This window comes from Meles meles, chromosome 5 (genome assembly GCF_922984935.1).
Source record: "Meles meles chromosome 5, mMelMel3.1 paternal haplotype, whole genome shotgun sequence".
NCBI classification, from domain to species: Eukaryota; Metazoa; Chordata; class Mammalia; order Carnivora; family Mustelidae; genus Meles; species Meles meles.
The window spans coordinates 128,334,182-129,487,614 of NC_060070.1; the positions used below are offsets into that span (position 1 = coordinate 128,334,182).

General features: G+C 39.5%; 3 protein-coding genes, 1 non-coding gene and 1 pseudogene across 5 annotated transcripts; 4 read left to right on the forward strand and 1 right to left on the reverse strand.

Moving 5' to 3' along the window:
- Window positions 1-116,171: 116,171 nt before the first annotated feature.
- On the forward strand, window positions 116,172-119,079 carry FOXC1 (forkhead box C1). Its single transcript, XM_046004091.1, has one exon. The coding sequence runs from the start codon at window positions 116,680-116,682 to the stop codon at window positions 118,339-118,341; it is 1,662 nt and encodes a 553-aa protein (XP_045860047.1). The 5' UTR covers window positions 116,172-116,679; the 3' UTR covers window positions 118,342-119,079.
- An 11,163-nt stretch (window positions 119,080-130,242) lies between these two features.
- GMDS (GDP-mannose 4,6-dehydratase) lies at window positions 130,243-778,812 on the reverse strand. 2 transcript variants are annotated; one of them, XM_046005991.1, is made up of 11 exons: window positions 778,469-778,812; window positions 613,705-613,749; window positions 605,246-605,333; window positions 603,590-603,699; window positions 470,645-470,837; window positions 469,710-469,814; window positions 433,905-434,032; window positions 256,619-256,737; window positions 227,173-227,269; window positions 130,977-131,045; window positions 130,243-130,683 (listed from the first exon to the last, which is right to left on the reverse strand). In XM_046005991.1, the coding sequence occupies exons 1-11, from the start codon at window positions 778,568-778,570 to the stop codon at window positions 130,621-130,623; spliced, it is 1,119 nt and encodes a 372-aa protein (XP_045861947.1). In that variant the 5' UTR covers window positions 778,571-778,812; the 3' UTR covers window positions 130,243-130,620. The 2 variants fall into 2 exon arrangements, with proteins under 2 accessions (XP_045861947.1, XP_045861948.1); XM_046005992.1 differs by lacking the exon at window positions 778,469-778,812 and adding an exon at window positions 621,066-621,107.
- On the forward strand, window positions 685,965-686,182 carry LOC123942054 (annotated as a pseudogene).
- Window positions 778,813-815,013: 36,201 nt separating the features above from the next.
- On the forward strand, window positions 815,014-815,152 carry LOC123942817. The gene has a single exon (XR_006818475.1). It is a non-coding gene; the product is annotated as a U4 spliceosomal RNA (small nuclear RNA).
- A 64,485-nt stretch (window positions 815,153-879,637) lies between these two features.
- LOC123942637 (fatty acid-binding protein 5-like) lies at window positions 879,638-880,186 on the forward strand. The gene has a single exon (XM_046006702.1). The coding sequence runs from the start codon at window positions 879,648-879,650 to the stop codon at window positions 880,050-880,052; it is 405 nt and encodes a 134-aa protein (XP_045862658.1). The 5' UTR covers window positions 879,638-879,647; the 3' UTR covers window positions 880,053-880,186.
- Window positions 880,187-1,153,433: the final 273,247 nt, after the last annotated feature.

Consider the following 1,153,433-nt stretch of genomic DNA (forward strand, 5'->3'; position numbering starts at 1 on the left):
TTGCTAAGTTCCTTATAGATTTTGGATACTAGCCCTTTATCTGATATGTCGTTTGCAAATATCTTCTCCCATTCTGTCAGCTGTCTTTTGGTTTTGTTAACTGTTTCCTTTGCTGTGCAAAAGCTTTTGATCTTGATGAAATCCCAATAGTTCATTTTCGCCCTTGCTTCCCTTGCCTTTGCCGTTGTTCCTAGGAAGATGTTGCTGCGGCTGAGGTCGAAGAGGTTGCTGCCTGCATTCTCCTCAAGGATTTTGATGGATTCCTTTCTCACATTGAGGTCCTTCATCCATTTGGAGTCTATTTTCGTGTGTGGTGTAAGGAAGTAGTCCAATTTCATTTTTCTGCATGTGGCTGTACAATTTTCCCAGCACCATTTATTGAAGAGGCTGTCTTTTTTCCATTGGACATTCTTTCCTGCTTTGTCGAAGATTAGTTGACCATAGAGTTGAGGGTCGATTTCTGGGCTCTCTATTCTGTTCCACTGGTCTATGTGTCTGTTTTTGTGCCAGTACCATGCTGTCTTGATGATGACAGCTTTGTAATAGAGCTTGAAGTCCGGAATTGTGATGCCACCAACTTTGACTTTGTTCTTCAATATTCCTTTGGCTATTCGAGGTCTTTTCTGGTTCCATATAAATTTTAGGATTATTTGTTCCATTTCTTTGAAAAAAATGGATGGTATTTTGATAGGGATTGCATTAAATGTGTAGATTGCTTTAGGTAGCATAGACATTTTCACAATATTTATTCTTCCAATCCAGGAGCATGGAACATTTTTCCATTTTTTTGTGTCTTCCTCAATTTCTTTCATGAGTACTTTATAATTTTCTGTGTATAGATTCTTAGTCTCTTTGGTTAGGTTTATTCCTAGGTATCTTATAGTTTTGGGTACAATTGTGAATGGGATTGACTCCTTAATTTCTCTTTCTTCAGTCTTGTTGTTGGTGTACAGAAATGCAACTGATTTCTGTGCATTGATTTTATATCCTGACACTTTACTGAATTCCTGTACAAGTTCTAGCAGTTTTGGAGTGGAATCTTTTGGGTTTTCCACATATAGTATCATATCATCTGCGAAGAGTGATAGTTTGACTTCTTCTTTACCAATTTGGATGCCTTTAATTTCTTTTTGTTGTCTGATTGCTGAGGCTAGGACTTCTAATACTATGTTGAATAGCAGTGGTGATAATGGACATCCCTGCCGTGTTCCTGACCTTAATGGAAAAGCTTTCAGTTTTTCTCCATTGAGAATGATATTTGTGGTGGGTTTTTCATAGATGGCTTTGATAATATTGAGGTATGTGCCCTCTATCCCTACACTTTGAAGAGTTTTGATCAGGAAGGGATGCTGTACTTTGTCAAATGCTTTTTCAGCATCTATTGAGAGTATCATATGGTTCTTGTTCTTTCTTTTATTAATGTGTTCTATCACATTGATTGATTTGCGGATGTTGAACCAACCCTGCAGCCCTGGAATAAATCCCACTTGATCGTGGTGAATAATCCTTTTAATGTACTGTTGAATCCTATTGGCTAGTATTTTGGCGAGAATTTTTGCGTCTGTGTTCATCAAGGATATTGGTCTGTAGTTCTCTTTTTTGGTGGGATCCTTGTCTGGTTTTGGGATCAAGGTGATGCTGGCCTCATAGAATGAGTTTGGAAGTTTTCCTTCCATTTCTATTTTTTGGAACAGTTTCAGGAGAATAGGAATGAGTTCTTCTTTAAATGTTTGGTAGAATTCCCCTGGGAAGCCGTCTGGCCCTGGGCTTTTGTTTGTTTGGAGATTTTTGATGACTGTTTCAATCTCCTTACTGGTTATGGGCCTGTTCAGGTTTTCTATTTCTTCCTGGTTCAGTTGTGGTAGTTTATATGTCTCTAGGAATGCATCCATTTCTTCCAGATTGGCCAATTTGTTGGCGTAGAGTTGCTCATAGTATGTTCTTATAATTGTCTGTATTTCTTTGGTGTTAGTTGTGATCTCTCCTCTTTCATTCATGATTTTATTGATTTGGGTCCTTTCTCTTTTCTTTTTGATGAGTCTGGCCAGGGGTTTATCAATCCTATTGATTCTTTCAAAGAACCAGCTCCTAGTTTCATTGATTTTTTCTATTGTTTTTTTGGTTTCTATTTCATTGATTTCTGCTCTGATCTTTATGATTTCTCTTCTCCTGCTGGGTTTAGGGTTTCTTTCTTGTTCTTTCTCCAGCTCCTTTACACGTAGGGTTAGGTTGTGTACTTGAGACCTTTCTTGTTTCTTAAGAAAGGCTTGTACCGCTATATATTTTCCTCTCAGGACTGCCTTTGCTGTGTCCCACAGATTTTGAACTGTTGTGTTTTCATTATCATTTGTTTCCATGAATTTTTTCAATTCTTCTTTAATTTCCTGGTTGACCCATTCATTCTTTAGAAGGATGCTGTTTAGTCTCCATGTATTTGGGTTCTTTCCAGCTTTCCTCTTGTGATTGAGTTCTAGCTTCAGAGCATTGTGGTCTGAAAATATGCAGGGAATAATCCTAATCTTTTGATACCGGTTGAGACCTGATTTGTGACCCAGGATGTGATCTATTCTGGAGAAGGTTCCATGTGCACTAGAGAAGAATGTGTATTCTGTTGCTTTGGGATGAAATGTTCTGAATATATCTGTGATGTCCATCTGGTCCAGTGTGTCATTTAAGGCCTTTATTTCCTTGTTGATCTTTTGCTTGGATGATCTGTCCATTTCAGTGAGGGGCGTGTTAAAGTCCCCTACTATTATTGTATTATTATTGATGTGTTTCTTTGATTTTGTTATTAATTGGTTGATATAGTTGGCTGCTCCCACGTTAGGGGCATAGATATTTAAAATTGTTAGATCTTCTTGTTGGACAGACCCTTTGAGTAGGATATAGTGTCCTTCCTCATCTCTTATTATAGTCTTTGGCTTAAAATCTAATTGATCTGATATAAGGATTGCCACCCCAGCTTTCTTCTGATGCCCATTAGCATGGTAAATTGTTTTCCACCCCCTCACTTTAAATCTGGAGGTGTCTTCGCGTCTAAAATGAGTTTCTTGTAGGCAACATACTGATGGGTTTTGTTTTTTTATCCATTCTGATACCCTGTGTCTTTTGATTGGGGCATTTAGCCCATTAACATTCAGGGTAACTATTGAGAGATATGAATTTAGTGCCATTAGTAGCCTGTAAGGTGACTGTTACTGTATATTGTCTCTGTACCTTTCTGATCTACTACTTTTAGGCTCTCTCTTTGCTTAGAGGACCCCTTTCAATATTTCCTGGAGAGCTGGTTTGGTGTTTGCAAATTCTTTCAGTTTTTGTTTGTCCTGGAAGCTTTTGATCTCTCCTTCTATTTTCAATGATAGCCTAGCTGGATAGAGTATTCTTGGCTGCATGTTTTTCTCGTTGAGAGCTCTGAATATATCATGCCAGCTCTTTCTGGCCTGCCAGGTCTCTGTGGATAAGTCTGCCGCCAATCTAATATTTTTACCATTGTATGTTACTGATTTCTTTTCTCGGGCTGCTTTCAGGATTTTCTCTTTGTCACTAAGACTTGTAAATTTTACTATTAGGTGACGGGGTGTGGACCTATTCTTGTTGACTTTGAGGGGGGTTCTCTGCATCTCCTGGATTTTAATGCTTGTTCCCTTTGCCATATTAGGGAAATTCTCTCCAATGATTCTCTCCAATAGACCCTCTGCTCCCCTCTCTGTTTCTTCTTCTTCTGGAATCCCAATTATTCTAATGTTGTTTCGTCTTATGGTGTCACTTATCTCTCGAATTCTCCCCTCATGGTCCAGTAGCTGTTTGTCCCTCTTTTGCTCGGCTTCTTTATTCTCTGTCATTTGGTCTTCTATATCACTAATTCTTTCTTCTGCCTCATTGATCCTAGCAGTGAGAGCCTCCATTTTTGATTGCACCTCATTAATAGCTTTTTTGATTTCAACTTGGTTAGACTTTAGTTCTTTAATTTCTCCAGAAAGGGCTTTAATATCTCCAGAGAGGGTTTCTCTAATATCTTCCATGCCTTTTTCGAGCCCGGCTAGAATGTTCAGAATCGTCATTCTGAACTCTTGATCTGACATAGTACCAATGTCTGTGTTGATTAGGTCCCTAGCCTTCGGTACTGTCTCTTGTTCTTTTGTTTGTGGTGATTTTTTCCGCCTTGTCATTTTGTCCAGATAAGAGGATATGAAGGAGCAAATAAACTACTAATAGGGTGGCAAAGACCCCAGAAAAATGCGCTGTAACCAAATCAGAAGAGACCCCAAATTGTGGGGGGGGGGAGGGGATAAAAAACAGGTTCTGAAAAAAAAGAAAAAAAAAAAGAAAAAGAAAAAAATTTAAAAAATAAAACAAATAAAAAAATATAAAAAAGAATGAAAAAATATATATATTTAGATGAACTAGTCAAAAAACGTTAAAAAAGAAAAGGGTAAAAGTTTTTAAAAAAATTTAGCAGAAGAAGAAAAAAGAAAAAAGAAAAAAAAATTGAAAAAAGAAAAAAAAAATAAAAAATTGAAAAAAGAAAAAAAAAAATTGAAGTAGCCGCAAGACTAAAGAATCATGGGGAGAAAGCCATGAGTTCCGTGCTTTGCTTTCTCCTCCTCTGGAATTGCTCTGCTGTCTTAGGAATTGAATCTGCTTTCTCCTTGATAGATGAACTTCGTCCTGGCTGGATATTTTGTTGATCTTCTGGGGGAGGGGCCTGTTGTAGTGACTCTCAAGTGTCTTTGCCCGAGGCGGGATTGCACCGCCCTTACCGGCGGCCGGACTAAGTAATCGGCTCGGGTTCGCTTTTGGGAGCTTCTGTTCCCTGAACGCTTTCCGTAGAGTTCCGGAGGACGGGAATGAAAATGGCGGCCTCCCAGTCTCCGGCCCGGAGGAGCCGAGAGCCTGGGGCCCCACTCCTCAGTGCGCCCCCAGAGGACAGCACCCAATCACTCCCGTATCCCCAGCCTCTAGCCGCGCTCGGAGCTCACCCAGCCCGCGACCAGTTCAAGGTAACCCCGAGCTGAGAGTTCAGTCCTCGGCTCTGTCTTGGCAGCCGGCTTCTCCGTTCTAATAGCTGCGAGCTCTCCGACACTCCGACACCCCCGATCCTTCTGTGACCCTGCGGGGCCTGGAGCCACGCTGGCCCCGCGTGGGCTTCACCCCGGTTTAGCCCCTGGAGCAATGTCCCTCAGTGGAACAGACTTTTAAAAGTCCTGATTTTGTGCTCCGTTCCTCCGCCGCTTGCCGGGAGCCGGCCCCTCCCCCCGCGGTCTATCTTCCCGTCGATTTAGATTCACTTCTCCGCCAGTCCTACCTTTCAGAAAGTGGTTGATTTTCTGTTTCTAGAGTTGCTGTTCTTCTTCTCTTCGCTCTCCCGTTGGATTTGTAGGTGTTTGCAATGTTTAGATAAGCTATCGAGCTGATCTCCTGCTACCTGATGTAGTCTCAGGCTGCTACTTCTCCGCCATCTTGACTCCTCCTCCTAGGCTACCTTTTAAAACATAGATCACATACTCCAATCCCTTATAGCAAGTCTCCATTGCATTTAGGATAAATTCCAGACTCTTTTGGCTGCTGATTACTTCCAAACCATCTCAGACCACTTGCTCGCTGGCTCTCTGAACTAAAACCCAGGGCCTTTTCTTTGTTCTCAAATATACCAAAGTCTTCTCAATGTCTTCCCATTGATCTTCTCATTTAAATTCAGAGAGTCCTTCCATAACTGCCTCACCTGAGATAACTGTTTTGGCTTATTCTCAATGCATCATCTTGTTCATCACAACCTGAAGTTATCTTGCTTACTCATTTTGCTTTTCCATATATCTACTCCTTCAAATAGTTCCCCAATGCAGGGATCTCATCCATGCAGCTTACAGCGTCCTTAACACCTAGACTACAGCCAATACTAAGTATTTGTTAGATAAATAAATTTTCCATTAATCTCTTGCTAGTATTACTCCTATTTCTACTTCAACCATTTTTACCATTTATCAAGAATCTATTAAATGCTAAGCACTGTACTAGGTACTTTAAACATTAAACTCAAAAATCTGAAAATCGGGTATTGCTTATACCCATTGCATAGATGAGAAATCTGTACCTCAAGTTAGTAGGAAATGTGTCCAAGCTTACAAAGTATAAAGTAGTAGAACTGGAACCCACAATGGAGATCTTCACAACTTCAGAGCTCATGACCTTTCCTGATACCACAGCTTAAAATTGCCTTTCTGTTATTCCATGAAAGAACGAGGTAGGAGAAAGGTCACTTTGAAACTGGTTATTTCAAAAAGATCTGAGAAATAAATACTCTTGTCTCTGGAGACAGCTTGGTGCCTCCCTCATGGTTTTCCTCTCCCCGGCTACTCTTCAGATCCTCTCCCTCCGCTCAAACTCTGCTGCCTCCTCCAGGAAGCTCACCTAGTTCATGGACTTTCTCTCAGCCCATGGGGCTTTATCCCTTCTTGGAGCCCCTGAAGGCCTAATGGCCTGTCCAGCATGCCTGGCATCATCTCATCCTGGCTACTTGCCGCATAGGTGAGTTTCATCCCCTTGCCTAGATTATAGTCTTGAAAAGCAGAGAAATGCAAAGCCAAGCAGAGACTAAAAAGCAGAAGTATCAGACAAGATTTGCCTGGCTAACTTCTCTAGCAGACCCACAATATGCTAGAACTTCCTCGGTGATATCTTTACAATGGGAAATTATTCAGCTTTAAAAAGGAAGAAAATTCTGGTGTGTGCTACAACATGAGATGAACCTTGAGGACATTTTGTTCAGTGGAATAAGTCAGTTACAAAAAGTATAAACACTGGATGATTCCAATTATATGAGGCACCCATAGTAATCAAAATCATAGACTTGGAAAATAGAATGGTTCTTGCCGGGGTGGAGGGAATGCAGCATTAATATTTTTTTTTAAATATTTTATTAATTTGACAGAGAGAAATCACAACTAGGCAGAGAGACAGGCAGAGAGAGAGGAGGAAGCAGGCTCCCTGCAGAGCAGAGAGCCCGATGTGGGGCTCGATCCCAGGACCCTGGGATCATGACCTGAGCCGAAGGCAGAGGCTTTAACCCACTGAGCCACCCAGGCGCCCCGCAGCATTAATATTTAATGGGGACAGGGTTTCAGTTTTGCAAGGAAAAATGAGTTCTGAGACAGATGGTAGTGATGGTGCACGAAAATGCAAATGTTTTTAATGCCACTGAACCATACACCTAAAAGTGGTTAAAATGGTAAATTTTATTCTATGCATATTTTACCATGCAAAAGATATATAAAATAAATTAAATTAAATTAAATATAAAATAAAAACATAAAAACTTTCCTCAACTGGCCAAGATATCTTCTTCCCTCCCAGCCTGTCATGATTTCAGAGTCTGAGCCATGAGCAGAACAGGTCACTTCTGTTTGGTCCCTCAAATTTGAGGCCTAAAGGCCCTAACTAACCCCACTGTGGGGGCCTGTCAGAGAGTCCCCTCCCAGGGACGCAGAGATTCAGCTTTGTGTGCTCAGGCTACACTGCATCCCAAAGAAGCATGAACCCCTCAGGAGAGCACTCATACTGCATGCATTTCAAAGCACCAGCTTCCTGCCTGTTCTTCAAGAACAGATGAAATGTGTTCTTTCCCAAGATTATAGGTTCTAGGAAAAGACCTCAACTCCCCCGTATCTTCCATATCAAGCACTGCACCCTTGGGCTTTACCGCTCTGTGAGTGCAGATGGGGAAATAGTTATGGTCATCCTATTTCTCTTGCTTTTGACCTGTCTTGCTCCTAATTTAGGACCGGGAATCATCTTTCCCCCTGCTCCCATCCAGGCCCATTTCTCTGCCAATTTCACTCAGTTATTTCCAGGAATCAGTAGTGGGTGTCTCATGTGAAAAAGAAAAAAGGAATCTTCCGGATGGCCAGGTCAGGGTGCTCCCAAGCCAATGCTAGGAGCTCCAAGCACCACATACACCATCTTTCGGCTGGGTTCTCTGCCATGCCGCCATGCCTGTGCCAGGCTCCTAGCAAAGTCCAGCAGACGGACAAGCATTGTCAAGACCTGGCCTTAAGTGACCATATAAAACTATTTTCTCTAAAATGCTTAATGTTAACTTCTGAAAAACCCAGAATATATGTTCAAAGCCATGTCAGATTTCTAAATCTTAGAGGAGGGTGTGAAAATTCCTATCCCTGGTAGCTTTTTCATTTCTTGCCCTGAGGCCATGTTCTCCTTTCTTTGAGAATACAGTAAAAAGAAAACTGCAAGGGATCTGTGGCTAAACAAGGGAGCCCAGACTGCAGCGAAGAGCAAAGAGATCTAGAAACCCAGTGCCATGCGGTATTCCTCGAGTTGTCAAATAGAAAGTCAAAGTAGAGAGAAAGCAGAAAGGTGGTTTCAGGACCTGAGAGGAGGGGGGTGATGGGGAGCTGTTGTTAAAGAGGTACAGAGCTCCAGTTTTGATGAGAAGAGTTCTGAAGATGAATGGTGTGATGACTCTACATGTCACTGAACCATGTCCTTAAAAATGGTTAAAATGGTAAATTTTATGTTACATGTATTTTACCACAATAACAAAATTTGAAGTTGGCTGATTCCTAATTTCGCTTGCCCCATTTCAGAGATACAGACGGACCAAGACAAGGGAGGGGTAGTTCTCTGTCCTGCCTGGCCCTGCTGCCTTCCAGACCTTGGGCACCAGAACTCTTTCAAGCCAAGTTCATAGCCTCTCTCAGAAACAACCTGGACTGCAATGGGGGAAAGAGGTGTGGGGAGAGCCAGCATGTGGGCAGGAGAACACAGCACACAGCGTGATGACCTGTACTTTCTCCATTTTCCTCCGGTTTATCACCCTTATGTACACTACACAGTGTGTTTGGATGCAGTGTTTAAAGATTTTTTATTTGTTTATTTGACAGACAGAGATCACAAGTAGGCAGAAAGGCAGGCAGAGAGAGAGAGAGAGAGAGGAAGAAGCAGGCTCCTTGCTGAGCAGAGAACCCAATGTGGGGCTCGATCCCGGGACCGTGAGATCATGACCTGAGCTGAAGGCAGAGGCTTTAACCCACTGAGCCACCCTGGCACCTCTGGATGCAGTATTTAATATTCACACTCTATAGAGCACTTCACCCAACTCCTCACTCTTGAGGACAGCCCTGACCTCCATGACTTGAAGGAGTAGAAAGAGCTCCCTGGCCCAGCTCCCAGGTCCCTGTATTGCCTTAGGAAAGTCCCACAACCTCTTTGAACCTCAGTTTCCTCATTGGCAAAATGAGAACGTAGGACAAGACAATCCCCAAGAGCCCTCTAAGAAACCAGCCTTCTGAGAAATGGCTTGGCACAGCATGCCCCTATTAGCATACACGAAACCAGAGAGGAGTCTCCCAGGGAGGAGGAAAGCTGGCCCAGGGCATACTTCTTAGAAAAGAATATAGTCAATGGAAGGGGCCCCATGACCTTCTGAAATGCAAAAAGGGCACAGAGTTCTGCAACTCCTGCTCTCTCATAGAACATCTCACTTGCCCCAGGAGCAGTACTTAGGAAGTAGCTAAATACTCCAGACCCGGCCTGCTTCCTCAGCTCTTGACAGGATTCTAGTAGCTCCCATCGGCTTGGGGATGGTCAATCCCAGCCAGTCCCGCCTGCAGCTTCAGGGATCATCTGGGCCCAACCCTCCCTTCTTTTCCTGGTGGCTTGGTATGTAAAGGAGCAGGCCCATGGGGATTTTGCATGCACTTGCTCTGCCTACCTCCTCAGTTTGACACTCAGTGCCTCCTCAGTTTGACATGTCGAACCATGCAGGCCTCCAGCCCACAGGGCCGCCTGCCCTGGAACTGCTCTGCCTTTAATTAGGCAGTGATTTTATGAGGTGGACGTGAGCCCCAGATTTATAGAGCCCTCCCTCTGACCTAGGCCCAGGTGGCTCTCCCAGGGGTGTCCCCAACCCAGAAGACAGGAGCCCCAAGGCCTTTACTAGCCTGCCCTGCCTCTCTGGCCTGAGACTGGTGTGATGAACACCTGAATTCGCTCACAAGAAGGAGGAGAGAGCAAGAGAGAACAGGAAGCAAGTAAATGGGCACCTGGAAGCCCCAGGACTCTAATTCTCCATGCCATTTTACTCATCATGGAGCAAACCTTTAGAAATGGGAAACCTGTGAGCAGAATAATTCTGTTGGAAACTTTAAGGACTTTGTCATGGCTGGGCCCCAAATTCACTGCGGTTTCTAAATGAATGACAGTGGTCTTCATTTACCAACAGGATAAAAAAGGAAATTTGTTTTCTTAGAAGCATCAAGCCTGTTGCCCTGCTCAGCACCAGTCCAAGTAGCTATTCCAAGTACAGCCTTTAGCCCATGCCAAACTTAGATCAACTGCAGACTCGTAGCTCTCTGAGGAAAGAATGGAAATATGTGTGCCGTGGGTAGCACTACATGTGTACACGTACTTGTACGTAGGTATTTATATACACCCCAAATGGGCATGCACACACGTTTATCTGTGCCACCTGCTAAGGCTCTGGGAAGTGGTAGGCTCTCCCGACTCACAGGATGGAAAAACCATCACATTTATTATCTGCCCTTGTGCGATATTTAAATTACAACTTTGAATGTGTGCAGATTTTTAAATGTTATTGGACCACTTGGGTTTTTTGTTTTTCTTTTTTTAAACCAGGCTGACTCTGAGCCAGAGTGCATCTGTCTACATTGAAAGGGACCATTCTTTCCCTCAAGCTCCCAGTCCTGGACCCCGTCCTCACACACCCTCCTTCCAGTGAAACCTGAGCATTTCCTTTCCCGTAAGGCTCAGCCAGACCGGCTTCTTCTAGAAGTCTATGCTCGGCTCAGAGGCCAAGCCCTGCGGCTCAAGCAGACCCACGTGATTCTTGAACTGTGAACCCAAGTCCCAGAGTGGGATACCGTTTGTCAACAGCCCCCTTATTTACGACCACAAGGCCAGGCCAGTCCCCGGGTGCAAAGCTAGTGCTCAGACCAACCAATCATGTCAAAGTGTTCCTAGATCTGTGGTTTTCCCCTCCAGAAGTCTCTCTTCAGTTTTCAAGAACACGATCTTTCCTCCAGTCATGTTTTAAGTCTAATGATCATTCTGATTTGGGGATTCCAGTAAGGAGAGGGCCACAGCATACATTCTCTTGCTTGAAGAGGCATCCCTGAAAGCACACAGAATTTTTCATGGTTCTCACCACTGTGATCCTAAGCTGGAGATATCCCTCTTGTAGATGGTTTAGTCCTCTATCTTCTCCATGGGCCACATTTCCTAAAAATATACTTTTTCAATCTTTCATTTTAACTGTAAAACAGTTTAGTATCATATATAACCCAAACGACAACTTTGTCAGTGTGATGATTTTCCTGTTTATATACTTTTCAATCCTGACCATATGAATGACTATTTTGTCGCATTTCAAAATCAGACATCCAATGTTTTCACTTAATATAGTTTTTGTTTTATTTTTTCCTTGTTTTTTCTTTTTTTATTATTTAAATTCAATTAGCCAACATATAGTACATCATTAAGTTTAAATATAGTGTTCAATAATCTATCAGTTGCATATAACACCCAGTGCTCATCAAATCACGTGTCCTCCTTAATGCCCATCACCCAATTATCCCATTCCCCAACCACCTCTCCTCCAGCAACCCTCCGTTTGTCCCCTATAGTTAAGAGTCTCATGGTTTTTCTCTCTCTATGATGACTTCCCATTCAATATATTATTTAAAGCCATTTACATTTGTGGTACAGTCTATGCAATTTTAATTTCTCCTGCTTGGATACTTTTCCATTAAGTGAACAGTGGGGTTAAGTCTGCCACCCCCCTATTCCTGGACATGTAAGTGCACAATGGTGTAGACCAGTTGTTTCTTCCATTGAATTATTTCCTTACGATGAATTCACATGAGTGAAACATGAGTGTATTCACTGGTATAATCATTTCCAAGACTCAATGTATTCCAACTTGTTTCCTGAAAAGCTTTTAACACTTAGAATGTCACTTAGAGCAAGTAAAACTTTTTTTAACTGCAACTTTGCCAGGTATTAAATTAGTTTTTGCTAACTTAGCTAAAAATTGATTAGACTCTAAAGGTTATTTTAATTTATACTTCTTTGATGATTAGTGAAGTTGTTTTCCCCCCCTAAGTCCCATGCATTTTTAAAAAAATAGCTTAAAGCCACACATTCATTCTACCTTCTCTAGACTCCCTTCAAATGAAAGGATGCAAATGAGGCCCAGTGGGGGAAAGGAAGCAGAGATCATCAGGATGGCCTATATATTGACTTTCCAATACAAATTACACACTTAGATCTTGCCAGCTAGAAGAGATGGGAGATTGAGCTAGGAGATCAGAATTCAAAGAAAAAATTTCCAGGGAGAGGGGCAGTTCCAGGCCATTACTCTCCCTTTCGTGGGTCATGGTGGGCTTCCTTATTGACACCTGCTGCCTCCCTGAAGCTACTTCCCTTCTTTGGGGCTCTGAAGATGCCCTTAGCTTAGTTACCTTTCTTAACTGCATGACCTAGAACAGAAGCTCACTCTATACAGCTGTTTGGTCCTCAAAGGCAATACTTCTAGAACATACTGTCCAGTGTTTTTCCAGTAGCAGTGATAGGCATACAAGGTCTTCTTTTTTCCAAGGTGTATTGAGATATAATTTACATATGATATTGTGTAAGTTTTAGATGCACAACATGTTGATTTGAAGCTGTTTATGTTGCAGTATGACTGCCACCAGAGCATTAGACAATACCTCCATCACATTACACAATTTTTTGTGTGTGGTGAGAACATTTGAAATCTACTGCCTTAGCAATTTTCAGCTATATTCATAATGCTGTGTATTAGATCCCCAGGATCTATGCATCTGATAACTGGAGGTTTTACTCTTTGACCAATATCTGTTCATTTCCCCCATGTCCCACACCTAGCAACCAACATTCTACTCTCTCTTTCTATAAGTTCGGCTTTTTTAGGTTCCATATATGAGATCATATAGTATTTGTCTTTCTCTGTGATTTATCTCACTTAGGATAATGCCCTCAAGTTCCATCCATGCTGTAATTGGCAAGATTTCCTCCTTTCTCATGGCTGAATACTATTTTACTCTTTTTTTTTAAGATTTTTTAAAATTTTCTTGCTAGACACATCTCCAAAGGCAGGGGAAACAAAAGCAAAAATGAACTATTGGTGCTTCATCAAGAGAAAAACTTTGGCACAGCAAAGGAAACAGTCAACAAAACCAAAAGACAACCTGCAGAATGGGAGAAGATATTTGCAAATGTCTTATCAGATAAAGGGCTAGTATCCAAGATCTATAACGAACTTATCAAGCTCAACACCCAAAAACAAAATAATCCAGATAACAAATACTCCAGTCAAGAAATGGGCAGAAAGACATTTGTATGTCCAAAGAAGACATACAAATGGCCAACAGACACATGAAAAAATGTTCAATATCACTTGGCATCAGGGAAATACAGATCAAAACCACAATGAGCTACCACGTCACACCTATCAGAATATCTAAAATTAACAAGTCAGGAAATGACAAAAGTAGGCAAGATTGCAGAGAAAGAGGAGCCCTCTTACGTTGCAAGCTAGCACAACTGCTCTGGAGAACAGTGTAGAGGTTTCTCAAAAAGTTAAAAATAGAGCTACCCTATGACCCAGCAATTACGCTACTAGGTATTTACCCAAAGGATTCAAATAGAGTGATCTGAAGGGGCAACTGCACCCCAATGTTTATAGCAGCAATGTCCACTATAGTCAAACTATGGAAAGGGCCCAGATGTCCACTGACAGGTGACTGACTTGTACATATATATGTACAATAGAATATTACCCAGCCATCAAAAAACTGGAAACCTTATCATTGCAATGACATGGATGGGACTAGAGGGTATTATGCTAAACAAAATTAGTCAGTCAGAGAAAGAAAAATTACCATACAATTCCACTCATATATGGAATTTAAGAAACAAAACAGAGGATCACAGGAGAAGGGAGGGAAAAATAAAATAAGACAAAATCAGAGAGGGATACAGCCACAAAAGATTCTTAACTATGGAAAAAAAAACTGAGTGCTGCTAGAGGGAAGGTGGGTGGAGGGATGGGGTAACTGAGTGATGGGCATTAAGGAGGACATGTGATGTAATGAGCACTGGGTGTTACACGCAACTGATGGATCACTGAACTCTGTCTCTGAAACAAATACATTATATGTTAATTAATTTAATTTAAAATAAAATAAAATGAAATAGAAAATAAAATAAAATTAAGATTGTAGTTCTTTGAGAGTGAGAAAGAGCATGAGAAGGGCTAGGGGCAGAGGGAGAAACAGACTCCCCACTGAGCAGGGAGTCCAATTTGGGGCTCAATCCCAGGACCCCAGGTTCATGTCCTGAGTGGAAGGCAGCCACTTAACTGCCTGAGCCACCCAGGAGGCCCCTATTTCATTCTTAATGTATATCTTATCCTTATCCATCCATCCATTGGCAAACACTTAGATTGTTTTCATATTTTGGCTATTATGAAAAATCCTGCAATAAACATGGAAGTGCAGATAGTTTCAAGATCCTGTTTTCATTTCCTCTGGATATAGCCTCAGAACTGGGATTGCTGAATCATATGGTAGTTCTATTTTTAATTTTTTGAGGAAACTCCATACTGTTTTCCATAGTGGCTGAATCAATTTACATTCCCAACACCAGGTTACAAGGGCTCCATTTTCTCCATATCCTCACCAGCATTTGTTCTATCTTGTCTTTTTGGTAACAGCTACTCTTACAGGTATGAGGTAATATCTCTTCATGGTTATGATTTGCATTTCCCTGATGATGAGTGACGCTGAGCACATTTTCAGGTGCCTGTTGACGATTTAAATGTCTTCTTCTTTAGAAAGACTTTTTTCCTCAGGACCATGGACTGAAGACTCCCAGGGTTAAGCCAAATTAGTAGCTATGAGCACTGCTTTTTTAAATCCGGGCCACTTTGGAAATCTGACAGAAACGCGGACTACAGACTCACAAATTCATGACACATACCTACCGTATCAGCAGTGTCAGAGCTTCTGCAGCATCCACCAACTCCAGGTTAAGAATTAAGTCCCTCCTAAAAAAAAAAAAAAAAAAAAAAAAAAAATTAAGTCCCTCCTAAGCTCCCAGATACTTCTGCAGGGAAGTTCCATCTTGAGCTGTAGAAGAAATTGGTGTTTGACCATAGGCTCTTCCTCAGGCCATCAGAGAAATACTGTTGTGTTTTGAAGAAGTTAATGGACAGTTTTGGGTGATAAGAAAGAGAAACTTTGGAAGAAATTGAGAGCAAGGTGTCTGCATATTTGCCATGTTTCGCAATGTTGGGCATCTAAGATTTCAACTTGCAAGGATCAGGGCCTTATCTTGATTTAAACTTTCAATACTCTCATTCTGATATTAAACAGCTCTCCCCCCAAAAGCTTTCTCACTGTCCTGGAAAGATATTTCCCTTTATAAACCATGAGATGTGGCTCCTGGGATAATTTCATTCCTGAACTCCTTGAAGTTTATCTGTCTCCCGCATTAGATAGTCCAGGTGTGAAAAACAACAGAATCTCTACTTCCTTTATTCCCAGCATGTGTCACATAGTAAAAATGTTAAATGAATGAATGACTTTGGATAGAATTAACCTAAACCTGACCTTTCTTGGTAAGCAGGAAAGGACCGGGACTTTATTAAAACAAGGTTCTCTGGGCACCTGGGTGACTTAGTTGGTTAAGTGACTGCCTTCTGCTCAGGTCATGATCCTGGGGTCCCAGGATCAAGTTTCACATCAGGCTCCCTGCTCAGTGGGGAGTCTACTTCTCCCTATGACCTTCCCCACCTCGTCCTCTCTTTCATTTCTCTCTCTTTAAATAAATAAATAAGTAAAATCTTAAAAAAAAAAAACAAAAAACAGTTTCTTTGAGGATTTTATCCCAGTCCTTCTATGTGGGTATTGTAGGGGCCATCCAGTTTTATTTGGTTTCAGGATCTGGGTTCTCTCTCTCTCTCTCTCTCTCTCTCTGTCGCTTTTTTTTTTTTTTTTTTTTTTACTATTCCTCCTTCTAATTATGCACATCATTACCTGTACTCTGTGTTTTGCTTCTGCTTTACCCAATTTGTGTAAGAATCTACTCTGTGTTTACAAAACCCTCCACAAAATTACAAGATATTTTGCACATATATAATATAGATGTATATAGTTTTTATTTTTCACATGTGGTAGCACAAAATCACTTGCTTTTTTCACTTAGCATTGTGTGTTTTTTTGTGGTCATATTTTAAAAATTTTATTAAGTTTTTTTTTTTAAGATTTTATTTATTTATTTGTCAGAGAGAGAGACAGCGAGTGCACAAGCAGGCAGAGTGGCAGGCAGAGACAGAGAGAGAAGCAGGCTCCCTGCCGAGCAAGGAGCCTGATGTGTGACTCGATCACAGGACTCTGGGATCATGACCTGAGCCAAAGGCAGTGGCTTAACCAACTGAGCCACCCAGGCATCCCTAAATTTTTATTAAGTTTTTAATTTCAATTCCAGGTATAGTTAACATACAGTGTTATATTTATGTACAATATGGTGATTCAACAATTCTATATATTACTCAGCGCTCATCATAAATGTACTCCTTAATCCCCATCACTTATTTCACCCATCCAACACCGTCCTTGCCTCCTCTGGTAACCACCAGTTTGTTCTCTACAGTTAGGTGTCTAGTTTTTTGTTTCTTTCTCTTTTTCCTTTTGTTCATTTGTTTTTCTCTTAAATTCTACATAAGTGACATCATATGGTATTTGTCTTATTTCACTAGCTCTATCCATGTCAGCACAAATGGCAAGATGTCAATCTTTTTTATGACTGAAAAACATTTATTTTGTATATATATATACACCTCATCTTCTTTATCCATTCTTCTGTTGATGGACATTTCGACTGTTTCCATAAATTGACTATTGTAAATAATTCTGCAATAAACATAATGTGCATGAATTACTTTGAAGTTATTTTGAATTACCTTCTCCCATTCAGTACATTGTCTTTTAGTTTTGTTGATTGTGAAGAAGTTTTTATTTTGATCTCATCCTAATAGTTTATTTTTGCTTTTGTTTCCCTTGTCTCAGAAGGCACATCTAGAAAGAAGTTGCATTAGCCATGTCAGAGAAGTTACTGCTTGTGCTCTCTTCTAGGATTTTGAGTTTGTTTTTTGTGTGTGGAGTAAGAAAGTGGTCCAGATTCATTCTTTTGAATGTTGCTGTCCAGCTTACCAACACTATTTGAAAGCTTATCAACACTATTGAAAGGCTTTTTCCCATTGCATACTCTTTCCTCCTTTGTCAAAGATTAATTGACCATATAATTGCTGGTTTATTTCTGGGTTTTCTGTTCTGTTCTGTTGATCTATGGATCTATCTTTCTGCCATTACCATAGTGTTTTGATTTCTACAGCTTTGTAAGATAACTTGAAGCCTGGAATTGTGGTTTTCTTTTCTTTTTCAAGATTGCCTTGGTTATTTGGGGTCTTCTGTGCTTCCATAAAAAATTTTAAGACTGTTTGTTCTAGTTCTGTGAAAAATGCTGTTGGTATTTTAATAAGAACTGCATCAAATGTGTAAATTGCTTTGGGTAATAAAGACATTTTAAAAATATTAATTCTTCCAATCCATAAGCATGGAATGTCTCCATTTCTTTGTGTCATCTTCAATTTATTTCATCAACATTTTTGTTTTCAGAGTACAGGTCTTTCACCTCCTTGGTTAGGTTTATTCCTAGGTATTTTATTGGTTTTGGTTCAATTGTAAATGGGTTTGTTTGCTTAATTTCTCTTTCTGCTGCTTCATTATCAGTGTATAGAAATGTGACAGATTTCTGTACATCGATTTTGCATCCTTAAGACTTTACTGAATCCATGTATCAGTTCTAATAGTATTTTGGGAGAGTGTTCAGAGTTTTCTGTATAGAGTATCATGTTATCTGCAAATAGATTTAATTTTACTTCTTACTTATCAATTTGGAAACTTGTTTATTTTTGTTGTCTGATTGCTGTGGCTAGGACTTCCGGTACTCTTGAATAAAAGTAGCCAGCGTGTACGTCTTGCTCCTATCCTCAATGGAAAAGCCCTATTTTTCCCCGTTGAGTAGGATGTTAGCTGTGACATTTTCATGTAAGGCCTTTATTCTGCTGAGGTATGTTCCCTCTAAAACGACTTCGTTGAGGGTTTTTATCATGAATAGATATTATACTTTGTCAAATGATTTTTCTGCCCCTATTAAAATGATCATATGGCTCTTTTCCTTTCTCTTGCTGATGTGATGTATGATATTTATTGATTTGTTAATATTGAACCACGCTTGCATCCTGGGAATAAATCCCATTTGCTAGTGGTGAATGATTTTTTTTAATGTATTGTTGGATTTGGTTTGCTAGTATTTTTTTTTTTTTGCCAAATTTTGGCATATGCCATATGATTTATTTGTATGTCAAATTTAGAAAACAAAACAGATGAATAACAAAATGTAGAAGCCAGACTACTAAGTACAGAAAACAAACTAATAGCTGCCTGAGAGGCAGGAGGTGGGGTGATAGGAAAGATGGGTGAGGGGAGAATGGGGTACAGGCTTCTAATTATGGAATAAATAAGCAACAGGGATAAAAGTATAGCCCAGGCAATAAGGTAAACGGTATTACAATAGTTTGCTAGTATTTTGTTGAGAATTTTTTTTTTATCTATGTTCATCAGAGATATTGGCATGGAGTGGAGTCTTTATTTGGTTTTGTATCAGGGTAATGTTAGCCTTTATTTGGTTTTGTATCAGGGTAATAAATAAATAAAATCTTAAAAAAAAAAAGCCACTATTTCCTTGTTGATTTTTCTGTTTGGATTATCTGCCCATTAATGTAAGTGGTGTTTTAAAATCCCCTATTATTATTGTATTTCTATCAATTAGTTCCTTTATATCTGTTATTAACAAAAAGGTACAGGGTAATATTTGAATTTCCTTCCTCTTCTATTTTTCTGAATAAAAATATATTTTTTTAAGATTTTATTTATTTATCTGACAGAGAGAGACACAGCGAGAGAGGGAACACAAGCAGGGGGAGTGGAAGAAGGAGAAGCAGACTTCCCAGTGAGCAGGGAGCCTGATGCAGGGCTTGATCCCAGGACTCTGGGATCATGACCTGAGCTGAAGGCAGACGCTTAATGGCTAAGCCACCCAGGCACCCTGGTATTACCTCTTTAAATGTTTAGTAGATATTCCTGCAAAGCTGTCTGGCCTGGGATTTCTGTTTGTTGGCAGTTTCTGATTACTGATGAAATTTCATTGCTGGTAATTGATCTGTTCAAATTTTTTTACTTCTTCCCATTTGGTGTTTAGTAGGTTATATGTTTCTAGGAATTTATTTATTTTTCTAGGTTGTCCAATTTGTTAGCATATATTTTTATAATATTTTATAATATTCTCTTACTGCTGAAAGTTCCCTTCAGCACTTTGAAGATATCATTCCACTCTTCTCTTACTCTTTCATTTCTAATTTTGTTTATTTGAACCACGCCCCTCTCTTTTTCTTTGTGGGTTTTTTGTTGTTGTTTTTTTTTTTTTTTTTTGAGTCTGACTAGAGGTTTATCAATTTTGTTGATCTTTAAAAAAAAAAAAAACAGTTCCTGGCTTCATTGATCTGTTAGTTTCTATATCATTTACTTCTGCTCTAATCATTATTTTCTTCCTTCTGCTGGTTTTGCACTTTTTCTTTTTCTACATCATTTAGGTGTAAGGTTAGATTGTTTATTTAAGATTTTTCTTGCTTCTTGAGGTAGGCCTATATTGCTATACACTTCTCTCTTAGAACTACTTTTGCTGCATGCTAAAGATTTTGGAGGATTATGTTTTCATTTTCATTTGTCTCCATGTGATTTTTTCTTCTGGTTGATTTCTAGTTACATAGTGTTGTGGTCAGAAAAGATACATGGTATGACTTTGATCTTTTTGAATTTGTTGAGATTTGTTTTGTGATCTAATATGTGAGCAATTCTGAAGAATGTTACATGTACACTTGAATGTGTATTCTGCTGTTTTAGGATTAAATGTTCTGAATGCATCTGTCAAATCCATCTGGTCCAAGGTGTCATTCAAAGCCACTGTTTCTGAGGCACTTGGGTGTCTCAGTTAAGCATCTACCTTTGGCTCAGTCCATGATCTCAGATATGGGGATCAAGCCTCGTGTCAGGCTCCCTGTTCAATGGGGATTCTGCTTGTCCCTCTGCCTCTCCCCTCAGCTTGTGTTCTCCCTCTCACTTCTTAACTCTCTCTTTCAAATAAATAAATAAAATTTAAAAAAAAAAAGCCACTATTTCCTTGTTGATTTTTCTGTTTGGATTATTTGCCCATTAATGTAAGTGGTGTTTTAAAATCCCCTATTATTATTGTATTTCTATCAATTAGTTCCTTTATATCTGTTATTAACTGTTTTACATATTTGGGGGCTTCCATATTGGGTGCCTATTTACAATTTTTGCATCTTCCTGTTGGATTGTCCCTGTTATTATTACAGAGTGTCCTTCATTGTCTCTTGTTACAGTCTTCGTTTTAAGGTCTATTTTGTCTGTTATAAGTATTCCTACCCCAGTTTTCTTTTGACATCCATTTGCATGATAAATATTTTTCCATCCCCATATTTTTAATCTGCAGGTGTCTTTAGGTATGAAATGGGTCTTTTATAGGCAGCATAAAAATGGGTCTTGTTTTTATCAACCCTGTCACATTATCTTTTGATTGGAGCATTTAGTCCACTTACATTCAAAGTAACTATTGATAGATATGTATTTATTGTCATTTTTAAACTTATTTGTGGTTGTTTTTGTAATTTTTTTCATCCTTTCTTCTTTTGCTCTCTTTCACGGTTTACTGACTTTCTTTAGTAATATACTTGGATTTCTTTCTCGTTATTCTTTGCATATCTATTACCATCTCTTAATTTGTGGATATCATTAGGTTTGTATATAACATCTTCTACATATAGCAGTCTATATTAAGTTGTTGGTTGCTTAAGCTTGAACCCATTCTTTACTCCTCTCTTCCCCTATGTTTTAGGTGTATGGTGTCATATTTTACATTCCTTTTTTATTTTTTTAATTTTTAATTTAATTTTAATTTTTTTAATTTTTTAAATTTTACATAATTTTTTAAATTTTGTGAATCCCTTCACTGATTTTTACAGAATACTTATTTTTTACTACTTTTGTGTTTCTTACTTTTGATACCGTTATTTATGCTCTTTCCTTTCTACTCAAAGTGTCCCCTTTAACATTTCTTGTAGAGGTACTTTTGTGGTCTTTACTGCTCAACATCACCATGAACTCCTTTAGTTTTTTTTTGTCTGAGAAAACTTCTCTCCTTCTATTCTGAATGATAGCCTTGCTGGATAGACTATTTTTGGCTACATATTTTTCCTTTCAGCACTTTGAATATATCATTCCACTCTTCTCTGGCCTGCAAAATTTCTGCCGAAAAAATCTGCCAGTTGCCTATGGGCTTTCACTTGTATGTAAGTGTCTTCTTTTTTACTTCCTGCTTTTAAAATTCTTTATTTATCACTACTGTTTGCCATTTTAATTACTATGTATCTTGGGTGGACCTTCTGGGTTAACTTTGTTGGGGAAATCTCTCTGTGCCTCCTGGTTCTGTGCTTTTGTTTCCTTCCCCAGTTTCAGGAAATTTTCAGCTATTATTTCTTCAAATAAATTTTCCACCCCCTTTTCTCTCTCTTCTTTTGGGATCCCCATAATGTGAATGTTATTATGCTTGATGCAGTCAATGAGTTCTCTAAGTCTATCCTCATTTTGCATAATTTTTTTCTCTCACTTGCTCAGCTTGATTATTTTCCATTACTCTCTCTTCCAGATTGTTAGTTTGCTCCTCTGCCTCTTCTAGCCTGCTATTTATTCCATCTAGTGTATTTTAAATTTCATTTATTCAGTTCTTCATCTCTGATGGGTTCTTTTTATTTCTTTTAAGGGTCCCACTGATATCATCACACTTTACTCAAGTCCAGTGAATATATTTATGATCATTGTTTTAAAATTCCCTATCAGGCATATTACTTATTCTTTTTCACTTAGGTCTCTTGCTGTGGTTTTGTTCTGTTCTTTCATTCTGAGACATATTCCTTTGCTTCTTCATTTTGTCTAACTCTGTGTTGGTCTCCATGTGTTAAGAAAGTCAGCAAAGTCTCCTGCTCTTGAAAGTAGTGATGGGGCATACAGTTTTAAAGTGGTGCTCTTCCTCTTGCACGGGGAACACATGGCCACTGCAGAGACTGGGCCAGCTAGAGCCACTCTGCAAAGCATTCATAGGCAGGGGTACAGAATTAAAAAGTTGCATGCATGTGCCTATGGTAGGGGATGAGGACCAGCCACCACTGGGACTGCAGCCTAAGAGATGTGGTGTTGGGAATATGCTGGTGATCTAGGAGAGGGAACTCACAGTGCTGGAACTGAGGCAAGTGACTGGGAAGGCCATATACACTGAAGTGCAGGGAGGCAGGTCTTGGTTTAACCGAGTTAGGTAACAAGTGTCAGGTTTGTGCTGGTTCCCATAGGTGGTTATGTGCTTATGCTGAGAGGTAAGGAAAGTAAATGGCACCTGCCAGTTACTTTGTTCTTGGAGGAGTATCCCTGCGGACACACTCTGAAAGGCATAAATAACTCTTCTTCTTGTACACCCCAGGCATTTTTCAAAGGGCTGCTTCTATACTTAATCTCCATGGCCTGTTTGTTGTACTATCTCTTTAGAAGCAGGAAATTAGCTTCCTAAAGCCCTCCTGGCTCTCTCAGAGCCAAACCTACTGATTATTTTTTAACTCTGGGCTTTAAACCCACAACTATGTGGTCAACTAATCTTTGACAACACAGGAAAGAGTGCCCAATGGAAGAAAGACTGTCTCTTCAACAAATGATGCTAGGAAAACAGGATAGCCATGTGGAGAAAAATAAAACTAGACTGGTTTCTTACACCATACACAAAATAAATTCAAAATGGATGAAAGACCTAAATATGAGATAGGAAAACATCAAAATCCTACAGAAGAACACAAACAGCAACCTCTTTGACCTCAGCCATAGCAACTTCTTGTTAGACACATCTCTAGAGGCAAGGGAAACAAAAGCAAAAATAAGCTATTGAGACTTCATCAAGATAAAAAGCTTTTCTGCAGCAAATCTATCTGTGGTCATTTGAGAATGAATATCACAGACATGTTCTATTATGTTCCACTTTATCTTGTGCGTGTGTGTGTGTGTCTGTGTCTGTGTGTGTCTAGATTAATACAAGTCATGTGATCTATTTGTTATGTAACTTACAGATTTCCACAAAATGTGAAGAGAAGTAAAAGTAAATGTTTTTGGCAAAGCAAGCTAACCTAAATGTAGTAACTTCCATTTATTTTAAGTGTAAATGAAAATGTGTATTCTATAATGAATTGGGGCACATATGATTGCTTATGTGTTCACTTTTAAGCAGATAGAGTGGAAACTCGTTAGGAATATGTGGAAAGGGAGATTGGAATTGGTTTTTACTTTTCTGAAATTAACCAAAAATCCTCTCAATATGCCCTAGTCAGCTATTTTGAAGTACCAATTTTGATAACCTGTCAGGAATGAATGAAGGATTTTTATTTAAAGGTAAAAAAATGAAAAAATGCTCAACCTCACTCATCATCAGGAAAATACAGATCAAAACCACAATGAGATACCACCTTACACCTGTCAGAATGGCTAAAATGAACAACTCAGGAAATAACAGATGTTGGTAAGGATGCAGAGAAAGGGGAAAACTCTTACATTTTTTATGAGAATGCATACTGGTGCAGCCACTCTGGGAAACAACATAGAGTTTCCTCAAAAAAGTTAAAAATAGAACTACCCTAGGACCCAGCAATTGTGCTACTAGGTATTTACACAAAGGGTACAAAAATACTGATTCAAAAGGGCATATGCACCCTAATGTTTATGGCAACATTATCAATAATAGCCAAATTATGGAAAGAGCACAAATGTCCATTGATTAATAAATGGATAAAGAAATTGTAGTATATATATATATATATATATATATATATACAATGGAATTATTCTCAGCCATAAAAAATAATGAAATATTGCCATTTGCAATGATGTGGATAAAGCTAAAGTGTATTATGCTAAGGTTGGTCAGAGAAAGGCAAATACTATGTGATTTCAGTTCTACCTGGAATTTAAGAAACAAAACAGATGAACATGGGGGGAAAAGACAAGGAAACCATAAAACAGTTTCTTAACTATAAGGAAAAAATTGATGGTTGCTGGAGGCGAGGTAGGCAGGGAGGTAGGGTAAATGGGTGATGGGCATTAAGGTGAGCATTTGTTTTGATGAGCACTGGCTGTTGTATGTAAGTGATGAATCATTAAATACTACTCCTGAAAAAAATATTACACTGTATGTTAACTAATTAGAATTTAAGTCCCAACTGGATGAGATCATGCTGAGTGAAATAAGTCAAGCAGAGAGAGTCCATTATTATATGGTTTCACTTACTTGTGGAGCATAGGGAATAACATGGAGGACATTGGAAGAAGGACAGGAGGAGGGAGTTGGGGGAAATCGGAGGGGGAGACAAACCATGAGAAACTGTGGACTGTCAGAACAGTGAGAACAAACTAAGGGATTTGGAGGAGAGAAGGGTGGGTGGTTGGGTGAGCCTGGTGGTAGGTATTAAGGAAGGCACGTATTGCATGGAGCACTGGGTGTGATGCATAAAGAGTAAATCTTGGAACACTGAAAAAATAAAATAAAGTTTAAAAAAAAGACATAGAATGTCAAATAAATAAATAAATAAAATTCCCAGGCTTTAAGTCTTGTAGGTTCTAAAAACTCATGAAATTCAGCCCCTCTCACTTTCAAAGTCAAATATTGTGGGGATTCATCCATCTTCTCCACTTAAGGGCCATAGTGTGATAGTCTGTTTTTCAGCCTTCTCCATGCCCCTAAGTCCCTCCCAACCACAGATGGCCAAGGCCTTTTCAGCTCCTCATTGTGTGCCCTTCCTAACTTCTTCAATGTGGCCTCTTCTCTACCTTCAGTTGTGGAGTTTGTTTTGCCAGGCATTGGGTCATTTTCTGGATTAGTCACAATGATGTGAATGTTGTGTAGTTATATAGTTGTATCCAGGGGACAAGGCAAGCTTGGAGTCCTCCTACTCTGCCATCTTCCTCATGATCTCTTAGCATTATCTTTCTTTTATTGTTAGTCACCATACATCAGAGTTTTTGATGTAGTTCCATGATTCATTGTTTTGTAAATAACACCGAGTGCTCATTACAACATGTGTCCACGTTAATACCCATAACCAGGCTAACCCACTTCCTACACCTTCCGTTCTGAAACCCCAAGATTGTTTCTCAGAGTCAAGAGTCTCTGATGGTTCATCTCCCACTCTGATTCCTCCCCTTCAGTTTTCCTTTCCTTCCCCTAATGTCCACCATGCTATTCCTTACCACACATAAGTGAAACCACATGAAAATTGACTTTCTCTTCCTAACTTACTTCACTCAGCATAATACCCTCCAGTAACATCCATGAATGCAAAGAGTGGGTATTCATCCTTTCTGATGGCTGAGTAATATTCCATTGTATATATGAACCACATCTTTATCCATTCATCTGTTGAAGGGCATCTCGACTCCTTCCAAAGTTTGGCTATTGTGGACATTGCTGCTATGAACACTGGGGTGCATGTGTCCCTCCTTCTCACTACATCTATATCTTTGGGGGAAATACCTAATAGTGCAATTGCTGGGTCATAGAGTAGCTCTATTTTTAATTTTTTGAGGAACATCTACACTGTTTTCAAAGTGACTGCACCAACTTGCATTCCCACCTAGAGTGTAAGAGTGTTCCCCTGTCTCCACATCCTCGCCAACATTTGTTGCTTCCTGCCTTGTTAATTTTTGCCATTCTAACTGGTGTAAGGTGGCATCTCAATGTGGTTTTGATTTGAATTTCCCTGATGGCTAATGATGATGAACATTTTTTCATATATCTGTTAGTATGTCTTCTTAGAAGTGTCTGTTCATGTCTTCTGCCCATTCTTTGACTTGATTATTTGATTTTTGGGTGTTGAATGTGAGAAGTTCTTTACAGATCTTAGATACCAGCCCTTTATCTGTAAAGTCATTTGAAAATATCTTCTCCCATTCCATGGGTTGCCTCTTTGTTTTGTTGACTGTTTCCTTTGCTGTGCAGAAACTTTTTATCCTGATGAAGTCCCAAAAGTTCATTTTTGCTTTTGTTTCCCTTACGTTTGAAGTTGTGTCTTGAAAGAAGTTGCTATGGCCAATGTTGAAGAGGTTACTGGCTATGTTCTCCTCTAGGATTCTGATGGATTCCTCTCTCACATTGATGTCTTTTTATCCATTGCAAGTTTATCTTTGTGTATGGTGTAAGATAAAGGTCGAGTTTCATCCTTCTGTATGTAGCTGTCCAATTTTCCCAGCACCATTTATTGAAGAGACTGTCTTTTATCCTTTGGATATTTTTTCCTGTATTTTTGAAGATTATTTGATCATAGAGTTGAGGGTCAATTTCTGGAGATTATATTCTGTTCCAGTGATCAAGGTGTCTGTTTTTGTGCCAGTACCATGCTGTCTTCGTACTGATGGTTTTGCAATATACCATAAAATCAGGAAATGTTTTCCTTTTTCAACATTTCCTTGGTGATTCTGGGTCTTTTCTGGGTCCATACAAATTTTAGGATTGTTTATTCCAGCGTTTTGAAAAATGCCAATGGTATTTTGATAGAGATGGCATTGAAAGTGTAGATTGCGCTGGACAGTAGAGACATTTTAACAATGTTTATTCTTCCAATCCATGAGTGTGGAATGTTTTTCCATCTTTTTGTGTCTTTTTTAATTTCTTTCATGAGTTTCCTGTAGTTCCTAGAGTATAGATCCTTTATCTCTTTTGCTAGGTTTATTCCTAATTATCTTATGGGTTTGGGTGCTATTGTAAATGGAATTAATTCCCCAATTTCTTTTCTACAGTTACATTGTTAGTGTATAGAAAAGCACTGATTTCTGTGCATTGATTTTGTATCCTGCCATATTACTGAATTGCTGTATGAGTTCTAGTAATTGCGGAATGAAGCTTTTTGGATTTTCCACATAAAGTATTGTGTCATCTGTGAAGAGAGAGAGTTTGACTTCTTTGCCAATTTGAATACCTTTTATTTCTTTTTGTTGTCTGATTGCTTAGTGCTAGGACTTCTAGTACTATGTTGAACAATACTCATGAGAGAGGACATCTTGTCGTACTCCTGGTCTTAAGGAAAATGTTCTCAACTTTTCCCCATTGATAATGATATTTGCTGTAGGCTTTTCATAGATGGATTTCATGAAATTGAGGTACACGCTACACTCTGAAGAGTTTCAATAAGGAAAGGATGCTGTATTTTGTCAAATGCTTTTTCTGCATCCACTGAGAGAACCATGTGGTTCTTCTCTCTTCTTTTACTAATATGTTCTATCACATTGATTGATTTGCAAATGTTGAGCCACCCTTGCATCCCAGGGATAAATTCCACCTGGTCACGTTGGATAATTCTTTTAATGTACTATTCATCAGCAATATTGGCCTGAAATTCTTTTTGATAAGGTCTTTGCCTGCTTCTGGCCTTGTAGAAAGAGTCTAGAAGTTTTCCTTCTGCTTCTATTTTTCAAAACAGCTTCAGGAGAATAGGTATTTTTTCTTTGAATGTTTGGTAGAATTCCCCAGGGAGTCCATCACGTCCTGGACTCTTGTTTTTTGGAAGGTTTTGGATGACTGTTTCAATCTTGTTCCTGATTATTGGTCTACTCAAGTTGTCGATTTCTTCCTGATTCAGTCCTGGGAGTTTCTAGGTTTCCAGGAATGCATCCATTCTTCTAGGTTGCTTAACTTATTGGCATATAGCTATTGATAGTAATTTCTGATTATTGTTTCTCTTTCCTTGGTGTTAGTCGTGATCTCTCCCCTCTCATTTGTAATTTTATTAATTTGAGTCATTTCTCTTTTCTTTTGGCCAGTGGTTTCTCAATCTTATTAATTCTTTCAAAGAACCAGCTTCTAGTTTTGTTGATATGTTCCACTGTATTTCTGGTTTCTAATTCATTGATCTCTGATCTAATCTTTAATTATTTCCCTTCTCGTGACTGGGGTAGGCTTAATTTGTTGTTGATTCTCCAGTTCTTTAAGGTGTAAAGATAAATTGTGTATTTGGGACTTTTCTACCTTTTTGAGTGAGGCTTGGATGGCTATGTATTTCCCCCTTAGGGCTGCCTTTGCCATATCCCATAAGTTTTAGACCCATGTGTTTTCATTCTCATTGGTTTCCATGAATTAAGTTCTTTTATTTTCTGGTTGACCCCAACATTCTTCAGCAGGATGGTCTTTAGCTTCCAAGTGTTTTAATTTCTTTCAAACTTTTTCTTGTGATTAATTTCAGTTTCAAAACACTGTGGTCTGAGAATATCCAGGGAATAATACCAGTTTTTTAGTATCGGTTGAGACCTGATTTGTAACCAAGTATGTGGCCTATTCTGGAGAAAGTTCCATGTCTGCTCAAGAAGAATGAATATTCTATTGTTTTAGGGTGGAATCTTCTGTATAAATCTATAAGGTTTATCTGGTCCAGTGTGTCATTCAAAGCTCTTGTTCCTTTGTTGATTTTCTGCTTAGATGATCTGTGTATTGTTGAGAGTGAACCATGGAGGTCTCCTACAATTAATGTATTAGTATTATCAATATGTCTCTTTATTTTGGTTAACATTTGTCTTATATAGTTTTCTCCTCCCATTTGGGGGCATAGATAGTTACAATTATTAGAACTTCTTGTTAGATAGACCCTTAAGAATGAGAGAGTGTCCCTCTGTATCTCTTACTACAGTCTTTAATGTAAAATCAAATTCATCTGATATGAAAATTGCTACCCCAGCTTTCTTTGAGGTCCAATTGGCATAAAAGATGGTTCTCCATCGCTTCATTTTCAGTCTGGGTGTATTGTTAGGTTCAAAATTAGTTTCTCATAGACAGCAAATGAATGGGTCCTATCTTTTTATCCAATCTGCAATCCTGTGCCATTTTTGGGGAGCATTTAGGTCATTCACATTGAGAGTCATTATTGAAAGATATGATTTTAGTGCCATCATGTTGCCTGTGAGGTCCTTGTTTCTATATTTGTAAATTTCTGTTCTGTATCACTCTTGGGGTCATTCTTCTTTTATAGAAGCCCCTTAATATTTCTTGCAGGGCTGGCTTAGTGGTCACATATTCTTTCATTTTTGCTGGTCTTGGAAGCTCTTTATCTTTCCATTCATTCTCAATGACAATCCTGCTGGATAAATTATTCTTGGCTGCATGTTCTTCTCATTTAGTACTCTGAATATGTCTTGCCAGCCCTTTCTGGTTTTTCAGGTCTCTGTAGACAGGTCTGATATTATTCTGATGTTCCTCCCTCTTTTTGTAAGGAATCTTTTCCCCCTAACTGCCCTTAAGATGGTTTCCTTGGTTTTAAGATTCACAAGTTTTACTATTAAATGCTGGGGTATTGCTTTATTCTCCTTGATCTTGGCAGGTGTTCTCTCTGCATATAGGACATGAATGCTTGTTTTAGTCTCCAGATTAGGAAAGTTCTCAACCAAGATTTGCTCAAATATATCTTCTAGTCTTCTCCCTCTCCCCACCCTCTCAGGGATCCCAATAATTCTGACATTGGAACATCTCATGGCATCATTTATTTCTCTAATTCTGTTTCCATGGATTCTAGACTGTTTGCTCCAGGCCTTCCCCTGATCCTTCTTTTCTTTCAGTTTGCCTTCTAGATCACTAATTCATTCTTCTGCCTTGTTTATCCACCTGTTAGAGTATCTAGATTAGATTGAATTTCATTGATAGCATTTTTAAGTTCCGCCAGATCAGCTCTCACTTCTGCCCTTAGAGAATCTATGTTGCCATTAATGGTTTTCTCCAACCTAGCTTTTGTTTGCATAAACAAAATTACATAAAATGTTACCCTGAAGTCTTTCATCTTGCTTATGTCCATATCCATTAGTTCTGTGGCAAAGGTTAGAGTTTCTGAATTTTTCCTGTGTTGGGTGTTCCTCCTCATAGTCATTCTGTTCAAGGGTGGTTCAGGGAATGTACAGAGTCCAAATTATTGACCACAACCCAAGAAGGAGGCACCTGCTTTATAGGGACCTTCGGGTTGTCAGCCTCTTGTTCTTTCAGCCTGTCTGCTGGACGAGGGGCCAGCTATGCTATTTCTCAGGCAACCCTGTTTGGGTAGAGTTTCCCTGCCCCCTGTTGGGGGGATAGACTCAGTGAAAACCAGCTTTGGGGGGCTTTTATTCTCTGGCGGCTTTCCCTGGCAGCTTTAAGATCTCTTCCAAGTATCAGAGCAGAAGTGACCATATCCAAACCTCTGTCTCAGAACAGAGAGATCACAGTCTGTTCTTCAGTGAGCACTCCAGGCCACACTGTCTCCATTTTTGTTGTGCTGCTAAAAACTGCAGTGTTCTGAGTTATGTATCCCAAAATAGCAATCTCAGCCCTCACTTCCAAGTCCACACACTTCTCTGCCTTTTGTGCTTCTAAAACCACCAACACCTCTGGTTCAAATGCATGTCCCCATGGCTCCAGCTTTCAGTCTGGGGGGCTGCCCTAAAGTCTTTTCCCCACCACTACTGGTTTGTGACTATGTGCTGGCCCCCACCATGGGAGGCTTTTGTACTCCATGGTGCAGGGTCCCAGAGGCTATCTCCCCCTTCCATTTATCTTCTGATATCTGCCCACAGAATCATGGCTCCTCACTTCAATACCTTGAAATCAACCACCAGAGATTTTCTGTTTGTAGGGATCTGGGTATATCTTCTTACACCTCAGGTTGATTTTGTAGGTGTTCAGAGTGGCATGGTAGATATCCAGCTCAATTCAGGGGACTGGTTGAAGTAGGGTCCCCTACTCCTCTGCCATATTACCCCACTTCTCAACAGCCTCTTGGCCTTTCTTCTTTTATAGAACCCCCCTCAATATTCTTGTAGGGCCAGTTCGGTGGTCACATATTCTTTCGTTTCTGCCAGTGCTGGAAGCTCCTTGTCTCTCCATCCATTAATGACATCTTTGACAAATAAAGTGTATTTGGCTGCATGTTCTTCTTATTTAGTACCATGTATATATCTTGCCAGCCCCTTCTGGTTTGCCAGGTGTCTGTGGACAGGTCTGACGTTATTCTGATGTTCCTCCCTCTGTACATAAGAAATCTCTCCCCCCTGGGCGCCTGGTTGGCTCAGTGGTTTAAGCCGCTGCCTTCGGCTCAGGTCATGATCTCAGGGTCCTGGGATCGAGTCCCGCATCAGGCTCTCTGCTCGGCAGGGAGCCTGCTTCCCTCTCACTCTCTCTGCCTGCCTCTCTGCCTACTTGTGATCTCTCTCTGTCAAATAAATAAATAAAATCTTTAAAAAAAAAAAAAGAAAGGAAAAAGAAATCTCTCCCCCCTAGCTGCTTTCAGGATTACTTCCTCAGTTCTAAGATTTGGGCGTTGTACTATTATATGTTGGGGCATTGATCTGTTCTCATTGATCTTGGGAGGGGTTCTCTCTGCCTCTTGGACATGAATTAGCTTTATGTTTTGAGACTTATTCAATATCAGTTTGTTTAGAGTTGCCTTGTTCTTTTTCATAGCCAGATAGTATTCCCTTGTATAAGTTTATCATGATTTGTTTAACCTGTTTCCCACTGATATGAAACCAGCAAGGCTGAATCTCATTAAGCTTCTAGATCTAACTACCAACTTATGGAAATACAGAAGACAGAGGAACAGTCTGCAGTCTGACATAGGGCATCAATCAACAAAATTTAAACTGGGAAACTCTACAGGACTCACAATTCGGGTTCCTCAACCAATAAATTCTAAGTGGGTAGAAAACAGAAAAGGCATTAGGGAGACATGTCTACATTAAACAGATTTAAAAGACAGCAATCAACTCCAACATATGGAATTTTTTGGATCCTGATTCAGACAAACTGCTGTTAAAAAATTATAGCATACATGAGACAATGAGAAATTTGAGCATTCCCTGGATATGTGATGACATTGAGGAAGAATTGTTAATTTGTTTGGTGTGATAATGGCCTTAAGGTTGTTTTTCTAGCCTCCTCTTTAAGAAATATGTAGGAAATTATTAATGGAGGAAATAATATGTCTGAGGTTTGGTTCAAAACTATATAAAAGAAAAGGAAGTAGATGGAGGTACAGATGTAACAAGAGTGGCCATATTTGGTGCGCCTTAAGTATACACAATATTTATTTGTCAATTAGACCTCAATAAGTCTTGAAAGAAAGAAAAGAGTGGCCATAGGTGAAACTATGTTGTGGAAACATAGGGGCGTATTACACTATTCTTGTTTATTTTTGTATTTGTTTGAAATTCTTTTTTATGTGAAGTTTAAAAAAAAGAATCATATTTTTACTAACACCTTCATAGAATCTCTAAGAGGACTAAATTATGTTTCTCTTGTGTTCTGTGAATATGTTGCATATGAGGAATCAATGTCCTTGCATTCCCAGAAAAAAAAATGCCACTTAGTCATTATCCCCTTAATGAGCTTCTAGTTCTCTTTGCTGTAATATTGATGAAAACTTTTAAATCATTATTCTAGAGTAAGATGTTACTTAGTTTCCAAGTAGATCAAAGGATGGGTGCTTGTATAGGAAGACACCTTGAGGTCCTCAAAATAGTAATACGAACAGCAGTAAACATTGATTACCCATCATGGTGCTGAAAACTAGACTTCTTAGCTGGCCTTGCACTTCATCTCACAATTGAGAAGATTGCACCCCAAGAGCACTGGAGGAAGAAGAGAAAGGGCAGCAGTGACACATGACCTACTAAACTACACAGCCTCCAAGTCTGCACCATTCCTGCAGCCACCAAATAGAACTGGCGGATGCCCTGCACATTCTACTAGTCCTAGTGACCCTCCAGTGTTGACATGAGTTCTTTGCCTAAAGAGCAACCTGAATCATGACAGGAATTGCTCCATGATGGTCTTATCCTTGGCCATATCCTGCCTCGCTGTGATCATTTTAGGCAAGTAGGAAATTCCCCATTGGTATATCTTGAGAATCCTTGAACAATGAAATGTGTATGGAAATCAAAGTTCCATTTCCTAGCATATGGTTGCTGCATGGAAAATAGTATCTGATGTTTCCTAGATTCAATTTACCTAAACATAACATACTGACTACAGGGGAAGGATCCTCTTGATTTGACATTGAATGAAAACAAGAAGGTTAAAAATTTTAAAATAACAATATGTGCAATAAAATCTCAATTTTCTAATACATGTGTATATACAAAAAAAGAGAAAACTGGAAGGAAAAAATACCAAAACATTAATAGTTATACCTGGCAGATTATGGATGATTTTTTGTTTTTTGCAAATATTTTCAATAAATATGTCCCAATTTAAAAACTGTTATTTAAAATAATATAGAGAGAGTTAAGAAGGTGGAATAGTAGGGGTACTCTGGGCTTGCCTTATCCCTCGAACACAGCTAGATCAATATCAAATCATTTTGAACACCTAGGAAATCAATCTGTGGATGAAAAGAACAATCTGCACAATTAGAGGGAGAAAACATGTCAGATGTGAGGTATGGAGACATGAATTAGGGGAGACAAATGCCATGGTACCATGGAGATGAGGGGGCCCTTTTCATGAAGAGAGGACAGAGAGACGAAAATAGATGGGGAGACAGAGAAGCAAGTCAGGTTTGCATAAGAAAAACATTCCCCAAAACCATTGACTGGGAATTGAGAGGAACTGACTATTGCAGTGGAGCTCAAACTCTGAGGTTTTAGAAGTCTGTACCATTTGCTGGAGTCAAGCTAGGTGGGCAGAGTGCTCTTGGGGAGGAGGGAAGAGGCCCAGGAACAGTGGGGTGGTATGTTATAGGGGTTCCCTGGGTCTCACTGGGACAGAATACTCCCCTTCCTTGAGTACGTTTGGAAAAATGTGTATTGCCTCTCCAAGGACAAAAGACCCACAGGCGCCACTGAGTGGCCATTCATGAACAAGTGACAGAAGTGCACTCAAAAGGCAGATAACCTTGTTGCAGCTTCTCCCTGTGCTTCACCATAAATCCAACTGCTTTTCTGGGACAAAATGGCACCAGACACAGAGCTGTGAGGTTCCAGAGGAAGAGAACAGGTCCCTTCCTTTCCAGGGCCTTTAAGATTTGGACGTTTGAATCCCAGTCACATGCCAGAGATAAAACACAGGGGAAAGGTGATGCCAGGCATGTGGACTCCCAGGCACAGATAGGTTGAGGGCAAGGAACTGATGGAAGCCTGGGATAAAAGAGAAGAGATGAACACTTTTCTGTGAAGGCTTTCTGTATAGGGACAGGTACAAGCTCACCTCTCTAGGGATGAGAGAGTGGGGTGATGCCATCTTCCCCCACCTCCTTGCTCACTAGCACAGTCTGACTTCAGTGAGCAACATAGTACCCCACTGGAGGCTGGAGTCCCTTACACAAAACCCCTCCCCACCATGCCTGGCAGGAGCATCTTTAATGGGGCAGGCCTGACTGTAAGCCAGTGCAGTGGGCTTCTCCCCCAGAGGACCAGCACAGCACCCCACCCCCAACCCCAACATGTTTTAAGTCTGCTGATCATAGAGTGCTCCAAAGTGCCAGCTTCAGTTCTGGTGGAAATAGGACAAAGCTTTTCCCTTTTTATGTTTGGAATGTAGTTTTTTTCTTTGTCTGTTTCTTTTGGTCCTTTTCTTTTTCTCTTTTTTGCATCAGGCCTTTCTTTATTCCCCAGGAATTTTATTTTATTTATTTTTTTAAGATTTTATTTATTTATTTGACAGACAGAAATCACAAGTAGACAAGTAGACAGAGAGGCAGACGGAGAGAGAGGAGGAAGCAGGCTTCCTGCCGAGCAGAGAGCCCGATGCGGGGCTCGATCCCAGGACCCTGGGATCATGACCTGAGCTGAAGGCAGAGGCTTTAACCCACTGAGCCACCCAGGCGCCCCCCAGGCTTATTTTAACAAACAAATTGAAGAAAATTTAGTAAAGGTCCAAACACCCCCACTGCAACCAAGAAGGAACTCTGCAGAGGACTGACTTACGGGAAAGGAGCTTTCAAAACACAACAGCAGTGCAGATAGCACACACCAGAATTCCTCCTGAAGCACCAGGACCTGGACAGTGTTTGACCCTTTCATAACATAGCATTACTCTGAGAAGCAGAAAACATAACAAGTTTCTTAACACACAAAAGAGAGAAACCCTGACAAAATGACAAGATGGAGGAATTCTACCCAGAAGAAAGATCAAGAAGAAACTACAGCTAAGGATTTGCTCAAAAAAGCTATAAGTAATATATCCAAATAAGAATTTAGGTCAACAGTTATAAGACTATGAGCTTCTTGAAAAAAGCACTGAAGACACCAGAGAAAGTCTTGCTGCAGAGATAAAAGACCTAAAACTATACAGACAAAAATTTTCAAAAATGCTATAACTTAGATGCAAAAGTGACTGGATGTAATCACGACAAGGATGGAAGAAGCAGAGGAACAAATAGGTGAAATAAAAGACAAAATTATAGAAATGAATGAAACTGAAAACAAGAGGGAAAGAAAGCTATTAGATAAAAAATATAAGGAAATCAGCAATTTCATAAAACACAATAATATCCATATCATAGGAGTCCCAGAAGAAGAAGAGGGTGGAGAGGGGGCAGAAGGTATACTTGAATGAATATAGCTGAGAATTTACTAATCTGGGGAGGGAAACAGACATTTAAGCACAAGAAGCACAGAGAAGTCCCCTCAAAATCAATAAAAAAGTCAAAACCATGATATATCATAGTGAAATTTGCAAAATACAAAGATAAATACAGAATTCTGAAACCAGCTTGGGAGAAAAAGTTCTTAACCTACAAGGGTAGATACAGAAGGCTGACAGCAGGCCTGTCCACGGAGACCTGGCAGGGCAGAAAGGACTGGCATGATATATTCAACATGCTAAATGGGGAAAATATTCAGCCAAGAATACTTTCTCCAGCAAGGTTGTCACTCAGAGTTCCCAAGACAAACTGAAACTAACGAAGTTCATGAACAGTAACCCAACCATGCAAGAAAGATTAAAGGGGATCCTTTGAGTGGAAAAGAGACCAAAAGTAACAAAGACTACAAAGGAAAAGAGACAATCTACAGAAACAATGACTTTATGGGTAATATAAAGGCACTAAATTCATATCTTCAATAACTACTCTGAATGTAAGTGGAGTAAATGCTCCAATCAAAAGACATAGGGTATCAGAATGGATTTAAAAAAAAAAAACAACAAGATCTACCTTGCTGTTTACAAGAAACTCATGTTAGACCCAAAGACACCTCCAGATCAAAAGTGAAGCATTGGAGAACCATTTATCATGCTAATGGACATCAAAAAATCTGGAGCAGCCATATTTATATTAAAGTAGATTTTAAAATAAAGACTGTAAGAAAAGATCAAGGAGACCTTATCATAATAAAGCGGTCTATCCAAAAAGAAGATCTAACAATTGTAAATATTTATGCCCCTAACTTGGGAGTAGCCAAACACATAAATCAATTAATAACAAACTTAAAGAAACTCATTGATAAGAATATAATAATTATAGGGGATTTATTATTAATAAATATAGGGGATCATTTAAGCTGAAGATGAATAAGGAAACAGGTGCTTTGCCCCAGACTAGATGACTTAATAGATATATTCAGAGCATTTCATCTGAAACAGCAGAATACATATTCTTTTCAAGTGCACCTGGAACACTCTCCAGGATAGATCACATACTGGGCCACAACTCGGGACTCAACTGGTACAAAAAGATTAAGATCAAACCCACCGCATATTTTCAGACCACAAGGCTATGAAACTTGAAGTCAACCACAAGAAAAAATTTGGAAGAACCACAGATACATGGAGGTTCAAGAACATTCTACTAAAGAATGAATAGGTTAACCAGGAAATTAAAGAAGAATTTAAAGTACATGGAAGCAAATAAAAATGAAAACATAAAAGTCAGAAATTTTGGAATGCAACTAAGGTGGTTGTAAGAGGAAAGCATATATTAATACAGGCCTTCAAGAAGGAGAAGTCTCATATATACAATCTAATCTTACACCTAAAGGACCTGGAAAAATAACAACAAATTAAGTCTAAATTCAGCAGAAGAAGGGGAATAATAAAGACTAGAGGAGAAATAAAAGATATAGAAATTGAAAAAACAGAAACAGATCAAGGAAACTAGGAGATGGTTCTTTGAAAGAATTAACAAGATTGATAAACTTGTAGCCAGACTTATCAAAAAGAAAAGAGAAAGGACTCAAATAAATAAATAAATAAATAAAATCATGAATGAAAGAGGAGAGATCACAACCAACACTGCAAAAATACAAACAATTATAAAGGATATTATGAACAATTACTTGCCAACAAATTAGGCAATCTGGAAGAAATGGATTCTTAGAAACATGTGAACTACCAAAACTGAAACCAGAAGATCTGAATAGATCCATAAACAGCAATGAAATTGAATCTGTAATCAAAAATCTCCCAAAAAAAACAAGAGTCCAGGGTTGGATGGCTTCCCAGAGGAATTCTAATCAATATTTGAAGAAGAATTAATACCTATTCTTCTGAAACTGTTCCAAAAAATCGAAATGGAAGGAAAACTTCCAAACTCTTTCTATGAGGCCAGCATTACCTTGATCCCAATACCAGACCCTGCTAAAAAGGATATCAATATCCCTGATTTGCAACATAGATGCAAAAATTCTGAACAAGATACTAGGTTATTGGATCCAACAGTGCATTAAAAGGATTATTCACCATAAGAAAGTGGGATTTATTCCTGGGCTGAAAAGTTGGTTCCATAACTGCAAGTCAATCAATGTAATACACCACATTATAAAAAGATAAGAACCATATGATCCTCTCAATAGATGCAGAAAAAGCATTGGACAAAAACAGCATTGTTTCTTGATAAAAACCCTCAACAAAGTAGTGATAGAGGTAACATACCTCAACATCATAAAGGCCATATAGGAAAGACCCACAGCTAATCTCATCTACAATGGGGAAAAACTGAGAGCTTTTCCTCTAAGGTAAGGAACATGACAGGGATGTCCACTCTCATGACTGTTTTTCGACATAGTACTGGAAGTCCTAGCCTCAGCAATCAGACAACAGAAAGAAATGAAAGACATCCAAATTGGCAAAGAAGAAGTCAAACTTTCACTCTTCACAGATGATGCGATACTTTACGCAGAAAACCCAAAAACTCCACAAAAAAATTGCTGGAACTGATACATGAATTCAGCAACATGGCAGGATATAAAACCAATGCAGAGAAATCAGTTGCATTTCTATACACTAACAATGAAGTAGAAAAAAGAGAAATCAAGGAATCGATCCCATTTACAATTGCACCAAAAACCATAAGATACCTAGGAATAAACCTAATTAAAAGAGGTGAAAGATCTGTACTCTGAAAACTACAGACCACTTATGAAAGAAATTGAGGGAGGCACAAAGGAATGGAAAAACATCTTATATTCATCAATTGGAATATTGTTAAAATATCTATACTAACCAAAGCAATCTACATTTTCAAAGCAATACCATTAAAATAACAACAGCATTATTCACAGAGCAGGAACAAATGAAGTTAAAATTTGTATGGAACCAGAAAAGACCCTGAATAATGTTGAAAAAGAAAAGCAAAGCCAGAGGCATCACAATTCTGGACTTCAAGCTATACTACAAAGCTGTCATCATCAAGACAGTATGGTACTGGTACAAAAACAGACACGTAGATCAATGGAACAGAACAAAACCCAGAAATGGACCCACTACTATGTGGTCAACTAATCTTCAACAAAGCAGGAAAGAGTATCCAGTGGAAAAAGTCTCTTCAACAAATGGTGTTTGGAAAATTGGACAGCCACATGCAGAAGAATGAAACTGGAACACTTCCTTACACCATACACAAAAATAAACTCAAAATTGATGAAAGACCTAAATGTGAGACAAGAAAACATCAAATCCTACAGGAGAACACAGGCAGCAAGCTCTTTGACCTTGGCTTCAGCGCCTTCTTACTTAAACACGTCTCCAGAGGCAAACGAAACAGAAGCAAAAATGAACTATTGGGATTTCATCAAGATAAAATATTCTGGGGACATCAGGGTGGCTCAGTCAGTTGAGCATCTGCCTTCAGCACAGGTCATAATCCCAGAGTCTAGGGATCAAATCCCACATTTGGGCTTCTTGCTCGTGGGGAGCCTGCTTCTCCCTCTGCTTGCCACTCCTACTATTTTTGCGCTCACTCTCTCTCTCTCTCTCTCACTGACAAATAAATAAAATCTTTTTTAAAAACGGATAAAACCTTCTGCACAAAAAAGGAAACAATCAACAAATTTAAGAGACAACCTACAGAATGGGAGAAGATATTTGCAAATGATGTATCAGATAAAGGGCTGGCATCCAAAATCTATAAGAAGTTTATCAGATTTAACACCTAAAAATATAAATAATCCAGTTATGAAATGGGCAGAAGACATGAAAGACAGTTTTCCAAAGAAGACATAGAGATGTCTGACAGACACCTGAAAAACTGCTCAACATTACTCATCATCAGGGAAATACAGATCAAAATACAGATCAAAGCCATAATGAGATACCACCTCACACCTGTCATGGCTAAAATGAACAACTCAGGAAACAACAGATGTTGGTGAGGATGTGGAGAAAAGAGAATCCTCTTACACTGTTGGTGGAAATGTAAACTGGTGCAGCCACTCTGGAAAACAGTATGGGGATTCATCAAAAATTTAAAAATAAGGATGCCTGGGTGGTTCATTTGGTGAAGTGTCTGCCTTCAGCTCTGGTCATAATCTCAGGGTCCTGGGACCAAGCCCCATGGCAGGCTCTCTGTGTATCTTGCTTCTCCCTCTCCCTCTGCCTGCTGCTCCCCCTGCTTGTGCTCTCAAAAAAAAAAAAAAGTTAAAAATAGAACTACCTTACAACCCAGCAATTGCACTATTAGGTATTTATCCAAAAGATACAAAAATAGAGATTTAAATAGATACAAAAAAGAGAGATTTAAATAGATTCATGTATCCTGATGTTTATAGCAGCATTAAGAACAATACCAATACTATGGAAAGAACCCAAGTGTCTATCGACTGATGAATGGATAAAGCAGATGTGGAGATTATAAACACACACACACATACACACACACTGGAATATTATTCATCCATTAAAAAGAGTGAAATCTTGCCATTTACAACAACGTAGATGGAGCTAGATTGTATTACGGTAAGTGAAGTGAGTCAGTCAGAGACAGAAATACCATATGATTTCACTCTTATGTGGAATTTATGAAACAAAACAGATGAACAAAGAGGAAGGGAACGGAAAATAAGATAAGATAAAGACAAGAGAGGGAGACAAACCATAAAAGACTCTTAACTATAGAGAACAAACTGAAGGTTACCAGAGGGGAGGTGGGTAGGGGAATGGGGTAACTGGGTGATGGGTATTAAGGAAGGTACTTGTGATGAGCACTGGATGTTATATGTAAGTGATGAATTACTAAATTCTACTTCTAAATCCAATGCTACACTTTACGTTAACTAACGTGAATTTAAATAAAAACTTGGGAGGTGCTTGGGAGGCTCAGTCAGTTAAGCATCCAACTCTTGATTTTGGCTCATGTCATGATCTCAGGATCCTGAGATCAAGCCCCATATCAGGCTCTGAGCTGAGCATGGAGCCTTCTTGGGATTCTCTCTCTCCCTCTCTCTCTCTGCTCCTCCCCTTGCTCATGCTTTCTCTTTCTCTCTTTCTCTCCATCTCTCTCAAGAAATATTTAAATAAAAACTTGGAAAAAAGAGTAAAAGAAATTGAAATAAAAATAAATGTATCAGCAATAAATAAATTAATCGATTAACATAGTGGTTTCCCACAGGCAGTTGGAAGACTGTAGCTAATCCTCTTGTATTAGAATGTTATCCTATTTAGTAAAATGCCCAAAAATATAAACAGTTGGCCTTTAATACATCCACATCAGTAAAATGTGTACTGTCATCTCATCGTGTTATTTTTTGAAGTTTTATTCAGTATTAGACCCAGATATTTTCCCACATTACCAGTATTTTCTAGTTTTATTCTTACTGCTTACCCTGTGATCTGGTCATAACTCTTAAAAATAAAAAAACAAAACTATCTAGGAAGCTTGAGATGAGCCAGGATCAGAGACCCCATTAGCTTTCACCATCTCCTCATGTATGACTCATGTCTCCAGAGGCCAGCAACCCAGGACTGTCTCTATGGAAAAATCCGATGTTCCCACGGGATCTCTCCTCAGCACTGCTCACCTCCTGGGGCCCCATCCCTTCTACTTGTTGCTCTAAGTTTCCAAAATACTTCTGTGCTAACACTGTCCACATGCATCCAGAAATATGCACACATACTCTATTACTATGAAAGGTATGAAATAGGCAGGCATAAGAACATTTGACCTTCCCTTGCAGTGCAATTGCAATTGTCATAAATAATTGCCCCAAGAGTTCTCCAACTTTTCAGATGCCTTGCTTTCAGAGAAACCAACTCTCTTTCCACCTTCAACAATCCTAGCACATGCAAGCTGTAAGTAAGGGCTCTTAGATTTATTTCCTGCAGCTGCTTTTATTACATAGTATGGACTCTACTCCCCAAAGACACCTCAAATAGATTGTGTCCGGTTTGTTATAGTAACAGTGGTGTCAAGATCAAGTCCCAGAACTACCTTATGACCTAGAGGGAGCCTGATCCTTCCAGGTAGGGGAAATCAGCCTATATAAGCCACTTACACAACACTTAAAAATAAATAAACCAAGAAATAGTAGATACTGCCAAATAAATAACCCTTTTTTAAAGAATAGCTTTCAGTGGTCTGAAGGGAATGAAATCTTGTCTAAAAAAGAAAGAAATGATATAATTTGGCTCTCCTCTCAGTACCAACTGTGCCATTTGTAAAAACAACAGAGACCTCAAAATTGTTCAGAGTTCATTCCTCTAAGCCACAGAGGCAGGATTCCAGCACTTGGGTGGTCAGAGTCCCATGAAAAGGAGTGAAGGAAACCAAGGGAAATCATGAGAGGAAGTACTTCATCCAGACCAAGGGAGTATTATTTGGGAACATTATTAGGGGTTACATGATGATAATAGGTTACATTTAAACCAAGGCATGTTTCTAGGGGAGTTCAAGTATACTCCGAAGAAGATCATGAGTTTGTATATGAAGCAAGTAAATATTTGGGGGCCCATTTTACAGTAGAAGTAACAAATTTTTCTATTGCCTGCAAAAGCATAGAGTAGGTTTGATAATTATTTGTTTTACTTGATTAGTCTATAGCTGTAAGACTGTTCACTTGAACAAAATCTATCTGTGGTCTAATGGATCAAAATAATGGATCAAAAATGGTGATCTCTTCCAAGTTTTATTTCATTTTCTTTTGGTTTTTACATTATGCTCAGTGATCATGACTTTGGAAAATTGTGTGTGCATGTGTGTGTGTGTCTGCTCCATGATACAGCAAGAGTAATTTTTAAACCTAATAATAATAATAACAGACCTTAGCAATTGCCTTAATTTACAAAAGCAATGAATAAACAAAGACTAAGGTAAGTCAAGGGCCATGATGGGGAATGCACTTTGCACCCTGCCCTCACCTCTGTTGTCTCATCTGCCTTGTCTTTCACGTGCCAATCTGGCCTCCGACTATAAATGCAGTCTTGGTCGCCTGAGGGCAGAGACTGCTGCAGTATGCATGTTGTGTCTGGTACCAGATGGGGCTCTTAGCAGGACCTTAGTAGACATCAGGGGTTAATTTCCTAAGATGAATTTCCCTTTGTTGGTGAAACACTTTGAAGCAAATGCCCAAGACAATCTCCTCAGAGTCTCCATGGGCCGTGTCCACACCCCATGGCATCAACAATCCCACAGGGACACATCATCCAAAGTAATGTGGACTTAAAGCTTCCTTTTCCAAACTTCCTGCATCGCTGGGAATTTAGTTTTTCTGATAGGGATGGCCAATTTCCATGTAATTGGTGCTGTTAGGATCTCTATTGTGGAAAGTGCTTCACTCAGCTATACTCCAATCTAGGAGCACAGACATCTGGGCCAGCGTGGGGAAGTTTTAGTGCTGACAAACTTATTTCTGTCCTCAGTGTTTTAGGGCCTCTGGATAAGATCTTTACTGGAGCCACACACTCAGAACCAAAAAGCTGGAAGATCCAATCATGGTCCTTTTTCCAGAGTGATAACCTGGGCTATAAAGAGGACAAGTAACAAGTCCAGAACAGCCAGCCTGCTATGTCTCAGCTTCCTGGCTTATGTCCATTAAATCAGAAAGATGGCCAAGCAAGAGCTCTGATCAGTCCATGGAGACAGCAAGACTGCTTTGGTTTCTTTCATTCCCCCAATGTTGAAACCACTGGCATTTGAAGGTTTGAAGAGCTTCTGGACACCTAAATAAAAGACACATTCTCATCACTGTATGCATCTATTGATGTGTACATGCACACAGGAGTGATCCCGGGTGGAGACCAACACACAACAGTCACACCAAAAGGTAAGGTTATTTCCCTACTTGTCACACTGGAGTAAGAAATGCTGCTCAGAGTCCTCAAGGCCACATATTGCTCAGAGCTCCCGTACTATTACAGGATCAACCCTAAAGAATTCACTTAACTTCTCTAAAGGTCAGCCTACATAGTGTCAAACTCTCCAGATGTTCCCAAACATAAAGACTTAAACTATGGCAATACAGTATACTCTCCATATCCAGATGACTTATTATATTGAAAATATAACTTCTGGCATACTTTAATGGTTTCAGGTACTATTTGTTGAGGACCTAGTAAATTCTAAGAACTATACTAGGTGGTTGGCTTAAGTATTATTTATTCTAATCTTTACAAAAACAGTGTAAGGCAAACATGATTACCTCCATTTCACTTGTTCTTTCTTTATGCAAGCTTGTGGATTAAAGAGGTCACATACCATTTTATTGAGACAAAACTAAAGTCAAGAGGTTATATTACTGGCCTTGGGTCACACATCTGATAACTGACAGGAGTGGGAATTGGAACAAAAAGTTGGCCCACTCCAAAACCCACTCTGCCTTCCTCTCTCTGAACTTATTTCCTCATCAATAACATGGGACTAATGCTGTATTTGGACAGTTGCTAAGAAAATAAACTAGTATAGATGGGCTAGGAGGCCATAAACATAAGGTCTCTTGGCCAATTTAGCAGGAATGTATTTAACTTGACCAACACAGTGCCTTAAAATTCTTCAATATCAATGAAATGGACAGGGGATGTTCTCTTCAGTTAAGCACAAATCCCTCTATGTCCTGTTATCCCCACCCAGCTGACTCACTAATTGGCTTTCTCCTAGAGGCCACTAAAGTAATTTGAGCTTGTGATACTACTCCAGTTCAGAGGGTAGGGGAGAAGTTGAGAGGTCACGTTCTGTTCCACAGTGATCCAGGCAGAGCAAGAAACACAGGCGGCTGATGGTGACAAGGAAGAAATCCATTTCCAGATTCTCACCCCAAATGGGTGTTTTCCCCAAGAGCATCCAGAGTTGAGAGTTCACAACCACCCTCTTCCAGTTCACAAAAGAGAACATCCTCCTCCAGGAAGACAAAGCACAGGAGCCTTCATTAACAATAAAGCTGGCATAGGACTTTTTATCTTTCCCATGGATTTCCCACCTGATGCTCTATCCGTGAAGGTGAAGCTGGTTTGACAGACGGAGTGGTTGGCCTGTGTAGGAAGGTTCTATATCCAGATACGTGATAAAGAGGGGAGAGAATTTTTGTTTAATAACAACTTCATACATTCTGCAACTAGTGTCTGAGAACGTATCACTGACAAGTAGAAGGGTTCTAGGACCCAATCTTCCAGGATAGGTCAGTCTGAGATGAGAAAGGAGGAGAAAACAGGTGGCAGGAAACCCTACTCCATCTTATGGTGGATTTGGTATATTTTCTTATTTTCTGCATTCTGATGATCTGACGTCTGGGGTTTCACTGAAAGGGAGAGACTGTCCTTCCCAGGGTTAGCCAGTCTTTAGGAGATGACAAAAGATTTACCTGTGAGCATGCCTTGCAATACAAGCCAACTAATCCAGAGCCCTTGGAGGTAGAGCTCTCATATTCCAGCCCTAATCCCCCTACCCTAATCACTTCAAGGCCAGGTACCAAATCTTCAGGGTCAGCCCTTGTGCCCCAGAGCCCACTACATTATTCAAAATAGCCAACCCTAAGCTTTCTTACTCTGCTTTACCTATTCTTTCCGGTTGAAACCACATTAAAGTCCCTGGCCTGTGCCTTCCTCTGACTCCATATGCCTTCTGACCAATATTGGTGTTTCCCTTTATGGCCCTGCACAACCCCCTCCTCTTGGGATTTGTGACTAATTTACTATTTTCTCCGTGGCAATCATCTTCTGATCTGTTGGTTCCACCATACCTAAATAATAATAAAACTTTCATTTTAAAACACATGGGATCCAATCCATCTTTGATTATAAGGCAAAAATTTTCTATTTTCAGGTCCCCAATTAAATGATTATAACCACCCAACTAATTAAGCACCAATTAGCAAATATATTGAGATGCCTTGCAGCATACAAGTAATATTCTAAGCAATATGTAGGGGGGGGGAAAGAAATAGAAAACCTTGTCTCAGCCCTTAGAAGCTTACCATCTCATCATTTCCAATCATGTCATTAGAAGAGGAACATTGAGAAGTACTCCCCAAGGCATTGTACTCTACAAATGCATTTCAGAAAGTGTATTCCATGGGACAGTAATTCCAAAGAAAGTTTGGGAGGTGGGGAGGAAATCTCAGTCATCAAATTATTTGGGGAACCATTCTTTCTGGAGAGTCACCATGCACAATGCACAACCCAGTTTATAATGAACAATTACATAAGAACTGTCCCTTATTTAATTTATATGAGAAATTTCAGAATTTAGAGCCCATAGAAAAATTTATCAACTGATAATTTAGTATGCTTTCCTATTTCTGAATCAATACCTGGTCTCAATAATCATCTATCTCACAAAATGAGACAAAGATGGACAAAAGATGGAAAAGCAAGTGACAGAAGCTATTTGTTGCCTCACAATAGCCCTTCTGCCCTTATTTAGTCACAGAACCATGCTTTTATTTGGGAGTAGCAACATGTCTCCAATTGACAGACTGCATTTCCTAGCCTCCCTCACAATTCGGAATTGCCAAGTAACGACTTCTGTCAATGAGGTCCTAATAGTGAGACTTCTGGAAAGATTACTTAAAGAGAACCAACTTGGGGAGTGACACTAGTTTGCCCTTTCATAGCTCTTTTTCCTCTGCTGGCTGGAATGCAGATGTGATTGCAGGAGCTCTATCAGCCATTTTGGACCATGAATTTACCCTGAAAATGGGAACTAAGCACTGAGGATTTGAATGTGGAAAGGCAAAAGAGGCCTGTGTCCCTGCTGACATTATAAGGCTACCACATCAGCCCCCAAAATGTATTTATCTGGATCTGCTTTACATGATGAAATAAAGACTTATATGTTTAAATCATTGTTATTTGAGGTTTTCTTTTATAAACAATGGAACCAAATCTCAACCAAAGAATAGAGAGTAACTACTTGAAACAGAGAGTTTATTGATACTTCTGGTGCAGGAGTTTATTGGCCAACTTTCCAATAAACTTCACATCCCCAGCTGTTATTCCAAGCAAAGCATGATCTATTACCTGATAACCAATAGCAAAATTCTCCTTCCATCTAGGGATTCCTCCTCACCCCAGAATCTTAGCCTATGGCCCTGTGGCCTTTCTGCAGAATAGGAGTTATATTTTCCTTGCCAGATCCCTTACAGAGTTACACAACATGATTTCTCACTGATGTCTGCTTTTCTCAATGTAAATTTCTCCTGTAAATCTTGTTCTTGTTTTTTTGAGTGCATCTCCCTTTTGGATGGAGCCTCTCACCACAAGGTTGCCATGTCACTTGGCTGTGATATTTTCTCCAGGTTTTTACCCTTTTTCCTCCATCTGTCAGGAATTGAGTTTCCAGTAAGAGGAAGTTTCTTTTTGATTCAGCAAATTGATGTAAAAAGAGGAGCAAACTATTTTGATTAGAGTAGTCTTGCTTAGATACATTTTCCAGCTGTCTAATCCAAATTCAAGTGTTCCTTATTTAATTCTGTGTGCAAAACAAAAATGATGCAAGGCCCTGCAGGGAAAACAATAGCCTTTTCAGAGTAAAAATGTTTTCTTCTTCATCTCAGAAATCATGTCATCTAAGGAAAAGTCAGTGACCAGATTTAAGTTAACTTTTACATAAAATCGTAAGTGGAATGTAAGAGTTGAATTTTGTGAAAATTATCTTAGTTGTTTTGAGCTGCTATAACAAAAAACCACAAACTTGGTGTCTTATAAGCAACAGAAATTTATTTCCCTCTGTTCTGGAGGTTAGAAGTCCCAGACTGGGGTGCCAGCATGCATGGGTGAGAGCCTAATCCCAGGTTGCAGCCTACTGACTTCTTGCTGTGTCTTCACATGGTGGAAGGAATGAAGGACTACTGTGTAGTCTCTTTTATATGAACACTAATCCCATTCATGTAGGCTCCACCTTCATGACCTAATTACCTCCCAAATCATCATTACCATTACCTTGGGCATTAGGTTTTCCAACATAAGAATTTTGGAGGGACATAAATATGCAGAGCAAAAATATCATAGTTTACAAAGTCATTCACTTGAGGCTCTAGAATAAGGATAGATGTATGGGAAGGAGAAAAAGAGAAGGAGACTGAGAGTACAATTACAATCAGAAGATGGACTTAGAGAAAATCTAGTTCAGTTTGCTTTGTCTACTGATGAGGAAATTAAATCCCAGAGAAACTGAACCCATGGTTTCCCCAGTGGTACCTATAATCCAAGACTCCTGACTCCCAGTCTAGAGGTCTATTGTTATTACTTTGCCTCATTAACAGTGGAATTAGTCAGTTTAAATTAGGTTATGCTACAATAAGAAGTAACCCTCTGGGGCGCCTGGGTGGCTCAGTGGATTAAGCCGCTGCCTTCGGCTCAGGTCATGATCTCGGGGTCCTGGGATCGAGCCCCGCATCGGGCTCTCTGTTCCGCGGGGAGCCTGCTTCCTCCTCTCTCTCTGCCTGCCTCTCTGCCTACTTGTGATCTCTCTCTCTGTCAAATAAATAAATAAAATCTTTTTAAAAAAAAAAAAAAAGAAGTAACCTTCAAGGGGTACCTGAGTGACTAGGTGGTTACGCATCTGCCTCGGGCTCAGGTGATGATCCCAGGGTCCTGTGATAGAACCCCGCACCATCAGGCTCCCTGCTTGGTGGGGAGTATGCTTCTTCCTCTCACTCTGCCCCTCTCCCCACCTGCCCATGCTCTCTCTCACTCTCTCTCTCTCTCTCCCTCTCTCAAATAAACCTTTTTTTTTTTTTTTTTTTAAGAAGCAGCCCTCAAATCTCCATAGCTTGAAGCAACAGAGGTTGATTTCTCTCTCATACTGCATGTTGGCAGCTGGTCTGTGTGTGTGTCGGCGGGGCTGCTCATCATTCCACCATCCTAGATCACAGCCATTTTAGCAGTATTTGAGTTCACTGCTTCAAGGAAAGAGAACATGGAGGGTCTCACACCAGCCTTTCCCAACTCCATCTAGAAATGACCTGGGTCACTGTCTCACTCACATTTCATTAGCCAGAACAAGTCTTGTGGAGGTTGGGGAATGATCCATACCTGCCTTGTTGTGTTTTACAAAGGCCAGGCTGGGGGACAGGAGGACAAAGGAAAGGTTAACCCACAGAATCTTTTTCAAGGTGACAGAATTGACCTCTGGTGGCAGTGTGGAAAATTACAATTCGAAGACAGGAGAAATGCTTTGTGTCTCAAATTCTGGCTATCCCCAAATCTGAGAACAGGAAAATGAAGATTTTAAGACCTTAAGCACACCATACAATGATCATGAAGAAAACTGTTTCAAAGCATGCTATTTTGCTAAGTTAGATATTCTTTGGAGAATGTTAGGTCTGGATGGAAATGTTGGCTCCTTTAACTCTCTCCACATTATTATTATTATTACTCTTTTGCAGATGATAAAATTGAGACTCGTGTTGGGGGGGTGCCTGGGTGGCTCAGTCAGTTAAACACCTGCCTTCAGTTTAGCTCATGATCCCAAGGTTCTGGGGTTAAGCCCCGTGACATGCTCCCTGCTCAGCAGGGAGTCTGCTTGTCCCTCTCTCTTTCCCCCTCCCCCTGCTCATGCTCTCTCGCTCTCTCAAATACATAAATTTTTAAAATCTTTTTTAAAAACTGAGATTCAGGATAAAGGAGAGTTGACTGAAAGTCATGGTCACAATGAGCAGGGTTATCCCATGATAACAACATCCTTGAAATCCCACGTGTGTTCTCACTCACAGAATGTGTCCAGATGGGATGTCAGGGGGCTCTGCTCTATAAAATCACTGGAATCAAGGGTAATGGGAGCTCCGCCATCTTGCAGCTGCAGGGCTGGGAGCACACATCCTCTTTAGTCACAATGGCAAGAGAGAGAAAACAAAGACCACAGTGCTTCCACCAGCAACAGACACAAGTCATTCCAACTCACCGCTCACTGGCAGGGCTGGCCACAAAGCCAATATCACCAGCAGTGGCTGGGAAGAATAAACCTATGAGTGTGCAAGACAAGCATGAGGCTGCAATGTTCACCAAACCAAGGTACTCAGCAAAGGAGTTAGGTCCGAAACCAAGTCACGTGAGTTTCCTCACGTGCAGAGAAATATCCCATCACCCTGTAGATCACTGTATATAGATATATTAACATAGATTGATGTAATGATATGTTATTAGTTATTAATTATAATTATACAATATTATGTGCAATATTTCATGAGTATAATTATGAGCATATATAATATATTAATATATTAATTTCATCTTCTTTATCCACTTATCTGTTGATGAACATCTAAGTTGTTCTCATATCTTTACTTGTGAATAGTGCTACAAAAAAGATAACTCATTAAGATCTTGTATTTATTTTCTTTAGATACATACCCAGAAGTGAGATTGCTGGATCAAATGGTAGTTCTAACTTTAATATTTTGAGACTCTCCATACTTGTTTCCCATAATGGTTGAATCAGTTTATACTCCCACCAACAGAGCACAGGGTTCCCTTTTCTCCACATCTTCACCAACATTTATCTCCTGTGTTTTTAATGTTAGCTGTTCTAACAGATGAGGTGATATCCCGTTATGATTTTAATTTGCATTTCCCTGATAATTAGTGATGTTGAGCACCTTTTCTTGTACTCATCAGCCATTTGTATGCCTTTTTTGGAAAAATGTCTACTCAGTTCTTTTTTCCTTTTTTCAATCAGATTGCTTGTTTGTTTGTTTGTTTCGTATTGTTTTGTTTTTGTGTTGGTCCTGGTGGGTTTTCTATTTTCCGTTGACTTGTATGAGTTCTTTATATATTTTGGATATTAACCCCTTATCAGATATATGATTTGCAAATATTTTCTCCCACCCCGTAAGTTGCCTTTTCTTTGTTCAATAGTTTCCTTTGTTGTGCAGAAAATGTTAAGTATCATGTAGTCCCATTTGTCTATTTTGCTTTTGTTGCATTTGCCTTTAGTGTTGAATCCAAAAAAATCATTGCCAAGACCAATGTCAAAAAGTTTACCTATGTTTTCTTCTAGAAGTCTTACTGTTTCAGTTCTTATGTTCAAGTCTTCAATCCATTTTGAGTTGACTTTTGTGTATGGTATAAAAGAAGAGTCAGTTATTTATTTATTTATTTATTTATTTATTTATTTGCATGTGGCTATCCAGTTTTCAGCTATACAAGACTAGTACTTTGTGTTAAATTAATTACCAAAAATGTGTGGGTTTCTACGTTCTCTATTCTCTATTTTATGTGTCTGCTTTTACCAATACCATACTGTTTTGATTAGTAATATAGCATGAAAACAGGAAATGTGATACATCCAGCTTTGTTATTGTTCGTTATTATTGATTTGGCTCTTTGGCATCTTCTGTGGATCCATACAAATTTTAGGACTTTTTTTCCCTTTTGGAAAATGCCATTGGAATTTTGATAGGGGTTGAGTTGAATCTGTAGATCACTTTAGGTAGTTTGGAGGCTTTAATAATATTAATTCTTACAATCCACGAACATGGAATATTTTTTCATTTATTTGTGGCTTCTTCAATTTCTTTCATCAATGTCATAGCTTTTTCTGTATTGATCTTTCATCTCCTTGGTTAAATTTATTCCTAAGTATTTTATTCTTTTTGATGCTAGTACATATAGGACCATTTTACTGTTTTCTGTTTTTTGATAATTTGTCTTTAGTGTATAGAAACAGAACTGATTTTTGTTATTGGTTTTGTATCTTGCAATGTTACTGAATTGGTTTATTAGTTCTAATAGTTTGTTTGCTTGTTGTTTGTTTTGGTGGAATCTTTAGGGAATTATATATATAATATTATGTCATATGAAAATGGAGACAATTTTTCTTCTTTCTTTCTGATTTGGAATTTTGGCCTGCCTGCCTGCCTGCCTTCCTTCCTTCCTCCCTCCCTTCCTTCCTTTCAGCTAATTCTTCTGTCTAGGACTTGAGTGGTGAGAGTGGGCATTTTTGTCTTGCTTCTGTTCTTGGAGGAAGGGCTTTCAATTTTTCACCATTGAGTATGATGCTAGCTAGGGATTTGTCATATACGGCCTTTATTATGTTGAGGTACATTCACTGTATGCCCAGTTTCTTCAGAGTTTTATCATAAAAGATGTTGAATTTTATCAAATGTCTTCCTGCATCGTTTGAAAAAACCATATGATTTTTATTCTTCCTTTTGTTAATGTGGAATATTGCATTGATTTGTAGGTGTTAAACCATCTTTTCATCCCAGGGATAAATCCCATTTGATCATGGTGTATGATCCCTTTAATTTACTGTTGAATTTGCTTTGCTAATATTTTGTTGAGGATATCTACACCTAAGTCCATTTGGGATATTAGCCTGTAATTTTTTTTCCGTTTCTGGTTTTGAAATAAGAGGAATGCTGGCCTCATAAAGTGATTTTGGAAGTGTTCCCTCCTCTAATATTTTTTGAATAGTATGAGAAGTATTAGTATTAATTTTTCTTTAAACATTTGGTAGAATTCACCAGTGAACTCATCAAAAGTCCAGTGGCCCTGGACTTTTGCTTGTTGGGAAATTTCCGATTAATGATTCAACTTTTTACTAGTAATCATTCTTTTCTGTTCAGATGTTCTATTTCTTCATAATTCAGTCTTGATTGGTTGCATGTTTCTAGGAATTTATCCATTTCTTCTGTCATACAACTTGTACGTATATACTTGTTGATAGTAGTGTTTTATGAACTTTGTATTTCTGTGGTATCAATTGTAATAGCTCCTGTTTTTTGTTTATAGTTTTATTTGGATCTTCTTTTTTTTTCTTGGTGAGTCTAACTCAAGGTGTGTCTCTTTTATTTACCCTAATGGGGTGCCTGGGTGGCTCAGTGGGTTAAAGCTTCTGCCTTCAGCTCAGGTCATGATCACAGGGTGGTGGGATTGAGCCCCACATTGGGCTCTCTGCTCAGCAGGGAGTCTGCTTCCTCCTCTCTCTCTGGCTGCCTCTTTGCCTACTTGTGATCTCTGTCAAATAAATAAAATCTTAAAAAAAAACAGCTCATAGTTTCATTGGTCTTTTCTATTGCTTTTTTAGTCTCTATTTCATTTATTTCTGTTTTGATCATTGTTATTTCTGTCTTTCTGCTAAGTTGAGGCTTAGCTGTTCTTCCTTTCCAGATTCTTTGAGGTGTAAAGTTAGGTCATTTATTTGAGGGTTTTTTTTTTTAGTGTATATATTTCTATAAATCTCCCATTTAGATTTTAGGCATAAGGAGAGGAAGATGGCAGTGGAATAGGAGGACCCTAGGCTCACCTCATCCCACAAACGCAACTAGATAACTATCAAGTCATCCTAAATATACCAGAAATAGACCTGAAGACCAGCATAAACTCCACAACTAAAGGGAGAAAAGAAGCCATATTGAAGAAGTTAAGAAGTATGGAGACATGGTTTAGGGGAGAAACAGATTCTGGTTGCAGCAGAGGAGAGGGATCCGTGGTCTTGGAGAAGGGTGAGGGAGAGAGGAGAACACAGAGGACCTGACTTGTCCGCTTCTCACTCTCCTTCTGTCCCTTGCTCCCCACCCCCCACTTGTGTTCTCACTTGCGCTCTCTCTCTCTCTCTCAAATAAATAAATAGAATCCTAAAAAAAAAAAAAAGAAAGAAATCATGCAATTCCCTCTGCTGAAAGAGGCAGAGGAATGAATTACTGACCAAGAAGACAAAATGATGGAAAATAATGAATATGAACAAAAGAGGGAAAGAAGAATGACACAACATGAGGAGATACTTAGGGAAGTCAGTGATTCCATCAACTCTGATAACATTTTTTTTATTTTTTATTTATTTGACAGAGAGAAATCACAACTAGGCAGAGAGGCAAGAAGAGAGAGAGGAGGAAGCAGGCTCCCTGCAGAGCAGAGAGCCCGATGTGGGGCTCGATCCCAGGACCCTGGGATCATGACCTGAGCCAAAGGCAGAGGCTTTAACTCACTGAGCCACCCAGGTGCCCCAACTCTGATAACATTTGTATTATAGGGGTCCTAAAAAAAAGAAGAGACAGAAAAGGGGGCAGAAAAATTCTTTGAAGAACTAACAGCTGAAAACTTCCCTAATCTGGGGAAGGAAGGAGGCACAGAGAACTTCCAACAAAAATCAACAAAAGCAGGCCAACACCAGGACATACTGTAATTAAATTTGCAAAATACAGTGATAAAGAAAAAAAATCATAAAAGCAGCAAGAGAAAAGGAATCCTGAACTTTCAAGGCAAAACCCATAAGGCTAGCTGGAAATTTCTCAACAGAAATTTTGCAAGCCACAAGAAAATGGCATGATATATTCAAAGAGCTGAATAGGGAAAATATGGAGCCAAAAATACTCTATCCAGAAAGGCTACCATTCAGAATAGAAGGAGAGACAGAATTTACCAGACAGAAAAAAAAAAAACTAAAGGAGTTAGTGACCCCTAAACCAACCCAGCAAGATATATTAAAGGGGACTCTTTGAATGGAAAGTATAGACCAAAAGTGATAAAGACAAGAATGGGTCAGAGAAAACCTCCAGAAAAACAATGACAAAGCAACAAATAAAATGGCAATAAATATGTATCTATCAATAATAACTTGGAAAGTGAATGAAATCAATGCTTCAATCAAAAGACATAAGGTGTCAGAACAGATTAAAAAAACAAGACCCGTAGGAGATAGGAGAAGAATAAATGAAACAAGATGGGATTGGGAGGGAGACAAACCATAAATGACTCTTAATCTCACAAAACAAACTGGGGGTTGCTGCGGGGAGGTGGGATTGGGGGAGGGGGAGCGGGCTATGGACATTGGGGAGGGGAAGCGAACCATAAGAGACTATGGACTCTGAAAAACAACCTGAGGGTTTTGAAGGGTCAGGGGTGGGAGGTTGGGGCAACCTGAGGGTTTTGAAGGGTCAGGGGTGGGAGGTTGGGGGAACAGGTGGTGGGTAATGGAGAGGGCACGTTTTGCATGGAGCACTGGGTGTTGTGCAAAAAGAATGAATACTGTTACGCTGAAAAAATAAATAAAATGATAAATAAAGTGAAAAAAAAAAAAAAAAACAAGACCCATCTATATGCTGCCTGCGAGAGACTCATTTTAGACATAAAGAGACCTGCAGATTTAAAGTGAGGGGATGGTGATGCCTGGGTGGCTCACCCACTGGGTGGCTCAGTGAGTTACTGAAGGCAGGTTAAGCCACTCTGCCTTCAGCTCAGGTCATGATCCCAGGGTCTGGGATTGAGCCCCACAACTGCTCCTTGCTCAGCGGGGAGCCTGCTTCTCTTTCTACCTCTACCTGCCACTCTGCCTGTTTGTGTACTTGCTCTCTCTCTCTTTGCCAAAAAACAAAATCTTTAAAAATAAATAAATAAACTGAGGGGATGGAGAAACATTTATCATACAAATGGATGTCAAAAGAAAATGGGAGTAGCAATACTTTTATCAGACAAATTAGACTTTAAAACAAAGATTGTAACAAGAACACAGCAAGAATACAGAGAAAGGGAAAACCTCTTACACTGTTGGTGGGAATAAAAACTTGTATAAATGCTCTAGAAAACAGTATAAAGGTTTCTCAAAAAGTTAAAAATAGAACTTCCTTAAAAAAAAAAAAAAAGAAATAGGGGCGCCTGGGTGGCTCAGTGGGTTAAAGCCTCTGCCTTCAGCTCAGGTCATGATCTCAGGGTCCTGGGATCGAGCCCCGCATCGGGCTCTCTGCTCTGCAGGGAGCCTGCTTCCTCCTCTCTCTCTGCCTGCCTCTCTGCCTGCCTCTCTGCCTGCTTGTGATTTCTGTCTGTCAAATCAATAAAATATTTAAAAAAAAAAAAAAGAAATAAATCTTAACTTCAGATATGTTTCTAAATAAATAATTGTACTCCCTTCTCCTATCTGAATTAAAAAAAAAATAGAACTTCCTTATAACCCAGCAATTACACTACTAAGTATTTACCCAAAGGATACAAAAATACTGGTTCAAAGGGGCACATGCACTCCAATGTTTACAGCTGCATTATCAACAATAGCCAAATTATAGAAAGAACCCAGATGTCCATCAACTGATGAAAGGATAAAGAAGAAGTAGTACACACACACACACCCACGCGTGTACATGAACGTGCAATGGAATATTATTCAGCCATCAAAAAGAATGAAAACTTGCCACTTGCAAAGTTACATGGATGGAGCTAGAGCATATTATGCTAAGAAAGATAAGTAGTCAGAGAAAGATAAATACTATATGATTTCACTCATGCAGATTTTAAGAAACAAAACAGATGAACATAGGGGAAGGACAAAAAAAATAAGAGAGGGAGGCAAGCCATAGAGGACTCTTAACTACAGGAAACAAACTGAAGGTTGTTAGAAGGGAGCTGGGTAGGAGGATAGGCTAAAAGGGTGATGGATATTAAGGAGGGCACTTGTGATGAGCACCGGGTGTTATATATAAGTGATGAATCACCAAATTCTACTACTAAAATCAATGTTATATGCTAACTAACTAGAATTTAAATAAAACCTTGATATAAATAAATAGCCAACCAAGAAGGACACTATATATTGATAAAGGGGACAATCCAAGGGCATTTGGGTGGCTCAGTCAGTTGAGCAACTGTCTTGGTTTCAGCTCAGGTCATAATTCTGGCATCGTGAGCTCAAGCCCCACGTTGGGCTCCATGCTGAGCACAGAGTCTGCTTGTCCCTCCTCCTCCCCCTCTCCCTCTGTCTCACTCTCTCTCTAAAATAAATAAATAACATATTTTTTTAAAAAGCGGGGATGATCTAACAAGAAAATGTAATAATTGTAAATATTTATGCATCAAAAATATGAAAAATACATGAAAAATTAATAACAAACATAAAGAAACTAATTAACAATAATACAACAATAGTAGAGTCTTTAATACCATACTTACACCAATGGACAGATCATCTAAACAGAAACTAAACAAGGAAACAATGGCTTTGAATGACACATTGGACCAGATGGACTTAACAGATATATTCAGAACATTCCATAATAAAAAAAAAAAAAAAGCAGAATACTCCTTCTTTCAAGTGCACATCAGACATTCTCTAGAATAGATCACATATTAGGTCACAAAATAGGCCTCAACAAATGCAAAAAGATTAAAGTCATACCATGCACCTTTACTGACCAGAAGATATTTGCAAATGACATATCTATTAGTCAGTACCCGAAACATATAAAGAACTTACATAACTCAACACCCAGAAAATGAATAATCCGGGGCGCCTGGGTGGCTCAGTGGGTTAAGCCTCTGCCTTCAGCTCAGGTCATGATCTCCAGGTCCTGGGATCAAGCCCCGCATCAGGCTCTCTGCTCAGTGGTGAGTCTGCTTCCCCCCTTCTCTCTGCCTGCCTCTCTGCCTACTTGTGATCTCTGTCAAATAAATAAATAAAATCTTTTAAAAAATGAATAATCCACTTAAAAAATGGACAGAAGACATGACTAGGCATTTTTCCAAAGAAGACATCCAGATGGCCAACAGACACATGAAAAGATGCTCAACATTACTCATCATCAGGGAAATTCAAATCAGAACCACAATGAGATGTCACCTCACATCTGTCAAAAGGTGAAAATCAACAATGCAAGGAACAACAGGTGTTGGTGAGGATGTGGAGAACAAGGAACCCTGGTGCATGGTTGGTGAGAGTGCAAACTGGTGCAGCCACTCTGGAAAGCAGTATGGATGTTCCTCAAAAAGTTAAATATAAAACTACCCACAGTCCAGTAATTACACTAGCAGGTGTTTACCCAAAGAATACAAAAACTCTGATTCAAAGAGACACGTGCACCCTTATAATTACAGGAGCATTATCTACAATAGAGAAATTATATAAATAGGCCAAATGTTCATTGATAAAGAATAAAAGAAGATGTGATACACACACACACACACACACACACACACACACACACACACAGGAATATTACTCAGTCATAAAAAAGAATGAGATCTTGTCATTTGCAAGGACATGGATAGAGCTAGAGAGTATAATGCTAAGTGAAATAAGTCAGTCAGAAAAAAACAAATACCATATGATTTCACTCATATGTGGAATTTTAGAGCCATGTAATCCAGAGATCTTGATGGCAGCAACCAAAGCTGGGGGGCTAATATGTGTTCAACAAGCTCCTTCCAGGAAAATACCAATTATTTGGAATAACTTAGAGGGAAAGATTAAGGAAGTTATCCTTTGGATTTGCTGATCTCTGGGGAAGGTGGCAGGCATCCTGTAGATGTGTGCTAAATTAGAAGCCTAATCCTAAAACAGTATGTTTGTCTTAATGTATGCAAATAGACCCTTTTAGGGGAAGACTGGAAGGTGGGCATTGTGTCTGTTCCTCTCAGACTAAGCCTTGGGGGAAGAGCCATGATGAATTCCTGACAGCCTGTTAAGAAATGTTTGTTTGCTGTACAGTCTTATAGATCTTGTGGATATGAGCCCCACTGGCTTTCAGAGTTAGGTATTTTGGGGGCCCATCTCTTAGATGGAAGTTTTAAAAGTTAGGGTGCTAGATGTTGGGCCCAAATCTTTTGCCCCTCAGGGAGAAGCTAAGAGTTAGCAGTTCAATCCCAATTGTACAGGCCTGTGCCAGGGGTGGGGTTTATAGGAAGAGTATGTCTCAACATTTCCTATTTATTTCAATGTGGGTATTTTCTCATTTTCCCAATTTGTAGGAGTCAACTAGTTTCTGGATTTCTTTCTGGGGAAATTGGTTGGTGAATAGCCACCCATTCAGGATATCCACTGGAATAGGGACTCCAAGTGTCTTCTCTGTCACCACCTTGGTGAACCCAAAATGGGTTCTAACTTTTATTACACAAGGAATTATTGAGGTTTTGAAATTTAAATATGAGGCAAGAGCATGTATGAGAGTTGAGTAACCCAAGGGGAGAACAGTGACATGGATTGTGAATTGACTCAACCAGCATCCATGCCAGTATCCTTCCAGTATACTTTCACGTATTTCAGAAACAAGGAATCTAGAATTTTTTTAAAAGATTTTATTTATTTACTTGACAGACAGAGATCACAAGGAGGCAGAGAGAGAAGGGAGTGGAGGGAAGCAGGCTTCCGATGCAGGGCTTGACCCCAGGACGCTGGGATCATGACCTGAGCCGAAGGCAGAGGCTTCAACCCACTGAGCCACCCAGGCACCCTGGAATCTAGGATTTTACTGCAGTTTCTCAATTCCCTTGCTTCTAGAGCTCTATAATGATTTAGGTTCCACTATTTAGAAATATAAATGCAAGAGTGGAAGGTATCTTTCTAATATTCCTGCTGACAAGGACTATAATGGAGGCATCTGTTCTCTGTTAAACCAGTGTCTGTTTATTGGTTTCATGGGATAATAAAAAACACTGCCCAGAGTAACTATTTTGCTGGTGTGGATTGCACAAGGCTCAGCATGGTTTTGGAGCCAGCTGCTTTCTATGCCAACTACCTGTCAGGATAGCTTTCCTGATCATGGCGGATAGTAGGCTATCGAGCTAGCAGCTGTGGACATCATTTCCCCATGTGGTTGATGTCGGCTTACTTAGAGGACAGGCAATAGCATCTTTAGTTCTGCAGGATGGCTGTAGGCAGTGCTCTTAAAAGACCTATCTGAAAGCTGTTTCTTCAGTCTTCCCAACAAGCATCCTGTAATAAATACCTTCTGCTTAAACTAACTAGATGATCTCTACTGCCTGTAAGCAAACGTGGATAATGGGCTCTCCTTGCTATTCCTCTCCTTATGTATCCTTTTTTTCCCCCAAACCAAGTTACCACACATGGAATTAGAATATATAATTCATTCTTTTTGGCCAAACCACAGGCTTTCCCTTTTTTAAAATGCAACTTGAGATTTGCCCTCCATGAAGCCATTTTAGATGGGTTCAAAAACACATCCCATTTCCTCTGAAACTGTAACTTAGACACTTAGTAATGGCTCTTTGGGGACACTAAGAGCATTAATCAGATTCAGAAACAGAGTCAGAGTACTTCCCCTGGGAAATATTTTTCACATAAAGTAAAAAGTACTTTGACCTAGCAAGGCAGATGAGGACTTAAAAGAAAAGCTCTAGTTTAAGGCTGGGATGGTGAAAGATGTGAAAACTTAACTCCTCTAGTTGTTCAAGATATTTTTTTTCCACTTTCCTTATCTCTCCCCTTCCCATAACCCCTGGCAGCTGGCACCAAAACTACATGGCGGCTAATCATGCCAATGACAACATTCTTTCCAGAAACAGTTCAACTCTGTCAGCAAAATATCTTCACTTTTCAGGAGGCCCATAACCTTGATCCATTCTCCCACGTGCTTGAATCTGGTGAGTAGAGGACACACACCCCCTCCTGGAGACGGCTCCTACTTCCCCACCACATCTCTGTTCCACTTCTCAGCTGTAGACTCTTCATCTGGCCCAGAGAAGTGGCAGAGAAAGACACAGAAATAAACTTACTGTAAGTTTTAAAGACAAACACCAAAGGAAAATTAAATGAGGTCATTTCCACTAATATAATGTGTGATGGCTCAAATATGTAAGAAACCATTAGAAAATGCATAAATCATATTTCTCATTAACTGTGATTCCTGAAGTCACTATTTTTTTTAATCTGTAAGTGCTTCATTCAGAAGTGATATCATGAATCTATAATTACCCATATTATCAGACTTTGGCAATAGCACCAAACAATTTAGAAAATCAAAAGAGATGGCAATTGGCAATTAACAGTGTCATCTACATTTTTATATAGCTTTTGAAACTAAAGAAAAATGCAAGGAAAACTGATTTGTCAATTCTGTGTGTTTATGTGTTATTTCCAAGACTCAATATTCTTTGAATAATGAAGTTAACACTTTCTTTAGCAACTGATGAGGCTAAGGTGTGAAGTGTCACTGAATCAACATTTAGCATTTTTTTAAATATTTTATTTATTTATTTGACAGACAGAGATCACAACTAGGCAGAAAAGCAGGCAGAGAGAGAGGAAGGGAAGCAGGATCCCCACTGAGCAGAGAGTCCTATGTGGGGCTAGATCCCAGGACCCTGGGATCATGACCTGAGCCGAAGGCAGAGGCTTTAACCCACTGAGCCACCCAGGCGCCCCCAAAGGCAGACTCTTAACAGATTGAGCCTTCCGGGCACCCCAACATTTAGCATTTAAAACTAAAACTTAAGTCTAAGAGATTCTTTCATTGGAAAGTTAGCTTCGTTGCTAAAGTTATTGACCCATTCCTATTTTAATTATTTTCCTTTAATAAATGGATTATGTAACATGCCTTTTTGTTTACACATGTATAAAATGCTTGTCTCACCAGAAATCAACCAGTTATTAAAACAATTTAAACATATGGCCATAAGTTTCATTTGGGGACATTCTAAACATTTTTATTATTTGCAACCTGTCATGTTATAAACATTGAAGAATAAAGAGGCTTTAGGGAACCTTGTGAATTCCTAAGTCCCCAACTACTTTGAAAAGCTGATGGGCCTTAAAAAGTTGGATCACAGGAACTGACCATCTGAGGTATCTGTAACTTCATCTTTAAAAAGTTTTCAGTTCCTGAAAACTCTTTAAAAGATATGCATAATTCTATATAAATGTAAATGGGATCACGCAGTAGTGTTCTTGATTATGTTTACTTAAAGGCAAAGACCCAGATATATTTTTTAATTCTCTTAAAAAGCTGAAGTCCTCTTTATTAAAAGTAAAATTTGGTAACAAACACAAGCATGTATTACTAAAAGTGTCTTAACTGCTTCCAAAAATGTGTGAGCATATACATGTTTGAAATCCTTCCTTTTCATCATTGTCAGAGACAAACTTTTAATTTCCTGCTCTGAAACATGTGGAATGTCATTTTAAGCAGAAGTCTGCTTTGATGGGTGTTCAAGTTTGGTGTGGCTGTTCGGTGCTAGAGAACATTCAGGACATGAATTTCTCTCATTGCACGGGAGACCAGACACAGCAGTTCCATGCATAGTAATCACTTGCTTCTCAAGCAGATGATAAACCAGAGGACAGTGGCCCATGTCTTGCAGAGTCTCTGTAACTGTTTCTGGTGCCTGTATTATATTTACTATGCACATAGGAACCGAGGAATAAATTATAAGAGCTAGTATTTGCAGGGCATATTCTATGAGCCAGGCATGCATTATCCCATGGAAATCTCACACCTTCGGGGTGCCTGGGTGGCTCAGTGGGTTAAGCCTCTGCCTCCAGCTCAGGTCATGATCCCAGGGTCCTGGGATCGAGCCCCGCATCGGGCTCTCTGCTCAGCAGGGAGCCTGCTTCCCCCTCTCTCTCAGCCTGCCTCTCTGCCTACTTGTGATCTCTGTCTGTCTGTCAAATAAATAAATAAAATATTTAAAAAAAAAAAGAAATCTCACACCTTCATTCTTTGCCTGAGCATACTGAGATTTAAAGATCATAATTAATGTGCCCAAGGTAAAAGAGCCCAGGGTTCAACTCGGGTCTGTCTGGTGCCAACACCTTGTACTTAACCATCATATTATTACTTTTCATAACTGTTTCTGCTTAATTAATCAGTCACATTATTCTTCCATTAGACTTATATGCAATCAGCATTTGGAAAATGCAGATATATAAGATATATAAATAAGAAGGGTGCTAGAAAGACAAATAATGCCAACATGTTAAAATAAAAAAGTTTTTAACATTTAGTTCATATCCAGGACTTCTATACTGTTTTACCTCTTAAAAGCTCTAAAATTAACTTATGAATTAGGATTATCTATCAACTTAACTAATAATCAAACATTTCAATATTTATTTCAGGTTAAGTTAAGCCTAATGTGTCATGAAATATTTAAGCTTCCACTGCAAATGACAAAAATTGAGGTACTTAATTTTACACTCGAAAGATTTAAGCATATGCCATATAATAAAAAAAATCTCCTAGACCAAGACAATATTGCCAGGAAAATTAGACTTTCCTTTTTCCTCCGTAAGTATTTACTTTAAAAAAAAAAACGCTAAATTCTGAAGAAAAAGATAGTTTTAAAAAAGTGGAAGAATGGATGAGTTCACATTTTTTATGTAACTGACATTACACAAAGAGGTTTCAAGCATCAATGAGAAAATTAGATGAGAGCATCTCTGTTGACTCCCCATTTTTTCTTACTTTTTACTGAAAAGTATTCTAAATAGACACATAAAAGTAGAATATTGTAATTGTAATGACCCTTTCTGTAGCCTTTGGTCAATTTAATAATTATCAATACACATCTTATTTATATATAGGTGTATATTAGGTGTAGCCTAATACCCATTTCCTCCAATTACTTTGAAGTAATACAAGATATATCATTTCATTTAAAAGTATTTCCATGGGCATTTCAAAATAAAATTACACTATAATCATCACACATTTAAAAAAGTATAACAGCAGTTATTTTTAAAACTCTGCAGCCCAAAAGACCTTAGCGGAAGACCCACCACCTACATGTTGTGTGGCCTTGAGCAAGCTTTTTAAACTTTGGCTATTTCATTGTGAAATAAGGACAATACTGACTTCTTAAAAGGCTGTTTTAAAGATTAGAGAGAGCAACCCATATAAAGCATCAAGCACATAGTAAGTTTTTAATCGTAGGTGTTATTACCCTAACAGTCTAAAGGTCTTAAAGATGTCTGCTCTCTGTCAGAAATGTTCTTTCCCACAGTGTCTCCTACCTCAATATTGCTTTTCAACACTCTAATCAGCCATTACCTTTCCAGGAGGTGCTCCCAAACCCCCAGTCTCAGCTATCATCTCCTCCATTTTATCCCCATTGTCTCTTAGGTTATGAGCATTTATCAAACCACTATTAGTTTCTTGTTTTGTTTCTTCACTAACACGTGAGCTACTATAGATAATGCCTCTGTGTGTTTTTTAATTTAAATGTTGTTTTAATTATGTTCATTTGTTTAATTTGTTTACTTAATATTGTATTTAATTATTTAATTAAACATGTCATACCATAAAATACCAAAAAAAAGAACATGTAATTGACACTTACTTACCCTCTACTAAAATTAGGCAATGGTTAATGTTGGGCTTCTTCTATCTCTATTTAAAAAATAATAATGATATTACTAACCCAGATAAAGCCTCACCCTTATAATTTTATTCTTCCCTTCCCTAAGGAAATGCCCATCTGAAGGATATTTTTATACATTTATTTCATATGTACAAGATATTCTATTGCATACATTGGGTCTGTAAGGATTATACAAGTAGTATCAAGCTGTATGTATTATTTTGTTGCTTGCTTTTCACATACTGATTGCTATACTTTTGAGGTTCATCCACAGTATAATATGTACCATCTTTCATTAATTTTAATTATTGTTTGATACACCATTGTATGAATGAATTAAAATTTACTTAACCATTTTCTTACTGAGAAATGGTTGGAGTGGTTCCACCCTTTTGTTATTACAAACAGTGTTCCAATGGACAACCAGAAACCTTTGTCCTTGTGCTCACGTGTGAGTGTTTCTTGGGTGGGGGGAGCACAAGTATGATGTGCCAAATCCTAAAAATAGTGCCTGAAATAGTAAGTGCTCAATCAGTGTCTGTTGAAGAAAGGAATGAAAATATAACATTTTCTCATTCATTCATAAATGAGAAGTTGATAGGCATAAAACAAAGCTATCGCTAGGGCCCAGTTATGAAAGATATGAAATTATCCAGGAGGCTTTATAAATGTGAATGGGCTGCTATTATTTGGCTTAAACCACAGAAATTCCGGTTCAAGTGAATTACATGGGAAATGAAAACATAATGCCAGAGAAAATCAATCATTCCCCAGGTTGACATTAGCTATGTATTCAGTTCAGTTTTAAGGACAGAGCTTCAATGTTTACCATGGACAAAACTGAAAGGCCAAGGCAACCACAGGGTTCTGATTTATGGCACTATGAGTTGCAAAATGATCTAACACCCCACATCACAATGAGGCCTTATGCACTTTCATGGGAATGATCAAATACTGGGTCAGAGTAGAAATAGATACACTCTGCCCCTAAGAGACTACTTGGGACACATTCTATCACATGCTAGAAGACAACATCAAGATCACTGAGCTGTCTAAAGAGCTTGATAACTGATGCTCTTTGAGGGGGAGGAAGACCACTATTCAGCTTCTGATACTACTTTGGAGACTATATTAGAAAACCTTACATAACTCTGTCATTTTCCAAATTTCCCAGCTATTAAACCCCCCACATGCAAAGGCGATGTCAAGGATCCATCTATCCAAACCGTGCAACCACCTGTTTCTTCACTAATCAAATCACTGGCAATAGAGATATGGTTACCTCTAAACCAATTAGATCTACTCCCTGGAGCTGAGGATGGAATTAGTTTCCCTGAAACATGGCTTGCACACAGGAAGGTAGATGCTTGAATGAATTTAAGGTCCTGTTAAGAGGAAAGAAGCAGGAAATAAATCCTGAGTAGACAACCAACAGTGTCAACAACAGTCCACCCCTTTAACTTACCAATATCGACCCACATTCCTCTTGCCATGCAAGACACTGATGCCTACATGAAATATATTCACTCCAACTCTAAATCTATGATACCTAACTGACACACAGTTTTTTACTTCAAACAGCTCCTCGTGTTCAAGCAATGGGCAGGGAAAGATAAAAAAAAAACCAAGAGAGTTGCAATTAAACATAAAAGCCATTGAAATTGGAAGCCATATAAACTGGAAAATCACTAGTCACTGGCTAGTGCTAAGATGATGTAGAGGTTGGGAAACTTGGCCAGAAAGCTAGAGTAAAATTCACCACCACAACCATCCCCACCTGCCTGTCTTACAGTGCTCTGAAGATAGAGTCCAGCTAAGAAGGAGTCTGAAATGAACAGGTTTCCACCTCACAATAGATTTTGCAGCTGCTGTGTAGCAGCTGATTTAAAGAACTTAGCTAACAACTCAGAAAAGCAAAACATCCAATACTGAAGAGACTGAGAATTCAAAGCCAAGAATGTCCACACCATGGGGATAGGAATAAACCAGGGCTGACCCAAATTTCAGAGACACTGGAACCCAGACCCTGTTCAGCTTGATTCTTGCTTTCATTGAAGAAATCATCCCTATATGCTGCTAGTAGAAAATTAAGACCCTTGCTGAGGAAGGATATTATATGGAGCTGCTATAGTTGTTTTTTTTTTAATACAATGTTAGTCAGGCATACAACAACAGAGAAGCAGGAAGATGTGCCCAATAATCAAAACAAAAAAAATAAATAAATAAAAACAGACAGACAGAAAATGCAGATATTGGAAATAGCAGAGAAGAATTAAATTAATTAATTAATGCATTAAAGAAAATAGAGAAAAAGATGGACAAAAATCAATGAAAAAATGGTTAATTCAACATAGAACACAAAGCAATCAGATGGACATTATAAAACTAAAATGCACAATGTATAAAATTAAGACTCCATTGGAGGGGCGCCTGGGTGGCTCAGTCGTTAAGCGTCTGCCTTCAGCCTCAGGTCATGATCCTAGGGTCCTGGGATCGAGCCCTGCATCAGGCTCCCTGCTCAGCAAGGAGTCTGCTTCTCCCTCTCCCACTCCCCCTGCTTGTGTTCCCTCTCTTGCCGTGTGTCTCTCTGTCAAATAAATAAAATCTTAAAAAAAAAAAAAAGAAAGAAAAGACTCCATTGGAGAGATATAAAGGCAGGCTGGAAACAAGGAAAGTGAAATTAAAGACAATTCAGTAGAAGATATATAAATAGAAGCATAGAGAGAAAAAAGAATAATATGAGAGACAGGGCACATAGTCAAAAAACATAGAGTGCTCAAAGTCTTGGAGAAGAGAGACTGGAGCAATATATGGGGCAGAGGAAATCATACCTAGAAATGTTACAAATTCAGTGAAAGACACCAAACCACTGTTTTGAAAATCTCAAGAACCCCAAGCAAGGTAAATCAAAGACAACCACACCTAAGCATATTATAGTCAAAGTACTGAGGAACCAGAGAAAACCTAAAAATCTGAGAAATAGCCATGGGCGGGGGTGGGGGAAAGATACATTTTCTTCCAAGAAGCAACAATAAAAACTAATAGCTGACTTTTCAACAGAAACTTAGGAAACCAGAAAAATTACATCTTTAAAATGCTGAAAACCAATCTAGAATTCTATGCTCAGTAAAACTGTTCTTTGAAAATTAATGAAATAAAAATGCCACAAAAGAAGAAAAGAAGCTGGGGGAATTCATCACCAACATACTGACACTAGTAAGAAATACTAAAGGAAGTTCTCTGGGTTGAAGGAAAATTGTCATAGATGGAAATGTGAAACTGCGGAGTGAGCACTAGGAGATGAGAGCTACCTGCTGGAGGTCAGCTTTGAAGGAAATAAATCTGGGGTACAAGCTATAAGCATGAACATGTACATCACTGCTGATGAACTGAACTAGCCTCTCAGGAAAATGGTGATTGTTTCTTCCCACCCCTCAGCCCCTCCATTCCAGAACCTTGAGCAAAAGCAGAATCAAACCTTCCTTTCCATCACAGGCCTCAGGAACCCCGCCAACATTTACATTCTCCAATGTACCAGATTATTTGGGGGGGGGGAGTTGTTTTAAGATTCCTATGTGTGTGCTCATTTTTTAAGTTTATTTCTTAGAATTTAATATAGTAGCTTCATTGAGATATAATTAAGGTGCCATGCCACATAATTCATTCATTTAAAGTGTACATTTCCAAAGTTTCAGTTTATCAGCAGAGTCCTAAAAACATCACTGAAATAAACATTAGAACATTTCATCACTCCAAAAAGAAACTCGATAGCCAATTAGAAGTCCCTGCTTATTTTCCTGTTGTACTTCCTCTCCCCAGCCTAAGTACCACTAATCTGCTTTCTGTCTCTATAGATTTGCCTCTAATGAACATTTCCTGTAAATGGAATCACACGATAGGTGTTGTTTCATGACTTCTTACATGACTTCTTACATTTAGCGCCATGTTTTCAAGGTACTACTATACTGTATAATGTATTAATAGTACCTTGTTTTTCAATTGTGGTAAAACACATGTTACCTAAAATTTACCATTCTAATCATTTTGAAGTGTACAGTTCAGTAGAGTATTACTTTGGGATCAGTCACCAGAACCTTTTCATTTTACAATACTGGACTCTACATCCATGATACAACATCTCCCCATTGCCCCTTGCTTCCCCTTAGCAATCACCATTCTACTTCCTGTTACTATGAATTTGGCTATTCCGGATAACTCATACAAGTGTCATCACACAGTATTCATTTTTTTATGACTGGTTTATGTCACTTAGTATAATGTCCTCAAGGTCCATGCACATTGCACTATGTGTCCAAATTCTCTTTCTTCTTTTTTTAATGCTGAATAATATTCCACTGAGTATTCATCTATCTGTTAATGGGCTCTTGGGGTATTTTCACATTTTGGTTATTGTGAATAATGCTTTTAGGCACATAGATGTCCTAATATCTCTTTCATACCTGCTTTCAGTTCTTTCAGATGTATATCCAGAATTGGAATTACTGGTATGTAAAAATTTACTTTTTTTTTTTTTTGAAGTACTGCCATACAGTTTTCCATAGTGGCTGCACCCTTTTACATTCCCACCAACAGTGCATAAAGATTCCAGTTTCTCCTCATCCTCACCAACACTTGTCATTTTCTGTTTGATTTTTTTTAAGTAGCCATTTTAATGTGTGTTAGGTGAACAAGGGGCCGAGCTTCATTCTTCTGCATGTGGATACCCAATATTATCCCAGCACCACTTATTCAAAAAACTATTCTTTCCTCCCTTAAATTGTCTTGACACTTGTTGAAAATCAATTCACTGTAAATATGATGGTTTATTTCTGGATTCTCAATCCTATTCTATTGACCTGTAGGCCTAGCTAAAGGCCAAAGCCACACTGTCTCAATTACCATGGTGTTGTAGTAAGTTTTGAAATCAAAAAGTGCGAGCCTTCCAACTTTGCTCTTTCTGAGGAATGCTTTGGTTATTCTGGATCCTTTGAATTTCCATATGAATTTGAGAATCAAATCACCAATTCTTCAAACAAATCAGCTATAAATTGCTATAAATTGCTTTGACTCTGTAGGTCAATTGTTGGGGGAAAGGGTGCTACCATTTGAACAATATTAAGAATATTTAATATTCTGAATAATATTTATAACAATAAATGGAATGTCTTCCCATTTATTCAGGTCTTCTTTACTTTCTTTCTTTTTTTAAAGATTTATTTATTTTTAAAGAGAGAGAGCATGAGCCGGGGGAGGGGAAGAGGGAGATAAATTCAAGCAGACTCCTCTCTGAACGCCAAGTCTAATGGGGCTAGATCTCATGATCCCAAGATCATGACCTGAGCCGAAATCAAGAGTTGGATGTTCAACCAGCTGAGCCACTGAGGTGCCCCTTCTTTAATTTTTAACAGTGTTTTATAGTTTCATCATGTAAGATTTATCCCTAAGTATTTATTCTTTTTGAAGCTATTGTATGTGGAATTTTTTTAAATTTTTATTTAAATTCCAGTTAGTTAACACACAGTATAATATTAATTTCAGCTATACAATATACAGCTGTAATATACAGCTGTAATATACAAAATATACAAAATATAATATACAAATTATAATATACAAAGTATACAAAATATAATATGCAAAATAAAATAAAATATACAAAATATAATATACAAAATGTAATATATAAAGTTATATACAAAATGTAATATACAAAATAATCGATTTTGTATATTGATCTTTCATTGGCAATTTGCTAAACTAATTTATTAGTTCGAGTAGTTTTTTAGTAGAGTCCTTGGGATTTTTTTTATATAAGAGCATGTCACCAGCAAATAGGCATAGTTTCACTTTTTTCTTTTCAAAATGGATGCCTTTTTTTCTTGTTTAAATTTCCAGGTTAGAGGCACCTGGGTGGCTCAGTAGTTAAGTGTCTGCCTTGGGCTCAGGTCATGATCCCAGCATCCCTGGAATAGAGCCCCACAACAGGCTCCCTACTCAGCAGGAAGCCTGCTTCTCCCTCTCCCACTGCCCAGGCTTGTGTTCCCTCTCTTGCTGTCTCTCTCTCTGTCAAACAAATAAATAAAATCTTAAAAAGAAAGAACAAAAATAAATTCCCAGGTTAGACCTTCTAGCATAATTTTGAATAGAAGTGGCAATAACAAACATCTTTGCCTTGTCCTGGTCTTAGAAAAAAAAACACTTGGTCTTTCACCATTAAGCATGATGTGACCTTTGGGCTTTTTATAGCTCTCCTTTATCAAATTGCAGAAGTTCCCTTCCATTCCCAATTTTTTTTTATTTTATTTATTTTTTCAGTGTAACAGTATTCATTCTTTTTGCACAACACCCAGTGCTCCATGCAAAACGTGCCCTCCCCATTACCCACCACCTGTTCCCCCAACCTCCCACCTCTGACCCTTCAAAACCCTCAGGTTGCCCCAACCTCCCACCCCTGACCCTTCAAAACCCTCAGGTTGTTTTTCAGAGTACATAGTCTCTTATGGTTCGCCTCCCCTCCCCAATGCTATGGACATTGGGGAGGGGAGGCGAACCATTCCCAATTTTTGAGTATTTTTATCATGAAGGGGTTTTAGACTTTATCAAATGCTTTTTCTAAATTTATTGAGATGATGATGAGGGTTTTTTTTTCCCACTTGATTTTATTATTTTTTTTCAGTGTTCCAAAATTCATTGTTTATGCATCACACCCTGTGCTCCAATCACTCCATATCACATATTGCTCCATGCAATATGTGCCCTGCTTAATACCCATCACCAGGCTCACCCAATCCCCCTCCCCTCTCCCCTCCAAAACTCTTAGTTTGTTCTCATTGCATTGCTATGGTATACCATATTAATAGATCTTTTTAAAGATTTTATTTATTTATTAAAGAGAGAGAGAATGAAAGGGTCAGAGGGAGGAGCAAGGGTCAGAGGGAGAAGCAGACTCCCTGCTGAGCAGGGAGCCCAATGTGGAACTCGATCCCAGGACTCCAGGATCACTACCTGAGCTGAAGGCAGTTGCCCAACCTGAGCCACACAGGTTCCCCCATATTAATAGATTTTTTGATATTTTTGATATTTTGATATTTTTGATAAATCCAAGTGCCATGGTGTGCAATCTTTTTTTTTTTTGACAGATAGAGATTACAAGTAGGCAGAGAGAGAGAGAGGAGGAAGCAGACTCCCAGCCAAGCAGAGAGCCCAATGCGGGGCTCGATCCCAGGACCCTGGGATCATGACCTGAGCTGAAGGCAGAGGCTTTAACCCGCTGAGCCACCCAGGCACCCCTGCAATCTTTTTATATGTTGCTGAATTCAATTTGCAAGTGTTTTGTTAAGGATTTTCATATCTATATTCTTAAGAGATGTGTGTGTGTGTGTGTGTGTGCGTGTGATGACGGCCAAGTTTTGGTGTCAGGGTAAAAAAGACCTCATACAATAGTTTGGTAACTGTTCCTTCCTTTTTTTTTTTTTTTTTTTTTTTGAAAAAATTTATATTAACTCTACTTTATTTTATTCATTTCAATTCCAGTATCGTTAACATAGAGTGTTATATTAGTTTCAGATGTACAATATAGTGATTCAATAACTCTACACATCACTCAGTGCTCATCGTGATAAATGTCCTCTTAATTCTCTACACCTATTTCAACCATCCCACCCACCCCGTCTCCTCTGGTAGCACCCTCTTTTCTCTATAGTTAAAAGTCTATTTCTTGGTTTGTATCTCTTTTTGTTGTTGTTCATTTGTTTTGTTTCTTAAATTTCACGTATGAGTGAAATCATATGGTATTTGTCTTTCTTTAACTTATTTCACTTAGCATTATATTCTCTAGATCCATGCATGTAAATACCATTACAGTTGACGCTTGAATAATGTGGGTTTGAACTGCACAAGTCCACTTATACATGGATTTTTTTAAATATAGGAAGTACAGTACTGTAAATACTGTATGTTTTCTCTGCAAAGAGCAAAATTTCATTTTTTATACTTGAATAATATTCCTGTGTGTGTGTGTGTGTGTGTGTGTGTGTGTGTGCGTACCACATATTCTTTATCCCATTCATCTGAGGTACACACTTGGGTTGCTTCCATAATTAGGCTACTGTAAATTCTGCAATAAACACAGGAACACATGTATCCCTTCAAATTGGTGTTTTTGTACTTGGGAGATAAAAACCCATCAGTGCAATGACTGGATCATAGGATAGTTCTATTTTTAACTTTTTGAGGAAACTCCGTATTGTTTTCTACAGTGGCTGCACCAGTTTGTATTCCTACCAACAGTGCACAAAGGTTTCTTTTTCTCCATCCTCACCAACACTTGCTTCTTTGTTTTTGATATTAGCCATTATGAGATGAGAGGGGATATCTCATTAGGGTCTTGGTTTGCATTTCCCTGATGAGGAGTGATGTTGAGCATCTTGTCATGTGTCTGTTGGTCATTTGTATGTCTTCTTTGGAGAATTATCTGTAAATGTCTTCTGTCGTTTTTTAATTGGACTATTTGGATTGTTTTGTTAATTTTATAAGTTCTTTATATATTTTGGATACTAACCATCTGTTGGATTTGTCATTTGAAAATACCTTGTCCCATTCAGTAGGTTGTCTTCTAGTTTTCTTGATTGTTTCCTTTTTGTGCAAAAGCTTTTTATTTTGATGTAGTTCCAATAGTTTATTTTTGTTTTTGTTTCCCTTGCCTCAAGAGACATATCTAGAAAAATGTTGCTATGGCTGATGTCAGAGAAATTACTGCCTGTGCTCTTTTCTAGGATTTCTGTGATTTCATGTTGCATATTTACGTTCTTAATACATTTAAGTTTATTTTTGTATGTGGTGTAAGTGGTAAAGTTACATTCTTTTACATGTTACTATCCAATTTTCCCAACTCCATTTGTAGAAGAGACTGTCTATCCCATTATGTATTCTTGCCTCTAATTAAATCTATTTTAAATGTTTAGGCAGTTCAGAAGTAAAGTCTGGACCTGGGCTTTTCTTCATGGGGGAATTTCTAAATTACTAATACAATATTTTTGTTTTCTTTTTAATTTTATTTATTTAATTTAATTTTAGTTTTATTTATTTATTTGACAGAGAGACATTGAGAGAGAGAACACAAACAGGGGGAGTGGGAGAGGGAGAACAGGTTTCCTGCAGAGCAGGGAGCCTGATGCAGGGCTCCATCCCAGAACCCTGGAATCATGACCTGATCCGAAGCCAGACGTTTAATGACTGTGACACCCAGGCGCCCCAATATTTTTGCTTTTTATAGGTCTGTTCAAATTTTCTATTTCTTTTGAATTAGTTTTAGTAGTTTGAGCCTCCTAGAAATTTGTCCATTTCATCTAAGTTAACAAATTTGTTGTTATACAATTGTTCATAGTATTCCCTTATAATTTTTTTCCTGTAATGTTGAGATAGATGATAGAGAGATAGATAGATATCAAACCAAGGAATACATTGTTATAATTTTTAGGTTATATAAATTTATGTCTTTTAAAGAAGTTAAATGGAAAGGAAAGTAATTTTTTATTTGTAGAGTCTGTTATATTACCCTTCTGATTTACCATTTTCATGTGTTCCCTATGGATTCCAATAGCCATCTGGCATAATTTCCTTACACTAGTGTAGCCGTGTTCACAATCACCTCTTTTGTGTGTTCTTGTCAGGTATATCACATTTTTATATGTCATTAGCTCAATAATACCATTACAGTTGACCCTTGAATAATGTGGGTTTGAACTGCACAAGTCCACTCATACATGGATTTTTTTAAATATAGGAAGTACAGTACTGTAAATACTGTATGTTTTCTCTTCTTTATGATTTTTACATACAAAATACGTGTTAATCAACTGTTTGTTATCAGTAAGGCTTCAGGTCAACAGTAAACTATTAGTAAGTTTTAGTGAAGTCAAAAGTTATATGTGAAATTTTTACGGTGTGGGGAGTCAGCAACCCTAGCCTACATGTTGTTCAAGGGTCAACTGTATATACATATTGTTTTATGCAATTTGCTTTTAAATAATAAATAATAAAAAGAAAAATATGCATTGTTAGAGTCTTTTATGATTACTTAATTACTTTTACAAGTGCTCTTTGATTTCTCAGGTGAATTCAAAATCCCATATGTGTCACTTTCTGTCAACCTAAAAAATTTCCTTTTAGTATGTTTTGTGGAGCAGGTCTACAATGAAATCTTCTGGTTTTTGTTTATCTGTATTTTTTTATTAACATATAATGTATTATTTGTTTCAGGGGTACAGGTCTGTGAATCATTATTCCTACACAATTCACAGCACTCACTATATAGCACATTGTTAATCTGTATTTTTATCTTACCTTCTTTGTTGAAAGATAGTTTTGCTGGATGTAAGATTTTTTTTACTTTTTTCTTTTAGCACTGTGAATATGATATCCCACTGCTTTCTGGCCTCCACTGTTACCAATAAGAAGTCAATTATTAATCCTTTTAGGGTTCAGAATTTTTAATAGAATGTATCATGGTGTGAATCTGTATTTGCTCTACTTGGAATTTATCAAAGGCCTTGGACATATAGATTAGTGTTTTCTATCACCTTTGGGGAATTTCAGCCATTATTTATTTGAACATTTTTTCTGCTCCTCCCTCTCTCTGCTCTCCTACTTGTACAATCATTACCTGTGTGTTGGTGCACTCCTGTGTTTCTCTGATGCTCTGTTCATTTTTGTTCATTTTTTGTCTGTTTTTCAGATGCATAATCTTTACTTCAAGATTTCAGATTCTTTTTTTCTGGCAGTTAAATCTACTGTTGAGCCCTTCTAGTGAATTTTTCATTTTAGTTATCATAATTTTCAAATCCAGAATTTCCACTTGGATCTTGTTTACAATTTCATCTCTTTTTTAATATTCTTTATCTGATGAGATTATCATCACATTCTTTTACTCCTTTAGCATGTCTCCTCAAGGTCTATGAATATATTTGCAATAGCTGTGTTGAAGTCTTTATTAAATCTAATGTCTAGACTCTCTTACAAGCAGTTTCTGGTTTTTTCCCTGCTTTTCTCCCATGTGAAGTTCTCACTATTTGGTTTTCTTGTTTTTTTCTTTTTTGATTTTTTTTAATGGCTTGGGCTTTTTCATTAAAAATGGGACATTTAAATAATATAGCAACTCAGCATACTAATTACTCCCTCCCTTTAGGGTATATTGTTGTCATTTGCTTGTGCATTCATTTAGTGATTTGGCTGGTTAAAACAGGAAAGTTCATTTCCCCTGTGCAGTCTGTAATATTGCTCCTCAGAAAGCCCAGCCTTGGGCATTTGAATAGTCACTCCAGGATGTCAGTGGTTTCAGCAGGTGTTTCTTTTACTGTTTCTCTCTCTGATCTAGCCATTAGGCTACCTGTCTCTCTTAATACCACATCCAGCTGTTAGGTTCTACTAATAGCTTGCTGATTGCTCTATTGTTTTAGATAATGCCTTGGTGCAGAAATCGCTCCATAGTTTCAATGAAATACAGAGAGAAGTTTTTGAGTCTAGTCTTTAAGATTTGTTTTACCTCCAGAGGATCTTCTGAGCTATTTCTTTCCCTGGTTCTCTTTGCCAAACTAGCTGTCCCACAATTTAAACTACTCTTATGGAGCTACCAGACTCTGTTCATCACTTACCACCAGAGTTTCTATTGTTTTTGAGAGCTCTCTTAGAATCGAACTTCCCATGCTCTGTTATAAATAAGGCCAGTTCATTTGGGGAGAACATTAGAACTCTGTGTTAAGGCCCACCTCTCCTATCAGCCAAAATCTCTCAAATTGCTCCAGAGCTGGGGCAAGGGTAATGACTTGCTTCTTTCTGAGAAGAATGCAGGGCAGGGACAGTAGCCTTTGGTCTTCTCGCCTTGCCTCTCCCAGCCTGAAACCTCCACCTATGAATAAGCTGAGGTAAGGACGATTGGAGCCCCAGTACTCATGGCCTGCCACTAGAATAGTTTCCATTCTGTGACTAGAGTCTTTTCCCTCAACACTCAACTTCAGTCGTCAATCTCAGTCACACTCATCTGGAATTCAGCCTATTTAACACAGAACAAGGGGAGATGAGAAATGCTGGCAGTCCTTCCCAAACCAGGAACACAAAATAGCACTTACCTGCAAGCTGGTAGGACAGAAAGGCTTATGTTCTTGGGCACACGCACATGAAGTGTAGCTTCCATCATGCTGAGCTAGCTGATAGAGTGTGCAGAAGAATATTGACGAAATTGTGTGTAAAAGGGTAGAGGGAAATATAAAATTACTTTCCTCTAATACCAATCTGTATTGGGATATCTTATTTTTCTTTAAAAATAAATAATAAAAATAAGCAATTTCAAAGCTGGATCACCAAAGACTAAGCACTAAAGTGAACTAAGCACTGTTCACTAAAGACTTGCTCTAGGAGCGCTAGGCCATCTGTGGCCTTAACTATGCCAAGGCCACCATGCTATGAGGAAGCCCAAACTGCAGGGAGAGATGCAAGTGAACTCAGCCATCAAGGTCCAGGCACCAGCTCCAAATATTCATGTCATCCCCCGCTGTTCAAATCTTCCCAACCAAGGCACCTGATATCGTGCAACAAATGCAAACCGTCCTTGCTGTGCTCTGTCCAAAATCCGACATACAGAATCTGACAGCATAATAAAATGACTGCCTTACGCTACTAAGTTGTGGGGTAGATTGTCACACAGTAATAAATAACTGGAACAAAAGAAAATTTCACAATCAGGATATGTTCCAATAATAGTTCTGTGCTTTGGATTTCTTTTTCTTATACATCTCAACCAGCAGGTAGAAATTAACAAGAGCCTTTTAAGATATAGGTAAGACTGGGACCACTTCTTTCCATTGGCCTTAGGCTAGGTCTCTGAATCCCCAGTCACCAGCTCCTAGCGTTGTGGACCCCAAGAAGCAGGGATACAATGAAGTAGAGGGCTGAAGAGTTCCACAAGGTAGAGTTTATCTGGTTGAGTGCTCCACAGTCCAGGAATTCGGAGCCCAGCTCTGCAGTTTCACAAAGCGGGCTCGTCAACACTCACCCAGCCCATAGGAGACAGATAATGCAACATATCACTGTATGCCTTCTTTCATTCTAGGCAGTGCGATGTTGAAGACGAAAAGCAATTAGAAGTTTGTTTGGTAACCAAAGGATCAGAGCAAAGGGTATTGTTAAATGATACAAATATTCAGATCTCCTTCACCCAGAAGTAAAGGAGAATAGAGTAGGGACAGGAATTTCTATGTGCTGCTCCCTTTCTGATGGACACATAATATTTAAACGTGTTAACATCCTTCATTAGGTAACAAGGGCTTCCCATCACTGACTCATTGGAAATGCAGGCACAGTTTTACCAGATCTTCTACCTTTTGGAAAAGAAATCCAGGTTTTAGTTTTTTAATTCATGACTTTTAAAAATAATGACTCAGAATATTTTGAAACACCATATGGGTCCAACAACACATCTGCAGAATGAATCTGACCTGCGGGCTGCCAGGTTACAACCTCCGGTGAAAAGTCAAGTCTCCTTACAGCACGTGGGCATAGCCAGGCCTGCTCACAGAGAGCCTCTGGTAGACATCAAAGGGGAACTCCTTGGCCCAGAAAAAGGGAGACACGCCCAGCATTCCATGCAGACCTCTCAGCGTCCCTCCTACCAGGCTTGGAAGGCCTGCCCACTAAGGATCTAAATTGTTGCCTCCCATGGTCATATCTGCTGTTTCTGGAACTGATGAGACTGGGAATATAAAAGGCAGTGAGCACACAGATCATTGTCTCTCCAAACTGGCACACACCCCACACTGAGCAGTCTGCCAAGGCCAGGGAACTCCATGCTGAGAGATACGCAGGGGCCGGGGAGAGTCACAGCCCCTGCCTGCATCCCAGTCTTGTTTCTATTCTTCCCATTGTTTATTTCCTCCTTCGAGAGGAAACCAGAGTAAAGAAAACTTGGACTCACTAAGTCCTAATCTCAATTCTGGCTTATCCTCAAACCTGAGCCAAATTTCACAGACTGGAACAGAAGAAAGCAATTTGGCATAACCTCATTCTGACTCTTTACCTCCCATCAGAGGCCCATCAAAGACCCACCCCCACCTGGACCCACGGCGGGCCTGGCACACACAGAGGGCCCTCTGCTTCACCTGTAATCATCTGATGACCACAGCCTTGGTATTCTGGAGCAGTCTCAATCATGAATGATGTTTCCTTCATCCAATCGTGATAGATTTCTCTCTTCCAAAAGTTCCATCACTAGCTGCAGAAAGGCAGTTCCTGAGGCAGAAAATGCAGGGTCTTTGATTCTCACAAACCTGGGCCATACCCCAGCCTTTACCAGCTCTGTGTCCTGCACTTCTCCTCTTGGGCCTCGGGTTTCTCGTCTGTGGAAAAGATTGAGTGATCTCTTCCCGGGGTCTTTTAACTGTCCGGACAATGCCAGGAGGGATGACTTAACATTTGAGCTCACTAGCTCTCTTTTCCCTGTACCTTGAAGTGTTAATCATGGTCTCTGGTTAGAAACGCCAATAATGTGAGTTCCCTTCCTCCTAATCCCCTTCACCAGATTTTTGTCTCAACATGAGCCCCACTACTCACTCAGGGCAAAGCTTGTGTTAGGCCCGGAGCTTGCCCTGTGGTTTCAGGTTGACAACAACCCACCCACACCGAGGATCCTGGAGTCCTCTCTGGGGCTGCACGCCCACTCTCTACACCCCCTCCCCTTGTCTGCCCCCTCTCTGTAGGTGTGGGAACCTGGGCCCTTAATAGACCCCGAGGGTTTGGGGGAAGGAGCAGAACTGGGACTATAAAACTCACAACCTCTGAGTTCCCAGGCTCTTTGTCAACCCACCACGCCATGTCACCTCACAGCTAATGCAGACTGTGGCCCAGCATTCCCCAGGGAAATGTTTAAAAGTGCAAGTCTGGTTTTTAGAAAACACAAGAAGCTGACAGTTCCCTCACAGTTTAAAGCTGTGAGCAGCAAAGAGAAAGGAAAAATGGGGAAAGAGCCCCTGGAGTGATATTCCCACAGGAGATATCATTTCTACCTGGGAAACTAGAAGATTCGGGCAATAATTTTGCTCTATCAGGAAGGGAGCCAAAAATCCCCACAGCATCCTGAAGTTGGGACCTCAGCCCAGTCATAACACTGACTCCCCCACAGGCTCTCAGAGGCCACAGTCTCAGGGTTTCAGCCTTCGTGTTCTCGCTTTCAAAAAGAAAGGGATTCCAGGAGCACCAAAAGTTCTCATTCCAAAAATGGCAAACCCGGATACTCTATTTTGAAACCTTTCTTCACACCCAGACCTCAGCCTGTGCTGGAGAAGGCAGCACTGTCCGAGTCCAGCCCATGATTGGGAATAAAATGGTAGCCTTGTTTTGGTGGGAAAGCAGGGCTGTGGCTTCCCACAATTGGAAAATGCAGTTCTGATGATTAACGTGTGCATTTCAACAGGCTTTGTGAAAGACGTTTCTGGGCGAGGTCTGAGAGGAGGCTGCAGTGAACCGTCTGCCAGCTTCATTTTCTCTGAACTTCTGGCCCCAGTGGGAAAGGAAATTAAAACTTCATTTTCAAGTTTTAGTTATTCTGAAGGGTCAGAACCTGAGTTTAGGAACCCTAGCTGTGAAAAAGATCTGAAATGCTATATTCAAAGTCAGTCTACCAGCCTACAATTCCTTCTACAGCAAAAGCACCAAAGGCACAATCTGGGGGTGGCAAAATTATTCTGTATCATAGCAGCATCACACCAGTTAGGAAAATCCTGTTAAACATCCCTAAAGTCTTGCGCTTGTATCAATTACCTAATGATTTCCACACTTTCGCACCTGGACATTTAAGTCCTGACCTGACGAGCTTTATCTCTCAAAGTCTCCCATGTTATTGCCTTAAGAGGAGGTCTGGTGCTTTGCTGTGTATTACTTTGAGGTCAGTTTATGAAACATATGCAGAACAACCAGTCCTGACAATAAGTTAAAAAGGGATAGTTGGATAACCAGATAGCCAGGCTCAGAATCAACCATTGCTCAATGAGTAACTTAACTATGGGTGACTTAACTACCATTAATTTAAGAAAGAAGAAAAAATTCTTCAGGAATAAACATCTACATGTCTCTTTGGCACCATGGAGGGATTCTAGAGAGAACCAGCAAAAAACCAAATAGCTCCCAAATGGTCCTGTTTGACTCTCAGAGCCTTTTTTTCCCCTTTTTTTAAATTTGAGTTACCACCTATATGAGGTAGCCAAATTCATAGTGACAGCAGAGTGGTGGTTTCTAGGTCATAGAAGGAAAGGGGAAATGGGGAGTTGTTTAGTGATACAAAGTTGCAGTTTTCCAAGGTGAAGGGTTCTGGAGATCTGTTGTACAGTGCTGTACACTATGAATACACGTAACACTACTGAACTGTACGCATAAAAATAGTTACGATGGTAGACCTTATATTATGTATATTTTGCCCCAATTTAAAAAAAAGAGAAAAAAATTTTTAAAAGGAGTTGAATTAGTTGCCAACATTCATAAGTCATGACATCACACTTATGAATCTCAACTTCCACTTACTAGAAGATGAAGTTACAGTGGGCCCACCATCCAACAGGGCAGCAGCCTATTAGGCTGAGAGCAGCTGCCTCCTAGGTAAGCTGTATGGTGTCCACAGTAGCTATGCCAGCCCTCCAGAAGCTCTGGGGTTTGGGAATACTGTGCCGGAGACCATGGAATATATGCTACATACTTTTCCAGAGCAATTAAGATGCAAAAGTGTTGGGCACCTGTGTGGCTCAGTCAGTTGAGCCTCTGCCTTGGACTCAGGTCATGATCCCAGGATCCCGGGAACGAGTCCTGCATCAGGCTCCCTCATCAGCAGGGAGCCTGCATCTCCCTCTTCCTCTGGTCCTGCCCTCCGCTCATGCTTCTTCCCTCTCTCTGTCTCCCAAATAAAGAAATAAAATATATTTTTAAAAAGATACAAAAGTGTTGGGGCACCTGGGTGGCTCAATAGGTTAAAGCCTCTACCTTCCGCTCAGGTCATGATCCTAGGGTCCTGGGATGGAGCCCGGCATTGGGCTCTCTGCTCAGCAGGGAGCGGGCTTCCTCCACTCTCTCTCTCTGCCTGCCTCTCTGCCTACTTGTGATCTGTCTGTCAAATAAATAAATAAAATCTTTAAAAAAAAAGATACAAAAGTGTTAAATATACTTGAGAGTTTTTGAGAAAACCCTTTAAAATGCATTTTTAGTCATACTTAACAAACAAATTTGGTAAATGGCAAGCCGAAAAGACAGTCCAGTGGAGGGGATACACTGACCACAACATTCCTTCCAGCACTACTCTGAGCCAGCTGTCCTACCAGCTTCCACCAAGGACTCAGTGCTATGAAACACCTCCTGAAGGGATGAAGGGTCACTTAACCATGCCCAGGGCACCTGCCACCCTGGCAGCCAGGGCCCTGAATGGGGATAGTGTATGAGATCAGAGTGACAACTTGTCCACTCCCTGGACTGCAAGAACCCCTCACTACTGCAGGCCAAATTTGGGTAAGATTTGCGATGTGGAAATTTGTGCTCTGGAAATGAAGCTGAGCCTTTTGGCCGGTTGTGTGCCATTAATCATTGGCTATCAAGCAAATTCAAAGGATGATAGCAATCTGAGGCAGCCAGTGTCCTGCCCCAGATCCCTGCCAGCGGGAGCTGCCACACACTCACCTCCTTATCCTAGGTCTGGAGGCTTACCTATTGCATGCTGTGTTTGCGAGGATCCCCCTGTATCGGGGGGCAAGTGCCACATAAAGAAGAATAGTTTAAAGTGGGTACAAGAGGGAGAGAAGTAAAAGGTTATAAAATCGAGTACAGCTGTCAAAGCACTTGGAAACACCCTAAAATCTAACATTAGTTTTTTTTTCTGGTTTTTTTTTTCAAATTGTGGTCTTTAAAGTTAAGAAACAACTGTACTAGAAAGGACAAAGTGAACCTTTGATACCTCTCGTGTCAAGACGTCCCTGGAGAACAGGGGCAGTGAGTCCCGACGGCAAGTGCAGGAATGAAGAAGACTCGGAGATTCTGGGCCCAGACACCCCACACCCAGCGACGATACCCAGCTTTCAGAAGTGAATCCAGTACTTGCGCACGGAACAGCCAGACTTTAAAAGCCATTGGTGGGATTTATGTTTTACTATTTTACATAGAAAAATCATTGTTTTGAACAATTTGAAGGAACCACAAGGAAAAAACGGCTGGGATGTGAGGAGGGCGGGAGGGATTAAAGCACCATCCAACATTTTCAAGAAGAAAACCTACCATTCTGTTTTCTGCATTTCTTTGCTGGAATTTATTACTCATCCAAGCACAACAGATAATTGAGTGGGGTATTCCATCATCTTTCCAAAAACAATAATGCCACATGTCCAAAATTCCACCATTTCAAAAACCTCATAGCCAGCAAATTGTAGAGTCCCTCTATGGTAACCACCTCGTACCAAATAAATCCTGCCGTTCATGGCCACGGTTCTTTCCATTTCTTACGTGGGCTTTGAACAGACCGTAAATCCATTGATGAATTAGTCAGATTTGACCACAGTTCTTTCCACAAAGGCTAGGCAAGGTATGATGAATTCAAGCCTAGTAGCCATGCACAGGGGAAAAAAAATCACACAAATTCCCTCCCCATAAATTGAGAATGAGATTTGGGGAAAATACCCAGAGAGTTCTTGCTCGCATCCAGACCCATTGACCATTTATTCACTAGTTGGATAAACAGCAAGGAAGTCTCACCCTCCTGGGCTCTGGTCAGTCTACTCATAACTAACCATGATTGTGGTTGAGTTGCAACTCTTCTGGAGCTTAGGTGTCTGCTCCCTAAAATTAGTCTCCATAGGCTTCCTGCTCTAAGACTCCATGATTTTTTTTAAAGATTTTATTTATTTATTTGACAGAGATCACAAGTAGGCAGAGAGGCAGGCAGAGAGAGAGAGGAGGAAGCAGGTTCCCCACTGAGCAGAGAGCCCGATGCGGGGTTTGATCCCAGCACCCTGAGACCATGACCTGAGCCGAAGGCAGAGGCTTTAACCCATTGAGCCACCCAGGTGCCCCAAGACTCCATGATTTTATCTTGTAATCTGCAAGAGGTGGAGGGAGGGGTAGGAAATCAAGTAATATATTGGAAGAAGTGGGCAGAATAGACAGAGGAGGAATTAGTAATAAGGGTAGCAGACAGCCCTATCTCCCAGAACTGGAGCGAAGGGATCCGTCTTTGTTTTTAAATCAGATTTCAGTTTTTCTAATTTCTAGAGCGATGTTGTAGCCTGAATTTAGCAGCCCCTCTAGGCAAAGAGAGCTTGGTCTAAAGTGCATCCATCACCCATGCTGAAAAGAGAGCCCATGTTAGACATGCCTTAGCCTGGGAAGAGTGTGTCTTATCACCACATGAAATGTCCCTGGAAAGAAGAGTGACCACATTATTATTAGCTAATTTCTGCTCTTGTGACAGATACTATAGAGAAACAATAGAAAGATGATATGGCAAAAGCAAAGATTCCAGGAAAGGTCTAGGTGTATCAATGATTAGAGAAGTACTTATAAATATATGATGTAACACAGTCACAAAAAGGACTTTAAAAAAAAAACCTACGATACACTGGGTGTATACAAAGAGGCCAGACGCTATGTGCCTGAGATGTAACAAGACTTTCTTTATTCTGCACATCCCAACCTTAGCTCAGCCTTTAAGAAGACCGCAGACAGCTTGGAGCACCCCAAGTTCAGAAGAGCATTGAGACACTGGAAGTCTTCCAGAAAAGAGCCACAGAGTTGAGTTACAGGCTGCTAAGGGTTGAGCAATGCAGGGAGGGTCAATAGCACACAGCACTGAGTAAGTACATCGGCTGTAAGTCAACCAGGGCAAGAACAACCTAAAAATAATCCTGAGGCCTCCCCCATGAAGAAGGCTTCCATTCTCCCCAGGAGTGGGACCTGGGCAGCTGCAGACCACACCCGGGCTCTTGGCCAAAGAGCCAACAATATATTTATAACCTGCAGCTTCCAGGGACAGTGCTGGCTGGCCTGCTTGTACTGGGATTAGTAAAGTCAGCTGTCAGAGAGATGCCCACAGAGGGTGACAAGCTCAAGCAGAAGTGGCCCCAGAAACAGGGTGCAGGAACTCCCACTAATGTGGGTATGCTCTCTCCATCTCTCCTCTCTCCACCGCTCCTCTCATCTTTCCTCTCTTACTCCCCTTTTCCATCTTCCTTGCACCTTCCTTCCCCCTCTATTCCCCACCGCAGTGATCCTTAGTGACCTTTTGCTAGATTAGCTTCCCCAGTCCAGGAAGAAAATGAGATAGCTGAACAAACCCAATTGAGGTGTGAGTGATTCTGCAGGTTAACCTCCAAGACAAGAGGATCTGCAAAGACGGAGAGTACAGTAGAACGAAAGGGTCATGGATAACACCCTTGGGGGTCCCTGAAGCTCTCCTCTCTCTTGGTGTTGCCCCACTGCAAGCTCCCCATCCAGGCTAAAGCTCTAAGAGCAATCAAGGGCTGTACTCTTCAGGCATGGTATGTCTGTCCTCCTTCTCTATTCAACTAGCCTGAACTTATCCTTCCCTGAAACACATAACCTCTTATTCTAAATTTAAAAAAAAATGCAGGAATATATGGAAACATTACTTGCCATATTCTACTTTTCAAATAAATGATCTGAGGGGGGAAGTGGCTTTTGGGTGCACTAATATGATTTGGAGCAATTTAGAAATGTTTCATGTTTCAGCTGGGAAAAGTTCCCTTGAGTCTCCTTTTTTAAAAAAAAAATAATACTGTACTGACTGAGAACAACAGGCTACAATTTTATATTAGGTGATGAAATCAGTGAAGAGAGAACTCCTTGAGCCAGCATATTTGGAAGAAGAGGTTTTGGTGACATGGGGTTCTGCCTATCTTGATGGGTGTCCTCTAAGCACTGCCATGCTTTACTGATAAAACCAGGGACCATTACAGGAATCTTACACCCTGGTAAGCTAAGATTCTACCAGAATCTTGCTAACTTATGTCCACTTTTCTGCCTTAGAAAGAAATCTTCATAAACATGATAATTGTTCAATAATTCAGATTTGGTTAAGGTTGCATGTCCATCTGTGATCTGTGTTCATCTGTGAGGTAAGGATGAAAGACACAGGATGAAATATCTGCTGACTCACAGTCATGAAATGGAGATAAGCGAACAATCAAGCACGGTTCAATACTTAGATGGGCTGTGTGTGAGTCTGCTTTAGTAAAATTTGAGCTTCCTCAAGTTCTTCGCTTTCTTCTATCTGTCCGGAAGTTCCCCACCACCACCACAAAATCCATAGAGTTCCTGTCCTTTTGTCACCTGAGCCTTTTAGTCTTGTAGGCTCTGGGGCTGTAATGTGAGTCTTCACCAGGGCCTCCCACTCACCCTTGTGTTAAAGGAGCAGCTTGACAGACAATACTGGAGAGGTTTCTGGAGAAACTCAGGCACAGAGTAGATGGGGACTTGTGTCCTATGAAATCATGGAAAGGAGATAAGTGACCTCCAAGAACCTAGAGAGGGTAGTACCTGTCTGGAGGTGCCAGGACACCTGAGGAGGCAAAGCTCAGATAGACCAATGACTCCAAGCAGAAGACTATGGGCAGAAAGCCTCCAGAGTAGTCCCTCAATCAGGGGCTAATCCATTCCTTGATACAGCTACATGGGGCAGGGAGGGTTGGCCAAGCTTGATATGGAAAATGTCAATCTCCATTGACATGGAAAATACTTTAAAACAAAAAAAAAAAAAAAAAACAATAAAGGAAAACAAGCATTACCCCAGCACAACTCAGTCACTAAGCTTACTAAAGGTCTCCACAGGTATTTTTCCGCTCTGGACCTCCAAGACATATCCCTTCTCAGTGACCACATTCTTCAAATGATGCTGCATGCCTTGGCCAATGACTAAAGGGCTGCTGCCCCCTGAGGACATAGCTCTTTGGCTGGTGGAAAGCATGAGGGTGTTTAACACCCCAAACCAGAAGGGGGACAATCCAGAGAGGGAGAAAGGATCCAGGAGATGGGAACTGGGACCCTCATTGAGTCCAGAGAAACAGAGCTGTCACTTGAGAAGAATTTGGGCCATCAGGACTCTGCCACAATGCCAGGGTCATAGGCAACTAGGACTCAATAACTCTGTACCTACAGGTAGCTTAACAGAAATTCACGCACATGACATCAGGATTCACACCCAGGAATTTCATAGAATACTTATCCTAAGATTCACAAAGTGGAAACCATCCAGACATCCATCATTAATGAAATGAATCAATAGTGAGCACAACAGAATATTATGAGCAACGAGAACAACAAAGTACAACACATAACTCACAAACATAATGCTGGAGAAGTATGACCAGAAGAAATGATAATATACCCGCATTTATATAAACACAGGCCAAAAACCACATGCAATCTCTATTGTTTAGGGGTTATATCCAGGAGGTAAAACTATGGAAAGAAAAAAGAAGAATCTCCAGAGAAGTGGGACAAATATATAAGTGGAAGAGCCCATAGGACCCTCTCCCAGGGGGAGGATGAGTTTCTGAGGTGTTGGAATGTTTCATATCTTGATCTTGAGACTGGTTTCACTAACTTATACATACACAAGGAAGGCATTTTCTGAATTTATGTTCTACTTCATCGTAAAAGCAATGGGGAGGAAAGAAAGATTATTGAACTTAGAGACAAATCCATGGATTTTGTTCCACCTCTGTCACTTATTAAACCCTTAAGCTGTACATATAATCTTCCTGAGCCTCAATTTTCTTACCTATACAATATATAAATGGCAAAATATGGGCTATAGTTCTTATCTCAAAGGGCTGTTGTATAGCTAAAATGAGTATTGTTTTAATGCTTTAAATCCTAAAAAGCAACATGCACATGGGAGAAGTAACTTTTATAAATTCCCATTTCATAATTTACCTGTAGCTGGATATTGATCTGCTATCTAGTCACTCAGTAAACATCTATTTTGTGCTTGCGAGGCACTGTTGTGCAAACTGCAGTGAGCGAGAGCAGACATTTCAATGAGGACATTTGCATCAATATTCAAAAGTGAAACTGGGTTCCTTTAAGAATGAACAGATAAAGAAAATGCAGTGTATCCACACAATGAGATATGACTCAGCCTTACAAGGGCGGGAGCTCTGACACATGCTGTGACATGGAGGAACCTTAAGGACATCGCACTAAGTGCATCACACTAAGTGAAATAAGCCAGTCACAAAGGACAAATTCTGGCTGCATGGATCCACTCATATGAGGTTACTAGAGTACACAGATTCAGAGAGACAAAGAGTACAGTGGTGGTTTCCAGGGGCTGGGGGAGAGAGAAAATAAGGAGTTAATATTTAATGGGTACAGAGTTTCAGGTTTGCTAGATGGCGCCTGGGTGGCTCAGTGGTTTAAGCCGCTGCCTTCGGCTCGGGTCGTGATCTCAGGGTCCTGGGATCAAGTCCCACGTCGGGCTTTCTGCTCGGCAGGGAGCTTGCTTCCCTCTCACTCTCTCTGCCTGCCTCTCTGCCTACTTGTGATCTCTCTCTGTCAAATAAATAAATAAAATTTAAAAAAAAAAATGAAAAATTTCCAGAGAGAGATATGGTGGTGATGGTTGTGCCATAATACCTTGTACATTCATGTACTTAATGTTACAAAATTGTACACTTATAAGTGGTTAAAATGGCTGGTGCCTGGGTGGCCCAGTCATTTAAGAGTCTGGCTCTTGGTTTTGGCTCAGGTTCTGATCTCAGGTTCATGAGATCCTGAATTTCACGTGATCTCTGCACTCAGCACAGAGTCTGCTTGAGATTCTCTCTACCTCTCCCACTCATGCTCTCTCTCCCTCTCTCTCTCCCTATCTCTAAAATAAACAAATAAATCTTTTTGAAAATGGTTAAAATGGTCAATCTTGTTATGTGTAGTTTACCATATTTTTTACTTTTATGTAAATTTTACTCAGTTAATATACAGTGCAATATTGGTTTCTGGATATCATCATTTTTTAAATGGTTAAGATAGTTTTTTAAGTTAACCTAGGGAAACACTAGGGGTATTCTTACTAATATCAGTAACAAAACAAAGATGTCCACCATCATCACAACCATGTATACTGGTGATGTTAGCCACAGCAATTAGATATGGAAAATAAATCAGATACATAAAAATTGAGAGGTAAGACTATCACTGTTAATGGACGGTATCACTGCAACCAGGAAATAATGGGAGAATCAACCAAAACTGCTACTACAAACAATAGTTCAGGAAGGTAGAAGCAAGATTGACATTAGACTCTCCCATGCCTTGTTTAGCTAAAGAAAATATGTCCCATCTGGGAAGATGTTTAGAAAAGATACCTCTTTCTGGTTATCAAGACCCCATGAGCATGCTGCCTGACCAGGAAAGGGCAAGCTGTGTTCAACTCTCACTTAACAGATACCAGGGAAAGCAACACCATTTACAGGAGCAATAAAAAAGACAAAGCATCTAGGAAAAACTTAACAAGAAATGTGTAAACCTTCAGAATAAAACTTCAAGATGTTCCTGAAGAATACAAAGGTAGACTTTTTTTTTAATGGAAGGATACACCATGTTCTTCATAGGAAGACTCAACATCAAAAGATGTCAACTCTCTTTAAATTCATTTAATTAAAGATGAATACCGCATCTCAATACCATTTCAACTTAAAAGAGGGGATTTTTCTGGACAAATAATTCTAAAGTCTATGTGAAACATAGGAAAAATAAAGAAATTATGAAAAAAAAAGAAGAATGAGGAAGGGCAAAATTTAAGAGGTACTAAAGACACTCTCAAGAGCCAACACTTAGACATGCAGTAATTAAAACTGAATGGAAGACACACTAGTGTAAAAAGGTTAGAAAATCCAGAAATTGAGTCAAATGTGTATGTGAAATAAGTGTCTAAGGCTACATCTTAAATCTGTGGCAACAAAGATGGACATTATAATAAGGGAGACTAGCGCAACATGGCAGCCAATTGGGAAAAAATAAACTGGATCCATCCCTCACAGAAAATACTAAAATAGCCTCCAAATGTGTTAGAAATTTAAATGTAAGGCAATAAAACCATTAAGAAGTACCAGAAAAATTCAAGTACAGAAAAAATCCAAGACTTTTATAACGTTGAATAGGAAGGTTTTTCTAACTCAAAAGTTTTTTTTTAAGTCTCAAAAATTCAATAGCCATAAAAATTGAGAAATTAGTTAATCTGAAGATATCAAAGTGAAAACATTTATACAGCAAGGATATCATAGGTAATACAGATATTAGATGATATTAGAGAATTATGGTTAATTTTCTTGGGGGTAATAATGGTATACTTGTGTAAGAAAAGTTCTTTTAGGAGGTCTTTGCTGAAGGACTTGGGTTTAAAGAGACCTGCTCTATGCACCTTATGTTTACATGCACAAGCTCACACATTTGTATGCTCATGTCTGTATGTGCCCATACATATGCATTCACATGTTCATACACACAGTCAGACAAAGGTAGCAACTGTTACCAATTGTTGAATTTAGAGGGCAATCAGGTGATTTTTACACTGTTCTTTTAATGATTTATTTATTCATAATAGGAAGTTGAAAAATATACACCATAAACAGTCAAAAGACAAATGACAAGCTATGTAACACACATCACAGAGAAGGGTTAAACTTCCTAATACAGGGGCGTCTGGGTGGCTCAGTGGTTTAAGCCTCTGCCTTCGGCTCAGGCCATGATCTCAGGGTCCTGGGATCGAGCCCCGTATCGGGCTCCCTGCTCAGTGGCGAGCCTGTTTCTCCCTCTCTCTCTGCCTGCCTCTCTGCCTACTTGTGACCTCTCTCTCTGTCAAATAAATAAATAAAAAATATATTTAAAAAACCAACTTCCTAATACATAAAGCAATTCTATAAGTCAAGAAGAAAAAAAATCCAATAACCCAATATAAAAAGAGGTAAAGGAAGAAATACGTCACAGGAAAGGACATACAAAACATGAAAAAATGCTTGATCTCATTCAAAATAAATTCAGATCAAAGGAGATCACATTTCTCACTTTATCAGATTGGCAAAAATTCCAACATTTGACAACATGTAAGGCTGCAAGGAGATGATGCTCTCAGACTTTGCTGGTAGGAGGGCAAAATGCCCAAATGACAGTGGGTAAGGATTTCACATCTATCAAAGTCATGAGTGCATTTTCCTTTCACCCAGCAATCTGACTTCTGGGAATTTCCCTTATGGATACTCCTGCATACATATAAAATGACAGATTTCCAAGCTGACTTTTTGTGTCATTCTTTGTTATAGGAAAAGACTGACACCAATACAAATATCCGTTTCTGTGGGGCTGGGTAAGTAAATGTTGGCACATCCACCCCAAAGAAGATCAGGAGGGTCTAAGAGAACCTTCCTGTGTACTAAGGACAGATCTGCAGTATACAATGTTACTTGGAAAGAGTAAAAAGAAGAAAAATAAGTACTCATATTTTTAATTTATTTATATTTCCACAATGAAATCCTAGAAGGACACAGCATGTATATGCTTCCCCCCCAAACACACACACACACACACACACACACACACACACACACACACACACACACAAAATAAAAGTAGTTACACCAGGGGCTGAGGTTTGGGAACAGAAGGCCAGCCACCTGGATGAAAGAAAGACTTGTCAATGTCTACATTTTTATATCCTTTTTCTGTTTAAACCATGTTCTCGTATTGCCTGTTAACACATTAACACTTTTTAAAAAAGAGGGAAAAGTCCTCAAACACTTGTTCTGATTTTTAAATAAAACTTTCTTGGGGAGGGGAGGTGAACCATAAGAGACTATGGACTCTGAAAAACAACCTGAGGGTTTTGAAGGGTCAGGGGTGGGAGGTTGGGGGAACAGGTGGTGGGTAATAGGGAGGGCACCCAGTGCTCCATGTTTTTGCACACAAAAACAATGAATACTGTTATGCTTAAAAAAATAAATAAAATGGGAAAAAAAAACTTTCTTAAATGTTGGTAATAATTATTTTGAAGACTATTCTGTGAGTTTTCTGGTCAGCAGTTTGATTCCCAACATTCTCTATAACCTCTGTCATCTCTTTTAAATCTTGCAAAATAAAGATCCAACTGCTTACCTGGTGAGTTTGGTTCCTGTAGACAACTAACCTCAACAATTCAGAACAAAAAAATTCCTCTCTTCAGTAATTAGAAGCATGGGATTTGCTCTAAATTACCCCATGAGCTGTCTCACGGGGGTTTGCTTGTGTAGACACAGACTGTCTTCTCCCAGAGGCCTCTAGGTGCTATCCATCTCAATACACTCACACAGTCCTCCTTCCAGATACTTAATAAACAAAGATGGAGGTGAGAAAATCAACAGTGTAAGACAGTTGGCTGCTGCTCAAGGAGGGTGAGGAGAAGTACTGCTCCTCATGGATCTCATCCAAAAAACCAACCCAAAACACATCTCCACCCTTCTGAGCCACCCAGATGCCAAAAAGCCACACGTACTGACTCTTTTCATTCTAGTGTATTCTTAAGACTGAAAAGCCCGAGTGTTTGAAATGCCTGCACTTTGTGCACGGAGATCCAGGATCCACCTGAAACCCACCACCCTCTCCCAGAACCAGTAGCTCAGCAAGAAAGAAGAGTATGTTGCAGAAGGTGGCTTTCTGTTGAGAGGATGTTCCTGGTCTGCCATAGTGCCCAGAGCAGTGATGCCACAGGACAGAGACGTCCCAATCTTGCAAGGATCTCTTAGCCTCCCAACATCCTGACACCCTACTGTGTGCTCTTATGCAGATTAAATCAGCTTGGAAGAGAAAAATGACATTCGCTAAGAGGCATATGCAGCCTGAAATGTGAGTAGAAAGAAGGGGGTACATTTCCTTGGGGGCACAGTGGGTTCACAAGCTTTTTATAGGATTTCATAGCTGCCAAAGCAAAGACAATGAATGACCTTGGGCTGCTGCTCTGTGCCCACAGAAGAGGGCCAGAAGCCTGATTGGCCCTCCCCCTGGGCAGCTTGGGATGAGCCATCCTCTGCAGTCACAGTTCCCAGCGCGGGGCCAGAAAGGCACAGGCTCCTTGAGGGTGAGGGTCTGCTCTTACAGCCATGTGTCCTCTGGAACAATCTTCAACTTCTCTCCTAGATCCTTTAGCATTTTCCCTCCTGCGGCTTTAAGTTTTTGTTTTCCTTTTGCAAAACAAAATTACAGAGGGCCATAAAATATTTAAATACGTAAAGCAGGAGACTCCAGTTTTTCCGAATCAGATAACGTCAAATTGGGATGCCTGGGTGGCTCAATTGTTAGGTGTCTGCCTTCGGCTCAGGTCATGATCCCAAGGTCCTGGGATCGGGCCCTGCGTCGGGCTCCCTGCTCGGCAGGAAGCCTGCTTCTCCCTCTCCCACTGCCCCTGCTTGTGTTCCCTCTCTCACTGTGTCTCTTTCTGGCAAATAAATGAATAAAATCTTAAAAAAAAAAAAGATAACCTTAAATTATCACTCAGATCCATTCTGAAAAGATCTTGAGGTTGTAAAAAGGTTGTTAAAAAAAAAGTTGTTAGTTTTTTTTTTCTTTTAAGATTTTATTTACTTATTTGAGAGTGCACAAGAGAATGAGAGAGAGCACCAGCAGTGGGCGGGGCAGTGGGAGAGGGAGAAGCTCCCCTCTGAGCAGGAAGCCTGATGCAGAACTCCATGCTTAACCAACTGAGCCACCCAGGTGCCCCTTAAAAGTTGTTAGTTCTGATTTTAACTCTCCCGGAACTAGAGATCTCACTGACTGTTGGTCACTTAGTCCATCAAAGCCAGTCATTTTTTTTTTTCCCCAAAAAAAATGGAGATAACAATTAGTACAACTACAGCTGTTGACAAGCAGTGTTAAATCAACAGAATATTTAATGTGTGCAGAAAACTAAGAGCAGTACTCAGGCGGGGTGTCGCTCACTGTTGGGACTTGGTGTGGTCACAGATATCTGCCTCCTTCCTTTTTTCCCCCAGAATGATGGCTTTCCCCCAGTGTGTGTAAACACGGGTTCTTTGTGACTAGAAAGGTCAGAATCAGAAAGACACCCGAAGGACATTAATTCACAAAAGAGCAAATCCTTGTGGGTTATGGGGAACACATTTCTCCCCTCCACTAGCCCATTGTGACAAAAATGCAGCCTTAATAGGATTGAGGAGTTAGATTTCACGGCTGCTGCAATGCCTAATTCATATTCCACGCTCCTAATTTTGAAGCAGCAGGCAAATAAGTGCCCTTGTTTGTACTTGTAAACTACCAAGGTCTGGTAAGTCCTTCTGGGGCTAGGTCTCCCTTCCTTTCCTGTTATATATAACCACCCAGAGAGAGAGTCTTTGTTTTCCCCAAGGGAAGAATGACCCCTTGGTTCAGGGTTTGTGTCAGCTAGACTGAGTATGTGAGATGTGTGTGTGTGCATGCTTGTGTGTATAGTGTGTGTGCATTGGGTGTGTGTGTTGAGTAAGCGTGTGTCGGGTGGGTGAGTGGGCGTGTGAGTCAGTATGTGTGCGTATGTGGTGTGTGGGTGTGAGAGTATGTTGGGTGTGTGTGGGTGTATGGGCCTGAGAAGGAGAGGGAGAACATCTCTTGTGTGACTGGATTAAACTTCGAATTACTGGTGAACTGAAGCCAACCAATTCAAATGAAGAATTTCTTTTTTCATTGACTCAGGAAAGGTTTTATAGCTCTGGCAGAAACTCTCCAAAAAATTTACCTTTGGGCAGACATGGCCCAGCACCAGGCAAAAGGTTTCAGCCCCAAAGAATTTGGCAGAAAGTTATGAGCAAGTGAATAAAGGAGCTGAAAAATGTGACTCCACCCTCCCCATAACCAGCAGGCTCGCTCCTGCTAACCCCGGAAGGCGCTTGAGCAGCCTTTCTCCAGGCCCAGTCCCCGGGGGCAGCCCCGCTTGGCTCACCTGGCTTGGCAGCCGCAGAATTATACCCCATGAAGGTATGTGGGCACTCATGTAAAGCGACCCTATGGAAAGAGCACACACCGTAGACTCCGCAGAAAAATCTGCATATATATCCTAAAGCTATCTCCTTTATATAGAACCTTCCACGTTCAGAATACCATGATAACCCTCCCTATAAAACACCAACACACATATGAGAGAGTTTTTGTCATTAAGTTCATGGTAAGAGTGTGTAATGTTCCAGAACGTCTGCCAATACCAGTGTGAAATGGAGAGGTGAGGCCATTTTTCAGATACTATTTGATCTCAGAACACTTGCTCCTGAATTATCTAGGTAAAGCATAGAAGTACATACCACTGGCTCTTTTAATCTGATGAATCAACTCAATTCTCCATGACAATTTAGTTCTCTGAATGATCAAAAAGGAAAATTCTTCTAAAACTAAACATAAAAAAAGTGACCTCATATCTACCCTGTTTTGCTAAGTAGCCAATTGTCATTTCTTCTGGAAATCATTATCACTATTTGTTTAACAAACATCTAGAGAGCATTAGCTCTGAGCCAGGCACTGAGGAGATGAAGGTGGATAAGAAGAGCTGCCTTCCTGTGTGACAATTACAGTGCACAACAGAGGCAACATTTCCTACACTCCCTGCTCCAGCCAGTGTCCTCAATGCTTTGCCATCGCTTGCAGTTAATCCCCAACAATGATAGTCCAATTGATTTTAAAACTCTCTGTCCCCCAAAAATATCAGAGTTGTTGTTCAGAGCAAACGTGGAGAATTCCAGCATCGGCCACAGGGTGGGGATTTGAGAACTGGTAGCTGTAATTTTTACAATTTAATTATAAAGGCAAGATCTTCTTTCTATAGGAACTAAATCTCATTTATGCTGTTGCTTAGTACCTAGCACAACACCTGGCATGTATTATTCAGTAATAATGCGTTTGTGCTTTTCTTACAGACAGAGATGACCAATATCAAACTTCAAATTGCACTAAAAGAGAACATGGAGAACTCATGTGATGCCTCAATTGACTCTCCCTCAAAAGCCCACTTGGGGACAATTTTTTAAGGTTATTGCCATTATCCAGTTCTGAATGTCACCCTGCCTACATGAGAAATGCAAAAGGAGAAAGAAACCCCACAGTATTTCTTCAATAGCCATTACCAGGCTAGTATCAGTTCCACTGCGTTCAGTGAGGTTCAAAGCGCAGTGAATGCCTAAACATTCTCCTGAAATACTTGTATTTGGTAACTGAGGTTGAGGTCATTATTGACGCAGCATGAAGACAAGATCAAAGGCAAGTCACCATAGTTTCTCTGTCTGGGGCAACTCTATTAACCCATTCGTCTTTGCATTACTCACATTTAGCACAGTGCTCGTTCATAATCAGTGGTCAATAGATGCTTCTTACAAAATCACCTAGAGGGAGGAGTGTATCTACTTAGGTACCTAAAAAACAGTAAACAATCTCCAGGAAACAGTGAAACAAAAAGGAGGGAGAGCATCACTTCATTGACCCAAGACAATGGGAAATCCTTGTTTGCCAAACCCCCCATCTTGATCTGCTTCCCACCTGCTGCCCTCTGTCCACTGGAAATCACACTTGAACCCACACCCCAGAGTCAGCTCTTCCACAGGAGACATGCTCTGTCCGTGTTGTGCATGATCCAGCCTCTACAGTGTTTCCCAAAAAGGAGCCCAGAGAACAATGACCTGGGAGATAATTCCGTGGTCAACGCTGGGTGAGACACACTACGTACCTCTTGGAATTTCAAAATGTACATTAGCAACTAAATGTTCTAAGAAGTCCTGCTGTAGAAAAACAAGTTTGACTTTGCTCAGAATTTCTCAAATTTATCCAATTGCAAAATCCACATTACTAATGCTTTATGGAACTCACTTTAGGGATAGCTTCATAATCTGAAACCATCAGAAAACTGATGAGCCTTCCCTGTCATGAAAATGTGGGAAGGACACCTGAAAGACACCCTTCACTTGAAATATTTTTCCCAGTATAGCCCCAAAAGTCAAAAGCATCATCTCTAAGTGAAAGAATTTACTCCTTCTAGTACACTGGCACACTCTCATACAATATTTCAACAATGATGAAATTCTGGTCTTTTAAGACATCCCCAAATTCTATTATTGATGACTGGCAAATCAGGCTAATAGCAAGGACCAATCATACTCAGAAATGCAGAGGGTGTTTGATGAGCAATTTTTGATGGTGTGAAAAGATGAGGCAGAAGGATTATTGACTCCAAGGGGAGAAAAGGGTAAAGAGTTATTTTCAAAGTCATGTCTTTATTAACAAAACACTGTATAAATGCAGTTAATTTTTAAAATGTGAGTTGTATTTGCTTCAACATTAAATAAGACCAAAAATTAACTTACTAGACAATAATCATTACCCAGAATCAACAGATCTTAAAAATGCATGTTGGTTTTATCAATGTACAGTTGATCCCCATTATTCACAGATTCTGTATTTGCAAATTCTCCTACTCACTAAGATTTACTTGTCACCCCAAAAATCAATGCTCTCGGTGTTTTCATGGCCATTCATGGACATGCCCAGAATACTAAGAAAATTGAGTTGCCCTACACATTCCCAGGTGAGGTCAAACAAGTTGAATCTCCTCCTTGGTTCAGTGCTCACATGGTAAAGAAGTGTTCTTTTCCCAGTCTATTTAGTGCCCCCATTTTTTGCATTTTGGGGGGCTTCACTGGTGATTTTACTGTTTAACACGGTCTCCAAGCAGAATCCCGAAGTGCAGTCCAGTGTCTCCACGGCAAAACAACTGTGCTGTGCCTCAAAGAGAAAGCACCTGTGTTAGATGGGCTTCATTCAGACTTTAGTTACAATGCTGTTGGCCAGAGGTCAGTGGCAATGAATCAAACATATACAGACATTCCTCATATCCCAAGAAACCCATCCTAAGTTGAGAAATATTGTCAAAAAATGCATTTAATACACCTAACCCACTGAACATCACAGCTTAGCCCCGCTTACTGTAAATGTGCTCAGAATGCTTGTGTTAGCTTACCATTGGACAAAATTATCTAACAGAAAGCCTAGTTTATAATAAAGTCTGAATATCTCATGTAATCTATCAAATGCCATACTGAAAGTGGAAACAGAATGGCCGTATAGGTACAGAATGGTCTTAAGCGTGTAGGTTGTTGACCCTCGTGAGTGTGTGGCTGCCCGGGAGCTGAGTCTTGCTGTTGCTGCTGCCTCCACAAAAGAGCACCATCCTCCATATTGCTAGACCAGAAAAAGATCAAAATTCAAAGTACAATTTCTACTGAATCATAAAGTTGAAAAATAAGTAGAACCTTTGTAAGTTGGGGACCATCTGTATGTTCAATAAGATGTCTTCGAGCAGAAGCACACGTAAAACAAGCTTATGTCTTGAGCAGTTGACAGAAGTGCTGTAACCCCATAGGAAGCCAACCCTGTGTTTCCCCCCAGGAGCAATGGTCCAGTATTCGCTAATTCAGAGCACACAGTAACATTACAGAGCTTAACAACTGAGAATCGTGAGAATCGACTGTACAGTATATTTGGGCAGCAATGTGCAGCTTCCTTCAAGAAAAAGTCTTGCAGAAGTGGCTTCAGGAAGGTGAACAAGCTGCCAGTAAGTGTAGATACTGCAGATGTTAAAAGTTTGGATGAAACTAGAACCACTCTATCAGCAACTGGGTGTTTGTGGTCCTTGCTGACAGAGTTAGCAGATGTTGTGCTTTTTAAAATGAAATCTGCAGCCAGTTTGTTCACTCTATCCTAAGTGTTGAATCTCTTCTACTCCAACCTTAAGTAAGCTTTTCTTTCAACTCCTGGTGGAAACTACCGACTGATGCCCTAGAAGGCATAGTTTTCGTTATGTCTCAAATCTGCTGTGCTTATCTGGGCTCATTTTAAGTTGAGATCTTGACGAGGTGCCTAGGTGACTCAGTCAGTTAAGTGTCTTGCCTTCAGCTAAGGTCATGATCCTGAGATCCTGGGCTCAAGTCCCTCATTGGACTCCTTGCTCAGTAGAGAACCTGTTTCTCCCTCTCTCTCTGCCACTCCTCTGTTTGTGCATTCATTCTCTCTCTCTCTTCCTCTCTCTGTCCCCTTCTCTCTCTGTCAAATAAACAAACAAACAAAATTATTTTTAAATTATAAATTATAAATAAATTATAAAATAATAATTTATTATATTATAATAATTATATTATTATAAAATTATAATTAAATTATAAATTTATAAATAAATTATAAATTATAAATTATAAATTATAAATTAAAATTATAAATTATAAATTATAAATTTATAAATAAATTATAAATAAAATTATTTAAGAATTTTTTTAAATTTTAAAAATTAAAAAATAAAGCATCGTGACAATCAAGTAATCTCAAACAATCTCATAAAGATCTGCTGAGCTGACATCATCAAACACTTTTTAGACATTGTAACTTCATCTTTTCTCTAAAGAATCTAGAAGACTATTCCTTTTTTTAATTTAGATTCAATTAGCCAACTTACAGTCCATCATTAGTTTCATCAGTAGTCTTCAGTGATTCATCAGTGGCACATAACACCCAGCGCTCATTAGAAGATCATTCCTTGATGAGGCCACTGTTAACGTAATGTCAGCTCTTGTCCCCAGTGGTAACACCCACAGCCTCATGGCCTGGCCCACAGCTCCCGCCGACTTCAAAGAGAGCTTGTGGGTGTGTTGGAACTGTTTGGTCCATAGGACAAAGCTTACCAACAACATCAGCTCCTGAAGTTGAGCCATGATGGTGTTCCACGGCTGCCAACATGGCTCACGTTCGTTTCTAACTGAAAAAGTTCAGGGACACCTGGGTGGCTGAGTTGCTTAAGCATCTGACCCCTGATTTCGGCTCAGGTCATGATCTCAAGATCCTGAGATCGAGCTCTGCGTGGGGCTCTGCACTGGGCATGGAGCGTGCTTGAGATTCTCTCCCTCTGCCCCTCCCTCACCTCTCTCTCAAAAAAAGAAAATGATAAAGGAAGAAAAGTTCAAAATCCGCATTCCTGCTTCCTTCTAACACACTCTCTGTGCCCCCTCTGCACCAACACACACACACACCCCTCAGCAAGATTAATTTTGTTCTGTCTTTTAAAAAAAATACATGCTTCTAGACTCAGCCTATGAATGGAAGGTTACAGCCAAATAAATCTCGTTTTAAGGTATATTCGGTGGAAAACATGCTGCCAGGAAAAAAGCCCTTAATGACCAGGCACCCCACCCCCGGGGTGCAGGATGTTCCCTCCATGATGCGGTGGTTCTGTAGCTATAAGGAGATAAGCTCATGGACTGAATAGCACATTTTTCCTTTGAACTGATGAAAAGATCTTTGGGCGATTTTGAGAGCGACGCCGAGTGTTCGCGAGCAGCACAGTGATTCACAAGGGCTTTTGCCCAGCTGGGGCAAGCACACGATGGGCTCCAGGGAAACAGGCACACAATCTGTCTCCTCAGCTTCATCAGTCTCAGGAGGAGGCTTTCCTTCTTGGACGCGTTTTCTTGAAGCCTGTTGAGGCTGCTCCTCGCTGATAAACATATCCGATGAACCAGGTACCTGTGGTAAGCTGTTGTGTGTCTATACAGCTTGTCACCAAACCAAAGGAAGCCATCCACTCCTGCTCCATGGGAAGGATGCCCCAGGTAGGTGCATCACCAGTCCCTGTCAACCCTCCCTCTCTGCTCACCCGCTGGCCAGGGATGCTGTCCTGGCTTTTTCTCCAGAGGACAAAAAGGGGACAATGACAAAGAAAATGAAAAATCTTTCCTCGGAGGAAGAAGCAAATAAGGCAGTCACCAGGTGGTTTTCTCTTCCTTTGAAGTTTTAACAAAAGCAGATTCCTGGGTCCTGGGGTACATGGTAAGGGGAAAAGCACCCCCTGAGTTGGCTGGTCTTCATTTTGCCATCACTCGATCCTGCGTAGTAGCTGAGGGCCACAAACTGTGTCTAGCTTCTGTAGGTGAACCCAGTGTGTGTGTGTGTGTGTGTGTGTGTGTGGTGTAATTTTTTTTTTTAAGTTTCGTTTTGCTGTCTTCAAAAAAAAAAAAAAAAAAAGCCAGACAAAGGCACCAAAAAATGACTGTCTGGCCAAGAAAGAAATTGCTGGCAAGTGTAGGTTTACCCAGCTATTAGCTTCCTCGCAGCTGCAGAACACTGAGCTAGTCCACAGGAAGAGCTAATCTTCTTGCCGAGGACTCTCCCCACTAAGATGTCAGCTGACCCTGCAAGTTACAAGTCCGTCAAGGTGAAAGCCCAGAAGACGGAGTTGAGAAAGTGCCCACATTTACGGTCTCTGTTCGAGCATGACTGCACACTTCTGATTTAAAAAATGGATTTTGGGTTTGTATTATGAATTCTATATGATTGGAAATGCCAGGGAAACAAGGAAACTTATCAAGAGTTAATCCTTAAGAAAACTCCTTTTCAAAATCATGGGAAGAAGAGAAAGCCCTATTTTCTCTCTCGCCGCTAAAGGACTAGATTTCTATTTTCTAAAAACTGCCTCACTCACTGAAGACCATGGAAAATTTGCCTGTGGAAATGAGACAAAGTAGTGAGCATTCTTAATAGACAAATTGAGGGGAGCGTAAGCCACAGCCGAAGGAAAACAATGAACTTTATGTTCTTCCAGAACAAATTACACATTTTCCCAGCTCATAAAGCCTTTTTATATAACTTCAGTCAGGCAATACCTGGGCAGGGAGAGTCTGCAGGGAGATAACCATGTCCCTGAGGCGGCAGATGCCCTTGGAGCCAGTTCACACCGCTTCACAATACCCAGGAGTGTCTCAGCCTGACACGGCCACGCCTCAGCAACCGCTTCTCTCGTCCCACAGGCTCCTTCCCACCAGCCTCACCTCCAGCTGCTCTGCCCCAAATGGGAATCAGACCTTAATGCCACTGGGGTCCATCAGGGCCATGAGCGGAGCGAGGGTAGAGGGGCAGCACCTAGATACCTGGGCCGCAATGAAGACCGTCTGCGAGCCCATCAACCCAACAAAAGGCTTCCTCACACAACGCGGTTTAATAACCCAGGAGTGCTTTTGTGACTGGGATAATTCGGTCACTGTGCCAATGGCATAGCCAACTATAAGGGCTGAAGCAAGCTTTGGCACTTAGAAATTAAAATTCAACATGTGTGCCCTGAAAACCTTCCACCGGAAGTCCAACTTTGTCCTAGGGGAGAGAAAGGAGTCACGTTCTGTCCTTGGTCAATGCAGAGATTTTCTTCATTACTACCACCACAGGCGAGCCCTTCCTGCGCACTGGCTGAATCACCAGGCAGAAAGTCTCTCTTCTCTCTCCCCTCCCGTGTTTCTGCATTTGGCAAAACAGGAGAAAAGGCACAATGGTGCCGTGCACAGCGGTGACCCACCAAGCCAGCCCATTAGTGTGGAAACTTGAGAAGCACCATGGGGGTGATGTGGCGCGTGAACCAATGACCAGCTCCCAGATGCGGCTGAGCTTTAGATAATCCCAGGGGGTCATTCAAGACAGTCACAAATGTCCTGTTTTATTATATTTTGTTACTATATTAACATTAATCATTTATTACCAAATATTAGCCATTATATTAAGTAATTAAATCAGCCAACCCAGCCACCTGGGCCCCCTCATGGGAACCAGAGTAAAAGTTTTCCCAAGGACTAGATTTTTAGGTGATGCATCGCTGCCAGGATGGTCAGACAATGTCAGCCAGCTGAGTTGGGGGGATCCCCAAGGAGCACCCATCAGCCTGTGGCACATTCCCAGGAGGGCCTTGGGGCAGCTCTTGCTGGGGTGGTCGGGTCTCAGGCCTGCCCCCTCCACAGTAGAGCCTCCTGCCCCCTCTCAGATACCCTCTCTGACAGCTCTATGTAGTGAGGATTTGTTCTCCAAAGACCTTCCAGCAGGTGCCTCAGGAGAGCTCAGTGAGGACAAAGTTGGACTTCCGGTGGAAGGTTTTCAGGGCACACATGTTGAATTTTAATTTCTAAGTGCCAAAGCTTGCTTCAGCCCTTCTAGTTGGCTATGCCATTGGCACACTCAGGAGAGCTGTAAGAAACACAACATCTGGCTCCTGTACCTCAATCATATTCTTCCCTTAAACTATGGGACCACTCCTCAGAGCCTCAGCTCGCCCTCTCCCTCACCTCCTCTCTGGCCCTGCCTTCCTCCTACACATACAACAGAGGGATAGCCTGGCTTGGGGAATCTTCTTAAGAAGGGGCTGCAATGCGTTCAAAATCAGCTTGGAAAATACTGTGAGCAGGAGGGCAGGAGGCCCTCAGCTCTGTCAGCAGAGCCGTGTGACCAAGCACGCATTTTGAACTTTTCTGGGCTTCAGTTTACCTCTCATGGGTACATCTGGATTTGGAGCGGGATGGACCAAAGTAGAAAGCAAACGAATGCAATTCATTCATGGCCTTTTTGCCCACTGTAGGGAAACAGACACCAAAAAAACAGACCCCAACTTGACACCATGAAATTCAGTCGCTCCTTCTCCTTAATGAGCTGAATGGAGCTTACTTAAAGCGTATGTGAGGTATTGCCATTCTAAATCTATTGTGAAGGCTCTTGACTTATTTATCCATAGACCTCAAGGACTTTACCTAGTAAGCTCATCTAGCCCGCTGGTGTGAAACTTGTATTTTTCAGGGGCCCTGAAGTGCACTTCTCTGACACTGGCACTAGATGGCAGTAGAGCTCCATCACAGTCCCTGCACACCCCAATGTTAAAGGACCCACAGCTTGGATTCCAGGGGAAGAAAGAAAAGGAAAGGGCCTGGGGGTGGGGTGGGAAACTTTTTTTTTTTTTTTTTTTTAGTACATTCTTCTGGAGTCAAGAAATAACTAAAACCATTGGTTCCAGTCTTCAAAACTGAAGTCCCATTCTAATTTATTGACATTCACACATAAGAAAACACTTAACATCAAAACATAAAAACCCATAGCAACTAAATTTGCAACAAATAAGTACAAAACATGGAACCTACCTCTAGTTCTACCTCTCTTCTGTTTAATGCTGACATCACATAAGAACTCGGGCTTTGTCCCCCCTGCTAACAGCACACAGGGTGAAGCTCCAATCCTTGGCTTGCCAAGAGACCGAGTCCTTGTGAAAACTTTTCTCTCACTGGGAAGCTAGAGCCATTTGCCCTAGAGTCTCCCCAGCATGCACACTGGAGCAGCGCATGCAGACACACACACACACACACCACCACCACCACCACCACCCAGAAAAACCAGAAGAACAGCTCGCAAGCCATCATCTCTCTTCCCCCCCCGCAGCCGCAGTCCCCTCAACGTCCACAACACCCAGACTTCTGCCCCTTCCCTGCCCCCCCCAGATAAGATTCGTGCAAAATGAGAGGGAAATCAGTGTTCCCCGATGCTCGCTTGTTCCCCTTGAACTGCCCTGCTCTGTCTTCATGTTAATTTGCAGCACCTTCATTTTGTGAATCAGCAATCCTTATATAAACGATTTACCATTTTAAAGGTGAGATAACATCAGAGTAGAGGAAGATAAAGAGCTTTATGTGAAACTCAATGCCCACAGTCCTGGGAGTAGCTGAGGCTTTACTTCTTTGCCTTCCCAGAGGCTTTAGACCCCTTGTTTATCTCTTCCTCTCACCAAATTACTTCGGGCCATTTACACCTCTTCTTCCCCCACTTGTTTCTCTTCCCACACCTCCCCAGGAGGCCCTCTGCCTGTCCCATACTTGTTCACCGGGAATTTCCAGGCCCAGCCGCCAGCTGGAGGACTTTCCAGAGAAGCTTCTCTTCGTGTGATTGTGTATCTCCAGTCGCAAAAGGTGCTTTTCCAAATCCATTTTCCACTTTGTAATATAAAAACCCATTTAACCATACATTAAAGAAGTGTTTAGGTAGGAGAAAGCATCATCCAATCACCCCACCGGGATCCTTTCACTTGGCATTGTCTTTGATATTCTGTATCCAAAGGAATCTATCCCCAGGTTCACTTTGGCACTTTGCAAGGTCCTCATAATTATGATTGTGCGAGAGCTGACTGAGTTGATGTTCTCATTAACAGACATCTAGTTTGATTCAAAAAATATCTTCAAAAAGGTTTCCCTTCAAAGTTAGCACTATAGAAAACCTCACTGGTGTTTAACCCCCAATTCCGCCTGGAGTAGACTGTGTCATTTACGTGTATTTACAAATGGAAATATCCATTCGGGACCTCCCCCTGGGGCTCACATGCCCCCCTTTGTTTGGCCCTGTAACACACTTTCTTTTGCAGCTCAGCCCGGTGGTTCATACACAAACCATTGCTAGCAATAAAGTCTGGGGAGGGCCTCTGAGGATAAACCCTTGCTTGGGCTCCTCTGAGCCGATCTGCTGTCCCTGAGGCTGTGACTTCCTTAACTGCAGCTTTCCTTCTCAGCGCAGTCAGACTTGAACACACAACTCCCATCAGCATGTACAGATCAGGGTAGAAACGGGAGACTCCAAAAAGTGCACTGGTGCTTCAGAGCACGGGTACATGCTTGCGTTCACTATGTATAATCAGCGTTTTTTAATTTCCTGTATTTGCACAGTTTCTTTTTTTCAAAGGCATTCCAAAGTTTCTCCACCAAGATCATGTCATAAAAATCCCTTTTTTTAACTTTTAAGCTAAAACTTTTTAAGTTAAAACATTTCCGTTAAAAGAGACAGAGATCATGCTCTCCTTTGAAAACAAGGTAAACTGAGGCACCACTCAGCACCTCCCACTAGACACCCCATGCCCACTTGGAGCTGCTGGACCTTGCAGGGTGTAGCCAATTGCTGTGGTCACCGAGCACCTCCCCCCCCTCCACTCTGCGGCTAGTGCCTGGACCTGAGTGGGGCAAGGTTTCACTTCTCTGTCAGATTTTGCTTGCCACGGCCCAACCATTCCGTTCCATTGAAATAATTGGGAGAAGTTATTTTTTTCCACAGGCGTCCTGCCTGCACTTCATCATGTGTATAGTTTTGGATCCGCTTCAAAAAGAAAAATGGCCTTTCATGGTGTCTACCGAATGTGGGCAGAAATTGGACCAGGCAGACAGAACTCCACATAGAGATGGAAAATATTCACGGAGAACACCCACACTTCACGCAGAGAGAGGGCGAGGGCAGCGGGCAGCAGCGCTGGGCCCAGCAAACAGAATGCACAGGAGACCTCTCCTCCTGCTTCTGGCTGCTTCCAGATGGACCCCGCCCCACCAGGGAGGTGAGGGCAAGGCAGGCCAGGCAGGAGGACTCCTGGCCCCACCCAGCTTCTCCCTGTGGGACCCCTGCTTTTCCCCTCCCCTTGGGGGGGCACAATAAGAAGGCCCCCAAAGTTTCCCAACGTTGATACAAATACGGCTTCCTGTCAGGTGTAAGCATTTTCTCTGTGAGCCTGTGTTTGGCAGGGCAGCTAGGGGGGACAGCCCTTCTGCCCCTGTGACCAGAAGCTGCATTCAATTTCTTGAACCGCTTCCAGGGGTGTCCACAGCCAGGACACTGATCTCTCAGTTGCCCCCCCCACCCCCCCCACCGCTGGGAGGAGGGGTCCTGTGACTACAGAGAGGAAAAGGGGGAGGGAGAAGGATCTCTCTAGTACTCTTCCTCTCTCCATCTGAGTTCCTTCTCTTTGCCACCAGTACCCCCCCCCACCCCTGCCATTTCTCTTTCCCTCCCCAGGGATGCAATGGAAGAAAACGGAGATATAGAAGCAGTTTGCCCTGAACTGAGAGTGAGTTCATGTAGCTTAAAAAAAAAAAAAAAAAGGAGCCATGCTTGAAAGAAAATTACCCTCCTCCTGCAAATACTAATACCAGTACTAATAAAATACAAAGCAAAACCCAGTCAACAGACAGGGGGCCCTATGTCTTCCTAGCCTAGGGGCTCCCAGTGGGGTCTTATACCGAATCACCAGCCTGGAGGGCTCCCCTGCAGCACCCACATGACCATTATGAACATGAAAAAGCCCTTCAGCATAGGAAAGAATTCAGAAGCACAGTCATTATGTTTCCTAAGAGAAAGTGGGATCAATAAAAGACCCATCAAATTTGTTCTTCAGAATTTTTCTTCTTGGTTTGATCTCTCCTTCTGACCTCACCTCCACTCTCTCCTCCCATGCCCCCACACCCAGCTGACTTCAAATTTTAAGTGTAATATGAAATGGCCAGAAATGAAGCACAGCGGGAAGGGGAATGAATTGAATTTCTCAAGATATATATTAGAGAGAGCTATTCAAAATTCAAACTCGTCCTAAGAGAAAGAACAAATTATGCATCCATCATTTTCTTTTTCCACCAACTGTACACACTTAAAATATCCGTCTGGTGGATAAAACTGAAAGTTATGCTAATATTGGAAAAGCAGATTGAGGCATATCAGAGACTTTGTTTTTAAAGGGACATTGCCAAGAATTCTGAAGCTAGCACTTGACCTGTATTTAATATTACTCTGATCTGCTAAGGGATGCTTTCTGGGTTCTAAATACCTACTTGGAAAAAGTTTGGCACAGTCAGAGAATAAAATACAACTCTCCTTTTATGAGATTTACAACAGACTGTCAACACCATCTGATAATCGAATCTCCTTGAAATCAGCAAAGCTATATAGATATCATCAGGAACGCTGATGTACAAACCAGCAAGAGAAGGGAAAAAGTAAGACAAACTTGTTTATTTTACTCCATTTAATCCACAATCGAGGGAAATTCAAAATTTGCCAAACTAAGGAGAAATATGAAACACAGATTTTTCAAAATTCATTTGAATATAAAAGGAAATGTTATGGCCATCCATCAGCCCTCTCTTTTTAAAATATCCAAAGACAAACTAAAATGGACAAAGCATCATGATCTGAGTTAAGTCTGAGACTGTTCCAGGAGGAAAAAAAAAACAGTTGACATCAATGATAGTCATGTTTACTAGAAAATTAACCTACTTCCAGCAGACAGTAGACAGTGTGACTGATATTAAACAAAATATGTGACTGTTTGCCTTGATGTGAGGAGGGCGGGGCCCCGTTTGTTTTCCTATTATGTAAAACCCCTGCTCGACTCCTGCCAAAACATTTTCCCAGTGACACGTCTGCCTGCCTTTGGACGTGTTCCTTACTAAAACAAATACACCTAACAAATAATCTTTGATAGCAAATACTCATAAAGGCAAACAATGAAAACTACTATCGGGTGTTTCTTAAGATGGCACTGAGCACTGTGAAGAATTACCACACACAAAAGCAAAACAATTCTGCCTTGCTGACTGGGCCAGTTCCCAGAAGTCCGCATCGGGAGCAACTTGCTCTTTCTTGGCAAGTAGCTAATTTTCCCCCCTTGGGGCAGTGAGTGGTCCTCTCCCTAATAAGTCACAGTGTGTATATACGTTGTCTACTTGGGAAGAGAGATAAGTATGAAAACAAGCTAGTATTATACGTGCACACTCACAAGTAAAAGGAGAATGTCTCCCAAGACCATACTGGCACCTTATAAAAGTGTAATTTAACCTTATCTAATCTGGAGCCTGTTTCATCATAAGGATAGCCCATAATGTAAACCTTTGTGCGAAAGGAAGGAGGAAACGCACATGTGGGGTGGGCGGCGGCCACGTCTCCTGTGACAGCCTGCCGGTGGGGACTCTCTCTGGGCAGCCAGGGCCGACCGCGCGCCCTGGAGACGCTAGGCGAGAAAATGACGGATGGGCAGGGGTACTGTGAAGGCAGAAATGGCTAAGAGAATCGTTTCCTCTTCCCATCTGTTCAGGAAGGACGTCAGCGAGATAGACTAAACACAGGCCCTGGTTCGGGGTTACGTGCGTGCGCCTGTGTGAACACAACAGCCTGGCCTTTAAAAGAACCTTCCTCCACTCACTGCAGGGACAGACAAAGGGAGACCAGACGCCCACACTGGCTGGCCTTGAAGAGAAGCAGGGCAATCCCAGACTGTCGCCGCAGCCAGCGGGGGCTGGGGCGGTCCCAAAGGAGTCTGGCCCTAGTGCCCACCGCCTGCTGCGGCTACCAGCTGATGGGACGCACCCAGCAGTGCTGGGCACACCGGTTGCCAGGGCTGGGCACACCGGTTGCCAGGGCTGGGCATGCTCGGCTCATCCGGGAAAGACATGGGAGATCCTGGTGCAGAGGGGCCCTTCGGCAGGCTAGGTCCAGCACACAGCTCTCCCTCCTTCCCTGGGAGAGAAGAACCCCTCACTTCCAGAAGCTCCAGAGATGGGAGAGGCAATGTTCTCCCCACAGGCCTAGCGGTGGTCTTGAGGCCTCCTTTGGCTCCGCTAGGAGGTGAACCTCTTCCTACTCTGACTATTGTCTTTTGGATCAATCCTCCAGGCCCAGGCCAGGTCCAAGTTGGGCAGGGGAGGGATTCTTTCCCGGAAAGGGGAAAAAGGCCTTCTTGCCTATTCTTCTTTCCCCCCCACCTCTCTGGCCTTCCCTGCTGCTATCCCCACCCTGCCCGCTGAAGCCCCATATGGCCAAAGGCCTCCCCTGGATTAGACTCCATGGTCTGGTGCAACTTAAAGCTGAAAGGCTGGGATGACTGGATGAGGGAAAGCTGCACTGGTCTTTGCAAGTGCTGGATGAGGCCCCTGCCTCACCCGTTTGAGAAGCATCTCTAGAACATCTGTGTGCAGACACGCTAGCTCTGTGCAGGTCAAGTAAGCTTCCACACATACAACAGATTCAAGTGTGGCTGTGGATCAATGTTTCCCCACAGTGATTACTATTTACCTTCACAAAGGTGTCCAGCAAAGGGTATTGTGTTATATATCAGCTGCTAGAATCACGCTGAACACAAAGAAAGCCTCCATGTATTTGCTGACTAAATGGATCAGCCAATATATATTGATCTGAAATGATATATTGATCTGAAATGCACATTTTAACATCCAAAATAGAGGTGAGACTTAATCCACTGGTGATGGACACTGGTTTAATTTTTCTTCCCTTAGTAGCACGTAAATGATGTACTTCATCAGAAATGGCGTGTTAAGGGCCCCTGGGTGGCTCAGTTGGTTAAGTGACTGCCTTCAGCTCAGGTCATGATCCTGGAATCCCAGGATTGAGTCCTGCATCGGGCTCCCTGCTGAGCCTCTGACCCTCTCCCCTCTCATGCTCTCTCTTTCACTCTCTCTCTCTCTTTCTCTCAAGTAAATAAATAATATCTTTTTTTTTAAATGACATGTTAGACTCAGAAAGCACACAAAATAAAATTGTGGGGGCATTGTAATTTCAGCCAAGTAATCTACTCTCTCTGAGACTCGGTTCCCTCCCACAAAGATGCAGATAATAGTGTCCACATCCTTGTGAGGATTAAAGGAAAGGATTACTTGAAGCCCCCAGCAGAATGACAACATAAGAAATGCTCTGTGCATCTTCTTGTCATTGTCTAAGGGTCTGTGGCTGAGACTAGAGAAGTGTCATATCAAACAAATTTACACTTCACTGGTACCCCCCTCTGCCAGGTGTCTAAAGGAGTAAACGATGGAGAAAACAAAGAGCTGTCCCATTTTTTCCCCAACTCTGACAGGGGTTTTTGTGATTCCAAGCCAAAAGGGACCTCAGTAAAAGTAAATTCTGGATTTCTTTTTTTTTGTCACTCCTAACTTAGAGTTTAACCCTACTCAAATATTGGCCTTAAAAAACACTAGGGCAAATTTAGGAGTAGCTAAATACTGCGGGGCAAGTGACTCCTTTCCTTTCATACATTTATTCCTATTTAATATTCTGTGGAAATTTGCCTCTTTATTTGCCATCATTTATCTTTTCTTAGTTCTTTGCTTCCAAACTAAATAGCATTAATCCGAATGCATACCTCTCTGCGTGCCAGCGTCTAGCCTTGTGTCTGTGTCTACTGTGTATGTAAATATTGGCAAGTCTTTCCCTGGGTAAGGCTGCAGTGTGCATGGTCTGTGTTGTCATACAGTGTCTCGGGGGTGTGTAAATGTGTGTGGGGGTGTGAGACCGCACTAGTAGCCACTATCACTGCCACTCACTAGTCCTGTTCTCTAAACAGGTTCTTTGGAGGTTCAGTTTTTTCATAATTAAGACTAAGGTGTGGTTAGAAAACAGAAGTACATTTTCCTGGAAACCAGCAGTCTTCATTTGCAACTTTTATTGGCAAACCTGGCTGCCAGTAAATACATTCCTTGGCATCTCCCAGAATGTAATTCATTTGATGAAGCGGCCTTGCTTTTTTCTGTAACCTGCACATCAGTTAAAAGGGGCCGCATAGAAGGAATGTAGCCGGTGGCTGCAAGCCCCAGGACCAGGTCACCTAGGGCTCCAGGAACAAAAACCGTCCCTGGCCCATGCCTCGGAATCTGAGACGGTCTCCTCATGGGACTTCAGACTACTCTCGTCTGGATCCCAGGTAGGTTTCAGGGTGAGAAAACAAGGAGCCGGACACCCCGCGGTCCCACTCCAGCAGCGTGGCCACCCCCAAGGACCCCTTCCTCAGGAGACCCTTTCCCCGGGAAAGGCTCAGGAAGTGACCGGCCCGAGCAGGGCAGGGGACCTCACGCCGCCGCAGAGGCGCAGCGGAGACAAAGCTGCGGACCGCAGGGGGCGCTCGGAGCACGCGCAGAGCCGGGTGAGGGAGCCGGGAGCGGCCAGAGTCCCCGGCCCCAGGCCGCGGGCCTTGGCTGGGGACTTGCGCCGCCAGCCGGGTAGCCCCAGCCCAGTGCCGCCGAGCGGTCTTGGAACTTCCCACACTTCTTCTTCCCTGTTCTGCGTTCGCGGGGAAAAGGCGGGAAGCCTGTGGAGGGCGGAAGGGGACCCCGACCAGCAGACCACCGCTTCCAGCCGCAGGCGCACGCGAGGACAGCTGCCGGGAGAAGCCTGTTGCACCTAGCCCGGTGTCGGCCGCGTCCTGGCCCTGAGAGGTGCAGACGGCCGGCTCTGGCCAAGGGTTCCGCGGCTGCTCCCCGAATGGTCTGGGGTGCTCAGCTGGCCGCGCTTTTCGCACACCAAGCCCTTGCCTCTGCGCGGTGGGACGCCCTGGGGGAAGGGTGAGGGACGTCGGGAGGGACGTCCCAGAGCAATGGCACGCCAGACAAGCGAAGGCCCCGGAGCGTCGAGGCTCAGGCTCTGCTACGGTCGCTTTCCGGCGAGGGGAAGGGTGGCAACCCGGGCTCGAGGTCCTCCGCGGGGCGGTGCTGGAGACCCGGGAAGTTCCCGCCGTCCGCGGGACAGAGGCCCAGCCACCAGCAAGGTGCAGCCGACCTCACCTGGCCTGAAGCTCTGAACTGTCTGTGGGTCTGTCCGCGGATCCGTAGCCCAGGCGCGTCCGTGCAGGAGACTGCGCTTTTCACTCCAGCCCCCGGAAGGCGCCTTCGCCCCGCGGGTTCTCTGACCGCCTGCGCCCGCCCGTACCCTGCAATCCCAGTGCTGTGCTACCGCCTTTGGGGATGAAGGACCGCAGGGCCCTGCGTTGCGCGCGCCTCAAATGAGCTGGTGTCGGGAAGCGAGGAAGCGGGGCCTCTACCCTTTCAGGACCTGGCTTGCTGCAGCGGTCCTGAGTCTGACGGGGACCAGAATGCGAGGCCAAGCAGGTGCGCGCATGCACACGCATGCACCTAGTCCTTTCCAATCACCCACCCCTTCATGGACTTTATTCCTGTCCTGCATTGTTTTTTTTTAAGATTTTATTTATTTATTTGACAGAGAGATCACAAGTAGACAGAGAGGCAGGCAGAGCGAGAGAGAGAGAGAGAGAGAGAGAGAGAGAGAGAGAGAGAAGCAGGCTCCCCGCTGAGCAGAGAGCCCGATGTGGGACTTGATCCCAGGACCCTGAGATCATGACCTGAGCTGAAGGCAGCAGCTTAACCCACTGAGCCACCCAGGCGCCCCCCTGCCCTGCATTGTTAATGAAAGAAGACAGTTCGGTTGTCTATCTACCTCTGCCTGGACAAAGGCAGCCCTCAGTCTTTCGTAGCCAGGGACTAGAGTTAAAGATTCACTTCCCACATGCCCTGTGCCCCTTTCTTGCTATTCAAATCGGCTCTGAGGTGACAGGTGGGCCGACCCGACGGGGTAACAAAGAGCAGGAGTTGGCACGCATTCTCCTGAGTAAGTAATTAGTGGGACGGCCCATCTTGGGGACTTGGGGTATGACATTAAATTATCCCATCACAGAAACTTCCTGTGGAGATCTGCTCCTATGAGGGAAACTATCCAATTAGTTCAATCATGGAGACAGGCAATGTGGATCACTTTGTCTTTAAACATAATCGAAAAACAAACGCTTTTTTTATTTGTTGTAGGAATTATCTTTCTGCTGAGGGCTGAATTACAGGTACCGCGTTAACAGAACTTCTACTCAGAAACCCCCCAACTAAGAGGGGAGAAGAAAGCAAGCCTCTGAGTCTCGGCCACCCAGATGTTGGGTCCCCGCCTCCTCCCTCTGCTGACAAGTCTCACTGAAGACAAACGCTACCTTCCGGGCTGAGGGTTTGATAACGAATAACGGTTATTGACACCGAAATATCCTCTCCTACCCCCGGATTCCTGGTCTGCGCAAAAGAGGCCATATGTAGAACCATAGGCATTTATCTAAATAGCTCAAAGACACCCCCCACACGGACTTTGATCCGGTTATTTGTGATTTCGGTCTAGTGGGGAGTTTTCAAATCTCATTGGCAGGGTAATTGACTTAATCTTCCAATTTGTCTCCTGGCAGTGGAGTGGGAGATGGTAAGACGGCAGCCGACCTGCAGCCTCCCTCCTGAGTTTGCAGAATCCTCTGGATTCCACTCACCATCTAGAGCAGAACTCCCTTCCCTCATCTTTATGCCTGCTTTTGCAGTTTCCCGCAGCTCCTGGACCAAGTGGGGGTCCCTGGGAATCCGCATGAGGGTGGTCTAGGCCCCCAACGGGCCAGCTTCTTGGGCATCACCGAGAGCCAAAAGCTGGATACGTTGGCACTGCCAACTGGGAGGGGGTCTGAGCAGGTCTAGAGACGATTGGGCTGCTGGGACTGGAAAGTTCCTGAGGGGTCTCTGACTCAGAGGGCAATCTGTGCACCCTGGGCTAGTCTCAGAGGCTCAGGAGTCATTTCTTGAACTCGGGGCTCGCGCGAATTCTTAATCCCTCTACTCGACTTGAATAAAAAGAAAAGAGAAAGAGCTCCTTCTGGCTCCTGGTGACCTGCGCTAGGGCACTATCTCCTCCACCACCACCCCCACTCTCCCCAAAACGCACATTCCTGCGGTGTCACCACGTTCGGAATCCAGGCATTTCCTGGAGTGCTCGCCACATCCCCCTGGTGCTTTTCTACAGTAGGGGCCCTGGGGAGGCCCTGTTTTAAATATCGCTGTGACGTCACGCCCCCTCCTCAGAGCTAAGAACCCCTCAGTGGGTCCCAGGAATTGTAACCCCACCTGGCCGGTCAAGGCGGGGCTGGGGGCTGGCGGGGCGGGTGAAGCAACAGTTCCCCCAAACACCCATTACTGCTGTCGCCCGCAGGACCTTCAGGCTGCAAGCACGGGAGGTGTCAGAAAAGAAGCCCAAGGTTTCCTGCCGGGGCATTTCTGCCAATGGAGTCAAGGATTGTTTGGGAGACTGATGACTGAACTACCCCAGGACCTGGGAAAAGGGGCATCAAAAACTTTAACTGAAAATAAAAAAAATTTAACCCATTCCCCAAAAGACTTCATTTCTGTGCCTTAACGTTAAAATAACACCACTAACAACAATAATAAAATAAGCAAAGTACTTGAAATATAATCAAGCCGTTTACTGGAGGTTTGTTTCCGAGTAAGCTTATAAAACACAAATGCAAATATCTTTTCCTGGCGAATATCCAGAGCTAGACCAGTGGAAAGTTGATCTTTACAAAACTGCATCCCTCCATTTTTTTTTCCGCATGCCAGATACTAATTTCACAACGGTAACTTTTACACCCAGAAGCCCAGAACACCACCTCTGTTCGATTTGCAATTTACATAACAAGCTGTTCACACTTTTTGGGGCTGGCGGAGGAAGACAGCGAGGGGAGGGAAGAAGACGGTGTGCTGGGCAAAGACCGCTAAACACAACCGTCCATTGCAAAACCCGGGGCCGCAGCCGTTTCCCACTTTAGGAACACAAACGAGTTGCTATTGCTGCTTTCCTTTCCATGCACTGCGAGCAGTGGAGATGCAGTTTAAAGTTCAAATTCACCTAATGCTGGGGCGTTTAGGGAGACCAATTAATTGGCTTCCAGGTTGAAGCCAGAGTGCCCCATAGAGCATCAGCCAAGGAGTATAGGGATGGGAGCTGAACATGAATTAATTTTTCAGTTGAAGGGGGGGTCTTCTCCCCCCTTCCTCCCTTTGCACATATTTTTAGGAACCATCAATTACTGAGCCTCCTGCTGATAAATCAAGTGTTTCTTCCAATCCGAGCCCTCCCGGGCGTTGCAAACACCCTGGAAAAGGAGTTCCAAGTGTCCCAAGAGCACAGCAGGCCAAGAGGCAGCTGCCTAGGAATCGGAACTTCCGGGCAACCCCCCACCCCCACGCTAGTTCTAGAAGTAGCAGGTCCTTTTCTCTCCATGTAAAAGTCCATTCTGAAACACGCTATTTTTTAAATTTCAAGTAACACGGAGCTGAGTCTGCTACACAAGTCAGCGCCTTTGATATCTAACAACTAAAGCGACAATGAGAATTTTTGTGCAGTGAGGAAGCCGGGATTCCAGCTGGGAAGCCAAAAGGGGCTCCCAACACGTCCTTGCAGTTAAAGATTGTCAGAAATTGGGGCAGTGGAGGTGTTAAATGCGTCACACTACTCTTCTTCACAGTTTCTTAAGCTTGGCAGTCTCCCCCCCCCTCCCCGCCCCGGCTTCTGGTAAAGGATCTAGTCTTCAGTCTACAGGAGGGTCTTTTCTAGAGTTGCCAAAAGGCAGAATTGTGTTGCAGGCGGAGGGTGGCCAAATTTCTTCCTGCTCCTTCGTTTCTTTCCCTCTCTCCTCTTCTCATCCCTTTCCAGTCCTTCAGAAACTGTACATTTCAGGCGTGCACAAGGATATGCCCTCCGTGCTTCCCCCCACTTCCCCAATCCTTGAGCTGTTCCGCAGGTGCGATTCTGAACGGCGCCCCCACCCCGCCAACACACCCGTTATCTGCAAGTCGGCAGCACCGCGCGTGTGGAGATGGAGGTTGAACTGAAACGCGTTAAGTTCTTGGACGTGTTTATTTGCTTCTTGTCATCACACCTGCTAATGTCGCCGAGCCCGAAGCGTGACCCCTCCTCTAAGCCGAAGCATGCCGGACCAGAGGCAAAGACCCTGCGGCTTGTGGCGAACTTTAGGGATCACGTACGCCCGTCACCCTTCCCGCCACAGGGGAGCGCAGGAAAGCCTCCTGGCCCCTGCTGCCAGAGCCTCTCGCACCCTTGCGGTATCAAATGCCCTGGGGGAGACGAGGAGCAAGGTGGCCTGAAATGAGGCAGGCAGAGCCTACCTGGGCAGCGGTCCCGGCGAGGCCCCATATCCCCTCTCCCTTATTTCTACTGGGTGGAGGTCACGAGGCAGCCGAGGTGGGGCGACAATTCCTGCCCCGCCGGGAAAGCATGGCTATGACTGAGCCTTAAAAGCCTGTCCTTTGCAACCCAGCTCCGGACAAGAGAATCTCCAGGTGAGGGGCAAATGAACATATCTGTGAACCGAGTGAGACTGGCAACGAGAAGGAAGAAGTGGAAAGAGAGGAAAGGTGAGGGTTTAGAAAAGGAGGAGGGGAAGAGAAGCCCAGGAAATCCCGGCACTGGAGTCAAGCAGGTCGACCAGGGAATGGGAGAGAGCCATCCCAAGTTGGGGTTCGAGTACTCGGTGACATCTTGGAGCGGTGGACGGAGGAAGGGTCTGCGTGGGGCCCAGGAGGACCCAGGAAGTCTGTGAGAACAATGGACGCCTGTGCGGAGGTCCGGGAGTGGGAGACAGTGTGGGCGGCGGCAGCGGAAGGCTGGGGCTCGGGGGCCGTTCTTGCTATGGGTGCAGGCCTCGCGCGGGCAAGGGCAGGGGTAGGGGCGCGGGCTCCGAACGGCCGGCGCGCGTGTGGTCAGCCCTGCGGTCCTCCCGCAGCTGGGCGCGGGCCGCCTGGGCTCGGCCTCCGGCTCATTCAGAGGCGGTTCTCACCGACCATTGGCTGCTGCTGCTGTGGTGGGGCGGGGCTCCGCGGCCCGGAAAAAATGTAACTGCGTAAAAAAGTCCTCGCCTGGGTGACGGATGCTCAAAAGTTCAGAAGTTTTCCCAATGCTTCCTTAAGCGGCCGGCGCGCGAGAGACTGAAAAAAAGGTGACGCGGGGCCCGGGAAGGCGGCCGGCGCGCTGCCCCCCGCCCCTGGTATTTGGCCGCCTTCGCCGGCGGCTCAGGGCAGAGTCTCCTGGAAGGCGCAGGCAGTGTGGCGAGAAGGGCGCCTTCTTGTTTTTATAGTTTTGACTCTGTTTTGCCGTTTTCGCCTGGAAGTTGCTCCGCGGGTTCCTCCAAGGCCGTTTGCCTCCTCGTCCGGCCCTCTTCCCTAGCACGGACCCCGAAGTGGCCCGAGGCGCCCCAAGAGCTCGAGCAAGCGCAGGGAGAGGCCGCGCGCGGCCGGCGGCTTCGGGAGGCGGCGGCGGCGGCCGAGCCGGACTCAGCGCGGCGGCCCGGCACCAGCTCTGTGGGGCCCGGACTCGGACTGGGCAGCCGGCGCGGCGTGGCTGGCCTAGGGAGGGTGGGGGGCGGCGGGAGGCGCGGGGCGGCGGCGGCGAGCGGGGGCCATGCAGGCGCGCTACTCCGTGTCCAGCCCCAACTCCCTGGGAGTGGTGCCCTACCTTGGCGGAGAGCAGAGCTACTACCGCGCCGCGGCCGCGGCGGCCGGGGGCGGCTACACAGCCATGCCGGCCCCCATGAGCGTGTACTCGCACCCGGCGCACGCCGAGCAGTACCCGGGTGGCATGGCCCGCGCTTATGGGCCCTACACGCCGCAGCCACAGCCCAAGGACATGGTGAAGCCTCCCTATAGCTACATCGCGCTCATCACCATGGCCATCCAGAACGCCCCGGACAAGAAGATCACCCTCAACGGCATCTACCAGTTCATCATGGACCGCTTCCCTTTCTATCGGGACAATAAACAAGGCTGGCAGAACAGCATTCGTCACAACCTCTCCCTGAACGAGTGCTTCGTCAAGGTGCCCCGCGACGACAAGAAACCCGGCAAAGGCAGCTACTGGACGCTAGACCCGGACTCGTACAATATGTTCGAGAACGGCAGCTTCCTCCGGCGACGGCGGCGCTTCAAGAAGAAGGACGCGGTGAAGGACAAGGAGGAGAAGGACCGGCTGCACCTCAAGGAGCCGCCGCCGCCGCCGCAGCCCGGTCGCCAGCCCCCGCCCGCGCCGCCCGAGCAGGCCGACGGCGCCGCGCCCGGACCTCAGCCGCCACCAGTGCGCATTCAGGACATCAAAACCGAGAACGGTACGTGCCCCTCGCCGCCCCAGCCCCTGTCCCCAGCCGCCGCCCTGGGCAGCGGCAGCGCCGCCGCGGTGCCCAAAATCGAAAGCCCCGACAGCAGTAGCAGCAGCCTGTCGAGTGGGAGCAGCCCCCCGGGCAGTCTGCCTTCCGCGCGGCCACTGAGCCTGGACGGCGCGGAGCCCGCTCAGCCGCCGCCGCCCGCCCAGCCCGCGCCGCCACCGCCGCACCACAGTCAGGGCTTCAGCGTGGACAACATCATGACATCGCTACGGGGGTCGCCGCAGGGCGCGGCCGCGGAGCTCAGCTCAGGCCTCCTGGCCTCGGCGGCCGGGTCCTCGCGCTCGGGCATCGCACCCCCGCTGGCGCTTGGCGCCTACTCGCCTGGCCAGAGCTCTCTCTACAGCTCCCCCTGCAGCCAGAGCTCCAGCGCGGGCAGCTCTGGCGGGGGCAGCGGCGGAGGGGGCGGCGGCGGCGGCGGCGCAGCGGGCGCCGGAACCTACCACTGCAACCTGCAGGCCATGAGCCTGTACGCGGCCGGAGAGCGCGGCGGCCACTTGCAGGGCGCGCCGGGGGGCGCGGGGGGCTCGGCGGTGGATGACCCCCTGCCCGACTACTCTCTGCCCCCAGTCACCAGCAGCAGCTCCTCGTCCCTGAGTCACGGCGGCGGGGGCCAGGAGACCGGCCACCACCCTGCGGCCCACCAAGGTCGCCTCACCTCGTGGTACCTGAACCAGGCGGGCGGAGACCTGGGCCACTTGGCGAGCGCGGCGGCTGCGGCGGCGGCCGCGGGCTATCCGGGCCAGCAGCAGAACTTCCACTCTGTGCGGGAGATGTTCGAGTCACAGAGAATCGGCTTGAACAACTCTCCGGTGAACGGGAATAGTAGCTGTCAGATGGCCTTCCCTTCCAGCCAGTCTCTGTACCGCACGTCCGGGGCTTTCGTCTATGACTGTAGCAAGTTTTGACACCCCCGACCCCCCCCCCTCCAGAGTCGGACTGAATGGAACCCTAAAGCAGGAACAGCCCAAAGAACCATCAATGCAAAATCGAAACCAAAAAAAAAAGAAGAGAAAAAGAAATCCAATTTAAAAAAAAAAAAAAAAACCACCTTGAAAAACATTCACCAAACCAGCGAACAGAATCCCTCCAAAAATTCAATTCACCAGCACAAAGAAAACTATTTTCTTAAAAGATTCAGAGCCACCTTCACTTTGCCTTATCTAAATAAACAAAACGGTAAACTATTTTGTACAGAGACAGCAAAATCATGGTTTATTAAAGGACAGTGTTACTCCAGATAACACGTAAGTTTCTTCTTGCTTTTCAGAGATCACGCTTTTCTCCCTTCTCTCCCATTCCCCTGCCCTTCTCTTTCCCCCACCTCTCACCTGTAAGATATTTTATCCTATGTTGAAAGGAGGGGGAAAGTCCCCGTATATGAAAATCGCTTCTTTTTATTCACGGACTTGTTTTAAAATGTAAATTGCAACATAGTAATTTATTTTTAATTTGTAGTTGGATGTCGTGGACCAAACGCCAGAAAGTGTTTCCAAAACCTGACGTTAAATTGCCTGAAACTTTAAATTGTGCTTTTTTTTTTCATTATAAAAAGGGAAACTGTATTAATCTTATTCTATCATCTTTTTTCTTTTTGTTGAACATATTCATTGTTTGTTTATTAATAAATTACCATTCAGTTTGAATGAGATCTATATGTCTGGATACTTTAATACAGCCGTAATTATTATAAGAAAAAAGATTTCAGATTAAAAGACTAGAAATGACCTATTCTTCTCCTAAATAGCTGAAAAATGGAGAAACCCTCTGACTATTCCTTGTCAAATTTCACATGAAAGTCTCTTTTTGTTTAGATTTTTTTTTTCCTGCAGCATCTTCTGCAAAATATACTATATAGTCAGCTTGCTTTGTGGCTAGTCAAAAGATATTTTCCTAAACAGATCTGAGTTGGCATATACACAAATCTATTTTTTTTCAGTAAGGACAGAACATGATCTGGAAATTCTAAGCCCATGAATCAGCAGTGGTGTTACCACAGTGATACCTGTGTGTAGAGATATCTGAATGTGCCTCTAGATATACACAAATGAATATTTGGCTTGGGTAGTGCATAAAAAATCGTGATGTCTATTATACATCCCCATGAGCCAAATGCTGGATAGATATTTCGCCTATTAATTTCACTACTTTATAAGAGGAAAAATAAACCAGTTTTTAAATGTATATATTTAACTCATTCACATTTACAATCCTTCATGTGTTACATAGAAGGGTTGATTTTTAAAACTATATATATATACATATACATATATACATATATATGTGTGTATATATATATACACTGTGGGTTGGAAAGGGATATTTAATCTTTGGGAAACTATTTTAGAAGATATGTTTGTAGAATAATTATTTTTTGAAAAAGATTTAAAGCAATAAGAAGGAAGGAGAGAAGAGCAGAACATTTTAGTCTAGGGTAGTTTCTTTTCAATCCATTTTCTCTTGTTAATTTACAGTTAAACCTAGGGGGCAACCCAGATTGACCCTCCCCCTTTGTAAATAACCCAGGAAATGTAATAAATTCATTATCTTAGGGTGATCTGCCCTGTCAATCAGACTTTGGAGAGATGGCGATTTGATTAGAGACATTCAGGGCCTTTCAGTTTGTTTTCGAGATAATACAGTTTCCTCCTATCTGCCGCTCCTATCTAGAGGCAACACTTAGCAGTAATTGCTATTGCTTGTTGTCAAAATTTGATCATTGTTAAAGGATTGCTGCAAATAAATACACTCTAATTTCAGTCAAAACCTGCTTTACGTGGCCTCTGATTTGCTGGGTCTCCTCGCTCAGAGTCGTAACCTAATAGCTAGGAAGAGCGCAGCGGCCCAGGGCGCGGGTGTCTCTCCGGGTCAGGCCGGCTGAGGCTCGCCTGACTGCTGCGTTTAAACCTCCACTTGGCTGTCTCAGCCCGTGGCGCTGGAGCTGCGTCGGGTTACTCACTTGGGGTGGGCGGTAAAGGGAAAGAATCCACTGCCAGACCTCGTGGAGTTTGTGCGTTGGTCCACTTTTGGGACCCGACCGTGGAGACAGGATTTGCGGACAAAAGGTCCGGTAGCTGGAGCTGGGTTGTCTAGGCCCAGATGGGAAGCGGCAGCAGGTGACCAACGGAATGACCCCGTCCGCTCGGACGGGTGACCTATCCCAAGGCCGGTCAGCTGCGGCAGCCGAGAACGTGATTTTCTCGACTTGCCTGATGCAACGTTTTGGAATGGGGACTTGGCGAGGGTAGACCTGTGGCCCACCCGGGGCTTTCCTGCTGGGGCGTTTCTCCGCGGCCCTGGTCTTGCCGGGTCGCTTCTGGCCCGACGCCGGCCTCTGGGACGCGGCTCCCGGACGGGAACGCTCTGCAGCTAATTAGTTGTAATTACCCGCCGCGGCCTGGCCCCGGCTTCTGTTTGTGTTTGGAGCTCCTTCCTCTATCCCCCCAGCCCCCAACCCCTGCCCCCCGCCCCCGCCGCCGCCTCCAGTCCCCGGATTCTCGTTCTCCTCCCCGCTGCCTCTCCCCCGGAATCAGTTGTTTGGGGGGGAAAGAGTCCGTGGAGGCCTCTCGTTAGGTGTGATGGATTAATCACAGGTTGGGTCGTGGGTGCCAGGAAAATCGGGCTGAGCAGAAAATGGCAAAGAGCAGGGCCGAGGGTTGCGAAGCCAGGAGGAGCGCTTTCGGGCCCTCGCCGCCCGGGCCCGCGGAGCCGCGGGAAAGCAGCTTGTCCCGCTCATCCCGCACCTACGCCTCGCGCCACCTGGCCCACGGTGCTCCCTTTTTATACTATTCGCTCGCCGCCTTTGTTTTGAAGACACACGTGTGTTTAGGTGCTCAGCCGGGGTGGAAAGGTCACAGACACTCCATTGCTCTCGGGTGACAACGCGACCGGCGCTAGCCCGCAGCCTCGGCAGCCGCACGATTTGAGGGACAACTTCCAACCCGCCCCGCCTGGGCCTGGTCGCGCCGGACCTGCCTGGGCCAGCGCGTGGTCCCCAGGCGGCCTCCCCGGCTGGGCTGCGTCCTCGTGCGGCTTGTGGGGTCGGTTTACAGAGGCCACAAATCATTTGGCGGTGGTGGCGCGGGGAGTCGCTGGGCCTGAGGGACTCAAGAGATCTGCAAAGCGAGCAGCGGGTTCGGAGCGTTCGGTGTCCACGTGCTAGCACCCCTCTGCCGCTCCTTGGGCCTGGGCTTTACAACCCGAGCACGTCGCGGCAGCTGCCAGCCCTGGGCCTACCCCAGCCTGGCTCTTGAGAGCTTGACCTCGGGGCTCCCAGGGGTGGGCTGCGGGACAGTGGGGCAGGCGCTGTGGGCCGGAGGCGCGGCCCCGGGGCAGCCTCTGCCTTCGCGCCCCGAGGAAACGCACACGGCCTGCGCGGGAGCCGCCTTGCCGGGGTGAGCACGGTGTGGCGAGGGGAGGGTGGTTGGCGGGGGCAGAACCCGCTCTCCCGACTGGGGACCCTGCCCCACCATGCCAGAATGCGGAGTGGGCAGCGGCACTTCCCTCGCTCTTCCTTCCTTGGGGCCCGAATTCCTGAGGCTGAAGAAGGTATCCCGCATGAGTGCGGCGCTTGGGCTTCTGTGGCTGCGGCTGCGAAGAGCTCCTCTCCTAAACTCCTGGGAGTGTTTACACACTTGCCCCGGGGACAAGCTTCTTAGCAATCATTCTTGCCCTCTTCTAGTGCAGCGTTTGAAAATTAGACATGGAAGACATATGTGTCTAGGAAGGTGTTTGTGTTATTCACATATAGTTATTTCTACGGGAGTTGCCTAAGTAGTAGTTCAGAAGCTATGTTTGAGTGCAAGGTCAAAAGTTCTGCTAATTATTCTGATTTTTTAAACCATATAGGTAATGTTTTCTGCTCTCAACACATGTGCTTTTGGCTTCTCATCCAATTTAAGAGAAAACAACTATGGCTGACCTTATTGAATCTGGGAGAACTACTTATTCCTTAGTGGTTTGCAGGTTTGATTTGTACTTTTTCAGCAATAAGGATATTTTTTTTCTGTAAAATATTCTAAGAGAAACTTCTTGCTATTTTACCTAACAGACCGTACATTTTGAAATTAGCCTTGGACACAAGGCAGGATCTAGTGGTCGGGACTTGGCGAATTTTGAAGTGAACCTCTGTAGAAAGCTTTGGGATAGTAAGTATTTTGTCCTTTATGTAGCAGTGGGTGCATTTATTTGCTTAGCAATTTATTCAGCGAGCAAGTAAATGCCAGCATGTTACATGCCATATAAAAACTTGCATTTTGGCGTATTGCATATGTGGTAGGAACGTGTACTGTTTTCCAGGGCTATGTAGTTAGCAGAGCTTTTTTGACCAGACTGCATGCAAACAAGCATGCATTTTACAATTTATCATTCTACACAGTTTGTGTCATTAATAATCAATGTTTGCGAGGAATAAGACTCAATTGTGCTGGTGGTCTGTAAGCTCTTGGCTATTTCCTACAGGGGTCAGAAATAAGGGTCAGGAAACAAGAGTGTCTTATAGCCCTCTCAGGCTCCCCTGAACTCAGATAGGTAAAGAAGAGACATAGGACATTTTCTCTCCCATCCTGTTCTCTAGGGAGCGGGTCTCAGTTTTAAGATGGAGGGCCTTTAGTTTTGTTCTTCATGGTGCAAGTTTCCAGAGAGGCCCTGAACCTTCTGCAGGTCCAGGCTGCCTGGCCAGGCTGCCCAAGAGGGACTGGAGGCATCTGTGGAGCCCGGTCTTGGACACCCAGATCTGTGTTCTCCCCAGCTGTTAGTGGTACTGGAAATAAGGTGTTGGAACAACTGTTTCTTTATCCCTCACTCCACATCTTATAGCTCCTGGAGAGAGGCCCCCTTTTCTTCTGAGTCCAGTTCTCCCTACTGGATCCTGCCGGCTATCCCAGGGTCTTCTCTTTAGACTCCTCTCAACTCATTTCAGAGTGGGTTCATGAAACCATTAGCCCTTCCCATCGGGTCATAAACAAATGTCGTGTTAAGTGCAAGATTGATCGTGGCCATGTAATAAAGCTGGCCAGGCAGGTTAGATTCTATGCGGACAGTCATTCTTTAGCTAAGCAGGGAGCTTTGGAGGGAGGCAGGCAGAAAGGGGACCAAGAGACTATGTCATAGTCCTCACTCCACCAAGTTGTGGGGTGTGTGGGAGCAGAGGGTGGAGAAGCCTTAAGCTCAGGAGAGCTCCCCAAAATTAAGACCTGTTTATTCAGACAGTGGTCACAATGGCATTAAAAACAAAACAAAACAAAACAAAACTGTTGAGATTTGCTATGGGGCCCTAAATGTCAGCTTCAGACACTCTACTTTTCTGAAAGCTCCTATTTCAATTTATAAGGAGGCTAAGAGGGTCTTTGAAATGAGCTTTTATTAATGGCATTTTCACTCACACTTAAACAGAAAGTCTTCCTTTACTATTTGTGTTCTACATTCATAACTGGACTTGTGTGACCTGATACCTCCTTTACTCTGTCTCTCCCTTTCTGAGTGTGAATCCAACTTAATCATTAAGTTTTTAATTGAGTTCTATGTGTCTTTGTACCTCTATCTCTCTCTTTGTAACTTTCTCCCATGCCTCCCTCCCAGGCCTTTTTAAAAGGCCTTGGGGACCCCAAAGTTTCTCCCAGATGTCTCCCAGCTTGAGCTACCTACCCAGTGTCATGTATGCTCAGGCTCTGAGCCCTCTGGGTGATGGGCCACATTGGACCCTGACCTGGAGCACACACTCAGGCTGGGACACATGTGAGCAGCACTGGCAGGTTCCAGGTCTGAGTCCCGTTGGAAAAGGAGCAATAGTTGATTAAATGAATTCCAGCTCCAAAATCCATTCAGAAGAATGAAAGCCCCTTCTCGACGACGTTCTCAACGTGATTAGGAGTGGAAAATTGAGCAAAATGTACCATGTCCGCCTTATTGGAAACCAAAATATGGTGCAGAGAGCATAAGGCCTGACTTAAGACCTTTGTCGTGCTCCTTTCCCATCTTACCATGGCTCCAAAGAAAACCTCTGTTTTATATTATTTTTTTATTGTTTACTTGATTTTTTCCCTCACTGATTTTAAATTTGCGGCATATTGAGCATATTATAGGAGATGCAGTAGGAGCTGGAATTTCCTTACATATAGGCCTGAGTCTGTCTTCAGGACAGGAGAGAGTGGTGGAGCTCCCATGGGGACACAGCCTGAGAGGAGAGGCTGGTCTGAGTGGTCCTCAGAGAGGGCCAGACACTGCTTCCTGCTCAGAGTCTACCCACCTGGAGTCTGGAGGCTGACTCTGAAAACCTGAAGGGCGCTTCCATAGGCCTCTTTCCTCTTTCAGACGGCACCTGCCTCTTTTCTCCCAAAGAACATCTTCTCTTTTCACTGGTCTGCCCTTGGGTTCCTCTAAGCCCACTGGTCAGCACTGCTGGTCCTTTGTAGGAAACTGCCTGTCTTTTCCCTTAGCTGTGCCTATTCCCAGGAAGGAGACTGGGTGGGCTGCTCATTTGCCCCCTAAGTCAACACAGCTTGGTGCTACTTGGGTGGGAACGGAAGTGCAATTTGTGAGCCCATGGGGTGAGCAGTGGGCTGGCAGCCAGGGCCAGGTGGTGGGGCCTCTCCATTGACCTGGGGGGTGGAACCCCTGGCAGGGCCTAGGGACAGGGCTTGGAGGGGGTCTCAGAACTTGAGGTTGGGGAATGAAGAGGTCTGAGGTAAGGCTTTGAGGTTGAGTTAGATTGAAAGATGAGAGAGAGAGACAGAGACACACACAAATGGAAGCAGAAGGGAGAGGGAGAGAATAAGAAATGGAAGACAGGCACCCTCCCTCCCCCATTACCTACCCTAGGGAAAAAGCAGGAAAACCAACATATTTAGCACCATTAACTCTTAAGGCCTCCACATTTCCTTCGGTATAAAAGCAGGTCATTGGTCCCGGAGGCTATACCCGGGGTCTTGTTAATGGTAGAGATGTGCAAACAGGTCAGAGTTGAGGAGCAAGTGTTTAGGTGGCAATGGGACTCTTAAAAACCTACCATTGGAGGAAAAATGAAAACTGTTCTCTGAGCTGAGCAAAATCTGCACCCAGGAAGGTGCTCAGGGGTGGCCCCTGTCCTCGGAGCCCTGTGTGCCAGGACCGTGTTGAGGGGCCCCATAGTCCCCAAGTCAGGCTCCTTCTGCAGCGCCAGGGTTCGCGCTCGGGTGGGGCCATGGGCCTCTCTGCAGCACCGTCACCCCAGAAAACAGATGGCCTTCCTTGCCGTTCCAAAGAGGATGTCTACTATCACCCACAGAGGACTCACACGGACAGTGGACGATGGGCTTGGCAGCTGGCCGCTCCGGTGACAACGAGAACAGTGTGGTGGGCTAACCCGGGGTGGAAGGGTGTAAGCGTCCCGAGCCTCTGCCGGAAGTGTCCCGGGAGAGCCCGGAGTGGAACACGGAGACCCTATCGTTGTTCCCAGAGTCGAGGGCTGCCTAGGTGCTAGAAATTCTGAGAGAACTCGAGGAGTGATGTCCTAGGTCACCTGTCCAGGCTTCCTGTGCGCCCACTCCCACTCTTATTCCAGGGACTATCCAAGAGGTGCAGGGCGGTTGTTTACAGTGCATCTGCCCACTAAGAAATGTGCCATTGCTCTGCATTTGCGGGCCCCCTCCGGGACGGGCCTGCTCACCGGCTCAGTCCCCAGGAAAGAGTCCGTGGAGCATGGGGCCCCGGGGTGCCGCCAGGATTGGGCCTCCCTCCCTACCCGGCGCTGCGGGGGGTGGTGTGTGTGTGTGGCGGTGGTGGTGGGGAAGTGGCACAACAGGAAAGCCTGGCCAGAAGGCCCTTCCCAGGCGGCTTCCTCGCCATAAAAAGCCAGACTCCAGCCGAGGTCCTGACCCCTTCCAAATATACATTCCCTTGCCCGCCACTCCGGCCCAGGCCTCAGGCTGCGCGGCTTCCTCAGAGGCTGGCCCGCGCCCAGCGCCTCGCGTCATAGTGGCGGGGGTCAGGGGACCCCCGATTTCAATTGCCTCCTCCAGTTCACCAACCCGCAAGCTCTAGCGCTTTGGGTCTTAGGCTTCCGAATGCCCGTCTCCGCGTGCACACTGGCGCATTAGCGAAGCCAGGGCCGCGACAAGGAGGGTGTTCTTAAGGACGGCTCTCCATCACCTCCTCAGCTCCCACCCGTGTTCGCGGGTTGGGGAGCGCGAGTCCGCGAACCCCCGGACATGTGCGCGGGGCCGAGCCCACTGGGGTCTGGGCGGAGGAAGCTAAGCCGACGCATGCGCGCGTGCGCGCCGCCGTTCGGTCCCGCAGTCCGCCACCCCAGCAACCCACCCTCCCTGTGTCCCGGCGGAAGCTTGGAAGTCCGGAGTTAGAGCCGCGCCGGAGGTTGCAGAGCTAGTGAGCCGGGTACACAGGCCTGAGCGACCGCCGTCTGGACCCTTTAGTACCTTGCATACTGGTTGCGCTCACAGACGGGCACATGGCCCCGAATTCAGAGATCAAAAGGGCAGCTGAGACGGGGCGTCCGCTGTGTGTGATCCCTGACCCTGGAGGAAGGGCGGGAGCTGGGGAGTAGGCGGTGGGGCTGGGGTCAGGCTGCGGTCGTCGCCCTCGCAGCAGAGAGAGACACTCTGGCTGAGGAAACGGGTGAGGGTGGGGATGGGGCCGTGCCGTCGTATTCGTAACGGAGGCCTTGGAAAGGTCTCTGGAGACAGAGCGCACTCCGGGAGGGCCAGGCGCTGGTGAGGGTGAGCCCCAGGCAGCCGGCGGGAAGCACCGCAGGTCGGGCCTGGGGGCGGCAGTGGCAACTTCACAGGCCGGGGAAAGCGACGTGACTAGAGACCCAGTGACAAGTAATAACCCTGATGGCACAACCCCTGAAAATGTGCTCGACGCTCCGGGGTTTTCGCGGGGCAGAGAGCGAGGTTGGGAGGTCGCTGGGAGCCCTGGCCTGGGGCGTGTTTGGGGTAGGGCAGCAGCGCCCCCTGCGTCTCCCTGAAGAAATCTGGCCCAGACCCCGTGAGCTCCAAAAGGACGCAGTGGGTGGTGGGAAAACCCCCGACTGCGGAGGGTGGGCCAGCACCCAGAGCAGCTTTGTGTCGCAGTTGTCCCTTCCGTTTGCGAAGCTTCGCGGCACCACCAGTTATTAAAGCCCATGATTTTTGGAGAGGTGTAGGTGGATGTTGGGACATGTTGATCTGTTTGTAAGATACCCGGGTGGGAGTTCTCCGCACCCCTTTCTCGCATACCATACACAGATCGATCGTGCAAGGCTGCGGCACAGGTTGTGAAAAATAGATGACGTGTGGGCTTGGATTTATGGGGATCCATGCTAAAACTGAGAGTACCCGGTTGAAATTCCCAAATACAAACAAGGTGCCTGGGACGCTCCAGTTCCTGAGGAGCCATCTTGAGGGGAACTTTATCTTCCCTAGCATTTCAGCACTTCCGTTTAAGGTCCCACAGCCGGCACTGCAGGCCTTCACCCCTAAACAGCTGGAGGGGTGTGTCAGGTTTATTTCGCGGGGCCTAGCTGCCTCCTAATTCCTTAAAGACAAAGGGCAGCCGACACAGCCCAGAAGACGTCTGGCAGGCTGGTTTGATGGAAAGGGAGGGAGGTCCTGGGTGGCCCAGGTATCCATGCATCTTGCTGTCATCTGGGGCACAAATGTGGTGTTTGACTGCTTGAGTATTATGTTTGAATGTACAGAAAGTTTGACTTTCTTAGTTTTCACTAAAAGAAAATCACGGTGGAAGATATTTTATCATAATTAAACTGAATAGCCAAACCTGGCAGAGCAGGAAAAAGGGGAGAAAAAGTTGTTCAGTGAAATTGAGTTGAGATTTAAGATGGAAGACACTTTTTAATAATTGTCTTGAAGGATGTCCAAGTGAAATTCAGAGCACAGAAAGAACAGAGATACTCAGGCAAATCTGTTCTCCTGTTCACCCTTTAAACAGTGGGAGACCAGGAAGCCAAATGAGCCAACCCCCTCTCCCTAGTTGAAGATTCCAGAATACAGAGAAGATGCAACCAAAAATACTTTTGCATCCTTCAGAAACTGATGCTCCAGGCCATTTGAGAAGAATAATTTAACATTATAATTCTACATCAGTCCCATTAAACCCCTGCCTAGAATCTCTCATGATCCTTTTTAAGGAGCTTATTACGGTTTGGGGATAACAAGACTCAAAACACTGAAATACATAGGGCCGCTGCAAGCATAGAATGGCCTCTATGCCTGGGTGTGGGATGAGGTGAAGGTTCAGGGGGTCACAGGAGAAGAGGGGAGGTGCCTGTCCATCAGGGTCAAGGCTAAGAGGAGTGTGTGTTAATGTGTTTATTTGTGAGATTTGTAAGGGTATGTGTGTGGCTGTGTGTTGGTGATAGCAGGTTCGTGAATTGTGTTTTCAAGCCTTTGCGAGTGAATGTGTGTTTGTGAGACTGTTTTGTGTGACAGTGCGTGAACTGGCGTGTTGTAGGTGTGTATCTGTATTTGTGTGCATGTGCGTGTTTAGATGTGTATATCTGGATGTGTGGCAATGTGTGTGACTATGTACTTGTGAGTGTGAGTGTGCCCACCAGCCCTCTCAGTCCTGGAGCCCGGCCTTCCAGAGCCATCTGTTTCCAATTAGCAGCATCCCGATTGGGAGAAGGCCTGTCCTGGGGCAACTTCTGAGAACCGGGTGGGCCAGCTCAAGCCGCCCCAGTTCTGCTCCATCGAAGCTGAGGCTGCCCCTGGCCAGCATACTCCTGAAGCAACTCAGGCAGCCACACAAAGAGCCCTCTTTCCTGCCGCCAGCCGTTGGAGCCTGGGTCCTCCCCCAGATCATAAACCTGCCGGTGAAGACATTCACAAATAGTTCACCCGCATTCACACGAGCATGTGCAAAGGCTGGAATTCCATTCGCTATAAAGTTTTATTTTATTTTCCTTGGAGGGGGAGGGAGGAGGAAAAGAAGAGTCCTGACCTAATTTACTCTACGGCAAAATATTGTATTTCACGCAGAAGTACACACCTGTACACAAATCTTTGCTTGCTGCTTGTGGGTTCCATACATTTGTGTGTCCACCTGCCTTAGCCTGCCTTAATACACTTAGTACAGCCATGAGTTTATGGCTCAGGAGCACATGCCTGTGGTGAAAACCAGGCCACCTAAATGATGCACTCAGTGAAAAATGGATCCAGTGATCTGAGGCAGGTTAAACCTCTTTATTATAATTTTTAATTAACACTGATGTAGTTCAACTACACAATGTATGACATATATTAAGCACTTCATATAAATTGGTTAAATGATGAAATCAAAATTAGATTTTTAAAAAAAGTGATCTAGCACTGAGAAGTGGTTGGAAGTAAGTATTGTGTGAAAGATTCTAGACCACAAGGAAAGGCATGGACTCAGAGACCTCTGGGTAACTCAGGGGCTTTGGCATGGAATGTTCCAACAATATTTACTTACCTTCAAGTTTCTTCTTCTGGCCCCCCTCTATTTCTCAAGACTTCTTTTGAGATGGTGGGAGCCCCGTGGGTTCTAATTATAGTCAGCAGAGACCGGAGGGGGTGTGAATGCCTCCTTTCTTCAGGAACTGGGTTTCCAGATCCGCTGGATAGAGTGGCTTATTGTCATCAGAAGGGGGAAAGAAATGTCCTAGGCAGGGACTTAGGAGAAGGCTCAGGAAAAAGGCAGGCTCAGGCGCAGCAGGGGTCTACCCGCAGGGGCTCTCTCAAAAGGGAGGGAGGCCTAAAGGAAGCTATTTCACTCGGAGGCAAAAATTTGGGTATTTTTGTTTGGGGGCTCTTACACCTCAGGAAAAACACCGACATCGACTCTGCTAATGCTAATTCATAGAAAGGCCATTTTTAATAAGAAAAGAGAAAAACAATTTGAAAGCCCCACAATTTCAGTTGTCTAATGACATAATTTCAAGTACAGTGAACATGTGATTAAAACATTTTGTTGATTTCACAAAACCATTCAGGAGAGGCCTCGACAAAAGGAAATTGGGCCGAACCCCGAAGTGCCACGTCCCGGCTGCTACAAACCTCTGCGGCCCCGGATCCTAACGGCGGGGACAAGGCGCAGTGGCCGCGAGGGTTAGCAGGGAACCCGCCGGATTCTCGCGCCCCTCCCGGGTTCACACCTGCGGCCCCGCACCAGCTGATTCCAAGCGGGGACCCACCACAGGCCGGCAGGGGCGGCGCGGGCGTCCGCGGCCGTGCTCAGGCGTTGGGGTTGTTTCTCATGAGCTCCACGTCGGCGTCCACCATCTCCCTCACCAGCTCCTGGGACCCGAGACACAAGGGGTGGGCGGTGAGGGAGGAGTTTCTGCTACTCTCTCCGGGTGACACCCCCACCCCCTGTGGTGCGCCCGGAGAGGCCTCCGCCACCCTCCCTCCACCCTACCCGCCTCCGCCCGCCCCCTTCTAGCCCTCCAGGCCCGGGGCACCTCGGGCGCCAAGCGGGCGCGGAGCTCTGCTGCTCGGGGCGCCTCGCTGCCTTGCCGGGCCGGCCGCCCCTCCCGCTGGGCCCGCGAGCGGGCCAGCGGAGTCCACCACCCGTAAAGAAAGGCACTTACATCAAAAGCGACCCGGGGTTTCCAGCTCAGCTTCTGTTTCGCTTTGGTGCAATCTCCTTGCAGAAAGTCCTGCGGCGGGAGGGAAAGATAAAGCTGACGTGGGTCGGGGGCGGCCGAGGCCGAGTCGCAGGGAGCCCCCCCACCCTCCCGCTGCTGTCAGTGGGCGAACTCTTGAGGCACACGTCTCCCCGTTTCCCTCCTTTTGGTCCCCGCCGGGCACGCTCAGTGCAGCTCCCCAGCCGTAAATCTTGCGAAGGTCGCGTTTAAGAATGCGCCGCACAGACCAGTGAGGACCGTGACAGCGGTGCGGTCCCCAGCTCGCCCAGCCACCTCCTCCTGTCCACCCCTCCCCTCCGCCGCGTCCTATGGACGCTTAATGACTTCTTTTTTTTTTTAAACATTAAGTTGTCAGGGACGCTACTGTGAGAACTGTTTCGAATTACTGCACTTCTCAGGCAAGGAGAGGAGTAAATGAGCAGACGCCCCCGGTCGCCCCCGCGCGCCGCGCGGCCGCTGCTTTCTTCTCCCACTGCAGCGCGGACGGCCGGGGGCCCGACGCCGCCGTGCTCCGACTCTCCCCCGAGGCTCCGCCGCGCGGGGGTGCCCGGCCCGCAGCGGGTAGGCGCGCAGGGCTGCTGACCCGGCCCTACGCGGCGGGGAGCTGGGTGCCCCCTAACGGAGCCCTGGCTCACTCTGGGCCCGCAGAGCGGTTCCTTCCGGGCTTGGCTTCGAGCTTCCCTGACCCGCGGTGAAGACGGGCGGCTCACAACTGCCATCCAGCACACGCACAGGCGCATAAAACGAAACTGAAGTTTCACGAAGGGATCCTCGCCTTACTGTCCAGGGGCACGACACACCGTATTTTCTATTCTGTTCTGTTCTATCCCCTTCCCTAGAAAATAGTGATCTCGGCCCACTTACTTCATTCACCTCCCGATCCACTATCCGTTGCAACTAGCAGTTTGAAAATACAGCTCCAGAGAGCAAGCACCCTGCAGCTGCCTCAGCTCGGTAGCACTCAGTCTTCTGCCTAGTGTTCCCTAACCGCTCTGATGGAAGATCGAGTTAATTTTTAAACGAACCTCCAGCTCCTGTTCAGGAAGCTCAAGCTGTCATTTGTTTGATCCTTGACTTTCTCATCCTATCTGACAGGGCCTTTGTCTATACACACACACACACACACACACACACACACACACACACTCGATATATATATCTATATTCTATATATATATTGAGATATGGATATATATATATATATATATATATATATATATATATATATATCTCCAATGGCTCAGGTAGAGTCATTGGATATACACACACACACACACACTATATCTATATCTATCTATCTATCGATATATATCCAATGACTCAGGTAGAGTCTGCCCTGCTCAGCTTTACCAGTGCAGGCATGGAACCGCTTCTAGGAGAGTTTCCATCCATTCAGAGACTTCCTTAAGAAGGAAACTGTCTAAAAGAAAAGGTACAGGAGAACATTAATCCTGCACCTCAGCCCTCACTCACCCATTTCTTATTACAGGTCGCTGAAGACTGATTTAGAAGAAAATTGGGATGAGAATTTCAGGATGATTTGAAAAAAAGAAAGGGAGGAAGGAAAGGAGGGAGAGAGGGAGGAAGGAAAGAAAGAAGAAAGGAAGGAAGAAAAAGGAAAGACACATACTTTGAAACAGACCATTTTGGGGGGGGTGAGATAAACATTTAGCTTTTCCCTGTACAAATGTATTCATCAAATAGTACACAAGATGAGTCCTTAAAACGGAAGAATGTGAAGGCAGTATGACAGTCACCCCATCGAGAAGCTATTCTAGTTACACACCATATTAAAGAACGACCTAAAACCAGTTACGTCGAGTGAAAGGAACAGATAATGAAACTACGATGAAGCCTGCCCCAGTGATTTTCTTCAGATTCCCTGAAAGGTGGCAGGCTTGCGGCATTCAAGCTGGGAAAGGCCGCCAGGGGCTGGGCAGGACCCGGGGTGCTCACCTTCACTGCTAAGACTTCCATATCAAAGGGTGTCTGGGTGCTACTTCTGAAGGAACAGTTCTCCTGCCTTCTCCTCACTGTCACTTCACAAGGTTCCAGTTACCCACGCTCAGCTCGGTTTGGAGCAGGCAACCAGTCAGAAGGTCAGCCTCATCCTATGCCTGCCTCATGCACCTCCCTCCCTCTCGTCACTAGGCATTTTGTCATCTCACATCATCACAAGAAAAAGGGTAAGTACAGTACAGTAAGATATTTTGAGAGAGTGACACCAATTCACATAACTTTTATTACGGCATACTGTTATAATTGTTCCATTTATTATTAGTCATTGTTGTTCATCTCTTATGTGCCCAATTTATGAATTAAACTTTATCACAGGTATGTAGTATAGGAAAAGACATAGTGTATATAGGGCTGGGTGCTATCCTTAGTTTCAGGCATCCACTGGAGGTGGGGCTTGGGATGCACCCGCCTTGAATGGAGGGGGGCTCCTGTACTGTATGCTTGGAGTCATTTTCTAGGAGAGTACAGTCAACGGCCTTCATTCTCCATCATCCATCATTACTTTTTAGGCTTGAATAAATCAAACTTCCAAAGGCTTTGCATTTCACAATACACCGAAGTACTGATTTTCTCTCCAGGGTGTTAATAATAGTAAAACAAGTTATTTCTGCTGCTTCGAACAGTCCATATACAGGTTCTTCAGGAAAAGTAGGAAACAAAAATTAATAACTAGCAATTCAACTTTGCATGGAGCTGGAAATAGAAGTGGAAAAACAAATTAATTTACTTCTCTTTCTTTTCCATAAATAAACTTGTATATACTTCCACAATACTTCTCTATTTTACTATAAGAGTCACACAAAGATACTCATTCTTTTTCCCCGGAGAGCTGTGCAATGTGGCGTCATGAAGCAACACAGCCCTCCCCCAATTCCATAGCAGTTGCACAGCTCGAAGAAACATGGTTATTGTTTAATCACACAACACTTGCTGTAAATCAACCAGCATTGCATAGGATGCAATTCATGGCTCTGAACTTACAGTTAGCAAAACCCTAAAACCCAGTTGGGCTTAAAGTGATCTCAGTAGGCTTGGGAAAGGGAGCTTTGTATTGTAATTATGTTTCCTGTATTTTTCTACAAGTAGCTCATAATATAAAAACAACTAGGGAACTACAATTAAGGAAAAAGAAAAATGGTTTTCAAAAGCTTCGAAACAGACCTTGCTACCATACACTGTAAAAGTATTTCATTGAAACCAGAGACGCACCCAGTTAAACTTCCCAATTTAGTTTTGAGCCCAACTCCTACATTCCAGTCTAGCAGCTTACTTTAACTTTCTGCCAAGGCTCTGTCTCCCTGAAATTTAATTAGACCAAGAGACCTTGTGAAGGAAAAGGATGAGGTTCCATCAAAACAAAGCAGCAGCTCTCTACGCCAGCTGCTACTGAGCTAACATCTAGACTAGTCCGTGTGCCTGTGCTCCAGTCAACTTCAAGGGAAAGATTCGGGACATCCCTGCTTATTTTACCCTTCGCTTCTCCTGAAGGACTTTCTTACTTCTTTCTGTCGTGTCCTTTCGAGGAAAGAGACAGTAAATTGTTCAGGCTGCAGGGTTTGGGGACACAGGACCGACGAACTTCCAGGGTGGTGTGGGGAGAGTGTGGCACGTGAGTACACAGGACTCTGGAGTGACAGCATGGACATGGGAACACTTCTTTAAATAAAGCTTCCGCCAGCATGAAGAGAAACGGGACTGTGGAAGCTGGATTCTTACAAGGACATCAGGAATTAACTGCTCAGCTCACAGGACTGTGTGGAGCAATGGAGGGGGGCAGATAAGGTCACAATATAGTTTCCTTTTACATTTCACAAACCCTCTCCACTAGGGCGTGATCAGCTCCTGAGGACGAGAGAGAAGAATGATTCATCTATTTTGTTCTTTTCTTCTTTTTTTGACAGTGCAGTTCCTTCTTTATTTATAGGCTCGAAGTCATAGTGTGACAACAGGGGCAAGAACTGATTAAAGAGAAGACTTTATGTAAAGTTTCCAAAATGGACTTTGTGCACTGGGTGGTCTGGAACTTTTCTTTAAAAAAAGAGACAATAAAGCTCTGGGAAAAATTTAAAGCATTTCTATGTGAATATGACATTTCCTGAACTCTGGCTTCTGGTGTCTTCACTGTTTCCATTGCTATTCCTTAGGTGAGTTATACAGTTTCAACATGTGATTTATTATTGTCAAATTCAATTAGGTTTAGCTGAGCATTTTACAGCAGCAAAACAGCATGAGCAAAGAGAACGTGCATGTCCAGATGCCTGGAGCCCCCTTAATTTTTCTCGGACTCCCTGACTACCGTTGACTCGTCAGACCTTTCCGAGCTGTCCTCTGACAGTGGCTCTGTCTAGGCATAAACCCTACAGGCCCAATGCCAATGGCCCGAGTTGCAAACAGCAGCACGGTAGGAGGGCATGTTTTGCTGCAGCAATTTTTCAGGCTTTCCTGGCTTATGTTCTTGTTATAGTGAACTGATAAAGGGCCAGACCAAATCCTGGAAAAGTCATTAAGCCAGTTCCTGAGCCCACAGTAGTTAACATAAAATCCAGAAAAGGAGAGACCATGCTGTGCCATTATCTTCTACTCTAACTATGGTTCCCTTTCCTCAAATCTCCTGGGTGCCTTTTTAAAATCTCGATCAAGATAACAACACATCTTTAAATTACACTGCTTAGTTTTCTTTCCTCCCCCTCCCCGCAATCTTTTTTTAATTTTGATCATTATTTAACACATTAAATGCCTTTAACACCCACCCATCTTCCCTAAAATCACTGTGGGGAATGCTATTAAATAGATTGATTGCACAGGATAATTTTTCAAAGTTCACAGAGTCATGTTCTTTCTCTCCCTTTTTTCACTGTGGTTGCATTGGGAAAATTTTAATATTTATTTCAAATTATGTGTTGGACACCATGTTTCTCAACAGGTCAGCTGTGAGGTTTGCAAAGGACATCTGTTTAGGTGGAGAAACATTTTGAAAGTGTGAGCTCTTTTGGCAGGATGTTATTAAATTTCTAATGTGCATATTGAAATAAACTGACTCTTGAGTGCTATAAATAAGAGGGGATGTTAATACGGAAAACTAAGATGGGTGAAAGCCCTAGTTAGATGTCTTCAAGAATTTAAAATATGGAAATGTGAGTAACACTGGGTATTCATTTCTTTCCTTCCACTTTTCAAAAAAAAAAAAAAAAAGCAAAATTGAGGAATAGCTCAGGTTCCAAGGGAATAAAAGAATGAAACAAATTTGGTTCTTGATCTAACTTTATGCTAATGTGGAGTGAGCAGGAAAACTTTACTCTTGGGGGAAAGGCTTCTTTTTAGAAAGAAATACTAAAAGCAAAACAAAACAAAACAAACTTCAGTAAAATGGAAAAAAATTTAAAGTTACACAGAATATCCCAGTCAAGATTCAAGACGAGCATCTGGGAGTCGGTAAGAATGGGAAAAAAAAAAAAGAAACCAAAGAGTTCCCCAGAAAGTTTGCAATATAGTATGTCTTTTACCAGGCAGTTTAAACTCTTACGTGCTCACAAATATATCATTTGATTGAAACCCTTCCGGACAGGGAATGAATCTCACAGCAGTAAGAAAGGCAGCGGCCTTAATAACGGCAACGAACGTTTCCCCCTCTCTTCCCTTTTACTGCTGTATAACAGCACAAATTGAAGTTGAAGCCAGGCCTCTCCTTTAATGACAAGGGGTGATAAGAGACAAGAAGAAAACAGCAGGCTGTCTCGTCTGCTCAGGAAGCTGGACTCAGTGGGACTGTCCATCAGCAGGGGCTGACAGAATGCCGTCAGACCCCAAACAATGCTCGGGCTCAACCTCAGGGAAATTGAGTCAGTCAGCACCGGCTCCGACAGGCGTACTGACAGTAGAGATAAAGTGGCAAAGGGAGCAAAACAGTGTGAGCAGGCCCTGCATTGTGTCCCTGTCCTCAGTTACCCGGGTGGAGGCTGCCGGGAGGCACTTGGCACAGGGCAACACATATGTACCCTAGACTGAAAGCCTGGCGGAGCCCTCACATCATCACTGCTGTCACCCCCACTGGTGGCCTGGCATGTGAGCCCTGCCTGTTACTTATGGCTCAGACTGTACTTCAGCGACCTCCTGCTTGGTGCCTGAGGGCGTCTCTAGGATCCTGTGACCCCTCATTTATCCCTTTTTTTGGGTTGGGGGCCACTTAGTTTCAACGGATAGCATTTGTCATTCGGAATCAGGAGCTCTCAGGAGCTACTAAACAAGGCAAAGAAATAGATCTGTCTATGGGTATGTCCCAGACATGACTGGAAAAGCCTACCTAGCATGGCAGAGCTCTTGTGCAAAGCAAATGAGAACATTGTCTTCCTTAGGCGTCCCCTTGTATGACAGTAAGGCCTAAGGTGGTAAAAGAAAGTATTCACTGTATTAAGGGAGAACCCAATTAATGGCATTCATAGTGCAGCCGACATATAGACACGTTTTTTCTACGTGTACTCTAAAAATATGGTTAGCATAAAAAGAGAAATGTCATTAGACAAAAAGGGTTCTAGAAGACACACTGACAACACAATCGTGGGGGGGAAATACAGGACTTAAACACACCAATTTCCTTCTAAATAGTTTTTTAAAATGCTGTGGAGGAAGTCCCTTAAGGCAGACATGCTTGAGACATGTAGAGATGAGGGCAGTGGTCCTCTATCCTTCATGGAACGGACACACAGATCCATACAATTCATGCCACGCTGAGGCCCGGCTTCTCCTGCCGCAGGAGGGGAGCAGGGTGCCCTTCCGGCACGGTCCCAACGACTGTCTGGCCATCTGCACCCTCCGGCAACGGGGGGCCTGTGGGGCCTGTCCTGTTCCGTCAGGCTTTGAGTGAGCTGAGCAAAGGAAAGCATTTTTTAGAAGCTGTGCCTTATAGCTGTGGGGGAGCTGTCTACTCATGAGTCGGTTGCTTTAAATAAAACCAGCAGTACAATTTGGGGAATGCAGTCTTGCATCACACACATTGATGAGGCCCTATGGCTTTTTGTATCTGTTCTACACCTATAATTGTAATCTCAGAGTTAATTTTTGCTGTTGCTGTTAGCTTTATGTCTTGATCCCGAGTGCTTACAGGAGTATCAAGCTAGAGAAAGCTAGATTAAGTACTGTAACTGGAGCCCTCTTGGTTCTGATTTCTTCACTGATCTTCACTTTAAGCAGCTGATGGGGGGGGGGGGGGTGACTCACAGTTGTGATGCAGAGCCGCTTAATGAAAGGGAGATAAGATTGTTAGTGACCTCAGCATTCCAGGCTTCAAAGCCAGCACCATCCTTGCTGGAAATTACTGGTTGCTCTTAATAACTGGATCAGGGGTGTGAAGATTTACCCATGCTGGTAGGAGGTGACACAAAGCCCGAGGAAAGGAGATAAAGCACCTTTAAGTGGACCGATTAAAGACTGTTGTGACCTAATTGGCAAGTGGCACTCTGGAGCACGAGAAGCAGGCGGCCCTGCTTTTGCCATTTAGTACTTTTTACCCTCAAAGCACTTTACACGCATCAGCTAATTAAATCTCCAGACAATCACATTCAAAATGCAACTCAGAAGATCTTGTATCTGTTTCAGGTGGCTGTTTGCTAGCGATGAAAGACCATACTAAGTATCTGTGGGGATTAAAGCCCAGCTCCGTCCCACAGCTTATCTTTAGCCTGCCTGTGGCTAGGAGACACCTTGCCACTTGAGGAAGGCGGACTAGGGCCACAGGAGACCCCTGATAACACCAGGGGAAGGTGATTTTCCATCAGCTTGTTGCCTTTCAGTGTAATAGGAAATACGCCCCACCCCACAGAAAGGGCTCTGCCTTCCCTTTGAATAATAGTGCCAAAGAATATCGCCAGTAATACGAATGCCTCCATAATACAGATTTTTTTTTCCTTTGGGGTTTTTCTCAATTTATATTGTACCACACGCCACTCACATTCAAGAAACTCCCTTCAGTAATCTTTCCTTCCTTCTTTCAATTCATCCATCCATCCATCCATTCATCCTTCTCCCAACCAAAATAAAAATTATACGACAGAGTCATTCAAATGTACACTCCTAGATTCCTTCCAACAGTCATTCCCTCAGTAACTTGTTAAGAAACTCCAGGACTAATCAGGCAGCTCACTACATCCAAATTCTTGTTTTTCCGTTGTTTCTCTGAGGACTTTCATATTTGAGGAGAAATTAAGACAACTACGAGGACATTTGTTAGTAAGGGTTTTGAGAGGCATGGGGGAAAAAAGAGTATTAAGACAGATATTTACCTTTCTATGATTTTTATCTATCCATTCACTTGGTTTCCTATTATCATGGTTAATAGAGAGCTTAATAGGCTGCTGCATATGTAACCTGGCAGTCCTTCTTTTGTATTTTTATAACAGGAACAGAATCCCATATCTAAACATGTGTACAGAGACATTTAAACAAATAACTTGATTAATGTCACAAAGCCATCTAGTGGTAGGGCTCTGGACAAAAAGCCAGGATTTCTGATTCTTAGTCCAGCACTCACAATGCTCAGTAGGACAAACTCTCCCTAAAAGTACCATGAGCAATATACTTTATGCTGCATTAATTGAGTGGCACAAAGGTCTCTAAAGAATAAATACTGTATCAACATATGGAAATACCAACCTACACCAGAGCTGGATGAAAGAGATGAATGGAGAAGAGTAGATATAGTATGATTCAATGCGTATGACATTCCAGTATCAGCATTCTAATCGATGGTGATAGGTATTAGATTGTGGCTATAGGGGAAAAGGATCAACAGGGAAGGTGTGAAGAAACTCTTGGTTGATCTTCTCTGTATGATAGGAGCAGAGCAACATGAGTGCATGTATTTGTCAAAGTGGATCAAAATACATAGTGAAGAGCTGTGCATGTCACTGTATATAACTTATGTCTCATGAACAAAGGATTCTTTGGCACCACCACCAACACAGAGATATCAGGGGACAGACCTGGCTTTGTATCATGGCTTAACCACATAGCTGTGTGACCTTGGAGGGCAAGTTTCTCAGTGTTTCTGAGAACCAGGTATAAAATGTTTCTTTTAAACCAGGTGTAAAATGGGGAAAACATCACCTATCTTGAAGGGTTGAGAGAATTCAAGATGACATATGGAATGTAGCTAGTACTATTTCTAATTTATTTAACACTGTTAGGGCTAATATTGTTGCTCTTATCACTAAGGTATCGGGAAAGCTATCCTTTTAATTTCTTATAGTAACATCATGGATGAAAATGTAATCTTTTTAAAAAAGATTTGATTAAGGGCGCCTGGGTGGCTCAGTGGGTTAAAGCCTCTATCTTTGGCTCAGGTCATGATCCTAGAGTCCTGGGATCAGGTCCCGAGTCGGGTTCTCTACTCAGCAGGGAGTCTGCTTCCCTTCCTCTCTCTCCGCCTGCCTCTCTGCCTACTTGTGATCTCTGTCTGTCAAATAAATAAACAAAATCTTTAAAAAAATGTGATTAATCAATGAATTTAGAGCACATTGGGGGAGGGGCAGAGGGAGGAGAGAGAATCTCAAGCAGCGCCTGTGCTGTGTAGAGCCAAAAGCAGCGTTCGATCTCATGACACTGAGCCAAAATCAAGAGTCTGACGTTCAACTGACTGATCTACCCAGGCGCCCCCAAAAATGTAATTTTTTCAAGTGGGTTGTCTTATAGTGTTTCTTTCATGCTTTCATGTTACTTCAACCTTGCATGTAATCTGACTTCTCCTATTTTTAGATCATCATTTTTTGAATAATTGTAACCAGAGTATGCATGATTTTGTATTCTACTTTCCCCTAATTATTATAAATGTTTCATATGCTCTTGATTGTTTGTTGCCAAATGTTTACAGTGTTATCGCTGGGAAGTAGCTGTGGACAAGACAAGGCCCTTGCCATGAGCTTATGTTCCAGTCAGGGTAGACGGTCCAGAGTACAGAAGATGTGAGTAAGACCATTTTCACTACTGAGAGTGCTAGACAAGACTGAAGAGGAAGCCAGCTGGGTAAAGAGTGGGAAGGCTGGTGGGAGAAGTCTTCCCAAACAGGTGACATCTGATCCAAGATTTGAATGACAAGAAAAAGCCAGTCACATTAAGTCCTGAGGTAGGAGGGTCTCTCCTACCTGGGGACACCACAGGTACATGGACCGTAGGGAGCAACACCCCTGGTCTGAGGGGCAGAGAGAAGGCCAGAGTCTGGACAAAATGAACGAAGTGAATCAGAGCCCAAGACCAAGTTGGAGAGGTAAAAAAAGGCTAAAAAAAGGCCAGACCATGCCTGGCCTGCTGGGTAATTCCTCCCATGGGGCCCAGGCCTCTCCCAGCAAAGCCATGTTTTTATAAGAGTTTACTCTCTAGTATCTGCATCTGGTCGGCCACAATCCTATAGCTGGCTAACTCAACTAGTTCAGAAGTCTGGTTTTCAGATGCCAATGTAATTTTTCAAAAATGAGTACGGGAAGTTTAGTTAAATGTTTAAAAGGGTACCTAAGGGACATTTGCCCGGCATGCTCCAACCCCTTTCCCTCCTAACAGAGCCGCCACTCTTTAATGTGTTTGTGCCACCCAGCCTAGAAACATCTGGACACTCTTGAAGGGATTAGGTCCAGGCTACTGCAGGTAGGAGTCAGGACTCTGCCCAGCTGGCCCTGTAGGACAAAGGGTCCAAGGGACCTCCCAGGGCCAGAGGGCAGGAGCCTGGCCTCCTGTGCGGTAGAAGGGCCGGACCTCTTCTGGCCGAAGGAGGACACGTTTAAGCTCCCGAGGGAAGCGGAGATGGTGCCCCACCCTTCACTTCCTCCTGTGTGAGCAGAATCCTGGTCAGACTGAAACTGTCCCTACCAACTCCCCTTGTTGGAAGCCACCTTCTTTTTCTCCACTAGTTCTCGAGAGAATGGGACACAGCACTGAAACATGCTGGAATTTAAAATTTTTTTACCAAAGTCTATGTACATAAAGTTTCACTCATCTACGTAGAAAGAACCTGGCTTTGCTTTAAAATGCATAGTCCTGGGGCACCTGGGTGGCTCAGTCGTTAAGTGCCTGCCTTCGGCTCAAGTCATGATCCCTGGGATCCAGACCTACCTACATAGGACTCCCCGCTTGGTGGGAAGCCTGCTTCTCCCTCTCCCACTCCCGCTGTTTGTGTTCCTTCTCTTGCTGTGTCTCTCTGTGTCAAATAATAAATAAAATCTTAAAAAAATAAAATAAAATGCATAGTCCTTTATCAGCCCGCTACCCACAATAGGATATGGATTGTGTTCTGAGCCACTAGAGGCCTCAGGCCCCAGGGGCACATGCCGTGTGGGGTGTTTTCACGGGCTCCATGCTAGGCAGGAGCAGGGCTGCAGCAGGAGGAGAGGCCATGAGAGAGGGGAGCATGTGAGGCGAGCAGAGAGAAGACTCACCAAAGGACTGGATTTGGAGGAAAGAGGATTCATAGGGAACTCCTAGGATTTTGGCTTGAATGGGGACCTTTCCATTGATTTCAAAGACATTATATGAATTTACAAATGCTACCAGCAAAGTATGAGTGTAACTTTTTATCATGACACCAGCATTAGATTTTATCTCCTTTTGAAGGAAAGCCCTCATTTTCATGATTATGAAACAGAGACTCTTTGAAATGATTACTTTTGTAAAATTACCTGTGTTCTCTTATATCATTCCATGGAACACACTGTCTTGTTTTGGATCTTGATTTGATGCCAAAGCCTCTCAGCTGAGGAAGTCTGGTTAACTCAGAGAAAGGAGCTCGGTTTCCACAGGCCCCAGCTGTGTTCGTGTGAAAGGAAGGAGAGGGGAAGGCAGCTCACCTTCTTCCATGACCCCTAGCTAGTGGACAGCTTCAGCCATGCCTTAGGATGTGCAAGGAAAGGGTTAACCCGCCCTGTGTCCACTAGGCCCTACCGACATGGCCCGCTTTTAATCTATGGCTTGTGGCAGGAGGAAGTCCGAGAGGTGGCCTTTCACATGACATCATAAAAGCCTGATTTATCGCCAGCCACCAAACATCTAGAAAATCATAACATCCTTTCAGGAAAATGCAGTGGAAAATAATCAGGTTGACTTTGATGAAAGCTTTGGTGGGGACTCCAAGTGTGACATTCTGCACAGTAACCCTTGGCAGGTGCCCTGTTTGCAGTCTGAGCGGCCTTCATGACAAAGCCCGGAGTCTGAGCTGCATGGCTGCCCACAGCGGAGCAGGGCTTTCATGTCCGCAGATAAAACAAGAGTTTGGTTCGCACTCTGCCAGCTTGCCTAAAATAGCACTAGAGTGTATGTGAAAATGCTCTGGAAGTAACAGCTCTATCCAGATGTGAGGAATTCTTGATTATGGAAATATCAAGATCCTACTCCTTTACCAAACGATGCTGCTTCCTCGGCTGCTTCTGCTGACTTGCTCTTCTCCCCTTTCCTAGGACCACCTTTAGGACACAACTCTGCAGTCAGAACCTTTTCCTATGTAGTATTTCCAGAGCAGTGTCCCCTGTAGTGTCATTCTTAATATCTAAGGGCGCTAATAAGCGATGACAGAGATGACACACTCAGAAACATCAGAGGAAATCAAGGGGTGAACTCCTCAGACCACAAGGAATTGGTCCCAGGAATGTTTATGTCTCTGTGTTGTTCCTCCTGCTCAGTAAGTTGATAAAAGCACCAAGCAGGAACCTCATTTTCTTTAGTATGCGTGAGGTACTCTGCAAATAAACATAGGAAAGAGGGACAAAGACTCGAGTACTGGATGGTTCTAGAATTCTGGCCACATCAAGTCTACAAAAGCTCACTGGCATAGAAAGTGGGCCTATCTTTGCAGATTGACATCAACACGGAAGGTCCTGGGATTCCTGAGCCTGGGGAAGAGAGGTGTTCTAAAGATTGGGCCAGGACTGACAAGGGCCTAGCCAGGATTGAAAGTCTGGCAGAAATGAAGACTGGGACTCAGTTCAAAGTTATGTTCACTTTGTTTTACTGCGACACCTCAATTGTGTTGTAGGGAGACTTCATAGGATCAAAGACTCAACGTCATTAGACAGAGCCCCGTGAAGGTTCCCAGAAGGTTGGTGCTCGGTGGAGGGAGGAGCCCCCAGTTTGGAGGAGCTCAGAGCCCGGGCCCCGACACTATCAACCTGAGAACGGGCTTCCTACTGCCGCATCAGCCGGCCCTCACCACCACCACCGTCAGTTCCTTCAGAGTTTGATTTCTGAACTGGAAATGCCTGCCCAAACCTGATTGTCCCAGGATTTTGTACGGGAACCAGGATGATGTGGGAGCTGGCACAGGGGTGAGGCCTAGCTCTGGTCCTGCCACTTGAGTTCTGTCACTTGAGCTTTCCTCATCTGTCAAAGAGGGAAGGGAGGGACTGGAAGAATTTTCAAGGTCCCTTCTAAGGCCCTGCTTGCTACTGGGCTAGGAGAGATGGTGCCTGCACAGGGCTGCGTTCCTTGCATCAACCCTTAGGGATCCTGTGTGGCATCTCCTTGCCTAACAATGGCTCATTGTCTTGCAGCGGCCGCGGCAGAAGCAGTGGCTCACAAGTTCTGCTCCAGCGGGCCTTGGTCTGACTTAGCCTCAGCACGGTTCCAGGTATAGCCAGGCGGTGGGGGAGCTGGTGACTCAGTGCACAGTCAGATGGCAGAGGCCTCTGTGGCCCAGCTGCACCTCTGCCCATGGAGACTGTGCCCATGCGCTGGAAGGCTCCATGCAGAGGGTGCTGGTTAGGAGGCAAGTGACCCGAGGGGGGAGGCAGGATTTTGGGTAGTGGTGTGCTTCACGAGGCCCAGAGGGAACTAGGGCTTCAAACACTCCCCAGGTAAGCATTCCTGGACATTTGGGGAGCCTGCCAGACTGAGTGCTTCAGCTCTCTCGTGTCTGTAAAACACATATCTTATTGCCCAGAGCCGTGCATGTCACTGCGGCACTCGCACAGTAAATAAATATGGTGAAAGTGGAGGATATACTTCCCACCAATGCAGCTCATCACCAGATGGTCTGCCGTATGGAGTACCGCTAGGTCAGGAAGCCTCTGCTCAGGGGGCTCTTACGTGAGGTGCCCTCTTCAGTGGGTCGGGCCTGCCCCCGCTCCCCAGTCCTGGCCCTTCGGGACTCAGATGTGGAGGGCCTCTGGCTGCTGTTCACTCACAATGGCTCTGTGCCCATGACTAGCTTTGGGGTGGGGGACTTGGGGAGCCCTCTGAGCCGGCAGTAAGAGCATCTGTTTATTGGGCCCCTTGTCTGAGCTATGCGCTAAGAAGCACTTTACATACCTCGCCCTGTTAAACCTTCTAGCAGTCCTGTGTGCCCCATAAGGGAAGGGAGGCTCTGGCAGGCAAAATGACATGCCCAGTGTCCGTTCATTGTAGAGCCTGAATCCAAAGCCCAGTCTCTCGGACTCCAGCCCAGGTAATTAGGCCATTTCTCTAGACTCCCTCCCTTCTTCTCCATTTAGTAAGTGGGCTGACAGCTGATGTGTACAACAATCTGTCAAGTCATGCGTTCCCATCGAGCAGATGCCCTTGATGGGGACGAAGTCCCACCCTGGAGAACTTGTTGAGGACATAACAGAAGGGGACTATCCTTGCCCTCCATAGAGATCCAGAAACACTGAAACTGCTGGTTAGACTGCCTGCGTAGGTTGTACAAAGAGCAGGTACAGGAGTGGAAACCCGAGTCAGAACAAAAAGGGGGCATACCAGCAGATACCACATTGCCATAAGCACATGGCTCTCAATGGCACCCTGTGAAGGAGTTTAATGCAGTCATGGATTTTACAGCAAAAGTGAATTCATTGTTCTTCTCCAGTGGCGGGGTGGTGGTGGAAGGTTTTATAAGAGGGTTGAAGATAAAGTATTTTGTTTTTGTTCCTTGGTTAATGTCATCTAAAAAACACAACTCTCGGCTCCTCAAGCACCATAAGGAATGGTCATGATCATGGACTTTGTAAGCAGCTGAAACATAGACCAGTGGGCAATTTGCCTGTGGAAGGATTCTTTTCAATCTGTGCCCCCCTGCCCCCCTGCCACTACTAGGCTGTGAGACGCTCATGGACGTTCCCCAGCAGAACCAGGCTTTGGGGTAGAATCTTCTAGGAACTGTTGGTTTTCTAGGACCACAAGCAACTGTTGGCTTTCTAGGACATGGGAGTTCTGTGAGTTTGGGAAACTTCCAGATGGCCTTTGCTCAGATTTGACCCCCTCAGAATAGCCTTTTCTATGAGAAGACTCAACTCACAGAATTCACAAGAGTTGTCTGGTCTTATTTATGCCACCACCATGACCGTGACTAACAGAAATACAACTATTCCTCAGGGTGCCTACCTTTTCTGTTTCAGGGTCTGGGTAGTGAAGGAGATCGCTACTGGAGTGGGTCTGGAGAACACGTGTATCTAAAGACTTTACCCAAATGGACTATGTTCTGGAGTTTGGACAGTGAGAGCTCAGAAAGAGAGGGAGATGTCTAATTATCACCATCACGATGATAGTAACAACAGTAATATTTATCACAAAACAACAGCTGTATAGTGCTTTACTATTTGAAAAGCACATTTTGTCCTATTTTTTTTTTTTTACATAATTCTGGCAACATTCAGCCATCCACACACTTAGTAGCCTTAATCACCTGGCCTTTGAGTGGCTCAAGGTCTGTAGTAGAGACTAGCGAATTCATAGCGTATCATCTGGTTCGTGCCACAGCACAGAGTGAACGACACAGCACGTGAACAGAGAGGGAGGCCACATGAGTGCAGGGAGTAGGGACAGGGCTGAGACCTGAAGAGGGACAAGAAAGAGGAGGAGAATGAGCATTGTGGTGGCCTTAAAAGTGCCCTGGGGTAAGCCTGTCCCTGAGGCACCTGCACAAATCAGTAATGGGAGGACTCGTCTTAACATGGTCCCTCTGGAACCAGGAAGAGCTACCCTCACAGTGGGCCAGAGGAGGGGACCGCAGCCCTTCGGGGACCAAGGCTCTCAGAGACGTTTTCAGAGTAAATGCTCCCTGAGCTGGATCGTGAACTACAAGTGGGACGGAGGACAGCAAAGGGCAAAGGTAAAGACAGTGTAGGTGTCAGATCAGGAGATGAAGCACACGAGGGGTTTACAGAATCTTCTGTGACTTGCAGATTGGGATGGCTGGGGCAGCGTGGTGTGGAATTCCCCTCTCGTGCTGGATGTGGACCCCAGGTTCACAGTCAGGAGGGCTAGTTTAGCATGACATGCGGAGCCAGGCCTCAGCGGAATCCCAGTACTGTCTGTCACTCACTACCCAAGCCTCAGTTTTATAATTTATAAACCTGTTATATTCTATCTGCCTGTAATAAAGATCGGAGATATCGTAAGTGCTTAGAACAGTGCCTGATTCTGGGCGGGCTCTCCACAAATGGCGGCTACTGTCAGTGTGTAACATGACGGCTCCATCGGGGCCTAGGGCGTCTAGCAAGATGCCTCGGAGGCCATTCCAGGCCTTGGGGCTGGTTCTCCAAAGTGTCTGCCTGGCACTCCGCCGCCGACACCTCATCAGACTGTTAGTTCCCCATAGCTTGTCATAGTCTTGCTCGTCCTCTTCGTTTATTTAAACCGTACCCTTGTGGAAACACATGGGACTTGCAGGCAGAGAGACTTAGGCTGACAACCCAGATTCCCCAATCCAAGTCGGGGAGGCAGCTCAGGCGAGGGCCCTGTGGTGGTAGGAGCTGGCTGGTCAGAAACCCCCGAGGTGGGGTGAGGGAAGCTGTTACATGTGGCAATGAATCCAGGATGTAAGGATAGATAGCTTTGTCAAAAAAGATCCCTGGATATATTTCTTCATCTGGGTATTCATCAGACCCTCTGCCTGGGGGTGGCTTCAGGGATCCACTTGGGGAATCTGCTGACCACCTAGGGGCTGGTGACCAGATTGGACCCATTTTAGGGCATCCTGGCAAAGGGCTGGAGGCCAGAGCAGCACACACAGCCTCTGTCAGGAGTTCCGAAGCTCAGAGCCTACGAGGAATCCCTCGCTCACTCGGGTCCTCATCTACATGTAGGCACCCCGGAGTTTCTGGAAGAGGAGAGTGGGACCCAATACTGTAAGTTCCTGTGGGATAACCTAAGTCACGGTCACCAAGTTAGCAAAAATAAATGGAGGCCAATTAATAGCACACAGATGGTGCCGCAGAGTTATGGAACAGAGGAGGTCTTTTAGGAGAGAAGATTTACCTTCTCCCTCTCAGAGGAGGGAGACACTTCCCCCGTGGTCAGGGCACCTCACAGCCCAGTGAGTGCCTGCCTGACTCGAGCCTGTGGCAGAACCTGAAGGGCCACTTTGATCTTTATCGGGTGACTCAGTGCTTCTTGCACCACCATCCCTCTGACTGGAGCCCTGGCAAGGGCGTTGTATCCAAGGAGGCACAGAGGGGAGAGGAGGAAAAGACGCATTAGCCATCCTGGCGGATGAGCTCAGGCCTGAAGACTCAGAGCATCATGCTTCGGGGGCCTAGGGCTCCCCGCTCATTTCTCCCAAACCGTTTCTCTCTCTGCTACACTCTTCTCTCTCCTTTCCTTCTCAAGGAGCCACTTACAGTAAAGGCTTTTAACTATTGGCCAACCTTCGGTTTAATACTTTATATATGTCGTGGGGGCTCCTTGAATTCTCTGGCTTACCCTCATGGAGGGGAACTAGAAAAGCTCCTAGCAACTCAACACATCTTTTTCCCCCAAATGATGCAAAACACATTACAAAGTTCCTTAGCACCCAAAAGAAGGCCCTGACCCCACCTACCCCTTTGGGATTTTCTTTCCTTTCTTGCTTTCTTTTCTTTCCTTACCCGCTAAGAAGGGACGCCCCACATTGCTCTCTCCTTTTGTCCAGTGCTCTCTGCGTGGAGGTCATGTTCTCTAGACAGCGGCAGACAGTGGCAGGCTGCATTTCTCTGAAATCTGGCTCATTTCTGCTTTTTTCCTTGTCATCAATTCTATAACTGTTCTGGCCTGTGTGAAATGGTTGGTTTGGTGGGGGGAGAAAATACATTTCTCCTTTTATACCTTTAAAATACTTCCCTCTCCTCAGGTGAAGGCCAACCTAGCCTCGTGCTCTGGGCTGGAGAACTGGGTTTCCTAGTGACCATAATCTCGAGTTATAAATGAAGTGTGTTTATTCATCCTTCTGAGTAGAAACACAGTGACTTAACAGAACCTGCCTCATGACCTGCAGGTAGTGTCTGTGTGCCAGCTGTGCCAGGCCTGTCAGGAGGTGGAGGAGCTGGGGCCCAGCAGGGGCTGTCCCTTGAGTCCTACAGGAAGTCACGGGGCTCAGTGGTGCTCGGGGCAGGATGACTCTGATCCCAGTGCACAACAGGAGCAGCCAGCCAGGAGCATCCCCTTACCTTTGCTCCTCACGTAACACCCCTCCTCACTCGGAGCTCTTTCTTTTTGTGATTTAATTTTTTTTTCCTGTTTTGGAATAGCTGCTTAGGGGCGGGGGACTCCTCAGGGGCTTTCAACCACCACCTCTGTCCAGCTCTGGACACAGCTACATCCTCGGGGTGTCTTCTGAGGAGGTGGGCATCAGGCAGATCAAGCCGGTACTTCCTTTCCTTTTCTTATCTGGTTACCTTTCTTAATCTCGGTCTCCTCAGTGAAATCAGTGTTCCTCAGCAAATTTGTGGATTTTGTTAAAAGTGGAGTTGGTGGGATCCTTAGCAAGGCTGAATGAATCAGAATTTCCAAGGGGGACGTTCAGAAAAGCTGTCCTAGAATCATTTCCTCAGATCCATACGCATTTTGGGGTCTTACTCAGTTTGGTTCGCTGGGACCCAGCCCACTTATGGGTACACAACAGGTATTATAAGGAAAAATGGACTCTCCTTAAATTGCAGCCTGACTGTCCGCAGTTCAGCTGGACACTTCCTTGTCTGCCCTACCCCGTGAGGTTCTCTTGCTTCAATTACTCCCATCACCAAGCGGCTCCCAAGTTGCTTAAACAAGGCAAGTGGAGTCTGTAAAAGCCCCTTTAAACACTGAAGAGCACAAGGAAGAACACCCTGAAGGAGAGCGATCCCGGGAGACTACATCCGGATTCCGTCTCAGCAGACCCGCTCCCAGGACTCACAGGCCCCTTGAGCCCCCGCCCCTTCCCCGGATGCCTATCCTCCCAGCCCGAGGCCCCGCCCCATGGCAGGCATCCTGCTTGGTCCTGACTCCGTATTTCCTGCCTGCTCCCCTGGAGCTTCTCGCTGGATACCCTCCAGCTTGTGCAGGCCAGGCCTGGCAGGCCCAGGCCCACAGCACCAACACTTAGCCTGTAGCCTCTAGGCTGACGCAACCAATTCCAGGAAGACCCTCCCCTGCCAGTGAGACCCCCCCAGCCCCACTTGAAGGTGTTGAGGAAACATGTGACTTATGGCATGCGTGTGAGTGCCCTTCGGACCTGGGTGCCTGCACTATGGCTGGGACTGGGGGCCTGTCAGCAGCACTGGTGAATAACCATGTGACACTCCCTGCCAGGCTTCCAACTCTGCCAACTCTGCCCTCAACATGGCCCCCAAGGCTTCTGTTTCTCTCAATTTCCAGAAAGGGGCCATAGAGCAGCTAAACTGAACTCCCCGACCAGCTCAAGACCTTTCACGGACTGCCCTTTGCTCCTGTTTTTCTCAGCTCCTTGTACTTGAGCCTCCCGCACTCAGTGTGTTTTCATGGTACCACTGCTGCATCGGTGCAAGCCTCCAGGACCTGCACACACGTGTGGGCACGGCCCCCAGCACCAGCCGGTGCCCCAGTGAGCCTCCGTGCCTTGGGCCACCACTCTTTCCGCGGCCACGACTCCTGCACACTCACTCTGCGGTTTCCATCTATTCCAACACCTCATCCTCCCAGTCACTTTAGGTGCTAGATATCATTTCCAGTTCGCAGATGAGGAAACAGAGTAACCTGCCTGAGATCACAGAGGGGTGGCTGGGGGTGGAGGGTGATGAGCTTCAGCTTCTGGCCTGCTTTCCTCCTCAGCCCTTTGCTTTTAGCCGTTGAGCTTCTTTCCCCCAGTTGAATGAAAGAAAGCTCCACGGGGGCAGAAATTGTTCCTTGCCCATGTGCAGGGACCCACGCAGTATGCAGGATGGCCTCCTGAGCACAGACCCTCCCCTTTGGAAGTTCTTCCCTGCTTCTCTCCATCACAGTATCTCTTAATGTCCCTTCTGGCCCTCTTCACAGTTTGTAATTACTTTGTCAATTAATTTATTGTTCTATTGTCAGCCTCCCTAAAATGTAAGCTCCATGAGGGGCAGAATGTGCCTTTCTCATTTATCTCTATCTTCAGGATCTAGCACTGTGCCTGGCACGCAGGACGACGCATCAGTAGCTGTTGGAGGGATACAGGAATGCTTAAAATGAAGTCAGTGTATTCCCTCCACTAAATACCTTTCGTATTGCATTGTAACCATTACCATCCCCTCCCCCACTGAAAATTCTGGTCAACTTTAGTTCCTTCTTCTCTACTTTGCCTACATCATTTTCAAATATGTTGCTCTTGGATTTTCCTTTCATGGCCTCCAGATCCATGTACTTGGATGATGACAGTCCCCTCCCCCTTCAAAGACCAGTGTCTCCCTGGCTCCTGTGTCCCTTTTCTCCCTGGGATGCTGCCCATTTTTTCAGAAGCTCTTTGTGACATTCCCTCAGTTAGAAAGCTCTATTAGTTGCTAAGTAAAATCCAAGTTCTTCCTCTGACTTCCAATATCTTTGACAGTTTGATCTCAAGCTACTTTTCCAGGTTTACTCCCTGCATTCAGGAAAGGTTGGACACATACTCAGAACTCCCCCACCTTCCCAAATCTAGAAATCCAATGAAGAAGCATTAATCTCATGCTCGCCACATTCCGGGTACTGGAGGCTGAAAGTACACAGCTAAACACCTCGAGGCTGGAGAGGAGAGTTTAATTCACAAGTGAGGACAAAGAGAGCCTGTGGATCTCAATCAGCCTGTCCCCCAATCAGATCTTCTTGATGGCTCCCTTGGACATGGGAGGTCAGGCCTCCTGCTCCTTCCCTGGCCCAACTAGGTGGGAGCTGAGTAGGAAAGGACTTTGCAGGGGCGCCTCGGTGGTTTAGTCAGTTGAACATTCGACTGTTGGTTTCGGCTCAGGTCGTGATTTCCAGGTTGTAGGACTGAGCTCTGAGTCAGGCTCTGCGCTTGGTGCGGGGTCTGCTTCAGATTCTCTCTCCCTCTGCCTCTCACCCACAGTCTCACTCGTTTTCTCCAAATAAATAAATAAAGTCTTTTAAAAAATAGACTTTGCATAAAGGTGACAAGACTTAGTAGCGGAACTGAGCAGGTGCCGAGGGACAGGCTCTTGGCCCCTCTCCTGCCGGCACTGGTGCTCCAGAGGGAACAATGACCGGGGCCTTGGGAGAACCAACCTGTCCAATATATGGTTTTAAACTGTTTTATTCATTAAGACATAGCTTATCTGCCACATCCTTGAAATGACAGAACGTCTTATTTGCTATGTGATGTGGGAAATGGCAGATGCAGGAGATTCAGACAAGGATGGAGAGCCCAGCAGAAGCAGGAGATGCCCTGAAGCCAGGTAATTCACACAACTGCTGGAAGAAGAAACACTGCGTTGCCTTTTGCACACAGGGACAGGAATTTAAGCAGGGTTGGTTTTTTTGTTTTTTGTTTTTTAATTTTAAAGACAGTCCCTAGTAGGCTGAAGGGTCTGGAAGCATCCATGTGGCTGAGCCTCCAGTCACCGAGACTAACACAGTACCTTTAGCTGTGCACAGAATGGTCGGGGAGACAGGCCTCTAAGCCAATCACGGCAGCTCAGGGACTGGGGCTGTTCATGGGCACAGTGGAGGTAAAAAGGGAGGGGTGGTGGGTGCGCATTCTTTCATGGGACAGACAGGTTTTGCAGAGGAGAGGGTGTCTGGGCTGAGTCCTGCGGAGTCATGGAAACCTCAGGCCAGGTGGGAAGGACAAGCCATTCCTTCTTCTTGGGATGTCCTTCTTTCCATCTGGACCTACTCATAGCATACCCATTCCTCAGGAACCAGCTTCGATGCCACCTCTCCCCAGAGCAGCTGATCTTAAGTGACCTGGTCTTCATTCAGTCTCCGGCAGCCCTACGCTCTTTCCACTGACACGGCTCCGTCCCCCACATCCTAGATGTGGGGGGTTTATTGCCACACTGTCCACACTGCAAGCAAATGACACATATTCTGCCTACAGTGAGTGCTCAAGATCTGTTTCCTGAAAGACTAATCAGATTCCTTTTTTTAAGGAAGGAAAGACTGATTTGATGAGAACAGACCTGGGGCCTGGGGCTTGATAATTTGGGCCCTGGTATCTTCTCTTCTCAGGATTTTCCCATTACCATTCTTGCAAAGTGATGATGTAAGTTATTCTGTGTGAAATGCTATCACAAGAAGTCACATCTCTTAACATACCTGCACATTTCAGATCTAGTTTGATCTGAAGAAAACCTTTCTCTCCAATGCCATGCTTTCGGAGTTGCTGACTTATTTGAAACTGCCTATGGAGCTGCATTCAGTAACACGGGAGGCTCTACAGGTTGTCGTGACATCACTGTTGAGGGCTGCTCCATAAGGTATGGCTCAATTTTGTAACTAGCAACACCATGTTACTGAATTTATGTGAGAAAAACATACAAAAAGCATCACTTCTGGTAAACTCTTATTCCTTGCTAATCTGGTTAAGAAAGTTTTGAGTAAATGTTAAAGATACACAGTTAAATTTTCCTCTATACAAGGAAAAATATGGCTCTTATTTCCTCCACACAAATGCAAAGTTGTTTTGCATAGAGAATTGTCAGATCTGTTAGTTTCATAATCCTGTAAATACACACATCGCTTGGCTAATTACCACTCCCAAATACTGAAACACTGCAACTATGAACAATTTTAAATGAAATCACTCTTGTAAAAAAACTGCATTTTATTTGTCTAAGTGTAAAAATACTGTGGTGATCTGTGGCTGCTGCCTCCCTGTTTAATATTTCTGCTGGCTACAGTGGAGACCTTGCTGATAAAGGATCTAAAACATAAACAGTCTTCTTGCTAGAGTTTCTCTTTGAATTTATTGCTTTAAATTTCCAGATATAATGGCTATAAAGGCAACACTGTACAGAATCAGAACTAGAGAGAGCATGAGCCTTTTTAAGGCAAGCTTTTAAAATACACAAATGTAATTACGGTTCTTATTTTTGAACGAAGTGTTAACTTAGAGTATTGCTACAAAATACTATTCACATGTTAGGTTTCAGATGATGCTAAAAATCACTTGCCATAAAACTGGGCTTCACTGGCACAGGTGTGCAATAACCCTTTACGGCCATTAGGGTCCTGTTTTAGAATAATATTGTGATGCAGCTCTCAGCAAATAAACCTGAGAAGAAACGACACTATCGTGCTGTGGGGTTTTTATATAGTCTTGCTATGACTCACCTCAACCCCAACAGATGAGAAAACTCAGTCTTAGAGGTCAGTTTGGAGATTAGACTATTTGATAATTTTTCAATCTCAGTTTAACACAGTCTACTCATGTGTTATGTAGCAACAATATTAAAAATGTTTGTAACACTGTGTACCTAGCCTCTTGTAGAGCACAAGTAATAATACATTTTAATTTTTCTAATAATGCATTCATTAAACTATGATTCCTAGAGGGACTGAAATCCTCTATTATTGCACCTTGTGAGATGAAAGGGTGTTACACAAGGTACAAATGCAATAGATCCAAATGTTCTTGCCCTAATTGCTACATCTTATTTATATGCAGGCCAAAGGGCATTTTTTTTTTCTCTTTTGCTACATTCCAACTCATTCTCAAACAAAAGGTCAGTTACCATAGTAGGTTTTTTCCAAGCCATCTCTTACTTATTCCTAAAGGAAAGTTTATTGCATCCTTTTCTAATAAAGACATTTTTACTGTGTTTCAAAGGCACCCCTTAGATGTTAAGGTCCTAATGCCTCTTTAAGGAAATAGTTCTAGGGGCGCCTGGGTGGTTCAGTGGGTTAAAGCCTCTGCCTTCGGCTCAGGTCATGATCCCAGGGTCCTGGGATCGAGCCCCACGTCAGGTTCTCTGCTCAGCGGGGAGCCTTCTTCCTCCTCTCTCTCTCTGCCTGCCTCTCTGCCTACTTGTGATCTCTCTCTGTCAAATAAACAAGTAAAATCTTTAAAAAAAAAATAGTTCTAACATGTTTTATTTCTTCATGTGGGTGACCAGTTCCTGGCTTCATAGTTCCCCAAATTTATCTTCCAGAGAGCCCTAAAAGGAACACAACGAACTTTCCAGCACGCCTCCTGGCCAGCGAATCTGAACCTCACCTTATGAGAAAGGCCCAGGTAACTAGCCGCCTGGTGGTCTGATGGTGCGAGTAGCCAAGCACTTCTGTGTGGCCTCACGTTCTTCAGCTGTGAAGGGACAGGGCTGGGGTTGACGCCTGAAGCCTCTCTCAGCTCTAAGCCTCTAAGCTCCAGCACCGCAGCCTCTTCCTTCCCTTGCTTCAGTGTGTGGAGACTGAAGTCAATGACTGCACTCGAAGCCCAGAGAGCTGTAACTGTCAGGGCAGCTGTGAGCCCGGCGAAGGCGGGAAGGATTAACTCGCGCACTCGCCTCTAATACCTGTCTTCTGACAGCATTCTTAATGACCAAGCTCTGCGCCAAGAAAACAACTAATAACTCTACATTAATTTCTTTCTTTACAGATGGGAAGAGGCTCCTTGAAGTGTGGCCACACTCCCTCCGAGTGTGCCGTTGATGGCTTGGGACGGTGGCACCTGTTTAAGAATATGTGAAGGATGCGTGGGTGGCTCTGTCAGTTAAGCATTTCCTTCCACTCAGGTTGTGGTCTCAGGGTCCTGGGATCGAATCCCACATGGGGCTCCGTGCTCGGCAGGGAGTCTGCTTCTCCCTTTCCCTCTGCCCCTCCCTCTCCACTTGTGCTTTCTTTCTTTCTCTCTCTCTCTCTCTCAAATAAATAAATAAAATATTTTTAAAAAATACAAAGAATATGTAAGACACACCACAGTCCATTAGTAACCGGGTAGAACCAGAAAGGCTCCAAGAAGGCTGCCAATTATTATTTTATTTTAATCACCCAGTAGGATAAGATACAAGGGGAAACCCCTCTTAACTCACTGTCTGTTGACTAAATGTTTTAGAGAATGATGGCAGTCTCGTTAGATTGGGAAGAATATGAACAAACGAATGAAACAGAAAAATAGCTGGTGACCTTGCCAGGCCCTCTTGGGGAGCCACGGCCAGCTCCACTGCCTGTGACAGAACCAGACTGACCATGAAAATTGGTGAGTGGCTTTCCCGGACTCTTCCTGGGATGAAAACAAGGCTTGGCGTTCAATAGGTACATGTTTCCCTCCGAGCACCTTATCTCAATAATTATGGCCACGCTGGGTCTCACCACCATTTAACAGTGTGCACACTCCCCTTCGATCTAATCAGGCAAGGAGCCACTTTGGGGCTGGCAGACTTGTGCCTGCCGTGGCACGCAGGCAGCGGCCCACACTCACCCCATGGCGTTCTCATCCTGTCCTAGCTCACTCCTGTCATGCAGGTTAGGAGCACTCAGTGACGAGTTCAAAGAGTCAGGCTGATCTAAGTGAGTGCTCTGGAGCAAACTGCTGAGGCCTGGTGCACTTTCCTCATGGGCTGTGCTATGCACGTTCTTCCATCGTGTTTCTGATCTTTCCCGGCAGGGGACAGAGAAGGGAAGATGACATTCTCCTGGAAACAACACCCTTCCAGGATGCTCCCTGAGCCTCAATTTCTGGGGGGGGTCACCAAGGCTCCGACTATGCTGTATGTAGTAGAGCAGCAGTTGGCCATGTCTGTGATGATTAGAACATATGTGGGTCTTTTGCCCAGGAGATCTAAAGCCCTGGTTCGGTGGAAGCCAGACTTGTTAGTCCTCCCGCATTCCTGACTTTGGAATGAGTGGATGTGGATGTGGCCTTTAAGTAGTGATATACAGGTAGTGTTATAGGGGTGTGACTGCTCAGTGTTTCATGTTTCTGGGACGATCTCTCTGCACCTCCCTGTTCATCGTGGGGCTCGATTTCACAACCCTGAGATCATGACCTAAGCCCAAACCAAGAGTCAGACACTTAACTGACTGGGCCCCCAGGTGCCCCAATCCCTGTTTGTCTTTAGACAGAAGCCATGATCTCTGCCCCACAGAGCTGTGAGGAGGACTAGATGAGATAATGGATGAAAATCTGTAGAACATAATCATCAGAATGACGGAATCTTTCCTCCTTCCTGTCCTAAACAAACAACGGCACAGATGCCTTTTTTTCCAAGCATGCATTGGCAAGAAACGCCCTGAACTTCAACATTACATGCTCAGCTGGGTATCCTCTGCACTGTACATGCCTGGAAACAGAAGTTCCTTATTTTATGTTCTCTTTACTGATAGTGACACAGAACTCTGAGAATTAATCTGAGCATATTCTTGGTTGAACCGGTAAATCTGAGATTGGTAGGAGTTTCCTAAGAAACTGTTTTTTTGTTTGTTTGTTTGCCCTCTCAGACACTATCTAAGGTCTCCTTCTGTCTATATTTTGCTGTTTGTCCTTCCCCTGCTTGTCGGATGTGCCAAAGCTGCTACACACACATATACACACGGGGTAATGTCTTGGCTTTCTGCCCAGTCTCTTCCAGGTTATCCATTTCTGCTTAAGATTCCCCTTGACCTCTCAGGCTTGCTTGCCTTTTATTTTAGCTTTCCAGTCCACTTCTGGTCACTCACATCACCAGCCCACTGGGTCTCTGGCTTTACTGCTTCTTTCCTCAGTTCTGCCACTCCTGTCAGTTGCCCAGGAGTCCTAATGCTGGTCAGACAGGATTTCCACCTCTGAGTCTCATGGCGTCACCTTGATGCACTCAACAAATGTCATTTCTCATCTATGTCTTTGGCTTATTCTTTTTAAATAAATTTTATTTTATTTAAATTTAATTAGTTTACAAACAGCACATTATTAATTTCAGAGGTAGTGTCCGTGATTGGTCAGTTGCATATAACCCCCAATGCTGATCAAATCACATGTCCCCTTAATGCCCATCACTGACGTTACCCCATCTCCCCGCCCACCTCCCCTCTAGCAACCTTCAGTTTGTTTTCTATAGTTAAGAGCCTCTTACAGTTTGTTTCCCTCTCTGATTTTGGTGGTCTTGACTTATTCTATAATTTGTCTTACTCAAACTGGATTGTAAGCTGCTCTAGGAAAAATATTAAATTTTTCCTTTTCCCCTGATCAAAGATGGTGCTGGGCTTATAATGGGGCTTCAAAAACAAGTGCAAAAGACACAAGTAAATGGAAAGACATCTTGTGTTCATGGAATGGAAGACTTAATATTGTTAAGATGACAATAGTAGCCAAAGAAATCTGTACATTTAATGCAATCTTTATTAAAATCCGAATGGATCTTTTTTCAGAAATAAAAATCCATACTAAAATTCACACAGAGTCTCAAGGGATTGAGAATAGGTTAAAGAATCTTTAAAAGGAGGAACAAAGTTAGAGGTCTCACACTTACTGACTTCAAAACTTGTTACTAAGCTATGGTAATCAAAGTAGTGTGGTATTGGCATAAAGAAAAATGAACAGACCAAGGGAATGGAATAGAGATTCCAGAAATAAACCCTCACGTACTTTTTGACAAGAGTACCAAGACCATTCAAGAAGGGAAAGGACAGTCTTAAAAAAATGATGCTGGAAAACCTGGATTGAAGTCGGACCCGTACCTTTCACCATGTACAAAAGTTGACACAAAATGTATGCAAGACCTAAACTTAAGAGTAAAATTATAAAACTGTCAGAAGAAAACAAAGGAAAAGTTTTAGACATTGATCTGGTAATAATTTCTTGAATAGGACACCAAAAGTGCAGGCAATAAAAATAAAGAATAGATAAACTGGGCTACATCAGAATTTAAGAATTTTGTGCATCAAAGGACACAATGAACAGAGTGGAAAGGCAACCTACAGAATGGGAGAAAATATTTGTAAATCATCTATCTGATAGGAGGATAATATTCAGAATGTATAAAGAACTCCTATAACTCAACAACAACAAAATAACTGAATTTAAAAAAATGGGCGAGGGGCGCCTGGGTGGCTCAGTGGGTTAAAGCCTCTGCCTTCAGCTCAGGTCATGGTCCCGGGGTCCTGGGATTGAGCTCCGCATCGGGCTCTCTGCTCGGCAGGGAGCCTGCTTCCTCCTCTCTCTCTGCCTGCCTCTCTGCCTACTTGTGATCTTTCTGTCAAATAAATAAATAAACATTAAAAAAAAAATAAGCACCTGAGGAGAAAACAAGGTGGAACAACTTCCCAACACCTAAAAAAAAAAAAAAAAAAAGGGCGAAAGACTTGAATAGACATTTCTTCAACAAAGATAAACAAATAGCCAATAAGCGAATGAAAAAATACTCAACACTGCCAACATAATGGCGACACAAATCAAAACTATAATAAGATACTACCTCACAACCATTAGGATGGCTATTACTTAAAAAGAAAACAAAAATTGAACCTAATTGTTGGTAAGGATGTGGAGAAATTGGAATCCTTGAGCACTATTGGTGGCAATGTAAAATGGTACAGCTGCTATGGAAAACAGTAGAGAGTTTCCTCAAAAATTTAAAATAGAATTAGTAGATGTGTTGCCAAAGCGAGCACTTAAAAAGTAGAATTAATATAAGATTCATCAATTCTGCTTCTAGGTATCTACCCAAAATAATTAAAAGCAGGGTCTCAAAGAGGTATTTGTTTCTGTTTTAAATTTAAATTCAATTAATTAACATATAGGGTATTATTTTATCAGTTTCAGAGGCAGAGTTCAGTGATTCATAAGTTGCATATAACACCCGGTGTTCATAACGTCATATGCCCTCCTTGATGTCCATCACCCAGTTACCCCATCCCTCTACCAACCTCCCCTCCAGCGACCCTCAATTTGGTTCCTATGGTTAAAAGTCTCTCATTTTGACTCCTTGTCTGTTTCCATCTTGTTTTATTTTTTCCCCTTTCTTCCCCTGTGATCCTCTGTTTTGTTTCTTAAATTCCACATATGAGTGAAGTCATATGATAATTGTCTTTCTCTGATTGACTTATTTCACTTAGCGTAATACCCTCTAGTTCCACCTATATTGTTACAAATGGCAAGATCTCATTTTTTTGATGGCTGATTTTTGATTTTTGATGCCATCTTCTCTATCCATTCATCTGTTGATGGACATCTAGGTTCTTTCCATAGTTTGGCTATTGTGGACACTGCTGCTATAAACATTGGGGGGCAGGTGCCCCTTCGGATCACTATTCTTGTACCTTTGGGGTAAATACCTGGTAGTGCAATTCCTGGGTCATATAGTAGCTCTATTTTCAACTTTTTGAGGCGCCTCCATACTGTTTTTCAGAGTGGCTGCACCAGTTTGCATTCCCACTAACAGTGTAAGAGTGTTCCCTGTTCTCTGCATCCTCGCCAATACCTTTCACTTCCTGACTTACTAATTTTAGCCATTCAAAGAGATATTTGTACATCCATGTACATAACAGCATTTAAAAAAAAGATTTTATTTATTTATTTGACAGAGAGAGAGAGAGATCACAAGTGGGCAGAGAGGCAGGCGGAGAGAGACAGGGGGATGCAAGCTCCACGCTGAGCGGAGAGCCCAACGTTGGAGCTCGATCCCAGGACCCTGAGACCATGACCTGAGCCGAAGGCAGAGGCTTAACCCACTGAGCCACCCAGGCCTCACCCCCAGCATTATTCGCAACACCTAAAAAGGTGGATCAACAAAGTGTCCATTAACATATGAATGGATAAACAAAATGTGGTAGATACATACAATGGAACATTACTTAGCTTTAAAAAGAAAGGAAATTCTGACACATGTCCCATGGATGAAACTTGAAGATATTATGCTGAGTGAAATAAACTGGAAACAAAAAGGCAAATATTTTTATAAGATTCCACTTGCTTGAGCTACCCAGAGTAGTAGTAAGATTCCCAGAGACAGAAAGTAGAATGGTGCCTGCCAGGGACTGGAGGGGCTGGGGGGAGGGGTGGGGAGAATGGGGATTAATATTTAATGGGAACAGAGTTTCAGTGCTGAGAAATGAAAGAACTCTGGAGATGGATGGTGGTGATGGTTTCACAATAATGTGAATGTAGGCAATACCACTGAGCTGCATACTGGAAAATGATGAATATATTAAATTGTATGTTATATACCTTTATTATACTCCATTAATACTCACTGAAAAATACTCCATTAATACTCAACTGAAAAATAAATAAATTAGTCATTACTATACCAAATCTCTAACTCTCCTTTATCTTTCAAAAAGTGTCACATTGGAACTACTCCTTTAGGTGGTATCTGAGCTTTGATTTTTGTACCATTGGCACTTAGCACAATGCTACTTCCATCACGGCAACTCAATATACTGGTTTTAAGAAAAGTACAGGGATGAGTACATGGACTCTGATAATTCCTTTCTTAAATTTCTCTTTACAAAATTATTTAGTTATTTTAACATACAGCATTATATTAGTTTCAGGTGTACAATCTAGTGATTCAACAATTCCATGTATCACCCAGCCTTTCTTAAATTTCTAAAGATACTCCAAACTATTCCATGTTCAACTGACATATATATATATATAGATAGATAGATATAGATATAGATCATGTATATTTCCTTTTTTAGGTGAAAAATTTTCCATTTATATAAAATATTTATATTAGTTTTTTTAAGTCAAAACCCTTTACCATTTTTAGTACAAGACTAGAAAGAAGAATATAATGGATGTACTATACATATCACCCAGAATTCACAATTCAGAGCTTTGTTTTTGGCCGTGCTATACGTCACTATGGTAAACAATACTGTCTTCAGAGTCAGGATCACATCATTTTGTCAAGTACATCCCAGTGCCCGGTGCACATGTGGGGAGACGGAGATAAAGAAGCAAAGTGACTGGTCAAGATTATATAGACAGTAAATGGTGGACACAGGACGTCTGTCTCCATAACCCCAGGTATATGACAACATCTGCCAAATCCATTAGGTTGAATCTCTTTATTTTCACTTCTTTATGCTAACTGAATTATCTTAACTTAATAAGATTAATTTTCCAACATGACTTGGCCAATTTTTCAGATATGGTTAATTAAAAATTTCTAAAAAGAAACAAATGCCAGTGTTCTGTCACTGTTATTTGAGTTTTGGAAATGTCCTCACTACTCTCTCTAAGCACTCAGTTTTGCTTCTTGAGCCCTGACTGCTAGAAGCACGTGCTAAGCCCCGTGGGGTCCGATGGCAACAGGGCCTTCCAGCTGCACAATTCAGAAGAGAAAGTTACTACCTCCACAGTCAGTTACTACTTAAGTTGCTAAATTAGACCCAGATTTATCCTTCTTTTGTCAATGAGGAAGCAATTTATTCATTTTAGAAAAATGTTTTTTGTCCTACTCTTCTCCCCGGTTCCCCAGGCAGATTTACCACGGTGAATCGCAAATTTGGGCTCAAATGAGGTAGCATCTGCAAAGAGCTTTGTAAGAGGTGAATCAGCACATGCAGTAGGGTAGACTGACTCGATTGTTAGAAAATGTTAACTTTATATTTTCCAATGTCAGTTTGGCTCCTGGCTGCACACCGTGGCCCTTTCCCTCTGTATAACTGAACCGAGGGAAGGACGGTAAGTCTATAACATACAGTACACTGTGTTGGAGAAGGGCCAAGCATTCCTTCCAGGGGTCCCTCACCAGGGGGAGGTTACCTTCACAATTATGTTCACAATGCCCAAGGAGAGATTGAGGTCTGGCCTCCCAGAAGACCATGTTGGAGGCTTTCTCAAGGGGGAAAAAAGTGCAGGTGTGTGTGGCCAGACACATCTCACCAGGAACCTGTTCCAGCCAGCACCCCATTTCATTGAAGTCAAACTTCCACTCTGCACCAATTTGATCATACAGAAATTTGTTCTGGTGGGGGTATGAAAAGTCCTGATCTACTGTAGTCTGTGGTCGTTCATCATGACATTGCAAGAGATCTGAATGATTAAAAATGCTGAATTAATTTTTCATCCAATGATGTTATGCCACAGTAAGGTGGTGGACACGGCAACATCGCTGTCTCTCTCATGGAGCATCTGAGAAGTGTTTCAGCGGGCAGGGAGCGGCCATTGAGCCCTTCACCTACCCAGATAGGTCCCAGCACTGCAGCTCATGAATGACAATGGGAATCACCAGCCACAGCGCACTCCTTTGGTGAAGAGGACACTTGAGAGGGTTTGCTTTGCCACGGGAGGGGAATCGGGAGCCTGACTCACGGACATCTGACATCCGAGCAGGATTTCATCAGATTCCTGATGAAAGGAAGGGCAGACAACGCAGCCGTGAGCACGTGGGGTCTGTCTCGTGGCTGTTCTCTCAGACAGAGCTGAGAGTGAGGTGTGAAGGGAGAGAGAGCCAGGACAGAGCTCGTCTGGCTCAGGCCCGCAGACAGAGTCCATTAGGCTCCGCGCTGGAAGTGCGCTTATGCAGTCAGGCAGGTGCTGAAACGAGAGAGCCTGAGCCTGGGGATGGTGCTCAAGTCTTGATGTGACAGCTACACCGTGGATCATAAAAACCAGATGATCCAGCAGATAGCTGCTATATGGTAACTTGTGTCACAATAAAAACGTCAGTTTTCTGTATTATTTTACAACATTGACTAGCTTAGGAATGCTTTCAAGCAGGACACTGATACCCTCCATTGTTAAAAACAGACTGAGGCATTTATTAACTGGTATTCACACGGCTCTTTCACTACCTGAGTTTGTGAAGCGAGACCCGATTTCCTTTCTTGAGCAGGAGCAGCAACCATTTGAGTGCTGTAAAATGTTTCCATCAAAAGTGATGGTCAAGGACAGGCACCCTAGGCTCCTCGTTCCTACCCACTCATTTTCTTTCTCCCTTGAGAGTTAAGCAAACTTCTCTTTCATTAATTTTATTCTTTACTCCTTAAAAAGAGTCCTGTAACAAAGAACCGAAGTGGAAAACCTGCATAATAATTATTCTGTCCCCAGCTCCCAAGTATGAGATGTGCTGTGGACAGTGTCATGCTGGCCTGGGAAACTGGGCTCCTTCCTTCAGTCGTGCCTTGCACAGCACTAGGGTCCAATACTTCTGGACTGTTCTCGTGGAACCATTCAAGGCTGGGAGTGGGAAGGGCATGTGTTTGTAAATAGAGAGATATCCAAATGATGACCTAGAAAACATGGCCCTGAATTCTAAACTGGAAGACATTATTTTGAAGGTCATCTTCTCTTCAAATGGGTGCTTCATCATGAACTGACTTTATAAGCATTGCTGTGCTTCATAAATGAAGATCTACGTGATACTATCTCTTTATGGGGATTTAGGGGGAAACATCAGTTATTAGCCAGCAGTTGCTTCTCTAATAAGCACATTTCAGCTTGTTCACTGTTTCAAAGCTGAAGTCACAATTTGTGAAATCTCATTTTATTTAGAGTTTTCCCACCTGGACTGAAGAGCAGAGGTCTGCTGACTGCTGGCCAGGACACCCTCAGCCCCATGGCAGAACCCAGAGATATAATCACCTTGTGTGAAGGTGGCAATCTATCATAGACATCATGGGTCAGATGAGAAGACTTGTTTTCCATTTTTAAAAAATTCTTTATTTAAATTCAATGTAATTAACGAATACTGTATTATTAGTTTCAGGAGTAGAATTTAGCAATTCACTGGTCACATATAACACCCAGTGCTGGTTCCATCAAGTGCCCTCCTTAGTGCCCATCACCCAATTACCCTAACCTCCACCCACTTGCCCTCCAGCGACCCTCAGTTTGTTTCCTAGAGTTCAACATCTCTTACGGTTTGCCTCCTCTCTGTTTTCACCTTATTTTATTTTTCCTTCCCTTCCCCATGTTCGTTTTGTTTCTTAAATTCCACATATGAATGAAATTGTGCAGTATTTGTCTTTCTCTGACTGACTTATTTCACTTATTTTTATGCCATGCTTCATATATTTAATGAAATAATCATATCAAGTCCAGTGATCATGAAGAAAAAAAGTAATTTCTTTGAATGATTAATTTTTTAAAGAATAAAAGAGATTAATTTTTTAAAGAATAAAAGAGCAAGTTTTAAGAATCCAGCATATATGTTCATAATCCTTCATCCCATAACCAAAGAATCGGGAACACTTAAAGGTTACTTTACTCAACTTCCCTCTTATAGAATAGCGACTGAGGCACCATCCCGGGGGAGTCAATGTCTCGACCAAAGTCACCTTGGCAGCATGGTGGCGTTACCCAGCAATGCCTGTTGTTAAAAATGTCCAAGGAATGAGGAAGGTGAGGTGCAATTAGGGTTTGCTTAGAGATGAGAACTTTGGCGAGAGTTGTTCCCTAATATCTGAAAGACTCACATGGGTGAGGAATTGGCATTGTTTGGGGTAGGTAAACATAGAAGTTATACAGAGGCAGGTTTTAATTTAATAGGGAAAACATAGCTTTAATGGAAAAAAAAATACAACAGCTTTCTGAGAGTAGAAGGGGCCACCTCATGAGCTAGTGACCAACTCTTCAGCACTGAGCAAAACAGACCCTGCCTGTCCTCTGTGGTGGTATGTGAGGATTTGTGCATCGGGTGGGAGCTTGGAAAATCCCACTGCTGGGTGGGTAGGGACATGGGAGATTTCATGTTGGGAGTAACTTCGGGGCAGGCTTTTTTTTTTTTTTTTTTAACAACTTAACTGTCACATATTTTACATATCCTATAATTCACCCATTTTAATTGTACAACTTACTGATCTTTAGTTACTCAAACGAATTAAGCAACCATTACCATACATCAGTATTAGAACATCGTCACCCCAATAAGATCTCCCACGGACGCTGTTTTAACTAAAGTGCCATCTCTTGGGGCAAGGCTGTCTAGTGAGGGGCCACCTCATCTACACCGAATCGTGGTGTGTGTCACAATCTGAGCATCTTGCTGTGGGTGGATCAGATGTTGCATCAAAGAACAAAGGCAGGAAGGAAGGGCTGGATGGCGAGGAGGAGATTGGCCGGTAGGTGAGAGCCCTGGTGAGGTCAATGTCAGCCCATGGGTGAACCAAAGGGCGAGAGTTGCGAGGTGGCAATAAGATAAGAGCACGTTCCTTTTCCACTGGTTCTCCTCAACCCCTTCTAAGATTCTCGTTATAATAAATCTGTTTAAAGTAATGGGCACTGTTACTCTGACAGTTTACCATAGCAAACTTTAGAGGGCTTTCAAGCATAATCACTTGAAAAAGACTGTTATTCGGGGAAACTGAAGCTAGCTGCTAGCAAGAAGATGATCATAATCATGATGTCTATTTTTTTTTAAACAGCAACATCTATTTTCAACCCACTTTATATCCCTAGCAAGTTAACATATGTTCACCAGGAAAAAGGAGTCCTCTTTAAACTCAGTCTCCTTGTGGTGCAACCCCCACCCCGCCACCCCCGCCAAGTATCAATGGCTTGAACACAGACATTCTGTGAGAGCAGAGTGTGCTTGGCTCTGCGCCTTAACTGTGTGTCACATTGCTCCTCCATCCCAAAGGACCTGCTTGTGTTCTTAAAGCAGGTACTTAAGTAGCACCTTGAAGAAAATAACATGCATGCTGTTTTATATACATGCTCACGCTTCCTTGCTTAAGCGTGCCTGGAAAGGCCCTGATAATCATATCTGGAGCAATCATGAGAAGGGCAAGGGAAATCCACCAATCCATGAGCCAATTAAAATTCAAGGGGTCTTAATGGGATTGGGTTTTTGGTTTTTTGTTTTTGTTTTTTTTCCTAAGAGAAAGCCTAGGATTTCAGCTTTAGGAGTTTTGAAGATCTGGAGAGTTAATGGTTTACACAAAACTTGGAAAAGTAAGGCTTGCATCCAACATCTATAAAAAGAAAAGAAGAGAAAACAACACCAGCTATCCAGAAAAACCAAGAAAGCCATTTCAGCTCTTGGAAACTTTGAAAATACTGCACACATAGCATGTATTAGTCTGGAAAGGCTGATGAGGAAAAGAATGTAAGGGGTCATGAGTGGTACTTCTAACAGAATAAAATGAAGATGAATGTTAATGAATGAAAAATATGCAGGAATTAATTTTTTATTTAAGTTATCAGGGAGAGTATGATCAAAGCTGTAAGTTGTGGGATATAGTCTGTTCTGTTCACTTCTTCCATCAGATGGGTAAGAGCCACATCTCTAACATGGCTGGGATAGTGTCCTTCTATTCTGATTATTAGCAGCCTAGTACCTGAATTCAACCTACCTAATTCATTTGCGAGATATAAGTAATGGGGCATTACAGAAGATAGTGGCAAATCTGAAATCCAAATCCCACTATAAAATCTTTTAAAAATAGACATGACCACAAAAGAGGGGTTACAAAAAATATTCATGCACAGCACCTGGAATCTTTCAGAGAGCTGCCTGGAAGACAAGTATATTAGGAACTCTCATTCTTTCCAGCACAGTTCCATGGATTTGTAAATAAATCAGTGCTGGCCACACCATATGGCCTCCATTTTCTCCCATCGTGACCTTGAGATATGGCCTAAGGAGACCGCAAGTCCCAGCAAGCAGTTTTCAATCTATATCTGAGCAGCACCACATAAAAGATGAAAGCAATTACAACAAGCACCATTTGCAGCAAATACCACGATGCAGTCCTCTCAGCTTCTGGAAAATTGCTAGGGAGCCCTGTAACTGGCCCAACATTTGGGCACAGGCCTCACTGACATCTTTTTCGAATTATAAATCCATTTTGGCTAAATTCTCATGGGTTGTGCCTTAGATCCCCGAGTGGATTGCACAGCAGGCGCTATTAGAACCTAGTCGTAATCAGTGAGTGATGGTCCAGGAACCTGGGAAGGGTCTAATAATAAGCAAGGACTATCATCAGAATACTTAAACACTTAACCAGCTCTGCATCTTCAAAGCACTTTACAAACATTAATTAATTAATATACACTATCCACCCCTGTGATGTAGTTAAGTATTATTATCTCCATTTGACATATAAGGAAACAGACAGGTTAAGTGGCTTGCTTGAGGCCACACAACAAGCCCAGAGTGGGTCTGGGAACGTAAATTAGAAGCACCTGATCCAAACTCGCACCCAGGTGTGCTAGTGGTGTAGTCAGCTGGCTCACCGCAACGCCTGAGCCCTCACTGCCTGGAGCAAAGAAGTGCCTCTGGCTGAGGGCGGGCGCTTGCGGCAGAGCTGCTGACAAACCTTCAGAGGAGGCCGAGCCCACAGACTGTCTGTTGGACCCTGTCCTACTCCACAAGCTGATGCACTCCTCGATCACTTTCCGACCCTGAAGAGTTTGACCCAGAGCGGGCCAAGGGAGCAAGAGCCACGCTCTGGCTGACCCACTGCTTTGTCCAGGTGCAGCGAGTCGGGGGAAGGACCCAGCCATTGGCTTCTGCATCCCCTCACCATGCGGGAGGCGCCCTATGGGGTCTGGCTGCTGGAGAACGCCCAGGCAGGCTAGCTGGGGAAGGGAGCTGTGCTATCTTCCGGCTGGACGACTGAGGGAGGAAAAATTGGAGGTAAAGAGAAAGCAGGGGCAGCAGGAGCCTATCACCTAAAGGTCACCCAAGACAACAGCAACAACACAAACTGACCCTGGGAACATGGGGGAGGTGATCGTGAACCCAGTGAAATACTACAGAGGGGGGCTCGGAAATTCTGAGTGGCACATGGCTCCGGTAACTGAATGTGCTGGCAGAAGGCGGAAGGCAGAGGAGGAATCGGGTGACTGGGGGCAGAAAGGGGACCCTTGGCAAGGAAGAGAGAGAACCAGCACTTCTGAGTGTCTTCTGCATGCGAGGAACTACATTCACTTACTTAATCCTCAAATCAAGGCCATCAGGTGGAAACAGCGCTTTATTTTTAGCCGCATTTTAGGAGTGGGAAATCGAGGTACTGACAGTCCATTTTCTGGCAGAGTTGGAATTCAAACCGGGTCTAGATAACCGTGATGACCTTGCACCGTGGGAGACAAGGGAGGACTCTGGGCACTTCAATCCATGCAAGGGCCTCCCCCAATAACCAGGAGACGGTGGAGCCTGGGGACGGCTGTAAAGGTGACCATGGCATGGTGCTGGGGGCCCAGACTTTGAATTCTGCAATCCTGCATTAGGGGGTGACTTGAGAAAAGTCTGAGGAAAGTGGGGAGGGCTGCGGTGCACTCCTTCGTGGTAACTCACCACATTATCCAGAAGTCATTCAAGTGGCTGCCATATGGGCTGGCTTATGTTAACTTATATACACTGTCATGAGAGCCAAGGAAAATGTCTTGACTTTTTAATTAAATGAAATCATCCCAATGTTTTTCTGGTTATTTGATGAAAAGGTAAATTTGGGGATTATGCTGGAATAACATTTGTGCTGTCTCCTACCAAGATGCTGAGGGCACTGAGGAACGCTGCTTTGGGGATGAATGGATGTTTGTTGAATGACTGACTGAACGAGGACTCAGAAGTGAAACTTTCCTAGTCCACAAATCCTCACAAGGAGACTATCAGAATGAGGACAGAGGTTTGCATTTATTTATTTTACTAAAAGCTTCCTACTTCCCCCCTTTCTGGATATCGTGAGAAGTCTGGTGCTCTCCTCGCAAATATGACATTTCCTTCTATGAACCCTTTCATGGAGATATAAAATTTCTTATTTTCAGAGAGCTCACTGCTCAAACATGGTACTGAAGACCAGACTGTAGCTTTTCCTAGCATCTTACAGCTTTCCTAGAGCATGCATTGGAAAAGGAAAGAGAGAGAAATTCAATTCGAGATGTGTTTGGAATCTTTATGAGGGCTACTGGGAAATAATGGGAATTGAGGGTGTGGAAACTATGCAGGCAGAACACACCAGAGTTGAGGATGTTAGCTCAGAAAAGCTGGCCACTGCTTCCTTTTATGAACCCAGCTCAAACTGGAACACCCTCCACCAAAGCATCCCCAAATTCCCTCTTGTTCTGACCTATTTAATTGAACCCCAAGTTTCCTAGAATAGTAGAAAACCAAGTCACTTTCCTCCCTGCTTCCACTAGTGCCTCCTACAGAGTTCTTCCCATAGCAACTAGATGTTTTCATGAATGCAAGTTGCACTGAGACATTCCTCCTGCCAAAACAATCCCACTACAAGACACTAGAACCCCAAATGCTAACAATGGCCTGTGTTGCCTTGTGTTGACTGACTCTTGGTTACTTCTCTAACCTCCTCTCCTCCTCCAGCCCTTGCTCATTCTCTCAGGCACATTGGCTCCCCTGCTGTTCCTTCAATTGGCAAAACCCACTTGCCACAGGGCCTTTGCACTCACCGAGCACCCTTCCTCTGAAGATGTGTGGCCTGCTCCCTCACTTCCTTTATGGCGTTGCTCAAATGTCTTATCTTTAGGGAGGCTTCTTTGATTAGCGTTTATCTTGCTTTATTTTCTTCATAGCACATATCTCCCCTGAACATACTCAATGATTTATGGTCTCTGCCCTCCCATTAGTATGTAAACATCCTGTGAGTAGGTACCTTGCACCCCCAGGGCCTATAGCAATGTTTGGCACCCAGTAAGATTTTGTTGGGTAAGTGTTTAATATCTATACGTATCACTGATTATAATTTCTTTCTAGTAATTAGGCTAAAAGTTTCTTACAAAGAAAAAAATAATCCATGAAGGTCTTATTTTTTTTTTTAACCTGGTGACTCTTTTTGTCAAACTAACTCTAAAGTGTTACTCACTCCTATTCCAAAAAACCAATTTTGAATCTTAATAATTGATTTTTAAGACCAAGAATCGGCTCTTTGTTTCCTGAATCTTGTATCCGTCTTTGGTCAAAACTAGTAAAAGTCTGGGTCAGCTCTGACCACAGAAATTTCTGAGCATACAGGCATCTCCTGTTTCCCTCCAACTAGGGCCTCACCTGCCAGCTCCCCCTCAAATCCCATTGTTCCATGTCATCCAGAGGGATACTGAGGGGAGCGCTTATGACTTCACTGTCTGCTTGTATGGAAGACTGAGAGTTTTCTCCCCTGATGGAGAGGAATCATTTCTCCTTAGAGGGGCCTTCAATGAAAGAGGGTCCTCTTCTTAGAATTCTCACTCCACTATGTCTGGGCCCATTTTTGCATTTACAACACAGAAAACCACTTAACCTAGATGTGATGCTCTTCTGAGTGTAAGCCAGATGAATAAAAAGGGATTCAGGGTGTGACTCTGCCAGCATTGACGGGTTTGAGCCTCATGTAAAATCTTCTCTGATTAGCTGCAGTTCTGGTCCAATAATTAAGAGAAAAATGCTAATATTTAATATTTAAACATAATATTTAACTAGGAAAATCCCAGTACAGCAGTAAAAAGGCTGCACACAGGGGTAGAGTTTTCTTTACCTCAATGATATCGAAGGTACAGGACAGTAAAAACATTTTGAAATTGAAGTTAAAATGGTCCTAACTGCAGAATTAACATGTTTTAGTTCAATAGTGTTCATCAAGCTCACTTACACATGACATATGTGCTGTGTAAATATATATGTCCTTCTACATACACATGTAGAACTCCCTTGGACAGAACATGATTCATGGAATTGGCAGTTGGGAGTTTATCTTTTTCCTCTGTATTCAAAGGTGGCTCATGCTTTTAAGGCCCTGAGTGTATAATCACAATTACTTTAAGGGGTTTCAATTCCGTGTGTGAGAGAGGTAATGGGCTGACCTAGGAATTGAAAGTGATAATGAAATATTAATATAAAAGGGAAAGGGAGGTAGACCCTTGGCTTGTTAGTGCAAAGAAGATAGAGACTTATCTCGGGCTCATGCTATACATTACTTTCTCCTATTTTCTAGGAATGAGTATCTGATAGGGATATGCATAGACCAGGGTTTTGATGTTGTCTTTGGTCTGGGTTTTCCTCTTTTCCTGGAACAAGAACAAGCCTCCCTTCCTCTTTGGTGGCCATATAGTCCCGTTCAGCATTTCCTCTGCAGATGCACTTTGTCATTGGTTAGTAAGTTTCAACTGGAATAGAGCAAAATAGAGAAGGCAATGACCGGATGATGGAGAAGGGAGAGAAGAATATACACGTGCCTTGTTTCACACAATGGCTACAGCACTAGAAAAATAGAACTTCTGTACATGTACTCATGTCTTAAATGTAATGAGGAAGGTTGCTCTCTGAAAAAGATTCCACTGAGCTAAAATGATAACTGTTTTCTAAATACCATCCTTAATTTATTTGGTAAGTTTGGATTTGTTATATTGAGTCATGTAATAAGTAGAATATATCCTTCTAGGGACCTTATTTCTAATTTCTAATGTGACCTAGAGGAGTTAAACTTGACCTCTGGTCACATTAACAGGAATCAGCCATTTGGGAGGAATGATAATGACACTTCCATTCAAGTAGACTTGGAGTCCCCAGATGGGCTTTTGTGTATATCACTTTTTATTCTCAAAAAGCCACAGGGGCAAGTATGTGGTAGGTTAAGTAGATTAGGCATCTGTCCCATATTATAGATAAAAAAACCAAGGGCTATGTGAACCCCCTAAGGTCAGACTGCTTTGAGGTCCTAGAAGTGGGAATCACATCCTGGCCAAGGTCTTCTCACCTGCACCACAGGTATGCATCTCCTTTGCTACCCTTTTCATTTCATGCTCTGCGTCTGGGGGGCTAGGTCTCTTCTCCTAGTGGTCCTGAAGATGCACCAACACAAAGAACATTGCACATTTGTGGAGCGCATATGGTAAATGTGAAGCATCAGAGAATGGCTCTTCCCACTCTCACAACCTTATTGTACTACAGAGTTAAATCTCTGCCATCATTTACTTAATTTACATAATTTACTTAATTTTGTCTACCTACTTGTTCATATTTAAAAAATATTCTTGCAAATTTGAAAAGTTACACAGATACTCAATGAGCCAAAGGTATAGTCAAGAAGACTTCAAAAGGCCTTAACCAACATGAACTTATATAATAAGCTTTTATGTTATGGGGTTGTGATTAATAACAGAGTGAATTAGGTATCCATAGAACATACAAGACCCTTTGGGTACTGGGGTGAAATCTGAATCAGTCCCTGGGATATAATTTGAATCAGCCGGAGGACTTATGTAGTAGGCATCACCTATAACATCTATAGCTGATTTGTGACATATTTACATTTTTTGGACCCCAATGTCACGGTGTCTTTGTAAGCTAGGCACAAAGCAGCTAACTGGAACAATGGTGGAGATCTAGAAATAACTTCACCTCTTCTTTAACAACATGAACTCAGCTGGGCACCTTCTGTCTAGCAGTCGAATCTCCCAGCTGGTTAGCAGCCATTTATGGAGCAACGTGTAGGCGGAGGGTGCCATGTTTTCTGTGCAGCACAAGTACCCTTAGAGTCCTCACAGGACAACAAGTCAAAGCCTGGCTAGATGAGCAAGACCGAAGAGTCACCCTTGATCATAGACTATCATGAGCCTATTTGCAGCTGTGCGCACACTGGGCCTCAGCCATTGACTCAGCAAGCCCCCTTACAGGGGGCCAGAGGTGGGGTAGAGATGGAAGAAGCAAAAACTGCTAGATGGCTGGACTCAGATTGATCAAAGTCTGCCATTTTGCCTTGTCCATCTGGAACCATAATTCAAGAATGAAATTGCCCTAGGTTTTCTCCTCCCCACCATTAAATTCCATTCAATCATAGTAGGCAAGACGCAGTCACGCTCAAGCAGCCAGATGTTATCATTACAGACCTTTCTTTATAAACTGATGCTGAAACTTGAGTGGTTGATGAGACCAGCTAAGCAGTTGTACCTTTGACCCTGCTGCATTAAACTTGCCCTATCAATTTAAGCTTAGTATAAACACCATTTCCCAGAGCCCCTCATGAAGTCAGCGGTGAGAAGAAGCTGACTAAGCCTAAACATTTTTTAACAGCAATCTTGTCTTACAACACCAAGGGGATTTGCTGGGTATCTGGGGCTTTATAAAACCATATGAACATGCTGAAAGAATTAAAGTCCTTTAAAAATGAAAAATTGATGGTGACAGTCCTTTCTGAAGACCAGTTGGTATAATGGCAGCATAGGAATGGGTAGAGAGTTGGTCTGAAACGCTTCTGCACTTTTTTAAGTGACATATTTTTATGAGTTTTTCTTCTATCCCAAAGGTTTATTCTACGGTGACCATTCCAATAAAAAATGAAAAAGTGTGTCCCAGTTATCAGTAACCTGGACATTTTAAGAGACACTGAATATACTGATTGTCCTGGTTAAGTTTCTTTCTAATGAAGATTGGGACCCTCTCCCCATGCAAGCATCTTATGTCATGATATCATAATTTTCCCAAATCTGCATGCAGCTGACATTCCAGTCAAGTTGCACCCATATACATGCCCCGGAAGGATGAAGGTAGAGACCACTACATTGTTCTTTATTTATTAACATCTCAAATGAATGAAACTTAGATGTTCTATAAAATATAAGAATATATTTATGATTTGTAAATAAATATACTCAATGTGAGGCTATTTCAAAAAGATCAACCTGGGCAGTGTTTAATTTTTGTTTGTTTGGTATAAAAAGAGTATCTAGTCACTTTGTGGCTTAGTTTCCAAATAAGTAGAATACCATCACTTTCTGTTAAAATGCTAAAATTGTGCACTGATGAACAAATACTTGAATGATTATAAGATTTATTATAAACACTAATGGAAATTACCTTGAAAAATGTTTTATCGATAAGATAAAAAATTTTGGGAGTTATAAATTGTAAGTTTTAAAAAATAGGCAAGAAAGGTAAATATTTTCAAAGACACAGGGGAAAAAAGGAACCTAAACACCAAAACAGGATATTCTCCATTAAGGGGAAAAAATACTATCACCTTAGGAATAAGTGTTTTGGAATATGTGTTGCCTGATTCTTGCTACATCAAACACGCAGCAAGGCATTGGCTCAGGACAACAAAAGCCAGTGAGTTCTCAAAAGGAATTGTCACGTGGACCTCATATACACTGGAATTAGGGAAGAGTCACAGATTTAAAGGGAACATATGTCTAACTCAAATCCACACTATTGAAGAAAGAATGCTCCATAGCCTTCAACTGTAATGCTGAAGTCAAAGGAAACTTTGTAAAATGTCTTGCTAACTTGATTAAAGGAGTCACTATAATTATTTTCTTCAGAAGGAGAAGACAGAAGAGGACTTTATTTCATGGGAGAAAGGGATGAAGCACTGATGTTGGCCTTGGGCGGGTTGGGACCTAGGCTTGGTGCTGTCATAGTCAGTTTTTGGAAATTTCACGAGCCTCTGCTGAGCCTCACCTGCTCATCTGGGACTGTGTACTTCAGAGAAGGTGGTATCTCATCTTTTCCCAGGCTCTTCAATTCTGGTTCTATGCTTCCCAGGTACATGTTTCTCTGGGACATAATTCAGAATTCTGTGATTTTTTTTTAAGATTTTATTTATTTATTTGCCAGAAGGATGAGAGAGAGAGAGAGAGAGAGAAAGCACAAGCAGGGGCAACGGCAGACAGAGGGAGGAAGCAGGCTCCCCGCGGAGCAGAGAGCCCAACATGGGGCTCGATCCCAGGACCCTGGGATCATGATGTGAGCCAAAGGCAGATGCTTTAACCCACTGAGCCACCCAGGCATCCTAGAATACTCTGATCTTTAAGACTGTTCTCATCTTTATGTTTCAGCAAATGTATGAAACATTTGTTTAGAGAGAAAAATGGACTTCGTGAATAACACCTTCCTTTGTCACTTAAATAAAAAGAAACAATATGCATTGTGTGTTTCGCTATTTAAATGGGGGTGTTGAAAAATGATGTCATCACCTTCTAGAGCACTCCACAGTGAATGCATCAAGTTTCCACTTAGATGCAGAGGATTGCCATCAAAAGCTGTCATGACCTGTCCAATGTGGTCAGGTGACGGTAGAGACCAGAGAAGCCCCCTCACGGAAGGCTTGGTGGGCTTCCCAGGAACATCCCCTCAGCCTTACGAAGGAGTGGAAAGATTGAACAGTGTTTTTAGACCCATCAAATCTTCAGGAAGAATCCAGTGCACGATCTCAGCCCCAGCTGAGCTGGGGTGAGAATGAGGGAGCTTTGCGGCTGGGCTGGGCAGCCTTCTGGGATTGCAGGGCAAAAGGGCGGTGCCTTGGAAAGGAGAGGGTGTGAAATGTTTGAAACGAGGACCAGAGGCAGGAGGGGATATCTGTGCCCAAGCGTTGTACACAACTTTCAGACACAAAACTTCTTTTGCTTTGATTTGAAAGGGCTATTGCAGTACTAAGGGTTTCTGTTGGTTTGCCTTTTTCCCCTGCACTAAAAGTGAGATGAGAATGTCTGGGGAAACTATCTGATCATTAGCAAGCCTTTCCCACTTAAGGTATCACTGGCTAGAATGAGGGATTTATAAGCTTCTGAGGCTTCATGACTGGTGATTGATGCTTAGGTTTTCTTAACTAATGAGAAGGTCAGCTATTTAAATGGCATTGGTTTATCCATATGGGGATAAGACAGAGAAAAAGTACATTAACATGAAAAGTTAGAATTTTTAAAAGTTGGTTTGTAATTAAAAAGGACACTTAAAATGAGGAAAATTAAATAGACTTATATTCTCCAAACAAAATTTTCCTAAGGTAAGTGTTCAGTAGTACAAGAGATAGTCATCTCTTGTGTCTTTTGTCTTCAGCTATATTTTTAGTTTTCATTCTGCATTCCATGATTCCAAAAGCTGAAGTCATCTGCAGGTCAAACCATGGCCTGGGGTGAGTACCTAGTACTTCTTTAAAAAAATGCATCTTCATTCTGAAAACATGAAAACTCTTGCTCTGAGGCTGGATTCAATGAACCACGCCTCTTACAAGTTGTTCATCTTTCCTCGCTCAGCCAGGCGCACTTTTGTTCAGTTTTGCTGTCACCACACTGCTGCAGGGCTTTTCGAAATTTGAGGCAGTGAAGCTCATTTCCATGTTGTTCATCTCCCAGCAACCATGAGGGCCTTTGGAAGGCGTGAGTCTAAGGACGGGGGCAAAGATCTAATGGCAGTGTCCTGTAGACCACAGTAACACACAAAGGCCCCCGCACATGAAGCTTGTCCAAGGTGTTAATCACCCTCACTAAACTCGCCCTTTCTAAGCAAACTGTGACCTACAAAGATGCCAGCCTCTTGGAGCCTTGTGGCAAGCTTATCACTCTCATTTATGAGTTTTCAGACACATTCATGTTGGTACATGTGTTTAAAAGGCTGTCTCTCACTCTATGCCCTGTTCGGAGTAAGTAAGCAACTGAAAACAGCTTTTCTGTTAGGCTGCTCTTCTGTGAAGCGCCACAGTGACGAGGCGAATGGCTTCCCACTGGAATTAGGCCAAAAGCAACACCACCAGCACTCCGCACCACCACAAAAGACTACTGATAGAGGGCATTATTATTTTCTAGGCTCATAGTCACCAACGTATAGACATGTAAACCACTGAGTAAACAGAGACACTGAATGAATGACATCATTCTGATGATTTAAGAGGTGAGCATTTTGTACATTCCTGAGGATGCATAAGAAAAATTAAAAAAGGCAAAATCACAGATCCAATACCACCGCATACTTCCTTATTGTATTTCTACAAAGGAATGTTCTGTCCTGGATTAGACAATGCCTAGTAGTCACCTAGTAAATCACACTTGGGGCTGGCTTCACGGATGATGGGTGGGGGTTGAGTGGTCCTGGCAAATTTGAAGCCATTGCTATGTTGTGTTTTCCAAAATGATGAAGGCGGTCTGGTGCCCACATCATGATGAAAGGATGAGAGTAGATGGAATTGTGAGAGAATGGGAGAGCACTGGGGGGCAGGGATGGTGGGTGGTTCAGATAAAAATGGAAGAGAGGGAGAAGTCAGTGGGAATAATAGGATGATGTGCTAGAAAGTGAGCAATTCATTAGGTGGCTTGTGTGTGTGTGTGTGTGTGTGTGCATGTATGCACGTTGGCATGCATAAATATAACTAAACCCAGAGTTTTAATTCCTGCATCAGACTGATAATTCTGAGAAAGAGAAATCTTTCTGGAATTTCCAGTTTTAGGTCAAACATTCTCTGTCATTATTTAAGTCTTTAAGATTAGTGTAAAAAGAGGCATTTCAGAATGCCTGGGCTCCTTAATAAGCAAATCAGATTCTGAGCGGCAGTTCTGAGGTGGCTCAAGAGGATCCCGAGAAATGACAGACTGCAGAGGTTTCCCACACAGTGTAGAGAGAAGACCTATTTTGCCGCTGGACTGAAAATCTTCCAGAAAGTGAAAAGAGTCTCAAGAGGATCCAAACACCTCACAAGGCAATGGGACAGTGGTGAGGCAAATTGCCGGGGGTGGAGGGGGGGGTGGTATTTATTTATGGGTGATGTGGCCTGTCTCATGCTGTATTCTTCCTTCCCTGTCTTAGGAGGTTTTCTGAGCCCTGCTGGTCTGAAGCCAGAGACGTCACCGGGCTGGAGAGAACTCCGTTCCCTAGTGTCCTTTCTGGGTATGTCGGGAAACACAACTTCTTGCTGGCTCTGCACTCCCCACCACGCCCAGCCAGACATTTCAGCAGGGATTCGGAACGTACCACCCAATTCTTAATTCCATATTTTTAAACACAGCATGAAACAAACCATCGATCAGCCAACAGCAGCTGGCAGAGGATCAAGCAGGCCCACCGTGGTTTGAACTTTCGTGAAAACAAATGAGGTTTGGGATTTCAGAGGACCTCTCCAGTTTCAGGCCATCACTAATACCGATTATTTTCTCTCTAACATCACGGGCTGTCCGGTCTGCTCACCCTCAGCAGAATGATGCCTGCGCAAATCCACAGGCTGCCTGGTTGCCAGAAATTATAGGGCCACGTGGTCAGTGCATTGCCATATCCCATCTTCCCTTTCACCATTTTTTTGGCATGATTAGTCTACAAGTTTCTCACTATGACCTCTCTTCAGTTAAGTTGTCAAAAAGGGCTTCCTTCTTTTCTTAATAGTCTGTATTTTTTAGAGCATTTTGAGCTTTACAGAAAAATTACATAGAAAGAATAGAGAGTTCCCATCTATGCTTTCCTCCTCCATTTCCCGCACAATTTCCCCTATTATTAATATACTGCATTAGAGTGGTATATTTATAACAATTGATGAACCAGTATCAGTGCATTGACTCAAGTCCACGGTCTGCACTAGGTTCCCTCTTTGCCTTATACAGTCTCTGGGTGCTGATGAATGTATAATGGCATGTATCTACCTACCATCACAGTGTTGTACAGAAGAATTTCACTGACTTAAAGAATCCCTGTACCCCACTTCTTTTCCCTCTCTCTCTCCCCTTCAGGCTGTGTCTTTTGCCTTTTAGCATATCTTATAGGTAAAAGCCAGATCTGATGTATTGGATAAAAGAAACTAAGGTCAACAAGCTTCTGGTGTGAGGTTTATGTTTATCTGGCTACAAGTTAGGCTGTGTTTATTATTTGCTGTAGCTGTGTCAGAAGCTAAAATTTCTGTTCAACATAGTATTAGAAGTCCTAGCAACGGCAATCAGACAACAAAGAGAAATAAAAGGTATCCAAATTGGCAAGGAAGAAGTCAAACTCTCTCTCTTCGCAGATGACATGATTCTTTATATGGAAAACCCCAAAGACTCCACCCCCAAACTACTAGAACTCATATAGCAATTCAGTAATGTGACAGGATACAAAGTCAATGTACAGAAATCAGTGGCTTTCTTATACACTAACAATGAAAATACAGAAAGGGAAATTAGAGAATCGATTCCATTTACTATAGCACCAAGAACCATAAGATACCTGGGAATAAACCTAACCAAAGAGGTAAAGGACCTGTACTCGAGGAACTACAGAACACTCATGAAAGAAACTGAAGAAGACACAAAAAGATGGAAGACCGTTCCATGCTCTTGGATTGGAAGAATAAACATTGTTAAAATGTCTATACTGCCTAGAGCAATCTATACTTTTAACGCCATTCCAATCAAAATTCCACTGGAATTTTTCAAAGAGCTGGAGCAAATAATCCTAAAATTTGTATGGAATCAGAAGAGACCCCGAATTGCTAAGGAAATGTTGAAAAACAAAAACAAAACTGGCGGCATCACGTTACCCGATTTCAAGCTTTACTACAAAGCTGTGATCACCAAGACAGCATGGTACTGGCATAAAAACAGACACATAGACCAGTGGAACAGAGTGGAGAGCCCAGATATGGACCCTCAACTCTATGGTCAAATAATCTTCGACAAAACAGGAAAAAATATACAATGGAAAAAAGACAGTCTCTTCAATAAATGGTGCTGGGAAAACTGGACAGCGATATGTAGAAGAATGAAACTCGACCATTCTCTTACGCCGTACACAAAAATAAACTCGAAATGGATAAAAGACCTCAACGTGAGACAGGAATCCATCAGAATCCTAGAGGAGAACATAGGCAGTAACCTCTTCGATATCAGCCACAGCAACTTCTTTCAAGATATGTCTCCAAAGGCCAAGGAAACAAAAGCGAAAATGAACTTTTGGGATTTCATCAAGATCAAAAGCTTCTGCACAGCAAAGGAAACAGTCAAAAAAAAACCAAAAAACAAAAGGGCAACCCAAGGAATGGGAGAAGATATTTGCAAATGACAGTACAGACAAAAGGTTGATATCCAGGATCTATAAAGAACTTCTCAAACTCAACACACACAAAACAGATAATCATATCAAAAAATGGGCAGAAGATATGAACAGACACTTCTCCAACGAAGACATACAAATGGCTATCAGACACATGAAAAAATGTTCATCATCACTAGCCATCAGGGAGATTCAAATTAAAACCACATTGAGATACCACCTAACACCAGTTAGAATGGCCAAAATTAGCAAGACAGGAAACAACGTGTGTTGGAGAGGATGTGGAGAAAGGGGAACCCTCTTACACTGTTGGTGGGAATGCAAGTTAGTGCAGCCACTTTGGAGAACAGTGTGGAGATTCCTGAAGAAATTAAGAATAGAGCTTCCCTATGATCCTGCAATTGCACTGCTGGGTATTTACCCCAAAGATACAGATGTAGTGAAAAGAAGGGCCATCTGTACCCCAGTGTTTATTGCAGCAATGGCTACGGTCGCCAAACTGTGGAAAGAACCAAGATGCCCTTCAATGGATGAATGGATAAGGAAGATGTGGTACATATACACAATGGAGTATTATGCCTCCATCAGAAAGGATGAATACCCAACTTTTGTAGCAACATGGATGGGACTGGAAGAGATTATGCTGAGCGAAATAAGTCAAGCAGAGAGAGTCAAGTATCATATGGTCTCACTTATTTGTGGAGCATCACAAATAACATGGAGGACATGGGGAGATGGAGAGGAGAGGGAGTTGAGGGAAACTGGAAGGGGAGATGAACCATGAGAGACTGTGGACTCTGAAAAACAACCGGGGGGATTTTGAAGGGGCGGTGGGGTGGGAGGTTGAGAAACCAGGTGGTGGGTAATAGGGAGGGCACGTACTGCATGGAGCACTGGGTGTGATGCCAAAACAGTGAACACTGTTATGCTGTAAATAAACAAAACAAAACAAACAACAAAAAAAAGAAGCTAAAATTTCCTCTAGCATCCTTGTGTTTGTTTCCCCTTCTGTCTTCAGGTTTCCCTATAGATTCCTTCTTAAATGGAGTCTGATCCTTGCAGTTCTTTCAGTTGTAAGCCCCCATAATTATACAGGAGGCCTGCTGATGCAGTGTTAAAATGTAGTGGAGGAAACAGTCTATAATCCTATGGTTAGTTCTCACTCTATTGCTGGGTCTGTGTCCCTGGCCTGTGACCTTCATAAGCTCTCAGTTTTCCTCCTCTCCATCTTAAGTGATGAAAGAGGCTAGAAGGAACTGGAGATGAGTAACTGCCTTTCCTCACGTCAGATAGGCTAGGATAAAATACTTTTCCTTGAGAGAAAGCCTTTGTTAAGGAGGACCGATCTCTCTGGCCATGTTTTAAAATGGTTACTTTTCTCCTTCTGACAAAAGCATGAGGGATTTTTCCTCATTCCTAATTCTCTGATCTTCACTCTGAGAACCAGTAAAACTCATGAAAGTGTGGGGTCCCCCTAATCCTGGGCCCCCAAGAGTTTTGATCTCTCAAGCTTGTCCACACTCAACCTCCAACAACGAGTTAATCACCACTGATGTGTTCCTTCCTGCTGCTGGCCCAGTGGACGTTTCTGCTCCTGATGAGCTCTGATTCTCTGTATTCACCTCTCTCTACAATCTGGGGCAACAGTTTGCCTGATGACCTCAGTTCTCTGCAGGATCTAAGAAGAGTTGTTGACATTCAGTTTGTTCAGTTTTCTTCTTGTTGTGAGGAATGATAACTTCTCCATTTCTTATATGTTGGAGTGGAAACTAGAAGTGAGTTCAATGGACATTTCTTTTTTCTCGACTAAATGCAACTCAGATTGAATGTGAAAAGGCAACACATAAGGCAGGGGCAGTGGTAAAAATCAGACAGGTAGAACATTTTAACTTAGGACTCAGCTAGAGGTAACAGATTAAAATAGATTTTATAATTATTTTTTAATGTGACATATTTATAAGTTCCTGTAAAGAGGGATTTCTCTGTGCCAAAATATATTTTCAGGCGTTTCTTTTGATTATTTAAAATTATCATAAAAATCACTTTAAGTATTTTCATTTACACAAGCAATGGAACACAGCCCAGTCAGCAGTGTCACTCAACACTCCAGGGATTTCATTCTTTGTTTAAAACAAGCATGCACCCCAGCACATTCTATGACCCAGAATATGATTCTGATAGTAAAGTAACGTATCGTCTAAATGAGTGCTCCCCATACTTGCTGATATTGACCTCGCAGGGAGTTTAAGGTCCATGAATGGCCCATGGAGTAATGACTGAGCACTAAATGGATGTAGAGGAAGCCACACCTTTATTTGCTATGTGCTCCACTCATGCAGAACACCTGCAAGGGGAGTCTGGCCACTGCAAGTTGCTACACTTTGGTGTGCACCATATTTTGATAATGTACAGTGTTTTATTGCAATCAAATAATATCTTCAGCTCTCACAACAGCAAAATGCAGGAACTTCAAAGGGATTCCAGTCCAACTGGAACCATCATTACAAAACAAATTTTAGCTTTATTATTAGATAGACCACAAAAGGGCAGAGACTGTGCCAAAGTAAATGCTCTTGAAATCTCCTCTATATATTACCTTTGAACAATTAATTGGTCTCCTGGAGACAAGGAAAAAAAAAAAAGGAAAGAAAACAAAATAAAAGACTGACAATGGAATATATTGTTCTTGGATGTTGTACTGTGGATAAACTACAGTCATATTGCACAAATACCTGCCAAATTGATCATTAATTTCAACTAGTCTGTAATTTTACACATTAGGTTGGGTGTTGTAAACTGAATTCATACTTGTTTTGTAGATTATATTTTCAGTTAGCCATAGAGAGGAGACTCTACATCTAAGAGAATCAATCATATTTAACATCCAGACGTTCAACAGGGCATCGTCACTGTCACCAAGTCTCAGAGGAAACCTTCACTCACAAAGCCTTTCTCTGTGACTAACTCAAATATTTAAGATGTGGACCCTTCACCAACCTGACTTCTTTCAGAATCCTCCAGAGTGACAAGACATGGTTCTGGGTAGCTGGGTTAGTGAACAGGACAGATAGGAGATGAGTTACAATGAATAAATGGGGGCCTGATCCAAGTAAGGAATGAAACGTTTTGGAGTTCCAATCAGAATCTCTTTGCCTATGATACTGATTTCTTTCTTTCTTTCTTTCTTTTTTTTTTTAAAGATTTTATGTATTTATTTTACAGAGAGAGATCACAAGTAGGCAGAGAGTCAGAGAGAGGTGGGGGGGGCAGGCTCCCCACTGAGCAGAGAGCTTGATGCGGGGCTTGATCCTAGGACCCTGAGATCATGACCTGAGCCGAAGGCAGAGGCTTAACCCACTGAGCCACCCAGGCGTCCCAATACTGATTTCTCTTCTTAAATCTCTGTCCTCTGAAGTATTGTGCAACATAAAGCTTGGGTCAGATTTTAGCTCTAATTCTTTACTGTGGTTCTATCTTTTACATCAGGAATGGTGCTTGTCTTTGACTTTCCTCCCTTGGGAGCTGTATCAGAATGTGTAATGTCACATTGATAATGTTCTTTGAGATCCTCACGTTATAGGGAATTATAAAGGCAAAGTGTCATTGATGGCATATATTCTAGATGCAACATCTAAGCTGTAAGAATCACAGAGCAGCTCCCCCTGTAGTTACCTTTGCTCAGAGTGCTCCCAACCAGGCAAACTACAGACCTAAGTCTGTGAGGACATCTGTTCAGGGTGAGTGCTCAAGAGTGCCTGTCATTTCTCAAACTGATGTAAGTGACCTCAAAGACTGCTTTTCATGGAAAATCACTCTGGAAGGTGTTTCCTAAAGAAGAGGCACAAAAGTGGACCAGAGATAATACTATTTAATTCTTGGTCTTTTCCCTCTGACAGTTCACATGTATTGCTACCTCCCTAGGAGGGTGGCTAAAAAGAAAGAAGCGTACACGTGCGCATGCACACACACACGCCCCAGAGAGGTGATGGGCACAGGGTGTATTTCAGGGCAGGGAGAGGGACGTGTCTCCTCATTTGCCTCTTGGTGGTATCCTGCTACCTGGACATGTTGGCACTTGTCTGAATGTGACAATAGCTTCTGCTTGACAGACATGTATAACATCACATTGCAAATTCTGTCACATTGTTGGAGAAGCCACTTATTTTTCAGTTGGCTGTGTTCTAGCATGCATGGTTCTAAAATGGCATAGAGGAAAGTAGCCCTATAGTGTTCAGAATCTGAAGTTTGGGAAGTTACAAAAGGCTCCTCGCCCAGCATGGAGTGTGGCAGAACTAGGTGCACAGCACGACTGCCTGACAGAAAAGGCTTTCACCAAAGGTGGTTACCGAGGGCTGGGAGGGTCCAGTCAAATCCTACAGACCCTCTGGTCTCCTTGAACACCCTAATAAAGTGCTGGAAGTTGAATAAAAAGAATGCTGTGGACTTGCGTTTAGCATATTCACCTGGAAATTTCTCATTTTTTTTAAGATTTTATTTTTAAGCAATCTCTAAATCCAGTGTGGGACCTGAACCTGCAACCCCAAGATCAGGAGTTGCATGCTCTACTGACAGGAGAGTCAGCCAGGCACCCCACCTCCCTTTTTAAATGGGAAGATTATGGGATTCAGACTTAGAAGATCTGGCTCCAAATTATGGACCCTTCACTTGACAAGTCTTTCAGCCTTCAGTATTTGATCATGTTCTACATTTGTGCAATGCTCTTTTATTCCAAAACTTGGATGCTTTCTGAACACTTACACTCTACTTTTCCAATTGCAGATGTAATTGTGGGTGATTTGAGTGATTTTAAAGTACTTCAGAAATTGTGAGTGAGATTTATTTACTATATTCTACAACTTCTTCTAGGACAAATACAAAGCAAAGAGAAAAAAGAGTCTACACCCCTGCCCCCAAAGTCTTAGCACACTTTATAACATGTCACACTTTTAGATAGGAAAAAGCCAGTATTGTGTTAAGCCCAAACAAGATCTCCTGGGGCTCCCCTCTCCAGCCCTGTACCCCAAACACACTAACAACCAACATCAGGCGAACTGTTAGCATTTCTCATCAGCTTCACAAAGACTCCCCAGTTAAAGGGATGCAGGTTTTTGTTCCGTGACTATGCTGGTACTTTTGCCACCTGTGTGGATCAGGGTCACAACATGCACACTAGGCCCAGGCAGCAGGCAGACAACAGTAGTGTGGGACCATGCACCCAGGGCTCAAGGTTTTCTGATTTCTCAGACAGAGGAATCTGAATTTTCCTGCAAAATCTCTGACATTTAAATTCCAATAAAGAAAGGACCACTATTGGTCCGGTTGTTCCTGAGAGGGTCTCTGCGTGGGCAATGTTGAGTAGGGAAAGAAAACACATGCACAGCGAGTACGTAGAAACCGCACTCTGCTGAATTTGCTAACTTCTTTTCTGTTTGGGATTGGTTTCTATAATATGCATTTTACCCCACTGCTGGCCCTAGTTTTAAAGGTTTTAGGATATCAGCTTTGAGCCCTGTCACAAAGGACAAATTATTTTAACCCCCAAAGCTGGCTGAAAGGCTGATGTTGGAGACCGAGAAAGCCTAGCTTCAGTGCTGGCTTTTCTCTTAATTTCAGCAAATAGGATGTGAGCATTTACCCCCATGGGTTCGAAGGAGCGGATGGATGGGCATCATATAGAAATGACAGGATATGCTGATTTGGGGGAATAAAAGCTTTAGACATGAGAGGTGTTTCCATTTCACTTGTGTTTTCCCTAAATTTGTTTCTCAGTTAGTTTAAAAATTTTCTCGCACACACTCAACTTTGTATTTAGGACTCAAGAGATGAAGTAGTAGGCTCTTAAGTTTTGACACGCAACTAATCATATTTCATCTGTCCTAAAACCCTCTAGATTACCAACAGAAGTTTCTCTGACTTTACGTAAAGTACATTTCGTAATTGAAAGAGAGTTGGTTTTTGGCACCAACAGACCTGGCTTCACACACCCGGGGTCTGCCATCTCTTAGCTATGTATGTACCTTACACAAGTCACCTGGGCTCTTCAGGTATCAGTGTCCTCATTCATAAAATGGGAATAACAACAATAATACTTAACTTCTGCACTGTTCTGGGGAGTAACTGAAATAATCCATAAATACAAGGATGTGGAGCAACTGGAACTCTCAGACATTGCTGGTGGGAAGGCCGAAGGGCAGAGCAACTTTGGAAAACAGTTTGGTAGTATCCCGTAGAGTTAAAAATATACTTCCAACCTGAACCAGCAGTCCCATTCACAAGTATTTACCCAAGGGAAATAAAAACATATGTCCACACGAACCTGGCATGGGGATGTTCTAAGCAGCAGCATTCCTGTCATTCCAAAAGAAGACAACCCAATGGCCCTCAGTGGCTGAGTGGGCAAACTGTAAGCAGCCACACTGTGGGATACTACTCAGCAATATCAAGGAATGAACTACTGACATACTAAGAACATGAGTGAATCTCATAGCCAGTGGATTAGGTGAAAGAAGTCAAAGAAAAAACTCCAAATGAATGGTTCACCTTAAATGACATCCTAAAGAGGAAAAACTATAGTGACAAAAAGTGGAGCAAGGAAATTAGCTGCAAAGGAGCAGGAGAGAACTTTCTGGGGAAACATTCTCTACCTTGGCTGTAATGATGGTTACACAACTGTATATATTGTCACAACTCATCAAATTGTACACTGAAAGAGGGTAATTTTTACTTCAAACAAATTATACCTCATTAAAGCTGGTGCGGGAGAAGGAAAAGCCAAGCCTGGTGCCTGGCACCAAGTAAATACTCCGAGCAAATTGTTAATCCTCTTCCTGTCAGTTGTCATTGAGAATGATAACCCTGTGCCCATCTGCGTTAATGTTGCCTGTCACCCAAGCCCCGCTGATCCTAGGCTTAAGTGTTGCTTTTCCCCTTCAAGTACTTCTGACACAAAACTGCCTTTCCCCTCTCCCTTCCTTTCCCTTTCTTTCTTTCTTAACCTACCTTAAAAAGAAGAAGATAGTGAGGACACCAACCGTGAGGTTTGCAAAGCACCTTGGGACATCTGGATAAAAAGGGGTATCAGAGTGCCAAGTGTTAGTATTACTCCTGTTTTCAACTATACAGACAGTAAAGTTCTTTGATTGCAAAGTGGTTTTATTAATAAACTAAAAACAAACAACCCCCCCCATACACCTGTTAAACCTTAAAAGGTAATTAAGAGGCCAGTTGGTAATCTATTCCTCATCTCCTCCTATGCTGACAGATCACTGACGCTCATGTTGTCAGACTTATGCTGACAGGCTCCTGAATTCTGAGAGCGGGGAAGGCCTTGTAGGGGCCCACTCGTCTTCACCCACAGCACAATCTCCCTGAGGTGTTGGGCTGGGCAGGAACATAGTAAACATTCAACAGGAAGAACAGAGTAAGGAAGGTGAAAAGGGACCAGAGGGGCACAGAAGTGGAAATTTTAGGCTTGGGTTGAAGGAAAAATTTTGGCTGTTTCACTCAACATTTCTTGGCTTTACTAATTAATAATGTTAGGGTTTTGTTTTGTTTTGTTTTAAGATTTTTAATTTATTTATTCAACAGAGAGAGATCACAGGCAGAGAAGCAGGCAGAGAGGAAGGGAAGCAGGCTCCCTGCTGAGCAGAGAGCCTGATGTGGGGCTCGATCCCAGGACCCTGGGATCAGGACCTGAGCCGAAGGCAGAGGCTTTAACCCACTGAGCCACTCAGGCGCCCCAATAATGTTAGGTTTTTAAAAGCTAACAATTTGTGACAACCTTCTTAATCTCAGCAGTAAGTTCTTAAATATCACATATTGAAGCCTTCTTTTGCCACATTCCCGAATCTTATTTCCCCCTGCCCATTCTGGGTAATCAGCCATAAAGAAGAGGAAAAAGACCCATTCTCTGAGACAAATGTCACTCCACACTGGGGACTTCTGGGCTGGTTCTCTATGACTGTGGGTCTCGTCTGGAGGTGGCAGCTATTAGAATAGGAGCCTGCAACTCTAATTACGAGCCCTTTCCTGGCTGGAGGCACAGGGCTGTAAGGGGAGAGCAGAACCAAAGCAGTTTCTCATACTCTGCACTCTGAAACCCGAGATGACGCGGTTCTTTCCTGCACAACAGTGTAGAGCGTTCAGTTGGTGTTATGACTTGTCTGGTTCCCACAGAAGGAGGAATCCTGCCAAATATTTGTAATCTGTGCTGAAGTATGCAATCAGGGAAACCACACCCAGAAGCAAGTGCATGGCTGCGTAATTAAAATGATTTTGCTTGAAGACCAGATGGAAACATTGGTCAGGGGTGGAAGAAGCTGATGAATGAGCATAAACGACATCTCTAACATGTTGACTATGGTTCGGTGCAAAACATTTTCTCCTTGGGCTCTAGAAGACATGTGTCTTTCTCTACGCCCACTGATTCTTCACAGTATCTTCTCTATACATGTCATCATTTAAGACAATACCTGTTTCTATTTAAAAACTCTACATAGATCCCCTGATTGGTTTGTATTTATGTCATAAGACAAAATGGACTGCACTTATGTGCAAATGATCTTCTCTTTTCCTCCAAGTAAGGCATTTTGTCATATTTCTATGACACCACTGAGTAAAAGTGCATGATATATTAATGTAGGGCAACTTTGGGGACTGAACTATTCCATGTGTTGGGGCCAGCTTCACTATATAAAATGGTCACAACTACTTATTATCATGAGATAAAAGACTAAACAAATGAATGTATCATCCCAGGATACAATAAAATTTTTTTTAAAATAAGATTACTTAAAAGTTGAAATCTATTTTTTTATAGGCTGATAATAGCTATCAGCAGCGCCATCTGTTGAAATGTTATAAGATTTCCTTTCCTCTACCCCCAAATAATACTTTAAGCAAAGGAAGACAAAAATATTTGGAATCACAGGTAGAACTGGAACTTTATGGTTTTAGTCCACCCCCAGTTTTAGGCAAAATCACAACTGTGATACTTTCTACAACAAGAGGGAAAGAGCTATTTGCAAAGCCCTTACCTACCTCAGTAACCTCGCCAGAGCTTACTAAACTCCTTGCAGAATTTCTCCCATAACACAAAGCTAAATAGCTCATGCTCTGACTCCCATGCATTTCCCGAGGCATTCCCAACAGGCAAAATGAGAGGATGGGAACAGTTGGGCAGCATACATTACACAGTCTCTTGGACACGTCACTGGATAACTGGGGCTCAGAGCTGCAAGAGGCCCAGGCTTCCATTTTCCTGGGAAGGAGACCAAGCCCTGTGTTCTAGATCTAGGTCTTATCCAAGGTCTGATAGGTGGTGAGTATCAAGGTCAGGACCTGAATTCAGGCCCCAGGTGTTCTGAATTTCAGCTCAGAACTCTTGCTATTGCATTCCTCTATTGGCGTAGGGGTCAGTATTAACTCATCCATGCAACACGTCGTCATGGAGAAGCCGCAGTGTTCCATGCTGTCCGAGGAACTGGGCAGATGGCCGTGAGCACAAGGAGCAGAGTCTCAGTCTCACAGGGCTTACGTTCTAATGGGAGGAGAGATTCGAGAAGGTAGATGGTGGGCTGTGATGGGGGTAGCTGTTTTACAGAGGCTCCTCTGATAGAGTGACATTTCTACAGAGACAGAAGGAAGGAGGGAGCCAGCTGTGCTCTCCAGCTTTCCTGAGGTAGAGAAGGTCTGTGTACCCTGGGGTGAAGGGTCACTGTGATTAAGAAGTGAGTGGTGCTGAGGGGAGGAGCTAAGCCCAGTGAGGTGGGGGGAGGGGTAGACCAGAGAGAGCCTGCTAGGTTGAGGGAGGAGTTAGGACTTCATTTTGAGTGAAAAGGAAAGCCGTAGAAAGGGTTTTGAGGGAAAAATAACAAAATCGCAATTCACTGTAAAAGTGTCCTGGTGGCTGTTGTCCTGAGAATAAACTGTACGGGGACAAGGTGGAAGTTGTGAGGCTGGTGGCTTAGTTGAAGGAGTTGGTGAGATGTGGTGGGTTTTGGATGTGCATTTCCAAAGGAGAGTTCACAGTTTGCTGAAAGATAAGATGGGGGTGGGGGGGATGTAGGAGAAAGACAGGAGTCACAGGTAACTCAGAGGCTTTGGGAATCAGCAAAAATAACCACTATATTTGTTGAGTACCTACTATGCATATGGCGTATCATCTCCACTAGTCTCAGAACTGAAAGATGGGTATTCTCCCCCTAAACAGATGGGGAAAAAAGGCTTATAGAAATTCAGTAGCTTGCTAAGGTCACACAGGTAGGGCGTGCTGAATGGAATATAGGTCTGACTTTTTCTTTCTCCCACTTAAATCCGCCTACAGCAATCAAGCAATTCCAGTTCCCTCTACCTTCTAAAATTATGTGGTTCCACTTTAAATCCTCTCTGTGACTATTTCCTGAAACTAGTCTCCGATCTCATGCACATCTTTAGTTGCTGAATCACAAATCAACCACAGCTCTTATAAGGTCACCATTGTAAACACTATAGCCAAAATGGGAGAATTCATCTGAGGACTTTATACTCCTGTGTAGTTTAGTTTATTTTTAAGATATGGCTGTAATAGTCTTTATTAGGGACATAGTTATCAAATAAAGCAGCAATTCTATAAAGATAGCCAATTAACTTTTTTGCGGTATAGGCAGTTTTTTGGGGGGTAGTGCTTCTTCCAACTTTTGGCATTTATCAAGGAACATGAGTTTATTGGGGGGGGGGTAGAGTCAGCTTTCCATATACACACATGAGCTTTGCAATGGAAATAAATGATAGGACTCTGCACTGGAGATCATCTAAAACCAATGTTAGAAGATATGTATTTGTATTTGGTCATTATTATAAAATTACTTTCTTATAAAATGGTCTCATTATGAGGATTGTATTGAAAAATGATGCTCTGAAACTGTAACTTCTCTGCCATTATCAGCACTAGCAGCCTATTACATAGGCAGACAAGCATTCCATTTTTACTTATTTATATTTATATCCATCCATCCATCCACCCACCCATCCATCCATCCGTTTAACCACTTAAGGATACAGCAGGAATGACTTGTGTGGGAGCCCATATTTCCAGGTAATCACGGAAGGATTCAACTACCACTTCCCTCTTTCTCTTCATTTGACTGCCCCACACCCAAGACGGCAAACATTAGCCAAGAGAGCCCATAAAATTACCTTAAGTGTAGGCTTTTAAAAGTACTTTGCAATGAGTACTTAAAAGCTTTCACTAGCTATTATAAAGTAACTTTTTATTCTCTGAATGAAATGTCTCATGACTAATGTCATCTAGCAATGTAGCAATCTTGGGACACTCCCCCTGAGTCACAACTAGAGTAGAATTGAATAGAGGTATAATTTAACAAACAACACCCACATTTTTGAATCAGATACATTTGTATCTTCTGATATAGATACTGGATATTAGGAGTAAACATGTTCCTGGCAACCCTGCGCAGGTAAACTTGTAACTCTGGTGTAGATTCCATCATCACTGACACAGAAATCTTCCTTTTCTTTTGTGTTCCCAAACGATTTAACATTCCCAGAGATTTTGTCTAAATTGCCTTTCCATTGACTATAAGTCTAATTTGAGGGCTGTCTCAGATTGTAAGCTACTGGAACATATATTTACATAGTATAGTGTCATGCAAATGAGGACTTCCTGATTGCCTTCTGAAAAATTACAATAAAATTCAAGAAGAGCATGATTTCCTTAAGTCAAGTGGACCCTACCTGGCCTAATCTCAAATAAACATTCAAATTGGCTTTCAAACGTATAGAAAGCAAATGGAAATACATGGAATTATATACAAAACATGACCAAGTAATCAGACTGCTTTGTTAAGCAAACTGAAACTGTTGTGTATTTACTATTACAAATGAACTGAGCATTGTTTCTTCTAAGAAGTCATCTTGGACGTCTAATTACTTACAGACTGTCTTGGTTCAAAATATTTCTGGAGCATCTCTTTGGGACCTGCCTTAAAAGTGAGTCTACAAGTCACATCAGAGAACCAGTTTTATATGGTATAGTTTTTTTTTGTTTTGTTTTGCTTTCAAATTTGTTTTGCTTTCACAGCTTTAAGGTTCATAATTAGCATGCACTGAAGAGCTGCCTTCTTCGTCTTTGTTCCCATATGTCTCCTGTGTCCTCTTTTGGACATTTTCTCTTTGTCACTGATTTTGTGCAATTTGATTCTGAGGCACCTCAGTGTCCATTTCTTCCTGTTCCTTGTGCTTCATGTTGGTTGAGTTTCTTGGATCTCTGTGTTTATAGTTTTCGTGAAATTTGGAAAAAATTTAGTCATTATCTCTTCAGATACCTCTTCTGTTCTCCCCTCTTTCTAGGGATTCCAATGACATGTACATGAGGGCATTTGAAGTTGTCCTCTGAAACTGATAGTCTGTTCGTATTCTGGATTTTTTTTTCTGTGTTTCATTTTGGATAGTTTTTAATTGCTATGTCTTTTCTTTTGCAATGTCTAATACATCATTAACTCCATCCAATATAATTTTCATGTCAGACAGTACAGCTTTCATCTCTACAAGTTCAATTTGGGTGTCTTCTTTCTATCTTCTTTCTGCCTAACTTTTTAAACTATATGAATACTATTCTAAACATTGGCTTAATGTCCCTGCCACTAATTTAAACAACTAGGCTGGTTTTGATTGAGTCTTCTTTCTCTGCATTCTGGGACATATTTTCCCACTTCTTTGCAAACTTGGTAATTTTTGATTAGATGCCATACATTGTGAAATTTACCTTGTGGGTGGTAGATGCTTTTGTATTCTTATAAATAATCTTGAACTCTGTTCTGGGACACAATTAACTTACTTGGAAAGAGGGTGGTCCTTCTGGGTCTTCCTTTTAAAATTTGTTAGGCAGTCTGGAATAGTGCCCAATCTAAGGTAATGAATCCCCATTACGGAGGCAAGACCCTTCTTAAACACTTAAACTAATGTTTCCGGATTTTGAACTTTTCCAGTCTGGCCACTGGGAACATGCATTGTTCCCAGCCCTGTGTGAATGCTTGGTACAGTTCCCTGTAATCCTTCCAGGTGGTTCTTCCCCAGATTTAGTTTCCTCATATGCATGTGCTGATCGATACTTTTCTAAATTCTCCAGGGCCCCCTGCACTCTGGAGTAATCTGCAGTTCTCTCCTCTGTGGTACTCTATCCTATGGACTCTCGCCAGTCTGGCCTCTCTGAACTCTCATCTCTGTCATTTCAACTTAGGGACTGTGCTGGGCTCTGGCTAACTTTTGTCCCCAGGCTAGATCTTGGAAACTCTCTCAAGGGCTCATTTCATTTGTTTCCCATTTCTCAGAGATCACTACCCTCTGCTGCCTGATATCCAGAGAACTGAAAATCATTTCCCCATATATTTTGCCATTTTTGCTTTGTCTTGTTCTGGACAGGAAGGTAAATCTGGTTCCAACCATCTTGGTTGGAAGTGGAAGGCCCCCATGCTTAATTTTTGCTGTCACCTAGCATGGCCCTCAACTTGACAAGGGTTGACTTTGTATGACTTTTGCCTACTTTAGAAAAAAATCAAAACTACAAAGGATAAAGGTCTGTCACTAGCAAGCTTGGTTACTAGTTTGTTTTCCCCTTCATCATTCACTGAGCATGTAGTATATACTCCCAAGTATGCTGTGTTTTATGTACATTATCTCTTTTCAGTGTTTAAAACAACTTTATAAAGTAAATACTATTGTTCCCATTTTAAATATGAGGAAACTGAGACTTGGAGAGTAGACAACTTGTCCAAGGTTATAGAGCTAGTAAGTGACGGGCTGAGAGTTGAAACCAAGTTTGTCTGATTCCAAAGTCTGTGCTCTTATTCATAGCACTTCAGAATATAGTAAAGGGAAGATCCCAGGCCACCACAGTGTGGAACAAGGATAGCATTCTTAACATGTGGAAGTGTACAGTACTTCCCTGGTGACTTGAAAAAGCATAATGATAACAATTACTCTGTTTCATTGGCTCTAACATGCAACTGGCTGTAACAGGGCAACATTATTTTATGTACTCCCAAGAAAGGAAAAAATCTGCCCATTAAACCATGACAGTGTTTTAAATGCCATAAATTTTAGGATTCTGAAATGAAAATTAAAAGTTACATTTAAATACAATTTAGACTCAGATTTAATGTTTTTAAGCATCATTTGCACAGTCATATGCATCTCAAACTTGAGAGCTGTTGAACTGGAAAAAAATATGTATGTTAAAATCCATTCAATAGTAATCATTTGCTGGTATCTCCTTTGAACCATTATTGTATTTGATTCATCAACATTAAAAAGTAGACATTACACTCTGCATTTCATAGAAGTAGAAACTGAGGCTCAGAGAAGTCAGTAATATGTCCAAGGTCACATAGCTAGTAAGTGGTGGTGCTGGGCTTTTGCTATTTCTTATATACTTAGTTTTTTGCTTTTGTTTTTTTAAATCAACCTTAATGTACTACATGTTTTATAATGGTATGTTCATCCCGTCTATCTGTGTATACATGTGTCTGCATGCATGTGTGTTCCTGATAGCACCCTGGGAATCAGATCTGCTGTAGCAGATGGTGAGAGGCGGAAATGGGATTGCTGAATGTTGGCAGAATGAAATTTCTCATCTGCCCATAATCTAGTGATTGAAGAGTCATGCCATAAGTGTACATAAACTTAGGAAAAGCTTAAAGATCATTTATGGTGGCAATAAATCAATTTTTAATTAAAATATACATCTGCTCGAATGAAAAATATCAATGCCTTTATAGATGCCTACTCTACAGTGCTACCTTACAGCCTTGAGACAAATTCTACCTAGTGAGTCTGTGTGACGCTCTTAGGTTAAGGACCGCCACTTTGCCATGCCACACAAGGAAGCTTCCTCTCCAAGTAGAACTTCCATTTGTTTCCTTGTTACTCCTGTCCCTGTCTGGTGTTACAGTCAGAGAACAGATTCATTCATCTAAGAACACATTCAAACAAACAAATCAAGCTTTCCTGGAGGTAAGAGTGACCCCTCAGGTGGGTCATTTACTATGACTGACAATCACAGCCCACAATGAAACACTTGAAGACAGTGAATTTCCATGTCATCACTAATACAATATGCAATGTGGAGAATGCTAAAAAGCTAGGCTGCTGTTTAGAATCCTCATTTCTGATTCTGGTTAAAAACCTCCACAGTGAGTTAATATTAGAAATAAAAGGATGTCAGAGCCTTTAGTAAAAATACTGAACCCAGGGGGGCGCCTGGGTGGCTCAGTCAGTTGAGCATCCAACACTTGGTTTCAGGTCAGGTCATGATCTTGGAGTCATGGAATCAAGCCCTGTGAGAAGGAGACAGCGCTCCTCTCCTGACTCAAATTCCACGCTCAGTGGGGAGTCAGCTTGGGATTCTTTCTCTCCCTCTGCCCCTCCCCCAGCTCACACACTTGTGCTCTCTCTCTCTCAAATAAATAAATAAATCTTTTTTAAAAAAATGCTGAATCAATAAATGGGTTTGAAACAATAGAACAAAATATAACTCCCTTTGAGATTTCACATCAGTAATATTTTCTACAAAATTAAAGGTATGTTAATGCAAAGATGGCCACAGTACTGGCCTAGCAAAGCAATACTTTAAATACGAACGATTTAATGATGTTTCCTATTTCAGAAGAGTAAGGGGTGACAGTGATACACAGGAAACAGATGTTCTAAATGTTAGATACTCATAATCACAAAGGGTTCACTCATGAAGTAGCGGACAATGTCTAATATGTCCGTTCTTCCTCAAAGTCTACATCCACACGTGACAGATGGAATGTGGAAGCAGCTCAGCGGCACTCCCAGGATTATGAGCGGTGTGCTTCCCCCTGAAATGTCCCCTGCCAGGGAACCTGCTCTGTCACTCTGAGATTGCTGTGCCTTGTCTCTGGGTCCCATGTGCTCCTCTCCTGGTTCAAAATCAGTACCTGGCACCCAGTGACCCAAAAGTACTGAGGAGAAGCTGATGACTCAGTAGGCAAGCTGAACCTGACCGAGAAACAATCATGCACAGTTTTTTGTTTTTTGGAAAAAAACACCATCACCACCACCACCAATGATGGAGGAAATAAGAGGACATGAGTTAAGCCAGGTATATCAATTCAGATGATGAAGCTATAGGCAGCCACACCTACGCACAGAGAGAAACAGGAAAGAGAACAGAAAAGTGAAGAGGCAGAAACAGACACATTCACAAAAGGATAATCCTATTCCACGATCTTGGTTCAGTGCTCTGGAGTTCTTTATGTTTTAAGCAAAAAAGAAAATAACCACAGTGAAAAGTAATGAGACCCTTTAACCCTGAAGGAGGGACAGCTCCGGGCCTACTTCTGCACATCTGTAATCTGCATCTTCACAAGAATGTTCCACAAAGAGAGCAGTCTGCCCCCCTCACTGTGCCCCTTCTGGAGTTCCCCTACTGGTCAGGGCATCCCCCGCAATGGCTGCTCTGGAATGGAATGCTAATCCTTGTAAAACCAGCTGAAGAACTGTTCCCCCCTGAGAATTTTCTTCTGTTCTTTGCTAATGATGGCTACTTAAATTGCTTTGTTTCTTCTTCACTTAAGTAAATATTCCTCAAGTTCTTGCACTAAATCTTTCTTTAAGAACAGGAGAAGGTTTAAGAAGTATGCACACATTAGTTCAGCACCTGGTCCGGTTACCAACAGCTTCCCAAACAGAATTTCTGTGGCTTTCCAAGGCAAGCTAAGATGGAAGGGAAGGCAGGCATTATTATCCTCATTTCACAGATAAGGAAAGTTGGGCTTAGAGGGACTAAAAAAGGGACATGGTTCAAGTTATACAGCCAGGAGAAGAAGCAGGACAAAAGTCTGGGCATCTTGACACTAAGTCCAACTATAGTCCAACTCTGCCAATAAAGCAAAAGAATGTGAGTGATTAGAAGGACAGCGGTTACTATAAAAAGACTTGGATTTAATGCTCTTTAAGGTCATAAGGTAAAAGAACCAGGGTTTGACCTGTGGTTTGGCCTCTTACAAGATCTGTGACCCTGGGGTAAAAAATGGCCCCTTTAAGTATCTGCTTTTGGAAGACAGAAATAATGATAGTTACCTGCTAGGGCTGCAGTGAGAACGGAACAAGTGGCATGTAGGAGATGCATAGTAGAGTGTCTGTCACATAGTAGGTGCACAGCCAGATAGGTGTTATTCATGGCCATAATGGTGGTTTTGCTATGTGAGCCTATAAGCCACTTTAAAGTGTCCGTGATTCTTGCATATTCCCCATGAGGTTTAATGAACATCACCAAAGAACACTGCTGTGCTTTGATGACAGGTGTCACTCAAGTTCTGGTGTCATTAACTTCTGCCACCTCGCCCATGAGACCCTGGGGTGACACATCACAGTGCTCTCCGTGGGAGGAGGAATTCATTGGAAATGGACCTTTCTGCATTGAGCCATTGGTTACTGAGATGGCCAACCCCTCCCAGTTTGCCCAGAACGCTCCCAGTTTCAGCATTACTAAGTCCTGTGTGATAAGAACTCCCTTAGTCCTGGGCAAACTGGGATAGCTGTCACCTTATCAGTCATGGAGACTGAACCAGTAATAAAATTAAAAAGAAAAGACAAAAAACCCAAAACCTACTTATTTAAGATATTCCTAGACAGAAAAAAAAAAAAAAAAGACATTCCTAAACAGAGAACAGTACAAAAACCATGCACCTCTGTGACCCCATGTTCCAAACCAGTGGTTCCCAAAGTGTGGACCCCAGACCAACATCAGCATCACCCAAGAACATGTTGGAAGAAAAATTTCTGGGGCACCCTGCCAGAGCTAATGTGTCACGAGTTTTGGGGATGAGGCCCAGGACTCTGAGATTTCACATGCCTTCTGGGTGATTCTGATGGTCGCTCAAGTTTGAAAACAACCACTGGCTTAGACCATAAGCAGGAGTGACACTAGATGCTATGAAAAATGGAAACGATGGAAGCTCACGAGAGAAAACTTTCCTCCTTTGCATGTTATCATTACTTCCACCTTGATTATTCAAATTGAACAGGGAAAATACTGGGAAAGCACCTCCCGCTTCCTTGTTCCACAGTAATCTCATGTTACTTGGAGACGATCAAGTGGAAAGTATCTCCAAAAAGTCACACACTGACAAGAAAGGCATCTTTAGGGACAATCACACCTATGACATCATCTGTGGCCACATGTGAACGCTATTTATGTGTTCTAAAAAGAAAAGGGGAGACAAAGAGATACTCCTCCCAGGCCCTGCACACTAGAATCTAGTTTCCTCTCCTCAGCTGGTGCTCCAGGGCCGGACTCCAGTAATAACAGCCTCCTGGGGAGATTAAAGCCCTGGCAGCCACAGCTTATCTTGGTTAATGTATACTTTCACTCTGTGTATATATGTGCAGATACATACGCTGCAGTATTTATAGACGATATACATGAGAAATATTAACGGAGATGAGGCCGGGGATGGGTGGGCGACACCTATGAAGTTAGAACTGAGACCTTCCCCATACAAACTCAGTTTCCCTGAACCTCCGTCTGCTCCTGGGTGGTAAATACACACATGCGTCTGTATCAGGAAGAACATCCTCCTCCCTGCAAACAAGTTCAGAAGAGTCTTTCTTCTGTTTCCAGAAAGAGTTGAGTATTTTGTGGTGGCCTCTTTTATCTCTGGGGATTTTGCTTATTAGAAAAATACATGGAATCACCGATCTCCCAACTAAGGAAATGAGATGGACAGCAGATGAGCCGACTCAGGACTGCTGCTTTAAGTCAGGTCCACAAAGTGCGGTTGAATTGGAAAAGCAATCAGCACAAGAGCGCCTAGCAGGCCTAGCATGGAGAAGGGCAGAATGCTGGTGCCTTCCAGGCCTCCTCTCTCCCTGTGTGCGCGACCTGGGGACACGGGGAAGTGAGATGGTGGAGGTGTGGCCTCTGGGGCAGCCTGGGGCCCGGTTTCCTTTTTTTGTGGTAGGGATGCATATTTCCTCAGGAAGGAGCAGATAAATTACTCCTTAAGATTGTGAATACTTTTTTGTCACCTGGCCAAATGGAAATTCCAAAAGTATTCTGAGTAGACTGCGCCGCTGGGATTCATGGGCATACATTGATAACAGCCTATAATCCCGGAGTCATACAAATGCTCAGTCTCCATTTTTATGCAAAACTAATTGGGAGCTCAGAGCGGGGACCTTCAACCCCATGTGCTCTATAGGCTCTATCTGTTCTGCCTTTATCTCTGCGTATTACTCAAAAGCTCAGATCCAGAGTGCGTTAAATAAAAGAAGTTGCCCTAAGTGTTGGAGAAGTCTGAAATGCTGTGCGGCTCTTCCATTAAGAAACTGCGGAAGAAACAGAAGAGAGAAAACGAAGATTGCACATCAGGCTGGAACGATAAGCCTGGGGTTTATATTTTGAGAACGGAAGACCAGCGAAGAAAATGGGAGCTGGGAAAAGTAAAAGAAGCCAGCAGTGAGGGACTACGGAGAGATTCACAGGGGACAGGGCCCTAAGCAGTGTGTGTGGGGGGTGTATTCAGAAAGGCCCAACCCTGGGAGGTGTGCTGTGGGGGCCAGAAAGGAAATGCTGCAGCCAGGGAAGTGCTGGGAGCTTCCTAGGGGTGCCTAACATATTCCCACAGAGTAGGGGCTTGAAACCACACATCCTCTTCCAGTTCTGGGCGTGGGCAGGGCTGGTTTCTTCTAGAGGTTTCAGGGTAGAATGGGTTCCCCTGGCTCCTCTGGCTCCTGGAGACACCCCGGCATTCCTTAGGCTGCAATCCCTTCCTCACGTCCCTCTGAGGCCTGCTTCTGTTATCGTAGTTCCTTCCCCACTCTGATCCCCCCACTTCCTTGTGATTAGAGTGAGTGCACCTGGATAATCCAGGACACTCTCCCCCGCTCAAACCTGCAATTTGATCACCTCTGCAGGAGCCATGTAAGACGGTGTGGTCATGGGTTCCAGGATGGGGACAGGGAGCTCTCTGGGAGGCATGATTCTGGGAACCACGCAGATCTCGGCCTATGCGCATTAGCTGTGTCTCCTGTCCTCCCTGGTGCAACTGAGGAGAACATACACCTGCTTTCTGCAGAACCAGGCTGGCCTGAGGCAATGAGGCCCAGGTGGAGCCCAGAACAATACAGATATGGTCCTACACATCTGTAAACAACTTCCAAAAGTTAGTCATTTTTGCATTCTTTTCAACAAAGGAGGACCCCAAACGTAAAAACTCCCACAAAAAATGGATCTGCCCCCATTTGTCTATTTTGTCCATCTATTCGAAGACTCTCAGTAGGAAGCTGTTTAATTTGAAATACGGCTGACCCTTGAACCATGCAGGGGTTAGGGGTGCCAACCCCCCATGCAGTGGAAAATCCAAATTTCACTTTTGACTCTCCCGAACTTAACTATCAATAGCCTACTGTTGACTGGGGGTGTTATCAATTATATAAACAGTCGATTAATGCCTATTTTGTATGTTACATGTATTATAGACTGTATTCTTACAATAAAGCAATCTAGACAAAAGAAAATGTTAAGAGAGCCATAAGGAAGAGAAAGTACATTGATAGTACTGTGCTCTATTTATACAAAAAGATTTGCGTGTAAGTGGACCTGTGCAGTTCAAACCCACATTATTCAAGGGTCAATTGTACTGTGTATTTAATAATGTGGCAGAAATTTTAGAATGTATAGAAGTGCAGGAAAAGAAATATTTCTTTAAGGAAAAATCCTCATGTTCCTACTAATTTATCTGGTATAATTTTTTTTTTTTTGAAGATCCATGAGATTATTTGGTATGATTTTTTTATTATTTAAGGAGACTTGTCACTTTTATTCTCAACTACTCTTGGAAAGTTTTTGTTTTTATTTCTGAATTTAATTATTATGCTTGCTGGAAGAACATCAGCAATTCCTTCGTTTCATTTTCATATAGTCACAAGAGTCATCAGAAGAAAATTGAAAACTGAAAATCTGATATTCAGATCAAATGAAATGGAGCTCCCTAGTACTTCTTAAAGCAGGAATGGAAGGGAGCCTGGAGTAAGTTTCATTAACTCTAATTATTAGTTTTTCCCTGGGGGTAGGGGGAGGAAAAAAAAAGCCTGTCTATAGTTTTTTGGGTCCTAGTACTCTGAACGGAGTTGGAAGCTGTACAGGAAAGATTCTACATCACATTTTAAATTTCTATCAGTGGCTGAAAAAGTATGAATTAGAGATTGGATACCAGGGATGTTGATTTGAGGAGAAAGACAGTAACATCATAGGACAACAGTATCTGTTTTAAGTGTTTTGCTGACTTGAGCTCTTTTGTCTGATGCACCTTCTCTACGGCAGACAGAGGTGCGAGCACGGAACTCACTGAGGCCACTCCTCTCCATCTGTGGGCAGCGTCCTGCAGGAGTCACTGTCTGTCACTGGACCCCAGGTGCATATGTGCCCTAGACACAAGCATCCACCCCAGCCCCGTTCTGGAAATCTGAGACTATTACTGTATTTTTAAAAGATAATTGACACACAGCGGCAGGAGTCAAGGAGAGGGGTCAGCTGTAACTTATCCTCTTCATAAATCAGAATAGTAAAGCACAGGGTCCGGGCAGACTCTGGTGACACTGGCAGGGAAACTGAAGGCGGCCCGTGAAAAGGAGGGCACCTGCTGGAGGGTGGGCAGTGAGTGATGTCTGATCCCAATTCTTCACAGAAATTGTATTTTTTTTTAAAGATTTTATTTATTTATTTGACAGAGAGAAATCACAAGAGAGGCAGGCAGAGAGAGAGAAAGGGAAGCAGGCTCTCCGCTGAGCAGAGAGCCCAATGCGGGACTCGATCCCAGGACCCTGAGATCACGACCCGATTGTATTTATTTTTCAAAAACACAGGGAACCCCTTCTGGAATTGTGAATGTTCTAGGTATTTTCTTCCCATGGAAAATGAAATGAAAATGAGAAAGTCCTGTCTTTCAATCCCGACCTCTCAATAAAGCAATCCTTCCCTACTTGATTAAATACTCCCTGCTGGGGGGGTGGGGTTTCAGGTATAAAACCCACGTCTACTTTGACAGTCTTTCCTTCACTGGCAGACCAACTTCCTCCCTCAACTAAGGCAATTTTTGAATGTAAAGACAAGTCTGTACAATTTAAAGGGTATATATTCAAATTTATGAGAAATTAATTTTACTTTCTCTAATGTTTTTGTGATGTCAAAATTAAAAATAAAATAATTTATTCCATTCCATTTTGTTACATGAGGCCATCAAATTTAAGGTCACTGGGGTAGAAGCCTTACTACTTTTACATTATATGTAAATTTATATAAATACTTACAAATGAGTTTGTACTTTTCCACACCTCTATAAATATTTCTATAAGCTTAAAGCAATTCCTTAAAACGAATTACTTTTACTTACCTATGAATAGGACAAATAATTTTATTTGAGCAAAACCTGATTCAAAGAGAAACGGTTTTTCCAAAGTGGCTAAAAGCAGATTCACAATGTAGGAGTTTGACTTTTAAAGGGAAACACGATGTTACGAAATGTCAGATATCCAGGACTTTTGAGATGGGGGTAGAAGAGATTCTTTTTGAATGACAGGTGGCTCTCTGGGGTATTACTGAACTTGAAATTAGACTCTCCCCTTTAAGACCAGATAAATACTGAAGAAAGGGACCATAATGCGACCTTGTCAGTCAGCAACGCCTGACAAAAATCTCAAGTTTTAACAAGAGTAGTGGACCTGACTTTCTGGAAAGGGTTAGGTTAAGGCAGGCACCACTGGAGGATCCTGCGTGGAATCAAAGCCACGTAGGACAGTAGGAACTCTTGGTCTAGCTCCGTGGTTTGACAGAGGACACTGAGGCAGAGGAAACTAGAAAAACACATGATTCGCTGGTCACAGAGCCAGGACAAAAACATTATCTACCCAAGAGCTTGATTAAAAATACCCTTTGTCCACTCAGGAGGTTCACGCACTCCCCTTTCCTAAAAATACTGACCCTGGTTATGTTTTATAATTCTTTGCGGGGGGGTTGGCCGGTCATAAGGAGAACTAGAAAGGGTAACGCAGCACATACTGAATCTTGCTCCCTAGGGAAGAAGATAAAAGTGCCTCTGAGAGAAGCCACAATGAAAACACACACCTGTGTGCTCACTGTCATTCGCTGTTCCCTCTCCTGGTCCCCAAGCCACGGTGTTACTAACAGCACTGTCAGTCAGTGTGGCGTCAGCAGTGGTGTAGGGGGGTGGTGTGGGGAATGACGGCCTTAAGAGCTTCCAGGGGTAAGTTTCTGCAGGTTTCCAGGCTGATGCCTTTAAGCCATAAGCACTTAGGGTCTTAGAGCTCAAGAACACAGAGCTGTAGATAACCATGCAGCCTCCCTGCCCTGCTGGTGACCTTGGAGAAAATCACTTCTCTATGAAAGATAAGTTGTCTGTGACAACACCAGCCCCATCCACACTGAGAAGAGATCAATTGTGTTGACTTATGACTGCTGGTTTTTGTGTTCGAGATCACTATCCACGGAGGATTTCCTAATGCAGTTGGACAGGAGCCCACATATTCGAAGACAAGTTGAGCTAATGAATAAAACGCATGCCCCAAGTTATAGCTGCCGCAGCGTATTTTGGTTGAGAAAGCTGGAATCTTTCCTAAGCACAACAAGGATGATGCCTGTGTCGTGGTTCCTTCTGTGAGAGCTCCTCTTGGGTGACAGAGCTGGCGCATGCGCAGGGCACGGTCAGGGAAAGTGCGAGCAGGCACAGAGTCCTGTTCACTTCTCTCCATCTCCCTCCCTACCTCTTCCGCTCCTTCCCCCTCCCCTCTCCCATGGTCTGTATCTCTCCCACTCCCCTACTCTCCCTCACTCTGCTCTCTCCCTCCCTCCCTCCATCCCTCTCCCTTCCTTGAGAAGAGCAGATGTTTTAACTGAGAATTAGTAAACAGAATAAAGGCAGGCAGTTGCTACCTGAGTTCACCTTTCTTATCTCCAGTTCCACCCTAAAGTGATACCTCAACATATCCAAACACGTCTGGTCATACCAAAACGGAGTCTGCAGCTCAAGTATTTGGAGCTTTCATTCAAAATTTTCCTACAAGTTGTTTTTGTATGTGACTTTTTCTGTACTGGGGAGAAGTCCATTAAAAGCTGTTCAGTTGGCACAACAACCTCTCCCACAACCAGTAGATCAGTGGGCAGCATGCCAGCCAGGCTCCCTGGCTGTGTCTGTCAGCACCTTGGTGGACACTGAAGCCCCTCCTGAGCATGGCACCGCCACCGAGGTGGCCCAAGACACAGCTGCAGTTTTGAGGATCCCGTAACACTCCCTTGGTTCACACTGAGTGCGTGGACGGCTATTTTTCCCTGTGTGGTGGTGTTCCGTTGTGACCCTTCCATAATTTGATATTTAGATCCAGGTTTCAGAATTGAGGTATCACATTTCTCTTCTTTTAAAAAAAATATTTTATTTATTTGAGAGACAGAATGAGCAAGAAAGAGAGAGAGACAGAGCGAGAGCACGCACAAACAGGGGAAGAGGCAGAGGGAGAGGGAGACGCAGACCCCCTGTTGAGCAGGGAGCCCAACATGGGGCTCCATCCCAGGACCCTGGGATAATGACCTGAGTCGAAGGCAGACACTTAACTGACTGAGCCACCCAGGTGCCCCTCTTCTTTTCTTTTCACCTCTGATATAGGCTTCTTGTAAAAAATGAGTTTAAGAACATGGTTCTCAGGACACCTGGGTGGCTCAGTCAGTTAAGCATCTGCCTTTGGCTCAGGTCATGATCTCAGGGTCCTGGGATTGAGCCCCACATATGGCTCCCTGCTCAGTGGGGAGTCTGCCTCTCTCCCACTGCCTCTGCCCCTGTTTGTGCTCTCTCTCTCTCAAATAAATAAATAAAATCTTTAAAAAAAATGGTTCTCCCACGTGAGAGATGTGTTTCTGGATGTTGGTGCACCCCGACTTTCTAGGGCCCATCCCTCACTGTATTAATCATCATCATTTGTCTGTCACAGGGGCAGGTACTGTGGAAGATACAATAGCAAGACAAGACATTGTTCTTGACTCAAACAAGTTAACATTTTTGCTAAGGGGACAAGATCAACACTATGATATAATCAGCCAACAACACAATGTTTTCTGCAAGGATTAAATTCTGTGCCCCCCCCCCCCCCATTGCAGGGGATAGAATAGGATGAGCCTGAGCAAAGGCACAGAAGATTCCAGGAGGGGGGCACGTGTGGGGAGTGAAGGGACCACCCTGCCTGGTACAGAGGATATGAGTGCTAACAGGGAAATCTGACAGCTGGGCAGAGCAGTGCGGGCTCCGTGAGACAGGCTGCTGGGAACCACTGCAGGTGACAGGTGAGAATGCGCTTGTGAAGAAGGAAGGTTGATGTGGTAGTTCTTCTATCAAGATGATGTGCTGAAGGAAGAGGACAAGGCACTGAGACCGGCTAGAAAGAAACTCAGGAAATCACAGGAATACCCCAGAGAGGAAGAGGGCCTGGACAGATGAATAGGGAGGATAAAAATACATGCCTCATGATGCTCATGATGTTATTGAAAAGAGCTGAAGAGAAAACACACTAGGTGTGCTCGGTAGAGTGCCTACTATGTAATGCATGCCCAGCAAATGCTACACTAGAACTGTTGTTTTGTTATTACTGCCACGTGTGAGAAGAGAAACAGACAGAAAGTGACTAAATAAAACCCAGCCCCACCTATAGGCTTCCTGCACTAGTATCAGGGCTATGTGGCTATGAGAACCATTCTTCTATCGTTTGAGAGAGGCTGATACACACATTTGTGTGCCTAAAATTTACCTTTAAAAATGTGTTATTAAGTGGCTCTGGTACTAAAATATTTAATGATAAAACTTATGGTTAAAATGCTGAACAAAGCCCAGGCAGAAGTTTTCGAGAGCAACAGCTCAATGACTTTTGATAATGAGATGCTAATTCCACAATTATCAAACACGACTGAAAGGCAAATTGATGAATATTTAAGTCCATCCGACCAGTAAGTATTGGTAGCTTCTTATGTGTCTGGGAAGGCACTGGGGATACACATGGAACCAAACACGCCCCCTATACTTACAGAGCTTAAAATACTGTGGCAGAAAGAGATGCAGAAACCGGCAATTAGGACGCAGGTGTGCAATCCCTTCAGTGAAGGCCTTGGGGAGCACTGTGGAATTGAGATTTTTCGGCTTTCAGAAAGATGATGTGACAGACTGTAGCACACACAGGTGAATGTCCGCCCTGGTAAGTCTGGGCCAGCCCCATTTATAGCTGTCCTGGTATTAACGTTGGCCAGTGCCCCTTTTGTACTCTCTGAAATTGGATGGCGAATGTGGTTGCCCCAATGCCACCTTTCTGAACGCCCCCCAGCAATGTTTGGGCAGCACCCCATAATCAAATACATTCATGTTTCTTCAGCAAAATTAAAAATTTATTCAGCAAAAAGGTATGAAATTATGAATATTCGCACTAAATGACATAAAGACAGATTTAAATAGTCTGTGTCCACTCAGGCCAGACTGTGCTGCCAGATGAGTTATGAGAAACATCTGATTTTTCCAGAGCTTTCTGGATTTTAAAATCTTGGGTAAGAGGCTGTGGACTGCATAGGGTGGCAGGCAGCACCTGATATGTGTAGGTGTAACAGGAGAATGGAAGAGGGAACACTTTGCTCAGTCTTGGGACCCTATGGGAGCTTCTCGGAAGAATTTCCAATAGACCCAAGAGCTGAGGAAGGAGGAGGGTTAGCTGAAGGAGAGTTTGGGAATTAAGAATAAGAATAAACAAATACATTGGTATGTGGAAAGAACGAATGTCATGTCAGAGTCCTGGGAGGTGGCAAGGCATCCCCAGTCACCCCACAGCTGGAGCCAGACAACAGAAGCATGGGCAGTGAGGCAGGATGGCCACTGTGAGCAAAGGCTGCATCCGGAGGGTCTGAGGTTGGGAGGAACACAGTCGGATCTGTACTTTCAGAAGAAGTTGACGACTCAGAGGAGGGGGCCAGGGAAAGGATGCAAGCGGGAGGTAAGGCTTGCTGCACCAGACAGGGTGACACCCACAGGGGACATTCAGGAAGCAGAATCAAAGGCTTGGGCACCGACTAGGGGTAGGGGCCCATGAAGAAAAGGGTGAACCCCAGAGAAACATCCAGGTTTTTCTACCCACTTGTTCTAAGCCGAGGCCTATGAAAAATACCTGTCTCTTTCCTCATGCTTTTCTTTACATTAAATGACAAGAACAAATCTGAGATCTGTGACTAACATATTTTTTTCCTGTCCATTGTAAGGTAATATATGTTCATCAGCAAATATTTGGAGAATACAGAATATTAGGGGGAAAGCCCCCTTATAGGTCCATCGTCAAAACAAAATTTGTGTTAACACTTGTGCTGGAATGAGGCCTGAACATGAGAGCTGTCTAAAGACTGTGGCTGAATGATCATTTCTTTCTAACTTTTTCTTATGTGTATGCAGGTTTTCTTATATGGCTGTGATCATACTGTTTGTACATGTTTTAATACAGCTTTTCTCACTCAGTGTTTTTTTTTTTTAAATTTTACTTATTTATTTGACAGACAGATCATAAGTAGGCAGAGAGGCAGTTAGAGAGAGGAGGAAGCTGGCTCCCTGCTGAGCAGAGAGCCCGATGCGGGGCTCGATCCCAGGACCCTGGGATCATGACCTGAGCCGAAGGCAGAGGCATTAAGCCACTGAGCCACCCAGGCGCCCCTCTCACTCAATGTCTTATGTCAAACATTTTCCTGAGTTACTCCACAGTCTGAATGAATGCAACTTTTAAAGGCTTTGGTGCGTTCTGTCAATGTGAAGTATCCTGTACAATCATCTTTTATGATCGAACATTATGCTGTCCAACAGATCTCTAAGCTCTAAGGAAATTATTTTAAAGGCAAACTCTCACGACAATATTTTAGGGAAGGCGAGGAAGTGTTTGGCATCTCTTACTAGGTCCTAGCTTCTAACTTTCCAAATTCTCTTGCTGTCAGCTGAACCGGGCATGGAAACATTTATAACTGGTGGTTTGTGGATGACAGAGTAGTATTTTAGCAGTTAAGTGAATCTCAAGTTTCCGTACCTCTCAAATGTTGTTTACCCAAAATTTCAATATTATTATTGGTTGGGAATAGAAAGAATTAAAATTACATCTCCATTGTGCCCACCAGAACCACGTCTCTGCTAACCATACTTTTTATGTGACTTTAAGAAAGCAAAACCAACTCATAAGGTTTCGAGGTCAAAACATGGGCCAAAAGATTGTGATTTTTAAAAATATCTGTCTTTCCATCCATCTCTCTATCTACTGCTAAAAAATATTCTAGGTCTCCTACAAGGGGGAGAAAAGGCTTTAATGATAGACTGAACAGCCATTTAGTTGAGAGAAGTAAGGAGAGGACAACTTTGTCAAAGGCTCGGGTTCCAGAGCACTCTTACCTCTCCAGGAGGGAGGCAATGGATAGAAGTGGCCTCTGTGTCCCCCAGAGCAGCCCTCAAACAGAGTGACAGCACCAAACTCTGGCTAGAGAACCTTTGCTGGGCACCATCCCTCCCCACCTACTGCAGTCTTCCTGAAAGACTTCTGTCATTAGCACCCAGGTTTGGAATTCAGAATCTCTGTCCCCATAGAAGAAACAAGGTTGTATGCGGTAACGAGGCATGATTCAAATATTGTTTTCAGTATTTTAGATACATTATTGGGAAAATAGGTTCCTGTTGGACAGGGGTGGGGCCCTAAGATCATTTAAAATAAACCTTATGGGAGGAAAATGTTTTTGAGGATGAACTCTGTTATTATACTGAAGCTTTCATAAAATAGGCTAAATAGGCTATGCCCTGTGCTCACACGAGTAATTATATTTTCCTAAACATTTTCTGGAATAAGATAAGGTATAAATGAGTGAAATAAGAATAAACAAATATATCATTCATCCCATTCTAATGGCAGAGAGAGGAAACAACAAGGAGCACGAAGTGGGAAAGGTGCCCATCCACACCTTCCTAAGGCTTAAAGGGCCATAAAGAGGGAGCCATTTGATCACCATTCACAGAAAGTGTGTGAAACACAACATGGCATCTTTAGATATCTCACAGGTAGGAAGGAAACAACTAGAAGGCCATAACTCTGTAGATGCTGGAAATGTCACTTTTTTGCATTCCTAGCGAGCTATGAGGCATGTTCAGAGGAGCAGAAAGGTGGAGGAAGGGGGAGGGGGCCTGAAGAGGGGGCTTATGGTTGGAACCCCTCTGGGGGCACTGTCAGTACAGAGACAGTCACAGGACAAACATGCCACATGTGGTGGGTCCAAATCTGGACTGTTTAGGAATAAATCAGTAGTTGTGTAATGAAGTATGATATTCACAATACAGTTCAGATATGAAGAGTGTGTTGGGGAGAGAGTCCCATTGCATCAGATAAATGGTCCATAACATGGTTTGGATAGGGGCGCCTAGGTGGTTCAGTCGGTTAAGGGTCAGCCTTCGGCTCAGGTCATGACCGCAGGATCCTGGGATGTCGTGCATGGGGCTCCCTGCTCAGCAGGAAGCCTGCTTCTGTCTCTACTCCTCCCTCTTGCTCTGCATTCTCTCACACACACACTCTCTCTCTTAAATAAATAAATAAAATCCTTTAAAAAATGGTTTGGATATTGGTGAAAGCAGGTTTGGTTTCCCCCTAACTATGCCTATCATAAATGCTTTGGTAGAATTTTCCTTGTCAGTTAAAATCCGGTAGTCTACTCTAAGAATTCCAAGGATACATGAAAGAAAGAACAGTGACTGCCAGGTAGGCCTTTGGGCCTTACCAGCATTCCCCAGAGCCCCGGGGGAAGAGCACTTGTTACCTGAAAGAACAAAAAGCCACTAGGGTCACATCTTATTATGCTGTACCTCCCTGGCTTTGATTTTTCTTTTAAATGTAAGCCAGAAGCACTCCTCAAAAAGACTTTTCCGTCCTAAGTAAAATGCCAGCCGGTCACACACTAAAAGGACAAAGAGCCATTGTCAGGTGATGCGGTGATGCACTCCAGCTGGGACACAGCCCCTCCCACTTGTCCATGATTCTTCAGGACCACTGGGGGAGAGCAGCCGTGAATCATGTCCTCTGATGGCCCATGAGCCGTTCACAGCGCCTCAACTCTGCAGGGAGACAGGACAGGTTTATGTGCTCTGAACACATCACCAGACTCTGCCTGCTGGGTTTATAGTTTCAGACCATTAAGTAGGTGCAAACACACTCACTGCAACAAAGAAAAGCTGTGCTGAGAAAAGGCCAGGGAAGACCTTCACAGAGTCATGGTGCCAGCCAGCCCTCCTGGTGCCACAGCTGACGGCACCCAGGCTGGAACGGATCGAGAGCAGGTGTCCCTGAAGGCCAAGGGGCAGAAGGCAAAGGTTTTGGGTGACCTGGAACACATGACCCTGGAGGAAAGGGAGGGAGGCTTAATGGAGAACCACAGCTTGGAAACCGGCTGGGGCAATACCACATGGCATGACCTTAGGCAAGTCACTCAGCCTCCTGGTGCCCCAGTTTCCCCATCTGAAATGATGATGAGAAAGATAACGCTTCCCCGGGCACCTGGAGGAAATAACAATGAGGTTCTGTGCTGGAGAAATCACAGAGACGCAAGGCAGCAGAGATCTGTCACACTTTCAAAATGCAGTAAAGGCTAACACCAAGGCAAGGTGATTTGCTGCCTGCGTCCCTGACCGCCACCCGCTTCTCCCCACCCCAGGACCCGGGAGAAGCACCTGAAGTTTTTAGCTGATTTTCACAAGAGCAGACAGAAGTGAATGAGTGATGGACTCCTCTTTGTTTCCTAAGGCGAGAACTTTATTCTCTGAGCTGCCCTTACACGGCTCTGAGAAGAATGGGAAAGAGAGGAATTTATCAGGAATTTATGCTCTAAGTAGGATTTAAATTTGGGACAGAGAGTTATGTTTCAAAACCAGAACTTGAAGTTTTGGGGGAAGGAAAATATCTCTTCTATCAATGAAAAATCGTCTTTTGGTTTGACTGGATCAGAGCACCCAAGAAAGAAGAGTTTGCATCCCAAGCAACAGCTTGCGGCTTAACTGCAGAATTATTTCTGGAAATAGTCAATAAAAATTACATGTATATAAAATGATAAAACCCCAACCCATATAAGCTTACTTAATGTAAATGATTTCAGATCTTAAAAAGTTGTTTTTATATTGCCTAAATCCTTGAAGTCTGAGCCCATGATGTAGCTGGAAGCTTCCCAAGAATCACAGCTTGTCAACACCATTCCTGCAGAAGTCAGGCTGTTTACCCCCACCATGCCTGTCAAACTGACTTTGTTTCTAAATACTCCACCATCCAGGGAGAAGCATCAGTGTATGTGCATACTCCTGAGAAGCTTATCCACATTACGGCAGAGAATACAGTGGATATATTCATCAACTTGGTAAAGAAAATCCATTAAAAAGCCAGTCAGATTCTGTCAGTACAGACCCCTGTGGGCCACATGGGTTGAGCTGGGTAGAGGGACTATTAATCTGGCATGATAAATGCCACCAGGAGCACTCAGGCCTGACGTGATGTGGTAGCCAGCAAGCATCTGACGGGTGGCTAGGCTGGATGGTCACCCTCGGAAGGTGCCTTGCAAACCTCGTCCAGTCCTTCACCTGAGTGTTTACTAATACCTGACACATTTCCTCTGTTTACAGTTCTGTGACCATGACCTATTCTCTAATGCTCTCTTGCACTTAGAAACAGGCTCCAGGATCAAGAGAGAAAACTCCAAGAGATCAGAGGTTTGGGACTTCACAGCAGATACAAAGAATGTTGATTAATTCAGCCAAACTAATCTGGACTCCTTGTTTGAGGAGTGTTCTTTGATAAGAACTGCATCATTTTATCCTAAGATGGTATCTTTGGTCATAAAATCTCAACATGTTTCACAAACATTAATGTAGCCTCCCACTACCTCTGTGCAGGTTAGCACAATCACGCTTCATTTAAGAGACAGGGCAAATGAGACGATGTGTCAAGTAGATGTTGATAGCTAAATGAAAAACCTTCTAATGCCTCATTCTATCTTAACTCCTAATGACCTAACCGAAGTGTTTTTCCTTGTTCTTTCCTTCAGATGAACAAACTAATATCGTTGCCAATGGTCTCCACAAACAATAGTCACTGCAAAAAACACATTCTAACCTATTGTTTATAGTGAAAGTGGAGGCACAGAATGTCACCCACACAGAGAAGATGCAGAAGAAATAATGACTTATCACCTTATGTTTAAAAACAAATACATGCTTTCCTTTAAATCTGTGATACAGATCATAAAGTATAAGGGAATCAGAAATGAAGTTCCACTGCCTGGAAAAGTCATAAAGATGAAGGAGGGAAAAAAGAAAAGAGGATGAATTATTTTAACATCATGAAAATGTAGAAAAGGGGAGGAGAGTATTTCTAGGAAGTGATGGGTTATTTAGTTTGGATTTCAATATTGGTTGGTAGCAGAACAATATAAACATTTACATGGGGGAGAGTAGAGGACAGAATGAATTGAATCTAACAGACTGACAGACATACATCCACATATGGGGACAACAGGGCAGATGTGTAAAGTTCTTTCTGTTGTAGAAAGCTAGAAAGCAATGGCCATGTTGTATCTGTGTTTATCTCCAAAGCAAGGAAACAGTAAATACAAGACTATGTAGAACCAAGTCACAAGTGTAACACTGATAAATAAGCAGACATATGCCCATAGTGAATGCTGTAAATGGATAAGCAGCTAAATTTTGTTTTATATTTTGCCAGAAAACCCCAAATGACAGGAGGTTAAGTGCCAGCCTTTTCATAAATACACTAAAGAAAACCATGATTAAAACCATTCCCTTACCCACCACTATCCTTATGGGATAAGAAATCTCCTGGTTTTCCTAATGGACTCCAGCATTTTATCTTTTCACTTCCTTTCTGGATCAGTTGGTGGTTGCTCAGCACCACATGTGATGATTGGGTACAAGTCCTTGCCGCTCCTGGGCACCCACTACCCGCCCACACGAGGATCAGATGCGTGGGCATTATTTGTTCAGTGTCTCCTCCCTTTGCTGCACTGCCTCCCACTGCCCTCCGTCACCAGCTCAAAGAGGAGACAATGCATTGGTATCAACAGCCATCCCACCTTTAGGACAAGTGGGAGGTGCTGATTCATGAAGAGAGTATTTCATATCACCAATAGAAAAACAGGCTTTAGATCCACGGACTTCCCTTCCCCCCACCCTCACACTACATTTTACAGATGTGCCAAACTGTGTACAAATGACTTCTCTCTCAACTCACTTTGGCAGCACACAAAACAAAGTCCTTTAAAAAAATTAGCAACTGTTTTTTTTAAAATATTTTATTTATTTGACAGAGAGAAATCACAACTAGGCAGAGAGGCAGGCAGAGAGAGAGGAGGAAGCAGGCTCCCTGCGGAGCAGAGAGCCCGATGTGGGGCTCGATCCCAGGACCCTGGGATCATGATCTGAGCCGAAGGCAGAGGCTTTAACCCACTGAGCCACCCAGGCGCCCCTTAGCAACTGTTTTGATCCACATTCTCCCTCTTTTCTTTTTCCTATTCATCTGATCCATGGATCCATTAGAATTATTTCTTCACATCCTCAGTATAAAATAGTATTTTTAGCAAGAGAGCCATATTCCATACTCAATCAGGCACTTCTCTTCATTTGGGAAACATGATATTAAGAAAATTATATGGTGTGTCTGTGTGTGTGTGTTACTTAGCCACCAAAAAGAATGAAATCTTGCCATATGCAGTGGCATGGATGGAGATATAGTGTGTTATGCTAAGCGAAGTAAGTCAGTAAGAGAAAAACAAATACCATATGATTTCACTCATATGTGGAATTGAAGAAACAAAATAGATGAACATATGGGAAGGGGGTCAAAAAGAGAGAAAGAAACAAACTATAAGAGACTCTTAGCAATAGAGAATGAACTGACGGTTGATGGAGGGAGGTGGGTGGGTGATGGGCGTTAAAGAGGGCATTTGTTATGTTGAGCATTGGGTGTTGCATGTAAGTGATGAATCACTGAATTCTACTCCTGAAACCAATATAAGACTTACATTAACTAACTAGTATTTAAATAAAAATTACAAAAAGAAAACTATATTTTATTTTCTTTTCGGTGGGGAGGGGCAGAGGGACAGGGAGAGAGAGAATCTTAAGCAGGTTGCACCCCCAGCATGCAGCCTGACCTGGGGCTGCACCTCACAATCCTGAAATCATGACCTGAGCTGAAATCAAGAGTCGGACACTTAACCAACTGAATCACCCTGGCACCCCCAAAACTGTGTTTTTGAAAGTAGGTCTGAAGCTTATTTCAGTGCTTTTGACTGTATTTTTCACCAAAATGTCTGCACAAAGAGGAAGACATTGCAAATCTTACTGGAAAATCTTCTCTGCAAGTCTAACGCTTATTTCAGAAATTAAAAAAAAATACTGTGCTAGATGACTATTACTTTTATTACATAATTATACATTTACATTTTAGTCTGTACTTAGAAAAAAAAAAAAGAAGAAAAACACTGAAGATTCTAAGTGAGAAAAGGAAGTGATAACATGCCATTGGGCTACTGGTAGACTTTGGCTCCATAGTAAAAAAAGCCAGCCATTGTAGCTATTTTCAGATCTATACTCCTCCCTTTTTTATAGCAGAACATGTGCAATGGACAAAGCCAAAGAAGAATTAAGTGTCTCTTACATTGCATGATACTTCGCTCTACAAATACAGTCTTAGGGCAGGTAAAACAAAGATGGTAGCTGTCGCTGGGGCATTTCTTATCAGCAGCTCAAAGCTGAAAATGCCTCCATTTGGAAGGTGTACTCTTCTTAGATTTTGCATATGTGATGCTAATAGTGCACTCCTTCCAAGACTTCAATGGCAACAGAACGATTCTCACATGGGCTGAGCACAGCAGTGTACCCACAAAATACCATCTGGATGCCAAAGGCACCTTGCTCTAGAGTCGGGCTCTTCCTGTAAGGAGGCACCAGTAAACAACTCTGGTGTGTTGGAATTGATGAAAAGGCTAATTTGAGATGGTCAGACTTGCTTGAGAAAGAAGTTGCATGGAGGGGAATGCAGAAACAAACAGAACCTAGGGAAAAAAGAGTTTCAGAAAAGACAGAGAAAATCAACAAAAACATAAGAAGACAAGAAAGTGACAGAAAATAAAAAAAAAATCACGAAAGGGGGATATACAGAGACAGAGGGATACAAATGGAATACTAATTTTGTTTAAAGGTTGGATGTACAGATGTAAGCTATGAATAAATTCAATACTCATCTTGCAATAGAATTTCAAAAAGAAAGAAAAAGAGAAAAAAATATATATTTTTACTTCTTTGCTATTTGGAAATTAATTACGGTTTATTAGAGTGGATTGAGTAATTTTGCTTATGCCAGAGCTCGCTGGAAAGCACAAGAATGATTCCTTGATGTGGCCTATATGCATTCATTAATTGATCCCCTACTGTATACCAGTACTCTCCAAGGCCATCAAATGTCATTCCTGCCCCCAAGGTCCCAGGTGGAAATGACACATCACAAAACAATGGGACAAGTGCTTCAAAAGAGGTAAGTGCTAACTTTGCCCGAGGGAATAAAGGAAGGCTTCACCAATGAGCTGACAGTTGTTCAGGGCCGTGAAACTAATAATTCATCAGTTTTTCAATATGCCCTTTGAGACTGTGGGAAAATAGTCATTGTTATGTTACAGTGGAAAAAAACAGAAGGAGAAGTTAGAAGCTTTAAGGTTTATAAAAGTCAGAGTTGGGAATAAAAACTTATACTTTTTACATTTATAAAGTTAGTCAGTAGAACATATTCAAATTACCACTACACTTTCTTTTAAATTTTAGAGTATAAATGAGGTAATATAGCACTCTCTGATCTTCCAAAGCTAAAACTAATTCATAAACATGATTTCCCTTCAATATCTTCACCTGGAGAACAGATAACATGTTTCCAAAATTTCACAGGTGATTTTACATGATCATTTAGGTGCATTTTCCCTGCTGACCTTTTTTCCAAAACTAATAAAACAACTTGAATCTAAAATGTAGTGTCTAATACCACTTGCACGTAGAATTAATTTCATTCTTGGGGTGCCTGGGGGGCACAGCTGATTAAGCATCTGTCTTTGGCTCAGGTCATGGTCCAGGGATCCTGGGATCCAGCCCCACATTGGGCTCCCTGCTCAGCAGGGAGTCTCCTTCTCCCTCTTCCTTTGCCCCTCCCCCTGCTTGTGCTCTCTGTGTGTCAGATAAATAAATAAATAAATAAATAAAATCTTAAAAAAAGACATGATAGCAAGGAAAGAGAAAGTGAAGTACAGGAAGAAAAATGCAGTAAGGTAAAAACATAGGAAGAAAAAGACAGTCTGGAGGCCCAGCAGCAGGGAATAGGGGAGCACTGCAGGCCAAGTGGAAGTTGGGAAGGAAAGTCATTATTGCTTTGCTGGACAGGTTCTCTTCATGTGATGGGCTCCTTGCCCTTTGTTTCTGTGGGCCCCACTGGTTCATTCCCAGGACACCTCCTGCCCCAACCTGGAATGCATCCTCTCTCTCTCTCTCTCAAACCACAGAACTTTCCAAAACTATAGTCTAAAGCTCCCATTCCTTTCTTGTTCCTTTGCCTGGTGTTCTCTCAGATTTAAGGATGGTGTATATTCATTTACAGCTGTTCAAGTACATGTTAGTGGGTTTTTTTGAGTATGTACATTTATGAAACTTTAAACTGACAATGAACTATTGTCCTCCATTTCTATTTAAAATTTTTTTTTTATTTTTAAAGATTTTATTTATTCATTTGAGAGAGAGACAGAGAGAGCACAAGCAGGGGGATAGGCAGGGGAAAGGCAGAGGGAGAAGCAGACTCCCCACTAAGCTGGGAGCCCAATGTGGGGCTTGACCTCAGGACCTGAAGATCATGACCTGAGCTGAAGTCAGACACTTAACCAACTGAGCCATCCAGGTGCCCTGAGTCCTTCATTTCTTCTTTCTCCTCAACATGATTAATAATGTGCTTTCTAAACAAGAGAAAGCACTGTGATCCAGCAATGGTTCGGTGTGATTAAATGTTCTCTGCCCATAGAATGCCTCACAGCCTGAGAACACTTGAGCCTCCAGAAGGGACACAGCTCTGTCAAAACCTCGATTTTAACCCAGTGAAACTCAATTGAGACTTCTGATATTGAGAAATATAAGATAATAAATATGTGTAGTTTTAAGCTGCTAAGTTTGTGATAACTTGTTATAGCAGTAATAGGAAACCAACAGAGAGTCTACACAGTAAAAGTAGTATCTAATTTGTTCTAAGAAGCAAGTACAAAGATAGGTTTTTGCAGGAAGATTTCCGAGGGAGGAGTGAAGGGTCTGATTGGCAGGGAAATATGAACATGAATCATGGCTCACTTGTGTTCTCTTTGGTGGCTGCTTTCTAGCCTGTTAGGGACCTCAGGGACTGTCACAGCTTCTAGCAATACACAATTTAGGCAGAGTCGGGAGCAACGGTCGCTAACTCTACTCCCTTACTCTCACCATGATCATCGTTTCTGCCATTGGATCAAGAAGTACAGAGCTGGCAAGTAGCAACAACCTTCTCTGCTTGAAGTTATAGATACAAAACAAAATAAATATTTAAATAAAAGAGAATCTTGGGCGTCAAAGACCTCAAAATGTCCTTTCAGATGTCTCTTGATAACTAATGACTTCACAGCAGTGGAAGATGACCATAATTGATGATGATGACAGTAATAAAACTGGTAATACGCAGCACAAAGGACCTTATACTTACACAAGCTCTTTCATCTTTAAGAATTCTAAAATGCTTTGCAACCTGACTTCTAGAACATATCAATTTGAAATTATATCTGAATTACATCTGCTTACACCTGAAATTCAGTTTTGCCTGAATCGAGATGTAATCATCTGCCAGTTAATATAAACTCATAGGGAGTCTCGAAGGCAGGGGATACTTGTCTAGGGTGGGAGACACATCAGTCTGGCTCTGAGGTTCTTGGATCCACTTGCTTGATTTGTGAATTCTCAACTCATTTTTTCAAAATACGCTTCTGAGGCTTATCTCCTAGAATTCAAACTTGCCTGGCTTTGTGACCAGCTCCCTGTTCATGCTCTTCTCTCCTGCCACCTGCCATGCTCTCTTTCAGGGAGCTCATCTCAGGGATTTAACTCCGACTTTCGCACAGTTTTCTCTAAACCTGACCTCTTTGCTTTACACCAGGCCTTCAGCTCCAGCACCTGCTTGATGCTGCCACAGGGGTATCCCCAAGGCAGCATGAACGTAAGGGAACTGCTCAACTCTTCCCCCTGCACACCGAGTCCTCTGGCTATGTCTCTGATGTGGGTTCTGGCAGCATGATCTCGCACCTGCCTTCACTGTTCAGCCTCCATGCCAGGGAGCCACTGTCAGTTGTTGTCTGTCGTCCACATGTCACCATCCAATCCATACCTAACCCTGTGGTCACCATCTCTGCAATGTCCTGGCATCTGTCACTGTTTGTATCACCTCTGCTGCCCTGGTTCAGTTTGCTCCTTGTTATACCTGCCCTAGGAAGTAGCTTCCTAGCTGCTCCCCTTCATTGGTCTGAGAGTTACCACTGGACAGAAGCCTTATCTCATCCATCTTTTCTCATCCATATTTCTCACAGTGCTGCTAGGACTTATCTCCATGGTAGAAATTCAATAATCATTGCTCTTGAATGGAATCTCTAAGACCTCAGTCCTGTAAGGATATTTTATTTTGTATATAGTGATTTATTTCAGAAATGCTAAAGGTAAATAAGAGTTGTTTTTAAATATACACGATGAGCATACTATTTTTAAAGGATTCCTATAATAAATCCTAAAATTAGGAATCACTTAATACCTAGAAACCTATCTATTTCTAAGTTTAGAGATTCTTACACCAGGTTTTCAGGAAGCAGTGCATCTCTGACTTATCCAGGGAACTAGCAAATTTTTCACGGCAGTACAAAAGGTACAAACTGGATTTTGCTACTAAAGACAGTGCCTATACTGAACAGCAGCCGAATGAATGAGATATCCACCAACAGGCCATCTATATTAAGTATAATTGTCTTGGAGGTAGATCAGAGCTACTGAGTTAGACCATCAGCTGAGGATATCAGCTTGGAGGTTTCTGACCAGAGGAGTCAAATGAGCTCTCAACTTTGCTAACAGATGTGACAGTGAGTGAAGAAACCAGTCTGCCAGGAGCCAAGGGCCTGGGGAATGAGGCAACAGGAGGCCTCTAAGGTAACATAAAGATAGATAGGAGCCCGAAGTAGATGTACATGGACTAAATTTTGGTAGACCTGGAATATTTGGTGTCCTCCAGCAAACAAAGTACTGGTGGGGGGGGGGGATCAAACTTGGTGAAGAATAATTAATTTTAATGGAAGGAAAAAGCAGACTAGGATGGAGGACTGAAGCCATGGCTAGTGTTATCTATGAAATCTCCACGAATAAAGATTTTGAATTATAGTTATTTTAGAAGATAAATAGGAAGAACAGTGTCAATTTGTTTAACAAACAAACAAATGGGGATTTCTAAAATTCCTGAATATAGATCTCACTGGCCAGATGAAAATGAGGAGGGAACAGCTGATCGCATCAGTGATGGATGGGCCTCGCAAAAGTAACTCAATACTCGGAGTGAGCTGCACCAGAGCTACTTGAGGTAGAAGTGGAACGTTAAGTACTAACTGTTCTTCCGAAGAAAAGGAACTGCAGAGGCTAAACCAAATTTCTGAGATTTTGGAATTTCTGTTGTAGATGCCAGGAGATCAACAATGTAGTTATAAGTGGGGGGTAGTCATTACCTGGACAGCTTTTTTGGGAAAAAAAAATACAGATTTTATAGGAATTCCTTATTGGTGCAGAGAATAAAATCAATCTATATAAGGATACGAGAGAGTTTTCGGGACAAATACAAAAAACATACACATGCTTTTAAAGATTTTATTTACTTATCTGACAGAGAGAGAGAGAGAGAGAGAGATCACAAGCAGGGGGAGATGCAGAGGGAGAGCGAGAAGAGAGAGAAGCAGGCTCCCAGCTGAGCAGGGAGCCTGATGTGAGGCTCAATCCCAGGACCCTGGGATTATGACCTGAGCTGAAAGCAGACGCTTAACTGACTGAGTCACCCAGGTGACCCACAAAAAATATTTTTAAACAAGAGAAAGTATATGGTTATGTACATTCATATAGATTTTATGTATCTTTAATTACACTGCTCTAATCAGGATCTAAGCATGAGAAAATGTTTCAAGGAAAAATAGGACGTTGGGGGCATTATAAGTAAGTGCACAATTACTGTTCCATTAGATATGAAATGCTCTTGAAGGGGGTAGCAGCCAAGGAAAGAACACAGGCTTTAGGAGGAATGTTATACACCCCTGGGGGTTCTGTATGGGATCCTATGAAGTATGGAAAACATACAGTGGAATATTTGAAAATCAACTGAGGAGACTGAAACTTAAATCTCCTTTGGTTAAGTCCAAGGAAGGAAAAGGGCAGGAAAGGCCAATGTGATTAAGGAAGGATATAAAGATTAGTATGAGGAACATAAGAGGGAGGCTTAAAATACATAAACAGTGATTTAGAGATATAAACTATTTATAAAATACAAGCAGTAAGAAGTCCAGAGGAAGCATTATGATGGGACATTAGTGCTAGCATCCCACTCCACTGTAATAGCTGTAAAAGCAGAGAATGCTAGGATATGAATATTGGAAGGGATCTTACAGAACAGTCTTTCCTTTTACAGGTCCAGGAATGCAGATAGAAAGGGACTCGCCCTTAATTTGCTCTCACTGCATCTTCTTACCCTGGCTCCCACCAGTCAAAACAAGGAACAAAGAAAAGGAGGGGCAGAGGGGTAGGATTAGAGCTTTGGAGGTCAGGGGATCAGGACAGGGGAAGATCAGCTGGCTCTACCAGCGCTGGAGAAGATGAAGGGTTCGAGTCCGGAGGATCTAATTTCCTGCTCTGGGAGGGGAAGTGTGAGAAGGTGGTGAGAACAGCGATGCGAGAGAAAGGGGACAGTTTCAAGAATCCCAGTACCCAGAGATGGAGCTGAGGGAAGCTCTAACTGGTATTTATATACATCCTCTGGTGACAGATCAGATTCCTGAGGTCTGGAAAGTGTTACATAGCATTATTCTAAACAGGGCTATGAGATAGAGCAAGCAATTATGGGCCATTTAACTTAACATCATTTACAGAAAAATATTAGGGAAAGTTTGCAGAGGGGACAACTCGACAAGCATATGGTAATTTGATTAGAAACAGGCCACATGTTTTTACTGAAGGAGGGTGTTATTTTAACTAGCTTGTTGGACTTCTTTGAAGTTATTGCTTTCTCAAATCTGGATTTTAACTCATGATTTTTCTACTATCTATAAAGAATTGGAATAAACATAAAGTATCTAAGCAAATAGAACAAAAAACAATCACAATTGAGGATACTTGAAATACAATGGTAAGCAAAATGAACGTTAAGACGAATAATATAGCAAGGAAAAACTTTAATTTACATCATCTAGTAGTGTTAAAGTCAAGATATTTTTCATGAAAGATATGTGATTGGAATTTTGGCCTGTGAATGTGTCCCTTAGGCCATTACTGCAGAAAAAAAGGTTTTTGTTAGTTTCACTAAACCAAAAAAACAAAAAACTTAGCTTTTATTTAATCCCCTTAAGTGGATTGACCTTTTGGTGTGGTTAAAAATTTGGCACATTAGCTATGACCCTGCAATTGCACTGCTGGGTATTTACCCCAAAGATACAGATGCAGTGAAAAGAAGGGCCATCTGTACCCCAATGTTTATTGCAGCAATGGCTACGGTCGCCAAACTGTGGAAAGAATCAAGATGCCCTTCAACAGATGAATGGATAAGGAAGATGTGGTCCATATACACAATGGAGTATTATGCCTCCATCAGAAAGGACGAATACCCAACTTTTGTAGCAACATGGACGGGACTGGAAGAAATTATGCTGAGCGAAATAAGTCAAGCAGAGAGAGTCAAATATCATATGGTCTCACTTATTTGTGGAGCATAACAAAGAACATGGAGGACATGGGGAGATGGAGAGGAGAGGGAGTTGAGGGAAACTGGAAGGGGAGATGAACCATGAGAGACTATGGACTCTGAAAAACAACCAGAGGGTTTTGAAGGGGCGGGGGGTGGGGGGAGATGGATGGGAGGTTGAGGAACCAGGTGGTGGGTAATAGGGAGGGCACGTACTGCTTGGAGCACTGGGTGTGATGCCAAAACAATGAACACTGTTATGCTGTAAATAAACAAATAAATGGAAAAAAAAAATTTGGCACATTAGGATGAATTTCTCATTAATCCAACCTTTGCAAATTTTCCAAGTGAAAAATTCTCAAACAAAATGAAGACATCTTCATGGTTAGTTTAAATTAAGTAATAAATCAATATAAATTTTCTCAAATTTGTAAATTTTCATACCAGTGAATAGCTACTGAATCTTCAGAAAGACAATCAGAAAGGACAAAAATTAAGATAAAGCAAGATTAAAAATATCAAAGTACCTATTTATATTTGCCTGAAGTCTTTATAATACATTATCTACTTTTTAGTGGTTAATCTGTAAAATTCACCATGTATCATTCTACTTTTCAAAAGGTACTAGATTTAAGTAACTAATGCATACCTCTATATGTACACTCTCCACGAGGTGGGCAGGGGGACTGCATCTGTTTTGTTCATACTGTATTCCCAGGGCCTCACACAGTGTGTGGTAAATATTTGGTGAATGAATGAATAAATAAATAATAATAACAGCATTGATACTGGGTATTTTACTATGTGCCAGATACTGTTTTAATAAGCATTTTGTATGATTATTAATTCTTCAACCCTTCTATGAGCTTCTTGCTCTTCTATTAATTAAATTAAAGACAAGGAAACAGACGCACTGAGAAGTTGAGTAACCTGCCTAAGGTCACACAGCTAGCTACTCATTGACATTTTTTGGACTCAGGCAGTCTGACCCTTAGGGCCCCAACGTAAGCACAATGCTACTTCTTCTCTGCAAATGAATGCACGTCACAATGAGTCTGTGTATAAATGGTTGCACACATAGGAAATTAGATACAGGACAGGAGTTTTAAGAGGCACAGAACTCAAATATTAATATTGCCATCACCAAATACTGGAATTCAGGGGGCAATGGGAGACTTAAGGTCTAATTTCCAGGATCAAGATCTTCACAGAAGCAAAACTCCCAAACATTTAAAGGAGACACAGAGATTTATAGGTAAAGAACCAAAAGAATGTGACTTCATTCAGCTCTAATGGGATGCTAGAGCCCTTAGCTCAGAACAAAAAGACTTTCCATGTTGGAAACAGAAGCAAGATTTAAGGTTTTGTGGTGGCTAAATCAATGAGGACAGAAATTACTGGTACATGCAAATATGTTCTGTATGGAATCATTGGTGGCCTCTTTTGGGTTAGTGCTGCCCTATGCTGGGTAAAGGGCCTTTTTAAAAACTAGCCTTAATCTTATTAGAAAAAAAAAACCCCATAAAATTCTATGTTCCTTTAAGTGCGTTAGGATATTGATGTTCTGAGACCTGATATGTTCTTATTACATTTTTTTTTCAAATTTTCTTGATAGTATTTTTTCCCCTATCAATCATTCTGGAACCATTTCACTCTAAGAAGATTTAGTTTATGTTTTTGGCTTTGAGTGCCTTGTGTGCTGAAAATCTTGGAGGGTACATGATTCAAGCTGATCAGAGATCAAACTTTTAAAAGAATTCAAGGAAGAAAGAAAAAAAGCCTCTGTCACTTGCAAAATAGATTTAAGACACTGAAATGGGGAGGACCCAATTAAGACATGGGAGAATTCCATGTCCATCCTACACTGAGTGCTGACAGAGCTCAGAGAAGCTCGGCACTTTTCAGGACTCACACTGAATGACTCTACATGTGTTGGCTGCTAGGGCCCCACACCTAAGTGAAAGCTCATTTACAAGTCAGTCTCTAGTTCTGGTCCCCTTTCAACTGGGGGAATACTATCACCCCTAAGGCAATTCAACATGAGTTTGTCAAGCTGGTCCAAGTTTTGGGAAAACTCTGGTTCTGAGGAATGAGGTTAAAAGTTTAGTCTCACTATACAATAAAAGCTTGTCTAACAGAATACTAAGTTGAAGTGGAATGAACCAAATTAACGCAGCCTAAAGGCTTAGAAAGATGAAATGCAGCTAGAAATCCCAAATCAAGTGGGGAATCCCAAATCAAGCGGGATCTGGGGTGAGAGCTCCAGCCGTAAAATTAAAGCAAGTGTACGAAATAAGATGCCACGCTTATGTTCAAACAACATCAGTGTAACCAGAATTGCAGAACAGGTATGATGACGACATTTGAATGAACAAAAGAAAGGACAGGAGGGATGCAGTGTCGGGACAGGAAAGAGGGGTCGATACAGACTCCAAGAATCGTCTTGTTAGTCCGAGGGTCCTTTTCCTGTTCTGCAAATTCTTTTGTTCTCTGTCCTTATCAATCCCACACCTTGCCTGAGTAAGAATGACAGACAAGCCATTCTTAATGACTTCCTAGCTTTTGAAACTATTTTGGTGTCAGAGAGAGAAAGAACTGTGTTTAAACTGTTACAAGGATTGAGGTTTCTGTTGGCTCAGTACATTTTCCACTCTGAGATGACAATGTTTGTCAGTGAGGAGAGAAACAAATTTATCCATTTACGTGATCTGTGCCATGTTCCAGAAAAATGGCACTCCTGTAGCACCTCTTTGGGGTAGGGGAGCAAAAGCAATGTGGCTAGGGGGCTCCACAGACAGGCACTCCTTGCTGTGTCAGCAGGAGTGTGCTGGTATCTTCCTCCCCCAGAGACCGAGCACATCCTCTTCTTGGCACACCCACTTGCCATTAGCACAGGGAACCATTGTTCACTGTGTGTCAAAGACCCAGCCACGCCCTGTGCCAGGACAATGCACTGACTCTATAGCCCTAGTCTCTGAGCACTGCTTATTTCCTTTCCTTTTTATTTCTCCCTGTGTCTAAGAGTCCATGAAATGAAGTTTTTTCTTTTGTTTAAAACAAGACATTTTAAAGGGTGGTTACTGATGACTTACTCACTTTCAGCCTCTCTTCACTGGGTTTTTCCTGATCTCTGAAATGTTGTTCAACAGATAGGAATTTGGTTCAAAGCACATATAAAATGGGTTCTATTTTCACAGCTAATGTATATTTCATTAGATAACATCTGAACATTTCTCTCTGAAGATGCTGCTTTCTATTATCTTTAGATATACTTAACATGTTGGGTTTTGTCAACATGGTGTGAAGGTAGACCACATTGAAGTGATAACACCAAGCTAGAAATTATTATAAATTTGGGAAAGCAGGATGTTACATTCTAACAATTTATAGGTTATTTCTTAATACAGAAGACTTTTGTATTCATCCACTGATCAGTCATTGTTTACGAAGCACCTACTTTTTATAGCCTAAGATATTAAAAGAAAAGTCCTTATTATCAAAGCATTCGCAGTTTGGTAAAGAGAAGGTCATGTAAACAAATGAGTACAATAAATTATAATAGGTGTTGTAGCATAATTATGTACAATGTATAATGTACATACAAATGAAGGAGGAAAATTTTAGTGGTAGCAGTACATTGACCAGAAAAGGATTCATAGACAGGACAGTACGTGAGCAAAATCTTAAAAATTGTACAGGGGGATCCTTTATGGCTTAGTTTGTGTGGGTGTGTGTGGGTGCATGTGAATTGTGTACATGTGTGACTGTGTGTGCCTGTGAGTGTGTGTACATGTGTGAGTGCATATGTGTACGGAAAGACAAGCAGCCCTCCTGATCTCAAGATCCTGCAGGTCATGGAGGGCCTTGTAAGTCTGACATCCCGTGGGTATCAGGGATCAACCATCAAAGTTAATAATGTAAGGAAATCTGCCTTTGATAGAAGTCTCCATTTCTCAAATCAACTATTTCTTTGGCTTAGGAAAGAAGGACATTATGTTCTAATGATCTATATGTCATTTCTTAACACAGAAAACTTTTGTACTCATCCATTCATCAGTCAATATTTGTCTCCCTTTATAAAGCAATGGATTATGTGTTGGGAATAACATCTCAAATTCAATTCACTGTATTCTGGTTTGGGAACTGTTCACTGATGGACGTCAGGGAACCCAGTGGAAAGCTCTGAAGACCAGCTATGGATATTCAGTGAGAATATCTTCCCAGCTAGCCAGCCAGCCAGCCAAATGTGGCCCCGCCCTGGGTGGCCAGGGAGTCCTTACCACTTCGGTTGGTCGGTAGTATTTGAGATCCACAGTCACGTGAACTTTGCCGGTCTCTTTACATCTGCCCACTTCATTTTCATTCTTTCCTTCCCACCTGAAAAGGAGATAAACACTTAATGAGCCTTTAATTGCTTAGGAGCCTTTGCCATGCTGTCGTCCCCCGTCCCCCGGGATGGCTCAGCCTTCTCTCTGCAGGAGTGTATAAGCTCATTAACTACAGGAATACAAGTTGATGTGTAAAGGGTGTTATCAGGGCAACAGTGACTTTCAAAGACATTCCAGATCTGCTTCTAAAGGGCAGGTTTTCTTTTCTTTCTTTTTAAGAAAATCATGATGGTTTCAGAAGGGAGACTTTAGTTAAAAAAAAAAAAAAAAAAAAAAAAGACTTTAGACATGAACAGAGTAGCCAGAATAAGGAATTGGGCAACTTTCAGGGATTTCAAAGATCTTTACTTCTTCAGACTATTCTTGATAACATCCATTACTATGAATTAGTTAATGTCTTCTGTGTGCTCCTTATTTTTTTAAAGATTTTATTTATTTATTTGACAGAGAGAGAGAGATTACAGGTAGGCAGAGAGGAAGGTAAAGAGAGAGGAGGTAGAAGCAGGCTCCCTGCTGAGCAAAGAGCCTGATGTGGGGCTTGATCCCAGGACCCTGAGATTATGACCTGAGCCAAAGGCAGAGGCTTTAACCCACTGAGCCACCCAGGCACCCTGTCCCCCTTATTTAAAAAAAAAAAAACGGTAGTGATATTTTTAGGATATTTATTGTAACTTCAATGCATTCCAGTTTGGAGTAAGTTTCATACACTAAATTAGCCATTAGTCTCATCTTTGTATTATACATAAGTTCCCTTGCTCTACCCAGTCAGCAGTAGGCATCATTAATAAATCTCAGATGATTAAACCTCCAATAAGTACACGAGTGGTTTACTGCCTGCTGAGAGAGTATGCATTAGCATCTCCAATTCAGCTACAACGTTCTTTGGACTTAAGATTTCTTAATTAAACATCCACAGTTGGTAACAGTACCCTGCTCAGGTCTATACGGTGCATTGCACAATATATGCTCATAAGCTTAAGGACCAGCTTGTCAGGATTCCATTGTATGTTTTCATTTTGAAAGAAATGAAGGTACTGGTTTAATGCTAATCTCTGCATTTCTACAATCTAATATCCAAACATCAGATGGCACTATACAATTAAATTATTTTTGCAAATGAAATTTTTCACGAAAAAAAGAAAAGAAATTACAAAGTAATGTTTCACTTCAATTCTTATTTTCAGAACTGGTTTGCTTTATCAGTTGGAGATGAATCCTATGACAACAGGGCAATTTTGTGTGCTTCCTAGATCAGAGCATAGTGGGGATCAAAGGAAAGAACAGAACATTAAATCAGTTACTTGACTATGTCATTCACATGTGTTATTGAGGATGAACATAACTGTTGATCACGGCTTTATTTGGACATAGGTTGGGTATTAGAGATATAAACTACCCTTACAAGATTTATTCCCCAACAGTCATCTGAATGTTCTATCCTCAATTTACTTTTTTACAGCAGAGGGATAATATTTCATTGTTGAAAAAAATCAGTTTAGAAGTACACTGAATTTGCCAATGCACTCAAGGCAAATATGAAGAACACACACATAATTAAAATGTACAACTGGCATTTTCCTATGACTTTTATATTAATTAGTTGCCTCAAAAAGGGACTTGGTTTACTTGGTTTAATTTGTTACTATGAATTGGACTAATTTGTCAGGATCAGAGCTATGTTTTTGGTAAATTGACCTGGAAATGGCATGTGGATGCTTTAGAACATGCAGACTAAAAATAATGTGAAATGAGAAAACCTAAAGTGGTGATAAACCCTGTACATCTCTCTCTCTCTCTTTTTAAAAATATTTTATTTATTTATTTGACAGAGAGAGAGAGAGATCACACGTAGGCAGAGAGGCAGACAGAGAGAGGGGGAAGCAGGTTCTCTGCTGAGCAGAGAGCCCCATGTGGGGCTTGATCCCAGGACCCCGGGATCATGACACGAGTCGAATGCAGAGGCTTTAACCCACTGAGCCACGCAGGTGCCCCTGTACATCTTTTTTTAAAAAAAGATTTAGTTATTCATTTTTAGAGAGAGATAGCAAGAGGCCCATGCACGCAAGAGGAGGGGGAGGGGCAGAGGGAGAGAGAATCTCCAGTCCAGTGGACTCCCAGTTCCACAGCAAGCTCAATCTCATGACCCTGAGATTGTGACCTGAGCAAAAACTAAGAGTCAGGTGCTGAACTGACTAAGCCATCCAGGTGCCCCATCCCTGTACATCTCTTAAGGAAAAGACAAATATCTACAGCAAGGGAAAATAACTAGTAAAATCATTATTTTTTTTAAAAATTCCCTAATTCCGAAGTTAATGTTTAAGTGAAGCCTTCTCTTTGGGTAGGCTTTCAGTAAGTGAAAGGATATTTGTACCTCATAAGCATGTTTTTATTCTGGTTCCCATTTAGTACTCACAAAGAGAAACCAGTTCAGCATGTCTTCCTGACGGTATCTCCCACTAAGCCAAAAGGGTTAACAAAATTCCTGCTCATAGTTTTGCTGTTCGTCCCCAAAGCAGCTAGGTATGTAATCTACCATCTACCACGGGTCATGCTGATCCACGTGCACACATACATATTGGGAACACTGTCCTTCTTATTGATAAATCTGCTCAGATGTCACAAATGTGAGAACTGGACGTTCAAACCTAATTTTATTTATTTCTTTGAAACCACACATGAACACACAAGACCTGGAGAGCATTCTCTGACTGGGGAGGGAACATGTGGGGCAGGAAAGAGATGAGGCAGAGCCAGTTGTGTCCCTAGAGCAGGGGCTGACAGCTTCTGTGAAGAACCAGAAAGTAAAGATTTTAGGTGTTACAGATCACATACAGTCTCTGTTACATATTCCTCCCTTTCCTCCTCCCACTTCTGTTCTCTTCCTCCTCCTTTTCCTCTTCATCATCATCATCATCATTTTTTTTTAAAATTACCCTTTAAAACTATAAAAACATCCGTAGAGGACAGCAGAAAACAGGTGAGGTGTGGCCTGTAGGCCATAGGTTGCTCACCCTGTTTTAGGGGATGAGTTAATGGTATATCCTCATGCTTAACTAAAAGAAAGCATTTAATTCCCATTCATACCAACAGGTTGTATTGCTGGACGAGCTTGAATTTTCCCATTTACTACTGATTCCCTCTGACTACTCTGCAGCCATATGCTAACATCTGAGATTGGTAAAGAGTAGTTGAAATGGAAAAAGACTGATGGAAGGAATCTGCAAGTTAGATTTAAGTTTGGTGTCACTTGGGCACCTGTGGATATGAACTGCAGGCACACAAGCCTTCTTGGCCTCTGTGTGAACACTGTCTTCTGGGCATCTTACAAACGCTGTCTACAGTTCAAACCATCTCTAGGGGCATGGCACTGCCCCTACAATTAATCTAGTTGCACTGAATAATCAGCTGTAACCAGGAAATGGCTCAAAGCAGAACAGAGTTGGCAAAAACCACTTTGCAATTTGCAGTAGGTCTGTATGCGTGCAGTAAGTAAAAGTTTCGGCCAAGGGCCAAAAAACATTCAGTTACAGCAATACACAAAACACTTGTATTAACAAGCAAAAGGTAACAGCTAACTTGTCCTAACAAGCAATGTTGTGACTCAAAGCAGAGCTGGGATGTTAAGAAAAGAAGATGGCTTGACAGGGAATCAAGGATTCAGCTAACTAACAGGAATTGTTACCCACAAATTTAGATCAGCAGCTCTCTGGGCAGAGGCCCTGCATAATTCAATTTTTAAAATACACTGTTGGCTCCTAATAAGCATTAAATCGCAATAGAAAGCATTCAAGAATAACAGAATCAAGCACAATAAGGCAAGATGAGGTGCTATCAAAATCTACTCAACTAGGAATCCTTTAATGAACAACAAAAGCAAAGTCAGCTGTGTTAAGTTTAGGAGACACAGCTAAAGTAAGGGAGGGGATGAGGCACTCCTTTTAGCAACCTGAATATCAACAAAGTGCTCAGGAATTATTTTTAAAACCACTATTTTATTAGGACACATGTATAGAAATAGGAAGTTGCCAGAGGCTATGATTTAGAAAATGACATAAAGTCATCCTAGAACTTTTACTAGGTTCTGGATAAAGGTGGTGGTTTGTACACTTTTGCTCCTTCCCCAGGCCCCTTTCAAAAAAGGAATAAACTCACAAGGGCTAAAAGAACAAGAAAGAGACAAGAGAAACCAAATTCTGGAAGCTGGAAAGCCAGATGGATGAGTGTTAAAGGACTTAGCAGAAGCCCTAGAAAACAGACTCCTAAGCCAGCAGTGGGGAAGCTGAGAATGAACCCAATTTACACTTGCAGAAGCCCTCAGATGTCAGGAAGTGAGGGCGGATTATGACTTTCCCTGAGAAGCAGTGTGCTGCCCAGTCCCCTCCCAAATTCCACATCACTTGGCAACTGCTTCACCCTCCCTGGAGAACAAGGTCCCAGGACTGAAGGTCACTGGGCTTGCGAAGGGTGGGGTCACCATGCTGAAAAGAAGGAAAAATTCGGAGAGGTATGTGTGCTGAATGCTGAGACTCCCCAGGGCTCTGGCAGTCAGGCGTATCTCCTTCCAGGCAGGAAACTAAGACTCTTCTCTGGGCATCAGAGATGCTCCAACTAAATGGTCCTGTCAGGTCTCCCTACAGTGACACAGTCAACAAGCTCTAACCATGTTCTCAAAAACTCCCAATTAGCCTCTTAGGTTCCCATTTAAAAAAAAAAAAAAAAAAGAAATTTTTTTTACTTTTTTAATCTGAAGAGCTAACAAAAATTACTTATTTATCTATTTATTTATTTTAGTTTCAGGAGTAGAATTTAGTGGTTTATTAGTTGCAAATAACACCAGTGCTCATTACATCAAGGGTCCTCCTTAATGCTTATCACCCAATTATCCCAATCTCCGGCCACCTCCCCTCCAGCAACGCTCAGTTTGTTTTCTAGTTAAGAGTCTCTTATGATTTGCTTCCCTCTGTTTTCATCTTGTTTTCTTTTTCCTTCCCTTCCCCTATGTTCATCTGTTTTGTTTCTTAGATTCCACATGAATGAAATCACATGGTATTTGTTTTTCTTGGACTGACTTCTTTTGTGCAGCATAATACCTTCTAGTTCTATCCACATTGTTGCAAATAGTAAGATTTCATTCTTTTTGATGGCTGAGTAGTATTCCATATTGTGTGTGTGTGTGTGTGTGTGTGTGTGTATGACCTCTTCTTTATCCATTCATCAATTGATGGACATCTGGGCTCTTTCCATAGTTTGGCTATTGTGGACATCGTTGCTATAAACATTGGGATGCATGTGTCCCTCTGAATCACTGTTTGTATCCTCTGAATAAATACCTAGCAGTGTAATTGCTGGGTTGTAGGGTAGCTCTATTTCTAACTTTCTGAGAAAGCTTCATACTGTTTGGAGTGACTGCACTCATTTGCATTCCCATCAACAATGTAAAGAGGGTTCCCCTTTCTCTGCATCCTCGCCAACATCTGTTGTTTCCTGTGTTGTCAATTTTAGCCATTCTGACCTGTGTGAGGTGGTATCTCATTGTGGTTTTGATTTATATATCCCTGATGCCAAGTGATGTGGAGCATTTTTTCATGTGTCTGTGGCCATTTGTATGTTGTCTTTGGAGAAATGTCTGTTCATGTTTTCTGTCCGTATTTTGACTGGATTATTCTTCAGGTGTTGAGTTTGATAAGTTCTTTATAGATTTTGGAGACCTGCCCTTTATCTGATAAGACATTTGCATATTTCTTCTCCCATTCCGTAGGCTACCTTTTAGTTTTGTTGGCAGTTTCCTTTGCCATGTGAAAACTTTTTATCTTGATGAAATACCAATAGTTCATTTTTGCTTTTGTTTTTCTTGTCTCTGAAAATGTGTCTAGCAAGAAGTTGCTGTGGCAGAGGAGGTCACAGAGGTTGCTGCCTGTGTTCTCCTCTAGGATTCTGATGGATTCCTATCTCACATTGGGTCTTTCATTGATTCTGTTTATTTTTGTGTATAGTGTAAGAAAGTGGTCCAGCTTCCTTCTGCCTGTGGCTGTCCAATTTTCCCAGCACCATTTGTTGAAGAGTATGTCTTTTTTCCATTGGACATTCTTTCCTACTTTGTTGAAGATTAGATGACTACAGAGTTGAGGGTCCATTTCTGGGCTCTCTATTCTGTTCCATAGGTCTATGTGTATGTTTTTGTGCCAGGACCACACATGATGATTACAGCTTTGTAATAGAGCTTGAAGTCCAGAATTGTGATGTCTCTGGCTTTAGTTTTCTTTTTCATTATTATTTCATTATTTTGGCTATTTGGTGTCTTTTTTGGTTCCATACAAATTTTGGAATTGTTTGCTCTAGCTCTGTGAAAAATGTTGATGGTATTTTGGTAGGGATTGTGCTGACTGTGTAGATTGTTTTGGGTAGCATAGACATTTTTACAGTATTTGTTCTTCCAATCCATGAGCATGGAATGTTTTTCCATTTCTTTGTGTCATCCTGAATTTGTTTCATTAATGCTCTATAATTTTCAGTGTATAGATCTTACACCTCTTTGGATAGGTTTATTCCTAGGTATCTTATGTCTGGATTGATCCCTTGATTTCTTTTTCTTCTGCTTCATTGTTAATATATAGAAATTCAACTGACTTCTATGCATTGATTTTATATCCTGCAACTTTGCTGAATTTCTGTATCAGTTCTAGAAATTTTTCAGTGAAGTCTTTTGGGTTTTCTCCAGAGAGTATCATGTCATCTGCAAAGACTGAAAGTTTGACTTCTTTGGGTGCCTTCTATTTCTTTATATTGTCTGATTGCTGTGGCTGGGACTTCCAGTACCATGTTGAACAACAGTGGTGAGAGTGTAGGCCCCCACTTTTATTTTATTATTTATTTATTTTTAAACTTTATTTTATTTTTTCAGTGTTCCAAGATTCATTATTTATGCATCACACCCAGTGCCCCATGCAATATGTGCCCTCCTTAATACCCACCACCAGGCTCACCCATATCCCCAATCCTCTCCTCTCCAAAACCCTCAGTTTGTTTCTCAGAGTCCACAGTCTCTCATGGTTTGTCTCCTCCTCTGATTTCCCCCAACTCCCTTCTCCTCTTCTTCTCCCAATATCCTCCATGTTATTCCTTATGCTCCACAAGTGAAACCATATGATAACTGACTCTCTCTGCTTGATTTATTTCACTCAGCATAATCTCTTCCAGTCTCATCCATGTTGATACAATAGCTGGGTATTCATCCTTTCTGATGGAGGCATAATACTCCATAGTGTATATGGACCACATCTTCTTTATATATTCATCTGTTGAAGGGCGTCTTGGCTCTTTCCATAGTTTCACTACTGTGGCCATTGCTGCTATGAACACTGGGGTACAGGTGGCCCTTCCTTTCACTACATCTGTGTCTTGGGGGTAAATACCCAGTAGTGTAAATCAGGGTCATAGGGCAGCTCTATTTTTAATTTCTTAAGGAATCTCCACACTGTTTTCCAAAGTGGCTACACCAACTTGCATTCTCACCAACAGTGGAAGAGGGTTCCCCTTTCTCCACATCCTAACACTTGTTGTTTACTGTCTTGTCAATTTTGGTAGGCCCTCACTTTTTTTTTTTAAGATTTTTATTTATTTATTTGACAGACAGAGAGAGAGAGAGAGAGTACAAGTAGGCCGAGTGACAGGCAGAGGGAGAGGGAGAAGCAGGCTTTCTCTGAGTAGGAAGCCCAATGCGGGGCTCGATTCCAGGACCTCAGGATCATGACCTGAGCCAAAGGCAGTCGCTTAACTGACTGAACCATCCAGGTGTCCCAGGCCCCCACTTTTAAACATGAACAGGAAACCAACTACTACCAGACAGATGTATAAGGAAAACCACATTTTTGAAAGAAAAATCACAAATGAATTGAAAAACTGCAACTTGGGGGAAATAGAACAAAGCAGAAAGGTAATTAAAAAATAAAACAAAACAGAGAAAAACTCTCCTATTCCATCTTAATATCTTCAGAGACAAGAAAAGGTACCAAAGAAACAAAAATATGATACTATATAACAAAGGACAATCTGGAAAAAAAAAAAAAAGAAAAGAGATTTGAGAAATTGAAAAGTTAAAATTCAAGAGAAGATTTTAGAGATAAATTGAGGAAATTTCCCAGAAAGGAGAGCAAAAAGATGGGGATATGAAAAACTAGAAAGAAGATAAGAAAATCAGAAGATGGCCTCAAGAGGTCAGTATAATAGGATTTCCGGAAAAAGTACAGAAAAAATGAAGCAGAGCAGTGCAGATAATCAAGTTAAATCAAGATAATTGATCAGAGCAGAAGAGCATGCATTTCCAGACTGAAAGGACCCAATGGAGTTCCCTAAATAATGGACAGGACTCAGGTCACATGAAATTTCAGAAGAACAGGAGAAAGAGAAAGACTGACAGAGAGAGAACACACAGGGACAGGGAGTCAGAATGGCTCTCAGCCTCCCACAGTAACACTATAAATTAAAAGGCAACAGAGCAAGGCCTTCACAATTCTGAGGGGAAAGTATTTCCAACCAACAAATATAGATCAGCTACCTTTTAAATTCTGAGGACAGAATAAAGGTATTTTCAGATATACTTGGTCAAAAATGTTTGCTTTCCATACACTATTCTTAGGAAACTAATTAAGGTTTTGCTCCATCAAACCAAAGAGTCTCTAAAAAGATGCCAGGAAATAGAGAACCCAGGAGAGTGGCTGAGAGAACCCTCCCAGATGAGAATGAAGACAGATCACAGAATGACAACTTTCCACCAGTCTAGATGGGATTAGATGGGAAGGTTCCAGAGGCCCTGCTACAGGCAGACATAACTGAGGGTAATAACCCACAGGCCTGAACGCCTTCAAAGGTGATTTAGACAGCTGGGGCAAGGTCTGGGGTAAATTTAGTTGTAAATACATAGGAAATAATGCAAATGAAGATAAATGAAAATTACTAGCTTTATGGTAAACAAATGACAATTGTATAGAAAAGAAAAAGTAATTGTGGTTTACTGGAAAGAATATCATGGATCAGTCATGAAAATGTAACACTGAATATTAAGCTAGCCTCCAATTAAAATATAATAATAGGATATTCAGAGAATGGAGGGATAGGGCAAGGGGAGGAAAAGAAAACAAAAAGAAAACTAAACACTCATTTCGAAGATAAGGAGGCCAATAGCAACACCTAGAAGAGGATAAAAATCAAGAACCAGAAATAAAAACATTTTACTTTGAAAATTGAAGGTAAATGCCAAAGTAATCAGCTAAAAGAGTATAATAGAGTGCAATAGGATTTCCAGAAAGAGAACAGAAAAACATAGAGCAGGGCAAATATTTTCTTGGGGTAAATCAAGACAATTTACTAGAGCAGAAGAGCATACATTTCCAGACAGAACGCACCCAAAGAATGGCCCAAACAGTGGGTAGCAATAGCTGTGAAAATGGGGAAGCAGGGGTAGAGGGTGGGAGACTACTCAGATTTGTGACAATTCCCATGCAATGACTAAAATTTAAATTATGTGCCTGGGTAACTGGAAAAAAGAAACCCCAACAAGGAAGGAAAAAAAAATCATCCTAAACAAAGTTTAGGTTTACAAACAGCGGACTCTGACAGACCAAGGCCATTCCCATCTACTCCCTCTAAGTGGAGGGAGCTCTAAGTAGAGGCTGAGCTCAGCCCCACCTCCCCCCTGCTGAAGACCCAGTGCTTCCTCCACCTCTCCTCCCTTCTGTCTTCTCAACAACCGGAGGAGCTGATGTTATGACTCCATCGACTCCCCAGCTCCCAACACATCCACAGAGGAAAACACTCATGCGGCAGGTAGATCAAATCTGCAAAGACTGAGGAGGAACCATCGGGAACAAGCCGGCAAACTGTAGAGCGAACTGTAGGCAAACTGTAGAACTGAGGAAAAAGGGGGCACTTGCCAAGGAAAGGAGAGCACATCAACAATGCCAGACAATGGGGAGATGTCCAGAATTGGAGAACTGAAACAGGTCCGTTGGATTTAGTGCAGTGCTAGTCCTTGGGGAGGGTAGAAAGAGCTGCTTTGACCGTATGATGGGGCAAAAGGTAGACTGAGGTGTAGGTGTAGAAGGGAATGGAGGGAAAGAGGTGGCGAGAAGAGGCAACTCTTTGGTACCTTTTGATAGAACAAAGGAAGAGCAGTGTCTGAAGGGAATGCATATTTGCAGGGATGCATTTTTTTAACAATATAAGGCATCAACAATGTCAAGATGTTGATGGGAAGGAGTCATGAAAGACACCTGAAGGGAGAGAAAACTGATAGTTTTTTGAGGAGGCAAGAGGGCTGAAGCCTAAGGCCAGGGGGAGGGACTGTTCCCAGAAAGGAGTAAGGGGCAACCGGTTAGTGGAACAGGAGAGGAAGACAGAGTACAATTTTTATGTTCAGGGGACCTTTGTTATAATCACAAAATATACTCTAATTTCCTTTTTTTTTCCTACTCTAATTTCTAAAAAACAACACTAGTGTAAAGGTTGTAGCATGTGTGTATGAGAACTTAAGTTGTGCACAGAAAGACAACATTGCTATTGAAATGTAGACTCCATTCATGCTCAGTCTTAATCCATTTAATTTACATTAATAATGATAATTGTTACTAAGTAAGGAGGTTTCAGCTATTACATGCCATTAATGAATAACCAACTACACCAAAAAGTGTAAAATTTCAATCCATTACACAGCTCTTCCTGTTACTTGTTAGAGTAACGAATACATTTATTTTGTGCTTTCCATATCATGGGCCTCTTGTTAATGCCAACAGATGAATCTCTACACCAGGAGTCAGGCAGGCAGTATAAGCTGCAACTTAAATGTGGAGAGAAAGGAGTTTAGGGGGCTGAACAATTTCAGGAAGGCCATGAGATGACACCTCTATTTCACACAGTTGGAATAAGCAGAACGGGTGTGGTGTCCTCTTAAAAGGTCACTGTCATTTTCCTGGGGTGCCCCTCCCAGACATTATTACCAGTAAGAGTTCTTGATTGGTCAATGTTTTCCTTGCTTTCTTCTTTTTATCAGTATTACTGTGAAACTTAAATTGTACTTTCAAAGTGTCTTTCCTTATGCTTTATCTTTGAGAAATCACGTTGGTATGATTAACTCAATGAAAAAAAAGTTTTGTGTGGTCATGATGTCTAAGGAGGATAGCTCAAAAGATCAAAAAGGAAAAAGCCCAGAGATGGTTCCTTTCAGATGTAAAAATGGCAGTGAAGGGAAGTTCAAATGGGCCACTAGTTTTTAAGTGAGCCTTGGTGTTTCTATGTTATCCTTGCTTGGATTGCTAACCAGGCTCTAAACTACCTGCTTTATTTTTATTTCTTTTAACTCAGCTGGGGTGTCCTGTCTACCCGCAAAGAATACAGGTGGAGTTTCTTCTGTTTTATAGGAGTAAGAAAAAGGAACGGAGGTCTTACCAAGGGGCTGTGGTGGGAAAGTGCAATTTAAGGACTGTGGCTTGACATCTGTATGAATCCAAGTCATAGCTTAGGGCTTCCGTCATCTGTACCTCCCCTATTCGCCCACCCTTATCTATCCATCTCCTCTCCTCCTACCTCCTATCAATCTTCGCTGAACACCTATTAAGTGCCTATTAAGAGCACCTAGTAAGCTAAGCCAGGTGCAAGACACAGGTATGAATAAGCTAGATGGTCTTTGTCATGAAGTGGCTTAAAGTCTCATGGCCACTACAATAGTGTATGAATGATGAAAGAAGGTGGAGAGTGCTATTAGAGGACTGGGAGAGCACCTAGCAAGACTTGGTTGAGTGTAGGATGCTGGGCTAGGGAGGATGTCTAAGCTAAGACCTAGAAAATGAGTGGGAAGTACAGTGAAGCGGACGGAATAGTAGGTGTGAGTATCTCTCAATATGCCCAATGTGGTCAGGCTGGTCCAACCCAGCTTATCAGCTTCCCCATCGCCCACATACAATTTACTAACTCCTGCCTTCATGCCTTTTCTCATGCCTTTCCACCCACTTGGAATGCTTTCCCTCTTCTTAACTACTGTCCATATCTCCCACTTTGGCCAAGAGCCTGCTTAAATCCATCTTTCTGCAGACATTGCTCCAAATGTGATCATGGTGATACTAGTTCAGTACAGATACTCTAAATTTGCACAATATCTACATCCATTTGTGTATATTTGTAAATAACGTGTTCTTATTGTCAGGCAATTAGAGCCTGTACTACTCAAAGGAAAGGAAATGTCTTCTGATTCTCTGAGATGAGTTTCACTTTGAGAGAAAAAGAAAGTAGAAGAAATGAGTATCTACTTCTTGAGTATCTACTATGTCTTAGGAACTATGCTGGCCACTTAACTAGGTAACTTACTGAGGAAGCAGTGATTTTGAGGAGTGCCTTATGGCAGACGCACCAGTCACAGGGGTACAAGATTCACATCCTAATCTCTGTCCACTGGCCTTCCACTTTTTACAAGCCTCCTCACCCTCATCCTCAAGGCCCAAGAGCCAGAAATCACAACCACCAGGGAGCAATTCCCAGTTAAGGGAAGTATATGCATGAGAACAAAAAGCTTGTTATCTCAGCCAGGACGATTTTGGAAATGGGTTTCTTTTTAAATGTATAGTAATTTTTGCCCCTTGTTGTTCTTACCTAAAATGTAGACAGAGTGCCACAAAGTATGATAAATATTTCCATTGGCCAAAACATCTTTTTTTTCCCCCAGCACAGATGGTGGTGGCTCACAAGTATGCGTGCTATTCTTACGACCCTCTTCTTAAAATTTAATAAGATTAATGACAGAAAATTAGTCAAGACAAGGATTTGCCAGTTTATCTTATGCTCCCGTCACTTTAATTGTAGGAGAAAAGTGCTTCCTTTTCACATTATTTAGTAATAAGTTGATGGGAAAGTATAAGGCAAAACATCACACTAAAAACAAACCCAACAATGCACCCTCTTCCAAATAAACAAAAACCCTTGGAAGAACACATTTGTTGTCATAAGGGTGCCTTGTCAATACAAGTGACCAAATGGGAACTTAATTGTCCAGCATATCACCTTACATGGTATCAGGATCGCACTTGGTACTGATGTGCTCCCAAGTGTCTTCTACTCACCTACACTGAAATGGATGTACTATTTTCTAATAAATTCAAAGCAAAACTCACCCAAATGATATCAAAAACACAAGAGTAAATACTGGTACCGAGTCTAAACATACAGATGGCAACACATTTTCCAAGCTTTTCCAGGGAAAATTACAAGATAATTTCAAAAACAGTAACAGAATTGAAGAGTGATTAACAGATCTTAAAAGAGCTAAAGTGAGAATCCTCCAGATGCTGATCGGTGTGTCTGATATGACACTCATGTAATAATGAGGTTGAAGAAAAAGTTCGGTTTAGAGAAAATATACGTAACTCTCCTTTAAGCACATAAAGCCCGGCAGGCAAACTGCGGGAGGGCAGAAAGTTTTCTGTCTTAATGACGGCACCACTAATCAAGCTCTCCCTAACCTTCTAGAGCCAATTGTTCACCAAATCTGACTGATTCTAAGTTTTTCTCAGGTGAGCCCGTATGCTCCATCGCCACACCCTTGTGTGCAGTAAGGTCCTTATCATCCCTCCTTAGTAGCTCCCAGGGGTAAGAAGCAGAGTGGCTTCTCTGTAGCTGTCACCACCAGGAAAGACTGACCCATGATGAACCTAACTTGGGCAAGTTAGGGCGATAAGGAGCATTCTTGGAAGGCTTTTTTGGACAAGTGGCTTTTGGATATGCGTTTGGGCTCAAGTAAGAAGGTATCATAGGCCAGCTGTTGTAAGCACTGAGGACAACGGCGACTGAGACAGACACCCAGTCTGTCTCATTTGCTTACAATTGCAGATCTCAAAGGACAGGAGGTGCTCAAGGAACCAGAGTGATGCTACAGGTTTAGGGGGGATTTGCTTCTAGTGGAAGAGCTTAGAAACAAAACTGCAGAGAGTGAAGATTATCCTTGGAAGAGCCTTCAAATCTTGCTTTTTCCATCAGAACTTGGGCTTGGGAGGGCTCACAAGCCAAGATTTAACTTCTTTTGCTCTCCTGGCATTCTGGTTGGGGCTTCTCTTTCATAGAGGCATGTAGGCCTGGATCTGGTTTTTCAAGTTGTTTGCCTATGATGTGACTCCACTGTTGGCATGCAACCATCACATTCAGAGTATTTTTTTTTTTTTAAAGATTTTATTTATTTATTTGACAGAGAGACCACAAGTAGGCAGAGAGGCAGGCAGAGAGAGAGGAGGAAGCAGGCTCCCTGCGGAGCAGAGAGCCCGATGCGGGGCTCGATCCCAGGACCCTGAGATCATGACCTGAGCCGAAGGCAGCGGCTTAATCCACTGAGCCACCCAGGCGCCCCACATTCAGAGTATTTTTTTTAAAGGATGGAAACAAGTAGGAGGAAAAGTGCAATATAAAGAAAGGGACTCTTGAGTCAGAAAATGCTCAGTTTACACGCTGGCTCTACCCCTCACTTAGCTGAGTAACCTTCGGAGGATATTTAACTTCATTGTGCCTCAGTTTCCTTCTCAGTGAGAACAGTGCTCCCGGCCCTGGAACTAAACAGAGTCAGTGGTCAGCTCATAGCACGTTTTTGGGCTCATACTAAATGATCATTAAATGCTATGTGAACATTTGTTTTTGTCTGCTGAACACCAGTTTCTGCCTCTCTTCTAGAAATAACAACCCCTGTTGGGGGAAGGACACTGATCCTTTCCCGGGTTAGACCTGTACAGAATTCTCTATCCCTAACAACAGGACGGGAACTAGGAACTGGCCCCAAACTCTGGATTCTGTTAATGGTCTAGAGGTTACCATGGGCCCAATGGGCCCAGTCAGAATCCTTCCTCAGGAGGTTTCCACATGGAACTATCAAAAGGTTCTTTTCTTCGTTCACCATGTTAGTCTATGTCCCCAGAAATGCTATCAGTGATGTCCTCTGCCCTAGGGACATGCTGAGGGAATGAAGACAGCATTCCAAGAAGAAAAGAGAGCCCTGACAGACTACCAAGTCCTGGATCTGACTATCTTCAAGGCTATTTTGAGTTCGGTTTCACTTCCTTAAAAACAAAAAAAAATTCTGACTCCTAAAAATGCTCAATCACTTGTCTCTCCTTCCTACTATAAATACTTTCATTATATTTAAGATTTCATTAGGATGGATATTTCACGCACTAAAAAAAAAAAAAAAGGAATTTATTTTATATCATCCTTCATAACTTTTGGAGCTCAACAGAACACCCCTAAAAATAAAATGTCATGTTTGATTCCTTGAGAAAACATGAACACAGAGCGCACATATTTTTACAGACTAAGATGTTAAGTTGCTTCTGCTGCAGAGTGGAGGATATCGATTTCTTCTAATGTATATATTTTAATAAAGCCTTCAGAGGGTCATTTAAAAGCAACATGAAGGGACACCTGGGTGGCTCAGTTGGTTAAGTGTTTGCCTTTGGCTCAGGTCATGATCTCAGGGTCCTGGGATCAAGCTCTGCATCAGGCTCCTCGCTCAGCAGGGAGCCTGCTTTTCCCTCTGCTTTTGTCCCCTCTCTGACAGTTAAATAAATTAAATCTTAAAAATATTAAAAAAAGAAAAGCAACATGAATTCTATATTTAAAAGGTATAAAAAAACCCCTCAATCCCAATATAAGTAATCCACAATACATTTTTAAATCTGCAAAAGAATATGGAAAATCTTCTTGAAACATGACATATCTTCTGTAAAGTAGGAAATTGAGGGCATAAAGATAATCTAGATGACTAAATTACATTACAAAGGTACACTTTTAATTTTTGTTTAAATTTTCAGACTGCAGCATTATATTTAAAACAAAAAGGACCATACTTTGCCTATACCTTCTTTGATTTCTTTAATTAATGTTAAATTCTCGCAAAATGTTTTTTATGGAACATAAATTTATTAAGTCAGCTAGCTTAAATAAGAAAAAAACATAAATGAATGAAAAATGATTTATACAAAGTAATTAAAATTAAATTTTTTTGCTCTACATATTACAATTCAGAAGCAAAACTACCTTAAGAATACTACAAATAAGGACATTGGTCATGGGTTTATGGACTTTCACAGTTTTAGGATTAAGAATTGTCAAATGTTTCAAAATGTGCAATGTTATAGGAAAGCATGTTACATTTTCCAAAAAGATAAGATCCTGGACATTCTCCAATTTTCAGGTTATTTTTGACAGATTGTTATTACAATGTTTTTGAGGTAAGCAAACTACTTTATAAAGTAAATGATTAGTTCATTTGTAAGAACTTGATTCATCAAGAACTGGTAGGATTGGGTACCTAATGATTAATAAATAAACCAAAGTTCCTTAGGTTCTGACATGACTTGTATTACAAAAGCATAGCATCTCATCTCGTATTAGGGATTGCTTTAGTCAGTAGGACCAGAAGCAATTTGCAGGAACTTTGGCTTTATTCTTTAGAGGTTCCAATCATCTATTGGTCTACCTTTTCCAAGCCATATGAAAGACTTGTATGGTGTATGTATGACTCGTATACTTGTAAGGTGTATGACTTTGGGGTTTTAGATTTCTTCATCTCATCTTAGTGCATTCCTGAATTTATTAATGGTAGAAATGTAAAGTCCAGAGCACTCTTTTTACCTCAATTTATCAGATGATAAATTCAATCCAGTTGCAATTAAATTCAACTGGCACTTAGGCGATATTATGAATACTGGAGATGGAAGGGATAGGATGGAAAAAGAAGAAAAGGAACAAACCAGTTGCAGGTGCTCACTGAACTGTTCTCATGGAAAGCCCTGGAATTTTTAAGTCTTTTCATTTTTAAGCAAGTACTCCTTCGCCCCCTCAAGACAACCCTAAAATCAAATCCCCCAATTTCCAAAAATTATTTTTCCATAAATTAAAATGTTGATTTTTATTTTATTTTACTAAATGTCTGACACTATACTGGGCAGAATGAAAGGAATGGAAGGGAACTAGAATTAAATAATGTTCTGAAGGAGACCACTATCTAGTCTACCAGGGAAGGCAGAATCAGAGATGACTAAAAACAAGGTAGAAAGTTTGGCCTCAATGATTGTCAAGGTTCATGTCAAACCTGAGATTCTATAATTCTCTCAGGCTTTGCTACTCAAAGTGTGTTCTGTGGACTAGCAGCACAGGCATCACTTAGGATCTTGTTAGAGATTCTGAATCTCAGGCCCTGCCCGGACCTACTGATTCCAAATCTGCATTTTAGAAGTTCTTTATAGATCTCAGATATCAGCCCTCTTTCTGTAGTGTCACTTGCAAATATCTTCTCCCATTCCATGAGTTGCTTCTTTGTTTTGTTGACTGTTTCCTTTGCGGTGCAGAGTTTTAATCTTGTTGAAGTCCCAAAAGTTCATTTTTGCTTTTGTTTCCCTTGCCTTTGGAAACAGATCTTGAAAGAAGTGGCTGTGGCCAATGTTGAAGAGGTTACTGCCTGTGTTCTCCTCTAGGATTTTGATGGATTCCTGTCTCACACTGAGGTCTTTCATCCATTTTGAGTTTAACTTTGTGTATGGTGTAAGAGAATGGTCGAGTTTCATTCTTCTGTATATAGCTGTCCAGTTTTCCCAGCACCATTTACTGAAAAGACTGTCCTTTTTCCCTGTGGAAATTTTTTCCTGCTTTGTCAAGATTAGTTGACTATAGAGTTGAGAATCCATTTCTGGGCTCTCTATTATGTTCCATTGGTCTATGTGCCTGTTTTTGTGCCAGTACCATGCTGTCTTGGCGATCATGGCTTTGTAATCTAGCTTGAAATCAGGCAATGTGATGCCTCCAGCTTTGTTTTTCTTTTCCAACATTTCCTTGGCAATTCAGGGTCTTTTCTGGTTCCATACAAATTTTAGAATTGTTTGTTCCAGCACTTTGAAAAATGCCATTGGTATTTTGATCAGGATGGCGTTGAAAGTATAGATTGCTCTAGGCAGTATAGACATTTTAACAATGTTTTTTCTTCCAATCCATGAGCATGGAATGTTTTTCCATCTTTTTGTGCCTTCTTCAATTTCTTTCCTGAGTGTTCTGTAGTTCCTAGAGTATACATCCTTCACCTCTTTGGTTAGGTTTATTCCACGGTATCTTATGATTTTTGGTGTTATTGTAAAAGACATGAACAGAGACTTCCTTCCGAAGAAGACATACAAATGGCCAACAGACACATGAAAAAATGTTCATCATCATTAGTTATCAGGGAAATTCAAATCAAAACCACATTGAGATACCACCTTACACTAGTTAGAATGGCCAAAATTAACAAGACGAGAAACAACAAATGCTGGAGAGGATATGGAGAAAGGGAACCCTCTTACACTGTTGGTGAGAATGCAAGCCACTTTGGAAAATAGTGTGGAGATTCCTCAAAAAATTAAAAATAGAACTACCCTATGACCCAGCAATTGCACTACTGGGTATTTACCCCAAAGATACAGATGTAGTGAAAAGAAGGTCCATATGTACCCCAATGTTCATAGAAGCAATGTCCACAATACCCAAACTGTGGAAAGAGCCAAGATGCCCTTCAATAGATGAATGCATAAAGACGATGTGCCCAATGGACTATTACTCAGCCGTCAGAAAGGATGAATACTCAACTTTTGCATCAACATGGTTGGAACTGGAGGAGATTATGCTGAGTGAAATAAGTCAAGCAGAGAAAGTCAATCATCATATAGTTTCACTTATTTGCAGAACATAAGGATAGCTTAGAGGACATTAGGAGAAGGAAGGGAAAAATGAAGGAGGTAAAATCAGAGAGGGAGGCGAACCATGAGAGATTATGGACTTCAGGAAACAAACTGAGCATTTAGAGGGGTGGGGGATGGGTGAGCCTGATGGTGGGTATTAAGGAAGGCATGGATTACATGGAAAACTGGGTGTTATAGGCAAACAATGAATCATGGAACACGACATCAAAAACTAATGATGTACTGTATGGTGACTAACATAATATAATAAAAAAATCTTCATTTTGAGAGAACTCTAAGCAATTCACAGAATTTCAAAGGAAAGAATTTCAGTAAAAAGGTGTCCTAATTCTGATAAATAGCCCATTACTTCTCAGGAGGGGTCAGGAGTTAGAGACGAAGAGACATCTCATTATGTCCACAACCTCTATCCACCTACAGGTGCACAAGTGTGTTCTTTCCCCCACAGTGGCCTTTCTCTGATGAGTGTCTGCACTCAGTTCTGTGTGGTCACATCAACATAAAACATTTCTCGTCTCCACACATAAAACCAGTTGTCTAATGTTACTGTTCTCACATTTTATTTATCCCTTATTTTAATCAATTACCCATTTATTAATTGCAAACAATTATACAGAGCTTTGAAGCATCAGGCATTGTTTCAGGGGCTTCACATGTATTTAGTCCATTTACTCTTTACCCCATCCCTGTGAAGTCGGTACTCTATTATCCCCATTTTGCAGTTGGGAAAGTGGAGACACAGTGATCATAAATGACTCTCTTTGGTAGCTATGGGGCCGGGATTCAAGCTCAGGGGATGCGGCACGAGGATGGTGCTTTGTAGACAGAAGGATGAATGTCTTCGGAATGAAAGCTAGCAATTCCGAAATAAAGAAATGAATACAGCATCCTTGGGAGAAAGAGGTCTGCCCTCCTGAAGAGTTTAGAAAAGCATATTTCCGCAAATTATAATCTATGAGTTACTGAGGTACAATACTATCCCTGGCCTTCCCAGCTTTGTTTAGATCTCAGTGTGTTTTCTTTGCTCCTTTCTGCCTGCTTTCTGACTGTGTGTGTGGACACTGTTCCCAAGAAGGACTCGCTGGCCTGTCAGAGCTCACAGCTGCTGCAGGGACTCTGAAGCCCAAGGAGCAGGCTTGGCCTTAGCACATGAAATTGCCTGTGGCTTCCCTGCTCTTCTTCCAGCTGAGATCGGTATGCTGATGCATGGGGCCCAAAGAAGATCCAGAGGAAGGAAATTGAAAAAAAACAAACAATAGAACAGAACTTGCAGACAGCATTCACAAAACCATCATGATTTTATTATCTAGCCCTGAGAAGGAATTTGATATTTTCAGACAAACTATGAAGAATATGCACTGTAAGCATTCTGTTCCCACAACTCCAACGGTATGACACAGAAAGACCTGGAGCAGGTCCTGGGCACTGGGCAGGTGAGTGCTGCCAGGGTGATGCTGGGCCACCCAGATGACTCTTATGAAAGTGACAAAGTGATTAGCACCTAATATCAATCTCTCTTTTCTGGAAGTATTTGGAAAAAAACTTTGTATTTTACCAAAATGTTATATACCACTCAGAGACAATTTTAAAAATACCACTAAAAGCTTGATTTGTGGTTAGTGTGCTTTTTGAAACAAAATGAAGTCCGCTGCCTGAAATTTGAAATAGATTTTAGTAAAACCGACTCAACTGCTTTACCGGACCTTCTCGGAGAAACTGCCAACGGCAAGCACTACTTTTGAAGACAGGGAAGGAGTCAGACTTAATAGGTATCTGGTATTCAGGTTTGAACGACAGAAGAACATTTCCCAGTGGGTGATCCACAGAACTCTTGTTTGTGTAAGCTTTTAATATAAACTTAAAAATTAAGCTTGGAAAATGCTGGATTAAACAAAGTTAAACAGTTTCTTTACTGGCAATTCTCCAAGGGGGGTTATAATATTCAGTATTTTCTAAATGAATGAGACATGGAATGCTTTCATCAACATCTCCTGGAATAGCATCCTACTTTGTAGACTGTGCTAGGTCAGAAAATAGGCATTCGGCTCATGGGAGTACAGGTCAGAGAATGGCCTGGTGACTGAAAACATTATCTCCAAGATGGGAGAAAGGCCAAGTCTCATCCACTTTTCCAAAAGAGAGTCTTCTTGGGGTGCCTGGGTGGCTCAGTGGGTTAAGGCCTCAGCCTTCGGCTCAGGTCATGATCTCGGGCTCCTGGGATAGAGCCCTGCTTCGGGCTCTCTGCTCGGTGGGGAGCCTGCTTGTGATCTCTGTCAAATAAATAAATAAAATCTTTAAAAAAAATTTTTTTTTTAAAGATTTTATTCATTTACTTGATAGACAGAGATCACAAGTAGACAGAGAGGCAGGCAGAGAGAGAGAGGGAAGATGGCCCCCTGCTGAGCAGAGAGCCCAATGCGGGACTCGATCCCAGGACCCTGAGATCATGACCCGAGCCAAAGGCAGCGGCTTAACCCACTGAGCCACACAGGCGCCCAAAAAAATTTTTTTTAAAAAAAGAGAGTCTTCTTTGGGGGTTCATTTATAATACCACCTGATATAAAAAAATATGTAACATGAGTTCTCACTAAAAAAGGATACAAGTTCCTCACAGACAGTTTGGATACAGGCAATATATACAGTAGATATAAACATTCACTACAAACACACACACACACACACACACACACACACACTTTCTACATCCCACAATGTACAATGTAGAAAGTGTCATTGTTAAATTTTTGGCATGTTTTCCTCTAATCTTTTGTAGGCATAGTCTTAGAGAGTTTAGATCATACAACAGACCTAAACTTGTATCTTTTTTTTTTTTAGTTTAAGATTGTCATAATCATACTTTATGTTATTCAAAGTCCTCTTAAGCATTATTTTTAATAGTGTGATAACATTTTATTAAATTCACTTAAATATTCCTTGATGATAGGCTCTTAAAGTTCCTTGTTTTCTATTCTTTTTATTAAAAATCAACTATATTGAGGTATAATTTACAAATAATAAAATATCTAACAAGGGTATGGTTTGATGAGTTTTGAAAAATGCATGCATTCATGCAATCACCACTATAGTCAAGATATGAGACATTTCTACCACCTCAAAAGATTTCCCTGTTCTTTTTCCCAGTCACCACCCCAAACTCAGCCCATCTCACTCAAGAAATCACTGATTGGCTTTCGATCAGTCCAAATTATTCTTTCCTAGAATATCATATTGATAAACTTATACAGTATGTACTGTTTTGTGGCTGATCTTCTTTCACTAAGTAATTATGCTTGATTTTAAAATCATTAGATTTTAAGATTCATCCTAGTCCATTCCTTTCTGTAACTAAATAGTATTCCACTGTACAGATACATAACATTTGTTTATTCATTTACTCATTGATTGAATGTTAGGGAAGGCAATGCTTTATTAGGAATAAAGCCATTAAACATATTCATGTGTAAGTCTCTATGTGGATATACGTTTTCATTTTTCTTTGGTAAATGTCTGGGAAAATTGCTGGTCATGTGATATAGATTTGATTTTTTAAGAAAGCCAAACTATTTTTCAAAGTGGTTGTACCATTTATATTTGATCACTAATGTATGAGAACTCTAGCTGTTTCAGCATCCTCAACAATACTTGGGCATGGTGGTCATTCTGATGGGGGTCTATTGGTGTTACATTGAGCTTTTCATGAGCATTTCCCAGTTGACTAGTCTTGTTGAGCATCTTTTCATGTGCTAAATAGCTATTTGTATATTTTCTTGTGTGAGGTTATCTGTTCAGATATTGGACCCATTTTTAAATTGAGTAATTTGTCTTTTTATTTTTGAGTTATAGGTGATCTTTGCATGTCCAGATAGAAGTTTTTTTTCTGATATAAAATTACACTTATTTTCTCCCAGATCATGATTGCCTTTTCATTTTCCTAATGGTCACTTTCAAAAAGCAGAGGCTTTTAGAGGTTTTTAATTGTGATATTCAGTTTGTCATTTTTTTTCCTTTCATGGCTCTTGATTTTGGTGTCCTAAGAAATCCTTGGTTTCACCCCAAATTGATATAAACATTCACTGCAAACACACACAGAAACGAAAAAGCCATAAAGAATAATAATTGCATTACACGAATATGTAAAATTTTTGCTACGTGAAAGGCACTGTTGAGAAACTGAAAAGGCAGTCGTGGACTGAGAGAACATAAAACATAAAAACTCTTATAATTCAACCTAGTATAGAAACAAGGTATCTTTGCCTACTTTAAAGTTGCAAAACCTTTCCTCTATGTTTTCATCTAATGGTTTTTTAGTTTTAACTCTTACGTTTCTATTTATAATCCTTTTTCAATTAATTACTGTATGGTATGATTTATGGATTGAGTTTCACTCCCTACCCCCATATGGTATGGCTATTCATGATTCCAGCACCATATATTAAAAAGACTATCCTTCCCCAATTAATCACCCTGATATCTTTGTAAAAATTTAATTGGTGGTACAAGTAAGAGTCTATTTCTGGACTTTATATTCTGTTCCATTGATCTGTAAATCTATCCTTACGTCAATATCATGCAGATTAAGTGTTAAAGGAAGTTTGATCTTCTTTTTCAAAATGATTCTAGATCCTTTGCAGTTCCATATACAGTTTTTTAAAAGATTTTATTTATTTACTTGACAGGCAGAGATCACAAGTAGGCAGAGAGGCAGGCAGAAAGAGAGAGAGGAGGAAGCAGGCTCCCCGCTGAGCAGAGAGCCCGATGCGGGGCTCGATCCCAGGACCCTGGGATCATGAGCTGAGCCGAAGGCAGAGGCTTTAACCCACTGAGCCACCCAGGTGCCCCTTCATATAAATTTTAGAATCAGCCTGTCAGTTTTTACCAAAAAAGTCTGTGATTTTGATTGGGACTGCACTCAATCTATAGATTGATTTTAAGATTCTAAGAGAATCTACATCTTATCAACATTCAGTCCTCTAATCCAAGAACACAATATATCCCTCTATTTATTTAGGGCTATTTTGGTTTCTCTGATCAGTGTTTTTATATACATATAAGTAAAATTGATTTTATGTACAGATTTTGTATCTTGTGACATTGCTAAATACACCTGTTAGTTTTAGTAGTTACTTCAGTGGTAGAATACTTAAAGTTTTATATGTATTCCATCATGCTATCAGTGGGTAAAGACAGATCTAGTTCTCCCTTTCATTTCTTTTTCTTGTTTTATTTTTGGCTTGGCTCTTCAAGACAGTTTTGAAAAGGAATAATAAAAGGAGACATCCTTGCCTCGATCCTGATTTTTAGGAGAAAAGCCTTCAGTCTGTCAACATTGAGTATGATGTTAATTATGGGATTTTCTCAGAGGCTATTTATCAACTTGAGGAAATTTCCTTCATTTCCTACCTAGTGTGTTGAAAGTTTTTTTCTTTAATGATAAATAGTCATTGAATTTTTTCAAATGCTTTTTCTATAACTATTGAAAACATCACATGGTTTCTCTCTTCTGTTTTTAAAAATATAGTGAATTATGTTGATATTTAAATATTAAACTTATTTTGGATTCCTAGGACAAATCTACTTGGTCATGATATATCAACTTTTTATATACTGATAGATTCAATTTGCTAATATTTTTGTAATGATTTTTTGTTTCTATGTTTATGTGGAATACTAGTCTGCGCACTTCTTTTAAACAGTTTTTGTGTTTAGTATCAGGATAATGTTGACCTCATAAAATGAGTTAGGAAGTATTCTCTTTTCTAAGTGTTTATAGGAAAGGTATTATTTTCTTTCTTAAATACTCAAAATTGAGTTTTCTTTTTTTTTTTCCATTTTATTTATCAAAATTGAGTTTTCTAACAGAGATACAACCAAGACTTCTATTTTTCTCTTCAGTCAGTTTTGGCAATGTTGTATCTTTTACAGAATTTGTCCATTTACTCTAGTTTGAAAAAGTCACTGGAGAAGTTTTTCATAATATATCCTTTTTATCCTGTTAATGTCTGCAGGATCTGTAGTGATGTTCCTTCTTTTATTTCTAATATATATAATATGTCTTCTCTTTTTCCCCTGATCAGTCTGGATGAAAGTTTATCCAGGTTGGGGTTGCACTGATTTTTCTCCACTGTTTTTCTGCTTTCTATTTCATCAATCTCTGTTCTTACATTTATCATTTCTTCTTTCTGTTTGCTTTGGGCTTAGTTTGCTCTTCTTCTGGCTTCTTACAAGGGAAGCTACTTCTTAACTTCTTATAATGGATAACTGGTTCAGGATCTTTTTTTTTTTTTTCCGATATTAGTGCTCAAAGCCACAAACTTCTCTTGAAGCATTGTTTTAGCTAGATTCCACAAATTTTGGCATGCTGTTCCCAGTTCATTTAGTTTAAAACATATTCTAATTTCCTTTGTGGTTTCTTTGTTAGCCTGTGAATTACTTAGAAGTGTGTTGTTTAGTTTCTAAGTGTTTGGGGATCTTAAACATTTTTTTGGTTGTTAATTTCTAATTGAATTTCATTTTGGTCAGAAAACATCTTGTAATTTTAATACTTTAAAATTTATAAACTTCTCTTATGGCACTGAATATGGTCTATATTGGTGAATGTTACAGGTACATTTGCATATATATGTATTCTGCTGCTCTGGGCTAGGTGGGTGGTATGTTCTACGAATGTCAATTTGGTCAAGCAGACTTATTATGTTGTTCCAGTTTTTTCTATCCTCAAAGATTTTCTGTTTACTTGTTCTGTCAATTATGGACAGAAGAGTGTTGAAGTACTCAAATATAAGGTTTGTCTATTTTTCCTCAGTTCTGTTAGTATTTTGAACTAACAGTAATGGTGTATATCCCTTTTAAATTATGAAATGACTCATTCCTTCTAATTAAATGAAGTCTAATTTTTCACATATAAATATAGCCACTCCAGGTCCCTTATGATCAGTGTTTGCATTTTTTCTCTTTTTACTTCTCACCTATATGTTTATATTTAATCTGTGTCTCTTGTAGATGGCATATAGCTTTTTTATCAAGTGCAACAAATTATTTCTTTGTTTTTAGAGAATTTAATGGACCTAATCATCAATATAGTTATTTGTTTTATATTTGTCCCATCTGTTATTTGTTCCCATTGTCTCCTCTTCTTTCTTTTAGATGCAACACTTTTTAGGATTCCATTTTAACTCTACTATTGCCTTATTGCTACTTTTTATTTTGTTTTTAGTAGTTTCCCTGGAGTTTGTAGTATGCACTTCAACTTACTTCAGATTATCTCTGTATAATTTTATATCAATTTGCATCTAGTTTAAGAATCTTACAAACAATAAAATAATGAAATGCTTCTATCCTGCCCCAACTTTAAGCCACTGTTGTCATATACTTTATTTATGCATACTAGAAACTTCATAATATATTATTATGATTTTTACTTCTAACCAATTTCTTTTTAAAGAAATTTTAAAATGAGGGGAAGGAAAAACCTTTTATGTCTTCCAACATATTTATTGTTTCTTTTGATCTTCAGTCCTCCCTAGAAATCCACACCTAGAACTAGTATCATTTTCCGTTTCTCTAAATGTCTGCTATCAATGTTTTATTTCAGCCTTTGTTTGTCTGAAAATAGTCTTTAATTCATCTCCATTTTTGAAACAGTTTCTCTGGGTATAGAATTCTAGGTTGTAGGGTTCTTTCAGCAGTTTAACATTGTTACTCCATTGTCGTTTGTCTTACATAGTTTCTGATAACCAAACTTTCTTTTATCTGTTCCTCTGTAAACAGTTCTCTTTTTTCTCTGGTTGCCTTTAAGAGTTTCTCTTCAGCATTTATTTTTAGTAATTTGACTATGATGGGCCCTGGTGAAATTTTCTTTGTGTTAATCCTATTTGGGATATAGTGTCTCTTAAGGATCTGTGATTTTATTGTTTTCACCAAATTTGGTGAAATTTTGGCCAATATTTAATTCTTCCTCTGTGCTCTACCCCCTTTCCCCCAGGGACTCCAGTTACACATGTTACGTAGCTTGATATTGTTCCACAGGTCACTGAGACTCTGTTTTGTTTTTTTGTTTTGTTTTGTTTTTTTCTTTTTCCAGCCTTTTTTTTTTTCCTTCCATGTTTCATCTTGGATAATTTCTATTATTATACTTATATACTTAGAGTTCAACAATCCTTTCTTCTGCATTATTTAATCTGTTCTTCATGCCTACAGTGAATTTCATTTCAGGTATTTAATTTTCCATCTCTAGAAGCTCCATCTAGCTATGTTTAAATATATATTTTCTTGCTCTTCTCACTAAACCCATGTTTTTCTTAAAATATTTGACTGTAGTTATAATAGCTTTTTAACATCTCTGAGTGCTTATAACATCATCTCTATTATTCCCCAGACTGTTTTTACTGATTGATTTTTCTCTTGGTTATAGGTCATATTTTCCTGCTTCTTGACAGTCCTACTAATTTTTTTTATTGAATGCTGAATGTTAAGAAATTTATGTTGTTGAGTCTAGATTTTACTCTCTTCTTTTGAAGAATGCTGGGCTTTGTTATGGTAGAGGTTTGTTCCTTGTGTCCTTTTGAAGTTTGTATTTAAACTTTGTTAGTCTAAGTCTGGAGTAGCCTTTACTCTCAGGATTAGCCACATTACTGAGACATAGCCCTTTAGAATTGGTATCACTTCTCTGAGTGATGAGAAAGTTCTCTGCACTGAGACTGGCTGAAATACAAATGCTTCCTAGACTTGAGTAAGCTCTGAAGAATGCTCAGTTCCCAGCTCCCAGGTAGTTCTTCATCTAAGTTTACGGAATTTCTTCTAGGACATCTACATCTTATTATTCAATACAAACTGAATGGGGTCCTTATACAGATTTCTGGAGGTTGTTTTTCTTTGTAGAGCCCACTTTTCTACAACTCTGCCCCCTAATGTTAGGTGACTCAGACTCTAAATTCTGACCTCTACCTCCTCAACTCAGCAAAACAGTTTTCTCTGTTGGAGTGCCTCTTTCATGTTCCATGGTTGAGATTGTGCCTCCAGGAAGAGGCCCAGAGTGATTGCAGGGGTCATCTCATTTGTTTCTTTTCTATCAAAGATCACAGACCTGCACTACCTATTGTCCAATGTCTAAAACAACTATTTCGTATATTTTATGTAGTTTCCTTTTTTTTTTTAAGATAGCAGATTTAATCTGATTTCTGTCATTCTATCATAGCTCAAAGTAGAAGTCTTTTCTTATATTTCAAAAATGGATCTTGGAAAACAGTTTGGCAACTTCTCAAAAAGTTAAACATAATCATATGACCCAGGAATTCTACTCCTAACTATATATTCAAAAGAACTGAAAGAAGGAACTCAAATAAATATTTGTATATCCACGTTCACAGCAGCATGATTTGCAATAGCCAAAATCTGGAAGGGACCCAGTGTTCAACAAAAGATGAATGGACGAACAAAATGTAGCATATACATATAATGGAATATTATTCAACCTTAAAAAGGAATTAAATGATGATATAGGCTACAACATGGATCAATCTTGAATATATTGAGTTTTATGAAATAAGCCAAACACTAAGGACTGATACTATATAACTTGATTTATATGAGGTACTAAGAGTAGGCAAATTCTTTGAGATATAAAGTAGAATGGTGGTTGCCAGGAGCTGGGGGGAGGGATGGATGGCAAGTTACTGTTTAATGCGTCCCGAGTTTTAGTTGGGGAAGATTAAAAAGTTCTGGAGATGGATGGTGGTGATGGTTGCATAACATTGTGGATATATTTATTGTCACTGAAATGTATATTTAAAAATGGTTAAAATAACAAATTTTGTGTGTATGTATACATGTTTTAATGCAATAAAAAATTACCAGAAAAAAAATTTTCCATATAGTAAAGGACTTCAGAAAAATCTTGCAAACATTCCAATAAAAATTTGACTCCAAAATCTGTGTAACACAACACATAAATGCAACACATGATTATAAACTAGATCATTTTGGTATAAAGCATATCATTGGCCCAGCTGGCAAAACTCAAATGAGATCTAAGGATTAGAGAATAGTAACTTATCATTGTGAATTTCCTGATTTTGATGATTGTACTGTGTTTATGTAGGAGAATACCACTGTTTACAGGAAGTACACATAAAAGTCCAGGGTGATGGGGCATTAGGTTGGCAACCTACTCTCAATGGTTCAAAGAAAAGAAGACTGCTTGTAATGGATTTGAAATTTCTCTCTCAGTTTTTTTGTAGTTTCAAAATTTTAAAACATAGATGAAAATATTAAAAACAATTGTATAATATCATCACATTGATCTGGTAAGAGGAGAATTACCTACAGTAAAATCACAGTAAACCATGTGTCAGCCATAGTAAAAAGTTTAAAATTAAAAAAATTAAAAACTTTCAAAAATAAAAAAAAAGATAAAATATAACTGGGATTGGAGGTAGTGCAGAACAAAGTCCCTGTTTCATACTGAAACTCCATGTATTGCTCTACAAGAAGACTAAAAGGGGAAAAAGACAAAACCAAGGTGAAAGAGCAAGCTCACATGCAAACCTGCCAGCAAGTGTCTGATAAATGCCCAGAAATCAATTCATACTTACACAATAGTTTTTCCAATGTGCAAAAACGATTTCTCTACAAATTCCCGAACACTATGGACTTCCCCAGTCGCTATGACAAAATCCTCTGGCTCATCATTCTGCAACATCAGCCACATAGCCTAAAAAGAGAGAGAGGCACATCCAAGTAAAAGTTGCATCCAGCTGTCGCTTGAGAAATATAATGGTATCAAAAACATGTAACTAGAGGGGTGTGGCATGGTGGGTTAAGCCATCAACTCTTAGTTTCACCACAGGTCATGATCTTGGGGTCTTGAGATAAAGTCCCACATTGGGCTATGTTCTCAGCATGCAGTCAGCTTAGAATTCTCTCTACCTCTCCCTCTGCGCCCCGCCCCCACCACAAGTGCACTCTCACTCACTCTCGCAAATGAATAAAAAGATCTGTAAAAAAAAATTAGATATGGACATTGCTAAAAGGTAAACTAAGGCACATTATTTTTTTTCCCCCAAGAGTTTATGGGAACATACATCAATTTGAATAAGGCAGCACTAAATCAAAGGTGGTTAAGAGTGCTATACCAACAGGAACTAGGACCAGGGTTTTCATACAGTAGACACTGAAGCAAAATAAAGGAATTAATGATTGACTATAGTTTACATGTTGCCTTATTTGAAAAGCAGAGGTAACTGTTTGTGATTGGTTGTTCCTTAGGTTCCTTTTGTTGGATTTGAGTGCACTCACTCTGGCTTAGGTTTTGGTTCACTTACATAGGCTGTTAAGGAATTAAAAGTCACCTCAGTCTAATGGCCCCCTTGTTTGAATACTTTGACACGCACAACTAGAAAATAACCATGAATTTAAAACAATATTCTCAACATCACAATAGTGGTTCTTCAACTTTAATGTGCATCAGAAGCATCAGGGGAACATTTCAGCATAGATGCCTGGGACACAGAAGTTCCCACCAATAGGCTGGAAGACATGTTTTAGGCACCTCGATTCTCACACAGCAGGTCTTTGGGCTATAATTTAGAGGAACAAGATGTTCAAGAGCATCTCTGGCAATAAACTTTCTATAGTATATTTAAGAAAAGAAGAGCTTACAAAGAATTGCTCAATTTTCCTTTACGGCATGGACAGAAGGTAAGGAAAAGTCATTTGAAGACAGATGATCTTCCTCAAAAGGAGAACCAAATTTCCTAACAATAAAGTTAGAAATTTTCCAGGGTGTTGACATCAAAAAGCAAAGTAAATCAAGAATCATTAAAGGGAAAACAATTATGTAATGAACAGTACTGCCACTTTTAAAAAAGTTATTTGAGTGGTAATAAGAATGCACCAGAGTTCAGGATTCATCAGGCAGCATTTCAAGGTCAAGTGCTCAGTGTGTGCTTCACAGTGGTGCACTTTTTCAACAGGAACAAGAAGTCTAGCTGGGCAATAGTGTGGTTGCGTGTCTCAGACGCAAACTGGTGGCAATGGTCACAACCCTGCTCCACTCGGTTATAACAGCTTTTACCAGCAGCACACAGGCCTATCATTTCCATAGTTTGGAACTGTGCATTAATTTTAGTGATTTTGTTATACAGATTGAAGATGTAGATTAAAACCCACAAAAGTATAGCTTGTATGTGATTGCAGCATGCCTCTTTAAGAAAAACCCAAGCCTCCAACGACAACTGTTTTTTTCATCATTCTCATCCCCTTTTCAAAATAAAATAGGTGAAAATAATAGGCACCTCACTAGAACACAGTCCACAACATTATGTGTATTACACTCTGGTTCTAACATCTAAAGAAAACTGTTCGGATTGGCGTCTCCCTCATTGGTATGGAATCAGATGAAAAACAAGCTGCTGAAGCCAGTGGAGCACCTTCTTTCTCAGAGGATGTAATCCAAAAAGGTTTAATTCCTCTTTACTCACTTGCATTTGTGGCACCCTTCTAAAAAAATTTAAAAAGTAGATATTTATCTTTTACTTGAAGTTATTTCTTGTGAAAATTTTGTATTCTTGGTCTATTATAAGACTTTTCAATATTATCTTTGTTTTATGGAGGATGAGACTTTTGGCAGTTTTATGTGGCTTCGAAGTCCGCACACTGGGTGGGACAATGGCAATAGATTGGGGTCAGCGACATACTGAGAAGTAATTAATGAAAGTGCCTTGGCTAGGAGGGAGTTTTGCTGGCATTCATGAAAATATCTACAGGTGTCATTTTGCATTAAGAGATCACAGCTGATGAACTGAGTCACAACACTTTAAAAATTCACACTAGTGGGGCGCCTGGGTGGCTCAGTGGGTTAAAGCCTCTGCCTTCAGCTCAGGTCATGATCTCAGGGTCCTGGGATCAAGCCCTGCCTGCATCAGGCTCTCTGTTCAGCAGGGACCCTGCTTCCCTTCCTCTCTCTCTGGCTTCCTCTCTGCCTACCTGTGATCTCTGTCTGTCAAATAAATAAATAAAATTTTAAAAAAAAATTCACACTAGTAAGGTTAGTATTAATAATAATACTTGATCCATTTTAAAAGGCAGGAAACACAAGAAGTTCTCTTTATTGGGATAGTCCATGCAGCACAGAGTCTCCAAGATATTTGTACCTCCCTGAACTCAGGGCTTTTGCCCACTATTAAAAATGCTCTGGGCTGAGAGGAGTGGGGTCTGAAATGCAGCTCAGGTTTGCTGGCCAAGCCCTGTGACAGCACCCTCTGTTGTTAAGGTCCTCACAGAGGTGTCTTTCATTGCGGCCCCGAGGCACATGTGCATTAGTAGAAACCTGGTGGGGGGCTAGCTCCTTGTGTCTCCATGTCTTGCATGTGCATTTCCTGCGGCCTAGAATGCCCTCTTCTCTCCTCTGTCTGGAAACTCTGACCACTCCTTCCAGATCCCACACAAGAGCCCCAGGTCTAGTCCTTGGAATGAATTCATATTATCTCACTGAGTTTTCGTGTGACCAATGGCACACAGTATTGTTGGCTTCACTGGGACTGAGCCTGCCCTTTGGCCACCCTTCCCCAGCTAAGCTGACCCTCCCATCTCCCTCGAGTGTACGCACATGCGCATACACCCACACCCACCCACACCCACACATGGATGAATACACACACACACACACATACACACCCACACACACCCACACACACACACACACACTTGTTTTGGCTTTCTTCAAAAAAATACTTTCAAAGTTTTTAGGAAAAACTAAATTATGCTTCTGGCTAGAATTTCTATTTGAACATTTTTCTGAGGGATTAGTGTATACACTTACATATGTTTTACTCAAATTTCCATTCTAAAAATAACATTTAAAATAGGTCTTTCAGGACTGCTCAGCTTATTTTATTTCTTTTGAAACACTATGTTGTGCTAGAATGGTTTTGAAAAAATTATATTTTTAGTCATGTGAAAGAAAGCAAGGGCTTGCTAAAAATAAAAGGAGAAAATATGATTACTGGTTAATGGTAGATTACTTTAAACACTGGGCACAAGTTCCCTGGTACTTGTTTTGTTCCCCAACAGGAATTTGGGGATCCGTAGGAGACTCTCACTTTCACTAAAGTGAGTGCCAAGAATCTGCTCTTTTCTTTTCCATCAGACTATCTGTGGCCTTTGACCTATCAATTTCTAGGCATTTCCTCTAGAGTTCATATTGTACCAGACTCCAGTCTGGGAATGGGAAGGGAAAGGATATACAATTCCAGATTTATTTGTTATTACTGAATAGTTTACTGGTTTTAACAGAGGGAAAGGGCTTTGTTTAAATTTCCACTGAGCATAATTAATGGTTATTGACTGGTAAATGAAGAACAGGTGACATTCTGGATTAGAAGATAAATGATCTTGTGTTCTGGTGTGATAATGGGTTAGTAATTTGCCACAAAGCCGAGGCCCAGTGCATCCCATCATAATGCTAGATCATGTCCAGGACACAAAGGCCCCAGTGTGAGAAGTACTCAGCCATTCACCTCCTTATACAGCTGCACACGTTGATTTGGTCCATTTATTCTCTGATGGATGGCACAACTGAGGCAAAAGCTCACCACTTCTCACCTTCCTGTTCACATGCTGAACATATGACCCATGACACAGCCAGGCCACAATCTGTGATCAAATCGCCACTTGGCTTTGGCTTCTGACTATAGAAACAATTTTGAGGTTACATGTTTTAGATGTCAGTCCTCTCTCTTTGTCTCTCAAGGAATGAAGGAGAAAAAAGAGAGTCTTCCCACATTCTTTCAGTGTCCTTTAAGGATATGACTGACTTATCCACTTCCTCTGATACTTATTTACTTTCTGCCGTGACCTGATCACCAGTGCAAACAAAAAAATCTCCTGCTTTTTAATCCATCCCACAGGGAGGAAAGACAATCAGTTAAGGAATGTACCAAGGCGCCAGATTCTTCAACATAAAAATGTCCCTTAATGGCAAATGAAAAGTGCAGTTTTCAAATCATGTCTCACATTCATTTTGCCTTTTTTTTTTTTTTTTAAAGATTTTATCTATTTATTTGACAGAGAGAAATCACGAGAGAGGCAGGCAGAGAGAGAGGAAGGGCTCTTCATTGAGCAGAGAGCCCGATGCGGGACTCGATCCCAGGACCCTGAGATCATGACCTGAGCCAAAGACAGCAGCTTAACCCACTGTTTTACCCAGGCGCCCTCATTTTGCTTTTAAGGTACATGAAGTAGAGAAGAAATCTGAGGCCATATCATTGACCTCTGAAGGCCGAGTATAGATGGTTGTGTATTAGTTAAATTTGGACATGTGTTCTTTTCTAACTATATAATTATAGATAGAAGCTATCTGTTTTCTAAATCTAATTAAGAGATGTCAAAATAAAACTGTAGAAAATTCGAGTGAAAACACTGCCCCCCCCCCCCAATCTACTCTTTGGCCATTCAAGTCATGAACGCGGAAGTGGGCAGTGAAGGATCATTCCTCTCTCCTTGATTTGATAGCTCTGGAGGCTGTTCACAGCTGGACCAGTGAAGGAGAACACCCAAAGTACATCACCACAGCCGACTAACTACACCTGATTCCATGCATGCCTTTTGGGGTGTGATGTGTGTTTGTCTTAAAAATCTGGATTCTACAATTGCTTCTACCTCGCCATTAACCTCCAGTTCAGTATCCAAGCCACAAACACTTATTAACTGAGCTGTCATCCATGAATAACAAGATTTGTTAATCAAGGTTATGTTTAACTATGTTTATTTGACTGCTGCTTTTTCAGCCCTGTGCTTTGTGCTTTATGTGCTACTGTCATAAAAATCTTAAAATAGATTTTTCATTGTTTTTATTAATTTATTATCTAATGATTCTTTATATAGATTAATTACATGTTAATTAATTACATTAATTAATTAATTACATGTTAACTAATCTATATATTAGGGGAGAAAGTCTATGAAATAGTTCTAATAAAAATCATAGGAATTTGAAAAAATGGATATTAAAATTCCTGATTAAAAAATGCCAACTGGGGTTCCAATCACACACATTTTGTCTTTAAACTTTGTTCAGTAGCTGTTTTCATGATAACAGCCTGGTATGCACAGTTTAGTTCAGGACTTCAAGTAGTCTTGCACTAGGTCAGGTCTTATGCTTTGCAGTACCAACATACGTAGTTCTGAGGGTTAGCAGGGGAGACTCCCCCTTACTATGACATAGTTGGGAAACAGGTACCACATGATTATATAAATAAAACAATATCAAGAAAACCATCTAGCATAAAACCAGGGGCTGGCCTTAAGATTAAGCCTTTAATCTATTAATTTTCTTCATGGCCAAAAATACTGTGGTTTGTGGGTTCATTTGATAAAGAGTCCTTCATCTTCATTTTAAAGATCCTGAGTTACTAAAGAGGAAAAGAATAATTATATAAAAAATTAATAAGAACAACAGAACACAATTTAGAAAGTGACAGAGCTTTTACTTCTTACTTTTGGTGTTAACATATTATTCTAGGTTGATATGCACCAAAAGAAAGAGGCTGTGTCAAAATCTGCCCTGCTCTTTGTGCTTTCCTTCTAGCCACGTACATCAATCTATAAATTCCAAGGCTGAGGTTAGTTTTCCTCATTCTTGGATGAGAACTGAAAACCTAAAAGCTCCTAGTCTTGTGTGAATCATTTGGAAATCAACTTTTCTGGCACACCATATGCAGATTCAAGGTATGTATTTATTTCTTCTATGAATATTTTAGTATATTTCACTCTTTTATTGTTCCATTTCTTTCTGGGTGCACCAATTATGCTCATGTTGTATCTCTTTTCTTCTGCCTTCTATGCCTGTTATACTCCATCTAATCATTTTTACGCTTGGTCTTTTCCATATTATTTTATGTGGTTTCTTCCTGCTTGTTCACCTGATTGTTTTCAGTAACATTTTTTTAAATTTTGTTGCTAAGGTGGCTTCAGTTTCTGGACTGATTTCCTTTTTCTCTTCTATATCTTTCCTGATTACTTCCAGCTTAACTCTTTTATTGATTTTCTTTAAGCCAGAGGTCAGCAAACTTTTTCTTAAAAGGGCAAAGTAGTAAATATTTTAGGCTCCTGAGCCATATGGTACCTAACACAAGTACTCAATTCTGCTATTGTGGCACAAGATGAGCCACAGACAGAACAGAAACAAATGGGCATGGCTTGTTCCAATAAAACATTATTTACAAACACACTCACTGGCCCATGGACTGTAATTTGCCCACCTTTGTGTTTAGCAAACTGAACACAAACATGTTGCCTATAATTTTCTGAAATCTATGGAGGACAATGAACTGAGCTCCAGCCATGTATTTTTCTTTGAATAATACTCCTTAGGATATGGGTTATTCATCTGTTTTGCTCCTTTTCTTCTCCTTGCAATCCTTTCTTCACTTTCACCTCTGGTATAGATCCTGGGGGTAGTACCTTTTCAATTATTAATACTGTTCAAACAAAGTGGGATAATTTGCTGAAGAATCGTATGAGAAGACACAGGAAAGCATACTGAGGGCGGCTAGCTGCTGCATTTCAAACTTCTCTAAACCCTCTCCTCGAACTCATAATATTCTCTGTTCCAGGATGTGGCTGTCCTCCTTTTTCAGCCCTTGGGTGGTTCACGTGGCTCACAGAACAGTCCATCAATTACCATGCTACTATGGTGCTGTCTGGCAGTATTGCCTCCTCTCTGCCCCTCCCCGGATCACAGCCTGCATCGTCTCTCAGCTCGAGGGCTATGGCACCGACAGTAAAACTGGTTCCTCCTTCAGCAGCATCTCCATGCCAATCGGCAGTATTGACACGGGTATCTATAGTCTCCCTTCCTATGTAATATCATTTTGTGGCCGCTTAGAACCGAAAATTAATTTGAGCAAAATCTACAGCTTGTATGTATGTTTAGCATAGCATATTCTGAGTGTGTAAGGAATTATTTAAGTTAATTATATATATATCCCAAAATTATGTGACCATATAAATAATATATGAAAAGTCTTTAATGAAAAATCCACATATAAATAAATCCACTTATCTAGTGCTGCTTAATAAGCCATCCTAAAACTTAGTGGCTTAAACCTTTTTCATGCTCAGGATTCTGTGAGCTAGGAATTTTGGAGGGCTCAGTGCAGATGGCTCATCTCTGCTCCCTGTGGCCGTGGTGATCTGACTGGCCTCCCTCACAGGTCTGGGTCCTTGATGCTAAATGCACGTCAGTTCTCCTTCACATGTCCCCCAACCATGTGGTCCCTCACCATCTAGCTCAAGCTTTTTTACAAAACAGAAGCTGCAAGGCCTCATGAGGCCTTGGCCTAGACCCAGAGTCACTTCCTCTATGTACTCCTGTTTATAGGGTCAGCCCAAATTCCAACAAAAGGGAAACAGATCTCCCGCTTTATCAGAAGAGTAGTAGAGTCACAGAGCAAATGGGCTTGCTGAATGGGAGGGATTATTGCAGCCCTCTCTAGAAAAATCAATTGCAAAGGGCTATCTTGTGATGACTAACATAAGCTGATTGCTTCAATGTAATATCGAAATGACTATGTTTGTCTTTGACATAAGCATTACTGTGTCGGCCTGTAGTTTCTATGTAGAGAGCTCCGTCTATCTTTAACTTCATGCAGTGTTAGGCTTATAAGAGGGCAACAGTAATTCACAGACTAACACCTGGAATATGGAAACTCACGTTCAGGTCTCTGTAATTTAACAAATGCTCTAACTTGGCCCTAACACCATTACTGTCACAACATACTTCCCAGAAGTGGTTGTTTCCTGGAGCGTGCCCAGCCACCTACCTCAACCAGGTGTTTCCAATTACCTGTTCCCACTCGCATACCCAGGTAAGCCATTCTAGAATTAGTTCCTGGCTCAGCAGGAACAATATAAAAGCTGTGGGCATGCAGCAGGAAGTTACTCTATCCTCATGACCACCTGATCGTCCATCTCCCTGCTCGTGATTCCTGGCCTAAACATGTTCTCAGGAAGCCAGCTCTGACTTTTCCGTGACCTTATCCTTCAAACCCATCCTGACCACCTGGTTCTACCTCTCAGTCTGACTCTGACCTTTGGAATCCAACTTCTGGGCTGGTTCTGGGCTCCCTGAATAACAGGTCCTAGCATTGCAATAGCTTTCTCAGTTCCAGGTTTGATGATCGTTGTTACCAATAAATAAAAACTATAGATACACCATATTATGTACATTACAAGAGATATAGATAGGACTTTACAAGCTTAGTCTGAAACAATGCTGCCTAAGAGAAATATAATGCAAGCCACATATTGCATTTAAAAATTTGTTAGTCACATTAAAAAAGTAAATGGGTGAAACTAATTTTTATGTTTTATTTAACCCAATATATACAGTATGGTATCATTTCAAGATAAAATATTATCAGGACATTCTACTTTATTTTTCTGTGTACTAAGTCTTTGAAGTCCAGTGTGTATTTTGCATTCATACCCCATCTCAGTTCAGACTGGGCACCTTGCTCAGTAAGCACAGGCAGCTAGTGAGCCCTGCATGGGCTGGGTCAGAACTGAAGAGTTGGTTGCCCTCTTGTAGGGAAGGAGAGTCCACATACTGTGTGACGTGCTGCCATAATTCTGTTTGCTCAACTTGTCAGATTCAGCTAGGGCTTCTTGGAGGAGACCTCTTCATCTCTGCAGCAGAGCTGGAGGAATAATCCTCTCCTTCCTCCTCTGTGATTGTCTCCACCTCTGGACTCTTCCTGTACTGATTTCATCAGTGATGGCAACTAGGAGACAGAGAGCTTGAAAAGCAGTCTAACTAGCTCCTAACTTATGATCACCTATATTTGAAAATTTGCCTTGTCCATGTACAAATGGGCAACAATATCACATCTCTAGGTATTTACGCCCCAATTAGCATACCTGGGGAGTAAATACCTACAGAACCACTTACGGATATGCTGAAAGCCAGTGTTGAAGAGAAGACACAGGAGCTCTCAAATTTTAGTGTGCATTAGAATCATCTGTAAGATTAAAACAGATTGCTGGCTTCCTCCAGCCCAAGAGTTTCTCATTCAATAGCCCTGGGGTGGGGCCTGAAGATTTATATTTCTAAGAAGATCTAGGGCTAAGCTGAGTTTGCTTGTCTGGGGACCACACCGAGAACTACTGCTTGTTGTGGCTGGAGCTCAAACTTGGATGGACCACCTGTTTAAACTCCAGCTCCAGGACTTACCTGGTAATTTCTGGCAAGTTCCTGAATCTTCCAGTCCCTCAGACAAATGAGAACAATAACAGTACTTACCTCATAGGGTTGTTTTTAGGATTAAATAGGTTAATATAGGTGAAGTGGCTGGAACAGTGCCTGGGATATAGTGAGTGTTTAAAGACTATTATTTATCATGATGATGATGATGACAACGATAATTATGTAGCCTGTGAGGGTTATTGGTACCTGGGAGGATATAGTTTCTCTCCATGATCAAATTCTTGCACCCATATACGGCATGGGGAAGACTGAAAGGGTGGAGTGAATTTAATCCTGATTCTGTTAGTCAGAGCCACAGAATTTTATAGCTGGAAGGGACCGCAGAGATGTTCTCATCCAGTTCAATTCATCTGAGAGGTGAGGCAACTGAAACCAGGGAGAGTATGTGACTTGCTTAAAGCCACATACCTAGTTAGTGCCAGAGCTGTAATAGACCCTCAGTTCCCCCTTTTAGTGTTCTTTTTACTGCATTAGGTGAACATGCATTTTCATGTAAAAATTCTGTTAGAAATGGTTGTTAGAAACAGTTACATGGACTTCCATGGGCTAACCTAGTACTGTTAGTCAATCAATATTCATGAAAAATTTAGGTGCCAGGTGCCAGGCACTCTGTGAGAGTCTGACAGTATATCAGGGAGGGATACACAAGGGAGCTGCGGTGCCTGGCTTATGGACCACCACCATTTATATACGAAAAGTGTTTTGAAAGTTCGACATTTGATTTGAGAAAGAACTTCTGAACCATAAACTCCAGGTCGTAGCCAGAAGACATTAGGCATGGAAGCTTCCTAAAACCTTTTCCCTAAGCAAGACTATCCACACCCACAGCTCTTGCTGAGGGAGTGAAACAGGCAGCCATATTTAAGCCAGGTGACCTGTCTCTATATCTCCTCTTCTTCCCAACTCCCTCATCATGGATGGAGACCTGACATATTCTGGGTCAATCAGTCTCAGAAGTGTCTGTATAAGATACGCAGAGGCTGAATGAGTAGGACAGCACTGAACACTGGGGCTGGATGACTGCCACACAGAGTCAGTAAGCCCTGCTGAAGCCAAGGGGAGGCCGGCAGAAGAAGCAGAGCTGAGCACCGAGACATATTTGGGCAGAGGAGTGGGAAAAGTCAGACTACAAGGCTTGGGGGACAGGGAGAGGAGAGATGCACAAACAGGAAAGCAGATTTCACTTCCCAGTTCCTATAAAGTATCCCAACACTCTTCATGATAAATCCCATTTTACTTGAATTTCTCTGAGTTGGTTTCTACTCCTCATGCCAATAAACTCAGATGATGACAGCTGCAGAAGGAACAAGACTTTCAGAACTTTGCTGAGTCTGAGTGCGTGGGACCAGTCATGTATCAGGCTCTGTACTCAGTGCGGGAAGGCAGTTCCAAAGGCGATAAGGCACCATTAGAGATCTTAGAATCCACACAGAAGACTGCCAAGTGCCCAACAGCAACAAAAATAACATAAGGCCAATGAGATAAATGCTAGCAGGAAAGGAGGTATGGAATAGAAAGGAGGAGACAATTACTGCATAAGAGAGGAGCAGGAGAGTTCCAGAGAATTCTTAGTCTGTTTTTCAATCCCAGTGAGTACTACTGTTCACTGCTCATTTTTGAGCTCCTCTAAAGACTGCAGGCTAGGACACATGTACCATCTTTCTAATTGGGAATCAGTGTCCCACTTAATTTGTTCACTTAAACTCATTTCAAATGTGTTTCTCCACAATGTCCTCATTCACAAAAATCAGGATTTCAAATTAAAAGTCACTCTCCCACTCAATTCTCTTAAAATTATACTTGAATAGATTTAGACTTAATCGTTATGCCTTTAATTTTTGGTTGCTAAATATAAAAATATCCCAACATAAACAGTGTTATTCTTCTGGGAGGTCAAATCGCCCTTATGGACTTGGTCTTATCCATGAGTATAACGTTTCTGTAATCATAATTATTTCCTAGATGCTGACTCTGTAAATGTCCTTGATTGAGAGAGATGAAAAGGGAAGCAGTATATTTAAGACAACATTTACTGTAGCAGCAATATTGGAGCCTAGTGATACAGGAGGAAAGAAATTCTACTATATATAAAAAGCAATAATTTAGGGACAATTTCCCCTTCAATAAGGTCCCCTCCACACTACTGAAAATTGAACAAAAAGCCCCTTTGTGTTCTCCAAATTAAAAAAAAAAAAAATCAAGAGAGCTCCTAAAAGTTCAATTATTTTGAAAGCACATAGATGGTGACAGGAGATTTTTTGGGGAGTATTTATAAATCTAGGTGAAATCTAGAAAAACAAGCCTTTAATATGTTGAATTAACATTTTCAAAATATTTAACTTATCAAGTATTTGGAAATTCCAAACTGTCCAAAAAATATTTTTAAAAATCTTTAGCAAAGCTTACCTCAAACTACCAGACTCTGGAGAATAAACATTTATTTTTGGTGACTAGAATTTCCAGTAGTCTGACCAGTATCAGTGACTGCTTGAGATCCGTTATTGACAATAAAAAATTGTCTATTACTACACAACATCATAAGTCATGTCATTTAGCAAACAGTAAAGGTCAAGAGCTGAGGAGCAATCTTTTCTGTTAATATAACACAACATTTTTCACATTCATTTCATATGAATGAACAATGTCTTCATTGTTTTCCTGAACACTAATTTAGTGTTGTATTTTTTTGCTTGTGTCAATGAGTGTCAAAATATTGTTCTTTAAATACATGAAAGTATTTGCATAGAGCTTTATTACTGATCTTTAGATGTTAGCCAGGGGCAAAATAGAACAGAGAAGCTCCAGTTGAGAAATCTCACTAGCAATGAAAAGCAAGAGTCTTTAACATATTCTGCTTTTCTGCCAATTTTTTTTTTACCAAGTACACAATGGTTTATTTACCCCACAACTGGTGAAATTAAAAGTAATGTTGAACACAATAAAACTATACTTCAACTACAAGACGCGAGGATTCCAGTTCCCTAAAACTGAAACAGAAAGTTTGCAAGAAAGAATACAAAAACCTTAAGAGGAAGTTCTAAGATCCTGACATGAAGTAAAATACAATACCATATAAACCAATTACAGAAAAGCCGAGAGACACAGTGTATTTCAGCAAGGAACTGAGAAATAGATGGATAAGTTTTATTAAGTTATGCCTTTCCGCATCATCTCATCATTAAATGCTCAATTACCTGTAGTGGTTTGCATTTATCTCAGTTATTAAGAAAAATAAAGCCACCGCATTTTCTGTCTCTCCAAAGGTGAAGAATCCACAACCAGGTATCTGATGGGTTTTCGATTCTGTTTTTTTCCCTCCCTAACTAATTACCTTGCCATCATGGTACTGTGCTAAAAGACAAAATGCCCTTTCTCAGAAGTGCAGGCTCCAGCTGATGGGTTACTCACTACGAAACTGAAGGGCTGTACCCTGGTTGCGGTCAGGGAAGAGCAGTCCCAGAACTCGGTGCCAGGACAGGCTAGTAAAGGCCACGCTCGCACGGCGAGAAACCAGACCAGCCTTTCAAGTCAAGTGTTGGCTTGTAGACATATAAGTTAATCAGCTATGAAATAACCACCACAATGTTCTTATTGATCACGAAGGGCTAATGACGCAACTCTTGGCCTGGAGAGGATCTGTACTTCATTCTTTTAGTCTCCAACTTTCAGAGAAAGACAGAGCACTTTGGGAGTGGTGTTTACAAAAGACAGACGCTAACTTCACGATTTGAACCCTCCTAGGAAGATGTGCAACGTACCAGGTCTTCAAAATGGAATGTACCAAGCCCCTCACATCCACATTCCTATGACGCTTTTCCAAAGAACATGATAGTGTTTCCATTTCGTTGCACTTAGGAAGAGTCAAATGGTATTTAGAAAACCTCAAACTGATAACGTTTCAAAACAAAAATTTAAATGTGTTCCCAGAAGTCTTTTTTCTTCACTGTGAGACACTAGGTAATATTGGGAATTTTGTTTTAAAAGCGATGTTACTAATTTAAAGAACAGCTGTTGAGCATTAAGAATCTGGTAATTTTTAAGGACTGAAATGTGTGCAAGCAGAATATTCTACAGTATACTTTGCTCTTGAAAATGAGCAAATCTTCAGTTCCCATTTCTACTAAATTCTTTATAAAATCATAGAGGGAAAAAACTAAAGTGGGTGAGGGTGATTTGTGCCATTAGAGCTTTAGAACATGTTCTAGGATGTTGCAAACTGGGCCATTGGGTCATCCACAGATGTGACAATAAATAAGGAGTCCTTTCCCATTAGGCCAGCTCCATCATTCAGGGGGTATCTTCTGGAATAAATCCCCTTGAAGAAAACTAAAAAAGAACAAACTCAGCACTAAATCTAGTGAGAAGACTATGTAATAAGTGGGCGGAAGAATCAGTGAATTAAGTCTTTAAGAGAGACATTCAGTAAAGCAATTCTCCAAGGGCATGGAGATAAATTCCCAATGTCTCCCCACAAGTAAACCGGCTGCCAAGTGATAAATCCTCTAGTCCCAGTGCACTACCCTCATTATCTGGTTAGACCTCCAGAAGCATGTGTCCATAGACATTAAAGAGCTTGGTCAGTGAGAGAATGAACATGCTTGGCTGTAATGACAGTTACACAATTGTTCCTGCTTTTCTTTTTTCTTTCAAATAGATTGCCTATGTGTGACTGACTCCAGAACAAACAGGAATGGAAAAAAAAAAAAAAAAAATCAACCATTGTATTTCCAACAGTGAAATGGACTGCAGGTTTACCCTAGAGGGAACATCCCAGCCATCCTGCTGGTATGATGACCTACAAAGCAATGAGAACCAGTCTGTCAGTTTGCATGACTCACTGTTGTCTCCAACTCAAAATCACATTGGTTTAAAACTTTGCTAGGACCATTGAGAAAAAAGGAGAAGTACTGGATGTTTGCTAGTAATGGTGAACAGTGCCCCCCATCTGGGGGACACAGATGTCCTGCTCGCTCGGAGGAAACGGCGCCCCCTGCTGAAATTCCAATCTACTTTAGTTGAGACATCCGCTCTTCCCCAGCACCCCACCTGCCAGTCTGGCGGGTCCATAGGAGAAGGGAACCAGGCATCACAGGCCTGCCGGCTTCTCATCTGACTTACCTCTCATAGTGCTACTAGAGGCAGAAGTTAAGACTGAAGGATGAAGAAAAAAAAAAGTCTTTTTTTTTTTTTAAATGATTTTATTCACAGCAGTAAACAGTGCTGCAATCTTAGGCACTTTTTCTATGAGCACCTGTGTACTTTCATACAAGATAGGAGACAATTATTGAAAGCTGGGCCTGTGGTGTGAGACTGAATACAAAAACACACACTCTGAATGCAGCTCTGTAGCTGGATGTGAGAGCTGAGAGAACTGCAGGGGCAAGGGATGAAGGCCTTATATTTACTCATCTTTGCAAATGAAGTGTTTTTTTGTGGTTTTTTTTTTTTTTTTTACAGGAAAATAGGCAGTCATAAAGGACAGTCTTAAATGTTATGTAGTGAAAAGAACTCGGACAGAAGTCCTAAGACTCTGGGCTTGTCACTTTAGGTAAGCCTCTTATTTCACTCTTGATGTTCTTACATAGGTTCCGAGGTTTTAGGTATCCCATTAGATAATCTATTGAAAGCACTTTGTGATCTACTCAATGTTATTGCCATTACAAACGATAATATTATTGGAGAAAATTCCTGGGTTAATGCCTAAGAGATCAGTGTTCCAGAACGATCACTGAGATATGATGTGATAATTCCACAGACTGTTATTATACTTAAAACACGGCATTTTTCAGTGCACTGATTCTTTTAAAAAATGTGTTTTAGAATGGAATCTGGGGTTTCAACATTTCCATTCTTAAGAATTTCTGATTCCTTGCCCAAAATAGGTCAGTTATATTCAAGTTTTGAAAGAGTACAAAAATCCTGGTCACTTACGTATTTGTCTCGTATGTGGGTTTCTGCTATTTCACGAAGTGGATTTGTGTTACACAGGTAGACGTTTCAGAGGGGCTTTAAGTCTTTTTTTTTTTCTCTGAATAGTTAACTTCATTAATTGTTGTTAGATAGTGTTCCTTTGTTTAAGTGTTCCTAAACAGTAAATAGTTCCTAAATAGTAAGAACTTGTTGATTGAAGTTTCTTCAATGAAGAAAGACCAATTAGTAGAGCCTAAACTGAGGAGTGATCAGATTTAAACAAATGAAATCTTTAAAGAAACAAAATAAGACCTTTTGAAAGGGATCAGTTAACTGGAGATTATGCTTTCTGGAACTGGATTCTAACTTAAGCATAATAATAGGTCTAATGCCATCCTCTATTCAACATCATTTCCCTAATTATCTTGGTCTAAGTGTTTCCAAACTTTATTGTTTATTTTGGCATCAAGAGCTCTACCTCCACTGGCTCTCTTCCTACAGTGGGGGATGGTGTCAACATGAAGGTTAGGTGGGAACACAACACATTAATATGCAACAAGAAGGCTGTGGTCTGAAAAATTCCTCCTATTGGATAAAAGGGCACTAGAGAAAAGTGAATTTAAGGATGGATGAAGGCAGAGCCTCCATGAAAAGCTCCCTTTGCCCCTAGTTTCAACAAAAATCATCAGAAGAGCTTCCTAACCTTTCTGACAAAGAACGTTCATGTCATCGTCTTATTTTACAGATGGAGAAACTGAGACATGCTGGGGGGAATGACCTGCAAAGGGGTCACGCAGCGGCAGAATGAGGAACAGAAGGCAGATTTCCTGATCTCTGTGCCAGTTTTCCACCCAATCCACCCCATCTAAATGAAACGGCAGAAGCTTAGTTTTGATAAGCAGTTCCATGAAAACATGTCCTGTGCCAGATCCTCTCCAGTGCCCAAGACACTCCCCGATGGTAGGTTAAGGCTTGAGGTCCTTTAACTCTTTCAGCACACCCTGGCTTAGGAATGGCAAGACTATGACAGGGGTGGGGGAGGCGGTAGGCATTTCCAAAGACCCAACACGGGACCCTCCTCCCTTCCCCACTTTTCAGCCTTAACACCAAGGGATTTTGAGCCTTCAGCTTGGGTTCTTTAAACATCCCCAAATTCCCTTATTAATAACTCTACTTCAGATAACAAGGGCAAGTGTCCTCAGATTGGCCCCACAGACTGACGGACCACACTTTCAGAAAACTAGAGAGGTAAAATGGGAGGGGGATTATTGGAATGATTCTTATCTTTACAAAGGGACTCTCTGCATGGTCTGCTGTACACAATACTCCCTCAGTGCCTCAACATGTTTGAGTCGATGATAAATTATTATTATGATTTTTTTTGACAGAGAAAGTAAGGAAATTAGGAAACCTATGCTAATGTGTGTTGAATCACTGGAAACCAAACAGTGGCAAAGATCACAGAGCCTTGGAGACTTGGCAGGTTCGTTTGGGTATTAGAGATACGAAAACGGGTTAAACAAGGTACTGCAGATGGCTAGAGACAGGCTTAGTTCTGGAGCTGACACCTTCCAGGACAACCCTCTTTTTAGGTCACCATTGTAGAAGATAAAAGCATTTAGAATCATATTGTGAACCAGTGAGGAAATGACTATTTTTCCATATCAGCATTTATCTAAAAATTAGGAATAACTTTCTAAAAATTAGGAATAACTTTCTGGTGAACAAAATATTTTACTTTGAAAATCATTTCTCTTTTTTGACAGGGCACTGGAAAAGGGGTCTAAGACAGGGCCCCCAACTCCAATGCTTTTAAGGCCCCCTAGTTGGGTTCATCCCTGGTATTCTAGACAATATTGCCTTCCTTCCAGAAGAGACAAAACCTCACTCCAGCAGACAGTTCCCATAAAGGGATGTAGAACCAATGTTGCCAGATCTTCTGGTTACATAAAAGAAGTTGCTAATCTGAAATGCTAAAAACTGAGAGTTATGCTAAAAAAAAATAATAAAACCCCTCAAATTCTGTTAGCTTAAAAAATTTAATACATTACCTGGACTAAGCAAGGCATACCAATGAAGCCAGATATGAGGTCTGCCTGTTTAGTAATCTGGCCTAAAGGAGTATCCCAATAAGGTTGTTGAGTTTTTTTTCTTTCTCCCTTTCTCTCTCTCTCTTTCTTGGAATCTGACTTGAGTGTAAAATTGAGCAAAGATCTCCAATCCTTCTTCTAACACCATTACTGCAGGGCACACTGAGCTTTATTAAATTTATTAGAAAATAAAACTATACCAGAAAATAAGCTATAAGATGTAGCTTCTTAGTTTGTTTTTAATATAGATACCACATTTAAGAATACTCTTGTTTTCCTACTTTTCTGAAATACTTCATATAGGAAATATAAACCACAAAGAGAATATAATTTAAAACCGGAAATAAATTTTCCAATCCTCCTTCACCCCAAATGTCATTAAATGCACAAGAGAAAACATCCTTTGTAAAATAGTTAATATAATTACAAAATAATCAGATGCAGAGGTCCTATAAAACAAAAACAACAACAACGCTTAAATTAAACTGCATTCATCAAAAATCAGGGAACTCAGTATTTAAGAAATAAATATACCAGCTTATCTAAAGTAAATTTGGGGTTAAGGAAAAAGAAAAAAAAAAGAGCCAAGCAAAATTCAGCTCTAGTTCCATCCCCTGCTCTGTCCACCTTTTTGAATGTACTTCAGATAACAGCAAATGACAAAGACAGAGAGTACTATTGCTAGACCTCCCTTGAATTCTTCTTGGAGCTGCCACCTCTCCCGGTCCCCAGACTGACCTCTGAGTCAAGCCAGATGGGATTGAGAGAGATGTCAAGTAAGTGCTGAAAAGGTGACTTGAGTATCTGGCAGCTGAGTCTGGAGTGAGTTTCTCTGCAAATTCTCTGGGGGTTGCTGCTTTCCAATTTCTCAGGAATGTTTAATTCTCCTTGTCCTTTCACTGAATCTCTCTCTGGAGAGGTCAGGGAAGCCTGTGACATCCCCGGAGGGCACTGCCTGACTAAATTAGCATGAGATAACTTTGGACTCTCTTCCAAACATGAAAATACAAGGGAGAGAATTTCATTAAAAGCAGAAGACTAGGTGATCCAAGTTAATCCCAGCTCTAAGCTGCTGTAGAAATGCTCAGTGTTTATGTTTGACTCTCTGCTCTGTGACAGAGTTCACCAACTATAATGCCAGCGATGCTAAGTGTCCAACTTGACCTCGGCTGACCAAGGTCTTAGTTTCATAATGAAGGTAAAATGTGGGTTTGCTGGTGTTAAAATGAATATTTAGCCTGTTTACAGGTTACTATATGAAGCAGTAAGATCCCAAGGTCAAAAATAAACATTTCAGTACTTTGGTCTTTAAATATCTTTTGAATTAGGAAACAGGAAACTTTAATAGGTAACATGAGTCATTAACCATATGTAGGTGTGTAAACATGGGAATATCTAATGTCAATTCAGTAAGGCATATAATGTCATGGGACATGTTTTCTATTATATCTACAAATATTTGAAAGATCACATTGTAAATATTTAGAATGATAGTATAATTAATAATATCTGTCCAAAAAGTGCAAGGATAATCATTTTATCATTTGTTTCTAAAAAATTTAATTAAGAGAGTAGCTCTAAAAAGAGGTATCAGTGCAGCTGCCTATGAAATAGGACCAACACACTATTAAAGAATTCAGACTTGGATACATATCTTGGAACTCTTCTGCTTCAACCAAGGAAGTACTAACTTTACTAATTCTTTGATGAATAAACATTTCTTGTTAGCTACTACACCATCATGTTGTTTCACTTTGGTTTAAAAAATCGTGTCTTTTGAATATTCATAATTTATTCATCTATTGACACTTTGCAGGCTAAAAGTGAGGCTGTACGCTTTTCAACCTTTTCTACAAGCACTTTTAGAGATTTTTAACTTTGGATTCCTTTTATTATTCCTTGATCATTATAAGAAATAAAAGGTCTAGAATAATATTGCCCTGGATGAGGGCTTACTCTGCCTGATTATACTCCTTTCTACTACAGACAGGAAAGTACTCAGTGATAAAAAGTATATTGTACTTTACATTAGGTTATCTACTGCTGTAGTTTGTTCCTAGGAAAGTCCTTGTTTTGACCTAGTGATTCTGTGCAACATGCTCCCAATTGTTTCACTAAAGCCTCACAACAAGACTGATGCTAACTGAATACACAGCATATGATGGCCAGGGCATCTTGTATTTATGGAGATAAAGAGGAAATGGACTCTACCCTTAAGAAATACCCATAGTAACAGAAGGTATGTAATGTCTTATGAGTAAATAATGTTTTTGAGTGTCAAAAGTTGGCTTAGGAAACTCTCTCAAAGCAGGAGGGTTTTTTTTTTTTTTCCCCCCAGCTTGTGTTTAGTCACTTCTTAGCTGAAGTACCAAGTTGTATGAATACAGGAAACAGGGATGGAATTGACTGGCATACTCCCTGCCCTGTTTTTAATCCACCATGGGGATTTTCAAGATGGCTGGTGTGACTCAGTAAAATCCGCGGCCATATTAGGAAATAGGAAGACTGAAGCCCAAGCTTAAACCTCACTTGTTTCAGGCTGTAACAAACCAAACTCAATTAGCTCAGACATAAAATGTTGACAGCCTTTAAGTCATACTGAGATTAAATCTAACTTTCTGGTGATTTTGATCTTTTGTTACAAATGCTAAATAAAATCTTAAGATATCTTGTGGCTATCTGTTTAATTTTTTAAAGCAGTAATTATTAACATGACTCATTATTTGGGTCATGAAATCCTTTGAGAATTGAAAAACAAGATGGATTCTTTCTTCACTGAAAAACATGCGGATGTGTGAGCCTATACATGACCATATTTTGCCTAAGCTTTTAAGAGATTCACAGATTTCCCCTAAAGACCATCTCTGGATCCTAAGTTAGAAAACACTACAATTTTCACGTATTGTTCCCTCATTCATGCATCCACCTAGTACACGTTTACTGAAGGTCAGGTTTAAGGCACTGCACTGAAAGCTATGTGGGACACAAAGAAATTTAGCACAAAATTCTTGCAGTGGAAAATAGGACCATGAACAAGATATGGAATGAAACTGTAGACATTGTCAATACAACTGCTCAAAAGCATTCCTAGGATGGCAGTTTCCTCATTTGTGATTTGGAGTCCTATGACAGTGACCCCCAGCACTGGGCGTGAGACAAGAGGAGTGAACAGTGCTTTCTTTGTAAGTGGTAAACCACTGTGCAAATGTTAGTTGTTGGTTTATGAAGTCAAACTTGCCTTCCTGTTCTGAGAGCCAACCACTGAGTAGTAAAGCAAAAACTTATACCAGGAAGTAGAAGTGAAGAGGAGGACAATTCATCAGAAGCATCCATAATGGTCTTCTTAATGAGGGCAGATCATTTAACCAAAAGCATCCAGTCAACCATTTTGAAAGGATTTTTAAAATGACAATTCTTTACAAAATAAAGTTGCCAACATAATCACAAAGCATCTGTTAGAGAGTGTCCAGAAGCAGAGGGCTCAGCCTTACTTCGTGCAGTCTTCATTTGGTTTATAAGATACACAGATTAGATAAGTTAAACCAAAATTAAACAAATATAATAAGTTAAAGGTGCATAAGACATAGTCACTTTTGAAATTCACTGATTTCTCATACTTTATATGCCTAAACACCCTCATCTCCTCTGGCATCCAAATGTATTCTTTTGGAGCTAAGATACCTAAGCTTGAAAATATGATTAACCTGGAGCATGTCAGCTGCAAGACAGTCAAACAAATCAAAATCAGTTTCAACTGTATCCTGCTGAGGATAGCTTTGATGGTGGCTTCTTTTTTCTCGCCTTCCTCCTAACTTAGGGTGCAGAGAGAAATCGTGAGGAAAGCCTGGGCACTGGGCAGGCCCTAGTTAGAACCCCAGCTCTGTTAGTTAATGTCTAGGAGGCTGGGAAATTCACTGCAACTGTAAAATAAGGGTCACAATACCTCTAATGCAGGCTTTAAAAAAGATAAGTCAGAAAATGAGTGTAAGTGCTTATAACAATGGCCGGTACATAGTAGTAGATCAATAAAACGGCCACTATCACTAATTAGCACAGTTATAATCCTATAGTTATACAGCACTACGTGCTGTAGTTTGTAAAACTATAGTTTTAGTTTGTAAAATACCCTCATAATATGCCATTTGATCCTTACCACAAACTTGGAATTAAATAAGGAGGCATTACTGTTTCTCTTTTACCCATGAGAAAACCATGGATAAGAGCTGTTAATTGATTTGCAAAGTCCAATAGTGTAGAAGTAAGAAGTGGCCCAATTGAAAACTGACAGTTTTATAACATCTGATATGTCCAGCCAGGAGAACATTGTAGGTCACCAGCATCTATTGGTATAGTATGATATTTGAGCCGAACTCTATTACTATTATAAATATTCAACAGACAGTAAAAGAGAGGAGCTATCTGGGAAGTGTGAACAAATAATATGGAGACAATCAGTCTCAAGAGAAACTTAAGAGTGAAGGAAAGAAAAGGGAGATCAGCAAAGAGGTTTTTGCTGGCTTCCAAGAGCAACAGAAAGAACAGCCTTGCAAGCAGAAACCTGCACTTACTGAGGTTTACATTTTGATGGACTAGAAGAATGATATTTATGAAAACAGGACAACTATGTGTCGAATACACACTGCCCTTTTGTAATCTCCAGAATCTCATGCTATTTTCAGTTACTGCTACAAGGAAAATAAAGGAGAAGGAGACAATGAATTGAAGACCCAAATCAAAAACCAATGTGCTCTCTCTCTCTCTCTTAAATTCCTGAGGATGGGTCAAGGAAGGAATAGTGTAAGGAAAAAGGGAGACATGTTCCTTATAATTGGGAAGCACCTGTATGGTTCATCCTTGAACAATGCAGGGGTTAGGGGTGCTGACCAACCATGCAGGTGAAAATCTGCATGTTACTTTTGACTCCCCAAAAAGTTAATTATGAATAGCCTATTGTCCAGAAGCCTTACTGATAACATAAACAATTAACATACATTCTCTATGTTATATATATTTACACTGTATTCTTATAATAAAGTAGGCGAAAGAAAATGTTAAGAAAAGCACAAGGAAAATACATTTACAGTATGGTATTGCATTGGAAAAAAGTCCGTGTGTTAGTGGACACACACAGTTCAAATCTGTGTTGCTTTGGGTCAAGTGTACTTATGTGCACTAAGTCATTTCACGAAAGGGTTCTAGGTGTCCCAGGACCACAATAATTAGAGCTGTAGGAATGAGAAAAGAGGGCAGCCACTTGCACAGGCATGTGTGGCATCAGAAGAAAATCTGAATGTCCATGGTATGGTCACTTCACAGCATGGGCAACAGAAGAGAGCAATTCACTTTGAATGAGGTCAGCTAATGGCTAAGAACTCACAGGAAGCAGTTCCAACGGCTGCTGGATGGACTGGCTCAGTTCTCCATTAGTAATGTCTAGCTAACATAGGCGTTCTACAAGGTCAATTCCTCTTGAGAGACTGTGTAGAAGAAACTCTATTGAAGGAGTCATATCTTATTCCAAGAATGAATTAATCAAGACTTAAGTCTCCTTGGAAAGGATGGAAGAGATTTTAACATAAAAGGGTGCAGCTTGTTTTTAAAAAAATATCAAATCCATTAACAGTTTATGAGTATCTTTGAGTTCAAATATTTATTATTGGGGTCAAAAGTTCAAACCACTATACATGATACATTTTTGAAAGATAGATTAGATTGAATTTTTGAATAGTAGCTTAAGCTCAAAGCACAGAAATGACTACAACTATTTAAAATCAACAACAGAATAACATATAAAAGTTAAAGAAAGTCGTGAAAGAGGAAGGCCATGACCATTGTTTTTTCTTGCAAAATTCCCAAAGAGCACTGAATATGCTGGTAAAAAGGCCTTATAAATAAATGAATTAAAAGCATAAGAATTCTATTTCCCTCATCTCTCCTCTTAGCTACATCGTTAATATAAATATAGCTGCAGAATAAAGGACAGTATATTATCTGGTGTGGAGAGATATACTGTCTTCTTAATTCACTTGTGCCTCATCACTCCTGTGTCACAGGGTTTAGCCTCCCCCTCTTGTGGAAATAACATCCTTGTACAGCATCTATCATGTGGCCTTTCTGCATACATGGAGGATATACAGAGTAATGAGTTGATATGAGATATGGAGTAGATCCCACAAGTAAGAGAGGCAGGCTCTCCGATGAATTATGAGGGTTATTCCTTCACAGCTGCAGATAGTTTTCATATTTTCTAAAACAAAACATGATGCAATCTCTCACTAGGCTATTAAAGTGGATTAGGGCCCATCAGCATCCCCAAATGATGACTGTGTGTAAATGTGCAGACACAGACAAACACAGGCATAAACACACACTTTCTGTCCCACCAAAAAATCGAGGAAAGATGTTTTAAGCTATGGCTCACATTGAAAACATATGTGTGCAAGTTATAGTTCAGAAAAGCATGGTGACTCATGTCAAGGTAGAAATTATTCGGTCCAGACAAAAAAAGGAATGGCTTCCAAAGTTTTCTTTTGTGTTTATAAACAAATTTTCATATTTAATTATTGCAGTAATCCTTACCAGCCACTCTGATTGAATCATAGACATATATAACTTAGAGTATCACAAGACCTCTGATGACCTTAGATTAAGAAAAAGAAACTGAGCTTCAGAGTGTTGAAGGTGGAGCCAGGACGGACTAAGGAGAAATTTCTTTTGGACCCTGCATATAATTGCCTATTCCAGGGGCGAGGGTAGGGGAGGTTACTGGGGATTTCCAAGATGAGGCCACTTGATGGCCCCTTGTCTTTGGCTTCCTCCAAAGGAACATCTCTGTTAGAGAAAACCACTTAATCGAAATCCTTAACACCTAATGTGATTATTAAAAATAAATAAATAAAATTCAGGGATCCAGAAATGAGGAGAAATACCAAGTCTTTGAGAGAAGAGCTGAATTCTGCTAGCAAGCTAACGTCCTTGATGAAATTAAGGAGTTTGACAGGCAATCGCACTAAGACCCACTGAGACCCCATGGCTCATCTCTGTGTTTCCATTTTCTTCAGTCACAACAATGGGCTTGTGTCCATTTGTAGAGACTATGGAGCTATCTGAAGGGGAGAGACTACATAGATGTTAATTATGACAATCACTACCACTTCATAGTGTGGCTGCTAGCTCAGAGGACACTTTTGTGTGCATTAGAAAAAGGTGCTTGGTCCTTTTATTCAGTAGACAAATTTTATTAATATGTTGATCATTATAATGCGAGGCTCTACTGCAACCTGCTAGAAAATTATCTTAATGAGTGTGCAGATCAAAGCTGTCTATCAGAATGGCTCTCATACTACACATGATGGACCTGAACCCACTATACTTTGAAGCTTCTCTGATCTTATGTTTAGCAGGGCCAAAACACATCCATCTTTGAAGCCTGCATATGGAGAGAAATTCACTGACCAGACTGATGCTCTGCTCCAGAAATCCAGGGATGGGAGGAGGCAGACTCTTGTCAAATATTCTCTCAATTGCCATGAAGTGAGATGAAGGTGACTGGCCAATTTTTTTTTCCCCTGGAAATCTGCATTGCTTACAACTCAAAAAGTTATTCTCCAGAATACAGAGAAATTATCTTATAATTAAAAAAAAATGAGTGATAGGTGATTGCTTCTAATGTTGGGTGTTTTTTTCCTTAATTTTTCTAAAATGGATGTTTCTTCTTCTTTGTCTTTATAATGAAAAGAAGAGTTTGTTTTTAAGAAATAAAAAATGGGCCCCAGGAGGTGTGTGGGGGGTTATGGCTAGTATTCTACTGAGCAGTCTACTGCACATTTTGTCACCCCCCTTTACTAAGTGTGGATAGGCATTTGCATTGCCACAATCCTGAAATCATATGGGCAGCCAGAGAAGTAAATCGGCTAGGTTCAGAGATTCAGTACCTCCATCAGCCTCTGCACTGAAAACCATGCGTAATCTGGAATTGACAACAATGTGATTAAGAAGACACTCTCTTTTCTGAACCAGTCATGGGAGGACAGTGAATAAATACCATTTCTCTATTTCCTTTGAGTTTGGAGTCATGGGAGAGATATTGTCTTTCTTTTGAACTGATTATGTTATACTACATAGATTTCCATTTAAAATCTAAGATATTTCTGTTGTTACAAAGCGTTACATCCACAGAGCATTGTAGGAATCTTAGATCTTTGATACAGAAAGAATAATTTGTGGCTTAGCAGCAACTGGCCTCACCTGAGAGTCAAATATACGGAACCTCAGTTTCTACCCTGGACTTACTGGATTGAAACCCACATTTAACCAAATTTCCAAAGCATGCTTTAGCTCTTTTCTATCTGAGCACTTAACGTCCTATCCCAGAGAGCCCGTTAACACAGGAACTCATCAAATATAAGGGTGAAGACTGACACTCTTCTCCATCAACATCGGCAAAGTCATGGGGGACGTGGCCCGAGGCTCATCAACCAAGGAAGCAACAACATGGAACATCTGTAGGTGGCCATCGGACAAAGGGTCACAGATGATAGGTGTCAGACAGTCACTCATGTGAAAACAAATGGTGTAGACACAAATTCTAGTCACCTCACTCTGGATAATCAGGCATAATAGTAATAACGCCCACGACTGCCTTCCATGTACCAGGCACCGTATAGGCACTTCATGTATGCCCCAATCCCCGCAGTGCCTTCTAATTAGGGTGTGTTGCCCCTCCTTGGTGGCAGAAGAAATGGAGGTCAGATGTATCATTGTGCTCACCTCACACAACTCCTAATTAGCCTGGGACTTTGTCTACGTCTGCCTGCTTCAAAGGTGATGTTCTTTTTCACTACTCTAAACTGCTTCCTTAAAGTTCAGAGGAAATGTGTGAAACTTAAAAAAAATTTTTTTTGATGTGGCAAGTCTAGTAAGAAAAAGAAGCCTGTTTGCATTTTTATATTTTGATGTAGCTCAAAACAATGTAGTTCAAATGTACTGCTGAAGGCTGAGTCATCTTGTTTTGAGAAATTTAAAAATAGATATAGACACTCATACACATACATACGTGTATGAACTCACACACACCTATGCACACATACATGTTGTGTACCCAAACATGTACACACATATATCTACCTATGAATATACACCTGCACACACACATGTCTGCACCATCTGGGCGAACTGGCTCTGACAGTGGGTGTTACCCCATCAGTCTTATAAGAGTTTGCTAAAATCATAATAACATTGATATTTCTAGGAAAAAGGGGAATGTTGAGCAAGTCTCTGCTCCTGAAATGCAATCGCACGCAGTCTGCAGCCATGTGTAGGGGACAGAACTGGAGTTTAATTAGATGTTTTTTTGGATGAAATTCACATTTGTAGAACACATTTTCTTTGGTGGGTGAGGAAGGGACAACACGAAGGTATAAAATGCCTTCCTCATTTTAAAACACAAACTGTTCTCTTCAGACTACTCACCGTGAATAATGAACCAGGGAATTAAAAGCTTTAAACCTGTTAAAGAAGCAATATTAAGTTTGGTATAAATATAGCTGAAATAATCCAGGCAGTTTTATGACCTTACACCCCAAATAAAGGTGAAATGCTGAATTCTTTCCCTAGAAATAGTGGTAAACACAGCTAACAGATGGAAGAGCTGAATGGAAATTTCAATAAAGAAGGCCACAAAGAAGCATTTGTAAGCTCAGGGGTGCACGCTTTAAAAAAAGAAGCTGAAAAATGGAACTTTGTTTTATTTTGATAGAGTGCCAAAACAGTACTGCATTCCTTAAAGAGCTGAATAAAGGATCGAGTTAGACTGGCCTTCTCAACACCTCTCGAAAAGCCCCCTTGGGTCTCATTTTGCTGGGATGACTATTTATATGACAGGTAAGGGAATAATTTTGCTGGATTCAGTTACACTTGGGCCCCTGTGACCCCTAGGTCAAAAGAGCAAAGGCAAAAGTGACAATGTAGATAATTGCCTGTTTAGGATAATGGAATACTGATTGAAGTCAATGATTATAACACCTGAAAGATAAATGAGCTGATGTGAAAGGTTCAGTGGAGATAGCAGACAAGTGGAACAGCAGGCCCTGCACCAGGACTGGCGGAGGAGCTGTGGAATTCAAGGGGAGGGGCAAGTTTCCTGACCTGGAACTCACTCCAGCCTGCAGTGTTCCAACATCTAAAATGGGTTAGTTTGTAAAATATGCCATAAAACAGAAATTTAGCCCAATGCCCCAAACTGCAGGATTAGAGCAACATTAGTTAACGTGGCCCTCCATTAATTTTCACTGTAACCTCCGAAGGCCTCGATTTGCCCCAAATCCATTATTTTTGTCTGTCACTGGAGGGAACTTTCCCTTCCTGCCAGCCAGGAAAAAGCCTGCTGACGTTTGCAGTTCAGACCTCAAAGTGCGTCGACAGCAGCGGCGGGACCAGTGCGGGCCAGCCCTGTACCAGCTCCACCGTCAGAACTTGGCCCCTTGGAGTTTCTTTCTTTCTTCTTTTTTTTTTTCCTTTAAGGCAGAAGTATGCCTGAAAATGGTTTTCCAACTTCAACACCTCCGCTGCCCTCCCGGTTCAGGTTTCTTGTTGCTGTGGCTGCTCCTTCCAAGGGCTTGTACTGTCACCTTGCAGGAGCTGGCATGCCCTCCCAGGCGGCTCGCTAGATCAGTCTTGGCTAGGGTCTCAGGCAAAAAAAAGAAAAACAACAACAACAACAAAAACCTCCACTCTGTTGACAAGTTAGGCCGGAGGTGGGTTACCATACTCCACAGGCCTCCACTGGGTGTGGGGTGGCCCTTCTCTGGCAGGTCACTCTTGCACTCAATGCTGGGCACTTTTCTGTCCCTGATCCAAGATGCCTCTTGCTGGGAAACTTCAAAGACAGGCCTCTCTCATTCCTCTCAGTGCTGCCCTCAGAACTCTAGGCCCAGGTCTGTCCCTTCTGACACAGGCCCGATGACAGTCTCTTAACCAATGCTTTTGGAGCTGAATATATTCCCTTTGCTTCCAGAGGAATTCACTGAGGCCCAAAGCCATATATCTGGTGAGTTAACAGCCTGGAATTCTACCCAGGCTTTCTTCCTCCAAATCCTCTTCAAAAGCAACCAAAGAACCATGAGTGACTTGAGAAGCTTCTAGAGATTATGACTGTGGAAGGAAACTTTTGACCCAGCCTCTGATTTTCCAGGGAAAGACCGTGCATCTGACCCCTGTGGAGACATCCGTCTTCTTCTTGATGAGTACATGTCTGTGTAAATAGGAATGTCCTTTGACAGGAAATGTCCTGAAAATGCTCTTTTGTTGCTCTCCCCTGCTGCCCTGAAGAACAGTACGTAAGCAGCTGGAAAGCAGAATTCAATATTGTGTACTAATCAGTCCCTCTAATCGATAGAGGTCAAAGAAAAATGCCACTGATCAGTCCAATTTCTTCATTCATTTGTTGAGGGTCACGGATGAATGGAACAAAGCGTCTGTCTCTACTTGCTCGGGACTCTGAGAGGGAACCCGCTCCATAGCTGCAGGATCAGGTACACGATAGTGAACAACAGGCACAAGCAGGCAATTATGGAACCGGTGGCCAGAATCACCAATTCCTCAGTTCTGCCTCCATTGGTGAGTCCAATTCTGAGTTTACTCTTTTGAGGACACTCCCTTCCACAGAGCTTCCTCAGGCCACACACAACTAACCATGCTATCTGAAGAGCTGGTGAGGGACTCCAAGTATAAAAAAAGAAACATATTTAATACAGGCTGTCTACCTGCAACCTATTGCTCACAGATATGAAAAACAAATACATTTTGGTAACTGCATTTGAGGATATAGGCTTACAAGTTTTATTTCTAAATAAAATTTTTCTAAATAAAATATTTTCTAAATAAAATATTTCTCATCTTTTGGGCAAATCACTTACTTCTCTAAGCCCTCTCTGCACAATGATGAAGATAATATTACGCAGTAGCACAGAGGTTTTTATGAGGACTAAATCATAGTACTTAGCATGGTGGGAGACCCATGGAATATATTCCATAAAAGGAAACAATGACTATTGTTTGAATAGCTTGTACTGTGGCTGAGGTGGCCCTGAGGCTTCCTGAGGGTTGTCCCCATTGGCCCGTGAGAGGGGAGGGACAGAAAGGTCTGCACACCTGTGTGTCAAAGCTCTCTGAGTAGTTCCTCCGTGGCACGGGGAGCCTGTGGCCATCTGGCAAATACTACCTTCTTTTCCTCCCTGTTCCCCAGCCTGTGGGACTGGATGTCCTGGTTAGGGGCGGCCTCCCCACTGGCCTGCCGGGCAAGAGCTGGGGATGCCAGGCTGCCAGGCACATGGAGTCAGGAACTTCTCTGCTCTGCCCATTTGCTCTTCCATGAGGAGCAATACTGTCCAGTTCTCTGTCACTTCTCAAGCCACACATCTCACTCCTGTCACAACAGTAGCTCAAGTGTCTTTTGGGATGTGACTTAGAGAAAGATCCTGCTGTCCTGTTTTCCATTATTATACTTGAAGGTGATTTTTCTTTTTAACCAGAGAGACTGAATTGTAACCAGAGATTTACAAGTGCAAAGTCCATGGAGAGCTGTGACCTGCAGTAGGCCTGTGATGCAGCATCATCTCACCACATCCTTTTTTTCACGTATAAATTTAAAACCATCGTGTCAAAGAACCCAACTCTAAATTTTAAAAACTAGAGCCAGATTTTTCTTTTTCCGTCATATCCCATGACACACACATTTTGAGTTTGAAGAATGACCTGCAGGAAGTAAATTTCTTTCTGCAACTGCTGCAACTGTTGAAGTCGGATGAAAACCCATCTGTGCTATATATGATCACCCAGGTCATAGGCACTAACTTACATGGGAAGTCCCTGATCTGTGAAGATGCAGAAATCACTGGAGGCCCACGACAAAAAGCCAGTGAGAGAAAGCTCTTTGCTCACTAAGTAACAGTGAGAAAATGGCATTTGTTTAAGAGATCTGCAGCAAGACCTCCCCAAAGGAAGCCCCTGCCTTCCTGGTCCTCCAGGTGTCCCTGCTGCTGACTTGGGTCCCTGGTGAGGGACAGAAGCCGTGAGGGAGCTCTATTCCTGCTACTGTCTTATTGCTCGTTCTCTCCGGTGTGGGTTTCTGATACTTTTCTCTGAGCTGTGGCATGGGCTCCTAGCCCTTTGCTGCTTGAGCTGACTCTGGAGCCTTCTGACTGCTTCCTTGATGGCCTCACTCCGAATCAGCCTCAGGTGGGCTTTAGTTCCCAAGTGTGGAGGTCAGGCTCTTTGGCCTGGTTCCCTCTGCTGTCCTCTGCCATCTTTATTCCCAGGCTGGGCCACCTCGCATGAAGGACAGTGGCAGCTCTACCATGTGGACTTGAACCTTACTGCACTGTCAGTTTGGAGAATAATGTCCCACTGTGAATATCCTCTGGAATGAACCCTGCTGATCATAACTTCCTTTCCTTTCAACTTGGTACTGAAAGATGAGTCACCAGGTTCCAATATTCTTAATGGTTGTGGAGCCTTTTATAATTTTATAGTATTGTAGGAATAATAAATTAGAAGTAGCACAATCCTCTCAAACCAACCCCCTCCCCCTTTTTGGCAAAAGCTGATATTCAGAGAATCCCAGCTGTACTGAAATATTGAAGAGCAGGGGTAACATGGGCTAACTTCAAACACAAACCGCTGTCCCACCCTCACGGCCAAGTTCAATAGACGGCACAGCAACAGGCTGTTGTGCTTGGATCAAAAGGATCTGAGAGTCTGGAGGCAGGCTTGAAATACAACTGATTTTATTACGAGTAAAATTAATTCAATGGAATTCTATTGAAACTGCATGGGGGGAAGAGAATTTGGCCTGGTTTAGTCCAGACTCACAGAATTTGGTCCAATTCTTTCATTTATTTCTTTACTCCAGCTTAGCCCCAAAGAAATTCCTAGCAAAAGACCTAGTTACATGTACTTAAAAAGCAAGAGGGAAAAACAAAACATCCAAACCAACCCACCCAAATCTAGGTGTGTTCTGAGAGTCACTGTTTCTAGATACACTTAACCAAACACAATAATCTTCAATTCAAACTTTGTGAGCTTTCATTTTTCTTAGTTACCTCGAGTAAGGACAATGAGATAACTTAAAAAAATCTCACCAGAGGCCACAAAATGCTCCAAAACTTATCTTCTAATAATATCTTTATAGTCCAAGCCTTAAGATAACTTTGTTAGGACCAATAAAAACCTGAACTTAGAAAAAAACAAAAACCTGAATTTAGAGCAACTGGGACTATCATCAAATGCACAGAAGGATCAATGCTCTATACTAAGGGCTTTGGATAAAAATGCCTCATAGCTAAATATCTCATTTAAAAAAAAAGATTTTATTTATTTATTTTTTAGAGAGAGAGAGAGAGCACAAGCAAGCAAAGTGGCAGGCAGAGCAGAGAGAGAAGCAGGCTCCCCGCTGAGCAAGGAGCCCAATGCGGGACTCGATCTCAGGACCCCGGGATCATGACCTGAGCCGAAGGCAGCCACTTAACCAACCAACTGAGCCACCCAGGTGTCCCTAAATATCTCATTCTTAAAACTTACTGATTTTAACTCAGTCTTGGCAAAGAGAAATATCAGGAATTGTTAGGAAGGCATGAGTAAGGGCTAAATGGTAATATACCTAAGTGCCTACAATATACCAGGCACCACGTACAGCCATGTTTTAACTTGGCGAATTCTCAGAACAACACTGAGAAGGATGCACAACTATTTCCCAGTCCAGAACCAAGGATCAGAGAGATTCAGAGAGTGGCTTGACTAGAGAAAAACTGGGAACTTGATAACACAACTCAAAGCATGTTATTAGCTCAAACACTCCTGACATCTCTTCTTTTGGAAAGTCCTATTGGATGGGGTGCTGGCACATGGGTATAGTCTTCTTGGACTTTGATATTTTAACTGTGTGCTTGTGTGTTCCCTACAAAATGATACACGTCCCAAGGGTGCTTCTGTCACCACTGTATCCCTGGGACCTGACTTAATAAGTGTCAGACGAATCTTAAATATTGCTCAGAATCCACACATCCAAAGAATCCAATGGAGGGGCATAATTCTCAGTCTTTGGAATATAAATTCTCAATAAACTTGTGAACTGAAATAATGAAATGCATATTACATAAAGTTAACTTTTTTTTTTTTCTCCTTAAGAAAAACTGTGATGTTTTACACAGGTAATGATAATGCTATTGCAGTAAATACAGCTTTGCTATCTTAAGAAGTGGCAATTGAATTGCTATTGCATATACACAAAAGGGAGAAATGTGAAAACATCAGTACCAGCTCTCTGTACTGCAGCTCATTCATTCATATTAATGAACTTTAAATATATACATGACAAAGACAGGAGGCATTCTGGTACTTAGCGACAGAAAAGATGTTAACATGTTAAGGTTAGTGTGGGTGACTAATAAAGCCCCGCCCCTTCACCCTGGGTCTATGGCCAGCTGAGGATGTGTGATAATTGCATAGGTGGTCGGGCTAGATGGGCTGGTCTTAAAAAATAAAAACATAAAAGCTTTTCAATTCTAATTGACACAAGTAAATAATAGGAAATTAAATCTTCTGTAAGGAAAGTTACATTTTGTATGTTACAGGTAGGGTATTTTTGATTGCCAATTAAAAAAAAATTCTAAGAGTCTAATAATATTTAATTCTAAGAGTCTAAGAGTCACAGAAAAGTTCATTTTCAAGTTTTTACAAACCTTTTCCCCCTATTTCCTGCCTGAGGATGTTCAGTGTTTGATCCTAGGACTATCTGGTGCTGGGAGGAATACTGGCAAAAGAGGAAAATAAAGAGGCCAGAGACAGAAGGGAAGAGAAGAGTCAGATTACATGGAATTTTTAGAGAAGAGAGTTTGGTTCAGAGATAGGTTAGAAACGGGGCACATTGGGTGGATGGGTGAAGAGAAACTTCCAATTCACTGCTTTGCAGAAAAGAATAAGATAACTTTTTAATGCTTCTACAAAGTTGGATTTTTGCTTCTTTTGGATGGGACTGACCATACAGAAGCCTATTTTTTTTTGCATTGGATTTATCAGAGATGTGCCTTTGCAGATCTGAATAATCAATCACTGCAACAAGCCAATGCAAATTAAAACTGTCCAAATATTTCAAACATTATAATTCAGAAAGCATGCAGAAAGAAAAAGAGTTTCCCAGAGTAGTTTTGATAGAGAAGTCATCTATGTTATAGCATAAATTTTTCTCTAAAAAAGCACACAAGATGACTTAGTCTGATAGACAAGGATTAAAATAAAAATGTGCCAGATAAAGCTATAGTAATACCTCAAAGTCCTAGGAAGTTGACCCATTATTTTCTAGCGAAACTTGTATTAGCTAAACAGGATTAGGAGTATAATTCATAAAGGTCTTTGGACATAACAAATCCAGATGGCTTATAATTGAAAAACAGGATTAAAAACATGTTTTTATGTGTACTCTTAATAAATTTTGGAATGAAGCATAAAAAAATAAAAACAGAGCTATATTGATGGTGGGTTAAGAAAAAAAATCTAACAATTAGAAAGAAAAAATAGTTTTATCAACTGAAAGTCATAATGTTATATACAATTATAATAGGCTGTATTATTAGGCATCATTTCCCTAAAGATTGCAATTTAACCAGGACTATGGCAACTGAATACCATGACGATATTTTGTAGAACTCTCTTATTTCTAAATGACATAATAGAAAAACTAGATTCTCGGGGCACCTGGGTGGCTCAGTGGGTTAAGCCTCTGCCTTCAGCCCAGGTCATGATCCCAGGGTCCTGGGATCAAGCCCCACATCAGGCTCTCAGCTCAGCAGGGAGCCTGCTTTCTCCTCTCTCTCTGCCTGCCTCTCTGTCTACTTCTGCCTACTTGTGATTTCTATCCATCAAATAAATAAAAAATCTTAAAAAAAGAAAAACTAGATTCTCAAAGTCTTAAGAAGTTAAAAAATGCTTAGTTTTAAGTTTAAAGAATGTGGATAACTTCTCACTCTGGAGAAATCAATTTCTTTCTTTTTTTTTTTTTAAAGATTTATTTATTTACTTGCAAGAGAGAGAGAGAGATAGCACACAGAGGGAGAATGAGAGGGAGCCCACTCCCTGCTGAGCAGAGAGCCCGATATGGGGCTCGATTCCAGGACCTTAATGACCTGAGCTCAAGGTAGATGCTTAACCAACTGAGCCACCCAGGTGCCCCAGAAATCAATTTCTAAGAAAACTGCGTAGTATTATTGTAGGGGACAGGGCTTGCAATTGGTCTGGGAACAGGCAACACTACACTTTTGAATGTCACCATTGTGTTTGCTCAGGTAATTTGTGCTGCTGTAACAGATAAATCCTAGAATCTCAGTGTCTCAATATAGCCTCGTCTACCAGAAATGACACCCACAAAGTCACCCACAAAGGTATCTTAAAATTTTCTAGTGCCCACAATAAGAAAAGGATTTTAATAATAAAATGAATTTTAATATGTTCCTTACTGTAATATACCCAAAATATTGTAATTTCAAATTGTAATTCATATAAAAATTGAGATATTTCACTTTTTTTTTCTACTTTGGAAATCTAGTATCTACTTTACATGTACAACAATCTTAGTTCAGACTAGCCTTGTTTCAAGGGCTTAACAGACACATGTACTAGAAGCTATGGTACTAGATGGCAAAGTTTTAACATAAGAGAATCCCCTCTCCATCCTTGTTGCCTTTGATTCATTTGGGTATTTGATGATAGTCTTCTGTATATTGATTCAGGGGCCAATGTTCTTCCATCTTGTGGATCTTTCCATCTCCTAGGGACTCAGAGAACTTCACTTTTAGTTGGTATCAGGAAAAGAGAAAGCCCATTCGTGACATGTCATTCTGCTCTGAGGGGCCTTAGGAGATGCCATATTGGGCTGAGTGGCTGCTTTCCAGCAATAGCTCAGGAGAGGGAACATGGGTCTACAGAAAACTGGCAGAGTCTAAACTTCCATTTTTATTTTTTATTTATTTATTTTTCTCTCCAGCAGAGCAAACTGCATGCTCATTTTGAAGTTTCTTTATGTTCCTAACACTGAGACTGGCTGGCTTTATCAGAAAGGTGGTGATAAGCACACTCTGGCTCAGTGTTCACATGGCGCAGGGTCAGCAGTCTGCGTGTGGAAGACCTGAGCACTTCTGCTATTGGTGAGGAGCCACGGGGCCATGATGGGATGACTGCGGAGGTGTGCTGAGGTATGAATCTGAACTGTACTCTCGGAGGCTGGTCTGTCTGAACTAGTCCTCTAGTGAAGGCTATGGTCACTATGTCTGAGTAACAAATTTTCCCAAAACGCAGTGTCCTAAAACAATGATTTACTATGTTTATAATTTCTTTGGGTCAGCAATTTGGACAGAGTTATTGTCTGGGGTCTGGGTGGAAGACACCCAGGTTTGAACAATGGTTCACTCCTATGTCTGGAGGTCAGTGCTGACTGTTGGCTGTGAGCCCCAGTTCCTTTCCATGCAGGCTTCTCCATGTGGACTGACTTGGACTTTCTCATAGGGTGATGAATGGATCCCAAGAGCAAGCAGCCCCATAACAGATGTCAGGTAGGACCTGTGCTTCTATTCTATTCACTGAGGCAATCACAAAGGCCCACCCAATTTCCAGGGGAGAAAAAAGAGGTTCCACCTCTTGATAGGGGAGTGGCAAGGTTCTGAAAGAACATGTGAGGCTGCAGATATTGCTATGGCAATTTCTAGACTTATAATTGGCCACAGTGAAAGACCATGCTGAGCAGCTCTGTGAGTTTCAGAAGGCTCTGGCCTCTGCTTACCATGCAATACTGAGTTACTCCCATGAAGAGGTGAAAACTTCCCCTGTGAGATATGTTCTTAGAAATAAAACTAAATGATGGTGCCGGTGAAAGAAATGAAGAGGTCTAGCAGAGATGTTCTCAGCCAGAAAGTTGAAATATTAGATAAAAGAATGAGATGTTAAATACAACAGTGGTTAAGGAAAAAAAAAAAGTCCACCTAAAACATGTGTACTACTATTTCAGAATGAAGTTATATGTTGTCTGAGGATTTGGAGACTGTGAAGGTCTCCAAAAGTCTGTCTAGTGATGTTCAAGGTCAAACTATTTATCCCATACAGAATGATGTTATTTCAATAACTCAACGGAAATGGTAAAACCATGAAGCAATAGTACAGTTAGAGTCTGTTCACCAGATTTCATTAAATCAGCCATCAGTGAGGTTGATAACCAAATTCGGAAAGATGTAAATGACAAATAGCATGCAGTCAGTATAGAACCTCAGCTAAGGGTGAGGAGTATAGGGAGAGGAGTCCACTGGGGGCAGGCACCAATATGAACCCTAGGCCACCAGGCTAAAGAGCAGGGCATTCTACTCATAAAGTAGAATTCTTTACTCATACTCTTTATGAGTAGAATGCCAAGACTCAAGACAGAGGCCTCATCTCACAGCCTGGGCAAGCCCAGCAGAGTTTAGAGGAAGACTGTGAGTTCAAGGGTATGGGGGGAGACCTTAGCATCCTAGACTCATGGTCCATGCACTGGGCTTCAGCAAACCGAGTCCTAGCCTTTGCCTGCTCTTGAGCATGCAAATTGCTTAGGTATTGCTTGGAGTGTGGCTAGGCAGTCCTGTGCCTATGCACTGAGCATACTGAGGCTGAAAGGCACTCAGATCAGTATTACTCACCCTCATGGGAGATGAATTTTTGCTGGGAGCTCAGGAGGTCTGGCATGTCCCAAATAAAACAGTTACATATTTCAACTATTACAATTAAGGAAATGTATCAATAATTTGTGGTATGTTTATCATTCCGAAAATTGTAATTATTTTGGAAAGAATGAAAAACCACTATTGATCACTAAAAAAAAAAAGGTAATAAATTAGGTCAATTGAGTGTCTTATTATGATGTATCAGTTACAGACACATTAAGATGTCTTAAATTATCTCATCTGGTCAAGGACCCACAGTAATATGCCCCCCCCCCCAAATAACAATCCTGCAGTTATTCATGACTCTCCAAATTTATTTGTGTCAAAACAAAACTAAAGTTTCCCACTTAAAGGGCGCCTGGGTGGCTCAGTGGGTTAAGCCTCTGCCTTTGGCTCAGGTCATGATCCCAGGGTCCTGGGATCGAGCCCCGCATCGGGCTCTCTGCTTGGTGGGGAGCCTGCTTCCTCCTCTCTCTCTGCCTGCCTCTCTGCCTACTTGTGATCTCTCTCTCTCTGTCGAATAAATAAATAAAATCTTTAAAAAAAATAAAGTTTCCCACTTAATAAAAATGAAAGGCTAATAGACTTGAACATTTACTGCATGTTTTTTGGGTATGCCTTAATCTCCCCCTTGGCTAAGTTGCCATCATATAAATCAGGCCCTTAAGTTATCATTGTTATAGTAGCAATAAAAATAATAATAAAAGTACTGTGAGGTCAGAAAATGTCAAGAACAGTCAGAAAAATGAGAGTGACATAAAACAAAGTATAAAAGACCAGCTAGGATTGGAAAAATTCAGGTACTGTACCTCCAAGTGTACTCCAGCAGGAGGTAGCTGCCACTGCTGTTTTATTTAATGAGTCTCCACATAAATCCCAGCTGCTAACCATGTGATAAGTCCATCTCTGCAAACAAGAGACCCCATTCTCTATCGGTGTTCAGTCCTGGCTGCCACTAATGGGAATTTCACTTAATAAGGGAAAAAACAGATCTTGAAATGCTCCTTTGGATTTGTGTGGGTGTTTTTTAAAAAAAAAACAAAACCAAAACGTTTAAACATTAATTGGTTTGACACCATTTTTTTTCAACAAAATTAATATGTAAAGTCTCTAGATCCAAACACATGAAAAAAGCAAGAGAGCAGGCTCTGGATATTTTGAAATATTTTTAATGTGAAGAAGGTATAAAGACATTTTCCTGAATTACCAAACAGAGAACTTAGACTGTAAAGTAGAAATAAAGCCTAACTAAATTTCATAAGCTTCCAATAATGACTGGATAGAGAATTTTTGGAATTTTTTGGTAGGACATGCATACTTTTGTCACTTTCTTTAACCCACTGAGCCACCCAGGCGCCCCCTTTTGTCACTTTCTTGACTCTAAGGTTTTGGGGGCTGACCCACCGTTTTCAAAGTGGAGCGCCTGCAAGACTGACATGAAGACATGCACCTAGTAAGGGAGGCTCGGCTGGTGGGGACCAGCATGGAAGAATGGAGAATACAGCCCTCAGGCAGACAGGCTGGGAGCCCAGCCCTGCCACGTGCTCACCGTGCAGCCTTGGCAGGTGACCTACCCTCTCTGTCTCAGTCTCCCAGATGTCAAATTGGAATATTAATACCCAGAGGTTAGACCAGGCAATGAGGAAAGGCTTGGCAAACCAGCCAGAAGCAGGCATGGAAAGGAAACCATGAGTCATGGGGCAGGGACCAGGAGACTACTACCAAGGCACCACAGTTAGGAGGGCGAGCCAGAGTTCAGACCAGGGGGTGAAGGAATGGACAGGGAGAGAAGCAGACTCACAGGATCCAGGGAGAAATCATATAGGAAAAGAATGCCTTTTCACAGTGTACTCCATTGGATGCCTTCATGTCCTCAAAATTAAAAAAAAGAGAGGGGGTGGGGAGGCTAGAGCACACAAATGGATTTCTTTGGGGACTTTTGTGTTGGATGCTAAGAGGCATGGATCAGTTATGTCATGGGCATGGAGTGACTTTGTTGGGGTCTCTAGGCAGAAGTACCTGAGGAGGTTTGATGCAAACAGTAGAGGGAAGAAAGGGGCCATCTGTGATACTTAACCAGCAGCAATGGAGAGGGAATGATAAGGGCTGCAGGTGATGACATCATGACTTAGGGAAGAGAATAAGAGCTTCTGTCAGAATTCCACAGACCTCTCATTTTAGGCCAAACTTCACTTTAGCTAGTTAAGAAATATCAAAGCTCCATTTGGCTCAAATGCTGCTGATGTAACTTAGCACTCTATATTTTAGGTCAAATAATTCTAACTTTTTCAAAAACCATATGTTTGATCTAATTAACTGTCTTGGATTTCTGGATTTTCTTTCATTCTCCCTGTTAGTGCAATATTGCTACACAATGCTGACACCAACCACCCAGAGTCAGACTCCACAGATCAAAGGGCACAGCCCCAACAAGAACGCCCTCACTTCTGAAGACAGCCACAGTTCTGGGGCCCCCAAGCCACTGTACATCTCACCAACTGGCTATAAATTCAAGATGTTTCCATAACTCCCTTTAGGTTCCATACTTTGTTAGAATGACTCAGAGAACTCAGGAAAGTGCTACTCTGATACACTTACGTAAAGGATACAAATCAAAACCAGCCAAATGAAGGGATGCAGAGGATGGTCCCGGAGGGTCCCAAACTTGAAGCTTCTGTATCTTCAGGACATGAAACCCTCCCAGCACACCATCAATCAGGAAACTCCACTGAGCCTTGAGTCCAGAATTTTTATTGGGTGTTCATTATGTACACATGCGTGATCAAGTTACTGTCTATGTGATTGAACTTAATCTCTAGCCCCCTTCTTTCCAGAGGCCAGGAGGCTGGGCTGACCCATCACGTGGTCCAAAGCTTCTACTCTCCAACGATGTGTTTGGCCTTGGTCAGGCCCTGTGCTCAAACTATCTGGGGGCCCACCAGTCATCTTATTAGCATAATCTCAGGATGGTTCAAGGGGCCCATCATGAATAACAAAGAAAGATCTATCACTCCAGAAAGTCCAAGGATTTAGTCTTTCTTCCAGGAATGATGGAGAAAAGGCCAGTCAAATTCTTACATTTATAAGTTAGAACTGAACAACACATCTGATTTTATCTTACTGTTGGCTAAATATTATACTAGCATTCAAAAGAGTGGCATCTAATCTCACTCCTGTTTTAGTAATATAATACTTATATTTAGTAGCTTCTATAATAAAAATCTTTTGTGATCCACTCTGATATGTTTTATTTTTTCCCTTCTTGTATCCACCAAGATACATTTTTTCGTTCTTAAATATATGGTGTTACATTTATTGCTATTGAAGTTCTTATTATTTTCATGAAATGTTTGTCTCATTTTCAAGGTCACCCTGCAAATCTCACACTTTCTGCTAACAAATTTATTAATCCTATTCACTCGTTGTTCAATCCAGACACAAACAGGGTCACTCTAGTATGACAGCTCAGGAATATACTTCCAGGGCTTAATGTTTATTAGTTAGACAAGCCCCTTTTGTGAAGAAGATAAATTAAATTAATAATGAGACTAAACAAGAGCTCACATTTTTTGAAATTAAATGTCTTTAATGTGTTAGGCACAGGACTTTGTCAAAACTCATACAGAAAGTGACAGAGTTGAGTTTAAATTCAGTTATTTGACTCAAGCATCTGACATGTGTCTTGTTTTAGTGGACACAATTGATAATTCCACAAGGCAAATTCCCAAATTTGTCAAAATAGCAAGGTTTTCAATCATTGCAGTTATAACTGAAATTAAATTTGAATTTTCATCTAAACCTTGAATATAAAAAGGAACGTGGCTCTTAACAAATTTCAATTCATTCACAACAATCGTGATTCTTGGGGATTAAGTGTAAAGAAGTTCTGTTTGTTAATACCTGCTGACTCCCTTTACCTCCTGTGTTAGGTTGAATACTAGTTCCCCAAAGATGTCCATATCCAAGTTGCCTAACTTGTGAGTAGGTTACTTGACATGGCAAAAGTGATTTGAATATGTGATTAAGGATCTTGAGTATGGAAGATTATTCTGGTTATCTGGGTGAGCCCAGTAATCACAAGGTCCTTAAAAAGGTAGACAAGAGGATGGGAAAGGCAGAGAGGGTGTTGTGAGCATTAAGCAGAGGATGACATGCTATGAAGACAGAGGAAGGGGCCACAAGCCAAGGAATACAGGCAGCCTGCAGAAGCTCCACGAGGCAAGGAACAGATTCTCCCCAGAGCCTCCAGAAAGCACATAGCTCTGCTGATACCATGATTTTAGTCCATTAGACCCACCCAGACTTCTGACCTTCAGAACAGTGAGATAATAAATGTGTGTTTGTCTTAGTCAGCTCAGGCTGCCCTGACAAAATACCATAGGTTCAGTGGTTTAAATGATAGGCAGTTATTTTTGCCCAAGTCTAGAACTGAGAAGTCTGAGATCAGCTGGAATGTTCAGTTCCTGGTGCAGTTCTCTTCCTGGCTTGTAGCTGGTAGCCTTCTCACTGTGCCTTCACTTGGAGAGAGTGCAAGAACCCTTGTGTCTCTTCCTCTTCTTAATTAACAGGATACTAATCCCATCATGAGGGGCCCACCCTCAGGACCTTATCTAAGTCCAATTATCTCCCAAAGCCCCATCTCCAAATGCCATTACAATGGGGTTAGCTCCTTAGCACATGAATTTTTGGAGGACACATATCAGTCCATAGTAGAGTTGCTCTAAGCTACTAAGTGTGGTAATGTGTAACAATAGCAATAAGACATTAATATATTCCTTTCCCTTCTTCTTTTTTGAGATAAATGAAATGAACATTTTACACTATTAATTATAATTAACTACAGTTAATGGTATATTTGAAAACTGCTTAAAAGTCCTTATTACAAGAAAAAAATTTGTGAGTAATGTGGTGGATATAAATTAGACATACTGTGATCATTTCACAATATATACAAATACTGAATGACTATACCCCTAAAACTAATGTAATGGTATATATCCATTTTATCTCAATTCTTGTTCTTAGAATAGTGTGTATATTTTGGTATATTTAGTAGAGATGGAACATATTCTTTAATTTGAATGTTGTGTATAACATAGGGCCAAACTGTATTTTTTAAATAAATTTTTAAATGAATGAAAATATTATACGTAAACAATATAAAAAATTAAGTAGTGCTAAAAGACTTACATTAAAAGACAGAATTCCCTTATTTCCTGCTCCTCCCAACTTGTCAGACCCTCCACAGTCACTTTCAACACTCATAATAGTTTGCCAATAATGTGGCTGTTCTGTTATTTCCTGATTAATCCATTTAAGGCATTAACTTTTGAATTCCTATTATAGCTGTAGGAAATTTTTTTTTAATATATTTTTACTTTTATTTATTTGACAGACAGAGATCACAAGTAGGCAGACAGGCAGGCAGAGAGAGGGGAGGGGGAGAAGCAGGCTCCCTGCTGAGCAGAGAGCCAGATGCGGGGCTCGATCCCAGTATCCTGGGATCATGGCCTGAGCGGAAGGCAGAGGCTTTAACCCACTGAGCCACCCAGGCGCCCCTAGCTGTAGGAAATTTTTAATATATTCACACACTTTTCCACCCTACTTTCCATCTCTAATTAATTGTCAACTTTTTGTTAAGTCTGTATCCACATAGCCATTATTGATTTCTAAATTAATGTTACTTCTGAATCAACCAGTGAATTATAATTTCAACACCTTTCTTAAAAATCCCCTCCTTCTCTATACCATACTTATAGCTGTTTTTTTTCCTCCCACTTGGTTGGTTTACTTTGATTGCTGAGTTTTCTTTCTTTTTTTTTTTTTTTTTTTTTATCCATTTTATTTATTTTTTCAGCGTAACAGTATTCATTCTTTTTGCACAACACCCAGTGCTCCATGCAAAACGTGCCCTCCCCATTACCCACCACCTGTTCCCCCAACCTCCCACCCCTGATCCTTCAAAACCCTCAGGTTGTTTTTCAGAGTCCATAGTCTCTTATGGTTCGCCTCCCCTCCCCAATGTCCATAGCCCGCTCCCCCTCTCCCAATCCCACCTCCCCCCAGCAACCCCCAGTTTGTTTTGTGAGATTAAGAGTCATTTATGATTGCTGAGTTTTCTCATACCCTTCAACTTTCTATAAAATACATCTCAGTTTAATTTTCCATGTCCTCAAAACCATCAGAGTACTTCTTAATTTTTTTCCTAGAGACATACTTCCTTGAGCCCCCCACCTTCAATTACTAATTGTTTGCTCTAGACCTACTGCTGTTGTCTTCCTCAGACTTCCTTTGTTTTCACCTTGAGAATTCCCTACTCCCTCTTTCTGTTAGATCCCCTACCCTACCTCCTGAATCCTATGCCCTTCTCTCGCTTGGTTTACTTCCTTATTCCAGTGGAGTATCCTCCAGTACTTTTCTCAAAAAAGTATACATAGGATAATTTCTTTAAAAATGCTGCATATTTGAAAACATCTATAATATTTTGACCAGATTTAGAATTTCAGATTAAAAATAATTTCCAAAATTTAAAAGGCTTTGCTTCATTGACTTCTCATTTCAATGTTGGAACATAAATTTGGCACCAGTTTTACTCTTGATTTTACCCTTGATCATTTGTATGTAACCTGTCTGTATTGCTGGAAGCTTTATAGGATCTTCTCTTTGATACCAATGTTGAATGTTCACAGTAATGGTCTTTGGTGTGGGGTCTTTTTTCATTCATTAAGCCAGACATTCCCACAGCTTTTGCAATCTCAAGATTCATTATTCTTCAGTTCTGGGAAATTTTCTTCAAACAGTCATTTGATAATTTCATTCTATTTTTCAACTTTTCTCAGCTTGAATTTTTTTTTTTTTTAAGATTTTATTTGAGAGAAACAGTATAAGCAGGGTAGGGAGAAGGGCAAAGGGAGAGTGAGAAGCAGATTCCCTGCAGGGAGCCTAAACAGGGCTCAATCCAGGACCCTGAGATCATGACCTAAGCTGAAGGCAGGTGCTTAACTCACTGAACCACCCAGGTACCCCTGTCAGCTTAAAATTCTTATTAGATGCTTTCACTTTCAATACATCCTTTAGTTTTCATATGTTTAATCTTCATGTGGGTATGTTCCAGGGCTTGGTTCTTTGTCCCTCTCTCTATATTCACTCTAAATGTGATCTCTTCCAGTCTCAACAAATGACTTTTTAAGGTTTTCTTGGGGCACTATGGGGTATTTTCTTGGGCTATTATGCATTTCTAGATGCCCCATCTTCTTTGGTAGTCTCAGAACCCACGATAAAATGACTATAAATTTGTGATGCACTTCTCAACTCTAGAACAAGTTTAGGAAATCTATGGGGTTGTTGTAAGGATAAACATATGGATTAAGGTAAGCAAGCCCAAGAGCCTCAGCTGCTTTCAGAACAGTTATAAGAAATTCCTATGAATTTTCTCCCACCCTTCAACTCTCTATACAAGAGATCTCAATTTAATGATAAATTCCTATGTTCTTTTAAAGTAGGTCTGCAGTCAGCATGGGAAATCATAAATGACCTCTTTTCAGGAGTTCAAGAAATGAAAGCCTCATTAAGATGTCCATTTACTTAATGAGTCTGTCCTTGTATTAAGTGAATGTAGTCAGCGTCAAGAAACCTGGATGCTTCTAAACCAGCCCAGGTGAAGGCTGAGGGCACTTCACATGCAGAGGTGATAGATATAGTATATTGTGAAGGCCACCAATCTTCCTCTTTTAAAATGCCAAAGGAAGTTAAAAGCCCTTTGGGAATAATTACTATCCTTTCCCTTCTTGCACTGCAATTTTATGGTCACCTGGAATTGTGGGTACTCATTTTGCTTAGTATTCCTAAATGTATGCAAATTCTCTGCCTCAAGGCTGAGAGCTTTTCCCAAATGTTCAAGACTTAACAGAAAGTTTGACAGTTCAGGGTCAAAAATGAAGAGATGTTTGTACTCCGCTTAAAGTACAGTATGCCTGGGTCTTGCAGGATAAGGAATCCACCAGGATGGCAGAAAGAGAAGTGATGAAAAGGGCTTTTTAACATGCTTATGTGGGAATGACTTAAGTTTTAAATGGACAGATGGAGAAAAATACTGCTAAACTAAGAAAGGAAGGGAATATGAACGATGTCCCAGGAAGGCATGTTTTAATGGGAAAGAAAATGAAACAAAACCAACAAAGATGGTGTTAGATCTATGAGAAGTTTCTTCTAATCTTCTGAAGTGAATTTCTAAGCTACTTTCCCAATGTCATAACAAACACCTAGTGGGTTCTTTCTTCTTTTATGATAAATCCATGGAGATTCTCATAGTTAAATAACTACACTCCAAATCCTATTTCTCTGTATCTATTCTACACTATGGGTTTCTCAGTCTAAGCTATTTCTTAAGAAACCAGTTCATTGAGGAAAAAAACCTTGGAAAACTGTAGCTCACTCAGGTAGCACAAACATGTGGATAAACACAGATACATGCATATCAGCAAAAGTCATAGGGCAAGGAAATTGTGACATTTTATGGAGAGCTCTGTGTTTGGTGGTTGAAACCATGGAATCACCAGTTAAGATGGTTTTATACCTTAGGTCAGGGTTAGAGTTAAGTTACTGTTAATATACAAGCCTTGGGAGAGCTTGTCCTCAGCTTGGCTTCATGAAAAAGTAGAGCTATTATTGTCCCAGGATAAAGGAAAGATTATACATCATTTCCAACACTTCCTATCAACTCTGAATATTAACAATAGTTCCCAAATAATTTTGCAGATTGATTATAAGCTATGTGTATTTAGTGAAAGGACTTTCATATGTATATTATATAGGACATACTTGTCATTCTTACCCCTAGGGATATGAAGTCCATTTGGAACCTTTGAAAAGAAGACAGAAATGTCCCATTCCAGACCAAATGTATTTAGATATTAGTAATATCCTAAATGTTCTAAGTGAATGTATTTTTATATAAAGATCTCTGTATGCTGTCAAAGACTCTAAAGTATTGACTTTCTTTTTTAAAAGATTTATTCACTCACTTTAGAGAGAGAGAGAGTGCATACATGGAGGGGAAGAGGGAGAGGGAGAAGGAGAGAAGCATATTCCCCTCTGAGTGTGGCACATTATGCGGAGCTTGATCTCATGATTCATGAGATCATGACCTAAGCAAAAATCAAGAGTTGAACGCCTAACTGACTGAGCCACCCAGATGCCCGATTTTTTTTTTTTTAAGGAACTATCAGTTATACCTAAAACCCACGAGGTATCAAGCTTACACAAATGCATACAATGTCAAACTGCTTAAATGATCATGTGGAATTGAACGACTGATTTTCCTTCCAAATATTCCAATCTCTTTTTCCATATGTATATCTTTTAAATCAGCTATTAGAAAGACAATCTAGGTAATATAGTTCCTCAGAGAGAACAATTAAAAGCTGGAAGAAACTTTCAGATTTAAAACTAATAATCACACAGTGACAAATGAACGAATTAGTAGAAATTATATCCTGAATTCAAATAAAATTTGGAGGTCAGTTACTTCTAAACTTGAAGTCCACATGAAATGCATCAATAGTAGAATGGGCTTTGCAATATAAAAAAATGTGTAAATAGATGTTCTTTTCTGAAAACAGTTCATTCAGGTTAAAACAGTCATTCACATTTTATGATACTCAAGTTAAACAGCTTTGATTTAAAAATATGCAAGAAACATTTGCAACAGGACCCTAAAAAAACACTTGAATGGGTTTTAATCATTTATCACAAGTATGCATAATCTGTATTTACAGTGACCCTCTTTCCAATAGCCAGTGGAGCCAAGGGGTGGGAAGAAGGTAGGGCCTGGCTGGTTCCCTTCTTTCTATGCCACATCAGTAGGATGTCTATCGCTCTAGTAACCAGAGCTGTGACCTCAAGATGAGTTTCCTCTGAGTATATGCACAGGGTTGTGTGTATACCTTTCCATTAATCACCTCAGGTCCCAAGAGGGCTCTCCAGCTATGACCATGGACAAGGCCCTGGGGAGACATCACTGCAATGCTAGGTCCAGACGTCCACCCACCTTCAAATTTTCTCCTTGAGGCTTACAGTGAACTGGGGTCCTTCTATATTAGTTTAGGAAGATATATAGAAAAATATATAAAAATTATTGTTTTCCACTAACAAAAACAAAAACTAAGATGAATGAAAAAACATAGCTGGTTTAAGGGCTCTTACCATGTGTATTTTGAATCAGTTTGGGTGCTTTAAAAAAATTCAAATTCTCAGGCTTCACTCTTGCAGACTGCAATTAGGTAAGCTGGTGAGGGGCCTGGGAATTCTAATCTTATAAAGCTCCCCAAGTGCTCTTAATGATTAAGCCCTGTTTGGAATCTCAGATTTGATGCTGTTTTGGAATTTTTCCTTGGGATATTAACTTCTCAAATCATAACCCTCAAATTTTATGTAGATTTCGAATACTGAACTACTATATATATTTGCTCCCTTAGCAACACAAAAATTCACTGATTTATGTCTCCATTTCAATTGAAAATAACAAAAACAAAATATTAATTTGCTGTATTTTCCATTGTTTTGGTAGCAAGAAACTTGAGGAAGCAGAGAATAAGACTTTCTTTTCCTCAGTATTTACTAAACAGCTCATCCCTCAAACTCTAGTGATTTTTACTCATTTAATATGTTGATAAGGGTTCTTGTCCCATTCACTACTAATCACTCAGAGAAAAGTTATTTTGATTCTGACAAGACATGTTTATTCAAATGGATCAAGAAAGTAAACAGAATTGTGTTATTATACCCACATCACATGACCACTAGATGACAACTTTGCTGTGCTGAGGATAATTTAAATTTTATAGCTGGCATGATAAAGCACAGGTGTACCTGGTAAAAAGAATTCTCTCAATTTTCCTCTTTAGGTAATAAATATATAATAGACTTATTTCTATCTTTTAAAGATGTATTTATTTATTTATTTGAGAGACAGAAAGAGAGAGAGTCTCAAGCAGACTCCCTGCTGAGCATGGAGCCCAACATGGGGCTCAATCTCACAACCCGAGACCACGACCTGAAATGAAATCAAGGGTTGGACACCTAACCGACTGAGCCACCCAGGCACCCCTAGACTTGTTTCTATCTATGCCCACTTTCTATGAGATGGGAAGTTCCTCCTGAAGAAACATTTTGTGATGTTTTGATTTGTGTGATGCAAAACACAGTGGCAAGTGCATGTCACTACCATCATCACTATTAGTATCATAGTTATTAACATTTTAAAAATATTCAGGTTCATGGACTTTACATTGCATTTACTCTCCCACTGAAGTCCTATGAAGGAAGGATTATTATCATGTTCCTTTCACAAATGGAGAAACTGAAGCACAAAGAACTTAAGAGTCCACCCAACATTTCATAGCTAGGCAGTGACAAACCTGGTTCCCAAACCCAGGAGGTCTGGCTCTGAACCGATACCATGGAATTAGGCTCCATGGGACATTGTTCACATAGAATACAAGATAAGTTGTGCACTTGGAGCTCCCAGTGAGTGCTGCCTCCAGGACCAGTCTATAACTATCAGACCCCAGGACTTTGGGGATCTACCAGGACAGGCTTGGGAACATGTCAAAATACATGCTCTTTGATGACAGGCAGGGCACTGCAGTTTTCTGTTTCAGCTTTATCTCTCACTCATTTTGGGGTATTGATGCCAGGAATGTCACATAGTTATTTCCTGGTTTTATACACTCAAAGTACTCCTGGAAAACGCCGTCCTGCAATTCTTTCAAAAAGAAGTCAAAGGACACAAAGTTTTCACATTTTTCTAGTTTTGGTTTCGATCTCAATTTATGCCACATCAGAAAAGCATGTGTTCCATTCCATAGTTCTAGAAATTTCTTCAACTACAATGGCATACTGAAGGAGGCCAATTTTGCCCAAATTCTGATTTAAGAGATATAGCAACGAGACAAACATACATACACATACACATACACACCTTAAGGGAAAATTTTTAAGGATTTTAAAAGCTATTATTGAAAATGCAACTCCATATGACCATTTACAATTTTCAAATAAGTGGCTGTAGTAGATCATTTTGAAAGAAACTGGATTTTAAAGGATGTGTTCACAGTAAGCCTTCCTGTCTTCAGTTCTTTTCAGGTAAGAGCAGAACCTGTAGAACCACGGAGTCTTGTGCAAACCCTTTGTGTGGGAGGCTCTGGAATAGCATCAGGCTTTCTGGAAGCTGGTATGTGAGTGAGGAGCATGTGGCGGGTAGTAGTGAGAGTCTCTTTTTGATCAGAAGGGCTTTATAATTCTCCCTGCAGCCAGCAACCCACTGAATCTTCAAGAGAAAGCATTCCTCCTCTTGGCATATTACGTGTTTGGGAGTCCTCCAAGTGAATGTCCCTTAAATGTCAAACAGAACCAGGCACTATAAAGTTCTGTTTTGCCAGCGCCTTCCTTGCAACCGGATCCCACTTTTTGGTTTTGGCACCGTGTACCTTGGAGAGTAAGAGACAGCTTTGTTGACACCTACACTGGGGGGTGTGAACTGCAGGCTATGACACATCAATGGCAGCACAAACCTGCATTTTGCTTGCTTCAAAACATGCTTCTTACTTATGGGAAGTAGCCAGATAAATTTAGTAAGGCAGGAAACTGGACACAAATAACACAGAAACCCCCAATTTTACTTCTGTCTCATGTATGGTGTTCTAGGCTCAGTCCTCATGAGCCAGTAAGAGGCATTTCAATCACCACTACTTATTTTTAAATACAAACTTTCTAAACCTTTACTCCTAACAATCCCCCGGATATCACTTAGCTCAAAGATGAGTGAGGGAAGGGCCTCAGAGCCAGGGAGCTGGAGCTAAGGAGGAGAATGAATGAGCGCATGGAAACGAGGGAGAGTGGGCTCCTTACATTCAGCGCCGGTCCAGAACTTCCCACTGGCAGAAGAGTCAGCCATCCCCTCCTTCTTGCCCTCAAATTCATATAATAAAAAACAGGTTCTCTTTCAAATGTCAAACTGCTCAGGATTTAATTTCCAGTGGTACAAGTGAGTGACCTTGATGTGTTGGATCAGATGGCATATACTGATATACCACAGCTTTAGCAAGGTGGTGTCTTTTAACAAAGCATGAGGTGCCACACAGTCCAGATGCACTTAATCTAAGTATCTTTGGTCTTGTTTCCATTTTCAAATTGTGATCTCTCTGATGGGTATACATGAGAACTACGATCATGATAACTTTCATTTTAAGTCTGAAGGTCTTCATTATTGTCAAAGGAGGCTGAGGAGAGCAAGAAAACAGAGCTCTGGTTCTCTTTCCATACTTGCTCACATTTTAGAATAACGAGATGTCACATGACCCTAACATGGAAAGGAAAAGGATCACGAAGGAGGAAAGTAAGAGAAATTGGCTTAAGGAGCTGGGAAATGAGGGAGAATTAAAATCAGAGAGAGACTCTGGAGAAGACAATTCATTTATCCAAGCATATGCTCTTCATTACAACTGACTTGAGAGTTACATCCTACCAAACAAGCCCCATGGACTTCATTCCTAGATACAATAGTTGGGGGACTCCCTCTTTGAATAGAGAAGAAAATCCACCCACTCCTTCAAATACCTCCCACACATCGATATCATTTAGAGATTTATTTGAATTAACAAACTCTGCCAGGGTTAAGCTAATAGACCATTCACATGAGTGTCGATTTTTCTTCAATAATTAAAATCACAGTGAGGTAAGATAGTCTCAGTGCTTCAGAGCTTTACTGTGCGGAAGGAGCAGGAGGAGGTCAGAGGAATGCAGCAGAAACGGTCACATATTCACCTGCTCAGAGCTGGCCTTCACCTCCTTCCCCTGGCTGTGTGGCCCTCCCTCCCTTCCATCTTAACGAGGGCTGCTTGATGACACCCATATGGTGGCTGACTTCTGGAAACCATTCCTTCTGAACAACACAGTCTCCTAACTAGGTTTTCAAAGTAAATAAGGTCTAGTTTAAGTAGTATGATATATGGAAATAAAGAGCCTTCTGATTCTGAAAACTCTGGGAGTGAATCTTAGCAACCCCACATACCATTTGTACTGATAATGGTAAAGTTTTGGTTTACTTGTTTGTAAAAAGCGGATAATCTGCCCGGTCTGTCTCAGAGGGGCCACTGTGAGGCAAAATGGCTAAAGTATCTGTAAAGGGTTAGCGCAGCATGCTAATGGCTCCTACTGAAGTTCACTGCTTTCTAGTACTGCACAATAATCATTGACTCCTGGGGACCTGGGTAAAGCACACACAGCCTAGCCACAGAGCTGTCCTAGATGGATGTTACTCTGCATCCGAATGCAGAGACTTGGGCTTGGGCCTCCAAGATCAGAGTCACACCAGAAGATGTTGAAGTCTGGGAGCAAACTTTTGGGGAGAACCTCTGCAGGAGGGAGCTCTGGAGATTGGTCATTCTTGAAAGGATATGTCCTGGTTTACGGCTGTGGATATGACAGATCTGGGCAGCAGGCAGCCATCAACTGATCCCTGATCCTGAAAAGGTATGCTCCGAGGACACAGTCTACATCCAGGCACTCTTGAGAACATAGCCCCGACCACGGGAGCCCACAGTCAGTACAGCCTACCCTAAGTTTATAAACCAAAGTTCTCTGTAAAAGTTTCCCCATTCCTCAAGACCCAGGTTAAAATTACCTGTCAGAAGGAAGAAATATGCTTTCTTTGAAGAAGCTAAGCATGGTGGCCTTTATGGAGGGCACAAGTCTCCCATTTCTCGTTTGTTCTTTTGAGTTTTAAAAATGCAAGCCATGCTATTTATATGAAAGAGAATGTTCCCTTGTTGGGAAAATCCTAAGTACGTAGATTATTGTTGTTGTTCAAGTTGCCAATCCCAGTAGCTATTGAGTAGATAAGTAATTAGTAACAGTTTTGTTGGACCATGAATATCAGAGATTCATACCCTTTGAATAGAACCTTAATACAGCAGTAAAGGTTTATAGCTATATAAAGCTGTCCAGCTGGAGTGGAAGCAACCCACAACATTTTCCATGCAAAACCAACTCACATGATGCATTCCCCACCTCATCTCGCGTCTGCAGGGCAGACGAAGCAGATGTTTGCACAGGAATTTTCCCAGGGCTTAATTCAAGAAGCTAAAACGGTGAACACACCTGAGCAAATGAGGCCTGGATCTGGCAGGTAGCCCTGGGATGTAGCCCCACATTTCTCTAAGACTAAGGTTTTCAAACACAGAGAGCCACAGAGTAGAAGAAAACAAAGGCATTTTCAATGTGTAAGGTTGGAATTCTAGCCGCTTGCTGTAATAATGTTTAATCTTATCAGCCTTCCAGAGGGGATGGTAGAGGGCTATAGCATTTTAGCTTGTTGAATTCTTCAGTGTGTTTAATATGTTTCAGAGAAAACACCTCATCTAATGCTATACCTTGTCCCCATATATAAATGACACTGGATGCTCAGATGCTGAAATAGGCAGTAAGTGACCTTAAAGCGCTGCTGGTAACAAACTTTAGGTATGGACATTTACCCAGTTGTATTAAACAAAAGCCCATATTTGCTTAAATAGAAAACTGAGATGTGAGGAAAGTGAAGAAAAAAAAAAACCCGCAACAATTTTACTTGATCATTCCAAAGCAAAGTAAAATCTACTTCCCAAAATATTGTAACAAAAGTACAAGTTTTCATTTGAGAATCTGAATGGTACATGCATTAATGTCACCTTAATGAATGTGTATCGGAGACACCAGTTAGCTCAGGGCCTCGTATACAGTTGGTACTCAAGAAATGTTACTTAACTTGAACCGAAGGACACGACAGAATTCTGTGCGATTAAAAAGAAAAAAGAAAGTTTCTACAAAGCCAGCATTTTCTATAATAAGCATATCTCAAACTAATAGGCAGGAAGTATATTTAAGAAAATGTTTTTGCTTTAGGTCTAAAAGATTTTCCTTTCCAACTATAAAACAGCTGAAATCATGTATCCTCAGCCCAACGTAATTTCACGCCTAATTTATGGAAACAGAATACCAAAGGGCTCTGAAAGGGAGAGGGCAGGCAGGAGGGAAAGGATAGTGTGACATTGACACAGGGACCTGCTACTCTGTTGTTTGGCAGGGAGAGGCCTGGGCCATTCTACCCTACCGGGCAGCACAGTAAGATTCCAGCAAAAACATGTGTTATGAGGGAAGGAGGGGGGTACTCAGCTGAATGAACTTACTGTTACCTTTTTCCCCCCTAACATAAGTCTTCTTTTTCCTGATACTGTCTGAATTTGAAACATCTAATTTAATCCGTTGGAGGGCCAGTCTTCCTTTTATTTCCTGTCTGTACTGAAGCAGTCGCCTGTTTCAATTACGACTTTCTCCAGCTCCTACATTTCTTGTGCTCCAGCTGGCTCAAAGTGCACTTCCTTGGAAGGTAAAATGCACTAACTGTGCTGATCGGAGACTGATAGCTGGAGAGCCACAATATTTAATAGCGGCACTGATAAGGAGGTTTAAAAAAATCCATTTTTGAGCCTAAACAAAAGGATATTATGTAGCTATATGTTCAATTAAGATCTAGTTAAATTCTTTTTTCCCATTATGTGGAACTTCATGCAGGCAGCCGACATAATTCATAGTGTTATGGCAAATTTCATCGGCACTGTATGTTTGAGAAATGTTTCCCTCCTGCTTTTCAGTTAGTTACTGCTGATTTGGGACCAGCTTGGTGCAATTATTTCAAAGAACAGAACTGTGGGATTGATATGGCATTCTTGCAAAACCTTGGCTGGCTAAAAATAAGACTGTTTTGTAGTCGCAAAGGCAAAACGTCTCTGGGCTGTAAACACCAGTCAATGTATTTCTTTTTTGCTTTATGAAAACCACAGGGTTTTTTTTTTTTTTCTTTTTTCCATGCCTCCTTACTCATAGTACAGTTTAATTATAGTTTAATCTCTTTCAATGAGGCGCTCTGGAGACCCTGTTGTTCTACCACAATATCATCAAGGCTACAGCTACAATTTATGGCAAAAAGTAGAGGCCCCCTTAGAAAATCCAAAATTTACCCCCCCGCCCCCGCCGTAAGTAAGTAAGTAAATAAATAAATAAAATAGTTACTTTATTACTAACTCACACTGCAAATTTTTATGAGGCCCTAGAGATGTCAGCCCAATAATTAAAGAAATACCTGAGAGGTGTTGATCAACACTTACCCTGTTTAACTCTGCTGGGTCAATAAATCTGAAGGAAAACTTTCAAGTTAACAAGATTGTTTGGGCCTCCAGTTGCTGAAAGTATTCAGTTACACTGAGGGGAAATGAGGTGGGAGAGAGTGGAGGAGAGGTTCAGAAGTAAAAAAAAGATGAACTCTCCACACTCAAGGTACAGGAAGTATACAGTAGAGCTTGCTGCAATTGGAGGGGTGAATAAGGTCACTAAATTATTTGTACTCCTTTAAGCTCACAGGTGTAATTTAGTGTCTCATTTTTAGTACGCATTTTTAAAGAGTTGCTACAATCCTAGCGGTTTCAATAAAGAAAAAGGTGTACCTTGGTCTTTCACAGGAACAAAACAGATGACCAGGATAATGCCTCAAGCTCGAGATGAAACCCAAACCACTGTCAGTTGCTTCCTTTACTGTCTTCATGCTTTAAAAGGTCAGTTTGATTAAAAAATTCATTTTCTCTAAAGAAACAGGAACAATAAGAACCTTTTATTCAGTTTACCAGTGTAAGCTTGCTACTCGGAGGCTGACTTTCACACACCAACTTGGTTCTAATAGAAGCCGTTCAAACCACACGGCCTTCCCTTCAGTGGGGCCATGATGTCCACAAGACTTAAGTCAGCTGCACCCAGGGAGGTCCCCGGCTTGGCGCACCTGGGAACACCTTAGCCACCACCAGTAATTGTGGACTGCCACGGCCACTCTGATTTTTTCTGTTACTTTTGGGATTTTGTGCCCAAAGTGATGCTTTTGCTAACTGCCAGTGAGTCAGAACGTCCGAGCTTGCTAGTCCTTTCCATTGATCCATTGATTCCTTTCCCTTGATGCTGACTAGTTCCCTACAACCAGATAACACACATGCCTCCTATTTATGATGAATTGTGCATAATTTCATTTGAAATGATAGAAATTCAGAATATGCTACACTTTGACCCCCAAAAGAAGCCAATAAACTGAAAGTTCTGAAAACCTAACTCTAATCCTTATAAATAGACACTTTCATGTGGCAGAAATGTTTTATTCTATTTTGTGTTTTTCTAAAACACTTCCACATCATATGTTCATTTTCATTGGCAGCTGAAATATATTGCTATTAATATTTTCTAGGCAAAAGTCATCTCTGCCAAACTTTAAGGTATAGAATCTAGGGTATCACTAGAATATTATTCTAAGTGTGCAACAAAATTAAAGCTTTTGTTTCAGAAAAAAAAACTGGCCTCCAGGTATCCTGTATCTGTCCTTCTAAAGAAGTGGTGTGGCTTTCTGTTTCAAAGAGAAATTAAGACAGAATCTGTCTATAAAAGTGTCAGCTTTACTCCCTGTTTTATCTCATTGTTGGAACTGATGGATCTCTTTTCCATCACACAGAACTTGTAGTTCTAGCTTTCTATCCTTCGATTTCTGTAAGGTAAGTTATTTGTATAGTCTTGAATAACAAAGGTCTGAACTATGCAGGTCCACTTATATATGGATTTTTTTTCAATAAATACCATAGTACTGTAAATACATTTTCTCTCTATGATTTTCTTAACAACATTTTCTTTTCTCTGGCTTATTTCATTATAAGAATACTGTATATAATACATATAACATATAAAATAGGTGTTAATTGACTATGTATGTTATTGGTAAGGTTTTCAGTCATCAGTAGTCTATATTAGTTAAGGTTCTGTGTGTTAGGGGTTGGGCCCCTAACCTCTGTGTTGTTCAGGGATCAAATGTGCTGATCCAAGAAGTGGATCACAGATAAAACTGTGATATATTTATATTTATATTTTTATTTTTATCTTTATTTTTCCTGTTGTGTTCTATCTGCATTTAAATATTATAAAATGTATTTTGTTTTTTAAGTGGGGGAGCACATAGTATTAAAATGTATCATTAAAAGCAGATTTAAAGCACTCACATGTATGCCATTTTATAAGGCTGTATGGTAGCCTGTTGTACGTCTCTACTATAGCTGCTTAAACATTCCAATTGCACAGGCCCCGGAGTTCTCAAAGAACGATCTAGGGACCCCTCCAGGTCCCTGGGACCCTTTCATTTGGTCTTAAGGGCAAAATTATTTTTCCAATAATACAAAGACATTTTAATTTTTTATTTCTATTATTTATATTACCATGTTATTCTTTAAGAGAATTAATAAATATCTCTTAACTATCATAATTTTATTTTCTAATATGGTAAATGTTGGTAGATATAACCCACATAAGCAAACATAGCTTGAGGCTGTCAATAATTTTTAAGACTGTAAAGAAGACGGGTGAGTTTCCGAGACAACAAAAGTTTGAGAAACTCTGATGTAAGGTATTTAGATTGTTACCAATTTGGGGCTACTCCATTTTGGAACTTTAATTTATGTGGAAATATGGATATATACATATAATTGTTGGTCTGTAGGTAAAAAATGTGTCTAGATAACCAATCTTACTCCAAGTCCAAATTAGTCCCTTCTTTTGAAAATGTATTTAACTATTCAAAAATCAACTTCAGAAGCTGGAAGAGAGTTATTTCCACTTAGAAAATAGGTCCGGAATTTGTTTATTATGGCTCATGTTGAATACGACTAAAAGTTCATAGAAATTTAGAACCATGTTCTTATAAATTGAGAATTTAGGCTTGGATTTGAGAGGCAGATTCCTTCAGATTAGAGTGTATGTTGTCAATGGAATCCAAGTCAGAAGAAGGCTTTGAATTTGGGCATGGGTGCTCCCTCCATTATTAAAAGAAACTACGCGTGCATATACTATCTTATCGCGATCTGAATCTGGTAGGCCCATCTGTAACAACATATTAAGCCTTTAGAAACACTATTTCTAACCCTATTGATTTTGTTTTTAGGTACTAAAACCTTCTTCTATTATAGCCATTAATTTGTTAGTGATATAGAACAGATTTGAATTTGCCGTGGTGAAAGCATTTTAAAACAGGAAGAGGCTCTGTTGATATTTTCATATACTGATATCTATAATTGAAGCATAGGGTTTTATTTAAGCAATAGTGATCTTTCAAAAATAGAACCATAAATACCACCGAGATTCACAAATCAGCTAATGATTCTCCCTTGGAGTTGACAGCCAATGTTCAGTCTCTACCTATCTGTCATGCTCAGGAAAAAAGATAGCTCAATGTTCAGCCCCTTGAGTTCTGTCAATTACTGATATATTCAGTCATGATGTTTTAACTATAATCTGCATATTTGGTCTTCATTTAAACCAGTCAATTTCAATATTGGGTGAGGGTATTGGAGAGCAGAGGCAATTTGTGTGCTATGGAAAAGTATTTTTGGCATTGTAATTGTTTTGTTTTAGTCACAACGTTTTTAAAATTCAAAGAGCAGATTAGAGGAAATGGAATTTATTGATAAGAATCTTGTACTTACAATGACAGATTTTTAATCTCCTATACAATCCTTTCCTTCTGCAATGTAAATCAAAGGGAAGAACAGTGGACTGCGAACCCTGTGAGAGTAGGAACCATGTCCGTTTTTCACTCCTGTCTCGAAATGACCATAACATGAGTTCATTTAAATTCACTGAAAGAATCTATGGATGAAAGATTTTTTTAAAACTCATTCTAATTTTTAACAAAGATACCATAGCAAATTTTTAGCGAAGGCACCAAAGCAATTCAACGGGAGAAGGGAAGATGTTTTCAATAGAGTTCTAGAGCAACTGGATATCCATTTCTGAAAGGATGTATCTGTACGCCAACCTCACACCATACACAAAATCAGTGGAACATAACCTAAATATAAAAGCTAAAATAGCAAAGCTTCTTGAGGAATCAAAAAAAAAAAAAAAGAATATCTTAATGACCATGGAGAGAAGCAAAGATTTCTGAAGAAAGACACAAAAGCACTATCTATAAAAGGAAAAAAAATGATAAACTGAACTTGATTCAAAAGAAATCACTAAGAAAGTGAAAAGGCAACCCAGAGTGTGAAAAAATATTCATATTGTACATAACTGACAGAGGACTTTATTTCTAGACTATATAAGGAACTCCCACAAATTAATAAAGAAAAGCCAAGAGCCCAATCATTTTCTAAGCAGGATCAAAACAACCAGTAGAGAGGTAACTTGTGTATTCATTCAGGCATGTTGCTGCTACTTGATCCTGTGCTAGAAACTGTGCACATGCACAGTTGATAAAATAAATGGCAAGCTTTCAGTTTAATCAGGGAGGCAGAAAAGTGAATGGGAAATTATAACAGTGTGAAATGGCAGTGAAAACCTAGATGGTGCGTGGTTAAATTCAAGAGCAGCCCTGAAGGTCACACGACTGGTTTCATTTCCTTGTATTCCCATTTTCATTAGTGCCACTTCTACCATACATACTTAAGGCTCTCTCTATTTTATACCAAGATATGAGGCCATGACCATGGTGAGGTTTAATTAATTACTCATAGAATGGAGAGACAGATGCAAAATTTCAAATGGAGGGACATTCTTGGAATTTTCTTGTTGATCACTGTGGGTGTGTGGCTTTAGACCCAACTTCTTGAGAGTGTTTTATGCTGTTAAGTATATAATTGAATCTCTCTAATCCTAGATGTGGTTGGATATACGTGTATAACAATTACACTAAAGGAGTACATTTCCAGCTTAAAAAAAAAAAACCAATAAAAACTAAGTACTGCTGAATGTCACTATTTAGAAAAAGATCAACTTGCTTTGTTGAAGCTTTCAAGGTTATCCTTTACTCAAACATATTTAAAGACAAGGGTGGCAGGAATTAAACTGAAGCCAACATTACAAAATAACTACCAATATGACTGAATAGTTTCAAAAAGCAAATCCTAGCTGTGCTCACAGACACTTGTTTGTACTAGGGCATGTTCTCTCCCTGTCTATGTGTCTCTGCATCTATACACATACATATACATGTTTACCTATCTGTATCTGCGTCTATGTCTCTCCTCCAGGCATAATTAGTTAAGTTTAGGTCCTTGCCTTTTTTTCTTTTTCCAAGATGATTTTGCATCAATAATTTCTATGAACACATCTGGTGTTTCTTTAGAGCCTAAATTTACTAAATGTTATATCTTATGAAGGAAGGATTTATGCTTTTTAAACATAAATTCATTTTATTTTCTCTAGATTCCTCCCTCTCTACTCAAAGCTGATGACTTCTTAAACCAAAATGGTTGGTTAGAATCCAATCACAAATATAACAGCAACTGAGTAAATAAAACCATGAAGTAAGTGTAAAATATTAGTGTCCAGACATCTGAGATGTATGTGGCTACTATGAACCTTACACAGCTGTACCGACCTGGAGCTCACATGGTTCCCCAGATTTAACAGGACCCATTACCAGTAAGAGTTTTATTTGCTTAATAAATTACATTCTAAAGCACAATAGCCTAGGTTCATAGCTGTAAAATTCCCAAATATTGTCAATGACCACTCTCTGGTCATAAATAACAGAATAATCTATGACTCATTGGATTTTTGATTCCCAGGGCAATTCTTTCTCGCCATTACTCAAAAATGTAAAAAAGTGCCTCTGCGTGGCATTTTATGGAGGTTATAAATTACTCAAAGGAGATGACATAGGACAGATTTGTAGGCCGAGTAACAGGAACCAGCCAACCAAATGTGTAAATTAAAGAACTAGTGACAAAGAAGAGGGCTAGTGAAAGAATTCTGAAATCCTAAGAATAGATCAGGATTAACTATGAAAAGAGAAGAAGAGAATGGAAGGAAAGTGATGCAAAACCACTCGTGGAACATTTGTGCTAACAGTCCAGGGCAATGCATTAAAGTAATTGAACTGTCACCTGGTGACTTCACTTGGAATATATTTTATATTTGCAGTCTTATCTGAATATATCAAGGGTAGATACTGATATCGAACAGGTGCCATACAGATCAATCTTGGAAGATTATTTTTAATAACTAATATCAATTTTCAAATGTGGTTAATAGTTCCTTCATTTAGGCATCTACCACGTACTGAAGAGTTGCTGTGTCCTCTCCCCGTGAGGCCAGTAACTCAGGTATTGAAATTAACAAGGCCCAGCCCTGCCGCCCCCTGGAAAACCTTGTGGTCATGGGAAGAGGGAGATGGTTAAATCAGCAACCACACACACACACAAGCCCTCAGCTATCACAGGGGAGGCCCCCGCACCAGATGGTGTAGACTAAAGGCACCTAACCTAACTGGGCTGGAGATGGGGAATGCAGGCTTGGGAGAAGGTTGTTGGACAGTACAGTGTGAGGAAGTTGGGAAGATTAGGACGGAGAAATGGCTTTCTCGGCAGATGGAACAGAGTGAGTTAAAAAGGCATGAAGAGCCTGTTCAGGGAACAGACAGGGAGAAGTGAGGGTGGGGAAGGTAAGGGGGCAATCATGATAGGGTTTCCTCTGCCAAAGAGGAGGGCGGAATTACTCTGCAGGCAAGCAGGACAATGACAAGATCAGATTGGCATCTAGAAAGATTATTCTTTCAGCACCATGGCTAATTTCATTATAACACCATTTCATCAGTCAAGCATTTTTAGCTTTTAAACAGAACAATCTAGGAAACTAAAAATTTATCTTTATGAAAATTAATTATGAAAACCAGAACAAAACAGACTTGTTTATATTCTTCTTATCTGTATAGAACATGTAGGAGGAATCCAATGACTTTCTGTGGAAAAGGAAGGTGTCTCTTTCACAATGATAGCTTGGGCACATGCAGAGATGTGTTGCTTTTTACGTCTTGATTGCTCCCTCTCCTTTCATTATGTTTTTTACTTTTTTTTCCCCTCAGTAAAATTTTAGCTGAGGCCCTGGTAGAATGAAGAAGAGCTCATGAGCCAGAGAGGCTGTGTTGCCCAGCATGGTAAAGGTTACAGCAAAGGTACAAGGGACTGAAAGTGCAGATAAGGGAATGCTCCTTGTGATTCATGTAAAGAGCACATGAAGAGAAAGATTTGAGTCAATAACTTGGGACCAGATGATTATTTACTGAGGACTTTAAACTTTCCAAAGCTAATGGTGAATTGAGAAAAGTAGGGAAAACCAGAGATTCCCAGTGTGAGAAGCTGTAGAATCTTCTAGGAAATTCAGGAGGGGGATATGAGGAAGAAAAAGAGAGGACAGGAAAAGGAAAGGGAAGGGGGCTTGAGGAAGATATGCAGTGAGAGGAGGAACAAAAGGGCAAGCCAGGGGAGGGTAGAAAGGAGAGGAGAAGGGAAGGGAGGGGAGGGAAAGAGAGAGGAGGAGAAGGAAGGAGAGGAGAGGAGAGGAGAGAGGAGAGAGAAGAGAAGAGAAAAGAAGAGGAGAAGAGAAGAGAAGAGTAGAGAAGAGAAGAGAAGAGAAGGAAAGATAGGTCAGAGGGGAGCACAACTAGATTTTCAGTCCCTAAATCCAGGTGGGCTGATCCAGAAGCTTCAAGTGTGGGGCCTGGCCCTGTAGCTCTAATGTGGGTGAGCAGGCAGGTTTGGGATCCTGATGTGAATTCTCAGACTCACTGAGAGGGAGACAGGCTCTATTTTTTGTCTGTTTTTGAAACAAATAAAGTTCCAGTTGGATATAAACTTCTTAGACTCCAGGGCAAAAAGAATGTACCCTGGCAAGGGACTGTTTTTTTTTTTTTTTTTTTTTTTTTTTTTTGCTTAAGTTTTCCTTGCTTTATCTCTTTGATAATTCTCTGTAACTTTGTACTTCTGAAATGAGGTATCAAGTATCACTTTGTTTTCAAGAATCTCAGGAAAGACAGGGCGCCTGGGTGGCTCAGTGGGTTAAAGAATCTCAGGAAAGAATAAAAACAAATAGATACCTAATAAATAATCATTTTATTTTATTTTATTTTATTTTATTTTTTTAAAGATTTTATTTATGTATTTGACAGAGAGAGATCACAAGTAGGCAGAGAGGCAGGCAGAGAGAGTGAGAGGGAAGCAGGCTCCCTGCCGAGCAGAGAGCCCGATGCGGGACTCGATCCCAGGACCCTGAGATCATGACCTGAGCCGAAGGCAGCGGCTTAAACCACTGAGCCACCCAGGCGCCCCTAAATAATCATTTTAAAGGGTTCTTTACATGAAGGTTCATAAGAGAAACCCAGAACTCAACAGCCAAAGTGAAGTTATTTTAGGAACCACTATTCCTAAGTAATTCCTATCATCATCATCTGACTTGAGAAAAAGAAAGAACTCTTATGGGCTTCCTTTTTCATTTGAAAACTTTACATGATGTCCCAGGAGACAGACAGAATCATAAAATCCCTAAAGAGGTGCCTTGGGGGTAATTAGTTCTAGATAGCTAATAATGTATGCTTGAGAAAACAGAGAGAGCTCCAGAGGTTTTAATAAGAGCATCTTTCCAAGGATTACAACATTCCCACAGGACACTTAAGATCCTTAAGTAAGAGAGAAGAAGCAATTCACTGACTTTTCCTTCAGTCATGAAGCTTTACTAACTCATGCTCTTCCTGTATGATTTAAAACAAAGAGTCCTTTTAAAATTTTTCTTAGCGCAGTTCAACTAAATACAGAATTGTTCATCCTATTGTTTGATAATTGGAAACTGAAATATCGGGGGGAAAACATACAATAAATTTCATGCATTGTTCAATACAGATAGTATTAAACTATCTTCAGTAGTTTAAGCTATACTCCAAAAAAGGAATGTAGAGATTGAATAATAAAACACAACTGTTTCATGTGAGCAAATACTGAAAATCTGGCATTAAGTATGCTGTGCTGCACTCCTAAGGGAGCTGGGTGCTCAACTTCAACCTGAAAGCCATTCATTCTTTTTGTGCTTCCATTTTCATTTCAATAGGGTCCCATGTATTGATGAGAAAAACTAATACTGACAACATACTTTTATACCAAATCAGAGTATCAGTCTAGCCTTAGAGTCTGAGTAATTCTACGCTGGCCCAGGAAGATTTTTAGCTAGCATCATGTTTGGGGAAGTTTTCATTATCCTCATTCATAGGACAGTCTGTAGCAGAGACAGGAATTTATTTATTTATTTATTTAAACCAAGAAAAAGCAACCCACTTTCAAAGCACTGAGGCTAGAGTGGCCTTTTCTTTTTTTCCTTTCTAGAAGTGTACATTTTGGGACCAGAAGACTATTGGAGCATTATGCAAAGTATTACAATGTTTTCAACATTAATATCCAAGATAAGGGTACCCAGAGAAAAAAAGTACAGCTGCCTTTGGAACATTCAGGACCACCCAAGCTGTATTCTCGAGGTTTGTTGATGTGCTATATGAGGCGAAAGAGGAATTTAAACATGAGCGATATTATGAAGACTTAAATAATGTAAGATTTAATAATATAAAGCAGCCACTTAATGTCTATTGTTTTAAAGAACTCTCACGTGGAAGAAGAGCAAATTTAAATTGAAGGCATTTTATGTTTTTATAAAAAAAAACACATAAGTGTGTGGTGTGTACGTATATATACACATTCGAAGTTCACTTATATGAAACAACTCTGCTTTCCAATTCAGTCTCTAAACTTGTTTATACAAAACCAATTAAACTACTGGCATTTATTTTATGATTCTGTAAAACTTCCTGATGTTTCAGTTTCCAATTTAAAAATGATAGAGTGAAGAGTTCTATACTTAGTTGAATTTTACTAAGAAAAGATAAGTATTTTAAATCCAACAGGAGAAGGACACAACACATTTGGGGACAAAAGAAGGCATGCAATAAAATATCCTAAGTTCTAAGACAAAACATACATGACTATGTTATGAAACAGCCCTCTGCTGCGGGTCAAATCCCCCATGTACACAGTACATCTCTCACACAGAAAGGCGGAACTTTTCTGTATGTTGAAATACTTTAATTTTTTTTTAAGATTTTATTTATTTATTTGACAGACAGAGATCACAAGTTGGCAGAGAGGCAGGCAGAGAGAGAGGGGGGAAGCAGGCTCCCTGCTGAGCAGAGAACCTGATGCGGGGCTCGATCCCAGGACTCTGGGATCATGACCTGAGCCGAAGGCAGAGGCTTAACCCACTGAACCACCCAGGCACCCTGGAATAATTTAGATAATTTAAGACAAATTTTTTTCCAGTGCATGAGTTGCCTGCAATAAAAAGGCAAGTCGTTTAATAACAAAAAAAATTTTACCAATTTATGTTAGGTTTGAGGCAAGTTTAAAGTGTTAGTCAGTCAGCCCTATAAATACATTTCAACCCAACAAGTTATACATGCAGACAAGCACAGAATAAGTAATATTTTCACAAAGTCAACATTAGATAACTTAATTACTTTTGGTAGAAAATTTCAGTGTCTTGTTTTTCCTATTAAATTCTCAATGCAGGCTACTTGTGGTCTGGGCCTTATTGATCACACATCAGAAGGTGCCTGGATGTTCATTGGGGAGGGTATGTGCTATCGTGAGTGCTGTGAAGTGTGTAAACCTGGTGATTCACAGACCTGTACCCCTGGGGATAAAAAGACATTATATGTTTATATAAAAAAAAAATTGGAGGGGCACCTGGGTGGCTCAGTGGGTTGAGCTCCTGCCTTCGGCTCGGGTCGTGGTCCTGGGGTCCTGAGATGGAGTCCCGCGTCGGCCTCTCTGCTCAGCGGGGAGCCTGCTTCTACCCTGCTCCCTCTCTCTCTCTGCCTGCCTCTCTGCCTGCTTGTGATCTCTGTCTGTCAAATAAATAAATAAAATCTTTAAAAAAAAAAATTGGAAGGGGAGGCGAACCATAAGAGACTATGGACTCTGAAAAACAACCTGAGGGTTTTGAAGGGGCGGGGGTGGGAGGTTGGGGGAACCAGGTGGTGGGTAATAGGGAGGGCACGTATTGCATGGAGCACTGGGAGTTGTGCAAAAACAATGAATACTGTTACGCTGAAAAAAATAAATAAAGTAAAAAAAAAAAAAGGTGCCTGGACATAAGCAACAGCCATATATAGATAGATAGATAGATATAGATACACGTATATGTATGTGTATATATATACATACACTTACATGTATCGGCTTGAAAGGAAACATTAATTCACCTTGGTGAATAAAGCCATGGAATAATCTATTTCCTGGAAAATAGAGAAAATTAGTCTGACCTTTTGTTTTTCTTTTTTTTGATGGCCTACATGCTTTCAAACATCTTTTATTAAAAAGGATCAACAACCTGAGGGTTTTGAAGGGTCAGGGGTGGGAGGTTGGGGCAACCTGAGGGTTTTGAAGGGTCAGGGGTGGGAGGTTGGGGGAACAGGTGGTGGGTAATGGAGAGGGCACGTTTTGCATGGAGCACTGGGTGTTGTGCAAAAAGAATGAATACTGTTACGCTGAAAAAAATAAAATGAGAAAAAAAAAAAAAGGATCAATAAAGACCATTCAAGTGAGATTTAAAAATAAACCCATTCCCATTCATACAAGGCAAGGAATAAGACTTTCAATTCCTCAATCCCTCTCTTATTTTCTTTCCTGCCTTCTTTTTTTTTTTTTTAAATAAGAAGTACATGAGTATTAAAAAGGCCAAGGTAAGTTCTATAGATAACTTACTATTTAGTGAGCGCTACTGTTTTTGATGGCCCTCTGCCTGTTTACACCTTACACTGATGTTCAGCTTTGTTTTTACTCTTCCAGATTTCTTTCACAAAAAAAAAAAACAACAAAAACAAAAACAAAATCAGTCTGACAGAATATTGCATAATAAAGAAGAAATGAAAACTTCAGCTAGGCAGAAAGTCTTTGCTCACAACACCAAATTCATCTCCCATCTCTAATATAGTATACTTGCTAATAATGCCAGCTACTTGCTACTTGAGAAGTAAATGAGAAAGAGTGCTTACTGTCCCACAAATGGGGACACAGACCTAAGAGGGAGGCTTGCACTTCTGGCTTTGATCTGACATTGACTTTGCGGGCAAGAGGAGAGAGAGTGGGTCAAAAAGTAATCATTATTCATTTATCCATTTGTTCAATATTTGTGAGAGCCTGCCATGTGCTTGGTAATGCCCTACATGGCATTAACGGAAGATGTGCTATGGGCTAGCAGTTTTATCTGCATTCATCTGTGTACCATCTTAATAGAAATAATATTTTTAGATTTTACGACTTACTTTAGATGGGGAAACCGAGGCTCAAAGAGCCTATTTAGCTTTCTTAAATCACATCAGCCAAGGACTGAGCTATGACTGTGTCCCAATTTTGTCTCATTGCAAAGCCCAGGAGCTCTTGACCACATTGTGGCAATTCCACAAAACACTATTAGATGTGTTCATGTGCAATAACATCACCCTCTTCTGAAATATGGTATCACCCGGAGAGGTAAACATGCCCACTGCTAGCGACGATTCACAGTAGATTGTAAAATACATTGCCGTGTCTTCCTCTTTTCTATAACTTTAATACAAAAGTAATACATTCTCATTGTAATAAATCAAAGGACACAGAAGTGTCCAAAGAGTTAACAGGCTTTCTCCTCATCTTTCAAACTTCTTTTAACCAGTATTCAAAGTCTGGTATTTTTCTGTTCATACCTTTTTCTCTGCTCATGCTAACTGCAACAAATAAACACAGACATGGTTTTTTATAAAGCAGTAAAAATTTTTCTTTTTCTCATAGATGCTGCTTTAATGGGAATTTCAGTGGAGGGGGGTGATAGAGTTTTGGAAAACCAGGGAAACTGCCAGAGGAAAGTAGGTCTGGGTGGAGTTATCAGAGTTTAACATTTCATCAAGAAAACATATTTTTCCTTTCTTCTCAGGCACTATCTAGAAAATTAGTCATCAGTAAATTAGCAGTGACTATACATAATAGCAGCGTGACTATACATAAGCTGGTGTCTACACACGTATATTTAATAAATTGCTCTCCCTCATATATAAATACACATGATGCTACTGATAGATTGCAATCTAGAACATGCCTTCCTGTTCCAATACAAATGGGTCTGCATTTTCTTTTAACTTGGCAGGGTTAAAAAACAGACTCGTCATAAGTGTGTAATGTCTTGAACTAAAATAGACTTCCTTAATGATTTGTTTTCTCCAATTTCACCACAAAATGTAATGCAGCCAACAAAAGAACTATTCTTCCCCCACGTATAATAACATGTTATTCAACAATCATGTAAGAAAGCCTATACATAAGACTGCCAAGGATCTGAAATTGAGTTTCTAACTGAAATGTTTGGGAAGAAAAAAGTTTTTTTGAAGTTTCACTCCAAGGCTTTGAGTGAAGTGATGTAAATATATAGGAATATACAGTTTGCTTTACTACTGTAACATGCTTACAGAAGTAGTTATGGTTTACTTTATAACATGGGTCACTGAAAACATTAACCATAAAAACATATAAAAATACAAACAAGTTCTCAGTAGCCCATTTACTTTGTAGCAGAACAAACAATTTAATTGCTTCTGTCCCTGTAGGGGCAAACAGCTCCTGATGAAGTTGGGTCAGGAGCACCCTTCGGCTCTTGCGGAGCTCATAACCCGCATGCCATTCACCCCAACTCTCTCAATACATCAAAGGAGCCACACCTCAGCAAGTAGGTAAGAGCCTGGTAAGAGAAGAAAAGGCAACCCTGGCCCAGTGTACCCTAAAGGAAATGGTAATGAATTAAGTATCTTTTTTTAAGGAGAACTGCAAAAGAAAGAAGGATTACAATGCTATAAAAGCTAACAAAAGAGAGAAAACGTGAATCTTCAAGTCTTCTAAAAGACAGACTTAGTCTTATAATTTACCTCATAATCACGAGCCCAATAGAAAATCATAGAACTACAGAATATTGAAGTATATAAACATATCATCTAAATGCATATTAATGCATGTTTATGGTATAACTATGACAATGGATATCAATATTACCAAAAATGTATGTATCTCCTGAATCTGTTATATATCTGGGAAACATAACTAGGTAACATAAAATGTTAAAATGTAACAGTCGAGAACACAGCTAATGAATTTTTTTTTTTAAAGATTTTATGTATTTATTTGACAGAGAGAGATCATAAGTAGGCAGAGAGGCAGGCAGAGAGAGTGAGAGGGAAGCAGGCTCCCTGCCGAGCAGAGAGCCCGATGTGGGACTCAATCCCAGGACCCTGAGATCATGACCTGAGCCGAAGGCAGCGGCTTAAACCACTGAGCCACCCAGGCACCCCACAGCTAATGAATTTTAAACACTGGAGTATCAAAGACAGATTGTTGTAAAGACTGAAAGTCAGTTTTCTCTAAATAAAAGTTTTCTCCCAAGTGGGGGGAAAAATGCTACCTGGTGTGGTAGTGGGGGCAGGGAGACTAGTACAACACACACACACACACACATTTATACATACATATAACATACATATAATGGAGGTAGCACACACATACACACACGCTGGTCTAAAAAATAAGTGAATTTTTGCATTTTGGAGTTAGGTGGGGAGCCTGGGTTTAAATCTCACCCATTATTTGCCACTTACGTGATTTTAGGTAAGTCATTTCACCCTTTGTCTTGTGGAAGATGTCTGCTCCTTGAAAGATATTTCCTTATATTCATTTTAGAGTCTATACTTTGGGTTATATTTCTCATGGAGAGAAGAACATGACAGGTAGAAGCTTTGGGGGTCATGTTAAAGACAATAAAAAAGTATGGTACAAATTAGGAATCCTCATGCTAAGGAAAAACTACTGCTGCAATTTTGAGTATTTATTTTGGCAATGTGCACAATAGTAAATACATCTGTCATACAAAAACTTCTGTCTGGTACTAATATAAAAGCCCTCTGGTAATATAACCATTATTTGGTGAAATTTCCTATTTCTTAATCTGTTATTATAGTTTATTAGCTATGTATATTTGACTCAGCATTAATGAGATGAAATTTAAAAGACTGAAAACATTTAGCATAAATTGTAAATGGGCAAAAAGAACTTGGGGCAGTTATCTACTATCCATGTGTTACTGAAAGAAGAGGCATGAACTTTATTAGGAAAAAAATAAAATGCGGGTAAAGAATCTTTTGTAATAAAAACATACACAACGAAAGTATTGGATTTCACAATCAAAATCCAATGAGAATTCTCCCCCTTTGGCACTCAAACAAAAATTCCAGGAAAATAGTTTAAATTCCCTTCACAAAGTTCAAATGTAGCTATTGGTTATAAAATTGCAAATATAAGAATACTTAGGTATAGATATCTGACCAATTCTCGCTTATGTGCCATATAAAACTCAGAATGCTTTTTGCATTTAATATAGTTAACATGCAATTATGGTTACAGCATCCAACGCCTATTTACTTAATGTAATTTCATACAGATGTATTAAAATCTCCTAGAATTCTATTTAAACTTTAATATAAACAATTCACCTAGAGGGATAAGTGGTATTTGTGATTATTTTTGAGAGAAGAATGTTTGAAAGAAGGGGGATAACTTGATAATGAATTAAGAATAAGTCCATTGAATTTCTAAAATTCTGATAAGCATAACTTACATAATGCTCTGTACTATAAAGGGCGTAGCTTTAAAAAAAATCATGCATACTGTGCTCGCTTCGGCAGCACATATACTAAAAAAAAATCATGCATTCCCTTAAATTCATATTTTAAAAATACAAATGATCAGTTAGGATTTGTCTGCTTGTAAGCCTGAAGAACACTCCGTGGCCGGTCAATAGGTCATTCGGCACATGTAGGTCAGGGCCTCAGCTGGGAACCTGACCCTGGGGTTCTAGCTCAGACCCCCCTGTCATTAACCCGTTTTGTGACTTCACTGGAGTTGCAGAGCCAATATGTTAATATGTCCCACAAGTAAATTTACAAAAACAGTCACACAAAGTACTGAAGAATGTTACTTCATTGCATCTTATATACATGGATTCTATATATGGATGCATATATTACAGCCAATTATAGCCAGCCCAAAGTGGAAGGATCTTTTGAGAGAGGCAATTATTATAGCAAACGAAACAGGAAACATTCTTTTTCATTGCTCAGGGAAACACAGACATTTGTTTCTTGTCTCCTGGTAAAAGCAGAAAAAACTCTCCAGTATTTCAGAAGTTAGTGGGTCTCCCCAGAGGTTCCGAGAAGAGCCTATGCTAAATACTCCTAAGCTGAGGCAACCTTCCTGGTTCCTTCCTGGAGGCTCCATTCACCAGCAGCGACTGCTGGCAGCACACTCGGCTCAAGCTGGACAGTCGATGGTGGACAGCCAGGCGGGTGCGCGCTACGGGGAGTGTGCCTGGCAAGGATGGCTGGGGATGAGGAGGGGGAGGCTGATACTTCTTTGGTAATAAAAATGCAATTTATATAAACTATAGGAGACTTGGTGAGAAAGTAAAAGAGGTAATTGTTCACATTCCAAACGTTTTAATATATAAACTGTGTAACCATCACTCATGAATAGTGCAGCTGCTAACAATTTCTGGTTTTTTTCCCCAGGATAAAAATCATGCTGAAGCCAAGAGATGTTTCTCTAGTGAATGATATTTTGAAACTCTGGTCAAAACATAACTGTGACATAATAAATTTTTAAGAAGTCGGGAAAGCTTGTAGACTGAAATTTGAAAGAAGACCCAGTTTTTACCCCAATTAGGAAGGACCACATTTCAGCTTTCACTACAGTGGCAGACTCAGTCTTTGGAGAGGAAAAAAAGGCCAGTTCTGCATGCACATCTGTTTCCAGTGTGATGCTGGTATGCAAACTATTGTCTATTGGAAGTGTGTTGTGGTAACGTTTGCCAGGGTTAAAGGCTGGGTCAATTTGATCAAGAAGCTAAAATTAGCTTCTGTGTGTTTTCCTGAAAAGAAAAAAAAAATACTGTAAAGCTCTTTGTTTTCCTTCAAGTGCCATTCTCAGATTTCAGTTTCTGGTGTGTAAACTACCAGGAAACAGACGGCTATGACAAGTGACTTCTTGTTCATTGCATTCTGCATAATGAAATGGTGCAACACGTTACCTGAGCTGAAGGACACATGGAAAAAGCAAGCATTCGGACCCAATTCAAATTTTCCCATTTAAAAATATTAACATTATAAAATTATTTAAAGTGAATGCATTTGGAAATTCAAAACCATAGCTATATTTTAAAGTATGTGATGGTTTGGCAAAGCCCAAACACATTAAGAAACTCATCATTCTGAGAAGTATTGGGGTAAGTTTTAGGTCACATATTCCTGGTAGTCTTGACAGTGCTCTGATTATTTTCATAGGAAGTGAGTTTCTTAAGACCAAAAAGAGGGGAAAATTTTCATATAAAAATGCCAAACCAGTAACAATTTGACAAATTCAAAGAGCAAAAAAAGAATCACAGAAAAAAAAATGCAGTCATGAGATGATTTGAGAAAAATATTAATGTACTTCTAGATAAGCAAAATTACTTAGACAATTACTTAATAGTAAATATTCAGATATATGGGACAGAAGAAAAGGAGAAATAAAATGATCTGTTATGGCTGAAGACTGTGTGATGAGTACACAAATAAGCCAACAACAGATGCATGTTTAGGACATTTATACTCTTAGAGTATAAACTTTTTCTTATATTAGATGCTAAGTTAGATTACAGTGATCTACTTTTACTTCAGTAAAATGCCTCTTTAATATTTTAACCACTTAAACATTGTTAATTTTCAAAATGACCTATAACATAATGACAGATAATTAAAAAAATGATCTTTAATATAACAAGTATTTTTAATTTTTCTGTTTTATTATAAATAGTGCTTAATAAAAAGAAGTCTAAGAGAAGAAATAAAAAGCTTTTCCTCAAAATAAAAAAATGTAATAGCAAAGTACTTCAACCTAGTTCCACCAACATGAAAAAATTGTGTATTTGGATCATTTATACTACAGGATTTCCTTTTTTCTAAATATCGTTTCAATTTCAGTGACTTTTTGTACTTTTTAAATTCAGACCTTTAAAATCTTTAAAAAGATTTTGTATGCATACTCGAAATATGTGAAGTATTTGGCAAAATTAATTTACATATAACATCTACTCATTTGTAAGCAATCCATAAAATAACCTAATTTTTACATTTAAATGCCTTCTTGAGCCTAACTCAGAAATGTTAGGTAGTGACTAAGTCTTTGATCATTTTTCTTGGATCAGAAATTACTGAAAATAATACCCATTATATATTTTGACATCAAATTAATAAAATGTTATATTATCTCTCATTTCTCACCACCCACTCTTCAGTTGAAAATGCACCCTCATCTCACAAAGTTGTTGCAAAAAATGGGAATAATACAATAACTGTCTATTCATTAAATCTAAAGTTTTTCAGATATTATTTTCCTATTGTATCTTCAACACAGCTACCATTTTCTCTGAAGAGATTCCCTGGAGTTTTTTTTTTTTTTTTTAAGATTTTATTTATTTATTTGACAGACAGAGATCACAAGTAGGCAGAGAGGCAGGCAGAGAGAGAGAGGAGGAAGCAGGCTGTCCGCAGAGCAGAGAGCCCAATGCGGGGCTCGATCCCAGAACCCTGGGATCATGACCTGAGCCGAAGGCAGAGGCTTTAACCCACTGAGCCACCCAGGCGCCCCTCCCTGGAGTTTTTAAGACACTGTCCTAGCCAAGTGCTCTTCTCTCCCTCTTCTGCACATGGCCTGATGATTCCCTCCCTCCTCCTCCTCTTCCTGACACCCGAATTTAGGCACTTCCTAAAGCTGTGACCTTCTCTTCCTTCCTTTCCTTTAACATACTGTTTTCCAGTAAATTTGCTCACCAATATGGCTTCAAATATCTGTATTGAGCATAAGAATCTTTAACCTAGGTTCAGAAGGTCCATGAATGGACTTCAGGGGGTCTGTTAGACTACTGAAATTATGATAGACTGGATGAGAAAGTATGTGTTTTTTGCTAAAAAATTTCATTGAAAGTTTTTCCTGATTTAAAAACAAGGCAAAACAATGACAAAAAATCCCATTTTACAGACCAGTGTGGCCATTTTTAATAATCCAGCATCACGAATACTTCACATCCAAGTCCGTCTCACCATCTGCCAACTCCTGAGAAAGTTGCTTCTCCGTGTCCCTTATTTGGCTATGGTACTGCTAACCCTCAGACTTCTTTTCTTTCTCCTGAGCCCAACAACATCGATCAGCTACATGTCCACGAGCAGATGCAATGCCCCCATCTGTTTGCATCACCACCCCATCAGTCTGTGACTCTTAAACTATGTGATGATTTTGCCTCCTGTCTCCTGGTCTAGGATGGACAATGTTGCACAAATCCAGGGGCTGCAACTCATGTTATAACCCATGTAAATGCAATACATGCCCATGCAACTTGAAGGGAGCCTCCTGGAGCAGGGCACACAGCCCAAAAAATCCAAGCACGCATTTCTGTGCTCTTTGCGCCATCTTTCTCACATCCCTCTGCAGTCTGATAGTCTACTATATCTGCTCTTCCGTCCACAATTAACTATTCACAGCCTCTGAATATGTCCACATTTTTTTAAAGCCTTTGTGCCACAACCTCTACTAATCCCTCTGTTCTAGAAAAAGAACATAAAATCCTTGCCTCTCAAAATGCCTGGCAACCTTGCTTCTGTGGGTCTGTCCTAGGAGGCTCTCAGGAAAGCATAGTGTTCACAGTAATAAGGGTGTGGGCATCACATCAGCTCCTAAACCCAGCTCCAGCAGGAGCTGTTCAAGTAGCCTTCTATCAACTACCTACACTCTCCACACTCAGAGTCTCATTCTAAAGTGAAGATATTACTTAACACACAGGACGTTGGAATGCAATAATGCATACTATGTGTCTGGTACCTTTTAAGTGCTCAATATTTTGTAGCTATTATTTTAATAGCCTCACTCCCAAGTAGTGATTTTGCTCTCTTTTTGTCTTCTTCCCTGGATTCTAGCACTGCACATTTATTGTTTTCTTATGTCCTAAATATTATTTTAGATGTCGAGTGCATGAATTATCACATTTAAATCACCTTGAGCACCTAGCAAATTGCTTTATGCATCGTAGGTGCTTACTAAATATTTGATCATTTTTCTAAACTTTTTCTTATCCAGAAATTAGAGAAGTGGAGAAGGGAGGGAAAGGAACCACACAAAGTTTTTTTAAAAAACTTTCTTTTTTAACATCTATGTCTTTACTTGCAAATAAATATGGAGTCAATCACCATTTCATAGTTGCATGTGGTGGGGGCACCTGGGCCACTCAGGCAGTTAAGCACCTGACTCCGGATTTTGGCTCAAGTTATGATCTCAGGGTTGTGAGATTGAAGCCAGGGTTGGGCTCCTTGCTGGGCATGGAGCCTGGGGCGCCTGGGTGGCTCAGTGGGTTGGGCCGCTGCCTTCGGCTCGGGTCGTGATCTCGGGGTCCTGGGATCGGGTCCCGCATCGGGCTCTCTGCTCGGCGGGGGCCTGCTTCCCTCTCTCTCTCTCTGCCTGCCTCTCTGTCTACTTGTGATCTCTCTCTGTCAAATAAATAAAATAAAATCTTTAAAAAAAAAAAAGATTTTCTCTCTACCTCTCCTTCCTCCCCTTCCCCATCGCTCTCAAAAAAAAAAAAAGTAGTTGCATATGGGACACAATGCCTGTCATTGACATGTACCAAGCATTAGGTGAGACTATTCCTGATAAAGTTTAACTTGTATACTGTCCTTTAAAATATCTTATTGTTGTGAGAACATAGGACATACAGAAAACTTAACATTTTCATAAAACATACGTTTTTGTAACTTTAAAAAATGTTCTAGACAAAATATATTACATAATTTCAGACTTGCAAAATAACAGAAAAAAAGAAGTTTGATTAATTAAGCTATGTCAAATAAATGAAGCCAGTCTAATTTGAAAAGTTAGTTTGAATAATTGTAATAAGAGGATCATAGAATATTTCTAAGTAGAGAACCTATGAAATCTACATTTATATATAGAGAGAAGATTTATATTAGCAAATTGCTTCCATGCAAATAGAGGCTCCTAAAATTATGTTAAATGCTTGAAACTCTTTTGTTGGTAGGCACCATTTTCACTCTGCTTAAGCTAAGCAAATTCTTTCTACAGATATCATAAAGATATAGTTATAAACTCCATATTAAAAGATTACAAGCCAATTTCTCATCTAAAATCTTGGAGGCCAAAAGGGTCACTGGTTGGTATATTCTAAGTGCTGAGAGAAAAACCTTGCCAACTGAGAATTCTATACCCAGCAAAATTGGCCTTGAACCCTTCAACGTCTTGAACCCTTCAATGTCATCCATGAGGGCTGGAATCAACTTTTTTCAAAGCCCTGTTCATTCCACCACATCCCACCACAGCCTAGGCCCAGTGGAGTAAACACTGTTCGATATTTTGGCCTCTTTCCACAAATGTTCTTAATGGCATCTAGAATGGTGAATCCCTTCCAGAAGGTTTTCAATTTAGTTTTCTTAAATCTCATGAACAAACCTCTGCTAGCTACATACTTTTCTTCTACAGTTTCTTTACCTCTCTCACTCTTCATTGAATTGAAGAGAGTTAGGGTCTTTCTCTGGACTAGGCATTGTCTTAAGGAAATATTGTGGTTTGATCTTCTAGTTGGACCACTAAAACTTTCTAAATATTAATAATCGGGCTGTTTTGCTTTTGTACCATTCACACGTTCACTGGAGTAGCACTTTTAATTTCTTTCAGGAACTTTTTCTTTGGATCACAACCTGACTGTGTGGTACTTTTGGCCTGCTTGGCTTTCAACATGCCTTCCTCACTCAATCATTTCTAGCCCATTTATAGTGAGAGATGTGCGACTCTTTCTTTCACTTTAATACTCAGAAACCTCTGCAGGGTGATTATTTGGCCTGATTTCAATAATGTTGTGTCTCAGGGAACAGGCAGGCCTGAGGAGAGGAGAGAAAGGTGAACAGACAATCAGCGGTGCAGTCAAGTAGATACAATACTAATCAGTTAAGTCTGCTGTCTTATATGGGTGCAGTTTGTGGTGTTTGAGACAATCACAATAGCAACATCAAATATTATTGATCACAGATCACTCTAACAAATATAATAACAATGAAAAATTTGAAATATTATTAGAATTACCAACATATGACCCAGAGTCAGGAAGTGAACAAATGCTATTGAAAAAATGGCACCAGTGGGGCGCCAGGGTGGCTCAGTGGGTTAAAGCCTCTGCCTTTGGCTCAGGTCATGATCCCAGGGTCCTGGGATCGAGCCCCGCATCGGGCTCTCTTCTTCTCGGGGAGCCTGCTTCCTCCTCTCTCTCTGCCTGCCTCTCTGCCTAGTTGTGATTTCTCTCTTGTCAAATAAATAAAATATTTAAAAAAAAATGGCACCAGTAGATTTGCTCAACACAGCGTTGCCACAAACCTCCAATTTGTGGGAGAGAAAGCTGTATCTACAAAGCACAACTAAGTGAAGTGCAATAAGATGATGTCACCCTGTACAGACCCTTAGTGAATCCGCCTGATTTCAGACCCATGAGTGACTTCTGCTCTCTGTGATATGTGTCAACTCCTAATGTAAAGTTTTCTGGGTTTGCTGGGCAGATAGGATCCCTCCCTAAGTCTTGTGGCTCTGGATCCTCCATGTGTAGTCCTCACAATAGCAGCATGTGCGTCACCTGGGAACCTTGTCCGAAATAGAGAATCTCAGCCCCGTCTGAGACCCACTAAAGACAGGCTCAGAGCAATTCACACGCATGTTAAAGTTTGAGAAGTCCTATTCGGAAGAAGCTAATTTCTTCTATTCTGCTTAGCTCATTAATATTCTTCGATCTGCTTTGTGTTCAGAAATTAGATGAGATCCCAACTCTGCTCCTTTTTTGATGCTGTGAGTTCATCATCTTTCATCCTTTTACTATTTTTCTAAGGGGGCCTTTGGCAGTAGAAGAAACAAATGCTTGTGTCAATTTCACTTTCTTGAACTGGGGTCCTACCTCTCACATTATGGGGCTTTCTCTTAATCACTTTATTTGGAGCACCAAGATATTCTTTCAAGAAGATTCAATAGCTTGAAAAGGGCTCACTCCCTGTCACTTCTGAACGCCACTATAGAGGCTGACTGATAGAAACAATAACACAGGAGGCATATTTGATGATGATGGAGTGTGTATTCCTGAAGATACAGCCTCATTATTGCAATGCTGCAAGTTCAAAACAAGCCTTTTAACGATTGGTTTAAAAAGAATTACAGAAGGTAACCTTGGGGATTTCAAGAATATACACATAAAGGATAAAATAATAATTAAAAAAAACAAAACTAACCCAATGTTATGCAAGCAGGTACCTGTAAGAGGAAATAAATTGTCCCAGGGCAGATTTTCAAAGTGCTATACACACAGATTTTATTTATTTGGGGTGTGGGGAGCAAGCAAGTACAAGCAGGAAGGACGTGCAGGGAGAGGGAAAAAGCAGACTCTCTGCTGAGCAGGAAGCCCAATGCGGGGTTTGATTCCAGAATCATGGCCTGAGCTGAAGGCAGACACTTAACCGACTGAGCCACCCAGGTGCCCCTGTACACAGAGATTTTAAAAGTGCTGTATCACAAACAACTTGGATGAAAGTGAGACAGTGTGTTCTGGGACAGTGGGTAGATAATACAGGGGCTCTAGTGATCAGTAGCAACTCTACACCAGAGATGAAACTGAAGAGCTCGAAAAAATATTACTTCAGAAACTGTGAACCAGAAAAAAAAAAATAAACAAAGCATATATACTTTGCAACATACATACATACATATGTATGTATGTATGTATATATATGCAGATATGTATACATATATCTGATTCTAAATATACATATAATGAAATTGAAAAACATTAGATTTTACAAGTAGACATTTTCCCCTAAAAAGTTACTTGTGTCATCTCCCTAACCTGTTTTTTAAGTGAATCTTCTCATTAGGTAAATGGGAATATTACCTTATATTTAGGTCACTTTATATGTGGGCATGTTTTGTACTTTTCAATTCTTCAATATTCAGTTTAAGAGAAAGTGACTCTCGCCCAGGTCTAACTCAGATTTCTTTCTTCTGTGTTCCCATGACACCTCTCAGGAGCCTGGTTTTAAGAGTCATCTCACATGGAGCTGTCATCACTGGTTAACACATTAATCTCTTCTTCTAGACTTTCGCTGTCCAATATAGTAGCCACTGGCCACAAGTAGTTTTTGAATCTAAATTTAAATTAACAAAAATTAAATAAAATTTAAAAACCAGTTCCTCAATCACAGTGGTCACATTTCAAGGGCTCAGAGTCCACATGTGGCTAGTGGCAACCGCACAGGACAGCACAGCTATAGAATAATTTCATTATCAGAGAAAGTTCTGCTGAAGAGCTGCTCTATCTAGTTCAGGGTTTCTGAACCTCAGCACCACTGACATTTTCTGTCAATGCTGCTTTGTCACGGGGGTCTGTCCTACGCATTACAGGGTGTTTAGCAGCTTCTACCCACTAGGTGTCAACAGTATCACCTCAATTGTGACAGTCAAAAAGGTCCCCATACATGGCCCCTGATTTAGAACCAGTATTCTAGACTGTGAACATCTCTACAAGAAGAAATTTGTTTGTTTAGCTTTGTGTTCCATATAACCGAGCACAATGCCTGGTGCACCAGAGGGCCTCAATGTATGTTTAGGCAGAAGAAAGGAAGGGAAACAGAAAAGACCTAAGACATGGGTGTTTTCCACTCTAACAATGGTAAAACTCTTCTCTAGTTTAAAAGAAAAAAAGCCAAAAACAAATACATTTCAATATAGTTATCTTTCTCTCGAAGATAAATGAATGATAAAGTATGCCTGGCATCTGTTCAGAAATCTACACTTCATAATTATTATCGAAAAGATAGTAACGATGCCTGACACTGAAATAAAATTAAATCCCCTACACAACAGCAAGACATCTCAAAGATAAAAAATGGAGATAATTATTAGGGCCTCTTTGAGAATATGCCCCATTTTACACTGGCATGTGAAAATGTATGCAAGCATTACAGAAAATCTAACTCCTTTACTCATATCTAGAAAATTATTTGCCAGAAGTGTACAATTTTTGCATTATTCCTCAACAGCAATTCTACAAACATGAAGGTAGTGATCTTCTTGGCTTTATTTTGCTCATATAGATATGGGTTTCATGTTTCCAAATCAGAAGGAACCAGCAGAATTATTGTGGTAAGAGCTTTTGTAAATTGTTTCCTGACCGACTACAAAGGTACCATCACCACCACAGGAGTAGAGGAAGTCAGATGGCTTTCTCCCCCTGGCCACACTGGCCTCCTCACCATTATGTCAAATCCCTCCCACTCTGAAACCAAAGGAGAAATCAGTGGCCATGTCCTTGCTGCCATTTGTGACAAGCAGTCTGAGCAAAAAGGCCTTCCCTCTAGTCCTTCCACTTAGCTGATGGTGCTTACCAGTTTCTTTAATAAAATGATGAATCACAGTGATCCTGCTTTATGCGGTTGGGGGAAAGGAACTTCTATTAACTGCAAGGCACCAAACAGATGCCAGGTCCACTTTTTTTTAGGTATTTTCGTAAAGGTGATCAAGTTTTTAGCAGAGGGACTAGGGACCTGAAGAGCACTGTGAATCCCAGAAGCAGGTTTTAGGGGAAGCATGATTTAATAAAGTAAAAACAAACACCGTGGAATGCCATGTCACTCAGGGGAAATTCAATCTTTTATTCTACCTTTTGGAGGAATCAGCTGAACAAAGGTGTTCTTACTCTTCTTAAGGTTTTGATGAAATCCTGAAAGCTCTTTGAGCACCTGTAGGGATTATTTGAGGAGTTGAAACTCACTTCTAGAGGTATTCAGCGTACTGAAAAATGAGATGTATTGTAAGTGAAAACCTAGTTCAGGTTCATACCAACTACTGATCACTGGGTCTCTGTGAGGCCAGGGAGCAAGTGCCAGTTAAGATCTGGGGACTTACTCTCACCACGTCTACCTCTATGCATGACAATTTTTATAAATTAATAATTCTAAGGATGAGCTTCTTTATGGTCACAGGTGATCTGTCCTAGAACACATAACCAGAAGATGCTTTTGAAAATAACCTCAGAAATTTCATAAATTTGATTAAAGGTTTCATGATTTGGTTGGAGCTGGACGAAGACTGGGGTACAGAATGGAAAAACTCCTTAGAGGTTCATTTTTACTTGTAGTATTCTGACCCTCGAGTTGAAATGTTGACTTTTTGTTTTGGTCCGGAAGGACATAAAAATGCCAGCACTGCTCACCACGCAGATAACACAAGCAACAAGCTGGCTGCCATGACTGCCTGGACGTTCTGGAAGAAAAAGCGGCAAGTGGGAAAGGCAAGGCAAGGGAAGAGAGAGCCAGACACTTGGGTCTTAAAAATACTCTGCCACATGAATCTTTAGCTTGACTGTAAACATTCAGTAAGAAAGGGAACTAACAGAGCGAGCATTCGCATTTTAGAAAGCACATCTGCAAAAACCCTTTAGCACAAGAGTTAACTTTTCATTTCTCTCTTTTAAGTTAAGCTTCATCTAATGCAGATCCCAAGAGCTCCAGGGAACATGTGATGCCTATAATGAACTTTATCGGGTTCTGTCTCTGTGGCCACTTTCCAAATCACACATTCACCCAGCAAAACGCTCAGGTCATACAAGGAAGGAAGTCTTCGGCTACTGAAGATCATTACTAGCACTGAGCGAAACCACTGTCAATTTCTTGGGGTTGGCCTCTGATCACTCATACAAAGGACGGAAAATTGTTGGCGCCACTGGACCTCTGCCCAGCTCAGCCGTCAGCGGAGCATATGAAAGGCTCCTTCTTTAAAACCAACACGCTGGAAGGGGGCAAAGGGTGGCAGGGACCCTCAGGCACATTAATCAGCAGGGGAATCGGCCCGAAGTCACCTCCTGCTGGGCTTCACTGCCCAAACTACATGTGTCAGTGACTCCCAGAAAAGGGGAGGCCCCAGAATAACACTGGAAGCATCAGATGTCCTCCCTTCTCTTCATATGGAAAGCTCATCTCAGAGGTGTCAGGATAAAACATGAGAACGGCATTTGTCCTCAGAGATAAACACGAGTGATTCACTGTTTCACGACACAATGAGAGGAGGAGGACACTGTAATAAAAACTTTATAAGGTGAAATCTAAATCCTGAATGCAGTACACATTTAAAAAACTTTCTTTTTTTTTTTTTAAAGTTTTCTTCCTTTCCTTTCTCCTCCCCTTCCTGAGGGAACACAACACAATGTAATTAAACGGTAAATTACTTGAGAGAGAAATGTTTAGACTCATGACAAATCTTTGTGCAGAAAACAAAACTTCATACCCCACACATATTTTGGATGACCAGTTCTCCTAGCAAAATAGAAAATGATAGCCAAGCTTGTAGTTTTCAATTTTCAGATGGAAGGGCAGTGAGTTGAAAAATCTTCATTACTTGAAAGTAAGGTACTTTATGGAGGCAGAAATTAACATGAACTCAAGTTGCTCATTAAATAAATAAAGTAAATTAAGAGGTGGCTGGTTAGCTTTTCTCTAATTCTAGTGAAGGTCTAAACGGGAAAATATGCTCTCCTTAAAATCGCAATGTGCAAATGTCCTTCAAATCCTCAGAACAATTCCAGTATTCCTGTTCATTAGAAAATGAACACTTGTTTATACAGACATAACTGAATCATAAAGGCAGAACTTGGGTTTTAGCTAAATTTATTTTAAAAAATTAAAGAAATTATTAAGGGTTAATATTTTAAAATCAAGTAGTTAAAATTGAAAAGGGAAAAGTTACTGATTTGCAGGTTAACATGTTTGGCATGCTTTGAAATTAAACTGGCTGACATTAATTTTATCAAGTATCAAGAAAATGAAAGACACTTTACAAGGTTTCATTAAGGGTCCACCGAAGGTTAAAAAACATTTAAATCTAAGAGAGATTCCATTTAAAATGCTCTCAGTGGTGGGAAAAAAAAAAGTTGGTCTATTTTAAGATACTAATTTCCATCTGGCAGAACAGATCCAGACCTACAATGCTGCATTTCCCTGAGCAATTGCGCTGAGGTCCTGGGGCTCCTGGGGGTTACTGAGTGTCAGAGGCACCATGATACATCTTCCCTCCGTTGTCCCCAGTTGGGATCCATCTTTCTTAGCACATGACATCTGTGTGGAGAGTCAGCAACTCCTTCTTTCATTAAATAATAAAACACAGCAAAACCCTTTATTTACAATGTTTTTGCGAGGTTTGATTTAAGCACCAGCATTTGGTTTTTAATATAGTTTTAATTTGAATACAAGATTATTCTTCTCATATAAAAGGACTGAAAAAGTTTTCTTATTAAGCTATATCATATGTGAGAATTCTAGAAAATCTAAATTTTAAAAAACAGAAATTACATTCATATGGTTAAAATCTCAAAAATTAACAAGGGATATATTGAATTGTCTCCACCCATTCCCTGACCACTACCATGCCCAGTGGCCCTTCCTCTCCTGCCTCCTTCAACCAGGCAACCACAGTAACATTCGGATCTCCCTACCCAACTTTTTAATACTACACTATATACACTATTCTCACCTTACTTTATCATCTTATCCTATCTTAGAGGTGTTCCTGTTTCATGAAGGGTGTTCTTGTTCTTTGCTATGGCTGCAAGCAAATAATATAAAATTATCATAATTTATTTAACTGTTTTAATTTAGGCATTAATTAGTTCTCTATTAATGAACACAGACTCCCCCTCACCCTCACTTAAAAAAAGGGAAAAAGAAAAATTGAGAAAACTATTTTGGACTCTTAAACCTTATCTTGCTTCTATTCTGTGATGCTAAGAAAGAACATCTGATCACTCAGGTTTAATTTTCTGGTCCTTGAGTCTGATCCAAAATTGAAGTCTGTCATCTGTCTGTTGTAAATAATACAGTAATCTACCTTTAATTTTTATATTTTCAAGAAGTATTTACTAAACATCTACTATCATATATCTAGCTCTTGATACCTCAGGTATCAAGCAGAGGTAGAGGTGGCGGTGAGGGCGAGATGATTTTAAAAAGTAACCAGCAGGGCGCCTGGGTGGCTCAGTGGGTTAAAGCCTCTGCCTTCGGCTCAGGTCATGATCTCAGGGTACTGGGATCGAGCCCCACATCGGGCTCTCCGCTCTGCGGGGAGCCTGCTTCCTCCTCTCTCTCTGCCTGCCTCTCTGCCTAGTTGTGATTTCTCTCTGTCAAATAAATAAAATATTAAAAAAAAAAAAAGTAACCAGCATCCACTAGGGGTTTGTAATGTTATTAATGAGACAAGTCATACAGACAACTCAAAAAGCGTCCAAAGCACTACGTGACCAGGTGTCAAAGTAACAGCTGCATGAGTTTAGATGTTCCTAGGTAAGTTACTAAAAAATAATTTTTAGAAATTGTTTCGGATAGCAGGTGTTTTAGTCAGATACCTTTTAATTCAAATGTAGACTCTGCCATTTACATGATCTTGGGCAAGTTCTTTTCAACTTCTCTAAGCCCCAGTTTCTCTGAGTCTGTGAAGGGGATTTTCTTCCTATTTCACAGGTTTCCTAAAGGGAATGAATGAGATCACACATATCAACCCCCCAAAAGATGATGGGCCCCCAATATGTCACAGAGCCTTCCTGATCTCTGACAGATAGATGACCTCTTACACACCAAGGACGACAGTTCGTTTTGGCATGTATCTTTCACTGATTCAGAGAGAAAGAGAGAATTAACAAGTGTTAAGTGCCAAAATGAGATGATATATGACATAGGTGAGAGCAGGAGGGACATGGACCCTCGTTCTCCTCCCTAGGGGGAGACTGTCAGAGAAGCTTTCCTTGAGGACTGGTGTCTAAACCCGCTGAAGGAGACAAGGAGTCAGCCTAGTACCGAGCACACAGGGACACACAGCTGGGGACAGGGTGAAAGTGGCGGATGCTGGATTGGGTTCTGGGTCTGTGCAATATTCTACCGTCTCTGCTCTTACAGAAGTGGAAGTGAAATTTCTAACTGAGAGTACAGTTGCATTCTTTGGGGGAACCTGTTATGTCCAGTTCTGGGCATTTTTATCCTGCTTCTATAGAAAATAATGTGAAACAAAGGTGGAAAAAAAGGGAGCTAGGTCATGATAAAATGATAATAATCACCTCAGTAATATTCACATTTAAATCACTAAATTAAGTTTATGTCTATTTAGGTTTGATGAATCAACTATTTTATAAGTTCTTAGACTTTTTTGTATTTGTAACTCACATGGTAAGTGCAGGTAGGTGCGCAAAAATACCAACTGAATATTTACTGTGCTTTTTGATTATATGTTTTTATCTTATCAATTTATTTTTTTAATTTATTTTTTTATTCCCTAGTGTCTTATCATCTTTAGGAGATACAAGTCTCTGTTCCCAGTGGTTCTGTTGTATCATTAAAGAAAACCACCTAAACATAAACTCAGATTTTGACATATGAAAGCCAGTAGAGACCAAAATAAATGCTCACAAATTGGTGTTTGTATGTTACCACATCACCACCAACTTAATAACTGTTACACCATTTCACTAAACTCAGAAAGGCATCAGCTTGCTTGCTCTAATTTGTGTTTATGGTTAGATGTCTGTCAGTATTTTCTATTACATTGCTAAGTAAAGACATTTTAATGTTTCACTGAATCTGAAAGCATTTGAAGAACACTGCTGTGTATTTTAAGATGAAGTAGCTAATGATCTTGCATTAGTAGAATAAAATCTAGCTATTCCAGTTCGCAGAAAAATATTCTTATTATGCAAATAGCCTATAAAAGAGAGAGTGGGTAAAGTGGTTGATGAACTGGTTATGTTAACATGTGTTTCCTCCCTGAATTCTGTCAGCGTCTCCCTTTCTTTTTATAAAATTCTATGGAGTTTTGCAAATCCCTTTCTTCTGCAGCCAAGCTCTCACTCAGAATAGAGGACACCTGAATTACATAAATCTCTATCACAAAGTTACATTTTCTGTGCAGAGCAAGAGCTTGTCAGGAAAAAGGTAATGAAGAAGAATAGCTTAGACAGAGGGATTTAATGATATCCAGCTGCTACTCTATGTTACTTGCTGATAAGACTTTGTTTTAAGTTTACAATAGAGAAAGTTTGGGAAAAGGCTAAAAATTCATATACAGGAAGTGGAAGTCTTTATATTTCATTTGTTCAATTTCCGCTAACTCTTGCAATTATGTTCATACAAGGTTTAATCTTCAGAATGTTCAAATGTGTGATTATGAGGCTTTAAAAATAAAATTTAAATTGCATCCAAAAGTGTAGAAATATTGCACCTTAGGGAAAAGACACTTAACCTATTCGGGTTCACCACATGTTTAGATGATAAGATAAACCTGAGAAAGCACAGATTGTTCAATGTTTACCATAATTGTATGTCATTATTGTGGTGATGTTTCTGCACTTACAAAACGGCAAGGGGTGGGCGGAGGGCTCAGAAAGAGAGAGAGAGAGAGAGAGAGAGAGAGAGTTTTTCTCTACTGCAGGGGATACAGTCATTGCTTTAAAACTATAGTAAGTTACCATAAAATTAGACAAATGCAACCTCTGAAGAATGGGAAAATCCTAAACAAATTACACTTTACTGAAGATTCAAACCCTAATACAATCAGAATTTTAGATTCCCAATCTGTTACTTGCATACACACCGCTAAAAGGGCCTTGCTCCCAGCGATGACCAGTGTGACAGACCCCACTACCAAAGCCTGAACTTTTCTATGGGCAGGAATGCATTATGATTAACTCCTGTCTGGTAAAGGAAATAACCAGAAAAAAATCTCTGTGGGAGCAAAGCAATTATAATTCTCTCAAGAAAGAACTTCAACATCTACAATGTGAACACTGCCCTCAACAGATTTACTGCCTTAGAACCCAAAGAGTTAAAACGAAGGAGCGATGTTCTTTCAGGCTAATGAAACCTTCCTGTCTGGAGTCCCTTTCCCAGTGAGTGGGAAAGGAACAGTTTGAATAGCTGGTGTTCTGTGCACTTTCCCACAGGTCTGGACAGGATCTCCAGCTCAGCATCTACGGCTCGGAGAGGAAGAGGCTCATGGAGGGCAGCCGCTGGAGACCCAGGCCTCCCAGGGAGGAGGAGACAGGAGGACTGCACAGACACAACTCAGGCGCTCCCATATGGCTCAGCTGCCCACGGTGGCTCTGAGAGGCTTGACAAAGAAAAGCACTGCTTCTTTTTTCTTAAAGGGCAAAAGGTACACATGAAGGTCAGTGACAGGTACCTGTCTGGAGGCATTTTATGCTATTGGTGCAAACCTCCCACAAGCTGAACTTAAAGGAATGTTCCATCCTTGCAGGAAGTCTCCAGATACAGGAAAAGCTAATAAAATGAAAAGGGAGGAGGCTCTGCCTTCCTTCCCAAACTCAGCTCCTACAACATCTCACATTACAAATTTGCAAACTAATTACTTAGAGCCAGACATATTAAAAAATTTCCCCTTACAACTAAGTGAATATAGAGAGATTCAAAATAGAGGACTTGGCTCCAGACTTAGACAGGGCTCTGAATTTAAAAGTCTAATTAAGGCGAATCGTGTTTGCTATGTAGTTCTCGCAAACACTAGCATTATTGAAATTACACCTAACGACTTAATTGATTTAACCAATACCTCAAGTTAAAGATTAGGGAATAATTAGTTCAGCCTGCAGAAGCTGCAATATGAGGAATGACAAGGTTTTCTGTAATGGCTTTGGCTATTTTTTTCTAAAACATCAGCTTATTTCTGTGAAATTTTGCATTAGATAATTCCACTTTAAACAGACATATCAATGGACGTCAATATGTTAAATAGCTGAAATACTAACTTAAATGGGATAATTTCTTGATTGGCTTTAAGCCTAGTATGGGGAGTGGAGGAATTCTTTCTCTTTCTCTTTCCCTGGGAGCTCTCTTTTAAAAGGAGAAAGGGGAAATGGCGGTATTTTGTGACTCATCCTTTGGAGCAGCATTCCAAGTGTGATTTACTTAATATAGCCCTATAAATCACCTAATGCAGAAATAATCTCAAGATCTGCATGTAAACATAGCTATTAAAATATTACAATTACTCTGTTTGCTTAGTGCTCATAAGGTATAGCTCATCTTAAGGTAAACAGCTTTTTCCCGAGGTGGGGCATCTAAAGTAGCGTCCAAATTATATGCCCATCTAAGAATGCTGAATTTAAGTAACATATCTTATCATCTAAGTATAACAACAAGTGTGTTACCAGGAAAGGGACGATTATACCTTTGGTCGACATTTCTTGGCTTTCAATTTGCTATACTGGTTTGGAAATCAAATTTGCTAATTTCATAGATGGCTATTATACTGGCTGGCAATTACTAATCACAGAAAAAAAATTTCAGCTCAGAAAAAGAAAAAAAAAAAAAGTGAGCATGTCTTTTGACTGCATTTGTTTTAGGGATTTGCTCTGAAGCCGCCACAGGGCATTTAGTTTTAAACAAAAAATAAGCCAGGGGACCGAGATCTATCAGTCTTTTGGTAATACTTATTTTTGACTCATAAGACTTAACTTTGTTTAGTGTGATAATCTGTAACTGTAAGCAATCATCCTCCAGATTACTATTGGGTTAAAAACTGTAAACTATCTACAATTACTAGCATGATCCCTAACCTCTATAAGGTGGTAATCCAGTATTGGTTGTTAGCTGTCAAATTTATTTCCCTTTGGTGAAATATACCCTGGATTTAATTAGCAGTCATTCTTAATACTTTATGGAGCTGAGCCCAAGCTCTGTGGCTTTGACATTTAACCTTTGACCCTTAAATATTTACCAGCTTTTAAACTGGTTGTGTACAATTATCCCTTCAAGTATATCTCAGATCCATCATTTTGACCACTCTAGTCAATTCCAAGTCAGATGTACTATTCCAACTGATGTTGTAATTCTCTCCCAGAAACTGGAAATAAAACCTTGTTGTTCCACAATGAGCTCTGTCAGGCAGAGCCAAAAGCACTTGTCACTAGAAGCTACCTGTGGAAAGTGTGGGGTGGGCTACCAGTCATGCTGACAATGCGATGAGGCAGCCACAGGGCTGAGTGGCCATGGGCCCAAGTTTTGGCTCTCGTGAACCGTGAGCCTTTGTAGGGATGTTTTGGAATCAATCGCATCTTTAACTCACAGTCATGAGAGGAATACTTTGGGAACCATTTTCGTTCATTTGTTTGTTTGAAATCAACTTTACTTTGATTTGAAATCAACTTTATTTTGATTTACTTTATGCTTTGGGAACTATTATTTTTTAAACTCCTCCCAAGTTTGCAAGGCAGCAGACACCTAGAGGGAAGCACCCATGAGGAGGGACTGCATTTTTCCTCCCCTCATTTAAAGCCCCCACAGCATCTAATATACAAAACAAGTGCTCTTCAGATGTTCAAATTTTAGGAACATATTTTAATTCAAAAGACTGGAAAACAAAAAGCCCTCATTAGGCAATAGCAAATGTTCAAAGATAAAATGGATGTTGCTCCATGCAGACATTTCAAGACCTCACACCTGGAAGAAGCAGCTAGGCCATCACCTCAGGAATGACAACACGGCTCACATGTTCCACTTGCCTTAGACACACTTCCAGAACACATGCGTCGTGCCTGGCGGGTTCTCAATAGCAGGTTTTCAATAATTGGTTTGGAATGGGTATTAAATAAAGATGGCAGTCACAACAACAGCTTTGCCAAGGCAAAGGTGACAACCAGAAATGCCAAATAGATTTGCACAAGTAGAAAGAAGAAGGTTCCTGGAAGTGAGAGTTCAGGGAGAAAAATAGAAGCACGTATTACTGATCTCCTCTCCCCAACCTGGTGCCCTGTCCAAGCGAGAGAGGAAAGAGAGTGAGAGAAGTATTTGCTGTTGCTGCTAGTGGGGAGCCCATAAGCTGAGTCTAAATTAGGGCCAGATGCTAGTTTTTGGCTACTTTAAGAAACCAAAGTCTGGGTCAGCTGCACTTCCAAGTAGAACACTGAGTAGAGTCTGGGCTCTGGTGTCCAGCTGATCCAGAAGCCTGTTTTCTGTAGGGAGCCAAAACAGGCCAAGTGAACAGGCTAGACTTTTAAAAGGTGTAGAACAGCCGTAATGTGTGGTCTCCATTGTCGTCTCCTAAACAGCATTTGGGTTGGGTAAAATGCCTCAGTGGCAGTTTGGTGCTTACCGGATCTGGCAGCCATTTACTTTGTGTGGGTGGACTGCTGCATAATCAAGGTCCACTGTATGCATAATACAAATTAAAAATAAATAGCACAGACTGAAATTTATGAGTCAAGCTTTCTTCACATTTCCCCGACGTTGACACATGGACCAAGAGTATACAGAATTTAGGTATCAAGAGACAGAGCAAGCTGTACATTTTAAATTCTCTAGAATTTGTTTTCCAGTTTTGTTAACTAATGCTTTAGCAAGGTAAAAAGATCTTAAGCAGTGAAAGAGTACGGCCGATAAGTCTTGGGCATTTATCTTTAGGGAGTGCCAAAGGGCTGGAAGTGCTAAAAATAAAATGGACGCCCTCTCTATAATCCCTTGCTTTCAGAACATCCCCAAATATTTCAAGGCATTCCTTGTTTCCAGTTTGGTCTTTAGTTCAAAGGTGAACTTTATTCAGGGAGGAGGTTGACTAAGCATATTTCAGTCATCTGTAAGAAACACGATACTGTAAAATAGTATGTTTCCTCCCAAGCTCTAACTACAAAATGAAATTTACATGTAACCCAGCAAATTCACAAGTTGATGATAGCCAAATACTGAGGGTTGAAATGACCAATTTTCTCTAAAAATCAGCTAATCAGAAATCACCAAATCTTTCTTAAAGAGTTTTTTTGTTTGTTTGTTTGTTTTGTTTTTTTTTTGGTATCCTCAAACTAGTGAAATCATTCTGTTACAAGTTTTCTAAAAACTGGGAAGGGGAAAGCCATTAATATTACAAAGGGGAAGAGAACAAATAAAAATTAATATTTTGAATGCATGTCCCTACTTCCGCAATGTCACTGGGGTAGAAATTTCTGTGTCTGTGTATGTGTGTGTGTGTGCGTGTGCATGTGGGCAAAGAGACACTACCAGAAATGATGCTAACACAGGTGACTGCAGAGGCTGAAGGAACTGGGACTTGTCAGGTCCACCACTTGGCTCCTTTCTCTTCATTCCTTTATAGCCACTGGCCAGGAAGTCCTGCAACCCTACCTCTGAAGTATTTCTCTAAAGATCACTTCCTCTCTGTTTTCCCAATCTTAGTCTTAATGCAGAATCTTCCCCATATCTAGTCTGCATATTCTATAATTTGGAGTGGCACTGAAGCTTGGCTGTGACATAAAAAGTCCTCTTCCTCAGGCTCATATCTCATTATTGTCATTCTCTATAGTCATGTACTTATGGTTCCCTCCAAAAGGCCATGTTACTTCAGGCATCTGAACTTTCTGTACGTGTTCTTTCCATCTACTTAAAATTTCTTCCTTACCTTCTAACTTAACTTATTTTTCAAAACTCAGCACAAACATTCCCTCCTCCAGGAAGTATTCTGTGGTGGCTTTGTTGTAATGGCTTGAGTGATTTCCTACCTTCTCCCTTCCTAAGAGAACCCCAGTAGTTTGGGTATCTTTGTACCTCAGCGAAGCAGACCACAGCTCTAGAGTAAGATTATCAGAGCAATTCCACTCATTTGAGTAGCAGAGGGCCAGAAATGGTATATGACTCAACATAAGCCAATGAGATAGGAGAGGTCTGCCAGGGAATTCTGGGAAAGCCACGGGACATCATCTCTATTTCTCTAGGTGGGAAGGAATGTGGCCCTCACTGCTATTGGCAGCTGACCTATAGTCATCTTCAGGGGCCAGCCTGGGGATGAAGCTTTTACTACGGACAGCAGAGAGGACACAGCCTGGGTCCTGGGCAACTATGGATCAGCCAACAGTAAAGCCTAGTGTTTTAGGTCATGTGTGACAATATGTAACAGTTAAGACCAATTTAATTTGAGTTTTTCTGCTACTTGTAAAGCTAAAAGTATCCTAATTTGAGAGAAAGGGCTGGGAGAAAGTAGACAAACTGCTTTCAAAGGTTGCAAAGAGATACAGAGGCTTAAATTATTTATTTTTAGTAAAAGAATATCTAACTCTGCGTTATGGTTGGGTTCTGCCTAGGTGGTAGGTAATGGAAGGTATGGATGACGAGTCTCATGCTGATGTGCCAGCGTCACTGCCCACACCCAAGTGGGTGGCCTTCAGAGTGGCAGGCGGTGCCGCCTTGAACAGCAGGCAGATCCACTGATGCACCAAGCAGGCCAAAACCATGTGGATCAAAAGGAGTCATCTGTCAATCCTTTTGGGTCTCCTGACCCCTATTTTAGAAAAGAACCTACATCAATGTACAGTTAAGGTAGAAAAACAACAAAACCACAATGACTGGGGCCCTATTGTGGCTCTCTCCAATGCAAGGCCCATGTTGTTAAAACCTACCCTGGCTGAGCATGGGGCAGCCACTGACACCACCATGCCCTATACTGCTGGGTCCTTCAGAAGAAGAATGGGTGGCAGGATGGGTGCCACCACACCCACACAGCTGTCTGAAATGCTGGTGAGTGATGATGCTGGCCTTCTATTCAGATTTTCACTCTAGAACCTTTTTCCTTACCTTGTTTGCAGGTTTTATTTTCAACATAAATATACAGGTGATCACAACAGCAACAAATACATTTATTGAATATCTACCAAGTGCTGGGCACCATATTAGCAGCTTTAAATATGCCACCAGATGTAATTTTCACAGTGACCCCAATCACATGTCTTATTGCCCCTGTGTTCACAACTGGTTAAGTGGCAGACTTGGGGTTTAAACACAAGATTGCCTCTAAACCTTATATTTTTCAAGTGTAGTATACTGCCTAAATAAAAACATCCTAAAAAAAAAAAAGACTCCAAGTAGAATGAACTTTTTTCTGTTCAAAAGACTAGAGTGAGTCCTTGCTGAATCCCTGCTGAATGGATTATGTGTACTTGAACCATATGATATATGGTCTACTTTGGTCTCTAAAATAGTTAATATCACAGCAAACCTACTTCGAACAGTTTTTACCTATTTCAGGATTAAACTTAAAATTCTTGGCATACCACCCTTTTTGCATTTAACTTGCATCTTGAAACTTAAATGCCTGGCATATTTTTTACATTTAGTTTGAATTTTTCTGAAATCACTAGTCTTCCTTATCATAGAATATTCTTCAAAACTTTATATCAAGAAATATAACAATCTACACCTTTTCTCTGGAGGGATCTAAAAAAAATCGGATATTAGCAATGTCTTTTTTGTTGTTTATAATATTTTGGTTGGAAATTATGGCAAAGATAATGAGTGTACATGCTGCCTGTATTAGCAACTTGTATTACTACATGAAAATACATTTCAAAAGAACTTTTGGCCTAAGTCCAAATTCATCCTTTTTATAAATCGGTTGACTTCTCTCTTAGATAACTTCATTTAAGTAGAAATTAAAAACAGAGAATTGCATCTGTAATCTTAAGATAACATTTCTTAATATGAATGGATAATGACTAAATTAAGTGGCTCTCTCCAAATGAAATGAAAATTTGGCCTTAGAAGAAATCTTTAGGTTTTATTGCACTGCTTCAGTAAATGCTGCTATAGCTCAATGCCTTTAAATCATGTCTTCTTAATATTTTGCTCATGTTCAGACTGATTATGAAATTGACTCTGGTTATTGAGGAAAATGGGACATTTGAAATAATGCAAAGACAAATTGTTTTCACGTTGCTTGGCATTTTACATCTAAGATTGAGATAATTTGTCAATATCATCATGTGACTCCTAATAATTTCTATATTACACATTAAAAGTAAAATAAGTGGCTTACATAAAGTCATAAATGGATTTAATGGCAGAAAGCAGGATGGATCTCATATCCACAGTTTATTATATCATGCTCAAGATTTTGTTTATGCTTTTTGTGGAAGAAAAATATGCCTAAATTCTCTTTACAACATTTATCAATGAACACAGACGTACACACATGTACACATACCACAAAGACATATACAAACAGCTCTCATATAAAATGCACATAGATTATATCAGAATAATATGCTGGCTCATAATTTTGTTTATTAGCTAGCTACTTCATTGCTTACAAATATTAAGTGGGTATCTACCATAATTGAGACCCTCTCAGAGTGCTCTTTATTATTTTGGTCTGTTCGTGGAGTGTCCTTCTAAGTTCTCACAGCAATATTCATGCATGATAACATAGTGGGGCAGATTTGAACCCCAGGCCTACAGTGTGGGTCCCTGGGAAAACCATTCACCCTGAAGCTTCCTTGGCAATGTAAAGTGGGGAACTGAAGGAGGAGGCCAGACAAGATGACTTCTAATGTCTTTTTATCTCTAAAATTATCAAAACCAATAAAAAGAAACAAAAGTACTTCAACACTGGGTTAAAGTGAACCACGGTTTATTAAAAAAAAAAAAAAAAGACTGGATTTCTCTTTAGAGAGAGCAGGAAAGATGGGAAAACTAAGAGTCTGGTTGGAATGGAGAAACCGGGTTTGGAAGGCATAGGGAACACAGAGAGAAGACACTCTCTACATCTTTTGAAATCCTGCATTACAAACTTCTACCTCCTCTACTAGAGACTAACAAATTGCAACCTGTATTCTGGAAAATTAAGGTTGGGCCAGAAGAGCAGGTGATGAGAGTAAGTGAAAGGTAGAGATGTGGCCAGAAGCAGGGTCACATTTACCACCTGACAAAGCCCCAGGAGAGCGTCTGAGCTGATTTTTTTTTTTTTTAACATTTGAAGTTTCACAACCTATATCTTTTAGGATGTAGCAAATTTGTCAGTTTGACTCTACTGATCCAAGAAGGCAAAACAAATGGTTATGGTGGAAATGACTCTATGGGAAAAAGAGCAGCTGACATCATTACTGACCCTTCAGATGTACCAAATAAGCACTACTGTGCCCCCCACACCCCACCAACTTTGGCTCAGCTTCAGTTTCTATTACCCAAGTTTTGTTCATTAGAAACTCCTTGTTACGAACCTAAGTGTCAAAATCTATGTCGTCTTAAGATGTAAATGTTCCTGAAGAATTCTGGAAGATCCCAAGAAAGACAATAGGGCCAGTGGTGAAATTTCCATTCTTAACAATGTTCAAAAGATCAAAATAGCAGAAGCCTATTCAGTCTATCTCGGGTTTTGAAATGCCCCTAATGTAATTCACTTTCACATCTGAACCTGCATGCCCTGTTCTCTTCCACATTTCCCATACCTGCGGAATTTCTCCACACTACCACTGACTCAGCATGCGCAACATGGAAATCAGCTTCTTTTCTGCTGGCTGTGTGTCAACCCATTTGTTTTCTACCCCTATTAATGCACCACATGCTCCCTGGTAGGCAAGCTTAGAACCTTAGAGTCATCCTTGATTCATCCTTCTACTCTACCCCAATATTGATTAGTTGGTAAATTCTCCAGGGTCAGGCCTATGCAACATCTCTGTCAACCAGGGTGAAATTCTGATCTGCGCTGGTCTTAGCATTTGGGTAGACCAAGGCAGACAAAGTCCCTGACTTGAGAGTTTACAGTGTAAGGGGATAATAAGCAGCATAGGAGGAGGAAAGATGGTGACAAGATTTATGCAAGACAAGCAGAAGTTACCATGAGAGTGGGACAGCAAGGGCAGTAAGCCAAGCCTTGGGAGCCGGGGAAGATTCTGAGGAAGTGACACTGAAACTGAGACTTGAAGGATGAGAGGTGAAAAGCAGTGGGTGGTCCAGGCACTGAGATTAGTTTAATCTTCCTGAAATCCACCTTGAATCATGTCTATTTCCTATCCTCATGGCTCCACTGCTTACAGAGTAAAGCAGACTTCTCAGCTTTGCATTTACATTCTCCATGCCCAGGCACCAACTAATTTTTCTGTTTTCATCATCTAGTACTTCCCTTCAGTAGGCAATGCTCTAAACAGAGCATTCCATCACATATTCCATGGTCACAGTCCCACTTTTTAGTCTCTATACCTTTGTTCGTCTATTTCCTCCACCCAGAAACCCAGGCAGCTAAAATGCTATGTATCTTTCAGTGCCCAGCTCAAAAGCCACCTCCCCAGAACAATATCCATAGATCTCGGCTCCTCCAACTCCCCTCCATGTCCTCGCTGCCCTTAAGCATAAAACACTTTATCTGCACTCAGGAACGCCTGCTGATACCTTCTCCTGACACTACTCTCTGCCTTGGGCCACTCTTAACAGCTTGAATTAACATTTTCTTTTTTGAGTGACAACCATGTGCTTAGCAGTGTGCTCTGAGCAAATGTTTGGAGGGAAGATGAATTCTGTCTTAGATGCTCTGTGTGTGAGATACCCTTTGAGACAGTAAGATGGCAAGAGGGCAGGCTATACAGGGCTGGGTGCATGCAGAAATCTGGAGTGGAGACAAAAAATTGGAACTAGAGTGCACATGGGTGTTGACACCCCAGGAATGGAAGAATCACCCAGGGAGGGTGTTTGTGAAGTATGGTGAAGAATGCTGGTAGGTGGGAATGGCTGTGTATAGGTCTTCTCTTCCATCAGAACAGTTTTTCAGCTGGCTTGTTCTTTGCTGGTCAGCTGGCCTGTGCACTGCAGGAGATGCAGCCGCAGCCCTGGCTTCGTCCCACTAGAGGCTAGTAGTACTGCCCCCCCAGTTAAAACAATCAAAACTGTCTCCAGACACTGCCAATGGTCCCCTAGGGACACGATCGCCACTGGTTGAGAAACACTGGCCTAGACCTCTAAGTGTACACTCTAAGGATGTTTCTTTCTTCCTGTGATTCAGTCACTTGATTAAATTGTTAAGCAAATACTGTGTATCTATTATGTATAAGGCATTTGTGATAGCACTGAAAGCCTGTGCTAGAGACTTGATATATATTCAGTAAATAGACCAAAAAAAAAAAATGCTACATTTCAGAAAAAAAATCTAGCGAGGATTTTCATAAAGGAATATGACTACCAGAAGCATGTAGATCAAATGGTTTAGTGTTCATGCATCCATGGGCCACATATTCTAATGAACGGACAGCGCAGGCAGGCAAGCAGGAATATAGTGACTCGGTGTATATGATCTTTCATAAAGCAGATAACATAGGTGAAGAAGCAAGTGATGTTATTTCTTTTAGTCTCCAGATGCAAAAAAGTTTGTCAACTTGTTAATAAGTGTAAAACAAGCACAAAATAAGCACAACAGGAAAGCTCTTATTTGTGAATAACTTGTGAATACCCCATAAATGTTCTCAGGTTATGCCAAGTAAGACAATTTTGTCATTGCAAAAACAAATCCTGGAATTGCTGTAGCTGCAGTTTTTCCCTGAATCAGACTTTCTTAAATCTTTATCATAATCTCCTCATTCTAAAAAGAATATACCATAAGAATTACCCTATTATTTCTAGAGAATCAGAAGTTCAGACTGAAGCTGCCATATTATGTAAAAAAGCAAAACCATCGGTATTATGACAGTTTTGCAATCTCTTCTTTCTATCTAACAAAGAACTTTTCAAAACCTTTTTCGTGGAGCCAGAATTGCTCAGAAAAAGTGAGTGTTCTTTGCAAAATATGAAATTCGTTTTTCATAATAAGGAAGTTAGGTCTTAAAGAGCTTTTGTACCTGAAGACATTTGCCGCATATAAAATACCATTTGTTTCCCTGTAAGTGATCCTTACGTGCTCCGCTGCAGACTATTCAGAGACATCCTATTTTTCCTGGTGTGTTTTCTTCCTAATTCTCCACATTTATTTACAGGCAACTTCCAAATAAAGTACCTCCAAATAAAGGCACAAACTGGCAGCAAACATGTGGCAAACTTCTGAATAGTTTCTTTCTTGTGCCAAGCTGCTATCGGATGTAAATACATTCCCAGACTGTGTTAAAAATGCCCCCCCGCTTTGGTTCAGCTTCAGTTTCTATTACCCAGGTTCTGTTCATTAGAAACTCTTTATGAACCTAAGTGTCAAAATCCGTGTCGTCTTAAGGCTCTTCTGCACGCGCGCACACACACACACACACACACACACACACACACACACACACACACACACGGTAAAACTTTCATCTAGGCCTCTAAATAACGCTTTTTCATCTCTGTCAGTTTTCAATTAATTTACAATGCTGGTTTGTTTATCAAAGTTGGGATTGGGCCAGGCCCTCAGTGTATTTGATGAGTCCTACAATAACCCTGAATGCACCTGTTAATTTTGCCTCTGGGTAAACAGTTGAAAACTCCTCAGCTATTTCCTCAAATTGGGTGGAAACAAAGAAACATGAGATTAAAAAAAATGTCTAGATTAGGGAATTGGAGATGCATTAATTTAAAAAGGGAACAGGGTCAAACTAGGGGCTAGGAGGCTAATAAGCACAGAGCACACAGCAAAAAAGCTCCCAGCAGGGTAAGAGTTCACTTAATTTATCCAGGCGATCTATTCCAGACGCAGTCAATGATACATTATTGGATCCAGACCTGCAACTGCTTCCTAAGACCAACCTCACGTAAGTGTCATTGCCCTCCCTTTTAGAAATATCACTGTTACCCAAACCTGTTCACAGGGAGGGCTTTACTCAGCTGGTAACCCACTAACTTTTTTGTTCTTTATGATGCTCCCCCTAATTCCCTTCTCTGCTGTGGGAATTAGGCATAACAACCACCATGCAAACCGCAGAACACCCAAGTTGATCCTACTCTATGAGATTTTTAGTACTTTATTACACAGAAAGCCAATCCCAGGGATAACAGACTATAAACAACAGCAAATGCTCTATCAAGCAGGCTGCACAAGGTTAAGGACTTTGAGAGATTTACTGGAGGGGTTGTGGAAGGGGATGTTCCATCAATCAAACACTCTTTCTTACATGTTAGATTAAAAAAAGAAGAATGGAACATAAGACAGCCCAGTTAAGACATTTAGAAAACACTTGTTTGTTCCAAACAATGAGGGGAAAGGCTGAGTGATTACTATAATTACAACTGTCTTCTAACCTTTTAATTATTATTAATGTGGGGAACTCTAAGACTGCAAAAATATATTTTATTGCAACAGGAAATAAGTTTTAGGTGTTTGCTGATGTCATTTAAACATTTGAATATTTAAATGCATTTGGTGAACAATAATATAATCCTATACTCATATTAAAGGGGTGTACTGGAAATAATATACTTTATTAAACTTAGGAGCTTCAGGGCAGGAATTCGCTTCTTGCATGTGCTGCTATCTAATTGTTTCAGAACACACATACTGTACTGCAGAGCCCACACTGAATGGCAGAATTTAATATGGGGAGCGTGTTTGTAGGGCTGTAAATGCAGGGCAACTAATAAGGAAGTGATCGCCAATAGTGAAGTGCTAGGGAGCTTACCCTGGTGTTTACCATGAAACACTATATTTTTAAAAAATGATAATTAAAAAAAGTTGAAATTGAGAACTACCCACAGAACAGAACTGCTTTTAATGACAATCTGAGGTGACTTTTCTGTCATTTCTATATAGCAAGGGGATCTCCCTCTCCCAAGTGCCTCTTCTGTTTCATATTCAGAATAAGATTAACCCTTTCAGCAGACACCACTGTGCTATTTCTGTGACAGATCGAACCAACGTCCCCTGCTCTTGCCGACAGCAGATGGGAAAAAGGGAGAGAAACTCTACTGACACTAACTCACACGGACTCTCAGAAAGGAGTTGACAGGACGACGTGGAGTGCACGCTTCTAAACAGAAAGTAAAGTATCTTCTCTTCCCAGACCACAGAGGATGCTCTGAAATACGTCTCTTCCATAACTGTCACTCCAGCCACCAGGATTTTGGAGGCAACTGGAATGCAAGTTACCCTTTGAAGCAGCAGCAGCTGATGGAAATGCAGGGATATTTGCACTCCCTCAAGAGGTCGCAAATGCCCATGAACAAAGGCATGGGCACAAATGTGAGGTATGTGAGCCAAGAACTTAAAAATCAAACAGTACATTAAATTTCTAAGGCTTCTTTTTGGTCAGAATCTTTCAAGTACTTTTTCTATAACAATAAAAGGTTTTTGCCTAATGACAACTCAAAAATGGAAGCCAACACGCATATGTTGAATCTTTAGTACCCTTTCCATTCTAGAAACAGTGATACATTTTCTGCCCTGTGCTGTACGGCAAACCAGTTTAAGAGCATATTTTGTTATGCTCGTAAATATTTCAGTATTTTCCACAAGTTTTCCCCTTCATTAAAAGATGTTTTTCCTCCTAACTCATGTTTTGATAATTTTGCATTTTATCTTTCCCATTCTCACTTCTTTCTCTTGACTTTCATTATTAACTGCCCTCAACTACTTTTTCCATTCCTGAGGATGGTAAAGGACAGTAGGAAGGGGCCATCAGTCATGAAGTTTGTTTATCACTTGGAGAAGGTTCTCGTTTCTGTCCTTGTAGAGAGGAAGAGGAAATGCAGGAGGGCCTTTGGTAGAAGCCCTTCCATTTCTTTTCTTCCCTCCCCACCAAGTGCAAGTAGGAAACTGAAAAGTATCTGGGACCTGCAATATTGCTAACACCAAGCACAAAGTATAGTTGTTTTGTAAAAAGTTGTTTCAAGATTGCACAAGGAAATAACAGGATGGGTGCGTACGTGCATGCGTGTGTGTGTGTGTGTGTGTGTGTGTGTGTGCCTGTGTGCATGCACTTGGGACAGTCATGTGTATGGAACAAGACAAAAAATATTATTTCAAGCTGTCCATATCTGCTAGGTTTAGAGCTACTGAGTCTACCAGGAAATTAAAATATTAAGTTAGACTAAAGAGAAGTGAAGTCTATTAGAGAGGCTGCTTATCATTGGGCAATCATTTTAGCAGGTTTAAGACTCAGTTAAGATAGTCTGAAAGATGGAACCAGAAGCATCATCCTCAGTTTGATATACCACAGGTGGTGAAACATGCAAATCCTATGTGGATCAAGCCTAGTTATTCATTTTAGCAAATCCCCTGAGTTGAATGAATGAGTCATGCACATAAAGTGTATTTTTTATTTTAAATTATTTCCCCCACTCTGATATCAGTGCCAAATCCTTCCCCTCCTCAGTCCTTTAGCACCATTCAGAGGCAGACAATGCCACCACTGTTTTCAGAACACAGACACGGTCAAGAGTGGAATAATATAATGATGCCATTCGAAGCAGGGCAGCTAAGGTTGTGTCAGCATTTCCATTATAAAAATCTCTTTTCAAGGATTAATATCTCAGTTGTAAAAATTCACACCCAGGTAAAATTTGGTAGCAGAAACAATTTCATTTTGTAAAACTGGAAAATACACTTGCTCACAAAGTGATATTTTTAACGCATACCAAATTCTCACATAAGATAATGTGAGCAGAGAACTTAAAGACGAATATATGTCTCTGTGTGTGGTTGAGGCCACTGGCATTGAGGCTGACCCTGGTAGCTTTATTTTACTGAAATTAAGGGCAAAAATACCATGTACTGAATTGGGATTTCAGTTCTAAAAATTTCAGATTTTGTTGTTATATTTTTATTTGAGAGAGCCTGAGTGAGCACATGAGCAAGGGTAGGGGCAGGGGTGGGAGAGAAGCAGACTCTCTGCTGAGCAGGGAAGCCTGACCCAGGGCTCAATTCCAGGACCCTGGGATCATGACCCCAGTCGAAGGCCAATGCTTAACAGACTGAGCCACCCAGGCACCCCTCAGATTTTGTTGTTATAAATACCAAAACACACTAAGTCTGAGGATAGATTTCTAGTATTTTCTGTTAGTGCCATCCTCCAGCACTATTTAACCTCCATCTATCCTTATAGAACAGTGGTTGTTGACTGGGGGAGATTTTGCCCCCCAAGGAAATCTGGCAATGTCAGGAGATACTGGTGGTTATCACAACTGGGATTGCATGTACTACGAATGGGTGGAAGCCAGGGATGTTGCCAGGCACAAAAGACTGCATTACATGGCCCCAAATAACAACAGTGGCAAGGCTGAGAAACTAATCTGGAAGTTATTGCCGAGAACTCTACTGCAGAGCCATCCTCTTTCAGTATATGAGCACATTAGGTGCAAAGCTGTCCACAGCTCTACTCCCTGCTCTTAGGAGGGAGTGAATCCGGTAGGGAAGTGGCCTCATTCACAAATAACCTTATTCCTAGAGTCCTGAAATGCTTGTTTGTGTCTTTTCTTTCTTAAAGATTTATGTATTTATTTGGGAGCAAGAGAGAACATAAGCAGGAGGAGGGGCAGTGGGAGAGAATCCTCCAACAGACTCCTCCCTGAGCATGGACACTGACATGGGGCTTGATCCCAGCACCCCAACCGAGATTATGATCTGAGCCAAAATCAAGAGTCAGACGCTTAACCAACTGAGCCACCCAGGCGCCCCTGTGTGTCTTTTCTTTTTAAGTTGATAGAAGACACTTTAAAATCTCAAATTAATTATGCTAGACTATTGCCTTTAAAATAGAATGACTTTTTCAGGTGCCTGGGTGGCTCAGTGGGTGAAAGCCTCTGCCTTCAGCTCAGGTCATGGTCTCGTGGTCCTGGGATCGACCCACATTGGGTCTTCTGCTCAGCAGGGAACCAGCTTCCCCCTCTCTCTTTGCCTGCCTCTCTGCCTACTTGTGATCTCTGTCTGTCAGGTAAGTGAATGAAATCTTTAAAAAAAAAAAAAATAGAATGACTTTTTCTAAAGCACAGAGATAATTAGAAAATAGAAAGAAAAGGAAGATGAGAAATAGAGACATGTGCTAGGAACTGATACTTATTTTTTACATTTTCATTAGAGAGAGAAGAGAGTATTGTTGGGCCAGAGTACACATGTAGCTCTCTAAACAAACATACAAACAAAAAACCCGAGCGTCTAGTTTATAATAGGTACTCACTTGGCATTTAAAAATCCTTCATAATAAAACAAATGAACAAAGGAAAAAAGAGAGGGGGGGTTAACCAAGACACAGACTCCCACCTCTAGGGAACAAACTGATGGTTACCAGAGAAAAGGTGAGTGAGAGGATGAGGGAAAGAGGCGATGGGGAGTAAGGACACTGGGTGAGGTATGGGAGTGTGGAATCACTGTATTGTACACCTGAAACTAATATAGCATTGGATGTTAAGTAACTGGAAATTAAATAAACACTTAAAAAAACAAAGAGAAGAATCAGATTAAAAATGAAATAAAAATCCTTCATTTGCTTTATTTATCTATGACAAATGCATAGCTAACTCATATTTTATTTATTTATTTTTTCCAATTCCCATATTTTAGCTATCTGTTAACCAGTCACTCAATCTCCCTACTTTGTGTCAGAAAGATATCAGGGGGCTCTCTGTGCCTTGATGGTCTACTAGAGGAACTTTATGGACCAACACATCTGAAGGAGATCCTTAATTCTGTTTTCTGTCCTTGGTGACAGTATCTTCTCCAGTTACCATCGATTTGCTAAAACCATCAATCCAGTAATATATTTTGGTAATTCAGATTTCAATTCTTTTTCTTTCTTATTTCTACCATTGAAAGGACAGCCTGCTTCCTAAAGAATGAGTGAAGAAGCAACAACTAGAGGCTGGGCAGAGTAAGTAGTTAAAACTAAATAGAAAGAGTTCTATTTTTGAATTGAGACAGACCATGGCAGAATCCAGAACTCATGAGTTCAGTGATGGTGGATTCCACTCCCTCAAAACACCACTGGCAGGACTGCATATGATCACTTTCCTCTGTTTTCTTGATGGTTACCATGAGGGAGTGGCAAATGATGTCAAACGGCAGGGGAAAAAGAACTGAAGGGATAATATGTTAAGCAAAATATTCAAGTGGACCAAGCAGTAAAAATATTACCTTTGTTAACCAAAATACAGTGTGCTAGCAGGAGGCCACATAGCAGATTGACAGGAAGCCAATATTTTTCAGGAGAAAATACACACGAATTCACCATTCCAGAATTTGAAACATTTAAAATGGAATTTAAATTTACCTTTCAAACAAATCTTAGGCATGGTACCATACATTCCTCGCCCTTCTCTCTCCTACTATGGTTACTACTTCTGTAATACACACACACACACTCCCCTACATATGCATGTGTGCACACTGTGGGGAGAGCCTGGAGTTGTGAGACTGGATTTACAAACTAATATTCATAGACACTAGGTGTGTCTGAGTATCCAATCTCTCAACTCCAAAATTTCTCCACAACAGTTTCAACATCCCCCAGAATTCTGGACAGCTGAACAATGAACACTTGAACGCTTTCTGGAATCCAAACCTCCCTGTAAGTGCACAGACCGCCGCAGGGGATAAGGCTTGTATTTCGGAGTATGGTTAGTGAGGATCAAACATGCTGGTTGCTGGCGGTAGTGATAATGGTGGTGTATGTGCGTTTAAAATACCTTAACTATTTTCATCCCCTGATTCTAGTGAACAAAGCTGCTGAAAATGGAAACCTTCTTGATAATTCACCTGGGCCTGCTGCCATGTCACAGAAAACTGCCCTCTAACCTACCTGCTAGAGGTTGCCTGTATCTATTCCTACTTACAACTCAGCACTTCCACTCTCTCCCTTTACTTCCATAAATCAGAAAACTCCTCCTGGCCCTAAAAACATTATTAGCTACCATATGGAGTGCCAAACTTTGCCACTGATAGAGCTAGACATTAGCTCTTCAAATGGCTGAGAGCTAACCTATCTGCACAATTTGCATTTTAATAGTCTGCAGCTGCAGCTGACTTGCTTGCTTTATGATGGGGATGCCCCAGCTTTGCTCAAGACAGGCTACACTGGCCTGCTGCCCAGAGCACGACAGCTGTGGCTCATTTGGACTCACGCAACAGGGTAGAGCCTCTTACTTCCAGCAGGGTTCAACATGTAGGGGGCTCCACCCCAACATCTAGCTTAAAAGAGCTTCATCTAGGGGCGCCTGGGTGGCTCAGTGGATTAAGCCGCTGCCTTCGGCTCAGGTCATGATCTCAGGGTCCTGGGATCGAGCCCCGCATCGGGCTCTCTGCTCCGCAGGGAGCCTGCTTCCTCCTCTCTCTGTCTGCCTCTCTGCCTACTTGTGATCTCTCTCTGTCAAATAAATAAATAAAATCTTTAAAAAAAAAAAAAAAAAAGAGCTTCATCTAGAAGAGCTCCTTAATAGGCTCAGTGGTTTGAGAAATGAAATGAAATGAAATGAAATCAGTCCTAGAATGCATATAGTTGTCCCACATGCTAATGAATTTGACACTCTCAAGGGTTCTCAGTGCATTTCAGAGGGAATGAACGTGCCATGCGTACGCACGGCAGCACATGTGCTCAGCACTCATGTCTAGCTTCTTGACTCATGCCTGAGGCTTGTGTCTTCGACAGTACTAACTTCACTACTAAGTTGCAAAGTGGGAAAGGGACCAGGTCTTAGTAGGAGAAAACAGATAAACAGCATTCACAGTAGTGAATGTGACTGTTGCCGTTTTGCATTTCGAGAACTCACTTGACGGTCCTATGGGCTGAGTTTGGTTCCATATATCATTACGGGAAGCACAGAATTACTAACAAGTTTCCAAAGCCCATGGACAATGAATTAGGCCTGGGGCACACACAGTAGCTGACTCTGCCATGTGCTTATGCTGAATCTCGGCTGAGGAGGGACGCCCATTCTAGGATCCCTAGCTCTTCACGCTCCGGGAATTGCGGTTTGGCTCTGGCTGGTAGTTGGTTGTTTAGGCTCACAGGAGGGGCTAATTTGGAAAGTGATCCTAACCTTATTTTTTATCAGGAATGGCCTCTTAAGTTTGAATGCACTGGCTTCCCTTTTGTGAGTATAAGAACTACCCAGCAGAATGCAAATGTCCCAAAGCCTTGAGAAGATGATGTCTCTACTTTTTTTGCATATATATTATCCAGAATATAATATAATGTATTTGTATTATTCATTATGTAACAGGACTGAGCCATGCTCCATGTGCAGAATTCTTGGTTTTGCTTATTACTTAAGTCACAAATATGGCTGCAACCATTCTGACAGTCTAGAAGTTGCCACTATTAGGAGTCATATTTGTGTAATTACCAGCAAAGTACACTGAGGCAGCTGTCTATAAACATCTTGGAAAATTCAAGATCAAGTACTGCCACATCCACCACAAGCTTGGGTTGTATTTATGAACAAATATCACACCATAAAGGCAAAGTGTGTATATTTATTAGAATAAATTATGTATTATATTTATGAAGATCTGTGTCATATACATCAGAGTAAAGTTATAGAACTCAGAGTTGGGAATCCTACATCTAATTAACCTATAACTCCAAATATCTCAGGATGTTGGATAAAACATATAAAAAGAGACAAAAAGGAACCATAATGTAAAATCTTCAAACCATAATGAAACCTAGAGAAAATTGCTTAGACGTTATCCCTCATTTCTTGCAAAGTAAGCTCATATTTAAGTTCAGATGGATTGGGTTAACAATCACTATTTTTACTGTTAAAATGCCCCAGGGAAGTTATAAACGCACCAAATATGCTGTTAACCTTCCTTTATATTGTGTGCAGCTGTATGGCTTTGTACCAGGGACCAAACTTCCTAACTGGGCCAGCAACGTGAAAGAGGCTTTTTTCCAAAACCTTTCAATAACAATGCTTTGCTTGTCACTAGATTTCCATTTCATTTTCTCTACTACTTCATACTAGTATTTGGTTTAGATTTTACTTATTCCAATTACTTTCTTTGGTTGTCATTTTTGCCGAGGAGTGTAATATATATTACCAGACAGGGATGAAAACAGGCAAAGAAACTCAATGCAGAGAAAGAAGAGTAAATTCAAATGCTTATTTCTGACACCCAGAGTCAGTACTTTCTTACCTCACAATCATTGTCACTAACAAGTTTAAAGATACATTTGCAACAACTCTGTTCCTACCTGGCATCATCAATATTAAGAATTATCAATTGATCTTATGAGAATTCAATAAAGATGATGACTTTCATTCTTTTTTTTCTTACTGTCTACATGGGAGGTTAAAATCTACTCAACTTTTTAAAAGAGAATTTTAATAGATTTAGATCATTTACAAGCTTTGGCAGGCTACATTAAAGGAGAAAATGTCAGCCATATTTCAGGGTTTTGTTTTACTTTTTCTTTTTTTCAATATAGGACTAAGATGACATCAGAAGTACTATGGAGAGATTCTCTCGTTTGCGGAGACACATTCTGCCCTACTGGTTTATATTTTACAAACTTTGTACTCAGACCTATATAAAAAATGGTAAATTCAGTTTGAGCTCCGGCAGTGATTAACTGGCTAGGATACTGTTACATGATTTATCTATTTATTTATTTTGACATCCAGACCCAGCACTTACCTAGGAGATGAACAGTAAACACTGATACCTCATCAGAAAACAGAAATGCAACTAGGATCCCTTGTGCCACTTTAGCTCTATTGATGGAAATGCTTTTTTCAAATGCCCTTGCTTATACAAAGGCCATCAACAAACTATTCACCAGAATGAATCTCATGACACAGAACAAATAAAACACAAAAACTTTCTTAGGCAGAAGGTCAAATTGGGCTAGGCTACAATATGTTGGGTGAAAAAAACTAATACAATAAATGAATTTAGTTTGGTTGAAAATCACTTCTTAGCTACAATGGCCACCCAAAGTGCAATGAAATGAGTCTAACTGCCTTAACAACTCCATACCTCTTCATGACACTGAGCTTCAAACTTCTGCATTTTAGGTAAGGAAAAATTATCCTAAAGTTTTTGTTTCTGAATGGTCTGTGTCAAAAGACTACAAGCCTCAGAGAGAGAGTTGGGAGTGTTGGAGTCCACCAATCCAGTCCTCCTACTGAGTGGACCTAGAACTTTCTGAGATTCCCTAGTGCAAAATCAGGGAACCTGTCCAGATGATTTCTACAGCCTTTTTAACAGTCACATTTGAGTTGTGAACCATAACACTTGGTTGTACCCAAAGAACAAACATCATAATTTATTTATTAAATGCCTTCAAATAAATTCAGCCTTTATTTTAAGAAAATACTACTTAAGCACAAATTTTAAGAAATCAGAAAGTTTTGTTTAGAATGAGTGGATGAGAAGCCTAAAACATGGATTGACCTATACTGACCAGAAGACTCTCTTGTTCCCCCCTGGTGTTCTAGACATCATATTCTAGTTAGAAGAGAGACAAAGTAAGCAAATGAAAGTTAAAAACAAAACAACAACACTACCAAAAAACACTGACTGGTAATGGGTTATAAAAGGGCATACATGAATTCAACACAAATCGTTGGCCTCAGACTAGTTACATACACTTAAAAATGTTGGGACTACATGCAATATAAATCTGATACAGAGTTAAAACGCTATCATGGGGACGCCTGGGTGGCTCAGTTGGTTAAGCGGCTGCCTTTGGCTCAGGTCATGATCCCAGTGTCCTGGGATCGAGTCCCACATCGGGCTCCTTGATGGCAAGGAGCCTGCTTATCCCTCTGCCTCTGCCTGCCACTCTGTCTGCCTGTGCTCACTCTCTCATGCACTCTCTCTCTGACAAATAAATAAATAAAATCTTAAAAAAAAAAAAAACGCTATCATGAAGTTCTGTCTTTTTTTTTTTCAGTTTAAAAAAATAGGTGATCCATATAAAGGACTAGTACCCAGCAATATAAAAGGAAAAACTATGGATATAAACAGTAACAGGGATGAATCTCAAATGTATATGCTGAGTACAAGAATTTGGACTGCAAAGGCTACGTGCTGGAGAATGGCATTTATATAGCATTCTGTAAAAGGAGAGACTATGGGGCAGACAACATATCTGTGATTACAAGGGGTTACATGTAGGAGGAAGAGAGGAACAGTTTTTGGGTGATGGACTGTTCTGTATCTTGATAATCTTGATTATGGCACTGGTTACAAGTCTATATGCAGTTTCGAAAGTCACAGAACTATACTGAAGAGGGCATATATAAGTTACACCTCAACAAACTTGATTCAAAAAAAGAGTGTTACTTTTCACTAATATACATATATTGTCCCCCACCAAAAAGGGACAAGAGGAGTCTAAGATGTCATGTTGTAAGCTATACAAAAGAGGTCTTAGTCCACAGGGTTGGATTTTTTAGGAAGGTAAAATCTAACCGTACTTTCAGAAGGTTAAAGTTAAGCTCTTTAATTTGCTGAGTTACACAGCAATGAAACACTGATGGGAAGAAGATAAGAATCTGAATGTTTCTGCTTTTATTATGATTACACCACCTGGGCAAGGTGCTTCTCTCCATCCTGCTGGAGCAGCTGCTGGTCAGTGAGCAGCATGCTGGCATTTATGCGTCTTGGCCCAGAGCCCACTAGCAGGGCAATGAAATCTCATGTCTCTCCATTTAAGAATGTAATTTACAGAAACAAGATCTGTCTTTCTTCTGCCTTCCAGTTAGCACACTGTTAAACTAAATAAGACATCTGCTTTGGAGCTGGATTGCTAGAGGGAAGTTTTATGAATTACCTGCAGGGTAAAATGCACACAAGGTGAAAACACCCGCAGGATGTGAAGGACCATAAAACCAGACTGACATCTCCGAAGTTCTGGGCTCATCATTCATGTGTTAAGTTTATGTTCATTCTAGGAGGATACATACATATAAAAATGGGAAAAGATGATGAAACATATTTAAACTAAAGTTTGTGTATTGAACAAATAGGACTGACAATGCAAGGGTTCTAGAACTGAAAGATTAGCACAAGGCCACTGCTTTCAATGCACCTGAACTAGCCCTCAACATTAGCAACAACTCTGGATGTTAAAAGTTTGCCTTACACACACACACACACACACAATATTATTTTGATCTCTGGAACAATAAAGATGATTTCTATTTTCTCTATTAAATAAGTCTTTCAACTGTGAATATGTAGCTTTCAGTTCCTACTTTTGGCCAAAACATATATTGCAGAAGTTTCCAAGCAATATTTAAAATTAACAAATAAATGATGCTGATTCCTTGACCATAGTCAGAAGTGTCTTTCTGTGTCCATGTCTCCCTGGTGGCCAGCAAGTCAGTCTTGTGTCATTCAAAAACCCTAGGACCTGAAAGGTTGAATCGTCTCAAAAACAGATGCTAGAAGTCTCAGATTGTTATCCCAGACAATGGTATCATCCCATCTCAAGAGATGTGTACTCCTCAGGGAATAAGAACCAGGAAAGATCACTCCAGCTTCATGCACCTGGGGAACCAGGGGGAGATTTAATTTGGTCACTTAGCCAGCGGGTAACCATCTTGGGTCTTGCATTTTAGAGAGAAATCAGGAGACCCTGGTTCCTGTGAAAAAAGCAGCCTACAGGGCTGGGTTGTCAGCCCTAAACAGGCTGATGCAATTCCTCTGATTTCAGGGCATGAAGCAGAAATGTTAGTGGCTAAAGGTCATCATTGGAAACCTCCCCTCCCTGCAAAAAGTGAAAAAATCAAGAGGTACCCACCGGTCACAGGGAAGCTGGCTAATTGGCTGTGAGTGGTCTGGCACTACATTAGCCCTCTGACTGGCTGCCATAGCCTTCCTCTGTGAAAAGATGGTGTGAAAGAATCTGGACAGATGCTGTCGAGTCCCTGATCACGAATAAGTCTAAGGGTTCATAAACACCCTTGGTCGTATTTGACTTTTCTTCTGAAAATGTTAGTCTAGACTACAAAGACAAAATATATTTTCCCTATTCTGCTGAAAATTATTTTTGTAAAAATTTAATAAGTTTAAGAACAGAGAACATAAAAATTACACAAGCCTTAAAATAACAAGAGTTGCAGAGAGAACACTTGCTTCAACCACTTCTCAACAATGCAAATTTTAGTTATACTTTAAACCTTTGAGTATCTTACTGGGACTTACAGAAAATAACTTGAAAGGGAAGGGAGATGATGATGATGAAAGAACAGATATTTCTACACTAGGACTTCTCCTTCTTCATAAACCAGACCAATAAAAATAAGGTTTTATTTGATGAGTTAAACTCATTTATTTATTTTAGAGGCTGTGGGTGAACCACCAGTATTGAAATAGAAGTAAAAAAGTTATTTTGTTTAATATTTCAAACTAAACTAGTGGTTCTCCCTTTACATAAACACACCTTGAGCAGAAGACAATAGAAAAAGACAGAGTCCTGCTCCGAATGGAACAAGACGTGCTATTTGTTAGCAACCCTCACCACTGCTGCCCTAAGTGCTGTCCTAAATGCTGGGTACAACACACCAAGCTATTAAAAGAATTTGCTGACTTAACAAATGTATATCAGAAAAGTTCTTTGCATATCTAGAACAAGGTTAACAAATATTGAAATCTTTCATAAAAAGAGTCTATGATTCAGACATTTCCACAAGTTGCTATAGCTTGTGCTGATTAGTTTCTGCTGAAGAATCTTTTCCAGCTGCACCCAACAAAATCCTCAATTGATGACAATGTCAAATTAACTTGAGAACATCTAATGTTTTATTCATATATATTTTCCTATGTAAGTAATTCTGGATCTATTATTTTGTACCACTGAGCTGTATCTTTCTTTGGTTATAATAATGGGCATAGTATAAAATCTACTGGAGAAGAGAGAGAATTTTTATGCATACAATGTTTAAGACATTGTTAAGAATAAGTCTTTCTAAGGAGCATTCTCCCTTCCAATATAAAGACCTGCATAAACAACTTATACGAAACACTGGGAAGTGGGAACATCTCTAAAATTAGAGAAGTTAAATACTGAATCTATGGGCAATTTATGATAAGTAGTAACTGCATAGATGCTAAACTAATTACATTATTCTAGTTTTTAATATATAAGAAATGATGGTTATATATTGACTTTGCAGAACAGGAAGAAAGTGTTTTAGGGAATCTTACTTTAGACACTAAGTTCCAAAGCTTTTTCCTGTTACCTGTTGCTTGAATGACCTTTATTACCTGTCTGATTGTAAAGGAGGTGGCACAGACCTCAACAATGGGTTGAATATATCAGTGAGCTCTTACGAGGTGTTATAACCACATACAAGCATTAGGTTTTTTTTGTTTGTTTTTTTTTAAGATTTTATTTATTTATTTGACAGACAGAGATCACAGGTAGGCAGAGAGGCAGGCAGAGAGAGAGAGAGGAGGAAGCAGGCTCCCTGCTGAGCAGAGAACCTGATGCGGGGCTCGATCCCAGGACTCTGGGATCATGACCTGAGCCGAAGGCAGAGGCTTTAACCCACTGAGCCACCCAGGTGCTCCAGGTTTTTGTTTTTTTTTACATATTCAGGAAAACTTATCATAAGCAAAGTTCTAGCAAGTCAACTGAAAAATTTTTTTTTTCCATTTTATTTATTTTTTCAGCGTAACAATATTCATTCTTTTTGCACAACACCCAGTGCTCCATGCAAAACGTGCCCTCCCCATTACCCACCACCTGTTTGAAAAATTTTTTTTTAGGATTTTGCCTTAGAAGGAATATTTTTCCTATTTGGTTTAGTAGATTTTTGTGTATAAGGAGAGTAGGCTGGAAACAACCCATAAGCACCTGACTGTACAACTCTAAACTATTATGTAGTGTGTCTACATCTTAATTTCTTACCTAGTACTTCTAGACACATTAGGAAAACATTTTGTGTGAGTGTATGTGCATGCATGTTTTCCAATATAAATAGAGGAGGGAGGGAAAACCTCCTCGTAATTTTACTCAACACCTCTAAATTTACATAAAGCATCTGGATAGCATTTTTAAAAAATTTTTAAACAGCATGAGAATGGCTATTTAATAGTAGTAATTTAAAGATTCTGACACCTCCTAAAATCTACTTTTGAATCTTATAAATTAAATTCACTATAAAGTATTAGACATGTTTACATGTTTTCTTTAGCTTACATAATAATATCTTAATATATATGTTTAAACTGCAGTAGCTTGCTGTTTATACACTTTATCTTTGCCATTATTGCAAAGTATATATTTATCAATAAAATGAAAGCATTTTATAATATTACATTATTACATTAATACATTATTACAAACATCTACATTCCTTCATATCTGCACATTTTAGCAACATCACAAATCACTAACCTTTGAGGTTATCACAGAATTTAAAAATGAGTTTGAGACCTTATTTTCTGGTTGCATCCTTTAAAAAGACATTAACCAATTTCAAACAAACTAGCCAATAAGCCAGCAGAAGAAAAAGGAGTCATTTTCAATTGTTAAAATTAAGTTATCTAAGACGAGTAGATCATTACCTTCTATTTATAAAAATTTTAAGTCACTTTTTTATGAAAATAAGACATGTGATTTTCACTTTATTATCAATTCAAAAACAATCTGAAGATAAGACACATAGAAATCGGAATTATTTATATAAACTTCTCTTATTATTTATTCGTATTATTACATAGGAATGCTACTTTCAGTAATCTTTCAAAGCAGGGATTTCAGAAGCTATTACTAATATCTGTATTAGGAAAAAAAGATAGGGAATTTCAATACCATATAGTTTTACATAATATAATTCCTCACAACACTTTTAAAAATGGAAGTTTAAATTTAAAGAGTTGTGACAGGAAAAATAATAAATTAATGAAATAGCATTCAATTCTTACTTTCAAAGGTTAGAAGTAAATTATTTTTACTATTAATGAGAAGTGTTAACTGAACATTTTAATTCTTAGACTACTTAGTCAAAACGATAAAGCAATGGGTCAATGAACAATGACATGAATTTTTCTTTTTATCTGTTGTATGTTAGCACATAACAGGGGTGGAAACAAATCTGTGATCCCCCTTCCTGGTCTTCATTCATTTAGTAGTGTGTACTAAATGTGGCAAAGTTAGATTCGCTGGTGATGAACTCAGGATAAAATGAAAAAAATGTGAACCTTGACCTTTTTAACACTACTTAAAAATCAGAACCAGACCCATCAGCACACCACCCCATGGCCTTCAGCCTAACAAACTGGAAACCTGATCTCCCCCTCATCCGCTGCAGAAAGTACCCTTGTCAGACTGAAGCTAACAGCAAACTCCTGGTGCTCTCTGTAGCCTGCTCCCTCCAGGCCAAAAGCACAGAAAGATTCTAAGTCAAACTTCACATCGTATCTAGAATTTACAGTAATATTGTATCTAAGACATATTTCTGAACTCACCATTTCCTGTGCCTTGTTTTCAAATTTCATTTGTAAGACAGAAAGAATATAAATTTTGACTGAACAAGAGAGAATGCTTAAGTTTTTATTGCTGGACCACAGAAATGCCATCATCTGTGCTCACCACATCCACACTCTTCAGTACTTCTCTCTTCATAGTATTATCATGTGAAACTGACCAAAACATCCTAACTTAATCAGTCTGCACTTTCATTGACTTAAATTTCTTTCTGTAAGAAATGTTTCTCAATTATTCTCAACTTCAAAATCTTTCTTCCCTGTTTTGTCCTTGATTACTGGACCTTTTATTTTAGATCTCCTTTCTTACTTCTCCAACCTCGTAGATTTGTAGTAATAGAAAAAATAGTAGGACGATGACAACTATTCGGTATAAAGTCTAGTACACAACTGAGTTTGTGTTTATTTCAAGGAGAAACGAAGACGACTGAAAATACCTGTTGTCCTCTATTTTTTTCAAATTGGAAAACATGGAACCAGGCAAAAATGAGGCGAAATTTTACAAATTAAGCGAGGGTGATAAAATCCATGGGGGAAGAGGAGGAGATTAAATGACATTAAAAAATATCCAAGACTTCATTTGATTAACTTTAATCTAATTATAAAAAGTCACTGCTCAGTTCCCAACCAAATAAGGAGACCTCAGAAGGTTTAACTAACAGGGAGGGGTAAAAAAAAGAAGAAAGAAAAAAAGAAAAAAAAAGTTGGTTAGAGGAGTAAAAATAATGCTGAATTAAAGCACTTGGAGGCCAATGGCTTTGAACCTGGGCTTCACCAGTCATTCCAACCAGCGAGGCCGTCTGCAGAGGTTTGGGCTCTTGTTAACAGAGCCCTCATTGTTTCCAAGGCAGTTAGAAAAATGCTGCTTTATATCTCCTCACACCACAGGCTCCGTGCACAGCCCCGAGAAAAGGCGGCTGAGAGTGTACAATCCACAGGAAGAAAAAAAATGCATGGATATATACACAACCCTTAACCTCCTCACCAACCCCCACCCCCCATACAGAAAAACACATTTTTCTGCTATAAACTACCTCAAACTCAATTCCTGGCTCACAAACTGTGGTAAAGGATGTTATGGTGGTGCATAATTTATAACTGGAAATTTCTGATTCATGTGGGATTTGGGGCATTTCTTTGCCCTTTACCCACTGCCTCTCCGTTTCCACCTCAAGCACGGGGAGGTGAAAGTCGTCAGGCAGTGGGGCCAATGCCATCAGGCAGCGAGGAGATAAACACTGCATTTTTGAGAGTGCAGTTATTCCACACCTGTTTAAAATGTTTATACAGTAATTAAAGATTAATGCTTATTCCAGACCAGATAAATATTAGACAGTGCATGTGTGTATATACATATATGAATCTGCAATGCTGCAGAGAACAAAGATTTTATTGTATCAAGCTAACTTAGAGAAGGGTACATGCTTTAGAAAAGCCTGAGCTTCACAGAGTTTACATTACAGAGGGGAAAAAAGGCTTAAAAATGTTAAGTGGTTGGAGCTACTGAGTGCCATACAGAAAGCAGGTAGTTAGTTGTGAGTATGAGCTAATTCTGCTGCTAATCGTTCGGTTTTCTATTTATTGAAGAGTGGGCTCAGTTTATTTCCAACCGGCAGTCAGTTCAATGGGTCAACTCTAACTTGCTTATTAAAATTCAACAATTAAAATCTACTGAGACCGTGACAAGGAAAACATTAAAATTTTTTCTTCTTTAATTACTAACTATATGATAAGTTTTATTCCTAATTTGGAAAGAGCAAAGCAATAAACTGGTTTTGGTTAAGAGCTCTGGGCCACACTACAGCATCTTCATCCTCCGAAAAGAGTGGCAAGCCAAGTGTGAACAGAGCAAAAGCTGTGGTGGTGTCCTTGGCCCAGGTGCCCCAAGGGCGTCCCCAAGTCCTTCTGGACAGTAGTACGTGGTGCATGGTTGGCATGGTTTGCTAATGTCCTTTTCAGGAAGAAAAAAACACCCAGCACACCACCTTATGGAATGATAACACAAATATATTTTTTAGTTTTTAATACATCGATAGTTTTTGTTAACATTTTAACTAACATCAAAAAAAGTTGTAAAAAAAAATCAGTGTTGTCTTTCAGTTTATGCCAAAATATGCTTCTGACAAATTGTATGGATGTATTCAGCCACATTTCCAATTTATTTGCAATAAATTTATAGAGACTATGTCCTTCCTTCTGATGATTTTTAATGCATGGAAAATCACCTTGAACTCAAAAGAGTTGTAATTAGTGACAATTTTTAAAATAAAAATATTCACACATTGCATTTTCTTAAAGTGCACACCAATAGAGTCAAAATAAGGATTGCTTCAAAAAGTGGTTAAATAAGTCTCATAAAATAATCTTAACATGTTTCCCATAAAAGAAAAAGGTTTTCTCCCCTCTGAAGTATTAACAAAGATACATTTTTATTGATACTATTATAGGGTAATACACGCAATTAGGCTAGTTTTAAAGGTAATAATAGGGTTATTTCTGACAGATTCGGTAGAGTTCACAGGCAAATATAGACAGAAATTATTTTGACCAATCTAGAATCCATACATTTGGACTTTACAATACTGTGCACTCAGATCACCAGTACACTATGCATTCTACCACCAGCCAACTTACTGACGCCAACCCTGCTGAAGAATGCAAACCTGAAAGGCTTCTCTAAGCACTGCACAAGAAGGTCCCTACCATAAAGATCCCTAGAAACGTGTGAACACATATCTTGGAGAATAAAGAGATAAGAGAAAATTTCCCTCTACTGCTTGAGTAATTTTGAATTACAGAAAAGTATGGCTTTAAGTTGTTTAATAAAAATAAGTCAGCAAATCAAAGAGAATTCTGAGAAGACAAATCAGAATAAAGGTCAAAATTGGCTTATGAAAATTTGAAGAAAAACACACCTTCAGGAATACTGATAACAGAAGGCAGAATGGAGGTGGGAGAAACAGGCTATCACTAATCCTAAAAGTTCTCAACACACATACACACACGTTTTCTTTTAATAGCTATATGAAATAAAAGATGTTAATTTAATTTCTTGTGGTAATCATTTTGTAATATACTATATATGACTTAAGTCATCATGCTGTACACCTTCAACTTGCACAGTGCCATATGTCAATTATATTTCAATAAACACCCAAAAAAGAAATAAGGAGTAGGATCTTAATATAAATTTTAAGTTTAAAGTGTTCATTTAAAATCAACATCTCACTGATTTTATCTATTTTCCTCCCAAAAATATTTCAGACATCTTATAATGCCTAAATTGAAATAACAACCTGAAAAGAAAATATTAAAATAAGGATCGGAAACCACATTGTGATAGGAGGAAAACACAGGACATCAAGCTTTCCTTAGTCCCTAAGTGGATACGCAACTGAAGCAAGAAGGGAGCCCCACTGGGTTACGTAGTTCATACCCTTTGGATAAAAGGAAAATGCTACTTCTTCAGGAATACTTTTCTCTGGCAAGAGGTGCATGAATTCTTATATACGGATACTGAGTAACACAACTGGGAATATTTTCAAAGGTGTCTTTGGAGATGCTAAATTGTTCCTCTTGTTTTTGACCTTCCTATTTCTAACTAGCACCATTAAATAAAAGGCAAAGACATCCATACATCATAATGTAGGGCAGGCCATTCAGTTGCGGGGAGAGAATGAAAATGTGGTTCAGGTACGTTTCTCTAGGGTGATCTAATTTGAGGCAGATAGAGGGTTTATAAAGTAAAGAAGAGGTTGGCATGGTGTCATGCTTTTAACAGCAATGATTTCGGACTTGCTTTTGGCAGAAGCTGGGGAGGGCTGTCAAGATCTTACTCCCTGGTGAATGTCTGGTATGTGGGTATTCTGAACTGTCGATCTGTGTGAGAGCCGTAGCTTTTAAGATGTTCATGCAGTAACATTTCTGACATGGCTAGGAATGCTGAAAAACCTGGGACCATCTTCCCCCTCGTTTGTTGGCACGGCAGGAAAAGTTGACTGAAATGCTTATAGGCGGAAAATAAATTTTAATGTTGAAAAATAAAAAGCTGAAAATCTGCAGAAAAAGAAATCACAGGACCCAATGTTTGGAACCACACTGTGGGATAGAGACAATCTTCTCTTGGAACATTTAGTGGGCTCTTTATCCTTTCATACTCTGGAGGACACCTGCTAATGACCAGAGAGAGGGGTCTTCCCCAACTACCTCCCTGTGATTTCTCTTGGTGTGCTACCATCATAAGCCCAGGCAGACTGATTTCTTGGGGGTGTTTCCATAAACCCTGGCATAGGGGAGGCAGCCACTGGCACTTGTATGCCCTGGAGGAGATCCTTTTACTACAAACCTGGTGCTGCAGGCTATGATGGTCTCTATGCTTTTCTACCATGAGCTGCCCCCAGAGGAAGTGGTGCCTACTCTCTCTTGCAGGTGGGGAGGAGCATGTCACACCTGGTGCTTGCTTTTCTGGGTAGAAGGGAGAACAAGGCCATGACAAGCAGCTGGACACCCCTGTGCTTTGCCAACATGCTGTTTTTGGCACTTGACTTAATTCAATGGCCACTTTATACTGTTTTTTCTTCAGAAATAAGCAGTAAAATCAATGCTAGTTTCTTTCAGCCCCTCCCCGCTCCTCATTACTGGATGACAACCCTATAACTGGTATGACAGATCTGCATATAAAGCCAGGACATACCTGCCATTGTACATGACTGAGAAGAGCTAAGGAGGAGCATCCAGCTTGTACCTTTAGCAGTGACTGTGCACTCAATTCTTAGAAGCAGAATACATACCGGCGCCAAGCAATCCACAATCTCAATCTCCCCCCTGCCCCAGCATGTGTACACAGCACAGTTGCAAAGCAATCCAAGCCAAATCATCATTGTGGCTCTTTGCTTGTCATAGAGGAAACCTCAGATTGGCTGTATGTGTACAACTTCAGCACATTTTGTCTTTTAAGGAGAGGAAATACAGGGTGCCTGGGTGGCTCAGTGGGTTAAGCCGCTGCCTTCGGCTCAGGTCATGATCTCAGGGTCCTGGGATCGAGTCCCACATCGGGCTCTCTGCTCAGCAGCGAGCCTGCTTCCCTCTCTCTCTGCCTGCCTCTCTGTCTACTTGTGATCTCTCTGTCAAATATTTAAAAAAAAAAAAAAAAAAAGAAGAGGAAATACAGTCCGTTGAAATACAGTCCCATTACCTTGAGATAAATATTTTTAAATACCCCTTTCTTTGCACATATTCCTTTTAACAGAATCATTATTTTTGTTATACCCAAGACATACCTACAAAATTTAAGAGGTCATTTACAAATAGTATTCAAAACAAATGCAAAATATACATGATTAAACTAAGCTATATTAATAGTTCTATTTTCCTATATTTCACATTTCATAGAAGGCACACATGATAAATTTTACCCATAAATTTATGTAAGCAAAAAAAAAAAAAAAAAAAAAAAAAAAAGAATGGGGCCCAGGGAATTGATAATATCACCTATGCCATGTGCTGTAAAAATAAACATCAGGTTCAGCCCCAGACATTTACTATTTTGCATATGAAACAAATCCAGGTTTGGATGGCATCCCCTTATGAGAGTAAATACCTAATCCTCCGAAGGATTATAACCCATTCATAACCCTATCCCCCCGCCCAATACTTAAACCTTTATCTAGTTACACTGTGAATTTCCAGAAGGAGAGTTACCAAGTACCATGGATTAAGAAAGGGCTGGCCAGGAAAGGGGTGGAGGGAAAGGGGAGAACAAACTGGAAACCCTCCAGCTGGGGCCTGTTTGTGACTTCTTGGCCTCACTGTTTGAGAGTTTCTGGCATTTTTGTTGCCTGTTGTCTCAGTGATAATGTGTAAGCATAGAGATATATTAAAACCCTAAGTAAATATATTCAAAGAGGGAAAAAGAATAGGTCATTAGAGAAAAGAGCAGAAAAACGTTCATTTTGAAGTAACACATATAGAGTATGCAATATTTTAATTTTTAAAATTGCCATAAAAGTGTAAGTCAAGGCTATTATTATTTCAATTGAGGGCTTTGGGGAGCACAGGCAAATAAATTATAAATGACATTCCATGAAATGAAACGCTAAAAGAAACCATTGGTAAGCTGGACTTTTCCTATCCTTATTTGCTACAGAATTATTTCTTTATGAAATTGTGAAAGGACCAATCTACCAATTTTATAAAAGAAAAGCATAACTTCCCTCATTTCAGACAGATTTGTTCTAGGTTAAATAGAACAAAATTGCTGTTGTAAGCTGCCGTTGCTAATAATAAGAAAAGCCAATTATGATGTATTCTTGAAAGGATTTTAAAAAAATAGTTACAAAAGAGCTCAATTCTTTTCTTATTAGTCACATAATACTTTCGACAAGAACATAGTCCAGACTAAGATTAACAACATGGCAAGCTGCTTGCCCTTTTTTCCTTTTTTTTCCCCCCAGAACAAATATATGATATTGTTATCACGGCCAGGCAGTCCAGATGTGCTGGCAACTTAGTCTTTCTGTGTGGTGCACTGAGCACTGTTACGTACCAGACTCTTTCCTGGGCAAATGAAGTACTTAATTCTAACTTCTAGGTAGTACAGCATACTCCCACCCCTATGATTGGATAGTTATCTTCCCATATCTCCTTTTACAAAACAATCTTTCCCTTGCCCATCGTTCTCTCTTACCCACTTATTACCCTGTGTCTTCTCACAGTGGACAACAATGCCCTTGGGGTGGCCCACAGCACCCAGCCCAGTGTTTGTCCACAGCATGCAGTGGTGAGCTACTGAGGACATCCACCGGGCTGTTAGCAGGAATATCTTATTTTTCACAAAGGCAACAGATTATATTTTAACTGTAAAAATTCAACCCATGTTAGTGATAATAATTCAATACTTTTATTTATATTCTTTCGCCTATGACTTGCATGATGTGTGATATATATGCCTAATAACCAAGAGAAGTGATGATGAATGCTTTATGGAAAGCTTGAAGATGAAATGAACATATTGGTTTGTAACCAGACTCTTTAAAGAAATTTTTTTTCCCCCAATTGCTCTGCCAGAACATACTCTTTATACAGGGATATGATAGTCCTCTGAATAAAACAGCCTGCATTTGCTAGCTATATGTGACAACATCCAAAAGGGGTACAATATATCACCAAAACAGCTCACAAACTGGCTAGTCACATTATTTATTACGAGCCACACATGTGACAAATTATTTAACTCAGTTGATCCTAATAAGTCAAAGAGCAAGCAATTAGCTAACTCAGTCAGAGGGCTGTTTGTGGCAATTTATAGATGCGCTCAAGCTGTCCCAGCACTTCAAAGACCCATTAAGGGGAAACCTTTTAATGACTCACTTGAGATGACAAGTATTACACAGCACATATGGCAGCCAAGAATTTGGCAGCCTATTCTGTTACACTCCGCCTCCCCGCTGGCCCACCCCTAGCCCCCAACAGCTGTTTACGTGTTTTCAGTCTGTGCTTTGCTGTTGTAAGCAGACACGGCACAGTAGAATCAGGCAACAGTGTTTTCAGGAGCAACAAGTGGCAATGGATTATTGCATCACACAGGTTTCTGGGAACAGCTAAAATCTCCACATTTTTATGGGTCTGGGTTGAGTTATTTCACAGGGGAGGAAGGACAGAGAAACAGGGACAGACAGTGAGGGCCAGCTCTGGTGACTTTAGGCAAGTCACTTATTCCAACCCTGTGTCTCTATATGAAAATTGAAGGTAATAAAACCCTACCTTACAGAGGTGTGGGGAGAAGGAAGTAAGTGAAGGCAAGTATGGTGCTCTGAAGATGGAAAGGGCGGTCGTCAGGATGGTTATTATTTATGGCATCATGAACTATGTGGGTCAGAGGGTGTTCTGCACCCTGACCTTCTCACAGCACTTCTCCTTAAGACAGTGTTCACTTGGGCTAGATCCACATCTGCATCCTTAATTCCATCACTAGGCCCCCTGGTACCCCTTTCAGAAGAAGAGTGCAATGCCACAACTCAGCCGTTCATAAAGGAATGGAATTTTGAGCCACAACTTCTCAGAGGGACGCCTGCATTGGGACCACTTGCTCCCTGCAAACAGGGCCCACAACCAGTTTAGACACTTAGAAATGAAATACCAGCTGACACTCTCAATATTCGGGCAGCACTGAAGAAACAAGCGGGATGGGACCAGGACTGAAATGGCTGAAGATGTTGACTACGTAAGAAGACGAGAGACCTCAACACCAAAGCAGCATGCTTCTTTTTAAGTGATAACGGTCCTACTCCTTTATCTGTGGTTTCAAGGACCTCAGTAAGGCCAGCCTGGTGAAAGACAAGCTGAATGGATACGAGCAGCTGGTGACAGCAGGAAAACACAACACCCGCTCATACCTGTGGAGGGGCCAGAGTGTACGAAGAAAAGGCAAGTGTCAACTTCTTTCGAAGTACGGGCAGCCATGAGAACTCATTAAATCCTTTGACACCATACACTCACTTTACTCCTGTGAAACAATCCATTGATTGTGCTTTCGTGTTCCCCACCAGTCACAGCTGCATCGGAGCATGCTGTAATTATAGCTTGCAGGAGGGGAACGCGCCAACAGGAGGAAGGGGAACCATGTTCTTTCACAGGGCATAGAAGTATGCCACCCCACAGGGGACAGGACAGCCACTTGGCCTGCAGTACTAGGACTCACTCTGTTCTTGACTCTAGCTGTTCACTTCGGCCTGCTGGGATTTCAAATTTGCTATTTTGGTTGCATAGAAAAAGTTCAACAGAAGAAATGTGAAGTTTAAGAGGTGATACGGAAAATACAGTGAAGAGGTGGACATTGCTTTCATAGTTGCAATTTAAATTTCCAAATCTTCCTACTAATATCCCTTAGCAAAATGGGAGTCACCTCAGGGATGCCTGGGTGGCTCAAGTGGGTTAAGCATCCAACTCTTGATTTTGGCTCAGGTCATGATCCAAAGTCATGTGAGAATCGAATCTGCTTGAGGTTCCCTCTCTACCTTTCCCTCTGTCCCTCCCCCTGCTCATGCGCTAAATGAGTTTAAATAAACAAACAAACAAATAAATAAATAAAATCTTCTGGGGTCCCTGGGTGGAGTAGTTAGCTAAGCAACTGATTCTTCTGCTCAGGTCATGATCTCAAGGTCTTGAGATCAAGGGTCCCCCTGCCCCAGTCCACTCTGAGCTCAGGGAGGGTCTGTTGAAGTTTCTCTCTCCTTCTGCCCCTTCCTGCACTTGCTTGCACTCTCTCTAAAATAAATAAATAAATCTTTAAAAACGGGGAAGGGGAATCACCTCATATTTGAGTCCTAACAAAATCCTGCTAATATATTATGGGGCAGCCTCTCAATTATTTATTTTGAAGTGCTATGTTGGGGTGGCTGAGCGAGAAGGAAGAAATGTTAATTAAACATCAATCAATCCTAGTTGCCAGGCTTCAAGAGGGCATGGAACAATCTGTTTTAAAAAAGAGGTTAAAAAAATTGCTGTAATTATTGCAAGTATGACCTCATAATTACAAGAGTTTGATGTCAACAATACTTCAGAAAGCACTTTGAAAAGCAATATATTAGGGATGGGAGGCATGACTATATATATATATCCATGGGATGAATGAAATAGCAGCTGTCCTCGTGTTATGCACTGAAGACTTGTGGCGTGGGACAGACCTTCCAATGGCAGCACCAGCAACGGAGTCAAAAGCCCGGGAAGAACATGATATGCTCTGAAAAACAGATGACTCAGGGAGGTATCAAAAGTGTGTCTAAAGATACTGAATAAAACTGTTTTATAAAATGTGAGTAGAAAGAACCCCCACGATTTCTAAATATCCTAATGTTATTTAAAGTATGTATTTATCCTTAATTTAGTAAATTAAAACTTATAGTCATTTGACCATTTGTCACATTCCTCAATGTTTAATTATTCAGCTGGCTTAGAATATTTTTTGTTTCTTCTCTTTGGAAACTATGTGACTGCTTCATATTTGAGGTTACTTATCCTTGGGCACATACAATCCAAAATAAAAAGAATATAAAACTATAGAATAGTGTAAGAATATACCAAAAAATTGATTGAAAGAGCTGTTTCAAACTAACGAACTTGAAATAATTTCAAAAGAATACCAATTTGATGTCTATGATTCAGATTTTAGTTACAGAAAATATTGGCATATCTTTTAACAAAATATGTTGTTTCTTCTATTTGCAAATGCATATGTAAAGTCTAGAAGGATATGTACCAACCCAATCTCTGAGTGTCAGAATTAAACTGATTTTTAAAGGTATATAAATGCCACAAAATACATTATAAAAAGATTTTAGTCAGTTAACACACACACGTGTGTGCATGCACACGAAATAAAACCCAAGGCCCCTGTGTTACTGACTCAAAACAACTAAAAACCAGAATTATATAAGTAGATTAGAAATCTTATGAAATTTTCAGGGTATAGATTCTTCAAGATTATTCTTAAAGTAAGTGTATTATATCTCAAGATACTCAATGCGTTGTTCCTTGTAGTATCACCAAATATTTTCACAATTTCTATTTGCCAAATATTATGCCAAAGTAAACTTGACAAAGTAAAATTTGCTCCAAATAAGAATAACACATTGCTAATCTTTTAAAATATGTACTCAAAATAACCCTATGTAATCTTTTATTGTATCTTCACTTAAAAAATAAAGATAATGTGGTGTTAGTAAGGCTGAAGATATGGTCTGACTGTGTTTTCTGTTACACTCTGGAGCTGACAGTGATGAGAAAAAAAAGAAGTTTTTTGAAATGAAACATAAGAGATCATTTATTGATTTATATAATCCTTAACCTAAGGATGTAATCCTCAGGATGTAATAAATAGACTCTGGAAATGAGTGTGATAATTTGTTAAAGAAACAAAGCCATGCCCAGGGTATGGGGAGGCTGCCGTGTCAGGCTGGTAGAAAGCAGAGGCGGCTGGGAGTAGAAGACCTATGTTTACACGCCTGGCTTTTGGACAATTCCTGATCTTTTGTGATCTTTCTCTCTCTCACTTAACGTGGGAATAATAGTACTAATGGTGCTATCTTCAGGACTGATTAAATGAGGCTACTCACAGTAGAGCTCTCCAAAAACTCTGACATACAATGGAAACATTAGGTATTTGTACTGTTATTCCTGTTTGTCCAACAAACTTTTACTCAGAATATACCATGAGGTCAAAATTCATCCCTTCCTTATTTTTTTCTGGTGAAAAATAAGATCATTAATTCTCATATGTACTGAGGCTCTCTAATCATCTGTATTGGCCCTTCCCATGGGAACAAGCCAGGACAAATAGACCTTGCAGGAACAAACACCTTGAGGAACATCATAGTTAGAATGCCAGCATAATACAACTTTCTGCTACTCCTCTGCAGTGGAGCCGTGGTCCTCAGAATAACAGCAAAGAGTAGCTAGCCTCAAGCTCTGGTTTCTGACATGCTGATGACCAGCAGGGTGGGTCTTCTCTCTTCCCGTCAGGGTCACCTCAGAGAAGTCCCACTGCTAGAACTGGATGCTGTCCACCCCTGTGGTGGGAGGAACTGTGCTCACATTACTTTCATAAAGTCTCACAGTTAGACCCACAGAAGAGTGGTCTCGGTTTGCAGCATATTCCCAGATGTTCAGCAGAACCGATGGGAAAAACTAAAGGGACTAAAAGAGGGTAAGGATTGAAGGCATACCTTCTTTTTGTCAAGTTGTCCATTATCCTCTTTTGACTTTGGATATCTATAGAAAAGCACATTTTGGAGGGGAAAATGCATTTTAGACACATCCAACATGGGTCATTTGTAATCTACCGAGAGAGACGTTTAAAGACCAAAATGGCTGGCAGGTGCACTGCTTCGTTGGCCACCTGGCCTAACAGATCTTTACCATGTAGATCCTAGGATGTGGATTTTAGAGCAATTTCACATTTTGTGAGTAATGCTTCCCCTAGGGAGTAAAATTATACAAGATATAAGATCTATACCCAAACTCTTTTGCTCTATGAAGCAAATTTTCACCAGTTAGAGGTCAGCCACACCTATCTGCACTCTCAGCTTGCTGGATCAAGTGACTGGCTCACATCCTGTTCCCAGTATCTGTGCTACATAATTGTGTGCAGAATTAACATCTTTTAAAAGAAGTCCTCAGTTAGTCCTTAGTAAAACAATCTACATTAGTTTATTGCTTGGGGATATCCTTCCAGTTTTACAACTGGGTATTCTAAGGGAGGTTGTGATGTGTTAACCCCAAGAACATAACCAGCAACCACGGGGGAATTCTTGGCTCTGCAGAGGTATTCCATTTTGTGTAGATGGGGAAGTGTGACATCTAGTCCTGTGGGGCTGTGCTCTAACATTCCTACTGGCCACACAGAATGTCGTGTGAAAAAAGAAAGTTACATTCACAGGAATGTGAGAAAGCTGAGATGAAAAATGCCAATGTACATGTTAATGCTCTTAACAGATATTATTTAATCCCTAGAAATGGGAATTGAAGTCTAAACAAACCCAGGGCACTTTCCACAGAATCCAGTGGAGAACCAGGTTAAATGATTAGATATGTGGAAAATAGCATTTAAGAATAAAATTTTATAAGACTCTAAGAGAGTGAATATTTTTCCAGTAGATAGGTACACAGGAGTGCAAATGATAGAAAGTAGAGCATGAAACAGTCCTAATTTTTTCTAAATATCCCTGGGGTCAGGGCTGTCATCACACTCACCACCGCTTATTGTAACTGATCTCTCTGAGTATGTATGGTGACCATGCAAGGTCAGAGGCTGCACTGTATTAATTTCATTATCTATACCAAGCAAAACAATTAATTCTCAATAAATGGGTGGTATTCAGTAAATATTTGCTAAATAAATTATTACATAAAGTTGTGAATAAAGAAAAAGGAAAAACAAATTCAAGGTGGGATTTTTTTTTTTTTAAGATTATTTATTTATTTATTTGACAGACAGAGATCACAAGTAGGCAGAGAGGCAGGCAGAGAGAGAGAGAGAGAGGGAGGAGGAAGAAGGCTCCCCACTGAGCAGAGAGCCCGATGCAGGGCTTGATCCCAGAACCCGAGCCGAAGGCAGAGGCTTTAACCCACTGAGCCCCCTAGGTGCCCCAAAGTGTTTTTTAAAAAAGATTTATTTATTCATTTGAGAGAGAGAGAGAGAGAGAGAGAGAGAGAGAGAGCATGAGCAGGAAGGGCTGAGGGAGAGGGAGAGAGAATTCCAAGCCCGATGTGTGACTCGATCCCAGGACCCTGAGGATCACAACCTGAGCCAAAACCAAGAGTCAGATGCTCAACCAACTGTGCCACCCAGGCGCCTCAAAGATTATCTCTAAAATCTAGTTATGGACATGGAAAAGATAAAAATTCACTGAGTATTTTCTATTTGCAAAGGTATTGGGTACAAAATATAGAAAATTATTTAGCTCTAAGTGGGAAGGATGACTTGACTATAAGAGGGTCAAACCACTGAAAAGGTGACTAAGGAAAAATAGAGGTTCTCAGAGTTCTCAGAAATCTTTCAAATGCATTCCTGAAGAGTTTGGATACTGACCTGCTAATAAGGAAACAAGCTGGCTGGGTGAGGAAACTTCAAGTGAACTCAGAATTATGAATCAATATAGGCATTTTTATGTTAAACCAAAAAAAAAAAATTTCTCAAAGACAGAAATTTCTTCTTTCTCATCATGTTACCCAAGTTTTTTATATTGAGATAATATGGAGAAGTTCCATATTAGAGAGATTTTCTCTCATTTCTACTTCTTTGTATTTAAGTAGCAGAAAACTCACTTTATAGTAACTTGCCAGGGCAAGCACGGGACAGATGGGTTTAGGTGGTCACTTTGGAAATGTACTGTATTTCTAAGACATCTCTTAAAAACTTCCTTCATGTAGTTCTGATCTAGATGTTATGCATGAGCCATAGAAGAGTGTTCCAAGAGTTCTATATGCACTGGCAGGATAGCCTTTCTAGGTGGCAGCACTCTTGACCCTAGTTCTGTAATGAAAGGGCCTATTCATTTTGCTTCATGAACATATGACCTCATTCCACATTGGTGATATAGAGAGCTCTTGGATAAACATGAAGAGGGAGATAAAAAATTAGTTATATTATTCAGCAAATACTTGAGTTGCTATGTGGGAAAGTGAATAACAATAAGTGATGATATATTTTCTTCAGTAGAGTTATATTACAGGGGTAGTAAGGCAGAACCTGAAAATGAAAAGGAAGGGAAGGAAAATTTACAGAAATACTTTACTGTTATAAGAAAAAATTTAAAAATTAACTGGGCTAAGTTGGGGCTTACTATTCTTGTTTTACCCAATACTGCTTAGTACCCCCCCTTCTTTTTTTTTTTTTTTTTTAACTAGTATTATAAGCACACTGCTGTGGATTCTAGCTATTTTGGTTAATGTCCAACAGCTGCTATGGTTGGTTAGTTCGGCCAGGGTAACCAGAAAATAGGCACTTACATGGTATCTTTCAAAGCAAAGATCGAAGGCAATATATTTGGTGCAGTATTTTCCCAATGACAACCAAATTCCATTAATATACTCAGACAATCATTAGAAACAAAGATAATTGCAGCAGCATAAACAATGCCCCACATCCAGCTGGAAATCTCGGTCACTGTCTACCCATGACAAGGTCTTTGTCCATATTCTGGAGGACACTGAAATTAAAAAAGTAAGTATATATCCCCACTAGACAGTGATAGTACTTGGGTCTATGGTCATACCACCCTGAACGCGCCCGATCTCGTCTGATCTCGGAAGCTAAGCAGGGTCGGGCCTGGTTAGTACTTGGATGGGAGACAGTGATAGTACTTGGTAGAAAAACTGAACTAGTAAGGAAAGATATAAACTGTTGATGAGATATGACAGTAGAAATCAAAGAGGAACAAAAAAAGAACATCCTATTATCTTGACAATTTTGAACCAAAGGTAAAACAATTCCTGAAGTATATTTCCCAGATGCAAAACGATGAAATTTTGGAAATGGATGTTCCTCTCAGTAAAGAAGGCATTCATCTATTAAAAAAGAAACATGCAAGAGGAAAAGATGGGCACTGAGAAATCAAGTAGACTGAACATATTGGAGAAGCAGCCTTCTTCTATGGAACTAGAACCAGTGATACAGACAATAAACCTGGGACATAGATCCAGAACATGGAAGAAATGAGCAAGGAAATGAAACTCCTCCCCCCAAAGAGAGAAAGAGAGAGAGAGAAGCTATACTATTCTATACTACATTTTAACCGATTTGCAGCCAAGCCCCTGTTTGGAAATTAAACTTGAAAGACCAGAAATTTAAAAAAAAAAATCATTAAGTGATTTAAAAAAACTAAATAACGGAGATTAAAATTAAGATGGCTTACTTTCGGGGCGCCTGGGTGGCTCAGTGGGTTAAAGCCTCTGCCTTTGGCTCGGGTCATAGTCTCGGGATCCTGGGATCAAGCCCCGTGTCGTGCTCTCTGCTTGGGGGGGAGACTGCTTCCTCCTCTCTCTCTGCCTGCCTCTGCCTATTTGCCTACTTGTGATCTTTGTCTGTCAAGTAAATAAATGAAATCTTAAAAAAAAAAAAAAAAGATGGCTTACTTTCTAGGCAAAAAGCAGGCTGAATATAGGTTTAAGTTAAGTAATTTCAAATACATTCCTGAAGCGTATCATCGTAAATCTCTGCCACATAGCCATGTAAGGGCAACAGTGACCAGTCAAAAGAAGTGAATCTGAAGAAACATTGTGTTTTACTTATAAATGCAAAAATGCAGTCAAAATAAGAGCCATGTAAATGAGACAAATTTATCTATCAAAAAATGCCTATTCTGTTTTTCAGCAAACCTCTCATCTCTCTTCTCAGTGTTTCAGCAGGACTGCTCCAACTCTCATCCCAGAAATCCTACTGAGTTTACTGGAAATAACAGGATTCAGATTACTCAAATGGTTGAGAGCATCTGCTTTCCTGCAAGACGCACAGCAGGATGAAGCAAAAGACATCACTCAAGATCTGGCACGTCGACCAACAGTCAGACAGAGATCTGCAAGGATTGTAAGTAGAAGGAAGCCTACATAACTTTCCAGAATCACAGAGAAAGAGCAGTGTGATTCTAAGTCTTGCAGCTACAGAAAAGGTTAATAGAGTCTTTTCCCAGATTGGTCCTATGTCAAGGAAACTTCATCCACAAAAGATAATCAAAATGATTATTTTTGAACACATAGTATAAGTAGGTTTATTTATGAGAATTTTATTTTTAGAACTTCTTTTCTAAATCAACCAAGGAAGGCACTGGTTTAAAAACAGGGGGTGGCATTTTCAAACTGGAACATACAGTTTATGCTGTCTAAATAAAGCATATTTACCAGGCAGCAGGGGTCTGAGAATTCTTTACAGTTCTTGGTATCTCAAAACTGGAGAAAGAGAAAATTCATGCACAGTACTGTCAGTGAGGTTGACCAAAGAGCTATTAAATCGTTGTTGTTGATTTATGGAGATACAAAATTACTTAGAAACACAAATAATTGTTATTAAATAAATAAATAAAATCATCCCCCATTTAGTCGAGCATGTATGAGGATGTACATATGTGTGTGCACGTGTCAAATATTAATAAAAGGCTGAAGTGAAACAAACCAAAATGTAATCAGAAGTACTCTTTTAGTGCTTTTATGATGAGATGATTAGCTGACTAAAACGTTTCATATTGTGCAATTAGAATGATTGTGACTTAGGATCACTAAGAGAAAAATAGTGAAATGAAAAGACTCCACATATGGACTTAGGAAGGAAATAAAAACTCTAAAATTCAGTCTTGAACTCAATGCCATTAGCAACACCTGGCGAGTGACCCACAGTCAGCATCAGTGATCAAGAGAATCCTAACACAGTTTTGGTTGTTGGTTATTTGAGAAGCATGGCTTATAAATATAGCTAGAGATAGGATCTTATAATTCTGTGGCTCTTGAGTTCGTTACCTGATGATATCCAAGAATGGATTTATAAGGATAAGGCAATATGATGTAATAGAAAAAAACATGGGTTATCCAGTTCAGAATTCCCTTGTGTTTATTATACCTTTGGGCTTAGCTCCAGTTTTTTCATCTGTAAAAAACAGAGTTAATAACATATATCACGCATATAGTTGTGAGGATTAAATGAAATAGTATAATGTCACTTAGCTTGGTTCACAGTAGCTCATAAAATAGTTATGCTAGCAGTAGCAGTATAAGCCATTCTCAAGAGAAAAGGTCACTCTTTCTACACATACGCAACTTATGACATTAAAAATAATTGGCCTTTTAAAAAATACATAGTTTTATGGAATTAATCACAAATTTTCATTGGTCTATTTTTATACATTGATCAATGGATTTTAAAAGTAATAAAAAGAAAAATGAAATAAATATCTTAAAGATTAAATAATAGAAAGAGCTTTCTAAATACATTACAAAACATATTTTGAAAGCTAGAAAGACAGTCATATGTTATCTATCCACTCTAAAACCCTGTCTTACTGAAAAAATTTAGGTGAGTCTTTAATTTGCATAGACACATACAGATTAAGGAAGAGAGATGCAACTAAAAGTCAGCACGCCTGGTACCTCGAGACTTTTCTTCCTACCTATGTACAAATTATTTTGTATATTAAGCCAAATGATTAAAAAATTTCCATCATTAAAATATTACTATTTAAATTTTAACATTAATGTAACTTAAATATAAAATATACCAAAAGGCAATTTTGATCTCATGTTTTGTTGCCTTATTAACCAAATAAAATTTGTCATGTGGGGCTATGCTCTAATATTTCTACTGGCCACAGAGAATGTCGTGTGAAAAAAGAAAGTTACATTCACAGGAATGTGAGAGGGTTGAGATGAAAAATGCCAACATGTTAATGCTCTTAACAGATATTATTTAATCCCTAGAAAGTACATCATTACATGTCTATTTAGTCAGAACTGGTTTTTAATTATTAAAAAAACTATTAATCTAGTTGTATTTCCAGTTCATTTAGAATTTATAAATGAAACAGTAGCAATGTAATATTTACCATACAATTTTTAACTAGTGAAGATCTTGATATAATGGAATTATAATTAGAGCAAGAGCCTCAATTTAAGGAAAAGACCATGATCAACCTGCACGTGAGAACTTGAATTACTCAGTCATGGTCCTTCTACCCCTTGCATTTTACTTTTCTCATCAACTGGTCCCAAATACCCAATTAAATATCTATGTGAAAATCAGATCCAGACAACCATTCATGAAACTTACACAGTTGAGAACTTTCTTTATAAGAATTATAAAGATCAAAAGAACACTGCCAACAAAGGAAAATGTGATATAGGAGGGTGATTTATATAGAACTCAAATCATCAACATTTAATAAAAACCACAAATCCCAGAGTCATAGGGAGGAAATGATGCAACGTAAACTAGGGAAAGCCTACAAATAGGACTGGTAGTCAGTTATGTCTTCACCAAAGTGGCATTTTTGCCAACAAGACTCTTGGCAGCCCTTAGGGGCTAAGCTAGTACAATTTACCAAATATGGTGGGGAATGTGAAAACATCACAGATATTAGCATTTATTTTTGAGACTAACATAATGCAGTCCACAGGCTTGCCATCGGAGCCTGCAGCCACTAAGTGATAACTGAAGCAGTGGAATGCAAATAATCCATTGGTTCACATTAGTGTCACGCTCATTTGTAAATGTTCTCAGTCCCCTTCTGGCCCTTAGGGTACCTCACTTACTTTTTAGGGGCATAACTCATGGGCAGTATATTTAAAAAGGAGTTAAACTGTGAGAGCACCAGTTAGCAATGATTTACTCATTAAAAAGTGCATTAGGCTACAGTGCCCTGAGCTGCTCGACCTTGTAGCTGATCACTTCTAAATTGTTTGAATAGAAGTTAGTTATTTACCTACTGGCAGTGGCCCAAGATTTATCTATTTAAAAAGCTACAAGGTTCTATCATTTATCTGTACGTTCCCTACTCAATGTTAAAATTCTGAAACGCTGATTTAACTATAGGAGGAAACTATGTTGAAACAAGTGAAAAATGAATATAGAACTCTGATAAAACAGGAAATATTTAAGCAATCTGGCACCTCTCCTCAGAGAAGTTAAAAGGATGTTTCAGATAATTTATGGATTTAAGGGGATAAAGCCCTTGTTATAAAGAAATAGGGTCAGAAGGCCCAGAGCACTTGACCCAGAAACGCCATATTGGACTTCTGATTCTGGAAAAGAGCAAAACTCTGTAATTTATTAGAAAAACCTGCATGGAAATTAATTTACAGCCTCGTTATCTCCATGCTACAGAGATAAATATAATTATTTCTCATTTTGAAGTTGAAAAAGGAAAGCTATCTTAGAATAAGTGGATTCTCCCACTCATTCTCTTTCTGCTTGTTTATGTTCATCATATATCAAATTAATATGTCTGCAAATCCAAGTAAAGAAGTCAAGTGCTTAATCTGAACTTTATATCACTTTCTCATACCAAGGAAGAGTAGGAGAAATGGTAAAATATATCTAAACTGACACTGGCTAAAGACTACAAAGGCAAAGGGACAAAGCAGTGTTTTCATAGTGTTAAAAACAACCTTGTGTTTTTAGTTTATAAAGATCACAGTAGAAAGTGACGAGGTGAAATCATGATTGTTTCAGCCTCTGGGCTCCCTAGGTGTCAAGGGGCAAACAGAGTCCATTTTGCCAGTCTGTGGGCTGTCTGCTTCGTCTCCAGTGTTTTCCATCCTTTCCCTCCTCCTTTGTTACCGCCCACCTGCCATTCCCTAAGACACACCCGTCCTTTGGTCTGGAGAATGAAGCCCACGGACTTTGTTTAAACCACTTCAATGGTGGGCCAGCCAGGCCACTGCACGGACATCCAGCCCCAGGCACAGTGTCCAGCTTTGGCCTTTCCTCTTGTTTTACACCCCAAAACAGAGGAGACTTCTGAACTCCTGGGGCTACACTGATAAATCAGACTGTGCGTGGCTCCCATACTGCTCTGATTACTACTGTCTGCAGAAATGCAAAGAACAGGGTGAACCAAAGTGACTTAGCTGGGAATCACAGCATGCTATTCAAAGTGAATGTTTTGTAATTTATAAAAAATTTCCTGCTTTTGTCTGAGAAAAGAAGAAAAGCTATGATATTCCTCCTTTCCTCCTCCCCAAAGGTAAAAGCAATGCCAAGAATGTCCCCTAAAAATATAACATTAATTTCCAACTTCAAGAACTTAACATAGTGCCATCAAGTTCAATCTCCATCAGAAATCCATTAGGGTATATACTTTTAGGACCTATCAAATCATTCTTTCTCGGTTGTGTAATTCTGTTGGAATTTTACTGTAACAAGCACTAAAATATCAATGGAAAAAGGATAATGACCAGAAATGGCATAGATTTTATTCTGCAATAAATCAAATAACTTCATCGCATATCAGAGATGGAAAGGTAAACATGAGTTAGAGACCCTGTTGTCGTGAACACAAATAGGCCTTGTATTATTAAGACATTTCATTTGCAGGGGCATATAAATCTGATAGCTACTTCATTAATAGCATCTTAAGTAAGAAAATGTACTGTTAGGAGGACTTGTCAGTGCTTATTACTCTGACCCACGAATTTCACAGTGAACAATGATCATGTCACATTGATGTCTTATCTACTTCATTGTAATTAATTGTGTTTTTTTTTAAATCAAGAACAAAAACAGTATTTTTATTACATTTATCAAAACCAGTGACTGAGGGGGAAAGGAGACTAAAGTGTGCCTGTCAGAGGTAGTACTGTGTGGTTATTGTAATAAAAGATGAGATTTGACTCTTAGCAAATGGTAAACATCACAGCAGCTTCAGACTTTAATTTGAATAAATGATTAAATCAGCAGAGCTCATTCTTATTAGCTCTCATTAATAATTGGAGAAACTTTTTTTCTTTTTTCTGGTTATTAGATTTTCACTCTGACTTGTGGGAACAGCAACAGGAGCTGCTGCCACGGCTTGAAATCACTGAGCACTTAATGATGCCTCAGGCTCTAGGCTTACACACATCTTCTCATTTACTCATCCTAACAACCATAGGAGCTCTATCTTACCCACTTCACAGCTGAAAAAACAGAGGCATAGTGAGACTGCCCTAGATCGGAGCCCATAACTGTCTATTCTAGTGCTTTCTTTACTCTTTACCAGTTATTTACCAGCTATATTTTTCAATAATACCTTTCCAATAATTTTATCAAAATCCTTGCAAGCAGACATTATTATTACTGTTTCTGAACTGAGATCACGTACTTAGACATGTTTACAACATTGTGCCCAAGCTCTAAAGAGGCAGTGCTGGACCCTGAGTTTAGCAAACCACTGGCCTCTAGCAGGGAAGAGTCCCGCCAGTGTTAGAAAGAGCACAGATTTTGGAAACCTTTTCCAAAATAACAGGCTATCAACAGCTGAGGTATATTTTTCATTCAGTTAAAAAAAAAAAAAAGACTAACACTGTAGCTTCTACCTACAAAATGGAAATGGAAAAGGAAAATGGAAAGAAGGGGCTAGTAGGGTAGGTGTGGTGTGCTAAGTTTTTATAGTGCTTAGATCCAGAGTTTTACTTTGTAATGAGTTTTCTTCTGCTCTGTACTATTATCAGTCATTCCCCTCTCTGGCTCCTTTCCCTCTACCTCTAAATCTTAAGATTTTCCTTTCTAAACAACGTCATTATCATTATCAACAGCAGAACCTTCCTTCAACTCCAGTAATTTCTTCTTTTTCCACCCAAACTCCTTGAAAACCTAGTCTATATGACCTTCTTTAAGCCTCATTCATTAAAACTTTGCATCTGGCTTTCACCTCCACAGAACTTCACTGTAAAATTACAATCTCCCCAACATCAAAGTCAATTGCATATTTGGTCATTCCAAATTTACCTTGGTAAACTACCTCTTCTGTGAACCCATCTCTCTCCTTGCCTTCAATTATTCTGTACTATGCACTGTTCCCTTCTTATCTCTCAGACCATTCTTCTGACTTCTGTCCTTAAAAAACATAGCTGTGTCCCCAGGTTCTGCATCCCCACAACTGCACTATTTTTACTCCATGTTCTCCCTGGATACTTGATTCACTTTCCCAGCTTCATTTACTCTACACAGAGCTGCATGTGTTTCCCTTTGGCCCAGACCTCTCTCCCAGGTTTCACTGGACTTCACCCTTGCATACACTTCTGGTTTCTTAAGATTAACATTTTTATTTCTTAAAAAACAAAACAAAACAGCTTTTTTGATAAATAATTCACCGACCACACAATCCACCCATTTAAAATTGTATAATTCGATGGACTGGAGTATATTTACAGAGTTGTACAACCACTACCAAAATCCAAGTTCAGAATATTTATCATCCCCAAAGAAATCCCATACCCTTTAGCAATCATTCTCCATCCTTGGTCCCTGTCTTAGGCAACCACTAACCTACTTTACCTCTCTATAGCATTGCCTATTCCGGACATTCCATATAAACGGCATCCCACAACATGTTGCCTTTTAGGTCTGCCTTCTGTTACTCAGCATAACCTTTTCAAAGTTCACACTGGCTGTGCCCTGTACCAGCGCTTCTTTCTTTTTATGGTGGAATACTATGCTGTCTTATGGAGACACAGCACCCCGCATTATCCACAGTTTCGCTTTCCCCAGTTTCCATTAAGATGGCCCAGAGGATCAACTGTAGCCCAGAAGAGGATCCTCCTCCTGATGTCTAGTCAGAAGATCAACAGCAGCCTAGTGCTACATCTCAATGTCCATGTCATTCTCCTGGCTTCATCTCATCACGTGGGCACTTTACCATCTCATGTCATCACAAGAAGAAGGGCAAGTACACTACAATAAGATATTTTGAGAGAGAGATGGAGACCGCATTCTCATGACTTTTATTACAGTATATTGTTACAATTATCCTAGTGTATTATTAGCTATTTTTAATCTCTTATGGGCCCAATTTATAAAGTAAACTGTGTTTAATATTTTGAGGAACTGCCAAACTGTTTTACAAAGTGGCTGAACCATTTTACATTCCGACCAGTGATGAATGAGGGTTCTAATTTCTCTACATCCTCAAGAACACTTGCTATGTTTCTGTCATTCTGTTTATAGCCACTGTAGTGGGTGTGAAGTGGTTTCTCACTGTGGTTTTGATTTGCATATCATTAATGACTAAAGATGCATCTTGTCATATGGTTATAGGTCATGTGTATACCTTCTTTGGAGAAATGTCTATTTAAATCCTTTGTCTATTTTTAATTGGGTTATTTGCCTTGATTATAGAGTTATAAGAGTTATTTATATATTCTGGTTCCTTGTCAAACATACAATTTGCAAGTATTTTCTCTCATTTGGTGGGTTGCCTTTTCACTTTCTTGATGGTGTCCTATGAAATACAAAAGCTTTTCATTTTGATGAGGCCCAATTTAACACTTTCCTTTCGTTGCTTGTGCTTTCGATGCCATTTTAAGAAGACTGTGTGACTCAGAGTTGGAAAGATCTCCTATGTTTTCTCCTAAGACTATGATAGTTTTGCACTTATATTTATGTGTATAATCCATTTTTCAGTTAATTTTTTGTGTATGGCATGAGGTTTTTTTCACATGAATTGTCTTGGTACCTTGTTGAAAACTAATTGATCATAAATGCATGGGCTACTCTTCTATAAAACAAACCTTGCTTTCTTTCCCAAAGCCAGTTCCTGACTTTTTTTTAAATTTTTAAATTCTTTTATAAACATATAATGTATTTTTATCCCCAGGGGTACAGGTCTGTGAATCACCAGGTTTACACACTTCACAGCACTCACCATAGCACATACCGTCCCCAGTGTCCATAACCCCACCCCCCTCTTCCGGCTCCCCTCCCCAAGCAACCCTCAGTTTGTTTTGTGAGATTAAGAATCACTTATCTGACTTTTTTTTTTTTAATGGTACCACCATCTATTCTCTTATTCTGATATGCGGAGTCATCTTTGATTCTTTCCTTTGCCTCCCATGCACAAATATTTGTCAAGCCATGTAGTTTCTATTTTTGTAAGTCATTTTCATTCTTTCCTTTACACTCTTTTGGCCTGTCTTTACACTCTCTTACACTCTCTTGGCCTCAAGACAGTTGAGAAATAAATCCATGTCTAACCTGTTATACTGACTGAGCTGTTCCAAATCAAAGCTATCACACCTTTGATGGTCAAAGCAGAGTCGTCTATAATGTGCTGGGTTGTGGAATAAACTGGTCCTATGAATGGCTGTGTCAAAGCAATGGCCTACTCATATTCTTAGCCTAACCCCTAAACTTCTAGAACAGATTATGCTAATTTAGAAAAAACGTTAGGGGTTGTCCTGAATGATTAGAAAATGCCTGACCTATTCTAAAGCAGTTATTAACCTAATAAATATTTGAACTAATTCAGCCATTTCTGAACTAAATTAGGCTATTTTTTTCAGCTTTATATGCCTACATCAGTACTTCTTCTGGATGCTGAAAGGGTAGTGAGATCAAAGGTTTCCACAAATTCAAATGACTACCCACATTTAATAGATATGTCAAAATGATATAGCTAAATGTATAAATTGTTATAGTCAATGGTTAACTTCTGAAGGTATTAGACTTCTAAAATTATTCAAAATTAGTGTCCTCTGCAGGAAAAAATGCACTTATTATTTTGATATCACAAATTCTATATGTATAGCAGAAGCAACATAGTATAGATCTAAATAGCACCTATTTAAACTATGCTCATATTTAAACATAACACTCATTTTCTCTTGGGAGAGATGGGAGTATATAACCAAAGAAAAACAATGACACACACAGTTTTTACCTAGAAATACATCTTTCTTAGACTTGGAAATCAATCAGGCTTTGGAATCTACAATCTGCTTGCATGAATTTCAACCACATATCTTTTTACCAAAGCCTACAATAAATCCACTTTTAATTAACTGTTTAACACCCCATATGAATTACTTGAAAATAACTTTTGGATTTAATAGACAGACTCAAATTTAGCAGGTTGGCTTTAAGTTCAATGGTGTTTGTAAAAGGGAAGTGTTACTATTTTTTACCTCCAGCCGTGTAAATGTGAACATTTGATGCCTTGGCCTACTTTGATTAGATATGCATTCTCATTCACAGCTGCAAACTGTTTCCCCTTCCTATGGCTGCTCCCAGATAAGACAGTGCAATTTTGCCTGGCTCTAAACCTCGTCCTGGCTACTGCTGCCCACTTCCCTCCAGCTGCTGGTAGAGAACCCCATGTTCATACCAGTGCTGCAATTAAACCAAAGTCAAGAAGAGAAGCCCCAAGGACAGTGACAAAAGTGCAAGGCTCAAAACTGATTTTCAGCTTCAGCTCCCCCGCCCATCTCCTCCCCATCCTACCTCAGTTGAAGAATATGGAACCAGAGGCCGGGTAGGGGAGAAGGAAGGAACACCAGGAAGAGAATTACAAAGGGTTCTCATCTCCTTGTTCTGACTATCTACCCCTGTCCCAACGTTCTCCGTCCTCTTCATTTTCATTTGCCATTTTGGACTTTCTTCACAAATTGAATCCTGTTTTCCAAATTGGCCAGTGAAAAGTTTTTGCCATGTTGAAATCATTTCCAGAGCTAAATCGGGAAACCTGAGGCAGCCGGGCAATCTTACAGCTGGCTGGAATGTGGCTTGCAATAAAAGGCAGTGTGAATAAGGTGCATTGAAGCTAAATTGGATTCATGTGAAGGGCCGTTTATTCAGAGGGGGTGGAGATGGAAGGAGAGGAATTAATGAATATAAGAAGTTAAATTAGCTCAAGAAACCCTTTAAAAAATATACTGAAAAATATCTGACCTGCCATGAACCTTTTTACAAACCTGAGACCTTTGGGTTTAGACCACGGGAGTTCAGTGATACTCCTCTCCAAAGAAAGCCTTCTGGAAGGAAGGCACTTCTGAGTTAGATAAGACAGAGCTTGAAGGTGGCAGTGAGGAGAATCTGATTTCTCCTGACCGCAATCAGAAGGATGGAAGGCATGGTTGTGAAAGTCAATACCTAGCTGAGAGACAAGAGGTCACCCTAACCGATGAAAATATTTAATTAACTAATCACAGAATACCTAACACAAAAATAAACCTGTCTTCTCATCTTAGCTATCACATTTATCTTCAATGAAATGAAAAGAAATCATGACCTATCATGTTCTTGAAAAATTATTGATCAATTTATGAGTCTAATGCTTTAATTGTTTGCAATAATATTTTACTCACACTTCTAATCTGATCTGACTGCCACTCTGAGAAAAGCCATGGGGAATTCCACTGGAAGAATGATGGTGCTGTTATAAGCAAAAGGATTTACAGACATACATTAATATTGTCCTATGAAAATAATCCCGTTGCAGAAAAATTTTCCTTCCCTAAATAACCATCTAATTTTGTCATTAAAACATTTAATAACGTCAAAACATTAACAGAACAGGAGGGAATAATGATATTAAATATCTTAAAGACTGCTTAGTGTTTTCTTTATAGTGAAACATACATTTATCTCATTTTCACCTAAATTTTTCTTATTATATGTAAAGTAAGATGTTACATCTATTGTTTTATTTCCATAATGAGATATCTGGTAAGGGAATAAACATACACAAAATAGTACTACTACTTGGCTACGTTGCCAAAACCATTAGAAAGAAATAGAAACAAACAAAAAAATCCTGGTTTTAGAAATCAAGTTTTTATGCAAAAGATTCTGGGCTCAGTGGAGTTTGAGATTATAGCAGTGGACATTCAAAATATATTTGCTGGTTGGGCTATGGGATTTTACTTATTTCATTTATTAATCAGAAACTTATTTTTTAAAAAGCACATCCTCTCAAAGTAAATTCCAGACAAAAGGCATTCTTTTCTCTCCATTAGGCTCTATAATTTATTAACAAATTTGATCTCTTCTAGAATTAATTTATATTCATCCCCATTTGAAGGTGGCACATTCTGAACCTGTTCAAAGGTCAGAGAGGTCCTAGGAGTCCTTACAGCACATCAGTGCGGCACGGTTTAGCAGTGGGAATACTTTATTCCACGGGTTGTGAATCTGGGAGGATGTGAGGGTGGTGGTGCCTGGCTTGCCTGTCATGTGTTTTTGATTCCCGCCCAGCTGAGCCTGGCTTCAAGTCACACACTAAAGAAGTGACTCTGGGAAAATGGACTGTTTCCCCCCCTTGTATTTTTTTTCATTTTTTTAGAACTTTGTGTCACTTATCATTCTTCCCTGCCTAAGATCAATCGGGATAAAATTAACAAAACAATCCCAAGACCACCCTGTGTTGTGGGCAGCCTCAAACAGACGTCAGGGCTGCACTGTCCATTACAGTAAGCACAGACCACAGGAGACCATTTACATTTACTTAAATGAAAACGAACAGGATCAGAAAGTGAGCTCCTGAGTTGTACTCGCCACACCTGTGGCTGGTGGCTACTGGACTGGACACTGCAGACCGAGAACATTTCTAACACTGCGGAATCTTCGATTGGGCAGCAGTGCTTTCCATTATATTTCTTCCACCTTCTCCTATATGACCTCTAGCTAACGCATAGTGGAAATGGCTATCAAAATGAACCTGAGTGCCAATCACCTAGAGTCATTTCGGCACTAGTGTCCTGGCTGGGAAGCTTCTGCGTAGTTTACCATTCGCCCTCCACCTGGCTCCTCTCTGCATTTCCAGTCATAACCACCAGATAAAGAGATGCACAGCTGGTGTAAGTTTAAAATGCAGAGGCAAAATTGGCATTAGTATCTTTTGCCATTCATTTCTCTCTTCATGCTAACTCAGCTATTTCCTTAGTCACGGGTCAGGCACTAAAGGCACAAAAGGTTCCCAGTCTCAAGGAACACAATCTAGGAAGGATATGGAAAAGTAAAGCCACAATCAGGGAGTAATTTCCCAAGAGCCAAGCCAAAGGCCCAAACAGAGCAGTGGGGGGCAGGGAGCTTGGCCTGGAAGGACAGCTCCCTACAGGACAGAAGTTAAGGCAGAGTTTCTCAAATCCGTGCTATTGACATTTTGGGCCAGATAATTCTTTGTTACCCCATGTGTGGTAGGATGTTTAGCAGAATCCCTGGCCTTCATCCAGCAGAGAAAATAATCAAAAATGTCTCCAAGCATTACCAAATGTCCCCTGGGGGGACAAAATCACCCCCCTTTTTGAGAACCATTCAGCTAAAGTCTTTAGGACACATTCACTATTCGCCCCAACAAAATTCACTGGGCAACTACTGAAAACTAATTGAGGAGGATAATAAGATGAGAGGACAAGGTCTTTTTATTAAGCAGCTTAAAGTCTGGGACAAACTTTTTATTAAGCAGCTTAAAGTCTGGTAGAAACAGGTAGGGTGAAGGTAGAGGGAATTTCAAATGGGGAAACTGCATGTATAGAAGTACAGAAGGATGGGCACCTTAAGAAGGTGGGGGAGGCTCAGCTGGTTAAGTGTCTGCCTTTGGCTCAGGTCATGATCTCAGGGTCCTGGGATCGAGCCCTGCATCTGGCTGCATGCTACATAGGGAGTCTGCTTGCTCCTCTCCCCCTCCCTGTGTCCATGCTCTCTCTCAAACAAATAAACAAAATCTTTAAAAAAATATATATCTTAAAAATATATAATATAGTTAATTTAATATATATTAAAAATATACGTATTTGGAAGTACAGAAGGATGACAAAACACGGGAACTCCACACAATGGGAAATAGGTTGGTGCTCTGAGGACAGAGGAGTGTGAATGACAGAAGACAATTTGAAATAGGGAGGCGGGGCCAGAGTGTAAAGGTGTCTGTATATTGGATGCACTTGCATCAAATTTAGAATTTATTGTCAGGGGGCACCTGGGTGGCTCAGTGGGTTAAGCCTCTGCCTTCGGCTCAGGTCATGATCCCAGGGTCCTGGGATCGAGCCCCGCATCGGGCTCACTGCTCAGCAGGGAGCCTGCTTCCCCCTCTCTCTCTGCCTGCCTCTCTGCCTACCAGTGACCTCTCTTTCTCTCTCTCTCTCTGTCAAATAAATTAAAAAAAAATGATAGAATTTATTGTCAGGCCATTTGAACAAGGGAATAACATGATCCAGAGTATACTCTGAATGGTGGTATAAACTTTGTGCCATCAGAGTGTAACATAAAAACCACAGGTGCCATCAAATACCTAAACTGCAAACAGGTTAAAACCCTTTTCCTTTTTTTTTTTTAAAAATATTTTATTTATTTGACAGAGAGAAATCACAACTAGGCAGAGAGGCAGGCAGAGAGAGAGGAGGAAGCAGGTTCCCTGCGGAGCAGAGAGCCCGATGTGGGGCTCGATCCCAGGACCCCGGGATCATGACCTGAGCCGAAAGCAGAGGCTTTAACCCACTGAGCCACCCAGGTGCCCCAAAACCCTTTTTCTAAATGAAGATAATAAAGTTCCAAATTATAGGTGACTCTAATAGGGATGAATAAGGACACAGGGATCTGACTGATGTCTCTGGAAGTGGAACAATAGTTCTGACTCAATGTGAGGAGGACGAAAAGGAGGGAAGATCTTTGGGGTGATTTCCCAGTTTGGGGTAAGTACAACTATATACTTGGGAGGGAGGCGGTCATGTGAACGAAGGCCGTAGATTTAAGAGGAGGAGAAGGGTGGTAGGTGGGAGAGGTCTGTACCAGTCTGGACAGACATAAGGGCTCACTGTACCGTGCTGGCTGAAGCCATGGGTTGGGCTTTGTGCAAGGAGAATGGACAGGAAAGGAAGGCTGTGTGAATTGGTTAGGGCTGCCACAACAAAGTTCCACAGACAAGATGGCTTAAATAACAGACATTTATTCTCTTAAGATTCCGGAGGCCAGAAGCCCAAGATTAAGATGTCAGCTGGTTTGGTTTCTGGTGAGGCCTCTCTCCTTGGTTTCTAGACAGCCACCTCCTCCTGGTGTTTTCCATGGACGATAGCATTCTCCTTCTCATATACTTTGTCCCAGAAACTATGGCTTACTTCCTGTTCCTCAAATGAGTCAAGCCCATGCCTGTTTCATGACGTTTGCCCTTGCTGTTGCCTCTCTGCAAAGTGCTTGCCCTGGCTCTCTGCGTTGCTGGCTCTGTCTCATCACCCAACTGTCAGCTCAGATGGCACCCCTTGGGAGGACAGGACTTTACCACACTTTCACTGTCCCAGCCACCCCCTCACAGCACTGTGCTTAGCTTCCTCCAAAGCAGAGAGAACACTTTGTCTTCAAGTGCAAGTCTACTCTCATTCAATCGTAAGTTCATAGAAAGCAGCAACCTTGGCAGCTCCTTCACTGCAGCGCCTGCCACCCCCCACCCCGCCCAACCCCATACTGGGAGCAGAGCTTATGCCTATTAGGGGCTGTAATGTACTTGTGCAAGGGAGGGAAAGAAGGTAGGGAGTGAGAGAGAGGAGAAAGGAAAGATAAGAATGCATTTGCGGGGGTGGGGGGGCAAATGCAAATAAGTAACATGAGTCCTAGGATGTGTTTATGGATGTGGCACTTTGGACTCCACTGGTGACATTAATCTGAGCTGTGGTCAGAAGTACTGGGTGCTCAGTGGAGGTGGTTAGTAGGTGGAGGCTGCTCTCAAAGCAACACAGTCTCAAGAGAATGAGTGGCCCAGAAGCAGGAGACAGAGGTTCAAGGAAACTTAATTTGAGACACTGGGCTTTAATTTCATCCCCACTGAAAAGATCCACACATCTTTGTCTCTTGCCATGACATGGGCCACCATCAGCTTTTTAAGTGAACTGTCATGGGTTTCTTCCACCTCCTCAAATGTGCTACAACCACAGGCCTTGAAACACAAGGCCATGCCTGAAAATCTCAACACCCCTGAGGGGGATCCAAAAGGCCAGATCAGGCTGCCCAGGGACAAGCTGTACCTTCTCTTCAGGTGCTAACCACACATCACCATTGTGCCTCTGATGTTGACTGACTAACATTTCCCTTGGAATGTGTCCTCTCACAAGAGGCCAGGGCACCTCTTGCACTCTCCTCTTCATGTAACTGGCACAGTGCTCAGTACCAGGTGTGGTGTGACTTCTGCCACAATTATATATCTTAAGGAAACATTATACATTGGAAGTCTATGATCAAATGCTGGCATGATGCTTTTGGAGAGCTGAATTAGCCCTGGTGCCACTTTAGCCAACGGCACAAAGTAGGAGTGCCAGATAAATGCAAGGTACCTGGTTAAATTTGAATTTCATGTAAACAATGAATAATTTCTTAGTATAAATATTTCCATGCAGTATTTCAGACACATTTACATAAAAATTATTTGCCATTTATCTGAAATTAAACTTACCTGGATTTTATTTCCTGAACCTGGCAACACATGCCATGAAGGGAGAGCCTATCATTTTATACACACTTCAGGGCAGCTCTGATCACTTACCACCAACAGATAATTAATTAAGGCGAGAAGAAGACACATGCAGCCACTCATCAAACTTCACTGTGGATCAGCTGTGTACAAAAGCCTCATAGGCACTATCAAGACATATGAACTTTCTTCTAGAACAAAGCCTACTAGGGGAGATAAAGCAAGCAGATAAAAATGAGTACTTGTGGAACATGGTAATTTGTTACCTAAGCCTAGAAGAGGAAAACCCTATCCTTGGAGATCAGGATGTTCTCCTGGACAAGAACCTAAATGAAGAGGTTGGGAAGTGGAGTTAGGGTAAGCCACACAGGGCCATGATGTTCAGGCCAAGGATTGTGGGCTTAATCTTACAGACCAGAAGATCAGTGCACTGATCTGCAGAAGGTGAGCAAATGCATCTTGTAGCTGCAGAACCACCACAGGGCTGTGAAATCCTGATTTGACGAAGCTAGCCTGAGCCTACCTTCCCAGTCTGATATACCTCAGAGGTCCAAGCTCACAACTCCCCACTGAAAATCTTAGATTATTTGGTCACAAACTATACGTGTGCCATGGATTCAAGGTCCATTTGAACATGTGTCCTGTGAAAGTACATGAACCTCCAAAATCCTAGCATGAGAACTTTTTGGATTCTGGAGGAAAAGAAAGGTGAGCTAGGACCCAGCTAGGCAACACAGTGCTCAGAGGCCTTTTTTGGCTTCTCATAGAATTCAGAAGACAAATATCAGAAGAGAGAGAAAAAACCCTCCTGCGGTGAACCATTGTGAAAGAGATGGGTATGAGAGAAACTCCAGACAGTGTTTCTTCAATCAGTGTTGACAAGGACTAGTAATGCAAATGTCCAAAGGTGTGCAATTATAATGCATTCTCCCAATACTGTATCAAAATCACCGCACAATTCTATCCACAGGACCGATGATAGTATATATTGAGTAAAAACTTCTAAGTCAATTTTAATTATGTTCTTTCAAATACTGTTGCATTTAAAATGTTCATGAAAGTAATCTGGCAGGAAAAACCCAAGTATCCTTTCTCTACTCCTCCTTTAATAACTTACCTACTACTGAAATTGTTGAAATTTTAAAACTTTTTTATATGAATTCAAGTACAAAAAGTCAAAAAGAAACAAAGAAATTGCTTTCATAGTTTAATTTTTAAATTGAGCTTGGACATTTTCTTTTGGCTCTGGAGAAAATATTTATGCCATATCTAGCATACATTAAAAAGGTATTATAAAAAATTAACATAAAAATTACAGAGAGTTGTGAGTCATTTAATTTTTTTAAAAAGTAAAGATGATTTAGTGAAAAGTATCTTACTCTTTGACTTGAGTTTTGAATTTTCACAAAACTATGCATTCCATCTAATACATGAAGTTTAAAATGGAATATGAATATAATATGGTTGACTTCAGACACTGTTATCCATATTAAATATTTGCTATTTTACAGATATGATAAAAGTGCCTAAAAACACAGCATACATAGGTGCAGAGAGTAATTGTATTGTATCTAGAATACAATGAAAAAAACATGCTCAAGTTGTTAAAAAATATATAAATATAAATGTAAATGTAAGTATAAATATAACCAAACATCAGTATTAAAAATGGAAGTCTCAGAAAAAACTATCATCCAAAATCTCAAATTGAATGGGAAGCTGAATCATATACAGACACACTTCAATTTTTGCACTCTGTAGATATTGCAGGTTTTTTTTTTTGTTTTTTTTTTTATACATTAAAAGTTTGTGGCAATTCTGAGTCAAACAAGTCTATTGGTGCCATTTTCCCAACAGCATTCGCTCACTTTTTGTCTCTGGGTCACATTTCGGTAATACTTGCAATATTTCAAAACTTTTCATTTTGTATGACATTTGTTATGATGATCCGTGATCAGTGATCTTTGATGCTACTCTTGAAATTGTTTGGAACGCCATGAACCATAATCATCTAAGACAGCTAACTTAATTGATAAATGCGTGTGTTTGGACTGTTCTAATGACCAGGCAGTCTATTCCTCTCCTTCCGCCTCTGCAGTCATTGAGATACAATACTGAAATTGGGCCGGTTAATAACTCTACAACGGCCTCTATGTGTTCAAGTGAAAGGAAGAGTTAGTTACATGTCTCTCACTTTAAATCAAAAGCTAGAAATGATTAAACTTAATGAGGAAGGCATATTGAATGCTAAGACAGACAAAAGGCTAGACTGCTTGCACCAAACAGTTAGCCAAGCTGAGAATGCAAAGGAAAAATTCCTGAAGGAAATTAAAAGTGTTACTTCAGTGGATACACAAATAATAAGAAAGTAAAATTGTTTGACTGCTTATATTTAGAAAGTTCTAGTGGTCTGGTAGAAGACCAAACTACAACATTCCCTTAAGACAAAGCCTTAGAAAGGCCCTAATCCAGAGAAAGGTGCGAACTCTCTTTAATTCTAAGAAGACCAAGAGAGGTAAAGAAACTGCAGAAGATAAGTATGAAGCTAGCAGAGGTTCGTTCATGGGGTTTAACAAAAGAAGCCATCTCTGCTACATAGAATTGAAAGGTGAAGTAGCAAGCACTGATGTAGAAGATGTGGCAAACCATCCAGAAGATCTGGATAAGGTCATTAATGAAGGTGGTTGCACTAAACAACATATTTTCAATGTAGGAGAACCAGCCTTCTATTGGAAGAAGATGGCGTCTAGGACTTTCATAGCTAAAGGGGAGAAGTCAATGTCTGACCTCAAAGTTTCAAAGGACAGGCTGACTTTCCTGGTAGGGGCTACTGCAGCCAGTGACTTAGAGTTGAAGTCAATGCCTTTTTTCCATTCTGAAAATCCTAGGGCCCTTAAAAATTATGCTGAATTCACTCTCCCTATGCTCTCAGAATGGAAAAACAAAGCCTGGATGGTAGCACAACCGCTGAAAACATGGTTTACTGAATATTTGAAGCCCACTGTTGAGACCTACTGCTTGAAAAGAAAGATTCCTTTCAAAATATTCCTGCTCATTGTAATGTACCTGGTCACCTAAGAGCTCTGATGGCGATGTCCAGCGAGAGGAATGTTGTCTTCATGCCTGCTAACACAGCACCCATTCTGCAGCTCATAGATCAAGATGCCATTTTAACTTTTTTTTTTTTTTTTTTTTTTTTTTTTTTGCCATTTTAACTTTTAAGTCTTGGTATTTAAGAAATATATTTCATGAGGTGGTGGCTGTAGTAGATTGTGATTCCTCTGATGGATCTGGACCAAGTAAATTGAAAATATTCTGTAAAGGATTCACCATAGACACCATTAGGAACATTTGCGATTCATGGAAAGAGGTCAAAATATTAATATAAACAGGACATTGGGAGAAGTTGATTCCCACACTCATGGATGACTATGAAGTGTTCAGGACTTCAGTGGAGGAAATAACTGCAGACGCAGTAGAAATAACATGAGAACTAGGATTAAGAGCGCAGCCTAAAGATGTTACTGAACTGCTATAATCTCATGATAAAACTTTAACGGATAAGGACCTGCTTGTCATGGATGAGCAAAGAACGTGGTTTCTTGAGATGGAATCTGCTCCTAGTGAAGACCATTAAAATGACAACAAAGGATTTAGAATATTACATAAACTTAGGTGATAAGGCAGCAGAAGGTTGACTTTCAACTGTACACCTGGGGCACAGTGTACCCTGCTGCTGCTGCTGCTTTCATCTGTCAGGGCTCAGAGGGGACAGCAGGCCAACCCCCTGCCCACTTCTCCCTCCCAACGCCCTGCTGCCAGAGACCTCCAAGGTCTTTCCTCTCACTTCTGTCCACAATAAAACTTGTTAAAGAAAAGAAAGCTTCTCAATTAAATTATTTGGGTTACAAAAATTAGAATTGCAAGATACTTTAGAAACTATTTAGTTCAGTCTCTCTACTGATATCATCATTGTCTATCTTCCCAGATGCTAAGCTACTGAAAGTGGCAATTATTTTTTATGGAGTGGATCACCTATGAGTGTTTGGTGAATAAATGAATGAATGAGTAACTATTGCTTGAAGGTTCCAGCTGTAGATATAGTATGGGTAGGCAGAGCATGTTAATAAAAGTCTCTTTTTTTCCCAGGGAAGAGTCACCTGACCTTGTGACTATTTTCACAAGATTCTGAGGGATTACCACAGGGAGCATGATCCCTCCAGTAACTATAAAGAAGAAATCTTTTACTCAGATGGATGGATTTTGGGGTGTGGGCATATACCCCTAAATATGATATCTATGGATATCCCCCTAAATATGATGTCTGTTTCACCTTAGGGAAAAAAGAAGAGACTGCTTTAGATTTCTTCAAGAAGGGTTTCATTAGAGAATTCCTGAAAGGAACCTGAGTCACCCTGGAAGTCCTGAGGTGAGACACACCTCTATCTTACTGGAGACAACTGGGAGAGGCACGTCAGTCTGATCAGGCAAACTCACACTTGGTCCCTGAGGGAGATGTGGAAGGCATCAGCCACTACTCCTGGACTTCATTTTCAGATCCCCTTCCTGGAGGTTGCAGCTGTGTCTCTCAGGACCTGGAAACTGTCTTCTTCAGAGAGCATCATGAGGTAGATTTCACACAAATGAGTCAGTGTGGTGTGGTGGAAAACCACAAGACATAAAGCCAGGAGACCAGCCAATAATAGTTCCACCACATACCATCTGACCTAAGTCAAGCCATTCAACCTCTCAGATCCAACCCCCTTTCCTATAAAGCCCATAACAATGGTGTCCACCCTCCCTATTTGGGGGTTGCTTATTGTTTGTTCATTCAACAAACACGGACTAAGCATCAACAATGAAAAATCACACAGAGGCCAAGCCCTCCTGAGCTTGACATAATAGCATGGAACAAAGTCTCTGAACAACTAATTACAAGTGTTCTGTGGTTTCAAAATAAAGAACAAGATGCACTGGGAGATTATGAACAGACTCCTAGACTGGGGTTCAAAATAACCTCCTAGGGGAGTCACACATAAGGGGATGGTACTTTAAGAATCCATTCATTTAACCAAAACTTCCGTCTAGCCTATTACAGGCCAGGAAGTGGGCATGTGGCTGGGGATTTAGGAGTGAACAGGACAGATGCGGCCACGCCCTAATGGAGCATACAATACAGTGGAGGAGAAAGGTCATCACAGATTACACAAATAATGAATTAATTACTATTGTGAAAAACACAGTGAAAGGAAAGAATAAAGTGTATAAAAGATAAAGTATATAAAAATGCTTCATGAATTATCACCTCCTTTATAAATGTTCCTCTCTGTTAAGAAGGCTGTAAGTGGCAAGAGGAGAATAAAATTAGAAGGAAATCTTTCTCTCTCCCTCTTTTCTTTTCTCTTTATTCCTTTTTTTCCATGCATTCTCCCTGTTTATAGAGCTGGCAAGTCAACTGGTGTGAATAATAATTGAAGTGTCAGATTTTTATTTATTTATTTTTAAAGATTTTATTTATTTATTTGACAGACAGAGATCACAAGTAGGTGGAGAGGTAGGCAGAGAGAGAAAGAGAGAGGTGGGGAAGCAGGCTCCCTGCTGAGCAGGGAGCCCAACGTGGGGCTCGATCCCAGAACCCTGGGATCATGACCTGAGCCGAAGGCAGAGGCTTTAACCCACTGAGCCATCCAGGTGCCCCTGAAGTGTCAGATTTAAATGTGACTAGTGTTATTTTTTTCTGAATGCTTTTATCTAATACTTATGAACTGGAATAATGAATGATATCTAACTTTATTACTAGGAGGAAATTTAAAACCACTGTTTCCGTGCATCATGGCTATATGGAGAAGTGGTAAAGTGCAGAGCAGTTACAATACTCTATGGGGTAAATTGGGATAAAGTTAATCTAAGAGATTTTTAAAGATTTTTTTTTTTTTATTTAGTTATTTGACAGAGAGAGATCACAAGTAGACAGAGAAGCAGGCAGAGAGAGAGAGAGGGAAGCAGGCTCCCCGCTGAGCAGAGAGCCCGATGCGGGACTCGATCCCAGGACCCTGAGATCATGACCTGAGCCGAAGGCAGCGGCTTAACCCACTGAGCCACCCAGGCGCCCCTAAGAGATTTTTAAAGAGGAGCTTCCTTTAAAGAGAGAAGACCTTCCCTAAGAAAACCCAGTGCTCAGGCTGCACAGAACCAAGACAGAGAAAACCCTCAGGCCATTCCAGGAAATGATGGAAAAAAGCAGAACTTTTAATAAGTTTACTATAAAAAATATTAAATTTCAAAGCCAAAAACCAATCTCCTAAGCCTTCAGGAAAACCTTAGCTCAGACTATTTTGTAAACATGACCTAATCTTTATTGAAGACAGCATCAATTGGGATCTGGCTGCAAAGAAGCTGGGCAAAAAGAACAAAGTCACCTGTGGCAGGATACCCGTTGTCAGTCCCTGAAGAAAGTCCATATAGCCACCCACACATTTTTAGCGAATGTTTAAGTCACTTGATTTTTCTACATGAACTCTTCCTTCTCCAGGAAGGACAGCTTGGAGAAGCAGGAGGCCCTATTTGTGCCAAAGGAGTGGCTTGGAAGCCCTCCCCAACAGTCAGAGCCTCCCACCGGGCAGACCAGGAGAGAGAGCGCAATTGTGGGGGTGACCTCCTTGGGGTCTAACATGGGGTGGATGGCCACCCAAGTGGAGGCGGTTCCTGAGCAGATACAGATAACCACTGAAATATCACATTATTTAGATACAAAAAGTATCTAATACTTTTATTGTGGGGAGTCTACAGCAAACACTGCCAACAATGCATGAAGGAAAAAACTGTCTGATACTTTAGCATGGAGCATAGAGCAGTCATCAAATCCATCTCTTCATAACTATCCCCTCAACTTTAAGAGCTAAAATTTACCACTAAAAATAAGTTCATAAAGTTCATTAAAATAAGTTCATAAAGACCTCATGCTGCTAAGTATGATGTCAGATTTCATAAATGATGACATTTTTAAGATAATATATTGAAGTATAAAATAAAATAAAAAAGCACATGTATGAGGAGCATATGGCTAGATATATTTTCAGAAACTAATCATGAAGCTTTATGGTCAACTTCCAACAAGCTTTAAAATAATGTGATAATATGAGACAATAGTGGAAAGAAAAAAACAGGAGCCAAAAGGCTGAGAGGTCTTTTTATTTATTTATTTATTTTTATCTCTGGCCATACAACACTGAATACATAATTGACTTCTTTTGGTCTTCATTTCCACATCTAATCAGAACAGACAACTTCTAAGTGTACCTCCTAGTCTAAAATGTTACACATTGAAAAAAAGAAGTTATACATTGAAAAAGTAGCCCACTCTAAATTCAAAAAGTGCTTCTGAATGGTATCACTTCAAGAGTATTTCAGGCAATTCATTTATGCCAATAGGCTATACTAACACACTATTATACTACGGAGACAGTTAGATTATGCTATAACCTTTTCTTCCCTCCCTAGGCCAATTCCTTATACATACAACCAGCAAGAAACATATGTTTCAGCAACAATAAAAATTAGAAGCAGAGTGCTGGCAGCAGAGCCCAAGCAGGCCCTGGGAGCCAACCATATTTTCTGGGGGAGCTGAAGTATCAGAGCTGCAGGCTCCCTGATCCTTCTGCTCCTAGTCTTAGCCCCATAGAAAAGCCTCCATCCCAGGCCCAGTACCCTGGACTATGGACAGTCTGTGTATACTTAAGGTATACTTGGCACCTCAATGTATAACATAATTCTGACTTTTGACTACAGTAAGCTCTTAAAATCAGTCTTTTCTGAACAGTGTGTTAATACTTGGGCTTGGTAATATGATGTCCTTTCTGGCACAGGTAGTGTCATTTTAAGAGTACACACACTCACACTTATCAAAACTACATTAGGTCTATTAAGTCAGCTTTCACCTCAATATGATTAAAAACATATAAGGAAAAATATATAATGAAAAAGATTATCCTAGGAGCCAGGCCACCTTTTATAGGGAATTGTAGTAACTCTGATCTATTGAGGATCATATATTACTGTTCTAGAAACTAAAAGTCCCTCAAGTAGAAAAAGTCAATGCATCTTCTCCAAATACCTTATGTACTAAGAGATTTCTGTTCTTCATCTCAGAGCTGGGAGACATTTTCAGGTAGTAATTTTGAAAGGCTTTCAGAGAAATCTGCTGTCTCCTCTGGCATACATGGCAATGATATATCAAAGTGCTCCTTAATAGTCTCCTGTCTGTTCAGTCATCAGCATCTACTGAGTTCATCCTATGTGCTTGTTACTGAGCTCGACACTAAAGAAATCAAATCAAACAGCATTGTTGCCCTCAAAGGATTTGTAATCTGTCTGGATAGACAAACACATAAATAACTTAAGTAATAAATTACCACCTTAGAGGCTATATGAACTAATAGGCTAGATTGTAGAGAAGGCCCTATTGTTGCTGCTTGGAAGATTATAGTCCAAAGATATGGTAAATATGAAATTTACTTATGGACTAAGCAATAAGGCATGAAATGGTAAAACTTGTGAAAACATCAGTTATCTGTACTAATGGGAATGTAAGTTTGCAGTAATTTTTTTTTTTCTAGATAACTGACTAAAATAAGAGGGGGTCCTTGAGAAAGGCCTTAGAAAGCCAAATATTTTGCCACTAGATCCTTTACAACCTCAAATGATCTACCAATCTTCAGTAATCTCAATAGAAATATGTAGTTTGATCATATGGAAAACAGCTGAAATTGTTATTTCTGACAAACTGCAGAAGTATGTTAAAGTCGACATTGCTATCTCAACCATAAGATATTCAGATTATAGGATAAAAAATACTAAGAAGCTATATATAATCACTTAAAATGTGGCTATTAAAAGTTCAGTCGTTACAACTGGATATGGTTGTATATTTAAATCATTGGGTCAAATAAGAGATTTAAAAACATTCAGATCACTTCAGTTAAAACCACAGTGTTTTTCTGAAACTTGTTGAATTTACATGCCATTTCATTATTTAAGTTTGTAAGAAACGAAAGTTTCATGTCTAGAATGTGAACATCAATATAACATTGTGAGAAAATCTATCATTCTGGGAAAAACTGAAGTTTCCATTGATAAAAGCTTAATGTTCATATAAACACATGCTATATAAAATAGCAAACTCTTCTAGTCACAAATAGCCTTATTTTTTCCTATCAAAGTATTCTAATTATTAGCCCCAACTGTCTACTATAGATTATTTAGCAATCAGGAGATTGCTAAATACTTTATTTATAAAGTTTCTAAATAGCCGATTTTCAGATATTCAGCACACATATTACCACAGAAAAGATTGCTGATGCATTTTTAATCTTTGATGGTGTCCCCCCCTTTTAAATCCAACTTCAGAATCAAATTTCTACAGTGGTAAATATTAAGTTTAAAGTTATACAAAAACATGGTCGCTATATAAGGTTTTAAATTATATATTTTGTTTTCTATTTCAAATGCAGTATTTTGTTTGTACATACAGAGAATTAGTCCATCTTGCATAGTCACTTTCATATAAAAATGTTCATGGGCATTTAATCTACTGAATTTTTTGATGGTTATGTGAAATCATGTAGAACTAAAGAAAAAACTGGGAGTAAATCCTAATCCGAAAGCTATTCCTGTCTAATTCAGCCTTCTGTGAATAAAAGCACCTCAAAGCTGTTTTATCTGCAGAGCGTCTTTGGACTAAAAAATTTACAAGTTCATTATGAACCAGGCATTAATTTTATTCAATTTTTTTTTTAAACAAGGAAAGCTCCTTTACTTGGTTCATTTTGTCTCCTCAATTAAAACACAATTTCTGAGTTATTATATTTTCCTTCCATTTAAATACTGCATACACACAGCCTGACAGAATTTTTCCCTTGTTGGAGAGCTTTTTCTATTTCCTCCAAACTAGATAAAGTCCACTCAGATGCGTTGATGGGAGCCTCCCTCCCCCCTTCATGCCCTCCCAACCTTGGATGCCTTTCCCATCCTCCTCCAGCATATTCTTGGGTGGGCAGAAACCTGGGGAGACGCAGCCACCAGGCAGCTTGCTACTCTCCTAAAGCACATCTGGGCTTTATATCAGGCCTTTAATTAATCCTCAGTGAAAGCCAAGCTATGACATTTTGACTGGGCAGGCTCCAGTTCTGGACAGGTCTTGATTTATTACGACTGAGTCTCAACCAACTTTGATTTATTTCAGCTTTGGGGAGGAGGGCAAGCTCAGAACAGAAAAGTGCTGTTGAATGTAGAACATGTGATGTCAGCACAGGACCTCCAGACTTCCGAGGGCTGTAGGCAGGACAAAACGGTTCAGAAGAGAATGGCCTCTGAGAAAGCCATTTAAATAAAAAAAAAAAAAAAATTGAGATTTAAATAACCCAAAATTGTACATAACAAAATAAATGCAATCATGGATGAGAGAAAATGGCTCCTGACATAGCTGGCTGATTGCAGTGGGATAGGAAGCCTTGGCCTTATCTCTTCCAAAAGGACGAATCCCAGTGGGGTATTAGTGTTAATCAGGGCTCTCATTTGCATGCCGTGAGCAGTGGCCCAGCCAAGCCTCTCCTTCATAGCTGTGGGGAAAATTCTTCAGGACCCATTTCCTGGTTAGCAACACCAAACTTCTTTTGGCTGATTAAATAAGGTCAGATTTCCCATGCTGATTTTTTTTTTTTTTAAGACAGACAGAAAAAGCCAAAAGAAGTTACAGTGACTTGATTGAACAAAGATAAGAGTTAACAAAGTTAACTATCGAATTTGTTTCTGTCATGGGAAGGCTATCCATAATACCCTCCCTGACTGAAGCTTTGACAATGTGCTAAGCTCACTGCCATCTGGAGCATAGCCATATCAGAATGGGGACCCCTCCGAGTGTCAAATGAGCATCCACAGATGGAAGTTCAGCTAATGTTTCTCTACAGCATCACCTGGCCTAGCCTGATGCTCAGCACACAGGAGGGGCTTCTACCACAGGATCTTTGACTACTGACAAGCCCTCTCCCCTCCCTGGAGCACGAAAGCTGGTATACGTGGTCCCGGCCTAGTGTCATAAGGAACATATGGATGACAAAAGAAAGTGTCAAAAATCATTGCAGGCAAAGTGAACAAGTTCCCCAAAGGGAGATAATGGTAGAAAAATGGGTTGGGGGAAAAAAAAAGAAGAGGTGAAGTACAGGAAAGGGAATAAAGGCATCAGGGATAGAGGTAGCATGGCCTAAGAGTAGAAAACCCATGCAAACTCCATTAGAACTACTACCCACACCTGCACTGGGCAAGCTACTTCACCAAGCTGAGCTGCCTTTCTTCACAGGCAAAATGGGGATGAAAACATCTATTCCGCAGGGCAGCTGTGAGAAGCAGAGGACAGGCTTGGAAAGCTCATATCACCTTCGACATTGGCATTCCAGGAGCTGACAACACAGGTGGAGTGCTATGACAGGGACACATGAAAAAAGGGACTGGTGTTTACCTATGTACCTGTCCATACATGCAGCTAGGGGCTTTGGTGGGTGAGCACAACCCTGAAGGGTTTCTGGGAACATGTGCGCAGGAGTCTCTGAAAAGGAACGCCTAGGGGGCTGCGAGTGGGTGCCCTCCACCCTACTGTAGCATTGACTCTCTCTCCACAGAGCCACAAATAAAGGCTGTTTCTAAAGATAGGGTCATCTTTACCTAAAACTACTGAATGAGTGATGCTTGTGACAAGGATTAATAGGACTGTTGCTCTGTGATTAGACTTAAGGTTGAAGCTGCTAAGCACGATTGTTAGGTAAGCAGCACATTAGAGACTCTTCAGAGGGCTATCACGTTTCAGAGCTGGCTTTTCATAACAACATGCATATGTAGAGGAATCATCTTGTGGGTGGTCGGTCCGCCATTCCTGTGAGTGCTCAGTCACCAGCTCCGAGGCGGGGCGTGCCAGGATTTAGGAGGCAAGTGCTGAGCATGGCAGGAGACACTGCACTTCGATTGAAATCCACAGAATCGCTGAGATTCTTAGGCACTATTCAGGCTACACCAAAACACTAATTGCTGCAAATTAAATAACCAGGGTTGAAGTGAACATTAGCACAATGAAATGCAATTGTGTCACTGAAGCAGCAAATTGTAATTCTCTTACAGTTCTTTTTTTAAGCTAAAGTGAAAGTTACCTGAATACATCTATTCACTGATTTTGGAAACTAAACTCTTCACATCTCTGTGATTCTCTAGTTTCTCAATGAGATTTTGAAGGTGGGAGGTTACAGAGCTTTGACTGAGAAGTGCTGTATATTTACAAAACCTATTTAATGTAGGGCACCTGGGTCTGCAAAGCAGTCCTGCAGCTCACAAAGCATTCTGTGCTGGAGACAAGGGAGAGGGCTCTGTCCCTTGGGAGCTGCCTTCTTATCACAGTGAGCTAGCAGGGCTGAAGGGGTACGCTGAGTGCTCCCTGTTCTCTGCAGGTCAGGGTTACCAACACCACAGCTTGCAAGGTCCTTCTCACCAGTTATCATCTGCCCAATAATACTGAGACAGCAGGAAGGGGTAGCCCCAGATGCTGCAATGGAGACAGGAGTCAGATGGCACTTGTCCCTCTGCCTGACCACAGAGGGTGAGTGCTTAGGCACCCAGAAAAGCTTTGGTCAAGTGCTGCCAGGATCCATCATTTCCTTTGTCAATTTGTGAATAGAATGATGAAGGCTAAGGGAATATGTCCATATGTTTGCACCTGCAATCTCACCCTTAACATCATTTCCTGTCTTCATATATGTGGTTTCTCTCCCATTTGATTCTTGGCTTCTGGGGGAAGATAGCCATTAATGCATGGGAGTGAGTGTGCATTTGTGTGCCTGTGGGTGCACCTACATTATCTTCAACTCCCCCTCCAACACACACGCAGATATTTTAAAACTCCATGTGACACAGAGGAAGAAGATGACAAACCAGGGGATGAGTTCTCACAAATCAAGGACCACACAGTTCTATGTACCAATTCTCAGAGCAGAACTTGCATAGAATTTCAACAAACAAATCTGGTACATAGCAATAATTGTGACCCATAAATAGAGGTAACTTTCTACAAGTATTTATAAATAAGTTGTTTTTTTTTTTAAAGATTTTATTTATTTACCCGACAGAGAGAGATCACAAGTAGACAGAGAGGCAGGCAGAGAGAGAGGGGAAAGCAGGCTCCCTGCCGAGCAGAGTGCCAGATGTGGGACTCAATCCCAGGACCCCGAGATCATGACCTGAGCTGAAGGCAGCGGCTTAACCCACTGAGCCACCCAGGCGCCCCTATAAATAAGTTTTGTTTAGGTAATCAAAGACCAGATACCTGCTCTGGGCTAGCACAATGAAGTAAGGAAAGTATTATGAACACTCCTAGGAATGTCCTAACTTCAAGAGGGTCTTTCAACTGAAACAAGTGTACCCTTTTCCTATAGGACATAGTGTACTTATTTTCCCAGATGAGTAGACCAATAATTTCATAAAGCAAATATCAGTGATTTGTTCACTGTAACAAAGTAAAGCTGTCATAGAACTAACACACAAGTTTTCCCACTGTCAGCCAGTTTGGCTTCGATGGGGACACATGTTTTACAAAAACACACACACAAAATTTAAATTAATGTGCAGTTATAAATAGGATGTTGAATGCTTATATATTAGAGTTAATACCTGATTAATAAATGAGCTATACCATTTTTTGTACATTCTTTTTCTTACATTTTTCACTTAAATCTCCACCGAAGGTTTCTCTTTGAAAAGGAGTTTTTGAGTGTTGACCAGTTTTGTTCTGAATTTCTTTAGGGAAAAAATATTTATGGCAATCAAAAATTTCTTTGAGATGCATGTAATTTTGTTTGTGATATAAACCTCAATAAAGATGGTATCACATTAATGTCATCCATCCCAGTTAACAGAACTATCCAGAAAGGAACAAAGAGGTCATGGAAAGTAAATCATTTCATTTAGCTATATAGTTCTTTCCTCTTCTTGATTTACTTCTTCTGATCATCACTCTGATCCTCAAACAATGTCATGGCAATTGAAGGCATAAATTGTTTACCCCTCAGCTCAAAGACTAAAAAGTGAGGTGGAGAAGTATGGACTTTGTTGGGGCTGTTTGCTCATCCACAACTGAACAAGTATTGGAATGGTCTCTAGTACCCTTTTCCTTCGTATTTTTAAATAACGAACAATGAGAGCAGAAATCCAAGAATCAGGAATCCTGGGCTAAAAATCTCAGGTTTGCCCCGGACCCATGGCTGACATTAAAGGCAAACCATTTTAGCTTCTAGGGGTGTTAAAGCATCCACAACTCTGTAGTTAGGAAAGCAATACCAACTTGTTCAGAAAAAAAATAGTTTGAAATCCTTGGAAAAGAAGATGCTATGTAAATGGAAGAAAGACAAGGATTCACCTGAAACCGTAGTATATTAGTCATACCAATAATGTTATAAATGTTTATTTGTCTTGCTGTCCCTAAGAATAAAAAGAACACACCATGAGACTTGAAGTTACTTTTAAACAAAGAGTTTTGGGTTTTTGTAACTGCGAAGTTTGGCAGTCTTCAAAATTGAGTGGAATAAATCATACAGAACAATGCAGCTAAACCATTCTCCAAAATTAAATAGATTCTTAGTCTGAAGTTAAAGCACTCAATTAAATTTAGTCCAGAATTCCAGTTGACAAATGAGTTTCTGCCTACCTCTGAATCACCTGTCTAAAAGAACAGTCACAATGAATCTGTCTAGTCTAAATCAAATACCTAAAGATATACACATACCCTGTTCTTAATGGCTAATCCTATGTTAACAACTACGTGCTTTCTAAGGTCCTTTACTTTAAAAATTCTGGGATTCTCTGGATTGCAAAAAGATCTTGCCCTAAGGTTTAATCTGCTTTCTTTAACTGGTGTCTACTGAATCACAGTGATTCTTGTGTGACTGCTTTTCCCCAAGGGTAATCTGTATTCCAGACCTCTGAAGGTATCCACTTGAGCATGGTGCTGGCTATAGCCCTCCAAAACTTCCATGAAAACTCTCACACTGGGAAAAAGCTGGGAAGAAAGTCTGCCTGCTCTTTTGAATGTGAAGGGACTGCCGTGCTATGGTCCGTATCTGTTACTAGTGGGACAAAAAGCCACTGACATCAAGTCACATATCACTACAGAGAAAAATGACAACTTGCTTATCCAAAATATGGCATCGTACAACCATCCACAGATGAATCCATTTTCTCACTGATGCACTTCTCCAGGATTCCACTAACTATATGTATGAATGCTGGTTTTAAAACATGCAACTCTGTACATAAAGATCTACAAATATACAGAATTTGACTGTATTGTTGTTCACTATAGTAGGAGCTAGTTTGGAAATGTGACTGGAATGTGGCTAATCTGAGTTGAGATTGGCTGTGAAGTATAAAATACATTGTTAACATAAATTGTAAAAACTTAGTAACAAAAAAAAACAAAGAATATAAAATGTTTTTATAATATTTTATATTTTGTACACATTTAAATAACATGTTGAATATATAAATTTGGTTAAATAAAATATAGTATTAAAATTAATTTCACCTGGTTCATTTTACTTTTTTAAATGTGGCTACTAGGAAATTTAAAATTATATAAAATTAAATGGTTTGTATGTGTAGCTTGAATATTTCTATTGGATAGTGATGTTCTATAGAATTTTTTAGCTTGATAAGGAAAAAGAAATAAATGTTAGTTTAAATTATTCCAGAATAAGTGAGGAAAATTGGGGTAAAAAAGATGACATTGGGCTGTATAAATGATTTGCTTCAATGAGGAATTTTACAGGGTCAAAACATGAAAGCATACTCTGCATCACTGAAAAAAAAACCCACATTTTATACTAGATGGTAAATAAGCCTTTTATGGAAAACATGTTTATTAAACTAGAATCGTATTCTCAGGTTATGACTCTTACACTATGTAGGACGCTAGCTCCCTCATGCTGAAGAGGAGAAAGTTAAGATACAGGATAGGATGATGAAGTGATTTCTTGAAGCTCCACAGCCTAGTGGGAAGCAAGCAGCAGAGCCTCAGGACCTGAAACAGCAGGAGGCATGCTCTTCAACATGGCACACGGCCTTTTTATGTCAGGCTATACATTCAACGTCTTCACCACAATATGTTCTCAAGACAAGCCAGATTTCATGTTCTATTTGGAGAGAAGTTCCACAAACATATATTTTATTCTAATAAAACTAGCTCATGAGGTTAGTGCCCTCTAGGAAACATATGACAGAAGAATTTCCCTGGGTGAATGAGTATTAACTCTTAAAAATTGCTACTGAAAAGTTGGTGTTGTGTTTTAAGAAAAATCACAGCTAACTTGGGAGAAAGGGGATTTAACTTCATCACAAAAAGTTCACTGCATTAACCATCACTTAAAATTGTTCTACAACATTTGTGACTGCTGCAATAACTTCTGCACGAAGATGGTCTGGCTTATTTATTCATCCTAGTTACTGAAGTACCTCTTTCAAAGCGGTTTGATATGGGATAGGTTCCCATAGTCTGGCCTCTGCAGTCAGGGATACAGTGAGGATCTAGTTCATTTCTAACATAAAGAAAACAGCAATACATACCATATATTTGATCTGAGTAATAGACAGAGCCGTCCAAGAGTAATGTTTCTAAAAGTAACAAGCTTTCTCTACATACTGATTCGAGTAACCAGAGCTAGGGAAACTGTCTCTAGGGACATGCTAATATCTCCCAAAGAAGGCCAGTCAGAAAGTTCAGCTGTTCTATCTTTGGACCATTAATACTGGATGTTGAGTCAGGCTACATCCCAAAACACCTACAACTGAAAAGTAATTCTTCTCAAATGAAAACTGGCATATTAAGTGTACCCTCTGGGTTTGGGGAATGTTTCCCATCCCAAAATAAATTTTTAAGCACAAAGAGACAGTTAGAAATGGTCACTCCACTGATAACTATGTTTTATTCAGTAATCTGTGAAATAAGGGAAAAATGGCAAAAAAAAAGAAAAAAAAAACAAAATGCAGAATTTTATATTTTAATTTCCTTGTCCCTGTTCTTTCTTCCATTAAAAAAAATGTGCAGTTTGTCAAAAGAATGAACAGAAATCACGAGAGTACGATAGGCCTTCCATGTCGCGTTGGCTCATTTTCAAGGGAAAAGAATTATAGCAGAGAAAGGATGTTGCCACATGTATACAAGAATAGCATTAACCATTCTGACTTGCAACATAAATTGAACCATTAAAGGATTTAAATGTTCCTCATTAACTTTTATGAGCCTCAATTTTTAACTTTTTCTCTTCCTCTTAAAATTAAAAATGAGCATTCCCTTCAACTTTGTACACTGTCAAGCAGCATTCACGCTAAGCAAGTTCTTGGAGGGACAAAGACTAACACAGGAAGAAAAACACTACAAATAGCTGAATTCTCTGGTGCAGAGTGTCTTTCGGTGCCCCACATCATAAAAAATAGGAAGTCTGAGCTCGCAGTTTTTAAACTTCATTGAAGAATCAGATTTCACAGTCCTATCCTTTTAGCATTTACCATCCCTAATCACCAAAAAGGAGTGACCTAATTAAGTATTTTGGAGAGGGCATTTTTTTAGTCCGTTCTATGAGTAGGCATTAGGTTAAGCACTTTAATTTTATTATCTTATGTAGTAAAATTGTCCCCAAATGTAATGCCTATTGCTTGATGAACATGATACCTTTTGTTTTTTTTTTTTTTAACATGATACCTATTTTAAAAAGAAAGAGAGAGATAGATGGAGAGAGAGAGAGAGAAATACCATGAGGGTCTTCCTCTCTCCAGAGCTTATATATCTGAGTTTCATGTAATATCGATGGATGGATGGATGGATGGATAGAAGGAAAGAAGGAAGGTAGTCAGGCAGTCACATATACAAATAAAAACCTTTTGATTCCACATTACATTAAAAAGCAGCATTTCAGAAAAGTGAGAAATTTTTCAAAATCTTTGGAATGTTACAACATAAAAATACAGAGTTTCACCTCCTTGTACACATACTCTGTGGGAATATATCCAATTCCCAGATGATCTCTGAGTGCACTAAAAGGCCAAAGCAGCATTACAAATCACCTATCAAAAGCAGATTTATCATCCCTTTGGCCACACAAAATAGAGAGTAGAGAGAATCCTTCATTTACAAAATTGGCTTACTGTTATTGTTAATCTGATCCTTTGATTATTTGATCCTTTAAGAAAACTAGCTATTTTACAAAAACACACACATAAATATTAATTAGCCATAAAAAGGGAAGGAAATCTTGCCATTTGTGACAACATAAATAGATCTTGAGGGCACAATGCTAAGTGAAAATAAGTCAGAAAGAGAAAGACAAATACTGTATGATTTCACTTACATGTGGAGTCTAAACAAAAACAAAAACAAACAAACAAACAAAAAACTGAGCTCATAGATACAGATAAGAGATTGGCAGTTGCCAGAGGCAGGGCTTGGCAGCTGGTGAAATGGGTAAAGGTGATCAAAATGTTCCATTATAAAGTTTCATTATAAGTTACTTACAAGTAAGTAATGGGATGTAAGTTACAGTATGGTGATTACAGTTTTAATACTATACTGTATATTTCAAAGTTGCTAAGAGAGTATGTCTTAAAGTCCTCACCAAAAGAAAAAAAAATGTAACTATATACGGTAATGGATGTTAACTAAATTAGACTCACTGTCATGATCAATTTGCAACATATATAAATATTGAAAAATTATGTTGTATACCTGACACTATTATACAGTGGACCCTTAAACAATGCAGGGGTTGGGGCATCGACACCCTTGCACAGTCAAAGATTCATGTATAACTTTTGACACGCCCAAAACTTAACTACTGATAGCTTACTGTTAACTAGAAGTCTTACCGGTAACATATACAGTTGATTAACACATATTTTGTCTATTATATACTGCATTCTTACAATAAAGTAAGCGAGAGAAAAGAAAATGTTATTAAGAAAATCATAAGGAAAATACATTTACAATGCTGTACTATATTTATTTTTTTAAAAGATCTCTGTAAAAGTGAATGTACACAGTTCCAACCTATGTTGCTTCAGGGTCAACTGTAATGTTACATGTTAATTACAACTTAATTTAAGGGGGGAAAAACACCTAGTTACCGTTAACTGACTCTTAAGAAAACTTGCATATTGTAAGCATGTCTCAATTATATTTTCAGTCACCTTAGCTTGCTGGCATGTGAATTTGGTAGCCCATTATCTAAAAGACATTTTATAAGCATTTTCTTCTTCAAAGAATAGAATGGTGTAATTCTTTTCAAAAGACCGTATTTTAGTCGCAGAAAAAAAATAATGCTATGTCAAAATGACAATAATGTGCATTTTTTTTCCACCTTGGAAACTTTAGACTTGAAAGAAGCCCATAGTGTAACTTTTCCATCACTCCTGTTGAATTCTAAGACCACCAGTGTAACAGCACCACTCGGAAAACCACAGGGCTGGCCTTGTTAGAATACACATAGAGTTGCTGAGGAACAGGAAACGAATCCAGATGGTTCTGCTGAGGGAAGCACTTTTTTTCTTTATAAAACCAAAAAAGCACTAATAGGTCAAACTCAAAAATGCAGATATGGTAAAACGGAAAGCTAACAGAGAGATTTATGTAAATAAGACAAGCACAGTTTTGCACTATGTTCCCATCCATACCAGTAAATGGATGTTGAGGGATGGGGGAAGCAAGGAAAACACAGTAGATCTATACCATAGATCTGAATGGTTTTCTTGATGGGGAGAAAAGTTAGCAGCAATCTTTAAACAGGCACTGCTGTAAAATTTTGGAAGTCAATAGCATATGATTTGTGTTAGACTGAGCACCTATGAATTATCACAACAATGATTAAAAAAAATAAACCTTTAAATACAGAGTCTAAAGTAACTACAGTCTAACTCTGGCTTCTTGAACATCCAGTTTAATGTGCTTGTACACAATCACATGAAGGTCAACTGTGGTACCTCACTCAACACAAGCTTCTGGGTGAGGCCAGGAGAAGAGTGTGTTGCAGGTTTCTTGTCCCTCACTCACCGTGGCCTATGCAGAACTATACCATTTGCAAATGCACAATGGGACAAAGGTAAGTGTCTCCTGCAGCACCCAGTCTCTTTTCTTCTTTGACCAGAAAAAGAGGCTGAGAGACTAAAACCGTGGTATCATGATCTCCCTTACCAAGCAGAGTGGCCATGGGCCATGGCTCTGGCTAACAGAATGCTAGAGCTGGTCCCCCAGAGATCTGCAGCCTTCTCTTCCTTGGCACAGTCCTTAGGGGATTTGCACAGGACAGCTGGGACTGTTGCCACCCTGGAGTCATGAGAGAAAGAATGACCAGAGATTTGGCCCTGGCATCTATGAATTGTGCAGTGGCTTGCACCTGTCTCTGGACTTTTCATGGTGAGCAAAGTAACTCCTAGTAAGCCATCACTTGTGACTGAGTGTAATCCCTAACTGAAGCATGAACCACCTAAATGATGAGTCTCCACAGTATGACAAAATGCATCCTACAGCCATTTCATTGGTCATGTGATCTGACAGATGGAAGTGACCACAAAAGACTGCAGTTATGTTCACACTCTGAACCAGCTGTGTTTTGTTATTTATTTATTTATTTCTCAGAAAGAAAGAGAGCGAGCACACACAATCAGGGGAGTGGCAGGCAGAGGGACAGACAGGCTCCTTGCTTGGCAGGGAGTTGATCTCGGGACCCTGGGATTATGACCTGTCCCAAAGGCAGACACTTAACCAACTGGGCCACCCAGTTGCCCCTGAACCAGTTGTTTTATCTCAAGTCAGTGAGTATTTCTGAATAATGAATTGCTTCACCTGTTAGATGAAGTCATGGGATCAGAAGATGTATCAAATTGTTTAAGTTCTTAAATGAATCAATGAAGCTAATCTGGTTTTAGGTCTATTCCTTCTCAGGTATTCATTCATGCCATAAAAACACACTGAGCACATCCTATGTTTCAGATGCTCTGAAGGGCACTGGGAGCTACAAAAGGAGGTCAGCATGGTGATCAGACATTGAGAGCTCTGTGTATAAGAAGGCTGCCCAGCCAACTTGGGATAAGGGCTCTGGCAGCAGGGACTCAGAGGGCTCTGAATAAAGGGTGACAGGACTACAGGGAAAATGGTCAATCCTTGTGGTTACATGGCTGGGGAAGAGAGTAAACAAAAGGAGGCAGCTCAGAGTGATTCCCAAAGTAGAGCAGAATTTTGAGAAGAAATGAGCAGTCTGGCTAACCACCTCTCAAACATGCTACAAAGATGGAAAGTAAGCTATACCTGAAGATCTTAAAATGCTTGCTGGTGTGATATCAGCAAAATATCAGCACAATACCACAAAAACTCATGTGATAATCATGGTTTTCATGTAATGTAGGTTTTCATGATCATGATGTTTTTGTTACTCTATTCTATATGGAAAACACAGCTGTAGGAAAATGAGAGGAAGCCCACTAGCCACCTAGTCACAATATAAGGCTGTTCACGCAGTGCCGAGGGCACATCAAGTAGAAGAGGGCATACCAGAGTAGTTAATCACGCTTTTAAGAAAGGTTTCATTGAGCAAAGCCAGGTGGTTAATACTCAAAACCCTGAAAATGAGGGACTTTGCTAACCAAGGACCCTCCACCTAACACATCAGTCAAAGGGATACAAATGTGGAAATCTGAACTCTGCATGAGAAAGACACCATGTGAAGGTGCACAATGAAGGAGAAGCCCCAGTGCACTGGCCATTGAAATATTCGAAGCACATTTGGGAAGTCACATTTTGCAGTCCCTGGATGGCTTTGTATTTGCACTAAATCAAGAAGGAAAATTTTTGTACATTTCCAAAACCATCTCCATCTACTTTAAGAGGTTTTGCCTCTCAAAACCCCCTTACCTGATGAGCACAAAGTCGCAAGGAGTCCCTGTTTAATCAAAGATGCTCTGCAATAAGAGTCTTTGATGCCACGTTACCCCACCCACACAGAGAAAAAGACAGCCAGAGACAGCATGTGTGAGATGGAAGCAGGGGCGGTAGGATGGAGAGGAGAGGGACAATAAGGAGGAGAAAAGGAGGAGTTGGTGCAGAGGGAAGGGGTGAAGGAAGGAGAGGGAGGGGAAGGAAGGGAATATCAGGGCACTGTGAGTTAGAAAAGATTCTACTGACATGCTTAACTAAGCCAACACAATTTCTTTGAGTCTCACTAGACTTCTAACATCCCAGAGCCCTATATCACACGCAATTAAACAAGCAAGCCAGTAATTCATTAGGGATAATTTTAATAGATGATTCATTTGGCCCAGCCGGTCAATGATGCTTTGGTTTCTCAAAGGCTCTAGCAGATAGTTAACTACAATGAAGCTTTCAGGTGCCACTGACAAAAGGCAATGGAATTTAAACCACCTATGCCATTTCTTCAAACTTCTTCAGTTTTTTTTTTGAAGATAAGGATCAAATGAAATGATTTCTGTTAAACCTGTATTTCCTGTACAGAGTTGATATCTTCTTCAAATTATATGATTGTACAACTATTAAGCCAACACGTATTGCAAAGGAAGTCTCCCAATTAGAATATATGACCTGGCCTATTAATGTTGGGCTCTTCCTATGTTTTAGAGTTTCTTTTTAACTCAATTTCTCTTATTTGTGTTCTTTGTTTCACAGAATGGGTATAAGGCCAGTAGTAAAAATGCAAGTTCATTTGTAATTCCTAGTGGGGTAATACTTGTTACAAGGTCAAATTTTGAAGTTAGTGAAAAAAAAAATGGCTTTAAAATCTCACAAGAATGACTCAATATACCAAGAATCAACCCAGAAACATTGTGCTGTTTCACTCAAAGGGGCTGTGCTGAAGAGCCGGTGGGGCCAACCCACGGTTCAATACAAGGCCAGGGCACCTCTTTTCAAAGCCAGCTTTTTCATATGGAAAATGCAAATAATAATTCCTGCTCTCCTAGTCACTAAGATTTGTTGGCAGAATCAAATCCAAAGATGTAAATGATAAAGCACTACACAAATACAAGAAGATAACCTTCGGGGCGTTAAAAAAAAGTCTGGTGAAAGCTCTTTGTATTTTGTTTTTAAACCTGAAATTTAAGATCCAGTGAAAATCAGCACATAATTCTTGACCTAAAGGAGATACTATAAGAAAAAACATATGAAACCATGAAGCCTCTGGGATTTTGATCTTTGCAAGGAGAGAGAAGCCAGTGCCACACCCAGGATGAGTATTTGTATTGTGTGGACATGGTGACAGAATGGCCAAGAGGCAAGGGCCTCGGTCACCTTCCTGGAATGCAACCTGCCTCCTCCATGCTCCACCCAGGCAACCCACACACCATTGCCCCTGGGGCGGAAGCACACCACTCCACTTCTTCATGAGTCAGAAGCTGGAGGATGGACCTGGGAACAGGGATCTGTGCGGCCAGGGGAGGAAATGAAATTACACACTCAGAAAACCCAAAAAGATCCTGTGGAATACTTCTCTTTTCTGCTCGCTGCACAGTTTATGGAGGTTTTCTACAGCTGCCATCATGGAACTCCATATAAGAATCTTTAACTTTTATATGTATTCAAAAACAAAGTCCTATTATTAGAAAGTTACCTGCTGTGTGTGTGTGTGTGTGTGTGTGTGTGTGTGTGTGTGTGTGTGTGTGTGTGTTTTGGGGTGAGGGGATACAGCGGACTGGGAGGAGGGACAGGAAGTGGGAAGGAAAGGAAGAGTGAAAGTTTTCCAAAACAATAGAATCTGTGAGGGAAATCCTGCTTTATTTAGAAGAATCCTCTATCAAATGAGAGTCAGGAAAACTGAGAAGAAATACAGTGAGGACCACACAAGTAAAGAGGTTTCTGAATGAGCAGATGTCAGTGTTACCAGTCATACTGAGGGCCACTTGATCTTGTAAGCTAATGCCACTTTCGTGATTATTAAAATTCTGTTTGGTAAATCAGGACCAGTATCATTCTTTCATACTACTTTTTCCATCTACTCATATGTCTATCATTCTTTTACAAATAGGAATAGAGTCTAATGATAGTAGAAGCTGCAGGTAATTAGGAAACCTACCACAGTATGAGAACAGATGGGCACTATTCAGTTTTCCTTTACGATCTGTAAGCAACAAGAGAGAAAACTGCTTGAAAACATTACTTCCTGGAATCAAGTAAATCAATCACAATTGAAACCTAAATGTGGTAAGATCATATTCAGTAGGGAATATCTTCTGCTAAGTTTAGAAAATAATCTCTTAATAATGAGAGAAATAAAAGACATTTCATATATATTCATTTTTATAAATTGTATAAAGAAATGGTCAAATAGAGAGAGTATTTATTGGGAATCTGCTACTCTATACCAAGCATGTTGGGAGGCAATAACAATAATGAGAAATAATATCCACTTCCTGCCTTCAAGGAGCTTCCTTGAGAGAGACTGATACTGGACAACTAACCACATATATCCTATGTTTGTGGAGGAATGGTTTGATTCTCAGAGATCTCAATCTACTCGAATTCTTCAGGAAGTAATGAAAAGTAATGAGTAAACCCAATCTTTTCTTAATATGAGGAAAAAAAAACAGCAGAAGTGATCTCAAATATTTTACTTGACACTGAGAGAAAGCTGGGAAGCTATACTAAGGAGTAATTCTATCTCTTTAGGAGCTTGACTAATAATTTCCATGAGAGACACAAATCAACAATGCAATGGCAGTTTTGCAAGGGTTTCTCAATTTTGTCTTTAAGTAGTACTGCTTTTATAAAACTATACTTGTAAATTAACTAGGCTTGGAAGCCCCAGTCTATCTTTTCTAAAATGAAAAAGGGATCTCACATAATGGTATCCCAAATTTGTTCATTTGGAGCATATTTAGCTTACATGTGTAGTACCTCCAGTTTCTGGAACAACTGTAAAAGCTACATTGGAAATGTGACCCCAAGAGGATGGTGGTAGCTTTTGAATATTCTTGAATCACAATAAGGCACAGAGTAAAGAATATAGAACAAAGTCAATCACCTACTTTAAAGCTATTTAACTGGCAAGTCAAAGTGGCAGACACTCCATTCCTGCACAGCATCTATTCCCAAAAAGGTGTCTGCCTCTTGGTTTTACAATTGCTGCCCTGGGCGAACAGTCCATGGGACAAATCAAGATATCCAGCACAGAGATTGCCCCTGCAACTCAGATCAAATTGCTCTACAAAGTCATCAGCTATCAGTTTTCCTAAACTCAGTAGGTAGAAAAAGAAATAACTGACAAATGCAAATGATGCAACATTCAAGAGGGGATCAAATTTTTGCCTTATCTAGAGAGAAAAGATATGGAGAATCTTTGAGACTTCACTGCTATGATTGTATCACAGAAAATAAGCAGAGATGTTTTCTAGCACGATACACAGAAGCAGAATATAAAATGCATGTCTTCACCTTACAGAACATTCTATTTGGAAGAGGTTTTTTGCTTTGTGGCTTTGGATGTAAAGGCAAAATTAACATGCTTGTATTAAAGGGTCCCATAAGGCTAAGCCGGGAACCTGGAGCATAGGCTCCTGAGGGCAGCAAAAGCCCCTTTAAGTGGTCTGAGAAAGTCACAGAAAAGGGCCATAGGCCCAGGCTCTGTGAGGACAAAACATGTAATTTTAGTAAATTTTTTTTTTTACCTGTAAAAAAGCAGGTAAGTAAGATAAAACCAAATAGTCCTTGAGAATGAATGTAAAAATGAGGGTTTTGACTCTGTGTGTATGTAGGGGAATGTGTATGTATGAGACAGATAGTAATTTATGGGCATTTTTGGGCATGGGACACATTAAAGTAGTAAATACTTGCAAATCCCTTCTGTCCTTTCCAGAGAGCACTAATGTAAAAATGAAGCATTTAATATTAAAGATATAACCCTTCTACAGGCAAAATCATCACTAAAGTTAGGTGATGTCATAGTGTATAAGAGGCAATTACATCTATATCACATGAATAGGCTTGTTATTAAAGTTAAATAGCCAGTTTTCATTTGCGGGCAGAAGCAGGTGTGAAGTGGGCGGCACCAGGGAAAGGAGAGACAGCAGAGAGAAGCAGGCAGGACAGAGGAGAATGTGAGGAAATGCAGCTCAGCCAGGACTGGGGACAGCACAAGGCGGTGGGCAGGCCCCTCTGGGGGCGGAAGGAGAAAGCTCCCGAACCTCAACGGTACACTTTAGATGTAAGTAAATGAGTGTGGTAATCTAAGTAACAGGAGGCTTTTTTACTGTTTTCCTAAGACTATTCTCAGGAGTAGAACCGTGACTTGTTACAAGCAGTCGTTTCATGATCCACAGCGGTGTGATGACATTTAGCATCAGTGGGAGTGAGCAAAGGGTGGAGTACAAGCTTCTTCTTAATGTGGTTAATTGCTACCCATTAGAACTTAAATGGCATTTACACGAAGTTTCATAATCCATTTCCACAGGCACTGTATCTACTGAATATGCAACTCCACACCATATTCATTTTCACTCTTTCACATAAATGCACTTGTACACATTTGCCAAGCACTACTTTTCTAACAATGTCAGATGCTCAATTTTAAATTCTTAAAATACAACTGAAAATATGATCGAAAAATGCATCCACCTCCTGTTTCTTAACTATCTGTGGATGAAAACTAGATAAATAATCCATCCTAGAAATTCTGCTGGTGTACTCTTCATCACTGAAACAACAATTTAAACAGAGCCTAGAGTTTCTGGGATTTAGGGGGTTGGCCACTCCTGTGATGTCATCCCTCATCACTCAAGACCTGGCCAGTGGAAAGAAGGCAACTATGACTTTTTGCATTTCTGGTAAGTGAGGCCTTACCTAAGATTCTGGCTCCATGAACACTTTAGAGAATTCAAACACAACAAGATATGGAGCTATTCTCCCGAACAACAACAACAACAACAAAAGTAACAGTTTGTTGACATTATTACAACAAATAAACTTTACCTTAAATAAAATCTCAAGAAAGTTTAGATGGCATCCTTTTTTTCCATATTTGTGTGAATTAATGCAGAAGGCAAAATGCTAGCAGCAGACTGCCAGATGAGGAAGAAAGGAAGGGGAAACACTAGTTAATTTTCCCCAGCTCTGTCAATAGTCCTTTCCCCACTGCCAGGGGCTCCCTGGCTTTCCCCAGGTCTCTGGTATCAACAGAGAACTGAAAGCTGTAAGGACAGTTAAGTCGTGTAGATGACAATGGACAGCTAGGGAAGGACACCCAACTACCTATTTTCCCCAAATGTATCCTCTGCATCTTTGCCTAATATAGTCAATATAATGCGTTCAGCAAGATCTGATCACTCACTGCCTTATCACATGCTCTCCTCCAGATATTTCTCTTCCCCCTGGACTATAAATGGCATAAAGAGAAAAGGGAGAGAAGCAATGTCTTGTCTCTCTGGAAAATGGGAAAGTGAGCCAGACCCCAATGCTTATGTTGCTGCTCCCCTCACGTTAATGTGAATGGTTATGAGAATGGCTGAGGTATCAAGCCTGGGCTGGAGTTTGGGCTTCATTCACCTCTGCTGGCCATGGTTTTGGGCAAATCATTCCTGATCTCTCCAACCTTCAGTTCCTTCATCTGGAAAGGACTGTTGTATATATCGTGGGAGATAATGTATGTAAAGTCCTCAGTAAAGTTTCTGACACATACTCAGTGTCTGATTGGCAATTATTATTATTTTTTTCTAAAACTAGCTTTTTAAAAATTAATCTATGATCCCTGCCAAAAAAGAAGGAGGAGAAGGAGGGGGAAGAAAGGAAAGAAAGAAGAAAGAAGGAAGGGAGGGAGGGAGGGAGAAAAGAAAGAGGTATATGTGAAAGACATTATATTAAAATTCAGATGAATCTCAAAAATCCACCCCTAATTATTTGAACTTGCCCTGGATTGCCTTTGGGCCAGGAGAACTCTTCAGGAGCACCTGTATGGTCAGTTGTTGGCAGTAAAACCTCATGATATTTTTAAAATGGCTTTTCACTGAGTCTTGGAAAAAGCTCAGACTTAGGTCACTTGATTCTTCATGTATCCCAAGAGCAAGGTTCCTCTTATGAGTGGTAAAAACTTAAAGATACTTCTAGTCCAGCCCTTGCCAATTAGCTCACCTTTCAGTATTTTCCAGCTATAGTTGTGTTCTAGCTAGTTTTATCAAGGTGGGATCACACTGGGATCTTGTTAACCAAACTGTTACCATTAATTTTAAACATATGGTGCCATTTTCCCACCCCTGCACTGCTAGATGTTAATATATATTTTTTATTAAAAGGGTGGCAAAGTTAAATAAGTCTGAGAAATCTTTACTAATCTTAGCAGGCCACAGTGCATTCACATATCCTAAGTTTGGAGACGTCAGTCCTACAATAAAGAATCTGCTTACCTTTGTGCAATTTAGCATTGAGCAGGCTTACCGGGCTTTACACAAAGTTTAAAAGACTGTCATGTGTAGCAACTACAAGCATGACTATGGTAGGTACGGAACAGAAGATATGTGGAAAGACCAATGCCCCCTAGAGAAGTTAGAGGTCCTCTACTTTGCAGCTTTCAGGCACTTCTGGTAAAATGTTGACTATCTGAATTTGCTTGGATGTGGTTAACAGCCTCCAGTGTGTTCTCATGAATACAAGGAGTTGCTTCAATGTATGTGGAGGGCAGCAGGCATGAAAACAGAGTGAGACAGTGTCATATAATTATGTAAGAAGATAAAAATATTTTAAAAGTTTGAATTGTCAACTAACTATATTCCAAAAGAAGTGCAAATTCTTGATTATCTGTTTCTGTAAACTGAGTATTTAGAGCTCTGACCCATCAGCACTATAGTAGTTTTTAAACAGTAATTTTTTTTTCAAATTGTAACAATAATTATTAGATGTTAATTATAGAATCTGGGCAGAGGGTATATGGCTGTTCATGGTAAAATTCATTCAACAATCCTGTAAGTTTATCATAAAATATTGGAAAATATGTAACTGCATAAAATTTGTTTATCCTGAAGTTCAATACAGTTTAATACAGCTTTTATACTCTTCAAGTTGAAATATTGCTTACCCACTCTAAGTTTTAAATCATTTTGATCTAGGAAACAAGACTATAAATGGATGTTAATGAACCTGAATCAGCAACAGGAAATGGCTTTGTATAAATTGTTGCACAAATGTTTACAAGAAAGAGGTAGATTCTAATCATGAATGTATAGCATATTAATGCTAATTTTTTACAGGGTTGTTATTATGCCCTTTTCACAGATGGGTAGACTGAGATATAAAACCCTAAGCAAATCACTGACACAGTTAGGATCCCTACACTCTGTTTGTCAAATGCTCTCTACTCTTCATCGTGGAAGTTCACCCATAAGTAAAACAAATATAAGTCACTTAACCTAAAGATTAACCAGTACAATATGCTTGCGTATAAATGAGAAAGATTATGTAATTAAATGTGTGTAAATAAGATGCTATTATGACTTGTTTGATCTGTACTTGCCAAGGCTTCTTTATTCTAAGGCTGATTATAGTGCCAGGATGTAGATATACTTTAAACAAACAATGCTTCTCTTTTTTCATTCTTATGCTTGTTGACTTTAATTTTGGCAACATCTACTTTTAGTCATAAGTCTGTGAAGTAACCTCATTTTAATACATTTAGAAAAGTGAGGGATGGTGATAGTTCTTAAAATGGCAATAGCAAACTATGAATTCTTACTTAATAAGGACACTTTTTTTTAGTAATCAAGAAATTCAGACTTCTTTCAGGACCCATTAATGAGAACTATACAATGTTTCTTACATCATCAACATGTGTTACTGTCTGAATCCCATGGGAATCCTTCATAGCAAAACCTACTTGTATTGTGGAACAAATCAGGTCTTGAATGCCAGTGAGAATGACTTAATTTTGTATGTCTGTTTCTCCATAAAATCTGAAAATTTTTACATTCTTACTGACAGGCCAGAACATTTTACTTTTGCATGGATGTTTTGGCTTCTTGGGCTCACTGTACTGACACCATCCTGTCAAGGAAACTTCAAAACAGCATTTGGAAAGACCTTTTTGAAGTCTCTGAACCAAAATGTATATAAAATGCTTTTATTAAATATGAAAACAAATGCAGCCCCTTTGTTTCAAAGTTTGAGCTACACCCAGGATGAGTGCTAGGCTTGGCATTTTGGGAGTGAGATGATAGCACTCTCCTTCTTCCAGCTTCACTGAGCTCACGAAAGACTTACTTACTTATGTATTTATTCAATAGTGCTGGGCATTTTTTTCCAGTCTATTTTTAAAATGTCATTAATTATTTTTTTTATGATTGAAAAAGTTTATATTCATTTCAAATATATGGAAAATACATAAATATAAATAGGAACTAAACATAACCAGTAATAAGCATTATTAACATTTGGTATGCTGTTTCACTATCAAAATTTATTTCTAAGACTCCCCACTGAGTGTGGAGCCTGATGAGGGATCGATCTCATGACCCTGAGACCATGACCTGAGCAGAAACCAGGAATCAGATGCTCAACTGACTGAGCCCACCAGGCACCCCTATTTCTGGTTTTTTTTTTTTTTTTTTTTACTATTTCTGGGTTTTAATAAAAATTTCATTTTTTACCCTGGTGCAAAAAAAAAAAGAAAATTAAATACAATGAAATTTGGTCTATTTATTTCTGAATTTAGAGAACAAGAGTTTGGAAAAGAAGGTATGTGCAGATAGCTAGAATGATACTTTTGAAAAAATAACGTATTCATTTTTATAAAACTTGCCTCATATTTTTAAGTAGGTTTGGCCATATAGGTTAGACAAAAGAGAGTTCCAGCATCTATTGATAACATCTCCTTTCTCCTACTTCTTAGAATTTCTGAAAGTGTGGCCTTATATATTTTTTCATGTAATGTTCTTAAAATGTATCTAATATCTACTGTATATAATAAATGCCTCTTTGTAAGGATAGCTTAGAAGAACATATTGAAATGATCTAAATGCTACACTGTTCATAATTTAAAATTAGAGCTATTTTTGTCCATAATATAAAATCTCTATTAGGTGGTCAAGCATACAACATTTTTAATTGTTATAAACAAAAATAATAACACTGCTGAGACTAACCTCTGTGTTAGCAAGTAAACTACTTGTTTGCTTTCTTTCGTAAATGTTCAAGTTTCTTTCTGAATCGCATCAATGAACAAGGAAGCCAGATCCGGTTTCCCAGAGAGGAATCATTAAAGACAGAAATAGTTTCCTGAACACAGGAAATCTGTAAGCACCTAAACAAGGACAAGCAGACTCCAGGGAAAAAGACAATGTTACCAACATGCTCCTTTATGTCTGGCCACAGAAACCACCATGGATATTTAAAAGCATACTGATCAGGGAAAGGTAAAATATAACCATTTGCTTAAAAAAATCACACTGCTTATACATATATATCTAACCCAAACCAAAAATTAAAGTGTGTATAAGTCCCAAGAATGAAAACTTGAATTTCCCTTTAACTATATCCAGAATTATACAACAGTATCATTACTAGCAACTCTCCTTTTAATGAAAAAAATTCACTGGTGTGTAAAGTCATACTTTAAGAAATGTGTAGGGTGATAGCCAGAAACCAAAAACTCCATAAGAATATTACTCTTAGAGGTACCTTAGTAGCATAATGTAAATCTGAAAGTCCTGGATTATATAAATTGAAATTAGGTAGTATTTCTTGAAGCTTTAAGAACTGCACCTTTATACTTAAAAATTCTTTCAGTTATTTATATGTATATTGGGCAGGCAAGAGGGAGAAGTTGCAAAAAATGAGAAGAAGAAAGAAGCTTTAGAAAGAAAAGAACACTATTCAAACATTTTTTCATCCATTATCCAAATGAATGACCAATACCTTCATTTTAAATAACGAGAAGAACAACTGTGAGAAGTTTCCATATTCAAGGAACACTCAGTGTAATCCATAAGTAAAGTTGAACTGTGGAGCCTTAAATTGAAATTAGTAAGAGTTTAAACAAATCTGTGTAAGCAAAATTTTATATGCTACCTCTTCTTGTAGGTCATGCTTTTCCACTAGAGGCTCGGCATTTAAAACACCAACTGATGCAGGTCTTTTTAAGAACATAATGAGTCAGTTCCTACCTCTACATAGTCCTTGGCATGGCCCCAATCTCGTTTGGCATCCAGATTTCCCAAGCTGAAACATTCCAGTTGTCCAAGGTAAATCTTAGCCACTGACCGGCTAATTTTTCGAGTAACAAAATTAGCTCCTAAAAAGAGATAAAAAGGTGTTTATCAGTATAGTGCATTTGACATTTAACAGTTTGGTGAACCAAACCCAATCTCAGCCTCTGGGCATTTCTTTCATTCTTATCCCCCCTTCTTTAAAATAAGAATAAAAGAAAATGATTATTAACTGTCATTTAGATAAGTTAAGAAGCTCTAATTCTAAGTGTCACATCAGCTCTACTTTCATAACAAACATTTTTCTTTGGGGGACGTCTTAACATTCCTAATTTGCTGCTGCTATATGTGACCCAGGCATTAGGCCAAAGAAAAGCTATTGGAATGCCAGTTTTTAAACAGAAAATTCAAAAGGGCTGTATAAAGGGAAATGCCAGAATGGAAGATGGACATCTAAGACCACCCTGATTTTTTTAAAGAACATAAACAGCATATGTTCCTATTAATAAAGCTATTTTGGGGCTCATGGGGGAATGGGAGAGGAGAGTAACTTAGCTCACAGGGTATAACTATTTAAAGGAAACAAACAAGAAAAGCACTTGAGTTGCCAATAAGTGGTGATCGTTCTTCTTTAGAAACCTACAAAGCTATCCAATTATAAATTATGACATAGTTCCAAGTCAAAAGTTTCCCTGTACTATACTTACTGAAATTCCACCTTCCAAATGCACTTCACTACTATGTACAGAAATGGTCTTCTTCTGAATTCGGCATAAATATTTTGAAACAATTGATGAAAGGGACCATAAATTGAAGAAAGAAGTGAAATTGTTTTATATTCTTTGGTCTTTAATGAAAATGTCTACTTTTAAAAGGTTACAGAGAAGAACAAAATTAAAAGACACTTCTGAGATGATTTTACCCAAGCCTCTGTTTCTAGGTAAGGTTATCACAAGTACCAGGTAATGCCAAAGTCTCAAGGTAATAGCACACATAAAGTCAATAATGGCTGCATACAGTTTAGATAGATTACTATCATAATTTATCACATTTCAATAACTTTAGCTTTGTTCTTTCGCAGATTAAGCAGGGAGGTGAGTTATGATGAAAGCTTTTGGCTTCTAGAGAAACTGGCACAGGGATAAGGGGAATTTTTCTGAAGAGGTTTACTAAATTTTGGCAAGAACACAGCCCAGGGCAAGTGCAAACAGATACTAACTAGATCACTTACTACAAAAATCTGGTATACACATCTATACCAATACCATCATTAAAAATGACAATGGGATTTCCATGGAAATCTAAAAATTTCAGTTTCTCTTAGCAGCTGATAGAGTATGCTCTGCTTCTTCCATGGCAGTTTATAAAACACAGAACTTCTTCAAAAAAGAGCCTTTCGAAATGAGGAAATATTTAATAAGAGCAATACTTCTCAATCTGCCACCCTTAGCAATCTTTTATTCTTTACGGACTTGTAACAAATAAATTTAAATTTATAATTGAATGTAGATTTCTCTATGTCCTTCTATTTTAATAACAGAACTATACTATCATTCCAAATATACTAGATAAATTAGTGATGCCATGTAATTAGACAAAGCTCCCAATATAAAACGGTTCAGATTATTCTCTTTACTGGGAAGCAAATATTTAGGGGTCCTCAGCAAGTATGTGACCATGTTAGAATACTCTATCTAGGTTCTACCCTTACTGTTTAGTCTTTCAAACAGTATTAACTGAGCACCTACCAAGCACAGAGCACTGAGCTGGGGAACTTGTAAGTGACACAGCAGCCCCTGCTCTCAAGTAGCACAGAAATTGTAAGACAGACAAATAAATCAGGGTTGCCAGACGTTAGATGACAGATCTGCAAAAGGAAGAGTCAAGTCTGGTAACTCCTTGGCTGGATGTGGTCAGGAAACACAGAGAAGCAGACTGCCCTGAGGTCCTGAGGTTTCATTAGACTGTGAGATAGGGACAGTGCTCCAGGCACATACAAAAACAGCACATGGGCTTCGGAGTAGGCCTTTGTCTCTACTTCCTTATCACAACCCTGCAATGATCATGACCTCAACACCTCAGATAATGGCTATCACTTTAAGCACTGTGCTAAGTGCTGCTCCATTGATCTATATATCTATCCTCAAGAGAGTATCACACATTCTTGATTGCTGTAGCTTTATGGTAAGTTTTAAATCAGGAAGTGTGTGTTTTTGGACTTTGCTCTTTTTAAAGACTGTTTTAGCTATTCTCAGTCCCTCAAATTTCTGTATGATTTTTAGGTTCAGCTACTTAATTTCTGCAAAAAAGCAAACTGAGATTTTGATAGGGATTGTATTGAATCTGTAGGACAATATGAAGAATACTATCATCTTAACCATATCCTGTCTCCTAATTTATGAACACAGGATGTCTTTCCATTTACTAAGGTCTTTTGAAATTTCTTTCAGCAATGTTTTGAAGTTCCCAGAAAATAAGTTTTGTTTTTGTTCTGTTAAATTTGTTCCTAAGTACTGTATTCTCTTTGATGTTATTGTAAATGAAACTGTTTTCCAAATTCCACTTTCAGATTAATTTTAAACATTATTGCTACCATTTGTTTCACTAATTTTTGGAGAGGCTTAAAATTACTATTTTTTTAAAAATTTGCTCCCTTCGTTTTTGTACCTTATCACACAAGACTGATGTTTTTAGGAGAAAACTATATAAAATCATTATATATTAGAGTGAGACTTAGTGGCAACTTTGCCCAACTATCCCAAGTGTGCAGAGGGCAGAGAGAGAGGCAGAGGCTAAAGAAAACTGCCCAACAGTCAGGACCAGTAGATAAGCCTGATCCAAGCCTGTCTTGTGTGATTTCCAGCTGTTTTTACTAAGTCACAGTGCAATGCAGGAGGTATCCTTCTTCAGATTAGGTTAAGTGGCTGTACATTATTAACATATCGATAAACGGACCTCTTGCAATTATTTTAAATGCACATTTGATTTCTAAGAGCCTTAAACTAGAAGACCTTAGCTAGGAAGAAGACCATGAAATGAAAAGTTAGCCCAATGATCAAACACCAACTCTATTAGCTACCAACCATTTAAAAGCTCTGAAGTTACAGTCTCTTCTGTAAATTATCAGTATAGTAATACTTGCTATGTCAAATCACAGGATGTGGTAATACAGGTGAAACAATGCTGTAGAACATAAATCATTACTGAAATGTAAGGAATTAGGCTCATGAAGTCCTCATTTGTAAAACAAGGATAATAACAGGTACTTACCATGTAGATCTGATGTTTAAGTGAGAAAATCTAGGTAATATGATTAGTAACTACTCAATAAATATTAGCCATTATTATAATTATTACATTACAATGTTAATGGTATCTATAATTAAGCCTAAATGAAAAGTTCAAGTTTGTTAGTTCTTTTATGACTAGGTCTCTTAATTCTCTGATTTTTGAAAATCTGAGCTTGAGAACAGATCTAAATAAAGAGCCAATTTCAAATGTACAGACTGACACACTGAAAGCACTAACAAACATTTCTTAAACCAACCGCAGTTTACTTTTTCAATATAAACTCATTAACAAAGAAAAAAGAGTGGCCACATAAATGTATATCCATAAGGAAAAGATAAAGATGGATTTTAGTTCAAATCTTAGTTCTAAGACTGAGATCACCAGTGGTGCTAGCACTGACAGAATGCAAAGAACAGAACTTGCATTTTGACAATATAGCATACAAGAAAAATTGCCACATTAAAAAACACCAAGATATACTGGATAAAATATATTTATTATTTATTTAAACTCAAAGCTGAGTCTCCAAGATGGACTCAAGTGAGGGGAAAGCTCCAGAGCACAGGTCTGGGTGGGCACTGAGGGTTCTGAGCTAAGAACATGACTAGAGCACCATCTTAGGACCTGGAAATAGGATTCAGCTTTAATATCAAGCAGAGGCAAAGGACATGGTATTGGAGAGAGAGCACTGTAAGTAGAGTTATACACTATGTGAGTTAACAGTAATTCTCTTCCTTTTATAAGTGCCATTATTTTAAACAAGCATTTTAACTTTTCAGTTTCCTTACCTATAAAATGGGATAATAATCCATACTAAGGACCTAATAAGATACTATAGTTCAAAGGCTATAGAACACTCTACCATGGTCAAGTATTTCTGTTAGTTACAAATAGTTACAAATGTTTATTGTCTTGAATATGTTTACTGTGATCAATCTTTTAAAATAGTAAGGCTTTTTCTTTCACATTTGTCTGTATGTGACCTTCTCCACAGTTAGCTCAAGTCTGGGAAAAAATTACAAGAGATACTTCAAATAGTCAAAAAGAAAGTTAATATTCATCCCTATCATTCAAAATAGGATTCTGTACCAAGACAGTTAAAATAAGGTTTCATGGAAGAGTAATTTTCTAAATAATTTAGTGGATCAAAAGCCAAGAGTGGTCACAATCCAAAGTTTCTCCCAGGTTCTGATGGGCATGCATATGGACTGCAGTTCTTGGGAAGAGGAGAAGAAGAAGTGGCAGAAGGGGTTCCCAGGCCATCCTGGGCAGTGGAGAAGGACACAAGCAGAGGCGGGAAAGGTGAGTCTTTAGTGTTCCAACCCAGCTCCTTGGGATAACAAGTAAAGTATAGTTAACAAATCATTGAGAGGAGGAGCCTTCACCTTACTTCATGTTGGAGAGTCTGGGGAAATCTCCTTAGGATGCCACCTGGGATCTGACCTGGGGGCAGGTGAATGATGATACACTAAATAGGGCATGAGCTCCCTCAGAGGGCGGGTGTGAGACCCAACAGGCCTGACCTGCAACGACGTATGGGTCCAAGGTGGTGAGGGAGGAAGCCCTGTAGTTGAGTCTCGGCAGTAATACCATGTAGGCCATGGACTACATGTAGGATGAGACACTGGGTCTATAGTCCATAATGCCAAGGAGGGGTAGAGTGAGGCTCACCCTAGGAGCCTACTGGAAAGAGAAGCCCCTGAATTTGATCAGCAGCAGGCACCAAAAAGAGTCAAGCCTGAAGCTAGCACCACCTCCTTGGCCACTAGGCAAGGGAATAGCTTATACCAGCAACACGGCAGCTGAGATTAGCAGTGTGCAGAGTGTACCATTGGGTCTGAGGATGCCAGCTGCCCCCCTTGTCAACACCAAATAAAATAAGACACATCTGTATCCCAAATAACTAGACGCCATCTCAAAGAGAAACAAGGGGGAAAAAGGGCATATCTAGAGAAACTGGCTTCAACACTGTATTACAGCAGATACTTAATTACAATTTTTAATTGAATTTGGTTTGGGTTTTGTTTGTTTTTGTTTTTGTTTTGTTTTGAGAAAAGTATAAATTTAACCATTAGGGACCGTGTGTATTTCCTGCGGCTGCCATAACAAATTACTACAAACTAGGGGGCTTAAAACAACTGAAATTTATTCTCTCACATTTCCAGAAACCACAAGTCAACAGGGCCATGTTCCTTCTGGGAGGTTTAAGGGAGAAACCTTCCTTTGCTTCTTTCTGTATCTGATGGTTCCAGGCATTCTTGATTCTTATCTTACGGCTGCATCACTCCAATCTTTGCCTGCATCTTTACACCATCTTCTCTGTTTGTCTGTGTCTTGCCTCTTCTGTTTCTTGTAAGGACACTTATCAATGAATTTAAGGTCTAGTCTGGTAATCCAGGGTGATTTCTTCATCTCAGTATTCTTAATTACATCTCTAAAGACCCTTTTTCCAAATAAGGTCATATTCACAAGTTCCCAGAATTAGGAAGTAGGCATATCTTTTTGGGGCCACTCAATCCATGATAAGGGTCAAGGATTAGAATATTTGAGAAAGTATGATAAAACACAAATCAAGCATTGTTATATTATTTTAATATCATCTTAAGGTAGTGGTGTATCTTTCAGGAGCATAACAGTCAGAGTCTCCAGTTGTAAAAGATTTAAAGGGATAAAATAAGTTTCCTCTCTATTTTAACTCTGTTAGGTTTGCCTCAGTGAATCTGAATAGCTCCCTGGACCTTTTATTCAAATAATACACATGTATTTATAGTTTTGGACTAGAAATTCTGTGCATATACCTGTATTTGCCATTTTCCCTTTTCATCATTCTTTCTTGAGTCTTCTGGTATAATTTCCTTTCTTCTGAAAATGCATTCACTAGAAGTTCCTTTAATGTAGAGAAATTGACTCATATTTGGAAGATAATTTTGCATTACACACTGCAGGGTGCAAATTGTTTTCTCTTAGCATGCTGAAGTTATTATTCCACTGTCTTCTGGTTCCCATTTTTTGCAGCTGATTAAGTGTGAGGCGTTTCTATCATTCTTTGGTAGAATCATTTTTGGTATTTTGTAGGTCATCTTTCTTCCTCCCATTAAAGATTCTCTCTTTGTCTTTGGTATCCTGGAGTTCCAATTCCGTGTGTCCAGACATGGTTTTCTACATGGTACACCCAGTGCTCTTACAGCACGTCTGGAAATCTCCCAGTAATCATTTCTTCCAATATTGGTTCTTCTTCACTCTATTTTGTTTTGTTTTCTCTATTTCCTTTGGGAAAAGGAATGCTAGACCTTCTCATTTCACCTTCCAATGTCTTAATTTCTTTCTTCCTTTCTTTCTCTGTTTCCATCCTTTTTTTTTCTTTTTTTTTTCACAATTTTCATTTCTTTGCCCTTCTCTGCAATGTTCTGGGTAACTTCCTTAGATCCATCTAATTTTCCTTCAGCACTCTAATATTTTAAGTCAGCCATTTAATTCTTTATTTCTAAAAAAAATTTTTTTTAAATTAACATATAATGTATTATTAGCCCCAGGGGTACAGGTCTGTGAATTGCCAGGTTTACACACTTCACAGCACTCACCATAGCACATAGCTTCCCCACTGTCCATAACCCCACCACCCTCTCCCTACCTGCCTCTGCCCAGCAACCCTCAGTTTGTTTTTGTTTTTTGTTTTTTTTGTGTGTGTGTGTGAGATTAAGAGTCTCTTATGGTTTGTCTCCCTCCCGATCCCATCTTGTTTCATTTATTCTTTTCCTACCCCCCAAGCACCCCATGTTGCATCTCCACTTCCTCATATCAGGGAGATCATATGATAGTTGTCTTTCTCTGATTGACTTATTTCGCTAAGCATAATACCCTCTAGTTCCATCCACGTCGTCACAAACGGCAATTTTATTTTTTTTTTAAATCTGAAGTTCTCTTTGGCTCTTTTTTTCAAATCTTCCTGGGCATTTTTATATTCTGTTGCTGCTTATTTTTAGGTAAATAAAATGATTTTTATGATTTATCATTTTATTTAAAGTTGTCTTAGTAATTTTATATTCTGAATTTGATAACCCCAATATTTAAAGTTCTTGGGGACTAATTTCTTGTTTGTTTTTTTCCTGTTGATTTTGATTGATGGTGGTTTGTTTCCTTGTGCATTTGATGACCCTAAGAGTTCATATTTAGTCATCTTAATCTGCTGGAAACCAGAGGACAAGTCTGAGAATGACTGTTTCCTCCTGAGAGTGTCTGCATTTGTTTCTGATGGAAGCCAGGAGACACTAACCCCTGCAAACTTTCATCCCCTTCCACAGTCCCCAGGTTAATACTGCTCTGCTCTTCTACTTTGTTACTATCTAAGGCCAACAGCTGAGCCTTCTAATTAAAGAGGCTGAGCATTACCTAAAGGTCTATTAAAAATCACTGCAAAAGGTGTGCCTGGGTGGCTCAGTTGGTTAAGCATCCGACTCTTGGTTTCCGCTCGGGTCATGATCTCAGAGTCCTGAGATGGAAGCCCGAGTGGGGCTCTGCACTCACTGTAGAGTCTGCTTCTTGCTCTCTCTCTCCCTCTGTCCCTCCCCCAACTCTTGCACTTACACATGGTCTCTCCCTCTTTCAAATAAATAAATAAATAAAAACACTGCATCACACTAAGTAAACAGGATTAGATACCACTTTGGGGTCCCTAGAGGTCCCTGTCTATTGGTGGGAGGGAACTGTCGGGGAGATGACAGATTTAAAGAAATAAAGATATTAAAAGAAATTAATTTTTCTGCATTTCTGGATGCAATGCAAATAACTGTGCCACCCCATACATATTTATTTTTATTTTCATACTAGACATTCAGAAAAATTTGATTTTTTTGGTTTTCTCAATGGACTATGCCTGTATATAGATACACACACACACACACACACACACACACACACACATATACACATGTGTACACACACACACATACATGTATATAAACATCTGAACTTGAAATTTATATCACTGGTTTGCTTGTACTTTTTCTCTGGCTCAAATACAATTACTTTTAATGATTTTTTTCACATACCAAGCAAATATACTTTTTTTTTTTCCTTGAAATCCTGAACCAGAAGATCGTCTTGTCTTGTGGTTCTTCCCCTTTATACTGGGCCTCACTTCCTGTGAGAACAGATGATTATGGCCTGCTGTGAGATCATTCCAGCACCAACACACAGGAGGCAGCTCAGATAAACAACTAAAGCCAAATTCCTAATTTCCTGGCTTTGTTCTTACATCTAATCCTTACATCAATGCATGTGCATATATATGCATGTTCCTTATTAAACTTTATAGTATAAAATCATAAAATATACCAAGATAATATTCCCCTAGTCAGATACCTTCTAAAACAAGTTTAAGGAAAAGAAGAACCGACAAAATTTATAAAACATACATCCTAACTTATCAGCATTTAACTTTAAGACATGAATAGAAGCACACTTACTAAAATTAAAGAATTGGATCATCTGCTAAATCATATTCTTTGCCACAATGTATTACCCTTCAATAGAGACTTTGTTTTTGTTTTCATAACATACAAAATGCAAGAATGGACATCTTATGATGACCAAGTGGAACTAAGGGAAGAAACATGAGGGAGATAAAGTAAGGGAGATAATTGTCCCTACTAGGAAAATTCTGCTTATCACAGTAAACAAAACTGCTTCTTTTTCCGACATATATTTCACTATGGCTCTCTCTTTATACTGTCTAACTCCAAAGAAGCAAAGTAGCTAAGAATGTGTGGAAATTATCATTGTTTGTAGGTGTACATGAACACACAACTGTGTATACGTGAACACATACATACAAACATATGCAAAATGTATCCCTGTCAGCATCCAAATAGTATTTGAAGTGACCACAATTTCTCTAAGAAAACTTCTATTTCATTGCTCAGTACTTCATCCAAAAGCTTTAGATTTAAAGATTTTTTTGGAGTTAAAGTACAAAGCCAGTTTGGATGATATTCATTGCAAAACAGAAATCATTCCAATTTATCCTGAACCTCACATGAACCTCTGCCCTGGGGCCCTGCATTCCCCCCCGGTGGTAGTCTCTGGCCACCCCACTGGGAACTGCCTGGGCCATGGCTCGCACCAGACAGGGTGTAGAAAGAAGAGACACTGGGAAGGTCATGGCTGACTGAGCAGACTGCGGAGATCAGAGAGCTCATACCTCATTTGCTCACTAAGTCCTGCCAAGAGCAACACTATTTAACTGCAGGTACTCAAAATCCAACAGGCATGCTTAAAGGAATCCCAGGCTTACAAGAGGACCATTCACAATGTGCATTTGTTGGGGATAGGTACCACCTTTTGGCAATTATTCATAAATATGTGTTTAAAGAGAAAGGTTCAAACTACTTTGCTCTTTGTATCCATGTTCAGTGTTTTTCTACTGAGAATTAAGATGATTCAAATTCACAAATCCTTATTTCAAGGTTTCCCAGTTTGGCACTATTGACATCTGGGACTGTCCGGTGCATTGCAGAGGGTTAGCAGCATCCCTGGCTATCACCCAATAATGCCAGGAGCACCCCCTCCACAACAGTGGCAACCAAAAATGTCTCCAGACATTGCTAATTTCCCCTGGGGAAACTAACTGCCCCCCACCCTTGAGAACCACTGCCTTAGTCAAACAAACCAACACTGACAAAGACAAAATCCCACAAAATTTAAACAAATTTATATATAAACGCTAACCTTACCCACAGATACACTGTGTTATTTTAAGTCTCTCTATTCATTTGAATCACTGACGAAACCATCAGAGAACTAATAAACATGAAATATTTAAATCATGATGAGACAGGGTGAGTCTTCATCTAGAGTCAAAGTGAATATATGAGTCTGGCCTCCTGAGGAGGGTGTAGGTGAAAGCACACATTTGGGAACCATTGATGTCTGGATGGTATTTCAAGTCCTGAAACCGGCTGAGACCACCAAGAGAGGGAAGTGAGCAAGAAAACAGAAATGGTCCAAGAACTAAATCCACTGACACTACAACGTTTAGAGGTCAAACAGATGAGGAGGAAGCAGTGAGGCTGAAGGAAAACAAGAGCATGGAAGAATCCGGAAAGTCTGGAAAGCGCGTGCCTGGAAGGTTGTTAATCACCACGACTGTAGGTCAGGAAGACAGGGGACAGATGGAAAAATGACCACTGGGTATGGCGGAATCAAGGTGATTGGTGACCCTGATCAGAGCGCTTCAGAGGAATGAAGACAGAAGTCTGATGGGTGAGAGGGTTCAAGAGACAATGGAGGAGAGACTGAGGCAATTTTATTTCAAGATGGGAGAAAAAGCATCTTTGCATGCTGGAGGGAGAGATCCAGTGATGACGAAGAGAGGTTAAAATTGCTGGTGCTGTGTCTCTGAGTTGGTGATTACAAACAGGGCCTAGTGGACGACTACTGAGCTCTCCAGACAGCTCATCCATGGGCCCAGGAGAGAGGGTAGAGAGAACAAAAAATTCAGATTTAAAAATGTGCAGATGTTCCCTCTGAGGGCTTCTATTCCCTGCTCAGATCTTAAACAAACATTCCCCTCTGCTACATGATTTATCCTCCTGTCCATAATGTCCATCCCTATAGCCGCACCATACCTGTTCTCCAAGCACACGGAACTCCCAGCCTCTTGCTCATGCAGATCTCTCAGTCTTTATTTCCTTCCTTTTCGCATTATGATCCATCACTTCAACCATTTTCTTGCTAATGCCCTTAATTCCTTTGCTATCCTAGCTGTTCCACTTCACATACTCTGCAAAACCTCAAATCAATATCAATGTCTTTCCTCCCATGCTGCAGCCTGAGTGCTATGGGAGAATACACCTATTCTAATTAAAGCTCCCCAACTCAAGCTAAGCTCCTGCTGCCTGGTAATCATTTTATATGACCTGCAAGTTCCCATCAGGCTTTCCTCCTGCTCACCTCGAGGGATATAACCTTTACCTCATTCACGTCTCCACTTCAGCTGACAAGACTGCTGTCACTGCTTGATGAATGGGCTTACCATCTACCCAACTGCCTGGGAGTCCCCTTTGACTCTCATTCACATTCTCCAGTCAACTATCCAACACGTACTGCCTCAACTTCTCAGAACATTCCTGTACAACTCCCAAATCCAGCCTCTACTAGACTATGATAGTGGTGGCTGCCTAGTTTGTAGATTCCCCCAAAGGATGTATTTTTTTGTTCCTTCATTCTTTGCATGGTCCTAATGGCAAAAGCCTGAGTCTACATTTCTGACTGCACTGATTTTTTCAAGAGCAGGAATCAAACCCACACTGACCCAAAGAAGTACAGCTACAGTGATTGGTTTAGTGATGGGAACCTAATGATGGCAAGCCAATTAGAGCCCTTCCCTAGGTCTTTTCCTAAGGAGACCTTTTTCCTTCAGCACAGTGAGATTTAAAGATGCTAGTGACCTTAGATCTGGCTTCATACAAGAAAATGTTTTAGGGTGCCTGGGTGGCTCAGTCAGTTGAGCGTCTGCTTTTGGTGCACGCCATGATCCCAGGGTTCTAGGATCAAGTCCTGTGTCAGGCTCCCTGGTTTCCCCCCTCCTCCCTGCTTGTGCTCTCTCTAACTATCTGTGTTGTTATCTGTCTCTGTCTCTCAAATAAATAAAATCTTAAAAAAAAGAAAGTGGTTTAAAAGATGAAACCAAAACAGAAAGAGGATATGGAGACAAGAGACAGAGAGAGAGCACCCTCAAGTTATTGGAGTTCTGGTTCCAGTTGTCACTCTGGTCAGGCCAGATACATCTCTGTCATTTTCACACTTGGGTAACATCCATCCAACCTGCCCGCTAACTTTATATCTCTGAAGCCTAGTGTGAGTTTTGTCATTTCTAAGCCTAGAGTCCTCACACACACAAGTCCAGCTCAGTAAATGACTTCGTTGGGTCCTGAACCTACCATTTTCTCTTCTGGATTAGTGCCACTGCTGTGAGATGCTCTTCTCACTTTGAGAGAAATCTGGTCTAAAAGCTTACAGTTCCTAAAGGCAAATCTGACCAAAACCCCCTGAAGAAAGTCTTCAGTGATAGCAATATTCCTGTGTGATCTGTCTTCTGTCACCTTCTAGTTTCTCCTTCTGCCCCTTTCCCATCTCACAGTTCTCTCCAGCAACATCCAACTGTGTACAGGTTCTTCAGCAAAGTCCCTTCTCCTCTGTAAGAAATGTCTTTGTCCACATTTTGCTCCCCAACTGTCATAATTCACGCATCACTTCGAGAAAAGGATTTCCTGAGTCTCCCCTCATGAAAGGTGAGCTGTTCCTTCTCCATACTCCTCAGTCACCCCTTTCATATGTCAACCTGCTTTTATTACATTTCACTGTAATTTTTAGTTTACTTATCTCCACCGTGAGATTTTTAAAGACAAGGATTATATTGTTCATCTCTTTTACCAGAGTCTGGTATAGGGATATCACATGAAAAGTATTCAATAAACATTTTCTGAACAGGGTAAGAAGGAAGTAGGGATATTCAACAGTTTAAAGAGTACGATATCTTTTCATTGGTACATTTAGTACATCATGAAGTTAGCTCATTTATTTATTTATTTTTGCCACAATTCTAGATTCTCAGGAATGATTAACTTCTTAAACTAGTATGTTTGTTTTACAGGGATATGTATACCAGTAAGCATAAATATAACATTACAGAGGTCAGTAAACGATGAAGAAATTTTCTAGTCATACTAGGCAACTTATCACTCTTCTGATACATTGTAGTCATAATGTCTTCTCACCCTCCATGTTTGTCAGAACCTCTACAGACTACTTTTCCCTCTATCTACAGGAAGAGTTAGGGAGTGGGGAAAATCAAATTTTCTGTTATAGAAGATGATGCAGAAGAATCAAATTTTCTGTTATGAGAGAATACATTCAATTTATACAAGAATGGGGTAATAGACATGGATATCATTTTTTGATATCAACCCATGTATCTAGAAATGACTTATTAATATTAAAAAATGACTTATCTTACATCATTCTATATGATGTTTGAGCTGCATTTCAGAAATGATAAACAGAGCTCTTTCACAGAAGGACAACGTTGCTCATACTTGAACATCTTAGATTAAGTTTCTTCTTTTGTTTCTATCTTGACTCAGAATTGTAGTGACTTTTGAGAACTAAAGCAGGGCTGCTTCATATAAATTTCATGTTCAAAGTAGCTTTGAAAAAAACAGTATTGGCCTATTCCAATGTAGAAACTGCAAAGTAAGAAAATTTTCAAAAGGGATTTGATTCAAATTCTTCATCTGACAGGAGATGGGGACAAGACAAATATCTATAAAATGAAGCTATTGTGTCTCCTTCCACAATACTCTTAGTTGGCACACATGATTCAGTTTGCTATTCTCTCCTGTCACAGAAAAGTAAAGATACAGAGTAGCCTAAAAACAAATGAGTACAAATGATATTTTCTCACCCAAGGAAAGCAACTAACATTTCTTCCTCTGTAAGAACTGTTAAAACACTTGGTTTGGACTTCTGTTTATGAAATATTTTTCAAAAAGGGTCAGACTCCAAGGGCAAGACAATCAGAAATAAGGGATGAGTTCTAGGTATCAGTTACTAGTCAATAAATGCCACTTTAATTGTTGATATGGAATAAATGTACATTAAGGAATGAAAAACATAAGGAAGGGTATGGCTTTCTTATTTGCTATATATATATATACTACTACTATCTATGTTTTCTTGATATTCCTTATCTATTTGGGGTTCTCAAGTAAAGGCCGAGGGTGTCTGATGAGCACAGAAATGGCAGCATATCTAAGGCACACCAGAGCAGTGACAGAAATAGTTTCTGAAGGACCATAGAAATTAAAAAAAAAAAAAAAAAGCATTCAGTTAGAATGATGATAGTTTGTCAACTTGACTAGGCCAATGAGTGCCCAGATATTAGGCTGAACATTATTTCTGAGTGTGTCTGTAAGGCTGTTCCTGTTAGATTAGCATTTGATTGAATCCATAGACTCAGTAAGCACATTGCCATCTTTACTGACGGTAGGTCTCATTATATCCCTCAGAGGCCTTAAGAGAACAAAAAGGTAGAGGAAAGGAGAATTCCTCCTCTCTGCCTGAGTGCTTGAGCTGGGGCTCTGGTCTTCTCCTGCCTTCTCCTCTGAATACTACAAGTCTATGTCTCAGTCCAAGGGCATCTGGACTCAGACTAGAACTACACCTGGATCTCCAACTTGCTGATGTCAGATAATGGGAATTCTCAGCTTCCATAATCATGAGCCTGTCTTGAGGGCCTTGTTTAATTTGCATAAAAGCAATGTCTGTGAGCTGCAAAACCCAATATTCTTCAAATCAGTTTTTAAGAAAAAATATTGTAATCATTAACAAAAAACAAATTTAATAATCATTTAACAATATATAAACAATATAAAGAATGCTAAAAAATGAGAATGGCTACCATTTAGCAGGATCATTGACTCTCTAATATAGAGACTATAAAATAAAACTCATGAAACATAGTTTTTGAAAGTTAATAGACTTAGTTTCAAAATAGCTTAGTCTCATATTGCCCCAGTTTTTATGTCAACAACAAGATAAATTCAAGAAAAGTAATTTGCTTTCAGACCTTGCTTCATCATTCCACATTTTCACTAATTAAATTTAGGATTTTGCAAGACTAAACAAGCAAAACCAGGAAAGTAAAGAAGAAACAAAATGTTAAGCAGTAATAAAGGTCTTGAGGAAAAATTTGAGGGTCAAAAAAAGGAGCCGATGTGACTAGAATAAAGCTCATTTGGGAAATGAAGTGTGACTGAAAAGACAGGCCATTTTAGGAGCCAGCATAACATAATGGATAATCGCAGGTGCTCTGCAGTCAGGCTGTCTAGGTTCAAATCCTGGACCTTTCACTTACTACGGGAAACTAATATAATCTCTTTAAACTTCCATCTCTTCACCTATGAAATAGGTTTCACCATATCTATTTACTAGTTTTATTATGAGGATTAAAAGAAATAAGTGAAAAACAGAGTATGGTCTATTGGTAATGGCTAAGTGTTAGCTGCTGTTACCATTATCATCATTAATATCACTAATAGTCCCAAAAGTTAAAACTTCTTGACAATGTAAGCTATTAGCTCAGGAGCCCTCCATAGTTCTCAGGAAGAATTTGAGCTTAAAAATTCCGGTCTTAGAAGCACTTAGAATCCAGCCAAAGAAAAAAGGAATATGCTAAACACATCAAGCTAGTGTCAGAGACCTTGGGGGACATGGCCACAGAGTGTGTTCATCCCATCAGCTGGAGGAAAGGAGTGTGTGGCAGGACAGCCACTTTAGATGCTAACTAGGTATGGCTTCAAAGTGAACAGTAACCACCCAGGGGAGACTTTCCTCCTGAGAGAGGTGCCAGATCCCGAAGCACAGCTCATGTGGAACCCTCAACTCCTGCAATCCCCACCCCCAAATCCATTCCAGAGAAGCAATTTCATAACCACCAACTGTAATTAACACAGTAGTATTCAACTGTGTCTACAAAGTTCTGTTTATCTGTTAAAGAGACCTATACATGTCATGTTTTTCATATATGGTACATTAGCTCATTTAGTGCTGGAGGTAGAAGACGAGATTATATTCATTTTTTAAAATATTTTAATTCCGGGGCACCTGGGTGGCTCAGTGGGTTAAAGCCTCTGCCTTTCGCTCAGGTCATGATCCCAGGGTCCTGGGATCGAGCCCCGCATCGGCTCTCTGCTTGGCAGGGAGCATGCTTCCTCCTCTCTCTCCCTCTGCCTGCCTCTCTCCCTACTTGTGATCTCTGTCTGTCAAATAAATAAATAAAATCTTTAAAATATTTTAATTCCCCTGACTGCTATTTACTTCCTATTAGGAATATTTCCCTTTGTTTGTAGGCTAAGGAAACATCCCCAAATGCCTAGGACTTCAGATAAAATACTCATCATAGAGTTCTGAGAGTATACAGTCCCATGATCATCTACATGAGTATATACTAGTACTAAGGTTCTTCCTCCAATAAAATTAATCAGCACTCCTCTGAGAAATTCCTTCCTCTTCTTTAAAAAAAGGTTTGCTTCTTTTGTACAAATTCATTGTTAAGATTTTAAGAGGCACCTGGGCTAAAGTTGAGACATTTCCTGTGTACTTCAACCCAGCCTTCTTTAACATCTTGTGGGTACTGGGGCTTCCCCTATTCCACTGATAAAATTATGTTGCATGTCTACCTTTTCATGGCCAGGAAGTGTCTCTTTGTGATCAGATTGTATTTTCACTTCCTTAATTGCATCCCATTATGTGCTACTTATCCTCATGTACATCCTGCTTTAGCGCCTTTTAAGAAATCCTAAACATTACTAGACATTTAAAAATTTTTATTATAATGACCTGCCTATTCTGGCAGAAAAAAGCCTTCTTTAATGTAGGTTTTGCTCAATCCAGGAATTTTTATTCTACTCATCATTAGGGTCTGTCCAGAGCAGGAATGTCTCTATAACAATAACTGGAAGTATTCATTAAACCAGGAGTATATAAAGATGGTAAAAGGATTTGTTGAGAATGGTTGAGCCCATATGCTAATATGATCCAAGTACAATTTATTAAGTGTATTTCTGCAACTGCATGCCCCAAGATTCCGTGATTCTGTAAGTATAAAGGAGTAGTATAAAGTAACTATAAAGAGTAGTATTAGGGTCCACCTCTCGCTTAGTATCCCTACCTACTGAATCCCCAACAATTCTAGGAGTCCCTGGGATATTTCAAATATTCTCAAAACCAGTTGTTTAATGTTCTCACCCTCCTGGCATTAAACTAATTTAGGGAGAAACCACAGTCACCAGCATCCTCCACGAGAACTCAAGTTGCTACATGGTTCCTGGTCCTCCGACAGTTCAGAGCAGCACGGGTTCTGAGGTTCCACGGGGCAATGCATCTCCCTCAATGAGTTGTGCTTTACACAGAAGTGGGGGAGATGCCTCTTTCCTAGCTCATGGCCTCAGTTCATAATCTGATCCCCAAAAGAGTACTTTTGGCATCCCTATGTCTCTAGTGTCACAAATTTCTTCATTAAAACAAAACAAAACAAAACAAAACAAAAAAGGCTTTGCTGCCCTCTCTTTGTACTGTATCTCCTTTCTCAGACCTAGTTATCTGTCTCAACTTTAAGGGCTGGTCAATCCCACTTTTAATCCTAGTTCAGGATAAGTTTGGATTATACTTGTTATAAGTGTATTTGTAAGTATTTAACAAACTATAGAAGATATTCAGTGGTTCTGGTAAAAATGTCCAATGTCTCCTCACTCCCCAAACAGACACACAATGATCTTGACCTAAGGAACTGTTCTGTTTCAGGAAGATTCTCTCTATTGTGCCCCTTGCAGACTGTACTGTCTTGCTGTGTTTGTTCCCAGAAGTTTATCATTATGTTTTAGCATTGGCTTATGCACTGGCCAAATGCTGTCTTTAAACACTGAAGCATTATCAGCTGGTTTTTATGCAATGTTTCAGTTCCTCCACTGAGCTTCCCAGATGCTGATTATGAGTCTGGCGTGCTGTGTGGCTCTTCTCTGATCTTCTTCTTTCTTTGCAATGGTATTTTTTTTTTTTTTTTTTTATAGCACAAGTTTTCTTTCGCAAAGATGAGCACAGGAAAGGAATATAGATTTTAAATCCTCTATCTAGAAGAATCTTTTCTGCTCAGAGTTTGGCCTTTAAATGAACTCTGGGAATTAAACATCCCATAAACAATAAAAGTTCAGAACTTATTCTTGCTTCACGTTCAAAATTCTGTGGATGACTCTATCACATCTTGTCTGCCTTAATTACCAGTTACCAAGCTCTGAAAGCTTAACTTCCTTACTTGCTCAGGAAAGACAAGTTGTCTATCACTATATTAATTTACTTTTCATTATTCCCTTTTATTATTATCACATTTAAAATTGTGAGATGGTACAAACTGACCCTCCTTCTCCAGATGCAACATTATTAGTAGTGGTGGAAATAATAATAATGTGCTAGTAACTTTACTTACATTGTTTCCTTTAATGCTCACAACAATCTTAAGTGGAAACTTTATTATCCCATTTTATGGATGAAAAAACGAAGGCTGAGAGAGACTGAGAAACTTGCCAAAAGTCACTCATTTAGTAAGTGATGGAACCTGGAGTGAAGCAGTTGGATACTTCTGTATCCTTATCTGAGCCTGATTCCATTAAAAGGAAAAACAAAATTCCATAATAAAGAGTGAAACATAAAGCTTTGATTCAAACTAAATTTGGGGGAAAATGCTATTTGGAAAAGGATTGCAATTTGTCTTATAATTGATAGAATTTAAATTGCAATTATACTGTTTTGTTTTTCTGTAGTATAGCCAAAAAGTAAATAAAACAAAACAAAAAAATCCTGATTTGTAATTTTTTCGACAAAAGAGCATTTTATATTTCATGTAAGATTCTCACAGGACCATTAATAAAAATATCTGAATCATTTAAAAAAAATATTTCAAGGTATCATTAACTTTCCCAAGGGTCTTATATAGGTGTTTGACATTTACTATAATCCTTCCATATTCATCAACTTTTTTTTTACTTTCCTATTTAAATGTTCACTTGTTTAACTGCCAGAATCTCATCTGAAAATGGCCTTTCCTGTGATTTCAGCAAATCTTCAATACTACTACATTTTTTTTTTCTTTTTGCAATTCATGGATGTGCCAGTGACTACTCTAATTCATCTGTAAATATCATTAATATATTGTTTTTGGTTTAAAACCATCTTTAATTGGCAGGCCCTGTGGGATTCATATTTCTTACTGTCTTAGTCTTATGCCAATGGCCACTAGAATCCCACAAACAAGTTTGGCTCCAACACAGTATTTCGCATTAGAAGGGAACGAGTAAAGAGATATTCTAGGTTCAGTTCTGAAAATACAGTAAGAGGGGACGGGGGAGAAGAGAGGAGGGAAAAAGAAATACACACATGTTCAAAATCTACCAGGCACTGTATTAATCTTTTTAACATACTTTCTCCTATTTTACCTTTACACTTGACCCACAGGCAGGTAACCAATACCGTCCGCTTGATCCTCACAGTGCACCCACCCATTAGACTGGCACTATTAGCAGTACAGAAGAGGAAACTGAGGTCTGAGTAATAGTGCAGCCAAGCAGACTCCATCCAGGCCTGGCTCTGAGTAGCTTAATACACTCTTAACCATTGTGTACCCTACCTGCTTATACTGTGGGAGTTGCACTATTGAGATCAGACAGTTGTTAGTTTGGTTTCCAATGTAAATGTCACTGAAATTATAAGACATTAAAAAAACCAATTTAACAGTCTCAGAAGTCTCACCTCAGTAGTTGGGAAGGAACTGACTTTGTTTAGTGGTAACAACCACCTCAATTAGACCAACTATTGCTTCAAAAATCTTTCATGTTTAAGCAATTACACCTCATCTCCCCACAGAGAATAATATTGGCAGACAGCTCTGTGAAGTCCAAGTGCAGATGTCATCTGTGAAGTATCACAGTCTACAAATGTAATAGTAAGCCAGATGATGTCACTTTGTGCCCAACCGGAAAGGCCACCTAGAATCTAGTGGGTCCAAGGTGAGTGGCCAACAATCTAACCTTTTAGACACAGACAAAATGGTATTGTGTAAAACTCATTAATGCTCTGCTGAACTCAAACATGAGATTACTTCATCAACTCATTTCACAATGGGCGGCCAATTTTTTTTTTTTTAGTACATTAAGGCTATGATGCTCATCTAAAAGAACCACAAAATAGCTTTAATACATAGAAATGCAAATAAAATATTGGGTTGTTGGATATTGGTTTGCTTGTTTCTTAATACTTCTATAATTGTATGATTTAAATTGCTACTCAGGCAGGCAAATATAACTTTGTAATTTTTAAAGGTTGTTTTTATTTTTACACACACACACATAAAGATGAGTACTTCAATCTGTTAAAATTAAATAAAAACAAGTTCCAGTCATTTAATTTATATCCTGCATTCTATTATTCTCTGAAGCACTAAAATATCTATGAATACAAATTATTTTAAAGGAAAATTTTTAAATAAAGTGAACATCTCACACTAATATTATTGTAATCCTATGCACTGAAAAATTATCTCAAATCCATTTTATTGTCTTATATCAAAGCCAGAACAAGGACTCTACAGCTTATTCCCAAAGGAAAGCTTTGTTCTTGTTATAACTTACAACAAAAGATAAATATGTTCATTTATTTTGGAGGTGGAAGGAAGGTCGTCATGGACCTACTTTGATGTCGTTCTGCTGACCAGTGGGTCACGAAAGTAAGAACTGAGCCACAAGTGATTAGGAGAGCCCTGCAATAACAACTGTGTTCTCTGGGCTTCCCTGACTGGCATTTGACCTGTAATAGACCATAATACTTAAGGCCTAAATGGTTTCAGATGGAGTATTTATTAAATCAGAGGGTTTTGGGTTTTCTTTTCTCCTGTGTAAAGGTGAATGCTTGCTAAAGCTTGAAGGATTTACTGCAAACTAAAAGTGGTATGTAAAGAAAAAGAAGATCCCAGTCTTATAGATGACATTTATCTAGATTTGTTGATAACATTCAAGGGTGAAATTCTAGAGCAGACTTTCTCACCCTTAGCACTACTAACGTTTTGGGGCTAGATAATTCTTTGTTGTTGGGGCTGTCCTGTGTATTGTAGGATGTTTAAGAACATCCCTGCTGCTGCCCTCATTTCCAGTTGTGACAATCAAAAACACCTCCAGACATTGTCATGAATCCTCTGGGGGGCAAAGTCATACTCTCCCCACTCTCATTCCTTCACCCCTAGTTCTTAAAAATTAGTCTATCTTCCAGCAATGAATAAAGAGCAATGTTCAGGAAAAATGAAGGGGAAAATTACCCAAAATTTTACTGTGACTTAATCACTTAATTTTTACAGGAATTATAGCTTAAAAATATGAAAATGAATTTATAGTATTAAATACAGTCAGACATGTTAAAAAGCAAAACACTTGGCAGCTTAAAAACAACAACAACAACAACTCAAGTCTAAAACTTGAAACCACAAGTTCATGAACCTTAAAATGTCAGATTCTCTCAGGTGAAGACTGTGTTTAGACTGATATATATGATTTCTTATGAAGCCCATATTTAGAGGAATGTGCTATATCACCTAAAAATGGCTCAATATCTAAACAGTAGTAGTACACCATCTATTTGTGGTAACCTTAAACTGTTAATTACAGGTATATTTAAAGTATTTTATATCTTCTTATTGCCACATGATTTTTAACATACTTTGCATTAGTTCTGTTTCTTCTCATTGCCAACTTCTTGGTGATACTCAAGTCATTGGCTTCATATCTTATTTACTTTAAACATTATAAAACTAATGTATTATTATTATTATTATTCTGCTAAATATCTGACAGGACTATTGCCTTTAACCAAATTAATTAATGTCTTTTGCGAAAGTTAAGAGCAACTGAGATAAATTTCTAACTTCTTCACTTGCTTCATCCCGTAGCACAAGTACCAGCTCTGCTTCATGGGGGCTGATTTGCTCACTTCCAACTCACAATTCATATACATGCTATTTCTGCAAATATGAACAAAACTTATGTCATTCCTTTCTTCAGGATTATTTTAGCTTTAGTGTTGACAACATGTTAGTTTTGTCACCTTGGACAACTCAACCTCACGCTGCTTCAGTTTCTTCATTGATGAAATAAGTAGGATGGAATGATCTTTAAATTCCTTTCTAGCTCATAAGTTCTGAGAGGTTTGGGGGAAAATACATACAAATGGATATTAACTGTTTGTTCCCTAGAAGCTCTTTAAAACAAAGAATATTATCTAATGGGTTAATACACACAATAATCAGAAAAAAATAGGTGTATGAATTTCCATATCCAAATAAAGAAATATGTAACTTAAACAAGGTTAGTCAAAATGTCTCTAAAAAGAACCTTTAGGGTATTAACTCACAATGTCAAATGCAACAAAACAGCTCAAGAATATAATATTCTTCATTGTTATATTTGATGATAATGATCATGATGACGGCCAAACTACTCTGATTCCCTCAGCTGGGAAATGATAAAAAGTTCTTCTTGAACTTTTTGCACCAGCTTCTTAGTGGTATTTATTAGGCTGTATGTGGAAGACACCATTATTTAGGGGTCGAACATGGAAGGAGAAAGAAAAGGAGGAAACCTACTGAGAAAAAATAATACCTTCTGTAGAGCTGAGTAAATGTTCTAGTTTTATACACTTAAAAAGAAGAAGAAGAAAAGAATGGAAGAAATAGGACTGTTGATAAACCATGATTTCTTACTCAGGTTAAAGGGATCCAAGGGATGGATCCAATCACTGCATGTGACTCATTGTTAGTAAATTAATGGTGTTGAGGTAGGTTCACATAGCCAAACTTGACTTACTTCTTCAGTTGATCTTAGAAATAGTAGTCATTGTACTGTCCAGACAGACCTAATGATCTATACATTAAGATGAGTCAACATAAGAAAAATATCCTCATAAAAAGACTGGAACTCTTTAAACTTACCTCCTTCTGTAGCTCCAGTAGCAAGTAAGTGAGAGTCAAAACTTAACAGGTCCTACCACTGTGAACCAACAGACACTTGAGCCTGCAGATAGCAGACAGCAGAGACAGCAGAGAGCTTTCACCAAACACATTCTTGGTGTGCGCTTTCTCTCAAGGACCTCCTCCTAGGAAGTCTCTCAGAAACCTACACCATTACTTAGCTGTAAGAGATTAGACACTATTTCTACAATCATACTGAAAATGGAAAAGTCACATGAATGCTCAATATCATGTGCATTTTACTTTTAATCACAATGGCTACAGTCATTTAAGTCAGGAAATCAGGTTGAATCATTTGGCTTTTCTAATCTTCTGAAACTAGAAGGTAGGATGTCTCTCTTTGTTCATTCTTGATGATCATGCAAAATATGAGGGTTTTTTTCAATATATTATTTTATATATAACATATATATGCTATTTATAATTTTTAAAGGTCAGCAAATTAATATCTGTGACATGCTAATATAAAAATAAAATATAATTAGCAAAATGGTTTAATTATCTAGGTGATGAATAGAAATTCCTGTTACTTTACCTTCTGAATTAATAAACAATCAATGGGGTGTCTGGGTGGCTCAGTCTGCTAAGTGTCTGCCTTCAGCTCCATCATGATCCCAGGGTCCTGGGATCTAGCCCCATGTTGGGCTACCTGCTCAGCAGGGAGTCTGCTTCTCTCTCCCTCTACCCTTCCCCTCTGCTCATGCTTGCTCTCTTGTGCTGTCTCTCTCTCTAAAATAAATAAATAAAACCTTTTAAAAAATTAATTATTTAATAATCAAAACTACAAATATTACTGTTAACTTTACAAATGGGCTTGTTTTAATGTTCTGGTTTATAGAATAATCTTCAACTTAAGAGATTTTATTACTAGTAAATAACATATTTGAAAAGAAACTATAATGTCCTTATTCATAAACTACTTTAAAGCAATAAAAAAATTCTCAATATCTTCCATAGTTTATATAGTTAATGGCTATATAACATCAGCCTTTTTAACTGATTATTCTTTCAAAAACACTTAGCAACAAAAGCCAGAAGATTTTCCATACATGATATTTTCCTCACAGAAACTTAATAGCTCTGGACAACAAAAATAGCCTTTTTTTCCTAAATAGAAACTACATAAATAGAGAAGCACCTGGGTGGCTCAGTTAAGCAACTGCTTTCAGCTCAGGTCATGATTCCAGAATACTGGGATGGAGCCCCGCATTAGGTTCTCTGCTCTGTGGAAAGCCCGCTTCTCCTTCTCCCTCTGCCTGCCACTCCCCCTACTTGCGCGCTCGCGCGCCCACTCTCTTTCTCCCTAATAAATAAAATATTTTAAAAAGAAAATATAGAAATCTGTATTTCCAAAAGAAAGGTGTCAATATAGCCACACTTGTGGCAAACAGAACCCTGTATTTATGTACATATAGCTACAGAGATACGTAAATGAAACAGATAAAAAATTTCAAATTTGGAGAAACAATATGAGAGGAAAAAGCTTTCCAGATACATGTGCAGTTTTGTGCAATTTATTCATAAAGCAACTATCACTTTAATTCAAAAGACTACATTTTTTATTTTAAAAAGTTGAGTGTTTATGAATAAAAGCACCTTATGAATATTGGTGAGTATTGTTATATAATATAAGTATTCACAGAACATGATACATATCATACTTTTTCATCCCTTTATGGACATATAAGTCAAGAATTTTAAATATTGTTCATTATTAATTTTTAGTAAATATTACTCAAATGCCTCCATTTTATAAAAAAGCAAACCTAAAGCATGAGCATATCAAACTTCTTGCCTTAATTGAAAGAATGACTGCATGGCTGACTGGGAAACAGAGCCCAAATCTTTGGATTACTGATTTTATTCTCTACAACAATAATCTCTACCAGTTAATTTCTGTGCTAAACACAGGTGATCCCAACTATCTTTGCAGGCATTACAACCTTCTCATAACAAAGCAAAAGAAATATACTTAAAAAGAAAACCATAAAGGGCATATGGGTTGCACAGTCACTGTTGAACATCCAACTCTTAGTTTTGGCTCAGGCCATGATCTCAGGGTCATGAGACAGAGCCCTGAGTCGTGCTCCATGCTCAGTGGGGAGTCTGCTTCAGATTCTCTCCCTCTCCCTTTTCCTCTGCTCCTCTCCCTGCTAGTACATGCTCTCTATCTCCCAAATAAGGGGGGAAAAAAAGAGAAAACCACAAAGTATTTGGAATAGATAAAAGGCAAATAATAGAGTCAAAAGTGAAATGAAAAGTGTCACACTCAGGAGGAAGGGCTGCTGTAATGAACTATGCTCCTGTCCTTCAGTCAGTTCCCAGTATATTTGGTTCTATCCCTCTGTACTTCAATAGAGCACAACAGAACCCCAGCTGACCCAAATACTTCACGATTTATGTTTAAGGATGGGTTACCTATTGATTCTCCTTGACTTTAATATTGGAAGTCCTTTGCATAAGACTATCTTGCTACCTTGGGAGAAATATTAAACCCAAATGAAATTTCCTTGATGCTGAGGAACTAATTATTCTTTAGGTGAGGCCTGCAAATGTTTTCTTTTCTTTTCTTTTTTTTTTTTATTTATTTGACAGAGAGAAATCACAACTAGGCAGAGAGGCAGGCAGAGAGAGAGGAGGAAGCAGGCTCCCTGCGGAGCAGAGAGCCTGATGCGGGGCTCAATCCCAGGACCCTGGGATCATGACCTGAGCCAAAGGTAGAGGCTTTAACCCACTGAGCCACCCAGGTGCCCCCTGCTGCAAATGTTTTCTTAAAGGGCCAGACAGCAAATGTTTTGGGCTTTGTAGGCCACACGACTCTACTGTGAAAGCAGCCATAGACAATATACAAACAGATGAATATGGCTGTGCTTCAATAAAATCTATTTAAAAAAATAGGCTGGTCAGTTGGATTTGGCCCGTGAGCCATTATTTGCCAACCTCTGGTCTAGAATACCTTTGTGCTGAAAAATACTTCTTCCATACTTTTTTTTTCTTCCATACTTTTTAAAGTTAGAAATTCTCATGGAATACTGTTCCTGTAGTCAAAAGGGCTTTGTTAAATATTTTTCGTTAGAGAAAAAGTACACATCCCAACAAAGGCTGCATCAGTTTGGACTCTACTAATTGGACATCTGTGGTAATGTATCTTAGAACTACACTGAGGTTTACCACTGCACTATCTAAAGAGCATTTGCCTACTGTTGTAACAGGGTAAAAGACGACTGATGCATAAGTGCTCAATTTACTTAATAAATGAACTTGAAGTACCACAGATATTGTAGGTATATAGACTAAGATTATTAATTAGAAATGCATTTTATCTATTGCAGTATATCAGGGTAAATCTTTATTTCAAAATGGCCTTTAGCTGCACCCTTACATGAAAACAGTAAAACAACATTTATTTCACACTTTTATATAAACCTCTACTGTTCTGTAATTCAGAATGCCCACCTTTCAAGTCAGTAACGTTTTACTAAAAAATGAGATATTCATTCACTCATTAAAAATATTTACTGAATGTTCATTAACAGATAGGTACAGTTTTATAAGCTGAAGATTTAAAAATATAATACAGACCTACAATGAAGGAATTCTCAGTCTGGCAGAGAATCTCTTTGGAAAATATAACTGTGACAAACAATACTATTATGGTAGGATTAAGTTAAAATGAAAATTAATTTCCAACTTTCAAAAAAGCTCTAAGTATTAAGTGTTAGATATCTGAAATATTATATTATTTCCACATATACTCCTGTTTATTTTTCATTATTTGATATTAAATGAAATAAAACATGATCTATTGATTTTCAGATATATAATAAAACAAAGCAGAACGGTGTATGCTCAAAGTCAGTTTTTTAGACAAACATTTAACAAAAGCCCTCGATGTAGAATATTATATATAGAATAACTCTGTCTGCATGTTTAAGATAAAGACACTTGGGGAGAGGAGTCAAGATGGTGGAGAAGTAGCAGGCTGAGAATACATCAGGTAGCAGGAGATCAGCTCGATACCTTATCTAAACATTGCAAACACCTACAAATCCAACGGGAGAGCGAAGAGAAGAAGAATAGCAACTCTAGAAACAGAAAATCAACCACTTTCTGAAAGGTAGGACTGGCGGAGAAGTGAATCTAAAACGACGGGAAGATAGACCGCGGGGGGAGGGGCCGGCTCCCGGCAAGCGGCGGAGGAACGGAGCACAAAATCAGGACTTTTAAAAGTCTGTTCCACTGAGGGACATTGCTCCAGAGGCTAAACCAGGGTGAAGCCCACGCGGGGTCAGCGTGGCCCCAGGTCCCGCAGGGTCACAGAAGGATCGGGGGTGTCGGAGTGTCGCAGAGCTCGCAGGTATTAGAACGGAGAAGCCAGCTGCAGAGACAGAGCCGAGGACTGAACTCTCAGCTCGGGGTTACCTTGAACTGGTCGCGGGCTGGGTGAGCTCGGAGCGCGGCTAGAGGCTGGGGATACGGGAGTGATTGGGTGCTGTCCTCTGGGGGCGCACTGAGGAGTGGGGCCCCGGGCTCTCGGCTCCTCCGGGCCGGAGACTAGGAGGCCGCCATTTTCATTCCGTCCTCCGGAACTCTACAGAAAGCGTTCAGGGAACAAAATCTCCCAAAAGCGAACCTGAGCCGATTACTTAGTCTGGCCGCCGGTAAGGGCGGTGCAATCCCGCCTCGGGCAAAGACACTTGAGAGTCACTACAACAGGCCCCTCCCCCAGAAGATCAACAAAATATCCAGCCAGGACGAAGTTCATCTATCAAGGAAAGCAGGTTCAATTCCTAAGACAGAAGCGCAATTCCAGAGGAGGAGAAAGCAAAGCACGGAACTCATGGCTTTCTCCCCATGATTCTTTAGTCTTGCGGCTACTTCAATTTTTTTTTTCTTTTTTCAATTCTTTTTTTTTTTCTTTTTTCTTCTTCTGCTAAATTTTTTAAAACTTTTACCCTTTTCTTTTTTAACGTTTTTTGACTAGCTTATCTAAATATATATATTTTTTCTTTCTTTTTTATATTTTTTCTTTATTTGTTTTATTTTTTTTAATTTTTTTTCTTTTTTTTTCTGAACCTCTTTTTATCCCCTTTCTCACCCCCCACAATTAGGGGTCTCTTCTCATTTGGTTACAGCGCATTTTTCTGGGGTCCTTGCCACCCTTTTAGTAGTTTATTTGCTCCTTCATATCCTCTAATCTGGACAAAATGACAAGGCGGAAAAAATCACCACAAACAAAAGAACAAGAGACAGTACCGAAGGCTAGGGACCTAATCAACACAGACATTGGTAATATGTCAGATCAAGAGTTCAGAATGACGATTCTGAACATTCTAGCCGGGCTCGAAAAAGGCATGGAAGATATTAGAGAAACCCTCTCTGGAGATATTAAAGCCCTTTCTGGAGAAATTAAAGAACTAAAATCTAACCAAGTTGAAATAAAAAAAGCTATTAATGAGGTGCAATCAAAAATGGAATCTCTCACTGCTAGGACAAATGAGGCAGAAGAAAGAATTAGTGATATAGAAGACCAAATGACAGAGAATAAAGAAGCCGAACAAAAGAGGGACAAACAGCTACTGGACCATGAGGGAAGAATTTGAGAGACAAGGGACACCATAAGACAAAACAACATTAGAATAATTGGGATTCCAGAAGAAGAAGAAACAGAGAGGGGAGCAGAAGGTCTATTGGAGAGAATTATTGGAGAGAATTTCCCTAATATGGCAAAGGGAACAAGCATCAAAATCCAGGAGATGCAGAGAACCCCCCTCAAAGTCAACAAGAATAGGTCCACACCCCGTCACCTAATAGTAAAATTTACAAGTCTTAGTGACAAAGAGAAAATCCTGAAAGCAGCCCGAGAAAAGAAGTCTGTAACATACAATGGTAAAAATATTAGATTGGCAGCAGACTTATCCACAGAGACCTGGCAGGCCAGGAAGAGCTGGCATGATATATTCAGAGCACTCAACGAGAAAAACATGCAGCCAAGAATACTCTATCCAGCTAGGCTATCATTGAAAATAGAAGGAGAGATAAAAAGCTTCCAGGACAAAGAAAAACTGAAAGAATTTGCAAACACCAAACCAGCTCTATAGGAAATATTGAAAGGGGTCCTCTAAGCAAAGAGAGAGCCTAAACGTAGTAGATCAGAAAGGTACAGAGACAATATACAGTAACAGTCACCTTACAGGCTAATAATGGCACTAAATTCATATCTCTCAATAGTTACCCTGAATGTTAATGGGCTAAATGCCCCAATCAAAAGACACAGGGTATCAGAATGGATAAAAAAACAAAACCCATCAGTATGTTGCCTACAAGAAACTCATTTTAGACGCGAAGACACCTGCAGATTTAAAGTGAGGGGGTGGAAAACAATTTACCATGCTAATGGGCATCAGAAGAAAGCTGGGGTGGCAATCCTTATATCAGATCAATTAGATTTTAAGCCAAAGACTATAATAAGAGATGAGGAAGGACACTATATCCTACTCAAAGGGTCTGTCCAACAAGAAGATCTAACAATTTTAAATATCTATGCCCCTAACGTGGGAGCAGCCAACTATATCAACCAATTAATAACAAAATCAAAGAAACACATCAATAATAATACAATAATAGTAGGGGACTTTAACACTCCCCTCACTGAAATGGACAGATCATCCAAGCAAAAGATCAACAAGGAAATAAAGGCCTTAAATGACACACTGGACCAGATGGACATCACAGATCTATTCAGAACATTTCATCCCAAAGCAACAGAATACACATTCTTCTCTAGTGCACATGGAACCTTCTCCAGAATAGATCACATCCTGGGTCACAAATCAGGTCTCAACCGGTATCAAAAGATTGGCATCATTCCCTGCATATTTTCAGACCACAATGCTCTGAAGCTAGAACTCAATCCCAAGAGGAAATTTGGAAAGAACCCAAATACATGGAGACTAAACAGCATCCTTCTAATGAATGAATGGGTCAACCAGGAAATTAAAGAAGAATTGAAAAAATTCATGGAAACAAATGATAATGAAAACACAACAGTTCAAAATCTGTGGGACACAGCAAAGGCAGTCCTGAGAGGAAAATATATAGCGGTACAAGCCTTTCTCAAGAAACAAGAAGTACACAACCTAACCCTACACGTAAAGGAGCTGGAGAAAGAACAAGAAAGAAACCCTAAACCCAGCAGTAGAAGAGAAATCATAAAGATCAGAGCAGAAATCAATGAAATAGAAACCAAAAAAACAATAGAAAAAATCAATGAAACTAGGAGCTGGTTCTTTGAAAGAATCAATAAGATTGATAAACCCCTGGCCAGACTCATCCAAAAGAAAAGAGAAAGGACCCAAATCAATAAAATCATGAATGAAAGAGGAGAGATCACAACTAACACCAAAGAAATACAGACAATTATAAGAACATACTATGAGCAACTCTACGCCAACAAATTTGACAATCTGGAAGAAATGGATGCATTCCTAGAGACATATAAACTACCACAACTGAACCAGGAAGAAATAGAAAACCTGAACAGGCCCATAACCAGTAAGGAGATTGAAATAGTCATCAAAAATCTCCAAACAAACAAAAGCCCAGGGCCAGACGGCTTCCCAGGGGAATTCTACCAAACATTTAAAGAAGAACTCATTCCTATTCTCCTGAAACTGTTCCAAAAAATAGAAATGGAAGGAAAACTTCCAAACTCATTTTATGAGGCCAGCATCACCTTGATCCCAAAACCAGACAAGGATCCCACCAAAAAAGAGAACTACAGACCAATATCCTTGATGAACACAGACGCAAAAATAATCACCAAAATACTAGCCAATAGGATTCAACAGTACATTAAAAGGATTATTCACCACGATCAAGTGGGATTTATTCCAGGGCTGCAGGGTTGGTTCAACATCCGCAAATCAATCAATGTGATACAACACATTAATAAAAGAAAGAACAAGAACCATATGATACTCTCAATAGATGCTGAAAAAGCATTTGACAAAGTACAGCATCCCTTCCTGATCAAAACTCTCCAAAGTGTAGGGATAGAGGGCACATACCTCAATATTATCAAAGCCATCTATGAAAAACCCACCTCAAATATCATTCTCAATGGAGAAAAACTGAAAGCTTTTCCGCTAAGGTCAGGAACACGGCAGGGATGTCCATTATCACCACTGCTATTCAACATAGTACTAGAAGTCCTAGCCTCAGCAATCAGACAACAAAAAGAAATTAAAGGCATCCAAATTGGTAAAGAAGAAGTCAAACTATCACTCTTCGCAGATGATATGATACTATATGTGGAAAACCCAAAAGACTCCACTCCAAAACTGCTAGAACTTGTACAGGAATTCAGTAAAGTGTCAGAATATAAAATCAATACACAGAAATCAGTTGCATTTCTGTACACCAACAACAAGACAGAAGAAAGAGAAATTAAGGAGTCAATCCCATTTACAATTGCACCCAAAACTATAAGATACCTAGGAATAAACCTAACCAAAGAGGCTAAGAATCTATTCACAGAAAATTATAAAGTACTCATGAAAGAAATTGAGGAAGACACAAAGAAATGGAAAAATGTTCCATGCTCCTGGATTGGAAGAATAAATATTGTGAAAATGTCCATGCTACCTAAAGCAATCTACACATATAATGCAATCCCTATCAAAATACCATCCATTTTTTTCAAAGAAATGGAACAAATAATCCTCAAATTTATATGGAACCAGAAAAGACCTCGAATAGCCAAAGGAATATTGAAAAAGAAAGCCAAAGTTGGTGGCATCACAATTCTGGACTTCAAGCTCTATTACAAAGCTGTCATCATCAAGACAGCATGGTACTGGCACAAAAACAGACACATAGATCAATGGAACAGAATAGAGAGCCCAGAAATAGACCCTTAACTCTATGGTCAACGAATCTTCGACAGCACAGGAAAGAATGTCCAATGGAAAAAAGACAGCCTCTTTAATAAATGGTGCTGGGAAAATTGGACAGCCACATGCAGAAAAATGAAATTGGACCACTTCCTTACACCACACACGAAAATAGACTCCAAATGGATGAAGGACCTCAATGTGAGAAAGGAATCCATCAAAATCCTTGAGGAGAATGCAGGCAGCAACCTCTTCGACCTCAGCCGTAGCAACATCTTCCTAGGAACAACGGCAAAGGCAAGGGAAGCAAGGGCAAAAATGAACTCTTGGGATTTCATCAAGATCAAAAGCTTTTGCACAGCAAAGGAAACAGTTAACAAAACCAAAAGACAACTGACAGAATGGGAGAAGATATTTGCAAACGACATATCAGATAAAGGGCTAGTATCCAAAATCTATAAGGAACTTAGCAAACTCAACACCCAAAGAACCAACAATCCAATCAAGAAATGGGCAGAGGACATGAACAGACATTTCTGCAAAGAAGACATCCAGATGGCCAACAGACACATGAAAAAGTGCTCCACGTCACTCGGCATCAGGGAAATACAAATCAAAACCACAATGAGATATCACCTCACACCAGTCAGAATGGCTAAAATTAACAAGTCAGGAAATGACAGATGCTGGCGAGGATGTGGAGAAAGGGGAACCCTCCTACACTGTTGGTGGGAATGCAAGCTGGTGCAACCACTCTGGAAAACAGCATGGAGGTTCCTCAAAATGTTGAAAATAGAACTACCCTATGACCCAGCAATTGCACTACTGGGTATTTACCCAAAAGATACAAACGTAGTGATCCGAAGGGGCATGTGCACCCTAATGGATAAAGAAGAGTGGTATATATACACAATGGAATACTATGCAGCCATCAAAAGAAATGAAATCTTGCCATTTGCGATGACGTGGATGGAACTAGAGCGTATCATGCTTAGTGAAATAAGTCAATCGGAGAAAGACAACTATCATATGATCTCCCTGATATGAGGATGTGGAGAAGCAACATGGGGGGTTAGGGGGATAGGAGAAGAATAAATGAAACAAGATGGGATTGGGAGGGAGACAAACCATAAATGACTCTTAATCTCACAAAACAAACTGGGGGTTGCTGGGGGGAGGTCGGATTGGGAGGGGGGAGGGGGCTATGGACATTGGGGAGGGTATGTGCTATCGTGAGTGCTGTGAAGTGTGTAAACCTGGCGATTCACAGACCTGTACCCCTGGAGATAAAAATACATTATATGTTTATTAAAAAAAAAAAAAATTTTGGAAGGGGAGGCGAACCATAAGAGACTATGGACTCTGAAAAACAGCCTGAGGGTTTTGAAGGGTCAGGGGTGGAAGGTTGGGGGAACAGGTGGTGGGTAATAGGGAGGGCACGTTTTGCATGGAGCAGTGGGTGTTGTGCAAAAACAGTGAATACTGTTACGCTGAAAAAATAAATAAAATGGAAAAAAAAATTAAAAAAAGATAAAGACACTTGGAGTGTTTTTGAAGGCGTTTTAGTGGGTCTGAGGACAGAGCTGGGAGTCAGTAAGAGGGAGTGAGAGGGAAGAAAGAAGTATTAATTTTAAAATAATTTTTTTAAAGAAGGGTTTAACACTGACAAAGACAAAAATTAGTTCTCATTATAACATATGCAAACAGGATTTTTTTTTTTTTGAGGGAAGGTCATAATTTAATGTATCTTTTCCTTCTGCAACTAAAAATGTTTTTCCCTATCCTAACCTGATCCAAAACAATTGACTTTTACGTCTTTTTTTTTTTTTAAAGATTTTATTTATTTATTTGACAGACAGAGATCACAAGTAGGCAGAGAGGCAGGCAGAGAGAGAGGGGAAGCAGGCTTCCTGCTGAGCAGAGAGCCCGATGCAGGGCTCGATCCCAGGACCACTGAGCCACCCAGGTACCCCTTGACTTCTACTTCTTTATTTTGTTCTGCAGGTAGAAAGTTGAAAGGGGAAAAGTACAGACACCCAAACAATGGGTATAAACATGTTCATGAGGAAAGAGGCAGAGGCTATCATTTACTGAGCAGGTGCCTTGAGCATCCTGCATACCAAATGCCATGGCCAAGGAGAGGTAAGATTTTCCTTTTTTTCTTTTCCCTCTACTAAGGACACCCAGAACCACAAAATTAATTAAAGAAATTTTTCTGGCTGCTTATTAAGTTGTTTTCTTTTGGGGCAAGTGGCATGACAGACTGGGTTCTTATTCTTTAGCATCATATAATGGGAATTTTTAAATTACACAATTAAAAAATAAAAATGTATTGATATTAAAGATACCTTTATATATCTGTCACTTTATTCATTCCTCATGACTTGTAGGTGAATTATGTAGCTATATAGTCACATAAAATTTCATTGAAAAAGTTATAAGCATATGGACATTGGGGAGGGTATGTGCTATCGTGAGTGCTGTGAAGTGTGTAAACCTGGTGATTCACAGACCTGTACCCCTGGGGATAAAAATACATTATATGTTTATAAAAAAAAAAAAATTGGAAGGGGAGGCGAACCATAAGAGACTATGGACTTTGAAAAACAACCTGAGGGTTTTGAAGGGGCGGGGGTGGGAGGTTGGGGGAACCAGGTGCTGGGTAATAGGGAGAGCACTGGGTGTTGTGCAAAAACAGTGAATACTGTTACGCTGAAAAAAATAAATAAATTAAAAGCAAAAAAAAAGTTATAAGCATTACTAGTTGTTGGACATGAAACAACTTATAACATTTGGACTTATAACATATGGACTTTTCATTTATTCTCAAGCTAAAAGGCTAAATGATAGTGAAATTGTATAAAACATCTTAGAATTAGATTGTACAAATAATTTTCATTTTGTGAAGAGTACACATGTTTTGTAAAGATTTCTCATGTTTCAGCAAATAAGAAATAATGATAAGAATACACATTTTCTTATTTAAGGCCGAAAATTTGGAACAGAAAAGCTAGCATGTTGCTGACAGTCTCAACAGCAACTGTGAAAAGCAAACAAGCCAATGCAAACAAAACACAGTTTTCTGGGAAAAAAAAGGGGGGAGGGGGAAAATGATTCTAAGTATAAGCACTGATTTCAAATTATTTTAACATATACTTTAGAAGCACAGTAATTTATGGATGTCTCCTTAAATGGAATATAAAGAAAGAATACTGAATATCTAACGGACTCAAAGTAATATACATATATTCTACAAGTTGAGTCTACATGCATAAGAGTGACTTCCAGAAACAAGCATTAGTATATTCCTTTCCATCCATTTGGAAACTTCCTAATACTTAGGTAAAACGTGCTTAATAAGACCTACTAATGAAAATAGTAAAATAAGAACAGTGCATAGTCTTCATGTTTAATAAAACCTAGCAAACTAAGTAATTAGGTTTGGATTTACATTTCTTCATTTATCACTTCTGACATTCACAATATAGTTGACTCTTGAACAATATGGATGGGTAACAGATGGTGACCCTCCATGCAGTAGAAAATAGGCATATAACTTCTGATTCCCTCTAATTTAATTAATAGCATACTGTCAACTAGAACCCTTACCGATAATATAAAGTTGATCAACACATATTTTGTATGTTATATGTATTAAAGTTGATCACATGTTTTGTAAGTTATATGTATTATGTGCTGTATGCTTACAATAAACTTAGTTAGAAAAAAGAAAATATTAAGAAAATCGCAAGAGAAAATACATTTACAGTACTGTACTGTAAAAAATCCGTGTAAGTAAACCTGCAAAGTTCAAACCCATTTTTCAAGGGTCAACTGTAGTTAAAAGTAGATGTGAAGTTTTCCCCTGTCTATACAGTATATATGCAGAATGTAACATACAACTTTTTTAGTTATTGTTAGTCTGAAACTGTCTTGTCCATTACCATATTTACTGACCTCTTCTGGGACTCTCATGATTGAAGAGAATGCCATTCACTGCGAAGAGATTATATGCTTCCCGGAAGTTTACCACAATCCAATAGGCATAGAGTTTTGCAGCCCCTGTTGGAATAATTTTTTAAAAGCAAATAAAAGATGTGTTTTATAATAAAAGACAGTGATTTTTTACTCACCTTAAGCAAGTAACAATTTGCAAAAATTAATTTGTAATATACTAAATTAGAAAAAGATAAGAGTCAAAGCCAATGACTAAAGGTTCCTTTGCCAGTTAATCATGTGCACAAGAAAATATTTAAGATTTTTTTTTTTAATTTTTGTAATACCCACAGTTCTGTCTTCTACAATCTAACTGATTTGGTGATAATGTGCGCAATAGATCAAGTTGACCTAAGGTTTTATTTCCTTTTTCCTAGTTTTAAGGAATTAGAAAGTGAAAAAAATATGAAATCTTAATATTCTAGATGCTTTGAAGTTTGATCAGTGAAGCCTTTCATGAATACTTTTTACAAATACATAAGATGTAATCAACCCCCCTTAAAAAAAAAATTGAACCCAGGAAAACTTCCATTGGGGAAATAAAAAACATGAAACCTATCACTTCAGCAAATCTCACAACAGTTAAGTAAAAAAAGTCTCATGGGTCTAATTTTCCTTTCAAAGTGATGTGTACAGAAGGGTTGGATGAACATGGATCACTGAAGTGAAGTGGTAATTTCGTCCTAGAGGCAAAGACAGCAAATATTTAGAATGAGTAGTGTATAATGTTCTGCTTCCCAATTTCTAGTCATTTTAGTCTAATCTTAATGTTAATCTCACAGTCAAATGGCTTCAGACAAGAGACAGGAATGGATTTTAAAGCAGAAACACATGCATGCCCCTTGCCAAGAGAACATGCATGGCACATGCACAAGGTTGTACCCATGAATTCTCACCGTATGGTGACCGAGGATAAAAAGGAGTCGTCTCCTTCTGGGGTATTTCTTGCACTTTCCCATAGAGTTCACTTGTTGAGGCTTGGTAGAACTTCACAGAGTTGATAAGGCCACAGGTCTTAACTGCATCCAGAAGCCGTAAAGTGCCAACTCCATCAACATCTGCAGTATATTCAGCCAGGTCAAAAGAAATCTGGAAATAGCAGGTGAAGACAGTACCACATTAATGGGTAGCAGCAACAAAGGTGCTGACAGTGGTAACAAACACATCTTACATTTCACATACTTAGAAATGTTATGTTTGTGACAAAATATTATTTTCTAATAGCAGCATAAGTGCATGAATGTCATCTATTTCTAACACCAAATGGTTGAAAATATCTTAAGAAATACCTACTAATTATCTATGGTAAAATGAAGAACAATTCTTTTTTCAAAGACTTTATTTATTTGAGAGAGAGATAGCATAAGCGGGGTAAAGGGCAGAGGGAGACGCAGACTCCACTGAGCAGGGAGTCCAATGCAGGATCCCATCCTAGGACTCCAGGATCAGGACCTGAGCCGAAGGCAGATGCTTAAATGACTGAGCCACCCATGCGCCCCAATGAAGAACAATTCTAGGCTGAAGTTCCTACGGCAGTGTTTCTCAAAGTACAAACCCCTGCTCCTTTGAATCATCTGGGAGGTTTCTAAAAATTCAGATTGAACCAATCTCTAGGGGATGGAAGCCTAGAAAAATCCCCATTTATAATGAGTCCCAGTTGACTTTTACTCTCGGAGAAGTTTGAGAACATGTGCTTTAGACACAGTTGATTTTTTAAAATATTGTTTTATTTTATATTTCTAAATAAAATACAAGAATTACTTTTTAGTATATTACATATATACATATAATCTTTTAATTATGAGACACTGACTACAGTAAGATGCTAAGGTATAAAACTGAATGGTTTCTAAAAAGAGGGTGTTAAGGAATAATTCTGTATTTTATAGTTTCTTAACATATTCCTTAAAAATAAATGTGACTGATATGTTTTTTCTAAAATTATTTCTAAACATAATAAACAAGTTAGCCTAATATTAACTTGTCCCAAAATAGTAAGGCTGAAAATCTTTGTTGCTGGTTTATTTGCAGGCCAAATACAGCTGGTCATGATGCAAAGATGCTTCCCTGCTGCCTGGAGAATGACCTCAATACTCACCTGGAAAAACCCGGCTCTTGGGGTGAGGAGGTTACTGACCCACATTGCTGCTAGTCCTGAGTGTTACTTGGGCACAAGCTACAGTCTTGTCTGTGCACAGAGTATTTAGGAAACGGGTGACAGGTGACCAGGCACCTGACTCAAGACTACTACACTCATGTAATCTAAGCCTGTCAGTAAAAATCACAGCAGCTATGAGATAAAACAATAAAAGTATTTTTCATCCGCAATCTTTCAAAGTCAAGAAAGCACAGTTTGGGGTTACTTTATTCTTTTCAAATAATGGTTTACTGCAATAAAATTTACATACCATAAAATTTACATACCTTGTAAAGTTTACGACTCACTGGTTTTTAGTATATTTACAGCATTGCACAACCATCACCACTGATGAATTCCAGAATGTGTTCATTATCCCCAGAGAAAACTTGGTACCCATCAGCAATCACTTACCATCTTCCCATCACACCCCCACGGCCACTAATCTACTTCCTGTATCTATGCAGTGACCTATTCTGGATATTTCATATATAGAATCATAATATGTGGCTTTTTGTGACTGATTTCCTTTACATATCATATTTTCACTTCTCTTGGCCATGTACCTAGGAGTAGAGTCATTTTCATACAACATGTAACATTTTGAGGAACTGCCACACTGTTTTTTTTTTTTTTTTTAAGATTTTATTTATTTATTTGACAGAGATCACAAATAGGCAGAGAGGCAGGCAGAGAGAGAGAGAGAGAGAGGAGGAAGCAGGCTCCCTGTTGAGCAGAGAGCCCGATGCAGGGCTCAATCCCAGAACACTGGGACCATGACCTGAGCCGAAGGCAGAGGCCTTAACCCACTGAGCCACCCAGGTGCCCTGCCACACTGTTTTCTAAAGTAGCTGCACCATTTCACATTCTCACCAGCAGTAAATAAGAGTTCTAACTATTCCCTACCCTACTCAGTATTTACTGTGGTCTGTCTTTTTGATTTTAGACATCCCAGTGAGTGTGAAACTGTACATCACTGGGCTTTCTTTTTTTTTTTTTTGTATTATTAAGGTATAATTGACATATAACATTACCTTTGTCTCAGGTGTATGTAATGATTTATGTATATATCATGAATCACCACAATAAGTCAAATTAACATCCATCACTATAGTTACAAAACTTTTTGATAACTTTTAAGATCTATTCTCTTACAAACTTGCAAATAATACAGTATTAACTACAGTTACCATACATGTCCATTACTTAATCATTTTACAACTACAAGTTTCTACCTTTTGACCTCCTTCACCCATTTCATCTACTGTCCACCACCTCCACTCCCTTGTTTCTGGCAACTCTATCTATGAGTGTGTTTGTTTTCTTCATTCCTTTTTTAGATTCCATATATAGGTAAAATCATATAATAGTTGTCTTTTTCTATCTGACCTTTTTTACTTATAATAATGTCCTCAGGGCTCTTACATGTTGCTGCAAATGACAGGACTTCTTTCTTCCCTATGACTGAGTATTATTCCATTGTGTATGTATACATGTGTATGTATACACACACGCACACACCCCACATCTGCTTTAGCCCTTCAGCCATCGATGGACACTTAGTTTCCTTGTATGTCTTGGCTACTATAAGTAATGCTCCAATCAACATGAGGATGCAGCTATCTTTTCCAGTTAGTGTTCTCATTTTCTTAGGAATTTCTGGATCATATGGTAGTTCTGTTTTCAATTTTTTGAGGAAACTCCATACTGTTTTCCATAGTAGCTACATCAGTGCATTCCTGTATTCCCACCAACAGTGCACAAGGGTCCCCTGTTCTCTACATCCTCACCAACGCTTGCTCTCTCTTGACTTTTTGATAACAGCTATTCTAACAGGTGTGAGGTGGTATCTCATGGTGGTTTGGGTTTACATTTCCCTGATGGTTAATGATGTCGGGCACCTTTTTGTGTACCTGTTGGCACGTGTATGTCTTCTTTGGGAACATATCTATTCAGATCTTTTTACCCATGTTTAAATTCGATTGATTTGGGGTTTTTTTGTTTATTTGTTTTGCTATTGAGTTGTATGAATTCTTTATATATTTTGGATATCAGCCCCCTACCGATACACAATTAACAAGTATTTTCTCTCATCAAGTAGGCTGCCTTTCCATTTTGTTGATGGTTTCCTACACTCTGCAGATTTAATTTAAATATAGTCCCACTTGTTTATTTTTGTTCTTGCTGCCTTTGTGTTTGGTGTGAAATCCAAAAAATCATCACCAACACCAATGTCAGGGACCTTACCACCTGTGTTTTCTTCTAGGAGTCTTTTGGTTTCAGGTTGTGTTTAAGTCCATTTTGAATAAACTTTTGTATTTGGTGTAAGATAGTGGTCCAGTTTAATTCTTTGGCATATGGCTGTTCAGTTTCCCCAATACCATTTATTGGAAAGACTGTCCTTTTGCCATCGTATATTCTTGAATCCTTTATCATGAACTAATCATTCATATGTGTGTTGATCTATTTTAGCAGTCTCAGTTCTGTTCATCTAATCTATGTGTCTGTTTCTATGCTGATATACTATACTGTTTTGACTGCTATAGCTTTATAATACAGCTTGAAATTAGGAAGCATGATGCTTCCAGTTTTGTTCTTTCTCAAGATTTTTCTTTGGTTATTTCTTTCATGGTTCCACACAAATTTCTCATTGTGGTTTTGATTTGCATTTCCCTGATGACTAATGATGTTAAGCCATCTTTTCATGTGCTTACTGGCTATTGGCATATCTTATTTGAAAAGATGTCTATGCAGATGTTTCACCCATTTTTAAGACTGGTTATTTGTCTTTTTATTATTTAGTTATGAAAGTTCTTTATATATTCTGGATAAAAATCTCTTACTGGATACATGGCTTGCAATTTTCTCCCATTATGAGAGTTGTCTTTTCACTTTTTTCCTCAGCTTTATTGAGATATAACTAACATGTATCATGGTGTAAATTTAAGGTGTACAAACAGTTTTCACTTTCTTAATGGTATACTATGAAGTACAAAAGTCCAATTCATCTAATTTTTCATTTATTGTTTGTGCTTTTGGTGTCATATCTTAGAATGCTTTACTTAACTCAAGAACATGAAGATTCACTCCTATGTTTTATTCTAGGAGTTTTATAGTTTTATTTCTTACATTTAGGTCTTTAATACAGTTTTAGATCATTTTTATGTATGTTATGGGTTAGAGGTCTGAATTAGTTGTGTGCACATGGATGTCAGCTCCACCCCAACACCATTTGTTGAAAGGACTATGCTTTTTCCACTGAATGGTCTTGGTATTAGGCCATTTTGTTCTCACAAAAAGCTGTGGCCCCATATTGAGGGGACAGTGCACTGTGTGGGCCTCAGGAGATGGGGGGTCACGGCTCTGCTGTCAGCTCTAGAGCAGACCACTCAACTTCCTAGCTGCAGGTTTCTCATAGTACAGTGCCACAACTGTACCTTTATAGGACACTTTACAATTCAAAAGTGCTTTTGTTGGAGCTTTATAACAATTTTAGGAGAAATAGAAAGCAGTCCTGAGGTTCAGAGAGAAGGATTTTATAAAGTCACACTGAAAGTCAGCAGCAGCAAATCTGGGCCTCTGTTCCTGGAATGGTGCTCACCACAAAAGCAGGGCTTGGCCTTTCTGAGGCTTAGACTCTGTACGGATATCCTGAAAGCCTCAGATTCTCTGGCGAGAAACAGAAATACACATATGTACAAGTGTATATGCACCCAGAGAGTTGCCACGTTGCCTACGTTTTCTAAGGATTCATGAACTGCAGATGAGAAAATCTTGAACTAGATGACCTTTAACATCCTTTCTAATGTATTGTTGACAACAATTAAAATGTTATTAATATTAGATTATTATAAGAGAACATGAGCTGTGTCCAATTAGTAGAGTGGTTTCCATATGGTGGTGATTGGAACGCTCCCATTTTTACCTATTATAAATGATCACCAAAATTGAATACTTGAGGTCAGATATGTCACACTTTGAGATTCCTCACCCAAGAACATTCCAGCCCTTGAACTTAAGATCTTGGCTATTTCCTGAGAGACTGCTATTAAGAATCATTTTGGAATTTTTCAGGTGAGGCCCACTGCCTTACTCAGTGGGTTTTTCAGTGTTCAAACTCATTCTTACGTTGATCTTTATTCTCTATGCTGACTAGTTTCTCTTTTTCATAATGAGAATATTTAGGGAACAACCCTGAACCAAAGCTTAACTATGGATTTCATTTTTTTAGTCTATAGTGAGGCAGATGGCTCTAGTCACCAGAGAGTATCCAGTGTGAACAGTTTATCAAAACTACCCCACAGATACCCCCTCATCCTATCTCTTACCTCAAAATATGGATTAAAGAGTACACATGTTTAGAATTTTAAAAGCAGAAGCTGAGATGAATGAAAAACAAAAAACAAAAACTAGTCCCCACTGCATATATACACTGGACCATAAGCTTCACAGGAGCAAAGACCTTGACTATTTCTGTTCACCAGTGAATTCCCTAGAGTGGCACACAGGTCAAAATACATCTAAAATTAAAAAATGAAAAGCCATTTGAAGAAAAATTCTACTTACTTATAACAAAATAAATGAAATATATTTAAGTACCCTACAAATACTCCATAGAACTATTATCTTCTAAAGTAAAATGAACTGGAAAAACATATTTCAATAACAATTTTAGTAAGGAAAAATATGTCAAAAACAGTAGAAGGAAGAGAATTTCATAACAAATTGATAAATAATGCCTCACTTCTTTCAGGTTTTTCAGCTGAAACAAAAAGAAAAATTTATGGAGAATTTAAAGAAACATAAAATTATTTATAATATATGTTACCCTAGACCACATATATCATTTGCCTTTCTGGGTCCTTATGGATGAATGATGCTGCCTCCAAGTCCCACATGACTTGGCCTCTCCAGCCTCACTCCCTACCTGCCCCCATGCCGGGCCCACTGGTCCCTCAGTGCTCTCATTAAGCCCTGCATCAGGGCCTGGGTGTTCACTCTCCTCTCTACTCAGAACATTTTGCCCCCAGATATTTACGTGGCTCACCCCCTCCTTTCTTTCCCTCACAAGGCCTTCCCTGACCTTGCCATCTATAACAAATAATTCCCTTCACTCCATCTTCTCACTGCAAGCTTCTCTTCAGAGCACCCAGCACATTTGACTGTAAGGAAGACTGCTCATGTCTTCACTTGTCTAGCTGGCCTAAAACCCTTCATGCTTCCTAACACTTAGAAGAGTCCCTGACACAATAAGTTGCCCAAGAAATATTACTTGAATTAATAAGGTGGCATTAACCCTGAAATTTGAGCATATAATTCCTCAATGACCTTATTATATAACTAACAATGGAGTGAACTTCACATATGAAATACATGAAATTTTTAAAATCTCAGTGAATGAGCCAACGTTTCCTGAATAAAAATGTTGCCTCAGAAAAAAGATTGGTTTGGCAAAAGAATTAGATGTGGGAAAAGATAACCAGAGACCAGAAGAACACTTCCTCTAACCTTTAGTTTCAGAGACAAAGGAGGCTCAAAATATCAGTAGGCTGGAAATACCTAAGACCACACAAGCAGCTGCACTATTTTACTGTTCCTCAAGACTTTGAATCTACAAGCAAAAGTTGTCAATCAATGAGAACAACAATAAAACATTACTGTCTACTGTGAATCAGTCTTTCTCAGCAGAAATCCAGCAAAGCTGGCATTTACGTAGCAACTAGGACTTGAAGCTCATCTGTTTTAATAGCCACAATAAGAGTGTGGATCCAGAAGAATTTCAGGTCAGTGGGCAGGAAGGGCTTTCTCGAGGGGATCTAGAGAGGGTACATTTTAGAAGCACCTTCCCTAAGCAGCAGGGATCATGTCCTAATATAGGAAATCCAAAGGTGAAAAGAAACAGACCTCTGTCCTTCTCACCCGCCTTACAGGTAATGGATGCAACAGGGACTAGGAAAGGAATGGCTGAAATGTGTGTGCAGCCAGGTGGGAGATAGGGAGTGAAAGAAGGTGAGATAACAAGGACAAATCAAAGAAGGGATCAGGGAGGAGATGGCCTACATAAGCAAGTACAGGAGGGATGTGAAGCATTCTAATGGGCCAGCATGAGCAAAGGGAGGGAAAATGCACTGGCATGTTTGGGAAATAACAAATCTCCAGTTTCAATGGAGAAAAGGACTAGAAACAGAAGACACTGATTTTGTACACACCAGTAGAGGCCTTTCTGGAACAGGCTTTCTGTGTGGGTCTGTAGTTGGGTTAACTGGTACTGAGGAGGCAACAATGTTTCAGAATGGAGGAGCAGCATCATTCCCACCAGGGCTTCTCGCTATGCAGGACAGTCCCAGTCTTAGCTCTGTTTGCTCCCAGCCCAGTCAAGGCCCAGCTCAGAAACTTTTATTCCTCACATTTATAAGCCTAATTTTATATGATTTTTCCTTACATTGTACTTATATTTTTGTTTAAAACCTCTTATAATTATGAATTGGGGCATCAAATAATCATAAGGTTATTACTTCACTGAAGTGATAAACTCCTGCTAGACTAAATAAATGTGACATCTTTGTTTACCTTTGTAAGCTCACTGTAAATTAATATGTAGTTTCCGTTAATTTTTTGAAATCTTCTAAGCAGAGTAAGGACTCCCATTGGGAATCAGCACTTTTATTATATAGAAAAGGGAATGATTCCCAGACAAACCACGCTCCGTAACAACTTTGATGAGAGTTACTGCAACACCACACTGTTTCTGACTCTTTCCACTTTCCACACTGTGGGAAAACTCTGTAGGGACCAGAGTTTTCCATGTGTCATCCTTATTGCTTATTATCAATGTAGGGTATGAAAAGATCTGTTGAATGAATGAATAACTAACACTAATTTTTTTCCTACAAGTTAACATTTTTACCCCTAAAGACAAATTGAAACGTTTACTAATCAGAGTGGAAAAGATATATGGTACTCTACTCTCAGGAGTTTTCTGACATTTTTGCTTTCTGGAAGAGCACATTTCTGGCTGTGGAAGGTCAACCACACTAGTGATTTACCAAATCTTATAACCCTTTCCATTTACTAATATCTAAAGGAAGCTCAGCTATCCCAAGGACATTCCTTCAGTTTGAAAATCTTCATTTCTGAAATGGGTTTTTTCCCTACTTTAGCAGTAACACCTCAATCACAATGCTTTGCCATATTCTATATCCTCCAAGAATATCTCTCTGGTCCCATTCCTTAAAACTTTTCTTGACTTCTCATTTAAGGAAGGCCACAGGTTGGGGAGGAGTCAAGATGGCAGAGAAGTAGCAGGCTGAGACTACATCAGGTAGCAGGAGATCAGCTCGATAGCTTATCTAAATGTTGCAAACACCTACAAATCCAATGGGAGATTAAAGAGAAGAAGAACAGCAATTCTAGAAACAGAAAATCAACCACTCTCTGAAAGGTAGGACTGGCAGAGAAGTGAATCTAAAACGACGGAAAGATAGACCACGGTGGGAGGGGCCGGCTCCCGGCAAGCGGCGGAGCAACGGAGCGCAAAATCAGGACTTTTAAAAGTCTGTTCAACTGAGGGACATTGCTCCAGAGGCTAAACAGGGGTGAAGCCCACACAGGGTCAGCGTGGCCCCAGGTCCCGCAGGGACACAGAAGGATCGGGGGTATCGGAGTGTCGCAGAGCTCGCAGAGCTCGCAGGTCTTAGAACGGAGAAGCCGGCTAGACAGAGCCGAGGACTGAACTCTCAGTTCGGTGTTACCTTGAGCTGGTCGCGGGCTGGGTGAGCTTGGAGCGCGGCTGGAGGCTGGGGATACGGGAGTGATTGGGTGCTGTCCTCCAAAGGCAGTCCTGAGAGGAAAATATATAGCGGTACAAGCCTTTCTCAAGAAACAAGAAAGGTCTCAAGTACATAACCTAACCCTACACCTAAAGGACCTGGAGAAAGAACAAGAAAAAAACCCTAAACCCAGCAGGAGAAGAGAAATCAAAAAGATCACAGCAGAAATCAATGAAATAGAAACCAAAAAAACAGTAGAACAAATCAATGAAACTAAGAGCTGGTTCCTTGAAAGAATCAATAAGATTGATAAACCCCTGGCCAGAGGCACCAAAAAGAAAACAGAAAGGACCCAAATAAATAAGATCATGAATAAAGAGGAGAGATCACAACTAACACCAAAGAAATACAGACAATTATAAGAACATACTATGAGCAACTCTACGCCAACAAATTTGACAATTTGGAAGAAATGGATGCATTTCTAGAGACATATAAACTACCAGAACTGAACCAGGAAGAAACAGAAAACCTGAACAGGCCCATAACCAGTAAGGAGATTGAAACAGTCATCAAAAATCTCCAAACAAACAAAAGCCCAGGGCCAGACGGCTTCCCAGGGGAATTCTACCAAACATTTAAAGAAGAACTCATTCCCATTCTCCTGAAACTGTTCCAAAAAATAGAAATGGAAGGAAAACTTCCAAACTCATTTTATGAGGCCAACATCACCTTGACCCCAAAACCAGACAAGGATCCCACCAAAAAAAAGAGAACTACAGACCAATATCCTTGATGAACACAGATGCAAAAATTCTCACCAAAATACTAGCCAATAGGATTCAACAGTACATTAAAAGGACTATTCACCATGATCAAGTGGGATTTATTCCAGGGCTGCAGGGTTGGTTCAACATCCGCAAATCAATCAATGTGATAGAACACATTAATAAAAGAAAGAACAAGAACCATACGATACTCTCAATAGATGCTGAAAAAGCATTTGACAAAGTACAGCATCCCTTCCTGATCAAAACTCTTCAAAGTGTAGGGATAGAAGGCACATACCTCAATATTATCAAAGCCATCTATGAGAAACCACTGCAAATATCATTCTCAATGGAGAAAAACTGAAAGCTTTTCCGCTAAGGTCAGGAACACGGCAGGGATGTCCATTATCACCACTGCTATTCAACATAGTACTAGAAGTCCTAGCCTCAGCAATCAGACAACAAAAAGAAATTAAAGGCATCCAAATCAGCAAAGAAGAAGTCAAACTATCACTCTTCGCAGATGATATGATACTATATGTGGAAAACCCAAAAGACTCCACTCCAAAACTGCTAGAACTTGTACAGGAATTCAGTAAAGTGTCAGGATATAAAATCAATGCACAGAAATCAGTTGCATTTCTGTACACCAATAGGAAGACAGAAGAAAGAGAAATTAAGGAGTCAATCCCATTTACAATTGCACCCAAAACTATAAGATACCTAGGAATAAACCTAACCAAAGAGGCTAAGAATCTATTCACAGAAAATTATAAAGTACTCATGAAAGAAATTGAGGAAGACACAAAGAAATGGAAAAATGTTCCATGCTCCTGGATTGGAGGAATAAATATTGTGAAAATGTCCATGTTACCTAAAGCAATCTACACATTTAATGCAATCCCTATCAAAATACCATCCATTTTTTTCAAAGAAATGGAACAAATAATCCTCAAATTTATATGGAACCAGAAAAGACCTCGAATAGTCAAAGGAATATTGAAAAAGAAAGCCAAAGTTGGTGGCATCACAATTCCGGACTTCAAGCTCTATTACAAAGCTGTCATCATCAAGACAGCTTGGTACTGGCACAAAAACAGACACATAGATCAGTTTAACAGAATAGAGATACCAGAAATAGACCCTCAACTCTATGGTCAACGAATCTTCGACAAAGCAGGAAAGAATGTCCAATGGAAAAAAGACAGCCTCTTCAATAAATGGTGCTGGGAAAATTGGACAGACACATGCAGAAAAGTGAAATTGGACCACTTCCTTATACCACACACGAAAATAGACTCAAAATGGATGAAGGACCTCAATGTGAGAAAGGAATCCATCAAAATCCTTGAGGAGAACACAGGCAGCAACCTCTTCGACCTCAGCCGCAGCAATATCTTCCTAGGAACATCGGCAAATGCAAGGGAAGCAAGGGCAAAAATGAACTATTGGGATTTCATCAAGATCAAAAGGTTTTGCACAGCAAAGGAAACAGTAAACAAAACCAAAAGACAACTGACAGAATGGGAGAAGATATTTGCAAATGACATATCAGATAAAGGGCTAGTATCCAAAATTTATAAGGAACTTAGCAAACTCAACACCCAAAGAACAAACAATCCAATCAAGAAATGGGCAGAGGACATGAACAGACATTTCTGCAAAGAAGACATCCAGATGGCCAACAGACACATGAAAAAGTGCTCCACATCACTCAGCATCAGGGAAATACAAATCAAAACCACAATGAGATATCACCTCACACCAGTCAGAATGGCTAAAATTAACAAGTCAGGAAATGACAGATGCTGGTGAGGATGCGAAGAAAGGGGAACCATCCTACACTGATGGTGGGAATGCAAGCTGGTACAACCACTGTGGAAAACAGCATGGAGGTTCCTCAAAATGTTGAAAATAGAACTACCCTATGACCCAGCAATTGCACTCCTGGGTATTTACCCTAAAGATACAAACGCAGTGATCCAAAGGGGCACGTGTACCCGAATGTTTATAGCAGCAATGTCTACAATAGCCAAACTATGGAAAGAACCTAGATGTCCATCAACAAATGAATGGATAAAGAAGATGTGGTATATATACAGAATGGAATACTATGCAGCCATCAAAAGAAATGAAATCTTGCCATTTGCGACGACGTGGATGGAACTAGAGGGTATCATGCTTAGTGAAATAAGTCAATTGGAGAAAGACAACTATCATATGATCTCCCTGATATGAGGACATGGAGAAGCAACATGGGGGGGGTAGGGGGATAGGAGAAGAATAAATGAAACAAGATGGGATTGGGAGGGAGACAAACCATAAATGACTCTTAATCTCACAAAACAAACTGGGGGTTTCTGGCGGGAGGTGGGGTTGGGAGGGGGGAGGGGGTTATGGACATTGGGGAGGGTATGTGCTATCATGAGTGCTGTGAAGTGTGTAAACCTGGCGATTCACAGACCTGTACCCCTGGGGATAAAAATACATTATATGTTTATAAAAAAAAAAAAAATTGGAAGGGGAGGCAAACCATATGATACTATGGACTCTGAAAAACAACCTGAGGGTTTTGAAGGGGCGGGGGTGGGAGGTTGGGGGAACCACGTGGTGGGTAATAGGGAGGGCACGTATTGCATGGAGCACTGGGTGTTGTGCAAAAATAATGAATACTGTTATGCTGAAAAAAATAAATAAATTTAAAAGACAAAAAAAAAAAAAAAGGCCACAGGTTGATAGAAAGAAAACAATTACACTAAGTCTCTTTAGTTTTGTAGAAAATCTTAATTTAAAAATACTTTGTCATTCCAATTATCACAAATCAGCTATATCATACATCTTTTTCTTTTCTAGTTTACAGTGGTATCAGCTGGTGATAAACACAGAAAAACCTGTAACAATTTTTATGTGAGAAAATAGAATCAGAAGTAATTATCCAATTTTTCAAGAAGCTTGCAGAGATTCTTTACAGATAAGCAGAAATAATCAGCAAGTTTACTTCATGAAATTCATTACATTGGGATGGTTAACCAAGGTCCACAAGGTCTATGGATCGAATTTAAGGACACACATACTAATTTGGATAAGTAAAATATACACTTTCACTTTTATAAAATTCTATATGAAATTTAGAATTTCTCTCAATTTTGAATATAAGCAAAAATCCTTGGCAGTAATAGTACCACATGTGACTTTTCCACTAGTGGCTATAATAGACATTTTTAAACTACAGTATCGTTGTTACAAAGGTCTAAAGTATCACTTGCACCCATCACTGCTTTGAAGTCACAGTAGTGACTTCAGGTCTTGTTATATAATATATCACATCACAGTATTACTTCACAAGCTTGGCTTCTAAATATTATAATATTAATATATGAATATAATTAGTTCATTTTGTAATCCTAAGTGTTTTTGCTTTATACTTTTGAAAAACATTACTCTTAGAGTACCTATAGGCTTCACCAAACTATTGAAGGAGTCATGGCATAAGAAAAGAATGTCTGCTGTATACCAGTGGTATCAAAGAGTATTAATATTTCAGAATGTGGTTAAAGAAGAAAAGCTCTATCTAAGAGAGATCCTATGTTAGTTCAGAAAACAAATTTAAGAAAACCGGAATGATATCAAACACCTTTTCTGACCACAAAGGAATGAAACTAGAAATTAAACACATGAAGAAAGCTGAAAAATATGGCAAATCAATAACATGCTACTGAAAAACCAATGGGTAAAGGAGAAATCAAAAGAAAAACAAACAAAAAATACCTTGAGACAAACACAAAATTTATGGAATGCAGCAAAATAGTTCTAAAAGGTAAGCTCATAGTGATAAATGCCTACCTCAAGAAATATAGAAAGTTTTAAATAAACAATCTAACTGCAGCTTCAAGGAATTAGAAAAAGAAGAGCAAACAAAAGACAAAGGCAGTAGAAGAAAGGAAATAACAATGATTAGAGGAGAAGTAAATGAAATAGAGATTAAAAAATAAAGAAGACAATACTAAAGATCAATCAAACTATGGACTAATTTTTCATTAAAGATAAACAAAACTGACAAATCTTTACTTAGACTCACCAAGAAAAAAAGAGAGGACTCAAATAACTAAAATAAAATATGAGATGTTAAAACAGAAACCATGGAAATGAAAAAAAAATCATAAGAGACGATTACGACCAATTAAACAACAAGAAACTAGACAACTTAGAAGAAATGAATAAATTCCTAGAAACATACAACCCACCAAGACTGAATCATGAAACAGAACATCTGACCAGACCAATTACAAAAGGAAATTGAATCAGTAATTAAAAACCTCCTAAAACACAAAAGTCCAATACCAGATGGCTTCACTGGTTAATTGTGCCAAAGATTCAAAGAAGAATACCAATACTTCTCGAACACTTACAAAAAACAGAAGCGGGGAAAACTTTTCCAAATACATTTTATGAGGCCAACACTACCCTGATACCAAAAGCAGACAATGATGCCACCAAACAAATAAATAAATAAATAACTGGCTGATATCCCTGATGAACATAATACAAAAATTCTCAAAAAAATTGGCAAATTTTAATGATCATTAAAAAAAACTTATACACCATGATCAAGTGGAATTTATTCCAGAGATGCAGACACAAGGATAGTTCAACAGCAGCACATCAATGTGATATATCAAACTAACAAAATGAAGGATAAAAATCATATCATCATCTCAAAAGATGCAGAGAAATCAACTGACAAATTCACCACATATTTATAATAAAAACTCAACAAAACGAGTAAAGAGGAAATGTATTTCAACACAATAATGGCTATATACAACAAGCCCATAGCTAAAATCATATTCAGTAGTGAAAGGCTGAAAGCATTTCTTCTAAAATCAGGAATAAGACAAGGATGCACACTTTCACCACTTTTACACAACATAATATTCGAAGTCCTAGCCAGAGCAGTTAGGAAAGGAAAAAAAAATTAAAGTCATCCAAATTGGAAAAACAAAAAAAAAAACTATCACTATTTGCATATGATAAGATATTATATGCAGAACACCCTAAAGGCTCCAACAACAACAACAGAAAAACCTACAACTGTTAGAACTAATAAAGTCAGTAACGATGTGGGATATAAAATCAATCCACAAAAATTTATTTTCTTTCTGTATACTAATAACATTATTAAAGAAGAATAATTAAGAAAACAATGCCAATTACAATTGCATCAAAAAGAAGAAAAAACTAAAAATAAATTTAACCAAGGAGGTGAAAGGCCTATATATGGAAAACTACTAGTCATTGATAAGAGAAACTGAAGAAGACACAAATAAATGGAAAGATATTCCACATTCATGGATTGGAAGAACTAATATTGTTAAAATGTCCATACTACCCAAAGCAATATACAAATCTAATACAATCCCTATCAAAATTACACTGGCATTTTTCAAAGAAATAGAACAAACAATCCTAAAACCTGTATGGAATCACAAAAGAACCCTAAAACCTAAAGCAATCTTAAGATTTTTATTTATTTATTTGACAGACAGAAATCACAAGTAGGCAGAGAGGCAGGCAGAGAGAGAGGGGGAGGCACACTCTCCGAGCAGAGAGCCTGATGTGGGGCTCAATCCCAAGACCCTGAGATCATGACCTGAGCCAAAGACAGAAGCTTTAACCCACTGAGCCACCCAGGTGCCCCACCCCAAAGCAATCTTGAGAACGAACAAAAATTTCAAGCTGTATTATAAAGTTACAGCAATCAAAACAGTATCAGCATAAAAACAGACACATAGATCAGATGAACAGAACAGAGACCGCTAATATAATCAACACACATATGAATGATCAGTTCATGATAAAGGATTCAAGAATATACGATGGCAAAAGGACAGTCTTTCCAATACATGGTATTGGGGAAACTGAACAGCCATATGCAAAAGAATTAAACTGGACCACTATCTTACACCAAATACAAAAGTTTATTCAAAGTGGATTAAAGACTTAAACACAAAACCTGAAACCATAAGACTCCTAGAAGAAAACACAGGTGGTAAGGTCCCTGACATTGGTGTTGGTGATGATTTTTTGGATTTCACACCAAACACAAAGGCAGCAAGAACAAAAATAAACAAGTGGGACTATATTAAATTAAATCTGCAGAGTGTAGGAAACCATCAACAAAATGGAAAGGCAGCCTACTTGGTGGGAGAGAATACTTGTTAATCGTGTATCTGGTAAGGGGCTAATATCCAAAATATATAAAGAATTCATACAACTCAATAGCAAAACAAATAAACAAAAAACCCCAAATCAATCTAATTTAAACATGGGTAAAAGATCTGAATAGACATGTTCCCAAAGAAGACATACACGTGCCAACAGGTACACAAAAAGGTGCCCGACATCATTAACCATCAGGGAAATGCAAACCCAAACCACCGTGAGATACCACCTCACACCTGTTAGAATAGCTGTTATCAAAAAGTCAAGAGAGAGCAAGCGTTGGTGAGGATGTAGAGAACAGGGGACCCTTGTGCACTGTTGGTGGGAATACAGGAATGCACTGATGTAGCTACTATGGAAAACAGTATGGAGTTTCCTCAAAAAATTGAAAACAGAACTACCATATGATCCAGAAATTCCACTCTGGGTATTTGCCCAAAAAAACCCAAAAACATAGGGACACCTGGGTGGCTCAGTTGGTTAAGTAGCTGCCTTTGGCTCTGGTCACAATCCCAGGTTGCTGGGATCAAGCCCTAAGTCAGGCTTCCTGCTCAGGAAAGACTCTGCTTGTCCCTTTTCCCCTGCCCCTCCCCCTTGCTCATCACTCATTCTCTTGCTCTCTCTCTCTTTCTCTCTCAAATAAATAAAACCCTTGAAAAAAAAAAAACAAACCCACAAATTCAAAGTCATATATGCACTCCTATGTTATTACAGCATTACTTACAACAGCCAAGATATGCAAACAACCTAAACATATATCAATGACTGAACATAAAAAGGAATATGGTGTACATACACACACATACACACACACAGAGGATTATTCAGCAATAAAAAAGAATGTAATCTTCCCTTTTGTGATCAAACGGATGGACTATGAGGGCAGTATGCTAAATGAAATAACAGAAAGAAAAATACTGTATGATCTCACTTATATGTGGAATCTATAACAACAACAACAGCAACAAAAAAGCAAGCTCACAGGTACAGAAAACAGACTGGTGACTGAAAGAGGACAGGGTAGGGGAGTGGGGGCACAGGAAGGGCTAGAGGGGGGTTGAGAGGTGGGAGAAATAGATGAATTGTTTGGGGGGTTTTGGTTAAATAAACTGAATTTTTTCTAAAGATTTTTTTATTTATTTGACAGAGAGAGATCACAAGTAGGCAGAGAGGCAGCAGAGAGAGAGAGAGGAGGACGCAGGCTCCCTGCCGAGCAGAGAGCCCGATGCGGGACTCGATCCCAGGAACCTGAGATCATGACCTTAGCTGAAGGCAGAGGCCCAACCCACTGAGCCACCCGGGTGCCCCAATAAACTGAATTTTTAAAAAGAAGAAGAAAAGCGTCTAAATCTCTCAGAACCCCTATCTAGCCGATAATAAGCTCTAATCAGCCATTCTGGATTCTGTGTATATATAACCTGAAGTGTTACTATTACAACCTTTTATCCTATGGTCTGAAATAGTCAATAGATTCCTGACCTTGATGACTACATATAAAAATGATGTGAATATACTAATGCATTAATGTAACACTAGACTCATACATGCAAATCAAAATGAGTAATCTAATTAGCATTGACACACATTTTATAATTTTTATAATTTTAATCTTCTGAATTATTTTGATCACACATAAACAAAATGATCTAATGCTCCCCCAAGCTCTCTGTTAACAAAGCGTGATGGCACAGGAGTGAATAGAAGTATTACTTAAATCAGAGGTGCTTAACCAAGAGCCTTAAAATCTTAAACCAAGGGATTAAATATATTTGTTGAAGATAATCCCAAAATGACGAGTATATTCGATGCCTGCTGTCAGTTACTACTCAGATTACAGTAACTTGGGGTGTTCTCCATACAGACAAAATAATGAGTAGTTACTTCAGCTGTGTTTAAGGGAACTGAAGCACACAGCAAACACCTTTTAGTCTTCATTATTATTATAAAGCATTACTTTCCATTTTATGACTACTATAATTACATTTGGAATGACCCTACTACTAACAGTAAAGTAGGAACAAAGCATTTACCCTTATACCTAAACAGCTAATCATTCTTTAATTTACAGATCGCCTGAACAAACAAACAAACAAAAGAAATGAGGACTTTCTGAAATGGTTAAGTGAGTCTGAGAAACTAGAACATGGCCTTAGGTGGCAATAACAGAGATCTCAATATCCACACGGGAACAGTTCATTAAGACAAGAAGTACAGCTAACGCCTCTAGGACAAATAACTAGGTAAAGAGGCTTTAAGAGACCAAAGCAACATGCTTTTTGGGTAAATAGTTTTCTGTTCTTCCCTGCCTCCGTTTCTCTTGTCTCTCCCATGAACAGCATATACTCTGTCAGTTTTAGAAGGAATAAAAAAAAATATCCAGGCCATGGGAGAAATGAACAAAAGTCTTGTTTTAATAAGTAACTCCTCACAAGAGACCTAGAGGTTTCGTTGAAAATATTTTATTGAAATTCCCATGAAAATGAACAGGAACTCAAACAAGAACTGTGTGGCAAACTGGCAAGCAAAACAGGCAAAACAGGGGGAAAGATTCACTTGCTAAAATTAGAATAAAATAAAAACAATGTTCAAGAAAGACAGAGGTGAGGTTCAAAGAGAAGTCAAAAGACGTGCACGGGAGGCTGCTGGAACATGCAGGTAAGGAAGGAATGCAGGGGCCCCAGGAAGAGACAGCTGAGGACATTTTCTTTTCATTGCTAGGGGAGATACAGTGTGGGTTCTGACGTCTGAAACTGGTAGGCAGGAACAATGCCAAATACTGAGCTGTTCTAGATCTAAGACACAAACTAAAATGCTGGCAAATCACTAAGACTGATGGTTATTCAAGAAGCCCTGAGTGATCTTATGAAACTATATGCACTATGATGAAAATGCCAGTAGATTACTAACAGGACTTTAATGCATAAAAAGGTAATTTGATGGTCACACTAGAAAGGAACTCAAATCACCACGCTGCTGGGTGTCTTTTTCATAGTGAAATTATCTAGCAAAGTGTATGGTAATGGGCAGAATCAATGAATAGTTAAAGATATGTCCCAGCAGAAAATAAAGGCAGCTTTGTGAGAGTAGATACTGCCTCATTACTTTTGCAAAATTCTTTTTTTTTTTTTAAGATTTTATTTATTTATTTGACAGAGAGAGATCATAGGTAGGCAGAGAGAGTGAGAGGGAAGCAGGCTCCCTGCAGAGCAGAGAGCCGGATGTGGGACTCAATCCAGGATCCTGAGATCATGACCTGAGCCGAAGGCAGCGGCCTAAACCACTGAGCCACCCAGGCGCCCCACTTTTGCAAAATTCTTTAAGGGAATAAATAAGCACACAGGCAAGGAAGAGTATGGGGAAAACCTATGGATGCAATTCACCTAGATTGTCCAAGGTCTTGACAAATGCCATAACAAAGTTCATTTAACGAAGAAATCACAGTAACTAACACTGGGAGAATATCCCAGTGCCTTTTAGGCACCATCAGTGAGCTCACTGCTCCATCCTCAGTAGCCTGCACCCCAATCAGGAGCTTCTAGACAGAATACTAAAAGTAAAAATAGAAACAAACAAGCAAGGGGCACCTGGATGGCTCAGTGGGTTCATAGTCTGCCTTCGGCTCAGGTAATGATCCCAGGGTCCTTGGATCAAGCCTGCATCAGGCTTCTGCTCAGCAGAAACCCTGTTTCTCCCTTTCCCTCTGCCTGCCAATCCCCCTGCTTGTGCCCCTCTCTCTCTCTCCCCCATCCCCCTCTCTGGGAAATAAATAAATAAATAAAATCTTAAAAAAAAAAGAAAGAAAGGAAGAAAAAGAAACATACAAGCAGGAAGAGCAAAAGACAAACAGTAGATCCTTGTCGGTAGCTAGTTTAGGGACTATCCTTATTTAATGTTTTGAAACAGTCTGGCAAAGGAGGTACACTACAAAAATCTCCAAAGTTTCTGTTGTTTTTCCAGAAAAGTGGAAAGTCACACTAGAAATAGCAAATTGCAAGATTTCATGGGGCTGCCTAAAGGAGCTGAGAAATGGACCACATGAAAATAATGCATGTAATACAGGAAGAAGAAAAAGAATGATTGGACCTATGTCCTCTGGACTTCTGAATATTTCCTGAAGACATGAGGCTTTGGTTTGACACTAAATGGCCAATAAAGTGTGGAGTCTCACTAAAAAGAGCAGAGCCAACAGAACAGAAAGCAGTGTCCTTTGTTGAAGACCATGCTTCTTGCACCCCTGGGAGGCCATGAAGTCCTTATAACTGTATTTTAAGAAAGTCCTCTGGAATTCAAAGAATATCTAGAGCACTAGGAAAATATTTAGAGAAAACAGAGCAGTTATCAAATGAAGAGAGGGTTAAAAAAAGTTAGACTTTGGTTTGTGAACTCTCAGCCAGGAAGTGGGTACAATGACTAACGCTTTGTAGAATAATAAAGGATATGAATAGAAAGACCATAAACCAGCTCATTAGGAGTCCAGAAGGCTTGAATGAGGCACACCCTTCGCTTAAGTCCGATTAGGCGCTAAATTAAAAAAAAAAAATAGAAGTCTGTCTTCAACTGAGTGATATCTGAAGAACAATTTACTTAATCTTCATTTGGAGCATATCTCTCACTCATTCTATTGAGAAGCATATTATGCATAAAAGAAACCCAAATTTTAGAGGGAAAGTTAGTAACAGCATATGTGCCAAGCTTAGTGCAGGACACATAATTGGCCTTTGGTAAGTTAAAGAATAAAAGAGCAGAGTATTTCCATTTCATCAAATATGGCAGAGATGCTCAGAAAAGACAGGGATTTCAAAATTACTCCTTCCTCTACAGATACCTTTTTCTAAATTCATGTGTTAGTTCCAAGGACAAATCATTTCCGTAATAACAAAATGATGAGACAAACCTGATGTAAGCATAAGATTAAGGCAATTCAGTAAGATATATTGAAGTTATTCTCTGGGAAGAAAAAATCATGAAAACTAGTATTACCATTGTTAATGCTCTTAGAATTTGTTTAATGGAATTGTACATTATTTTTAAAGTAGTATCTTTCTATAACAAAAAAGGCACAAGGAGGTATTAGCCACATACTTTCAAAGTGAGAAAAAAAAGAGCTGTGTTTTCAGGTTTTTTCCACATTGAAACTGCTGGGCCATACAAAATTTAGATTTTGCAGGAAAACAAAGGTCACACTGAACAGGATCTGTCTTATTTGCTTTTGAATATTGTCCATGAAGATACTGGCTGCAGTGTGAGTGGACCTCCACTTCCCTGAGCTCTATAAAGTGATCAGAGAACAGCATGGACACTGAGGCAGGACAGAGAGAATGATGGAAGAAAATGGAAGACAGTGACGACTGTACCTACAATACTTCTGGCAAAAAGAGGAATTATGCAAAAAAGGAAACGGACTACAAAGTAAAAGGGGAAAATAATCAGGATTCAAGTTGTACTTCCACAAAAACAACAACAAAAAGCCCCAAAGAATTAGAACTCATGAGTTTCCAGAGGCAGAGAAATACTAATTTGTGGTAACAGTAAATCCCTTGTGTTTGAGTGATCAGTACAAGAGAAACCAGAAGAAAATGACACAAGAATTTACTGACGACAATTATTTAAAATACTAGGGCTTTAGTCCTTATTTTGTCAAGAACCAAATCAACCCTGTTAACCCTCAGTTTCCTTCTGCTAAATGAAGCCTTTTCTAGCCCTTTCTCTTTCATGTAATTCAGGATACCAACATGTATCCAGCAAACATCAATTTGACTAATATGAGAATTAGAAGGAGCAAGAGAAACAAATGTTCAAGCTTCAATTCCAAAGAGCCAGTGAGTAATATAATCAGGAGACAAGGCTGGATCTGAAGGTTACTGCCATCCCGGCACTGCTGGCTATCCCACAAGTCTATACATTACTCAGTGCTCATCACCGTAAGTATACTCTTATTCCCTTCACTTATTTCATTCTCTCCCTACACTGAGAAGGGAGTCTTGAGCCAGGCATGCTGTTTAACAAAGGACTGGGGCAGAATTTCTGGCCCATGAAAGGAAAATGAAAAAAACCTGTTTCTGACAGCATGAAACTATGAAGTCTTTATTTTAATATAAAACTAACTATCTAAAAAGAGAGGCACAGGGCAGCACACAAAGCTTGATGTGAGGATCTCCTGTAAGAGATGCCAGATAGCTTTGTCACAGAATATACCTACTGAATTTCTAATATCAGAGCTGGATAGAAACTCTAAGCCACCAATATAGAAGTGGTTCTGTGCTAGAATATTCTAGAGACTGAGTGGTGGCCACCACAAAACCATTAACAATAAGGGATAAGGACAGAAAGAGATGTCCTGTTTAATACATGCCAGCACATTAATGTTAAAAAAAGAAATACTAAGATCTACCATTAAAGAAAGAATTAACTCTGGAGGAAATGAAAACATTGAAAATGATTTTTAAATATATCTCTTTAGGGGCACCTGGGTGGATCAGTCGTTAAGTAGCTGCCTTCGGATCAGGTCATGATGCCATGGTCCTATGTCATTGGGGTCCCTGCTTCTCCCTTTCCCTCTGCCTGCTGCTTCCCCTATCTCTGCTCCCTCTCTCTGTGTCAAATAAATAAATAAAATCTTCAATAAATAAATAAATCTCTTTAATATTTAGCATTGACTTTAAAATATATCTTAAAGAGATGATAAAAACATCAGCTAAAAACAAGAAATATTTTTTTTAAACAGGCAAAATTAAACAAGAACAATTTGAAAAAGATTCCGAATCTGAAAATAAAACATATAGTCAGCAAAACCCAAAATATAAAGATTGAAGAAAGGAACAAGTCTTTTTTTTTTTTTTTAAGATATATTTATTTATTTGTGAGAGAGAGAAAACGGGGGAGAGGGAGCAGGAAAGAGAATCTCAAGCAGACTCCCTCCTCAACACAGTGCTCAATCCCATGACCCTGAGATCATGATCTGAGCTGAAATCAAGATTCAGATGCTTAACCAACCAAGTCATCCAGGTGCCCCAGAAAGGAACAAACCTTTAGAAAATACACCTAGATGCATCACAGCAAGAAAAGATGACAAAAGAATGGGTATATTTGGTGAAGACTTAGCTTTTCTCAAACTTCAATATCTAGCACCAAGTCAGGAACACAGCCAGAAATAAGATTCATCAAAAGAGAGACAGAGGTAAGGAAGGATGATCAGGAAGAGTTGGATTACCAAGACTGGCATCTTCAAGAACTGAAATGCAATAGATGTTTACCAATTTTGAAACCTACCTTGGAGGAACATGGGCAAGTCAGATTTTGCACATGGTAGAGATGGTATTTAGGAAATGGTTTTTTTCTATACAATAAGTAGAAACTCTCTGTTTTTCCATGACTTCGTGATGCAAAAAGCTTAGCTGGGGCCAGAGGCATATTTATGACGATTTGAAAACTGGACAACCTAGAACTAGAGAATGCCAATTATTTCAAGTTTTAGCATTTCTTTTAGTCAAAAGAACATCACTTTCTTTTAACATTTATTATAATAAGACAGTCTTAAATCACTGGTAATTTGTAAATGACATTCTTTGTGTTCTTAAAAATATCCCAGAAAAGGGGGTGCCTGGGTGGTTCAGTGGGTTAAAGCCTCTGCCTTCGGCTCAGGTCATGACCCCAGGTCCTGGAATCAAGCCCCACATCGGGCTCTCTGCTCTCAGCAGGGAGCCTGCTCCCCCCCCCCCCAACCCTTTCTGCCTGCCTCTCTGCCTACTTGTGTTCTCTGTCTGTCAAATAAATAAATAAAATCTTTAAAAGAAAAAATCCCAGAAAAGGACCTTTGTTGGGAGTTCTCTAAGATAAATGAGATATTGTTACCTACTTTACATACCTGAAATTATTATGGGTGCTTTCAAGACTAACTACTCAGGGAAGCACAATTTGGAACAGGTGTACTTCCATCTATGCCAGACACTGACACTGTTATGACACTTCAACTTACAACTGTCAATGGCTCACAACTTTCATTTATGAAAAGCTTCATCCATTTCTGTGTTAGTTTTCCCTATGAAACCCAGTCTTCTGCTACCTTACAGAGAGCTGAAAATATAGTAAGGATTAAATAACAAAGAAAGATGCCCGAAGTTCCTAAAAATGAGGTGCAACACAACCAGAGTTTTATTAATAGTTTACCTTCAAACTTCTATATGAAAGTAGATTTTACATAAATGAATACTGATCTGGAAACAAAATGAAGGGTGAAGGAGTGACCTCATGAGCCCATAAGAATCACGATGACTCTAAACACCGTCACAAAACTTTAAACTTGCCATTAGTTTTACTTATCTCTCCATTCATTGCTACTAATTTAAGGATCTGGGGGCTGTCAAAGATATTTGGTAAAAGCAATTGATCTTTCAAGATAATCTCAAACTCACTATTCAAGACCTTTTTCGCTTTAAACTACACAGTGTTTGAGAGTAGGAGGGCAGCAATATGCCACACTTCTGAAAATTGTTTAGGCCCCACTCTATTTCGCACTGTAAAAGCTAACCAACAGTGGAGTCAGAAACAGTTTTGCTGTCTGAAACCATGTTGTACCCTCCATGGTGAGTGACATGGCAATGCTCTGAGTTTGCTTACACAAGCCAGATCCAGCTGTGCTGGCAGCTTAACTGCTACTCAGAAGTTAAGGGGCAGACAAGGGACTTGAGAAATCACCAGAGAACATTACTATGAAGATGTAAAAAGATAGCCCATTCATTTTTCCTTATTTGTGCCAAGGGAAAAAGGAGAATGAGCCTAAATGTGGGAAAGGAATTTTTAAAACCGTTTTAAAACTATTTTTCATTTTTTCTATTTATAGTCATACATTTAAAATACACTCAACTTAAAACACATCTAAAATTATAGTGTCTCTTTGACATGGAAGTTTCTCTCATTTTATTTTATTTTCATTTTTTGCTTCAGATACAGTTAGTCATAATATTTGTCAAACTATCATTTGATCATTTTTAAATATTCTTCTTCATTGAATAGATGTTTGTGGAATGACTCGTGGGGCTCTGGCACTGTTCTAAGCACCAAGAATACAGCAGTGAACAGGACAAGCAAAAATACTTGTCTTTGTACAGCTTACTTTCTAGGGGGGAGGAGAAGAAAATGGACAATATAAAGAAGTAAAATCTATAGTAATTTCGATGGTGAGAGGAAGTATAGAGAAAAACAAAGTGGGGAATGGAGATAGGGAATGTTGGGTTGCATTTTTAAATAAGAAGAGGCTTCACTAAGCAAAAGGGGTAAACATAACAAGAAAAATGTAGTAGCTACAGAAGTAGTAGTTGTAGTAGAAGTCATAGTAAGAAGTGTTTGAAACTTGCCATGCGCCAGGTACTGGGCCAAGTGCCTTACCAGCACTCTGTCATTTAGGCATCATGACAAGTATATGAATCAGGGACTACTATTATATCTATTTTACATCTGGAAAAAATGAAGCTTAGAGCAATTAATGAGCTTGCCTAGGTCACAGTCAATAAGTAGTGGAGGTGGGAGTAATACTAGGGAAAAAAATAATAATATAAGGGAAACAACCAAACCACCACCACCACTACCACACACACACACACACACACACACACACACACAGCACCATCAACATACACATGCATCCATGTATTCTTTATATTAGCATTTACCATAATACATAATATTTTCTATAATCACAAAGTAGACACATAGAATTGGTGACCTAACTTTTCTGTACAATTTAATACTAGGTTGATACTTCACTTTTTCTAAAAGCAAGGTGGCTGTGACTGACAATCAGGTTCCCCAGAATATTACATTTTTAGGATTTTTTTTTCACAAAGATTATTTATTTATTTGTCAGAGAGAGGCAGGGGAAGAGAGAGAGAGAGAGAGAAAGACAGGCAGGCAGATGGAGAACCAGGCTCCCCACTGAGCAAGGAGCCTGATGTGGGACTTGATCTCAGGACCCGGGGATCATGACGTGAGCCAAAGGCAGACACTTAACCAACTGAGCCACTCGGGCATCCCTAGGACAGTTTTCTTAATTCAGAATATATTTTCCCATAGATGCAATATTATAAACAGTGGCCTGATTTTCACATAAACCTATTTGATTCAGAAAACAGCTTAAAAAAGAAATTCAATTTTAAAAAAGAAAGAATGCAGTTAATATGTCCTAACTGCAACTAATTCCCACTTCTCCCACTCAAACCTATCCTTGTCATCTCTGTTTAGGGCTCCGTCCCTTTGGGACAGAAGCCACTCCCTCTGCGGGGGCTCTAAGTCCAAAGGGTAGGGTGTTCTCCAGTTTGGGCTCCCTATCCATCTCACCCTCTAAAGCATGTTTTTCCCTGGTGGAGCACCACCTCATGTGAATTTTAGGAGCATGCATGACATTGGCAACAATGAAGTTAACAACAAACAATTATCTCATACTAAGTGAATGTGCACAATAAAATGGCTGTAGTCATTCAATGAAATTGTCAATGTTTAAAAACAAATTAAAATAAAACCAATGCCTTAAAATGAGGAACAGATTTTTCAATATTTAAAAAAAAAATAGATCTAGCTTTGAAGGAGGGATGTATGTAAATAAATGGCATGGAAAGGAAAAAATAATACATATGAAGAGAAACACAAAGCTTCAGGAAACTGCCAAGCAGACTTGAGAAAGCTGCACTTACACAGACAAGTTCTGCCTAAAGGAGAGTGATGCTGGGGTAGTGGGCAATGAGGATGGAAAGGGTGGTCTTCCGACATTACACTTCAGAATTTTCTTACAATAACATCCCTGAGAGTAGGAATGGAGAAAATTTATGAAGGTTTATTCCACATGACAGAACCAGAGGGTCAAGGGGGAATGGGATCTCGGCAAAATCCTACAGGTTATAATCTAGTAGTTAAATGTAATACATTTTAGGAATTCAAGCCAGAAGAGCCAGAAAAGAGCAAGAAAAGAAATAGATAAAGCTGAATAATTAGAATCCTCTAGCAAAGAAATAGAGATACTCTTGGTGTGGGGAGGGGTCATACTCTTGGTGTGGGGGTAAAGAGGCTATGAGGGAGAACAAAGTTACATGTGTAAATCCCTAGGAAATGGTGTGCCTTACACCAGAATGGCCAGGCTGGTATGCGGTCAAGGTCAGGGAAAGAAGAGAGACACCAAGGGCTTGCACTGGGGTAACCAGGGGACCGAGAGACTCCCAAAGAAGAAACGCTCTGCTTTCACACATGAGTATTTTCACCCAGACTGACAATTTAAGTTTAAGTTAAATAGAAGGAAAATTGACTCTGAAAACTTGAAAGGGTGCTAGAGATCTCGTCTGGTCTCTGAAAAAATACATTCTGAGTGCCCAGAGCATTGCAGGCATTGGATAATGACTCACTTCTTCCTGTGGCCCCTGTACAACAGACTGGGGAAGGAAGACTGGGTAAACACAGGTCCAACGGTACCCACTTTCACGGAGGAAGAACAAAGGTGATTATGTTATGTGTGATGAAGAGAGGCTGCTCTTCATTCTCAGGCTTTCCTCTGCTGTTTCTCATAGAATATGCATAGTAGGGAGATTTCACAAAATAAGTCCTAGTCCCCTCCTCAAGCTCTCCAACAACTAGAAACACTTATTTCAGCAGTAAGATATTTTGTGAGGAAGCGAATTTCTTTTCTGGAAAACCAAAGATTAGCAATCTTAAGTAAGTATCTTTTAATTCTTTATATTTCTAAAATGCTCCCCTACCATTTAAAACACACCAGAAATAATATAATTTAAGTGTTCTTAATATGCCAAAGCTAGGACTATAAACATAAATGACTGTTGAAAACTGTGGAGCACTTGTGAATGTTTTCTTCTATACCAAGCATGCTTCATGCTCTGTACTGAACCATGATAAAGCACATACAAAATTAGTAATAGTCTCTGTGTTCCTCTGCCTTTGGGTCAAACACCTGGCCTGCTGCCCTAACCTATCCTCACAGACATAAGAGGCCAAATGCTCAGAATATGCATAGAAACACTTCTATAGGCTCAGCACCTCTTGGTTGTGGCATGTGGTTACAGGCACAGCAAATGTTTAATGAATGAGGAAAAAAGAAGACTGTTCATGATGGACAAATTACCACAAAAGAAAGTTACAGAAGGAATGATAAAGTTTTAAAGAACAAATGGAAATAACAAAGAATAAACAGAAGGACCCATAGTATGCTATGAAGGAATATATCCAAAGGTGTCCAAAGTTCATGCTACACTGATTATTAACCCAGAAATGGAGGGGTTTAGATTACTCAGGGAAACAAAGCAAGCTTCCGTTTTTGGAAGTTTGATACAAAATATTAATCCCAAACATTTCAATGTATTTGAAGCTAACTCTTCCATATTGATGTTGCTTGAATAGGCAAAATCAGAAACTTTAAAAACCTAACATGTAGAGTTAAAATTGTTTATTATGTTTTTAAGATAAATACAGACCAGATATGAATTAAAATACCATAAACATTGTATATACGTTTATTCTCTCTGTCCATTAATTTGTTTAGTCCTAGGAAATGCCAAAGAGACCAATCAACATACTATTCAAATAGTTATTTGTAATTTTTTTTATTATTCACAAATTTTCTCCTTTGGGACTATTCTTTATTTTCCTATTATATACAAATTAACAGTTCTTAAGAAGATTTAAAGTTCTGAATATTTAATATGCATTCTTTTGAAAGAATGCATAAAATCTAACAAGATAAAAACAGCTTGAATGCAAAGTTCTGCACACAGTGTACATGCCTGTAAATGAGAGTGCACGTAGGCAGGTTTAGCTTTAAGACACTCTGGTTCAGAAATATGAACTCAAGTTTTACCTGTACGGTGGAGACATAATGGTTGGAATCTCTACACATCTGTGGTTCTATATCATCAGGGAAAAGGGTGTTTGGGATTCACCCTTCAGGTGTTTTCTAACAAGTGGAGGAAGTGGGCCTTTGTGGTCCCATGAGCACTGCTCACTTCTCTCCTTCCTCTGACAACAGTAATCCTCCATAAACCGGTAGGGTTACAGCTGGGGCCGCTTACACCACTGTATGCTAATGGAATAATAAATGAACGTAAAGCACTTAATAAGAGGATTAGCTGTACACAGTGGCTCCACACTGGAGTTGGAACCAAGTGTGATGGAGCTATTTCTCCCTCGGACTTAACACCTCAATGTCATTTTTTCCTGCTGTAAAACAGGGCTAACAACATTTTTCTGTCCCATGCATCTGTATCGAGCTTAAAGACTTTTGGAGGTATTTGAGATTCGTTTACATAAAGTAGGGTAAGAACAAAAAGAAATAGTTTTTTCATACACATCTTATCTTGCACAATATTCTGTGATAGTAAACTAGAGCGGAAAGTACATAAATCAAGTCTTCAGGAGGGAAACTGCTGCCATCCAAAAATTCATAACCTCAGGACTAATTTAGGCAAATGACTCCTGAGTTTTCTCTTGGTGCTCAATTTTTTCCATATCCTATTAAAAATGTACCTTACCCAAAAACTGTTGATAAGTCATGTTTTTGTCTAGAAGCTACAAGAACTTGCACGTAGATAGATTTCAAGATAAATTTTAAGTTATTCACTGTGAATTTCAAGGTTTTCCACCATTTGACTCCATCCCACTTGTTGAATCTTACCTGTTAAATGTTGGGACCATGCCTGATGGACAAGAGGTCAAAGGGTTTTCTCCAGTACAAGTCCATGGAGAGCAAGGAGTAATACTCACAGATAAACAGGCTTTGCTTATCATTATCTGGAAGCCTAAATAAAGTGTCTGTTTTTATCACTATCTTGGCAAAATCAAAACAAAAGTGTATTTCTGACATACATTCTTGATTTTAAGAGGTATCTTACCCCCCTTAAATTTAAGTGGGATGTATAAAAACTGTATCTCAAACTCATGTGTACCTATATATTAGGCAACTATTTAAAGCTGATTCAGAAGTTGCATGACCAGAGATGTGCCAGGCAGGACGCCAGCTACCAGGCACAGCCTTAGGCTTCTCACAACAACCCTGATCTTACTGGAACATTCCCTTCACATCACTCCTCTCCTCAGCTCCTCAATTTCTCATGAACACCTTTATGGTTAGTTGCCCTCTCACATCCCTGCCCAGGCCTATCCTGCCTTCCACGGTCTGGAGAGGATCAGAGGTGGCAAACTGAGAATGCAGGATGTGACCACAGGGCCAGACTGCCTGGTTTGGAGTCCCAGCTCTACTTTTTAACAGTAGTCCAACTTTAGACATGTTGTCAAAACTTTTTGTAACTAAGTTTCCTCATCTGTCAAAGAGGGAATATTAACATTAACCTACCCTTTGAGGCAACGGTGAAGATTCTCCACAGTAAGAGCTGAGAACAATCAGCCACTCTTATCCCTACCCTGCCCTGCTGAACTCCTTCCCCTTCTGGCCTTCCACTCTGACCTCTGTAGGCCACATTCTGGGGTGAAGAAAATTCTCCATTGACTAACCTTTTGCTCACATGTTGTCTCTGTTTCCTTTTGGAAATCTAGCTCGTTCCCAACTGGTCAACTAATTAATCTATATTCTTACTAATACTGGGAAACAACACACCACTGACAACTCCCAATTTCTTTTTGTTTTTTGTTTGTTTGTTTTCTCTTTCTGTTCTAACTCTTTGGCTGCCAAAGAACAGCATAAGTGAATAGGGCAGTAACACTGTAAACTTATGGATATCAATGAGCAATCATTCTGTGCAGCTTGTAGTCAATTCACATGCTATGAATTAGGTCCCTTTTAGGTTCCCTACCACTCCTTTCCTGTTTCTCTCGTTCTCCAGCACACTAGCTCTCTATTTCACCCAGAAAACAGAAGAGTCATTGGGGAATACATCTTTCCAAATATTTTACTCTACATAGATAAACCTCATTATCTTCTAATACTGTGGTTTATTATATATTTGCTTTTCACACCCCCCCCCCCCCGCCAGCCCTGTCCCAGAACTCCTAAAACCTTTGGACGATGCGACTGATAAAGGACTTTTGATATGTTACTAGTGACTATGGATGGATAGGGAGGACTAAGGAGAGCCAATAGAGTGACCAGAGGGTTGGAGTTTTCAGTCCTACCCCGGGAGGGTGGGGAGGCACCTAGAGGTTGAGTCAGCCACTAATGGTTAATGATTTAGGCAATCATACCTCTATAATGAAGCCTCCATAAAAACACCAAAGGACAGGCTTCAGAGAGCTTCCTTGGCTGGTGAACACCTAGAGATTCTGGGAGAGGGGCACATCAAGGGAGGGCACAAAAGCTCCCTGCCCCTTCCCTACACCCTGCCATATGCATCTCTTCCACCTGGCTGTTCCTGAGTTTCATCCTTTTATAATAAGGATAATAACCAGTGATCTAGTAATATGTTTCTCTGAGTTCAGCAAGCAGCTCTAGCAAATTAATCAAACCGGAGAAGGTGGTCTAATTAATTTATGATTAATCTGGTTTTACACACTGATTTATAGCCAGTTGGTCAGAAGAACAGACACCAGACTTGTGAGCGGCATCTATATAGTCCAAGGAGGGGGTCATTGGGACCCCCAATCTGTAGGCAGTCAGTGGGAAGCACAGGTAAAAAGTTGAGCTTGCAACTGGTATCTGCAGTCGGGGAAGGTGGTAAGATCTCCATCCCACTTGAAGAGCATCATTGACACTGCTTTCCCTTTCTGAAGCCTAAAATGACATCTCCTTTCAGTTCCTGCTGCTATTTTCCGAGGCCAAGACACAGCCATTCACCTACACTGGCCTCTGTGCTATGCCTTGAACCTGTCATGGAAATTCCTAACTTAAAGGCTTTTCATTGTCTATGGCTTGTTACCTGAAGTACTTTTCCTTTAGAAATCTGCATGGCTGAACCCTTCTACTTTATTCAAGTTTTACTCAAATGTTACCTTCTTTTTTTTTCTTTTTCCAGTTTTTTTTTTTTAATTTTTTTCAGTGTTCCAAAATTCATTGTTTATGCACCACATCCAGTGCTCCACACAATACAGACCCTCCACAATACCCACCACCAGGCTCACCCAACCACCCACCGTCCTCCCCTCCAAAACCCTCATTTTGTTTCTTAGAGTTCACAGTCTCTCACAGTTTGCCTCCCCATCTGGTTTCCCCCAACTCACTTCTCCTCTCCTTCTCCCAATGTCCTCCATGTTATTCCTCATGCTCCACAGTAAGTGAAATCATATGATAACTGACTTTCTCTGCTTGACTTACTTCTCTCAGCATAATCTCTTCCAGTCCCATCCATGTTGATACAAACATTGGGTATTCATCCTTTCTGATGGAGGCATAATACTCCATAGCCTATATGGACCATACCTTCTTTATCCATTTATTCATTGAAGGGTATCTTGGTTCTTTCCACAGTTCAGTCATTGCTGTTATGAACATTGTGGTATAGATGGCCCTTTTTTTCCCTACATCAGTATCTTTGAGGTAAATACCCAGTAGTGCAATTGCAGGGTCATAGGGTAGTCTATTTTTAACTTTTTAAGGAATCTCCACACGGTTTTCCAAAGTGGCTGCACCAACCTGCATTCCCACCAACAGTGAAAGAGGGTTCCCCTTTCTCCATGTCCTCTCCAACACATGTTGTTTACTGTCTTGTTAATTTTGGCCATTCTAACTGGTGTAAGGTGGTATCTCAATGTGGTTTTGATTTGAATCTTCCTGATGGCTAATGATGATGAACATTTTCTCATGTGTCTGTTAGCCATTTGTATGTCTCCTTTGGATAAATGTCTGTTCATGTCTCCTGCCCATTTTTTGACGTGATTATCTGTTTTGTGTGTGTTGAGTTATATCAGCCCTTTGTCTGTACTGTCATTTGCAAATATCTTCTCCCATTCCGTGGGTTGCCTTTTTGTTTTGTTGACTGTTTCCTTTGCTGTGCAGAAGCTTTTGATCTTGATGAAGTCCCAAAAGTTCATTTTCGCTTTTGTTTCCTTTGCCTTTGGAGACATATCTTGAAAAGAAGTTGCTGTGGCCAATGTCGAAGACATCACCGCCTATGTTCTTTTTGCCTCACGTTGAGGTCTTTTATCCATTTTGAGTTTATCTTTGTGTATGTGTCAGAGAATGGTCGAGTTCATTCTTCTACACATAGCTGTCCAATTTTCCCAAAATATTACCTTCTAAATGAGGTCCCCATCACCCATGTTCCCTTCTACCTCAATCCCTAGTACTCCTGGTTCCCTTGGCCAATAGTATTTATTGATCACCTTCTAAAATAACATATAATCTGTTTGCTTGCCTGCTTATTTAGTATACCTGTTTAGTATTATATTAATGTCCACCTCACTAGAGCTTACACTGGTCCCCCATGGGTCCCAAACACCTATAACAGTGCTTGGCACAAAGAAGGTGCTCAATAATTGTCTGCTAAGTGACTTAATCTATAGGAGACTAACAGACTTGTTTAGAGATCCAGTCTCTAGCTTCTGTCCTACCCAAAAGATCCCACACACAGCCCACAAAATATACAGAAATTTTTTCAACAGATATTTATTTGAAATAGTTCATGAATAAAAAAGGGAAGAACTACTAAAAGGAAAACAATCCAGCACCACAGAAACAAGCAGATCATCCAATTGCTTCCTGCAGAATAAAGTCCAGATTCTCCCCTGGGACACTCAGAGCCCCTTAACCTGAATGTCTCTACTTGTTACCACTGTGACTTCTTGTCTTACCCTTGCCCAGACCCACACATTACTCACTGTACATTCAGTCCACAAAACTACTCTTCATCTTCCAAATAGGCCATGGATATTCTTAGTTCTAGGACTTTCTTCTCCATTTATTTGTTTGTTTGTTTCATTGCACAGAATGCTGTCTTACTTATACAATGAATTCCCAAGTATCTCATCCCTTTTTTGGCAGGAACTGAATTAGAGATTTCTTCCTCTATTACTTTAGATATTATATCATCAATTTAATAGATGACCCTGCCACCCTGATTTGCTGACTCCCTGAGGGCAGGGATCATTTTGTGTTCCAGCATCTCTGTAGAGGACCTGGCAAATAGTAGATGTTCAAGAAACTTCTGTTGTAGGAAAACGATGAAATAAAAAAGAAAATCTTACCACAAAGCAAAGGATTATTATCAAGAAAGAAACAAAAATATATTAATAGAGATTTTCTATATCTATCTCTTTTGAACTATATTTCATTATTTATTTGTTCTTCATTCTCCAATGTTATCAGAAAACTCTATTTAATAAATGTTTACACAGTCTTAAGTTAAAGCTAACATTAGAAAGATTTTTTGAATTTATTCTCCAGACCCCAATCTTTAATGGCTCCTTCTCTAAAAGGAAAAGAGCAGAAAGGGAAAAGAGGTTTGTATGAGTTCAAAAGAATTTTTTTTTTTTTTAATACAGACAAAGACTTATCGTTAGTCATGTCTGGAATTTAAGTGGATTCTTTTTTAAAAAGCTAGCTCTGGCTGCCAATTTCCTGTGTTCTCCCAGTGCCAGCAGGACTGTGGTGACGGGAATCATTGCTCCATGAAGCTCTGCCCACCTCTGATCACCCACACTATATCTCTGATACATGTCATGGTAACCCTTAAACCCTTAGTTTTTTTTTTTTTTTCCTTTTCTTTCTCTCCTCTCTCTCTCTCTCTCTCTTTTTTTTTTTTTTTTGGTATTGGAAGGAAATGAAGTTAGTAACCTTTAGCATATTCCACTAGAGCAATTGCTATTAGTGATATAAAGGGAAGCTTATACAAAAAAAAAAAAAAAAAAAAACAAACACAATAACTGGTTTCATGAGTACACATTATAGTTAGAATCTAAATAATTTTCTTATTCATTCAATCTGTACTTATATTCTTTGGCTCTCAAGACATATACTGTCTACTTTATTTGATTGGTCTTTATACACTAAAAAACATTTGATTTATTTTCCCTACACACACATGCACCTTCCCAACTATCATGCCTCAACCAAAACAAATATAGATACAATCATGACATAAAGTCAGTATGTAAAAGCAGAAGACTAAACTCGTACTATATATTTATATCAGTTCTAAAATTCTTGGTTTCTTTCCTAGGAGGGAAGGAATATGCTATATTCCATAACTTATAGCTTACAATTTTCACAAAGCATCAAGAAGGCAAACCATAAATGACTCTTCAACAAATATGTATGAGTTATTACTAGGGCCAGGCACTGTGTATAATTTGGGAATAGAAAGAGGAATGAAATGCAAATTCTGTCATTAAGGAATCCATAATATAGGAGGGACACATATATGCAAATAAGGAATATATTAAAATCTATTTAATGCACAATCAGAATGATGGCAAGTGATAGTAGCACAGGAGAGGGAGGGAGCAGGTAATTATGTCCCGGGAAGTCTGGGTCTTCAAAGAAAGGTGACATTTAAACTGAGCCATGAGAGATTACAGGTCTTAACTGGACAATCGGGGGGAAAGGGCACAGAAAGCTAATTGAGTGCTCAAAGTTCCAGAAATCCCTTCTTTTTTTAAAGAAGAAATCATATTGAAATCACCAAAGCAACTTAAAACTAAGAAAAATATCAATAGTAGTTCTCAAACACAGAGAAGGCCATATTCAACAAAAGAAAACATAAAGAATTTTTGAACACTATCAAGAATGTCTAATCAGATTGACTGGGCAAAAATAATCAATTTGAGTTACAAGCACCATGACAGAAAGAGCAAAAGCCTTATAGGTCATCCCACAAACTAGAGAAATCTATGCCCATAAAAGCAGCAATCTGGCTTACAACACAGTCAGGAAAAATGGGGCCACAGAAACTGAGTGGCCACCACTGTGATGACCTTAGGTTTCTCCTGGAGAGGACAACATACTATATAATGGGGGACTGTGCCACAGACAGATCACAGTGAAAGATAGGGGTCCACAGTGATGAAGACAGAATGCAGAAATCCCCCTCTGTACCTACCTCCACATGCCTCTGAGCAGACTCCCCACTAGCTACAGCTCTAGATGAGGCAGCCTGTGACTCCCACTGTATCCGTAGATGCTACCAACACAGGAGAGGGAACAGAAGGTGGGACCAAACAAACAGACTAAATGAATATCACAACCCCCAAAGAGTGGCTTGCCAGTGTTCCATTGTTGTTTTTTCTTGAGGAAGATCAATCAATTAACTCTCACTCCCATTAATATTTCTACAAGTACCTACATAACTGGTTTATTGTAGATTCTGCACTTGGGGAAATACAAATATGAAATGTTTAAAATTATTCTCTCCACCACTGTCTCCAACTGTACAACTTCAAATATTCCTTTCCTTAAGCAAAACTCTCAAACACATGTGGGCAGATCCTAGAACTTGCTGGTTACTCTCAAATATCATCATTCTGGTTTCCTAACTGTTCCACCAATGCAGGCCGGTCTTGTACCCAGGGCACTCGACTAAGCAAGGCCACGCTTTGCTCTGATCCTTTCTCTTCCAACCCAGCACCTCTGACTAGAGTGGGGAACAGTACCTGGTGCACCCCACCTGGTGCATCCCAGTCCAGTATAACGCTTGGGCTTAGTTTCCTATTTTTTGGTGATCTTTGCCTAACAACGAGCAGGGTCATCGAGCCGTGGGTGCACATATGTTAGCTAATTCAGGCATAATTTGCTGGAGTGAACGCCTGGAGCAGGAAGTAGCTGCACCACTACCCAGCTCCCTGGTTTTGGGACAGCATTTTCTGATATGCTCTCTACCTCTAACAGCTGCCTCCAGCAGCACATCCTATAGTCTCTTCTTGGTGGGATTTCCTTACTAAAGGTCCAGTATTCCAGACCAGCAAGAGGGTGGCTATTCCACTGTTGTCCTTTCGTACTGCCCTACCATTTCTCTTGAAATTCTCCTCTCCTCCTCTCCTCTCCTCCACTCAAGTAGAATGCCTCTATTAGTTAGGACTGGGCTCACAGGAAAGTGATGGGAAGGCCAGAAAAGAGACGCTTGTAATAAGATGAAGGTTTAATTCTTTTACTAATGTAAGTCCACTAGTTGTTAGAAAAGACTGGTATAGTATCTCCACAATTATTAAGGATGCAATTTTTTTATATTGTTCCACTACCCACATTGTAAGTCTTCTGATCCTGGGGCCAAAATGGCAATAAGAATACCTGTCATTACATCCACTTTCCCAACAAGAGGATTCTATCTCTTCCCCTTTACAGACTCATAAATACACACACACACACACACACCAACACACAAGATTACATGTCATTTCTATTTGGATGCAATTCAAATTTGAAAAGCAATTTCTTGGAGTGTAGTCACATGTGCACACCTAGATATAAGGGGAGGTAGAAATGTTATTAATATAGGATATGTATTCAGGATAAAAATTCAGAATTCTATTTCTAAGAAGGGGAGAAAGAAATTGGGGGACAACCTACAGCTTCTACCATACTATGTAAACAGAATTCTAACCAAGGAATGAGATATGAGTAATTTTCTTAGAGCATCACCAATTTTCCCAAGTAATTCTTTTGATGCCCACCCCTCTTAGCTTGGTCAGAGGAAGAAACAGCCACAGCATTTCCAGTAGGCCTAATAATCCTTTCCTCTTTTCCTACTCAATCCATTTTGATGGATGGGGAGAAGGTTATAGGGTTGACAAAGAAAGTTCTGGCAGACAAAAAAAAAAAAAAAACCAACAAACTGGTTTTGATGCCGCTTCTTAAGTCTTGACAAAGGAATGAGGTCCTAACTGTTGATGATTCTCTTAATGTAAGGATTTCATGGCTCTAGGATCTCTAGACACAAATCACCAATTGTGCAGAAACAGAAAATGTCCCACTCAACATCCTGTGATGTCCTCCTAAAAGGGGCTGTGACATTCTTGTCCATTCCCAGGCAACACACCTGGTAGCAAAGGCTACCTTTTGGCCTGTGAACCCCCTGGAGCTCAACCCCACTGACCATTTGGTGGGAAGAGGCCCCTTGGAGAGAGCAAAAAGAGATTTCTGCAAGTGCTGAGCAGCGCTTGCCAACCACTGACACTGATCAGTTCACACCTTTCTTCATCAAAATGAGCAGGCAAAGAAAAATCACACAGCACTGGGATAGGATCAGTATCCAAAAACAGGAGGGAGGGGGGGCAAGTGGAATAAGCAGAGGAAAAAAAACCCTTAATCATTATCTTCAAGGAGATCTGAAGTAATGCCATCTCAGAAGCAAGATAAAGCTGCTGTGAAAAAAATAAAGAACTAAGGATTAAGAAATAGCTAGGAAATTAAGAACACAACTGCTTAGGTGAGATACTTGTTGAGGATCAAATAAAATATTCGGGTAATGAAACAAAATACTCAAGAAAATGAAATTCTTCATTTAGAATACCAACTCGGTAATTTTCCAGAATGTAAAGGGAAGAATGATGAGAGAACAAATAAGTGTACATGTTGCATCAAAGAGATACGTGAAATTGAATGCATGAAAGAGAAGAAATAATCCACAAAATAAAATCAACCCTCAAGATAAAGGGCCCTCTAAGTGCTGGGCCAGAATATTGACAGATCACATATGCCCAAACTCTTGGTGGAATTTCTAAAGATAAAGAGAAAATCACTCTAAGCTCCCTAGTAAGAAATAAGGAAGGAATGGGAAAATGAAAAAAATGGAAAAGAAGGGAAGGTCAGGGAGGAGTGAGGAAGGGAGGAGAAAGGAAAGAAGGGGGAAGACAATTCTAAAGGTTAGACATAGTAGAGCAATAATTATACAAATCTGAAAGAAAAGACTCTGATACCAGAGTAAATGTGAAGCTAAAACAAGATACAGTACTAAACAAGATATATTACTAAATGTGAAGCTAAAAGAAAACAGTTTTTGAAAATGGTAAGTCTTGGAAAGTATATTACCAATGCATTCTTGAGGCAAAGTATTACTTGAAAAAGTACCTAAAAAAAAAAAAAAATCCGAATAAATAAGTCAAGCAATGTGTGCTGAACAATAAAGATAATAAAAACTACAGTTAGCCCAAGCCATGTCTTAATAATTAATGCTGTTATGGAATTACCTGCAATTATTCAGAAAGATTAAAAAAGATATGACACAAATATCTGAATATTTAAAATAAACATTATTTCTACAAACCTAGGATTCAAGTAAGGAAAGAGTGATAGGCAAAAATCATGCATAGAATTTCTTTTTATCCTTAGCAAGGATGCAGTGAGATGCAGATACTATTAAATTCTTGGAATTCATAGTTTCAAATATTCTTGAGAGAAACCACCAACAAAATATAGTTGCAATATAGAACTCCAAAATAACTGCAGGTGGAATATAGCTTCAAGAAAATTAGGTAAGTATGAGAATCAGAAACAAAAAAAAATAAACAAAAAGCCTAACAAATTTTTAGAAACATTAAATACAATAGCAAGAATTCGGGCAAATAGACCAAGAATCAAAATAGATGTGAATGCACTGAATTCTTCTATTAAGACTGAAAAGTTCTTCTGAGTATTAAAAAAATTAATTAGATGCTATTTTCAAGATACATACTGAAAACATGAAGCAGAAAGACTGAAAACAAGAGGACAAACAAATGCTAATATAAAATAAAGTAGGGGCACCTGGGTGGTTCAGTCTATTTAGTGTCTGCCTTCAGATTAGGTCATGATCCTGGGGTCCTGGGATTCAGCCAGCCCTGTGTTGGGCTCCCTGCTCAGCTGGGGACCCTGCTTCTCCCCTCCCTTCGCCCCTCCTCCCTGCTTGTGCTCTCTCTCTCTCTCTCTCCTGCTCATTCTCTCTTGTGCTCTCTTTCTCTCTCTCTCAAATAAATAAAATTTAAAAAAAAAAAAGTAAAAGTGGTAATACTAACATCAAATAAAGCCTAATTCCAAAAACAGCATTAGTCAGGAAAAGATATTTTATCTAAATACAACACATTTTTATATTTTTACATTACATTTATATAAATATAAAAATATGAAAGATATGAAAGAATATATAAAAAGAATAAAACTTTAGACTGCAAATCAACACAATGGTTTTCAAATAGATAAAGCAAAAATAATTAGAAATTCAAGCAGAATTAGACAATACAATTTTATTTGCAGGATTTCTATGTAAATCTTAGAATGTTAAAGGTTAAGTAGTCAAAAATAAATAAATGAAAGGGGTTTAGGAAGAACAGAGAAAGGAACGAGAGAGCTGGAGAAGGTATATTCAGTGCTTTCATTTTCCAATGTTCTATACTATGTATGTTCTACCAGCATTAAAAAAGTGAGAAGCAAGCCAACTACACATAGCTGTGGGAGAGTAGCCATGATCAGGACACAGGGCGTCAACTGACAAATCAAGAACAGAGACACCATGGGGTAGAATGAAACACAAGGAACTTAAAAGTTGTTTGGGACCAGATCAAAAAGCCCTGGATGTCGGGTAGGTAGTTTGAATCTAATACAGGTGACGCATCCAGATGTCTCTGTTGGATACACTCTGAAAATGGGACTGAGAATGGAGTGGTGTAGGAAAGCAGAAGAGTGGCAGGAAGGTGAGTGGGGAGACTACTGCAATTGCCCAGGAAAGCCAGGAGGACCAGATTCCAGGAAGAGTAATTATAATGAGACACACCGAGTTCTGCATTGGCACACCCCTCTTCCTACAAACTGAATGTGAAATCTCAAGCCTCCCAATTAAGTAATAGGAATACACATGCCATTTGTCTTAAACTACCTTAAGGCCACCACAAAAGCACACTCTGCAACAGAAATCAGAAATCACAAATACTAATACAACTGAACTCAACAATTATTTGTTAACTACTTGTTAGTACCTTCAATGCACTGCACCTAAACAAGGAATCCAAACTCAACAGTCTTCTTGTCTTCACAAATTAGATGGGACTTTAAAATAATTCCAGAAAAACCTATTCATCTTATTGGCTGTGGAAAAGCTCTTGGTATACAGGTTATTTTGAAAAGTTGGAACTCTTTTGAACCTACTTCACAACTAACAAAAGTTATAAAAAAATAAAAACACACAGAGTCCCTGTCTGAAATATTTAAAAAAAATCTTCTATACTAGCAGTGATAATAAAAGCATATGTTTCCTCAGTTATCATACCTGTAAAGCAATAGAAGAATAAAAATCAGAATCCATACACAGCATGACTTACTGGTTAGCCATAATTAATTAAGTGCAGAGAAAGGCATGTGATAATGTTGTTGATAGATGATGATCATGATATCACACATTTATGTGGCATCAGGGCCCCACTAAGGTTCTAGGATGCTATCTCATGAATACCCCTTATATCCCTCTGAGTAAAGAAAGAACATGTATTATTTCAATTTTGCAAACTGGGAAACTAAATAAAATAATTTACTTAAAATTCCAGAGTCAAAGCACAGTCAAGCTAAATGACCAGCAAGCACACTGCCCATTAAGACATAAATTTAGAAAGCATTTGTCTCTTATACCCCACCCATTCCCCAAAAGAATCTGTGACAAAAATTAAAGCAAAAATTTTCAAGTGGCAGCAGCAGCAAATTCCAAGAGCACTTCTTAGAGTAAGACTTGCTAGGAATGAGGAACTACTCAGGCCCTAACATTTTCCTCGATCGAAAATACTTGTCTTACAATCTCGGAATAGTCAAACCGGAATACAAGAGAATTTAGCAACTTACTGAACTTTGAAACCTGCCTTGCACTAAGCAGAGATAACATTATCCTAGGACTAACCTCTCAAGGTAAGGGAAAGCACTGCCCCAGATTAGCACCAGAGCCCATTTATTTAAGCTGCTACTACACTAAAATCCTGTTTACTATGACTCCAATGCTATGTTTGCCTCAAAAGATTATTTTATCCTAAATTTCTGGTAAAGATCCAATGTAGGTTTTTTTATATTTTGACATTTAGACATCTACCACATGTTAAATTAAGACTCAGTGATACATTCACATAATAACCTGCACTATATACCACATAATTAAATATTCCATTGCTATAGTTCAGCTTGCAACAAAAAGGCCCTTCTCTCCGAAAGAGTACAAAGTGTTCAAAGGTCACTTAAATAAAAATTAATTTGTATATCTCTACATTTTAAGTTATTTGTTAGCCCTCTTCAGAGAATGTCCATTGTCAAAAGACTACAGGGTAATCCCCTTCCACGAGATCAACAATGTGGAAAGTATTTATTAGTCGCACCTACTCCCTAAATGGATATAGATTTAAAACAGCAAAATTTCCAAAGGACTTTTTCTTGGTATAGTGGAAATCAGAACTATGGAGGCCATCAAGAAGCCACTATTCATTATCTATCACATAAAATAGCTACCTGTTATGACCTCAAAACAACTCAAACTTTTAGTACAGAACTTAGCCATTTTTAAAATGTTACATAAACACTTAGTAGTTTATTATAATATTAGCTAATTTAAAAAATAAAATTTTTTCTTAAATCCTTCCTTATATGATTTTATATTAGGAAATTCCAGGACTTGATATAAAGAGTCTACTTTCTGGGGTTGGTCCAATATTGGTATTGACCCAGGCTTTCTGAAATATCACTGGGCCTCAGGACTGTTACCAAAGTTCTAAACTTCTGGTATTGTCAATCACAAAATAGGAAAAGAAATCCTGAACAATTCATCCATTGACATTTCTTAAAATTGTGTGGGGAAAGGGTAGGAGTGATTAGAAATAGGACTGTGGAATAAAATAGCAAGGAATACAGAGACCCTAATTTTAAGCAACTTTCAAATGGGTTTTGGTATTTGGATTTAATGTTACTCTTTAGAAAATTATTGAGCTAATGTTTGACATTAGCTGCTGAAACCTGTATAAAATACAGCAACTGGAATTAAACTAATAAAATCTTATACAGCATCAATCCATAGATTTAATAACTAGATAAGGGTGATTTGCAATGAGTGTATAGATAGTTTATAAGTAAGTGAGAGTTTCTAAAGTACTTAAGAAGTACTTACAGGTGCTTATAAACAAAGTCCTGTTTTAAGTAGTTAGAACATTCTTGCTAAAATCTTGTTTGCACGATTAGTTTGCTTAGTGGAACTTTTTTCAGAGACTGTTACAGTGAGTTTTAATAAGCCTCGTGTCTGGAATGGCTCAAATCCTGACTCAGTGGGGCCTGGATTAATAAGGTTTCAAATAACCTCAAAACACAAGGCCTGTGCAAGATGTTAAGTATCACTAGGACTCGGAGTTCAACACTATGGTCCAAGCTAAGGTAAGAAAATTCTAGTCACTTAGTCTACCACGGCCATTTACCCCACAGAAAACAATTACCCCTCTATGATTCCAACATTGGAAAGGAAAGAAAAGGAGGCAAATTTATATGGCCTGGAGTAGATAGCAACAGGAGATAACATTCTAAATCAACTGGCATTTTGACATGTGATATTAACAGTTTTCATTTTTGTCAGCTTATTATCTATCAGAAATTTTGGTAAGAGTGAGGAAAGCCTAAATCCTATAGCCTGTCACTTCACTATGTCAGGACCCATACCTCATCTTCTTCATCTTCCGTTAATCCAATTAAAACCTAACCATCTGTCTTCTCCATTCCATGAACAGAAGTATAGAGATACACTTCTAGGGTATAGCTTTCAAATTCAGCTGGATCCTCAACACATGGCAATCTTTCTGAATGCATTTCACTCAATGGAACTGCACCATTTCTCTTGAAATACACTCCTTCCCTCGGTTTCTGAAACCACCAGCTCCCATTCTCCTCTTGCTTCTCTTATCACTCCTAACTAGGCTCTTAACATCTAAGACAGCCTTATCTCTTGGTATCCCCAGAAGCTATCTTTTCATAGAACTCACTCTTTCTAACTTTCTTCACAGTAGTTACCAATTAATACACTAATAACCTCCAAATCCTCATCTCTAATTCAACCATCTTCTGAGGTCCAGACAAGCATGTCTAAGCTGCCATTAGAATAGCTCTGCTTGGACTTCTTTCACCACCATTCACCCAACTACACTGACAGAAATGTGGGAACCATCAAACCCATTCACTGGCTTCAGGGCCAAAAAAGAAGAATTGGGTTTTAGATCTCTGCTTATAGCAATATATTTCTTAAAAATCGTCACAAAATAAAATTTGAATTTATTAATAGGCAAACTTAAAAATGAATATTTTATGTAGCATTTTATTGTTTTATTTCTCTATATTATCTGAAAACACTTTCAACATCATTCCACTATCTCTGCACACCAACAATTTTCCATCACCTTTTCCATTCTGTAACCAAAAAATAAGCAAGTAATTTAACTTTCCCTCAAATAAATCAATCATCACAAATTTATATCACTTTGACCTATGAATTCATTTACATGAATCCAGAATACATGAAGTTTTCAGAGTGTTCAAAGCAGTCAGGAGAGCCATTTCCAGGGCATACTGCTAATATTTTACCCTCAAATGTGCAAGTGTTTTGAGCAATATGCTTACTGCAAGTTTTGTGTAAAAGGAAAATACCAATCTGCTGTTATATAATTTCCTGGGGTTTATCCTAGAGATAAATAAAAAGTGACAGAAGATAAGAGAAAGTCTCACATAGCGTATCCTTTGTACTCTTAAATATATGATAGGAAATAAATTACTTTAAAATTTAAAATTATTTTGAGCAAGTTTTAATTGGGTGAAGTAATTATGTAAAAATATCATCCGTTTATAGCTTCAAAGCATGCATATACACATTAGATAATATATGGTATTTTCCCCCTCAACATCTGATTTTCTAAAAATCTTCTTTAACTTTTTCATGAATTAAAAAAAAGAAACCTATTTCATTTGATAGTTCATAGTGACTTAAAATCATCTCTGCTAGAGAAACTGGCATTTCTAGTCAACTTATCTATGTATATAAACACAAAGAAAAAAGAATAAATAAGATATAGAAAAACAGAGTGTATCACCTCAGTGAGTTTTCAAATGTTCTGAATGATTTTAAGAAACATATTGGGGAATTTCATTGTATTAAGAAATGAGGTAAAAGTAAATACATATATTAGTCAGACCCTGCAGTAGAAGAAAATCACGAGAAGGACAATTCAAATAAGAGTAATTACTGGTCTATATCCAAACAATGACAACACACTGACATCCAGCTAAAAAGAAAGATCTCTGTCACTGAGTATAGGAAGTTTTGTAGTTTGAAATAACAGTATGACAAAAGTTATTTTTCTACCTTTCACATTCAAGAAAAGGACAAACAGCTCACAAGTATGTAGAGTTCAAAGGAATTTCTGGCTCTAATATTCCAAAAGCAATTCTACTTTTTATATTCTTGAAAAAAAGAATAATCAATGAAGGAAATGGGCCATATAGAGGTACCTAGGTGGCTCAATCTGTTAAGTGTCTGTCTTAGCTCAGGTTATGATCTCAGTGTCCTGGGATGGAGCTCCATGTTGGGCTCCCTACTCAATTGGGAGTCGGCTTCTCCCTCTGTCTCTGCCTCTTCCCCACTACTTGTGCTCTCTCTCTCAAGATTTTCTCAAATAAATAAATAAAATCTTAAGAAAAAAAATAAAGAGGCTATAGAATAGATTTGAAAAGCAGAAAATAAATAAATAAATAACCAAAACTCTATACAAAGCCTCTCCTTTTAATAAAAGTGTCAACCCTAAACCAACTGAAAGGATCCTAAGGAAAGCAGTGGACAGAATAAGAGTAGCAGAGGAGAGAAGAAATACAGTTTAATGGGAATTTTAAGAGAACCAGAAGTTAAGCCTGGAAGTCTTGGATTTAATTCAAAGAACACTGATGTTCTTGTAAAAGACACTGACACATTCACAGCAGCAGATAAGTCAAGATGGGATAAGGCAGGTATAAGAGAGGGCTACATCTAGCAAGGAAAATTTAATCTGTACCAAAAACTTCTGAAATGAAGGAGATAAAAATTGGTTTAAAAAGATACTACAAATGGAAAGAAAAAGTAAATATTAAAATGTGATCAAAGCCACTAATCTCAATTAGAAATAGAAAATAAAGAAAGCAGTTCTCATATCCTCATTAGCAAAATTCAAAGAATCAGTCAAAAAATAAAATAAATATTATGGTACTCACCAAAAGAGATGGCTTAGACTTATTTTGAAGAGAGTCTCAGTGACAAATGGGAAAATATTAAGTGGTCTAATACATATGTTATTAAAATACAAGAACAGTATGTCTAGGTATAATGCTAAAAAATCATCACAGTTTTAATTTGAATCCTTCAGATCCAAGAAACCTAATGAAACCCTAGCAGGATAACTACTTAGAAAACCATATAGCACATTATAATAATATTATTATAAACTGGTGATACAGAGAAAATTAAAGCAAAGCAGAAAAGATTGGAAGGGAAGCAAAGACAAGAATGACTGGAAATTACTTGTCAGAAGATGTAAAATAGAATATAATGGAAAAAAGATTTTTATAGTGTTGAAAGTCACTAGTATTTAACAAAATCTTAAAAAGAATGATATACCATCATGTGGGGTATATTGCAGAGATGAAAGAATGATTCAACATCTGCAAATGAATCAGTATACCACATTAACAAAATGAAGGATAAAAATCGTGATTGTCTCAACAGATCCAGAAAAGGCTGCTGTGTAAGGGTTCTAATTTCTCTACATCTTCACTAAAGCTTAGTATTGTCTATCTTTCTGACTGCAGACATTTTCTAGTGGTGTGAAGTGGCATTTCACTGTTTTTGACTCGCATTTCCTTGATGGTTTAATGATGTTTTCACGTGCTTACTGGCCACTGACAAATAATTTCTGTATATCAATCTGATATCCTCTAACTTTCCTGAACTCACTTATTTGTGCTAATAATTTTTTCTTGTATTCCTTAGGATTATCTAAATACAACATAAGATCATATCATCTGCTAATAGAGAAGTTATACTTTCTTTCCTATCTGGATATTTTTTTATTTCTTTTACCTGCCTAATTATTCTGTCTTGAACCTCTAGTGAAACATTGAACAGAAGTGAAGAGAGCCCACAATCTTTTCTTATCTCTTATCTTAAAGGGAAAACATCCAGTCTTTCATTTTAAGTGCAATGTTAGCTATGGGATTTTTGTAGATGTCCTTTTTCAGGTTGAGAAAGTTCTCCTCTACTCCCAAGTTCTGTTGAATGTTATTATCATGAAAGAGAGTAGAATTTTTCAAATGCCAAGTTTTCTGTTTATCTTTTGAGGTGATTATGTGTTTTTTGTCTTTATTCTATCAATAGGTTGTATAACATTAGTCAAATTTTATGTTAAACCAATTTTGCATTCCTGTGATAAATCCCACTTGGTCATGGCACACAATCCTTTTTATATGTTGCTGGATTCAGTCTGTGAGTATTTGTTCAGGATTTTTGCATCTATTCAAGAGAGACATTGGTATGTGTATTCTTATGATGGCTTTATCTGGTTCTTAATATTTTAAAGTACATGTTTCACCTAAAATATTAAATTGGCATTATGTCTACAAAACTGCTATGAATCTTAGGAATTTTTTTAATCTAACTGATGCTGTACACATTCATAATATTAATCCCAAGAAAATGGTATTTTAAGAAATAAATATTGGGAATAACATATACTTAAAAATGATTTGTCATGTTTTATAGACACTCAATATGTATGCCTAAAGGTTATGATTTAGGGGTAAATAACTACAACATACACATATCACTTCTCAGAGATGCAGAATACTAAATAGCAAGATTTAAAATAATATAAAAATAATCTTATTTTTTAAATACTTTCTCAATTCTACTATTTAAATTAGGGTAGATAGAATGCTTCCAGTTTTTTAAAATTTATTGTCCAGAAAGCAGAGTTTTACCTTAACTTTAGAAAAACTTTAAAATAACTATAGATAATACATTTTGAAATGCTTTCATAATCATGAGAAAATACTAAGATGAATTCGGATGTATACTTTTTTTAATCAAAATCATCAGCTCCTTAATGAGAAAAGTGCTTAGTAATACAGAAATTCAATGGGGAAGATCATTAATACTTAACATACATGAAGCAAAGTGACTGTTTTCATAGCTAGAATAAATGCTTAACGAGAAAATGTGCAGGATTAGGATGATAATAGAATTTTTTGGAAATAACACATCTTGCCCAGGAAGAAATTTTATTTAAACCATACCTAGATAGATTTATTTTCCTTATAGATGGAATGTTAACTTAAAAAAAGTAAAGCCTGAGACTGAGTATGTGCTTATCTACTAAGCATATCTGAAAAAATAAAACAAATGTGGAAGGTTTTTGAAATCATTTTTCCTCTAAATTTCTTTAGCTCTCCTACCCCCAGCTGAGATGGTCTTGTGCTTCCTCCTTTGCCCAGCTGCTCCTTGTGCATTTGGCTTTAATCAGGTGCAGAGCAGGAACTCAACATCCTGTTGCCTTACTCTGATTAGGAGGAGTCAAATTCTACAAATTGGCAGGTTTCTGCTTTTAGTGATTCTATTTGATGAATCATTTGCTTTTAAGTATTTGAAAAGGGCCATTAGTGAAGCAGCAGCCCAGCCTGTTGCTATTTTCCGGTCTATTTATAAATATCCAAATGCTGACCCTCTTTATCAACTAAACCTAAAATTTAGGAATACAGTGAAACAGAATGGATAAATACCTACTATCTGAAATAATAACAGTAGTGATCAACAGCTAAGATGCTAGCTGTTGAGGTCTTAAAGCAATTAAAATATTAAACTAGCAGACTAAGAGACCAAGGTGCCCTTTTCCTAGGAAGTAAGAGACATAAAATGAGTATGTAAAGGCTGAGTCCAAAAATTCAAGGATTCGGCCCAGAAATACAATAAATATAAAATTACTTTTAAATGAGTTTAAAAATAATAAATATAGAATTAAAGATATAAAGAGAAAAAGAGCCAAAAATTAATATAAGTAAAATATTTATGACTCTCTTAGTCTCCAGATCTTAACTTAAATTTACAAAACTCTAGTCCTTAGTATAAGATATTGAAAATAACTACCATCCTGAAGGGGTAGAACACTGCAGCTATATTCACTAATGACAATGTGCCAAGTCAGTTTCCCTCCCCACCCATTCATGGAAACAGCTTCCCCACCACATCACACACCACACAGCCCACACGCTGAAGCTCCAGTCAGGCTGTAAGGTGATATTAACAATGCGTATACCACCCAGCTGGTACGGTGGCAAGGAGCCAGACTTCCTCAGCTGTATGTCTCGATTTAGAGGTTGTGAAATAGCAAAGTCTCATTAAGACTTGGCCACTGTCTCTTTCTCAACATCATTAAATTGCTAACACAGCAGGCCTAACATCAAATGGCCTTTGTGTAATCCTATTAAGCCAAAGGATGAGAAAAGCTGGACTGGAGGATGAGGGAATGCTTTTCATGGAAACCTGAGTTTCATATCTATTTTATGGCCTGGCAGCCTCCCTAAGCCTACCAAGGCAACAGCGTATAGCAAGACGACACAGATAACACATGTAAGCTTTGCCAAAATCAGGAAGAGGCAGTGCCAAAAGGACAGGAAATGGGGTCTAAAGAAACCAAAGTGGAGCAGTTTTTTTTTTAAGGTTCGTGGGGAGCAGGGAGCTGAGTAAAAATATAAACAAATAGATCAGCCAGAGTATGAAGGGCAAAACCATCAAGGTACTAAATGTGAATGGATAGATATAAGACACATGCACAGCAAGAGTAGTCCCCGATACCTGATGGGCAGCAACTTATGTTCTGAAAGCCAAGTTTAAGTTTGTGACATTTATCTGGTATTTTTTTGCATTTGTGAAATTCATAATATAAAAAGAAGTACAGTGATGCTACACATTACTTAAAACAATAGAGAGTTTAAAATTTAAATTTTAAAAGAAGGGAAAAAATCACGTATCAGATAACTTGTTAAATTTACTAGCAATTATGCAGATTACCAAATGAAAATCACCACCACATTTAACACAATATAAAACTGAGCCTCTAAGGAACAAAATATCTGTTACTTATATGCCACTGGTGCTGGTGCACAAAACACTTCAGACTGAAGTATGTGCTTTTGAATTTCACTGTGCATTTGAAAATATATGAGAACACTGTTCCAAAAAAAGATAAGATTTTGCTCACATGTAAATAGTTTGGAAATCAGTCAATTACAAAGAATTCCAGGCAAATATATATATATATAAAAGATTTTATTTATTTGACAGAGAGAGGTCACAAGTAGGTGCAGAGAGAAAGAGAGAGAGAGAGAGAAGCAGATTCCCTGCTGAGCAGAGAGCCTGATGTGGGACTCGATGGCAGGACTCTGAGATCATGACCTGAGCCGAAGGCAGAGGCTTAACCCACTGAGCCACCCAGGTGCCCCATATATATGTTTAGAACACACTAATAAAGTAGATGAGAGAATCCCCTAAAATACTAACCAACTTTCCTTCTGAAGAATAAAAGACCTATCCAGGCACTTGTCTTCTAAAAACTGTGAGTTCTTAACACACAATTAAGTGATTTTTAAAAAGTTATTTATAATTGACTTTGATCATTTATTGCTTTACACACTCAGATCCTGGGTCAACTTAGCAAACATCAGGCAATACTGATCGGGGTCCTAGAATCTAAGTGAATGACTATGAAACTGTGTTTCCAGAGGTGTTTCAAATACTCAATTTGAATTTCATTTAAATTACATTAAAAACTATATTCATATGTAAATTACATTAACATTTAAAGTAATGGCAACTACCTAAATATGTACTTATGTTGCCAAGTTAAACTCATTTTTTATAAGATTTATTTATTTGAGAGACAGACAGACAGACAACCAGTGCCGTCTCATACAGAGAGAGAAGGAGAAGCAGACTCCCTTCTGAGTAGGGAGTCCAATGCAGGGCTCCATCCCAGGACCCTGGGATCATGACCAGAGCTAAAGGCAGATGCTTAATAGACTGAGACACCGAAGCACCCCAAGTTAAACTCATTTTTATTTAGACTCCAGAATAAAGCTTCTCCTGTCTTATAAAGTGTCATTAATTGAGATGGTTAAAAGCTACAAAATGATCAGACTTCTATCTCTTCCTCATAGTAACTATTTGTTGGATAAAACTCTGTGCTATCACTTTCAGAATTTAAACACAAAAACTTGGTTGAAACTGATGAGACCTATAGAGCATGGCAGAAGCAAAGGTTAGTGTCTCTTTTTTGGGAACCCTTCTGCAGGCCAGGTTACACAGACATTGCACAGAAAATAAAGAGGCAATACCCAGAAGAATCACTCCTAGAGGAAAATAAGAGAACGTGAAAGACTCTCTGAAGTAAGCATATTTAAAATATTCAGAGATAAGAGATGCAAGTAAAGCTACAAAATAAAAAGAGATGACTTGAAGAAAGCACCAAATAGAAATTCCATACAATTAGTAAGATAACAACAAAAGCCATCAATGGATAGGCTGAATGGAAGATAAAACCATTCAAGACTACATACAAGCAAAACCAAGATATTTTCAGACAAAGGTAAAATATGTAAATCTTATGCCTTCACTAGAACTACCACTCAAGGACCCACTTTAACCAGAAGGAAATTAAACACAAAAAGCAGGAGCAGGATGGAAAAAGTAAGGGTGAGCAAATAAACTGGTAAACATATGGATGAATATAAATAATTAAAAGCTATACTTAAAAATAAGAAAAATAGCAATGATTAATTTCAAAGATGCAAACTAGACAGCAATTAATTAGAACATGAAAGGCAGCAAATCAAAGTGTTCTGAGTACACAATGAGAACTATTAATTAGATTTGATTTTATAAAGTATGTGTGTTAAAATTAAGCATAAGAGCATAAAGAATACAAATGGAAAATGTAACTTCTGAACCAGTAACTGAGGGGGGGAAAAAAAAGATTAATCAAACTAACAAAAAGGAAGAAACATGAAAAAGAAAAATAAAGAAAAAGTTGAAAACACATACTAACAAGATAGAAATGAGCACCCATACATCAGTAGTAATAGTAAGTGTAAACATATTAAATTCTCCATAAAAGTGAAAAAATAAGGTTACGAAAAATAAATGCCTAATTATTTTTCATAAACATACACTTAAATGGACACTGACTGGCTGAAAAATATAAGGAATAGAAAAAGAAATCCCAAGCAGCCACTTAGAAAAAAAGTTGTTTCAGTAATATTAATACTTTTTGCTTTAAATCCCAATATTAACAAGAATCATGAGGTAAGCTGCATACTGGTAAAACCATTCACCAAGAAGACATAATCATTAACAAAGGAAAACAGATAAATCCACAATGATAATGAGAGATTAATACTTGACAAGAATACTATAATCTTCAATGTAATCATTTAGGAAACAAAAGAACAGACTAAAATAAATGAGCTTAACAGTCAATGTAAGAAACAGAACAAGGTACCCAAAGAGAGCAGAGGACATTAAAGTTGAATTTTTGTTGAGATTCTGAAATCTAACTTGTTTCCATTTGTATTTGCATGTTGCCAAGCCCATAAACTAAGGTCTGACAGAAAGATACTAGAGCCTACTGAAAATTAATATTTAGAACTCTTTACGTGTGCACATATCCATGCACACACATAAAAGAGGGTTCCTTTTGTTTGGTACTTGAAGAATTTTCAAATCAAGCATTTACTTAAATTTATATGTGCTGTTATTAAACAGGTAAATTCAACTAATATATTGAATGAATAATGACTATGGTGGCTCAAAACAAAGTGCTTTCCACCTTATACTGTAACCTTTTGATCTATAAATGAATAAATGAATGATCACTCAGAATGAATAAAGATGTACTCCATGCAGCTAGTTGCCAGATCAAGATGTTCTCTGGCAATGTGAACATACTTCAAGGTGAAGTCAACATTTGGAAAACACAAAATGAAAAAATTGGACATGTTTTTTCTTAATCCTGATAAACCTACATAGGAAATAATTCTTGCTTGAATGAATAATCAGCTCTGTAAAGAAGATGACTTCACTGGTCACAAGTTAAATGATGAAATCTCTCTTATGCTAAGATGTCATCTTTAAAAAGAAAAAAAAGTGGGAGCCTGGGTGGCTCAGTGGGATAAAGCCTCTGCCTTTGGCTTAGGTCATGATCCCAGAGTCCTGGGATTGAGCCCAGCATCAGGCTCTCTGCTCAGCAGGGAGCCTGCTTCCTCCTCTCTCTCTGCCTGCCTCTCTGCCTACTTGTGATCTCTGTCTGTCAAATAAATAAATAGAACCTTTTTATTTAAATATATATATAAAATAAAGTTTTTAAACCAGGACCTAGCCCTCAGAATTTTTTTGACATGACAAAGTAACATTTTAAAATTAATTTTAAGAATGCTTAGCATATTTTGTTCAAATGCTCACATTTTACTATTATTTTTTCAATGTAAAGGTTTAACCCTCCTCAGAACAATCACTTTCATTCAATTAGCACCATTTAGCTGCCAAAAAAAACAAAACAAACAAAACAAAAACCAGTGCTCAAAAGGCAAAGGGAGGTCAAAGGGCCACCACCTGGTCCTGGCCCACAGACCCCCTGGGCTCTCTGGCCATGTGGCTCTTTTTATCTCAGGGTGTAGAAAATCTCCCAACTTCTCTCAGTTGAAACTCAGAAGGCTCCAGAATTGGTTCTCAAGTAGCACTTAACTCCACATTCACTAGGCTCCATTTGTTCCTGTGTTGATCACTGGCATCACTTGTCCAGCCCTAATACAAACATCTTCAGCACGCATCATGGGTTTAATGAAGTGGAAAATAAGGATAAGGACTTTTCAAATATAAAGACAAGCAAAAAGACCTCAGGAAGTTATACATGAAACATGAAAAGAATGTTTAATATTAATGCACAGACCATTTCTCTTGGCAAATGAGAGTATGCTATTCAAAACCACCAGCATCTAAAATAGTAACTTGTTTTTTACATTCCTGGCTACAGGTACAACCTCGTCAAAGTCTGTTTTGTCTTTTGTAAGATTTGGACATGTTATCAGCAAAATGTATAATTTTTAACATTTACATGTCCTAAACTGTTCTCAACCGATCTCAGTATTTCCTAGAAGTTCTTCACAACGACTAGTTTTGATGATGACTATAGATACATCACAAAGCAAACTTCATAAACCTAGTATTTGTGGACAAGGTAGTCAACTATCGGGCCACCAGATTAAGTGGGATGTTGGTACATATTAATCAAGTCTTAATTAAATTACTTCATAAAATGAATGTAATATCTTCATTAATTTATTGAATTTTTGTCTATGGAAGACCTTTGTACTAATCCTAAGATGTTATCGAGAAATAGGAAATGAGCGAATAAATTTTTCCAATGAATATACTGAACATGTAAGAAATAGGACAACAGTAAGGTAAAAGAAGAAGAGACAAAAAATAAATAAAACCCTCAGAAACTATGGAGTACATATTAACATGTATGTAAGCAAAAATATGGTAAACTAGAAGCTGAAACCAGAAAATATATAAGATTATAAAACAAAAGAACTCTGTCTAAAATGGCTTCATGAAGAGATGATCCATACTGGTCCTTTTGAATTTGAGGCTTTCTGATTAAATGAAGAGGAGTGGCTTTCATGAGGAGAATGTGGGGCAAGCAAGTAAAAGTGTAGGGAAAAATAAAAGGCAGTCCAGTATGACAAGATTCGCTAGACAGCTCTGAGACACAGTAAGACTTATTCTATTTTCTTTTCCTCTCATTTCCAGTACACTCAGAAGGGGACTTAGGTGATTTTTCTAAAAGTGGGAGATTGAGAAAGATGATTTTTACCTGGATATATATAAAATATGCAGATATATATAAAAAATGCAGAAATTTTAAGAATGTCCAGGAGAAAAGTTAGGGCTTAGAATAAGAAAGACTGACATAATGATAAGAGTATCTGGCATATTAGTAAGAACAAATAATAGAATTTACTGGTGTTTGTATGGCGAATAGAAGACAAAGGATACTTCCAGAAATAAATGTAAGGAAATTAGAGGACCAGAAGAGTACATGATAGTTATTGGAAAATAAGGTTAAAATGGCATGACATAATACAGATGTAACAAGAAGTCACAAATATATGTTTCATAAAGTTTATAAAAAGTCCTTTTAATAAAAAATAGATTTATAAATGAAATGTGAAAACTTGAGGATATTATCTGGGTAATCAAATTGGCTTTCTGTAGTGATATAATAAAACTTACTAGCACTGCAGAATCCTTTTCTTCTACACTTTTAGCCTCAAAAAATTTCTAGTGTCCATAGCTGTTCGAACAAAGGTTTAAATTTTTTTGAATACTTAAGGAAGAATAAAGAACTTGTGGCCAAAGCATGCCCTTAAAGACAACTACTATAAGGGACCTAGCTAAAGAGGTCTAACTTGTAAAATAGCATTGTACATATTTTATAGGTTCTGCAGTAAATCTCTATTTTACCTTCCTTTAACCAGTATCTTTAAGTGAAAAAAAGACTACTCTCAGTAAAGCAAAGTCTAAGTCCATTTAGCATAATTAGTAAGAATAAGTTAGCTCAGTACATGACATGGATCTAAAATGCCCTTGCAAGTTGAAAGCAGCACAGACAAGAAGATAACTTAATTGAAGTTAAATATGTTTTAGTTTTTCTGAGTGGAGAAAAGGCACACATATTTTTAAATCCTAAATCATTTACCCTCTGCAATTATCTCATCTACCAGAACTCTAAAATCCATTTTAGTGGACTTTCATTTACGCTTTATAATAGGAAAAAATGACACATTTCCAAATTTAATTAACCAAAACAAAAATTCCTAGGACACCCCATGTAATTCTGAGTGGACTAAACAATACATCTTAGTCGCTCAGGACAAAAGGTCATTTGGAAGGGATGTGCCTTTAAGGCTTTACAAAGGCTTGGTCTTCAGTCCTGTAATAAAAGAGGAAGCACATCTCAGTAAAGGAAGGATGCCCACTTTAAATAAGGAAATGGGTTTGCAGGATGCACACATGCTGCTTTCTATTAATGATAAGCACAGTCTACAAAAAGAGCCTCAGACTGCTTTAACTTTCATGTAGAATACCTGCAGAGAATGCCTAACATAAACAAAATGACAAGTAATGTGTCCACTCACCATTTATTAAATGATTTATGTGTTCATAATAGAGGCTAGTAAATACTGATGACTATATTCCAGTTAAGAGCTGTAATTACTGGTGTGATGATTGTATGCCAGGATCAACGCCAATAATGTTTTGGGAGAGAAGCATACTTTAGAGGTTTATGAGGATAATTATACGAGATAGATGGCTTTGCTTGGTGATTTTTTTTTTTTTAAGCCAGAGGGAATAGGGAATAAGGCAGAGATTTCTTGAAACCTTTATCATAACTTTAAAAAATACTTTATTGTATATATTTAAGGAATGTAACATTGCTAAAGTTAGCTCTCCTTTAAGACAAAGAAAATCTAATCAAAATCATAATAAATGTTCATTTAATTTTAATTTTTGGCCATCACTTTGCTTCTTTTTCTCTGTCTCTCATGTATGTGAGATACACACACTAATCAGACATTTTTCAACTACAATAAAATATGTTACAACGTTTATTTAATTACTCAGTTGGTGACTGTACAACTTGTCAAACTTGCCTTGCCACTGATCCCCTCATATTGTTTCTCACCATCTACTGATAATCCTTGGTATATTTTCTTATTTCTCAGGACTTCAACTAAGAGGTATGCAATGGCAGATAAATTACCTACCTAGCCAAAACTCATTACAAGTTGCCTCGGGTATTGGTGATTTCCAAGAATTGGCTCGATGATGAAGGAAGACCAGATTACAAATTGCACCCACAATGCAGCCCAACCTCTCCACACAGTGTTAAATGACAAATTTTGTAAGACTGGGAAACTATTTGCTTATTAAGTACCAAAGGATCTGTGTCAAGCATCATTCTATTAGGAAATGTTCTTGAGTTGTGTTCAAGCAAAATCTGAGGCTGAATAAGTATATTATTGCAGATCCACATATCATCCCTAAAGAGAAAAAAGCTTATTTGCAGTAAAGCTATCTAGAATTTTGACATCAAAATATTTCTTTGAAATATTAAAAATAAAAAATTAAAATTGCCTCTGAAATATTTCTTTGGAATGAAAGAAGCAATTTTCATTTAAGGATGAATTTAAGTCTTATGTCATCTGGAATTATATAGTGGGGTATGGAGGAGGCAGCATGAAATACTATTTTTCATGCTTCGGGTCCCTTCAGGATTTTAATCTGATCCTGGCCTAACCTCCATTATAAAACAGACTGCACACATTTTATCTAACTGTTGAGCTGTGTTTCTCCCCCTGAGATAACAAGCATCACAAAGGCAGTCAAGACAGGTGGACAGGTTGAAGGAGGAGGGAAAGGCAGGGCTTTAACAGGAACCATGACACAGTCCAGGTCACTCTCCACAGCACAGAGAACAGCCAGAGTTCTCTGTTACCACTGGTTACTGTCCATCTTCTCCACAAAAGTTTCTACCTTTGGTCAGGACTTTTCTAAGATGATTTTTGAACAGAAAGTGAACAAGAGTAAATACATATAAAATGTTTGTGGAGGTGGTACATGGGAACGCCGGTCAAGTTTTGTGAGGGGAGAGAGCCAAAAGATAACTGAAGCAAACCTTACTTTGGTGTTTGTAAAGCACCTTAAGGATATTTTGCTATTTTTATTTCAGCATCTGAGAATTTCTAGAGAGAAGAGAGGACACACAACTTGAAATGTTGCCCCAATTTCTGTTTTAAACAGACTTGCTTTATACATATATAAAATGCTTTCTTATCTAAAATTTCCCCAAGGATCTGCAGTGAACAGAGTTTATACAACAGACTTGACCACAATAAGTCTCAAAGGCTCTAATACTCTCCAGGGATCAATGACATGTGTGCAGAGAAGAATTTATAAGACTCACTATAACAGTTCCCTTGGAACTATTACTTTCAGATGGGGGAAAGTAATAGATATTTTTAAAGAGTAACACACTTGCCAAAATACGTATTGGCTCCAAAGAAGGCTGTGTGCATTAAGCAAACATAGCAAAACTGTTGTAAAATACTACACTAAAATGTGGATACGCTGCAGGTCAAAACCTATTCCTTGGAAACAGTAATATACAGCCCATGTTTTACTAAAATGTGAAAAAGCTAGAACATGCCTTATCCTTGTCACTATCCTTGTGACTGTCAATACCATAAAAAGACTTTCTCTGATTCCTTTATTATAAACAAAATCAATTATTACCGTGTCAACTCTCTCACACATAAAAATGATCGTATTACTTTCTACATCAGGGTCACAAATTCAAATGCCTAGAGGGGCAAGCATGTGATCTAAATAAGCAAAGCAAGGCAGGTGCAGGCTGTGGTAAACTCCGGCAATATTCCTCATTCGTGAATGTGCATAAAGGAATCACCCACCGTCTTTCAGTGCATAGCTTGATGTAGTACTTCTGGGGTGATGCCCCAAATTCTGCATTTCTAATGAGCTCCCTGAGAAGCAATGAACTAGGGGGCTCTTTTTCCTTTCTGCTAATTTGCCTCAGTTGACAGTCTCCATGCAGGAATGCAACTAGGCTCAGTGCTGACCGATTTCTCAAAAGCAGCCGGAAATCCATTCATTCAACAAATATGCCAACCTCACCTATGTTCCAGGTATTCTAGGCACTGAAGATACGGTAACAAGCCAGAGAGACAATGCTTTTTGCCCTCATAGTTGCTTATAATAGATGATATATATCTGATAATAGGGGGAGAGAGACACCCAACAACAAAAATATATAAAATATATAAAAAATATATAAAATGTATAAGCTAGCAGCTTAGGAAAAATAGATAAAGTGGAAGAAGGATAGTGTTTTGGGGGGTAGCAGTTACAGTTTTCGGGTGACCAGGAATGATCTCACTGAAAAGATGACATATGAGTGAGCCCCTTAAAAAGATGAAAAAAGCTATGAGGACATCGGGGGGAAGACAAAGCCAAGTTGTGAAAGCTGGGGTTAGAGCATTCCTGGTGTGCTAAACTGAACTAGCATGGAAGCCAGTGAGCTGAGAAGCAAAGTGAGCATGGGAAAGTACCGGGAGGTCATCTAAAGCCTAAGTGCTTTACATATTCTCTTCTGAGTTTTGTATGCTAAAAACTAGAAAACTTTCAGCCCATGGCCATCACTTCTTAGCTTCTATAATCCCAAGACTTTGAAAATACAATTAACATTTTAGTATTATGCTTGATGAAGAATTACTTTATTGCCTAATTTCTTCTAAATTCTTCTAACTATAGTGGTAATATGTAACTTTATAATCAGAATGTATTATTCAACATGTGTGTGCACAAAGATCCACAAAGAATAAGTGCAGTTGTTAGGATCTCTCAGTGATCAAAGGGTGGAATAAAATCCCAGCAAAAGATAATATTCAGTTGTCCTTCATCTATGAAATTTGCTGCCTCTCTTCCATCATCTAGAAGACAGATACTGTGAACTGCTTCTCTGGTGGTAGTGATAGGTTTGTACTGCAGACATCTGTCTCTTCTTCAGCCTCTCTGTAATCAATGTTGAGCATATGAAAGGAGGGCAGCCCAGGTCAGGGATGCCTTAAGATACAGTAAATCTAATTTGCCTTTTATCTTCCTGATACAGAATCCTGTACAGCTGGAAATCGCCAAGCCAAATCTACAACCATTCTCTGGGACATCTATAGAATTTCACGTATGTAATCTTTACACTAATCTTATTCTTGGTACTATCTTACTTTGTTACCTATCTTTTCCCATTGTCTCAGTTTCTTCCTACCAATATCAAATTCATTTTCTCTTGGCATATTGTATGTATCATCAAACTCCTTAAGTTTCCTTAAATCTTTTTCAAAATAAGTTGTGGAGTCCATTCATTCATTAACTATTTATTGAGTGATAGGTATTATTTTGGGTGCTCAGCATATATCAGAGAGCAAAACAAAGATCCCTTCCTATAGGGAGCTAACAAAAGTAAAAATATATATACAGGTAAACAAGAAAAAAGTAACTTGCTCACAAAGAGTCTGATTTAACCAACAACATAATTAGTAGTAGTATCTCCAGTCTTCATTGTAAAATTGCGAATTCACTGCTGCTTAAAATGTCTTCTACAGGTCACGGTAAAAACAGTGCCAGCATTTAGAATATAACCCATCTTGAGAGACATGAAATAGTTCCTCTCACTGATTTGTTATATAATTCACTGAGGCCTAAAGGAAGAGAGTGCAAAAGAAATTTTGTACACAAATTGGAGTTCTTTAAATTTCAGTTTTAAAAATTCTAAAAGTTGTAAAAATGAAAGTAAAAAATGTAACATGTTGTTAAAATAAGTTAGCGGTATTTATTCAAAGGAAAGAATATATTAAATCTTGCAATCAGATGAATAAATGATCATGCAAGAAAAGAAAGATTCAGGTCTTCGCAATTCATCATTTCCATTACTAGATTTTTTTTTTAAGATTTTATTTATTTATTTGACAGACGGAGATCACAAGTAGGCAGAGAGGCAGGCAGAGAGAGCAAGGAGAAAGCAGGCTCCCTGCTGAGCTGAGAGCGCAACAACACGGGGCTCGATCCCAGGACCCTGGGATCATGACCCAAGCCGAAGGCAGAGGCTTTAACCCACTGAGCCACCCAGGCGCCCCTACTAGATTATTTTTAATTGATATTCTCTTCATTTTTAATTTGAGCCAAATCATATGACCAATGAAATAATAATTGTATAATCATTGAATCAAAGATTTATTAGTCAATGAAAAATTGCTGAAAGAAACCATGAACCCAAGCATGAGATTAATAAAGAACTCAGTGAGATGTTCTCAAAGTATCACATTATACTGCTCTTAAATTAATAAACTAAAACAATATTTATTTCCCTCAAAAATTATCAAATTGATGAGAGGTGGTGGGGTTGGGGGAAGTGGTGAAGGGAGCTCCATTATCTTTGTTCTAAGGCCCAAAGAAACCTTTACAGACTTTCCAGAAACGATGTACATTGAAACTGGTCAGGCAAGGAAAAAATTCTTTATCATTGACCCAAATGTTATTCTCTTCTCTTAAGCCTTCTTGAGAAAAACAAAACAAAACAAAACAAAAACCTTCTTTAGAGTAATCCCCACAGAGCAAGTAGCAATATTTGATTCATAAGAAGAATTTATTTCTTTAAAGAATGGTCTCAAAATATAGGGAGGTTTCACGAAATTACTTTAAGGGATTAAATTATCAGATGTTTACTGCCATTGTCTTTTATTGTACTGTTTGCCCCTCAGTGTGTCTGTACGTGGTACCTTAGATCCTAAAGATACAAAGCAGTGGTACTTGAATGAGGTTGCACATGGTGTACTTATTAAAATGCAGATCCTTGAATTCAACCTCTAAAATATCTGTGTCAGTAGGTCTGAGGTGGAGGCCTAGATGTTATATTTTTTTAAAGGTTTTATTTATTCACTTTACAGAGAGAGACACACCGAGAGAGGGAATACAAGCAGGGGGAGGGCAGAGGAAGAAGCAGAATTCCCACTGAGCAGGGAGCCAGATGCAGGGGTGGATCCCAGGACCCTGGAACAGGACCCAAGCCAAAGGCAGACGCTTAACAACTGAGCCACCCAGTTTATAACACACAAATATATTAGTACAAGATTAAGAGTATACAATTTATAAATATATGTACATGTATAAATGCATATGTGTATAAATGGGGCTTTTCAAAAATATATTTTCGATCAAAAATACATATACTGGGGCACCTGGGTGGCTCAGTGGGTTAAGCCTCTGTCTTCGGCTCAGGTCATGATCTCAGGGTCCTGGGATCAAGCCCCGCATTGGGCTCTCTGTTCAGCGGGGAGCCTGCCTCCCTCTCTCTCTCTGTCTGCCTCTCTGCCTACTTGTGATCTCTGTCTGTCAAATAAATAAATAAAATCTTAAAAAAAAAAAATACATACACTGATTCGAAGCGATACATGCACCCTGATGTTTAGAGCAGCATTATCAACAATAGCTGAATTATGGAAAGAGCCCAAATGTTCATCAACTGATGAATGGATAAAGAATAAGTGGTATATACATATACATATACACATATATATATAAAGAATAAGTGGTATATACATATACATATGTATATATGTATATTTGTGTATACATATATATGTATATGTATATATATGTGTATGTGTGTCTGTATGGGTACTAGAGGGGAGGTGGGTGGGTAGGATGGGTGAAACAGATGACAGGGATTTAAGAAGGGCACTTGTAGGGGCACTGGATGCTGTATGTAAGTGTTAAATCACTAAACCCTACACCTGAAACTAATATTACATAATATGTTAACTATTAAATTAAAAAATAATAATAATAAAGAGTATTTAGAGCTACACACACACAAAATATACATTGATCTAAGGATACAAACTTCCAGTTAGAAGTTGAATAAGTTAGGGATCTAATGTACAGCATGATGATTATAGTTAATAATACTGTATCATACACTTAAAAGTAGCTAAGAGAGTAGATCTTAAATGTTCTTGCTACAAAAAAGAAACGGTACTTATATGAGGGAATGGACGTAGTAGCAAATGCTATGGTAGAAATGATTGTGCAATATATAATTGTATTAAAACAACACCTTTTATACCTTAAACTTATACAAAGTTATATGACAATATCTCAATAAAGCTGGGGAAAAATTTAAAAATAAAAATTACAAAAAATGTACATTGGTCTTCTATAATAAGAGTCAGCAGACTTTTCTCCTAAGGACCAAATAGTAAATATTTTAAGCTTTATAGATCATAACGAAACTCTGTTGTATATTCTTTGTGTTTTCTTTTACAACCTTTTTAAAATATAATAACTGCCAGTTACAAAAGACTGCATATTTCATGATCCATTTGTTTGAAATGCCCAGAATAGGCAAATCTACAGAGACAAAAAGTACATTAGTAGTTGCCAGGGTTTGGAAGATTTGGAGTGAAATGAAGAGTGACAGCTAACAGGTATGGGGGTTCTTTTTGGGGTGATGACATTGTTCTAAAAATGATTGTGATGATGGTTGCACAACTCTGAATTTTATACTTTAAATAAGTGAACTATATGGTATGTGAATTATATCTCAGTAAAGCTGTTATAAAAAAAATAACATCATTCTCATCTCAGGACTGCATTTGGCCCACAGGGCTATAGTTTGCCCACCACTGATCTATAGCAACGGTTCTCAAAGTGTAGTCTGGGAACCTCTGCGAGTGCCCAGGATACTTCAAGGGGAGCTGCAAATTCAAAAATATTATAAAAAACAAAAACAAAAACAAAACCAAACCCTAAGGTGTTATTTGTCTTTTTCAGTCTTATACTCTCACATGTACACATCAGAGTCTTCCAGAGGCTACCTGACATGTGGCATAAAACAGACCAAATGCAGAGGCAGATATGAGAATCCAACCAATCTTTCTTCCTGCCTGGAATGTAAGCATAATAATACCCAAGGTGAGCCACGTTCTGGTGGAGACCATGAGGAAGAAAGTCCAGGTTAAGGATGGTTGAGAGGAAAATAGAAAAAGATGGCACTCTGATTGTACTACACAATGGCTATAACTTCTCTAGTCTACCTTCTTAAAACTTCCTGCTACATGGGAAAAATTAACAGATTTAAAATGTATTTATTTTAGAAAATTTTGTAACGTGAAGCTGAATAAAATTCTTTATGTAAACAGTACCATACCTCCCTAAAAGTCATACACAGAACACTGTCTAGCCTCAGCTAGCCTCATGCAGGTCGTTCACTGTGGAGGGCAGGCCTCACTGTGAAATAGCAAAGAGGTGAAATAAACTCTTCTGCCTTTAGATGCTAAGTTTTCTTTCCCCAGTGCTCTGAAAGCTTTGTTTGATCTGTTGAATGTCCTTCTGCTCATCTTCCAAAGTTTAAAGCTTATCCATTTTTCAAGGCTGAAACCCAACTAACAAGTCACCTCCTCAAAAAGAGGTCTTCCTTGGGGCACCTGGGTAACTCAGTCAGATGGGCAGTCAACTCTGGATTTTGGCTCAGGACATGATTTCAGGATCCTAAGACCATGGTTAGTCAGGCTCTATGCTCAGCAGGGAGTCTCCTTGAAATTCTCTCTCCCTCTTCACCTTCTCCCATTCACATACAAACAAGCTTGCTCTTTCTCTAATAAATAAATCCTAAACAACAACAACAACAACAAAAAAAAAACTTCATTTCCCAAAAAATCACCCACTATTCTTACCTCCCACACCTGCACCTCAAATGCATCTAACACTTTCTACTTTACATTTATTAATTTCTTTCATACTTCCACTAAACCACCCTATTCACTTCTGTACTCCCACATGTCATAATTAGCACAGGACTTTGCATTAAATAAAAGCTCAAATTAGTCAATTATATCAATGTTACTATTCCTAACTAAGTTCTTTAGGAAAGAGAAAACACACAGGATAAAGCAAAAAAGTATTCAAAAGTCCCCTCTCCATGAGTAATCTCATGTCTTTGGCTAGTCTGGACTACTGGAGCATCTCAGCCTTCAATTTATTGTGCCATTAAGAGTTAAAGAACAGTGTTCTCCTTTCACCCAATTTTAATTTAATATAAGTATTTTTGTGCTTAATGAAAATCAACTCAACCCTTAACTCCCTTTTAAAGTCAATGAAGGAAATCAGGGAGACTTAATTAAATGGTGAAATAAAGCCCTATTAAGGAGGATTTATGACCCTTCTGTGTAAAGTATTTAAGATAACAAGGTGTTGGTAAATTAGGTTTTAGCGGGATAAAGATCTAAATACATCAGTGTAACAGATTACGAAGTTGTCTTTTATAAAGGCACATCTCAGGAATAAACTAGCTTATTGATTCTTTAATATGTTTGCTAACTGGAAACAAAATCATTGTTTTTCAGTGCCTTATTGCTAGATGTGAGGCTGGTTAGCTACTGTCTCCGAGAAATCCAAAAAACTATGTTTAACACAGGAGGGTCTGTCTCAGGGATCCCTTATTACTTCTATTGCTCTAGGCTTTAGCTGTCCTGGCATCCTCCATTACAATATTTGTCTATTCCAAATAAGCAGGACTCCAGGAAAACTGCCAAGAATTTTAAACAATAGAATCATATATGCTGATTAATGAAAATTATCTTCCTATATATGTTAGGAAGTAAATATAGGATATACTGAGGGTAAGCAGTTATCCTCATGAAGATATTCTATAGGAAAAATAAACCAGCAAGTAGATTAAAAAAAAACTGCATCATGGAAAGACTTCAGAGCCTTTAGTATGCTAATGTTTCTTGTTAAACTCACAAGGGAAGTAGTGTTCTCCCAAATTAATATCGCCACAGATCCCTTATGGCATCTTGAGCCATAAATTACACTTTCAGAAGAAAGGCTTAAAATAAATACTCACTATATGCCTCAATTTCCACTTCTGTTCTACCTGGAATTATTTTCTGGAGGCAAAAAGATACTGAGGTAAAAACATGAACTCATGAGATAAAAGGAAAGAACCTCCAGTAGCATTAGGATTATCAACACTTCTCTAATAAAAAATATCTCCACTTACAGAGCTGGAGAAAATGGTTCAATCATACTGTCTGCTTACTGACACTTAATAGGCTTGGAACTCTTATATTAACTATGTCACTCCCAATCCCCTGCAATACACATCTTCTGAGTGCTATTTTTTTTAAAGATTTTATTTATTTATTTGAAAGAGAGAGCAAGCATAAGGTGGGGAAGGGCTGTGGGGATGGAGAAAGAGATCACTGAGTAGAGAGACAATGTGGGGCTGAATTCCAGGACCCTGAGATCCTGACCTGAGCTTACAGCAGACGTTTAACTGACTGAGCCACCTAGGCGCACTGAGTGTTTTGTTGTTGTTGTTGTTTTTAAATAAGAAGGTAGAAGAAAGATGAAAATCCTAGCAGAGATTCATAAATGGTCCAAAAGGTAGGCCAACCAGATTAATTTTCTACAATCTGGAATCAGTCAAAAGTTATGTTATGCCTTTAAATAAAACATTACCATTGAAATATGTTCCTACCCACCTCATGCCCCTCACAAGCCAACACACCATGGGGAATCTGCTCTTCTAGGGACAAAGAACCTGCATCCTGACACGTGCTTCCATAACAATGGAGACCTGGGGGAGATGAGACAGCAAAGGAAACTGCCCTCAGAAAAGTCAGAGATCAAACAGACTGAGAGGCTGGATCCTACCTTGTACCCAGAATGAGAAAACTGAACATCTGTCACAGCATCATTGCTCAACTATATTTTTAAGAAATTTCTACAAATTAAGTTGTGAGGTGACAGAGTGTCTGGATTTCCTGACTAGGAGAATCTGATTGTCTTGGGATTTGGTTCTGCTGCTCTCTAGTGTTTACAAACACTAAAGCTGGTCCTCCTTCACCACCAAGATCTAAAAGTTGCTAACTTGAACATTATTTTTAAAGTAGCCTGAAATGAAGACAGAAAGATAACAAGTAAATGAAGACAGGGGAGCACAGGGAAAGACAGAAGAGAGAAAAGAAGTGGCAGGAAAAAAGCTACTATGAACAGTACAACAGTGATTTTCAAAACTAAATGCTTTAACCACTCCTTGCCACAATGTACCTATAGATTACCTGCCTTGGTAAACCATACTTTAAAGTTAGCCTTGAACTTTGAAATAAAGAGGAGGGAAAAAAAACTGGTTCACCAAAGAAACCCCTTATAAATTAAACCCTGAAGTTGGACTCCGCCACTTTTCACTAAAGATCAACCTCCTTCCCTCCCCCCACCGCCTGACACAATACTGGTTTTGTCCCTACTCCTGCATCAGCTGTGCAGCACAGGGCGTACATGTTGAAAAGCAGCTGTTTGCTGACAGACTGTGAGCTGGGAAGCTAAAGCTAAGTGAAGTGGTTAACCCACATCCCTTCTCCACCGATAAAGTGCTTTGATAAGCAAGCTACATTGGCAAAAGCTAGAAAGGCTGCCAGAACAGCCACTCTTAGGAATGAATGCTGGCTTGTTTGGTGGACGCTTGATGCTTTCACATCCTCAGCATTCACTTATGGTCCCCAACCTCCACTAACCTGGTATGCTTCATAGTGTTCTTTCAGTTGGCAGCAAGACCAAGTCTTTGATATGTCAGAGCAATATCCTGTTCATACAGAGAACACAAATATAGTATGTGTGTATGTGTGCGCGCACACGTGCGCGTGCCCACACAAGAAAACACCTCCTCGTATAGCTTTTTTCTCAAAAGTATTTTTCCTAACTCAAACTCCTATTAGCAACACAGCATTAAAGAAAACATTCCCACAGAAATATGCTCATCAGGTCAACGACTGCTCAGTAACACAGGGCCATAAATTTTTCTCCAACTTTTATTAACAAAATGAAATTTGAAGTTAAAAAGTATGATTAATTTGTAATTCAACTACAAGTATCTTTGGACATACAGACTTGCTAATTAAACACAGAAGGCACAGAAGACATGTTTCCACACTAAACTTAATGAATACTCCCTTCAAAAACATGTCCCTCATTTAAATTTGTAGACTGGAGGGCTTTAATTCCATTCATGTACTTTCTCTGAGTCAAATGGTTCCTTTCTACCTGAATAAGGGGACACACTAGACCACATTTCTCTCTCTCCACAGAGAAGAAACCTGGATGATGGCAAGGCCTAGCCACCATGTCCACTGGAAGGATTAAATTAAAGGCTCAGTAGTGATGCTAGTACAATATGAAAATTTATCAACATTAATTAATATCAAGTCATGTGCCTATCATCCATTAGGCTAAAATCCTGCTTTTTAAGTAAATATAATTTAAAACAGAATCAGTGAGCGTGTGAAAATAGAAACTGCTTACCATTCAGAACATGTGCTAGGAAACAATTATATGATCTACTTTACTGGCCTACTATCAGAAAAGATCGTTCTTTATAGCAAACATAATAATATCTTTGTATTCAGTTCTACCAGAGATGTACATTAATCTTTCAAGTAAAATAAATTCCCTGAAGAGCTGGAGAAGACTCCATGAACCAAAGGCCACAGGAGACAACTCCACTTTCAGGATTCTGGCTTTCTGGATCTAAGGTGGAAAACTGACAAATGCTCGAAAGGATACTGCACAAGGTACAAATGTACATCCACTTATATATAAAAAAGGACATAAACATGTGTACCTATACAGACAGAAATTTCTAATAACTACAGAGCCTATTATAAAACGTTAAATAATTAGAAAAATAAATGCTTAATAGAGTGCTATAATGTATGCCTCCCACACATAAAAGTAATCAATGAAAAAAATGAAGCATAAGAAAAAATGACTATTTCAGCTATCTGGAAAGTATGATATATTAAGAAAAGGGCCACAAGTAAAAATAACAGTATCCACAACATTTATCTCAGACCATTTAATTAAGCTATCTTGCTTGGGACATTTTTACAGAGCCATTTTGACACCAAGGCCATTCTGACTGGGCTTAAAGAAACAAACCACTGAACTTTCAACTTTTAAAGCATTACCCGTTAGCATGACCAGACAGTTGATCCAGTCTGTGATCCTCACCTTCCCTTCCTTGGGCCTGAAGGACAGGTGGGGAGCAGGGAGAGGTGGGGTTCAGAAGGACAAGTAGGGCTCAGGGGTATCTACTGAACATAGTAGTGAATACATTTTTGTAAACTTCAATTTTACATCTTAATAAAACTTTGTGAAAATATATAGATTTGGAAACTATTAGGAAAGTTTTGGTTAAGTAGGGTAAAAAGTATGCTACAACTAACAATGGGGAGAGAGTGAAGACCAAGAAAGTAAAGAATACCTTTAAAAAAAAAAAGTGTCTAAAACCAGAAGTTATAGTGTCACCTGCAAATGTGATCATTTGTCCACATGGCACCTCCACAAATATCACACTTAGAATGTTTTATCCTGGGGCACCTGGGTGGCTCAGTGGGTTAAGCCGCTGCCTTCGGCTCAGGTCATGATCTCAGGGTCCTGGGATCGAGTCCTGCATGGGGCTCTCTGCTCAGCAGGGAGCCTGCTTCCCTCTCTCTCTCTCTCTCACTCTCTGCCTGCCTCTCTGCCTACTTGTGATCTCTCTGTCAAATAAATAAATAAAATCTTTAAAAAAAAAAAAAAAAGAATGTTTTATCCTAACCAAAGCACTCTAATGGAAGAGAGATTACTGCAAATTTGGATGAAACATCCTAATCAACTAGTGAGCTCTTTTTCTGACAGATATATAACAGTAGATAGATACAAGATATAACTGTAGAAATCATGCTAGAATGACTCTGAATTTTAGAAGAGGTAGTAGAAAGAAAATCAAAAAGTTAACTTGTTTGAATGTCACTTTTGCTTACATTTATGAGTGTTCCCATCTGTCCTACTTAACTTTTAACAACCATTGCCCTGTTTATAAACACTTTATTCAATAGTAAAGAAAATACAAAAATGTTAGTAATTACCCACAATGGATAGGAAATCAACCTGGACCCCTCTGTTCTTAATGCCCAACAGTTGACCTGTCATGAATCCTCTCTGTTACAGCTCCTCGGTATCTTTCAAATCCACTTCTTCCTTCTTACCCTCCCCAATCTGAACACTTGCCCTCTCCCTCAATCCATCCGCCACACATAAAGGTATCCTGTTACCTTTATAGGATATACACCTCTTCTCTACAGCTTACAGCATAAGAATTACATGGGAAATTTGTTCTAAAACAGATTTATGGGGCTTGCCAATTAGATTCTGGTAGGGCTTAGAATATAGGAACCTAGATTTTGAATATGAACCCCAGATAATTCTTAAGTAGGTGGTCCTCAGAACCTACTTTGAGAAGGGCTCACCTATGAGATTCAAATCTCTCTTCATTTTCAAAACAACTCATAAACATAGGGAACTTACTATATTTTCTTAAAAGCTAGTGGCAATAAAGCCTGCTAGCAATTTTAATTATTTGTTTTCACTTGGAGTCTATTCCTAACATTAAGATACTATACAAATGATGGAAATACATGCACACACATACACAACCCCTCAAAACATTTGGACAGTAATCATCCTTCACTTTGCTAAATCAATCACTCACTCATATAATACTTCCCGTAAGTTCCCTTGGTTTACCAAAGTACCAATAAAGATAGTATTGCTTTTGGATATTTTTGGAGCTCTCTGGATCTGACCAAGTTTCACAGGTGAAGAAGAGCAACCTGAAGACAAAGCAGATACTGCAGCAAGCACTTATATACTGCTGTCACTCAGTGCATTAGTCCATGGAAGCAGAGAGAACCGGACCACTAGGGACAGGCTCTTCTAACTGTGTGATGTTGAAAACTACTTTGTTTCTATAACTTAACAGGGTTCCTGCCAATCTTAGCTAATATTATTGAAAAGTATTTAAGCATACCTTATAAAATATAAACATACATGTAAGTCATTGTTACCCAATCTTCTGTTAGTAGTAGTCTACTTGGGTTTTCTTGAATTAATTTTAGTAAATTATATAATTAATACCTTCCTGAAATTCATTTCACTGATTTGTCCATATCTTCTGTCATATTACATGTAATAAAGTAGTTGAATAAAATAGTACGAGACCAGCTCATTTTCTGACAGGCTTTTCGTACTTATTGGGGGAGAGTATGAAAGAAACATGGGCAGTGATTACAATACTGAAAGTATCCCCCCAATGTCCCTATATTCCTTTACATTAAGTGGTGAGTTGAGGAATTAATTTTACATTCAAGCGAAAATATTTTTCTAATTGTGTATATTCATGAGTTTGTGTACCAAACACATATAGGAATGACCAGAAACTATGTTGAGCACAAGTTTTACTTTTTAGTTATGTTTGGATAAATTCCAGACACTAAACAATCAGAAGCAGACTGAATATATACTACAACCAATACCCAATTCACACCCTAGATTATAGACTTATTGTAATGGACATTTGATATAATTCACAAGAACACAAATCTGGCAATCCTTTTTAGATGATCTTGCATAGTGGTGAACTGGATTACAATTTGGGCACAAAGCTCTTGCAGTATCCTTGTAAATTCAAACAACCAATCTAACTTTACAAAACAATGAATTGGAAAGCAAATTAAGCATGAAGTTCCTCTAAAATAGCAAAATGCCTGGCATGATTTTAACTGAATTATATCCAAGTCATCCACATAAGTTTTAAGAATAAAATCACATTAAAATAAGATTATACATATTGAAGATTTTAAAAATACATTGTCTTCCTATAAAGAATATTCCATCTGCCAAACTACATCTAGTTTTAGAAAACTAGGTATCAAGTTTGATAGCTGGACTTCCATTCCAGATACTTTCAGATAAAACTACATTGTTTCCTAAGTGCTTCTACCATTGTGTTTACACTGAAATACAACACTAAATCTCTAGAGTACAGAACTCTTAAGACTAGTATCCAAGAAGTCAGTGATCGTTCTTTGGGTTTACTTATTCTCACTTACGAACATTCTCTGACGACCACTATTAAAGAAGTAATTCAAACTGCAAAGACCAAACAATCAATCTGGTAAGCTTTTATGTCTTCTTATAGAAGAAATATTTCCCTAACTTGAGGTTATAAAAAACTTCCACTATATGATGTTCAAGAAGATTACTTATTTTGCCTTTCACATTCAGATCTATAATCCATCGACAATTGTTTCTTGTGGTGTAACGTTTTTCCCCATATGGCAGGCAATTGACACACCGTTTAGAGAAAAGATGAGTCAGTCTCCAGGGCATTGCAAAAACTCTGTAATACTCTGTTCCACTGGTCTATGTGTTACACTCCAGCTAAGTGTTTAAACTGTTGTGACTTAAATCTTAATAACCAACTGAGCAATTCCTCACACCATGCTGTTTTCTTTTAAGTAGGGTTAGCTCTCCCTGTCCCTTTGCATTCCATATAATTTTAGAATCATTTGCCAGTTTACACATACACAAACACACACACTGGGATTATAAATCTGTAGACGGGGGACAATCTACATTTTTATGACACTGCATCATCCTACTTATGGTAGGAAGTTTGGTACTACTACCTTTTGATTAGTTAGGCCTTCTATAATTTCCTCTCAAAAATGTTTTCTCCTGTTATAATATTATATTTTTTACTATATTTGATATTTTTCTATTATAAATTATACACACACACATACATACATAATAGTTTTCTGACTCTTACTGTTGTACAGAAATGAAACTGATGCCACTCACCATATTGACTTTCCACCCAGTAATACTCTGCTATGGACTGAATGAATTCCCCCAAAATTCATGTGTTAAAGCCCTGTCAATATGGTGGTACTTAGAAGGGGAGCCTTAGGAGGTAATTAGGGTTAGATGAAGTCATGTGGGATCCTCATGATGAGAGTAGTATCCTTATAAGAAGAGACACCACAGAGCTTGGTTTCTCTGTCACCTTGCTATGTGAGTAACTCAGTAAGAAGGAGGCCATCTGCAAGCAAGGAAAAGAGTCCTCACCATGAACCACGTCTGCCCTAATCTTAGATTTCCCAGCCTCTGGAACTACGAAGAAAAGTATTTCCGTTGTTTAAGGCACTCAGTCTATAGAATTTTGTAACGGCAGCATGAGCTCTATAAGATAGGTTTGGGTACTAAGAGTGGAGTGCCACTCTAACAAATCCCTAAACATATGTCAGTGGTTTTGTAACAGGTGGCTGCTGATACAGGTAACAGGAGGGGTAGGATAGGGTAACAGGTAGGGTAATAGGTAGGGGCTAGAAGCCCTAGTGCTTTGTGGAAGGTAGAATTTGCTAGTGATGAAATTTAATAATTAACAGAGTATATTTCTAAGCAAAGTGTTGAAAGGCCAACAAGGTTCCTCCTGACTACTTATAATAAAATGCCAGAAGACAAAAATGAATTGAAGAAGAAGCTGTTAATAAAAAAGGAATGGGAACTTGAAGATCTGGACAATTCTCAACTTATCCACATTGAAAATGCTCAGAAAGTATGCTCTGAAGAGATGAACAACACCTGACAGAGAGTTTATGGGATTATATAAGGAGAAACACTGCCAGTTTGAACTGAAGGGAATGGAGAGAGAATAAAATGAAGGCTATGGGACTTCTTGGATTTGACAGAATAGGAAAATAGTGCTATTTGGCTATTAATGTCTATTAGTCTTCAAGGAGGAAAAATGATACTGAAGGAGATTCAAAGATCATCAGGATCACCACACTGCTTTCAACAGGCCTTAGGGACAGGGTCCCCTAAGAACCAGTGCGGTGGAGCTGCCCAAAGTCATGAGGGTGGGAATCTGGAAAAACAACTATGAAGGCAAGACCCTTTCCTACAGCCTCGAGGTGATACTGTCACCCCAGTGGACCTGGAGGACACAGCATCAAACAAAAGAGAATTATTCTTGAGCCTTCAGATCTAATAGAATTTGCCCTGCTGGGTTTTGGACTTGCTTGGGACCCATCACCATTTTTTCCTTCTGATTTCTTTTTGGAACTATAATGTCTATATTCTACCCCTCCTACCACTATATTTGGAAGCACATAGTTTGTCTTGTTTAAGTTGTTCACAGCTGGAGAGGAATTCACCACAGGATGAAACATTACTCAAGTCTCATTCATATCTGATTTCAGTGATATTTAGAGGAGACTTTGGATTTAAGACTTTAACACTGACACTGAAATGAGTTAGTACTTTTGGGGCTGTTGAGATGGAATGAATGTATTTTGCAATGAGAAGGGCATGAATTTGGGGGCATCAGGGATGGAATGTTATGGACTAAATGTTTGTGTCCTCCTAATTTTAGTATTTAGTATTTAGAGATGAAGCTTTGGGGAGTTAGTTTGGGTTAGATGAGGTCATAACAGTGGGACACTCATGATGGGATTAGTGCCCTTATAAGAAGAGACAGCACAAAAATTCCTCTCTATCTCTTCCTTCCATGTGAGGACACTGAAAAATCAGTGATTTACAAGCCAAGAAGAGAGCTCTCACCAGAAACTGATCAAGCTAGCACTTTGATCTTAGATTCGAAGCCTTTGGAACTTTGAGAAAATGAATCTCTATTGTTTATTAAAGCCACCCAGACTACGATTTTTGTTATGAGAAGCCAAGCTATTTCTTAAATTACTTTTCAATTTTTTTTTCTTTTTTAAAAAAATTTTTATACACATAAAATGTATTATTAGCCCCAGGGGTACAGGTCTGTGCATTGCCAAGTTTACACAGTCCACAGCACTCACCATAGCACATACCCTCCCCAATGTCCATAACTTCACCATTCTCTCACTAACCCCCCTCCCCCAGCCCCCCTCAGTTTGTTTTGTGACATTAAGAGTTTCTTATGGTTTGTCTCCCTCCCAATCCCATCTTGTTTCATTTATTCTTTTGCAGGCCTCCAAACCCCCCCACATTGCATCTCCACTTCCTCACATCAGGGAATCATATGATAGTTGTCTTTCTCTGATTGATTTATTTTGCTAAGTAAGCATAATACCCTCTAATTCCATCCACGTCGTCACAAATGGCAAGATTTCATTTCTTTTGATGGCTGCATAGTATTCCATTGTATAAATATACCACATCTTCCTTACCATTCATCTGTTGATGGACATCTAGGTTTTTTCCATAGTTTGGCTATTCTGGACACTGCTGCTATAAACATTCGGGTGCACGTGTCCCTTCAGATCACTACGTTTGTATCTTTAGGGTAAATACCCAGTAATGCGATTGCTGGGTCATAGGCTAGCTCTATTTTCAACTTTTTGAGGAACCTCCATGCTGTTTTCCAGAGTGGTTGCATCAGCTTGCATTCCCACCAACAGTATAGGAGGGTTCCCCTTTCGCCGCATCCTTGCCAGCATCTGTCGTTTCCTGACTTGTTAATTTTAGCCATTCTGACTGGTGTGAGGTGGTATCTCATTGTGGTTTTGATTTGTATTTCCCTGATGCCGAGTGATGTGGAGCACTTTTTCATGTGTCTGTTGGCCATTTGGATGTCTTCTTTGCAGAAATGTCTGTTCATGTACTTTTTAAAAATTTTTTAAATAAATTTTTAAATTCCAACAATTCATAGTTTCCTTTGGATTTTCCATTTTCCATGATTTTATTCATTGCAAACAATAAGGGAGATTTCTTACTTTCAAACTTATATTTTATTTGTTTGGTTTTTATTTTTTTGTTTCGGTTTTTGTTTTTACTTATTTGCCTAACTGAACTGGTATGTCTTCTATTACAATGTCAAATAGACATTGTATTAGTGGCAGCCTTATCTCATTTCCTGTATCAGAAGCATTTTTGTAATTAAGTATAATGTTATTTGTATACATTTTTAGTTATACCATACTAGGTAGACTAATGTCCCTCCTCCAAAGATGCCCATGTCCTAGAACTATGAATCTGTGAATATGTTATACCTTATAGTAAAAGGGATTTTGCATGTGATTAAGTTAAGGATCTTAAAATGGAAAGTGTCCAAGATTATCCAGCTGGGCCAAATATAATCACTAGGGCCCTTTAAGAAAACTCAGAATCCAAGAAGCTGTGACAGCAAAACTAGAGGTTATGGTGATGTAGGCCCACAAGCCAAGGAAAACAGGTTATCCCCAGAAACTGGAAGGCATTAAAACAAATTATGTCCTACAACCTTTTCTCCTCTAGAAGAAACATAGCTTGTTGACCCATTTTGGACATCTGACCTCCAGAATTATAAGATAATAAATTTGTGTTTGAAGGTATTCAGTTAATGATAATTTGTTACAGCAATGGTAGGAAACTAATATATACACTAAGACAGATTTTTAAAGATTCTATTATGAAATAATTTTCTGCTTTTGTTAAGAAAATATGTAATTTTTCTAGGAAGAAGTTGCTGCAGCTGAGGTTGAAGAGGTTGCTGCCTATGTTCTCCTCAAAGATTTTGATGGATTCCTATCTCACATTTAAGTCTTTCATCCATTTTGAGTCTATTATTGTGTGCGATCTAAGGAAATGGTCCAGTTTCATTCTTCTAGGTGTGGCTGTCCAATTTCCCAAAATCATTTGCTGAAGAGACTGTCTCTTTTCCATTAGACATTCTGCTTTGTAGAAGATTAGTTGACCATACAGTTAAGGGTCCATTTCTGGGTTCTCTATTCTGTTTCATGGACTATGTGTCTGTTTTTGTGCTGGTACCATATTGTCTTGATGATCACAGCTTTGTAATATAGCTTAAAGTCTGGAATTATGATGCCACCAGCATTGCTTTTCTTTTTCAACATTCCTCTGGCTATTTGGGGTCTTTTCTGGTTCCATATAAATTTTAGGATTATTTGTTCCATTTCTTTGAAAAAAGTTGATGGTATTTTGATAGAGATCGCACTAAATGTGTAGATTGCTCTAGGTATCATAGACATTTTTACAATATTTGTTCTTCCAATCCATGAGCATGGAACAATTTTTCATTTCTTTGTGTCTTCTTTAATTTCTTTAGGAGTACTCTATAGTTTTCTGAGTACAGACTCTTTGCTTCCTTGGTTAGATTTTTTCCTAGGTATCTTATGGTTTTGGGTGCAATTGTAAATGGGATTGACTCCTTAATTTCTCTTTCTTCTGTTTTGTTGTTGGTGCATAGAAATTCAACTGATTGCTGTGCATTGATTTTATATCCTGATGCTTTACTGAATTCCTGTATGAGTTCTAGCCGTTTTGGGGTGGAGTCTTTTGGGTTTTCCACATAAAGTATCATATTACCTGCAAAGAATGACAGTTTTACTTCTTTACCAATTTGGACGCCTTTTCTTTTTGTTGTCTGATTGCTAAGGCTAGGATTTCTAGTACTATGTTGAATAGCAGTGGTGATAGTGGAAATCCCTGCTGTGTTCCTGACCTTAGGGGAAAGGCTCTCAGTTTTCCCCCATTGAGAATGATATTCACTGTAGGTTTTTCATAGATGGCTTTTATGATGTTGAGGTATGTACCCTCTATCCCTATAGTGTGAAGAGTTTTGATCAAGGATACTGTACTTTGTCAAATGCTTTTCCTGCATATGTTGAGAGTACTATATGGTTCTGGTTCTTTCTTTTATTAATGTATTGTACCACACTGATTTGTGGATGCTGAACCAACCTTGTAGCCCAGGAATAATTCCCACTTGGTCGTGGTAAATAATCCTTTTAATGTACTGCTAGACCCTATTGGCTAGTATTTTGGTGAGAATTTCTATATCCATGTTCATCAGGGATGCTGGTCTGTAATTCTCCTTTTTGATGGGTCTTTGTTTGGTTTTGGGATCAAGGTCATGCTGGCCTCATAAAATAAGTTGGAAAATTTCCCTTCCATTTCTATTTTTTGGAACAGTTTCAGGAGAAAGGTATTAATTCTTCTTTTTTTTTTTTTTAAGATTTATTTATTTGACAGATAGAGATTACAAGTAGGCAGAGAGAGAGAGGGAAGCAGGCTCCCTGCCGAGCAGAGAGCCCGATGCGGGGCTCGATCCCAGGACCCCGGGATCATGACCTGAGCCGAAGGCAGAGACTTTAACCCGCTGAGTCACCCAGGTGCCCCGAAAGGTATTAATTCTTCTTTAAATGTTTGGTAGAATTCCCCTGGGAAGCTATCTGGTCCTGGGCTCTTGTTTGTTGGGAGCTTTTTAATTACTGCTTCAACCTCCTTACTGGTTATGGATCTGTTCAGGTTTTCAATTTCTTCCTGGTTCAGTTTGGTAGTTTATATGTCTCTAAGAATGCATATATTTTCTAGACTGTTGAATCTGCTGGCATATCGTTACTCATAATATGTTCTTAAAATTATTTGTATTTCTTTGGTGTTGGTTGTGATCTCTCCTCTTTCATTCATGATTTTATTTATTTGGGTCCTTTCTCTTTTCTTTTTGATAAGTCTGGCCAGGAGTTTATCAATCTTATTAATTCTTTCAAAGAACCAGCTCCTAGTTTTGTTGATCTGTTCTACTATTCTTTTGATTTCTAATTCATTGATTTCTGCTCTGATCTTTATAATTTCTCTTCTCCTGCTGGGTTAAGGCTTTATTTTCTGTTCTTTCTCCAGCTCCTTTAGGTGAAGGGTTAGGGTGTATATTTGAGACCTTTCTTGTTTCTTGAGAAAGGCTTGTATTGCTACATACTTTCCTCTTAGGACCACCTTTGCTGCATCCCATAGATTTTGAACAGTTGTGTTTTCATTTTCATTTGTTTCCATGAATTTTTTAAAATTCTTCTGAAATTTCTTACCTGACCCATTCAACCTTTAGTACGATGCTCTTTAGCCTCCATATATTTGAGTTCTTTCCAATTTTCCTCTTGTAATTGAGTTCGAGTTTCAAAGCTTTATGGTCCAAAAATGTAGGGAATGATCCCAAACTTTTGGTACTAGTTGAGACCTGATTTGTGACCCAGGATGTGATCTATTCTGGAGAATATTTCACGTGCACTAGAGAAGAATGTGTATTCTGTTGCTTTGGGATGGAATGTTCTGAATATATCTGTGATGTCCATCTAGTCCAGGGGCAAGGGAAGCAAGGGCAAAAATGAACTATTGGGACTTCATCTAGATAAAAAGCTTTTGTACAGCAAAGGAAACAGTCAACAAAACCAAAAGACAACCAAAAGAATGGGAGATGATATTTGCAAATGACATATCAGATAAAGGGCTAGTATCCAAAATATATAAAGAAATTATCAAACTCAACACGCCAAGAACAAAATAATCCAATCAAGTAATAGGCAGAAGACATGAACAGACATTTCTCAAAGAAGACATCCAAATGGCCAACACACATGAAAATGTGCTCCACATCACTCAGCATCAGGGAAATACAAATCAAAACCACAGTGAGATACCACCTCACACTAGTCAGAATGGCTAAAATTAACCAGTCAGGAAATGACAGGCATTGGCGAGGATGCAAAGAAAGGGGAACACTCCTATACTGTCGATTGAATGCAAGCTGGTGCAGCCACTTTGGAAAACAATATGGAGGTTCCTCAAAAAGCTGAAAATAGAGCTACACTGTGACCCAGCAAACACACTACTGGGTATTTACCCTAAAGATACAAATGTAGTGATCCAAAGGGGCACATGCACCTGAATGTTTATAGCAGCAACATCCACAATAGCCAAAATATGGAAAGAACCTAGATGTCCAACAATAAATGACTGGATAAAGAAGATGTGGTATGTATGTATATGTGCACGCGCGCACACACACACACACACACACACACACATACATACACAATGGAATACTATGAGGCCATCAAAAAAAAAAAAGAAATCTTGCCATTTGCAACAAGGTGGATGGAACCAGAGGGTATTATGCTAAGTGAAATAAGTCAATCAGAGAAAGACAATTATCATATGATCTCTCTGATATGAGGAATTTGAGAGGCAGGGCGGGGGTCGTGGGGGGTAGGGAGGGAAAAAATCAAACAAGATGGGACCTGGGAGAGAGAAAAACCATAAGAAACTCTTAATGTCAGGAAACAAACTGAGGGTTCTGGGGGTTGGTGAGGAGGGATAGGGTGGCTGGGTTATGGACATTGGGGAGGGTATGTGTTATGGTGAGTGCTGTGAATTGTGTAAGACTGATGATTCACAGACCTATACCCCTGAAGCAAATGATACATTATATGTTAATTTAAAAGAAAGAGAGAGAGAGAAAGAGAAGAGAAGAGAAGAGAAGAGAAGAGAAGAGAAAGACTTAAGTTATAGTTAAGCTGAGAGTTAAAGGATGAGAAGGAATCTTTTAGGTACAGGAGAAAAAAATCCAGACAGCAATAAAAAGGTCCTAGAAACAAGAGAGAATATGGCTCTTTAGGAACTGAAAAATCTCCGTCATCTAAAATCTGTTTATAAGTACAACAGTTTCCATCCTACACTCCTTCCTTGCTGGTGGTCATTCTCCTGTGTGGTATTCACTCTACTGTTTAATCAGGAAATGCATGGTCTAGCCTGAGATGGTAAATCATGATTGCTGCAAACCAATTACAATAATTCTATTCCCCTGGCCAAAAAGACATGAGGAAACACCAGGAAAAGGTTTTCTTCTCTAATAATACATTCCTAGAAGAAAACCTGGATGTCTGGAGCTATAGCAACTATTTTGTGATCATGAGGAAACTAACCCTAGAACCAAGCTAACATGATAATCCTACCAGGCCAAAAGATGGAAGGAGCCTCTGTCCATGTTGACACCACTGACCTGGCCCTGTGCCCAGACTTCCTGTTATGCAAGTTTATAAACTATTTATTGTTTAGGGGACTTTTAGTTGAGTTTTCTGCTCCTTGCAGCTGATGCACCTTGTTATACCACTTCTTGACTTTTTTTTAATCCCCAGTTTTGAAAGATAAGAGATTGCTGAAGAATTTCTAAAACTGAATAATCTCTGTAAGAAAACGTTTTTTACCTTTTCCAAAACACTGACATATTTATTTAATGATAGTTCAAAAACATAAGAAATTTAATTTTAAAGATACTATTATAAAAGCATAATACTACTCCATAATCTTTAAAAAGTAATTGCCTAACAGGAAATTCTTTCTGAAAATAAAGTCTCCAAGTCAGATCATGGTGAAGTGAAAATACAAGGAATTAAGAAACAATACATAAAAATGAATATAATTAAATCCCAGGAATACACACACACACATATACATACATAATGTAGGCTAGCATGAGGCATTTCATAAGATTTAGGGCTTTTATGGACTTTTCTGTGATTTTCAACAAATTAGCAAGTACAGAAACAAATCTAAGTTTCATTTTTCATGATAATTTTCCATAAACTCACTTATACCTATTAATTTTTATACTTGTTCTATCAAACACTTGTATCATAATAGTTCAAATTTGAAAAAATTACAGAAAAGTGAGGCACGTATTTTTAGTTCAATAACATACTCAACAGACTAAAATTTCATAGCACATAATTTTAAGAAACAAGAGATTAAACACACTAAGAAAATTTATTTTTTTCATGTCCTATTGATAAATAAAAAATCTTGATTTTGTAACTATAGTCATAAAATAATTCAAAATAAAATACTTCTATTGATTAATATGCATTTCTAATTATGTTAACATTATGTAAAGTTGGGCAATTATCAAGGTGAATTCATCAGCGTTCACTTTTCCTATAATAATATATACAATTTACACAAGAGTAAATTACTTATAAAACATCCCTCCTCCATGGAATTGCCTGAATAATCAAAGCTTTCACAACTGATTTGTGAAAACTAGTATCTTTTTATTTATTAGCAAATCAAATATTTCCATATATTAAAACATTTTAATTTCTACAACAAACACATCAAATGTGTTTGTTCACAAACACATTCATAATTCAGAATAAATTATACTCATAAAAGACACCCAAGTGTCAAAAGAGTACATTCAGTTGTCATGAAAAATGAAATGAGCTATAAACCTCCATTCTAACATGCTGAGAAGCAGAAATTTCATTGATCTTTCAACACAAAATGTAACCTTTGCACAAACTCCATCAGAAGAAAAATTTGCAGGTTTTAAATAGGAAGTAACCCAGAAGAATATTCTTCCAAAGGAAGAAAAAAAAAAATACCTCTTTTTCTTTTTTTAACCACCTCCCAGGTTATAACTATAAACTGTGGACAAGATCAACAATACAAAACAAACACAAACAACTGCTTAAAGGTATTTGACAGCAAGGATATTCTAGAGGGGAGTTGACACTGGAAATAAAGATAAGGGAATGACTCCACAGGAATTCCCTATTTTTCATGAATTTTAGCCTTAGGACGGGCTCTCATTTGCACCACAAAGAGTCAGTAAAACCTCCTACAGAAAAACCACTGCCTGACTGCCTTGAAGAATCAAAGGACAAAGTTTAGGGCAACACAGCTACTGGAAATGAGGTTGACAGAGACTAGCGATCTCAGTTAAAAGAAGGAAATATACAATTCTGTGTCCAAACTTTGTCCAAATCTCTGGCTTACCTGTAACACAGAATAAGACTAAAAGAAATTAACTGTGATTTGAGCTACTGCCCAAAGACAGTTTGCAGTTTGAGTCATCCAAATTAATTTCTTGCAAAAATGAAAACAAAAACAAAACAAACAAAAACCAACACCATTAGGAAGACCATAACAGAATCCAGAAAGGAAAACCTGGCCTATTCTCAAAGATAAGATAATCAACAAAGATTACCCCTGAGATGACACTAGCAGACAAGGATTTTCAAGCAGCTAATTATCAAGGACATATAGGAAAATAAGCTCATTTCGAATGAAGAGAAACCTCAGCATAATAAATGAAAAGAAATATTATCAGAAAAATAGAACTTATTTTAAAAAGGGAGAAAACCGAATAAAAAGTCCATAATTAAAAAGCATCATATTGAAATGAAATGGGATTTGCTACATGGCAAATGACCTTAGCAAGCAGATGGGTAGTGACAAAGGAAAAAGTAGGTAAAGTTGAAAGTACAGCAAAAGAAACTGTGGAACCTGAGGAACGAAGTGAAAAAATATCGAACAAAATGAAAAGACTTTAGGGACCTGCAGGACAATTGAAACAGCCCCATAATTGGGTTCCCAGAGAGAGAGAGGGAGAGAAGGAAAAAAAAAAAAAAAAAAAGAACAGGACAAAAGAACAGTAGGGTTAAAGTCATTAATTTCCAGATTCATAAAGTATAGCAAACACCAAGCAAGATAAATACAAAGGAAACCACACCTAGGTGTGTCAGTCTAACTACTAAAAACCAATGATAAAAAGATACCTAATTGTCACTTGATTCACTGTTTATTAGGACACTCAGTCTTCCTACATGTTGTCATGTCTGGGTAAGATGACTCCAGTATTTGCACTATCCAGAAGCTTGCCTCAAGGATGTCAAGTTATTTTCTCTTTCTCAACCATCTCATCACTGAGCCTCACAGGTAATCATGTTACCGTGGAGGGCTAAGTGGCTGATGGAGTGGGAACACTAACTTGGATTTCCCTTAGTTCATATGTTTCTTGCCCCGTTACCTAAAAAGAACAAACCAGCTCTGAATATTACACACAGATCTGTAGGTTAAGTATGAAGGAGTCAATATAGCACAGTGGTTAAGTTAATAGGCTGGGCTTTGGAGTAAAATATGTGTTTGAGTCTTAGTTTTGTAACCTTCTACCTGCTGCAAAATCATCATCTAAAAAAACACTTACGGGGCACCTGGGTGGCTCAGTGGGTTAAAGCCTCTGCCTTCGGCTCGGGTCATGATCTCAGGGTCCTGGGATCAAGCCCCGCATCGGGCTCTCCGCTCAGCGGGGAGCCTGCTTCCTCCTCTCTCTCTGCCTGCCTCTCTGCCTACTTGTGATCTCTGTCTGTCAAATAAATAAATAAAATCTTAAAAAAAAAAAAAAAAACCACTCTTGAGAACTATGTAAGACTTGGCCAGAGTTTAAAAAAAAAAAAAAAACACACACACACACAAAAACACTTACTACTCTGTTATGCAGATCAAAAGGTTATTAGCACCATCCCTGACACATAAAAATGCCCAATAATTGTTTGAAATATATAATCATCACAATTAAGTGAAAAGAATTGTAAAGTATAAAGTGTAAAAAGACCAAGATATTGTGATTTATTAAAACAAAAATTAACTCATCTAACCATTTGCATTTCATAAAATAAATGTATCTAAGCCACGATGAATTGTAAAATACACTCTTATTTTATGTAGTACACAGAAAGAAGTAATGTTTCCAAGTAAACTAAAACATATTTCTTGTATGTCTCCTGATTTCAGAGAGGATAATACGTACATCTTAGACTCAATGAAATAAAGCACATATATTAATTTGCTTAAACCTTACAAAGTCCTAGCAGATAAATATTATTATCCCCATTTTTCAGATGAGGAAACTAAAGCCCACAGAATTAAGTCATTTGGGAAAGGGTGAGGCAAAATTCAGACTGGCAACCTGGCTTCAGACTTCTTGCTATTAGCCACTGTATATTAACACTCCTGTTTTCCTTGGGTCCTGTCATTTTATTAACCTTATACGTTTAACAATACAAAAGGGTTCAGATTTGCACAGGCGGAATGTCAGTTTATGACTGTGGAAAAATAGGGCTAGTCTAAGTCACAAAAGACACAATGTGGCATTTACTATTACAAAATTCCACACAAGACCAGTGGTTTTCAACCCTGGCTGGCTGCCTATGTGAATCACTTCAGATCCTTTAAAAACCACAAATGCCAAGAAATAACCCCAGACTGACTTGAGTCAGAATCTCCAGGATTGGAATACAGGGATATGCACTTCTTTTGCTCCAAAAGTGACTCTGCTGTACGGCCAGCTTGAGGACCAGTCCACCTTGTTTTTGATTATTTAATTTTTCCATCAACACATTCTCCATTACTCTTAACACCAGTGATCTACACCTAGGCAATAAAACATTAACTGTATACCAACCAAAGGTATTCTGATGTTAATATGATCTTAATTTAACCTTACTGTATTTTCAAAACTAAAAACATATTTCATGTACCTTTGGACCCATTGAGCATAGCAATCTGTTTCTGCATAAAGGCAGCATTACCTAGAACATTTACCATGTGTTGAGATGATGGAAATGCAGCAGTGCCTAGCATGGCTGAGAAAAAGAAACAAAGTGCTTTTGAAGGAAACAACATCAGTGTCTTTGTCAAGCTTCCACCTCAAGTGACAAATGCTAAACTTACCCACTAGGTAATACATTCCCAGACCAGCGGCCTTGCTTTCTAAGGACACTATGCCTGGCTCAACATAGCACATAGCAAATTATGGTGACCTGCTTCTGTTTGTGTCTCCCACACTAATCTCCGAGTCCCTATAGGGGAGAGACCACATGATGGTATTTTCTCTGTATAGGTCAGTGCCAGGACAAAGTAGGAACTCAACAATTGCTGACCAAATGAGTGAACATTATTTTCCTCAAGTTCATGCTTCATACTTTAGGTCAGTGCTTGATATATACAGTAGAAAAACATGGGTTTGAACTGCACAGGTCCACTTACACACAGACTTTTCTCGATAAATACAGGACAGTATTGTAAATGTATTTTCTCTTATGATTTTAATATTTTCTTTTCTCTAGCATATATATGACATTCAAAATATGTGTTAATCAACTGTTTATGATCTCAGTAAGGCTTCTAGTCAACAGTACACTATGACTAGTTAAGTTTTTGGGAGCCGAAAGTTATATGCAGATTTTCAGCTGTGCAAGGGAGGATGATATTAGCACCCCTAAGCCCTGCATTGTTTAAGGGTCAACTGTATACACACAGAGGTATATTTATTTTTTATATATTTTAACATAATGTGATCATGCCTCCACAAATCTTAATCTCCCAAGAATTTTAAACTATCCATGTCTATCTGTATTACCCAATTTCCCCAAGAAATTAACAATTCCACTAATACCTACTCCCAAAATCATTTATCCTTCAAAACACAAACTGTATTAACACTTTCATTAAGAAATCTACCTGATGCCCTCAAACAAAATGTGCTATTAATCTACTATAGTAAAATTTAAGGAATCAGGATGGGAAAATATGGAAACGTAATTCATGAAATTATTCATAATTCATGAAAAATAATTCATAAATATAATTATTTTTATGTTTCATGGTGTTAATTAATGGGTCAATAACAGAGTAGAGAAACACCACCCAGGAGAACTTTCTATGATAAAAATATTCTGGATCATTGCTGTCCAACAGCCACACGTGGCAAGTGAATGTTGGGAACTATTTCTAATTTCATTTAATATTCATAAGAATTTAAATGTAAATAGTCATCAAAGCTACCATATTAGGCAAAGCAGGGCTAGAGGTATGCTGGGGTATACCTCAGTACCCCAGAACTGGCATTATCCTATGACACTGACCACCCAAAGAAACCAATGTCATCATAGCTATATATAGAGAGAAGCAGTTTCCAAAATGAGGGAGAACAGCCACTCCACCCTCTCCAGGCTGGCAAGTTGTGTCTGGTTTATGGATTAAGTCAGGATGCCACACCAAAAGCCAGACCTGCTCCTACTAGAGTAGGTCTCATGGAGAGTGACCAGGATCATGAGTGAGGTAAACCAGCAAAAAAAAAAAAAAAAAAAGACCAGGAATAATTAACCTGGAATAATGATAGACAACAATAATGATTATTGTATCTGGGAAAAAGTCAAGTAGAAAAGAGATTTATTTTTTTTCTTATTCCTCAGGTAAACATTAAAGGCAAGCAGATATATTATGAGCAAGGAAGAGCTTTCAAATAGAACTATCTCAAGTACAAGCAATATCTCAAAAGGTAGTAAGTTGCACATCACCGAAGATACTAAAAAGTATCTCCAACCACCACATTCAGTAACACTGTAAAAGAACCTGGAGGAGGGAGAGGTATATTGAGTGAAGCACCAAAGTCTAAGTTTGTAAGTCCATGTAGAGATCAACAAACTCAAAACAAAACAATCTTATTTTTATAACTCTGCTGTATAAAGCAAATGTACACCTGGAAGCATATCTAGATCTTCCAACCCTTCATCCATTTTGTCTATGAGAACAGAGGTAGACACATATCTTAAAGTTGTTTTAAGAGTTCTTAATTTCATCTCAAACTGCTGATGTCCATTAAACAAGTTCTCCTGTCCAGAGTGTCTTTTTATGAGAATAGAGAGCTACCTTTGAGAATATGTAATTTATTAGAATTATCGTATTCCTTTAAGGCACACTGAAAATCAGATCATTAAAATAATAAATATTAAATATTTCACAATTTTATTTATAGAGTTCATTATTCCCTTAAGTGATCTTCTAGAATATTACTCATTTATTTATGAAAACTTAAAATGCACCACTGTTCAAATCCTAAAAAAAAAACCCACTGAATTTCATCCTCGAATATTTTTTTTATCAACCTCAGATATATAATTCTGATAGAACAAAGCTCAGAGGTATTGACATGAAAATTCTGTAGAGTAGAAAAATATGATTTTTTTTTTTTAAATGGAGATAGAATACCTCCATTTTCAGGCTGGCTCTTTTTAAAAAATTTATAAAATAAGCTTTATAGTTGAAATGACAATGAATAATACAACCACGTTTTCAAAATAAAAGAACGAAATAATGTATCTCATAAATACATTTAAAACTCCCTCATTTTTTTCACTAGACTATGCTCCTAATTTTCTAAACTGTTCTCTCTAGTCAATAAATCACAGAAGTGATTTTAGTAATAAACACCCTCTTTTTTTTTGTTAGATTCAATTAACATACAGTGTATGTCAGTTTCAGAGGTAGAGCTTAGTGATTAATCAGTTGCATATAACACCCCGTGCTCATCATATCAGGTGCCCTCCTTAATGCCCAGCACCTACTTACCACATCCACTGACCTCACCTCCAGCAACTCTCAGTTTGTTTCCTAGAGTTAAAAGTCTATTATGGTTTGTCTCCCTTTCAATTTTGTCTTATTTTTCCCTCCCTTCCCCTATGATCCTGTTTTGTTTCTTAAATTCCATGTATGAGTGAAATCATAAAATTATCTTTCTCTGACTGACTTATTTCACTTAGCATGATACCCCCTAGTTTTATCCACATCCTTGCAAATTGTAAGATTTCTTTTTTGGTTTTTTTTTGATGGCTGAGTAGTTCATGGTGTGTACACACACCACATCTTCTTTATCCATTCATCTGTTGGTGGGCATCTAGGCTCTTTCCAGTTTGGTTATTGTGGACATTGCTGCTGTAAACATTGAACACCCTCATTTTACAGATGAAAAATTGAGATCACACAACTAGCCCTCCAAGCAAGTGTGTTACTTGGCATCCCACCATCCAGACCCCAAAACTCTCTCTCTCTTCCTTAACTGTTCATCACAACTGCCCTACTATGTTCACTCTCCCTAACAGCTAAGTTGTAGACTTTCACAATGATAATTTTTTTCCTTTAAATATCCAACAGAAAGCACATCTTAAACATTTTTATCTTATTTTCAGGTTCTTTAAATACTGGTAAGAAATTAACAGCAAAATAAAATGAAGCCAGTTTCTAAGTACTGTGAATATATAAATAAATCTTCATATATTCATTCAAAAAGTATCGACTGAAGGGTGTCTCAGTGGGGTAAGCATCTGACTCTTGGTTTTGGCTTGGGTTGTGATCTTGGGTCATGGATCAGGCTCCACTCAGTGTGGAGTCTGCTTGAGATTCTCTCTCTCACTCTCCCTCTGCCCCCCCCCCCACATGTGCATGTACTCTCTTGTGCTCTCTCTCTCTCATGGATAAATAAAATCTCTTAAAAATTATTTTACAAAATATATTGATCGAGCACCCATAATGAGCCACCACCACTATAGGCTCCATTCCAGTATAATCCATTCTAGAAGGTGATACAGAAACAAAATCTGTCTTCCTGGCTCTTATACTTTAATGGGTATACTTTATATACTTTAGTGAGGGAAGGATAATAAACAAAATAAATATGTCAAATATATACAGTATGTTTTAAATGATATGTGCTGTGAAGAAAAAACCCAAAGGGATCGAGATATGGGCAGACTGTACATTGTAATCAGGGAAAGGGAACACCTTACAATGACATCTAAGGAAGCCCCAAGAGAAGGAACCAGTCCTGAAGGCATTTGACAGCTGAAGGAACAGCAAAAGAAGCTTGACTGGTATGTCTGTCTAGCACCACCAAGGTCAGTGTAGCTGGTGCTAAGGGATTGATAGGAATGGTAGGAAATGAGGATGGAGCCAGGTCCTGTAGAACCTTGCTAGAACCAATCACTCGCCCTGTCTGTTCACTGCTTTCCACATCTACTCACCTTACTAGCTCCCATTCTGAACCTCACAACTCTTTGAGTCTAGAAGTTATCAAATAAGAAATGATCATGGCATTTTGGAAAATTGAGGAAAACATTGGCAGGATGGATTGGCAGTTTCCCAAAATCTATCTTCTACTTATGTTGTTACTCTGGAAAATAAAAATGATGTTATTTACTGATCAGTATTACATATCACAGATCTTAGGTAGTTACCAACCCACATTATTAAAACTACCCCTGTTGCAATGTTTATTACAGATACTCAGCTACAAAGCTCAGATACACAGCTCCAAATTCAACAACAGGAGACAAGAGGATAGGGGAAGAAATTTGCGTTGATTTAAATTCTCTATCATTAGTCATTCTTTATCTTCATACTACATTAAAAGCTTTCCATGTGGGGCGCCTGGGTGGCTCAGTGGGTTAAGCCGCTGCCTTCGGCTCAGGTCATGATCTCGGGGTCCTGGGATCGAGTCCCACATCGGGCTCTCTGCTCAGCAGGGAGCCTGCTTACCTCTCTCTCTCTCTCTGCCTGCCTCTCTATCTACTGGTGATCTCTCTCTGTCAAATAAATTAAAAAAAAAAAAAAAAAAAAAAAAAGCTTTCCATGTTTTTGTAGCTATGAATTTTGACTTTTAACACCTGGAACTCTAAGCCAGTGCAAGGTGGTGGGCTTGGGCTATTTCCTAGTGCTAAGAATTTGGCAGCTGAATAAAATTGAGAACTCAATGTTAATCACTCACTCAATATTTTCTTGACCACAATTATGCCTAGATCAGCACAAGAAACCAGAGAAAGCATTCTGCTATCAGCACTCCCTGCAGCTGGCCCTGAGGCAGTTTCACAAACACAGTCACCTTAAGCACAGGGGGCTAAAGAAGTATCACCAGAGCCCTGCAGAAGTACCTGCCTCACACACTGAAAGGAGCAGGAGCATGCTGGGCAGCCTTAGAGAACCAAATGACCATATTCAACAGAAATCCTTCTGGGTCATTGTCTGCCTTCGGTAAATATAATCTATATATTAGAAAATGTCACAGGACGATACAGGTAGGTCCAATTCAAAAATAAAATGGCAAACACACCATGTGTTGTCTTGCTTTGCTAGCCTAGAACATTTGTTGTTTTGGGCACAAATTAGGAAGAAGGATTACTTATGCTTAGGATCATTGGGATTCATGGATGTTCACAAAGACCCCAAGAAGAACTGTGATATGTGATATGTAACACAGTATGTGATAACCATATTATCAGTCTGCACTAAAACAAGAAGAAATATGTTCTTGTTTTAGTGCATTTACATAAACCTGTATGTACATTTAAAGCTGTGTGGCTAATAAAAATGTTAAATAAGGTTAATCATCTGAAAACCAAAACCCAAAACTAAAAATCAAAAATCAAATTACAAAAATAACAATTTTCTTTATTAATAACCTAAATCACAAAGTTTTAAATTGCAATGCATTGATTTCATCTTAAAAACAAGTTAGCAGCATTAGTCTAAAATCTATGATGCAAGATAATGAGACATAATAGAAAGGATCAACTGGCAACAAACAGATTATTTTAGTTTAGTCTGTTTTGTTGTTTTTTGTTTTTTGTTTTTACCATTTTTTAATAGTTTTAAAAGTACCAACACTGTAATGTGAAGCCAATTAGCCAGTCAATTTTTCCGAGCCTTACCTATGAGGTTTTACTTCAGTGAGTTCACTTACCTATAATATGAAAATACTAATAGCTCCTTCTCACTTGCAAGGACTAGAGTTGTAATATATGAAGTCTATAGCTCTGAATAAATCGTATTATTACTGCAGGTTTGCTTTAGAATTTGTTTGTGGTCAGATCCTAGGGAAAGCATTTGGCCCAATGGGCCATGGATGCAAGATATTACACGAAAGCCCAGGACCAAAATTTTAGGAGGATCAAGATTTAGTCTGTCTGATTCACTGCTATCTCCCCCATGCATAACACATGGGGACTGGAATTTAAGGGGACTGAAAATATATATCTTTCTGATTAGAAAGAAGGAAGAGTATTTTAATATACCTTAGAGCTGGGATCACCTAAACTCTTATATCACTTCCTGCTCTAATAATAGATTTTGATAATTCTGATATTAAAGATATCCAATAAGTAAAAGGAAGATCTTTAATTTTTAAGGAATCCATTTATCTAAAGTCATAGAAATTTTGTGTATTTTTTCAATTTGCAAATAAACACATGTCAAGACATTTCATACATAAAATTTAAAAGATCAAGAAATCAGAAAGCATAAATATTCACAACTATAAACAATGCTTATGTTTCCCATAATAGGAAACTATGTAAAAACAAACAAAACCAACCCAAGAATGTTATGTATAATTCTAGTACTATTAATAAAATCAAACTACAATAAATACTAATGTATAAAACATTTAAGAAAATGCTAACATTCTAGCTAAAACCTTTATAAGGCTGGCTCTTGCAGGCATGTTCCAAATTCAGTAAAGGAGGCTGATGCTACAATGGCTGTCAGAAACATGCAAGTCAAAACACAATCCAGAAGGAACAAAGCACCCGTGGAACCCAATGTTTCAGCAGCCCTAAATAATATCCCACCTGTCGTCATGTCAAACAATTTGGCAACCTTCCATAATAAGACAAAAGTCACTTTTGTTGCATGTCAAATGTGCTGCGAGAACAAGTCGGGAAAAGCTGTTTGAAGGTTAGAAGTACTCTGAGCAGTTTAAAAAGAACAGCAATAAATAAAACTCGTTAATACCCCTAACACTACTGGTCAGAAATAGTCATGAGTTAACAGATGTTACTAGTACAGCTACATGCCCAGGTGATAGACAAACTGAGTTATATAAATAGGTGACCTATAAATAAAGATATCAAGAATGAATAATTAATTACAGTCCATGTGGAAAAGATACCTCACAAATTTAAAACATCAACAAATGGTAACTAATGAAATGGTTTTCAAAACACAAAAAGCAGATCTCATACTTTCCATCACCTGAAAAGTAGACCTCGTCATAAATTACGTTTTTATACACCAAGCTGATCCTGAAAGGTAATTCAATCTTAGGGAATGACTTTAATTTTCTACATTCTAAAAAAAATCAAATTGTTTTTAGTTAATAATCACAACTGTATAAATGTAGTTACTTTAGTTTTCAGTTTGTAAAAATTTAGTCAAAGGACTTTGAAAATGAATAGAAGAAATACAAAGACCAAAAGAAGGTTTAAAAGCAACCTGAGGTAGAGGAGAGGGTGAAGCAGAGAGGGACGGAGAGAGAAAAAGAAAAATATCTTTTGACCAATCACACTTACACACCTCAAACTGATTAGCTCTTTGGGGCATTCTTTCCCAGTATTTTCCTCCCCGGGGCTGACTGACAGAGAACTTTGTACTTATGTTGGGGAATGTCTGTTTCTCCTCCTTTCCTATGGTCCCAAGGTACCTCTCCTCCCACCCTGCCCTCTCTTTGCCTCAGACAATTTCTTCTAGCTTTATTTTCCCTCCCCCTCTCGATATAGGATTCTGGCCACGTTGGTCAGGTTCCTCCACCCTGCTGCATGCATTCACACTTCTTGACCATAAGTTCCGATACTGAACTGAGGGGTACTAGGCTGGTCAGTAAAGCTGGTGTGGGAATAAAGTAGTCTGGCCTCACCAGCTTTCACAACAGCTAGGTTAGTTTCACATCAGGTAATTCTTTAAGAAATCCACAATATTTCATTTATAGAGTGGAATATTTGCAGAGGCGGAGGGTGGTGAGAAGTCATTCTAAGCACTAATATTTCTATAAACTTCACAATAACCCTATGAACTAAATACAATTATTATCTCTGTGTTAGAAATAAGAAAACAGGGGTACAGAAAGATTAAATGATTTGTCTAAGGTCATTAAAAACAAGAAGATGGAAAAGGTAGGATCGGAGCCCAGGCCATCTAGCTCCAGTCCCCAAGTTCTGACATGCTATGCCTGATTGCCCTGAAACTCTCTTCCCTAAAATTCTGTTTACAGCACAGAAGCAGCAAACCAAATGAGAAAGCATAATATATACAATTTGTCTATAAATGATTTTCTATTAAATTTTTATGATAATTAGTTTGATACTGAGGGATAGCAGAATATACCACCCCAAAATATGCTGTCTTGGCATAAGGGTTACTTTCAGCTACAGATACTTGAAAAACAGCAGATATAAGAAGAATACTCTGACCTCCCCTTTCCTTCCTGAAAGCAGGAGGAAAACTCCCATATAAAAGATGCCCTCCCTATACCAGGAGGAAAGGAACTGTCTTATCACCAGAGATGCAGAGTGGAGGCCAATGAACATCTGTACAAACAGAGCTTGTTAAAATCACTCTTATCTTCCTTGAGTCTCCCCATATATTTTAGTTCTTTTTACACAGTACCTCTCTCCATTCAACTTCATATAGAAACATTTAGGCCTAACAACTTCTTTGGGTCTTCATTTTCTATGGGGGCTCCTGTTTCCATATAAAGATCTGTATGCCTCTCGTGTTAATCTGTCTTATGTCAATTTGATCCTCAGGCCCAGCCAGAGATGCTAATGGGGTTGAGGGAAAGTTCTGCTTCCCCTATATTACAAATCTTATGAAAAATAGATGACAAAAAAGCAAAACAAATCAAAATAAAACTATAAATACATAAATATCCAGGCTCTCGAGAAGGTAGTTGTGATGTTGTTTTACCTCTTCAGGTTTCAGAGTAGGCAGGGAAACCAATCAATCAAACAAACAATTTTCAGTGGCTTTTGGATAAAAAAAAAAAGTGAAAATATAACATCTGACATTCATAATTATACAAATTTCCACAACTAGGAAAAGAAAGACGTGATTTGATAGCAGTTAAGCAGTTAATGTGTTAAAGACCAGAAAACTTCGATCTTTTCAGGGTGGTATAAAATTTTCAAAAGCTAAAAAGATGTCAGGCCACACAAGTAGAGGAATATTTGCTGGATTAGGGAAGGCAATGGCATTGCTGTGTCCTTAGAACCCACCCTGCCTAAGCATAAGTATATGAGCAGGGCAAGAAGCAAGAGAAGCCTAATGGGTGAGGAGATTCTGGAACATGGTCGGAAACAGATGAAAGAAGGGATATGTTTATATATATAGGAGGAAGAAAGATTTATGTTAAAAGGAGAAAATTTATTCTGTGTTACTCCAGAATTAAGACTATGAATAAGTTTAACACATGTAAAAAAAATCCCCCCAAATAAAAAATACCTACTAATATCAAAGGCTACATGCAAAGCAGAAAGCATCTAACTGGAAATATTCTATCATACAAAAATAATTCACTCAAAAGCTAACAAATACCTGGCATATAACAGGCACTGAAGGAATCTTTGAGGATAAAACTTTATCTCCTCAATTTACTTGTAACAAAAAGCTCACATTCTATCTTTTAAATAAATTATTTATAAACAATTGAAATACAACATTTTAATTGCTATAATCATGGTATGAAAAAGGGTTACAGGTACTCAAAGCAAGACTTCTATAGAGGCCCTGATATATTAAAATACACCTTGAACTAGGTGAATGAGATTATATGTAAGGTCTTTTTAATGTGTCCTATTCAATTACATAATCTCTGAAGAAAAAAAATCTTATGAAGTATATCCTTATTTTAACAAGCAGCAAACAATTGTTCCCACGTTACCATCTCACACTTCAAAATAAACTTAGATCTTAGCAAGTCAATCCGTGCAAATTATGGTTTTAACTCTATTGCCAACAATTCAACAAGAAGCAGTCTTCTATATCTGCTATAGAACTAAGAGATTTTATAGAGAAAACAGAAAGTAAAGTATTAATATTGATTCTTACCACTCTAAGCGTCTTATTGACTTCTAATTACTTTTGCACAAGCATATACCTAATCATAATATGTCAACAATTTTTATATTCTTTTCTATTACCTTCATATTTTACAGAAAATTTAAGTCCATATTTTACAGAAAATTTAAGTCCAAATAACTTGTCCAAGTACATTGATCTGGACAATAACAGTTAGGCTTTGAGTCTGCCAGTCTGGCTTGACAGTCATGCTCCTACCCCTACACTGTCCTTCAAAGCTAAAAAGAACCTAGAGCTAGGGAGATTCAGGTGGACCCTAGTTCAAACTGTCTAGTCATTACTGGAATAAGACTGTAACTAAGAGAGTTGAAACTTAACTGCATTATACCTTCCCTCTTGAAGAGGAAGGTTCTCCATGTTTATTCATACACCATTCCTTAGCTGTTCATCAGATACCTATTTAGTAACTACACGAAGCCACTGTGTTAGTGAATCAGAAGTACAAGATGCACAGACAGTTTTCAGGGCAGTGTTCTGCACTGTTTTTGTGCCATGGACCTCTTTGACAATCTAGACTACCTATGGACACTCTCTCAGCATAATATTTTTAAAGATATGAAATAAAACACAAAAGGTTAAAAAGGAAGCAAATTATATTGAAATACCACTGCTAAAACATTCTGAAAGGCCAATTTATGATACAATAATACCCTTTATTTAAGATATAGCAATTTGATGGAGGAAGACACAGTGCTGAGGCTAGAAAGCTAATAAAATATACTAACCAACAATAGAGTTTAATATATGTTTATAAACATTTTTAATACTACAGATCTTTTACAATAAATTAAAAGGAAGAAAAAAATATATGCAAAAGTTGGATGATCTCAAAAAGCACTAAGCACACCAATGGTTTTCTAATCTGAGCACTTTATTTAGTTCTAATTTTCTTGACCTCATGAATCCTCAGGACTCCCTGGACCTGGCTTTCTAAGACCCCACAGTTACCTGTATCTCCTCTGCTCCTTCCTGCTCCTTCCACTAACTCATCTTCTAATTTTGGAACAGAGACACGTCTAAAGGTTTCTTATCAGAGTACGCAACATAGAAACTGTGCCTCATGGAACACCATTTGGTAACTTCTTAATGAGCTCTCTCAGTCATCTCTCACTATCACATACAGTGTAGTTAGTCTTACATAATGCTTCCTCTCACTCTTTCCTAGCCATAGAAGCATGCTTTTGTTTCAGAAATGACTCCTTTGGCCCCAAAATAACAGATTCCCAGAGAGCAGAGGCAAAGGTCACTCTCCATCTTTTCCCAATGCCTTCTTTTTTCATTGTCCACATATATAGAGCTGCTTAAGAATCTGATTTTTCAGCAAGGGTACCCCAACAACCACATATCTCAGATGTTAACAGGGTCAAATAAAAATTATAAACCTCAAATCCTAAATCCCCACTCAGCTTCTCACAATAGCCAAACTGGAAATTTCTGAGATGCAGTGCACAGCGAATATGAGCTGTGTTTCCTTTCCCTACATATCTTTCTTAGGCTGATGAGTTGAACTTTACTAAGAAATCTTAAGAGCCCCTTTTATTCCTTTAGCATAAGTACAAGGAGAGTCAAGTCTGAGTGATACACTCTGTGATTCCTTTCCCTGAATTCATCTGCTCTGATAATGAATTTCTTGAGGACAAAAACAATATCGTATATTTATGTATCCCACACAGCTGCCTTGTACATAATAGAAGTTCAATAAATGTTGAATGAGTTAAAAAAAAAAAAAAAAGTAAATACAGGAGATTAAAGATGTGCCAGAGGCTGGATCTCTAACAAAGAATAAACATTCCATATTCCTTAACAACTAAACTGAAGACTTAAAAAGCTATGGAAAACAATGACATACGGGATAGTTTACTTTAAAAGTAAACAAGGCGGGGCACCTGGGTGGCTCAGTAGGTTATGGATCTACCTTCAGCTCAGGTCATGATCTCAGGCTCCTGGGATCAAACCACCCTGCCTCCCCCCCGACATCTAGCTCCCTGCTCAGTGGCGAATCTGCTTCTCCCTCTCCCCTGCCCTTCCCTTCTGCCTGTCTACCTTTCCCCAACCCCGCCATGCTCTCTCTCTAATAAATAGATAAAATCTTTAAAATATATATATAAAGGAATGAAAATTCTAAACCCACAAACCTCAAATTCCCATTCAGCCACCTACACTGCCATATTTGAAATTTCTAAGATAGTAAAACAGCAAGTGATATGGTAAAGGCTGAATATTAATCCCAAGATAGTCCAATTAAGCTGTCTATGCCTGTCTTTTTTTTTTTTTTTAGTGTTTTTGTTGTTGTTTTCATTTTTTAAGATTTTATTTATTTGGCAGAGAGAGAGAAGACAAGCAGGGGGAACAGCAGAGGGAAAGGCAGAAGCATATTCTCTATTGAGAGCCCAACATGGGACTCAATCCCAAAACCCTGGGATCATGACCTAAGCTGGAGGCAGACGTTTAACTGACTGGGCCACCCAGGAGCCCCTCTATGCCTATATTTCTTACTTTTTAATGTGATCTTGGGCAGTTCAAACCAAAGATCTAGGCCTTATTTTCTTCATCTTTAAATGCAAACACTGCCAGGAAGGCCCAAAGGAAAAAAAGAAATGGGTAAAAATGACAGTAAAGCCTTCTGTCAATTTGTAGAACGACTCTGTATTAACGAAGAAATCAACACGTGAGTCGTAAGTCAGAGGGTTCATGTCAGGCAAGGGAGGGTGTGTGCGGTGCAGGGCTGGGGGTGGGGGATCTTGGTGGGAGGAAGGGGAGTGTGTGTGTGTGTGTGTGTGTTCTGTAGGTTTAACTTTTCCTTTACATGATAGAAAACGCATGTGAGAGGGCAAAGTTGGTATTAACTTATTTAAAAAGCACAATTTAGAGACCCTAAAATGTTTAAAATCTAAAAGGAGGAAAAAACTTCCTCTATCTCTAAACCTCAATACCATAACTCTCCAAAGTTCCAGCAGTTGTTCTCCACAACACATCTGAAGAAAAGTAAGATATCCAGAAAGTCTGGGAATGTCTAATGGTCTAAACTTATTTTTTTTAATAGAAAGTGTTATTGTTCCAAAATAGGCTGGAATTTCCAATTCTCTCAAAGCTATTAAGCACGTGAGCTGTAAATTTTGGTTTCATAGCAGTGGGGAGTCAATTGTGGGAGTTATGGTTTTGTTTCTGAGTGACCAATTTCTGCAAACTGAAGTTTAAGGAAAGATACTGGAAGTCATCCAAAATCAATCCTCTCTCAATTTCATTATTTTAGGACAAGCAGCAGATCCTTCACACTGCATGGAACAAAATCAATAAAAGCCAAGAACAACAGGCATCACTCTTTCAAGATCATTTCATCAGGATTTAGCAGAGGCAAATACAATGAAGTATCTGTAAGCTGCTAGAATAACAACATTTTCACTTTGTTATTCACTGTGCTCTAATCTGAACCCTATCTTCCTGTTCCAAATGCCATTTCAATATTTGAAATCTCTATAGCTGGTAAAATCACAAACACATCTGTGAATTTCTATCCCCTTAAATTAGATGAGTGTGTGACCTTTCTCTATCTCGGGTTCAGATATTCTGCATTAACATACTGTTTTCTTTTTGCATATATTCTTTTTATCCATCTGAGGCTCAATGACCCTTCCCTAGAAATATCAACTATCGGTTTTGTTTTCAACATTGGAATGTTTAGATTAGACAGTCAGTGCACAGGGAAAATTAATACAGCTCCCACCTGCCACAACTCATGTTAACTTCTGCATATGCCACTTCTGTGCTAAATGCACAAGAGCATCTTGGGAATAGCTCTGGGCTTGGGGGGAGGCATCTTTTCTAAACATATCTAGTTACTCTTCATCATCATGGCATCCTGGGAGGACAGAGCACCAATCTCTAGAATGTGAAGAAGTCACTCAGCAGATATATGGGAAAATAATATATTTAGTATTGAAGAAATGGTATTCTGCTGCAGATTTCAAGCCTATAAATAAGCTCACTTCAGTAAATAAATGAACTCAGAAATAATTATAGTGGGAATCCTAAAATCAGCCTTCCCTCCAAAATCCTTAATAGTCATTTACACAAAACAATAGCAGATAACATGTTCCTTTTGATCTTCACTTTTCCATTTTCTGGTGCAAACCTAGAATGTGCTCTCAGGCTCTTGCATCATGATGGAACATCATCTTCTGCTTTTTATACTACTTATTTGGTGAATTTTTAAAAATGTGCTAAAGTCCAAATAAAAAGTGGTAAAGAATAGCAGAGAAAAATGAAGATGGGCTTTGAGGTCATGAGAGCTGAATTAGAATTCTTCCTGGATATTTGATCTTCCATAAGTTATTAGGCTGAACAATCCAATACTACTGATTTCTCAACTATTTGGGGGAGACAAAGTGGCAGTTTCGCATGGCTCAACTGACTAATTAACAGGATCCTCAACTTTCTATAAAACTGAGATAATATCCTTAATGGGTTATTATATGAGGAAGTAACACAAAGCTAAACAAAAAAACTTCAATATTTTCATTAAAGCTTTGTTTAAAAGTATATTAGTAAATGGTAGATGTCAGATTCTCAATGAGAAACCCACACTTTTTTTTTTTTTTTAAATTCCGAAGGAAGAAAAGATGATCATGGTAAAATTAAGCCTTTGACAAGGAAAGGAGGAGGAAGAAGAGGGGGAGGAGAAGAAGGAAAAAGAAAAAACTTTGAGAAATGTGGCCTAGAAATTACATAAAGGCTCCCTCTGGCTACATACAAGGTTTGCATACTGATGAGGGCTTAGTTCCAGTGGGCTGCTAAAGGTGCCCTCTCTCTGCTGCTCAGTAGAATGGCCCTGCGCCTTCACCTGAAAGCCCAGACAACCTTATAAAGCAAGGACTCCACAAAGAGCATCAACACTTCCTCCTTTTGATTCCTCTAAACCACCTCCTTTTTGTCTATCTATATTCTTCAGTACCACCTTCCTAACCCCCAAACATTTGGATTTATCAATCATTTCTGCAGCTCACTCCTCTGCCCTTGGCAGTCCTCAAGGGCAAAAAATGTTAGTGTTTCATTAATAAGACTAACCACAGTCTCAAAGGGCACAGGCTACTACCTCCACACTTCCATGATATACCCACTCAATCTTACAGGACTCTTAAGAGTACAAGTTGGAATTGGAGCCCTCTTCTCTTTTTTGGAGGATATGTATCATGAACAATTCAGGGTAGGGTAGTGACTACCCTCCCATTGCCATTTGTTCTCATGAGATCTTTGGAAGTCCAGAATCAATGTGCTTGTTCCTGAAATCCCCTCTCTCCCTCCCCAGAGCAAAATGGTATCCACATATCTAGGAAGGTGCACTCTTAAACATAATACCTACTTGAAAAGTGTCTGACTCCCAGGAGCAGAACAAGTGAGAAGAATATGGCATAACCACTGAACCAATACCCAGCTCCATCTCAACACTGCTACAAATTTCAGATTTAGCCACAATGGGAAACTACCTCATTGTTCTAACATGACTGAAAACGATTTCTATTGTTCATGACACCTATGGAAAAAGGTTATATAGTAACAACATTAAGAATGTAATAACATTTAAAATGAAGAGAGAAGACCAAAAGACACAGGATACATGTGTTGCCTACTTTACATACACACAGGCAGACACACAGACTCCAGCATTGAAAATACGCACACTTTCTAAAAACCCACTGCTTGAACAGCAGGATTCATTCACTTGCCACTTTTCCCAATGGACTTCAGATATTTTCTTTTCACAATCAGGGAAAGTAAGGTAGCACAAATGTAAATGCTCCACACCTTTACTTCTGTTTACTCCATCTGCTATTCTAATCTTGATTCCTGAGTGCTGAAGACCTCTGATAATAATAAGGCACGACCAGCACAAGAGGACAGAAAGCAGAAGTCCCTCCCACTGGCCCAGACAGTGTCTGGCCACCTGGCATGACAGGTACCATAGCAGTCCCACAGAGCTCCTTCTATCTGCCAGTTCTGCTCACACAAACACAGGACACATTTTTCCCCACCACATCCCCTCCACAGTGTGAGGAGGAAGAGTCTTTCATTGCCAAAACTCAACTTTCATTTTTGGTCAGGAAATCATAAAACTGATTCCTAAAGTTCAATTTTCAATCCTAAAATTGAAATGGCTGAGAGCATATAATCCAGTGTTCTTCCAAACTGAAAGTCATGATTGTGGGTCATGAAATCAATTTAATGAATGACATTAAAAAATACCGCTACTGGGAGGATATATATACTGCATATGTAACACTTTTGTTTTTAATACACACACATGTACTAGAATGCTTTATAAAACATTTCTTACTGTGGGTTACAGTAAAAAAAAAATTTTGAAAACAATCATCTAACCCAACATCCTTATTTGACAAATAATAAAATTGAGCCCTAAAATAGTAAAAGACTTACCCACAATTATACAACTTGTTACTAGCAAGTACTCAAACCTAATGTCTAAAGACCTTCATGTCTTTTTTAAAAAGATCCCATTTTCTGTATTTCTTTTAAGTCCCATTAAGTATCAGAACTTGTCTTAAATGTAAAATGCAGGTATTCACAAATTTTTCAGGTAATTGAGCATAAACATTCCGGCAAATCACTTGGCAAATCTGGACTCTAAGGATAACATAACACTGAGGTTAGAAACCAGACACTATGGTTTATAATCAGTATAAGATTAGATCCATTTAATATACAAAGTCTTCAACCCAATGTCAGGAACTTAACAAATGCCAATATCTTCCTTAGTTAGACCTCCTTTACTTTTCCATTGTAACCTAAGTCTAGACTGAGCCCAGATCACCCAAGACAACAAAATATCTACCACAACATCCAAATTAACTGCCCAAAAAGCCTAGCTGGCATTGTTAGACAATCTGTAACTCTTCAAGTCTCTCTGACAGCCCTAAGAAAACAAACAAAACCAGAGAAACACCCTGAGTTATTCTAATGTGCTATAAAATTAAATGAAATGGACAGAAAAACACAATCCAAAACAACTATTTAGGAAATAACAATCCAATCATATATATTCAAACTGAAATGTCACTTTAGAATATTAACCATTTATCTCCTCAACACTTAGGTTAATTTTAACAGCTTTGAAATACTGGCCTCAACACCTTCAGATTAGGAGTTGAAGGTCAGGTCTATACCCTCTAAATGCTAATTTTGCCTTGATTTTACAATAAGATCTCAGATTTCTCATAAGTCTTCGGTCATTTGAGTATTATTAAATATAACTACTGTTTGTTGGACAAGTCCATCATCAAGTAATTTTTAAATTATGGTATATTTATCATTTGCTTAGTGATTCCTGACAGATATATTCAAGTAGAGGTCTATTTTTATCAAAACATTCCAGTTACTTAAGGGGTATGTATTCCAATGTGCCACATTAACAGAAATTATTTCAACTTGCACAGAAAGAAGCACTAACACGAAAATAAACAGTATTCAAGATATAATGAATCAGAAGTTAGTCAAAATTATGTCTCAAGGACATACATGCAGATAACTCACTTTTCCTGACCAGTCTCAAGTCAGATGATGAAGTTTTATACTTCATCATATAGCTTTAAACTTCTCCTTCATTCTCATAGATACTTTTAACATACACCTACGTATTTCCAAATACTTCTACCTATAATGTAGAGATGTCTGTATTTCTGGGTTTGAGAGTTATGAGGAAGGGGAAAGGTTTTCTAAGTCCTGTAGACCATAATAAACCAGTGAACATGAGGCAGACCTGTGAATACACCATTTGAATAAGCTGGTTGGATGTACATTTGAGAAGTTGCTTATTTGTTCAAGTGGAACATGGAGATCCAATTTTCCAATCTCTAAAATTGCTACCAGATCCTAGATTAGTCAATTACCTTCATTTTATAGCAAGTAACTGTAATAAAACAATCCAAATAAAATTCTTGAATTCAACTTTCCAGGACTAAAAGGGTTGGTTTACATATACTGTGAGCAAACCAGAGAGGGTCATTCCCTTCATCAGAAAACCTTCTAATACTACTGAAGTAGAAGAACCAGCATTGCAATTAGTCATATAAAACCATAACCAGAGTCAGCAGTCAGTCCAAAATCTAGCAACCTGATCATTTTTCAAGGCTATACCAGTTTTTACGAGGCAAAGCAAATCAAACCTAGGAAAATATCCGGAGCTAACACATACACATTAGAAAAGTTTGCCTCTTCAACAACAATGTTTAACCAACACCATGAGATCCTAAAATTTGTGAAAGTATTTTTTCTTCCTTGAAAGATACAAAAATTATTTTCCTTGCCTTAAAAATCTTTAAGATAACCCAGGCTCACTCCCATATCTCCATCTTCTTCTCTTTTCCTTCTACATCTCTCCAGGTATCCATAACATGGGTGATACTATTTTCATTTTTCTCTCACTTTTTTTCCTTTCTTCTATAGTTTCTGAAACTAGCAAATCAATCAAGCTCGTTTTCTAAGTAAATAAAAGGATGATGTTATGATCTCATTAATAATTAGCATCATCCTTTAATTATCTATGCATCTACATTTTTAGCAGTCTATGTTCTTACTCCTAACTTCTCTTACTTTTTCACATGTCAATCTCAATAGAAGAGGAAAAAGTCTACCATGATATTTAGACATTTTTGCAGTCAAACAGACCTGTATTCAAATCCAGGATCTCTCCTACTTAACAGGTTACGGTTGATCCACCTAGGTGAAACTGATGTTGTCCCAAAGACATGCTTTCTTTTCTTCCAGAGTTGACCCCAGAAGAAAATTCTGCTGACAAAGGGTCTAACACTATCTCTGTAGGCCTAATTACCCAGCAGTTGTGCATCTTGAGGCAAAAATGCTTTCTGTCTGAACACTGACCTTCCTGCCTGCTGGCAGAAACTATAAAAACCCTCCCTGAATTCCCTTTCCTATTTTCACCCCTCTCCTAGAAGTAACACTTCTTTCATTCTAAGATACAATTCAAAGAAGCTTCTGGTCCCACACTATAGAAAATCATGCCCACATATGTTGGGTTCCCATCATACTAAAGAGATCTTTTATTAAGAGCCAGATCTTTCAAGGCACACTGGCAAGGTAGTTCCTTCCATTTACGTCACAAGAGAAAAACCAATCAAGAGTAACCAGAGTAATGTCGCTCCTCTCCAAAGCTGCTGTTCTGTAGCTACCTCAGGGAGTTTGAAACTTCTTTTCAGTAGTGATGAGGGCTGCTTCCCAGCATTTACATACTTTTCAATTCATATAATGGACATTTTAAAGAAAGTTGTTGATAGACTTCATTCTGCTGGTGCACATCAGTTAAATGTGTTTTATTTCCCTTCTGGGCTGTGTGCTGGCAGAGAATAACACAATGAAGAGGTGGTGGTGTGCATTTCCAGGCCCTTTATGGTCAAGATTATGAAAGAAGGGCTTTGACAAAAAATGTTCAGGCTAACTATAATAGTTTTCCTTTTAGTACATTATTGTTGCCATGTGTTTGCTGCTGTCTGGAGCAATAAAAAAAGCTCTGAAATATTTGTCTGTGTCCTTCATGTACTCAAGAGTTTCCATAAGAGAAATCACTTGGAAAATCACAATATTGCTCCAAATAAAATATTAACATAAAAAAACTTGTTGAAATGTTGAGCTAAAATACTAAAGAATTATTACCACAGATGTAATTTATGAGGATCTGAGTGCCTTACCCTCATAAAGTCTTTTCCATTCCCACTGCAAGCACATGTTTGGTATTGTTCTTCATACATACATACTGATGCCGCCAACCAGAAGGATTTCATTTGGGGCATCCTCGAAAGTTCTGACAGAACAGGTGAGAATGACAAAGAAAGAGCATTCTATAGTTCAATCTTTAATAAAAGCACATGTAATAAGCCAGTAGCGAGCCCTTATAATTTTACTTAAAGAAATAAAAATTACTTTTGTGTATGAAAAATATAGGTAATTTTTCCTTCTTTTTATCATAGATATTAATGATAGATAAATGTAGATTGATTTCAAGTTGAAGGACTTGGCCTTGCAAATGTAACAAGTTACCAGTAGTAGTAATTACCTCTAGGAGAGGTAATGTTAGATCAACATTGGTAAAATAAATAATCCTTTGGTATTCATGAATTCTCACCAAACTTACTTAGCAGAAATCTTCTCACTAAGGAAATCTCCAACAGAAGAGAGTGAATTTGATTTGGGGCCATTTCATCTTCACTTTTCAAATTTAAGTACAGATTATTATATTGATCCTCAATTCCTAGAAACCATAGGAACTCAAATGTCATGCTAACTGTAACTATAACTATAATGAACTATATACATTAACACTTAACCATGTGTGACTTTACAGTGTTCCCTGAGTGCCACTGCCTCTCATATGGAACTGAAAATAAATTCTCTATCTTGAACTTTTAATGATCCTAAGACCTAATACAATTTGACTCTTTGTTCTTAAATATTATCAACATCAAAGCGGTTTTTTATTTTTGTCAAAATTTAGGTTGGGTTAAGTCTCTATAATCAAGGTGGATCATCTATATTATCCAGGTTCTGTGTCCTAAGATTCTTACTGGCATTATTAAATATACTCTGTTGGCATATTTTGTTTACACAAGTAAGCTCTCTGTTCTTCCTAACCCACAACGGCTGAAAAGGAGTTATGGATTTAACAATTAGTTGAGGGTTTATCTACTCTACTTTTGTGCCAAGAAATGTAATCTACTTATACACTGGAGTAGAGAAAAGAAGACGATTAAAAAGAAGGTCAAAATGAGAAAGTTATAATAAAACACTCTGATATGGAGTATTAATTTTACAAATGATAACACTAGGAAAGAATGTGAGGAAGAAAAAGGTTAAGTGTTTTGTCAAGGCTACAGGCTAAATTAGTGATAGCAGGGATCAGAAAGAAAATGCAGCTGAGATCTGAAAAACAACAACAAAACATGCAGTCAAGAACAGAGTGTGAGGGATATGCTAAGTGTTTTATTAATGCTTCTGGACTAATCTAAGTGACCCACTTGTAAAAGGGAAGGGTGGCTAGAAGTTAACTTTCCTGTAAAATGGCAATAATAGGAATCTGCTTTGCCTGTATCATAAAGTTATCATAAAGATAAAAAGAGATAGATAATACATGGGAAAATGTTCTACAAGCCATAAGGCACCAGTGAAAGCAGTATTCCTTCTATCAACCTTAACTTGCCTAGTCACTCAAAATTTCTTTCAGCAAAGTTACCTGCATTCCCAGTCATTAATTCACTCAGAGATAATTTACTGGACATATAAATCTTGATATGAAGAGCCAATGAGAATACTAAAACAAAATAAAAGAGCTCTCATTTTTCAAAGAGCTTATAGCTTAGTTTGTGATATAGCAATCTAGTATGGGAATGAATCATGAGTAAATGGCTCTCAACCATTTCCCAGTTCCCAACACCTCTGCCCTACCTTTACTATCACAGGTAAACCAAATGGAATTTTCAGAGAAGCTACTGAAGGATTGTGAAAATGGGGTTAACTGGCCAGAAAATGAGTTACTATTGAATTTGGAAAGAAAAGAAATTAAAGTCAACTAGAAGGTTCTAACAATGGCCTATTTGTAAGATGGTGAGGAAGGATTTAACCAGAGCAATAGCACCAGAAATGAAAAGCTAGTGCTTTGACAGTCCACCAAGCAGAGGATAATTTTTAGTGAAAATATTCTAAGCTGCTTTGAAACTGAAGAAGAGAAAGTTGAGAGCAAGAAAGAGAGAAAAGTGGAGAAAGAAAAAGTGAAGCAATACATGATGCAAGAGAAAAATGAGAACGTATGAGAAGAACGATTTCATTAGAAACTACTTTTTTCCTTGAGTGCCTAGTTATTTTTTACTATGTGCTACTCATTACCTTTGTAAAATTATTTGTGAGGCTTATCTGTGGTAACTTCTTCCAGAAAGGAATTCTGTTAGTTTCTGTCAGGAACCTAAGGATTCTACAAGTTTACGAACTCCTAAAGTTTTCTGCACCAGCCAGGTGATGTGATTTCAGAATCTCAGCAATAGCCCCCTCTGCTCTTCTCAGCACCAATTTTCCTGTATAATCCCCTAGTGGTAAAGACATGGTTTATATTTAATTTACGGTAAACCATAAGGATGTCGTCCTTTGGTTTCTATCCCTCCCTCATCACACATAAGACTATAAAAACTAAGTTCCCATTTGCCAAATGGGCAAATGTTCTCGGGATTAAAATAGCCTGAATGTGTAACTTACCCCTCCTACTTTCCCATGAGTATTAGCTTGAAAATTGCTTACTATCTTGTTTGTTCTTCAATTACTTTAAGCAGATTTAAGACATTTTTTAGCATGTATTTTCCAGTTATTTCAAATTGAAGATTTGATCCAAATAATCTAGCCTACAATATCCCTGGATATTGAACAAAATAATGAATTAAAATCTCCATACACAAAAAATACTGTAGTAAACTAAAGAAATATCTAATCCAAAATCTGCTGGCAATGAGAAAGAAACAAGTAGATGAAATTCCTACACTCAGGAAAGAATAGTATTTGCAAAACTGAGACTAACACATTCATTTGACAGTTATAAACAAAGTTATTTACCACTAAAAACTCAATTATTTTAATAGGCCAACAACCAACAAATACATAGAAAATACTCCTAAGGATGTACATCCCAAATATCAACAAATCTCTTGAATTTTCAAAGCTACATTCAACCTGAATAAACAGGAATAGATTTTTAAAATTCAAAAGTTTATAAAATGGCCTGTTTTACTTCACTTTCTAGGATTTCAGTCACAAGCTAGAACAACAAAACTGAAAAACCTTGTTTCTTAATCTTAATTATAGAGGTACAAAAACAAAAAGGTTTTGGAATGGTACTTTGATTTATACTGATACTAGTTCAAATTAAAACAAATATTTTAAAATATTTGAACTCTTACTATGTTTATAATGGCATAAAATAATTTGAACAACTCCTCCACAACCAAAGTGGAATATATGCTTTAGAGCATCAAAGAAGGATTTAGCTGAAGTTTCAAGGTCTCATCACTTATTAGTTCAAACTATCAGCCTAATAGAACTAAAAGGAAAATGACACTATATCCATTATGTGATTTAAGTACAAAATACTGCCATGATAAATATTTGGAAATTCCAACCTTTTATAAAGCATACTTTATGTACAATATCAGCATTCATCCCTTTAGGGTGTATGGCATGGACTGCCTCTGGGGGGAATTTATCTCATTTCATTTTCATTCTACATTCCACTTCGGAGTTGCCAACTAAATTGCTTCTTGGTTTATAGTATAGAAAACTTCATAATGTTTAGCTGGAATTGCTTACTTTTAAAGTATCCTGATAGAAAACCTAACGTGGTCTGAAATATCCTCACCAGATGTTTGGATGGATGTGAAACCAACACATATCAAAAGGAGATCCAAAATAACATTAGCTGTATAACACATAGCCTCATACATTTAACAAGTTCAACTGATCAAAACACATTAAAACATTTTCAGGGAAACTGAAGTTAGTACATTTTCCACTGTAAGTATTCAAATTCTACTCAGTTTTTGTTTTTCTTTTGTTTGTTTGTTACTATCAAGATGTCAAGTGATAATGAGCCAAAAGTACAATTTAAGTACATTTAATATGACTGGATAATGGGCCAGTCTAAAACAGGCTTTCCCAATCCTGGTCTGAAAAACAGAATTTTAGTCACTAGAACAAAGAAAGTGATAGTCTTATTTCTTTCAACACCAGCCAAGCTACAATCTGGTATAAAGTTTTTAATTCTGAGCATTATGATATATTCAGAAAAATAAAGATAAATGGGATGTATTAAGCAGACAAGAAAAAGGACAGTTATGGGAACTTGGATCCACATAAGAAGAAAAACTACAGGAAATAGTATTTCCACATAAGAAGAAAAACTACAGGAAATAGTATTTATATCCATGAAAAGAGATTAGGGCCTTTGTGGTGGGGGAAGGGTATCTACATGGAACAACCCTTTCCAAATTAAGAGTAGAAATGTAACAAAATAACTGGATTTGTTTTGCATGAATTCCTAAGGAAAAAACTAAAAACAAAATGGATCTAAAACAGGCTACAAGAGAAGTTTTCAGATAGAACTGTCTGAGGATGAAATGGATTGCCACAAGTAGCAGCAGTCAAGTACTTAAAACTACTCTCTCCAATTATACAGTAGACCCTTGAACAACAAAGGTTTGAACTGCTTGTGTCCACTTACACATGAAATTTTTTCAATACAGTGCCGTACTGTAAATATATTACTCTTTCCTTATGATATCCTTTTTAACATTTTCTTCTCTCTAGCTTACTTTATTATAAGAATACAATATATAATACATATGACATACAAACATGTGTTAATCAACTGTTTATGTTATTGGTTAGGCTTCCAGTCAATGATAGGTTATTAGTAGTTAACATTGGGGGTGTCAAAAGTTATTTGTCTATTTTTGGCCGCATGTGAGGTCAGTACCCCAACCTCTGTGTTGTTGAGGGGTTAACAGTACTTGTTAATCTTAATGAGTATCCCCTCCACATAATCAAGCCTCGATTGATTCTCTCTAAACCAGCTCTGTTCTCTCTAAACCAGCTCCCTTCTTTGACTATCTAGCAAAATACAACTTCAAGCATTCTAGCTCAAATGTGGCCCTGTTCTGCAATTTTCCCTGATATCACCCTTTCCACCAAGCCCCTCCCAGGCTTAGAATTAATCATTCCTTCATCCAAGATCATGCAGCACTTTTTGGGTTCTTCCATTGAAATATCTGCCTATACTGAAGTGTGATAATAGAAGATAAAGACTACTATATTTATTTTTATTTTCCTGGTACCTATGTAGTGCTAGGCACGTTATTTTCCTGGCACCTATGTAATACCTGTATAGTTTTAGCCATCATATTGTAGGTAATAGATATGTTCTGAAATATAGATAACAGTCAAATACCAAATACAGAGTAAGGTTAGGTAACTTTTTAAGACACTGAGAATCTATAGTTCTAGGAAACATCATGTTTAGGCCTCTAACCAGGAAATAGAGATGATGTGCTATCATTGATACCCCTAACAGTGAGCACAGAAGAAAAAAAACTACTGTAAACATACCCTTAACAATGAAAGGGAGAGACTCAAAACCAACTGCATTCTTCTTGACAGTAAAAACAAAAGCTCACCCAGCACTCTCAAGTAGAAATTGCCTCTTTAGACATTCCTGAAAAATACAATTTTTAATTTAATAGCAAGATAATGATATGCTAAATAATGCAGAATGTTTGATGGATAAGGAAAGATAGTGAAAGGTTGTCAGGAAATATGGAGAGATATGTGTATTAAGACAATATTTATCAGTTATACAAAACTGTATTATTTGTGTTATTATCATTTCTTATTTCTTATCCTATATCTAGGCTACATATTAAACTTATTCACTGATACATGCCAAAACTATAAAAGTAAGGCAAAGCAGGAAACCTATAGTCTCACCACCATCTCCAAAGTGACCAATCTTTCCAGATGTAACCAAAAGGACTGAAATTTAAGTTCAAACATATTTAGCCTATGCTATTCCTAATAGGCATATTAAATCTCTATTTTAAAAGAAAAATGGGTCTACAAAGACCACAAAACATTCCTTAATATTTAAAGAAGACAAGAAAATACTGGGGAAAAAATAAACAGACCAAAAAAATGGTTTTTCTTTGCATTATATATTCTATTTTTATAAAATAAGTAAAAAAATAATGAAAAAATAAAAACATGGATTTGTCTTAAAAAGTAATATCCAAGGCATTTCAGATAGCACAGATTCAACTTAATCCCACAAGTAGAACTAGTAGTTAACAAACATAACAGTACCTGCTATAGACAGTTAGTGATAGATCCACATAATAAAAATGCACAAGAAAAGATTTTATATATAATGCCCAATATAAAGTTAAAAAAACCACTCTGCATGATTCTTCAAATTCAAAGACTCCTGTAAGTTTATGCAGTCACTGAATAGTTATTATGAAAAACAAAAAGAATCATCTTATAAAGTTTTAATTCTAAAAAAGATGCAGGGTGCCTGGCTGGCTTAGTCAGAAGATCATGCTGTTAATGTCAGGGTCGTGGGTTTGGGCCCCCATTGGGTGTACAGAGTACTAAAAAAGAAAAGCAAATTAATTAAAAAAATTTTTTTTAATTAAAGAAATGTGAAATTGAATGCACATTATGATTCCACATAAGTGAATGAAGAATAAAAACGGGGGAAAAAAACCCTCAAAAACAGCAAAATGTAGGTTCTGGTGTCAAGATTTTAGGTAGCTTTTTCTGTTTTCCAAATTTGAACTAGTGTTTGTGGGTACTTTTGTAACTTAAAAAGAACTTTTCATTCAAAAAAATTTAAAAGACCTGCATAATAGGAAAACAGTAGTTAAGGTGGAAGACAGATTTCTCAGGAAACAATCCTGTGGTAATTCCCAACAATATTCAAGCCTCGATGAAGTTCTTCATAATACTCAAGTAGACAGGATAATGAAAAGCAGGCCTTTGTTTTAAGAAAAGAGGGCGACTCTCAACTGGCTAAATGAGCATTCCCAAAGGCAGTTGAAGACCAATGTCAACATACATCTATACAGGGAGAATTCAGTGGGATGTAGCAAGGGCTCTCTGCTCCCATCTGTTGAGCATACACGGCAGTGAGATGGTGAGATGCTTAGAGGACATGCTGAGTACACTAGAGAATGATTGCTAGAAATCATCACAACTACAGTAGACACTGTAAAACAGAATACAGCTTTTAATTTGGTCAATCACCACAGACTGGACAAATTTAACTTAGATCCACAAGACAGGAGTTGAATAAAGAAAAATCTGAAGTCCTGCAATAGGTCCAAATATTAAAGGATAAAAATAAGGCAGAAGGAAACATGACTGGATGGGCCAAATATCTGAAAAAAACTTGGGCATTTTAATTTGTGGCTCAACAGCACAATATGATGGCCAATAAAGCAAATACGATTGTAGACTGCACAGAAAGAGAAGATGGTAGCCCCGGAGTGCCATACACTTTACTAAACCCACATTCTGTAAGGGACCAAGCACTAAAAGAAAAAGGGCAGATTTAAAGCTACATCCAAAATTTTAAGTGGAAGTTTATAAGAAGAGGGATAACACTTTGGTATAGTTTGGGGTCACAAAGAACTAGAATCAATGGCATGGAGAATCAGCAAGAAGCATGTTTGGATTTAATATAGAGACTGTTCTGAAAGAAAGCAGTCCAAACATAGAGCGGGTTGCTGGCGAAGGCAGCCAGCTCTATGAATGGGAGTTTTCAGACAGGAGCATAAATGAGGTCACACATAGTCAAGGAAGCTATAGAAAAGATATCTGCACTGTATAAAAGACAATAGACTACCTGTAAAATCTCCTCCAACTGCTAGATTCCATGATTTGTTAAGCCAATGAAGGTATGATACCAGCACCACAACTATACCAACACTGAATATAAAAGAGAATCCCACATGGAAATTTCTCTTTAAAAATAAGACAAATGATGATTTGCTCCAGTAATTTAGAAACTGTGAAACAGATGGCACACTCCCTCAAAGCCCTAATCACCTGTACCTTGCTTTAAAAGATAGCAGAGAATGTCATACATTCTACAGAGGACATTTTTCACATTAATATCTCTACAGCCAAGCTGCACCTTACAATCCAGGGTATGGGACAATTGTGGTCAGCCAGGTGCTTATCATGACGTTGCTGTCAGTGCCTAAATCTGTGCACAGCTAGTCATCACTGTTCATGCTGTCATTACCTCAGTTAAACAGTGAGCACTGCAGGGATTATATACTGTACCTTTAATTACACTATAATTCAGTATTAAAACAAGAAGTTATTATACATAGAAAGGAACTAAAATATGTACAGTGGGGCAAAAATTTGGTACTAATTCAAGCAGACATTAGTCAGAGGAGCAATGTCTACAATTCCATGTGTGTTTTTTTTTTTTGCAAAGTAACTATTTTACTTATATTTTATTTTTGATACATGCACAAGAGTAAAATATGATACAAATTTGTCTCAAGAAACCTGAATGAGCTTTGCAGTGAGAGGAAAATAAAAGAATTTTAAGTGGTAAGGAAGAATTGTGCATAGTTTAACTAGAAAAGCTTATCTTTTCCTAATGGAACATAAAATAATGATACATTTAAAATCAGTAGTGTCTTAGATTCAATGAAATACAATGTGTTTCTTGCAAATTTGGTGTGTATTTTATACTACACAACCTTTTATTTTTAATCCATCTGTAATATAAATGAATTTTAGAATTATAGAGTTGGAAGGAAATTTGGAGGTCATTTGGTCTAAATCTGGTGTATGAATCCTTTCAACATTATATGTAGTAGATGACGACTTATAAAGATGCTGAAAATTTCCCACATTTGATCTCAAAAACATTTAAGATTTATGTTCAGTGAAGGAACCACAGACAAAGTTAGCATGTAAGTGACAAACTGGAAGAATGTATTTACAACATACCTAACTGATAAAAGATTTGTAGGAATTCCTATATGTCAGCAATAAAAATGGTAGAAGGACTGAATGGACAAGAAAAGGCATCTCACAGAAATAACATCAGAATATTTAATAACCATATAGAGGGTTTGACTCTATTATTAATCAGAGATATAGCCATGATATCATATAATTATTCTCTAATTTATAGATTAAAAAGATACATTTTAGTATTTAGTAAAGTGACATAGCTTAATAAAAAGAAAGCTGAAATAAATTACTTTGTAAAGTAAATACTCATTTTATAGTTAAAAAGGATCATTGTAATCTGTTTTCTAAATTAAGACTTTTACCCATCAGGTTGTCTTGAAGCAGCATAATATCTATATAAAGAAATAAAGTGTATTTTATGATTTCCAAATAAAATATATATATTTAACTCATTTTTCTTTCATTACTAGAATTTGCTTACGTTTTAAGAAAACAACATACTTGTAAACTTGAGCACAGTTTTAGCACAACTCAGTAAGGGAAACATTCGCAGTGTCTGTTTCAGAAATAAAAATCTTAATGTTAACTGATGTAGTGGAAACCACTACATCAATGGTTTGCCATTTTATGGAAAAAGACAAGTTAGGTAACAGCTGTTACTAGGTCAAGTGTAATTCAAAATCATTAAGAGCAATGTATGGTTAGTTCTAAAAAAATATCTCAATAGGTTTTCTAGCTGTGACGTTCACATATTGTTCAATAATTCTAGGACTAATCAAAAGCAAGGGGAACAAATAATTCTCACTAGCCCCGGAACAGTAAAAACCTATTTGAGATTCCCAATTCAAGCAGATGGGTAATAGTTCTAAAGTACAGTCATCTCATGAAAACCCCAATCAAGTCATAATGAACACATGCCACAAAAAGTTAAAATCAACTTTATATTCTACTTGTATGTGTATACACATTTGGAGACCATTTTTAATCAGTGACTGCAAGTTTCATATTTTAAAATGTCCTATATTTAAAAATTTTAAAATGTCCTATATTTAAAAATCAAAGAATAAGTTTTTTGTCTTTTTTTAAAAAGCTAATTATTAAAGACAGATACATAATGTGTATGTACTGATAGACAATGTGGATATATTTAACAAGTTTCATCTTAATGCTATCATGCTGTGCAAAAATACAAAAAAAAAAATCCTATTTGAAAAGGAAAAGAAAAAACAAACCATACAAGTTCGCTAGTTCCAGCTCATAAATGGAAAAAAGAATTGCAAGAATATTCAGAAGTCCAAAAGAGGCTGTTCACAGATCACTGCATTTTTAGAATCTGAAAATTTTGTTATATTTTATATTGTATTATTATGGATAAGTATACACATAAACCCCCCCATGGAATAATGCCTGGTCTACTCTGTTTGGGAGAGAGCAAAACAGATGGTTCTAGTCAAAGCACTTTACAACCCCCAGCTTTCCCACCTATCTATGAAGGGGTGGCAGTGTGGGGGATGGCTAGGAGGAGGATGAATGTTGCCGGGACGAGAAAGAGGGTGGCAGTTTAAATCAAAAATAGACAGGTAGAGCAGTGAGGGGTAAAACTGAATATAAATTATGTTTGGCTTTAAATATAAGAGTTTTAATGTTTTATTAGTAATAAATCCACCTTTTCCCTCCTTAAACTGCTGTCACAACATGTATTAGTGGCCCCTGACAAATGCTTGAAATCTTTGCCATCATTATTACACAGGAAAGGCTTTGAAAGAATTCCAAGCAATCCATCCATGTCATACTTTGACAAAGCAAGTGAGAGGCAATGGGTAGAGAAGATTTAGCTCTGAATAAAGAGTGAGAAAGCCTTAACTCTAGTCCCAGTTCTGCCCCACATAAGCTAGCTGTGTTTGACCTAGGGCAAGGAGCTTCATTTCTCTGAGATTCCATTGTCTAAGATGTAAAATGAAGGCATTAGACTAGGATTCCACTTTGAAGAAGGAAGTCAGTAGTCTAGATGCTGAGGATATTGATAACGGAAAAATGTCAAATAAATAAACTGGTGCCGTTATGTATCATCTATAGTTAATTTTCAGGTATATTTCTAGATTTTGTACCATAGCTAAAAAACACTCAAAAAAACTTCAATAAGCTACCAAAAGCATGAGAAAACACAGCATAAAGCTGATAAAATATTCCCTTATATTAGTAAAAACAAAAAAGCTAGGATATTAAGAAAATTACAAAGAAGTTATGTTTGTAATCACTCCTCAAATAATGGAAATTTAGTCACAAAGAAAGTAATCCACTTGAAAATTCTTAAGCTTTTATTGTAAATAGCAAAAGGACAAAGACAAAACTAAGAATTTGTATGTAATTTATAATTACATTTAGAAACAAATTCTTAAATCCTTATGGTAATGGCATAGAAGAAAGGTGGGGGAAAAAATCTAATTTTTACGTGATTATTTGAGTTACACTTATAACAATCACTGCACGCAACTTTTTTCTACAAGTCATATAAGGAAACTAATAAAAAGCTCAGAGTAAATATTTTAGGAATGCCCTAATTGGGGTTAATATAAGATTGATAAAATCTTGAAAAACCAACCTAAAAACAAGTTTGCCATCTTAAAGGCATAAAATGCCCCTAAATGGAAAAGAAATCTGGATGATAAAAAAAAGGGAATCAATGCTAGTTATAATGTTGGAATCTTTCACTTGGGAATACAGTATTTAAATACAATAATAACTAAGAGGAGAAGAACTGCTTTTATTAATATATAGTATTTTTCTCTGTATTTTTATTAACCCTAGAAACAAGTAGCACTTCCTTATTCAAATAAATATTAATAAAAAATGAACTCCTTGGAAATTAAAATTTTTATATTTTTTCCTGCCAGACGATGAATTTGGACTGTGCTACTGAAATTATGTTATCTTTTACAGATACATTGTTTAAACTTTCACTTTTTCTTTTCTAAATTCATTGTCATTTAACCACTACATTTTGCATTATAAATTCCTATTTGTCGTACATTTAGTAGAGCTCTCAATACTGATAAGTGGCAAACTCTATTATCCTAAAAACTAAACATACTTTAAACTTAACTCCTCCAACCAAAATCCCTCCACCTACCCCCAAAAAGGAATAATTCATCAAACAGAAATTTATGGAAAGTTGTACTTTAATGAAATTTATTTATAATATTTAGAAGCTTAGTTCCCATAATCTGCATATTCAATAAATTCAGGGCATGAAAATAGGTTGGTTGGTTTTTCCCTGATAAACAAATCTGGGGCACAACAGATTCTACTGCAATTGTCTAGAAATTTCAAGAAATAAAGCATAACTACTAAAGCAAAATATAGAAACAAATTAACAAAGGCACTAAATTTATTTATATGCCTCATAATTAACTTGTGGAAATCCATATATTATATGTAAGAAAAATCAGCATGAGTTATTCAAAAAACCAACTTATTTTTTCACTCAAATTTCTTTTTCACAGAAAATATTCACATACTAATTTTCTCAACATAGCATACACACGTACACACTGGTAAAAGTGTGATCAACGACTTATAGAGCATTCAAGTTAAGTCAGTACTTTCCAACAAAATGAACTATAATGCTTTTTCCATCCCAGAGTTTCCAGTATTCTGTATTAAATTTTTTAAAAAGGTATAAGCCCATTTTAAATGATGTCAAATATTTCTTGAGAAAACCATTATATACTAAAATCTGCCAATTGATTCTTCCCCAAAATTGTAGTTTTTAAAAAAGATGGTCTCAACTTTTCATCCTTAATTTTTATTAACGTTTCTACTTACATTAGGAAGGCATAAAATTGATATGATAAGTATAATACCACTGTAAAAATAAATCATATAATCATAAGATTTTAGGGCTGGAAGACATTCTGGAGAGCACATAACCTAATTCTTTCCTACTTCCCAAAGTCTTACACCCCTTTTACAGATAAGGAAAATTGAGGCCCAGGGAAGTTACATGTCTTGTTCAGAAGTTTTGCCTTTACATGACTAAAAACATTCTGACAAGTCAAGTATCTTTTATTTCTCTTCATAAAGAAAAAATATCCTGTACCAGTATTTAGAATGTTTTACATTTCAATATATTGCTCACAGTTATGGTCAATGAGGCTTAAATCAGAGAATAATTATATAATTAAAATGGGGTAAATATATAATATCAATTGTCAATATAATGAAATCCTAGTTCATGTGTCAACCATGTAATTATCTTTCAGGTTTATAATAAATATAAGACAATTTGCAGACATTAGTCATGTTTAACTATGGATCTTCTGAATGTCTTCAATATTCTAACAACCAATATTTTCATCATTGTAGTGATGTTTCATTAAAAATCTGTATATGAAAGAAACTATTTTATATAATTTATGAAACTCTATACATAAAGGTCTGAAGTCACAACTCAATTTAAATAAACTACAAGACAATTCAGTAAGGGATATGATATATGGCAACAAACCTATGTCTTTATCTAATACAGATGGAAGACTGCAAATATAAACTAAATGGCAGCAACAAATATATATTACTGAGAAATGAAGATACCACACATAACATCAGGTCACAAAGCTATTAAAAAATACTCAAACAAACATGTAATTAGAACACTAACAAATGTCATGTGCTAACATCTGGAATTAAGATTACTACAGTAGAGAAAATGAAATGCCCCTAAAAAGTAAAGGCGAGCATTACATCTCCGAACTTGTTGTTCTACACAAAGAAATGTAAATCTCATCCAGAAAATTGATTTCACTGAAAGTTTTCAATGAATGTAAGGAAATAAGATGAGTCACTCTTTGTAGCTACTATCTCATTATAAAAGAAAATAAAAATTAAACTGCTATGTTTATATCAAATATTTCATGAGCATATGAACTGACATTGGGATTTCTTTTTAAAAAAGTAACAGTGTTCAATGTCAAAAAATTTCACTAACAACGTTTTACTGAAAATACAAAGTGTAATTTATGCTACATTACAAAGAATTAATTTTTACTGGTTTGCAATTTAATCTCTGACCAGATAACTGTTTAACCAGAATATTTATGTTGTCACTTAAATATACCTTTTCTTATATGACACATCTATAAATTCTCCCAGAATTAGCAGGGCAGATAACATACAAAACAAGAAAAAGAAAAACCAATGAAGCTTGTCAAAAGAGAAATACTCAAAAAATGATAAGTTAATATTTTACACCTTGGAGACTTTTGTAATTTTGTTTTATGGATTAGTCTGTGGATCCTATGCCAATAAAGTTGTACCACCAAGACTCATCAGCATAAAAGATGTCCAACTTGATAAGTAGAATCCTCAAGAAGAAACTGGGAAAGAAAAAAACAGAGGGAGAGAGAGTATACTAGAGATATAAAAGAATCTCCCACAAAATGACAGAGCACATCATATCAGTGTGAAATCATCCCTAAAAGAATAAACTATGGGCAGTATATTTGTAAACTTAAGTGTTCAATCCAAAAATGAAGATGCAACCTATAAAAAAAGGAAAAGTAATTTTTAAAAGGACAAATTTGGGGCCAAAATCGGCCTTTAGGGCATTGATATTAATTTTTCCATTGATTATTAATACTTTATAAAAAAACAATGGTTACATGAAAAAATATGCTTTGGGATTATAGTCTCACTTATCACTTTAAATAATTTTTTGAATATTTATGTACTTCAAAATATTTTATCCGATTTTTTTTTAAAAAGCACAATTTGGACATAATAAGAATGAAAAACTAAGAAATGTAAACACAAATATTTTGACCATTTAAATTCCAAATAAGAGTGTACTTCTTTTTGATCAACTTAAATCCTACTTAATCAATTATGGTTAACACAATCAAGAAAAAGAAATTCTCAAGACAAATATTATATAGGTTATTTATATTATTTGCAAATATCTAAGATTTTATAGAATTTAGTCATTTTACAAACGTAAAGCCATCACAAATTATAATTTGTTATAAGATACCATAAATTTTGAAAGACCTCTATAACTCATATTTAGTCTATTTTTCTAGTTTAAAAAGTATATCAAAAATTACTTATAAAGGACATTTCTAAAATCATTTAAAATGTTATAAGCAAATTTTTTAAATTTTAATTCAACATTTAATAATTCATATAAAACATCTATAACACTTTATCAAGAAAAATTGATGTGCCAATGCTAATATTTAAAAAATCGATATATTGGTTTAAAAAAATATTTTTAAACAATGTTCTTCTGTTAGATTTGCCTACTTTAGACATGATTCTTTGAAACCAAGCAGTTGAAGGAAGTGGTGTTGCAATACTGCCCTTTTAATGAAAACTGCAGCAGTGAAAAGGTCACATAAATAATCTGCATGATACTATTCCATTATGAAATACACAGTCTAAACCTAATACTGCCAAAAAGGGACAAAAAGTATGAAAGAAAAAATATGCTGTCACCTGCAAAACATAGTATATTCTGGTTAAAGGTTGTTTCAAACAGCAGATGTCAGTCTAAAACAAATTATATTTATATCTAAATCTAAAATAAATATGTGATATTTTGATAATAATTAATAAAGAAATTTATATATAATTGTAATTAATTTGAACATCCTTGACTTTAGTTTCAAGAACTGCATGACTGTGAAAGTTCATCTTATAAAAATCCTCATTAAATTGAAAGCCCATAAAATTATTTAAAAATTACCTTTAGAATCAAATTCAAATTTTGATTAATACAAAATTTTTAGTTCTTGTATTTATACAGCCCACAATTAAAAAAAAATCAGAGTAACACAGACTTATCCGTGGATACAAATTAAAGTTTACAAAACAGATTTTTTTAAAAAAAAAGAGAGAATATATATACAAGGGGATCTTCTTTTTCTACTGATATGACAGAACGTAACCATTTAATCATTAATAAGTAACAAGCAGCAGCCGGAATATGTTTTATGCTTCATTAAAACAACATTGAGGCCCATTACAGTGCATAGCAAATGGGGCTGGAAACCACCGCACACTCTGGCAAACCACATTCCCTTCTAACCTCGTTTGCTTGAAGCAGCTAGAGAGTGAATGGCAATATACTCTCAAGTAAGCCTTTATTAAGTATGAGAAATAAATTATATTAAGTGTTATTTTTTGAACCCAGAAATGAGGGGAAGGGTTGTTAAGATATCAAATTTACTAAAAAAATAATTATGTGAGAAATAAGTTGCTGTCACAAGAGAGACTTGCCAGACACTGCATTTGAGCAAGTTGTTATACACACCTTTGGAATCAATTTTGTGACACAGAGATTAGTCTGTGGTACTAAATCGCATAAGAGTAGATCAGAAAAAAACTCAAGAGTACGGAAATGTTTTCTTGAACAACATTACCATTACATTAGAGGTATTAAGGAGCCCTTATTATGATTATAACTACTAAGATACTGACATGATTCGATAGTTCAGGACATGGTACAAACTGCTTTTTTATAACTTGCCTCAATATCTCAGGTTTCTAATAAATACGATTTTACTTCATTAGATCCTCATGTCTGTGATTTTACCAAATTCAATTCTACAACTTGAAAATTACCTTGGAAATTTGTGGGAAGCCACAGAAAGGTCCTCAGAAACAGACACATATTAAATATTAATTATAACGATGACTGTCATTTTTATAGTGATTATGTCATTATTTAGGAATGCTAATTAAGACATAAAATGGCTTCTAAATTGCAAACGCATTCTGAAGAAATATATATTTGTACTTGTGTGTTTAATAGCAAATCCAGCGTGGGGACCAGACCATAACAGACTGCAGTTCTATTTTCTAAAATGCTGACATTTGAGCAAATGTTCCCATGGAATGTTTGTCTGATTCGTGGACTGACATTTCCTCTTTGTAACTTGCTTAACTAAGAAGGAGACATGCAGGCCAAACTCTACAGTACCCTCAGGCAGCAGGCCATTACTTGCCGCTGCAACTTGTGTATGGTTTCTCTTTTACTTCCCTCTTTCCCTACCGCCCCTCAGCCCTTAGCTGTCTCTTTATTTTGACATGCATATTATCTTAGCTGATTTCTATCATCTTACAGGAGTGGATGACATACCTTAAAAGATTAAGCCTTCCCACCTGGGATTTGTCCAGAAATTCAGTGTATTATAGCTTCTCATAGCCTTCTTCATTCTCCTATATTCTTGTGTTATCAATAGTGGCTTTCTTTCTTATTTTATGTTTAACTACAGGACACAGGCAGCTACATTGATAGAAGTCGGTTTATACTGTCATTCATCTTTCATTATAAGAACAAGGTTGACTTCCGCTGTCTGTAACACTTTGCTGCCATCTATGTGTAAAAAAGAGCACAACACTCTCGAGCATGCACCAGAAACCACCCATGTTTCAAAAGAATCATGGCTCTAATCTAGACAGATGACAAGTGAAGCTTCAGGAATAATTTGCCTCCCCACAGAAATGCCGAAGCTTACCAAGGAATTTCTATAAACAACTTTCTAACACTGAAAGAGTAGTGAGAATGCATTGTTTAACATAAACCAAAGTCAACAGTTTTTTCATTAATGCTGTTGATAAAGCTAATATGGAAACATCTACAGTTATGTTCGGAAAAGAAACATTGACAAGGTGAAGTTTTAAGTCACTTAAATAATTACAATGAAATGGATTAATTTTTGCAAAAGTGTAATCTAAATACTATTTCCAAACAATCTAATGAAAAAAGATCACTTAGCCAAAAAAATTTCACATTTAATACAAAGGAAATGTAAAGCAATCCAATAAAAAAGTATTTATTCACATCATTTAAACTACCAATAACTCAAATACTGTGATCTAATAATTAACCACTCTTTGTCAAACACTCAAAAATTATTTTCTAGAGAAGACAGAGAAATACATCAGAATACCAAAGAGCCTCTCAACCTCCCCCTCAGTAGTGCTTATGTTGGTTCTGAATTGTCCTGACAAATGTTAGTTCAAAAAAAAAAAAAAAAAAAAAAAAAAAAACCAAACAAAATCACTCCAGTGTGAGCCAAGTAGGAAACATAAGCAAAACAAACAAACAAGACTTTCCTCTACTAAACCATTTAACAATACACAGTTAAGGTAAAAACTGGTATTTCTAATCAGGAGTAATGATGTTTTAATAGTCCTGAAGAATGTTCCTTAAGTTAGTTTGCCAATTCTATTGATTTCTAAAAGACATTTTACTGTTTAAAAAAAAAAATGGTACAAATATGTAACCATATGGGGGTAGGAGTAGAAAGGAGACTCAGGAAAAGCTTCTACCCTGATTTACCAAACAGAATGAAAAGCTGACCCTGACTGCCTCACCTCTGCCAGCCTGACATTTACAGTTACTGCATAACTACTATCGACACAATATTTGTCATCTGGAGAACACTACATTTTAATCATCAACATTAAAATCATAGGGAAGTTGAGCTCATCGTTAAACTTTTTAAAGTAATTTTTGGTATAAGTTATTCTAATGACAAACTTAACAGAGTTTAGCAAGCCAGACCAAGCCATTTTGCATATTTACCTATAAATAAAGGAAATTTAAATTCTTCATGGCTGATTTTTTTATTAATATCCATAAACAATGTACCTATTAAGTGAATGTTACTAAAGAAAGTAACATAATGAAGCTTACTAATCTTTCATGTTTGACATTTTTCAAAAAATGGAGATCTAAATTAGGGTTATTCTCTTACAATTTATTTCTCTTTGGCACTGGTAAGGTATCCAATACTTATTAACAAGTCAAAATTAACAAAAAAGATATTATGCATTAAACTTTTTGAAATAGAAAAGGTTTCATTTTATTTTACTTTACCAATTTTAAGGATCTAACTTTAACAAAGAGAATTTTATAAACTCCACTTGTATTAAAAGAATACAGTAAGAATCATATTTGATACCAACCCATATGAGGTGTTTAAAAGAGCAGTTAAGTTTAAATTCTTAAATTTACACACAAGTATTTTGTGGGTTTTGGGCAGGGGACTACAGATACATCTAACTATTATATTAAACAAAGCATAATCTATATCTATATCTTAATTTATACAAATCCAATCTAACTGGGAATCCAAAAAGTTTTCATCATTAAAAATCCAAAGCAAAAGTTTCATTCATAGAACCTATACTGTTGACTATTTGTATTTATAAATACATCCAGAAATTGATACTAAGATTTAACTATTTGCATTAATTTTAGCTTAATTGTTGCAAACCTAAAATAATATTTAATTTATTTTACTTTATTTAATAAGTGCATTAAGAGTGAAACACCCGACAAACATACCTTTGTGTGGTCCACTAATTATAAGCAAAATTCCAAACGTTATTAGCTGTTATCAAAATTACAATACCACCTAGATCTAATAAAACAGAACAATCTGTTTGAACAGGGAGAGGAGAACTTTCATAGAGTGTTCTCTCTCATATAAATTCTTAATGGACTATAAAGGACTTTTTAAGTGGTTTTAGATTTGAATTCAATTGCTCAAATCCGTAACAGGCTTCCAAAAAGAATTTGAGCCAGATGACACACAGGGACCCACAAGCATTATAAAGTTCTGCTCTACCCTCACGAATGTAAGATAAAAAAATGCTAAACTTCTTTCTAAGAACCATAGAAACTGATGAGCCATATTTACATTAGTGGAGTTAATGCACTGTAAGCATAAATGTTAAATTATATAATGATAAGGTTTTGTACTACAATTTCCTTGTAACAACTAAAGTTGTTAAACCAAATTTATTAAATATTATGGGGACTGTGCCCACACAGGTGATGAACCACAGAATCAATCAGAAAGAAATGGAGGCTTAAAGAACAAAAACAAGCAAAACCACCACTTTACTTGACCGTAGAGGTTTCTATCACGCCAGCTATCTATCTATGGAGAGTAAAAGCATCCGCTAGTTGCTCCATTCATCCTGCTAAACTGACTTGTAAGAAAGCTAATTTTTCCAGAAACAGACACACTGTAGTATGCACGGATATTATATCTAATAGCAAACATACCTTATTAATACTCAGATTCTCAAAGTTGCACTCACTGCTCTTTACCAAGAAAGCCTTCTGCCCATAAGCTACCTTCATAATTTCAATATTAATAACTTGCTAACAACTAGGGTGATTTTATGCTACTCTGAGCACACACAAGAATTACATATAAAAAAGAATTACATATGAAAATATAAGAACTGATTTTAAGCCTCATAAAATGTATAAGCCTGCATCAGTTTATTTATCTGCTAACAAAAGAAGTTCTCTTCAGAGACCAAACAAGGAGTTAGAATTTGTGTATACTCATATATGGACAAAAATACATTTACGTATTAAAAAGGAAATATTTACTTTTAAATCTTAGGAAATAGGTTAACTGATATTATAATAGTCAAATAACTGACTTGGCAATTTATTTTTTTTAAGTACCCAAATAGGAACAAATTATTCATTTTGGTTATCAAGTTATTGATTCTTATTCTTCTAAGTAAAAAGTATCATTAGCTTCCTATAGCTTTTAGGGACACTTACTTACACACCAGCACAGTATAAGCACTCGATATAAAAATTTTTATTGAACTATCCTAGCCAAAAAGATCGTAATTATTTCTGATGACTTAGTACTATAGATTTCTATTTTCCTTCTATACTAATTTTATTTTAGTATTACTTACGTGCTAACATTTCACCCACACTGTTGTATTTAGGGATCTTCTTCGCTATCCAAACACTACTCATGCGGTATTAATTACAACCAGTTTCCTCCATCAAGGAAAAAAACAATGCTTTTAACTCAAACCAATTGGATCAAAACTTTGTTTCACTGTAATAAGTGGTGGGAATAAGAAGAGAGGTGAAACTTCAAACATCAGAGTCTTATGTTGTCTTCCCCTGATACTTCAGTGACACCTTCCCCACCTCCGTCTTCTTAGATTAGCTGTATGACAAAAATATGAAGTGGCGTCGGTCCTCGGTCCCAGCCTAGACAGTCGGCCCTGCTGCTCATCAAATGGAAGTCCCAAGCTGCGTTTTGTAAAATAAGGGCTTGAGCTGGCTCATCGCCAAGATCACTTCCACCTCAAAATACTATGGCCCATTTCATAAAAATCAAAGGGCCCAAAACATCACTTTCCTCTTTATAATATGGCATAATGAGTTAACATTTCAGTGGCAGGTACTACAGGCATTTCAGTGAGGAAAATATTCTTACATACAATTTCAAACAGCCGATGTGGCAAAAGGCAAGCCTGTGTCATAGGCAGATGAAACAATGAATGATATGTCCATTCCCTGTGTTACCTTAGTGAACTCGTTTCTCTGAATAATTTGCCTCACGTTAAGGCTAAATTATGATAGGGAGCACACTGGGATTGGAAGTAGGGAAGAAGAGTAGCCAATTTGCATTTCCTGGCCCCTCTCTCTTGTTCCTACCACATTTATTTCGTAGCTTTCCCCCTCAGGCTGGGCTGTGCCACCATTCCCAGAAGTTACTATTGTAAACAGCATGGTCAGGAGGGCCTTGCTGAGAAGCTGACATTTGAGTAAAGGTTGAGAGTAGTTAAGGGAATGAGCAGGTAGGTATCTAGGAAAGAGTATCATAATCAAAAGTAAGTGCAAAGCCCATAGGTAGAAGCATGTCATAAGGATTCTCAGCCTAAGGTAGGTGCTCATTTTATAGATTAGTAAATGAGGCCTAAAAATGCTGAGCACTCTGCCAAAGTCACATACCTAACACATACCATGGCCATGGTCTGAAACCAGGGAAAACACCAAGGCCCAGGGTCTAGTGTAGGCCTGGATCTAAAGTTTCAGAATGTGTCCTGGGAATTCCATCTCCATCCCTGATTTGATAACTCTTGTCTATATCACAGTATCTCATGAAAACCTTCCTCCCTTCTGCCCCATGACAATCATCTACAGGTTTCTCCCACTATCCAAAAGTAGACCATCTAGGAAAACGTTCATAAGCCAAAATGGCATAAAGCAAAGAAACAATTATGATCAATTTATATGATATTTTTGAGCATTCCCAGACCCAAAAAATAACTTCCCTTAGGCTTTCCTGATACCTTAGGACACATCCTGCTTAACAGATGCACGAAAGTCGAGATAAAGCACAGACACTCATAATCACTTTTCAAAGCCATGTTGTTGTCTTGATCCCGAGATGCTGAATGTAGCTCCTGGGGAAGAAGCCTGATGCGGCCACTCTCGCTGCTCAGGGTGCATGCTGCCTCACTGCAAAAAAGGCGCTGAACACTATTCTTGCTATGCACCTATTTTCATAAAAGTGAAAATTTTCTTCAGATTTCTTTTGATTGGTGATAACAGGTGCTAATACAAGTCTTTCATAAAAGCAGAGTGCTATAATGGGATCTTCCAAAAGTGGGGGTTGGAGGATGAGGATACTTGTTCCAACACTAACAATGATGTGCATCTGTAAGCCTCCTCACAGATGGGGCCTGATAAAAGGCAGCACGCAAAAGCACTGAATAGCTATAGTCCACACAGTCTAATGAAATCTAACACACGGTTGTGTCGCATGGAGCTCGACCATCACCCACATTTAAGGATGCTGTAAAAGTTCCCTTCCTGACAGCAATAGTCATGCCCCTGCCTACTCCTTATTTTCTTGCTCTGCTCACACCTCCTTGTCAGCCTCCCCAAGATCCGCACCCCGCCCCCCAAAAAGGAATGACTGATAAAGGACACAGAAGAACAGTGCTCTCTGCCATTTGCTCTGAGTTTTTAATACACTACCCTTTACCCTTGCTATGATTGCACAGCAAAGGGTCACACTGCTGCAATTTTATTTTGTTCTATAACTGGGTTAGTCAGGCAGTAACCAGATGTTCAACATAGGCACCTGCCTTTTCCTACCATAAGGCAATTCTCCAATACATTAACCACCTGTCTCCCTCCCCTCAATGAAAGAAGCCACAAGAGGTTTAGGCTTCCTAGAGATAAATATGGGGGTCAGCTCTTTAGCTATAAATTTCAACTCCCAGGACCGGCCAGGAAAAAGCTACTGGAGATGATAATATTTACCTCAACTAATTAAATTGCTCAGTCCTCTTCCCAGGGGCCACTTGTCTAATTCCCATGCCTCTTTTTTATTCCCAACTTCATTCCCTGGCCTGGTTTTTCTCTCATCTCTCCCGGATTCTAACTTGGTGCCTGCCACTACACTAGACATTTGGTTCACAGTCAACTCTGCTTCTTGCCTAGCTTCCTGGGCTGGGAGTCCCACAATAAGGACAATTTAGATTCAGCCCTTTCGTGTTTCCATGCCCACAATCTGCTGACTGGTCCCACACAGCCAGACAAGAAAATCCCACTCCCACTCCTGATCCCACTCACTCAGCCATGCCCCAGTTTACCTTCTGGGCACTCAGGCCTCCCAGGTGTCATGAAACAAAATTAAACAAATAGCTTACAGAGAATTGAAAAGGAAAGTAATACAGGTCATTAAAGGGTCAGAAAATTAATGAAAAGCATGGAGTTGTTCAATTTGCATAAGATAAAATTAAAGATTTTTTCTGGGATAAGAAAATTAAAGACTTACTAATGGTCTTTAACACTGAAAATCCTTCTCAAAACCGAAAAGAGAAAACAACTTTCTATCTACTGACATCACAAGGAAAAAAAAATAAACTTAAGAAACTCAGGTATGTGGGGAAAGAAAAACTTAAGGTGAGAACTATTTTACATTACAATTGTAATCATTTCCTGAATGGTCTTTAAAATAAATTATAGAATACAAACATCTGAGTTCCAATCTTGGATTGGCCAGCAATTAGATGCGTGACTTTGAGTAGATAATTTCATTTATAAATGAAAATCATATGAAGTCATTTATGAAGTTCCTTTTAACTCTAACATTCCATGACTGCAGAATTTTCATTTCTTTGGGGAAAAAAAAAATAAAGGCAATTCCAACATAACACTGAGACAAAAGGGAGTAATGTTGGACTAGATTTACTGTAGGAAGATTTCATCCAACACTATGGTTTCAAGAATGACATGAGATTGCCAAAGAAGCTTGAAAATGGTGGAAAAATCCAAAATCATGGACAGTAATGCACACTGAACAGATAAGAAATTGAAGACAGAAATTATTGAAAAACTATTATTTACACAATTAAAAAGGAAGAACAACAAAGCAGGCTCTTGAAACATTTTCCCCATGAAAATGGGCAGGGCTAAATATTGGATAATTTGTTCCTACTTGCATGATGTCATCATGTTAGATTTAACTACTTTTAATAACTAGTACATTTCCGTCATCTCTCACTTTCTCCCACATAAGATCAAATCAGCCTCTCAATGACCCACACTTCATGAGTCATAATTTTTCTGTTTATGATTCAGAAAAATGTCTTCAGTCAGTATTTCCCAGACTGCTGTGGGTTTATTCCAAGAACCAATTTCATCTTCATTGGTTTCCTACAGGAAACCAGACCAACTTCCTATTATTTTATTTTCCTTACTTTTAGCATACCATAGCCCACAGCAAATTAACTGGAAGTAAGAGTGATAGAAGACTTTATCCTGCACAAAGAGAAGCCAACATCAACAACACCCAGTCTAGAAGTCACAGATTCAAAATTAAATATAAAATGTGCTAATATTAGAGCCTTCCTTCAAAAAAGCTCCAAGCCAAATAATAAAAATGTATTTTAATTAACCTTACTGCAAATATTCCACTTAACCTTACTGCAAATATTCCACTGTCAGAAAGAACTTTTGTTTGAGAACTACTGTCGAAAAATACAATAAATCCTACAAAGCTGGTTAACACTGAGAAATCAATTATAAAAATATATGTATGTATGTATGCTTGTATGTATTTTCTGTAATCGCCTAACAAGCTGCTAGGAGAACAGGCAGACAACTGAAGCCCAACACACAGAGCCTTGGAGTGGTAAGGGAATGGATTTTTAAAGGACATTCTAGCAGTGGTTTGTACTCATACGATTCCTCTAAAATACTAGTATTTCTCATGGACTACACAGAAAAAGATTTATGAATGTGAAGAATTTTGGTAAAAATATGTATCGGATTCTCCTTAGACTCTTCCACTCTTATCATTCCTGATAACAGGTATAGTTTAAGGCTTTAAAAGCTCACAAGATCACTAACTGGCAAGGAGCAGGATAATTTTATATCAAAACAAAAGTTGACACATTAAAAAAATGCCTAAGAAGAATGCATTTAAGATACATATTAAATATGGGTAAGCCAAGGGACTTGAAACATTAGAGCAATGGTTCTCCAAATGAAATTCCCAGACCAGAGTCAGCATTACCTGAACATGTCCTAAAAATGAAGTTCTCACCCCATTCTAGACCTAATAAATCAGAAATTCTGGGGAATGGCCCAGCAACCTGCAGCTGACGCTAAAGTGAGCCTTATCTATCATATTCTCTTTCTTCCCTCTTACACCAGGAAATTTCTAGAATAGAATCCACTCATTCTGCATTTCCCTCATAATCCCTCAACTTCTAAATCCTCTGCACCCTAACTAATTCTTCTATCATATGCTAAAATGCTCTTTTTAGGAGTATCTAGCACTGCTGATATTCCCTCCTGCTTAAAATGGCCTGATGTTTTTTTTACTTCTGTGACACCATTCCACTCTCTTGCCTGTCCATCTCCTACCTTCCTGTCATCAGTCACTACTCTTCTTCCTCCCATTCTAAATGCACTCATGTCTCCTAGGTTCAAGCTTCAGTCCTCTATTCCTCTTTCTCTAGCTTCCTGCTTGCTATCTCAAGAATTCCCAGAGCCGATTTTACATCTTTGTACCCCAAATCTCTCCCAAACCTCACAACATATTTTAAACTACCTTATGACCTGCTTCCCCTGAATGTACTTCAAGTCCTGCCAGTAGAATATATCCAAGAGAGAATTTTTCATTTACCCTGTCTGACTCCAACAGTCCCTCCTTGAATGCCTGCTTCTACTACATACCATTATTTGTCTGGTCCCCTGGGTACTGCATTGCTTTCCCTCTTCCCTGGCTTCCATATCTTATCAGCAGAGAGGTCAGCCCTACCAGGCATCCCATGTCATCCACCCCATTCCCACCATCTTCCAACAGCTTCCAATATGTCTACCACTAGACTGATTTACCTGTAAAACTCATCTCTAAATCTGTTTTCCCCATATTTAAAAATATACAGAGGCTGCCCAAAGGTAGCCCAGCTTCTACACAGCCATACATCACATTTCTCTTCAACAGTTTTTTTGCTCAGCTAATCTAGAATGCTCTTCATGTTACAGACATAACCCAAGTTTTCTCACTTTCCACTCTGGGTCTTACATCACTACCTTCATTTCAACTACAAGTTCCCACTAAATATGTCTGCAAAGTTCTTCCATAAAACCCCTCATTGATACCATCATAATCCCTTCACACTGAAGTTTTCTCACCGTTCTCTAAGGACTCAAAGATATTAACGCCAGCCTCTGTCACTAGTCACAGTCACCCCTACACCACTTTAGAACCTCCACAACAGAAGTGGGTTTTATACATCTTAGTGTCCTCCATTCGATCATACATGTAAATATTTGTTGAAGGGCTAAATGATCTTACAAGTCAAAATTCATATTCAACTAAGCACCATTTTGGCCAATTAACTGGCCTTCAGGAGAAGCAGGCAAAACACAATAAAAACAGACAAACTTCACATACATAGCAACTTAGAATGAAATGACTTGGTTTCCTAAGCTTTCTATACTTACAGTGCAACCACTCTAGAATGATACTCACAAACAAATAGGTTCATTTCAAGTAAGAAAACTACAACAGACTTTTTGAACTAAAAATGTTTTCGGAAAAAGGAGAAGACTGGTTCATTTAACACTAAAATGACAGGAGAGGGGGACCTTCTATAAATAAATCTTCATTAAAATTTCCTACATCTTCCCACCATGCCAGTTTATAGGTGCAGGGGTGATAAACTATCTACAATCACAAAGGAAAGCTCTTAATCTAAAGGAAACTGAGTAACAGAGCATTCATAACAAAACATTCAAATTTTGCCTGGAAGATACTCTCACATTGGCCAAAAAGGCCAAGAAGCAACTAGATAAATTATAATGTGGAAGATGGACTGATTGCTCCAGTTAGGGATAAACAGTCTTCACACCTGGAGTAATAAAGACAGCGATTACTTCTCCACAGAAAACAGGTGGTAATCTCTCCCGGCATAGTATGCATAAGATATCCTTTAAAAATGAGAAAAGATATTCAGAATCATTTAGAAAAACAGCTCTGCTCTAACTGAAAGATGCTGATAACTTTCACAGCCCAAGGTTAACACTGGATACTAAACAGAATCATCAGAGATTAAGAAAGGGTAAATTTTTTTTCTGAGACAGCACAATAAAGAAGTATCTTTGTTGATACGTAGCTATCCTTCAACGATAACATTTTAGAGAAAAATATAAATTATGAGGATTTATACACTATTTTTAAATTTAATATTAACAAGACTGGGTAACCCCTATGTTTCTCTCACTATATTCCACACTTGGTTTCATCTTATTTAGTTTATATTTTCTCCCTTAAACTAGCAGAGATATTAAACAGGCATATAGATTCCATTCCTTCTAAAGTTGGGGATATAGAGGAATACAAATCACCTTAAGTATTTCAGAAATAACACTGCTGAATTTGTTCATTAAACAGCAAAAAAAAAAAAAAAAAAAAAAAAAGCGCTGATAGATTCTCTGGACTTTTTTTTGGCAGGATGACGAGGGGCTCTTTTAACTTAGAGTTATTTGCTTTTATTTCTCAGCTCCACTATTCTGATTGAATAAGTGTCTAAATAGAGCTCATATCATTCCTGGCTTCAGGTTTCACTCACTCAAGTGAACACTGGGATACAGCAACAAAAATGGAAATTTGAATTAAGCAGATTGCTAGAGCCTTAGGGATGGGCTTCTCAGGTTTACTGTGATTTGTTCCAGAAAGAAAAACTAAAGAGAGGTAAGTAGACTACCAGAGAATCTGAATTTATTTCACAAAGAAATCAACATTAGCTGTATCATACCAAGGAGACAAGAAGCTAAAAACTCCTTTTCTTCCCATGGTTTTTATTACTTACAGTAAAAAGTTAATTTGGTTAATTTTAACATATTATTGAACTCAAAAAATATTATTTTCTCAGCCAGTAATATAACCACTACCAAAAATTAATATTAAAATAGTAGTTTTATTGCATTACATTTTCCAACATTTTAACAAAACACTTCATTCACAATGGGATTTGAAATGGCAGAAAACAGACTACAAGATCAACCCAAAATAAATGAATACTGCTATTTTAATGTTAGCAGTAAGATTTTATGTTGCTCAGTAACAGAGAATACACTTTTAAAAAGTATTAGTATTTCTATTAAATTCGTTTATTAAACTTGAAGACTAGGAGTAGTGCCTGCATTAGGAAACAGCAACAACAACAACAACAAAAGGAACAGAAAAAAGTAAAATACAGAACAACTCAGGAACACAGTCAGAGAAATCTGACTGTAAAAATGGCTTACTTTAACATGGCTCTGGGCTCCAAGGTTGTAGATCTCTGTAGGCTTTACTTCATTAATGATCTTCACAAGGCAGGTACTGTCAGTGAGATCACCATAGTGCAACTTCATGTCTTTAGAATTCAAAAGCATACCATTAGATAGAAGAAACCACAAGCCCATTTTTTAAAAAATATCAAAATTGAAAGATATGGTCTGAAAGTCTGAAAACCAAACTGGTTTCAGAGCAGCAGAGTATAACTGTCATCTTAAAGAAACTAAATGGTAGAAAGATACATGTGTTGATTTGTACAAACTCAAATGAACTTTTTAAAAAATCTTATCAAGACAATGTTATACAATTAACATATCATATGGTTCCCAGGTAGTTTGTAAGATATGTTACATAAGAGTGAGATTCAGACAAAGAAAATCTCACACAAATGAACACATTGTCTAAAGAACTCTGTAATACATTGGTAATAGTGAACCAGATACTTTTATCTAGTGATTTTTAAGTACTTCATAGACATCAATCCTTAAGCCATCCATGAAATGCCTGATGTAGAGACAAAATTGACTAGGAAAATTAGCCAGCCTATTCTAACCCTAAATCACAGCATAGCCTTACTGACTTCACTAAATATGACACATATAGATGGGTGATGTGCTAGCTTGATATTTTTATTATTTTTACATAATAATGATCTATGTGTCTAGATCCAATGGTACGACCATTCTGTACTTTGCACAAAAATGATAACAATTTTCAAGGAGGATGTACTAAGTAGCCTAAATATTTAGGTAAAAAGCCTTTAGTGGAAACAACTAACTAGGTTATATTCCTGATGATATCACTACCTATACAAGTAAACACAAAATTTCAAATATTTGGCGCTCTGAAATGAATACAAAATCATTAATGCTTTACATGCAGACTGAATTATCCTTGCTAGCTAGAAAAAATGGGACAAGCAAAGCAGGATGAACTCGGGAGTTAAAAACCCAGTGTTCTGGTCCTACCTCTGTCTTTTATATGGTATGTGACCTCAATAAAGTTACCACCTCTCTCTGCCTCTATTTCCTCATCTGTAAAATGGTTTCATTCACAAGCTTAGGAGCTGCAATAAAAGGCAAATGAGAACACACTATGACTGGGTTAGGTAGACTATCTGGCTACATTCAGGCAACTTTATTAACAAAAATAACATGCAACTACAAATACTGACAGTGATCTGTAAAGCAATTAAATATAGTTTTGATTGCCACCTGTTTTTGGACCTGTCTTCACAAATTATTTTAAAAATTAAATAAATGTACACAGATCACTTAGCTTGATTACATTACACCAAACATAAAAAGCAAAGGAGTGTGCTGTGAATATGGACCTGATCTTACTGGAGGGGATAAGGACACCTGGAGAAGGGCGATCAAAGGCATGTCTACTCTTGGTTTCTTGAGCAGCATCACCTGACCAATATCCTGTAACAGCCTAACCAAGATGACACTGTGGCCCAGGGGCAGCAAGCAATGGAAGGGTTTTCAAAGCATGCAGATAACATTTAATGCAGGCAATTCAAGGGTAAATAATTGCAACTTGATGGGCTTTGGACATTTGAAAATAACTTATCATAATATAGGAAGCTACAGAAAGAAATTTTAGAAAAAGAAATCACTTACTTCCTTCAATATGAGCCTGGGGGTTCTTATACAGATGTTCAATTCGACCTGTATTAAATGAACTGGATCGCCGCACAATTCCATGGACCTACAATGTGGAAAGATAAAAAATTATAAATGTGCAATGAGGATTAATAAGCAACTAATGCCTAATGCAATTAATGCCTACCTTGTGAAAAAATAACTATAACTTAAAAGTCTATAACTTGCGAACATTATCTTTAAATTATTAAAAATAGTTCCACTGCTTACTCTCTCCCCAACCATTGCCCACCAGCCACCAGCATTGTACCTCATTCTCTCTGCAGTGTTTTCACTGCCAATCTCAACAAAAGTAATTAGATAATTATGTGACTTCTCAGCAAATGCTTAGTTATAGATACTCAAATGTCTCCTTTTCCAAACACACATACACACTTAGAGCCCTGCTGCTGACAAAATATCTCTTCAGTTTGAAACTGAAGACAGACCATGTAAGGCCATATCATATCGGTAAAACTGCCTTGCAGCCTCTGTAACACAAAGCATGAGGCCAAGAGGCTGTGATGCCACCACATCATTCCAGTGTCCTCAGAGCTTTGCATCGTGCACCTAATACATGTATATAAATATACCTGCATCCACAAATATAAACAGACAGCAGCTGCTATTATCCAGCTTTGTCAAAAAGAAATAGCATAAATTAGGGACAAGATTTATATTCTACTAGATTTAAGACATAAAGAAAACTCAAATGAGGAAAGGATTTTTTACTTTTTTAAATTTTTATCTTTAGCTTAACTATGATTTATGTGAGAGGGAAGAAAGTCCTTGGAACAAGAATGCATACCTCTCTGATACCAAAGAAAAGACTATTTGTGTCTGATACATAAGAGAAATTGTTCAAGACCTGGTCTCACTTCCTTCTAATGTCAAGATCACTCCCTTTGTGTTGCCAATGCTAATACAAGCTTATGTCACCAGCTGCCCAATTTCCAGTTCTACTGGTGGCAGTTTTAATCCTTCACTTATTTTAAAAGTGTTCCTTCAAATGTTGGACAGTTTCATTTGCAGCTGAATACACTTCTATATTTTAACTCAATCGTTTTCTGTCTGTTTCAAACCAAAATTAATCCTTGGCATGACTCAAATATTCCAGATTGGGGGCGGGGGGGTAAGGTGCAGAATTATAAGCACATAAGACTTTCTTTCAAATAGAAAGACATGTCATCGTCATTTTATACGGCATACATGAGAAATTAACTCCTGCAAAGGATACAACACACCCACAATTAATAATTCTGCTGGTTAGTAGCTTCAGTCAAAGAGAAAAGCACTCATCCACACTATTTTCCAAAAGAACTAAGCCCGAGAAAATGTGGTAAAAATGAAAATATTTTTAAGGGAACATCACAAACCGTTGACTAAAATTTTAGGAGGCAAACTATAAAATCTAGGAAACGTTAAATTGGGATTTGGGTATACATCTCCATTTCTTAATTTAGAAGTGGATAAAATAACACATCAAGCCATGAATTTATTCTAGTTCACGGTCTCCAATTTTTTAAGTTGTTATTTAATTATAAAGTTGAACTGCTCTATGAACAATAATTTTAACAAATAATTTTAACAAATAATTTTTTGTTTAATAAAAACCAAGTTCACATATATACTCACATATGGCAAAACTGGTGTTTGCCACTGTATTATTTCTGAAATATAGCTTTCTCAGATGTAAGTAGAGCTTAATTCATTGGACATAAAGTAATCTCTATGTTGTATTTAAATATTTATTTGTATTTAAATATTTAATTATAACAATGAAAATAATAATAATATGATTTGGTCTATCCTTTCGCTTAATTGCTGGATTCTGGGTAAATCACATATTCCAACATCCTGAAACAAAGAGAAACTCCATATACATACACCTTGCATATAAACATAAAAGGCTCTGGTGAAAATATTAAATGATATTGACAGATTCAATATAAAATCAGACAACTACACAAAGTCACAGCAAATAAATAACATAGGACTTTTTGTCACACTTATAACCAAAAGCATTAAGCACTAGGGTTTTTTAATATGAAAAAATGTGTTTTAATTTCCCCTCATTCCCAACTTTTGGTATGTGTATACAGGGAAAGAAAGACCTGCCAAATGCTTAATCCATGACAGCAAGTATTATTCTAAGAACTAATGAAAGCTGAGTCTGTCTGCTTCAGATACAGGTGAAATACAAACTTTAAGACAAGCCAAAATGTGTGCAAACTGGATAATCTAGTTAAGAATTTGAGATTAGCAGCTTTCTCTTTACAGAAGGGATGTATATAAGGTTATTGTTTGTTTTTATAAGGATTTGGGGGGAAAAAGAGATGAAGAGTTAGGAAACCAAAGCGAAAAGATAAATGAGTTGAATATGACTCCATATAAACTTAATCAAAATCACTATTATGTTGTAGCTGTTCAAAAACTAAATGTAATTCTGAAAAACTGAGGTCTTAAACAGAAAGGAGTATTTTGACAAACAAATTTCATGTTCAATTTAACAAAGTGATGAAAGGAAAATTTCAAGTTATTTCAACGTCAGAACAAAGTTAGTTTGTCTCCAAAACCTAGAGTCAGATTAGGCAATATAACAGAGAAATGTTTGCTCATTTGTTTGTTCATTTTTTATTATAATCACGAAAACAGATTGGATTGGATTTCATATCCTTTGGTATCTGTTTGCTATTTCAATCAAGAAAGCAGAAAATTACTACCACTAGATTTCAAATTCTTCAATGTCTAGGATTCTCTTGGAGGCAAGGATAACTCCCCAGGGATGTTTAATACCAACTGCCCTTTGAAAAGTGCAGATTATATAGGTAACATGAATAGCTAACATGTACATGGCAATGACCACATGCCAGACACTGCTCTTCTCAGACATTAAGTCATTTATCCTCACAACACCCTTCCTTATATTACACGCATTCTACTGGTGAGGACACTGCCCGAGATCAATCACACAGCCAGTGGAAGTGGTCAAGCTAAAGTGTACACATGGTCCATCCTACCAGCACTCAGTATCTTCTCAAAATTAAATCCATAAAAACTTTGCCTTTTTTCACCACGGCTTCTAGAAACCCAGAAAAAAAACATTTTACAGATTCTCACAAATCATGAATGGTTGCATAGGAACTCCATGTTCTAACAAATAACAACTGGACAATCCTTATATGTCATTTCCTTTCTCTGCTCTTCATACTCCCTGGTCATAATTCCTCTTAGAAAGAAAAGCCACTATTTATCTATTCTTTATTTTAATTTCTGATATGTTGTGCTGTATTTGTTGCCACATTACTTAATACAAATATTTCATTTATTCCCAAATTTTTGCTTTTAAAAGATTGGAATTTGTCTTTTGTTTTTCTGGTTTCTCTGTGTTTTGGGTACAAAATGGGTATAAAAGTATATGTTGTTGTCTTATCTGCTACCAGTGATGCTAGGAAGGCACTTGAAAGTTTTATCAGAGCTTCATTTCTATCGATGTTCCCGTCCCCTCACACCCAGAAGGAATGCGCACAGAGCTAAGATCCCAGGAAATATAATGGGCCTGCCTTTCACTAATGCTAATTAATAAACTGGACCAAAAAGCCTTCTATAAAATCTGTATCCCTAGGGTTGTCAGCATCAACTACTGTGTCATCTTGTCACTCTTATATCAACTAAAGCCCCACAAATCCCATAGAGCTTCTCTGGACTGTTTTCCATGTACTGTCTCACTTAATCTTCAAGACAACGTAAGGAAACAGGTACTTTTATCAACCACTTTTACTTGAGAAACTAAGTCTCAGAAAGTTCTAGTGATGTGCCCAAGGCTACACAGCCAGCAGAGTGGCATATGAGGATTAGAACACAGGCTATCCAGCACCCAGGCCTAAGGGCCTCCTTGCCACAGTGAGCTAGATGGCCTCTTTCACCTCCCTTGCTCTGAAGCTGGCTGACGGGGCTTAAGGGAGAATTATGCTTTGCACTTCAACAACTGTAGAATTAAATACTCTAAGTTTTAAAGGGTGATTTTTTTTTTAAGGATTGCATTTATTTATCTGAGTGAAAGAGACACAGCACAAACGGGGGAAGAGGCAGAGGAGGAAGCAGACTCTGTGCTGAGCCCAGAGCCCAATGCAGGGCTTGATCCCAGGACCCTGGGATCATGACCTGAGCCTAAGGCAGAGGCTTAACCATCTGAGCCACCCAGGCAACCCTAAAGGTGATTTTTTAAATAAAACCTGATAATTCTTGGTTTCCCTCTTCATGAGATGACACCATATTCTACAAATAGTAAGTGTTAGATTCATTCCCTTTGCGTTCTCTTTAATGATTAATGTTAAGTAAAATTCAAAAAAGAAGCAACACTAAAAATTATAAATTTAAACCTTTAAATAGAGTCTCTTCTCAGTGAGAACTGGACCAGGAATAAAGCAATCCTTCACTTTCTCATATTAAATAGTTCACTCAGGGACACCTGGGTGGCTCAACTGGTTAAGCCTCTGCTTTCAGCTCAGGTCATGATCCCAGGGTCCTGGGATGGAGTTCAGCATCAGGCTCCCTGCTCAGCAGGGAGTGTATTTCTCTCTCTTTCTGCCCCTCCCCACTGCTCATGCTCTGTCTTTCAAATAAATAAACACAATCTTTAAATAAATAAATAAATAAATAGTTCATTCAGGACCAGATGCATGGATTTCACTGGCCACATTAGAAGGTCCCACACCTTTCAGAATCTAATGTGTGAGGTCACACAAAGTTTTTTAACCATAACTATCAGACTATTCATACATGATACTCCTTTTCAAGCCATATGCAAATGTCTATTTTTGCTTTAAAGTTAACCAAGCTAAAAAGTAAGGAATATATGTAACTGTGCTATGCTAATTCTGTAGATAGTGTTTGTCTTTGCCTATGTGGCCACGTCACCACTACCCCACTAACCTCTCTGCTCTTCAGTTTGCCCCCTTCCATTTGACTACTGCTTCTCCAATAGAATCCATGCCTCCCCACCTTCACAACGAAAGGCTGACTTCGCCATTGCTAGACAATTAAAGTTTGCCTCTCATGCTCATTATTAAGCATATTCACAGAATCTATAGCTCTTCTTCCCCATGTTTATTTGTTCCTGGTTCCCACTCTGCTACCCCAAAGTATATTGTTTGCAGCTATTCCTTAGACTAGTGATATTCCTTATACAAAGACTAAATTCTAAATAGTATAAAAGCTCAGAGAAAGAAAGCCCCACAAACTAAGGTACCTTGAGAAATTGCGTTCATCTTTGTCTTATGATTAAATGACCTCATTTGAACCTATGGTTGCACTGGTTTCCAAACTGTAAGATCCAGGAGAGTGGCATCAGCAACAGCTGGGAGCTTATTAGAAAGGTTGATTCCCAGACCCCAGAAACAGCCATCCTCATCTTTATGGGGCTTCTGGGTGACTCTGAAGCACACTACAGGTTGAGAACCTGCCGAGTTAAAAAGTCTGTGCTCATTCAAATTGCTAATGTTGACCTTCTGGATTCAGGTACAGACAGGTGTCTCCTCTTATCCTATTGCATGAAATTTACTAACCGTATTATCTCGCTCATGGTCTTGAGCAACCAGGGACTACTGGCTGATAATTCTGGAAAATTTTCAATGCAGCCTCTTCGAAAAATTTCCTTCAGCCCAAGCTCAAAAGATGAAGTCCATGCCATCGTTAGATTTCCCTTAATAATTTATCCCCAAATTACAGCCATCTCTTAAAATGGAAGAGAGTAGCCTATTAAAATTGAATACAATATGGATAAATACCTTTTCGCTCCCCTAGTTCTACAAAACTCATATTTACCCTGACTACAAGAAGGAATCATTTCTTATTATGCTTTATAGTTCTATACCTTTCTCCTGTATTGTCTATACTCTCTCCTTCTATCAATTTATGGATCTCACTCCTAAACCTCTCTTCTCTTGCCAATCATTGTTTCAATGATTCATTTCTCCCACTAACTGTGACTTGCCAAGTGGGCCTTCTATTGTCTTTATCAGAATCAAATCTGCTCTTATGACTTCGAATGTCAATGGAACAAAAACATTTGTAGCTCACCTGGCAGTCCTAGGTTCTCATTACATTTATTTCTAAGTCTGTCATCCATTTTGGAACATTACTACCCATCTTCTGAAGTCTGCTAGTTCCTTAACAAGCCACCGAAGTAGAGCTAAGTATGTCTCTGTGCCTGTAAGAAGCCTAGCCATTTCCAGTAAAGCTAACAGCACCACCATGCTGATTGAGATTATTCACCATCAACCATATTAACCACATTAACCCCAGGCCCTATTACTAGTCCACCACATTATCACAGTGACTACTCCACCTCATGCCACCATACCTGCTCCGTTTACCTCTGGACAAGCTGGAGATACTACTTATTGCCATCATCCTCATCTCACCCTTTAGTTCCCCATGTCCTCCTTGGAAGTAAATTTCAACATCCATGCAATTTAAGCACTCCTTCTGACATACCACCTCACTCTTTAAAACTGCAATGACCATGATGGGGTTCAGGACATGCTACCCCAAAATATGGCACCTTGATGTATGGAATATTTTAAGCTAAAGGAATCTGACAAAACAATAGAAGCAGGAAAGTCTAACTTTCACCCTGATCTTCTCTCCTGAAATAGTCATGGAATGCTCCAGTGAGAGGTGCCCACCACTATAATGGGAGAAAACGAATATCCTTATCTCCGAAGACAAGGGGATGCCAAGAAGAATCCAAACAAACAGATCTTGTTAGGTTTCCCATACTTACTTCATACTCCCTGACCTGTCATATTTCTCCAACACCATCCATTCTCCACCAAACCTAACATAAAAATACTTAACCTAAACGGTTTCTTTGGATCTTCATTTCCTTATAAAAGTTCCCAGTCACATTAAACTTATAGTAAATAAACTTATATGCTTTTCAGTTTAATTTTCAGACCCAGCCAGGGACCCTAAGAGGGTGGAGGAAAACTTTTTTCCTCCTCCACATTAAATCAACAAAGATTAACAGGAGAAATTTCTCGGTTTTCTCAAACTCCTTCTAGTTTCTCAAACTCCTTAGGCTTAAAATACTCAATATGCTAAGGTAGCACATCCTGAGGTAGCACATCCTGAACCCCATCCGGTCTTACTAAGTTCCCTCTCTTAGTTCACTTGATACACAGATAAATCACTAACTCCTCTCTAGCTACCAAACACCTCTTAGCTGCTGCCAACACCTGAAACAAAGTAATTTCTCTGCCAGTCCTTCCCTTTTAGATTTATTAAATGTAGTCTGAATAAATTATTAGTCTTTATCTAAAACCAACTCTTCTGTACTATATATGATCTACTCTAAAATTCTCTGCTCTGCAGAACACATATGTATCACTCAATTATAGGAATCTGTATATGAACACAAGTGTACATGTATACTTTCATATTCATATTTGGCTTATTTTGATATTTTTGCAAGATATAAAACTACCTGGTTAGGTAATAGAATAGAAGATGCTAAACATATGTGCTATTACTTCTGAAAGTCTAAAAGTCAATGCTCCCAAAGAAGATTATGAGTTACAATAAGAAAATTTGTTTCCTTTTCTTCAAGTCCTGCTGGCATTTAGATGCCAAATTCTTTGCTATTGTTTTTCTATCTCCCCACAGTGCGCATTTTTTAAAAATAGTACATCTATAATCAGAATAATCCAGAGAATCCAAATTTGTTAATGTAAATATTCCCAAATCAGGCCAGAACATATAGGTCACTGTATAGGTTTTTGTTCTCTGTACAGCATGAACTTATATACAGAAAACTGTTCTTTGAAAAGGTAAGATGTACACACATCAAACTTAACATGTAAAACCCATTTCCTTTAAGGAAAGCAGAAAATGTTCAAGGGGAGGACAAAAGAGGAGGAAAAGAAGACAACAATGATAATGACACCAAGCAGCAAACCCAGAAGTTTTGGCTTCCATAAAATATATGGCTGCCTATTAGAATGAAAAAACCTCTGAGTGTAAATGTTTCATTCAAGCTTGCCAAAGATCTGCTTAGTTTTTATTGCTCTGTGCAATTTCCGAATTAAGTGACTTCACTGTGAGTGGGACTTTTTTATGTAACACATTACATCATAAATTAACCCTCATAATGTTATAGCTTTTAGCTTACCCAGGTTGCTTTATCTGAGAATGTGGAAAGCGTGCAAAGCAGTTAAACACTAAGGAACAGGGGGAAGCCACCAGTGCTCACCAGCAGATAAATAGCACAATGAGCTGGCATGGTTACAATCCAAGCGGCACATTCTTCCCCTGATTTTGATTCGTTATCAGAGTTTCAGTGGAAAACACACACAGGAGGACGGCGGCAGAGGAAGCAGGAGGCCACTGTATCCAAGTGATTCCACCAGCCTGTGCTTGCTCACTGAGTCACTTACCTCGTAGCCTTTCTCCAGCAGGAACTCAGCCAAGTATGAACCATCCTGGGAAGAAAAGGAAAATAGACAATTGTCAGACCCATTGCAGCTAGCATAGAAGGCAGCCAAGACTGAGAGCTTTGAGAAACGCACCAAAGGAGTTATATGAACTTAAATTAAGGATCATGGCAACCAGAATAAAAATAATACAGCTAATGATGGTAAAAACAGAATGGTGTTCTACTTTCCACAGTTCAGTAAGCATTTTCATAGACATTATTTCACTTGAGCACCACAGAAGCTACGGCTGAGTGTTATTGTTGTCCTATTTACTGAGTAAGAAACAAAATCCAGGAACATTGTATGGGGCAACAGAGAGAACATGACACTTCAGATGGACGTGGGTTTAGGTTTTGCCACTTACTAGCCATGTGAAATATGCAAAATATGTGTAGCAAAGCAGACCTTAATACTACAGAAACTTAAAACAGGAATCAGACTAATTCTGGGTGGTTGTAAAAAAGGAATCTCGAGTGAAGGAAAGAGAAGGGAGCTTCAGGGACTTGGGGACAATGCAGGTGAGTGAAAGGAGGTAGGGAACACTAGCACATTATTAACATTACTGAAAAAAGACACTATGGCAGAGAGGAAGAAGATGAGTGCCTTTGTTGAGGAAGACCTTCTAGGCACTGGTGGGGTTGGCTTCTAACTCAAGGGTTCTGGAAAGTCACTAAAAAAAGAGTTTTAGCGGGGCGCCTGGGTGGCTCAGTGGGTTAAGCCTCTGCCTTCGGCTCGGGTCATGATCTCAGGGTCCTGGGATCGAGCCCCACATCGGGTTCTCTGCTCAGCGGGGAGCCTGCTTCCCTTCCTCTCTCTCTGCTTGTCTCTCTGCCTGCTTGTGATTTCTCTCTGTCAAATAAATAAATAAAACCTTTAAAAAAAAAAAGAGTTTTAGGGATGGGAGGGTGTGTTAAACAGGATAAGGTTTGTATTATTATCACTGAATATGTATGCATATACACACATTCATAAACTTTCAATAAAAGAAGGATATTTATTTTTTGTAAATTAGGAAGGATGCATCTTTTTTTTTTTTTTAAAGATTTTATCCATTTATTTGTCAGAGAGAGAGAGAGCGAGAGTGAGCACAGGCAGACAGAGTGGCAGGCAGAGAAAGAGAGAGAAGCAGGCTCCCCGCCGAGCACAGAGACCGATGTGGGACTCGATCCCAGGACGCTGGAATCATGATCCGAGCCGAAGGCAGCTGCTTAACCAACTGAACCACCCAGGCATCCCAGGAAGGATGCATCTTAATCCCTACATTAAGATGAAGGTATCTGACTAAACACGGATTCTCAATTGGCTTTTAATAACTCTTGGAAAAATTTCTACGTAAGGGGCAGTGGTTTTTAAACTAAAGTATTTCATGTGCCACTTTTAGGGTAAAAAAGTCTGAAAGTCATCAAATAAAACTATTTAGAGGCCAAAGGGTGAAAAATCAGTGTTCTAGAGGTACTATTAAAACCTACCAGCCTTGTTCTAAATATGAATTGGGTAGACATTTTGCAATCAATCCTGTTAACTGCTCACCTGCTTTTAGCCTGGGTAAGTCCTCTCCATCCCATATAGACTTAAACATAAAAATGGGAGGCTCCAACTACTACTGGAAATCTGTGTATTCAAAAGTAGTTGGGAACATTTGGGTTTTCTTTGGTTTCCTCAGTTTGAAAAAGTTTAAAATATCCCTCTGAGCTTCAAAAGTTCCCACCAGATATTCCAGGAAAAAGAAAAATGAAACAAGCCTTATTATTGTCACTAGCTGACTTAAAGCTGGAAATGGAGACACCCTATGGGTCCTGAAAATGACAGGGCTGCCAAGAGAGTGTTTACTACATTAATGTAGAAGTCACACATAAATTCAGGCAGGATGACAAGGCAAGGTATACAAGGGACACATTTTGTGGTTCATTAAAACCTCCAGCAGATTTTCTTCTGACTTCTTGACATAAATATTCTGGTTTATAGACTCATGTAGAGAAGAAGAGAAATGGTTTGGCATATTCCTTTTCCTCTCAATCTTATGATATAGACACAATTGCATGGTTTTTAAATACCTAAACATGCAAACTATATCAGGTAAGAGGGCTGAGCAATTCAGACCGGGACAGGTCAGGCCAGTCTACATGACTATCAGAAATTTGAGAATAATGGGTAGCCTTATAAATCAATCAGTGAGAAAGCAGCTTAATAGAAAAAGTATTTACAACAAGAAGATTAATTTTACAGTAGTTTGGAAAGCCCTAGAATGTATAAAGTTTTGTTTTGTTGTTGGTATCAGTGTTGTCATTTTCAAGCAGGCAACACCATACTTTTCATGTTTCATAATTTCTCTTGGAATAAAAAGTTAAAATGCTTTGTGTTCTACCATGGCTGTATACAGTGTTTAAAAAAAAAAAAAGCAGAGGTGAAAGTGCTAGAGATCCATGGGGGCAGGGAAAGCTGTGATTATTCAGAAAACTGATGTGAAACAGACCTGACCAGGCCTGAACCCTGTCAATAAGGTCTTGTTCTTCTCACCCAGGGCCCTTCTCAAACTTTCCAACCACACTGGAACATTCTGAACCAGCAGGGCACTCACTTCCTCCTGACTTCCTTGCCAGGTCTCTCAAGTGATAGGGCCTGAGCTGCACAATGAGTGGGAAATGGAGCAGAGCAAAGGCTCCTGGTCTCAGATCTAGGGAGCCCAGCTGGCCTCTGCTTGTCCTCTCCCTGAGCCCCTGAGGGGACTCCACAGGGAGACACAGTATCTAAGCAGGCAGGAGTCAGCCAAGCCAACAAGATCACTGTTTCTGCCTCCTCTACAAGAACAAGGCAGTTGGAGAAAGCTTCAGTCAGACTTCATAACTGGAATGTCATTGCAACTGAGAACCTACAACTGACATTAAAAATTCTGATACTTAATTCCTCAGAAAACAAGGAACTAAATGAACTAAATTTCCAAGTCATTTGCTATGAACACAATTAATCCAGTACAAATTCCAGCCTGGGTTCAATCCTTGTTAGAGAAAACTTTTTAACTGAAGAGATAATGTCCCAATTGTGACTCTTAAATTTAATTTTGTACATGGTTATTAAGGGTATCCATTTCATATTAAATGCTACAAAGATTTAAGTAATCACCATGACTGTAACATTTTCTATCTTATTCTTACAAGAACTTGGCCGGAGAAGCAAAGAACCACTGGCACCTGAGGTAAATAAGGCACATGACAGTAGCCAATCTGCATAATATCACACAACAGAGGCAAAGCCAGAACTGGAACCCAAGTTGTCCATTATTTTGACCTAGAAAACAACCACTCCCCTCACCCTCCTCCAACTGGGACCTACCAAAACAAGTAAAAAACCAACAAAAGAATAAAAGATCATTAACAGATTCATTTTTAAACCAAATTGACTTAATCATTTCCCATTATGGAGTGTTTTATGGATTAATCAGTGCTTCTAGTTTTAATTAAGCAACATCATGTAATTTTAGAACACTGCAGAGCTCAGAGGAAGGCAACAGTACATAGCATGTGAGAATTCTCAAATCTTGTTTGGGCATGCGCACTATACAGGAAGCAGTACAGTATTGTTTGAAGGTGGACTTGGATTGGCTGTGGATGTATTATTTCAGAGCTCTGGAGCCAAGGAAGTAGGCCAAGGAAGTGGGGCCACCTGCCCAGGGACCGTAAGTGCCAGATTTAGGTGCCCCGATGCCTACAGTCCCAATATTTGGGTATCTCTATTTTTCACCTTTCATGGAATACTCAGAAATGTTCCAGATCAACACCATAAAAATAAAGAATAATTCCAAAAATCAATTCAATCATATCCTGACTATAGTATTAAAATTACTTAAAATTACACATCTATAAAAAGCTGAAGGAAGTACAGAAATTTTACCTCTTCTACCGGTGATCACAAAAGACTTTATTAGCCACTGACTGATCCTCCAGCCCACATCCAAATACGGTTGAGCCAGGAAGTCTACCTTCCTGCAGGGGACTAGCATTTCTCCTCTCCCTTCAAACATGGATGCACTTATAGCTCAGAAGGACAAATGAAAAGGACACTTTCTTATATGCAATTTGAGAACCTGGTTCCTTTGAAATGCATGCTAAATCATACTGTGTGTTTCTGCCTAAGAACCATTTGGCAGCTTCTTTTAACACTGTATAAGATAAGTAGTATTGGGCTAAAGAAATCACGCCACTAATAAATGAATTCCTTTGTTTAGATCATCTCAAGCATCAGGTAATAGAATATCCCTCTTGTAAGGGGAGAAAGCACCAATTTACACTGACCTTTATGTTCTGCAATTCTACAGATTCTAATTACTCTAAAATAAGCATCTTTTCAGCTAACAGCAATTACAGTATCAAAGTAATCTGTACCTCTCCATGAGAGACATGCAAACACCTCGATGACTAACAGAGGACACACTTCTATATTAGAATCAAAACTTCCAGCTGGGGGTGGGAGGGTGCCTGGATGGCATCTGCCTTCTGCTCAGGTCATCTGGCTCATGGGGCTCTCTGCTCAGCAGGAAGCCTGCTTCTACTTCTCCTACTCCCCCTGCTCTCCTCTAGTTGCCTTCTCTCACTGTGTCTCTCTCTGTCAAATAAATTAAAAAAGAAAAAAAACTTCCAGTGGTAAGATTGGCAATGTAGGTACGTGTGAAGAATACAGAATCAGAACATTTTTGAAAAGTATTTTCACCTGGCTCATGTTTTCATGTTTGTAACACAAATCACTACATAAAATCGTTTTCAAACTCAGAATTCAAAAGACCATAGGGATTAATTAATTCAAGTCTGTCACTTTACAGATCAGGAAATTGAGATTCAAAAGAGTTAAATGTTTGGTGTACAGTAACATAGTTTGGAAGTAGCAGAATCTGTCCCCCGGTCCCCGAAAAAGTCTTCAGATTCCCAGACCTCAGAATTTTCACTATAAAGTACTGCAAAAAAAAAAAAAAAAAATCCAAAATGAAGAGACTGGACTAATGTTTACAGTTGAGAACCATGTAAAACACACTAATGCACTACCAAGTGAAGAACAACAACACAGCTAACAAGTGGTAGACAGGAAACCAGGGTATCATCAATATTTAAAACATAAGTAATTTCCAATTCCTGTAGTCTTTCAAAGTTAACAATTATTTCCCCAAAAAGGCTGCTGCCACGGAAAAATGGACTTTCACTTCCTTTGATTTACTTTCTTAGAAAGGAGCACTATAATCCAGAAATGTTACCAACAAACTCTGAATGATAAAGAATTAATTGTGCCCACCAACTAAGATATTCTTTCTGTAACCACCCATTCCCTCTATTTGCCAGGGAACAAGCCCTTTAAACAGGTGTGAAGCCATTGCACATGTGCCTCATACCTATACATCAAGAAGTGAGAATGGCTCTGTTGCCAAACATTAGACTTTCCAGTAAACCACCATGAGCTGGAAGGTTGAAAGAAACATTTTAAAAAGAAGCCAGATGCCTCCAGTTATCCTAAATATGATTGTAATGTTCAGTCTTGTACCCATGGTAAATTTTTTAAAAAAGATTTACTTATGAAAAAATGTCAGAGAGAAGCAATAACCTAATATGTTAATTTTTAAAAAACATTTTTTTCCCAATTTTACAGGTCAAAAAATGATGCTTTTCATCTTTTGGCTAGTATTAAGACTGGAGAGTTTTCTTTATGATCATATATTCTATTTCTTCTAGGAATTATTTATTTTTATCTTTTCATTTTTTGTCCTTTTTTCTAGCTAGGCTATATTTTACCCATTGGCTTGTTCTTATAAATATCTAGAACATAAATACAACTGATTAATTTTTACCTCTAATATAAACTACTCAAAAAATATTCTGAAACAGTTTAGCATATTTTCAGTGGCAGAACTCCCATCATTAGTTGGTTTAAAATACATGTTCCTTTCAAATTGCAAATGATTATTCTACATTCTTAGTTTAATTACCAAGAAGAATGCAAATACCAGAATTTGAATTTCAGCTACATTTGCACAATCCAGCATTTGTAATATCATCAACTTCAAAACAGTAAAATAAATTTCTATAATTAGACAAATGCTTTAAGGAAAATGGGATTAAAGGGTTAACATAAGGGGTAGAAAGGAAACAATTATTAATAAGGTACAGAGACATAATTTAATTACATAATTAGAAAGACAACACACACATTTATGTATATATATTTGTAACAAATTATTTATATAACAATTTCTTCACAAATAGGATCAATCACTCCATAATGATGCACCTACCAGTGTTTTAACATAAAATGTGGTCTCTATAGAATTCATTAACAATACAAAGTGTCCCAGATTAGTGAATATCAAACATCCATTTGGGCCATAGATGTTATGGAATAAAGGATAGGAAGGAAATAAGAGATTTAGTCCCTGCCCTATTGCTCTGAGAAGTATCTGGGAAGCCAGGCATTTCCTGGCCTAGATAGGATTATGCTCCTGCACTGGCTCAGACCTCCACATTTCAAATGCATCAGCAAACCCACTCGTGGACAGATTGAGAATAGTAACCAGGTAACCTGTCCGGCTAATCAAATGTTCTGCTATCAGGAACACCAGTAGATGCATGAGTCATGGACAGAGGGTGGCAAGGCTGTGTAGATAAAAGAAAAGCTATGAAATACTACCATATTGACCTCTTCTATACTGGATGGCACTGTGCCCTGGAGAAATAAATCACCACACTTGAGCATGAAATCAAGGTGGAAAAAAACAGAGGAAATACAAGAAACATATCCCTGTCAAAATCCTTTTAAATATCTGCCTAACTGGCTAGTTCAGTGCTGGTGTGAATAACTCCTTTCAAGTTTAGAACAATATACTACCTCAAAGTTTTTATAACTCAGGGTTCCAGATACATTGATAAAGACTTGTATAGATCTGTAGGGAAGTTAATAATAAATTACCAGTAAACTTCATGCTTAAATAATAATCTCTTTGTGGTAAATAATCTCTTTGTGGTGTGTGTGTGTGTGTATATATATATATATTTACAAATTTTGAAAATAGAGTTCCTCTCTCTTTCCTTTTCCCTTTCTCATTATCTCTCAAAGTGACAGTCCATACAATTAAAGCCTGTTTCTTTGTAAAGTATATGCTTACGTAATTCTATTCATCCAAGTGATTTATACAGGAAATGATTTTTTACAGGTACTCAAAACTGAAACAGTGCTATACTTTGTCCAGTGTTCAAGGCCATGTTTAATGAAAAACTTTAAATTTAGAATGAAAAAAAAAAACAACTTTTGTACTGAAAGAGAAGAATTATTGAAATTTTAGTATTTACCTGATTTTTTAACTCTTCCTTGTACATTTCTTTTTTATAATTTGTGTCCTGGCTAAGGGAGGAGACAAAACAAATGTACTTTTGTTTACAGCTTTAAAAAGGTCATAAATAACAAAAGAATACATACATATTGATGACTGTCTTTCCCCATCCACATGCATTTAATAGGTTGCTACTAAAATGACACTGTTGGTAACAAGCAGAATTTAACTATTTACAAATACTCTTTTAACCCAATTTCTTTCTGGGATAAGTAATTGGCACAATCCAGTTAAGACTGTTTCTAAAATATGTGCATACTATGACAGAAATGTCACTTACAGGCTCCCTGATACATTTCAAATCTGTTCTGCAATGTGGAATATCCATCACCCTGGAGACACTGTAAATCACTGAAGAATGATACAAAATAAGAACTGTGATTTACATAACTTAAAATCACTGAAACAGATAAAATTCAAACATCTATACACAAATCTAAATGGAGAAATTTGTAAGCATCTACCCAGAAAGCTACTTATCATAAACCTAATAAAGCTAACTAACTTTTAAAGCCAGAAAACAAAGTGTTGTAGAAATGACTGTAAATCACAGAGGTCCTAACACAAACAATGTTGATTCCCCTGGAATGTCATTTCCGTGGGTGGATCCAACTGGTAAAACTCCGTTTGTAGGCTAGGAAGTCTCTCCAGTTATATGTTGCGTTATACTGGACATTGGGTTCTACTACTCAGAGAAGTTATGAGAAACTATTTTGAGGGGAGGAAGAGTCACATATTTAAAAATACCATCTCCATTATACATATATCTCCATTATACCTGAAACTCTCTTTCCAGTGTCACTGCCTTTTTGGCCACACAATCTAGGTACATTTCTAGATAGCTCAGCCCTAACAGAAACATCAGGAGGGTGGGGGAGGAAGTAGCTATTTGTGAGATACTTAGAGACAGCTCCAATTCTACAGTGGTTAGACTTTAAGCTATTTTTATCTTGTCATTCTGTATTCTCTCACAAACAGCAAAGGAGCTTAGCTTTTATTCAACCCTACACTTTCAAGAATCTTGATTTACAGGACAAAAACCTTATCAAGATTGCTCTCTATTGAAGACCCAGAGTTTTGTAAGGGCATGCAGGGGTAAGGGTGAAGAGGGGGGGCAGAGATTCTCCAAGTAAAAATAATATCTGCCTTAACAGGGATTGGACACAACCCCCCATCTTAGTCACGGTAGCACCAAAGTCTAAATTCCCAATATTGCCAGGGTCTTAAACTGAAAAGCAGGTATCTCTAGCTCAGTCTAACCTGATCATATGTACCTTTTAATCTAATCTTACAAAACTAAAATGCCTAACTACTGCTTTCTTTCCCAGCTAGTCTCCCTACTAATATTTATGACTTATTTGAGCTATTTGACTACATTTTGTAGATTGACATCATACATTTGGGAAAATTGAGAGTTTTTTTTTTATACAGCACTATGCTTAAAATTCACATAAGTTATCACATTTTAATAGACATGGTTAACTCAACCTTACATTACAACACATATTTTCTTCAAAATATGTATGATTATTTCAATCAAAATAATAATAGTCTACATGTCTATAATTCCTATGGTAGCTAAGTACTCTAAGATATTTTTCCCATTTATACCTCTCACAACATCCTGGTGAGGTAACTGATATTGTCCCCATTTTTCCAGATTAGAAAACTGAAGTTCAGAAAGCTTGTTCAAGGTCATAGAGCTAGTTAGAGAACTTGGCAGTGTATGAAACAAATTTGTCTAAACCTAACTGTAGTATTATTCCCATAATAATTCTCCTTCAATCAAAATAAAAGTGCTTCGTTTCACTTATTTATGGAGCATAACAAATGACATGGGGGACATTGGGAGATGGAGAGGAGAAGGAAGTTGAGGGAAATTGGAAGGGGAGGTGAACCATAAGAGACTATGGACTCTGAAAAACAACCTGAGGGTTTTGAAGGGGCGGGGGTGGGAGGTTGGGGGAACAAGGTCGTGGGTAATAGGGAGGGCACGTACTGCATGGAGCACTGGGTGTTGTGCAAAAACAATGAATACTGTTACGCTGAAAAAAATAAATTAATTAAAAAAATAAAAATAAAAAATAAAAGTGCTTCAACTAAAACAAGATGCCAGTGCTACAATTTTTAAAACTTTTCAATTACCTAAAAAAAAAACATGAAAACTCTAAGTTTACTGAAAAATAATTTTTAACATAAGTACAAATTACTTTTGGAATAATCCACAATTATGAATTATGAATGCTTAAATAACCCCACCTTCCAGTACACTAAACAAAACACTCGTGTGTGTGTGTGCGCGCGTGCATATGTACACATGTGCACAGACTCCAAGGGATTTCTATGCCATTATCCTTAGGATTTAAAAAAAAAAAACCAAAACCAACAACACAGCTCTGCACTTGGAATGTTAAAAAGCAGATCTTGGGGCAATCAATTCACTGATGAACAACCTCTAAAAAATACGGGACTACTCAATGTGATATGGCAAATAAAAATAAGGATAAGATGTATTTCCTGCTTTTAAGGAGTTTTCTAGTGAGAGGACAAGGAATATCTACAACATCATCTCATAACCATTATATTAGTGACCATATTAATGTTAACATTCATTCACTGGATACCTATGATGTGTTAGGCCAGTGCTGACCAACCAAAATGTATTTGAGCTATATGTGTAATTTTCAATTTTTTAGCAACCTAATTTTAAAAAGTTAAAAAGAAAGAGGCAAAAGTTAATTTTAATAAATTTATTTAATCAAATATATCCAAAATGTTATATCAATATGTTAATAAAAATTATTAATGAGATGTTGCACATTCTTTTTTGTATTAAAATCTTCAAAAATCTGTTATTTTACACTTAGAATACATCTCAATTCAGACCTCAATTTTCTTCAGAAGCACTTGATCTGTATTTAGATTTCATAGAATTGATAACTGAAAAAGGAGAATCACATATCGAGGTTGTATCAAATATACTTAAAAGTCTTCTAAAAACTGAATACCGAAAAAAAAAATCCCTTTAATATTCATTATGTTCATAGGGCACCTGGATGGCTTAGTCAGTTGAGTATCTGACTCTTGATTTCAGCTCAGGTCACAGTCTCTCAGGATCCTGGGATAAAGCCTCACATCAGGCTCCTTGCTCAGTGGGAAGTCTGCTTGAAGATTCTCTCTCCCTCTCCCTCTTCCTCTGCCCCTTCCCTCTGCTCATACTTTCTTTCTCTCTCTCTAATAAATAAACAAATCTTTAAAAAATAAAATATATCCATCATACACACTGGCACAATTGGTTCACTTTTTTTTTCTTAAGAAAAATTGATTTGATTTTGGATCAAAAGGTTAGCAGATTAAAATCCATATCTGTTCATATTAACTCACTGTTATGTCAAGTATTAACAGTGAATCCAAATGAGTATTTCCATATACGGGAAAGCAACTCTACTAGTGTTCTTTAATTTTTTTTCTAGTTTTTATAGTCAGTTTATATAATGCTACTATTAACTAAAATATTCTACATATTGATTCATTTTGAAAGATGTGTAAAGTCATTATTATTGACTATAAAAAATTAAATTTTAATATGAATTCTCACACCTCCCTCACTAGATCACAAACTTTTCCTTTCCTTAGAGCTTCAAATTTAGCTCATTTATAAGCACTGTGATAAGACTGAGAAAAACATAAATCACACTGCATGTTATCTTTATAATACTAAATATTTGGCAAGCATCCTTTTTGTTTCAAGAAAGAAAAAAATCTTACAGTGGAGTAAATATTACAGAAATCTTTGTAAAACTCATCCATGATTACACCATGAGTGCTGGCAAAAAGGACAAGATCACTGAGTTCATGTCCTCTATTTCCTTCAATAGGTTTATAAACTGACAATGATTCATATATGTGAATGTATAGACTGAAAATTTTAAACTAAAGTATGACATCTTTTAAGTCTGCTTCAGAATATAGGGGAATAAAGCAATAAAAAAAAATCAGTCTTTACTTTAAAATTTTAATAAATGCAAATATTTCACCTACCATAGCTGGAGTCATACCTATTGTGATAGAGATTTTTTCATATCCATCTGAAATTCTTCTTTCACATACAGAAGATTCAAAAATATCTATGCTATAAAATTGGTATTTCTCACCAAAAATTTACATCATTTCTTTGTAAATTTTTAAATCCTTTGAGAAAAAGGATATCTAAAGTAGTAACTAGGCCCTAACTCATATATCATACAACTTGTCTAAAGATAAAAAAATGCACTTGAAATTTTTCAAATTTCAAATCAATTGATCTTTCATAGTGTTAGAAAGACCTTGTATTCTACAGGCAACAGGTAACTTAATTAAATATTACTAAAGTTATATATATATTTTGTCTTTTCTAATAAAACTTTAGTAACAAATAATTTATTTTATCTCTCCAACTAAAATTGGTTTCCTTTTTTGTGAATTAACTCAAGACATTTTATAAGCATCCAAAGTGACAAATTCACAGCCTTTAAAATTTTAAATGTATTGGCTATTTAATTCAGATTTCAGACAACATTAATTCTTTTTTGATCTTTGAGAGGAAACTTCAAATCTTCTAAGGATTTATTTTAAATATTTTCTTTTCTTTATTTTCTTTAAATTTTCTTTATTTTCTTTAAATTTTTTTTACACAACAAACAGTTTTTTTCTATTTTGCTCCAGCAGAGCATAGTGCAAATTAATCATGGGATTTCCAGTCTCTTTATGTCCTCATTGCTTTGATCATAGTACTAGTTTCTGTATCTGCATTCAATTCTGTTGCAGTAATGTGCCTTTGTTTTAAATTCTAAAATTGGCCTATAGTTATTTGAACAGGAAAAAAATTATATTTTAGTTAAAAAATATAAACATTTCAATTTAATTACCAATGATGAGGTACATGTATCCCTGTAAGTCCTGCTGTCTGCATAAAATCAACAAACTCACTACAATGTTAGATAGAACACAGGAAAAAAATAATTCTGAGTGAATAATTAGTTGACATCAACAAAATCGGTGGTGTGTTTAAGTGAGAAATACACTAGTTAAACTAAAATGTAATCCTACCAAAACAAGAGAGTTATGTTTAATAGAAATATGTTTTATATTGCTTCCATTTTAAAAATTCATTTCCTCAGTCCTGTTATCCACACCTTAATTGTTCAATAGCCACAGATGGCTTATGGCTACAATTTTGGACAGTACAGTGATAGGTTGTGTTTTCAGCAGTTTACATTTATTAACCTATGTAATTCCCACAACAACTCTTTAAACTATTTATTCTAATTATCCCCCATTACAGACAATGAAACTCAGGCAGAAGCAATTAAGTAACTTACCCAAAGTCATACGGCTATTACCAGGGAGCCTGGGATTTAGACCCAGACAGTCTGACTCCAGAGACTCTTGCCCACTATCCCACACTATCCAAAGTTCAACAGAGGCACAGACTTTAATGAGAGATGACACAAGAGGTGCCAGGTGTTTTAAAAATACAAACCAAACTACTTAGCAATTAGAAGTAGGGAGCCAAGACAGATAGGAAGGCATTGTGAACAGGAGAAAGACCTGAGCTTAAAGATACATACTTAGAAAAGGAAAAGCAATTTGGTGTAAGGAGTGGCTGAGAAGTGTGAGCATAAGGCTACTTGTCCTGAATGGATAAAAGATGAGCAGCTCCAGTAGATCAACAATGAGTCCCAAAGGCATAGCCCCATCTTAATCCCTGCAATCTAGGGATGTTAGTTATCTTCTATCAAAGAAGTCATGGCAAACGTGATTAACGATCTTGAGATGGGAAGACTGTTTTGTTGGATTATCTGGGTGGGCCCTAAATCCAGTCACAAGCACCCCTATGATAGGCAGGCACTGAAAGATTTCACACAGACAGTAGAGGAGGAGGCCCTCTGACCAGAGAAACAGATTGAAGTGATGCAGCCACAAGTCAAGGGATGCCATCAGCCACCAGAAGCTCCAAGAGCAAGGAATGGATTCTCCTACAGAGCCTCTGGCGGGAGCACAGTCCTACCCCACACCTGATTTTGAAATTCTGGTCTCCAAAACTATGAGAGGATAAATCTATTGTTTTAAGCCACTCAGTTTGCAATATACTACAGCAACCCCTAGGAAGTTACTTCAGAATTTCTCAAAACCTTGAGCATGCAAATGTACCTTATGAATCAGCAAGAGGGAAATCTAGGAAGCAGTGTTTCCCAATTTTTTCATGACAGAATCCTCACTCCCTCTGAGAGGAGGGCTGGTGGTAAAAGAGAGAGAATCTGTTCACATTTGGCAGACCTAGCATTCTTTTTTTTTTTTTTTTTTTTTAAGATTTTATTTATTTATTTGACAGACAGAGATTTCAAGTAGGCAGAGAGGCAGGCAGAGAGAGAGAGAGGAGGAAGCAGGCTCCCTGCTGAGCAGAGAACCCGATGCGGGGCTTGACCCCAGAACCCTGGGATCATGACCTGAGCCGAAGGCAGAGGCTTTAACCCACTGAGGCACCCAGGCGCGCCCCTCAGACCTAGCATTCTATTAACAAGATCTGGGAAATACTGAGCCAAGACACATTCTAGAAGGCATGTAATTTAGGCAAGTTAGTATGAACTATATTCAAACAACAATACAAAAAAAGGTTTTTGAGAAATGTTGCAAAAAGCCAGCCATTTGAGGTGAGGAAATCTAGCACATTATTGAACCTGGGCTCCAGGTGACTTCAAAGTGGCAGAAAACATGGCTTTGGGAGATAGGTAACCAGTTGAGTTAACCAACTCAGTTAACAATACAGTAAGTTGTAGTGCACTCTAGATGAAACCACCTCCTCTAGGAAGTGTTTCCAGTCCTATGAGGGACACAAATAAGCTAAAGTAGCTTCAGAGGGTGATAAATAAGAAATGGCATTAAAGAACAAAAAAAGGTGTTGTTCCCAGAAAACAAAGAAGAAACGAAATAGCAGTAACTTCAAGTAACTAAGTAGATAAAATAAAAGAGAAAAAAATGAACTACAAAGGGGTCAGTAAAAGCCAAAAATTAAATACCCAAGGTGTGTGAGATCAGGCTTATCACAAAGCCCTCCACGGACGCTGGCGTTAAAAAGCTCCTGGTTGATCTGGATACTCTTGCAAAGACTGGATGGCTAGTTTTTGATTGCTGTAGGAGGACAAAATCCACAGGGGTAGGAAGCTGACCTACAAAATCAATACGCTTTCTCCAACTCTAAGATTCTAATGCCCCAAACTGGCCACAGACCTGTTTGTCACACCCACATGTATAGCTGGAATAATAAGTGAATAAAATATATTGTGTTAAGCTTGGGGTAAAATTCAAAATATTTCATAACTTGTAGCACAGGTGCTAACTCATCAGAATGGTTGCCAGCTTATGTGTCTCTAAGTAAGTACACATCAGATGAAATTTAGCCTTCATAAAACTTTGACAAGTGCCCTAGAGTTGAATATGGGTTTTTAGCAGGCAGGAATACAGACAGAAGAGGAAAAAATTAACACCACTTAAAAACCATTTATTTGAACTGACAATAGGTCCCAGGGCTTAGGAAACCACAAGATGGAAGGGAAAGATGACCAGGTAGGCTGGAAGCTACTCTCTCTCTACTGGACATCTGACCACAAACTCCTGGCAGCTGCACTCAGGACCCAGCAACCACACACTTGGCATCACAGCCTCCAAGTGTCCTCCTGGCACCTTCTGCAAACACTACTTCCATGCAAAGAAGTCTGGGTTTAGTTTTGGTTCCATTCTCTGTGTCTGTCTCCCTCTCCCTTCTTTCCCCCTATTCCGCTAGCATAAATGTGGGTCCCACTGGTTTCAGGCTAATAATATCTACTTAGCAGCAACTGTCTAATAGGTTAACGCCCAACAATGGGCACTTGTATTTTCTTATAAGGTGGAGGTAAATTATGGCACTTGAACAAAGACCTTATTATCTAAATTTTACTGCATGTTTACTACAAGCCAGTTTCAATTTTACGTTTTCATCTCTGGGCCCTAAGACAAAGGGGAGAGAAAGTTCATTTTCATATTTGAGGGACTTATTGTCTAAATATAATAACAATGTCAGGCTAAAAATGGGACTTGCTCCAGGTTGAATTGTGTCCCCTAAAAATTCACATATGAAAGTCCTCAACCCTCAGTATTTCAGAATGGGACTTTATTTGGAAATAAGGTCACTGCAGATAAAATTAGTTAAGATGAGGTCACACGAGAGTAGGGTGGGCCCTAATCTGACTGGTGTTCTTTATAGAAAGGAGAATTTTAGACAGAAATGCACACAGGGAAAACATCATGTGAAGATGAAGGCAGAGGACAGGGGGGATGCTCACACAAGTCAATGGATGCCAAATATACCAATAAACTACCAAAAGCAAGGGGAGAGGCCTGGAATAGATTCTCCCTCACGGCCTCGGAACCAATTACCTTGCTGACACCTCAGTCTTGGACAGCTAACTTCCAGAAGCTATGAGAAAATAAATTTCTGTTGTTTAAATCATCTGACCTATGGTACTTTGTTATAACAGTCCTAGGAAACTAATCCAGCACTCAAAAGTATTCAAGAGGGCACGAAAAAGGTCAGGCAGGGCCGGGGGAAAAGGTCAGAGGAAAGTTTCTGCTCTTTGCGCTTCTAGTTGACTGTCAGGAACTACCAGGTTCGAAGCCAACCCTGTCGTCCCTCCCAGTGCTCTGCCAGCCAGCCACACTGACCTTCCTTGGGCTCCATAAGCTGTACTTCCTGAGCTTCACAGAGACTGCTCCCTCTTCCTCAACTCCCCTGACTATTCTGTTGCTCACTACCCACCTATTGGGACTCTCATAATTCTAGACGTCAGTTTGACCATCATTTCTTCATAAAATCCTTCCTGATGTGCTCTACCCTGACCCCCACAACTAAACTTTTCCAATGAAATGTAAGCAGAATTCCAATACATAACACAAAAGGGATCACCACAAAGCTATCTGGTTTCAAGATCAGGGGAGTTATGGAGGGCTGTGGAAAAGGACAGAGTCCTTCCCATACACTTTGCCTCCCACTACTCTCTGTGTCCCACCCCCTACCTCGAGCCAAACTTGAGGTACCTCAGGCAACCTAAGGCTCTTCAAAACACAGTTTAGAAACCACCAGCCCATCTGATTAAACTTACATTTTCTAATAAAGAAGTCAAAGCTCTTAATTAACTATCATCTCCATTCCCAAAAGCCTAACCAAATAAAAGTATACACTTTTAGTGTGGGCATTTCATATCCTGGCTCCAATCTTCCTTGTCATATGTATTTTTTCACTCATTCATTCATTCATTCATTCAATCATCAACTATATGCTGATATTCCAAAAGGAGGGTTACAGACAAGTCTTACCTTTCAAGACATGAAAACATGGTAGATGAGAGAGTTGGGTCTATCAATGCATGTCATAATAGTATCAGTAATAATAAAAATAGCAGGTAATATTTATCATGGGGCAGAATTGGTAGAAATATTCTATAAGCATTAGCCTTCTGAGCAACCCTATTGGTAGGGTCTGATTATTACACCAGTTTTAGCAATGAACAGTTTCTTGAAGAGGTGAGGTCAGGCCCTATAGCTAGAAAGAAGCAAAGTGTAGATTAAAAGTTAGATACTTTGATTATGTTGAAGAGATATCTGCACCCCCATGTTCATAGCACCATTATTTATCATAGCCATAACATGGAAACAATTTAAGTGCCCATGGACAGATGAATGAATAAAAAAGTTGTGATACACATATACATATATACACACACATATATTATATATATTATTCACCCATAGCAAAGGAGGAAATCCTGCCATTGTGACATGAATGGAATTTGAAATAACTGAAACAGAGTATAAATACTGTATGATTTCAGTCATCTGTGGAATCTTTAAAAAAAAAAATCTCGGGGCGCCTGGGTGGCTCAGTGGGTTAAAGCCTCTGCCTTCAGCTCAGGTAATGATCCTAGGGTCCTGGGATTGATCCCCGCATCAGGCTCTCTGCTCAGTGGGGAGCCTGCTTCCCTTCCTCTCTCTCTGCCTGCCTCCCTGACTACTTGTGATCTCTGTCAAACAAATAAACAAAATCTTTTTTAAAAATCTCATCAAGAAAGAGATGAGAGGGACACATGGGTGGCTCAGTCAGTTAAGCATCTGCCTTCAGCTTAGGTCATGATCCCGGGGTCCCAGGATCAAGTCCCTCATCAAGCTCCTTGTTCATGGAGAAACCTACTTCTCCCTCTACCTGCCACTCCCCCTGCTTGTGCACTCTCTGACAAATAAACAAATAAAATCTAGAAAGGAAGGAAGAAAGGAAGGAAGGAAGGAAGGAAGGAAGGAAGGAAGGAAGGAAGGAGAAGAGAAGAGATTTATGGTTCCCAAAGGTGGGGGGTGGGGGAGAGTGATTAGAGGAAGGTGGTCAAAAGGTAGAAACTTCCAGTTATGAGATAAATAAGTATTAAGAATGTAATGTACAATATAATGACTATAGTTAACACCTGTCACACGGTATATGTAAAAGTTGTTAATAAATCCTAAAGCTTCTCATCACAAAGGAAAACAAAAAGCATTTTTGTATACATATGAGATGATGGATGTTAACTAACTTTATTGCAGTAATTACTTCATAATACAACTCAAATCATTATGTTGTACACTTTAAACTTATAAAGTTCTGTATATCAATTATATCTCCATAAAATGGGAGGGAAATCATATCTTTTGTAATCTTTCATGCGATGGTCAATTGCATGCAACCATGCAATTTTTTCGGAAGAAAAAAAAAAGTTTATTATAGTCACAAGTCCTAGAAACAAGGAGGAACAGCACACCACGTAAAGCCATAATGGGGAAACCTCAGGGTTGTCAAGAGGCAGAAATCAAAAGCAAGGGAAAAAACAAGGTCAGAGCCTTTACCGGGGTTTCCAAGGGAAAGGTAAGGCAGGAGGGCAGAGCAGTTTCAGTTTGATAGTCTGAATAATTTGGGCAGGCTCTAAGCTATAGGAGTGGTCCCTAGATGCCTGACACCTAGCCCTGGGATGACCAAGGCAGAGGAATATTGTCTCCTGGGGTGTAAGGGCCCAGACAGAGGAGGTATGGCTCAGAATTGGTTAGTCTGATATCAAAGGCATGCTCTCAGCTGGGCCATTTGTTATCACTATTTGCTGGCTCCAGGAGAGGCAGATTGTACCTAGCCAGAAAGATTTTTAAGATACTGAAACACTGCAACACAGAAGATTTTAAATATGAACAATTAACCAAATTATGTGATTTTAAACCTTCCAATCCCTGTTCCAGAGGCATCCCCAGTGCAGCAATGGTGTGACACTAAGACCAGGGACAAAGTATAGGTCCTGGTAAGGAGCATGTTGACATACCCAGAAAGTTAGAAAAAGCTCCACAGAAAAGACAATGCTTAAAATGGGTAGTAAAGGAGAAGCAGGAACTTGCAAGAGGATTAAAAATGGAGGACAGGCTTTCTAACAAAAGGGACTAACCTGTGAAAAGGCAAGCTGGCCAATCCAGTTAACTAAAAGTGCCTGGCTATTCCTAGAGCCAGCGTCCTGGGAGAGCCCAGCAAGCGGAGGATAGATATGAGGGGTAAGGACCCTGTGTGGAAGGGCCACTAGCACCAGGGCAAGAATCCTCAATTTTCAATTGGGGGTATAATAATAAGAAATATGAACAGACCTGCATTTTAGTTCAACTTCTCAAAAGTTTATTAAGTACAATTATTGTCTAGGCCCATATATAACAGAAAAGTTTAATGCCCAGAATATACCAACAAATTCAAAATATCATATTAAAAAAGACAACCCAAGGGCATCCGGGTGGCTCAGTCAGTTAAGCGTCTACCTTCGGCTCAGGTCCTGATCCCAGATTCTGGTTTTGAGTACCGTATCAAGCGCCCTGCTCAGCGAGGAGTCTGCTTTTCCCTCTGTCCTCCCCCTTCTCATGCTCTTTCTCTCTCACTCTCACTCTCTCAAATAAATAAATAAAATCTTTTTAAAAAATACTTTAAAAAAAAAGAAAGAAAGAAAAGACAACCCAATAAAAATACTGGCAAATGCACAAACTGATATATCCTGGAAGAAACACAATTTGCCAGTAATCATATGAAAGATGCTCAGTCTTCATTAGTAATCAGGAAAAAGCAAATTAAAACCACAATGAGATAATATTCTACAGCCATTAGCTTAGCCAAAGTTTAAAAATTTACCAAAATCAATTATTAGCAAAAATATATTAGCAAGACATATTTGTATATACTACTGGTGAGAATGAAAATCAGTAAAACCCTTTATAAGACAGCAGTCAATTATATTCCAATGTTGAAATTGCTCATACTCTAAGATGTAGCATACACCCTAGAGAGACTCCTGTTCATGACACATAAAAAATCCTCAGAGAAAGAGTATTTGTAAAAGCAAGTAATGGAAACACTTCAGATGACCAGTAACAGGAAAACTGGTAATTGTGGTATACTCAGAAAAATGAATGTTACACAGTAGTGGAAATGAATCAAGTGTATTTATTAATCTCAAAGTTGATAAATCTTATAAACAATGTTGAATGAAAAATATATAGAATATATAGCATGATATAATCTTTATAAAATAAAAAATACACAAAATTAAATAATATATTTATTAACATTCATGGATGATAAAACCCTAAAGAAAAACAAGAGATTAAGCAAATGTCATGATCCTGGTTATCTATGGGGCTTAGAAGAAAAGAATAAACAGGAGCTTTCATCAAGATTCTACCATTTTTTAAGTTAGTAGTAGATTCATTTACTTACTATGCTTCATAAATTACTGAGATATTAAATATTATTTTGTATAAGTATTTCCTAATTAGAAATAAATAACAATAAAGTACATGGCACAGAACAGGCCCTTATGAAATTATAGATTATTCCTTAGGATGGAAGGGCTTAGAACACGTGACTAGGATAAGGCAGGGAGAGGGATGAATGAACAGAATGGAAGAATAATTGGCATGCTCAGGAAGTGAACAGGCTCAAGAGCAAATAGAGAAGGTCTGATCTAAACAGGAAGGAAAATGACTCCCAAAGCTAGGGAAAAGGTGAAAAGTACAGATGGAGATAATGCAGTACTGGAAAGAGAAGGGTATTTCAGGAACTAAAAACAGTTAAAAACAGTATTTTAGAATAAAGAGAAAAATAAGACATTCAAAAAAATTCTTTAGTTTTGATAAAACCTTATAAAAATTACCAGTTGGCCAATGTGCAAAAGTGATGCTCTGAAACAAATTATGAAGAAAATCAAAAGAGTAATCCTTTGACCTCTGATACAGTAGACTCCGCAAAGACTAGAAAACCAATCTCTTACCCACACACGTTCTGAACCCCTAATTTCAGTGGCACATGACACTGGTTGCTAGCGCAGAAGAGATTCATGAGATACTGAACATGAAGTTTCCAATGACTTGCTCCAAAAATATTAGGAAATTTTGATAATATTCCAAAGGGGGGAGGAAAGACCTAGATATTAGATTGCTATAAACTTGAAACCCTAGAATTAATTACCTTAGTCTTACATTAAAACCTTGAAAACTGGGAGGATTCAAGATGGAGGAGGAGTAGCAGACTGAGATGACATCAAGTCGCAGGAGTTCACCTAGGGTTATCTAACCATTCTGAACGCCTACAAACGCAACAGGAGATCAAAGAGAAGAGCAGCAATTCTAGAAAGAGAAAATAGGCCACGTTCTGAAACGTAGGACATGCAGAGAAGTGAATCTGAAACAATGGGAAGATAAACTGTGGGGGAAGGAGCCGGCTCCTAGCAAGTGGTGGAGCAACGGAGCACAAAATTTGAAATTCCTAAAGTCTGCTCCACTGAAGGGCATCGTTCCAGAGGATAAGCAGGTGTGGAGTCCTTGCAGGGACAGTGTGGTCTCAGGTCCCACGGGGTCACTGAAAGATCAGGAGTGTCTGAGTGTGGCAGAGCTGCCAGGTATCAGAGCGAGGAAGCCAACAACAGATACAGAGCTGAGGAGTGAGCTCTCAGCTCAGGGTTACATTTAACTATGATCCGCAGCAGAGTTAGACCACTGCTCTTTGAGCAGGGACCCCACAAGAGGCAGATCCAGGGAAACCCACCTCCATCCACTGGAAGAGCAGAGTGGCAAGATCTGGTGGGTTTGGAGACTCCAAACAGGGCTGTGTGCCAGAGGGTGAAATGCTCAGTCACAGGCCAGGTGAGCTCGGAGCATAGCCGGAGATCAGGGAGATGGGGGTGATCGAGCATTTTTCTCCGAGGGTGCACTAAGGAATAGGGCCCTGAGCTCTCGACTCCTCGGGGCCAGAGATTGGGAGGCTGCCATTTTCATTCCCGTCCTCTAGACCTCCATGGAAAGCGTTCAGGGAACAAAAGCTCCGAAGAGTGAACCCGAACAGATTACTTAGCCCAGCCCCTGGCAAGGGCAGCACAATTCTGATGTCGGCAAAGACATTTGAGAATTACTACAAGAGACCCCTCCCCCAGAAGAACAGCAAGAACATCCAGCCAAGACCAAGCTCACTTATCAAAAAAAACAGCAGAATTCCAGAGGAGGGGAAAGTAAAGCATGAAATTCAGGGCTTTCTCCCCATGATTCCTTAGTATTGCAAAGTTAATTAAATTTATTTAATTTTATTTTTTCTTATTCTAATTTTTAAAAATTTTTCCTCTTTCCTCTTTTAAAGTTTTTTAACTAGATCTTAACAATACCTTTCTAAAAAAAAATTCTTTTTAAACCTTCATTATTATACTCTTATGTTACCCTTCATTGTATCTAACTATATTTTGTGTGTATATATATATATATATATATATATATATATATATATATATATATGGTTTGTTTGGGGTTTTTTTTCTAAAAAATTTCAGGATACAATTTCTTCTAATATAGCAAAACATACCCTAAATCTAGCACAGGGCTTTGTTCTAGTCTCCAGCCTGAGCAAATTCTCTCCACTTTCTTTTTCTTTTTCCAACCAACTTATCTTATCAATTCCTTTTTAGAATATTTTTTTTAAATTTTCATCCTTACAGTCATATTCCATCCCTTCATTGTGTTTACCCTTATTTTTACATATATATAAGTTTGTCTTCCCTTAAAATTTTGGAAGGAAGTTTCTTCTAACAGAACAAAATACACCCAAAATCAAGTAGGTGGCTCTGTTCTATTCACCAGTCTAATATATATATATATATATAGAGAGAGAGAGAGAGAGAGAGAGAGAGAGAGATAGATATAGATATATATACATATATACATATATATACATAGATATATATATACATATATATATATACATATATATCTATATCTATCTATCTATCTATCTATCTATATATATATCCTTTTTTTTTTTTTTTCTTTTTTTAACTTCTTTTTACCCCCAGATCTGGGGTATCCTCTGATTTGGTTAGCAAACATTTTTCTGGGGTCTTACCCACCCTTTCAGTATTTATTCTCTTATTCATATATTCTTATCTGGATAAAAAGACAAGGTGGAAAAACTCACCACAAAAAAAAGTACAAGAGGAAGTACCAAAGGATAGGGACCTAATCAATACGGACATTGGTAATATGTCAGATCTAGAGTTCAGAATGATGATTCTCAAGGTGCTAGCTGGGCTTGAAAAAGGCATGGAAGATATTACAGAAACCCTGTCTGGAGAAATAAAAGCCCTTTCTAGAGAAATAAAAGAACTAAAATCTAACCAAGCTGAAATCAAAAAAGCTATTAATGAGATGCAATAAAAAATGGAGGCCCTTACTGCTAGGACAAATGAGGCAGAAGAGAGAATTAGTGATATAGAAGACCAAATGATGGAGAATAAAGAAGCTGAGCAAAAGAGAAAAACAACTATTGGATCACAAGGGGAGAATTGGAGAGATAAGTGATACCATAAGACAAAACAGTGTTAGAATAATTGGGATTCCAGAAGAAGAAGAAAGAGAGAGGGGGGCAGAAGTATATTGGAGAGAATTACTGTAGAGAATATCCCTAATATAGCAAAGGGAATAAGCATCAAAATCCAGAACTCCCCTCAAAATCAGTAAGAATAGGTCCACACCCTGTCACCTAATAGTAAAACTTACAAGTCTTAGTGACAAAGAGAAAATCTTGAAAGCAGCTAAGGACAAGTTTGTAACATACAATGGTAAAAATATTAGATTGGCAGCAGACTTATCCATAGAGAACTAGCAGGCCAGAAAGAGCTGGCATAATATATTCAGAGCACTAAACGAGAAAAACATGCAGCCAAGAATACTATATCCAGCTAGGCTATCATTGAAAATAGAAGGAGAGATAAAAAGCTTCCAGGACAAACAAAAACTAAAAGAATTTGTAAACACCAAACCAGCCTTACAGGAAACATTGAAAGGGATCCTCTAAGCAAAGAGAGAGCCTAAACGTAGTAGATCAGAAAGGCACAGAGACAATATACAGTATTAGTCACCTTACAGGCAATAGAATGGCACTAAACTCATATCTCTCAATAGTTACCCTGAATGTAAATGGGCTTAATGCCCCAATCAAAAGACACAGGGAATCAGAATGAATAAAAAAAACAAAACCCATCAATATGCTTTCTACAAGAAACTCATTTTGGACCCAAAGATGCCTCCAGATTTAAAGTGAGGGGGTGGGAAACAATTTGCCATGCTAATAGACATCAAAAGAAAGCTGGAGTGGCAATCCTTATATCAAATCAATTAGACTTTAAGCCAAAGACTATAATGAGAGATGAGGAAGGACACTATATCATAGTCAAAAGTTCTGTCCAACAAGAAGATCTAACAATTTTGAATATCTATGCCCCTAACATGGGAGCAGCCAAATATATAAACCAATTAATAACAAAATCAAAGAAACACAATGACAATAATACAGTAATAGTAGGGGACTCTAATGCCCCCCTCACTGAAATGGACAGATCATCCAAACAAAAGATCAACAAGGAAATAAAGGCTTTAAATGACACACTGAACCAAATGGACATCACAGATATATTCAGAACATTCCATCCCAAAGCAACAGAATACACATTCTTCTCTAGTGCACATGGAATATTCTCCAGAAGAGATCACATCCTGGGTAACAAGTCAGGTCTCAACCACTACCAAAAAAATGGGATACTTCCCTGCATGTTGTCAGACCAAAATTTTCTGAAGCTAGAACTCAATCACAAGAGGAAAGCTGGAAAGGACCCAAATACATGGAGGCTAAAGAGCATCCTTCTAAAGAATGAATGGGTCAACCAGAAAATTAAAGAAGAATTGAAAAAATTCATGGAAACAAATGATAAAGAAAACACAATGGTTCAAAATCTATAGGCCACAGCAAAGGCAGTCCTGAGAGGAAAATATATAGTGATAGAAGGCTTTCTCAAGAAATAAGAAAGGTCTCAAATACACAACCTAACCCTGCACCAAAAGGAGGTAGAGAAAGAACAGGAAAAAAAAAAAAAAAGGCTAAACCCAGCAGGAGAATAGATATAATAAATATCAGAGCAGAAATCAATGAAATAGAAACAAACGAAAACAGTAGAACAAGTCAATGAAACTAGGAGCTGGTTCTTTGAAAGAATTAATAAGATTGATAAACCCCTGGCCAGACTTAACAAAAAGAAAAGAGAAAGAACCCAAATAAATAAAATAGTGAATGAAAGAAGAGAGATCACAACCAACATCAAAGAAATACAAACAATCATAAGAACATATTATAAGCAATTATATGCCAGCAAATTTGAATCTGGAAGAAATGGATGCATTTCTAGAGACATAGAAAATACCAAAACTGAAGCAGGAAGAAAGAGAAAACATAAACAGACCCATAACCAGTAAGGAGGTTGAAGCACTCGTCAAAAATCTCCCAACAAACAAGGGCCCAGGGCGAGACAGCTTCCCAGGGAAATTCTACCAAACATTTATTTTTTTTTAAGATTTTATTTATTTATTTGACAGAGAGAGAGATCACAAGTAGGCAGAGAGGCAAGCAGAGAGAGAGAGAGAGAGGAGGAAGCAGGCTCACCACTGACAGAGAGCCCAATGCGGGGCTCAATCCCAGGACCCTGAGATCCTGACCTGAGCCGAAGGCAGCGGCCTAATCCACTGAGCCACCCAGGTGCCCCTCTACCAAACATTTAAAGAAGAATTAGTACCTATTCTCCTGAAACTGTTTCTAAAAATAAAAATGAAAGGAAAACTTAAACTCATTTTACGAGGTCAGCGTTACCTTGATCCCAAAACCAGACAAAGACCCCATCAAAGAAGAGAATTACAGACCAATATCCTTGATGAACACAGATGCGGAAATTCTCACCAAAATACTAGCCAAGGATTATCCACCATGACCAAGTGGGATTTATTCCAGGGCTGCAGGGTTGGTTCAACATCTGCAAATCAATCAATGTGATACATTAATAAAAGAAAGGACAAGAACCATATGATACTCTCAATAGATGCTGAAAAAGCATTTGACAAAGTACAGCATCCCTTCCTGATCAAAACTCTTCAAAGTGTAGGGATAGAGGGCACATACCTCAATATTATCAAAGCCATCTATGAAAAACCCACCACAAATATCATTCTCAATGGAGAAAAGCTGAAAGCTTTTCTGCTATGATCAGGAACACAGCAGAGATGGCCATTATCACCACTGTATTGCACATAGTACTAGAAGTCCTAGCCTCAGCAATCAGACAACAAAAAGAAATTAAAGGCATCCAAATTGGTAAAGAAGAAGTCAAACTATCACTCTTCGCAGATGATATGATACCTTATGTGGAAAACCCAAAAGACTCCACTCCAGATTTCCTAGAACTTGTACAGGAATTCAGTAAAGTGTCAGGATATAAAATCAATGCACAGAAATCAGTTGCGTTTCTTTACACCAACAACAGGGCAGAAGAAAGAGAAATTAAGGAGTCCATTTACAATTGCACCCAAAACAATAAGATACCTAGGAACAAATCCAACCAAAGAAGCAAAGAGTCTGTACTCAGAAAACTATTTTAAGTTTTTAAGTATTTAAAGTATTTTAAGAGAATACTCTTAAAAAAAACTGAGGAAGACACAAAGAAATGGAAAAATGTTCCATGCTCATGGATTGGAAGAATAAATATTGTGAAAATGTCTATGTTACCTAAAGCACTCTGCACGTTTAATGCAATCCCTATCAAAATCCCATCAATTTGGGGCGCCTGGGTGGCTCAGTGGGTTAAAGCCTCTGCCTTCGGCTCAGGTCGTGATCCCGGGGTCTTGGGATCAAGCCCCACATCGGGCTCTCTCCTCCATGGGGAGCCTGCTTCCTCCTCTCTCTGCCTGCCTCTCTGCCTAGTTGTGATTTCTCTCTGTCAAATAAATAAAATATTTTAAAAAAAAAATCCCATCAATTTTCTGGGGCGCCTGGGTGGCTCAGTGGGTTAAAGCCTCTGCCTTCGGCTCAGGTCATGATCCCAGGGTCCTGGGATCGAGCTCCACATCAGCTCTCTGCTGGGCAGGGAGCCTGCTTCCCTTCCTCTCTCTGCCTGCCTCTCTGCCTACTTGTGATCTGTCTGTCAAGTAAATAAATAAAATCGTAAAAAAAAAAAATCCCATCAATTTTTTTCAAAGAAATGGAACAAATAATCCTAACATTTATATGGAACCAGAAAAGACCTCGACTAGCCAGAGGAATGTTGAAAAAGAAAGCCAAAGTTGGTGCCATCACAATTCCAGACTTCAAGCTCTATTACAAAGCTGTCATCATCAAGACAGTATGGAACTGGCACAAAAACAGACATATAGATCAATGGAACAGTATAGAGAGTTCAGAAATACACCCTCAACTCTATGGTCAACTAATCTTCGACAAAGCAGGAAAGAACGTCCAATGGAAAAAAGACAGTCTCTTCAAAAAATGGTGTTGGGAAAATTGGACAGCCCCATGCAGAAAAATGAAATTGGACCATTTCCTTATACCACACACAAAAATAAACTCCAAATAGATGAAAGACCTCAATGTGAGAAAGGAATCCACCAAAATCCTTGAGGAGAACACAGGCAGCAACCTCTTCAGCCACAGCAACTTCTTCCTAGGAACATCGGCAAACGCAAGGGAAGCAAGGGCAAAAATGAACTATTGGGACTTCATCAACATTGAAAGCTTTGGCACAGCGAAGAAAACAGTCAACAAAAAAAAAAAACAAAAGACAACTGATAGAATGGGAGAAGATACTTACAAATGACATAACAGATAAAGGGCTAGTTTCCAAAATCTATAAAGAACTTATCAAACTCAACACCCAAATAACAAGTAATCTAATCAAGAAATGGGCAGAAGACATAAACAGACATTTCTGCAAAGAAGACATCCAGATGGCCAACAGACACATGAAAAAGTGCTCCACATCACTCGGCATCAGGGAAATACAAATCAAAACCACTATGAGATACCACCTCACACCAGTCAGAATGACTAAAATGAACAAGTCAGGAAACGACAGATGCTGGTGAGGATGTGGAGAAAGGGGAACTCTCCTACACTGTTGGTGGGAAAGGAAGCTGTTGCAGCCACTCTGGAAAACAGCATAGATGTTCCTCAAAAAGTTGAAAATAAAGCTACCCTATGACCCAGCAATCGCATTACTGGGTATTTACCCTAAGGATACAAATGTAGTGATCCGAAGGGGCACCTGCACCCGAATGTTTATAGCAGCAATGTTTACAATAGCCAAACTATGGAAAGAACCTAGATGTCCATCAACAGATGAATGGATAAAGAAGATGTGGTATATATATATACAATGGAATACTATGCAGTCATCAAAAAAAATGAAATCTTGGAGGCGCCTGGGTGGCTCAGTGGGTTAAAGCCTCTGCCTTCGGCTCAGGTCATGATCCCAGAGTCCTGGGATCGAGCCCCGCATCGGGCTCTCTGCTCTGCAGGGAACCTGCTTCCTCCTCTCTCTCTGCTTGCCTCTCTGCCTACTTGTGATCTCTGTCTGTCGGATAAATAAATAAAATCTTTAAAAAAAAAAAAAAAGAAATGAAATCTTGCCATTTGCAACGACGTGGACGAAACTAGAGGGTATTATGCTGAGTGAAGTAAGTCAATCAGAGAAAGACAATTATCGTATGATCTCCCTGATATGAGAAATTTGAGAGGCCAAGTGGGGGGGTGGGGTGGTAAGGAAGGAAAAAATGAAACAAGATGGGATCAGGAGGGAGACAAACCAAATAGACTCTTAATGTCACAAAACAAACTGAGGATTGTGGGGCGGGAGGGAGATAGGGAGAGGGTTTTGGGGTTATGGACATTGGGGAGGGTACATGCTATGGCAAATGCTGTGAAGTGTGTAAGCCTGACGATTCACAGACCTGTACCCCTAGGGCTAATAATACATTATATGTTAATAAAAAATAAATAAGTAAATAACCCTGAAAACTTCTTTATCATTCACAGGTCATCACTTCGGAGTCACATACATTTCTAAGTTATCCCTCCTTTCTCCACATAGATGCATGCTTTCACCATCTACCTAGTGAAGAATCAATGATCTCGTACTCTTCAGACATTCAGTTCTTAATGAGATGCTTACAAAGATCATGCTACAAAACACAGAAATTTCCTCTAAGATTTTCAAAAACCTATTAAAGACCTATCCAAGCCTAGCAAATCTTCAGAGAAATTCCCCTGAGCATACTAGATAATTCAGCAACTTAGAAACTAAAAGTAGTTGCATTTCATGCATAATGAAATAGATGTGTTGCTGACAAGATGTCTTAACAAAATATTTATGTATTGACTCACATTTGAAATATGTTAGTAGTATTCCCTATTTAAAAGAATCCTGTGTAAAAGCCTCTGTAAAGATTGTTGTAAATTAGACATTCTCAAAATGGGGCACCCATACCATAGATCTAAGCTCCCTATTTTGGTCCAGTGTTTTGAAACACATTTTTACTATTCCTGGAAGCACTTGCACATTTTTGTCAGATGTTGAGTGAGCAACAGGGTAAATAACGTTTCAAAAGCATTTTAGAGCAGTAAAACCTTAAGTTCCTTGCTAAAGGGGCTGATCCAAAATAAATTAAATGCTGGTGTGACTAAGCCGAGTGTGGTAAATTCTGATTTGTAGTGTGAAAACCTCCAGTTAATAGATCTATTCAGTGACTCAACACACACTTCGAAGTCATAAGTAGCGCAGCAGAGTATAAATACAAGACTTAAAAGCATCCTCTGGGTCCGTGTTCACATCTAAGGAGCTGGTGGTTGAAAGCAGCGTTTCTCAAAGATCTGCTGTCACACTCTGGCATGCTGCATCAGTTTTTGAAAGAGGCTGAGTTTAGGGAGCTGTGCTTCACACAAAAAACCCAAAGCTGACTAAGTCCATGGGAGTGACATTCCAGGGTGTGTAGAAATACAGTGGAAAAGAAGGTAAGAAATTACTCTTGTGGGTTACACTGAAACCCTCAGGTGCAACACTGAAGTTACTGCTGGCACACTGTTACAGCACTGTCCAGTTAGGAGTCAAAAAATTAGACTTGGAGAGGGCCTTACAGATCAAGTAAATCTAATTACTTCACACCAGTGAGGAGACCAAGACTTTAATAATATAAAATACAGAAAACTTTAAAAAACAAGAAAACAATACTGGTTTTTTGCTTGCCCAAGTTTGTCTCAGACAGTTTAAGGAAGTAACCTGATTTTATCTTGGAGTAATTAACAGAGAAAAGATAGATAATTATTTTCTTATTAATTGGGAAAAATCATTGAAGAGCCAGCCAGCGGTTTGGTTTGAAGAGATAATCAGTTTAGTTGACTTCATTAAAATGAATTAAGGACAAGATGTTTATTTGCCCTTTGATTTATTAATAAAACTCTTACCAAGTTTTGGATCACTTATGTGTTTCCTTCTGTTTGGAAATCTAATAGGTAGACGATATAATCACCACAAAACTCCAGTGAAAAGGCGTGCACAATCAACATGCATATAAGGATTATGTAAGGTGTGTACCACAAAATGGCTTTTTCAGTCACCTGAATTTAGGTCCATTAAAGAAAACAGGCAGTGCGGAGTAGAGCAGCTGTCCCAACACAAGCAGAAATGGAGCTGAAAACATTCCCACGCCAGTTCCCCTGAATCCAGTTTATTTTATGCTCTTGCGTGGATTCAAGGAAACAGAACTACTATTTAAAAGTACATTTACAAAGAACCCTTTAAAAAGCGTCAAAATAAATTACTTTGAAGTGTTTTTCACCAACACGCCTCCAGCTTTCCCTTCTTTTCCTATTTGCTGTTCCACAGAACCCAACTGTGACTATATTTAACTGACTTTACAAGCTGTGGGGAGATTGAGTACACAAGGCAGGTCCCAACCGAAGCTGTGTGCATTAACTAGGTCCCAAGGTTTTTTGGTTTGGGAGTTTTCTTTTTCTTTTTTTTTTTTTTTTTTTTCTAAGTGTCTTAAAATTACCTTATATCCTGGAAACAAGAAGAAGTACTTAGAAGACCCTCTTCCCAGTTTGCTATGTAGACTTAGCCCTGAAATTTATTTTTTAGCAGTAAGAACAAGATGCTCAAGGCAAATGCTGTCACAATACAGTGTTCCTCATTAAAAGTTTGTATTTTATTATTTCTGCCAGAAAAGCCCATTCCATCTAGTACATATCACTATCACTAGGAAGAGTAAATAATTCTCAAATGGTTTTCTTTTAAAAATGGGTATATAAAGATTAACAGTATTAGGAACAGTACTAGGATGACAACAAAATCAAAACTCCCCACAGAAATGAAGTAAATTAATAATTTCACTGAGTTGAATCCCTTTGGCTCTAAAGTCTACTTCTCCCAACAACACAAACAATCTCCACAGAATTCTAGACATGGATTCCAGCATGCAACTGGCTCTACCAATTATTAATGCTGTCCTATGGGAAAATCACTTACTGCTTTTGGCTTTGGTGTCCTCATCTGTAAAACTAGAACTTGAACTTTAAAATAATCTCTGAAATTATTTCCACTTTCAGGTTAGCAATTCACAATAATTGAAACTAAATCATTTTCAACAGACTGGCTGTTTTCTGCAAAATTGTTAGATATTTGGCTATATATTGGGTTCTGATTACTCAGTAAGTTTACAAGTGCTATAGTTAGCAGATATTTCTAAATGTGTCAGTATCCCTTTAATTATTAAGTGATACCTCATATAAGTTATCTGCTTCCATTCTACAAAAATTATACAGACCACAGTTAAAATTCACACTTTCCAAACAGTTTGATTACTTAGCAATTGTGAATATGAATATAATTGGACTACCCTTACATTGGCAAATTTCCCTTAGAGATGCCGGAATTATTAGTGATACATTATGATGATGTATTGAGACAATTTATTTTTATGTTTTTGTCTATAAGGAGTATTTAGCTTAAAAATACTTAATTTTATTTTTACTGAAGGTCTCCGAAGGGAAATATAACTTTCAAAAATAGTTCTGTCATGTAAATATGAATAAGTCAGAGTGAATTCTGAGTAAACAGTTTACAGTAAATGTGCAGGATAACGTTTTGTTGGCTACAAAATTTTGTGCAAATAAGCTGCATTTCTTTGAGACTATTAAACTGGAAGATGAATTCTTACAATCAATATCTAAGATAATGTATAAAAGCTCTTATTATAATCTCGTTTATAATAATCTTCAGTATTATTACCTATATTATTAATAAGAATTGCTAATAACAAAATACATAGAAAACCACTTGTGATCTATGAAAATGCATGCATATTATTAATCTAAAACTGATTTTCCAAATTTCAATCTCTTAATTCTTTAAAACTTCATGACATTTATGTACTGTACTTTTTCTCTGTAGGTCACTTGATACGTCTTTTTTGTTTTCTGTTTTGTGCTTTTGTGCATTTTGCTGTGTTTTTAACCCCGCTCTAAGCAAATATCAACAATGGAATCACATGTTAGAAATGGGGTAAATAATTTTTTCCTAAGATAAATATAAAACTATTGATTTCAAATGTACTCCTTAAAATATTTCATGTTATCTTACCGACAGTTTTGAGAAACATAGATCTAAACTGTCATTTGCTAATCTATGTTAGACTTCCAAATTAAAGTTCACATATTCTGATAGGAACTCCACCATTCTAACGGTCATACACAAGCTGAAAGATCAATGTCATAAACATAGACAGTTCTCTAACACAAAAATACTAATGTTGCAAACAAATACCTAAATTCCTATTTTTATCTCCTTATAATTTGTCCTTATATTTTTAAGAATGGTACTTAAAAATCCCTTTATTAAACTGAAAACTGTATTTAGGAGTACCTTCCTAAAAATGCTGTTTTTAATCAAATTAAATGCATTAAGGGATTTTATTGGTCAATTTGCTTCCTGCTCCTAGTAAATGCAACTAAGTGAGAAAAAAGAAGATAAAAATTATCATTTTGCAGATGATATAATTATATAACTAAAAAACAAGGATCTATTATGCTACCTGGTACAAAATTATTATTCAAAATCAAGAGTTTTCCAATTTAAAAATAATAGTATAAGAAAACTACACTGGAGGAATAAATCCTATTTACACTAGCAACAAAATTTAAATACTTAAAAACAGGATTAACAAAATATTTATAGAAATCACATAAAGAAAACTTTAAGCTCTCCAAAGCTGTAAAAACAGAAGGTATTTTAAAATATTGAAATCCTCACTCTTGGATTAGAAGATTCAACATTATGAAGACAATCAATTGTACCCTAATTAACCTTAAATTTGATTCAATGCAAAGTGATAGGGTTTTAGACAGAAGGTGACAAAGTTATATGCTAGTCAAATAAATATGAAAGAATGACCCAGAAATTGTGCAAAAGACTAGTCACAGGGATGAAATCCTGTTAGCCACTAAAATTATGTATTATGAAAACATGATAAAACAGAGAAACATCAAAGATGCAACCAACACCTAAAGACAGTCCCAAATACATACAGAAATGTAAAATAAGATAAATATAGCATATTTCAACCAACAGAAAAAAGATGGATTATTAAATAAATGATGCTGGGAAACAGCATTTTATAAAAAATTTGGACCAAAATAAATTCCAGGCACAACAAACAAAAGTTAAAAATGAAATCTTAAAACTACTAGAAAAAGTATGGGTAAAATATTTATAATCTTTGACCATAGGATGTATTAAACAGGACACAAACTCAAGATCATAAAGAAAAAGTTTGATAACTTGACTGACTAAAAATTTCTGTAGCACCAAAATCTACCAAATAATTAAAAAACAAATGAGAAACTGGAGGGAAATTTATCTTCAACATGACAAAAAGCTAATGTCTGCATATACAAAGAACACGTCTAAGAAGAAAAACAGTCAAGTAGGAAAAAGACATAGTATAGTTATGAACAGGCAATCAGCAGATAATGTATGTATAAATTGACAACAAATATATATACAAAGATATTGACCCCTACTTAAAATGAAATAAATATAAATCAAAATATGATATCAATATCATACTTTTTTATGTTACATATATGTGCATAAGTAAAAATGCACATTCTAGCAAGGGGCAGAATTATAGGCAGAGTATAACTTTTATCCAAATTTTAAAAGAATATGTGTTGACATGTACATAAAAATATTTCTGAAAAGATGCAACAAAAAACTTTTCTCTGAGGAGAAAATAGAGCAGCAAAGATAAATGTAGATGACAGATAAATGGCAGAGACTTTCTATACAGTTTTTTGCCTTGTCCATAAAACACTTTTGTATAAAAAGTAAGAAAGCATTTATCAAGTCTACTTTTATTATACTTTTTTTTTTAAAAGATTTTATTTATTTATTTGACAGAGAGAGAGATCACAAGCAGGCAGAGAGGCAGGCAGAGAGAGAGAGAGGAGGAAGCAGGGTTCCCGCTGAGCAGAGAGCCCGATGAGGGGCTCGATCCCAGGACCCTGAGATCATGACCTGAGCCGAAGGCAGAGGCTTTAACCCACTGAGCCACCCAGGCGCCCCATTATACTTTTATAACGTAAGTACTCTCTAACTATTCTTCCCAGTGAAGCAGACAACTCCACATCACAATCCCAGTTACTGAAAATTTAAAGGAAAATATTTGATATCTCAAGGTAAATTTTAGACACAAAAATGGAAAAAGCCATGAAGTATATTAAGTCTTTCTTCTTGAACAGTTGGCAGAGTCCACATTTTTTCTGGACTTAAAAGAAAAATGGCTTATGAATACATTCAATGATACTATTTGGAAAATCTTTACCTCTATATCAGAAATTCCGTTCAACATCAAAATGACACATTAAATTTTCTTTTCTGTTCAGATTGCTGATAATAATTTTCATTAACTAATACACAAAAGTAATATGTAAAAAGTACTCATACTCAGAACTAAATTAAGATACTGGGACGTGGTTAGAATCTATAATTCTGATCTTGGCACATAAAAAAGGAAAGAAAGTCAATGACCACAAATATGCACCAACACTTTTTCCAACTCAAATTCAGTAAAAGATTTTTTCCACCTAAACTTAGGCCACTAACTTCCAGACATTCGTTGTCTAGTGCCACCCAAAACTTGTTCTCTTGACTAATTCTGAGCTTATAGTATTAAACTAATAATTATAACATATCAATAAATGTAGGCATTAAAATGCCATTATATGAGTGATGAGAATAAAAAGCTAAATTTTTCAAACTACTTATCTCTAAGAACCTGAACCTGAACTTCTGGCCAGACCCAATTGCAGCAATGTTGTGCTGAATTTTATCTGACTAAAGGCAAATTCAATAAAACCCTTTTACTGAAGAGCTGGAAAAAAAAAATATTTAGCTAGACCAAACCAGTCAATACCAAGAGAGTACTGTAATAGATTGAACCATATGAAATGTATCCAACAGTTTACTTACAGCTTTTTACCTATTTCATATTGCCTAATCTAATATTAAATCTTAAAGAGACTGATTACTTTCACTGATTCTTTAATGGCATTTCTTTACTTTTTTCAACTCATAATATATGTAGCAAATTTTATTTGTGAAATATATTTCCCAAACCAGAAGTGAGGCTCTTTCTTGTGGAAGTCTTAAGTCCTTCCAAAATATTGGTATGAGTTCATAAATACAGATAGCTTAAAAAGAAAAAAAAAAATCTTTACTTGAGACTTTATTTGCTCAATATGACACAATGCAGATGATTCAAATCATAAAGATATCTGTTATTACCAATTAAAAGTCTACATATAACCAGGGCACCTGGGTGGCTCAGTCAGTTAGGCTTCCAACTTTGGTTTCAGCTCAGCTCATGGCCTCAGTATTGTGAGATCGAGGCCCTGTTCAGGTTCCATGTTCAACAGGAAGTCTGCTTGAGATTCTTTCCCCCACTCTCTCCCTCTCCCACTGTGGTCTCTCTCTCTCTAAAATAAATAAATAAATCTTTTTAAAAAGTTTACTTATAACCAAGTTCATCTTTACTATTTCCCAATAATTGGATTTAACAGACAAAACACAAAAAGAGATGAGAAAGCACAAAAAGGACAATGATTTCTTTTTCTCCTAACTTGAAAACTAATACAGAAATTAGAAAATTGGGACAGTTTCCAAAAATTAAGCCTATTCATAGACTGATTTGAAAGGTAATTATCATTTCGGTGGATATCTTTTGTGGCTAAACCTTGTGTCCAAATGCTCAAAATTTATTCTGGACCTCTCTCATAAATGGTTCCCCCATTTAAAAGAAAACATTTGACTTCCTTACCACCAATACATGACAGCTTAACATTTCAACCTAATTGCATCTGACTGACTGGAGAAGATTAGTGTGTCCCAAGCAGCAGATAAAAAGAACACAATTGTTTTAAATTTTTCAAAATCAGGCACCATGTTCACAGGAGATCCCTATTAATGGAGCATTGGGGGATACCATATCTTTAAGAAAAATGAAGTGTGACAAGAATAGCCATAATGCCAATTTCCTCCTTAGCAACAGCTCCATCAAGTTGTTTTCTCTTTCTTGTTGTGGAGAGTGAGAACCTATGTTTCTCCTGAAAGATGTTTTTAAATCAGGTTGTGAAGATTTTACAAATGTGAGTTGAAATTTATGTATATGAAATCAAACACAATGGCCATAATTAGAAAAGTTCTGAAAATATATTTTAAAAAACAACCAACTTAAAAAATCAAACTAAAGTATAAAGAAATAAATGGACCACAAAGGAAAAATTCAGATTATTTTTGGCATCTATTAGAAGTGAGTAAAACAGACAAAAAAGTGAGTAGTAGGGTTTTTTTTTTTAAGATTGTTAAATATTAAGAATCTAAATAGGTGGTATAGTGTTTTCTTCCTTTGAATCTTTTCAGTTGATACCAGTTTCAGCCCCATGGCCTAGAAAATTAAATATATTATTCAGTACTTTAAAATCTGGTTCCCTAATATTTGTAAATTGTGTGTCATAATTTCTAGGCTAAAGTATAAAGGATAAATACTACGGGCAGAGAAATTTTCAATCACTTGAAAGACATCTTTCCGGGGCGCCTGGGTGGCTCAGTGGTTTAAGCCCCTGCCTTCGGCTCAGGTCATGATCTCAGGGTCCTGGGATCGAGTCCCGCATCGGGCTCTCTGCTCGGCAGGGAGCCTGCTTCCCTCTCACTCTCTCTGCCTGCCTCTCTGCCTACTTGTATCTCTCTCTGTCAAATAAATAAATAAAATCTTTAAAAAAAAAAAAAAGACATCTTTCTGAAGTCATTTAATATGTCTGTTCCTTTTTATGTGATTAATTTTTCTATTGTGTTCAATTAGCCAACATATAATACATCATTGGTTTTTGATGCAGTGTTCAGAGATTCATTAGTTGCATATAACACCTAGTGCTCATCACCGCACATTCCTATTACTATAAATCTGAAGAAAAAGAGAGTTCTACTAAAAAAAACTTTTGTGTGTGTGTGTGTGTTTTTTTTAAAGATTTTATTTATTTATTTGACAGAGAGAAATCATAAGTAGACAGAGAGGCAGGCAGAGAGAGAGAGAGGGAAGCAGGCTCACTGTTGAGCAGAGAGCCCGATGTGGGCCTCGATCCCAGGACCCTGAGATCATGACCTGAGCCGAAGGCAGCAGCTTAACCCACTGAGCCACCCAGGCGCCCTTGTGTTTTTTTTAATTATGAAAACTTCTAAATCCTAGAAGGGAAAGGGCCATGCTTTGTAGTGTCATTCCACAGCATATGCTCAATAAATAAATGAAATAAATGAGAATCAGGCATGCAACCAAAGACTTTCATAACAAAACTTAAAAGGTGTGTGTGTGTGTGTGCGCTTTAAATACAGTCTTAGATGAAAGCCTGGGTGCCTCAGTAGGTCAAACGTCCAACTCTTGATCTCAGCTCAGGTCATGATCTCAGTCAGGGTCCTGAAATAAAGCTCGGAGTTGGGCTCTGCACTGACTGTGGAGCCTGCCTGAGATTCTCTCTTCCTCTGCCAGCCCTGCTTACTCGCTCTCGAAAAAAATAAATAAATAAATAAATAAAAATATATATATATATAGTCTTAGAACATGACCTTGAGACCTATTCGAATAAGATTGTATTGATACTTTAAGAGGTTTCTTTCATCAAAAAATCTTTAATTTCGGGGTGCCTGGGTGGCTCAGTTGGTTAAGCATCTGCCTGTGGCTTGGGCCATGATTCCAGGGTCCTGTGATCAAGCCCCACACTGGGCTCCCTGCAGAGAGCCTGCTTCTCCCTCTCCCTCTGCCTGCCTACTGTGCTTTTTCCTCTCTCTGTCAAATAAATAAATTAAATCTTAAAAAAAATCCTTACTTTCATAATGTGACCAACAAAGTAAATAACTTTCTTGTCATAAGACTAATATCAGGTAAGAAACAGAGTGATTCAAAACATCACTGTTATAAAAAGATAAACATGTTTGAGGGTAGATATATTATCTTTGTCTCTGTGCATGAGAGCTTTCTAATTTTTACTTTGAATATGCTTCTATTTTCTTTGCATACACCAAATACCAACCCCATATTTTGTTCAATGTCCTATTAAAAGAAGACAGCAAAGAGCATCTAGGTTTTTAAAGAAAACCAAATGCCATAGCTTTGAGCACACTGCTAACCTTGTAGAAGAGAACATAAGACTATAACCAAATTGTTTTCATTAAAGAAAAAACAGAACTTACTCAGATTTTCTTTTCCCTATCTGTGCACACACTGAACTCTTATTTCTTTGTATTTCAGAGGTATTTAACTTTTGTGGAAAGTGCAAAATAAGTGCTAAAACTACTAACAACTCCATGTGTAACAGCAGTACAGCACAGATAGTCTTTATAAACTCAATACATTCCAAAGTAAGCTTCTCAAATTCTACCGTGCATACAAAAAATGTGACATCTTGTTAAAATGCAAGGTCTGATTCCACCTAACTGGGGCAGGGCCAGAGACTGTATGTCTAACAGGCTCTCAGGGAAAGTGCTCATCTGTGAACCACACTTTGGGCAGCAAGGTTCTAGAAAGATCGCCCCTAAGACAACTATTCAAGTGGTCAAGTGCATTCAAATTTTTTGCCTTCTTTTTGATGTGGACATTATGATATAGTAATTTCTGTAGTGGAATGGGAGCTACCAGTGTCAGATACATTTTAGGCTGAGTTAGGAAACAAGCAAGTGGTAAGAAAGAACTCTTTGTATGTCTCAAACCAATTGACCAAGGATAGCTAATCTGCTGCTTTGAATAAAAAGGAACATACATCCTATGGAGAATCTCAGCACACAGATGTTTCAACCAATGATGCCAGTGTTCATCTTGTCATGTAGTAAATATTTTCACTGCCAAAAGGAAATCTACGGACAGAGGACAGACTTGCCAAAGAAATTAGGGCTTCAGTAATTAGCAAACCACAAACCACTACGCATCTTGCATCAGTTGGAGATGAATGGGAACACTTGCAAAAGTATTTCACCATTAGCCTGTTCTGTGAAAAAGAACCACAGGGGTGGGGGGAACAGCAATTTTTAAATTCCTTTATTACCCAATACAATTATGTGTTTCAGCCTAAACTAATGTTGGCACTGTTCAGCAGGATTCTTTCATTCCACAAGGGTAAAATGAGAAGCAGAACAAATAGACTGTCTATGTTAGCTTTTCCCAGTGTATCTAAGAGAGACATCTCTGTTTGGAAATAGGCATTAAAACCTGCTTGCCTGATACAGTTTTGATTCACTATTGTCTCTAAGATGGTAGCTGAAACAAAAACAAACCTCAGCCCCCAAACCACATCAATCCCTCCCTCCTCTTGAAAGCACCATTCTTTTATGGTCAACTTCCACAGTGGCCTTTTCATCACCTTGCTGGATCCAAATTTTGTTTTTCTCCACAGTGCTAGTAATGTTAAAACACATAAACACAAGGCTTATAAGTACACGTAATGGAAATACAGACCAAAAGACTGTCTCATTCACATTCAAATAACTCCTCTGAAAGATAGTCAACTAATCTTAAGAAAACAACTGTCTAAAGTATGTTGAGGGGTGCCTGGGTGGCTCAGTGGGTTAAAGCTTCTGCCTTCAGCTCAGTTCATGATCCCCGGGCCCTGGAATAGAGCCCTGCATCCGGCTCTCTGCTCAGCAGGGAGCCTGCTTCCTCCTCTCTCTCTCTCTGCCTGCCTCTCAGGCTACTTGTGATCTCTGTCAAATAAATAGATAAAATCTTAAAAAAAAATAAAGTATGTTGAGAACAGAATACAAGAGTAAAGCATAAATATGTCCTATGATATTTGCTTCTTGAAAAATGAAGGAGTGTAAAGCAACTTCAAATATGTAATACCTAAATGCCAAAACAAAATGGTGCTTCCCACATAATAACACTTCAGAGGACGTTAACAAAGGAACTTCCAACCTTGGTAGGAATCACAGATCACAACAGGTCACTCCTTAGTAAAAATCCCCATTGGATACCAGCTGACCATTTCATTGCTACTAAGATCACTATTCTGACTTCTCTTCACTGCTGGGAGAAAAAGGCAGGGATGAGGGCTTAGCAAAATCCCTTCTGATTACTCCTCCTAACTTTCACTCAAACCAGTACACCCAGATATGGTTACTATAGTTTTTTCTTCTCCACCTGACATAAATGAGTGCTTCTTTTCCTCACTGTGTCCATCTTAATTAATTCTCTATATTTCCAGAGTTGGTGAGGTGGTCCTTCCCAAGTCCTTAGTTGTTTGTGCGAATTATAGTTGCTTATATCAAGAAACTTCAAAGCTAACTCTGCATGAAAATAAATCATCAAAAATAAGCATATGGGACAAGAAGATCAAATATGTGCTCTGGGTAAGCAATAACAAACATAGGTAACTTGGCCATAATTTTTTTAAATGGACTGAGTTTTCCCCTCAGTATTTTCGAACTTTACAAAATCTTTCTACCACCTGTTAAGTTAAACCAAGCCCAACTGGGGATATATATTACATGTAGGTCAAAAAGTTATTTTAAAAATCTTTGTTAAGTAATATGCACAAATACACACTTTTATGGTCACATATATTAGTAGCATGCATATGGCTGTATAAATGAACAAGGAAGCCAACAAAAAATTCTTTGACTATAAATATAATTCAGTCCTTTTAGGAGATAACTATGAACTAGTTAAGCCTAAATATTAACACATTTTTAAATAATCTGAATTCTGAATAAATTTGGGACAGTGACTCTTCACCAGAAGAAAAATGACAATGGCAGCTGACATTTATGGACAGTGTCCAGTTACTGTGTGAGCACGCAACAAGCAAAACTTTTTTTTAATGTTTTTTTTTAAATTTCAAATATACTTTTATTGTAAAATAAAACACAGATACAGAAAACCAATGTATGACTTCATGCATTTTATGAGATGTCACCTCTGTTACCACCACCCAGGTGAAAAATTGCCAATCACCCAGCAGCCCCTCTATGTGCCCACCTCAGTCACACCTGCCTCCCCCAACCAGTGACCACCAAGTGATTTCATAACAATCATGTCTATGTTTCTTTATAGATTTATCACCCAAAGGGCATCCCTGGTAGACTCTTACTTCGTACTTTTCACAATTCAAAATGTCTTGTCTCTTTTAATTTGCAAGTTCTCCCTCTACCTTTTCCTTCCTTTATAGTTTATATATAAAGGTCTCAGGCCTTTGACCTATAGTTTCTCCTAGTCTGGATGTTGCTGTTTGCATATTGTGGTACTGTTTAGCTTGCTTCTCTGTCCTCAGAGTTTCATGCAAATTTGTTCAGAGGCTTGATCAGCCTGAATCATGTTTTAAAGGCTGTCATATTGAGAATGGATAGTAGGGAAGCATTCTATTTGAAAATTAGTTAACCATCAGAATAGTACCAATGACTTACTGGACATTTACAATATGCCAGGCTTTATGATAAGCACTTTTTAAAGCAAGATCTCAGGTAAAACATTCAACAAATAAGTGAAGAGATTACTACTCCAAATTACAGTTAAGGAAACAGGCTTAAAGGTAGTTACAAGCACAACTTCTTTCATTTAATCTTCATTAAGATGAGATGAGTGAGCACTATTACGATCTCTTTTAAATAGGTGTAAACCAATCCAGAGAGAAAGAACTCAGTTCAGGTCTGATGCCAAACTCCATATTTAATAATTCTTTTACATATTTTTGAAACTAGTTCTTTTAAAATAATTCAATTTACCAAATCAACATAGATTACAAATCTTTTAATAAATATCACTTCCCTAAGTATATACTGCTAAGTATATACTGCTTGTTAGTCTTACAACCTAAAGACTACACCTTATGCTTTTGGAAACATTTTTAATAAACTTTGTCTAAAATATGTTAATTTTAGGGGCACCTGGGTGGCTCAGTCAGTTAAGCATCTGCCTTCAGCTCAGGTCATGATCATGAGGTCCTGAGATCCAGCCCCACATAGTGGGGAGTCTGTTCTCCCTCTCCCTCTGTTCCTTCCCGCTGCTCATGCTCTCTCTATCTCTCAAATAAATAAATAATCTCTTTAAAAAGTGAATCCTTTTTTAAAAAAGTATTATGCTAATTTTAGAATATAATCTTTAATTCTATGCATTTTTTCATTTCACTTATTGACTAAAACAAGCTATTTAAATAATAATGAATGACTGGCAATAGATGCTCACAGAGCACATACTGTGTCCACTATCCTGCATATTATGAGTTCTGGGACAAATTTTATGAGTAAAGCAGAGGCTAGAATAGTATCAGGGAACTTCAACAAGTTTCTTTGAGGATTTTGTTTCCATTTGGGTGTACTTGAGGATCTGGAAATTCATTTTCAACATCAACAAAGTTGTGCTATGAAGTGCTGATCCAGAGGCAACTGGGAAGACCCCTGACCCCCGAGCACCAATTTTTCTAGGACAGAACAGAAACCTACCTCAGGCTGGTAAACAGAGGAAGGACCTCAACGAAGAAACCAAAGTACCCGTTTAAGCAGAGTTTGCCTTTCCCAAATTCCCCTTAAACACAAAAAAGGGCTAAGGGTTTGATTTCAAAGAACCTCCTGGTTATGATTCAGGCTGCTAATAAGTCAGAATAAGAAGAAAGCCAAGACTTCAACCAAGCAAGTCACTAATGACAGGAGTCACTGTCAATAAACTTAAAAGCAAGATTTGCCGCAGATAAGCTATGATACAATTAATTCATTCAGGAAAAATAGAGATCTGGCTCTATGAGCATGTTTTACACTACAATATATTCACCAAGAAAAATAATATTCTGCCAACGAATATATTAATGACACAGGAAATTGTCTATGCCTGATAAGGTCACTGCCCTCTCTTGAGACTAAGTTGGCCCCAGAACCACACCAGGATATATACTATAGTGTGGATTAAAAATAAATAAATAAAAGCCCATTTTCCAAGGGTGGAAAGCACACCTGACTAAAAGTGTGGGTGCCTGGGCTCTAGTCATGATTCTGCCTGCAGCTATGTGCCCTTGAACTCCTAAGTAAGTCACAGTGTATAGAGGCCAGTTTTTGCACTGGTGAAAAGGAACCAATTAGACAAGTTTAGTGGTTTTCGAATTTTCCTCTCATGGACTACCAGTATTCCAATTTCAGAGTGTGGTTTTCTGTAGCTAAAATAAAATAATAGGCATCTGTTTGTAAAACCATGTTTCTCATGATTGTTTTCTTATACTTCTGGGGCTTGAAACTACTTGTCAGCTATGAGCAAGGAGAAGTTGTTTACTAACAGAAGAGAGTACATTTGTTTTTGTTTTCCAGTCTCATGTGTTAGGGGTTAGAATACTGAACTTCATACTTACAATAGTTCTATCTATTGCTAATAAAACTATTCCTGGTACAAATGACAGAATCAAAGACATGAAGTTTTCATGTTCCAACACACACACACACACACACACACACACACACACACACACACACACAGCATCTTCCTGGTGCTTTGCTAAGTGACCAGATTTGAGACTCACTAGATTAGAAACATCTAAAAAGTCGCCCTGGATTGAGAGGAAAACACATACACAATGTGAAGTGAGGTAATGCATATGTCCTCCTCACGTTCACTGCTTTCCAGATCACAGAGTTCCCTCTTGATCTCCCTGCTGCCATCCCGTGTGCCCGCAGTCCTCTTTCTCTATCACCCTATATGCTCCATGACTATATCTAGGAATAAAGAATTTAAGGAACAACAGCCCGTTGATTTAGACAACTCTATAACTTTCTCACTGATCACAGCACTACAATGATGATGTGAACTTACCATAAGGAAACTATGGATAAGCTCTTAAGATGTCCAATCAGACTGATTCAGGCTAGGTTTATAACAACAAATGCTGGCAAGTGTGTAGCAATAGGAAACTATCCTATCAGTTAATAGGAACTAGAAAAACCACCAGGAGAAGGGTATGAAATCATGTTATTTGCCTTGATTCTCAGGTAAAAAGAACTACAAGTGAAAAGTCAGATTTCCAAACCTAACCATGTAATGCAGAATTCTTAAGCCCCAGAGAGGCAAACACTAAATAGCCTATATCTGAGTTTTTCAGAGAAACAGAGCCAACAGGGTATGTGTGTATGTGTGTATGTATATGTAGGCTTATTAAAAACAAACAAACAAACAAAAAAACTGGCTTACATAATTATGGAGGCTCAGAAGTTCGAAGATCCTTAGTCAGAAAGTTGGAAACAGGAGAGGCAATGATGCAGTTCTGGTCTAACAGCCTGCAGATTTAAGACTCAAGAAGAGTGGTGGGGTGCCTGGGTGGCTCAGTGGTTTAAAGCCTCTGCCTTCGGCTTGGGTCATGATCTCAGGGTCCTGGGATCGAGCCCCACATCGGGCTCTCTGCTCAGTGGGGAGCCTGCTTCCCTTCCTCTCTCTCTGCCTACTTGTGATCTCTGTCTGTCAAATAAATAAATAAATAAATAAAATCTTTAAAAAAAAAAAAAAACAAAACTCAAGAAGAGTAGGGTGCCTGGGTGGCTCAGTGGGTTAAGCCTCTGCCTTCGGCTCAGGTCATGATCTCAGGGTCCTGGGATCAAGTCCCACATCGGGCTCTCTGCTCGGCGGGGAGCCTGCTTCCTCCTCTCTCTCTCTATCTCTCTCTCTCTCTGCTTGCCTCTCTGCCTACTTGTGATCTCTCTCTGTCAAATAAATAAATAAAATCTTTAAAAAAAAAAAAAGACTCAAGAAGAGCTTATGTTTGAGTTTGAGCCCAAAGTTAAGAAAAGATTGATATCCCAGCTCAAGGCGTTCAAGCAGGAAGAGGTCCCTCTTATTTATATGAGGGTCAACCTTTTTGTTCTACTCAGGACTTCCACTTATAGGATCATACCCACTCTTTTTTTTTTTTTTTTTTTTTTTGCTTCTATTTCTATTTTATTTATTTTTTCAGCGTAACAGTATTCATTCTTTTTGCACAACACCCAGTGCTCCATGCAAAACGTGCCCTCCCCATTACCCACCACCTGTTCCCCCAACCTCCCACCCCTGACCCTTCAAAACCCTCAGGTTGTTTTTCAGAGTCCATAGTCTCTTATGGTTCGCCTCCCCTCCCCAATGTCCATAGCCCGCTCCCCCTCTCCCAATCCCACCTCCCCCCAGCAACCCCCAGTTTGTTTTGTGAGCATACCCACTCTTATAAAGCAGGGCCACATTACTCTGTCTACAGATTCCAATGTTAATCTCATCCATAAATACCCTCACAGATGCACCTAGAATGTCCAACCAAACGTCTGAGCATCCTGTGGCCTAGCTGAGTTAACACATCAAATTTACCATCACTAGTGCACTCCTTCTCAAGGTGGTACCCCTATTCATATCTCTTTAAATCTCCAAATAAACAATAATACATAATTCAGCCTAACATGATAACAAATATCCTATGTACAATTGAAAATGCATTAATTCCTTCCCCAGAAGTGGAGGTAAACTCCTTGAATAAGGTTTGTTCTCCTCCTTAATAACCCACTTAAGTTAAATACTGTTATATAACAGAAATAATATTTAAATAAACATTATGAAATAAAGTCAATATGTCTTGAGTTATATAAGGGAATAAGAGAGGGATGAAAACAAAGATATTTCCTGTATATACAATATTTTATATATAGTATATTATATGTGTGTATATATATAGATATATTGAGAGTGATACACACATATGCACAAAAACATGTATATGCATAATAAAATAAAGAGGAAATTACTCGTGATAATTACAGTCCTTATTTCTCTAGGGTCCTATCACTATAGCTAGTATTTATAACTACCTTCTTTCATTATCCATTGTGTATTCTTTTGCCTTCAGCAAGCATCTCAGCTCATCCTGGTTTTTTACCAGGTGGGGTAACCCAAACCTTCATTCCTGCAGATACAGGCTAATTATAGTCTTGCCTGGATTGGGTTGTTGTAGTTTTCCAATGACCTTACTACAGGGCATAGTAACACTAAGGAACACCCTGAGGGATCTCCTGTATTCAAGAGAAACTTCCTTGCCTCCACTGTGAAGCAATAGTTTGATTTCCTCTTGGTAGTCAGCATCAGTCACTCCAGTTAACACTGTAACACTTTTCTTTGCCTGCTGAATCAAAGGCATGAAGAGCCCGAAGTGGCAGGTGGCAATCTTAACTTCCAGTTCAATGGGTTCATTGTTGTGTCTCCTAGTGGAAACACTCTTCCTTCTGGAACTAAGACTTCTGGGATGCAGAACATAAAATCGTGGAAGAGGAAGGAATTAAAAGTTTTCCTAGTAGGTCACTAGGGGTAATAGTGAGTAGTGCCACTCCCATTTCCATCTCTCCATTCCTGGATCTATGAATCCTGGCTATGAGAGAAACAGCTGATTCAGAACATATACAACCTTTAAGGGAACTTGGTTCCAGCCTTCCAAGGTAATGGCACCTAGCTGGCCCTGTAACTGAGTTTTTTTTTTTTTTTTAAGATTTTATTTATTTATTTGACAGAGAGAGAGATCACAAGTAGGCAGAGAGGCAGGCAGAGAGAGAGGAGGAAGCAGGCTCCCTGCAGAGCAGAGAGCCCGATGCGGGGCTCGATCCCAGGACCCCGAGATCATGACCTGAGCCGAAGGCAGTGGCTTAATCCACTGAGCCACCCAGGCGCCCCTGTAACTGAGTTTTTAAAAGACCATTCCATTGCTCAGTCAAGCTAGCTGCTTCAGGGTGTTGGGGAACATGATAAAATAGGTGAATTCCATTGGCCCTATGATAGACACTTCATTTGCTGTGAACAGAGTTCCCTGATCAGATGCAATGTTGTGTGGAATACCATGAGAGTAAATAAGACATTATATAACTAACTCCATGTAGGGCAGATTTGGAAGAAACATTACATACAGGAAAGGGAAATTTATATCCAGAGTGTCTATTCTAATACTGCCTGCCCCTACCATGAGGGAAGCAGTCCAGTGTAAATAACCAATCAACCTCAGTCCCTGGTAGCTGCCTGATAGCCCCAGGGAGTGTGGTGTTATATAAAGGGTTAGTCTCTGTTGCCAGCAAATTTGGACCGTCAACAGTTTCCATTCCCGGGTCAGTCTTGATGAATACAAACCCACGTTACTAAGAGCATATATAACCCCATTGTTGCCACTATGGCTACTTTGTTCATGAGCCCACTGGGTAATGACAGGGGCGGCTGGGAAAGAGGCTGACTGGTATCCATAGAATAGGTCAACCTATCCACTTAATATTAAAATCTTCCTCTGCTGACGTCACTTTTGGTGACCATTCAAATGGGACACAAATATATTCAGGTTTTTTGCCATCAGAGAGATCTACTCACACATCTCTCCCTGAAATGTCTTTGTCACCAATATTCCTATTGTGCTCCTTCCAATTCCCTGACCATCCAGCCAAACCAGGAGCCCAATAAATTACACATCTAGCCATTTCTCCTTCCAAGCAAAGTGAACAAGATATACTGCTCAAAGTTCTGCCCATCGGGCTGATTTCCCTCCACCAATGTCTTTCAGGTAGGTCCTATAAAGGGGTTATAGTGCTGCAGCTGTCCACTTTCAGGTGGACTTACAGATCTATCTGTAAACCAGGCCCAATTCTTCTCTTCCTCTATGAACTAATCATAGAGAACTCCTTTCAAAACCATAGATGCAAGCTAGGAGAGAAAAGGCAGTGTAATGAAAGTAGGGCCATGGGCTCTTGGGTTACTTCTTCTTGTAACTTCTTTGTGCCCTCTGGGCCTTCTCAAGCTGATCTTCTATATGCCACTTCCATCTGATGATAGGGTGCTACTGAGTACAACCAACTTTATGGCTTGGTGGGTCAGATAATATCTAGCTCAGATTGCAAGGTTTATGGTGAAGTGTTCAGTCTCTACTAAAGTCTATTAGCAAACCAAAAAAACTATTTCTCATGTTTCTCAAGAGGATGGTCATTATCAGTGGATGATGGCAGGGCTTTGCTCCAAAATCCTAAAGGCCCAAGCTGCACTTTACCTATACATGTCAGCCAAAGTCTCCAAGCAGCATCCTTATCTTTCCCTGATACTTCAAGTGCCATTTGGATCCACTGGATCATATGGCCCAACTGGCAGAGCAGCCTGCATGAAAGCCTGGACCTGTTGCAGAACCTTCTCTTTTTCTGGGCCCCCTCAAAACTAGCAACTTTTCCAGTCACTCAGTGAATGGGCCAGAGTAACACATCCAAATGAAGAATATGTTACCTACAAAATTCAAAGGGGTCCAACAGCTTGTAAGTGGGACCAGATGCAATAACTTACCCTTTACCTTAGAACGAATATCTTGACATTCCTCATACCACCCCTGAAATTTCACTAAGGTAAAGTCCTCTGAATATTAGTTGGATTTATTTCCCGCCCTCTCACAAGCAAATACTGTACCATTAAGTCCAGAGCAGTTGCTACTCCTTACTCACTAGGTCCAATCACATAATATCTCAACATAAATGGCAAGTGTGATATCCTGTCGAAGGGAAAGGTGATCAAGATCCCTGCCAACTAAATTGTGACATGGAGAGCTGATATATCCTGAGATAGGACAGTGAAGGTATACTGCTGGCCTTTCCAGCTGAAAGCAAAACACTTCTGGTGATCCTTATTCACAGGTATAAAGGAAAAGCATTTACCAGACTAATACCAGAATACCAGGGAATGTGTTGATTTGCTCAAGCAATGAAACCACAACATATACAGTAACTGCAATTAGACTCACCAGTTGATTAAGCATACAATAATCCACTGTCATTCTCCAAAATCCACCTGTCTTCTGCACAGGACAGAGACAAATTGAATGGGGATGTGACTGGAATCACTAGCGCCACATCTTTCAAGTTCTTGATAGTGCCACTGATCTATATAATCCCTCCAGGAATGCACTATTGGTTTCGGCTTACCATTTTCCTAGGTAGAAACAGTTCTAGTGGTTTCCACTTGGTTTTTCCCATAATAGCCCTCACTCCATGGTCAAAGAACCAATGTGGGGATTTTGCTAGCTGCTGAATATATCTACTTTAAGTATGCATTCTGAAACTGAGGAAACAGCCACAAGATGGGTTAAGGGATCCACTGGGCCTACTATGGGATAGACCAAAGGTAAAATTCCATTGATTATCTGACTTCTATAAGCCCCTACTTTGACTAAAGGAACACAGTGACATTTTGGGTCTCCTAGGATTAGTGTCACTTCAGAGCCTGAAAATCTGATTATTTTCTTTTCACCAATACACAGTTACCCTAGTAAAAGACCATAGGTCCCTTTGGGAAATACTGAGAGAAAAACTAACAGTATAAATTTTTGGCAGTGTACATGGGTTCGTCCTTAAGGGGACTTAGCCTCTCTTTCATATGAGGGTTCAGGGCATGTAAACTGGTTCATGTCTAGTAACTGATTAAGGGGATGTGACTCTCTATTACTATGATTCAGGTTAGGCTTTTGTTCACTTGATGTACAACATTTCTGTTTATATAAATCAAGTAAGAATTTAGTAGGCTTCTTACCTATTTCATTTCTAGGAACACTTCCATCAACCAGCCAATGCCACAGATCTGCTTTGACTCTGCTGTCCCTGACAGTAGGCATGCCCACTTGCCTTTAGTGACTGAGTGCTACCACTTGGCCCCTGTTACCCCAGGATCCAGTTACTACCACTGCACTTAGGTTCCCCTATTCAGTGACCCACAGTTCCCACTGTAAGGTCTAGCCTAAAAAAGAAGGAAGATCACAAAGATCTTCATGGTTTCTGGGGCTCCCCTAACAAATTTATTTCTCACAGTAATGGTGAAAGGTATGTCTTCTGGACCCTCCCAGGGTGAGGTGAGGTCTTAAATGAAATATCTGTTCTACTATTTCAATCTCCCTAAGCTTTTTAATCCCTTCCTCTTCACTAAACAAAGGCCAATCCAGCATTTCAAACTCACTCACTGTGAGCCACCTTTCTAATGATATTTCAGCCAACCAACCAAACAAATGGTTAGAACTTCCTGAACTACAACATTAAATGCAGATTTAAAGTAAGTATGTTTTAAGAGATAAAGATACCAAATTTATATGCAGGAACAGGACATTATGAAATTGAACAGACAGCTCTGGAAAAGAAACACAGAAATTCCAGAAACAAAAATATATACTCATAAAGGTTAAAAACTAAAAGACAGGTGGAACAGTAGAGTTGACTAAGGTAAAAATATAATAATGACAATTAGCAAACTGGAAGAAGGCAGCCACAATAATTCATAAAGAGAAAGACTAAAAATAGGTTAGACAAATGAAGAAACATGAATGATAGACTGGGCAACCCCAATAGACACTCAATAGGCATACTGAGCAATAGAAGTAAAGAAAAGAAGGAAATGAGTATTCAAATAAACACTGGCATAACATTATCCAGAACTGAAGACAGTCCTCAGACTGAAAAGATAGATAATGAAAATAAAATTAATATAAAAATAAAATTAATCAAGCAGAATAAACAAGGACAGGTCCATTTCTATACATATCTTACTGAAACTCCATAAAATAATATACAAATTCTCAGGGAAAGAAAGTCCCAACAGTTCCCAGTAAAATAATAACAATAAAAATAATAGCAGTATTATTATTGTTTTAGCTGCCAATTTCTATGCTCTTGTCCTATGCCAGGGCCTCTAAAAAATAAATAAATAAATAAATTACAATTATTTATTTATTTATTTTTAGTTTTAAGCTTCAAAACAGCCTATGAGATAACTCATATTCTCAGTTTACAGATGAAGAAACACTAGAACTAAATATATATATATACATATAAACTAGAAATAGATACAATAAAATAGTTTTCTTACTGGTCTTTCCACCAATAGTGTCATTCCCTATTCCGATTCATTGTTCACCAGAATGTGACCTACTACAATGATCTTTTAAATTCAAAACCAGTCAAAATCAATCCCTCTTCAAATTTACCATCCAACGATACCAACAGAAAATTATAATTCTTTGGGAAGGTATGCAAGACCCTTACTATTCCACCTAATCTCTTGCTTTACACCCTCCTGTACCACACACACACACACAATATGCTTTTTCATATCTTTACATTATCATTTACCTACAATGCCCACTCCCAGCTAGCCAGCCTGGAATGACAAAACCCAAGGCATTCCCCCTCTGAGAACTGGTAAATATTAGCCAATGTTGATGCAGAAGAAAATCTATAGCGTGATTATACTTCCTGGGAATCATTTCGAACCTTGCACTGAACAGTACAAGTACAAACTTTCCTAAGGTGTTTCTTCAACCTTTCTTTTTTCTATATTCTTCCTCCTTTCCTACCTTCGTCAGAGCGACAGAAGTGTTAGCAATATTGATGTTCAAATTCTTTCCGTTTCCCCTTTTCAGCTCTCTGAGGTTCTGCAAACTATAGGGAAGGGAGAGTACAAAAGTTGTCATTTACTGGAACAGTATCTAAGATCAAAACTACCTACTTACCTGACAGCTTCGCTTGTACTATTTCAAGTCCTAAAGTTCCTGAGTAGAAGAAATTGGGAGAGAAGCAATGGCTCCCATAAGTAGTTAACAAAATGTGAGCTTCAGAATGTGGAGGCAGAACATTTTACATAATTTGAATGTTTCATCTGCTGTCAGATTTTAGTCCGTAAAAATACAAATAGTTGTTCAGTAACTAGCATGTTGTATTTGTATGTTTTTCAGAGAGCATTCTGTAGAAAAGGGGGGGGGGTGGAACCCTCACTTACAGTGTGGTCTAGTATACCCTAGAGGTCACAGAAAGACCAGGGGTGCCTGAATGTGGCACAGCTCCGAAGTATCACAGCAGGGAAGCCGAATGCAAAGATGGAGCCGAGGACTGGGCTCTCAGCTCAGGGTTGCCATAAATCATGATCCGCGGCACAGTCAGGACACTGCTCTTGGAGCAGGGACCCAATAAGTGGCAGATCTGGAGTGACTCCTCTTCCATCACCAGGAGGAGCAGCATGGGGGCCTACTGCAGGAATATGCTGGGTTTGGAGACTCCAAACGGGGTCATGTGCCAGAGACAGATACACTCAGTCATAGGCCTGGTGAGCAGAGAGTACCTGGAGACAAGGGACACAGGAGGGATTGACTGCGTTTCTCTGAGGGTTCACTGAAGAGGGGGGTGTGAGCTCTTGGGCTCCTCCAGGGTCGGGATTGGGAGGTGGCCATATTCATTCTCATTCCCATCCTACAAAGCAGTAAGGAGAGCTTTCAGGGAACAAAAGCTACCAAGAGCAAATCCCAGATTACTTAGCCTAGCCCCTGGCAAGGACACAGCAATTCCGCCTTAGACAAAAATACTTGAGAATCACTAAAACAGGCCCTTCCCCCAGAAGATAATGAAGAACATCCAGCCAAGACCAAGTTTACTATTCAATGAGAATTGCAAAACTCCTGTGCTGGCGGAATAGAGCACATAGAACTCATGGCTTTTTTCCCATGATGCCTTAGTCATACAGAGTAAATTTTCTCTTAAATTTTCTTTATTTTTTTTCCTTTTCTCTGAATTTTTCTTCTTTCCTTTTACAACCAACACCTTACTTTATCAGTTCCTCTTTTAAAATCTTTTTTAATTTTCATTTTTTTTTTAAGATTTTATTTATTTACCCGACAGACAGATCACAAGTAGGCAGAGAGGCAGGCAGAGAGAGAGGAGGAAGCAGGCTGCCTGCCGAGCAGAGAGCCCGACGCGGGGCCCGATCCCAGGACCCCAGGACCATGACCCGAGCCGAAGGCAGAGGCCTCAACCCACTGAGCCACCCAGGCCTATCCCTTCATTTTATTTAACCTTATATTTTGTATCTATATAAATTTTCTTTCTTTAAAATTTTGGGATACATTTTCTTCTAACAGACCAAAACATACTACTTATATCTAGTGTATGGGTTTGTTCTAGTCTCCTGCCAGACTACATTCTTTCCTTTTGTTTTTTTAATTTTCTTCCTAGCTTTTTCAAACCAATATCTATCAATTCCTTTTTTTTTTATCTTTTCTAATTTTCATCTTTACATTCATATTCTATCCCTTCATCTCTTCATCGTATTTACCCTTATTTTTCAATATACATAAGTTTTTCTTTCTTTAAAATTTTGGGGGACAGTTTTTTCTAACAGACCAAAATACACTGAAAATCAGGTGTGTGGTTCTGTTCCATTCACCAGACTAATCATATATATATAATTTTTTTTTCCTTTCTTCTCCCCCTGACTTTGGGTGTCTTCTGATGTGGTTAGTGTATATTTTTATGGGGTCATTGCTACCCTTTTAGCATTTTGTTCCCTCATTCATCTATTCTTCTCTAGACAAAATGACAAGGCAGAAAAACTCACCTCAAAAAAAAAGAACAAGAGGCAGTACGAATGGCAAGGGACCTAATCAATACAGACATTAGTAAGACGTCAGAACTAGAGTTCAGAATGATGATTATAAAGAAGATAGCTGGGACTGAAAAAAAGCATAGATGATACTAGAAAATCCCTTTCTGGAGAAATAAAAGAATTAAAATCTAACCCAAGTTGAAATTTGAAAAAGCTATTAATGAGGTACAATAAAAAAAATGGAGGCTCTTACTGCTAGGATAAATGAAGCAGAAGAGAAAATTAGTGCTATGGAAGACCAAATGATGGAGAATAAAGAAGCTGAGAAAAAGAGAGAAAAACAACTACTGGATCACAAGGGGAGAAATCGAGAGATAACTAATAACATAAGATAAAACAGTATTAGAATAATTGGGATCCCAGAAGAAGAAGAAAAAGAGAGGAGGGCAGAATGTATACGGGAGCAAATTAAAGCAGAGGACTTCCCTACTTTGGGGAAGGAAACAGGCATCAAAATCCAGGAAGCCCAGAGAACCCCAATAAATATCAATAAAAATAGGTCAACACTCCATCATCCAATAGTAAAACTTACAAGTCTCAGAGACAAAGAGAAAATCCTGAAAGCAGCTAAGGACAAGAGGTCTGTAAACTACAAAGGCAGAGATATAAGATTGGCAGCAGACCTATCCACAGAGACCCGGAAGGCCAGAACAGACTGGCATGATATATTCAGAGCACCAAATGAGAAAAATATGCAGCCAAGAATACTTTAACTTGCTAGGCTGTCATCGAAAATAGAAGGAGAAATAAAAAGCTTCCAGGACAAACAAAAACTAAAAGAATTTGCAAACACAAAACCAGTCCTACAGGATATATTGAAAGGGGTTCTCTAAGCAAAGAGAAAGCCTGAAAGTAACATAGACCAGGAAGGAACAGAGACAACATATAGTAACAGTCACCTTACAGGCAATAAAATGTCACTAAATTCATATCTTTCAATAGTTACCCTGAATGTAAATGGGCTAAATGTTCCAATCAAAAGATACAGGAATCAGAATGGATTAAAAAAAAAAAAAAAAAACCCGTTGATAAGAAGTTGAAAAACTTCTCCAAGAAGCTCATTTTAGACCAAAAGATACCTCCAGATTGAAAGTGAGGGAATGGAAAAACATTTACCAAACAAATGGACATCAAAAGAAAGCTAAGGTGGCAATCCTTACACCAGACAAATTAGATTTTAAACCAAAGACTATAATAAAAGATGACAAAGGAAACTTTATCATACTTTAAGCATCTACCCAAAAAGAAAGAGCTAACAATTTTAAACATCTATGCCCCTAACATGGAAGGAACCACTTATATAAGCCAACTTATAACAAAATAAAACAAACACATCAATAATAATACAAAATAGTAGGGGACTTTAACACTTCCCTCACTGAAATGGAAAGATCATCTAAGTAAAAGATCAACAAAGAAATAAAGGCTTTAAAAGACACACTGGACCAGATGGACATCACAGATATATTCAGAACATTCCATCCCAAAGCAACAGAATACACATTCTTCTCTCATGCACTTGGAACATTCTCCAGAACAGATCACATCGTGAGTCACAAATCAGGTCTCAACTAGTACCAAAAGACTGGGATTATTCCCTGCTTATTTTCAGACCACAAAGCTTTGAAACTCAAACTCAATCACAAGAGGAAAGATGGAAAGAAATCAATATTCAAATACATGGAGGCTAAAGAGCATCCTACTAAAGAATTTATGGGTCAGTCAAGAAATTAGAGAAGAATTTAAAAAACTCATGGAGGCATGCCTGGGTGGCTCAGTGGGTTAAGCTTCTGCCTTCAGTTCAGGTCATGATCTCAGGGTCTTGGGATCGAGCCCCGCTTCAGGCTCTGCTCAGCGGGGAGCCTACTTCTTCCTCTCTCTTTGCCTGCCTCTCTAACTACTTGTGATCTCTCTCTCTCTGTCGAATAAATAAATAAATAAGATCTTTAAAAATAACTCATGGATACAAATGAAAATGAAAACACAACTGTTCAAAATCTTTGGGATGCAGCAAAGGCAGTCCTAAAAGGAAAGTATTTAGCAATACAAGCCTTTCTCAAGAAACAAAAAAGGTCTCAAGTACACAATCTAACCCTACATCTAAAGAAGCTGGAGAAAGAACAACAAAGAAAGGCTAAACCCAGCAGGAGAAATCATAAAGATCAGAGCAGAAATCAATGAAATATTAACAAAAAAAACAATAGAATAAATCAACAAAACTAGGAGCTGGTGCTTTGAAAGAATTAACAAGACTGATAAACCTGTAGCCAAACTTATCAAAAAGAAAAAAGAAAGGCCCCAAATTAATAAAATCGTGAATGAAAGAGGAGAAATCACAACCAACACCAAAGAAATACAAACAATTACAAGAACATATTATGAGCAACTATATGCTAGCAAATTTGAATCTGAAAGAAATGGATGCATTCCTAGAGACATATAAACTACCAAAACTGAAGAAATAGAAAACCTGAACAGACCCATAGCCAGTAAGGAGGTTGAAGCAGTCATCAAAAATTGACCAAAAAAACAAAAGCCCTGGGCCAGACATCCTCCCAGGGGAATTCTACCAAACATTTAAAGAAGAATTAATACCTATTCTCCTGAAACCCTTCCTAAAAATAGAAATGGAAGGAAAACTTCCAAACTCATTCTATGAGGCCAGCATGACCTTGATCCCAAAACCAGAAAAAGACCCCATCAGAAAGGAGAATTACAGACCAATATCCCTGATGAACATGGATGCAAAAACTCTTACCAAAATACTAGCCAACAGGATCCAACAGTACATTAAAAGGATTATTCATTACAACCAAGTGGGATTTATTCCTGGGCTACAAGTTTGATTCAACATCTGCAAATCAATCAATGTGATTCAATATATTTATTTTAAAAAAGAACAAGAACCACATAATATTCTCAATAGATGCATAAAAAGCATTTGATAAAGTATGGCAACCTTTCTTGATCAAATCTCTTCATAGTGTAGGGGTAGAGGGCACACACCTCAATATCATCAAAGCTGTCTATGAAAAACCCACACCAAATATCATTCTCAACAGGGAAAAATTGAGAGCTTTTCCCCTTAGGACAGGAATGCAGCAGGAATATCCACTATCACCACTGCTATTCCACATAGTACTGGAAGTCCCAGCCTCAGCAATCGGACAACAAAAAGAAATAAAAGCCATCCGAAGTGGCAAAGAAGAAGTCAAACTCTCTCTCTGCAGATGATATGACTGTTTATGTGGGAAAAGAGAAATTAAGGAATCATTCCCATTTAAAACTGCACCCAAAACATAAGATACCTAGGAATAAATCTAACCAAAGAGACAAAGAATCTGTACTTAAAAAACTACAGGGTACTCATGAAAGAAATTGAGGAAGACACAAAGAAATGGAAAAATGTTCCATGCTCATGGATTAGAAGAACAAATACTGTGAAAATGTCTATGCTAATAGAGCAATCTATACATTCAATGCAATCAAAATCAAAATACCATCAACTTTTTTCAAACAAATGGAACAAATAATCCTAAAGTTTGTATGGAACCCCAAACACCCTGAAGAGCCAGAGGAATGTTGAAAAAGAAAACCAAAGCTTGTGGCATCACAATTTGAGACTTTAAGCTACATTACAAAGCTGTGATCATCAAGACAATATGGTACTGGCACAAAAAACAGACACATAGATCAACGGAACAGAATACAGAGCCCAGAAATGAAACTTCAACTCTATGTTCAACTAATCTTAGACAAAGCAGGAAAGAATGTCTAGTGGAAAAGAGACAGTCTCTTCAACAAATTGTGTTGGGAAAACTGAACAGCCACATGCAGAAGAAATTAAATTGGATTATTTCCTTATACTACACACAAAAACAGACTCAAAATGAATGAAAGAACTCAATGTGAAACAGGATTCTATCAAAATCCTTGAGGAGAACACAGGCAGAAACCTCTTCAACCTCAACTGCAGCAACTTCTTCCTAGACACATTGCCAAAGGCAAGGGAAGGAAGGGCAAAAATGAACTATTGGGACTCTATCAAGATCAAAAGCTTTTGCACAGCAAAAGAAATCGTCAACAAAACCAAAACACAACACACAGAATGGGAGAAGATACTTGCAAATGACATATCAGATAAAGGGCTACTATCCAAAATCTATTAAGAACTTATCAAACTCAACACCCAAAGAACAAAGAATCCAATCAAGAAATGGGCAGAAGGATATGAACAATCATTTTTCCAAAGAAGACATCCAAATGGCCAACAGACACATGATAAAGTGCTCAGCATCACACAGCATCAGGGAAATACAAATCAAAACCACAATGAGATACTACCTCACACCACTCAGAATGGCTCAAAATAACCAGTCAGGAAATGACAGGTGTTGGTGAGGATGTGGAGAAAGGGGAACCCTCCTACACTGTTGTTGGGAATGGAAGCTGGTGCAACAACTCTTGAAAACAGTATGGAGGTTCCTCAAAACATTGAAAATAGAGCTACCCTATGACCCAGCAATTGCACTACTGGGTATTTACCCCAAAGTTAACAAATGTAGTAATCCAAAGAGGCATGTGCACCCAAATATTTATAGCAATAACATCCACAATAGCCAAATTAGGTAAAGAGCCTAGATGTCCATCAATAGATGACTGGATAAAGAAGATGTGGTGTGTATATATACAATGGAATATTATGTGGACATCAAAAAAAAAAAAAAGAAAGAAAGAAAGAAAGAAAGAAACCAAAATCTTGCTATTTGCAATGACATGGCTGGAACTAGAATATTACACTAAGTGAAATAAGTCAGAGAAAGACAAATATATGGTCTCACTAATATGAGGAATTTGAGAAACAAAACAGAGGATCATAGGGGAAGGGAGGGAAAAATGAAACAAGATGAAACCAGAGAGGGAGACAAACCATAAGAGACTTAATCTCAGGAAACAAATTGAGGGTTGCTGAAGGGGAAGGGGTGGGAGAGATGGGGTGGCTGGTTGATGGACATTGGGGAGGGTATGTGCTACAGTGCTGTGAATGGTATAAGACAGATGAATCACAGACCTGTACCCTTAAAACAAATAATACATTATATGTTACAAAATAACTAATTAAATAAATAAATAAATAATGGGGGGGAGGAGGAAAAGATACTAAGATTCAGAGAGAATTTGCAGATAACATTTTAGACTCCACAATCAACTCTCCAGGGAGAAAATACTAAAAATCATTCACTTTCTTAATATTAGAAACAATGTCAAACATAGGTAGTGTTATATTCACCAGACATAAATCAGCTACAGGAAAGTGGAAGGCACTTTAGGAAACTGGAAAGTGAAACTGAAGTTACCATTATGATAAAAATAGTTAACCAAAAGTCCAGTCCATATTTAAAAAAAAAAAAAAAAACAGCTTAAAAATCCTCACCAAAAAAAGTAGTCCATTAAATAACAGTACACATAACAATTTAAAGAAACCATGCAGTTGAAAAAAAAAAAAAAAGTCAATATGGTTTTAGTGGAATAATAGAAAATCCCATTTCTCAATGTAATTGTAAGAAAACTTTGTCATTTCTAAAATGCCTTAAGTCCTTTATCCTGTTACTGTATATTCTAAACTAAGTAAAAAAGCACCATTTGTCCAGTTACCTTTTTCGGAAGACTGAAAACTCTAAAAACGAATATATATCAGATTGACAAAAATTACTACTATTAAGTATCTATCAATCAAAATGATAACATTAAAAATTACAAATATACATTGGTAAGGAAATCCAGAAACTCATGAACCTGTGTTAAGGAGTATGCCTTTTCAATCTGAGGAGTAAAGTATATGAGACTGTCACATAACTTTCAAGAGTATCATGAGCTTCATAAAATGGGGCGATGAGCAGGTGAATTCTACTAAACATTTAAAGAAGAGTTAATACCTGTTCTCTTCAAACTATTCCAAAAAATAGAGGGAAACTTTCCAAATACGTTCTACATGAACTGGAAACAAATATCTTTAATGAACACAGAAGCAAAAATCCTCAATAAAATATTAGCAAGCCACATTTAACAATACATTACAATACATTAAAAGGATCGTTCAATTCCACAATCAAGTCTAATTTATTTCAGGGATGCATAGATGATTCAATAGTTGCAAATCAAGCAAAGTGATACGCCATTTTAACAAGACAAAGGATAAAAATCATATGACCACCTCAATAGATCCAGAAAAATCATTTGATAAAATTCAACATCTGTTCATCTGTTCATAATGAAAACTCTCAACAAAGTAGGTGTAGAGGGAACATACCTCAACATAAAGGTCTTATATGAAAAACCCATAACTAACACCACACTCAATGGGGAAAATCTGAGAGCTTTTCCTCTAAGCTGAGAAACAATACAAGGATATCCACTCTCACCACTTTTATTCAATACAATACTGAAAGTTCCAGCCACAGTAATAACACAACAAAAGGAAATAAAATGTACCATTCGGTAAGGAGGAAGCTAAGTAGTCACTCTTTGCAGGTGACAAAATACTATATATATAAAACCCTAAAGACTCCACCAAAAAACTATTAGAAGTAATAAATGAATGAAGTAATAAACTGCAATGCAGTTGCATGATACAAGATTAATACCCAGAAACTGCTTACTTTTCCATACACTAATAACAAAGTAGCAGAAAGAAAAATTAAGAACACAATTTCATTTAGGGGATCTGGGTGGCTCAGTCCATAAGCCTCCAACTCCATGATCTGATTTCAGCTCAGATCATGATCTCAGGGTAATGAGATAGAGCCCTATGTCCAGCTCTGCACTGGGTGTAGTACCTGCTTAAGATTCTCTCTCTCTCTTCCTCTCCCTCACCCCCTCCCTGGCCCCTGCACTCTCACTCTAAAACAAAACAAAAAAACAACTACAACAACAACAGAAAAACTAAGGGGTGTCTGGGTGGCTCAGTGGGTTAAGCCTCTGCCTTCGGCGGCTTGACCCTCATGATCTAGGGTCCTGGAATCAAGTCCTGCATCAGGCTCTCTAATCATCAGGGAGCCTGCTTCCTCCTCTATCTCTCTCTGCCTGCCTCTCTGCCTACATGTAATCTCTGTCTGTCAAATAAATGCATTAAATCTTAAAAAAACAAAACAAACAAACAAACAAACAAAACTAAAAAAAAAAGAAAGAAAACAATTTCATTTACAATTGCACCAAAAAGAATAAAATACCAAGGAAAAAACTTAATGAAGGAAGTGAAAGACCTATACCCTGAAAATTATAAAAAAGTAACTGAACATGACACAAATACGTGTAAAACTATTCCATGCTCTTGGACTGGGAGAACAAATATTATTAGAACGTCCATATTACCCAAAGCAATGCACAGATTCAATGCAATCCATATCAAAATACCAACAGCATTTTTCACAAAAGTATAACAAATAATACTAAAATTAGTATGGAACCACAAAAGACCCCAAATGGTCAAAGCAATCTAAGAAGAATAAAGCTGGAGGTACCACAAATCCCAATTTCAAGATGTACTACAAACCTGTAGTAATCAAAACAGTATGGTTCTGGAACAAAAACAGACACATAAATCCAAACAACAGAAGAGAGAACCCAGAAATAAACCCATAAATATATGGTCGATTAATCTATAACAAAGGAGCCAATATACAATATATAATAGGGAATAGACAGTCTCTTAAATAAATGGTTCTGGGAAAATTAGACAGCCACATGCTGAACCACTTTGTTACACCTTATACAAAAATAAACTCAAAATAAATTAAATACCTGAATCCATAAAATTTCACGGAATAAAATACAGCCAGAAATTTTTTAGACAAAAGTATTAACAACATTTTTCTAGATATATCTACTAAGGCAAGGGAAACAAACATTAACTACTGGAACTACACCAAAATAAAAAGCTTTTGCACAGCAAAAGAAACCATCAACAAAATAAAACGGCAACCTACTGAATGGGAGAAGATATTTGCAAATGACATATCCGATAAGGACTTAACATCCAAAATATATTTAAAAAAATTTATATAACACCAAAAAAGCAATCATCAAAAAATGGTCAGAGTAGGGGCGCCTGGTTGGCTCAGTCAATTAAGCACCAGATTCTTGATTTTGGCTCAAGTCAGGATCTCACAGTGGTGAGATCAAGACCCATATACCACCCTGTCCTCAGAATGGAGTCAGCTGGGGATTTTCTCTCTCCTGCTCCCTCCGCCCCTTCCCCTACTCATACTCTCCCAATCAATACATCAATCTCTTAAAAAAAAAAAAAAAAGTGGGCAGAGTACCTGAATTGACATTTTTTAAAAGAAGACATACAGATGGAAGACACATGAAAAACTGCTCAATATCACTAATCATCAGGGAAATGCAAATGAAAATCACAATGAGCTATCACCTTATACCTCTCAGAACGGCTAGAGTCTAAAAAACAAAAACAAAAACAAAAAGAACAAATATGGGACACCTGGGTGGCTCAGTTGGTTAAGCATCTGCCTTTGGCTCAGGTCATGATCCCAGAGTCCTGAAATCAAGCCCCACCTTGGGCTCCCTGCTCAGTAGGGAGTCTGCTTCTCCCTCTCTCTCTGCTCCGTCTTGGACCACTCACGCTCTCTCTCTCTCTCTCACTCACTCTGCTCTCTCTCAAATAAATAAAATAAAATCTTTTCTTTAAAAAAGAAACAATGAGTACTGGCAAGGATTTAAAGAAAAAGGGGCCCTTATCCACTGTTGGTGGGAATGTAAATTGGTACAGCCACTGTGGAGAACAGTATGGAGGGTCCTCAAAAAGTTAAAACAGAAATACCATGGGATCCAGTAATTCCACTACTGGGTATTTACCCAAAGCGTGGGGGGACACTAATTCAAAAAGACATATGTATATGCACCCCTATGCTTACTGTGGTATTACAATAGTCAAGATATGGAAGCAACCCAAGTGTTCATGGATAGACGAATGGACAAAGAAGATGTGGTACATACATACAATGTAATAATATTGCCCAGCCATTTAAAAAAAAAAAAAAAAAAAAGGATGAGCTTTTGTCATTTGCAATAACATGAATGGACCTAGAGGGCATAATGCTAAATGAAATAGGTTAGAGAAAGACAACTGCCATGTGATTTCACTTATATGTGGAATCTAAAAAAACAAAACAAAACAACCAAAGAGCAGAAACAGACCCATAAATGCAGAGACTACACTGATGATTTCTGGGGAATTGGGAAGTGTAAGGAGCTACAGGGGTGGCAGCTGGGCAAAACAGATGAAGGGGAGTGGAAAATACAGGCTTCCACTTATGGAATAAATAAATTATAGAAATAAAAGGTACAGACAGCATAGGGAATACAGTCAGTGGTATTATAATAGCATTATTATATGGTGACAGATGGTAGCCACATTTGTGGAAAGGACAGCATAATGTATAATCTTGTCAAATCACTATGTTGTATACCTGAAACTAATGTAACAATGTGTATCAATCATACTTCAATAAAAATTATATTAAATTAAATTTAAAAATAAAAGACTGATGAGCTCTCATACCATTCAAAAGATAGTAACAACAAAAGGGAAGAGGGGATGGAGAAAGAATTTAAGTAATTTGTTCAATATGGAGTCCCTCTGGCAAGATAAAATGACATTTCTAACACAATCTACCAATCAGATAAATTCCACTACAACCCTGTAACAAAGAAAGTAACGTAGGTATGCAGAAAGAAGATAACATGCTCAGCCACACCCAAACAAGACCAAAAATATAATACAGAGAGGATTACTATAAAGCAAAGGGCCACAATTTTTAAAAACACAACAACAAAACAAAACAAAAAAACAGTTTAAAATAAGCAATCAAAATTAACAAATAAAATTACGGTGAATGTATTATAAATCACAAAATACCCTTCCCGGAGTCTTGCAATAAAAGGTGAAACACAAGGATTAAATAAGGATTAGATTAAGGCAGCAAGAAGAAAGCTTATGTTCAAATTGGGAAATGAACATAAGGCAATCATCAGCAATATCATCATGGCCGGTATATACTAACTACCTGTATCAATGCTATTTGTTGGGAAACAAAGATTAAGTAAGGATTAGGTTAAGATGGCAAAGAGAAACCCTGTATTCAGGTTGGGAAATGAGCATAAAGAAATCATCAGCAATATCACCATGACCAGTATTTACTGACTACATATAGCAATGCTATTTGTTGGGAAACAAGGATTAAATAAGGCTCAGGTTAAGGAGGCAAGAAGAAACCTTATCTTCTTCAGGCTGGGAAATGAGAGAAGGTAATCATCATCAATATTATCATGACAAATTATACTGACTACATCTATCAATGCTATTTATTGAAAAAACAACTGTCCAGGGGTTCCCACATTTCTGCACATCTTATAAGCAGAGGTATTCAAAAGTCCTCTTCCTTTTCAAGGATATCTGTATAGTGTCTTCTTCCAGAAAAAGTTTGTTTACCGTCCATCATAAAAGATTCAGGTTCCCTAAAATCGGGGTTTTCTCTCCTGTAACATAGCCCATTACATAGGCAGATGTCACCTTGCCATCTTCATACTGCCCCGTTAAAAACTAGGGCCCAGGAAATGAGAACAAGAAAATGTGACACTTCCGTTACCACTATTGCTATGAGTAATAAAGCCCAAGAGTCTTGTGTCTTCTGCCAGTATCCATGAAACTGGCAAGGTAACTTGTTGGCTTGCAAATGGGACCTTTCACAGTTCTTGACAACAGTAAGGATTTTATAAATATTATCCCCTCAGTATCCCATTAACCTATAAGGAAAGTACTCCTACTATTTTCATTTCATAGGTATACACATGGAACAAATGTTGATCAAGTGTCAATTATGTACCAGGTACTGTTTGAGGTACTGAAAATAGAGCTGTGAAAAATACAAAGAAAATCCTTGTCTCTGTGGAGCTTTACAGTAGATGATGAAATGAGTATGTTGATGAAATTAAGACCCAGAGGTCCCATTGTGTAATGGTTAGCACTCTGGACTTTGAAATTAAGACCCAGAGAACTATGTACCTTGCCTAGGGTTAAGTAAGTAATACTTGTAAGTAATGGAGCCAGGTTGCATCTGAGCAGTAGGACTCTGAGCCTGAACTCTTAACCACTATACTATAGTTCCTCCCACACTGTGGTGATAAAAAGGCCAAGTCATGAGATTCCAAAGATTAATGCGCTTAGAATCATCTGGCACTATAATCCATTAAAAGAAACCAGGACTCCCAGAAATACCCTTGTATGTCTACAGCAGTAAAAAATGCCTAGCACATTTTGTTCTAAAAGAATGCAAGAAAGCCAGAAAGCTAACCAAGGATACTAGGATCATATCTAAGGAGCAACCTGAGTCTTGCGCAGGCTTTCAAGAGGCCAAATTTGAGTATTACTGATGATAACTGCAATGAACTGAAACATATGAAATGTATTCATTATAGTACTTTAAAAATATATTCATTATGATACTTTTAAAAAAATTCCACATTTACAGGATGGTAGGTTTTAAAGGGATGAACTGTGTTCCCCTCAGCATTCATACATTGAAGCCCAGTATCCCAGAATTGTGTCTGTATTTGGAGACAGAGTCTTTAGAAAGGTAATTAAAGTTAAACGATGGCATATGGGGAGTCTTAACCCAATATGAATGGTGTCTTATAAGAAGGCATTAGGGAATAAACACAGACCAAGGAACAACTATGTAAAGACAAAAAGAAAAAACAGCCATCTAAAAGCCAAGGAGAGGGGCGCCTGGGTGGCTCAGCGGGTTAAGGCCTCTGCCTTCGGCTCAGGTCATGATCCCGGGGTCCTGGGATCGAGCCCCGCATCGGGCTCTCTGCTTGGCTGGGAGCCTGCTTCCTCCTCTCTCTCTTTCTGCCTGCCTCTCTGCCTACTTGTAATCTCTATCTGTCAAATAAATAAATCTTAAAAAAAATAAATAAATAAATAAAAAATAAAAGCCAAGGAGAGAACCCTCAGAATGAAATTAACCCTGTCGACACCTTGATCTCAAACCTCTAGTCTCCAGAACTGTGAGACAATAAATTTTTGTTGCTTAAGCCACTTAATCTGTGTTATTTGTTATAACAGCTCTAACAAACTAACACACTACGAAACCACCTCCTTAATTTGAAAGCTTGTAAGTAAAGAATCAAGCCATTATTCTATCCTTCCTCTGTGATCTGTGATTTAGAATAACCAAATAGTTGATAAAGTTCTTTTTTGTTCTTAGAAAAGAATTATAGCTAATCGAGCAAGGAGGAATAACAGAACTAGAATATCCATTTGTAACACTTAATGAATAAATTTAGACAATGAACATCAATGGCTGAAAAAAATGACACAAAGAGAAAAGACTAAACATTACATACCTTTCTGATATTAGTATAAAACACTACCTTTGAAATTTCCAGGGGGGCAAAAAGAACCCAAATCTGATCAAGCACCTAGATTTAACTATCAATGTATAGGAAATATAGGAACATGTTAGATGACGCTGTAGGTCCACAATCAGTGAAATCCAGATGTCAAAAACCCTCTAAGACAATAGATCTGATTTCTGCAACAACAACAAAATCCCCAAGAAATGAAACAAACAAATAGAAATGGAGGGAAAACCAATCTCAGTGCACAGACCTTATTTAGATAACAAAATTCAAAAAGCTGTCACAGAGATAGAGATAATTAGAAAAATGCAAACATTGACTGGATATTTGATAATATTAAGGAATTTTTATTCTTTTTAATTGTTTATTGTTTAGTTTTTAAATTTTTATGCATGATAAATGATATTGGGCTTTTTTTTTTCAGAGCGATTATCTTTTAGAGATATATAATGTAGTATTTACAAGTGAAATAAATGACATAATGCCTGAGATTATTTTCAAAATTATTGGGATAAAGAAACAGGAGTAGATATCTATGAAATAAGATTAGCCACACAGTGATAAATAACGAAGCTACACAGATGATGGATAAGAGGAGTTTATAATGCTGTTCTATTTTTATATTTCCATAACTTCCATTATGAAAAGATAAAAAGATCTAGGATTCTTGTTAAAACTGGAAGTGATTGTGCTGAGTGAAATAAGTCAAACAGAGAGAGTCAAGTATCATGTGGTTTCACTTATTTGTGGAGCATAACAAATGGCATGGAGGACATTGGGAGATGGAGAGGAGAAGGAAGCTGAGGGAAATTGGAGGGGGAGGTGAACCATGAGAGACTATGGACTCTGAAAAACAACATGAGGGTTTTGAAGGGGCGGGGGTGGGAGGTTGGGGGAACTAGGTGGTGGGTAATAGGGAGGGCACGTATTGCATGGAGCACTGGGTGTTGTGCAAAAACAATGAATACTGTAACGCTGAAAAAACAAATAAATAAATTAGAAAAAAAAATACATAGTATAGGCCCTACCACTTCCCAAGATTCTTTTCGTGGGTTTAGGCCTAGTTATGTGGATTATAACCATCTTATTTAGTCACTTTAACACAGATGTAGAAGAAACACCAGCTTAGAGGTTCCACACTTGAGAGCAAGCAGGCTTTAGGTACTAGGAAATACCTGCACCAAAAGCACACACAGACTCCCTGGTTCCCCAACAGCAACCAGGATAGTCTACAACAGCCAATGCTGATCCATTTCGTCCTCTCCAGGAAAAGGACCAAGGATTGGACGGACCAACAACCCACTGAAATTAGCCTGAAAGGATTAATCCAGTTTTCTTTCACAACACACCACACATGTCTACTGTCTTTTCAGGGATGTCTCATCCCTTCAGGAACAAAATGTGGTCCAAGAGACACAGCTTTCCATCATCTCTAAAGATAACAGAAAATGACAAAAACTTACAACTACTTAGACAGACAATCAAATGCCAGAAAATGGCAGACATGTGAGAAAACAGATGGAAATAACTGGATTGAGAAAAACCAAAATCCAGACTTTAACTCAGAAAAGAGTCTAATTTATCTCTGCATCTCCAGCAGGCACTCAGTAAATGCATTGGGTTAATGAAAAAATTAATAAAACTAATGAAACAATGCTCCCACGATGGGTGGGGGGGAGGGAGATGACTAGCACAGGAAAGGAAAATATGATCAACACCCAAAGACTCAGAAATACAGCATCTAAAATAAGCTACCAGAGGAGTCAACAGAAAGTACTGAAAAACTCTTTAATAGTCTCATTAGAATGCAACAAGACTTTTATGAAAAAGGTACAAAAGCCATAATGAAAGAAGTGGCTAAGGGAAAAATGGGATAAAGTAAAAAGGAAGGTGGATGAAATAAGAAGGGAAACTAAAATTGCAAAAAGAGCATTTAAATGCCCACTAAAAGCAGTGAAGGGCAAAAGTGAAGTAAAAATAGATTCTAAACTATAGAAGACACCAAAGAAAAGACAGTATATACAACAAAAACAAGTCTTCCAACCCCCATGCAAGGCAAGAACATACTAAAAATAAAAAACAGGAAGGCAGAAGTAAGTCCAAACGTATCTGTTATAATGATCATTATAAATGAATTTAATTCCTCTCTACTAAAGATAAAATCTCCCAGATTAGGGAAAAAAAATAAGGGAAAAAAAATAGTACTACCTGTCAAAATAACCAGATCAGGTATACTTCAAGCAGATAAAAATAAAAGAAAGAGGGCCCCTGGCTGGCACAGTCAGCAGAGCATGCGACTCTTGATCTCAGGGTCATGAGTTCTGGCCCCACACTGGGTGCAGAGATTACATAAGACAAAAAATTAATAAATAAAAATAAATAGAAGAAAGAGAGAATGGCATTATTAACATAAGACAAAGTAGTTTCAAGGCAAAAGCACTGAGCAGAACAGTGAATAAGATCAGTCATGAATTTCTACGCATAAAATATCATTGCATTGAAAAAAATAAAAAGAACGAAAGAGTAAGAAGCAAAAGTTAATACAAATGCAAGGGAAGTTGAGCCTACAAAAATCTAACACCATTAAAAAAGCACACACCTCTCAACCCAATATATTCTGTAGGAAAAAATGACAAAGCACAGAGGATTAGAATAACATAACTGAAAAAGTTAATGGATTTGTATCAGACTTTAACTAAAAAATACATCTTCCTTTTAAGCATCAGTGGAGGGGCACCTGGGTGGCTCAGTGGTTTAGGCCTCTGCCTTCAGCTCAGGTCATGGTCTCGGGGTCCTGGGATCGAGCCCCACATCGGGCTCTCTGCTCCGTGGGGAGCCTGCTTCCTCCTCTCTCTCTGCCTGCCTCTCTGCCTAGTTGTGACCTCTCTCTCTGTCAAATAAATAAATAAAATATTAAAAAAAAAAAACAACTCTAAGCATCAGTGGAACTTTTATTAAAAATTATGATGCATCAGGACACAAAGAAAACCTCAGAAAGTTCTTAAGTAAAAATGACACAAAGCCATAGTCGCGGTTTCCAAAGCGATAAAATTTTAAACAATAAAAAATATTAGAAATTTTAAAATACTACAATAAGTAGTACATAGAACAACAACAAAAAAAATCTGCCATTACAGGTTAAGTTTAAAAATAACAGGACTACCACTTATAAACATTTAGGAAATAAAATAAGGTACACTCCAAAGAACATGTATAACCTTAAAGCCTTTCAATAGTAGACAAACAACCAAAAACCTTCCTGATCACTTACTGATACCTACAGTTTCTTCCCCCAAAAAAGTGGGTGGGGGAAGGAAATGGAAATTTTTCATTTACAGTAAGAAATTAAAGTCCATAGTTTAAGATAACACACTTCAAAATGAACCAGTTTTAGGCCACCTGCACCCAGCTGATGGGTTGATAAAATATAACTAATACCAGATGTTTCCATGTTTTTATAGGGCATAGAGGTAAAGAGAGCAGGAAGGCAGGGAAAGTCACAAGTTTAGAAGGTTCAAAAAGTAGACACTGAGGACACAGAAAAAAGTTCAATATGCATCCAATTTTTCTTAGTATAAGTACTTTAATTCTAACATAAATTGCATCTACACTGACAAGTAGTGCAAGCAAGAAGTTCTATTTATATCAGTTACATTGGGAAAATGAATTGACTTGATTGCCTATAAAGGTTGGTGGATGCTAATAGTTCTAATGATCAAGAATAAAGGGAAATATCTAGGTTTGTGAACTACTACAGTAGCAGTAGGGAAACAACCCCTGTATTTGATTATAAAATGGGTAGTTTCCACATCTGCTGAGTATTAGGCTAACATTTCATTAGCTTAGTTTTAGGAATAGCTACCATTCGTCAAGTACCTGAGTGTGTGAACTAGGTAATACTTCCTGTCAACCTAAACACCAAATAGGACAGGTTGGCATCACCGATTTACCTCAGAGCCAATATTGTTCCATAAGGTCCAAAGACCATATAACTAGCAAAGTTATATGGGATTCCAACCCCAGAGCTCAATAAATTATAATTATGAAATAGAACTATGAGGCTTAGTATCAGGTTATAGACAAATTATAGGCTCCCAGCTAATACTAATTAGTCATGTGACTTGGATACTCATTTATTAAAAAAGTACTTACTGAGCATCTTCTGTGTACAAGTTTCTGTGTTTACATATGAAGGCTCAGAGTTCTCAAATCTCAAAAACTATGAACAAATATACTATCCACCTCATAAAAGCCCTTTTTTGTAAACAGAGAAGTTTCTCGCCATTCAACTATATCACACCAGGGCATCTGATTTATTATCACAGTCACCTGGGGGCTAGTAATGTGAAACACAACACAATACAATCATTACAAAGACCTCCCCCAGCATTCCCATGGTTGGCCAGATTAAGGAACCTGAAAAATAAGTGCATTTTTGCTTCTTAAAAAAGATGTTTTACTTATTAACATATGTTAATTTAAAGAGCGTGAACTCAAAAAGAGAACATCACATCTTAAATAGTATTAGTGCAGTGCATTTAGGGTGACTAAAATATTATTAACTTTTAGAAAGGCTCAGCAAATTTAAACAGTTTAAGAATAACAAAAACATGGTTTCTGAGCTTGGGAGAACTAAACCAAAGCACTGTTCACAAAGAGAAAATTCTTTGCCATAGAGATGCGCCACCTTGGCCTTCAGGAAGAAGATAGGTTTCCATATAAAGAATGTTAAACAAGAGGACAACAGATCCACTCTTCCGCAAATATTCCTGAAGGAATAAGCACGGACAGAAAAAAAAACAGAGGGAAACATTACAGCACGACAGCTCCATAAAAACCTGGAGACACCAGCTGCATTTTTTCCCTCAATGAACTGCCCACTCTAAGCAACCTTCCTATCACACTCACACAGTAATTACCCAACCCTGGAGGAATAGAGCTCCTGAGAAATGAAATAGATGCTCCTGAGAAATGAGTTTTGTTTTGTTTTGTTTTGTTTTAACACACACAGGCACTCTGCCCTCAAAAGGCCATAAACAAAATATCCAATAATAGTCTCTATTAACAATAATAGTAATGATTAATTTTTTTTCATATATTTATTGTATTATGTTAGTCAGTATACAGTACATCATTAGTTTTTGATGTAGTGTTCTATGATTCATTGTTTGTGTATACAGTGTTTGTAGTAATCCGGTATTCCATATAATCCATGCCCTCCTTAATACCCATCACCAGGCTCACCCATCTCCCTATCCTCCTCCCTTCTAAAACCCTCAGTTTGTCAGTTTGTTTAGTATAAAGTGCTTAGGACACATTTTAAGGACACACTTAAGGACTAAGATAAAGTATTATCTAAAACTTATAGAGCCATCTAAAACTTATAGAACCCTTAAAATGTGTCCTAAGCACTTTATATTTACTACCTCACAAGTCCATATGAACAACCCTGTAAGGTTTGTAGAACTATTCTCTCCATCAAACAGGGCAGTCCCATCTCTACCCCATTTTACAGATGAGGAAACATGTTCCCACCCAGCTGCCTGTGTACATAACGATTACATAAGGATCATACAAAAGTGCCTTGCAGCAAAGATGCTTCCACCTGTCCTTAAGCAGCTGAAGACAATAGATAGGACTCCAGGTAAAATGTGACATTAGCAACTTTTGAATCCTGTGTCACAGGCCTCCCCAGCTACTACCACCCCATATCAGCCACCCAGGATAAAATTTTACTTTTGCTAATTAGCAAAAAGTATCAAAACAGAAGATTCTGATTCACTATATTTGTTCACAAATTACATATTGACAGTTTTCCTAAGCATATTATCCAAACTTTCTGTTTGTAATTTTATCTCACATCAAAAGACTTTTAGGTTTTAGCTAAAATTTAGGTTTTCCATCCTCCCTTCTTCCGGCCACATGCTCCCAGTGCCCCTCATAGCCAGCCATGTCTTGCAAAATTGACAAAATCAAGGACTTCTTGCTCACAGTCAGGTGAAAGGATGCCAAATCCATTAAGATCAAGAAAAAGAAGGATATCTGAAGTAAGTTTGATGCAGCAGATACCTTTTATAGCTTGGTCTTCACAGACAAAGAGAAGGCAGAGATACTGAAAGCAGTGTCTGTCCCCTGCCCCCAGTTTTGGCAGTGAAGGAGCTGAAATGAACCTGGCACACTCACTTGAACTGTATTAAAATTTTAAAAATTAAAAAATAAAAAAAGAATTTTAAACACTATAAAGCTACAATAAGATAATGCAACAATAGTGAACCACACACTTTGAAGTCGGAAGTTTGGGCTTGTACTAGCTGTGTGATTTCAGCTAAGTCATCTCACTTTTCTGTACTTCCTCTGTGAAATAGGTACAAGCCTTCATGAAGTGGGGCAAATATTAAACCATGAAGTTCCTAACAGACTGTCAGGTAGAACAACTTAGTTTAGAGGAAATGAGGGTATGGCGTAATAAAGAATAGACCAGGGAGGAAATAGGGGAATACTCACAGAAACCATATAATAACTTACCTTAGGGCTAGGTACAAAGACAACCCTGATCTGCCTGGTTTAGGATGGGGAGAGGGGATATTGAGAGTACAATGGAGGCAACATAGGTGGAAGAGATTTCCTAAGGAAATCCTGCTTCTCTTACCCTCCCTCCTCAGAAATTCACCTCCTCCAACCTAAGAAGTAAAGTGGGAGATGGCCTGGAAGTAGTTGCCAAAGTCCCTTCCCCAGAACTGGTACCACCCAGCACTAGGGCTCCATGTAGCTCTGTGCACAGGCTATAGTACTTCGGGGTTCAGGAGTAAGGGATGGCCAGGTGAAAGGTGAACCACAAAGGGGATATCTTTAAAAGGTATGGTCCTCAAGGTAAGCAGAGGAGCAGAAAAGCAACATAAGCAGGTAGGAGATCAAAAGAAGAGATTTTGGGACACCTGGGTGGCTCAGTTGGTTAAGCGGCTGCCTTCGGCTCAGGTCATGATCCTAGTGTCCTGGGATCAAGTCCCATATCAGGCTCCTTGCTCGGCAGGGAGCCTGCTTCTCCCTCTGCCTCTGCCTACCTCTCTGCCTACTTGTGATCTTTCTCTCTGTTTCTCTCTCTCTGACAAATAAATAAAATCTTTAAAAAAAAAAAAAAGAAGAGATTTTATTTTAGAAGATGGACAGTCTCAGAAAGCTTGTAGGCAGCTGGGGAAAACAGCAACAGGAAAGAGTACAAAATAAGTGGAGCCAGACTCAGAAAGAACAGTATTTGGTAGAAATAAGACAGCTAGTAGGGCCAGGCTTGGTAAAGAAGAGGTATGTCTTCCTCTTCCGAGACCAGAGAAGAGGGACCATGAAACTACAGTTAAGATTTTTTTTTTTTTTTTTTTTTTTAAAGATTTTATTTATTTATTTGACAGACGCAGATCACAAGTAGGCAGAGAGGCAGGCAGAGAGAGAGAGGGAAGCAGGCTCCCCGCTGAGCAGAGAGCCCGACGCGGGACTCGATCCCAGGACCCCGAGATCATGACCCGAGCCGAAGGCAGCGGCCCAACCCACTGAGCCACCCAGGCGCCCCAACAGTTAAGATTTTTAAAGGGATGAAGTGTGATTTGCTTAAAAATGGGCTTGATCTCAATGAACTAGGAAAAGATATTTTGCTAAAAGGGATCAGGAAATGGGTTTGGAGTATGGCTATGAGGAATAACTCTGGACAATGACTGGGACAAAAGCACAGCTGGCTCTGTAAGTCAAGATTTAATAGAATTTTCCTATAATTCCCCTTTCCAGTGTCTGAACATTCATATGCCCTGACTTCCCCCCCACCCCGAAAGACAATGATGTTCTGTGGCAAAACATATCCTTGGAAATACAATCTTTGTTAAAAGATAATCTGTACCATGACTACATATAGAAAAATCTAATCCCAGAGATAAGAAATGCAAACCACCATAGTACACATAGAAAACTGAACAACTCAAACTTAAAATCCAAGATAACTCATTTGTAAAAAGAGGCAGTTGGTCTTCGTAAGAAATTTAAAGGATCTTTAAATCTTGATTTCAAGAAATTGCAATATCAAGGTCCACAGAGTACAAAATGGTTATGAAAAAAAGACATATATATTTCTTTCCTTATTTTAAGGCTCTCTATTTTGAAATTGATTAAATGCCAAAGTAAGTAAATTAAATTCTTACTTTACAAACAGAAATGGAGTTTAAGGTGATACACCCATCTGATCATACTGAAAGATGGGATACAACAGTGGCAGTTTCTTGACAAGACCCAATCACGAAATATGAGTTAAATGCAGGTAGATTAAGCAATTGCTCTCATTTTGTAGTCTGAATGACAGCAACCAGGGCACTTCAGGACTGCTGAGAGGTGCAGGACTGAATCAATGCAAGCCAAAGAATTGGCAAAACTGGAAACCAGCAGAGGCAGAGATGCCAGAGGTTGGGCAACGTCAAGGCCTATTTCAAAATATCAAAGGAACTCTCTCAGGGAAATAAAAGAAGAATAATGTTAGAATCTCACCTTACAGAGCCCACACCAAATAAAAAACACCTGGATCTTTCTGGAGAGACTCTAATGCTGCAGAGAAAGGTATACAGCAGAACTAATCTGTTTTCTCAGTTGTTCTCCTGGCCAGGGGCTAGGTCCAGTACAGTAACCCCAAATTTGGTAATAAATCTTGATCTTTTTATCATTTAAATTTTCAAAGAAAAAAGGTATTAGCATACACAAAAATGACTTGGCAAATAAAGTTCAGGACGCAAAAGCTAATGTGAAAGTTGAATTTCACTTTTTTCTCATTGCCTTACAAAAGACAACTGTGTGATAAAGCTGTATGACTGTTCACAGTGTCTAGACTTCACTACCTGAGTAATTTGTTCCTTATAAACATAAACATAAACAAATGCCAATTAAAAATATACAGAACAGGATGCCACTTTGGAATAAATAAAAGACAGTGTGGACAAATCTTCCCAGTAATTCCTAAGAATTTTTCTGAGATTTCCAAAATATTTGACAAACAAAAAGATTTCTTTCTCCAATGTTTTTAGACCATAATAAGAATCAATAGAGACTCCAACAAGCAAACTTCATTAGGTTCATTAGGTATTCCCTCTCCAAGACATGTATAACAATACTACATAAGACAGATCTATGAAATTTCATTTTTATTTATTTTTTTAAATTTATTTTTGTGAGAGAGAGAGAGAAACAGAGAGCATGCATGCATGAGCAGTGGGTGGGAGAGCAGAGGAAGATGCATACTCCCCGCTGAGCAAGGAGCCCAAGATCCTGAGATCATGACCTGAACCAAAGGCAGATGATTAATCAACTGAGCCACACAGGCACCCTGAAATCCCACTCTTAAAAAAGGATTCATTAAAAAGGTCCATATCAAAAAGGAGTATAATTATCACTTCTCAATTCTTAATTCCCACCCACACTTATCTTCAAAAAGAGTGTTTCCAATCCATAAGTGGAATCTCTCTATTCATCCAAATGATCAAGAAAAACACTGGATTCATCCTTGATGACTCCTCTTCTTTTCACTCCCCAAATCTAATCCATCAACAAATCCTATCAGTTCAACTTCTAAATATCACACAGACTAGTCTACTTTTCTCCATCTCCCCTGCCAGTACTCCTACCCAACCCATGAGTTCCTCTTGCCTAGACTACTATACCAGACTTCTAACTGGTACATTCTTTTCCATGCTTGACCACTATAATCCATGTTGCAAAAGTGATAATGAACCATAAGTGAGTTCACAACACTTTCTTGACAAAAACCATCTAACAATTGGCACTCAGAAGAAAACCCAACTTTAATATCAAAGTCAACAAGCCCTGAGAGGATCTGACCCTTGCCCACCTCTTAACTAGCCTCTCATCACTCTAACTCATTATGCTCCTGGGCTTATTGCACCTTGAGGCCTTTGCATTTCTACTTGTTCTGTCTATAAGGATGTTCTCTAATATCTTTAGAATTCAACACAAATCTCATTTTCAAAGAAGTCATCCCTGACCTAAACCAACTTGTTAAGTCTCCAGCACAGTGCTTCTCAAACTAAGTATGAGGAAAGGAGGTTTTTGGTTTTGTTTTTGTTTTTTAAATTTCTGATTTATCATATAACTATTCCTTTTTTGTTTTTCAAAGATTTTATTTATTTGAGATAGAGAGAAAGCACAAGCAGGGGGAGCAGCAGGCAGAGGGAGAGGGAGAAGCAGACTCCCCACTGAGCAGAGGAGCAGAGAGCCCACTGTGGAACTCAATCCCAGGACCCTGGGATCATGACCCAAACCAAAGGCAGCTGACAGCAGTTGACTTAACTGACTGAGCCACCCAGGCCCCCCCACCACGTAACTATTCTTTTGTCAAATACTGTAAAAATTATTTTCTTTTTAAAATGGAATTTTTAAAAAATCATACAAAACAGAAGTTTAAAATTTTAATTATTAATAGTGTCAATGGTCAAAAATTTTCTCCATCACATTACTATGAGTCACTCTCTTTCCGTGCTTATCCCATTGTGAACTGGCACAACAGTGAGCAGATTAGACTATGATACTGCTTTGGCATGTCCACGCTTTCCTTTGCACAGCACTTAGCACACTCTAGAACCATTTACTTGAGTGTCTGTACCAGCTACTATTCTCAGCACTGGAGCTGCAGCAATGAAAGAAAGAGACAAGATCCCTGATTTCTCAGACCTCACGTTCTAAGGGGTTATTGGTCAAGGCCACAAGGCAAAAACCTAATCTGAACTCAGGCCTGCCTCTAAGGTTTTTCCTGGGTTTCGAAAAATGCTCAGCACTCAGCTAAGCAGTGAAGTGTGCAAGTTTGTATGTTTCGTCTGCTCCTAAAAATATTACACTTATAATTGTATATTCTTCACATTACTTCCAAATAAGTGTCCATTCAGATATCATCATTAGGACCCATTAATGTAGAATAATTAAACTACATCTTCAACCAGTGTCTCGAGACAATAATGATACTCTAATAGTCACTCTAGGCATTTCCACAACTTAACTATAAAGATTTGTACTGTCTCTCCTGCTGGTGTTCTTCCACCCTACATGCAAGTTTCTTCACCCACTCCCAGATCAGTAGTAATGATATTTAGGATTTCCCCCAAGAAATAATCAGTGCCTCAGCAGAAAATTCCAGCTGCCACCCTAGGGCCATTTTTAGAGAATTGGTGCCATGATGACGTTATTCCTATTAAATATATAACTCAATTTCCTTGGACTTCACTGGCTTGTGATTAAAAATAAAGTACATTCAAAACACATTGGTCAACATCTACATAATGAGCAGATCCTGAAGCATGGAGTACACCACATATGCTCGCATTCTTGCCACTCCTGTTCAACCAACCTACTGTCTCCCCAAAACTCTCTATATTGTTATTATTCCCATTTTTCAAATGAGAAAACTGAGAACTAGATATATTTAGTAAATCTCTGTCAAAAATAATTACTGTACATTTTTTAAAACTTTATTCTATTAAATGCAATGTTATATCCTTACAAATAATTCTCAAACTTGCCTAGGCTTCAAATCACCAAAGCTACCATTATCGAAGCTGCCAGTGTGGTTCTAACACAGCCAAATTAGCACTGAGAACCAATGTACTTCACCATGAAAACCAAGTGCCTAGGGACAAAATTTTAAAAGAATATAGGAAAATGAAAGCTGTTCATTCTTGAAATTTAGGGGACCATTGTAATGTTTTCATTTACCATGTTATTAGAATGTTATTTGCATGGCAATTCAAAAATCACTTGTTTGTGTCACTGCAATGTATGACTGAGCCCATCCCTAAAAATACCAAAAGTGCCAATTAATGGATCCTGGCATAGGTCTACCTACGCAGTTGATTTCCAAAATAAAGCCAGGGGCACTATTTAAAGATTTCCATTAAAGCATCTGAATATCTACAAGAACCTGGATGGAGGGGATCTATAACAAACCCCAATTGTTTCTGCAGAAACAATGTGCTAGCTAGCCTTCCTATAATAAACATTCTAGAAAAACTTCTGCTCTATATTTGGTGTCCCCTCCAGTTGCCTTCAAGCATTTACTCTAAGACCAGTCTACACAGTAAAGACCATTGTTTAATTTTGCTCACTAATTTAAAGAAAAAAAAATCCATTCCATCAAGCAAGGACTAGAAGCCTCACAACCGCCTACATACATTCACTTATCAAGATCTGACTAATCAAGATGTAGAACTTTAATCTCTAGTGGCTATGTACTAATATTCACTAGTTGCTGGTGTTCTAAAGCAAATGGGCACCTAAAAAAGTCTTTGCTTAAGTATCTGCCACATTTCACAAAGAAATCTATGTGCCTGTGTATAATTTTTATATATAATGTTACATATGTGATAAATTTGATACTTTCAACTAAAAGTGAAGTCTACTATTAACCATTAGCGATACTCTGTGTTAAAAAACAACGCTTTAAAAACATTGCCAGATCATTAAAATATCCTAAAGTATTCTTGCTCTTTAGGTAATCACGCTTTATATCTTACTACATATCATGTCTGCTTTATTGATTTTGTAATGGCATCATTTAAGACCTGAGATGTTCTTCATTCACAACTCAAGTTCACAAAAGGAACGTTGGTTTCAGCTGGTCGTTTCTGCACTGGGGCAGGAGAGCAGGTGCCTCCAGTTGGTAAAGCATTCCTGACCCAGGCCAAGGACAGACCTATACACGGACCTTCAGATTCTGCTTCAGCTCCCACCCTATTGGTCTGGGACAAAGTCACAGAGACCAGCAAGACCTATAACATGCTGGGAAACAAGTTTCATTCTTTTATTCATCACCTAACAAGCATTTGCACTTTTCTGGATTTGATTTACCTGTGGCCTCATTAGTCACAACCACAAGATTGACTTACATCCAAGTAGACCTAAGCTACTCATTGGAGAGGTACCAAGCTCTTAGACAAAATACAAAATGGAAGGAGCACAAAAATGCCTCACAGTCTACCATCATGAAAATACTCATATCATGAGAGATACAGTGCTAACTGCTTGAGGTCCATATTTCATGTAATCCACCCACAAGCCTAGGAGAACAGCACCGTCAATGTTTCCATTTTTCAGAAGAAAACATTAGGCTTTAAAATGAAGTTAAGAAGCTTTTGCCTAAAATAACATGTCAAGCAAGTAAAACAGTGAAGACTTGAATCCTGGGCTGTAACTTTTATCTATCTTTCTTTCATTATAGTAGATAATATAAAATGGCATTAAATTTAGGAGAGAACAAGTAATAGTTTTCAAGCTGAAATTCCTTTATTCAAAGGGGTTGTCACTTAAAAATGTTTTCAATAGGAGGGGGTAGGAGTCAAGATAGCGGAGAAGTAGCAGGCTGAGACTACATCAGGTAGCAGGAGATCAGCTCGATAGCTTATCTAAACATTGCAAACACGTACAAATCCCCAACGGGAGATCGAAGAGAAGAACAGCAATTCTAGAAACAGAAAATCAACCACTTTCTGAAAGGTAGGACTGGCGGAGAAGTGAATCTAAAACGACGGGAAGATAGACCGCGGGTGGAGAGGCCGGCTCCAGGCAAGCGGTGGAGCAAAGGAGCACAAAATCAGGACGTTTAAAAGTCTGTTCCACTGAGGGACATTGCTCCAGAGGCTAAACTGGGGTGAAGCCCACACGGGGTCACAGAAGGATAGGGGGTGTCGGAGTGTCGCAGAGCTCGCAGGTGTTAGAACGGAGAAGCCGGCTACAGATACAGAACAGAGGACTGAACTCTCAGCTCGGGGTTACCTTGAACTGGTCGCGGGCTGGGTGAGCTCGGAGCGCGGCTAGAGGCTGGGGATACGGGAGTGATTGGGTGCTGTCCTCTGGGGGCGCACTGAGGAGTGGGGCCCCGGGCTCTCAGTTCCTCCGGGCCGGAGACTAGGAGGCCGCCATTTTCATTCCCATCCTCCGGAACTCTACGGAAAGCGTTCAGGGAACAGAAGCTCCCAAAAGCGAACCCCAGCAGATTACTTAGTCTGGCCCCCAGTAAGGGCGGTGCAATTCTGCCTCGGACAAAGACACTTGAGAGTCACTACAACAGGCCCTTCCCCGAAAAGATCAACAAAATATCCAGCCAGGACGAAGTCCATCTATCAAGGAAAACAGGTTCAATACCTAAGACAGCAGTGGAATTCCAGAGGAGGAGAAGGCAAAGCACGGAACTCATGCCTTTTTCCCCATGATTCTTTAGTCTTGCAGTTTATTCATTTTTTTTTCAATTTTTTTTCTTTCTTTTTTCTTCTTCTGCGAAATTTTTTAAAACTTTTACCCTTTTCTTTTTTAACGTTTTTTGACTAGTTTATCTAAAATATATATTTTTCTTTCTTTTTTATATTTTTTTCTTTGTTTTATTTCTTAAATTTTTTTCCTTTTTTTTCTGAACCTCTTTTTATCCCCTTTCTCACCCCCCCCCAATATTTGGGGTCTCTTCTGATTTGGTTACAGCGCATTTTTCTGGGGTCTTTGCCACTCTTTTAGTATTTTATTTGATCCTTCATATCCTCTTATCTGGACAAAATTACAAGGCAGAAAAAAATCACCAAAAACAAAAGAACAAGAGGCAGTACCGAAGGCTAGAGACCTAATCAACACAGACATTGGTAATATGTCAGATCAAGAGTTCAGAATGACGATTCTGAACGTTCTAGCCGGGCTAGAAAAAGGCAAGGAAGATATTAGAGAAACCCTCCCTGGAGATATAAAAGCCCTTTCTGGAGAAACTAAAGAACTAAAATCTAACCAAGTTGAAATAAAAAAAGCTATTAATGAGGTGCAGTCAAAAATGGAGGCTCTCACTGCTAGGATCAATGAGGCAGAAGAAAGAATTAGTGATATAGAAGACCAAATGACAGAGAATAAAGAAGCCGAGCAAAAGAGGGACAAACAGCTACTGGACCACGAGGGGAGAATTCGAGAGATAAGTGACACCATAAGACAAAACAACATTAGAATAATTGGGATTCCAGAAGAAGAAGAAAGAGAGAGGGGAGCAGAAGGTCTATTGGAGAGAATTATTGGAGAGAATTTCCCTAATATGGCAAAGGGAACAAGGATCAAAATCCAGGAGATGCAGAGAACCCCCCTCAAAGTCAACAAGAATAGGTCCACACCCTGTCACCTAATAGTAAAATTGACAAGTCTTAGTGACAAAGAGAAAATCCTGAAAGCAGCCCGGGAAAAGAAGTCTGTAACATACAATGGTAAACATATTAGGTTGGCAGCAGACTTATCCACAGAGACCTGGCAGGCCAGAATGAGCTGGCATGATATATTCAGAGCACTCAACGAGAAAAACATGCAGCCAAGAACACTCTATCCAGCTAGGCTATCATTGAAAATAGAAGGAGAGATAAAAAGCTTCCAGGACAAACAAAAACTGAAAGAATTTGCAAACACCAAACCAGCTCTACAGGAAATATTGAAAGGGGTCCTCTAAGCAAAGAGAGAGCCTAAATGTAGTAGAGCAGAAAGGTTCAGAGACAATATACAGTAACAATCACCTTACAGGCTAATAATGGCACTAAATTCATATCTCTCAATAGTTACCCTGAATGTTAATGGGCTAAATGCCCCAATCAAAAGACACAGGGTATCAGAATGGATAAAAAAACAAAACCCATCAGTATGTTGCCTACAGGAAACTCATTTGAGACGTGAAGACACCTCCAGATTTAAAGTGAGGGGGTGGAAAACAATTTACCATGCTAATGGGCATCAGAAGAAAGGTGGGGTGGCAATCCTTATATCAGATCAATTAGATTTTAAGCCAAAGACTATAATAAGAGATGAGGAAGGACACTATATCATACTCAAAGGGTCTGTCCAACAAGAAGATCTAATAATTATAAATATCTTTGCCCCTAACGTGGGAGCAGCCAACTATATAAACCAATTAATAACAAAATCAAAGAAACACATCAATAATACTACAATAATAGCAGGGGACTTTAACACTCCCCTCACTGAAATGGACAGATCATCCAAGCAAAAGATCAACAAGGAAATAAAGGCCTTAAATGACACACTGGACCAGATGGACATCACAGATCTATTCAGAACATTTCATCCCAAAGCAACAGAATACACATTCTTCTCTAGTGCACATGGAACCTTCTCCAGAATAGATCACATCCTGGGTCACAAATCAGGTCTCAACTGGTATCAAAAGATTAGGATCATTCCCTGCATATTTTCAGACCACAATGCTCTGAAGCTAGAACTCAATCACAAGAGGAAAGCTGGAAAGAACCCAAATACATGGAGACTAAACAGCATCCTTCTAAGAATGAATGGGTCAATAAGGAAATTAAAGAAGAATTGAAAAAATTCATGGAAACAAATGATAATGAAAACACAACAGTTCAAAATCTGTGGGACACAGCAAACGCAGTCCTGAGAGGAAAATATATAGCGGTACAAGCCTTTCTCAAGAAACAAGAAAGGTCTCAAGTACACAACCTAACCCTACACGTAAAGGAGCTGGAGAAAGAACAAGAAACCCTAAACCCAGCAGGAGAAGAGAAATCATAAAGATCAAAGCAGAAATCAATGAAATAGAAACCAAAAAAACAATAGAAAAAAATCAATGAAACTAGGAGCTGGTTCCTTGAAAGAATCAATAAGATTGATAAACCCCTGGCCAGATTCACCAAAAAGAAAAGAGAAAGGACCCAAATAAATCAAATCATGAATGAAAGAGGAGAGATCACAACTAACACCAAAGAAATACAGACAATTATAAGAACATACTATGAGCAACTCTACGCCAACAAATTTGACAATCTGGAAGAAATGGATGCATTCCTAGAGACATATAAACTACCAGAAATGAACCAGGAAGAAACAGAAAACCTGAACAGGCCCATAACCAGTAAGGAGATTGAAACAGTCATCAAAAATCTCCAAACAAACAAAAGCCCAGGGCCAGACGGCTTCCCAGGGGAATTCTACCAAACATTTAAAGAAGAACTCATTCCCATTCTCCTGAAACTGTTCCAAAAAATAGAAATGGAAGGAAAACTTCCAAACTCATTTTATGAGGCCAGCATCACCTTGATCCCAAAACCAGACAAGGATCCCACCAAAAAAAGAGAACTACAGACCAATATCCTTGATGAACACAGATGCAAAAATTCTCACCAAAATACTAGCCAATAGGATTCAACAGTACATTCAAAGGATTATTCACCACGATCAAGTGGGATTTATTCCAGGGCTGCAGGGTTGGTTCAACATCCGCAAATCAATCAATGTGATACAACACATTAATAAAAGAAAGAACAAGAACCATATGATACTCTCAATAGATGCTGAAAAAGCATTTGACAAAGTACAGCATCCCTTCCTGATCAAAACTCTTCAAAGTGTAGGGATAGAGGGCACATACCTCAATATTATCAAAGCCATCTATGAAAAACCCACCGCAAATATCATTCTCAATGGAGAAAAACTGAAAGCTTTTCCGCTAAGGTCAGGAACACGGCAGGGATGTCCATTATCACCACTGCTATTCAACATAGTACTAGAAGTCCTAGCCTCAGCAATCAGACAACAAAAAGAAATTAAAGGCATCCAAATTGGTAAAGAAGAAGTCAAACTATCACTCTTCGCAGATGATATGATACCTTATGTGGAAAACCCAAAAGACTCCACTCCAAAACTGCTAGAACTTGTACAGGAATTCAGTAAAGTGTCAGGATATAAAATCAATGCACAGAAATCAGTTGCATTTCTGTACACCAGCAGCAAGACAGAAGAAAGAGAAATTAAGGAGTCAATCCCATTTACAATTGCACCCAAAACTATAAGATACCTAGGAATAAACCTAACCAAAGAGGCTAAGAATCTATATGCAGAAAACTATAAAGTACTTATGAAAGAAATTGAGGAAGACACAAAGAAATGGAAAAATGTTCCATGCTCCTGGATTGGAAGAATAAATATTGTGAAAATGTCTATGCTACCTAAAGCAATCTACACATTTAATGCAATCCCTATCAAAATACCATCCATTTTTTTCAAAGAAATGGAACAAATAATCCTCAAATTTATATGGAACCAGAAAAGACCTCGAATAGCCAAAGGAATATTGAAAAAGAAAGCCAAAGTTGGTGGCATCACAATTCCGGACTTCAAGCTCTATTACAAAGCTGTCATCATCAAGACAGCATGGTACTGGCACAAAAACAGACACATAGATCAATGGAACAGAATAGAGAGCCCAGAAATAGACCCTTAACTCTATGGTCAACGAATCTTCGACAGCACAGGAAAGAATGTCCAATGGAAAAAAGACAGCCTCTTCAATAAATGGTGCTGGGAAAATTGGACAGCCACATGCAGAAAAATGAAATTGGACCACTTCCTTACACCACACACAAAAATAGACTCCAAATGGATGAAGGACCTCAATGTGAGAAAGGAATCCATCAAACTTCTTGAGGAGAATGCAGGCAGCAACCTCTTCGACCTCAGCCGCAGCAACATCTTCCTAGAAACATCGGCAAAGGCAAGGGAAGCAAGGGCAAAAATGAACTATTGGGATTTCACCAAGATCAAAATCTTTTGCACAGCAAAGGAAACAGTTAACAAAACCAAAAGACAACTGACAGAATGGGAGAAGATATTTGCAAACAACATATCAGATAAAGGGCTAGTATCCAAAATCTATAAGGAACTTAGCAAACTCAACACCCAAAGAACAAACAATCCAATCAAGAAATGGGCAGAGGACATGAACAGACAGTTCTGCAAAGAAGACATCCAGATGGCCAACAGACACATGAAAAAGTGCTCCACGTCACTCGGCATCAGGGAAATACAAATCAAAACCACAATGAGATATCACCTCACACCAGTCAGAGTGGCTAAAATTAACAAGTCAGGAAATGATAGATGCTGGCAAGGATGCGGAGAAAGGGGAACCCTCCTCCACTGTTGGTGGGAATGCAAGCTGGTGCAACCACTCTGGAAAACAGCATGGAGGTTCCTCAAAATGTTGAAAATAGAACTACCCTATGACCCAGCAATTGCACTACTGGGTATTTACCCGAAAGATATAAACGTAGTGATCCGAAGGGGCACGTGTACCCGAATGTTTATAGCAGCAATGTCTACAATAGCCAAACTATGGAAAGAAACTAGATGTCCATCAACAGATGAATGGATAGAGAAGAGGTGGTATGTATACACAATGGAATACTATGCAGCCATCAAAAGAAATGAAATCTTGCCATTTGCGACGACGTGGATGGAACTAGAGGGCATCATGCTTAGTGAAATAAGTCAATCAGAGAAAGATAACTATCATATGATCTCCCTGATATGAGGATGTGGAGATACAACATGGGGGGGGTTAGGGGGATAGGAGAAGAATAAATGAAACAAGATGGGATTGGGAGGGAGACAAACCATAAATGACTCTTAATCTCACAAAAAAAACTGGGGGTTGCTGGAGGGAGGTGGGGTTGGGAGAGGGGGAGAGGGTTATGGACATTGGGGAGGGTATGTGCTATCGTGAGTGCTGTGAAGTGCGTAAACCTGGTGATTCACAGACCTGTACCCCTGGGGATAATAATACATTATATGTTTATAAAAAAAAAAAGGGGGTGAATACCCAACTTTTGTAGCAACATGGACGGGACTGGAGGTGATTGTGCTGAGTGAAATAAGTCAAGCAGAGAGAGTCAAGTGTCATATGGTTTCACTTATTTGTGGAGCATAACAAATGACATGGAGGACATTGGGAGATGGAGAGGAGAAGGAAGTTGGGGGAAATTGGAAGGGGAGGCGAACCATGAGAGACTATGGACTCTGAGAAACAACCTGGGGTTTTGAAGGGGCGGGGGTGGGAGGTTGGGGGAACCAGGTGGTGGGTAATAGGGAGGGCACGTGTTGCATGGAGCACTGGGTGTTGTGCAAAAAACAATGTATACTGTTACGCTGAAAAAATAAATAAACTTAAAAAAATGTTTTCAATATTGTCAATTACTAAAGAGCAGAAAATTATAGATTTAAACCAGTACTCTCATTTCAGAATCAGCAAATTCAATTCTTGCCTCTAAAACATTAGAAAACAATACTGACAAGCGACTTGCCCAGGAAAGCAGAGCAGGCTCCTTGCAGAGCTTCCAGCTTAGTATAGACACGATCAGCACATCTTAGTCCAGACCCATTAATCACTGACAAATTAGCCACCTATACATTCAACCTGGTTTCTCTTCAGGCTGTCAGCTGGTCACATTCTTAGAGGAAATACACCCACTTCCACAGAGGGAGGACTTAAATTAAGGGGGTAATGAGGGTGCACAAGGGCTCCTACATTGCACACAACTAGAATATGGATTTTATTATCTTCCCTAAATGCTCGGAATTCTCTTCAACATAAAGTCCAATTTACCTAAATCATCAATGGTCAACTATAAGTAATTTTAGCTTTTCCATATTTAATACTTCCAAATCCAAAGGTAACTTAAAGCAACCTATAAAAACAGTATCAAGAACCTTCTTTTAGTCTTTCCAGTTGTCTCACTGAAAGGGAACTGGTATTCTGAAATGTCTGCAACTATTCTATAATGGTCACATAACCAATGTCCCCCTTGAATTCCAAAATAAAATGCTCTATTTGGGTACAGATTGGGTTCATTACTGAGTTAGAAAAAGGTAGTGAGAGGTTTTAATTCTTATTCTTTGCAGCAATGAGATATTTTTCAGGTAACTTCAATTCTAAAGAATTCGACAAGTAGTTACTGTCTCATCTACAATGACTGAGGTTCTTTACTAAATGCTGCAGGGTTATCAAGATAAGTAAGCCTCAGTTCTCAGGGAGCTTAATGTCCAATAATAAGGATAAGCGGATAATCAATGAACTGTAACACGTCGCAGAGGAGTCAGAGGCAGCTGAAGGCACCTCTGGTAAAGGAGGGACCAGGAAGCCTTCCTCAAGTACCCGACACTTGAGCTGGGTCACGACGAACAGCAGGAAAGCAACATAGCAAGACCCCACACAGGAGGATGCCATTCCCAGAAGAAATAATGTGGGTACATGAGAAAGGTGAGGCAGGGTAAAAAAAAAAAAAAAGTCAATCATCAATTACAGCCAAACCCATGATACACGTAAGAGATAAAACTGTGATAATCTGTGGAAAGGCTAGAAAGCTATCTAAAGACTTAATTCTAAAGTTAATTCAGTGTATCAGTACAGAAGAAAATGGACCTCATATTTATATAAACTTGTAGGGAAGACTGAACCCATCACAATCAGAGTCTACAAAATCCCAGATGAGAGTTAATGAAAACACAGACAGGGACAGTGGTAATGAGAAGGGACAAGGACAGATCAGCAAAATAAAAAAAAACACATGGTGATAAAGTGGTTTGTTGGGGGGGGTAGAAAGTAGCAGAAAACCATTCAAAGGGAACTGGTATTCTGAGCCTGGGTAACGGGAGACAAATCAAGCTAATAACAACTAGAAGTTGAAGTGAATGGGGGAAGGAGGGGTGTGGAGGTCAGGAGTGTAGATGTTTCTTTAGCCTGTGTCAGTTTTGCAATTTAGGGAGAACATCCAGGTAGAGATATCAAATGGACAACAAGAAATGCAGGCTGATTTAACCATAGGAGGGTTAATTTTCCAATCCATAAGGATGATTCCCAAATCTATATGACTTGTCAGAATCAACTAGGGAGCCTATTCAAAGCAAAGACCTCAGGCCCCACTTTAAAAAATCCTGACTGAACAGATCTCCATGGGACCCAGAAGCCAAGTGTTCAGAAGCCAAGAATGGAGCCATTGCTCTATATGACTCTGCTCACTCTGCAGTTCATAATCTCCTGCTTTATAGTTCTGAATATACTTCCAGAACATACTCACTTGGATGGCATTTGCAGAATGTGAAACTAGTACACCTCCCTGGAGATTGGAAACATACTTTCACATCTGAAAATAATTATTTCTCAGTCTGTATCCCACTGGTTATGGGGAATGGCTTTGATATTCTACTACATAACTGATGGTTTAGGTCTACAAGTACCAACCACTACAACACAAAGATCAATTTTGCTCAAACTTTCTGTGACCAAGATAACTAATGATTCCATGACCACTAGATTAATGACACATACAGCAAGCAGTTCTCTCTTTAAATGATGAACAAAAGGATAACTTGCATAATCAAACATAAATCTTTCATAGATTTCAATAACTTTCCTTCATATTTCAACAGATTTCTTTCTCATTCTGAAAACTCTCAATACTCCTATCTCTTTTTCTACTCAGGTTCATGACAGAAGTGAGGAAGTCACTAAGCTCAAGAAGGCAACTCAGTCAACTGAAAATATTAAACCTGTCACTTTTACCAAAAGTAGAAAATGTTTTGTTATATTTTGTTTCTTAAAAAAAATAATCAGGGAAGGGGAAAAAAAGATCAAGTATGGAATGACAATCTGATATTACCAACCGTGGGAATTTTTTGTAATATTTGTAATAAAAGAGCATAGTTTAGTAATAGAATAACCCTAACCCAATTTATTGTCTGTTTTCTCCCTTTTGTTAAAACAAACAAACAAACAAACAAAAACTGTAAAAGGGGTTCCTGGGTAGCTCAGTTGGTTAAGCATCTGACTCTTGATTTCGGCTCAGGTCATGATCTCAGGGTTGTGAGATACAGTTCCGTGGCTGGCTCTGCACTCAGCATGGAGGGTGCTTGCCTGTCTCTCTCCCTCTGCTCCTCCCCGTACCTGCACTCTCTCTCTCTCAAATATATAAATAAAATCTTTTTTAAAAGTATAGTAAAAGACAACCTTTTTTATACACTCATTATCGATACCTATGCTATCTTCACACGACATTTCTTGTTTAATCCTTATAGTTGTCTCATTATGTAGGTAATCTCATTATCCCCATTCTATTGAGGAGAAAGCCACACTTGGATGAGTTAAGTTTCTGTTTAAGGCCTCACTTCTTTTAAGGGGTTCAGCTAGAATTCCCACCCAGTGCTTCTTAATGGCAGTGATCTTTTGGCCATAGTCCTAAGGGCCTAACACAACACAGGAGAGAATTAAAGTAGCAGGAAAACAGCTTATCTTTGAAAAGCTCCATTCATGATTTTTTTCTGGATCCCACCTGTGATCAAATTACCTCACTTTCCTTTACATGACATATATATGTATTTTCTCACACACAAGACTGAGCTCTCTCAGGAAAGAAAACAATTGTCATTCACCCTGGACTCTCCAGAATGTATCATTGCCTGACAAAGAAGATGGGGCGCCTGGGTGGCTCAGTGGATTAAGCCGCTGCCTTCGGCTCAGGTCATGATCTCAGGGTCCTGGGATCGAGCCTCGCATCAGGCTCTCTGCTCTGCAGGGAGCCTGCTTCCTCCTCTCTCTCTGCCTGCCTCTCTGCCTACTTGTGATCTCTCTGTCAAATAAATAAATAAAATCTTTAAAAAAAAAAAAAAAAGAAGATTCTTAACAGTGTTTTTGAATGAACATGAACAAGTGTTTTGCTAGGGCTTTACCACTAGCTCTCATAGCTCACATTCCCATAGCCCTAAAGGACTGAAATCAATGGCTGTCTATTCCAAACCAATCTAAAAGCTCTTTCCTTTTGGTATGTGTTGGGTTTTGTTATTAATTTTGAAGTACACTTTTAAACACTGGGATCTCTGAAACTAGTAGGTCTCTAGAACTGTTATTGAAAATGAAAACATGCTTAAGGCCTTAACCATGAGAAACTCTCCCCAAATAAAACTTGCCTTCAGGAAAAAAAAAAAAAAAAGGAAAGAGGGGAACTGGAAATCAGTGGGGGATGCTACTGGCTTAGGGGATGGAGATCAGGAATGCTAGTGGTACTTCAATGACTGGAACAGTCTTGCACAGTCAAAGATTGTGCTATATCCCTCATAATTTTCAGAAGTCCTGTGCATTTAAAAAAAAAAACTGTTTTCTAATTATCTAATTAACTGAGCATAGATCCTAACTAGGTTTTTATGTAGGCACAACATATGTATTACAGAGTATGTGTTAAGGAAAAGTACTATTTTATTCCAAATTTACCCAAATTGGACTTTTTTTAAAAAATGAGGATACCACATCATGGCCACTAGTGGTAGAAGAGCTGACATTGCCATTCACAGGTGCCATTTTTTGGATTTATAGCCATCACATCTGGGATTCTATGTTAGGTACACACATCTCAGCACTTCATCAAATCTTCTAATGCAATAGCATCTGCATATTTATATACAGAAACACGAATTCTCCTTACACACTGCTTTCATGTCTCTCTTTAGTTATATTAAAAACATTATATTGATCTTTTTAAATATGCATAGTTATGTTACCCATGAATTTAAGATTGTAAAGCATCAAATACGCATGAAATGTCCACATAGATCTCTGAAATAGTGGAAGCTTAGTGAAAGTGCTATTTTAAAAATGGCATGTAAATATTACCTGTCTATCTTAATTCAACATGATATAAGTCAAGCTAGGTAGTTTCCAAGTCTCAGGAAATCCTGACTTAATCTCTGCTTTGTCAACAATTTGGACTATGTATATATGAGGAGAGGCACCAACTGATCAAGGCAATTTTGTATTTTATACTTAAGTTCTTTTCTATTGAAGCTTAATTTTTAAATTTATTGTCATTTCTGAAGCAACAAAGTAAAACTAATTAAAAAGAATTTTAAAGCAGGAGGAAATGGCGTTAAAATATTCAAAATGCAAAAATTTTTAAAAGCCTTATAAAGAAATATGAAAAATAAAGTTAGGAGAAATAGGCTTCACAATTCTTAAAGATCAGTTACTCATGGGATACACATATACAGCTGATTAAACCCAATAAACAAATATTACATCTAGAAGTATTCTGACACTAAATTATGTATTTAAGCATTTTCTACCAATTTTACTTCCTTATCAATCAACTTGCTTTACATCTCTAATGTCTTTATCATTATGACAAAAAAGGTCCCATTTTAATACCAAACCACCAGCATAAATAAGAGATAGGCAGGATTAAAAAGTACTACGCACACAAACACAAAACACACACAAATACTTTTTTGTTGTTTTATTTCTCTAATCATGGAGGAGGAGGAAGCATGCAAGCAGCTTCCTCTACACTATTCCCATACAGTGATGGTTTTTAAAAACCGCATCAGGGGTGCCTAATGGCTCAGTTGCTTTAGCATCTGCCTTCGGCTCAGGTAATGATCTCAGGATCCTGGGATGAAGCCCCACAAGTCCATACTCAGCACGGAGACTGCATGTCTCTCTCCCTCTGCCCCTCCCCCAACTTGTGCTTGCGCAACCCCATATTCACACTCTCTCTCTCAAATAAATAAAATCTTAGGAAAAAAAATCAATTGCTTTGACAAAAATCAATACCTTAACAAAAATGCACTGTTTAAGATTCCTGACTCTTGATTACCACATGGCTAAATGTGTATAAAAAGGGAAAATTAGTATAGTCAATAAAATATATATCAAGACTTTCAGACACAGTAACACTGCCTCTGAACAGTTACAGTAGAGCAATGTTCAGTAAATGCTATTCTCTTATCACATTCACTCCTCCAACTATCTTTGGAATTATCAGCCTTCACTTCTTCACTAAACAGGACACAAAAACTTTATGTTTATCAATATCAATAAAAATTTTGGTTTCCTTTCTGAAGTAATTATACTTACATGAAGTTAACAAAAGTAAAAAAAATCACGGCAATTTTAAAATGTTTTTAAAAACTTATTTAATCTTTTCTCCAGCAAAAGTTGTAACCAGAGGGACACATGGGTGGCTCAGTGGGTTAAGCATCTGCCTTCAGCTCAGGTCATGATCCCAGGGTCCTGGGGTCAAGCCCTACATCAGGCTCCTTGCTGAGCGGGAAGCCTGGTTCTCCCTCTGCCTGCCGCTCCCCCTACTTGCGCTCTTTCTGACAAATAAAGAAATAAAATCTTTAAAAAAAAAAAGTTCTAACTAGAATTAATACAAAGGGAAAAAAAAAAAAAAAAAACCTGATCTGAAATTCACCTTCCTTTCCCTTTTCCTATTTTATAATAAAGTGACAGTCCTAATGACTGCCCAAAAATTCTGAAGTAAAAGACCTAGATAAAACAGGAAACTGGACATTAAATCTTTAAAGTGTTTTATTTTCTAATATGCCTCAAACTTATTAGAAGAAAAAAAAAAAAACCCCTAATTCCAGGAAATCTGTGATTGAACAAAAGTAGGAGTGCCTGGATGGCTCAGTTGGTCAAGTATCTGCTTTCAACTCAGGTCATGATCCCAGAATTCTGGGATCAAGCCCCACATGGGGCTCTCTGGTCTGTGGAGAGCCTGTTTCTCCCTCTCCCTCTGCCTGCCACTCTGCCTGCTTGTGCTCTCTCTGTCAAACAAATAAAATCTTTTTTTAAATATCTATAAGTCATTAAGAACCAAAATTAAGATGCTGTGTCTTGGACTGCTTAAAAAAAAAAAAAAAAGCAGAATCCTAAGGGTTAATTTTACCGTATTGTACATATATTCTAAAATTAAGCAAATATTTTGGCATTTTAAATCCTTTTCGTCTATGTGAGTGGGAACTTATAAAGCAACTTCTCATGTAGTAAAATTGGTTTCTTTAATTCTTCTTGTGCAATAAGTCCATAAAAATTATTTGTTGATTTTTTAGGTATTGCATCTCTTCATTTTCTAAAGAATGGAAGCATAAAATAAGACAACATAAACTGCTGACAGTTTAAATTTCAAAAGTGAAATTATATATCTATTAATTTTATGCAACTCTGGAAAGTATATGTAAAAATAAATAGATAAACCATACCATTCTAAGATGACAATTTGGGAGCACTTACTTTAGGAACCAAAAAGAAATAATGTTCAAGCTTTTCTGTAAATCTAAGCAAAACATAGAGATTGGGTCCAAAAACTTGTAAATCCTGGTCAGTGGCACAATTCAAAAAGGCAGACTTCTGCTTCAACATTCTAAGACTGTGTGGAAAAAAAATCAATTCTCACAAGGTTTCTATTAAATGCAGTCTCTTAAGTGCAAGGCAACTGTAAAACAAGCATTAATTATCAGGGACTAAGTGAAGATGCTATCTACGTGAGCCACCTGGTGGTTTATTTCCCTCACTGCATGGTAAACACCTCGCGCTACGCACACGATCTTGAATTGAATACTATATTACGTTTTACTTTTGGTGTCAAGACCAAAAAGAATTTACACTTACCAAAATTTAGTAACAGTGTAGGTTACAAGACACACTTCCACTCAGAAGTACTTAAAAAAATTCACAAGGCTACGCATGGAATCCACACCTGAAAATTTACCATAGCAGGCCTCTATAATTGTTTTTATGTCTTTTCACCAGTATTTGACACCTACATTAAGTGTTGAATCCAAAACAAATTCAAAGTAACTGTAGATCACACAGCAGGCTTGCCTGTGGTTTATTTACCTCTTTTCCAGGTCTGGGTAGTTCAGAATATAGCAAATTGAACTTCTAACAGGACACTGTCTTAACTGTCAGCAAGGTGGCAATAGGTGCTCAGAGACATCATTTAAAAAACAGAGAAAAAAGTTAAACAAGGTATACTCTGTCAACAAGAGGTAAATTGCAGAATGCCAGTCTTTATGACTCTCTTTGACATCAAGTTATGTCAACCAAAAGAATTTCCAAAGAGATTCTTCTGGTGCTCAAATTTTATAAAAGCAGAGTATGCCTAAGTATCCCTTTATCTTAAAATAAAATAACCTAGCAGCTAGAGTACATTATACAATAGCTATGACAATCCTAAAGATGAGAATTACATAAAACCTGACTCTAAATGGATCAAGGTGGGGGGCGGGCAGTGACAATTCCAGTCTTTTAATCAGTCAGTGAGGTGAACTGGGTACAGCAGCAGTCCCACACCCTTCCTTGAAGAGGCAACTTCCTCACTCTAAGTTTCAGTGATCTCTTCAATGGAGAACTAATAAAACTCAGCAGTAAAGAACAATTAGCAAACTCACACATACATTATAACCACTACTCTCCATTACTGATTTTATTGGGAGGCTACTAGGCACAGTTGCACCCTCTTGTCAAAGTGCTCTGTGGTCCTGACTCATCTCAGTGATTCAAGGCTGTACAACTTGCCCAGTGGAAACACTGAATGGATAGGAAGCTCTCAAAGGATGGCTCTCTTCATCTTCCAGCCCAGGTTCTTGGTGGAGGCTAGGCTGCTATTAAGAATAGTTTCCTGAGGAAGGTAGACAGTTTCAGGAAAAGACCATTTGACTGCAAGGCAGATGCTCATTTGCCAGCTGTTTCTCCAGCTCCCTGTGTGGTCTTGAGTTAAGCTGCTAAACCTGACCACGTCAATGGCCAGGTCTATAAAAATGACGATGTTTCCCATAAAAACGTCTCCCTGGCTCTGCACCATTTGCCTTCATGGGTGAGCACCACGACTTGCAAAGCTCTGGCTCTGCTGTGAGTACATCAAAAAGTGAGACACAAGCTCAGTACTTTGTCATGGGACACGTTCCTCAGTGCCAATCAAAGGGTCTCATTTCCTTGAAATGCTCTAACATGATAATATGACTTTAATTTTCAAAACTTCCTAATTCTAGGTGCTACTATGAAATAAACAGCATTGTGCATAAAACAACGGCACCTTTGATGTAAGGTCTGCAACAAAGCAGGGATGACAAAGGAAAAATACTCTTTAAAGAAACAATCCTACTCTTAGTCTCTTCTCTATCTGCAGAGCCAAAAGGCAGATTTGTTTCAGTCTTTCATTTCTTCAAGAAATCATTATTAAGAGGTGCCTGAATGGCTCAGTCATTAAGCATCTGAGCTCCACAATGGGCTTCTTGCTCAGCAGGAAGGCTGCTTCTCCCTCTCCCACTCCCCCTGCTTGTGTTCCCTCTCTCACTGTGTCTCTGTCAAATAAATAAATAAAATCTTAAAAAAAAAAAAAGGAGAAGAAGAAGAAGAAGAAATCATTAAGAAACAACAAGGGGATCAGTGGAAAGACATGAGCTTTAGACTCAGAAGGCCTGGGCTCAAATCCCAGCCATCATCTATCACTGGAGAGATGCTACACAATCATTCTTGTCCCCACCTAAACCAAGGAAATAATGCACATTTTTGTCCCACAGGTTCATCACCCCATAACAAGTGTGTGGAATTTACTAAATTAAGCAACCACTGGAAGCTGAGACTAAAACTGGCTGATAAAAGAAGGAACAAAGAATGCAGAACTTGCATGAAGAGTGAGAGAGTTAATTTCCTTCATCATGATGAGAAATCTGGATCTGCATAGATATTAGTACATGTATATGTAATATACACATACAATATACATATATAATATACACATAAACATATATGTAATTTGTAAGGGATTATATATTTCCCAAAAACGGGGCTTGCTTGTTAACAGTTGTCTCATCACTGCTTTGCTTAATAACAGGAAAAAACAGTTCTTAGAAAATGAAATATGTCCAAAATACTAAAAGAGGCTTTGAGGGCCCTGCTATTAACTAATACACTTTGTTTCTCCTTCATTGACACAGATTTCCATCTGTCTATTTTTCTCTTCTACTATGTGAAAGCATGCTAGGACTCTTCAACCAGAAGGTCAATTGTTAATCAGGTCCCAGAATCACTGGATTGGAAACAATGAGGGAAGTGAGCATGAAAACAAGTAAAGCTACAACAAAAATTTTATTTTACTGATATAAGGTATTTTACAGAATCAGAAAATTATGATTGACCTTGTAAAAGTAGCAAAGATTAGAACTGTTATAACTCTTCACCACAATAGAATAACTTCTATACCACACCAGACTTCTCATCAAGTTTGAGAAAAACTAAGCATTGTGTACTTTTTGTTGTCTGAAATACAAACAGCAGACATCATGGCTCCTAAACCAGTAGAATTATACTAGTCTATATGATGCCTCTAGCCTATCTGTAAGACCACTCTTAAAATGGGAAGACACAGAAAAGAGCCATTTACGAAGCTGATAATTCAGGTGAGGCAAACATTTGCCACTGCTGCTTTAGGGAGAGAAGATAGTATCCTATTTCATAAAGTTAGATCTTTTATTTCTAATAATCTATTCATTTGTAAGTTAAATTTGAATATTTTAAATATTCAGAAATGCAATTTGAAAATGCAACTTTCTATAATATATAAAAAACTTCATAATCCAATAATGTGTTTCTTACCTGGTAGTAATGGTATATATTTAATTTAGTTTGTGTTTTTAACTCTCATATCCACAATACATGGTGTTGTGTATTTAAGAATTGAGATTTTCCTAAAACTCATTTAATAAAAAAAACTCTACTTCTAGGGGCACCTGGATAGCTCAGTCGGTTAAGCATCTGCCTTCAGCTCAGGCTGTGATCCCAGGCTCCTGGGTTCAAGACCCTAGTCAGACTCCCAGCTCAGAAGAGAGCCTGCTCCTCCCTCTTGTGCTGTCCCACACTCTCTCTTGCTGTCTCTCTCTCCCTCAAATAAATAAGTAAAATCTTTTTTAAAAAAATCTAGTTTTATGAATGCAAACAAAAATTAAGAATTATACTGAAAGCTCACTGGGAACCCAAAATGAGTTAACTGCCTGACACAACTCACCAGCAGCTAGAAATCTTCATAAAATGTAAATCAGGTATCATTCCACTGGCTTCCCATTTCAACTGGAATATAATGTAAACTTGACACTATAGTCTACAAAATCCAACCCAATCTGTCCCCTACTTACTTCCTGTCTCCACAAGGCTCCCTTCTCTCTCCCCCTTCCACGCTCCCTAATCACTGTCCCCTCCCTAACATCTCCTCTAGGCTGCTGGCTCCTCCTCTCCATTTTCAGCTCCTATGATACCTCTTCAAAAAGTCTTCTTAAAACAATCTAAGGTAGTACCTCAGCCACAGCCCAATTTACTTTTTCCTAAAATTGTTCCCCTGGTATTTATCATTTGGGGAAATTATCTTCATTTATTTCAGTCTGCTTCATTCAAGCATAAACTCCTTAACAACATGACTCTTATCTACCTATTAACTACTTTTCAGCAGTACCTAGAAATAGTACAGAGCAAACCCAGGAGATATTTGTGCAAGGAAAAAAAAAAAGGTGGAAAGTCTGAGAATTAAGTATTTTGAAAATATAAAAGGTTAAAAAAAATCACAAACAATATAGTAAATGTTACTCCAGCTCACAGTAGATTAGAAATATTATGCACTTGAATTCTATACATATGAATGTTGTAATTGGGAAACCATACTCCAGGTATAAATAGCACTAGAATACATTTAAATTTATTAAGCAAATACTTGTTGCACACCTACTGTGTGTCAGACGTATTTTAGACGGTAGGGATTCCAGCAGAAAATACAATCAAAGTGTCTAAACTTAGAAAGTTTACAATCTAAACGAGAGCTGGATGATCAACAAATGCACATACCATGTGATGAAAAGTAGTAGAGAGAAAAATAAAGCAAAGGAGTGAGGAAGGAGGACACTGATACTTGAAATTGAATTTAGGAACGTCTTCATGAGAAGATGACACTAAGAAAGGGAGAGAACAAACCCTATGGATATCTGTGGTAGAATGATCGAGGAAGGGGAAACAGCAAATGCAAAGGCCCTGAGCTGGGGGCATGCTTGATGTATGCAAAGAACAGCAAGGAGGCCAGCCAGAGTGGATGAGGCCTGAAGGGGGAAAGTGGTAGAAAATGAGGTCAAAGAGGTAGCAGGAAATTCTTTCCTAAAAGGCTTTAACAGACAACACTAAGGCCTTTGGCTTTTTCTGAGTAAGAGGAGAAGACACTGGAGGGTTTCGAAGGGAGGATGACATGACTTGACTTAAAGGATCACTAATCACTACACTGAATACAGATAATAGAGAACAAGGATGGGAGCAGAGAGCCCAGGAAGGAATCGCTTCAGAAGGGTCTTTGCCATTGACTAAGTGCTTGGGTCATATGACACTTATTTTAATGACTCAGAAAGTTGTTTTTTTTTTTCCTAAAAACAAAAGTTATTTTTCAAATAACTAAGATTTCCAGGAGTATAACCTCTAAATATACAGAATAGGCTTTCAGTGTGTTAATCTCAACAATAAACATTCTTAGATACACAATACAAACACTAACCATAAGAAAACTGAGTGGCTAATTAATATTAGCAAAGCAGACTTCAAAACAAGGGACATTACCAGGGATAAAGACGGATATTTCAAAATAATGAGCAGGTGACTTCATAAAAAAAAAAATAGCAATCTTTCTTAAAGCTTTGAGTATGAATACAGTGACAGACTTCAAAAACACTGAGGGAAAAAATGGCATGAATTCACACAAGATATAAGTATATCAATGTGGGAATAGGAACAGCCTGTCAAAGGCACCCCTGGAGTTTGTATGTCAATGCAGCCTACTTGGGGTGAGAACCCCAGATTTAGAGGAACCCAGAGGCACAGGCTATTGCTTGTTATATTCTCAGCTAGGGAGGGACCACTTCAAGACTCACAGGTCTGCTGCGCTATTAAGATTCCATGAGGCTCTGCAGTTACATACTTCTGTGTTCTATGTGTTTAGCTTGTTCTCAGGCCAGTGGCAGGCCTGGCCATGGCACACCACAGCATACTGAATTAAAGCTGGGCAAATTCTTAAATGAGTGAACATTAGAGCAACCACTTGAAATCTTGAAACTAAATTCTATCTTGAGCCATACAAAATTGTTGTTTTATGAGTCAAAATGGTTGAATATTATTAATTTTGTATGGCTTAACCCAGTTTAATAAAAAAACAACACAAATCATCTCAATTGGTCACAACTTCATTTTTAACTGCAAATACTCAGCCCAATTTTGGTGTAACAATTTAGCAGTACTGATCTCACATAACTATTCCTCAGGAGAGGGGCACCTGAGTGGCTCAGTTGGCTCAGCATCTGCCTTTGGCTTAGGTCATGATCCCAGGGATCATGCTGGTCCTGGGATCCAGCTCCACATCCCACACATCAGGCAGCCCGGCATAGGGCTCCCTCTCCGTATACTTGCCCCTCCCCCAGCTTGTGCACTCACTCCCTTCTCTCTGTCAAATAAATAGATGAAGTTTTTTTGTTTTTGTTTTTAAAAAAGCTATTCCTCAGGAGACGTGCTTAGTTTCATGTGGTCTGTGCATCGGGCCCAAGTTCTTTTTGTGTATTGTTTAACTTTCAGGTCAACCTTTTGTGTAGATGTTCATTGTTGTAACTAGAAAAATGTCAGAAGAGTGCAGGGGCGCCTGGGTGGCTCAGTCAGTTAAGTGTCTGCCTCCAGCTCAGGTCAGGATCTTAGGATCTTGGGATCTTGGGATCCTGGGATCGAGCCCTGGGTCAGGCTCCCTGCTTTAGTAGGGAGTCTGCTTTTCTCTCTCCTTCTGCCCCTTCTGACCACTTCCACTCTCTCTCTCTCAAATAAATAAAACCTTTAAAAAAAAAATTAGACTAGTACATAAAATAATTAAGTATTCTGAGTATGAAAAAGATGTAATTTTCTTAACTATTAGGCCTTATAGAGTATTTTAAGGGGAAAAACCTTTTAAAAATAGCAGTATTTGTTTGCACTAACTCAGAGCTATTATGGAGTATTTTCCAGTGCCATTTATGTCAGCCATTATTATTGTTAACTAACATAACCCATACTAGATAATCACAATACGGCAAAATGGGAGTTGCACCTAGCTGGCTCTGGGTAACTTAAATGTAGACTTCACACACATGTTAAGACTAATGCCATAATCTCAGTTTCTCTCTCTTTGACAAATACAAATTTCTCTGACACTGGTGTGTTTGAATGTCTGGTTTCAACACAGATGTTTGTTTGATTACCTCCTAATTCTCTCTCTGCCCTTTGGTTGGAAGGAGGGGCCTGGCTGTATGCATGGGAACGGAGTTAACTGATGAAAACCAGGTAAGGCAGGAACAGTTGTGATAGCCTCCAGGCTCAGAGACTAGACCTGGGACCTATATCCTGGCAAAGAAAGGGAGGCCCAGAAGGAGCTATTGAATTGAACATGGCGCCAAGTTTGGTATGGTTTATCTCAAGAGCATATATGACTTCTAATGTGAAATTCCTCTTACTCTAATAAAGATGAACTATGCCCTTGGTTCTGGACTGCAGTAGATAGTCCATAGCAGTTGGACAGTTGGACATAGTAGATAGTTGGAGCAGAGGAGGAAATAAAGAAGTTCACCCAGATTGTGTGCATGGTCCTAAATCCTTTTTACACTTGACAAGTTCTGCGGAAAGTCAGTATGAGTCAAGCAGCAAAGACACATTGATAGAGGCTGTGCACCCCCTTTTGCTATGAGTATTCCACTGTATTTTCATTTGAAAGGTTTCTAAGAACTTTTCTTGGTGTGTCTTGAATGGCTCATACTTGTTAACTTTATAGGAATGTGTGTTCATAGGAAACCTGTTAATCAAATTGCCAACATGAATTACTTTTCCTCATTTCTGAAGGCTTGTCCAATTAATAAAAGGCTGATGCTTATGTACTGAAGTTATTTGAGGCCACTGGGGGGCTAGAGGGGAGTTACATTTATTGATTCAATGTAGTCTTTCCTGTCACTTTGAGAACATTTATTCAATTTTGAAATGAATAATGATGGTAAAATTGGAAAAGAATATGTAAGAAATTTATGAAAAACAATTCCCCAATTTAAAAATAATACTGCCTTCCCTGTCAGGCTTTGCTGCCAGCTGTTATTTAAACTTGTGTGCTCCTGCCCAGTGCAAGTCAGCAGCACAACGTCCCATATTAGCAGGAAACCAGCGCCTTTATGATTGAGTTCCTGTTATTGACTTGTTCTTAGACAAAATGCCAAGTTTCTTCAGACATACTACAGTAGGCCCACTGTGGAAGCCCTGAGTAAATGCTATTGTGACATTTAGGCTGCAGTTTTTGTTCTATGTGTCATTTTTTTTAATGACTTTAAAAACTCTCCTACAATGTTTTCGGTAATGATTTGGAGAAAGTGCTGAACTCCAGAATGAATTTTTTGTGTCTTTAAAATAGCATCTAAATGGTATACCAAAGAAATATAAGTAGTTTAGGTTGATCCCAACGATTCTGCCATGTTTTTCATCCTAGGTGGTACATTTTGATAGAAAACACTGTAGTAGCTCTTTCAGGTAGGTGAAAGAAAGCATGGAAAACTGTAGAGAAATGGAAATCTTAATGGTTACATAACAAATCAGGAAAACAAATTCATTTTGTAAGAATAAAAATTATCCGTAAGATAAAATTAGTGTGGACCAACACATACCAATATTTAACATTTTTCTTAAGGGAAGAGGGTGAGGGTGTTACCTCCCTTGAAGTGAAATTGAGTGAATTGAGGTATTTTTGAACAACTTGCCTTTCAAATTTCCAAATGGGTGACATGCATTCTTAAAAGTTTTTTCAGGAAACAATAACTAGTACTTTAGTACTAGTACTTTAGGTTGCCTTTCTTTCTATAAGCTTATTCTTCCCAGCATTTTCTCTAAGTGCCCAGCATCCCTCCTGTATTAAGTTCCTATCACTACAACTGTGGACTGGCAGATAACAAAGGTCATTTTTATTGTCTTTATGTTGGCCTTTATGGTTGTGGATCAAGTTAGAACACCAGGGATCATCCTATAATCTGTCTCATTATACTACTGCCAAAATGTGATGAACTACTTAGACCATTCTACAACTTGACTGGAGCACTCTTCTTTAGCTCATGATCGAGTCAGGGGCTGTTATCTCCTACATTTATTACAAAACCTAAAACTATCATGACCATTTGTTTCACTGACAAAAAAATCTACAATATGTGTGTTTTGACAAAGAGCTCTAATATTGACATTTTTTATGTGTAACGTTTTACAAAGGAAAACAATAACAACTATTACATATTAACAATTTACTATGAGACAGGTATTGTTCTAAATACTCTAACATTTTCTCATTTAATTCTCCGAAAGATCTCCAAGCAACACCACTCCATAAATGATGAAGTTGAAGATACAGCATACCTTGACCAAAGTCACTCTGATAAAAAGTGACAGAGCTGAAGCAACCAACTCAGAGTTGTATATTCGATGGTCTAAAACCTGTATTGTTCATCCTCTGCCTAAGTCACCAGTAGTTGCATATATAAAATGCCCTCATTGAAAAGTTTACCTCCTAACGTTAAATCCTATAGCAAATTTCATATATCCTGACTCTAAAGTATAAAGATCTACCCTGTTTTACTGTGTTTCACTTTATTGCCTTCACAGACACTGAGTTTTTTACAAATTGAAGGTTTGTGGCAACTGTGCATTGAGCAAGTCTATCAGCACGATTTTTCTAACAGCATTTGCTCACTTCCCGTCTCTGGGTCACATTTTGGTAATTCTTGCAATATTTCAATCTTTTTCAATATTGCTATATTTATTATGGTGATCAGTGATTTTTGATGTTATATTGTAATTGTTTGGGGGCACCATGAACCATGCCCATATAAGATACATGGCCTCAAAATATTCAAGTGAAAGGAAGAGTCACATGTCTCTCATTCTAAATCAAAAGCTAGAAATGATTAAGCTTAGGGAGGAAAGCATGTCAAAAGCTGACACAGGCCAAAAGTTAGGCCTCTTGCACCAAAGAGTCAAGCTGTGAAAGCAAAGGAAAAGTTCTTAAGGGAAATTAAAAGTGCTGTCTAGTGATCACACAAATGGTAAGAAAGCAAAACAGCCTTATATTGCTGATAGGGAGAAAGTTCTAATAGTCTGGATGGAAGATCAAAACAGATACAATATTCGCTTAAGACAAAGCCTAATCCAGGGAAGGCCCTAACTCTACTTCTATGATGGCTGAGAGAGGTGTGGACACTGCCAAAGAAACGTGTGACCCTAGCAGAGGCTGCTGGTTCATAAGGTTTAAAAAGCCACAAAAGAGCTAGGTGAAGAAGTGAGGGCTGATGTAGAAGCTGCAACAAGTTATCTAAAGGAACTAGCAAAGATTATTAAAAAAGGTAGCTACACTGAAGAACAATTTTCAGTTTAGATGAAACAGGCTTCTGTTGAAAGAAGATGCCATCTCAGACTCTCACAGCTGGAGAAGAGAAGTCAATGTCTGACTTCAATGCTTCAAAGGACAGGCTGACTCTCTTGTCAGGGGCTAATACCGCTGGTGACTTAAAATTTGAACAACGCTCCCTTACCATTCCTAAAATCCTAGAGCCCTTAAAAATTATGCTATATCTATTCTTCCAGGATTCTATAAATGGAACAAGGCCAGAATGATAGCACATCTGTTTACAACATGGTTTACTGAGTATTTAAAGCCCACTATTGAGATCTACTGCTCAGAAAAAAAGATTCCTTTCAAAATATTGTTCATTGACAGTGTACCTGGCCACCCAAGAGCTCTAATGGAGAGATACAATGTGATTAACATTGCTTTCATGACTGCTAACAGAACATCTATTGGATAGCCCATGGATCAGGAGTCATTTTGACTTTGAAGTCTTATTAGTTAAGAAACACATTTCTAAGGCTATAGCTACCACAGTGATCTTCTGATGCAGCTTGGCAAAGTAAATTGAAAATACTTTGTAAAGGATTCACTAGTCTAGAGGTCATTAAGAACATTCATGATGGGGCGCCTGGGTGGCTCAGTGGGTTAAAGCCTCTGCCTTTGGCTCAGGTCATGATCCCAGGGTCCCGGGATCAAGCCCCGCATAGGGCTCTCTGCTCGGCAGGGAGCCTGCCTCCCCCACCTCTTTCTGCCTGCCTCTCTGCCTACTTGTGATTTCTGTCTGTCAAATAAATTTTAAAAATTTTAAAATTTTAAAATGTTTTTTAAATCTTTAAAAAAATAAAGAGAACATTCATGATTCGTGGGAAAAGTCAAAATATCAACATGAATAGAACTTTGTAAAACGTTGATTCCAACCCTCATAGATGACTTTGAAGGATTCAAGAATTCAGTGGAGGAAGTAACTGCAGCTGAGGCAGAAACAGCAAGAAAACCAGGATTAAAAGTGGGCCTGAAGATGTGACTGAATTGCTGCAATGTCATAATAAAACTTGAATGGATAAGTTGTTTCTTATGTATGAGCAAAGGAAGTGGTTTGCTAGAGCTAGAATCTTCTCCTGGTGGAGATGCCATTGACACCACAGGATTTAAGAGTATTACATTAACTTAGATGATAAAGCAGCAACAGGAACGGGAGGACTGGCTCCAGTTTTGAAAGAAATTTTTCTGTGGGTAACATGCTAGAAAACAGCATTGCATGCTACAGTAAAGTACTTGTGGAAGAATAATCAAAGTGGCAAATTCATTATTGTCTTATTTTAAGAAATAGGCACAGCCACCTCACCTTCAGCAGCCACCACCATGATCAGTCAGCAGCCACTAACACTGAAGCAAAACCCTCCACCAGATTACAACTCACTGAAAGCTCAGATGATAGCATTTTTCAGTAATAAAGTACTTTTAAATCAAGGTGTGTACAGGACACTTAATAGATTACAGTATAGTGTAAACATAACTTTTATATGCCCTGGGAAAACAAAAAACTCATCTGATTCAATTTATTGCAATATTCCTCTATTGCAGTAGTCTGGAACTAAACCTACAATATCTCTGACTCTTCCCTCCATGCCCTCTAGTTTAAGTCACAATTTTCTTGTGTCCAAGTTATTCTAACAGCATGCTAACTGTTCTCCCTTCTTCCACTGTGGCCCTCTATAGTCTATCTTCCATGCAGCAGCAAGGACAGACTTACCAAATCTCAAATCAGATCATAATAAGTCTTCCAGGTAATACCTTCCATCTATTCCCAATTTCAATTAGAAGAAAATCCGAACACTGTTGAGTTCTTATAGGTCCTAAATGACATGGTCATTGTACACATCGGAAACCTAAGAGGTTCTCACATCAGTACCTCTGTTCTGGCTGTTCTTATCTCCTGCGGACTGTACCCCAGACCACCACATGGCTTGCTCTTTTTCACCATTCAGGCTAAGCTTTCAGGATTTGGGTTTGAGACGGCTTTTGCACTGTGTGTGAGAGAGGTTTGTGGTAATGATATCAATTTCCTTAATAAACATACTATTATGCACGTGCTCAGTTTCCTGAGTCAGTTTTGGTAGGTTGTCTTTTTTAAGGAATTTGTCCATTTTTCAGTGACTAGTTTGATGGTATAATAGGGAACATAAAAAGCACAGACATCCAAATCTGAAACCAGATTTCCCACTCAAAGAAAGTATCTTTTCCTCTGCTATTGGATGGCTCTGCGCTCCTACTTCAGGTGGGCTACACTGACTGGCAAACTCCAGGGGTGACTCTGGGAAGCACTGAAAAACACTAGCGCTGTGCTGTCTCCCTCAAGGAGTATATTTAATCTCTTGCATAAATTCATTCACCTTCTTAAGCGGCCTTTTGTCAGTTCCATAGTAAATAAGGCAAAACAACTTGAGCAGTGTCCAAATGGTCATTTTCATCAATTTCATCAATTTCAAACCCAACCAGCCCACTGCTGCCTGGCCAACTTCATATGGAAACATCTGAGCAACAAGATACATAAAATCATAAATCATAGAGCAGTGCTTCTCAAAGTTTAGCTTACATCAGTTGCCCATTAAAATACAGACTATTGGGTTTCACCCTCCAGAGTTCTTTTCAGAACACAGAACACAGGTTGATACCAGTGTTGCCAACCTGGATAACATATTTTAAGGAATCTATACACAGAAAATTATAAAGTACTCATGAAAGAAATTGAGGAAGACACAAAGAAATGGAAAAATGTTCCATGCTCCTGGATTGGAAGAATAAATATTGTGAAAATGTCTATGCTACCTAAAGCAATCTACACATTTAATGCAATCCCTATCAAAATACCATCCATTTTTTTCAAAGAAATGGAACAAATAATCCTCAAATTTATATGGAACCAGAAAAGACCTCGAATAGCCAAAGGAATATTGAAAAAGAAAGCCAAAGTTGGTGGCATCACAATTCCGGACTTCAAGCTCTATTACAAAGCTGTCATCATCAAGACAGCAGGGTACTGGCACAAAAACAGACACATAGATCAGTGGAACAGAATAGAGAGCCCAGAAATCGACCCTCAACTCTATGGTCAACGAATCTTCGACAAAGCAGGAAAGAATGTCCAATGGAAAAAAGACAGCCTCTTCAATAAATGGTGCTGGGAAAATTGGACAGCCACATGCAGAAAAATGAAATTGGACCACTTCCTTACACCACACACGAAAATAGACTCCAAATGGATGAAGGACCTCAATGTGAGAAAGGAATCCATCAAAATCCTTGAGGAGAATGCAGGCAGCAACCTCTTCGACCTCAGCCGTAGCAACATCTTCCTAGGAACAACGGCAAAGGCAAGGGAAGCAAGGGCAAAAATGAACTCTTGGGATTTCACCAAGATCAAAAGCTTTTGCACAGCAAAGGAAACAGTCAACAAAACCAAAAGACAACTGACAGAATGGGAGAAGATATTTGCAAACGACATATCAGATAAAGGGCTAGTATCCAAAATCTATAAGGAACTTAGCAAACTCAACACCCAAAGAACCAACAATCCAATCAAGAAATGGGCAGAGGACATGAACAGACATTTCTGCAAAGAAGACATCCAGATGGCCAACAGACACATGAAAAAGTGCTCCACGTCACTCGGCATCAGGGAAATACAAATCAAAACCACAATGAGATATCACCTCACACCAGTCAGAATGGCTAAAATTAACAAGTCAGGAAATGACAGATGCTGGCGAGGATGCGGAGAAAGGGGAACCCTCCTCCACTGTTGGTGGGAATGCAAGCTGGTGCAACCACTCTGGAAAACAGCATGGAGGTTCCTCAAAATGTTGAAAATAGAACTACCCTATGACCCAGCAATTGCACTACTGGGTATTTACCCGAAAGATACAAACATAGTGATCCGAAGGGGCACGTGTACCCGAATGTTTATAGCAGCAATGTCTACAATAGCCAAACTATGGAAAGAACCTAGATGTCCATCAACAGATGAATGGATAAAGAAGAGGTGGTATATATACACAATGGAATACTATGCAGCCATCAAAAGAAATGAAATCTTGCCATTTGCGACAACGTGGATGGAACTAGAGGGCATCATGCTTAGTGAAATAAGTCAATTGGAGAAAGACAACTCTCATATGATCTCCCTGATATGAGGACGTGGAGATGCAACATGGGGGGTTAGGGGGATAGGAGAAGAATAAATGAAACAAGATGGGATTGGGAGGGAGACAAACCATAAATGACTCTTAATCTCACAAAACAAACTGGGGGTTGCTGGGGGGAGGTGGGATTGGGAGAGGGGGTTATGGACATTGGGGAGGGTATGTGCTATCATGAGTGCTGTGAGGTGTGTAAACCTGGCGATTCACAGACCTGTACCCCTGGGGATAAAAATACATTATATGTTTATTAAAAAAAAAAAAATTTGGACGGGGAGGCGAACCATAAGAGACTATGGACTCTGAAAAACAACCTGAGGGTTTTGAAGGGTCAGGGTGGGAGGTTGGAGGAACAGGTGGTGGGTAATGGGGAGGGCACGTTTTGCATGGAGCACTGGGTGTTGTGCAAAAACAATGAATACTGTTATGCTGAAAAAAATAAATAAAATGGAAAAAAAACATATTTTAAGAACTTCTGTTTATTTTTCGAGGCATATCTGTTCAGGAACAGTGCAGTTGATATTCCTTAATCTGAGGTTTTCCTTACTTGCAACCTGAAATGACTGTCAGCAGCAGCCATGAAGGGGGGATAAGCACACTGGTGGACCCCCAAAAGTCTGTTCAGATATGGTATTGTAATTATAATCAGGCTGCTAAAGTTGAAAACGACCATGAAAACACAAATTATTCAATAAAGATTAGGTACAGCTGCATATAAGTTAAAATCTAACACATGTGTATCAGATAAAAGAAGTCTGGGGGTTGTCAGTCCATGGTTGATGTGGCTATTGATTATCAGGTCAACAATAAAAAGGGACCTGGGCTCCTTCTACCTTTCCTCAAGTTTACGTAATCATCCAAAATTGCTGCTGGAGCTCCGTACATCACATCCACATACCATGTAGCAGGAAAGAGGAAGGTAAATGCTAATGGGGCCCAACTCTCTTCAAGCAGCCATTCCAGAAGACCCATAGGACTTCCTCTTATATTCACTGGCCAGAACTCAGTCAAAGAATCAGTGACTGCTAAGGAAGCTGGAAAATGTCATCCTTTAACTAAGTACTGAGCTGAATCCAAATAATACAGTGATTGTGTCCTATAAGGAAGAAGAAAAGAATGGTGAACAACTAACTGCTGTGTCTATGCCACAATGAGAATGAAATATTGAGCTTGGAATTATGAGTTTGGAATTATGATCAGAGTTACAAAATTTGTATCAGATTCAAGTTGCCTATTAGTTTATCTGCATTGTTCCTAGAACTGTTTCTTTCTGAACAGATGTACAATAAATATTTATTGAAGGAATGAATATTATCTATAAGAGCAATTTACATACTATCGTTAAACAAAAAGTGTTTCTCATATTAGATCCTTCCTCCTCTTCTGTGATGAAAGCGTTTCCCCTTTTAAGGTTCTCCTGGGAAGACCGCAATATTAACATTGCCAGAAGCAATTTTCTTAAGTACTAGGGGGAATTACACAAGTAAATTCCTCTGGGTAGCAAAAAAGAAAAAAAAAAAGTTGAGAACATTTCTCTAAAACAAGATCTTGAGAACCAAGAAGCACATATATATTTACCAACTTAATAGCATTTTTCCAGGCCTCGGGGAAAGGGAGGGGGAGATGAGCTGATAAAGGTAGATAAGTGATTCCCTGTCCCAGATTAGAAAGAATCCATCCATCATCTTAAAAATATGGCCTGTTCTGCATCCAACTGTATCACAACTGACCAGTGTGGCTAACTTATCAGCATTCACTATTCCCAGCTTTATGGATAACAAACTTGCCACTGAGAAAAGCTGAGCAACTCACCCAGGGATAAATATTAAACTCACAGCAAAGATGAAAAGGGAAGCTACTATTCCTGATCCCCAGTCCATCTACCTTGCAGACACAGGATATCTACTTAGAGTGTCATACAGAGGATATACATACTACCTTCCCACTGCATTACAGGGCCACAAAGAGTCAGTACTAGTACAGTCCACATACCTTAGATGCTTACAGGAAACGTCTACATTATTATTCAAAAAATTTTTCCCATAGGCTGATGGCAGCCTGACTGTAGAAGAGCTCAGTGTAGCTGAAATACCTAAAGGGAAGTAAAAGTACTATAGAAAATAGCATGCCCAAAATGTGGTAATTTGAAAACCCATAATTTTAGAAAGACCATTCTTTTACTATTTTCTTCAAACAGTATCTGTACATGTTTGTTAAGTAACTATCACTAACTGAATTATAAGATCTGTAGAGTGAACTCCATTAGAAAGCTGTGAAACAGCCATCTGAACACTATTACCATCCTCATTTAAGAAAAAATAAGTGTGTCTTGGGTCAAGATGACCTCAGTTCCTCAATAGCATAGGTAATAACCATCCCTTCCATCACCTAAAAATCACCATCATTTTTTGATCCCATTCTTTATCATGCAGATCTCTGACTGAGGATTCACCAAGCTATTACAAAGCAAAAGAATAATTAATTAATTAGTTTATTAATTAATTAAGATAATGTCAGACAAACCCACAGCTTAATATCCAAACTTCTTATAAAGTCTATTCTTGAGATTACTTCCTAACTATTCTAGTGTTAAAATATCCTTATTTTTTTTTAAAGATTTTATTTACTTATTTGAGAGAGTACAAGAGAGAGCACAAGGCAGGGGGAGGGTCAGAGGGAGAAGCAGAGTCCCTGCTGAGCTGAGAGCCCTACTCCAAGACCCTGGGATCATGACCTGAGCCAAAGGCAGGGGCTTAACCAACCGAGCCACCCAGGTGCCCCCAAAATATCCTTCATTTTAAATGATGGCAATATTTAGTATTCATATATGGGAGGGGTTTTGTTTGTTGTTTTATTTTAAATATCCCTGGGTGACAAAATAAGGGCATTGGCTGATCTATATTAAACCCAGAATTAATATATATTGCAGGGTAGATGCTGCTAACCATTCCCTTCCAGATGTAATGTTTCATATTTCTTCAGCTCAATGACTAATTACTGAATTTCTTCCTCCTCTAGGGGGTGCAGTGTCTGCACAACAGGCTGGTGTCCTTAGCCAACACCTCCTCAATAACAGACAGGAATCCCACACACCTGTAGCCTGAGATTCTACAACTGCCAAGTAAAAAGATAAAAGCCATACTCAAATCCTGAAGTATAATGTATCTCTACCAAAACAATGAACACTGTTATGCTGTAAATAAACAAATAAAAATAAAAAAAAAATAAAAAAAAATAATGTATCTCTAACACACACACACACACACACACACACACACACACACACCCTTTCTCTCAAAGAACAGAAGTGGAGAAAAACTTACACTGCTTATATTTAGCATTATCAAACATGTGCATTTATTAAAACCTCTAGAAATCAGATAAGTGGTCCTAAAAAAAAGACAAAGTAAGATAAAATAATTTTAAAATTAAGGGGAAAATCTCTCAGAAATTTTAACACATGACTTATCACAGTGTTTAACATGAGGCTTAAGGCAGATTCGATAAAACAAGGGCTCACTGAGCGAAGTGCCTAGCTCAGCACTACGGCTATGAGCCACACAGAGACAGACAGAATATATGCTCCTCACCTATCAGGACCCAAAGGTCCAGCTGATGTATGTGAAAGGATTCCTGAATAGCATAGTCTGAATAAGGAAAGATTCCTGAAAAAGGTGACATATTGTGTTATACACAGAGTTGGGGGGTGGGGGACAATAATTGTTCCACATTGCAGAAAAACAAAAAGTTTCATATGAGTTTTCTAGCTGCTGAAGGTTAGTTAACCAATTCAGATCCTCAATTATTTATTACAATTAACAGATATGTATAGAATATTTTAAAAACATACTTCCTACTTTCCACAGATGGCATTTTGAGAATGCTGGGATCTGGGACTGGGGTGCTAGGTTAGTATTCCAGTTCCACAGTGCAGCACTGGCTGAGTTTATCTCATACACCTCAGTTTCTGCACCTACCTTAACATACTGGTAAAAGAATTAAATGAAATAATGTACATAAAGTATTGAGGACATACAGCCTGGCATACAGTTTTAGCTATTATTAAGCAAAACTGTAATGGTGAGTGTTTATTAACTACCAAGTTTTCTAACGAAATCCCAAAAGTATTTAGTCATCCCTTCCCAGGGCAACTCAGCTCCAGAAGCAACCCAATAGATGAACAGACAGGTTAGGGGTACACATGCGGTTCAGTTGAGACCAAAAAGAAAGTCAGCTTCGGGGCTTCAGGGAAAGGTTTTCTTATTCCTGAGAGAGAAAGAGACAGAAAGTGACAGGAACAAAGGAACCTCCTTCTTCTAAACCTTCATCTCAAGACAGAGCACCTGGAAATGATTTAACCACTTTGCACCCTCTCATACCACATGAGATTAATCACTTTCATGGTACTTAGTGACTACCTAAAATAGTTCTGTTTACTTGTTTATTATATGTCTACCCTCCCTGCACTATCCCAGAAGTGAAAGAAAAGCTGTCTTTTGGAAGGCATATATAAGGCCCCTTGCTAGAGTACTTACTTACTAAGGCGAGCAGTCTCCCACTGGCTCCCATCTCCAGTCCTTAGAACTGGGCCTGAATATGGGGAAAGTTCAACAAATATTTGTTGAAGAAGTAATTAAAATAATCTTATTCCATGGCAAGCATCTTTGAAAAAGTATGTTTTTCAAATAACATCTGATTATTTATTATTCTTTCCCCTATAATTCTCTAATTTAAAATTCTCTAGTTTAAAATTAAATTCTCTAGTTTACATCTATATAGTAAACTTCAGATAAGACCAATTCAGTAGCAATACCTGTCCTACAAGGTTTTTTTTTTTTAAAGATTTTATTTATTTATTTCACAGAGGTCACAAGTAGGCAGAGAGGTGGGCAGAGAGAGAGGAGGAAGCAGGCTCCCTGCTGAACAGAGAGCCCAATGTGGGGCTCGATCCCAGAACCCTGGTATCATGACCTAAACCAAAGGCAGAGGCTTTAACCTACTGAGCCACCCAGGCACCCCAGGATGTCTACTTTCCTGTCTTCTATTCAACATAGTACTGAAAGTCCTGCCCACAGCAATCAGGTAACAAAAAGAAATAAAAGCAGGGAGCCTGCTTCCTCCTCTCTCTCTGCCCACCTCTCTGCCTACTTGTGACCTCTGCCAAATAAATAAATAAAATCTTTAAAAAAACAAACAAACATGTAGGACAGGTATTGCTACTGAATTGGTCTTGTCTGAACATGAGGCTTTTTTTTAAACAGGGCTTACGTCCCTGGATGCTTTTTTAGTAAAACCCCTCTCCTCAAAAAAGCAGTAGGCAGTTAAAAGGAAAAAAAAAATCCCAAAGGACATGTAAGGTGCACAAAAAAAAAAGTTTCACAGTAATGTTCTTAAAATCATCTGTCCTATACGATCAAGATCAGTAGTAACAAGAAAGAGTCCAGAAAATTGCTACAGAATTCTAAATTCCCCTAAAATATTTATTCCCTTTGAAAATAAGACTACCAAGTTAACGGCTTCTAATTTTTTCAGTAAGTCCAAGTAGGAACTAAAATCAAGTACTCTTACAAGAGAGAATTCAGAAGCATTCCAAAGGTACTACTTTTTCCTATCATTTTTTCCAGATTAAGCACCTAAAATTTAAACTTTGAACAATTGATTATTTAACCCATCCCTTTTGAATTATAGTTTGTAGAATTAAACAAATATAGAATTATGTGGGGAATTTAATGTTTTTCATTTAGAAACTGTTACATTCTTTGTAATTCAACTGATTAAAAAGCCAACTAGATGTGATATTTTGTGATGTGATAAAGAAAAATTCTACTACCTCTGACATGAGCTTTTTTTAGCACCTGGATTCAATTACAAAAGAGCAATACCTCGACTAACTCCTTAAGTGGTTCAAATGTTATTTTCTACTTGGGAAAGCTAGAGATCAAGAATGTCTTTCTCAATGACTTAAGTAGGACAGCATATAAACATGTTCATGATTTGTAATACTTCCAAACTTAGGTAAAATATTGCTTTAGCAGCAAGTATTTGCAGGACTACCATTTCAAAGAGTTTTGCCTAACAGAAAAATGAAAATCAAGGAGAAAAAATTTCAAAAACATTACAAAAATTTTTAGATATAATACAAGTTATAGGATACTCCCTATTACACTTACAATTTACACTTACATAGATGTTTGTTTGTTTACATACATGTTTTACATGTATGTTTTACACTTAAACATACATAGGCTATGAAAATTACACAGCCCCAAACTCATGCTTGACAAGGAAATAAAAATGATAAAATTATTATAAAGATTATAGTCACTAGAGAAAAACATTAGTTGTAGTCTTTGCATTAGAAAGGGTCTGCTTACTCTTTTAGTTGTCACATTTTTCACCATACGGAAGTTACAGTAACATTTTGAAAAACTAAATTAGAAACACTCAGTTTACCACTTGAGAATAATCTTAAAATAATTTTATACACATACAGCCTGACATGGACTCTAATCTCAGAAGGTAAAAGGACACTGTCCTCTTCTTGAAAAGTAAGAAGGGGCAGTTATCTTCTGAATTGTTTTTTTTTTTAAATCACTGTTTAAAAGGTTTTTTTAAAGTATAACTTCTTATAATTTCTTCTGTTTGCTCATAGCATTTTTTACTTAACTTCTCTTTCCCAAGGTTATTCTCTCTCCACATGATTTAACAGAGAGAGAAGTAAAAAATACTTCTTACTGTCCATTATTTTTCAACATTTTTGAACTCAATAAAGGGAACATGATCTTTCACTGCAAAGTTCTGTTCACTACTTTAGATCATAAAACCATAATGCAAAGTAAAAGCTCATCATAATGGGGCAAATATCACTCAGAAAAGCCATTTTAGACCATCTTAACTCAAGAATGCCTCAAAGAATTTTGCAAGGAGTCCTTTGATTTATGGTAGCCCATGAAGCATAGTGAAAAACCTTTATAGCTCTAAATTCTAATTCCAGCTCCTCATTAATCTGTCATTTAATAATGGTGGGATCTTAGACCCGACAAGATTTGGGCTTCCATTCTTCACTCATAAAATGAAAATAATACAGACCCAATGGTCCTAACAGGGCAGTTGTGTAGGAATTAAATAAGATACTTAATGTGAACTCACTTTGAAAAAAGAAAGCAAAAAAAAAAAAAGTTGTCATTAAGGTACATGAAAAAGTTCTATTATGTTGAGTGAGGGTACAGGGGCTAGGGCATATGTAGAGTAAAAAAAAAAAAAGCAAAACAATGACAAATGTAGGAGAGATTGCTGGGCATGGTCATAGTGCAGGGGAAAAGCACCATTTAATAAGCAACCCTAGGAAGCTGCACCTCAGAAGACTACTTACTGGTCAGAGAGTGTTAGGAAAGAGGAACGAGGCTTCCTGGAGGCCACAGGAGGACTAAATACAAGGGGCTATCTCCTAGTTTGTTTTCATACATATGGGAGCAATCCCATCAGCTAGGATAGGGAGTAAGGAGTAATAGGCCAGGATCAGGGATACTTTTAAAGGCTGTGCAAAATGCAGACATGAAAGCATTCTGAGATGAAGGAGAAGCCACTAGATGTGGGAGCCCTATAGGCTCAACAATCTCAGATAAGGCCTGTGGGTCATCACTGAGAATAAAGATAGGAGAGACTAAAACTCAAGCTTAAAGGGGAAGAAGGACTGAATTACTACTACTCAATTTTTGGTCAAATAAAACAATCCACACAATGATTTGACAAATATTTATTAAGCTCTTGCTGTGTCTAAAACACTGCTCTAAATATCCTAACAAAGAGGTGAATAGAAAAAGTTCCCTACACTCCGAAGCTTCAACCAAAATCAGTGCTTTAGCAGCTATAACATGATAAACAAAGTACTGCTATTTTTTATTTGAAGACTTTCAAAATAAAAATAAAACTGCTCCTGAGGCCCTTGAAAAAATAACTGATTCCAGATTTGAAGCAGGAAAAATACATGGATCATCTTCTTCTACCAAAAAACAACAACTACCAAAAAAAGCAACAACTACCAAGGCTGCATCAAAAGATGCAGAGGGGGCGCCTGGGTGGCTCAGCGGGTTAAAGCCTCTGCCTTCAGCTCAGGTCATGATCCCAAGGTCCTGGGATCGAGCCCCGCATCGGGCTCTCTGCTTAGCGGGGAGCCTGCTTCCTCCTCTCTCTCTCTCTCTCTCTCTCTCTCTCTGCCTGCCTCTCTGCCTACTTGTAATCTCTATCTGTCAAATAAATAAATCTTTAAAAAAAAAAAAAAAAAGATGCAGAGGCCAAATGAAAAGGTTTCCACAGCCATAGAGGAGGCAATTTGAGCATCAACAAGTTTAAACTGGACTGAAACACAAAATATAATTCCATGAGTTTTTAATGACACCAAAAGAAAAAAAAAATTGGTCACCACTGTAGGATGATATAGATCAATCATAAATATGGGTAAAGAAAAGACATCATTTATTTTGCCTTTCCTATACCCTAAGGTAACCAAATAAGAGAGTCTCCTTTTAGAAGGATTTCAGCTAATTAATGCAGAAGGAATTTCAGAATTCAATTATCACCCTTTGCAACAGCTAATGAAATAATGGATCCTAACCACTGATATTCAATGCCTACTGTTACAAGACATTATATGCCCCCTAGGGAAGTACACAAGACCAACCATGGGGTACTCTTACTCTCATCACCCCCCTCAAAAAAACCAAGAATGAACATGTTAAACCTAAATACCAATTTACAGGAAATACAAGGGATGAGAAAACACTTCAGGAATAAAAGTAGCCTGAATCAAGCTATGGAAACAAGACAGCAAATGGCCCAGTGTCTTTAACAAATACATTATGACAGAGAAAGAGAAAGAGGCAGAGAGAGAGAAAGAGAAGAGAGAGCAGGGAGGAGAAAAGGGCAGAGGAAGAGGGGGGGAAAGGGAAAAGAAGGAAAGGGAGAAAGAGAGAGGGATAAAGAAAGGGCAGAAATGAAACAAGGAGGGAGGAAGGGAGGAAGAGGGAAAGTGGGGGAAAGAGGAAATTAAAAGACTTAAGGGATATCAGCCAATTGTAATATATAAACCCCATTTTGGATCCTGATTCAAACAAGCAAACAATTAAAAACAACTATGAGACAACTGGAGAAACTTAAATGCAGGAAGATATCTAATTATGTTAACTTATTAAGTGCAATAATGGCAGTATAGTTATTAAAGAGAATCATCTAGAGGCATACAATACATAAACATGTAATAATATTATGCCCACAATCTACTGTAAAAAACTTGGGAGACAGGGGGTCATGGGAAAGTATAGAGCTACACATGAAATAAAGAGCCAATCCCTTTCTCTTTCATAATCATAATTCCTACATTTATGACAAATTATTTTGAACATTTTAAGAAAAACCATCTCCATTGGCTCAAGTTAGCATAAAGACAGGTTCTAACTTAATTGGAGGAGTATGTTACACTTTAATAAGAGAACTGTGAACCTCCAGGATTATATGAAGGGGTACGTGAGTATGTGTATATGTGAGTGTGTGCATCTTTGTGTGTACATGTTTATGTGTAAGTGTGCACCTGCATGGACTTATTACACTCATGCTTTTCTTTGAGTAAAGAGCCAGGCTTTAGTCAAAAAGGTCTGTTAACTCAAGAAGAGTTAAAAAAAAAAAAAAAAAAAAAAGTTGGCTCTCTCAGAACTACTATCAATGCTCATACATAAAAATTTTATTTCCAAAAATAAAACAGAATCGCTAAAATCGCAGATACTCTCCCACAAGAGGCCTTTTCACACTGTATTTAACACATGCTCCAAATACACTAAAAGTGCTTTAATTTGGCTGAACAAACCAAAGCTGTTTCTTAGCTCACCTGTCCTTTCCTCATGCAGGTGTCTCCATCTGGCATAAACCCCAACCATTCCCCCCTCTTGGTCATCTAATTTCTACTCCTCTTTAAAGAAACTGAACTCAGCTATTACCTGCTCCAGAATGCCTGCCCTTCCTACCACTGTGCCCCAAGGCCCAAGTCCAGTATTCAACACCACTCTTACTGTGCGTAAGGACCTACACAGTGTGTCTCCCCTCTGAGACTGGGGCACCCAAAGGACACACCTGTCTTTGATTGTTCACTGGGTCCTGAGGGCCAGGCAGTGCCCCACCCACTGCGTAGGGATATGGATTAGAACTGTCACTTTTGTCCCACTTGGAAGGCGCTTCTGAGTAAGTAATAAGCAGGTAAGCAGCTCAACCAGAGAGAGGGATTAAAGATCATTAGAAGGCAGTTTCTCTGAAGCCCAAACTGTGACACCTCTTAATCTGCTTAAAAGCCTTCTAAGCCTCTCTCTGCTTCACCTCCCTCCCACCTGACTCTACTCTTTGCTTCCAAAGGGTACCTTTGCTTTACCCATTTCTATTCCATTCTGTCAATCACCCCAATCCCATTAGGAAAAATGTCCTTAACCAGCCCCCACCCCCTGCTTTTTCCCCTCTTTGGGTTTTTTTCTGCCTCACCTTAAACTCTACTGCACCAAGGGTTGTGAAGTGTTGTTACCTGTGCCATCCCATAATATAGGCCTGTGGTACATTTCTAATATACTGTAATGTTTTTATAGTATGACATAATAGTCATATAATAAAACATAATAGTGTATTGTATGTAATATAATATTTTAATATTAAGTGAAGGTTTGTATTTGTGGTTTGTTAATTTTAAAGAGGATATATATAATTTCACTAATTTGCTTTTGAACTAAGCCTTTTATAGGGATAAGGTAGGAGAAAGGTCTCCCAACCCTGTTTTAAATAGTAAACATCAAACTATGCTCATAATAATTTTGTGAATGACTAATACAGTGACGGTACCCTAATGAGGATTAAACACATGAAGATCCTGGCACACACAAGGCCTGGCACATAGAAGAACTCAGTATGTTTCAGCTACTTTTACTACTCCTAATGATAGATTATAAGCAAAATGGCTTTCGGTGTTAATAACTGACATTTTAGGGCATTTTAATACAAATAAGTGAGCTCCTGCTGGACAAAGTAGCTCTTAACTCTTCTCAGAGTTCCCCAATGCCAGTAGGGCCCTGGACACCTAGACTGCTGGGGAACATTTACTGCATGAACGGAGTCACCTGGCGTCAAAGTTTACCAAGAAACAAGAGGTCTGCATGTCCTTCTTTGAAAAGAGGGAAGACAAAATTAGCTTTATCCCAGAAAATAAGAAGCCAAGCAATATTTTCGTCAAGTTCATTCAGACTCTGCAATTAGTCTAGCTGTATCTGAAAAACAAGCTGACCAAAAGCAAATGCTCTCAGCTTCCATAAGACCTGAGAAACGGTTTGTAAAACATATTTATTTACATGTAGCCTGTGGGCATGCCCCTAAGTCTCCTCACCAACTTCTTCCTAGAACACCCTTCTCACTGGCCCTACAATCACACCATCCCAAGCCTGATAAGCCATTTTCTCACTAACCATTATCTTAAAAAAAAAAAAAATCTGGGGGCACCTGGGTGGCTCAGTGGGTTAAAGCCTCTGCCTTCGGCTCAGGTCATGATCTCAGGGTCCTGGGATTCAGAATCTCACATCAGGCTCTCTGCTCCACGGGGAGCCTTCTTCCCTCTCTCTCTCTCTGCCTGCCCCTCTGTCTACTTGGGATCTCTCTGTCAAATAAATAAAACCTTTAAAAAAAAATCTGTAGAGGGGCGCCTGGGTGGCTCAGTGGGTTAAGCCTCTGCCTTTGGCTCAGGTCATGATCTCAGGGTCCAGGGATCGAGCCCCACATCTGGCTCTCTGCTTATCGGGGAGCCTGCTTCCCCCCCTCTCTCTTAACTGCCTCTCTGCCTACTTGTGATCTCCCTCTGTCAAATAAATAAATAAAATCTTAAAAAAAAAAATCTGCAGAACTGGAATAACACCCTCAAGGAAAAACAAGAAGAGAAAGTTAAAGGTTATAAGGAATTTATCTGAATAGCAAGATACCCAGAACCCATCCTTAGGAAATTTGGAGGTTACATGACAAAAAACAAATCCCACCTTTCTGTAAATAAATATAAGTTCCCTCTCCTCATAGATATAATCAGGAAAAACAGGGGATGGAAAAGTCTTCACCCACAGGAAGTACAGGATAAGGGCAAACCAGTTAGATCAGACATTCAGGAATTACAAGATATTCAAGTTTACACACTGTTTCTTGGATTAAGAATCTGTCTTTGCCAGAAATTAATGATTGATTTTTGCACCATACTTTCACATCCTAAAATGAAAAATAGAGGATTTTTTAATACACCTAAGAGAGTACAAGACATTATTACTACCTTGATTTTTATCCTTCCCATATGATAATCTTCAGTAAATTTAAATATGTACATTTGTAATTTTAATCTTTTATATATTTTAATGTGTGTATATCTTAAAGTGTTTCAGATTATAACTGTCCTACCATTTATTACTATATGCCAATAACCCTCCAATAAAGTAGTAACTATCTTCATTCAATAGGTTGAGAAACTGAAGTTCACAGAGCGTAAAGTTTATTGAAGACCACAAAGGTCCCAAACTTGGATCTAAAGTCTGTGCTCCTTATATCATACCATGCTGATTTGCATTCCATTTTCTACTTCTGTACACTCTTCATTTGCACAGATTTCCTGTTAACCAATCACTACAGTTCTTAGAATAACGACTTTGTTTTAAAAAAAAAAAAAAAAAGTTTAACTCCCCTATGTAACAAGTCCATGCCCTCGGGTACACAGACTATACATACTGAGACATTCTGGGTCACATCTCAGAAGGATGAACAAAAATTTAAATTGCTCAGAATTAAATGCTCTTTAGGTGTTTGCTGAGATTATTTTATAGCCAAGATTATGTAATGTCCAGTTTAATACTCTTCTAGACTAAAATTACTATAGCTACATGAGGTAAAAACTTATGACCAGTTTTCCACCTTGCCACAGTGAAGCCTCCCTGACAACCTTGGACTGACCTTAAACCCAACTCCATGCAGAGGGGAGATGCCTTCCTACTTTGTTGTCTGGGCCTGGCAGCCTGGCATCTTTAAGGGTCTCCCATTCTCACCTCAAGGGTAAGTCAGTAAACATAAAAGACTGTACTTTCTTTCTTCTCATCATTTACTTAAAAGACAACTGTTTATTGAAAGCAAAAGAAAATGCTCTGCACCTAATCAGCAACATAGAAAAGCTGACTCTAACTCTGGATCTATTCTGCTTCCATATTTATCCAAAACTTAAAAAAATTCTCACAGAGGATTATCTGAAGGAAATGGAGTGATCCACTCCAACACTGAAAGACAATTAACAGGAGATACAGGACAGGTGCCTCTCTGAAAAGAGGAAAGGGCCAGGTGTAGGGTGGGTAGGAGACTCACTTGGAAAACCATTTGCATTTTGTGTATTTAAATTAGATGAATTATTACCTACTCAAAAAAGAAAAGTAAAAATTCTTAATAAAGCAAAATTTCACTAAAAGCCAGACTATCTGAGAGCTGCAAACTTGAGTCCCTACAGAACTGCTTTAACTGCAGAGCATGGAAATCATGCAGAGCATGGAAATCAAGCATAGTAGGTCAACTGTGAGAAGGCAACACTGCAAACCCCTGACACGTGCTCCCCTAAACCAGTGCCTCTCACCTAGCTGCAGTGAAGACTGTCATCTAGCCATCATTTTAAATTTCCAGTCCATCATGAACTGGTTCTTTTGTAAATACAATTTAAAGAGAAATAATAGGAAAATGATCACACATGTGAATGTCAAAGGAATGTCAACTTGCTATAAAAGCTTCTAAAGTTACTATCATCTTCTGTGTTTATCTTAGTCACACACATTAACAGCTCAAGGACCACACCTGTGGACAGACCACATCCTCTGAACACTGACTTAACCAGGGAACTATAAAAAAATTCACTCTTATTTTTGAACAGTGAATATTGCTTGTAAGCAGCCCAGTTGCTTTTTTTTACTCTTTTTTTTTTCAGATATCATAAATTATTGAAGTAATTGTATTTCCTTCTGTGTTTTGGTTATAGTAATGCTTCAAGACAAAACTATGGCTTTCTTCTAAGAAAAGATGTACAGAATTGTAGCATACAGTTAATCTCCCAGCTTTACGTCTGGCTTCACTTTAGAATTCCGGTTCTCACTTTTTTTTTTTTTTTTTTTAATTTATTTGACAGAGAGAGATCACAAGTAGACAGAGAGGCAAGCAGAGAGAGAGAGAGGGAAGCAGGCTCCCTGTTGAGCAGAGAGCCCGATGTGGGGCTCGATCCCAGGACCCCGAGATCATGACCTGAGCCGAAGGCAGTGGCTTAACCCACTGAGCCACCCAGGCGCCCCCGGTTCTCACTTTTAATGTCACAATTATCCAGGTATTCGACTTCAATTGTATTGTATCTTGTTATATTCATAAGGCTCCCTTGAATACAGTATTACATTATTTCAAAAAAACATCATCTAAAATGTTATTTTAACAAAATGACTTTAGGGAATTTTGCAACATGAGTAAAAAAATTAGTTGAAAATTCTTACTCAACATTATAGTCCCAAACAAAAACAAAACAAAAAAATTTTTTTTTTTTGAAAAAAATCAGAATGTGCCATATAGTATAAGAGGGAAAAAAAGAAACCACAGTCAGTAGCCACTGCCAACAGGGCAAGCAGGTAACTTGGTTCAGCCCCTTTAACAGGCAGCCAGGTCATTTTGAAGAAAAAAAAGGAAAATGAAAGTTAAAGGCTATAAAAGGATAGGCTTTCTTATCTAAAAAATAAAACATTCTACAGTAATTCCATCTAAGTTATTCTCCAAGATAATGAGAAACAAAAGAAACGCATTTTTCCGACAGGGCTTACTTGCTGGGTGTTGATTAGCAAGAAGCATGTAATATGCTGAAGTCTGAAAAGGCACCGCTTTTGCCTGCTGTCACAGAATCATAGCATTGGAGCTGTCGATTCTCAGGAAATCCTCAGACCAGCACTGACTTAGCATGCTCTGGTATTGAGTTTTGGAGTTTCTCAGAATTTCACTCTAATCCTCTTTTAATTTGACTGCAGACCTAATTTCCCTTGGCACCTTTAACAGCTCCCCTGGGGGTTATGGATAGCACCCTAGTGTTGTGACTAATGATTCCTGAATTTCAAGATGGTTCCAAAACCTCTGCTTTTCTCAATGACAAGTGCTTCCATTATCACTGCTTATCTCAGATCCTTTGGCCCAAACTTCCTCCATTTATTCACTAATTCATTACACCATTACCAGGCAAATGCACCAGTAGTTTAAGCCTTGGAGAACAAAGGTTTAGTCCTTGAGGCATTTTCATCGTGTTCGGGAAGACAAGCAAGTGAAGAGGACACACTGCAGGGCAATGATACTGTAGTAGAGGTGATTACCAGCCAATTAGGAACAAAAAGAGGAAATGCGGTACTTCCTGGGAAGGTCAGGGCAGACAGAAAGAAAGTTGAGTACAGAAGTAGTATAAGTTTTCTTGCTGATCAGTGGGCACCACGGTGGGTGTAGAGAGCAATCTGGATAGAGATAAGAACAAGAGAGAAGGGGCGCCTGGGTGGCTCAGTGGATTAAGCCGCTGCCTTCGGCTAGGGTCATGACCTCAGGGTCCTGGGCTCTGCTCCGCAGGGAGCCTGCTTCCTCCTCTCTCTCTGCCTGCCTCTCTGCCTACTTGTGATCTCTCTCTCTGTCAAATAAATAAGTAAAATCTTTAAAAAAAAAAAAAAAAGAACAAGAGAGAAGATGAGAAAGGTATTGTTAAAGGTTAATTCTTTGTGTCAATTTAGCAAGGCGAGGGTACTCAGATATAGTCAAACACCAGTTTACATATCGCCATAAAGGTATTCTTTTAATGAGTTCAACATTCAAATCAGTAGTCATTATTAAAGCAAATTACCCACCATAATGTGGACAAGCTCCATCCACTCAATCAAAGAAGGAATTCTGCCTCCAAACTACCTTCAGACTCAAGCTGCAATGCAGGTCTCCAACCTGCCTGCCCTGCAAATTTCAGATTAACCAGACTCCACAATCACATGAGTCAGCCAATTCCTTAAATAAATCTCTCTTTCTGTATATATGCAGGTAAACAGTTCTGTTTGTCTGGATATCTTGACTAATACAGATATAGTGAGTTCCCGTATGTCAGCATACAAAATGAATGGATTACAAGGTGAACAGGCAGAGAGGAGGGGCATTGTTACAAAGGCAGGAAAGTACTGGTCACAAAAATCCTGGACCCTGGGAGTTCATACTACCCTTTGGGGCAAGAGAGAGCCACAGAGGGTTTTAAGCAGAGGAGTGACATGATCAGATGGTCATTTTGGCCAGCCAGTGAATGGAAAAGGGAGAGACTAGAGGCCAAAAGACCAGGTAGGAGGTAACAATAGCCCAGGCAAGACAACGTGACCTACCTGGGCAGTAAGAGGACCAGAGGAAGTAACTATAAAAGTTAGGTTAATGGGATAAAACCAACAAGACCCACTGGCAAAGACAGGAGCAGTGAAGGAAGAGAACAGGATGGCTGCACAATTTCTGACTGACTCCTGAATGAACCGTGGTGCTGGTGTGATTTAGGATGGGAACGAACAGAGAAATGAGTAGGAGGAAGCAAGGGAATGAATTCATCATTGGACATATTGGAGTATTTCCACGAAATACCTACATGGATGTGTTGAGGCATCTGGAATTAAGGTCTAGAACTCAGGAAACCAATCAGAGTTCGAGAAAGTGGGCACAGAAAGTGGGTAGAGCAGAAAAGCCAGAAATGGGATCTTGAGACACACCAGTCTTCAAAGGTGGGGGGAAGACAAGGAAGAGGAAGAGGAGGTGGCACTAAAAGTGAGGTAAAAGGAAAACCAGCAGAAGGGAAAAGGTCAAAAGAAAGTGTACAGCAGGTGCCATGAAAACAAGTAAGACAAAGAATGAAGTTACACTGGTTTAGCAATGAAAGGTCTTTGATGACCTTAGATAATAATAATAATAAGGTTTAGGGATATGATGGACAGTGACCAAATATGGAGAGTTGAACAGTACTTGAGAGACAAAAGTAAACGTAAGTGACATATGATTCTTAGCTATGAAACAAACGCTATGGAAATAATCACAGGGGTAGTTTTCCTGACAGCTCTTTGTGGAACCCTAGAAATTGTCTGTTCCCACTGACACAGGTGCTGGATTATGTATTTATTTCATCCTCATGCAGCTCTCACCGCAGGGGTCTCTGAGGCAGACCACTGACCACAGGGCAACAAAGACCTCTGGCCATTAGACAACCAGGCATTTTCAGCTGGAGTAGGATGTTGGAAACCCTGGCAATATGCTAAAAAGCTGGAAACAATTTTCAGTTTGCAACCAATTGCTTCCATTTTTTTTTTCTTAATTTTATTTACTTATTTGATGACAGAAGCCTCTGCCTTCGGCTCAGGTCATGATCCCAGGATCCTGGGATCGAGTCCCGCATCGGCTCCCTGCGGGAGCCTGCTTCCCCCTCTCTCTCTCTGCCTGCCTCTCTGCCTACTTGTGATGTCTCCCTGTCAAATAAATAAATAAAATCTTAAAAATAAATAAACCACTGAGCCACCCAGGAGCCCTTGGTTAGGGGCGCCTGGGTGGCTCAGTGGGTTAAAGCCTCTACTTATTTGATGAGAGAGCACAGCAGGCAGAGGGAAAGGAGGAAAAGTCGGATCCACACTAAGCAAGAAGCCCAGTACAGGGCTTGATTCCAGGACCCTGGGATCATGACCTGAGCAGAAGGCAGATGCTTAACCGACTAAGCCACCCAGGTGCCCCAACCAATTGCTTCCTGATTAAAAGGTCTCAATGATGCTTCTTACAGAAGAAATACATTTAGTAAAAGGGATTAGTGATCAGAAATATTTTGTGTACAAGTTTGGTATTGTGTCTCAGAATGATACTGATAAAGACAAAATCATGAATACAGTATTTATTGACTAATATCTAGTACCATTATAAGAACATGCTTATTTGGGGGCACCTTGGTGGCTCAGTCAGTTCAGTGCCTGCCTTCAGCTCAGGTCATGATCCCAGGGTCTTGGGATCAAGACCCAGATCGGGCTCCCTGCTCAGCGGGGAGTTTACTTCTCCCTCACCCACTCCCCCTGCTTATGAGCTCACTCTCACTCTCTCTCCCACTGTCTCTCAAATAAAATAAACAAAATCTTTAGAAAAAAAAAAAAATGTTTATTTGGTCATGAAGGGTTGATGGAGTACTCCTGTCAAAATTATAGCATATCTTTCGGAAAAGAATTCTGGGGCAAGGTAGACTATTGTTCAGGATGGTTAATAGTAAAAAATCATGCCTACTTATCATGTGCTAGTCACTGTGTCCTTAACACGCATTATCTCATCTACCCCTCACTCTATAAGATATTTGGTTTATTATCCCCATTTTACAAAAGAGAAAATGGAGGCACAGAGAGAATGAATAACTACCTCAAAGCCACAGAACTACAAATTAGGAAAGAGGCCATCTGCACACAGGTGTGTCTCCACAATTTCTGTACTGGTTGAGGTTAACAATGAGCCTTTATTCTATTGACATTATGAAAGACTTATACTTTCTCCTGTTCCTGAAGGCCCTACTCCTATACCACCTCTCATTTCTGCAGTTCATTCTGATTCGTCCCACGTCACTCTGTGTGAATAATGACTCATTTGCTAACCCTTGGATTTTCAAGCCTGGCATCCGGATCACTGTGTTTGCTATAGATCAACACTGATGATCAATATCACAGCAAAAAGGAAACAGAAAAGCGCCTGTAATTACATATTGAGCTAGGGATCAGAAGGGAGTGATTGCAAAACCCCAACGTAAAATAGAATAAGGAAATGCTTCAAGGGTAAAATGAGAAGGGTAGATTCAGAAAAAGTGCCAACTTCCATCTGGACCATGACCTGCAAACATCATTAATGCTCCTTCCAGGACTATTTAAATAAGAGTCTACTGTTTGTTTTTGAAACTCTCCTAGGGCACAATTACCAGCCACAAGGCATTCAGTTGAGACCACAGAAGGACAAGGGCTGCCATTACAGCTCTCCTGCCATGTGAACTCTGTCCCCACACGATAAGCTATTACTAGAAGGCCTAATGCAAAGGGGTAAAAAGTAGGGGGAGTGGGGCAGAATAGAAAAGGGGGGAAAGCTGTAAATAGGAAGAAATAGGAGAGAAAACAAATAATTATGCAAGGGGGCACTTTCTAAAAGATGACACCCTGCCAGGTTAGCTGTCAAGATTTACACAGTGGTTTTTTTTGTTTGTTTGTTTGTTTGTTTGTTTTTTACTGGTATTTTATAACATTTCATCATGCCTACGTAACACAAGACTTACTGTCAAGAAGAGAACCAACTAAGAAATCCAGACAGAACTTTGCCCTTTGGGACACCTGGGTGGCTCAGTCAGTTAAGCGTCTGCCTTCGGCTCAGTTCATGATCCGTGGGATCATGAGTCCTGCATGGAGCAACTTGCTCAGCAGGGAGCCTGCTTCTCTCTCTGCCTGCTGCTCCCCCTGCTTGAGCTCCCAGCACTCTCCTCATTCTCTGACAAACAAATAAAATCTTAAAAAAAAACAAACCAAAAACCCTCACCCTCTAGCCAGTGAGGAGACAGAGTCTTCCATTCACCTAATAAGAAGGATAGCTTCTTATCCTATCCCAGTGCCTACCCTGTTCTGGACACTCGCCAAAGACATACTTGACTTTTCTCAAAACTAGCCTTGGGTGCAAAATCCTGGTTCTTGGGTAGAAATGATATAAAATCTGTGAAGTTAGAGTCTCCTCTACAGCAGTGGCCAAGAACACAGTCCATAAACTTGGAAAAAATATGTCAGAGCAGTTATGAGACTGGATCCAAGAGGCAGATTTACATATCATAACTGTCCAGGAGAATAAAAGTGCAACCAAATTGTGGTATTCCTGTATGTTATAATAAATGTAAATGTTAATAAGTTATTAAAGTGCTCTCCCACGGTATGTCATTAATAAAAATTAACAAAAAAATACACCAAGAGCAATATTCCCAAACAACGAAGGTATCATAACCATCCTATCAAGCATCAACAGTAATGGAATAGGAATATCTGCAATTGTAATCTTCAATAAACATTGCAGGATTTTTTTTTGAAGTTGTTGTATATGCCATGTCAAAAATTAATGAACTCTGGTTCTATTTGCATTTATTCCACTAAATCACATAATCTCACTCAAAATATAAAACCAATAAAAACAACTAACACTTGAGCTAAAATCCATAAGCAGATATCTGTGACAACTGTAATAGAGGCCAAGGAAGTACCATGTGGATTACATGAGAAATCCTGAAGATGGGATTTTTTTCATCCCTGAACCCCAAGGTGTGCTCCACAGTCAGCGACAGGTCCTTTTACTCAATCAGCACGTGCTGACTCCTAAAGAAGCATTTGGGAAAGATTCCACATCCCCTACAAGATCCATATCCTATTCTAGGCCAGTAATATTTGCTGAAAAGCACTGAAGCAAATCAGAAACAATGTAGTCCAAACAGTGAAGAAAAAGATAATAATACTACCAATAATTATCTCTGGCCATTATGATTATAGGAGTTGGTTGTTGGTTTGTTTGGTTTTTTCTCTGATACTTTATACTCTCCTATACTTTCCCAATTTTCTATAGTAAAAGGTATTTTTTTTAATTATTGGGGAAATGTTAAGGAAAAAAAATCAGTTAATCTTCAAGTCACTATCACAATCACCTAAAATGAGGGCTTGTCTGCCCAAGTTCACTTTTTTTTTCCCAAGCTCACTTTTTTTTTTTCTCTTATTTATTTATTTAACAGCGAGAGACAGGAAATCACAAGTAGGCAGAGAGGCAGGCAGAGAGAGAGAGAGGGAAGCAGGCTCCCCGCCGAGCAGAGAGCCCGACGCGGGACCCGATCCCAGGACCCTGAGATCATGACCCGAGCCGAAGGCAGCGGCCTAACCCACTGAGCCACCCAGGCGCCCCCAAGCTCACTTCTGATTTACTGGGAATGTCTTTAAAAACCGCCAGGTTCTAGTCCCACCTTAACCCCACTAATCTGAATAGGGGGAGAGCCAACATTTTTCAAGCTAATGTAGTGATTCGACTGTGCCACCAACAACTATGCTTTATAGATGGTTCCTACTTCATCTACAAAAGATGAATTTCTTTGGAAAGGATTGAAATTGGGACCAAAACACCAAAAAGAAAAATTATTCTTTTGGAATGAACTCCAAATCTAGAGGCACAGCTGATTCCAGGGAGAATTTCAGTAATTCCTAGAAAGTGAATGGGGGAAAATGAAAATGAAACCTCAGCAGGAAATACCAAGATGGATACAGTGAATGAGGTAACAGATAAATCATGGCTGGAGCTCGACAGAGATCACTCGACAGACCAAGAAACAAGTTTCCTTGGGATTCCAGAATAAAGAGCTGTTTGCACAGGTGAACCATGGGTCACAATGGCAGATGGATTTCAGTGGCCACACAAGTGTGAAAAAAGGCGGGCCTGATCCCTCTGGACATGGCCATATGTATATAGATGCTCAGACTTTGCCCACAGCTCCCCAAACACCAGCCTGTTTCCATCTTCTCAGTTCTGGGCAGCATTTCCAGGCAACCTGGGCAATCTACACACTCGTATAGCCAAGGCATTGCTATGCAAGCCCTTCTTCTCTCTAGCACATGGGCTAAGTTTGGGCAGTCCCCACACTGAGTAGTATAACATAAAAGGAAAGCAAGCAGCAACTTAAAACTGCCAGAGCTGAACTTGAATAAAAACATACTCCCCCTTAGCAGCAGAGACACAATTCACCTTCAACATCTTTCCCTAAAGAAACAAGGGCAGAATAAAAAAGACCGAAATTTTGCCATTGGCAACAATGTGGATGGAACTCGAGGGTATTATACTAAGCAGAACAAGTCAGCCAGAGAAAGACATACCATATGATTTCACTCATATGTGGAATTTAAGAAACAAAACAGATTAACATAGCAAAGGGAAAAAAGAGAGGCAAACCAAGAAACAGACTCTTAACTACAGAGAACAAACTGATGGCTACTGGAGGGGAGGTGAGAAGGAGGGAATGGGTTAAACAGGTGATGGGTATTGAGGGCACTTGTGATGAGCACTGGGTGTTATAAGTGATGAGTCACTAAATTCTAGACCTGAAATTAATATTGAACTGCATGCTCACTAGATGAAATTTTAAAAAAATGAATAAACATAAGTGTAGATGCAAAAAAAAAAAAAAAAAGAAACTATACTATGTATGTTGTATCCTTCAAATAACATCTTCCTTCATTAAGATATGAGAGTTTCCATATACATTTGTAGAAATGTGTGGGAATAGCCAAATGCTTACCTCACTGAAACAACAGTTATGTACAAACTGTCGTTCAAGTAATATTCTTTCACTGATAGATACATGTTTCTAAGTGTATGTATAGAAGCATGTGAGAACAGACCTATGTTTACTTAAATGAAAAGAAAAAGAAACAACACATATCTATCGGAATGTCCTGGACTCTTCTTTGATATCAACAGCAAAGTTTTATCAATGTGAATGTCCTTCAGCATTAAATTGTTTATGATATCTCACCACTGATTTAAATGATCTATTCATAGTGAGAAATGACTTAAAAGTCGAGATGCTCATAACAAAAAGCCACTACTACCCTCCTTTTCTTCTCAGCAATTCTATGGTCTTCTGCCTCTCCCGTTCTCCTCTTCTACCTTATAAATTTCTCCCTGTTTCTTCACTGTCCAGTCCAACCCCATTCCACCCCCATGTTAAATGGTGTGCCTTGAGCAGAAAAATCAAAGCCATTTTGAACAGAGATAAGGGCCACTTGTTGCAGAATGCAATCAAGCTGTCATGTTTCAACCTGTTTGGTGGGCTTTTGGACTGGTAGTACTAACTGGCCAAAAGAGTGTGCTTTAACAATTCCTTACAAAAATACACTTGCTATGTGAAACATGAAACTTCTTCTCCATAGAAAGAGCACAAAGCTGAGGCACCTGGATGGCTCAGTCCGATAAGTGTCTGCCTTCGGCTAGGTCATGATCCCATGACCCTGGAATCAAGTTCCCCATCGGGATCCTTGCTCAGTGGGGAGCCCACTTCTCCCTCTGTTTGCTGTTCCCCCTGCTTGTGCTCACTTGCTCTCTCTCTCTAGAATATAAATAAAATTTAGTTCCTAAAGCTAATAATACATAGTATTAAAAGTTACCCTTAATGACGCTTTTTTTCACATGGAATGGCTTTCTTGGTTCCATCTGGGCATGTTGCAGAGCTCCCTTTCTGACACACACTCTCTGCTGACATTTTCATCATGTGGGGGTCCAGGTATGATGTCTGAGAAATGGGGTAAAATGAGGCTCCAGACAACAATGGGGACTAGATGGGAGCAGCCAGGCTCTTGGCAACAACAGCAAGCTGAGGCTCCTGAGGAAAAGACTACAACTCCATGTACTAGGGCAGGAGGAGGCAAAGAGGAATAGTGGCAGGATTCTCTGAGGCTGACTGCCAATCCCTCTCTCCTTCCTGTGACTCCACCCCCACTTAGGGCTCTGCTGCAGAGGGCCTGGGGTAGCAAAAAGGGGATTGGGGTGGAGAGAGCAGAGAGAAGTGTCAATCCGGAGTCAGGAGATACACAGGAAAACCCAAAATGATCCTTTAGGGTAACGATGCTCCCATCTCCTAAATGCCTAAGTGCAAAGCACTTTCTTAAAGTTCAATCCTCATAGCACTCAGAGGAAGGTATATTACTTCTTAGCACAGGTAAGGATAATATATGGAGAGTTGCTGAAACTTGCCCATGGCACCCAGAAAATACTGAGGTCAAGATTCAAACCCATGTTCATCTGGCTCTCCTCTTCCTTCAAGAACAGATTTCTCTCAATTCCAAGGCCAGAAGTGGGAATTTTGCCAAAAATCACTCCTGACAAAAATATTTGCATATTAATACAATCATACTGCAACTAAAAAACAAAACAAAAAACTGTCAAGTTACAAAGAAAAATTAAACTTCCAAGACACATTCAGTTGTTCTATCTGAAGAAGGCAAAACTGCAACCTAGTAGGTCCTATATATGCCTCCACCTTGTAAACCTGGAAGGCTCATTCTTTCCCAGAGTCCCGAGAAATGTCCTCAGCCACTACATTTACTGCGGCCAAGTTCCAAGGCTGCCTCTTCAGTGACAGCCTCTGTGACACTGCAAGACGCCTGTGAAGAACCAGAGCTGACTTCTTCTACAGGGTCTTGCAGTGGGCTGATTCCTAAAATCCTTCCCAAATTCAAACATTAAAATTGTCCACATTAATGTCCTACTAAACTTTAGTCTCCATTATATATGCTGTAAAGGTTAACTTGGGAAAGCAAAAAGTAAATTTAGATGCCCTTATATGTATATATTTACATCTATTTATTATTATATAAATATATTTATATCTATTTCCTGAAATGTGTATTTAAAGAGAAGAAAAGCCAAAGCCCATAAAGGTTGTAAGTGATCTGCACTGTTCAAAGAGCTAAGTAGTAATTTCAGGTTTCCTGGACTCAACCCTAAGCCCTTCACAGCAGTTCTATACCTTACATAGAGAATATTCTAAGATTTCCAGTTGGGATCCCAGTGATCTGCCTTTTAAGAGAATTCCTTTCAAAAGAATTCCTTTTAAAACACTACCTTGTTTTTAGTTAAAATCAAAATTCCCACATTAACAGTATGGCAACAGTATAAACTTTTAATTGTGCTTAAATATTTTAAAATCTATATATTGAAAAAGTAAAACAAACTTTATAAGACAACAGAAAGAAAATACTATATATGTTAAAATAACTCAAAACTTTCTAAACTAGTCAAAACAGAAAAATGGATGGGGATGAAACAAAAAGCCACTATAGGCCACAAAAAGCTGAAAGAAAAAAGAACAATAGACACAGTTCAATATTTATTCCAATTTCTATGTCTCTCTTTCAGGGTTTACATTTAAATGAAGAAAAGCAAAACTCTCAGAAAAATCCATTATGTATTATGTATTAACACTTCCCCTCAAAAACAACCTCTAAAATCTTTCCATTCACCCTTGAGAAATTAATTCACTTAGTACTTCTTTCCCCAGTATACTTGGGGTTGACCAATCTCAAAAACAAAGTTGAAAACACTCAGAAGCTCCACAAAACTTGATTTCGGTTTCAGGTTCCCAAGTTAAAGCAGAAACAACACAACAGTAATTTGAATATTCTTTCCAAGCACAATGAAGAGACTAGGGACAGCTGCAGAAACAGCTGTAAGGGTTAACTCGTGATCCTGACCCTACTAGCTGCTGCTGCTGGTATTCCTTATGAAGTAGGAAAATTGCCTAAGGAGTCCGCCCAGAATACCAAAGGAAGTGGTAAAAAATGAAATCTCAATTAACCAACTAACTAATGCTTACCAAGCACCTCTTATGGTGCTCAATATCAAATGGGTACCGGGAAGGACAAAGTATTATAAAGTACACTAACTCCAAATTCTCCCAGACAGCCCCAGCTTCCAACACTCAGCCCCACTCTAAACCATATAGTCATGAGATCATGTGTTCTACCTTGGAGTCCAGAAAAAAATGATCACTGCAGGCCAGGAAATTTATATTTGAGTTGAGAATCAGACAAGTGAGTAATTTTTTTTAATAAAACAGTATTCAAAGGTGGTTCCCAATGCAGTCAATAGACTAATGCTAATCCATGGCACATTTTTAACCCTTTCTTTGACAAAATGAGAAAGATAATCCTACTAAAGTAGGTCACATAGCCAAAAACCTGTAATTTGATGACTGTTCTTTATTCTGAAAGCATATCCTTCTTACATTGTAGTGTGTAAAATGCCTCTTTTTAACTAAATGACTGGTGACAGTAGGATTTTCTATTCTTGAGGTTCTTACCTTCAAAATAAAAATCTGGCCACCATATATCAATCTCAAGTTTTTATCAGTCTATGAAATCTTAAAATCTGGGAGCTGCTGACATTCAGGACTCTAGTTACTCATTCCTCTAGATGCAAAAAAGGATAAAACACCTTATCCTTGATTCCTGATTCCACTTCTGAAACAAACCACAAAACTCTCTTTGCTTCTTAGCACTTCTCACCAAAAAATGTACCTACACGATCCTAATCAAACCACAGCCACCTCACTGGTGTGATCTACTCACAAGCACTCCTGTGTTCTTAGGAGACTTCAAAATCTGGTTGTTTTCTTCCTGTCCACACTCTCATCTGCCATCATCTACTATGACTTTCCACCCCAGAAACCTTTATGGATCTTACTGGCACACGATACAAATAAACCATCCTGCAGCCAACTGAATCAGAAATTTATTAAGACTGCTACACAGACCAAAGTTGCTGAGAAACTTCACAACTTGAACACCACCGAAAATCACACTGCAGAGCAGGTCCCACGAGGACAACACTGCTATAAGCAGACAGGCCAGCCTCGGCCACTAGCACGTTATGCAGGACTACATGCTCTTACCACTCAGACCTGTCTGTGCCTGTCACCCTCCTCACTCTAGCTTCTTCCATAACCATCTTTTACTCCACTGGCTCCACGCCAACCAAAAAGAAAGTCTTTCTCTTCTATCAGGAAAAACACAAATCTTCACTAACCTGGATGCCTTCAATAGATATGAAACTATGTCTAGTTCTTCTCAACCAAGTCTTACAAACTTGTCACCTACACCTGAAGTTCCCCGCCTCTGGTCCCACCTTGCAGTAACTCCATAATGTGAATGCTGCTGGCTTCTTAACTCTATTGAAAATTGCCAAATGCCTTCCTGTTACTAAAATCAAAGAGCCCTTTCTCAGCCCTAATTCTTCCTAACCTCCCTTGAAGCATTTGCAATACTAAGCCTTCTTATTCAAAATTCAGCTCTGCAATCCCACTCTAGGAAATATACCCAAGAGAATTAACAACAGGTGTCCAAAAAGATCTTATATATGAATGTTCAATGCAGCATTATTTGCTGAAGCCACCTGTTTTCAAAAGGCGAAAACAGCCCAAATGTCCTAGAATAGACGAGCAGTTAAACAACATATGGTATATCCATATAATGGAATATTACCCAGCCTTAAAAAGGAATGGCATTCTGATTCATGTTACAGCATGGATGAACTGTGAAAACACTATGCCAAGTCAAAGAAGCCAAATACAAAAGGACAAATGTTGTATGATCCATTAATATGTAATATCCAGAATAGGAAATCCATAGAGACAGAACGCAGGACCAGAGAATGGGAGAAAATATTTAATGGGTACTGGTTTTCCTTCTGGGATGATAAAAGTGTTCTGGAACTAGTGGTAATGGTTACACAGCACTGTGAATGTACTGAATGTCACTAATAGTGGGAAGCCTGGGTAGCTCAGTTGGTTAGCATCTGCCTTCTGCCCAGGTCATGATCCCAGAGTCCTCGGATGGAGTCCCACATTGGTCTCCTTGCTCAGCGGGAAGCCTGCTTCTCACTCTGCCTACTGTTTTCCCTACTGGTGCTTGCTCTCTCTCTCTTGTTGGCAAATAAATAAAATAATAAAAAAAGAATGTCACTAATGGTAAATTTTTTGTATCTGTGTTTTACCACCACCAACGAACACCTCTGTCCTTGCCCCAGTTTCATCCTATTACTCTCTACCTCCTCTCTGTTCTCTCTCTCTCACTGCCTCTTCCCCCTCTTCTAATCCTGAGGTGTAAACATTTCTCCATCCTATCCTCATTCCTCCATCTGTATATTCTCCCATTCGGAGAGACCATATCTATAGCCATAGCAATTCAACTATCTTCTCTAAGAAAGTAATGACAGCAAGGTTGGCAAACTTCTTCAGTATAAAGCCAGACAGTAAACATTTTAGATTTTGCAAGGCACACAGTCTGTGTTGCAGCTATTCAACTCCACGTGGAAGCAGCTGCAGATAGGAAAGAAACAGATGTGGCTGTGTTCCAGGGAAACTTTATTTACAAAAACAGACAGCACCTGCCCTTGGTCCACAGGCTGTCATTTGTCACCTATACTCTACAGTATGACATATTGAACCCCTACATTCCCAGTGCTATTTTTATGCAGTAAATATTTCATCAGGACTTCTACAAAAGAGATATTAACTCCAGGAGTGCCCAGATGGCTCAGTTGGTTAAGTGTCTGACTTCAGCTCAGGTCATACTGCCACGGTCCTGGGATCAAGTCCTGCATCGGGTTACTTGCTCAGCAGGGAGCTTGCGTCTCCCTCAGCCTGCCACTCCCCCTGCTTCTGCTCTCTCCCTCTCTGTCAAATAAATAAAATCTTTAAAAAATATTAAAAAAGGAGGAAGAGTCAAGATGGCGGAGAAGTAGCAGGCTGAGACTACATCAGGTAGCAGGAGATCAGCTCGAGAGCTTATCTAAACATTGCAAACACCTACAAATCCAACGGGAGATCGAAGAGAAGAACAGCAATTCTAGAAACAGAAAATCAACCACTTTCTGAAAGGTAGGACTGGCGGAGAAGTGAATCTAAAACGACGGGAAGATAGACTGCGGGGGGAGGGGCCGGCTCCCGGCAAGCGGCGGAGGAACGGAGCACAAAATCAGGACTTTTAAAAGTCTGTTCCACTGAGGGACATTGCTCCAGAGGCTAAACCAGGGTGAAGCCCACGCGGGGTCAGCGTGGCCCCAGGTCCCGCAAGGTCACAGAAGGATCGGGGGTGTCGGAGTGTCGCAGAGCTCGCAGGTATTAGAACGGAGAAGCCGGCTGCAGAGACAGAGCCGAGGACTGAACTCTCAGCTCGGGGTTACCTTGAACTGGTCGCGGGCTGGGTGAGCTCGGAGCGCGGCTGGAGGCTGGGGATACGGGAGTGATTGGGTGCTGTCCTCTGGGGGCGCACTGAGGAGTGGGGCCCCAGGCTCTCGGCTCCTCCGGGCCGGAGACGAGGAGGCCGCCATTTTCATTCCCGTCCTCCGGAACTCTACAGAAAGCGTTCAGGGAACAGAAGCTCCCAAAAGCGAACCCGAGCCGATTACTTAGTCCGGCCACCGGTAAGGGCGGTGCAATCCCGCCTCGGGCAAAGACACTTGAGAATCACTACAACAGGCCCCTCCCCCAGAAGATCAACAAAATATCCAGCCAGGACGAAGTTCATCTATCAAGGAAAGTAGGTTCAATTCCTAAGACAGCAGCGCAATTCCAGAGGAGGAGAAAGCAAAGCACGGAACTCATGGCTTTCTCCCCATGATTCTTTAGTCTTGCGGCTACTTCAATTTTTTTTTTCTTTTTTCAATTTTTCTTTTCTTCGTCTGCTAAATTTTTTAAAACTTTTACCCTTTTCTTTTTTTTTTTTAAAGATTTTTTTTTTTTATTAATTTTGACAGAGAGAGATCACAAGTAGGCAGAGAGGCAGGCAGAGAGAGCGAGAGGGAAGCAGGCTCTCTTCAGTGCAGAGAGCCCGACGTGGGACTCGATCCCAGGACCCTGAGATCATGACCTGAGCCGAAGGCAGTGGCTTAAACCACTGAGCCACCCAGGCGCCCTTTCTTTTTTAACGTTTTTTGACTAGTTTATCTAAAATATATATTTTTTCTTTCTTTTTTATATTTTTTCTTTATTTGTTTTATTTTTTAAATTTTTTTCTTTTTTTTTTCTGAACCTCTTTTTATCCCCTTTCTCCCCCCCCCCCACAATTTGGGGTCTCTTCTCCTTTGGTTACAGCGCATTTTTCTGGGGTCCTTGCCACCCTTTTAGTATTTTATTTGCTCCTTCATATCCTCTTATCTGGACAAAATGACAAGGCGGAAAAAATCACCACAAACAAAAGAACAAGAGACAGTACCGAAGGCTACGGACCTAATCAACACAGACATTGGTAATATGTCAGATCAAGAGTTCAGAATGACGATTCTGAACGTTCTAGCCGGGCTAGAAAAAGGCAAGGAAGATATTAGAGAAACCCTCCCTGGAGATATAAAAGCCCTTTCTGGAGAAACTAAAGAACTAAAATCTAACCAAGTTGAAATCAAAAAAGCTATTAATGAGGTGCAGTCAAAAATGGAGGCTCTCACTGCTAGGATCAATGAGGCAGAAGAAAGAATTAGTGATATAGAAGACCAAATGACAGAGAATAAAGAAGCCGAACAAAAGAGGGACAAACAGCTACTGGACCATGAGGGGAGAATTCGAGAGATAAGTGACACCATAAGACAAAACAACATTAGAATAATTGGGATTCCAGAAGAAGAAGAAACAGAGAGGGGAGCAGAAGGTCTATTAGAGAGAATTATTGGAGAGAATTTCCCTAATATGGCAAAGGGAACAAGCATCAAAATCCAGGAGATGCAGAGAACCCCCCTCAAAGTCAACAAGAATAGGTCCACACCCCGTCTCCTAATAGTAAAATTTACAAGTCTTAGTGACAAAGAGAGAATCCTGAAAGCAGCCCGAGAAAAGAAGTCTGTAACATACAATGGTAAAAATATTAGATTGGCAGCAGACTTATCCACAGAGACCTGGCAGGCCAGGAAGAGCTGGCATGATATATTCAGAGCACTCAACGAGAAAAACATGCAGCCAAGAACACTCTATCCAGCTAGGCTATCATTGAAAATAGAAGGAGAGATAAAAAGCTTCCAGGACAAACAAAAACTGAAAGAATTTGCAAACACCAAACCAGCTCTCCAGGAAATATTGAAAGGGGTCCTCTAAGCAAAGAGAGAGCCTAAATGTAGTAGATCAGAAAGGTACAGAGACAATATACAGTAACAATCACCTTACAGGCTACTAATGGCACTAAATTCATATCTCTCAATAGTTACCCTGAATGTTAATGGGCTAAATACCCCAATCAAAAGACACAGGGTATCAGAATGGATAAAAAAACAAAACCCATCAGTATGTTGCCTACAGGAAACTCATTTGAGATGCGAAGACACCTCCAGATTTAAAGTGAGGGGGTGGAAAACAATTTACCATGCTAATGGGCATCAGAAGAAAGGTGGGGTGGCAATCCTTATATCAGATCAATTAGATTTTAAGCCAAAGACTATAATAAGAGATGAGGAAGGACACTATATCATACTCAGAGGGTCTGTCCAACAAGAAGATCTAACAATTTTAAATATCTTTGCCCCTAACGTGGGAGCACCAACTATATAAACCAATTAATAACAAAATCAAAGAAACACATCAATAATAATACAATAATAGCAGGGGACTTGAACACTCCCCTCACTGAAATGCACAGATCATCCAAGTAAAAGATCAACAAGGAAATAAAGGCCTTAAAGGACACACTGGACCAGATGGACATCACAGATCTATTAAGAACATTTCATCCCAAAGCAACAGAATACACATTCTTCTCTAGTGCACATGGAACCTTCTCCAGAATAGATCACATCCTGGGTCACAAATCAGGTCTCAACCGGTATCAAAAGATTGGGATCTTTCCCTGCATATTTTCAGACCACAATGCTCTGAAGCTAGAACTCAATCCCAAGAGGAAATTTGGAAAGAACCCAAATACATGGAGACTAAACAGCATCCTTCTAAAGAATGAATGGGTCAACCAGGAAATTAAAGAAGAATTGAAAAAATTCATGGAAACAAATGATAATGAAAACACAACAGTTTAAAATCTGTGGGACACAGCAAACGCAGTCCTGAGAGGAAAATATATAGCGGTACAAGCCTTTCTCAAGAAACAAGAAGTACACAACCTAACCCTACACGTAAAGGAGCTGGAGAAAGAACAAGAAAGAAACCCTAAACCCAGCAGGAGAAGAGAAATCATAAAGATCACAGCAGAAATCAATGAAATAGAAACCAAAAAAACAATAGAAAAAATCAATGAAACTAGGAGCTGGTTCTTTGAAAGAATCAATAGGATTGATAAACCCCTGGCCAGACTCATCAAAAAGAAAAGAGAAAGGACCCAAATCAATAAAATCATGAATGAAAGAGGAGAGATCACAACTAACACCAAAGAAATACAGACAATTATAAGAACATACTATGAGCAACTCTACGCCAACAAATTTGACAATCTGGAAGAAATGGATGCATTCCTAGAGACATATAAACTACCACAACTGAACCAGGAAGAAATAGAAAACCTGAACAGGCCCATAACCAGTAAGGAGATTGAAACAGTCATCAAAAATCTCCAAACAAACAAAAGCCCAGGGCCAGACGGCTTCCCAGGGGAATTCTACCAAACATTTAAAGAAGAACTCATTCCCATTCTCCTGAAACTGTTCCAAAAAATAGAAATGGAAGGAAAACTTCCAAACTCATTTTATGAGGCCAGCATCACCTTGATCCCAAAACCAGACAAGGATCCCACCAAAAAAGAGAACTACAGACCAATATCCTTGATGAACACAGACGCAAAAATAATCGCCAAAATACTAGCCAATAGGATTCAGCAGTACATTAAAAGGATTATTCACCATGATCAAGTGGGATTTATTCCAGGGCTGCAGGGTTGGTTCAACATCCGCAAATCAATCAATGTGATACAACACATTAATAAAAGAAAGAACAAGAACCATATGATACTCTCAATAGATGCTGAAAAAGCATTTGACAAAGTACAGCATCCCTTCCTGATCAAAACTCTTCAAAGTGTGGGGATAGAGGGCACATACCTCAATATTATCAAAGCCATTTATGAAAAACCCACCGCAAATATCATTCTCAATGGAGAAAAACTGGAAGCTTTTCCGCTAAGGTCAGGAACACGGCAGGGATGTCCATTATCACCACTGCTATTCAACATAGTACTAGAAGTCCTAGCCTCAGCAATCAGACAACAAAAAGAAATTAAAGGCATCCAAATTGGTAAAGAAGAAGTCAAACTATCACTCTTCGCAGATGATATGATACTCTATGTGGAAAACCCAAAAGACTCCACTCCAAAACTGCTAGAACTTGTACAGGAATTCAGTAAAGTGTCAGGATATAAAATCAATGCACAGAAATCAGTTGCATTTCTGTACACCAACAACAAGACAGAAGAAAGAGAAATTAAGGAGTCAATCCCATTTACAATTGTACCCAAAACTATAAGATACCTAGGAATAAACCTAACCAAAGAGGCTAAGAATCTATACACAGAAAATTATAAAGTACTCATGAAAGAAATTGAGGAAGACACAAAGAAATGGAAAAATGTTCCATGCTCCTGGATTGGAAGAATAAATATTGTGAAAATGTCCATGCTACCTAAAGCAATCTACACATTTAATGCAATCCCTATCAAAATACCATCCATTTTTTTCAAAGAAATGGAACAAATAATCCTCAAATTTATATGGAACCAGAAAAGACCTCGAATAGCCAAAGGAATATTGAAAATGAAAGCCAAAGTTGGTGGCATCACAATTCCGGACTTCAAGCTCTATTACAAAGCTGTCATCATCAAGACAGCAGGGTACTGGCACAAAAACAGACACATAGATCAGTGGAACAGAATAGAGAGCCCAGAAATCGACCCTCAACTCTATGGTCAACGAATCTTCGACAAAGCAGGAAAGAATGTCCAATGGAAAAAAGACAGCCTCTTCAATAAATGGTGCTGGGAAAATTGGACAGCCACATGCAGAAAAATGAAATTGGACCACTTCTTTACACCACACACGAAAATAGACTCCAAATGGATGAAGGACCTCAATGTGAGAAAGGAATCCATCAACATCCTTGAGGAGAATGCAGGCAGCAACCTCTTCGACCTCAGCCGTAGCAACATCTTCCTAGGAACAACGGCAAACGCAAGGGAAGCAAGGGCAAAAATGAACTCTTGGGATTTCATCAAGATCAAAAGCTTTTGCACAGCAAAGGAAACAGTTAACAAAACCAAAGACAACTGACAGAATGGGAGAAGATATTTGCAAACGACATATCAGATAAAGGGCTAGTATCCAAAATCTATAAGGAACTTAGCAAACTCAACACCCAAAGAACCAACAATCCAATCAAGAAATGGGCAGAGGACATGAACAGACAGTTCTGCAAAGAAGACATCCAGATGGCCAACAGACACATGAAAAAGTGCTCCACGTCACTCGGCATCAGGGAAATACAAATCAAAACCACAATGAGATATCACCTCACACCAGTCAGAATGGCTAAAATTAACAAGTCAGGAAATGACAGATGCTGGTGAGGATGCGGAGAAAGGGGAATCCTCCTACACTGTTGGTGGGAATGCAAGCTGGTGCAACCACTCTGGAAAACAGCATGGAGGTTCCTCAAAATGTTGAAAATAGAACTACCCTATGACCCAGCAATTGCACTACTGGGTATTTACCCAAAAGATACAAACGTAGTGATCCGAAGGGGCACGTGTACTCGAATGTTTATAGCAGCAATGTCTACAATAGCCAAACTATGGAAAGAACCTAGATGTCCACCAGATGAATGGATAAAGAAGAGGTGGTATATATACACAATGGAATACTATGTAGCCATCAAAAGAAATGAAATCTTGCCATTTGCGATGACGTGGATGGAACTAGAGGGTATCATGCTTAGTGAAATAAGTCAATCAGAGAAAGATTTTATTTATTTATTTGATAGAGAGAGATCACAAGTAGACGGAGAGGCAGGCAGAGAGAAAGAGAGGGAAGCAGGCTCCCTGCTGAGCAGAGAGCCCGATGTGGGACTCGATCCCAGGACCCTGAGATCATGACCTGAGCCGAAGGCAAAGGCTTAACCCACTGAGCCACCCAGGCACCCTCCATTCAAAAACTTTTAATGGCTTCTAACTACTTAATGGATGAAGCTCAAACCCTAGAGTTTAACCTACAATGTTACCATAATCTCGTCCATCTAATCTTAGTAGACTATCCTCCAAATTTTCACACGATCTCTACATGTCAGTCAAATAATGGGATCAACATCCCTGTGAGAAGTTTAATGCCTTCTTTCCGACACTTTCGGTCATGCCCCTATGCCCACAAGAGTCTGTCATCTCAAAGTCCTGCCAGATTGTAGAGTATGGTTCAGAAACACCTCCTCAGCGAGGTTCTCATTTATGTCCCCAACCATAGTCATCCCCCCTGGATAAGCATAATATGTATTTACATTCCTCATGTGGCTTTTATCCTACCCTGTCTTACAGCTATTTCAGCATGTGCTGTGTCAATATGTTAGTTTTCCTATTAGTTATCTAAAGCTGCTTAACAATATTATCACAAATTCAGTGCCTTAAAGCACCCTATATTTATTAGCTGACATTTTCTATGGGTCTAAAGTCTGGCACATTTAGCTGGGTCCTCTGCAAGGCGACAAGTCAGGTCTCAGGCCTGTCTAAAGCCTGAGTGGATCTAAGGATCTGCTCCATCTGTTGGCAGGATTCAATTACTGGCAGAATTCCAGGATCATAGACTTTAAATTACTTGCTGGCTATCACCCAAATACTCCCATCATCTCCTCGATGTCACCCATAGTTCCCTGAGCCACTTGCATCCTCAAAGCCAACAAAGGATAATTCTGTTTTTATATAGCAATAATGGTGATGATGACAGAACAGCTTTATCATTAGGAACATACTGGTATAAATTTCATACACATCCTTGCCACAAAGTTCAGTGTTCAAATATTTATTTGCTGAAATGACACATTAATGCTCCTTGTTAGATTAAGTTCCTTGGAAACGGACATTTTTGTATTCTCTAACAGATATATTTATATATACATATAAATATATATATATATTGTATTCTCTAACAGATATAACTCAAATATATTTGTTGGAGGAACAAAACATGGATGTCCACTCTCACCACTGTTATTTAACATAATACTGGAAGTCATAACCTCAGCAATCAGACAACAAAAAGAATAAGGCTTCCAAATCAGCAAGACGAAGTCAAAATTTCACTGTTCACAGACATGATAATCTATGTAGAAACCCTGAAAGACTCCACCAAAACATTTGTAGAACTCATATATAAATTCAGTAGAGTTGCAGGATACAAAATCAACCTTATAGAAATCCGTTGCATTTGGTGTATTTTTATACACCAATAATAAAGCAGCAGAAAGAGAAATCAAGGAATCTGTCCCATTTACAATTGCACCAAAACCCGTAAGATACCTAAGGAATAAACCTAATTAAAGAGGTAAAAGATCTGTACTCTAAAAATTATAGACACTCATGAAAGAAATTGAAGAGGACACAAAAGAAATGGCAAAACATCCCATGCTCATGGATTGTAAGAATAAACACTGTTAAAATGTCTATCCTACCCAAAGCAATCTAGACATTTAAAAGCAATCCCTACCAAAATACCATCAGCATTTTTCAGAGTTAGAACAAACATTCCTAAAATTTGTATGTAACCACAAAAGACCCCAAACAGCCAAAGCAATCTTGAAAAATAAAAACAAAGCTGGAAGCACCACAATTCCAGACTTCAAGCTCTATTACAAAGCTGTAGGCATCCAGACAGTACAGTACTGGCACAAAAACAGACACATAATCTAATGGAACAGAATAGAGAATCCAGAAATGGACCCTCAACTCTATGGTCAACTGATCCTCAACAAAGCAGGAAAAATTACCCAAGGAAAAAAGACAGTCTCTTCAATAAACGGTGCTGGGAAAACTGGACAGTAACATGTCAAAGAACGAACCTGGGCCACTTTTTTATAACATACACAAAATAAATTCAAAATGGATGAAAGACCTAGATCTGAGAAAGGAATCCATCAAAACCCTAGAGAACACGAACAGCAACCTCTTTGACCTTAGTTGTAGCAACTTCTTACTAGACCTGTCTCTGGAGACAAGGGAAACAAAAGCAAAAATGAACTTCTGAGACTTCATCAAGATAAAACCCTTCAGAGAAGGAAACAGTCACCAAAACCGAAAGACAACTGACAGAATGGGAGAAGATATTTGCAAATGACATATCTGATACAGGGTTAGAATCCAAAATCTATAAAGAACTCATCAAACTCAACACCCAAAAAAACAAATAATCCAGTTAAAAAATGGGCAGAAGACATGAATAGGCATTTTTTCAAAAAAGACATACAGATGGCTAACAGACACATGAAAAGATACTCAACATCATTCACCATCAGGGAAATACAAATCAAAACATAAGGAGATACCACCTCACACCCATCAGAATGGCTAAAATCAACAAAGGAAACAATAGGTGTGGCAAGGATGTAGAGAAAGGGAAACCCTCTTGCACTGTTGGTGGGAATGCAAACTTGTACAATCACTCTAGCAAACACTATGGATGTTCTTCAAAAAGTTAAAAATAGAACTATCCTAGGATCCAGTAATCATACTACTGGGTATTTACCCAAAGAATATGAAAACACTAATCCAAAGGGATGCATGCTCCCCAATGTGTATAGCAGCATTAGTTATAATAGCCAAGATATGGAATCAGCCTAAATGTCTCAGTTGATGAATGGATAAAGAAGATGTGATACACACACACACACACACACACACACACACAAATATTACTCAGCCATAAAAAAGAATAAACTCTTGCCATTTGCAATGATGGAGATAGGTTTTATTATGCTAAGTGAAATGAGTCAATCAGAGAAATAAAAATATATGATTTCACTCACATGTGGATTCTCAGAAACAAAACAGATGAACATGGAGGTGGGGGGGGGCAGAGAGAGAGAGGCAAACTATAAAACAGACTTTTAACTATAGGGAATAAACTGAGTTGATGGAAGGAGGTGGGCAGGGACATGTGCTAAATGGGTGATGGGTATTCAGGAGAACACTTGTGATGAGCACTGGGTGTCTACTTCTGACACTAATACTACAGTATATGTTAACTAAATAGAATTCAAATAAAAAGCAAAAAAAAACTGTTGGATAACTAAAAAATATGCAAAGATGTCCAAGATGATGTAAATGAATAAGAATGAAAGGAGGGTAGAATTCAGGACAAACATAAATAGGCAAAAGCAAGAGAGAAAAGAGAATTCCAAGTAAGTAAAAAGGATAGACAAATACATGATGTGTACATCTGTTTCTTATTACTGGCTTAACACGCATTCATTATCTTATCATTCAGTAAGTCAGAAGTCTGACATGGACCTTAAAGGGCTAAAATTCGAGTGCCAAAAGGCTCAGTTCCTTTCTGGAGGCTCTAGGGAGAATCCATACCCTCACCTTTCTCAGTTTCAAGAGGCTACACACGTTTCTTGGCTTATGGCCCATTCAAAGCCAGCAATGGCCAGTCAAGTTTTCTCACAATGCTATCTTTCTGTTTCTGACAATTCTTGGCCCCCTCCATCCCATTTAAGAATCCTCATGATTATATTAAACCCATACAGATAACCCAGGATAACCTCCCCATCTCAATACCCTTAATTTAACCACATCTACAAAGTCCCTTTTGGCAGTGGAAGTAACATATTTACAGGATCCAGGGATTAAGATATGGACACCTTGGATTGGGGGCGAGGGGTGGTACCCTACCTATCATAGTCTGTTTATGAACACTAAATAAAAATACCAGCCTACAGTAAAACACTGGTGACAGTAAGTAGAAGAAAATTAAATTAAATCAAGTAGAATATAAAAATCCAGAAGACAGAGCCAAAAAGCCTGGAGTTAGGGGAGGCTGGGTGGCTCAGTCAGTTAAGCACCTGCCTTCAGCACGATCATGATCTCAGCATCCTGAGATGGAGCCCGAGTCAAACTCCCTGCTCAGCAGGGAGTCTTCCTCTCTTTCTCCCTCTGCCCCTCCAGCCTGCTCGTGCACGTGCACCCACTCTCTCTCAAATAAATAGAATCCTTTAAAAATTAAAAAAAAAAAAAAAGTCTGTAGTTCTTGTGGTTGACAATCACTAGCCCCAAGACACTGGCAAGTCACTTGATCACTCTTAGTCTTGGTCATCACATCTGTAAAATGACAGTAATACCGGCCCTGCCTGCCTCACAGAGTACTATTAAGAACAATGGAAACAGGGTTTAAATGCTTTGGAAACAATAAATTAATATACAAACGTAGGTTTTATAACTAAGAGGAGTGAAGCAAAGTTGCAGTAACCGCACTATTTCATTCCAAAAGGCCTTTGATCTTGCTGAGCAATGACACCTGACTTACTTAGAAAAAAGGATTCCTTGAGTGCAAAAATCAGATTCTTAACAAAATATGCAAGCTGCTAAAATACATTCTGATGATAACATCAAAATTCACAGAAATCAAAAGACTTAGGGAACCTTTAAGGAAATCTAAAAAGATGAAAGGTTTCTGACCTTGAGGACAGGGCCTATTATCACACAATAGGCACTAGATAAACTGTCATAAATGATAGGAGTAATCTCAAAGTGAAGCTGAAAATTTAAATTAGGTATGATTTTAAAATGAAGTAGGAAAAAGCATTAAAAATAATGAAAGAAGTTTAACATCACTCGTGAGCCATGGCATGTGTTCATGGGGGCCCAATGAGAAAAAGAAGGTTCTAAGCTAACAAGAGTTAGAATTATCCTGTTGGGATCATAGGCAGTGGAAGTATGAATGTGGGCTTTTCCCCAAGGCTGGAAAATGTTCTCCTTTTTTTTTTTTTTTAATTTATTTAAGTAATCTCAACACCCAATGTGGGACTCAAACTCATGATCCAATATCAAGAATTGTATGCCCTTTCAACTGAGCCAGCCAAGTGCCCCAGAAAACTTCTGAGGTGTGGTTCTTCAGGCCAACTGAGATGAATCTATCAGATTAAACTGATTCAATGTTTCACCATACTACCCACTACTGTACATTAAACAAAATATAAAACACATTCCCCAGGGGCAAGGCACATTCTCCCACTCTATGCTAAGCACCCAAGTCCACGTTATCATTTTGTTCTTCAAGTAAAAAAGGTAAAAAAAAGTGGGGATCCAAAACAAAGTTCAAGCTTCCCGTAGAGATGTATGGAGAAATAAGGAGAAAACGTCTGTAAGTTGTCAAACTGGTGAGTTTCCATTAACAGAGTAAACAATATTGGGAGGGAGTTCTCCATGAGTCTCACCCATTCTGCATATCTTATGACCAGGTCCACTGACAGTGTTTATTCAGTACTATCTTTCCAAGGACATTCGTACAGTAGCTAGCCTTTTAAGAAGAACATATTCATATTCTCTCTATCTCTCTCTCTCTCTCTCTCTCTCTCTCTCTCGCAAAGGGAAGATTTGATTGCTATCCAGAAAAATAATGTCTCCCTCCCAAGCAAAGGCTGGGCAGATTTGCCAGCAGCCCCCTTATAAAAGATTAGGGTTCCCCAACCTTAGGATTTCCCAACTGTGATGCATACCCACTGCATTTGCAACATCTACCTAAACCTACCACCTTTTTGCTCCCAGAGGCCTTGGGAGGGCAAGAGGATCTGATGCAAAGTAAACTGCTACAAACATGAAGTTCATGCTGCCTTCTGTGCTATGAATAACAAATCCTTTGTCTCTGACCCAGGAGCATCATGTTTTAGGCACTCATCCGCAGAACTGGAGGAAGCTTACTTGCTAGCCCACAAGCAGGATGAATCTCTCTCAATTCCTGACAAACTGTGTTTCCCATTCTTTCTCCTGTACTCAGTTCACTGCAACAGGAATACATGCCACCATTACACATTTCTTGCAATTAAAGATTACATTTTGAGAGATCCCACTTTAAGCTAAAATAAATATGCTTAGTTTTTTGACATTGGTCACCAAAAAATATTACAATGGTCTACACATCTCTGTAAAATTCCAATTCATCATTTTTAAAGAACAAATGAAAAAATACTGCTTTAAAAAAAAGGAATACTGGAAAATCAACTTCTTCTGTGAAAAGTTATAAAAATATAACGTTCTTCTAAGAAACATAAAAAAATCGTATTATAATTTTTTTTAAAGATTGATAGAGGTGATTGACCCTACACCTGAAGGAGCTGGAGGGAAAAAAACAGCAAATAAAGCCTAAACGCAGAAAGAAAAGAGAAATAATAAAGATCAGAGCAGAAATCAATGAAACAGAAACCAAAAGAACAGTAGAACATATCAATAAAACTAGGAGCTGGTTCTTTGAAAGAATTAACAAGATTGATAAACCTGTAGCCAGACTTATCAAAAAGAAAAGAGAAAGGACCCAAATAAATAAAATCATGAATGAAAGAGGAGAGATCACAACCAACACTGAAGAAATATAAACAACTGTAAAAACATATTATGAGCAACCATATGCAGACAAATTAAACAATCTGGACTAAATGGATGCATTCCTAGAGAAGTATAAACTACCAAAGCTGAACCAGGAAGAAACAGAGAACCTGAACAGACCCATAACCAGTAAGGAAATTGAAGCAGTAATCAAAACTTTCCCAACAAACAAGGACCCAGGACCAAACAGTTTCCCAGGGCAATTCTACCATTTACAGAAGAATTAATACCTGTTCTTCCGAAGCTGTTTCAAAAAATCAAAAAGGAAGGAAAACTTCCAAACTCTTTTTTGTGAGGTCAGCATTACCTTGATCCCAAAACCAAAGATCCAGCCAAAAAGGAGAATTATAGACCAATATCCCTGATGAACATGGATGCAAAAATTTTCACCAAAATAATGGCCAACAGGATTCAACAGTACATTAAAAGGATTATTTACCACAACCAAGTGGGATTTATTCCTGGGCTGCAAGGTGGTTCAACATCCGCAAATCGATGTGATATAATACATTAATAAAAGGAAGGACAAGAACCATATGATCCTCCCAATAGATGCAAAATAGCATTTGACAAAGTGCAGCATTCTTTTTTGATTAAACCTCTCCACAGTGTAAGGATACAGGGTACCTGCCTCATCAATATCATCAAAGCCATCTATGAAAAACCCACAGCAAATATCATCCCCAATGGGGAAAAACTGACAGCTTTCCCCCTAAGGCCAGGATCATGACAGGGATGTCCACTATCATCACCATGGCCGTTCAACATAGTACTAGAAATCAGACAACAGAAAGAAATAAAAGGCATCCAAATTGACAGAGAAGTCAAACTCTCACTCCTTGCAGATGACATGATATTCTGTGTGGAAAACCCAAAAGACTCCATCAAAAAATTGCTAGAATTCATACAGGAATTCAGTAAAGTAGTAGGATATAAAATCAATGCACAGAAATCAGTTGCATTTCTATAGACCCACAATGAGACAGAAGAAAGAAATTAAGGAGTCGATCCCATTTATAATTACACCAAAAACCATAAGATACCTAGGAATAAATCTGACAAAAGAGGCAAAGAATCTTTTTTTTTTTAAGATTTTATTTATTCATTTGACAGAGAAAGATCACAAGTAGGCAGGGAGGCAGGCAGAGAGAGGAGGAAGCAGGCTCCCTGCCGAGCAGAGAGCCTGATGCGGGGCTCAATCCCAGGACCCTGAGACCATGACCCGAGCCGAAGGCAGAGGCTTTAACCCACTGAGCCACCCAGGCGCCATGCAAAGAATCTTATACTCAGAAAACCACAGAACACTCATGAAAGAAATTGAGGAAGACACAAAGAAATGGAAAAACATTCCATGCTCATGAATTGGAAGAACAAATTTGTGAAAATGTCTATGCTACCTAGAGCAATCTACATATTCAATGCAATCCCTATCAAAATACCATCAACTTTTTTCAAAGAAATGGAACAAATAATCCTAAAATTTGTATGGAAACACAAAAGACTCAGATAGCCAAAGGAATATTGAAAAAGAAAACAAAAACTGGTGGCATCACAATTCTACACTTTAAACTACATTACAAAGCTGTGATCATTAAGACAATATGGTACTGGCACAAACACAGACACATAAATCAATGGAACAGAATAGTAAACCCAGAAATGGAACCTCTATGGTCAACATTAATCTTCAACAAAGCAGGAAAGAAGGTTCAATGGAAAAAAGACAGTCTCTTCAACAAATGATGTTCAGAAACTGGACAGCCACATGCAGAAGAATGAAACTGGACCATATCCTTATACCATATACAAAAATAGACTCAAAATGGATGAAAGACCTACATGTGAGACAGGAATCTATCAAAATCCTAGAGGAGAACACAGGCAGCAACCTCTTTGACCTCAGCTACAGGAACTTCTTGCTAGACATATCTCCAAAGGCAAAGGAAACAAGGGCAAAAATGAACTATTGGGACTTCATCAAGATCAAAAGCTTTTGCACAGCAAAGGAAACAGTCAACAAAACCAAAAGACAACGGACAGTATGGGAGAAGATATTTGCAAATGACATATCAGATAAAGGGCTAGTATCTAAAATCTATAAAGAGCTTATCAAACTCAACACCCAAAGAACAAATAATCCAATCAAGGAATGGGCAGAAAACACAGACATTTCTGCAAAGAAGACATCCAAATGGCCAATGGCACATGAAAAAGTGCTCTACACCACTTGGCATCAGGGAAATACAAATCAAAACCACAATGAGATACCACCTCACACCAGTCAGAATGGCTAAAATTAACAAGTCAGGAAACGACTGGTGTTGGCAAGGATGCAGGGTAAGGGGAACCCTCCTACACTGTTGGTGGGAATGGAAGCTGGTGCAGCCATTCTTGAAAACAGTATGGAGTTTTCTCAAAAAGTTGAAAATAGCAAACCTGGAAAAAAAAAAGTTGAAAATAGAGTTATCCTAAGACCCAGCAATTGCACTACTGGACATTTACCTTAAAGATATAAATGTAGTGATCCGAAGGGGCACCTGCTCCCCAATGTTTATAGCAGCAATGTCCACAACAGCCAAACTTTGGAAGTTTGTCCATTGATGTCCATTGACAGATAAGTGGATGAAGAAGACATGGTATGTATATATAATGGAATATTACGCAGCTATCAAAAAAATGAAATCTTGCCTTTGCTTCAATGTAAAGGGAGCTAGAGTAAGCAAAATAAGTCAATCAAACAAAGACAGTTATCTTATGATCTTACTGATATGTGGAATTAAAGACACAAGGCAGAGGATTATAGGGTGAGAGAGAAAAAAATGAAACAAGATGAAAGCAGAGGGAAACAAATCATAAAAGACTCTTAATCTTAGGAAACAAACTGAGGGTTGCTGGGGGAGGGTGGGTAGGAAGATGGGGTGACTGAATGACAGATATTGGGGAAAGTATATGTTGTAATGAGTACTGGATATTATATAAGACTGATGAGTCACAGACCTGTACCCCTGAAACAAATAATACATTATATACTAACTGAAAAAGTAATAATTTTTAAGAAAAGACTGCTGGAGGTACAAATTTAAGGTTTTTTCACTCTACGTTAAGGAACGTGCTTCCGTTATATATGAGCTATTCACTTCAGCATTATAATCAAATCCAATATTCAAGCATATAACATATGACCAAGCTCTCATGGCACAATTTTCAAGTGTAATTATGAAGTTTAAACACTTTCTATAAATACTAAATAAATTCTTATTTTCTTCATCCTTGAAGTTAAAAATAAATGAGATGAAAGTCAGAGAAAGGATACCCTAAAATTTACATGTAGTGGAATTCTTAAAAGGCACAGCATGAACAGTCTGAAAAAAATAAGACAAACACACCCTTCGGCAAAATCCCTTCATATAAAAACCATCTAACTTCAATTCCGTGTAACACAGTTCTATGTAACCGAACACCAAAACAACCTCCTAAAAGCAGTCATTTCAATGAATGGATTTCTATATACGATTGTGTTAATACTTATGGTAAGTCATAAGATTTGACAGGAAAACCACTTACTGGCTTGCCAGAGGCTAAGTTTGGCACACTGGTGCCCCACTGCCAAGAACACTACTGATAACGGGCTTTCTATCCCACATGATTATTCTTCCAAGTATGCTTCACTCAGTCACTCCCCATGTACTAAGCTCCTATGGAAATGGTTAATGGAACTGAGCACCTTGTTTCCAATTCACCTGGAAGAGTGGGATTCCCAAAATTCTTTATGGAAGGAAGGAAGGAAGGGACAACAAGCTGAAAGTTGGAGGAACCTTGCATAAAAACATGACAATAGGAAAATTTAAATAGTAAGATAATAAAGAGGCAGGGAGAGCTGAAGTATACTGAAATAGCTAAATTCAGTCATCAAACTAAAAGGAAAAATGTTAATTTTGATGCCAGATAAGTGGGAGCAACAGAAGATTCTGGGGGATGAGTAAAAGTACTGGTGATGAGCACTGTAGAGCAGCATAGACACACCTAGGGCTTTCCCAATCCACAGCTGCTGTCCAGGTTGTTATACAAGATTATGTGGCCATGGTCTCTCACCTGCATACCAACCTTATATTTTAAATAGCTTACAGGTTATTTGAATGTTACTTGAATGTCATACTCTCACCTTAAATTCAAAAGGAGGAAAACTGGATTCACTGTCTTTCCCAGATAACTGGCTTTATTTCCCAGTGACTACATTTCTGGCCATGGTAATTCCACCCAGCCAGTCTCCAAAATTAAAATATCCTTGAGATCTCTAACTCCTGCCCTTGTCACATTCCCTACACCTAAATGATCACAAAGTCCTGTTGTCCCTTTGATTCCCTTTCCTTCTCCACAATCAATACTGTTTGCATCTCTATCTTCATGATTATAAGAGGCTCCTACCAGGAGCCTGCCTCTGTTGTTTTTCTACTCAAATTCATTCTGTATTACCTACATCAAACTGCATTCTCAAAACACTTCTCTACCCTTTTCTCATACCTCCTGACCTTAAGGATTTATTAGACATAATAATGTATTATACATAATGAATCATTAATTATACAATAATAAGTAGTAAGCACTATCATTTCACAAAGTGTGTGCCAGGCATTGTGTGAGGTATTACTGTAATCATAATATGTAATCCACATATCAACTTGTAATGTGAGTATAATTAACTGCATTTTAGAGAGGAAACTGAGATTCAAGTTTATTAAGTAACTCACTAGAGACATTCAGCCAGTAAATGGAAGACATTTCTAAATGTACTTTTTTCTTTTTCTTTTTTTTTTTTAATGTACTTTTTTTGAAAGCAGGGTTTAAGCTCAGATTTGAGACTTACCCAAAGCTGAGCTCTTTCTGTCACATCACAGGGTCTCTGCCTCCCCACTGCTTTATTTCATCAAAACTAAGCACTTCTGTTTGTTAAAAGGTGGAAATACAGCTTCTAAGATAGAAGAATGAGCATGAAAATAGTAACATCTTTAACCATCCTTCATGGAATACAAGACCATACAAAAGAGTTCCACATCAAAAAGAAGAAAAAGTACTTATAGGAGGTCCTTAAGTAGCTCTCCTTTCTACAAGAAGGCCTCACAACTAACACCTTAATATAATAGCATTTATAGCCAGAAACTTCCAAGGTAAGCGATGCTCAATAAATCTACTGAATTAACGATACTTCAGAGCATTTTTAAGGAAAGATCTTCTTGTGATTCTGTGACTTATTTATTACCATCATACCACTTAACATGCTATAAAACTGCTTGTTGTTCACCAGACTAGCAGCTTTTGAAGACAAAATCATGTCCATCTTCCTGGTGTCTATATCTTCAGCACATACCTCAACACGGAAGAAATCTCAGCAAATATCTACTAGATGAATAAAACCTCAACTATTAAACTCTAAGCTCAAAATATAGATAATAAATAATGGGAATTTTAAAATCCTTCCTCATCAAAAAACCACCTCATTTAATATAACCTAAAAGGACAGACAGCTCAGATTTTTCACTTCAACCTTACAAATTCTGACAAAATACAACTAATATATGAATTTCTTCTTAGTTTGCAAACTTAACTATAAATCCACCACAGTTAACAGTTCATTTTGTTTCTTAAAAAATTCTCCTATTGGCCTTATCTTTAAACTGCTTAAAAATAAGATTTTGGTTACACATAATCAACTGTAATTTAGTGTTCAATCCTAAAGTCCTAGCACTTTATACTCTGAAAGGACTTAAGAGATAACCAAGTAATCCCTTCATAATAAAGATTAACAAACAGACTCAGGGGAGTGCCTGAGTGGCTCAGTGGGTTAAGCCTCTTCCTTTGGCACAGGTCATGATCTCAGGGTCCTAGGATCAAGCCCTGCATGGAGCTCTCTGCTCAACAGGGAGTCTGCTTCCTCTCTCTACCTCTCTGCCTACTTGTGATCTCTCTCTCTCTGCCTACTTGTGATCTCTCTGTCAAATAAATAAATAAAATCTTTTAAAAAAAAAAGCTCTAAATTTAAAAAAAAATTTTGAACAAAAGAAAGAAAGAAACAGACTGAGAAAAAATTAAAGCTATAAAATTAACTGGTGTTAAAATCCAGCCTCTGATTCTCAGTTCCATGCTCTTTCCTCAGTTAATCAATTAGTTACATGTAATGTAAAGGCATTAAAAAAAACCCCTTTCCACCACATAACAGTCTTTGATCAAAATAAGACAGTACTCAAGACATCTTTCTCATTTCCAATTTTGCCAAACCTTTCCTACAAGGATCAAAATCCCAGTAAGGAAGATTGAGAGTGCAGTCCACTGCCCACAATCCTCTTACACATGAAGATAAGCCTGGCTCCCACATCTGCTTATACTATCAGTCTGTAAGACTTACTGATGTCAAATCCGTAGGCCTTCCAGTACTTTGCAGCCTTGTGATTGATTCCAAATACTGCAGAACTTTCTGCCCCTGGATAATAGACTCCCCATTCAAAACACAAGGGTAAATATTAATCCTCTCCTGATTCAACTTTCTTTCCTAGAATTCAAGTAATCTTTTACTATCTTCTTAACACTGAAGAGAAGGTACATTCTAGTAATGGCACAAAGGTCCCTACTACGTGCCAGAATTATTTTCTACTTTGCAGAATTACTCATCCAATCTGACAGCAAAGGTAAATAACTTGTCCAAAGTCATGCACCTCATAAATAACTAATCAGTAATTCAAACTTAAGTTGGGCTAAAAATCTAACTCATTCTTCTCCACTTCATCCAACTTAGAGCCCCAGCCTTTAGAGAGTCTGCAAGATTAGCTGTCAACATAGGCCCTCCAAAAAACTAAAGATATGACCCACGTGACACAGCTAATAAAATAAAATGAGAGGCATGTAATATAATGATCAGTACAAGCTTATTTTACTACTATAATCCACCTTTCCACAACTCTTGAATATGTTTTGTTTTTGAATCTTAATAAATAATTTGTCTCTCCTTAGAAGTTATTTGTTGATACTAATTACAAACTTCATAGAAAATAAAATTAATGGAATTTACATTTAAGATCTGATTTTTCAAACAGTGACTGGAGAGAGCTTTGGATGACAATATATTTAACCTCTGTATTCTTTGGGGATAATAAGAAAACTGCATCACAGGAGGCTCTTTTGCTTCAGTAACAAATATAAACCCTTTGAACAGTACCCAGCACAAAGTAAATGCTCAACATGTGTTAATTATTGTAATTACCATAATTATCATCACCATCATCACCACCTAGAGCATTAATGTTATGATACCAGAACACAATGTTACCAGAACATCAATGTTTAAGGATGGTCATTTTTGACATTATGTTCACTGTTGAATCCCCAGTGCCTGACACATAATTGGGACTCAAACATTTCTTAAGTGTATTAATTATGATTATTAGTACTTCTATTACTAAGTAGAGGATGACTCACACCAAAATATAATTGCCTCCAGGAAAAAAGATAAATTAAGCATGAAAAAAATTGCTACCTGAAAATTTAGAAGAGGTACCAAATAGAGAATTGCTAGTAACACAAATACAATGCTACTGGAAGAGAGAAGAGGAGAGGTTACTCTCAAGTCAAGAAGTATCTATTCAGATTAAACTAATCCACCAGAAGAAAAGTTGAGTCAAAAGTACTTGCTAAGATCATTTTGCAGGCAGAACATTTTCAGGCTTAGACCAGGCTTCCCAGTTCATAACAGGGTATACAAATCTAGAATAGAGGACTTCTGAGTCTCCTAAGGAAAATCTAATTGGACCTTGACAGCAAGGACAAACACCACAATATAGAAAGGAAAAGTAGCATTAGAGAAAGGGAAAAAATGTATCGAAGGGCACAACACGCAAACTGGGAGCTATAACTCTCAGGTCTGTGTACAGATAGAAGGACCCCTGGGAACAAGTTGTAGCAGCCATACAAGCAGGCAATTCAGCCTCTCACCTGCCTCTCTCCACCACACTGAAAACTCAGACTATCCATATGCTCATCAAAGCATATGGGCAAGTTCTCCAGGCACAGTTTTCATCCAGACAACCCATCACCCAAGCTGCAGGCCCAGGGACCTACCACTTCTGAGGATCCTATGAATTGGCTACTGGCTCTTGGTCCTCCCCTGGGAGAAGAATGTTTATGGGCAGGAGAAGCATTTCGCTCTGAACATTTTCATCTCTTACTGAAAAATCCCTTGGAAAACTGAAAAGAACAGTAGGGAAAGAAAGGAGACGCCAGAAAGCTTTCAAAAGGCCTCAGAGAACATAGTGCTCCACCTCCATTTCCCACCCCTATTCCTGACTTCTACTAAGACACACACACTAATATGTGAACATCACCTAATGGACATCGTAAAGTACCAATCAAAATATAAAACAGCCTTTAAAAACAGCTTCTTGAGAGCTGGGAACTTCTGGAACTTCTGCAGTTTGTTGACAAACTGCCCAAGCGAGCTACTCTAACGAGACAGGAGAGAAGGTCCTGAGGAAAAAAAATCTAGTGCATTAAGGGTTCTTGGGCAAGTTTGAAATTCTCCAAGTCACAGTTTCCTTGTTTGATAAAAGGTGGACAGTAAAAATTTGTACCACCTGGGGTGAAATGAGATAATGTCTTTTTTTTTTTTTAAGAAGTATTTATTTTAGAGGCGGGGAGGATCAAAAGGAGAATGAGAGAGAAACTTAAGCAGACTCACACTGAGCACAGAGCCTGATGTGGGGCTGGGTCTCATGACCCTGAGATCACCACTTGAGCCATAACCAAGAGTCAGACTTAACCAACTGCACCACTCAGGAGCCCCTAAATGAAGTAATTTGTAGAAGGTGCTTGGTACATTGCATGGCACACAGTAATCATTCTATTGATGTCAGTAATTTTTTTTCTGTACCTTCACCCCAAATGATTATCTACTAAGTATCCAAAAGACAAACATTTGTCTTCCTTAAACCTGACTCATAGCCAGATAATACTTATTTAATCGTAACTTCTACTTAACAAAAGTTCAGAAGCGGCTGCTTCAGAGGACAGACAGGCAGGTTGAGAACTCTATAACTCAAAGAGCCATTCAGGATCACAAGAACAATTAAGAGTACTTTCAATTCATCTAGAAATTAAGTCAGTAACTAACAAAAGTCACTCTCAGTTTCAGCCTTGGGGTCCTGAAGCCAACCATGGAGACTGTGGAGCACTGGGTTTTCCCATGTCATGAGTAGATAAGGTAGCACTCAATAAGTCTGGGGCACTGGAGGCAAACTACCAGCTCAGGACAGTATATAACCCTGAATGACAGTGAATGTCTAAGGTCTCTAAAGAACGTGTTGTCTAACACAAAAAGATACTCAACATCACTCATCATCAGGGAAGTACAAATCAAAACCACAATGAGATATCAAGTCATAGCTGTGAGAATACAACAATCAAAAAAACAAGAAATAGCAAGTGTTGTCAAGAATGTGGAGAAAAAAGAACGTTTTATGCACTGTTGCTACAAACGCAAATTGGACAGCCACTGTAGAAAAACAGTGTGGAGGTTCTTCAAAATAGAAATACCATATGATCCAATAATTCCACTACTGAGTATTTACCCAAAGAAAACAAAGACACTAATTTGAAAAGATATAGGCACCCCTATGTTTACTGCAGCATTATTTACAATAGCCAAGATATAGAAGCAACCCAGCATAATAGACAAATAGACAAAATGCATAATAGACATTATGCAAATGCATAAGGAATAGACAAATAGACAAATGCATAAGGAAGACGTAGTGTACACACACACACACACACACCAAATACATACAGGAATATTATACAGCTATTAAAAAGGATGAGAGCTTACCATTTGCGACAACATGAATAGACTAGAGGGTATAATGCTAAGTGAAATAAGTCAGAGAAAGAGAAATTCCATATGACTTCACTCAGATGTGGAATCTAAAAAACAGAACAAATGAATAAACAAACAAAAAGCAGAATCAGACCTATAAATATAGGGAACTAAATGATGTTTGCTAGGTTGAGGATGGGCAAAATGGTTGACGGGGAGTGGGAGATACAGGCTTCCAGTTATGAAATGAGTAAGTCAAGGGAATAAAAGGCACAGCAGAAAGAAAACAAAGGTCTTGTAATAGTGTTGTGTGGCAACAGATGGTAGCTATGCTTCTGGTGAACACAGCATCAAGCAGAGAGATGTTTAATCTCTAGGTTGTACACCTGAAACTAATGTAACATAGTGGGTCAATTACACTCATAAAAAAATTGAATGTGTTATCTAGAAATCAAGTTTTAACAGGTCACATCACATTTCACTAAATTTCCAACTACATAAGTGATGATTCTTATACCTATATTGGAATGAAGAAATTTACAAGAAACTGAATATGGATTAGAAAGTAAAACCAAAAGAGGTAATGTTCTAGTCATCTATTATAATTCAAGTGAAGCATTATTTAAAAGGGGCTAAGGAAAACTGTGGGAAGAAAGGTACCTCTGGCCAATTCTCAATTACCATTTTCTAACATACCAAATTAACTCTTAAATGAAGAACACGAAGCCTGAAAGAACCACCTGAGTCTAGAAAATTAGGTCATCCATTTTACCTGTTTTCTTTAAAGACCAAGAACTAATAAAAGTAATGAAAATTAAAAATAAGGCCATAAAAACAAAATTCTGAAACAAAATATGGCTTGAAGAATATGACCTGATAACTCAAAGTGTCCATCTCTTTCATTTTTGCAAGATTTACCATAAGTCTGTTGTCTTCCAACCACAGACAAGTTAACTCTTCTTGACTGTAACTATTTAAAGATAAATGCTTTGTCTTCCATGTGTCATGATGCAGAAATCTGGAGCACTGAATTGGTACTTGCTTAAATCTTTGGCCAGATCCAAGCCACTTCCCAAGGAAAATCTAGCCCAATTTACAGGTTAAGAAGGATCTCACCAGGGGCGCCTGGGTGGCTCAGTGGTTTAAGCCTCTGCCTTCGGGGCGCCTGGGTGGCTCAGTGGTTTAGGCCGCTGCCTTCGGTTCAGGTCATGATCTCAGGGTCCTGGGATCGAGTCCCACATCGGGCTCTCTGCTCAGCGGGGAGCCTGCTTCCCTCTCACTCTCTCTGCCTGCCTCTCTGCCTACTTGTGATCTGTGTCAAATAAATAAATAAAAATCTTTAAAAAAAAAAATTAAAAAAAAAAAAAAGCCTCTGCCTTCGGCTCAGGTCATGATCTCAGGGTCCTGGGATTGAGCCCTGCATCGGGCTCTCTGCTCAGTGGGGAGCCTGTTTCTCCCTCTCTCTCTGCCTGCTTCTCTGCCTACTTGTGACCTCTCTCTCTGTCAAAAAAATAAATAAAAAAATAAAAGGAGGACCTCACCATGTCAAATACTTCCACTTTCAAAACACCAATATTAACCTTATAATCAACACACCTGACAAAGTAATCTAAGTTCCAACCTGCCTGCTCCCTTGGCAGAAACCAGCTTGAAATAACAGATACTAAAAATATCCGTTTAACAAAGGAAAAATCCACAAAAACTAACCATTCAATTGCTTAAGTCTCTATCTACCAAAAAGTGTGCTTATGCCATCCATTAGGGAGTAATCAAAATGTCCTAGGAAGATGACTGTCTTCTTTAAAAAACTACTAGCAAGCATATTGTGCATCATGTTGTTCTGTTGCTTAAAGTTATTTCTCTAAGAGTGTAGTACTAATAAAAATTTTGACTCACCTATCCACTTTGTCTTGACTTGCAGGAAAGTCAAAGCTGAATTTTATGTCCACATTGAGAGCAGCTATCCTTAGCGTTGGGTTTTAGTACACCACCCCCATCTTTCTATCGGCCTTCACTGCAGACTCCTGTTTTTTTGTTTTGAGTTATTGGCTGTGTTTTGTGGGTTGTTTCTCTCTCTCTCTCTTTTTTTTTTTCATTCTTTTTATGATGGTCCAATGATGTTTTTTGTTGATACCACTTCAGAAACTTTTTGGAAATGAGCAAGAGGTATAAATAATTTAATAAATTCAGTTCCTTCCATTATTATTATTACAGTGTCCTCACTGTCCCCAAAACTGTCCCCTCTCTTCATTCCTGTGCATGCTGTTCAACCCAACACAGTGCCTGCTATTTCTAGCATTCAGTGACTTCTCCCAGAGTTCTGAGGCTGGATAAACCACTCATTTGGGCTCTAACATACTTTTAAAATACTACTTCACTACTTATACAACTTTACTACTTCTCTACCATACTTGAATATTACTTTTTTCATCCGCATGGTCTTAAGTTCCTTGAAAACTATAAGATCCTAGTGGGCAATGAGTATATCATTATATTCCCACCAGCATCAAAACCAGCCTTGTACCCAGTAGAAAGAGTAAAGCTGTGTTGTTAGTGAGAAAAGTCAAGATTTTTGAAAGACCACTAGGCAAAACTAAGTGGGAGATAATATGCTGAAAGGTTTCTATCTTAAAGTAATTTACAAACCAAAGAACTAAAATACGCAAATTACCTATATAGCCAAAAGAGATTGCATATATGTAAATACAAAGAAAGTTCCTGGAATGGCTGCATTTGGCAGGATTATTCGGAGTATACAGAGGCTTCAGGTGAGTGAAAAGGAGTAACACCTGTGAGGGCATTCAACCACAAAAGGACCAAAAGGACTCCGGTGGGATACAAAGAGATAGTACTCAAAGAAAAGCAAGAACAGTTCCAACTGTGTAGTAAAGAACCAAAAGTACATTAAGACAGTGGAGGTGAGCTATGAAGATGGCTGGTAGAGGGCCTATAGGCAACAAAGTCAAGCCTCAGCCTGGTTTTCTTTTTTTTCCTTTTTTTTTTTAAGATTTTATTTATTTATTTGACAGAGACTGAACACAAGCAGGGGGAGTGGAAGAGGGAGAAGCAGGCTTCCAGCTGAGCAGAGAGCACTATGCAGCGCTAGACCCTGCACCCTGCGATCCCAGGACTCTGGGATCCTGACCTGAGCCAAAGGCAGAGGCTTAAGGACTAAGACACCCAGGTGCCCCTAAGCCTGGTTTTCTTTAAGGTGATTTAATAAGGTAAAAACTTTAGAAAATGATTCACAATTACTGTAACAAGAATAGACAGGAGGGATGGGGCGCCTGGGTGGCTCAGTGGATTAGGCCACTGCCTTTGGCTCGGGTGGTGATCTCAGGGTCCTGGGATCGAGCCCCGCATCGGGCTCTCTGCTCCACGGGGAACCTGCTTCCTCCTCTCTCTCTGCCTGCCTCTCTGCCTGCTTGTGATCTCTCTCTCTGTCAAATAAATAAATAAAATCTTTAAAAAAAATCTGGGTTTAAAAAAAAAAAAAAAAAAAAGAATAGACAGGAGGGAGAAAGCTAGTATATGAAGCCTGACAGTAAATATTAGAGATGAATAGCCAACAGGACACCATGACTATCTGCACTTTCTCCAGTAGAAATCTGGGACAACCCATTTAAGAGCGCATCACAGCACAATTGCCATGAATACCCTAACAGAAATGGTGTCTACCTCACCTTCTTGAATCTGAGACCTTTCTTAGAGTATAACAACCTTTTTCTCTTTCTCTCTCTCTCACACAGACACACAAAGCTGTATTTTAATGTGTATAGCTTACCGCTGAAGCAACATTAACAAAATTGTTCTAAGCAACACCTTGGTTCAAATCTCAGCTCTGACACTCACTGGGTGTGCACTCCTAGGGAACATACTTAACCTTACTTAGCCAGGTATAAATTGGGAATAAAATTTGTACCTGCCTCTAAGGTAGGGGTATATAGTGTTTAGCAGAGTGAGTAGCTCAGTAAGCTCTCACCAAATATTATTTTTAAAATGGACAATAATGTATGGATTTTCAGACCTCTTTTATTAACTTCACAGTCCTCTGGAGATCCTGATACCCAAGTTAGGAGTCACTGTCCTAGAAGACAAATGCAAAGCATAGGTGAGCAGTAAGTTCCATTAGCAAGGATTTATGTGCAGATACAGAATTCAGCACTGTGCCAGGGGTATAAAAGCCAACACAAGAACCCAACATGGAAAGGGACAATGCAGAGGGTGAATGTGCGAGGAAAGAGGAAAATATTGGTGCTGAAGGTAAAAGGGGCCTGAAACCCAAGGAATTTAAAGTTGGAAATGAGGTAGTGAGCCAAAAATGTCTGGTTAGAGCATTGCACACTAAACGTGTGCTTAAAGAAGTTTCCCTGCGGCAGCCTTTTGGACAAACTACAATGGAGGCCATTTCTGCACCTCCTTTGCCATTCAGAAGCAACTACATGATGTGTTTCAAAGCTTTAAAGAAGGTCCCATTTCTAACTTGCACTGATCGATAGTGCTGGTCACTTAAATTGGTATAACCCATACCAAGAGTTATCTTAACAGCTTAACCAATTTCTTCAAGGTACTAAAAAAAAATCTCTATCTTCAAGAGTTCACACATGCTTAGTAAACTTCTGAGCTTCAGATCCAGTCTAAGAAATTGGAAAAAGGGAAACCATCTACCGAAGAGTCCTCACCATTAGAAAAAAAAAAAAAAAGTTTGTAGGCCATGACTTGAAAGCATATAGGCCCTTGCCTAAATTGAATGGTTCACTTCCTCAGTCTCAAATCCTTTTCCTATCCACCTCTTCCACCAGTTTTCAAACAGTTGTTTATTGTAATAACCTTAAACAAAGTAAGATGAATAACCAGAAATTACTTAGATATCCAGTAATTAAAACTGTCTAGTACTCTTGGACTCTACATCTGGCCAATTCCAGTTTCTTTTCTAATGCTAGAGTGCTTTGAAAGCAGAGTTTGAATCCCAGTTAGACACTTGTAGTTGTTTGACTTCAGACAAATCAGACTTCCATGCTTCACTTTCCCCATCTGTAAAGTGGAGACCAAAAAAAAAAAAAAAAAAAATACCCCTTTGAAGAGTACTTGTAAAAACTTAATGAGTTAATATTAGTCAAGTGACCGATACATAATAAGCACATTTATTTGCCGTTATTATCACCTCCATTACAGAGTAATATTAGCCACTACCAAGATCTCCAGGAGCACACATATAACATTTTGTCTACAAAAATAATGAGTAAAATCATTCCATCACCAATGAATCTAAAGCAGCACAGCTTGGTTAGATACAGTGGTGAGGGCCTACCTGTTGCAGTAATTCTAAGAGATGACTGTCAGGAAACCCAGGAGCTGTGTACATACTTAAGGAACCCCTTTTGTTTGGAAATAGAACCTTACCCTAACTTTGGACCAGTCTTGCAGATAAACTTCAAATGTATTAACATGAATCTCGGGAGTTTGTGTATTTAAAAAGTTTTTGTGAGGTGTGCTTTTTAAACAAAAAATATTTCCTAGTCTATGACTCCTTGGCACTACTTTCTTTTAATGTGTTTTTTTCTGTCTGGAAATCTGGTGAGGGGGAACCAAAACAGCAAGAACTCCCCTGCTTCCCAAGCATTAGCAGGTAAGTGGCCTTGGCCCTGACACGGAAGTACAGCAAGTTGACTACACACACAGAGAGAGAGAGAGAGAGAGAGAGAGAGAGAACCAGTCCTTTTTCTTCCCCCAGCACTGGGATCTGAAAAGAACTAAATTAAAGTGCACCCTAGAGACCTTGGAGAAACAAGCACTGCAGTCGCTGGCAGGGCAGGTGGGAGACGGTAGGTAGTCTTGCTCAGGTGTGAACTACATCCCAAGTAGGACACAGACTCCCATGCCCCAAGGGAAGCCTAGAAGCATTCCATGCATTCAGCACACTCCCCACAAGACACATCTTGTCGCCGACCTCCACGACAAGCCACATCGGAAACCTTCCGGGATGCGCAGAAGGCTGTTCCTGGAAATGCAGGCTGCCGCGAGCGCGGGGCTCTCACACGTGCCCCAGCAGCAGCAGGCCTGGCTCGAACCCCCATCTTGGCACTCACCTGGCCCGTGATGCCAGTGATGAGCGCCACTTTCCTGGGCTTGCCCATCTCTCCGTCCCCGGAGCCGCGAGCGCTGGGGCAGCGTACCGCCGCGTGTGCCATGTCGCTACCGGCGTGTGGCCGAGGGCTGGGCGGAGCGGAGGTCAGTGGAGCAGAGGCAGCGGTGCCGAAGGGACGTGGGGGTGTGCCTGCACACAAGTCTCCTCGCCCAGGCTGCAGGGAAGTAGCGCACCGCGCGGCCCGCCGCCACAATCTGACAGGGGCGCTCGGGAGGCCGGGCGGGGAGGGCCGGGGGCGGGCCGAGGCGGGCCGCACTGTGGGGCGGCGGGACTGCGGCCTGGCGGGCGCCGCGTCATTCGCGTCAGCCCGCGACGCTCCCGTGGCGCCCGCGGCAGGCCCCGCCCCCCGCCGTCTGCCGCCTCGCTACGCCACGCCTCCTCCGCCGCCGGCCGCGCGGCCAGGGCGGAGCGCCTGAGGGGCGGTCTTGCAGCGGGGCTCTGCCGCCTCCGGCCGTTGACTGTGTTACCCAGGTTCAGGAGAAGAAATGTTGCGGGGTCTTTAGGCCAGGCCAGTCCCCTGGCGTAGAGGGCGCAGGCGGTTGGCGGCTTGGTCTTCACCAGCTTATCCTCTTTGGAACCTCTGTCTCTCCTGCCCCCCGCCGTTCTGGCCGTCCGGGGAATGCTAATATGAGGATGCTGAGAGGAAGTATGCGGCAACCTTTTCATTAGGAGAAAGTTTGAATGCCAAATCTAGGCGTCACGGGGCCTGGGTCATCAGCTTTGATAAATAATTCCTGCAAAACTATAGCAATGCCTTTTGATGAGTTTGGTTTTATGTTTCCTGAGGGGCGCAAGGCCCCTAAATGGGGTCACAGATGTGTGGAATGACTAACCTCACCTGTAGCCGGCTTTCTGGCTCATCTCGCGTTTCCCCGAAGCTTGGAACCGAGCACAAGGTTCCAAGAAACTAGATTCAAAGTATTCTAGTTCAGAGGACTGGCAGAGTACAAGAAAGCCTGGCCCCATTCACGTGCAGCTTAAGGAAATGTTGAAAAGACTGCAGGGTCAGACAAACCCGGACGTGGCCAGTTTCAAAAAAAAAGTAAATCGAATGCAAGGTGAGGTCCTAACCTGATGTCTCCTGAACTGGCTTCCATGTGGCAGCTGCACATTGAGTAGAGAGAAGGCCAGAGGTGACTCACTGGGAGGATGGCAGGTGTGTGTACCTAAGGAGTTGGCCGGAATCCATGGAAGAGACAAAAATTTCCCTATTTACACTGCTCTATTAATCTGTACATTTTCCTCTCTGCAGTAGATTACCTCAGATCATGACCTCAAGTCACAAATTGAGTGCCTAGGAGAGTGTGCAACCTATCATGCAAGTTGTTACAGATCTCAAATCCCCAAATCAGAAAAACTCAGGATTAAGTTAAAAATGTTTTTATCCCTTAAGCTTCTTGGGAATATTCCTTAGCTTTATATATAGACGTGTCTTTGGTTTCACACCTTGGCTCTCATTTGTCCATTCTATATGGAGAATGACTGAATAAATGTGTATTACATACAGTATCAGAAGGCTGTGGGCACTTGGTTGGCTCAGTCGGTGAAGCATCTGCCTTCAGCTCAGGTAATGATCTCAGGGTCCTGGGATCGAGTGGGTATCAGTCTCCTTGTTCAGTTGGGTGTCTGCTTCTCCCTCTGCCTCTACCCCTCCCTCCACCCCCATGATTGTGTGCGCTCGCGCTTGCTCTCTGTCTCTCAAATAAATAAATAAATAATATTTAAATAAGTAAATAGAATTTTTTTAAAGTTGCAGAACGCTGCTTCTGAATGGTAAATGAAGAAGCCCTAATGCAGAGGATGGTGAACACTTTAATTCAGGGGAACTCACTATAAGCAAGAAATGTCTTTGAAATCTACTAGATTATCTTAAAAATGTATGTTTGTTTTAATATAAATATTATTTGGATTAATTTTCAGATACATTATTTAACATTTTCCAAAAAATCATGGGAAAACCGGTTACTGAGAGAGGACACAGCAAGTTTATCCTGCAGCTGTGAGACATCCCATCACACTACTGAATACTGAACATTTGCCTTTCCTGGTAAGAAGTATGACAGTAGAAGGCTATAGAAAGAAAACTGATCATATTGTAGGGCCTGTAAATAAGATAATTACAAAATGTTGAGAGAAATAGTAGTTTTGAAACACAGGGAAGGTTGAGAAAAAATGAGTTTTCTCTAGAAAACTTTTCTGAGGAAACGCAATAGAGCCTTATATTGGTTTGCTAGGGCTGTCACAACAAAGTACCACAGACTGGTGCCTCAAACGATAGAAATTTATTTCCTCACAGTTCTGAAAATCCAAAATCAAGGTGTTGTCAGGGTTAGTTTCCTCTGCAGCCTCTCTTTCTGACTTATGATGGCCATCTTCATGTTCACATAGCATTCTCCTTCTACACGTATCTCAATTTGAATTTCCTCTTCTTGTAAGGACACCACTCATATTGGATTAGGGCCAACTCAATATGATCTCATGTTAGTTTAACTACCTCTGCTATTATCCTATTTCTTAATAAAGTCATATGCTAAATTACTGGTGGGGGAGTTGACTTCAACATATGAATTTGGGGGGGAGACACAATTCGACCCATAACAGGTCCAGTAAACTCCAAACAAGCCTCTGAGAAGGATGTGCTACATGGTCAATGCTAATATCCATGAGTTCAGAGGAATTGTGCATTGGCTTGTTTGGTTCCTGGTGAGAGCTCTCTGTCTGGATGGACAAAGAGCCATCTTGTATGTCCTTACATGGTGAAGAGAGAAGAAGACATATCTTTTTATAGGGGCAATAATCTCATGAGAGATCTCCACCCTCATAACCTAATTACCTCCCAAAGGCCCCCATTTTCACATACCATCATATGGTGGATTAGAGCTTCAGCATATGAATTTTGGGAGGATACAATTCAGTTCACAGTATCAACCATTCTATACAATATTCAATATTTTGAATAAGTTTTTTCACATCCTTATTTCTTAACATTGAGTAGATACCAAGTATTCAAGTGTTACCACACCTTGGTTTTCTCCTCCAAATTATCTCTTCTCTTCTCGTCCTTTTTAATCTTTCTTTCTTTTGCTTTTACCTTATGGAACATTTGTAATATTCTTTCACTGTACATCAGGTTAGAAAACCAACAACAATGACTAGCATGTATTAGGTGAACAAGTAAGCTGTGCCAAGGTATGCCATATCTCATTTAATTCTATGAGGTAATTATGATAATGATCTCTATTTGATAGAAACTAGGGACCAGAGAGGTTAATAAACTTGCCTAAGGTAAAATAACTAGTGACTGGTTATGGCAGATATCATTATTGGTTCTTCAATTCCATTCCATATTCTATTTATAAAAATTGAACTGCTAAAACCCATATTTTCCAGATCATTTTGCAGCTGGTGTTTTGGAAGCATATTGAGTTCTACCAATCAGATGTGTTCCTCCTTATTCTGATAGGTAGAAGTGAAACAGATCACTGATCAGACTAATCCGAGAGTTGTGGCAAGTAGACTCCAAGTTTGGGTCTAGTCACACAAGATTCATGAGTACAGTAGCCATGTGGGATGGGGCAGCAGCAGTTTCCTAAATTCTAAGAGTTATGGTGGTGTGCCCTTGATGTCAACAGCCCAGTGATGGCCCTCTGGCTTCTGTTCTTCTATCCCTTAAAAATAAATAAATAAATAAATAAATAAATAAATAAATAAATAAATAAACTAACTGAAGTTTTTATTGAAGTAATTGTAGAATTCACATGTATTTTTAAGAAATAGTACAGTGATATCCCATGTACCCTTTACCCAATTTCCCCCTTGGTCACATCTTTTGAAATTATAGTGTAATATTACAAGCAGGATATTGACATTTATACAAATCACTGATCTTATTAAGATTTCCCCAGTTTCACTTGTACTCATTTGTACGTGTGTGTGTGTGTGTGTGTGTGTGTGTGTGTGTGCCTGTGTTTATACAATGCCTTTTATCATACATGAGGGTTCATTCATCTACCACCAAAGTAAAAATACTGAATAGTTCTGACATGGATGCTTCATGCCACTTCTAAAAATTTTGTCATTTCAAGAAACATTATAAGTGGAATCATACAGCTTATAATTAATTGGGACTGGCTTTTTTCACTCAGTTTAAGTCTCCTGGAAGTGCATCCAAGGTGCATGGATCAATAGTTACTTTGGGGGGCGCCTGGGTGGCTCAGTGGTTTAAGCCTCTGCCTTCGGCTCAGGTCATGATCTCAGGGTCCTGGGATCGAGCCCCGCATCCGGCTCTCTGCTCAGTGGGGAGCCTGTTTCTCTCTCTCTGCCTGCCTCTCTGCCTGCTTGTGACCTCTCTCTCTGTCAAATAAATAAATAAAATATTTAAAAAAAAAAATAGTTACTTTGGTGTTTTAATCATGGAGTATTATTTCATAGTGTGGATGTATCATACCTTGTTTCATCATTTACCTATTGAAAGATATCTGGGCTGTTTCCAGTTTGGGGCTGCTAAGTATTAAATTGCTTGAACATTCATGTACAGGTTTCTGTGTGAATATAGTTTCCATTTTACATAAGAGTGCAATTTCTGTGCTGTATGATAATTGCATATTTACTTTTTCTAAAAGATGTCAAACTGTTGGGGTTTTTTTGTTCGTTTTTTGTTTTTGTTTTTGTTTTTTGCAAAGAGTTTGTAAACAGAACTTCTTGCACTGAATCTTTTTCTGCTCAGAATGTCTGTAGTAGTTTCCATGTCCCACTCTACACTCTGGCTGACAGACACAGCAGTACAGATAAGACACAAACTCCAGGCTCAGGGCGTTTAACCACAACTGAAAGACCAATTAAATGGTTACTTGTATTTGTGAGTATGATTGAAAGGAAGCATTGTATTAGGGAAACATGCAAGGGGGAAGTGGACACTGTTTCCTTTTTACTTTACCTCTACTTCAGGATTTATACCAGTTTTCCAGCTCAGGAAATAAACAGGATAGAAGAAGTGACTTTATGAGTTAAATCTTATAAAATCCAACTGTATTGAAGATGGGAAAACTTAGATCCCTGTTTTATACTACATTTCTCTTTGGAATAATACTAAATTGGATGAGTCTCATTTCTTAGAATTCATGGCAAAAGTAACAGAGTTAGAATCAGAATTGGAAGGTGACAAGATAACTCTGACTTGTAAGGTCTGAAATCTGTCACCTCAACTTTGGGCTATCCCATTCTTCTAATGAAATCACACAATGGCAAGTTTTTTAGACTATGTTCTTAGAAAAGGGGAAAAAAAATTCAAAATAATTGAAAATGTGTACTTCTCATATCCTCCTTCATGAAATTTTCCATCAGACAGCTTTCTGTCTTCAGGCAAATGAGCATTTTAGAAATATGAGTTCTGGGCCTCATAGTAGAGCATGTGTGCCTAAAGTCATGTTGCCTTTCTATCTTCTGATTTTTAATTTCTAATTTGTTTTTAGTTGGACTAATAGTTTTCAACAGAAGAGCTATTTTATTGAGAAAGTTTTCCACTCTGGTAATCTGAGTTTCTTAATTCACAAAACCCCAGGGATGAGAGCCTTGGGATCATTACTATCCTGTCTAATTAGAATCTCCACTTGATGCCTACAACATTATTTTTCCATTAGTGGCATCAAACCACTAGGGAGGAAAGTATGTGAAGCTTTAAGTCTTCTTTGGCTCCTATTTTCAGCATTCTCCTGTCTGGATTTGAGAATGCATATGTGTTCATTCCTCTCTTTGTGATATTTCTTAATGACTTGCTCAATAAAAAGTGAATCTCAAAATACTAAAAATTAAATAATACATTATTCTTTAAATTAAATGAGGAAATAAAACACCTTTTCTGGCCTAAGGAAAATTTCCAGTTCCTGGTTACTAGTCTGATCTTTATGTCAAAATACTTCAAGGTTAAGATATAGGTCTCATTTTTAATCTTAAACATTCTAATTCCAGAGAAACTTTCCTTTTGTACTAACATGTTTAACATATTCAAGATGCTGTTATAAATGTCAAACTCCTTCAGGCAGAGCCCACTTCAACTAGTAATGACTTTTTATCTTCCTTCTACTACTTGTATGCCTGGTAAAGTTCCTAGAAATAAGCCTAATATATATAGGTAACAGAGGAAAGCTAAGATTATAAAGGCAAGCACCACAAATCCTGAGCATTAGAGAATTTATTCTACCTCCTTAGAGAAATGGCAAAGCGAATTTTGATCCTAATGAATTTTTTAAATGGCCTTCTCTTTCCCACGAAGAGAGAAATTCCTTCAACTTCTGGGAGGCAAGCCTTAAGGATGCTTCACTCTAGGATAGAAAGAGGGCTAACGAATATCTGAACTCTGTCCTACAGTATGTCCTAATCATTATTGAGAAGACTTACTTTTGATGTGATAGTAGATGGAACCATTAAATAATCCTCAGATGCAGTTCAGGGATAATTTGTCCCAAGTTTTCAAAACAAACCATAAGCCCCCCCAAAAGTCAGGAAGCTCACTGAAGAGCAGTAAGAACTGATGGGCCTTCAGAGCCTTCAGCTGCCAGCAAGTAGTGAGATCATTGAGGCAAAATCAGGATCAGCCATGGTTCTGGCATGATGATGACTGTGACAGCAGATAATCATCATGGCAGATACTATGGCTTGACTTCCAACACAAGAAGTATTCAGCAAGTGTTCAGGGAAAGGAGCACCAGGGGTTGCATGTTGTTTAATCTGAATGTATAAAAATCCCATTCTCCTTGTCAGTGAAGGACTGACTCAGACAGGTGATACAATTCTATCCAATGAGATATGATGGGTGAAATTGTTCTGCTGTTGAGTCCCCCATGCCCCCACCCTCCATGGGAGATATCCTAAGGTTAGTATTGATGGTATTCTGCCTTTCCTGGAAGAGACCAAACCAAATCCTGCCTGAACGCTGTGTTTAGCAAACTGCTCATGGTTCTAAGGGGCAGTAATTAAAAAGACAGCTCTTCTGGGCCATCCTTCGGCTTTTCATGATGTCATCTGGGATTATTTACTGGTGTTCAGATGATGGTTAGCATGGGCTAAAGGGTCCAAAAAGTCTTCACCAATAATCTGGTGCCTTAGCAGGGAAGGCTGAAAGACTGAGCTCATCTAAGAGTTCAGATGGTCATGCCTCTCTCTCATCTGTTCTCTCTATGTGGTCTCTATACATGGTCCTGGCAGCATGATAAACAACCCATGTAGTGGGTCAGGACTACCAATTATAAGGGCTCTAAAAACATAGGAAGAAACCTTAAGAATCATTATGATAGCCTTGAAGTCCCAGAATGTCACTTTCATCACATTCTATTGGTCAAAACAAAAAACAGTAAAACCACCACAGGGTCAAGGGAAGGAAGTTATATTCTACCTCTTGATGTGAGGAGTAGCATGAATGTGCAAAGAGGAATTGGTGGCGGCCTTCTTTGGAAACTGTCTACCTCAGGCCATCCTTGAGCCACTCAATTCACATCCTTTCTTCATGCAAAATACATCCAGCCTGTGTGTTCGTTTTCTAATGCTGTGTAGCAAATTATCACAAATGTAGCAACTGAAAACAACACACATTTACTATCTCACAGCTTCTGTGCTTGGGAGTCTGGGGACAGCTTGCCTGGGTCCTCTGCTCCCCTTCAGCAGAGTCCAGCTGGACTTTGTGCTCATCTGGAGATGTGACAGGGGAAGAATCTGCTTCTGAGTATATAGGGTGAGTAAAGAATTCATTTACTTGTAGATGAATTCCTGCCAACCTTGGCATTTTGTTGGCTATCAAAAGGCCAGGCTCAAGCCCTAGAGATATCCTGCAGTTCCTTGCTTTGTGGACTTCCTCAATGCACCTGTTCGCTTCATTAAGCCAGCAAGAAGAAATCTCTCACTCCGGTATGCTAAGATGGAGTCTTATTTTTTTGTTTTGTTTTGTTTTGTTTTTAATTAATTAATTTATTTTTTCAGCATAACAGTATTCATTGTTTTTGCACAACACCCAGTGCGCCATGCAATACTAAGATGGAGTCTTATTTAAATATAATCTAAACAAGGGAGTGACATCTCATCACCTTACCCATATTCTGTTGATGAGAAGCAAGTCACAGATCCCACCCTCACTCAAGGGGAGGAAAGCTCATGAAGGGATAAATATCAGGGGATGGAAATTATTGCCCCTATGGGATGTCTACAATCCTTCTTCTATGGAGGTCCCAAAATTTGGTGGCTTAAACAAACAAAAAAAATTATAATATTGCTTATATTTCTGGGTATTGACTGGGCTCAGATGGAAAGTTTTTACTTAAGATAGGTTTTCTGGTTTCAGTCCATTGAGACCCAGGGCTGGAATCATCTGAAGGCCCAACTGGTCCACAAGTCCAAGATGCTTCTTCAATCACATGTTTCATGCCTGCACTGGTTAACTAGCATGTTAGAGCCTGACTAGGCATCTCTGTCTCTCCATATAGCCTCTCCATGTGGCTAGCTTGCGCTTCCTTGGAGTGTGGGAGTCTCAGAATAATCAGACCTATTACATGGTAGTTGGTTTCACAAAAGTCAACATTTCAAAAGTCCCAGTTAGAAGCTTCAAGGTTTTGTGAGAACTAGACTCATGCAGGAGTCATGCAGTTTGTCACATTCTATTGATGAAAAGCAAGATATAAGAGTTATAAAGCCAGTCCATATTCAAGGAGTAGGGACTACACCAGAGCATGAATAACTCAGTCATAGATCAGTGGGGGAGACATTTATGGAGACTATTAAAACCTAAAATATGGCAACCCAGGAAAATCAGTGTAATTACTTTATAGTGTTTCAAAAACTTTGTTTCACAAGAATATCACCTAGATCTGTATCTGTATTCCAGATGTAATTTTGACTAAGCAACCAATGCCATGTTTTTGCATTACCCACTAGTTATTTAATAATGAGTTTTCAAATACACCTAGTCACCCTGAAACTGTATAACTATGGCAAGCCATGCACATGCATCATCCATTATCTTGGATAGCTTGACAGGGCCTTACACAAGACCCTCACAAAAAGGTCTGCTAAGAACTTCAGGAAAGGGTTTTCCTCCATGAAAAGAAATGGGTGAGGAAAAACTTATCTTTCTGCTTTTGGGTGTTGTTATGTGAAGGTCTGATGCCTGGAATTGCCGTAACCATCTTGTGACTATGAAGGGAAAGTCAAAAATTGTAGAGAAGTGGGTTTCTGGGTGGCTCAGCCAATTAAGCATCCAACTCTTGATTTCAACTTATGACCCTGATCTCATGATCATAAGACTGAGCCTCATGTCAGTCTCCACGCTCAGCATGGAGTCTACTCATTCCTCTCCTTCTGTTCTTCTCCCTGCACTCTCTCTCTTCTCATCAATCAATCAATTAATCAATCTTAAGAAAAAATTGTAGAGAAACAACTGGGAACTGCTGAGTAGATATAGTAACCTATCCTGAAACTTCTTACCTCCAGATTTCTTATTATGTGAGACAGAATATTCCTTATTTTGTAAATGTCTTTACCTGAGAGTTCTGTTACTTACAACTCAGTCTATTCTTATTGATAAATATATCCAGACCACCAAGCAGTGGAAAGAAAAGGAATGTGGCACAGAGGGACTTTAATGGCTACTAGGGACATATAATCATCTGGCATACTACAAGGAAAGTTGAGGTTTGGGAGGCTCACTGGCTGGGAATCATCCCCTTAACTATTCTTTTTTTTTTTTTTCATTTTTGCCATTTTATTTATTTTTTTCAGCGTAACAGTATTCATTCTTTTTGCACAACACCCAGTGCTCCATGCAAAACGTGCCCTCCCCATTACCCACCACCTGTTCCCCCAACCTCCCACCCTTGACCCTTCAAAACCCTCAGGTTGCCCCAACCTCCCACCCCTGACCCTTCAAAACCCTCAGGTTGTTTTTCAGAGTCCATAGTCTCTTATGGTTCGCCTCCCCTCCCCAATGTCCATAGCCCGCTCCCCCTCTCCCAATCCCACCTCCCCCCAGCAACCCCCAGTTTGTTTTGTGAGATTAAGAGTCATTTATGGTTTGTCTCCCTCCCAATCCCATCTTGTTTCATTTATTCTTCCCCTTAACTATTCTTTCTGAGGCCAGGTGTCCTGAGAAAACAAGTTTGTTGTTTTGGTTCCTTAGAGATTGTTTTACCCTTTCTAATCCTTAAATATTCTCCCCTTTTCTAAGGCTGGCTAAATGTTGGAATACCAAGGTCATATTTTAGGGAATTTATCCATAATTATAAAAAAAAAAAAACTGCTGTTGTCTCCATCTGTTCTACAGATTATTATTAAACCCAGAGTTAGAATTAAATAACCTTGTGTGGGGCAGTATATCAGTCTCATAATACTTTAACCAAGTACCACAAACTTGGTGACTTAAGACAAATTTATTTTCTTACAATTCTAGAGGCTCCAAGTCTGAACCTAAGATGTAATCAAGGCCATGCTAACTGAAGGCTCTAAGAGAGATCTTTCCTTGCTTTTCCCTAGCTTCTGGTAGTTGTCAACAGTCCTTGGGAATCCTTGGCTTGATGATGCGTTATCCCAGTATCTGCCTCCATGAGCACATGATGTTCTTTCCATGTGTATCTCTGTCCAAATCTCCTTCTTTTTATAAGGACACTAGTTATATCAGATTTAGGGCCCATTCTATTCCAGTTCAACCTCATCTTAACTCGATTATATCGAAGACCCTATTCCAAATAAGGTCACAGTCACAGGACCCCTTGAATATGTCTTTTGAGGGCTTACAATTCAAACCACAAAAGGCACTGGTGATGAGTGTATTAAAGGACTCCTGTAATACTGAATATCATCCTTAATTGGAAGATCCTAATGAATTCTTGGCACCAAAAAAGATGAGTGTAAGGGCAGATTTGGAAAGGCTGAATTTAAAAGAAAGGTTATTGGATGGTGAGAAAGGAGAATGTAGAAGAGCCTGGATAAAGTTATCTGAAGAATTAGAATCCTCTTGGGCAGCCAGAAAAATCTTGTGGGAGAGAATAAAGTCTTTCATTTTCCAGCATTTGCAACTTAGAAGCCATGGCTGAAACACTGCATGTATTGTTCCATTATTTCTCACAACTCTAAAAAGTAGGAAATCTCCATTTTCTAGAAAAGGAAGCTGGAGCATAAGGAAGTTAAGTAAATTGCTTAAAGTTTACTTAGTAAACAAATGGCAGAGCCAGGAATAAAATTCAATTTTGTTTGACAGCTACGTCCATGCTCTTTCCATTCACAAAAGTCATCCTGCATTGAGTCAACAAATACTTATTGCATGCCTACCATATGCCACATACTGGACCAGAGAGTACGTGTCAACAGATGCTGCCAAACTGCCTTCAATGAAAGTAATCATAGTTTACATTTCCACTCACAGTGCATAAAAGTACCTGATTCTCCAGTTCATTCTCCAAATGGAATATTCAATCTGGAATTCTTCAACATTTGGTAGTATAAGTGGTACCTTATTTTAGTTGGCATCTTATTGAGTATTAGTGAAGTTGAACATCTCTTCAAATTATTGTTTTACAATTTTTATTCATTTTTCTCTAAATTGTTTTGTCATACATTTGTCCATTCATTTTCTTCTTTTGTATTTTTTTCTTTGTTTTCTTTCTTTCTTTCTTTCTTTTAGAGAGAGAGAAAGAGAGAGAGCATGCAGGGGGTGGGGAGGAGCAGAGGGAGAGAGAGAGAATCTTAAATAGGATTAAGATTCTTTAAGAGAATATTTTTTTCTTTTTAAAATGTTATTTATTTATTTGACAGACAGAGATCACAAGTAGGCAGAGAGGCAGGCAGAGAGAGAGGGGGGAACAGGCTCCCTGCTGAGCAGAGAGCCTGATGTGGGGCTCCATCCCAGAACCTTGGAATCATGACCTGAGCTGAAGGCAGAGGCTTTTTTTTTTAAAAAGATTTTTTATTTATTTGACAGACAGAAATCACAAGTAGGCAGAGAGGCAGGCACAGAGAGAGGCGGAGGCAGGCTTCCCGCCAAGCAGAGAGCCTGATGTGGGGCTCGGTCCCAACACCCTGGGATCATGACCTGAGCCGAAGGCAGAGGCTTTAACCCACTGAGCCACCCAGGCATCCCTGAAGGCAGAGGCTTTAACCCACTGAGCCACCCAGGTGCCCCAATTCTTTAAGAGAATCTTAAACAGAGAATCTTAAACACCCAGCTCCCAGAGTCCTACCTGGGGCTCAATCTCATACCCTGAGATCATGACCTGATCTGAAATCAAGAGACTGACACTTAACTGACTAAGCCACCCAGGCACCCCTTGTCCATCCATTTTCTGGTGGTTTTATCTTCTTACAGATTTATGAAAGATTTGATATATGATAGATTTTAATACTCTGTTATTTTACAAGTTACAAATATATTAGTTTCATGGAATTTTTCATTTCCCTTCGTTTTCAGTGAGTTACTTACAAAGTATTCTTCACAGTAAGATTATAGAACTGTTCTCTATTTTTTCTGTGTTTATACTGTAATGTAAAATGTAATAAAGTACATTTTTTCCCAAATAGCCAACTATCTTAAAGCCATCTGTTGATTAGTCTATTTTTCCTTTATTATATCTTAAATTATAATTTATATATGAACCTTATACAGAATTTCATGTTTCATTTTTTAATTATCTATTCCTTTATATTTGACATAATATTTTTCTTTTTGTGAGTCTTTGTTTTTAAAATTTCTTTCTTATTCCTACACATTTTCTCTTCCTGAAAAAAATCAGAATCATCTTGTCAAATTCTTTTCACTGAGGCTTCTGGGAGGAATAACATTAAATTTATAGATTAATATAAAATATTTATATCTTTATAAAAAATTTCCCACCCTTTAATTTAGGATTTTAAAGTTTTATGGCTATTGTCACATAGTTCAGATACTTCTCTTGTTAGGTTCATACCAAGATTTTATACTTTGTAAGTTATTGTCAGTGGGAGTTTACTTTTCCCAATATTTCCTAACTGGATACTGCTAAAAAATGGAAAACAAACACAGAATCAATTTTTATATCTTAATCTTTGTTCTCATACTTTAGGGTTTCACCATAATCTGCATAGTCATGCATTTATATGAAAGTAGGAAATGTAAATGCAGATATCAAGGAATCATGAAAGGGGGAAAGTCCAAATTATCTGGACTGGGCCCTCCAATTTTTAGTATATGTGCTGCCGAAGCGAGCACATCCGGACTGGGCCCTAATAGTCCCATTAGGCCTTGAATGTTAATATAGACAAGCAAACATCAACCATATTAAAACAGTTTTATTATTAAGAGCTTTTGTAAAGGGGGCATGACAGCCATGTAAAGAAACCTGTAAGGTACATATATCTGCCATTTTTTCACTCTCATAAGAAGCTGACTATATGTAGGTAGAACAAAGAGACAAGCAGATTCCCCACTAGTGATTAAGGAACCAGTGTGCTTTAGGGAAACATGAAGGTGGTAGAAGAGCTTGAGGCTTGGGATTCTAGAAATCCTTATGTAAATGATTGGAGTCCAGGGGCACCTGGGTGGCTCAGATGATTAAGCATCTGCCTTTGGCTCAGATCATGATCTCCAGGTCCTGGGATCAACCCCTGCATCAGGATCCCAGCTCAGTGGGGAGTCTGCTTTCTCTTCTCCCTCTGCCTCTCCCCCTCCTTTTGTTTTCTCTCTCTCTCTCTCTCAAATGAATAAATAAAATCTTTAAAAATAAATAAATAAAATAATAAAAATTAAATAAGTAAATGAGTGGAGTCCAAAAGAAAAGGTTAGAGCTCCCACTCATACATAGGATCTATGCACAAGAAAATATGTAGCCTATCCGCTACTAGGGCCTAGCCTTTACACCTGTCTGAACATGGTTAGAGCTTGGATAAGACAATCCTGAGAAGGTCCAGGAAGTAAACTGTTCCCACTGAATTGAAACTGGAATTAATGGAAATTATCAGTCAAGATATTTGTGTGCCAAACACTCACTCACTTTGTGCCAAATTAATGGTGAACTGAACCACACCTGAGGAGACTTGGTAAAGACTCTGGAGGTAGGACCAATTACCTAACTCATCAGTCTTCAAGCCAACTTCTTTTCCCCAAGACAGTACAAAAATAGAGCCTTTAGGAGGATGACAAAAGTCCTGTCCTTTCTCTTGTTTAATACCCCCTATGTTGTTAGAGATAATTTAGCTAGGCTCAATAACCAGAGCAAAAAGAATCTCAAGATGGTGAAGGGAGAGGGCAGATATAGGAGGAGTACAGAGGTGGGAGGTAGATTGAGGTGGGTGGAAATGGAGGTGGGAGTAAGGTAGTGCTAGAAGTAATGTCCCCATCTCATAACTCAGTTAAATATATTGTGTCTTTTTCTGGAGGAAATGTAAGATACACATAGAGTCACCATTTTGGATCCATTTCTTCCGAGTCTTAGGAGATTCTGAATTCTCCTTTTGCAGACTTAATACATTACCATAATTTGGATAAGGGTGGCTGGCTTAGCAAGGGCTACATACAGAAGAATCTTGTGTCTACCTCAAGAATAAGACACTGATTTGCTTTAGGATTGTAGGTCATGTTTGTTTTAGGACATCAGAAATAAATAAGAGGGGACACAAAGGCAGTCACTACCCCTACCTCTAAGGAAAGTGTCCCAGGTTAATAAGGTGTGATATGGGAAAAAGCAGAGATATCCACTACTCATCCTGGCACTAACTCATCATTGGCAAGGAGAAATACTTCTAAGTGTGAGCTATCCAAATACCTCTTCATCCAGCCTCCTTATCCATTCTCTCCCAAGTTCAAAGAAAAAGGTGACAAGAAGAATTCAAAGGACAATACCAATCCAAGGGATACAAATAAAATAAGTACCTCATAGGAACCCCTGGGTGGTTTAGTTGGTTTAAGGATCTGCCTTCAGCTCAGGTCATGATCTCAGGGTCCTGTGATCTAGCCCTACATGGGACTCCCTGCTCAGCAGTTGAGTTTGCTTCTCTGTCTCCTCTGCCCTTCTCCCCTCCTCATTCTCCTTATCTCTCTCTCTCTCTCAAAGAAATCAGTAAAATACTTTTTTAAGATGGCAGAAGAGATGATTTATTGCACACATGTTACATCCAGCCACAAATGAAAATAGAATTAGTCCTGAAAGTCCCAGGTCCAGGGCAAAGGACCAAAAGGGATTGTTTTGGTATGAATAAAGTGGGTCTCTCAAAGGTGGTTGTTGTGATCAGATGGCAATGGATGTTCTAGATCCATTGAATCAAGCTCTAGAAAGTAGGCATATAGTCCAACAATTGGTACAAGAGTCCCTGGCCTCTGGCTTTCCTTATTTCTGCTTCTATGGCTCCATGAGTGCACAAGCTATTGGTTTACTTGGACATCTGCCACATCTTTCTTCTTTTACACTTTAGCCTGTGCATTCGCTTCTTCCTCCACTTGGCTCTCATGGCACAGAGGTTTCCAAGAAGATGGTGCTAAGGCTGAGAGAGCCAAATAAATAAAATCTTAAAAAAAAAAAGATACCTCATAAATCTAAGAAATACTAATAATAAATAAAAATAATAAGTTTAAAAAGGAACCTCATACTGAAGCTAGAATAGTGCATTCACAACAACAGCAGTGACCACAGTGAGATTAGCAACAGCAGCACCAACTACAGCAACAATAATGACAAGAAGTCATTATTGGTGACCTCTATCAGAGAGATTCAGCAGGTAGAAAATCAATAAGGACATAGCCGACCTCACCAGCACCATCAATTAAATGCATATGATTGACATCTATAGGCTACTTTATCCAGCAACAGCAGAAGGCACATTCTTTTCCAGTTCACATGAAACTTTCACCAATATAAACAATAGTCTGTGTCATAAATTACACCTTAGCAAATGTGAAAGAGTAGAAATCATACAATATCTGCTCTCAGACTACAATAGAATTAAACAAGAAATCAATAATAGAAAGATAACTGGAAAATCCCAAGATATGTGGAGCTTAAACAACACACTTCTTTTTTTTTTAAGATTTTATTTATTTATTTGACAGACAGAGATCACAAGTAGGCAGAGAGGAAGAAAGAGAGAGATAGAGGAGGACGCAGGCACCCTGCAGAGCAGAGAGCCTAATGCGGACCCTGGGATCATGACCTGAGCTGACGGCAGAGATCCTAACCAACTGAGCCACCCAGGTGCCTCAAACAACACACTTCTAAATAATAAGTGTGTCAAAGAAGAAATCTCAGAGAAATTTTTAAATATTTTCAACTAAATGAAAATGAAAGCTTATCAACTTATCAAAATTTGTAAGATGCAGCAAAAGCAGTGCTTAGAGGGAAATGTATAGCATTGAATGCATATATTAGGAAGGAAGAGATCTAAAAATCAATAATCTAAAGTATTCCTTAGGAAACTAGAAAAAGAATAAGAAATTAAATCCAAAGTAAGCAGAAGAAAAAAGTAATAAGCATTTGAGAAGAAATAAATGAAATTGGAAACAGGAAATCAGTAGAGAAAATCAGTGAAACTAAAAGCTGGTTCTTGGAAAAGGTGAATAAAATCGATAAACCTGTAGACATGTTAACCAAGGGGGAAAAAAAAGAAAGGACACAAATTACTAATATCAGAAATGAAAGAAAGAACATCACTACAGATTACATGGATATTACAAGCATAATAAAAGAGTACTATATACAGTTCTATTTCAACAGATTTGATAATGTAGATGAAATGGATCAATTCCTTGAAAGTCAAAATATGCCAAAACTTACACAATAAAAGAGGTATTTTAAATAGCTTCAGATCTATTAAATAAATTGAATCAATAATTGATAATTTTCCAAAATAGTGTCAGGCCCAGGTGGTTTTGCTGGTGAATTCTACCAAACACTTGGGCAGAAATTACACTGATTCTCTACAATCTCTTTCAGAGGATAGAAGCAGAAGGAATACATCCTAACTCATTCTATGAGGCCAACATTATCCTGACAATAGTGTAAAAAGAATTATATACCACAACCAAGTATGAGTTATCCTAGGTATGCAAGGCTGGCTCAACAGTCTAAAAAAGAAAAATCATGTGGTTATATCAATAGGTACAGAAAAAGCATTTGCAATAAAGTAAGCTAATGCAATAGTACAAGGAAAATAAATAAAATATATACAGATTAGGAAAGAAGACATAAAACTGTCCTCATTCACAGATGACATGATTATTTATGTTGAAAATCCAAAAAAAAAGACAAAAAGCAAAAAAACAAAAAACAAAAAAATCCAAGCACTAATACCAATTATAACAAGACTACAGAATGCAAAACTAATATGCAAAACAGTAGGAAACAGAAATATGCTTTCCTATACATCATCAATGAACAAGTGGAATTTGAAGTTAAAACACGATACCATTTACATTAGCACCCCCAAAAGAAAATAGTTAGGTATTAATCTATCCAAATATACATAAAAACTATAGAACAATGTAAGGAAAACTATATAACCCTGATGAAGGAAGTCAAAGAAAAACTAAATAAATGAGATGTATTTCATAATCATGGATTGGAAGGCTTAATATTGTAAAGATGTCTGTTTTCCCTAACTTGGTCCGTAGATTCAATGCAATCCCAACCAAAATCCCAGCAAGTTATTTTGTTGATATTAACAAATCAATTCTAAAGTGTATATGGAGAAGTAAAATACCTCAAATTGCCAACACAATATTTAAGAAGAAAAACAAAGTTGGAAGACTAACACTACCTAACTTCAAGACATACTATAAAGCTACAGTATTCAAGAGAGTGTGGTATTGGCAAAAGAAGAAACAGATAGATCAGTGGAACAGAATACAAAGCCCAGAAATCAACTGCATTAATAGAGTCAACTCATCTTTCACAAAGGAGCAAAGACAAGACAAGTCAATGAAGCAATGACTATTTGTCTTTTCAACAAATAGCGCTGGAACAGTCATATGCAAAAAACACAGTCTAAATATAACACAGTTTTTATACCCTTCCCCCAAGTTAACTCAAAATGGAACATAGACCCCTAAATCTAAAATACAAAACTATAAAACTCCTAGATGATAATGTAGGAGAAAACCTAGATAACCTTGGTCATGGTGGTGACTTTTTACATACAATATTAAAGACACAATCCATGAGAGAAATAATTGATAAACTAGACTTCATTAATATTAAAAAGACTTCTGCTCTGTGAAAGATAATGTCAAGAGAATGAAAAGACAAGCCACAGAGTGGAAGAAAATACAAAAAACGTGTCTGATTGAGGACTGTTTTCCAAAATATACAAGGAATGCTTTAGACCTCAGCAATAAGTAAACAAACAACCCACTTAAAGAATAAGCCAAAAATCTTGAAAGACAGGTCACCAAAAAGGATATACAAGTAACTAATAAACATATGAAAATATGCTCCACATCATAGGTCATTAGGGAAATGCAAATTAAAACAACAGTGAGATAGCACTACACATCTGCTAGAATAGCCCAAATTCAGAACACTGACAACACCAAATGCTGATGAGGATGTGGAGCAACAGGAACTCTCATTCATTTATGATGGGAATGCAACATAGTACAACCACTTTGGAAGACTGTTTGGCAGTTTTTAATAAAACTATATGTACTTCTACCATATAATCCAGGATTCACACTCCTTGCTTATTTACCCAAATGAGTTGAAAACTTATGTCCACACAAAAACTGTATATGGATGTTAACAACAACTTTTTTCACAATTGCCAAAGCTTGGAAGCAACCAAGATATCCTGTGGTACTGTAATGGTGGATATATGTCATTATACATTTGTTTAACCTTATAGAATATACAACAAGAGTGAACCCTAATGTAAATTATGGACTTGGGGTGATAATGATATATTAATGTACATTCTCATTGATTATAACAACTATACCACTCTGGTGGGGGATATTGGTAATGTGGTAAGCTATACATGTGAGGGCAGGAAGTATATGGGAAATCTCTATACCTTCCTCTCAATTTCACTGTGAACCTAAAAAACTACCTTTAACGAAAAGCCTGTACTGATACCAATAGCAGAAGAGATGGTAACTGTCCCTCAAGGTCTCTAAGTGTCAGAAGAACATCTCTGACCATGGTAAAAAAAAACATAGAGAATGCCAAAAACAATGCATGAATCACCCAGAACCCTCTCAGAGAAAGAAGAGTGACAAGGAAAGCTTGGGATCCCTTTGTTGCTATTGGATGGAAGCCAAGAGGAACAAGTCACACTGATATTATTATTGTCTTGTTGTTATTGTTAATCCCAAGTGTTAACTACTATCCATCCCTGGCTGTGTGGGCTAAGAAAGTAAAAGCTATATGCAGGGAATTCTTGTTATTTAGGAAAAAAAGACTTCAATGGATTAACAGATGTAGAAGTTATTGATCATGAATACATAGTTGTTGGGGTTTGTGAATGAGTACATGGGAATTATTAAAACTATTCTGTCTGGGGGCACCTGGGTGGCTCAGTGGGTTAAAGCCTCTGCCTTCGGCTCAGGTCATGATCTCAGGGTCCTGGGATCGAGTTCCACATCGGGCTCTCTGCTCAGCGGAGAGCCTGCTTCCCCCTCTCTCTCTGCCTGCCTCTCTGCCTACTTGTAATCTCTCTCTCTGTCAAATAAATAAATAAAAATGTTAAAAAAATAACTATTCTGTCTGCTTTTGTAGATGGTGAAATTCTCCATACTACATAGTTAGAAACAACAACAATAAACAACTATACTGCTAACTGTTATGTTGAAGTGGCCAGTCTTTGCCCTCTGAACTTCCAGCATTTGCTACTGACAGAGAACTCAAATAAGGATAACAAGTGACTGAAAGTCCAATACAGAGTATCACATCTGTATTGGTACACAACATAACTCCCTTTTAGGTAACTCTTAGAGTACTTGTCTCAGTTCTGAAACCTAGTGGTTTCCTACTATCTTCCTCCTTATTTGGAGACACCTGACCTAAAATGAAGACCTGTCTGACTTATGCACTCGGGGACTGCTGGCCAAGCTGGAACCGAGAAATGATGGTGGATCCCTCTGCTGCCCTGAAAAGTTGTGTTTATTATCTTCTCTGCTTGGTGAGTTTATCATATGGGAGCTGGACAAGCAAGACCCTGAAGAGCCCAGGCATGGAGTAAAAGAAGTAAGAAAGCTCATTCCTGCTTTTCAGCACAATAACCCAGCAACTCATCACCAATCATGACCAGACTCATCACACTTCCTCCTTTGGTATAGACTGAAGAAAAAGGTAGAGGTACAAGTCAAAAATTTCCCTTAAATCTTTCCCCAGGGAAGAAGAAGGAAGAAGACAAGGCTTGGACTAAATCTCTCTCCACCCCTCTGGCAGAGGCAGAAACATGGGACAATTAGTTTGTCTAAAAAAGAAATACTATCAGAAAAACACATGGTCCTAGTAGTAAGAGGCTTAACAGTAAAATGCATTCTACGAGGATACAGAAAATCTGAAATTGCAGCCCTGCCTGGTTATATAATCTGAGGAAAGTTCTTGCTCCACAATTGCTTTACAATTATATTAATAGAGAGTTCCCTTCCCCCTCTACTCCTCCCTCTTCATTTTGCAAGCACACAGAGACTAAGACACAGGCCTTCCCCTCAGGGAGCTAAAGTCATAGGGGCTTGGGGAAAATCACTGGTTTTGGTCTATTCTAAAATCTGAAATTTGTGATTAAGATACCTGATACCTCCTGATAAAGCCAGCTTTCCCTTTCAGTTAATAATTAGTGTTGGGGAGGAAGAATTTCCTGTTCCCTTCAAGGTTCTTTTAGTCTGACTAAGAACCAAATTCACATGAGACAGATGAATCAGAGAAAATCAAATGTAATTTCATAATAGAGGGAACCCACACTTGGAAATTCCAAAGACAGTCTGGTAAAGGAGGTTTATACGTCATCCTGAACTAAGGAGAAGGGGGTGGGGGTCTGGGGCTTCCAAGGCAAGAAATGCAAATCACAGGGAAATGTAATAGAGTAAATGTTTGGTAAACAAATATTTGCTGGGCCACTCAGAAACAATAGGATGTAGAAAACTTGGTTCAAACAGGCATGCTATTTTCCTCCCTGTCTACCATATGTAATGCATAGTATAATGTAGTTATCTATGGTGATAGCTCTCTTCCTGGAGCTGGTTCTCTATCTAAATTCTTTTTAGGCTGTTGTGGAGGACATAAAGAGCTTTTCCTGGGTCTGCTGTGTTTGGTTGCTTTTTAATTCAAAATAACCTTTATGTCAAAGTGGTCCCTACATTAGCATGAATTTAAGTCAACCAAGGCATAAATTAGACCAAACATTACTATTGTTTGTTGATATCCTAAAATAAGAATGTTACTGGAACTTTCCCTTAATGCTTATTATATATCTTCCAAGTCAGTCCTCAATCCTGTATTTAACCAAAAGGATTTCAAATAATATTATTGAGTGAATACAGTAGCTAGTAATAAATCTGATCTAAAATATGAAAAATGGATACTTTAATAATATCTTTATTTTATGTTTCCAGTTGAATGTGTCAATTTTGTGATTAATAATAAATACATATTTAGTTATTGACCAAAATATATTTCTCACGTGTATTTGGTCTTGGTTTCATGGTTCCTGGCACAAAACTCCTGAAACCACTGGAATTTCTTGAGCAATAAGAGCAATGGGAGTACCTATTTTCATCATATTTAGTCTTTTGTCCTCAGTTCTTGAAATCTACTTCGGAGCCATAAAAGTGAAATGGGTGTCTTGTTATTCACAACCACAACAGGGCTTATGTTAATGAGGTGACTTTGGAAATCATCTAAGCATGAGGGCTGGTTGCCAACAGAACCAACCTGAATAGAGCTTGGAACTTTCAGTCCCACCCTAGATTTCCAGGGAGAGGAGCAGGGCTGGAGATTGAATCAGTCACCAATGGCAAATCAGTTGTGCCTGTGTAATGAAGCCTCCATAAAAACCCAAAAGGACGAGCTTGGAGAGCTTCCAGGTTGGTGAATACGTGGAAATTCAGGGAGAGTGATGCATTTGGCAGAGAGCATGAAAGGTTCCCATACCTTGCCCTATGCATCTCTTCCATCAGGCTGTTCCTGAGTTATGGCATTTTATAACAAATCAGTAATCTATAAATAAAATGTTTTCCTGAGTACTGTGAGCTGCTTTAGTAAATTGATCAAACCCAAGGTGGGGATCGCAGGAACCCTCAGTCTAAAGCAGATTAGTCAAAAGCACAGGTGACAACTTGGACTGGTCACTGGTATCTGAAGTCTTTAGAGAGTATCCCCAAGTTGCTTGGTGGTGTGGGAAAAACCCTCCACTTCCAAACTTTGGAAGCAGTGACCAGAACCTTTAGTTGGTGTCAGAGAAACGGGATTTGCCAGAACAGCCCTGGTTCACAGAAATATGTGGTTTGTTGAGAGAAAAGGTAAAATGTGGTGGGATGAGGAACTTTTGTTCCCTGGATGGCTACTCATGGTATGAACACTGATGGTATAAAAACTGCTGCTACGCTATTGTTTACTAATCCAGTGAGTAAAAAGGTTTCCTGAGTTCTGTGAGTCACTCAAGCAAACTAATCAAATCCAAGGAAGGGATCATGGTAACCTCCAATCTGTAGCCAGTCAATCAGAAGCAGGGCTTACCTTTGATATCTGAAGTGGAGGACAGTCTTGCAGGATTGAGACCTTACCTGAGGAATCTGATGTTATCTCTGGGTTATCAGTGTCAGAATTGAGTTGAATTGTAGGACCATCAGTTGCTGTCAAAGAGTTGCCCCATAATGGTGTGGGAAACCCTGAACACCCCCACGCCCACCACACACACATTGAAACAGGGTCCAGACCTTTTAATGTATCATCTAAAAATGGTTATTGCAACTTGTAGAAAGCTGCTGCCTGTCTTTTTAAAAAAACCCTGCAAAAAAAAAAAAAAAAAACTCACATAAAGGGCTAATTCATGGGTGTAAAGGGTAATGAGAATAAGTAAAAGGAAATAGTTATAAAACTCTTACTCTCACTAGCATACATTCCACTCTTACACTGGGAATTCCTTGTATGCAAAGTTCATACGAACTTTGGAATCCAGCATAAACCTTTGATAGTGCTTAGAAAAAAAGAGGGGAAAACACATGAAATAGCCAAATGGAAGGAATCAAAGTGAATGGAAATCCTTGGTCAGTTAAAAAATTTCACACCTCCTGTCTTTTTCTGCCTCTTGATTCAAAGCTCTAAGCCATGTAAACACTAGAAATTAGTGTTTCCTACAAAAGCCTTCTTGGATTATACTATATCAAAACAGAGTTCTTAATGAATTAAGAAACTGTTGAGAAAGTAGAGCACCTCTGAAGTTAACAGCTCTTCAAAAGCAGGACTGTACATTTTAGGTTTTTGAACACACCTAAAACACACTGAAAGGATATTCGATAAATGCTTACTGAATTGGATCTTGATGAGAAATGGACAATGCTAAGGGGCAGCTTAAAAATTAATACATTCAGATTATGACATTCCAGGTCAAGAATGTTCTCCTTCCTTCTTTCTCACTCTATTTGTAGAAGCCTTTTCAGTTTACTGTATTTAGTCAGTATTCCACTGTGTACAAAATACAGACTAGCAACCAGACTATAATAAAAAATTAAAAGTAAAAATAAGGGCTTTCCTATTAAAAGTTTTTAAAAGTCCTCTTGTCAAGAGAAAAGACTTTGTAAGTGTTCTCTTCAAGTCTAATAAATGGCTTTGAGAAAAATGTTGAGCCGTTTTCTTTTTGCTGAAATCGAAGACCTAAATTTAAACTTTGATTAAACATCTTATTTAGTCAATATTCACTCAGAAAATATTTATAAGTACCTGCTGCATAACTAGTTGTTAATCCTGGCTTAGCTGCTGGAGTGAGCTACTAAAGGATGTAACATAATATGAATCATTGCAGATCTTTGATGAGAAGTGAGACACTCTCTACCCTGGAATATTAACAGGAAAACAGGAAATGGAGCTAGGTAAAACTCAAGGTGTCCTCATCTCTCTCTCTCTCTCTTTTCTGAGGTGGGGGAAGGGCAGAGGGAGAGAGAGAATTTTAAGCAGGCTCCAAGTCTAGTGCAGATCCCCACCTGGGGCCTGATCTCAGGACCCTGAGATCATCACCTGAGCCGAAATCAAGACTCAAATGCTTAATGAACTGAGCTACCCAGGTTCCCTGGGTCTGATTTATAAGCCACTGAAAGATCATAAAATTTTATAGGACCAGATAAAGCTATGGGCACCATTTTGTTACCTAACCTTCCAATAATGTAATTAAGTGAAATAAAACCAAGCATTTAGTGAAGAATAACATAATTCAGTTTAGTGAATCAGCAATTAGATGTGATTTCCCAATCATAACGAACTTAATGGTGAAACTTTTCTGCCACTTAAAAACCTGTGATGTTGATTAAGTGCAATCCATTGTAGGAGCAACTATGACAGTCTGATTGAGAGAACTTGCTAGACCTGGTGGTTTCTTTAAGGATCTCAAGAGGTTTAGATTCTTTCAGAGACCCCATGTAGATCACCAGAGTGGGCAACCATTCTCAGGAATGGATCTAGGAATTATACTAAGTGGGTATAAATATTCTTTATCCTTTCTGCCATTCTGAACTGGAATAACAAAATTAAGAGCTAAAAATGAACAAAAATGACATCCAAAGGTAAAACAAGGGGTTAAACCTAATAAGACAAGTTGGGAATAAGAGTGAAGAGAAAATTTGAAAAAGGAGAGTGATATGTCTTATTTCCCATAATAAGGAGCCAGACTGTGTTATTGACATTTTGGGAGGGACAATTCATCATTGCATTGTACTGCCTATGCCTTGTAAGACATGAAGCATAGCTGACTTCCCGATCACTGGTTTTTGTGACACCAATACCCTGTTTGGGTTAGGATTCTTTTGTAAGCAGATATTGAGGCAGGATTTGAATGTAAGTATTGTTTGGGAGGTGCAGGAAATACTAGTAGGGGGATGAGAAAATGATATATACAATGGAGGACAACCAGAAAGGGTGTGTCATTAAGCTAGCTGCTGCTGTGGATGACTGAGCATAATCATGTACGATAACTTGGAAATAGTATAGAATACGTCTTATAGTTATCTCACCAGGGCAAGGGAGCAGAAGTATTTATACTCTGAGTTCTGTCAGTCTTGTTTGAAGTCTACTGGTATATTTGGTGTATATAGAATATTTTTTGCAAAAATAGATAGACTTGAAAGGGATGGGGCATACTGAAGTGTTAAGTCCCAAAGGATATATAAGTGGAGAACCAACATTATCTGCTACATAACCTATTTGGTTCTAAATGTCTTTCTGGAGGTCAGTACCAAACCTATCCTGTCTCAACAGGATAACTACTTTGTGCTATCAAGAGCCACTGAAGAATTTTAGACTATGAGCCAATAATTATCAGATTTGCCTTTTTACTGGCATACTCATTTGATTATAGAAGAAATTCATGATTAAAGCCAAAATATAAGTTAAGAACACACAAAACAGATAATCATATCAAAAAATGGGCAGAAGATATGAACAGACACTTCTCCAACGAAGACATACAAATGGCTATCAGACACATGAAAAAAATGTTCATCATCACTAGCCATCAGGGAGATTCAAATTAAAACCACATTGAGATACCACCTGACACCAGTTAGAATGGCCAAAATTAGCAAGACAGGAAACAACGTGTGTTGGAGAGGATGTGGAGAAAGGGGAACCCTCTTACACTGTTGGTGGGAATGCAAGTTAGTGCAGCCACTTTGGAGAACAGTGTGGAGATCCCTGAAGAAATTAAGAATAGAGCTTCCCTATGACCCTGCAATTGCACTGCTGGGTATTTACCCCAAAGATACAGATGTAGTGAAAAGAAGGGCCATATGTACCCCAATGCTTATTGCAGCAATGGCTACGGTCGCCAAACTGGAAAGAACCAAGATGCCCTTCAACAGATGAATGGATAAGGAAGATGTGGTACATATACACAATGGAGTATTATGCCTCCATCAGAAAGGATGAATACCCAATTTTTGTAGCAACGTGGACAGGACTGGAAGAGATTATGCTGAGTGAAATAAGTCAAGCAGAGAGAGTCAAATATCATATGGTCTCACTTATTTGTGGAGCATAACAAAGAACATGGAGGACATGGGGAGATGGAGAGGAGAGGGAGTTGAGGGAAACTGGAAGGGGAGATGAACCATGAGAGACTATGGACTCTGAAAAACAACCAGAGGGTTTTGAAGGGGCGGGCAGGAGGGTGGGAGGTTGAGGAACCAGGTGGTGGGTAATAGGGAGGGCACATACTGCATGGAGCACTGGGTGTGATGCCAAAACAATGAACACTGTTATGCTGTAAATAAAAAAATTAAAAAAATTAAATTAAAAAAAATATATATCGGTTAAGAAAATGTTGCTGTGGTGAGAGGAGTTAGAACACAAAAGTAAATACATAAAACTTGTTAGGCAACAATAAGAAAAATAGAAAAATAGATCAGAGAGAGGGATCAAGGGCTGTGATTCTAAATTGTGTGGTTAGGGAAGATCTCACTGTGAAGGTGACATTTCAACAGAAATCTTAAGGAAGTGAGGGAGTAAATCATGAGTATATCTGGAGGAGAAGTGCTCAAGGCAGAGGGAAAGCAAAGGCAAAATCTCTGAGCTGAACACATGCATGGATTCCTAGAGAACAGAAAAGAAGCCAGAGAGACAAGAACACTGTGAGCTGGTGAGGGAAAGGGGAGCATGAATATCACTGTAGTGGGCAGTCTTCAAGGTGGCCTCAAAGATCCCCAACTCCTGGGGTTCCCCTTTTGTGTGATTGCTCCCTTTGAGTGTGGCTACCATTATTAACTTTCTTCTACCAAATAGAAAATGGTATAAGGGATGGGATGTGACTTCTGAGATTATACCTTCCATCTTATATGTTCTCTCTGTGTGTGTGTGTGTGTGTATGTGTGTATCTTGAATCATTTGTACTCTAGGAAACCAGTTTCCATTCTGGGAGCAGTCCTTAGGGAGAAGACCACATGGCATCATTGGGAGCTGAGGCCCTTAGGCCAGCATGTTGTAAGGAACTGCAACCTGTCAATAATCAATGAATGGCTTTGGAAGTAAATCCTCCATCCCTAGTAGAGGTTTGAGATAATGTTAAGTCACCAAGACATGTTGGAATGATAGACATGAATGAGGATGAGTGACCTGGGGGGTTAGTTGATGACAGCAACAATGAGAGCAAGTGCATGGTAGAATCTGCTGACATGAGATCCAAAGCTTTGAGAGCTTAGTGAGATGGAAAGAAGAATGGCCCAAGGATCAAAGAAGAAGAGAGAGGACATCCACCCTACTCAAAGACTTATGGTACAAGGTTGTGGCAGAGGAAACAGGCACCACCCATGAGAGCCACAGGGGAAGCTGTGCCTACAGGTCAAGGCTAACTCTCAGGAAGGCCAGGTAGATGGAAGATATGGGGGATTTTACTGAGAACTTACTGTGTCTTCAAAGCAGAGTTTCTCAAACTTTCATGTGCAACTATATCATCTGGGGTCTTTTAAAACACAGATTTCAATTCAGTAAGCCATGAGCAGGCTCAGAGATTCTGTATATCTAGCAAATTCTCAGGTAACACTGCCACTGCTGGTCTGTGAATGATACTTTGAGTGCAGAAGTTCTGGGACTAATCTGTTCTGTCCAATAGAGTAGTCACTAGCCATATATGGCTATTGAGCACTAGAAATGTGCTGTAAGAGTAAAATACACATTAAATTTTGAATACTTAGTATTAAAAAATGAATATAAAACATCTCAAGAATTTCTATGTTGGTTACATATTAAAATGATGAGATTGTGGATATATGAAATTAAAATATATTAAAAGTAAATTCACCTGTTTCTTTTTACTTTTTTAATGTGGAGACTGGAAAATTTGAAGTTACATATATGACTCCAGTATCTTTCTCTTCACAGTGCTGCTCTAGAAAGAACATTGGAGAAGTTGGAGGAGCTGGAAAGAATGAGAATTGCAGTCAGCTGAAAAGATGTGTATGAAAGGATGGAGATCAGATTCCAAGGGATTTCTGGACCTGGTGACATTAGACTTGATGAGGTCAAGGCTTATGGTGGTGCCAAGGTTGTAAAACTGGGGGCCGGGGCACAAGGCGATGCCTAGTAACATGTACACATTTTAATATCAAAATAACTAGAAATAGTTACACATTTCAACACTGAATACTTAGATATTTCAATACCAAGATACTAGAATTTGAGAATGGCCACCATTTGCATAATTTGCTTGTAGCTTACCATGTACCTTAGGTCCCATGGAGAGAATCCTTTGTCAATTAAAAGTAATATGATTGACTGAGAAGGTCAGCTGAAAGAGTCAAATCTCTCAAAAGTGTTGACCACAAAATGTGACTTTGAGGAAGAGTGCAAGCAACTTTTGTGAAAAAATAATTAATAATAATAATACTAAATAAAATTCTTCACAGAAATATCATTGGCCAGTAGTATTAAAGATGGTTACAACTAAGAAACTAACCAAAATGTGTGAAAATATACAAGATACATACCAAAATATTTTGCTTATTTTATACACATAGATAATTCACACAAATGAAAATATATTCTTTTTCTTCCTCCTCTTCCTCTTCCTCTTTCTCCTCCTCCTTCTTCTTCCTCTTAATTTATAACCTCTTTGTTGCAAATTCTCTGGTTTGGTTCATGTGTCAACTTCAGGGTCTCCTAAACCTGGGCACAAAGGGACTAAGGGTCAAGACTGAAAGAGAATTTGAGGTATTTTGAGAGAGAATTGCTAGTATTTTGAAGTCTCATTCTCTCCGAGTGGAAATCTCATTCCCAGGGTGGTGAGATTGTCTAAATTCTCCTGAGGCCCAGAAAGGGTTTCACTGGGACAAGAGATGTTTGGGAGACACAGAGAACTGGTTTCTGCCTCTTGCCGGACAATATGAGAGATGGGTGCCAAGCTGGTAAGTTGCTCCTTAGAGAAAGGCAGCCCCCCCCCCAAAAAAAAGATTTCTACTGCAATGGGATGGGTCTGCACTCCCAGATTTGGTCAGGGCAAAGCATACATGTATGGTCTCTACTGACCAGGTGTGGGTCGTGTGGAAGAGTAACCAGAGAACCTGAAGTAATACCCAAAGATTGCCAGAGCAACAAAAGGAACTTGTGAAAAGGAGCCTGGAAGTGAACCACCACAGGCTGAGGTCCTGAGGTAATATCCTAATTTTTTACCACCACGGAAAGGGAGCCATAGTTGAGAAAATCTCAGCTTTAAATATCTGCCAGATCTAGAGAGTAATGCAACTTGGACAGTGCAATGCAAGGTATAATTTTTGTATCTCTACTTTTCTTTCTTCTACCTTCATTTCAGAGAGGACTCAGAAACCAGAGTTGGCAAGATGGAGGAGGAATAGAAGACAAATTGCAAAAGAATAGAAGAAACCAACTGCCTCTTGCCTTTCCCAATGATAGACTTCCCACCTGAAACTGGCCTTACCTGTCACAAGGAAGAAAAGTAGCAGAAGCATCACCTTTCAAATGCAAAAGAACTTTAAAGTTGTGGCTTATAATTTGCTTGTAGCTTACCATGTACCTTAGGTCCCATGGAGAGAATCCTTTGTCAATTAAAAGTAATATGATTGACTGAGAAGGTCAGCTGAAGGAGTCAAATCTCTCAAAAGTGTTGACCACAACACTTTTTTTATTGGGACATAAAAAGTCATAAAGGCTGTATGAAAATATATATTACCATATACTGATAAAATTTAAGGAAACAAAGCGAATTTCAACCTTCAAAAAATGAGGCAAAAATGAAGTCCACTGATAATTAATGATGTTATAATTTCAATCCTTCAACAAAATTATTGAAAGTAATACAGTGACAAATATAATAGAGTATGCTTCAGGAAAAATCATTATTACTTTGTAAAACATGATATAAAAAGATTTAAGTAGAATGGAAATCCACTACATTATGATATAACATTTGAATTTCTAATAATGGATTCAAACTTGAAAGAAGAGAAGTTAGACTGAAGGAGTATAATTTAAAGGGACTGAATTACCTGAATTCTAGGTGATGCCAGAAAAGGGAGTTCCCTCAATTACAGATACTCTTCCATGGTGACAGGGTGTTGAAAACAACCCATATATCCATCCTTGAGAGAGTGGGTGAGTGAAAGGTGTATATGCACTCCATGAAGCATGGCACAGCAATGAGAAGTGATGGGTTAAAAATATACAGAACAATATGGATAGGGCTTAGAAAAGAGTTTTTACTGAAAATAAAGGAAATAAAATTTTATATATAACATAATGCTATTTATATATGACATAATGCCATTTAAAAGTACATCATACAAAGCAACAAAGCACTTTTTATAAGAGCACACACAAAAATATCCATCAGAAAGAATAAAGTTACTGAAGGTAGGGGAGGAGCGGGGCAGAGTGTATGAGAGTGGCATAAGGGAAAAACAAGCTTTGCTGCTGGGACCAATCACATAACTGAAGGGTATAGAAAACCCACTGGGGTTTGAAATAAAAATAAACTATGATGAAGAAACAAGTTCAGTCACATTGATTGATTTGTGAATGTCGAACCACCCTTGCATCCCATGGATAAATCCCAGCTGGGCATGGTGTATAATCAATCAATGTGGTAGAACAAATCAATAAGAGAAGAGAAAAGAACCACATGGTCCTCTCAATTGATGCAGAAAAAGCATTCCACAAGATACAGCATCGGTTCCTGATTAAAATGATTCAAAGTATAGGGATAGAGGGAATATTCCTCAACTTCAAAAAATCTATCTATGAAAAACCCACAGCAAATATCTTCCTCAATGGGGAAAAGCTGACATCCTTCCCTTTGAGATCAGGAACATGACAAGGGTGCCCACTCTTGCCACTCTTGTTCAACATAGTACTAGAAGTCCTGGCAACAGCAACCAGACAACAAAAAGAACTAAAAAGTATTCAAATTGGCAATGAAGAAGTCAAACTCCCTCTCTTCTCAGATGACATGATACTTTATATGGAAAACCCAAAAGACTCAACCCCCCAAACTACTAGAACTCATATAGCATTTTAGTAATGTGGCAGGATACAAAATCAGTGTACAGAAATCAGTTGCTTTCTTATACATTAACAATGAAAATACAGAAAGGGAAATTAGAGAATTGATTCCATTTGCCATAGCACCAAGAACCATAAGATACCTTACCTCTTTCCAAAGAGGTAAAGGATCTGTACTCGAGGAACTATAGAATGTTCATGAAAGAAATTGAAGAAGACACCCAAAAAAATGGAAGACTGTTTCATGTTCATGGATCGGGAGAATAAACATTGTTAAAATGCCTATACTGCCTAGAACCATCTATACTTTCAATGCCATCCCAATAAAAATTCCACGAGCATTTCTCAAAGAGCTGGAACAAACAATCCTAAAATGTGTATGCAACCAGCAGAGACCCCGAATTGCTAAGGAAATGTTGAAAAGAAAAACAAAACTGGGGGTATCAGATTGCCTGATTTCAAGCTTTACTACAAAGCTGTGATCACCAAGACAGCATGGTACTGGCATAAAAACAGACACATAGACCAGCAGAACAGAGTAGAGTGCCCAGATATGGACCCTCTACTCTATGGTCAAATAATCTTTGACAAAGCAGGAAAAAATATACAGTGGAAAAAAGACAAGTCTCTTCAATAAATGGTGCTGGGAAAATTGGATAGGTATGTGTAATAGAATGAAACTCGACCATTCTCTTATACCATACACAAAGATAAACTCAAAATGGATAAAAGACCCCAATGTGGGGTAGGAATCTATCAAAATCCTAGAGGCAAACATAGGCAGTAACCTCTTCGACATTGGCTACAGCAATTTCTTTCAAGATATGTCTCCAAAGGCAAAGGAAACAAAAGCGAAAATGAACTTTTGGGACTTCATCAAGATCAAAATCTTCTGCACAGCAAAGGAAATAGTCAACAAAGCAAAGAGACAACCCACGGAATGGGAGAAGATATTCACAAATGACAGTACAGACAAAAGGCTGATATCCAAGATCCATAAGGAACTCCTCAAACTCAACACACATGAAACAGATAATTACGTCAAAAAATGGGCAGAAGACATGAACAGACATGTCTCCAAAGAAGACATACAAATGGCTATCAGACACATGAAAAAATGTTCATTATCATTAGCCATCAGGGAGATTCAAATCAAAACCACAGTGAGATACCACCTGACACCAGTTAGAATGGCCAAAATTAACAAGACAGTAAACAACATGTGTTGGAGAGGATGTGGAAAAAGGGGAACCCTCTTTCACTGTTGGTGGGAATGCAAATTTGGAAAACTGTGTGGAGATTCCTTAAGAAATTAAAAATAGAAATACACTATGACCCTGCAATTGCACTACTGGGTATTTACGCCAAAGATACAGATGTAGTGAAAAGAAGGGCCATATGTGCCTTAATGTTCCTAGCAGCAATGGCCACAATTGCCAAACTGTGGAAAGAGCCAAGATGCCCTTCAACAGATGAATGGTTAAAGAAGATATGGTCCATATATATCAGAAAGGAGGAATACCCAACTTTTGTATCAACAAGGATGGGACTGGGGGAGATTATGCTGAGTGAAATAGGTCAGGCAGAGAGAGCCAATTATCATTATGGTTTCACTTACTTGTGGAGCATAAGGAATAAAACGGAGGATATTGGGAATGGAGAGAAGTGAGTTGGAGGAAATTGGATGGGGAGACAAACCATGAGAGACTGTGGACTCTGAGAAACAAACTGAGGGCTTTGAAGGGAAGGAGGGTGGGGGTTTGGGTGAGCCTGATGGTGGGTATTTTGGAGGGCACGTATTGCATTGAACACTGGGTGTGGTGCATAAACAAAGAATGCTGGAACACTGAAAAGAAATAAAATAAAATAAAATGGAAAAAAGGAAATAAGTTCAATTCTCTCATGAAAATTTTAATGAGAGTTGTATTTGAAAATTTTAAATAAATTGAATATTTTATATTTTCTTGCATTCTTAGTATTTTATTTTTCTTTGAGTCATATGATACAAAGAAAATGTAACAATTTTTTCATTTGGTCCAACACAAATGTCTTCTCATCCAAATCATCCAGTTTACCCAATGTGTGGATAATTTTACTACTTTCCATTAGTGCCACGAAGTGAAAGGGTTGAGGAGCACTGATAACCTATGCTTGTTAGAAAGAAACTTCACTTGCACATTCTGCTCCCAACACTTCCAACAGGCAGGCCCCAACTCTAAATTGGAAATACAAGATATGGAGGTCTTCTGATTACATATTTTTAAAGGTATAATGGTTATTTTTGCCTGTAAGCAAAACACAGTCCCTGCCCTTCTGGTTATTTCTCATATGTTTGAGCTCATGACCTCTCCCTGGGGACTACCTGAAGCAATTGGACTTGCATGAATATTACTACTGATGTGATTCCTGTCTGGCAGCTGATGATCTATTCTTCTGATTCTAAGAGCAAGGACCTGGCTTTCTGAAAACCTGTAGTTCTTGGAAAAACCCCTGACCTCCTTCATGGTGCACACATTCCCTGCTCTACCAGGAGTGGTGAAAAACTAACAACCTTAATTCTCCTCTTTGCCTAGGAATTTCCTCTTTCCTTTCCTGCTGAGTCTCTGGAGGGAGAGGAGGAGGCAGTAAATTTGCTTTTGTATTTATCATTGGCTGTGAGGCTGAGTCTCTGTGTAAAGACCATTCATCTGGCAATGATGACTACACATTAAAATCATCTGGGGAACTTTAAAAATATGCCAATGCCTGGGCTGAACCTCAGACAAGTGGAATTAGAATCTTTGAGGGAGGATCCTGGGCATCAGGACATTTTAAAAGCTCTCTTGATACTGACAATATGCAGCCAAGATTGAGATCCATGGTTCTAAGCTCTACCTTTAAAATTGGAAAATTAGTCTTTAGTTGACAATGTGGGATCTAACTTAGAAAAATCAAAATTTCCATCTCCACACCAGTGGCATGAGGTTATACTCTAGAATCCTAATAAAAAGATTTCAAAGGATCCCTCTTCTTGCCCACTGAATATTTCTCTTTTCCTCATCTCTAACTCTTGCAGGTTTCCTTGGAGGCTTTTTTGCATGACTCCCTTACTACATTTTTACAAGATATACATAGTAAATATAACTAATCTAAATTGATACCAGGGTAGTGTCAGAAAGTTAAAGACATTTCCTTTTCCAATTTCATTCATTCCCTTTTTCAAATTTGTCATCAGTTCATCCCATGAATATGTACTGATTGCTGATTATGGTGCAAGAAAATATTCTCACATATTGTGTGATTAAAAAAAAATAATTGGTACATTGCTGTCATCTTCAAGGTGCTTTTGGTCTGGCTTTCCACAACTAACTAAACCTAAGGCAGTGTATAATGCCTTGAGAGAGTTTCAAAAATTTATACATCAGGAATGGTGGAGAAGAAACTGAAAATAAGTTGGGGCCATACTGGGGAAGTTGTTATATTGGCAGCTTGCACGTCACAGACAATGGGGAATTTATGAAATGACAGGGTGCTGCGGTGGCATGACGAAGTGTGTGTCAGGAGACTCTTTTAGCTTCTGGATAGGTCATGAATTATGGTAGGTAAAGAATGATTATAGTTGAGGCAAGGTATGAATTAGAAGACTATTTAATAGTCTAAGTTGGTGTGAGTTAATAAGGGCCTGACAAAACTTATTTATGGTTCAAAAAAATCAAAACAGTGGTTGCTTTGGGGAGGAAAAATGGTGAAAGATTAGGAAGGGGCATGAGGAAAATCTTCAGTGTGATAGTAGTATTCTATGTTTTGATAGAGATTTGGGTTAAAAGGTATATTCATTTGTAAAAATCAGTGAATGTACACATAATATTTGTGCATTATATCATATATAAGTTTTATTGCAGAAGAAAAACTGTCAATAAATATAGAGCTCTGGTTAATGACATGCATACCAGAAATACTTAGAGGGAAGTGTACTGATATCTGTTATTTACTTTGACATGTATCAAAAATTAATATAAATTGATAGATGGAAATATATGAAATAAAGCAAGTGTAATAACATGTCCACAGTAGAAGCTAGATGGTAGATGTTATAAAATTCTTTCAACTTGCTATGTTTAAAATTTTTCATAATAAAATGTGGGAGAAAAAAGGATCTAAAGCAGAGAATGAGGCCAGATATTTTAGAATTTGTATGATAGAACTTAGTATAATTGAATGTAGGGAATGAGTATGCAGAGAAGCAGGAGTTACCATGAACTTAAATGATCAGGATACCAGGAGAATAAATGTACCACTTTTATAAAGAAGAATGATTTATTAAACCCTAACTGTGTGCCAGCAATGGTGGTGTTTCACATAGTTTGTTTCTTGCCCTCACAACTCTGTATGGAAAATATTATATTCATTTTGTGATGACAAAACAGAGGCTCAGTCTGGGTAAGTACAAGAAATAAGAAAGTCAGGAAAAATGCAAGGAGGAAGATGATGAATTTGAGATGAACGGATGTGAAAGTGGTAATTACTAGTAGAAAGTTACAAATATGTGGCTTTTGTGCAAAGTATAAGGTTAGAGATAGACACTAGAGATTTCCTAGGCTCAGAGATTCTTAGAAGCCAGCAGAGATATCTGCAGAGAGATCACTGAAAGCAGATAGGCAAATGAAACTGCGAAGAAAGGGATAAAAATAGAGAACTTGGGAGAACTTGGGAGAACTTTTGAATTCCTAAGTTCTCTACGAGAACTTGGGAATTTAAAAAAAATCCCCAGATCTGGAATAGAAGAAAAAAGGGGAACTAGAGAAGTTTACATGGTGCCAAAGTCTTTCCTAGTACCCATTCTGGTATGGGAATAAAAAATTGGGTAGCACTAGGAGTTCCAGTTGACAATTTTGTGCATTGCCACTATGAGATTGAGCAGTTCCTCCTACTCTTTCCAGACACATGCCCAATCATTATGATCAGTGTACAGTTCAGATATGTTACCAAACTACCTTTTAGCTTATAACCTAAGGCAGCTTCCCCTCATTCTTTTAGTTTTTTTTTTTTTTTTCCCTTTCTTAGCCCCATTTCTTGATAACTTGGGTTCCACCTCTTCTTACTCCAAAACAGACACCAGGGATTTTTGCTCAGTAACTTAAGGTATTCTTATCCTCAGCCCTTATTCATGCCTGTGCACAACAGGAAGGGAAGAACTGCCTGTGACCACAACTATGCTAGCTGCAAACCTTTGTGTTTAGGCTATGATGCAATCCCCATTGCTATCTCTTGGTCAAAATTGTAGTGGCATTGCTCATCATTCAGCAGGTCACAGTCAGTCATAGTTTGACCACTTACCCTTTGAAATCTCTTTCATAGCTTTGCGCAGTGGCAGTATCGTAGCCAATGAGGTTTATCCGAGGTGCAATTATTGCTAATTGAAATCTCTTTCATTCCCACAAAATTTAATATAAAGGAAGTGAAAGTAAAAAAGTGTCAGAATGGTGTATTGTCACTAGTTGAGGGAAGAGATTTAAAGAATATGAAGATCAGCAGTCAGAGCTCAGACAAAGGAGCCATAGAGGGATGGTACTTTAGTAAGACCTTTCAGGGTGGCCTTTATTTGTTGTCTGACTTACTAAGTGTAAGACCTTCTGATATAAACATCCACAAAAACTCTGAGAAACAAACTGAGCGTTTTGGCGGGGAAGGGGTGGAGAGTTAGGTGAGCCTGGTGGTGGGTATTAAGGAGGGCGCGTATTGCATGGACCACTGGGTGTGGTGCATAAACAATGAGTCTTGGAACACTGGAAAAATAAAATTCAATAGATGTCCATCAACAGATGAATGGATAAAGAAGATGTGGTATATATACACAATGGAATACTATGCAGCCATCAAAAGAAATGAAATCTTGCCATTTGCGACGACGTGGATGGAACTAGAGCGTATCATGCTTAGTGAAATAAGTCAATCGGAGAAAGACAACTATCATATGATCTCCCTGATATGAGGACATGGAGAAGCAACATGGGGGGGTAGGGGGATAGGAGAAGAATAAATGAAACAAGATGGGATTGGGAGGGAGACAAACCATAAATGACTCTTAATCTCACAAAACAAACTGGGGGTTGCTGGGGGGAGGTGGGATTGGGGGAGGGGGAGCGGGCTATGGACATTGGGGAGGGGAGGCGAACCATAAGAGACTATGGACTCTGAAAAACAACCTGAGGGTTTTGAAGGGTCAGGGGTGGGAGGTTGGGGGAACAGGTGGTGGGTGATGGGGAGGGCACGTTTTGCATGGAGCACTGGGTGTTGTGCAAAAAGAATGAATACTGTTACGCTGAAAAAATAAATAAAAAGGGGAAAAAAAAAAAAAAAAAACTTTAAAAAATCCACAAAATCTCAACTTAAATTTTTAACAGTCTATCAAAGAAACAAATTATATAGAAAAGATTTTTAAATTAATTACTTTTAATTCAGAAATAATTGCCATATATCACATTGTATTAGTTTTAGGTCTAAAACACAATGATTTGATATATGTATATATCATGAGATGACTACCACAATGTTTAAAGATTTGTTCTCTTGGTAACCTTAAAATATATAATACAATATTGTTGACTATAGTCACCATGTTGTACATTACACCCCCATGGGTTCTAGTTATATTATAACTGGAATTTTATTTCTTTTGACCACCTTCACTCATTTCGCCCATTTACCTCTAGCAACATCACAATCTGTTCTCTGTATATATGAGTTTGATTTTTTTAAAAATTCTCCATCTAAGTGAGATCATGCAGTATTTGCCTTTAACTGACTTATCTCACTTAGCATAACACCTACAAGGTCCATCCATGTTCTTACAAATGACAGAATTTCCATATGCTTGGAATATGCATACACACACATACACACAACTTTTTTATCCATTCATCCATTACCAAACACTTTGTTTATATGTCTTGATAATTGTAAATGATGCTGCAATTAACATAGGGGTACAGATATCTTTTTGAGTTAGTGATTTCATTTTCCTTTGAATAAATATGCAGAATTAGAATAGCTGGATAATATGGTAGGTATATTTTTAACTTTTTTGAGGAAACTTCGTACTGTTTTCCAAATTGGCTGCATCAATCTGCATTCCCACCAGCTGTGCATAAGGGTTCCCTTCCTTGTCAACACTGGTTATTTTTTTCCTCTTTTTGATAACAGTAATTCTTACGGGTGAGAAATGATATCTCATTGTGGTTTTGGCTTGCATTTCTCCAATGATTAGTGATGTTGGACACCTTTTTAAGTACCTGTTAGCCATTTGTATATCTCATACACAAATTATTTTAAAAGAAGGTATGTAATAAGAGAGAAAATTATTAGGGGTTTCAAAAGTGTAAAGTAGTGAGAGCGTTCCAGACTTGGGTAGAAGAAGAAATATTGGATGATGGAGAAATTAAGGTAATTAATATGGAAAAATTAAGGCAATTAATATGGAGTAGACCATTGTGGTAAAAGTTGGGCTGTGACAGACAAGAGGGTAAATGGAACGTTTAGAATGGCAAGTATTAAAAAGATCAAGGGATCTTTTCACTCTTGGTGAAAAAGTATTAAAGTCTCCTAAACCTAAGTTTATTATAATGCCAAGCACTATGCTGGTCATTGAAGGTTCAAACATTCATAATATCACACACTTGCCTTCAAGTTTCTCGAGTCTGTTGGGTAATCTAGAGAAGATAGATATAGTAACAGAAATTATTTTTAAAAAGAGTATTTAAATGGAAGCATCAACATGAGCATGTAAAGGAACATCTAACTTTGTCTTAAAACACTGGCAAAGGCTTCACAGAGGAAGTGGCAAATAAGATGAGCCTTAGTGATCAGTAGTAACTTGGGAAGAGTTATGAAGGGAAACTAAATTTATAACAAGAGATAAAGCATATGAAAAAGTTTTAAAAGGTGGAAAAGCATCATGTATGTGATGATTGATGAAGACCTTAATTTGACTAAATTATAGGATGAATAAAAGGGAACACCAGAATATGAAAGAAAGACACACTAGCACCAGATGGTAAAAAGAAACTTGTCCAACCTGGTAAGAAGTTTGGATTTTATGCTGTAAGCAATAAGGAACTCAAGCTGGGGAGAATATAATAAAACTTGTGTTTAAAAAGATAACCAGCTTCCAGGTATGACAGAATAGATTGGATCAAACAATACTTCCTCTAAGAATAGTTAGAAAAATCAATTAAATATGTAGTTTAGAAATACATTTGAAAGCCTCAAAGTGCTGCTGAGGAAAATAGGAATTAAAGGGATAAAATCTTGGGGAAAGAGGAACTCTGTAGAGAATTGACTGACAGTATACTTTTTTCCTCAGGGCATTTGTTGACACTTGTTGTAGAGCAACAGGTCAAAAATTCAGGCGAAAGGATTAAGGAAGGGGCAACTGGGTGGCTCATTTGGTTAAGCATCTACCTTTGGCTTGAGTCATGATCTTGGAGTCCTGGGATCAAGCCCTGTGTGGGGCTTCCTGCTCAGCCAGGAGCCTGCTTCTCCCTCTCCCTCTCTGCCTGCTGCTTCACCTGCTTATGCCTTCTCTCTGTCAAATAAATAAATTAAAATCTTCCAAAAAAAAGATTAAAGAAATGATTGCGAGTAAGAGCAGAAAAATCAATAGAGTTTTTTTACAGTCTATACAAGAGAAACAGAATTAGAGACTTAGAAGCTAGATTTTTATGAGAGAAGAGAGGTAGGCAACTAATCTTCATACTCTACTGGATTTTACTCAAGGCATTTGCTAAATTTTGAAGCTGTGCTGGGATGGGCTAGAGGCCAAATAAAAATATCTGAAAGTAGAGCAACTGTTTTGGCAATATCTCAGTACTAAGAAGAGAATTATTAGAGTTCAGGCCCCCACAGTTTCTCAGTTGGAACACCCAGAAGCTGTGACCAAACAGTACCATTTGAACTAGAACTAGATTGAGCCTAATTAGAACAGAATATTAATTGTCCATTTTATCTGCAAGCAAAAGAAAGACTAAATCTTCTTTGAAGAAAGATTTTCATACACAATGCCCAACATTTGATTAAAAAATAAGGTAGGCATGGCCTACCTAATGATTAAAAACAAGAGAAAAAAAGGACATTAAAAAATAATCCCAGGGAAACTCAGATACTGGAATTATTAGAAAAGGAAATTAAGGTAACTAGGGTTAATGTCAAAATACTGAAGAAAAAATGGAGAATTTGACAAGAAAATTTGAAATCATAAAAAAGAAAGCAAATAGAAATACTAGAACAGAAACATACAATATCTGCAATTAAGGACTCAATAAGTGGTTTAAAGCAGATTAGCTACACAGGATCAAAAGCTAGTGAAGTAGAAGAAAGGTCAACAAAATATGCAGTTGGAATCATAATGAATAGCAAAGGATGGGTAATACAGAGAAGAGTATTATGTATTCTTGAAATTTAAGTATTCAAAAGAGAAAAGTATAAGAATGGGTCAGAAAGAATATTTTTATAAACAATGGTTGCAAATGATCTGAAACTAATGAAAGATAAAGACAACAAAAATCCTCAGATGCAAATTTACAAACACAAGGCAGAATATTAATTAAACTTCATCTAACCACGTTTTAGGTAAAACCAAAGACCAAAGGAAAATCTTTAAAGTGACTATATCAGGGTGGTGGGGGGAAGCACTATAATGGCAAGAGCAACAAAAAGACTAATAGTTGACTTCTCAACTGAAATGATGGAAGTTTCAAGACTCTTGGAATAACATTTAAAAATACTGAAAGAAATCAGGGCACTTGTGTGGCTCAGCCAGTTGAGTATCCAACTCTTGATTTAGGCTTAGGTCATGACCTCAGGGTTGTGAGATCAACCCTGCATTAGGCTCTGTGCTGGGCATGGAGCCTACTTAGGATTCTTTCTCTCCCTCTCCCTTGCATCCCCTGTCCTGCTCATAATCTCTCTCTCTCTTCCTAAAGGAAAAAAATAAAATAAAAGAGCTGAAAGAAAAATAATTGCTCCTCTTGAACCTCACAAACCAAAATATTCTTCAAAAATGAAGGCAAATTGAGTATATTTTAGAACAAACAAAATAGAAAACATTTATCACTAGTAGATGTACACTAAAAGAAATACTAAAGGGAATTCTACAGAAAGAAGAAGAAGAATCTCATATAAAAGCATGGAAACACAGGGCCATAATTAAAGTAAGTGGAAAAGGATAATATGAGGGTAAATGTAACTAAATATTAGACATATAAAGCAGTAATTTATTATCTTATAAAGATTAAAATACATGCATATTTTAAAATTCTGAACTAAATGAAAGAAAAGAGATTTATAAAACAAGAAACAAATGTTTCAAGAGAAAATAAGCAAAACAGAAAGTATTATTTGAAAAGAATGATAAAATTGGTAGAACTTTTTGTATGCTATCATGAATTGCCAATATGAAGAGAAAAAAAATGGAACATCCCTGAAATTCTCTAGATATTGCAAAAACAATAAGGGATATAGTGAATAATTATATGCTATTAAAAATTTTGGTGAAATTTAAAAATCCCTAGGAAAGCATAGTTTACCAAATTGAATACAAGAAGAAATTAAAAAGTTCATATATCTATTCTAAAATCTGAATCTATTGCATTGAAACTCAATGGTTTCAATGAAGCATTCTAATCAACTAATAAAGAAACAGCAGCAATCTTTTACAAACCCTTTCAAAGAAGAGAGAGAGAGAGAATACTTCCAACTCTTTCTTAAGGTCAGTATAATCCCAATTCCAAAACATACAAGAAAAGAAAATTACAGGCCAATTTCTACAAAAACATTCTAAATAATTTTAGCAAATAAAAAAGACCATGAACAAGGGGGGTTGATTTCAGGAATTCAATTTACCATTTGAATATCAATCACAGAACTTGCCACATTAACAGAGAAAAGGTGAAAGAAATCTTCACTCAACAAGATGCTGTACTTATAAAATCCAAAAGACTCCATAGAAAAACTATTGGAATTCATAAATAAGTTTAACAAGTTCTTGAAATTAGGTCAACAAAACTCAATTATAGTTTTTTATGGAGCAACAACCAAAAAAAGACTTTTAAAAGATGGTGGTTCACAACTTCAAAAAAATGGGGGAAAAAACCCTTGTAATAAATCTACCAAAAAATGTGTAAGAACTGTACATCAAAAACTATAAAATATTACTGAGGGAAATTAAAGTGGCTCTGAACAAAAGGTGGAGGGCGGTGGTTGTCCCATGCTAATGGATTGTAAGACTTAATATTGTAATAATTTGAGTTCTCCCAAATTGATAAATAGATTTAACTTTATCCCAATCAAAATCCCACCAGGTAAGTAGGAAATAGTCAAGCTGATTCTAAAATACATATGAGAACAAATGAACCAAATATAGCAAAGGCTTTCTTTAAGAAGAATAAGGTTGGTGGATATTGCTACTAGACATCAAGACTTAGAGTAATAGTAAATACGATGTGGTATTTGTTGGAGGATAGACAAATGGACCAGTTGGACAGTATACAAAGTCCAGACACAGACTACCTTTAATTTATCATAAAGATAGTATAATGGGGTTTGGATGGCCTTTTTTTTTTTTAATAGATTTATTTATTTATTTATTTGACATAGAGAGATCACAAGTAGATAGAGAGGCAGGCAGAGAGAGTGAGAGGGAAGCAGGCTCCCTGCCAAGCAGAGAGCCCGATGCGGGACTTGATCCCAGGACCCTGAGATCATGACCTGAGCCGAAGGCAGCAGCTTAACCCACTGAACCACCCAGGCGCCCAGATGGCCTTTTTTAATAAATGTCGTTGTGTCAGTTGGATATCTGTAAGTAAAATAAGTATGTCTGGAATTCCTACTCATGTCCTATGCAAAAATGAATTCAGGAAAGATTATAGATCTAAATGTAATGCCCTCCAGGTTTAGATTGAGATACAATAGACATACAACACTGTACGAATTTCAAGGATACAAGCATAAAGATTCAACTTATGTATATTGTGAAAAAACTACCATAATTAGCTTAGTTAACATCCATCATTTATATAGATACAATAAAAAGAAATTGGAAAAAAAATGTTCTCCTTGTAATGAGAACTCTCAGGATTTACTCTCTTATATACCACACAGCAGTGTTTGCTATCATAATCATGTTGTACATTTTACTTCTACTATTTATTTATCTTATAACTGGAAGTTTGTACATTTTGACTGTCTTCCTCTAATTCTACTTCCTCTTGTCTCCTGCCTCCAATAACCAGAGTCTGACCTCTTTTTCTATGTTTGTTTTGTTGTTTTAATATTCCACATCTAAGTAAGGTCATATGGTATTTGTCTTCTTCTGTCTGAGTTATTTCACTTAGCATAGTGCTCTTGAAGTCTACTATGTTGTCACAAATGGTTGGATTACCTCATTTTTTAAATGGCTGAATAATATGAATCATATTCATACTATATACATATCACAAACTACTCTGTCCACTTATCCACCAATGTATACTTTGGTTTTTCCACATCGTGACTATTGTAAATAATGTTCTTATAAATATGGCAGTGCTGATATCTCCCTGAGTCAGTGTTATTGTTTCCTATTAAAGCTTCTAGAAGAAAGCATATTTTCCTGACCTTGAGGTTGGCAAAGGCTTCATAAAAAAAAACACTAGCCATAAAGGGAAAAGGTGAAACATTGATAAGTTGGACTATATTAAAAGTAAGAGCTGCCGTTCCCCAGAACATACCTTTACAAGAGTGAAAGGCAAGACAGAGTCTTGACATAGATATTTGCAGAGTATATACCTGTCAACTGACTTGTAACCTGTAAGGGATATAGAAATAAATAAAATCAATAAGGTAATGTAATGAAAAGTACAAATGAAATCTGAGGGCAAAACTGATTTTGAAAGCTACTGAAAAAAACCTGTAGGCCTTAGGTGGAGCTAGTCTTGCTTGGAGTGCCACATCAACAAACTAAAATTTAGATAATAATATTTCCATGTCCCTGAAAGTGCTTTGCTTGACTAGAAATGTAGTGTATTCAGTCAGCCAATCCCCAAAGCCAAGCCAGCTCTGGGCCGTCTCACTCTAAACAAGGTTGAGTCTGTGGCCTAGTCAATTGGATATTTTCTATTTGTCTCTTCCTTGTTTTTTATTCTATTAAAAAGAAAGCCACAGGCCCCAAATGATGTGACTTAGACTGAATTTCCAAACTGGGGCTTAATACCTAAACTAAGTGCAGTTTCAGCCTCCCCCAGAAACCTGCCCTTAACCAGTTAGTCAGGAAATTTTTCTATCCATCAGCAACAATGAATCTGTTATTGGTCCTCTCCATACACTGAAGAAAGATGAGCTAAGCTGTGTGAGAAACCATCCTGCTCTTTCCCCTAGGAGAGAGTCCCCTCTGGAACACTCCTTTTCTTCGCTAATAACTTTCTTGCCACCCTCCCATGTATAAAAACCTTCCATTTTGTAGAACACCTCAGAGTATCCCTCTACATGCTGGCTGGGGTGCCACCCCATTCATGAATTATTTAATAAAGATGTTACCAGAGGTTAGATGGAAAGGGAAAGAAGCCTCGGTTCTTTTCGCTGCCAGAGTAAAGAATTACAATTAGCTTAGCTAACACTCGTCATTTATATAGATACAAAGAAAAAAAAGAAAGAAAGAAATTGGCAAATGAAAGTAAAGCGAGCAAAGTTTTATTAAATTATGCTCCAAGGGAGGAGTGGGCCAGTCACGAGAGGCAAAGGTCCTGGAAACTCTGGGCTATGAGTCTGTATCAATTCTTTCTTTTGCATTATGGATGCAGGGCAGATGGGCAAAGCAGCCTTTTACTACAGGTCTTTTCTGGTGAAGGGGGCTGGAGGTAATGAAGGGAATTACAGTCAAGTGCTACTCGAACTCCTCATTCTTCAGTTCCTTGACTCTTATCTCCCCAGCCCCCTTTCTCCAGGAGAGTTCCAGTCTTCTGAGCTGCAAGATCCTGGGTTTTCTCTGAAGGGTTTCTCAGAAACTCCAGATTCTTTATGATGTAGACTAGACCATTTAGCCCTTCCTGTGTCATTCCTCTACCCCTCCAATCATACCTGGGGCTTGTCTCTCACCAAAGTCCACTGAGGTGTTTTCCCAAGGCAAAGGAGAGTCTTCTAGGGAGGAGTTCTGGGGCAAGTTTAAAAATAATAAAAATACATTATATGTTTATTTAAAAAAAAATTTGGAAGGGGAGGCGAACCATAAGAGACTATGGACTCTGAAAAACAACCTGAGGGTTTTGAAGGGTCAGGGGTGGGAGGTTGGGGGAACAGGTGGTGGGTAATGGGGAGGGCACGTTTTGCATGGAGCACTGGGTGTTGTGCAAAAAGAATGAATACTGTTACGCTGAAAAAATAAATAAAATGGAAAAAATAAATAAATAAATAAATAAATAAATAAATAATAATACTTCAAAATCCCAAACTGAACTCGTTAATGTAGAACACATCCTCCTCTCTTCCCAGCCCAGTTCTCCCTCTCTCTTTTTTTAAGATTGTTTATTTATTTGTCAGAGAGAGAGCGAGAGAGCAAGCGAGCACACAAACAGGCAAAGTGGCAGGCAGAGGAGGAGAGAGAAGCAGGCTCCCTACTGAGGAAGGAGCACTATGTGGGACTCTGTCCCAGGACGCTGGGATCATGACCTGAGCTGAAGGCAGTGAGTGGCTCAACTGACTGAGCCACCCAGGCATCCCCCCAGTCCAGTGCTCACACCACATTCTGTGTTTTCTTCTTCCTTAAAATTTCTCCAGGAAGCTTACATTGCATGCTTAGGCTCAAGCTCTCATGATTGGTTTCCCCTAAGATGAGTCTCTGCCCTTACAGTAATGCCTTTCTACCTGTAAGGGAAGAGCAGAGGGCATGGGGATAATGGTTTAGGACAGAGTGGAAATTTAAGCAGAAGGTAGTAGTAGGGAGGCTGAATGAAGGCAGATACCATAACTCTAGTCCACTGCTCTGAATGCTGCCGAGGCTTCTCCTGAGGACCTAGAGTCAACCATGTTGGTAGGATTCCCCTGTGCTGGTGATAATTTGTGCAGTGAAATTGCAGTAGATGACCGATGTCAGCCTCCTGTGACTGTCTCAAGCGACCTCAAAGAGAAACCAAAAACAAGAAGAATGGAAAACAACAACAACAACAACAGTTAAGTGGAAACATGCAAGCAATGTTTTTAAACAATCAGATATGAGGGGCACCTGGGTGGCTCAATGGGTTAAAGCCTCTGCCTTCAGCTCAGGTCATGATCCCAGGGGCCTGGGATCGAGCCCTGCATCGGGCTCTCTGCTCAGCAGGGAGCCTGCTTCCTCCTCTCTGTCTGCCTGCCTCTCTGCCTACTTGTGATCTCTGTCAAATAAATAAAGAAAATCTTTTAAAACAATCAGATATGATAGAAACGTGACATAAGAAAAGAAACATGATATATTAAGATGATCTAAGGATCTTTCTCATGACTGTGTGGAAATCAATAAACCTTGATTTTTACACCTGAACAAATTCTACCATGTGACATGCAATTATTCCTGGGAGAGAGCTGCTCACAAGCATGTATACCTCTTCCCCTTTTTGTATATAATCCCGGTATACTGACAAGCTTTTGAGCCATTCTTTCAGAGCAATCTGAAATACTATCTCTCAGGCTCAGTAAGACAACAAATAAAGCACTTACCTATTTTGAAGTTGTCTGTCCCCACCCACAGTGGCCAAGTTCCTCCCCTTCCACTAAAATGCCTAGTTGGGAGGAAATCTTTTCTTCTGCTACCTTAGATTTGAATGGCTGGGGGTGGTGATAATGAAAAGATTAATAAGAGAAAAGACAAAGTTCAGGTACATACGCTCTTGATAGTTTCTCAGTAATGAGTAACTCACTGAATAGCCAGAATAAAGGTTTATACACCAACATAACAAGGGGACATCGAAGGCTTCAGTGGCAAAGTAGAGAGGGTTCTGTTGGGCTTTTTGATGCTCACAGAAATCGGGAGTCTGTCTCCATGGAAAGCTGAATTTGCAGGGACTCCCTTAAAGGGGGATTCATGAGTACTGTATTTTTCTGGAGGTTCTGCTTTAGCCAGGTATGGGAAGTTCAGATAAGATTTGCATCTTCTGTAACTCAAATGTTTTCCCTTTAAAATAATATTTATACCAACTGTTGGGGTCCTAATGGGTCCCCACAATGGTAAGGTAAGTGTGGCTTATAGTCACATCTTACAAACTATACATGCAAATTATTAAGGAAAGAAAATGATTTTATTTCATGTCTCTTTAAAAAGTAAAAGAGGATATATTCTCCACAAGTAGGTATAATACTCCATTCTTTCTAAGCAGACATTTCATTACTTGTCTGAAATTCAGATAAAAGTTTTTAACAGCTGGATATCTCATTTTTGCCTGGAATAATGAGATATGCATCACCAGACAGGATTGAAATGTCTTTTACTTCTTTCTTTATGATTCCTTGTAGCCTACCCATCATCAAGTTGCTGATGGTTGAGAATCACTACTGGATCAGGGGCCAGATTATCCATAATAATCTAATCATCAGCCTGTTTAAAAAGTTTTAGTTTTATTCACTAGGGAGTGAGCTCTTAGAGATCTCCAGACTATTGTGAGAAATTCTTTTCCTTGAGTATTAATCCTAATGCTTGTGAGATAGAATATCATCCTGGGGCATCTAAAAAATGTTTCTTTCAATTTTACTGTTTTAAAGATTTATTAAGTGCCATCAAACCAGAGACCTCTGGAAAGGTTTTATTACAAAAAGAGCCTCAGGGTTGAGTAAACCTTTTCCAGGATCAAGAAAATTAAGGATGATGAGAATTCAGGAAAAAGTATACATGAGTATACATACAAATACACGTTCTCTTTTATTTCAGTCCCAGGATGGTACCACTGAAACATCTTACCCACATCTATGCAAAATATCATATATCTTTGGTCTTTGAAAATTCGATTTTAATATTTTCACTCCATTTTTAATGATATAAGGGCTCCTTTGGGGTTCTTATACCAATATTATATTAGTTTTGAAGTTTTATGGTATAAGACTTGCCATTTTCCATACCAGAAGTCATTTTATTTGAATACCATGGTGTATTTCTGTTTGCATACTGGCAAAGAGAGTTGGTGGAAAAAAGTGTGATATTTTACTTTGTTGCTACCAGGAAATAGTAGCCATAAGGTGGAAAAGTGAGGAACCTCCTGCTTTGTAAGACAATCCCTTGTATCAGGGCTCTGGGCTCTAATGAAATACGTGATGGAATTTTAGAACTTTATACCTAACACAGAAAACTAGTTACTGTCATGACAGAGAGGCATGCTGTTCATCCTTTCTTCTCTCTGTTGGCTGGAATATGGATATCATGGCTGGACTCAAGGAGCAAGCAGGAATGATGAGGTGGAAAGCCACGTGTTGAAGATGGCAGAGCGAAGAGGTGGAAAGACTCTGGATCCTTAACGGACATGGATCTGCCAATCCTGCCCAAGACTAAATGAGAGGGAAAGAAAGAGAGTTCTAATTTTTTTAAGCCACCTTCCCTAATGTACTGCCCCTAAAAGCTTCAAGCCTTTTTCCTTTGTCTTTTAACTTCTGTGCAATTTTTTTGTTTGTTTCTAGTTCTTATTTAAATTCTAGTTAGTTAACATACAGTGTAATACTGGTTTCAGAAATAGAATTTAGTGATTCATCATTCACATATAACATCCAGCGCTCATCACGAGTGCCCTCTTTAATACCTATCACTCATCTAGTCCATCCCCCTGCCCACTTCCCCTCCAGCAATCCTAAATTCATCCTCTGCAGTTAGTCTTTTACAGTCTTAATTCTCAATTCCACATAGGTGTGAAATTAGATGATGTTTGTCTTTCTCTGACTGAATTGTTTCGCTTAGCATAATATACTCTCCTTCTTATAAAAATTTATTACCCTTTGTTAAAATACTATGTAAGCCCCTGGGTCTGACTACCTCTTTGGGATTTTCATTTCATTTCTGTGAGGCCCCCCATATGCATATGCAATAAACCTATTTCTCCTACTAATCCGTCTTTGTCAATTTGATTCACGAACTCCAACCACTGGATTTGAAAGTGTAGAAGAAAATGTTTGTTTTTTTTTTTTCCCTCTGCCAAAACATCTAGGGAACCAAGATACATGAATTTGCTTGTTTTTTGGAAGACTGTGCTAGGTAATCTTCCTATTGTGTAGAAAGATAAGTGGATTAGCATAATGAACTCAGTTTCAATGATCACCCATGGCTAACCTTGTTTCATGTGTATCTTTACTTATTCTTTCCCCTTAGCATTTTTTGAAGAAAACCAAAGATATTTTATTAGTGCATCCATAATTGTTTTAGTATATATGTCTAGATATCCTCTTTTTATAAGGATAGTAAATCCCATCATGGGGGTCCCACCCTCATGATCTTATTTAAACCTAATTATCTCCCAGGAGATACCATATTGAGGGTTAGTCTTTCAACATATGAATTCCATGGAGGAAAGGGATGCACACAAACATTCAGTCCATAACAATGGAGATAGTTCTCACTTTTTTTTTTTTAAGATTTTATTTATTTATTTGACAGAGAGAGATCACAATAGGCAGAGAGGCAGGCAGAGAGAGTGAGAGGGAAGCAGGCTCCCCGCCAAGCAGAGAGCCCGATGCGGGACTCGATCCCAGGACCCTGAGATCATGACCTGAGCCGAAGGCAGCGGCTTAAACCACTGAGCCACCCAGGCGCCCCTCACTCTTTTTTTTTAATGCTGCATGGTACTCTATTATGTTTTTGGTACCAGTCTTACAAATAGCCTTGCACAGAATAATTTTGTGCATTTATCTTTTTATATTTGCCAGTGTATTTATGGAACAGATTCCTTGAATTAGGATTGCCAGGTCAAAGGATTTCTGGAGGATGTTCAGATGTAATATTTCCAATAATGCCAAACTCCATAAAGGTTGTATAATTTTGCATTCCTATCAGCAAAGTATGAGAGTACTTATTTCCCTATAGCCTTGTCAACAGTTTGTTGTCCATGTTTGAATGTTTGCCATTATAATAGCTAAATTATTAATTAATTAATTTGTATTTTTTAAGTAATCTCCATGCCCATTGTGGGACTTGAACTCATGACCCTGAGATCAAGAGTTGCATATTCTACAGACTGAGCCACCTAGGTACCCCTAAATTATTTTTTTGTGGTGAAAAGACACATGAGATCCACCTCTTAACAAATTTTTAAGTGTATAGTACAGTCTTGTTAACCATATGTACACTGTAACAACAGATCTCTAGAGCTTTTTCATCTTGCACTACCGAAACTCAATAGCCATTGAACAGCACCACCCTGGTTCCCTTTACACCCAGCCACTGGCAGCCCTGTACTTCTTTCTGCTTCTATGAATGTGACTATTTTAGATACTGTATTTAAATGCAATCATGCAGTATTTGTCCTGCTATGATGGTTTATTTCACTTAGTATAATGTACTCTTTGTTCACCCATGTTATATGACAGAATTTCCTTCTTTAGCAGGGCAGGATAATATTCTATTTTATGTATATATCACATTTCTTTTTTTTTCTTTTTTTTTTTTAGCATTGAAAGCATATCACATTTCTTTAACCATTCATCAACTGATGGACATTTAGATTCTTTTCTCATCTTGGCTATTGTGAATAATGCTATAATGTACCTAAAAGAGCAAGTATCTTTCTGAGATCTTGTTTTCAATTCCTTTGAACAAGTAACAGGAAATGGGAGTGTTGGATCATATGATAGTCCTATTCTTAAATTTTTGAGGAAACTCCACACCATTTCCCATATTCCATTGACATCTTTGGGCCCTGAGTCTGTCTTCTAGGGTGCTATTGTCTATTTTTTTTTCAAAATTTTGAGAAATATTTAATACACAACTTTTAAGATAAAGAGTGCATATCCCCCCCCTTTTTTTAAGTTAACATGTAATGTGTTGTTTGTTCCAGGGGTACAGGCCTGTGATTCATCAGTCTTACACAATTCAGAACACTCACCATAGCACATACCTTCCCCAATGTCCATCATCCAGCCATGCCATCCCTCCCACCTCCCTCTACTCTAGCAATCCTGTTTGTTTCCTGAGATTAAGAGTCTCTTATGGTCTCTCTCCCTCTCTGGTTTCTTCTTGTTTGATTTTTCCCTCCCTTCCCCTATGATCCTCTGTCTTGTTTCTCATATTCTTCGAATCACTGAGATCATATGATATTTGTCTTTCTCTTATTGAATTATTTCATTTAGCTTAATACTCTCTAGTTCCACCCACATCGTTGCAAATGACAAGGTTTCAGTTTTTTGATGGCTGCATAGTATTCCACTGCATATATATACACCACTTATTCTTTATCCATTCATCTGTTGATGGACATCTAGGCTTTTTCCATAGTTCAGCTTATGCGGACATTGTTGTTATAAACATTCCAGTGCACGTGTCCCTTCAGATCACTACATTTGTATCCTTGGGGTAAATTGTACCTTGTACCTTGGGGTAGTGCAATTGCTGGGTCATAAAGTAACTCTATTTGCAACTTTTTGAGGAAACTCCATACTGTTTTTAAGAGTCGTAAAGTAACTCTATTTTCAACTTTTTGAGGAAACTCCATACTGTTTTTAAGAGTGGCTGCACCAGTTTGCATTCAAACCAACAATGTAGGAGGGTTTCCCTTTCTTCGTATTCTTGCCAACACCTGTCATTTCCTGACTTGCTAATTTTAGCCATTCTGACTGGTGTGAGGTAGTATCTTACTGTGGTTTTGATTTGTATTTCCCTGATGCCGAGTGATGTGGAGCATTTTTTCATGTGTCTGTTGGCCATTTGGATGTCTTCTTTGCAGAAATATCTGTTCATGTCTTCTGCCCATTTCTTGATTGGATTAGTTGTTCTTTAGGTGTTAAATGTGATAAGTTCTTTATAGATTTTGGATACTAGCCCTTTATCTGATATGTCATTTGCAAATATCTTCTCCCATTCTGTCAGTTGTCTTTGGATTTGTTGACTATTTCCCTTGCTGTGCAAAGCTTTTGATCTTGATGAAGTCCCAATAGTTCATTTTTGCCCTTCTTTCCCTTGCCTTTAGAGATGTGTCTAGAAAGAAATTCCTGAAACTGAGGTCAAAGAGGTTTCTGCCAGTGTTCTCCTCTGGGATTTTGATGGATTCTTGTATCATATTGAGGTCTTTCATCCATTTTGAGTCTATTTTTGTGTGTGGTGTAAGGAAATGGTCCAATTTCATTTTTCTGCATGTGGCTGTCCAATTTTCCCAACACTGTTTGTTGAAGAGACTTTCTCTTTTCCACTGGACATTCTTTCCTGATTTGTCAAAGACTAGTTGATCATAGACTTGGGGGTCCATTTATGGGCTCTTTATTCTGTTCCATTGATCTATGTGTCTAATTTTGTGCCAGTAAGATACTGTCTTTTTTTTTAATAAAACATTTTATTTATTTATTTGACAGAGAGATCACAAGTGGGCAGAGAGGTAGGCAGAGAGAGAGGGGGAAGCAGGCTCCCCACCGAGCAGAGAGCCTAATACGGGGCTTGATCCCGTGACTTTGGGATCATGACCTGAGCCGAAGGCAGAGGCTCAACCCACTGAGCCACCCAGGTGCACCTAAGATACTGTCTTGATAATTACAGCTTTGTAATAGAGCTTGAAGTCTGGAATTGGGATGCCACTAACTTTGGTTTCTTTTTCAACATTCCTTTGGCTATCTGGGGTCTTTTGTGTTTCCATACAAATTTTAGGATTATTTGTACCATTTCTTTGAAAAAAGTTGATGGTATTTTGATAGGGATTGCATTGAATGTGTAGATTGCTCTAGGTAGCATATACATTTTCACGATATTTGTTCTTCCAATCCATGAGCATGGAACGTTTTCCATTTCTTTGTGGCTTCCTCAATTTCTTTCATGAGTATTCTGTGGTTTTCTGAGTACAGATTCTTTGCCTCTTTGGCTATTTATTCCTAGGTATCTTATGGTTTTGGGTACAATTGTAAATGGAATCGACTTCTTAATTTCTATTTCTTCTGTCTTGTTGTTGGTGTATAGAAATGCAACTGATTTCTGTGAACTGATTTTATATCCTGACACTTGACTGAATTCCTGTATGAGTTCTAGCAGCTTTAGAGGAGAGTCTTTGGGTTCTGCACATAAAAGTATCATATCATCTGCAAAGAGTGAGAGTTTGGCTTCTTCTTTGTTGTTTCCCTTTTATTTCTTTCCGTTGTCTGATTGCAGAGGCTAGGACTCCTAGTACTATGTTGAATAGCAGTGGTAATAGTGGATATCCCTGCCATGTTGCTGACTTTAAGGGAAAAGCTTTCAGTTTTTCCCCAATGAGAATGATATTCACTGTGGGTTTTTCATAGATGACTTTGATGGTATTGAGACATGTATCCTCTATCCCTACACTGTGAACAGTTTTGATCAAGAAAAGATGCTGTACTTTGTCAGATGTTTTTTCTGCATTTATTGAGAGCATCATATGTTTCCTCTTCTTTTATTAATGTATTGTATTACATTGATTGATTTGTGGTTGTTGAACCAATCTTGTAGTGCAGAAATAAATCCCACTTGGTTGTGGTGAATAATCCTTTTAATGTACTGTTGGATCCTATTGGCTAGTATTTTGCCAAGAATTTTGCATCCATGCAACCATCAAGGATATTGGTCTGTAATTCTCCTTTATGATGGGGTCTTTGTCTGGTTTTGGGTTCAAGGTAATACTGGCCTCATAAAATGAGTTTGGAAGTTTTCCTTCCATTTCTATTTTTAGGAACAGTTTCAGGAGAACAGGTATTAGTTTTTCTTTAAAAGTTTGATAAATTCTCCCTGGGAAGCCATCTGGCCCTGAGCTCTTGTTTGTTGAGAGATTTTTGATGACTGTTTCAATTTCCTTACTGGTTATGTGTCTGTTCAGTTTTTCTATTTCTTCCTGGTTCAGTTTTGGTAGTTTATACATTTCTAGGAATGCATCCATTTCTTCCAGATTGTCAAAATTGATGATGTTCTTAATATATTCTTATAATTGTTTATATTTCTTTGGTGTGGTTGTAATCTTTCCATTTCATTCATCATTTTATTAAGCTGGGTCTTTTCTCTTTTCTTTTTGTTAAGTCTGTCCAGGGATTTATCAATCTCATTAATTCTTTCAAAGAAACAGCTCCTAGTTTTGTTGATCTGTTCTCCTGCTCTTTTGGTTTCTATTTCATTGATTCTGCTCTGATCTTTATTATTTTCCTTCTCCTGCTGGGTTTAGGCTCTCTTTGCTGTTCTTCCTCCAGCTCCTTTAGGTGTAGGGTTAGGTTGTGTACTTGAGACTTTTCTTGCTTCTTGAGAAAGGTTTGTATTGCTATATATGTTCCTCTCAGGACTGCCTTTGCTGTGTCCCAAAGATATCGAACAGTTATGCTTTCATTTTCATTCATTTCCATGAATTTTTTCAATTCTTCTTTAATTTCCTGGCTGACCCATTCATTCTTTAGTAGGATGCTCTTTAGTCTCCATGCATTTGAGTTCTTTCCAACTTTCCTCTTGTGGTTGAGTTCTAGTTTCAAAGCACTGTGGTCTGAAAATATGCAGGGAATAACCCCAATCTTTGGCACCAGTGGAGACCTGATTTGTGACTCAGGATGTGATCTATTCTGGAGAATGTTCCATGTGCACAAGGGAAGAATGTGATTTCTGTTGCTTTGGGATGGAATGTTCTGAATATATCTGTGATGTCCATCTGGTCCAGTGTGTCATTTAAAGCCTTTATTTCCTTCTTGATCTTTTGCTTAGATGATTTGGCCATTTCAGTGAGGGAAATGTTAAAGTCCCCTACTATTATTGTACTATTGTCAGTATGTTTCTTTGATTTTGTTATTAGTTGGTTTATATAGTTGGCTGCTCCCATGTTAGGGGAATTCATATTTAAAATTGTTAGATCTTCTTGTTAGACAGACCCTTTGAGCATGATATAGTGTCCTTCCTCATCTCTTATTATACTCTTTGGCTTATTCTAATTTGTCCGATATAAGGATTGCCACCATTGCTTTCTTTTGATGTCCATTAGCATACCAAATTTTTTTCCAACCTCTCACTTTAAATCTGGAGCTGTCTTTGGGTCTAAATGAGGTTCTTGGAGACAGTATATCAATAGGTCTGTTTTTTTTTTTTAATCCATTCTGATACCCTATGTTTTTTGATTGGGGTATTTAGCCCAATTACATTCAGAGTAACTAATGAAAGATATGAATTTAGTGCCATTTTATTGGCTGTAAGGTGACTGTTACTGTTTATTGTCTCTGTTCCTTTCTGGTCTGTTACATTTAGGCTCTCTGTTTGCTTAGAGAACCCCTTTCAATATTTCCTATAGGACTGGTTTGGTGTTTGCAAATTCTTTAGTTTTTGTTTCTCCTAGAAGCTTTTTATATCTCCTTCTATTTCAGTGACAGCCTAGCTGGATATAGTATTCATGGCTGCATATTTTTCTCATTTCATGCTCTGAACTTATCATGCCCCTCCTTTCTGCTCTGCCTGGTATCTGGATAGGTCTGCTGCCAATCTAATATTTCTTTTTTTTAAAAAATTAATTAATTTATTTATTTTTCAGCATAACAGTGTTCATTGTTTTTGCACAACACCCAGTGCTCCATGCAATACGTGCCCTCCCTATTACCCACCACCTGGTTCCCCCCACCTCCCACCCTCGCCCCTTCAAAACCCTCAGGTTGTTTTTCAGAGTCCATAGTCTCTTATGGTTCGCCTCCCCCTCCAATTTCCTTCTCCTCTCCATCTCCCAATGTCCTCCATGTCATTTGTTATGCTCCACAAATAAGTGAAACCATATGATACTTGACTCTCTCTGCTTGACTTATTTCACTCAGCATAATCACTTCCAGTCTCATCCATGTTGCAACAAAAGTTGGGTATTCATCCTTTCTTTTCTTTCTTTCTTTTTTTTTTTTATAAACATATAATGTATTTTTATCCCCAGGGGTACAGGTCTGTGAATCACCAGGTTTACACACTTCACAGCACTCACCATAGCACATACCCTCCCCAATGTCCATAACCCCCTCCCTCTCTCCCAACCCCACCTCCCTCCAGCAACCCCCAGTTTGTTTTGTGAGATTAAGAGTCATTTATGGTTTGTCTCCCTCCCAATCCCATCTTGTTTCATTTATTCTTCTCCTATCCCCCTAACCCCCCATGTTGCATCTCCACGTCCTCATATCAGGGAGATCATATGATAGTTGTCTTTCTCCGATTGACTTATTTCACTAAGCATGATACCCTCTAGTTCCATCCCCGTTGTCGCAAATGGCAAGATTTCATTTCTTTTGATGGCTACATAGTATTCCATTGTGTATATATACCACCTCTTCTTTATCCATTCATCTGTTGATGGACATCTAGGTTCTTTCCATAGTTTGGCTATTGTAGACATTGCTGCTATAAACATTCGGGTACACGTGCCCCTTCGGATCACTATGTTTGTATCTTTCGGGTAAATACCCAGTAGTGCAATTGCTGGGTCATAGGGTAGTTCTATTTTCAACATTTTGAGGAACCTCCATGCTGTTTTCCAGAGTGGTTGCACCAGCTTGCATTCCCACCAACAGTGGAGGAGGGTTCCCCTTTCTCCGCATCCTCGCCAGCATCTGTCATTTCCTGACTTGTTAATTTGAGCCATTCTGACTGGTGTGAGGTGATATCTCATTGTGGTTTTGATTTGTGTTTCCCTGCAATCTAATATTTCTATCATTAGGTTACAGATCTCTTGTCCTGAGCTGCTTTCAGGATTTTCTTTTTATCTCTGATATTTGCAAGTTTTATTATTAGATGATGGAGTGTTGACCTATTTTTATTGATTTTAAGGGGGGGTTCTCTGTGTCTCCTGGATTTTGATGCTTGTTTCCTTCCCCAAACTAGAGAAGTCCTCTGCTATAATTTGCCTCAATATACCTTCTGCTCTTCTCTCTCTTTCTTCTTCTGGAATCCCAATTACTCTAATTTTGTTTTATCTTATGTTATTAGTTATATCTCGAATTCTCCCCTCACGATCCAGTAGTTGTTTATCACTCTTTTTCTCAGCTTCTTTATTCTCTATCATTTGTTCTTCTATATCACTAATTTTCTCTTATACCTCATTTATCCAGCCTCCATTTTTTATTTTACCTAATTAATAGCTTTTTAAAATTTCTTCTTGGTTAGATTTTGGTTCTCTTACTTCTCTGGAAAGGGATTTTATTTCTCCGGATAGGGATTCTTTAGTATTTTCTATGCTTTTTTTCAAGCCCAACTAGCATCTTTATAATCATTGTTCTGAACTCCAGTTCTGACATCTTACTAATGTCTGTATTGATTAGGTCCCTAGCTGTCCCTACTTTGCTAAAAGGGTAACAAGAACTGCAGAAAAATATACACTAACCAAATCAGAAGAGACCCAAAACCAGGGGGAAAAGAAAGGGAATGATTAGGCTGGTGAATAAAACAGATCCACACACTTGATTTTGGGTGTATTTTGGTCCATTAGATGAAACTGCCTCCCAAAATTTTAAAGAAAGAGGAACATATATATATACAAAAAGCAGGGTAAACATGATGAAGAGATGGAATATGACTGTAAAGATGAAAATTTAAAAAGATTTTTAAAATGGAATTGATAAGATAAGAAGTTGGTTGAGAAAAGAAAGAGAAAAATTTTTTAAAAGGAGAGGAAAAAGGGGCCTGTTGCAGTGATTCCTTAGAACAAAGGCATACACTAGATTTAGGGTATATTTTGGTCTGTTAGAAGAAACTGTATTGCAAAATATTAAAGAATGAAAAACATATGTATACAAAAAACAAGGTTAAATACAATGAAGGGATAGAATAGGACTCTAACAATGAGAATTTAAAAAGATTTTTAAAAAGGTATTGATGTCAGTTAAATTAGGAAAGAGGAAAAATTTTAAAAATGGAAAAAAAATAACAAAAATTTAAAAATTTAACTTTGAAAGACTAAAGAATCATGGGGGAAAAGCCATGAATTCTATGCTGTATTCCCTTAGTGCTGGTATTTTTAGTTCTCATTGATTGGTAAACTTGGTCTTGGCTGGTTGTTATTGCTGCTCTTCTGGGGGAGGGGTCTGTTGCAGTGATTCTCAAATGTGGTTGCCCAAGGCAGAATTGCACTGCCTTGCCAGGGGCCAGGCTAAGTAATCTGCTTGGGTTTGGTCTTGGTAGCTTTTGTTCCCTGAAAGCTTTCTGTACAGCTTTGGAGGATGAGAATGAAAATAATGGCCTCCTCATCTCCAGTCCCAGAGTAGCTGAGAGTTCCTGGGCCCCCCCTTCAGTGAACCCTCAAAGAAAAGCAGTCACACTTGTCTCCCTGGTCTCTATCTGTACTCACCTGGCTTGTGACTGAGTGTTATTATTTCTGGCACACTGTCCCATTTGGAGTCTCCAAACCCAGCAGATTTCTCTAGTGCACTCCTGCACCACTACTCCCAGTGGAGGAAGAGGGGATTTCCCTGGATCTGCCACTTTTGGGGTCCCTGCACAAAGAGCAGTGTCCTGATTGTGCAATGGATTATGGCTTATGGCAACCCTGAGCTGAGAGCACCCTCCTTGGCTCCATCTTTGTAGCTGGCTTCCCTGCTCTGATACCTGGGAGGTCTGCCACACTCAGGCACCCCCAATTTTTCTGTGACCATGAGGGTTCTGAGACCACACTGTCCCAGCAAGTGTTCCACCCTCTGCTTAGCCACTGGAGTGACATCCCTCCACCACAGAACAGACTTTTAAAAGTTCTGATTTTGTTCTCCTCTGCTCTTTCACTTGCCTATAGCCTTCCCCCCCATGGTCTATCTCCCCCGTATATCAGCTTGGATTTGCTTCTCTGTATGTCCTACCTTCAAGACTGTGGTCGCTTTTCTGTTCACAGAATTACTGTTATTCTTCTCTTTGATCTCCTGCTGAGTTCATAGGTGTTCAGAATAGTTTGATAACTATCTAGCTGAATTCCTGGGACCAGATGAAATTTAGATCTCCTACTCCTCCACCATCTTTCTTGGTGCTATTGTCTATTATCATCTACATCACAGCTCAAGTATGGGAGATAAAGAAACACATTAAACCATACCACAGGGATGCAACCAAGATGTTTATTGTCTAAGACCATGTTGTCTGTTGGAACATCAGCAACTCTGTTCCCCAGGATGTCCACCTGCTTTGTGAGCTACACTTTTAGAGTAGTCCAATGCATCAACACCATCAGAGGTCCTGATACTTCCTGGAAGCACTGTGAGAAGCAGGGCTTCCATCTTTATCCCTCACAGTTTATACTATCCTTAAATTGACATTCTTTCACTGGTACTTGGGCTTTCCTCACATTCTTTCAAACTAATGAATTCCTGCTTAGAACAATGAAGTACTTTTTCTCCTATTAGTGTGTTAGATTTCCGGGGCTGCTATAACAAAGTACCACATACTAGGTGGCTTAAAATAGCAGAAATTTAGGGCACCTCTGTGGCACAATAGGCTAAATATCCGACTCTTGGCTTCAGCTCAGGTCCTGATTTCAGGTCATGAGATTAAGCACACTGTGTTAGGCTCTGTGTTCAGTGGAGAGTCTGCTTAGGACTCTCTCTTTCCCTTTGCCCCTCCCTTTATGCATGTGCTCTCTCTCTCTATCGAATTAGTAAATACATCTTTAAAAAAACAGCAGGAATTTATTATCTGACAGTACTAGGGATGAAAAGTCTAAGACAAAGTTTGGTTGGTTCTTTCTGTGGGACCTGAGGGAGTCTCTAGTGTGGGATCTTACCTAGCTTCTGGTGGTTGCTGGCAATCTTTGGCATCTTTTAGCTTGTAGATTCACCACTCCAATCTCTGCCTCCATCTTAACATGGTGATCTCCCTGTGTGTCTCTGTTTCCTCTTCTTATAAGGACACCAATAGTATTGAATTAAGGGCCCACCCTACTCCAGGATGACTTCATCATAACTAAATTACATCTGCAAGACCCTATTGCCAAATAGGGTTACATTCTGCTGATGGAGATGCTTAAGCAACTGAGTCACCCAGGCCTCCCTAAATTGTTTTTGTTTTTTTTTTTTTAACGTGATGCTAGACTGAGAGCCACTAGATTCCCTGACACCGGGTAGAAATATCTTCAACTTCAGCCTCAAAAAGATGACCACAAATAATTTTTCATGGACAGCAGCTAGCACACAATAAAAAGAAAGTGTCATAGATACACTATATCATGGGCAGAATTAGAAGTTTGTAGAAATAAACTTGCAAAGACTTTAGGTAGTCTTTAGGTAGTGAAGTTATCAGAGATTATAAAACAGTCATGTTCACTATGTTTAAAGAAAAAATTTCTGGGAAATAAAACACTATAAAAAGTGACCTGGTGAATGTAAAGAAGAACCAAAGAGAATAAGAAATGGAAAATAGAAAAACTGAACTTAAAAATTTGTTGAATATGTTTAACAGAACAGTTAATTCTATTGAAGAGAAAATTAGTAAACTGAAAGAGATCAGAATAAATGATCCAGAATGTAAAATGAAGAAAAAAAAGGTACAAAAGATGAAAGAAGATTTAGAAAATAACTCTCAGATGTTTAAGTGGAACTCAAAAAACACCAACCCCCACCCCCCAACACACACACACAAAACAGGGAAAGAATGAGAGAGGTCATATCTGAGATAATGGCTGAAGCTTTTCTAGAACTAATAAAAGATCAATTCACAAATTCAAGAAGTCTACCAAGCAAAAAGAAATCCTCATCTAACTTCATATAAATAACACAATAAAATAACAAAATCTTAATTAAATTGAAAGACAAGGACAAAAGGAAAATCGTAAAAGCAAACATATTCAAAATACAGAGTGAAAGCAATGATAACAATGTGGAAATCAGAAGACAATGTGCTGAAAGATTATAGTTGTCATTCTCGCACTCTGTAATGAATAAAAGACAGCTTTTCAAAAATGAGCTTGTAAAAAAAGTCATTTTCTGGTGATGAAAACAAGTCCTCACTAAAGGAAACTTTAATGAATATATTTCAAGCAAAAGAAAATAATCCTAATGTAAGATCTGATGTGCAAGAATGAATAAAGACAGTGGTAAATATCTTCTGTGCCTAAATAACTATACATGAATAATGACAATGTCTTGTGGAATTAGAAAAAAAATAGAGTTAATACAATAATAACATATGAGTCAAGAAGAAAGCAAATGGAATGATAAAAACAAATTCTAAAAGGACAAAAGCAAAAAAACACTTAATAGATATTTCTATATTGAATCTGCCAATTCTAGGTCCACCATAAAAGTGGAATTGTACAATATTTGTTCTTTTCATCTGTTTTATTTTGCTTTGCATAATATTTCCAAGCTTCATCCACATTGCAAAAATGCACTGGGTTTTCTTTCCTGTTCCGTTGTGGGTATATACACATTATGTTGATGCATTTACCCCTTGGTGGACATTTTTTATTGTTTGCTGTTATTTATGTTGTGCATCTAATTTTTAAAATGAAATATATTTGAAATATAACTATAGATTTAAGGTGTCCAGCATGTTAATTTGGTACATTTATATAGTATTTGATCACCATTGTAGCAATAATTAACACCTTATCACATTACATAATTATTCTTTCTAGTGGTTGGAATAATGGAGTTCTAGTCACTTAGCAAGTTTCATAATACATTTATATGATCATAATACAATTATGTTGTCGATATTCACGATACTCGAATTAGAGCTCCAGTATTTATTTACTAATTGTTTCAAGTTTATACTTTTTAAAAAAGATTTTGTTTATTTATTTGACAGAGAAAGACACAGTGAGAGAGGGAACACAAGCCGGAAGAGTGAGAAAGGGAGAAGCAGGCTCCATTCTGAGCAGGGAGCTCAATGCAGGACTTGACCTCAGTACCCTGGGATCATGACCTGAGCCAAAGGCACATGCCCAATGACTGAGCCACCCAGGTACCCCTCAAGTTTGTCTTTAAACAACATCTGTCCAATATCTCTACCCCCACATCCTGCTAAAGACCTTTATACTATGTTTTTATGAGTTTGGCCTTTTAAATTCCACAAATAAGTGATACCATAGAGCATTTGTCTTTCTGTGTCTGACTCACTTCACTTAGCATAATGTCCTCAAGATTTTTTTCAGATATTAAATTATTAGTGTACAGAAATGTAACTAATTTCTGTACGTTGATTTACATCTTGCAACTTTACTGAAATTTTTGATTAGTTCCAAAAGCTTTTTGGCTGAGTTTTTGGGGTTTTCTACATACAAAATCATATCATTTGCAAATATCAATAATTTTCTTCTTTTTTGATTTATATGCCTTTCATTTTTTTGTCTAGCCTAATTTTTCTAGCTATGACTTCCAGCACTATATTGAGTTAGAATAGTGAGAGTGAGCATCCTATCTTATTCCTGATCTTAGAGGAAATACTTTCAATTTTTCACTGTTGAGTATAATGTTAGCTGTGGGTTTGTCATAAGTGGCCTTTATTATGTTGAAGTATGTTCCTTCTGTATCCAAACAATTGAAAGTTTTTATCATGAAAGGATGTTTTATTTTGTCAAATGCTTTTTCTCCATTATTGTGATATTTATGTGATTTTTTAATCTTTTATCTTTTAATGGGATCCATTACATTTATCGATTTGTACATGTTGAATGGTGTTTGCATCCCAGGGATCAATCCTGCTGGGTCATCGTGTGTAATCTTTTTAATGTGTTTTGAATTTGGTTTGCTAATATTTTTTGTGGAGAATGTTTGCATATATTTTCTTCAGGCATAATGGTCTATAGTTTTCTTGTAGTGTCCTTATCTGCCTTAGGTATCAGATAATGCTGGCCTTGTAGAATGAGTTTGGAAGTTTTCCCAACTCTTCAATATTTTGGAAATGTTTGCAAAGGATTGATGTCAGTTTTCCTTTAAGTGTTTGGTGGAAATCACCAGTGAAACCATTTGGTCCTAGGGTTTTCCATGTTGGGAGTCTTTTGATTACAGATTCAGTTTCTTTACTCATTATTGGTCTATTCAGATTTTCTATTTCTTCTAATTTGGTGTTGGTAGTTTGTGTGTCTGTAGGAATTTATCCTTATCTTCCAGGCTATCTAATGTGTTGGCATATAATTTTCCTATTAGCCTCATAATCCTATGTATTTTTATACTGTCCATTGTAATGTCTATTCTTTCATTTCTAATTTGAGTCTTCTTTTTCTTTCTTAGTCTAGCTAAAAGTTTGTAAATTTTCTGTTTATCTAATCAAAAAAAATCTGCTCTTAGTTTTGTTTGTCATTTCTATTATTTTTCTGGTCTCCAGTTCATTTATCTCTGCTCTGATCTTTATTATTTTCTTCTTCCTATTAACTTTGGGCTAATTTTTCCCCAGTTTTTTGAAGTATAAAGTTAGAATATTCATTCGAAATCTTTCTAATTTGTTAAACTCTTTTTTTTTTTAAGTGAGAGAGTCAGAGAGTGTGAATGAGCACATGAGTGGGGGGAGGGGCAGAGGGAAAGGGAGAGAGAATTTTAATCAGGCTTCACACCCAGCGTGAAGCCCCATGCAGGGTTTGCTCTCACAGCCGTGTGATCATGACCTGAGATGAAAGCAAGAGTTGGACTGAGCCACCCAAGCACCCCTTTAATTTCTTTCTTTCTTTCCTTTTTTTAAAAAAAGATTTTATTTATTTGAGAGAGAGAGAAAGTGTGGGTGAGCAGGGGAGGGTCAGAGGGAGAAGCAGATTCCCTGCTGAGTAGGGATCAGGATGCAGGGCTCTATCTCAGGACCCCAAGATCATGGCTTGAGCCAAAGGCAGACAGTTAACCACTGAGCCCCCTTGGCATCACAAAAGAGTCTGTTTTTAAAAAATGTGTGTCTTACAATGAATACTGTTACGCTGAAAAAAATAAATAAATTAAAAAAAATTTGTGTCTTCATTTATTTATTTATTTTTAATTTCAATTTTTTTAATTGACATATAATGTATTATTAGCCCCATGGGTATAGGTCCGTGAAATGCCAGGTTAACACACTTCACAGCACTTACCATAGCACATACCTTCCCCAATGTCCATAACACACCACCCTTCCCCTACCTGCCTCCCCCCAGCAACCCTCAGTTTGTTTTGTGAGATTAAGAATCTCTTATGGTTTGTCTCCCTCCCAACCCCATCTTGTTTCATTTATTCCTTTCCTACCCCCAAACCCCCATGTTGCCTCTCAACTTCCTCATATCAGGGAGATATGATTGACTTATTTTGCTAAGATATAATTATTTATATTTATATAATATAATATTTATATAAATATATAAATATAACATTTCACTAAGATATAATTGACATATTTCTCTGATTGACTTATTTCTTTTTTTTATTTGTTTATTTGTTTATTTACAGCATAACAGTGCTCATTGTTTTGGCATCACACCCAGTGCTCCATGCAGTACGTGCCCTCCCTATTACCCACCACCTGGTTCCTCAACCTCCCACCCCCCGCCCCTTCAAAACCCTCTGGTTGTTTTTCAGAGTCCATAGTCTCTCATGGTTCATCTCCCCTTCCAGTTTCCCTCAACTCCCTCTCCTCTCCATCTCCCCATGTCCTCCATGTTCTTTGTTATGCTCCACAAATAAGTGAGACCATATGATACTTGACTCTCTCTGCTTGACTTATTTCACTCAGCATAATCTCTTCCAGTCCTGTCCATGTTGCTACAAAAGTTGGGTATTCATCCTTTCTGATGGAGGCATAATACTCCATTGTGTATATGTACCACATCTTCCTTATCCATTCATCTGTTGAAGGGCATCTTGGTTCTTTCCACAGTTTGGCGATCGTGGCCATTGCTGCAATAAACATTGGGGTACAGATGGCCCTTCTTTTCACTACATCTGTATCTTTGGGGTAAATACCCAACAGTACAATTGCAGGGTCATAAGGAAGCTCTATTCTTAATTTCTTCAGGAGTCTCCACACTGTTCTCCAAAGTGGCTGCACTAACTTGCATTCCCACCAACAGTGTAAGAGGGTTCCCCTTTCTCCACATCCTCTCCAACACACGTTGTTTCCTGTCTTGCTAATTTTGGCCATTCTAACTGGTGTCAGGTGGTATCTCAATGTGGTTTTAATTTGAATCTCCCTGATGGCTAGTGATGATGAACATTTTTTCATGTGTCTGATAGCTGATTGACTTATTTCTGTAAGCATAATACCCCCTAGATCCAACCACATCATCGCAAATGACAGATTTCATTTCTTTTGATGCGACATAGTATTCCATTGTATACATATACCATTTCTTCTTTATCCTTCATCTGTTGATGGACATCTAGGTTCTTTCCATAGTCTGGCTATTGTGGACATTGCTGCTATAAACATTTGGGTGCACGTGCCCCTTCAGATCACTACATTTGTATCCTTAGGGTAAATACCCAGTAAGGTGATGGCTGGGTCATAGGGTAGCACTATTTTCAACTTTTTGAGGAACCTCCATGCAGTTTTCTTTTCTTTTCTTTTTTTTTAAGATTTTATTTATTTATTTATTTGACAAACAGCGATCACAAGTAGGTAGAGAGGCAGGCAGAGACAGAGGGGAAGGAAGGCCCCCCGTCAAGCAGAGAGCCCAATACAGGGCTCGATCCCAGGACCCTGGGATCATGACTTGAGCTGAAGGCAGAGGCTTTAACCTGCTGAGCCACCCAAGTGCCCCTCCATGCTGTTTCCCAGAGTGGTTGCACCAGCTTGCATTCCCACCAACAGTGTAGGAGGGTTCCCCTTTCTTTGCATCCTCTCCAGCATCTGTCATTTCCTGACTTGTTAATTTTAGCCATTCTGACTGGTGTGAGGTGATATCTCATTGTGGTTTTGATTTGTATTTCCCTGATGCCGAGTGATGTGGAGCACTTTTTCATTTGTCTGTTGGCCATCTGGACGTCTTCTTTGCAGAAATGTCTGTTCATGTCCTCTGCCCATTTCTTGATTGGATTGTTTGTTCTTTGGGTGTTGAGTTTGCTAAGTTCCTTATAGATTTTGGATACTAGCCCTTTATCTGATATGTCGTTTGCAAATATCTTCTCCCATTCTGTCAGTTGTCTTTGGATTTATTGACTGTTTCCTTTGCTGTGCCAAAGCTTTTGTTCTTGATGAAATCCCAATAGTTCATTTTTGCCTTTGCTTCCCTTGCCTTTGGTGATGTTCCAAGGAAGAAGTTGCTGTGGCTGACGTGGAAGAGGTTGCTGCCTGTGTTCTCCTCAAGGATGTTGATGGATTCCTTTCTCACATTGAGGTCCTTCACCCATTTTGAGTCTATTTTCGTGTGTGGTGTAAAGAAGTGGTCCAATTTCATTTTTCTGCATGTGGACATCCAATTTTCCCAACACCTTTGTTGACGAGGCTGTCTTTTTTCCATTGCACATTCTTTCCTGCTTTGTTGAAGATTCGTTGACTATAGAGTTGAGGGTCTATTTCTGGGCTCTCTATTCTGGTCCATTGATCTATGTGTCTATTTTTGTGCCAGTACCATACTGTCTTGATGATGACAGCTTTGTAATACAGCATAAAGTCTCGAATTGTGATGTCACCAACTTTGGCTTTCTTTTTCAACATTTCTCTGGCTATTCGCGGTCTTTTCTGGTTCCATATAAATTTGAGGATTATTTGTTCCATTTCTTTGAAAAGAAATGGATGGGATTTTGATAAGGATTGCATTAAATGTGTAGATTGCTTTAGGTAGTATAGACATTTTCACTATGTTTGTTCTTCCAATCCAGGAGCATGGAACATTTTTCCATTTCTTTGTGTCTTCCTCAATTTCTTTCATGACTACTTTAGAGTTTTCTGAGTATTAATTCTTTGTCTCTTTGGTTAGGTTTATTCCTAGGTATCTTATGGTTTTGGGTGCAATTGTAAATGGGATTGATTCCTTAATTTCTCTTTCTTCTGTCTTGTTGTTGGTGTAAAGAAATGCAACTGATTTCTGTGCATTGATTTTATATCCTTACACTTTACTTAATTCCTGTATAAGTTCTAGCAGTTTTGGAGTGGAGTCTTTTGGGTTTCCACATATAGTATATCATCTGCAAAGAGTGATAGTTTGACTTCTTCTTTGCTGATCTGGGTGCCTTTAATTTCTTTTTGTTGTCTGATTGCTGAGGCTAGGACTTCTAGTACTATGTTGAATACAGTGGTGATAATGGATATCCCTGACCTTAGCAGAAAAGATTTCAGGTTTTCTCTATTGAGAATGATATTTGCAGTGGGTTTTTCATAGATGGCTTTGATAATATTGAGGTTTGTGCCCTCTATCCCTACACTTGGAAGAGTTTTGATCAGGAAGGATGCTGTACTTTATCAAATGCTTTTTCAGCAACTATTAAGAGTACCATATGGTTCTTGTTCTTTCTTTTATTAATGTGTTGTATCACATTGATTGATTTGTGGATGTTGGACCAACCTTGCAGCCCTGGAATAAATCCTACTTGGTCATGGTGAATAATCCTTTTAATGTACTGTTGGATCCTATTGGCTAGTATTTTGGTGAGAATTTTCACATCTGTGTTCATCAAGGATATTGGTCTGTAATTCTCTTTTTTGATGGGATCCTTGTCTGGTTTTGAGATCAAGGTGATGCTGGCCTCATAAAATGAGTTTGGAAGTTTTCCTTCCATTTCTATATTTTGGAACAGTTTCAGGATAATAGGAATTAATTCTTCTTTAAATATTTGGTAGAATTCCCCTGAGAAGCCATCTGGCCCTAGGCTTTTGTTTGTTTGGAAATTTTTGATGACTGTTTCAATCTCCTTACTGGTTATGGGCCTGTTCAGGTTTCCTATTTCTTCCTGGTTCCATTGTAGTACTTTATGTCTCTAGGAATGCATCCATTTCTTCCAGATTGTCAAATTTGTTGGTGTAGAGTTGCTCATATTATGTTCTTATAACTGTTTGTATTCCTTTGGTGGTGTTGTGATCTCTCCTTTTTCATTCATGATTTCATTTATTTGTGTCCTTTCTCCTTTCTTTTTGATAAGTCTGGCCAGGGGTCTATCAATCTTATTAATTCTTTCAAGGAACCAGCTCCTAGTTTCGTTGATTTGATCTATTTTTTTGTTGTTGTTGTTGTTAATATTTCATTGATTTCTTCTCTGATCTTTATTATTTCTCTTCTCCTGCTGGGTTTAGGCTTCCTTTGTTGTTCTTTCTCCAGCTCTTTTAGGTGTAGGGCTAGGTTTGTGTATTTGAGACATTTCTTGTTTCTTGAGAAAGGCTTGTATCACTATATATTTTCCTCTCAGGAATGCCTTTGCTGTGTCCTACAGATTTTGAACCGTTGTTTTCATTATCATTTGTTTCCATGAATTTTTTCAATTCTTCTTTAATTTCTTAGTTGACCCATTCATTCTTTAGAAGGATGCTGTTTAGTCTCCATATATTTGGGTTCTTTCCAAATTTCCTCTTGTGATTGAGTTCTAGCTTCAGAATATTGTGGTCTGAAAATATGCAGGGAATGATCCCAATCTTTTGATACCAGTTGAGACCTGATTTATGACCCAGGATGTGATCTATTCTGGAGAATGTTCCATGTGCACTAGAGAAGAATGTGTATTCTGTTGCTTTGGGATGGAATGTTCTGAATATATCTCTGATGTCCATCTGGTCCAGTGTGTCATTTAAGGCCTTTATTTCCTTGTTGATCTTTTGCTTGGATGATCTGTCCATTTCAGTGAGGGGGGTATTAGAGTCCCCTACTATTATTGTATTATTGTCATTGTGTTTCTTTGATTTTTGTTATTAATTGATTTATATAGTTGGCTGCTCCCACGTTAGGGGCATAGATATTTATAATTATTAGATCTTCTTGTTGGACAGACCCTTTTAGTATGATATACTGTTCTTCCTCATCTCTCATTATAGTCTTTGACTTAAAATCTAATTGATCTGATATATGGATTGCCACCCCAGCTTTCTTCTGATATCCATTAGCATTGTAAATTGTTTTCCACCCCCTCAGTTTAAATCTGGAGGCGTCTTCGGGTCTAAAATGAGTTTCTTGTAGGCAGCATATTGTTTTTTGTTTTTTTTTTCCATTCTGAAATCCTGTGTCTTTTGATTGGGACGTTTAGTCCATTTACATTCAGGGCAACCATTGAGAGATATGAATTTAGTGCCATTGTATTGTCTGTAAGGTGACTATTACTGTATATTGTCTCTGTTCCCTTCTGATCTACTACTTGTAGGGTCTCCCTTTGCTTAGAAGACCCCTTTCAATATCTCCTGTAGAGCTGGTTTGGTGTGTTCAAATTCTTTCAGTTTTTGTTTGTCCTGGAAACTTTTTATCTCTCCTTCTATTTTCAATGATAGCCTAACTGGATATAGTATTCTTGGCTGCATGTTTTTCTCATTTAATGCGTTAAATATATCATGCCAGTTCTTTCTGCCCTGCCAGGTCTCTGTGGATAAGTCCGCTGCCAATCTAATATTTTTACCACTGTATGTTACAGACTTCTTGTCCCGGACTGCTTTCAGGATTTTCTCTTTGTCACTAAGACTTATCAATTTTACTATTAGGTGATGGGGTGTGGACCTATTCTTATTGATTTTGAGGGGGGTTCTCTGCACCTCCTGGATTTTGATGCTTGTTTCCTTTGCCATATTAGGGAAATTCTCTGCAATAATTCTCTGCAACATACCTTCTGCTCCCCTTTCTCTTTCTTCTTCTTCTGGAATCCCAATTATTTTAATGTTGTTTATTCTTTTTTTTTAAAGATTTTATTTATTTGATATATAGAGATAGATCACAAGTAGATAGAGAGGCAAGTGGAGAGAGAGAGGGAAGCAGGCTCCCTGCTGAGCAGAGAGCCTGATGCAAGGCTCAATCCCAGGACCCTGAGATCATGACCTGAGCTGAAGGCAGAGGTTCAACCCACTGAGCCACTCAGGCACCCCAAATGTTGTTTCATCTTATGGTGTCACTTATCTCTCAAATTCTCCCCTCGTGGTCCAGTAGCTGTTTGTCCCTCTTTTGCTCAGCTTCTTTATTCTCTGTCATTTGGTCTTCTATATCACTAATTCTTTCTTCTGCCTCATTTATCCTAGCAGTAAGAGCCTCCATTTTTTATTGGACCTCATTAATAGCTTTTTTGATTTCAACTTGGTTAGATTTTAGTTCTTTTATTTCTCCAGAAAGGGCTTTTCTTTCTCCAGAGAGGGTTTCTCTAATATCTTCCATGCCTTTTTCAAGCCTGGCTAGAACGTTGAGAATTATCATTCTGAACTCTAGATCTGACATACTACCAATGTCCGTATTGATTAGGTCCCTAGCCTTCAGTATTTCTTCTTGTTCTCTTTTTGTGTGTGTGGTGAGTTTTTCCACCTTGTCATTTTGTCCAGATAGGAATATATGAAGGAGCAAGTAAAATACTAAAAAGGTGGCAAAAACCCCAAGAAAATGTGCTTTTACCAAATCAGAAGAGACCCCAAATCATCAGGGGGAGAAAGAGGATAAAAAGAAGTTCATAAAAAAGAAGAAAGAAAAGAAAATAAATAAAGAAAAAAATATAAAAAAGAAAAAAAATATATATATATTAGACTGGTCGCTAGAACAGAGTCACCCCCTTAATTTGGGGAGTATTTTGGTCTCTTCAAAGAAACTACCTCCCAGAATTTTAAAGAATTAAAAACATATATAAGTATAAACACAATGAAGGGATGGAATATGCCTATAAAGATTAAAAAAAATTTTTTTTAATTTCTGAAAACGGAGTTGATAAAGTAAGTTGGTTGGGAGAATAAAGAAAAAGAAGTGGAGAGAATTTGCTCAGGTAGGAGACTAGAACAAGCCCAGAGCTAGATTTAGGGTATATTTTGATCTATTAGAAGAAGTTGTACCCCAATTTTTTAGAAGAAAAACCATCTGTGTATACAAAAAATAAAGTTAGATCCAATGAAAGAGAAAATATGACTATGATTATGAAGTTTCAAAAAAGATTATTTTTTTTAATGAAGGTATTGTTAAGATAAACTAGTTAAAAAAACATTAAAAGAGGACAGGGTAAAAGTTAAAAAAGATTTTAGCAGAAGGAAAAAAAATTTTTTAAAATTAATTAACTGCAAGACCAAAGAATCATGGGGAGAAAGCCATGAATTCCATGTTTTGCTTTCTCCTTCTCTGGAATTCCGTTATTCTCCTTGGTAAGTGAACTTGGTCCTGGCTGGATTTCTTGTGGATCTTCTGGGAGAGGGACCTGTTGTAGTGATTCTCAAGTGTCTTTGTCCTGGGCAGAATTGCCCCGCCCTTACCAGGGGCAGGCTAAGTAATCCGCTCGGTTTCACTTTCAGCTACTTTTGTTCCCTGAACGCTTTCCATAGAGTTCTGGAGGATGGGAATGAAAATGGCAGCCTCCCAATCTCCCGCCTGGAGGAGCCCAGAGCTCGGGCCCCACTCCTCAGTGTGCCCTCAGAGAAACGTGGTCAATCATTCCCGTCTCCCTGGCCTCTGGCTCTGCTCCGAGCTCACCCAGCCTGTGACTGAGCATCTCTGTCTCTGGCACACAGCCCCGCCCGGATTCTCCAAACCCCTGGAAGAGGAGATCTGCCGCTTGTGGGGTCCCTGCTCAAAGAGCAGTGTCCTGACTGTGCCATGGATCACAGTTTAAGGTAACCCAGAGTTGAGACCTCACTCCTAGGCTCCATCTCTGTAGCCAGCTTCACCCGCTCTAAAACCTGCAAGCTCTGTGATACTTAGACACCCCCGATCCTTCTGTGATCCCATGGGACCTGAGGCCACATTGTCCCCACTAGGCCCCACTGCTTAGCCTCTGGAGCAATGTCCTTCAGTGGAGCAAACTTTTTAAAAGTTCTGATTTTGTGCTCCATTGCTCTGCCACTTGCTGGGAGCCGGCCCCTTCCCCCGTGGTCTTACTGTGGCTTTGGATTCACTTCTTCGCAGGTCCTACCTTTCAGAAAGTGGTTGATTTTCTGTTTCTAGAATTGCTGCTCTTTTTCTCTTTGATCTCCTTTTGGATTTGTAGGTGTTTGGAATGGATTGATAAACTATCTAGTTGATCTCCTGCTACCTGATGTCATCTCAGCCTGCTACTCCTCAGCCATCTTGACCTCTAAAAGAGTCTATTTTTTTTTATTTAAAGATTTTATTTATTTATTTGACAGATAGAGATCACAAGTAGGGAGAGAGAGAGAGAGGAGGAAGCAGGCTCCCTGCCAAGCAGAGAGCCCAATGCGGGGCTCTATCCCAGGACCCTGGGATCATGACCTGAGCGAAAGGCAGAGGCTTTAACCCACTGAGCCACCCAGGCGCCCCTAAAAGAGTCTATTTTTGATTGGATGTGCCACCCATATAAAAACTCAATAGTTTTTTTGGCTGCCTGAGGAAACAAAACTTATCTCAGCCTTTTGAGAGTTGGAATTTGACTATGCTTACAATTGTAGTTCCTCACTGTGGTCTTGGACATATACATCTTTAATCAACAAGAAAATATTATTTTAAAGAATTAGAAATGAAATTCCTTAAAATGGCTTTTGTTCCCAGTTTTCGAAGTTTTTCCTCCATTGGTAAGTCCTATTCTTTTAGTTAGTTTAGGTTTAAGTATTGGGAAAGTGTGAAGACTTTCAGATATTCATGTGTTAGAATTTACATAAGGCTGATAACTGGCATTCTCTGGTGTGGTATACCCCATTAGTTTCCTAATATCTTTTCTGCTCTCTGTAAGTGATGATGGCTCCTTGTTTATTTGTTTAAAAGTGAACATAACCTCAAGATTTTATTGTCTTCATAATATAACAAAATATGAAACCTAGAATTGATCACTTGGGCCTTTCTCCTTATCTCTTCCCAGTTCAGAATGCTTGTATCCCTTAATAGCCAGCATTCTCTTAGATCTGCAGTTGGGCTCAACACATTTAAGCCTCAGCACAACCTTCTTTGCAGTTTCGGCCTTTGTCCTAGAAATCAGCTTAGTCTGCCCACCACAGCCGTTCTGCTTCCTGTCCTAATGCCACTTTCCCTGGGCATAAAGAGGATCTTTGCTTTACATGTTCTGTGTCACTTTGTGGGGTTGGTGCTTCTCACACTTCTTGCAGAAAGTCCATGTTTGTCAGAGTGCTATCTGTGCAGAAACTCCTCCTTTATTTAGAACTTCTTCCTTGGGCTGACACGTCCCATCTTTAGGATGGACATAGGCTTCAGACTGTGGAGCAGTGGGGCTGACGGGAGCTCTTCCAATGCCAGCCATGTGTGGTCTGGGCTTTGCCAAGTTACAACAAGTGTTAACTACAAGAACCTTGGTGGGAGGTTGCTCATAATCATACCTCATATTGTTTGTTTATTCATTCATTTAAAAAGTATGAGTGCCGGGGTGGCTCAGTCTGTTAAGCGTCTGCCTTTGGCTCAGGTCATGATCCCAGGGTCCTTGAATCAAATTCCACATTGGGTTCCCAGCTCAGCAGGGAGTCTGCTTCTCTCTCTACCCCTACCCCCCGCCCCCGCTAGTGCATACTCTCTCTCTCTCTTGCAAAAGTAAATAAAAATAAATAAATAAAATCTTTTTAAAAAATTGAGCTCTTACTAAGAGCCCAGCATTGTGCTAGGTGCTGTGAATAACAACAGCAAACTTGAACAACACAGATTATGTGCCATGTACTGTTCTAAGTGTTTGACTTAAATAAACTAAGTGAATAAGTTGGTCTTTTAGGCTAGGAGGAATACATATGTATTGTCTGATAAGGACAATGACAAAAACTGGTACAGGTTAACAGCCTTTAGGAAGGCAATTAAATCAAACTGACACCAAACATCTGAATCCACCAATAAAGGGTGGAGAACCACTTGATCAAGAGCAGAAAAGGGTGAATGAAGGTGGATGGCAAACAAGGACAAAGGATATTGTGCTGCACCTGGGCACCAGGTGAACAGAGTGCTTTGTTTCATTCCCTATGGCTTGTACTGGGGCTATGGGAACAGGCTACCTTTGTCCCACCCTGGACTCTCTGAGCACAAACAGCCTGACTTGGAGCAAAACACGTCTTCCCCTCTCCTGATCAGGCCAGGGTTCCTGACACACATGCATGCCTCCAACTCCTACATAGACCATAGCAAGGGAGCTCAGCTCAAGGCCATTCTTTCCTAGAGGAACCCGAGCTTCAGCACATGGCTTTGCAAAGCCAAGACCAATAGATGAGCATGCTGGTTAGCCCATGGGTAGGCAAGTTGTGCAAATGTTGCTAGGGCTTCACACCTGGTGCAGCCATCTCTTGAGGTGGCACTAGCCATAAGACACCCCTGCCACCTTGAGTGGTCTATGCATAGCAGTTGGTTGCTGGGACTTGATCCAGCAGATCCAGCAGGGGAAGGATGGAGAAGACAAGGCACTTTCAGACAGTGCGGAGGCCAGCCAGCAACAGCAGCCACCAACATCCAGAGGGTGATGGCCGGGAGGAGCTCTAGCAGCAGGATGAGCTGGAGTAGAAAGATGATGCAAATCCTTGGGAAAGGAAGCACAAAGATCTACCACCACCAAGGAAAGCTCAGCCTCTGGTTTTTGGAACCAAAATATGGTGATTTTCACAGTAAAAATTGTAAAACCAGATGGAAAAGTGTTTACATGTGGTACATTTCTGGAACAAAGTTTATTTCAAACAATTCTGTTGCAAATGAATTTTGACATTTATTGAGTAGAAACAACCCATGTCAGACCTATTCAAAGTCTCATTGGTCTCGTCCTCGAAAGAACAGATGCATCGAACTAAGGAAGCCCCATTGACAGAAGCTGTGTAGTCCCTGCCAAGACAACAGATTCTACTCTGGCAACATTCACAGCTCCAAATCCATCATGTGACGGACAGGGTGACTCTTACAGGGCACCCAAACTCTTCTTGTAACTTATTACACTGTTTTCCTTTTTTGCCACTTAACTCTGAACTGGCAGTGGAAAATGGTTAGGATTTTGTACTTTTTGTAGGTTGTGTAACAATTGTGCAATGTGAATGGAATAAAATAAATGCATAGAAAAATAGGGGAAAAAAGGATTACATCTCAAACTCTCTTCAGCCTATGGCCCCTGAAGATTGACTGAACTGGTCTCACAGGTTATGCAGGCTGTCACCATGTTCCATTATGGTTCAAGGCAGGTCAGCAGCCTTGGGGACCAGGGCTCAGTTCAGGGAGGGGCACAGTGGTGTCTCAGTTCAAAAGGGGATCACACTCCTAGATTCCTGCTGTATTCTTGTTCAGGAGCTGCTCCTGAGGGCATGCTACTGGTTTGACAACATTCTCTTCCTTTTGTCCTCCTTGTCAGGTGGACTGAAATTTCAGTGTGATATCTACAAATTGCCAGATTTGGCAGCTAAGAAGAGAATCAATGCCTAGAAGCATTTGCAGTCAGGGAAGAGATTACTGACACAGCCAAGGAAAGAGTGCACAAAATAAGGATCTTGGAGGCTTTCATTTAGTGATTCTACCTCTGTAGCAGTGGTTCTCTGTAGCCCTGCACAAGAAACATAAATGTCACTTGGGAACGTGGACCCATTACAGTCTGGGTTTTAACAAGTCTTCCATGGATTCTGATTCTAAAGTTCCAAAAGTCATTTCAATTTCTCCCTGAAGAAGTCCATTTTATACTCTTCCAGTGATATTTGGATAGTCATCCTAAGATATTTCTCCAAAATGTTCTCTTAAAAATAGAAAGAAATTAGTGAACGTTGATTTTTAGACAGAGATCTCTAAACCTCAAATCCAGTTTATGCCTTATTTATATGCAGCCATTGAAATAAGGAAGGTTTTACGTTTTTAAAATGTTGTTAAAAATAGACAAAGAGGGGCACCTGGGTGGCTCAGTCAGTTGAACATCCAACTCTCGATTTCGGTTCAGGTCATGGTCTTTGGGTGGTGAGATCAAGTCCTGCATCGTTTCCACATTCTGCACGGAGTCTGCTTGAGATTATCTCTCTCCTTCTGCCCCAGCCCCATTGTGCACTCTCTAAATAAATAAATAAATAAATACATAAATTAACAAACAAAGCAAGAATAGGTGACGAATGCAATATGGCCCTCAAAGCCTAAAATATTTACTATCTAACCCTTTAGAAGAAAAGTTTTCTGAACCTTCTTTTATATTTCCCCAAAATCTTATGTACTTTCAATTAAGCAGTCACATTGCTTCTGCAAATATATTCTGACAACCAAAGTCAGGGTAGAATAAAATTGTTGAACAAGGCTTTAATTTACAGAACTGTGTTTTCCTATTAGTGAAATTTAAATTCTGTGCTATTTTTTAGGACTGCTTATCCTCTGGTTGGAAAGGAACGGGACCCTGTATTTCACTCTCAATTGACAAATATTTATTGAGAGAACACAAATGTTAATAACGTTCAATTTTGCCTTGAGTCCTTAAGAATGCCTTAGAGTGGTCTTTAGAGTGATCTGACGTGTGGATGGATACCATATGAGCACTATCATCAAAGACTGTACAGTGGACTTTGGGAACACAAAAGGACACTTAGTATTCCATTACAGGGTTACACCCTCACTAATTTGTCCTGTGGCCTGATGATAAGCATTTTATTTTCAATCGTTTCTTTTTTCTATCAAAACAATGTTACAATGCATACATAGCCTTATATACAGCTCATTTCATAGATGTAAGACAAATTTCCAGGAGTGAAATTGCTGGGTTGAAGGTTCTGTGCTGAGGGACTAAACATACCAATGGATACTGACCAGACATTGTTTGTATAAAAATATAGACTTTGACCCATAACCTGTAGCAACCTATGCAGGAAACCAACTCATTATCTCTTCTAACTAGTCTAGAAAGTCAAACCATTATATGCAGCAACCAGTTCAGGAAGTCAAACAATAACCTCTCTAATAATTGGCCCAAAGCAGCCAGGACTTGATTAATAACTGATAGATTCCCTAATTTTTGCCTCTGTTTCCAACTTTGGACCAACTGGAGAAATCCAGATATGCACCCTTAACCAATGACACAAATGTCCGGATTCTAGTTCCCCATTCCAACAACCTCCAATCAGAGCACATCTGATGTCTTCCCTTTGTTCCACTATAAGGCCTTCACACTCTTCTGCCTGCCTTTGAGTCTTTGCTAAACATGGTGTGGTGGCTGACTCCCTCACTATAGCAAGATCTGAATAAATAGGCTTTGCTCTTCTCATTTGGTTTTTGATAATTTCCACAATTAAAGTGGACGTCCCATGGTCCCATTGAGATATGATATATTTATTGCCTTCAGGCAGATGTGGAACCTCCAAAGGGTGCATATGTCCTGCTGCCGACAGTGCTGACATGGTAAGTCAGCGCTGCATCTCAACTTCTCTCTCACCACATGGAGGTCCTTTGCTGTTTATTCCATTTTGTATCTAGGTTTTTGTTACCGGTTCCCAAATCTGGGCATCCTTGGGGGGAGTCAGACCATTCTTTTTTTAAGCCCTTTTTGATGTGTTTGTGTTATTGTTTTGTGTTGTGCTGTCCCAAGAAGGAGAATCACAGGGTAGAAGACAGGCATAGGACCTAGAAGCCTGTGAGTTGAGCTGACCTCACATACTGGTGCCTTTGCAATTCTCACTCAACCACTGTCCACTTGGACAAACTTTGCTGCGGATCACAAATAAAACTAACTGAGGTCCTCCTTCTGTCCTGATTTTGTGTCCCTGAGAGTTTAGTATTGGTCCAGAGAGTGTGTTCTCCATGGTTTTTTCTGCCTTCTGGGAGCAGATGGTGGAGTTTGCATTTGGAGGTGACTAACTTTCTGGCAGGGAGCATAAGCAGTACATTCCAGTGACTGTTGCCAGCTTTCATAGGGTTGTCTAAGTCTAAATCCTCTCCTCTATCTGGAAAAACTCCTGCTTCTTATATGTACTCTCTTTACAACCCTAATTCTTGTACTTATCTTTCTAAATGACATAATTTCACCAAGGATGATTTGGGCCTTATTGGTCACTCTGGGGAACTTTGGATTTGAACATAGTTATTTATTTGAGAAGAAGAAAGGAAACAATATTTATTTGACCTCATGGGTAGGATTTTTTGGCTGGTATACAGAGGTCTCCAAACCAAATTCTTAATAAAAAGTGTCTTCACTAAAAGATTCTTTGATCAAAGCTAATCAGCAAACTTAAGCAAGAGTGAACTAGTCTAGCTTAGCCTTCTTCCCTTTATCCTTCTAATGTCCCCTTCTGTGCCTCTATCAACTCCTCTCTCATTTTTCCCTTGTCTAAATGCCCTACCTTTTGCAAGCAACTCTCCTAACATCCAAAGTTGCAGTTACCTCTAAATATCCATCCCTCCCACAAGCTGGATATGCAGACAACTGTAGAATTTAAACCATGGATCTGAGCTGAATTAAGAATTATAATTGGGTCACCTCAGTGGCTCAGTTGGTTAAGCTTTCAACTCTTGATTTTGACTTGGGTCATAATCTCAGGGTTGTGAGATCAAGCCCCACATCAGGCTCCATGCTCAGTAGGGAGTCTCTGCTTGAGATTTTTTTTCTTTTTCCCTCCCCTTCAAAAAAATAATTTTTTTAAAAAGAACTACCATGAAAGATTTCCCTAAATCCAAACAAGGCTAGCAAATATTCATGCAAGAGTTTAGAATTCTTTTGGGGGCATATAATAAAATTACCTGACATATATCAACATGTATATATGTTGATCAGAATCTTAGATGCTGAATTTTGAGAAAAGGTGAGAAAAGGTGATTAACCTGAAAAAGGTGATTAATCTGGTAAAGGACCTATAGGATCTCTCCTTTCTCAATAAACCAGAAGATCAAAAAAGGCCAAAAATGTAGGCTTAAGTCTCTGAAAAGTCCTATCCAAAAAATTTCCAGTAAGAATCCATTGAACCATAATTTAATCATGCAAACAAAAAAAATGAAAGTCCATATTTGTGGAGATTAAAAACCATGTGACTGAACAACTAATGGATCAAAAAGAAATCAAAAGAGAAATAAAATAATACCTTGAGACAAATTAAAATGGAAATACAACATACTGAAACTTATGAGATGCAGCAAAAACAGTTCTAAAAGGGAAGTTCATATACCTATATCAGGAAACAGAAAATTTCAAACAAACAACTTAAGTATATACCTCAAGTAACAAGAAAAATAACATGCAAAGCCCAAAGTGAGTAAAAGGAAATAACAAAGATCAGAATGGAAAAAATTAAATAGAGACTAAAAGAACAATAGAAAATATTGAAATTAAGCTGGTTCTTTGAAAAGATAAACCTTTGGATAGAATCACCAAGAAAGAAAGAGGGATCAAGCAAATAACATCCAAAATGAAAGAAGAAACATTACAATTGATACCACAAAAATATGAAGGATCATAAGAGACTACTATGGGCAATTATATGCCAACAACTTAGACAAACTAGAAGAAGTGGATAAATTCCTGGAAACATACAACCTATAAAAACTGAATCATGAAGAAATAGAAAATCTGAATAGACTTATTGCTAGTATGGAGATTGAATCAGTGATCAAAAGCCTCTCAACAAACAAGTGTCAAACCAGATGGCTTCACTGGTAGATTTTACTAAGCATGCAAAAAAGAATTGATACCAATTATTCTCAAATTATTCAAAAAAAAAAAAAAAAAGAAGTGGAGGGAATGCTTCCAAACTCATCTTATGAGGCCAGCATTACCCTGATACCAAAACTAGACAAGTATACCATGAGAAAAGAAAGTTACAGGCCAATATCTTGATGAACATAAATGCAAAAACCCTCAACAAAGTATTAGCAAATCATCAATGCATTAAAGGAATGCATTGATCAAGTGGGATTTATTTCAGAGATGCAAGGATGACTCAACACCCACAAATCAATCAATGTGATACATTACATTAACAAAATGAAAGATTAAAATAAAATGATCACCTCAATATATGCAGAAAAATTATTTGACAAAAGTCAGCATTATTTATGATAAAACCTCTTAATAAAGTGTGTGTGGAGGCAATGTACCTCAATATAATAAAAGCCACTTGTGACAAGCCCCAGCTAACATCATACTCAATGGGGAAAAGCTGAAAGCATTTCCTCTAAGATCAGGAACAGGACAAGGATGCCCACTTTCACCACTCATTTGATATAGTGCTAGAGGTCCTAACTGGAAAATTAGGCAAGAAAAAGAAATAAAGGGCATACAAATTGAAAAAAAAAAAGTAAAATTGTCACTTTGCAGATAACATATTACATACAGAAAACCCTGAAGACGCCACCATAACACTCTTATAACTAATAAATTCAGCAAAGTTGCAGGATACAAAGTCAATATACAAAAATCCGTTGTGTTTCTATACAACAATAATGAAGTGTTAGAAAGAGAAATTATGAAAAAAATACTTATAATTGTATCAAAAGGAATAAAATACCTAAGAATAAATTTCACCAAGGAAATGAAAGATCTGTATACTGAAAACTGACACTGATGAAAGAAATTGAAGAGGACAAAAATAAATGGAAAGATATAAAATGTTAATGGGTTGGAAAAATCAATATTGTTAAAGTGTCCATACTATGGGGTGTCTGGGTGGCTCACTCATTTAAGTGGCTGACTTTAGTTCTGGCCATGATCTCAAGGTCCTGGGATTGAGCTCTACCTCCAGCCACTCTCACTGGGGAGTCTCTTTCTCCCTTTCCCTTTCCTTCTGCCCCTCTCCCTGCTCATGTTCTCTCTCTCTCTCAAATAAATAAATAAAATCTTCTAAAAAATAAAGTGTCCATACTATCTAAAGCAATATATAGAGTCAATATAATGTCTATTAAAATTCCAATGTTATTTTTTTACAGAAATAGAACAACAACAACAACAGCAACAATGATTAAAAAACCCCTAAAATTTGTGTGGAACCACAGGAGATCCTGCATGGCCAAAGCAACTTTGAGAAAGAAGAACAAAGCAGGAGGCATCACACTTCCTGATCCCAAGCTATATTCCAATGCAATAGTAATTAAAACAGTATAGTATTGGCATAAAAACAGACACATAGGTCAAGAAAATAATAGAAAGCCAAGAAATAACCCATGAAAAATGGTCAATTAATTTATGACAAAAGAGACAAGAATATACAATGGGGAAAGGACAGTCTCCCCAATAAACAACATTGGACAAACTGGACAACTATGTACAAAAGAATGGAACTAGACCACTATCTTACACCAAATGTAAACATCAACTCAAAATGTGTTGAGTCAGAAGACTTGGATGTAAGACCCCAAACTCTAAAACTCCTAGAAGAAAACAGATGGTAAGCTCCTTGACTTGGTCTTGGTAATGATTATACCTCAACAAGAAAAAACCCAGAACAAAAGAGATAAATTACAGGAGATTGTCAGAATGGATTAGAAATGTCCAAATGCCTTTGGACAAATTTAGGAGGTAAAGAAGATGCTGATGGAACATGATCTCATTTTGTTTATGAAGTTGAGCCTAAAAGTGGCTTGCTTAGTTTCTGCTGAAAAATCCCCTAGTAGCTTTATGGAGGGAGGTGGGTTTCCCTTGTATGTAACTGTCTTCTTTTGTCTTGCTGCTTTAAATTTTTTCTTTCCTTATCACCATATTTTTCTATTTTAATTAAGATGTCTTGGTGTTGATCTGCTTTTACTGATTTTCTTGGGAGTTTCTATATCTCCTGGAACTGGATATGTGTTTGCTTCCCAGATTAGGGAAGTTTTCAGATATTATTTCTTCTAATAAATTTTCTGCCCTCTTTTCTTCTTCTTCTGGGACTCCTATAATGTGAATGTTATTACAATGATGAAGTCACTGAGTTTCTTAAGTCTCTTCTCATTTTGCATAATTCTTTTTTCTCTCTTCTGTTCAGCTTGATTATTTTCCAATACTGTCTTTTAGATCATTAATTCATTCCTCTGCTTCTAATCCACTTTGGACACATGGAATCCTCCCTGAGCTGTCAATCCATCAAGCAGGTTTCTTATTTTAAGCATTCAGCCCTTTATCTCAATTATGTTATTCTTTATCTGTATTAAGGGTCTCAAACAAAACAATCTTGAAAAAGAAAAGCAAAGCTAGAGACATCACAATTCACATTATATTACAAAGCTGTAGATAACAAAATAGTGTGATATTGGCACAACAATAGACACACAGATCAATAGAACAGAAAAGAAAACCCATAAATAAACTCACAACTATACAGTCAATTAATCTTTGACAAAGCAGGAAAGAACATCCAATGGGAAAAAGACAGTCTTTTCAACAAATGATGTTGGGAAAACTGGACAGCAGCATGCAGAAGAATCAGACTGGACCCCTTTTTTGCACCATAAACAATACTACATTCGAAATGGATTAAGGACTTAATGTGAGATCTGAAACCATAAAAATCCTAGAAGAGGCAGAAATGTCTCTGACATTGGGCATAGCAACTTTTTCTCTAGGTATGTTTCCCAAGGCAAGGGAAACAAAAGCAAAAATAAACTCTTGGGACTACATGAAAATTAAAAGCTTCTGCACAGTGAAGGAAACAATCAACAAAATTAAAATGCAACTTACGAAATGAGGGAAGATATTTTCTTTTTTTTTTTTTTAATTTTTTATTTCTTTGACAGAGAGAAATCACAACTAGGCAGAGAGGCACGCAGAGAGAGAGGAGGAAGCAGGCTCCCTGCCAAGCAGAGAGCCCGATGCGGGGCTCGATCCCAGGACCCTGGGACCATGACCTGAGCTGAAGGCAGAGGCTTTAACCCACTGAGCCACCCAGGCGCCCCAGAGGGAAGATATTTTCAAATGGCATGTCCTCGAAAGGGCTAGTATCCAAAAATAAAGAACTTACACAATTCAACTCTAAAAACACAAACACACAACTAATCAAATTTAAAAATGGTCAGAAGACAGGAACAGACACTTCTCCAAAGAAGACATCCTGATGGCCACTAGACACATGAAGAGATACTCAACATTACTCACCATCAGGGAAATACAAACCAAAACTATGAGATACTACCTCACACCTGTCAGAATGGCTAAAATCAGCAACACAAGAAACAAGTGCTGGTGAGGATGTGGAGAAAAATGAACCTTCTTGCACTGTTGGTGGGAATGCAAATGTGCAGCCACTCTGGAAAACAGTGTGAAGTTTCCTCAAAAAGCTAAAAATAGAATAGAAAAAAAAAAAAAGCTAAAAATAGAGCTACCTTACCATTCAGCAATCATACTACTGAATATTTACTGGAAGAATACAAAAACACTAATTCAAAGGATACATGCACCCCTATGTTTAATAGCACTATTTACAATAGCCAAGATATGAAAACAGTCCAAGTGTCCATTGATTAATAAATAAAGAAGATGTGATAGGGAGATATATATATATAATTATTTAGCCATAAAAAAGAATGAGATCTTTTCATTTGCAATGACATGGATAGGGCTAGAGAGTATTATGCTAAGGGAAAAAGTCAGAGAGAGGCAAATACTGTAGATTTCACTCATATGTGGAATTTAAGAAACAAAACATATGAGCAAAGAAAAAAAGAGAGAGAGGCAAACTAAGAAACAGACTCTTAACTCTAGAGAACAAACTGATGGTTACCAGAAGGGAGGTAGGTGGGGGATGGGTGAACTAGAGGGTGGGGATTACAGGATGCACTTGTGATGAGCACAGGTGATGTACGAAGTGTTGGGTTACTATATTATACACCTAAAATTCACATAACACTGTATGTCAACTAACTGGAATTAAAATAAAAACTTAAAAAAAATATTGTCCTCCTATTCCTTTCTGGACTAGATGGGTGGAAGAGTAGAGAGACTGAATGATAATGCAGTTATGGGTTGGAGGGTGGCATGACTTAGTAGAATGAAGAGGTGCCAGTCAACGTGCAATTCAGAGGTTTAGACTGTCTTGTTAGGGGGCCCAAGGGTAATCCACTTTAGACGCCTGGAATCCTCCCTGAGCAAATACTAGTTTGTGATAAAAACTTATTTTATGGGTCACAGAGTATCCCATAAAGTAGAAGTCTTAAGTCTAAAAACAACACTAGCTGATGTGAATTTATTATAACAGAGCAGTTTGATATGTTTATATGGAAAGATGTGAGAATCTATGTTTATTTTATGTTTCTGGAGTTGGTGTATTGTTTGTGTTTAGAGAACCCAGTCTTGAAATGCCTGGTCTCTTTGGACACTTTCTTTGATTCCAGAAAATGTAGAGTCCAGTACCTTTCTGTCTGGAATTGTCTGAACAAATGACACACTCTGCTGGTCTGTGTCATGATCTGAGACTTTCCAACATAGTATGGCTGGTCCCCACCTGGAGGAGACAGAATTCAGTTCCTGGGCATGTCCAGGCTGGCCAAGCAAATCTACTGCTCCCATAACTCCCTACAGTTTGTACCAGCACTAGCCCAGAGCAAAGTTGTACTCCTTAATTTCCCATTTTTACTGGGTCTCTGGGCAATGCTAGGAGGCATTCAAATTAACATGCATTTCCCCCTTATCTTGTGAGTCTAAGACCTATTAATTGAAAGAAAAATACCTTGCTTTTAGCTCGACCCTTAGAACTGTGCAGTTTGTCGTAAGCAGACTATATATAATATGCCCAGCCAGTTCCTCACTGTGTGACTTTGCATAAGTTGCACACTTTCTCTGGACCATCGTTCACACATCGAAAAAATGAGGGTGGGGTTAAATGATAAGTCTCCTTCTAACTGAAAGTCAGCCCAGCACGCAGGCACACTTACTCGTTTCTTTTTTTCATTTCTAAAAAGCAAGCTTCTGAGACTCTCTCTGACTCTACTGCAAAGTCTAAGATAAAATAATTATTGTGCAAGTCTGTTACTTAATGTTATTCCTTCCCTCCTAGCTAATAATCCACTTTGTAAAATAGCCTATGATCCTGGTGAAATGGAAGAAAGAGAAACTTGGACTCTGAAACTCATATTTCATTCTAAGTTAGTTCTACATATTAGTTCATTAGCCCTCAAATCTCCACGGAGGATAAACACCAACACTGGCCCACCTCCTAAGGCTCATAGGTCTTGGCTACAGGAGAGCTTACCGTGCAGATCAGTCCGCAAGAAGGGGAATCTTCGGGGCACCTGGGTGGCTCAGCGGGTTAAAGCCTCTGCATTCGGCTCAGGTCATGATCCCAGGGTCCTGGGATCAAGCCCCGCATCGGGCTCTCTGCTTGGCTGGGAGCCTGCTTCCTCCTCTCTCTCTCTCTGCCTGCCTCTCTGCCTACTTGTAATCTCTATCTGTCAAAAAAATAAATCTTAAAAAAAAAAAAAAAGAAAAAAAAGAAGGGGAATCTTCTTTAAAACCCAACAGTGCTATGTGTTGTAATGAGCACTGAATATTATATAAGACTGATGAATCACAGACCTGTACCCCTGAAACCAATAATACTTTATATGTTAATTAATTGAATTTGAATTTTAAAAAAGCCAACAGTGCTAATGATTTTTAAAAATTTGGGGCACCTGGGTGGCTCAGTCGTTAAGCGTCTGCCTTCAGCTCAGATAATGAGCCCAGGGTCCTGAGATAGAGCCCCGCATCAAGCTCCCTGCTCAGCTGGAAGCCTGCTTCTCCCTCTCCCAATTCCCCTGCTTGTATTTCCTCTCTCGCTGTATCTCTCTCTGCAAATAAATAAATAAAAATCTTTTAAAAAATTAGGCATTTTATTTTATTTATTTATTTATTTTAAAGATTTTATTTATTTATTTGACAGAGAGAGATCACAAGTAGATAGAGAGGCAGGCAGAGAGAGTGAGAGGGAAGCAGGCCCCCTGCTGAGCAGAAAGCCCGATGTGGGACTCAATCCCAAGACCCCGAGATCATGACCTGAGCCGAAGGCAGCGGCTTAACCCACTGAGCCACCCAGGCGCCCCAAAATTAGGCATTTTAAATGTAAATATAAAGTTTTTATAAATTTAAATGAAAACTCACTAACACGGAGTGTGTAAAGACATTCTAAGGTCCTTACTACAGAGCATACCCATGGCTGTGTGTGTGTGTGTGTGTGTGTGTGTGTGTACAGAGTTATGGTTTCTGACTGTCTATCCTCCCGCACTTCTGTTCCTCACTCACTCCCCTCGCCACACCCAGCCGACTGGGCAGCATCTCGGATATCATTTGGGCCACATTTTCTGATCCCAGGTTCAGGATTTTCTATATCCTAGTGAAAATAAATATATTATAAAAACGCTAAAGATCAGGGTCAAATTCTACTACATAACTAACTCTAAGCAGGCAACATTTTTAAATAGAAAAGAATTTAACATAATAGGCAGGGCTAGCATCTATCTTTCTGGGAGTCTTCCTGAGCTTTGCTTGAAAAACATACATACACCCCCACCCCCCCCCTGCCATAGGGTTTATTGCCTAGAAACTATTTGGCAGACAAATCTGGTCTGCTGCTGGATGCTGTACAGTTCTTGAGTTAAGAAGATTCTTTTCCATTCTTAAGAGATTGTATAAGTACCCACAGAGTATCCTCAATTTTGCCTCTCGGGCCTCACAGACTGAAATATTTACTATCTGGCCCCTTACGAGAAGTTTGCCAACCTCTGCTCTAATTGAAAGGGATAAATAACTCATTTAGCGTTTCAGTAATGCCCACTGAAAGGTATGTGTGCATAGCAGAAACCTGAAACCTTTGGTAAAAACAATGAGAACGTTTTAGTCACACAATGCACTAGTACTTAAGTCTATAAATGTGTCTTTGATAATATGACCAATTAGTGTTATTTTGTTAATGTGATTCAGAGTCCTGATGTCAGAGATTATTGCATTTAGCAGACAATTAATACCCCCCGATAAGGTTATATCAAATAAAAATACAATAAAAAATACAATTAAAGAGAACTCTGTCAGAAGATCCTGTCTGTCTTGAATGAGCGCAGTTTAAGTATGTAAATTATTTCAAGAACAGCCTGGACTATTCTAATGTTTTTGACTGCGATTATAAACTTGTTTTTCTCTCATGCATACTGTTGCTCTGTATGTTTATAGGAAAATTCCCATGTAGTTCCAAACCTCTGTCCTGGGCAAGGTAAACAGCGGTGCTTTTCTAACCATGAAATAGATAAAGCGTGTATCCATCGGTTAACTAAGACTTGGAAATGAAAGGCCTTCTCTTTTAATGCTATACACCCAGCCAAGAGAAATAGATGGATCATCGGGATTTACAAAGGGAGTTCACAGTAGTCTCTGATAGGATGGAATAATATCTTTGAACGTTTCAAAACACAGATAAGATTAACTCATTTGTATTTCTTGGGAATTACTCTTTTGAAACAATGACAAGTTCCAGCCAGGTTTATGCTCTTTTGACATACGGTCAATACCGCCACCTGCTGGCCGAACTGAGGAAGGCTATTTACATGAGCATTTCTTTCACAAAGTGTGGGGTAAAACTAAATCGTGTTACAAAGTTCTGTTATTTTAAAATTCAGTCTCTTTCTTTCTCTTTGACAGTGGTTTTAACAAAAATGTGGCTTCATATGAAAGTTTTTTCATATTAGTGGATGTATTGAAATCACATTTGGCTACACAGTGTTTTTAATACACTTATAAAAGTTATAGGGGTGGGGCGCCTGGGTGGCTCAGTGGGTTAAAGCCTCTGCCTTTCGCTCAGGTCATGATCCCAGAGTCCTGGGATCGCGCCCCGCATCGGGCTCTCTGCTTGGCAGGGAGCCTGCTTCCTCCTCTCTCTCTCTGCCTGCCTCTCTCCCTACTTGTGATCTCTATCTGTCAAATAAATAAATAAAATCTTTAAAAAAAAAAAAAAGTTATAGGGGTATTATACAACTTTGTGGTGTTATTATTTCCTTTCGTAAGTACTCCTGATTCCAACTTTTGTCTATTCATTTACAAAATATATCCATAGTGGAGACAAATTAAGCAAAAGAAGGTGAAACTTAACATCAGTCGGTTGTGTCTCATGTTGGCAGCATTTATTAAACATTTAGTGGAAGAGAAGTTTAAAACTGCTGCTTAAAGTGAGTGTCTGTGGTTACTAGATCATTGTACTTTAAATTCACTCTTCAGGGGCGTCTGGATGGCTCAGCCGGTTAAGTGTCTGCCGTGGGCTCAAGTCATGATCCCAGGGTGGTTCAGGTTTTGATCTCAGAGTCTGGATTCAGCCCCACATCCCGCTCCCTGCTCAGCGGGGAGTCTGCTTCTCCTTTGGCCTAGGCCTCTGTCCCCCAACTCCTGCTCTCAATCTCTCTCTCTCTCAAATAAATAACATCTTAAAAAATCCATTCTTCACAGATATAGAATGCTATTATTTTAATGACGTTCTACTGATTTTGTCATAATAGTCCTGATGTTTATATCCGTATCACCCTTTTACTGCAAACATTTACTTACCAGTAAATATGTTGGGCACCACAGATTTGATTTTGGAAATTAACCTAACTGAACACTTTTGCTACTATCTCTGTAATATGGCCGAAGTATTTGACATTATTTTTGTTAGTTTTTAAATAGAGTACTTGCAAACAACAGGAGCTGCATGGGAGAAACACAAATAAGCAGCACTTGAGCAGTTAAAAGGAGCCAAATGCTTTACAAAGGAGGAAGGAGCAGGGTTGGTTTAGGGAAATCCCCATCAAAGCTTGTATCAGCTAAAATACCAAAATCTGCACAAAATGATAATACCACACTTAACGTTCCAACCTATGTAACTCGGAGAGCCTAATGCATGTCCCAAACAGGTAAATCTTTATTCTTAGGCAAGATTTTAGCATTGCAAGCCAAAAAACAAACAAATAAAACCTGGAAAATTATTAATTATAGGCTTAGACTTTAAAAATAGCTTTTTTGATATTGGAAGTTGGGTGTAGATAACTAAAGTATGTCTGAATGAGCACATAAATAAACTATTTTGGTTGAAAACATATTTTGGTTTATATCCATACAGCAACACAATGTGTTTTCAGCAATTCTGTCTCCTTGGACTCTAAGGATGTTTTAAGATTCTTGGAGAATAGCCCAGAGTTTCTTATTTAGTGGTTAAAATCTGGTTGGAGTGCTTGGCATTTGTACTTCTTTCACATTAGTTCAAACTACTACTCACTAAAATGATGGTTTTTGAACTCAGTTTTTGAACTGAGAAATATCATAACAGCCACCCAATCCAACCCTCTTGTCAGGGAAATGGAGCTCTTAAATGGCCAACTTAAGTCATCTAAAGTATCAAAACATGTTTCTAACTGGCTCAGGACTAGGATGTAGTTTTATTTATTTATTTATTTATTTTTTCAGTGTAACAGTATTTACTGTTTTTGCACCACACCCAGTACTCCATGCAATACGTGCCCTCCCTATTACCCTCCACCTGGTTCCCCCAACCTCCCACCCCCCGCCCCTTCAAAACCCTCAGGTTCTTTTTCAGAGTCTCTCATGGTTCATCTCTCCTTCCAATTTCCCTCAACTTCCTTCTCTTCTCCATCTCCCAATGTCCTCCATGTCATTTGTTAGGATGTAGTTTTAAATAAGGACTGGGTGTTTGCACTCCACTTCCTAATCGAATGAGTGAACTTACATAGCACTAACTGAACCATTTATTTATTTATTTGACTGTTGTTCACACATTAATTGGTCCACTCTATTTCCACAACAATCTTTGGGTTTATAAATATTTTTATTTTTATTTTGTGTTGATGCATGAAATGTATGACATAAAAACCTAATAGAATCCATGTAATTTCAAATTATAGTCATATTAAAAGCTGAATCCCACAGACAGACTTTAGCATTCCTTGCAACCATCAGATCTGCTGAAAGGTAGGGAGGATGTGTGGCTGCTGCTGAATGTGGAAGAGGAGGTAAATTATTGAAAATGGTCATACAGCTGAATAATCATGTTCCTACTGTCTTTTCCACTCTCCTTAGAAGTGGTCCTAAGCAATGAACCTTCCTAAGCAACTGTTCATTCATCCATCCCGTATATGCTGTCTTTATAGAGAGCCGACTATACAACTCCCCTGTTAAATAAAATGAGGAAAGAGGAAAGAGGAGAGATCTTTTTTAAAGGTGGCATTGTATTTTCTTTGATTCTCATTTTTCTTCTTGTAGGTCTTTTTAATCCCCTTTTCAAACAGACCAGACCCTGAAGTTTCCTTGCCTTTTTCTTCTTCTTAGCTCCATTCTCCAGGGCTCCTTTCTGTTTAGAAGCAACGTAATGTTATGTTAATAAGGACTCTTGAGATATCTAGTTTAGATGCATATTTAGAAAAAGCTGGCACACTATATTTTCATATTAAATTAATATGGATTAGCACATATATGACCAGCTGCATTTTTACATCAATCTTTTAAATGTATATAGCAAGTTTTTCTTCCTTCTCAAAAATGTCCTTTAATAATGAAGATTAATTTTAAATGCTCCAAGTAGTGATTTTAATTTGGCAGATTTTATGGGCAAGTGTTTTCCCCCTTGTTTTTTTGGGATCTTTACTGTAACTCGAAGTTTTAGTCTGGTTACTCTGGTGTTCACAAGTATAAATTTGATTGAGAAGTATCAACTGCATAAAACCATGTATCCTGATGATTTTGTCAATATCAGTTGGAAAACAACACAGTAAACTAACACAAATGCTTGAAAAAATTGTTTTTGCTAAAACAATTTGGAATCCAGAGGGGTGCCTGGGTCACTCAGTTGGTTAAGAGACTGTCTTCGACTCAGGTCACGATCCCAAGGTTTTGGAACTGAGTCCTGCATCTAGCTCCCAGCTCTGCGGGGAGTCTGCTTCTCCCTCTGACCCTCTCCCCTCTCATGTTCTGTCTTACCCTCTCTCTAATAAATAAATAAAATCTTAAAAAAAAAAAAGGAAAGAAATCCAGAGGTAAGAGATTTCAGGTTCAGCAGCTGAGCACCATCACAAAGAACTCGAGTTCTTTTGATTTTTCCTGCTTCTGAAATGTAGCAGACATTAAACCTTTGGCTCGCCAAAGAGATCTACACCCTAATCCCTGGAACTTGTGAACATGTCAAGTAACATTCATTATAAGAAATAACCCTATAAAGGGGGCACCTGGGTGACTCAGTCTGTTAAATGTCCCACTCTTGATTTTGGCTCAGGTCATGGTCTCAGGGTTGTGAGATCAAGCCTCATATAGAGCCCCTCATTGGGCATGGATCCTGTGTAAGATCCTTTCTCTCCCTTCCTTTGCCCCTCCCCACACCCCTACTCCCCACTTGGACACGTGTGCTCATTCTCCAAAAAAAAAAAACAAAAACAAAACCCTGAAGAACTAGCCTTAGAAAAAAAGAAATAGACTTATTTTTCTATTGCAAATTTTTGCCTGCATTTTATAACAATAATCACATTATTTGGAGACCAGAACATGGTATTTTAAACACTTTGCATCCTAACATTATATATTACTTATATAAGGCCATTTCACCGTGTTGCAGTTATGTTTTAGGAAAACGGTTGGGGTTTTATGTTGACATGCAGTATAGTATAACTTTTTTCCGTTTACAAAGAGTGGGGAAAAGTCTTTTAGTGTTTTTTTGCACAGAACTTATGATTTTCAGGAGCAAGTGGGAATGCTGGGATAGCTCGAGCCCCCCTGGCCCCCACCCCCTCCACCCCCCCATGCCCACATCTGCACCACTGCCATTCTGATCTAAGCCACTGGTTCTCACCTTGGCAAATATAGTTACCTCCTATCTGGTTTTTCTGCTTCCACTCCTGTCTTCCCAGTGTCTGCTCCACAAGGCAACCAGCTTGACTTTTAATAATTGTAGTAAAATATACGTAAGAGTCATTATTTTTAATCATTTTTTAAAAGGATTTTATTTATTTATTTATTTATTTATTTATTTATGGCAGAGAGCATGAGCGAGCCCAAGGAAAGGGGGCTGCAAGGGGAGAGGGAGAAGCAGGCTCCCCGCTGAGCTGGGAGCCCCATGTGGCATTCGATCGCAGGACTCTGAGATCATGACCTGAGCCAAAGGCAGACACTTAACTGACTGAGCCACCCAGGTGCTCCTATCTTAAATATTTTCAGCTGTACAGTTCAGTGGCATTATGGACCTTCACTTTATTGTGCCACCATCGCCTCCATCCATCTCCAGAACTTCAGTGCCACCTTCTGTTTATGTCTTGCCCTGTTTCATCCCTCCACAGTGCCTTTCTCTTTGATGCTCTCAGTAGCCCACAGCAGGGGGCATCCATGGGAAAGATCTGGGCACATTATGGCTCTAGGGACCCAAGGAGATGATGCACTTAAAAAGAGTGTTTTGGAGGAACTAATTGGAAGGAAGGGGATTGACCATCTATTATTTGTCATCTTTAAAATATACCATAGGGATTAAGCATATTTCCAAATTCCTCACTAAGGCATAGGTTCATGGCCAAGACAGATGATAAATGATGAGAGCCCAGTGTCACCAACAGTCCAGCTCTAGAAGTAGTTGTAATGGAAACCACTTCAGACCTATCAGAATGGCAACAGTGAGAAGGACGGATGACTCAAGCCCTGATGGGGATGTGGGGAGACAGGGCGTTGCTAACAGGAGTGCAAAGTGGTACAGTCATTCTGGAAAACTGTCAGTCCTTTTGTGAAATTAAGTGTGCATCTGTCCTCTGACCCAGCAAGCCCACTCTGGAATTGTGCAATGTGCCGCTTTCACAACTGTAAGCTGTGGCCCTGATTCAAGACCACAAGATGAGCTGCCAGAATATCTGGGAATAAGTCCTCCCGCTTGCCAGGTAGACCAAAGATCTAGGTCTGTCATAGCAACGGTGCCTGGAAAAGAGAAGACATAAAACCATAGTGTATTCACAGGACTGAAAAGGAAATCAGCCCTGCCACTGGGGGGATCCTTAAGTCACTGTGGACTCTAGAAGGGCCTGAAGCTGGGTGCGTCTTGGACAGGCGACTTGGGAAGAGAGTGCAGAAGGCTGTGTGGAGGCATGGAAGGCTTGGAGCCACCGCCCGGGAGACTGGGTGATGGTGACCTGTGTGGAGTTAGCAGAGAGGGAGTGCAGGATGCTACAGAGCATCTCTCCTGGAAGGACCTGTGGGCTGCAGCAGGGGTCAGCAGTGCTGGCAAGCGTGGCGCCAGCTCCAAGGCAGCGCAGAAGAGCAGTGAGAACCAGGCTGGGAGTGGAGCTGGCAGGGTGGGTGATGATGGGGCTTTCCCTTACTTGGAAGAAGACTGTTGTGGAGTCTTCTGGGATGCCCAGATGATCCAGAAGAGGACAAGAAAGTGCATGTTTGCGATGCTGGAATTCCTGCCAGTCTGTAGGTGGAGGCGTAAGCTGGTTCTGATGAAATCTGGAAAAGTCAAGTATATGAGGCAGTACTTGTCATTCTCCAAGTGTTGTGGAGCAGTTCCTATGTGCTGCCCTCATGTAAATATCCATTTCCTTACTGGACAGCAACATGCAAAAGAAAGAAACTGGACCACTCTCTTAAACCACACACAAAAATACACTCAGAATGGATTAAGAACTGAAATATGAGACCTGAAACCTTTAAAACCCTAGAAGAGAGCGCAGGCAGGAATGTCTCTGATGTTGGCTGTAACAAATCCTTCTAGATATGTTTCCTGAGGCAAGGGAAAAAAAACAACAAAAATAAACTATTGGGACTACGTCAAAATAAATAACTTCTACACAGTGACGGAAATAACCAAGAAAACTAAAAGACAACCTCTTGAATTGGACAAGATATTTGCAAATATCATACCTGATAAAGGGTTAATATCCAAAATGTATAAAGAACATATAAAACACCAAAAAAACTCCCACAAATAATCCAATTAAAAAATGGGCAGAAGACATAAGCAGGCATTCTCCAAAGAAGACATGCAGATGGCCAACAGACATGTGAACAGAAGCTCAACATCATTCATCACCAAAGAAATGCAAATCAGAACCCCAATGAGATAACACCTCACCCCTGTCTGAATGGTTAAAATAAAAAATGCAAGAAACGATGGTGGGAATGTGGAGAAAACGGAACCCTTGTGCACTGTTGGTGGGAATGCTAATTGGTACAGCCACTGTGCGAGACATTATGGAGGTTCCTTAAAAAATTAAAAATAGAACTACCCTATGATCTGGTAGTTGCACTACTGGGTATTCACCCAAAGAATACAAAAACACTAAATTGGAGGAATATATGCACCTCTATGTGTATGTTGTACTCCTGAAGCTAATATAACATTGTGTGTTAACTACACTGGAATTTAAATTTAAAAAAAGATGCATCATATTTTGAGTTTATATAACTCATTTTGGTAGAAGCCAACTTGTAATAGGAATGTACATTACCTACACAAAATAAGAAAATGCCTGTGAAATTTAACATAAATAAATAAATAAATATCCATTTAAAAAATTAGATTGTGATTTTCTCAGAAGTAGATCCCAACTTTTATTCTGCATTGTGTCTCCATGACTTGACACAGAATCTGGGACACAGTGCATCTCCTTAGTGTTAGTCGAAGGGACAAATAAGAGAACAGGGTAGACTGCAAACACAGGAGGACCTTGTGAGCCCAAACTAAGAAGGGGGAGCAAATGGAGTCCCAGGCATTCAGGGGAATTCCCCAAATCCCTCCCTATCCCCTTTCCTCTATCTCTTTAACAGAAGACCTATAGCTTCATCCAGATTATTTGCTCAAACACTTGGTCAGGGTAGAGACTATTTCTAAGTATCATTCCTAAAGAAACAAAATGTGGGGAAAGGATACTGATTAACAGGTGATAATTATTCAATAAGGTACTCACTATTCTTACTTTTTAAAAAACCTTGCAAGACTATCTATTCCTAATTGCACTTTAAACTCAGGTTTCCTAGTGACCTAGTCTGATCAATCCAACCACCAGCACAGCTCAGGTTAGAAACTTGAATAATAACTGGAAATGGAAAAGCAAGTCACTCACATTCCAGGAGCTTTTGCACATAGTAGGAATTTAATTCACATTTCTTTGTTGATTTCTTTCCCTGGAATATATACGCTTTCTTACAATCCTTTATGTCTGACAGTCCATAAAGAAAAAAAGGAGTAATTTGTTTCTAAAGTTTGGAAGAGAAGAACTATTGCAAATTTAACAGTTTAAGAGATTTTTTGTTTTGTTTTGTATTTAAATTCTGCAAATCTTTGCTGACAGAGTTTGGTTTTGGCCTCTCTATGGTATTTGACAGATTCCAACTGAACTAAAGTCTTTGGCCACAGAAAATGTTAGCCCCTGGAATGGAAACTGTGGAATGGCTTAGTCCAATCCATTAAGGTTGATTTATCCATTTTACAAAAACAAATGCATATATACTCTTTTTAGATAGGCTCTGTTGAGTTTAAGGGCTAATGGTATTGATATAGACCAAGTAGACCACTGTTTTAGAGATTTCTTAGATACTTTATCCTATCCTTGAAGTAAGGTGCATTTCAGTGCTTTCCAACTGTGTTAATACATGAAAACACTAATAGATGATATGTGAGATAGGCTTTGGACACTTACACATAGTTTCATACACACTGAGTGAGGCAGGCATTTCCTCAGGTGACCTGTATCTGGTTTACCTCTTACAACCAAGTACATAGGAGAACTGGATTTCCTTGTCCCAGCATTTAGTCATGGTCTGTGACTTGCTTTGGTCAACAAAATGTAGTGTCTGATTTTCTAGCCTCTTGTTCATCTACCACAGGTATCAGAGAAGCATGTTTTACTTGGTCTTCCCATCAGTCTGGGACCCTGAATAACTGGGATGGACAGAACCACTCCTCTGACCCTTGGTGGGCATATGGATTTTTAGTGAGAAATAAGATGAGATATTTAGGTTGTCTTCTACTGTAGCATAACTTAACCAGTCCAGACTGATACAGAAAACTGCATAGTTATACACATAGAAGTACACATATGGGTAAAAATGCAGAGGTAACAATGGGAAAAAGCTTGCAGCCTTCCCTTTGAGATCAGGAACACGACAAGGATGCCCACTCTCACCACTCTTGTTCAACATAGTATTAGAAGTCCTAGCAACGGCAATCAGACAACAAAGAGAAATAAAAGGTATCCAAATTGGCAATGAAGAAGTCAAACTCTCTCTCTTCACAGATGACATGATTCTTTATATGGAAAACCCCAAAGACTCCACCCCCAAACTACTAGAACTCATACAGCAATTCAGTAACGTGGCAGGATACAAAGTCAATGTACAGAAATCAGTGGCTTTCTTATACACTAACAATGAAAATACAGAAAGGGAAATTAGAGAATCGATTCCATTTACTATAGCACCAAGAACCAAAAGATACCTGGGAATAAACCTAACCAAAGAGGTAAAGGACCTGTACTCGAGGAACTACAGAACACTCATGAAAGAAATTGAAGAAGACACAAAAAGATGGAAGACTGTTCCATGCTCTTGGATTGGAAGAATAAACATTGTTAAAATGTCTATACTGCCTAGAGCAATCTATACTTTTAACGCCATTCCAATCAAAATTTCACTGGAATTTTTCAAAGAGCTGGAGCAAATAATCCTAAAATTTGTATGGAATCAGAAGAGACCCCGAATTGCTAAGGAAATGTTGAAGAACAAAAACCAAACTGGCGGCATCACGTTACCCGATTTCAAGCTTTACTACAAAGCTGTGATCACCAAGACAGCGTGGTACTGGCATAAAAACAGACACATTGACCAGTGGAACAGAGTAGAGAGCCCAGATATGGACCCTCAACTCTATGGTCAAATAATCTTTGACAAAACAGGAAAAAATATACAATGGAAAAAAGACAGTCTCTTCAATAAATGGTGCTGGGAAAACTGGACAGCGGTATGTAGAAGAATGAAACTCGACCATTCTCTTACACCGTACACAAAGATAAATTCGAAATGGATAAAAGACCTCACCATGAGACAGGAATCCATCAGAATCCTAGAGGAGAACATAGGCAGTAACTTCTTCGATATCAGCCACAGCAACTTCTTTCAAGATATGTCTCCAAAGGCAAAGGAAACAAAAGCGAAAATGAACTTTTGGGACTTCATCAAGATCAAAAGCTTCTGCACAGCAAAGGAAACAGTCAACAAAACAAAGAGGCAACCCACAGAATGGGAGAAGATATTTGCAAATGACAGTACAGACAAAAGGTTAATATCCAGGATCTATAAAGAACTCCTCAAACTCAACACACACAAAACAGATAATCATATCAAAAAAATGGGCAGAAGATATGAATGGACACTTCTCCAATGAAGACATACAAATGGCTATCAGACACATGAAAAAATGTTCATCATCACTAGCCATCAGGGAGATTCAAATTAAAACTACATTGAGATACCACCTGACACCAGTTAGAATGGCCAAAATTAGCAAGACAGGAAACAACGTGTATTGGAGAGGATGTGGAGAAAGGGGAACTCTCTTACACTGTTGGTGGGAATGCAAGTTGGTGCAGCCACTTTGGAGAACAGTGTGGAGATTCCTCAAGAAATTAAGAATAGAGCTTCCCTATGACCCTGCAATTGCACTGCTGGGTATTTACCCCAAAGATACAGATGTAATGAAAAGAAGAGCCATCTGTACCCCAACGTTTATTGCAGCATTGGCCACGATCGCCAAACTGTGGAAAGAACCAAGATGTCCTTCAACAGATGAATGGATAAGGAAGATGTGGTACATATACACAATGGAGTATTATGCCTCCATCAGAAAGGATGAATACCCAACTTTTGTAGCAACGTGGACGGGACTGGAAGAGATTATGCTGAGTGAAATAAGTCAAGCAGAGAGAGTCAAGTATCATATGGTCTCACTTATTTGTGGAGCATAACAAAGAACACAGTGGACATGGGGAGATGGAGAGGAGAGGGAGTTGAGGGAAACTGGAAGGGGAGATGAACCATGAGAGACTATGGACTCTGAAAAACAACCAGAGGGTTTTGAAGGGGCGGGGGGTGGGGTGGGAGGTTGAGGAACCAGGTGGTGTGTAATAGGGAGGGCATGTACTGCATGGAGCACTGGATGTGGTACAAAAACAATGAACTGTTACACTGAAAATATACAAATAAAAAAGTAAAATAATAAAAAAAAACACTTAAAAAATGCAGAGGCAAATGGTAAGTGACAGGAATAATGGACATAGCAAAGCAGTCACCAAATTGTTTCCTTTCCTTCTTTGTGAAGTTGGGCACAAAGATAGGCAGTATTTTTCAGCTTCTCTTGCAGGTAGGAGTTCTTGTCAATGAAATATGGAAAGAAGAGCTATCAGCCCTTTCTAGGCCTGACCCATAGGACATTTCCCATACAATTTCCTATGTGTTCTCTCCTCTTTTCTGCCATCCAGATGCAGAGAACTCAAGGAGACCTCTGAGGCTCTGAGAAAAGTTAGCACCAGCAGATGGAAGAACATGGTCCTTAAGTGACTGCAGAGAGCAGAGCTCACACACTCACTGTCCTATGATTCATGGTGGGCTGTAATTTGTGATTTGAGTGAGAAGCAAACAAACAAACCAAAACCATCTTTATTTGTTTAAGTCACTGAGACTTTAGTTTGAAATGAGCAATAATTGGATATTTCCTTAAAATAAAAGAGACCTATTTCTTTTTTTTTAAAGATTTTATTTATTTATTTGACAGAAAGAGAGAGATCACAAGTAGGCAGAGAGGCAGGCAGAGAGAGAGGAGGAAGCAGGCTCCTTACCAAGCAGAGAGCCTGATGCAGGGCTTGATCCAAGGACCCTGAAATCATGACCTGAGCCGAAGGCAGAGGCTTAACCCACTGAGTCACCCAGGGGCCCCAAAAGATACCTATTTCAATCTCAAACCAGGATGATGCTTTATGGGGAAATACAAACATTCTCACTAAAGTTAGTAACAAGACAAGAAGATCCACAGTTACCGTTATTAGTTAGCGTTGTTCTGGTGGTACTAGCCAATGCACTTAGGTAAGAGAAAGAAATCATGGCTTTTAGCTATATCAGAAAAATTACAGGAGGCAGGCCCATGAATAGGCAGGCCCTAAAACCTTCAGAGATTTCAGGTCTCAGTATTTGATAAAGGGTACATAAAATCGACATAGAATAAATGGATCGCATAATAAATGATGTTAGGACGACAGAACAAACATGTGAATAAACCTCGATCCCTGTCTTAAATATTAGCTCCCTAGAAATTTTAGACCCACTGATGCTTCAAAGGTTAAACACATGGAACAATGAAAATAGTATAAGAGAACATGAACTTAAAAATTAATCTTTGAGGGGCACCTGGGTGGCTCAGTGGGTTAGAGCCTCTGCCTTCGGCTCAGGTCATGATCCCAGAGTCCTGGGATCTGGCCTCACATCGGGCTCTCTGCTCAGCAGGGAGCCTGCTTCCTCCTCTCTCTCTCTGCCTGCCTCTCTGCCTACTTGTGATCTCTGTCTGTCAAATAAATAAATTTAAAATCTTTAAAAAAATTAATCCTTGAAGGGGAAAGGTCTTTCTAGTTATGAAAGAACTAAATAAATGAAAGAAATAAATGAAATAAATAAATAAATTTAAAATCTTAAAAAAAATTAATCCTTGAAGGGGAAAGGTCTTTCTAGTTATGAAAGAACTAAATAAATGAAAGAAATAAATGAAATAAATAAATAAATTTAAAATCTTAAAAAAAATTAATCCTTGAAGGGGAAAGGTCTTTCTAGTTATGAAAGAACACTCAGGAGTCATAGAGCAAAGATTGTTAATTACAGAAATACATATATACACATTCTGAAAGTTCAAAAGTAAAAGGAGAGAGTACAAAAAATCTTTAGAAACCGTTTCATAAGCAAAGGGCTATTTTTTCTAATATTGAAAATACTCCTTATGAATCAATTAAAAGCACTTTCTTTTTTTAATTAAGATCTTATTTATTTATTTGACAGATGGAGATCACAAGTAGGCAAAGAGGCAGGCAGAGAGAGGGATGGAAGCAGGGTCCTTACTGAGTGGAGAGCCTGATGTGTGGCTCCATCCCAGGATCCTGAAATCATGACCTGAGCCGAAGGCAGAGGCTTAACCCACTGAGCCACCCAGGTGCCCCATTAAAAGTACTTTCAACAATGTAATAGAAAAACGGGAAAAGGATATAAATAGGTAGGACCTGAAAAAGTAAATACCAGTGGGTGTGTCTTTCACCGAGGTTTTTGCAGTGGAAGACTTCAAACCTAAGCTTAAGTAAGCAGAACAATATAATGAGCTCACCCTGTCTGTACCCATCTCAGAGCGTCAACATTTATCACAGCCAGTCTTATTTTGTCTTCCACCCATTTCCCTCAGAAATACCATTTCTACCTATCAGAAAGACAGAGATTAAAAAAAAACAACAACAGATTTTGTCAGAAAAAAAGTAAAAAAAAAAAAAGAAGTCTCATATATTGTTGGAAGGATTATAAATTATCTTAATCCCTATGATTGCGGTGGGGGGTTGAATTCGTTTTTATCTATAAAAACAGTAAACACTTTGACCCAGCAATTCTTCATGCAATTCTACTTGCTCATGTGTAAAATGACATGTCTACCAAGTTATAAATTATACTAGCCAACGATTGGAAATAAATGGTAATACTTTGTAGGTATGAAAAAAAAAAAAGGAGCAAATTGTATTGACACAGGTCTCCCAGGTATGTTGAAAGTGAAATGCAAGGTGTAGAACAGTGTAACAGTGTAAATAGAGGAGAAAACAAAGAGAACAAAAAATTGGTAGGGATAAGGACAAAGGAGAGAAATTCACTTTTCCTCTACATATGCTTTTGAATGACCTATCAGCTCCAAGTACTAACAATTCAAACACAGATTTAAGTTAAAAATTAAAAAAAAAAAAAGGCAAGCCACGCTTCCCAACACCCCGGCTCTGCTCTGCTAGCTCGGCCTGCCCGCCCGCACCCACCATGGCCACCATTCAGCAGCTGGTAGGAAGATGGCGCTTAGGGGAGAGCAAAGGCTTTGATGAATACATGAAGGAAGTAGGAGTGGGAATGGCTCTTCGAAAAGTGGGTGCAATGGCCAAACCAGATTGTATCATCTCTTCTGATGGCAAAAACCTCACCATAAAAACTGAGAGCACTTTGAAAACCCAGTTTTCATGTAACCTGGGAGAGAAGTTTGAAGAAACTACAGCTGATGGCAGAAAAACTCAGACGGTCTGCAACTTCACAGATGGCGCATTGGTTCAACATCAGGAATGGGATGGGAAGGAAAGCACAATCACAAGAAAATTGGAAAATGGGAAATTAGTGGTGGAATGCGTCATGAACAATGTCACCTGTACTGGGGTCTATGAAAAAGTAGAGTAAAAATTCCATCCTCATTTTGGATAGGAATTAGCTGTGAGGATGAACAAGCTCAGTTCAATGAGCAAATCTCCATACTGCTTTTTTTTTTTTTTTCCATTACTGTGTTCAGTTATCTTTATCACAAACATTTTACATGCAACTATTTCAAAGTGTTATTTAATTAGGATCATCCCTTTGGTTAGTAAATAAATATGTTTATGCTAAAAAAAATTTAAAAAAAAACACAAAACAAAATCTGGCAACCACCACACTCTATGTTCAGACAAACACACAACTGTTCTCCTGTCAGCCAACAGATAGCCCGATGATGACTCCTCTTTTGAAGTTAAAAAAAAAAAAACAAACAAACAAAAACCAAAAACTCATTTAAAAAATAGCAATCTTTTAAACAGAAAAGAAATTAGTGACCCCTGATGTTGGTTTGTAATTGTAATTATAATTATAAAGGACCACAATTCTTTGGAGAACATATACTTGAACTAAGAAAAACAATAAAAACGAGAAAATATTCACTCATGTTCTGAGAAATATCCTGTGGAATGTACTATGTGCCAGTGTGAACCCCCCCCCCACACACATACACACACACACCCCACACACGCTCCTATCTTGGCACCTTGGTTCTCTTCCCAAGTAGAATGAAATAACACACGGATGCATATGAACGCGAAGGCTGACTTTGAATGTGTAGTATTAGGTCCCTCGGCTGAGCCTTGGCTCTTGAGAGGAGGCTCTGTTTGATCAAATACCATGTGTTCTGAACTGCATTTTATTTTACAGCTTTCCAAAGAGCTGTCCAAAATGCTCCCCACCCCCTTCCCACAGAGGAACCCCAGCCATCTCAGTGTATGTTTCTCTCACCCAGCTGGCCCAACTGGAAGGCCTGTGCTGGGTGCCAGGAGGCCCCTCGCCCCTCAAGGAGGGGGGTGATGGTGGAGGTGTTTTCTGTCTCATTCCATCAATGAGGATTGTTTTCCACTGCCCCTCCCTGCACACTCTTGAGAGGAGCCTGGCACCAGCGATGACATGCCTTTGCAAGTGGGTGGTTATGCTGTTTAAAATGGACTGTAGACCTATATTTGTAAAATTTTACAACTCTTAAAAGAAATAAGGAATCCACACACTTTAGTGGTGGAAAATTTCTACACAGATAACCTAAAAGTGAGCCTTGGAATTATACTGACACCCATTATAATCAGTGTTTCCGTGTTTGTGAGGCAATGCTTGCTTGTCTCCATGTTAAGTGATGATAAATTTTTGTTGAGCCCTTCCCATGTGCAAGGCTCAGTTCTGGGTGCTAGGGATATGATGATAAGTAGGAAGACAAGATCCCGGCCCTCCTGAAGCCAATAATCTAGGGATGTAAGATCTCTGTGTCATGTTAAACCCTCAGCTGAGCCTTGGAGTAGATGCTGTCCTACTTGGATCAGCCGCTCAGACTAGTGGACCCATGCCACTCAGATTCCCATAGTGCTGGCAGATACTTGCAGACCCATTAGTATTGGCAGCTGCCAGCCCTCAGCTGGGCCCCTTTGAGTCCTGCCCTTGGCAAAGGAAAATGGCTTAGGTCCAAGGTCTCATCCCTCTCTGGGAGGGATCTACCTCCCATCACCGATTGTCCAGGATGGGTACACAGTCCTCCCTCTGGCTCCTGGAACTGATGTTTGTCCTTGTCCTTTTCCTGCAAATGACCTAATTCTTGCGCTAAGAATTAGGACATAATGACTTTGCTCATTTCTTAATCTTACTCTTCCTTCTGTATGGATGCTTTATTTCCTTGTAATTTGTGGCCTGATTAAAAATATGCTTTTAGACTAATTTTTCAAACCTGGTGTCTCTTTTTCCAGCCATATTTGATACTTATACCAGGTCAGTATTTTAAAGGTGGTATTCTAAACTAGAAACTTTTCTTGCATTTAGAACCTTATAAATGAAAGTAAGATTTAAGTTTATTTAAAGTAAATGGCTCAAGGGATATCTGGGTGGTTCAGTCAGTTAAGCGTCTGCTTTTGGCTCAGGTCATAATCCCAGGGTCCTGGGATCAAGTCCCGCTTTGGGCTCCTTGCTCTGTGGGGAGCCTGCTTCTCCCTCTGCCTGCTCTCTCTTTGACAAAAAAAAAAAAAAAAAAAGTAAGTTAATGATTCAAAACAAGCAAACAAGCAAACATGAGGTTTATTGGTGGAATTGAATTTATAATTTATACTATCCTGCTTTAAAATATTTTTAGAGGGTGCCTGGGTGGCTCGGTTGGTTAAGCAACTTCCTTTGGCTCAGGTCATGATCTCAGAGTCCTGGAATCAAGTCTCGCATCAGTCTCCCAGCTCCAACGGGGAGTCTGCTTCTTCCTCTGACCTTCTCTCCTCTCATGCTCTCTCTCACTGTCTCTCTCTCAAATAAATAAATAAAATCTTTAAAAAGATATTTTTAGAGATGATCAAAGGATATCATTCACATGTGCTATAACAGCTTTCTGTTTGTTGAGATGACAGAAAACATTGCTGGAACTGGCATTAACATAAAACAGTGGTTCTGAACTTGGGCTGATTTAGCTCCAAAGGAGACATCTGGCAATGTCTAGAGACATTTTTGGTTGTCATAACTGAGAATGTGTACCTAGTGAGTAGAGGTCAGAGATCCTGCTCAACATCATTGCACAGGATAGTCCCCACATTCATCTAATCCGAATGTCAGTAAGAGCTGGGGTTGAGAATCCCTGGTGCAAGTGACAGTGGCATCTCCGGGATTCACACCCTCACTACCTACCCTTCTGAGGGAGAAAAGAATTTGCTTCCGGATAGCTCCTCTGAAGGGAGAGAACGTTCTTGTCTCCCACAAGTCCCAGCAGACAGGCGCCCCAGCCTTACCGCCCCAGGTGGTTGTGGTCTCTGCGGCCAAACCTCGGAGCTGGGCCTGTGGACAGGTTAACTTAGTCAGGGCCTGACGCTGGGAGTTTGGCAGAGGGGTGGAGGGGTCCCCAGGTATTCAGTAAGTATTCAGATATTTAGATATTCAGATATTCAGTAAAGTGTATTTTGGGGGTGTTTCCATAATCAGTGAAATATGGCTAAAGAAAGTCGAAGCCATTCTTCCCCACTGAAGTTGGATTGTTCTAGCAGCACTGAAATATGGTTCTCTGATAAGCAGTCTGAGACAAGGGGGATCTTGAGTGCTCTAAATCTGGTTGGAGCACTGTTGTTTGTTCACAAAGATATCCTTACCCTGCTGGGCTTTCTTTGGATGCGCCTTGTTTTGGTTTGTGGAATGACTGTAAGTGGAAGTGACACCTGCTACTTTGAGGGGTAAATTTGGCAGCCAGCAAAAAGACCCAGAGTTCTCTGTCTCTTTCCCTTGGCTCCAACAATAGCCATGCTCCAGGTAGAACCTGCTCCATTGGCCTGGGTCCCTGAGGACTCCAGAGCACAGCTAGAGTGGCCCGAAATGGTTGTGTACTGTGATCAAGTGAAAAAATCTCCGACGGAGTAAGTCCCTGAGATTCTGGGGTTATTTATTATCCTAGCATAATGTGATTCATTTTGACGGATTCAAGGGCCCTTGAAACTTTTAGTTTTACAAGATTTGGATCCCTAGAGTACAAAGCTGAGAGTGAAGCATGTTGAACATTATTTTGGTAACTGTCCCACTGGCCTATGGTTACTCACTATGGAGCTGAGGTGTGTTGGAGGATTTACAACGATGAAGCTGTGGGGGTATTGGGTCCCATGATCCTACACATCCTGGGGACAAGAGGGAGAGGGAGACTAGTGGGTGTTGGGAGGTACAGTGTGGGAGGTACATAATCTGATTTCTATGTCGACTTTTTCCTATTATGAAAAAATGAAGTAAGGTTTGTAGGATATTTTATATGAGATAAAATTAGGTCCAGATGCTTTCACTGGTCAGTTCTTCCAAATATTTAAGGATGAAACAATAATGATGTTTCAGAAACTTTTCCAGAACATAGGAAAAAGGGAATACTTTTTCTTTTTATGATGCCAGTCCACTCTGAGTATCAATACCTGCAAAGGACATTACAAGAATGGAAAATTATAAGACGCTAAGCTATTAGCAAACTGAATCCAGCGATATATAAAAAGGATATACATCATGTTCAAGTGTGGTTTATTCCAGGAATCAGAGAGCTTTAACATTTGAGACTCAATCAATGTAATTCATCAGATTGCTAGAAAAGGGGAAACTATATGACCATATTGATGGATGAAGGAAAAAAAAACTGGACTAAATTCAACACTCCTTCACGATAAAAACTCCCAGCAAGCTAGAAATGGAAACTTTCCTAATCTGATTAAGAATATTTACAAAAACCCCATGGCAGCAAAATCATACTCGATGGTGACACATGGAGTTTTGTGGGGGAGCCGAGGCCTTGAACAAGCTGGATTCCGACACACGCGAGTCCCCGCAAATGCTAGTTTGCCTAAGCACATGTGTGCATGTGAACACCCACATACACACAGCTTCATAAACTTTTAACACTTCCTCTCCAGAAAGACCCAAAAGCCCGAGTTCTCTCTCACTCCAATGTTGACTGAAGTGTTCAAACCTGATGAAACAAAAGCAAACAGGCCATTGGATTGTGATCCTGCTTATTGTGAACTGCTTTTGTGGGTTGGTAGAGTTTAACTTTCATCTAGACCAGTGGTTCTCAACCTTGGCAAGTGTCCAGACAAACTTCTTTTAGGGAAAAAAAATTTCTCACAGGATTTCCTAGTGTATAAATAAATTATCTTTGTTTTTAATACTTAAGTATGTACGGTCACGAAATTATGTATAGACTTTCTTATAAATTCTATAAGTACATTATAACATTTTATAAGTTTATATTTATAATGATTTATATATTAATCAATTCTATAAGAGGTTCTATATCAAATCGTGGCTTTCAATGTGAATATGGTGTTGACAGCTAAAGATTAGGTTTGTTTGTTTTTTTTTTTCTCATTTTATTTATTTTTTCAGCGTAACAGTATTCATTCTTTTTGCACAACACCCAGTGCTCCATGCAAAACGTGCCCTTTCCATTACCCACCACCTGTTCCCCCAACCTCCCACCCCTGACCCTTCAAAACCCTCAGGTTGCCCCAACCTCCCACCCCTGACCCTTCAAAACCCTCAGGTTGTTTTTCAGAGTCCATAGTCTCTTATGGTTCGCTTCCCCTCCCCAATGTCCATAGCCCGCTCCCCCTCCCCCAATCCCACCTCCCTGCAGCAACCCCCAGTTTGTTTTGTGAGATTAAGGTTTGTTTTTTTCTATTTTTAATCTGGTATGACCCCCACATCACCTTCTATTCTTCCATCATTTCTATCTGCTCAGACCACTGGCAAGTTTCCCTGTAACCCTGGTACGTTGTCTGGCCTTCACTTGGCTCCATGTATCCTTTCACTTAGGGGTGGGACAAATGCAACAAGCAAACTGTTTTTGTAAATAAAGTTTTATTGGGACACAGCCATGTCCATGTATATTTATGGCTGCTTTCGTATTACATCAACAAAGCTGAACAAATGCAACAGAAATGGGAAGGTCTGCAAGACCTGACATATTTTCTACCTGGCCCTTTACAGAAAGAGTTTGTATGCCCCTTATTTACATGATAAATCTGTTACTTTAAGAGCTTATTGAAATTAAGTAATACTTTTTGGCACTAACGTCCTCATAAAACCCAATGCAGAAATGGGCATTGTATTAAGAGGCAATGCTAAGTTATGGCAGGTGGGTGTTTAGATAATTTAGAATATATGCACAGATTATTGTTCCTGAGGTAATTTGTATCGCTTCGCACTATCAGATACTAGGTGTTTAGCACTGGCATAAAATTAGAACAATTTCTTAGGTAAGGCAAAATCATTTACAATTTTTCTAATTTGTACATTGATGTTACATAAAGGTGTTTTCTTGGTCTATGTTAAAGATGGGCATAATTCAAAAATATTTTATTGAAAATCGACTAGGGAGCCAAAAATTGATCAAATGCAATTCTTGACTCAAAGTTGGGTAGATCTAGAACTTAAAGGTCTACCTTATTTCAATACTTGAAATTCAAAGTGTCCCTAACTCTTTGTGAACTAACTTTTCATGGGAATCTTTGATTTTTGGCCAGGGTAAACAACAGTTAATTTGGCCAATCTTCCACACTCCTATGTTTCTGTTTTAAAACTACAGTTGATCCCTGAATAACATTGAACTACCTGGGTTTGTTTATAGGTAGATTTTTTTTTTTCAGTAAATCCAGTACTGTAAATGCACAGTATATAATACATACAACATACAAAATATGTGCTTATTGACTGTTCATGTTATTGGTAGGGTTTCTGGTCAACAATAGATTATTAGTAGTTAAGTTTTGGGGGAGTCAAAGTTATATGTGGATTTTTTACTGTGCTGGGGCTTGGTGCCCCTAACCCCCACAGTATTCAAGGGTCAATAATATTTCACTGGAGAAAAGTGGTCAAGAAAACATGGCTTGAGAAAAAGAAGGTGTTTTCCTTCTGTAGTTTGAAAAGAGGTATTTTGTATACAGCGTTTGAACCTAGAAAGGGCATATATCAATCCATCTTTTCAACCAACAAATATCCACTTAGAGTTTACTATGGCCAAGCATTCGGCTAGGCACTGGGGAGACATTTGTTAACAGGAAGACATGCTTCTTATCCTCAGATAACTTCCAGCCTAGCACAGCACACAGCTTTGTGCAAGTGTGGGGAGATATGCCCAAGCACTATGGGATCCTGTGGGAGAGGGAAAGTAGGTTAAATCAGGGGACCGGAAAAGCATCTTGAAAGAAATCAGATTTGAGCTGAGACTTGAAGTATGGTAGGAGTTAGGTAAGTCAAAACAGGAAATTTGCAGGATAGAGAGCCTGCAGCCAGGTATGCTGTTGGAAACTTTTGATGAATGAAAAAAAAACGAAGTCTATGGATATGATAATCATATGTCACTGAGATATTTGCAAACTCTGCCTTCCAGTTTTTTCTTTTTTGACCTGAGGTCCATGTCAAAAAATCTGGACATTGTCTTTGTGATAGCTCATTGCTGGAGGTCGATTGACATTTGATTCTATATCTTTTTTTTTAAGTCAGCACAGGAGGAAGTTATACTTTCCCACCCACCTAGTTTCCACATAATCTCAAAAGTAATAAAACAGACAGTCCAGTCTTTATTTGCCAAACTCTCTTATGCTCTGAGCTTGTAATATATTGGCCTCTTTCTCCTTCCCTCAAAGAAGGAAACTTTGCTCTCATATTTCTTTCTATGAGCAAGACAAATGCATACACACGCATTTCACAGTAGTTTAAAAATGCCTGATTTTACATTCGAGAATATTCTTTCATGGTACTTTCTCTGCTTTCCTCATTCCGATCAATTAGATAACAGATGCCCTCAAATGAGAGCGGAAAGGGAATCTTCTACTATGAAAGATTTACTTGAAAGGAAATGCATTATGAGTGAGGTCTGCTTGGACAGACACTACTTAATATCTGTGTGCGTCCTCCCTCATGACAAACAATGCCCAACCTCTTTCCTGGAGCTGAGACAACAAGGTGCTGGGGGCGCGGCGGTGGTGGTGGTGTCTGCAAACAGATTAACTTACAAGTATCTCCTTAAATGAAGTTTGTGGAAAAGGCCCTCTTCCTCCCTTGATAAAGCAGCGCCGAGCCGGCTTGCTCTCCATCACATGTGCACTCAGATTAGGGGTGGGTGCTTGTGGGAGCTGGGTGCAGAGAGCATGCTTTCAGTTCCCAACCCAGTTATCTCGCTAAGGCCCCTTGGACAAGTCATTTTATACATTGGGACCTCAGCTTCTCATTTGAAAATGAGGTGTTTGCACCAGATGACCGTTAAAGTCCACTCTAGCTGGAACATTCTTTGAATGAATCTGTTGAGCTTGTTTAAAATCCCTAGATGGATGGAAATGGAGTTTGGAAGTTTATTTAGTACAACATTTTATGGGGAAACTAGCATAATCACAAATCTCTTGTATTGCTTGCTACTGTCATTTATGCCAGTCAACTGGAAACACTAATAATTTGATTTGCTTTCATCTCCAGGAAAACTGGGATTGAGGGAAATTTATGAATTTGGGTGCAGTGTCTGACAGATGACATCCCACGGGTGTATCCTCCCCACCCCCAAAAGCTCTTATCTGAGAGACCACTGTTCCAGGACACCTGGGGCTTCTTTACATGGACATCACGTTATTCTCATTAAATGCAAGAACATGCAACAATTATGTAAAAGTGTGCTTGTGGGGAAAATTCAGCACATTTCACATGGGAATAGGTACACAAAGCCAGCTCTGAACCCGCAAATGCAGGCTGGCCGACATGCCCTAGGTGAGAATGTGCTAGTGAGGAGGTGTCGACCGTTCTGGAGCCATTAATCCATTCATCCTCAGGGACACTCAGGCAATTGTTCAGAGTTTCCGGTGCTTCGAGTGTGGCCCTCCTCTGTGGCACGTGCCGGCAACACCAGCCAAGAAGTGTCTCCTTTGCTCACTCCCAGTTGCACGTCTTAAAACTTCTTTTCTTAACCTTTCCATTTTATTTCCCGCACATTCCTACTCATCGTTTCTTCTCAACTTCTTTCTCTTTTGTTCCAAGGCTACAAACAGAGACAAATTAGAAAGAGTAGTAAAAAAAAAAAAAGATGTGCTCACTAACTATTTGATAGTCACTGATGTAGCCAGCATCCTGTAAAAGGCAGAAAAGCCAGTTGGCAACCATTAGTTGATCTGTATCCTTTTATTGTCCTCCCAAGTGTGTGCCCACAGGGTGGATGGGATCTTCTGCCCATGTTCTGTGAGAAATATAAGGCTTTGGCCCCTGGCAGTGACCAGGGAGGATGGCCTAAGAACGAGTTACCAGTGCTTTGTTTGGGGCCAGGAGCCGGGAGCATCTGCCCCTGTTATACACACACCCCACACTTGCACACATACACCACATACATACTCACCCCACACTCACCCAGCCACCATACACACACACACCTCATGCACACTGCAACCCCAACATATCACAACACATCCCCATACCCAACGGACACATCATATGCCTGTACACATGTGCACACACATGCACACATGACACACATTCTCCCCACACCCAATGCACACACACACCATACACACTGTGCTCACACACCCCAGAGCCAATACACACACGCACACACCTTATACATACATACCCGGTGTGAGCACGCCCACGGCTGGATGGAGGAAACCAGGCATCTGCAGCCAGACACAGCCAGGAAAGGATGAGAAGCTGAAGGACAGTGAGGTGACAGGGCAGCGGGAAGGGCCACGGGCTTAAGGAGTGGGAGGCTCCTTTCATATGGAGTTTTCCCAGACTACCTTTTCCATATTCTAAAGATTGATAGCTTTTACAAAGATGAAAAGAGGGCATATTTGCCTGAAATCTCTTATTTAACGATTTCCTTGGATTCAAGATCTCATAATTTTAAAAGAAGGCAAAACACACTCCCTTCCCCCCAGCCCATTCACAGGCTGCTGGATGGCTGCTATGGAGGGCTGTGGTGGGGCACAGATTTATGCTTCAGATTTGTGGCAATGCAGGAAGGAGAGCTTCCTCCCAAGCTGAGAACGCCCTTCTCTCCAGGACCAACCCGTCTTCGGGCCACACTGATAAAGACTGAAGAAGCTCACGTGAGAAAAGTATCATTCTCAACAACAGGCCAAGGAGCCATTTATTGCAATGTCCTCCAGAGCTCCTCTCCACTGCTTGCCCTCCCTGCCCAGACTGGGCAGCATGTTTAAAGAATTGCCATGGTAATGATAATTTACGAGTGTGAGTCATTTTTCTGTTTTTCAGGGAGCTCTCGCTCTGCCATCTCTTTTAGCACATTTCCACTGGGTGTGGTTTGGCTGCCAAGTGCAATGTGGCAGCAAGTTACTTGAAAACATTTCACGAAAAGCCAGATTCCCCAACCCTGGCTTACCTGTGGACCACATATACGGCTGTAATTGCAAACAGCTGCCCACCCACCAAGTAACAGTAAGAGAGGTCATTTTAAAAATAGTTAAAAATAGCAAGCCCTGGGAGCAGCCAGTTCATTTGTTGATTCAAAAATGTTTGCCACCAAGAACAGTGTTCTGAACGTATACCTTAGTTAATTCAGAGAAGATGCACTCACGGCTGGCCCAATGGTTAACCTCAGAAATTAATAATAATAATCATAGCTCATATTTATTATTTATGGTATGTGACCCTTCTGCTCTAAGCTTCATACATGTACTAACTCAGCTAATCCTCATAACTCTGTGAGGTGAGTACTGTCCTGTTTTGTGGAAGAGAAAGCAGTCACTTGCACGATGATCTTTCTGAGAGATGCTTGGCCCCTATCCATTTGAGGGAGGGCCCTCTTCTTTTTGGGTTGTAAGTCATTCTGTGAGACTAGAGTTCTAAAGAGAACTAGTCTCGTGAAAACTAGGAGGGAAGAAAGGAAGGAAAGAAGAAAGAGAAGAGGGAAAGGGGGAGGGAATGAAGATAATAAAGAAGGAAGGAGGAGGGAGAGAGAAAGGACAGAAGAAGGGAAGAAGAAAGGGAAGACACGCAGTTTCAGGTTTTGGGGCTGTTGCACAGGGTTGTGACTGGGAACTTCTCAGAGCCCTTACTATTTCTTAGAGGAGCTTGGCATATGCAACATTTCTCAAACTTGATCCCAGATCCATTCTTTCCAGAACTGGTCTTGTCAGTCCTATATTAGGGTTGTCTCTTAGGGTTTTCAACAATACTCTCATGAGGAAGGCCTCTTTTATTTTAAATTATTAAATATTATTATTATTATTAATTATTTATTTTTAAGATTTTATTTATTTGAGAGGGAGAGAGAGTGAGAGTGAGAGCACACATGAAAGGAGTGGGGAGAGGCGGAGAGAGAAGCAGACTCCCTGCTGAGCTCGGGGCTCGATCCCCGGATCCTGAGATCACGACTCCAGCCCAAGGGAGACGCTTAATGTACTGAGCCACCCAGGCATCCCAAAAAGTCCTCTTTTAAATGCACATAATCCTAGGGGTCTTAACATTCTTGAAATAACTAGTTCCTTGATGATTTTGCTTTATAACAGTGGCATCTAAGACAATTATGTAAGATTGTCCACTCCTTCTTGCAGTATTTATTGAGCAGCTGCCATATGCTAGAAGAAATATTTAGCTTTGGGGAAGATACACCTTACTAAAGTTTTTGGGTAGGTGGAGGTGCTGGAGAGTGGGCAAAGTTCTTAAAAAGAAATATAAAGGCATTCTGGGTCTTAGGGGATTTTTGTAAACAGGTACAAACAAACAGCAATTTAACAAACTATAAATCTTTGTCAACCTAAAAAGAATTGGTGTCACCAAGACACACGAAACTTCATATAAAACATTAAATGATCAATGATAGAAGTATCATTGTTTGTTAAAATAAATTATTGATCATGATTATGCTGATAACTAAAAACAAATGATAGCTATAAATATATAATTTCATTTCCCCAGTCACCTTCTGAGGTAGGATATGTAGTAAACTCATTTGACAAGTGACCATCACAACATTATTTCTAATGAGAAGCACGTAGGATAGAATCTGTAGTATGCTAAAGGAACATCGCAAAGTCAGCTTATACAATTCATGTGTGTAGGAGAATTATAGCTTTTCCTACTACATTTTCTCAACAACAAACAGTTTTTGATATGTGATGTACAGGTATATGTAAATAGAGCCCAATGGGTCCAAGTGTCCAAGCCCATATTCCTCTTCATTGACATACATCATTGTACTGACAATAATTTGACTGGGTTATTTGAGATAATTGCATTCAATCTCAATCTAACTTTCTGCCTCAGGACATGCATTCGAGATGGAATTTAGGAATCAAGGCAGGAAGAAGTCTTGAGGACTCAATTGCATGTCCCATAGTGCTCCCTATAACAAAACAAAAAGCTGCCTCATGAAGCTAAACTCCTAACTAAATTGTTATGAGTTGTGGGGGAAAATGGATTGATGTGAACTTGCTTATAGTGTTATAGATATAAAGAGGGTGTATTCATGGAGGTGACAAGGTGGTGATCTCCACCCCACCCCACCCCCAGCCCCATTGGGTGATGTAAAAAATAAATTTATATTTAAATGTTTGCAACTTAACTTGTTTATTCAGCAGTCTTATCTTGCACAACCTCATTAAAAACAAGGGAAGAAGAAAGAATGACTGTCACCTACTGGTCAAGTTACGCAAACATGAAATCGCTCTACTAAAATCTAATGTACGAATCAAGTAGAAACACGACTGCCATCATGGGAAGACACTTTGTCCCAACCTTCTGGCTGGGTGACTTCTGATGACTTCTGGTGACTTGAGCCAGTCACCTCATCTGGAAATTTCCATTCCTTATCTATACAACAATCAGTCAATCAATAAACTATAAGTGAAATAATCTATAAGACACGGGCCCTATCTACTTCACTGGATGGTTATGAAGACCAAATGAATAATTAATTAGTTGGTTAATATCCTGCTTTGTTGCCAAAAATACAAAGAAGGATGTAAAGCAACTGACTCAGTCTTTGGGAATGCTTGAAAACTCTAGCTAACTACAGATATGGTAAACATTAATACTGATCAAGCCAGGGAAAGGACAGAATTCTAAACAAGACTAGAAGTTAATACATAGAACGTAGATACTGGGGGAGAAGAAAACACAGTTACAAGCAGTTCCCAGTCCTGCTCACTGTCTCAGTCATTGCTCCAGTACTCCAGCAACTTATGGTAGAAGAGTTTGCATCTTAGGTGCTAGGAGGGTTTTAGGATTTAGCCTGGGGGAGAATCACAGAATACTCAACATGTTATTCACATCTACCTTGTGCCTTTACAATGATAGTTTATCAATGAATTGATTATAGTATTATTTCATGTCTGTCTCCCCGTTGAACTATGGGAGTCACGAAGGCCGGGTCTATATCTGTTTGGCTCACTGTTGTGTTCCTAGGGCCCGTGGGTCTGGCACATAGTATGTCCTTAAGCTTGATGCTTGAATAAAGGAATAAATGGAGTGACCATATGAATCCATCCTCTCATATTTCTTAATTAGCTATGCTGGAGTAAGGCAGGCAGGCTCCATCAAGGAAAAACTAACTATGGTCAATGGGTGGGAGGGGTAGTCCTAAAAAAGTGCCCAGGCAAGTAGAAAGAGTTCCCTGTCTCTATGCATATGCTTCTCCTGGCCAAGTGCCCTTCCTGCACTCTGGGTAATGTACATATGTTCTGGACATGCTCTGTTGAACTCAAATTATAGTATTTTGTTCCCCTCTCCAAACACAGAGCCAATATGAATGGCTTTCACGATAGCTTTAGTCAGTGGAAAGACTGAGCAATGTAACCCAGCCTGTGGCCAGCAAACCTTCAAGACAGGCAAATCAAAGAGATAAAGCCCAGATTTTGTCTACATGGCAGAAATACATGAGGATATACATATCCTGCACATATGTATGTGTCTCCGTCTGTGAATGGTTGAGTTGTGTTAAGGAGTCAATAAGGGCAGAGCTGATGGAGTAAATAGGGTTCACATACACACACACACACACACACACGCACACAGAGTCAAAAAGTGGTGACTGGATCTCCCATATGTATGATTAATGTATGAATTACACATCATCTTTGATTTAGGAAATTATGAATGTGGAATGTGAAGGAGATGAGCCAGGGGTGGGAATATCATGATGATATTTCTCTTTGGGTCAGAAAAAGCTCCTAATTTCACTGAATTTTTTCAAGGTTAACACTATTGAGTAATTATACATAAATAGATATATCTATCTAATTTTGGCAGAAAACATTTCCCCAAATTGAAGGAGAAGTTGATATTAAAATGTTTTGAATAAGGAACTCATTCTTTGGACACTCTGCCCTTTCCAAAACCAAGATAAAAATGTCACTAAGGAAAGTAATCCAATTGGATGAGTATAGTGGCTGCTACCTAATTATTACCAATCCTTTCAGAAGGCACATTTAATCTTTGGATGATTATTCTAAATTTGACATCTGATTCCTTGCTGAAGTCATAGGCTTACTGCCTGCTGTTCCCTACTATGCTTTCTTTTAGAAATAAAAGCACTAATTCTCTGAAGGAGTACGTTGTATTGAAATTAAGCAGGCATAAAGAACCCAAGAGTTACTGTCTTTGATCAGAGCTCAGAATATTGCTTTATGCTAAAATGAGAAGTTTAAGATGTCTTTACTTATGTGAATTAAGAAATGAGGGCTGTGTTGAATATCATAACGTAAATAAAAGACATTCTTGGATCATATTGGGAATGCCTTGTTGCAGGCAAATGTCAAGTGCCGGAAAAATGAAGATAGATTGAACGGTCCAGGAAGTGAGCCAGCACGGGGCTGATGAAGGACAAAGCTAGCCACCCTAATTTGATCCTGGCCTACTTCTCCCTAACATCCTCCCCACCCTTCCCCCATCCCGGTTCCTTAAGAGAGAGACATATTATAACATGTGGCCAGTCTCCTATTTAGTTCCTGGCTTCTTTAAAAATTTTTTTTTTTTACCCCACAAAACCATTATCCCAATTATTTCTGTCTGTCCTGACTAGTCAGGGGTAGATAATTGAGGCTGCGTAGAAACCTTTCTCTCTTGCATCCCACTCAAACATCTATCCACACGACAGGGCAGCACCATCTCATTACATAGAGTGGAATGTCGGGAAACCAGGTACTGGTCGTCAAGACAGCCTTGTCTAGGAAGTGACTAGCAGCCCAAGTCTGAATTACTGTTGGCAAACTTTGCAAGACCGTTTTGTTCCAGGAATAGGGAGATGATGACCATGAAACTTGGAAAAATTGGTTTGGGGCAAATGATATGATACATGATACATTTTCCTGCTATGGAGAATGGCATGAACAGAGGAGGGGAAGGTAATCCAAGTGGTCTTTGGTTAAGAATGTGTTAGGCTCTGCAAGTCTGTGAAGGTATGCGCTCAGGGTCTAAAATTCACATGCACACGGCAGATGTTTCAATTTCTGTATTCATTTCAGGAATGCAAGATCGAAAACAAAACCGCTTAAAAATTATCTTTGCGATTTTATGGTAGGAGTACTTACTGTGCTGTGACATTTTATGGGAAGAAATTTTTAAAAAATACGTGAACGTGGGACTTAGAGAAAAAGAAACCTTAACTTCTTTTGCCCCAAAGGAATGATTTCTTTTTCTTTCTCTCTTACCACTTGGGTTTTTATCATCGTTATTATAATTTTCTTGTAGTTTTGGCAGTTGGCATTGTGAAGTCCTGTGTAAAGAGGATTCAGTTTAAAATCATAAAATATCTCAGCGTAGCAATTTCACTCTCATGTAGCCCACACTCTGTCATCTGCTATTTCCAACCAGGACACTTGCTTGGGCCAGTCTTTTGGGATTAGTTTTCCATAATATGTTGGGTTGTCCAGAGTCCATCAAAATGCTTTTCAAACACGGATGGTTGCTGTCTCATTATTACTTGCTGGATGCCATCAACTCCAGTCTCATGCAGGACTCTGACAGGAAATATAATTTATATATCCTGATGAAGAAATTCTCTTTTCACCCACAAATCTTTTTATTTTTTTCTGAATAAAAGGCTTATTTTTTCCATGTAATAATATCACAACCAGTTCTTTGGTATGACTCCTGTTTGTTTGTAATGATATGTTCAGTATGGTTTCTGTTCATTCCTGATTCTCAAAGAGCTCAACCGTGCAAATACCAGGTCATTGGCTTATCAGCCAGACAGGCTATGTGCTAATCTTTCTGCTCTCTGAAGAGGGCAAGCACAAATTTCACCTTCTGAAATATGTAAGTCATAGAGGCAATTTTGAAAAGAGATTCAGATAGAAATAAGGGTTAATGTTCTCTCTACTTTTGTGTATGTTTGAACATTTTCACATTAAAAGTTTAAAAACGTCTGGACAGTCTCATATGTAATTGGTCCTTGTTGTTACTCTATACTTGTGAATTCACCTACTTGGTTAAAAAAAATTAAGATTTTATTTATATATTTGAGAGAGAAAGAAAGTGAGGGCACGTGCAAGAGAGTACAAGCTAGAGGGAAGGGCAGAGGAGCCTGAGGTGGGACTTGAGACCAGGACCCCAGGATCATGACCTCAGCTGAAGGCAGAAGCTTAACAAACTGAGCCACCCAGGCACCCCTACTTGGTAAAATTTATTTGTAACCCCAAAATCAACACATACGAGACTTTTGTGGTCATTCATGGACATGGACAGAGTATCAAAAAATTTGAGTCAACCAATGGACATGGTCCCAGGTAGGGTTGAGCAAGATGACGTGCTGCCTCCTTGGTTCAGCTCTCGTGCTATAAACCAGTGCCGTTTTTATGGTCGATTTAGTACCCCAGTTTCTGCATTTTTGTGCTTTTTATTGGTGACTTTGCTATTTAAAGTGATCCCCAAGCAGAGTGCTGACGTGCTTGCTCTCTAGTCGTCCTAAACCCAAGAAGCCCGTGATGTGCCTCAAGCAGAAAATACATGTTTTAGATGCACTGCATTCAGGCATGAATTATAATGCTCTCCACGATGAGTTCAGTGGTAATGAACGAGCACTACATATTAAAGAAGATGTCTTTAAACAGCAATGCACATAAAAGATCATGAGTTGATCTGTCAGTAAAGAGGTGACCGAGGCTTGAAAGGAACCGGACCTTGGATTCCACCTGGAAGTGTTGGTTTAGTATTGGCTAATTCAAGGCACTGCAAATAAAGAGACTCAATTGTATTTGCATATAACTATAACTCATCTGCTTCTAAGTAGTCCCAGAAAGAGCTAATTCTGTCATTTAGCATAGAAAACCACTCTGGGGACACCTGGGTGGCTCAGTGGTTTAAGCCTTGGCCTTCGGCTCAGGTTGTGGTCTCAGGGTCCTGGGATCGAGTCCTGAGTTGGGTTCTCTGCTCAGCGGGGAGCCTACTTCTCACTCTCTATCTGCCTGCTTCTCTGCCTACTTGTGATCTCTGTCTGTCAAATAAATAAATAAAATCTTAAAAAAAAAAAAAGAAAACCACTCTGAGGGGCATCTGGGTGGCTCAATTAGTTCTGAGGGCCATCTGGGTGGCTCAGTTAGTTAAGCATTTGACTCTTGTTTTCTGCTCAGATCATGATCTCAGGGTTTGGAGATTGAACCCTGGTCAGCTCTGTGCTGGGTTTAGAAACTTCTAAGAGTCTCTCTTTCCCTCTTTCAAAAAAGAAAGAAGAAAGAAAGAGAGAGAGAGAGAGAGAGAGAGAGAGAAGGAAAGAGGGAGAGAAAGGAAGGAAGGAAGGAAGGAAGGAAAAGAAAGAAAGAAGGAAAGAAAGAAAACCACCCTGAACAGTTTGGCTGTGTATGGAAGTTAGGCCCCTAAGGGTCCCTCCAACCTCCTATATAATTGGTGCATTGTAGACATCACCTGATTCTGTTCCTCAGGTTGGACTATTATCCACGATGTTATTAAAATATTATTATTATTTTTCTATTCAAATGATTACCTTTTTGCTTGATAATTGTCTTATAAACGCCCCAGTAAAGAGGTTCTATTTAAAATTATGATTTCAGAAAAAGCTGGCAGGTATATCCTCACTGCTTCTTTCTCAAACTTCCAGTGTCTGATAGCCTATACTACCTAGACGATCAGGGAACTTGAGCCCCACTGGACTGGTAAGATCTTATTTATCCCCCAAACCTGACATGGCACCTGGCACCTAGTAGGTGCCTGATTGGGCGAATGGAGTTCTAATTAAGTGTGGAGTTATATAACATTTATTAATTTAAAAACCTTACAAAATAGGTAGTGACTTACTTTTAATGCAACAGCTGGGAAACGGTGCCCTTAGGGCAGAAGCTGTCTTAGATGTTTAGAGACTTAGTATTGGTTACAGAACCTATAAAAAGCACAAAAATTTTTACCATAAATGTCTATAAAACACACATATTTCTTGTGATAAATAATAGAGCCTATGTATTTTATTGGTTTGGCAACTGACATCAATAACTGTCAATAAACAACTGAGATAAACTTTATTAGTTAGACACAGAATAGTGAAATACTGCCCAGGGGACAGAAAAGCAAATTTAAATGATGACATCCTGGCTTGGGAATGATTTCACAATTAAGGTAACTTCTATCAAGAGGGCAATATTTTCCAGCTGTTCTCTGCAACCTTTACCATTTACATTATATGTTTTATTTTTGTTGAGTAATGGAGGCAATTCATTCTAAGCATTACAGTTTATTCTGCATTTGGGCATTTTGCTTCTCAAGAGCTGATTTTTTAAAACCTGGCCCGTTGAACAGGATATAAATGTTATTTTAATAATAGGAACTGAAAATTTAATAATATGGTATTAATCTGTAAGTATAAGTGAATAATACTAGTCCTTGCTTACTTCCTACATAATTCTGGCCTATTAATGGAATTTTTATTCAAGGGAATACTGTATTGCAAGATTTTTTTTATTAAGTAAAGAGTTTTCAGCAGAAATACAAAGAAAAAAATAAAAATGAATGTTGAGATACTTGTATGATTATGGAGGTATTTATATTAATACAAATATTACTAAATTGCTTGAATTATCCAGGAAAAAAAAAACAGAGAAGTAAAGGTGATTTCTACTTGATTGGAGTGTTTCCTTATTTCTTCAATTACTTGAGGCATATATATATGTATGTATATATATATGTATGTATGTATATATGTATATATATCTCGAAGTATATGTTTGAAAAACCTAAATGTAATTGCATAACATGAAAAATAAAGTGAACAGAAGCTCTCCCCACCGAACAAAATTAAGGCAGATGTGAGTCTCACACATGAGAATTGTCACTGAGGGCTTGGGTTCATACCTGTGCTAATGTTTGCTAGAAATGTTACACAATGGCTTAAATTAATTCTTTTAAAAAATAAAAATGATAATTTCCCTCTGTTTTATTGTGGCACATTGATGGAAATATGGCTAATTTATGACAGTAAAAAACACTATTAGCTCTTTTATAGTCTGAGTCACAGAATTTTCACTGAAATGAAGAAAAACAAAAAGTTATAAATGAACAGAGATGTTTGATCCATTAAAACGAGAAAACATACTTATTTACCTAGTTACTGTATATTTAAACATTTTCGTGCTAACAACTTTTCTTCTTGAGGTGCCTGGGTGGTTAAATCAGTTGAATGACTGATTCTTCATTTCAGTTCAGGTCATGATCTCAGGGTCCTGGGATCGAGCCCAGGATTGGGCTCCACGCTCTGCAGGGAGTCTGCTTGAGATTCTCTCTCTCCCTCTTCCTCTGCCCCTCTCCCGACTCGCACATGCCTGCAGGCACATGCACTCTTTCTCTCAAATTAAAAAAAAAAAATCTTTAAAACAAAAAACCACTCTTTTCTTTCCTTTGGCCTTTCTGCTTCTTTTTACAAGTCTCCCTTTCTTCTGGGCATGCTGCCTTATGCCATCTGGGTCACTATTCAATATATTTTCATTGACAGCCATGCAACAAACTTCAGCCCTGACCAATCTGGGATGCAGAGAAAATCAAAGTTTCTTTTAGCTGTTTACATTTTGGAAATTAAGCAGAAATAACTGCCAGTCTTCCTCTTCCACTGGCCCAAACAAATTACCCCCCCCCTTTTTTTGGAGTTTTTTCAGCACTGAGGAATGAAAGATTAAAGAAATGGGATACTCTTTTAAAAAATCTTTTTTTCCATCGACATGCCTTATACAATAGGCTATGTCCTTGGAACCTGTTGGTCTTGGGGCTGTGGGCAGAGTGACTATTTCTTGGCTAAAAGACAGATTTCAAGCAAGTACTTGCTCTGTATTCACCCAAGAGGGTCCAGAATCTTGCCTACTCACAGGTGATGGCGCTTTTGTGCCACTAGCTTCTGGAGGCCAAGAGGAAGGACACACAGTATTTTTATTATAGGACTGTCCTTCTTAAAACATAGCCCAAGGAGTCTGTGGTTTGAATTATAGAGTGTCTCAGGAGAACTTCTGGCATCTGGTTTGACAATCATCTTTTTAAAAAATGTAGTCTTTTGTGAGCTTATGACCCAAAATGATATGGTAAAACTAATGCTAGAGATGCACAGTGGCTTAAGTTGCAATAGTTATGCAACAAAGAGAAGAGAATAAAGAAGCCTGAACACTGGATGGAATTTAATAAAATGTATTATAAAATGGAAGCCCCATCTATCGTCTACCACTTAATTCCCAAAACCTGTGATTGTAAACTTAGTTGGAAAAAGGGTCTTTGCAGGTGTAATTTGGGTTAAGGATTTTGAGATGTGGAGATCTTCCTGGATTATCTGGTAAGTCCTGAATCCAATCTTAGACACATAGAGGAGACACAGATAAAAGAAGAGGAAGCCTTATGGCCATGGAGGCAGAGATTGGAGGAATGCAGCCACCAGTCCAGGAACACCACGAGCCATCAGGAGCTATAAAGTGCAAGGAAGAGCTTCTCCGTGAAGTCTTTGTGGGGAGCTTGACCCTGTTGAAACCTTGGTTTTGGACTTCTGGCCTCCAGGACTGTGAGTGAATATGCTTGTTATTTTAGGCCATACAGGTTGGGAAGATTAGTTACGGTAGCTAGAGGAAACTAATTGTCTGTCTGTCGGTATCCTCTTAATATCCTCACTGTATTCCTAGTTTTGCTAATTTATTCTTACTTCTTTAGTGGTATATATTTACTTAGCCTATGAACTCCAAAAATAGTTTACCCATTATCTGAAAAAAATCATGCATTCTAACTGTTCTCCGTTTGAGTCAATATTTGATTTGCGTACTCACATATGTATGTATTAAAATATATACATCTATGTTAAAAATGAACTTTATTTTGTGTCTACGCCATCTCAGATGTTCTTTAATATTGTCTATATTAGATCTCCACCTTCAAAGAGAAGGGAACTATTCACCTTAGACTCCTTTATAGCAATCCTGATGACGGTGTCTGTTATTGATTACGATTTGCAGGCATGTCCTTCTGACTTTAAATGAGGATCACTGGAGGGGCAGGGGGTAGAGGATGGGGTAGCTGGGTGACAGGCATTAAGGAGGGCATGTGATAGAATGAGCACTGGGTGTTATGTAAGACTGATAAATCACTGAACTCGACCTCTGAAAGTAATAATACACTATATGTTAATTAATTAAATTTAAATTTTAAAAAAAGTATGAATGTGTGTTAAGAGAGTAACAAAACCAGGAGACCAAAGCCATCCCATGAAACTAGCTTCTGTTCCCTTATTCCTTATCTCAGTAAATGACACGGGGACACATCAAGTCTTCTAGGCCAGCACCCCAAGTGTTTCTTATCCTGTTGGTCACTAGGTGCTTCCAACCCCTCTCATGCCTTCCACTCATATCTTTTCCACCTTCAAGCCTAGCTGTCATTTCGTCTATCAGTTAGTCAGATGCCTCCCCTTTTGCCTTCCTGCTCTTTCCAATTCTTCTCTCTGCTCTCTCACACACACACCCATGCACACATACATGCCTGTACACTAAAGCATAACCCACATGTGAGCACACACATGCATACCCACCCATTGATGGGATTCTGGAGGCCTCTCCATGACTTAGACCAGTCAAGTCCCGGTTCTCCTGGACCAGTCAGGAAAGAGTATAATTAAAATTAATAAATAAGATATCGGGTATGTGCACAAACTTAATCATAGAAGTATCTTGTGTCCCAGCAGTTCTACTCTTAGGTAGATATCCATGAGAAATAAAAACGTGCCTAAAAATCTCATGCATGAGCGTTCACAGCAGCATGACTTGTCATCACCAGAGGCAGGAACAAGATGGACAAGGATGTTTCCAGGTGCTGGCCCTTCCCTCTGAGGTGCCTCACCCCTCTCCGAATACCATCTCCTGGCCTGTCCGTCTGCCCTGATTCACTGTGCGCATGCAGACAGCGGGTGTTCTTCACCGGATTCTCACAGCTTGGCGTAGCAGTTGGACAGGGTCGGGTCTCTCAAGCATGTTAGTGGATCAGCTGTACAGCCCAAATGTACCGAGTTGCCCCAGGCCATTCCTGACATGGCCACTTCGCTCCAAGAAACCTAGGAATTTTGCGGGGCTTTGGCGGAAGATCTGTGGATTGCCTACCACACAGCAAGACTCCCACAGTCATCTCTTCTCCAAAGTCTCTGGCTGCTTCTCCCTTTCTCTCTACCACCCAACCCGCTTCCACTCCCACTCTGCCTCTGGTCTCTGTCCCCTTCTCCCAGGGCAGGCTCACCTCACCCCATCACCTCGCTTGAGTGGCTCCCTTCCATCCCCCAACTTAGCCAGCAGCACAAATCTGGAAACTTAACCTGCTGGAACAGTATCCTTTCTCCTTAAAAGATGAGGAGGGAAGTGATTACAAGTAACTTGCTGTAATAACTAGTTTCCTTTTATTCTCATCACTTATGAATGAATGCTGTTATATAGTTCTTACCTTGGGATGGAAAAATCTGTTTCATGTCCCTGTGTGTCAGCACCTGCTGTTTCCTCTGCTTGGAAATCTCTTCTCTTCCCCCCTCTCCCAAGCCACTGCTCATTCATCAAGATCCCTTTCCTGGGGCCCACTCAGTGAAGCGTTTCCCTCAGTGAAGGGGGAGCTGGAGCAGTGTCATGCCAAAGGGAAACTCTCATGAATTTGAAAGAAGATGGGCCTAGGTTTGAATCTCAATCTCACATCTTATGAGCTGTGACACTTCGAACAAGTTTCTTAAACTCGTGCATCCAGTTTTCCCATTTGTAAAGTTGTGAGGTTTCGATGATGCTGAATGCGTTCCTTCCTGGCTCTCCAGCACCATGAGACCTCCAAGAAAGGGTTAGGTGGGGCTGAGATGTGGCTCTCCTTGGCCTCTTGTGGGTTGGAGCCTGGGCAGGTGGCTTCCAGGTGGGAGTAGCCTCCTGAGTTTACCTGAGTGTATTACTGGGCTATTTCCATTTTCCAGGTGAACAATGATGTGGAAAGATTGGGAAGCAGTGAAGGGATGTGGTCAAGTACAGACACACAGTAGGTGCCCAACAGGTGTAGGTGCTCTCTCTTCTTGTTCCCTCTCATTTGTGAGCAAGTCTCTATTACAGCGTCTGAAAGTCCAGCCCCACACAAAGAATGGGAAGTAATTCAGGGACACAATATATATCATCATGATTTGTTTGCATGTCTGTCTCTCCCTCTAGACTCTAAATCCTTCAAGCACAGGGACTGTGTTGCACTCGCTGCTGGAGCCCCAGGGCCTAGTGCATAGTCGACACTCAGTGGGTGTTTGTTGAATGAATGGATCAATGGACGACAATTTCATGGAAGAATCACTCCCTAAAATTTCCGGCCACAGACTTATGAAAGTTGGGATGGAAACACATCATGTTTCTTGCCCAACCCTCACCACACTCTTTAGGGGTGGTCACAGAACTGCATGTTTTCTCCAGTAAGGATGAGCTCTGCCAAGAATGAGGGTGTAGGTCTGTGCTGGGCACTTCCCGATTCTGCTCTCCGGGCGTGGGGAGGACAAAGGATGCCCACAAATGAGAGGGGGAGCCAAATGGGACAAAAGAAGCCCAGAAGGGTGATGTTTGCCCTGGTCAGGCCCAGGCACGTTGCTGTGCTCCCAAGTTACTTCCAGGGCCGTGTGCAGGCCTGGAGTTTCAGATGCTCACAGATGTCCCTGGAGTGTTCCTCTGTGTCCTCAACTTGCTCTCAAGAATCATCCCTGATGCTCTGAGTGAAAATGAAACTATCTTCCATGAGGACGCTCCATGAGGAAGGAAATGGCATTGAGAAGTGTCATTGGCCCCACTTCCAGCTGAGAGACCAGTCTTTAGGACGTTGCATGACTTTGAGGCGTCCCTGAAGGGAAGCAGCTTTCACATTCCCACAGTGCAAGTGGTGGGATACTTGCAAGCTTTCAGGCTTGCTTGATTGTGACCAGACCTAGTCCTCGGGTTTCAACCTGGGGGAAGGAGTTTCATCAGTTATTACTCCCCACAGGCTGATTTCTTAAAATGTGAAATTGGGGTTCCGGTGTTTCAGTAAAGATCTGTGAAGTAGATACATGGGGCTGACATTTAGATCCTAGTTAAGAGATTTCATGGAATAAACTTAGTGACATTGTGGGTGTCTTAACTGTCATATATGTTATATGGGATGGGACATTTTGCAGAAGGAAAGCTTGCTCCCTTCCTGCTTCTTCCTTCTCTGTACCCCTCCATCTTCCACTTGTGGGTACCCCTTTCAAACATACAGGAGGGAGTAGCGTGTAGAACCTCAGTTCTCAAAGTGATGGTCAAGATGGGCAGCACCCACATTACCCGCATTCCTGTTACAAATGTCAAATCTCAGTTTTGCCCTCGATCTCTAGAATCAAAATCTGTGTTTTGACAATATTCTCCATGTGACTTGAATGAACATTCAAGTTTGAGATGCACTGATATAGTAGTTAAGATGGGAGTTTATAATATATGCCAAATACTGTATGGCTCTGATTTTGATCCCAAATCCTGCAGCATAGTAACTGTATAATCGGGGCAAGTTACTGTATGTCTCTTTAAGCCTTGGAATCCTCACTTGTAAAATGTGAACAGAAGGGATTGAAAAGATCTGGCCTGACCTTTTGGCGCTCAGGACGGGTAGCACGAAGTAAGCCTTCTGCTTGATTTTGCATTTGAAGCCCCTCACTCACAGATGTTGACAGCAAGGGGTACAACTGAGTAACATCCTGCTTCTATTAATGTTGTTTGCATGATATTGAATGAATTCATGAGTTTTTAGTCTGTAAATGCAAAAACATTTTTTTTAATGCAGTCATTAAAAGTTATGGTTGTAAGTTTTAGGTCTTCTGGATTTGTGTCCCCTGGAGCCAAAGTCCATCTTGCCCTTTGTATTTGGGTGTTAGACCACAGATGCCACAAAGGCTGTATCTCATGGTGGGGAGAGCAGGGCTGCAGGGTTCAACGTGCAGCATTCCCCTAGGCACAGCAGGTGTTGGCAAGATCCTGGTCTGCAGCAGAACTGGGGACTGGTGAGGCGGAACATGACAGGGAGGACTGGGACCACCTTAGTCCAGGGGGCATGCTTCTTCATCTGAAAATCCCTCATGGTTCATTTTATAACTTGCAGACCATTTTCATGGTCTCTTTGCCTTGAAGAAAATTTTCCATCTTTTCTGGTAGGATTTTCAAAGTCCTTGGCACATGGCTCTGACCTACTGGTAAATGAATTGCTTTGCCACTAAACCCCTGACACTTATCAGAACAGATGTATTTTCTCAATATGCATTCTGAACCCATCCCCCTGGGCCCACTTATTTCACTTATATTGAGGGAAATAAATAAAATGGAAAAAAAATACACATTGGACAAATGCCTGTATCATCGTTTTTGGTTTCATGGTCAGGGCAGATGTAGGGAATGTAGGGATCTAGAAATGTGAATATAACAGGGATATTTAATGAAAGAGGCAGAAAGTCAAGAGGCAGAGGTGAATGGATAGGGATTTTTTTTCCATTAAAAAATGACTTGGGAATAAAGAATTCTAAGGCTACTCCATGACTTATCATTGTGGTAGCCACTAAATTTTTCTTTGACAAAGTCAGCTATCTCACATCTTGATGACTATTGGGAATATTATCAGAAAGGTCAAAATGATATCTTTATGTGTTTTTGAATATCACAGTTGGTTTTGTTCCAACCAGTCAGGCCATGCCAACACTGTATGTAGCATGATCATTCAGTCAAATGATGGCTGCTCACTGCAGTGAACTCTGGGAGCTGGTAACTGCCAGCTAGGGAACATTTCCCTCCCATCTTACCAGTTCAGTCTTTCATAAACTGATTGTGATTACATCTGTGGGCTCCCGTATGGATCGTATGCTGTAGGAAGGTCACTTCACTGTCTGGATACTCGGGGAGTCTGAAGCAGTTTTCCAGATAATTCAATCCATAAAAAGCCTTAATTTTTCTTCACTGATTAGAATATTTCAAACGAACATGCTCTCTTTGGCCAAGGTTGCATTGCAGTTTCCTTTTTTCTGATCACATATCCGAAGAGACTTAGTGCTCCTTACACATGGGCTTGAGCATTCACATGTTATGCAATTCACTGGGAAAATCTCCCAGAGCTTAACCTGGTCTAAATGTGTCCTAATATAAGAATGACATGGGTCTTGTACCCCTGGGGATAAAAATACATTATATGTTTATAAAAAAAAAATTGGAAGGGGAGGCGAACCATAAGAGACTATGGACTCTGAAAAACAACCTGAGGGTTTTGAAGGGTCGGGGGTGGGAGGTTGGGGGGACAGGTGGTGGGTAATAGGGAGGGCACGTATTGCATGGAGCTCTGGGTGTTGTGCAAAAAGAATGAATACTGTTACGCTGAATAAATAAATTTTAAAAAAATTTAAAAAAAAGAAAAAAAAAGAATGACATGGGTCTAAGTTAGAAAATAATTATCAGCTTTTGATATTGAATAATGCCCAAACTGGGTACTAATTTCATTCTTCTTCTCCCCCTCCCCCTGCTCCTTGTCCTCCTCCCCTTCTTCTTTTTCTTCCCCTCCTCCTCCTCCTCCTCTTCCTCCTCCTCCTTCTTCTTCTTCTTCAATGGAGAAGCCATGGAAGATTTGGAAAAGTGGTCAAAGAACAATAACAATAGTTACACTTGAGTACATACTACGTTTTAACTGTGTGAAATAGTTTTTACTTAAACCCTTTGGTAATCTAAGGCCAACAACATAGAGATGTGAGAATTTACCTTTCTGCCCCGGGGTCTCTGAACTAGAAAGCAACAGAGTTGGAATTCTGAGAGCCTAAATCCAGCAGATGCTAGAGCTTCTGGTTTGTTGTTTTACCTATAAGTAATGGGCAACATGTTTATTGATAGTAAATATGGTGCTGGAAACAATGGAAAAATTATGGGTCTTGACTACGCATTCCTTTTCATGTTGGAAAGAGAGATGCTGAGAGACCAGCATGTGTTCTATCCTATTCTGTCCCATTCACTGCCTTCTAGAATTTCCTCTCCTCTTGACTCCCCTGTTCTCTTTGTCTCTTCCCAGAAGAACACGAACTCCTCCAGGACTCTTACTGAAAATTCACAAACTTTCCACAAGTTCCAATAACTAGCTGTGACTTCTTTTTTAATACTCATGGGTAGGCAGGTCCTGGAGTGCTTTAAGAGCTCCCTAATTTTGCCAGCAGACTGAAGAAGGGAAACTCAAATCACTGGAGACAAAGGGGCAAAGCCACAGGTTTGGCGGCAGAGGGAAAGAAATGGTGTGTGACCAGGACTTAAGCCGTCTGTGTTGGCTCTGGATGACAGTATACTCTTGCTCCAAGACCCTTAATTGGCTGATAGAGTGATTGCTTTGGCCAAGGGTCCAATTAATACCCAACATTTGAGGATTGGTTTTCCAACCCCAGTTGGATGAGTTTCTTGGCAAAAAAGGGTAACCACTGTAAATTCGTTTCACTTCCTTAACTGTGCACCCACTCTATAATGTAAGGATATCACTCTGTCTGGTAATTCCAGACATGGCTCTGTGAGCAGATGGGGAATCTGGATTTTCAAATTTGAAAAAAAAAAAAAAAGCATAAGTGAGTGTGAGTTTTATGCAGTTACCTTGATACTCCATCTTGTGGAAAATATACTAAGTCCCAATATGGTAAAAGGCAGGACTGCAGAAGTCAAGCAGTGCTTAGCCTAAAGTTTGTGCTTGCTGAGAATGTTCTGATCATTCGCCTGCTAGGATTGGCTATGGATCTGCTGAAATCTCCACCAAACTGGAAAATGAAGTCACTCAGTTCCCTTGTGTTGTAAATGATCAAAGATGCCGATGCAGTGGTCTTAGCCTAGAGGGGCTGCCGGACATTTTAGAACATGGAAACAGCTGACTTGGAGCTCTGGGTTCAGATCCTGGCTCTGAAATTTACTTAGCTGCATGTACCTGATTCAGTTGCTTAATCTAATTTGTAAAGCAAGGATGACAACTGTCCTTTCAGCGTGGTTGCAAGGATTACATTAAAGATATATGTAAAAGCATAAAGATTTTCAATTAATGCAAGCTCCCATCCCTTAATACCAGGGACAGCTGCTATTGCTCAGTCTGACACTCCATGGGTCTTGATGTGTTACATTACCTTGGAGAAGCACATACAATGTAAAGCTTGTCTTCTAAATAACAGCCACATAATAGCAAATTTCCAGTCATGCAAGGCTATGCGATGTCGTCACTCCCCTTTTTAGCTTCGTAGCAGATAAGCTGTCGTAGAGCCTGAATTTCAATGTTCTTTCTCACTCACCTCAAATGTATTGTGGGCTGCCCACTCACTACTGCTTCTCTTTACAAGGTTTGCCTTGACTTTTTTTTTCTCTTGTTTACCAGATGGAATGAAATCTGTTTGTCAAAACATCCTGCCCCTCTATTTACTTGGACCTGACTTTGAAAGCAGCAAGTCACTTTCCTTGCCTGCTGGAAAGAGCACTAAACTAGATGCTGAGGTGACTGGGATTTCTGGAAGACATTCTTTTCTCTGATGAGACATGTGACCCATGAAGTAGGAGCCTCTGGCAGGAAGCCACCGGCCCTACTGCAGCACACGTGCTGTCTCACGTCATTGACCTCACGGTTCCCATCTTTGTCCAGAGGGCCAGCTTCTTTAGGACTTGCCTGCTAATCATTCTTTAGTATGTTACCCAGACTAACCTGGCTTCTCTTGATTGTGTCTGTGGTGGGTAATTCAGTAGCTGAGGGCAGAAGCTCCAGGTTATAGGGAATCTACCAAAGCACTGGAGTTTGTCAAATGGTCCAGTCTGGGTCTGTGTCCTTTGGGAAAGGAAGAAAAAGTAAAATAAGATAAAAACAGAGAGGGAGGCAAACCATGAGACTCTTAACTACAGGGAACAAACTGAGGGCTGCTGGAGGGGGAGGGGAGTGGATAATGGGGTAACTGGGTGATGGGTATTAAGGAGGGCACGTGATGTGACAGGCACTGGGTGTTACATGGAACGGATGAATTACTAAACTTTACCTCTGAAACTAGTAATACACTATATGTTAACTAACTTGAATTTAAATAGAATTTTAAAAACAGAAAACTCCTTGAAGACTCATTACTTTTATTCTTGACGTCTTAAAGATTTTTATTTATTTATTTATTTGACAGACAGAGATCACAAGTAGGCAGAGAGGCAGGCAGAGAGGGAGGAAGGGAAGCAGGCTCCCTGCTGAGCAGAAAGCCTGATGCGGGGCTCAATCCCAGGACCCTGAGATCATGACCTGAGCGGAAGGCAGAGGCTTTAACCCACTGAGCCACCCAGGCGCCCCTATTCTTGACTTCTTAAGTGATTAGTATAGACAGAGATTAAGTTGTTTCTCAAGATTCATTACCAAACCTGGCCTTGTCCTAGAGCAGGTGCTTTCTGTTGTAAAGGGTCGTCAATAGACATCCACCTCTGGGCATCTTGTATAAGTGATGAGCCCTGCAGTCCTTGCTTCCTCCTCCCTTCGTTGACTGATTAACTGGAACAAACTGTGACTCCTCAGGGGGCAAAAGGAGCATTTTACTTTGAGTCCCAGATGTTGGTCTTCATAAAATTGAGCCAAGGGGAATGAAAGATATTTATTCATGCATTGATGCATTTAATTAACCGTTATTTGCTGAGCACCTGTTATGTGCCAGATACTGTGGGTAGTAAGGAGAGAAGGGTGAAGAAGACAGTCCTTACTGGGGAGTGGGAATGGTGGGCAGGGATAGAAATGAAGCAACTATGATAGAACTTGTAATGCAGTGTGTCAGGGTAAGCACTGGGTGCCATAATTCCCCGGGAGTTAGGGGAACTTCCCAAGAAGCAGCAGTACCTTGGCATGAGACCGGAGGGATGAGTGGAAGCTAGTTGTCTAAGGGGTGGTGGGGGATGTGCATAGTGCAAGGGGATTTACAGGTGAGAACTTCAGACAAAACAGAGAATTGGAGGAGCCTGGGAGATGACTGGGACTTCTGTAGACACTGTAGACTCAGGGCAGGATATAGATTCTATCTGGTGAGGGCCTCTGTGGTCAGATTTGTTTGACACTGGGCTCCAGAGCTGCCATTTTTAGCATTGATGAAGTTGCATTTCCCTGTCATTATCCCCAAACTTCAAAAGTGTCTGAAGCAGGGAGATGTTCTAGATTAGTCTCTTTTTTAAAAGATTTTATTTATTTATTTGACAGACAGAGATCACAAGTAAGCAGAGAGGAGGGCTGTGGGCGGGGGCAGGCACCCTACTGAGCAGACAGCCTGATGTGGGGCTCAATCCCAGGACCCTGAGAGCATGACCTGAGCCGAAGGCGGAGGCTTTAACCCACTGAACCACCCAGGCACCCCTCTAGATTAGTCTTTTGATGGTATGGACTTGGCCCTGTTCCATTCTTCAGAAAAAGTGGTCTTTTCCACAGAAGACCCAGAGTCTCCCGGGTAAGACCAGAGTTATGGAGATAGCAGAGCTCCCAGTGGACCAGACATTTCTGGGGTCACTGCAGAACTTCTAAGAAATGCAGCCTGATTTTATAGCCCTGTCTTGGTCTCAAAGATAGAGTGATGCTGTCTTATAGCTGGAATCTGTCTTTATGTGTAGGTGAATAGGGTATGGGCTAGTCTACCTGATGCTTCTAGATTTTCTTGCTTGCTATATACTACTGACACCTTTTACCTTCAACCGGTTTTCAGCGAATGCTAGCCTGACCAACTCTCTCAATTTTCTTGAGGTTGAGGGAGTTCTCCAGATGCCAGACATTCAGTGCTAAATCAAGAAAGTTCTGAGTAAGTCAGAATGAATTAGTCCCCCCAAGAATGCTGACTTCACACCAGGATCTTCTGTGTTATGTGATTACATTTACTCTTCAAAGAATTGCTTTGGGGTAGATGCTATTATTTCAATTTTAAAGAATTTGTAAATAAGAGATGAAATGAGTTTCCCAAAACTACTTATATAGTGATAGAGCTTGAATTTAATTTAGGTTGCCTGCTTTAAAGTCAGTGCTTTAGTTGTCTATTGCTGCCTAAGAAGTCATTCCAAAACTTGTTGGCTTGAGTCAACACCAAGGAGTTGTTAATTCATAGTTTCTGTGCATCAGGAATTTAAGAGCATCATAGCTGGGTGGTTCTGGGGCAGGGTTTTCCATGAGGCTGCAGTCCAAATGTCAGCAGGGGCTGCTTAATCTGAAAGCTTGACTGGAGCCGGAAGGTCTGCTCCCAAGCTGGCTGCCTCACATGGCTGCTGGCAGGAGACCTCAATTTCTCTCCATGTGGCTCTGCTGTCTGGCTGCTTGAGCATCTTCACGACATGGTAGTTGGTTTCCCTCAACTTCCCAGGGTAGTTGACTTCCCTCAAGGTGAGTCACCCAAAGAGAGAAAGGAAGAAGACACAATGCCTCTTGTTGCCTCACCTTAGGAATCATGTACTCTCATTTCTGGAAGATCCTATTCATTTTACAGGTCAGCCCTGCTGAGTACGGCAGGGGATCCCACAGAAGGTGAGGTCTGAGGGTGTTCTAGAGGCTGGCCATCACAACCAGTTTGGGTTTCACATTTCCATAGCTGACTCCACCTAAATGCCCTAAAGTGGGCATTTGAGAAGAATCTGTAGGATGAGACGTTGAAAATGTATACCTATACGCCTGCACGCAGACGCACACACACAAACATTCATTACATAAAAATACCTTTATTTCTATACTTGAATGTGTGTACTTTCAAGATAATCAGCACCTTGGTAGGCTAATATTTATCCTAATGATGTTTCCGTTACACCAAATATTTTTTAGTCTGTCAGCAATAGACACAATTAAATAAAGAATTTATACATTCCAGGGTATATACAAATATATATACCATTGCCTGGAATTCAAATCAGGGAAACAGTGAGGAAGATAGGCAGGCCAAGAGTCCAGGGCTGCCAACAGCATGCTGGATGGCAGGTAAGTGGGGAATACTTGGAGCGAATTTTGCCCAGTCCCAGCACAGTGCTGCTGGGTGGTCTGTATTATTTAAAGGGCCTGGAAACCCTACTTGCAGAAGCTTAGTTATTTGGTTTGTGAAACGGAAGAAGATAGTAGCCCTTGCGCTTTCAACTCCATAAAGCTGTTCTAAAAAACAAACAAAAGAAACTGAACAAGAAGATCCCTGGAAAAGCATAAGGTCTTAGAGGAGAGGAAGGTGCTACCATCACCAACATTTGAGCTGTTATCTCTGGAAGTGTGTCAAGACCACCCACAGGGCAGGGTTGTCGCTCCCAGAACCACTCACGACTGCTGCTTTGCAGCACCTGGGAACCCTTCTTTAAGGAACATTAGCCACACGTCTTGCGGCAGTTGTCAGATGCTTTAGCCACTGTGTTTTCTTTAGCTCTGCTTCCATGTGCTGCCTGGAAGGGCACCATTGTGTGGGGGAAGCGAGGCTGTTGGCAGGGCTCCGTCCTCATGTCTGCTTGCTCAGGCCTAGATGTCAGCTCGGGTGAAGCTAGGTGTGCTCGAGGCCTGCCAATTATTCCCGGTGTGGACACGGATGGCGCCAGGCCACAGAAGGCCCTAAGGAACAAGGACAGATGCTTCCAACAGAATATGCACATAAACCTGTGACACTGTTTTCACGTTCTTTGCCACATTACCAAAGCCAAAACAGGAAGAGAAGTGGGTTTCTTTGACAAACACTTCTTTTTTACTCCTTTCCTTATAAAATTATCCCCAACCTGTCCGAAGAGTCTGGCAGTCATTCCCGTGTCAACAACACGCAGTTTTATGGGGATGGCATGAACGAATTCCCTGCTAAGCTCCTCAGCTATGTGCGAAAAACGAGTTGCTGCTTAATGAAGCACAGCTGAGAACCTCCAGCTGCCTTCTGAGGACTCCCACACTTTGTATCTCGGTAACAGATCACTCCCCTGTCATTGAAGAGCAGTATGCTAGGAAAGGTTTAATAACCAATGCTCCAAAGAGGGGTGGGGAACCCACCTGGAATTGTAGCATTTGACAATTTCCACGTTGTAACAATTTCCACGTTGTAACTATTCTAACCAGCCTGTCTAGAGCTACCGACATGCAATCATTGAGCGACGCAGAGCATGTGTGAGCCGGCTCCAGAACCCCTCTGGATCCAAAAATACACAGCAAATGCATCCTTTATGTATTTACTTGGAGGCAAAACATGTATGTCAAAATTGACATGTGCAAAATGGAACCAGGAATGTCTCCCTCTGGCCTACATTCAGCCTTCTCTTCTTCCAGGATTTCCTGTCTGAGTGTGTGGCATAACCTCACATCATATCCAAGCCATCACCAACGTCTCAGTCTGTCTACTTCTTGGCCTATGTTATCATTCTTAATCATTTGGGTTATTGCCAAAGGCTGCTGAGTGGTTTCCTTGCTTCCGCTCCTGTACACACATACGCTCAACCCATCTCCTCGGTCGACCAATATGATCTTTGAGAAATGCAGTTTTTGACCTCCCATCATGCAGAAATACCATCCAAATCCTTACAGTGGCCTGCAAAGGCATGGAGGCGTCTTACTTGTCTGCTTAGCCAAATTCTGGGCTTTTCTGGCCCTGTGCTCTTTGCTTTGCCTGCCCTGGCCACACCGGCTGTCTTTCCATTCCTGAGACATGCCAAGCCCTTCACCAATTCAGGCTTTTGGACAAAGTGTTCTTTTCCCCTGAAATTACTTGGTCTGACCAACTTTTTATTCTATAATCTCAGCTAAAGGTTTGTAAAAGGGCCATCTCAAATCTTGCAATTTTTTTTTTTTTTTTAAGAGGAGGAAGCAGGCTCCCTGCGGAGCAGAGAGCCCAATGTGGGGCTCGATCCCAGGTCCCTGGGACCATGACCTGAGCCAAAGGCAGAGGCTTTAACCCACTGAGCCACCCAGGCGCCCCAACAAATCTTGCAATTTGAAAGGATCCCTTGATTTTTCTCTTCCATAACATCTGGTTCTTGGTTGACACTCCCAACAGCCGTGTATGAAAGTCCCATTTGCTTTACATCCGAGCCAATCCCTGATATTATCAAACTTCAAAATTTTTGACAATGTGCTGTAATGGTATCTTGCTGTAAATTTAGGCATTTAAAAATGTGTTTATTAATTGACCATTTGGATTTCCTGCTGTGTGCAATGCCAGTTCAAGTTGGTTGTCTATTTTTCTATTGGGTTGTTTTGTTTTTATTGTTAGTAGGATCATTTTAGTAGATAGTAGAGTTTGTGGGTTAAGTGTGTTACAAGTATTTTCTTCCATTCTTTGCCTTATTTTCTCACTCTTGTCAAAGTGTCTTTTGATGAAAATAAATTTTTGAATTTGAGGTTATCAAATATTTTATATTTCTTTTCACTGCTAGAACTTTTTGTAATTTTAACAAATGCTGTTCTTTTAAGGGTCCATTGAGCTAAACTCTTAGTCTTTTTTCTGAAAATGTAATTATTTTCTCTTATTCCTGAAAAAGTAATTTGACTAGGTAAAGAATTTTCAGATGATAACAATTTCTTTTTAGTATAGTGAAAACAGTTTTCACTCTTTTTTTCTTTTATTATTGCTGGTAAGAAGTCAGGCTTCAGTATAATCCCCTTTCTTCAAGAGTTTCTTTTTTCCAGGGCTTACATTTAAAATCTTCTCTTTGTCTTCGGTGTTTCATCATTTTACCATGATGTATCTATCTTTGAATTTCTTTTTATTTATCCCACAATCAATTGAGGTCTCTTAATCTGAGGGTGTGGTCTTTCGACAAGTTTGGAAATTTCTCGTTCATTGTCTTTTGGATATTATCTCTTCTTCCTTCTCTCTCATCTCTTACAGAACTCCAATAAAACAGAAGCGACAGGTTTTCATTTTTCTTCCATCTCTTTCTCTGAGTTCCATTTTGAATAATTTTGTATCTTTCTCTCAGTCTAGTAATTTTTTGTTTAGATCTGTTTACTCTGCTGTTTAACATGTCAACTGCATTTTTAAACGGAATTATTACAATTTTCATTTTTAGAAGTTCTCCTTTAAAATTGGATTCTCTTTACAAATGTGCATGATTGTTTTAGAAGCTCTAAAAGAATAAAACACTTCTTAAAACATTAAAATACCTGTTTTAAATTCTGTTTGATAATTTCCGTATTTAAAAATCTTTACCTGACCTATTCTGATATCTATCTATCTGACACAGAGATATGCAACCTGCATTCATTTTCAAGGAAGAGTTGATGCCCTGCTGTGGGAAGAGACAAGGTCAGTAGGCAACCTCCATTTGCAGAGAGCTGTCTCAACAGTGGCCAGCCCCTACACAGAAGTTCAACTTTCTCCTTCTGCTTAATCTTGGTTTCTCTCTTTCTTTTTCATAAACATTTGTATCTGAAGTTCTGACCTGGCAGCTGCTTTCACAAAAACCAAACTACAATGTGTGTGTGTGTGTTCTGTTGCTTCTTACTCATGGTACCTCGTCTCCTTCTGTGTTTATGTTTCTTGAAACTTTATCTGTTGGAATTCTTTGAGACTTGTTTTGAGGTTAAGTTCCTTTTGTGAATATATGAGATTTCTTCTATCAGTTGCCAGAGGGCATGACCAACTTGGGACCAGTTTAAGTTAAATTGTCTGTGTTTTTTTTTTAAACCACAAATGTAGTGTGTATTGTTTGCTAACCTATGTGAGTGGAAATGACAATTATGAATTAAATAATAGGGGTGTTCAAAATGGGCATGTTTCTTAATTTTCCTTTCTGTTCTGAGTTTGTTTCGCATTTACTCATATACTAAGTAGACATTCTAGGCCCCACCTTATGTAGTATTTCTCCACATTGGGTGGGCTGACGTCCTAATTTCCTGTTTCTCTTGCTGCTGTGTAGCTCTCCAGTGGAAATGAAAGGTCATCAGAGTTCAGTACATAGTTTAAGGGTGAAGGCTGGTTTGGATCTTGCTTACTTTCCATGGTTCCAGGATCAGTGTTTCACTTTAGAACTGGAAACTCAGGGTTCCAAGTTTTAAAGTAAGATAGACTCCTCACTTTACTGCCAGGAGGCTGATTCATTAAATTGTTATTTTCTTTTGTTTCATTTTTATCCAGACTTCACTTATTTCCTTTTCTGAACAGGGAGGCTGAGTCATTTAGGGTTTCTAGTCCACCATACTGATGGAAATAAATGTCTGGAGTCATGTTCTAAAAGGACCTTACATAACAGACCTGCCTGTTATGGGACCCCCACCAGAGAGAGTCTGCATTGACTGGATCATCAGAGACAAGGGGAAGTTGTAAGTGGCTAAACAGAAAAAGTAGGAGGTTTTTTGTGAGAGATCAGTAGTTTTGAAGAATTTCTCTGAAGAATCTACAAATAGCTTCTTAGAAAAAACGGTTTTGAAAGTACCCAAAGACTAGTGGTACTATGAAATGATGAAGGCACTATCTGTCAAATAAGATCTTCCTGGCTCTGCATTTCCTCTTTCCCTTATGGTTTATTTGATGAGGGAGCAGAAGCGGAAGCATTAAGCTTGGAAATAGAGAAGAGAGACCCTTCACCCCAAGGCCTCAGGACACAGCTGGGAGAGGTGAGCAACTTAAATAACACCCATGATTATTACAGGAACAAATAAAACACAATTGTCAAAAGGTGACCATTCTTGTTTTTTTACAGTTCAATGTAAGCGGATAAACTATGGTGTTTGCCCAATATTTCACCCAGGCAAGGACAAGAACAAACTCCACGGAACATGTTGGAATGAAGAGGATGGAGAATAAAGATATTTTCTGGCAGAACCTGGTGAGTCTGCTCTTTTAACAGAAACTACCAAAAAATTCATCCTATAAAACCAAGTAGTTGGAAGGAAAGTGGGGTTGAGGTATTGTTGTTGTTTAGGTATTAGGCATTTGAATGCACAAACATGTTGTTGGGATTGAGCCAATATAGAGGAGAAATTGAAGAGAAAGGAGGGGAGGGATAATTATGAGGAATGGGGATTGGATCTAGAGCACAGGTGAAAGTACTGATCTTTGATGAAGAGGGTCATCATCTAATTTTATAAGGAAGGAAAAGGAGGAGTGAAGATGATTGTAAGTTGAATCTATATGTTCCATGGCATAAATCTGAGGAATTTCTAATTTGATGGCATCTTTCCTGTCTGAAGTGGGGGCAGGGATGCTTTCTGAGAGTGAATGAAGGCCCATGCAATGTGGTGATGAGTTTTAGGCAAGTGTGAGAACGGGCAAGTAGGATGGTAGAATCCACTCTTGGCCCAACAAGGGCTGGAAATCACAAATTCATGGTGGAATTCATCTGTGCCATGGCCCGATATCCTCTGACAGTATAACCAGCATAGATGCAGGGCAAGAAGGTCACAACTGAACAGTCCTTGTGATTAAATCTTTCTAGAGTCCAGAATGGTCAGTCTTTTGCATAGACTTTCTCCCTGTATAAGGAAAACACTCTTGTGTTTCTCCACTCTCACAATATTACATTACTTTCACACATCATGCAAATCCTGACACCAGTGAGGTGTCTCACAATTTAGTTCTGATGCTATCCACCTGGAGTTAGCCTCGCATGTCATAAGTGGTTAAAGGCTCAATCCCAAAGAACTGCCCCACCCTGGCCCCCAGCATTTCAGGTGCCAGTCTCAAGGCCCCTATCCTTCTGACCAACTAGCTATTAACTGGGGCTCCCGTGACTCCTTCATTAGGTTTGGTAATTTGGTAATTTGCTAAAGTGGCTCACAGAACTTGGGGAAACACTTATTTAATGGCTTACTATAGAAAGATATGCTGAAGGATGGAGATGGAAGAGATGTGTAGTGCAAGATAAAGGGGAAGAGATAAGCGTAGGTGCCCCCTCCAGACATGCTACCCTCCCTATACCCCTGCATGTTTAGCAGCCTGGAAGCTCTCAGAACCTTGTACTTTTGGAATGTTTATGAAGACTTCGTTATGTAGAATTGATCCATTGTTAACTTAGTATTTACCTCCTCTTCCTTTCCCAGAGAACAGTGGGTAGGGCTGAAAGCTTCTAGTCATGGTTGGGTCTTTCTGGTAACAAGCCCCCATCCTGAAGTTACTCAGGAGCCCATCAGTATTTGCCTCATTAGAACAAAAGATGCTCCTATCTCCCAGGAAATGCCAAGGGATTTAGGAACTCTGTGTCAGAAACCAGGGACAGAAACCTGTGTATACATTTTCTATTATTTCACATCCTTCCCTACCCTCTTTCCTTACACAATTTCTCTGTTTTGAGACTCACTCTCCTGATTAAAGCTTTATTTCAATCAGATATTTGTTTTTCTTAATTACAACCCAGTATTGTGACTTGATGGAGCATGTTTCCTAGTCTTTCTAAGACGTATACATAACACTTGTTAGAATGTGTGATTTCTGAGCATGACAAACTGTTCCAGTAAGTAATCATTCCTGTTAATTTCATCCTCAAAGATTAGTAATCTTAAAATTCAGGGAACATCCCTGAATATAACCTGCTATATGTTGGCTATAGATGTAAGAGACAAAAAGACTGAACACTCAATGGTAGTACTGTAGCAAACTTTTGCATTCATCAGAATCAGGCAGACATTGATGGATTTATGAGAACCCAGACTGCTGGATTCTGTTCTTAGAGTTTCTCACTCAGTTGATCTGGAACAGAGCCAGAGAGTATGAATCTCTCCCAAGTTCTCAGGTGGTGCTATTAGTCTGGAATCATATTGTGTGAAATAATGAGATAGGCGTTAATAAATCTTCCCAATATTAATCAGGTAGTGCTCATCTTTGATCTAAACAAATGTAGTCAAAGGTGAGCTTATTTTTTATTTCTTTAAGATTTTATTTATTTATTTGAGAGAGAGAGCATGAGCTGAGGGAGGGGCAGAGAGAGATGGAGAAACAGACTCCCTGCTGAGCAGGGAAACCTGACTTGGAGTTCAGTCCCAGGACACTGAGATCATGACCTGAGCCAAAGTCAGACGCTTAACCAACTGAGCCACCCAGGTGCCCCTCAAAGGTAGGTTTAAAAAGAACTTTATCCAAAGGAAGTCATTCTTCTGGATCCTTCAATTTCTTGAAGAAGTGTTCTGCTCACTCATTTCTATGTTGCATTTATTTAATCAAGTCTCTAAGAAAAGAACGATGGAGGAAACAAGGAGATCTGGGACCCTAAAGGCGTGAAGGGTGCCACAGAATTGTGCCATCCCAGCCTCCTATACACAAAGCTAGATGAAGAATGGCTAATCAGTTTTTGCTGGCATCTCTTTGTCAATATTATGGATTTTAATGTGTGATGAAAATAAATGTTGCTATATCTCAGTGGCCCAAATCAACCAAAGACATGTCAAATAAGGACCATTTTGATATTGACAGTAAAATGATTTAAGATCACACACACACAAAATCAAAACACATAAAAATTTCCAAAGCCAATGATCCAGAGAATTTTTGAAGTGATGGACCCAACACAACTGTAACAAGGTACCTGGGCAGGCAATTTGGCTACAAGTTCCTTGGAACTGCCCACATTTTGTGTTTAGTCTCAAAACTCACGTTTGTAATCACAGGTATTCTAAGATGACCCTAGCTTTTTTTGCTAAATGAGTGAAATATGTACTCTACTGTTATGCTGAAAATAAATAAATTTAAAAAAAAACCAAATATGTACTCTAGAAAGAAATTAGAATACAAATAAGAATAAAAATAAAGAGGCAAATAACTGCATGGAATTAAATCTTTGATAAACTATTTTGAGTGTAAATGCGTTGATCTGTTTTATATTCATTATGATGTGTCCCTTTTTATGTGCCTAAATGATTGAAAAGACTTATACCCTTGAAATCTTTGGAAGAGTCTGATTAATTTTTTTTTCTAGATTTTATTTATTTATTTGACAGACAGAGATTTCAAGTAGGCAGAGAGGTAGCCAGAGAGAGGAGGAGGAAGCAGGCTCCCTGCTGAGCAGAGAACCCGATGCGGGGCTCGATCCCAGGACCCTGGGATCATGACCTGAGCCGAAGGTAGAGGCTTTAACCCACTGAGCCACCCAGGCGCCCCTGATTAATTTTTGATATCAATCCTTTGTTTAACTATTCATGTTCAGAGGAGTCTAATTTGTTAACTGTATAACTCTATATTTAATGTTTAATATTTCAGCTTTTTATTTAGTAGTTAAGTTTATGGACATAGCACACAAAATATTTAGATCAGTGTTGTTTAAAAAATAATCGATAGACAACAAAAAAGTACACGCATTCATAAGAATATTTTCCTTTCCACATGTAAAAGCCACTAAGATATAGGAGAATTTTCAGCATTGAAAGATTGGTCTGTCAAGGAGCCAACTAATTTCTTCTATAGAGAAAAGGGTGTTATTTTTTGAATACAGAATAGAGTACGCTTTCTATTTATCCAGAGATTTCTCTCTCTTGGCAAATTTTTGTTGCTGTGATTACTCTGCAGATTGTGCCTTGTCTATATTTTTGACAAAGCTCACCACTGAATTTGTAATTCTTTTCTTTTTGCAAAAAGAACATTATTACTTATTACCTGTGAGCATTTTTCAATTCCGCAAGAGAATAAATGAGCTGTATGGTCCCTGGAATCTTGTAAAGGCATTTGGCCTGGAAGATTCTCCTTGGCTGTGTGCCAATAACAATGGGATATAGGGACAACTTTCAGTTAGTCCAAAATGAGCAACTCAAACCTTTACTCTTTAATTTCTGCTCAATTATTCAAAATTGGCTCAACTTTAGTCACAGGATGAAGTTTATGAAAAGGAATTTCCATCTCCAGGAAAGGAACTATGAATGCTAAAAGGCTCACAGTATAAAAACTGAAACGGAAAAAAAAATTCTATGTTCAGATTTTATTAATTGTCAATTATTATTTAAAAATATGGGATATAGTCTCCTACCTTATCAACCTGTATCAAGTCTCTGAATTCACACACTCATTCTCGGAAGCCAGTTGGCAGGCAAACGTGGAAATTGCTGGCTCATGGCATAGTGAGAAAACCAACAGATAGATGGTAATTTTCTTCTATTTTATTTTCCCCTTTCTCCTCTCCTTTTTCTTGCCTCTTGCCTTTCTCTCCATTTACCCACTTTCTTTTTTGGCTATTGAAGATTTATTGCCTTTCAGTACTTACAGATGATGTTTTCATAGGCTCTAATGAGGTCCCAGCAGTTTTTAACAATAACAGGACATTACTGTTTTTAAGATATATTATGTGTTTTCCCTCATCTTTCTCCCTTGAATGAAAAGCTTAGAAGTACGTTAACCCCCAATTCCCTTTCCTTTACTATGATAAATGGTCTAGTTACTTAATAGGGCTAAATACTTTGCTATGACTTTTATGATACTCATTTGAATAAAATCCTAAAAAGAAGAGCATTGGTGTGCTTTTAATGCACTTTCTGGTTGAATACCTGAGCATGTGCAAAACACCTATTTCCTAGCGGCCTTGGAAGGCCTCTCTAAAGTCATCTTTGCTAGTTATGCATCCTGGTGGTAATTCTCTGCGACATTTCCTGGCCTTCTCCGAGAGCTGTAAGGGTGATGATCCTGTATACCCGCCCCCCCTCCCCGCGCCTCACACTCCCATCCTCAACCCGGCCCCTCCACCCCTGGTTATGATTCTGGCTCCAACTCTGTCTGACCCCACGTGGGTCTGCTGCAGACTCTCCCTCGGCCGCTGGCTGGGCACATCACCTAGATCTCCAATAGCTGTCTCAGTGCAACGCTCCACCGTGAAGGTATTTTTTTAAGATCAAACAACAGGACGATGAACAAGTGCCTCGGTGTTGCCTAACTTAGCTTGGCCGCTCCCAACACTGGTCCTTCTGTGGTGACAGGGTTGGGAGCCAAGTCTAGAGGTACTTTTTCTCCTTAAAGGTCAGACAGATTACAAGTGAGCAACAAAGAAAGGAACCACACTGCGTCCCATGATGTCACACACAGGGACTTCGACACAAGCAGGCATTTTCCTTTGAGGAGTCAAGCTGCGGGGATGCCTTCGAGCCAGAAGGGGCTTTGCTGGGGGAAAGCTCCGCCAGGTCCCGGAGCAGTGGATTCTATTTTGGTTCTGGGCTAGCTTTGGGTCAGTGGCTTTCACTCTGCCCTGAAATTAGCATGTTATAAACAGACGGGTTGGGTCCCGGATCCAGCAAAGAAGCCAGCTTGAAAAATCATTCTGGGAAATGCACTGAATCATTTGTTCCAGGCACAGACAAGCCACTGCTCCCTGAGAAGCGGGCCGGCGGCGGAGTCCCCAGACAGCGCCCCAGATCTGCCATGCCCCCTTCTTTCCAGGCTTCCATTCTCCCCTGTCCCGTCACTACTCAGGTTATGCAAGGCTTGATTGCTGCTTATAGGTTCTCTTTAGAGACCTTCTGGAGACAGCTTTTCAGGAGCCTCCCCTTTCCAGATTCCTGTGGGACAGAAACCACGAAGCTATTTAATACAGTCTGCGATAGCCCGCATTTTCCATCCTCCGTTTTCTGGGCCACTGCCTTTGCTCTGCGCACACGCACGTAACGGCTGGAAATGAGTTCCAGCCAGAGCAGCCACCCGTGCCCTCTGCCCCACGTGGGCCTGGTACTGGTTCTGCGGCCCGCGCCAGCCTCTGTGTCCCTTCCGAGCCTGGCCCCCCAGTGCTTCCTGGGACCCCACTCCTTGTGCCTGGGAGCCGGGGCCATGCGGTGGTCGCTGATTCTATCTCCTGTGCCTGCTCTCCTCGGTATGTCCCTCCATGTCTCCCCCTCCAGACAAGCGGTCTGTCCCAAAAGAGGATCAAATGGAAAACTTTATAAATACTTCAAATGGTGGAAACAGGAAGTGGAATAAAAATGATGCAGCTATTCACAGAAAAAATGCTGTCATTTTCCCTCCATAAATATATGCTATTCATTTTCAGAAAGAAGCTATGCCGAAAGCTGAAGGAAAACACACGTACACGCACACACACACACACACACACACACACACAAACACTTCACAGTGTCTCCTGACTTTGGAGACTGTTAAGGTCCTTGGTGGTGGGTGGATATCCTTGGGCGGGCAGGGCCCAACTAAGAGACCATGAAAACCTCAGAAAAAATCACGTATGGTATGTGGTATGCAAATGCAAAGTGATGCCTTGTTGGAGTGCACAGGTCCTAATGGTTTGTGTCCTAACAGATACTTCATCAGTATCAATCATATCAATGGGAGCAATCCCAATTCCAGTGATCTAATCCCTAAACCATACCTTATATCTTTCTGTTCACCCTGGTCATATAATGATACAGTGCTTACTACATTCTAGGCACTATCCTAAGTGCTTTACATGTTTTCAGTGTTTGCAAGTCTCTTTCCTTTCCATCTTGATGGAAGGTAGTTGGCTTCTCTTATGTGCTTTGCTTTCAATGTGTTGCAATATGTTGTTTTGTTCAAAATGTGTGAATAAATCCAGCTCACATAGATATGTCATTGCAAAAGGAAACATGTTTTAATAGCCTTTGTGGTAGTTATAAATATTCTTCCTGTGTCTTCATGAAAATTAAATGATAACTTTTAGAAGTTAGTTGTATTGCAGAATCTGAAACTATTACCTTTTGGTATCCTATTACATTAGAATATACTGGTATAATTTGTACTTTTGAATGAATATTTTACCCATGAATGACTTATATTTACCTGTTTATTTATTATCATACTTCCCTGGTTTTCCTTCCCCCTTACTGATTGCTCATTTGAAGCCTTTGCTTCTGCTCTTCTGTGCTCTAATGATGCGACATACTGGGTTCTTGATCTTGGGGCCTCCATATCTCTAGATTTACTTTCTATGTAGGTGATCTCATCCAGTTTTGTGGTTTTAGATGCCACCTGTAAGCCAATTATCTATGTATCTATCTAGCTGTCTATCTATCTACCTACCCACCACCATCATTTCTGTCATTCCAATAAGCTCCAACTCTTGTAGGAGACTGCTCCACTTGGCAACCATATGGGTGTCTACAACTAAATGTGACCACAGCAGAATTCTTGATTTCACTTCCCCAACCCATTCCTCCTCCATCTCAGTTAAATGACACCACCATCCCAGCCCAAAGTTAATGTCATCTTTTGTTACTGAAGTATTTCAAATTCCTGGTCAGCCAAAGGGCCAGGAATCTCCCCATGGCCAAAGGGCTGAAGTTACATAGAATTTCCATGGATATTTGGAAAAGAAGTGGTCAACCAAGAAGTAGGATAAGAACCAAGAGAACAGTAAGAGAAGAATGTTTCAAGGAGGCACTCAATAATGTTGAATGTTTCAGGTAGTTCAAGTAGAATAATTTATTCATTAATTCAATAAGAATTGCTTGGTTCTTACTCAGTGCCACATAGTAACCTAAATTAGGCCAATAATGTTCCTGCCCCTGAATGAGACTAATACAGGCCACAGTAAGAACTTTGGGTTTTATTCCTAATGTAGGAGATCATTGAGAGTTTGAGCATGATAGTCCTGTGATCTGGTATATTGGATTTCTATGCTGCAAATTACCACCAACTTAGCAGTTGAAAATGATACACATTCATTATCTCACAGTTTCTGTGGGTCAGTACTCTGGGCATGGCTTAGCTGGTTCCTCTGCTCAGGGTCTCCTGTAACTGCAATCAAGATGTCAACTGGGCTGTTAGTATTTGGAGATTCAGATGAGGAGGAATATGCTTCCAAGCTCTCTCATGTGTTTTGGCAGTATTCATTTCCTTGTGTCCAGAGGATTCATGATGACTTCCTTCTTCAGACTCAACAAAGAGAGTGCAACTGCAAAGCAAGTCTCCTAGTAAGGTGTGATCTTATATGACATCATGGAATTCCATCATCTTTGCCATATTCTGTTGGTTAGAAGCAAGTCACAGATTCTAACCACACTCAGGACCTGAACACGAGTATTGGGAGGTGGGGTCATGGAAGCTGCTTTCAGGTCTGTTTACTACATCTGTTACATGATTTAAAAAGACTTTTCAAGCTGATTTGTGGAGAATGGATAGACTCTACGGTGGCAGGGAAAGAATAGTTCAATATTCTACAAGGCCTAGTGAAAAACAAAGTCTTATTTGGAAATTAGGAAATCACTGGGGGTGGCTTTTCACCAAATATTCACTGAACACACTATGTGAGAGGCACTGGGCTGGGTTGGGTTTTAAATGAGGAAGTAAGATTTCTCATTTCTGATAAAGTATTTTCTAGAAAGAACAAGGGACAAAAGTTTACACTGGATGAGGAGTAAACAGGATATGAATATGTATCAATAGCCATTTAGAGTATTTTCATGAAGTTTGAAAGTGTCTGGAAGGAGAGATGAGACAGTAAGTAGCTTGGGGGGAGCACAGAATCAAGAAGATATTTTTTTTAGATTTCATTTTTAAGTAATTTCTACACCCATCATGGATGCCAAACTCACAACCCCAAGATCAAGAGTCACACATTCCAGTGACTGGGCCAGCCAGGCACCCCAAGAGGGTGTTTGTTTGTTTGTTTTGTTTTTTGCATGTATTTTCTTCTTTCAGGCTAAAGAATAGAAACAGAAGAGAGGAAAGGTACAATAGACAGGCATTCCAGAGGATAAGATAGATCAGGGGGCATGGGAGGGAATTATCTTAAAAGGAAGTGAAGTCCATCAACAGATGAATGGATAAAGAAGATCTGGTGTACATATACACAATGGAATACTATGCAGCCATCAAAAGAAATGAAATCTTGCCACTTGCAATGATGTGGATGGAATTAGAGGGTATTATGCTGAGCGAAATAGGTCAATCAGAGGAAGACAATTGTCATATGATCTCCCATGAGGACTCAGGTCCTCATATCAATGAGGAATTTGAGAGGCAAAGTGGAGGGTCTGGGGAGTAGGGGAGGGAAAAATGAAGCAAGATGGGATCAGGAGGGAGACAAACGATGAGAAGCTCTAGTCTCACAAAACAAACTGAGGGTTGCGGGGGCAGGGGAGGGGCTAAGGAGAGGGTGGTTGGGCTATGGGCATTGGGGAGGGTATGTGCTATGGTGAGTGCTGTGAAGTGTATAAATCTGGTGATTCACAGACCTGTACCCCTGGGGCAAATAATATATGTTAATAAAAAAATTTTTTTAAAAAGGAAGTGAAAATATTTCTTCTGAAACATTGACTGTAAAGATATTAATAATGTTAGTAAAAGAGTGGAGGGAATTTGTGAGAGGGCATCTCTTTTTTTCTGTCAACCCAGAATGGAATATTATCTACAAAGGAGTTATCATTTTGAAAACTGTAGGCAGAGCTGGGTATAACCTTTATGGGAGAAGGAAAGGGAAGGGGGACTGACCCAAGATGAGTGAGAGCATTTTTGGGCAAAACTGTGGTTCCAGGTGAGATTGAAAAGTATGAACTTGCTGTGAAACCAGTCAAATACTTCTTTAGCAGTATTTGGAGGAAATTTTTGAGGAAACTGAAGAAGAGGAATGGAGAAAAGAGATCATCAGGATAATCCAGGGTGGAATTAGCACAGGATATTGTGCACAGGATATTCCCCAGAAGCAGAAGGTTAGTGTGGTGACAGGTTGGCTTCAGGAGAGAGGGAAGGAGGGACTGAAGTCCTGCTCAGGTAAAGGTAGGTTGTGTTCACAGAGGAGAAAATCCTACACTTTAGCATCTTCAAGGTAGAGTCATTTTGAATGTTAGTGGAGTTTAGTTTAATGAGGAAAAGTGGTTGAGTTAGTAAAAGATTAACATTAATAACAATTTCCTAAGAGAAATAGGTCTTGAGCTATCCCTTTTCACCAGAGACCTTTCCTTCCTTTATGAAGCACTGGAGAGGCTTGCCGGGTCTTGTCAGAGGCCACTGCAAGGAGACAGCGTTTCCAAGGACTCCCTTCTGTCTGGTTAAATATGAGTTTCTTTGGGTTTATCTGTTTCACTTATTAGGAAATTGAAGGCTGATAACTGAAGAAAATGTTCAAAAGCTAAAACATTTGAAAACCATTCAAAGGTTTAGAGCGTGGTTGTGGATGCTGCTTAAAAGTGCAGATTTGTCATCCTCATTGCTGGAGTGTCTGATTTCCTGGTTCTGGTGAGCCTCAGAAACCTGTACACACATGCATATACATACATATAGTTAAAGACTTTACATTTTTTTAGAGCAGTTTTAGGCCCATAGCAAAACTGAGAGGAAGCGACAGAGATCTCCCATATGGCCCTGTTCCCACACATGTCAGGATACTGCATTATCAATATCCATCACCACAGCAGTACATTTGGTTGCCACTGATGATCCTACATTGTCACATCACAATTGCTCAGAGTACACAGTTTATATTATGGTTCATTCTTGGTGCTGTACATTCTATAGATTTGGAAAAATGTATAATGGCATGTATCCAACATTATTGTATCATACAGAGTAGTTTCACTGCTTTAACAATTCTCTGTGTTCCACTTCTTCATCCCTCCCTTGGCCAACCCCTGGCAACCACTGATCTTTTTACAATCTCTTCAGTTTTACTTTTGCCAGAAAGTCCTATAGATGGAAAATATTGTATGTGGCCTTTTCAAAGTGGCTTCTTTCACTTAATAATATGCACTTTAGTTCCTCACATCTTTTTGTGATGATACTTCATTTGACTTTAGCCCTGAAAATACTCCATTGTCCAAATTGACTACAGCTTATTTATACATTCACCTACATCTTGGTTACTTCCATGTTTTGTCACTTATGGACAAAGCTGCTATAAACGTCCATGTGCTGGTATTTGTGTGGATATAAGTTTTCATCTCCTTTGGGTAAATACCAAGAAGCATGATTGCTGGATGTCATAGAGTATGAAGTAAGTGAAGTAAAATTAAGTTTCTTGAGAGTTGGACGTAATTAAGATTATGTTTTAAGGAAGCATGAGCAAGCCAGAAAGAAGCAAAGAAGTTGGGGATATGCATATATTCAGCTCCACGTCACTCGGCATCAGGGAAATACAAATCAAAACCACAATGAGATATCACCTCACACCAGTCAGAATGGCTAAAATTAACAAGTCAGGAAATGACAGATGCTGGAGAGGATGTGGAGAAAGGGGAACCCTCCTCCACTGTTGGTGGGAATGCAAGCTGGTGCAACCACTCTGGAAAACAGCATGGAGGTTCCTCAAAATGTTGAAAATAGAACTACCCTATGACCCAGCAATTGCACTACTGGGTATTTACCCTAAAGATACAAACATAGTGATCCGAAGGGGCACGTGTACCCGAATGTTTATAGCAGCAATGTCTACAATAGCCAAATTTAAACTGAATAAATGTAAAAGGTCTCACTAGGATGGATCAATAGATTTAATGTGCCAGTGAGAGGAAATTAAATTATTGCAATTTGGAGTCAGAGGAATTGAGCAAGAAAGACAAGACGGTAGTCAGAGATCAAATTTCTTAATGCTTTTAGGATGTTTTCTTTAAGAACAGGCAAATTCCTCAGGAAAACAGACATTTGGCGTATTTAACTGGATAAAATAAAAAAGAAAGAGGGGTACTGTCAAGTCAAACACGAAATTATTTATTGATTGTCTACTTGTTGTGTGCTTGCCCTTGGGAAACTTCTAATTTAGATAAATACACATTTTCTAAGAATTTCTAGCCAAGAACTAAACCATAGTGTATTGATCATTAGAATTTCCAGTGTACAGAGAAGGGAAGATGGCATTGGCAAAAGGGCTGAATTAGTGGTGATTCTTCTATGTTTCTTTGGGTTTAGTTCTCATGGATTTTGTGCTTACCTCCTTCCCTTTCCCTCCATCAGATATGTTCATATTTTGTGTGTGTATGACTCTTGAACAACAGGGGGTTTTGAGGTGCTGAACCCCTTCACAGTTGAAAATCCATGTATGACTTTTGACTTCCCCAAATCTTAACTACTAATAGCCTATTGTTGACTAGAAGCCTTACTGATAAACAGTTAACACGTATTTTATATGTTATCTGTATTATATTCTGGACTCTTAAAATAAAATAAGCTAGAAAAAGAAAATCTTAAGAAAATTATAAGGAAAATACATTTATAGAACTGTATGTGTATTTGTTGAAAAAAAAATTCATGTGTAAGAGGTCCCAAGCAGTTCAAATCTGTGTTGTTTAAGGATCAATTCTATATTCAAACCGCAAAACAAAGGACTTGTGATCCTGACATGTTTGAGTAAATTTGCCAAGACAACAAAATATCTAATTTTAAAATTCAGCAGTGTCCTGACTATTTCATGACACGTGGCCAGTAAAAAAATACAATCCCTGTGGCAACATTCATTCCCATTCTGTTCCCTAGTGACATCCAGTATAAATGGTGTCCCGGAGTTGTAAACACAGTGGCCCTGTGCCTCCTCAGAAGTACTGACCGGCATTTCTGAACCGTCCAGGGGCAGGCGTCACAGGAATCTTGCATCCCCAACATAGGCAAGCAGACAGCTTATTCCCCTTTTCTGTCCCAATATCGCCAGTTCCGCATAGCTTTCTGCCACAGGTGAAAACAACAACATTGTTTCCCATACAGTTTTTGTTTTCAGGCTGGTTTCTACTCAGGCCTTCATATATTATATGTGTGAGACCACAGAGCAAATGAATACATCATTGTGTTTAATCTGACAGCTGAATGAATGGAATTGGGTGTTGAGTGGTGACTCTCATTTGCTCCCTCTGGTGCAGACCCAGCCAAAAAAGGCCTATCCTCTCTTTGTGTTCATTCCTTTTTCAACTTTTCCTGTATTTCTTATCAGTGCCTTCTAGCCACAGAGGATTAATGACCTTGAATTCACCCTCATCATCACCCTCTGCCTCTATTATTTATTTAATCATATTGTATTGATAGTCAAAGCTGGATAGGCAGGAGGTCATTTTTCCCCCTCTTGGAAAGGTTTCCAAAGGGATGGAAGGAGACCTAGAAAAACACCAATAAATTCTATTGACTTCATGTTTGCACTTGAGTCATGTCTTAGGGCAGTGGGTTGGGCAGGGGGCTGGGAGGAGAGAGTGAGATGCAATGAAGACAAAGGCTTGAGTCCAAACCAGGAGTCACATTATCTTGCAGATCCTTTTATCTTTTCTTTAAGGTAAGACTTCACTTCTTTTCATGCAAACTCAGGCCAAGCTTGTGGTCAGATTCTGCCCATCAAAGAGAGTAGGAAGAGAAAGAGGTGGCAGGCAGTCTTCTGGCATTGTCTGGGCATGGTTCTCATGTGATAAAAGTCTCTTTCTCATGCCTCGTCGGCTTTCCCATGGTACTTACTTCTAACCAGTAAAAACTGAAGTGGGTACTTGCAAAAAACTCCACAAATTTGGTTCCTTGATTGGTGAGCTGCTTTTCTTGTGTTATTCCTGGGGCATTTGTTGGGGCACCTGCTGAAGTCCTGTTCCTACCTGAACATATTTCTTATGTAAAAATAGTTGCATTGACCCAGAGCTCCTTCCTACAGTAGAATTTGTGTCTCATTCCTTCCCTTGGCAAAATAGCAGATATTCCTGAGTCCTCCTAAAACCAGTTTTTTATATCATGTCTTATTTATTTCAAAGGCTATTTATTTATTTATTGAAATTATATAGGTTTTTTTTAATTGAGCTTATGTTAGGAGTTATTTAAGGAGAGGGGCTTATGTCTTTTGTTAATTGAACTTTTGGCCAGTTCTTTAGATTTTGATACACTTCTTTGGAAATTCATCTAAGTATATTTGGTGATAATACCACAAAGGTAATAATAAATGGCATTAAATTTAACTTCTTACAAGAGATCTGTTGAAAAATTGATTATGATTTCAAGACTATTTTGTACTTATTTAGTATCTACTCTATTGGCCTGTTACACGGGACAAAGTGATAGATGCTGAGAAAAATAGATCAAACGACAGACCCAGGATTTCTACTTCTGGGCAAATATCTCAAAAAATGAGTACTATGTCCACAAAGACATGGGCCAGAAAGTCCATAGCAGCTTGCTTGCTTGCTTGCTTTCTTGGAAATGATTCAAATGTCCCATAACAGAAGAGTAAATACATACATTGTGGCATATCCACTCAATATACAGCACTGTAAAGAGTCAGATTATAGCTGCATGTAGCAAGCTGGGTGAGCAAACGTGCTAAGCAAAAGTAAACATTTCCCAAGGCCACATACTGTATAGTCCATTCATATTAAGTTTAAAATAGGCGATACTAATCTATGGTGCAGAGGTCAGAACAGTGCTTAATTTGGGGGTATTGACTGGGAAAGGCCACAGGGTAGGCATCTGGGGTAGTAGAAATGTGTACAGTGGGTTCTGGCTGGGGGTACACTGTATATATACATTGCATACTTCAGATGCTTACATTTTGATATATATAAATTATGGTTAACTAAATAGCTTAAAAAAATTGGTGACTAATACAGAATCCCTGGCCTCAAGGAGCAAATAAATAGTCTAGTGAAAGTGGAAAGTATGAAAAAGAGTAATTTCTTTGCAAGTGCTAACTGCTACCATGCAAGTGTGTAGGAAGAAGAGTGAGAAAAAGAAGGATATAGGCATGGGAAAGGAGAGAAGATAAAGACACACACTGGTTCTCTTGGAAAAAGGCAGAGAGACATTTCTGGTAGAAAGCACATCTGATAGAGACCACCTGCCAGATCACCAAATCCAGCATGTATTTCCTAGCTTTCCTATTTTTTTTTTTTTTTTGAGTTTTCCTATGGTATTTGGTTTTACCAGTTGCTTTCATTTTTAGAAACATTTACTTGCTTAGCTTTGGTGACAGTGTTTCCTATTGCTTTCCTTTCTCCTTCTTGGCCATTCTTTTTCTTTTCCTTCCTGGTTCCTTCTCCCTAGTCTTGCCTTTTAAATGCCACCATCCAGCAAGTTCTGTCGGTGGTCATGTTCCTCTTTCATCCTGGTCTGTGAGCAATCTCATTCATGTGTGCTCATGGTTTTAGCTACGTCCCCACCCATGGTGTTGACTCCAAACTTGGTGTCTCCAACCTACATGTCCATCATTGCCTCAAGAATCATATATGACATGTCAACTGGACATCACCACTTAGCTGCCCTGCAGATAGTTCTAAATTTAATATTCCTAAAACTGAGCTCTTCATTTCCCTCCTCTCCCCAGCCTGCATCTCCTTTTATTTTTCACTCATCTAGGAAATGGCCCTTGAGTGCAGTCTTGTTTTTTTTCTGCCAGGCTCAGTTAGATTATCTTTCTCTATGCTTCCATCATACTTGGCATATACTCCCACCATAGCTCGGTTGACTGTCAGGTCAAAGTAGTAAACAAAATGGTGCCATTGTGGTGGTACATTTTTACCTCCAAGAAGCCCACCTGAACTGATGGTTCATGCCATTATGGAACATGATGAAGCCAACATTCCTTATTTTTTTGGCAGGACTGGCCATTGCTTCACAATGTGCCTGCTCTTCCCCACAGCTCTGGGTGAACACTGGTATGAGGAACACTGTATTTAGCTTCATCAAATGACAGAACTTCAACTGCTGACAAGCAAAAAGAAAATGCACTGAAAACCTGGGATTTGACCTTGGACATAACTGAATCCAAGGACTTCGATGGTCTCATTTAGATTGGGCTCTCCCCCTCCTCCTTCTCTCAGAAAAGATCTGCTTTTATACCTATGGGCTCAGCTCTCAGGTGGGCCATGAAAGCTGTGCAGTTACATGACCTTAATGACTGGCAATTCCAGCAGACGTAGAATGCTTTTCTCTGTGTCTTTCCAACAAACTTCCACAGACAGCATCTCCTTGGCCGGACTTGACTCATGAGCTCACCCCAGAACTCATCACTGAGGCTGGGAGTGGTGGGGTGGGATGAATGCCCCAGTAATCCAGGCCTGAGTCCTGTGCCTAATTCAGGAGTTGGGTGTTGAGCCCAGGGTAGGGTGGGACCTCATAGGAAAATGAAGGTGCTGTTACCTGAAGAAGGAGTAAAAGCTGGCGAGGCCAAAAAGGAAAAGAAAAGAATACTTGTCTGTGAGGAGGGGTTGGGGACACTACAGGCTCGGGGCAGGCCTCTAAGTTGGCAACAACAATGTGATCCCCTGGGCCAGCCCTTCTTTCTTGATTGTGGTTTAGCCTCTGATTCACTCCATCTGTCACCTTGTCTCTCCTGTCAGTCATACACTTCCTAGGACAGGTCACTGTCAGGGGAACAGGAATCAAAGAAAAGGAGCCTTTTAATCTGTATTTTCAATTCACCCTCTGTCTCTACCTGCCATGCCCTGTCCTGTGTCATGGGAATGAGGAAGGATGATGCAACCAGCCGGTTCTAGCCAGTCTGTGTGAATCATCTGTAAGTCATGCAGAACTATGATATCAAGGGGTCAGATTTCCAGGAACTACACCTCATGCGTCTTTCTTATTCCACAGTACCTGGCATAGGACTCTGTTTTCCATCCCTCTGCTGCTCACCCACCCCTCAAACATTGCTCAGACTATACACTGAAGATTTGTGTGGAGGAAAGAAAGAGCTACTGCCCTAAACCCAAAGCCTGGAGAAGCCACCGACAGTGGACAGAACACTGGAGTGGCTGGGTAACGGGGGTATTTGACCAGTGTGCCCTGGGAGGACCAGTTTGGCTCTCGTCCATGGGTGCTTAGTCTCATTGAATCTCATCCATGTTTCTAGTCCTGGCTCTATGACCAAATTAACTTGTGTTCTCATGCTCTCTCCCTCACCCTCAACTTTCTACCAGTAGAATGAGAATCTGGGGCACACACACCCCTTTAACTCAACATGTTTCTATGATTCTGGGGTATTTAATTTAGAAGAAGACCCACCACACACACATACACAAATACAAATCCTATATTCTGGAGTTGATTTGATGAAAATCACCATAAACCATTTAAAATATCCAGTAATTTACTAGTAATGCATTTCCTGATGAGGGGATGGAAGGCCGTGGTTTCTCTCTCTCCTACTGATTCAATCTGTGCTGTTCCTTAAAATAAAAATCAACTTCACATAAAGCTGCTGAAAGTTTTATGTAGTCTTAGCACACACCACACCTAAACTCAGCAGGACATTGTTTCCTTGTTAGAGGACACATAGCACAGAGTTCCAAATAATAGCTCAGTTGTCCAATGTATACTTAATGGATTAGCAAAGTTAACAAATGATATCTTATTCCTGGCTCCTTCTGCTGAAATGTAATACTTCCAAAGGCGAATAAACTGTTCCCACTTAGTGACCTTCCTTCTTTCAGGGAATGAACACATTTGCTTCTCTCAACCTAGGCCTTTTCCCCTCCCCACAGAATAAACCAAAACATCTGGAGATACTGTGGGGTCTCTTTCAAGAAGACTGCACGTTCTTTTTCAGCTCTTACTTTTCTGGGAGATGAATCTTGACAACTCGAAATTAGAAGCTGGTGTTATGACCACATGTGAGACCAGTCTAACTGTCCCAAGGGATCCTCAGTCCTCCTTTCTCCCTGTTTTTCCCCTTCTCCCTTCATTCTTGTCTCTTCTTATGTCTTTCCTTGCGATGTCTCACTGAACCTCAAGAATGCAAGGCACAAAGACGCTTCCCTTTCCTTCTCTCCCACTTCCAGCCAGAAAGAGACCACCTGGAATGAGAATGCAGCATTGCTGACACCAGCTACCTCTCCTGAAGGCTTAGCCTCAGGCCAGGGCTGCTGGTTCATGGCCCAGCATTGACCTCACTACTAGACATCCCTGAAGGCCACTGAGCTCTTACCTCTGTGTGGGAATAAGGGACAGCTTGGGACTCTGAAGCCAGGTGGAACTGACTCGTCCATCCCTTCCATGATGAGGGGTTTTGCAAATGCTGCTGTGTGTGTCATTTCTAATTACTCATGCATTTCCCCACCACACTGACCTTCCTCTAGTCAAAGAGAGGGACCTGGTGCACATCCCCCGTGTGATGGGTAGGGAGCTCTTTGCCAACCAAATCCCTAGAAGCATTCAGGCTAAGATAAGGGGGAAAAGGCTGGCTGTAGCACACCCACAGAAAGGAGGTAGGTGACTTCTCAGGGACCTCTCCTCCTCAGCTGCCAACTGAAAGCTGCTAGCTATAGGTTCTTGAGGTCCAACTACCACTGGTGTTGGTTACAGAGAAAAAGAGTGAGTCAAAGGGTCGCTTAGGTGCAGATGGGCAAGAGCATTCCAATTGCTCTGTAGAGCGGTGGGGGGGGTGTGGGGGGAGGCGGGTGGAGAAGTCAGTGAGTCATAGGACACTGTAAGGATGAAATATTCTGGGAAGAGACATTTTCTCTCAGGATATGGACAGTGGTGAGGATGTGCGTGTGTGCTGGGTGAAAAGCAGGGTGATGGGGAATAAAGAGAATGATGGGAAGACACAAATAGTTGAGGTGGAGAAAGGTCTAAAGAGCCTCCCTTGTCTGCTTTGGCTGGTTTTGCTGCAGGTGGAATGTGAAATATGAACTATTTACCCAGCTCGTATTTCCATGCCCTAAGAAAAACAGAGAAAGCTGGGCATGGAGCTCTGACTGAGCTCCCTTCTTCTCAGCTCCAAACCACTTCTTTAAAATGGACCGTTAGACTTTGGAGGAAGCTGTTTTCCACTAGACCTAGTGGTGCTGGAGCAGAGCATGTGCTACCAGCTGAGAAAACAAACCCGAGAAAGAGAAAGTATACTCGGGTTAACGGGCTCTAGGCAAGAAAGCCTCCTTTCCCTCCCCTTCCGGGTGGGCCCCGGTCCCCCGGGGCTGGAATCGCGGGCTTTGGCAGGAGAGGTCCTTAGGTAGGGGATGAGGACTGGCTGCCCTGCAGCCACGTAGAGAACATGAAGAGATTTACAGTCTTCTACTCCTGACTTTCATTTAATGGAAACCAGAGGTATTAAAACGAGGCAGCAAATAACACCATAACAGGAAATAAAAGGGGAGAAGGGGGAGAAAATGCTACACGTTGAATGGAGTGCACATTTGCAACAACAGGTACTTACAATTTTTATCAGTCCCACTCTGCGCAGGATGTGACTGCCCCCAGTGTGGTGGGTGCTCAGGGGTTCCCGTGTCTAGAAATTACGAAGAAAAGTTTCACCTTTGCTGAAATGTAGAAATCCTCAAGGGGCTTGGAAATCTTTTTTTTTTTTTTAATTAAAAGATTTTATTTATTTTATTTATTTATTTGACACAAAGAGACAGACAGACAGAGAACACAGGCAGGGGGAGCAGCAAAGGGAGAAGGAGAAGCAGGCTCTCGGCTGAGCAGGGAGCCAGCCCTTTCCCCGGCTCCATCCTGGGATCCCGGACCATGACCTGAGCTGCAGGCAGACGCTCAATGGACTGCATCACTCAGGCGCCCCTTGGAAGTCTTTGTTTATCTGAAGAGACGTTTCATACCTTTGTTTCTGGTTTGTTTATACTTTTCTGGAACTAGTGGATTAAAAATTACTGGTGGCCCGCAAACCCTTTATGGAATGTGTGTATGAAATAGAAAATGTTCATTCTTTTTTTTCTTTCCACTATCTGGCAATTTGAGTGAAATCTGACGTTCTTTTTTTTTTTTTCCCCAAGTTTTTTTTTTTTTTAATTTATTCATTCGACAAAGAGAGAGACAGCAAGAGAGGGAATACAAGCAGGGAGAGTAGGAGAGGGAGAAGCAGGCTTCCACTGAGCAGGGAACCCCATGTTGGGTTGGATCCCAGGACTCTGAGATCATGACCTGAGCCAAAGGCAGCCACTTAACAACTGAGCCACACAGGCGCCCCTGAAATCTGACATTCTGTGCCCTTGTCTATAGCTTCTGAGTGGGCATCTTTTTTAGGCAGCCCGTGGTCCTTCCTAGTGACAGATCTCTCATCTGACAGAACAGTTCCCTGTACTGAAGAGTAAATCCTGTTTTTAGAGCCACAAGTATTTCTTCTCCTTTTCCCAAACTCATATCTGGACTCTGATTCATCAGCTAAATTCAGGTGGAAGAAATCAGATGCTTATAAAAATATTCTGAAAAGCCATGTCTAACCTTTAAGGGAAAAGGTCTAGATGTTTCATTAAATATTTATCACTTTTTTGGTGGGGGGAAGAAACTATTTTTCTCTCTTGGGGAATTACCCAGAAGCAATAAAATGCTGCTTTATAACTGAATATCCCAGTTTACCTCTCGCGGAACGAAGCAAAATAAATATAAACTTTAAAAATATGGTCACGGCCCATATATTTTAAAAAGTGTTGTCACCACGGACCAACACAGCTCAAATATGTTTCTTTCATGTTTAATTGTATGGTGTGGATAGATCTTTTTCCTCACTATAAGTCTCATTTCTCTACTAAGTGTCCGATTTCTGCTGTAGTGTTTGGTTAGAAAAAAAAGAGTGGTAATGGAATCTTATGTCTTATTTAAAAAGTAAAATGTTATCAAAATTTAAGAATAGTTTTAAGAACAAATTCCTTTCCCCCTTCCCCACTTGGCTTTTCAGATTTTTCTTCAGTGGCTTTATTTTTGTTTGTTTTCAGGTTTTACTTTCCCATGGAATTTATATGTACCTTCTCTATGCAGAATTTATCTTAGTTTAAAAGCCTTCTCCCTACATATTGAAGTATTATTAAGGAAATGGTATGAGGTCTGGGATTTGTTTCAAAACAAGCCAGGGGGTGAGGTGATGGAGGGAAATGGGTGAGGGTAAAGGTAAAACCAGCTGGGATGTGCACTAATCATTATTGAAGCTGTACGCCAGGCACAGGGAGGTTTATAACATTATTCTGTTTTAGAATGCATTTGAAATTTTCTGTAAAAAAAATGTTTTCTTCCGTTCTCTCCAGGACTCCGTCGGGTCCAGTTTTGCTTCCTTCTCTTCCCTTCCTTTTGTCTCCCTTCACTGTTTCTTCTTCCCATTCTTTCTCTTTTCTTCCTTTCTTTCAGTACCAGGTCAACTCCATGTCATGGGTGGAAAAGCTGTCCTATTGCTCTGCTCAAACCTGAGCTCCTCCAGGTAGGTGCATCAGATCTCCAGTTGCTGTGGGGCGTCCATCTGCTCCACTCTATTTAAAGAACCTACAAAAATGCTTAGACAGGTGTCTAGAGATGGCCCTGGTTTGACATGGGGTAGAGGAACTCCAAGGGAAAAAAAATCTGATCTCTATCTAAAATTAGGGATTAATACCCACCACCAGGCTCACCCATCCCCCCAACCCCCTCCCTTCCCAAACCCTCAGTTTGTTTCTGAGTCTGCAGTCTCTCATGCTTCGTCTCCCCCTCCAATTTCTCCCAAATCTCTTTTCCTTTCCTTCTCCTAATGTCCTCCATGTTATTCCTTATGCTCCACAAGTAAGTGAAACCATATGATAATTGACTTTTTCTGCTTAACTTATTTCAGTCAGCATAATCTCTTCCAGTCCCATCCATGTTGATACAAATGTTGGGTATCCATCCTTTTTGATGGCTGTGTAATATTCCATTGTATATATGGACCACATCTTCTTTATCTATTTGTTGTTGAAGGGCATCTTGGTTCTTTCCACAGCCTGGCAATTGTGGACTCCAACTTCATAGTTATGAGAGAATTAAATAAATAATGAATAAAAAAAGAATAAAATTGGGGATTAGATAAGTTCAGACAAAACTGAAGGGGTCTGTGTTTGGGTGGGGAGGGCACTAGCAACTGAAGTCAGAATGCAGAGATGGACTGTAACTTCAGAAAGTCCACTTAACCAGGTTCCTCAGAACATAGTAAAAATTCCCTTCTCTTCTCTTTACACCAGACTAGGATAAATAATTAATAAAATAATAGATATAGAATAGTATCAGAATTCTAAATTACTTCAATAGGCAAGAACTGATGACTAGGCCCAATAAGGTAAAATATAATGTTAACAGTCCTAAATTCCTGAATTTGGCTGAAAAGGAACAATGGCCGTAGTGTAGTAAAGGCCTGATATGCATAGTCAAAAGGTCTGGGATTTTTTTTTTTTTTTAAGATTCTATCCATCCATTTGACAGAGATCACAGTAGGCAGAGAGGCAGGCGAAGAGAGAGAGGAAGGGAAGCAGGCTTCCCGATGAGCAGAGAGCCCGATGCGGGGCTCGATCCCAGGACACTGGGACCATGACCCGAGCCAAAGGCAGAGGCCCCAACACACTGAGCCACCCAGGCGCCCCAAGGTCTGGGATTTTTTAAAAAATGTAGTCTAAGCCAATAATGAGATGTAAACTGGAGATGCGGTTACTGAAAAAGCTAACACACTTCAAAGTGCGTGATTATATTTACAGCATCCAGATCGAGGGTGGTAATAGTTTCATATTACGGGCACCACATCCTAAGAGCTGTGTCAAGAATTTTGGGAAACTTCAGCGGCATGTGAGTGAGATGTAAATGAGTCCAGCAATGATAAATTATGAGAACTCGTGAAAGAAACAAGGGAATTTCTTCCAAAGAGAAAAGGGAATCCATGGAAGATTCTGGTGGAGGGCAGAATGCAGGTGGGTTGGCAGAAGGTGTGGGGAGGTTTCTGATATAATGGAGGATAGTCACCCCTGCCTGGGTCTACCACCATGTGTAGCTACAAAACCTGGAGAGAATGTGTAGAGCAGCAACTCTGGGACTCTGAGGAGTAGGTAATAGAAGGTGGGTTGCTGGGGCCCAGAATTCAAAGTACCACTGAACTGGCAGCAAGATTACTACCCCTTTCCTCCAGTTCTCTCTCTGTTTGGTGCAAGATGTGGGTGTAGCTATGGGAGGATAACTAAAGTCCGAGCTTTTCTAGATGGAGAGCAAAAAGGGAGGCCCCAGGAAACTGGGAAGTACTCACAAGGGCACAAAAGAGAGAGGAGTTTGGGAAACCAACTTTGTAAAGTTGCTTATGAAATCCTGGGCTCACCTTGAAGTTACACGTGGATGAATCTGATTCTAATCAGCACATAAAGGACTCTGAGAACTGAATGAGCAGATAGGCCACCATCCAGGTCTCAGACGAGTCACTGTGCAGCATATATGCAGGGCAGATCCATATAACACTGTGAAGGCTTTGAAAATGGAAATCACAAAGCAAAGATGGCAGGTGGGAACTTGCAGCCTGAACCTACACAGGTTGACTATCTGCTAAATATAAATGTCAAGTCTCCATATATTGAAACAAGACCCAGAGTCTTATAATAGTCAAAATGCCTAGGATACAACTCAAAATTGCTTGGCATAAAAGGGATTTGAAAAATCTCAACTTTTGAGGTGACTGGATGGCTCAGTCAGTTAAGCAGCTATCGTTGGCTCAGGTCATGATCCTAGGGTCCTGAGATCAAGCCTGAAGTCAAGCTCCCTGCTTAGTGGGAAGCCTGCTTCTCCCTCTGCCTGTGCCTGCCCTTCCCTCTGCTTGTGCTTTCTCTCTCTCTGTCAAATAAATAAACAAAATCTTAAGAAAAAAGATTCTTTTTTTTGTGGCAAAAGGCGATCAACAGATGCTAATGAGATGACACAAATGTGGGACTTATATGACAAAGGTAACAGAGAAATTCTTATGAAAATGTTCCAAAAGGAAATAGTGAACCTACTTGAAATGGAAAGCTAGAATGAAAAAATATAACTGAAATTTTAAAAAAATCGCTAAATGGGCTTTTACTTTTATTTTAAAAATGCATATAATTTATGTTTTAAAAAAATTGCCCTTTTTAAAAACCCATTTGCAAATTCTTAAAAATTAATAATCATCTTGCAAGAGATGTCACAATTGACATCTGCCATGAACGGTCTGTTTCAGTGAGCAGTGGAATACTCCATGTTGAGAATGTCTTCTAGAAGTAAGTAAGTTGTAAACACCAAGTGAGAGATGAATATGCGTTTCTACCCATAATTGACCTGTGGTGCAGGGCATATCCTTTGGGAAATGCTGGTCTAAACTGTTTACCCCCAAGATGCTCTCATTGTTTGGACCACACTCTAATTTCTTGCTACCTGTGCTTTTACCATCCACTTTAATTCTAGGCTTTTTATCTTTTTGTTGTCTTTGCCCTCTTTCTATACTTCTCCTCCCTTGGCATAAAGCAAGCCCTTGTTACTTTTTCTTTTTCATAGACAGTAGCCAAGTTAAAAATCTTGACTTACCAAGTATCATATGGTTTCACTTATTTGTGGAGCATAACAAATGACATGGAGGACATTGGGAGATGGAGAGGAGAAGGGAGTTGAGGGAAATTGGAAGGGGAGGTGAACCATAAGAGACTATGGACTCTGAAAAACAACCTGAGGGTTTTGAAGGGGCGGGGGTGGGAGGTTGGGGGAACCAGGTGGTGGGTAATAGGGAGGGCACGTATTGCATGGAGCACTGGGTGTTGTGCAAAAACAATAAATACTGTTACACTGAAAAAATAAATAAAATGGAAAAAAAATAAATAAATAAAATCTTTTAAAAAAAATCTTGACTTACTCGATAAAAATCTTGGGAAGGCTATACTTTCTTCCTTAGTCAGCTGAAAGAGGCTTTTCCTATTGCTTTCCCCCAGATTTAACAGTATGTACACATATGCCTTCAAAATTATCTGGGCGCCTGGGTGGCTCAGTGGTTTAAGCCGCTGCCTTCGGCTCAGGTCATGATCTCGGGATCCTGGGACGAGTCCCGCATCTGGCTCTCTGCTTGGCAGGGAGCCTGCTTCCTTCTCACTCTCTCTGCCTACCTCTCTGCCTACTTGTGATTTCTCTCTGTCAAATAAATAAATTAAAAAATCTTTAAAAAAAATTATCTCTCACAGTATCTATACTCTTCGCAGCTATTAAATCACAGAAAAGATGGAGACTATCTAGTAAGCTTGGCAATGCAAACTTCTGGGAAAATGTTAGCCATCAGTTCCCTGTTTGGTGGCCTTCAGTCCCCATCTGTGTTGACCATTCTCCCCCATTTAATTGCTAGAGCTCTATACCCATGTTAACCAGAGTGGGAAGAGCCAAATAGTTAGAAATGATGTGATTTCCCCCTTTCATTCTCAGATGGACAATAGATCACAGATATGCTATCATCGGTGTCCCTGAATCTCACTTGGGAAACACTACTTTTTATTACTTTAGAATATGTTTATGTCAATGAACATCATCCCTGAACTAGAGGAATTTGACTCAATAGCTAATTTCTCTTAATTTGCACACAGCTGTTTCACCTGTGTTGACAATTTTCCTGAAGAAAAATGTTGCCCCTTGTGGAGTTAGAGCCTCTTTCAATTTTGCCAACATTTCAGAAATAAATGGTGTGCTAGTGCAAAGTTGCTTCTCAGTGAACCGTATGCTTGCCAAAGCTCAAGGACTCCCACTACATCATGGATGTTAAGGTGAACTCTTGAAGCAAATGGTGTCTGAGGTTTAAGGCTGGCTGCAGAGAAAAATGAATAAAGGAGGCAACTGGCTTAAAAACTAAAAATATATGCCTGTTCCTCTTTGGGAAACCAATGTTTAAACTTGAAGTGGTTGAACTAATTAAATTCAAAGCAGAAGCTGACCACCACAAGACACCATCTCTCCATCCCCTTTCTGGGCACTTTAAAGTTGTAATTTAAACTTTAGCAAACTGGTTTTAAGGCAGATTTATTAACACACTTGTGGATTGCCAAAATTAGGTTGTTGGTTGGTTTTCTGCATGCTTATTCAAAGAATGGAATTGTCTACACACACAGTGTAATTGGGCTATGATTCATAATCATTGTCTCTTCCTTATAAATAGTAATACACTTTCTTTAGACAGTCTAGGTGTTTCAGAATATGTAGATTTACTTACTTTTTAAATAATTACTTCCAAAATTTGTGGTCTCATTGGTAGGTGAGAAAATTTGAGCTGAGTGTTATTTATTTTTGCCTCTCTTACTCCTAAGACAGAGTTCGCTGGGCAAACAAGTCAGTAATTGAATTAATGAATGATAATGAGCAAGTGGGTGAAGTGATCGTATTTACAGCTAAGCACCAAAGTCAATATTTCCTTCAGGCAGCAATAGACTCACTGTTAGTAGATAAAAACAATCTTTTTTTAATCAGGAAAAATAATCAGCTTAAAATTGAAGATTTCTCTTTCCCCATTCATACCCCCCAAAATCATTTTGGATTTCATCTACTTTAGGCCCATTCTTGAGGCTCTGATTCAAGAAAAGTAGGACAAACCTTTTCCAAGTAGGAATTTGGGGCTTGTTATCTTTCTTTATACTTTAACATATGCCTGGATGGCTCAGCTGGTAGAGCATATAGATACTTGATACCCAGGTTGTGAGTTCAAGCCTCACATTGGGTGTAGAAATTACTTAAAAAAATAAAATCTTAAAAAAATTTTCAAAATCAGCAGAAGTAATATTGCCCTCAAGGAAGTGAAATTTTGTTTTCGGTTGGTGTGGGGTAGATTGTGAAAAAAATCTTCTTCTTTTTATGAATAAGGCAAAGATGTATACATTTAGTCCATAAACACTAGATCTGTGGTATGAAATTTCACGGGTATTGATTATGAAAAAAGGTCTACAAAGGCTCCTTAGAGGGGTGACAATGAAAAAAAATGAGAAACACTGTCATAAGACATCATATTTTTGACACTTGCTCTTCATAACATTAATCATAGCTCTAAATCTATGACTCCATTTAGTCCTAAAGAGATCCTCTAGGATAGGGCGCCTGAGTGCCTCAGCTGGTTAAGCATCGGACTCTTGGTTTCAGCTCAGGTCATGATCTTGGGGTTGTGTGATGGAGTCCTTCATTGAGCCCAAGTGGAGCTCTGCACTCCGCTCTGCACTCAGCTCTGCCCTTGGCTCCGATGGAACATGCTGGAGAGTCTCTCTCTCCCTCTCGTTTTGCCCCTCTCCCTCTGCCTGCTTGTGAGCACCCACGCACTCTCTCTCTCTTTCAAATGAACAAATAAGTAAATAAAAAATCTTTAAGAGATCCTCTAGGCTAGACATGGTAGAAATTATAGTAGAAATTATAGGTGTATCAGCTGCTGTAATTATTTGCCAATCTTGATAGGCAAAATATAACTATTTTTATTTCAACTAGCTTCAGTGTCATTAGTAGTTTACAAATACAGATCACGCCTGTGTTCACATTACTATATTAGTTTGTAAATAAAGTTTACCCCCACTAAAATGAATACAGTCACTATAATCTTTGTAGAAAGAAAGAAGGGTAAATCCCATCCCATATATTTTAGGCAATATTTGGTCTAACACAGTAATAGATACATAATTTGTTATCAGTTGAAAATGTCATTGTCACCTTTATTATGAAAATATGGTGAAATACATTATTAAGGCTTCTGGTTTTATTGCTGCTGTTATTGTTAAGAATTAAGGATGATCTTCCCTTTCATGGTTAGAGAATTATATCACCTTTTAATCCGTGGTAATCAACATTTGTCCAAAAGCAGTTCTGTTTTTGAGAGAGGATTGTCCAGGCAAAGCATAAGGAAAACAGAAAATTCTGTTAAAAAGAAACATGAATCTGAGCTGTATATTTAAGACAAAGAAAATAGCACTGTCCAAGGTAAATGAAAAAGGGTTTATCTTGTTTTTCTCAGAAAAGGAAGGTTTGAAAGCAAACCCATTATGATCTCAACATCATGAAAGGATTGATAAAATAGTGATAGATCTAGTGTATATTTTATAGTAAGTAGCATGGAATTTGAAAAATAGGAACACCTACAATATTATTTCATCCAAAGCATAATAAATATAGGGAGCGAGGTCACTGGAGTTGATGATTTAAATAAATACTGTAGTTCAAGGGACATCTAACGTTGTGAGGAAAAGATGAAAAATGGCATTCTGCTTGGTGTTTTAAACACACTCCTCCGTCATGATTAACAAGAAGATAAGCCAAGTAAGACCAGCTTTGCATTTTTCTTTTGGGTCAAGGAAGTCACTGAGATATAATTTCATGTCCTACTTTGAAAATTTGGGACTTAGTGTTATCATGATTTAGACCATGTTTTTGATGGATTATACTGGAAAGAAAAGTTGCTACAGTGCTCAGCCCATTTAATTCCTTAGGAAAGTAACGTGATCGTTTCTCACGCCTCACATGCAGAGGAAATGTGAGCACAAAGCTGGGCGTGAAGTGCTGGGTTTTAAGGAGTCCGTAGCATTCATCTTACAAGTAGGTAGAGAGTAGACACTGAGTTAGCTTGTTAAAATAGTAAATCACATTGTGAACATCTCTCAGGGAGGGACTGTGTTTTTCTTAATCCAAAAGGGCATCAAAAAGGAAGAGAAGAGTCTAGATAGAGGTTGGAGGAAAGGAACTTCACATTTTCAGCAGGATCCAAGAATCATCCCAGAGGGCTGTGGACTTTGGTGAAAACCTTTAAACTTGCCTCAGTCTGTTTCTGTCAGATAAGAAATGCTTTGCTATCTTTTTCTTCAGATAATGATTGATCCAGAAGGACTTTGCAAATTTATATCTTGCAGATTTGTTTCCTTGTCGATAAATGGGGATACCAATACTTATGTTCATACACAAAAACAGGTAGGAAGTCTTTGGCATTTGGTAGGTTCTCATTACGCAGTAGTTCTGTCTCAGGGCTCAACTGAAACTGAAGGCTGCCGTGGGAGGACATGATTTGGCTGGTCGTTCCAGGAACATTTACCCAGGAAAGAACAGGCTGTAAATAAAAAAAATTAACTTCACTGTGATCGATTTCTTGCAAATAGTCTGCTCACCTGGGCAAATAACTCACTTATTAAAGCAACGGTTTACCTTTCAAGACATACTTCAAGACACTCATTTCACTGTATCCACCGATCCTAAATTCGTATGTCACACAGGTTTCAGGTCCTCGCCTTGAAGACCAGCCTCAAAGAGCTCCAGTACAGGGCCCAGAGCCCTATAAAAGTTTCCCTCCAACCCCCACTTTCTGAGACCATCAGTCGAGGCGGCACTTTCTTACTGCAATGAGCTCCCATCAGCTCACTGGAGCTTAATTCAGAGTTTAGTGCCTGGTGATATTTCAGGGACTTCAACAATCATCATTACATAATGGGTTTTGATCTCTTCCATTTCTGCTTCACTTGTGCTGATGAGTCATTGCCATCAAGGTAAGCTTTATTCCTCTCCTTCAGCCACTCCTCCGGCGTTCAGTTGGGTTTCTAAGGCAGGAGAGATGGGCAGCAGCTTAGGGAGTGTAATGAATTTTAAATTGCCTCTTATTTTCTCCCCACTGTCTGAAAGCATTTATGGAGCATCCTGAAATGCCTATCTCACTTGGCTGCTGGGAACGACAGCCTGCTTCATTATCCCTTTCCAATCCAGGCACCCCTGTTTGCTCAGAATTTCATAACACCTGCTTAGTTTTGTCCCTGGGAGAAAACAAAACCAAAACCAAAACCAAACCAAACAAAAAACACCCCCGCCCCCCCCAAAAAAACCCAGGAAGCAGCTTGAGCTAGCTACTCACCTCAGATGACCAAGATGGGAGCAAAGTTAATGAGTAACAGGTGCCAGGTCAGGGATTACACTGTGGTGGGCTGGTCACTCTGACCCTCAGGTTTATACCTGGGTTCGGCAGAAGAGCCATTAAATCTTGCATTCTCATTCACTGTGTCTTGGGGGCAGGATCCTGTTGTTAGCTGTCAGCCTGGCTTCACGAAAACATTATTCCCTAGGCTGAGTTTTCCGTCAAACAGAATATTAAATCAAGCCAAATTATCTCCATCTGGCTTTTGGCAGCACACTAGGTTAGGAGAGGAAGGAAAGCTGTCTTCTATCTTCTCCACAAGCTATAGAGCAGGCATGTTTTTAAGTGTTTGTAAATTCATGATTTCATGCAGCATAGACAAATAGGATTTTAAATTTGGAGTTCCATAGCGACTATATAGTATGGTCATATCTCCATTAGAAACCCTGGTTATCTAACGGTAGGGTTTGCCAGATTTAACAAATAAAATTACAGTTAAAAACAGTTAAATTAGAATTTCAGATAAATATTGAATAATTTTTTTAGTATAAGTAGATCCCAAATATAGCACGGAGGTATGCTTATGCCAAAGAATTATCTGTTGTTTATCTAAAATTCAAATTTAACCGAGTGTCCTATATTTTATCTGGCAATCCTTCTGGGGATTCATGAAAATGTGCGTGAACTAAAAGTCAGATTTCCTTGCCTGTAGTTCTAGAGTCTTTTGAGCATGCTAGAAGCATGCTTGTGCTTCTTAAATTGATTTATTGAGTTACTTACATGACACAGAACAGTAACTGATTAGTGAGAAACTACATACAAAATATTGCCATGTAGAAGCAGAAGATTACTGTGGGGGAAAAAAAAAGGGTCTTTGGCGTTCAGACTTCAGGGAGGGAAATGGAGAAGTGCCTTGCACAGATCTTAAGTGTAGTGGTTGAAAATAATATTCAGCTGTCACAACTCGGTTTTAAAAGTGTGTCTTTCTATCATTCTTGCCAGGCTCATGCTCTGTGAAACTCAGTCAGGGAGTACATATTCTATGACACCAGGCTGATTGTGGCCAGATGTTAATCTTGCTGTTCGCTCCATTTTATTGTTGTTATATTATCTTTATATGCTGAACAATTACATGTAATGAAACTCCTAATACACAGTAGTCGAAATCGTCAAATTACAAGGTCTGGGAAGCCCATGTTCATCTTGAAAATATGTTTTAATACCTCCCACCCTTTTCTAAAGTCAATTCATTTGTCTCAGTATCTTATAACTGAGAGCCCTACATTTACACTCTGAAAAAAAAGTCCCCAACTTCTGGGGAAAATATGTTGGTTATTATTGTTTTCATTATCGTACATCATGTTCATATTAGGATGGGAAAGAGCCCTTTTCCCTCAGAAAGGAAAAATTTCCCAAATATGAGGAGACACACCAAATACAACAGCGCCCTCCACTGGCGATTACAGGGAAATGTGTGCTTTTGTGCCGGCAGGAAGACCAGGCCGACCTAAGGAGGTCATTCTAATTAGAAGCAGTCTGTCACTGTTTGAAGCACAGGCGTTAGGGTATCAGAACATAAGTAAGTGATGGGAATTAGGCTGGTTTTTTTTTTTTGTTTGTTTGTTTGTTTGTAAATATCAATAACAGTATAAAGTAGTGTCCACTGACTCTAGGTGTAAGTAAGAACAGAAACCTGTATCATCTATAGTATTTCACTATGACGTCTTTGCAAAGCATGTAAGGGTCTTTACTGTGATTATATCTTCCCGTTCCTTTGCATTGGAATAGACTCTGACAGACAAAAGAAAATTAAAATCAGATGCAGTTCTCAAAAGACTAAAGAGGAAGCAGGAATTGTGTGCAGACCCTGTAACCACAGGCTTTGTGAATTTCAGTTCGCTTTGGAGCCAAGGGACACGTCCAGCACCTTAATGTCAAGTGGTTCTGGTTGCAGCCCACCTGGAAGGGTGGAAGTGTCTTTTCTTCAGTAGAAGCACCCTGTGAGCAATGCCTCGTATCCACATGACTACTACTTTGGCCCATCTCTCATCACAGCCTGGAATTCTTTCCTCGTCTTTGATGCCCCGGTGTTAGAAGTGTGGGGACCTTCCAAGGGCATCTTGTTTTACACTTTGCAAGTCTGAGGTGACCGGTCTAAAGCCACTGAGTCATCTATATTTCTATATTTTATTTCAATTAGCTGTAGTGTTGCTGTGTGGCTGATAACTTATTCTGACTTTAAACTTCTCAGTTTGGGGGGCAAAATTAATTTTCAAAGAGACATGAAACAAAGGACTGATTGCTGTCCAGGCACTTGAGAGGTATCTACTTGGGTACCCGGCTGAAGCTACTGAGACACTTGGCATTATGCTTTTAGGGTCAGCTGTATTCATGGAAATGCATGAGGTTACACCCCAAACAGATGAATGGTTAGTTTTGGTCAGTTGGTGAATTATTCTTCCATAACACTGGTATGTAAAGTGGGAAGTAAACCATTACACTCAAGGTGAGTCTAGAACAAGTTTCAAGTTCTTTACTGGCTCATATAGGTACTATTGAATCAAAGTAACTTCATGACCAAATTAATATGCTTAATAAAATGGAACAATGTTTTATTGTAATTAAACAGTGGGAGATAAGCTAATAGTATCTCAGTTATTTTATTTTTCTTCCATAGACCAGAGAACTCTACTAAACCTGTAAATTTAGTTCTTTTGAATCTTAGGTGTATGAAATTGAAGAATATGAAAAGGAAAATCCTCCCCCCCAAAAAACCCAAAAAACAAACTTGAGTTGACTCTCTTTAAAAAATAAAAGGTCCTTAAGGCATCTTCATAATTTCAGCCATGCCTTCAGACATTTTTAATAAATTATGGTAAAAAAGAGGTAAAGAAACTAATCGAATAAGGAGGATAGTACTCAGAAATCTAGTTGGGAAACCTGGTTAGAAACTAGTTCCAAACCCATATTGTTGGGTTTATTTTGTCACTATTATTACTGTGAAGCATAGCCGTAGGGCACTTTAGCCTCTGGTTTTCTAAAAGGTGCCGCATAGCCTTCTTCTGTGACCAATTTCCATAAAGTCTATTTAGCAGTTCAAACTTTATTAAGACTCTTGACAAAAACAGCTGCTAGAATTGCAAAGGAATGTAATAAAAAAACGTAGGGTCAGAAACAACTAGAGTCTATAAAAGCGATATCCACAGTGGCCAAGCCCCCTTGGAGGTGCAAATTGATCATGGTCCCCCTGTGCTGTGGGGACCCCTGAATGGGCAGACAGCAGGACACCCAGGCTCAGCCCTAGCTCTGCGACTTGAGGCTACCTGCCATCACCCCGCTGATAACCTAGTTAAGGTCTGGGCAAGATGCCAACCAAAGACTAGCACGAGCAGGGGGAGGCAGGGTAGTTTTAAAGAGTGAGGAAGCACTGGAGCAAATTCATTTTATGTTGGTTTTATTATGCAGTAAAAAATCTCCAACACATACTCATTTACTAAAAAGAAAACAATAAATGTTCAGTTGATTGTAGTTTCCATATTAGCATGAAGGGACACAAATGGGAGTTAGCCAAAAACTCTGAGATGCATTTGGAAATCTTAGGAAAAATCCAGGTTTGAGTAGAAATTTGCAAGAGAAATTAGTGTTAACAATCCACTATTGGTTAAGCTTCTTTCCTGTGTGAGAGAATCTTTGATATATACATCCTATACTATATTAAAATGACATCTAGATATTTCCGGGAAAAATGGGAGCACAACAACTGATATTCTTTTCCATATAAAAATATAATAGAAAAGGGAAAATTCAGGGATGAAGTTTATTTTTATGTTTTTTAAGATTTTATTTATGTGTTTATTTATTTATTTAGTGTGTGAGTGGGGGCAGGGGCAGAGGGAGAGGGAGAGAATCTCCAGCAGACTCCCTGCTGAACATGGAACCTACCCAGGCGCCTCCATTTTTGTGGTTTTGTCTGAAATCACAAATTACATTTGAAGAGGTTAGTGTGTTAATGGTGAAGCATGAATGAAAAACTCTCTACCTCAGCATGGCTGTCATTGCCCACCAGCTGCCTCTCCAGCCTCTCAACACACACAGAGTGAGGAAGGGAATCCTTTCTAAGACTCTTGGAGCCCAGAGTCCAGCCTGTAGTCTCCAAAGTAGGACCCAGGGATAGCATGATCAAGAGTGGCCAGTAGTTACTTATGAACAATCATTTCTGGGAGTCATGGGAAAGTAATTTTCTTCATCTGAAAATTTGGGGCACTCATGTCCTGTACTGTCTGAGGAGGGTTGAGCCTACTTGGGGAGATGCCAACATTCCAGGAATTTGGAATGGTAGTCATTCAAGCTGTTGCCCAGTTCCAGAGTCCTCTATATCATATTCTGTGGGACTGTGACCACCCCCTCTGCTGCCTAAATGTGAGTGTTGTCCATTGCTGGGGCCATTCCATGCCATTCATTTATTCATTCAGAAAGCATGTGAGAGCTTATTATGGGCCAGCCATCATGCCAAACTGTGGGCAAGGACTTCATGGTTCAAAGAGAGACAGGCAAGGATGGCTCAAGTTCTTGGTACAGGTGGGAACACAGAGCAAGTCCAACTAACCCAGATTTGAAAGGTCTTGAAGAAGTTTAAAGATGAGGCAACACTGGACTGAGACCTAGACACAAAGTAGGATTTAGCCACGGGAGAAGGAGGCAGAGGATGATTCCAGACTAGAAAAGCTCTTGAAGAGTCCTGAGGCATAGGACGCTCAGTGCCAAGTCAGAGAGAAGCAGCCGTGGTGTGTGTGTGTGTGTGTGTGTGTGTGTGTGTGTGTGTCTGGAGCATGAGCTGGAGGAGGGAGAGAAGCAGGGAAGGTGATGGCTGGAGGCTTGGATGTGGCATGGCCCTCCTTGATCAGGATAAGATGTCAGTGTCTTTCAAAGGGAGGCTTCTGGTTTGTTTCCTGCTCAGCCTGCATTGCGCAGGGAGGACAAGGGCCTTGCCTTTCTCCAAAATTGCTTTTTGGTAGTGGTGTCCACTCTCCCCCTCAGTTGCTGAATCTTATTTAAGGACAAATGAGTGGCTTAAATGTCTAAGTTCACAGGAAGACCCCAAACACTTTTCTACATGCTGGTCTATGTCCTTAGCAGAGCACGTTCCTCTCAGATACTGGAAGACATGAAGACACAAGGTTGCTCCTCCAGGCAGGCTCTGTCAGTAGTATGAAGCATGGTCAAGTCTAGCTCACACAGATTGTGAGGAGGTGCCTGTATAGCTCAGAGGACAACTGGAGATAGGACCCTCGAGGCTGAGGTCATGTCATTCTAACCCTGGGCTCTGGCGGCTCTGTCTTCTGCAGCCACATCGTTGGCAGACATTGGCATGGATGGGGAGTTACATTTTTGGGGGTGTGTGTATAATTTATGTTTTTGGGCTTTTATTTAAGTAAAATTCATACACCATTCTACTCTCCCACTTAAGTGTATAATTCAATGCTTTTTGGTATATTACTAATTTTTAAAAATTGTGGTAAGATACCTATAGTATGAAATTTGCCATTTTAGCAATTTTTAAGTGTACAATTCAATAATACTGATGACATTCACAACATTGTACAGCCATCACCATATCTATTTCCAAAACTTTTTCATCACCTCAAGCGGAAGTGCCACTGGAAAACAGAAACTTCCACGGAGTTATTAAAACAATGACCCCCCCCATCCCAGGCCCTGCTAACCTCTGATTTATTTCCGTATATTTGAATTTGCCTGTTTTAGATATTTTGTGCAAGTGGATCATATGATACTTGCTCTTTGATGTCTGGCTTGTTTCACTTAGCTTAATGTTTTCAAGGTTTATGCCTGTTGTAGGAAGTGTGAGAACGTCCTTCCTTTTTGTGGTCAAATAATATTTTACTATACATATTTGCCACATTCTGTTTATCCATTCACCTCTTGATGGACACTTAGGTTGTATACAGTTTGGGGGCTCTTATGAAGAACGTTGCTATGAATATTGATATTATTTGTTCGAGTCCCTACTTTCAGTTCTTTGGGGGTATACCTAACAGTGGAATTGCTGGGCCATGTGGTAATCTATGGTTGCTTTCTGAGGTAACACCAAAATGTTTTCCATAACTGTTTTAGAAGTCTTTTTATTTTTTATTTTTTTATTTTATTTTTTTTTAAAGATTTATTTATTTATTTATTTGACAGAGAGAAATCACAAGAGAGGCAGGCAGAGAGAGAGGAAGGGAAGCAGGCTCTCCGCTGAGCAGAGAGCCCGATGCGGGACTTGATCCCAGGACCCTGAGATCATGACCTGAGCCGAAGGCAGCGGCTTAACCCACTGAGCCACCCAGGCGTCCCAGAAGTCTTTTTATTTTTAAAGATTCTGTTTATTTATTTGACAGACAGAGAGAGATCACAAGTAGACAGAGAGGCAGGCAGAGAGAGAGGAAGGGAAGCAGGCTCCCCGCTGAGAGGAGAGCCCAACATGGGGCTCGATCCCAGGACCCTGAGATCATGACCTGAGCCGAAGGCAGAGGCTTTAACCCACTGAGCCACCCAGGTGCCCCTACTTTCTGGTTTTTAAGAAATTATTATTAAACCCATCCTGATAGGCACCAAGTGGTATCTCATTGCAGTTTTGTTTTGTGTTTCCCTAATAGCTGATGAGGTCAAGCATCTTTTCATGTGCTTCTTCCATTTGTATACCTTATCTGGAGAAATAACTGTTCGAGTCTTTTGCCCATTTTCAAGTTGAACTATTTGTCTTTTGATGTTAAATTGTAGGAGTTCTTTATATACTCTGGACCTTAAACTCTTGCCAGATAAGTGATTTTTGCACATTTTCTCACATTCTGTAGGTTGCCTTTTCACTTCACTTTCTTAATAATGCCCTTTGATGATTTTCACTGTTTCAAAGGAGGTAAAAGGGACTCTATTGCTTCTTCCCACCCTCTCTCTGTGCTGCTTCTTGGCTCTATGAAGGCACAGAGTCAAGCCAGTGTCGCAGGGGAAGGGACAAACGGAGATCTCTTCAATCTGTTTTTGTCGAAGAGGCCCTTTCTTTCTGGAGGGTATCACTCTGCAGAATAAAACATTCCTCATGGTGAATTAATCATTTCCCATTTTCAGAGGCCACTTTTCAAAGTAAATATTCCAATCATGTCCTCACTCCTGGGCACAGTCCTCAGCTCTCCTAAGTAGCATCTGCTTTCAGCATCACATGTGTCAGGCTGCCCACATTCCAGGGCAAAAACGCTACCCATGCAATCACAGAGAGGCTGCTTTTAAAACCTTCATCTCTCCACTTCTTCATAATGGGGAAGAGATGTGCGTGAGTATTTTGAATTAAGTCAGGTATGGGAACCCAGTCCTGCAATAAAATGACAGGAACCTCGAAGCTGGGGTCATTGTGAAGGAGGCCGTTCATGTTTTCCATCGGAGTCCAAAACTGAACTTGGCTTCTGCAGAGAGTAGTCAGGTTTCATGAACAGGGTCGGGGCCACTTCAAATCCCTGAGCCCTTTCTCAGCCTGGTTCATGCCCACACCTGCCACAAGCCCTCTCCATCAGCTACACCCAACTCAATAGGTTCAGAGGATGGCAAGGAAAGATTGGTTCGTTTAGGACTGTGCCAGTGAGATTTTCCCAACGTTTTGTGTGTGTGTGTGTGTGTTTTTATTGTATTATGGAAAATTCTAATCACATGCAAAAGGAAACCTCCAGGTACCCATCACCCAGCTTCAATAATTATCAAAGTGTGGTTAGTCTTCTTTCAATTTTACTCCCACTTACTGTTCCCTGCCCAGCACCATTCTGAAGCAGATTCCAAGCTTTATATAATTTCATTCATAAAGGTTTCAGGTGATACTTCTAAAAGATAAGAACTCATAAATCTATTATCACATGTCAACAATGTTAATAGTGATCCTTATTATCATCTAATAATCAGTCCTTACTCACATTTCTAATGGTGTCATCAATGTTTTTTAATTATTCTACTATTAATTTGTTTGAATCATGGATCTGAAGTTTCTGATATAGCATTTTGTCAAAAATGTTTCTTTTAATCTATGGATTTTCCCACCCCATCTCTCTCTCTCTTTTCTCCCCCCTCTAGAAATGCATTTGTTGAAGAAACTGAGTTTCTCCAAACTGTCCTATAGAGTTTCCCATTGTCTCAATTTTGTTAATTGCATCACAAGAGTTAACATATTTCTCTGTTAAATTGGTGGTCAAGTCAGCCAGTGCTTTTGTAAGTAGAAAGATGCCTGGAAGCTCAAACCCAGAGGTGTAGCTACACTGTCTTTAAATAAAGCACGTTTGGTTCTATGGAAGAAGCAGCCTGGGGAGTATTCTGGAAAGGTGTGTGCTTCATTGCAGTAGAGTCTTTGGAAGTTGGCCTTCAGGAGAAAGTGGTGGTTCTCAAAGAAGAATGTTGGACTTAGAAGGATGGGGGAAATTCAGATGGGACATCTACTTTGTAGTATCTGAAATTTTTGTAGTGAAAATATATTTTAACATTATTTGTGAAACACAAAAAAGAGTATAAAAATAAAGAAGGAGAAAAATGAAGACAGTCTATCAGACAGTTTGGCAAACACTAGATATACATGGGTTGGAGACAGGAATTTGAGTGTAAGATGCAATAAGAGAAACAGACAGGCCCTAAACAGTGGGGTGGGGGGAGTTTTCTCCATTACCCTCCACTCTTTCTTTGGGCTAGAGGGACAGTGGGGAGGAGGACCAGGCATTCTTTGATCCTTCCCCTCTTGCCAGATCTGTGGGGTGTGCTAATCCCTGAGCATGTATTTTAATCTCTACCTCACTCTGCTGTGCTTTCATAGGATCCAGTGCCTCTCTCTCTCACCGGAGATTAGATGCAATTGTAAAGATAAGACATAGGATTGACATAGAGATGAATAATCATCAGCTCTGTTGGAAAGTGCAGCTCAGACAAGGAGCCACAGGACTTAGAAGACAAATAACCCTTGAAATGACCAAATTTCCCCACCAACCTCAAGCATGTCTCTCCACCTTCCCCTGGATGGAAACCACCAACTTGATCTGAAGCTGGGGAACCCAGAAGACACAGAGTTTGGCTTGCCCCTATGTTCTCCCAAATGAACCAATTATACAAATAACCCCATAGCGTATCCATTCTTTGGGGAGAAGAGAGTGAGAGGTGGGGGAAAACTGAGAGAGTCTTCCCATATTTTTCTCTCTAGGGGAGTGTGTGGAAATTCCATTTCTGCTAGGAAAACTTAAGGAGTCGAGAATGAATCCATGTTCCCCTCAGATGTAGTAGCTCCTATACTTCATTTGACTAACTGGAAGTGTCTTCTTCTCTCCTAGATTCAAAGGAGAAACAAGGTCTTTCAAATGCCTCCTCCAACTACCACACTACACTACCAAATTGTTACTTGGAGGAAACTCAGAAGTGCCTGGTCTGTGCCACATTCAGACGCTGCCCTTCGGGTATTGAGACCTGATCACAGGCCTCCAGGTGAATAACATTAATGTATATGAGAGCTTGTGTGCACATCAAAGAAGTAAACTGGAAGCTAGTAGAAAACTCTGAATTTGGATGTTCTGATCTGATTCAAATGTCTTATTTCTAAGGCAAGTCATCTTCAAATGGAAGAATCAATACTGTTCTGTTGCATCTGGATAATGAGATATTAAATCTATAGCTCTGTAATCTAGATCTACATGGATCCCATTGCACAGTCTGGTCAATAACCACCCAAGGTGTGGCTTCACAACATGTCCACTGTAGCTCATGGGGGATGAGAGCTGCCAACCCTGAGAACTGAGGAGTACCCAGAGGACCTGCTGGTGTATTATGTCACCTCATCCAGACACCAGGTGCTCAACTTTTAGGTGAAGAAAACACAATCTGGTCACGTGGTTGCAGTTGAGGAACATACCACACCTTTCTTCAAATCAAGTGTGAGTTGTGATCAGTCATAAATTGAAATGAAAAACCCCATTTTCTACTATTTTCAACATTTTTTCAATGAATTAAAGCTATATTTCATAATATTTCAAATACAATTTAAAACAAACCCAAAATATATCTTTGTATGTCTGTTCATTCATACCTGTCTCCATTAACCCTTGACTCTGTTACAAGCTTGAAGGTGGATTAGATAAAACATAACCATTTTTCTTCAGTGGATATTTCTTTATCACCCTGAAGCCTTCATAAGATAGTTGTCTACTGGGCTACACTCTCCTTCTCGTCTTTTAAATTCCAGTGGACATTTTTATTTACTCAAACAGTTGGCTCTTCAGGTCCTTGTTTTTTCACTGCCTGGCATTTTTCATGTTTTCCAGACCACAAGGGCACTTCAGTTTCCATCTTTTGACCCTTGAGAATTTCCAGGTCCAGAAGTCCCATTGTTGCCCCTCTCTGAACCTGCAATTGTACCCCCTTCCTTTGTCTCATTAACTGCCATTGTCAGTTAATTTATTCATGTAAATGAAAGAATCTCAAAAGAAAACATACCAGCTAAATCAGTAGAGCAGAGCAATAAGGAGGAGTTTATGATAATGTTATGGAAATATCATTTTGATTGTTCAAAGAACATTATTTTTCCCCAAGGTTAACAACAAAGACTTGATTTGTATAGATGGGCAGTACGCTGTTGGAATATTGTTATTTATTTTAGTTTTATGACTGCAACTTCTTGGGTTAAGTCATCTCAAGGCACAAGTACAGAGGAATAACAATTAGTTAATTGAAATACGTGACTGGTATAAAATTACCAGTTTAAAAATCAGTGAAACATATGAAGATCTTTCTTATTTATACAAATTAGGATTGAAAGGTTATGTTGTCTTGGCCAAGGACCCAGTTGCAAAAGTAGAGGGTAATTCAACCTCATGTAATTCCCCACTTCAAGCTGTGATGATGGATGTCCACTGCACTTACTTTATTTTGACATAGAGTGGTTAACTTAAGCACAAATGTTTGATAATAGCAGTATATGTAGCAGGCCTGGAAATGTATGAGGCTTGTTCACTATCTCAGAGTTAACATTTTGCAGTAATAAAACCCAGAGAAGGAGGGAGAGAAGAAGAAAGAGAAGCAGAAGGAAGAGAAGAAAAGGGAAAAAATGCTTGGCATAAATTGTATATGGGCAGGCAATTTTTATTAAAACAAGACTTGGATCAACTCTGGAAAGCTTGATAAATCCCTGATAAGGTGCCCAGATGTTCTAATGAACTTTCTAGGGGGTTTTGTCATTTCAAGTTTATGTGTTTTGCCCAAGGGCCGAAGGCTGGGACATTCTCAGCATCTGCTATTGATTCTTCAAAGAAGCCCCCTTCTCACCTCTGGACATTGAATGCCTGCTGGAGAGGCTGCAAATTAGATCAGCCTGATAGAAACTATATTCAAGCCTGGAAGCAGTATTCCTGCTCATTTTTCCAGGAACAGTATTCCAAGAAAGGAAGGATTCTTAGGGTCTTACCACTGCATAATGGTGATGGACATGTGTGCAGAGAGCACTAGCTGCCTTCTAAAACCTCCATACTCTTTCAAGTCTGCTCCCTGAAGGCCTGAGCAATGGGAAGTTTCACTCAAAAACCATTCATCCACAACTGGCCAGTTGATGTCCCATGTTTTGGGGATTGATGGAACAGGGTGTCTCTCCTTGAGGAGCTTATGAGCATGTAGAGATGTATGTAAACTGACAAAGACTATGTCATTCCAGAAGCACAATAGACCATTTTCTTCAGCCTGAATTTCCTATCATTAGGTTTGATGGTTTCTGACACCTGGGATTTCATTCTTCTTTCTTATATGTACATGGACTATGAGATCAACTTACTTCATTTCAATGAATTGTCCTTATCTGATTGTCAATTGTCCTTATTTGATTGCTCTAAATTTTGTAAAATATACAAGTGGATAAAATGTACAACTGGATATCAATCATCTGACCTATGGGATGATTTTTTTAAAAAGTTAGTTCTCAACTGGAAAAGTCTATCAAAGAAACTCTCTTGTCCTACCTAACAAGCATCAAGTTTCATCATTGAATTTAGAGATACTTTTCTTCAAGTGAACGCATGTGCTGTTTTAAAAAGTTAGATCAGCCTTTATTAAATGTCAACTACAAAATGGTGTATTTGCATCTGAATTAGCTTGTCTAGCCCATTGTTTTTAATGTTGTATTGTGACATTAACGCAGTAATAGACTGCTGGATCGCAAGAAAGCTTAATTCTAAGATGCAGATAATTTTTGTTTCAAAAGCCAACGCGAGTTGGTTGGTGGTGGCTGCTTGGAGTCCTGGATTGAGATGGATTTGGAGTTCATGTTGGAACTCAATGTCAATTTTGATTCCTGAGGTCTGCCATGGTCATGGACATGGGAAAGTGTGGCAAGGTCTCATATTTGTCCATTTCCTTTTGTTATAGATCAGGACACATACTCCTAGAACTCGTTAACTTACAAAAAGTCCCAGTGTGAGCTAGTTGCAGAGCTTAGAGTAAAACTTATTTTCACCTGAAATGAAGAGCCAGAAAGAGGCGCCAGCAGCTGCCATGATTATGTACCTCAATCAGCCCCAGCTGTGCAGAGGCACACGGCGGGCTTGAGGAGAGGTGTTCTGGTTCCACTGAGTGTACTACCTGCTGGAGGCATCATCTTGGGTGCGAATAGGGTCAGGAAGAGCAAAACTTGACCTGAAGTGTGGAGAATGAGGGGAGGGATGTGCTCTGGCATATGCGAGGGGTGAAAGTATTTCTTGCACGAGTGACTGGTGATTAGTCACACTTGGTTCCAACCCGGTTCCAGACCTGGCTTATCTTTAACACCGAGTCTACCTCAAGACAAACAATGTAAAAGAGAGAAAACATTTTGGGGTCATTTGGAAATACGTCACAGCTTGAATGACAAACGCAGAAATGAGACTAGAGCCCAGAGAAGGACCTGGGTGCCAGGCCTCCCCAGCCGAGGTCTCCAGGGCTCTCTCTCCAGTGCAAAAGTGCTCTTGCTAGATATTCCTTATCAGGATTTAGAGACTAATGTTTTGTTCTAGACATTCCTTATCCTGCAATATCTCCAGACTATGTAGATTGGCTCAAAATGTCACAAAACATCCAGAATTCCAACATCTGAATTAAACGGAAAAGAACTGCATATTTGGGAAGAAGAAAGCATTTCATTGCGGGGTTTTCTACCCTAAGTAGCAAATTTGAGGTCTAGAAAAAAATGAAAAAACTAAAAATTGGATTCTAATAGAACAATAGACCAAACCATGAGAAAAGCAAAGCCCACACCAACAAGCACTCACTGAGTCTAAATTGCCACTATTATAATCTGCTTGATCGGAATGATATTCCTGAATTCCATTCTTAATTTTTAAAATAAATTTGATATGTAACATTGTTTAAGTTTAAGGTATACAGGGTATTACCTTGATACATTTAGAGATTATAAAATAATCACGGATGTAGTGATATTTGTCACATTAAGAATTATAGTACAATATCATTGTCTTTGTTCATTATACTATACGTGAGATCTCTAGGCATTTGTGGCTTATTGACTACTGTTGTAAGCTGGTACCCTTGAACATCTCAATCCCCTCAGAACCACCATTTTACTCTGTTTTGAAATATTTTTTAATTTATTACTTTAAGTAATTATATATATAGAGAGAGAGAGAGAGAGAGTGCATGCGCAACCATGTAAGCAGGGTGGGGGTGGTGAAGGGGCGGAGGAAGAGGGAGAGAGATAATCCCAAGAAGGATCCACACTGAATGTGGAGCCCGATATGGGGCTCGATCTCACAACCCTGAGATCATGACCTGAGCTAAAATCAAGAATTGGATGTTTAATCACCTGAGCCACCCGGGCTCCCTTGTTTTGAAATAAATTTTCAAAAAGATATGGGATATGGCTTCTGATATTTCAGTCCACTCCTGTCCAAGCGTGGGGGCTTTCAGGTATGGATAGCTACCTGTGTTCTGATAAGACCTTCCTCTCGGCAATTGAGTTTTCATTCACATTTTAGTTGTCCTTGTACACAACCCTGCATACCCAAACTTTACCGATCCCTTCAGGTCCTCATCAAAGCCTGTCTCTTGTATGGAAGCTTGACTCATAATTTTGTTTGCTGAAGCTCTTTTTCCATATTTTGAACAGTCATCACATTTGCCCTGCACTTAGTTTAAGTGCCACCTACCACTTGTATACTATAGTTATTTTGGGCACAGATCTGTGGAGCAATGAGCAGATTGGTCTTGAAGTGCTCATGAGGCTTTGTGGTGTCTGATTGATAAACTCTGGTACTAGGAGACCCCTATATTTCTGCAGGAGGATCTTCCCCAACATGTGTGCCCTCGGGTCTGGTGATAGTTCCTCTTGCAGGGGAGATTTCAATTTCCTGCAGACCCCTATAGCCTCCAGGTTCTGCATGGTTGATATTCTGCAACAGGTGTTTAATTCTGTAAATAGCTGATACCCCAAACCCAGACTTTCTGACACTAAACAGCCTGCCTGTTCCCCCATCAACAGGAAAGATTTTGACAGGACTCCTTTAAAAGGGGAGTCCCATGCTGTGGAGGGGGTCCTTCACTAGACTCATACTGCACATCTGGCTGTGCCCTGGTTCTGGCACATCTTTCTGTGAGATGTCTGGAAGTTCAGGGGGAACTCTGCCTCCTCTTCTCTTTCTGACCCTTGGCCAAATAATGTTTTCTAGTAAAGCCTATTCCTTATCTTATATTGTGTAACTTCTGTACTTTGCCCTGAAGCTCTGTGCATGACCAGTGGAGACTCAGACAAGATCTCATCTTGCACTCCAGTGTCTTATTTTCTCTTGTGGGAGCAAAGTAGTTAGCTGGATGGAGACTTCGTAGCTCCTCTCCCACAGTGAGGAATCCATGGGAAAGTGGCATGAGGAGACTCCAGAAGAGCACAGAATTGCTGTGACAGTAGCAGTCATGGCCAGATGAAAGGGAAGAGTCACATAAGAATACTTAGATGACAAATTTGGAAGATGAGCCCCAGAGCTGAAAGCTGGTCCTGACCCTGTATGACTTAAATGAAGACACACTGTCTCCAAGTATCATCAATATTATACAAATACAGTTATTTTCAGGCCACTATGATGCAAAGTTCTTAGGTCCTCTCAGTCTGTCAGTTGACCCCTTTTTCCTCAACATCTTCTTTCTCTTTGTCCTCCATAAATGGACCCTAGTTTAATTTTGCCCTCACTCTGAACTCTGTTTTTCCTTCTCCTTTTGCTGCTTTTGACATCTTCTCCCCTTCCTAGGTGGCGTTGTGTGCCTCGTTATGCTGGCCAGACCCACTCCAGACTGCATTTCAACAATTATTTGGACTGATCAGTGTAGTGCCTGGATCCCAGCCCATATTTGTGCAAGTTAGTCAAGGAGAAAATGAGGGTGGAAAAGTGTGAGGTGCCATGATAAAGTAATATTAAAATCTTGTGGTATCTCTGGATACTCTAGTGACATATGACAGTGAAGTTACAAATTTGTGAACATTTGCAGAATGATGGGATGCCCTCAATGTAGGTGTGGTGGCCATAACATTGTGCCTCATGGGTCTCCAACTCCAGGTGCGTAATGGGTCAGGGCCCAGCTGCTGACTCTGAAATCCACCCACCTTTGTTCTGAGTCCAGGCTCCCACAGGCTATCCCAGCCAAAGACTGAGCTGCGGGGAGACTGAGGCATGCCTGTCCTTGGGAGACCCAGGACTGCTCTGATAAGCAACATTGGTCGCGGGACTCCCCAATGGCCTTGTGGAATCATCTTCAGATTGAAGAGCAGTCCAGGACACCTCCGTCAACTACTGCTTCCTCCTTCCTCAGGCAAGGAAGGCACTAGCCTTGTGCCCCATTCTGAGGGTGCTCCCAGACTTACTTGCTCTCCCCATTTTTGCAAGTGTTTCCCCTACAAGGTCTTTGCAAATCCCACTCTTGGACAGGAACTTAAATGGGTGGTCAATGTCTGTAGAGCTATAAGATAAATCAAGCTTATAAGACAATTAAAAATTCTTTAAATGTGCACCCAAAAAATGGAATAGAAAATAGGTGAAGACATATGAAAAGCATGTCACAAAATTTTCTTTCAGCTAGCTCAATCAATTCTACTTTATAAAACCATTGTGGCATAATTCTTAGGAAAGTCAGGCGATCACATGAAGACTGTCTAGAACTCGGCACAGATGCTACTGCCAGACGTCCACTAGGTGTTCTTGGAACTGTTATTGATTAAAATAACAATCTTAGGTTATATGGTGAGAAGACTGAGTCAATTGAGAAGAATGTTGGACTGTTCAAACAGGTGTTAACCATTTATTCAATGTTTATCTATTTGTTAGGCATAAGCTGATAAATTCTTTATATCTTTAATTGAGGTATTCTGTATTCAGTAATAGTCATTTAAAATTTTATCAGTTTCATACACACTACTATGTAATATCATTTATTCTTTTACTTCAAATTATGTGAACATTTTAAAAAAAGATTTATTTATGTATTTATTGCACACGCAGGAGGGACAGAGGAGAGGGAGAGAGAGAATCTCAAGCAGACTCCTTGCTGAGTGTGTAACTAGCTCTACACGAGGCTCAATCCCATGACCCTGAGATCATGACCTGAGCTGAAACCAAGAGTCAGACACTTAACCAACTGTGCCTCCCAGTTACTGCTTTGTTGTGAACATTTTTCTTTTTGAATACATGATAACCTGCGCCATCACTTTAAATGGTAGAATGGTAGAATGTAATATTACTTTAATGAGTTGTCTGTTGTAGATTTACTCCCCTCACCCCACCATACTCTTTGCAATTATGAACAATGCTTCTAGGAAAATAAATTCATTAAATCTTCAGTTTTTTCCGCTAAGATATAGTCCTCAAAGTAGAATTTCTGAGTCAAAGAGTAAGCACATTTCTAAGGCTTTACATACTTTTGCCAAATAGACTCACAGAAAAGTTATGCTAACTAACGGTCCCACAATATACGAGAGTTCCCATTTCTATAACACATTCCGGCAAATATATGTATTTTAAATTCCCAATTTGATAGAAATTAACAATGCTATAGTTCCTTGATACTTTTTTTCATGGCTGATTTGCTAAAAAATGAACCTGCTCTTCTTAAGAAGGGATTCCTGAGTCTTTGATGTCCCTGGCTGGAAATGCTATTTTAAAATATAGGGTGGTTTTATTTCTATTCAAATGTGGCAATGTCAACAGATTACCTGACAACTGCCATTGAAAAGTTCGTTGCTTACAGTCCCCAAGGGCAGGGGGTCATGCTGCAATGCCCAGGAAAGCAAATGGATCCATCAGGAGGCAGAGGGGAATGTGGCAAGAGAATTTATTGTGGTTTCTGTGGGAAGGAGTGGATGAGACAGGGTAAAGCAGACTCAGGACTGACCAGGTTGAAAAATTTCAGAGAGTTCTGGGGTATAGAGCCGGTCCCTTGTCATCTGGTATCTGGCCCTGGAGTAATGAGGTGGGTGGAGAGGGGCCCAGAGTGTGACTCCCACAGAGGAAGATGGGAGCTCTGGATTGGTTGGCTTGCAATGCATGGCTCATGCCTTTACTATCTCCAGGAACTGGCTAACCCTGAGAGAGTCAGTCCTTCCAGAGTCAGAAGGCCCCAAGATGTTAAAGTATCAGCATACAGACAATAAAAGGCATGGTTAATATAGCCTGTCACCGGTTCATAGATAGTGTGTGTTGACAGATTGCATGAATGTATAAAATGATCTAGATTTGAGTAGGATGGCTGAGGCTGTAACCTCTCCTTTACGGTAAGGGGACAGCAGTCCTGTTGTCATCACTGCTACAGACCCAGTTTGGAGAATGAATGGCAACTTGCTGCCAGGATCCCCTGGGCACCACTGTGCACCTGAGGGAACTGGGGGAATGCCCTACCTCCTGTCATAGGGATCACCAGAGATAATAAGACGGATCCTCAGAATCCATTTCTTAAAATGTGAGCAATGTTCTTGAACTCCTATTATTTACAATGGGAATGCTCAAAACCTCTTTAAAAACAAGAGGGTGAAGTCTCATTATTTAGAGTTAATTTTTTTCCTCACTACATATTCTGAGTCATTTCTTATACATTCTATTTAGCCCGGTTCCTTGCTAAGGAGCGTCCATTCACTCTACTGCTATTTGAGGCCATGATCGCCATTAACTTAGTTTTTTTTTTTTTCCCAGTTATTCTCCCACTTTACCCACTCCCTCTGAAAAACGCAGTTAATTGATGGTGAATTAGGCCACAGAAGCCTATTATTGGAAGTGATGGAATACAGAAGGATTTATGGGCTGTTTTTTTTTTTTCTTCTTCAAGAATTACAAGTTAACCCCAAATTATAGCAAGAATTCTTAAGGTTCAATAATTAAAAGCAAAAGGCAGTCCCCTTGGAAAAAAAAAAACAACAACAGTGTGGTCTGGAAGATATCTTTCATATTAAAGCAGACTGTGTAACTCCCAAATATTATGGATACAAATTAGCTGTATTTGATCACTGGATCTTATTTACCCTAATTGTCTTCATTTCTGTGGTTTCCTTGTACATTTTGTTTAGAGCACACTTGGTTTGGTAGCTCGATGTTGGGGTCTGCGGTGCTGGTGAGGGCAGGCTTCAGATTACGAGAGAGGGAGGCCTTTGTCAGGAGATATGTGTTTTTCCTCAAAGACATAGAAGCCTTATAAATTCAGACCAAAGATATGTTAAAAACCAACAACTTTCGTTATGTGAAATGTTTTGCTTTTTTCTTGGAATGATTGATGTGAACCTGAGAATTTGAAATTTGAGGAGCTAAGCAACCAAGAATTAGGACCTTATCTAAAATTTAGGCACAAACTCCAGACCACTGCAGTTGAGAAACCGAGTTAGAAATCTCCTGAGAAGTGGCTTTCCCACAAGATTCCTGATGCTTCTGAGTTCTGAATGGATGAGAAATATGGCAAAAATGTACCATTGCTTTTAGGATCTTTTGTCCCTTTCTCTGGTTTGGGGCAAAAGTAGGAAACCAAGGGATGCAAACAGACGGATAAACAAAGTGTCCCTCAAGGGAACTATTTTGGGGTTTGGGGGCCATGTTGGTTTGGATTGCGGGGAATGTTGTAGGCCAGTTCTCTTCTCCAAGCTTTTTTCCCCTGTTCCCAGAACTTCTGCCTGTAGTGGATGTGGCACCAATTATCACAGTAGATGGCTTGGCAAGCTCTCCCCTCTGGAGACCTGAATTCAAGTTCTGGCTTGGCTCAGAAGGGAAAAAAAGACTGGTGGTCTTGACCCAGACTCTTGTGGGCATCTGTCCACATAACCCTTACACACACACACACACACACACACACATACACGCACACACACACACACACACACACACACACACATTCCACTCTGTTGAGTTGGTGGACATCCCCAGGAAAGTCCCAGAACAGAAATGGAAGAAGTGCTATGTAGTAGATCCTTTCATCATGTTTGCCTCTAGCCAGAAATTAGTCCTTTGTGTTTGAGGAGCATCATGCTTCCACTATACACACTGAGTACATTGGCAGGAATAAATGCTGTGGGTTGCATGAGCTGCATATACAATGCCACATCCAGGCAATGGAGAGGAAACCTAGGAGTGTGTGTGTGTGTGTGTGCACATGAGTGTGTGCATGGATGAATATATATGTGCCTATAAGTGTGTGTGTGTGATGGGATTATGGTGATTTTAGAGGGATTACTGGCTTCACGATGAATCACAAAAAGCTGGTTGAGTATCTCTGACAAGCTAAGAATCCTTGCACCAATCTTTCTATGACAAATCAGATTTGCTCTGAAATGACCTTGTCTTTGGATAAAGGACACAGTGACCACAGAGTCACATGCATCCAGCTTCAATGCTGCCCCTAGCCCAAATGCCACACCTGGTTCCTGTTGTGGCCAGGCTGGATGTGGGTGGGTCAGCCCGAAGACCTCATGTCTCCTTGCAGTGGGGTGCCCCTGAGAGTGGGTGAGGTTGTAAGGGTCAGCTAGATCATTATTTCCCTCGAATTCAAGATTGTTTTGTTTTCTCTGTCTAGAACAAAACTCGTAAAGTCAAGAAAGAGTTTCTAATTATTTGGCTTTTTCTCTCCATGTAGGTCAGCTGGATCTCACAAGCTTTTTTGACTGGATTTTGAGACAAATTTTGTCAGTTCTAATGAGGTTTATTTTGTTGTCTCTTGCAGGAGACAAAGGAGACACTTGCAGGGTGAGGGGAGAATTTGACCGGGAGAAAGGAAGTGAGGATTGCTAAAACTGGTTAAGAAAATGTCCCTCCAAGTGTTTGGTTCTCCCGTGGCCATTTGGGGGCAAAGAATTCTATAAAGATCATGTGGCTTTCCAACTGTTTCCATGAGGAATTTGTTTAAAATCTTTCCAACTGCTTCCATGAAGAATTTGTTTAAAAATCATACATAATTTAATAACATTTTGCTTTTAGATGGCATTATTTTAAAATAAATGTAGTTATCATTATGCCTTCTATTCTTTTAATTTTATTTTTATTTGCTGTAAATCTTTGCTGTCCTTCCTCCATTGATTATAATTTATTATTATTTATTTGGTAAGTGAAAATGATCTTTGTTAAAAATAAATTATATCTGAGTTTATTATATAGCCCAGTATCCAGTAATAAAAATTAAAAATTAATATATACCTCCCCCTCTCTCATTCTTTCTCTCCCTATTACTCACTTAGTTACATTATTTTAAGCTGATGACACTTAATTTATTTAGTTTTTCCTTGTCTTCAACCTGCAGTAATGTAATATTTCATAAAATGTATCTTAAAAAGTTTCGTTTATAGCCTGTAGATTTAGAGCCTCACAAAATCAATGATTTATTTACGTTTGTTAATTTTAATTCTGAACGTGTGTCTGCCACTAAGAAGCTTATTAAACCAATAACCATAAACGGATCTGTTTATTTATTTTTGATGAAACCCCCAGATCCAGCGTATTTGGGTGTGGGAAACACATTAGCCTTTCTGCATCACCATTCAGAAGTGAATGTCTATTTGAAATCTCATAGTAAAATTACATCTCACTTCAATGCATTCAGCTTTATGAGTTTAGCTAAAAGAAAGAAAACATTGACCATGGCTCAGTTACCCCCATGACTGAGTGTGTACTCCAGAATGAGCTGCCATGGGCGAGTCTGGGTGCCCTTGCCTCCAGTTGTGACAGACCACGTGTGTCTCTCATGGGAGCAACATCTCATTAGCAGAGTACTTCTTCTAGGGAAATGCCCTGTGAACTTACACACAACATCTCTGTCTAGTGTTCGACCAAAGACATGGCCAACACATCCAACAAGGAAGGAGATGCCCGAAGAGATGCCCCGGGTGGGACCTTCTGAGGACTGTTGAAGGTGATATCCTGTTTCTCTCATCAGTACTGATTTTAGAAGCGAACTACGGGTGAGATGCAACTCTACCACAGAATCATTGACAGATGGATGGTATTTCAAGCACAATTTGAATTTCCTGCTTGGTTTCTTTCTCACGTCTCCTTCTGTGATGTTCCTGTGATCCTTCTCTGAACTTCAGCTTGCACTCAGCAGGTGCCTACCACCAGCTGAGAAATCCCGGGGTGAAGATATTAGTGTGTTAAAAAGTTAGAACAGAAGTCAGCAGAGTCTGACAGTTCTATTGTGGTTCAGAGCAGCACCTCATCGAAAGCTGTTCTTGAAAAAGAAAATGCTTCATTTCTGTTACATGTGCAATTGTCACAGAAACTTCTGCCTGGAAGGCCCCTGTTCCCTTTTTTTTAAAGATTTATTTATTTGAGAGAAAAGGGGGGACGGACAGAGGGAGAGGGAGACCAGAAGACTCCCCGCCGAGCACGGACCCCATTCTAAGAGTTTCTAAGGAGCAGCCACCTTCTATTCAGACATCCTGCCCAACCTGACTGCCACTTTTCTATTTCTGCTTTCAAAAGAACCACTTTGTGAAAATGCATCCTGGCCTGAACTGAGCTGGGCTGTGAATGTCACCTTAGCTGTCGCCATTATGCTGTTGAGCTAGCTGGTGGCAGCATTTCTTCAGCTTATTAGTCATGAGCTAAATGCTAAGAATAGAGCCTTCAAAATTATAGGGTGAATTTGGGCATTTCTGAACACACATGATAATGCATTTTTTTGAGCTGAATGAGCCGAGTTGCCTTTTTATGGAATACTAATGTATGTGATAGCTTGAGACTCCCAAAGTTTTCTTTTTTGGGTATTCAGCAGTCACCTGAAAATTGAAATCCCACTTGCTTCATGGCTGACCGGAAGAGTAACACAAATGTGACTCAGCCTTGCCAATTCAGGTATATGAGGGTCATGCTAACAGGGAGGCCAGAGGAGGAGCAGAGACAGTGGTGGAAGTCCTCGTGGTAGCCAGAACGCTCCCCAGCTCTCCAGAGGTTTCCCTGCAGCCACCTTGACCTGGCCTGTTCCTGCTCAGCACCACTCGGAGCACCATGCTATGGAAGAGGATGGCTTTCCCCCACTTTCCATCCACAGGCTGCCCTGCCATTGTGTCAGGAGAGGCCATGCTGTCTGCATTGTACAACAAAGAGAAATTTATAGAGGAAATGCACAACAGACAGAAACTTGGCATCACAGATTAAAGCCAAAAGTCTTACATAATTTCAATTGATACGTGTCTGTGTATCTTCATGGGAGCTCTACTCTCCTGGAAGCTGGGTGCTCTGGGCTGTCTGGAACTAGGCCATTGGCAAGCATTAATCAATTAACATTTTCTTTGTTTCTTCTAAAACAGAAAATCCCATTCCTTCCTGGTTATGAGTAGGTCGCTTTTCCCCTTTTCTGGGCATTTCTCATTCCTGGTTTATAAGTTAGTTTGCTGGGCTGGAAAACCTTGGCCAACATTACCAGAAGCTGTCCTCTGAGCCTCCTCCCCCAATTCTCCTGTCTCCTCAGTTATGACAAAAGAGCTGCATGTATCACAGAAGGGTCAAGAGGCACTTCTCTCCTCCCAATTCACATTCCTGCTCCAACTCAAGGCTCATTATATACATCTGGGTTCCCTCCACCATAGCAAGAATAATGCTCCTGAACATCTATGTGGGAGGGAAATTCATACTTAAGGATATGGGGGAAAAAATCATGTACGGGTGTACTGGATTGCAAAATGTTCCCTCAAAATTCATGTCCACTTGGAACCTCTGAATGTGACCTGATTTAGACAATCGGTCTTTGCAGAGTTGATTAAGTAAAGATGAGGTCACACCAGAGAAGTGTATGCAATGTGACTGATGTCCTTATGACAAGGACAAATTTGGACACAGACATGCAAAAGCCATGTGAGGATGGCCATGTGAGGATGGAGGCAGTCTTCAAGTGACACATCTGGAAACAGTGAGAATGCCATATGCAAAAAATAGATGAATTTCACAAACATGATGTAAAGCAAAAAATAATTAGGCACAAAAAACATGCTATAAGATCTTATTTATATAAAATTCAAAAACAGAAAAGCTGGAACTCTGGTGTTAAAAGTCAGTGTAACGGCTACCATTGCAGGTGGGGTGATCCAGAGAATGAGGGAGCCTGGGGGGCGTTGGCGACTTCTGTCTCTTGATCTGGGTGCTCTTGATACTAGTGCGTTCCTTTTTTGAGAATTCATCAAGTGGTTCATTTGTGAGTGGTGCATATTCAACAATATTCATTGGGGCCCCATCAAATGTCAGCCTTCCTTCTAGCCCTCCAGTGAGGAGGCCAGCAGTGCTCAGCAGGAGAGTGGAGACCACCAAGAACAAGGAGATAGACCACCAGAGACTCTGACAAGAACTTTCCAGGAAATCCCTCAGGTGTGCAGACTCCAGTGGAGCACACTGGGGGGAAAGCACGCACTTTCCTTTCTGCAGCCATAAACAGCCTCTGACAACCCAGTAAATGTGGTGGCTCCATTCTGTGCTTGACCACAGCTCCCTTTAAACCCCATATCAAGCCGGGGTTTTTATAGGGAACGTGTGACATCTCCAAATTACAAGATTTTAATGAGGATTTTATGAAGGGACTCTGCAATGTTAAATTAGGGTACAGGGAAATGATGGGCGATAGCAAGAGCTAGGACTGTCAGCCTTCCTCAGCCAGAAGGAGTGAGGGCAGCTGGTAGGTATAGAGTCCTGTGGAGAGGACCATTTTGAGATGAGCTATCATTTTAGTTCAAGAGGCTTCACATGTCAGAAGCAACTCCTCAGGAAGGGGGTCGGGGGACAAATACTGAAGGCTACAAGCTGTTTTCTTTCAAACCCAACATGCCCATCCCAGAGCTCCAGAATGGTGCTGCACCCTGGAGGGCTTTTCATTTATTTGCTTTTCCCTTATCTTAGACTTAATACAGAAGCATCAGGGAGGACCCTTCCATGGTCATGGTTTATGTACCTCTAAAATATGAGTTATTTTGCTGGAGTATGACATATACTTAGAGAGGTGTCCACATAAGCAAATCACTCAGTGAATTTTCATACCATGGACATTGCTGTGCAGACGTCAGGCTTGTGCACCGTCGGCAGACACATCAGGCTGAGGGATGCGTGAGGTGGTACAGGACAGCGACCATGAGGGTGAGTGCGCCATAAATTAGACCAGGCTTCTTGTTTCTGGTGTTCTCAGAAAAATATGGATTTTCCTGAGGAGAAAAAATTATCAGAGGATGATGCTTGCTTAGAGTTCTGGATAGGAAAGAAAAACAAGATAGTTAAGTGGGATGGAATGAATTGAAGATTATACAGGAAGTGTCAGGCCGTATTTTATAGAAAGAGTGGCGTATCAGTCATTTGTGTCCAACTTCCTTTACTTATCTGGAAGAAGCAAGAACCATTAAAAATGTCATGAGTAAACGTTGTTAATCCCAAGGCATGATTTGCTTGAGAGCAGAGATGTTAACATTTGGGATGGCTTTAGTGTAAAAAGAAGATGTGTTTATAGAAACTTCATTGAAATCTTGAGGCTGACAATGGGCTTAATAAAAATGTCTAGCTCTATTTTGCTACTTTATCGCTTGAAGTTTGGTGCAATGAGTCAGAAGAAAAGTAACCTAATATATCTTGCCACTCCATCAAATTCACTGTCACAGTGGGCCAGGGACTTACTGATAACTGACCAGACTTTACCAGTATTGGATTCTTTTAGTCCATTAATAATATTTAGGGTGTGTGGTAACCACAAATGAAGTTATGGTGGTGAGCCCTATAATAATGAGCCTCCGTGTCTTGGGCTTATCCTGCTTTCTGGTTATGTTTTCCATATAGGATTACATAATTGGCTAGCGAATGTGTAATGGTTTGGATGTCATAATGGCACGGTCTGACTTCCTAGCAGGCCTTCACTTTCTGAAAACCAGATTCATCCAAAAACTTAAAAACCAAATAAATATTCCTTCAAGTGATTGCTGCATTCCAGTTGTCATCCGGCTTGTAATGACTGGTTTTCAGTGTTCGGTGATGGCCCGAGCCTAGAATAAATCTTGTCCCAATCCTCCATGTCATCACAGGCATTAAAGATCATAAACCATGCTCTGCCTCGTCTGTCAGTTGCTACCACGTTCTGAGCTCCGGCTAAAGTAAACCTGCCTTGCCGGCCCGCAGAGTCACCCAACAGACGTTTTATGGCTGCTTTTCCCTAAACCAGATGAAAATGATTATGAACTACAAGGGTTCTTTTGATATGACCCATTAATAGCCATCCTATTTTTTTGATGGGGGCGGGAGGAGGCAGGGGTGTTGGCACAGGATGGCTAAGAAGTGGGCACTGCCCCCCACCCTCCTTGAGCAGGACATGGCATTGGGAGCCGGTCACCCTCCCCAGTTCCCGGGGCGCACATGTGCCTGCCTGGCCTAGGTCTCCCACACTGCTTTTGTGCCACTGTCCGTCCCTTCTCTGGGAAAGAATGTTCGACATTCAAGCTATTCCAAGCAGCATCCTTGATGTCTCGTTTCATGGGTCCGTTTCACACCGCAGTGATCGTTCGCTGTTAACTTTCATACCTCGGCTGTTTGTCTTGGCAGCTCCCCCTGTTTTGCTAACTGGACAGAATCAGGCAAAGGCAGCCTCCCCTACACACACGGGAAGGGGCGCCATCTATCATCCTCTGCCAGCCAGCAGGACGCCCGGCTGAGGCCCGGGGCAGGGCCAGAGGGCGAGTGTCCTCCATCTGTCTCTCTCTCCCTCCCTGAGCTGTGAGGAAAATGCTGAGGCAAAGATTTCACTCACAACATTTTGGACAAACTTTGAAGCAAAATATATGAGGAGAATTGGTAAGGTTGAGTCAGCAGAGAGTAATGGGGTCAGGAGAGGAGGAGAAGCAGGACTGATACCTTCCAGGCTGGGCATCTCTTCTATGAGGAAGTACTTTTCACAGCATTCATAACGTGGAAAGTGCCTGTGTGGGAGGTGGTGTGTTTTCTACTTGTATTCGCTCAAGAAGGTTGGGAGCATCAGCCCATGCAAACCTTTTCATAAGTTCAGATCTCAAGGCTCATCAAAACTGATGAACATTATCCTGTGCTGAGGGGAAGAAGAATAGGCAAAGAGAAGTACAGCTTTAATATGGAAATTTCCTTGAATTAGGGATAAAATTCAATATTGGACTACAGAGTCTGAAGGAGAGAACATAGAGTACAGAAAGATGGTTACATTTGGCTAATAGGTTAGAATTAAATGTCAGACAGGATTCTCTCTCTATTGGCTTCTGCCGAAGAAAGCAGGAAGAATAAACCTACTTCATCCAAAATTGACTGCCATATTTCTCTGGCTCATGGTCTGTGTCTGGCACTAGTCTTCAAGAAATGTTTGCTAATCACTCTCAGTTTGGTTTCTTCATCTCTTTTTGCTTAAGATTCCCATATTTGACCACATAGTCACTTAAACATCTTCCAGACAAAAAGAGAAGATTTGGACAACTTTCAAAGAATCTAAGATGGCATTCCTTGGGCACTGCCTGCTATGAACCCCTCATATCTATGGTGTCTAGCTGGAACTGGGCAGGATTTGGCTTGAGCATGGTGTAAGCAGGAGTTAGAATCAACCTAGAGGAAGAGAGGAAGAAAAACAATGTGTTAGCTTAGAGTGTTGTCTCTGAGGACTGGAATTGAAGGAGCCATCTTGGGCACTCACTGATGAAGTGGATTGAGATTTCAACATATATAGATATTTCCATGGAAGAAAATGCCAGCAGGGATCCTAACAAGTGAGAACTGAAAAGGTAGGGAAAGCCTTATTCTGGAAAGTTGGTCTTAATAAGCTAAAATGAGTTTTGTTTTTTTAAAAAAAATCACACAGAAGTGACAATGTACATGTGACCCACATAGAGTTGCTTTCTGGCAGCTTTTTTGGGCTTCCTTTATTTCAGGGCACTTTTCCACATTTTCTCTCTCATTTGATCATTTTGGAGCTATTTCTCACTGGCTCGGAGTCATTTGCGAATAGATTATTTGCTCTTCTGTTGCCTGGTTGGGGGCCATGGGAGAGCTATTTAGCTCAGTGAATCTGTGTTGATTCATCTGTGAATGAGAGGAATATTAATTACCTCTTGGAATTCCTACGACAAATAAGTGCAATGATATTTAGATAAAATATGCACCATTGAATTCTGCATTTTGCATCAGACTCTCACTTTTCTATGTAGGGAAAGAGGAAAAGTGCTGACCCAAAAAGACTATTTTATTCCTCTTTGTCTCTTACTCTTAATTTTTAGAGGCCAACACTTCACATTTTCCCCAGTAGTGTATTTCGATATCTTATATCACAGACAGCCACAAATGTTAAGCTATTTGCTGGAAGCAAGCAATGTGGTCCAAACAGCCTAACTAGATGTGGGGAGAAGCCTGGGACTGGGGACAGTGGACACGTGAGATGACATGAGAGAATGGAAAAGATTGGGAAGAACACCACTGTGGAAGAAGGAAAACTCAGACCACAATGAACACAGTGTGAAGGTCACCAGTGCCCTGAGTCCCAACCCAGGTTGCCTTAGCCCTGGTTCCATGCCTGAATCATCGAGATGCCCAGCTGAGGTCGTCCTCCAGCAGTCTGTGTTCCTACTGCCCATCTTCCTTCCCAGCAGTACCATTCAAGGATGGCCTATTGGCTCTCTAGCCCAGGAATGGGCATTTCCTTCTCCTGTCACTTTTCCACTTGCGGTGCTCTCCCTCTTACACAAAGCCACCCCACCTTCAGAGTGCTTAAAAAATTGATTTTGGCATGTTCAAGGCAATGCTATGAAGAGAGGGCTGACTGACTTGGTAAACCATTAAACTGGAGCTATCATGTATCGCCGAGGACACCACAGAAAGATCGGGGCCTCCAGGGCAGAACACCAGGTGAGCATCAGAACCAAGTTCCAAGAAGGAGTCTGCTCCCATAATTACTGACACCTTCACTGCTGGAGTCCTAGGGAGCCTTCTCCTTGTGAGCAGGAGCAGCAGTGAACCTCTTCTTGGAGTGCAGTGCTGTGGGGAAGCATTGGAAACAAGACTGTTGGGAGCCTCGGGGTCGCTTTGGGAAAAGACTCTCTCTCTGCCAGAGGGTTAAACCTCTCATGAAAGGGACATCTGCCAGTAAGAAGGAACTATGTTCTGCACAGACATAAAAATAATTGAAACCAGCTACCCCTGGCCATGCTAAGTGCTTTCCATGTGTTAGCCCTTGAATGTTAACAGGAGCCCTAGGAGACAGGACCACCATTGCCCCATTTCACATTTGAAGACACTGAGGAACCGGGACAAAGCAATTTGCCTGAAGCTGCCCACAATTTAGGGGAAACCCAGGATTCCAATTACAGTTCAGACTCTACACTACACCAGTGGGCTCAGAATGGTTTTTATATTTTAAATGGTTGACAAAAATTAAGAGAGGATGATTTCATAGCACATGAAAGTCATATGAAATTCAATTTTTGGTATTCACAAATATAGCTTTATCAGAACACGGCCACACTCGTTCAGTTATGTCCTGCCTGTGGCTGCCTTCTCACTGCAGTGGGGGAGCTGAGCAGCTGTGACAGAGACCACATAGCCCACAAGCCAAAAATAAATATTTATTACCTGACCCTATGCAGGGAAGGCTGACCAGACTCTGCTCCAAACCAGTGGTTTTCCAAGGTCAATGTACATCAGAATCTCCGGGAGGGCTTGTGAAGATGCAGATTGCTGGACCCCACCCAAGCTGCTGATTCAGTAGATCTGGGCAGGGCTGGAGAACTTGCATTTCTAGAAGAATTTTCCAGGGGCAGCTGATGCCACTGGTGCAGGGACCACATGGACAGCCACTGCTGGAAACCACCACGCGGTGCTGCCTGGGATGAAAAAGAACTCAGGAAGTCCTTAGAGATGCCCAGTACATAACCACCTTTTGAGAAAGTGTCCCCACTGATCTTTTCCCTGTTGAGTGGTTGTGGCTTGGGCAGCAGGATTATCAGGGATGGGAAGCCAGACCTGTCTTCAGAGCGAACCACTACTCATGCTTCACATAGCTACAAAGGGGCCATGATCGCGTGGTGCAGAGTGGAGACACATCACACTCAAGGATGCCCAGTGGTGCAACCCTGTCCCTCTATTTAGTAAGTATTAAGTCACAGGATAGGTGAGTTTGCTGTCTATAGCAGGGCACCCCATCTGTCTTGCCAATCATTGAAGTTTGGACAGGACACTGAATCAGTGGCTGGGACCATCTGCCCCCCTCTGCATATTCACACGTTCCTTTGCAGTCACTGCTCACTGCAGTAAGTTAGTTATTCATGTCATTTGTTGTGATCTTGAGGAATCCAACTGGTAGGACTAGAACTTATGGGCGATGGCCCAGTGTCACAGTTCCATATCCCTAGAAGAGGGTCTTGAGATTAGCATGCCGAGGGTTTATTGGGGCATCCCCTCAAGAGTAACCCCTTTGTGGCGGGGAGGGCCTGGCTTGGGTGGAGAGGGAAGTTGGGCTGCTGCCGTGTCAGAAGCTCCAGGCTGCCCCAGCAGTGACCAAGGCTAGGATGACTCTTGCAGGTAGTACTGAGCAGAGATGAGATTGGTTCTTTATGCCGCTGTTCCCCTGCCTGCCTCACTGGCCACTGGAGCAGGCTGCACCCCTGCCTCCCTCTTGGCCTCCCTGTTCTGAGAAGGCTCATGGTCATGTGGCTTACACCCAGTTCTTAAGGTTTGCACCGAGGTTCCATGGCGGTGGGTAAGGGGGATGTTTGACAGAGGGTTGCCTGAGTAGAGATTAAATCTGAGTTCTCTATTTAGCCAGAGAGATGCCAGCCTTTTTGAAGTAGAAGACTGGGTGGAGAATCACATTGCCATCACTGAGATTGTGCTCCGTGTGACGGGAGGTGAGGAGGACTCGGGGGTCCTCGGAGGTTCTTCAGCATGGAGATCTGAGTGTCAGGGGGATCTCTGTGTTGGGAAGGTATTAAATAAAATCTGCCCCAGCTCTTCTAAGCTGGCCAGTATGGAGAAAGGGGACGCCTGATCTCTATCTGTGAACTGCTGTATGCTAGAACCGTGCCTGGGCCAGCTGGTGTTCTGTAAAGTAGCTGCCTATGTGAATGGCAGGATTATCTTTAAGAGCTGTGACTCTGGGGCTCAAATATAGAATTACCTTGAGCAAGTAACACTTAGCAAGGGTCCTGTCCTCCCTTAAAGACCTCTTGTGGCCAGGGCACGCAGGTTCTAGTTGGATCAGGTTGTGCAAAACCAAGCTTCAACAGCACCACCATGTGGCAGTGGGAGCAACTGCAGCAGTGATTCTACAGGTTTCTCTCCTGCTGCTGTTGCATTTTTGGAGCTTATGGGCATTTCCAGGAAGGGGACACTTAAGTAAGCAATGTTTTGATTTACCACATGAGAAAATCAGAGAGATTTGACAGGATCTGTGTTTTGGTTTGTAGGTCATCTCAATTTACATAGGCTTGACACACTGATATGACCATCAAGTATGTGTCCTCCCATGCCCGTTTCTCAAATGCCACCATCAAAATAAAGTATCCATATGCACTGAATTCACAGTTTCTAGACCCATGCCTGTCACAGAATCTTTACTTAGTTCTGGTAAAAACAATTATGAGGTAAATATTCATAAAGTTAAAGTGATTAATTTCAAGTACTGTTTTGTATTCCAATAATATATCTTTTCATACTTTCTGGTATAAAGTTTTTCTTTCCCTCATGAAATGTTCGTGGTGGTCGATGGTGGAATTTTTAAAAAAATGTTTTTACTTGGCAAAACAAGGATATGGCAGCCTGATATCAGTCACATGTTTTCAAATTTTACTTATCTGTGAAATCTAAGGCTCTGATGACCTTTTTATCTCCAAATGTAACCCAAATTAAAATTTATAAAGCACAGTATAGTTTATATAACATTTCTGTATCTAATGTTTTTAAAGCATTAAGTTAAAAGAGCAGAACTTAATGACAACCATATAATAATTTTATGCTTTTTCATGACTGCCCCTGCAAACCAGCTACGTTGGCTTCTCTTTTATCCCAGATAAAGTCTGGGATAAATCCTGTGATTTTTCTAATCAGACTATATTTTTTAAAAAAAATTCTCCTTTGGTCACTTCTGGTCAAGGAGTTTAATTTTAATAATTAAAAGATTTACTTTAATGCAAAAATAATAACACCAAATTTCTGGTGTGGGGAAAGAAAATGCAGCAGGACTTTCAAAACTCTGTCCAAATGAATTATCCCTTCTGTTTTCTTCAGTGCTAACCACTGGTGTTGGGTTGAAAGTTACAAAGCTGGCCTTGGCCACTTCCCCTGCAGGTCCAGCCCAGGTGTCCTGAGACCTTGCCTGGCATGTGGACACACTGGGCACTGCGGCGCTTTCCTTACCCTCCTGTTTTCCTCCGTTGTTCTTTTCAGGAGTTCTGAGGCTGTCTGTGGGCTTTGTTTCTTCTGGGTCATTTTTTCTCCAACTGTCAAACAAGGACATGTAAAATTTACCAGCTCGCAGAGTGAACAAAATGTCACCAAAGCTCTTGCCTCTATAATTCATAGAGTCATAGGGCCCCTGTCTGCAGAACTATGACAGACCTTAGACATTTTAGGCTAATCTCCATTTTATAGATGACTAAGCAGAGATCCACAGAATTTAAGTGGCACCATGCAAGCCAAGAATCTCTTCTCAAATGACTACAGAAAGAAGCTTTTTATAACACACACAGTGATACAACCCCAGTTTGAGAGGTACTTGAAGTTTAAGCAATTTGAGGGTCCCCTTTCAGAAGGACTAAATACAAAATCAAAAGCAGAATTGTTATCATTTAGAAAGAAAAGAAATCACAATGGTTTACAAATTTTCAAAACTTGCAAAATAACACAAACAGCATAAAATCCAGGAGAATAATATCTTTATGAATTAAACTGTCCAACCCATCTCTGTAATTCTTCTTTCCTTATTTCTTTTTGGCATATAACACCATTTCCCCAACACCAATTTTGTATTATCATATCTGTAGAGAGATGGGTGATCAATTTCAGTCTTTTTTCTAGTACAAGTGATCGAAATGTGTTTCTTAAGGATAGTTTGGAAATTTGTCTTTCAGCTTTGCTGCTCACTATTGATATCATGATATAAATTTCTGTGGTGTTGTCAAATTTTGAAGAACTTTTATCAACTTTCTTTCATATGTGAACTGTAAGGTTTGAAAAACCTTTCCACAGACTGACTTTTGACTCTGTATTTTTCAAACCTTGTTTCTCCTCCCCTACTCATGGTATTCCAATGCCAGGCCTTATAGAAATATTTGGATTGTCAGATGACTTCTGACCCTAGACCCTTGGGTCACCCCACTTGGTGTATCAGCCAAATGGGCTCTGAGCATTCCTGGAAGCCATGTCTAGATCAGGATGCGGCAACAATTTAACTGTTCCTTGAAATAAGTGACTGTGATCTCCTTAAATACAACCCACTAGACCCAAACTGAGTGTACCTCTGTTGAGTTTGATTTGGGACCCTAAAGGGCTGTGTTATATACACACACACACATTCACACACACATTCACACACACAGTCACACTCACCCTGGCAGCCTGTACTACCGGGCTGTCTTCTGATCCCATGAGGCAGTCAATGCCATCACTCAGACTCAGCGATTCCGACAGCAGCGTGCAGGTGCTTTCAGAGAAAAGCACCCGAGACGCAGATTATCTCTACAAATAATTTTGGGTTACTGTAACTAGCATATAATAAAAAATAACCAGGCTTCTTAGGAGATAGGACAGCAGTTACAAATATCTGCTGACACAACTAAGAACAGCAACAGAGCTCCAGAAACTCCAGATAGCAGAATTACAAATTTTAATAGCAATGGAGCACTAAATTTAATAGGAATGGAAAGATAAAAATTAGAAATACACACTTTACCATACCTATTCTTACTATGTTCAAGGACATAAGAGACAATATTAAGAATTTTGGCAGAGGGGCGCCTGGGTGGCTCAGTGGGTTAAGGCCTCTGCCTTTCGCTCAGGTCATGATCCCAGGGTCCTGGGATCGAGCCCCGCATAGGGCTCTCTGCTTGACAGGGAGCCTGCTTCCTCCCCTCTCTCTCTCTCTGCCTGCCTCTCTCCCTACTTGTGATCTCTATCTGTCAAATAAATAAATAAAATCTTAAAAAAAAAAAGAATTTTGGCAGAAAGCAGATTATGCCTCAAAATCAAAAGCAAATTCCAAACTGAAAAATTCAGTCACCAAAATTAAGAACTCATGAATGGAATTAATAGATTAGTCACAACCAAGGATAGATTTAGTAAACTGGAAGTTAGATCAGAAAATAATATTCAGAATAAAACACAGTGAGACACAGACTGAAAAATACAAGAGAGTTGGTAAGGGACAGAGGGCAGAGTAATCAGTTTTAAGATTAGCAGAAGAGAAGAGAGAACATACAAAAGGAAATTTTGGAAGTGATATGACTGAAATCTTTCCAAACAAATTACAAATATAAAAATTCTGGAACATACCTTAAACCTCACAGAATCTAGGAGAATAACATGCATTACTTATAAACATCCCAACATACCTCTAAAAAATCTTTTTCCTGTTTTAGCTATACCCTCTTTGATGACCTCTTCAAAAAGCAGTTTTGCAGTACCTGTTTCTAAGAGAGAACAGAAAGATAATCTACACTTTATTTTAGCATGCATGGTTCATTAAATTTTAATTTTTGTTATTGGAAGATTTAGAAAAATTTCTTTTAATTTTCCACTCACTATTGGACGTATTCAGTAAAGTTTAGGATTTTTGTCAAAATTTGGGAAAACTATTATCATATGTGAACTGTAAGATTTCAAGGCATTTCAGACTTCCTTCTACACTGACTAATCATACATACGTTTTGAATTGATGATGTACATTCACTAGTTTCATCAATAGCTAGTGATAGCAACCTGTGAGTTTATTGTTATCTTCTTCTATATAACCATTTTGTTTCAAATCAAGAAAATATTTAAATCTTACCCCTCTGGGGGCACCTGGGTGGTTCAATTGGTGAGGCATCCAACTCTTGATCTCAGCTCAGGTCATGAATCAGGGTTGTGATATTGAGCCCGGTGTCAGGCTCTGTGCTGAGCATGGAGCCTACCTGGGATTCTCTCTCTCTCCCTTGCCCTCTGTCCCCACCCTCTAAAAAATAAATAAAATATGAGGACATGGAGAAGCAACATGGGGGGGTAGGGGGATAGGAGAAGAATAAATGAAACAAGATGGGATTGGGAGGGAGACAAACCATAAATGACTCTTAATCTCACAAAACAAACTGGGGGTTGCTGGGGGAGGTGGGATTGGGAGAGGGGGAGGGGGCTATGGACATTGGGGAGGGGAGGCGAACCATAAGAGACTATGGACTCTGAAAAACAACCTGAGGGTTTTGAAGGGTCAGGGGTGGGAGGTTGGGGGAACAGGTGGTGGGTGATGGGGAGGGCACGTTTTGCATGGAGCACTGGGTGTTGTGCAAAAAGAATGAATACTGTTACGCTGAAAAAAAAATAAATAAATAGAAAACATAAACTAAAAAAAAAAAAAAAAATAAATAAATAAATAAAATAAATAAATTTTATTCCTTTGTGTTTTATACGGTTCTTGCATCTTTATTGATTAGATTTTCCCCTATAATCCAATCTTATTCATAAGTTTTTCTCAGAATTTATCTCTTCCTTTTGGTGAATTACTGTCTTTTGAATGAACTGAAATTTTTTGTTTTTTGTTAAAATTCAGTTCTCTGTATTGAAATAATTCTTATTGCATATCTTTTTTACTCTTGTTTATATTCTCTTAAATGTAACCTAAACTTTTCTTAGTTTTTAAATAAATTTAAACTCTCCAAAAGAAGATACCTTGAACATACAACCAAATCAAAGGTTCATAATTCCCAATTATTTTATTAAAATGTTTCATCTTTCAAATGCAATAAAAATGCATTCATATTTTATCAAATATTCCACTCCCATCCACTCCCATAAAACATAGCAAATTTTTGATTTGATAGGTATTTATGATTCTGTGTACACAATTTTATATGATGGAGGAATTTTCATGGAGCAGCCTTTATTTCTACACATACCAAATTTTTTTCTCCTCCATTACCCACATCCAAGTTCTATAAAACATATTCTTACTCCTTTTCCTACACCTTCAACTCTTAATGCTGAGTGATCAGACAGTAGGCAACTGGGATATTCTTAGAAGCCACACTACACCAGGATAATTAGCAATAACAGTATGGAAGAGTGCCTGGAAATCACATAAGTGTATCTCATTAAATCCAAACTAATTATATCCCCAACCCAACTATCCCTTAACTGGATCTCCAGTGGCCTGCAGTCATTCCAATTCACCCTACAGAGGGGAAAGTATGATTTACAGGAAGTAAGCATGGAAAAGATATAAATTCATTGCAGTTGAAATATCTCAGTCTTGTAAATTTTATTACATATGAACATGTAAACACACTGTTAGGGGCTCAAGAAACATGTTCATTTGTACAACTTCCTGAGGTGTCTACCCAGGCCCTTAGAAGGGGCCCATGGAGTGGAGTGTCCTGAAGCTTGAACTTAGTTTTATAGTAAATCTGCCTTGACATCTATTTATTCACTCATTTGGGGGGTTAATTAAAAAAAAATCCACTATGTGCCAGACATTGGGAAGTATCAAGAGTAATCTAACACTGTGGGTGAGTAATGCCTATTCTTTTCTTCCTCTTTTGCCTTCTCAATTTCCCATCCCCACTTTGCAAAAGGCATACTTCTTATGCATTGTTATGATGCATTACTCAAGGATGTAAAAGTCATTGTGGGCAACAAAGAAACAGTTCAAAATATTTGTGTTGAGAACATGAAGGACTTCAATGATAGTTGCAAGTCAAATAATTACTAATCCTTTGTTTTCAATGAAGTTAAAGGAAGGACTAATTAAATTATTAGCTGATGGATCATTGAAAAGAATTTTGATTATTGGTCATTATGACATAGAACTCAGAAGAAGTTTAAAGAACTCAGTGCCATCACCTCAACAAAGCCTTCACTTACCATCTACTTATTTATGTGAACATTCTGGCTTTTTAACATGTATAAAATGACAGTTAGGGACACCTGGGTGGCTCAGTCAGTTAAGCGTCTGCCTTTGGCTCCGGTCATGATCCCAGGCTCCGGTCATGATCCCAGGGTCCTGGGATTGAGCCTTGCATTGGACTCCTTGCTCAGTGGGGAGCCTGCTTCTCCCTCTCCCTCTACCCCTCCCCCAGTTTGTGCTCTCTCTCTCTCATGCATGCATGTGCTTTCTCTCTCAAATAAACAAATTATTTAATTAAATTAAAACCACAATTAATAAAAGAACTACTGCTTAGTTGTTTCTTATTCTAACAATAAGTTTACATCTATAGATATATAAATCCAATGAAAAATTAATACACACATAAATGTGAACTTTTTTGAAAAGTATAAAATGGGAAGAAATTATTAGGTATCCTTTGTAGCCTACTGTTCTAGGTTATCTCTCACTTCTTTGTGTTTTAGCTATTTTAGAACTCTGTAAGTTGAAGAAATTGCATCCTAATGCAAATGGTTCTTTTGTCTAGTGGAGATGCAATTAATTATTGTCCTGTGGATATGGTATTTATTTGTAAATTCATTTCAACGTCTCTAAATATGTGTTTGTGTGTGTGTGTTGAATTGTATTTTGAACTCCCTGTAATTAATATCTTACTTGTTCCCTCACTGGTTAGCAATACATAAAAATAAAATCTCTCATGTGTTCATTTTATGTTTGTGTGAGAGTCATGATGATTTTTACCTTTAAAAAGTTTGGTATATACTTATATTATGACATCAATAAGGCACTTGTATCATTTTTACATTGGAATTTACTGATTTTATTTTTCCCTGATAAATGGCCAGTTTGGAGGTTATGATTTTTCTATCATAACATGGCATTTCCCTCGAAGATCCAGGGTGAATAGCATTATGAATTACTTTAAATTTTCTCTTAAAATCCTGATTAAATAACTTTAATCTCAATAGCTGTATGGAAGAAAACATGTTTCTAAAAGGTACCTGAGAAAGTGTCTATGGCAGTGAAGGTATATTAAGACATTATCAGAATCATCCAGTTGTCATTCTCCATTACTGTTTTGGGCTAAATGTAAACATAAGTGACTTTTTTAGTATTGATTAGGAGAGCCACCTACCATATTCATAAGTCGTGATCTAATGTCCCCATAATCATGACGTCTGAAGATGGTGCTTTCTGGTAGCCTCTTACCAAGGAATTTTTCTGAGCAGAAATGGTCCAAATCACACCTCTTATTCTGCTTTTTTTTTCTCTTTTTAAACTTTTAATATTTTTTTGAGTGAAACACATTACAAAAGCCATCGCCATCCCATCCCCCTTGCTGCCAACCCTAACCACTCAGAAAAAAGACAACAAACTCATAATTTACAAAAATCAGACTCAGAGGAGTGTTTGGTTTTGTCTGGAGCCAATTGATTGTATCCACAAAGTAACCAGAAAATTCCTCACAATATGTCCACTCCACAGTGAGGCAGAGGAAGCAAAACTCAGCCATGCTGATGTACTGTAACTTGGACTCTTCAGGGGATGAGTTTCACTGAGTCATGGTTCCTGCAGCATGAGTATATTAGATACATTGCTCCTTTGATCTGGTATGACTGGGCTGAGAAGGACAAGGAAGGAATGACTGACATTAGAGTCTTCTTCTTGGAGTTTTTATGTAGAGTTTTTATGTTTTAATGTAGAGTTTTAATGTAGAGTTGGTTTTAATGTAGAGTTGGAAGAGACCAGAGGGCATTTTGGGATTGACAGGAAATATTTGTGCCAAATAAATGTACGCCCATGGGAGGTAAAGAGACAACAAGCAGAAAGGAAAGAAGAGTGCAAAGGGGAACCTGAGGGTGGCCGCAGAGCATAATTCCCTGGGACTCAGGCCACAGCCCAGATGCGTGGAAAGTGCTCATGTCTTCTTCTTGGGTTGGGAGACTATACAGCATATATAGTGTCTATATTTGTCAGTGTAATATCTGCCCCAGGATATGTGCTTCTAATCTCATTACACATGGGTTTGCCTCATCTCCCCGGGCTGCAGTCTGGGTCTCTGTGAGCTCAAGGTCCAGCCCCTTAACACATTTTCCCCAACTCTGAATCTTTTCATCTGCTTCCCACCAAGGGCTGGAGACTTCCAGGTGTTAATTGAAATGGCTGTGTAGGCACCAGGTTCAGGTGGGGCATGCTGATTATAATCTGGTTGGCTAAAACTTGTTGGCAGTTTCTTTCTTAACTCCCTCATGCCAGTGGAAAACAAGCTCACTGCCAAACCCATTCAATAGGAGAACACTAATGAACTTCCAGCAACTATGCCATTTATGTCAGATCTGTTAGTTGGAGCCAAAGTTTGTTAGCTTTGATTTCTGGCCAGTTTTCGTACATAACACACACAGGCACACACATATTTGGCATCATTGCTTTCCTGCTACCCATCTATTCATGAACCTACCTTTTCACCAGCCATGTAGAGAACTTTTACCTCCTCCTAGAAAAGGTGAAAGTCCTAGCTAGTATATATCCTCAGTCTTCTGATAACAGAGAAGAAAATTCCAATATTCAAAACAAAGCTAAAATTTATGTGAAGTTTTAACAACAAAAATCTTCTACCCTATATGCTTTAATATGCAAACTTTGGGCACATCTATGTGAAGAGGGTGTCTGGTCACCCTCTGGCCAGTGGAAAGCTGTTACATGTTTAATAACCTGTTCTCCAGCGTTAAAAAGCTCCGGTCTGTAGCAGTGAAAATATTCCTTCCATGGCTGATTTCAAGCTATCACCATAAAGGTACCCAACATGGAGTAGTGAAGAGACGTGTATGTCTCTCAAAACTTGGTGTCTCTGGGTCTACTGTGACTCTAAGTACTAATCAACTGGACAAAGAGTAACAGTTCATGAAGTAATTGGGATCAAATTTGGGGGCTGAGTGGGGAGGATCTGAAAGTGATATTTCACATTCAGATTTCTCCTAAATTATCTTTGGCAAAGTAAGAAGATGGTTTGGTAACATTGGATACACACCAGAATGATGAGTCCTGATCAAATAATAGCCACTGACTGTCTTCTCATGTGATATACTTAAGGAAAAGAGCCAATGGAAAGGGGCCAACCTATGCCCTCTGTGGATCTAGAAAACTCTGGAAGCAGCACACCTGTTTAGAACTTACAACTTGAAATTCTTTATACAATAGAGAAGTGGTTTTATGAAATTTTAGGATTTGGAAAAGACCTCGTAGATTATCTAATCCAGATCGTTTCACCCCTATCAAATCCAAGAGGCCCCCTTTTGCCAACTGTCTTGGGGTATAATGGAAATACACTAGATGATACAGACTATGAGGGCAGAGTTTGATCAGTTTTGTATATGTATACCTGTAAAACCACCACCACCGCCGTTTCCTTTACCTGTCTACAAACATATTTTTAAAATCAATATAATGATCATTTACTAAGTGCTTAGGTGGTTCTACATGAAGAAACATAATGAGGAAGTCATATGGGTATATTTTTAAAGAGAATAGTCAGGAATGCCACAGCGTACATGCAAACACATACGAGGGTCAGGCCCAATGAGTAGCTTTGTGATCTGTGAGCTATTTTCCAAAATAGCCCATAAGTCTCTTCACAGCTCCAAACAATAAAAGAAAATGAAGCTCCCAGATTTATACAATAGCTGCATATTAAGTTTGTGCAAAAATACTTTGTGTTTCTATGTAGACTGGAGTGAGAATCTGGGCATATTTAATGTGATTACAGCTATACAACAGAACATCCTCCAGTATTGTGGAATGTGAGATGATGATTCTGTGCACCTGTCCTCTGCATCACAGGGCACCTACCATCCCTGCTCCTGCCCAGTAAGTGCTCAGGGTTCTCCCCTCAGATTATTGTGACAATCCCTGAATGTTCGCTCCATTCCTGCCGAGAACACTGCTATCATCTCATAAATATTTTGCAGAAACAATTCTTGTGCTCTGGGTGTATTAGTCAAGTTGCTTTCAGTCATGAATAACATCAAGCCCCCTCCTCACTCGCCACACACAAACTGGCTTGGGTAACCCAATAATTTGTTATTTCACAGAACAACAGCTCAATGGTGGCTCAGGGGACACGGGTTCTCGCTTGTCTGTCCCTCCATCCTCTGGCCCAGCTGTATTATGGCTGCACAGTCCAGGCACCTGTGCATATGCAGGTACCACCTGAGGAGAAGGAAATGACTCAGGATGCCCCCTTTGCAGGCTTCCCTTGTGGTGGGGGGGAATCCCTCTTGGAGGGGGAATGGGGCAATCATGGTTGGTTAAGATAGGTGGGGATGCACCCTAGGTCAGAGATGAAGTCATTGTGAGAGGGCCAGATGCCTGAATAGAAGGGGAAGGATTTTGGATGTAACATAGACAATTTACAGTGTCTAGCATGTTGAGAGTCTGGTAGAGTGTGGACCAACTGCTCATGGGGCAGAGAAGTGGAGGTGAATACTAGTGTAGAGGTTAGGATCTTGAGATCTCTGTACAGAAGAGGCCAGCGCAAAAGGGTAAAACCATAGCTCTAATGGCCCTGATATTTTGCCAGGCACCCTATCCCAGTGACCAGATGAGATGCTGTTATCTCAGACTTGTGGAAGAGGGGTGTGTTTCCTATATATCTTCTTCTGGGCAGGGAGGTGAGCTGAATCTGTTGTAGGTTCAGCTCTTATCCTTGATCATTACACAGTAAGTGCTTTTGTTATTTTGAGAACCAGCTGAAGGTGGCTGTGTCCCTGTCTGGTCTTGCTATCTATCCATTTAAGCTTCTGTTTGTTCACAGCAAAATAACCAGCCATATGTCACCCTATATCCACCCTCACCTTACTCATCTTCCTCCCTCTTGATACCAGGGTCATTATAACTCCCACTGGGGAAGGGTGGGGGAAATTGTTACATTAAGAACTTGACCTCAGATCTCCCCTCTTGGAGAGAACTGATCTTGCATAGGAAAATATTGAAATGGACATGTTTGTTTACAGAGATGAAGGCATGGCTGATAAGGACCAGGAAATGACAAAGAGATGGAGAAACTTCAAGAAATTAGAAAAGAACAGGAATGTTGTGAGTGCAGAGCAGCAGCAGCAAAAATAAGAACACACAAAGACAAGACAGGGAAATATTGAAAGAGTATTTCCTCCAGGTTGGGAGACCACAGACGATGAAAGAAAAGTCAGCTAATGAGAAGTTCACTGGATCAGGTATATGGAAGAGGGACACCTAACCTTCCATCTGAAATCATTTGCTATCACTTTCATTTTCTTTAATTTTGAGTAAAACTTTCCTATATATCCCCTGACTTGGTGTTCAGTGAAATCACAGGTGAAACCTGTGGGCAGGTTTTGGGTTCACATAGGGCAGAGAGAAGGAAGCAATCAGTTGGACGTGAGCTGTGAATGAGGTCAAGAGGTCAGCAGGACAGGAAATTGGAACAAGAGGTGACCATGGGAATGTTACTCCCATGGAGTTTGCAGAAATCTTGAGTAGGGCCCTGGACTTCCCACAGGATGTGGGAAGGAGGCTTAGCCAATTTTATTCGAATCCTAGAGGACCTGGTGAGCCCAACTGACTCCTAAATTACACAATCTCCACCCTTCATTCTTCTGGCCAAAAGTTGACACAAAGGATAAAGAAACCCAACAAACCTTACTGTCACTGTAGATGTGCACACTACAGAAGGGGCAAGCACTTCTATTCACATTTACATATGTATTATCCATCCCATCCCTAGTATTTATAATGCTAGAGACTTCCAAGCACCAGGATTACAAAGATGTATCGGTTCTAGGCTCCTCCTTTGATTTCTCACATTGGACCAACTCCCTACAAACCTCTCACTATCTTTGTGACAGTTTGTCATTCTATCTCTTTGTGAATGGTCGGCTGACTTGGCCTTGGGAGTCTGGAAGCTTATCTAGAGGAAGGGACATTTGAGCTGAGACCCAAAGGATGACTTGGTGTCAACCAGGCAAAGAAAGGACAAGAGTGGACACCGGTTTGATGAATAACAAGCATTCCAAAAGTTGCCTCAGCTCTACCAAGGTCTACCTCTACTGTGACTAGATCAGAGTTGAGGTGTCCTACAAAGTAGAATAATCTGGGCAGCAATGTCGATACCAGGTCTTTACACTTTCAGCTCCTTACAGAGATTCATGTTCATATGCATAGAGGCACACACACCTGGAATTGAACAAAACATTCTTCATCCTCCCAGGAGTAGGAAACTCTGGTGATACGTGTGTATGTGTAGGGGGAAGACCCTTATCTTGCTTCCTTGGTGAGCAAAGAATGAGGATGGAGTGGGGAGGATGAGTAGAAGACACTCTGATAATTACATGTGTGGGAGATTTTGACTGTTAATGAAATAACTGTCTGAATAGAAACATGGGTACAGTAGTGGTCAGCACACTGTCGTCTGTGTTGGAAGTCTGGCTCTGTCAAGTTCAAGCAATATGGGCCACTTCACCTCTCTGCAGCTCCTATTCTCTGTTCCTAATAGTACCCATCTAAGCACATCCATCACATGAGATGGTCGTAAGGATGAATGAGTCACTGCACGTGAAGCATGTTAGCACAGCACTTGGTACATACTGATTGCTCACTTAAAATCAGTGATTGTTGCTATTTTCGCTAATGGAGGTAGTTTGATGAAACATCTCCAGTTTCCCCTCTCGCAGAGGAGTGAGTGGCAGTGAGCATTTCTGCCTCTGGCTCAAAGAGCAAAGCCCTCTTCCTTCTGCTTCTCCTAAAAGTTGGATGGTTTCTTGTGTAAGAGGCTGAATCAAAAGAGTTGCCCAGGATAGTTCAAATGGTCCTGAGGACTTACAGATTAATAAAACCTCCTCGTGCCTTTCAATGCATGTATCTGAGCAAGTATTGAGTTAAAAGATGGACAAAATCTTGCCATTCGCAACGACGTGGATGGAACTAGAGGATATTATGACATTATGTTAACCAAAGTAAGTCAACAGGGAAAGACAATTATCATATGATCTCACTGATAGGAGGAATTTGAGAAACAAGACAGAGGATCATAGGGGAAGGAAGAGAAAAATGAAACAGGACGAAACCAGACAGGGAGACAAACCATAAGAGCCTTTTAATCTCAGGAAATAAACGGAGGGTTGCTGGAGGGGAGGAGGGTGGGAGGAATGGGGTGGCTGGGTGATGGACACTGGGGAGGGTAAGTGCTATGGGAAGTGCTGTGAATTGTGTAAGACTGATGATTCACAGACCTGTAGCTCTGAAACAAATAATATATGTTAATTAAAAAAAGATAGAGGTTAAATCCTCATCCTTCATCTCTCAAATATGTATAATTCGCTCCGCTCTTCTTATCTGTGCAGTTCAGATGGGAAAGCATAAAAAAAAAATTGCCTGTGAACATGTGATCCATTGCATAGGTGAAAACGATGTTTGTATTCACTGCCTGCTTGGTGCTATTCTGTGAGGAAGCAAGCATTTCTTCAGGAATTTCTTAAGCTACACGAAGGAAAAGCAGTTGATAAAAATTTCTCTGTGACTGCCAAACACTTGGAGATGAGAGGGGGTTTATAAATGAAATATATGACTGTTTCTGTCTGTGGTGATTGACAGTCTCAAGTGGCCACAATTCAAAAGTAAGACAGCAAGTTCTGGGGGTGCCATTAAGAGTTCCAGAGCCAAGGGAAAATGCACAGCATTGCCTTTCACTGGTGTGATTTTCTCTCCCAACCGCCCCAAGACAACTCCTGTTGGGGTGATTGAGAGGGGCACTTAAAGAAGGCAGCGCCCAGGTCAAGTTTCTCCATAAAACGTCCCTAGTGGAAAGTTAGCTGCACGTCTTTCAAAGTAGCCACTCTGAATGACTCTGTCATTAGGAAAGAATTTAGTGGCTTTACATTTAATATAAGCTAATGGTTTCTGGAGGATTTTGAGCAGCATATAATAAGTTTAAGCAGCCTCCTGAGAAGTTTGAATGACGTACATGGTGCTAAAGTGCCCGAGAGCGGTATGTCTACCATCTCCAGAAGCACAGCATTTCTCACCAGGCTTTGTTACGTGCATCCATCTGCAAAGCACTCCCACCATTCCTTCATGTGTATACTTATTGTTGTATTTTTATCATCTCCATGGATGACTCATTTCACAGTGTCCACTGTGGTTGTGTGAGTATTTCCATGTTTAGGAACGAGGTAGAGATAAATCCACAGAGAGATCGGTTTTCATGGATATGTATATGGCAGAGAAACACACTTGATATCAAATTAGATGGCTGTGCAGTAAATGGTGGCAGGGGTAAGACGGGGGATCTGAAAGACTGTTTCATTTTTCTTCCTGATACTGAGATATTTTGGGTTCTACATCAATGGCATAAGGACGATCATAATCTAACAAGTTTTTCTGCCTGCCTTCCTTCTTTCTTCTTCTCTCTTTCCTTCCTTTCTTTTTTCCTTCCTCCTTCCTGTTTTTCTTTCTCTCTTTTTTCTTTCTTCCTCTCTTTCTTTCGTTATAAAACAAAGGTAGCATAAAATTTACTCTTCTAACCATTTTTAAGAGTACAGTTCAGTAGCATTAACTACATTTATATTGTTGTGCAACCACTTTGAGAACTTTTTCATCTTCCCAAATGAAACTCTGTGGCCATTAAATAGCTTTCATTTTTTTTTTTTGAAAAGCAGGGAGAACGTTGAGACAACAGATCATAGTGACACACTGAAATGCACGGGCAATCCTTTTGGAGGAATGCCATTCTGGATCATGTCCCTAAGGGAAGGTCAGCCATGAAGGCAAGCTATTTGCGAACCCTGGCAGGGGAATAACGAGAGCTTGGACTAGTGATCTCCACAACCTCCCTCCCCCAATCAGGAGGGTCTGCACTGTCTATGTCCCCTTTAATTTTGCATTTCGGGCAATAACATAGTGAAGGAGGACAGCTCAGTGTTCCCAGTGGCGCTAGCAAATTCTTTTCTTTCCTCCAAGCTGACCTACTTGGAGGAAACTATGGAATATACCAACACAGTTCTCACTTATGGTTCAATGTTGGTACTTAAAAAAGTCATCTAAAAATCTGGCTATTGCCAGATTGCCCCAAAGAAATTATCTGTGAGCAAAGGGAAAAGTATTTGTCACTCTTAGCATGGTAAATTTTCTCCAAAGTAAACAGCAGTGCCCTTCCAAAAATAACTGACCTGCCCATTGGGTCATACATACTTACATTTGGTCAGAGCCATAAGAGCCAGGATTTAAGCCAGCAACACTGGAAAGGGCATTTCATGGAAGAGGCCTCTTGTTCTGGTCTCTGGAAAAGGCTTCCAGGAGAAATGTTGGAGCCTCCCAGAGAGGAGAAAGGAAACAAGTGACTGATCCCATGGCAGGGATGAGACAAGAGGGCCATGCCAATGGCTTTGCCCGCCACCCCCACACCCTTCACCCTGCTGTAGGCCTGGGCGCTGGCTGTTGTAGGATGGCAGCCCCCAGCTGCTGTGGGTCTACTGGCATTGCTCCGGGGAAGGAGGGCATGCAACAAGAGTGGATTATTTCTGGGGAGTTAAAAACATTTAGAAATTATTTTCCGAAACATAACTCTAATGTTTCATGTTTTTATGCTCTTGAATTGCCTTGGGAGCCTTTTAGGGTTAGTGAACTCCCTAAGGGCACTTAGCAGCACTATGTGTAGAAATTGTGGTTTGCTGTCAGAATGCTTACGCATCAGCAGTGCCCACCCCCGGCTGCTGCCCTCCCTGGTGGCCACCAACATTGTGAAACAGCTCTTTCTGAGGGGTGATGCTCACACGGGTTAGGAGAGGCTTTGGTGGGGGGAGAACAAGAAATGAGAAAAGCACTAGCGTTAATGGAAAGCCTGCTATATGCTAGCCACTTTCTTCTATTGGTAAGATCTTAGGAGATTAGATTACTGTAAGGAAAGTGTGGCTCCCAGAGTTTATATATCTTGTTCAAAGACACTGGACTTAAGAGTCCACATGTCTGTCTCCTTGACACCACAGACAACATTCTTTCAACCACATGGTGTTGCAAAAACAAGTCAGGCTCTCCAACCACATCCATCTAGAAGAAGGAGTGTCCTTCTTCTCTAGAGGACCCTCTTTGGGTTCCTCTAGAGAAACAGAATCAGTAGGGTATCTATTCATCTATCTATATCTATACATCTATCCATATGTATACATGTATGTATGTATGTATATATGTATGTATGTATGTATGTACATATCCATCTATCTATCTATCTGAGAGAAATTTACTATAAGGAATTGGCTGGTGTTATTACGGAGCGGACAAGCCAAGATCTGTGGTTGATAAGCTGGAAACCCAGGAGAGCTGGTGATGTAGTTTTAGTCCAAGTCCAAAGGCCTGAGAACCAGGAGAACTGATGGTGCACGTTCTGGTCCAAGTCCTTGTCTGAAGGCAGGAAGAGACGGAAGTCCCAGCTTGAAGAGACTCAGACAGAGAGAATGAATCCTCTCTTATTGAAAGTATTTGTTTTATTCAGCCCTTCAGGGGATCGGATGAAGCCCACCCACATTGGGAAGGGTAATCTGCTTATCTCAGTTTATTGATTTAAATATTAATCTCAACCAGAAACATCCTCATAGATATATCAGGAATAATGTTTAATAAGATATCTGGGCCCCCTGTAGTCCTATTAAATTGAGACATAAATCAGAGTGCCAGTTACAAAAGGATTTTTAATAAATCATTTTCAAGAAAAAATAGACATGAACAAAGTTATAGGAAAAGGTTTTTTTGAAAGTTTTAGTTATAATATTGTACATTCATACAATAATAAATGATATATTTTATGGACAAAGTTAAAAAGGTTTATATAAATATATAGCTTTTAAAAAAACATCCTTCGAAGTCAAGTACTAATGCTACCATTTTACAGATGAAGATACTGACGTCCAAAAAGACTGAGTGGCTTCCATAAGATCATAATAAAGAAAGAGGAAGAACTAGCACTACAGCCAAGTCTTATGATGGTTAAGGTCTCCCTGTAACAACTACTCCTTTTGAGTATATCAAGATAATGCATATTAAATTCAGATTTATCAAAAGGTAGTTAAATTATAATTTTGTTTCTCTAAAAACCCTTTTTAAAACTTTTTTTGAAAAAATGTTTATTACTCAATAAACTTAGATTTCAAAATGTCTAACTCTTTCCAGAACAGTCTTTGTAAGTGTCAGAAGCGCTGAGCAATTTTTGCAATGTTAAATGTATAATAGATGACATGCAGTTAAGCTATTCACCACCCATTAGGCAAGAGCATGGAAAACTGTCATTTTACTGGGAAAGAACATTTCCAGGTTTTATGCTATTCAACAAATACGGCATCCCTTTTAAGAATTTTCTCTTGTTCAGCCTGCACCCAGCACTCAAAGAGGTAAGAAAAATTTTTTGAGTGGAGGGTAGCTCAATTTCTTGGGGGCATAGTAGTAGTAGGTGGAAGAGAACCATATACTAGAGCTTTTGCTGATACGAGGAGCCCTTGTTGTCCCAGCCAGGGAGCATGACAATGATTCTAACATGTGAAACCCAGAGGCAAATAGATTTCCCAGAAGAATCCCAACTGTAAGATGAAGGGCTTGGAGGAGTTATAATGAAGTGTCAAGCCTGGAAGGGAGGGAAGGAGAGGGAGAACCATGTTGAGAGTGATTGATAACAGTTAGAGGTATCCAGATGTTTTTATTACTTTAAATTTTGCTCCCAGCATTGTGTTTGCAAATAGATTAGCAATGCCAGTTATGCTTATGCCTGACCTTTAACATGTTATATAACTCATCATGTCTACCTCTGGCCTGGACCTCCCTCTGAGACCCAGGCCTGTGTATCCCACTGCCCACTTATTTCCTCTGAAGTATCACAGAGCAGTTCAATTTTTGAGAGGTCTAAAACAAAAGTCAGATTTTCCCTCAAAAGCTTAGTGCTTGGCCAGCTCATTATCCTGATGAATGGCAGCACCAGCTTCCCAGAGTGCAAACAAGCAACCAGGGAGTCATCTCTGGCTCGTCCTCCTCCTCACCTCACACTCACTGCTTCCCCATCCATATCTCCATCTCTCCCATCTAGGCCATCCGAGACTTTCCTTCAGACCACTTGCAACAGTGTTTTCTATTCCCATCCTCTGTTGCCCACTTGGGTTGCGTTGGCACTCTGCAGCCAGAATGGTCTGGTTAAAAATGAAACTTAAACCACATCACCGCCTTTCCTCTGACGTTAAGAGAGTATGCTCCTCATGTGGTCTCCAAGATCCTGGCATGACTCGGCCATGGCCTGTCTCTCCAGCACTGCCTCACACACGCTTCTTTCCCTGGCATTCCGTCGTACTGCAGGTCCACAGCAGATCCTCACCCCATGGCAGCCCCACCCCAGCCTCTGATCTGCTGACACGAACCTCTTTCATATACATACTGGTTTCTCTGCCCAGACGGTTCCTTCCTACTAATTGACTCTCATCTCTCCTTCTCCTTCATACTTCAGCCCAGTCCCTGCTTCCTCCAGGAGTCCTTTCCCAATGCCCGCATTGGGTCAAGACTTCTATTGGAAGACCTCAGAGCTCCCTGAAGCTCTCCTTTTAACACGTATTTGTGTGATCATTGAATCTGCCACACAGGCAGGGACAGTTTCTGGTTTTGCTCTATATATTTTTGAATTCAAAGGATAAATAATAACTGAACTCTTAACTGAGCAGGAAATTGCTGATGACTTTTGTTGTGGCCACCATGCCTATGAACAGCCTGGCTGCTCACTCGCTGAGTGTAACTCAGTCACTGTGGCTCACTCTTTGCCCTAATTTAAACAGGATAAGAAATAGGGGAATTGTTGTGGTAAGAATATCCTTGGAAGTACAAAGCCAACAGACTATGCTAAAAAGTCATAGTCTATAATCTCATTAGTGAAATTTGACTCTGCCGAAATTAATTCTGAAAATATTCATCCAGACCTCTTAATGTTCCCTTTTCCACCATTTTAAGGAAAGGACAAACAGAAGGGCATTAATTCTGTATGTGATAATTTCCTAATTTTCCAGTGACTCACCCCCTTTCTTACTTTTTCTCTTGCCTTGTGTGTGTGTGTGTGTGTGTGTGTGGAACACACACTAGGAAAGTCCTAGCTCTGTACGATTAGACCTATCTTGGGACCTTCCTGTGACAAAAAAATTCTCACAGATTTGAAGAGCACCAAGTCTGAGGAGATCGTTGAAATATCTTGAAGTCCAAAGTAATTCAGCCCAGTGCATCATGTCCCTTTCCCATGGTTCCTCATGACTTCTGTTTGTTTTCACATTACACACCTGAAATTTTGTGAAGAAATTTAGTAAGTTAAACTAATAGGTCAGCAAATCTATCATTTTCCCAGCTTGCTAGAGGTGATATTAACTTCTATCCAGAGGCATTTAGCAAGAAGAAATTTGAGTTTTGGGTAGAGCTTCTTGATTTGCAAGTATTTGCCAGCACTTCATACCCTATCTACATTAACATTCTTAAATTACACGAAATTTACAAAGGCAATGGAAATGAGAAGTGATCACACAGCTACAGGGACTTCGGTGATATTGTAAATCAGCTATTTTGGCTCTGAGGAGTGACCAGACTTCTTGGCATTTAGATTTTCAGAACATAATTCAGTCTCAGTCCTGGGTTCATCTATGTGTCTTCTTCCCAGAAGAGCAGGCAGAACATCCTGAGAGTTTTCAGATTACAGTTTATTAAAGTTCTTAAATCATTTCAAAAAAGGAAATATGACTTGAGTAAAACAAGTAATTTTTAAAAAAATGACCATCAGAACAAAGCCTGGTGTCTTAAACAAAACAATTAATTGTGAAGTAGGCTGGAAAAAGCTACCCCTATACAATAATAAGTGTATTTTGCTTCAGAAACATGTCTGCTCATTTTCCATATAATACAATATTGAGAAACTTGAGGCCAGCTTTCAACAACTAAAGCAGAAGTTTCAACAATTTTCTTGTGAATTAGAATCATTCTGAATTAGCAGCTTGTTTCGACAGCCAATTTGGACAATTCGAACCTTAAATGGTGTCTTAGGTCTGATATATTTGCTTTGGCTGTCTAGATAATTCTAAGTCACTAGACAATAACTCATGGAGAAATTGGGAAAATGCCCTTTTTCCATGTATGTCTTCTTTTTGGGCAAGCATTTAAATGTTAGATGAAAGAATTTGCCTTGCCTATGATTGAAGGGATGACTTCAGAAGGTCTAACATTTTTCCTCTTCATTCTTGAAATCCAGACAGCAATAGGAATCTCGTGAGCCCTGGAAAGCCCCTAATGGCAATCGTGGGATAAAATGTTTTAATTGACAAAAGAGCCCCTTGGCTAAATTCTCGTCTTTGTAGAACTTGTCAGAAGTATTCAGTTTCAAGCCAAAAACCTGCCAGAATGAAGGCCAATCATTAATGACAGAAAGATTGGGAGAGCGGAGATCCGCTGGCCGCACAACCACACATAATGAGACAAAATATGACGGAGTCAACCGAGGGCAATTGACCCGTATCCAATGCTTAATAAGGGGGGCCCTCAATATCAGATGCCCCCTACTATATGCTGGCATTTCTCACACATAAGCAGCGATTTGTCCCTGTCATAAGAAACTAAAAATATGATACTCCAAGTGTCTTATAACTCAATTTTATGTTTTTAATCATGTATCTAGACTGCTCCAGGCAAAGGAGAAACCGGAAGAGTAAATGAAGCAAATGATACCTAAGTTACTTGCTGAGTAAACCTTTCTGGGTGGGTCTTGTATATTCCAGCGGCAAACACACACACACACACACACACACACACACACACACACACACACACTCTTGTGGTAGACCCTGCATAACTTCTAGTAGATTTTCTGTAGGCTGTGGATTATTTCCAAGGAAAGTCCTTACTTTTCTGAGTCTAACAAGGCATTACAATTATTTATATATTCCCTTCATCTGTGGACTCTGTATCCCTATTCGTCCCCCTTCCTCCTTGCCTAACTCCGCTCTACCTCAGAGCCCCTACTGAGTAACGGTAAAGTAATGGTGGAGCAGCAGGAGTAGAAAGTGCAGGTGGAGTTCATTGATTCCCAGCAAGTTTTAGGAGACGAGAAAGGGAGAGATGGGCAGAGAGAAAGGCAAGCTTCCGTTTAGATGGACTTGAAGGAGTCTGTCTTATGAACTTGGAGAGAAGTTAGAGGTTTTAGGAGAAGTCGACATGGGACTGAGATGTGAAAAGAAAAAGGACAATTGGGAAAAAAGACTTTCTGGAGTTCTGTATGTGTATTTATGTCTGTTTGTTTTTAATTAAGAGAATCCCCTTTTGCATTTAAAGAACCCCCAGTAAAATATATTCAAATTGTTTTTTAATTAAAATCTTAGACATCAGACAGTGTTTCTTTGTATTTAACACCTTGCTGAGAATGGGTGACAAAGCGTCCGGGTTATGTGGATGACATACGTAACCAAAGGTCTGTCTGTAGGATGCTGGGCACGAGTGCTGAGGGGGAAACTTTGTCAAAGACCCAAACGCCCAGATGTTTGCATCAGGCTGCACTAAGCTGCTCACATGTGAGCCCAGAGTGCCAGTTGTGTAAATATCCCACGAGAATCAAAGGCTCCAATAATAGTGGGAAAGATTAAATCAGAGACGTTAATATGATCATGTCTGCTTGTGCCTGTTTCAGATAGGTATACTCCTTGAAATGAAATGGCTTGTTTCAAACCTGTGTGTGTAGCCAAGACAGGGCGAGAACTTTAATACTAGAAAATGCAATTTTTTTTATTTAAAAAAAAAGCCACTATTTTCAAAAACAAAAGAGAGCAAAATAATCACCACAAAGTGAAACAGTCAGTTATTTGCTCAGTAATTTTCCATCTGTGCCATTGCAATTTTCACTAGCAATTTAAAAAAAATCCTGTCATAAGCAGAAAACAGGTTTGGCCATGAAAGTAAACTCCCTTTCTTGCTAGTGATTGAATGTGACTTCCAGATTTATAAACTCACAGGCCACTCACATCGTGTTAGTTGTTGGAGTGGGGCAAGGCTTGGCTTTGAAAGATGTTTACAATATTTTTTAAGTTTGGTCATAAGCGAGTGTCCAGTGAAATTGGCCATGTGGACCTCAGGAGTGACACAGCCCAACAGTTTTCTGCTCATGTTCTTGTCCTTAGCTGCCTGCATTATCGGCTCCGTGCTGCTGCCTTGCTCGACCGGTGGGCCTTAAACAGAGTCAGAATGTCATGGAGACGCTGAGCCTCCGATGCTGAAAGGCCTTATCTAAAGTGTCCTACATACCAATGCTAAGTGAAATCATCCTTTCTAAAAATTTAGGAGATTAAAGTTGTACACAGGCCATGGGCAGGAAGCCAGCCGTTTCTGGAAACATAAGAAAGGTACAGATCTGTATCTCCTTTATGTGTTCGTGTCGTGTGAATTCATTCTGTGCAGATTATTATGCTATTTAAACGTTTTGGCAAGTAGCAGCAATATCTGTGTCATAACTCAGGTCCCCTACTTTACGGTATCTTGGTGACTCTCACCCTTCTGTTCAGCTGGGACTCACTCCCCACCGCTATCACCAAGATGTCCCTGGACTGGTATTTCATGGTAGTTACCCTTGGACCCCTGGCATTTGAAAGCCCACAGGGCTTTAGCTCAGAGGCAAAGCTGTCTGCTGGGAATGGAGGGCAGTTGTTAGAAAGTGGGATAAAGAATCACCTGGGGTCCTCATACATAATCAAACACAGAATTGTTTGGGCAAGCTGTTGGGGAACAATTTCCCTTTTTTTTTTTTCTGCAACCCCTGTATCTCTGCTGTATCATGCCTTCTGGGACAGGTTCTCTACATAAGAAGCCAGTCCTTTTTTTTTTTTTTTTTTAAACAAATTCAATACAAAAGTGTTAAGGATGGTGGAAGAACAGAAAGACATACTGATTTGCTCTCAGTCTCCCATACTTTCATGACCCTTTCTGTTTGTTTTAATTGTATGGAATTCCCCTTTCTTCCTTCCTATTCAAACCTTTCGGCACAATGTATTCATTGCTCAAGTTAATATGAATTAAAGCAAATCCTTTTCAAGAGCTAATCTAAGATACCCTGAATATTAGTCATACACTTGACTGAATGTAATAGAAAACCCAAAGATTTTTTTAAAATAAGGCATTTATTTGAGTCAGGTAACAAGAAATCTTAGGGTAGCTGACACAGGGCTAATTATTCAGGCTCCATCTATCTTCCCAATCTGCCATCCTTGGTGTGTGGATTTTCATCCTCATGGCTTCAAGATGGCTGCCACATCTCCAGGCACTATATTCCAGGCAGGAAGAAAGAAGATGAATGAAGGTAAAAGGACAAAAGGCTGAAGTGGGCAGGCCTAATGAGACTTTATGCTTTAATAATCTTTCTTTTTAAAAAAGTGGATGCCCCGACATCCACTCATTTCTCATAGCCCAGAACTGGCTCTCATATGAGCTCTTTGCTGCACAAATTCTATAGCTTTTATGTTAGAGGAGGGGGACTGTATGACTTTCAGTAGATTTGTGAGGACTTTAATACTGTTTAAGATGATCCAGACACATACTTATACATACATATCTTAGCTCCATGAAAGTGGACCAAAGGAGTATTTCAGTTAAAACTCAAGAACACCTTTACGTGGGGTGACCATTTGTCTGAGCTTGGTTGAACCAGTTTCAACCTTTGCCTGTGTTTCTGGCCTGATTGCTAATAGTATCTCCTTTCACCTTTCCCCCAACTTGTTATTATGGGAACTCTCATGTTATTATGAAAAGGTTGGCAGGATTTTACAGGAATACCTCTATGCCCACCACCTAGATCCTACCATTATTAATTTCCTAGTCTCCTCCTTGTTTTATCTCTTCATTCATCAACCTGTCTTACTTTTTTATTGGATGAATTTCAGAGTAAATTATAGGCATCAATATACTTCTCTTTTACTACATCATTAACCAAAATTCTATATTTGTTTAATGTGTTTTTTCTTTTGAAGTAAAATTAACATAAAGTGAAATGTTCATCTAAGTGCATATTTGCACATATATGGCAAATAAATGTGTAACTCAAACCCCATAACAAGATATAAAACACAAATTTCTCCTTAAGAAATTTCCTTTATCCTCTCTTCCAACAGATCTCCTTTCACCCAGACAAGTACCATTCTGGTTTTTTTTTCAATATAGATTATTTTGCCTGTTCTAGAACTCCAGATAAATGAAGTCATACAGTACATCATACTCTTGGGAGAGGCATTCAGGTTAGCTGAAAACTCTGAAATAATACTCTTGAGAATCACCTAAGTTGTCATGTGTTTCATTCTGGAAGCTTATTTATTTCATTCTTTTTATAAGATCCAAACAAACTCTGGCTCCCAATTGGGTCAAAATCACCTATTTTCAAGGTTGATTTTTCAAAATACTTACCGGGAGCAAAGGCCTTTAAAACTATCAAAGCAATGCTGCTTCCTTTCTATGGCAAAGGATGTAAAGTCCTCAAAACAAAGATCTTTATTTCACAAAAAGGAATGTGGGTTTGGGAACTTCTAAATGGCTCACTTTTAAATTTAATGTCTCTCTAAGAGATATAAATTAGCGACAGCAAAATATTATGGCCCTTTGAATGCTTCAGCCCGTGAATTGTAAATTAAAGTTTGTTTAGCCATTTGGTGGAGCTTAACCATACAAAAAAGAGCTGTTAAATATTTTATGGTATCTAAATGTACTTGCATGGGCACCGTTCCTGTCCCCTGACACATTTTTGTTCGAGTGAGAAAGGGAACGACTGGGAATGCACATAAAAATATTCCCAGTTAACAGAAGTTTAAATGAATTAAAGAAATAAAGAACACACATGTTTGCATTTAGACATGGTAGATGGCCAATTTTTTTCATGAAGAGTGCCTTATTACTTATGCTCTAAGCGGTACTCTAAATGCTCAACAGTTGACAAGGGGAATTTCCCTTCCCTTCTCTCCTTTCCCTACAGTATATATTAAACTAATTGCTTTATTTTAACAAGGGGGACCCTGTTTCCCCCAACCATCTTCCTGACCCCTGGCTTGAACTTCAACTCCAAGGATCTTTTCTGAGAGATAATTGCACTACCAATGTGATTTAATGCACTTTGGCTTTAGTGCATCAAGTCTTCTCTGTCTTTAGAAACATTTTTAACTCTCAAAGGGTCAGATTCCCATCCTATATAATTCTTGGAGAGTCGTATAAAAAATTTGGCCCAGAGTTTCCTTATCATTTATAATTTTCCTAATAGTCTCAGAGTCACAAAACTATCTAGTGTTTCAGAGATGAACAATTTGCTGTTTTCCACGAATAAAAATTCTCTGAAGGATAATGTAAGGAATGCCAATAGGATTAAAACTGTCACAGGGAAACTGTAAATAAAACTCATGCCATAACCTATAGGGCCCTCAATTTAGATCTACGTTTATAAACACCCATTGCTTCAGCTTCTTCTAGAAAATTCCTCATGCTTGAACTGAACACATATGAAAAGCTGACAAGATGAGGGATTGGTCTTTTTGACATGGATGGAGAGGCTGCATCACTCTGAACCCCATTCCTCAGGACTCAAGATTCTCCTTTTCTGAAAAGTTCTCCCCAATCTGTCTGCTCTGAATTCTTGGGCCATGGGATTCTATGCTTCGTGTAACTTGTCTTCCTTCCTGCTCCCCCCTATTTTCTTGGTAGGTCACTTTGTGCATTGTACTTACACATAGGCACTCAAAACCCACCTAGATGCCAACCACCGCACACCCACATCGGACCCCTGTAGGCAGATATGCATGTACTTTCAAATTCAGCAGAATTATCTTTCATTTATTCACGATCCAGTTCTTACTCTTTAAAAAAGAATTTTGCTCTCTTGGGATAGGTTTTAAAAATACTTCTAATATTAACTCTTTTGGCATGTGTTGGTTTCAGTCAATGACTTTAAACATTGCATCTCCAAGCAGCTTCCACTAATGCAGTAATGCAGCCTTGGTTGGCCTGTAAAGATCTGGCTCTGGTACTTTTTTAGCTAAAACTTCTTGCTTTCCTTGACTTTAGTTCTCTCCCCCGTCAAGTGGGAATAAAATGGCCGGGCCATAGCACTGCGGTGAAGCTATAAGAAATGCAAGCATTGTAAATCTGTACAATCCCATAGAAGAGCTCTCCATGTGCTACCAGATAGCCAGCTCCTTTTAGGCAAGGACCTGTCTGAGCAAGTCTTCTTTCCCACCCCCAGCGAAATGTTGTCAATCCTGAAGAGCATAACACACATTTATCCTGAGGATGAAAATGAACATATCTTCCAGAAAACAGAAATGAAGTTGCGATCTGTGCCAAGATGCTCTTGGGTCTTTGCTATCATATGACATGGAAAGATGGAGTAAAAGACCCTGGCAATTGGTGTGGGGGGCAGGGGCTAGCCCATCTTACTGCTGGCCAGCTGTGAGGCCAGGAACTTAGTCCTCTGCCAGGTACCCAGACAGCAGAAAGGCTGGCAGAGCTCAAGAACATGGGAATCTTCCAAATACTTGGGGTCTTTGATGATTGACCCTGCCAGAGATTTGGGGGCTGCCACTCACACCCCTCGGGGTGACTCCACATCCTCTCTGCGCAAGTCATTGCCTTCCTGCTGTTCTTTGGGGGAATCTTCCAGATTCCAGCAGGGGACGCTATTTCTAACTTGAATTAGTTACCATCATGCGGGGAGAGCTGGAGACTATGGCTCCTAACATGCACAAGGAAGTAGAAGGAAGAGGGACACTCAACCAGAGTCAAAGGTTCTCATAAAATAACTTACTTCAAATAAGTCAGGGGCATGGTCCCCTTGGTTCTGTCATTTCACATTTGGAATTGGAGAGAGAAAATGAATTTCTGTATCAGTCTGCTACATGAGGCTATGTGCTCTGATGTGTTATTTTCTTAAGATGTTCCCTTGCAGCTTGCTCTTCGGGGCATGCTGTTTATCAGGGCCTATTGTTCTTGACTCCCTTTGATGGTTTATTTTAGCTTCTTGCTCTGTCCTTCAGTCAGTGCTGTGGTTTCTCACAGAGTTATCCTTTCACTTACAGACCCTGGATTTCAACCCACTCTTTTTATTATAATTTTTTTTTGTCTTTGAATCATTTGCAACCACAAAATTCCCATCTGTCTCTGTGTTAGTGGAGTTGATGGAAACACAATGACAATAGGGCTTTAATTATTGCTTAATTAATAATTTAATCACTTAATTAAGGTTGGCATAGCTTTAATTTCTGAGTGAGTCAGTTATACCATGGCCAGATATAGCATCTCTAAAATGCCCAGGAATCTGTCAATCTAGCAGTCTAGCAAGTGCTTGGCATTGGTAACCCAGGGAAAAGGACATTTGTTGGGATCTGTATAAATCCATCATCAGCATTCAAGAAACAATTTCTGGGGAAAGTCCTGCTGATGGTGATGGGTACATTCATTGTTATTGTGTGGATAGTACCAATTTGCTTTTAAATGGTCAAATGTGCACCCTTCATAAATCCTCCTTGGCTTCCTTCCCTCTGCCCCTGTGCTTCAACGAGCAGATAAAATCTTTTCCTACTTTTTGCCCTGAATTTGTTTGTAGATCCATCTTCTGCTAGACCAGGGATCAGAAACATTTTTTCTGTAAAAGGCCAGTTAATAACTACTTTAGACTTTGCAGGCTACACAGTCTCTGTCTCAACAACTCAGTCTGTGGTTATAGTGCGAAGCTGCCATAGTCAGTGTGTAAACAAATGGTGTGGCCATGTGCCCATGAAACTTTATTTATGGACATTAAAATTTGCATTTCATATAATTTTTACATGAAAGATTATTCTTTTGATTTTTAAAAATGACTCTTAGCTCACAGGCTATAAATAAACAAACAATGGGCTGGATTGGACCTATGGACTGCAATTTGCTGACCCTTGTACTTATTAGAGTATAAATTCTTTGAGGGCTGAGACTTTTTAAGTTTATGCATTCTAAAGCCTCGGCCCATAGAAGGTAGTTAATAAATACTTTTTAAATAAAAGAGTAAATGAAAAATTTTTTTCTGAATCTATAATATATATTTACTTTTTAATAATATATTATATAACATAATAATATATCATATAAATATAATAATAAACTTATTTTTGTCTAGTTCTTTACAAGTACTTTCACAAACAGAATTTTATTTTGTCTTTATGCCTGTGCTATCTGCAGGGAATACAACAATCCTATTTCCAGATGATGGAATTTATCTTAGAGTGTATTTTGTCTTTTGTGAACACACCGTATGAACACTGATTTTCAGTGGTGTCCAAATAATTACCCCCTTAGAAAATGCATTCCTGGTTTTTGTTTTTAAAAATTTTTAAATTTTGGGCATTGGGGAGGGTATGTGCTATGGAGAGTGATGTGAAGTGTATAAACCTGGCGATTCACAGACCTGTACCCCTGGGGATAAAAATACATTATATGTTTATTAAAAAATAAGAAATAAATAAAAAATTAAAAAAAATTTTAAATTTAATTTTGAAGATGATTTAGGTGGTTTTGTTAATAATGTACAGCTCTCTATATTTCAGCTTCTGAGGGGCTTTAATTTATACCCCGAGAAGAGAGTCAGTTCTGTCAGTCCTAATAAACATGAAGTAAGTGTGAACTCTGGAAATTCTACTGAAGAAATGGACGCTGTCTGGGAGGGTCAGAGGAGACGTAGATAGAGATGGTGGCTATGCTGGCTATTCTCTGCTGGCCCCACAGCCTGGGATTTATTCTCCACACCTCTCAGCTGCCTCTGTGCAACAGGGAGTCTGGCATCCAGCTGGGCTTGACTAGTGGACAGCACTGGTGGTACCAGAGAATGGTGCAAAAAGTGGTTCAAAGTTATCCACCTGCTCTGGTTCCCCTCTGCCTATGTCTCCCATTAGGAGCATTGCTCCAGCCTGTCTTGGGTCTTCCTGTCCTCCATGAAGAGCACTCTCCCTTTAGGCGGGGGTGGTTTCCCATTGTCATTCCTGGAGTACCTGACTACCCTCTAATCTGTCCAAACCTCTGGAAAGAATCTCTTCTTTAAAAGTTCTCCAGTTAAACCCTTTGAATTGTCATCTGCTTCTTGCATGGAACTGAGCTAACCTAGCCATCCTTGAGCTAGGACTGTTGGACACTGGGCACTAGTTTGTTGGAGAACCCAACTGGTAGTCATGACTTCTGAAATTCTCCTGCTAAAGACTTTCTCTTTGGGTTGTAACTCTAGGCATTTTCTTTTATTTGCGAAGAATCTTTGCCCTCATTACACATTAAGGAGCTGCCAATCATTTATCCTACATCATAGGTGTTAGCAACCAGGTTTGTCATATCGCTGTCTTCAGTGATAGAGCTGCCTCCGGCCACTGGGGGGATTTCTACTTATCTGAGCGATTGGAGCAGGGGCTTAGTAAGAAAAGAAAGCTGGAAGAGCACTTACTGAATTCAGATCTGGTAGGGTCTTCAAGGGACAGGATGAGAGTGTGGGAACACTCACGGGTAGAAGTGAAGGGGCTGAATGAGGAGCCGAAAAATGGGAAGTTGAAAAAACTAAAGATAATTTTTGTCTTTTTTTTTTATAATTTCCTTAACATGTATGAACATATATGTCAGCATGATAAAAAAAAGACTGCATTCAGGTATGCAAAGAAAATATTCTTCATTCTTTCTATAACTGATTTGATCTTCCTTATGAGACGTTTATAGATGGCAGAGGAAAAAAAGCAAACTTTTGTCCAATTCCCATTTAAATTTATTTCAATCTGATAAGTTAAACAGGATTTTTATTTTTATTTTTTTGGTAACTGAGTAGTTTTTGGGTCAATGCTCAGGATTCAAATTCCTACCCTTGGTTTCTCCAGGATATTGTCTGGGTATTTGGGAAAGGGTTTATATGGCCCCAGAGTAACAGAGAAGGCTTGCACCCACATGTGGGGTCCTTGCGCTGCCTGCTTTCTGGCTCTTCTCCGGGGTGGTCTTCATCAGCATCAGCCTGCTCACTAGATGAACTGCTGGTCTCCAAGGCTGAAGATAAGGGCTTTGAACCTTTGGAGACCGTGGCATTGCCTTGGTCCAGGTAGGATTCCCACTGGTTCTGGAAGCATTAGCCATTTCCCTTTGTTTGCAATGTTCCTTCTGGCTTCAGATCCCTAAGAGTCAGCTCTAGGCAGTTCACACTCCTGTCTTCAGCCAGGGGCCATTCTGCTTCCACCACAGTAATCCACTTCTAGTCAGTTCTCTTGCCAGTTCCTTAGTCCCCTTCTTCCTCATGCAGTGGGGATCCATGGGAACTCTTGGAGGCCATAAACATCCCTGGGAGCCAAAATAGAATTGGATATTTATGCTCAGCCTGTTCATCTTACCTGGCACAACTTGGTACCACTTTCAGTTGAACCAAGTGACCTAGAGTTGGCGATGGGGACTTGTCTCAGAGACCCAACAGTGAAGCAAGGACAGATTCTCTCTACTCTCAACAATCTCTTCATCTATTTGGATGTTTCTAAGCCCCTTTCCTCATGGCCCCCACCCCTAACATGCAGCCTTTAGGATGGAGGAAAAGGGCTTTGGAGACCAAAACTATCACTCCAACCCAATCTCCTTCTTTTCCCTCTTTAGTTTCTAGGGCTGGCCTTCCACTTTCTCTAAGTGCCTACTTTTTCTTTTGGCTTGCTAGCCTCATGGTCTCTTCCGCATGTTTAGAGGTTCTGCGTGTTTTCCCCACCCCATGGAAAAACACTATGAGCTGGGTCTTTTAGGTTTGTTCAATGATGTATTAAAAGGATAGGTAAGGGGGTTAGAAATTCCACATGTCTCTTGACAAATCTAGATTTTGCTCTGGACTGGAAAAAATATGTATTGTATGTCACAAGTGGAATATTAACTCTTTCTTTTTTAATTTCCTCTGTAGGAGCCCCAGTTCCTGTGACAGATAAATTCTAAAATGCCAAAGGGGGAAAACCCAGTAATATATTTCAGAAAATACTACACTTCCTCTACTCATAAGTAAACAATAACAAAATCCTAGATATTCTACAAGACAACTTCAAAAATGTGGATGAGGTTCCTGGGTGACACAGTTGGTTAAACAATGAACTCTTGATCTCAGCTCAGGCCTTGATCTCAGGGTCATGAGTTCAAGCCCTGCTTTGGGCACCATGCTAGGGGTGGAGCCTACTTGAAAAACAAACGAACAAATGAACAAATGAACAAACAAACAAAAAAACCCTCCAAAACAAAACCCCCCACAAAAACATGGAAAAAGGAGATTGAACTATTTCAGATGAAAAGAGACAAAAGAGATATAAGCAGCTGAATGAAATGTATGAAACTTGGTTGGAGCCTAAATTAAAGGTAAAGAAAAACAAAAGTAGATATAGAAATGTGTTTTGGAACAATTTGAGAATTTTATAAGTGGACTATTTAGTAAATGGTATTGTAAACTTATTGCTATTCTCCTTAGGTGTAAAAATGCTGTTGTGATTACATGGAAAAATGCAGGCAAGCACTTCAGGGTAAAGTAGCATGATAGTTATGATGTATTTTCCAATGATTCAGTGTAAAACAAAACAACATATACATAAACAAACAACATATACATAAACCATTAGAAATATTTTGATAGGAGTATTTTCTGAGTAGTAATTCTCAACAGCGGGCTTAAAATATTCAGGAAATCATTTTGTAAACAGATGTACCGTCATCCAGTCTTTGTTGCCCCATTTATAGAGCACAGGGAGACTAGATTTAGCATAATCCGTAAAGGCTCTTAAGGGCTTTGGATTTTTGGAATAGCAAATGAGCATTGGCTTCAAATTCAAGTCACCAGCTGCATTAGCCCCTAGAAAAGAGTCAGCCTGTCCTCTGAATTTTTTTTTTTTTTAATTTGACAGAGAGAGATCGCAAGTAGGCAGAGAGGCAGGCAGAGAGAGTAAGAGGGAAGCAGGCTCCCTGCTGAGCAGAGAGCCGGATGCGGGACTCGATCCCAGGACCCTGAGATCATGACCTGAGCCAAAGGCAGCAGCTTAAACCACTGAGCCACCCAGGCAGGCATTGACTTCTTCTCTTCTCTAGCTGTGTAAATCCTATATGTCATCTTCTTCCAGCAGAATACTGTTTCATCTACAATGAAATCTGTGTAACCACTTTCATTAATTATCCTAGCTAGATCTGCATAATTTGCTGCAGCTTCTCCATCAGCACTTGCTGCTTCACCTTGTGCTCTGATGTCATGGCTTCTTGCCTTAAACCTCATGAACCAATCTTTGCTGGCTTCAGACTTTCCTCCTGCCCCTTCTTCACCTCTGTTAGCCTTCACAGAATTGAGGAGAGTTAGGGCTTTATTCTGGATGAGGCTTTGGCTTAATTGAATCTTGTGGCGGTTTCATCTTCTGTCCAGACTACTCCATATCAAACTTTCTCCATATCAACAATAAGGCTGTTTGGCTTTTCTTTTTTTAATTGATGTATAATTAACAACTAGTGTTATATTAGTTTCACATGTACAATATGATTCAACAACTCTATAAGTTACTCAGAGCCCATCAAAATAAGTGTATCTTTAATCCCCTTTGTCTATGTTACCCACTCCCATTCCACCTCCCTTCTGCCAACCACCAATTCCCTGTATTTATTTTTTTAATCTCTTTTTTCTCTGTTGATTTATTTTGTTTCTTGAATTCCACATATGAGTGAAATCATATGGTATTTGTCTTTTTCTGACTTATTTCACTTAGTATTATACCTTCCAGGTCCATCCATGTTGTTATAAGTGGTAAAATTTCATTTTTTGTGGCTGAGTAATATTCCCTTGTGTGTGTGTGTGTGTGTGTGTGTAATGTTTTATTTATCCAGTCATCTAATCATGGACACTTGTGTTGCCTTTATATGTTAGCTGTTATAAATAATGCTGCAATAAACATAGGGATGCATATATCTTTCTGAGTTAGTGTTTCCATTTTCTTTGATAAATACCCAGTAGTAGAATTACTAGATTATATGGTAATTCTATTTTTAATTTTTTGAGGAATCTCTACACTATTTTCCAGAGCGTCTAACACCAATTTTCATTCCTACCAATAGTGCATAAGGCATCTTTTTCCTCCACATCCTTGCCAACACTTGTTATTTATTTATTTATTTTTAAATTCTAGCCATTCTGATAGGTATAAGGCGATAACTTATTATGGTTTTGATTGACATTTCCCTGATGATGAGTGACGCTGAGCATCTTTTCATGTGTCTGTTGGCCATCTGTATATCTTCTCTGGAAAAATGTCTATTCAGGTCCTCTCCCCATTTTTAATTGGATTATTTGTTTTTTTCTGGTGTTGAGTTTTATATGTTTTTAATATTGTAGATGTTAAGCTCCTATCAGATATATCATTTGCAAATATCTCCTTCCATTTGGTGGGTTGCCTTTTTGCTTTATTGATGGTTTTCTTCACCACACAAAAGCTTTTTATTTGTTTTGATATCATCCCAATAGTTAATTTGTGCTTTTGATACTTTGCCTGAGGAGACACAGCTAGAAAAATGTTTCTATGGCCAATGTCAAAGAAATCACTGCCTATGTTTTCTTCTTGGAGTTTTATGGTTTCAGGTCTCACATTTGGTTTTTTTACCCATCTTGAGATCTTGAGTTTAATTTTGTGTATGTCATAAGAAAGTGGTCCAGTTTCTTTTTTCTTTCTTTCTTTCTTTTTTTTTTTTTTTTTTTTTTTTTTTTTTGCTTGTAGCTGTCCTGTTTACCCAGCACTATTTATTGAAAAGATTCTTTTCCCCAATGTATATTTGTGCCTCCTTGGTCATAAATTAATTGACCATATAAACATAGGTTTATTTCTGGACACTGTTTTGCTTTCTTATCATTCATACATTCTTTGGAGTAGCACTTTCAATTTCCCTCAAGAATTTTTCTTCTATATTCACAACTTTGTAACTGTTTGGTATAAGAAACCTCGCTTTGGGCCCTTGTCAGCTTTTCCTCACTAAGCTTAACCATTTCTAGCTTTTGATTTTAAATGCGAGATTTGTGACTCTTCCTTTCACTTGAATATGTAGAGACGGCTGTAGGGTTATCATTGGCCTAATTTCAATATTGCTATGTTTCAATGACTATGGCGGCCTGAGAGGGAGAGGGATGGGAGAACAGCTGGTCAGTGGAGCAGTCCAACACACGCAACCTTTACCAGTTAAGTTCACTCTTTGGAGGATGTGGTTCATGGTGTCCCAAAATGATTACAATAGTAATCAAAGACATCAAAGGTCACTGATCACAGATCATGATAACAAATATAATAATAATGAAAGACTTTGCGATATTGTGTGAATTACCAAGATATAACCCAGAGACACAAAGTTGGCAAATACTATTGGAAGAATGGCTCTGAGAGAGCTTCTTGTCTCAGGGAAGCCACAAACCTTCAATTTGTACAAAATGTAATATTTGTGAAGGGTAATAAAGCAAAGAGCAAGCAAACAATGGTATGCTTATTACAGCTACGCCAGCAGTTAGGGCTACAATATATGAATTTGTTGGGGGGATACAAACATTCAGTTCACGACAGCATCTCAGAGGTGGTTTAGCCCGGCCTTCTCTGAGCCCTTGGGCTGTGAAGGCTGAGCAGTGTTTCTGGCTCTGTAGAGTGTCTGGGCCCCCCGGTCTTGCTCATCAACCAGGCCTCTCAGGCTGCACTCCCTGTGCTCTTGGTCTCCTGATGTCCATCTCCTTGGGGATGAACTAGCAGACAGGAATAGGCACCAGGCCATTAGTCTCATTTAGCCTCATTATGCGGGTCTCTCATTTGTGTCTCTCCTCCTGGGCTCCTTCCATCCATAACCACTTATGCAAAATGCTATGTTGGAGGAGAGAGAGAGACAGGGTGGGCCAGCCACAGATGCCTGCCACAGCTCACCTCAGGCATCTCTGCTCCAAGTGAAAGTGCTGTGAATAATGATCACACAGGGTTGTGTGACCACTAAAAAAATTATGTATATGCAATAGTGGCAAATTTAATGTTCTGAATAAATACATGAAGAGTCGGAGAATATTTGGTTATTAATGGATGTGTTTTCCACTGACCCCTCCCAATATTTCCCATCACCTGTGACATCTCTTCCCACACTCCCTCTCCCAACATCCCTGCTAAAGGATGGGATTTTTTTTCCCCGCATTTTCCCCCATCCTCTTTTTCCTCATTGACATAGCAGAGAACAAAGAACAAAAGAGGCAAATGCTTGGGTCTTTTCTCTCTTACGACATGTATCCATTTGTTAAAATATTCATACACTCTTACACTGTTGGTGGGAATGCAAGTTAGTGCAGCCACTTTGGAGAACAGTGTGGAGATTCCTGAAGAAATTAAAAATAGAGCTTCCCTATGACCCTGCAATTGCACTGCTGGGTATTTACCCCAAAGATACAGATGTAGTGAAAAGAAGGGCCATTTGTACCCCAATGTTTATTGCAGCAATGGCTACGGTCGCCAAACTGTGGAAAGAGCCAAGATGCCCTTCAACGGATGAATGGATAAGGAAGATGTGGTCCATATACACAATGGAGTATTATGCCTCCATCAGAAAGGACGAATACCCAACTTTTGTAGCAACATGGACGGGACTGGAAGAAATTATGCTGAGCGAAATAAGTCAAGCAGAGAGAGTCAAGTATCATATGGTCTCACTTATTTGTGGAGCATAACAAATAACATGGAGGACATGGGGAGATGGAGAGGAGAGGGAGTTGAGGGAAACTGGAAGGGGAGATGAACCATGAGAGACTATGGACTCTGAAAAACAACTAGAGGGTTATGAAGGGGCGGCGGGGGGGGTGGGGGGGTTGGGAGGTTGAGGGACCAGGTGGTGGGTAATGAGGAGGGCACGTACTGCATGGAGCACTGGGTGTGATGCCAAAACAATGAACACTGTTATGCTGTAAATAAACAAATAAAAATAAATAAATTAAAAAAAAATATTCATACACTACAAAAACACATTTAGAGTGAAAAGTAAGTCTCTCTCACTGCCCCTGTCCTCCAGCCACCCAGTTTCCCCACCCAGAAGCTCTGCTACCAGCTTTTTACTTGAAGTGGTCTAGGGATAGGCTACAGATGCATCTTTTCCTCTTCTCTTGCTGAACTGTTAGCACACCGGACATATTGTTTGTCTGCTCCTTGCCTTTTTTTAAATTTTTAATTTTTATTTTTTACCTAAGGATATGTTTCTAAGATGGTTTATGTCAGTACACAGACAGATGCCTTTTTTAAGTGGTAAAGTCTCCCCTTGAGCTGGTTATATTATTTTGCTATTACAAGCAATCTGCCATTATCTTTGTATGCATGATTGATCTCTAGAAACCTGGCCTTTAAAAAAAAGAAAGAAAGAAAGAAAGAAAAGAAGCTTCTCTTTCAAGCTGCCTGGAAAATAGCTACAGTACAGTGCATAAGGCATAAATTCAGGTCAACGGCAAGGCCCATATCCTGCCTCCTGATCATAGGGACTGGCATTTCCCCAAACCTGAATGCTGATATGCCATATCTTCTTGTTCCTTCTTGTTCCTAGCTGCAAGGTTTGAACTCCAATTCCTTTCTCACCAGAGGAGGGTCTAATGTTTCCCCTTTCCAGTTCATGAACTTGACAGGTTAGAACTGAAGCCAAGGTTCCACTGCACCATACTGATATTGCATCTTGGTCCCAATCACACCAGGCAAGGGAAAGATGCTTATTTAGTAATGTGGCATATAAGCCCCTCAGCCCAGGAGTCAGGATCCCTGCCCTGGAGGATCACCTCTGGCTCTGCCAGAGACCCAGGTAGTACTGTAGAGTGTGATGGACAACAAAGGACCACACACTCACTGCAGATGCTATCTCAGTGTCTCCCGGACACACTGGTTCAACAAGGCCATTTGCCCTGTTTGTATAGCTTTGTGTCGTGTTTCTCCATTGGTACTCATATGTGAAACAAGCCTGTAGTTTTCTGTTATGTGATAATGTTTGGGAAGATTCCCTATCAATGTTATGCTACTTGTATGAAAAGAATATGAATGCTCTGAAAACAGATTATATAGATTTGGTAGAAATATGTGAAACTGCTCTGATTTGGTGCATTTTAGGGTACAGATGTGCTTTAATTTTATGTCTTCTATGTTAACTGATATGAGTGGATTTTTCAGTTTGGGGTTTTTTTGATAATTAATACACATTTATTTTTATAAAGTTTTAAAATCAACTTCCTATAATTTAAAAAATTTGGGGCGCCTGGATGAGTTGGTTGAATGTCCAACTCTTGATCTCAGGGTCATGAGTGTGAGCCCCACATTGAGTGCAGAGATTACTTAACTTTTTTAAAAAAATTATTCTATATTTGCACTTGCATTTCCAATTTTTCATATTTGTATTTCTCCCCTCAAATGTATTTTGATTTAAGTTTTACCAAACCAGCACATGGGTCAATTGTTGGTATTACTGCTTTCTGGTTTTTAATTTATCCTTTATTTTCATTTGTACAAATTCCATCTTTCTGCTTTCCTTAAATACACTCTGTTGTTGTTTCCACATTCTTACTCTGTATTTTGAATTTGATTATCTTCCATATTCTTCGTTTATTAATATAAGCATCTAAAGCTACTATTTTCCTCTGGGCACTGCTTTCATTATGCCTCATAGGACTGATACATGTTGCCTTATAAATATTTTGCTATTTTTATTTTTCAGTGACTGAAGAATTAAGGCTTTAAAAAATACTTATAGATAGTAGGTTTATTTGTTTTCTAGTTTCTACTTCTATTACTAATTTCTCATTTTATTGTATTATGATCAGAAAGTGTTATATTTACATTTTAATTTAGAAATATGTATTGAAGTCTTCTTTCTGGCTGACTAAAGTAAATTTTTATGACTATTACTAAGTCATTTGAAAAAAAGTTGTTTTCTGATTTTAGGTAATAGAGTTTGATACATAGTAATTACTTCATTGTTGTTTAGATCTGTGTGTGTGTGTGTGTGTGTGTGTGTGTGCATTTGTCCTTTTGATCTAAAATGAATGGAACCTTCTACTATCAGTGAGTTCTGTGTATTTCTCTAGCATTTCCTATGGGTTCTACTCTGTGAATGTCAGTGCTTGGCTATACAGTGCATATTCATAATTACTGGGGATTGCAAACTCAATCATTATAAAGTGTGTTTCTTTGTGAACTCAATGCTCTTACCACTTCAGAGCATGTGTATTTGCTCTGTTTGTTATATCACAACTCTTCTGCAACCACAGACCAACCAAGGCCAAGTAAATACAAGACCTTGATTCTTTTCAATTTATGATAGAAGAACTAAAATTCCTGCTATAAAATAATGTCCTTCACCAGGTCTCCAAATGTAGCAGTACCTTTTAAAAATATTTTCTATTTGTACATATTTGAACCTCCCTTGACACAACAAACAAAATAAAAAGGCTTAGAGGACATTACTCACTTCATTTTCTTCCTTCCTTCTTCCACTACACCCCCTTTTCCTCTCTGTTCTCACCCCTTTTACCTCCTATCTCTTGTCTTCTGGCATATTGCTTGAAGAAATATGCTCTTTCTGAGGAACCACCCCAAGCTCCTTCTCTTTCACAACTAAGAGCCTCTTGAAATGAAGGGTGTTGTTGTATTACCACCACTGAATCCACTGATTCTTCAGTGTGAGCTCCCAGAACTGGGTAAGAGCCAAATGCTAGGCATGAGCTCTTTAAACTCTGCCACTTGACATGTTCAACTTTTCACCCTTCAGAGTCTTTCACTTTTTTTTTTTAACTCTCACCGGTGCCACTCATTCCTATACATATATTTTATAAAGGCAGCAGAATCCAAATCTGACAGGTTATCTTATCTTTCCAGATCAGATGAGCTCAGAGCAACTTCTTGGCCCTGACATGTTATGCAAAGGCACAAAGCCAACTTTTGAAAACACAAGTGGGGGAAATTTGGAAAAGAAAAGATGATGTGTCATAACTGCTAATATAACTTATATTAATACATCTTTGGCTTGGGACCTGGTAGTTGAATTTTCTTATATGGCAGGCATGTATCAATGTTGGATCTCAGAAAACTTACCTGCACAGGACAGACAGTGGTCAGGAAGGGCCAGGTAGCACTGGTTGATTTTAGTCTTATTTTTGACTTTCTGTTTCATAGAAAAAATGTGAATATTCACCAGGGCACACAAATATTAGAGCAAGAGCACAAAAAACAAAAAATTCTAGATTGCCCAAGAATAAGTCAGCTCATTATGGATTTTAAGCAAAATTAGTATTTTGGAGTTGATTATTGGAGTTTATGATTACTTAGCACCCATAAGGAAAATAACCTAATGTTTTCTAAACTATAAGTACTTGAGGATTACAGATATTTTAATATTTTATATGGGATATTACATATTAGAATTTTTATTTCTGAAATTTTAGCAAGCTATTAAATTAAGAATAGATGAACATCCATGTTATTTATTTTAAAAACTTGGAAATATGATTTCAGAGTCATTTCTTATGTTAACTCATGGAGAATCATAACAGTGTTACCAGGGGTAAGGAGAGGGTGCAAGTCCTGTTTGTTTACTTATGTGTAATGGCTGAATTTTGGAAATTACAAACCTGCAAGCTTGAAGTCAATCCCCAGCAATGTTCTAGAACAGATCATTAAATTAATATTTGCCAATAGAGATCACCCATGGAAAAAGCAGACCACATCATTTCTTTTTGTGTTGGGGTTTTGCTGAAGAACTTAAACAGATGGGGAAAAAGAGTGAGCACTTCACATCAGAATTCCCACAAAACATCAACATTCTCTCTTGATAGCTGTCAAAACCCAGCCTGAATGAGGAAGATAGACGATTCCAAAATTGTTAAATATTTTTGCCTAAGTAATATTGGTAATGGCTCTTGTCAACTGGAAGAGATTCCCTATCCTACTACCTAGGAGCCTGTTTGCATTTGAGAAACAGCACTCATTTCTTCATTCTTTTGCATGTGGATATCTGATTTTCATCACACCATTTGTTAAAATGATTTTACTAACACTATTTGTTTTCCCATTACATTGTCTTGACACTCTTGTTGAAGGTCATTTGACCATATACGGAAAGGTTTACTTATGGGTTCTCTCTATGCTATACCATTGGTCTATATGTCTGTCTTCATACCATTACCATACCATACCACATTACCACACTGCTTTGATTATTGTGGCTTTGTAATATGTATTGAAATCAATAAGTATGATGTCTCCAACTTTGTTCTTTTTCAATATTATTTTGGCTTTTTGGGGTCCCTTGAGCTTCCATATCAATTTTAGGATTTTTTTTCTATTTCTGCAAAAAAACACCATTTTAGGATTTTTTTTCTATTTCTGCAAAAAAACACCATTTTTTTCTATTTCTGCAAAAAAACACCATGGCATTTTATAGTAATTGCATTGAATCTGTAGATTGCTTTTATTTAAAGGGCATTTTAGGGGCCCCTGGGTGGCTCAGTGGGTTAAGCCTCTGCCTTCGGCTCAGGTCATGATCTCAGGGTCCTGGGATCGAGCCCTACATCGGGCTCTCTGCTCAGCAGGGAGTCTGCTTCCCCCTTTCTCTCTGCCTGCCTCTCTGCCTACTTGTGATCTCCTCTCTGTCAAATAAATGAATAAAATCTTTAAAAAAGGGCATTTTAACAATTTAAGTCTTAAGTCTAATGTCAACATATTAAGTTTTCCAGTCCATGAACAGAGGATGTCTTTTCATTTATTTTGCTCTTCTCTAATTTATTTCCATGATGTTTACAGCTTTTAGTGTGCCAATCTTTAATTTCTAGTGTTAAACTTATTAAGTGTTTTATTTTTTGATGTTATTATAAGTGGGAATGTTTTCTTGATTTCCTTTCCAGAATGTTTGTTGTTAATGTATAGAAATTTAACCGATTTTTTAATACAGTTATTTTGAACAGGGAAATTTAAAAATCATTAACTAGTGAAAGGGAGATCACCTGCTAAGATTTAGAGAGAACCCTAAAGGATATGTAAATAGTAGATATAAGGAATGCCACCGTCTATAAAGCTGAGTCACAGTACCCAAGGAAGGAATAAACTTAGATGATATTCCCCCTTCTCCAACAAAGGCACAGATTTAGATGTCATTGAGAAGGTAGGACACAGTCTCATAGATAACAGAGAAATTCACTGACAAATTTCAGATGGGGGAGAAGACATACAAAGTGATACCAGGAAAACACTGTGGAGGATGGGCATCTCTGCCTCTTCTGCACAACACTGGCAGCTGAGTTGTGAGGGCAAGATCAAATACCACAACCAAGAAGAGAAAACCCTTTCTCCTGCAGTGTCTTCAGCTAACCAAGTGGGGCATTGTGCCAGGAGAAAATCTATAAAGACTGCTGCAGTATTGCAAGGCAGGCAAAGAATATATTTATATTTGAGGGGGGGGGGGTGCAGTGATATCTGACACAGGAAGTGTTGGAAGGCTACTTTCATCAGACCTCATAGACCTTTACAAGGATTTTTGTTTACTAAGAGCAAGATAGGGAGCCTTTAGAGAGTTTTGAGCAGAAAACTGACATGGTATTATTTATGCTTTTAGTATGGTAATTCTGTACTACTAGATTGAAAATGAACTGAAGGAAGGCAAATTGGAAGCACATTAGGAAACTATTGTAATAATGTTGCGATAACAATTTAGCATGTTGTTTAAACATTTATGTAATGAAGTTATTCTTAGTGGAGCTACTATGATATCTTGGCTAATTCTATCTATCCCTGTTAACTCTAGGTCTAAATAAGGAATTAAAAGTATTTTTTAAAGAACATTTAAAAAAAATCAACCACCATGAAATACATGATAATTTTTCTATTAGGTGATTATAAATATATTTTAATATAAATTCAAACTGAACCAAATGAGAGGGTTGGAAGATGGCAGTGGAGTAGGAGGACACTAGATTTGCCTCATCTCATGGATACAACTAGATAACCATCAAATGATCTTAAATACCCCCAAATTGACCAAAAGATTGGCAGAACAAACTCCACAATGAAAAGTAGAAAAGAAACCACATCAAAGAGAAGGTGGGAGATGCATTTAGGTGGGGAAATGGATCATGGCTTCTGAAGTGGGGAAGGAGCTGCAGTCACAAAGAAGAGCACCCTATAGGAACCAGGGCAGCATCAACACTCACTGCCTAGTTTGCTTACACTGAACCCCACCAACCCCATCTATGTTTTAATAGAACTCTCCTTTCTAGTATTGCTTGCCTCAGTCATAGGCCTCTTCCCCTGGAAGATGAGCCCAATCCCCTACTCAACTGCGTCTCCCAGTTTGGGAGTTTGGAGAGCCTCAGTTCTGGTGGTGGTGGCAACAGGTCTCATTTTACAAGAAAATCAGAGCACACCTAGTTAAAATTCTCCATATTCAGGCCAAGGCCCAAATACTGCCCACAACAGGCATGGAGAGCCTCTTCAGACAAGTGGACTGAAGAATCCACAACAAAACAGCAGAGCACATTCAGCAACATTGGAGAAACTCCCAGAGGTGGTAGGCCCTTGAGAACAGGGGACACTACACAGCAGGGCACTGTAGGACCTCTTCTTAATGCCATTACCCTTAAGAATAAGAGACATAGCAGACTTTCCTAACACAGAGGAAGAGGCACAGAGACTTAGACAAAATGAGAAGACAGAGAAAATATCTCAAATGAAGAACAAGACAAGGCCATCGCCAGAGATCTAAGGAAAACAGATATAAGCAACATGTCTGATAGGGTATTTAAAGCAATAGTCATAGGGGTGCCCACATGGCTTGGTCATTTAAGTGTCTGACTCTTGGTTTTTGGCTCAGGTCATGATAAGGTCATGAAATTGAGCCCTCCATTGGGCTCCATGCTCAGCACGGAGTCTGCTTGAGATTCTTTCCTTCTGTTGCTTCCCCCACTTGTGCTCTTTCTCTAAAATAAATAAATAAATCTTTAAAAAAAAAAAAGCAATGATCATAAGGATGCTCACTGGACATGAGAAAAGAGTGAAAGAATTGAATGAGGCCCTTAACACAGAGTTAAGGAATAACATGACAGAGATAAAGGGCTCAATAAACAAAATGTGAAACACACTTGATAGAATGAACAGCAGAATGGAGGAAGCAGAGGAATGAATTAATGACTGAGAAGACAGAGTAATTGAAAGTAATCAAGCTGAACAGAAGAGAGAAAAAAATTATGAAAATAGCCTTAAGGAGCTTGGTGACTCCATCAAATGGAGTAACAATCACATTATAGGAGTCCCAGAAGAAGAAGCGAAAATGGGGCAGAAAAGTTATTTGAAGAAATCATAGCTGAAAACTTCCCTAGACTGAGGAAGGAAATAGACATCCAGATCGAGGAGGCACACAGAACTACTATCAAAATCAACAAAAGAAGGCCAACCCCAGGACATATTGTAATTAAATTGGCAAAATATAGTTATAAAGAAAAAATTTAAAGCAGCAAAACAATGGAAGACAGTGACATACAAGAGAAAAATCCATAAGGCTAGCAGGGGATTTTTCAGCAGAAACTTTCCTTGCTATAGAGTGGCATGATATACTCAACTGCTGATTGGGAAAAATCTGCAGCCAACAATACTCTATCCAGCAAGGCCATCATTCAGAATATAAGGAGAGATAAAGAGTTTCCCAGACAAACAAAAAGTAAAGGAGTTCATGACCCCTAAACCAGCCCTACAAGAAATAGTTAAGGAGACTCTTTGAGTGGAAAGGAAAGACCAAAAGTGACAGTGTGAAGTTAGGAAACACAAAAACAGTAAAAATTAATATTTCTGTAAAAAATCAATCAAGGAACTCACAAAACAAAAGGATTGACATATGACACCATATACCTAAGACATGGGGGAGAAAAGGAATAAAGAAAGATTTAAACTTAAGCAACCATCTACTTAATATAAACTGCTATATGCACAAGATGTTATATACAAACCCAATAATAACCACAAACCAAAAACCACTACTAAATATGCAAAGAATAAAGAGAAAGAAATCCATATATATCGCTAAACAACAACACCAGCAAATCATAAAAGAAAGAAAAGAAAGGATCAGAGGAAGTCTTCAGAAACAACCACAAAACAATTAATGCATATCTACCAATAATCACTTTGAATGTAAATGAACTAAACACACCAATCAAAAAACATAGGGTGAGAGAACAGATTAAAAAAAAAAAGTCCCAATCTATAAGCTATGTACAAAAGATATATTTTAGACCTAAAGGCTCCAGCAGATTGAAAGTGAGGGAATGTAGAAACATCCATCATGCAAATGGATGTCAAATGAAAGCCAGAGTAGCAATACCTATATTGGGCAAAATAGATTTTAAAACATGCACTATGAAAAGCAACACAGAAGGACACTATATGATAATAAAGGGGACAATTCAACTAGAAAATATAACAACCATAAATATTTATGAACCCAAAATAAAAGCAACCAAATATATAAAATAATTTATAACAAACATAAAGGAACTAATCAATAATAGTACAATGATAGTAGGGGACTTTAACACCCCATTTATATCAATGAACAGATCATCTAACAGAAAATCAACAGGGAAACAATGACTTTGAAGGGCACACTGAACCAGATGGATTTAATTGATATATTCAGAACATTCCATCCTAAATCAGAAGAGCACATGGAACATTCTCCAGAATAGATCACATATTAGGCCACAAAAGAAGTCTCAACAAATTCAAAAAGATCAAAATTATACCATGCATCTTTTCTGACCACAATGCTATGAAATTAGAAATCAACCACAAGAAAAAATCTGGAAAGACCACAAATACATGGCAGTTAAATAACATGTTACCAAACAGTGAATGGTCAACCAGGAAGTCAAAGAGGAAAGAAACAAACAAACAAACAAAAATACATGGAAACAAATGAAAATGAAAACACAATGGCCTAAAACTTTTGGGATGAAGCAAAAGCAGTTCTAAGAAAGAAGCTTATAGCAATACAGGCCTACCTCAAGAAGCAAGAAAAATATCAAATAAACAACCTAACCTTACATTGAAGGGAGCTAGAAAAAGAACAACAAATGAAACCTAAAACCAGCAGAATGAAGGAAATAATAAAGATTAGAGCAGAAATAAATGATGAAGAAAGTAGAAGAATAGAACAGATCAGTGAAACCAGGAGCTGGTTTCAAATCAATTCAAAAATCAATACAATTGATAAATCTTTAGCCAGACTTATCAAGAAAAAAAGAGGAAGTACTCAAAAAATAAAATCACAAATGAGAGAGGGGAAAATAACAACAGAGATACAAACAATTATAGGGGAATATTATGCAAACAATATGCCAACAAATTGGACAACCAAGAAGAAATGGATAAATTCCTAGAAACATATAAACTACCAAAACTGAAACAAGAAGAAATAGAAAATTTAAACAGACGATAACCAGCAAAGAAATTGAATCAATAATAAAAAAACTTTCAACAAACAAAAGTCCAGGAACAGATGGCCAGTTCTACCAAACATTTAAAGAAGACTTAAAATCTATTCTTCTTTAATTCTTCCAAAAAACAGAAGGGGAAGGAGAACTTCCAAATTCATTCTATGAGGCCAGCATTACCCTGACACCAAAACCAGATAAAGACACCACAGGAAAAGAGAACAGGCCAATAGTCCTGATGAATATACATGCAAAAACCCTCAACAAAATACTAGTCAACCAAATCCAACAATACATTAAACAAATTATTCACTATGATCAGTGGGGTTTATTCCTGGGTTGCAAGAGTGGTTCGATATTGGCAAATCAATCAACATAATACATCACATCAAAAAAAGAAGGATAAAAATCGTATGATCATTTCAATAGATGCAAAAAAACAATTTGACAAAGAGCAACGTCCATTCATGATAAAAACCCTCAACAAGGTAGGTTTAGAGGGAACAATACCTCAACATAATAAAGGCCATTTATGAAAAACCCACAGCTAACATCTTCGGAGGGGGGAGGAAACTGAGAGCTTTTTCCCTTAGATCAGGAAAAAAAAAAGGATGTCTACTCTCACCACATCTATTCAACATGGTATCGGAAGTCCTACCGGTAGCAGTCAGACAACAAAAAGAAATAAAAGGCTTCCAAATCAGTAAGGAAGTAGTAAAACTCACTATTTGCTGATGACATGATACTATATACAGAAGTGGATAATGAACAACTCCACCGAAAAACTTCTAAAACTGACAAATGAATTCAATAAAGTTGCAGGATACAAAAATCAATATACAGAAATTGTTGCATTTTTGTACACCAATAATGAAACAGCAGAAAGAGAAATTAAGAAAATAATCCCATTTACAGTTGTACCTATATAAGAGACATAGGAATAAACCCAACCAAAGAGGTGAAAGACCTGTACTCTGAAAACTATAAAACACTGATGAAAGAAATTGAAGATGACACAAAGAGATAGGATAGTCCATGCTCATGGATTGGAAGAAAAATATTGATAAATATTTTCAAAGTTACCTCACATTTAATGCAGTTCCTATCAAAATACCAGTAGAACTTGTTAGAGAATTAGAACAAACAACCCTAAAATTTGTATGGAACCACAAAAGATCCAGAATAGCCAAGGCAATCATGTAAAAGAGAAGCAAAGCTAGAGCCATCATAATTCCAGACCTCAGGTTATATTAAAAAGTTGTAGTAATCAAAACGTATGGTACTGGCACAAAAATAGACTGAGAGGTCAATGGAACAGAACAGAAAGGCCAGAAATAATCCCACACTACATGGTCAATTAATCTTCAACAAAGCAAAAAAAGAATATTCAGTGGGAAAAACACAATCTCTTCAACAAATGGTGTTGGGAAAACTGGACAGCAACATGAAAAAGAAAGAAGCTGGAACACTTCACTACACCACACACAAAAATAAATTCAAAATGGATTAAAGACCTAAATGTGAGACAAGAAACTATAAAAATTCTAGAAAAGAACACAGGCAGTAACTTCTTTTAAATTGGCTATAGCAACTTCTTTCTAGATATGTCTCCTGAAGCAAGGAAAACAAGAACAAAAATAAACTACTGGAACTTCATCAAAATAATAAGCTTTTGCACAGCAAAAGAAACAGTCAACAAAAACTAAAAGGCAACATATGGAATGGGAGAGATATTTGCCAATCACATATTCATTAAAGGGTTAGTATCCAAAACATATAAAGAAAATAAGCAAATAATCCAGTTAAAAGATGGACAGAAGACATGAATAGACATTTCTCCACAGAAGACATACAGACCAGCAACAGACACATTAAAAGATGTTCATTATGACTTACCATCAGGGAAATGCAAATCAAAACTACAATGAGATATCACTTCGCACCTGTCAGAATGGCTAAAATCAGCAACACATGAAACAACAGGTATTGGCCAGGATGTGGAGGAAAGGGAACCCCATGCACTGTTGGTGGGAATGCAAACTGGTGTAGCCACTCTGAGAAAACAGTATGGAGGTTATCACAAAGTCAAAAGTAGAACTACCCTATGATCTAGCAATTGTACTACTGGATATTTACCCACAAAATACAAAAACACGAATCTAAAGTTATACATGCACCCCTACATTTATAGCAATGTTATTTATAATAGTGAAATAATGGAAGCAGCCCAAATATTCATCAAATAATGAATGGATGAAGAAAATGTGAGATATATATATATATATATATATATATATATATATAGGTATACATATGCATGTATACATATATATATACACACAGTGGATTATTCAGTCATAAAAAGAATGAAATCTTGCCATTTGCAATAACATGGATGAAACTAGAGACATAAGTCAGTCAGAAAAAGACAAATAGCACATGATTTCACTCATATATGGAATTAAGGTAACAAGAGGAACCAACAAAGGGAAGAGAGAGAGAGAGAGAGAGAGAGAGACATCAAGAAAAAGACTCAACTATTGAGAACAAACTGATGGTTACCAGAGGGAGGCAGGAGGGGGTGTGGGTGAAATAGATGATGGGGATTAAGAAGGGCACTTGTGATGAGCACTGGATGACGTATGGAATTGTTGAATCCCTATATTGTACACTTAAAACTAATATAACACTGTATGTTAACTAACTGAAATTAAAACTAAAACTTAAAAAACATGTTTGCTAAAGTAAAAAAAAATGGAATCAAATGAAACATATACTCAGAGTTTTGATTTTCTTAATAAGTGACTCCTTAATGTAATCATTTTGATTAATAACAAATTCACATAGTTTTCAAAATGAAAGAAATGAAAAATTTAGCAACAAAAAAAATTAAGTGGATGACATCAAACCAAAAACTTCTGCACAAAATGAAAAGGCAACCTATGGAGTAGAAGAAAATATTTCCAAACCGCATACCTGAAAAGGGGGTAATATCCAAAAAATATAAGGAACTCATGTAACTGAAAAGCAGTAAAACAAGAAATTCAATGAAAACTGGACAAAGGCCTGTATAGACGTTTTTTCCAAAGATGATATTCTAATGACCAACTGCTACACGGAAAAGTGTTCAACAACACTAATCATTAGGGAAATACAATTCAAAGACATAGGGAAATAACATCTCACCCCTGTTAGAATAGGTATGCTCCAAAAGACAAGGGATAACAAATGCTGGCAAGGATGTGGATAAAAGGGAACCCTGTGCACTGTTGGTGGGAATGTAAATTGGTATAGTCACTGTGGAAAACAGCATGGGGGTTCCTCAAAAAATTGAAAACATAATTTTCATATGATCCAACAGTCTCATTCTGGGCATATAGCTGAAGGAAATGAAATCACCATCTTGAAAAGATACCCTTGTGCACATGCTCATTGCAGCATTATTTATAATAGTCACAGATTGGAAACAACCCAAGTGTTCACTGGTGAATGAATGGTAAGTAGTAAAAAAAAAATGTAAAAAATGTGGTAAGAAATGCACACACACACACACACACACACACGGTATATTATTCAGCCATAAAAAAAAAAAAAAAGAAATCCTGTCATTTGTGACCATATGGATAAACCTTGAGGGCATTATGTATTATTCCCAGACAGAGAAAAGCAAATACTATATGATCTCAAACATAAGTGGAATCTTAAAAAACAAAACAAAACAAAACAAAAAAACACACAAATGCTTAGAAACCAAAAACAGATTGGTGGCTGCCAGAGGTGGGGTGTGGTGTGGTGTGGAAGAACGGGTGAGAGAGCTCAAAGGGTACAAAATTCCAGCTGTAAGATGAGTAAGTTCTGGGGATGTAAAGTCCAGCATAGTGACTATATTGAACAATACTTGAATGTTGCCAAGAGTAGATTTTAAAAGTTCTCACCACATACACAACAAAAATTTGTAACTGTGGGAGGGGATGGATGTGATAAGTAACCTTATTATGTAATCATTTTACAATATATACATATTTCAATGTATATCTTAGACTTACACAATGTTATATGTCAAATTATATCTTGATAAAGATGGAAGAAAATAAAAGAAATGAAAAGAAATATAGTAAAAAGTCTTCCTCCTGATTTTTTGCTACCCATCCCATTCCCATAAAGCTTTTGTTTCTTGTGCATCTTTCCAGAGTTTTTTTTTAAAGATTTTATTTATGTATTTATTTGTCAGAGAGAGAGAGTGCACAAGCACACAGGGTGGCAGGCAGAAGCAGAGAGAGAAGCAGGCTCCCTGCTGAGCAAGGAGCCTGATGCGGGACTCGATCCCAGGACCCTGGGATGATGACCTGAGCTGAAGGCAGCGGCCTAACCGACTGAAGTATCCAGGCATCCCCAGAGGTTTTAATTATAAATATTAACAAACACAAATATATATTCTTCTTTCTCCTTCTATTCCTACAGAAAAAGAACATACTATACATTCAGCTTTTTCACCTGTTCTTTCTTTATTTTTTTAAATTAACATATAATGCATTATTTGCTTCAGAGGTACAGGTGTGATTCATCAGTCTTACACAATTCACAGAGGTCATCATAGCATATACCCTCCCCAATGTCCATCACCCAGCCACCCCATCCTTCCCACCTTTCTCCCTTCCAGTAACCCTCAGTTTGTTTCCTGAGATTAAGAGTCTCTTATGGTTTGTCTCCCTCTCTGGTTTTGTCTTGTTTTATATTTCTTTCCCTTCTCCTATGATCCTCTGTCTTGTTTCTCAAATTCCTCAGATCAGTGAGATCATATGATAATTGTCTTTCTCTGATTGATTTCATTTAGCATAATACCCTCTAGTTCCATCCATGTTGTTGCAAATGACAAGATTTCATTTTTTGATGGCTGCATAAGATAATATTCCATTGTATATATGTACACCACATCTTATCCATTCATCTGTTGATGGACATCTAGGCTCTTTCCATAGTTTGGCTATTGTAGACATTGCTGCTATAAACATCGGGGTGCACATGCCCCTTGGATCACTACATTTGTATCTTTAGGGTAAATATGCTGTAGTGTGATGCTGGGTTCACCTGTTCTTTCACGAAATTATTTATCTGGAGATTTTTCCATATCAGTATATAGAAAACCTCCTCATTTTTCCCCCAAATAACTGCATGTTCCATATTTTATTTAAATATTGTCATTAGTAAATAGTCCCATTAGTAAATGGATATTTGGGGTGTTTCCAATTTTTTGTTATTATAAACAATGCTGCAATGGAAAACCATGTAAATATTTCATTTTGCATATGTGCAAGTATATCTGTAGGATAAAATTAGAGGAAATTAATGAGTTAAAGGGTAATATGAATTTATAATTTTGATAGTTATTGCCAAATAGCTGATCATTGAGTTTGTAGCAATTTACACTCCCATCAGCAATGTATGGGAAGGCCTGTTTACCTTGCAGCTTCACCAATGGGAAGTATTACCAATTTTTGGATTTTTGCCAGTGTGATTGATTAAAATGTGACATCTCAATAGATTTTAATTTGCATTTCTCTTATACCTAATACAGTGAACATCTTTTCATATTTATAGGAGACAATTATTTTTTCTTTTCTATGGATTGTCTGTTCCTATCCTTTGCCCATTTTTCTATTGGATTTGTTGGTCTTGGCTCTGTGTTTTTAACCCAACTGAGAAATGTTAAGCACTATAATTTACTTTGGGTCTAAAAAATACCATTGCATTTTTAATGTTGTAAAACTTACAATAAGCCTGCCATTTAAATACTAGTAAATATGTCTTATTATACTACAAAATAGTTTCTTTGTTCAGAGGCTGAAATTAGAAATTTCAAACATGGCTCATATGTATGTGTGTATGCGCATATAATAATGTCCTTCTTATACAGTCACATGAGGCCATAAAACCTTACTCCAGAAAGGGAAACCAAACTCAAATGAGGTCTCTGGAATATAGCTATTCTGAGGCTTAAAAATAAGGTCTCAGATTAGTCTAAGCATTGCTCACACTGAAGGGTATAACATTTCTAATTATTTTAAGTCCATATGTTGAACAGTTTCCAGTCTAAATCATTAATATCAAACCAGATTCCTGCATCAGCTATTTGGATGGTGCAGAGTACATTATATCTATATTAAATTCCATTTTATTAATAATTTTTAAACACATAATAGATATCATGAAATAAAATGTGAGAGCTGTCATCTTGTCAAATCCCCTCATTTTACATGGGCCATTAAAATGGGTCTTAACTTTTACCCCTCCCTCTGTTTTTCTTCACTTTTTAAGTGCTTTCAGTGCTTATCTTCATATCTGGTTACAAGATAAGTCCACCCAGTTTTGTGTTCATGTTGCTATACAAATCTAAGTATACACACTTTCTTGCCTAGTTCTTCGCTACTCCAAATTTTAATCATCATCAGAAAAAATTCTCCAAGACATAAAAGTTCTCTTTTTTTAAGTTGATAGGATTCAATTTTCCCATGGATCAATTAAGGATTTTTTATTAGAAGTCCTTTACAGTTCCCAAAGACCCAACCATCTGTGATTCTATGAGAGAATAGGAAGGTGGAATGATGGATTCCTCCATTTTCCCCAAGGAAAGGGCTGCCCTGCTTTGGGGCAAAGGTAATATTTCTGCATAGCTTTGTTATGTTCTATTTCCTGAGGTCATAACAGTCTGGGTTCCAATTACATTCCTAGAATAATGAGCCTATTACAGTAAATGAACATTTTCAAGTGCAAATGAATAACAATCTATTGAATGTGCCGGCACCTAATAATTTTCCCGTTGGCAGAAGGAAAGAAGGAGGCAATTGGGTGACAGGAAGTAGTCTGTGAAACATGATAGAAAAGGGGGGATGAGAGTTTAAGACGACTCTAACATCCCTCATGGCTTCTATTTAATCAAGGCTGCCAGGAGATAAAGGCTATGGGTCCTTTTGGCAAATGTAGAGGCTCAAACTGCCTCAGGGTTAGCCCTAACCTGACACCAGAAGTCATCTGATCTAAATTTGTGCCCTTTCTCCTTTTTTAAAGTTATAATTGGTATCAAATGACAACTCAGTATCCTGACTTTATTGGATTAGAGTTATCAGAAAGAATGGGGTTGGCTTAAGTAGCCCATGTTGAGAGAATAAGTTCTAGGAACAGCTGTTTTTTAACATATTAAAAGTGTTCTATGTAAACATACTGTTTTTTTACTTCATGATATTTTCACGTAATTTTTATCAAGGCAACTTCATGACCAGAAGTGTACATGGCAGGTGTTCCCATTAAAAAGGCAAGGAGAAAACTCCAGGAACCAGTCTGGTAGGAAGTTCACAGAAGAAATCCTTTCAGCAGGTTATAAAAGAATGCCCCAAACCAAGGATGGAAAAGAGGAATAGTGTTAAGACATTATTATCTTTAAGTATGCCCTTTTTAATCAATAATTGCTAGGTTTGGTGTCCATTTCTGACCCTCCAATTTTCCATACGAATTTGTACCAATTTCCTATCTTTTCTGCATCTGTGTAGACTGCCAGGTTCAAGGAAGTAATAATTCCATTTGCAAATACTATGTTGGAGGCTAGATGTGCTATTGTTTCTAGAGCAAATTCTACTATCTTGTGGATGTTCTCCTTTATGTTTCTATCAGAAACAAGTCTCAGAAGTGTTTTTATTCATGTAAAACAGACAATACAATTCTTTATAATTTTTTCCCAGGACTATCCCAGCTTTTCTACCCTCTATGTCAGTCATCCTGCCCTCTATGTTTGGATCACTGGACATCTTATAAGATGTTACATTAATTCATTAAATTGATGACATCAAACTGATTTAACAGGACAAGCAAACAGTGACTAGTATTTTGGAGGTGTTGGTAAGATATGTGTACTTCCAAAGGTGGGGAAAAAATCACACCAGAATTCAGAGGGATGCTATTTGAGTAAGGTTTTTATGGAACCAGTGGTCAAGACGGTGTTTAGATGTCCCCTCCAAAGTAGTAGATAAAGTGTTATATCTTGCATCCATACCACAAGTAAGGAAGCACCTTGCCTAGTCAGTCTCTTAGGGTTCTGTTGGCCACATTACACACCTAGGATGTGCTCTTGTCCATGTATCAGCTAACATGGAAGGCTGTCAACTTTACGTGAAGCCTGCAGCAGGAAAGGACTCTACAGTGGGTCATGTTGCAATTAGTTCTGCCATTGGGACCATGCAATATGGTAACCCTATGATGGCAGCGGTGCCTGTAGGGCTGAATGCTGTGTGAATTTGTGTGAAATCCCAGTGGGGGAGTCAGAATGTCAGCTCTGAAATCCTGAAATAACTGTGAGTTGCACACTTTTTGAGAAAAAAGTTTCCTGAAGTGTCATGAGGCTCTGTTAGAGATGGAACACTTGACCATGGGACAACTTTCCATTATTAGCTTGGTTTATCAGACCCACCAAATCATAATATTGGGTGTACCCAATGTCTTTTAGTGGTTACCAGGATTTAGATGTAATTCCCCAAAAGAAAGAACAGTGATGCTTCTCTATTACATGTGAAACAAGGGCAGCAAACGTTTTTTTAAGAAATCTAGTTCTAAAGTAAGACCCATCATTGGATGGAGATAGTACATCTAGGTTGGAGCCCAAGCTGGAACCAGAAGGCATAAGAAGCTCATGAGCAAGTAGCCCAGACCTACATGTCATCAACTACAGTTGTCTACTTCCTCCCCTCAGCTCCTACATATGGCTGATGGGGGTCTGTATGACCAGCAAAAGAAAGAGGAAAAAGTCTGAACTCTATTGTAGATGTCCAACTTGGTTTGAGACAATGAGCTGAAAATGGATAATGACTGCATTGCAATCATATCAGGTGTGGCCCTGAAGACAGTAGAGAGGAAATCTTTTTAGTGGGCAAAGTTATAAGCGGTGCACCTGGTCATCCACTTTATGTGAAAGGAGAAGCAGCCTGAAGTGGGAATATGTAGTTTTCTCAGAAGTGACAAATGGTTTCATGACTGGCAAGGGGTATGGAAGAAGAAGAAAAGTAAGATCAAAGACAAGCAGATCTGCAGCAAAGACGTGGCTAGGGAGTGGGCACAAAGAATTAAGATTTTGTATCACACGTTGATGACCATCATAAATCAGACCCTCAGAAGTAGACAAATGGGGGCGCCTGGGTGGCTCAGTCATTAAGCATCTGTGTTTGGCTCAAGTCATGATCCCAGGGTTCTGGGATTGGGCCACATTTGGGCTCCCTGCCCAGAGGGAAGCCTGCTTCTCCCTCTTCCACTCTCCTTGCTTGTGTTCCTTCTCTCGCTGTCTCTCTCTCTGTCAGATAAATAAATAAAATCTTCAAAAAAAAAAATAGAAAAGAAGTAGACAAATGACTCATTCGGTGCAGATCAATCAGCCTTCATTATTGGCTTCTTTAAAGTTGGTATAATGGCCACAGGGGGTTAAGGACTTACATTTTCACCTAACAAGGCCATTTAGTGAAAGAGCTTCTAAAGCCATACTAACCCAGCTTTGCTACTCAGTGGCTCTTTGCCTTTAGGTGTGTTGTTTAACCCCCTATGCTTAATTCCTTTATATGAAAACTAGGTATACCAGCCAAGTTACAGTCAGAAGGTAGAAAGTATACAAGGTATTTGAACCTCAGAATTTAAAAATAAAGAATCTTTCATTTGGTATAAAGATAAGTATGTAACTCTCAAGATAAAAATAGAACAATAAGATATTGTGGAGAGGGTAAATTCAAGAAGCATCTACCACCCCCAGAATTCAAAGTTTGGAATAGTTAACTTTAGAAGTTGGGAGGAAATGTCCTGTGTTAGTCTGCAAGCACCACCATAATAGAGCACCACAGACTGGGTGACTTGAACAACAAAAATTTACTTTGTCTCAGTTCTGGAGTCTGGAAGTCCAAGATCAAGATGTCAGTAGGGTTTGTTCCTTCTGAAGGCTGCAAGGGAAACTCTGTTCCAGAACTTTCCCCTAGCTTCTGGTGATTTGCTGACCATCTTTGGTATTCTTTGGCTTGTAGAAATATCAACCCAATATATGCCTTCATCTTCACATGGTGCTCTGTCTGTGTACATGTTTGTGTTCAAATTTCTTCTTTTTATAAGAACATGAGTCATATCAGATTAGGACCCATCTTAATGACCCTATCTTTTTTTTTTTAAGATTTCATTTATTTATTTATTTCACAGACAGAGATTACAAGTAGGCAGAGAGGCAGGCAGACAGAGGAGGAAGCAGCTCCCTGCTCAGCAGACAGAGGAAGGGAAGCAGGCTCCCCGCTGAGCAGAGAGCCAGATGCAGGGCTCGATCCCAGGACCCTGGGATCATGACCTGAGCCAAAGGCAGAGGCTTTAACCCACTGAGCCACCCAGGCACCCACCCCTTAATTACCCTATCTTAACAAATTACCTCCACAATGACCCTATTTCTAAATTAAGTCACATTCTGAAGTACTGGGAGGAGGTCAGACTTCAACATATGAATTTTTCAGGGGAGACACAATTTAGTCCATAAAAGGTCCTGTAGAGTCAAAACAGACCTCTGAGAAGGATGCACTTTTGGCTAGTGCTAGTATGTTTGAGTTCAGAGGAGGGATCCTTTGGCCTCCACACAGACCTCTGAGGAGGAGACACTATCGGGCTGGTGCCAGTGGCTCAGAGGAGATGCAATGATGCTGATCTAAGTGTAAGAAAAACTTCAAATTTGACTCATCCACTGATTCAAGAAGAAATATTAGCTTCTGGATTGAAGAAATGTTATTGGAGTGACCCCCAAAGGAACTGTAAGCAGACAGGAAACCACCAGGAAGGAGAAAATTATACTTCTGTTCTATCCTTCCTGTCTCTTGCTCCAGTGGCAGAGCCAAACAAGGAGTTGGAAAAGCAGACACCTGGTTTTGGAGCCCCTGCCCCAGCATCACAGTGCAGAGGATAGGAGGAGAGCTCGGTGGTGAGATCCAATAATATAACCTACACCATATCTCACTTACCATCCAGACACATCCTGCTGCTATTTGAACTTTCACACTACATCAAAACACCTCTATGTTTCCACCTAAGATCAACTATCTTTTGAACAAAGATGTACTTACCCTCTCCCCAAAATGAAGAAAAGCAACAGTCATTTCACCTATCTTTGGGAGGTAGTCATGTTGTCTGTCTCTAGGCTATGCTAAGTATTCCTCAAATTCAGTAACAATCTCATGTAAGTATAAAGACTAGACTAAACTTCCCTTATGTCAAAAATCTGTATAAAAATAAGTGGCAGCATTCCAATCAAAATTCCACTGGCATTTTTCAAAGAGCTGGAGCAAATAATCCCAAAATTTGTATGAAATCAGAAGAGACCCCGAATTGCTAAGGAAATGTTGAAAAACAAAAATAAAACTGGCAGCATCACGTTACCTGATTTCAAGCTTTACTACAAAGCTGTGATCACTAAGACAGCATGGTACTGGCATAAAAACAGACACATAGACCAGTAGAACAGATTAGAGAGTCCAGATATGGACCCTCAACTCTATGGTCAAATAATCTTCGACAAAGCAGGAAAAAATATACAGTGGATAAAAGATAGTCTCTTCAATAAATGGTGCTGGGAAAATTGGACAGCTATATGTAGAAGAATGAAACTCGACCATTCTCTTACACCGTACACAAAGATAAACTCAAAATGGATAAAAGACCTCAATGTGAGACAGGAATCCATCAGAATCCTAGAGGAGAACATAGGCAGTAACCACTTCGATGTCAGCCACAGCAACTTCTTTCAAGATATGTCTCCAAAGGTGGGGCGCCTGGGTGGCTCAGTGGGTTAAAGCCTCTGCCTTAGGCACAGGTCATGATCCCGGGTCCTGGATCGAGCCCTGCATCGGGCTCTCTGCTCCGCAGGGAGCCTGCTTCCTCCTCTCTCTCTGCCTGCCTCTCTGCCTAGTTGTGATTTCTCTCTGTTAAAAAAAAAAAAGAAGAAGATATGTCTCCAAAGGCAAAGGAAACAAAAGTGAAAATGAACTTTTGGGACTTCATCAAGATCAAAAGCTTCTGCACAGCAAAGCAAACAGTCAACAAAACAAAGAGGCAACCCACGGAATGGGAGAAGATATTTGAAAATGACAGTACAGACAAAAGGATGATATCCAGGATCTATAAAGTACTTCTCAAACTCAACACACACAAAGCAGATAATCATATCAAAAATGGGCAGAAGATATGAACAGACACTTGAAGACATACAAATGGCTATCAGACACATGAACACATGAAAAAATGTTCATCATCACTAGCCATTAGAGAGATTCAAGTTAAATCCACATTGAGATACCACCTTATACCAGTTAGAATGGCCAAAATTAGCAAGACAGGAAACAATGTGTGTTGGAGAGGATGTGGAGAAAGGGGAATCCTCTTACACTGTTGGTGGGAATGCAAGTTGGTGCAGCCGCTTTGGAGAACAATGTGGAGATTCCTCAAGAAATTAAAAATAGAGCTTCCCTATGACCCTGAAATTGCACTGCTGGGTATTTACCTCAAAGATACAGATGTAGTGAAAAGAATGGCCATCTGTACCCCAATGTTTATAGCAGCAATGGCCACGGTTACCAAACTGTGGAAAGAATCAAGATGCCCTTCAATGGACGAATGGATAAGGAAGATGTGGTCCATATACACTATGGAGTATTATGCCTCCATCAGAAAGGTTGAATACCCAACTTTTGTAGCAACATGGATAAGACTGGAAAAGATTATGCTGAGTGAAATAAATCAAGCAGAGAGAGCCAATTATCATACGGTTTCACTTATTTGTGGAACATAAAAAAGAACATGGAGGACAAGGGGAGATGGCGAGGAGAAGAGAATTGAGGGAAATTGGAAGGGGAGGTGAACCAGGAGAGACTATGGACACTGAAAAACAACCTGAGGGTTTTGAAGGGGTGGGGGGGTGGTGGTTGGGGGAATCAGGTGGTGGGTATTGGGGAGGGCACATATTGCATGGAGCTCTGGGGGTGGTGCAAAAACAATGAATACTGTTACACTGAAAAGAAATAAAAAAAATAAGTGGCAGCAGAGTCAAGAAGAATAAAAAATTAGTATATATGCATATATTTTGTGTAAATATACAAAAAATATGTATAGGTGTTACTATCCGTGTTGTTGTACCTAATCATGAAACCATAGTTGATATATTTCTAAGCACCTACATTGATACATAATTCACATATGATAAAATTTATCCATTTAAAGTGTACAATTCAATGGCTTTTTATTCACAGAGTTGTGTATATTCACAGAATTGTGTAACCATCACTGCAAATATTTTAATCATTCCCTCAAAAAAACCCTGTACCCACATGCAGTCACTCCCCACTCACCCTTCTCCTAGTCTTTGGCGACCATAAGTCTACTTTCTGTCTATTTTGAAAGTTTGTGTGTCATATTAATGATATAATACAATATGTGGTCTTTTTTTTTCCCATTTTATTTTTTTCAGCGTAACAGTATTCATTGTTTTTGCAAAACACCCAGTGCTCCATGCAAAATGTGCCCTCCCTATTACCCACCACCTGTTCCCCCAACCTCCCACCCCTGACCCTTCAAAACCCTCAGGTTGTTTTTCAGAGTCCATAGTCTCTTATGGTTCGCCTCCCCTCCCCAATGTCCATAGCCCCCTCCCCCTCTCCCAATCCCACCTCCCCCCAGCAACCCCCAATTTGTTTTGTGAGATTAAGAGTCATTTATGGTTTGTCTCCCTCCCAATCCCATCTTGTTTCATTTATTCTTCTCCTATCCCACTAACCCCCCCATGTTGTATCTCCACATCCTCATATCAGGGAGATCATATGATAGTTGTCTTTCTCCGATTGACTTATTTCACTAAGCATGATACACTCTAGTTCCATCCACGTCGTCGCAAATGGCAAGATTTCATTTCTTTTGATGGCTGCATAGTATTCCATTGTGTATATATACCACCTCTTCTTGATCCATTCATCTGTTGATGGACATCTAGTTTCTTTCCATAGTTTGGCTATTGTAGACATTGCTGCTATAAACATTCGGGTACATGTGCCCCTTCAGATCACTATGTTTGTATCTTTCGGGTAAATACCCAGTAGTGCAATTGCTGGGTCATAGGGTAGTTCTATTTTCAACATTTTGAGGAACCTCCATGCTGTTTTCCAGAGTGGTTGCACCAGCTTGCATTCCCACCAACAGTGGAGGAGGGTTCCCCTTTCTCCGCATCCTCGCCAGCATCTGTCATTTCCTGACTTGTTAATTTGAGCCATTCTGACTGGTGTGAGGTGATATCTCATTGTGGTTTTGATTTGTATTTCCCTGATGCCGAGTGACATGGAGCACTTTTTCATGTGTCTGTTGGCCATCTGGATGTCTTCTTTGCAGAAATGTCTGTTCATGTCCTCTGCCCATTTCTTGATTGGATTGTTTGTTCTTTGGGTGTTGAGTTTGCTAAGTTCCTTATAGATTTTGGATACTAGCCCTTTATCTGATATGTCGTTTGCAAATATCTTCTCCCATTCTGTCAGTTGTCTTTTGGTTTTGTTAACTGTTTCCTTTGCTGTGCAAAAGCTTTTGATCTTGATGAAATCCCAATAGTTCATTTTTGCCCTTGCTTCCCTTGCCTTTGCCGTTGTTCCTAGGAAGATGTTGCTACGGCTGAGGTCGAAGAGGTTGCTGCCTGCATTCTCCTCAAGGATTTTGATGGATTCCTTTCTCACATTGAGGTCCTTCATCCATTTGGGGTCTATTTTCATGTGTGGTGTAAGGAAGTGGTCCAATTTCCATTTTATTTATTTTTTCAGCGTAACAGTATTCATTGTTTTTGCACAACACCCAGTGCTCCATGCAAAACGTGCCCTCCCCATTACCCACCACCTGTTCCCCCAACCTCCCACCCCTGACCCTTCAAAACCCTCAGGTTGTTTTTCAGAGTCCACAGTCTCTCATGGTTCGCCTCCCCTCCCCAATGTCCATAGCCCGCTCCCCCTCTCCCAATCCCACCTCCCCCCAGCAACCCCCAGTTTGTTTTGTGAGATTAAGAGTCATTTATGGTTTGTCTCCCTCCCAATCCCATCTTGTTTCATTTATTCTTCTCCTATCCCCCTACCCCCCCATGTTGCTTCTCCATGTCCTCATATCAGGGAGATCATATGATAGTTGTCTTTCTCCGATTGACTTATTTCACTAAGCATGATACGCTCTAGTTCCATCCACGTCGTCGCAAATGGCAAGATTTCATTTCTTTTGATGGCTGCATAGTATTCCATTGTGTATATATACCACCTCTTCTTGATCCATTCATCTGTTGATGGACATCTAGTTTCTTTCCATAGTCTGGCTATTGTAGACATTGCTGCTATAAACATTCGGGTACACGTGCCCCTTCGGATCACTATGTTTGTATCTTTAGGGTAAATACCCAGTAGTGCAATTGCTGGGTCATAGGGTAGTTCTATTTTCAACATTTTGAGGAACCTCCATGCTGTTTTCCAGAGTGGTTGCACCAGCTTGCATTCCCACCAACAGTGGAGGAGGGTTCCCCTTTCTCCACATCCTCTCCACATCCTCATCCTGACTTGTTAATTTTAGCCATTCTGACTGGTGTGAGGTGATATCTCATTGTGGTTTTGATTTGTATTTCCCTGATGCCGAGTGACGTGGAGCACTTTTTCATGTGTCTGTTGGCCATCTGGATGTCTTCTTTGCAGAACTGTCTGTTCATGTCCTCTGCCCATTTCTTGATTGGATTGTTTGTTCTTTGGGTGTTGAGTTTGCTAAGTTCCTTATAGATTTTGGATACTAGCCCTTTATCTGATATGTCGTTTGCAAATATCTTCTCCCATTCTGTCAGCTGTCTTTTGGTTTTGTTAACTGTTTCCTTTGCTGTGCAAAAGCTTTTGATCTTGATGAAATCCCAATAGTTCATTTTTGCCCTTGCTTCCCTTGCCTTTGCCGTTGTTCCTAGGAAGATGTTGCTGCGGCTGAGGTCGAAGAGGTTGCTGCCTGCATTCTCCTCAAGGATTTTGATGGATTCCTTTCTCACATTGAGGTCCTTCATCCATTTGGAGTCTATTTTCGTGTGTGGTGTAAGGAAGTGGTCCAATTTCATTTTTCTGCATGTGGCTGTCCAATTTTCCCAGCACCATTTATTGAAGAGGCTGTCTTTTTTCCATTGGACATTCTTTCCTGCTTTGTCGAAGATGAGTTGGCCATAGAGTTGAGGGTCGATTTCTGGGCTCTCTATTCTGTTCCACTGATCTATGTGTCTGGTTTTGTGCCAGTACCATGCTGTCTTGATGATGACAGCTTTGTAATAGAGCTTGAAGTCCGGAATTATGATGCCACCAACTTTGGCTTTGTTCTTCAATATTCCTTTGGCTATTCGAGGTCTTTTCTGGTTCCATATAAATTTTAGGATTATTTGTTCCATTTCTTTGAAAAAAAATGGATGGTATTTTGATAGGGATTGCATTAAATGTGTAGATTGCTTTAGGTAGCATAGACATTTTCACAATATTTATTCTTCCAATCCAGGAGCATGGAACATTTTTCCATTTCTTTGTGTCTTCCTCAATTTCTTTCATGAGTACTTTATAATTTTCTGTGTATAGATTCTTAGTCTCTTTGGTTAGGTTTATTCCTAGGTATCTTATAGTTTTGGGTACAATTGTGAATGGGATTGACTCCTTAATTTCTCTTTCTTCAGTCTTGTTGTTGGTGTACAGAAATGCAACTGATTTCTGTGCATTGATTTTATATCCTGACACTTTACTGAATTCCTGTACAAGTTCTAGCAGTTTTGGAGTGGAGTCTTTTGGGTTTTCCACATAGAGTATCATATCATCTGCGAAGAGTGATAGTTTGACTTCTTCTTTACCAATTTGGATGCCTTTAATTTCTTTTTGTTGTCTGATTGCTGAGGCTAGGACTTCTAATACTATGTTGAATAGCAGTGGTGATAATGGACATCCCTGCCGTGTTCCTGACCTTAATGGAAAAGCTTTCAGTTTTTCTCCATTGAGAATGATATTTGCGGTGGGTTTTTCATAGATGGCTTTGATAATATTGAGGTATGTGCCCTCTATCCCTACACTTTGAAGAGTTTTGATCAGGAAGGGATGCTGTACTTTGTCAAATGCTTTTTCAGCATCTATTGAGAGTATCATATGGTTCTTGTTCTTTCTTTTATTAATGTGTTCTATCACATTGATTGATTTGCGGATGTTGAACCAACCCTGCAGCCCTGGAATAAATCCCACTTGATCGTGGTGAATAATCCTTTTAATGTACTGTTGAATCCTATTGGCTAGTATTTTGGCGAGAATTTTTGCGTCTGTGTTCATCAAGGATATTGGTCTGTAGTTCTCTTTTTTGGTGGGATCCTTGTCTGGTTTTGGGATCAAGGTGATGCTGGCCTCATAGAATGAGTTTGGAAGTTTTCCTTCCATTTCTATTTTTTGGAACAGTTTCAGGAGAATAGGAATGAGTTCTTCTTTAAATGTTTGGTAGAATTCCCCTGGGAAGCCGTCTGGCCCTGGGCTTTTGTTTGTTTGGAGATTTTTGATGACTGTTTCAATCTCCTTACTGGTTATGGGCCTGTTCAGGTTTTCTATTTCTTCCTGGTTCAGTTGTGGTAGTTTATATGTCTCTAGGAATGCATCCATTTCTTCCAGATTGTCCAATTTGTTGGCGTAGAGTTGCTCATAGTATGTTCTTATAATTGTCTGTATTTCTTTGGTGTTAGTTGTGATCTCTCCTCTTTCATTCATGATTTTATTGATTTGGGTCCTTTCTCTTTTCTTTTTGATGAGTCTGGCCAGGGGTTTATCAATCCTATTGATTCTTTCAAAGAACCAGCTCCTAGTTTCATTGATTTTTTCTATTGTTTTTTTGGTTTCTATTTCATTGATTTCTGCTCTGATCTTTATGATTTCTCTTCTTCTGCTGGGTTTAGGGTTTCTTTCTTGTTCTTTCTCCAGCTCCTTTACGCGTAGGGTTAGGTTGTGTACTTGAGACCTTTCTTGTTTCTTGAGAAAGGCTTGTACCGCTATATATTTTCCTCTCAGGACTGCCTTTGCTGTGTCCCACAGATTTTGAACTGTTGTGTTTTCATTATCATTTGTTTCCATGAATTTTTTCAATTCTTCTTTAATTTCCTGGTTAGCCCATTCATTCTTTAGAAGGATGCTGTTTAGTCTCCATGTATTTGGGTTCTTTCCAGCTTTCGTCTTGTGATTGAGTTCTAGCATCAGAGCATTGTGGTCTGAAAATATGCAGGGAATGATCCTAATCTTTTGATACCGGTTGAGACCTGATTTGTGACCCAGGATGTGATCTATTCTGGAGAAGGTTCCATGTGCACTAGAGAAGAATGTGTATTCTGTTGCTTTGGGATGAAATGTTCTGAATAGATCTGTGATGTCCATCTGGTCCAGTGTGTCATTTAAGGCCTTTATTTCCTTGTTGATCTTTTGCTTGGATGATCTGTCCATTTCAGTGAGGGGAGTGTTAAAGTCCCCTACTATTATTGTACTATTATTGATGTGTTTCTTTGATTTTGTTATTAATTGGTTTATATAGTTGGCTGCTCCCACGTTAGGGGCATAGATATTTAAAATTGTTAGATCTTCTTGTTGGACAGACCCTTTGAGTAGGATATAGTGTCCTTCCTCATCTCTTATTATAACCTTTGGCTTAAAATCTAATTGATCTGATATAAGGATTGCCACCCCAGCTTTCTTCTGATGCCCATTAGCATGGTAAATTGTTTTCCACCCCCTCACTTTCAATCTGGAGGTGTCTTCGCGTCTAAAATGAGTTTCTTGTAGGCAACATACTGATGGGTTTTGTTTTTTTATCCATTCTGATACCCTGTGTCTTTTGATTGGGGCATTTAGCCCATTAACATTCAGGGTAACTATTGAGAGATATGAATTTAGTGCCATTATTAGCCTGTAAGGTGACTGTTACTGTCTATTGTCTCTGTACCTTTCTGATCTACTACTTTTAGGCTCTCTCTTTGCTTAGAGGACCCCTTTCAATATTTCCTGTAGAGCTGGTTTGGTGTTTGCAAATTCTTTCAGTTTTTGTTTGTCCTGGAAGATTTTGATCTCTCCTTCTATTTTCAGTGATAGCCTAGCTGGATAGAGTATTCTTGGCTGCATGTTTTTCTCGTTGAGTGCTCTGAATATATCATGCCAGCTCTTCCTGGCCTGCCAGGTCTCTGTGGATAAGTCTGCTGCCAATCTAATATTTTTACCATTGTATGTTACAGACTTCTTTTCTCGGGCTGCTTTTAGGATTTTCTCTTTGTCACTAAGACTTGTAAATTTTACTATTAGGTGACGGGGTGTGGACCTATTCTTGTTGACTTTGAGGGGGGTTCTCTGCATCTCCTGGATTTTGATGCTTGTTCCCTTTGCCATATTAGGGAAATTCTCTCCAATGATTCTCTCCAATAGACCTTCTGCTCCCCTCTCTGTTTCTTCTTCTTCTGGAATCCCAATTATCCTAATGTTGTTTCGTCTTATGGTGTCACTTATCTCTCGAATTCTCCCCTCATGGTCCAGTAGCTGTTTGTCCCTCTTTTGCTCGGCTTCCTTATTCTCTGTCATTTGGTCTTCTATATCATTAATTCTTTCTTCTGCCTCATTTATCCTAGCAGTGAGAGCCTCCATTTTTGATTGCACCTCATTAATAGCTTTTTTGATTTCAACTTGGTTAGATTTTAGTTCTTTAATTTCTCCAGAAAGGGCTTTAATATCTCCAGAAAGGGTTTCTCTAATATCTTCCATGCCTTTTTCGAGCCCGGCTAGAATGTTCAGAATCGTCATTCTGAACTCTTGATCTGACATAGTACCAATGTCTGTGTTGATTAGGTCCCTAGCCTTCGGTACTGTCTCTTGTTCTTTTGTTTGTGGTGATTTTTTCTGCCTTGTCATTTTGTCCAGATAAGAGGATATGAAGGAGCAAATAAACTACTAATAGGGTGGCAAAGACCCCGGAAAAATGCGCTGTAACCAAATCAGAAGAGACCCCAAATTGTGGGGGGGAGAAAGGGGATAAAAAACAGGTTCTGAAAAAAAAAGAAAAAAAAAAAAAAAAGGAAAAAAATTTAAAAAAATAAAACAAATAAAAAAATATAAAAAAGAAAGAAAAAATATATATATTTAGATGAACTCGTCAAAAAACGTTAAAAAAGAAAAGGGTACAAGTTTTAAAATAATTTAGCAGAAGAAGAAAAAAGAAAAAAGAAAAAAAAATTGAAAAAAGAAAAAAAAATTGAAGTAGTCGCAAGACTAAAGAATCATGGGGAGAAAGCCATGAGTTCCGTGCTTTGCTTTCTCCTCCTCTAGAATTGCTCTGCTGTCTTAGGAATTGAATCTGCTTTCTCCTTGATAGATGAACTTCGTCCTGGCTGGATATTTTGTTGATCTTCTGGGGGAGGGGCCTGTTGTAGTGATTCTCAAGTGTCTTTGCCCGAGGCGGGATTGCACCGCCCTTACCGGCGGCCGGACTAAGTAATCAGCTCGGGTTCGCTTTTGGGAGCTTCTGTTCCCTGAACGCTTTCCGTAGAGTTCCGGAGGACGGGAATGAAAATGGCGGCCTCCCAGTCTCCGGCCCGGAGGAGCCGAGAGCCTGGGGCCCCACTCCTCAGTGTGCCCCCAGAGGACAGCACCCAATCACTCCCGTATCCCCAGCCTCTAGCCGCGCTCCGAGCTCACCCAGCCCGCGACCAGTTCAAGGTAACCCCGAGCTGAGAGTTCAGTCCTCGGCTCTGTCTTTGCAGCCGGTTTCTCCGTTCTAATACCTGTGAGCTCTGCGACACTCTGACACCCCCGATCCTTCTGTGACCCTGCGGGGCCTGGGGCCACGCTGGCCCCGCGTGGGCTTCACCCCGGTTTAGACCCTGGAGCAATGTCCCTCAGTGGAACAGACTTTTAAAAGTCCTGATTTTGTGCTCCGTTCCTCCGCCGCTTGCCGGGAGCCGGCCCCTCCCCCCGCGGTCTATCTTCCCGTCGTTTTAGATTCACTTCTCCGCCAGTCCTACCTTTCAGAAAGTGGTTGATTTTCTGTTTCTAGAGTTGCTGTTCTTCTTCTCTTCGCTCTCCCATTGGATTTGTAGGTGTTTGCAATGTTTAGATAAGCTATCGAGCTGATCTCCTGCTACCTGATGTAGTCTCAGGCTGCTACTTCTCCGCCATCTTGGCTCCCACCTCCGGAAGTGGTCCAATTTCATTTTTCTGCATGTGGCTGTCCAATTTCCCAGCACCATTTATTGAAGAGGCTGTCTTTTTTCCATTGGACATTCTTTCCTGCTTTGTCGAAGATTCGTTGACCATGGAGTTGAGGGTTGATTTCTGGACTCTCTATTCTGTTCCACTGATCTATGTGTCTGTTTTTGTGCCAGTACCATGTTGTCTTGATTGTCTTGATGATGACAGCTTTGTAATAGAGCTTGAAGTCCGGAATTGTGATGCCACCAACTTTGGCTTTCTTTTTCAATATTCCTTTGGCTATTCGAGGTCTTTTCTGGTTCCATATAAATGTTAGGATTATTTGTTCCATTTCTTTGAAAAAAATGGATGGTATTTTGATAGGGATTGCATTAAATGTGTAGATTGCCTTAGGTAGTATGGACATTTTCACAATATTTATTCTTCCAATCCAGGAGTATGGAACATTTTTCCATTTCTTTGTGTCTTCCTCAATTTCTTTCATGAGTACTTTATAATTTTCTGTGTATAGATTCTTAGCCTCTTTGGTTAGGTTTATTCCCAGGTATCTTATAGTTTTGGGTACAATTGTAAATGGGATTGACTCCTTAATTTCTCTTTCTTCTGTCTTGTTGTTAGTGTACAGAAATGCAACTGATTTCTGTGCATTGATTTTATATCCTGACACTTTACTGAATTCCTGTACAAGTTCTAGCAGTTTTGGAGTGGAGTCTTTTGGGTTTTCCACATAGAGTATCATATCATCTGCGAAGAGTGATAGTTTGACTTCTTCTTTACCAATTTGGATGCCTTTAATTTCTTTTTGTTGTCTGATTGCTGAGGCTAGGACTTCTAGTACTATGTTGAATAGCAGTGGTGATAATGGACATCCCTGCCACGTTCCTGACCTTAATGGAAAAGCTTTCAGTTTTTCTCCATTGAGAATGATATTTGCGGTGGGTTTTTCATAGATGGCTTTGATAATATTGAGGTATGTGCCCTCTATCCCCACACTTTGAAGAGTTTTGATCAGGAAGGGATGCTGTACTTTGTCAAATGCTTTTTCAGCATCTATTGAGAGTATCATATGGTTCTTGTTCTTTCTTTTATTAATGTGTTCTATCACATTGATTGATTTGCGGATGTTGAACCAACCCTGCAGCCCTGGAATAAATCCCACTTGATCGTGGTGAATAATCCTTTGAATGTACTGCTGAATCCTATTGGCTAGTATTTTGGCGAGAATTTTTGCGTCTGCGTTCATCAAGGATATTGGTCTGTAGTTCTCTTTTTTGGTGGGATCCTTGTCTGGTTTTGGGATCAAGGTGATGCTGGCCTCATAAAATGAGTTTGGAAGTTTTCCTTCCATTTCTATTTTTTGGAACAGTTTCAGGAGAATAGGAATGAGTTCTTCTTTAAATGTTTGGTAGAATTCCCCTGGGAAGCCGTCTGGCCCTGGGCTTTTGTTTGTTTGGAGATTTTTGATGACTGTTTCAATCTCCTTACTGGTTATGGGCCTGTTCAGGTTTTCTATTTCTTCCTGGTTCAGTTGTGGTAGTTTATATGTCTCTAGGAATGCATCCATTTCTTCCAGATTGGCCAATTTGTTGGCGTAGAGTTGCTCATAGTATGTTCTTATAATTGTCTGTATTTCTATGGTGTTAGTTGTGATCTCTCCTCTTTCATTCATGATTTTATTGATTTGGGTCCTTTCTCTTTTCTTTTTGATGAGTCTGGCCAGGGGTTTATCAATCCTATTGATTCTTTCAAAGAACCAGCTCCTAGTTTCATTGATTTTTTCTATTGTTTTTTTGGTTTCTATTTCATTGATTTCTGCTCTGATCTTTATGATTTCTCTTCTCCTGCTGGGTTTAGGGTTTCTTCCTTGTTCTTTCTCCAGCTCCTTTACGTGTAGGGTTAGGTTGTGTACTTGAGACCTTTCTTGTTTCTTGAGAAAGGCTTGTACCGCTATATATTTTCCTCTCAGGACTGCCTTTGCTGTGTCCCACAGATTTTGAACTGTTGTGTTTTCATTATCATTTGTTTCCATGAATTTTTTCAGTTCTTCTTTAATTTCCTGGTTGACCCATTCATTCTTTAGAAGGATGCTGTTTAGTCTCCATGTATTTGGGTTCTTTCCAAATTTCCTCCTGTGATTGAGTTCTAGCTTCAGAGCATTGTGGTCTGAAAATATGCAGGGAATGATCCCAATCTTTTGATACCGGTTGAGACCTGATTTGTGACCCAGGATGTGATCTATTCTGGAGAAGGTTCCATGTGCACTAGAGAAGAATGTGTATTCTGTTGCTTTGGGATGAAATGTTCTGAATAGATCTGTGATGTCCATCTGGTCCAGTGTGTCATTTAAGGCCTTTATTTCCTTGTTGATCTTTTGCTTGGATGATGTGTCCATTTCAGTGAGGGGAGTGTTAAAGTCCCCTACTATTATTGTATTATTATTGATGTGTTTCTTTGATTTTGTTATTAATTGGTTGATATAGTTGGCTGCTCCCACGTTAGGGGCATAGATATTTAAAATGGTTAGATCTTCTTGTTGGACAGACCCTTTGAGTAGGATATAGTGTCCTTCCTCATCTCTTATTATAACCTTTGGCTTAAAATCTAATTGATCTGATATAAGGATTGCCACCCCAGCCTTCTTCTGATGCCCATTAGCATGGTAAATTGTTTTCCACCCCCTCACTTTAAATCTGGAGGTGTCTTCGCGTCTAAAATGAGTTTCTTGTAGGCAACATACTGATGGGTTTTGTTTTTTTATCCATTCTGATACCCTGTGTCTTTTGATTGGGGCATTTAACCCATTAACATTCAGGGTAACTATTGAGAGATATGAATTTAGTGCCATTATTAGCCTGTAAGGTGACTGTTACTGTCTATTGTCTCTGTACCTTTCTGATCTACTACTTTTAGGCTCTCTCTTTGCTTAGAGGACCCCTTTCAATATTTCCTGTAGAGCTGGTTTGGTGTTTGCAAATTCTTTCAGTTTTTGTTTGTCCTGGAAGATTTTGATCTCTCCTTCTATTTTCAATGATAGCCTAGCTGGATAGAGTATTCTTGGCTGCATGTTTTTCTCGTTGAGTGCTCTGAATATATCATGCCAGCTCTTTCTGGCCTGCCAGGTCTCTGTGGATAAGTCTGCTGCCAATCTAATATTTTTACCATTGTATGTTACAGACTTCTTTTCTCGGGCTGCTTTCAGGATTCTCTCTTTTTCACTAAGACTTATAAATTTTACTATTAGGTGACGGGGTGTGGACCTATTCTTGTTGACTTTGAGGGGGGTTCTCTGCATCTCCTGGATTTTGATGCTTGTTCCCTTTGCCATATTAGGGAAATTCTCTCCAATAATTCTCTCCAATAGACCTTCTGCTCCCCTCTCTGTTTCTTCTTCTTCTGGAATCCCAATTATCCTAATGTTGTTTCGTCTTATGGTGTCACTTATCTCTCGAATTCTCCCCTCATGGTCCAGTAGCTGTTTGTCCCTCTTTTGTTCGGCTTCTTTATTCTCTGTCATTTGGTCTTCTATATCATTAATTCTTTCTTCTGCCTGATGTATCCTAGCAGTGAGAGCCTCCATTTTTTATTGCACCTCATTAATAGCTTTTTTGATTTCAACTTGGTTAGATTTTAGTTCTTTAATTTCTCCAGAAAGGGCTTTTATAGCTCCAGAGAGGGTTTCTCTAATATCTTCCATGCCTTTTTCGAGCCCGGCTAGAATGTTCAGAATCGTCATTCTGAACTCTTGATCTGACATATTACCAATGTCTGTGTTGATTAGGTCCCTAGCCTTCGGTACTGTCTCTTGTTCTTTTGTTTGTGGTGATTTTTTCTGCCTTGTCATTTTGTCCAGATAAGAGGATATGAAGGAGCAAATAAAATACTAAAAGGGTGGCAAAGACCCCAGAAAAATGCGCTGTAACCAAAGGAGAAGAGACCCCAAATTGTGGGGGGGAGAAAGGGGATAAAAGGAGGTTCAGGAAAAAAAAAAAGAAAAAAATTTTAAAAATAAAACAAATAAAGAAAAAATATAAAAAAGAAAGAAAAAATATATATATTTAGATAAACTAGTCAAAAAACGTTAAAAAAGAAAAGGGTAAAAGTTTTAAAAAATTTAGCAGAAGAAGAAAAAAGAAAAAAAATTGAAAAAAGAAAAAAGAAAAAAAAAATTGAAGTAGCCGCAAGACTAAAGAATCATGGGGAGAAAGCCATGAGTTCCGTGCTTTGCTTTCTCCTCCTCTGGAATTGCGCTGCTTTCTTAGGAATTGAACCTACTTTCCTTGATAGATGAACTTCGTCCTGGCTGGATATTTTGTTGATCTTCTGGGGGAGGGGCCTGTTGTAGTGACTCTCAAGTGTTTTGCCCGAGGCGGGATTGCACCGCCCTTACCGGCGGCCGGACTAAGTAATCGGCTCGGGTTCACTTTTGGGAGCTTCTGTTCCCTGAACGCTTTCCGTAGAGTTCCAGAGGATGGGAATGAAAATGGCGGCCTCTTAGTCTCCGGCCCGGAGGAGCCGAGAGCCTGGGGCCCCACTCCTCAGTGCGCCCCCAGAGGACAGCACCCAATCACTCCCGTATCCCCAGGCTCTAGCCGCGCTCCGAGCTCACCCAGCCCGCGACCAGTTCAAGGTAACCCCGAGCTGAGAGTTCAGTCCTCGGCTCTGTCTCTGCAGCCGGCTTCTCCGTTCTAATACCTGCGAGCTCTGCGACACTCCGACACCCCCGATCCTTCTGTGACCTTGCGGGACCTGGGGCCACGCTGACCCCGCGTGGGCTTCACCCTGGTTTAGCCTCTGGAGAAATGTCCTTCAGTGGAACAGACTTTTAAAAGTCCTGATTTTGTGCTCCGTTCCTCTGCCGCTTGCCGGGAGCCGGCCCCTCCCCCCACGGTCTATCTTCCCATCGTTTTAGATTCACTTCTCCGCCAGTCCTACCTTTCAGAAAGTGGTTGATTTTCTGTTTCTAGAGTTGCTGTTCTTCTTCTCTTCAATCTCCCGTTGGATTTGTAGGTGTTTGCAATGTTTAGATAAGCTATCGAGCTGATCTCCTGCTACCTGATGTAGTCTCAGCCTGCTACTTCTCCGCCATCTTGACTCCTCCCAACAATATGTGGTCTTTTGTGGCTAGCTTTTTTCACCTAGCATAATGTTTTAAGGTTCTTGATTTTTTCAATAGTTGGCATTTATAATAGCTTAATAGCTGGCACAATGGGTAATAGTAATACTTATTCCATAGAGTTTTTACAGGAATCACACATAAAATTCTTAAGATAATTCTTGACAGAGGTATCACTAATAAATTACACCCATTGTTGGTTACTTCATTTGATGCAGAAATATTTATGGAGATAAACAACATTATATGCTGACCTTATTGAAAAATCATCAAAAATTTTTTAAAATGTGAGCATTTTCAGAAGAGAAAGTAGTGATTACCAATATACTTGGGGTGAATTGAGATTTTTCCTTTGTTTCTTCTGGATGGGTCCCAAGTTTCATTATGTACTGTCTAGTTCAGCCACAGCATAAGGTCAACAGGCAGCTATTACACTCACAATGTTCTTCTGAAATGTAGGAAAACACTTTGAGTTATTGTATTCTTATATTTCACCTCAAAACTCAGGTCCCTCAAATGTGTTATATATATTGGAACTAAAATGTGTATTATATGTATGTTTTGTGGTTTTTTTTTTTCCTCTCCAAATAAACTTACTTGGCTATCCAAGTCTTTGTAATACCAATATCAGAGAGTTGAAGGTGGTGTTCAAAGTACTTTCACAGAGAAGGAACTTAGGCTAGAATTCATCTAAATCGCCCTACTTTTCATACTCCTGATGCTCTACTGCTAATCTGGGGACATGTGGGAGGATTCTTCATTTCCCATACAAGAATTCCCAGCCTTTAATAGGGACTCCCCAAAGACTCAGTCGGTAGAACACTTCAGACAAGGATACTAGCTGTGGGATCTTGGGGATAGAAACTAACCTTCCTCAAGTGGGACTGAGATGAGCTCAGGCCTGAGGCAAAGCCAAGACCATTCTGAAGCCAGCATCCTTGTTAAGCTCTAGATGGATGAGCTGTGGTCAGAGAAGTGAGACTGAACTCCCATGCCCCACACTGTGATGATGGTTGTGCGTGGACCAGTCACAGTGTGACTTTCACTTGGCCCACAAATGCAGATGGTTGTCTGGACTCCTGAGTCTTGCTTTTTGGAAAGCCAGGGCACCCAGGAAGAAATGTGGTAGCCTCAGATGTGTGGGAAGAAACACAATTGGTTTCCCTAGCAACCATTTCCTTCAGTGTAGCTCAGCAGTGAAGACTTAAGGACAGTTCTCTTTGTATATATTTTATCATTAAAATTCTTTTAATAAATACTTTAACAAATACCTCTCTTTAATGTAATAACTACTTAGATTTAGTATAGGGAGTTTATTTCATTTTTATAAAAACACTATTTCTGGGTATTTAACAGAATTACATTGGGGGGTTATTGTTTAATGAGTACAGAGTTCCAGTTTGGGAAGATAAAGTTCTGGAGATGAATGATGGTGATTGTTGAACAATAATGTGAATGTACTCAATGCCATTCCACACTTAAAATGGCTAAAAGAGTGAATTTTATGTTATATATATATTTTTTACAGTGTTTTTTTTAAAGAATTAAATAAGGGCATTGAGTCAGACCTGGGTACAAATGATTGCTTCATTTGCTAAATTACTTACACTTTTTTTTTTTTTTTTTAAAGATTTATTTATTTGACAGATAGAGATTACAAGTAGGCAGAGAGGCAGGCAGAGAGAGAGAGAGGAGGAAGCAGGCTCCCAGCCAAGCAGAGAGCCCGATGCGGGGCTCGATCCCAGGACCCTGGGATCATGACCTGAGCTGAAGGCAGAGGCTTTAACCCGCTGAGCCACCCAGGCGCCCCAAATTACTTACACTTTTAATAGACACATAGATCAATAGAACAGAACAGAAAATCCAGAAATGAACCCACAACTCTATGGTCAATTAATCTTTTTAACAAATCAGAAAAGAAATCCAATGGGGAAAACTCTCTTCAACAAATGGTGTTGGGAAAACTGGACAGCAACATGCAAATGAATGAAACTGGACCACTTTCTTACACTGGACACAAAAATAAATTCAAAATGGATGAAAGACTTAATGTGAGACAGGAAACCATCAAAATCCTAGAGAAGAACACAGGCAATAACCTCTTTGACATCAGCTGTAGCAACTTCTTTCTAGACATGTCTCCAGAGGCAAGGGAAACAAAAGCAAAAGTGAACTATTGGAACCTCATCAAAATAAAAGTTTCTGCACAGAAAAAAAACTATCAAAACTAAAATTCAACCTACAGAATGAGAAAAAATATTTGCAATTACAAATCTAATAAAGAGTTAGTGTCCAAAATCTGTAAAGAACTTATAAAACTCAACACCCCCAAAACAAATAATCCAATTAAAAATGGGTAGAAGGCATGAACAGACTTTTCTTCAAAGAAGATATCCAGATGGCCAACAGATATGTGAAAAGATGCTCAACATCACTGATCATCAGGGAAATACAAATTAAAATCACGATGGAATAATATCTCACACCTGTCAGAAAGGCTAAAATCAACAACACAAGGAACAACAGGGGATATGGAGAAAAGTGAACTCTTTCGCACTATTGGTGGGAATGCAAACTGGTGCAGCCACTGTGGAAAAACAGTATGGAAGTTCTTCAAAAACTTACAGATAGAACTACCTTATGATCCAGCAACTGCACTACAAGGTATTTACCCAAATAATTAAAAAATACTAATTCAAAGGGATATTTGTACCCTAATGTTTATACCAATGATATTTACAATAGCCAAATTATGGAAACAGCTCAAGTGTCCAACAACTGATGAATGGATAAAGAAGATACACACACACACACACACACACACACACACACACACACACACACAGAGGAATATTACTCAGCAATCAAAAAGAATGAACTCTTGTCATTTGCAATGATGTGGATGGAGCTAGAGCATTATGCTAAGTGAAATAAGTCAGAGAAAGACAAATACCATATGATTTCACTCATATGTGTAATTTAAGGAACAAAACAATGATCAAAAGGAAAAAAGGAGAGAAGAAAACACATCAAAAGACTCTTAACTACAGAGAACAAACTGATGATTACCAGAGGCGAGGTGGGCGGGGGGATGGTGAAATAGTTGATGGAGATGAAGGAGAGCACTTGTTATATTGAGCACCAGGTGTTGTATGAAAGTGTTGAATCCCAGTATTGTGCAGCTGAAACTAATATTACACTGTATGTTAACTAAAATAAATAAACAAACAGACCATCAAATAAGTCAGTAATTAAGTAAGGACATTGATTCAGATCTGGGCAAAAATGATTGCTCCTTTTACTAAATTTCTTACACTTTCAAAGACCATTTCCACATTTGTAAAATGAAATAATAGTTCTTCCCTCATTGATGCCAGCTTAAGTGAGAAATGCACAGCAATAAACACAGTCTCTGGCACACAGGTAAACTCAGTGTTACTATAGAGGAGCAACCACCCAGCCATGCTCCTAGTTAATGTAAGTCTCTTCCTCTGGGCACTTGTTTCCATCTCCTCTTGCTTAGTCAAGGGCATCACTCCAACACCGAGCCTCTCTTTCTGGAATCATCATATTTTTCTGGTTTACTGGATCATTCACATCAGTATACAAACATGCCTTTATTTCTCCTGACAATAGCAATGACAAAAACGTTCTCTGGACTCCATTTCTTCTACCAGATACTATTCTATTTTTCTGCTCCATTTTGCAAGAAAACCTCTCAGAAATGTTACCTACACATTCTGTTTCTACTTCTTCCCTCATTGCCTCTTAAGCCTCTCTTGTTGGGCTTTTGTTGCCATGGAACATGCTCCTGTAATATTCACCAATTATGTCCATGTTCTTAACTCCAACATGAGAATTCCTGGTCCTATTAACTAATTCTTCCCATGACCGAGCTGATGACTCCCTCCTCTTTGACATACTTTCTGCTTTAGACTACCAAGATTCTCCAGGCCTTCTCCTCCATTAGCTGGCCACTGATTCTCAGTCTCCTTTGCAGGTTCTCCTTTCCTTTGGGACTCTCAATGCTGGCATAGCATTCTGCGTCTTCTCTGTGGTCCTCTTCTATATTTACATTCACCCTGGGTGACCTAATGACTGAGGTTCTCTCTGTATGCAGATGATTCCCAAGTGTCTAACTCCAGCCCAGCTCTCTCCCCTAATGCCAGACTCCTATATCTAGCACCTCCCTCTGAATTTCTGGTAGATGGAGCACATTTAGTACATCAGAAGCTGAACTCTTCCCCATCTTCCTAAATGGCAACCCTGACCTTTTAGATGCTAGTGCCAAAAAACTGAGGTGTTTTTCTTGCCTCTCCTGATAGACATACTCTTGAAAGAAGTCATTATGGTTCTGTCTCCCCTTCAAGATAGAACCAGGATCTGGCCAATCCTCACTATTTTGAGCCACCAATTGCTTTCTTTCTTAGACCCTACAATTAGCCTCCTGCCATGTGTCCCTGAAGTCACCACTGCCTCCATAGTCTATGACCATCACAGTGGCCACAGCCATCTTTTCAGGATGCAACTCATATCAGACAACTTCTCTGCTTAAATCTTGTTCCCAGTCCTTGCAAATATCTTCAAGGCCCAGATATGATCTTCCCCCCACCCAAGTACCTCTCCCACCTACCTTCTTTCCCACCTATCTTACCAGGACCAGCATGTTGGTCCTTTTTTGCCTCTCCTCAACTTCCCAGACATACTCCATCCTCAGGGCCTCTGCCTGGAGTGCTCTTCCACCCATAATCCATGTCACTAAAGCTTCTACCTCCTTCCGAGTTTTGATCCAATGTCATCTTGAGATGTGTTTCGCCTACTCTACACACAATCTTTAGATAACATTGGCTTACCTTCAGTAAGGTAACTTACAAGTTACTATTCTCAGTCTGCCTTCCTCCCACTAGAGTGTAAGCTCCTTCGTTGCAGGGATTTTTCTCGAATTTTTTATGATATTTTTTTATATGCAGGAAAAGGGTCTGGTCCATAGTGAGTGCTCCAAAAATACATGACAGTGAATGAGTGAATAAAAACAGAGCTATCATAATAGCTTTTTGGTCTCTGGTAATCTTTATGTATCTCTTTATTTTGTGGTATTTCATATAATTTATATATGTGTGTGTTTATATTGCTATAACAAAATCTTTATTAATTTAATGTGCACATAATATTTTATATCAAGAGTGAACCAGGTTTTTCTGTGAAGGGTCAGATAGTAAATATTTTAGGCTTTGGAGGTCACATTTGTCTCATAGCTTGTGAGCTATTTAAAAACATACATAGATTCATATGTTATGGTTAACATATAATGATTATTCATCATTGGACATATGAACTATTTGCTGTTTTTCACTATTACATATTTATGGTTCACACTTATTTAACTTTTGTCTGTTATATTTACTTCACATTTTTTTCCTATTTCATTGTTTTCCTTAATATTTCCCCTTTTCTTTATTATTTCTTCAACTGATTAAGAAGTAAAAAAATTTCTATAACATTATAGCATAAATTATTTGACCTTTTAAAAATTCTTTTGTTAATTTTTTACAATTTAAAAATCAAGTATATTCATTATACAGAAAAATTTAAAGAAAAAGTACAAATCACAAGAAAAGTAGAACTCAAGAGTAACCATTAGTAATATTTTATGGACTTTTTTCCAATCATTTTTTCTTGGTATGTGTGTGTGTATGTATAATTTTAAGAAATCCACAAAATTTGCATAATGTTTTATATATATATATAATTTTTAGTCTTGAATTTCCCCCTTCATAAGAGCCTTTTCTAATATCACTAATGTTTTCCCATAATACTATTTAGATGGATGCAAGATATAACATTCTATAATAATTTATTACTGTTAACACCTACTGAAGCTGCTTTTGTATCTTCAGCAACCTTTTTTTTTTCTGAGTTTCCAACTACTTTTTATGATCAAATCCTGGAAGGGGAGTTGTGTTTTGGGGTTCTCTTTTTGACAAATATTTTTGCAATGAGGTTAGACTAACACACAGTTCTCTGAAACAGTGCCAGGCAGGGTCTACTTCCCTGTGTACCCAGCAACCTTAAGTAGGAGAAGAATTGATCCTGTGCAGGTAGAGACACACAAGTTTGTTTTAAAAGCGCCAAGCTTGCTAGATAAGTCCTGTATCTTCTCTTGTCTTGTATCTGCATCATAGTGTTTCAAAGCACATCATTTGAGTCAAACAAACATTGGTTTAAATCTTGGTTCAGACACTTTTAAAACGACCATGACCAAGTTATTGACTCAGTTTCCTTGCTTGCTAATCAGAGATAATGATCCACTTCAGGGGCTGCTGCTAGAATCAAAGGATGTAATGTAGGTACAGTGCACAGTAGTGTTCTTAGAGATTTTTTAATGAGCGTTAGCTAATCTTAATTTAATTCAATCTCTGTTTTGTTCAAGACACACATACTCCTTTTTAATTTTTTAAATTTCAGATTTGTTTGGTGACTTTTCTGAGATTATGAAAATTTCCTCTTGAAAAAGCTTTATTTACTTTCAGGTAATTTTTCTCTTTTGGCATTATTCTTGGAGATTACCTCACTGACACCTTAATAATCAGGGATTTATTTAAGATCATTTTACTCATATTTTCTGATTGATAATGGAGAAGATGTCAGAGTTCCTGTTCATGTAGCCTCTGCCCAGAGGTCTGTGAACTGGGCAGTATCAGCTAACACCATGGGAGAGACAGAGTGAACGAACAGGCAGTTTTAACTGGGCAGGTAGAGGGTGTCTTGGGGTCACTTAGGGGCACTAAACCCTCCTGCAAAGCTACAGTGCCTCTCAGGGGAGTTGATGTCTAAGCCGAGAGGCAACCAGCAAGTTGGAGAATACTGCAGAGACCATTCCCAGAGAGAGAAAGAGCAAACCAGAGGGATACAGGAGAAGGTTGGGGGCCAAGACCCTCTGGATCTCAAACCAAAATACTTCCCACTCGGGAGCCATAGCAACTAGGAGGATCACTAAAATGCATGTCCCTCTGGTAGAGCATTCACTTCTGTTGATCTTCCTTTCTCTTCATTGAATGTCTCTTAAATATATCGTGGCCAGAGAGACTGGATGGTAGAGACAGGTTTGTTTGTTTTTTTTTTCTATCCTATGTGTTTCTCCAACTGGATATCTTTTGTGTTTCTGGGTGGGAAGGGGTTTGGGCCAATGACATATGATGACCTCTCTTGACCTTCATGCTAAAGGCAACTCTAACACCAGCTGAATGGTTAAACTTTCAGCCATAGGCTGAGCAGTTTCCCTCAAATTCACATGTTGATGCCCTACCTCCATATCTCAAAATGTGACTGCATTTGGATATAGAGTCTCTAAGGAGGTAATTAGGTAAAAGGAGGTCTTATGGGTGGGCTCTAATCCAATCTGACTGGTGTCCTTATAAGAGAGGAAATTAAACCACAAGCAGGTACACAGGGAGAACACAGCCGTCCACACACCAAGGAGAGAGGTCTGAACAGATCCCTCCCTCATAGCCCTCAGAAGGAACCAACACTTCAACATCTTGGTCTTGGAATTCTAGTCTCCAGAACAGTAACAATAAATTTCTGTTGTTTAAACCCCGGTCTGTAGTCTTTGTTTAGCAGCCCTAGCAAACTAATACATGTACCTGGTCACCATATTCTGTCTTCCTGGATTACTGTAATAGCACATTCCTCATTTCTCAGCTGTTATTTTGCTGCCCAGAAGCCAGAATAATGGTTTTAAGTGTGAATCTCAGCATACCACTCTTCAGCTTTTCTTCCTTTAGTGGTTTTTGAGATGAAGACCCAAACCCTCATGGTCTTCCAGGTTCCTGCCTACTTCTACAGGTTCTTCTTATGCCTCTCTCCTCTTCCTCCTTTGTTCCCTCTGTTACTCTTTAAATGCCGCTTGTTCCTTTCCCCTGAGGACTTTTACTTATGCTGGTCTCTTTGTCCCTTAGCTAACTGTGTTTTGGTTTCTACCCATCCTTCCCATTGTACCTCAAAACATCCTTTCCTCAGAGAAGCTTTCCCCTGTTTTATGATCATATAACTCCTTGAGCAGCTATTTCATGTCATATAACATAATTGTAATTACTATAGATAATAGATTGTGGAATTAATCATCCCATATCTGTTTTTCTCACAGAATCAGCACTGTCTAGAACTTTCAGCACTTTGGAAATTTCTATCATCTTTGTTAACACAGTCACGACTAGCTACATGTGGCTATTGAGTGATTGAAATGTGGCTAGTCCATATGTGATTTTCATTAATTTAAAATTTAAAATCAAATAGCCATACACCTGGCCACCACTATGTTGGAAGCACAGCTATGGGCTGCCAACTCCACAATGGTGGATGCCAATCTTTCTCTCACTGCCATGTCTGGGATTATGCCTTCCCATTCAATTATCTGTGAATAAATTAATTTAACTAACCTGGTTTTGACCAAGGAGTTTACATATTTCAAACTAAATGTCCTGTGTAAAAAATATTGCTCTGACTTGCTTCACATACTCAGCAGGACAAACTACTCTCATTCTTCCCATCAACCTCTCCCTGTCTAGAAGAGAAATTTGGGTCAATGGTTAGCAACTTTCCAAGGTGTACTGTGTAATCATCTAATAAAAATTCACTAATTTCCCATGTAGCACCTTGTATGGATCACATGTACAGGTGGTTTTTAGAAAATAAGAACAAGAATGGAGTTTTTTTTTTTTAGATTTTATTTATTTATTTGACAGAGAGAGAGATCACAAGTAGGCAGAGAGGCAGGCAGAGAGAGAGGAGGAAGCAGGCTCGCTGCGGAGCAGAGAACCCGATGCGGGGCTCGATCCCAGGACCCTGAGATCATGACCTGAGCCGAAGGCAGCGGCTTAATCCACTGAGCCAGCCAGGCGCCCCAAGAATGGAGTTATTAATCTGATAGAAGCCAAGTGAGAATTTAAAAAGCAAGCTAGCTAGGTGAAAACTAGACAGAGCTAATAAAATTCTTCAAAGAAGTAGGCAAAGATTTTGGGCTTAAATGAAAGGCCAACAAAACAAAACAAAACAAAACAAAACCCCAAGTTTGAAATAGCAGGACTAAGTTAATTCAGGTACCCAGAGACAACTTCAAGCAGACAACTTTCTCAGGCTTAAAAATAGGTATCCCAACAGAACTGGGTACATAATCTCTATAAAGAAAGAGCTAACTTCTAATTAGCTTACCAGACAAAATTCAGGACACTCAGTTAAATTTGAATTTCAGATAAAGAATTAATAGCTTATCTAAAATTCAATCTTATCGGAAAATCAACTGCATTTCTTATATTTTCATTTATTAAGTCTTACATCCCTGTTTCATATACTTGAGAATAAAACAGCCACAGAAGAGGAAATTGTTCCAAATCAGAGTATACATGTCATACCTTACAGTTCGATACTCAGAAATGACTGGGAGTCTTTCTTCTTCCTTGACTCCCCTTTTCCTTTGCTAGAAACCCCATCTTCTTGATTACTTTTGCAAATAGCTAGACCCAGTCTTAGCATTTTTCAGAATTTTATTTCTGTACTAAATTATGATTCTTTTGATCTGAGTGTTCTGTTCTTTAAAAAGCAGCAGAAAAAAAAGGTGATAGCCATAGAGCCTAAGAGCTCCTAAGGATAAAAAGTTAGTTTTAATAAGCTTTATAGCCTCAGAGTCTAGCACAGTGCCTGGCCCAGAGCTTTAAGCAGTTGTTGTTTTCTTTTACTTTATATATGTTACAATTTCGTTCACACTGGATGTAGAGAGGGACTGAATTGTCACCAACATGACCATATGCGATTCATCTTTTTATTCCATTGTTTTTCACAGTGCCTCAAACATAAGAGGGTCTCAATAAGTGAACATTGAACTAAACTCAACTATTTAAGGCTGTGTGATTCCTTCCTACTGGGGTGTTTCTTGAGAACCATTTTTTTTATTATTTAGCATATCATGGAAATTTGGCTTTGTTAAACACCTCATAACCACAATTATTATTTTATTACTTTTTTATTCCTTTGGGTTTCTTGTTCACGGTACACAGTGCTCTCAAGTGTGACAGATCTTGGCTTTAGTAATTCCAAACCTCAGCTCTCTCTCATCATCTAGCCCAGTGTAATGACAAGAGTACTTGAGATTCTGGCTGAGTAAGGAAAGTGGATATAAGTGAGGTAGACAAGGTAGAAATGAACAGAGTGACATCTGGAGAGGAGCATAGCCAGGACTCAAATCTAGCCTGTGTCCAGCTGACCTCCTCCCTCATTGATCACCACTCTCCTCCAGATGATTCAGGTGATGGACCATGGGACTCTTCACCTAAGCTGGTTAGAGTCTGTCCCCAATCAACTTCCAGCCCCTCCAGGTAGGCAACATCAAGGCAAACTCATCAACAATTTTCCCTAGCACTGTGGCTAAGTTTGGGTCTGATCTCGCATCCCCTAAACTATGCAATGTGTGAACTCTCAAATAATCATTTAAAATCTTCAATTTCTTTGAATTTTCTGCACAAAATTCACATATAAGAATTCATGCTTGGCCACAACCTTTTTAATTAAATTAAAGATAGAAGGCAAATGAGACTACTAGTCATCCAGGTGGTAAAATGTTTGGATTTAATGTATGCACACTTTTTCCTGGATCTCTAAGATAGATTTTATGGTTTTAATCAAAAGTATAAGCTTTTAGAATAATGCTAAGAGATGGTCCATTGAACTGTATTCTTAAAATATGAAAGACATCCAATCATTCTACAATCCCTACATTATAAACTTTTATGTCCCAACTATAGTTAATTTTCCATCACCCAAACTCTTGGCTGGACTTTCACATTTTCTCAATAATGACTTCTCTTACTTGGCTTGTCATGTTAAATTTAGCAGAAACTGGGATGCTGATCACCTCTGCCCTAGTTCTTCCTCTAGTAGGTCATTTCTGATGCTATCTTGGACTTCTTTTATCATGTTGTGTGTCTCCCCATCACTGTGTTCCATGTTCATAAGAAAATGTTTTTTTGGCTATCCATTTAGGCAGGCCCATCAGACCTTTTACATGAACTCACCTACATCTGGAATCTGAACCATTGGCTGCAGGAGATAAGCCTTAGTGCTCCTGCATTAACAATGGAGAGTGGAGTGTTGTATTTATTAAAATGCTTGTTGAGATGCCTCACACATGAATGTTTTTTTAGTGGGTGGTATAAATGCTCCTTGTGCATAAAGAGCTATAGCCTCAGTGAAGGGTAGAAAGAGAGAAGCTTCCCCCCTTCTCTCCTACACCCACCATAATTAGGTCTTTTGGGGCCTTGCAAAATAATTGCATGGAGCAGGAAGAAATAAGGGGGAGAGAAAGTGCAAGGATTTTCAGATTTTATCAGTTAACTGACCACATAAGAATATTCCAGAGATTATTATTCCAGTAGACGGTAAGTGGTGAAAATGTGGTGTGGAGCTGCTATCTCATACTCAGACATAGCTTCATCTGCTCTCTGCTTACCTCCCCTACCTTGACTCTTACAGACCCTCCTGCCCCACACTAAAAGCTACATACATATCAAAATAATCTCACTTTAAGCCTTTGACCACCTTTCCTCTATCTAAAACACCATCACTTCTACACATTGCCTGGCTATTCCTATTCACCCTTCAGGTCTCAGTTTAGGTGTCACTCCAGCGGAAAGCCTTCCTTTAACCTCCATAGGTCAGGAGAACCTCCTGTGTGTCCCATCAGTGCTCTGTGCTTACTTCTACTTTTGCTTGACATATTATTTCGAAGAAGGCAGTTTATCTGTCCACTTTGGGGCTACCCTCACTGTTCACACACATGCGTGCGCGTGCACACACACACACTTATATGATTACACCCAGACACACATATGCCCCAGGACAAACATGTCTATTAGATACACACATGTGAACATACAGGTATACCCAGCTTCAGGGCCAATACTCTGTCTAGTTCTCTGCTGTAACCAAGATCCTCACACAGAGTGGGTGGTCAACAAACAGCTGTGAATAAATGTTAATTTATTAACATTTATAATTAATTAAGTAATTAAGTATAATTAAGTAATAATAAGTAATAATTAAGTAATTAGATGCTTAGAAATAAGTAATAATTAAGTAATTAGATACTTAGAAATATGCTCCTCTTATGGTCAACAGCTTCTCAACATTTGGTCCATCTATTTTGATTCCAATTGAGTCCACTGATCACAAATTGGACTTTGAAGCCCAGTGACTTCTCCCCAGTAGAGATCAAGGTGGAATGTCTATGACCAGATCACTTTCAAGAGCAAGGTAATTCCATTCTCTGTGTGGTTCCCATCAGAGACTCAAATAAACACATAAAAACCAAATAATTTTCACTCTTGAGCAAACACTGTATGTACTGATAGTGGGTCCACAAGAGCATGGATTGGTCAGCACATACTAACCAGTGAAGTGCCAAGTTACTGCCAACTGTCCAACATCAATCCACAATACAGATAAAGAAAAAAATATATACATATACACACACGTGTGTGTGTGTCTGTGTGTGTATATATATATACACATACATCCTAAATCACATATAGCAATAAGGACTGAGAGATTTCAACCTTATGAAAGATAAAAAGTATACACACAGACACACACACACACACACACACAGATGTGTATGCAGATGGATGGATGGATGGAAAATGTAAAGCATGTTGAGGGAAGACAGCCTGTTTTATTTTTTGAAGCTGATGATGAGATGAGAAAATTTGCTCTATATTTGTGTTTCATCTACCTTCAATGTCATCCAGTGCTTTCAAGAATAGAAATTGTGTTTCTTTTATTTTTCATACTAAGACTGTGCCTCAGCAACCAGTTCATTGTGCAAAATAATGATGGTGATATCACCCAACATTCATACTGTACTTTGCAATGGTTTTCCATACTTTATAGATCACTTGGCCTATGCATTTGAAGATAAGCTGCTTCCATGCCCCACCTGAAAGGGGTAGACAGCCAAGTCCTCCTTTCTTCCCGAAATTCCCACCTTTGTGGCCTCTGGCCATTACAGTGACTCTACCTTGTATGGCCTTCCAAAGATTTTGTCCCAAAGATCCACACCTCAAAGAATTTCCTGAGATGTATTATCTTACTCGAAAAGATCTCTTTATTTATGTTAGGTAAGGCTTTTCCTTCAATGCTTCTATCTGTTTCTATAAGACAAACCTAAAGGTCTTTGCTATTCAAAGTGTGAGCCATAGACCAGCAGCATCAGGGTCTTGATAAAATGCAGACTCTCAGGAACCATGCTAAAACTACAGATCCAGGCTCTGCATTTTAACAAGGTCCCACCGGATTTGCATGTTCATTAAAGTTTGAGAATCTCTGTTACAATGGTTCTACGTACATGAAAAATGTTTAGTATACACAGAAATTATTTTTTATATTTTGCTGGTAAATGCAGCATTCGTCATAAGTATTAGTCTCATAGATTTTGTCTGTTAGCTTTGCTAGTTTACTGAATACTAACTTGTTCTAGATGCTTCTAGACTTGTAGTAAGTTGGAAGGAGTTTGTCATGGACTGTCACCCACCTCTAATATTATAAAGGACATTGATGCTGAAGGTCAAAGTCAGTGACTGGACCTCAGGGAGTGTCAAGAAATAGGAGTATTAAGGAAAACTATAGACTATTTTTGTATATTGTTTGGACAAATGTTTTACTTCCTGAGTGATCCTGACTGATCTAGTGTTAATAAATTCAGAATAATAATATGTACTAGATCAATTTATTCACAACTGCTAGAAGACTAGACTGTGATGGTCTGCTGTCCTCATAGGTGTCATAGCACTTATGAAAAAAAGAGAGGGAAAGTGATTTTTATTTGTCGGTGTGCATTTAAGTTTACCAAAAGAGTTAGGAAGGGGGCAATCAAGTTCTTAAAAATCAAGTATAACTGAGAAGATAATTCATAATGATAAAGTTTTAAGCGTGTAATGAAAGAACCAAATAATGTTGCCTCAGTCCATCTACAAAATGAACAGTAGTGATTTATGGTAGTCACACTGGGCAGTCCAAGCAGCAGGGAACATTGCTGCCTTGCTCAAAAGTGGAGGTCAGTCAGTACACTTCCTGTCCATATCCAAGATTCTTAGCATAGTATTTGACACAGAGAACATGCTCATTAGATTACTTTTTATTTCTTAAAATTTTCTAATTTAAAAAAAAATACCTATTAAGTTTGATAACTCAAAGTCATCTTTCAGAGAGATTTGCTAATCTGTCCAGAAAGAACTGACACATTTGAAAAATGTTTAGTTGGACATAGCTTTCAAAAGGAAAGGAGCCTCAAACCGTAACCATAGGTCTATCTCGCTAGGCCAATCACACCAACTTCCTGAACATAAATTGCCTAAAAATGTTCCTGGCAGGCAACAGATCAGCCAGCAAACAAGTGAATTTGTCTTTACAAATCCCTTTGCTATTCCCCTGCGTTGAGTCCTGTTGGTGTGGCACGATGTCACCCTGTTGGGGTGGTCTGGCATGGTCACCATGACACAAGGCATGGTCTGGAAGAAGCTACAACCAGGGACAGGATCATTTTCTCAAAACAAAGGCTATATAAAGGTAACCAGAGTTGAAAAAAATAAGTTCTTATTCTACACAGATTTATTGCTGAGTCACATCCTTGAGAAAGACTTTCTTGATAAAAATAAACTTTCAGATGATAATATGTGATTATTGTAGAAAATGGATAAAAAAAGATGAATATCCAACTTTTATATCACCATGGATGGGACTGCAGGAGAGTATGCTGAGTGATATAAGTCAAGCAGAGAAAGTCAATTATCAAATGGCTTCACTTACTTGTGGAGCATAAGGAATAACATGGAGGACATTAGGGGAAGGAAAGGAAAAGTGAACTGCGGGAAATCGGAGGAGGAGGTGAACCATGAGAGACTGTGGACTCTGAGAAACAAACTGAGGGTTTTGGAGGGGAAGGGTGTGGGGGGTTAGGTGAGCCTGGTGACGGGTATTAAGGAGGGCATGTTTTGCATGGAGCACTGGGTGTGGTGCATAAACAATGAATCTTGGAACACTGAAAAAATAAAATAAATTAAAATTTAAAAATACGGTAAAGTATTGGGGGAGATTGAATTTTCTCAGACGCATTGTCATAATTAGGGTTTGGATTATTCTTCTTTCTCTATGCATATATATGTTTATAAAATAAGGACATTGCATTTCTGACTTTATATTTTACCCTTTTCAACTAACATTGTAGCATGAAATATTTTCCTATATTAATAAACATTCTTTGAAAGTGCCAAATGACAACTGTACATACACAGACACAAAATATATTTAATCATTCTTCTAGTGTTGCTATTCTAAACAACACTCGGATGACAATCCTTTTCTTTAAATCTTGTCCACATTACTGGTCATCTTCTTGGGGTAGTTTTGTAGAAAATAGAAAGGCTTCTGGGAGGCCCGCAGTATGCTCTTCACTTCAGGTCGAGCTAGAAAAGAGTGGTGTCTGACCGGTTAAGCCTGTGCCTGAAGAACACGTCCTGTACTGCATTGGTTCCAAATGGCTTGGCTTGAGCCCATCAAATCCTTGAGCTTCTTTGTAAGTGTTTCTTAAATTTCCTGGCTTCTAAAGAAGAGAGGACCTCTCCAATATTAATTCCATAAGCTAAGGAGAAAAGGAAAAGAAAGTCTATTATTCCTTGAAAGAGATGGTAATATATTTTCCAGCAATGTCATCTCATCTCACACATCTTTGAGGGACTAGGTGTTAATCTGAAGACTATTCAAGTTCATAAAATGTGCTTTTTCCTTACAATGACCTTTTGTTGGAGGTACTCGAGGTTTGTTTTTAGAAACCATTCTTACTTAACTGAGAATCTCGTTTTAAAATTATTTTTTAAATCAGTTATATTGTGTCAAGGGGTCTAGAGCAAAGGCTTCTTTTTCCTAAACTTAGAAAATGCATCTGTGCTTTCTGAAATGAAATTACTTCAATCCTGATTTTAATAATACTCTGCTATATATGTACATATATGATATAATACATAGACAAAGGAACATATATAATAATGTATAATTATACGCACAAGTATATAGCAATTTGTAGTTCAGAAAACATTTCCAACTACAATCTCTTCTTTTTTTATTTATTTATTTCAGAGAGAGAGATAGCACATAAGAGAGAGCATGAGGGGTCAGGAGCAGAGGGAGAGGGAGAAGCAGACGCTCCACTGAGCAGGGATCCTGACATGCGACTTGATCCCAGGACCTGGGATCCATGACCTGAGTCAAAGGTAGGCACTTAACCAACTGAGTCACCTGGGCATCCCTATGATCTCTTCAGATAGTCATAACAGAAGCTTAGGTGTGGTATATATGATTTCAATTTTACTGGTGAAAATAAGGAAGTTTAAGGTTAAGTAAGTTGTCCAAAGTCACCTGCCTGGTTCATGGGTTATTAGATGATCCTCCTACCCCTGACGCCTTCCTAAACCTCCCTACTACACAGCTTCCGTAAAATCATCCATGAAGTTGGTGACTGGTTATCCAATCTTAGTTTCAGTTTCATCCTGTAGAACACACAGATGACTCCACACCTCATAGAGATATGACAAAGACAACTAAATTAGTCTGAAAACTAAGTACACACACACACACACACACACACACACACACACACACACCCCTCCTATTTACAAAAAGGATTTGAGATGGGTGACCCCACATTAGGGACAATAATAGTTTCACTGAAAAACTCAGGAGCAAAAGAAGATATTAATATTATGGAATCTTTAGCATCTCTTTATTATACACTACATGCTCAAACTCTGGGATGATATCAAAATGAGAATTTTCCTTCTTATCAATACCATGTGAAGATCAAAGTAGCATCAGAGAACACAAAGGTGCTACTGGCTTGCCATGCATGGGCAGATGAAGAGAATGGCCCTGCTGGCAAAAATATGAAGTAGAAAGTACAGACTCGGGGAGCAACATTTCTACAGTCCACTGCAGAAAACAATAAGTACAGACACCCCTGAAACAGCTCTCACTTTCATGGACTTCAAGTTCATTATCTGCAACAAAGAAGCAAACCTGCTCTGTGGATTGTTGTTCTGCCAGTGGATAGTTTATATGAAACTGCTTGGTTAAATGAAGTTTGTAATTGTACCCAGCAAAATTCTTTAAATAGTAAACCCTCGGGAAAATTAATACAATGTGAAACACACTGCAAATATAAAATGCAATGGAAATGCTTCATGATGGGGTGATGAAAGCACAGATCACCAGTCATACCTGGGACTCCACCACCACAGAGTATGGCAAGTGTAATCCTGCCTTTGCAGATCTTTTTTAGAAAGTGAACATAGAACCCTTTCTGACAGATGTTACCTCTCCAAGCAACACTTGATCCCTAAGTCTCCAATAATGTCAAGACAAATTTAGCTTCTTAGCCATCAGGTCAGTGTCAGACCTGCCTCCCCTCCGATCGCTTGTGGCCCCAAGGGGCAGACATGGACCTGCTTCTTTGCTTGCTCCCAGCCATCCCAAATCCTGCTGGGCAGGACGCAGGAATCCAAGCAGGTTCTTAACACCTTTCTAGACAGTGGTGACTTCACATTTGCTTCAGGGAGGAAGGCATGCCACCAACAAAACCTGCAGTTTCCCAGATATGTCTTGTTTAAATTTCTAGAAGAGGATTCTTTCTCCCTCCATCCCACCTTTCTTCCTTTTCTTTTCTTTTTTTTTGAGATAGCATTTCTTTTTTTTTTTAAATTTTTTCAGTGTTCCTTTTTCTTTTCTTTTCTTTTCTTTTTTTTTGAGATAGCATTTTTTTAATTTTATTTTTTCAGTGTTCCAAGATTCATTATTTATGCACCACACCCAGTGCTCCATGCAATATGAACCCTCCTTAATTCCCATCACCAGGATCACCCAACCCACCACCCCACACCCCTCCAAAACCCTCAGTTTGTTTCTCAGCATCCAAAAGTAAAAAATAACAGATCTCCTGAGACATCTTGTGCTGGCCACTTGCTAGAGGCCCACTAGGGCCCTCTTTAGTTACCCAAGTCTGCTCGTGTGTTCCACCTACAGACAGGGAAATTTCTTTTCATTTTAGTCAACAAAGAGAACTAAATATGCTTCAAACAAAACTATATATACCATAGTGTGTATCTACACAACAAAAATACTATATATTATATACTACATGCTATATACTGTATACTATAATGTATATATACACACCCAATAAAAAGTGCCAAATATCTCCGTCAAAATAAACATGCATACATATATATGTATATGTGTATGTAAGTATTGTTTGGGGAATAGTTACACACACACACACATACTCAGTAGGTCTGTCCTGGTTTCTCAGAATTTCTGAGTAAGTTCTGACATACGCCTCCTCAGCAACCTAATGCTCAGATTTGAAGGGCTCCTTCTGCCTGCAGCACAGTTCATCAGGACCACTCCTGATCCCCATGCTGTCCCTGGGTCTCCACCTGGTGGCACGGTGAGGTCATTGTGGGGTAAGTCTTTAACAATTCCTGATGCCTGGGCTGCAGGGCGACAGATTCAGATTTGTGTGACCTGGGCCTGGGCCTTAGCATTCTTTCACGTATTCCCCAACTGCTTAAAGGAGCAACCAGGCGTTAGAACCACTGGCTCTATCTTACTTTCTACTCCTCAACTTGCCTTATATTTTAGTTCTTTGCATGCTTCGAGACTTAAGACAAGTTAAACAGAGCTTTTTGGCACCTACTCTAGGGGTGGGGTTCCGTCCTTTGAGCTGGGGTCCTTTTGGGTTTGGGCTTACCTCAGACTGTGACCAGCTGTCTCAGGAAGAGACCCAAGGGCTTTCCAGGACGCGGGCTTCCCATGCTGCAACCAGGTCCTCGTGACTCCTGTGCATCATCGGGCCGTGTATGGTCAGACTTTCTCACCTTGCACCCTTTCCTCCTGGCAAACACGCAGCGGCTGAGGGACACTCGCGGGACTGCGAAGCAGAGTTTGAAAGCCACCGGAAACTGCAGACATAACATATGCTCCTTCCTGGACCACATCCCCCACTTTAGCCTTGACTTTAAATCCAATGGCACGTCCGGGTCCTTGCTTCACCCTCAGCATTATCCACACCTTCCCCTCCCCGCAATCACTAGTTCAAGGTGTGATGTAGACAAGAAGGGAGTCAATAGTGAAAAGACCATTGTGTCTGCAGGCATTCTCTCTCCTTCACTACCAATCCCCCCAGGCTGTTAAAGTGGGGTGTGTGTGTGTGTGTGTGTGAGTGTGTTTACACATCTGCTTCCTGGCGTTCATGTTCTCAGTTCTGGGAGTCTATTGTCTTCGATATGAATCATACTTCGATCTCTCCTGGATAAGCATCTTGGGTCCTCCTCACCTCCCCCAAGTCACCCCAACTGAATCTTGAGCCCTTTGGAAACAAGGAAAATAGGGTGTCACATGTGTCCACCCATGGCATTGCTGGCCACTACCGATGACCACTTGTGATGTGGCTGTAGAGAAGGGCTAGTGCTCTCGGGGCAACACCATCCTCCACACACCTCAGCTCCCCCAGGGGAGGCAAGTCACTGTCCTTAAGCTTCTGTTACTCCTGTGTGAGTGGGTAGAATGAAAGTTGCTGTGAAAATTGAGTAAAATAATGTGAGAATAAAATGCCTAGCCTGCACTAAGTACTAACTAAATGTGTGAGCCAGAGACACCCATATACTCTTTAATAAGAATTATCACCTGCTCACCAGACCTAAGACTACCTATGTGTGTCCTTTTGCCCTTTTCACCTGCTTCCTGCTCCCATTGATCATTCTGCACGGGATGGGGTTGCTCTGCCCCTAGTGCCTGGAATGATTTTAAATGCTCTGTGCAATGGAAAGAATCAGCAAGATTCTGGGGGAAAATGACCCTAGTTTATTCCAACCTCGATGCTATGAAGCCCCTAGCACTGGGCACCCCCCACTTGAAACCTTGCCTAGGGGAAGGTCGTCAAGTGCATGCCTCCCCCCGTCATGTTCTGGTTGCACTGATCCTCTCAGCATCTGTGCTCTCTGCTTCTTTCCCTTACTCGTGTCTCACAATGTGGTGAATGGGACAAAGAGAACATACAGTTCCACTCCAACCGGTGTCTTCCCTCCTGCAGGGAGTGGCCAGCAGATGGCTGGGCCCATGGCAGGATGTTTGGGCTACAAGGGGATCAGCACCTGCCCCCACACAGAGCATACAGCCCCCTTTCTTGCTGTTCAAGTCTGCAGGAATTTCGTGATGACTTCCATAGGTGGGACTAAGGTCCAAGCTTGGGCAATGCAATGAGAATCGATATAAATCAATTAGGGGGATTTTATTCCTTAATCTGAATGGGTGTCTTGTGTCTGAGGAGAGAAGTGGAAACCAAGTCCAGCACACTGCTGTGGGCCTCCTCAGGCTTGGTTTTCATGGCCATGGACATGACAGCTTGACAACTTCTGTGGCCGAGTTGGGGGATCGCCTGGCCTCCAGGATCGCCTGCATGGGCTAACTTAATGATAGAGCATGGAGGGGAAAAAGCCCATTTTGGTGATGTCCATGTGCTCAGAGTCCCTAGACAAACCCAGTCTCTGAAAAATAACCCATTGATCCCGCTTGTCTTTTCAAAGGCAATTTAGAAGAGACTTCTAGACATCTAAGGCATCATTTGTTTACAAGGCCCTACTTCAATTATCAGCTGGAAGCTAATGTTTCACAGACCACATATTTAAATGCTCACCTCTCCCATTGCTTATGAAAAAGCAGAGCCCAGGATTTCCAAGCGTGGCTTGGCTCTTCCAGAGGGCCCGGCCGTAGGGGGCTGGAGAGCAGAGGAGGTCAGTGCTCCCGCCTTCAGGAATCTCTGAGCTCGCCGGAACCTTCCAGTGTGTGGGTGGTAGATGTATCAGCTGACAGGGGGAAGTGAGAGCGTGAAGGCGGCCACCCAAGACTTCAGGTCACCGCTGACACTCCTGACGGAGCTCAGATCTCAGTGCTGGGAGGGCACCTGCTCGCCTTGCCAAAACAAACCAGCCCCTGCTAGGGGCACGTTGCAAAGGAAGGGGGAACCTGAGGGGCAGGGAGCTCTGGGTTTCACTTAAACCGGCTCAAATAACCAGTTTACAATGATGTGATGTTCTTGGGCATTGGGGGTAGAAAAAAGGCTGAGGCTCTGCTCCAGATCTGGGGAGCATTAATATGCATCAGGGCAGAGTTCTCAAGACGAGCTCTTGCTCTGGTGGTCCTCTGCCGACAGGATTTCGAACCGCTATTTGTTGTCTTTAGGCAGGAGGAACCATCTGGTTTTGATTCAGGTGGCCTCAGGCTTGCCTCAGAGGTGAAAAGGGTGTGCACTCAAATTGAATTTCTCACAGATTTCAAACCAGAAGAATCCCAGCTTTCTCACACAAAGCCCACTCTGCTTGGGCAGCCCCTGGTCCCTGAAGTCTGGCATAAATCAGTTTCACCTGTTTGGCTAAATGAGCACATGCTAACCTAATGAAAGTGACTCGTGCAATCAGATAGTTTCTGTGTGTGTTCTAATGTAAGGGGGGAGTGAACTCTCAGTGACCTCCTGTCACTTCCCTTCGTGGTGGGGACAATGGTTCTGGGTCCTACAAGGCCAGCGATAGGACTTGGACCATCACCGATTGGGTAGTTCTGGAAGTGTCACAGAGTCCTCTATCCCTACTGATTAATATTTAGGGAGAAGGAGGTTTTCCTTCTAATGTGAGCTGTTAAAATTAAAATTTCCATTGAGGTCGCCGGATCAGGTGTGAGTCTTCCGATGAAAAATGTTTGGACTTTTGCCCCTTGTTTCAGAGGTCAGGTCTGGAAAACGGAATTCATGTTATGAAGCCGAGTGAAGAAACAGTGAGTTGGAGTCTCTTGGCAGGATATCTGGTCAAGTTGGTACACCTGCTAGGAATCTTCCTCTAAGTATGGATATCTCTATATCTGGGTGCTACATGGGCACCCCTGGGACCCGCGACTTGTCACCGTTACTCTTCTACGTTAAAAACCACAAATCAAATAAACAAACAGAAATTGAATCTTCTAAAACAGGGAGCAGCAAATCATGGCTGCTGGGCCAAATTCAGGCCGCACCTGTTTTGATCTATAAAGTTTTATTGGAAGACACACACACACACACACACACACACACACACACACACACACTCTCACCCTTTGTTTAGGTACTGTCTGCAGCTGCTTTCTCAAGGGCAGAGTGGAGTAATTATGACAGAGACTGCAAAGATGATAATATAGGCCACCTGGTGCTTCACAGAGATGGTGCGCCAATCCCGTTCCAAAATGTTGTGCTTCTGTCTTCCCTCAGCTGAAATTTTCCTTTACTTAAATGGTGACGTTCTCCAAACTGACATAGGGGATGGAGAGACCCCATGACAGAAGAACCTAAGAAGGTGCTTTCTCAAAACAGACGTTAATGTACTCCCTGGAGAGTCTGGAAATATACTTATGTTTCTATTTGTTTCCTTTTAGTAAAAACATGCTCTTCTTTGAAATCCCCGAGATTCCTACATATGCAAGGATGGCGAAAATACAAGAGACCTCGTATCATGGAAAGTTATTGCCAACTTCTTGGACATTCTTGGGCTTAATTTTCTGCCTCTCATTGTAAGTCTCCTTCCACAGATTCTGGGAGGCTCTAGGAACAATTCTGTCTCCCTTCATGTTAGAACATGACTGATATTACACAGTACGTGGTACACAGTAGCTACATTGTGCCGACCAGCCACAGAATGAAACCGCAGACTTGGGTTCTTTCTTCATGTGGTTTGCTGTGATGGCCATACATGGAAAGGTAAATGTCAATATTTCTAAAATTCCGACCCCATCTTTTCCCTCGTCCATTGTTCCCTCCTTCAGAATGAAGGTTTAGGTTGCAGCCGCACAGTCTAAAGTATCTAACACAGAAAGCAAAGTTCTAATGTAGTTGGAATGTAAGGGAAGGAGTTGGGACTTAACACCGGGTTCTTTTCCATTCCACCGATGCTCTCAAGACACAGCGTTATAGGCAATGAGTTTGCTCTAACAGAACATTTTAAAATAAAGTCATATCGCTTCACAGTACTTTTCCCTTCTTGCTGGAGTCCTATTGTATGGTCTTCAGATAGAAAATATGACACACATACATACAATACACATGCATGTATGTGCGTGTTATATATACTTATGTTTTTATATATGTATATATAGAGAGAGAGTCAAAATTATAAAAATGAATGAGTCATTCCCTCCTCATCTATTAGTCTACTTAACCCCAGCTTAAGGACAGAGCCCACTCCTTTTGTGTACTCACACAGACCGCTTAGGACAAGGGAGCCTGGAGGTCTGATTCTGAGAATTGGTGTCTGCTTTCCAGTTTGGCTAGGTTAGTTCCTGTAAAGCAAGAGGAAGATACATTTTCTGACATTGACCCAACCTCTCTACTCTTCTTATTTTCCTTTATTCATTACCAGGGATTTTATTTGATGGGTGAGAGGAATCAACATTCCTCTCAACATACACTTAATCAGCTCCCCATACGCATTTAATAAATGGGTCAGCCGGTACACAGCACACCAGAAGTTGAAGTCAAGGGTCTTTGTTCTGGGCCCCTCTCCCATCGCAGAGGGTGCTCTCCCCCAGCTCTGAAGGGCGTGGCTCTTCTGTCTGCACAGAAACAAAGGCCAGCAGCTTCCTCTGGGCCCTCCCTGGTTTTTTCAGTTGTCATCATGTTATAATTGTCTTAGGCAGTAAAGTTGTTAGCCTTCTTTTGTAAGGAATAACCAAAATCCATGGCTCAATCCCTGAGGGCCAAAAGCAGGCAGTACCACAGAGAGGGAAGGGGTGGGGAGGCCAAAGGGAGAAGCGGTCAGTGACAAGGGAGTTAAAAGTCCCAGCAGAGATTTCATGAATTATTCGTGCACTTAAGTGAAAAGGAAGCCTGATTTCCTACTTGGAAAAATAGCAATCCAACCCTAAAGTCAACCACACTGGATAACATCTGGAAAGTGCTCAAAACTAGGTAAAAATCTTGGAACTTCTTCATTTTCAAACACCAGGATTGTTTTTTCCAGCTTCATCTGTCAGCATCTTTGTGTGTCGGGTGGTGGTGTCATCAAGGCCTTGAAGGGTTTTCATGTGAAAAAGCAGCTTGAAACGATACTATCTCGGCAGGAAAAACAGATCTGTGCAAGGGTCAGCCATTTGAAGTTCTGATTTCAAGAGGAAAGTAGAAGGAAATGTGGAAAATGAAGAAGGCATCTGACTCTGGATGAATGTGAAATTCTTATGTGACTTGGCTCACATTTTCCTTTTGCAGACAGAATACAGCATGATTCTGGGTTCACTCTGTGACAAACAGACCACACAAAACAAAGAAGGGGCAGTGCTGTGAACTAAGACTGTTGTTCTTGATAAGCTCTCTGGGGTACGATTTCAAGGAGTAAGTTAATGGCCTCACTACAAAAGAGTCCCAGGGGTCCCTGAAGCTTGACCCCAAAGCTTGAACTCTACCTGAACTGATTTTTTTTTTCTTTTTCTTCTTTTTTCTTTTTTGAGGTTTGAAAACATTTAATCAACTCTCCTCCCAGGACATTTGATTTCTGTGCACTCCTGCACTTGTGGGCCCCATCTGGGGGAAGAAGTGCCAAAACCACCACTGGAAAGGCTGCCCCGGAGGTATTTTCAGTCCGACTGGAAGCAGCAGGTAACGGAAATCTTATGAGACAGCTTGTTCTCAGGAGGTTTTCTTGTCCAGTTTTGCTGACCAAAGCATTCCCCTGGTTTGGATAAACCTTGAATTAGCAGCTGCACTTTGAAACACTGGTTCTTGGTTCTAATTGCAGTTAAAATGCTTGGAAGCCTCCCCCTTCCTCTTGCATTTTGAAGCCCTGGTTCCGTCCCATGACACTAAGTGTTTCCTGGACTCCCGAAAGCATTTAGCCTTCCTTCCAGAAACGCCGTATTATAGTTGGATAAATCATCTAAATGCTTTCAATTCAAGCCAATGAGCATCTATTTAGCATCAACAAAATTCCCATCGTAGGACTGGATCTAGGGATGAAGCCCGATATCCATGAATTCAAGGGACTCGGCCACACAAAAATAGGCAGACACACTTTCCAGGATGGCTTAAGTAGCACTGACAGCTCAAATCAGGCACAGTGGAAACACAGACCCAGTGGAGATGCAGCAGCCCTTAATCACTGTTTACCTTTTACATAATAATAGATTACACAAAGTTCTTTCCCCAAATGCCAGTTTTTTTAGGGGAGTAGCTTGTTTTGTTTAAACACTCAAAACCTATAAACCAGGATTGGCAAGTAGTTTTTAATGCTGAGCTCATTTAATGGACTGGGGCTTGCTCTCTGGAGTACTGTTTCGAGAAAGATTCTTGAGGTTGTATTTGGTCTCAACAGAAAATGGTGTCAATTGACTGGTTGTCGCTGATGCCTTGTGTGGAGGAAGAAACAGCCTGTGTTCCATAGGCACGCCAGTCCTGAAGTAGACAAAACCCACATATGGATCAATGCAGAATTACAACAGCTCAACAGCTTACACTTCCTCAGACCTGACTGCGAACTGCTGTGGAATTCCTTTGTGAAAAGGATCCTTCTCACACCCAGCTGCATGCACTGTGAGTCAAATGCTAGTGACTATGCAAATGTATAGAACGAAAGGAGAGACAGCATCAAGTCAGAATATAGGTTTCTCTGCTCTCCGAAAAGTTGCTTGATTCCACTCAGCCTTTAGGAAAGACCTACATTAGTTCCTGTTTGCACTAACGGAAAGAAACCTAAAGAGGACTTTCACTTCTATGAAACGGCAGTTGCTTCTTCGTACCATTTTGTCTTAGAGTTTTCATAAGAATGCTCTGCTTTCTGATAGGAGAAACTGGTGTCGATGTCCATCTGGACCCCCCACCTTGTGATTTTACAAAGGGTCTCTGCTGTGTTTAGATACTCTATCCCAAAGAACAATAAAAATAAAACTTTTCCACAACATTGCTATTCGACTTTGAAAATGAGCTGTGGCCTGTCAGTATGTATAGACAGGGGATTATTCATGAACTTGAGATTTACCAAACAAGAAGTGAGGGTTTCTGAGTAGAAACCGTAGTATCCGCCCAGAGATGTGGCATGTGTGCGGCTTGTTGAGAAATGGAATTCCCAACTAATTTTGGAAGATCGAAGGCCCAGACGGGGCCATCCTGACAGCTGGTTACCAGGCAGCTTCTGGTGGTGATGGACAAGAGCGTATTTATCATCCCGAGGGCTCCAAAGAGAAAGTCGGATACCATGACTAGAGTGCTATAAAACTGTCTGGGTATTTTGGGTATTATTCTTATTAAATTAAAGTTCTATTAAAGTGAAACATGTTACTATTTAGATTTCTGTCTGCTTGGCGGCGTTTATTTCATAAATCTTGCAGGAGAAAATTGGCCCATGGAATTGGATGTTGGATATAGCATTTCTCCAACATCGAGAAAATGGCCACACATTTTTTTAATTGTTTCCCTTGCAAATAATTTTTAAACAGCCTTACAAAAATGTTTTCCTTGCTTCGCTCCCCAGTGAGTTAAAAATGCACACCCGTGGTTGCCAATTGGCGTAGTCTCCTATGATTCCAGCAGACAGCAACGGGAATGTATGAGGTGATTTTTTGGGGGGTCTCGGGGATGGCTTTTCCTTGCAGTATGCAAAATGATTCTTTTTATTTTTAACTAATTCCTTAAAGCAAACACACTTCCCACCCACAAGTGTTGCCTAATTGGGGGGACACGGAAAATGAATGAAGAAACAAGCCTCAAACAAAGAGTGTTTGCTGCTCCCATTTTAACACTAATTAATTTTTGTTGTCAGTAAACTGAAAGTGTACATGGATTACATTTTCCAGAGTCTTTGCCTGGGCCTACGGGGCTGTGGGCCATGTTGCTCCAGGCTTCAGATGGTGGTGGGAGCGCAGTTACAACCAGCGGGAACTCTTGCTCACACACTCCTTCTGTATAAAGGATGATGTGTTTCAGTATTGGCTTGTGGTTCTAAAATGAGATGCTTTTCTATTTCAATTATATTGCGGTAGATCAAACATTACAAAATAAGCCTCAAATGGAAGTGTAGCCTTACCAAAAATGAAAGCATATGTTTGAGTGTCCAAATACAATGGTCATATGTTGACACCTTGAAATACTCAGGCTGTCCCTGCCATATTTGAGGCTTGCTATAGGCTCAAACTAGAAAGAAGGCAGAAATTTGGTTTTGACACTTTCCCAGGTCTCTCTCATTCCTTTAAAAAAGATTTTTAGCCATTCATCTGTTGATGGACATCTAGGCTTTTTCCATAGTTTGGCTATTGTGGACATTGCTTCTATAAACATTTGGGTGTACATGCTTCTTCAGATCACTACATTTGTATCTTTAGGGTAAATACCCAGTAGTGCGATTGCTGGGTCGTAGGTAGCTCTATTTTCAATTTTTTGAGGAACCTCCAGAGTGTTTCTCAGAGTGGCTGCACCAGCTTGCATTCCCACCAACAGTATAGGAGGGTTCCCCTTTCTCCACATCCTCGCCAGCATCTGTCATTTCTTGACCTGTTAATTTTATCCATTCTGGCTGGTGTGAGTTGGTATCTCATTGTGGTTTTTGATTTGTATTTCCCTGATGCTGAGTGATGTTGAACAGATTTTCATGTGTCTGTTGGCCATTGGATGTCTTCCTTGCAGAAATGTCTGTTCATGTGATATATATATAATATATATCATATATATATATATATAATGGAATACTATGCAGCCATCAAAAAACTGAAATCTTGTCATTTGCAATGACGTGGATGGAACTAGAGGGTATTATATTAACTGAAATAAGTCAATGAGAGAAAGACAATTATCATATCATCTCACTGATATGACGACTTTGAGAAACAAGACAGAGGACCATAGGGGAAGGGAATGAAAAATGAAACAAGAAGAAACCAGACAGGGAGACAAACCATGAGAGCCTCTTAATCTCAGGAAACAAACTGAGGGTTGCTGGAGGGGAGGAGGGTGGGAGGGATGGGGTGGCTGGGTGATGGACATTGGGGAGGGTATGCGCTATGAAGAGGGCTATGAATTGTGTAAGACCGATGAACCACAGACCTGTACCCATGAAACAAATAACACATTATATGTTAATTAAAAAAATATAATAAAATAAAAGACAGATTAAAAAAAAGATTTTTAAAGCTCTGGTTGTCTGCCTTTCCATCTAATGAGTGCCATCTTTTCCATTCTCCTCACCCCTACTTTTAAGCTGTTCTGTCTTCCAATCCACAGGGATGTAATCATGCCATGGAAAGATCATTGGGGATGGGAGCTCTTTTATTTGTTGATTTATTCAACAAATATTTGAGTATCTAATGGATGCTGGGCTCTGGGATAAGCATAAGGGGTGCTATGCTAAGCAGGCCAGACGTGATCCCTGTTCCCATGCTGGGTAGTGGGAGAGACAGACATTAATCAAATAATCACAAGAATGAGTTTATGACAAAAATCACAGTAAGTATCGTGCTATGAAGTAAAGGTATTATCAAAGCATATAATGGAGGGGTTGACCTTGTTTGGGTGAGGGAAATGGGTAAAGGCAAGGATGTCAGGGAAAATTTCTCTGCTTCGATGATAGTTGGGCAGAGGGCAGACAGAGAGTAACACAGTGAATCGAGGAAGACTGTTTCCACATAAGCAGGGTTTGCCTGGGTCTTAGGGAGTTCTCAGGATACAGTATTTTCAGTGCCAAAACTGGGACAGTCCCTGGAAACCTACCATAAAGGTATAAAGTATGTAAAGACCCCACGCAGATGGAAGCATGGGGCACTGAAGGACTGGAAAGAAGTTGGAAACTTTTTTTTTAACTGGAAAGTGTTGGCTGTAGCTTACCCCAGATGAGATCCAATGAGAGAGACAGACAGAGCCCAAACATGTAGGGACTTAAAGGTCATGTTAAGGTCTCTATTCTAAGAGCAATGGAAAGTGTTTTAAGCAGGTAAATGACAGGGTCAGATGTACCTTTCAAAAAGTTCACTCTAGCTAGAATATGGGGACGATTACCATGCAAAGTTCAGAAATTTTTCCTCAATTAAAGCTAGCTGTTGTTCTTCGCAGTAGTGTGCTGGTAAATGTTTAACAACTGCTTTTTGGTGGTGGAGGGTTGGATTTGGAGTGGGGATGATGGAAAACCCCTCATTGGGATCATTTGCCAATTTCCATGGTGTTCTCACCATAGTCAGTTTCAAGCTATCAACATGATGTCCTGAATGTCGAGTGGGGAAAAGATGCCATGATGGACACCCCAAGAGCTGTGCTAGTTTCTTCCTTCCTGTTCGAACAGAATTCTCCTCAGATGACCAGTAAGTGTAAGCCTTTCTCTGATCCTTGAGGAGCTGACAGACACAGAAGGGGGTTTTAAAACCCTTCTACTACATGATGTAAAGATTTGATAGGCATGGCCAGTCTTGCTAGTCTGAATCTAGAGGTTCTCAAAGACATGGAAAAAACAGAACACTGATAGAAATGTAAAAATCATATTAGGTTAATAAAAGTCTCTTTAGAAACCATGGAAATGTTTCTGCAGCCTTCTGTGATACAGGATGGCCATCAGAAAACTGAACACCAACCTCACTATGCCCTGGCATTACTAAGGTTTCTGCCAGCTCTTCTTAGAGGTTGAAAAGTTTTGAAATTCCAACCAATATATTAAAACCAAAGCAAGGCAAAACAAAACGAAGGCCCACAACACTCCAGGCTCAGAATGCTGCATGCTTATGGACTTGCAGAGAAAAGGGGCATATATCATTCTAACCCTGAAAACTCAGAGCCGTAGAAACTTTGGCACAAGGTCAAGGAAATCTGTGTTTCTTGAGGGCAAGGATCATTTTTTTAATTCTTTTTTTTTTAAATATTTTATTTATTTATTTGAGAGAGAGAGAATGAGAAAGAAAGGGAGAACATGAGAAGGGGGAGGGTCAGAGGGAGAAGCAGACTCCCCGCTGAGCAGGGAGCCTGATGAGGAACTCAATCCCAGAACTTCAGGATCATGACCTGAGCTGAAGGCAGTCGCTTAACCAACTGAGCCACCCAGGAGCCCCAGCAAGGATCATTTCTTATTCGTTTTTGTATCCATAGTAAGTGACTAAGCTCAGAATCAGGTTCAAAGTAGAAGTTAAAGAATGATAGATGGAGGGAAGATAGATGATAGATAGATAAATAGGTAATTTAACTTACGTAAAAAGATATGCCTTTATGATTAACTTTGTAATCATCTGACCATTACAAACTAACATATTGACTGTACTTTAATGTAAACAGCTATTAGAATTTTCAAAAAAGGGTTATTAGTTTTTAATTTTTAAATTTTTTTAAAATTCTAGAATAGAGGTAGATATACAGAAAACTTCTAAGGATAGTACAGAGAGTTCCCATATAAGCCACAACAAGCCTACATTAATATGGTGCATTAGTCATGATTAATGAATCCGCATCAAATTATTATTCACCAAAGTCCATAGTTTACTTGGATTTCCTTAGTTTTTACTTAATGTCCCTTTTCTGCTCCAGGATCCCAACCAGATACTACATTGCATTTAGTCATAAGGTCTCCTAAGGCTCCTCTTGGTGGTAACATGTTTCAATTTTCCTTGTTTTGAATTACCTTGACGGCTTTGAGGAGTACTGGTTGGGTGTGTTATTTATTTTCAAGACAGTCTTTCCAACTGGGCTATGTCTGCTCTTTTCCCCCTGATTAGACTGGGTAACTCCCAGTCTTGTAGGGGAAAGACTACAGAAGTGAAGTGCCATCCTCATCACACCACATCTAGGGTATATACTACCAACATGACTTATCACTGTATTGTTGATCTTGATCGCTTAGAAAATGTAGTTTGTCAGGTTTCTCTACTATAACGTTGTTCTATTTTCTCTCCTTCCATTCCGTACTATTTGGAAGGAAGTCACTACATATACCCTATGATTAAGGTGTGAGGAGTTATGCTCCCCCTCCTTGAAAACAAAATATCTACATAAATTATTTGGAATTCCTCTGCATGAAAGATTGTCTCTTAATTATTTATTCGGTCATATATCTGTATTAGCATGGCTTCAAGGATATTTATTTTATACTTTCTGTTATAATCCAGTATTAGTCCATTTATTTTCTTCAAATTGTTCTAGATTTGGCCATGGGGAGTCCTTTCAGTTGCCTCCTGTGGCCCTTTAACATATTCCTATCCCTAAGGGTTTTATTTTTTAGCACTTTCTGTCTTTTTGTCAGTACAAGATGTCCCAGGATCATCTTGTATATTTCCCACCTCAGTCCTAGAATCACCCATTTATCTAAGGAGAAAATGGTTCATTTTATTAGAGAATTAGAAACCAAGATCTGGATGCTAGGATGGTTCGTTTTTCTGGGATTGTCAGGACTTCTCAGCTTAAAGAGCAAGGAAAAATATGTGTCCATGTCTATATTAAGCACAATGCGGGTTCCTACCGATGTCTCCAACTCTATTACCACATAGGTCATTCTAATGTCCTCTCTTGCTTGTCTATAACTTCCCACTTCAATAGTAAGACACTTGGCTCTGACCATCTGTCATCCATGTTCTTAATTGTTCAATTCCAGAATACATGCATGGTGACTTCAGAATGGTCGACCCATACTTTCTTTGGAAACAACTTCATCAACTAAAATATAGTACTAAGTGCATTCCTTTTCCCTTTAGACTTACATAATCCATTCATTTGCAAGTTTACTTAGATCAGAATCTTTCCCCTACCCCTCCGTGAAGTTGTTTAATACTTGCGTAATATAATTAGATTCTTTCATTAAAATGTGCCTTTCATCCTAGTCTCCAACCTATTAAGTGGTTTTGTTTTGTTTTGTTTTTAGAGAAAGCAAGAGAGCACTAACAGGGAGGGAAGGGACAGAGGGAGAGGGAGAGAGAGATTCTTCAGCAGGCTCCACATCCAGGATTTCATGACCCTGAGATCATGGACCTTAGCTGAAATCAAGAGTTAACGCTTAACTTGACTGAGCCACCCAGGCATGCCCTATTAAGTGATTTCTTAAAAAATTATACACATTAAGCTTCATTCTTTCTGTGGTAAATTTCTGTAACTTTTGATAAATGCATAGTAGGTCTAACAGAATAGTTCTGCACTCTAAAAAATTCTGTTTCACCTCTTCAACTCTCTCCCTACCTCCAACCACTAATCTGTTTATCATCTCTATAGTTTTGTCTTTCCCAGAAGGTTATATAAATGGAATCATACAGCATATAGCCTTTTGAGACTGGCTAGAAATGTGCCTTTAGTATTCTTCTGTGTCTTTTCTTGGCTTCATTGTTCATTCTTTTTTATCACTAAATAGTATTCCCCTGTATGGATGCACCACAATTTGTTTATCCATTCACCTACTGAAGGATATCTTGGTTCTTTCCAGTTTGAAGCAATTGTGAATAAAGCTCCTATAACCATTCATGTAAAGGTCCTATTGTAGGCATACATTCTCAAATCAATTGGGCAAATATTTAAGACTTCAACTACTGGATCACATGGTAAGACTATATTTAACTTTGTAAGAAACTGTCTTCCACACTCTCTCCCAAAGTAGCTGTACCATTCCTAACAGTGGTGAATGATAGTTTCTTTTGCTCTGCATCCTCACCAGCAATTATTATGGTCAGTTTTTGGATTAGCCATTCTAATAGGTGCAAAATGGTATCTTGTTGTTTTAATGTACAATTCACTACTGACAAATGGTGTCGAGCATATTTGCCACCTATGTGTTATCTTTGGTAAAATATCTGTTAAGATCTTTTGCTCATTTTTAAATTGACTTTCTTGTTTTGTATTGTTGAGTTTTAATAGTACTTTGTATACTTTGGATACAAGTCCTTTATCAGATGTATGTTTTGCATAAATTTTCTCCCAAGCAGTGGTTTGTCTTTTTATTCTCTTATGAGTGTTTTTTTGAGGAGAAAGAGTTTAAAGTTTAATAAAAACCAGCTTATGAATTTTTTTCTTCTTTCACGGATCACACTGTGGTGTTGTATCTGAAAATTCACTAATTCAAAGTCACATAGGCTTTCCTGTCACTTTTTTTCTAGAAGTGATTACATAATTTTACAATTTTGCATTTTACATTTAGGGTCTCTCTGTGTGTGCAGATGGACCTCCAACAGTTCTAGAATCATTTGTTGAAGAGATTATCTTTCTCTACTGAATTGCATTTGCTCTTTTATATAAAAAAAATCAGTTAACTATATCTGTGTAGGTTTGTTTCTGGGTTCTCCACTCTGTCCCATTGATATAGATGTCTATTCTTTGGCCAATGCCATGAAGTCTTGACTAACGTAGCTTTATAGTAAGTCTTGATATTAGGTAGTTGAGTTTTCCAACTTTGCTCTTCTTCTTTTGTATCACATTGGCTGTTGTAGGTTTTTTGCCTTTCCATATAAATTCTAGAAGCAGCCTGCCAATATCTCCAAAATAACTTGTCAAGATTTTAATTGGGATTGCATTAAATCTATATATAGGTCAAGTTTCAAAAAATTGATGTCTGAACAATATTTAGGTTTCTATTCCATGAATATGGAAAATCTCTCCATTTATTAGAGTTTATGATTTCTTTCATTAGTGTTTTATAGTTTTCTGTGTATATTTCATTTTTTGCTACTATTATAAATTGTGTTGTTTTCTTAATTTCAATTTCTAATTGCCTTATGCAGAGAAGCAATTGACTTGTGTATGTTGACCTTTTATTCAATACCTGTTTATTCAATACCAGGAGAGTTTTTGTAGATCTTTTTGGTTTTTCTATATAGGGAATTAAGAGATGTGAATAAAAACAATTTTATTTTGTTTCCTATATATTTCATTTCCTTTTCTTGTCTATTGCACCAGTTAGGATTTCCAATATCATGTTGAAGAGTGGTGGTGAGGGAGGATATTTTTGCCCTGGTACTGATCTTAGGGGAATAGTGTCTAGTATCTCATGTTTAAGTATGACGTCCACTCTAGGATTTAAAAAAATGTTCTTTGCCAAGTTGAATAAGTTTCCCTTTATTCTTAGCTTGCTGGAAGTTTAAATCATGAATGGATGCTGCATTTTGTCAAATGCTTTTCTATGTTAATTGATATCATCATACAATTTACCATGTTGATGTGGTGGGTTACATTAATTACATTTTGAATATTGAATGAGCCTCATATACCTGGAATAAATCCCACTTGGTCCTGGTGCATAATTATTCTTATACTTTTTTAGGTTTGAATTGCTAATATTTTGTTGGAAATTTTTGTGTCTATGTTCATGAAATACTTGTTTGTAGTTTTATTTTCTTTACCTTCTTTTGGAGTAAGAGGTAACTGGTTGGAGTGAGTTAGGATTTTCTTTCACTGCTTATGATTTAGTTTACTCTTCCTTCTCTGGTTTCCATAGGTGGAACCTCAAGTTACTGATTTTAGCACTTTCTTCTTTTCTAATATATGCTTTTGATGCTATAAATTTTTCTATAAGCCTAGCTTTCATGGCACCTACAAAACATAATGAGTTGTATATTCTTATTCATTTTCATTTAATTCAAAATATTTAAAAGTTTCTCTTGAGATTTCTCTAATCCATGGGTTATTTTTACAAGTGTGTTACTTGATTTCCAAGTATCTGAGGACTTTTCCAGGTCTAGTTTTGTTATTGTCTTCTAGTTTATTTCCACTGTGGTTTTGTTAAAGTGGATCTCATGGCTTATAATGTGGTCTATCTTGGTGAAAGTTCCATATGAGCTGAAGAAGAATGTGTATTCTGCTATTACTAATTTGATTAATAGTTCTGTTCAGGTCATCTATATATATCCTTACTGATTTTCTGTCTACTTGATTCATCAATTACTGACAGAAGATCATTATATCTTCAACTTTAATAGCATCTTTTTCTATTACTCCTTTAAGTTCCATCCCTTTGTCTCATGTATTTTGATGTACTTTTTGCTAGTTCCGTCACCTTTTAAAATTGTTATGTCTCCTGGGGAAACTGACCCCTTTAATTACTATGCAATATTCCTTTTTGGCCCCGATAGTCTTCCTTATTCTGAAGTCTGCTTTGTGTGAAATTAACATACCTACTTGAGCTTTCTTTTGATTAAAGTTTATCATGGTATATGTTTCCCCATCCCTATACTTTTAACCTACTTGAGTCTTTATATTTAAAGGGGTTTCTTATATACAACATCTCTTTAGACCATTCACATTTAAAGTGATTATTGATTAGCAGGATCAATACCTATCATTCTTCTGTTTGTAACTCTACTCATTATATTTGTACTTGGTACCTCTGTTGTCTATGTTTTCCCCCCATTAGATGAGAGAAAAGCTGAAAGAGTTTTGATGGAGAAAAAAAATCATTTCCCCCACCTGGGATAAGTCTCTGGCAAATTTCCTCTGTAGATTAAGCCTTTGTTATGGAGAAGACTCTAGGTGTATTTCAATGTGATTGCTATTCCTCTCCTCAGGCCTGGACCATGAGGGGATCTTTCTTGGAGCTTCACTTTGAAAGACTGGTGGGATTCTTGGAAATAAAGCCATGAAAGCATGGTGGCCAACCTAAGATTGTGACTCCTGGGAGGTTCTTGCTCTTATGCTAGTTAACACTTCACCTGCAGTAATTCATCAAAATTACTATTTAACTGTTTCTACTACTAGTTTATGGCACTAGCAGCTTTTGCTCTGGTAAGCAGATATTGACTATGTTTCTCTGGATAGGCCTGCCTCTCCATATTTTGGAGTGGTGGTTCAGCTCCGAAACACCAGTTCTTTCATAGATCCAAGGGAGGTGGCTGATTTTCAGTTTTTCAGCTTTTTCTTGATGTTATGATGGGGGCATTGATTTCCAAGGTCTTTACATGTCAGAACTGAAACTACAAAATCCTGACTTATTTTGTTTCTTTGTTTAGTTATGCTCTTTATTTTGGGTTAATTGTAGGTTTTATATATATAGATAGATAGATATGTAGATTAAAACATGCAGTTTTAAGACATAATACATTAATTGCATGTACATTTTGCCCAGTTTCTCCCAATGGTAACATCTCACAAAACCGTATATAGGGTAATATTACCACCATGATACTGACAATGAAAGTGTCAGAGCATTTCCATCACCGCAAAGATCTTTCATGCTGTCCTTTTAAAGATTTATTTATTTATTTGAGAGAGAGAGAGAGAGAGAGCAGGAAGAGGGGCCAAGGAGAGTGAGAGAGAATCCTTAAACAGATTCCCCACTGAGTGTGATTTTCAGCCCAGTGTGGAGCTCCATCCCAGAGCCCTGAGATCATGCCCTAAGCTGAAATCAAGAGTCAGCTGTTTAACCAACTAAGCCACTCAGGTGCCCCTGCTGTGTTTTTAGAACCACACTCATTCCTCTCCCCCAAACTCTCTTGACCCCTGGCAACCACTGATATTTTCTCCATTTCTATATCTTTGTCATTGCAAGAATTTTATGTGAATGAAGTCATATAGTATGTAACATTTTAAGATTGAATATTTTACTCATTATAATTCTCTGGAGATTTATTCAGGTAATTGCTTTTGTCAATTGTTTTTAATTTCTGAGTAATATTTCATGGTATGGGTACATCACACTTTATCTAACCATTCGCCCATGTGAGGACATCTGGGTTATTTCCAGTTTGGAGTAATTCTAGATAAAGCTATATGAGGATTTTATGTACAGGTTTTTGTGTGAACATGTTTTTATTTCTCCGGGATAAATACCCAAGAGTGCAATTCCTCGGTTGTATGGTAATTGCATGTTTAACTTTTTAAGAAATTGCCAAACAGTTTTTCAGAGTGTCTTTAACATTTTATATTTCTATTTTGTGTTACCTCCAGCAATGTAAGAGGAATTTTTTTTTTTTTAATTTTAGCTTTTCTGGATATGCGGTGATGTCTTGTGGTTTTAATTTGCATTTCTCTAATAGCTAATAATGTTGAATATCTTTTTATGAACTTATTTGCCATTTATATTCTCTTCAGTGAAATGCCTTCTCATGAGTTTTGTCCGGTTTCTAATTGGATTGTTTATTTTTGCTCCCGTTGAGTTTTGAGTGTTTTTTTGTAGATATTTGTCCTTTGCCAGATATTTGATTTTCAAATATTATCTCCTGGGCTGCAGTTTGTTTTTCCATTCTTTCACATAGTAAAAATTTTTAGTTTTGATGAAGTCCAATTAATCACTTTTTTTCTTTTTTTTTTTTTAAAGATTTATTTATTTGACAGATAGAGATTACAAGTAGGCAGAGAGGCAGGCAGAGAGAGAGAGGAGGAAGCAGGCTCCCAGCCAAGCAGAGAGCCCGATGCGGGGCTCGATCCCAGGACCCTGGGATCATGACCTGAGCTGAAGGCAGAGGCTTTAACCCGCTGAGCCACCCAGGCGCCCCCACTTTTTTTCTTTTATGGGTCATGCTTTTGGTTTTAAGTCTAGGAACACTTTGTCTAGCCCTAGTTCCTCAAGATTTTCTCCTATATTTTTTCTAAAAATTTTATAATTTACATTTAACTCCATGATCCATTTTGAGTAATTTTTGTATAGGATGTGAGTGTTAGGTGGAGGTTTATTATTATTATTATTATTATTTTGTCTATGGATGTCCACTTGCTCCAGCCCTATTTGTTGAAAAGCTAACTTTCTTCTGGAACTGCTTTTGCACATTTGTCAAAGATCAGTTAGGTAGATATGTGTTCATCAATTCCTTTGTTCTCTATTCTGTTCCATTGATTTATGGGTTTGTGCCTCCCCTAATACCACATAGTCTTGATTCATCTACCAATTCATCTACCAATTCATGATTGGTTAGATTCATTTCTTAAATTTGTTCTTAGCTTCTTCTTAAAATTGTTCTTAGCTATTCTAGTTTCTTTGCATTTTCACATAAATTCAGAATAAGCTTATTTATATCTAAAAGGAATCTTGCTGGAATTTTGGTAGGAATTTCATTAAGCCTATGTGTGTTAGTTTTCTATTGCTCCTATACCACATTCCCACAAACTTAGTAGCTTAAAACAAAATGAATTTACTATCTTACAGTTCTAGTGGACCATCTAAAATTAGTGTCACTAGGCTGAAGTCAAAGTATTGATAAGGTTAGTTTCTTTAGGAGTCTTTGCGGGGAGAATCTTTTTCCTTCCTTATTTCAGCTTCTGGTGGCTGTATTCCTTGGCTTATGACTCCTTCCTCCATCTTCAAAGAACATTAATCCAACTTCTTGCTTCCATTATTATATGTGTCCTTCCTCTCCTTTTGTGTCAAATATTTCTCTGGTTTCCTCTCAAAAGGACACCTGTGATTATGTTTATGGCCCACAGAATAATTCAAGATAATCTTTTAATTTAAATATCCTAAGCTTAATTACATATACAAAATTCCTTTTTTATAGAAGATAACATTCACAGGTCCAGTAATTAAAACTGGCTATCTTTGAAGACTTTGTTCAGTCTACTACAACTTGCATATCACTTTGAGAAGGATTGATGTCTTTATTTTGTCACATCTTCTAATCCATGAACATGGTATATCTCCCTTTATTTAGATCTTCTTTAATTTCTTTGGTTATTATTTTGCAGTTTTCATCATACTCATCCTGTGGTTTTTATTATATTTACGCTGAAGTACTCCTTATTTTTAACAATTTTGAAAAGAATTGTATCTTTAATTTCAGTGTCCTTACTAGATAGAGAAATATAGTTCCTTTTTCTATGTTGGTCATATATACTCTAACTTGGCAGAACTTTCTTATTAGGTTGTTAGCTTAATAGTATTATTAGTTTGGAAAGTTTTGTAAGTTGCTTAGGATTTTCTACATAGAACATCATATCAGCTACAAATACGAACATTTTTTTCTCCTCTGTTCTGTTTACCTTTTATTTCATTTCTTTGCTTCAGTGCACTAGCTAGAACTTCCAGTACTGTGCTGGCTGAGAGTTGAAAGAGAAAACATTCTTTTGTCTTTTGATCTTAGGAGGAAAGCATTTAGTCTTTCATCATTAAGTACAATGTTAATTGTAGGATTTTTGTACATGTTCTTTACCAAGTTGAAGTTCTCTTCTATTTTTTACTTTACTGAGAGTATTTATCGTGGATGAGTTTAGAATTTTGTTAAATGTTTTTTCTTCACTGATTTACTTAAGTATGTAACTTTTTTTAGCATGTTAGCGTAGAGGATTACATTGATTTTTTTAAACATTTAACCATGTTTCTATCACTAGAATAAAACCTACCTGATTAAGTATACAATTTTTTATATATTGATAAATCCTATTTCCTAATATTTTGTTAAATATTTTTGCATATATATTTGGGAAAGATATTGATCAGTATTTTCCTTTTATGTATTGTCTTTTTCCAATTTGGAAATTGGAATTCCAATTTGGAAATACTAACGTCATAAAATGAGTTGGGAAGTATATCCTCCTCTTTTATTTTCTGGAAGAATTTACATAGAATTCATGTTAATTCTTTAGATACTTGGTAGGATTGTCCATGAAACCATCTGGGCCTAAAAATTTCATTGTGAAGAATTTTTAAATTATGAATTCAATTTTTTATAGTTACAGGACTATTCAAATTATCTATTTTATTTTGGATGTATTATAGTAGCTTGTGCTTTTTAGCAATTGGTCCATTTCATCTAAATTGTCAAATTTGTGTATTTTAGTGTCACCTCATTATCCTTTTGGTATCTTTAGAACCTCTCTTGATAATCCATGTCATTTCTGATACTGGTAATTTGTGTCTTCTCTATTTTTTCTTTGTTAGTCCTTATAGAGGTTATCAATTTGATTGATCTTTTCAAAGAACCAGCTTTTTTTTTTTTTTTTTTTTTCTCATTTTATTTATTTTTTCAGCGTAACAGTATTCATTCTTTTTGCACAACACCCAGTGCTCCATGCAAAACGTGCCTTCTCCATTACCCACCACCTGTTCCCCCAACCTCCCACCCCTGACCCTTCAAAACCCTCAGGTTGCCCCAACCTCCCACCCCTGACCCTTCAAAACCCTCAGGTTGTTTTTCGGAGTCCATAGTCTCTTATGGTTCGCTTCCCCTCCCCAATGTCCATAGCCCGCTCCCCCTCCCCCAATCCCACCTCCCCGCAGCAACCCCCAGTTTGTTTTGTGAGATTAAGAGTCATTTATGGTTTGTCTCCCTCCCAATCCCATCTTGTTTCATTTATTCTTCTCCTATCTCCTACCCCCCCATGTTGCTTCTCCATGTCCTCATATCAGGGAGATCATATGATAGTTGTCTTTCTCCGATTGACTTATTTCACTAAGCATGATACGCTCTAGTTCCATCCACGTCGTCGCAAATGGCAAGATTTCATTTCTTTTGATGGCTGCATAGTATTCCATTGTGTATATATACCACATCTTCTTTATCCATTCATCTGTTGATGGACATCTAGGTTCTTTCCATAGTCTGGCTATTGTAGACATTGCTGCTATAAACATTCGGGTACACGTGCCCCTTCGGATCACTATGTTTGTATCTTTAGGGTAAATACCCAGTAGTGCAATTGCTGGGTCATAGGGTAGTTCTATTTTCAACATTTTGAGGAACCTCCATGCTGTTTTCCAGAGTGGTTGCACCAGCTTGCATTCCCACCAACAGTGGAGGAGGGTTCCCCTTTCTCCACATCCTCTCCAGCATCTGTCATTTCCTGACTTGTTCATTTTAGCCATTCTGACTGGTGTGAGGTGATATCTCATTGTGGTTTTGATTTGTATTTCCCTGATGGCGAGTGACGTGGAGCACTTTTTCATGTGTCTGTTGGCCATCTGGATGTCTTCTTTGCAGAAATGTCTGTTCATGTCCTCTGCCCATTTCTTGATTGGATTGTTTGTTCTTTGGGTGTTGAGTTTGCTAAGTTCCTTATAGATTTTGGATACTAGCCCTTTATCTGATATGTCGTTTGCAAATATCTTCTCCCATTCTGTCAGTTGTCTTTTGGTTTTGTTAACTGTTTCCTTTGCTGTGCAAAAGCTTTTGATCTTGATGAAATCCCAACAGTTCATTTTTGCCCTTGCTTCCCTTGCCTTTGCTGTTGTTCCTAGGAAGATGTTGCTACGGCTGAGGTCGAAGAGGTTGCTGCCTGCATTCTCCTCAAGGATTTTGATGGATTCCTTTCTCACATTGAGGTCCTTCATCCATTTGGAGTCTATTTTTGTGTGTGGTGTAAGGAAGTGGTCCAATTTCATTTTTCTGCATGTGGCTGTCCAATTTTCCCAGCACCATTTATTGAAGAGGCTGTCTTTTTTCCATTGGACATTCTTTCCTGCTTTGTCGAAGATTAGTTGACCATAGAGTTGAGGGTCGATTTCTGGGCTCTCTATTCTGTTCCACTGATCTATGTGTCTGTTTTTGTGCCAGTACCATGCTGTCTTGATGATGACAGCTTTGTAATAGAGCTTAAAGTCCGGAATTGTAATGCCACCAACTTTGGCTTTGTTCTTCAATATTCCTTTGGCTATTCGAGGTCTTTTCTGGTTCCATATAAATTTTAGGATTATTTGTTCCATTTCTTTGAAAAAAATGGATGGTATTTTGATAGGGATTGCATTAAATGTGTAGATTGCTTTAGGTAGCATAGACATTTTCACAATATTTATTCTTCCAATCCAGGAGCATGGAACATTTTTCCATTTCTTTGTGTCTTCCTCAATTTCTTTCATGAGTACTTTATAATTTTCTGTGTATAGATTCTTAGTCTCTTTGGTTAGGTTTATTCCTAGGTATCTTATAGTTTTGGGTACAATTGTAAATGGGATTGACTCCTTAATTTCTCTTTCTTCAGTCTTGTTGTTGGTGTACAGAAATGCAACTGATTTCTGTGCATTGATTTTATATCCTGACACTTTACTGAATTCCTGAACAAGTTCTAGCAGTTTTGGAGTGGAGTCTTTTGGGTTTTCCACATAGAGTATCATATCATCTGTGAAGAGTGATAGTTTGACTTCTTCTTTACCAATTTGGATGCATTTAATTTCTTTTTGTTGTCTGATTGCTGAGGCTAGGACTTCTAGTACTATGTTGAATAGCAGTGGTGATAATGGACATCCCTGCCGTGTTCCTGACCTTAACGGAAAAGCTTTCAGTTTTTCTCCATTGAGAATGATATTTGCGGTGGGTTTTTCATAGATGGCTTTGATAATATTGAGGTATGTGCCCTCTATCCCTACACTTTGAAGAGTTTTGATCAGGAAGGGATGCTGTACTTTGTCAAATGCTTTTTCAGCATCTATTGAGAGTATCATATGGTTCTTGTTCTTTCTTTTATTAATGTGTTCTATCACATTGATTGATTTGCGGATGTTGAACCAACCCTGCAGCCCTGGAATAAATCCCACTTGATCGTGGTGAATAATCCTTTTAATGTACTGTTGAATCCTATTGGCTAGTATTTTGGCGAGAATTTTTGCGTCTGTGTTCATCAAGGATATTGGTCTGTAGTTCTCTTTTTTGGTGGGATCCTTGTCTGGTTTTGGGATCAAGGTGATGCTGGCCTCATAAAATGAGTTTGGAAGTTTTCCTTCCATTTCTATTTTTTGGAACAGTTTCAGGAGAATAGGAATGAGTTCTTCTTTAAATGTTTGGTAGAATTCCCCTGGGAAGCCGTCTGGCCCTGGGCTTTTGTTTGTTTGGAGATTTTTGATGACTGTTTCAATCTCCTTACTGGTTATGGGCCTGTTCAGGTTTTCTATTTCTTCCTGGTTCAGTTGTGGTAGTTTATATGTCTCTAGGAAAGCATCCATTTCTTCCAGATTGTCCAATTTGTTGGCGTAGAGTTGCTCATAGTATGTTCTTATAATTGTCTGTATTTCTTTGGTGTTAGTTGTGATCTCTCCTCTTTCATTCATGATTTTATTGATTTGGGTCCTTTCTCTTTTCTTTTTGATGAGTCTGGCCAGGGGTTTATCAATCTTATTGATTCTTTCAAAGAACCAGCTCCTAGTTTCATTGATTTGCTCTATTGTTTTTTTGGTTTCTATTTCATTGATTTCTGCTCTGATCTTTATGATTTCTCTTCTCCTGCTGGGTTTAGGGTTTCTTTCTTGTTCTTTCTCCAGCTCCTTTGCGTGTAGGGTTAGGTTGTGTACTTGAGACCTTTCTTGTTTCTTGAGAAAGGCTTGTACCGCTATATATTTTCCTCTCAGGACTGCCTTTGCTGTGTCCCACAGATTTTGAACTGTTGTGTTTTCATTATCATTTGTTTCCATGAATTTTTTCAATTCTTCTTTAATTTCCTGGTTAACCCATTCATTCTTTAGAAGGATGCTGTTTAGTCTCCATGTATTTGGGTTCTTTCCAGCTTTCCTCTTGTGATTGAGTTCTAGCTTCAGAGCATTGTGGTCTGAAAATATGCAGGGAATGATCCTAATCTTTTGATACCGGTTGAGACCTGATTTGTGACCCAGGATGTGATCTATTCTGGAGAAGGTTCCATGTGCACTAGAGAAGAATGTGTATTCTGTTGCTTTGGGATGAAATGTTCTGAATATATCTGTGATGTCCATCTGGTCCAGTGTGTCATTTAAGGCCTTTATTTCCTTGTTGATCTTTTGCTTGGATGATCTGTCCATTTCAGTGAGGGGAGTGTTCAAGTCCCCTACTATTATTGTATTATTATTGATGTGTTTCTTTGATTTTGTTATTAATTGGTTGATATAGTTGGCTGCTCCCACGTTAGGGGCATAGATATTTAAAATTGTTAGATCTTCTTGTTGGACAGACCCTTTGAGTAGGATATAGTGTCCTTCCTCATCTCTTATTATAGTCTTTGGCTTAAAATCTAATTGATCTGATATAAGGATTGCCACTCCAGCTTTCTTCTGATGCCCATTAGCATGGTAAATTGTTTTCCACCCCCTCACTTTAAATCTGGAGGTGTCTTCGCGTCTAAAATGAGTTTCTTGTAGGCAACATACTGATGGGTTTTGTTTTTTTATCCATTCTGATACCCTGTGTCTTTTGATTGGGGCATTTAGCCCATTAACATTCAGGGTAACTATTGAGAGATATGAATTTAGTGCCATTATTAGCCTGTAAGGTGACTGTTACTGTATATTGTCTCTGTACCTTTCTGATCTACTACTTTTAGGCTCTCTCTTTGCTTAGAGGACCCCTTTCAATATTTCCTGTAGAGCTGGTTTGGTGTTTGCAAATTCTTTCAGGTTTTGTTTGTCCTGGAAGCTTTTTATCTCTCCTTCTATTTTCAATGATAGCCTAGCTGGATAGAGTATTCTTGGCTGCATGTTTTTCTCGTTGAGTGCTCTGAATATATCATGCCAGCTCTTTCTGGCCTGCCAGGTCTCTGTGGATAAGTCTGCCGCCAATCTAATATTTTTACCATTGTATGTTACAGACTTCTTTTCTCGGGCTGCTTTCAGGATTTTCTCTTTGTCACTAAGACTTGTAAATTTTACTATTAGGTGACGGGGTGTGGACCTATTCTTGTTGACTTTGAGGGGGGTTCTCTGCATCTCCTGGATTTTGATGCTTGTTCCCTTTGCCATATTAGGGAAATTCTCTCCAATGATTCTCTCCAATAGACCTTCTGCTCCCCTCTCTGTTTCTTCTTCTTCTGGAATCCCAATTATTCTAATGTTGTTTCGTCTTATGGTGTCACTTATCTCTCGAATCCTCCCCTCATGGTCCAGTAGCTGTTTGTCCCTCTTTTGCTCGGCTTCCTTATTCTCTGTCATTTGGTCTTCTATATCACTAATTCTTTCTTCTGCCTCATTTATCCTAGCAGTGAGAGCCTCCATTTTTTATTGCACCTCATTAATAGCTTTTTTGATTTCAACTTGGTTAGATTTTAGTTCTTTAATTTCTCCAGAAAGGGCTTTAATATCTCCAGAGAGGGTTTCTCTAATATCTTCCATGCCTTTTTCGAGCCCGGCTAGAATGTTCAGAATCGTCATTCTGAACTCTTGATCTGACATATTACCCATGTCTGTGTTGATTAGGTCTCTAGCCTTCGGTACTGTCTCTTGAAGAACCAGCTTTTTGTTGCATTAAGTTTCTCTCTCTCTCTCTCTCTCTCTTATTTAATTGATTGGTGGTCTTATCTTTATTATTTCTTCCACATGCTTATTTTGTGTTTATTTTGTTCTTTTATTTCTAGATTCTTGGGATGGGACCTGAGATTATTGATTTGAGATTTTCCCTTTTTAAAAAAATAATTACAATTACAAATTTAATTACAATATATCTTGGTGTTGTCCTGCTTTTTTTATTTTGATGGGAGTTTTCTTTGCCTCCTGGATCAGGATGTCTGCTTCCTTCCCCAGATTAAGGAAGTTTTCAGCCGTTATTTCTTCAAATAAATTTTCTGTTCCATTTTCTCTCTCTTCTTCTTCTGGGACTCCTATATTATGAATGTTATTATTCTTAAGGGGTCACTAAGTTCCATAAGTCTATTTTTTATTTGTACAATTCTCCTTTCTCTCTTTTTTTCAGCTGTATTATCTTCCATTACTCTGTCTTCTAGGTCATTAATTTGTTCCTCAGCTCCTCCCAGCCTGCTATTCATTGCATCAAGCCTATTTCCAATCTTGTTTAATGTATTCTTCATCTCTGACTGATTTTTGTTTTTATTATTATCTTTCTGGTAAGGGTTTCACTGATGTTTTCTAGTCTTTTCTCAAGCTGAGTGAGTATCCTTATGATTGTTGCTTTAAGTTCTCTATTAGGCATGTTACTTATATCTCTTTTGCTTAGATCTCTGGCTGTAGCTTTATCATTTGGGATAAATTCCTCTGTATTTGTATTTTGTCTTGGTCTTTGCCTGCTTCTCTGTGTCAGAAAAACCAGTGATATTTCCTACTCCTGAAAGTAATGGACGTATGAAGAAGAGGTCATGTAGTGTCCAGGGCCTGATGCTTTGGGGAATGTTTCTGGCATGTGCAACATTCACTCTATTATTGTGTTTTGGGTGCTCTATCCTTCAGTCCAGTCATCTGTAGAGGCTCTCCTTGCCTGTTGTGTGCAGTGTTTTGTCCCTGGCCTGAGTGTGGCTAGTGTTAATTAGGTGTGCTCTAATCTGCTTGTGAAATGAGACTTGTTTCTACCTCCACTGGAATTGAGATCCTATAGAACCCTCTGGTTGGGATGTCTTGTGGGCAAGGGTTTGTGACGAAGTTCAGGGGACAGGGCCTACCATGCTTGGGCTGAGGCAAGTGTGACTGAGAAGAGGTGTTTCACCTGAGTACAACAGCATGGGTCTTGGTGTGATCAAGTTAGGCAGTCAGTGTTGGCACTGGGCTCATCCCACAGAAGGCTCTGTGTTTATGCTGAGGGGCAGGGGAGGGAAAAGGTGTTGGTGAGCAACTTTGTTCCTAGAGAAGCATATCCATAAATGCTGCCTCTCAGGGATATGCTCTGAGAAAAGCAAATAATCTCCTTACTGTGTGCCTCAGACATTCTTTAGATCACTGCTTCCATACTGTCTGCCTTCAGATTGTTTGTGTACCTTCTATCTAGGAGCAGCACAGTGCCTCCCAGGCTCTATCCCAGCCAAGCCTGCTGACACTTAAAACTCGGGGCTTTAAGCCCTTCTGATTGAAAGAACTTTTTAAATTTTCCTAGAGACTTCTTCTTTTGAGTATGGATTATTTAGAAACACCATACTAGTTTCCAAGCACTTAGAGATTTCTCTTTATCTTTCTGTTATTAATGTTTAATTTGATTTCATTGTGATTAGCAATATATTGTGAATGATTTAAATTATTTAAAAACTATTTCCTTCTTATTAAAGTATAATTAACATGCAGTGTTATATTAGTTTCAGGTGTAAAATATAATAATTCATCAGTTCTATACATTTCTCAGGGCTCGTCAAGGTAAGTGCACTCTTGATTCCCTTTATCTGTTTTACCCCTGCCCCACCCACCTCCCCTCTAGAAGCCACCAGTTTGTTCTGTGTACTTAAAATTTCGAGTTTTGATTTATGACCCAGGATATCTTGATATATTTCTGTGGGTGCTTGAGAAGAATGGGTATTTTGTTATTATTGGGGAGAGTGTTGTATCAACATCAATCAGATCTTGTTTCATGCTGTAATTGAGTTTTTTGTGTTCTTGATGATTTTTTTTGTCTAGTTGTTGTATCAGTGGTAGAAATAAGCATTGTTGAAGTCTCTAACTGTAGTTGTGGATTTTTCTATCTACATTTCCCATTCTATTAGTAACAACACCCCCCCCCCCCCCCAGCCTGCACATATTTGGCAGCTTTGTTGCTTGGTGCATATATTAGAATTTCTGTGTCTTCATGGAGGATTGACCCTGTTATCATTTTGTAATGTGGTTTTGATTTGTATTTCCCTGATGCCGAGTGACGTAGAGCACTTTTTCATGTGTCTGTTGGCCATCTGGATGTCTTCTTTGCAGAAATGTCTGTTCATGTCCTCTGCCCATTTCTTGATTGGATTGTTTGTTCTTTGGGTGTTGAGTTTGCTAAGTTCCTTATAGATTTTGGATACTAGCCCTTTATCTGATATGTCATTTGCAAATATCTTCTCCCATTCTGTCAGTTGTCTTTTGGTTTTGTTAACTGTTTCCTTTGCTGTGCAAAAGCTTTTGATCTTGATGAAATCCCAATAGTTCATTTTTGCCCTTGCTTCCCTTGCCTTTGCCGTTGTTCCTAGGAAGATGTTGCTACGGCTGAGGTCGAAGAGGTTGCTGCCTGCATTCTCCTCGAGGATTTTGATGGATTCCTTTCTCACATTGAGGTCCTTCATCCATTTGGAGTCTATTTTCGTGTGTGGTGTAAGGAAGTGGTCCAATTTCATTTTTCTGCATGTGGCTGTCCAATTTTCCCAGCACCATTTATTGAAGAGGCTGACTTTTTTCCATTGGACATTCTTTCCTGCTTTGTCGAAGATTAGTTGACCATAGAGTTGAGGGTCGATTTCTGGGCTCTCTATTCTGTTCCACTGATCTATGTGTCTGTTTTTGTGCCAGTACCATGCTGTCTTGATGATGACATCTTTGTAATAGAGCTTGAAGTCCGGAATTGTGATGCCACCAACTTTGGCTTTGTTCTTCAATATTCCTTTGGCTATTCGAGGTCTTTTCTGGTTCCATATAAATTTTAGGATTATTTGTTCCATTTCTTTGAAAAAAATGGATGGTATTTTGATAGGGATTGCATTAAATGTGTAGATTGCTTTAGGTAGCATAGACATTTTCACAATATTTATTCTTCCAATCCAGGAGCATGGAACATTTTTCCATTTCTTTGTGTCTTCCTCAATTTCTTTCATGAGTACTTTATAATTTTCTGTGTATAGATTCTTAGTCTCTTTGGTTAGGTTTATTCCTAGGTATCTTATAGTTTTGGGTACAATTGTGAATGGGATTGACTCCTTAATTTCTCTTTCTTCAGTCTTGTTGTCGGTGTAATGTACCTCTCAGTCTCTAGTAATTTTCTTTTCTTAGGAATCTAATTTATCTGGTATTAGCATAACCACTCCTGATTTCCTTTAATTAATGTTTGCAGGATCTATTTTCCCATCATTTTACTTTCAATCTGCCTCTATTGATATATTTGAAGTGTTACTTTTAGGCAGCATATATAATAATTTTAAAAATTCAATCTGTCAATCTTTATCTTTTAATTGGCGTGTTTAGACCATTTACATTTAGTGTAGTTGGTGATATGTTAGGGCTTAAGTCTACTGTTTTATTTTTTGTTTTCTGTTTATTACCTCTGCTTTATGATTCTATTCTTTTTCTTGCTTTCCTATGAAGTTACATAAACATTTTTAGATTTCCATTTTGATTTATCTATAGTGTTTCTGTAATGTTTATCTATACAGCTTTTTTTGGTGGTTGACATCACAGTGTAAGACATCAACATTTTGTCAGTTTTTTTTTTATAATTTTTTTTAAAGATTTTATTTATTTGACAGAGAGAGAGAGAGAGATCACAAGTAGGCAGAGAGGCAGGCAGAGAGAGAGGGGGAAGCAGGCTCCCTGCTAAGCAGAGAGCCCGATGTGGGGCTTGATCCCAGGACCCTGAGATCATGACCTGAGCCGAAGGCAGAGGCTTAACCCACTGAGCCACCCAGGCGCCCCAACATTTTGTCAGTTTAAGCGAAGTTTACAGACCTTCCTCTTATGTCCCCTTACCTTCCTGCATTTATAATGTAATTGTCTTAAAACCTTCATCTAAGTACATTTAGAATCACATGAATCACCAAACATAATTTACAAAACCCAAGAGGAGAATATATTATATTTATTCATATTTTATCCCTTCTGCAGTTCTTTCTTTTCCCCTGATGTTTCAATATTCCTTTTCTATTCCTTCTTTTATTTTTAAATTTTTATTTTTTTAAATTTCTTTTCAGTGTTCCAGAATTCATTTCTTATTCCTTCTTTTCCTTTTTTCTTTTTTTAAAGAGAACTTCCTTTAGTCATTATTTTAGGATAGGTCTGAAAGTAGCAAATTATTTTTATTTCCTTTCATCTGAGAATATCTTAGTTTTTCCTTCTTACATGAAGGATATTTTCACTTGATATATGATTCTGAGCTGATTTTTTTTTTTAATTTTACCACTCAAAAAATGTGTTACTTCCTTCTGGCCTATGGTTTCTAACAAAAGATATGCTGACATTTTAATTCCCCCCTATAGATAGGGTATCATTTCTTTTTTTCTGCTTTCAGGATTTCTTTCCTTTTTCTTAATTTTCAGAAGCTTGACATGTATCTTGGGTGTGGATTTCTTTGGGTCTTCCTAATTAAGAGTTTTCTCAGAATCTTTAATGTGTAGTCTTATATCTTTTCCAAATTGGGGGGGAATTTTTAGCCACGTTTTTTCTTCAAGCACTTTTTAAAAAATCCTTCTTGTCTTTGTTTTATCTTTCTGGGACTCCAATGACATGAATATTAAATTTTGTAGTATAGCTCCACAAGTCCATAAGCCTCTGTGAATTTTTTTTTCAGTCTATTTTCTTTCTGTTGCTCAGTTTCTCTTAAACTCTACTGATCTTTTTTTCTTTTGTCCTCTGCATTCTGTTGTTGATCCCATTCATTCAGTTAATTTTTATTTATTATATATTTCAGTTCTAAATTTCCATTTTGTTCTTCTTTAGTTTGGGGATTTGTGTGTGTCTCTGTGTGTGTTTGTGTGTGTCTGTGTATGCTTAGTCTTTTTATTTCTTTTCTGAAACTTGATTTTTCTCACTACTTTCAAGAGTGTTTGTAATTGTTGCTATAGTGTTTTTTTTATCATGGCCACTTTAAAATTTTTGTCATATTACTCTAACATTTCTCTCTTCTTGGTGAATGCATATATTGATTTTTTTAATTTAAATTATGATTTTCCTGGTTCTTGGTGTGATAAGTGATTTTTGATTGAAGCCTGGACCTTTTGGGTATTATGAAACGCTGATACTTATTTAAACCCTCTATTTTATCTGGCTTTCTGTGACACTTCTCTGACAGGAAACAAATTACTACATTATTACTGATTGGTGGAAGTAAAAGTCTGGTTTCTCTACATGATGCCCACAGACATTGCGAGGTCAGAGGGAGGGAAGAGAAGACTCATTACTCTGCAGCATCAGTGAAAGTCCTGTCTGTACATGTGGTCTTCTCTGATATTACCCTCATGGGAAGTTTTGGCAAGGGTGAAAAACTGGGCTCTCAATGTGGCCTTTGCTAATGTAGGTAGGGCCAAAGTTTGTTTGTTTGTTTGTTTTCTGTGGTGTTTGGCTGGAGTAGAGTGGTTATTGTCAAAAAGATTTCCATCTTGGTAAGCTCCCTTGTCCTGGTCCTTTGGCTAGAGAAAATGTGCTTTTTGGGAGGATATTTTTTTTCTGTGTCTGTTGATCCTTCTGGGTTCAGCTTCAGATTCGGGATATATGAGGCAAAAATAAAACCCAAGGAGCTCACTACCATGTTATTCCTTGTGTCTTAATGTCCCCAACTGGCCTGACTTCTGTCTCTCAGAATCTTCTTATATGCTATCCAGAGTTTTTAGTTGTACTTAGAATGCAGAACAGGGAAAAAATATTACTCCATCTTTTCAGAAGCAGAAGTTTTTCTGAGTTATTTTTGCCTTAAATATTTTCGAAGTACAAAAGATATGCAAGTTCATTAGAGAAAATTCAGAAATTGTGGAGAATTTTAAAAATCACTTGTGATTCCTGATATGTCTACCATTAGTATTTTCTTTTGATTCCAGTTTTTTAAAGCTCACATATAAATTATAGATCCTTTTTCTAAAACTAAATACTACTATAAATTCATTTTTATATAATTTAATATAAAACATACTATGAGTACTTTTCTTATGAATATCCTCTGAAAACATTATTTTTAATATCTGCATAGTATTTCAATATGCCCAATTTAACCACTACACTATTTTAGACATTTAATTCTCTGTTTCTATAGATAATGTTATAAAAATAACAAATATTATTAATAAATGTTTATTAATGTTTATAACTAAATAATGTTAAACATACCTCTTGTTCATGCTTTAGAATTATTTCCCTTTTATATTTATATCTTGTTTGCACTTTAGATAATTTCCCTGTATTCTTAGACAGTAACAAGATATGTGCCATTTAAAATTTTTTTACACACAACCAAGTTGATTTCTAGAAAGGTCAAATGCCTGTACAATTCACCAGAGCATGGAAAACCTCTGTCACCATTGCCAGCTTTGAGTGTGTCACATGTAAAACCTGTCACGAATAATGACTTCCCAAGGAGACTGGAACCCACACTGCTTTTATGGCATAAGGCAGTGTGAGAGTTGTAGAGATCAGTAGAGGTCATCCAGATTTACAAAGGAGAAGAAAATAGAGGTGCGTGTGAAGGAAGCATTTCCTCCAGCCTGGAGCCACAGCTACCGCCTCTAATAGAGGCGGATGCCAGCAAACCTTGAAGTACTGCCTGAAATCTTGCTTCATACCAATTTAGAAACCTGGTATCTGTCTTGTGTTTGTAAATAATCTGGCAAGGAGGAGTCACATTCTTCCTGAGAAGGGGAAATTGTCTCTGAGCACCAAGAAATCTGAAGTTCTGTTTTCATAAACCAACCGTAACGTCTATCAAATTATCAACCTCACTTCCTGATTCATTTGAAAGGAGTTTAAAATAGTGTTTGAGGATAGTGAAGGGATTCCAAAGACTTGGGTCAAAGTTCACACTTTTACTCTTGCTTGGACAAGTTACAAAACCTTCAGAGTTCTGTCTTTAAAATGTGAAGACTGGGTAAGACACCTCAGGGGCCACTTCCAGTTTCAATGTTTGCTTGTTCCATTGTGGTAAGAAGAACCCGGCAGACAGGGTTCTCTGAGCTGCCACAGCCTGCCCTGGTCTTCGGGGTGTCATCGACATAGTCCACACCTACCCTCACCTTCAATTTCAGGTAAGCCCATAAAACATGCCCTGCTTCTCTAACCCGTTCTCAGAAGAGGAATCCTAGTCTTCGCCCAACTGTGGGCAGTCCTAAAACATAGAATACACTTATTTGATGGGGGGCTGGTTCTCAGGTTCTGAGCAAGGGGTAAAGTGCAGAGCAAGGTCATAGCCTTTCACAGAGTCTCCCAGGCCTTGGCAGGGGTTGTGGAATGGATGAAGTGTTTGTGACAGGGCCCAAGTTTCAATCAGTGTGTTCACAGCTCCCTCTGCCTTGGGGACTGGGTCCCCGGCCTTTGGCCAGCTTTGGGCCTGGGCAGCAATACATTGTGACCGTGTTTTCAGAGTGAGTTCAGTGGGCCTGACATGACCCACATTTCCAGTCATTAGTTAGCCACACATAAGATTATCTGTGAGTAGAAACTGTCACTGTCTATTTCTGCTCAGATTTTGGCAGCAACCACTTTAGGAACAGTGCGTCATTACAGACCTAACTGAAGGTTCCCACTGTGCAGATAGCAGTGTTCGGATAGACCATCCGTAAGGGGCCACATTTCCAAAGCTCGAAAGTAGGCTGTAGCCGCCAAGGAGAGACATTCTGGCAAATGAGTAACAGCATTTTCCCAGGAGGGCAAGTTTTCCCAAGCATGAGGTGGAGACAGGGCTAGAAGTGTGTTGAGACTGTGTAGGTGCTAGACAGTTCTGGAAACATCTGATAGCATATTTAACAGAAAACCAAAACAAAACAAGGTGCGGTGGCAGTAATATGGAAATTCTTGGAAATGAAGAGAAAAAAATAACATCTGTAGCCTCAATCTTTTTTTTTTAAAGATTTTATTTATTTATTTGACAGAGAAAGGCACAGGAAGAGAGGGAACACAAGCAAGGGGAGTGGAAGAGGGAGAACCAGGCTTCCTACTGAGCAGGGAGCCTGATGTGGGGCTCAATCCTAGGACCCTGGGATCATGACCTGAACTGTAGGCAGCCGCTTAACAACTGAGCCCTCCAGGAGCCCCTGTATCCTTAGTCTTTACCTCTCCCTCTACCCCAGCTGTGGACTGCACAACTCTACTTGGCTTTTCTGATGTCACATCAGATTCAAATGATCCAAAACTGAGGTCATCCTCTCCCAAACTGGCTCCTCTCCTTAATTCTGTCTGTAAAACCACACTTCCAGACATACAGACTAAGGCCTTTGGGGAAAACTTTGATTTTCCCTTTCTTCACATTGAATCTGTCCTTGGCCCTGCTGGTGATCATCTGTCTCTGGATGTCTCTTTCTCTGACCTTTCTGAGTCATGATTTTGGAGTCCTTGCTCATAAAATTGAACAAAATTAAAGTTATCATATAAGAAAAGGAATGCCAAGAGGAGAATTAACCAAAAATTGGAATACACCAGGGAATTTCCCATTTCTTCATCCTGTGGGAACCAACCCAGCCCAGGATGATACCCACATGACTCCTGGGGCCTCCTGAGCTGCTGTCTCTCTGGCTTGGGGCCTGCACTTGCCACATGGGGCCCACATCTTAGGTCTGTCTTCTGTGCCCAAGCCCCTGACCTGAACCTTCCTTGGCATTTGCTATTCTTATTGCTAATGCATTCACCCATCCTTTTACCTGCCTCCTAAAGTCTGAATATCCTTCAAAACTCAGTTCAGGTGGGTAACCTCTGCCTTGTGTGTTCATACCTGCCCTGAGATCCTATTGTACTCACAGCAAGTACATTGGCTTAGGTCCCAGAACCACATGACACTTATAAGTCGTAGCTGTGCCAAGTTATTTCTCATTTCAAAACCTTAGTGGTCTTATCTGTAAAATGGGACTAACAATAGTACCTGACTTACACTTTGATGGAGAGAATTAAATAGATATGGCATACAATGTACTTAATACAATGTCTGATAATTGATTAATAATCACTCAACAAATTCTTGTTGTCATTGCTGGACTTTTTCTTATTCTCCCATTTCAGCCTTTCGTTATTTGTTTGTTTTCATGTGACCATCTTGTCTACCCCCACCAAACTGTAAGTTTTTAAAGTGAAAAGACAATGATGTCTTTTTATTGTGTTTTGTCCTGGCTGGCACCTCTGCACAACAACACACACACATGCTAGACATTGCTGGGACAATACTGGGAAGTGAGTAAATCCTGGCTTGACAAACTTCTGACCTGTGTGTGTGGAAAGGTAGGTCCCTGTCCTCATTATCTATAAAAGATGAAACATGGACCCTGAATAAAAGGGGAAGAAGGGCCGCGAGGTAGGAGAGGTGGTGTGGAACTTTCCTAGGAAGCACAGTTCTTTAATAAAATATTACCTTAGGGAGGGATTAGTGTGATTTTACTTTGGGGAATTTGTAAAACATATGAAGGAACAACCGATAAGGAAATGGCAGCTTCTGGATTTGGGATTTCAGACAATATGTGATGAAAAGAAAAGAAAAGAGAGTAACAGAAAAGGCTCCACATTGTAGCATTTGGTGACAGACTTTTGACAATTGTATGTGATCAGGGAATGAAATATATAGTGGACTCCTCTATTTCAGAGTCATAATACCAAAACCATTTCTCATCAAACAAAATCGAGCTAAAATTAACGTTGAAGGAGAAACCAATAGAAGGAAATTAAGGACAGGAAAAATGAACTAAAATATTCTCTTACCAGGTCTTGCCTTAACACAAAACAAAAAGACAAGCAGCAACAGCCCTTGGAGCCCTCGCTGGTTTCCCAGGCTGGCACTTAACTGGAGAGCAAGAGTTTCTGCTTGTCCCACTGCTGTTTTAATCAAACCCCAGGGCACTGATATTATCGCTTCAGATTTATTCATTTCTTATTTGTTTTCCTATCTCTAAAATGCACCATTGTGTAGAATCTGGGCATGGCTACAAAGATTACTCCACAGTTCTCAAAAATGTCTATACTAATCACGACTCCCGACTCCTTCACCCCTCCTTCTCCTACCTGAGGAAGATCAACAGACCCAAGACCTCATCATCAGTCAGAACCTACAGCCCCATCCACCACAGCATGACACTTCAGTGGGGTGTGAAAACAAGTAAAGAGGCATATTTTGGGTGTTAAGACCAGTGATTCTTGCCTTGAGCAGAAAAGCAGGAGAAAAGGATCCTTCAAGGGTGAGGTCCCTCTACTAAAACACAAACAAGAATAAAACAAAACCAGCAAGATCAGGAATAGTAAAATTAGCCACTCACTATTGTAGATGATTGTTTTTCAACTAAACTCAGTGTTTCTGTTTCAGTACTAACTAGATGGGGGTTGGTGGGTGATGGAAGTAGGGGCGTTTGCATCCTGGCCTGTGCTATTTGTACAAATTCCAAGTCAGACTGAGCCAATCTACAAAAGAATAAGAAAAATATAAATGATTGTCCCAGGGTGGGCCTCTGGGTCACACCTTTAATGATGTTGGTTTTCAAAATCCCATTTGCTGCCAGTATGAGTATTCAGTCACAGGCAAGGGCCACTGTGCAAAATAAGAATCAGAGGGAGAAATTTGCTCTAACCTACACTAGGTGGAGGGGAATGGTGCCATTGCTAAATCTTTAAATAATCCCAGCCTAATGTTAAAAGTTTCAAAAGTTTTACTATTTGGCAAACTTGCAAAACTTGTATTAGATAGCCTTGAGACCTAGGCACATCTGTGGCTTAAAATAAAACAGTCTTTCCCTGTCCCAGAGAACTAAGCCCAAAAATTAAAGAGCCAAGCTTTAGTTATCGAAAGGACTGTTACCTGTATTTTATCTACCATTAGTTTTGGCTAGCTTGGGGCCACTTTCTCCATCATTCAGCCAGAGAGCACCAGGAAACAAAGTCCAACTTTACAATTCATCTAAGCAAGATATAGCTCAGATGGCAAATCTGCAAAAACCAAAACTTAAAAGAACTCAAAACAAGAATCATTCCTCTCCACACACATGCAATGCCTTATTGAGTAAATAGCAATGCCTTCTGGATGATCTGCTTCACTCCTCCACAGGCTGAGAACTGACTATATGCTGTGTCAAAATTACAGTCTCCAGGTCACTGCCGGTGACCATAAAGTTCTGTCTTTCTCTGGGTTTGAGGAAAACATGTGCTTGGTAGCTTGCCAGACATTTATTGCCACAGTCCAGCCATGTGCTGCCAATGTTAGAGCCAACAAAAGTGTCTGAAAATGTGCAAAAGTGTGTTCTCGTTGATTGCCTGGCGCAGCCTTTGCCTAGGGTAAGGGAACTAGAAGTTGTCCTGCCAGAAACCAATCCCCAAGTTAATAGGAACTGAGGGAATAATTTCTGATGCTCCTTTTGACTCTGCCAAGGTTAAATGTAGTTGTGGTCACTCCACCTGCAGCTCAAGTACATCCTTGATCCTAAGATCTTGGAGAGGTCTGGTTCTTAAAATTAAATATGTATTAATAAAAGTCAATGTGACATATCATATCATGATACACAATCATAATAATCTAAGTATATTGTATTAATATTAATTATAGGTTAGTATTATATTACTACTTAAGATTATATTTATATTAATTATATATTAATATAAAAATATGATAATGTAAAAATATTATATGAATATTCTATTCCATTGCATTTGTGAAAATTGATTGAAGCAGCATTAGTAGAAGGTGTGTTGAGCCCTCCAGATGCTGTCTTTTCATGCTAGCTCTGGCTAACAGAGCTAAGCTATCAGCCCTCTCCATATATTGCTCTTGGCCAAAGCCCCCCCCTTCACTCAAGTTTCCTGCCCTAGAGACAACCTGCATCAAAATGACTGGTTGATGTGGTGGTATTGAGGTAGTCTCCTTTCTCCAACCTGGAGCAACTCCATAGGTTGAAGTTTCCTATGGGATAGATTGAGACTTTCTTCCTCTGCTCAATCCTGCTTCCTTCTCTCCCCTCAATAACTGTTATTCCTGAAAGCACTCCGTAATAAACTTCCTGCATGCTAATCTTCATCTCAGATTCTGCTTCCTGGAGAAGTTAATCTGTAGCCATTGGTCCCAGGAGTGGTCTGAGTAAGCCAACACTCAATGGACTTCCACTGCTGCATCACCCCAGCCATAGGCAGTAGGAGTCCTGTCACTGGTAGAGTATTGATGATCTCTGAAACAAGGTGGTAATGGTCAAACTCACACTATAGAGCCTGAGATGCCTTAGTAATAGCAAGAAGTATACTAGAGGGTTCAGTGTATCAAGTGCTTGATAAATATGGAAGAAATAGAAATTATAATGACAATGCAGTCAGAAGGTTATTGCTAGAGGCAGTAGATTCTTTGGAATACAGACACAGTAGATTTTTTGGAAACACTGAAAGGGAGAACTTGTGAATTAAAGGCCAGATTTGAAAGTCAGAAGAACTCCTTAGAAAAATACAGAGACTCTGCTAAAGAGCAGAGGAGGTGAGAACCAGGTTCAGGATTAAACATAAGAATGGCCAGGGAGGGCGCCTGGGTGGCTCAGTGGTTTAAGCCTCTGCCTTCGGCTCAGGTCATGATCTCAGGGTCCTGGGATCGAGTCCCGTATCGGGCTCTCTGCTTGGCAGGGAGCCTGCTTCCTCCTCTCTCTTTCTCTGCCTGCCTCTCTGCCTACTTGTGATCTCTCTCTGTCAAATAAATAAATAAAATCTTTTAAAAAAAAAAAAAAGAATGGCCAGGGAAAGTTGAATTCTCAATCCAGGGAGGTCTGCTAAGATAGGACCAAGAACCTGCCTAGGAAAGAATGGCAGTCTAAGTCATAGGTTGAGGACATTTGAGGGGATACATTGGAAATCTTGAATCCCCAGATTCCTTTGAGCCCTCTGGGCTACCAGAAATGACCCATTTCTCCCTATTAGAGGCCAGTGCACCTTCTCCTTAAAAACACTGTGGATGCCTCTTCTCATAAGTCCACACATGCCCCTCTCTGGGTCTGCCTACATTTCTCCTCTGGCCACCCAGAAGTTGAGTCACAACAGAAACTGGCTGGAGGTATCCTTGGCCTGTGAGAAGAGGTAAGGGATTGTATATTCCTGAAGACAGTTGCAAGATCCAAGCAATAGGATTTGGCAGAAATTGGATCTGGCTGGATACTGAGAGAGCTGAATATAAAGTTATGTAAGGAAGGCAATGGATACAGGGAAACTTTCCTAGATATAAGATTTGACGCCCTGTCCAGAATCCTGGGATATGGTGCTAACGTGTTATTAGAGGCTGGAAAAAGTGATGGTCCACAGCAAATAAAGTAGAAAGGCCTGACCTGCCACAGCACAGAGAAGAAGAGAGAATTAAAAGACTCAGGAAATGGGCCTACTAGATTGGCTTTATTAGGCAAGGCCAGGAAACATCAAGTGATCATGTTCTACATGAGGGACTTAATGAATCCCTATTTACTACAGCACCGAGGAATGCATATTATCCCTGAGAAGTTTGGTGGCAGCTCTGCTTTGTAGGCGAGAGCTGACCCCAGGAGAGCTAGTCTTGGACTGGGCTTCCTGATGACAATGGTGATGAAGCTACTGGAACAACAGAGGCCAGATGACAGTGCTTCACCATTAGTTATAGTAATTGTCATGTGAGTGGTAGGATTGGAGAGACAGCCAGAAGATGATAAAAGAATATGATGTCTCTGAGGCAAGAATGATGAGTAGCCATCAAGAGGACTGCTCAATCTATATAACCAAAAGACATCAAGGATGTATGGTCAGGAGGCCAAGAACAGCTATCCTAATAAAAAGTGAAGATCCTCTTGCCCAATTTCCGGACTTAAGCCTACTCATACATAGCCTATTGGCCAAAGAAGGACAAGGTCACCAGGATGAAGACCTATAGCACCATGTCAAGGACATATGGTAATGATTCCCCTTTCTTCTCCAGAAGGACCTTTGGCCATTTAATCAGATAACTGAACACTGTTGAAATGGGAAATTTTGAGGATAGTTGGACACAGATCCAAGTTGTATTAATACCCTTAATCTGAAATGTTGTCTTACTGCCCTCCCTCCCCATTGGAGTGGGGGAAATGAAGGACAGGTAAGAAATGGTGTCCTGTCCCAGGTCTAGGTTGTATGAGCCCACTGGGTCCACAGACCCACCCATAGTCACTTTCTCCAACCCTGGATATATAATCAGAATGAACATATGTGATAATTGACATAACTCTCCCTTTGGTTTGTTGGCTTATGGAGAAAGAACTATCAGAGTATGGGAAGCCAAGCTGAAGACTCTGAAACTGACCTGTCTCCAGTGAAGAGAGCACATCAAAAACAATATTCCATCTTAGGTGAATGGCAGAAATGAGTGTCGCTCTTAAAAATCTAAAAGACAGGAGCACCTGGGTGGCTCAGTGGGTTAAAGCCTCTGCCTTCAGCCCAGGTCATGATCCCAGGGTCCTGGGATCAAGCCCCACATCGGGCTCTCTGCTCCGCAGGGAGCCTGCTTTCTCCTCTCTCTCTGCCTACTTGTGATCTCTGTCTGTGAAATAAATAAATAAAATCTTTAAAAAAAAATCTAAAGAGACATAGCATTGGTAGTCCCCAACAAAATTTCCAAATAGAACCAGTTGTTCTCAAGAGCGGGGCAGATCCTGGACACTGCAAACTCAACCAAGTAGTCTCACCAGTTGCAGCTGCTATTCCAGATGTGGTCTCTGTAAAAGGAGATGAACAAGGTAGTCTTCCTCTATCCCTAAAAGGGATCAGAAACAATCCACAAAGACAAGAGTATACATTTACAGCTCTACAACCAGGCTATGATCTCTTCTCTCTTCTGTCATAACACAGTCTGAGGAGACATGGACCATCTGGAAACCTGCAGAAGATCACTGGTATACTGTATCAATGGCTTTTTGCTAATCAAAGTAGATAAGCAAAATATGGTGAATATATTGGATGCTGTGGTAAAGTACATGCACTCTATAAGTTGGAAGATAAATTCTATGATAATTTAGGGGACTACCACATAAATAATAGTTTTAGAGATTCAGGGGTCTGGGTATGCCAGGACATCTCTCCAAAGTTAAGTGCATATTACTGCTTCTCACACCCCCTACCACAAAAAGGCAGCACAATGCCTGAGAGGTTTGGAAGTCACCCTTTTCCATACCTGGGCCATATGCCAGGTATAGAAATTTCTTAGAACTGCTATAACAAGTTATTACAAACTAGGCAGCTTAAAACAATAGATATGTATTCTTTCACAGTCTTGGAGGCCAGAAGTCTAAATTCAGGATGTTAGCAGGCTATGCTCCCTCCAGAGACTCTAGGGGAGAGTCCTTCCTTCCAGCTTCTGGTGGCTTTTGGTGTTCCTTGTCCACGGCCACATCACTTCAACCTTGGCCTTTGTCTTCACATGGTCATTTCCTTTTATATCACTCTGTGTCTCAAATCTCTCCTTTTTCTCCTAAGGAAACCCACCACTGAATTTAAGACCCTTCCCAATTCCAGAATGATCTCATCTGGAGATCCTTAATTTTAATTACAACTACAAAGACTCTTCTTCTAAGTAAGTTCACATTCAGTTACCAGGAGTTAGGACTTGGACAAAGTTTTTGGGAGGACACAATTTAGTTCACTCACCAGGTGATACAAAAAGCTGTCAAATTTGAGGGAGTCCAGACAGGACTATAGTGCATGGAGTGGCCCTGCCACTTAGCCATACAACCTGGCTGACAGGTATAGGAGGTATCCGTGTGGGAACAGGTGCCATGTCAAGTATATGGCAAGTCCCAGTAGGAGAATTACAATATAAGTCCTGAGTCCTCAGAGCAGGGCCATGCCAGCTGAAGTGCTGAATTAAACACTGTGGAAAATAGGTCCTGGTGAGTTGCTAGATCCTAGTAGAGCCCGAGTGCCAGAATTGTGTCCCCAGGTGACCACAAAACCAGCACAATCCATCATGAGCTATCAGGTCCATCAAGTCATAAAGTTGGGTGGGTCTAGCCAAAACATCATAAAATAAAAGTGATACAATCAAGGCCAGAAGGCACAGGTGAGCTGCATGAGCAGGTGGCCCAGGCCCCATGTTGCCCACTGTGTTATAGCAATGCCTCTCCCTCAACCATACCTAACCTCCTAGGGGAGGGAGTCCCTCATGGCCAGCTGATGAAGGAAAGGAAAACTGAGATTTGTTCACAGAGGGTCAGCTCAGTATGTGACTGTAAACCAAAAATAGTACTGCACTACAGTCCCACTCAGCAGTGGCACTGAAGGAAAAGTAACACTAGGGTAAACTTCCAAGCCCAGCAGAGGCACCCACAGAGTGTGAGGGAAATCTAGAATGGAAAGTGTCTATTTTTGCCACCATGACTTTAGTATGTTCTACTACTTTCCTCTTAAAAGTTTCCCTTGGAACTTGAGGCGCAGTAGGTTCATGGAAGAGCTGCTCTCAGAGCCTCTGTGAGGATATGAGGCCCAAGCATGCAAGACTGCTCCCCCAGAGGCCCCTTTCTCAGCTGCTTAGGTTGCTGCATGCAGACAACCCCAGCTGGCAGCCTTTCCAAGATTTATGTCAGGCGCCAAGGTTTCTGAACCTTGTACTATTGCCATTTGGGACTAGACCATTCTCTGTGGTGGGGCCATTCTATGCAACATAAAATGTTTAGTAGCATCCCTTGCCCCCATCAATATTGTAGGAGCCCAAAATGTTCCCAAACATTGTCAAATGTCCCCTTGGAGATAAAATCACCCCAGTGGAGAACCCACTGTACCAGGCTGAAGAGAACCATCTTGCTGGAATCATGCCTCCTTTGGGGGGCAACCTGCATCTAAAAATGGAGCCCACAGCCTGAAACTAACTTGGGACAACCCCGAAGGCTCATTCCAGCCTCAGAGTCCCTATAGGTTGGCCGAGGTATTCTTCTATTGACTTTTGCATAGACCAACCTTTCCTTCTGCCCAACCTTGCTTCCTTCCCTTGTCTGACAGGGCCTGATCCCAGTAAGATGTCCCAATTATTTTACACACACATCTTCAGGCCTGGGTTTGAAGCTGCAATCATCTTCCACTTCCTTGGAAGCTGCCTTTTTTAAAATAAATTGTGCGATTTGTCTTTGCTTTACTACTTTACTGATGACAATATCAGCACTTCCTAGCTCACCTTTATGAGTTGATTCAATAAAAACATTAAACAATTACAGTGTTATTGCCATCTACAAGTTACTGGGCTTGGGATTCATTGAAGGACAAGACTTAGGTCCAAGATAGCCATGTAATTTGCAGGTCTCTTGTTCAAATGTTGTTAGGAATTTCAAAACAATGATAGCAGAATATTAAACAAGCATGAGTCCCTTCTGAGCACCACACCCTGTGTGGCAGCATGGATCATTCACCCACGAAGCCAGTCCTATTATAAGTCATGTTCTCAGGAGACTACCTTCTCATCAAGGAAATGAGTACTAAACCATTAATTACATAATAAATTGTTTTGTTTCAGTCATGGGAAATGTTGTGTTGGAGAAATGCAAGTTCTTATGCAAACTTATAATGAAGGAATCAGACTCTTCTGAATGGGGGCTTTGCAGGGGACAGAGGGATTTGGGACCTATGAGAACCCAGAGACCTCTCCCTGATTCCTCATTGCATCATGAACTGCTTGCCTGACAATTGGCCAGCAGCAGTTTCTTGTTTAAGACCATTCTTACAGTCAGAGAAAATGGACCACAGACATATGGCTTCTTCCAAATGCCATACCACACTTCCTTCACATAGAAATAGCTCCAGAAAAAAAAAATCATTAAAAGAAAAAAAAGTGTTGTTAAAATAAAGTGAATGGAAATATAAGGAGATCCGTCACTGCTTTAAGAAAACAAACCAAAATCCAAAATATTCTGAGAAACACATTAGGGAATTAGAAAGGATCAAGAAGTCCACAATAGGGCCAGTTATGTGTCAGGTTCAGAAACTGATTTAATTTTATATTAACAGCAAGGAACCCTCAGCTCTATTTCCACCATTCTCTAATTCTGAGAAAGTCACTTCAATTTTCTGTTCTTTGAATAATGAGAAAAAAAATTGATTGTAATTTTGGATTTCATTAGTATTACTAGGATGATTCCTTTTTTTAGATTTTATTTATTTATTTGACAGAGAGAAATCACAAGTAGGCAGAGAGGCAGGCAGAGAGAGAGGGGGAAGCAGGCTCCCTGTTGAGGAGAGAGCCCGATGCGGGATTCAATCCCAGAACCCTGAGATCATGACCCGAGCTGAAGGCAGAGGCTTAACCCACTGAGCCACCCAGGCACCCCAGGATGATTCTTTTAGGATCCTTTGAGCTACTTCTTCTTCAAACACGAACACCATACTTACTCCAAGACAAAGCGATCTAAGGTTAATGTACAGCACCCAACCACTCACAACTGGTGAATTCACTCTATCCAACCCCCACTGCAACCTAAAAAAGGTTGTGTGTGGAGAGACCAGACCTTCATAGGTACCTATGCCCCCATTTTGGCAGGGTCTGTGGGGATGTCTCACCTTCTCTTGTTCTTGCTTCTGTCAAGTCCACCATGTCTGTTGTGAACACAGACACAAACATGAGCTTTCAACTACTTAGTATATGATAACTGTAGTACGTAAGTAAGGAAAGGGTGATTATTAAATGCACTAGGAAAACTATTTATCTCTCTGGAAAAAAATCAAGCAAGCTTTTTACACTACTCCAAATATCAAAACAAATTCCAGATGGCTTAAAGAAATAAAGTCTTAAAAATGAAATCTTATAATAGCAGAAGAAATTTAGATAATTACATAGTTTTGGTGTTTGAAAAGCCCTTTCTAAAAATAACACGAAAGACAGAGATTACAAAGTAAATCATCATTAGATCTGACTATATATAATAAATTCCATAAATCCTATAAGCAATGTTAAATGTCACTAAACAAAGCAGAAACAATTTGCCACCTATATTCCAGATAAAGGACAAGTATCCTTTACATATAAAGAGCTCTTGCACTTTAGCATGAAAATGACAAATTTTTTTGACTACCAGGTCCACTTTTGAAATTCATTCTAAAGAAATAAGCCTAGAAATGAGTATCATAGTACTTACCCAAAAAGTCACCATGGAGTCAGTTGGCCAGGGAACCTATCTTAGAAGAGAGTGAAGAAGTCTGACATAATGGTAAGGGATGGTCAATGGTAAGGGATGCTGATGGGAGCAAACCCATTTGAATTACCAGCTCTCAGAGAAAGGGAGTTCTAGAGAACTAAAAGAGGGTATCAAAAGAAGGTACCATTCCAGACAGGGTGTCCAAATCTAAAAACAAAGACCAGGGCCCAATAAAACAATTGTAACACTCATGAAAGATTGACAGTAATCCTCTAAACAACCTTAGGACCTGGTTAGTTGTAGTAGCATCACTCCCTTGAAAGTACAGGGGAATAAAGCTGAAAAAGATATAGTTATCCAAGCCCTCCTTCTCAAAAGGAAGAAATGGATCAAGCCCAGATTCCTTGTACAAATTCTTTGCTCTTTTAGTTTGTATTCTCCCTTGATGTTTTAACAAATGTTTCTGCTTCTTTTTTCTCATAGGACAATGGTAAAAGAAGGTCTTTTTGTGGGAAATCTGCAAACCAAGCTTGGTAAGGGCAGACTTTCCTATGGAGGCTTTTCCCAGTTTCATGGGCCTCTGGACTGTGTCCGCTAACTGTTTCCAGAAATGTACCCGAGAGGTCTGGAGAGTTTGAAAGGGGAGCTCTGTGTGTTCAAGGTCGGATTTCATGTCACAATTTTGCAGCTTCATGCACAGTCTGGATTTCCCTTAATAAATTACAGGTCCTGCCACTAAGTCGTGAATGGAGACCAGTAATAGGTGATTTAGGGGTGCACAGAGGCCTCCCAGATTCTTTAAAATTCAGTTCCCTTCTGTTTGTTTGTTTTTACAAAGAGGTAGAAAGTTAGGCTTTGAGCACCTTGAGTGCTTCACAGAGACTTTGTGAACCAGTATTTGTCAGGATTGTGTTACCTGATCTAAACCCATGCATTGGGTTATTGAATGATTAAAAAAAAAAATCTTCTCATACAGACTTGTAAAGAACAAAATTGGAATTTAGATTTTGCTTCTCCAGCTCTTTATTTCCTCTGTTTCACCTGACCTACCGAGGTATGTGATTCACTATTAAATCACCAAAAACATGGATATTCTGTGCTCCTTCTTCTAGGCCAGGAGACAGGCAAAACTTTCTGTGAAGGGCCAGATAACAAATACTTATTTTTATTTTTTTACCTGAAGATACAGATAGTAAATATTTTAAGCTCAGTGGGGCCAGATGGTCTCTGTCAGAATGATTCCTCTCTGCCATTTGAAATTAGCCACAGATAGTCCTCAAACAAATGGGCATGGCTGTATTCCAATAAAACTTTTTTTATGAAAACCAATTGTGGGCTAGAGTCAGTCCACAGACCATAGCTTGCTGACCCTTGTTCTAGTCAAAACTCCTGAACCTCATGTTGTTTTCCTTTTATTCCATCTCTCATTCTTCTTCCAAGTTTTGTGTAACATCTGAGATATAACCAGTCCATTGACAAGTAAAAAGGAGAAGTTGGCTTTTGAACAATATAGTACATGGTAAATCTGAATATGCCCCTTCGTGTGGTTTCCTATTCCCAAGATGTGTTCTTATGGTTGTTTCTTTAAGCATCTATTTTGTGTTTCTCAGTCTGGTATGAAGTGACAGGTGCAGCCGAGATAGGGCCTAGCAATCCATGGTACCAAATGTGTAAGCCATGGTATCCTGAGGTGAATTCTTTTTTTGGCCATTCATTGAGAGCATTTACATGCATTGCTTTTAGCTACTACTTGCATTAAGTACATTTGCATGCAAGCACAAATGCAAGAAGGAAACCTTCCTAATCCCTGTGATCCCCTAAATGACAATAATACTTGCTGCTCCCAAATGCTGCCACAACTGTCCATAATACTTAACCCTTACAGAATTGGATTGAATAATAGCTCTGTTTATTGAGATCCTACTAAGAACCCAATACTTTTCAAGCTAGCCTGTCCTTATCATATTACATAATCAGTCTGATAACTCTGGAATTCCATTTGCCAGGAAAGTTAATAGACTCCGAGAGGTTAACTCCACTGTGGAACAGCCAGGTTTGTCTGACTCCCAGCCCCATGCCCTTAATCATTACACAATCATTATTTTTAATTTCCTAACTTATTCCTGCATTCATCCACTAAATATTTATCAAACTTTTCCTATTTCCCAGGTGCCCAGGCACTGACTGTGTCCCCACGGAGGTGAAAGCCGCTGGTCTCTGCCTCCTGAACAGACTGTTCCCAATATAGGAATATAGCTGCAAACAAACAGAGTTCCGTGCACTAGGAGCTCTCAGATGTTAACATCATCACCCAGAACCACATCACCACAACTGTAGAATGATCTACAAAGGAAGGTCCCTGGAATCACAGTGATATGTGGTAGAGAGACCTAAGCACATTAACTTAACTCCCATCAGGGTTTTATACTTATTCAAGGACAGCAATTGCCCTTCTATTATCTGCTACTTTGTGTAACTGCCTGATCAGGACAAATGGTTGATTTTTCCATCTTCTGTCTCTGAGTGTGCCCAGATGAGTCGTGTCAGAAACCTATATGGCCTGACTGTATGATATTCTGTGAAGCAACTAGAAGTAATGAGATAAATACACAGCAAGTGGAGAGCCCTTAAAAACATGGTGTTGTGTAGGAAAAGTAGTGAAAGAATGCAATTTACACCACTAATGTTGTTTGTGTAAGTTAAAGCACATGTACCTACAAAGCAGCTCAATATATTTTATAAAAAGAACACGACTATTTAGGGACCTATATAAAACACCTTACACTGGGCCTGGGGGTAGGAATGAGGCAAGAGCTAAGGAATCAAGGATAAAGGGGAAAAATAAAGCAAGAGAGGAGCCTTGTATAGACTGTACTAAGAAATATGGTTGATTAAATCTTTGCCTGTGAGGTCTTCAGAATAAACCACAAAGCAAAAAAATCATTTGACAGCACAATTCACCTCGATGGTGTACTGAACAGAAGGTGACAATCTTTAAATGCTCACCCTTAGCTACAGGTGGAGAGTCTTCATCATGGGAAAAGGGCCAGGGAAGATAGAGGCCAAGAGGAAGAGTCTCTCTGTCAGAGGGAAAACAAAACAAAACAAAACAAAAACAACAACAAAAAACAGCTCTCTGGGAACAGTGGTGAACGTTCCTGTATTTATGTAGACATGTCTACATAGATACGGGCCTATATATGGCCTATAGATAAGGGCCATATCTTCAGTACTTGTTATAAAATTGCCAGCACAGTATGAGCCATTTGGTGTTTCCAGAGTATTTAAGGGATGCCAGCAGTGACCTCAGTGTAGAATATTCTGACCGGAAGATTCTTCATCAAGTCCATTTGGCATTGTGAAACAGTAGCTGATATCTGGTGTTGATAGTCTCGCAAAATTTGGGTTCCAGTTGGTGAAGTGTGAATTAGGGAAGAACTGACTGTGGCCCCACGGAGGTGAAAGCTGCTGGTCTCTGCCTCCTGAACAGACTGTTCCCAAAACAGTGCTATCATTTCCAGTTCTTTGCAATGACACAACCACTACATTTCTTTGGAGTCACCATATACATCTTTCCACATTCTCCCAGCTCCACCCTGTCCAAGGTAGTAAATATCAGATTTGGAAAGGAAGAGAATAAAGGACATCTCCCCCAGCAGTTAAGGGCCAAGAAAATGAGGTTAAGTCTTTCTCTTGCCTCCAAATAAAATCTTGGACAAGATGGCAGTTTCATCGAGAGGGATCCCCAAAGCTGTGTTTATCTGCTAGTGTTCCATTCGGGGAGCTGATTGTAGGCTAGATATATGCAATGTACGCAAGAGGGGATCACTGTTTCTTGATTGACCTTGGACATTGATTTACCTCAAAACTAAGAGAATTTTCCTCTTGGTAAAGGAGGGCTAATTCTTTTCAGTAAGCCCTTGAAAGCTCCTGCCATCAAAAACAATCCATATGCTGAATGCACAGAAATGCTCTGAATTTAAGAAATGTGATGTGGGGAGTTGTAAGGAGGGAGGAGATGTGAGAAGAAAAAGAAGGCTGGAAAAATCTGGGGGAAGAAATGATGTTTAGCTAATGACACACATTTCAAGATAGAAAAGAAAGCAAGGTGTTTGGGGATGAATAAATGTCATCCTTGCCCCCTGGGCACACAAGAGCTCTCTCTCTCTTGTTCACTGACCACTGCCAAGCAGTCCCTGTGTGGTGGCAGCCTCAGCTCTCTGGCTGACCTTCCCCTGACTCCATGAGGGAAGCAACAGTGAGGCCCTATGTCCTCACCGGGCCAGGCCTTCCCGTGACCCTCCAGAGACCTCTCAGTCCCTTTCCCACAGCCCTCCCCAAAAGCCTCGCTGTAGCTCTTGGTTTATTTTTTCAGGTGAGTAAACTCTGTATCGAATACTGGTTTCTCAGTTGCTTTTAATTAGGCTTCTGGGTTCCACTCTTTCATCTCGGTGAAATCTGCGTCACTTTTCTCCAGCTATTTTTGGTTCTAAAGCCATGGGTTTGCTTTCATTCAGCTAATTGAAGGCACACAGGAAAGTAGAGAGGGGATAATCCCAATCATTTGACATTTCTTAGGGTTGTGATAAGCCACACATTTTTTAACAGTGGAAAATTGCTTTCAAAATGTTATAACTCTACAATCTCTTCCCTGAGGGGGTGGAGGACCTCTTCACTAAGGCTCCAAGGTTGATGTCCTATGGGCTGCTCTGAAGCCCCTGAATGCCAGGTAGGGAGTGGGAGAGCCAGTGAGATGTCAGGATGTGACCAAACAGCCCCTTCATAATTTTCCCTCTGGTGGTGAGTTCAGTCCCACCGCTCTGGCTGTGGCAGCCACTGCGAATATCGCCATTCACAGAGCTCTGGGGGGAAGGCTCAGCCAGACACCTATTAACATCAGAGGACAGAGTCGATGGTTCTGTTTCATGAAACGGCCCATGAAAAGAAAAGCCAGCATCTAGGTGCTTATTTAATCCCAAAAAGGGAGGAAGACTGATTTCTAAAAAGCTTATGGGGATATACATCGTTTTTAGCGTCTATGGGAGAATTTGACAATATTTATTAAAATTATAAATGCATATGTTGTTTGATCCCAAGTTATTTTTCTAAGAATTTATTCTATAAATATATTCACCTAGGGGAGAAATAAAATATGTACAAGATTATTCATTGTGGTATTGACTACAATAGGAAAAGATTAGAAATAACCTTTCAGTCAATAGGGGGCTAATTAAATAATTTATGTTATAACCCTGCTGTAAATATTATATGGCTATAAAATGAGGACTCTGTATATTAATATTAAACAATCTCCACTCCATACTACTATGTGGAAAATAATCTGGTGACTATAATACATCATCATTTGTTAAAAATGGGAGCTAGATACAGATATAGTCAGAGATAATGATGGGGATGGTACCCACTGGGTTTTTGTTTGTAATAATATAAAATATTTCTGGAAGTATATATAAGACATTTAGGTGCCTTACAAGGATTAGGTGTGCTGGAGGTTGAACAGGGAATTCTCGCCATGCACTCTATTATAATTTGGATTGTGTTCCCTACAAACATATGCTGAAGTCTGAACCCTGGTACCTTATCTGAATGTGACCTTATTTGAAAACGGAGTCTTTGGTGATGTAAGCTAGTTAAGATGAAGTCGTATTGGATTAGGGTGGCCTGATCTAATATGATTGATGTCCTTAGTAGAAGAGAACAAGAGTTGGGGCCAGAGTGGTTGCATCAGTGAAGTGTCTGCCTTCAGCTCAGGTCATGATCCCAGGGTCCTGGGATAGAGTCTTGCACTGGGCTCCCTGCTCGGTGGTAAGTCTGCTTCTCCCTCTTCCTCTGCTGCTCCCCCTGCTTTTGCAACCACTCTCTCTGCCAAATAAAAAATAAAATATTTTTTTTTTAAAAAAGAGAGAGAGACGACAACAAGAGTTGCAGATACACACACTTCATCTTCATGTTAAGATGAAGGCAGAGATTGGGGCAAACCTCCAGGAGCTGGGAGAAAGCCCAACAACAGATTCTCCCTCGCAGCCCTCCAAGGTACCAACCCACCAGCACCTTGATTGCAACTTCTGGCCCCCAGAACTGTGAGAGAAGATATTTCCACTGTCTAAGCCAACTAGTTTGTGGTACTTTATTACTGTAGCCCTAGGAATCTAGTGCACACCCTTTTGTGATTTTTAAATTTTCAATCATGTATATTTAAAATCTGTTCACAAAAATAACTAAGTAGATTGACATTTTTTGGCCAAAAGTAAGAATAAATAAATAAAATAAGTTTTATTATACCTTGCCTCTGATTAACTTCCTAGAACCATACAGAATTTCATCCAATATATAGGAAATTCATTGCAACAGAGTCAACTATACTCAAGCTAATCTTTTAAAAATGAGAAAAATGAACAAACAAAGGCCCAGAGAATGCTGGGCATTAGCGCTCACTTGAACACCCACCCTGCCAGCCTGAAGCTGAGAGCCAGCTCTGGGTGGAGTTGCTCCTTTCCCATCTTGCCTTCTTACACATTTCTCTTTTTTTTCCCTTTTCTTTTCTTTTACATCTTTTTTCTTTTCCTTAAGAAAAAAGGTGAACACACTTGATAAGCAAGAAGGCCTGCCGGAGCACATTGAAATGATCAGGGCTCTTGGAAAACTCTGGTTTTGAGAGCTTCTGGCCACTGTCTGTGAACACAGTCATTACTAGAGAGTGTGCTAACAGCAGGTTAGCCTGGCAAGCGCCACAGCAATGTTGATGTCACTGACTCCTTAGGTTCTTTCTCTGCTTATAGAGGGAAACTGTGACTTTTCACGAACTTTGACTGGAATATTTTATATATATATATATATATATTATGCTATATTGGCTCTGAAATTAAAAATGTTTCTGTGATCACAGACAGCCAAGACACCATAATGTTTGACCGACTCAATAAACTCAAACAAAATCAGGTGTTGACATTAGACAGCTGATTTTTTTTAAAATAAGAAATCACTTAAAGTTATTTTATTTATTTATTTATTTAAAGCAAGTGAACGAGTGCAGGGAGGTGCAAAGGGAGGAAAAGAATCCCAAGCAGACTCCCACTGAGCACAGAGCCCAACGCAGGACTCAGTCCCCCAATTCCGAGATCATGACCTGAGCTGAAATCGAGTCAGTCACTCAACCAACTGAGCCACTCAGGTGCCCCAAAAGAAATTGCTTTTTAATAAGAAAGTTTGAGATTTATAAGAAAATTATAAAAATGGCATAGAGTATTCCTATATACCCCACAGCCACATCCAGTTTATCATATTATTAACTTTATATTAGTCTGGTACATCTGTTACAATTAGTGAACCAGTGTTGATATATTATTGTTACCTAATCTCCATACTTTATTCAGATTCTCTCAGTTTTTACCTAATGTCCTTTTTCTGTTCCCGGATCCTATCTAGGATAACACATTACATTTTGTCCTCCTGTCTTCTTAGGCTTCTCTTAGCTTTAATAGTTTCTCAGACTTTCCTTGTCTTTGGTGGCCTTGACAGTTTTGAGGGGTACAGGTCAAGTATTTTGTAGAATATCCCTCAGCTGGGATTTGTCTGACTTTTTTCCCCCCTCATGATTAGACTGGTATTATGGTTTGGAGGAGGAGGACCACTGAGGTAAAGTGTCATTCTCATTACATTGTACCAAGGGTACAGGCTATCAGCATGACTTATCACTACTGATATTGACCTTGATCACTAAGGTAGTGTTTGTCAGGTTTCTCCACTGCAAAATCACCTTATTTCAACCCTCCTCCCCCATATCCATACCGTTCTCTTTGGAAGGAAGCCACTATGCACATTATACACTTATGAGGTGAGTGGTTCTGCTCTATCTCCTGAGGACAGAATAACCACATAAATTGTTTGGAATTTTATGCATGAAGATTTGTATTCTTACTCCCATTTATTTGTGTATTCAGTCATTTGTTTATATCAGTATGGGCTCATGGATATTTATTTATACCTTGGATTATAATTCAATGCTATTTTATCTACTTAGCTAAATTTTTGATTAAATAAAATAATTATTTTGGCATCATGTATAGATCACTTTAGAACCCAAAGCCTTTCACAAAACTACACACTTTTTATGTGCTCTCTTTCAATATGCTCACATGGTAACCATATTTCTAATAAGTAATTTATTCAGCAAGTAAGTACCACATGCATACACATTACTACATGCTGGGCGTCAGTAGTGAGTAGAATAGATTGTATCCTCGTGAATTGTCAATCTAACGTTTGGTTTATTTGTTTTACATAGCACAGCCTAGAAAATCTGGACAACAGAGACAACATAATATTGTCCTCAAAAAATGTACAATAGTCACTTGGGCAGGCAGGATGAATGTCCAAATTCATGTAAGACCAGAGAGAAAATTAAGCAGGGAATAATTATAGACCAAAACATGTCTGATGTACAAAGTTAATCAAGGATGGTTATCTTCAGAGAGCACAGGCTTAGAAAATTTAGAAAAAATTTTTTTGTTAGAAAGAAGGTTCTGGGAATACGAGACAGTTGTTGGAAGGGACAATTAGGTCAAACATAGATTTTTAGTATTTTTAAAGACTTTTTAAAGGTAGACTTGATAGACTTGCATATAAAACTGAGGAAGAGAATGCAGTGAGATTCAAGACTGTAGATGAGGGGTCATCTGGCAAATAAACACTTAAAGGAACAGAAGTGGGTGTAGGAATTCCTTTTGGAGAGATGATGGAGATAAGGAAGACGTTACAACTACTGAAAATATTGGGGAAAATAAAACACTCAATCTAAAAGGGAATCTGTGTCACCGGATACCACGAAGGAATGATGCTAAGGGAAGAAGGTGTGCCTTCGTGGAGGCAAAATACTCCATGAATTTTTTTTACATCCTTTTATTGAGGTATAATTGATAAAACTGTGAGATATTTAAAATTACAATGTGATGATTGGATATACATATACATTTTGTAATGATGCCTCCATTGAATTAACATTTTCATCGCTTCACATATTTACCTTTTTTTTTTTTTTTTGGTGAGAACATTTACATTCTACTTTAGAAAAATTCAATTATACAGTCTAATATTGTCAGCTGTAATCACCATGTCATACATTAGATCCTCACACTTTTTTGTCTTATAACTCTGTGTGTCAGAAATATCTATGAAAACTTTCATTACATTTTTGGGAAGAGCAAGTAGGATGGTTCCATGAGTCCAAGCTGGAGCTGCTGTGATGGTTCTCAGTATAAAAGATGCTTTTCATCCCTTTCATTCACCACATTTTACTACCCACCCTCCTGTCTTGGCTGCCAAGAGATCTGATATGTCCACCTCCTAATATGATTACAATATGTCAGAGGATTGAAAGAAAAACAGACATTAAAAATATCAGGAAAAAAAATGGTAGCATGGTTTAAATGTTCTTTATGGACTATATAGCTCCTAACAATGGTTTCTTTTTTTTTTTTTTTTTTTTTAATATTTCACCTATTTGACAGAGAGAAATCACAACTAGGCAGAGAGGCAGGCAGAGAGAGAGGAGGAAGCAGGCCCCACGCGGAGCAGAGAGCCCGATGCGGGGCCCGATCCCAGGACCCCGGGATCATGACCTGAACCGAAGGCAGAGGCCCAACCCACTGAGCCACCCAGGCGCCCCTAACAATGGTTTCTTGCTTGCCAAACCTTTTACAGCACTTTGCACAAAGTAAATACGTTGCCTAAAGTATGTTTTCTTAAAAAACCAGTGTAAAGAGATGGATGTTTTAGTTTTAAGTCTGAGATTTAAAAATAAATTTAGTACTTGACTGTTTTATTATTATTTTTTTAACTATAGCTTCCATCTTTCCTCACCCAAGCCCAAGTTCCTTGGGTTTTTTGCATCTTCTGTGAGATCCACCCTCCTGCTTTCCTTCCCACAGATTCCTCCAGATGCCAGATAGAAGACAAAGGTATAGCGTTTTCACTTAGAGCTTTGCGAATGTTTGTGAATTATCATAACAAGTCTTCCAAATGAAAAATGCTAGCAATTTTCTCTCAGGAAGTTTTATGTGAAACAGGTCTGGTCCCAACAATCCCCAGAGGACTTCCTGCAGCCTCTAGCCACCAATAGAACGGTCACTGTGAGTGTTTTCATATTAACTTTCTCCTGGGGAGCGTCTCCCAGCTGCTGATATTCAGTAAATAGCCCCAGGCTATCTCCATTCTGAGTTCACTGACCTCACATGGACCACAAGTGGCCGTGGGGAATAGGGATGCCAGGCTCCAACTCCGATTTCACTCTTGTTTCTGAGGCATTAGTGGTAAATGGGAGCCTATTCAAAAAAACCAACCCTCCCACAAACAAGAGTATTAATGAGCTTGAGAACTGCTCTCTTTTCTTCCCTGAGTAGTGTAAGTACATCCTCAGTTTTTGAACTGAATTTTATAAATTCAATAAATATAAATTTTCATTTTCCTGATCCTGAGGCTCTAGTTCTGTGCCACTTGCCAGTGTGCAATGGTAGTAGTGACTGACGGAGAAGAATAGTAACATTTGCATTTCTGCTATACTTTAGAACATACAAAGGGATTTCACTTTTCTCATCTTGCATTTAACCCACTGAGCCACCCAGGCGCCCCTCTCATCTTGCATTTGTAACTCTTTCTTTACAGAGTTCATCTTTGACGTCAGACTGGCTAGAATGATCATAGCTAACATTTATAAAGTCCTTATTGCTTCCCAAGTTGTGTTCTATGACTTTTATTTGTACTATTTCATTTAACTCTTATAATAACCTCTGATAGGTAAGACTATTATGTCATTTAACAGATGAGAAGAAAAAGTCACACCTTGTCCATAGTCAAACAGATCCTAGGGCATCTGGTTCTAGAACCTGTATTCATTCCTGCTCTGTTTACCTTGCCTGGATTCAAATCCCATTTGGTCACTTTCTGCTGTGTGAGGGAGAGCTAGTTATCTCCTGTTTTTATCTTAATCCCCTTACCTCTAAATGAGAATAACATCTATCACACGGGGATCTGAACTACACAATTTATGTAAAATTCCTGCTCTATGCTAAATAGATGTTAGATATCACTTTTATTTGGGATCACATATTCTTTTGATAAACACTGAGCATATGTTATAAGTAAACACTAAGTTTATACTGACGTGCAATGGTGTATTCATGTCCTGTTGGCATCATAGTAAATTACCACAAGTTTGGTCGCTTAAAACAGCTCAGGTTTGCTATGTTGAGAAGTCTAAAATGGGTTTCCCTGGGCTAAAATCAAAGCATCAGGAAGATGGTGTTCCTTCTCGAGGCTCTGGGGGAGAATCTGTTTTATTGTTTTTCCAGCATCTAAAGGCCACCTGCACTCTTCGGCTCATGATTCTCTTCCTCCATCTTCAGTGCCACCAATGCGGGTTAAGTCTTTCTCACTCACATCAGTATCGCGACCTCTGCTTCTACCATTACATCTCCTCTCTGACTCTACTGCCACGTTTCCCTTAAAGGGACTTTTGAGATTACGCTGAGTTCACACAGAAAATCCAGGATAATCGCTCCATCTCAAGAGCCTTAACTAAAATATGCTCATAAAGTCCCTTTTAGTATGTAAAGTAAATCTGCACAGGTTTCAGGAATTCAGACATGGCATCTTCGTGGGCCATTCTTCTGCCAACAACAAATGGTAAACCAGACAGTCCCTGACTAGATGAGATTTACTTATGATCTGATTTTTAGCAAAGAAAGGTAGAAATAAGAGACAAAATGGTTTACAAAGGCCACTGGAAAGGTTAGTGGTGCTGAACCTGTCAGGCCATTATAAGGTTTTAAGAAACTAAGCTTTTTACAAAACACTTAAGGTTACTCTCTAAAAACACAGTAAAACATCACATTAAGAAGAAAGAAAGAAATTAGTGTTGCCAAGACATCTATTGTGATATTCTACTCATTCTTTTTTTTTGTCTCATTAATACTTAAAATGTAGTATTAACATGTTATTGATACACTTGATCTTAGCCAAAAGGCCGAGAAGCGATACCATGTTATTGATATATTAATGCTGGAGAGGCTATTTCAGAAACATTTAGAAAACATGACTAAAATTCTTAATCTAAAGAGAGTTTTGCAGCTATTTTACCTTGTTCCTATTGTTAATCCAATTTTCTCTTACAATACAAATATTCAACTTGGAAACAGTCAAAGCCAACTCCAAGTCCATGGTTCTACCATCGTTAAAGACTCATTCCAAGTACATGCAGACCCCATCTCCTCAAACCCCATAATAAACCAGTAATTTTCATATTACACGGTGCTCATAGAAAACTCTTTATTATAAATTCTTCTCTTTCTATTAATGATTAGATCAAGCATGGACATCAGAACTTTGTGGTTTCAGAGTGTCTACAAAAAATAATTTTTCTTGGGATGATGGTTAATAATAGCTAGAACCTAATGGAATGTAAAACAATAAATACAATTTTAAAAGTAAGATTCTATTAATCTTTTTGTACTTTATAATTACATTAAAGCCTTTCTGCTGTTGTTTAACATATTTTCTGGAAAGCCAGAATCACTCAGTGCTGCTTGCATACACTTCATATAGCTCCCTATTTATCATTTAATGTTAAAAGAGCATTCTTAGCAAGGAAAAACTGGAAACACATTAGCTACTGATCTCCACACACTAAATGATAGAGGATAGATTCTTCATGAATCAAACCTGCCATTGAGCACTTCAGAAATTTAATGATACCATTGTTTCCTGTTTGTTAGCTGCAACTCCAGGGACATGAGAGTTGGCTTTATTCTGATAGACCTCAACTGAGTTAGGTAAAAGGCTTGTACCACATAGGAAATTCTTTCCAAAACAGTATGGAGGTACCTCAAGACGTTAAAAATAGAGCTACCCTATGGCCCAGCAGTTGCAGCTATTAGGTGTTTATCCCAAAGATACAGAGGTAGTGAAAAGAAGGGGCATATGCACCCCAGTGTTCATAGCGGCAATGTTCACAATAGCCAAACTGTGGAAGGAGCTGAAATGCTCTTGAATAAAAAGTGATGTGGTACATATATACAATAGAATATTGCTCAGCCATCAGAAAGGATGAATACCCATCATTTGGATCAACATGGATGGAACTGGAGAGGACTATGCTAAGTGAAATAAGTTAATCAGAGAAAGACAATTATCATATACTTTTACTCATATGTGGAACATAAGGAATAGCTCAGAGGACAACAGGGGAAAGGAGGGAAAACTGAATGGGAAGAAATCAGAAAGGGAGACAAACCAATGAGGACTCTGGACTCCAGAAAACAAACTGAGGTTTGCATAAGGGAAGGGTAATCAGGTGATGGGTATTAAGGAGACACGTGTGGTTATGAGTCCCGGGTGTTACATGCACATAATGAATCGTCGAAGGTTACATCAAAAACCAATGATGTACTATAAGTTGACTAACTGAAAATAATTAATAAATAAATAAACAAATAAATAAATAGAAAATTCTCTCTGCAAATCAGGAAAACAACTGATTCTCAAGGTTGTTTAGGATGTAGGTCAGTAAATTTGATGAAATTGGCATTCAGTTCAAGAACTAGAACAGATCTAATGATCATCTGTCCTAATGTTATCATTTTCTGAATGGAGAAATTGGGGCTCAGAGAACTCAGGTGACTGGCCATGATCACCCTCAAGTTAGTGGCAGAGCTGGGGCATGCCTGGAACCAGTAACTCACATGAATCCATCCTGGGTACTTAGCTCAGATGAAATTTTTTGTTTTAAAAGGTAAATCTAAGATGTAAGATTATCTTCAACTCACTTCCTCCCAAGGATACATTGAATCACAGCTATATGTCAAACAATTTCTTCTTTAAAAAAAAAAAACCAAAAGGCTGGCTGAGTAATGATTACACATTAAATAAATGAGAAGGAAACCACATTGAGGTAGGTAAGAGAGGCTGGGACAAAATCTTGCCATAAATCCCACCCTTGGCATGGCGTCCATAATCAGGAGGAAACTTAGAATGCAGAACTTCTTCCCGAGAAGTGAGGGGTTCAGATTCCACATTAAGCATACCAATTTTCGGGACATATACTTGGGAGACCATGCCCCAAAACATCCAGCTTTGCATACTGATAGAGCTTGTGTCCTGAGACACAAAAGACACTAGCAATCTGAGAAGCTGCTTTTAGAAGGGCTTGCACACTCAGACTTGCCTGCCCAGGGCTGAGCATAGAAGCAACCAAAGGTACCCAGACTTAAAGTGAAGAAAGTTTACTTGCTTATACTAAAGTGTTTGCCTGAGGGGCAGGCATCTAATTTAACACACACATCTAAGAACCTGCTGGAACATTCTCAGGAACAGAGGATGGTAGGTGCAATCTTTGCACAATGCCCTTTCCATGATCCAGAGCACCAACCTCTCCCAGAAGGAAGCTTTCACACGTGTGTGCTGCCCTAATTTGGGGGTCTGCCACCTATAGGATTCCTTTTGATCTCCTGGTTCTGGAGGACAGGTGAGCATGCAGGGGCTAATATCCAAAATATACAAAGCACTAATACTACTCAATAACAATAAAGCAATCCAATTAAAAATGACCAGAAAATTTGAATAGATATTTTTCTAAAGAAGATATACAAAAGACCAACAAATACATTAAAAGATGCTTATCATCATTAATCACCAGGGAAATGCAAAGCAAAACCACAATGACATATCACTTCACACCTGTTAGAATATAACATATATATGTAACATATATATGTCACAATGGCTATTATGTGTGTGTGTTGTGTGTGTGTGTGTGTGTGTATATATATATATATATATATATATATATATATAGTCTAGAATAACAAAATGTTAGCAAGGATGTGGAAGAAAGGGAATGCTTATGCACTGTTAGTGGAAATATAAACTGGTGCAGCCACTATGGGAAATGGTATGGTGGTTCCTCAAAAAATCAAACATAGAACTACCATATGATCCAGGAATTCTGTTTCTGGGTACTTATCTAAAAAAAAAACAAGAACACTAAATCAAAAAGATATATACTCCTATGTTTATTCCAACACTATTTGCAAAAATCAGGACATAGAAACAACCTATATATCCATTGATGGATGAACGGACAGAGAATTTGTGGTATAGATATATTATGGAGTATTATTCAGCTATGAAAATGAATGAAATTTTGCCATTTGAGACAACATGGGTGGACATCTTGGCCATTATGCTAAATGAAATAAGTCAAACAGAGAAAGCCAAATAACATGTGTTTTACTCATATGTAAAATCTAAAAAAATTTTTTTAATTACGCTTAGAGACACAGACAACAAATTCATGGTTTCTAGAGACAGGGTTTAGGTATAGGAAGAATGGGTGAACTGCTTTGTTTTGTTTTGTTTTTTTAAATAAATTGCACAAATATAAAATAAAATAAAACTTAAATCTTTGTGTTTCAAAACTACTGAGCTTCCTGCATCTGCAGGGGAAATATTAGTTCTGTGTATGTGTAGACAAGTAAAAGTAGTAGTATAAACAACATACCATTTAACAGTTTAATGATAATATCAAGGACAAGAATAGGAGTCAAGAAAAAGATATTTTTATTTAGTTTTGAAAAAATTCTGAATGTAAGTAAATGTTTTAAATATGTAAGTACTTCCCTTCCTCAAGTTTTCATCTTAAATATATAGGAACTCTATCTTCTCCTTTCTATCTCACTGTCTCCAGCTGGATGCAGACTGTAATCATTGCCCTCCCCCCATAATCCAATTGCTTACCCTGTCTCTTGTCCGGTCCCTCTGCTAGCATTCTTCCACAAAACAATTTTTCTAAAAATACAAATATATCACTCCTCCCCTCCTTAAAGTCTCCATGTCTCTGAAATGCTATGATAGTCTTCAACATGTGGGCCATCATACACAAGACCCTGCTTTCGAGCCACTACCTGTCCAATCCCCTACCTGTGTTTTCCTCAAATCACAGACTCCAGGCTCACCTGCCAGTGCACTGTTAACCATTGAGCTCCATCCCTGTGTCTCCATCCCTGTGTCAAGGCATCTCTATGATGCTTGATGAATTTCAGCTCGAACAATGCCTCCTGGCCATTGCCTTCCCTGGCCTGTAGATAGGATTAATTAGTCCCTTGTGCCATCATTGGGTCCATATTGACCTCCTCTATACTATTCATGCCCTTATATTGTGATTATTTGTTTACTTCTACATCCTTCAGGTAGAGCATATAGAGGGGCTCAAGGTATGTTTAATGGATAAATGAATACATCAAATTCTCCGAGTTTAGCTTAAGGCAAAAAGTGGTGAAAAATCACCTCAGTTGAACAAGTCCTTTTGTAGGACGTGACTAATTCTGAGGGCAGTACAACTTTTAAGAGCATCTTCCTGTGCTTAACTCGGGAGTGTTAGTGTTGAGGGAAACTGTTTTGAGGCCCCTGGTTTTTCTGAATGGAAAGAACATCCTGAGGAAATGGATCCATTTGGGGACTTTCTTGGGCTTTGTTCTTTCCAGTTCTAACACATCATTGTGTATTCGTGGAGCAGAAATGCACCAGATAGGGAAAACTGGGAGAAAGTTGACCTATCAAGGGGCAGAGACATATGTTAGAACTCCATGGAAAGACATAAGATAGAATTTCTAGAGTAACTGTACATACAGAAGATCTTTGCCAGGGTCAGTGAATTCCTCAGCTCTACTCACAGGTATGCAAAAATTATATTTTCTATATATATTCAATAAGAGGCTAAGTGATTAAGCACATAGACTCTGGAAGTAGACCAACCTGGGTTCAAGTCCTACATTTGCCACCTGTTGAATACATACATTTTTTTTTAAGATTTTATTTATTTATTTGACAGAGAGAAATCACAAGTAGACAGAGAGGCAGGCAGAGAGAGAGAGGGGGAAGCAGGCTCGCTGCTGAGCAGAGAGCCCGATGCGGGACTCGATCCCAGAACCCTGAGATCATGACCTGAGCCGAAGGCAGCGGTAACCCACTGAGCCACCCAGGCGCCCCGAATACATACCTTTTGATATGCAACTTCTCTAGGCCTCCATTTATGTCTTCCTTTGAAACATGGTTGTTGTGAGTTTTGAGGAAATGCAGGTAAGATATTAAGCATGGGGCCTGGCATACTGGACATGATCAAAATGTTAAAAGCACTGATGGACATTAAGTTGAATTTTTCTGCTTCTGACCAAGTCACTGTTTTGAAATATGTCTGCAGATAAATGCACCAAGCCTCAAACATCACATGTATAACCAATACTAATGAAATATTAAAATAATCCTCTTCTTATAGGTTGCAGTTAATTTGCTTCAGTTAACAGAATGGTGTGAGAAGACTCCATTCAGTCACTTAAGAGACTCACTTGCTAACTTTCCTGTTATGTCAAGTCGTTTTGATTATCTGTTGCTGCATAAAAATATTGCCCCCAAACCTTAAATGCATATTACTAAATGAATGAAACCAATCTGAAAAGGCTACATAATGTATGATCCCAACCATATGATTCTCTGAAAAAAGCAAAACCATAGAGACAGTAAAAAATTTAGTGGTTGCCTGGGGTGGAAGGATGGGGGGGGGGAGTATAAATAGGAGGGTCACAGAGGATTTTTAGGGATAAAATTACCCTGTATGATATTCTAACAGTGGACACATGACACTATGCATTTGTGAAAACACATAAAATGCACAATATCAAGAGTGAATCCTAAACTAGGGACCTTGGTTAATAATAATTATTGATACCAATCCATCAATTGTAACAAACATACTACACTAATATAAGATGTAGATAATAGAAGAAACCATGTGCAGGGGGTAGCAGGTATGTGAGAACTCTGCTCTGATCAATTTTTCCCTGAAGTTAAACTGCTCAAAAAAATGAAGTCTATGAGTATTAATAACAAAAACTGTCCCAAAACTTACTGGAACCTGATTTTTTAAGAAAGGTCATATAGTTTCCCCTTCTTAATCCAGGGGATGACAAAGAGTTTGTGGCCGTCTTTAATTGACTATAGCAAGTTGGTTCATGTCCTTAGCAAGTAAAATAACTCTACTTTAAAAGAAGACAGAAAGTTGCCATTCACAAATCTGAACAAAGCAGATTCCCCAGAATGTTTTGTAAAAAGTCTAAAATAACATCTAAGACCCCTGCTGTAACACAGACACACAATGTACAGAACAAAGGTTGATCAAAGTGTTCAGAAAATACGGTTGCTAAAAAACTAGAGCAAAATTGCATTGCTTTCAAATAAGTAACAGGAAGGGTGGTTTAGGTTAATGAAATTCTGAATTATGGTCTCATAAAAATGCAATGTTATTATTTTTGAGCAAAAGCAGTTATTAGACATAGGATAACAGTATTTCTTACTGAGTCCTTAAGTACTACAGCAAATGTCTATCCCATAAAGACCACTGGGAAGCCCCATTAAAAACCTCTGTGGCCTTCAGGACTGGTGAGTAGTTCCAGTTCTTCCAGTCACAGCAAGGGCCCAGGAGTCTTGGGAGGTGCCAGTGGCTTGGAGGCCCAAGTGCACCATTCCACTCTGGAAGATCATCTGTCGTCTCCTTGATGACTTCCCGGGAAGCCTGCCCATTGCCCTCCCTTCTGTGCCCCCAGCCTTCGGGAGTCTTCATTCTAGTCTTACCCTGCTGCTTTTGGCCAGCACATTTGCTTATCTCCTCGATCCTTTCTTCTCTAATGACTTACATTCTTTGGTGCACAAAATCCAGAGGTATTCCTAGAACACTTTTCTTCCTCATCTGGCATAGCCTGCTCCAAAGCAGGGAAGACACCCAGACAGATAACTGCTAGAGTTCTGGAAAAGAGAAAAACACAAATGTCAGAGGGGAGAAACCTATAGGTTAATACGTCAAGAAACTCACACCTCCATGCACAGCTCTGTAGCAAGAAAGCCACAGCAAGTCAGGACTCTGCCATGGTCATACAAGAAACCCATTATTTCCAAACTCTGGGAATATTCTGTTGGGGAGTCTAGACTGAGTGAGCAAACCAAAAGGGATGGATATGCTCCTTTTCTAAACCTAGCAGATTGGTAAAGACTTGGAGAAGTTTAGAGCATCTAGTAAAATTCAGCATCATGAAAAAAAGGTAAATGAGGATGAACTGGGGCAGACAAAAACCCATTGACTAGAGAAATGATGAAACCACAGGGTTGGGGGAGAAGCAGAATGAATGTGCTGTTCAAAATGGAGCTCATTTCATAACTGACAAATATGCTGAGGGACTCTCAAGAGGAGAATGGGGAGAGGGGAAGAGGTGAGGGGAGAGGAGGAGAGAGAGAAGATGGAGGAGAAGGAGGAAAATGAGAGGATAAGAGGCAGAAGAGGGCAGAAAAATAGCCAGATACTATATATAGCGGCTGGAAGAATTCCACCAAATATTTTTTAAAATTTCTTTTCAGCATAACAGTGCTCATTGTTTTTGCACCACACCCAGTGCTCCATGCAACACGTGCCCTCACTAATACCCACCACCTTGTTCCCCCAACCTCCCACCCCCCGCCCCTTCTAGACCCTCAACCAAATACTTTGACATGAAATAGACAGTATGAATGTCCAGTCCAAAAGGAGCCTCCTTACTCTAGGTTATAGGGATCAGGAGTACATAGAGAACCATAACGAAAGGGCTGGGATTTCAGTGGTTGGGGTTCCAGAACAAGTTAGCTGGAAGGTGAGTGATGGGGTGATTCAGCCATACTGACTGACTGACGGGAGACCAAGCACAGCTCAGCAAAACCCAGGTCATTCACATGAAATAGTGAGCTCTGCACCAACAGTGACTCCCTGCCTTTGTTACAAAGGACTCAATACAGTGGGAGTAGCCAGGAATCACACTAGGCCCTGTTTTTGGAACGGAAACCTCTTCTTTTCCTTTTTCTGGATGGTAGCAGCTAATTTTACCCACGCAAACTACTCCTCCAACATGGATGAGCCCAACTTCCTGGTCCCTGAGCCGTCAGGCAGCTGCAAGAACCTTATTTAATAACTAAAATGTTTATATTTAGTACATGAACCACCTACAAATGGTTTTCAATTGTTTAGAGCATTTTATTGCTATTAGGCAGGCAGAACATTCCACCATAGGTGCACTATTTGCATAGCCTTTATCCTTGAGGAGAACAAAAATAAACTTTACTTAATGCTTCCAAACCAAATAGCAGATTTGATCATCTACATGCTTTTCTTTCTCTCTGTAATGTTTCTGTTAGAAAGATACACACCTATGACCTGTACCGCAGAGCACTAATCACAAATGTCACTTAGATATTCTATATGCTTTGAGAATACGACCGAATTGATGCCAAATGGTATGTGTCACTAGCTAGTAAGGGTTTTGCCTTTAGAGCACTGTTATTCAAGTTCTGAAAATTATTTCCATCTGAGAAAGGGTGGGGGGGCGCTAATATGACAGGAGGGGATAGGGTCAACAGTAATCTGATCTCCAAAAAAATTATCACAATTATCACCTATGCTGGTGGTCTTGGCACAGGTTCGAACTGACCAGGAACAGGGAAAGAATCCCCTTCTCTTTCTTGTTCTTGGGGGCATGGCTATTGTAGCTCCAGGGCTCTCCATAGTTATCGAAACATGAAAGGCATGCTAATTGTATGTGAGGGGAGCACTGACTCGAAGACAAAAAAGATATTTGTCTTGAAAGCCCAATACATTTAAAAGACCATAATAGTAGACAGAATTCAAAGATGGCCCCAGGATTTCCATCCTTTGGTGCACAGGCACCTTCTCTTAGTCATTTACTTAAAAACTAATCTAGATACTGCTGTGAAGGGGTTTTACAGGATGTAATTAAGTTCCTAAATTAGTTGATCTTAAGATAGATTTATCCAGTGGGCCTGACCTAATCACATGAAATTTCTGAGTTTGACTGAAGAGGTCAGAGATTTGAAGCATGAGAAGGATTTGAAGAACCATCGCTGACTTGAAGATGATGGTGCAACAGAGCAAGGAACGCAGGTGACCTCTTAGAACTGAGAGTAGCCCCGACAGACAGCTAGAGGGAAATGGGACTTCAGCCCTACAGCTACAACTATGGGAACTGAATTCTGCCAACCATGGGGATGAGCCTGGAAACATGTTTTCCTATAGAACCTCCAGACGAGAGCAGTAAGACAGGCCCCACACCTTGATTGAGCCTTCACCTTAGTAAAGAAGCCAGTCAGGTCATGATAGACTTCTGATCCACAGAAATCATGAGATGATAAGTGTGTGTTGCTTGAAGTCATTCAGTTTGTGTTGTTATTCCACAATAGAACACCCATACGGCCCCCTTTGTATCTTTCTTTTTATTATTTTATTTTTTTTTATTATTTTTTTTAAGATTTTTTATTTATTTATTTGACAGACAGATCACAAGTAGGCAGAGAGGCAGAGAGAGAGAGAGGGTAGGAAGCAGGCTCCCCACTGAGCAGAGAGCCCGATGCGGGGCTCGATCCCAGGACCCTGAGATCATGACCTGAGCCTAAGGCAGAGGCTTTAATCCACTGAGCCACCCAGGCGCCCCCCTTTGTATCTTTCTCTATTCGCCTGTCTCCTTCCCTCTTACTTCATTCTCCACTGACACACACAAAATAAAAGGTGAGCCCAACAAGTGAGAATGACTCTCTCTGCCTCAGTCTAAGAGGGGAGGTCCTTTGTACATTTAATGTGGAAGGAGTATTTCAATAAAATTTTGGCATTTAAGGTTTTGTCTTAAGGAAAACAAAAGAGGCTGTCAACTGCATAAAATGTGGACAAGTCATCCCAGTGATATTGCTAGTTCCCCCCATGGCGCCGAGCAGCCCTCAGCTTCTCAGAGTAGAGAAAGCAGGACCAGGGTGAGAGGGAGCATCTCAGGTGCAAAAATTTGTTATTCATTGAGATGGATAACAGTTTTAACTGTAGTAAAACATACATAACACAAAATTTACCTTTTAAGTATATGGTTCAGTGGCAAGTCCATGGACAACCATTGCCACTTCCCATCTCCAAAACACTTTTCATCTTGCAAAACTGTAACTCTACACCCATATGATAGTAGCTTCCCAGATAAAGAACATTTTAATGTGATATTTTTCGCTAGACTTCATTTTTTAGAGCATGGCAAAATTTCATGGCAAAATTAAGAGGAAAGTACAGAGATTTCCCATATGCCCCCACCCCTACCAATACACGGATTTCCCCATTATCAAGGTCCCTCCAGGGGTACAGTTGTTATAATCCATGATTCTACAGACACATAATTGCCACTGCAAATCCATGACTGACATAGGGCTCACTCTTGCTGTTGTATCTTCTTTCAATTTAAACAAGTGTATAATGACATGTATCCACCCTATAGTGGCACAGAGTAGTGTCACTGCCCTAAAACTCCTCTGTACCCTGCCTCTTCACCTCCCTCCCCTCTAGTCCCTGGGAAAAACACATGTCTTCTTAACTGCATCCATGGTTTTGCCTTTTCCAGGATGTCACAGAGGTGGAATCATACAACGTGTAGTATTTTCAGACTGGCATCTGTCACCCATAACATGCATTTAAGTTTCCTACTGCAATCTTTTTTAAAGAACAAAACTAAGGCAAAAGAAAAAATCCAGGATGAACGAAATATGGAAATGTGAAGACCAGGTCCGTGGCCCCCGCAAATGTCTTCACACTCCCACTCCCTCTGCGGGCTGATCACGTAACGTATTCTAGCCTCTCGTAAAACTGGGCCATTTTCATTCAACCGTTCGCTGCCAATATTTTTTGCTTATTTCGAGGGGATCATCTAAGTGAATTATGAAGCCAGAACAGACTGGAAATCGAGTCGGCAGCTGAGCAGGCCTTGCCAAGAGTCAGAGCGTTGCTGCTGGCCCGCCCCCCTCTCCTGCCGGACATTTCTGGGAAGTTCCTAGGTGGTGGGTGGTGTAGATTACAGCTGAGAAATTAGTTCAGATCCTGCAAATAAATAAGAGGGATGAAGAATCAGCATGGAGCATATGTCCCCGCTTCCAGCTCAAGCTCCCATCACTGTTTCCAGCGCTTTTACTGGCGTGACTTCAAAATAACCTCTTTCTGAATTTCAGCAGGAAAGTGCTTTCGGCAATGAGAGAATTACTTTGTGATTGGGGCAAAAGCAAAGTATGTCCCCTCACAAGTCCTTCCCCCACCCAAGGGGTGCCGTGAGGTTGGGGTGGAGCAGCTGCCGGAGCCAGCAGATGCGGCCCCTCCTTGAATGAGGGCTGGGGGCGAGCCCTCCTGGGAGGGGGCCCTGGAGCCTGACGTGGCTGAGTGGTGTGTGATTCACCGGGCAACGCGTCTCCAGACGTGTCTGAGAGTTCACTGCAGTGAATGGGAAGAAAAGATGAAATCGCTTTTGAGCCCTGTCCAAGCAAGGCCATCAGAACTGTGTCATTTCTGATATTCCTCTGAAGGAAGGCAGCTTCTAGGTTTCTCAGGTGCCAAGAAGTGACTTGGCCACTGTTGATGCCTGGAGAGAATGTTCCTGAATAGGTCAAGTTCTGACAGCAATTGAAGTGCAGGTGAAGGAGAAGTTTAGGTGTTGGGCAAGGCAGGAGCAGGGAAAGACCAGCCTCTAAGCTACTCAGAGGTTCTTTTCGGACACACTTCCTTTCCAAGGGCTGCCTGGCTCTTGGCAAAGCAGTTCGTTCCATGCCTTCAAATGTTCTTTTCTCCCCAAAAGATCAAAAAGTCTTCGGTCCTGCTCCCAGAAGAGAAGAGAATGTTCCTGAACAGATAAAGGGAAACCCATGGTCTCACAGAAAAGAAACACTTACTACTATCTTCTGTTTATTCTCTGCCATTATGAAGATGCTAGTTTAAAAAAGAATATAAAGAATTGTCTTTGTTAATCTCCTGGAAATAGCTCTTAGCTTCTAGAGCAGAAGCTACTTTAATGTTTAAAGATCTATCAAAGAAACAGCTGAAAATCTGGCATCTCTTCACAACTCCCCTGGATTTTGCACTGGGAGAACAAAATCCACTTCCTTCACTACACGTGGAAAGTATTGGAGGCCAGTCCTCAGAGGCAACGTCTTTGTGGAAAAGGAAAAGGCAGGCTGGTGTTACTGTGAGGGCCAGATCCCTGTGCTTGGGTATTTAACTATTTTCTTTACATTGGCCTCATACTTGCTGTGGAGAGAGGATTCATTCTGTGATTTCATTGATGAAGAAACAGGTTCTCCGAGACTGTAGGGCATTTTCGAAGTCTAACAGCTCCTGCTCTTTCACTGTGCCCAGGTGCCACTGACAGCTAGGTTTTGCAGAACCGAGGGTAGCATGAACTGTCAGCAGTTAAAAGGACACACGTGCTTCAAGAATGAAGTCAAGTCAGACTATGCATTCGTCTCACTAGTCTACGACTTCCTTCTGAGACATGGAATATTTTACACTCTGCATTTTGCTAGCCACTGTGGGATATAGTGAAAAGTAAAAGTTAGGCTTTATTGTTAGTTTCCCAGAAAGGGCCATTCTGGGATCCAACCGGCTCTTCCTTGAAAGAGAGTGAGGGCCTCAAGGACCGGTGGCAGCCTGCGCAACCTCCCACCTTGTGAAGCATCAGGTGGGTCCACGTGACCCAATCCAGCAGGCAGAATGCTCCCCTGCCCGCCAAGCTGCCTCGTGCTCCCAACCATGGGCAGTGAGAGAGGGGGCACATGTAAAATGAGATTCAGAGGAGTTAGAAGATTTCCCCCAGGAGCCGGACTTTGGCCCTAGTGACCTGATGGCAGATTCCCATGGAGAAGAATTGTACAATAGGAACAGTCACCTGTCATCTCGCGGGGCCATAAGGGGGGGTTGTTGAATGAGGATCTGGGACTCCCTGGGTCTCTGGCTAAGCCCTGGCCAAGGCAGATTCTTCTTTCCTCTTCTCCAAAGAAAGGCTGAGTGCCACTTCCCTGATTTTGCCAGATGGCTTAGGACTGGGGTGGGAGGGCCAAGGCAACTATAAAATTAGACCCCTCTGACAAGGTGAATATGATATATTCACATTTTCTCAAGGTGAAATCTCACATACAGAAGGCAGCTGTGGGGGTCTTTCCCCCTGGAAATGCTACTTATTTTGAAGCTGCCTTTTTGTTTGATTAAAAAAAAGGAAAAATAAATTTCAGCTCCAAACTATTCTATCAACATAGAACTTCTGTGAGACAATCTCAAAACAGGACACCCCTTGCCACCAAGGTTATTTCTGTTCCCGATTGTGAATTGCAAAGAAAAGAAGCAAATAGAAGGAAAAGGGAAGCATTTCAGACTGTACAGGTGTGTGTTCCCAGTTCAGCCTTTTTAACAGGAAAGTTCACACAAAAACAAACAAAACAAAATGCAGATAAAAAATGCAACCTTAAGAGCTGTGTGTTGATTCTAAATTTGTCATGATCTGCATTACTGTTTAATATGTCTTTGTTACATCCTGAACCTCTAATTGTGACTTTCTTTTTTCCCAGTTAGATTTTCTGCTCTTTTGAAGTTAGGAAATGTCCGTGATTTCTTTCAAGCATCTTTGGGCAAGTCTTTTTTTTTTTTTTTTTTTTTAAGCATCAGAGCAGGAAAAGGCCATTCAGCTTATCTTGTTCACTTCCTGAAATCTAAACAAGCTCTCAGAAAACCACATCACACCCTATCCATTCAGCAAGAGTCTCTGCACTTGGACAGGATATTTCAACTTTATAAAAACTTTCAGGACTGGTTTGAAAATCCTCCAAAGATTTTGAGAAATCACTTAGAAAGTTTGAGACTAAAATTGGTGTGGTTATTTCTCTCCTAAGAAAATGATTCAGAAAAATCCTTTCTTCCCTCAGAGAATGCCATTCCAGCTGGCAGCCCAGAGCTCTCTGGTGGACTGATGGCTGATCTTTTCAAACTCTTGTCCTCTTTTTAGCCATCGAATGGAAGAGGCTTCCAGCTCTTCTTGTAACACCGCTTCTTTTGACTGAGAAACGGGCTTTGGGATTTGCATGTGATGGAAACGAAGAGTTTTGAGTGAATCTACGGGCCCTCATCCACTAATATCTATTTTAGACTCATTTGTGGAACACTGGGGTTTTTGCTAGACAAGAAAAACCCAACAAACAAACGAACAAACAGAAAGGTTATGAGTTCCCATGCAAACTCTGCATCTCATTTCCCCAAAAGAGATTTGAAGCTGCCTTTTCCAAAAAACAATTTCAGGGACGATCGGTGGTCAGTACAAAACAACTGAGTTTCCAAACACAGTGCCACCCCTTGGCTACTCATCTGTAGCCCTCCTAATTTAATGTGGGATCAAATGACTCCCACTTTAATGTAAGAGAGAAGAAATGTCAAGTAAAATCTGTTGTTAAAGACCAGCAGCAGGAAGCAGGCAATGTCCAGCCTTCTCATTTGACATGACAACGCGCCTTCTAGTGTACCTGACGTGGTCTTGGGAACATGACAGTGTGGGTTTTTGTGAGTGAGCCGTGGCTATTATGGCTACAATTAACTTTAAATGCTGGTGTCTCTGAATAAAAGCAGTTACTCTCAGAGGCCCCTGAGGGTTATGTGTGTGCATGGCGCCCACCCGGAATCTGTTCGTTGTTATCAATGCAGACAGTAAATGTATTCATCCATCAACCCCAGATGCCCATATGGAAGGGCCTAAACCAACACTCACCAGAGGAGCCAGGCTGGGTTTGGGCCATAGAATGTGAGTTATTTATTTTTTATAAGTTTCATTATCACACCACAAGATTTGTAATCATATTTCATTGTCAGAGTTAAAAATAAAAGTCAGTCCCCGAAAATCACAACATTCAATTCTTCCTATTAGAATGTGGTTGTTTCTATTTTTAAACTAATTCCAGTGACATCATGTGTATCAAGCTTCTTTGATAAAAGAGACTATTCATGAGTGAATCATCAAGATAGCTTTTGCTTATCTTTTTAAGCAGCATATTTTTATTTTTAATCATAGCCATTTTGGTTACATTTTTTCCCCCAAAACATACCACAGGCTTCCCAGCCCTCTTAATAACTCATCTTTTAAATAGCGGCAAAACATACACAACATATAATCTACCCTTCTACTCATTTTAAGTGCAGTTCGCTTTTAAGTGTATGGTGTTTAAATGGTGTTAAATAATTTCCAACGGTTGTAGAACCATCACCATCACCCAGAAGAACTAATTATTTTCAACATCCGCGAACCTGGGTTTGAAGACTCTGATGTCATTACAAATATCCAGCATTACGTGGCATTGTGATATTACTCAAGGGCACAAACACAATGTTGAGGGCCGTTTATCCCATATATTAGACAACCTCCAGCTGCTGGATACTGAAGTCTTGAGATAGCATTTTTAACTCCGTTCATTTTTGTTGTTCTTTTTCTTCTGTCATCGGGGTGGGAGCAGCCATTGGCTTATGTCCACTCTTTCCTAACATAGGTCAGGGAAAGCCAATAATCACACTTGGTAACTACTACATACATATCCCGTGAATGGACCTCACGGTGTGCATTTTTGTGCTTTGGAAAACATTTTTGCTCCTTTCAGGTTCTTAACTTTGTCTTGGATTTTGTGATTGACATATATCTGACCTGTAAATAAGGGAAGACTCTGATTCTTGTGAATCTTTGTTGCCTAAAGCTCCCCTTCACATCAAAAGGCAAAATGCAATAATAACATCTGGAAGCCTAGTCCCCACTGTGAAAGCAAAAGAGAAAATTCAATTAAGGAGACAGAAAAATTTAAGCAAAACTCCCTTTTAGGTTATTATCATTTCCTGCCATAGAAATAAAAGACAGACTCTGCCTATATTTGTTCTCTGTTAGTCTTGACCATGTATTTTTACTTATGAAATTGTTCCTCCTAAATATTTCAGCCAGAACCGAAAAATTTAGAGCAACCAAAAATCAGGCAATGCCGGAAAGGATAAATCAGATGGGGAAGGGATGTTTTCAAATCCCTATTTCCTTTCCTCTTCAGTGTTTGCTGGGTGGATGAGTGCTTACTTTCTTTGAAAGGATCTGTTACAGGTATTTTATTTTGGTTTTTCAATTAAACCAGTGGTTCTTAACTATGGGTGATTTTGCCCCTAAGGGACATTTGGCAAGGTCTGGAGACATTTTTGGTTGTCACAACTGGGGAGGGTCGTGCTACTGGCATAGCAAGTAGGTAGAGGCCAGGGAGGCTACTAAACATTGAACAATGCCCAGGACAGTTCCCATAGCATAAAATTATCCAGCCCTAATATGAATAGTGCTGAGGTTGAGAAATCTTGAATTAAGTGAACCAAAGTGTAATAGAAGAGATAGATGCCACAGAGAGGAGGCAGAGAGAAAGCAGTAACTCCAAGTAGGTCACATAAATGCTGCAGGTTCCATGAAATGCTTATGGGTTCCTGAAAATGGATTTTTAAAGATTTTTTTAAGATTTTATTTATTTGACAAACAGAGATCACAAGTAGGCAGAGAAGCAGGCAGGGGGTGGGGGGAAGGAGGCTCCTCGCCTAGCAGAGAGCCCAATGTGGGGCTCGATCCCAGGACCCTGGTATCATGACCTGAGCCAAAGGCAGAGGCCTTAACCCACTGAGCCACCCAGGCACCGAAAAATGGATTTGTAGAGCTAGAGGACTATTACTTATTTGGGTTTGATGCTACAAAATGTGAACTATCTGGTTAAAAAGTAGAAGCTATAAGGATGAGTGGACCTGAGCCCTCAGAGAATGGTTATAATTGTATCTGCTTCTAAGGGGAGGGGACAGAAGTTACCTTAGGTCTGGAAAAACGACCTGTCTCCAGCTTAATCTATATGATTCTCAGAAGAAACTCAGTTATTCACTAATAATTGAAGATGTTTAAACTCCTCATAATCAAGAGAAAGCAAGTGAAGAAAATGGAGTGCCCCTTTTCATCCTTCAAATAGCCACATTTTAAACGTATGGCAATATAGACTTTTGGTTTTTGTATTTCCATATCATTTTGCACACTTCGCAAAGAGTGTGTACTTGCATATTTTTTGTGTGCTAAAACAATCATAATTTTTATTTAAAGAACCAAATCCATTTCACAAATATAAAATGCCCATCAGGACCCACTAGATTTATTCTGTGAACCACCATGAAGGTATTTTTTGAATGAGACTAGTATTTAAATCAATAGACTTCGAGTAAAACAGATTGTCCTCCATAATATAGATTGTGTCCATCATGTGGATGGGCCTCAGCCAATCAGATGGAGGTCGAAGGGAAAGACTGACCTCCCCCAAAGAAGAAGGAACCCTGTCAGCTTTTGGACTTGACCTGAAACTCTTCCTTGTGTCTCCAGGCTGCTGATGTACTCTGCAAATTTTAAACTTGCCAGCTTCCATAATCATGTGAGTTAATTCCTTAAAATAATTCCCTTTCTCCTTCTCAGTATATATATTGAGATATATTAGTATGTAACTATGGATTTATATATATAGGTATAGATAGAATCATTTTACACACATAAACACACACACACAAACACATCCTGTTGGTTCTCTTTCTCTGAAGAACCCTAACACTCACTAGTTTGTAAGAAAAAAATTTGAAAACATTTTGAACTCCCAACATTATTGGAGCCAACAAATTAAAAGCACTACACTCATATAATGGAATTTAAAATATTCATTAAAATGAATAATTATGGGGTGTCTGGGTGGCTCAGTGGGTTAAAGACCCTGCCTTTGGCTCAAGTCATGATCCCAGGGTCCTAGGATCCAGTCCCCCATTGGGCTCTCTGCTCGTCAGGGAGCCTGCTTCCCCCCCTCTCTCTGCCTACCTCTCTGCCTACTTGTGATCTTTGTCAAATAAATGAATAAAATCTTTTAAAAAATGAATAATTATGCTCATGTCTTTCCACTTGAACAGCTCTTGAAAACAAAATGTTGAAGATACAAAAAAGTCTTAAACAATGTATACAACAAGATGCCATTTATGTAAATTTTTAGAAAATATAAAATACCATCCTTTAGTTGTGGAAAATATGAGTGTAATGAAAATATAAAAATGGGATCCGGATGGATATACAGTAAATTACTCAGAGTTGTGGGTCTGTGGAGAGAGAGGATGAGGGAAGTCAGAGTGTAAGAAATGGGACCAAGAAGGGGCACAAAGTAGACTTGTTTTATCAGTAATGTTACTTTTTAACAAAAAATTACCTGGAGTAAATGACAAGATGTTAACATTTATTCTTTCTAGATAATGTTTGGAGGGATTTGAATTATGCACACACACCCCCAAAGAAAAACACATCCACCCAGAACCTGTCAATGTGACATTATTTGGAAAGAGAGTCTTTGCAGATGTAATTAAGTTAAGGATCTTGAGATGAAATCATCCTGGATTAGGGTGGGCCCTAAATCTAATGACAAGTTCTTACCATCCCTTCAATTCTGCTTCCAAAATTCTGGAACTATCATCCAAAAGTATGTTAATATATCCAAGAAAGAATGAAGACGTCATGAAAAGTATGAAGATTAGATCTGATTTCACTGTGGCTCCTAACCAATTCTTGTCCTTCTTGGGGTGGTACAAGACTCTAATTTTAGCATTAGAATATGGTCTTAAAAGCTTCCCACCTGCCCCCTGGCCCTCTCTTCCTCACACTAGTAATCTTGGAAATCACATGCTCTGGATGGCATAGCTACAAGATGGAAGCCTAGATCCTGCACACCTTTGGGAAGAGAAATGATCCGAAATCTTCTTGAGCTGGATTTTTGATAAGCACAAAGTAAACTTTAAGGTTGTTTCTGCAGCATGAGTTGTTCTCCTGACTAATAAAGACCCAGAAGCATCAATCTCATTATTTAGCCATTGACCTCCTTTACAGATCCTTCCAACACCATTGTTCCTTTAATTATTATGGCTCAGTTAGTTCTCTTTAGGATTATTAAACTATAGTAAATATGCATTAAAATCAACGTGTAGTCTCTTCCACTGGGATTTCACAAATACCACTTAATAGCCTAATGCTTTACCCCCCTTATCTGACTCAGAAAAGCAGACTGTGATTAGGACATTCTTTTTTTTTTTTTTTTTTTTTTCTTTTTTTTTTTTAAGATTTTATTTATTTGACAGATAGAGATCATAAGTAGGGAGAGAGGCAGGCAGAGAGAGAGAGAGGAGGAAGCAGGCTCCCTGCCAAGCAGAGAGCCTGACGCGGGGCTCGATCCCAGGACTCTGGGATCATGACCTGAGCGAAAGGCAGAGGCTTTGACGCACTGAGCCACCCAGGCGCCCCGATTAGGACATTCTTTACACAATAATAAAAACAAAGCAGGTTTATGGATTGCGTGGGATACCCAATGTGGTTAAGCCACTCAACTTTGAGTTCTGACTGGCACAGGTTTGTTTATTTAGACACTTCAAAAAGAAAGGGATAGGTTGTGTGCTGATGCAAGTTGTGTATGTGTGCCTGTGTTTGTTTGTTACCATTAAGTCTTGCATAGACTTAATTTTTCCTGGCCAAAATTGGCGTTTGTCTACAGACCTCTTACATAAGACATCTCACATGTGATAGAGAAGTGACTTAAGGAAACAGTGAAATGTGGTGACACAGGCTTTGTAGCTCAGAAGACCTGAGTTCAAATCCTGACATTTACCAGTTGTGTGTGCTTGAACAACACTGAACTTCTTGATTTCCTCATGTAGAAAATGGGCCAATAATATTGCCTTGTGGAATTTGTCATGAGTATTAAAAATCCTTAACAGAGAGCTTGTCCAGTCTAAGCCCAGGTTGAATGGTAGCTCTTACTGTTGTCCTACTGACCAGAAGGAAATTCCCAAAGGTTCCTCGCTTGTGAGATAAGAAAGAATGCAGGATATGCATCAGAATCCTAGAGGAGAACATAGGCAGTAACCTCTTCGATATCAGCCACAGCAACTTCTTTCAAGATATGTCTCCAGGGATGCCTGGGTGGCTCAGTTGGTTAAGCGGCTGCCTTCAGCTCAGGCCATGATCCCAGCGTCCTGGGATCGAGTCCCACATCGGGCTCCATGCTCCGCAGGGAGCCTGCTTCTCTGTCTGTCTCTGCCTGCCACTCTGTCTGCCTGTGCTCACTCTCTCTGACAAATAAATAAATAAAATTAAAAAAAAATGTCTCCAAAGGCCAAGGAAACAAAAGAAAAAATGAACTTTTGGGACTTCATCAAGATCAAAAGCTTCTGCACAGCAAAGGAAACAGTCAACAAAACAAAAAGGCAACCCACGGAATGGGAGAAGATATTTGCAAATGACAGTACCGACAAAAGGTTGATATCCGGGATCTAGAAAGAACTCCTCAAACTCAACACACACAAAACAGATAATCATATCAAAAAATGGGCAGAAGATATGAACAGACACTTCTTCAATGAAGACATACAAATGGCTATCAGACACATGAAAAAATGCTCATCATCACTAGCCATCAGGGAGATTCAAATTAAAACCACATTGAGATATCACCTGACACCAGTTAGAATGGCCAAAATTAGCAAGACAGGAAACAACGTGTGTTGGAGAGAATGTGGAGAAAGGGAAACCCTCTTACACTGTTGGTGGGAATGCAAGTTGGTGCAGCCACTCTGGAGAACAGTGTGGAGATTCCTCAAGAAATTAAGAATAGAGCTTCCCCTGTTCCAAAAAATTGAAGCAGAAGGAAAACTTCCAGACTCTTTTTATGAAGCCAGCATTACCCTGATCCCCAAACCAGGCAAAGACCCTACCAAAAAGGAGAATTTCAGACCAATATCACTGATAAATATGGATGCAAAGATTCTCACAAGATCCTAGCAAACAGGATCCAGCAGCACATTAAAAAGATTATCCACCATGACCAGGTGGGATTCATCCCTGGGTTACAAGGTTGGTTCAACATTCGCAAATCAATCAATGTGATAGAACAAATCAATAAGAGAAGAGAGAAGAACCACATGGTCCTCTCAATTGATGCAGAAAAAGCATTTGACAAAATCCAGCATCCATTCCTGATGAAAACGCTTCAAAGTATAGGGATAGAGGGAACATTCCTGAACTTCATAAAATCTATCTATGAAAGACCCACAGCAAATATCATCCTCCATGGGAAAAAGCTTGCAGCCTTCCCATTGAGATCAGGAACACGACAAGGATGCCCACTCTCACCACTCTTGTTCAACATAGTATTAGAAGTTCTAGCAACGGCAATCAGACAACAAAGAGAAATAAAAGGTATCCAAATTGGCAAGGAAGAAGTCAAACTCTCTCTCTTCGCAGATGACATGATTCTTTATATGGAAAACCCCAAAGACTCCACCCCCAAACTACTAGAACTCATACAGCAATTCAGTAACATGGCAGGATACAAAGTCAATGTACAGAAATCAGTGGCTTTCTTATACACTAACAATGAAAATACAAAAAGGCAAATTAGAGAATCGATTCCATTTACTATAGCACCAAGAACCAAAAGATACCTGGGAATAAACCTAACCAAAGAGGTAAAGGACCTGTACTCGAGGAACTACAGAACACTCATGAAAGAAATTGAAGAAGACACAAAAAGATGGAAGACTGTTCCATGCTCTTGGATTGGAAGAATAAACATTGTTAAAATGTCTATACTGCCTAGAGCAATCTATACTTTTAATGCCATTCCGATCAAAATTCCACCAGTATTTTTCAAAGAGCTGGAGCAAATAATCCTAAAATTTGTATGGAATCAGAAGAGAACCCGAATTGCTAAGGAAATGTTGAAAAACAAAACAAAACTGGCGGCATCACGTTACCCAATTTCAAGCTTTACTACAAAGCTGTGATCACCAAGACAGCGTGGTACTGGCATAAAAACGGACACATGGACCAGTGGAATAGAGTGGAGAGCCCAGATATGGACCCTCAACTCTATGGTCAAATAATCTTCGACAAAACAGGAAAAAATATTCAATGGAAAAAAGACAGTCTCTTCAATAAATGGTGCTGGGAAAACTGGACAGCGATATGTAGAAGAATGAAACTTGACCATTCTCTTACACCGTACACAAAGATAAACTCGAAATGGATAAAAGACCTCAACGTGAGACAGGAATCTCTCAGAATCCTAGAGGAGAACATAGGCAGTAACTTCTTTGATATCAGCCACAGCAACTTCTTTCAAGATATGTCTCCAAAGGCCAAGGAAACAAAAGAAAAAATGAACTTTTGGGACTTCATCAAGATCAAAACTTCTGCACAGCAAAGGAAACAGTCAACAAAACAAAAAGGCAACCCACGGAATGGGAGAAGATATTTGCAAATGACAGTACCGACAAAAGGTTGATATCCAGGATCTATAAAGAACTTCTCAAACTCAACACACACAAAACAGATAATCATATCGAAAAATGGGCAGAAGATATGAACAGACACTTCTCCAACAAAGACATACAAATGGCTATCAGACACATGAAAAAATGTTCATCATCACTAGCCATCAGGGAGATTCAAATTAAAACTACATTGAGATACCACCTGACACCAGTTAGAATGGCCAAAATTAGCAAGACAGGAAACAACGTGTGTTGGAGAGGATGTGGAGAAAGGGGAACTCTCTTACACTGTTGGTGGGAATGCAAGTTAGTGCAGCCACTTTGGAGAACAGTGTGGAGACTCCTGAAGAAATTAAGAATAGAGCTTCCCTATGACCCTGCAATTGCACTGCTGGGTATTTACCCCAAAGATACAGATGTAGTGAAAAGAAGGGCCATCTGCACCCCAATGTTTATTGCAGCAATGGCTACGGTCGCCAAACTGTGGAAAGAACCAAGATGCCCTTCAACGGATGAATGGATAAGGAAGATGTGGTACATATACACAATGGAGTATTATGCCTCCATCAGAAAGGATGAATACCCAACTTTTGTAGCAACATGGACGGGACTGGAAGAGATTATGCTGAGCGAAATAAGTCAAGCAGAGAGAGTCAAGTATCATATGGTCTCACTTATTTGTGGAGCATAACAAATAACATGGAGGACATGGGGAGATGGAGAGGAGAGGGAGTTGAGGGAAACTGGAAGGGGAGATGAACCATGAGAGACTATGGACTCTGAAAAACAACCAGAGGGTTTTGAAGGGGCTGGGGGTGGGGGGTGGGGGGGAGGTTGAGGAACCAGGTGGTGGGTAATAGGGAGGGCACATACTGCATGGAGCACTGGGTGTGATGCCAAAACAATGAACACTGTTATGCTGTAAATAACAAATAAACGAATAATAAAAAAAAAAAGAATAGAGCTTCCCTATGACCCTGCAATTGCACTGCTGGGTATTTACCCCAAAGATACAGATGTAGTGAAAAGAAGGGCCATCTGTACCCCAATGTTTATAGCAGCAATGGCCACGGTAGCCAAACTGTGGAAAGAACCAAGATGCCCTTCAACGGACGAATGGATAAGGAACATGTGGTCCATATGCACGATGGAGTATTATGCCTCCATCAGAAAGGATGAATACCCAACTTTTGTAGCAACATTGATGGGACTGGAAGAGATTATGCTGGATGAAATAAGTCAAGCAGAGAGAGTCAAGTATCATATGGTTTCACTTATTTGTGGAGCATAACAAAGAACATGGAGGACATGAGGAGATGGAGAGGAGAAAGGAGTTGTGGGAAATTGGAAGGGGAGATGAACCATGAGAGACTATGGACTCTGAAAAACAACCTGAGGGTTTTGAAGGGGCGGAGGGTGGGAGGTTGGGGAACCAGGTGGAGGGTAATAGAGAGGGCACGTATTGCATGGAGCACTGGGTGTGATGCAAAAACAATGAGTACTGTTATGCTGAAAATAAATAAATTAATTAAAAAAAAAAGAATGCAGGATATGCTCATAGGCTCGGGGGTCTCCTTCGCTGCATCCATGGAATCCTGCCCCCTAGTGGCAGAAAGCGTAATAGTCCCTGACTTGGAAGTTGACCAAATTGACTTGGGGGCAATCCTGGACCATGTTAGGAAGAGCTGATGAGGCACAGAAATAAGAACAAAGCCTTTGCAGAGGTGCAGTAGCAGACACTAGGGGTTTGGGGTGAGGAAACTCTGTAGTCAGTAAGGCGCTTTCCCTCACACAAAACAGAGGCCCACCAGTTAGACAAATCTGAAGACCCAAAGCCACCGTTTCGACTCAATTCAACGTGTTGTGACCAATTTTCAAGTAGCAATAACTTGGGTATATCTTGTCTTAAAACTAAAGCAGAGTACAGCTGTCTTGAAGGATATTCGTTAAAATGTTTCTGGTTATCTCTGAATGGTGGGTCTTGAGGTAATTTTTCACACTTTATTTTATAAAACCTATAAAGTCATTTTCAACAAGAATAACAACAAAAAATAGTGAAAAGGAAGAGGAGATACTCAGGGTTCTAAGTCAGAAACCTGTCTTCAAATCCCAAATCTACCACCAGTAGCTGGGACCTTAAGTGAGTCACATGGAACTACTGTGGGCTTCGGTTTCCACGTCTGGGATAATAGTAACTCCCTCCTAGATTATTTGAAGCTCAAAGTGGATAACTTATGATATGCAAAACATCTAGACTAGAGCTCAGAAAGTGGTAAATTTTAAAAAAAATTTTTCATACCCTAGAACAACTAGTTGGGACAAGTCACTTCTCATGGCAGGTGTTTATTAGAGACTGACAATCCGTTCCATCACAGTTTTCCCCAGGAAAATCGGAGATGGGGAACTTTCTACCTCACATCCTAAGACACTGGCAGAGGGAGGAAAGGGAGGGAACTATGAAAAGCACAGCTGTTGGAAACCAGAGGATAATGTCGGTGTCCACCTACTCAGATTTTAGCTATCACAGCCAAACTGAGATCCAGCCCCCAGAGAAGGTATCTGAAGCCACAGCCACTCTGCTCACGCCCACCCAGGCGACCCCACCCCTGGCCATCCTGCCTGCAGAGGCCCTAAGGCAGAGGGAGTAGTGACTCAAACCCATCTCCCTTTTAACTTGGCATCTTGGAGCCTTTGAACAGATTACACAAATGTGTGTGACAAAAATAGGCGGGCATGCCCGGCTCTGCCAGGGGCTCGTTGTTGAGGGATGACTTCAGGGAGCGTGAAGATGAAGAGCTCGGGCTCAGCCCAGGACCCTCCACCTCCACCAGTGTCTCCTGCTCTTCTCCTCCTCCACTTTCCATCCGTTGCGATCCATCTTTTTCCAAAAGTTGGCAGGTTAGCTGGAGACAAATCCCCCTGGCCGGCTTCTCTGTCTTTTCCATCTTTAGGTTAGATTTCTCATGAGGGCTGATAATCCATTCTCGGCTCATCAATAACTTCATCAGCAAATCCTTCCAGATCTTCCTTGCCTCCTTCCCCTGCTCAGCTAAGCCAAGAATAGACCCGGCCACCCCGGGGGCTCTGGCCTCTCCATCTTCCCATTTCCCTCCTCCCAAGGTCTCCATCTTTCTCTCCTTGTTTTAATCCAATGCTCACCCTTTACCACGACAATGAGCATGGAAGTGTTTTATTGTGACATGGACTTGGGGACTTTTCCCAGGACTTGCAATTTTGTAGCAGAGAGGGATTTTCTCTCCAAGGCAGAATGATGGTCTTGTTTTTAAAAATAACAATAAACTGAAAGAATACGTAATTCTGAAAGTATTTGGCCCAGGGCACTCAGGTGTCTAGAGAGGCATTTCTCTTATTTCTAATTTGCTCCTTTCTTTAACCAAATGTGCACATTGTTGTGGCCTTGGTGAAGAAGGTTGGTGTCCTTCCTCTAAAACTCCTGAATGTGTGTTCAAAAAGGGTCTCCCCCCTGCCCCTCCACGCCACGAGCTCTCAAACCTCCCTCCACTCCTGCACACATGGTGCTATAATGAGGTGAAGAATAAAGCCAAAGAATAAGCCTGCGGAGCTCCTTCTGGCCCGGTGTCTTACCTGCAGCCTGAGACCAGAGCCTGCTCCGCTCTTAATTGCAGGAAGGGCAGACAGACCTTCTTGTTCTGGATGCCTCTCTCCTCTCAGCTGGCAGGAACACTTCTGGGATAAAGGCGACATCCTTTTGAGGTTCTGTGTGGACCTGCACATTCACTTCTCTGGGTGCACATTTATCTGTTTTTTTCTTAGGAAGTACAGCAGTGGGACCTGGTGTCATAGGGCTGTGGGGCTTCGTTGCAGCTCTTGGATGTATCTCACTGGCCATGTAACCCTGAACATCTGACCTTCAGTTTCTTCCTCTGTACGGGGTGAACACAAAGCCTACTTGGCTAGACTGTTGGAAGAACTGTCTAAAATAAAAGTGGTACTAACCAGCATGTTTGGTGAACCAGGAGCCTTAGAACAAAATCTGGGTGTGCACAGGCTGCCCTGGAAATGGCCCAGGCTCCACTGTGTGTCAGAGGCACCTGCCAACTCCTCCTGGTTCATTGTTTCCCTTGGACTCCAAGAGCTGTTGTTTTTATCAGGCATCTTTATTTTTATTTCTATCTTACCAACACGCTCCTGTCTGATTTGCCCCATTAATGATTTACCCCCTTCCCGGTGTCCTGGTACACCATATTTTATCCTTTCTTTTGGCCATCCTTATACAAAGGTTTCATCCATAACCTCTGCCCTGTTCAGGGCCCTCTCTCAGGATTCACGGTTCCAGTTTAGCTTAGTCCCCAGTGTCCCCAATCCCAGCTCAGAGGACTCATTTGCATCAGTTCCCTAAACAATGAGGAGCTCCTTCAGCTCCCTGTGGAGTGAGGCAGACTGAGCCGGGCCCTTCCTTTGCCAGTCCCAGTGCTGGACTGAGAACAAGGACCGATTCAGGCCCAGCAGGTCTTGGCTTGGAATGTTTTGATTGCTAATGTCCAAAGTTGGTCTTCCCTCTATCTTTTATGGGAACAAATTTATGCCTGCGCCCCACTGGATAGAGCTGTTTTTCCTGCTTGCTGTGGACACGTGTCGCCCTGCTGCTGACCTACCCCCCTAACCTTGGCCGGTGCCTTTGTCACCAGGGCCCTACTGTCAGCAGATTTCTTTCCAGATGTCCACCTGCGTTCCTCCATCAGACCACCTTACACTTTGCTGGGGTTGCTCTCCTTGCTCGTTAATGCTTCTGAGAGCTTTCTCTGAAGCAGCTGGGGGTGGGGGGTTGGAATCTGCGGAGGAATGGCGCTTTATAAATCAAAAAATAATAATGGAGTGTACGCTAAACACTGCAGGCTGGAAAAGGTCTGGCAACCCCAAAGGGTGAGGGAGCAACCGAGCGCGGCTAGTGAATGACGATACTGCCCTCTGGTGGCCATCCTAAACCAGAACCCTGAAAGTGGAGGTAAGCTCCGAAGCAGGCAGCTTTTGGGTTTCTACACAATGCAGATGAGATTTCCTACTAATCACATAGAAACCAAACCATAATCGGGCAATGAAAAGAATTCCCAAGGAAGCACTAAACCTGGGAGAAAACACAGTAGAAAAATCTCATTTTTGTACGGTTTGAATTTTATTTTATTTTTTTTGTCCCCAGATAGTGAGCTGAATTTCTGAGTCGTTCAGGGCTCATCAAAGAAGCCCAGACTTTCTAGGGTATTTTTAATGTTGCTTTCCATAAACAAATATTTAAGCCATTGTCATCCCTGTTATTGAGGGTTACTACTGACCAAAAATGCTCGTGAAACTCTCTGAAAGGAATGAAAGATTGTGCTTTTTTGCAGTAAGTAAAAATGCCAGTTTTCATGTATAATTTGCTCAGATTCTGAACATCATATACAAATTCAGAATTTTGGTTCTTTCCGAGTCAGAAGCCTGGCTTCTGCACTCATCCACATGCCCCTTGAGAATGGTGTGTTTGAAGTCGAATGTATATACCATGTTTGATGAAGTTTGTCTTTAACAGCCCATTTCGTTAGTTTCAACCACTTGCTGTAAATATCTCTAGTCTAGACGGAGGTAACTGTTGGAGCATACTTGGAAATCGGGATGGAGTATCGTAGTCCAGGAAGACACACTCCTTTTGCCATCTCCACCCACCCCCTAGCTGTGTAAT

Bases quoted from the DNA above. Each gene is read 5' to 3' on its own strand.
- LOC123942637 (XM_046006702.1), top strand. From the start codon at position 879,648: ATGGCCACCATTCAGCAGCTGGTAGGAAGATGGCGCTTAGGGGAGAGC.
- GMDS (XM_046005991.1), bottom strand. From the start codon at position 778,570: ATGGCACACGCGGCGGTACGCTGCCCCAGCGCTCGCGGCTCCGGGGAC. The intron at 469,815-470,644 runs GTGAGAATTCAT...TTATTCCAACAG, and splicing joins TTATCCTCGGTCACCATACG to GGGCTGCAAAACTCTATGCC. The intron at 131,046-227,172 runs GTAAGGACTCCC...CTCCCGCCGCAG, and splicing joins ACTACCGACCAACCGAAGTG to GACTTTCTGCAAGGAGATTG.
- FOXC1 (XM_046004091.1), top strand. From the start codon at position 116,680: ATGCAGGCGCGCTACTCCGTGTCCAGCCCCAACTCCCTGGGAGTGGTG.